This window comes from Schistocerca serialis, chromosome 5 (assembly GCF_023864345.2).
Source record: "Schistocerca serialis cubense isolate TAMUIC-IGC-003099 chromosome 5, iqSchSeri2.2, whole genome shotgun sequence".
In the NCBI taxonomy this organism is placed as follows: domain Eukaryota; kingdom Metazoa; phylum Arthropoda; class Insecta; order Orthoptera; family Acrididae; genus Schistocerca; species Schistocerca serialis.
The window spans coordinates 12,659,855-13,813,287 of NC_064642.1; the positions used below are offsets into that span (position 1 = coordinate 12,659,855).

The window sequence follows — 1,153,433 nt, forward strand, 5'->3', positions numbered from 1 at the left end:
TGAAATTTTTGTAATACTTTGGAGGTTATATGAATAGAAAAGTGTCCTGTTACGGTCAGTTAACTGAGATGTTCCTACTGTGTGATTAATTTGCTGGTGGGAATGGTTAGAAAAATACTTGTTTCCAATCACGATTCGATGAAGGATCGCCAAATGCCGGAGCATTATGGCCCCATATAAAAAAGGAATATATCCTCCGGCCTGTACGGAAAGCTATTTGACATTTGGAAAACGTTTGAACTAGAAATTGTCAAAAGAACTTATCCCTCATATATGACTGTGGCTGATAGAATTGTTCTGGCATTTATCTGACAATGGTATCTTCGAGGTTTTGTGCACGATGTTCTGTGGAAAATGCAAAGGTATGTCTTCAGTCACATACATTCTAAACATTGACTTGAGTTACAATTTGGTTGTCGCTTCCCACAACAATTTTAGAAATTCTGAAGCGATGAAATGTATGTCAACCCTCTTCTTTGTTCATAGGTCTTCCAAACCTCATTCAGTGCCGGCCGAAGTGGCCGTGCGGTTCTAGGCGCTGCAGTCTGGAACCGCGAGACCGCTACGGTCGCAGGTTCGAATCTTGCCTCGGGCATGGATGTGTGTGATGTCCTTAGGTTAGTTAGGTTTAACTAGTTCTAAGTTCAAGGGGACTAATGACCTCAGAAGTTGAGTCCTATAGTGCTCAGAGCCATTTGAGCCTCATTCTGTCTGTAAGAGTGGTTCTTCTCTATCTTCAGAGTAGACAAATATTTCATCTTCTAATAACACGTCATAAGACTGCTCCTCCCCGTTCTTGAGGTCTTCACTGTACTATTTTCATCGATCAAAATACTCTGCGTATTTGGTACTGAATTCACAGTCTTAATGTAGACACCTTTGCTTTCAGTTTACCCAAAATGAATACAATTTTTTTTTTTCGGTGGGGGATGGGGCTGGCAGTTAAGGGACTTCCGAATGGCTTAAAGCGGTCCGTTTTGCAGAGCAGATTACGACCACATTTTCTTCAGGGATATCGTAGAAGACACCTCTCTTCAGAGCTTTATAGAAGACATTTCACCATCGATCGTCAAAGAGAGCCACAGAGTGATTTCTCTCCATCTTAAAGAAGAACTTAGATGCCGGTGCTGAATTTAGAGTTTTCAGCCACTTCTTGCTGCAGTTTTCTGCTCTCGTACATCTTAGGGTGGTGCTATGGACTGTACTTGCTTTCACCGAGAGGAGGCAAGTCTGAAGTAATTTATTCATCAGGGTTTAGTTCTGCTGATAGTATCGGCAGCCAACTAGCTGCACCCACCTTGCGCTTACGTGAGAGTACCGGTGTCTGACCATGACTTTTTGGGAGCTTTCTATAACTCATTACTCATTGGGCATATTCCAATGCAGTAGCATTTCTATCACGTTTCTGCCACCTGTGCCAAGGCTATAATACTTTCCAGTCCCGTGTTGGCTTAGTAAACTGACTGTATTCTTAATTTACTAGATATGACAGGTTCTGTGTCCCTTAGTTTTCTCTCTGTTACCAATATATCCGTACGGTGCGCATACTTCCGTGCTTAACTCGGCTACGGGTAGCTACTTCATTACATAATTCTTTATCCATTGTGAGACCATGTTGTAATTTGCATGATCTTACGAGGAGTTTTCTATTAATGTAGGACGCCGGGTATAGAATCCGTAGCATCTCAGGGGTATGGTAAATTTCTCAACTGTCATCTCACAAGACATCGATATACGAGGCAGCCACTGAATGTCGTCACATAAATACTGATACAAGGAGGGTTGCGTAACACGTAGAACATTACAGGTGATCAACGAAAGAATGAAATGCCAAAATGTTCAAAAAAGGAAACGAATGTGTGTCACTTGAAATCTATAGGAAATGCAGGAAAGCTAAATTAAAATCACCCCAGGGAAAATGTGAAGAGTTGAAAAAGGAATGTCGGTCAGAAGAAGAGATTCGTCGCAAAGACATGTCATAATAACTTTCGGTGAAATTAAAAGCGAGAGCGTCAACGTTATTATCGCAAAAGAAATTCCTCTGCTAAACTCAGACGATGTGGGGAGGTATGGGTCTAATGTTGTAATAGAAGAAGAAATGAATGTTGGTTTGAAAGACAAAGAGGATCTAATTTTAAAGTTTGAAAGTACTTTGGAAGACTTTCGACCATGCAAAGGCAGAAGGCATACGGAATTCATAAAACTGGTACAACTAGACATCAGAGGATTATTAGAGTAGTTGTGGAGAAACTTTGAACTGGAGATACGCATTGAGACACGCTGGTGCCGTCTTTGGCGCATGGTGGGAAAAGTGGCAGAGTTTACTGTAAATAATGACAAGTGTGAAGTCATCCACATGAGATTAAATGCAATTAGATAAATTTCGATTGCAGGATGAAACACACAAATCTAAATGCCGTAAATGCAACTAATTACTTAGGGATTACAATTACAAATAACTTAAGCTGGCACGATCACATTGATAATGCTGTGAGAAAAGCAAACCGAAGAGAGCCATTTATTATTATTATTTATTTTATGGCCTTCATTGGACCACTGTAGTAAAAGATACAGGGTTATAAACAAGTTGTTACACAGGGATTCAATTTGGCTCAACAATAACTTAATATTATATTTAAGTAATATAATTACTAGCGTTTATTCTTATATGAAAGGTATTTTGCTCTTCTGTCTGCCCAATATTTCTTCATTCTTTCAGATACTTTCTTTCTTTCTTCATTTGAGACCACTCTTCCTGTACTCCTTTTATTGATTTTCATTTGTAGTCTGGTTTGCGGGTCTTGCAGTATTCTGGTTTTCTCTGTCTTGTTTTTTATGTCATCTACTGTAATTTGGAGTTCTTTTATATCTTCCTTAATTTCTGTGATCCATTTAATGTCGCTGTTGCTATTCCACAATTTTTGTATTATTTTTTTACTAATTCTGTTTTCTGGAGTTCTCATCAGATGCCCAAAGAATGAGATGCGTTTCTTCCTGATCGTGCTCATGACTGGTTCTATTTTCTTATATACTGTTTCATTTGATGCTATTCTCCAATGTCCATTTATTTTGTACTGTTTATTTATACATGTCCTAATTATTCTTCATTCTATTTTCAGTATTCTGTCAATTTCTGCTGTATTAGTTGTTTTGAAGATAGTTTCAGCTGCATACTTTATTTCTGGTTGTGTAACTGTTTTATAGTGTTTTAATTTTGCATCTATAGATAGGTTTTTTTTGTTGTATGTAGTTTTGGTAATGTAATTTGCGTAGTTCAGTTTTTTTATTCAATTTTGCCATGATGGCTTCTCATTTAGATTGTATGTTATTATTTCGCCTAAATATTTAAATTTATCGACAATTTTGATTTCCTGTTCTCATATTGTAATTTTGTTTGCAAGTGGTGGATCAGTAAGCATAATCTCAGTTTTTTCAAATGATATTCTAAAGCCTACATTCTCTGCTATTTCTTGTAGTGATTTCACTTGTTGCCTGGCTTCTTGAACGGTGTTGGCTAGGAGAGCAAGATCATCAGCGAATCCCAAGCAGTTTAAGCCATTTATTGGCAAAAACTTTAGTAAATGCTACAGGTCTACTAAAGAAACCACTTACACTACGCTTGTCCGGTTTCTTCTGGAGTACTGCTGAGCGGTGTAGGAGCCGCATCAGATAGGATTGACGGAGGACATCAAAAGAGTGCACTCCTTTTGTATTATCACTAAATGTGGGAGACAGTGCCAAGAATATGATACGCAGGTTGGGGTAGCAATCATTAAAACAAAGGCGTTTTTCGTAGTGGCAGAGTCTTCTCTTGCAATTTCAGTCACAAAATTTCTACTCACAAGGGGAAGGCACCAGACACGGCCAACCGATTCGGCTCAAATTTGGCAGGTCGCTTGTGTACAACCTAAAACGAAGGAATCTAAGATATTTTGGGTCAACACCCCCGAGATTTTGAGAAAATCACCCCTGAAGGTTATGACGAGCAATAGACTCAAAATTGGAGGGATCTATAGGTAACTGTAAATAGAGCATTTTTCATCACTAGGTATGGGGTCCTCAGACGCAAACTTTTCCAGAAATCGAGGAAACAAACTTTTACAACTGCCGCTTCTGTACCCACATGGTAAACGCTTTTCGCCGACAGCGACGATAGCGCAACGGCCAAGGTAAAGCTAGCACGTTAGCTCAGTGTGTTCGGTCAGAGAGCTGGTTGGCCTGTGAAGTAAAAAAAAAACTGAGAGGAAGGATCAACAAACGAACTTGTGCGGATGTCATGTGACTTCTGCAACGACCAAACCCAACGATCAACAACGAACAAAATGAAAAAAAAAGAAAAAGAAAAAAAAGCGTCACTGTTTGGGAATCGGAAAACCTGGGTTCGAATCTCGAAGAAACCTAACAGATGTTATTCTTTTCGTTTGTATTTTTTCCATATCTCAACTGATTCGGATAGGAGGGTTATTTGCCCACCTTAAAATTATCATTCATCATTGATTTACGTACCTTATTAACCCTCCTATCCCTATCAATTGAGATATGGAAAAATATAAGCGAAAAGAACAACATCCGCTAGGGTTCTCCGATTTCCAGCCTGTTACCTTGGCCATTGCGCTGTCGGTGCCGCCGGCGAAAAGCATTTACCGTGTGGATACAGAAGCGTAGGTTGCAAAAGTTTCTGGAAAAGTATGCGTTTTCGAACCCCATACCTGATGATGAAAAATGCTTTATTTACGATTATCTATCGATCCCATTAATTTTGAGTCGATTGCTTGTCATAACATTTAGGGCTGATTTTCTCAAAAAATCGGGGGTGTTGACCCAAAATATCTTAGATTGCTTCGTTTTAGGTTGTACACAAGCGACCTACCAAATTTGAGCCGAATCGGTTGGCCGTCTCTGAGGCCTTCCCCTTGTCAGAGTGTGAAAATATTATGTTGACGCCCAGTTACATAGGGAGGGATGATCATCATAATAAAATAAGGGAAATCAGCGCTCGCATAGACAGACTTAATCGTTAATATTTCCCGCACTATTCGATAGTGGAACTGTAGAAAATACCTTGAAGGTGTTTCAGTAAGCCCTCTGCCAGGCACTTAACTGTGTATTGCAGGGTTATTATGTAGATGTAGATTGTGTTTTCATTCATAATGTATAAAATAGTCTACCAGGAAACGATGAAACAGTTAATCAGTGCAAATTCAATTTTTCCCGAAGAAGCCACCATCCGTACATGCTAATTCATCAAAAATCTGATTACAAACCTAGGAGCCTCGAAGGTAAATTATCCACCTGTTAGCATCAACGTTAACAATGACTACACAGATGAATTGCATAATCCGACATCTTGTCCCTAAATTCACTATGGCGCAACCCGAAACACTCTAGAACTCACGTCTTGTCGTTAATCTTCATAAATAAATTAAATATACCCCTCGATACAACTGCTAAATACTTCCGGTTCCAACGTCAGGAGTCCATTTTTTGCGACACTTTCACCATATGTTAACTCGAGTGACCCGAAACCACTACCCCCCCCCCTTTCCCCCTCGCCCCACCCCACGCACGCTACAGCACGTATTTGTCGGATGAAGCACTTAGGACCCACTTACGACCCACCTAAGTGCTTCATCCACCATAAGAAAAGGCGCGTAACGACTGAAAATACTGGAGGGTAATATTCACCAGCTAGAGCATGCTGCCAGGTACATGGTTGATAACGATTTCTAAACAGTACCCTCAACACGGTCGTCTGAGGAGTACAGGCGAAGATGTTAAGTAACGCTTTCATACACCGTACATTATTGTGTATATGTCAGTGGGATTTCTTTCGTTGTAAGAGCAGTTCAACCAAGGAATTTCTCAAGAAGATGAACTTCCCCACAGTGAATTAAAGGAGGTTTCCTGAATTTTGTTCGAAACAGGGAAGCTGACGTCGGGAATTTATCACCCGTTTTCGGACCACAAGTAAGATCATGTCAACGGAAAATAATTTTCTCCATATGGAATGTTTGTATAGTGACCAGAAGGGTATCGTGCCCCACGACACTACTGCAGCCGAAGCACAGAAAACCCGATTTGATACGTAAAATAGTACCCCTTAATTGTACTGTAATTTGCCAACTGTGTGACATTTACGTTCATCGTAAAATAAAACAGTTCATTATCTCACAAAATCGGAACTTGTTAGAGAAAGAAATGATTGGGCTAATTCGATTACAGTCCGTATGCTAATTCATAAACAAATTTTCCCTCAATTTGTGTTTCACGCTTGGCTTACGTCGGATAATTGTGAGTTTCCATTAAGGGAAATTTAATCTTTTCTCATCCACCGTACAGTACAAGAACCGCCAATGTAGGCCAGTGACATGCATTTGCTACACTTGGTCCAGCAAAGTCTCATGTTTCTTTTGTTGTTGTGGGAAGTTCCGCCAAAACATTTGAAGCGCTGAATGTGAACTGAAACTAGGTTAATGTTGAACAATCATGGGTTTTGGCTTTTCCAGGCCGTATACAAATAATTTCCAACCCTGATAACAATGGAAATGACGATTAACTGCCTGAACTGGCACTAGTTACTGTGACACGAACCCAGTAAATCTCATATTACATACAGCAGTGGACAGCCAACTCTTTTTATCTACGTGTAAGGTGGACAAGTCATTTGTAAGTTATCGATGGGCGCGTCAGAGAGCGATCAAATTATGTTACTGTTAGAGAATATTTAGACTTATTGTCATACAATCTTCGCTTCTGCGCACTCTGTCACATTATTAGTTGAAGTGTGGCAGGTGATGGACATATTCCGTAGTGCTGTGTTTACTTGTGATTGTATTTGTTAGATGAAGAATGATTTACTGTAACGGACAGCAAGTATGAATATGATCTATATATTGAAAGGCAAAAAGTGAAGAGAAGAAGTTTGAGAGAAGTTTGAGGTAAGGCTACAGCACTGCACAGCTCTTTTGTCGAAATGATTATTGTATTGTTGTTAGCCAATTAACTCTGTTTACTTGCTCACAGCTTAGAGAAAGGCCACCCTTCTTCCCTGAATCATGCATTAACCATTAACATATCAACTGACTAAGCTGTTTGGTTATTATAGAGATTCTCTGTTAACATCGTACCCTATTTATTTTGTTAAGCGTAGTGTTGTTCAAACCAATGAGACCAATGTTGTGTGTGAAGATCACACGAAATTTCATTCTGGTGGGATGCCTTCTTTCTCCTTTTAATCAGATTCAAAGCGGTTTCCCTGGCTTTACTAAGGATGTAACCGCTATCTCGATTGATCAGTGATTCCCGTATTCGAATACATTCTTTAATGACACAGTCCCAGAATTTGGACGTCTGGTCTGGTCGTAATTAATTCTGTGTAATTCTGAGAGGCAATGTTCAGCAACCGCCGACTTGTTAGGCTGCTGCAGTGTGGTGCGCTGCTGATGTTCTCAGCAACGATCTTCGACAGTACGCACCATTTGACCTATCTAAGTCACCCCACACTCGCAGGGAATCTCGTAGACTCCGGAGATCCGTAGTCCTAGATCGTTCTTGACATTACCAAGCAGTGCCTGTGTCTTAATTGGTGGACGGAAGACAGTATTCACTTTATCATACAATGAAGGCTTTCACGATCGGATGGTACTGTTGTTGATAATTCTTCCGGGTTATATGGTCGTGGTCCATGGAATTCTTCTATTCCTAACGTTTCGTCCAATACTACGTTGGACATCCTCAGAGGTATGGCTGGTCCAGTCGGCAGGACTCAGCGGGACCAGCCATACCTTTGAGGATGTCCAACGTAGTATTGGACGAAACGTTAGTAACAGAAGAATTCCATGGACCACGGCCATATAACCCGGAAGATTGATCAACAACAGTATTCACTTGACGTTTTTAAAAAATTCGATCTATCTTTCCCGATAAAGGGCCACAACACAGAATAAATGCTATGCCCATCCTGCTGCGATTCCTCTTCTGTATCAATCGAGATAGCGGTTAGACCCCTAGTAAGGTCTGGGAACCCGCTTTGAATCTGATTAAAAGGAGAAAGAAGGCATCCCGCCACGAACTGACTTCGAGACCAGGCAGAGATGCTATGAAGACGCCGCCGGCAGGCGCTCCTGTGAACGGTCCGAGACGTCGATGGATGCTGGACGCTCCACGCCTGGGTGCGGACAGCGTTCGGAACACCTGGAAGGTGGGGGCGGGTAGGGGGGGGAGGAGATAAAAGCCCGGCGCCGGAACCTCGCCTCGGCGTTCAGTTCGTCAGCGCACCTGATGATGGAAACGTGGTCGCTAGCCGAAACGTTGCGCCCGTCGGACACCAACACCCAGCTGTTCACCTGTCAACTCTTTCGTCATGAAATACGCCGGAAGAAATTGTAGAATCACAGTTTGAATAAGGTTTGGAAATTTTATTTGAAAGTAGGAATATAGCTTAGCGACTGCCTGCTTTCAGTTTGTGCTGTGTTTTCTAGAAATCTGCAACGGTGGCGTCAACATCTGAGGTAAGTGGGAATTTTGGTTAGGGCCAGATAATTGTTTTACTTCAGGTGTGCATTTAATATAAAGATAACCTATATTCAGACCATCTAAAGTTAAGTCCAAATGAGGTTCTACTTAGTCAAAGTGTAGCATACGAACTTAAGCTGAGCCGGCCGCTGTGGGCGAGCGGTTCTAGGGGCCTAGAGCCACTTGAACCATTTGAAGCTGGATAAAATTTTATGGGTACACAGCTTTGGTAATACGTAGACTTTTCATACAGTGGAAGGTAAATTTTGGTTGAATTTCATACACATATACACAGTGGGGAGCTTACATATGTATATTTCTTTTCAACTATGACTTCTGTAAATAAATTATACTATTTTTCTTATCTTTTACATACAGTACTTTAAATGTTGTTGGTCGATGCACTGTAATTGATGAGTAGCAATTTTTGAACACATACCTAAAAGATGGAGGCACTCCTCCTGTGATACGTAGGCAGAATAGTTTAAAAGGAAGCGGTGGAGCTCGTGCGAGAGAAGACCAATCGAGTACACTCGAGGAATCGTACAGGGACCACCGAGCCGTAAGCTCCTTTTGGCATGGCAAGGCATCAATAGTGCTAAAAGCAGTGGAAAACACTTCGGACGATGAGTGGCTTTATGTCTTTTTAGAAGAAAAAAGACAATGCATGGTACAAAGTACAGTGAAAATATTGACAACAGTTATGTGTGAGGCGTTTAAGAACTTAAATGAAGCCTTCGGTAAGGGCGACAAGAACGAGGAACCGTCACTTCATTTCCCCCAGAAAAAATACTGATTTAGGACTGTAACACATGGTCCAGTCTTTAAAAGAGTATTTCTGGGATCAGTTAAGCGTACCCTGTTAACTTAAATTTTTTGTGGTCAGTTAATCATCTAGTGCGTACATCTTAGGCTACGTAATGCTTCTTTGAACTTTAGTATCATCTTCCAGAGTATTAATTACGTATTCTTTTCACTTCCTTCATTTCAAAAATTCACATGACTGTTACAGTAGTAAATAGGTGAAGAGGATCCGTTCATCCGCACAATAGGAAGACATAGCAAGCACTCGACCACAAACGAAAATGGATTAAAAACGATCAACTTTGCACTATCGAAGAATATGAGAATTTGTTCGACGATATTCCCTCACAAAGATATACACAAAGGTACATGGTGCTCTCTAGATGGCAAAACAGTAAATCAGATTGACCATGTTATGACAGATCAATGTTTCACTTCATTTATAAGAAACGTCAGAACGTACAGAGGAGCTGAAATTGGCTCAGGTCATTTCCTAGTGGTAGAAAAGATGAAAAACAAGATGATTTGGCATCAACAACCAAAAGCCACACCAAAACACAATTTAGAGATCGAACGATTGAAGAAACTGTCTTTTAAAGAATCCTATGCGATTGAAATAAATAACCGATTTACAGCATTGCAAGAAGCAGAGGAGGAAAACAATGTCAAAAGAATAAAGACTGTAGCAACAGATGCCGCAGAAAAAGCACTGGGCAACAACAGAAATCGAAGAAACAGAAATGGTTCAATGAAAAGTGTCAGAGAGCAGCAGAAAGGAGGAAAGAAGCCAGGATCCTGTGGCTGCATAATAAGGAGAGCGAGGACAGGAGAGAGACCTTCAAGGCGGTTAGAAGAGAAACAGCAAGAGTTCTACGAACAGGGAAAAGGAAATATCTAACTGGAGTACTAGAATCTACAGTAGTGGAAAGCAGGAATGGAAACTCAAAGAAGTTGTTTCAGTATTCAAAGGAAAGTAGGAGAGGTAATCAAAGTGAAAACCTATTCATAAACAATAAGAATCTAAATATGCTAACGCAGCTGGAAGATATCCTACAAAGACGGAGAGAGTATTTTTCAGAAATGTTTAATTGAACTGATAGGCACATAACCTTCAATTACGCAATGTCTGAGAGTGACAGCATTAATGATGAGGAATGTAGAATCACAGAACATGAAGTTATCCACACCATTCAAAAGCTCAAAAACAGGCGTGAACCGGATATCAGCAGAGATATTAAAAGAGGGCGGAAGGAAACTACACAAAGAAATTTATAACCATATCACAATGATCTGGAAAACTAAAACACTGCCGGAAGATTGGAAAACTGCAATAATTTGTCAAACACACAACAAAGGAAACAGAATGGGATGTGGAAATTACAGAGGAATCAGTTTGCTGAACATAACATACAAAATCCTCTCAATGATCATTCTGGAAAAACTTAAACATTACGCAGAAAACATTATTCAAGATTACCAGGCTGGATTTCGAACAAACGGTTCCACAACTGATAATTTGTTTACTTTATTACAGATCTTTGAGAAATACTGGGAATTTAACAAAAACATCCACTGTCTCTTCATTGACTTCCATCAAGCGTACGACAGCATCCACAGAAGTAGCCTCTATAACACGTTACGAGAATTTATTATACCCAGTAAAATCATTAGGATGATACAATTGTGCATAAGTGGTTCCCAGGCAGCAATGATTTCAGAGGATCCATATCCCCCACGCTCCTTCATGTGTCCTCTTCAACCTTGCATTAGAGAAAGTGGTTCGTGAGAGTAATTTACATCTATACAATGGTCTCCGATTCGAACACAGTGAAGTAAAACTCCTGGCTTATGCAGATGATATAGTGTTGCAGAGTGAAACTGAAGAAGAACTGAAAGACATGTACAGATCTCTCAGGCACAGTGCCAGCAAAATGGGGCTTTTGATTAACCAAGAGAAAACCGAATACATGGAAATAGGTCGAGTCATAAACCCAAATCCTTACTTTGAAATTGACCAGCAATCTAAATTCAGAAAAGTTCTCCAGTTTTAATACCTTATAGCACGTTTCAACAGTAAAAGTATCATAACAATGGATATAAATGAAAGAATAGCCTCAGGGTCAAGACGTCTGTACTCACTAATTAACCCACTCAAAAGTAAAGCTTTGTCAATCACCACAAAGATGAAGATATACAGTACTATTATCTGCCCCATAGTACTGTACGGTTCAGAAAGCTGGACGCTTACAAAGAATGAAAGAAAAAAACTGAATGTTTTCGTAACAAAAGTAATGAGAAAAATTTGGGGACCTGTGTTGGAGAATGGTGTATGGATAATTCGAAAGAACAATGAAATTTATCAGTTAATGAAGCAGCCCACTATTATTCAGAAATTGAAAAGCAGGAGACTGCATTGGGCAGGCCACGTGGCTAGAATGGAAAACAACAGAATCACCAAGAAAGCATTTGAAGGAACTCTCCAGGCAACAAGACCATTAGGCTGACCCCGTACAAGGTGGAAAGATGACGCAGAGAAGGACATCGAAGCATTAGGAATTTCCGCGGGTTGGATAGAGGCAGCGAGAGATAGAAGGCGGTGCAGGCAGATCGCTGATGCAGCGCGTGGTCCACAGGGCCTGTGATTGTAAAAATGAGAGAGAGAGATTACAGTAGTTACTCCATACTCGACCTTGAGATTCGGACAGCGTAACTTATTAAGAAGTTGTAAGCTTACTACATCCTCCGGTATATGCTATAATCGACTATGATTACGTGTATTAGTCGGAAAGCCGTCGATTCCAAAGAAAACTGAGCGAAACAATGTGGGAAAGCATACAACTAATCATTATAGGGACAACTGAATACACTGTCCTGGTAATGACTGAGTGTCAAGATATGTAATTCCAAAGATTAGTTTTGAATGGTGAATCGAATTTATCATTAATAAGAAAACTGCCATTTAATGAATTTCTTTTTTTTTTTAATTAATCAGTCGTCTGAGTGGTTGGTTGTTATTCAGTTATGAAATTATACCAGGGCCAGTCTTATAGCGGACAGTTTATTCCTGAAACTAACTGCAATCAGCAACATGTGTATGGGTGATGTCGATCATTACGTGGGAACCAATTTAATGATTCAACTAATCACAAGAATAGTTAACCTAATACAAGTATATATTCAAAGCTTTATAAACCTTTAAAGCAGGTATAGACATAATTATTCAGTGTGCGTTTCATAGACTCGATACCAGAAACGTTGTTCAGCGAGCAAGGACGGCAGCAAAATGGGGAGACGCCCACGGAATCACCATTCTTGCAGCTCACGGAAGATATTGTGTCTCCAGGTGGTATCATACTCTTTCTCCAGATTGAAGAAGATGGCAATAAACTGCTATTAGCGTGAGAATGACTCTTGTAGCGCTCCCTCTAATTGGAGAAGATGGTCAAGCGAGGACCGATATTTTCCCCTCTGTCGCTCCCTCTAATTGGACGAGACTATCAAACGTAGACCGATATTTTCAAGCCAAACCTTGGGAACGGCTGAGCAGTCCCTTGGTTTGAGAAGCCCACACTAGACGGGTCCTTCCTTAAGTGCAGCACTCCTGTAGCTACCTGGGGATAACCTGTCCTCCCCAGGCTTGAGAAATGTATCAGCATCGCATCCTACCTCGGTTACAGACAATAGTCTTCAGCCCATATTTTGCTGAAGAGCCATAGCAGGACTTGTTTTGCCTCCATGCTTAGCTGTCGGAGGATGCTATACTGAATCCAATTGGACCCTGGGGCCAGTGTCGAGAGCAGCTGTTAGCACAGACTGTAGTTCTCACATGGGAAAAGGTCAGTTACATGTTAGACGAAAAGTCTGTTTTGATCCGTGTTTGCTCTAAACAAAATCAAAACAGAATGAGTTATTGCATTATGAGAAACGTTGATAATTACATAGCGTAACATCACTATAATTTTTACAATTATTAATTTTGATTAAAGGACCTTACTAATTAATTAAAATTCGCTCTAAGAAATATCACATTTAAATGTGAAATATTTCAAAACAAAGCTAAATACAATGACAACATTGAAATACAGGTACATCCATGCAAAATTTACTAAAAACATATAAAAGCAGGAAGTGAAGTAAAAGGAAAAGATAAAATTAATTATGATTTGGCAGAGTGAGTGATTTAACAGTTTTCATGAAAAAATCACTTTAAAAAATTGATCATAGTTACTGTAGTTTACAAATTACCGAAGGACTTTCATTAACAAGAAATGAACTTTAAGTTAAAGAGGAGAATCGAGCTATGCATTCTGGCAAAGTTATAATCTTTTACAGTAAGTTATTTCCTTTCATAATGTGATATTCTTCCCCCATGAACCATGGACCTTGCCGTTGGTGGGGAGGCTTGCATGCCTCAGCGATACAGATGGCCGTACCGTAGGTGCAACCACAACGGAGGGGTATCTGTTGAGTGGCCAGACAAACATGTGGTTCCTGAAAAGGGGCAGCAGCCTTTTCAGTAGTTGCAGGGGCAACAGTCTGGATGACTGACTGATCTGGCCTTGTAACATTAACCAAAACGGCCTTGCTGTGCTGGTACTGCGAACGGCTGAAAGCAAGGGGAAACTACAGCCGTAATTTTTCCCGAGGACATGCAGCTTTACTGTATGATTAAATGATGATGGCGTCCTCTTGGGTAAAATATTCCGGAGGTAAAATAGTCCCCCATTCGGATCTCCGGGCGGGGACTACTCAAGAGGACGTCGTTATCAGGAGAAAGAAAACTGGCATTCTACGGATCGGAGAGTGGAATGTCAGATCCCTTAATCGGGCAGGTAGGTTAGAAAATTTAAAAAGGGAAATGGATAGGTTAAAGTTAGATATAGTGGGAATTTGTGAAGTTCGGTGGCAGGAGGAACAAGACTTTTGGTCAGGTGATTACAGGGTTATAAATACAAAATCAAATAGGGGTAATGCAGGAGTAGGTTTAATAATGAATAGGAAAATAGGAATGCGGGTAAGCTACTACAAACAGCATAGTGAACGCATTATTGTGGCCAAGATAGACACAAAGCCCATGCCTACTACAGTAGTACAAGTTTATATGCCAACTAGCTCTGCAGATGATGAACAAATAGATGAAATGTATGACGAGATAAAAGAAATTATTCAGGTAGTGAAGGGAGACGAAAATTTAATAGTCATGGGTGACTGGAATTCGTCAGTAGGAAAAGGGAGAGAAGGAAACATAGTAGGTGAATATGGATTGGGGGGAAGAAATGAAAGAGGAAGCCGCCCTGTAGAATTTTGCACAGAGCATAATTTAATCATAGCTAACACTTGGTTCAAGAATCATAAAAGAAGGTTGTATACCTGGAAGAATCCTGGAGATACTAAAAGGCATCAGATAGATTATATAATGGTAAGACAGAGATTTAGGAACCAGGTTTTAAATTGTAAGACATTTCCAGGGGCAGATGTGGATTCTGACCACAATCTATTGGTTATGAACTGCAGATTGAAACTGAAGAAACTGCAAAAAGGTGGGAATTTAAGGAGATGGGACCTGGATAAACTGAAAGAATCAGAGGTTGTAGAGAGTTTGAGGGAGAGCATAAGGGAACAATTGACAGGAATGGGGGAAAGAAATACGGTAGAAGAAGAATGGGTAGCTCTGAGGGATGAAGTAGTGAAGGCAGCAGAGGATCAAGTAGGTAAAAAGACGAGGGCTAGTAGAAACCCTTGGGTAACAGAAGAAATATTGAATTTAATTGATGAAAGGAGAAAATATAAAAATGCAGTAAATGAAGCAGGCAAAAAGGAATACAAACGTCTCAAAAATGAGATCGACAGGAAGTGCAAAATGGCTAAGCAGGGATGGCTAGAGGAGCTAGAGGACAAATGTAAGGATGTAGAGGCTTGTCTCACTACGGGTAAGATAGATACTGCCTACAGGAAAATTAAAGAGAGCTTTGGAGAGAAGAGAACCACTTGTATGAATATAAAGAGCTCAGATGGCAACCCAGTTCTAAGCAAAGAAGGGAAGGCAGAAAGGTGGAAGGAGTATATAGAGGGTTTATACAAGGGCGATGTACTCGAGGACAATATTATGGAAATGGAAGAGGATGTAGATGAAGATGAAATGGGAGATAAGATACTGCGTGAAGAGTTTGACAGAGCACTGAAAGACCTGAGTCGAAACAAGGCCCCGGGAGTAGACAATATTCCATTAGAACTACTGATGGCCGTGGGAGAGCCAGTCATGACAAAACTCTACCATCTGGTGAGCAAGATGTATGAGACAGGCGAAATACCCACAGACTTCAAGAAGAATATAATAATTCCAATCCCAAAGAAAGCAGGTGTTGACAGATGTGAAAATTACCGAACTATCAGTTTAATAAGTCACAGCTGCAAAATACTAACGCGAATTCTTTACAGACGAATGGAAAAACTGGTAGAAGCGGACCTCGGGGAAGATCAGTTTGGATTCCGTAGAAATGTTGGAACACGTGAGGCAATACTAACCTTACGACTTACCTTAGAAGAAAGATTAAGAAAAGGCAAACCTACGTTTCTAGCATTTGTAGACTTAGAGAAAGCTTTTGACAATGTTAACTGGAATACTCTCTTTCAAATTCTGAAGGTGGCAGGGGTAAAATACAAGGAGCGAAAGGCTATTTACAATTTGTACAGAAACCAGATGGCAGTTATAAGAGTCGAGGGCCATGAAAGGGAAGCAGTGGTTGGGAAAGGAGTGAGACAGGGTTGTAGCCTCTCCCCGATGTTATTCAATCTGTATATTGAGCAAGCAGTAAAGGAAACAAAAGAAAAATTCGGAGTAGGTATTAAAATTCATGGAGAAGAAGTAAAAACTTTGAGTTTCGCCGATGACATTTTAATTCTGTCAGAGACAGCAAATGACTTGGAAGAGCAGTTGAACGGAATGGACAGTGTCTTGAAAGGAGGATATAAGATGAACATCAACAAAAGCAAAACGAGGGTAATGGAGTGTAGTCAAATTAAATCGGGTGATGCTGAGGGGATTAGATTAGGAAATGAGACACTTAAAGTAGTAAAGGAGTTTTGCTATTTAGGGAGTAAAATAACTGATGATGGTCGAAGTAGAGAGGATATAAAATGTAGACTGGCAATGGCAAGGAAATCGTTTCTGAAGAAGAGAAATTTGTTAACATCAAGTATAGATTTAAGTGTCAGGAAGTCGTTTCTGAAAGTATTTGTATGGAGTGTAGCCATGTATGGAAGTGAAACGTGGACGATAAATAGTTTGGACAAGAAGAGAATAGAAGCTTTCGAAATGTGGTGCTACAGAAGAATGCTGAAGATTAGATGGGTAGATCACATAACTATTGATGAAGTATTGAACTGGGTAGAAGAGGAGTTTGTGGCACAACTTGACTAGAAGAAGGGATCGGTTGGTAGGACATGTTTTGAGGCATCAAGGGATCACAAATTTAGCATTGGAGGGCAGCGTGGAAGGTAAAAATCGTAGAGGGAGACCAAGAGATCAATACACTAAGCAGATTCAGAAGGATGTAGGTTGCGGTAGGTACTGGGAGATGAAGAAGCTTGCGCAGGATAGAGTAGCATGGAGAGCTGCATCAAACCAGTCTCAGGACTGAAGACCACAACAACAACAACAACAATGTGATATTCGGAAATTATGAGGGAAAAAAACGAACCTGTTCTGGACGACAATAGCGTGGCTTAACGATGACCACAAATTTTCAGTTAATGTTGATACTAACTTTATATTCTCCCTACATAATTCAGAATACTCCCAAGCCTTTAAGAAAAACAAAAAATCCTGGTTCTATCTTACATTGTGGGAGACTGTAAGCCCAAAGGAACAGCTAGGCGGTAACATTACCATAGTAATTCCACGTCTCGACATGAACGTTTCCCTTCCGTCATGCTGTGGCAAAACAGTGCCCTCGAAGCCTCAATGTGAATGTTTACTCTACTGTTACCCTTGGAACGTGCACTACGTCTCACAATCACAGGAAACTGCTACGTCCCGAGCTACTGCTTCGGAACCGCACGATATTGCCTCAGTTCTCACTAGAAGCTAAATCAGGTCTCTCATTTCCTGCTACTGTCTCGCTACTCTACGCATGCACCAAAGAGTTTCATTTACCCACTCTGGCACTATCACTGACCCTGTAGAAAAGTACGTCCCAAGCATTGGCAGTGTGTCTGATATAAAGAAGTTACAAAAGTTGTTTTTAATCGTTGATAACATTCATTTCTCCGGTTTTCTTTAATAAAATTTACACATAATTGAAACTGCCTACAAATAAAGAAGAAATCAAATCGTGAATAGGAATAGAATTCAATAATTCAAAAGTCATATTGTTTCATAGTGTGGCGTACTGTTTTTTAGTGTCACTAGGTGAAAATTAATTAAGTTTCCTTTCTTATTAAAAAGTAAAACACGCAATAGTCTGTAAAATAATACTTATTTGGTCAGAACCAGCTTTCGGTTTCTCAGGCCATCTTCAGGTGACAACTGAATATCGCTGACACAGATAAAAATTATGTGTGACTCAGATGTTATTTGTACAGAAGACAAAGACAAAGAAAAACATTTAATATTTGTGCCAGAATATTTTATATTTCCAAGTTTTCTTGGTGCGATTATCAAGAGTGGAAAATAAATACTTTATTTAAAGTTTTCATTCGCACAGTAACCATACAGTTCAAAATAGTGGGTGTACTCTCTTAGACGGGCTGTAACGATACGAGCTGTGTATGCGCTGTGTAAAAAATGATGAAAGAACTGAAGGTTTAAATTAGCGATATGTTGCTAACAAGTTTCCACGAGGTGTGTATGCCAAGTAGCAAGTTGCTACTCCGCTGTATGTATAAAGAAACAGACGAATATTATGGGATCAGTTGTTAGCTAAAAACAATTTGTAGCTACCTAATTACACAACATTAAATTTGTTTGTAGCTTGTCTGCATTCGGGGTTCGGTTGTTTACTGTTGCAAAGTACCCTATGTAACCACGTAATAGTCGGCCTAATGAACAATCAGTAAATAATATAAAAAGTTTATAAATGAATAAACGATGTGCCTCACCCCAGGACTAGAAAAAAAAAATGGTTGAAATGGCTCTGAGCACTATGGGACTTAACTTCGAAGGTCATCAGTCCCCTAGAAGTTAGAACTACTTAAACCTAACAAACCTAAGGACATCACACACGTCCATGACCAGAGGCAGGATTCGAACCTGCGACCACAGCAGTCGCGCGGTTCCAGACTGTAGCGCCTAGAACCGCTCGGCCACACCGGCCGGCCCAGGACTAGAGTTAACTATTATTTTATTCGTATCCAATAGCTGCCTAGGCATTTGGTGGCCAGAGTCAGCTAACATAAATGTTTCCTGTCTGTGACACCCCGTCATAATGTAAAGAAACTGCACTGGAGAAAACCGAAGTTTCGGTCACCGTTACAAAGGCCTTGTTCCGGATCTAGTGATGAAGACCCAGGAGACCCATAAGAAAGCCTCTGTAAAGGTGACCGAAACTTTGGTTTCCTGCACTACAGTTTATTTACATTAGGACGTGGTTCCATACCCAGAACAACAAATCAAGTTGCCTAGTGACGCTACACATGTTAATACAATGAGGTGCGAAAAGTCAAAGGATATCTCCCGATATCATGTCGGGCATATTTCGTCCCGGCGCAGTGCCACAACTCGACGTGGCGCGCACTCAATGAATCCTTGGAAGAATATTGAGCAATGCCGTCTCTATAACCGTCAATAATCGCGCAAGTATTGCCGGTGCAAGATTTTGTGCACGAACTGACCTCTCAATTATGTCGCAGTAATCTTCACTGGGGTCCATGTCGGGCGATCTGGGAGGCCAGATCATTCGCTCGAACCTTCTACAATTTTCTTCAAACAAATGGCGAATAATTGTGGGCCTGTGACACGACATGACTGTTTGGGAACATGAAGTACATGAATGGCGGTAAATGGTCTCCAAGTAGCCGAACATAACGATTTACAGTCAATGATCGCTTCGCTTGGATTAGTGCACTCACAAGGGGAGGCCGCCAATTGTGAAATTCAGATTCGATTCATACTGCGCATAATAAAAGCTCATGGCCAGAGGTGTAATGTGGCAAAGCACCAAGATGCACTTCTCAGCCGTTGTCGAGAAAATAGACAGTTAAAAGAAACCGTTGCGGTGAAATACTCTCTACGATTAATAATTTCCTACAACGTCGTGGCGCAGCGGTAAGCGCTCTTGTTCGTAATCTGAAGGTCGCCGGATCGAATCTCGCGCCATCCAACTTTTTTTTATTATTTGTTTTTTTGTAATACAAATGTATACACACACACACACATACACACACACACACACACACACACACACACACAAAGGCTGTCCTGGTAACCCGACACGACATGAACAAGGTGACGCATTCGTATACGGCACAATATTCAATCACGATGTCACCGAGCGAGGTGGCGCAGTGGTTAGCACACTGGACTCGCATTCGGGAGGACGACGATTCAATCCCGTCTCCAGCCATCCTGATTTAGGTTTTCCGTGATTTCTCTAAATCGTTTCAGGCAAATGCCGGGATGGTTCCTTTGAAAGGGCACGGCCGATTTCCTTCCCAATCCTTCCCTAACCCGAGCTTGCGCTCCGTCTCTAATGACCTCGCTGTCGACGGGATGTTAAACACTAACCACCACCACCAATCACGCTGTCTGGACGAGTCTTGCCACTTGTTTTCGTATGCCTCCAAGAGTCCACAGGTACGTTTGGACCCAGAGTACAGAAGACAGTCGACGAGTACGCCAAGAAGTATACCAACGTTGTTTTTACATCCTCCAAATCCGGTAAACTAACAACGGGTTTGTTCATGGACTTCTTGCGTAATGCTTTGCAACCATACGTACAAAAGAAAGAATTTCTCCTTCTGATCGACTCTTCGGGTGGGCAAGCGAACCCGGCACTATACGATGAGATGTTCCAGGACGATAGGAAGTTACCAACGTGCACTATAAAAGTCATTCCTCCAAAGTGCACTCCTCTCGTCCAACCGTGTGACGTGTGTTTTTACCGGCAGGTAAAATATTTGATCAAGCGCCTTCAAAATTGTGCTTTTTTACTCGAGCGAAACCGTGACATCAACTCCAGAGACGATTGTATAAAAATCCAATCCATCGTCCACCACCAATTGTCTTCTCCGATTTTTGCCGATATGATACGATACGCGTGGTATGCATCAAACCTGACGAATCGTTTATCAGATGTGCTCGATGACGTGCTGTTTTCTGCTTTCCATGTTTCTGTGATAACTATCACTGTGGTTCGTGCGACACCCCAGCTACTTCTGGTCACTAATTGTTAATTATGTACGAGTGTGTACCGAACTTTTCAATAAATTGTATCGACTTGAATATTATTTGTGATATTGTGTTTTATTTCAAGTATTATTTTTCCACGACAAACGACTTTCAACAACTTATTATATGCATAATTGTTCCAACTGATTGCCGGGAATTATATACATATATATACACTCCTGGAAATTGAAATAAGAACACCGTGAATTCATTGTCCCAGGAAGGGGAAACTTTATTGACACATTCCTGGGGTCAGATACATCACATGATCACACTGACAGAACCACAGGCACATAGACACAGGCAACAGAGCATGCACAATGTCGGCACTAGTACAGTGTATATCCACCTTTCGCAGCAATGCAGGCTGCTATTCTCCCATGGAGACGATCGTAGAGATGCTGGATGTAGTCCTGTGGAACGGCTTGCCATGCCATTTTCACCTGGCGCCTCAGTGGGACCAGCGTTCGTGCTGGACGTGCAGACCACGTGAGACGACGCTTCATCCAGTCCCAAACATGCTCAATGGGGGACAGATCCGGAGATCTTGCTGGCCAGGGTAGTTGACTTACACCTTCTAGAGCACGTTGGGTGGCACGGGATACATGCGGACGTGCATTGTCCTGTTGGAACAGCAAGTTCCCTTGCCGGTCTAGGAATGGTAGAACGATGGGTTCGATGACGGTTTGGATGTACCGTGCACTATTCAGTGTCCCCTCGACGATCACCAGTGGTGTACGGCCAGTGTACGAGCTCGCTCCCCACACCATGATGCCGGGTGTTGGCCCTGTGCGCCTCGGTCGTATGCAGTCCTGATTGTGGCGCTCACCTGCACGGCGCCAAACACGCATACGACCATCATTGGCATCAAGGCAGAAGCGACTCTCATCGCTGAAGACGACACGTCTCCATTCGTCCCTCCATTCACGCCTGTCGCGACACCACTGGAGGCGGGCTGCACGATGTTGGGGCGTGAGCGGAAGACGGCCTAACGGTGTGCGGGACCGTAGCCCAGCTTCATGGAGACGGTTGCGAATGGTCCTCGCCGATACCCCAGGAGCAACAGTGTCCCTAATTTGCTGGGAAGTGGCGGTGCGGTCCCCTACGGCACTGCGTAGGATCCTACGGTCTTGGCGTGCATCCGTGCGTCGCTGCGGTCCGGTCCCAGGTCGACGGGCACGTGCACCTTCCGCCGACCACTGGCGACAACATCGATGTACTGTGGAGACCTCACGCCCCACGTCTTGAGCAATTCGGCGGTACGTCCACCCGGCCTCCCGCATGCCCACTATACGCCCTCGCTCAAAGTCCGTCAACTGCACATACGGTTCACGTCCACGCTGTCGTGGCATGCTACCAGTGTTAAAGACTGCGATGGAGCTCCGTATGCCACGGCAAACTGGCTGACACTGACGGCGGCGGTGCACAAATGCCGCGCAGCTAGCGCCATTCGACGGCCAACACCGCGGTTCCTGGTGTGTCCGCTGTGCCGTGCGTGTGATCATTGCTTGTACAGCCCTCTCGCAGTGTCCGGAGCAAGTATGGTGGGTCTGACACACCGGTGTCAATGTGTTCTTTTTTCCATTTCCAGGAGTGTATGTGTGTGTGTGTGTGTGTGTGTGTGTGTGTGTGTATACAATTGTATTACAAAAAACAAATAATAAAAAAAAGGTGCATGCCGCGAGATTCGATCCGGCGATCTTCGGATTACAAACCAAAGCGCTTACCGCTGCGCCACGACTCTGTAGAAAACTATTAATCGTAGAGAGTATTTCACCGCAACGGTTTCTTTTAACTGGCTATTTTCTCGACAACGGCTGAGAAGTGCGTCTTGGTGCTTTGCCACGTTACACCGCTGGCCATGAGCTGTTATTATGCGCAGTATGAATCGAATCTGAATTTCACAATTGGCAGCCTCCCCTTGTCAGTCCATTCCATGTAAACACATCCCACACCATTATGGAGCCGCCACCAGCCTCCACAGTTCCTTGTTGAAAACTTGGGTCAGTGGCTTCGTATTGTTTGCGGCACACTCTAACCCTACCAGCAGCTTTTACCAAGTGAAATTTGGTCTCATCTAGCCAGGCCGGTAGTATAGGGTCCAACAGATACGGTCACGAACGCAGGAGAGGCCCTGCAAGCGATGCCGTGTTGTTAGCAAAGGGGTTATCGTCTGTTGTCTGCTGCCACGCCCCATTAACGCCAGATTTCGTCGCACTGTCGTGGCGGACATGTTCGTCGTACATCCCACCTTGATTTCTGTGGTTACCGGTACTTCACACAGTATTGGTTCTCTGTTAACGCTGACGACTCAACGCAAATGCCTCTGCTCTCGATCACTGAGTTAACGCCGTCGGCCACTGCGTTTGTCCTTGGTGAGAGGTAACGCCGAAAAATTTGGTATTTTGAGCACACTCTTAAATTTCCTAACGATTTCCGAAATGGAATGTCTCTACATCTACATCTACATCTACATCCATACTCCGCAAGCCACCTGACGGTGTGTGGCGGAGGGTACCCTGAGTACCTCTATCGGTTCTCCCTTCTATTCCAGTCTCGTATTGTTCGTGGAAAGAAGGATTGTCTGTATGCTTTTGTGTGGACTCTAATCTCTCTGATTTTATCCTCATGGTCTCTTCGTGAGATACGTAGGAGGGAGCAATATACTGCTGGACTCTTCGGTGAAGGGATGTTCTCGAAACTTTAACAAAAGCCCGTACCGAGCTACTGAGCGTCTCTCCTGCAGAGTCTTCCACTGGAGTTTATCTATCATCTCCGTAACGCTTTCGCGATTACTGAATGATCCTGTAACGAAGCGCGCTGCTCTCCGTTGGATCTTCTCTATCTCTTCTATCAACCCTATCTGGTACGGATCCCACACTGCTGAGCAGTATTCAAGCAGTGGGCGAACAAGCGTACTGTAACCTACTTCCTTTGTTTTCGGATTGCATTTCCTTGGGATTCTTCCAATGAATCTCAGTCTGCCATCTGCTTTACCGACGATCAATTTTATATGATCATTCCATTTCAAATCACTCCTAATGCGTACTCCCAGATAATTTATGGAATTAACTGCTTCCAGTTGCTGACCTGCTATTTTGTAGCTAAATGATAAGGGATCTATCTTTCTACGTATTCACAGCACATTACACTTGTCTACATTGAGATTCAATTGCCATTCCCTGCACCATGCGTCAATTCGCTGCAGATCCTCCTGCATTTCAGTACAATTTTCCATTGTTACAACCTCTCGATGCACCACAGTATCATCTGCAAAAAGCCTCAGTGAACTTCCGATGTCATCCACAAGGTCATTTATGTATATTGTGAATAGCAACGGTCCTATGACACTCCCCTGCGGCACACCTGAAATCACTCTTACTTCGGAAGACTTCTCTCCATTGAGAACTCGTTTAACTCCAACTACCACCCCGCGTTCGAAGTCTGTTAATTCGTCGTGCGGCCATAATTACATCGAACATCTTATCACATTAATCACCAGGGTACAAATGACAGCTCCGCAAATTCACTGCTCTTCTACACTTTGTGCACGCTATACTATCGCATATCACTCTCCCATAACTTTGATCACCACACTGTATTATTCGCTGCGAAAGAAATGAAATATAAAATTGCTGACGTAGTAAAGAAAGCAGAGCGTTCGTAGGCAAGGACGAATGTGAAGCAGAGAAGTCCTGCTATGGTCTACAATCAACTAAATTGAATCAATCAGTTACACAAGCTCTCGCGTTTCAGACATTCTGTAAGCACCAAGGTAATGTAAAATGAAATAACTAAGTCCTGAACAGCATCGAAATGTGTCAAACACCGAACACACTTGAACATATGCGGCTCTCTGGCCGTGCAGCCTTACGACAAATGAATATCGAAAGACTCTGAAACATGCTCTGGTTGCCTCCTTATCACTTCCGCCATTTGACCCGCTACTCCAGTCAAGTGAGTATCGGGAAGTTAGACTACTGTTACACTAGATACAAAGTTTTTTCAACATTAAATACTTCAGACACAGAGATTTAAGAAATTTTCAGATAGACATTACTTCTTGAACGTTGCAGCATAATGAACTTGAAATTACATTTCACGTTCCGCACAAAATTAAATGACAAGCGCTAGTCAAATACGCAGATTTTTTCTGCTTCACACTTCTTGTCTCCAGTGGCTTGGAACTCTCCCGAAGGCTTGCATATCTATCTGATCTAGGCACTTCTGGAAAACATGTGAGATACTTGATAGTGAACTACATCTGCATTTCAGTGATTAATATTTAGATAGAGGATACACCGCTTCTAATATAAAAAGCTCCTTGTAGTGACGCGTCACCTTCTTGCCACCGCCTGTAGTTCATGTGGTAATACTGATAGTGTACTGCCTGCCGGCTACACCAGTGTAACTGGAAGAAGTATCCCGGTCGGCTACCCAAAGGTAACTGGCAGTCTCCGATTGAAGCAATCAATGATCAACACAGCGTGATAATGGTATCAATATTTTGTGCAGTGAGAGTTTAGTGCATAATGAAGGAAATAACTGGCAGTCTCCGCTTGAAGCAATCAATGATCAACACAGTGTGATAATGGTATCATTATTTTGTGCAGTGAGAGTTTAGTGCATAATGGGGGAAATACGTGGGCCTAATTGGAAATCAAGATCACATAACCACAACTCAACCAACATCCTTGCTGAATTTACAATTGAAACGATATGGCACAATTTATTACATCTTGACTAGTTTCAGTTTCCCTGTATCACCTTCAGAGATATGTAGTTTCTTCAGTAACCCGTCGTGACCGTATCGCAATTACATACCAGAAAAAAATGTATTTCCCAATGCCGACACGACCAGATGCCGACGCAACTACAGTGAGGGTTATAATTACTCTTTGTTGCTTAGGCGACCCTCATCAAAAACGAGTGATCCTAGGACAAATAAACTTTACGGAAACATTTGTTAGGATACGCAGAGGAGAATTAATGAATAATTAATTCCCCAGACGGGTGTTGAGCTGCCGCCTCGAACATATTGTTAAATCGGCTGTAGCGGATCATGTGTTTGAGGAAGGTAATCATGAAAAAAATTTAGTGACACGACCGTCATAGCAAAGACGTCGCCTTATTATGCGCGGATGTACAGAGAGGCCGTTGAGATTGCGAAACACTGCAATAATTTTAATAGAAAAGATGAAGGTATTAAGCTGGATAAGATACGGATGCCAACAGTGCAGCAACAGCGTGACAAGCGATTAATTTCAATTGAGAAAGTTGGCAATATCAGAGATCATAGCTCAGCCGACGTCACGTGATCGACAGCGGCGCCCTCTGGATGGCTTATATATACGGCGCTCACTCGTGCTCTCGTTGCAGTCCGCCGATTGTCCTCGGAGGATGCCTTCCACAGTCGAAGGCGAAAATCAGGGGAGAGTCTTATGTATAGACCACGGTATCTCTGCCCGGAAGTGTTAAGTGATGACACCTGCCGTGAAAGCCTTCATTCCATGATGAAAGAAACACATTTTACTTTCCACGTGAGATGGTAACATTCGTTAATTCCGCACCACGTTTGCGTTCCACATTACAAAGACTACTCAGTGTGACGACCGCCTGCATCCACGACAGCCTGGAACCACATTAGAGATACCATTTTACAGTTGTTCGCGGCTGTGGACCATGCAGTGTTCAGCTGCTGTGACACAGCTCATGCACACTACGTCCAGTATTCTCAGCACCGGCAGCAGTAACTTCTTCCATAATTTGTGGCACAATTGGCCGTCGGCCTCTCCCCGAAGTAATTCCCAAACTGCCAATTAAATCCAGCTATTATGTTCTTCAAACCAGATGCGGAAAGAGGACCTTTCCGTATTCGTTTCACACGTCGATACTAGCTAAGAGCAAAAGCACTACTGCTGTTGTTTTGATAAAATAGCTTTCCCAATAAACCCCTACTAACCTTGTCCAGACACATATTGACTGTCTGCAACGGTAATGTACACTGATCCTTCTGTCTAAACCCAACGTCCGAACGGCAAGTCATGGCGCTAACAGAACTAATAACGCAAATCCTGCAGCACATACTCTGAACATCATTCTTATGAAGTTGGGAAGCCACACGGTAAATACCGAGACTCGAACTCGGGACCTTTGCCTTTCGCGGGCAAGTGCTCTACCATCTGAGCTACCGAAGCACGACTCACGCCCGGTACTCACAGCTTTACTTCTGCCAGTACCTCGTCTCCTACCTTCCAAACTTTACAGAAGCTCTCCTGCACACAGTTTTAATCTGCCAGGAAGTTTCATATCAGCGCACACTCCGCTGCAGAGTGAAAATCTCATTCTGCACACGGTAAATAGTTTTCCGTCTAACGTGGCTGAAGTAGCGAAAGTATAATTATAACCACCGTGCACATAAATCCGAAGATCCACGGAGATCGATAGTAGTCATTATATAGTGTTCGACCATCATGAATTACCTCGCAGAAAACGGTCTATTGACATAAAGTCAACACAGATGAAGTGTTGAGTGCTATTGACAAGGGATTTCAGATTGGAAATTTGTGGTAAGGTCTTATGGGACCAAACTCCTGAGGTCGTCGGTCCCCAAGCTTACACACCACTTAAACTAACTCACGCCAAGGACAACACACACATCCATGCCCGAGGGAGGACTCGAACCTCCGAACCTCCGAGAGGGGGGGGGGGGGGGGGGGAAGCCGCGCGAACAGTTGCATGGGGACTTAATTATATAAATGTGAAATGCTAATTCTTTTTTAATTTTTAGTAGCTGTATGTCCGATTACGAAGTCTCTCGTAAACGGTTGGCCCTGACTAGTATTATTACGCAATCTGACTGCATATAACAACAACAAAGAATGAAATGAAAATTTTCGTTAACACAATTAATTAATTAAGTCCCCAGCAACTATAAAACCTACGAAACCAAAGCACAAGTACAACTGTTCTGTGTGCGGAAGTATGACTCAACATACACATCTGGCACGGTTCTTCTTCAATAAGACAAAAAATTTCAAATACCATTTATGCTGACGTGATAAAAAAAATTAGAAATACTATAATTGCGCAAGAAAACCAGAATTACACTCTAATACTAGAACACAAGCCAGATGCTTTGTTGACTGAACCTGTAATGACGCATTATTCAGGACATTGAAATAATGAGAAAAAAAAGAAAAGTAGTTTGTTACCTCCATTTATATTGATGAAAAGCACTCTAATCATTACAATATCTCCACACCGACTCGCTACTACCACATCTCTACAAGAACTGACTACTGCCACATCTCGACAAGCACTCTTCACTACGACATCTCAGCAAGCACTGACTACTACGAGTTCTCAACAAGCACTGCCCTCCGCTACTTCTCAATAATCACTGCCAGTGGAGGCGGCGAAACAAAACTCTCTGGCGCTGTGGCTCAGTGTAGCCACCTTTCATATGCCCTTCCTCCACGGGCTAGAATTTGATGGTATTTTTGCCAGAATTGGTGGTGAAAATACCACCAAATTCGTCAAAAAAAATACAGACAAAAATAAAAGATAATATGAATACGTAAAAATCACATAATTAGATAAAATTTTGGCTTTGCACTGACCTTTCAATAACCTAATATATAAAATACAGTAGGCAATACAAATTCTTTCATACATGTGGCTTTACATAATAATTTACACAATACACAAAAAATCAGTTTATACAAATGTTCACATAAAATACTTTTAATTATTCAAAAACAAAAAACAAATAGTTGATAGTTCCAGCAGCAGCACCCAGCAATGGTCATCAGGTGCAAACACCAACAAGTGACATCATTTTAGTAAAAGCAGTTCCATCTGTGGCACCCAGTAATGTTGAACAGGTGCAGACAGCAAGAAGCAACATCATTTCAGTAGAAGCAGTCCATCAGTGGCACCCAGCAATGTTGAGCAGGTGCAGACAGCAACAAGTGACATTATTTCAGTAGAAGCAGTTCATCAGTGGCACCCAGTAATGTTGAGCAGGTGCAGACACCAACAAGTGACATCATTTCAGTACAAGCAGTCCATCAGTGACACCCAGTAATGTTGAACAGGTGCAGACAGCAACAAGTCATATCACTCAGCAGAAACAGTTCCATTAGTGGCACCCAGCATTGTTGAACAGGTGCAGACACCAACAAGTGACATCATTTCAGTAGAAGCCGTCCATCAGTGGCACCCAGCAATGTTGAACAGGTGCAGACAGCAAAAGTGACATTATTTCAGGAGAAGCAGTTCCATCTGTGGCACCCAGCAATGTTGAACAGGTACACACAGCAACAAGTCACATTTCTCAGCAGAAGCAGTTCCATTAGTGGCACCCAGCAATGTTGAACAAGTGCAGACACCAACAAGTGATTTCATTTCAGTAGAAGCAGTCCATCAGTTGCACCCAGCAATGTTGAGCAGGTGCAGACAGCAACAAGTGACATTATTTCAGTAGAAGCAATTCCATCTGTGGCACCCAGCAATGTTGAGCAGGGACGCACAGCAACAAGTCACATTTCTCAGCAGAAGCAGTTCCATTAGTGGCACCCAGCAATGTTGAGCAAGTGCAGACACCAACAAGTGACTTCATTTCAGTAGAAGCAGTCCATCAGATGCACCTAGCAATGATGAGCAGGTCCAGAGAGCAGTCCATAATATTCACTATCACTGATCACACTGTTCATCAGAGTTTATAAGCAGAAATTAAACATGTCCTAGTGGCACCAATCATGTAGAAAAGTACAAGTAACAGTCCATAATATTCACTATCCTAATCAGCAGAAATTAATCATTTCTAAGTGTCACACATCAATGTTGAACAAGTGCAGGTAACAGTTCATAATATTCACCATCACTAATCAGACAGTTCAGGCATGAACAATAGTTTGAATGCACATACAAATGCTTTTACAAAATTATTCTCAATGCTCTTACACTAAACATACAAATTCTAATAAACACACAAATGATATCAGATAATTGTCATATTACCTATTACAAATACTCAAATATCAGTAAACCTATAATATTTATGGGTGTCAGTGTAAGCTGCTACGAACAAATAAAATAATATTTAGGAGATAGGTGGGTAGGATTAGGAAATAAAACACACAAAACACACTCACTCATCTTTCATCCACATTAAGTACTACTGTGTAATTGAGTAGTGTTAACTGTGTAAATGAAATTCTGCCAAAATTTGATGTTCATCACGTGTATCAAGTAGTAGTGGCAGCAATGTATAACAGTCAATAATAGTTAAGTCAACGTCATAGTAATCATGTCAAGACAAATGTTTGCCAAGCCAGATCAAAATGTACGGTTGCTGAACAACTGTCAGTGAGCCAAGATATGCAGTTACTTCCTCTCTCCAAAAAAAAAATATGTACTGCTTATTGATTTAACAAAGTGTGTGTAGACAATCTTCCTTCTACTTGAGTGTTCTAGTCTGCTATCTCTATCCTCCTTGTTCCATATAGACCAACAAAAAAAAAATATGCACCTCACTTACTTTACCTCTTATCCACCAAAACAGCAATAATCATCAGCATCACATAATCTCAATACTTCAATAATACCTCTTATGTCGATACATATAAATCATATCATCAATATCATTTACCTTACCTCTTGTCCACAAAACTCCAATAATCATCAACTTCATATAATCTGAATACCTCAATAATACCTCTTCAATACGTCGACACATATAAACCTTATAGCCAATATCATTTCACTTCCATAACAACTCTTTCCTCTAGTCAGTCTCCTCGAACAAGTACAGATAAAATTCTAATGCAAACCTCATCATCCCATACAATCCGAAGACACACTGTCAACACACAACCTCTGTGTAATCCATCTGACCCAAATCTTCTACTCATTATAAATTATAAGATGGATTTTGGTTACCTTGTCCATCATTAAATAAAAGAAATGCATACATGACCTCTAACAGACTTAGTTCGAATAACTCTCAGTAATTAAGTACGATTACAGAGTGTGAATGATCATAATATTTCACAGTGTGTACACCACTTCAAGAATTATGGCAAACAGAAGCAAACATGTGGAGTATTTCTTGTGTCAAGTGTCACTTCCTATTTCAATTGCTCACGAAAAATGCAGTGTAATAACTGTCAATGGTCTAAACCTAGTTTTGGTATGTCATGTCGTTAGCTTCCTTCCTATTAGCATAAATTTATACAGCTTTCATAAAACCTCCAGCTCATGTGACTTCTATGAAGTTTCTTGTACTAATGTCGTTCGTCGAATTATAGCAGTTCATTTTCTTATCTTAAAAATATAAGGCACAGAGCATAAGCATAACATGCAATAGCGAGTAAATATACCAGTAGAGAACAGAATGTCAACAAGTGGATGCAGCACAATTCCTACAATGAGGCTCTGCCAAGCAAACAATCTATAATTAATACCATAGTGTGACCTAAACTCTATGTTTGTACACAGTATATCAGTATTTCTATATACCAAATTAAAGAGTAGTTATGACAACAAACAGAAATGTATAAATATGCAATCCATACACATAGCAGCAAACATATATCTTACGTAATAAACAGGTCATTAGCATCATATCAGCATAAGCAAATAAATGTTCATATGTCACCTTAATAAGTAAACATGAAGGCGCAAGCAGATAAATCACAAAGTATAACTTACATACATATCAGCACAACTAATCAGGTGACAATTATAATTTAAATAAATAAACACAGCAGACACATAATAAAAAAATTTGACATCAGTGAAAAAGCATTGCAGCCAAGCGATGCATAATAGATACAAATAACAACCCTGTTCATTAATAAAACATTGACAAAAATCAGCAAATGTACGCAAGCACGTCGCTTCACAAGTAAATTCATAGAACATGAAATTAGCACAAAGTATGAATCACGTGATTGCGAGCAGCAAATTACGTTTAAAGTACGTACCTAAGTGGAAATATGTTACCTGAAAAATAAACTCAATTAATAGTTACCTTTTTAGTTTATTAGTTTCTTCTTGGAAATTACATCCTTTCTGAAATTTTCTCGATAGCAAGTCCTCCTAACGTCGGAGACACACAGAATTTACCTGAAGTTCTTAAATATTTTATACAACCGTATCCTGAAAAATACTGAACGTTAATAACATAATTCATCAACTCACTACAGCTTTATACTGAATTTAATCGGAGAAATTAGACTGTGTATTTGTTTACGGCTGTCAGTGCATTCGCACTGAGCGCTCGATCAGCTGTAGGCGCGTGACGTAGGAAGCAATTGTTTGCGGTCAACGACTGCCCTGTGCGGCGCGCAGACTTGACTGTTGCTTTGAGTATATGCCGCCGCCAAAACACAGCGCGGTATCCTTGTATTCTCTGCATGTTTACGTAAACTGTTGGTTTCTCGAAAGTATGTCATCCCACAAAAATTTTAACGTTTGATATATGATGTATTCCCTTAGAGCGTCGTGATTTAAGAGTTTCTACTTCAACAGTGTTACCATGAATAATTTTACGAATTCTATATGGACCGTTGTAAAGCAGAAAAAATTTGCGACACAAGCCTTTTCCTTTGTGAGGCAAACGATGAGACTTAATTAACACCTTTTGACCAACTGACAAGATTTTTAAACGACCAGGACGCTTAGCTGATTTCTCTCTTCTAGCAGCCGCAGATGCAATATTTTGTAGAGCCAGGTTGACAACTTCAGAATGCCGCAGTTTCCGTGAAGGCGGAAAAGGAACGATTTCAGATATGCGATTTGTCGGTGCTTTGTTTTTTAATATCAGTATAGGCGGTAAAGAAGTTGAGTCATTAGGAAGTTCATTCAGAATGTTTTGAAAAATATGAAGATACTGATCCCATGTTCTGTGATTCTGATGACAATAAAGACGACACAATTTATTGATTTCCTTCATCCATCTCTCTGAAGCGTTAGATTGAGGGTGAAAAAGTGAAATGAAAATTGGTTTAATCTTACGACGCCGTAGAGTACGAAGCCAAATTTTAGAACGAAACTGTGATCCATTATCTGATATAACCTTATCAACATGACCCACTTCCTTAAGAAAATGTTTGATGAAAGCGTTAGATACTGAACGAGCTGTTGCTTTGCGTAAAGGTGTAAAACACACATATTTTGATGTCAACTCCACTGCTACGAAAATGTACGCAAAACCATTAGTAGAACGAACCACTGCACCGAACAAATCGACTGCAGCCATGTCCTTTAATTTCGCTGGAATGATAGGAAACAACGGTGCCTGTGAGAAATTGTTGGCGGCTTAGCCTTTTGACATAATTTGCATTTGGCCACAACAGATCGAATACGTTTTTCCATATTACTGAAGTAGCAATTTTCTCGTAATTTATGAAAGCATTTTCTGGGACCAAAGTGTGCATAACTGAAATGCGTATACCAAATCAGCTTATTAACCCACTCATCAGGAATACAAACTAACCAAACTGAGTTGTCGACCGATTTTCGTTTAAAAAGAATGTCATTGCGAACTAAATAATGCTGTCTAATCGCTACGCTTTCCTTTCTCCTCCACTTCTCCTTAATGTCCTTCCAGATTGGATCCTTATTTTGCTCCTTAGCGATGTCCTGGAGCGAAGACGAAATAAAGTTCTCAAACGCAACACCTTGAATATACATCAAACGATAATTGTTTTCCTTGCAGTCCTCTTCAGCACTTCGTTTCAAACCCATAGGTGCACGTGATAAAGCATCAGCAACAATATTTGAAGAACCCTCTATGTAAACAATACTAAATTCAAATTCCTGTAGATACAACGCCCATCGTGACAATCTGCCATGAGTTAATTTTGTCGACATACGAAATTCCAGAGCTCGATGATCGGTGTAAACCTTAGTATGTCTGCCAAACAAAAATGTGCGAAATTTTGTGAAAGTCCAAACAACAGCCAAAGCTTCAAGTTCCGTAATCGAATAATTCTTTTCTGATTTAGAGAGAACACGACTTCCAAATGCAATAGTCTTCTGTACTACAACGCCGCTTTCTTCTATCTCTTGAAATAAATGTGCACCTAGGCCTTTGTACGATGAGTCCGTCGTCAAACAAAAATCTTTAGATAAATCCGAATGTGAAAGAAGTGGAGCAGCAACTAAAGCATCACGAAGTTGTTCAAATTCTGATTGAGCTTCCTCATCCCAACACCAACTAGAATTCTTTCCGGATAGTTCACATAAACGAGGTGTGGCCAAATCGTCCAATTTAACAAAGCGTCTAAGAAAATTACAGACACCAAGGAAACTACGAACATCACGTTTTGTGGTAGGTACAGCATAATTACGAATAGCGTCTAATTTCTCTGGATCAGGGAGAATACCTTCTGTAGAAATAATGTGACCAAGAAATTTCACCTGAGAACGACCAAATTCAGATTTTTCCAAGTTCACTGTAATGCCAACTCTTGCAAAAATACGTAATAATGAATCCAAAATTTTGTTGTGCTCACTCCAAGAACGTTTAGCAATAAGAATATCGTCAACATATAAAGTAATATTGTCACGAAGATAAACAGGTAAAATTTCCTTTAAACTACGAATGAATGCTGCTGAAGGTAAAGTCCAAACGGTAATTTACGAAATCACTTTTGGGTAAAATAGTCATATCCGGTTATTGTTTACTCACTCTCTAGATAGATTGATAGTCGAAGAGTTGTTTTGACAGATGCAAAGAATAGTAAAAGAGTAGGCAGCGGTGCAGAAAACTAAAAGGGAAATAGCACCACTACAGCCCGGGTCCCTATGCACGCTACGGCACATATTCACTTAGTGTAGTGAATCCCCTGAGGACATTAATAGCCGCACATAATTTCCAGTTTGTGACTTAGTGGCCAATTTGGTGGAAGTGCGTACATAAATTGATCTAACCATGCACATGGATGTATGTCATTCCTAGAATTAAGATCTTAAATTTCCGAACAGTCAAAAAGTGTTTATAGTCAAAGTTTTCGCCTCGTGGCGACAAAGACCTACCGCGTCTGTCCCAGTCCGAATGTCGATTATTGTTAAATTCACGCGCAGGGCGCTCTCTTGTTGCATCCCGTAAATGAAACAAATTATTTTCTTCAAAGCCCTCTGGTATCTGTGATTCTAAATTTCTTCTGCTGTCTTTTCCTCCGATTTCGCCTTCAATTTGTTTGACTTGCTTTTTTAATGCCTCAAATTCCCTTTTCACATGTTCATGAAATTTTCCCTGATTTTCAACTTGCTTATTTATGTTCTGGTACTCTTCGGTTTCTGCAAATGGCAATGGTACTGTATCATCTGAATCTCTGTCCCCATTTAAACTAAGACTTGTCAATTTATCTGAAACCTCCTCAACTCTTTCCGATAAATCACCTATTTGTTCTTTCTGTTTATTTACGTATTCCGTAAGTGTCGTGACTCGAGTTTCAGTATTAACACATTTGGTAGTTAGCTGTTCATATTGTTGTGTTAGGTTATTTAATCTGTCATTTGGTACGGATTCCTCGATTCTCTCAAATATTTCTTCCTTATCTTTTGCAAGTTGTAAATTTAACTCTGAAAATTTCTGTACTATCACGCGATCTCTTTCTTCCTGTTCTCTATCCTGTTCCCTTTGTCTACTCTCTACTGCAATTAATCTATTATTGTGAGCATTCAAAGTCGGTTGTACTTCTTCTCTGATTTCTTTCTTTAATTCATCTTTCATGTTTTTGAAACATGTCCCTATTCGTGAATCTAACCGTGTTTCCATTGTTTCCATCTCTGTTTTAATTGTTCCTATTTGTGATCCCAGTGAGTCTAACCGTGTTTCCATTGTTTCCCTATCTGTTTTTAATTCAGATCGTAAATTTAATATTGCACTCATCAGCTGCTCCATATTAACTTGTTCGAAATTCCTTTCGCCCCTAACATTTCCCGCAAAACCAGTTTCCTTCGTCATAGCTGTAAAGCTATCTGTGTTCGATACTATTCCAGAATCTTCTATCGTTAATCTCGTATTCTGTGAATTTTCTGATTGAGAAAAATTTTGAAATGGTTCCGGACTATCTTCCCGACTTATTAAATTGTTTTCCACTTCATTATTCGTAATACTGTTTTCCTCTGTTGGCGAGTTCGCCATGTTAACAATTTCGTCATTCTCACTATCCATCATTCTTGCCCTTTTCATCGATCGCGTAATCATTTACAAAACATACAAAACTCGTCACTGTACAAAAATTACACACAATGACTCTTTATCTCCAACAATACCATTTACACGAAATGTTCCCTCAAACACGATTAATCGAACAATTGAAATAATTGCCCTAAATTGTCAAACGCGTATACAAGACAATAAAATTAAATTCTGAAATACTATTAGAAGAATGACAATTACCAAATCTACACATGCAATATAGACTACAATTACTAAACTACAAATTACTACAACAATACTACTGTCTACTATTTTTAGAATCAGAAGATTTCCAAGGGATGATCCGAAGCAGCGGTCTCCACGTGCATGGGGGCTTAATTATATAAATATGAAATGCAAATTCTTTTTTAATTTTTAGTAGCTGTATGTCCGATTACGAAGTCTCTCGTAAACGGTTGGCCCTGACTAGTATTATTACGCAATCTGACTGCATAGAACAACAACAAAGAATGAAATGAAAATTTTCGTTAACACAATTAATTAATTAAGTCCCCAGCAACTATAAAACCTACGAAACCAAAGCACAAGTACAACTGTTCTGTGTGCGGAAGTATGACTCAACATACACATCTGGCACGGTTCTTCTTCAATAAGACAAAAAATTTCAAATACCATTTATACTGACGTGATAAAAAAAATTAGAAATACTATAATTGCGCAAGAAAACCAGAATTACACTCTAATACTAGAACACAAGCCAGATGCTTTGTTGACTGAACCTGTAATGACGCATTATTCAGGACATTGAAATAATGAGAAAAAAAAGAAAAGTAGTTTGTTACCTCCATTTATATTGATGAAAAGCACTCTAATCACTACAATATCTCCACACCGACTCGCTACTACCACATCTCTACAAGAACTCCCTACTGCCACATCTCGACAAGCACTCTTCACTACGACATCTCAGCAAGCACTGACTACTACGAGTTCTCAACAAGCACTGCCCTCCGCTACTTCTCAATAATCACTGCCAGTGGAGGCGGCGAAACAAAACTCTCTGGCGCTGTGGCTCAGTGTAGCCACCTTTCACAGTGACAAGGCGCCGCGGACCGCTCCGCTCCACCGAGCGGCCAAGGCATTTCAAATTCATTCCGAATTTCTAGATATCCAGAAGACTTTTGATACTATACAACACAAGTGACTTGTAGTGAAATTTCGTGCTTATGGAATATCGTCTCGGTTACGAGACTGGATTCGTGAGTTCCTGTCGGAGAGGTCGCAATTCGTACTAATTGACGGAAAGTCATCGAGTAAAACAGAAGTGATTTCTGGCGTCCCCCAAGGTATTGTTATAGGCCCTCTGCTGTTACTTATCTATATAAACGATTTAGGAGACAAACTGAGCAGCAGTCTTAGGTTGTTTGTAGACGACGCTTTCTTTTATCGACTAGTAAAGTAATCAGACGATTAAAACAAATTGTCAAACGATTTAGAAAATATATCTGTATGGTGCGAAAATTGACATTTGACCCTAAATAAAGAAGAGGGTGATGTCATCCACATGAGTGCTAAAACAAATCCGTTAAACTTCCGTTACACGAAAAATCGATCAAATCTAAAGACCGTAAACTCAACCACATATCTACGAATTACACTTACGAACAACTTAAATTGAAAGGGACACACAGAAAATGTTCGCGGAAGGCTGACCAAAGACTGCGTTTTATTGGCAGAGGACTTAGAAAATTTAACAGGTCTGCTAAAGAGACTGCCTACGCTGCGCTTGTCCGTCATATTTTAGAATACTGCTGCGCGGTGTGGGATCATTATCAGATAAGACTGACGGAGTACACTGAAGAAGTTCAAAGAAAGGCAGCACGTTTTGTATTATCGCGAAATAGGGGAGAGAGTGTCACAGAAATGATACAGGATTTGGGCTGGACATCATTAAAAGAAAAGGGTTTTTCTTTGCGGCGGAATCTCCTCACGAAATTTCAGTCACCAATTTTCTCCTCCGAATGCGAAATTATTTTCTTGACGCCGACTTACATTGGGAGAAATGATTACTAGAAGAAACTAAGGGAAATCAGATCTCGCACCGAACGATAAAGGTGTTCGTTTATTCCGCACGCTGTACAACATTGGAATAATGGAGAATTACTGTGAAGGTGGTTCGATGAAGCCTCTCCCAGACAGTTACATGTGATTTGTGGAACATGCATGTAGGTGTAAATGGGTACCTTATACTCCAGTGAACGGCTCCAATACGTCCGATCCAGCGTCCAGGGTATACTTCATCCAAGAACCTTCTCACTCTGTTTGTGATATGGGTAGGAGCCCCAACAGGCTGGAAGAACATTGGTCTTCTGCTTTGAAGAGGCACATCTTCGAGAAGACCGGAAAGTACGTGTTCGAAAAATACGCGGTAAACGCGAAAATTTAGACGACGTGGAAGAGTTAAGACCCCAATACTTGGTTGTGAATAATTCCAGCCCGAATATTAATCGAAAATCGTTCCTGACCATAGTGCACAGCCGTACCTCGAGGATTTTCACGAGACCATACATGGAAGTTGCGACTGTTAAACATCCCTTCGCGGGTGAGAGTCGAAGTCGTGAATTAGTACTCTTTGCTGCAGAAACCATAATGCAAAGTCGTTCCCAGTTGGAAAATCAGTGGTTGGAAGGTCACGTACCTTACACAACCTGTAGGAATGACGATGATAATCTTCGAACACTGCTAGAACGAGCATTTAGAGCAGGAACAACGGAGCGTACGCCACCTGAAGGATTGTTGGGGAACATTTGTTGTACTCGTTCCTGGAACGCAGGATTATTTACACTGCGTAGTCGACCTCGTGCACGGAAATTTCCTTCAAAAGTGGCCCTTTCACCGATATGACGAGCCACAGCAGCAAATGTTCTCTGATTTGGTATTCGTCTCCTTCCATAGTGCCTGCGCACCAGTCCAAGTTCATGCCAGCAAGTTCATTCCACGTGTAACGACGTTCCATGTCCTACACATGATAACAAAGAGTAAATAATTTTACATTTGGAAGTGCATACCATTGTTCCATAACGCACTATATTGCCTTTGGTACAACACTTGATTACAAATTACTTTGAGGCAAATCGAAGTACACAAGGGACAGCTCACTTCAGGTACACGTCACCGAATGAGGAGAAACGAAACTACTACAGAGTCCCCTCGTTAGTCAGCAGCTGATAATTAAAACAAATGACACTATACATTCAAACATACGGATACCAAGCGCCGGCTATGAATAAAGTAGAAAACAAACGATCTTCCAGCATGACGGGACAGCTGTGAAATGGATAGCTGTCCCATCATGCTGGAAGAACATTTGTCTTCTACTTTATTCATAACTGTGGATAGAGAAGAGATACAGCAAAATGCTTTAGATAAAAGTTTTAGGTGATAAGGAGGATGACGCATTCCTACTAGTGGCCGTGACCTTGAACTTTATTTTCAAAGTGATTTCGAAGTTAAATCGATTTTTTAAAAATAGGAAACCTGTTATTTGATTTAAGATTTTAAAAGAACAGGAAATTTCATATACAAAATTATACATTATTCAAGGTCATGTCACGATTCAGTGAAGATCAAATAAGCATTTTTTTTTTAATTCTAGTAAGGATTAATTCGGAACCCAACAGAGACACAGCAATTGGAAATCAGAGGCAAGAGGATTCACTCAACGACTTATAAATCATTGATCCACATTTCAAATCTGTTTGTTCTGTATTACAAATCTCCAAATAATATTTATGCATTGTGGTGTGTTTATTTCGCCAACAAACATGTTAATTAAAACTGAAAATTCAAATCTCTCTTCGCTCTTTCCCAATCCGTTGTCACAAATACGAATGTCCATGAAGCACAACTCAACATCCGATTGACCTTCGATAAGTACATTTAAGATTTTCGTTATTGGTAATGATGTGTAACCCCTTATGCCCATTCCAATTTGTATCCAACATTAGATTTTGCTGTATCCCTCCTCTATTATATCTTAATCCTTATTACAACCAAAAATCATCTTTCTAATCTTAAATCAAATATTAGGGTTCCCATTTAAAAAATCACTATAACCTACAAATCACTTTAAAATCACTTCAAGGTCGCGGCATTGTTAGCAAAAATTTCGATAAGTTCTTCAACAATTTCTTTGAAATTCTTACACGATTCTCTAGTAGATATCTAGTAGGAAAGAGGCTGTAAGTCTTTATTAAACATCATGTACAGTTTCGCTGTTAAAACCGATCGCAAGATAGAAAACGTTGTCATATGTGCTACGAAAATGTGCAGTTTCATTTTCTTTCCTGCTACAGTATTATCTAAAATAGCAGGGGATTTAAAAGTTAAAAAAATGGCTCTGAGCACTATGGGATTTAACATCTGAGGTCGTCAGTCCCCTAGAACTTAGAACTACTTAAACCTAACTGACCTAAGGACATCACACACACCCATGCCCGAGGCAGGATTCGAACCTGCGACCGTAGTGGTGGCGCGGTTCCAGACTGAAGCCTAGAACCGCTCGGCCTAAAAGTGAAACAAATTTTTTCTTTCATAGATATCGTTTCTCTTTATATATAATTTTAAACAATAATTTTATACAGGGCGATGTGCTACTTTGTTTTTTCCTCGTAGTCGTTTTTAATAGAAAGCAATAAAATTATTACTGTTATTAATGTGAATGTTTCGTGGTATCTTTCTTCTGCATTTGTCCTAGTCAGATGTAACAGAGGGGCTTAATTCTGTAGTCTTTTCAGGATAAATGAGCAGTAAATAAACAAATAAATAAATAAAAGTTGTGTTCATCGGTTATCGGATTATGGTTAAAATATTACTATGGAAACTGAATCATGCGAACGTTTGTAATCCTACACATTCGGAGATTCAAGCTATCGGAAATTATGTCATTGATGTCACTATCCTCACAGACGCTGCAACATGGAAGGTCTGTCATACTCTGTGTACGATCGACTCATTCATTTTAAGTGACTTAGTTCCCAATCAAGGATTCGTCAGCTGTAACAGTAAACAAAGCTGAAGTTCAGAGGCAGGTGGGAAAATGGACAGAGGAGGGGGAGGAAATGGATATAGAAAGGGGGAAGGAGGAGATGGATACAGGAGGAAGAGGTGGAGAGAGATTCGTGGAGGGAGATATGGACACAGAGAGGAGCAAGGACAGGATGGACTGAGGGGCAGGGAGAGTAGATGTACAAGAGAGGGAGGGGGGATAGTAGATGAGTAGATCGGGGGGGAGGGGGGAGGTGGGCGGAGAAGGTGATTAGGACGTATATCCAATTCCCACACATATTTAGTAATTCCGAAGCACTGCCGGGTTCGCTGCTTTTATATATGAAAATGCATATTTTTATTCGGATTTACTATCACCGCTTATCCATATTCTAAAACCTGGCAGGACAATTAGCACTTTGTTTTATTATGTTTCCATACGCTAGCAATTCCGCTGTACACATGACAAAGTCAGCATTTTGGATAACTTTAGGCGCTGTGTTGATAACCCTTCGCACTTCATTCCAGACTCGGAAAAATAAGGTATTCTGTTCACCGCCTCCAGGAGACTCCACAGTGGTTGTGATGAGACGAAACTGGAGTTGTTTTTGATTTCTCTGGGGAAAACTTCATCAAACTAGAATACGTGAAACATCAGTTCACTTTATTATATAAATGAATAAAATTTGCTTTACATTGACACACTTATTTGCCTCAGGATTACTGTGTAATTTACAACCGTCATTAACTACCAAAGCATGACTTGGTGCACGTATTAACAAATTGTTGTCCTGCAGTACAATAGCAATATTTACGAAAGCATATTTCATAAGGAAGTTTAACAACAGTCACTAACCCACACGGTAATGTTGACAGCTGGAGTTGAGGTCAGGAAATGGGCTGAGTCCTCGGATGTTCGACACTATATTCATCTCAGCGCGATGGCGCTGCTCCTCTGAGAGGGAGACGCTGTCTTCTGGAGTGCCTCCCATTGGTTGTGGTGGATTGCAGAGAGCCCTCAGTAATGTGTGGGACACCGATTTGCGTTGCCGACTTTGGTGTGGCACCGCGATCTCTGGGCGACAGCACGCAGCTGTTTATATTTTGGGTGTGAAATGTTCTTGGAGCTTTTTTCAGAAATAGAGTGTTGTTGATTGGTAGTTATATTGTCCTACAATCAACTACTAGTCCAACAGACTATCTCCCTAAGTAGTTACAGTAATTGGAATCTCAAAGAGGCGAGAAACATACTGACCGAAGTGGGCAACGGCAACATATTGAACTCGCATTCCGGACTGCGGCGGTTCCATTTTACGACAGACTATCAAGATTTAGGATCCCCAACGTTTATCTAAAATTTTGAAGGCAAGAAACACATGCACCCCACCCCAGGAACTATTTCCGAGAAATACTCCAGTCTATATCTTCCTCTGGAGTTTTCGGTCTCTATCGCTTCTTCTAGTACCATGGAAGTTACTCCCTGATGTCTTAACACAAGTCCTGTCATTCAGCCTCTTCCTGTCAATGTTTCCCATGTGCCCGTTTCTTCGTCGATTCATTGGAGAACCTCCTCCTCCTTATCGTTTGTAGCATGACTCCTCAGATTCTCTTCCGGTTTACCCACAGCCCATGATTCACTGCATTAGAATGCTGTACACAGTACACTCTCATAAATTTCTTACTGAGATTAAAGCCGATATTTTACACTAGAAGTCTTCTGTTGGTTAGGAATGCGCTTTTTACCTATTCTGAACAGTTTAATTCTGCTCGTAAGATTGCAGGATTGCTTAAGTTGGTCTACTTCGTGGTCCTCTGTTTTGGTGTTAGGCTTATTGCTACTTTCATTTCTGCTATCTGAGGGATGAAGTAGTGAAGGCAGCAGACGATGAAGTAGGTAAAAAGACGAGGGCTAATAGAAATCCTTGAGTAACAGAAGAAATATTGAATTTAATTGATGAAAGAAGAAAATATAAAAATTCAGTAAATGAAGCAGGCAAAAAGGAATACAAACGTCTCAAAAATGATATCGACAGGAAGTGCAAAATGGCTAAGCAGGGAGGGCTAGAGGACAAATGTAAGGATGTAGAGGCTTGTCTCACTAGGGGTAAGATAGATACTGCCTACAGGAAAGTGAAGAGACCTTTGGAGAGAAGAGAACTACTTGTATGAATATCAAGAGCTCAGATGGCAACCCAGTTCTAAGCAAAGAAGGGAAGGCAGAAAGGTGGAAGGAGTATATAGAGGGTTTATACAAGGGCGATGTACTTGAGGACAATATTATGGAAATGGAAGAGGATGTAGATGAAGACGAAATGGGAGATAAGATACTGCGTGAAGAGTTTGACAGAGCGCTGAAAGACCTAAGTCGAAACAAGGCCCCGGGAGTAGACAACATTCCATTAGAACTACTGATGGCCTTGGGAGAGCCAGTCCTGACAAAACTCTACCATCTGGCGAGCAAGATGTATGAGACAGGCGAAATACCCTTAGACTTTAAAAAGAATATAATAATTCCAATCCCAAAGAAAGCAGGTGTTGACAGATGTGAAAATTACCGAACTATCAGTTTAATAAGTCACAGCTGCAAAATACTAACGCGAATTCCTTACGGACGAATGGAAAAACTGGCAGAGGCGGACCTCGGGGAGGACCAGTTTGGATTCCGTAGGTATGTTGGAACACGTGAGGCAATACTGACCTTACGACTTATCTTAGAAGAAAGGTTAAGAAAAGGCAAACCTACGTTTCTAGCATTTGTAGACTTAGAGAAAGCATTTGACAATGTTAGCTGGAATACTCTCTTTCAAATTTTGAAGGTGGCAGTGGTAAAATACAGGGAGCGAAAGGCTATTTACAATTTGTACAGAAACCAGATGGCAGTTATAAGAGTCGAGGGGCATGAAAGGGAAGCAATGGTTGGGAAGGGAGTGAGACAGGGTTGTAGCCTCTCACCGATGTTATTCAATCTGTATATTGAGCAAGCAGTAAAGGAAACAAAAGAAAAATTCGGAGTAGCTATTAAAATCCACGGAGAAGAAATTAAAAGTTTGAGGTTCGCCGATGACATTGTAATTCTGTCAGAGACAGCAAAGAACTTGGAAGAGCAGTTGAACGGAATGGACAGTGTCTTGAAAGGAGGATATAAGATGAACATCAACAAAAGCAAAACGAGGATTATGAAATGTAGTCAAATTAAGTCGGGTGATGCTGAGGGAATTAGATTAGGAAATGAGACACTTAAAGTAGTAAAGGAGTTTTGCTATTTAGGGAGTAAAATAACTGATGATTGTCGAAGTAGAGATGATTTAAAATGTAGACTGGCAATGGCAAGGAAAGCGTTTCTGAAGAAGAGAAATTTGTTAACATCGAGTATAGATTAAAGTGTCAGGAAGTCGTTTCTGAAAGTATTTGTATGGAGTGTAGCCATGTATGGAAGTGAAACATGGACGATAACTAGTTTGGACAAGAAGAGAATAGAAGGTTTCGAAATGTGGTGCTACAGAAGAATGCTGAAGATAAGGTGGGTAGATCACGTAACTAATGAGGAGGTATTGAATAGGATTGGGGAGAAGAGAAGTTTGTGGCACAACTTGACTAGAAGAAGGGATCGGTTGGTAGGAAATGTTTTGAGGCATCAAGGGATCACAAATTTAGCAGTGGAAGACAGCGTGGGGGGTAAAAATCGTAGAGGGAGACCAAGAGATGAATGCACTAAGCAGATTCAGAAGGATGTAGGTTGCAGTAGGTACTGGGAGATGAAGAAGCTTGCACAGGATAGAGTAGCATGGAGAGCTGCATTAAACCAGTCTCAGGACTGATCACCACAACAACAACAACAACAACAACTTTCATCTTGCTTCAGTTTACTCGCAATCCATGTTCTGTTCTCATTAGACTGTTCATTCCATTCAGCACGTCTTCGAAGACTTTCTCGTTTCACTGAGGATACGAAATTCGATATCGAATATTTCCATTAATAATCCTTCATCGCCAATTTCCATCCCTTATTTGAACCTTTGTTTCCGTCACTATATCTTCGGTATTTACAGTGTGTTTGCGTAAGAGTGTGCAAAAACCTAGCAAGCCATAGAGTATGCGCCACTGAACAGTTTGAGATAGAGAACCGGGGGTCGGCGAAGCCAGATTGAGGAGACATGGAAGTAAACCTGTCTAGAGCTTTGTCTCGCATTACTGTTTACCAACTTGTTTACACCTAACGTGCTTAAAAGTTTACACGTATTGTGCTCTTTGCTTACATGCACATTCTTTATTTCTTGCAAGGAAACAAAGAGGTCGATCCTGATTACAAGGAAGGCGTGATACCTGTTTTGTTTCCTTTACTTTCCATCACGTAGCTCTGATGTATCGTATCTACATTCAGCCATAACACAACGTGCTATGAATCAACGACAGACCCATTCATTACACAGTGCTATTCAGAGACGTACAGTACATTAAGGTGGAGCAGTAATGGTACAGTATTTCCTGGTCGCTGGATTGGAAGAGGAGGTACTATTCCATGATCTGCAAGGTCACCTGACCTGAATCTCCTTTATTATTTCCTATGGGGATATCTAAAATCACTTGTAGATGAGGCCCTGGTGGACACAGAGATGGAATTAGTTGCCAGACCTGTAGTTGTCTGTGATGTGATCCAAAGTACACCAGGGTCCTTCAGAATCTTCTTCGACGAAGTCATGCTTGCAATGAGGTTGATGGCCGTCATTTTCGGCACATTTTGTAAGATACAGTACAAAAGGTAAGTTCATTCTGTCACTGATTGTATTTGCAGTTAACTAATGAAAATAAAGAAGTGCACAGTAATGCGATTTTATTCTCCTTAAGCTCGCTTCTCCGACCCCAGGATCCCTACCTCAAATTGTTCAGTGGACCACCCTATATGTCCTGTTAAATTGTTGCGTGCTCTTACGGAAACGCCGTGTAGATTAGACAGCAATGGCGAAAGATTACATCTCTGTCTTGTACAGTTTTTCATCCGAGAATTTCCTTCTTGGATCTAGTAGATGTTGTATGTTGCCCATTTTTTGCCTAAACCTTACTGCTACTTTTCTCAGAACTGACGAAGAAAAGACGGCAAGTATCATAACTTGATTTCCCAGGAACTTCACTCATTGGAAAAGGAGTCAAAACAAGCGAACACGTGTCTCGACTTCTCCGTAGATACTCTACCGCTTCTGTAAAAAGACTGTCACAGTTTTCGAGGTACTTTCGACGTACTTTCGACGTACTTTATGGGCCTTTTACCGCGCGCTATCCTCAGACTAATAAACAGTGGAACACTTGTTAGTCTCGCGGGTACCTAATCTTGCGCGCCGTGTTCGAAACTCACAGTTGGTTTCATTTATTTTATTTTTATTGCTTTCATTTACCTACCCATGTCCGTAGGAACTACTCGAATAGTTCTTACCAAATTAGCGGATTAAATAGCATTATATTAATCGTCAAATTACAATAAGAATAATGCATTTATTGTATAACGTTTGTGTGTGTTGTATGTTGAGGGGTTACAGTCTTTTAAATACCCATTTACTGATATTTCACTCTCATACCAATTTTTACGTTAGTTCTTATATTTTAATCCTATATTTATTCTTCGGAAAGATTTGATGCATTTCCGTGGATGATACCGATCGTAGAAACGTTCGAAACAAAGATATTCCGAATACCAAGAACATCGCGAATGCCACAGTGACATTTCTTTTTATGAATCTCACAGGGGAAAGGAACGTCGTCAACATGACTGAAGATTTCGCGCGTTGGCGATAATTTCGGGCAAACCACGCATGACGCATAACTTTTCCGAAAACTGTCGCTTGTAATTGATTATAGATACACTACAGGAATTTCACCGAAGACAATTTCAAACAATTTTCTATATTTTCTTTCTAGTTCATTCACTTCATATACAAATAATGGGACGAACAAGGACAACGTTATCAGGTATGTGTATCAAATAAGGCCCACCTAACGTTTAGGAATTTCGTATTCAGTATGTGTAAATGGTAAGATTCCGAGAGCGTACGTGCAACATCCTACAACTGCTATAACTAAATTCAGTTCACAAATAAATGAACACTGAATGTTTATTTAATTAATATCATCAATTTAAAGAAAATGTTTAACTCTTGCAAGTGGGCCTTGTTAGAAGACCTTGTTCCTAATATGGCCCGTAGCCACATCTTGTTCTTATTAACATTCTGGGGCATGTAAATGGCAGGAAAACTGTTTGAATATACTACAAGAACTGTAATGTAATTTTATTTTAGAAATAAGTGGAATGAGACGATACATAGACTTTTATAATTACTTGTTTTTACAAACGCTTCAGACAGAACGGTTGATACTTAGTGCTTATTAACTCTTCAAATTGTTCAATTTAATCAGAAATCAAAATTTTTCTGACAGCAGTAAGTTTTCTTGTCGTAATAGGAATAATACAGCAATTCCAATCATTACATTTTCAATGAAAACATGAATAATGATTCGTGAAACTCATTTGGCTCATTTAAATCATTTTTTACAGGTGGGGCACAGGAAATTTCGCACTTCGTCTTTGGGTGCCAACCCTACACAATCTTCATGGACATATTTCATATTTCTTTTGCAAAGTCTCACGTGAAATATCCTGCCCTCACAGCACACGTGACAGAACCTTCCAACCTCTTGAAGCACTTTCTTAGAGGCAGAGCTGCTGCTTGCTTCACCAGAGTCTTTATTTTTGCATTTTTTATTCTGAATATTCTTTACTGACAATGAAATTATTTTTGCGTGGTGTATCTTCCTTAGACCCAGTGCTTTCGTTGGTACCATTTTTCTTTTGATTCTGCGTGAACAGTACCTTACATACGATTAGCGGCTTGTAATTTAATGCCTTCTTCCGCGTCGTTTGGTTTTTTTCTTCACCTTCACGATCTGCAAAATTTCCTTGAAAGAACAACCGAGACCTCCAGGTGCATCACTATCTTCAAGACTGAAGTCACTTGAACTATCCTTTACTATCCTCGCTTTCTGATGAACTGGAATCAATGGACTGGCGTCTCTTTTTTCGGGAAGCCTTTGGGACTGATTGAGACTCTGGTAGTTTCCCTGTTTCAGGGATAATTGTCATGTCCGCTTCTGGATCAGGACGCTGTGATAGATGAGAGGGAGCGAATGCAGTGTCTAGAATAGCTTCTGGATCGAAAGGATAAATTCCTGTTGCACGGAACCCAGACGTGACACTTACTGGGGATGCTGCTTTTGGCCACACCTTGCTGAAGATTTTTCCAAACAGACATCTGTTAATTGCTCTGTCTTCTTCCTTTTCATGTGTAGACCAGTATGGCTGAACTTCGTCATCCCAGTAAGACTCAAAAGGCTTGAATACTGATTTATCCATGGGTTGCAGCTCATGTGTTGTGTTGCTGGGCAAACAGTAAAGTCTGATATTGTGCTGTTCAGTAACGTTGCAAATTTCAGGATCCAGATGTGACGATGCTCCATCAAATGTCAAAGTAACATCTTTTTCAGGCTTGGATTTGGTAAATGATTTATCCATTTGATGAATGTCGCAGTATTCATTGAGATCTTATCTGTCATTTTCCACTCCTGTCCCAGGTGACGAATAGTCTTCCCATTCTGGCTTGCGTCGCTATCCTTCGAAAAGTATCATAGAAGGAATAACCTGTCCAATTGCATTCCCACATGAGACAATGGTAACACTTTCCCAATCACCTGGGGCAACGAAGTGCAAGCATTTCCACCTTTCTTCGCTAAGGCTGCAGGAGGCTTGTAGAGTGAGAGGTGACATTCCTTTTCGTCCATATTTTAGATACGGTGGGGTTTGTCAAATAACTCCAGTTCGGACAAGACCATTTTCAGTTTCTGAAAATGATCATTGTCAATAATATTGTTTTGCTTTGCAGCTCTTTCTGGATTCAAGCGTTGTGCCTTCCTTCTTGCAATGTCTGTGTGTCTTTGTAGGAGCTTGAGCCATTTTATCCAGTCAGTCTCTTCGTCTCATGAAACTGATTCTTTTCACAATATACATATACACATTTTCTGAGCCCTTTTGCTGTAATTGGATACCCAACTTGAGCAATTCGAAAAAATCTTTGGCAAAGTTCTCTTTCCTGAGCTACGTCTAAACAAGTTTTTCGTCTCAAGCTTTTGGTTGTTAGTCAGGAACGTACGTGGTTGCGTAACGTACGTCGAGGAATCTTGTATGTTTTCGAAGCGGCTCTGACAGGCATCCCTCGAGCAAAAGCTTCCATAGCTCGTTTTAAATTATCTGCATCCCATGTTACTCTTTTTTTCTTTGGCTCCATCTAAAAACAAACATTTCCAGTAAGCCTGACGTTCCCGAAATAGGGCTGTAAAACTTTAATTATATATTTTTTAAAGTACCATAGTTCAATTATAGCTACTAACAATTATTGATCTAAATGCAGAACACAAAGATGACCAAGAAGGAATTTACAATGATTTCTTTTCACATTTCTTATAACGACCAAGTAATAGCTGAATAAAACTGTATAAAATAATTTCTAATTTAGTGATAGTAAATACTCGTACGTGTTGCATGAGGTTTCCCAGGATACGCTAAAATTAAATATGCATTGTCGTTATGCACAGCTCTATACAACATGGTGCCTAATAAGGCCTGCCCGGGCATTGTTCGGAGAGCCACGGATGGGCCTTATTGGGAAAACTAGTTTACAACGCGTGTGCATTTATTGTTTAAAAAGAAACTTACTATTAGGAAGATAATGCCACTGTCTTAATACAGCACAATTTTCTATTTATAAATACGTATTTACCAGTAAAAATGTCTCATAGCCGAAACGACTGCATTGGATGAAACGTACTGTGAAAATAAGAAGCAGACCTCCTTCGTTGAACGCCGTAGCACAAGTGAAAGTAAAATGGCCGGCACAGTAGGTGCGGAAGTACTTCTTGCCTTGGCCACTAGATGTCTCAAGCTATCACCACCGAAGACATTTATTATGCTAGCAAATGAGAGTGGGCCTTATTAGGAACAGGACCTTATTTGGTACGTGTACCTTATCAATATGCACTGGAAAACAACCGTGTAGTAATCTAGAGACATGGGGATTCAAATGAAAAAGAAAAATAATTATCGGATTACCAACACTGGGCTCAAAATTATGAATTCGCGACGCTAACCACTATGCCACCATTCCATCTGACGATATCGAACTGTAAAAGGCACATAAAGTACCTCGAAAATACCTCGGAAACTTTGACCGTTGTTTTTTCAAGAATGGTCGAGCATCTAAGGATAAGCCGAGACATGTCTTCGCTTATTTTGATCCCTCTTCCTCTGAGCGAAGTTTCTGGGGAATTGGATTATGGCACCTACTGTGTTCTCCTCGTGAGTACATCTTACACCAGTTTACATTGTCAGACGCTTTTCCATGTCGGCAAATTCTACGAACTCACCTTGATTTTTCTTATGTCTGTATTCTAATATCAAACACAACGTCAGGACTACCTGCCAAGTGAATTTAACTTTCTGAAAGCCAAACTCATCCTCATCCAACATATTCACAGTTTTATTTTCCATTCTTCTGCATATTTTTATTGTCAGTAAAGCTGTACGCATGAACTGTTAAGCTGAATGTTTAATAGCTCCTCGCACTTACCTGCCCTTGCAATTTTTGACATTTTGTGGGTGACATTTTTCCGAAAGTCTGTTGGTGTGGTTTCTGACTCTCAGATTATATATACTAATTTAAATAGTCCTTCTGAATAGTCCTTGGTTGACTTCAGATATTCAACGGAAATTTTATCTTTCCCATCTGCCTTATTTCATGGCATGTGTTATAAATCACGAATAAATTCTAATACTGGATCCCCTATGTTACATATCTATTCTAATTACTTCAGCGATCATCTAAATTTCTCCAGTACGTGGACGTGATGGTAAGAGCCAGTCTTTCTTTTATCTTACAGGCAGTTTGCTCAACAGTTTTCTAAGAAACTGAGAACTGTTCAGACCGAGGCACGAGTTGGTTTCTTTCGGACATTACAGCAGAGTCTGTGACCAGCGAGAGACCGCTCCCTCTGGCTGGCGTGCCGCACCCTGCCGGCATCTGCATGCAGCCGCCATTACGAGCAGCTGGTGAGGCCGCCGAGTCCGCCATATTGCCTGGCGGGGCAGCTCCGCGAAATTCTTGCAGTTTCTGCTGTGGCTAAACTTGTCCGATGGAAACGGCTTCCCGCAAGAGGACGAGGGCAGTTCGCTTAAAGTACGTTTCTTTCCCGCTGTTACTGCAGCGTGAAGACGCAGCAGCGGAAACTTCAGTTGCAGCGGTTGCGGCACTCATCGATTTTCAGTTTACATTAATGAACAGGTTATCTGATATGCAAAGACTGCTCCTGCGACGGAGAAAATTAGTACAACGATGTTTGTGTTTCACAGTCAAAGAGATGTTTATTTTCTCTCGTTCTTAGGCATCTGCTGGAATGAGATTGCGTTCTATCGAAACCATTCTTTCGATTTGAGCAGGCGCGGCTCGTAATTAAAGGCTCTGAGGCGGAGCCGCCCCAAAATATATGTTGAAGTAAATTTCGCAAGAACATATTACATAATTTAAATTATCAGGACGAATTTCGCATAATTCCCATTCCGATTAAAATAACGACGGTCAACGTTTTTGGAACTGTTTGTATCGATAGATGTTTTCCGAACGGTTAGTAATGTTTAGGCTGCGCCTTGGAACGTCCGTAAGCTGCATGTAGTAGCGGCTTGGGGCCGTGGCTTCTACATAGTACTGCTCTTTATGGGCGACCCGAAGGCTCAGAGCTTGCAGCCTAAGGGTGTCATACCAACTACCACAAATTTTTCAGGTTCTACTATCTATGTAATAAAGGAATGTAAAGTGGCCTAAACTTCGCTATCCAATCTCTGTCTCTGCACATCTCTACTACGCTTCAATGCGTCATTAATCGACGTTTAGTATTATTGTTTTGATAATGTTTTACATAGTTGTTTCTGCTATTGGCTATTTTATCCACATTTAGAATAAGTTTGGAAATATCCCGCCAGAGTGCATTAGACTACAGTAACATAACAGTACTGCCATCTAGCGAGAGTTTCATAAGTGATTAAGGCTCAAAATGGTTCAAATGGCTCTGAGTACTATGGGACTTAACATCTGTGGTCATCAGTCTCCTAGAACTTAAAACTACTTAAACCTAACTAACCTAAGGACATCACACACATCCATGCTCGAGGCAGGATTGGAACCTGCGACCGTAGCAGTCGAGCGGAGTGATTAAGGGACAAAGCGCTTTCGTTGATATCGTGTGATATTAGCAAGTTTCTTTTTCGGAGTGTATTTTGCAAGATTTTAGTGAGTTTTACTTGCACAAGACCTGTAGCGTCACCAAAACATCACAGCATCGTCATGCGAACTCGTAAACTTCGAGCATTGGAGGTAAACCACAATAAACGCCTAAGTTTAGAACTGAAAACCCTTAAAATATTAAGCAGCCGCAAAGTTAACATTCATCGCATTAAAGATCTCTCCGAAACGTCGACCATAATTCTGTGGTGATTTAATGGTCAGCATATCTGCCTCATACCTGCCTGCCGGCATGGAAGCTCAGCGTGTTCCGTCAGGTGGCTGCTTGCCCTGTGTAACAAAAAAAAAAATCAACGATGAATTTGAACGGATGTCATCTGACGTCCTCCAGACCATACGTAACGAACAGCACCGAACAAAAAAAAAAAGTAGTAAGCAAGAAGACCCGGGTTCGAGCCCCGGCCGCGGCACAAATTTTAGTTCACTTCTTCAGGTTCCAACGTTATCGTAAAAATGTGTTCAGTTGTGTCTGCTTCTCTCATCACAACAAATCGCAAGCACGCAGTTGCGTCTGCTTTTAAAGTCTACGCACCCTCGTAATACCCCCATCTGCTACACCATACACGCAATGAATGGTGTCGTAAGCAGCACCAAACACTATAATAACTGTCTCCCACAAAAAGCATACCCTTACTTCGAAAGCAAGAATTAAGAAAGCTATTCAACTAACATATCTGGCAACATTTCGATCCTTAACTATTATACTAAACATATTTAAACATCTGTTTTTCTGTGTATCTTAAAAAATGAGTTCACATTTGTAAATAAAAACACAAGCAGTAAATTCACTCCTAATAAACCAATGCTTCTACCGTCCCGTATTTCTGGGTGTATGCTTGCATACAACTTATTTCGCAAACACAATCAACATGAAAATCAAAATTATGTGGTCAGAGTACTACAACCAGTTTCTTAAGACAGCTGATCTGTTTTATGTGTACTCTTACTGTTGTAATAACTTATCAAAACAAACATATATGCATTACTACTTTTTTGTATATGATCTTCGTAAAACAAACAAAAACGCTGTTCATAGAACCTTTAACACCTTCATAAGTATTTCTAGGGTCATTATAACGATGAAACTCAGATAGTTGGCATTGTTCCCAGCAAGTTGACTTGGCCCTAGCAGGAAATAACATCGCCCAAAGCACTATTTACACGCATCTGCGTACCAAGGACCCCTTCTACAATCCAGACTAGACGCAATCAGAGACTAAATCTTGGAGCTAAACCTGGTGCAAACAAACGTGTAGTAGTTTTTGGAAGCTGAGTAGAGACTTTTCATTTCGGAAGCAACAGCTTGTTCCATATAAGGACAGAATAGCCCTACCGTTTGTAACTGTATTACACAGAGACAAAGTTTCTCCAACCAAATGAAGTGCCGTAAATAATGGTGTGAAATCTGATTACATGATTACATGATTGGTGTCATGAACAAGCGTCAGAAAAAGTAGTTCTCATTTCAAACAAAACGTAAACAATTGACTGCTACTGCTTATTAATTTACCACAAACGTAATGCCACGAACTGATAATAAAGAACGCGTACTTAAGTTAAGCCACAACTAATAGAAACCCATGTAACAAAAAAATTATGAACAAACAAATCTATCTTAACATTTTATGTTACTAATGTTAAACCACATAAATTACATTTTTTTTTTTTTTTTTTTTTTTTTTTTACAATCAGCTGTCTTGTTTTCAGTAAGAATGGATCGCGCTGTCAGTAGTGGTCAAGCCATGAGGAGTTAATTTGCTGCCTGCACAGTCTCCAAATAATGCGTGATTTTCAAAATATCGTCCAAGAAAGTGTTATCCACTTTGAGGCCCGCAGTGCGTGCTTCACCTACATCTACATCTACGAGATTACTCTGCTATTCACAATAAAGTGCCTGGCAGAGGGTTCAATGAACAACCTTCAAGCTGTCTCTCTACCGTTAGAAACTCGAATGGCGAGCGGTAAAAAAGACCACTTAAATTTTTCTGTGCGAGCCCTGATTTCTCTTATTTTATCGTGGTGATCATATCTCCCTATGTAGTTGGGTGCCAACACAAGGTTTTCGCAATCGGTGGAGAGAATTGGTGATTGAAGTTTCATGAGAAGATCCCGTCGCAACGAAAAACGCCTTTGTTTTAATGATTGTCAGCCCAATTCAAGTATCATGTATGTGGCCCTATCTCGCCTGTTTCGCGATAGTACAAAACGAGCTGCCCTTCTTTGTACTTTTTCGATGTCATCCGTCAGTCCCACCTGATGCGGATCCCACACAGCTCAGCAATACTCCAGAATAGGGCGGATAACCGTGGTGTAAGCAGTCTCTTTAGTACACCTGTTGTACCTTTTTAAGTGTTCTGCCAATGAATCTCAGTCGTTGGTTTGCTCTACCCACAAAACTATCTATGTGATCGTTCCAATTTAGGTTATTCGCAGTTGTAATCCCTAAGCATTTAGTTGAATTTACAGCAATAAGGCTTGTATGACTTAGCGCGTAATCGAAATTTTGTGGATTTTTTTTAGTTCTCATGTGAATAACCTCACACTTTTCTTTATTCAGTGACTATTGTCACTTTTCGCATCATATACATATCGTACCTAAGTCATTTTTCATTTCGTTTTGGTCATCTGATGGCTTTACAAGACGGTAAATGAGAGCACCAACTGCAAAAAATCTAAGACGGCTACTCAGATTGTCTCCAATGTCGTTAATATACATCAGGAACAATAGAGGGCCTGTAACAATTCCTTGCGAACGCCGGATATTACTTCTCTTTTAATCGATGACTTTTTTACGAACTGTGACAGGAAATCACGAATCCAGTGGCACAATTTAGGCGATATTACATTGGCACGCAGTTTGGTAAAATGTCGCGTGACTAGGGCCTCCCGTCGGGTAGACCGTTCGCCGGGTGCAAGTCTTTGAATTTGACGCCACTTCGGTGACTTGAGCGTCGATGGGGATGAAATGATGATGGACAACATAGCACCAAGTACCTGAGCGGAGATAATCTCCGGTCCAGCCGGGAATCGAATCCGGGCCCTTAGGATTGACATTCTGTCGCGCTGTCAGCTACTGGAGGCGGACACGCAGTTAGGTTAGAAGACTCTTGTGAGGAACAGTGTCGAAAGCCTTCTGGAAATCTAAAAATATGGATTCAATTGTGCACCCCTGTGGATAGCACTCATTACTTCATGAGAATAAAGAGCTAGATGTGTTTCATGAGAACGATATTTTCTGAATCCGTGCTGACTATGGTTCAATAAATAGTTTTCCTCGAGGTAAATCATAATCTTCGATCACTGGAAGCCGAATAAACCAAGGTGTCTCCAGTCAAACAATAGGTATAGGAGGTAATGCAAGTCTGCTTTGCAGAAGTGAAATCACAACGGCGACTCACTTTGCATATCCATCACCCACGAGTGATACAAGTGACAAGGATGGTTATGGTATTGATAGTACTCGAGATGGGATGCGACCCCGTGAAATAATTACGAATAATAATTGCAAAGCAGCAAACATCGCGAATGAGAGCGCGACAGGATTCTAGAGTCAAGCCAACATCTTTGGTAAGAAAAAAGGCCAGGGGAATCCCAAGGAAGCAAGTGTGACTGTTGGGGACAGTCTTGAGAAATCCTAAGGGCGGCCAAGTTCTGTTTTAATATCCTGCTCGTCTCTGGAGCTGTTAGACGGTTGATGCGCAGGTTAACGGCTACCAGCCTGGGAAGCGGCCATGGGTTCGGGGCTCTAAACGTGTAGTTGATCCTTCAAAAGCTGAATTTCGTGATGGTGCAATTCAACCTGTTGTTGAAGCTGCTGTTGCAAATGCTGCTGCAGGAGCAACTGTTGAAGTTGCTGTTCTACGAGCTGCGCGAGCTTGACGTCCGAGGGACGCTGATAACCTGTTTCCTCGTGACAGTTACGGTGATCGGAACCTGACGAGACTGGGAACGACTCCTCGAGTCCTCCTACAGAGACTGGCTGAAGGTGCCAGCAGTGAGTTGCCTGAGAGTAAACACGTGGACAACGACAAGAGGGGAACAGGCAACGGAAACGGCACAGCGCAATAACGCGTCCAGCAAGTAGACCAAGATTTAAAACCTAAGGCGTAGTGAATCCAGAAGCAAACAGTGTCGTGTAGTGACAATGATACAAGAACACAGTAAAATAACTACTAAAGACAGTGCTGCCACACCTTGGCATTGGGTGCTGACACGCATAACGCGTGCAGCGGCTACGCCTGCAGCTGCGGAAGTAGCAGCGCTGTCCAGTGGCTGTCATCTGGGTCCATGACTTCCAGCGGCTCCTCAGCCTTGCCGGAGCTGGATACGAGAGACAATGACCACACGTTGTTGTCTCGGCCACAAGATTCGCCTGATCTGAACCAGATGAAACACATCTCGAACCCTATCGAGAGCCAGTTCCACGCACATAAACCATTGGCGTGTAATATGCGTCTACTGCAAAACCTTTTCGTAAACATGTGGTACTATATAACTCTGGGAACCTACCAAGGACTAGCCAAATCCATGTCAGGCGGAAACGCTGCCGTATTGCTTTCCAAACGTGCACGAACACGCTATTACGCGTCGGTGTACATCATGTGATGATACGGAAATTCGTAGAAGATGTGTGGTATGATTCAAATGGCTCTGAGCACTATGGGACTCAACTGCTGCGGTCATCAGTCCCCTAGAACTTAGAACTACTTAAACCTAACTAACCTAAGGACATCAAACACATCCATGGGCGAGGCAGGATTCGAACCTGCGACCGTAGCGGTTGTGCGGTTCCAGACTGGAGCGCCGAGAACTGCTAGGCCACACCGGCCGGCAATGTGTGGTATGCTACAGAATTTTATTTCGAGTGAGTTTAAGAGTCTGCCGTATTTTTAATTATGTGACGAGTTAGATTCCAGAGACAATTCCACGCATAATTCAGACATTGTTGAAGTCATTTTCTTCCTACTCGCTGACTATTAGCCGCCATTTTATGAAACCCACTTCTGCGACAGATTTTTCTCAGGCCTTATTGAGTATCATAATTTATTGAATTGGGCAGATAATACATTTGAAGAAAAAGCTTAATTTATGATTGCGACGTAGCTATGCGAAACGCATTCTAAGCTGACAGAAGTTTTAGTGCGAATAAAACCTTAGATAATAGTTATTAAATATGTCTGCGGATTATCCTCATAATGAAATATGTAAGACAGCAAGGGGATCATATGGAAAATGTGGAATATACGAGGGGCGTTCAGAAAGTAAGCTCCGATCGGTCGCGAAATGGAAACGACTATGAAAATCCCATAAAGCTTTGCACAGATGTGTTGGGTAGTGTCTCTAGTATAACCCCAGTTAGCATCACGTCGCTCTTCTCATTTCTGAGCTCGCAGTGAGTGCGTAAAGATGTCTAGAAAATAGTGTCTGCCGCCAAGTACGAGGGCCTGGTGAGAAATTTCGCCTGAAGCTATGCAGCTAACATTACGTAACTGTCGTGCTGTTTTTTCTTCAAGACAATTCTCAGCCGCATTCTGCAGGGGCAATGAAGATGCTCCTGCATCGTTTTCAAATGGAAATGTGAGATTACCCACAATACAGTCCGCAATTGTCTCCCCCCGAGTTTCATCTCTGGTCACATGAACCGCTGTCTTTGAAGACAACATTTTGACACAGACAACGAGGTGTAGGCCAGCGTGGAGAATTGGCGGAAAGCACTGGCGGCTGCCTTCTATGATGAGGCTATTGAAAAGTTGGTACAACGCTATGACAAAAGTCTAAGTCAGAACGGCGACTACGTAGAGAAGTAGCTGAAAGGTGTAGCTAATTGTTACAAGTAAAACATTTCTGATGTTCACTGTGGTTTCAATTTGGCAATCAATCGGAGCTTACTTTCTGAACAGGCCTCGTACATAGCCGGCCGCGGTGCCCGAGCGCTTCTAGCAGCTTCAGTCCGCAACTGCGCGGCTGCTACGGTCGCAGGTTCGAATCCAGCCTCGGGCATGCATGTATGTAATGTCGTTAGGTTTAAGTAATTCTAAGTTCTAGGAACTGATGACCTCAAATGTTGAGTCCCGTAGTACTCAGAGCGATTTGAACCATTTTTTTTAGAAAATACATAAATTTCACGTGCAGCTTCGTGGTCTTATCGGGCAAGCAGAATATGGCAATCGCTACTCACCCTATATCTTGTTTTGATGATACGGGACACTGCTACACGTGTTCAGTATTAAGGCGTACAATACCAGCTGCCGCCAGATAAGATGTGTGTTATGGGGAACAAGGCACCGATTTTCCTTCTCTCGTGGGAGACGAAACTTTATGACAGAGCCAGTCAAGCGCTCCATATTTTGGCAGGTACGAAATAAATGGGAACGATTACCAGAACTTTTTGGTGGAATTATTCCCGCACTATTGCAGCATGCAGTGGTCTTGATGGGGCTGACCTAATTAAAACCTCGACCGAACAATCTCGAATACTTTGGGACTGTATTATAAATTGCAATGTAAACCCAGTAACTACCGTTCATATTGCCTCGGAAAATTCAAACGCTCCAAACCAAAGCTCTACATTGTGTTCGGTTTCTTTGTGACAGACAAGAATGGAAGATATCGCGCCCGACTGTGTTCCAATGCGCTCCATCACCGAACGAAAGAAGAAGTAACGAGACGGTCGCGAACGCAATTGCTCTTGACCTCGTCGCAGCAGAATTATCAGACTACAAAGCTACAGATCGCTGAGTAGGCGGTTCAGAAAGTAAGTTAGACATGTCTTCCGGCGCTAAAGCCTTGCACTCACAAGGGTGCCACATTGTCAGAAGAGGGTATGTAACCTCCCCCTCACCTATCGACCTCAATGACAGTGAAAAATTAAACCGCGTGTACCTAATGGAAATTTGGGAAAAGCAATCGTCATCGAAGTTAATCTGTCGGTAAAGAGGGAGGAAAGGGTTACATCTAAATGAAAGGAAAAATGCAAATAAAACTGGTGGAAATTAATTTTGAAAAAGGGTAAAGTTAATAAAGAAAGTAAATGTGCGGTCGTTACGTTAACAATAAACTAGCGGTAATTAGATATTTGAGATTTTGGGAAAATTACGGTCGCCAATCCTATGGACAATTACTATAGTAACTGAAAAAGAAACGTTATTGCACATATAATTAGCACTAAAAGCGTGGAAACTGAAGGTTGACGCGTGTAGTGTGAAAACTGAAAGTTTGTCAGAAGTAATAAATTTCGCTACACTCTGACTTAATTTAGGAAAAGAATTAATAAAACCGGAAAATTGAAAGTTAATTTAGTGACTGAAATTAATAGTGAGATTTGGTTCTGAAGCACATAGAAATTCAGTAAAATACGGTTAGTGTTGGGCTACCTCAACAATCGTTTCAAAAGCTACTTGAATCTACGCAATTTAGAAATAAGAGATTTAACTTTGAACTTGAATTAAATGATTCTGAACAATTAACAATAGTAAAATTTAGTACGTAGCAAGCTGAGCTGCAGTCACAGGTAAGCTAAAATACGGTAACAAACTCGCAATCTTAATTTGTGCTTGTGTAATCTAAATATTGTTGCCAGCTATGAATACTTCAACTGAACTTTGAAATTAAAGCAGTGAAATGGAATAATGGCGTTTGAATTTCAACGACACTCGGGTTCATTCCGGAAAAGGAAGGGACCCTGGTTGGTAATGCAAATGGGACGATGAGCAACAAATGTTTATGCTAAGTTGCTGTAATTATAGTTACGAAAATGGAACGGTTTGAAAAGCTGAGGTCTGCCATACAGTTCTAAAACTTTACGTGCTTCCAGTCTTCCTTGTTGGTTGATTGAAGGTTTGAAGTCGACGATCTAGGAGATGGCGACAGTCACTCATTGTCGGCCGTCGCAGTTGCAGCGGCTGGATGTTGGCGCGCCTCCTTCTCGACACGGTCACCAGGCGAAACGGGCCCTTGATGTGCGCCAGCTAATGCTTCCCGTCCGCGACACCGTGTCAGAAACTATCATAGCGAGTCGAGCGCAATTACATGCTGCCAAACCCCGAAAGCGTGGCAACTCGCGGGAGCGTCACACAAAACACCTGCTCCACTGCCCTACTCCAGCCGGACCCCTCTCTCTGCTCTCCACGCGACAGAGTTAACACTACCAAAGATCCTAAACACTTTGGTTCTGCAGACGACCTATCGATGTATTCGTTCGATAGCATAGTTTTCCCTAGGCCAGACCCAGCGTATAAATACAAATAATATTCACAAAACAAACCAATTATACATCGACATAAATGCATATATATATAAATAGTAAAACAATTACAATATACAAAGACACAGAAATGTTATATCTTCAGGTAACAATATAAGGAAAAAAATCTGCAGTGCAATAGGAAATAGGATGATATGCATTTCTGGCGTTACAGGTACATGTTTCGGATTTCCTGCAAAGTTGTGCCGCATTACGGATAACAGCTGCGTCACAGAGTGTGAATCAAATGTTCCGACAGCTGGAAACGTACTCCAAAGCTGAAGTACGCGAGACAATAGATTCTTCTGGGCGAAACGTCCCACACCAATTCACCTTTGAATTGTGGAGGTATGTGAAAGAAACGAAATTTTGCGTCGAGTCGTAGTGAAATGGTGCCAGCAATTTGACAAACTCTGACAGACGTGGTTCGTACTAATCGGAAAGAAGTCCATCGACATCGTAAACTACAGACGACAATATGCAGAAAACTCACGAACACATTCACAGTAGTCGCAGAGGGACTATGACTGACATAGCAGATGCCCAGCCCACCTCAATGCACAATGCTCACTCCATCGTCTGAGATCGTCTGCAGTATCCGCAACCGCTGCCACCTCTACGTCTACATCAGTACTCCGCATGCCACCTGAGAGTGTGTCGGGAACAGTACTTCCGGCACCACTGACTAATGCCCGCCTTCCCTGTTCCACTCGCGAATGGCGCGTGGGAAGAATGATGTCGATAAAGCCTCTCTATTAGGTCCTATTTCTCGATGTTCTTATCGTGGTCATTTCGCGAGATATATGTGGGAAGAAGTAACGTGTTGTCCGGCTCTACCCGGGAAGAAATATCTGTAAATTTCAACAGTAAACTTCTCCGTGAACGACAACGCCTCTAATGTAGGGTCTTCTGTGGTGTTTGTCGAGCATCTCTGCAACGCACTCCACCGAAAACACGATCGCGTGACGAAACAGGACGCTCTTCGTCGAATCTTCTGCGTATCTTCCATCAGTGATACCTTGTAAGGACCTCAGATTGATGAAAAATGCACAAGAATCGGTAGATTCTTCCTATGAATCTCAGTTTGGCATCTGCTTTTCCAACAGTTCGTTTTATGAGGTCATTCCACTTAAAGTCGCTCTGGATAGTTACTCCTAGACATTTTTATGGTAGACACTGTTTCCAGCAATTTCTCATCAACAATGTATTTGTACAGTGGTGGATTTATTTTCCTGTGTATGCGCAATATGCTGCATTTATTTACGTTTATCGTTAACAACAGGAGCCTGCACCACTCACCATTCACCATTCCACGAATCGGTAGCGTCTTCTGGCATTGCTACCTTCTTGTAAGCAACCGCATCATCTGCGAACAGTCTTAAAGTGATTCTAACGCTATCTGCTGGATCATTCACGTACACTGTAAACAGTAGCGGTACCCTCAGGCTCTCTTGTTAAGACTTAAATTCTCTGTAAGCTTAGAGAAATTTTTATATTGACTAAAATAGTATTAACAAATGCGTACCAATATTCTTCGTAGTCTTCGCTGGTAGGTTTAGAAGCATGCGATATCCCTTACATTTCAAGGCAGTGAATTACACTGTACTGTTGACGAAATAAATAAACAAATACCTCCCCTGGTGTACTCCAGAAATTACCTAACATCTGTCCACTTTGTTCCGCTAAGAGTGCCGTCCTGACTTCTATCTGTCGCAGATATGGTCCGATACTCGGTATGGTCGTACTTTTTCTTTTTTTTTTTTCACTAAACGGCAGTCCCTTGCGGTGTCATATGCCTTCCTGATGTCAAGGAACACGGCATCAACCTTAGAGCCGTTGACTACAGCGCCATGGATCTCATGCAGCAACAGAGCGAGCTGACTTTCCGCAGAGTGCTGTTTCCGCAATCCATGTTAATTTTTACAAAGGAGATTTTCGTTCCCCAAAAACGTCATGATTCTTGAGCATAAAACATGTTCCACAGTTCTGCAACAGACTGGCATCAACTATATTAGCCTATAATTATGTGCATCTGTCGTACGACCCTTCTTGAAAACGGGAATCTCTTGCCATTTTTGCAATCGCTAGACACTTTTTGTTGCTCCAGTGAACTACGATAACTGCTGCTAGAAAGGGAGCAAGTTCATATATGCATAAAATTTGTAAATTCTTAGTGATATTTCATCTGGTCTTGCTGCCTTTCCGTTACAAAACGATTGTAGATGCTTTTCTATCCAATGACAGGTTTTTTCAATATACGTCGACGGTAGTACGAGGATTGAAAGAAACTGCTACGATATTCTGCAGTTGTACAATTTCGGATGACCGAATTCAGTAATTCCGCCTTCTTTCTACACTGCTGGCCACCGTAAATGCAACACCCTAAAGGAAGCATCTGAATCAAGTGAAATTTCCACCATGAGTTTGCAGCGATGAGATATGCAACTGATTATAATTTCAGCGCAGACGCACATCACGCGCGCCTGTGGCGCCACCTCATAGCGCCATTTAAGGCTTGGCGATTTCGACGAGTGTACGTTCGGCACGTGTGTTTACCTTGTGGTTGTTTCACAAGACAATCAGTTATGCCTCGTAGAGAACAGCGAACATCTTTTGATCAAGTATCCGAGTTCGACAGAGGAAGGATAGTGGCTTACCGAGATTGTGGATTATCATACAGAGAAATCGCTAGTCGTGTTGGACGAAACCAAACAACTGTAATGCGGATATGTGACCGTTGGATGCAGGAGGGTACGACGGACCGACGTGGTCGATCGCATTCACCTCGGTGCACCACTGCACGTGCTGATAGGCAAATTGTGCGCATGGCAGTGACGGATCGCTCAGTGACATCCCGAACCATAGCACAGCACATTGCGTCTGTAACGCATCATCCAGTGTCTGCGCGTACCATTCGACGCCGTTTACAGCAGAGTGGTCTGTCCGCAAGACTTCCATTGCTTCGTCCACCATTGACGCAGAACCGCAGACGTCTGCGTCGCCAATGGTGTGATGACAGACGGATGTGGACGGCAGAATGGAATGACGTTGTCTTTACTGACGAGGCACGCTTCTGTCTGCAGCACCACGATGGTCGGATTCGAGTGTGGAGACACCGTGGAGAGAGGATGCTGGACAGCTGCATTATGCACCGCCACACTGGTCTTGCACCGGGTATTATGGTATGGGGCGGTATTGGATATTACTCTCGCACGCCTCTAGTACGCATTGCCGGTACTTTAAATAGCCGGCGCTACATATCCGAGGTGCTGGAGCCAGTTGTCCTTCCTTACCTTCAGGGCTCGGCCACAGCCATATTTCAACAGGATAATGCGCGACCACACGTGGCACGCATTGTACAAAGGTTCTTCGTCAATAACCAGATTGAATTGCTTCCCTGGCCGGCTCGCTCTCCGGATCTTTCGCCGATAGAAAACATGTGGTCCATGGTTGCTCAACGAGTGACCCAGATTACATCCCCAGCTGCCACACCAGATGATCTTCGACAACGTGTGGAAGCTGCTTGGGCTGCTGTACCCCAGGAACACATCCAACGTCTCTTTGACTCAATGCCGAGACGTGTGGCAGCGGTGATCTCCAACAATGGCGGCTACTCTGGCTACTGATTCTGGCAGGAACCACATGTCACAGACGTCTGTAAACGTAATCATTTGATACTTGGTCAACATGTTATCTACAAAATAAATTTTGTTGTGCTACCTCTTGTCTTTCTTGGTGTTGCATTTACGGTGGCCAGCAGTGTATTATCTTGTCTCGGTGCCAGTATAGCAACAAAGTGACTCAACCGCTTACTGATTTTACGTAAGGACAAAATCACTTAGAGTTTCTAGTCAGATCGGTTGAAGAAATTTTACACGCAGAGTTAAGGTTTATGGCATCCCTGGACACGTTGAGGGTTATTCTGCGGAGGATAATGATTTCATAAGCCACATCATTACGGGCGGTAAAACCTAAGTCCATCATTTGACGCTCGCAACCAAGAGAGCGTCTTCGCAATAGAGACGCCACCACGTCTACGCGGAAGGAATGAAAAGTTGCATCATCATCAGACAAAGTCATGAATACCGTATTTTCGACTGTGATGGAGTTGTGTATACAAGTTTTATGTTAGAGGGCACAAACTTTAATGCCGATTCGTACTGTTTAACAATGACATCGCTGCGCAACGCCTTAAAGAACAAGAGGCGTCCAAAATTAAGCAGAGGCATCGATCTCTTGCTCGATACGGCGTGCTCAACACGAGATTTCCTTCAGCGTTTTCGGTGACAGGTTTGGGAGCGTCCGCCATACACTCTACATCTTGCACCATGAGGTTTGTATCATTTCAACAAGCTCAAAGAACATGTGGTGGAAAAGAAATTTTCCAACGCTGACGATATTCACATTACAGAGTACCTGACGGCTCAACACAAAAGTTTTGTTATAAGTACAGATAGTGTGAAGGATCAGTGGACAAAGTTCAAAACCATCGACAATATGCATTAGATGAGTATGTGCCAAGCAATATCGTAAGAGATGGAAAAGAGCCACCGTGGTACAACAACCGAGTTAGAAAACTGCTGCGGAAGCAAGGGGAACTTCACAGCAAACATAAACATAGCCAAAGCCTTGCAGACAAACAAAAATTACGCGAAGCGAAATGTAGTGTGGAGAGGGCAGAGGAAGAGTGCACTGTAGTTCCTTCTCTAGATTGTCGCACAGATGACAAAATGGTAGATATCGAGATAGACGACAGAGGGATAGAGAAACAATTAAAATCGCTCAAAAGAGGAAAGGCCGCTGGACCTGATGGGATACCAGTTCGATTTTACACAGAGTATGCGAAGGAACTTGCCCCCCCCCCCCCCCCCCCCCTCTTGCAGCGGTGTACCGTAGGTCTCTAGAAGAACGTAGCGTTCCAAAGGATAGGAAAAGGGCACAGGTCATCTCCGATTTCAAGAAGGGACGTCGCACAGATGTGCAGAACTATAGACCTATATCTCTAACGTATATCAGTTGTAGAATTTTGGAACACGTATTATGTTCCAGTATAATGACTTTTCTGGAGACTAGAAATCTATTCTGTGGGAATCAGCATGGGTTTCGAAAAAGACGGTCGTGTGAAACCCAGCTGGCGCTATTCGTCCACGAGACTCAGAGGGCCATAGACACGGGTTCACAGGTAGATGCCGTGTTTCTTGACTTCCGCAAGGCGTTCGATACAGTTCCCCACAGTCGTTTAATGAACAAAGTAAGAACATATGGACTATCAGACTAACTGTGTGATTGGACTGAAGAGTTCCTAGATAACAGGACGCAGCACGTCAGTCCCAATGGAGAGAAGTCTTTCGAAGTAAGAGTGATATCAGGTGTGCCACAGGGGAGTGTCATAGGACCGTTGCTATTCACAATATATATTAATGACGTTATGGATGGCATCGGAAGTTCACTGAGACTTTTTGCAGATGATGCTGTGGTGTATCGAGAGGTTGTAACAATGGAAAATTGTACTGAAATGCAGGAGGATCTGCAGCGAATTGACGCATGGAGCAGGGAATGGCAATTGAATCTCAATGTAGACAAGTGTAATGTGCTGCGAATACATAGAAAGATAAATCCCTTACCATTTAGCTACAAAATAGCAGGTCAGGAACTGGAAGCAGTTAATTCCATAAATTATCTGGGAGTACGCATTAGGAGTGTTTAAAATGGAATGATCATATAAAGTTGATCGTCGGTAAAGCAGATGCCAGACTGAGATTCATTGGAAGAATCCCAAGGAAATGCAATCCGAAAACAAAGGAAGTAGGTTACAGTACGCCTGTTCGCCCACTGCGTGAATACTGCTCAGCAGTGTGGGATCCGTACCAGATAGGGCTGATAGAAGAGATAGAGAAGATACAACGGAGAGCAGCGCGCTTCGTTGCAGGATCATTTAGTAATCTCGAAAGCGTTACGGAGAGAATAAATAAACTCCAGTAGAAGACCCTGCAGGAGAGACGCTCAGTAGCTCGGTACGGGCTTTTGTTGAAGTTTCGAGAGCATACCTTCACCGAAGGGTCAAGCAGTATATTGCTCCCTCCTACGTATATCTCGCGAAGAGACCATGAGGATAAAATCAGAGAGATTAGAGCCCACACAGAAGCATACCGACAATCCTTCTTTCCACGAATAATACGAGACTGGAATAGAAGGGAGAACCGATAGAGGTACTCAAGGTACCCTCCGCCACATACCGTCAGGTGGCTTGCGGAGTATGGATGTAGATGTAGATGTAGATAGTGGGTTTCAGGTGGCACCTTGATCAAGGAACCCACTTTCATCATAGAGGACTTGAACAATTGGTAGAATGTTCTGACAGTAACCTACAGGGACTTGTTGAGTAAGTTGGAAAATGCCAGTCTTTTCACAGATGGTTATGAGACTTCGTCTGTTTAGTATAGAATGTCAAATCAAATATATTTCAGCCGTCAAAATTTCCAAAGGGTAGCTTTGAGGAATGAAACAGTGAAGGCAGCAGAGCATCAAGTAGGTAAAAAGACGAGGGCTAGTAGAAATGCTTGGGTAACAGAAGAGATACTGAATTTAATTGATGAAAGAAGAAAATACAATAATGCAGCAAGTGAAGCAGGCAAAAAGGAACACAAACGTCTCAAAAATTAGATCGACAAGAAGTGCAAAATGGCTAAGCAGGGATGGCTAGAGGACAAATGTAAGGATATAGAAGCTTATCTCATGAGGGGTAAGATAGAAACTGCCTACAGGAAAATTAAAGAGACCTTTGGAGAAAAGAGAACTACTTGCATGGATATCAACAGCTCAGATGGAAACCCAGTTCTAAGCAAAGAAGTAAAAGCAGAAAGGTGGAAGGAGTAAATAAAAGGTCTATACAGGGGCGATGTTCTTGAGGACAATATTATGGATATAGAAGAGGAGGTAGATGAAGATGAAATGGGAGGTAAGATACTGCGTGAAGAGTTTGACAGAGCACTGAAAGACCTAAGTCGAAACAAGGCCCCGGGAGTAGACAACATTCCATTAGAACTACTGACGGCCTTGGGAGAGCCAGTCCTGACAAAACTCTACCATCTGGTGAGCAAGATGTATGAGACACGCGAAATTCCCTCAGACTTCAAGAATGATATAATAATTCCAATCCCAAAGAAATCAGGTGTTGACAGATGTGAAAATTACCGAACTATCAGTTTAATAAGGCACGGCTGCAAAATACTAACGCGAATTCCTTACAGACGAATGGAAAAACTGGTAGAAGCCGACCTCGGGGAAGATCAGTTTGGATTCCGTAGAAATGTTGGAACACGTGAGGCAATACTGACCCTACGACCTATGTTAGAAGATAGATTAAGGAAAGGCAAACCTACGTTTCTAGCATTTCTAGACTTAGAGAAAGCTTTTGACAATGCTGACTGTAATACTCTTTCAAATTATGAAGGTGGCAGGGGTAAAATACAGGGAGCGAAAGGCTATTTACAATTTGTACAGAAAGCAGATGGCAGTTATAAGAGTCGAGGGGCATGAAAGGGAAGCAGTGGTTGGGACGGGAATGAGACAGGGTTGTAGCCTCTCACCGATGTTATTGAATCTGTATATTGAGCAAGCAGTAAAGGAAACGAAAGAAAAGTTCAGAGTAGGTATTAAAATCCATGGAGAAGAAATAAAAACTTTGAGGTTCGCGTATGACATTGTAATTCTGTCAGAAACAGCAAAGGACTTGGCAGAGCAGTTGAACGGATTGGACAGTGTCTTGAAATGAGGATATTAGATGAACATCAACAAAAGCAAAACGAGGATAATGGAATGTAGTCGAATGAAGTAGGGTGGTGCTGAGGGAATTAGATTAGGAAATGAGACACTTAAATTAGTAAAGGAGTTTTGCTATTTGGGGAGCAAAATAACTGATGATGGTCGAAGTAGAGAGGATATAAAATGTATACTGGCAATGGCAAGGAAAGTGTTTCTGAAGATGAGAAATTTGTTAACATCGAGTATAGATTTAAGTGTCAGGAAGTCGTTCTGGAAGTATTTGTATGGAGCGTATGTATGGAAGTGAAATATGGACGGTAAATAGTTTAGACAAGAAGAGAATAGAAGCTTTCGTAATGTGGTGCTACAGAAGAATGCTGAAGATTAGATGGGTAGATCACATAACTAATGTTGAGGTATTGAATAGAATTGGGGAGAAGAGGAGTTTGTGGCAAAGCTTGACTAGAAGAAGGGATCGGTTGGTAGAACATGTTCTGAGACATCAAGGGATCACCAATTTAGTACTGGAGGGCAGCTTGGAGGGTAAAAACCGTTGCGGGAGACCAAGAGATGAATACACTAAGCAGATTCAGAAGGATGTAGGTTGCAGTTGTTACTGGGAGATGAAGAAGCTTGCACAGGATAGAGTAGCATGGAGAGCTGCATCAGAGCATTCTCAGGACTGAAGACCACAAGAACAACAAATGTCCAAATTGTTACTTCATTGAATTACCAGTTTCAGCGATATATTACGCCACCTTCAGGCCCTCTGACCGACGTGTAGGAAAATTCTCCCTTTGGTCCAGTCAAAATAGAGGCCAGAATTCAGTAACTGGTATCCGTAGGATTTTTGAAACAGCGATCACTTCAAGCACCAGCTGCAGACTCATGTCAAATCTGTTGAGTCTTGTACCGTAGGAAGCAAGGGAGAGGATAGTACATGGATGACTGATATTCTCTTTCTACAACACAGATGCATACGTGAATTAGTACAGTTCTTTATTTACGTGAACAGACAGTTCCTGCCTAACTTTAATACAGTCCATGTGTTATCGTATAAGCTCATCCATAATAGTCCTCGTGCAGTCAACGCCAAACTGGAGTGTGAATCAGTGACTGAGTGACTAAGGCCCTCCCGTCAGCAGCGGCGGCCTACATACTTGCGCTCGAGAGGGTGCTGGCGGCGTGAGTCTGCCTCTGGCCTCTCTCGTTATAGGTGCGCTTCATCCAGTGCCTAGTATCGATTTTCGCGCTACATCTTTGCCGATCGGCGTGCTGGCGAGAGCTTAAGCCAGCATAAAATCAAACACTCTTCGGACGTCGAAAGTGCCAAATTGTTTCCAGAATGAGATTTTCACTCTGCAGCGGAGTGTGCGCTGATATGAAACTTCCTGGCAGATTACACCGCATGTTGACGTGCACCCTAGACTAGGTTTTCAGGCGTTTCCTAGATCCCCTCGGACCGAATGGCCGGGTGCGGGTGGCACAGCCTCGCCTGTTGTTAGGCTCCCCACCTCATCGCATACGTCAACATGGGGTCCTCCCCACGGCGGGCGGAAGCCTTCTAACATGACCGTTCGCCGATTTGCGGGGGAGGAATGTGGTGTCACCGCCAGACACCACCCTTGCTAGGTGGTAGTTTTAAATCGGCCGCGGTCCATTAGTACATGTCGGAGCCACGTGTCGCCACTGTGTGATCGCAGACCGAGCGCCACCACAAGGCAGGTCTCGAGATACGGACTAGCACTCGCCCCAGTTGTACGGACGACGTAGCTAGCGACTATACTAACGAAGCCTCGCTCATTTGCCGAGCAGATAGTTAGAATAGCCTTCAGCTAAGTCAATGGCTACGACCTAGCAAGGCGCCATTAGTAACATTGCATGTATCTAAAGAGTCTCACTTGTATCGCCACAATCTCCAGATGTACCAAAAGGATGGATTAAAGTTAAGTGTTCCAGAAGCTACGTACTTTTCTTTATAGCATTCATTACGTATCCTGTTTCAGACCTCACGCCATCCTGCTTTCGCTTAGCGCGTGCCTTTTGGCTTCCTCTCATTGTGGCTAGGCTGTCTTGTCTAGACACAACAATTTTTGGCGACGAGTCAACGGAAAGGGTCTTGTTCTTTCTAATTGCTTACATTTACTTGTGTCATGGCTTCGCCAGATGTACTGTCCGAATTTTATCGCTTGCAGAATCAGCAGACGCAGGCGTTATTGGATGCCCTTGGACAGCTCGTCCAGGGTCAACGTGCACTGCAAAACGATGCGGCAGCCGCCACTTCACCGCTACCGCAGCCACAACATGCAGTTGCACCACCATTCCGTAATTTTCAAGCAGACGTGGAAACATGGACGGAGTGGTCACGCCAGTTTGGATTTCATCTCGCTGCCTACAGAATTCAAGGTAACGAGCTGCAGCCTCATTTATTGGCGTGTGTAGGGGTGCAAACGTACCGTGTGATAGTGAAATTGTTTCCCCGACGCGACGTAGCAAATCTGTCCTACGAAGAAATTGTGTCGGCATTGGATGCCTATTTCAAGGAAACAGTCAATGTCGTTGCAAAAAGGTATACTTTCTTTTGTACAAAATGTACGGCCGGTCAAACTAATAGGGAGTGGGTTGCAACATTGCAAGGCCTTACAAGGGATTGTGCTTTTGAGTGTGAATGTGGACTCCCTTATTCAGATACTATGGTGCGTGATGCAATAGCACAGAACGTTTCTGATGTTCGTATATGGGAACAGAAACTAGTTAATCCCTCCCTTCAGCAAGTGATAGACATATTGGATAGACAAGACACGCTTGACTTTGCTCAGGAATCATTTGCAACTTCGCCAGCCGTGTGTAACATTAACCGGCCCGCCGGGCGCGCTGCACGGCCCGCTAAACCACCCTCGCGCACGTCCACGCAGCTGCCGCCATGCTCTAAACCAGGTGTGCCGCGACAGCATACAAATGCAGTGAAATCATGCCCGCGGTGTGCTACTAGACATTCGCGTGAAAATTGCCCGTCACGCCAAGCTATTTGCTTTTTCTGTAATAAGAAAGGACATGTTCATTGATTCGGAAACCAATGAAGTGGTCGAATCGTTTCCGATTGATTTTCGTCGTGTAGCTACAGCCACAGCTGCTGACCCTGTCCTTATCACCGTTTTGCGTTTTGTTGCTACGCCATGGCCTTTGTCAAAGTCTCGGATCGAGGATCCGTTGGTTCGCCGATTTTTTGCTCACAAGGAGAGACTTTTTGTTCGACGTGATGTTTTGTTGTTGCGTTCTGATATCGATCAGTCCAGAGTCGTGGTCCCACGTTCGTTACAGTCCTCTGTTTTACGACTTCTTCCCCAAGGACATTGGGGTATAGTGCGAACGAAACAACTTGCTCGTCAGCACTGTACTTGGTTCGGAATCGTTGCTGCGATTACGAATATGTGTTCTTTCTTGCATGGCGTGTGCCGAACAACAATCCGCACCGCCGCGGAAAGTCTTTGCATGGCCAAAAGCCACTTCCCCTTGGCAACGCTTGCACATCGATTTTGCTGGTCCATTCTGGAATGCTCGATGGTTGGTTCTGGTAGATGCCTTTAGTAATTTTCCTTTTGTTGTCCAGATGTCTTCCACGACGTCAACTGCCACCATCCAAGCATTGTCTGCTATCTTTTGCATTGAAGGTCTTCCGCAGACTATTGTTTCCGACAATGGCCCACAATTCATGTCTGCAGAATTTCAGTCATTCTGCCAGGCCAATGGTATTCAACATCTGACATCCACGCCGTTTTCGCCTCAGTCCAACGGTGCCGCTGAACGATTGGTCCAGACATTCAAGTCACAGATGTTGAAGTTGAAAGAGTCGCATTCTCGGGAGGACGCGTTGTTGCTCTTTTTCTCATCGTATCGCTCTCAGCCCCGAGATGGTCGCTCGCCGGCTGAATTGCTCCACGGTCGTCCTCATCGAACCTTGATGTCTTTGCTGCATCCGCCGCATCAGGTTCCTGTGCAGCGGCAGACTTCTGCTTTTGCTCCAGGCGACGTTGTATTCTATCGCAACTATCGAGGTTCACGGCGTTGGCTCGCAGGGCGCATTCTTCGCTGCCTCGGCCGCGCGATGTATTTGGTTTTGGGGGCCTCTGGTGAGGTGCATCGGCATCTCAATCAGCTGCGCCTCTGTCGTCGCACGGGTTCTGCCGCTCCCCGTCTGCTTTCAGCGACGGTGCAGTCCGGTCAGCGCCCTGGGGACCCATCTACTGGCTCGCCTCATCCCCAGGTGTTACCGACGATGCCTTCCATTTTGCCCCATGGCGACGCGCCGCTGCCGCCTCCGCCGCCGCCGCCTGTCCTCCAGCCGGCGCCGCCCGCAGTGGACGCTTCGCTGCAGCCGCCAAGCGCCTCCCTGGGTCACGCGCCGCCGATTGCTTCCCGTGAGCAGCTGTCCTCCGCCATGGAACTCTTGCCCACTCCGGACCACATGACGTCATCGCGCGTCGGATACCCCGACGCAATGGAGGTCGACCCTTCGGCCCCTCCTGTCTCTTTACGGGCGCATACACCGCATGTTGACGTGCACCCTAGACTAGGTTTTCAGGCGTTTCCTAGATCCCCTCGGACCGAATGGCCGGGTGCGGGTGGCACAGCCTCGCCTGTTGTTAGGCTCCCCACCTCATCGCATACGTCAACATGGGGTCCTCCCCACGGCGGGCGGAAGCCTTCTAACATGACCGTTCGCCGATTTGCGGGGGAGGAATGTGGTGTCACCGCCAGACACCACACTTGCTAGGTGGTAGTTTTAAATCGGCCGCGGTCCATTAGTACATGTCGGACCCGCGTGTCGCCACTGTGTGATCACAGACCGAGCGCCACCACAAGGCAGGTCTCGAGATACGGACTAGCACTCGCCCCAGTTGTACGGACGACGTAGCTAGCGACTATACTAACGAAGCCTCGCTCATTTGCTGAGCAGATAGTTAGAATAGCCTTCAGCTAAGTCAATGGCTACGACCTAGCAAGGCGCCATTAGTAACATTGCATGTATCTAAAGAGTCTCACTTGTATCGCCACAATCTCCAGATGTACCAAAAGGATGGATTAAAGTTAAGTATTCCAGAAGCTACGTACTTTTCTTTATAGCATCCTGTTTCTGACCTCACGCCATCCTGCTTTCGCTTAGCACGTGCCTTTCGGCTTCCTCTCATTGTGTCTAGGCTGTCTTGTCTAGACACAACAAAAACTGTGTGCCCGACCGAGACTCGAACTCGGGAAATTGTTATTTTATTGGGTGATGGATTACGGCAGGTGATGTTTCAAGTGATCGAAGCCTCAAAAATCTACAGACATCTGTAACTGAGTGCTGGCTCCTACTTTGACTGAACCAAAGATGGGATTCTTCCTAAAATTCGGTCAGGGGCCCTGAAGATTGCGTAATATATAGCTAAAACTAGTAATAACAAAACAAAAATCTAGAAATTTAGACAGATGAAAGTTGTTTGATTTGACATTCTGCGTTGAAAAATAGTGTCATGTATCTGTGTCACTATGACGTGTAGTGCAGCAGTAAATACAAGTCTCCTGCCCTGCCGTGATAAGCTGAAACTTACTTTATGTAGCGCCCCTCTCCCTCATATCAGGTACGCTGGAGGGACGAGGGATGTTCAGCAGCAGCGAGTATTGACGGATGTGAACGGCCGAGCGCTGGCCTGCGCTTCCGCGTCCGCGTTATTAACGCCGTAATAGTTTTGCCCCCGACTGGAAAATGTTACGGTCTTTGTTGTATTGTTTCCCTATGCTGTACGGAAAGCATGAATTACCCGCATGCGCGGTTCGCAGAATATTATTGTCTCTGCCCTTCGGCATGGAAGAGCAGTCCCGGCTGAATCAATCCTATAGAATAAAATAACGCTTAAATGGCTTCGCTGCATAATTGCGCTTATTTTTATTCCAGCGCGTTTCACAGGCACATACACACAAACACAAGTAATAAAATATAAGTGAACTCCATGTTGCACGTCACCTCTTTGGACCCTATTCCTCTACTGCAGTGTTCGCTACAATCTACACATAAGGAATTCGCCTGTTATTACAATATCAGCACATCGTCTTATGCAGAAATACAACATATTCCTCTAATGCAGAGACTATGGGGACCGAATGTAGTACAGAGAAATGTGAAATTGATCATTTGTCTGAAAGTATGTCATCTCTTACAATTGTATGGGAGGAATACAGAAAATCTAATTAAATGGAACTACATAAATTTTGCAGGTAAACCAGCTGTCAAGCCTCATTTCATTGCAAACATAATATGAAGCACGATTTCGTTTTCAAAACTGTTATATGTTACACTACAGGTTAGATACAGCTAGAATCAAAATGAAATACCAAAGGCTACAGGGGAAATACAAAAGTTATTATTTGAACTACACATGTCACAGGAGAGCTAAAAGGTTTCAATGATGGATGGTGGACAAATTATGAATGGGAAACATAGATATAAAAGCATAATAAGAGCTTCATATAATTTTAGAATAAATGAAGCACGTCCTCAGGATGTACGAGTAATGAATGCCTAGTGGGAAGACTACAGACGTAAAGTGATAAACAGCACAATACCCTTTCCACCAATGTACATTAATTTTCCAAACACATCCTTATGATTGTAGTATTTTACGTCCTTTTGACAAACTTCAATAAGCAGCTCTACATTTTAATAGATTCAAAAGTCACTTTCAGTAATGCTAAATGTAAATATTATTTTAACTAAATACTCTTTAATATTTGTGCTTCGTGGTTGTGAAAACAATTCTTCCAAACAATAGCACTTTTGTAATTATTTGTGTTAGGAGTATTCTCGGATAAACTTTACGGTAGAGTGGAGATGCGTGATTGCATTGATTTAAAGAAATGCAGTTGCTTAATTTTTCGCTTCTGCCTTAAGCAGTAGCGTGTACTTCCATCAATTTTGGTTCCTTATTTGTAACATAAACTATTGACAGCGACAGCTGGAAAACTTAACAGCTTACCTAAATCAAAAACTTCTGATAATTTTTCTGTAGTGTCTTACGTATTACTCGTAGTTTATACCAGTTGGCTATAACTTAAACGGACTGTGTGCTGCACTGCGTGTAGTATACATCGCAGGACGCTGCAACATTAAACATTCATTAATCGGCACACTCGTGGAATATGCTGAAAAAACAAGAAACAAAACAATACTTTCCCTTTCTGTCACAGGTGAAAATATGGCGAAGTAGTTTTAACGTGAGATATTTTCTGCTTTGAGGCGTCAGTGTGCTGTTTGTCGCCTGACGACGCGAGTTTATCTCTTTTGTGAAGTGACTGTTGCTACAAAGGGGTAAGAAGGTTGAAGATTTCCATACGAAAGCAATACTATTGAGATGGAAGCCCGTGCATTGCTACTAACGTTTTATCAGCTCGGCAGTAATAACAGCGCTGCATTAAAGGAATATAGCCGACAGAAACAGCTGAAAAGAGGCGCTGCGTTTATAAATGGGCAGTTTTTGATGAAGTTGCTGTAGCTACAGCCGACTTTTCAGCACATTCCTCACATTTTGTAGCCAACGCTCTAGCTGTTCACGGGAAGTGTCTATCTCCTGGTGAACACTTAAAAAAGACGTTGTGGCGCATTTTATATTAGCACACCTACAAGATTCAGAATATGCACCACATGAAATTCCAAGACTGGCTACAATAGCTTGACTTTGCCCTTCGTTTTTTGGCACATGTCTAAATGGATGAAAAGTATCCGAGAAATATTCTTTGGATGGACGTGTCACATTTTAGTCTGCATGGTGTTGAGAGTGCACAGAACTGTCGCTTATAATCGGTTGCATTTTGTGTAGGAATATCCACTGCAGACAGATTATGTCCACTGCAGACAGATTATGTGACTATGTGATGTGGTTACAGAAGCTCCTTCACACTTGGACAGTTTTTCTTCGAGGAGAAGACACCTCACGGGCCTGTTATGTGTACAGTGACATCTTCACGCTATAAGGACCTTGTTGAGTAAGACGTGATTCCAGATTTGCAAGAACGCAACTGTGTTCACACCACTACTTTGATGCAAGATGGGGCGGCACGAGATGTCGCTTGCCAAGTGAATGATTTTGTTCGTAAAACCTTGGGTAACGAGTGCAAGATCTGTAGGCAATTTCAAAATGTGTAGCCTACCGGACCCCTCGATCTAAATCCATGTGACTTATGGTTTTGGAGCTATCAGAAAGACTCTGTTTCACGGATGTATCCGGACTCCTCGCGATATGAAGGTTAGCACACGATGACATATCGCTAAGACCGCACGGGATGTATTGCCAGTAAATGTCAACCATGCCGTGTTGACGGATGCAGCATGTTGCTGAGTCGGGAGACCATACTCAACACATGTTATAACTTGTGACCATATCCTAATAAACGTGCCAGAAGCACAATTATCATGTACATTATCATTTCTCCCCTTTACCTGCACCCACACCACATTCTGACTGCTTACAGCATCACATTTTTAGCTGGTGGCAAAAAGTAGAACTATTTTTTTTCCCAGTATACTCCGGGAGCTCTCCGATAAATGAACATATGAGGTTGTAGCGCCCTATGATGTGCACGACTCTCACTGCAGCACTCGCAAAACTGTCAGTTTTATAACTACCCAGTATTTCCATGTTTGTGAAGAAACAATAAATTACAAAGAAAATAGGTAATATGTTTTCATTATTGGAGTAATTGGTGCAATATAGAAATTTATTACGATTTTCGTGCTATACAAGACACCTACAGAAGAGCATTAACTCGTATCGTACTAAAAACTTTTCTTCTTCATACACCTACCACGAATCTACACTGCAGTGCATTTGTACTTAAGAAATAATAGTTTATTTTATGCTAATTGGAACAGTATTGAGGTACTAAACGTAACATAAATAACGTGAACGAAATATCAAGTAACATTTTCACAGTCTGTGGCTTTCGTAATTTCCCTGTAAATGTACTGTAGACGTCTACAGGTATAGATTTAATTTTATGGAACTGGTAACCACATTTTTACAATGAACCCATAGACGAAAGCTCAGGAAAACTGTGGCAAAAAAGAATTACGTTAAGCTAAAAGGGTCCCATTTCAAAATTCGAGAGAGTTGGATATGTAAACATTCTGCTTATTTTAAATCCGAAGTTAGTATTTGATAATACGTACTGGCTTCTGTATATGTGATTATAAATTAATTTTGCGTCATTCATAACACCAACGGTTATAGCTTAGGTCTTAATTTACCTAATCCATGTTATTCAAACGCACGTATGATGAGTATCATCCTAAGATTCAGACAACTAGAAATTGATTTTGCGTGCAGGTGGGTGAACGTAACGTGTCTCCTGTTCACCGCCCATTGCGCTAGCATAATCACTATGGAATACTGAAAAACGGTAAAACGAACGATAGCACATCCTGAAATCTACTCAATAACTAAAATACCAATCGTTTCAACACTAAATCAACTATGTTATGAATTACTTCAATTATCAGCGCTGTTCCGCAAAAATTTTCAGCACGAACAAGAGTAGATTAAAAGCAACTGGCAAATTATTTAAGGACGTTGTGATGTTAAAAAGATAATATCAGAGAGGCAAAAGCCGTTAGTTCCCTACATGTTTAGCTTAATAATAACGCAGCAACATAGTAAATGAACTGCTAAAGATTTAACCTTTGTGTTGTGGATCTCAGCTCATAGCAAGTCATTAATATGTCCTAAGTGGGTTACATTTATTTTCCTTGTTTTTGCAAAGCAAACCTATGTGAAACGCCAGGCGGATTTCGTTCAACGTAGGGTTGGTTCTCCTATGATACGAAAACAATGTCAGTTGGTTTTGCCACTAGTATAAAGGACTGTAATCACCATAACAATTGTTATTCATAACGAAGACGGATACCGTTTGCAACTGACTGACTCTACTGAAGACACAAGAAATTCGAACAGTGCGTCTACGTTGGTTATTCACCTGTTCTTTTATTTTTTTTCAGACCACGCTCTTAAGGTGTTTCAATTCTGATCCCAAGTGGTCAAGGTCTGAAATTTTCTGCGCTCAGTACACCTCGATCACCTTGAATCTGAAGTGAGACAACTTAAGAATGTGTTCAGGTAAACCACATACAAACCTCATGATATCACAGCTACATTTGCTGGCAATTGTAGTCACAAACCCATCCAGCCAACGGAAGAAGACAAACCCGTAGCATTCCTTCAATTCAGCATGGTGACCTCAAGCAAAACTAGGCACAAATTACGTAAATGCGGTATTAAGGAATAATTCAGACTTCCTCGGACAATTAAAGATTTTCTGCATCCAATGAAAGACACCCTCAATTTGAGAGTACCTGGCGTCTACAGAGCACTGAGTGTAAGGGGCGAAAATTATTTAGAGCAGACAATCCACATCGTAGCGGAATACTGCACTTCACAGATACGGCACATCAAATAAATCAAATAAAAAGAAATTGAGAAGTCAGCAATAGCGCAACAAGCCTTAAGGAAGGGCAGCAAATCAATTCTGAGAAAACGAAGGTCCTATCCCTTCAATCGTCCTACAGGGAAGCTGTAATAAAAGAAGCTGCAGATTTTCACAAGTGCAGTAACAGTTTTAGCAGAGACGGAAGTTATAATACGAATAGTGCCTGAAGACGAATACTTGAGACGAACCATCTTCATAGAAATACACCAAAAAAGGGCAACACTTAAGGAGACAGGTGATGGAAACAATGTCTACTAAAACCAAGAGCGTTAAATATTGAATATTTTGCAATGTCTGGTTTCAACAGATGGTTGCTGTCATTATATGATCTGTAAACGTAACAAAGAATAAATGACATTAAAACGAGAAGTTTATAATTTTGCAGAAGAACAGTTTTCCGGAGGTTGGGTAACGTAATAAACAAATTACACAGCTTCGAATTTTACGTAGCGGGAACTCATTTTGCTCATAATAGAGCGTAAGCACACTGGTTTGTCAGTAACAGGCAGATGAAAATATAGTATACACATAGCTCCAAATGTTTTCGCTGAAGTGAAGAGGCATAGGTGTAAAACATATCGTCGTAAACCATCAAAACCAAGGTAGGAACTAAATGGGATATTCAGCTCAGGGAACAGCGTACACTTGCAGAAGCCGTCGTTTAATTTATAAAAAAAATCAAACTCTGCGGGTCATGAATTTACGGAGGAAATTTTATACAAGAAAGATAAATTTACTGGCGTCAACATGGAATATTGATGACAGGAAATTGTATGTTGGTTCTAATTTGAACTAAATCAATGTTATTGACGAGTTACTGACAGCTTATTATAATACCGCAAGTACAGTTAACGAAAGGGACAAGATAACATAAACATTTACAAGAGTACTCAGTGCAAAGAATTTACAATTTCTTCGGTAAACGACTTTTTTTCTTTTAATTTAGGAAATCACTCGTGAAGCAGAAGAGCGAAGATGATAGTCAGGCCACTGACATTTAAGAGCTGATGCCAAGTTATTAAAAAGTTAATTAATGAAAGTTACAAGTTGAGTACAAACAAACTCCAGATGCCAACAGATACAGTAAACAGACAGGTGTGAAAACAAGAAACATGTAGAAAATGCTAAAAGTACATTGCCATATGACAACGTCATTACAATAACATACAAAACACAGGTATGCAATAGTGTATATGTGGATACAATAGTACTAAGTCCAGAGCTACGCCGTGTATGAGCCACATTTCAGTCTTATCTCACATACATTAACCATCCATATACATTTCCTTATACTTCACTTAAAGTTAGTTTGCAAAAACGTAAACATGAACCATGTCAGTAACCATCTAGGATTGTATAAAATATTGTATAGTGAGTAAAAATACAATTTTCATAGTAGAATTTGAAGTCACTTTGACTGTTTTTCGACCAGGACTGTCTCAAGAAATATGTAAAGGTTTTTTTAAATTACCGCTACCAGTCACAAACTTTGTCAACTATTGTATTATCTATTTATTTAGCGACATGTTTCGAGGGTTAAACCTTATCTTCAGGCTAAATGATATTACAAAAACAACATTACGATAAGGTCATACTGATGTTACATAGTCTTTTCGTAAATGCTGTGGCCATGCTGTGGAAAAAGAGAAATCTTAGTGAGAGGCGATGTCAGTTTGGAAGCTGAACTGCTGTTTGCATGAAAATGTTTTGTAACGGTCACTCACTTTGTTCTTCTGGCGTGGCAGTCTCGTTGTGATGCACTCAAGTGTTTCCATTTCCGTGGCTCTCTTAGCCACTGTTCACAAATTGTCACTGACGTAGCAGTAACTTGGAAACACGATCACAAACAGTTCTGTAGTGCAGTGGACAAGATGACGGTCGAAATACAGCTGGTTTCGATTATACCATCGATTTGTCGATCAATGCGGTGTCAGATGTTTACATGTCTTCTGTACGTCTTGTTATCATATTACAGATGTAGGTTAGCGAGATACGTTACAAATTGAGCATATGTTACAATATTATTGAACACGTCATGATATAAACTATTTATTTTACAAATTTCTAAGCTTTTGCTGAGGATAGAATTAACCGACTGTCATGTTATGAATCTTTTATTCTAGGAGTACTGTAGTGAAATTGGAAAAGAAATGTGAATTTTTGAAGTCTTTCATTTCATTCAGGATCTCGTTATTCCCCATGTAGCCATGGATGAATATTTCCATTTCTTCCAAGATGTCCATTTTCCAGCTCTTTTCTAAATTATGTAGTACTTTGATTACTTTGAGATTGTTATCTATTGTAACACTGTGTCCTGTTTCACTTATATGATAGCTGATTTATTCGGTTTGCCAAGTCAGAAACAGTGAATGTGTTCTTTAAAGCAGGTTTTAAAATTTCTTCCGTTTGGCCAATGTAATATTTGTTGCAATGAGAGCATGCAATTTTATAAATTCCTGATTTGTTAAGTTTCTCTATGGGATGCGAGATGCCATGTATCAGTTTCTTTTTTAAGTAGTTGTTGGTGGCAAAGGTGATCCTAATGTCTGATTTTTTTTTAACAGCTTGGCTATTTTGTCTGATATGACACCTAAATATGGTAATGTTATGTACTTGGGTTTTTGGATGTTGTATGAGGAATCTGTGTCACATCTCGATTGCCAAGAAAGGTTATTAACTTAGGTATTGCTATGACAGTTGGGTAAATACTACCAAATTATAAAATTCATATATCCAGCTGAGGCACTCATCCGAACTTACATTCAAACTCTTTAGCGTCCCCCGACACTGCATTTAGATATCGTCAAGAAGACTGGGTAGTAATATTGTTTTCGGAATCCTGGCCTAACCGATTTGTGGTAGGCAACCATTATCACTTGGTACATGTTATGCGCCCATCTGAACACTAAAGACAGACCACCATTCATATGGAAAATAATAGTATTATTCCTTTATGCCAGCGTCTTAAGTGAATTTGGAGTCTACCGATACAGAAATGACAATTACAGCAGGAAAGAGCCGCAGAGACGCCATTGACGTTCAGGGAGAATATCAGTGATTCAGTAATGTCCCATAAATCACCGCTGGGAGAATTTATTTCGAGGGAGCATTGTAATGTCACTACACAAACCTGCAGTTTGTCCCTCACGAATCTTTCAGAGCAGTTAACGTTCTATGTGCTAATTTTTGCAGTCGCATTTCGCTGAGCAGAATGTCGAATGTACCGCCGTACATTTCTGCGGCCACATACCTCTGACACTGTAACCTGCCTCCTTGTGCACGGAGAGCCGAGTTCTGGTGGGCACCGGCTGTATTAGGGGAGCTGCGTGGTGAAGGCGCCGGCTGAGGCGCGGGGCTGTAGCGTGGGCCTCCCGCTGCGGCCCCTGCAGCGCCGGCAACCCGCAGCGCGCGTCACCTGGCTTCTCCCCCTGCCATCGCCTCCCACAACACGCGACAGGCTACGCGAGCGGTACAAACCTCACTACGTCCTGCTACACAAGCGGTACAAACCTCACTACGTCCTGCTACACAAGCGGTACAAACCTCACTACGTCCTGCTACACAAGCGGTACAAACCTCACTACGTCCTGCTACACAAGCGGTACAAACCTCACTACGTCCTGCTACACAAGCGGTACAAACCTCACTATGTCGCGCTACACAAACGGTACAAACCTCACTACATCCCGCTACACAAGCGGTACAAACCTCACTACGTCCTGCTACACAAGCGGTACAAACCTCACTACGTCCTGCTACACAAGCGGTACAAACCTCACTACGTCCTGCTACACAAGCGGTACAACCCTCACTACGTCCTGCTACACAAGTGGTACAAACCTCACTATGTCGTGCTAGACAAGCGGTACAAACCTCACTACATCCCGCTACACAAGCGGTACAAACCTCACTACGTCCTGCTACACAAGCGGTACAAACCTCACTACGTCCTGCTACACAAGCGGTACAAACCTCACTACGTCCTGCTACACAAGCGGTACAAACCTCACTATGTCGCGCTACACAAGCGGTACAAACCTCACTACATCCCGCTACACAAGCGGTACAAACCTCACTACGTCCTGCTACACAAGCGGTACAAACCTCACTACGTCCTGCTACACAAGCGGTACAAACCTCACTATGTCGCACTACACAAGCGGTACAAACCTCACTACATCCCGCTACACAAGCGGTACAAACCTCACTACGTCCTGCTACACAAGCGGTACAAACCTCACTACGTCCTGCTACACAAGCGGTACAAACCTCACTATGTCGCGCTACACAAGCGGTACAAACCTCACTACATCCCGCTACACAAGCGGTACAAACCTCACTACGTCCTGCTACTCGAGCGGTACAAACCTCACTACGTCCTGCTACACAAGTGGTACAAACCTCACTACGTCCTGCTACACAAGCGGTACAAACCTCACAACGTCCTGCTACACAAGCGGGAAAAACCTCACTACATCGTGGTACACTGGCGGTACAAACCTCACTGCGTCCTGCTACACAAGCAGTACAAATATTGCTCTGTCTTCTTTCTAGGCAGGCGCCAGCTCTAGGACGTTGTAGCTCTTCTTATTTCCATGCTTGCTAAGATAAGCTGGAGAGGAATTCTGCTTTAAGCAAGGTACCGTTTCTTGTTTCTACCCAGACATGTTTCAGCACGTTACGTGTTATCTTAATTAGAACTATTCGTTCATTTTCACTCAAAAAATTATTATTAAATGTCAACTTCTTGTATAGGTTGTATGTATTTCTGGTTCAAAGTATTTACATTGCAAAGCAAGTCATTGTACAGTGTCACATACTTCACCTTAGTTTCAAAAGAGTACAAAGTTAAGACACATGTCTGGCATTATATGCTGTTCATTTACGATATGTTTAAAGATTTTGTTACGGTCACAGGTTCGAATGCTGCCTCGGGCATGGATGTGTGTCACGTCCTTAGGTTAGTTAGGTTTAAGTAGTTCTAAGTTCTAGGGGACTGATGACCTCGGAAGTTAAGTCCCATAGTGCTCAGAGCCATTTTAACCATTTTTTTGTTTAAAGATTTTAATGTGGAAAAAGCTCTGCAGCCGACTGACAAATTATTCGAACAACATTTACAACAACAACAGAAAAAGAAATAAGGATTTTAAGACGGCACAAGTAAGGCAAAGAACACCACAAAATCAAAAACCGCAACTAAGATGTAAAATTACACAATAGGTGGCGATTCATATTAGGAAATGAAAGACAAAGATGTAATTATCAAACGTTTTGATGTGTGCAGGATACAAGCTGCAGAACGAATAGTAGACTTAAAGCTATCAGCATACACGACTAATAGAATCGTTGAGGTATGTAAACAAACGTATCTATCCATATTATTTCCAAATTCAGTATAAAACTAAAATATTAAACATATTGAAAATGAACAACATAATGCCTCAACACACTGACATATGTCTTAACATTGTACTTTGAGCAAACTAATGTGAAATATTTGACACCTAACAATCACTTCTTTTACAATGCAAATACACTCTAAGACAAAGAAAACGAAGCTCTGCGAAGTAATCATGTGAATGGGACGAATATCGGTTGGTGTGATGTACACATACAGACAAATAAATGATTTCATTTTCATAAAAATTGGATGATTCACTCAAGAGAAAAATTTCACAACCCGAGCATGTCAGTAACACGTTGGTCCACCCCTGGCTCTTACGCAAGCTCTTATTTGGCTTGGCATGGATTGATAGAGTTGTTGGATGTAAACCTAAGGGACATCGCGCCAACTTCTGTCCAACTGGCGTGTTTGATCATCAAAATCCCAAAGGGGTTTCAGGCCCTGTCCATAATGCTCCATATGTTATCAATTTGGGAGAGATCCAGCGACTGGCCAAGGTATGATATGCCAAACACGCGAAGACCGGCAGTAGAAACTCTCACCGTATGCGGGCTGGCATTATCTTGCTGAAATGTAAGGTCAGTATGTTGCTATGAAGGGCAACAAAACGGGACGTAGAATATCACCGGAAAACCAGTGTGCTGTAAGAGTGACACAGATGAGAACCAAAATGGTCGTGATATGAAAGGAAATGGCACCCTTAACCCCTAGTTGTCGGATCTTATGGTGGGCCACAATCAGGCTGGTGTACCACCGCTGTCCAAAGCTCCTCCAGAAACATCGTAGACATGAAATCTCATTGACCGTAGTAAAATTGTGTTCAGTGACGAGTGCCACTCCGAGCTGATCCCATATGAACAGCGAAGATGTGTCTGAGACGTCCTGGGTGTCCCAACCTCACTGTCGCTCCCTTCCGGACCGACAGCCAGCAATGGTGCTCTGTGGTTGTATTTTATTTCAAATCGGGTCACCTTTGGTTGTCGGTTTCGTGTTACTACAGGTGTTTCAGTGTGTGTCTGATACAATCTGTGAATGGCGACAAGACCTACTGATGGATGTCCACTGCAGGAAAATCTTATTTTCGGTTGATACGCCTGACTTCCCACTCACAAGTCTGATGATGGAACAGAATGTCTCGAAATCGACAGGGTGAAACAGAAAAATAAAATCAATACAAGCCAGTCTGCCCAGCCAAAATAATTGCAAAATATTTCTTTATCTACTTTACTCGTTGTTCACCTCAGGTTGTTGAGAAATACAGCAACTGGTCACTTTTTATAAATTTTTATTTATACATACGCTTTGCGGACTTTCAGCAATATTCACTTCGTCTAATGCAAGTTTAAATCTTCATTTAAATATGTACTACTCCAACTGAAGATGGTTATAAGTACGAAAGCATTGGCATAAATAAACATATATAAAAGAATGACTGGTCACCGTATTGCTTTAAATAAATGCCGAACAATTTTAAAGGAGAATTCCTGCGCGTTCAGAAAACTTACCGTCATAAACTGTTTCGCGCCACGCTAACAGCTCCTTCGCAGCTCCATTCCTGGCGGTCTTTCGCTTCCATCCCAACGCTGCTGCACCTGCTGCCGTCGCCACATCGCCCACGATGTGAAAACTCTTCCTCCGTTGCTTTCTTTTACACCTACGCATCTATGACTGATTTTGTAAGTCCCGCTACTTATTTGAATATATCTCATATGCAACTGTTTTTCCTTTTTACACATTAATTACCTCTGCTGTTCCATTCTCAGTATAGTTTTCACTTTATTCAACTAGTTGCCTTCCGCTCTTCCATCTCGTCCACATCTACAAGACCACCAGCCTTGCCCTACCTTTCTTCCTCATTGCCTGCATTTTAACATCATCCAGGAGAGCACTCTAGAAAAAAGACTTTCACATTGTTACCCAAAAATATTTGTCCCGATTGTCCCATTCTTCTTACAAAATGTCTCTTTTACCGTTGCTATCTTAGTACTGACATTTTGCTGCACTTCCTTCTAGTTTCTCTGTTGATCTCTAGGTATTTAAAGATTTTCCTGTGTTGGTACGTTTCTAAATTCGGCATTATCTTTAGCATTTCGTTTCCTCAGAGTCCCACTGATTTCCTTCGTATTAATTTCCATTCTCTTAGTGTTCCCTTTAGGTTCAGTGACATTCATTATCGCCTGCAACTCCTTTTTACTCGTTGCTAGAAGAATCGTATCGTCAACAAATTGCAGACACCTGATTCTTCGCCGGCCGCGGTGGTCTAGCGGTTCTAGGCGCTCAGTCCGGAACCGCGGGACTGCTACGGTCGCAGGTTCGAATCCTGCCTCGGGCATGGATGTGTGTGATGTCCTTAGGTTAGTTAGGTTTAAGTAGTTGTATGTTCTAGGGGACTGATGTCCACAGATGTTAAGTCCCATAGTGCTCAGAGCCATTTTTGAACCTGATTCTTCAGTCGTCAGTGCTGAATTATATGCTCTAAGTACAGATTGAAAAGGATATGCGACAGGCAGCAGCCGCGTCTTACCACAATTTCCTAACACAGCCCAATTCGTACTTTCTCCTCTCGCTCTGACTGAAGTTTTTTGATTTAATTCCAGTAAGGTCCTAAGTCCGGAGCTGTTCCATTGGTCTCTATTTTCCATCATGTAAATTCTAAGCTTATTCCAATGTTTTTCCTGGTCTATTAAATGTACACTCCCGCCCATAATTCGTGAGAGTCTTTTGTGACAGAGTTCGTAACAAACTGTTCCTTGGGCAAACATTCTTCCATTATGTTTTCCAGCCTTTTATTCATAATTCTTCACATCCCATTTGTTCCATATGAAATGAAGGTAATTGTCCTGACCTCACTGCATTTCATAGTTCCCCGACTTCTTTTGTTATTGGATTCATTACTGTTGTCAAAGCCGGCCGCTGTGGCCGAGTGGTTCTAGACGCTTTAGTCCGGAACCGCGCGACTGCTACGGCCGCACGTTCGAGTCCTACTGCCTCGGGCATGGATGTGTGTGATGTCCTTAGGTTAGTTAGGTTTAAGTAGTTCTAAGTTCTAGGGGACTGATGACTTCAGATGTTAAGTCCCATAGTTCCCAGAGCCCAAAAAACACTCTATCCATTCGACAATGTCATACGTTTTCTCTACATTGCTTCAAGATTTCTGTTACTCCTTCTTGGTTCAAATACTAACGTATTATTTGAGGAATCTTATCAGTTTCTACAGCTCACCCATTTTTCATTGCATCTATTGCACTCTTTCCTTCTTCCATTGCAGTTCTTGGTCATTTGTCAGCATATGCATCTACACTCTGCAAACGACCACACGGTGTGTTATGGAGGATACTTCCGTTACAACTACTTTTTGACACGTCCCCTGTTCCACTCAGCAAAGACGCGTTGGAAGAATAATTGTTGGTAAATCTCCGCATGAGCCCCGAAACTGTCGCTTTCTTGTTATCATCATTTCACTGGTCATGTGGCAGCACGTTATATTTTACTCTTAGTATTCTTGGAACGTACGCTCTAGCAATTTCGACAGTAAACACGACACAAAATTCCTCTCTTTTAGTTTCCACCCTTGGAATTTGTTGAGAATTGCCATAACACTCTCGCAACGAATAAGCGATCCCCTGAGTAATTGCTCCTCTTTTCATTCTACCTTCTCTATGTTCCTCACAAGAGACGTCTAAACGAATTGCGTGCCTATAGGTTGACATTTCGGTTGTGCGACTGGTTCCGTGATTCCCTCTCAGAAACGTCGGAGTACGTGATAATCGACGGAAAATCCTTGAGTAAGACAGAAATTATATCCAGCGTTCCCGAAGGGGTGTTATAGGCTCTCTGCTGTTCTTAATCTACATAAACAAGATGGGAGACAATCTGAGCAGCCCGTTTAGATGAGGCTGACACTTACCATGAAGTAGTCATCGGAAGATCAAACCCAATAGAAAAATGACTTACACACGATATCTGAATGCTGCAAAAAGCTGCAATTGTCTCTCAGTACGAAAAAGTGTTAGGTCACCACATGAGTACAAAAAAAAGTCCGTTAAATTTCGATTACACTATAAACCACACATATTTAAAAGCTGTCAAATCGAGTAAACACCTAGGTATTAAAATTATGAACAAGTTAAGTCGGAACGATCACACAGATAATATTGTGGGAAAGGCAAATCAACAATTACGTTCTGTTGGAAGAACATTCAGAAGATGCAGCATTTCTGCTAAAGCGACTGCCTGCACTACGCCTGTAGAGCATTACTGAGCTGTATGCAGTCTGTACCAGATGGGACACAGCGTAAAAGTTCGAAGAAGGCAGCTCGTTTTATATTCTCTCTCTTCATATTCTCTTGAATTCTCTTAGTGTCACGGACATGATCAGGATGCTGGAATGGCAGTCATTAAAGCAACGGCGTTTCTCATTGTCGCGAGATCTTTTCACCTTCTTCGCTGAATGTGAAAACATTTCATTGTTGCCAGCCTGCATAGCGAGAAATAATGAACAAAGTAAAATGAGAGAAATCATCGCTCATTCAGAAAGATTTAAGTGTCATTATTTCCACGCACTGTTAGAGAGTGGTACTGAAGAGAAATATTCTGCAGCTGGTTCGAAAAACCATCCGCGAGGCACTTACGTATGATTTGCAAAAAATGCCTCTGAGCACTATGGGACTTAACATCTGAGGTCATTAGGTCATTAGTCCCCTAGAACTCAGAAATGCTTAAACCTAACTAACCTAAGTGCATCACACACATTCACGCCGGACGCAGGGTTCGAAGCTGCGACCGTAGCATTCGCGCGGTTCCGGACTGAAGCGCCTAGAACCGCTCGGCCACCACGGCCGGCGTATGATTTGCAGAGTACTCATGCAGATGTAGCTGCCGAAACGGACAACGGTCATCTAATAATACAACCTGGTAAGAGACCCAGACAGAGGAACAATACTTAATAATCGGCCGATATAGCTTTTTTTAAGCCACTTCTTACGCGGATCAATTGCATTTCCTTCAGATTCTTCTAATTCAACTCAGCATGCCATTGCTGGTCCTACCACCGGCTTTGTGTGCTCATCCCAGTTTGGGTCACTCCTCGATATGTTACAGTATTTACTGTTTCCAGTGGTTTGTCGTCTACAGCGTAATCGAACAGCAGTCCCCCTTCGCCTACATCCACATCATTCAGTAATTAGTGTTCGAGAGTTGCACGTTTGAGGTTGGTGTCATCTACATCTACATGATTACTCTGCAATTCACACTTAAGTGCTTGGCAGAGGGTTCATCGAACCACAATCATACTATCTCCCTACCATTCCACTCCCGAACAGCGCGCGGGAAAAACGAGCACCTACACCTTTCTGTTCGAGCTCTGATTTCTCTTATTTTATTTTCATGATCATTCCTACCTATGTAGGTTGGTCTCAACTAAATATTTTCGCATTCGGAAGAGAAAGCTGGTGACCGAAATTTCGTAAATAGATCTCGCCGCGACGAAAAACGTCTTTGCTTTAATGACTTCCATCCCAACTCGCGTATCAAATCTGCCACACTCTCTCCCCTATTACGCGATAATACAAAACGAGCTGCCATTTTTTGCACCGTTTCGATGTCCTCCGTCAATCCCACCTGGTAAGGATCCCACACCACGCAGCAATATTCTAACAGAGGACGAACGAGTGTAGTGTAAACTGTCTCTTTAGTGGACTTGTTGCATCTTCTAAGAGTCCTACCAATGAAACGCAACCTTTGGCTCGCCTTCCCCACAATATTATCTGTGTGGTCTTTCCAACGGAAGTTGTTCGTAATTTTAACACCCAGGTATTTAGTTGAATTGACAGCCTTGAGAACTGTACTATTTATCGAGTAATCGAATTCCAACGAATTTCTTTTGGAACTCATGTGGATCACCTCACACTTTTCGTTATTTAGTGTCAACTGCCACCTGCCATACCATACAGCAATCTTTCCTAAATCACTTTGCAACTGATACTGGTCTTCGTATGACCTTACTAGACGGTAAATTACAGCATCATCTGCGAACAGCCTAAGAGAACTGCTCAGATTGTCACCCAGGTCATTTATATAGATCAGGAACACCAGAGGTCCCAGGACGTTTCCCTGGGGAACACCTGATATCACTTCAGTTTTACTCGATGATTTGCCGTCTATTACTACGAACTGCGACCTTCCTGACAGGAAATCACGAATCCAGTCGCACAACTGAGACGATACCCCATAGGCCCGCAGCTTGATTAGAAGTCGCTTGTGAGGAACGGTGTCAAAAGCTTTCCGGAAATCTAGAAATACGGAATCAACTTGAGATCCCCTGTCGATAGCGCCCATTACTTCGTGCGAATAAAGAGCTAGCTGCGTTGCACAAGAACGATGTTTTCTGAAACCATGCTGATTACCTATCAATAGATCGTTCCCTTCGAGGTGATTCATAACGTTTGAATACAGCATATTCTTCAAAACCCTACTGCAAACCGACGTCAATGATATAGGTCTGTAGTTCGATGGATTACTCCTACTACACTTCTTAAACACTGGTGCGACCTGCGCAATTTTCCAATCTGTAGGTACAGATCTATCGGTGAGCGAGCGGTTGTATATGGTTGCTAAGTAGGGAGCTATTGTATCAGCGTAATCTGAAAGGAACCCAAGCGGTATACAATCTGGACCTGAAGACTTGCCCGTATCAAGCGATTTGAGTTGCTTCGCAACCCCTAAGGTATCTACTTCTAAGAAACTCGTGCTAGCAGCTGTTCGTGTTTCAAATTCTGGAATGTTCCATTCGTCTTCCCTGGCGAAGGAATTTCGGAAACTGCGTTCAATAACTCCGCTTTAGCGGCACAGTCGTCGGTAACAGTACCATCGGCACTGCGCAGCGAAGGTATTGACAGCGTTTTGCCGCTTGTGTACTTTACATACGACCAGAATTTCTTCGGATTTTCTACCAAATTTCGAGACAATGTTTCGTTGTGGAACCTATTAAAGGTATCTCGCATTGAAGTCCGTGCCAAATTTCGCGCGTCTGTAAATTTTAGCCAATCTTCGGGATTTCGCATTCTTCTGAACTTTGCATGCTTTTTCCGTTGCCTCTGCAACAGCGTTCGGACCTGTTTTGTGTACCATGTAGTTCTTTTAGACAGTCTTCCCATCTCTGCCAGACTTCCCCGCCATCTTTGTACGCTACAGTTTTGTCTTTACTGAGAATATGCGTAGTAGCAGTCGTTATTCCGTTTTGATCCCACTGTCTCCTCACTCTTCTAGAGGAAATCGCGTCTTTTGTACCTCTCCATTCCTTCAATTGCTTCACAGTTCTCCCTTGGCCGTTCCCTGATTACTGTTCGCGACTTTGGGGAAGAGGCGAACAGTGCGCACGCAGGCAGCTGGAACAGCAGAGGTATTAAAACGCAACTGGCCGCCAGCCGGCCTGCGGAAACATGTGTGGCCGCTGGGCGTGGGCCAGCCTGGCTCCCCGTGGTGGGGGCGGCCGTTCCGTAGGTTAATTTCCGGCCCCCCCTACGAGCTCGTTATGGACTGCGGACCGGCCGTTCATGAGCGGAAACGCCCGGGCGATAGTCGTTCGGGTACAGGCCGGAGCATGCTTTACGGGGGCCTCTCACCGAGTTAGTCGCCCAAGGCCGCAACAGTAGCCATAGCGTCTGAACTAGAGTCTTCCCTCTGTGGTCTCTCGCGGAATTTCAGGATCGCTTAGTACGCTACCTCCCCATTTTTTGCTGCCCTGTTACTACTGAAAAGTATTTATAACCTATGAAACACAGTAAGGTGAAACAAAAAGCACCCACTCAACGAGAAAAAGAGATTCAAAAATTGAGTAGTTAATAACATGCTGGTCCATCTCTGGCAGTTGTTCGGCCTGTCATTGACTGACAGACCTGTTGTATGTCCTTCTGAGGGATATCGTGCCAAACTCTTCCCAAATGGGACGTTAGATCGTCAAAAATCCGGGCTTGTTGGAGGGCACTGCCCATAACGCTCCAAACGTTCTCAATTGGGGAGACATCCGGCGACCTCGCTGGACAAAGTAGGGTTTGCCAAGCATGAAGACAAGTAGTAGGAATGCTAGCCGTGTGTGCGGAGGCATTTTATTGCTGAAGTGTAAGCCTGGATGACTTGCCATGAAGGACAACGAAACCGGGTGTAGAATATCTTCGACGTACTGCTATGCTGTAAGGGTGCCGCAGATGACAACCTCAGCCATCACTCCAGGTTGTCTGGACGTATGGAGAGCCACAGTCAGATTGGCTAAAAAAAAAAAAAAAAAAAAAAAAAAAAAGGCTCTGAGCATTATTGGACTTAACTACTGAGGTCATCAGTCCCCTAGAACTTAGAACTAGTTCAACCTAACTAAGCTAAGGACATCACACACGTACATGCCCGAGGCAGGATTCGATCCTGCGACCGTAGCGGTCGCGCCGCTCCAGACTGTAGTGCCTAGAACCGCTCGGCCACTCCGGCGGGCAGTCAGATTGGTATCGCACCGCTGTCCGCCACATCTCCAGACACTTCACCACTGGTCAGCGAAGCTTAGTTCCTCGCTGTACTCACCACTGACAATCACACTCCAGTCAATGAAATTGCAGGCCGAATGTGCTCTACCCCACCGCAGACGGGCTTGCTGGTGTACAGAGACCAAGGGTAGTCTGTGGAAAGGGCGCTGTGAGTTCAGCCCCCTTCCTGTGAGTCACCTGTTTACGGTCCTCGTGGTCCCTGAAGCACCAGTTGCATGTAGGATTGACGATGATGAATCCGATGCTCTGGACTGCTTATCTGACGTCTCCTCGGCTCTCTCGTTCCGTCGTCTCTCTAGGCCGACCACTTCCATCTTGACGCTGTGTTTGACCATGGTTCACCCATTACTGCCAACATCGTCGAATAATGGCATCGCTCTTATTCAAATGTCGAGCGATTCGCCGATTACACCAGCCATCTCCTTTGAGTCCAACTACATGTCCTCTCTCTGAGAAGCTGAAGCCTGCGTATATTGTTCACGCGCCTGTCTGCGAGTCACAGCTATTGTCCGTCTGTGTACACGGAATTAAATTCCCAAAGACTTTACGCTCTGGTATCGACATGTGCCCCGCTTACTGTCCTTGTCAGCAGCGTCACACATTCAGCCATCGGCAGCCAAAGTTTACAGTTTTGCATTTTCCGTTTATACATGTACTAACACCAAATTTGTCTCAGATTTGCGTCGCTTTTCTGTCTTTCGCGTGCCCAAACTCATTAGATATGATGCTGCCACACTTACTTATTTATGGCGTCCGAGGGAAAATTATATGCAAAGATATGTTTTCATTTTTAACAACATTATGATGTCTTCAACGTTGTGGCAGTTTTGTGTGAACTTGTGATGGATCTCGCAATTTCGTTTTAATGAAAACACACGAAAATTCAACGTTACTGAAATTTCGTATCTCACAGATACCGAAAAAATTGACGAAACTGTACTGACAGGGTCTCCAACAAATGGCTCCATCATACTGAAATTATATAACATCAAAACAAAGATCGACAGGAAAATGCAATAAACGGTACGTTTATCACAAAACTATAAGAATTTCGTACGTAAGTATCAGAGAAGTAGTTACGAAAGCTAAAGATGACGCCATTCACAGAAATAGAAAGGTTAGCAAACTAGATGTTCCAAATAGTCAGAGCATTAATGCTATTTCTCCAGTACCGAAGATACATTTGGTAATGCCAAGAAGATTCTTTACTTTCAGAGGTTAACGATTTTGTAGTTACTCTTCATGGTTTGTTCATGTTAATGTTTCAAACGAAATTATGCACTGTGATTCACAAAGATATGCAAATATTTTAATATTTTAGTCTACAAGTAAAACTAAAGAAAAAAGTTGATACAAACTTAGGTCCGCAAATGTTTAGTTATCGCTAATAAAACATTTTGCTTGAAATTTAGCAACTTCGGTAATATGAATCCATCGCAAAACCGTACGAGGTTAAAGTAAAGCACGATTTCTCAATTTTTTGTTGTTATTCATCTGGTGAATCTAATAAAACATTTCCCAGACATGTATCTGCAGTAGGTTTCCAGAACATTCTTAAAATAACTGATATTACGATTACTTTACATTTAAAAACTTGAATCTCGGATTTTATGCAGAAGTGATTTCTTCAATTCTTATCGAAGAGTCATTTTATACGATCATAACTTTATTTTTGCTGTTTTCACTTTCAATATGACAGATATTTCAAGTCGATGTGTATAGAAAACTACAATTAGCATTCCTTACGGAATACCAACCTACCAGTTTACAGTGATAATTCACGTAGGTTAATTCACTCTTAGTTTCACATCCCGCCAGATACGTGAGTTGGAACTTTAATAGAGGTAACTATTTATTTACAGCTCGTACAAAGTAGATACGTATTTCAAAGTTTTACTGACCTTCAAAGTAGTCACCAGCATTATGTATAGCCCGTTGCCAGCAATGTGGAAGTCGTAGGATATACTCTTAGCAGTGTCAGTTGTGTTGACAGTCTGATCGGCGCCGTCTATTGTCCGACGATTTTGTAGCTGTTCTGAAGCGAAAGCCGTGAAGTGCTTCCTTCAGCTTAGAAATCGAGTTGGATTTACGAGATCTTAAGTCAGGGGAGTGCAGTAGGTGGTATTGCACTTAGCAGCTCCATCAGTCAGACAAATCAGTAACAGCTTGCATTGTAAGTCCTTGAGCATTGTCCTGCAAAATGATGGTCTGGTCCGGCAGAAAGCGTCTTTACTTCTGTCTCCATGCTGTTCATTTTTGGAACACAACCTACGACCAGCTTAGAGACAGAAGTGATGACACTTTCTGCAGGACCTGACCATCATGTTGCAGGACAATGCTCAAGCACTTACAGTGCAAGCTGTTAATGATTTGTCTGACTGATGGAGCTGCTAAGTGCTATATCACCTACTGCAGCTGCGCGACTGCTACGGTCGCAGGTTCGAATCCTGCCTCGGACATGGATGTGTGTGATGTCCTTATGTTAGTTAGGTTTAAGTAGTTCTAAGCTCTAGGGGACTGATGACCGTAGATGTTAAGTCCCATAGTGCTCAGAGCCATTTGAACCATTTGAACCACCTACTGCACTCCCCTGACTTAAGACCTCGTTAGTTCAATTCGATTTCTAAACTGAAGGAAGCACTTGACGGCTTTCGCTTCAGAACTGCTACAAACTCGTCGGGCAATAGACCGGGCCGTTCAAACTGTCAACACAACCGGCACTGCTAAGAGTATATCCTACGACTTCCACATTGCTGGCAACGGGCTATACGCAATGCTGGTGGCTGCTATGAAGATCAGTAAAACTTTGAAACACGTATCTACTTTGTACGAGCTGGAAATAAATAGTTTCCTCTATTAAAGTTCCAACCCTCGTATACACATTACTCTTCTGCGCTGAGATGTTTTCGAGAAGCAACAGCTACTCCTTTAAGTGATTATTATTATTCCAGACATTCTAATATACATACTTGTTTACCGAATAAAAAAATTCTAATAAAAATCTTTTATTCCCTAGACCGAAATCTACAATATACAATAAAACATGATGACTAATTTTGGTTTCGTCAAGGACCATCTTCAGTTCTGTAAACAAGCAGGAAAAAATAGACTAAGAAAATTTTGTACAATAGAATAAAATATAAAACAAACTATGAAAGCTGAACAAAATAAATAAGAAAAACCAGAGGTAGTATCAAGAATGAATATAAATCAAATCCAATAACAACTTTGTATAGGTAATATGTTCTTGCGTTTAAGATTATCTTTTGTTCAAATCGTAAACACGAGTTGAATATGCACTGAAAAACATGATCAGTAGGAACAGTCATGCTATGACAGACGTTCCTATTATGGTCCAACAAGACTAGGATAGTATGCTGTTAGAAGCGTCATAGAAAGAGGCCAATGTTGTCACCCTGTCTAGAGAAAAAACCTTAAAAAGCTGGTATTCCAAAATACAAGTCATTTTTGGCCTACAAAACTAACAAGGGAGGTGAGTTAAAAATACAATATAGGGAAGCTGTGTCATACAGTTCACTGGCAACACTCCATAGTTGTGTAAAAGACGTGCCGAGATGCGGAAAATCTCTTTTCACGTCTGTCACAGGCGCTGACTGACCATCTCCGTAACGCTTTCGTCTTCAGTAAATGAATCTGTAAGGAATTCTGCTTCCGTCTTTGGATCTTCTCTATTTCCTTTATCAATTCTATCTGGTACCAATCACAGACTGACGAGGAATAGTCAAATATTGGTCGAGCGAGAGTTTTGCAAGCTTCTTCCTCTGTTGATAGAGTACACTTCCTGAGGAGTCTTTCAATGAATCTCAGTTTGGGGTCTGTCTTAGCCGCGATTAATTTAATGTGGTCGTTCCACATCAGATCATTCCGTACGCACACTCCTAGGTATTTTGTGGAAGCAGCTCCTTCCAGTGATCGCTCTGCAATCGTGCAGTCACACAACTGTAGGTATTTCTGCCTATGTACTCGCAATACGTAACATTTGTTTACGTTGAAGGTCAACTGCCAATCCCTGCGACGTCCGTCGACCCTCTGCAGGTCTTTCTGCATTTCTCTACGATTTTCTAGCTTATTTTCTCTATACAGATCAGCATCATCCGCGAAAAGCCTCCAGTAACTTCCGAAGTTGTCTACTAGGTCATTTATATACAGAGTTATTCTAAATGACGGAGCCGTTTTGAAAACTTCGTATTCATTCAAGTACAAATCCAAACTGAACAAGCTTTATACCAATAAAAAGAGGAAGTTTCAAAGTTTTCTTTTATAATGTTTGATATCAGTTTAATAAATCTGTTGTTGTTGTTGTTGTCTTCAGTCCTGAGACTGGTTTGATGCAGCTCTCCATGGTACTCTATCCTGTGCAAGCTTCTTCATCTCCCAGTACTTACTGCAACCTACATCCTTCTGAATCTGCTTAGTGTATTCATCTCTTGGTCTCCATCTACGATTTTTACCCTTCACGCTGCCCTCCAATGCTAAATTTGTGATCCCTTGATGCCTCAGAACATGTCCTACCAACCGGTCCCTTCTTCTTGTCAAGTTGTGTCACAAACTCCTCCCCAATTCTATTCAATACCTCCTCATTAGTTATGTGATCTACTCATCTAATCTTCAGCATTCTTCTGTAGCACCACATTTCGAAAGCTTCTATTCTCTTCTTGTCCAAACTATTTATCGTCCATGTTTCACTTCCATACATGGCTACACTCCATACAAATACTTTCAGACTTCCTGAGAGTTAAATCTATACCTGATGTTAACAAATTTCTCTTCTTCAGAAATGCTTTCCTTGCCATTGCCAGTCTACATTTTATATCTTGTCTACTTCGTCCATCATCAGTTATTTTGCTCCCCAAATAGCAAAACTCCTTTACTACTTTAAGTGTCTCATTTCCTAATCTAATTCCCTCAGCATCACCCGACTTAATTCGACTACATTCCATTATCCTCGTTTTGCTTTTGTTGATGTTCATCTTATATCCTCCTTTCAAGACACTGTCCATTCCGTTCAACTGCTGTTCCGAGTCCTTTGCTGTCTCTGACAGAATTACAATGTCATCGGCGAACCTCAACGTTTTTATTTCTTTTCCATGGATTTTAATACCTACTCCGAACTTTTCTTTTGTTTCCTTTACTTCTTGCTCAATATACAGATTAAATAACATCCGGGAGAGGCTACAACCCTGTCTCCCTCCCTTTCCAACCGCTGCTTCCCTTTCATGCCCCTCAACTGTTTTTAATTATTTAGTTTTTAATAATTATTTAAAAATTAGAAATGTTATAAATGTTCAATGTGGGCTCCGTTGGCTTCACGGCAAACATCGACGCGGTGGCCCAACTCGTCCCACACACGCGGAAGCGCACCTGCTGTTACTGAGTGCACGGCAGCAGTGGTCCGGTTCCGCAGATCGTCCACAGTGCTTGGTAGAGGCGGGACGTGAACAGCTTCCTTCACGTAACCCCATAAGAACCCATCGCTGAGGAATGGAGTCATTCAAAAAGCCCCGCACATCACGGTGCCAATGGTGCGGGCTCCATCCTGTTGGAAAATGAAGTCCTGGGAATCTTCCATAAGTTAAAGAAACAGCCATTGTTTCAACACGTCCAGGTACGTGATTCCCATTGCAATTCTTTTAGGAAAGAAAAATGGTCCATATACCTTTGTACGGGATACGGCACAGAATACGTTGGTCTTCGGTGAGTCTCTTTCTTGTTGCAATGGTGAATGTGCATTTTCCAAACCCCATAAGCGAACATTGCGTCTGCTGACTTTTCCACTAAGGCGGAACGTCGCTTCATCGCTAAAAATTACACGCCACAGAAATGCGTCATCCTCCATCTTTGCTAGCACATAACCACAAAATGCGAGACGCTTCTCTTTGTCATTGGGATTGAGAGCCTGCACAAGCTGTAATCGGTAGGGCTTGTACAGCAAACGCCGTCTCATAACTTTCCATACAGTTGGTTGGGGTATCTAAGTTCTCGACTGGCTCTATTGGTAGACTTACTGGGACTGCGCACAGAACTTTCTTGAATCCGTCGGACATCATGCTCTAACACACGCGGTCAAGCTGTACTCTTTCCTTTGCGCACAATCCCAGTCTGTTTAAACCAACAGCGAGTTGCGAGTTGCGAGATGGTATCTGAATACCGAGTTTGGTAGGAAATGCCTACTCCACTGCAATTTGCGACTCACTTTTCGTGAACTCAAGAACGCAGAAAACCTCGTGCTCCCGAGTCGCCATTTCATCCACAACTGACAGTGAAAGGGAATGACGGCCCTATTGTCGCTTCTGAAACCAACACCACCCACCTTCTGCCGCCCGCCAAAAACTTTAAAATTTCGTCTCCTCATTGGTATAAAGCCTGTTCATTGTGGATTTGTACTTGAATACAGGTGAATTTTGGAAAATTGGTCCATCATTTAGACTAACCCTGCAAGTTACTATCTTGTGAAGGCTCATTCGCTTTCAGAATGACATGCTGCGCTCTGCTTGTTAGAAATTTTGCCATCCGGCCACACAGTTCTTATATTTCGTGTGATCGTATTTTGTTCATTTGGTGACAGTGCGAAACTATATCGAATGTCATCCGGAAGACAAGGAACACGGCATCTACTTTGGTACCTGTATTTACATCTTTCTCTGGCCATTTGGCAAACAAAGCGAGCTGGTTTTCAAGCGAACTTTGTTTTCAGAAACCATGATGGTTGTTGCAAATGGTATTTTCGACCTTGAGAAATGCCATTTTACACGTGCATAAAACTTGTTCCAAAATTGTACAACAGACCAACGTCGGAGATATAGGTCTGTAGCCTTGTGCGTCTGTTTGACAGTTCTTCTTGAAAACGGGAGCGACCTGTGCTTTTTCAGTCACTCCTCTGGAGACCTGCTGCGAGAAGGAGTCTAGTTGTTCCGGATACTCTGTGTAGATATGAACTGGTATACCGTCAGACCTAGTGACCTTTACTCTGTTGAGTGATTTATGGTGTTCTTCTACCTCTATGCCACCCATTCGATACCTGTCATTCTGTCGTTCGTGCGGCGATTTAAAGGAGGAACTACTGAGCGATCTTGTTGTATGAAATGTTCTGGAAGAAAGACGTATCTCAGTTGGGCCTGATCTGTATCATCTACCGTTTTGATTGTGGTCACAGAGTGTCTGGACAGATAGCTTTGGACATTCTACTGGTTTAACAAAAGATGAAAACGTATTAGCACTTCGTGACAAGTCGGTAGACAGAATTATACTTACGAATTCGTTTCTCGTCATCTTCTCCTTTCCTTCTTGTACTTACAGCGCGTTTTCCCTGTATTTGGCATACGTTGTGATTTCCCAGTGTCCGTTTTGAATATATGACAAATATTCGTAGTACCTAGCTACTCGATGGTGTGCTATACACGTTGCAGGGTGCGCAAGTATGTCCGACTCCGTAGCTGAGTGTTCAGCGCGGCTGACTGCCATGCGGAGCACCCGGCTTCGATTGCCGGTACTGCTACATATTATTCCGTGGTGGGAGAGCTGGTATGTGGGGGAGTCGGCCTCTTGGAACCAACTGAGGAGTTCCTTGACCGAGATCTGCATATTGACACCTAGGGTCTGCCACCTCACTGGTCTACAAAGGCCGTAGCGCTCCACGCTGTCTTCCTAGCTGGTACTCAACTGCCCCCCCACCCCCCCCCCCCCCCCCCCCCACCGCGCAAAGTGACTGCATTACGGAGCTGTGGCCGTGGGCACGGTTGCCCATGCAGCAGGTGCGACCGCGCAGAATTCTTTCGTTTCCTCTTTTATTTAATTTTCCTGTAGCATCTAGACCTACATCTGCGTCGACACAGATACCCCGCAATCTTCCGTACGGTGCGTGGCACAGGGTACTCAGTATTACTACTATTCATTGTTTCCGTCTGAGCCCTAATTACTCGTAGCTTATATACGTAGTCTGTACTGGTCCGTGACTGGCAGTACCCAAGATCGATTGACGACGACTAGGGATCGTACTGTACCAATGTCTCTATGCCGTTATTGCAGAGTATCCTGTCGCGCCAATTACTTAGGCCACCAGTCGACTACCACACCTTTAATTAGGTACAGTTTCTTATTTTTAAGTAGAGGTTGAGACTGCAGAACGCTAATTGCAGGAGATTCCAGTTGGAGAGGAGCCTCTGATGACGACAAGAATCTAGCCCGCGCCGCAATCACACTGGCAATGAACTAATCGGACACGAAATCAGCCTTAGTACAATTAATATTGCAGCCACCTCAACCGCTGACCATGCAAACAGTCTGCCTGCCAAATAAGGGGAACAACACGCTGCCTGGACACGACGCCGAAATCGTACCAAGCCACAATAGAACTATGAATAATCACTTAACAATATTCATACACCAATGATTACTGAAGTTAAGCCGGAGTGAATAAATGGGCCTATTTAAGGAACCACTCTCGTTGTCTACGATACTGATCTTGTCACAGAAACAAATTACTTTAATTTCAGTACCTGATTATAAATGCGTCATCCAACTAGCAATTGTTATCTTTCACAACGAGCTTTTCACAACGCAGTACGTACTCTCTGACATAAACTCGGGACTATATTATTACTTGTACTAAAATACTATTCTGTCTACTGTCTTGTAATGATTATTCTGTTTATGGACACTTCCATCACTACTGTTAGGAATTAAAACATTTTTAGTTCTCCTTTAAATATTTTTCCAACTCGACGCAGCGATAATATGTAAGTGATGAGACTTCGCATGTGTCACAGAATAACGAATCTTTGGTAGTAGCAAAATCTTTAGCTTTTCCGTAAATAATTCAATTACTTCTATTAAACTTATTCATCATTTAGAAAACTTTTTCCCGTAATTGAAATCTTTTCTTTAATATTGAGAAGATCTACTTTCAATAGCTTATTTATAATTTCATTCGTTCAAGGACTTTTTACCAAACACATTTATGCTACGGTCGCAGGTTCGAATCCTGCCTCGGGCATGGATGTGTGTGATGTCCTTAGGTTAGTTAGGTTTAAGTAGTTCTAAGTTCTAGGGGACTAATAACCACAGCAGTTGAGTCCCATAGTGCTCAGAGCCATTTGAACCATTTGAAACACATTTAAAAAACACCACATTATACGTGATATCGACTCCACTGTATCAATATCTCTGAATTGCACTGATTTATACTTCCGAAAATGATATAGATATATTCACACTAGATACCAATTAAATAGACTGGGAAGTTTTCTTTAACCCCAATAAAATTGGATTTATTTTCCTTCTAGGTATCTCAATACACGTTGGTTATCACCAGTGAACGAGTGCCAGCAAATATATTATCAGTCCCCACAATACGGAAACAAGTAATAAAAAAAAATCAAACAAAAATCCTAAATGTCACCGCCACTTTTCAACTAACCTTGAGTTACATTTTAAAAGCAAATCTTGAGCTCTTCAGGCGTTGACCACACGCGACCCGATAAGTTCCCTAACATTTAAATCGGCCACTCGTCACCTTGATGAACCAAATTTAGGTTTAGCTACGTGTTGCTCGTTAAATGGTTCCTTCAATTTACTATCGCTTGTCTACTCAGTGGTACGTGCACACCGTCACCGTATAGTGAAACAGTTCGTCGCTCTATGAGCCAATTCGCTGTCTGCTGCAAGTTAGTGATCTTGAAAATACAACTCCCAGCACGTGTTCGAGGCTTTCCCTTCTCGATACACACACGCACAATACCAAAACCACCTCAATAAAAACGACAAGCAACCCAGTTACCTCCGGGCGCGTCGCGACCACTCAACACACAATGCAGACGGGATATCGGTCACACCGATTCCACAAAACTCAGCACCTAACAAATCAATCTCTCAATTTAATCAGGCTCACGCGGGACTCACCCCAGCAAATTTTACGAACGAAGCTGTTCCCACAACTATAATCGACAAAATTCCGTGCACTCTCCCAAGACTTAGGTGTCGACTGAGTAGCCTCACTACACCACGCAGTGAAACTCTATAGGATCAGATCTGATATACACCACTACCACCACTTGGTCAGTGAGAGGTCTATCCGGGAACTAACTAACTCTTTTCGTTGTACAACAGGAACCATTTAAAACGAACAAACACGCAACGCCACGCCAACTTTTAACAATTAATGTAATAGTCATCGATGCTGTCGATTCTTCGCAATAGCGGCCGGCTGCTGCGCGTCGCTGAGGCGGCATCTCTGGACGCAGCGAGGGCGATATGGTATATCGCTGCAGTCGCGCATGCTCGCCACCTGCTATTCCGTAGACGCTCCCATATCATCTAGGACACAATTTGATTTTGCTTTCACCACATCATACACGTATATTATGGTAACCACCAGGTGTTATCATTGATTTATCACGCAGGACGCTCAGCACCAGTAAGGGCGTACGTACCCCGTGCGTCTTGACACAGCACAAGGCCGTATGCGCAACGTATATAGGCAGCGGTTGAATCGTTAGGCAGTCAGCTTCAAATGACGGTTTTCTAAATTTTCTTGATAGTGTTTCTCGAAAATAACGGCGCCTTCCCACCAAGAATTCCCATTTGAGTTCCTGAAGCTTCTCCGTAACACCTACGTGTTGTTTGGACCTACCAGTAACAAATCTAGCAGCCCGCCTCCGAACTGCCTCGACGTCCTCCCTCAATCCGATCTTCCACGGACCACAAACACTCGAGCAGTACTCAAGAACAGGTCGTACCACCGTCCTACATGCGATATCCTTTATAGGTGAACAACTTCTTCCTAAAATTCTCCAAATAAACGGAAGTCGACCATTTGCCTTTCATACCACAGTTCTCACACACTCGTTCCACTTCATATCACTTTGCAACGTTACGCCCGGATATTTAAACGACATGACTGCCAAGCAGGAAGCTAGTAACTCTATATCTGAACATTACAGGTTTTTTCTTCCTACTAATTCTCATTAACTTATATTTTTCCACATTTAGAGCTATCTGCCATTCATCACACCAATTCGAAATTTTCTCTAAGTCGTCTTCTAGCTTCCTACAGTCACTCAGCTTCGATACTGTAGGGAAGCAGCCTACTCACGCTGTATAAAATTCTCATCAGTCTTTCCATTGTGTGCCAGCCTAGTCCGCTGTAACTAGCTCTGACGTCATAAATGTTGTGCAATACTTTAAAAATCAAGTAAATAGCCTGAAACGGTTCTAGCATGTCAGGAGTAATACTAAATCAGTATGTGTTGAATGTCAGTTCAATAACTTTAACCTTTTTCGAAATTTGGACGTTTTTCTGTAAAAATCATTGGCGCAACAGAAAAGAGCTAGAAACTTAAAAATTTGTATTTTGATTCCTTTTTCATAATAATTTAGTAGAAACAGTATTCTGGATCTCACAAATTTAAATTTTAGTTGAAATTCATAATTTTCTGGTTTTTGTCTTAAAAATTAAGGAAGCAAGATAGATTAAGTAGGCGAATAAACAAGGCCAAGATGTTTAAATTTAATTAGAAAGGAGATCCGCTATAATCATAAAGATGTGAGAAATTTCAACTGAATGACTATAAAACTATAGTGATAGCGTATCTCCAAAGGGCAAGTTCAGAGCTCGTCTACTGCGTGTAGTGTAATTCAATTAATTCTCTCGCCCAAAATATTTGACTTAGCCACGTCACACTTTTATTATGATTACTTACCTGTGTGCTGATTGCACATTTAAATTGAGAGCTTCATCGGCCATCACTAAAGGAAGCAATGATTTATTCGATAACTTAAAGTGGTGAATTACTAGGCCAGCGGCTAGTTGGGAGAACCGATTTGATCAGGCGTTCCCTTAGCCGTCCGCACCGCGGCTTTATATATAAGAACGATGTGTGAGAAAGCAAGGCCCCAGTTCTCTCCAGACGCTGATGTGAGCACCACCTGTGCCGGGAGTCGCGTCACGTCGGTATCATTGCTATAAACAGCCTCGGATGCCGTAATAAGTTACTCGGGATACGCGTAACCATGAAATCATTTTCGAGTGAAGTGTTAATTCTGGGATGACTTTAATTATCTATCTTCAGCTTGCGTATGTCGTATTTTCACGTGCCGCCGCGGGACAGACATTCTACCATTATTTAGCGTGGCGTTTGATGAACATTATCATCAAATTATGGCGAGCATTCACTTAAACATTTAATTTGGACAGTTATAGTTGCATCAGCCCATTAGACTCTGAACTGCTCTGGTAGTTGGATTGTGTGGATTCCATTTTTTGATCTGTGACTTTCAGAATATAGCGAACGTTTTTAAAGGATCGTTTGTGATTATGAATCCTCAGAGCTATAACCTGTAGCTATAAGTGTATTTCTCAGATGAAGTGGGCACTAGGAATTCTAATTACAGGCTTCACGTTTTGCTAATCACTTTCTGGTTGCTAATATTGTAGTTAGAGAGCCAATGTTGAGAATGGCAAAAGACAGCATAAATAATAGGAACATTTATATAACAATTAATTCCACCCGCCGCCCCACATATGGTTAAACGGCAGGGAATTGCATCCTTTCTACACTACAAAACATTTTATATAATTACATAAATTTCCACCCGCCGCCCCACATATGGTGCATCGGCCGGGAAATGCATCTACATTCTACATTTTAAATAGCAACAAATAAATTTCCACCCGCCGCCCCACATATGGTGCATCGGCAGGGAAATGCATCTTTTCTACATTACAAACCAAGCTTATATTCGACAAAATTCTGCCCGCCGCCCCACAAATGGTGCATCGGCCGGGAAATGCATCTTTGCTACATTACGTTCTACATTTAAATAACAAAAAAAAAAAATCCACCCGCCGCGCCACAATGCCTTACCGTACACAACATCATTGTCAGAAAACAACCGTAGATTTCTGCCCACCCTGTCTGCCAAATCATTTGTGTATATAGAGAAAACAGCGGTCCTGTCACGCTTCCTTGGAGCACTCCTGACAATACCCTTGTCTCTGATAAACATTTGCCGCCGAGGACAAGATATTGGGTTCTACTACTTAAGAAGTCTTCGAGCTACTCAAACAGCTCTGAACTTATTCCATACGCTCGCCCCTTCATTGACAGCCTGCAATGGGGCACCGCGTCAAATGCTTTTTGGAAATCTAGAATTGTGGCGTCTGCCTGTTGCTCCTCATCCACAGTTCGAAAGCTGAGCCGGCCGGGGTGGACGAGCGGTTCTAGGCGCTTCAGTCTGGAACCGCGCGACCGCTACGGTCGCAGGTTCGAATCCTGCCTCTGTCATGCATGTGTGTGATGTCCTTAGGTTAGGTTTAAGTTGTTCTAAGTTCTAGGGGACTGATGACCTTAGAAGTTAACTTCAATAGTGCTCAGTGCCATTTTTTTTCGAAAGCTGAGTTTCGCATGAGCGGTGCTTTCTAAAACCGTGATGATTCGAGGATATAAGCTTCTCAGTCTCAAGAAAGTTTAATATGTTCGAGCTGAAAATATGTTCAAGGATTCTGCAGCAAACCGTAGTTAGCCACATTGGTCTCTAATTTTGCAGGTTCGTTCGTCAACCCTTCTTATACACTGGGGACACTTGCGGTTTGTCCAGTCGCTTGGGACTTCATGCTGGCCGAGAGATTGGCTATAAATCCAAGCTAGGTAAGGAGCCAGTACAGTAGAGTACTTTTTGTAAAACCCAATTGACTTTCCATCCGGACCTGGTGATTTATTTGCTTTCTAATTTCTTTCAGTTGTTTCTCTACGCCAGGAATGCTTATTGCCATGTCTTCCGTACAGGAGTCTGCCCGATAGTCAAATGACGGTCCGTTTGTAGGATTCTGCTGCGTGAACGATTTCTTGAACGTGAAATTTAAATACTGATTTATAATAAAAATAGGAAATTCTAATTTTATGTTCATTTTTTAAAAAGATCGGAAATGGACGATAGGAAGAAACAGAAATAGTTGTCCCTACACCAACACAACCGATGGAAGAAGATTTTTTGTTTGTTTGTTTGTTTATTCAGGCTCTGCACTGGCGGCTTTATTGCCGCTTTTCTTTTCAATGTATATCTGAGTGGACGCGAGAGTGATAATATATTGAAGGTGCCCCCAGTAAGGTCAGAGTTCATAGAGATGTGAGTTTATATTACCAACCTCAACTTGTTATGAGGGAAGCACAGAAACTAGAGAATTTATCGATCTGCGACAGGGCGAGAGTCAAACATCACAGAAACGCAGTTGGGATTCCGTGATGTTAAAGGTAGCATGCCTCATGAAGAACGGCGCTTTCTGGCATTCTTCCGCTTGACCACGTAAATGCAAAGGAATTGGTATTACTTAAGTTTAATTTTACATGATGCTTAATTTCGTTTATTTCAGTCGTGTTGGTTATATGTGTTAAACAATTGCTTTTTATTTGCATACTTTCACGTAATTTAGTGTCTTTGTGTGAACTTCAAATGATACCCTTTGTTCTGATACTACAACAACACTATGTGTGCTTTTCTCTTGTAATGTTAAAGTATTCTTAACGTATTTGTTGATGACAGGATTTCAGTTTTCGACAATCTGAGTTTTTATTTATGAGTAGTGATTTTGGAACATCTTAATGTGCCTATATCCATGTCTTGTAGTGTAATGTATGACCATTAACGCTTCTGTTTGTTCAAAACTTGGTTGCTGTAGTTAAATGTCAACAAATAGCTATACATGTGTTGTTTTTCTCTTGGCTTCCACATTTCTTGAATTTATTGGAGATAGTGTACCTCTTGTCCAACATCCCACCTTGTACTTCCTAAGGTGCTAATATAGTTAAATAGTTTGCTCAAAATGTAGATGAAAACGAGTAGAATCCAACGAATACCTATATCAATGTTGAATTTATCTTAGTTTTCCCATTTTTGAATTGTTTGGAGACAGTGTATTCTCGCCTTTGGCTCATCGTAAGTAGTGGAGCAACAAGGACGTAACCCCACTCTCCAATGTTGCCAGATTTATTCAAGATGGTGGATCGAAGATGGCAGTGATAAACATGGCAATGTCACAATGACGTAATGGCAGGAAGTTCCAATTTTGGAGGGAAGATAGGTGAATTGGGCTACCTCCACAAACCTAACCTGCTCCCCTCCCACCCTCCCCTCCCCTCACCCAGAAAATCATGGGAAGTTCAAATTCCAGGAGGACAATGCAACACACCATACCTACCTCCACTAACCTAAGAAAATGGCAGGAAAATAGGTCACTTGGGCTACCTCCACTAATCTAAGTCATCCGACCGCCACCTCTTCCTAGGAATTGGTGGGAAAAGGACTCAGCCTGTGCTGGGCCGCTGGATAGGATGAATGTAAGCCCTTATTTTGCTGGAAGTCTTTATTTAAACAATCTGAAGCAGTAGCTTCATCCTGTGTCTTCACGATGAGATGTGGAGTCCAACTGACTTAGTACACAATACTGCCACAGAACTGTGGATTTAATCTTCAAAGAATATTCTTAAAATGTTATTTCATTTACTAGCGATTCATCAAGAACATTAACACATTTAATCACACTATGTGAGCATGGACGTAGTTGCCAGGGAGTAACTGATGAAATCATAATGAAATTGCTCTTACCAAATGGAAATTTTATTCCAAAAAGCGTTTTTTTAAAAAAAAAAGAATACATTTAAATTTATAAGCAGAAAGCACCCTCTAAATATCAAGTTACAATTTATTCAGAGGCTGAACGAAACAAGTTTTTGAGTGTATGAGCTTTCGGGCTGAGAACCTTGCTGCTCCCTTTTGACACGCCGTAGCCATGACTGCTCACAACAACCTCTGAAAGACTACACTGGTGCAAATCTGCAACAAACCAGATCACTTTAAACTAAAAGTTTTAACAATTGACACAAGCACACAAACTATGCACTCCATAGGACCGATGGAAATGGTACAAAACACTAAAATTAAAAGATTAACTTGCCACCGAAGGTGCAACTTGAATTTTAATTTCCAAGAAAAGTCTTACGGTGGAAGGGTGGCAACTTTATGTACTAAAATTGACCACTTAAATGAAAGCCCATGAAATGCAATCTTATATAAAATTGTACAAGGTTGGCCAAACGAGGTAACATCCTCTACACTACACATATACCACCTCTCAAGATGATAGGTAAGACAAAACATATTTCAGGAATTAGGCCGTTGCACTCCAAGCAATGAATTCGTTAACACACCGAATCCGACAAACATGACAGAGGTAGCAACTAACGTACGGCAGATTGATAGGGAGATTACCGAACAACCCGAACCGCAGGTTGCTCTAACCCGCCCCTACTCCACAAGGGAAAAACAGACCACCCAATTCATAAATAACCACGTTCCCGCGGGTGAGCAAACGGAGAAGAATGGTGAGACGACCCCAAAACAAAGTGGATGGTGACCTCACCAAGAAAACAAGAAGAATTTAACAAGTAAATGAAACACCGTATCACCAATCACTTAACTTCTAATAAACTGCGATTTCTGGAGAAGACCTGGCGCAGCACCCCCAAAACGCTCTCCCGAACCGTCCGCTGTGGCTGTCGGCCGCGAAGCCACTACCCCTCGCTATACGGCGCGGTCCACTGAACTCACGTGGCAACCTCACATGCGCCGACGCTTAAGGCAGACAAGTCATCTTGTTACTAGTGCGCGACCGACCAACCGATCGATCCAACCGCCAATGGCCATTGCCTGAGCAACTCGAGCAGACTGACGGCCTAACATGCAGACTCAGATGCAGGAACTAAGCCCCAAACGGTTGACCATTCGCTGAGTTCTCTTACTGGCAGAGTGGAAAGACACTCATTTATCGAGCTTTAAGATTGATCCGAATGAAAGACATACTAACACTCTGGACGACAGACAGACACTAACTGCCCCACAAATTGGGACGAGAGACAGAGTAGCAAGCTGGGGACGAGAGACTGACGTCAGACTGACTCCATACTCACGCAGACTGACAATCTGGCGAGCTGATAGCGCCCCTTAAATGCAATTGAACAGGCAACCTTTCCCCTTTCCCACCAGAGGGAGACACCAAAGCTGCGATTGCCACATCGGCGCCACCGCCAACACGGAGGGCGAATGCTTCACACAATGCGCTACGGCGCGCTCTTCAGAACAGCAATTTTTACCACGGCTCAGCCATCAGAGGGTGCCGTCGTGACTCCTGTGACGTAATCCGAGATGGCAGTCTAGAGGGGGGAAAATCGTGGGAAAAGGACTCAGCCTATTCTGGGTTGCTAGAGAGAGGAAGGAGTATATTTTATTTCGGAAAAATTTATTTAGGGAGAGATTTGACATACGAGGTGTGGCTAGAAAAAAACCGGACTAGTACTGGTGAAACAATAAATCGAATGCAATAAGGCTGAAAGTCGCGTGGCCTGTCACGTGACTCTCGCTCCGCCTACTGCTCGAGTTTCATCTGCCTCCTGCACTCAGTCTGCCCGTGGTGTCTGTTTTAAGTAGTTGACGTTTTGTCTGTGCGTCGGAAAATGTTGAGTGTACAGAAATAACAGCGTGTTAACATCAAATTTTGTTTCAAACTAGGAAAATCTGCAAGTGAAACGTTTGTAATGTTACAACAAGTGTACGGCGATGATTGTTTATCGCGAACACAAGTGTTTGAGTGGTTTAAACGATTTAAAGATGGCCGCGAAGACACCAGTGATGACACTCGCACTGGCAGACCATTGTCAGCAAAAACTGATGCAAACATTGAAAAAATCGGTAAACTTGTTCGACAAGATCGCCGTTTAACAATCAGAGCAGTGTCTGAGTTAACAGGAGTTGACAAGGAAAGTGTTAGGCAGATTCTTCATGAAAGTTTCGACATGAACAAAGTGTGTTCAAAAATGGTTCCAAAGTGTCTCACAATTGAACAGAAGGAACGCCGAAGAATGATTTGTTCTGACATCCTGGAAAACATTGAAAGTGATCCCACCTTCTTACAAAATGTTATTACTTGCGATGAATCGTGGTTTTTTACTTACGATCCCGAAACTAAACGCCAATCGATGCATTGGAAAACTCCTGGTTCTCCACGCCAAAAAAAAAGCACGAATGTCAAAATCGAAATTCAAGGCAATGATGATTGTTTTTTTTTCTTGACATCAAAGGGATTGTGCACATTGATTGGGTGCCAGAGGGACAAACAGTGAATCAGCATTACTACATTAGCGTCCTGGCTACCCTACGTGAGCGAGTACGGAGAAAACGGAACGATTTGTGGAGAAAAAAGCCATGGATCCTTCACCAAGACAATGCCCCAGCTCACAGTGCGTTGTCAGTGAAGACGTTTTTGGCAAAACACAACATTCCCATCTTAGATCATCCACCCTACTCACCTGATTTTGCCCTCTGTGACTTTTTTCTTTTCCCTAAAGTCAACTCAGCTTTGAAAGGAACTAGATTTGAGACTGTTGAAACAGTAAAAGAAAAAGCGACAGAAGTAATGTATGGACTTACCGAAAATGATCTGCAGCATTGCTACGAACAGTGGAAAATTCGTATGGAGCGGTGTAGAGACCGAGGAGGAGAGTACATTGAAGGAGATAACATGAAATTGTAAATAATTGTAAATAAATGTTTTTTCCAGCATCAGTCCGGTTTTTTTCTAGCCGCACCTCGTAGTATATTTATTACACTGGTACAAAACACTCACCCTGACATGGTTGGGGTCGCAGTAAATAGTCCACAGACCTGAAAACTACTCGTAAATAACGCAGTACACTGATGTGCAGAGATGCAAACAACTCGTAAATTACCAAAATAATGTAGGTGTGACGCTATGCAGACACACTCACAATGCTGATACACCAAAAAGTAATGCATTGCGCAAACACTCAGTGCACATAAGAAACGCAACGTATCAGCAAGCTATTCCAACGCGCGCATGCAGTTTGCAGGGCCAGCTGGATGCAAGCCATCTCTGTGACGCCGCTGCCGATGGCAGGTGGAAGACGCGTCAACTGTAAAGAGTTTTTGTAGTGTTATGTTGACGTCACATGTCCATGTAAATAAGCGCAAAGTCAGACTGTGGGCCACGCAAGCCTGTGTTTACCGTTGCTGGTGCGAAATCTCCCCCCTGTGGAGACTGATGACGCGCTATAGGAATATGTTCCAGAATAACTTTAGCTGCTTTCTCCCTCGCGATCCTAATGGGACAGCCCATCCATTACTTATCAGCCCCTTCTCGGATTTGGTAAAGTGTCACAGAAAGAGTTAGCCATCGCTTTTGTTGAAGCTTTCGTGACGTCTCAGCTTGTCTGAATGGAAATGGTTGTCCTAACAGGACCTGTTCACGAAAATAGCACAGAGTAATACCGACTGCATTCTTTCTGGTGGTCCTAACAAGGCATCACATCTTACCCTTCCCGGAAATCGTAATATCCTGCTTTCAGCATACGTCTAGGAAACGGTAAACTCCTCACCTATAAAAACCTTCATCGTGTATGTGCACACTTGCAAAAACACAGTTAATCATAAAAGCATTCTTGTTACTTAGAGACAGAGAGAGAGACAGAGAGAGAGAGATGATGGTCGCATCAAGCCCTTCCAGAAATAGTGACGTTGGATAAAAGCTTCTCATTGGTCGCCTCGGTCTATATATAAACCCACAACCAACCTCCATCGTCCTCAAACCGCCGCTGTCCGCCTTGTTGTGCATTCCATCGTCTGTCTGTGTGTGTGTGTGTTCTTTTCTCTCCAGAAGATGAAGAGAGGATACTTCAGAGTGTAGCGGTAAGAGGCTTAGAGTTCTGGAGACAGTATTAACAAGTGACTAAATAATTTTTATTCTGAGTGTAAATTTTCGTGTGTGTATGTTAAATTCGCCTTATTAATTCCGTCTTCTTGTTATAGTGAAACTCCAGGATTTTGTCTTGGAGTGTGAGGAGAGAGACGAGGGGGCTGGACCGCCAGAGCCTCTGGTGGTGGGCTCACATCCATCAGCAGATAATGAGATGCCCGAGCAGCGTACTTGTAAGTTTAAAAAAAGATTACGTGCTTCTAGTATCGGTGTTAGTAGTATAGGAAGCTATTTTCTGTAACAAATTGCTTTATATATCTTGTTTGTTGTTGTTGTTGCTGTTGTAGGCGAGGCAGACCAATTGCAAGATACTGACAAGGACAGGCAAAGACGCTCTCATCTGGCCCTATTAGATGATTATTGTTGTTGTTGTTGTGGTCTTCAGTCCTGAGACTGGTTTGATGCAGCTCTCCATGCTACCCTATCCTATGCAATTTTCTTCATCTCCCAGTATGTACTGCAACCTACATCCTTCTGAATCTACTTAGTGTATTCATCTCTTGGTCTCCCTCTACGATTTTTAACATCCACGCTGCCCTCCAATACTAAATTTGTGATCCCATGATGCCTCAGAACATGTCCTACCAACCGGTCTCTTCTTCTCGTCAAGTTCTGCCACAAACTCCTCTTCTCCCCAATTCTATTCAATATCTCCTCATTAGCTATGTGATCTACCCATCTAATCTTCAGCATTCTTCTGTAGCACCACATTTAGAACGCTTCTATTCTCTTCCTGTCCAAACTATTTATCGTCCATGTTTCACTGCCATACATGGCTACACTCCATACAAATACTTTCAGAAACGACTTCCTGACACTTAAATCTATATTCGATGTTAACAAATGTCCCTTCTTCAGAAACGCTTTCCTTGCCATTGCCAGTCTACATTTCATATCCTCTCTATTTCGACCATCATCAGTTATTTTGCTCCACAAGTAGCAAAACTCCTTTACTGCTTTAAGTGTCTCATTTCCTAATCTAATTTCCTCAGCATCACCCAACTTAATTCGACTACATTCCATTACCCTCGTTTTCCTTTTGTTGATGTTCATCTTATATCCTCCTTTCAAGACACTGTCCATTCCGTTCAACTGCTCTTCCAAGTCCATTGCTGTCTCTGACAGAATTACAATGTCATCCGCGAACCTCAAAGTTTCTATTTCTTTTCCATGGATTTTAATACCTACTGCGAATTTTTCTTTTGTTTCCTTTACTGCTTGCTCAATATGATTATGCTCAGATGATTATTATGAAGACTTTTTTGAGGGTGCGTTGGAGTCCCCTGATCAAGTGTTAATGCCCTGGCGCCAGAGCGAAAAAGGTAATTTCTCACTCGGCCTATAACCATGTGAGAGTCAGAATTCTTTCTTTCACAGCACCAGCAGCAATAAGCAATGTACTTATTATTTATTTTATCTCTTCTTCTACAGCGGTCATGTCTCAGCAACCTCAACACGGTGTCGCCCGCATACCGGTGGCAGCTAAACCGTCTTCCTCACCAAAGCAGCGCCTAGTAAGGCACGCCTCGACTATAAGGGCGCCGCTATTTACTGTGCAGGAAACCGCCGCCGCCGCCCCAGCACTGCCACTCCGCGTCCGTCACCCGGGCAACGAACCACCGCCCTTCAAGTTACCAGGTCGGATCTACAGCAGCATCGGGAGCCATCACCGCAGCCTCGCTGTTGCCATTGCGCTGACCCGGTAACACCGCAACATCCTCCTGTGTCATCATCGTCATCGTCGTCATCATATGAGCCTTGTCGGAATCGACAAACACGCAAGTTACGTGCACCTCACCACATACCATCTTGCCCCTCCCCAACACCATCATCAGTGGGATGGACTCAAAATACACTCCTGGAAATTGAAATAAGAACACCGTGAATTCATTGTCCCAGGAAGGGGAAACTTTATTGACACATTCCTGGGGTCAGATACATCACATGATCACACTGACAGAACCACAGGCACATAGACATAGGCAACAGAGCATGCACAATGTCGGCACTAGTACAGTGTATATCCACCTTTCGCAGCAATGCAGGCTGCTATTCTCCCATGGAGACGATCGTAGAGATGCTGGATGTAGTCCTGTGGAACGGCTTGCCGTGCCATTTCCACCTGGCGCCTCAGTTGGACCAGCGTTCGTGCTGGACGTGCAGACCGCGTGAGACGACGCTTCATCCAGTCCCAAACATGCTCAATGGGGGACAGATCCGGAGATCTTGCTGGCCAGGGTAGTTGACTTACACCTTCTAGAGCACGTTGGGTGGCACGGGATACATGCGGACGTGCATTGTCCTGTTGGAACAGCAAGTTCCCTTGCCGGTCTAGGAATGGTAGAACGATGGGTTCGATGACGGTTTGGATGTACCGTGCACTATTCAGTGTCCCCTCGACGATCACCAGTGGTGTACGGCCAGCGTAGGAGATCGCTCCCCACACCATGATGCCGGGTGTTGGCCCTGTGTGCCTCGGTCGTATGCAGTCCTGATTGTGGCGCTCACCTGCACGGCGCCAAACACGCATACGACCATCATTGGCACCAAGGCGGAAGCGACTCTCATCGCTGAAGACGACACGTCTCCATTCGTCCCTCCATTCACGCCTGTCGCGACACCACTGGAGGCGGGCTGCACGATGTTGGGGCGTGAGCGGAAGACGGCCTAACGGTGTGCGGGACCGTAGCCCAGCTTCATGGAGAGGGTTGCGAATGGTCCTCACCGATACCCCAGGAGCAACAGTGTCCCTAATTTGCTGGGAAGTGGCGTTGCGGTCCCCTACGGCACTGCGTAGGATCCTACGGTCTTGGCGTGCATCCGTGCGTCGCTGCGGTCCGGTCCCAGGTCGACGGGCACGTGCACCTTCCGCCGACCACTGGCGACAACATCGATGTACTGTGGAGACCTCACGCCCCACGTGTTGAGCAATTCGGCGGTACGTCCACCCGGCCTCCCGCATGCCCACTATACGCCCTCGCTCAAAGTCCGTCAACTGCACATACGGTTCACGTCCACGCTGTCGCGGCATGCTACCAGTGTTAAAGACTGCGATGGAGCTCCGTATGCCACGGCAAACTGGCTGACACTGACGGCGGCGGTGCGCAAATGCTGCGCAGCTAGCGCCATTCGACGGCCAACACCGCGGTTCCTGGTGTGTCCGCTGTGCCGTGCGTGTGATCATTGCTTGTACAGCCCTCTCGCAGTGTCCGGAGCAAGTATGGTGGGTCTGACACACCGGTGTCAATGTGTTCTTTTTTCCATTTCCAGGAGTGTAGTATTAATACTAATGTAGATGATCTTGTCACTATTGGCAGTTCTCTCTCCCGTCCTCATGTCCTTTTAGTGAAGGACATCAGGTCAGTTATACCATACTGCAGTTAGAATACTCGGTGATTGCAGACGATTATAAGGAGCGAATCTCGTTCACGAGGATAGAGAACCCGGCGGAGGGGTACCGTCGTGACCCTGTTGGTTTTCTAAGGGCATACCTTCCTGTCGTGGTGATGGAGCTCCACAAGGTAGTCAATGATCCGTGGTATCCCACCATTAGATGCAGTGCTGTGCTTTGCATCGAATTATCACACTGCCCCCCCCCCCCCCCCCCGCTCCAGCCATAGTTGAGTCTGGTGATGAGAAGACCACACTTCATTATCTTTGGGGAAAAATGGCGTGATAACGCGGAGCACGACAATCGCCGAGTGGTTTTGTAAAGCCACCTTGAGTGCTATAATGACCCAGTTTTCAGAGATGGAGGTCAGAGGATCAGCTGAAGGACTCAGCCGAATACTGCACTTGGACATCCATACACATGTCTACGATCCGGTAAATGGAGGGTCAAGCTGTATCAAGCTCCCTAAAGATACAGCCAACAAGAGGGCGTGTTTAATGTAGAAACGATCAGGTTTGTTTTGCGTGGCCAGTCCTGACTTGCGAAAGAAACTACAATTACAGAGATCATCCTGAGCGTCCCAGTGGGTGAAAATATGCGTGGGTGTTATAACTTTGATGGTATCGATTTCCCCGTCATGATACAGAACAAACCTAAATTTGAGACACAGAATACCGGAATATCGGTTCATGTTTATGGCCTGCAGAAGAAAAGCAAGTGAGATGATCAAGACAAGCATATTGTCGCCAGCCCTGTCCATTCCTCAAAATCTGCCAGGGTGCGTGAGTTACTTGTAAACATGCTGCTCTTCTCTGAAGGTGACAATTATCGCTATGTTTGAATCAAAGACATGTCCCGACTCATATTCTCGCAACTGAATAACGACAGGTCCAAACAGCACATTTGCTTACGATGCCTGAATTATTTCTCCTCAGGGATGTGTAATTCCACTGACAGTTTGTCTTGAATACCGCCACCTCCTCTAATGCGTCTCCTACCGCGCATGTTACTCTACTGCGGTGGATGTGGACAATGCACGCCCATTACATAGCAAATCGCTTGCATCAATACAACTGTTTTGTGTCGCAGGAAAACCAAGCCATTTGACTAGTGCCTTATTTCCCCGTCGTCTTATGACTCTCTTCACGAAAAACACATCCAGTTCTGAGGTTTTCTGCAACTCCTAGGTGTAGAAAGAGCCTGCAATTTCTTCACCTTTAGTATTCTTCAATATATAAGCTCTAGGATTCGTTCTTTGCACATTTGAAACTAAATATCTCCGTTGACCAGTTCGGTAGGTATGATTTCTCAAATGCCGTCTTGTGTTTTGAGATCCGTACCAAATAACCTACATTAAATTTCTTCATGGATCCAGAATTTTAGTGCGATAGTACATCGTATCCGTGAGTCCATTATCACGAACGTCAATTGGTCTCATTTTTATTGTGGTATGTTTGGTTCGATTATACTGAGTAATTAATTCTGAGAGGACATCTGTCCATTTGTATGAGCCGCAAAGGTTAAAACGCATCCACATTCGACCTTTTATTGTTCTGTTCAGACGCTCCACGATACTTGTCTTCAGGTGAGTGAATGTTCAGTAGTGATGTATTCCGTACCGCTGCATCACAGTCTTGAAATATCTATTGTAAAACTCCCCGCCGTGGTCGATATGGAGGTTGTCTGGGCATCGGTTCGTCCCTGTCTGTAGCAAACGCTCAAAAACATCCGAGACATTTCTACCCGTTTTTGTTTTAACAGGTAATGCCCAGGAAAATTCGGAGTATGTATCGATAACCATTAAAATATATTTGAATCCATTATTCTCATGGTATGTGGTATGTAGAACTACTGACAGCCTTGGGAGAGCCAGTCCTGACAAAACTCAACCATCTGGAGAGCAAGATACATGAGACAGGCGAAATACCCTCAGACTTCAAGAAGAATATAATAATTCCAATCCCAAAGAAAGCAGGTGTTGACAGATGTGAGAATTACCGAACTATCAGTTTAATAAGTCACAGCTGCAAAATACTAACGCGAATTCTTTACAGACGAATGGAAAAACTGATAGACGCCGACCTCGGGGAAGATCAGTTTGGATTCCGTAGAAATGTTGGAACACGTGAGGCAATACTGAGGCTACGGCTTATCGTAGAAGAAAGATTAAGGAAAGGCAAACCTACGTTTCTAGCATTTGTAGACTTAGAGAAAGCTTTTGACAATGTTGATTGGAATACTCTCTTTCAAATTATGAAGGTGGCAGGGGTAAAATACAGGGAGCGAAAGGCTATTTACAATTTGTACAGAAAGCAGATGGCAGTTACAAAAATCGAGGGGTATGAAAGGGAAGCAGTGGTTGGGAAGGGAGTGAGACAGGGTTGTAGCCTATCCCAGATGTTATTCAATCTGTATATTGAGCAAGCAATAAAGGAAACAATAGAAAAGTATGGAGTAGGAATTAAAATCCATGGAGAAGAAATAAAAACTTTGAGGTTCGCCGATGACATTGTAATTCTGTCAGAGACAGCAAAGGACTTGGAAGAGCAGTTGAACGGAATGGACTGCGTCTTGAAAGGAGGGTATAAGATGAACATCAACAAAAGCAAAAATGGAATGTAGTCGAATTAAGTCGGGTGATGCTGAGGGAATTAGATCAGGAAATGAGACACTTAAAGTAGTAAATGAGTTTTGCTATTTGAGGAGCAAAATAACTGATGATGGTCGAAGTAGAGAAGATATAAAATGTAGACTGGCAATGGCAAGGAAAGCGTTCTGAAGAAGAAAAATTTGTCAAGATCGAGTATAGATTTAAGTGTCAGGAAATCGTTTCTGAAAGTATTTTTATGGAGTGTAGCCATGTATGGAAGTGAAACGCGGTCGTTAAATAGTTTGGACAAGAAGAGAATAGAAGCTTTCGAAATGTGGTGCTACAGAAGAATGCTGAAGATTAGATGGGTAGATCACATAACTAATGATGAAGTATTGAATTGGGTAGAAGAGGAGTTTGTGGCACAACTTGACCAGAAGAAGGGATCGGTTGGTAGGACATGTTCTGAGGCATCAAGGGATCACAAATTTAGCATTGGAGGGCAGCGTGGAGGGTAAAAATCGTAGAGGGAGACCAAGAGAGGAATACACTAAGCAGATTCAGAAGGATGTAGGCTGCAGTAGGTACTGGGAGATGAAGAAGATTGCACAGGATAGAGTAGCATGGAGAGCTGCATCAATCCAGTCTCAGGACTGAAGACCACAACAAGATTCTCATGTGAATATTCCCTCGTATCTACAAGATCAGCATGCCGTAAGTCTTCAAAACCTTTAATCATAACATGCCCACAAGGGTATTTTTTGCGTGCTGGTTTGTGCAATTCTCTAACTAGTCTCTCCATACTTATTCGATGATACCTCTCTCTGTAAGCTCAGAGATTATTGAAACAACCCCATTCGAACGAGCTGTATTACCTGCACTGGCTAATGCCATGAGCAGCCTTAGACGATCTAAAAGATCATTGGGGTCGTCATAAAATATTTTCTGCGGGATTCAATTGTTCACTGCTTTACGCTCAATGTCAATACCATCACCGCTGCTGCTGCTGCTGCCGTTGTTGTTGTCTTCGCCATCAAGTATTGGTTTTATATTTCTTGTTGCTTAAGTTTTTCGCGATCTTAGGTACATCAGTCATGTGCAGTATTTCACGATACGTTTCCCTATCATTAACTGAATAATTTATAGGTTTCTTGGTAGGTCTTAGGAAAATAGGATTCATTAAGCGAGGTGTTCTCTCAAACCGCCTATCACCAATCTGTATTGTGTCACCAGTTACAGTTATAGGATGCATGCCCGACATGTACGGTCTTCCCCTGTTAACGCCGAATGTTCTATCTATCTCACCAGGAGCATGACGAATAATGAATTCGTCAATGGCAACACCATCGTTGTCGCGTGTTTTCGTTTCTGCTGAGAGCTGTCTGAGAGATTCAGTAACTGGCTTAAAGGTCTCTCTTAGTGTTTGCTGTCGATCCATATGCCCTAACCTAAGCAACCGTAATTTCTCATGAACTGCTTCCCACGCTTGAATCACTTTCTGCTTCGTTGACATCTCGGTGTATACTAATCAGACATATCCGCAGCGTGAGGCTTTATATATCCGCTCTTCTTCTTCCTGTTACTATGTACCTGCTCCCCTTCTCAACAACAAGGAACTCTACATCTATTTTCCCCTCAACAGCCTCGACCTTTTCGGTTGTCGGTTACTTTCTTACCAACTCCATTAACTAACTCAGTCATGCAATCACAGTTCTCAGAAGAGTCTGGTAACACGCCTCTAGTTCCCTGCGCACACCTCCATCTTCATGCACAAACACCGAACTTTCGTATACATGTACAGTCGAATGTTCGGTCTGTGTACACCCATTCTGTGGGACTGAGAGCTAGACGTGCTCTCGAATTTGTCCATGGTGCAGCGTCTACTGATGTACTAACCTCTCTTTCATTCCTATACAGGGTGAGTCACCTAACATTACCGCTGGATATATTTCGTAAACCACATCAAATACTGACGAACCGATTCCACAGACAGAACGTGAGGAGAGGGGCTAGTGTAATTGGTTAATACAAAACATACAAAAATGCACGGAAGTATGTTTTTTAACACAAACCTACGTTTTTTTAAATGTAACTACGTTAGTTTTGTTAGCACATCTGAACATATAAACAAATACGTAATCAGTGCCGTTTGTTGCATTGTAAAATGTTAATTACATCCGGAGATATTGTAACCTAAAGTTGACGCTTGAGTACCACTCCTCCGCTGTTCGATCGTGTGTATCGGAGAGCACCGAATTACGTAGGGATCCAAAGGGAACGGTGATGGACCTTAGGTACAGAAGAGACTGGAACAGCACATTACGTTCACATGCTAACACCTTTTTATTGGTCTTTTCACTGACGCACATGTACATTACCATGAGGGGTGAGGTACACGTACACACGTGGTTTCCGTTTTCAATTACGGAGTCGAATAGAGTGTCTCCCGACATGTCAGGCCAATAGATGTTCAATGTGGTGGCCATCATTTGCTGCACACAATTGCAATCTCTGGCGTAATGAATGTCGTACTAGCCGCAGTACATCTGGTGTAATGTCGCCGCAGGCTGCCACAATACGTTGTTTCTTATCCTCTGGGATTGTAGGCACATCACTGTACACATTCTCCTTTAACGTGTCCCACAGAAAGAAGTCCAGAGGTGTAAGATCAGGAGAACGGGCTGGCCAATTTATGCCTCCTCCACGTCATATGAAACGCCTGTCGAACGTGTACCTCACCCCTCATGGTAATGTACATGTGCGTCAGTGAAAAAGACCAATAATAAGGTGTTAGCATGTGGACGTAATGTGCTGTTCCAGTCTCTTCTGTACCTAAGGTCCATCACCGTTCCCTTTGGATCCCTACGTAATTCGGTGCTCTCAGATACACAAGATCGAACAGCGGAGGAGTGGTACTCAAGCGTCAACTTTAGGTTACAATATCTCCGGATGTAATTAACATTTTACAATGCAACAAACGGCACTGATTACGCATTTGTTTATATGTTCAGATGGGCTAACAAAACTAACGGGGTTCCATTTAAAAAAACCTAGGTTTGTGTTAAAAAACATACTTCCGTGCATTTTTGTATGGTTTGTATTAACCAATTACACTAGCCCCTCTCCTCACGTTCGGTCTGTGGAATCGATTCGTCAGTATTTGATGTGGTTTACGAAATATATCCAGCGGTAATGTTAGGTGACTCACCCTGTACATGCAGAAACTCTTCAAAATTTCGCCTGTACCTACCATCACTCAGTTTTCTTGTTTTATCAACGACGGGAAACCCATACTGTGAATGATTCCAGCCATCAGCACATATCTCTACAAAATCATTGAACGACATGTCAGTTCATAGTGAGCCTGGTAAATGTGTTTTAAATTCAGATTGTCTTGTTTGAAGGCTATAATGAGGTTTGCGCTACCCCTAACCAACTGTTTCCGGATTTTGGAATTGGTTTGGCTTGGGTAAAATACATCAGCACCCATATGACGAAGGCAGTGTTTGGCTTTGCTTTTCAGGTGCAAGGATATCACCGCTTGCACTGAACGTGGTGTATGTAACACCATCCACACCGCGCAATATCTCCTGTAATAGCTGATATGTGGGCTGAATCAGCGTTTTTGATAATACACAAACATGTTCAAATCGCACTCCATCTACATGTGTTAGCAGCGTCAAGAGGACATTAGCCTTGCCACGACTGGATGGACCTACAATAATTGCTCGTACCTATTATTAGGAAGGAGAATTCCGTTCTTCTTCTTCAGGTCTTCTTTTGCATCTTCACAGCACCAGTCACAGACAACAAAGTCCTTGCCTTGTGAAGAGGATGTTTCACCCACCTTGCCATGATACTAACTACCCCAGGTACTGACAAATACTTGACATATATAGAAAGATACACTTGAAGGGACGGTAATAGTATGTGTAGCCACTTTAGCTCCATCACTTTAGCGTCTGAAATATATCGCCTACACAGCGAAATCAGCTATATACATTGTTTACCCATGAAGAGTAACTTAATCATTCGTTATATCAATATCTGGTGAACCGATGTTGGGGTAATTGTCTGCTGCTATATTATTATAGTTGTAGCATTGAAAAAATAATGATACTAATAAGCCTAATACTTTGTCTATAATGAGAGAAGTATGAAATAAAACACAAACACAGAGACTGTATATACATACATTACTTATTTATTTAAATATCGTACATAGGATGCGGTATTTCAAGAAAATCATCAAGCTCTTTTTTATGTTCTTCTTCGCACCTGTAAACTATTTCCCAAACAAAGGTTTTTGACATCCAATGTATGACCCACAGTACTCAGGATTTTCACACTCAGATTTAATCTATTTCTCTTTCGGTTCGTTCACGTGCAAACAAAGGTGCTGCTTCAAATCATAAACATGTACACTATGCACACGTAGGGAGTTTACAACATCATTGTATGCAGAGTCTATGCCCGCATCTCGTGGTCGTGCGGTAGCGTTCTCGCTTCCCACGCCCGTGTTCCCGGGTTCGATTCCCGGCGGGGTCAGGGATTTTCTCTGCCTCGTGATGGCTGGGTGTTGTGTGATGTCCTTAGGTTAGTTAGGTTTAAGTAGTTCTAAGTTCTAGGGGACTGATGACCATAGATGTTAAGTCCCATAGTCCTCAGAGCCATTTGAACCATTTTGAACCAGAGTCTATGTTCGGCAAGCAGCGGTTCAATCTCTCCAATGCGGGACGTAGCGCAGTATCCAGATCGTATAACTTCATAAATAAGGCGTTCCTTAGATAAACACAGTTGTCACCAGATTTCACGCATAGTGCACTATCATCATACACTGTTGCAATAGAAAGTGTCACAGCAGTAAGGCAAATTCCCTGGGGAGGACGAGTTGTATAATACTCTGTAGTCATCTGCTGATTGATGTAGCGCTCTGCACGACATATTGCATCTCATTCAAACTCGGAAACTGGCACTTTAACGTCCTTCGATGCATTTTCAATTTCTATTATCGCATGCAAGCCCCAGATATGATGTGCTTCTACACCAAAGTTCACACGTTTCGTTCCACTGGGAGTTAAATTGTATGTGTAGCTGAAAAGCATGGGTACACTCGATGCCTTCTTATCCACAGCATCTGCACTCAGTGCCAGCACTAGCACTGGGATGTTCTGCTGGGGTGGGTCGTGTGTTGGTGACCAGTACTGTCCTCCATCTTGCTGTTGTTTAGGAAAACCAGCAGTGTTCGATGTGTTGGGAGCAGATCGCCTGTCCTCAAATCGATGAGAGGGACAGAGAACAACAGCTCCTTGTCCAGCTCCAGAAAGTGTCTATGTGCGCTACAGAGTCCTACGTGGTCGCTACATGTACATAGGTCAGTGCAGGTCTCGACATTATGGCAGCTGAGGTTGCTACAGGTTCGGACGCAGCAGAGATAGGTATGTTGGTGCTCGACCCTGTGGGCTTTGATGTGTCGAGGACTACTGCTGGACAAAGACGAGGAAGCATTATATATGGACAAACACGTGAAACCAATCAATAATAATAATAATAATAATGCTAACCACAGATGAAGTTGTGATATGGGATACTTTCCAGCTTCTTCCTGTTTTGCAGGGCTGTATTGGATAGTGCCTGTTATTGACGCTTCATGGTTCTTCTGCTGCTGCTGCCGGCTGAGGTCCCAGAGCTGCTGAGGCTGCCCTCTATGCCCTCCAATGACTTTACCAGATACCGCCATCCTACTGATTGAAGCCTAACATGTGACTGGATTAAGGGTTCCTATTGGTTCCCGCAATTTCCGCCCCCCCCCCCCCCGCCCACCCCCCCACCAGATCGCCATCTTCGATTACGTCGCAGGAGGGATGACAGTGCCCTCTGGTGGCAGTACTGTGTAGTAGGTCTTTGGACTCCAGGCCTTATGGTGAACACGCTGAATGGAGCTACTGCCGCAAATTGTTTAAATAAAGACTGCCTGCAAAAAAGACTTATGTCCTTCATATCCAGCACAAGCTGAGTCCTTTTCCCACCAATTCCTGGGAAGAGGTGGCAGTCGGATGACTTAGGTTAGCGGAGGTAGACCAAGTGACCTATTTCCCGCCATTTTCTGACGTTAGTGGAGGTAGCCATAGTGTATTGTATTGTCCTGCTGGAATCTGAACTTCCCATCGTTTTCTGGGGGAGTGGAGGGGAGGGGGAGGGGAGGTGGAAGGGAGGGGTTAAGGTTAGTGGAGGTAGCCCAATTGAGCTGTCTTCCCTCTAAAATTTGATATTCCCACCATGATGTCATGAGACATTGCCATATCTGTCTAGCATCCGCCATCATGAATAAATTTGGCAACAATGTAGAGTGGGGTGACGTACTTGTTGCTCCACTACTATCTTATGTTAGAGTTCCGCCACTTCAGATCCTTGTGCCAAATCACTTCATGAGACACATAATTCTGAGCAAAATATCGACCTAACTGTGTAGAAAAACTCTTTCAGGCCTTGAGTTTTTTTTATCTCTTTTTGCATGTTAATTGTGGGGACACCTCCATATCTAAGTGACTCAGTGCTCTTCACTGCTCCTAGTATCGAGTTTCCCATTTCGTAAAGCTGGGCTATGATAGTTTACGTGCCTTCAAATGTTTTAACGATTTCTATTACCCAAGTGCCTATTCAGGGACTATTTATAGAAAGATTGAGTCCAGATGTCGAACGATGTACCTCTTGATTCTATAAATGTATGAACATGACTCGTAGGAAGGTGGTTCCTAGGATTGTCCTAATGTCGTAAGTAGTACTCTAAAACTACGTCTCTGACGGACACAATCCCCATCATACTGGAAGATATTTCACTTAATACACGTGAACCTATGTGATTCCAGCATAATGGAGACACATATCGCGTTCCGCATCTTACTGGCGGACGTTTTCGTCAGATATGCTGTGAAAATTGGGCAGGAAGAGGACGTTATGTTTCGGAGTTAGATAGTTAATATCGTCTGACGCCACGTACTTATCATGTGGAAATTCTTGAGTGCTCGGCTGTTGTCAAGTATAAAGAGGATCTCCCGGAATGAATCCTCACATTACTCACTTTCGCTGTTTTTGTTGTAAAGACAGCAGCGATGTTGAAGGATGTGTGAAAGAATTTTGTGCAACAGTGTCATAACTGCATAGAAGCTGGAGAAAACATTTTGAACAGCTGTTAACAATCTGTAAAAATTCGCGCAATATCCTCAGAGAAAATCTCCAATCACTGGGAGTAAAAGAGTCTTCTTACTGTCCGTTCCGATTGCTTTCATTTTCTTAATTTCCAGTTTAATTACAATATGAACCACCCTCGGATATAATTGTACCGGTTTGAAGGATAACCCGTCGAGCCTACTAGACGATAGCTTGAACAGATTACTCTTGTATTCAGTAGAATACGATATGATGACGTCATTTTAAGAAAGTTAAAGCATTCAAGACTGATAATAAAAAAATTTTGTTGTGAAGTTAACTTCATGTGCAAATTGGATAAAAAGAATCAGTTGTTAGAAAAATATGTTTTTCTTCGGTTTCTAGTAACGTAGGGCAACCAACGGTAATTTTTAAATTTTCGCAGTTCTACTTTTTCATGTAGTAAGGTTCCTATCTAATTCTGGTACATATCCCCTTCTCTAGCGTCCCTGAAAGTTCCGTATCATCGACATAGAAACGCCCTGCGTACGAGTGTCGCGTATCTATTTAATCGTCTATCAGTTTAGGACAGACATTCTCCTTATTATTCGTTATTTAATGGACTAGAACCTTCTAATCAGCTCTTATTCCCAAAGCTATACACATCCAATTCCGAGAAGAGTAACTTAAAGGAAATACATCTATCAAGTATCCCCGAACTGTTATCCAGCACGGAGCCCAAAGTTTTTGAAGCAATATGAGCGGGCGAGCTGTACCTCCACCAGCGAGTCTACTACGCCTCAAGTAGGGCTGCCATTCCGCCTTTACTGCAGACACGTGCAGCGGCAGGTAATCACGGGATGGCACGCTCTAAAGCGCGCTTCGCGTGTTCTGAGCCGTGTCGTTAACGCTAGCCGCAAACAAGGACTGCCCGTAGGACGAAGGGTCAGGCCGCCGACAGCTCCCCGCTAGACTAACGGCCCTCTCCCACACAAGCCACAGGGCCCATCTACTGCTTCATCTTAATGCTCTTCTGTTCATAGCTTTGTGGGTGTACTTGACTATCTGCACCCCTTACGTCAGATCAGCTGAAACTGTTCACCTGTGGGTAGTGTCTGGCAGTGTTTGCAAGCTGAAAGGTCTTTGTTTTGTAGCGAGTTCCTTTCGCACATCGCGCTCTGCTTAAGCCACTCGTTGATTCACATACAGTCCGTCACTAGTCATTCCTGTCCTCGGGAGCAGTTCGTCTATGCCAAAATAGGGAGGCTAAAGTTTTGACCGGAGACAGCGAATCACAGCGCTAGCCGCAAATCGTCCGGTTGGTTTCCTCAGGTGGTTTGAAACACAAAGGCAGTCTCGTCTCGTCTCGTCTTTCAAGATGGTCACGCCGGAGAGGAAGTATTGGGACGTAAGTGTTGGGCACTTGATGTGGGAGCCAGCAACCTTCAGCATAATTGTGACGTTACAGCAAGCAACGTGCACTCGAATTGCATTCTAACGAATGGAAACCTTGATAACACACTGAAGTTAGCTAAAATCGCGTCCTCTTAGCGAAATATTTTGCATGTTCACTTGGCGTGCGTAACGCTGGGTCTCTGTTGTCGTTTTCGCTTGCTTCATAACACGTGAATGATATCTGTCTCCGAAGAACCCATCAGAAATTTCAAGTGACTTATAAGCAGCTTCTCTCACTCGCCAGTATTTTCCAAAACCGTAACGTTGTTTCACTCAACTTTACATCGTGATGTTTGGAAGGAACGTTAAATGTTCTCACTTGATGTTTGTTAGTAGCCACAATGGTTAATTTGGACATATTATCTGTTTTGCCGGCCGATGTGGCCGAGCGGCTCTAGGCGCTTGAGTCTGGAACCGCTCGACCACTACGGTCGCAGGTTCGAATCCTGCCTCGGGCACGGATGTGTGTGATGTCCCTAGGTTAGTTAGGTTTAAGTAGTTCTAAGTTCTGAGGGACTGATGACCTCAGATGTTAAGTCCCATAGTGCTCAGAGCCATTTGAACCATTTAATAATCTGTTTTCAAGGACTGTATGAGATTTTTCGTACGGTTGTGCTTCGCAGATTCATTAAGTGTGACCTCTCCCTTCGCCATAAATTAGATCACGTGTACATTGCCTCCATATTTGAGTGTTTGATCTAGATTTAATATAAAATGTACGTTTTGCTTAGGTACCAACACACATAACGCGACGCTGACACAGTGTTTCAAGTTGTACAAATACGGAGAGGGGGTCATCTTAAATTATGTTTTTCACCGCACAAGATCTCTGTTTCTAGCTCATTATGTGGTGTAGGCACAAACAACAAAAACATTTATCACGGAAAAATCGCCAAACAGCCGTATGTTTTCAGATGTTATTTCATTAAGACGACCAGTTTCTGCATCTCATTAATGCCACTTTCAGGACCTTATGCATTCCCTGCAGAGACAATAAGGTATTTCGATATATCGATACATGCATAACTAGAGCCATAAGTATCTGGATTCAATGATTTCGTTTTCGGAGTGTTTACTTCGAAGACTCCACAACAAGTCAACCTTAAAGCGACAACTTCGAGGACATCACTTTCATTGTGATGAAGCGGTGCAACCACAGGTGAAATTGCGGCTTCGTCAACAGTGCCAGACATTCTGCAGTGACTGGTCTCTGGCTGGGAGAAATACACGTTCGTCGCCAGGGTGACTATGTTGAGAAATAAATACACAGACATGAAGAATAACGATGTATACTTTTAATAACGTTAATTTTAATTGAAAAAGCTTTAAAAGTTTTCACAAACAATGTCGGAGGCTTTACTTTTCAGCATGCGTGTTATACACTCCATAAAGACGTTATGCAAATTGGTCACACGATGATATTCATACAAGTATCGACGGTAAACCCAAAATTGTAAACATTGACGGGTGATGTACGAATGTGTGGTGCTGCAGCGCTGCTTCACCGCGTAGCCGAGCGGGATTAGACGAGCGGTCTGAGGCGCTGCAGCGGAGGTTCGAGTACTCCCTCGGGCATAGGTATGTGATCCTTAGGATCATTTAGGTTAAGTAGTGTGTAAGCCTGGGGAGTCATGACCTTAGCACTTAAGTCCCATTAGATTTCAGACACATTTGAACATTATCTTCACCGCGTACCAGGCAAGGATAGTACACAGATGACATTCCTCACAGGCAGGTGTGTGAACAAAGTGCGCAGATGTCAGCGTTTGAGAGAGGACTTGTAGCTGGGCTCAGAGGAGTCAGTTGGAGTATCGGTCAATTGGTCGACAACTGAATAGTAGCAATGCCACTATTCAACGATGTTGGCAGGACTGAGGGAACGACGGCCGAGCACAGCGTCGAGAAGAAAGCAATCGACCTAGAGAGACGGTACAACGAGAGGCCCGATCAGTCGTCACAGAGGCACTCAGAGTCCAAGATTCATCATTATCATCTACCGGACGAGCAGCTGGTGCCCCAGTTACTACAAGGACCGTCACTGACAGACGGCTCGCAGACAGGGACCTGAGGCCACGGCGCCCCTTGCGCCGACTGACGTTGACTTCTGCACAGCTACAAGCCCGTTTGCAGTGGTGTAGGACACATTCGATCTGGAACCTGACTGAATTATGTGGAACTGTCTGACGAATACCGCTGCGAAATGAGCCTTCATGAGTACCAAGGACATGTCCGGAGAGGCCCCGGACAGCGGTGGAATACCAACCTATTGCCAGCCACACGGTTGCCCCATAGCCAGGAGTGATGGTCAGGAGTTCCATTTCATTTCATTGTGGGACCCCTTTCGTTGGCAAGCAAGGTCGTCCAAAAATTGCTCTGAGCACTATGGGACTTAACATCTGAGGTCACCAGTCCCCTAGAACATAGAACTACTTAGACCTAACTAACCTAAGGACACCACACACATCCATGCCCGAGGCAGGATTCGAACCTGCGACCGTAACAGCTGCGCGGTTCCGGACTGAAGCGCCTAGAACCAATCGGCCACCACGGCCGGCAAACAAGGTCGTCACCAGATCTCTCCCCAACTGAGAACGATTGCAGAAGCGTGTGCAGGGCCCTCGAAGCGTCAACAGATTCTGATCATCTAGGACGCCAGTTGACCTGAATTTGGCACGGTATCCCTCAGGAGGACTGCCAACAACTCTATCAATCAATGACAAACCGAATAACGTCTTGCATAAGCGCCGGAGGTGAACCAACGTGTTGTTGAGGTGATCAATTTTTAAAGTTGTTTATCTTGAGTATCATTAAGTTTAATCAATCGAGTAATTCGTTTTCTGTACATGTACATCTACCGATATCCTTCCTATTCGGGTAATTTCTTCGTGATGCGGCTTCTTTTTGTCTTAGAGGGTATGTTAAAATTTATGATTTGTTCTTAGCAGTATGTGTTTATAGCAGATGTGCAAAGAGTTGTGTTTCCTTTGTTGCATCGACGTCGGAGAGACTGGGTGAGTGCGACGGCGGTTTTTCGTGCACTACGGGATTGTCACGTCGCTGGATTCAGGTTTCACCTGGTCGACGGCCGTCCACTGCAAGAAGAAGCTGCAAGCTTGTGACTGTAGAATGAAGCAAAGTGACTATTGAAAAACGTATTGAAAATCGAAAACCTTGTAACCAGTTCTCGTTCTGGTAATGTTCAAGTTGATTTGTGTAATACAGTCTTTAATACGTGGTATTTGACTGTTTTCCTTGTTTAAAAACTCAAGTTGAAGTGATTCTGGAATTAAACAGCATTATGAAAGAATAAAGAGTCTTGGTTGTAAAACTGGATTTTTTTTATTTTATTTATCATCCAATGACGCGTTTCGCCTTACACAAAGCATCTTCATATTGGCTGGCAAAACATGGTGCTGTGTACACGGAATGCTGCCCACACGCATGTCCCAGCAGGTACCCGCCGTGGTCACAATTTGTGAAAACATTGTGCCGTGTATTTGACATCTGTCTCAGACGCCACACAATGGTTTTTTTTCTTTCAGATTGTCACCAAGGCGGTTTCGTGCTGGGACATTTGTATGCACAACTTCCCATATGCTCAACATCATAATTTTCCAGTCAATCTGAAGATGCCTTCAGGTGAAAAGAGTCATTGGAGGATAAATATCCGGTTTTGCAACCAAGACTGTTGGTTCTTTTATTTTGTTACCACTGGTTTCTCTATCACACTGCCCTGGACTGGAAAATTAAATAATATTAATTGTGGTGTCACCGCCAGACACCACACTTGCTAGGTGGTAGCCTTTAAATCGGCCGCGGTCCGTTAGTATACGTCGGACCCGCGTGTCGCCACTATCAGTGATTGCAGACCGAGCGCCGCCACACGGCAGGGCTAGTCTAGAGAGACTCCCTAGCACTCGCCCCAGTTGTACAGCCGACTTTGCTAGCGATGGTTCACTGTCTACATACGCTCTCATTAGCAGAGACGACAGTTTAGCACACCCTTCAGCTACGTCATTTGCTACGACCTAGCAAGGCGCCATATTCAGTTACTATGTCTTCTGAACAGATAATATTGTGACTCATGTACCGTCAAGAGCGACGTTCATCATTAATGGATTAAAGTTAAGTATCAAACTAATTATGTCCGATTTCTGAATTCTAATTCCTTGTCATGTTCCAGACCTCACGTCAGTATAGTACCCTCCTCACGCCAGCCTGCGTGAGCTAAAACGAGTGCATTTCGGCCTCCTCTAGTAACACGGTGTTGGCTCTTCAGCCAACACAACATTAACTGAATTACACAATTTACTCAAGTGCACATGAAGAAATTTATTTTAAAATGTGTCTTTAAGAATGTTCATCGACAGGGTGCATGCAATGAAAGAAGTATTTAAAATGAAAGAATTGAAAAAGGTAAGACGAGGGATCTTCAATTTGAAATATACCTCCGGGATATATTTCTAAAAAAGTAACCTTAAAAACCGGCAGAGTTGTCAAGTAACTGAATGTGAACAAAACTTTTTTTTCCGAAAGCGATAGAATATAACCACAAAGAACATTAAGGAAGAAAATATTTGATTTGATATTTCAGTGATGAGGCATGAAAGCAGAGACTAAGCGAATTTAGCGGAGCGACATAGTACGTGGTGTCGTTGATTGTGTAAGCAACACAGAGAGGCAACAACTATATTACGACGACGATACGGTATTGCAGTTCATGCATGTCCGAAGGAACAACTGCATCATACTTCTTACGAATACAGGCACTGCAATAACGCATTTATCCGCGGCTTGCAACTAAATGTCTCCCCCATACGGAAATTACAGAATGTGTACACGTGCAGGTTAATGACGCACGGACGACGACATATGGAAGGTTGGGCCCGGCCGTGAAGCGAGTACGGATAGCCGATACTGTCATGGCGACCTCTTACGACAAGCGACAAATTCGGGTGCTATTCCCGGTCCGGCACAAATTTTTACTGTCATTGTTCCATCGTACAGTTGGAAGCTGCTCGTATTGGCAACTCCGAATACATTTTCTGTACATATTATGAAGTCTTTTGACGGCATTTTACCAACAGGTATTTACCCGTTTCCTTAATCGGGAACATCTGTCTCAACACTCTTTTGACCACAGTTCCATAGGCTCTCTGTAGTCGTGAAAGGTACGATGTGCTTCATGTATGCTCTTCAGTCCTTCAACACAGGACACATGGTCACTTCACTGCACGAATGCTGTCAGCGTAGGGAATATCCAGCTGAACTGCCACTTACTCCAGCGACATCATAGAAGCACTGAACCTCTAAATTCAGAAAAGGGGTGGGGGGGAGGGGAGGGAGGGTTTCTTGGTTGGTCTGTGGGGCGCTCAACGTCGTGCAGTCAGGTTTTCTCTTCTGTGGCCTCTTGTGTCGCGAGACAGAGCATTTCATTAACAGGTAAGGCTCAAGACTTTTTTTTTGTCGATTTGCACTGCGAGTTCAATTTTTCATCGGCCACCTCTGCTGTTTATTTTTATTCAATATATTCGCTAATTAATTTTTGTTTAATATTTAATCTTCGTTCGAAATATTTTCTTTTAATATATGCGAAAACAAATAAAGCGGTTAAAAGTGCAAACATTTTTTCGCGGAATATGAAAACAGGTGCGCGGTGAAAATATTTATCGGTTTAGCTGGAATATTTTAGGGGCGTTCCCAGGCGGCAGCTGAGACCGGCCCACGTGCGGCAGGCAGTCGGCCGGCCAGCCGGCCATCGAGCGCAGCGGGTGCGCGGCCCGGCCGCCAGAGCGCAGCAGGCGCGCTGGGCGCCGCGGCCGAGGGACCGGCAAGCCAGTGCTGCGTGAGGCGCCGCGCCTGACGGACCGCTTCCCGCGCCGCGACAGCAGGCGCAGCCCACAGTGCCCGAACCACTTGTTGTGCTCGCGCCCGCCCGCCTACGCTGCTCTGCGGCTCGCCCGCCGGATACCGCTCGCAGGCAGAACGTAAATATACCCTCTCTCTGAAAACACTGCCTCAACCACGACCATACATATTTTCCTCTTTTAATTCACTTACTATGTTCTCATTGTCCTTGTTAGCATCAAGTATTTAGTTATTCATTCAATTTATGGAAACGTAGCCTTATTTCTATGCAAACAATCCTTTTTTATTTGTCATAATATTGGGACAAATATTTTGCCCTTCCTAGTTTTCATTTTTATCTTCTGATACAGATAATAGAATTTGAAGCAAACTTTGTAGTTTTCAACTATATTTCCAAACTTCTGCATTCTATTCTTCAGGTGTGTGAAATGCAGAGCTCTTGTACTAGCTGTTTGTACTTCACCTCAAACTGAGAGTCTACACATCAAATTTGCCGTGGTAGCTTGAAAGCGCTCTTTCAGCCATGGGACGTAACACTTCCTAAATTACATTGACGTCTCGTTTGAAGGGGCAGAATAGAGACGAATGTATTAAAGTATTTCTAAGTTTACAGTATGCATCTTCGCTAAACAAGGCGAGGATTAAGCTACATAAGTAGTCTACCTAAATCGGTTCAGAGTAATATCCGCATCATTATCCGATGTTTACGTGGTAAACCACATTAAGTGGCATAGACTTTCTAATCTCATCGCTAAAATGTTAACAATGTTCCTTGTACATCAATCTGTTTCTTTTACTGCTCGCAGGGTTTTCAGTGCCACGGTAGATAAAACTGCTATGTTCATCAAGCACGCAAAAAAGAAGTCATCTGTTATCCATTTATCAGATCCAGTGATTCGATAACTTAAACCATTTGTGAAGTATCCCAGGTTTCCAACTCCCGCTATATATGCCGTTTAAAAATAAACGAAAATGTCGTTACCTTTAGAGTTATTTATAATTAATGCGAGCGCTTGCACCTAAATAAATTGTTTTACTCCAAGTTTCGTTTCCCTAGTCTTCTTTATATCTCTCTTTCATCAATGTATACTAAATAAAGAATTTCGTTGTCACCAATTTCATTTTCGTGGTACTGGTTAAACTGTATGTACAGAGCGGTCCATCGTAACACAGATACTGAAAATGTGCGATAAGCGAAGCAGAAAACCGATTTTCGGTACGCGGAATTACGTAAATATCCTGAGCTGATATGCTGAAGAATCTTTCTTTCCAGCGTACTTTTTAATAAGAATCAATAGAGTTCCGTAGCTGTACAATGATTTATTGCTTGTGAATTTCCTGTAGACGTTTTTTTAATAAATCAGCATTATCTGCAAATAGTGATATCGCAGTCTGCCAACGGAATGCATTTTTATCTCCGGTATTCCATATTTGCTAGGAAACGGGGGGAAACCCGACCATGATGACGATCTTGGCCTTCATTTTGAATTTCTCGGAAGGTTAATATTGCGACATACGTCATTCGAAGAAATGAATTTTTTTCCATCGTTTTACTTCTCCTCTAAAGGTGTCCTATTTACTGCTAATAAATGGGACTCAGCTTTACTTGAGGAACAATGGTTACTAGGAAAGCTCACGGCAGATATTCGGCTCAAGATATTCAACATACAGCTGATTTGCTTGTTATCTTTTAGCAAGTGCATTTCTTTTGTATGTTATACCGTCAGATAGTCGTATTATCGTTGCGTGGGATAAAACTGATGAGATTTTACTCGAAAGCTGCTGTGATGTGTCCATTGGTAATTAATGTGTGTATTTAAAACCTATAATAAAATGGTGAAACATAATGTTGGTACTTAGTTGTCATCTTAAGATTTACAGTGACAACTGCAGCTTCCAAACAAAACAACGAAATTGTGTCCACAATCTATTGCTTTCTGAGACCATTTTTAATATTTTACGGACTAGTTTAGAGAATATAAATTCTCAACACCGAGGAAAGTGAACGGAACAAAATAAGTAAATTAAGTTCAGATCAGGGTCATTGTATTCACAGTTGCAATAACGCTGGTGTTGTAGGCAGTCGACACTTTCAAATAACTGTGATTAAATTGCGTCAGTAGTGACCTACAAGTTGTTTTAATCACATTCCAACACCGCTCAGCCACCTCTTTTGTGATTGTGCAGCTGACGAGTCTTCCACAAAATGTAATTTCTCTTCGGAACGTTTTCTCGTAGATTTAGCGTACATCAGGACCGTCACGCTACGAACATCACTAGCAGCCTGCTTGGAGCACAGGTTAAAGTACTTTACAGCTATGACAGTTCTGAAAACGTTATGTAAAGTATACTGCTAGTGGCTGGTCTTATCACGATGCAAATTTTACTTACGTTTCTTTCAGAACAATAAAAAATATTGCGGGAAAGGCCGCTTATCCGGGAAGTAATTTCCACTTCTATGATAAGCATAAAGATTATTTCTCCACTATTCTGTTTCTGTTCATTTTGTAGCGAATTTTGACTTTAGAAACCTCATTATAATAACTTGCTAAACGTATAGTTTACACACAAAAAAATGTGAAAGAGTACAGTGGTATGTTGACTGTTGAAGTGGTATTTACGTGTTTCACAATTTTTATATTTCATTGCACTTGTTTACATCATTCGTTCTCAGTGATACAGCACTGTCCTCGTGCCAATATAGTTCAACAGTTTTATAGAAATTGGCAAGCAAATGAATTTTTTTTTTTAAAAAGACTTTTATCCACAGTGGATGCTGTTAAACTCCGTGACTTCCATTATAGCATGTGGAAAAATTCCACTACCAGTCACAATAAAAGATTATTTGTTCGTCATATATGGAGCTGCCGGCCAGTGTGGCCGAGCGGTTCTAGGCGCTTCAGTCTGTAACTGCGCGACCGCTACGGCCGAGGTTCGAATCCTGCCTCGGGCATGGATGTGTGTGATGTCCTTAGGTTAGTTAGGTTTAAGTAGTTCTAAGTTCTAGGGGACTGATGACCTCAGATGTTAAGTCCCATAGCGCTCAGAGCCATTTGAACCATTTATATGCAGCTAAATTTTAAAACACTGAAACATGGGCATGAAAATGGTAACAGATGTGCAACTGAGTGGAAAAACTGTCACCACGGCGTAATTACAAAAAGGATGCTTCATTTTTATGTAAGCACAGATATATTTTCGACAAATGCTGCCTTGCCACTTAAAATTGTTCCACTTGTGTCTGTTTAATGGCCAGAAAATAATTTTCCTTGTATTTAAACAGTGATCTCCAGCAATATAAACATGTACGTTAATGTACAAACACCTGAGGATGTTCACAAGCCCGAAACAGGTCTTGTGACGAATAAATAATCTTTTATTGTGACTGCTAGCAGATTTCTTTTTACACCCTAAAAAATTAATGATTTACTAAGTATGTGTAGAAAACCTGAACGCAGACAAGCTGCCACACAGTTACTGAAAGGTCTTGTTTAGAGAAAACGGTGGTTGTATAATTAGTTCAGCACTCGTTTATCTCCCACAGTCGTGTAGGCCGCTTGTGGAGAGAGAAAGAGGCACACCTGTTAACGACCAGCTGGGCCCTTCAGTCTGTCTCCCTCCCCGCTGCTTTACACAAGTGTCTCGATTAAGATTTCCGTCGTCAGTTTCAGCGTTTAGTTTTAATGGAACCCCCACGAAGCCGCTATACGACTGTTCCGGAGTTCCGAGGCCTTATGAAAGATATCCGGCTTCAAGAATGAGCGGGCGAGCTGCCTCCCACAGTGTATACGCCTTGATTTGCAGCTTCATACCTTATTGCGTAGGTCTAAAGGCACAAATGAATGTAATACTGAGAACTTCCTCCCTATAGCCAAGCAACTGTTATTCATGTTATCATCGAAATAAGCTATCAATGTGTCTGAGAAACACTGAATTCTCGTTGATGATATATTAGTTTGGAACGTTAACGCCCACACAATTTTTGCGATTTGAACAGATTTGAAAGAGTTAAAGCAGAACACTTCTATAACTAAAATATAACAATGCCCTAAAAATCATACGTGCTCTCTCTCTCTCTCTCTCTCTCTCTCTCTCTCACACACACACACACACACACACACACACACACACACACACACACACACACACACACACACTCGAACACACGGAGGAAGTAAGAGAAGTACACTAAAATCACATTTTCAGTGGAACACTCTAAAACAGTGTGGCTGACTGAATAAGGGCTTCACTGACAGAGAATATGAAACGCATTAAAACCTCCTCTTCTCATAACACTAAATTTTAAAAACATTTACCATTCTATTTTCACCGTTAGCTAAAATAGAGGAAGTATCCCAGCTTTAATACACTTAAATTAAACTCAGTTAATATGTATCGTACAGTTTTTCGGGCGCCACAGGCATCACAGGCAGAAATGATCATCACGATAAAATAAGGGAAATCCTGGCTAGCACAGAAAAATCTAAGTGCTCGTTTTTCCCGCGTGCCGTTCGAGAGTGAAACGGTAGAGAGACAGCTTGAATGTGGTTCATTGAACCCTCTGCCATGCACTTCATTGTGAATAGCAGAATAGTCACGTAGATGTACATGTAGGGTCTCCTCTAGGCGAAGTCTGAAGCTGTGTGTTAGTGGATGAAGCATATCAGTACTCACTTTACTTGCTCAGAACACCACATAAGGACACCTTAATGAAAACATCTGAAAAATGAATTATATCAGTTTCCCGTTTTTTTCTAGTCAGCAGCTGTGTGTTTTGAGATCTAATAGTAGCCAGTTATCATCATCGCAGAAATTTCGGTTTTTGAATACGACTGACGTGTCGTCTTTATAGAAACGATCGCCCCGATAGCTGAGTGGTCAGTGCGACATATTGCCGTTCTACGGTCCCGGGTTCGATTCCCGGCTGGGTCGGAGATTTTCTCCGCTCAGGGACTGGGTGTCGTGTTGTCTTCATCATTTCATCCCCTTCCGGCGCGCAGGTCGCCAATGTGGCGTCGAATGTAATAAGACCTGCACCAAGGCGGCCGGACCTGCCCCGTAAGGGGCCTCCCGGCCAATGACGCCAAACGCTCATTTCCATTTTATAGAAACAAGTTACACCTCAGAGAAGGCATTAAACAAGCAGCGATGTCGCAGCATACCATGGTACGTTTAAGCTGAAGCCTGGCCACACCGAGTAACGTTACGACACCCCGTTACTGTATGCCTGTCACCTCAACTCAAATATGGATCTGCAGGAGCATGCGCTCCCGTTTGCGCTTCCGTGAGTGAGTAGTACCAAACACTACTCCTGCGTCAGACGCACGGCATGATACAAGCAGAGGAGTGCAATCAGCAGAGTCGGCTGGTGCCTTAGTTGAGACACATACGGCTGCTCGCCGACTGCGTAGCCTCATCTTCTACGACGACTTTCGTGTCTGCAACCATCGTGTATGGTCACTTTGTGTGGTGGGCAGGCTGACATGCCATGCTGGTGTTGTGGAAAGAATTGCCAGTGGTGAAACCGACGTCATAGAATGAGGAAGCGATGTTAGCGCTCCGGTATATGCGCACAACCGTTCACAGTTCAGGACTGTGCCACGTACACGCCGTGTGATTATTACACTACTGGCCATTATATTTGCTACACCACGAAGATGACGTGCTACAGACGCGAAATTAAACCAACAGGGAGAAGATATTGTGATATCCAAATGATTAGCTTTTCAGAGCATTCACACAAGGTTGGCGCCGGTGGCGACACCTACAACGTGCTGACATGAGGAAAGTTTCCAACCGATTTCTCATACACAAACAGCACTTGACCGGCGTTGCCTGGTGAAACGTTGTTGTGATGCCTCCTGTAAGGAGGAGAAATGCGTACCATCACGTTTCCGACTTTGATAAACGTCGGATTATAGCCTGACGCGATTGCTGTTTACCGTATCGCGACATTGCTGCTCGCGTTGGTCGAAATCCAACGACTGTTAGCAGAATATGGAATCTCTTGGTTCAGGAGGGTAATATGGAACGCCGTGTCGGATCCCAACGCCCTCGTATCACTAGCAGTCGAGATGACAGGCATCTTATCCGCATGGCTGTAACGGATCGCGCAGCCACGTCTCGATCCCTGAGTCAACAGATAAGGACGTTTGCAAGACGACAAAACTCTGCACGAATAGTTCGACGACGTTTGCAGCAGCATGGACTATGAGCTCGGAGACCATGGCTGCGGTTACCCTTGACGCTGCATCACAGACAGGAGCGTCTGCGATGGTGTACTCAACGACGAACCTGGGTGCACGAATGGCAAAACGTCATTTTTTCGGATGAATCCAGGTTCTGTTTACAGCATCATGATGATCGGATCCGTGTTTGGCGACATCGCAGTGAACGCACATTGGAAGCGTGTATTCGTCATCGCCATACTGGCGTATCACCCGGCGTGATAGTGTGGGGTGCCATTGCTTACACGTCTCGGTCACCTCTTGTTCGCATTGACGGCACTTTGAACAGTGGACGTTACATTTCAGATGTGTTAGGACCCGTTGCTCTACCCTCCATTCGATCCCTGCGGAACCCTACATTTCAGCAGGATAATGCACGACCGCATGTTGCAGGTCCTGTACGGGCCTTTCTGGATACAGAAAATGTTCGACCGCTGCCCTGGCCAGCACATTCTGCAGATCTCTCACCAACTGAAAACATCTGGTCAATGGTGGCCGAGCAGCTGGGTCGTCACAATACTCCAGTCACTGCTCTTGAGGAACTGTGGTATAGTGTTGAAGCTGCATGGGCAGCTGTACCTGTACACGCCATCCAAGCTCTGTTTGACTCAATGCCCAGGCGTATCAAGGTCGTTATTACGGCCAGAGGTGGTTGTTCTGGTACTGATTTCTCGGGATCTATGCACCCAAATTGCGTGAAAATGTAACCATATGTCAGTTCTAGTATAATATATTTGTCCAATGAATACCCGTTTATCATCTGCATTTCTTCTTGGTGTAGCAGTTTTAATGGCCAGTAGTGTGTTAAACGGCAGTTACTCCCTGGGCCGTAATTATGGTATGGCAGCGAAACTTGATAGATATTCTACTGCGTTAATTCAGAACCGATTTTCACGGCAAAAAAAATTATTTGCACCATGTTCAGATGTGGCGCTGTACAGCATCTTTCCGGCATTCCGGTGCGCTCATATTGAACACACTGGGTAAGCGGTAGTTAATAACAAAATCAATATGATGCCTCTCTCGCTTGTTTGGTACCTCCTGCGCACGCCCCACTCCTAATCCATTACATATCGGAACGTATCTATATGTTTTTGTTGCATTCACAGTGTCAGAATTCCACTTGGTGGCGCAAATTGGAACTAAGATTCGCTACAGTAAAGTAAATCCAGCCTGCATTTGACCTCTGTGAGTAGCCGCACTTTAGTTATAACCACCCGGTACTTACTTACTACGATTAATGGAGCTGCATCTTGACAAAGTCTCTCAATATGACATTGTTCATCCACATACCTGGCGCTCGCTTACGCTCATCTCATTGAAACAGCCAGCACGATCCAAAAATCGACGAACACCCAAAGCAGATCCAACGGCCCACGCTGTTGAAAACTCATATATGCTCACATGTTGATCCAGTGACATCGTCAAATACGACTGTACTGGGTACCGGATGATCCGGAATGGACTTCACCTGAATAGAAACGTGCCTGGTCGGATGAATCACGTTACTCTGTTATACCAGGTCTCCTTTGTGTCCAGATACACCGTCATCCAATCAAACAGCGGCTCGGAACATGGACAACGCCGCACAGGAAGAATTTGGAAATTTGTGATAAGGACTATGGGACCAAACTGCTGAGGTCATCGGTCCCTAGGCTTACACACTACTTAATCTAACGTAACCTGACTTACACTGAGGACAACACACACACAGATACCTACGCCCGAGGGAGGACTCGAACCTCCGACGGGGGAAGCCGCGCGAACCGTGGCAAGGCGTTTGAGACCGCGCCGCTACTCGGGGCGGCTCAGGAAATTGGGTAAGATCTGTATACAACTGTAGAACGACCATGAAACGTACCAGGAGTCGTGGAATCCATGCCGAGCAGAATCTTTCCTCTTCTGGGTTCGAAAAGTAGCCCAATGCGCCGTTGTGCAGATGATCTGAATGTTTTGGTTTATGAATTCAAACCGGATGAAAGACACTGCTCTGCAAAACTGAAACCCTAGCAAGATAAAGTAACATAACATATTTACTCAATGGAAATGAACGAAAGTGCGGAAACATGTATGCTGAGGTCCTGAAGTCGCGCACAGAAAGTTGCACGTCGCATGGCGTGAGATCACCGTGACTATAGCCCCAAATAGAGCCGACACCGCAACGCGGGGCAGTTGAATGAACGGGAGAAGATTGTGTTTGTGTTGTGTGTGTGTGTGTGTGTGTGTGTGTGTGTGTGTGTGTGTGTGTGTGTGTGTGTGTGTGTGTGTGTAAGAATGAGTGAGTGGTGCTGTGTGGTGGTATTCATGATCGCAGAATGACCCACAGACAATATTTAGATCGCTTGACACGGGGAAGAATCATTGGAAACCTGGAAAAAGAACGAAATATGGCGAGTGTATCCTTGAAATTGGGTACTAGCTAATTTTTCACGCGCTTCGGAAGAATTCCGCACCATAGGCACTGCTGCCCAAAAGATGGGAGATGGTCGGCGACGGCCAACAACAGCACCAGATAGCCGCAACACTGTGCAACAGGCAAGATGAGAGGACGCGTGTCAAATAAAGGGTGCAACCACATTTAACAGAAATGGAAGGCATGCAATCTGACTCTACACAGAGGCACTGGGGGAGGTCTGTTTGCCAGACGACCAGTACGTTGTGTTACGTTGACACCCACACATCGGTGGCAACGTTTGCGGTGTTGCCAAGGGTATACGGACTTCAATTTAGTTCATTTTAGTTCATTTTCTGCCGTTTAGAAAGGACCTGCCACCTAGTTACAACGACTGTTACCTAGACAATGTTGCACATCCAAACGTAGCACATCGCTTCCCACTACATATTGCGACTTATTTGCGTCATACTTCTACATCTACATCTATACTCCGCGAGCCACCTTACGGTGTGTGGCGGAGGGTACTTATTGTACCACTATCTGATCCCCCCTTCCCTGTTCCATTCACGAATTGTGCGTGGGAAGAACGACTGCTTGTAAGTCTCCGTATTTGCTCTAATTTCTCGGATCTTTTCGTTGTGATCATTACGCGAGATATATGTGGGCGGTAGTAATATGTTGCCCATCTCTTCCCGGAATGTGCTCTCTCGTAATTTCGATAATAAACCTCTCCGTATTGCGTAACGCCTTTCTTGAAGTGTCCGCCACTGGAGCTTGTTCAGCATCTCCGTAACGCTCTCGCGCTGACTAAATGTCCCCATGACGAATCGCGCTGCTTTTCGCTGGATCATGTCTATCTCTTCTATTAATCCAACCTGGTAAGGGTCCCATACTGATGAGCAATACTCAAGAATCGGACGAACAAGCGTTTTGTAAGCTACTTCTTTCGTCGATGAGTCACATTTTCTTAGAATTCTTCCTATGAATCTCAACCTGGCGCCTGCTTTTCCCACTATTTGTTTTATGTGATCATTCCACTTCAGATCGCTCCGGATAGTAACTCCTAAGTATTTTACGGTCGTTACCGCTTCCAATGATTTACCACCTATGGCATAATCGTACTGGAATGGATTTCTGCCCCTATGTATGCGCATTATATTACATTTATCTACGTTTAGGGAAAGCTGCCAGCTGTCGCACCATGCATTAATCCTCTGCAGGTCCTCCTGGAGTACGTACGAGTCTTCTGATGTTGCTACTTTCTTGTAGACAACCGTGTCATCTGCAAATAGCCTCACGGAGCTACCGATGTTGTCAACTAAGTCATTTATGTATATTGTAAACAATAAAGGTCCTATCACGCTTCCCTGCGGTACTCCCGAAATTACCTCTACATCTGCAGATTTTGAACCGTTAAGAATGACATGTTGTGTTCTTTCTTCTAGGAAATCCTGAATCCAATCACAAACCTGGTCCGATATTCCGTAAGCTCGTATTTTTTTCACTAAACGTAAGTGCGGAACCGTATCAAATGCCTTCCTGAAGTCCAGGAATACGGCATCAATCTGCTCGCCAGTGTCTACGGCACTGTGAATTTCTTGGGCAAATAGGGCGAGCTGAGTTTCACATGATCTCTGTTTGCGGAATCCATGTTGGTTATGATGAAGGAGATTTGTATTATCTAAGAACGTCATAATACGAGAACACAAAACATGTTCCATTATTCTACAACAGATTGACGTAAGCGAAATAGACCTATAATTATTCGCATCTGATTTATGACCCTTCTTGAAAATGGGAACGACCTGCGCTTTCTTCCAGTCGCTAGGTACTTTACGTTCTTCCAGCGATCTACGATAAATTGCTGATAGAAAGGGGGCAAGTTCTTTAGCATAATCACTGTAGAATCTTAAGGGTATCTCGTCTGGTCCGGATGCTTTTCCGCTACTAAGTGATAGCAGTTGTTTTTCAATTCCGATATCGTTTATTTCAATATTTTCCATTTTGGCGTCCGTGCGACGGCTGAAGTCAGGGACCGTGTTACGATTTTCCGCAGTGAAACAGTTTCGGAACACTGAATTCAGTATTTCTGCCTTTCTTCGGTCGTCCTCTGTTTGGTGCCATCGTGGTCAACGAGTGACTGAATAGGGGATTTAGATCCGCTTACCGATTTTACATATGACCAAAACTTTTTAGGGTTCTTGTTTAGATTGTTTGCCAATGTTTTATGTTCGAATTCGTTGAATGCTTCTATCATTGCTCTCTTTACGCTCTTTTTCGCTTCGTTCAGCTTTTCCTTATCAGCTATGATTCGACTACTCTTAAACCTATGATGAAGCTTTCTTTGTTTCCGTAGTACCTTTCGTACATGATTGTTATACCACGGTGGATCTTTCCCCTCGCTTTGGACCTTAGTCGGTACGAACTTATCTAAGGCGTACTGGACGATGTTTCTGAATTTTTTCCATTTTTGTTCCACATCCTCTTCCTTAGAAATGAACGTTTGATGGTGGTCACTCAGATATTCTGCGATTTGTGCCCTATCACTCTTGTTAAGCAAATATATTTTCCTTCCTTTCTTGGCATTTCTTATTACACTTGTAGTCATTGATGCAACCACTGACTTATGATCACTGATACCCTCTTCTACATTCACGGAGTCGAAAAGTTCCGGTCTATTTGTTGCTATGAGGTCTAAAACGTTAGCTTCACGAGTTGGTTCTCTAACTATCTGCTCGAAGTAATTCTCGGACAAGGCAGTCAGGATAATGTCACAAGAGTCTCTGTCCCTGGCTCCAGTTCTGATTGTGTGACTATCCCATTCTATACCTGGTAGATTGAAGTCTCCCCCTATTACAATAGTATGATCACGAAACTTCTTCACGACGTTCTGCAGGTTCTCTCTGAGGCGCTCAACTACTACGGTTGCTGATGCAGGTGGTCTATAGAAGCATCCGACTATCATATCTGACCCACCTTTGATACTTAACCCAGATTATTTCACATTCGCATTCGCTAATAACTTCACTGGATATTATTGAATTCTTTACTGCTATAAATACTCCTCCACCATTGGCGTTTATCCTATCCTTGCGGTATATATTCCATTCTGTGTCTAGGATTTCGTTACTGTTCACTTCCGGTTTTAACCAACTTTCCGTTCCTAATACTATATGCGCACTATTTCCTTCAATAAGAGATACTAATTCAGGAACCTTGCCCTGGATACTCCTGCAGTTTACCAATATTACGTTAACTTTTCCTGTTTTTGGCCTCTGAGGACGGACGTTCTTTATCAACGATGATAATGTCCTCTCTGGTAAGCCGTCAGGTATTTTATCGTTTCGCCCAAGGGGAGGTCCCTCTAACCTAAAAAACCCCCGTGTGCACGCCACACGTACTCTGCTACCCTAGTAGCTGCTTCCGGTGTGTAGTGCACGCCTGACCTGTCTAGGGGGGCCCTACAGTTCTCCACCCAATAACGGAGGTCGATGAATTTGCAACCATTATAGTCGCAGAGTCGTCTGAGCCTCTGGTTTAGACCCTCCACACGGCTCCAAACCAGAGGACCGCGATCGACTCTGGGCACTATGCTGCAGATATTAAGCTCAGCTTGCACTCCGCGTGCGATGCTGGTTGTCTTCACCAAATCAGCCAGCCGCCGGAAGGAACCAAGGATGGCCTCAGAACCCAAGCGGCAGGCGTCATTCGTTCCGACATGTGCTACTATCTGCAGCCGGTCACACCCAGTGCGTTCAATAGCTGCCGGAAGGGCCTCCTCCACATTACGGACGAGACCCCCCGGCAAGCACACCGAGTGCACACTGGCATTCTTCCCCGACCTACCCGCTATTTTCCTGAGGGGCTCCATAACCCGCCTAACGTTGGAGCTCCCTATAACTAATAGGCCCGCCCTCTGTGACTGTCGGGACCTTGCCGGAGAATCGGCCACTGGCCCAACAGGCGAGGCATCCTGTGGTGGCTCGGAAACGATGTCATCACCACTAGGAAGCACCCCGTACCTGTTGGAAAGGGGTAAGGCAGCTGCCACGCGGCCAGATCCCACCTTCGCCTTTCGGCCAGGCACGCGCGAGCCCACCACTGTCCGCCATTCACCCTGGAGTGATGGCTGACCGGTAAGATGCTCACTGCCGGAAGACGCAGCGACATCAGGGGTTCCATGTGATTCCAAGGCCACCGAAGTAGGCATAGGTCTCACCACAGTTGCCCCAACGCCACTACGAGCCGACGCCTGCGCCTCGAGCTCGATGAGCCTAACAGACAAAGCCTCCACCTGCCCCCGAAGAGTGGCCAATTCTCCTTGCGTCCGCTCACAACAACCACAGTCCCTACACATGACTATGTTTACCCTACTCTATACGGTGACAAATTCCCAAGATAATCTTCTGATGAGCTACTCTGATAATCAAGAAACACTCACTGAAATACGAGACGCGAAAACAACGCTAGGTTTTCCCAGAAAAACTATTTAAAAGCTAAGCGCAGCAAATAAGTACAAAAACGCTTTATACAAACAGTACTCGCTGCTGCTGGTGCTCTCGCTCTGGCTGTCACAAGACAACTGCTGATTCAAGTGACTAGTGGCTAACGGCCGCGAAACAAACAAAAGACGGTTTTAGGGCGCTTTCTGTTCTAAACGATCAAGAAAACACTAAGAAATCTAACACGAAAACTACGTAAAGTTTTATCAAGAACTGTTAGTTACTATGCAGAGCAGATAAACACAAATAGAATCCCTTCCTTAGTGGAAGGTCGTAAACAAAATGCAAAATAAACGCTTTATACATACAGTACTCGCTGCTGCTGGTGCTCTCGCTCTGGCTGTCACAAGACAACTGCTGATTCAAGTGACTAGTGGCTAACGGCCGCGAAACAAACAAAAGACGGTTTTAGGGCGCTTTCTGTTCTAAACGATCAAGAAAACACTAAGAAATCTAACACGAAAACTACGTAAAGTTTTATCAAGAACTGTTAGTTACTATGCAGAGCAGATAAACACAAATAGAATCCCTTCCTTAGTGGAAGGTCGTAAACAAAATGCAAAATAAACGCTTTATACAAACAGTACTCGCTGCTGCTGGTGCTCTCGCTCTGGCTGTCACAAGACAACTGCTGATTCAAGTGACTAGTGGCTAACGGCCGCGAAACAAAAAAAAGACGGTTTTAGGGCGCTTTCTGTTCTAAACGATCAAGAAAACACTAAGAAATCTAACACGAAAACTACGTAAAGTTTTATCAAGAACTGTTAGTTACTATGCAGAGCAGATAAACACAAATAGAATCCCTTCCTTAGTGGAAGGTCGTAAACAAAATGCAAAATAAACGCTTTATACAAACAGTACTCGCTGCTGCTGGTGCTCTCGCTCTGGCTGTCACAAGACAACTTATTATACTATACTTTCTCAGTTCCATTACATAAGTTATATCCTCCTTACTTATATCCTCCTTACTTACATCCTCCTTACTTACATCCTCCTTACTTACATCCTCCTTACTTATATCCTCCTTACTTATATCCTCCTTACTTACATCCTCAAATACGCTGAAAAAGATATAAAACTACGTCTACAGTTGTAAAGCGTTATATTGTCTGTAACCTTGGAGGAATTTTTTATATGTTATGTTCTTTATATTATTTAAAATAGCATTAACAACTACATAGCAATAAGAATGTAACAATAAGAAGTCTTTGCTGTTACGTTTAGGACATTCTGACCCACCTTATATTTCAAGGCGATGGGTTACTCTGTATTGTTAGTGAAATAAATAAATAAATAGAAATATACGACTGGTCGTGGTTTCATAATATTAAATTGTATACACACAGGATATGAAGCGTATTTGATTTTTTCTTATTTTTGTTAATTTAACGTTCGTGCAGCTCTAAATACTTGTAGAAACCAACAAGTAAGCCGAACTATTTAAATTTAACAATGTACGTGGAGTGTGGTCGCAAGTTCTTCCTGGACGAGAGCAGATCCAGTCTGAGTAAAGATTCTGGACGCACTTTCATATAGCGATAGGTAGGAACTCGAAAAGCACCCAGGAACATTGTCGAACATGATTCATTTTGCTGGTCCAAGTGTTGCGGTGTGGGGAGAGACAATAATACACGGACGTATTGACGTCCCGACCTTGCAACATGGTACCCTAGCCAGTCAACGTTATGGTGACACTGTATTTCACCACCATGCGCGTGTTTTCCTGGGTGCATTTGTCCCTGACATCATTTCTGCGGATGACAATGCGCGGCCACATTGAACAGCACAGGTAGAGTAACTCTAGGAACGAGAGGATATTTAGCGAATGGATGGGCCTACACATTAGTACGATCAAGCATGTGTGGGATGCGTTAGGAAAACGTACTGTAGTACGTCCACGTGCACCAACAACGATGGAGCAGTTGTCAACGCATTTGTGAAGGAATGGAACGCCCCACCAGAAGACTTCGTTGCCAACCTCGTGGCCGGCAAGGGAGCACGTTGCAGAGCAACAACTGTGGACAGTGTAACTGTTGTCTGTTGATAAAAGAATTTGTCTCATTCCACATTTCTTTCACTTCTGTATTATAAAGAAGCATTTCTCTCTGCGTATGGTCAAAGTTTCATCGACGTATGTTAGTTACTTGGCAGTGTCCCATAATACTAAAGCTGTTCAGCGCAGGGTACGGTGGCGCATGCGCAGTGACCAGTAGGCGAGTTCATTTGTTTGTTCCGGAAAGGGAGGCCAACAAGCGTTTGCCCTCTATCGGCCGGTCGGCGATGAGAGCATGGAGGCATAGTCGCTGCAGTCTTTCATAAACGATTTTACAGAAACCGGTAAAAAAATTATTTTTGCTTTACTTGCCGCTTTATACACTCCTGGAAATGGAAAAAAGAACACATTGACACCGGTGTGTCAGACCCACCATACTTGCTCCGGACACTGCGAGAGGGCTGTACAAGCAATGATCACACGCACGGCACAGCGGACACACCAGGAACCGCGGTGTTGGCCGTCGAATGGCGCTAGCTGCGCAGCATTTGTGCACCGCCGCCGTCAGTGTCAGCCAGTTTGCCGTGGCATACGGAGCTCCATCGCAGTCTTTAACACTGGTAGCATGCCACGACAGCGTGGACGTGAACCGTATGTGCAGTTGACGGACTTTGAGCGAGGGCGTATAGTGGGCATGCGGGAGGCCGGGTGGACGTACCGCCGAATTGCTCAACATGTGGGGCGTGAGGTCTCCACAAAACATCGATGTTGTCGCCAGTGGTTGCGGAAGGTGCACGTGCCCATCGACCTGGGACGGGACCGCAGCGACGCACGGATGCACGCCAAGACCGTAGGATCCTACGCAGTGCCGTAGGGGACCGCACCGCCACTTCCCAGCAAATTAGGGACACTGTTGCTCCTGGGGTATCGGCGAGGACCATTCACAACCGTCTCCATGAAGCTGGGCTACGGTCCCGCACACCGTTAGGCCGTCTTCCGCTCACGCACCAACATCGTGCAGCCCACCTCCAGTGGTGTCGCGACAGGCGTGAATGGAGGGACGAATGGAGACGTGTCGTCTTCAGCGATGAGAGTCGCTTCCGCCTTGGTGCCAATGATGGTCGTATGTGTGTTTGGCACCGTGCTGGTGAGCGCCACAATCAGGACTGCATACGACCGAGGCACGCAGGGCCAACACCCGGCATCATGGTGTGGGGAGCGATCTCCTACACTGGCCGTACACCACTGGTGATCGTCGAGGGGACACTGAATAGTGCACGGTACATCCAAACCGTCATCGAACTCATCGTTCTACCATTCCTAGACCGGCAAGGGAACTTGCTGTTCCAACAGGACAGTGCACGTCCGCATGTATCCTGTGCCACCCAACTTGCTCTAGAAGGTGTAAGTCAACTACCCTGGCCAGCAAGATCTCCGGATCTGTCCCCCATTGAGCATGTTTGGGACTGGATGAAGCGTCGTCTCACGCGGTCTGCACGTCCAGCACGAACGCTGGTCCAACTGAGGCGCCAGGTGGAAATGGCATGGCAAGCCGTTCCACAGGACTACATCCAGCATCTCTACGATCGACTCCATGGGAGAATAGCAGCCTGCATTGCTGCGAAAGGTGGATATACACTGTACTAGTGCCGACATTGTGCATGCTCTGTTGCCTGTGTCTATGTGCCTGTGGTTCTGTCAGTGTGATCATGTGATGTATCTGACCCCAGGAATGTGTCAATAAAGTTTCCCCTTCCTGGGACAATGAATTCACGGTGTTCTTATTTCAATTTCCAGGAGTGTATGTCAGGTTCATTGTGACTGCGCATCATTTCGTTAATGGTCATAGTTTTTGTGATATTTAAGTAGAGGAAAAATACTGCGCGAAATTCGAAAAAGTTTCCAGTGAAAAATAGGGGGCGCTATTTTGCGTTTGGTGCATATTGCATAAAATGTTGCAGAGAATGAAATTTAGCTGACATATACTATTATTTTTAGGCTTGCGTGCAGCGCTGTCACCAATCTCGAGAAAACTGGTCTGACGCATATGGCGTCGCATATGGCGTCGCGCCAGGACAGCGATACAGCCATAGTGTTAGATTTACAAAATTCCTCATATTTCATGAATGGTTTCAGATATCGAAACGAGATTCCGGCGAATGACAGCACGTAAAGAGGAAAGCTGCTGTATGGTTACTATGCAAAATTTCATTATCTACAGTTTCATTCCATTAACTACAAACTTTTTCGATGAAACAATGAAATTTCTAACGGTCATCAATAGCTGGTGAGACGAGAAATGCTGTGACTCTAGAACAATGTAACTGAAGACATGGCTAGTTTATTTTGTCCTTTCTCATAAGCTACTGACTTTACTTTTCCTCAGTTCCTTACTTAATGAACTTCATAAACCACTGTTTCAGAATTCTCCGCATCACAAGTTAGTGAAATGGAACTCCGCTCTGCTTTGGAAAAAGAAGCATATTTTAACATGACAGCATGAGAAACATGTAGGTTTTACTCAAAATTCGCCCCTCATGACACTCCTCTTGAAAGTTACAAATGGTTAACAAGCCAGGCGAAAACAGATCGCTGAATTTTCTGCGGAATTCTTTTAGATAGTGACCAAAGCGGAGGTGAGAGAACTTTCAGAATGGTCACAATGCAAGTGTGAGCGTGGAGTAGTCCCGCTTAATGTTTAAATGTGTGTGAAATCTTTTGGGACTTAACTGCTAAGGTCAACAGTCCCTAAGCTTACACAATACTTAACCTAAATTATCCTAAGGACAAACACACACACATACACACACACACACACACACACACACACACACACACACACACATGCCCAAGGGAGGACTCGAACCTCCGCCGGGACCAGTCCCGCTTAATATATACGAGGTGTGGCTAGAAAAAAACCGGACTAGTACTGGTGAAACAATAAAACGAATGCAATAAGGCTGAAAGTCACGTGGCCTGTCACGTGACTCTCGCTCCGCCTACTGCTCGAGTTTCATCTGCCTCCTGCACTCAGTCTGCCCGTGGAGTCTGTTTTAAGTAGTTGACTTTTTGTCTGTGCGTCGGAAAATGTTGAATGTACAGAAAGAACAGCGTGTTAACATCAAATTTTGTTTCAAACTAGGAAAATCTGCAAATGAAACGTTTGTAATGTTACAACAAGTGTACGGCGATGATTGTTTATCGCGAACACAAGTGTTTGAGTGGTTTAAACGATTTAAACATGGCCGCGAAGACACCAGTGATGACACTCGCACTGGCAGACCATTGTCAGCAAAAACTGATGCAAACATTGAAAAAATCGGTAAACTTGTTCGACAAGATCGCCGTTTAACAATCAGAGCAGTGTCTGAGTTAACAGGAGTTGACAAGGAAAGTGTTAGGCAGATTCTTCATGAAAGTTTCAACATGAACAAAGTGTGTTCAAAAATGGTTCCAAAGTGTCTCACAATTGAACAGAAGGAACCCCGAAGAATGATTTGTTCTGACATCCTGGAAAACATTGAAAGTGATCCCACCTTCTTACAAAATGTTATTACTTGCGATGAATGGTGGTTTTTTACTTACGATCCCGAAACTAAACGCCAATCGATGCATTGGAAAACTCCTGGTTCTCCACGACAAAAAAGAAGCACGAATGTCAAAATCGAAATTCAAGACAATGATGATTGTTTTTTTTTTTGACATCAAAGGGATTGTGCACATTGATTGGGTACCAGAGGGACAAACAGTGAATCAGCATTACTACCTTAGCGTCCTGGCTACCCTACGTGAGCGAGTACGGAGAAAACGGAACGATTTGTGGAGAAAAAAGTCATGGATCCTTCACCAAGACAATGCCCCAGCTCACAGTGCGTTGTCAGTGAAGACGTTTTTGGCAAAACACAACATTCCCATCTTAGATCATCCACCCTACTCACCTGATTTGGCCCCCTGTGACTTTTTTCTTTTCCCTAAAGTCAAGTCAGCTTTGAAAGGAACTAGATTTGAGACTGTTGAAGCAGTAAAAGAAAAAGCGACGGAAGTAATGTATGGACTTACCGAAAATGATCTGCATCATTGCTATGAACAGTGGAAAATTCGTATGGAGCGGTGTAGAGACCGAGGAGGAGAGTACATTGAAGGAGATAACATTAAATTGTAAATAATTGTAAATAAATGTTTTTTTCCAGCATCAGTCCGGTTTTTTTCTAGCCGCACCTCGTATATAAAGTGAGAGTAGGGTTCAGTTTAGAACGCCGCTTCCCCTCCAACGTTCCGCATTTCCCCCATAACGTCTGCCCTCAACCCCCACCACTACTGCTCTCCCACACGTGCCCTGCCGTCTGGGCATCTGTCGGCCCCCACGGTATTATGCGCGGTCGCTACTTCAGATTTTACATTTTGCACACCATTGTACTGCACAGATTATAACAAAAGCGGCGGCGAGGAAAAACTGAGTATAGCGACCAATGTCCGACAACGTCATACAACAGCGCTACAGAACGTCGATATTAGCGTTTCGTTACACTCATTACTATGATACCATCGCACTAGGTAAGAAATACATTAGGGCGTTACTCTAATTATAGCCCATTCTTGATGTGTCAGTTCATACATATACAAATAGTGTTATTAGCAGTCACTGTTTCAGCTGTTGTGAATCGACATATAAACTAGAATTCTTTTGCACCAACATCATTATATCGCTATGGGATTTTTTTAAACCTGTCAATCAATATTGTTTCGACCACAGGGACCTTCCAGACTTCACAGAATTCTCCTGCACGGCAAATCGATAATCAGTTTCAGTAATGTGGACTGGTCTGCATCGTCTGCTGACAAGAACCCTATTGCAAAGACTGGGGACCACCTGAAGCATGCGGTGCATCGTCGCAGAAATTCTCCCAGCACACCTGACGTCCTCATGAGGCCGTCTGCCAGTAGGGAAGACCGAAAGCGATGTAACTGGTTCAAAACTGTGTGTCGGACCGGCAACAGAATCTAGACCTTTCCCTTTCGCGAGCAAGTGCTATACCACCTGAGCAATCCAAGCATGATTCACGAACCGTGCTAACAGCTTTTCTTCTGTCACCTCCTCATCTCCTACCTTCCAGACTTCACAGAAGTTCTCTTGCACACGTTGCGGGATTAGCAATACTGAAACGAATAATACTGCGACGGAATGGCTTAGGCACAATGTGAGCGAATCGCGATTCTTATCTGGGTAGCTCAGTCAGTAGAGCACTTGTCAGTGAAAGAACAGCCCCGGCCCGGCAGACGCTTTGAAACTGTCAGGAGGTTTGAGACCAGCGCCCACTCAGCTGCAGAGTGAAAATTGAGGTAGTTCAATGTGTATAGTGGTGTAGCTGATTTCTTAGTGTTTAAGGAAACACAGTGTGACAGTCCGAATAGTGTACGTATAAACTGCCATATCGGGACTTGCATCTTCTTCTTCTCCTCCTCCTCCTTCTTTTTCTTCTTCTTCTTCTTCTTCTTCTTCTTCTTCTTTGTTCCCTTTTGTCTATGGAGCCTGATTTATTATAAGTGTCGTGGCAATTTAATTGATAATAGGTAGATGGGTGCCCTTCCTGACGGCTCACATCAGGAGATGTATATAAGTAACTAGAATCAGTACCGTGTTTCATATCTGTGGCGACAGCAACAAGGAGAGAAAAATTATATTTTAATATTTTGTGGAAGTAACCAAGAGAGAGAGAGAGAGAGAGAGAGAGAGAGTGCGATCTCCAACAGCAAAGTGATGCGTCGGAAACGGACCGCAACGTTTTCATAGTCCCCAAGCCAGTGGTCTGCAGTGACACCATTACACCAACGCAATGGAAGAGAAAATCGGTAACATTTGTTCGATGTACCCTGTACAGTGGCTTCGTAAGTGCATGTGTAGACACAGAAGTGATGTAACGAAACCAACGAAAATGTAAATCTGGATCAATCAACAGAAATCTGAACTCTCAAATACGTGAAGGCAGCGTGTTAATTCTTGTGCAGCGTAATAATGTTGCTTCGATGGACAAAATATTGAAAGAAAGCAGTGTGAATGAAGGCAGTCCCCTTACAGAGGGCAAATCTATCAAAAAGCAGCAAACGGGGTCGCCAAGATTAAAGCCCTCAACCGAGTGACGTGTCGCGAAAAATGTCACGTACCCTCATTTATTAGTAATGAACATTTCTTCCAACAACACGATTCGAGTCATGCACCATCTGGAAAGCTACAGCTATCGAGCTGTGTCCTCCATAGCGTATTCACGAGGGGAGGAGGATGGGCTTTATGAGGTGGCATAAAATTTTAATTTTTTATAGCTACTTCTAAAGAAAAATTACAAAGGAATACTTTTTAAACTAAACCAAATCGACCAAAACTATAATTTCAAAATAACTATACAAAAGTAATGGCATTCCGAGGAAAAACACGTGCGATCCAAAATAGTGATAGACACCAAAATCGTCTAGAAAGTAGGTCATTTAAACTACATGGGCTGCGACGTTTGTCTTATATAAGAGAAATACGTGAACAATAAAACAGTAAAATTCCGTGGTGTCTATGAAACAATAAAAAGCACATCAAAGGAAAAGACAACTGAAGAAACGCAACTGAAATTCTGCAAAACACTAGTTGCTACAGCGCTACTTTGTGGATCTGACAGGGCAGAGACAAATCGAATAGTGACGTCAGAAATGAAATTCCTCAGATGAATTAAAGGACGTAAACTAGAAGGGAGAATAAAAATCGAAGTACTGGAAATTAGCTTATAATATTTTGCAGTATCAGAAAAAATCGACATCAATAAGCAGAAATGGAAGGAACGCATAGGCTGATATCTAAAAAAGTTTTGCAGATACGAGTATACCTTTTTTTTCAGGTTGAAATTTTAAAGCAACAGTCCCTCATCATCTGCAAAAGGTGCGAAAACAAAGTGGGACATTTATAAAGTACCGAGGGATTATCCTTTTTTGCTGCAATTGAAGGAGAACAACGCCGCAACAATCCACCTCTGAGGTGCTGGAAATCATGGCACACACTAATTAGGTGGGGCAGACGCTTCCCGCTTGAGTGAAAAAGTCTGAATGACGAAGAGCGAAGTGGTAGGCCGCCTCTCCGTCAAGAACCAGGACTCCCAAGAGAAATGGACGCCATCATACTTGAAGACAGTCCTATCATTATCAAGGAAATACTACTAAAAAGTAAAAATCGTGCGTTGAGCAGATTTTTAATATCTTACACGAAATTTTAAATCTGACAGAGATCGCCGACCTGTGAGTTCCACGACTGTTCGCACCCATTTATAAGTCACGCCGGACCGAGGCAGCGGCGTTGATGCAGGAGCTGCGTCAGGCCTGTCTGCATAACCTGTTCAGCGGCCATCTCGCCACGTACGAGTGCTGGTTGTGTCACTGTGATGTCGAGACGGAGGAGTAACGCAAGCAATGTAAACAGGTGGATTCACCAGCGCCAAAAAAGGCGAACAATCAACCGTCTTCGAGTAAGGTGTTGCTTGGGTGTCTTTTGGGACTGCCCTGGTACGGTGCTAGTAGATTCAGCTCTGAAGGGGCAACCCGTGACCGGAGCATACTACAGAATTTCCTAAGGACGTCACGCCAGGCTGTCAGCTTGAAGCTTCGTGAGAAGCTGTCCGATTAGGGGTTGGAACATACACTGTATTCGAACATTATGAAGTACCTCGAAGAAAATGATTTACTGACACATAGTCAGCAGGGATTCAGAAAATACCGTTCTTGCGGAACACAACTCCCTCTTTATACTCATGAAGTAATGACTGCTATCCGCAGGGGATGTCACACTGACTCTTTTTTTTCAGATTTTCAGAAGGCTTTCGACACCGTTCCTCACAAGCGTCTTCTAACCAAACTGTGTGCCTATGGAATATCCTCTCTGTTGTGCGACTGGATTCGTGATATCCTGTTAGAAAGGAGACAGTTCGTAGTATCAGACGGAAAGTCATCGAGTAAAACAAAAGTAAAATCCGGCGTTCCCCAAGGAAGTGTTATAGGACCTCGATTGTTCCTGATCTATATTACAATCTGAGTAGCCCTCCTAGATTATTTGCAGATGATGCTGTCATTTACCGTCTTGTAAAGTTATCAGATAACCAAAATGAATTACAAAATGATTTAGATAAGATATCTGTGTGGTGCGAAGAGTGGCAATTGACCCTGAATAAAGAAATGAGTGAAGTTATTCACATGAGTACCAAAAGAAAACCACAACATTTCGATTGCGCGATAAGTCATACAAACGTGAATGCTGTGAATTCAACTAAATATTTACGGATTACAATTACAAATAACTTACACCACCCTTGTCCGCCCTATTCTGGAGTATTGCTGTGTGGTGTGAGATCCGTATCAGGTGGGACTGACGGATGATACTGAAAAAGTACAAAGAAGGGCTGCTCGTTTAGTATTATAGCGAAATAGGGGAGATAGTGCCACAGACATGATACGTGAATTGGAGTGGCAATCATTAAAACAAAGGCGTTTCTCGTTGCGACGGGATCTTCTCATGAAATTCCGCTCATCAGTTTCTGTTGGCACCGAGCTACAGAGGGAGAAATGATCATCACGATAAAATAAGGAAAATCAGGACTCGCACAGAAAAATTTAAGTGCTAGTTTTTCCCGTGCCCCGTTCGAGAGTGGAACGGTAGAGAGAGAGCTTGAAGGTGGTTCGTTGAACCCTCTGCCAGGCACTTTATTGTGAGTAGCAGAGTAATTATGTAGATGTTGGTGCAGGGAGTGTCAATTGACGTTCAACATCAACATATATATGGGCTGTTCGGAAAGTAAGGAATTATAGGTATCGAAACTGAAACCACAGTGAAAATCAAAATTGTTTTATTTGCAACGGTTTGCTAACCTTCCAGCTACTTTTCTACACAGTTGCCACCCAGACTTAGACATCTGCCGTAGCGTTGTACCAACTTTTCAGTTCCCTCGTTACAGAAGACAGCTGCCAGTGCTTTTAGACTCTTTTCTACTCTGGACTGCAGCTAGTTATCTGTTTCAAAATATTATCTTCATAGCCAGCCGTTCATTTGAGCAGAGATGAACCTTGGGGGTAGCCAATTACGGGCTGTATTGTGGGTGATCAAACACTTCCCGTCGAAAACGCTACAGGAGCATCTTCATTGCCCCTCCAGAGAGCGACCGAGAATTGTTGTGTACAACGAACTGCATGACAGCTATGTTACGTGGATTGCATAGCTTCAGGCGAAATCCTACGCCAGGCCCTCTTACCTGGCGCCATCTTTACGTTCTCACTGTGAGCTCAGAAATGAAAAGAGCGACATGATACGATCGACGGGCGTACTAGACACAGTGCCCAACGCATCTGTGCAAAGCTTCACCAGATTTTATATGAAAGTAGTATCTGTTCCCGAAAGTACAGATACCATTGATGACCGTGCAGCTTCTCTAGAATGAAATGATACTTAAATCGACACCCTAGCTGCAAACAGGCGTTGATATACATCATTGCGAACATGTTGAAAATGTGTGCCCCGACTGGGACTCGAATCCGGGATCTCCTGTTAACGTGGCTGACGCCCTATCCATCTATGCCACGAGGGAGATGTAAGCAGGAGATCCTGGGTTCGAGTACCGGTCGCGGCACACATTTTAAACATGTCCCCAATGATGTATATCAACGCCTGTGTGCTGCTAGGGTGTCGATTTAATTATCATTTCATCAGATTTTCACCGTATTTTCCATTTCGCGACCTATCGTTCCTTACTTTCCGAATAACCCTCGTACGACAAGACCGTTTATTGTATGACCATACGATTGCAGAACAATCACTGGAAGCAGTTACTTCCACAAAATATCTAAGCATGAAACTTCCTCCACTCCATTAGGCCGCCTCGTACAGCAATAGTATGTGGAGGTTGGGTTGGTTGGGGGAGTAGACCAGACAGCGAGGTCACCAGTTTCATCGAATTAGGGAAGGATGGGGTGGATGTTGGCCGTGCCCTTTCAAAGGAACCATCCCGGCATTTGCCTGGAGCGATCTAGGGAAATCATGGAAAACCTAAATCAGGATGGCCGGACGCGGGATTGAACCGCCGTCCTCCCGAATGAGAGTCCAGTGTGTTAACCACTGCGCCACCTCGCTCGGTTAATAGTATGTGTAATACTTGAATTAAAGATAGTCTTGGTTGCAACTTGTTCTTTTATTAGCAACGCGTTTTGATTTCGTGGTGCATCTTCATATTACCTTAAAATTTTCCTTTTACAACATATACTGAAGGACGCATCCAATCAGATGGACTCGTCGAGACCTTTCCCCTGTCCAACATTTTAAAAACTGTAAAACTAGCACAAAGGCGTTTTTTCTGAGCATGGTACTCCGCATCATAAACTGTATTGGAGAAAGCAAGGTAGCGGCCTTCTGGGTGTTCTGGTATGTTTTAGCTGCACACGTCGCTTATACACTCCTGGAAATGGAAAAAAGAACACATTGACACCGGTGTGTCAGACCCACCATACTTGCTCCGGACACTGCGAGAGGGCTGTACAAGCAATGATCACACGCACGGCACAGCGGACACACCAGGAACCGCGGTGTTGGCCGTCGAATGGCGCTAGCTGCGCAGCATTTGTGCACCGCCGCCGTCAGTGTCAGCCAGTTTGCCGTGGCATACAGAGCTCCATCGCAGTCTTTAACACTGGTAGCATGCCACGACAGCGTGGACGTGAACCGTATGTGCAGTTGACGGACTTTGAGCGAGGGCGTATAGCGGGCATGCGGGAGGCCGGGTGGACGTACCGCCGAATTGCTCAACACGTGGGGCGTGAGGTCTCCACAGTACATCGATATTGTCGCCAGTGGTCGGCGGAAGGTGCACGTGCCCGTCGACCTGGGACCGGACCGCAGCGACGCACGGATGCACACCAAGACCGTAGGATCCTACGCAGTGCCGTAGGGGACCGCACCGCCACTTCCCAGCAAATTAGGGACGCTGTTGCTCCTGGGGTATCGGCGAGGACCATTCGCAACCGTCTCCATGAAGCTGGGCTACGGTCCCGCACACCGTTAGGCCGTCTTCCGCTCACGCCCCAACATCGTGCAGCCCGCCTCCAGTGGCGTCGCGACAGGCGTGAATGGAGGGACGAATGGAGACGTGTCGTCTTCAGCGATGAGAGTCGCTTCTGCCTTGGTGCCAATGATGGTCGTATGCATGTTTGGCGCCGTGCAGGTGAGCGCCACAATCAGGACTGCATACGACCGAGGCACACAGGGCCAACACCCGGCATCATGGTGTGGGGAGCGATCTCCTACACTGGCCGTACACCACTGATGATCGTCGAGGGGACACTGAATAGTGCACGGTACATCCAAACCGTCATCGAACCCATCGTTCTACCATTCCTAGACCGGCAAGGGAACTTGCTGTTCCAACAGGACAATGCACGTCCGCATGTATCCCGTGCCACCCAACGTGCTCTAGAAGGTGTAAGTCAACTACCCTGGCCAGCAAGATCTCCGGATCTGTCCCCCATTGAGCATGTTTGGGACTGGATGAAGCGTCGTCTCACGCGGTCTGCACGTCCAGCACGAACGCTGGTCCAACTGAGGCGCCAGGTGGAAATGGCATGGCAAGCCGTTCCACAGGACTACATCCAGCATCTCTACGATCGTCTCCATGGGAGAATAGCAGCCTGCATTGCTGCGAAAGTGGATATACACTGTACTAGTGCCGACATTGTGCGTGCTCTGTTGCCTGTGTCTATGTGCCTGTGGTTCTGTCAGTGTGATCATGTAATGTATCTGACCCCAGGAATGTGTCAATAAAGTTTCCCCTTCCTGGGACAATGAATTCACGGTGTTCTTATTTCAATTTCCAGGAGTGTATTTTGAGCATGACGTTATGTTACAGTTTTAAAAATGTCGTTGTTATGATTTGTCTCTTAAGGCAGAAGAAGTAGGAACTTTATAGTAATATGTCGCTACGGTAGACGGAGTGGGTTCTGCTGCTGTCTATCGCTTCTTGCATTGTCTGCCGTGACTGGTGGTCATCGGCGCGTGAGATACGGGCTCCCGCTTTCCTCCCGCTGGAAACAAGATCCGCGGCGGCAGTCAGCTCGCCGGCACTGCCTGCGTCACGTGTTGCTGGTGCGGCCTGGTGGACTCAAGAGAGCTGACAAGCAGGATGGGGCAAGCCTGACTCCATCCTATCTGTTCATGTTGGGGTGTTTCAGTATTTCGATGGCTTCTCTCTTACCTTGCATTTTAGAAAACCCGGCTGATCGGTAAGTATGCTTGTTTCGTAAAATTTTATTCAGATTCCCCATTCTTGCCTGCGTTTGGCCACTACTCTTTGCTGTGTTGCCCTAGATGAATGTAGCACTCGTGTAGCCGTATTATATCAATCTTAGATTATCATATCTAGGTTAGATTGCATCTAACGTAGGGGGGAACTTCAGTGCAGAAAAAACCTGGACTGGTACATAATTCTTTCTGTAAGTTTAATAAACGCAAGAGATATACATAACAGACACTTTAGTCTCCAATAATATGTTCTCCTTTACTATTTTCAACAGTCTGGGATAACTTCCCGATTCCACGACTGTGGAGATCATATGGTTTCGAACCGAAGTACTCGTCTAGCCATGTTCGGCGCGCGTCTTCATCGGGGAAGTAAGTTTTTATTTCGGTAGAGAACGGAAAAGGTGAAAATCTGATAGCGTAAGATCAGGTGAATAGGGTGGGTCCGGAATGACTTCCCAAACCGACTCCTGTATAGCGTTTTGTTAGTCTAGACGAATGCGGGCGGGCGTAATCGTGGAATACCGTCACTTCTAGCAGACTTCCAGGTTGTTCATGGATCGCGTCTACAAGACGTCTCAGTTGTTGACAGTGAATGTCAGTAGTGATGTCTAAACTTCAGAAAGCAATTCGTAGTACACCACACCGTCGGTGTTCCACCAGATGAACACCATTATCTTCTGTGGATGTGCGCACGTCTTCTAACGGAACTCTTTTTTTGGGCACAATCATGCGTTTCTTTTCCTTATGTGAGCAAAAAAATGGTTCAAATGGCTCTGAGCACTATGGGACTCAAGATCTGAGGTCATCAGTCCCCTAGAATTTAGAACTACTTAAACCTAACCAACCTAACCCGGACATCACACACATCCATGCCCGAGGCAGGATTCGAACCTGCGACCGTAACAGTCACGCGGATCAGGACTGAAGTGCACGGCCACCGCGGCCGGCTTATGTGAGCATAAAGATACAATTTCTCGTCACCAGTTACGATACAAGTATTACTCACGAGCCAGTTAATGACGAGCCATTGAGATCTGAGATTTTAACTTAGAGCATGCGGTACCTGTACCTACAATTTTTGGACCTCCCTCATTGCATGCAAATATATCACGGTGGTGGAATAATCACAGTTCATAAGAATTGCCACTTCTCGAGTTCACTGTCGTCGATGGTAGTGGGTTAATGCCTTTAAACGATGATAATCAAACCCCGGACGTCCGCCTGTACGTGGAGTGTCACTAATATCCAAACAATCCTCTGTAAGGGGTGGTAAGACGGCAAACGAGCCGACTTGGAGCAGGAGAGGCACCACAGAAACATTTTAATTTTCACTGTCTACACCTTTATAAATAAAATCATAAAACTTTGTCAGCATGACCAGGAAGGATTCAGGATTCAGACTCACAGCAGTGGAAGCTCAAAAACAAAGCAAAATAAACTTTTTACGTGTGAAAAATCTTCATTTTTGCACTTACTGTTGGCTGCGTTTGTTGCTATGGGTACACTTTTCTTCTTAAGTAAGAGAAATTCACCTACGAATTTTGCAGAGCATCGTATTTAGAGGTGTATGACAGTCTAGAATATTCCAGATCTTCTAAAAACTGTGTTAAAAATTGAGATAATTAACTAAAAAATTTGAGTTTTTTCATAAATTAAATAAATTCTACAGTTTAATTCACGTGTAAGTATGTTTGCATGCTGTGCAAAATTCATCGAAGAATCTCTCTTACTTATAGCAACAAATGCAGCGAATAGTAAGTCAAAAATGATGAAATTTAACATGAAAAAAATATTATTTTGTTATCCCTTTCAACTTCCACTGCTATGAGTGTGAATCCTAAATCCTTTCTCATCATGCTTACAACCTTTTTATGAATTTATTTGTAAAAGTATGCACAGTGGAAATTAAAATGTCCCGTGGTGCCTCTCCTGCTCAAAGTCGGCCCCTTTGACGTCCTGCCCACTTTAAAACATAAAACCAGTTTTTGGCTGTGCTGTGTGCAATGTCATTGTCCTGACACACGGCACAAATGTTACATCTCTGCCGGCCGGTGTGGATCGAGCGGTTCTAGGCGCTACAGTCTGGAACCGCGCGACCGCTACGGTCGCAGGTTCGAATCTTGCCACAGGCATGGATGTGTGTGATGTCCTTAGGTTAGTTAGGTTTAAGTAGTTCTCAGTTCTAGGGGACTGATTACGTCAGTAGTTTGGTCCCATAGTGCTCAGAGCCATTTTTGTTACACCTCTATTGGACTCAGACAGAAGAATACTGCATTATGTTTTCTCCACAGCTCCAGTCAGTATCCCCAAATGAGAAAATGATAATGTGTGAAGTCAAATGACAGCAGGGAACTTGAAATGAAAATCGATAAATAAACCCATAGCAACTGTAATGCCAACAACCCGCCAGGTTAGCCGAGAGCGCTAACGCGCTGCTTCCTGGACTCGGGTAGGCGTACTGGCCATGGATCAAATCCGCCCGGCGGATAACCGACGAGGGCCGGTATACCGACCAGCGTGGATGTGGTTTTTAGGCGGTTTTCCACATCCCGCTAGATGAATACTGGGCTGGTCCCTACGTATCACCTCAGTTACACGACTCGGAGACATTTGAACATATTCGCACTATTTCATGGCTTACACTAGAAGCAGACAGCTGGGATACAGTACTTACGCCCTGGGAGGGGGTCCGGGTGGCGGCAGGAAGGGAACCGAGCCACCCTCTGCAACTAACACTGCCAAATCCGTATTAACAAGGCCGAACCAGCGTTGGCGCGAGACAAGGCCCAAAGAAAGAAAGAAAGAAAGAAAAGCAGCCGTAATACCAACATGGAAACAAAAACGCTACGAACCTAAATTTCCAATCTAGTAACAGGGACCAAACTACTGAGTGTAGCTGTGGAAGGCACAGAAGGGTCTATCAGCTAGGAACCGAGTGCTGCTGGAAAACAGAGCCGGCAAAGGGGGAGAGAGAGAGAGAGAGAGAGAGAGAGAGAGAGAGAGAGAGAGAGAGAGAGAGGAAGCGCCCACAGAGTCCGCAGACTACGGATTCCAGGCCTGGAGGGAGCTGGAGGGCCTTCGGAGGGTGCAGCCAGCGTCGGCCCGCGGCTGAGGGTCTGCAGAGAGTCGAGAGCGACCGCCCAGTGTCTGCGGTGCCGCGTAGAGAGCGGGGCAGGGCATGGCGCGGCCTGGCGGGGCAGAGCACAGCAGAGCGAGGTATTGATTGCGAGTGGCCAGCGGGGGCCGGCAGCCTCACCTGGCGGACCGCCGCCGCCGCCGCCGCCACTTGCCGCGGCCTCCGCCACCCACACACCCACACACACACTCCCGGAGAGCACCGGCAGCCACGGCATTCCACCGTGCGGCCCGCCGCGTGCGCCGCTTTTGTCACCGGACACTCACTGCCTGACAGCACTCGCGTCTGCCGAGTTCACCAGACGTTCTGTCTCGGGGAAGAGGGTAATTCACCTGCACCTGCTTTGTCCACTTCCTCTTTCAGTCACATGTACGTAAGGGCGTGCGCCGCTGTTGCAAATCGAGAACAGGCGGAACTTTGATAACATGACGTACTTGAGCTCAGGATGTCTCAAACACTAAAATCTAATTTCGTCTTCATTCAACAGCATGTTTACCGGGCCGGTGTAATTTCGCAACTGGTACTTAAGCGTCAGGGTTTCATTGGTACTACTGTACATCGACCTTCATTACCGTGTCAACAAGCAAGAAACGCGTGTTTCTCTTTGTTAAAACGGTCTTTATCGTCTAATCTGCTGCATATGACACGATAAATCATCATATAGTGTTGTGTACACTACATGGCAGACCATTATGAAATGACTCAAGGTGTCGGCAATCTTCTTCAAAATCGTAGATTCTTTGTCGAATTACCAGGTCAGAGTAGTCAATAGAGGGAGAAAAAGAACGGCTTACCCCAGTATTCTAAAATATTTACACCATCGGCTTCCCCTTGCCAGATGGTACCAGAAGCTTCATATATGCGGATGATCGAGCTATCAGCACGCGTGAAACCTACTTTGAGACTCTAGAAGAAAAATTTATCTGAAACCCTGTCAGACCTGACTGCCTGCTAGAGAGAAAACCAACTCAACCCTTCATTCTAAGAAACATACGACATTCAAGGGAATTGCAAGTAGCTTGGGAGGACGTTCACTTAGACCACTATCCAACACCTAAATACTTACGAATAACAATGGGCCAGACTGTAAAATGTAAATCTTCGCTGCGGAGGTGTCACCATTAATAAAATATTCCGCGCTATTATGCCGTGGTCGAATGGATTTCACCTTAAAACCCAACATTCCGTCCCCATCAAGTGGGATCGTACTACTTTGAATGCCCGATTCACCACCTGGCTCACCAGCGAGCCAGGGTGTGAATGAGACGTTCAAAGTAGCTACCATACCGCTTGAAAATTTCCTCCGCAGATGGGGACCAAACGTTGGGTTTTATGGTGAAACCCACTCGACTACGGCACAATAGCCTGGAACATAGCATGAATGCGCAGATTGTCTCTTCCATAAAATACAGGGTGATTCAAAATGAATACCATAACTTTAGGAATTTAAAACTCTGCAGCGACAAAAGGCAGAGCTAAGCACTATCTGTCGGCGAATTAAGGGAGCTATAAAGTTTCATTTAGTTGTACATTTGTTCGCTTGAGGTGCTGTGATTTTATCCTTGCTCAAATGGAAACAGATGAATCTTTCGTTTCAAAGATTGTGTTTAGCGATTAAGCAACTTTCCACACTAACAGGAAAGTCAACCGTCACAATGTCTGTATAAGGGGCACTGAGAATCCGCGGGAAACAACTCAGTATGAACGTGACTCGCCTAGGTTAACGTTTTCTGTGCCATTTCAGCCCATAAAGTTTTTGGTCCCTTTTTTTCGAAGGTGCTACTGTAACTGGACTACAGTATCTGGAGATGTTAGAGAATTGGCTGTTCCCTCAGCTCGAACAAGAAGCACAACAATTCATATTTCAGCAGGATGGAGCGCCACCACATTGGCACTTATCTGTCCGTAACTACCTGAACGTCAACTACCAGAGGCGATGGATCGGCCGCCAGGCAGCCCGTGACAGAGCACTTTATCACTGGCCTCCAAGAAGCCCTGATCTTACCCCCTGCGATCTTTTCTTATGGGGGTATGTTAAGGATATGGTGTTTCGGCCACCTCTCCCAGCCACCATTGATGATTTGAAACGAGAAATAACAGCAGCTACCCAAACTGTTACGCCTGATATGCTACAGAGAGTGTGGAACGAGTTGGAGTATCGGGTTGATATTGCTCGTGTGTCTGGAGGGGGCCAATTGAACATCCCTGAACTTGTTTTTGAGTGAAAAAAAAACCTTTTTAAATACTCTTTGTAATGATGTACAACAGAAGGTTATATTATGTTTCTTTCATATAATACACATTTTTAAAGTTGTGGTATTCCTTTTGAATCACCCTGTACATCAAACAGAAAGGGTGAGATAGAAATAATATCCTTTGGAAACTCACAGGAACCAAATGGAGTACACAACCACAGATGCTGACAGCTGCTGTCCTGGCTCTGAGGTATTGTGCAGCAGAGCAAGTTTGCCCTCTTTGGTACTGATACAGTCATGTTAAAGAATTCGGCACTTCTCTGAATGAAACACTTTGTCTCATCGCTGGATGCTTGACGGCACCACCACGTGATGAAGTTTAATGTCAGGTGGTAATTGCTGCATCGTGTGTTACAAAACAATTTAGGTACGTGAGCTAGAGATCAAAAACACTTGCCGCACAGGGGCACCCACTCCATGGATATCAACCTGTCCAACGTCTGAGGTTTAGGAAAATCTAAACGGACCTCCCCAGTATATAAGATTAACGTTATGAAAACCGGGAAACAATCCCCTTGCTAGCTGGATACTACCAGTCGAATACCTCCCCTTCCCCCCTCCCGCCTCCCCCTCCCCCTTTCCCCTTTCCCCTCCCCCGCCATCCCCAGAACTTGAAGAACACTGATATACCCGGAAATGGTTAAAAAGGCTTTGCATTCGTGTTGGCGTAATCAGAATGAATACGTTAAATTGGGGCTTACCAAGTCATTCTAGCATCCGCGAATGTGAAGAAGATCAAACCACAGCCTATTTCAGCATGTCTCTTTTGAGATTCGCGATAGAGGACTTGATACAAATAACCACTGATTCCCGTGATTTGGAAAATTCTGAACGGAAACCATTTGATATGTTTTGTCTTTAAGTATCATTATATAATGCAGATTCTAGTTTTATTATTTTTTGTTTCTGATACGAATAAATGAATACGTGGCAGTATGGGAAATTCTGGTGCAATATATGTAAATTTGCAGAAGAATATGTTTATTTCGGTCAAAATTATACATATTTCGAGGTCGTTCCGTAAAAGCTGAAGCCAAGAAGCCAAATGTAAACTGGACGAGGGAAAATGCTACTGAACTGACGATCAGTACATTTGATTCATTTCTTTCACCTCTTCAATTTTGCCAAGAGTAGCCACTAGAATCGTTGTAGAATCTTCTTAAGAATAACTTCACCAGACAAATTGTTGGCCATCCCTCTAAAAGTGTACGCTGGTCGCTTTGGAGCGCTGTGGATCACGTGGTCCACCGACAACACAAGGCACAGCTGTGTAGCGGAGGGTAATGCGTCATTCGGTTGTATGGAATCACCACAGCAAGATGGATCGACCTGGAGGCATGGCAGAAACGAGCCATGGGGTTTCTGTGTCCATGACCATACCGTGAACCAATTCTTCCAGTTTCTTTGTGAATCGATGTGCACTGCAGATCTTTTCTACAAGGAATGGCGTTCCACTCGCAGTCACGTAACGTGCGTTAAGAAGAGCGGCGGTAGGGCCGCGCGGTCTGGGGCGCTGCAGTCATGGACTGTGCGGCTGGTCCCGGCGGAGGTTCGAGCCCTCTTTCGGGCATGGGTGTGTGTGTTTGTCCTTAGGATAATTTAGGTTAAGTAGTGTGTAAGCTTAGGGACTGATGACCTCAGCAGTTAAGATTTCACACACATTTGAAGGAAGGCTCTCGCCGACATGGAGTGGAGACGTGTGTCATACATTGTCAGCGTAGATCGGATCCGTACCGGACTGGACTTCCTGCTGCCAGTGAATGCAGGTCCATCTCAATCACTTCCCGAGCAAACTTTTCGAAGTGAGCTGCAAACTGTGAGTACCTGGGGGTCGGGTACCTCGTGAAAGGCTCAGCTGCAGCTGTAGCTGCACGTCTCCAGTGGGCCAAACAGCACAGGAATTGGGCAGTATCTGGCTGGAGGCGTCCGTCGAGCAGGCTTACCAACTGACGGACTACTTTAACAGTCCTTGTGCGTTGGTGGAATATCTTGTATATTTTTTAAGGTTAATGAAATTTTAAAAATAAGAAAAAATTTTTTTGTTAAGTTATTTCTTCAGTTCTCATTATTAATACAGAAATCGTAAAAGATTAATAACATAATTAGTATAGTTGAAATGGCAAATAATAAAACACCATGTTACTGTTCTGAGAAATGCAGTTGAATTAAAAGCCTTTGATGACAGCCTAGATGTTTCCGTATTTAATTTTTGGAATTTCACACATTAAATCCAACTTTTACCAGCGGGAATACTACTAACCCACGTTTCAGCGTCGTAGGAGGCAAACGACCATGTTGAAATGAGCAGTAGTACTACAAGAGTGCTGGATTGGTCACTAATCAGAAAGTCATGCTTCAAGAATAGAATGGCTTTATTGCTCGTAATATGCCGCCTTTTGGACTTCATCGTCAAATATTTGTTAAAAAATAATAAAGATACGTGGAAATTACAAAATTACGAAACAGAATCAGAATAGTGAAATATAAGAGCATCTTTCAGTCGACGACGTAAGGTGCTTCAGGTAAAAACATACCTAGGGATTTCATGCTGCACGTAGATATTAAAGATACAAAATGTGTACTTAAGCCGGCCGAAGTGGCCGTGCGGTTAAAGGCGTAGCAGTCTGGAACCGCAAGACCTCTACGGTCGCAGGTTCGAATCCTGCGTCGGGCATGGATGTTTGTGATGTCCTTAGGTTGGTTAGGTTTAACTAGTTCTAAGTTCTAGGGGACTAATGACCTCAGCAGTTGAGTCCCATAATGCTCAGAGCCATTTGAACCATTTTTTTGTGTACTTAACAGTCATAAAGAAACTACTGAAGAAATTTTGACATAAAACTTGTGTGAACATTCACACCAACTCTCAGTGTTGTAGTGTTGGTGGCGCCATGTTTCCTCCTAATTGACAACATAGTCCAAAAGATGTAAATAATAAAAATACAACATCAAATACATGTGGTGAATCACAACAGTAAAAAGAGCTGCCATTTTTTTACCTTAAACCAAACACAGCAGAGAGCGAAGGCGCATGGTTGCCGTTATGTGGCAGAACAGTAGCACGTGTGGCGCTTTACAACGTCACGATCGAGAGTGAATTTTATTTCTGGAGAATAATAGATCTGAGTACACAATAATTACAAATTTTAGAATGTAAAGTAATAACGGATAAAGGAATCCGTATTAGCTGTCATCAGGTGGTAGAACAGAAGCAACATTGCGATGGTCCATCATCGAGATTGCCAATGGATATAATAAAAGCTAAACAACAAAAAGATATAAAAAACATAAATGAATTAACAGAGCCGTATTACTTGACATCAGCTGGAATAAAAATTAAGAGGTGAAAGGAACACAGGAGTTACGGTGAATCTCTTTACAAAAATTGTAAACACGAAAAGTAGAATCAACAAAATAAATGTACAATGATAAAAAACCCAAACCATTCCAAGAAAAATGAAGGTGTGATTTGTTACTGTTAGTAGAAAGTGATAATACATATACCATGTCAATGCAAAATAGATTTTGTGTCTAGATACAAACTATTCACAGAACACAAACAACAGTGTGCAAAATCTTCATAGCAGGAATGGGTGGGGGTAGTGGGGGGAGGAGAATTGGAATGTAATGGACCAAGGAGGCTTTAAAATACACAGAGGTGACAAGTCGTGGGGCGCCTCCTAATACCGTGTCGGACCACCTCCTGCACGACGTAGTGCTGCAAGTCGACAAGTCGTTGGAATTTCCTACGTACATACTGAACCAAGTTGCCTCTATAGCCGTTCATAATTGCGGAAGTGTTGCAGGATTTTGTGGACGAACTGATCTCTTGATTATGTCTAATAACCGTTCAATGGGACAAATATCGACCTGGGGCGACCAAATCATTCACTCAGTGTTCACAATATTCTTCAAACCAATCGCACCAGTTGTGGCTCTGTGACATCGTGCGTTGTAAACCACAATAATTCCATCGTTGTTCGGGAACATGAAGTCTGTGAATGAATCCAAATGGTCGCAAAGTAGCCGAACACCACCAGAGCACCTAGTACATTCCACTTCAACAAAGTCCACCCCATTATGGAGCCACCAGCAGCATACACACTGCCTTGTCGAAAACATGGGTCTCCTACCCTGCACGTTTGGGGGTTAGAATAGGCCCGAGGTACCCCCGCCTGTCCTAAGAGGCCACTAAAAGGAGTCTCTCACTTTTTGTCCCTCTAAGTTCAGGTCACATTTTATGGTTTGACCTGCCACGTTCCTAATTCTACAGAAGTGCGGGCCATATGGGGTAGAACGCATGAGCTATACATAGTGCCCTTAGATTGGTTCTCCTGAACCACTTGTCATGGCTTTGCATCTCCACCTGCAATTCAACTACTTGGGTGAGGACATTTTCTGAGGTATGTCATCTTCTTCCGTTGTCTCCTGTCTTCTTTTGGCCCCATGAGAATATAGGATTTCTCTGTGCCCAATATCCAGCACGGTAGCCAGTCCATTGTGGTGGGTCTGTCATGTACCCATTTGGTCGTAGCCCCCTGACAACACAGGGATCACACTGCTGATGCCTGAGCTGTAAACTCCCCACATATGCCCTTGCAGATGCCTGTCTACCTGGGGCATCAGGACTCCCGGCAACACCCATCATGACTGGTGGATTATGCTGAGGCTGGGTGTCGCCCATAGGGAGAGCCGCTGATTGGAGTGGGTGGCATCAGGGTGGATGACCCGCAGTGAAGCGGACTAAGTCATCTCTTGTTGGTGACCGTACGTCACCAGCAGCCTCTAAGAAGGGCAAGATCGAGGACAATGCTGACTGGTATGACCCTAAATCATTTCCCTCCCTCGCTACACCATGGGAGGAACGTAGGGCTACAGAAAGAAGAGAGCCATATTCGCGTCGGTATTTAGCCTGTAACAGAATGGACAAGGACTCCTTTCTACCTACGAAGCCTCAATTTCTTGACAAACTGCCTATTGGCTTCTGTCTTGGGTTCTTCGGCCGACGTTTATCTAACGATTTTACCTACGTTTCGCCAGGACGAGTGGCTGGCATTGTCAAAGCTTCACCCTCCATTGTTGGTGGTGAACTGGAGCCCAGGTCGCGGCCGCAGACTGTATGTACCTGGCGCGACAACGTCCGAGGGCTTCTCCGCGGTCATTTCCGGTGCGGTTCTCCTCTTGATACCTGCGATGTTCGTTCGCTGCAGTACAGGAAGCCAGGATTCGTTTACCTTCTTTCCTCTCCTTAAGGTAAACGGATCCTGGCTTCCCTTACTGCAGCAAACGACCGTCGCAGGTAGCAAGAGGAGAACCACACTGGAAATGACCACGGGGAAGCCAGGTACATATACTCTGCGGCCGCGAGTTCGGCTCCAGTTGACCACTGGCAATAGAGGGTGAAGCTTTGACAATGCCAGCCACTTGTCCTGGCGAAACGTCAATAAAATCATTAGATGAACGTCGGCCGAAGAACCCGAGACAGAATCCAATAGGGATTTTCTCAACAAGTGGCCACGAAAGCCTTACCACCAGCCGGTGTGGCCGTGCGGTTCTAGGCGCTTCAGTCTGGAACCGCGTGACCGCTACGGTCGCAGGTTCGAATCCTGCCTCGGGCATGGATGTGTGTGATGTCCTTAGATTAGTTAGGTTTAAGTAGTTCTAAGTTCTAGGGGACTGATGACCACAGATGTTAAGTCCCATAGTGCTCAGAGCCATTTTAGAGCCAAAGCATTAACAATTTTGCCTCAATTTTTGGTTGACCATCTTGAGGATAAGTTTGGGGAAGTGATAGCACTGTCCAAGATGAGAAGCAGTGCAGTCTTGATTCAGACAGCATCCGCAGCCCAATCCTGGCGTTACTCGCTTGTGACTGGCTGGGTGATATTCCTGTTTCTGTCACTCCCCACAAAAGCCTCAACATAGTCCAGGGAGTTAATTTCCATTGCGACCTCCTCTTGCAGTTTGACGACGATCTCCGCGCGAATCTAGAACGGCGGGGTATTCATTTCATCTGGAACATATGCAGGGTACCCAAAGACAACAGGATTGCTACTGGTGCCTTCATCTTGGCCTTTGAGGGTGATTCACTGCCTGAAAAGGCCAAGGTGATGGCTTACCGCTGTGACGTTAAACCATACGTCCGTCCCCCTCTGCGGTACTTTAAATTCTGGAAATTTGGCACATGTCTTCCCACTGCTCTTCCAGCTCCACATGTCGAGACTGCAGACGTCCACTGCATCCAGATACTCCGTGTGCGCCTCCTCCCGCTTGTATCAACTGCAGAGAGCAGCACTGCCCCCACTCGCCAGACTGTACAGTACTCCAAAAGGAGCGGAAAATCATGGAGTACAAGACCCTGGACCAGCTGATTTACCAAGAGGCTCAACATAAATTTGAACGATTACAGCCCGTTCAGTTGACACCCACGTATGCTGCAATTACATTACCACCACCATCACAAGTGCTAGTCATACCACACTCTGTCCCATGAACAGGAAATCTCTGAGGCCATTAAAGAATGTCGCCGAGCTCTACAGATACATAAGCAGCACCCTTCCCTAGACCACCTAATAGATTTTAAACGGCTCGGTGCCTGCATTCGCCAACTTATAAAAAGACGGAAACTGGAATGTTGGGGGAGGTATGTCACGACCATTGGGTGCCATACGTCACCTTCCCAAGTCTGGACGAAGATCAGATGTGTTTGTGGGTACCAGACCCCGACAGGTGTCAGTGACATTAACATCAATGGCGTGTTATCTACCGACGCAAACGTAATTGCAGAGCACTTTGCTGAGCACTATGCTCGAGCCTCCGCCTCGGAGAATTATCCTCCCCAAACGGCAGATGGAAAGGAAAGCCCTCTCGTTCACTGAACATCATAGTGAACTCTATAATGCTCCATTTACAGAGTGGGAGCTCCTCAGCGTCCTTGCACATGGCCCCAACACATCTCCTGGGCCCAATCGGATCCACAGTCAGATGATCAAACGTCTCTCGTCCGATTACAAGCGACTTCTCCTCGCCATCTTCAACTGAAACTGGTGCGATGGCGTCATTCCATCGCAATGGGGAGAGAGCACCATCTTTCCAGTGCTCAAACTTGGCAAGTACCCGCTTGATGTGGATAGCTATCGGCCCATCAGACTCACCAACGTTCTTTGTAATCTGTTAGAATGTATGGTAAGTCAGCAGTTGTGTTGGGTCCTGGAGTCACGTGGCCCACTGGCTCCATGCCAGGGCGGATTCCGCCAGGGTCGCTCTATCACTTATAATCAAGTTTCTCTCGAGTCTTCCATCTGAGCAGCCTTTACCAGACTCACACACCTGGTTGATTTCTTTTTTGATTTACAAAAAGCTTATGACACGACCTGGCTCCATCACATCCTTGCCACATTATGAGTGGGGTCTCCAGGGCCCACTCCAGATTTTTATCCAAAATTGCCTGTCGCTCCATACTTTCGGTTTCCCAGTTGGTGCCTCCCATAGTCCCCCCCCCCCCCCTCATATCCAGGACAAAGGGGGTGCCACAGGGCTTTGTATTGAGTTTATCTATTTCTAATGGCCATTAAAGGTGTAGCGGCAGTTGTTGGGCCGTCTGTTTAACCTTCTCTGCATGCACACAATTTCTGCATTTCGTAGTGCTCATCCATTACTGGTGTTGCTGACTGGCGCCTACAGGGAGCCATCCACAAGGCGCAGTCTTGGGCTCTAGCCAACGGCTTCCAGTTTTCAGCTGCGAAGTCGTGTGTCATGCAGTTCCGTCGGTGACGTACCGTTCATCTGGAACCAGAACTTTACCTTAATGACAATCCACTCACTGTAGTGGAGACATATGGATTCTTAGGACTCGTTTCTGAAGCTGATTGACGTGGCTTCCTCATCTTCGTCAGATGTAGCGGAAGTGCTGGCAGCACCTCAATGCCCTCTGCTGCCTAGCAACACAGTGGGGTGCAAATCACTCTACGCTGTTGCAGCTCTATGGAGCCCTTGTTCAATACCTCCTTGACTATGAGAGTCTGGTTTATGGTTCGTCAGCGCCCTCAGCATTGCGTTTACTCGATCCAGTGCACCACTGTGGCCTTAGACCGGCAGTGGGAGCTTTTAGGATGAGTCCATTGATGAGCGTCCTGGAGTCCATCCATTGAAGGCTAGCCGTGCACAACTGCTAGCCAGTTACGTTGCACACATTCATAGTTCTCCTGAGTATCCAAATTACAGTCACCTTTTTCCACCCATAATGGTTCATCTCCCACATCAGAGGCCCAGGTCTCGGCTTACGATTGTGGTTCGCGACCGATCTCTTCTGTCTGAAGTGGAGTCCTTGCCTTTATCACCTATACTCAAGCTCTATTCAAGTACATCTCCATGGTATACACCTAGGCTGAAGCTTCGCCTGGACCTTTCACTTTGTCCTAAGGATTCAGTTGACCCCGCAGCTCTCTGCCCTCACTTGTCACTTCATCTCGATTTGAGACATGTACTGGGACCATGAAGTGGTTTACACCAACGGCTCGATATCTGATGGTCACGTTGGCTTCGCGTATTTTCATGGAGGACATATTGAACAGCACTCCCTGCCAGATGGTTGGAGTGCTTTCACTGCACAGCTGGCGGCCATTTTTCGTGGTCTTGAGCTCAGCTGTTCATGCCCTGTCACGTCGTTTCTTATCTGAACTGACTTCTTGAGCAGCCTACAAGCTCTCAACCAGTGCAACCCCTCTCATACTTTGGTAGCGACCATCCAGGAGTCCATCTATGCCCTGGAACGGTCCAGTCGTTCTGTGGTGTTTGTGTGGACCCAGGCCACATCAGAATCACAGGAAATGAACTTGCCGACAGGATGTCCAAACAGGCTAAACGGAAACCGCTTCTGGAGATCGGCATCCCCATAACTGACCTGCGATCATTACTAGGCCGCAAGGTTTCTCAGCTCTGGGAATAATCTTAGTACGCATAACAAACTGCGTGCCATTAAGGAGACTACGAATGTGTGGAAGATCTCCACGTGGGCTTCTCAAATGGACTCTGTGGTTCTCTGCCAGCTCCGCATTGGCCATACGTGGCTCACACATGGCTACCTCCTCTGTGACGAGGACCCAGTCGGTGTTCTGCGACAATGCCTCAACAGCAGATTTAGTTTTACGTTTCATTCGTGGGGGGGGGGGGGGGGGGGTTTACCATACCATATAAGGGTGGGCATTTAGCCTTCTCTCCGAGGCCGCCACCCTCCCGCCATTTTAACTCTGTCGCACTTTCTTTGCATTTATTTGACTTGATGGTCGTCTTTTCCCTAGATGTGTTCATCTAGCGCTGTCTTTTTGGGGTGGACGTTTTAATGTGTTGCAGAGTGGCCTCCTCACCCTCTTTTATTATTGTGGTCAGCCAGCCGAGACCATCTGCTCTATGGCTTTTATACATTCATCAGGCCAAGCGACATGTTTCCATTGATGCTTGGTCCAAATTCCATGACTCCGTATTTGGGTCAACATGGGAGAACACTGGAGAACCCCAAGTTCAACAATATCCGCTGAACAGTGTGCTACGAAACAATTATGCATCGGTGATGAGGGGTAGACAGACAACCCTTGGTGCTTGCTCGTTGCTTCACCGTCTTTCAACAACTTTCCGCAGGTGCTGACGACAGTAATACAGCTGATCAGCTACTGCCTTTCCGATACTTTCATACCCAGGTGCCGGGCAAAAGAATCTACTCTTTCCCAAAGTGTATTTAATTTAGGGCCCGTTTAAGGGCTATAATGATACTCCATTGTGTCTGCCCTACTTTCCTTCTCGCGCCACGTGCCAGCATCTCCACCAAGCGCCATTCACTCCCGTTGTCACCGTTATGTTTTGGCTCATTACTGTTTGTGTTTTTCAGAACTTGAGCACATCAAGCAAATTATCGCGACTGGTAAATCGTTGGGACCGGAGGGCGCTGATTAGAAAGACGTGTATCCTGCGCAGGATTAGCACTTTCTTTCTTTCGTTTAAACGGAGTCCGCAGGATGTTTACGGGGGAGTTGCAGGTGTTTTTCGACAGGAAGGAGCGGTCTTTTGTTTGTGGCAGCCAGCAGCCGCCTCTTCAGCCGTAATGAAGGGCTGCGCGCCTCCCCCCGTGTTGCAGCGGCTTGTTAGCAGGCAGCGGGCGTGGCCCGGCTGCGTGACCCCGCGACCTACTGCGCTCCACCCCCACCCCACCCCACCCCACTGCCTGCTGCCGCTACCTCTGCCACTCTGCTGCGCTGGACTCACCCGGGACACCCCTATGCATAGACCTGCCCGCCTCACACGGTCTCCGCAAGCTGCCTTGACACGGTCTCCATACAGCCCACATAGTGGAGAAATGTACCTCAGTACTTACCACAGTGAATCGTATTGCACCTCACAACCACCTCTTATTCCCAGTAACACAGTAAGCTTTGTGGGTGACAGCTTACGTGAACTAATGCCACTACGCCTGATACGAAAGAGGTTCACATCTTAGCTACTACACTTTTTAGGAAAGCGTTTTATTCAGTTGAAGTATTTCATCTAAGCACGATGTCTAGATTTCGATAACTAGTTTTACTTAAAAGACGATGTTTTATAAGGGACAGCCGCGCGGTCTAGGGCGCCTTGTCACGGTCAGCCCGGCTCCAGCCGTCGGAGGGTCGAGCCCACCCTCGTACATGGGTGTGTGCATTGTCCTTGGCGTACGGTACTTTAAGTTAGATTAAGTAGTGCGTAAGCTTAAGGACTGATGATCTCAGAAGTTTGGTCCAAAAAGACCTTACTACAAATTTCCAGTTTCCAATTATAAGAGACAGTCAAATGAAAACTGAAATCGGCCCAACGGGACCATGGAATGGTACCATCCAAAAGTAATTACCGAACACATTACGACATTTATCCACTGGGAGATGAGATGAACAATTTCTGATTCGTAGAACTCGGTTGCCCGTCGACGGACCCGGCAATGCCACATCCTTGAACTTCCTGTTTCTACTGACACCGACGTCGACGCATGCCTTTTTTCATGTCGCCAAAGATGTGTAAATCACACGGTGAAAGATCCGGGCTGTACACAGGCTGTTGTAGTGTTTCCCAGCCAAATCGCTGAAGCCTAGCCTTCATCTGATTGGCATTGTGGAGCCAGGCGTTATCGTGCAACAGGACGATTCCCTCCGCCAGCATTCCGACAGCCAGAGGGTAAACGGAAGAGTCAGAAGTGGAAACATCCCAGATCTCCCCTGCCAAAGATATCCAAAACTGTTCACACAAGTTCTGGTAAGGTCATGATGACTTTTTTGAATGCAAGGGCCCTTTGCTCGCACAGTTCCCCGAGGGTGGAACTACAATAAATGTGCAGCACTATGAACACACTTTGCAGAAACTGCGACGTATCATAAATACAAAACACCCAGGCATGATTTTCTTTTCCATTCTTCTGTATATTCTTATTGTCAGCAACTTGGATACCTGAGCTGTTAAGCTGATTGTGCGACAATTCTCGCACTTGTCAGCTCTTGAGGTCTTGGGAAATATGTGGATGATTTTCCGAAATTCAGATGGTATGTCGCCAAACTCATACGTTCTACACACCAACGTCAATGGTCGTTTCGTTGCCACTTCTCCCAATAATTTTAGAAATTCTGATGGAATGTTATCTATCCCTTCAGCCTTATTTGATCTCAAGTCCTCGAAAGCTCTTTTAAATTCTAATACTACTCCTCTCTCTTCTAAATCGACTCCTGTTTGCTCCTTTTTCACATCAGACAAATCTTCCCCCTCATAGAGGCCTTCAGTGTACTCTTTCGATTTATATGCTCTCTCCTCTGCATTTAACAGTGGAATTCCCTTTGCACTCTTAATATTAACACCTCTGCATTTTGTCACCGGTTGTTGTTTTGACTTTCCTGTACGCTGTGTCGGTCCTTCCGACAATCATTTCTTTTTCGATTCTTTCACATTTTTCATGCAGCCATTTCGTCTTAGCTTCCCTGCACTTCCTATTTATTTCATTCTTTAGCGACATGTATTTCTGTATTCCCGGACTTCCCTGAACATTTTTGTGCGTCTTTCTTTCATTGATCAAATGAACTATTTCTTCTGTTACGCTTGGTTTCTTCGCAGTTACCTCCTTTGTACCCATTTTTTTCTTTCCAACTCCTGTGATCGTCCTTTTTAGAGATGTCCACTGCTCTTCAACTGTACTGCCTACTGAGCTATTCCTTATTGCTGCATCTGTAGCGTCCGCCGCTCGTGGTCGCGCGGTAGCGTTCTCGCTTCCCACGCCCGGGTTCCCGGCTTCGATTCCCGGCGGGGTCAGGGGACTGGGTGTTGTGTGATGTCCTTAGGTTAGTTAGGTTTAAGTAGTTCCAAGTTCTAGGGGACTGATATCCATAGATGTTAAGTCCCATAGTGCTCAGAGCCATTTTTTTGCATCTGTAGCCTTAGCGAACTTTAAGCATACTTCGTCATTCCGTACTACTTCTTATCCCACTTCTTTGCGTATTTATTCTTTCTTACTAATCTCTTAAACTTCAGTCTAACCTTCATCACTACTACAAAGTGATCAGAGTCTATATCTGCTCCTGGGTATGCCTTACAATGCAGTATTTGATTTCGGAATCTTGGTCTGACCATGAAGTAATCTAACTGAAATATTCCCGAATCACGAGATCTTTTCCAAGTATACCTCCGCCTCTTGTGATTCTTGAATAGAGTATTCGCTATTACTGTCTGAAATTTATTACAGAGCTCGTGTTTCTGTTCTCATTCCTTGACCCCCGCCCATTTTCTTCGACTTCTTCCCTTACAACTGCAATCCAGTCCTCATGACTACTAGATTTTTATCTCCCTTTATGAACTGTATTACCCTCACAATTAATAAAAGACTCTGGGCTATTACGCCGTGGTCTAAAGGATTTCACTTCAAAACCCGACGTTTCGTCCGCATCTGCGGCGGTCATTTTCAAGGAGTACCGTAGCTTTTTTGAACGTCCATTCACACCCCGGCTCGCTACTGACTACAGCGAAATTCCGCTTCGCGAAATTCCGCGCAGAGTTGTGACGTCACATGTTTTGAAGACGCGTGCTCAGCTGGTCGTTGTCGACTGCCGTCGTCCGCTGTTACTACCATACCATGGTGGAAGACTGGTACACATCTTCTTCAATACCGCATCCCAATTTTAATTCAATTACACACCCTCCTCCTTCCTATTAAAATTCTTGTGCTATTTCACATGGCCTCTCTGTATAGCCTTCGTAGTATCCGTTTGTGACTGGCAGTACTTGACTCCGGTCAAAATGAGTGTGGTGGTTCCTGGCTTTAAAGCATGTTCCGCAACAACTGATCTGTCAATCTTCCATCTTCTGCAATTGCCCTTGTGCTCTTCGAGTCATTTTTTGACAGTTCACTGTGCTACCCTTTCAAAATTCTTATATAGTTTCTTCAAGTTGCGATGTCGGCATGTATACCTGAACTATCATTGTCGATGTTGGATTGCTATCGATTCTTACAAGAACAACCCTATCACTGGCAGTTCGCTGTAACACACTCTTTGACCTACCTTTCTATTCATAACGAATCGCCGCGCGGGGTAGCCACACTGTCTGGGGCACCTTGTCACGGTCCGCGCGGCTCCCCCCGTCGGAGGTTCGAGTCCTCCCTCGGGCATGCGTGTGTGTGTGTTGTCCATAGCGTAAGTTAAAATTAGATCAAGTAGTGTGAAAGCTTAGGGGTGGCGACGTAAGCAGTTTGGTCCCATTAGATCTTACCATACATTTACTAATTTTTTCATAACAAATCCTACTACCGTTATACTATTTTCTGTTGCTGTTAATATTATATATACTCATCTGACCGGAAATCCTTGTCTTCATTCCATTTCACTCCACTGACCCATACTATACATAGATTGAGCCTTTGCATTTCCCTTTTCAGATTTTCTAACTTTCCTATCACATTCAAGCTTCTGACATTCCAAGCCCCGACTTCTTTCGTTGATTACTCCATGTCTTTCTCTTGGTCACCTCCCCCTTGACAGTCCCCTCGCGGAGATCCGTATGGGGGACTATTCCGGAATTTTTTGCCAATTGGACAGATCATCGTAAAGCTTGTCCTGTATATTTAACGCAGTACTTTCCATTGCCTCCTGCGTCTTCGTGCCGTTGATAATTACTTATTCTTCCGCTTTAAGTGGCAGTTTCCCACCCCCAAAGACAAGAGTGCTCTGGACGTCTGTCCATTCCTCCGGCCTCTCTGATAAGGCCGTTGGCAGAATGAGAGTGACTTCTTATGACGGAAGTGGAAAATTTTAGTGGTGGCGATTTTCTAACCTGGGGCCGAGGACGTTTTGATTACCAATCAAAGACTCTACCCATAGACCATGGCGTTGTACATAGACTTCAAAATGGCTTGTGTAACCTAGTTGCGTTCCAAGCAGAGGGCTGTCATTAAATTTCCTTTGGTGGAAAAGCTGACCGTCACAGATATTCATAGACGCTTGCAGAATGCCTACGGAGACCTGGCAGTGAACAAAAGCACGGTGAGTCAGAAAACTTCACTGGACTCTTCTTCCTCATACGCGCTTCAGTCCATATCTCGCACCTTCCGACTTCCAGCTGTTTGGTTCAAAGGAGGATGCACTCTTCTGGAAGCAGTACGTGGATGATTGGGAGGTTATTGATGAAGCAAGACACTGGCACCGACGTCGAGCATTAGAGTGGTAACATAGAGGCACACAGGCCTCCCAGTGAAGTGGCGGAAAGCCGTCACATTGAAAGGAGTTTATTTTTGAAAATAAGGTTATGTAGCCAGAAGAGTAGGGAATAACATAGTGCATTGGAATCCTCCATAAAATCAACGTGCTTCCAGAAAAAACAATATGTTGCCGTACTCACCCCTGGTATTGTCAGGATGCCGCTGTACTGCTTTTGCGTAGTGTGATGGTTGCAACACAAACTGTGAGACATTTCAATGCTTCTCACTTGTGTTGTGTATGCATAGAAGCCAAACAAACAAACTGGAGAGTTTTTGTTTGTTACAAACCCCCGCAATTGTCATTTTAAACGTAAAATGAAGCAGCTTGGCCATGCAACCCTGGAAGAAAATTCACCCAGACAATGTACATTCATCTACAGATGTAGTCGATCAGGGAATCTACATTATGAATGGGGTTCATATCAGTGCCATTACAAATAAACACAGGTTGATGTCACCGTCGTCATAAACCTAGTGACTACTTCGCAGAACGTATGATTATTTCGAAAGTCTCTTGCTACATCACCTATGTCTGGAGATTCATACAGGATTTAACCTGGGCTGTTGATGAGAAAATAAAGGTTGGTTGTTCTAATGTTTCAGATTTTGCACCGTACTGAAGGGATAGGGGTGTGCATCAGTCACATAAGACAACTTCCCGTATGGATATAGTGTCGAATTTATTCGCTCATGGTGAGAGTTGTACGATGACTGGAGGTTTATACATGACCAGATCATGGGACATGCGTACGCATTTGTTTCGTATAGTTATTCCTTCAAATTTGGAACAGTCCTCCTAGAGCGTCAGAAGTATGTGCAGGGAATCGAGGAACCAAGTAGTCTGTGGTACAGGCAAGCAGATTTTGGAGTATCCTTTCCAAGTCAAATGTGGTAATGAGAAGTAGCGAAATGAGAACAGCGCCACGCCCGGGTTCCCGGGTTCGATTCCCGGCGGGGTCAGGGATTTTCTCTGCCTCGTGATGACTGGGTGTTGTGTGATGTCCTTAGGTTAGTTAGGTTTAAGTAGTTCTAAGTTCTAGGGGACTGATGACCATAGCTGTTAAGTCCCATAGTGCTCAGAGCCATTTTTTTTTTTTTTTTTTGAGAACAGCGAGAAACTTGACATTAGGGATGGGCATCACGAAGTAGGCAAAGTAAAGGAATTCTGCTTCCTGGGCAGTAAGGTCGGAACAAGGACATCAAAAGCAGCCTAGCACTGGCAGATCGGTAGAAGCAATTGAGATTTGGTGCAACAGAAGAATGTTGAACATTAGGTGCACTGATAATGAGGAGGTTCACGGCAGAACAGGCGAGGAAAGGAATATATCGGAACCACTAAGAAGGAGGAGGAGGAGGACAGGATGATAGGACATCTATTAAGACATCAGGGAATAACTTCAATGGTGCTAGAGGGAGCTGTAGTGAGCGGAAACGGTGAAGAAAGAGAGAGTTGATTGATACCTCATGTAGCAGCGGACAGATTAGAAAAAGTCCAACTTTTCAATCCTGGTATACCCAGTCCAACTAATGGATGATCTCAGAAGGAAGAGTGCTGCTGACCAATGCAATACCAATCTGAACCTTGACGCAGCACTAATTTCTGGCTAGATGGGCGACGTAATTGAAAATTTTTTTTAGGATAAGGCATCTGACTTTAATTAAGAAGAAGAATTCCAGAGTTCCTACGACAACCAACAACTATGACACTAGTTTGGCAGGCATTAAATAAATAAAATAAAGTTGAAACATGAGTATGCTCTCTTCAATAGCATGCAGCTTTTCGTATTCCAAAAAATAACAACTCAAAACACGTAGACACCTCGTATCAAGGTCGCTCTCCGAGAATTATGATAGACCACACGCTAATATCGATCGACTGATATGAACTTAACCAACAGCTCTATCCACTGTAAAAAAAAAAAAAATTAAAAAAAAATCTATCATTGCTTAGCTTTAGTATGCACCACTACTATCAACAAACTTTTACTACTGATGATAAAAAAAACTTTCACTGTGGCTGATTTCACCAGCATTCTGTCGTCTGCTTAAACTTACGTTTAGGATACGCACTCGCACAAATAAAACGTCGACGTCCTTCAAGTATGAAACCAAATTGACAAAAACCAATAGAGTACAATTCCAGTTCCATGTGAATATACACAATTTACACTTTCACGAAATGTTTTGTATTTGTATGCGTTCAATATCTGATGAAGCAACGATGTTATTATTACGTCTTATTTACACTCCACTCTAATGTTCCAACTCTATTGCGAACTTATTCTTTCGTAATGTTGCTTCTCTTTAACTATTTGTACTACCTTTTGGTTTCCAAAAATTTCTTCTTTTGCCCAACTCCGACTCAATACAGTTATTATTATATATTTCTCAAATGACGTGTAGCCAAATCTTTGGTTTTCTTCGTTTACGTAATATTATATTCTTGGCTTTTGCCAAGACCAATAAATGGGATTGACTTTATTTTAATTAACTTCCACTAAAGCAACTCTGAAAAAATGACCTTTTCCCTATTTTTCTCTCTGTCTCTTTATGTCGTTCTGTCTCTTTACTAATAAAATGAAAACTTTCCTTAGTATTTTCCCTGTGCTACAAAGAAAGTATACAGAATACAATTTTAAACTTTCACATAATCAAACAATTTTATTTTTATCTTGAAAATCTCATTGATCGCAATTTATAGTGGTTGGTTCAAGTACTGTTTGTAAGCTATTCCCCTTCTAATGAGAAAGCAAACTCAAAAAAACACAAACGAGAGACCCAATTGTCACCGTCACTTTGGAATCTACTTTAAGATTTTAGCAAAATTCAGACCTCTTCAGGCGTTGAAATTCTCGTACCCACCACACTAAAAGTTACTAAATCAATTGCCGGCCGGAGTGGCCGAGCAATTCTAGGCGCTACAGCCTGGAACCGCGCGACCGCTACGGTCGCAGGTTCGAATCCTGCCTCGGGAATGGATGTCCTCAGGTTAGTTAGGTTTAAGTAGTTCTAAGTTCTAGGGGACTGATGACTACAGCAGTTAAGTCCCATAGCGCTCAGAGCCATTTGAACCATTTTGAACTAAATCAATTACAGCACTTGGATCGTAAAAAATAATCACCGTCTCTCCTTTAAATGGTTCGTGATTGGATCGTTTTCTGCCTTGACTCTCTCAAAATGTAGGAAGATAGTCTATTTCCAATGACAATCGCGATATATGGATCAGTATATTAACGTACAATGACGCAAACTTGCGCCGTCCGAACCTCAAAACTACATCTCACCTCAGTAAATCGTGGGGTTCTCAAGCGTTGTTCAAATACCTTAGAACACACGAAAATAATAACTCTGATTGGCTGATACTCACTCCGTATTCCCTTACACCCACTATTACACCGCCTGTCATCTTCTATGGCGCACGCTTTCAGTAACCCAAACCACCCAAAGTATTAGATAGTTAGCGGATGAGTTCTCAAACATTCACATAAATCCCTAACCAAAGAAACAAAACCTTCAGAACATCTAATACCCAGTACTACCAACTAGACTTCAAAATCCATCAACAGATCTACCATATAATAGCGTACGGTATTTCCGTACTCATTGCCCACAGTGCGTAGCGTTACACGGACGCCATTCTTCCGAATCTAATTTGTCATGCGCTTATATGGCAATCACTTTAAGCTGCCACCCAGACACCAACACTTCTCAGTACTAATCCAGTCGATTAAACTCTCGATCTCAAGACTGGCTGCCGGATCTTTAACAAATTAATTTCAATTAACTTGCCGGAGTACATAATTATTGATGACGAACGAGAATTCAGAACCAAAGTATGAGACGTCAGTGTCCTGTTATACACCACTACGACCGAGCGTTACCCGTCTGCGTCATAACAGCGACTACTCACACTTTCTTCCTCGAGGATCGACCCAAGAACCATTCATCGAAGAACCTTAGAACAGTGATTATCCCTTGTACGTGTTAAGTTCATTCTTAGTGGCCTTTGGTAAAGTTTCTGGTGGCCAGCTGCAGTAGTTGTGGCGTCGCTGACCCGCGCAGCTACACACTTGCTCTGGCGATGGAACATCTCCGACTGCGACCTGGTTTTCGTCAGCTTTTTCTCTCGGTCTTTAGATACTACAACATGTCAAAGGAGTACACATTAAAACATAGCATTTACGAAGTTAAAACATTCATTTTCTTGTCGAGATTGAGTCGAGTCGGCTTTATTACGTAATGCGAAAAGAAAAATCGTAACAAAAACTTTTGGCGCCTTACAGGAGACTGGATTACATCCAGCAAGTAATTGAGAACCTAGGTTGCAAGTGGTACTCTGTGATAAAAAGGTTGGTACAGGAGAAGAATTCGTAGCTGGCTGCATCAAACGAGCGATGTGTTGAGTACTATTCGCAAGGAAGTCTTGAATCGAGTCTCAAATCTGGTCCGATGCTCGGTAACCTAGTATTTTTTCCACTATACGACAGTGCGGGACGATGTCAAATGTTATCCTGAAGTCAAAGAAACACGTCATCAACGTTAGAGTCGTTGTCTAGGTTGCTATGGATCTCTTGGAGGAACAAAGCGAGTTGAATTTCGCAAAGATCTCTGTTTACGGAATCTATGTTGATTTTTGTAGAGGAGACTTATGCTCTCCCGAAACATCATAATTCTTCAGCATAAACAGTTTCCATTATTTTGCAACAGACTGACGTCAATGATACAAGCCTGTAACCATGTGCATCTACGACCCCTCTTGTAAACGGGAGCCGGCCGGCGTGGCCGAGCGGTTCTAAGCGCTTCAGTCTGGAGCCGCGTGATCGCTACGGTCGCAGATTCGAATCCTGCCCCGGGCATGGATGTGTGTGATGTCCTTAGGTTAGTTAGGTTTAAATAGTTCTAAGTTCTATGGGACTGATGACCTCAGATGTTAAGTCCCATAATGCTCAGAATCATTCGAACCATTTTGTAAACGGTAATGGCCGGCTGTGTTTGCAGTTGTTGGTTTCCCTTCGTTTTATGTCTGATAGTAGCTATAATTCAGAACAGCCGTAATCAATCAACATACGCATTCAGTACACCAACAATCACATGATCCTATGATGTCGAGTAACAGAATAGGTAGCTATAATTCAGAATAGCCGTAATCAATCAACATACGCATTCAGTACACCGACAATCACATGATCCTATGATGTCGGGTAACAGAATAGGTAAAATGGGAAAGAAGATATTACAAATTAAGAATAAAAGAGAGTTTCTGCCGTATTAAAACTGTGCACCGGAACGGAACTCCGTAGCTGGAGTTCGGTGCTAGTGCTGTTACGGACCGAGCTATCCAAGTACGACTCGCGCCTCGCCCCTACAGATTTGCTTCGGAGAGGCCCTCTTCTACTACCTTCGTAACTTAACACGAGTTGTTCTGGATACCTCGCGGCAACAGAATTCCAGAAAGGATGGATATTGCAGAGACTTGGCTTAGCTACAACTTAAGACATTGTTACCAGTACGGATATTTCGCTCTGCAGTGCAGGAAGCCCTGTTCTGGTACAAACTGCTTCCCGGACCGGAACTCGAACTCTAACAAGAAACCCTGCCTGGAAGTTTCAAAACAGCTCAGCCTAAGCTGCAGAGTGAAAGATTCATTTCGGATAAAGGCTGTCGACCAGTCAACGACTAGGGCACTTTTTTTTCTTTCCTTTTACAAATAAAGAAACACTCCAGGATTTATTTATGATTTATGGAAACCGACTTGCCGCACGCGGATCTGAACCACGATCTTCCAGTGTGAGTCCAGTTGCTATTGAGCCAACTGTCTCGGTATCAGCCATTCCTGCATTGGACTTGTCCTCTGGGAAGATGTGTTGTCATGGTGGCAAATTGCATCTTATTTACAGTGAAGCTTGACAGATGGAGCAGAATGGTATTTGATTTCCTTCCCATTCCTGAGTAACGTAATGAAAGTCTTTACGATTATCACTATAGTCGACATAATAGTCTAGAAAGAATTCAGCAGCTGTGTGTGAGTAGATAATTAAGATAATTCTCATTTATTGTTCCTTCTCAGCTGAGCACTTTCTTCGTGATATTACATTTTTCGATTACTCTGGATCATCTTCAGATCTAAAACAAAGTGAAACTAAGTATACACCATCTATATTTATAATATCAGAAAGGAACTGTCCACAAACGTAGAATGTACCTCAGTAATTGCATCAGCAACCCGTCTTGTCTATTCAGAACAACATATCAGAATACTGCATTTTGCAACTGCTGTCAGTCTTCGAAATGGGTAGATGGCTCAAATGGCTCTGGGCAGTATAGGACTTAACTTCTAAGGTCATCAGTCCTCTAGAAGTTAGAACTACTTAAACCTAACTAACCTAAGGACATCACACACATCCATGCCCGAGGCAGGATTCGAACCTGCGACCGTAGCGGTCGCGCGGTACCAGACTGTAGCACCTAGAACCGCTCGGCCACCCCGGCCGGCGAGATGGGTTGATTTTGGGGGGTATGGGGAGGAGGGGAAACGGAAATAGAGAGAAGCTGATTGGGGCAGGGGAAAGGAAACATGGAAGGAGCGGTGGGGATGGCGTGAGCTTAACAAGACAAGTCGTGATAAAATTAAAGAATGTTTAATTGTGTAAAAATTATCGTTGAACATTAATAGTGCAGAACAATACGTATGTAAAATGTAAACGATGTAAAATAGGAAATTATAATACGGAGCGAGGCGGGGAGGGGGGGGGGGGAGGGACTGACCACGGGAAAAGAAGGAAAGGTGAGGGGGCGAGAGGGAGGCGGAGGGAGGGTTCGACAAGAGAGCGTATTATACGAAAATTGCAAAAAACCAGTAATATAAAAAACGTACTGTTAAGACACCAGAATCGACCTGTAAGAAGAGGGATAGAATAGTAAATGTATATCCAGTTTTTAAATCTGTACCCTACCGTAAGGAGTCAGCAACGGTAAATTCGTAAAATTCCTGAGAAGTGAGTGACTACAGGCGTAGTGTGAGTGCGCTCAGGACAAGTAGGGAGGTTATACTTGAAACTGAAGTGAAATAAATTGAGTCTGTCGCACAGAAGTATTCACACATTTTAACCTTTTCATTATTGTTAGAATATTTTGAAATGGGTCTGAGTTATAGTACAGAGTGTGTGAAAAGGTAAGGCACGCATCGTTGCTACAAGACCGGAACTTCAGTTGTTGGTGCATGCACCTTGGTAGTAAGTTCGCCCTCCATAAATTGCTATTTTTTACGTCCGTCGCTTTGTTTTCCAACCAGACTGACTATACCAAGTAAAAGTCAAGTGTAGATCACTAAATAGTACCGAGTGGCGCGTTACATGTTTCGTGCTTCGTAACGATACTAAATACTACTTTGTAGTGAAGTGATATTACGCATCATATAAATAGTGACTACAGGCGACGTATGATTTCGGAATGTTCGCCGAGTGCTCTCCAGGAGTCAGACTCAGATACGTTTCAGCAGACGGGCATTCGTCACCTGTTGGCAGAGGGCAGCAGGCCTATTGGCGCCTTCCGCCCGCCCCCGCTCGGCGAGCAGGCGGCTGAATGCGTGCATCACGAGGAGCCGTAAGCACTCTGCCCGGCTCGCCGCTATCGGAAGGCGGTGTGTGCGCGGCGGCGAGCTCTGAAAGGCGGGCCGAGAGAGCGTTAGCGCTCCGCAGATGTGCGGCGCCGTAATAAATGGGCGGCGCCGGCGGCGGGGGCGGCGGGGGCAGGGGTGGGGGCGGCGGCGGCGTCACTCAGGTGACAAAAGAGCAGCGCCTGAATGGCGCCGCCCTGGGCACGGCGAGGCGCGGCGGCCGCTTAGTCGCCACGCTGCTCGGGCGAGCGCGGGCAGCCAGCGTACTGGAGGGCTCTACTAGCACAGCTCGCTCCGTACCGGCTACCTCGCTTATTAACCGCGCACAGGTCCCACCACTATTTTTGTGTGCTCCAGTTTTCCAGATCGACCTCTCCGGCGTTCAATTGTATTTACCGGCAATGTACGATTGGAGCATTATACTTAGCTGTATTTATTTATAAACTACCTGAGTACCCGGTGTTGCATTGGAATTCATTTCTTTGAATTTTCTCTTATTCCATCTTCTCCTTTTCGTATCTCACCCCATTTCCTACATCCCCTCTCTCTCTGTCCACCTCATTCACACTCACTCTCTGCCCATCTCTTCCTTCCCTCTCGCCATCCCCTATCCCCCTCTCTGTCCATCTCTCCCTACTACTCTCTCCGTCCTTCTCCGCCTCCCCAACCGAGCGAGGTGGCGGAGTGGTTAGCACACTGGACTCGCATTCGGGAGGACGACGGTTCAATCCCGTCTCCGGCCATCCTGATTTAGGTTTTCCGTGATTTCCCTAAATCGCTTCAGGCAAATGCCAGAATGGTTCCTTTGAAAGGGCACGGCCGATTTCCTTCCCCATCCTTCCCTCACCCGAGCTTGTGCTCCGTCGCTTCCCACGCCCGGGTTCCCGGGTTCGATTCCCGGCGGGGTCAGGGATTTTATCTGCCTCGTGATGGCTGGGTGTTGTGTGCTGTCCTTAGGTTAGTTAGGTTTAAGTAGTTCTAAGTTCTAGGGGACTGATGACCATAGATGTTAAGTCCCATAGTGCTCAGAGCCATTTGAACCATTTTTTGTGCTCCGTCTCTAATGACCTCGTTGTCGACGGGACGTTAAACACTAATCACCACCACCACATCCGCCTCCCCAATTCACTTCTTCTTCCTCACACTCACTGTCCATGTCTTCTCCTCTCTGTGTCCACCTCTCCTATTTCTTGTTTCTCTCCCCTCTCTCTGTCAATCCCCTCCTTTTCCCTTTCTTTGCACATTTCCTCTTCCCCCCCCCCCCCCCCGTCTCTCTCTCTCTCTCTCTCTCTCTCTCTCTCTCTCTCTCTCTCTCTCTCTCTCTTCCTCTTCTACCCTCCCCCTCTCTCTATTCATCTCCTCTTCCTCCATCTTCCTCCACCTTATCACCCCGACCCCAGCAGCAGGCTGGAGGTTCTTTCCCAAATATTATTTCTTACCAGACGGTAACTAACAGAGATATAAGCTATAAGGAGAGACGGTTAACACACAATATGGACAAGAACGAAGACGGGAAAAATAAGAGTGGAAAACTAAGAACGAAGTGATGGGATTAAAAAGCCCATAAGACAGAAACGTAGTCTTTCGTTGCAACTGTTCAATGTATAGGTCGAAGAAACAATGACGGATTGAAATTCAGGGTGATAAGATATTACGGATAAGACATGCTGATGACATTGCTATTCTCAGTGAAAGTGAAGAACAATCACAGGATCTGTTGAGTGGAATGGACAGTCTAATGTGTACAGAACATGAGTTGAGTGTAAATCGAATGAAGAAAGTAATGAGAAGTAGCAAAAATGAGAACAGCGAGAAGCTTATCAGATTTTGGGATAACGAAGTTAAGCAATTCTGCTACCCGGGCAGCAAAGTACCCGGTGACGGTCGGAGCAAGCAGGACATCGAAAGCGGATTAGAACTGGGAAAACGGGTGTTCCTGGCCAAGAGAAGTCCACCGGTATGAAACATAGGCTTTAGTTTGAGGAAGAAATTTCTAAGAACGTACGTTTGCAGCACAGCATTGTCTGGCACTGAGACATGGACTGCGGGAAATCCGGAACAAAGGAGAATCGAAGCGTTTGAGATGTGATGCTACAGAAGGGTGTCGTAAATTAGGTGGACTGATCAGGTAAGGAATCAGTAGGTTCTCGAGAGAATCGCCGGAGTAAGGAGTATATGTGAAACATTGACAAGAAGGCACAGGATGATAGGACATCTGCTAACACGACAGGGAATAACTTCTGTGGTAGCAGAGGGAGCTGTAGAAGGTGAAAACTGCAGAAGAAGACAGACATTCGAATACATACAGCAAATAATTGAGGACGTACTTTGGAACTGCTACTCTGAGACGAACAGATTAGCACAGGAGAGGAATTCGTGGTGGGCCGCATCATAAGTCAACAGACTGATGACTCAAAAATACTGAGTGTGCCCACTTTGGTTGAAACCGTTGCAAGGGTTTAGGACAAGCGTTTTATCCGTGGTTTTGCCCGTGTATGAAAATGTCAAACATACACTCCTGGAAATTGAAATAAGAACACCGTGAATTCATTGTCCCAGGAAGGGGAAACTTTATTGACACATTCCTGGGGTCAGATACATCACATGATCACACTGACAGAACCACAGGCACATAGACACAGGCAACAGAGCATGCACAATGTCGGCACTAGTACAGTGTATATCCACCTTTCGCAGCCATGCAGGCTGCTATTCTCCCATGGAGACGATCGTAGAGATGCTGGATGTAGTCCTGTGGAACGGCTTGCCATGCCATTTCCACTTGGCGCCTCAGTTGGACCAGAGTTCGTGCTGGACGTGCAGACCGCGTGAGACGACGCTTCATCCAGTCCCAAACATGCTCAATGGGGGACAGATCCGGAGATCTTGCTGGCCAGGGTAGTTGACTTACACCTTCTAGAGCACGTTGGGTGGCACGGGATACATGCGGACGTGCATTGTCCTGTTGGAACAGCAAGTTCCCTTGCCGGTCTAGGAATGGTAGAACGATGGGTTAGATGACGGTTTGGATGTACCGTGCACTATTCAGTGTCCCCTCGACGATCATCAGTGGTGTATGGCCAGTGTAGGAGATCGCTGCCCACACCATGATGCCGGGTGTTGGCCCTGTGTGCCTCGGTCGTATGCAGTCCTGATTGTGGCGCTCACCTGCACGGCGCCAAACACGCATACGACCATCATTGGCACCAAGGCAGAAGCGACTCTCTTCGCTGAAGACGACACGTCTCCATTCGTCCCTCCATTCACGCCTGTCGCGACACCACTGGAGGCGGGCTGCACGATGTTGGGGCGTGAGCGGAAGACGGCCTAACGGTGTGCGGGACCGTAGCCCAGCTTCATGGAGACGGTTGCGAATGGTCCTCGCCGATACCCCAGGAGCAACAGTGTCCCTAATTTGCTGGGAAGTGGCGGTGCGGTCCCCTACGGCACTGCGTAGGATCCTACGGTCTTGGCGTGCATCCGTGCGTCGCTGCGGTCCGGTCCCAGGTCGACGGGCACGTGCACCTTCCGCCGACCACTGGCAACAACATCAATGTACTGTGAAGACCTCACGCCCCACGTGTTGAGCAATTCGGCGGTACGTCCACCCGGCCTCCCGCATGCCCACTATACGCCCTCGCTCAAAGTCCGTCAACTGCACATACGGTTCACGTCCACGCTGTCGCGGCATGCTACCAGTGTTAAAGACTGCGATGGAGCTCCGTATGCCACGGCAAACTGGCTGACACTGACGGCGGCTGTGCACAAATGCTGCGCAGCTAGCGCCATTCGACGGCCAACACCGCGGTTCCTGGTGTGTCCGCTGTGCCGTGCGTGTGATCATTGCTTGTACAGCCCTCTCGCAGTGTCCGGAGCAAGTATGGTGGGTCTGACACACCGGTGTCAATGTGTTCTTTTTTCCATTTCCAGGAGTGTATTTGACATATATGTAACATATTTCGCACATATTTGTACACATACGTGGTCTGTCCCCTTAGGCGAAATTCGCCCTCCAGTTTCATTTCCAAGCAGCACAATGTTTACAACTTCGAATCTGATGAACTATGCGTCGTACAGTGATACAATTTTGCGTCTGTGTTCAGTGGTATATGTGAATACTGTCTGTAAAATGTGTAGAGGGAGACCAAGAGACGAATACACTAGAGAAGGATGTAGGTTGCAGTAGTCACTCGGAGTTGAAGAGGCTTGCACAGGGTAGAGTAGCATGGAGAGCTGCATCGAACCAGTCTCTGGACTGAAGACCACAACCACATATCAACCATTGAATGAGAGCTTAGCTGATGGTTCACCTTGCCAAAAATAAGAAAAGCTTAGACCTGTAGAATGGAACAGTATAGCTAAGACAGAGTCTGAGTATGCAATTTTGAACCGTATATAAATGTGAAAAACAGTATTAGATACTAGGAAAACGACTGATCTTTTGGCGTTTATGTGTCGAGCAGTAACTAACGTACGTCACAGTGCAAAGGAGGATATACGCAGTCGATTCTGAAACGTCATATAGGACATAAAAAGACCTCGGAATTTATGAGAAGTAGTGCATTGATACCCTTTAAGTAAATATTATTCAGTACAACACTCGTAATGCATGCGTCATCGCACATTGTTCCCATCGCGAGGTACATATTGCCGCGGACTGCACGATGCGTGTGTTCAACCGTGGGCTAAGCTACTGTCTGCACTGCAGCAAACACGGAGGGCCTATCTGGTGGCGGTATGGCGAGCCGGGGGCGGGGCTCATTTGCATGGAATTGCGCAGCAGATGAGTGTTTGCACGCACGGCGCGGACATGCCCACTGTGTACAAGATGAGGCCTGAAGGAGGGACAGCGGACCGCTATTACCGGCCGTCGGGCGCTCCCGGAGCGACGAGCAGCCGTGGCTGGCGGTGCGGCCACAGGGAGCGGGCGCACGCACTGCGTGTCTGGTCAATTAGTGACAACTAACGACAATAACATGACACCTCTCATTCAGTGTGTCGTCAGAAGTGTCTGTGCAGATCACATTTCGCCACATTTTGCGTAAGTGCATGTGAAGTGAAGTAGTGATCGGAAATTTGCGATAAACTGAGTGAAAGCAATGTACTAAACAGCAGCTGATTGAGACACCAACCAGGGACACGAAGCAAGATGGAAAATTTTGCAGATGACATATATAAATGAAATAAAGTCCCATGCTTCTTTACAGAGCGTAGGGGAACGATGCGGGAGACCCGCACCGCCTTACTAGGCAAGGTCCTAATGGAGGTGGTTTGCCGTTGCCTTCCTCCGACCGTAATGGGGATGAATGATGATGATGAAGACGACACAACAACACCCAGTCAAAAAAAAAAAATCGATGTATAATAATACCATTCAGTTAGCTATGTAATTTTAAGTAATGGAATTTGAACCACAGGAGATGACACATTGGTGTCGAAAGATGTCTGGGTAAATATAAAAAATAAACTAATTGTGTCTGCATGAGGCTGATTTCCAAAACCACCCAACTACAGGCCATCCACTCCGTGCTTAATCAACGAGACACCTAAGTAGAGAAAAAAAGTCACAAGCTTCTGGTTAAAAGTGATATGTGACCCAAAAGCAATACCACCTGCCTCGATGATCACGACAAGAAGCAATAACTCGTTCTAATCTACAATGTGCTCCACCACAAGTAGCTGTTTCTGTCATACAGAGACAGGCTGTAGTCATTACGTTTAAGCTACCCATTTTCTTTCATTCTATCAAGAATCTTAATCACGTTATCCACTAAGAGTGTTTACACCACTATTACGTCATCACAGCCGGCCTGTGTGACCGAGCGGTTCTAGAGGCTTCAGTCTGGAACCACGCTACCGCTACGGTCGCAGATTCGAATCCTGCCTCTGGCATGGATGTGTGTGATGTCCTTAGGTTAGTTAGGTTTAAGTAGTTCTTAGTTCTAGGGGACTGATGACCTTAGATGTTTAGTCCCAGTGCTCAGAGCCATTTGATACATTACATATCTAGCACAGTGCGGAATGCTATATTTGGTATGACGGTAAACAGAAACGCACTACATCTCACGTGCGATAGTACAAAACTGCCACAGTAGTTGTCTTTCCTTAACATGGCGACCCAGGGTGGTGGGGGTGGTGGATGTTGTTGTTGTTACCCCAGTGCGAAGATTGGTTTGATGAAAATCTCTACGATAAACTGTCCTGTGCTATCAGCATCTACAAATAACGACTACAGTCCACGACGACGTGCTGAAAAGCAATGCCTTCCAATTTTTTATGGGAAGACTATTACGTTTTATAAGTAAAACAAACTTTATTAACGTTCTACATCTTCAATTTTTGAGCAAATTTCTTCTAAAAAAACAGCGATCTGGTAATAATACTTCTAAACTGGATTAAAAACGATCTTGACCGCAGTAAAATATTTATTTGCAGCCTTTCCCGATTTCGGTCAGAATATGACAATGATAGTAGGCGGTGGCGGTGGACGGAACAGGTGACATGATGGAGTCCCAACACCCGTTTTAAACAATTTTTGAAGCATTCTACGTCTTTATTCTTTATGTGTACGTATTTATTTCCCAGCATAGTCACTCTGACGACGAACAAATTTGCACCAACGACGGTGTATGATACCGTCACAACAGAATGTTTGAATATGTTGTCGGAATCACGACCTCAACTCTCCTTGCCTTGCTTCATCAAGGTTAAAGCGTCGAAGTTGTTCTTTAAGTTGAGGAAACAGTTGAAAATCGGATGGGGCCAAGTCGGTACTGCACGGAGTCTGTCGGATCGAAGGCAGACGTCGCAGCGCTCGTGTTTAGTCTGGCATCGTAATGCTGCAGTAGAGGGTGTTGCATTCGAGGGCAGAGTTACATTACGCACCGCCGCATTGCACGCTAGAATTCGGAGCCCTCTAGGGGCAAACGGTTGCAGCGAATCAGGAAAGTTGACCAAGTAATATGCATGACATGTAATATCTTAACTGATGCTGAGAACAGAATAAAAAGTTCGGGGGCTGTACTTTTCAGCAAGTCCCTCGTACATACATTTCCACTTGGTTACTGTACTCTAGTAGTGAAATCCCTCTACAAATTTTAATCCCCAAGCTTTCCTCCATTAATTTCGTTTCTCCCCATCTTAGTTCAGGAGATCCTAGTTATCCAACCTACCCATCCAATTTGTCATTTCCTTGCAGAAGGGCTCCGATTCTCTATCATCTTCGTTTCACTTCATGCAAGGCAACACTTTAGGAAAGACTTTCTAACACGAAAATTCATATTCGATGTTAACAAATTTCTGTTGAATTATTCAAAGCTGGAGGACTCCATTTGAAGAAAAGAATAATGCACCTTGGGAACAATTGTTGCAACGGATTGAAATTCCATCAGAATAAACAACATCGTATATGGTTTCCATTTTCAAGAATGGGAATAGAAGACAAACTGACTGCTACACAGGTATTACTGTGAACTGCACGACGAGCTCCTTCTCTGGCAAAACCATGTGTGGGAAAATTAGGCCAAACGGTGCTTCTACCGTGTTGGCGAAGACCAGCGTGGGCTTAGAGAGAACAGATCTTGTACGAATTACGTCTTTATTTTACAACGGCTAATGGATAAATTTATAGCAGTCGAAAAGCAGTTATACACACACATCTTACGGGAATTCAGCCAGGTAATATTTACAGCGACCGCCGATATTTGGGGAGCAGAAACTTGAAAATGGTGGGTTGTACTTCCGCCGAAATATCGGCGGTCGATTTAAGTATTACCTGGCTGAATTACCGTAAGTTGTTTGAAAATTGTATACTCGAAGAGAAAATCAGGTCTCAAATTGCCTTTGTAGATTCAGCAAAAGCTAATGACACGGCTCCTAAAGCAAATCTGGAGGAAGGTATAAAAATATAAAAATGGAAGACCATATTTCACATGTTATTACTAAAATGTACAGAGTTAGCAATGGACAGATTAAAAGACGGTCAAAATTGTCAGAACGGATTAATAACACAAAGGGCTGAAACAAGTTTGTTGTATGTCACCTATCTTGTTCAGTTTTTACGTAAAAGTGGCTGTCCGTAGATGGAAGAACATCTGTAGAAGAAATGACGATGGCCGAAGTAGAAAGGAGATAAACGTAAGGGGTTATTAACTCCTTTTTCCTGAGTTGATCCTCTGTCTCAACCTGCCATCTCGCTGAGAGAGCGAAGTAACAGTTCTGCAGAAACATGCAAATAATTACATCTGTGATGAATGCTAATGCGTTTACCTGTAATGGTGCCCTTAAATTTAGTCCTAGTGAAACGTCCCCTTTGAACAATTATACAAGACTGTGCTTAACCTGACACACAATATTCTGTTAGCGCAACGCAATCTGACTTTCAAAACTCCCTACTAAAGAATGGCCCTGACTAACATTAAACTATACCTTTCACAAATCACTAAATCACTTACCTCACAATAATCTTCGTTTCTCCCACTACTGCAATACCGCAAGCGCCACTACTGCCAGCTAAATAAAAGATTCAAACTACTAAAGGCACTAACTACTGATAGGGATAGTTAGCAAATGAAAGATATTAATAGAGAGCAAACAATGTATTTACCTTGATATCATCACAAGTCATAATATATATATCAGTTCATGACAAATTGCAAACTCCGCCATCTCTCTCCCCACATCCACCACTGCTGGCGGCTCACCTCCAACTGCGCAACGCTACGCGCTGTTCACAGCCAGCTGCCTAACACTACAATGGCAGACAACAATGCAAACTAGCCACAGACTGCACACAGCACAGCCAGTGATTTTCATATTGAGCGCTACGTAACGTTGCCAATAAGAAAACATAAACAGCCTACTTACATAGAGAAAACATAAACAGCCCACTTACATAGAGAAAACATAAACAGCCTACTTACATAGTCACTTACCTCACAATAATCTTCGTTTCTCCCACTACTGCAATACCGCAAGCGCCACTACTGCCAGCTAAATAAAAGATTCAAACTACTAAAGGCACTAACTACTGATAGGGATAGTTAGCAAATGAAAGATATTAATAGAGAGCAAACAATGTATTTACCTTGATATCATCACAAGTCATAATATATATATCAGTTCATGACAAATTGCAAACTCCGCCATCTCTCTCCCCACATCCACCACTGCTGGCGGCTCACCTCCAACTGCGCAACGCTACGCGCTGTTCACAGCCAGCTGCCTAACACTACAATGGCAGACAACAATGCAAACTAGCCACAGACTGCACACAGCACAGCCAGTGATTTTCATATTGAGCGCTACGTAACGTTGCCAATAAGAAAACATAAACAGCCTACTTACATAGAGAAAACATAAACAGCCCACTTACATAGAGAAAACATAAACAGCCTACTTACACTAGTTTTCTTTTATTGCATCCTGCAGCAAAACTATCTACTCGGGTGCCACGGACATTCCGCCCTAAGTGAACTGAATGGTGCAACTTTATCCCGGCAGCAACAGGAGCAACCCTGATTTTATACTCCACATGACACACAGAAGTCACCACATAATACAGTAATTACTACAGCACTAGACGCAACATTGTTAGATGGCAGGGACTCACAAGGTCTAGTGGCCGAAAGTCTTCCGATGGTTCTCGTTTCAGAATTGCAGGCGCCCGGCTTTCTAAGCAAATTTGCCCAAAAGTTTCACCTTGCCAATTGAAACAGTGGTCTATTACACTTGAAACATTCTGCGAACTTTCTCGTGTAAAGTCTTTGAGAACTGTAATGTATTTAGATTACCATTTTGAATGGAATTACCTTATGTCAACAGACAATGACTTCCATGGCCAGCTTTTCTGTTACATATATCATCTATCTCCAAAGCCATCGACAACTTATTGTACATATTATTTTGACTAAAACGTTCTTTATCTTGGACACATGACGGCCTCAGAATTATTAACAAAGTGATTAAGTAACGGCACCAGCTGCAAGAAATATACTGTTTGCCACGATCAATCTCGGAAGTAATTGTCAAGTGATCATGAATTATATAAGGTCGAATCTTTTCGCAATGGGAGAGCATTTCCCTAAAATACATCCATATCACTGTCCAAGTGATGTTGCTAAATGATTACCGACGATTGGGACACTATTACGATTTGCATTCATCATGGTGTGTAATACAGTGTGTCCAAAGCGTTGGAATATCACTGTACAGAATTTATGGGTCTGCAACGTAGAAATATTTTGTTAGCAATTATTCAGCACAAGAGGCATCGTTCTGCGTTACTATGATTCCTCGGGGCCGCTGGAAGTGTGTGGAGCTGTTGCTTAAACAAATTTCATACGTGTTCTGCTATTCGTCTGCTCCAACACACTTCTGCTCGTCGATGTTACAATAGAAGTATTTGTGTTTATCTAGTCTTTTGAAATAATTCTGGATGGAATTGAAACTCCCAATAGCATTAATTAACTCAGATTTCATTAAATTACTGTATCCTGTAATACCAAAATTTTTAGCTCTAGCTTCGAGTTCCTTTACTTCCAGGTTATCGATAATCCTTGTAGGTAAAGGTAAATTATTAGAAATGATTAAATCAATTAAATCATCTTTTCTAAATCTGCTATGCACTCATAAATTATTCCTTCTGTAATAATCACGAAGTTGAGCGCCTGGAAACTCTCTCAAAACCTCACTCATTTATAAAAATAAAATCTCTGGAACTACTGTACAGGCTTTGATACGTTCTCGGAATTCCCGAGACCGATATCCGGCCAGTGCCGACATCAATAGCACACAAAAAGCGTCGAGGTTCTCGATTCTCGGAATGAAAGAACTGTCTCCATACATAAATTTGTACGGAACAATCAGTGCGAGATTCCTGCTGCTCGCACTTGGCCAGTTTTTAATCAGTCCTAAGACTGCAAATGCACGCAGGGCACAGGCAGAGTCAGTAGGCAGCATTCACTGGAAGAGACTGCGCGCACTTGCAGCCTTAGGACTGATTGAAAACGGCAAAGAAGCGACATTAACAGCTGTCCTATGCAGGGGCGAACTGCGCCACAGCATTTATCTATGTCTAACCCACTACAGTGCCATGCAAGACATTCTGAATGAAAAACATCTCTCTCAACTAAATATCTCTGGTCACTGTGCTGGTGCCCGCATCTCGTGGTCGCGCGGTAGCGTTCTCGCTTCCCACGCCCGGGTTCCCGGGTTCGATTCCCGGCGGGGTCAGGGATTTTCTCTGCCTCGTGATGGCTGGGTGTTGTGTGATGTCGTTAGGTTAGTTAGGTTTAAGTAGTTCTAAGTTCTAGGGGACTGATGACCATAGATGTTAAGTCCCATACTGCTCAAAGCCACTGTGTTGGTAGAGTTCATTACCGGACAAAGGTACAGTCTGCGTTAAAGACATTCTGGTGCCTAACTTTGTTCGGCCATTTTTTAATGTAATGGTTCAAATGGCTCTGAACACTATGGGACTCAACTGCGGAGGTCATTAGTCCCCTAGAACTTAGAACTAGTTAAACCTAACTAACCTAAGGACATCACAAACATCCATGCCCGAGGCAGGATTCGAACCTGCGACCGTAGCGGTCTCGCGGTTCCGGACTGCAGCGCCTTTAACCGCACGGCCATTTCGGCCAGCCTTTTAATGTAATTTCTTACGTGAAATTCTTTCCATTCTTTCACTGCCTGTTCCTCTGTTTTCACGTTTATTTAGTCTCCTGCTGAACAATGCACCGCTGCTGACCACACGAGGCGCGCGGTCTCCGCTCAGAGAATGTAATCCGGCGGCAGGCCGCCGCGAAACAGAAGACGGCGCACCACCTGATGTGTGCCCGCCCCCTGCACTGTGCGCGACAACAGCCTCCCGTCGTCCTCTCTGTCCTCTGTGTCCTGTCCTGTCGTGTCCTCGCCTGCCCTGCCCTGCCCTTCTAGGGATGTCTGTGTTATCGACTCGGCCGGCAGCTGCAATATGAGTCCAGAATACCCGGCCGGCCGGCCAGCCAGCGCTCCGCATTTTACAGCAGGCAGGCCCAGGCTGCCCACCCTCCCACGCAGTCGATCCGACACACACACACACACACACACACACACACACACACACACACACACACGACGGAGTGGCTCACTGCGTTTCCCTCTAACCAACAGCCGGCAGCAGCTGCGACAGGGCTCAAACAACTACAAGATAGCATAATCCTTCAATACCACACGAGTGCAGAGACTCGTCGAATCCTCTTCTTAATCTGTTTAGGACTCTTCGTTTTCCATGCATCTTGTTATTTTGAATATCGACCTCATGTAATATCTGTCCAAGGGAAAACAGGTACATAAATAACGATTTCATCAAACAAACACGCGGGTAGTCACGTAATACCGGGTGATCAAAAAGTCAGTACAAATTTGAAAACTTAATTATTCACGGAATAATGTAGATAGAGAGGTAAACATTGACACACACGCTTGGAATGACATGGGGTTTCATTAGAACCAAAAAAACACTCCATATTGCTAGACGCGTGAAAGATCTCTTGTGCGCGTCGTTTGGTGATGATCGTGTGCTCAGCCGCCACTTTCGTCATGCTTGGCCTCCCAGGTCCCCAGACCTCAGTCCGTGCGATTATTAGCTTTGGGGTTACCTGAAGTCGCAAGTGCATCGTGATCGACCAACATCTCTAGGGATGCTGAAAGACAACATCCGACGCCAATGCCTCACCATAGCCCCGGACGTGCTTTACAGTGCTGTTCACAACATTATTCCTCGACTACAGCTATTGTTGAGGAATGATGGTGGACATATTGAGCATTTCCTGTAAGGAACATCATCTTTGCTTTGTCTTACTTTGTTATGCTAATTATTGCTATTCTGATCAGATGAAGAGCCATCTGTCGGACATTTTTTTAACGTTTGTATTTTTTTGGTTCTAATAAAACCCCATGTCATTCCAAGCGTGTGTGTCAATTTGTACCTCTCTATCTACATTATTTATTCCGTTTTCAAATTTATACTGAATTTTTGATTACTCGGTATGTCACTATCTGACTGATTTCTGTACACTCTTTTTTGCCGATGTTGGTAACCTCTTTCCGCTCTCTCGCATACCTGCTTCTAGTTAGATACTCCCTTTTCTTTCTCAATCTCATTTCCTTCTCCTCCTCCTCCTCCTTTTTCCTCCTTTTCCAGATCATCTGATTTGAATTTTTTAACACTTAATGGTGCTATGTCTCGGGAATGTGCGGGTAACTGTTCACAAAGAAAGGAAATCATTTACTTAACGCAGTGTGAAGCTTGATAACAATAATAAGTGTAAAACACAACCTGTAATAGCTTCCATGTTGCACGTAATACATAAAAGCAGCAGCTAACAAGTAAATCAGTAATTGTCTCATTAATGTTCCTGCAATAGGTAAAACGGGTTTTGGACTCTTGAGTTATACACTGAAGAGCTAAAGAAACCGGTACACCTGCCTAATATCGTGCAGGGCCCCGAGAGTACTCAGAGGTGCCGCAACCACGACATGGCGTGGACTCGCCTAGTATCTGAAGTAGTGCTGGAGGAAACCGATACCAGGAATTCTGTAGGGCTGTCCATGTCCGTGAGAGTATGAAGAAGTGGAGATCTCTTCTGAACAGCACGTTGCACGGCATCGCGAATATGCTCAATAATGTTCTATTCTGGGCTGTTTTGGTGGCCAGCGGAAGTGTTTAATCTCAGAAGAGTGTTCCTGGAGCCACTCTGTAGCAATTTTGAACATGTGGAGTGACACATTGTCCTACTCGAATTGCCCAAGTCCACAATGGACATGAATGGACATGTGATCAGACAAGATGCCTACGTACGTGTCACCTGTCAGAGTCGTATCTAGATGTATCAGGGGTCCTATATCACTAAAACTGCACACGCCCGACACCATTAGAGAGCCTCCAGCAGCTTGAACAGTCCCCTGCTGACATGGAGGGTCCATGGATTCATGAGGTTGTCTCCACACCTGTACACATCCATCCGCTCAATGCGATTTGAAACGAGACTCGTCCGACGAGACAACGTGTTTACAATTATCAACAGTCCAATGCTGGTGCTGGGCGGCCCATACGAGGCGTAAAGCTCTGTGTCATGCAGTCGTCAAGGGTATACGGGTGTGCCTTCGGCTCCGAAAGCTTATATGGATGGTGTTTCCTTGAATGGTTCCCAAGGTGACTCTTTTTGATGGCCAATATTCAAATCTGCAGCAGTTTGCGGAAGGTTTGCACTTCTGTCACGTTGAACGATTCTCTTCAGTCGTCGTTGGTCCCGTTCTTGCAGGATCTTTTTCCGGTGGCAGCGATGTCGGAGATTTTATGTTTATTTTCCGAATTCCTGATATTCACTGCACACTCGTGAAACGTTCGTAAGGGAAAATCTCCTCTTCATCGCTACCTCGGTGATGTTGTGTCCCATTGCTCGTGCGCCGACAATAGCACCACGTTCAAACTCACTGACTTCTTGATAACCTGCTGTTGTAGCAGAAGTAAACGACTTAAGAACTGCGCCAGGCATTTATCGTCTTGTATAGGTGCTACCAACCGGAGCGGCCTATTCTGCATGTTTACATACCTCAGTATTTAAATACGTATGCCTACACCGGTTTCTTTGGAGCTTCAGTGTATAACGTACACAAGTGAACTGAAGTTTTGCATCACGCCTTAATTCATGAAACAGAAAATAAAAATTGGCTCTGAAGCATCCGTATACATTAATTTGCAAAGTGTCCAGGTCACAAGTCAAAAAAACAGTCATTTCTGTAACGACCGAACGTTTTTTAGCCGGCCGGTGTGGCCGTGCGGTTCTAGGCGCTTCAGTCTGGAACCGCGTGACCGCTACGGTCGCAGGTTCGAATCCTGCCTCGGGCATGGATGTGTGTGATGTCCTTAGGTTAGTTAGGTTTAATTAGTTATAAGTTCTAGGCGACTGATGACCCCAGAAGTTGTCGCATAGTGCTCAGAGCCATTTTTTCTGGGTTCTAAGTCATGCGGGTATCTCAGGGAGTGAACTGGCTGACCGTTTGGCTAGAGAAGCTGATACTTACCTCCCCTCCCCTATTTGCTTTCATGATTCCAGCTGCGGAAATGCGGATCTACGACAAATCTCTCTTTGCTCAAAAGTGAGATGCCATCTGGAGCGCTACTGCTCCTAGTATTAAAATCCGCACAGTCAAGGAGTCTACTGCGGTTTGGCGCTCTTCCTTCCGCTCCTCTCGGATAGAGTGCACTCTTCCATGCCGTTTACGTCATACCCAACTCACCCATTGTTTCCTCCTACGTAACGACCCATCCCCACCATGTGGTTGTGGAGCCTGACTGAGGATATCTCACATATTGGTGGAATGTCCCCTTCTTTCGACCCTTCGTGTTAAAATAGTCTTCCAGATTTCTTAAATTTAATAATAGCGGACGGTCCACGGATGGTTGAACTGGTGTTCAGTTTCCTCCATGAAAGTGGTTTTTATTTCCAGATATAAGGTTCTACTTTAGTCTTGGAGCAGGGGCAGGTTGGTTGTGAATGAGACTTCTTTTACAGTGTTCTCGGTCTGTGACCCCGTGACCACCGCCCCCCCCCCTCCTTTTTCCAGTTTTTAGATTTGGTATTAGGTCTCACCTATTATACCTTTACTGTGTGTGTTTAATGATTATAATTTTATAATTTGATTCCCCTGACTTTCAGCAGACCTTCTTTCTTCTGCGACCCACCTTTGGAATCGCCATTTGGTCCTATAGCCCCCTCTCAATCAATCAATCGTTCTCAACGTCTAAAAACACCTCATTTCAATCGATCCCACACATGAAACTTCGTGGCAGATCAAAGCTGAGTGCTGGATCGAGATCCGAAGTCGGATGTTTGCCTTTCTCCAGCGCGCGATCAACCATCTGAGCTACCCAATCACGACTCACGACCCGTCCTCGCTTCTATACTTCCGCCAGTATGTCACCTCGTACATTCCTGTGAAACAGGACATGCTTTGGTAACTCAGTCGGTACAGAAACTGCCGGCGAAAGGCAAAGGTTCAGAGTTCAATTCTCGGTCTGACAAACATTTTTAATCTGCCAGGAAGTTCCGTATCAGCGCACGCTCCGCTGAAGAGTGAAAAATTCATTACTGATCCTACACATGTCCGATTGGGTTCATGTCTGGGCAACAGGTAGGGCACACCATTCTGGTGATGCTAGGAGGGTGGAGGAACGGGTTCACGAGAACAGCAAGATAATCATGCGAGTTAAAAACCGTCAAGTGGAAACTCTCAACAAAATATTGGCGATAAGGTCCCATTATTGGTTGCAGAGTCTCGTGTTTGGGCTGTAGAGCAATGACATCGTCCTCAACAACCAAGAGAGATTCATGGTGGCCCATTGCAATGCCACACGCGAAATTCACTACGCCGCCAGTTTCTTCAACGTTTAGGACACACGCGGACGCCAGCGTGTCGACGCGTATGTATCAGGGCATGCTGAAAACTAACGCCTCCGAATCTTTAATATGAAAACACTTAGAGATATTTTAATAAAACAAACTTAATTAAAATTCTAATTCACTATTCCTCATGTCAAAATAGTTATTTCGACCAAGTCGAGAAGTTCGGGACTTAAATATCACCGAATTTTAGTTCTCACCTTTAATTTCTGGTTCGTTCACTGGGACGGTTAAATGCAGGAGAATGATAAAAACCCATCAATGTCGTGACATTCGTTCCGGCAATAATTACTTGCATTACTGAGTGTGAGAAAAATATACTTTAGTGGTCGTTTCAACGGGAGATATGGTGAATTGTCATTTCCAGAGATGAGACAAGGTATCAGTGAAATGAGTTACTTCTCAAACGTTTTTGCAGGGTTTCTTAGACGGAGGACACATGACGCCGTTTGCTGTCGTCGGGCCAGATGGTCCATTAAGTCCGGTGACCTCCTTGTAGAAATGTAGGTATTTGAGAGTAACAGGTTTTGGTATCGGGAACTGGTTGTAATATCTCACTTCATGTTATTTCCGCTACAGTCCGTAACAGGACAAACCTTTGAACAAACGCTCGTGGTGTTCATCTTCACTGTACACGTTACGAGAGCAAAACTCTAGGCATTTCCATAGATGTTACCCTCAAAATCAAATAATAACATGTAGGCCCACAATCTTTACCACTCTCACGTTCAATTTTTAGTTAAGGTTCCCGTCAAAGTATTGACATACTGGGTGTAGAAATGGTTCCTCTTCTCCTTGAAGCAAGTGAAATTTTGGGTGAACTGATGACACACACAACAAATGAGCTATCTAATCCTAATGACATTCAGATCGGGGCTTTGAGCAGGTTAAAACACATGATTTGCTTCGAATTGCTATACTGTGGACCTCGTTTTATATAGACAGGATTTACCATGCTATTGTAGTAAATATATGATTTATAACTTTTTAAATGGTTCCGGAAATTCCTGCCTTTCTTACTCTCAATCATAGCTAAACATTAAAAGCCAAACAACGACAAATAGTCTCAGACAACCTCATCAACTCCACTTAATCTCTCTGTCGTCGCGCTACAAGTAATGTGCCTATTCTTTCCGCCACGTATTCTTTCTCGAATAAAATTTCCACTCGAAAACAATCACAGTCCTCACAAAACATGCAAACTGCATTACTTCTGTCCCGTTCTCTTTATACGTCATCATTTATACCTTACAATAGCGCCGCCAGGCTCTGCTTCCGTAATCCCGTGAGACAAGGGCTATCAACAAGCATTACTACTTGCACGCACTTAGTATTTCATTCTCGAAGATTTTCTATTCGGCAACTGGATTGGTGTAATGTACCCAGATTATCGACTGAACGTGCTCCGATGCGACAGACACAAAAAATCACAATAAAGTAACTAAACTATCGATTAACTGCTGGGATGGAAACACGCGAACGGAAACACAACCACAAAGTACCAGTTATTTGCTTTAAAATGACCCAATTCCTTTAGCAAAAGATAATAAAGATTTTTTTCCACAGTTATGAGCGCTAACTCATCATTGGAAACGTATTTAAATGGTGGTGCTTCCCCTCGAGTCCGTTATGGTAAATTCTGCTGTTTGGTTCTTTGTTAGTATCCATCCCTACGCAAGAATGCCTCAACATTTGAACAACAAATCACACTCGCCTAATCCCAATCAAATCGTTTAGTGTCGGCTGCATGGAAGTTCTCCCTCGTACTATCCGTATTCTCGCCACCACCGAACACACTCGCCCTCTGCCAGGTTCAATCTCTCATACAAGTTCGTCGTCTCTAGAACTTGTTCCAGCTCCTTGGAAACCCGAAACTGCACATTGCATATTGTGAAACCACTGATTTCACTTAATCAGTATTATTAATAAGAATGTTCTGACGACCATATTGTTCTTCGCATAAGAACTTTCAAAACACCATCCTTTGCCCACGCGTTTAGGTCCTTCCGAATTAACGATTTGCAAATAATCGGGGAAATACACAAACTATGTTAAGTACCTGATATCGCATAATAGCTCCGAGCACCTGCTAAGCCGCTTCCCCAGAATGTTCCCCGTTTATGAAGTCACTGTCACAGCAGAAGACAATACGTCAACAATACGTCTTGTGTTAGCACACAGACTTGACAGCTTTGTTCCGCTACTATATGCAATTTCAAGGAGTTTTCTTACAACCACTAGTTTTTTAAAAAAGAGGAATATCATGGAAACAAAGTCTCTGCATCAACCGTTCCCTCATTGATTTGAGTATCGGAGTCAAAGTGGAGGTCCTTTGCAACAGCTGACAGGGGTGTCACAGTTGATGGGTGGAAATTTGTCTTTGGTTTACATTAGTGCTTGGTCACTGTACTGACTGATAAAAAACGTGAGGAATGGGCAACAACCCTATCTCACGCCCTTCTCGAGTAATGATGCCCTTCAGCTCTTCCTGCAAAAGTAGTAGAATACCTTCGACTCCATGAATTTCCTCTCTGCTAACTTCAGAATTTCAGCGTGCATTCGATTCAACATTGTTAAAACATTTCTGTAAATCTGCAAATGCTAAAAACATAGGTTCCTTATTTTCGGTCTATCTTCTTGCGTAAGTTGTAGAGTAAGTATTGCCTCCCATGTTCCTTCATTTGCTGAGAACCTGAGAAAATTCTGGTTCTACATAAAACCACTAAGCGTGTCTCAGGCCACTATCCAGTCACTCGCTGACCAGCCTGGTGTGACTGTAGAAGATAACAAAAGAAAAGCTACCTTATTCATTTCGGTGTTTAAGAAACCATTCACAACCCGTTGTTCAACCAGCGCATAGACTCTCATATGGAGGACATACTGTAGTAACAGGCATCCCCAGCGAAAAGAAACAACTGAAAGAGTTGAAAACAAATAAGTCACAAGGTCCAGATAGAATCCCAGTTCGGTTTTACAAAGAGTATGCTTCGGCATTGGCCCCTTCCTTAGCTTTCATTTATCGCAAATCTCTCTCTCGGTGCCAAGTCACAAGTGAGTGGAAAAAAGTGCAGGTGATTCCTGTGTGTAAGAAGCGTAAAATAGTGGACCCAGAAAACTATAGGCTCACCTCCCTAACAACGGTTTGCGGCGGAATTCTTGTATTCCCAATTCAAATATAATAAAGTTGTGTAGCAGGAAAAGGTAGAAGGCACCATATTAAAACTCCTCCGAGCTTTCCAAGTGATTTATTGTTTCCAACTACAGTGCAGCGTTCCTCTTGGCATGCATCATTAGGTCCCACAATGCTGAGGACACCACCTCGGCGACGCGTCAAATGCTCTGCTAATGTGTTGGCCTTGTATGGCCATGTTGTTACGACAATGTCAGGGCTGCGCCGGCAGCCCACTCAGCAGCCTTTGTCCTGCGCTGCCTCACCTCTGCCAGCTGACAACTGCAAGGTGGCCTGCACCGTGCATCCTCGCCAGCATGGCTTGGATCGTGGCGACAACAAGAGCCCATGATCCAGCAGCTGAATCCGCAGCCCTTGCCCTCTGGCTGCCTACGGACCCCGCGTTGGCCTCAGAGGCTGGAATGCTGGTGCCCCATCTGCTGCTGTGTGTAGCCGGAGGTGTGACATGCCCCACTGTCCAGGAGAGCTGCCACACTTCAACGCTTTGTTAGTGAGCCGGCACCTTATTATATGTGGTTGTGCGCCTCTGTTTCGCTAAACCTGCCGCTCCATGTCACATATTCATAACACTTAGGTTGGTCAGTGTGCCCCTTCTGCCTGTGACTTGCGCCATGCAAACTGCCGTATGTAGTTTTTCCGGCGGTTTTACGCCCTTGTCCCCTATTTTACTTCACAACTGCTGGTGAGTGTAACTCACTGTAAACAGGCCCATGCCTGGCTGTAGTTTGTGTGCTCAGAAATATTGCACCAAAACTGACTTTTCCTATCCCAAACGGTAGTGCCGCTCGATCTGCTTGATATGGAAGAGATTCTATCTACGAATCAGCAAGTTTAAGAAAGCATCATTCATACGAAATTCAGCTCATCCTTTCCTTATGTCATTTCCTATGAACTATGGGTGAAAGGCAACAGGCAGACTCCATATTCCTAGATTTTCAGAAAGCATTTGACACAGTGCCCCAACGCCGAATATTATGATGACACACGACTCAGACAAAGATTCACCGGGCTTTTGTTTACTGCCAGATTTCCGGAGACATTCTGCTAACGCCTATTAACATCTTCAATGTTCTCCTTTTCCATTAAAAGAAATTCAATGACAGTTCTCTGTTTGGAATGCATGTCCGTCACAGGCGCCATTTTGAAACCTGTGTATACTGCCGCCACCTATAGGTACTGAAGCGGGAGTATGCCATGATGTCCCACAATAAATTGGGATTTTTTTCAACCGAAATTGGTAGAGAAAAAGTGTTTAATTACTACTATTTGTAAAGCTGTCGAAGTTGCAATGAGAAATGCCCTTTATTAGAGGTGACTTGTTCCTGAAGCAACGTCCATTACGAAACCTTTGTGTATAAACGAATTACAATTGTGGTCACAAACTTTGATTTAAAATATACTTTCACATAAATATAGTTCTTGCTGTTATGAACACACAGCCATACACTTCCACCAGAAGTATTGAAATACAATACATCCAGCTCATTTGTATTTACCCATTACCGGCAATCGTACGTAACAGGTACAGAACATCTACAGTCTATGATCAATGTTTCTTGCGACCTCTGGCGAGATTATATACGAGCTGCTGCTGTTTCACGCATCAATCCTCCTGGTGCTGTTGATCTGTATATGTTACTTATGATTGCCGATTACAGCTAATAGCAAATGTACTAGGTAATTGCATTTCAATACTTACGATGAAGGTATGTGACTGCTTGTTCATAAATGCAAGAACTGTTCTCTCTGTCTATATAAATGTGCATTTCAAATGAAAGTTTGTAGCAACTATTGTAGTTTGATTACAGGTGACAGTTTGATGATGAACATTACCTCCGAATCTTATCTCCCAATCTAATCACCACTAACAAAGGATATTTCTCATTGCAGGTTCACAGACAGTAGTTTTATAGTGACAATATTTGTGCCTAGTCTTGCTCCTTTATGTCTTGCTGTCGCAGACCCTACATAAAATGTGCGACACAGGCTGCAGTATCTCTGTACAGCGAACAACGACTACTCCTACTTCCGTAAATTGATCGTATTAGGATTCATATGAACGACGCTGCCTTCTTCCAAGAATTTTCTGTAATATTTCCGTACAGGCTGCACCGAAGTGTTACAGTTTCCTTACAGGATAGTACCACGAATGTACGGTCCGTAATTGTGAAAACAAAATGCTATAGGTGTGCGTGAAACAGTAAACAAATAAAGTGAAGGCAGAATGAAAACCGCTGGCTTTGGCTGCTGGTGCCCCGCAGCTGTAGACGTCATAACATGGAAATCACTTCCTTCCCGGAACAGGGGGAGAGCCAGCGGCACCCCCGCAGTGGCTGTTCTTGGTCGGAAAGGCGGCGCACCTGTGTGTCACGACCGCTACCGCTGCCGCTGCCGCCGCCGCCGCAGCTGCCGACTCGGCTGTTTGTATGCATGGCTGCTGGTAGCACTCCGCGGTGTGGGCGCCGGTGCGCCCGCAACCCGCAGCGCTGCGGTGTGAAGTTGGTCGACGGTTCTCAGGCGCAATTGTAACTGACAACCTGCAGTTCCAAGCTATGTTCAGAATAATAAGTCGTTATAAAAAAAAAAAATGCTACGGTACACACGACATTTAGTATTAAAAATATCAGTCGTTAAACACCTAGAACCCACCATCGAACCTAAAACTTAGCTATTTCCTTTTATCAGTAGTATACTGTTAAACTGAACCATATTCATCTCCAAATGCAAATGCATAACAGTTCCATGTACCTCTTTATGAAGTCCACGAATATTAATTTGTGATGTTCAATTACATTATAATTGATCCGCATTAATTTGAAGTGAAGCTATTCTGCTAAAATGCTACTTATTCTACTTACATAGCTTTCTACAATGAAACTTTAACTTTTCGGAACAGTTGCACCTAAAAGAAAAATCATTAGCGAACGAAATTTTAGACATTTCTGTGTTCTTTTGGGAATGTAGATGTCAAATAATCGTGGTGGTTTTCTCCATATTACAATGTATTTTATACTATTTTAGTTAACTCTTCTCACAGTGCCGGAAATTTTGCAAAGAACAATTCTGCAGTACTGGAAATTCTCTTTATTATTTTGTCGTTTCCTTCCAAGTGCATTAATACAATGAATGTTAGTTAACAGTGCGTGCGTATGACATGGGCACGTTGGTGCATAGCGGAAATGGATACGCACATTGAAAGCAGAGATTAAAAAATCGTAAGTGTCGTGTGACTAGGGCCTCCCATCGGGTGCAAGTCTTTCGATTTGACGCCACTTCGGCGACTTGCGCGTCGTTGGGGATGAAATGATGATGATTAGGACAACACAACAACCAGTCCCAGTCAGGAATCGAAGCCGGGCCCTTGGGACTGACATTCTGTAGCGCTGACCACTTAGCCACCGGGATATACATATGTATGTTCTCAGTGGAGCTCGACAGCAGGAATATTTGTAAAAGTGTACACTGTTAATGAGACCGTCAGGGTATAATTATGTCTTTGCGATTTTTGTGCGGAAGCGGTTTCATATCATGGAATACCGAAACGCGCGTGGCTTTGTTGGACTCACACGCTGATACCATTTTACTGTAACGTGTAAGTGGGTGCGTTGCTGATGGCGATCTTCCCATCAGTTGTCGAATTTGTAGCAAGGCAGCTTTGCGTCATGAGAGGGAACACTGATCTTTAATTACAACTTTATAAACAAATCTACATCAGTCTAGATCACATATTGGATTGCAAGGACATATTTTCTGAGATAATTATATGACTACCTTCTCTATTTTACATTACTTTACGTCCTGTCTTACACTGTGTAATTTTATAGTAGTTTTGTTAAAAGATAGTTAAGATTGTTTACAGTCATTTTAAACGGTTGTACACGTCGTACTTAACACCGACAACCTACCTACCAAACTGTAACACATTGATACATATTTTCGTTTTCTGATAGACGCACAGACGAGTGAATATATATTTTTAACGCTAATAATTTACACTGCTGTGGTAGCGCCACCTCTCTGCTGCCCATTCACATTCATACACGGGATGAGCTCCAGCTCCATCAACACATCAACAAAATTTAGGACCCGAAGGAGGATTTCTCTCTGAGCGGAGTGTGCGCTGATATGAAACTGCCTGGCAGATTGAAACTGTGTGCCGGACCGAGACTCGAACTCAGGACTTTTGCTTTTCGCAAGCAAGTGCTCTAACAACTGAGCTTCCAAATCACCTCACGACATATCGTGAGTCGTGCTTGGGTAGCTCAGTTGGTACAGCACTTGCCCGCAGAAGGCAAAGGCCCTGAGTTCGAGACTCGGTCTGGCACACAGTTTTAATCTTCCAGGATGTTTCAAAATTTAGAACGTTGGTCGGTGAATTTTCTGAGTGCTTTTCTACGTCGGAATCCAAAAGACTCCAGTGACTTGTTACGAAATAACTGTGTTTCGTGTGACTGCATATTCTCATATGTATTTGTATTGCACTGAAAGCACACTGCTTGACAAAATACTGAAGCACGCGAAAGGGAAGGAGAAAAGAAAATGAAACTTCACGTTTTGAGAGGGCACGTGATGTTATTTCAGTGGCTACAAAATCAAAAATAATGTACAAGGAAGTTGTCAATATGAGACCACTTACCTGTGTGATGGTGTTTCCCCTCAGACGCATGCACTGGCTCGGTTGGGGAAGATGTCGCAAAGCGGTTGTATCCTGCTCTTAAGTAAGCGGGCCCACAGTTGTTCTAACTGGTCCCTGACTTCCTGCATACTGGCACTGTAACAGTGTTGACATTGGAGCTGGTTCAACCCTTTTGCCAGTGGGGGCAGATCTGCGTGTCTTGGTGGACACGGTAGTTGCTCAACATCACGCAGACAGTCCAGAGAGACAGGTGTCATTTGTTGGAGAGCGTTGTCGTGTTGAAAAATGGCACCACCATCGTGTCGTAACACATGAGGACGTAGGTGGTCAGTGGTGTGCCGGGGGGCCACCAGAGGTCCCTCACTGTGAGCCGTGATCTGAAGCCATATAGTGAAGCTCCTCACACCATGACACTAGGAGTAACACCGCTGTCTCTCCCTAAAATATGGGAATAATGGGACTCATCCTACCCCCCCCCCCATACTGGACGACGATCATCATTATAGACGCAGCCGTCCTGGTGTGGTGTCAAAGGCAGTGTGCGCTATGGACGGCAATTCCGTCGTCTGCCTGCCACTACAGCAAATGGTGCAGTGCGGTACATAATGTTAGCGGTATTCCTTTATTTGTTCTCGGAAGGCAGGCGCAGAACTAAAGAGGTTACGATTGGCTTGGCGCACTAAGTGACGAGGCTTCCTCGTGTGGGCAAAAGTGCGCGACCAGCAACTGGACTACGAGAATGCGTGCCCTCACGTTCTCACACAGTCCCTCACCTGGCCACTGTCGCTTCCAGTGTCCCACAGACCTGGATATGGCACGATTCTACGAGCCAGTCCAGAGCGGACCCACACCGAGTTGTCTCACGAGTTCTGTCAGATCCTGATACCACGCTAGTACGCGTCATCTCTATCACTTTCACATTGACCACCAACGTCCGACGGAGTTCACTTTCCTTATACGAGGTGCATTCAAGATCTAAGGCCTCCGATTTTTTTTCTCCGGACTGGAAAGAGATAGAAACATGCGCATCGTTTTAAAATGAGGCCGCGTTCATTGTCAATACGTCCCAGAGATGGCAGCACCGTACGGCAGATGGAATTTTACCGCCAGCGGCGAGAATGAGAACTGTTTTAAGTACTTAAAATGGCGACGTTTTCCTTACTTGAACAGCGTGAAATCATTCGTTTTCCGGATCTTCCGTGGCGTGAAACCACTTGAAATTCATCGACAGTTGAAGGAGACATGTGGTGATGGAGTTATGGATGTGTCGAAAGTGCGTTCGTGGGTGCGACAGTTTAATGAAAGCAGAACATCGTGTGACAACAAACCGAAACAACCTCGGGCTCGCACAAGCCGGTCTGACGGCATGATCGAGAATGTGGAGAGAATTGTTTTGGAGGATCGCCGAATGACTGTTGAACAGATCGCCTCCAGAGTTGGCATTTCTGTGGGTTCTGTGCACACAATCTTGCATGACGACCTGAAAATGCGAAACGTATCGTCCAGGTGGGTGCCACGAATGCTGACGGACGACCACATGGCTGCCCGTGTGGCATGTTGCCGAGGAATGGTGACGCGCAACAACAGCATGAATGGGACTTTCTTTTCGTCTGTTGTGACAATGGATGAGACGTGGATGCCATTTCTCAATCCAGAAACAAAGCGCCAGTCAGCTCAATGGAAGCACACAGATTCACCGCCACCAAAAAAATTTCAGGTAACCGCCGGTGCTGAAAAAATGGTTTCCATCTTCTGGGACAGCGAGGGCGTAATCCTTACCCATTGCGTTCCAAAGGGCACTACGGTAACAGGTGCATCCTACGAAAATGTTTTGAAGAACAAATTCCTTCCCGCACTGCAACAAAAACGTCCGGGAAGGGCTGTGCGTGTGCTATTTCACCAAGACAACGCACCCGCACATCGAGCTAACGTTACGCAACAGTTTCTTCGTGATAACAACTTTGAAGTGATTCCTCATGTTCCCTACTCACCTGACCTGGCTCCTAGTGACTTTTGGCTTTTTCCAACAATGAAAGACACTCTCTGTGGCCGCACATTCACCAGCCGTGCTGCTATTGCTTCAGCGATTTTCCAGTTGTCAAAACAGACTCCTAAAGAAGCCTTCGCCGCTACCATGGAATCATGGCGTCAGCGTTGTGAAAAATGTGTACGTCTGCAGGGCGATTACGTCGAGAAGTAACGCCAGTTTCATCGATTTCGGGTGAGTAGTTAATTAGAAAAAACATCGGAGGCCTTAGAACTTGAATGCACCTCGTATATGCTACGAAGCCTGGTAACAACACTGAACAGGAAGAATATTAATGAACTCTGGGAGCCACGCACAGTGGCCGAGCCGTTCGAGGCGCCGTGTCACGGACTGCACTGCCCCTCCCGCCGGAGGTTTGAGTCCTCCCTCGGGCATGTTCTTGGTTTAAGTGGTGTGTAAGTCTAGGGACTGATGACCTCCACAGTTTGGTCCATTAGGAATTCACATACTGACATGAACTCTGGACGCCGTTCTACCATCACTGAAATTGAAACTCTGACTATTTACATATCCGCTAATAATGTGTACGCAATTACACTGACATACACGGACCATGTATTCTGCGTGCTTCACTCTTTCTGCACAACCGGCCATATGGTGGCCGTATGCACTGTGTGTCTTGTTTAGAAACAATACTTTTTCACTTACTCGTGGAAGGTACTGTGAACAGTAAACCCCATTTTAAGGACAGCCCTCAAGCTTGCATTTCGAAGTACTTGTATCTCCGGCAGTATTAGTTGTAGATTAATATTAATACACATAAGTGTGGATAGGTTTCACGAGGATAGGTTGTCCACTATGAAACTCGTGTTTGAGTTGTCATACGAGGTCTGTCCACGAACGTTTGCTGCACTTACATTTTAGTTATTCTACATGGTATCCTTTAACACTCTCCCCCACAGTCGATATGCCGATTCCAATGCCGTTTCCACTTCCGAAAGCAGTCTTGGTACGCCTGTTACTCGGTCGCGCGAAGCGCCGTCTGCCAATCCGTGTCTACTATTGCAAATCTTCGTCCTTTCAAAGGGGTTTTCAACATTGGAAATAAAAAAGAAGGACGCACGGTGCAGGTCTGGAGCGTACGGAGGATGAGATCACAGTGATTTCGTATTTTTTTTCTTTATTGCTTTGAGTCTTTGACTTATGACCAGTCGGACAAACTTGGCGACAACACACTGCATTCCAACACGTTGTGTCAGGATTTCATGGCATAATCCAACTGAACTCTGCAGTCTTTCGGACAGTCAGTCTTTTGGCACGCCCAACTTCGTTGACGTTCGTGACATTAGCGTCCTATACGAGAGTCATATTCAACTTCCATCCGGCGATTTTTTAAACCGTGTGAACTGTTCCTAACACCGAGTACGGCTTAAGCACTCATTACCGTAGTCTTGCTGCATCATTTAATGTGTCTCTGTAATTGTTTTCTTGCGTTTCACGCAAAATTTAATGCAGATGCATTGCTCCTCTAGCTCTGCCATCTCGAAATTTTGCTAACTGCGCGACGGCAACGCTCTCGTAAATGCAGCAGTGAACAATAACTAACAGACATAGAAAAGTGAAACGACATGCAGTTGCACATCGGACACAGGCTTTTGCAGAGACGCAAACCGCATTTCGCTCCAACATACCACTGGCTCGAAATTACGATTGTTCCCGAGTTTTTTGAACAGATCTCGTAATGGAATTCAAGAGCGACACAACGCGGCATATTGTGCTCTCCCTGTAGCGACAGCAAACACGTCGTCATGTAAATGTTCTGTCTGAGGGGTTTCTCAATGAAACTTCCAGGCAGATTAAAACTGTGTGCCGGACCGAGAATCGAACTCGGGACCTTTGTCTTTCGCGAGCAAGAGCACTTGCCCGCGAAAGGCAAAGGTGCCGAATTAGAGTCTCGGTCCGGCACACAGTTTTAATCTGCCAGGAAGTTTCATATCAGCGCACACTCCGCTGTGGAGCGGGAATCTCATTCTGGTTTTCTCATTACTTCGCGCTATGTGCTGTGCGGTTTGGTGATTGTATAGTAAAGCATTCTTCACCGCTGAGAAGATATCTTCCCAGAGCCGAACGTAATTTCTGTAATAAAGCGAATGAATGACAATTTCTGGAATTACATCATTACCCTGTAACGATCCGGCAGAAAATATTTCGTAACAGCGTACAATGTTGTTCAGTAGAATTTGACTGATGATAGCACAGTTTAGAAGACATGCACCAAGTGGTGACAAGCCTATCACTATACGTATCTCACGTAGTATGGTACATGGACTTGCAGATCCTCTCTTGCGTCACTTTCAAATGACTTGCATGATACACTGCGTTTTGTTTGGATGGCGTTCGACAAGGTTTTCGTGTGTATTTATATTACGGCAGGAACGACTGTTACTGGAAGGATCGAAAGCCTCGTTTGCTTCCAGAAGAACGTGAAAGTAGGACGCAGTGGGTCTTCCCGTACTCCTCGTCAGAGGCTTGACGACGACATAAGGAGTTTGGTCGTCGCGAACGGGAGCAGGTGCTCATGAAATATCCACGGCTGACGGATGGCGGCGGCCGGGCAAACACGTTACAACATGCATGGGGCCTCCCCCTCCCCCCTCCCCACTCCGTCTCTCTCTCTCCCAGGGGGCCCCAACCTACGTCCGACCAGGCCAGCGACCCGGCAGCAGGCAAGAGCAGGTGTGCGAAAGCGGGCCGCGCCCAACCCAGGCCACGCCCACTTCTGCTGCTGCCGCCTGTACGAGCCCGGCCGCAGTCGCATCCTCTGTAACCATTTGTGACGCTGCCGATGCAGGTCACGTGTATTGCATTCCTCAGTTTTGCACGTTTCTGTTCGACTGCGCAGTGTGCGGTACTTTCAGCCGACGCGTGTAACGCCTGTCATTGAAAATCTACCTTGGCCTTAGTGTCCTGTGCGTGCGGCAGCAAATCCGTAATTAATCACGGACTAGCGTCCCCAGCTGACTGCATATTCATAAGCAGTGCTAATTCCGCCAAAGCCGCCATTACGATGATTAATCACGTGTCTGCACATGACGAGGGCCGCTCAAGTCGCTGTATTAGTTCACACGGTGGCAAAAAAAGGTTACGCGCTGCACGATTCGACTGCTGCAGCTCTCGAGTGTGTTCGATGTGCGCTTCCTTGGAATCTGCTTTTGAAATGTACCGATCCCTTGTCTTTTCGTAACATAGTCTCTCTTGAAATCTATCAATGAGTGTTTCATATTTAAGCGGCTTTCCTTACGATGACAGGATGAACTATGTTTGCTACAGTCCTGTCTTGTTACGTAACCTGAATTTCAAAAATATTTCGTGTGATTTTCGTGTACTTCGACTTCATTACTCGTTCTCTAATTACTTGTTTCGATCAGTGACGCAACTGTATCTAAATTTGATTTTAAAGTAAAGTGAGTGAAAGGTCGAAAATAGATTGTGTATTGACAAACGTCTCCTCCCGATGGCAGACTCCTACTCTTTCACTGAAATAATTCTTGCTTCGTTAAAAATTGGTCTCATCTGTCGTCATTAAGAGAAGAACGTTGATTCCTGTCTCACTGTTATTGATCAAGTTGCGAATAAGCACCACAGTGTCTACTGAAAGCAACTGTTTGTCTAGGTGCAAGATTATGAAATCAGGGTGGGACAAATAAAATTCACCCGGAGAACAAAGTTCCAGGGTACAAAGAAATGCGAGGTGCATTCAAGTTCTAAGGCCTCCGATTTTTTTTTCTCCGGACTGGAAAGAGATAGAAACATGCGCATTGTTTTAAAATGAGTCCGTGTTCATTGTCAATACGTACCAGAGATGGCAGCACCGTACGGCAGATGAAATTTTACCGCCAGCGGCGAGAATGAGAACTGTTTTAAATACTTAAAATGGCGACGTTTTCCTTACTTGAACAGCGTGCAATCATTCGTTTTCTGAATTTGCGTGGTGTGAAACGAATTGAAATTCATCGACAGTTGAAGGAGACATGTGGTGATGGAGTTATGGATGTGTCGAAAGTGCCTTCATGGGTGCAACAGTTTAATGAAGGCAGAACATCGTGTGACAACAAACCGAAACAACCTCGGGCTCGCACAAGCCGGTCTGACGACATGATCGAGAAAGTGGAGAGAATTGTTTTGGGGGATCGCCGAATGACTGTTGAACAGATCGCCTCCAGAGTTGGCATTTCTGTGGGTTCTGTGCACACAATCCGGTATGACGACCTGAAAATGCGAAAAGTGTCACCCAGTTGGGTGCCACGAATGCTGACGGACGACCACATGGCTGCCCGTGTGGCATGTTGCCAAGCAATGTTGACGTGCAACGACAGCATGAATGTGACTTCCTTTTCATCTGTTGTGACAATGGATGAGACGTGGATGCCATTTTTCAATCCAGAAACAAAGCGCCAGTCAGCTCCATGGAAGCACACAGATTCACTGCCATCAAAAAAATTTCGTGTAACCGCCAGTGCTGAAAAAATGATGGTGTCCATGTTCTGGGACAGCGAGGGCATAATCCTTACCCATTGCGTTCCAAAGGGCACTACGGTAACAGGCGCATCCTACGAAAATGTTTTGAAGAACAAATTGCTTCCCGCACTGCAACAAAAACGTCCGAGAAAAGGGCTGCGCGTGTGCTGTTTCACCAAGACAACGCACCCGCACATCGAGCTAACGCTACGCAACAGTTTCTTCGTGATAACAACTTTGAAGTGATTCCTCATGCTCCCTACTCACCTGACCTGGCTCCTAGTGACTTTTTGGTTTTTCCAACAATGAAAGACACTCTCCGTGGCCGCACATTCACCAGCCGTGCTGCTATTGCCAGAGCGATTTTCCAGTGGTCAAAACAGATTCCTAAAGAAGCCTTCGCCGCTGCCATGGAATCATGGCGTCAGCGTTGTGAAAAATGTGTACGTCTGCAGGGCGTTTACGTCGAGAAGTAACGCCAGTTTCATCGATTTCGGGTGAGTAGTTAATTAGAAAAAAAAATTCGGAGGCCTTAGAACTTGAATGCACCTCGTACAGCTGGGGAAAGGAAATACAGTACTGATCTGATCATAGCAGATGCTGAAAGTGACCACCATTCATCTCTTGGCAGTTTTGGCCCCTGGTCAGCAAGTTGCTGATGGGGCTACGAGAGCCGTAGCAGTGCACCTTACACTTGAGGGCTCCTCACACAGTGTGTTGGCGCACTGACGCATCACATGACCTGGGTGACCAGCTAAGACCGCAGCCAGACTGGCCTCTCCTAACAGCTCTGTCAGGTGTGACAGGCGCGAAGACGGTGTAAATGTCCTCCAAGATTCGGCCTGCTGTATGGGCAGTTGCTCCAACCTGTTGGAAGTACCTTTAGGTCTTTCCTTCCTCCGTTATTGCTGCCACAAATGTTTTCCAAATGCTGGCAATGTAATTCGCCGAAGTCAGAGTCTGATGATAGAAGATGCGACCAACAGTGCAGTGTGCAGATACTGCACACCAAACCTTATGATCATGCAATTGTGTTCCGTGGAAGTTACGCGGATTCTCCGCTCCCCAGAACCTGTTATCCTGCGAGCTGACGTAACCACTCAGGTGAAACCAGGCTTCATCAGTCATAAAGAAAGTCCAAGTCATTCACTGTCATCTCAGTGAGCAGCCGCTCCAAAAACTAGAAGCGATGAGAAACATCTGATGCATGAACAACAGACGCTCGGTAGTGAACATGTGCGAGTCCAGGTGGAGTATTGGGCCGCACAGTCGACGTGATTCGTCGCTGTCTTGCGACGGTGTCGGGTTGATTTGTAGGACTAGACAATGTTCTGGTGTGTGGACACGTTTCGGAATGCTTTTTCAGTCGTTCAAAACAGATCATGTGTGATGCCATTTTTGGACTAAGAGTTCCATGGCACTTTTTGCTGGAATTTTGCCACCGTTAAAGTTCTAAGCAAACAACTCAGCAAACAACTGACCACACCGCTTCCACGACTTTGTTGTTACGTAACTTTCCACAACGAACACCGGCTGCGTCACTGCGAGTACCCTTTGCACTGCTCCGCTCAGGCTGACACAGCTCGCAGTACGCTCCAGGCAAGTGTGTATTTCATGGTGTGGGCGTACGCTTCAGAGGGTGTGCTTAAACGCATACATTCACGGCCAATCGTATGCAGTCATCCGAGCCACTTTTATTTGCCCAATACTGTGTCTTTAACTGAATCTAACCATCTGACGAGACCAGCTGCACTGAGAACATTCTTCTCTCTTATAGTAAACAGAGGCGTCCAACAACGAACCGTTGCCGGTGTATCTTTTGATATTAACCGGCATCTTCACTGCATGATTCCGAGCTTCATCAACGGGACTCACCCTCTCGGTGTCCTGTCATTAACCACAAGCAGTCAGAACTTATAGGCAACAGTGTAGTGGGTGGTGGTGGGATCAATGATGGAAAAATTCCTGTAGACGTTGATGTTAGAGCTGCACCTTTTTTAGACTGACGTCAGCTGATAGGCATACCTGCTTAAAGGAAGTCCCTCTAAGTAATTACCTTCAGAGAGTGTCATGTTTCCAGGTAGAGAAGGAATTAACACATTTCATCAAAATATAAGAGGAATTAGAGATAAAGTTAGTGAACTACTTACAGATGTTGACTCTGAAATTGTTGGTATATCGGAGCACCACTTAAATAATATGAGAATTCAGAGGCTTCCTCTACCAGGATACAGGTTAGCTGCCTGTTCTACAAGGACTTCCTTGCGGAGTGGAGGAGTGGCCATGTAAGTAAAAACCAGTATTCCATTTGAGTCCATAGACTATCACGGCACTGCACTGAACAGATATTTGAATGTTGTGCAGTGACAGTTGAATTTAGTGAAAGTAAACTTCTAATTTTTGTTGTTTATAAGCCCCTAACTCTGACTTCAGAGCATTTCTGCTCAAGCTAGAGAGGGTTCTTGATTCATTTTATAAGAAGTACCAGGAATTAGTTGGATGTGTTAACTTCAATAATAATTTGGTATATGATAGTGCAAGAAAAAGGATGTTGGTACATCTCCTAAATTCGTATGATATGATGCAGACTGTGTTTTTTCCAACTAGGGTGCAGGGGAATAGTAGCACAGCCATAGACAATATTTTTATTCATTCCTCATTACTAGAGGGGCATTCTCTTAGTAAAAGTGCGAATGGCGTTTCAGACTATGATGCCCAAATTTTAACACTAAAAGGCTTTCGTACTCAAACAAATCCAATTATAAACTAATCCAACGGCAATACAGAGGTTTTTAAACCTCGTAAAGAAGCAAGAGTGGCAGGATGTTTGTAGTGCTGATAACATGGATAAATACGATGCTTTCCTTAACACATTTCCCATGCTCTTTGAGAGTTGTTTTCCATTAGAACGTTCTAAACGGGACACTAGCAGTAATATGCAGCCTGGTTGGTTGACTAGTGGGATAAGGATATCATGAAGAAAAAAGCGGGGATTATGTTAGAACTAGTCACGATCAAGCTACAGTAGCCCGTTGCAAACAGTATTGTAAGGTACTAAAAATGTTATTAAGAAGGCAAAGTCAGTTCACAGTAAAAATATTTCTGTTGCTGATAAATCAGATATATGTACAGTATTTAACGATCATTTTCTGAGCATTATTGGTGAGTTAAATAAAATTGTAGTCTCTAGAGGGAATCATATAACACTCATGGCAAATGCCTTTCCGAGATTGATGTCTGAAATTCTCCTCTGTGATACAGACAAGTGCGAGATTGAATCAGTAATTAAATCACTGAAGACTGATGACTCCCATGGATATGATGGAGTGTCTAGCAGAATACTCAAGTGCTGTGCTGCACATGTTAGCCCTGTACTTAGCTATGTGTGTAACTATTCTTTTAGGAATGGTCAGTTTCCTGAACGATTAAAACACTCAGTAGTAAAGCCGCTTAATAAAAAGGCAGAAAGGGATAATGTAGATAATTTTAGACCTATTTCTATACCATTAGTGTTCACAAAAGTTATTAAAAAGACTGTACGTAACGATAGTTTATCTTTTTATGTCACATAATTTGCTATCAAATGCACAGTTCAGCTCTAGAAGTCGTTTAAAAACTGAAAATGCTATACTCTCTTTTCTCTGTGAGGCACTGTATGGGTTAAACAAAAGATTTCGAACGCGAGGCATATGTTTTGATTTAACTAAGGCGTTTCATTGCGTTGATCACAAAATATTGCTTCAGAAGTTAGACCATTACGAAATACGAAAGTAACTCACAATTGGTTCTCCTCTTATTTTAACAACAAATAGCGAAAGATCATTATTTACAGTGTTAAGAATGGCTATGTTGCGGGGTCTGAGTGGAGTGCTGTCAAATGGGGGGGGGGGGGGGGGGAGCCCCAGGGATCAGAGTTGGGGACACTCCTGTTCCTTATTTATATAAGTCGTATGCCCTCTTGTATTATGGGTAACTCTAAAATATTTCTGTTTGCGGATGACACTAGCTTGGTAGTAAAGGATGTAGTGCGCAACATTGGCTCGGTTCGAAATAGTGCAGTTCATGACCTAAGTTCATGGCTTGTAGAAAATAAACTAACTCTAAATCACAATAATATTCAGTTTTTACAGTTTCTGACACACAATTGAACAAAACCCGACATTTTAATTTCACGGAATGGGCATATGATTAGTGAAACTGAACAGTTCAAATTTCTACGTGGCTGCCGCATCGCGGTCGCGAAGTGGGGCCGAGACAGTTCCAGATAAGTTTTATAGTCTGACGATAAGTTATGGATTTGTAGTTTTAGCTTGACGATGTCCACTATGGAAAGACGGTAGTTACTGTTATTCTGAAGGAGGTTGGGTTATCCCGACTGAAACCTAGGTAATTTCTAGGCAAACAGTGCAACTGAGGCTGTTAATTATTAAAATTAAAGTTTATAACGCGTCTATTCTCCGTAGAACCTCGAATTTTGGATATTACTAATACGTGCGTAAATAATGGAAAATCTTAATGTTTTCTTTGACTTGGGATTGTAACTGCATATCTCCACGCATCAAATTAGACATTTCATCGCAGCTGGGTCCCCTATGCAGGGAGCATGCGAAACTGCGTCCCCGAATTCCCGCTGCAAGGCCTTTCGCGGTCAGGTAGAATTGTAACCTCTAGGATCACGGTAGAGGTCAGAAACAGTGACTGAAAGATTTACGTGTTGCCCAGCCCTGACTGTAATACGCAGCAGATGCACCACAGCGCTGATCTGTCTTTCCTTGTCACTTAAAGGGTTGTCTACGTCAAAATTTAAGCATACACACCACTCAGAATAACCTCTTCTGTATCCTGTACAAGAGCCACGGTTCAGTCGACCTGTTAATCGCGATTCAAAAGTCACAGACACTGGCATCGACGCAGAAACACCGCCAATGAACGCTGGCAGTACTATAGGAAATGCACCAATGAGATAGATAATGCAATGTTGAGGCAATGGGCTCACTTCTGAAAGGATCCAGTCGCAAATTTCCGTCTTGTCATTTAAAACCCAGATTGATAAGAAGGAAGTTTCCACTCACCATATAGTGAAGATGCTGAGGAAAAAAAGAAGACTGTTACAGATACAACTTTTGGCCAATAAGGCCTTAGTCAAAATTAGACAATAGACGCATACATACCCACGCAAATGGAGTTCACACACACATGACTGCAGTCTCAGGCAACAGAGGCCACACTGAACAGCAGCACCATGGGAGTTGCGACTGGATGGGGTTTGGTGGAGGTTGGGGTGGGGAGGGGGAGGGTTAGTAGGGTAGGGGCGGCAGATAGTGACGTGCTGTTGGGAAGCCCACAGGGATGAGGTGGAAAGAGGGTAGGGCAGCTATGTGTAGTGTGGAGGTTACACAGATGGCAGCGGAGAGGTAGGGTGAGGGGAGGGGATAGCGGACAAGGAGAGATGTAAAAAGACTGGATGTGATGGAGGAATGAGGGCTATGTAGTCCTGGAATGGGAACAGAGAAGGGATTGGGTGGGAGAGGACAATGACTAACGAATGTTGAGGCCAGGAGGGCTGAGGCAATCTAGGATATATTGCATGGAATGTTCCCACCTATGCAATTCAGAAAAGCTGATTTTGGTGGGAAGGATCCACATGGCACAGGCTGTGAAGCAGTCATTGAAACGTAGGATGTCAAGTTTGCAGAGTGCTCAGCAACGGGGTGGTCCACTTGTTTCTTGGCTATAGTTTGTCGATGGCCATTCATGTGGACAGACAGCTTGTTGGTTGTCATGCCCACATAGAATGCAGTGCAGTAGTTGCAGCTTAGCTTGTAGATCACATGACTGGTTCCACAGGTAGCCATACCTTTGATGGGATAGGTGATGGTAGTGGTGGGACTGGAGATGGTGATGGTGATGGTGTTGGTGGTGGTGGTGGTGGTGGTGGTGGGAGGATGTGTAGGACAAGTTTTGTATCTAGGTCTATTAGAGGAGTATGAGCCATGAGGTAAGGGGTTGGGAACAGAGGTTGTGTGGGGATGGACAAGTTTTTTGTGTAGGTTCGGTGGACGGTGGAGTACCTCCGTGGGTGGGGAGGGCAGGATAGTAGGCAGGACATTTCTCATTTCTGGGCATGAGGAGAGATAGTCGAACCCCTGGCAGAGAACGTAATTCAGTTGCTCTAGTCCTAGGTGATACTGAGTTATGAGGGGAATGCTCCTCTGTGGCCAGACAGTGGGAATTTGTGATGTGGTGGGCAACTGGAAAAATAAGGCATGGCAGATTTGTTTTTGTGCAAGGTTGGGAGGATAATTATGGTTTGTAAAGGCTTCAGTGAGACCCTCGGTATATTCCGAGAAAGACCGCTCTTCACTTCAGATGCGGCGACCATGGGTGTCAAGGCTCTATGGAAGGGACTTCTTGGTGTGGAACAGGTGACAGGTGTCAAAGTGGAGGTATTACTGGTGGTTAGTAGGTTTGATATAAATGGAGGAACTGATGTAGCCGTCTTGGAGGTGGACGTCATTTAGGAAGGTGGGTTGTTGGTTTGAGTAGGACCAGATGAAGCAAATGGGGGAGAAGTTGTTGAGGTTCTGGAGAAATGTGGATAGGGTGCCCTCACTCTCGATCCAAATCGCAAAGATGACAGGTGTATGAGAGTTGCGTTTGAGAGAGTGTGTATTTGTATGTTTGTATGTTTGACGAACGCCTTAGTGGCCGAAAGCTATATTTGTGACGGTCCTCTTGTTCTGCCTACCTGCTGAGATTCATTGGAAGAATCCTAAGGAAATGCAATCCGAAAACAAAGGAGTAGGTTACAGTACTCTTGTTCGCCCACTGCTTGAATACTGCTCAGCAGTGTGGGATCCGTACCAGATAGGGTTGATAGAAGAGATAGAGAAGTTCCAACGGAGAGTAGCGCGCTTCGTTACAGGATCATTTAGTAATCGCGAAAGCGTTACGGAGATGATAGATAAACTCCAGTGGAGGACTCTGCAGGAGAGACACTCAGTAGCTCGGTACGGGCTTTTGTTGCTACATTCTTGGATAAACGAACAATAACGATTTCGGCAGAATCACGGACAGTAAGCAGCAGTAAAGGTATCCACAGTAAGTTAGTTACACTTTCCAAAGATAATTAATTTGAATGATTCATTTATTGAAATATTGTGGAACGAGTCAGTTTATAGGAAATTTATACATATATAGTGTTACAGTAAAGTGTTCTGCTCTAAGTTGAGGTAGACTGCATTTCCATAGAACCACTTAATAATTGCTTTAAAAAGATCATTAAGAATCTATTGTTGCTTTTTCTCTAATGGGATTTATTATAATAATAGAACCGTCTGCAAAAAGTACCAATTATAATTGCCGAATTTTGAGTGGAAGGTCATTCACATATATAAGGACCCAAAAGTGAGGCCTGAGGGATTGACTTTGTGATTTCCCCCCCCCCCCCCCCCTCCTGTACGGTTGGTCCAGGCGGAGGTTCGAGTCCTCCCTCGGCCATGGGTGTGTGTGTTTGTCTTTAGGATAATTTAGGTTAAGTAGTGAGTAAGCTGAGGGACTGATTCTAGTACCTTCCGCTGCGGAAGTCGAACACGCGGCAGAACAAATGGACGTGGTCAGCCCATAGAGGGCCCGCCTCCGCGGCGGCTCTTCCGCACAGCGGCACCGCTAATCCACGTGCAGACAGCGGCCATAGCCGCTCCCTCCGGTTTCGTATATAGGGACCCGCTCTGCCCTAGTCCAGCCACTCTGGTACTCGCTCTGGATTTCGTCTCTATCTCGGCGTTACTGCGTTCTGGTCGTTGCTCGTTGTTGACATTTGCCTGGCTCTGGTTCTGAGTGGTTTTACTGTTGGTGTTTGGTGTTGTGGTTTCCACAAGCCTCCGTTGTTTATCTCTTCCTCGTTGTGTCGCTCATAGTCGGTCGTGGTCTGTTGTTGTCAGTTGTCGTCGGTCTGTCGCCCGACTCGTCCTTGTGTTTACCTCGTGGTGTGTGCTCCACCGCCGGCGGCTTCCCCGCCTGACGGCTCCGATCCGCAGCCCAAGGCGTTCCCGCAGTTGGTTGTGGTTACTACACTGATGACCTTAGCAGTTAAGTCCCGTTAAGATTTCACACACATTTGAACATTTTTTTTATTCCCCCCCTCCCCCATTTCGTAAAAGTTGTACCTGTACATTTCTCTACATCTACATGGTTACTCTGCAATTCACACTTAAGTGCCTGGCAGAGCGTTCATCGAACCATTTTCATACTACTTCTCTACCATTCCACTCTCGAATGGCGCTTGGGAAAAAAGAACTTCCTAATCTTTCCGTTCGAGCTCTGATTTCTCTTATTTTATTATGATGACCATCATTTCTCCCTTCGTAGGTGGGTGCCAACAAAATATTTTCGCAATCGGAAGGGAAAGTTAGTGATTAAAATTTTGTAAATACTCGTAGATCTCGGTGCAAAGAAAACCATCTTTGTTCGTACACCTTCGCCACAAGTGGCGCGTGTGTAAGCGTATCTCTTTGCCGCCGACCAGAATCTGTGACCCGCAAGCGCAGTACCGCCGCGGTGGAGCATATAAGGCCGCACTCGGCATGTTGTCGTCAGTCTTGCGACTGGCCGGACGATACGCGGCCGAAATATCAGTGAAAGAAATTTTATCTGCGCGGCTGCATGCCCAAACTTTAATGGACTCTTCATTACGCCGAGAGAAGTTGAAACTGCAACATTTAACTTCGCCATGCAATTTCGATGCTACATCTGCTAAGTCGCTGGCGTTTGTAGAAATTAAAAACAGGGAAGTCAACATGAAGGGTTCCAGACGAATCTGATATGTGACGAAACTGCACGACGGACCCATAGGACAAGTTTTATTGTGCCACTTACCTGCAGTTGCCACTGTTAGGAAAGTGGTTATCGCCAAACGTGAAGATGCATCATTTCCCTTTCAATTCTTGCTCTGAGGGGGACAAGCAACCTGCTATGTTGTTGCCTACCAGAATATCTAACAATAAATCAGTACTTAAATATACAGCTCTAAAACTGGCAGTATACTTACAATGTGCAGCTGATATTTTTTCTGGCCAGGACGTCGATATTTCTTCAATCGATGCATCGATAATTTCTTTTGCTATTTCGGGGGCTGATAACGATATTTTTTAAATATAGATATATCAGATTCCTGATATTTAGTGTGTGTGAGAGAGAGAGAGAGATCATCAGTGCCGCCACGAGCCCCACTTTATTTAAGGCTAGCCGAGCCAAGCTCGGTCTCAGGCTTTCCTTGGGGACCATGTCCACCCCTACCTGGAGTTTGTTTCTTCTCAGCACAATACCATCTACTAGGAGAACAATGAAACGAGTCACACAGATCACAGTGAACGTACACGATTCAAAGAGCACCAGGAAGAGTTTACCATACTCACCAGGCCATCGCACTCCCTGGATTTAAGCCCAATGTAGAATCTGTGGAACCATCTTGATAGGGATCTTCGCGCCGTGTATCCTCAGTTGAGAAACCTAGCGCAGCTCGGCATGGCTTTACATTGCTGTTGGTAACTTCCAGAACATTGACTCTCGTGCTGCAAAAGGTGGCTATTCAGACTTAATGTAGCAAATACTGGTAATACTTTTCGACTGTAAATATTCAGCTTCAGGCACATTGGAAACTTCATTGTGAATACCATTCTAGTTTACTCAAAGCTTTGCAGGGAAGTTTTATGCTTGTTTCTGTTTATTTTGCTGTAAATATAATCTTACTTTCGGTCACTTGTCATCGTCATTACTTATGTTAGCAACTATCTTCCTGATACTTTTATGAATCGACAGATTAATACTTGAGGTCGGAGACTGTTTTGAATGAAGGAACGAACATTTCGAAATGCGAAATTCCAACCAAAATGGAATGTCTCAGACTGCATGAAGACAACACCCTAAAAAGATTTTGATATACCAGAACTATTATGCTTTTGGCGAATGTAGGTGGCTAGTATCCACTACTACCAGAAAATGCCTTATGAGTACCGCTTTAATTTACCACAACTTACAGATGAGAACGTAGAAAATCGGCTCTGACAGCAATGAAAAAAAAAAGAGGAACCTTACGAAATATTAGCAACATCTACTATTTGCATTGCTGGACACCTATCCCAAAATAAAAAGAATTCTTAGAAATAATCTGGAGCGATTGTCTCATTGATTCATTGTTTCTTGTTTTAGTAAGAACTACAAAAATACATGAGGTTCATTTGCTAAGTAAGTAATTATCTATCTTTTGTCACTATAAAACAGCTATGTTATTTTTTCAATCTATACTTCACTTAAGTGTCAAACTTTATTCGAGGTAAAAACTTGTATAAGCGCCGGCCGTTGTGGCCGAGAGGTTCTAGGCGCTTCAGTCCGGAACCTCGCTGCTGCTACGGTCGCAGGTTCGAATCTTGCCTCGGGCATGGATGTGTGTGATGTTCTAAGGTTAGTTACGTTTAAGTAGTTTCTAAGTCCAGGGGACTCATGACCTCAGATGTTAAGTCCCATAGTGCATAGAGACATTTGAAACATTTTTCCAGGAATAATTATCTTATAAAGGTTGGCCACCACTGTGATAGACATTGACAACTCTCTTCCTTTACTGACTGGAGCAGACAGACTGAGTTTTGAGTGTCCATTGATGTTTTCCATAAATAAACGCTCTACCGAAGAGAACAACATAAACAGCAAGCAAAGTGAACCATATTAAATTTTTTCCTCTGAAGGCTGAATTGTGCTGGTGTACTCTGTCGCCAACACACCTGTCAGCACAAAGATGTCGCACGAGGATCGATAGTAGCAGCTCGATCAAGCACGCCTATCAGGACAGAGGCCAGAGACATGCTCGCAAGCAACATTCGGCCAACGCCCTATTGACAGCAAGTATTTAGGCCGCCGCCGCTAACCAGAGGGCCGGATAACTCACTAATTCGGTCGCTGACTCGACTCACTACTCCAATTTGGCGTCTATCATTCATTCATGGAGTGGCGTACTTCAGCACAGGCTACGCCAGTACATAGCGTCCAGAAAAGTTTTTAATAGCCAGAATACCGGTATTGTCTGCGAGAGGACTATAGCTGATGAGCTTGCACCACAACACACGGACTCTATTCAAGATAAGTGAATGTGTCAGTTCTTGTAAATAAAGAGCCATATTAATACACGTATGCATTTGTGTTGTAGAAAGAGGATGCCGGCCACCCATAAGAACATCCTCTTCCTTGCTTCCTACCGTACAAGAATCTACGTGAACCTTATGATTTTAATACAGCTGGAATACCGACAAGTTTTTATTCACGAATTAAAATTCCTTGTCACATGGTTTTCGAGAGATGTAGCATCAGCAGCTCCATCGTGATGTCACACGCCGTTTACATCCACTCCGTTTCTTGACACCGTATTCTATAGATTCCCATAAAACTCGACCGTTGCTTTCTTCTCAGTAGTTTCCGTACGGGAAACTGGTCTTCCTTGCTGCGTAATCTCTGTAAGTGCCTATAGTCCGTTAGTTCTTTCGCTACTATTATGACTGCACCAGATTGCGCTTTCTCTTCTTACACCCTTCTTGTGACTGGTTTTGATGCGGCCCGCTACGAATTCCTCTCCTGTGGCAACCTCTTCATCTCAGAGCAGCACTTGCAACCTACGTCCTCAGTTGCCGTAGTTTTTACTCTCCACAGCTCCCTGTAGTGCCATGGAAGTTATTCCGTGATGTCTTAACAGATATCCTACCATCCTGTGCTTTCTTCATGTCAACGTTTTCCATACATTCCTTTCCTCGCCGTTTCTACGCAGAACCACCTCATTCATTACATTTTCAGTCCACCTAATTTTCAATATTCGTTTGTAGCATCTCATCTCAAATGTTTCTATTGTCTTTTGTTCTGGTTTTCCCTCGGTCCATGTTCCACTACCATACAATGCAGAGCTCCAAACGTACATTCTCAGAAATTTCTTCCTCAAATTAAGGCCTATATTTAATACTACTACACTTCTCTTGGCCAGAAATACCCTTTTTCGCCAGTGCTAGTCTGCTGTTTATGTTCTCCTTGCTGCATCTGTCGTGTGTTGTTTTGCTGCCTACGTAGCAGAATTCCTTAATCTGCTTCGTGGCTATCGGTTCTGATAAGTTTTTAGATGTTCTCATTTCTGCTACTTCTCATTACTTCTTTCTTCGATTTACTCTCAATCCATATTCTGTACTCATCAGACTGTTTATACCATTCAGCAGATCCTGTAATTCCAGCCTAATCAAGTGGTTAAATGCAACCAGCTTTCGGCTGAGTGCACCTCGTTCATTGTCAAGTGATGAGAATTTGACAATGGTCCAAGAGAACACGGCCAAGAATCTCATGGTCATTTAACCACAAGATGTGGCTCCAGAATCCAGAAAATTCTATCAACACGCGTAATTACGCGTATTACGGTTATCAGCATCACATACTGCTTTCTCATTTTAGACTGTTGTCGGAAAATAACACACAAACTTTATTTTTTGCTTCCCTCAACAGCGGAAAAAAATGTAGCAAAATATGAAGCTTTCTACTGAGTTTCGGTCTGTAAAGAACATTTTCACAGATATAAAATGGAGCAACAACTCATGATTCTGAGGACGATCGAAACGCAATAATAGACAATTGGAGTTTTATAGCAACTGTAGCAGGCAATTTCGACCAATATAGAAATAAAGGTAAATGTCTTAAACTTTTTAGAGGAATAGAAATGTTGTGAACGTAAATTTATTAAGGTGTATCCACCTAAACTAATTCAGATTTCCAGAATTGCTTCATTTGATTGTCAGGGCAGTGTAATCATTGCTCTTAAAACATGTCGATCAGAAAGATTCGATAAGAAAGATAATTCTGAATGAAATGTGTTGGCCGCCAACCGATTGATAAGATCTAATCCTCCTCCCTTCTTCGTTCGTTAGAGATTGAAGATAGAGTTAAAGTTTATGCTTAAGAGCAGCTGTTTGATGAGGCATGGATTCGGCGGATAGAAAGATGACATAAAAAGCAAAGCTGTGTGCTGCACACAAATCGACTGTCGTGTCCTTAGGCTGAAAGCAAGAGATAGACTTTAATTGATGTGGACAGATTATGGGTTAGCCAAACTTGCTAACAATTAGAACGAGGGAAGAAAATGTTGAAAAGACGAATGAGATTTTCTAAGTTTGAAGCCTTTGTTAAATGAAATATCGAAAATTACCAAATAAAATAAAACTCTACAACACGTCATAAGAATACGGAGGTATTACCTGTGCAAAGACAGGACATTGGGTTGTGCGATATTCGTTTGACAACAGAGGCTGCAGAAAGAAAACTGAAAATTGAAAATAAACTGCGGCAGGCACTGCGACATGAAGATATTTACAATCGGAAAATGTTTATCACCACATCACATCACTTCACATCATGTCGATTGATCACCTCTAGACCGATGCGGCGTTTCAGACAGTAGCATGTAAATCATCTTCAGGATCGTCCCACAGCGAACAGCAGCCGGCCCCCTTGGCGGGCCCTCGCAACTTGTCGCGTGAATTAGCCAGCGGCGACGCTCGAGCAAGTTCGGCGGCCCCGCTCGGTCGCTTCCCCCGTCCCCTGGCACCCAACTACTTCGGTTCCCGCAGCCACTGCTTAATATTTACGGTCTAATTATAACAAATGAGTTTTAATTAGTCCCGTCAGACAACGGTTTCCTCATGGTGCTCCGAGGAACAATGTCTCTAACCCCCAAGTTTATACCCAACTTGTCCACTGCAGTTCTACGCTTGTTGTCGCAGTATATTCGTACCAAGGGACACAGTGGTTTCAAATCATGGAAGTGTCCCTCGGTGTTTATCTATGGTACCTGACACTGCATTCGCGTGAACTGACGGGACAGCGATGATCCTCTAATTTAAAGATACCGATCAGAATCTCAAGATACAGCAATAAATATTGCGTCGAAGACATTGAAACGTGTAGGATTAAAAAAAAAAATTAACCGGCTGTTACATCCTCAAACGTTTCAGAACATTTAAATTCAGCAGTCTGTTTCATATGGATTACGCTTACCTAGCATGGAACGCAGTGTCAAAACTTATTTACTGGAAGCCACAAGTTCGGGAACACACATTTATGTGACGCTGAAATAAATTCTTTTCTCGGTCGCCTCAGTTGCGCTCTCGTCAGTGTAGAACTATTTACATATGAGTGCAAATTTAGAAACACAAATTCAGACGGAAAACCGCAATGGTTAACAAGCTAACCACGCACTTGCTTTATCAACACGTCATACGATTCTCTAATTCTGTTTTCCCAATACTGATAACTGAACGCCTCTCTCTCTCTCTCTCTCTCTCTCTCTCTCTCTCTCTCTCTCTCTCTCTCTCACTAGTGAAGCTTAATTAAACAATAACAAGATGAGAATCAGTGTATTTATTGAAACTAGTGAACATTACTGCCGCCCGGAGTGGGCGAGCGGTTCTAGGCGCTTCAGTCTGGAACCGCGCGACCGCTACGGTCGCAGGTTTGAATCCTTCCTCGGGTGTAGATGTGTGTGATGTCCTTAGGTTAGTTAGGTTTAAAGGTTCTAAGTTCTAGGGGACTGATGACCTCAGATGTTAAGTCCCATAGTGCTCATAGCCATTTTAACCTTTTTTTTTGAACATTACTGTAGTCAGTGAATACTTCGCACATATTATCAGCTACCATGACTTTTGGAAATCATAATGATTAAGCTGAATCCCAAAAAACGAAAGATGACTGTGGATAAAATATATTGTTAAACTGAAAAACAAAAAAGGCCCCTAAGAGAGAAAACTCACTTCAACAAAATACAGTCCTCGTAAAGCAAGAGGTACTGGTTTAAAAGTAAATAGACATACAATAATTACAGGCTATAAATCATACGAATTCGCAGACGTCTGTTTTAATGTAATTGGTGTTAAATGTAATACCTTTGTCTAAAAACAACGACAAAGAAAGCTAAAAATAATGTGTCGATACAGACAAAAATTATAACTTTTTTCCAGTTTTAGGGTCTGAAATTTCTGATTTAAACAATATGTCCCGATTGAGGCGGACGCCATTATCGGCTACTATAAAGCCTAGGGGTATTTTTTTTTTTGTTTCTAATTGAAGAGAAGAAATTAATCTGTGAAACAAGTAACATTGATAATTTCAGAAGAAAATAACACTACTTTGGTGTCAGTATCTTTGTGTGCATTGCCACCAAAATAATTATGTTCGACTGTGTTCCTGAGTGCATTATGTCTTCCCACCTCTCGCCGTTCAAAATGGCTCTGAGCACTATGGGACTTAAGGGGGGTAGGACGTCAAACGGGCCGACTTCGAGAAGGAGAGGCACCACAGGACATTTTAATTTGCACTGTCTATACTTTTACAAATAAATTCATAAAGCTTTGTCAGCATGACCAGGAAGGATTCAGGATTCACACTCATAGCAGTGGAACTGCAAAAACACGAAAAAACTAATAATTTTTAAATGTGAAATTTCATGATTTTTTTTCACTTACTGTTGGCTGCATATGTTGCTATAGGTACACTTTTCTTCATAAGTAAGAGGGATTCCTCGATGAATTTTGCACATCTTACAAACCATACTTACAGGTGCATGAAACTCTAGAATTTATTTAATCTATGGAAAAAGAATGGGCTGTTACGTTTCAAACTTCCTGTTTCGAGAAAACTCGAATTTTATAGTTAACTATCCCAATTTTTACCACAGTTTTTAACAGATTTGGGCAATTCTAGAGTTTCATACACCTGTAAGTATGGTTTGTATGCTGTGAAAAATTCATCGAAGAATCTCTCTTACTTATGAAGAAAAGTGTACCTACATCAACAAATGCAGCCAATACCAAGTGAAAAAATAATCGAATTTCACATGTAACGAAAATTTGTTTTGTTATGTTTTTGAACTTCCTCTGCTACGAGTGTGAATTCTGAATCCTTCCTGGTCATGCTAACAAAGTTTTATGAATTTACTTGTAAAAGTACAGACAGTGTAAATTAAAATGTCCTGTGGTACCTCCCCTGCTCCAAGTCGGCCCGTTTCACGTCCTACCCCCTTTAACATCTGAGGTCATCAGTCCACTAGAACACAGAACTACTTAAAGCTAACTAAGCTAAGGACATCACACACATCCATGCCCGAGGCAGGATTCTAACCTGAGACCGTAGCGGTAGTGGGGTTCCAGACTGAAGTGCCTAGAACCGCTCGGCCACAGCGACCGGCATATCTCTCGCGGTATGAGCATATATTCACCAAGGCGACACTTTTTTCCCTGCACGGAGTGGCTCGGCGGGGACCTTGGTTGTATCGCAGCGTAACCATTCTGGTAATGCCAGCCACACAATAGTTTCTTGATGCGACGTAAGAAGAAGACATCACTGGATGCCACGTCAGCAGAACGACACCGGAGAGCCCGACCACGTGTGCCTGAGCCCTGTGTGGAATGACCTCGAGTGTCGTGGTGAGGCAAAAATGCCCCACGCTGCTTTGTCTTAACAACTACTACCCCATAAACTGTCAGAGATTTCAGTAGTGTACCTTCGCGACGGTTTTCCTCTCATGAGCGTAATCTGTTTGCACCACACCATGGCAGTACGATAAACACACAGCACAATGTTGCCCGATTATGGTTAGCTATTAGCCTCTTTCGGTCGCAGTGAATCCACCTGTTTCCACTGCTAACTCTGCTCCTGTCTCTTGGTCACACTGCTACACCCACCAGTAGCCCGACGTAGTTAGCTTGCGAAGCAATTTGTCTGGATTGGCGCTCTTAGTGGAACGGGTGATAGCGATCTAGCATCCCAGTGGGCGGTGACATTTGTCACGTTCAGAACGCGATAGATGTTCAAAACTGATGCATTACTGATTTTCACTACTTCCACGATCGACTCCGTTGTGCTGCGCCAGTTTTCGAGCACCATGGCTTTCCCTTCTCTTGCGACTCCCTTTCCTTCACAGAGATACGTTCGTTCTTAATCATTCAGATTTGTTTGGCCACACTGGAAGCGCCTGCGCCACGTAACCACTGTTTTATATGCATTGTTACACTTCCACCAACTCAGTGTGGAGCTTTTCTACCATGTGCCCTCCAAATGCAGAAAACAAATTATGACATCAGACTCCACACTATTTATGCGCTGTGCCATTTTGTTTGCTATTCTCTAGAGTTCAGCGGCCCATGAATTTCAATGCAGATATATATCTTTAAACAACACAAAAAAGTACCTACGTAACTTTAATTTTGAGATAAGTAAGGATTCATCACTATCCTGCTATGACGTCATCGAACATATATATATATTTTTTCCTTTTTATTTGATTTCAGTGCAGGTAGAACTACTGAAGAAAATTTTTTCTGATTTGAACACTATGTATGTTTATTGTATCAAGTCCCTTGACGTGTTCCTGTAATTTTCCCTAATCTCGGCTTTATATATATCGAGACAGGTTTCCTAACCGTAGGGAAAGGTAGGTCATATGCCACAACAGTAAGTTGTTGCACAGTGATTTTACATTATGGCTGCTAGGAACAACACTGGCTGGACAAGACAGAACCTCGAGACATTCATTGTCTCCAACGTCCCCAATATCGCTACAATGCACAGGTCTCTGGTATTTTTATATGGAAAAGTTTAAATAGCGCTTTCGGAGCGAGATATTATGTAACTCCATGACAGTTAAAATGTAGCAGTGTATTTTTAAACCATGTTCTAAGCGATAGATTAGAAATTTCTCCGTGCTAACGACAATACTGCAGTTTGGCGCCTTGAGCCCCAGTTGCCCGTTTTCCATCATGACACACACACAGTTGACTTTCTACGTATAGTAGTGCAAGGTCATCTTCATATGCTACAACGCAGTCTACAAGATATTTACCCAAGCCCCATGGAGAAAGACGTGTGAAAAGCAACCAGCCGAGGAAAAGACTGCGTTTAATTACTGCAACGTTAGGGGAGTAACAGCCATAAATTGAAGCTTAAGAACAAATTTGTGAAACAAAAACACGTAAGCAGAAGAAATAGGCCTGTGACAAAGGCTCGGTGTAGCTGTGGTGGCTCTCTCAATGAAGGTTGCTACGTTGAAACTAACGCGAACCCTAAATCAGCAAAATGAACGAAATGCAGCAACAGCCACATATGTTGTTACCTGTGCGTTGGAGGGTACGTCAGATTACACCCTCCCCACCTACAGTGTAGCATTTGCGAACGATTTGCGTCAAGAACCAGTGTCAGTAAGACAGTGTAAAAGTACAGGTATCTCTGATCCATTGTCAGCGTGATCTCGTAGGATTTGTATTCGATTGAGTAATGGATTGCTTGATCTTTCTCGAGACAAACGGTCTCAGAATTTTCCAGTGAGCGCACACATAATGCACAGTGCCTCTCTTGTAGTTTCCGGCACTGGAAATAAATAGGGGTCGGTCTCTCGAACCTGTGACGAAATACACAGTTGTGATAACCTATCTGGTAAGAGTTCCAGATTGACACGAATTATTCAAAAATAAGTATAACAATACAGACTAAAAAAGTTTTACATCATCTCGGTTCCGAGAGTTCCGGAATCTGTTCAGAAAACTGGAATATAGATGAACATAAAGATCATTTCCGCCCTTTTTATTGCTCAGGAAAACCGCACATTGGATGTTGTAGCACCACACAGCGACGCCTTCAGAGGTGGTGGTCCAGATTGCCGTACACACCGGTACCTCTTATACCCGGTAGCACGTCCTCTTGCATTGATGCATGCCTGTATTCGTCATGGCATACTATCCAAAAGTTCATCAAGTCACTGTTGGTTCATATTGTCCCACTCCTCAACGTCGATTCGGCGTAGATCCCTCGGAGTGGTTGGTGGGTCATGTCGTCCATAAACAGCCCTTTTCAGTCCATCCCAGGCATGTTCGATAGGGTTCATATATGGAGAAGATGCTGGCCACTCTAGTCCAACGATGTCGTTATCCTGAAAGAAGGAATTCAAAGATGTGCACGATGGGGGCGCGAATCGTCGTCCATGGAGACGGATGCCTCGCCAGTATGCTGCCGATATGGTTGCACTATCGGTCTGATAGTATTCACGTATCGTACTGTCGTTACGGCGCCTTCCATGACCACCAGCGGCGTGCGTCGCCCCACATAATGCCACCACAAACCAGCGTGGAACCTCCCCTTGCTGCACTCGCTGGACGGTGTGTCTAAGGAGTTCAGCCTGACCGGGTTGCCTCCAAACACGTCTCCGACAATTGTCTGGTTGAAAGCGTATGCGACACTGATCGGTAAAGAGAACGTGTTGCCAATCCTGACCGGTCCATTCGGCATGTTGTTGGGCCCATCTGTACCGCGCTGCGTCGTGTCGTGGTTTCAAACATGGGCCTCGCCATGGACGTAGGAAGTGAAGTTGCACTTCATGCAGCCTATTGCGCACAGTTTGAGTCGTAACACGACGTCCTGTGGCTGCACGAAAAGCATTATTGAACATGGTGGCGTTGCTGTCAGGGTCCTCCGAGCCATAATCCGTAGGTAGCGGTCATCCACTGCAGTAGTAGCCCTTGGGCGGTCTGAACGAGGCATGTCATCGACAGTTCCTGTCTCTCTGTATCTCCTCCAAGTCCGAACAACATTGCGTTGGTTCAATCCGAGACGCCTGGTCACTTCCCTTGTTGAGAGCCTTTCCTGTTACAAAGTGACAATACGGACGCGATCGAACCGCGGTATTGGCCGTCTAGGCATGGTTGGACTACAGACAACGCGAGCCGCGTACCTCCTTCCTGGTGCAATGACTGGAACTGATCGGCTCTCGGACCCTCTCCATCTAATAGGCACTGCTCATGCATGGTTGTTTACGTCTCTGCGCGGGTTTAGTGACATCTCTGAACAGCCAAAGGGGCTGTGTCTGTGATACAATGTCCATAGTCAATGTTTATATTCAGGAGGTCTGGGAACGGGGGTGATGAAAAACTTGTTGTGATGTCTGTATTTTCTTCAAAGAAATTACATTCTAATTTTGTCTGGACTCTACCTTTCCTAGAAACAGTTTCGTCGTTCATGGAACGCCTTTAAATAAAAATGGATAGTGCTCCCATCTGTTCTACGGTTGTGAAAGCAGCCAGTGCATGATTTCCGGAGCTAAACTCGAACGGTAATGGCTCCCCGTGCCTTGTTATGAGTAATACGTTTGTTATCGGCGACTGGCAGCTTCCAGTTTCTGCAGCGAGCTTCAATCTGCCTCACGTCTTCTTGCGTTTCACTGCAGTTGTATAGCGTTAGGAATTCATTCTACGAAACAAAATCGTCCTTGAACACACCGAGTTCACCCCATGTTATAACGTAATCAGTAACAGTCATGTAACCGTCCTCCATTACATACATACACCATAAGCTTTTTTCACATCTGACGTTTTCTGCTCGTTGACAACAATCTAATCATAATCAAAACGTCTTCGGCCCCGGGTTCGATCCCCGCCACTGCCTAAATTTTGATAAATAATCAGCATTGGCGGCCGAAGACTTCCGGCATAAGAAGTCAGCCTCAATCTGCTAACGACCTTGTCAAAGAGGGCGGAGGAGCGGATAGAGGTTCAGGGCACTCTCTTGTCTTAGGGGTGGGAAATTGCCCCTAAAGGCGGAAGAATCAGCAATGATCAACGACATGAGGATGCAGAAGGCAATGGAAACCACTGCATTAAAGACACGTAACGTGTATCCACAGGACATGTGGCCTGTAATTGAAGAAGTGTCATGATGATCTCTCCATTGGCAAAAGATTCCGGAATAGTCCCCCATTCGGATCTCCGGGAGGGGACTGCCAAGGGGGAGGTTACCATGAGAAAAAGATTGAATAATCAACGAAAGGATAACGTTCTACGAGTCGGGGCGTGGAATGTCAGAAGCTTGAACGTGGTAGGGAAACTAGAAAATCTGAAAAGGGAAATGCAAAGGCTCAATCTAGATACAGTAGGGGTCAGTGGAGTGAAGTGGAAGGAAGACAAGGATTTCTGGTCATATGAGTATCGGGTAATATCAACAGCAGCAGAAAATGGTATAGCAGGTGTAGGATTCGTTATGAATAGGAAGGTAGGGCAGAGGGTGTGTTACTGTGAACAGTTTAGTGAGCGGGATGTTCTAATCAGAATCGACAGCAGACCAACACCGACAACCACAGTTCAGGTATACATGCCGACGTCGCAAGCTGAAGATGAACGGATAGAGAAAGTGTATGAGGATATTGAAAAGGTAATGCAGTATGTAAAGGGGGACGAAAATCTAATAGTCATGGGCGACTGGAATGCAGTTGTAGGGGAAGGAGTAGAAGAAAAGGTTACAGGAGAATATGGGCTTGGGACGAGGAATGAAAGAGGAGAAGGACTAATTGACTTCTGTAACAAGTTTAGCTAGTAATAGCGAATACCCTGTTCAAGAATCACAAGAGGAGGAGGTATACTTGAAAAAGGCCGGGAGATACGGGAAGATTTCAATTAGTTTACATCATGGTCAGACAGAGATTCCGAAATCAGATACTGGATTGTAAAGCGTACCCAGGAGCAGATATAGACTCAGATCACAATACAGTAGTGATGAAGAGTAGGCTGAAGTTCAAGACATTAGTCAGGAACAATCAATACGCAAAGAAGTGGGATACGGAAGTACTAAGGAATGACGAGATACGTTTGAAGTTCTCTAACGCTATAGATACAGCAATAAGGAATAGCGCAGTAGGCAGTACAGTTGAAGAGGAATGGACATCTCTAAAAAGGGCCATCACAGAAGTTGGGAAGGAAAACATAGGTACAAAGAAGGTAGCTGCGAAGAAACCATGGGTAACACAAGAAATACTTCAGTTGATGGATGAAAGGAGGAAGTACAAACATGTTCCGGGAAAATAAGGAATACAGAAATACAAGTCGCTGCGGAATGCAATAAATAGGAAGTGCAGGGAAGCTAAGACGAAATGGCTGCAGGAAAAATGTGAAGACATCGAAAAAGATATGATTGTCGGAAGGACAGACTCAGCATACAGGAAAGTCAAAACAACCTTTGGTGACATTAAAAGCAACGGTGGTAACATTAAGAGTGCAACGGGAATTCCACTGTTAAACGCAGAGGAGAGAGCAGATAGGTGGAAAGAATACATTGCATGCCTCTATGAGGGTGAAGATTTGTCTGATGTGATAGAAGAAGAAACAGGAGTCGATTTAGAGGAGATAGGGGATCCAGTATTAGGTCTTACGGTCAAATAAGGCAGAAGGGATAGATAACATTCCATCAGAATTTCTAAAATCATTGGGGGAAGTGGCAACAAAACGACTATTCACGTTGGTGTGTAGAATATATGAGTCTGGCGACATACCATCTGACTTTCGGAAAAGCATCATCCACACAATTCCGAAGACGGCAAGAGCTGACAAGTGCGAGAATTATCGCACAATCAGCTTAACAGCTCATGCATCGAAGCTGCTTACAAGAATAATATACAGAAGAATGGAAAAGAAATTTGAGAATGCGCTAGGTGACGATCAGTTTGGTTTTAGGAAAAGTAAAGGGACGAGAGAGGCAATTCTGACGTTACGGCTAATAATGGAAGCAAGACTAAAGAAAAGTCAGGACACTTTCATAGGATTTGTCGACCTGAAAAAACGTTCGACAATATAAAATGGTGCAAGCTGTTCGAGATTCTGAAAAATGTAGGGGTAAGCTATAGGGAGAGACGGGTCATGTACAATATGTACAACAACCAAGAGGAAATAATAAGAGTAGACGATCAAGAACGAAGTGCTCGTATTAAGAAGGGTGTAAGACAAGGCTGTAGCCTTTCGCCCCTACTCTTCAATCTGTACATCGAGGAAGCAATGATGGAAATAAAAGAAAGGTTCAGGAGTGGAATTAAAATACAAGGTGAAAGGATACCAATGACACGATTCGCTGATGACATTGCTATCCTGAGTGAAAGTGAAGAGGAATTAAATGATCTGCTGAACGGAATGAACAGTCCAATGAGTACACAGTATGGTTTGAGAGTAAATCGGAGAAAGACGAAGGTAATGAGAAGTAGTAGAAATGAGAGCAGCGAGAAACTTAACATCAGGATTGATGGTCAGTAAGTCAATGAAGTTAAGGAATTCTGCTACCTGGGCAGTAAAATAACCAATGACGGACGGAGCAAGGAGGACATCAAAAGCAGACTCGCTATGGCAAAAAAGGCATTTCTGGCCAAGAGAAGTCTACTAATATCAAATACCAGCCTTAATTTGAGGAAGAAATTTCTGAGAATGTACGTCTGGAGTACAGCATTGTAAGGTAGTGAAACATGGACTGTGGGAAAACCGGAACAGAAGAGAATCGAAGCATTTGGGATGTGGTGCTATAGACGAATGTTGAAAATTAGGTGGACTGATAAGGTAAGGAATGAGTAGGTTCTACGCAGAATCGGAGAGGAAAGGAATATGTGGAAAACACTGATAAGGAGAAGGGACAGGATGATGGGACATCTGCTAAGACATGAGGGAATGACTTCCATGGTACTAGAGGGAGCTGTAGAGGGCAAAAACTGTAGAGGAAGACAGAGATTGGAATACGTCAAGCAAATAATTGAGGACGTAGAGTGCAAGTGCTACTCTGAGATGAAGAGGTTAGCACAGGAAAGGAATTCGTGGCGGGCCGCATCAAACCAGTCAGTAGACTGATGACCAAAATAAAAAAAAAAAGTATATATAGAATCACTTTCTTCGCAAATACTCTAAGTTTCCTTCGGAGTATTCAGAAAACAAGCTGCACCAAGTGAAGTGTGTTACAAAGCCACGGTAAATAGCATTCCAGTCATTCTGTAGTGTTGCACAAAACTGTAACTTGTAAACAAAACCTACTACCATCCTCTTGTTGGTCTCTGTACAGCAAACTCTGTATGTTTGGGAATGCCAAGGCAAGACGGAATGAGGATACAAGAAGGGCACTTGCTCGCAAAAGGCAAAGATGCTGAGTTCGAATCTCGATCCGCCACACAGTTTTGGCCGAGCGGTTCTAGGCGCTTCAGTCTGGAACCGTGCGACCGCTTCGGTCGCATGTTCGAATCCTGCCTCGGGCATGGATGTGTGTGATGTCCTTAGGTTAGTTAGGTTTAAGTAGTTATAAGTTCTAGGGGAATGATGACCTCAGATGTTAAGTCCCATAGTTCTCAGAGCCGTTTGAATCACACAGTTTTAATCTCCGAGGAAGTTTCATACAAGAAAATAGTCAGGCATGGCGTGAATCTGTGGGATGGTACCCGGTGAGGTATTCGTATGACTCCACGCATTCTTCGTGATACGAGAAAACGCAGAGTGGAACGTGGAATGAGATAAGTAATCATTCCGACTACTGTGGGACGATAACAGTGTCATATCTAAGACAGTGTTCCATTTCCCATTTGTCACTCACGCACGCGCGTGAGCTGATAATGCTGTAGCCAGTACAGTTATGATGCATTCCTCACCTCACTGTAGGTATTAGACACAGTGCCCCGTTGTCGCCCGCAGAACGAAATGCGATTTTACGACATGTTGCACCAGCTAGGATGGGTTGATGAAAATATTTGAATTTAGGGCAAACGACAACTGTGTCAGTAGCCCCATACTGTTTTTCTATCAAGCGGGTTTTGTGAAACAATATAATGTGACATGAGACTTATACACAAAGTTTTACACGCAGATGCTACTTGAAAAGAAGCGGTCTTAAGAAGGATGGGAACGAGGAATTGCGATATTACACTTGGCCGCCTTGGTCTACAGGGAGCAGCAGTTACGAATTGTAGCGATTTTTTGGTGCCAGCTGCAGTGCAATTCACCTTACTGATTACGTTCTACAAGCAGAGAGAAGAGCAGAATTATAGGATATAGGTTCCGCCTTTAAGCAAACATACTGATCTTTCTTTTTACCCAAATAATTTTCGGCACTTACATGCTTTGTTTATTGAAAATATTCTGCGTATATATTTGTTATGAGTAATAACGCAAGCAAAACAAATGACACGCCAAAATCACGTTTATTAAAACACAAGGGGCATGCTAAGTTGTCGATGAAATACATATTTACATCGTTTGGTTTGCAGATGACAAGCTACCAGTGCACGACACCACACACTTGGTCCTGCAAGACCATATAATGTAAAATCACGGTAAGAAGGAAAACGAACAAAAACTTCCTTTAAGCCTCTCTTTGTTAGAGCACTTACAACCTAAAACATGTTCACTTTTTACAGTTATCAATAAATAAAACCCACTGATGATGACAAAGAGGTGCTGAAACATGTTTGGGGGAAAAAAAACATTGCTTTTGCAAAAAGTCGGAACCTATATCCTATAATTTAATCTGCAAAAACGGAAAGAAACAAAAGAGCTACAGATCCGAAACATGAAAAGAGCAGAAATTTGTTTGACATAGCATTTGGTTTAGGAAACGAGGAATTGACACTGCAATTAGTTTCAAAGTTTTGGGTATAACGTGCTCCCGTAAACAAACTGTTAACTGCAACTAAAGTCATTTATGTGTTCCAGAGTAGCTGCATAATGCTTATCCCTTAAAGAATAAGCTACCACTTCCGTTAGAAATTTCTTTTCGACTGTAAGAGATTTAAACAAAATATAGTCCTAGAAACGTTTTGACACCAGCATTTGAAACTGTACTTCCGTTTCTTATATCATATTATCTTTTTGGCAATATTCACTTGATAGGAGAACAGTATGGGTGCTACAGAATAAATGGCTCTGATAAGGAAACCTCCCCATTGCACCCCCCCTCAGATTTAGTTATAAGTTGGCACAGTGGATAGGCCTTGAAAAACTGAACACAGATCAATTGAGAAAACAGGAAGAAGTTGTGTGGAACCACGAAAAAAATAAGCAAAATATACAAACTGAGTAGTCCATGCGCAAGATAGGCAGCATCGAGGACAACATTAGCTCAGGAGCGCCGTGGACTCGTGGTTAGCGAGCGCAGCTGCGGACGAGAGGTCCTTGGTTCAAGTCTTCCCTCGGGTAAAAAAGTTTGTTTAATTTTCAGACAATTATTATCTGTGCGTCCGTCCGATGCGTGGTTACTGCGCCGTAGTACGGGGACGCTATACCTAAACACTTTTTTAGGAGTGATTATCGCATCCACAAGAAAACCTAAATCGGGCAAGGTAGAAAAATCTTTTTACCCACTCGCCAAGTGTACAAGTTAGGTGGGTCGACAACATATTCGTGTCATGTGACGCACATGCTGTCACCAGTGTCGTATAGAACATATCAGACGTGTTTTCCTGTGGAGAATTCGGTTGACCTATGACCTTGCGATCAAATGTTTTCAGTTCCCATTGGAGAGGCACGTCCTTTCGTCTACTAATAGAACGGTTTTGCGGTGCGGTCGCACAGCAGAGACACTAAACTTATTTCAGTGAACAGAGACGTCAATGATCGAACAGACAGAGAATAACTTTGCGAAAATAAAGAAAGAAAACTTTTCACTCGAGGGAAATCTTGAACGAACGACCTCTCATTCCGCAGCTGCTCACGCTAACCACGGGACCAATGCGCTCCTGAGCTCATACTATCCTTGATGTTGCCTATCTTGCGCGTGGACTACTCAGTTTGTATATTTTGCTTATTTTTTCATAGTTCCACACAGCTTTTTCCTGTTTTCTCGATTGATCTGTGTTCAGTTTTTCTAGGCCTATACACTGTGCCAACTTATAACTAAATCTGAGGGGGGTGCGATGGTGAGGTTCCCTTCTGAGCACTATGAGACTTAACATCTGAGGTCATCAGTCCCCTAGAACTTATAACTACTTAAACCTAACTAACCTAAGGACATCACATACATCCATGCCCGAGGCAGGATTCGAACCTGCGACCATAGCGGTCGCGCGGTTCCAGACTGAAACGCCTAGAACCGCTCGGCCACAACGGCCGGCGGTGCTACTGACACAGATGTCTTCCACCCCAGGCTCAACTCATATATGTCGATCCACAGCGCGGAATTGTGTCAAATTCCTTCAGACAAGCAACGCCTGGCAACTATTTTGGCTCCACCATTATCGAGATACTTGCGTGACTGCGAAATAGGAAATGGGGCAATGGCCAATTTTGTGAGATGTGACATGTTCGTCGTCTCATCTTGGAATACTAGTCCGAATGATCGCTTCTGTGATTCCACGTTCCTCTCAGCATTCTCTTGTATTACAAATAATGCTGGAAGCCTTACAAATTTGTCCCCGAATACCACCCCAGCTATCTTCTGTAACAGTCGTTGAAGCAACTGCCTGTAGCATAGAGAGTTAGCTGTCTACAGACCATCCAAGCAAATGGAATTGCTTTTGGTTTATAAGTAACGGTTTCATGAAATACTATTGTGTTAATTTTCACTTCCATGGTTTTATGCTTTACAAAGTTATTTTTCATTTCTTTCTTTCTCATCATATTTTGACGTCTAGCTGCTGTGACAATCTGTGATAAATTCTGCAAAAGAAAGAACGGCGTGCTATAATTTAATAACGTAATCTCTGTTCCCAATGACACCTCTTACATGTAATGAGTTCTCCTATCAGCACAGTCATTTGCGTAAATCCAGGGAAGACACAGCTGAATTTCTGCAGTGAACTGCACAAAAATTCATAAACTACTTTATATAATAACATCTAATAATCATCAAAAATTCTCATAATCTGATATGTCCATTTTTTACTTATTTACACTGAAAAGGCAAAACATTATGACCACTTCTACAGCCCCCAGCGGGTCCAGGGGTTAGAATAGTCCTGTCGTAAGAGGCGACTAAAAGCAGTCTCACACGTTTTGGTCTTTATGTGATGATCCCTTGTAGGCTTTGACCTCCAGTTTTCAAAATTTTCCTGAAGAGCGAGCCAATTGCGGAAGGGCGCCTTATATGGTGCATCGTGTCCATCATGCGCTGACACCTACTACGTCCTTCATCGACGTGGATCTGCACTTCTGCTCATTCTCCAACTGTTGGGCGAGGTCACCCTCCTGGATGCGTATTTTTCGATTAACTGTGCAGTATACTTTTCTACGCTGACGATGATAATGGACTTCTTTGCTTGGTTGCACATGATATCCAGCACCGTAGCCAGTCCATTGTGGTGTGGCTACCATGTACCCTGTTGGTTGTAGCCCCCTGACCACACAGGGATCGCTCTACTGATGCCTGCGCCGTTGACTCCCTGCGAATGCCATGGAGTAGATGACCATCTCCCTGGGGCGTCGGCACTCCCGGCAATGGCCATCCTGCCAGGTGGCCTTCGCTGCGACTGGGTGGCGCCTATGGGGTGGGACCCTGGTCGGAGTGGGTGGCATCAGGGTGGATGACACTTGGTGCTGTGTAGTATATCTCCTCTTGCTGATGGTCAGATACCAGCAAACTCTAAGCGGTCACAGAATAAATCCAGTGCACAGAAGTACGAACCCAAATCGTTCTCTTCCCTGGCCACACCATGTGCAGAACGTCAGGCTAAGGATGGCAGTGGCTCTTGCTCGCCCCTATACCTTCCATGTTCGAGAGCTGATGGGGAATTTTTCACGATGATGAAGCCTCAGTTTTTTGTTGAGCATTTAGAGGACACGTTTTGGGAGGTGGAGGGCTTGTCAAAAATGAGACCTGGGTCAGTCTTGATCAAAACAGCATATTCTGCCCTGTCACGGGCGTTACTCGCTTGTGACAAGCTGGGGATGTTTCTGTAACCATCACGCCCCATAAGAGCTTAATTATGATCCTGGGTATCGTATTTCACAGGGACCTTCTATTTCAGTCTGACGATGAGCTGTTCACCATTTCATTGGACGTGTCCACTGGCATCCAGTGGATAATCAGGTTGCCACTGGTGCCTTCATCTTGGTTTTTGAGGGTGATACAGTACCAGAGAACGTCAAGGTGATGGTCTACTGCTGTGATGTAAAGCCCTGTATACCTCCCCCAATGTGGTGCTTTAAATATGGGAAGTTCGGCCATATGTCTTGCCGCTGTACTTCCAGCGTCACATGTCGAGATTGTGGACACCCATCACATCCCAATATTCCATGTGCCCTGCATCCCATCTGTGTCATTTGCGGAGATCACCATTCGCCTTTCTCACCTGACTGCAGGATTCTCCAGAAGGAAAGAAAAATCATGGAGTACAATACCCTTGACCATCTGACCTACACTGAGGCTAAGCGGAAATTTGAACGCCTACATCCTTTACATGTGACATCGTCTTACACCGCCGCTACAACAGTTCTAGCCCTATCATCTCTGCAAACCCTAGTCATATCTCAGAGCCGGAAGACCACACCTGGCCCCTTGATGGTGGGGGTACTTCTGTTGCTCCTGCACCACCTACTTCAGGAGCAACCCCCCCCCCCCCTCCCAACCATCTGGGATATCAGTCCCCCCCCCCTCTGCGCCAGAGAAGGGTAACTCTTCTATGGCTCCTTTCGCTAGAAAACCTTCCCAGGTTTTTGGTAGTGGGAAAGATGACAACCACCAGTGGCTGAAGAGCCCAAAGGCAGCTGGTCGTAGGGCTTCACGCTCATCCTCAGATCCGGAGACTGAATCAGTGAAGTCCTCCCAGCCAGGGGAACCCATGAAGCAGAGAGAGAAATCCAAAAAGAAAATCCTCAAGACCAAGGGAATTGCGGTGGCGCCCACACCACCTTGACCTACAAGCTCTGCATCTGCGGTTGAGGTGGAGATTCTGGCATCTACTGAGGACCTTGATCTCGCCAGACCCTCAGACACAGTGGATATAGACTGGACTGCTCAGGCGATAAGTTGGTGGCAGCAGGTGACCCTGAGGCGTATACTGCCTCATTGAATGTTCCATGACTTCCCAGTCTCACGATGTCATCCTCCAGTGGAATTGAGGCGCTGTTTTTCACCGCCTGGCTGAGCTACGGCAACTGTTAAGCTTTACACCTACTTTCTACATTGATCTCCAGTAAACCTGGTTCCTGGCAATGTGGACCCCTGCCCTCCACAGCTGTAAGCGATATTACAGGCACCAAAGTGACTATAATCGAGTGGCAGGTGGAGTTTGCGTTTATGTCTTAACTAATTCTGTAGTGAAACTGTGCCGCTACAAACCCCTCTTGAAGCTGTGGCTGTCAGAATAAAGAAGATGCAGGAAATAACTGTCTGCAATGTATGTCTTCCTCCAGATGGTGCAGTACCCCTGAATGTATTAGCTGCACTGGTTGCTGGACTCCCTATACCTTGCCTACTTTTGGGGGATTTTAACACCCATAACCCCTCGTGGGGTGGCACCGTGGTTACTTGCAGAGCCAGAGATATCGAAACTTTACTATCCCAGTTCGACCTCTGCCTCTTAAATACTGGGGCCGCCACACATTTCAGTGTGGTTCATGGTAGTTATTCGGCCATTGATTTATCAATTTGCAGCACAGGATCCATCTATCCAATGGAGAGCACATGACAACCTGTGTGGTAGTCACTACTTCCCCCTCTTCTTGTCACTGGCCTGGCATCAGGCCCATGGATGCCTTTAAACAAGGTGGAGTGGAAAATTTTCACTTCTGCTGGCACCGTCAAAACTCCCCCACATGGGAACATCGATGTGATGGTTGACCAGGTGACTACAAAAATCAATTCTGCAGCAGAAAACGCGATCCCTCGCTCTTTTGGGTGCCCCCAGCGAAAGGCAATCCCTTGCTCCATTGGTGGTCGCCGGAAGTCGCTGAAGAAATTAAGGAGCGTCGGCGATCTCTACAGCGGCATAAGTGGTACCCTTCCCTGGAGCACCTCATAACCTTTAAACTGCTCCGTGCCTGCGTTCGCCAACTCATTAATCGACGGAAGCAGAAGTGTTGGGAGAGATACATCTCGACCATTGGGTGCCTTACATCACCTTCCCATGTCTGGGCAAGGATCAAACGTGTTTTCGGGTACCAGACACCAACAGGTGCCCCCCATGTTAACATAATTGGCGTGTTGTCTACCGACGCATCGCGATTGCCGAGCACTTTGCTGAGCTGCTGGAATGTATGGTGTGTCGGCGGTAGGGCTGGGTACTGGAGTCACGTGGCCTACTGGCTCCATGTCTGGGCGTTTTCCGCCAGGGTCGCTCTACCACTAATAATCTGATGTCCCTCGAGTCTGCCATCTGAACAGCTTTTTCCAGACGCCAACACTTGGTTGCCGTCGTTTTGGACTTACGAAAAGCGTATGAAACGACCTGGCGACATCATATCCTTGCCACATTTTACGAGTGGGGTCTCCGATGCCCGCTCCAGATATTTATCCAAAATTTCCAGTAGGTGCTTCCTGTAGTTCCCCCCACATCCAAGAGAACGGGATCCCGCAGGGCGCTGTATTGAGTGTATCTCTATTTTTGGTGGCCATTAATGATCTAGCAGCAGCTGTAGGGCCATCAGTCTCACCTTCTCCCAATGCAGACGACATCTGCATTTCTTACTGCTCCACCATTACTGGTGTTCCTGAGCGGCGCCTACAGGGAGCCATCCACAAGGCGCAGTCACGGACTCTAGCCATGGTTCCTAGTTTTCAGCTGCAAAGTCGTGTGTTACGCACCTTTGTAGGCGTCATACCGTTCATCCAGAACCAGAAATTTACCTTAATGACGATCCACACACTATAGTGGAGACGTATCGATTCTTAGGACTGGTTTTCGACATCCAATTGACTTGGCTACCTCACTTTTGTCAGATTAAGTGAAAGTGCTGGCAGCACGTCAATGCGCTCTGCTCCCTGAGCAACACCAACTGGGGTGCAGATCGCTCTACGCTGCTGCAGCTCTACAGAGCCCTTGTTCAATCCCGCCTTGACTATGGGAGTGTGGTTTGTGGTTCGGCTGCGCCCTCAGGGTTGCGTTTACTCGACACAGTGCACCACTGTGGCGTTAGACTAGCGACAGGAGATTTTAGGACGAGTCCGCTGACCAGTGTCCTGATGGGGGCTGGAGTCCCTCTGTACAGGTTATGCATGCACAACTGCTGGCCAGTTACGTTGCACACGTTCGTAGTTCTCTTGCGCATCCGAATTACCATCTCCTTTTCTCACCCACGGCAATTCATCTGCATCAGTGGCCCACGTCAGGGCTTCCAATTGCTGTTCATGTCCGATCCCTTGTTTCCGAACTGGAGTCCTTGCCTTTACCACTTATACTTGAGGTCCATTCACGTACAACTCCATGGTATACACCTAGGCCGAAGCTTCGCTTGAACCTGTGCATGGTACTAAGGACTCAATTAAACCCGCGGCTCTCCGCTGCCACTTCCTCTCGATTCTTGACACGTACTGAGGCCATGAAGTGGCTTACACCGTTGGCTCGATGGCTGATCACGTCAGCTTCGCGTATGTCCGTGGAAGACATTCGTTACCCGATGGCTGCAGTGTTTTCACTGCCTAGCTGGTGGGTATATCTCATGCTCTTGAGCACATCCGCTCATGCCCTGGAGAGTCGTTTCTCCTGTGTACTGACTCCTTGAGCAGCCTACAAGCTATCGACCAGTGCTACCCTCGCCATCCTTTGGTAGCGACCATCCAGGAGTCCATCTCTGCCCTGGGACAGTCGTGTTCAGTGTTGTTTTCTGAACGTCAGGTCACGTCGGAATCCGAGGAAACAAACTTGCCAACAGGCTGGCCAAAGAGGCTACGCTTATGGAGGTCGGCTTCTCTGCAACTCACCTGCGTTCAGTACTACACCGCAAGGTTTTGCGGCTTTGAGAGACGGAATGGCATAACCTAAGTATGCACAACACACTGTGTGCCATTAAGGAGACTAAGAGTGTGTGGAAGACCTCCACACGGGCCCCTCGCAGGGACTCTGTGGTTCTCTGTCGGCTCCGCGTTGGTCGTGGTTGGGTGACCTCCTGGGCAGTGGTGACCCGGCTTAAAGTGGCCCATATCTTGGCTAGCTGTCCTTCTTTGGCTGCCCTGCAACGGACTCGGCTCTTCATTTGCCAGACTCGTTATCATTAATTTTAGCTGACAACGCGTCATCGGCTAATATAGTTTTACGTTTTATACGTGACGGTGGGTTTTATCATTTTATATAGACAAATCAACTAACCAACCACAAACAAACCAGTTCCCACCGTGACGTTGAATTCCGCCTGGTGGTGCGGCAACAAAAGTATGTCAGCAGAGCAGACACGGACGGCAGATCACTATAGTGAAGATATTGGGTGCCAATGGGGGAATCCATTGTGATGAACGACTTTGACAAAGGGCGGATTATTATTAGGCAGAGCCTGTGAATTAGTATCTTGAAAACGGCGAAGCTGGTCGAATGTTCACGTGCTGCTGTCGTTAGCATGTACAGAAAGTGGTACAAGCACAGTGAAACTACCTCTAGGCGCTAAGTGGTTGGACCTCCACAGAACGTGGGGTTCGGAGGCTTGTCTGTCCTGGAAAGTAGGATGGATGGTGATCTGTGGCATCTCAACAGGAAGTGCACAATACTTGTGCACGCACGACTGTTTAGGAGCACACCGTTCATCGTACATTGTTGAACATGGAGGTCCGCATCGGATCACCCCTACGTGTTCACATGTTGACCCAACGACATTGTCTGTTACGACTGCAGTGGGTACAGGAGCATTGGGAGTCGACCGTCGATCAAAGAAAACGTGCCTGTCCTTCGGGTGAATCACATTTTTTGCTGCACTGGGTCGATGCTCGTCTCCACAGACGCCGTCATGAATGTGACAGGCAGCTCAACCCACAGACGCAGGCTGGTTGGAGCAGTAATATGCTGTGCTTCTCCTACGCTTCCATGGGATCTATGGTGGTAATCTAAGACACGCTGAAAGCTGCGAACCACCTGCATCCCTTCACGTTTTACTTGACGACGATGCTATCCTTCAGCAGTATAACTGTCCGCATCTCGGAGCCAGAACCGTGTTACAGTGCCTTGAGCTGCGTTATAGTGAACTGACGATGTCTCGGCGACCTAATTCGCCTGATGCAGATCCAGTGGTACCCACCTCGGTCCCTATCGGGCGTAAACACAGCGTACGCAAATCAGCGGTCCATTATTTACGCGAATTACATAATTTGTGCGTAGACATCTAATTCCATACACCTGCACAAACCTACCAACAAACTGTCGGATCGCAGATATGTAGAATTGGTGGTGCATTTCGTTCCAAAGACGGACAGACAAGCTATTAAGCAGTCGGTAATAATGTTGCTGCTCATCAATGTATAAATGTATTAATGTAGCAGTAAATCTGTTTTATATCCTGATAGTTATTACAGAAAAATTTCTCATCAACTATCGCATAACGTAGAGTGGAATCAGCGCAATAAACGGGTACTGTTGGAGCAAACCAAACTGGCATTCGGCAGGATGGCTGAAGAAAATGACTCTACATGTGAAATGTTTTTACGGCACTCGCATCAATTAGTGTGCTGATCGTCATCATGGTTTCCGCGAACAGTACACCTAAAGCAACCCTGCATCGGCACTCCTATCTTCTATCTCCTACGCGCTGCTTTCTGGATGATATGCTGTCTACAATTATCTTCCAGGTGGCTCTAATGATTTTCAACACCTAACACAGTTTGTTTCCTGGTCAAACTTGTGCTGTGACACTAGTGAAACTCTCTCTGTTTGTTCACATCTGTGATAGGCCTCAATGCATTTCTATTAACCCTAAAAATTATGTAGTAAATTAACATACTTGTAATATTTTATTGCGTTCAATTTACTTATGAATATCTTCTTTTGCTGGTCATCAGCAGAGTCATTCCCATTTCGTGTTGGTGTGACGTGCAGTATAGACTCACTACGACGGTTATTACTGTTCCAGTGTTCGTGTTTTGTCGTCTTGAGTGATCCCTGCTCGTTTCTGGTATCTTCAGCAACACTTCAACCACTTCTTGTCGATCCTAGTCTGTCGCCACTCTTCCTGTCAAGTCCTCTGGGTCCCTCCCCGTAAAATTTCCGTATTTCCCTTGCACAAATAACTGTAGCTCATATAATCACATTTCATGGTTTACCTTGATCAATACGTCAAAGAACATTCTATTCCTATGTCATGTGTGCTCTGTTCTTCGACTAACACATTTCTTGCATTGTTATGTGTCTGTACATCACCGACTCCATGATGGTATCCTTCCGTGTTCCAGGTTCTTCGCAGTTACATGTATGTCTGTTTCATTTTCTCATCTTCTCAGGCGTGATGTGTAAAGTCAGCGATCGGGCATAGAATCGATTAGCCCACCAGTAATAGGAGGGTTGTCCAGAAAGTAAGTTGCGATCGGTACGAAATGGCCACCACAGTGAAAACCCGAGATGATTTGCACCGATGTGCTGGACAGTGTCACCAGTATGACCGTCGATCGCATCAAGACGCTCTTTCCAGTTGCGACCGCACTGTGAGCGAGTAAAGGTGCCTAGAACAACGATGTCTCCTGCCAAGTAGGAGGGCCCGCTGAGAGGCTTCGCCTTAATGAATGCAGCCCATCTGACACAACTGCCACGCACTTCCTTCTTCACGGCAATTCTCAGCCGCACTCTGCAGGGGCAGTGAAGACGCTCCTGCAGCCTTTTCGATGGAAAGTTTTCGATTACCCACAACTCAGCCCTAATTGGCTCGTCCTGAGTGTCATCTCTGTTCACATGAAACGCTGGATACGAAGACAACACTTGGGCGCAGGCTATGCGCTGTAGACCAGCGTAGAGAATTATCGGAAAGCACAGTGTAATGGTACTTGAATTACGCAACCATTGCAGCACCTCACTTGAACCTCTTGATACCAGCAATATTCTACTGTGTTCCTGTAAAGTAGTTTACATATTTCTGAGACAACATTCAGATTTGACTTCATTAATGTAGAGGTACTTTGATACATCGATGTGTTTATATTGCAATAATATTATTCGTATGTGTATTCTTTCTTTTGTCACTATGATCTTTGATGTACTTGTAACTCTGATTTCTTGGGCGCGCAAGCAGTTAGTTAGTCGGACCTTGAGAAAGTCAAGTCTTGGACGTCATGTTGGAAAGACGCATAACGTAGTCAGCTTATAAAATGTGAACTTTAACAATGAGGAAGATGTTTTAAGTATGTTTTGTATTGTGAAGTGACGTTTTGTGTGTTACGTGCTACTGCAGCAAAAGTAATAAAAAAGAAGTGTAACTTAAATTCGGAGTGCTGATTATTTTTTTACATCTCCATTGTGCTAACTTTCAAAGGTTTAATCTTAAAGAATGGTTTGTGAAACACAGCTATAAAATTTTTGAATATAGCAGAATAAAACTTAGGCCTCTTTGCATCCGAGTTTGGAATCATCACCACCATGATTTTACAACGAGACCAACGTGGGAAACACGAAAAGATGAGTGCCTAGTTTATTCATTATTACATGAAATGACTTTATTAACTGTGCTCTAATGACACCTGCCACATAATAACCTTGTTGTTGCCCAAAATTGCAGTATTTAGCAGCGTGAGCAACACCACAATCATTATTAAATTTTGATCTTTGTTGTGGTAGGGCTGTTAGAACAGGCAGCTGCCTTCTGTGACGGTGCTGTTGGAAATTTGGTATAACGCCCCAACAAAGTCGGAGAGGCGACTATGTAGAGATGTATCTGGAGAGTGTAGCTAACTCTTGGAAATAAAATGTTCCTTATTTTCACTGTGGTTTCCATTTAGCGACCGATCGGAACTTCCTTTCTGAACAACCCTCGTATTTTCTCGGTGTTCGCAAATATTCCGCAAACACGTGTTCCAGTAACGCGGGTGTCCCACGCTGTCAGAGTTATTGCTGTTTTTTTCTTCCTAAAACCTGGGAAACAAGTGAGAGCAAACATTATCGTGTGCAATTGCTTGCAGTTAGATTTTTTTTGGGACGCATCAAAGAGTAGCAGGTGTGGCAGGAGCAGTGACGGGCCTGAAGGCTGCTGGGTGGGACAGGAGAGCGCAGCGGCGAGGTCTGGCTGGTGCGTGTGCACGCAGGCTTCAGGCGCTGCTACAGCCGACCGTGCCGTGCCGCGGCTCGGCTGCATCGGCTGCCGATCTCATTCCTGCGGTGTTTGCGCTGTCCGCTGCAGGCGAGGCGAGGCGAGGCCCGGGACGCCGAAAGAGAATTGCGATTGGATGGAGCGGCCCGGGGTGTGGGTAATGGCCGCTGCAGATGGCAAAACGCTGTTCGCGGTCGCCACGACCGCCGCCGGCGCCGCCCGACCCGCTGGCGCGCATGCCGCGCATGCGCGCCAACCGCGCTGACACCTGCTCAAGGGGGGGGGGGGGAGGGGGGGGTGTTACCGGTGGCGGCGTTCTTCTGCTATTCGGCTTTATTCTTTCCCAGGTGAAAAAATTATTGGCTCTCATATACACTGAAGCAAACGATTTTGTGACATTTAAGAGTTCCTAACCAGGAGCGAATTGTATGGTTTCATCTGTCTGCTTTGACAGTTTATTTTCTTCAGTTTCTTCGTGATAATTTAGTATCTAATAGACATAGTCCTCGCGTTTTCGCTTGGAAAATAAGCCGATTTTGTGATATATTACTCTCCTAATCAGCGGCAAATTGTTTAGCCTCACCCAACTGCTTCGGTATTTCGTTTTTGCCTGCGTATTGTTCTATTTTATTACACACAGTTCTTGCCTTTGTGTCAGGGTGTACAGTAGAGTATGGCAGCACTTGTCAATACTCAGTTTGTCTCAGTAGTGTAGTTTTCTGCAGTTTTTAGTATGGATAGGGACTGTGACTGATGTGTGCAGATGCCAGCCGAGTTGGTGATACTCAGCTCTCAGCTCCAGGCTGTGATGGCTTCAGTTACACAGCTTGAAGCTGCAGTGGATCGGCACCACTGTTTTGGGCCCGCTGTGGGGAACAAACTAACATCCACAACGTCCTCCGATCGGTCCTCATCGGTGGCCAGCCCAGTTACTGCTCGCACTGAGGTTGACCCCTCACCCATGTTCTAGTGGGAGGTCGGCTCGGTGCGTGGCAGGGGTGAAAGACTTCCCACCGGGCCGCACATAAATCCTCCTTGGTTCCTCTGACAAACTGGTTCCAGGTGCAGTCTGTGGCTGTCGCCCAGCCAGATGCTGTCGCCTGTCCTGTTTCAGAGGAAACCTCTCAGCCTGCAAGATCTGGGCAATCACAGAGGGTCGGATTATCGTTAGTTGGGAGCTCCAATGTTAGGCCCCTACTGTACGTAGTATTCGATGGAAAGTCGTCAAGTAAAAAGAAGTCATTTCTGCCATTCCCCAAGGTAGTGTTACAGGCCCTTTGCTGTTCCTTATCTATATAAACGATTTGGGGGACAATCTGAGCAGCTGTCTTGTTTCCAGATGACGTTGTCGTTTATCGTCTAAGTAAAGTCACCAGAAGACCAAAACAAATTGCAAAACGATTTAGAAAAGATATCTCCATGGCGCAAAAATTGGCAATTGAGACGAAATAACGAAAAGTGTGAGGTAATCCACATGAGTGCTAAAAGGAATCCGTTAAACTTAGGTTACACGATAAATCAGCCAAACGTAAAGGCTGTAAATTCATCTAAATACCTGGAGATTACAATTACGAACAACTAAAATTGGAAGCATCTCATGAAGAATGTTTTGGGGAAGGCTAACCAAAAGTTTGCGTTTTATTGGCAGGACACTTAGAAAATGTAACAGATCAACTAAAGAGACTGCCTACACTACACTTGTCCATCCTCTTTCAGAATACTGCTGTGCGGTGTGGCACTGTTACCAGATAGGACTGACGGAGTACTTGGAGAAAGTTCAAAGAAGGGCAGCACATTTTGAATTGTCGCAAAATAGGGGAGAGAGTGTCACTGAAATGATACAGGATTTGGAGTGGACGTCATTAAAACAGGCGTTTCTCATTGCAGAGAAATCTACTCACTAAATTCCAATCACCAGCTTTCTCCTCCGAATGCGAAAATATTTTGTTGACACCGATCTACATAAGGAGAAACAATCATCGTACAATAACGGAAGAGTTCTCAAGGGACGATATAGGTGTCCATTTTTTCATCGCGTTGTTAGAGAGTGGAATAATAGAGACGTATTGTGAGGGTGGTTCGATGAACCCTATGCCGGTCACCTAGAGACTGATTTGTAGAGTATCCATGTAGACGTAGACGTAGAGTACAGATCTGTAAATGACTTGCAACTTTGAGAATAGATCAAGCGGGCTGCTCAGCCACCGCGTCCCTCGGCCAGAGCCTCGACAACCAAGAGGGGTGGCGCAGTCGTTAAGACGCTGGAATCGTACTCGATAGGAAGGCGGCCATCGAGATAACATTTTCCACGATTTCCCCAAATCGCTTAAGGCAAACACTGGGACGGTTCCTTTGAAAGAGCACGGTTGATTTCCTTCTCTTCGTCGTTAGTGGGACGTTAAACCACAATTTTCCATTTTTTCGGTATGCACACATCGTGGTTTCAGAAGCAGGAGCATAATTAACGTTTCACGTCCTTATATTAAAAAAGAAAATGGCGATTTTATTTCTATACCAATTATAGGTAATGTCTTACAGGATTACTCGCCTTCTGATATAAAAAATATGCCTGTAACCTTACTTTTCTACCAACAACAGTTGGCAGAAAAGCTGAGTACACATGCCGAAAACTGAAGAAGTTCCTTTTGCAAACTACGGTATCTATAAAATGTTGTCTAATAGTTGTCGTAGTTATCATACTGTACAGGACAGATTGGAAGGGCTGTTAAACTCAGGTACAGGGGAAATCTGCTGGTAAAGAATGGCGGCAATGTGCATAATTCATAATTTGCAAAGCGTTTGCTTATTTCTGATCGTTTTCAGCGGAAACTGGAAGACATAGTAACGTTATGTAAAGACGTAAAAGGCTGAAAACAAGATTTGTTATGAGAACTTGAAATATTCAAACATTTAGCTAAGAGAGGTGGTAGCGTCTTGAATAATCGACTGCAGCTGACAAGTAAGGAGTCTTTCTCACCGATTTAAGGCGCTGCTCGCAGCCTCGTAGCGTGTGTTTACTGTCTCCGTTAGCTTCGACGTGCAGGTTATTTTCCTCATTCCTTTCTTGTTACATTGATTCAGTTCCGTTTTTCATTTGCATGCCAATTTGTACATTTACGTACTGTTACCCTCGGCTTTTCGACACATTCTTGAGCCTAATCTGAATTTGGACTTCTTTGGCTGTTCTGACGTTCTCCAATGATACGCGGAAATTTGTCCATTTTAGTAATAAGTTTATAACAAATTTCAGTTCGCGGTCGCCACTCCAACAGAATTTATTATTTTGATAGTACGAAGTGCTACGTGCTCGGCAAAATATCGAAAGTCTTGGAACAGGAAGTACCTGTACCACTGCAGGATGTTTCCCTGGACGTTCCTCAACGTATGTGGTTTCACCATGACTTTGTTACGAGAGCTTTTTCATATTGCATTTTTACACGCACTTTCATACGTACTTAATTGCATATCGTTTTCGATTAACAGTGGATTCACATAAGCCACGATCTTAAATTTCTATTTTAATTTTCGTAAGCTACCCAGTGCAGTCTAGGCACTTCCTTTACTTCCACATACTCAGCGGTCTCTGCATGTAGCTTTCCTTAGCGCTAGAGGCTGTACATTTGTTTGGTTGCCTTTTGCTAATTGTCATACGCACAGTGTTATAATCCAGACGCCGCCACTGCTTTTTTTAAAGTCGTATTGACAAACTAGGGTCACGTTGAGAACTTCATTTCCTCTTCTTCCTTTGTTGTTGTTTCTCATTTTTCCAGTATTTCCTCTTTTCTCCCATGAAGCCTCTTCCCTTCCCTTTTGGCACTTCAGAAAGGATTCTGGCGACGTCAAACCCGGCGATCTAGCAGGCCAGTTAATAGCGCCACCTCTGCCGATCCATCGACCAGTGTAAACAAGGTCTGATACCTCCCGTGCTTCAGTTGGCTTCAGCTGGGTTACCCTCATGGTGAAACCACATACGTTGTCGAACGTCCAGGGCAACATCCTGCAATAGTACCGGTAGTTCCTGTTACAAAAAATTTCGATATTTGCGTCCATCCATCGTTCCGTCGATAAAATGCGGACCAAGAACTTAGGACATCAAAGAATTGCCGGTTTAGTACTAAAGGGAAGCGTGGAAGGGTAAAAACTGGAAAGGGAGAACAAGAGAGAAATACAGTAAGTAAGTGCTAATGGATGTAGGTTACAGAAGTTATTCGAAATTGAAAAGGCTTTCCCAGGATAGAGTAGCGTGGAGAGATGCTTCAAACTAGCCTTCAGACCGAAGACAACAACAAGAACAAAAACGACAACATATCATTCATGAAGGCCGAAAATCTCCTCATTAGGAATCAACTTGAATGCCGCTAACTACGATCCTGTGAAACCCAGTTCCCTCTGTTCGTTCCCGAGACCCAGAGAGCAGTAGATACTAGTGCCCAGGTAGATATCTGGTCCCTTGACTTCCGGAAGACCCTTACATTCAATTGCAGACTGCCGTCTAATCAAAGAAATAGGAGCGTATAGAGTATGAGATCAATTGATGATTGGACTGAAGATTTCCTGGCAAACAGAGCACAGCATGCCCTCGTCAACGGAGAGAAAGCTTTAGAAATAAAAGTAACTTCAGGCGTACACGAAGCGAGTTCTGTAGCACCGCTACTGCATAACTGTACATCACTCGTATATACAGATGACGTAGTGGATAATGGTCGTAAAGCCATGAGGCTGTTTCTAGACAATGCTGTTGTATACAGAGAAGCAGTGACATCAGAAAATCATACCTAAAAACAGAAAACCTGCAGAGGATCAACGCTTGGTGCGGTTATTGGCAGTTGACGCTCAAAGTAAATAAGTACTACACATAAATAGTTAGAGAAACACAGAATTGTATGACTGCAGAGCAATCGGTGGAAGCAGAATCATACGCATGGGGTGGTTTAAATTACTACGACCGCATAAAACTAATCGCGTATAAGGCAGATGCCGGACTGAGATTCACTGAAAGTACTGTCAGGAAGTGCAGTCCATCCACAAAGGAAAAAGCTTACAACACCCTCCATTGGCCAATTCTTGAATATTGCTCGTCAGTCTGCGATCAGTATCAGATAGGACTGATAGAGGAGGAGGAGATGATCCAAAGAGCAGCGTGTTTTGTCACAGACTCGCTTAATAAGCGCAAAAGCGTCACTGAGGCTCTCAGTCAACTCGCCTCACAAGCTGCAAGACTTGAGATCTGCATCAACGTGTGCTTTATTGTCAAAATTCAGGGCGCTTAAGTTCCTTGAGCATCAACCAGTTCATTGCTTCCTCCTATGTACATCTCACGAAAAGTCCATCAACGTTGCGGCGCACACGGAGGCTTACCAACAATAATTTTCCACAGAACCATTCGCGACAGGAACAGGAGAAGTGAGAGTGGTGAACGAAGCACCCTACGCCACACATCGAAAAGTGGCTTGCGGATTATAGATGTAGGTGGAAATGCAGAGGGTGTAGGCGCGTGTTAGCGGTCTTCGATATAGTGTCTGGTAGAGCTTATACGAACACTTCACATCATAGCTACCTTAGGAAGAAGAAAATAAAATGATAAATTACGAAAAACTGTAATAGGTTGTTGGCCGAAAATCAGAGAAAAGCAAGGCAGTTTGATCTACGTGGTACATATTAGAACCTTCGAACAAGCTTTTGGGACAACATAAAAAGTATAACATCAGAGAGGATGAGATGAAATGGCGGAAATTTAGATAAAGAACTAAGTCTGAACTAATTTTCAGATGACTGACAAACGAAGGCAGAAAAACAGCAAAATCATAAACTAGACACAGGGACTGAGGGCAGCCAAACAGACTTTGAAAAAGAAAATAAACTCTTCATTGCTGTTTTGATGACAATAATGAACAGTGTTATAACAAAATTAAAGTTGTTCCATAACTTGCTGCATGTGACTCGCCGACGAATGCAAACATAACAAGTAGTTTCGTTGTAGCGCTGCAACACAGCACAAGCTAAATAAAACGACTGAACAGTACCAGCGGGCATGGAAAATTATGCCTGAATGTGTGTGCTGAATATCGCAGAACATATAGAGCCCATGTACTTGTAACATCAAATATTTACCTCCGACGCAGTTGGTATTCCTGTGCGAGCAGCAAGAGCGCCATGTTGGCTGAAATGCTCGTGGAAAATTGGAAATCGAATACGCAGCGCCAGTGGGTTAATATAACATTTGGAGGCAGGATCCGTAGAAATGTTTGATAAATATTCTTAATTAAATACACAAGCTCCGTAAACTGTGGCTTAGTCCTGACGTATTGCAAATCAAACACGAAGATACGCTAAAGCTGTCCGGTGAAATTGTGTTCGTTGCGAGCTATCTATGCACGTAGAATTCAAAGTGCAGTGTACGGCACAGTCTTTCGAACAGAGGACAGCTATACTGCGCGAAAGAGTTGAAGAGTCACTTTTTCCAAAGCCATTTTCTTCCATTGCGATGCAGAAGTTTGGAATGCGACTCGGAGGTGTCTACGACCTTCCTCTGTAATGGGAAATAAGCTTGGCACCATATGACGTCATCCTCGGGATCGTCACTTGTGAAGAAATGCCAGCACTCAGAAGTTCATGTGAGGTGTAAAGGTGTAAACTGGGTTAATGATGTCAGATTGGTACGAAATGTCACTACAATTCTCCCCATCGCCGCTGTGGACATCTCTCACGATGGGAAGGTCGTCACAACCCACATCTCACCTCTTGTCTGCAATGAAGGTTAGAACCGCAACACACAGGGATCATATCACACGATTTTCTTATGAAAGACAGAGGAAAACATTTCAGACAGCCCACCGCTGAGAATCGACAAGAAAATGCATTAAAAGGTAACATAAATGCAACAATGAAACCACCCTTTCCCTTTGGAAGTTTATTTACACACATTTCGCGGTCACAGACGACACTTTGCAGCGAAATGTGCAACACAACGACATTCTCGACAATCTTTGAAACTGCCGGCATCCCCTCGCCCTCCCCAGGAACGATTCAAACTTCCTGTAATTGACTTCATGGGGCTGCAACAGCACTGAATGTGACCTGACCACTTCGGAGTGTAAAACCAAACCAAACTCCAACTGTATGGGCCTCGGAAGTCTCTACGGTACCGACTGAACACCGTCTCAGCCTTAGCTGAGTATGATTATATGATAGCTCCAGTATGCTGAGTATGATTATATGATAGCGGAACAAACACTGGTAGCAGTTACTTCTGTAAAATATCTGGGAGTATGCATGCGGAACGATTTGAAGTGGAATGATCATATGAAATTAATTGTTGGTAAGGTGGGTACCAGGTTGAGATTCATTGGGAGAGTCCTTAGAAAATGTAGTCCATCAACAAAGGAGGTGGCTTACAAAACACTCGTTCGACCTATACTTGAGTATTGCTCATCAGTGTGGGATCCGTACCAGATCGGGTTGACGGAGGAGATAGAGAAGATCCAAAGAAGAGCGGCGCGTTTCGTCACAGGGTTATTTGGTAACCGTGATAGCGTTACGGAGATGTTTAACAAACTCAAGTGGCAGACTCTGCAAGAGAGGCGATCTGCATCGCGATGTAGCTTGCTCGCCAGGTTTCGAGAGTGTGCGTTTCTGGATGAGGTATCGAATATATTGCTTCCCCCTACTTATACCTCCCGAGGAGATCACGAATGTAAAATTAGAGAGATTAGAGCGCGCACGGAGGCTTTCAGACAGTCGTTCTTCCCGCGTACCATACGCGACTGGAACAGGAAAGGGAGGTAATGACAGTGGCACGTAAAGTGCCCTCCGCCACACACCGTTGGGTGGCTTGCGGAGTATAAATGTAGATGTAGATGTAGATGTAGCCAATAGGTGTCACTGGATGTAGATATGGGCAGGGGGGGGGGGCACGTGGTCATCATACCATTGTAAGTTTCCATGACCAGAGCACTACTTCTCAATCAATTAGCTCCTCAATTTGCCTTACAAGGGCTCAGTGCACCCCACTTACCAACAGTACTCAGCAAACTCAGTGACCCATCCAAGTGCTTGCCAAGCTCATCAGCACTTTACTTCGATGATCCGACAGGAACCAGTATTACCAATGTGGCAAGGCCCTTTGGAGTATAGCATAGCACAGCCACAGTTTTCGCTCTGGTATACGGGGTGTAGCCGCTAGGGACCTTTAAAAACCATTCAACGAAATTTGAAAGTGAACTGGAGTAACGAAAGTTGTTTGTGTTTCTTCATTCCTCTTGTTTCCCACTCTATTGTCGCATGACAGCAGAAGGGCGTGTCATTGATGCATAAGTGAATAAAATGGCAAAAGTATCTGTCTAAGAACCCACAGTTCAGCAACATCCTGCTGTCACCGCCACACCATTGTTGAGAACTTCAAAAATGTACCAATACAGAGAACCTATGACACATTCCGGGGCGCCTGCTGGCACGCAAACCTTCAACACCCCTCAGACTCTGCAGGCTGTAGATTGTCACTAGGGGTAGTTTTGCTGAAAAGTAAACAGCAAGATTTTTTTCTGTGGGTATGAGTGAGATCAGCACGGTACGAGAAGTGCGACGCGTGTCTGGAGCTATGTTTCCTCGGAGGTGCAGATTTGTGACGGACCGTAGAGATAAGAAAGCAAAGAGGAAAAGTGGGGGAACGAAAGAGAAGAATACGAGAAGAAGAACAGGTAGTTGGAGAAATCGGTAAGAAGAAGAAGAAGAAGAAGAAGAAGAAGAAGAAGGAGGAGGAGGAGGAGGAGGAGGCAGTAAAAGAGGAAGTCGAGATGAATTAAAGCATATAATGAGGTTCAGATTTGGCTATTTTGTGGAACAATCTAGTAGGACGCTGAACGGATAGATAAAGAAAGTGATTGTTATGAGATGCTGCCCAGTAGGTAAGCAACACCCCCCCCCCCCCCCCCCCCACGCACAGCTGACGCGGGTACGACCTTACCTGACAGAACCTACCAGGAGAACCGCCGTTGTCGACGCTTACATAAGTAACCTGCAGGATCATACGGTAGTTCTACAACTCTAACCATTAGAACTGCTCAAACAACCTTCGCAGAGCTGTATATACAATAAACAACACCGAAAATAGTATGTGATAGGCGTTATCAATTTAAGTAGTGTTACTGTTTATGTCATTTGTGATCACTATTCTCATCCTTTCTTTACCAGAATGGAGTAGGAAATATTATATGAAACCAGTCGATCAATTAGTTGACAAACTCTAATCAACTGACTTATTTTACCTTCCATCAATAGATTCATGGCAATGACTTTTAAATGGATTACAAGTCTCTGAGTAGTGTCAACAAAAACCGCGAAGGTTTTGTCCACGGAGGAAGCTTTGTTTACAAACTATGGGCAAATCAATATTTGGAATACACACTAGAGGTTGCTTCAAAATCACGCTGGCGAAGAGATTTGGATGAACAATTTGGATGGATAGCAAGCTTACAACATGACTTACTACACCAGTTTATTGGAAATGCTACATTCTTCTTGAAGTCAAAATTTTTCTCTCGTCTCGTACATGACACGCACCATGCAAAATATTTTTGTTCTGACCGCCTCTCTCCATGATACTGGTGCGGGTTTTTCAAGAATCACGTCGCTGGTTGCTAATCCTTAGAGGGGGCTTTAAATAGCCACAAGATTTAAGATTCCTAATCCACCCGCGGTCTGAAGGTAGCGTCTTTTTATTAATAATCAAATTTTGATTGATAATCATCGTTGGCGGCCGAAGACTTCCGGTATAAGAAGTCATCCTCATTCCGCCAACGGCCTTGTCAAGAGGGCGGAGGAGCGGATAGAGGTTCAGGGCACTCTCTTGTCCGAGGGGTGAGAAACTACCCCTGAAGGCGGAAGAATCAGCAATGATCAGTGGCATGTGGATGCAGAAGGCAATGGAAACCACGGCATAAAAGACACGTAACGTGTATCCACTGGACATGTGGCCTTTAATTGAAGAAGTGTCATGATGATTTTTCCATTGGCAAAAAATTCCGCAATAGTCCCCCATTCGGATCTTCGGGAGGGACTGCCAATGGGGGAGGCTACCATGAGAAAAAGATTGAGTAATCAACGAATGGATAACGTTCTACGAGTCGGGGCGTGGAATGTCAGAAGCTTAAAGTGGTAGGGAAAGGAGAAAACCTGAAAAGGGAAATGCAAAGGCTCAATCTAGATATAGTTGGGGTCAGTGAAGTGGAAACAATACAAGGATTTCTGGTCAGATGAGTATCGGGTAATATCAACAGCAGCAGAAAATGTAAAACAGGAGTAGGATTCGTTATGAATAGGAAGGTAGGGCAGAGATCTTTTTTTTCTGTGGACACTTCAGTGACAGGGTCGTTCTTATCAGAATTGACAGCAGACCAACACCGACAACGATAGTTCAGGTATACATGCAGACGTCGCAAGCTGAAGATGAAGAGATAGAGAAAGTGTATGAGGATATTAAAATGGCAGTACAGTATGTAAAGGAGCATGAAAATCTAATAGTCATGGGGGACTGGAATGTAGTTGTAGGGAAAGGAGTAGAAGAAAAGCTTACTGGAGAATGGACTTGGGACAAGGAATGAGAGAGAAGAAATACTATCTGAGTCCTGTAACAAGTTTCAGCTCGTAATAGCGAATACCCTGTTGAAGAATAACAAGAGGAGGAGGTATACTTGGAAAAGGCCAGGTGATACGGGAAGATTTCAGTTAGATTACATCATGGTCAGACAGAGATTCCGAAATCAGATACTGGATTCTAAGGTGTACCCACTGGGAATATATAGAATCTGATCACAGTATAATAGTGATGAAGAGTAGGCTGAAATTTAAGACATTAGTCAGGAAGAATAAAATCGCAAAGAAGTGCGATACGGAAGCACTAAGGAATGACGAAATAAGCTTGATGTTCTCTAATGCTATAGATTCAGCAATAAGGAATAGCTCAGTAGGCAGTACAGTTGAAGAGCAATGGACATTTCTCAAAAGGGCCATCACAGAAGTTGGTAAGGAATGTATAAATGCGAAGAAGACAACTGTGGAGAAACCATGGGTAACAGAAGAAACACTTCAGTTGATTGATGAAAAGAGGAAGTACAAAAATGTTCGGTGAAACTCAGTATTTATATCATTCCTAAGTGCAGGGAAGCTAAGACTAAATGACTGCAGGAAAAATGTGAAGACATCGAAAAAGAAATGATTGTCGGAAGGACAGACTCAGCATACAGGAAAGTCAAAACACCTTCGGTGACGTTAAAAGCAAGAGTGGTAACATTAAGATTGCAACGGGGATTCCACTATTAAATGCAGAGGAGATAGTGGATAGGTAGAAAGAATTCATTCAAACCATCTATGGGGGGGGGGGGGGGGGAAGATTTGTCTGATGCTATAGATAAAGAAACAGGAGTCAATTTAGAAGAGATAGGGGATCCAGTGTTAGAATCAGAATTTAAAGAGCTTTGGAGGATTTAAGGTGAAATAAGGCAAAAGGAATAGATAACATTTCATCAGAATTTCTAAAATCATTGGGGAAAGTGGCAACAAAACGACTATTCACGTTGGTGTGTAGAATGTATAAGTCTGGCGACATACCATCTGACTTTCGGAAAAGCATCATCCACACAATTCCGAAGACGGCAAGAGCTGACAAGTGCGAAAATTATCGCACAATCAGCTTAACACCTCATGTATTCAAGTTGCTTACAAGAATAATATACAGAACAATGGGAAAGAAAATTGAGGATGTGCTAGATGACGATCAGTTTGGCTTTAGAATAGGTAAAGGCCCGAGAGTGGCGATTCTGATGTTACGGCTAATAATGGAATCAAGGCTAAAGAAAAATCAAGACACTTTCATAGGATTTGTCGACCTGGAAAAAGCGTTTGTCTATGTAAAATGGTGCAAGATGTTCGAAATTCCGAAAAATTAGGCGTAAGCTATAGAGAGAGACGTGTCATATACATTATGCAAAACAGCCAAGATGGAATAATAAGAGTCGAAGACCAAGAACGAAGTGCTCGTACTAAAAAAAGATGTTAGATAAGGATGTAGCCTTTCGCTCCCGACTTTTCAGTCTGTACATCGAGGAACCAATGACGCAAATAACAGAAAGGTTCAGGAGTGGAATTAAAATACAAGGTGAAAAGATATCAATGATACGATTCGCTGTTGACATTGCTATCCTGAGTGAAAGTGAAGAAGAATTAAATGATCTGCTGAACGGAATGAACAGTCTAATGAGTACAAAGTATGAGTTGAGAGTAAATCAAAGAAAGAGGAAGATAATGAGAAGAAGTAGAAATGAGAACAGCGAGAAACTTAAATCAGGACTGATGGTCACAAAGTAGATGAAGTTAAGGAATTCAGCTACCTAGGCAGTAAAATAACTAGTGACGGATGGAGCAAGGAGGACATCAAAAGCAGACTAGCAGTGGCAAAAAGGGCATTCCTGGCCAAGAGAAATCTACTAATATCAAACATCGGCCTTAATTTGAGGAAGAAATTTCTGAGAATGTATGTCTGCAGTACAGCATTATATGGTAGTGAAACATGAACTGTGGGAAAACCGGAACAGAAGAGAATCGAAGCATTTGAGATGTAGTGCTACAGACGAATGTTGAAAATTATGTGGACTGATAAGGTCGGAATGATGAGGTTCTACGCAGAATAGGAGAGGAAAAGAATATGTGGAAAACACTGATAAGGAGAAGGGAAAGGATGATAGTACATGATTGAGTGACTTCCATGGTACTATAGGGAGCTGTAGAGGGCAAAAACTGTAGAGGTAGTCAGAGATTGGAATACATCCAGCAGATAATTGAGGACATACGTTTCAGATGAAGAGATGAAGAGGGTAGCACAGGAGAGGAATTCGTGGCGGGCCTCACCGAACCAGTCAGAAGATAGATGAAAAAGAAATCCACATGATGCTGCAGATATTAAAAGACATCTCACTGGAGGTGAGGCAGTCCATGAAATGCCAACATGGCGGACGCCCCGAATATTCTGCAGGGATAAGTACACACTGTCTTAACAGGACATTTAGAGGTAGTTGGGAAAAGTCCTTCTGGAAACACAAAATGGCTTGTGTACTTGAAACCTCTGGAGTTTTATCTTTTGGAAAAACTGAAGCGAGAGGTGCGAAAGATAACGACGACGACTTCCAAACACATGAAATTCCGTATAACACTGTATGTTACTATGAGTCCAGACGGAAGTCAAAGTTCATTATGATCTGCCCGTAACTGCTTTATTGCATATATCACTGCTCAGGGCAAAGGCTTTGAGCACATGATATAACAGTCTAAATAATAGTGAAACGAGTGTCACTTAAATTACGTGTTCGGTTACATTTGTTCAGCGAGTTAGATGTCTGTGCGACTCCTATTCCTCCCCCTCTCCCCCCTCCTCCTCCTCCTCCTCCTCCTCCTGCTCATGTCGCAAGAGTGATTCGCGGAGATGACATCTTGTTGTTACTGTTTGAGCAAGTTCCTCACACCTTGTGTCGTTAAAGTCTTTTTTGAAGTAAGTTTCCAACGCTACATAATAAATTGTATAATTCTATTTTTAAGAAATGGCACTGTCATGATTAGGCGACTATAAAGCTACAAGCTTCCTTGCTTATGTCTCAACATTCTCCACATTTTCCGCTACAACTTACCGGGAACCACTCATCGGTATATACACTCCTTTGAACACAGGGTACCAATACTAAAGGATATGGCGTGAACAATCATTTGAAGCAAATATTTCATATGGATACATGCCTTATTCACACATTTAATGCAGACATTTATTTGCTGTATTATTCGACATCTTGTCCACTGCATACATGTAAAATGAACAACAGCTAGTAAACATTACAACATGCTGTGAGTTCGTAGGGCCGGCCGTTGTGGCATAGCGGCTCTAGGCGCTTCAGTCTGGAACCGCACGACCGATGCGGTCGCAGGTTCGAATCCTGCCTCAGGCATGGATGTGTGTGATGTCCTTAGGTTATTTAGGTCTAAGTAGTTCGAAGTTCTAGGGGACTGTTGATCTTAGAAGTTAAGTCCAATAGTGCTCAGTGCCATTTTTTTTTTCCGAAAGCTGAGTTTCGCATGAGCGATGCTTTCTAAAACCATGATGATTCGTGGACATAACCATTTGAGTTCGTAGGATTTCCCGGCGTAATAACGCTTGACACGCTCCTCGAATTTGCTGCTGGGCCCTCCCTACCGTAAAGGGCGCATGCGCCGCCTACAACAGTTGCTGTCCTAAAAGACTCGGCATGTGGCGCCGCCCTTAGTAGAACACCGATGCCAACGATGTATCGCACTCAAAGACTATTTCCAAATTCTCGAACTGGCTGCTTCTTAGAACGTTGTGCTTTGAATTGGGACAGATGGATCGCCGAAGTAGAGGATCATGGAGATTTTAGGATCCGGCAATAAATGACAGGAGACTGTCAAGCATTACAACCTCACCTCGCATATTACAAAGTGTCATCACCAAAATACGTAATTTTACCACACTCACCTCTAAGCATTACTGTATACTCCACATTATAGCTATTGTATGGTTAATAATAAAAGTTCGAACACCCCACCGTCAACTTCAGTGCCTTTGTGCATTCTTGACAGAACAATTATGTTCTGTCTCTGAGTGGTTCTGCAAGTTTCCTAATGAGAACATCACCAACATGCTGTGACCAAGCAGCTCATCCCGCGTGTTCGCTTTCGTTTCTACGTCTGGCTGACTTCACTCAACCACATAAGGAAAACTCTAATGGCGTAAAGTCTAACATCTCGGTGACCAATTAATTGTACTACCAAGAGTGATAACAGCGATTAGATAAGTACAGCTGAGATGTTTCCTAACACGGCTGATACAACGTGTGGGGTTCCGTCGTGCTGGATGTGGATTGCCGTCTGCGTTGCGAAAGAAACGTACTCTGGGTGTCCAACAAACGTATTTAAAAACCATCATTGGCTCTTCTAGAACGATTGGACCGATCAACGTGTTGCCAATCACGCCGCACTAAACATTGACTGAAAACGAACTTAGAAACTCGTTTCCACTGTGGAATGTAGAATTTCCTGCGACCACCAATGATTATTATGTGTGTTTTCCACTCCCTTACCTGTAAACTTAGGTTCATCAGTGAATAGTATTACTGGATGGAAACGACGATTGTCATTTAACCAATGCAAAATGCATATCTAGTGGCATTGTTGCCAATATGAAGAGTGAGGACACGCTGTATGTGTAATGGGTAAAAGTATTCCGTATGTATTCAGGTGTTGGCGGGACACCGATACGTGCGGAAAGTCGCCGCGTGCTGATAGTAGGATCTGGCTGCGCCATTTCAACCATTTACTGCTGATCCTGCACACGTTCAGAAGGAAAATGGGAACTTGGGAGAATTCCTGTTTTACGCAATGTGCTGAAAGTTTCCCAGCTGTGATGAATACTCTACGATCAGGATCAGAACGGTCGGAAAATGGTCGATGGTATTCTTCGAAAGGAGCAGGAGCACTAGCACTACCATCGCTGAAGCTGAAACATACGTCACATGCGCACATTCTTCATCAGTCTACATGTGCGGCATTTAGTCAGCGCGTGAATGAAAACAGTTAACAGGTTGGTTCAAATGGTTCAAATGGCTCTGAGCACTATGGGACTCAACTGCTGAGGTCATTAGTCCCCTAGAACTTAGAACTAGTTAAACCTAACTAATCTAAGGACATCACAAACATCCATGCCCGAGGCAGGATTCGAACCTGCGACCGTAGCGGTCTTGCGGTTCCAGACTGCAGCGCCTTTAACCGCACGGCCACTTCGGCCGGCAGTTAACAGGTGCTTCTGATATACTCTGTCCTTCGCACTACTTCACTCACAACACATGCTGGACATGTGTTCAACGAGGTTGTTCAATGGTAGAAAGACATCCGGAGCTTCGAGGTTGAAAGTAACGAGGTAGGTTGGGCTTGAACAAACCGCCATAGGTCGGGTGTGTAAGACACTTAAGTGCACACCACCAGCCCAAAATCAAATACCGAGCATGGTGGTGCACTGGTTAGCGCACTGGACTCGATTCGGGAGGACGACGGTTCAAACCCGCGTTCGCCCATCCTGATTCACGTTTTCCGTGATTTCGCTTGATCGCTTCAGGCGAATGCAGGAATGGTTCCATTGAAAGGGCACGACCGACTTCCTTCCCTAATCCAATGGGACCGATCGGCTAGGTCTTTGAGGCCCTTTAGCAAATCAACCAACCACCCAACCAAAAACAAATGTACATTGTCTTCTATCTTGGGAACCATTCGGAGTAGATCGTAAGTCCATATAAAGTTCTTTGCTTCAAATGAGCGTTTCTGTCATATCCTTTGAAAATGAGCATTTCTTCTGGGACACCCAGTACATTACTTGTGGATTGCTCGCACCATGCTTGAGCTGACTTCTGTTTGTATGGCATGATCACTACATTTATTTAATTCGAAGAAACATACAATTCGGGGTATATGTTTTAATACTCATACTGAGCAGTGTGTGGCCCGTGTTCGTGCCATCTCTTATTTAACACCCTGTTTTTACCGTACTACCGCCTCGTTATGTTAATTTTCTAATACTGGTGACACTGAGTTGCTGCCTTGCTGAAGTGTTGGCAGAAGAGGCAACACCGTGTTGCTAGAGGAGGCCGAAATCCACGCTTTTAAGCTCACGCAGATTGGCGTGAGGTCTGGAACAAGGTAAAGTAATTATCCTATAAAGAAAAGAACGTAGTTCTGGGAATACTTAACTTTAATCCACAACTGGAGAACATCGCTCTTGTTTAGACATTATTACAATCTGAATATAAACTGGTAATGGCGCCTTGCTAGGTCGTAGCAAATGACGTAGCTGAAGGCTATGCTATCGTCTCGGCAAATGAGAGCGTATGTGTCAGTGTAGCATCGCTAGCAAAGTCGGCTGTACAACTGGGGCGAGTGCTAGTAAGTCTCTCTAGACCTGCCGTGTGGCGGCGCTCTGTCTGCAATCACTGACAGTGGCGACGCGCGGGTCCGACGTATACTAACGGACCGCGGCCGATTTAAAGGCTACCACCTAGCAACTGTGGTGTCTGGCGGTGACACCACACTTGCCTGCCCGTGAGCGGCAGCAGCAGCCCTTATCGATGTAGGCCCTGCCGTATTACCTTTGCTGGACTGCTATTACTTCCCGGTCGTCGTGTGTTGTGAGTTAGTTCAGACCTGGCAGTGTTTGATTTAGCACGCGGCGCAAGTACAGTCGGGGCGCGGCAGCAGTGAGGTCCGAACCGCCGTGTCTCACCCGACGGTTGCCGACACACGTGACTGCAGTGGCGACGACTTTGGTTGGTCGTCGGTCAGTCGTCTTGTCGGACGCCTTGTATTTGTCCGGCGATCGCTTATGGGTTGGCTGTGGGTGCCGGCTCGTGATTCGTCCTTGTTATTGTACAGTAACTGTCATTACCATTGTCTAGTTCTTCGGGCAAGTGTTCGTGAAACCGTGTGTAGTGTGTGTGATTTTGACTCATAAGTTAGTTTAAATGTTGTAGGCGTACTGGTTCTCAGTCGGTCGGTTGGCGTGAAGCAGCTAGGAATTCTCGGCTGGGCGTAGTTTGGCCGGGGTCCGCTGGCGGCGGTGTCGGAGTGTGTGGCGCTGTTCCCATTGCTACGAGGTCCGTGGCTCACCGACCGTGGACACGAAAGTTGAGTTTTTATTTAATCTACTAGCAAGTCAAGGCTGTTCACAGTGTGTCGTTTGGAGTTCATTGTCGGCTGTTGGGATATTCCCGCCAGCAACAACGTGGTTTTCAAGTTGGAAAATTCTAGCCACCTTCCGGTGGAGTTTCACTGCATTTGGTTATTTTAATTGAAGTACACAAGCAGAATCTTCTAGCTTGTGGCCGTTAAAGTTCCGGTTACCTGCCCTGGCCGTTGACGTACATTTCAGGTAGTGTAGTTTCCTCATCGTGTCGGACCTGTCAAACTACACACCGTGTTGGACAGCAACATGCATGATTGAAACTTCCTGGCAGATTAAAACTGTGCGCCCGACCGAGACTCGAACTCGGGACCTTTGCCTTTCGCGGGCAAGTGCTCTACCATCTGAGCTACCGAAGCACGAATCAGGCCCGGTACTCACAGCTTTACTTCTGCCAGTATCTCGTCTCCTACCTTCCAAACTTTGCAGAAGCTCTCTTGCGAACCTTGCAGAACTAGCACTCCTGAAAGAAAGGGTATAGCGGAGACATGGCTTAGCCACAGCCTGGGGGATGTTTCCAGAATGAGATTTTCACTCTGCAGCGGAGTGTGCGCTGATATGAAACTTCCTGGCAGATTCGAGTCTCGGTCGGGCACACAGTTTTAATCTGCCAGGAAGTTTCATATCAGCGCACACTCCGCTGCAGAGTGAAAATCTCATTCTGGATACATGTATGATTGGTTTTGGGCGCCAATATCTTCTATGTTGTTCCGTTGAACTCCCTGTTGTGCCCTGGTTGGGTGAAGTGGAAGTTACCTTGTCGGTGCGTCCGTTGACTGTCGGTCGGTTGGGTTCTCGTCGGATCGTCAATGGTTCGCCCGACTACCTGTCTCGCCAAAGCGAGCATTAGTCTTTGAATTTCAGGCCGACCGTCGAACATCTGAGCGCCCTTGGGTGTACTGCCTCTTTAATTTGTTCTTGTTATTTGTTCTTGTATGGCTTCCAGTTGATTTTTTAAATTAGCGTTGTTTTGCTCTTAGGGCCTTCAGCATAGTTTAAAGAACTGTTTCACGTAAGACCTTGGCTTTTTAAAGGTTTTAATGTTGTTGAATTTTGAGTCTTGGGCCTTCAGCCGATTATGAGTTTGAGTTGTTTGCTCTTAAGGTCTTCAGCCTAAATTAAAGAACTGTTTCACGTAAGGCGTTTGGTATTAAAAAATTAATGTTATGGAGTTTTAGGTGTTAGACCTTCAGCCAATATGAATTTAACTGGTTAGTTCAGCCTAACTAAAGAACTGTTTTAAGGTAAAGTTGCCTTGTATTTTGAGTTATTGGCCTTCACCCATTTTTAAATTAAAATGGCTTTCAGCCGGTAATTAAGTCCCAAAGATTAAAGCTGCGTTTCCTTTTTAAAAAAATTTTGTGTTCTTGTAATGTTTGATCAAATAATGAAGTTATATGTTCGAGTGTAACTGACAGCTTCTTATTTTGGCCCCTTTCCACAATTTATACTATCTGTCCTGAGCTACGGGGTTAGTAGGGCGTCTCACAACTGAATGTTGTTTCCCAAATTCTAAGATTATTGACGAGTGTATTTTTAAAAATATTTTTTAATATTTTTAACTTCCGAATTTTTCATTCTTTGCAGCTTGGCGTTGTATAACAAAGTCCATCGCTGTGTATGTTCCTGCAATCGCAACTGCAGGTATCTTACATGGCAGGAATCGATGCGGCGAAATAAGCAAAGAAATTTTGACAAGCGATCTAGATGATTTTATTCATGAAATATTCATAATGATCGCTGAGTCCTACAGAAAATTCATTTCCTTCATCAATAACATGTCGGAAACGCCTCTCATCGAATTACAAGCGCCGATGCCCTGCAGAATTGCTCAAATATAGCGTAAGGTGCGATTTGACGGTACGGTCGCTCAGAAAATACGATAGGATCTTCCTCCGAGGAACTATGGCGGTAAAAGGAATTTACACTGCTAGCCATTAAAATTGTTACACCACGAAGATGACGTGTTACAGACGCGAAATTTAACAGACAGGAAGAGGACGCTGTGATATGCAAATGATTAGCTTTTCAGAGCATTCACACACAAGGTTCAAATGGCTCTAAGCACTATGGGACTTAACATCTGAGGTCATCAGTCCTATAGACAGAACTACTGAAACCTAACTAACCTAAGGACATCACACACATCCATGCCCGAGGCAGGATTCGAACCTGTGACTGTGGAACCACTCGGCCACTCCGGCCGGCCCACACACAGCGTACTGACATGAGAAAAGTTTCCAACAGATTTCTCATACACAAACAGCAGCTGACCGGCGTTGCCTGGTGAAACGTTGTTGTGATGCCTCGTGTAAGGAGGAGAAATGCGTACCATCACGTTTCCGACTTTGATAAAGGTCGGATTGTAGCATATCGTGATTGCGGTTTATCGTATCGCGGCATTGCTGCTCGCGTTGGTCGAGATCCAAAGACTGTTAGCAGAATATGGAATCGGTGGATTCAGGAGGGTAATACGGAACGCCGTGCTGGATCACAACGGCCACGTATCACTAGCAGTCGAGATGACAGGCATCTTATCTGCATGGCTGTAACGGATCGTGCCGCCACGTCTGGATCCCTGAGTCAAGAGATGGGGACGTTTGCAAGACAACAACCCATCTGCACGAACAGTTCGACGACGCTTGCAGCAGCACGGACTATCAGCTCGGAGACCATGGCTGCGGTTACCCTTGACGCTGCATCACAGACAGGAGCGTCTGCGATGACGTACTCAACGACGAACTTGGGTGCATGAACGGCAAAACGTGATTTTTTCGGATGAATCCAGATTCTGTTTACAGCATCATGATGGTCGCATCCGTGTTTGGCGACATTGCGGTGAAATTCACATAGGAAGCGTATATTCGTCATAGCCGTACTGGCGTATCCCCCGGCGTGATGGTATGGGGTGCCATTGGTTACACGTCTCGGTCACTTCTTGTTCGGATTGACGGCACATTGAACAGTGGACGTTACATTTAAGATGTGTTACGACCCGTGGCTCTACCCTTTATTCGATCCCTGCGAAACCCTACATTTCAGCAGGATAATGCACGACCGCATGTTGCAGGTCCTGGCAGAGAATAGCATTGCCTAAGAATGGAAGCAGCTCGTACTGATGGGAGTTAGCTTTGACCGTGGAGTGTGCGACAGGTGGTCCGTGCAGAACTCTGTCTGGCGCATTACTCCTGCCGCACCGATCCGACACTTGTCCACGCTGAAGTGCTCTGAGCAGCGGCGGTATACGGCGGCAGCGACACGCGAATAAAGTGGCCGAGCACTTGGGAGGCCGCCAGAGGTAGGCGGGCGGTGCGCGGTGGAGGGTGCCTGCGGCCGCGGCAGAACCTGTTGCCGCTGCTGCCACTCCGGCGTGCCCTCTCAGTTAATGCCAGCAGAGGAGAGCTGGGCCGGCGGCGCGCGGGCCCGGCTATTGATCGGGCCGCGCCGAGTTATACCTGCCCGCGCTTTGCTCGGCCCCGCCGTGCTCCAGCCAGCGCCGGCACGCGCCTGCCTGTCCGGCGATTCCTCCACCGGCCGCTCGCCACCAAAGACTCTGCCTGCCTAGGCAGCCGGCAGCCGGTCTTCCCGGCCTTTTCCTCCACACGGAACCGGCAGCGGCTCGCTGCAGAGCGCTGAAAAGCAGGCGGCGGGCGTTCCCCTGCCGCGCCCTGGGGCTTTGATATTCTGAAAGACGAGTATCTCGCCTTTTCACGAGAGCACCGCGAACCGAGATTTATCCCGATGAAAGAGATGTGACTGTAGCAGGAGCACCGACTCATTTCACACGGAAGCTTCAGCAGTAATTCAAATTATTCTCCATTTATTTTCCCGCTGCTTATCTTTGGTGACGGTGAATGGTCGAAATAAAGTCTCTGACTGGCTGTAGAGGTGGTTAGCGTGTCTTTTGGCATTGGGGGAGACGGGCTGCCATATTCGTCGTATCGTGTGGCCTCCTTTAGTCCAATGAATGGTTTGGCACAGCTCTCCGCACTGTTACATACCGTCCGAGGCTTAGAGTTGTTGTTGTTGTGGTCTTCAGTCCTGAGACTGGTTTGATGCAGCTCTCCATGCCACTATATCCTGTGCAAGCTTCTTCAACTCCCAGTACCTACTGCAGCCTACATCCTTCTGTATCTGTTTAGTGTATTCATCTCTTGGTCTCCCTCTACGATTTTTTACCCTCAACGCTGCCCTCCAATACTAAATTGGTCATCCCTCGATGTCTCACAACATGTCCTACCAACCGATCCCTTCTTCTAGTCAATTTGTGCCACAAGCTCCTCTTCTCCCCAATTCCATTCAATACATCCTCATTAGTTATGTGATCTACCCATCTAATCTTCAGCAATCTTCTGTAGCACCACATTTCGAAAGCTTCTATTCTCTTCGTGTCTAAACTATTTATTGTCCACGTTTCACTTCCATACATGGCTACACTCCATACAGATACTTTCAGAAACGACTTCCTGACATTTAAATTTATACTCGATGTTAACAAATTTTTCTTCTTCAGAAACGCTTTCCTTGCCATTGCCAGTCTACTTCGACCATCATCAGTTATTTTGCTCCCGAAATAGCAAAACTCCTTCAGTAGAGTGCTAGTTACACATAGTTTTAGTAGAGAACTGGCAAATTCAAGGATACGTATAGAAATTGGGAGCAGCCGTCACTGGCTTGAAGTCCTTCCAAGACCCTCACCGCCGCTCCAAATCCGTGATGGGACACACTTTCTCTTCTCCTTTCTTTCCTCTTCTCTCTATCCATCTTTCCTTCTCGTAGTTCATGAAATTTCTTGTTCATTGTTTCATGATATTGGATTTGTATTTGTTTTAACGAAATAAATCTCGGGTGAACAGCCTGGTATGAGTGTGCATAGGACACAATATTTCGGCAATCGACCACGTTGCCATCATCAGGTGCGCTGATGTAGTGACCGGCGGTGGGCCGGCTCCATGTATATATATGACGATCCCCCTCCCGCTCCTCCCTAAGGAGCTTCCTATGAGTCGGTGCGGTCCAGGTGCAGCGTCCGTTCTGCCACCGTCAGGGCGCTGCGCCCTAGGTCTTCTCGTTCAGGAGGGTCTGCCTGCACCGCTGTCGTTATTCTTCCCTCCTCCCCCGAAGTCGGTAAACTCTGGGAAAAATAATTTTTCTTCTTAATCCTGGTGATCGCGTGTTCCCACGCCTTGCTAAGGATGTAACCGCTATCACGATTTAGTTGTGGCTCCCTTACACCGATCTCTATGGCTTCTTTGATGACACAGTCCCAGTATTTGAAAGTCTGTGTCAGGACCTTGATTTGTTCCGACAGGCAATGTTCAGCGATTGACGACTTACTGGGCTGTTGCAGTCTAGTGTGCCGTCGATGTTCTCGGGATCGGTCCTCAATGGTGCGAAAGGTCTGACCTATGTATACACTCCCGCATTGGCAAGGTATTTGATAAAACCCCGATTTACGTAGACCAAGATTGTCCTTGACACTACCAAGAAGGCTCTTGGTTTTGCTTGGAGAACGGAAGATGGTTTTCACTTGGTGTTTACGAAAAATGAGTCCAATTTTTCCGGATAAGGCCCCACAAAACGGAATAATAGCCAAGGCCGCCTCCTCCTGAAGTTCATCCTCAGTTTCCGCCGGTGGTGCAGGTGTGGGATGTAGAGCCTTCCGAATTTGCCCTCCCTTGTAACCGTTCCTCCGAAACACGGTCTTCAGATGGTCCAATTCTTGAATGCAGCGGAGTGTGCGCTGATATGAAACTTCCTGCCAGATTAAAACTGTGTGCCGGACCGTGACTCGAACTCGGGACCTTTGCCTTTCGCGGGCAAGTGCTCTGCCAACTGAGCTACCCAAGCACGACTCACAGTTTTAATCTGCCAGGAAGTTTCATATTAGCGCACACTCCGCTGCAGAGTGAAAATCTCATTCTGGAAACATCCCCCAGACTGTGGCTAAGCCATGTCTCCGCAATATCCTTTCTTTCAGGAGTGCTAGTTCTGCAGGGTTCGCAGGAGAGCTTCTGTTAAGCTTGAAAGGTAGGAGACGAGATACCGGCACAAGTAAAGCTGTGAGGACGGGGCGTGAGTCGTACTTAGGTAGCTCAGTTGGCAGAGCACTTGCCCGCGAAAGGTAAAGGTCCCGAGTTCGAGTCTCGGTCCGGCACTCGGTTTTAATCTGCCAGGAAGTTTCGGTCCAATTCTTGTTGGAGACTGTCCCCGTCGGAGATGGTGTGAGCTCTGTGTACAAGAGCTTTGAGCACGCCATTCGTTTGTGCCGGGTGGTGGCAGCTATCCGCATGTAGGCACAAATCGTCGTGCGTCCTCTTCCTATACACGCTGTGGCCCAAAGTGCCGTCAGCTCGTCTTCTAATCAAAACATTTAGGAAAGGAAGCATCCTATCCGTTTCGATCTCCATGGTGAGCTTAATACTCTCGTGTCTGTTTTCTGATAAGTCTTATTGTTTCATGCTAATGGACTTGTTTGTTTATCTGTAATTGTTATTATTTGAAAAGTTGTCAATGAGCTGCAGAAAAAAAGCCCGCCTCCACGTGATGGGACACTGGCAGCGGTGGCAGTGGAGTGGGGTGCCGGGGTAGCATTACACTACCATTCCGGACCCCGAACCCAGTCACAGCGGCCAAGAGGCGTTCACAGGCCCTCCACAAGCAATCAGAGGGTGGGTCTTTAAAGAAAAGTAGCAAGTGGAAAAAAAAGTCTCTTTATACTTCCACAACTACTGAGATGTGCATAAATTCGTGGCTGTTTATGTTGGGAAGCAGTGGTTTCCCTCTACAGTTTCTGGACCCACATTTCCCTCATATTATCGAAGTGGCGGTTCTTTGACGTCTCATCACACCGACCCCTTATTTTCCATCGCTCTATCAGTGTTCTGACATTTGATGGAACTTCATTACACTGAAAGGACCTGCCTGGTGGAAAATAAGTGTCGGATACGTAGTTTACTAAGTAAATCGTTCTTTTCCTTTGTTTTCTTTTTACACGTCTGTAAGAACACACGGGGCAACGAGAGATTGATATCTTTTCGTTGTCATCAATAATAATCATCACACAAGACAGTAGTTCGAAAAAATAATTAAAACGTCTGACCACGGATGGTGTTCCATGTAATAATCGCAAGTTAGTTAAATGTCGAAAATACTACGGAAACTCTTGCAGTCTGTATTTATATTAATTGCAGAGGTTGAAAATACCACTTCAGGTGTAAAGTTCTTCTTATTTGAAACACGATCAGTTTCTAACTTCTATATGTCCATCATCAGGTATTACAACTTTGTGCTGTGACCCGGAGCGCCGCGGTGGATGAGTACAGGACGCGGTTATCACATACTGTTGTTGTTGTTGTTGTTGTTGTTGTTGTGGCCTTCAGTCCTGGGACTGGTTTGATGCAACTCTCCATGCTACTCTATCCTGTGCAAGCTTCTTCATCTCCCAGTACCTACTGCAACCTACATCCCTCTGAATCGTCTTAGTGTATTAATCTCTTGCTCTCCCTCTACGAATTTTACCCCCCACGCTTCCCTCCAATACTAAATTAGTTATCCCTTCATGGCTCAGAACATGTCCTACCAACCGATCCCTTCTTCTAGTCAAGTAGTGCCACAAACTTCTTTCTCCCCAATCCTATTCAATACCTCCTCATTAGTTATGTGATCTACCCATCTAATATTCACCGTTCTTCTGTAGCACCACATTTCGAAATCTTCTATTCTCTTCTTGTCCAAACTATTTATTGTCCACGTTTCACTTCCATACACGGCTACACTAGATACAAATGCTTTCAGAAACGACTTCCTGACACTTAAATCTATACTCGATGTTAACAAATTTCTCTTCTTCAGAAACGCTTTCCTTACCATTGCCAGTCTACATTTTATATCCTCTCTACTTCGACCATCATCAGTTATTTTTCTCCCCAAATAGCAAAACTCCTTTACTACTTTAAGTGTCTCATTTCCTAATCTAATTCCCTCAGCATCACCCGAGTTAATTCGGTTACATTCCATTATCCTCGTTTTGCTTTTGTTGATGTTCATCTTATATCCTCCTTTCAAGACATTGTCCATTCCATTCAACTGCTCTTCCAAGTCCTTTGCTGTCTCTGACAGAATTACAATGTCATCGGCAAACCTCAAATTTTTTATTTCTTCTCCATGGATTTTAATACCTACTCCGAATTTTTCTCTTCTTTCCTTCACTGCTTCCTCAATATACAGATTGAATAACATCGGGGATAGGCTACAACCCTGTCTCACTCCCGTCCCGAAACCGGTCGCGTTTTATTTAAAACGAACGTTACAACTGAAGTGATATTTCCAACCTCTGCTATAATACTCAGTTACGGATGCCTCTCTAACACGGTTCTTTGTGTGTATTAATAATAAAACTGTAAAACTAGCATGTCTCTGCACTGAAACTATTTGCCAAGAACTGATTCCGGGTGATGTAGGGAGAGCAAAAGAATACAGTGAGACTAATTTTAAAATCTTTGTTTGTCTGACTGTTTTAACACGCAAATCTCTAAAAGTATTTGAAGAATGATCATGGAGTTTCCACAGGCAACTTGAGCATAGCTTGGGGCAATGTACAGTGTTTATTGCCATCAACATCGGACCATGAGAGAAAAAGATGTCTTAAAGTTTCAAGGGTCTACTCAGCTTAGTAGTTCGGATGTTCACCTCGGTGAAAGAAGCATCACAGCGTAGCACACCAAAGAACCAACAGGTGTCGCTGTTAGGTTCGTAGTACACCAAAGAGCTGGAAGTGGCGCTGTTACTCTTTAAACCCCAGTGCCAGTAGTACTTTTGGAATTTTACGTCAGTGACGGAATTGAAGGCTGCAGTATTATCTTTACTTCTTTACTAATAAAAACTAACATTGAATATTGAATTTGCTTGGCTGGCTAGAATAGCCTTTTTTTTTACTTGTTGGCTAACAAAAACGGATTTACTAAGTTTGCTTTGTGATTTAGGAGCCTAATTATTAGATTTTGAGATCTTTTTTCTACAAATAAAATGCCTAGAAAACTGTACAGTCTTCCTCAATACACTAGAATGCCTAGCAGCCTAGCAACTATGCGATCTCAAGAACAGACTGAAGATCGTCAGCCGAGACTTGCTGTGGCTCAAGAACATCAGGCTGTAACTGGCTCTTTGGAAACTTCTTCCGAAAGCAAGGTGCGCCAAAACTCTAATCAAAAGTGTTATAATTTATCTCGCTCCTTGCTACATACAGGGTGTAACGGCTGTAAGTACAGAAATTTGTATTGGTGACTGAGGACGGTGTACCGAACAACACTAGTTCAGTATTTGTCATTTTCAGACTAGTAGTTACATCTATTAGATCGGTAAGTACCTCCAAGTACATGTGGCAAAAGCAAGGCGTTAGTACTTATTTTCCTCTAAGCAGCAGTTCAGGGTCGAAGAGCGGACTTGGGGAAGCGAAACAGTCTGTAACACGCCCGGAAATGGAGTCGATATACAGTACTAATGATAGCTAGCCTTTAGCACTCGAGACTGTACAACACTCCCTAGACACAGGAAGGTGTTGGATATTTAACGACCGTGTGCCTAAACCCACGTACCTGGTCCTTCCCGCGGCGGTTGATCTGCTGCCCTCTGCACTGCCTGCTACGATGTGTCCTGTAATAACCATCGTCTAGCAGGGATGGGAGCCACTCACACCAACAGTACCAAGTTGATCTGGTAGAATTCACTATATTCTGCTAAACACTCGTACAGGGTGGGGCTGCACTGTTCACAATTAACATTATTCCACAATGGACGCGATCATTATTTGTACTTCCAGCACGTGTGTCCGTTGTGACGTATAAGGTTGCTGTGTAAATGATGGCGTCCAGTGCAAAAACACGGTGCATAGGACACAAAATAATCACTATTCAACGGACGTCTTAGCAGTCGACGATTGGCACAGTTCTTCCAACAGCACTAAACAGTTCTGTAGCTTATAACACGAGAGTGCACCTGACCGAATCGTGTCCTTAAAATATCGCGTACGATTTGCGAACGAGAAAGTGCCTGCGCTCGTGATATTCAGCCAGCCAAAACGATGTGTGTTTCTTTCACTTAGATCTTGCAATTAGGAACATTCCAGTCCACATTGTTTTTCCGTAACCGTCGCGACGCGGTTGATTGTTGTTCTCCAGACAAGACACACGAAACCGAGAGGCAACACCTTTTGGATAAACATTGATACCGCGTCGTGAACACTGAAATTAGACGCAAAACTTGTGTGGCAAACATTTTCAGTTACTTCACCATAACTCGTAAGATACGTACTGTAGCGGAGGCGTCTACACAACACTGCGCCCACGCTACACGAAAGCTACGTTACGACTCGCCACTGTTGCTCTGCGCTAGGTAGAGAGGCGACTATCGATAGTCAACGATACAATTCTTTGCTGACAAGTCTACACCGAAAGGCACAGTGGTGTAGTAACGACCATGCAGAAAACGTCAGGTTCTAACATTAGCAACAGTGACGTGTTCGTTAGAAGAGTGTTCAGCGCAGAGGAAAAAAAAAAAAAAAAAACCAACACATTGATGTGTATACATGGTAAGGTACCACGTATACAAAATTTCCCCTCTTAGAAACGTTACACCCCGTGTTATTAACAAGTCGTACTTGGTACTTAGTGCTACCTGTGCGCAGCTGGGGTGGATCGTTTGGTTACATTCTAAGTCGCGAGCACCAGTTGCAGCTCTGAGGTATAGTCCATTTCTAAGTCCACGAGAAATGTTATAAGTCCCTAGAACTGAAATAAATGCTGTTATAAGTCCGTAGAAGTGTCGCACGAAAATTATTAGCGCAATTTTAAAACCTTAATTATTTTTCCGGGATCTTGAATGCGATGGTTGAGGGTCCGCAACTCCAATAATTATTAGTAAATCAAAAACAGCGCAACTTGTTTCGAAATTTGGTAGAAAATCCGAAGAAATTCTGGTCGTATGTAAAGTACATAAGCGGCAAGACGCAGTCAATACCTTCGCTGCGCAGTGCCGATGGTACTGTTACCGACGACTGTGCCGCTAAAGCGGAGTTATTGATCGCAGTTTTCCGAAATTCCTTCACCAGGGAAGACGAATGGAATATTCCAGAATTTGAAACACGAACAGCTGCTAGCATGAGTTTCTTAGAAGTAGATACCTTAGGGGTTGCGAAGCAACTCAAATCGCTTGATACGGGCAAGTCTTCAGGTCCAGATTGTATACCGATTAGGTTCCTTTCAGATTACGCTGATACAATAGCTCCCTACTTAGCAATCATATACAACCGCTCGCTCACCGATAGATCTGTATCTGCAGATTGGAAAATTGCGCAGGTCGCACCAGTGTTTAAGAAGGGTAGTAGGAGTAATCCATCGAACTACAGGCCTATATCATTGACGTCGGTTTGCAGTAGGGTTTTGGAGCATATACTGTATTCAAACATTATGAATCACCTCGAAGGGAATGATCTATTGATACGTAATCAGCATGGTTTCAGAAAACATCGTTCTTGTGCAACGCAGCTAGCTCTTTATTCGCACGAAGTAATGGCCGCTATCGACAGGGGATCTCAAGTTGATTCCGTATTTCTCTGATTTCCGGAAAGCATTTGACAACGTTCTACACAAGCGACTTCTAATCAAGCTGCGGGCCTATGGGGTATCGTCTCAGTTGTGCGACTGGATTCATGATTTCCTGTCAGGAAGGTCGCAGTTTGTAGTAATACACGGAAAATCATCGAGTAAAACTGAAGTGATATCAGGTGTTCCCCAGGGAAGCGTCCTGGGACCTCTGCTGTTCCTGATCTATATAAATGACCTGGGTGACAATCTGAGCAGTTCTCTTAGATTGTTCGCAGATGATGCTGTAATTTACCGTCTAGTAAGGTCATCCGAAGATCAGTATCAGTTGCAAAGCGATTTAGAAAAGATTGCTGTATTTTGTGACATGTGGCAGTCGACGCTAAATAACGAAAAGTGTGAGGTGATCCACATGAGTTCCAAAAAAAATCCGTTGGAATTCGATTACTCAATACATAGTAAAATTCTCAAGGCTGTCAATTCAACTAAGTACCTGGGTGTTAAAATTACGAACAACTTCAGTTGGAAAGACCACATAGATAATATTGTGGGGAAGGCGAGCCAAAGGTTGCGTTTCATTGGCAGGACACTTAGAAGATGCAACAAGTCCACTAAAGAGACAGCTTACACAACACTCGTTCGTCCTCTGTTAGAATATTTCTGCGCGGTGTGGGACCCTTACCAGGTGGGATTGACGGAGGACATCGAAAGGGTGCAAAAAAGGACAGCTCGTTTTGTATTATCACGTAATAGGGGAGAGAGTGTGGCAGATATGATACGCGAGTTGGGATGGAAGTCATTAAAGCAGAGACGTTTTTCGTAGCGGCGAGATCTATTTACGTAATTTCGGTCACCAACTTTCTCTTCTGAATGCGAAAACATTTTGCTGAGCCCAACCTACATAGGTAGGAATGACCATGAAAATAAAATAAGAGAAATCAGAGCTCGAACAGAAAGGTTTAGATGTTCGTTTTTCCCGCGCGCTGTTCGGGAGGGGAGTGGTAGGAAGATAGTATGATTGTGGTTCGATGAACCCTCTGCCAAGCACTTAAATGTGAATTGCAGAGTAATCATGTAGATGTAGATGATGTTTCATTTAGTCTTTCTGTATGCCTTCACGATATTATGCTTACAACCACTTGAACATCACGTTGTTAGCTGTACCTGGTCATGTTATTTAAGAATAGAACTGCATCTGGTCCTGTCACTGGTTTTCAGACTCCAGAAGCGGCTGATACGCCGCTCGTCCCCCTATCACAGGTACTGCCTACCCCGCCCAACTCGGACTTCCGCGCTGATTTCTCCGAACTTTTACATTCCCCAGTGTCTCTGAGATTGCGTGGTTAATTTTGAATACAATCTGTCGCGAGTCACGCCTGAACTTTACACTGAATAAAAACTTTATTAAAACGTACTGTGTTATATTTGAGTTTGAATGAGTGGTTCACCAGATTTTGCTTGGCATCGTTGAGTTTCTGGTAGGGTACTTAATTTCTGATTTATTTGCGTACTCTAATGATTAACGAGTAACAAATTAGCATTAGTCTTAATTAACGGTTTAAATCGTACACATGCTATGTATTTACTAATTAATATACTGATTAATTACCACTTACCGCCGTTAAATTTATTCTTGTTCCTGTAACTGGTGTATACTTAAATTAGTTTTTAATCATTTGAATCACCTCATTATTCAAACTGTATAAATATATGTAAAAGTCTTTCGATAGCGCTGTTTGAGAAATGTCAATGAGCTGACGGCAGGTGGGAGTTTGAATTTTTGATTAACAAAGGTAGGTCGACATATTCCATAGTAATTCCACTTACAGAGAGGGACTTTCAAGGTGCTTCGGTGGTTTTTGCCTTTCCGGTGACCCTTAAGCTTCCTAATCGCCATTTCAGCCCTCATGCTATGCGCTGCTTTCGAAAACCCTTTCGGCAGCGAAAATCCCTATGCCGAAATCCTACAGTTTACCTGCCTCCCTCCCAACGGTCACCCTTATCTCGTGAGTGGTATATCCCTCTAACAGCAATATTACAATTTTCCTAGCATGTTGATCCTAGTATAACGTGGGGTAACAGGGATTTAGCTGCGAACGCTCCAGCAGCTAATGACTAAATTGGTTGATCGGACACACGGCTACTTACATAGTGCACGACCAACCGTCCTCAACAACTATTTCTCATATACGGGGTGAGTCACCTACGCTACCGCTGGATATATTTCGTAAACCACATCAAATACTGACGAACCGATTCCACAGACCTAACGTGAGGAGCGGGGCTAGTGTAATTGTTTAATACAAACCATACAAAAATGCACGGAAGTATGTTTTTTAACACAAACCTACGTTTTTTTAAATGGAACCACGTTAGTTTTGTTAGCACTTCTGAACATATAAACAAATACGTAATCAGTACCGTTTGTTGCATTGTAAAATGTTAATTACATCCGGAGATATTGTAACCTAAAGTTGACGCTTGAAACCTCCGACGTTCAGTTGCGTGTTGTAACAAACACGGGCCACGGTCGGCGAGCAGCATCTGCAGGGACATGTTTACGATGACGACCGTGTTTACGAGAGTGGCTGTAGTGCACTGTTGTGGTTGGTCTAGCTGTCTTAGTGTCCGCATGTAGCGCTTGCTGATATTGTTATTCTGCATTCGTCTCCGCACGCAGACCAACTGTAGTACACCGTGTTACCAGACGTCTGTGATAGTGTAGTGTTGTAGGAACTGTGACCATGGTGTATTCAAATGGTTCAAATGGCTCCGAGCACTATGGGACTCAACATCTTAGGTCATAAGTCCCCTAGAACGTAGAACTACTTAAACCTAACTAACCTAAGGACATCACACACACACCCATGCCCGAGGCAGGATTCGAACCTGCGACCGTAGCAGTCCCGCGGTTCCGGACTGCAGCGCCAGAACCGCACGGCCACTGCAGCCGGCCATGATGTATTCGAACTCTGAAAAGGCGGAGATGACACTCATCTATTGCGAGTGTCAACGAAATGTAGCTGAAGCCTGCAGGGTGTATGCAGAACGGTACCCGGACAGAGAGCATCCAACGTGCCGCACATTGCAAAACATCTACCGCCAACTGTATGCAGCAGGTATGGTCGTAGCACGCAAACAGGTCCGTAGCAGGCCTGTCACAGGAGAAGCGAGTGCAGTTGGTGTGTTAGCTGCTGTTGCCATGAACCCACACATGAGTACACGGGACATTGCGAGAGCCGGTGGACTGAGTCAAAGTAGTGTCATGCGCATACTGCATCGTCACCGCTTTCACCCGTTTCATGTGTCGCTACATCAGCAATTACATGGTGATGACTTTAATCATCGAGTGCAATTCTGTCAATGGGCATTAACAGAGAATGCGTTGCAGTTCTACATGTATACCGATGAAGCGGGTTTCACAAACCACGGGGCAGTGTATCTACGGAACATGCATTACTGGTCCGTGGACAATCGTCGCTAGCTCAGACAGGTAGAGCGACAGCGACCGTGGACTGTAAATGTATGGTGCGGAATCATTTGGGACCACCTCATTGGTCCTCACTTCATTGCAGGGACCCAAACAGCTGCAACATACATCGCGTTTGCTCGAAAATGTCCCACTGGAAACGCGTCGACGTATGTGGTATCAGCATGATGGTGCACCTGCACATTACGCAATTAACACTAGGCTGACCGTTGACAGGATGTTCGAAGGGCGTTTCATAGGACGTGGAGGACGCATAAATTGGCCATCCCGTTCTCCTGATCTTAAGCCTCTGGACTTCCTTCTGTGGGGTACGTTAAAGGAGAATGTGTACCGTGATGTGCCTGCAACCCCAGAAGATATGAAACAACGCATTGTGGCAGCCTGCGGCGACATTACACCAGATGTACTGCGGCGTGTACGACATTCATTACGCCAGAGATTGCAATTGTGTGCAGCAAATTATGGCCACCACATTGAAAATCTATTGGCCTGACACGTCGGGACACACTCTATTCAACTCCGTAATTGAAAACGGAAACCACGTGTGTACGTGTACCCCACCCCTCATGGTAATGTACATGTGCGTCAGTGAAAAAGACCAATAAAAAGGTTTTAGCATGTGGACGTAATGTGCTGTTGCAGTCTCTTCTGTACCTAAGGTCCATCATCGTTCCCTTTGGATCCCTACGTAATTCGGTGCTCTCCGATACACACGATCTAACAGCGGAGGAGTGGTACTCAAGCGTCACTTTAGGTTACAATATCTCCGGATGTAATTAACATTTCACAATGCAACAAACGGCACTGATTACGTATTTGTTTATATGTTCAGATGTGCTAACAAAACTAACGGGGTTCCTTCTTCAATAAAATTCTTCTGGGTATCAGACCGCATCGTCATAATTTTAAATTGCGCCAACGTTTCGGCCAGCGTTGCAGCTAGCCTTCATCAGGGCCTTACGTTAACTGCTAAATGAACACACTTGGATTCCTTAAATAGCTGCACGAGAAAACCGTGTCGTTACTTGGTTGGCTGTACTAGGAGGAGGAGGAGGGGTGAAAGGTATGCTTTATTGGTGTTTCCTTTATTATCTGTTATTGGCTGAAATAGCTGTTTTCTATTGGTCTTTATATCAATCCACCCCATTGGAGGAGACGGACGAATAGCGAACAGGTGATGGCTGTGACGTCACACTGTTTCCATGCTGTCCAGAAGCCGGCTGCGGCGTGCCATTGCTTTGTGTGCTCGCGACCACTACTGTGGCTCTCCGCGTGTCCGCATGGGCCGCCACGGCTCTGCCGCCGCTCCGTAGCCCTGCTATTGCAGGCAGCCAAGACCTCGGAAGCTTGTACCCGTCCTCTCTATTCATGTTGGCGGGTCTTTTGGCTATTTCTATCGCCTCTCTAATCTTTCTTTTGAAAGTGAGAGGCTGTTTCGCCAGGACGCGGGCTTCTTGAAAAAATATTGGTTTCCCGCACTCGTCCCGGTGTTCCGCCACTGCTGACTTAGTGTGTTGTTTCAGGCGGATATATCTTTCATGTTCCGAGAGCCTAGTGCTGATCGGACGTCCCGTCTCACCTATGTAAACTAATCCACACGCACAACCAATTTCATACACGCCAGCTGTGTGTAGTTTGTCAACTGCATCCTTGGTAGAACCGAGCATGTCTGATATTTTGTTTCTGCTTCGGAAAATTGGTTTGATGTCGGCTTTTCGTAGAATTTTGCCAATACGTTCGGTGACCCCTTCTACATATGGTAACACAGCAATGCTCTGTGCCTCCTTCTCCTCTTCCCTATTAGTCTTCTCCCTTGTCGACATGGTGCTGTCTATCATCTGCTTCCCATAGCCATTAGTTCCGAAGATGGACCTGAGGTGTTCAAGTTCTGTCTTCAGATGTTCTTCGTCGCTTATCCTGTACGCTCTCTTCGTTAGCGTGTGCAGGGCGGACTTCTTCTGCGTGGGGTGATGGTGGGAGGAGGCGTGAAGGTACCTGTCCGTATTGGTTGGTTTCCTGTACACTTTGTGGCCAAGTTTACCATCAGGTTTTCGATAAACTTCCACGTCGAGAAAAGGCAGCACCCCATTCTTCTCTGTTTCCAATGTAAACTGGATTTTTCTATGCTGTTGGTTAAGGTGCTTGTGGAAGTTCTGTAACTCCTCTTCTCCGTGGGGCCAGATGACGAAAGTATCATCGACATAGCGAAGCCAACAATTTGAACGTAATGGTGCGGACTGGAGGGCTGTTTCCTCAAATGCCTCCATGAAAATTTCTGCTGCGATAGGCGATAGGGGTGAGCCCATAGCTACACCGTCAGTTTGTTCATAAAATTGACCTCTCCACCTGAAATAGGTGGTCGTCAGACAGTGGCGCACAAGCTCACATACATCAGGTGCCACGCGTTCTTCTAGGATGTTCACAGTATCTGACACTGGGACATTCGTGAATAGGGATTTGACGTCGAAGCTAACCATCAGATCTTGGTCCGTAACACGCATTTCCTTTAGGAGAGACACGAAGTGAGTGGAATCCTTAACGTAGGACTCGGTTTGATGCACTAGGTGTCGGAGCCTAGGTGCCAGTTCTTTCGCTAGGTAGTAGGTCGGCGAATTTATACTGTTTACTATGGGCCTTAAGGGGAAGTCGGTTTTGTGTACCTTCGGTACACCATATATCCTTGGTGCCTGTGTCACTTGCGGGATGAATCTTCTGGCCTTGTCGAAATTGATTCTAGAGTGCTTGAGCAGTGCCTGCGTCGTTTTGATTACCTTGGCCGTCGGATCTCCCTGAAGTTTCTTGTAGATAGGTTCTGCGAGAATATCTTCCATTCGTTTGTTGTAATCAGTCGTGTCCAAGACTACAGTGGCGTTGCCCTTATCTGCCTGTACCACTACTAAGTGAGGAATATCATGCCATTAAGTAACTCAGGGACAACCCCCACTTAGTAGTGGTACAGGCAGATAAGGGCAACGCCACTGTAGTCTTGGACACGACTGATTACAACAAACGAATGGAAGATATTCTCGCAGAACCTATCTACAAGAAACTTCAGGGAGATCCGACGGCCAAGGTAATCAAAACGACGCAGGCACTGCTCAAGCACTCTAGAATCAATTTCGACAAGGCCAGAAGATTCATCCCGCAAGTGACACAGGCACCAAGGATATATGGTGTACCGAAGGTACACAAAACCGACTTCCCCTTAAGGCCCATAGTAAACAGTATAAATTCGCCGACCTACTACCTAGCGAAAGAACTGGCACCTAGGCTCCGACACCTAGTGCATCAAACCGAGTCCTACGTTAAGGATTCCACTCACTTCGTGTCTCTCCTAAAGGAAATGCGTGTTACGGACCAAGATCTGATGGTTAGCTTCGACGTCAAATCCCTATTCACGAATGTCCCAGTGTCAGATACTGTGAACATCCTAGAAGAACGCGTGGCACCTGATGTATGTGAGCTTGTGCGCCACTGTCTGACGACCACCTATTTCAGGTGGAGAGGTCAATTTTATGAACAAACTGACGGTGTAGCTATGGGCTCACCCCTATCGCCTATCGCAGCAGAAATTTTCATGGAGGCATTTGAGGAAACAGCCCTCCAGTCCGCACCATTACGTTCAAATTGTTGGCTTCGCTATGTCGATGATACTTTCGTCATCTGGCCCCACGGAGAAGAGGAGTTACAGAACTTCCACAAGCACCTTAACCAACAGCATAGAAAAATCCAGTTTACATTGGAAACAGAGAAGAATGGGGTGCTGCCTTTTCTCGACGTGGAAGTTTATCGAAAACCTGATGGTAAACTTGGCCACAAAGTGTACAGGAAACCAACCAATACGGACAGGTACCTTCACGCCTCCTCCCACCATCACCCCACGCAGAAGAAGTCCGCCCTGCACACGCTAACGAAGAGAGCGTACAGGATAAGCGACGAAGAACATCTGAAGACAGAACTTGAACACCTCAGGTCCATCTTCGGAACTAATGGCTATGGGAAGCAGATGATAGACAGCACCATGTCGACAAGGGAGAAGACTAATAGGGAAGAGGAGAAGGAGGCACAGAGCATTGCTGTGTTACCATATGTAGAAGGGGTCACCGAACGTATTGGCAAAATTCTACGAAAAGCCGACATCAAACCAATTTTCCGAAGCAGAAACAAAATATCAGACATGCTCGGTTCTACCAAGGATGCAGTTGACAAACTACACACAGCTGGCGTGTATGAAATTGGTTGTGCGTGTGGATTAGTTTACATAGGTGAGACGGGACGTCCGATCAGCACTAGGCTCTCGGAACATGAAAGATATATCCGCCTGAAACAACACACTAAGTCAGCAGTGGCGGAACACCGGGACGAGTGCGGGAAACCAATATTTTTTCAAGAAGCCCGCGTCCTGGCGAAACAGCCTCTCACTTTCAAAAGAAAGATTAGAGAGGCGATAGAAATAGCCAAAAGACCCGCCAACATGAATAGAGAGGACGGGTACAAGCTTCCGAGGTCTTGGCTGCCTGCAATAGCAGGGCTACGGAGCGGCGGCAGAGCCGTGGCGGCCCATGCGGACACGCGGAGAGCCACAGTAGTGGTCGCGAGCACACAAAGCAATGGCACGCCGCAGCCGGCTTCTGGACAGCATGGAAACAGTGTGACGTCACAGCCATCACCTGTTCGCTATTCGTCCGTCTCCTCCAATGGGGTGGATTGATATAAAGACCAATAGAAAACAGCTATTTCAGCCAATAACAGATAATAAAGGAAACACCAATAAAGCATACCTTTCACCCCTCCTCCTCTTCCTAGTACAGCCAACCAAGTAACGACACGGTTTTCTCGTGCAGCTATTTAAGGAATCCAAGTGTGTTCATTTAGCAGTTAACGTAAGGCCCTGATGAAGGCTAGCTGCAACGCTGGCCGAAACGTTGGCGCAATTTAAAATTATGACGATGCGGTCTGATACCCAGAAGAATTTTATTGAAGAAGACAACGGCCGCGGAAGCCTACGCTTACATTTAACGGGGTTCCATTTAAAAACACGTAAGTTTGTGTTAAAAAACATACTTCCGTGGATTTTTCTATGGTTTGTATTAACCAATTACACCAGCCCCTCTCCTCAAGTTAGGTTTGTGGAATCGATTCGTCAGTTTTTGATGTGGTTATGAAATATATCCAGCGGTAATGTTAGGTGACTCACCCTGTATACGATTAGAACATTAAGTGAAGTACGTGCTGTCAGTCAGTCCCATCTGCGGTTAGCACCAGTCCAGCGTCTGGCTCTGGTGGACGCGCTGTGGCTCGGTGGCCGGGAGGGCCTTAGTTCGAGCCTCGGCCTGTCAAAGTCCCGCCTGGACCCCTAGGTCGGCGGTCCAGGCAGGATGACGGTTGGATGGGGTGGCTTCACGGTGGAAGGCCACATTGCAGTGGACGCCGAACCGATGACTGGCCGGTTCGATGCCCGGCGTGCCCATATACCCAGTAATTATACGAGCCAAAGTGGTTCTGCCGAGCTGTGAACGTCGCAAATTTCCCTGGTTACCGTAAATCGTTTGGTCACTGACCAGGCAGCAACTCTATTCCTAGTTTGACCCGGGGTGACTATATCTGACAATTAGCTCCGAACGCCTCGAGCAGTTAACGAATAATGTTTTAAAATTTATCCCCCGTGCCTACATTTGCTATTAGTGTTCTGTAGTAATAACTCTCTATCTCATTCTGATTCTTCTACCTGGGTCTCTGAGTTTCGCCTAACCTAAAAACCTGCGTGTGCATTCCACACTTACTCTGTCACCTGAATGGTTGTTTCTGGTGTAAGGCGAACTCCGGACATATCTAGAACAACTTTTCAGGTCTCTACCGTGTATCGTAGGTCGAGAAATCTACAGTCAACCGACAAAGCTACTGGTTTAGACCCTCCGCCCACCTTCCTGAAAGAGAGCTGTGGCCTGCTATCTCCACCCTCCTTCCTAATTCCATCTACTGTCCACATTAGTCTTCAGGAAGATATGAGAGAAGCGAAGATTGGAATAAACTTTGTAGTTTACTTAGCTTGTCATGTAGAGTTGGCTGCAGTTCTTCTTTTATAGGGGGTCTGATTCTAGAAGCAGAAAATTTCACGTTGTAAGTCCTAACGCTTGGATTGATCTAAATGAATTTGAAGTTTCTTGTTGCACAATTTTTTCTTTTTACGTTAATACATGTTCTCACACTTTAGTATATCATACAGTCTTATGATTTTGCACATTAACAAAGCCAAAATTACATTATTCGCAAGAAACACAAATATAAGTCCGATGACATCAGACGCATGCTTTCCATTCTCACCCTCTGTGGAATAAGCAGTATTCCAAAGGGTTTACAAGTGCAAAATGGTTAAGCAGGGATGGCTAGAGGACAAATGAAAGGATGTAGAGGTTTGTTTCAATAGGGGTAAGATAGATACTGCCTACAGGAAAATTAAAGAGACCTTTGGAGAGAAGAGAACCACTTGTATGAATATCAGGAGCTCAGATGGCAACCCAGTTCTAAGCAAAGAAGGGAAGGCAGAAAGGTGGAAGGAGTATATAGAGGGTTCATACAAGGGCGATGTGCTTGAGGACAATATTATGGAAATGGAAGAGGATGTAGATGAAGACGAAGTGGGAGATATTATACTGCGTGAAGAGTTTGACAGAGCACTGAAATACCTGAGTCGAAACAAGGTCCCGGGAGTAGACAACATTCCATTAGAACTACTGACAGCCTTGGGAGAGCCAGTCATGACAAAACTCTACCATCTGGTGAGCAAGATGTATGAGACAGGCGAAATACCCTCAGACTCCAAGAAGAATATAATAATTTCAAACCCAAAGAAAGCCGGTGTTGACAGATGTGAAAATTACCGAACTATCAGTTTAATAAGTCACAGCTGCAAAACACTAACGCGAATTCTTTACAGACGAATGGAAAAACTGGTAGAAGATCAGTTTGGATTCCGTAGAAATGTTGGAACACGTGAGGCAATACTAACCTAACGACTTATCTTAGAAGAAAGATTAAGAAAAGGCAAACCTACGTTCCTAGCATTTGTAGACTTAGAGAAAGCTTTTGACAACGTTGACTGGAATACTCTCTTTCAAATTCTGAAGGTGGCAGGGTTAAAATACATGGAGCGAAAGGCTATTTACAATTCGTACAAAAACCAGATGGCAGTTACAAGAGTCGAGGGGCATGAAAGGGAAGCAGTGGTTGGAAAAGGAGTGAGACAGGGTTGTAGCCTCTCCCCGATGTTATTCAATCTGTATATTGAGGAAGCAGTCAAGGATACAAAAGAAAAATTCGGAGTAGGTATTAAAATTCATGGAGAAGAAGTAAAAACTTTGAGGTTTGCCGATGACATTGTAATTCTGTCAGAGGCAGCAAAGGACTTGGAAGAGCAGTTGAACGGAATGGACAGTGTCTTGAAAGGAAGATATAAGATGAACATCAACAAAAGTAAAACGAGAATAATGGAATGTAGTCAAATTGAGTCGCGTGATACTGAGGGAATTAGATTAGGAAATGAGACACTTAAAGTAGTAAAGGAGTTTTGCTATTTAGGGAGTAAAATAACTGATGATGGTCGAAGTAGAGAGGATATAAAATGTAGACTGGCAATGGCAAGGAAAGCGTTTCTGAAGAAGAGAAATTTGTTAACATCGAGTGTAGATTTAAGTGTCAGGAAGTCGTTTCCCAAAGTATTTGTATGGAGTGTAGCCATGTATGGAAGTGAAACATGGACGATAAATAGTTTCGAAAGAAGCGAATAGAAGCTTTCGAAATGTGGTGCTACAGAAGAATGCTGAAGATTAGATGGGTAGATCATATAACTAATGAGGAGGTATTGAATAGGATTGGGGAGAAGAGACGCTTGTGGCACAACTTGACTAGAAGAAGGGATCGGTTGGTAGGTTCTGAGGCAGCAAGGGATCACCAATTGAGTATCGGAGGGCAGCGTGGAGGGTAAAAATCGTAGAGGGAGACCAAGAGATGAATACACTAAGCAGATTCAGAAGGATGTAGGTTGCAGTAGGTACTGGGAGATGAAGAAGCTTGCACAGGATAGAGTAGCATGGAGAGCTGCATCAAACCAGTCTCAGGACTGAAGACCACAACAACAACAACAACAACAACAACATACAATTTTTCTTAACAAATGAATTTCTACTACTTTGTCACATTACTACTTTCGATTATTATTTCATAAATGGATCCATAAATAATCATAGTAACCAGTACAGTATTATGTAATTAATAACAGAAATTTTTAAGTGTGCCAGTATTTCGTAATTTCAAAAGTTTCTAAAAAATAATTTTAACTGCACAGTCCGACCTACTTAACGAATAGAAGATCGACACTAAAACATTGTGTAACGTAATTCATTTTCATAAATTTTAAATTTTTAAGTGTGCCAGTATTTCGTAATTTCAAAAGTTTCTAAAAAATAATTTTAACTGCACATTCATAACTATTACTTATCGATTAGAACATCGAGACTAAAACATTTTATAAAGCAATTTATTCTCATAAATATTAGCTTGGAATGTAACATATCGTATATAAAATTATATGAAAGTTTTCAGAAAAGCAGCCGAGATGATATCGACCTGTCCAAAAATCGGAAAATAATACTGGTATCGACAACTACTGTTGATGAAAAGTAACGCTAGTGGAGGATGTCCCGTTACAGACTCCTCGGAACAATGCTTCAAACTGACTGCTGTCTTGTCTGCACCATTAGCGCCAGTCTCTGAAAAGAGCTGAATTTTCTCGGACCCAGGCTACAGTCTTCGTCATTGCCTACATAAGTGAAGAACAGCAAGTGATGAAAGCAGTATCGGTCCAGATTGCGCTACGATTTCCTGATTTACTACCCCACAACCACATGTTTACAAGCTGGCACCCTTTCATTTCCACAGTAGTTTGGTTAGAAGCCGCCTAGATTTAAGTTTAATTTTCGATGTCACCTATTTCCATCCCCAAGCCGACCCCTACCCATAGTCGTACTACACATATATCACAAATATAGTAATTTTTAATTATATATGAACTCTTAAGTGTTCTAAAAACGCGTGGAGTTTCTCCAGGAATCCCAGATTTTTCTGCTGCACGCACAGCCCTATTCCATAGGGTTCCTAGATGTATTTTAACGCCATAAAATTTCATTCCCTATAGTGATTCATATCTGCACCGAGTCTGACTTCAGTTGTTTAGCTTCAGTGACAACTTCATCGATCGTAAGTTGTCCATATTCAGAAGACATGAAACATTATTGAAATAAATTATAATAAACTGTGTAGCTATCAGAACTGGAAGGCTTGTGTGTTTTAGTCGCCAGACTTGGCTGCCCTGAGAATCTAATAAACTTTTGCATACTCGTGGTCGGAATTGTTTATGGCGGTGGGTGAGATTGCAGCAGTGTTCTGCGCAGCCGCTAACCGCATGCACAACTCCAGCTATTTTCCACCGTACAGTTTTGCCCATTAACATTTCGTTGATAATGTATACACTGTGACGATGTGTTACATATCTATTTTGTAATGTCTAGTCGTCACAACAGAAAAATGTATTAGTACCTCATGCAAGCAAGTGTCGCTGTTCGGTACCTTAACTGTGCCAGCTAAAATACCAGTTTAATCTGTGTAACCTAAGTGCTCTTGATGGCCTTGATTCAAATAACGTTCCAATGGTAAGCACAGTCCAGAAACCAGACTATAAGCCCTAAACGGAATAATAGAAAGGTTGCGAGAAAACGTGTGTGTGAATAACAAGTAACTCGCATGGAACACTGGCAAATCCATTTCCAAAAGGCGAGTTCTAAAGCAGAAAATACATTTTTAAAGGATTAGAATTAACCGAGATATCTCTGTTCTCGAGCTCCAGTAGCAGACACAGTTCACGCACCGCTGCCGCTTGTACTTTTCGATGAAATGTCATTCTCTCTCATGGAATTAGACTACGTCTCTGTACGAATGCCGGCAAGAGTCCGCGGTGCCGAGTAGCGAGTTGTATTCCATTTGCGCAATGACTTACAGACGTGGATAGTATGTTTCATTTTCTGTTTCTGGTATATTTTATTCAGCTTCCAATTTCTCTTCCAACAAGTTGTTGCAACTTGTTGAAGGTCTTAATCTACTTTTTCTATCGCCTCATTTACCTGGTTTGTTCATCTGCACTTCTTAGGACTTCTTCACAGGTTAATTTTTAATTTTTCTTGCATATAACTCCAGCACTCGACTTTTTTATCTTTGTAGCTTCAGATGAAGATTTTCGTGAAGTACTTCTTTCTCTTCATTGACTTTGTCTCACCCGTGATGCTTTGACATATGCTGTTTTCCTTTTTTTTTTTTTTTTCGGGTCGTCAGTCTTCTGATTGCCGGCCGGTGTGGCCGTGCGGTTAAAGGCGCTTCAGTCTGGAACCGCGTGACCGCTACGGTCGCAGGTCCGAATCCTGCCTCGGACATGGATGTGTGTGATGTCCTTAGGTTAGTTAGGTTTAATTAGTTCTAAGTTCTAGACGACTGATGACCTCAGAAGTTAAGTCGCATAGTGCTCAGAGCCATTTGAACCATTTCTTCTGACTGATGCGGTCCACCAAGAATTCGTCTCCTGTGCCAATCTCTTCACCTCAGAATAGAACTTCCAACCTACGTCATCAATTATTTGCTGGGTGTATTACAATCTCTGTCTTCCTGTACAGTTCTTGCCCTCTACAGATGCATCTAGTAAGATGGAGGTCATTCCCTCATGTCTTAACACATGTCCTATCGTCCTGTCCCTTCTCCTAGCTAGTGTTTTCCACATGTTCCTTTCCTCTCCGATTCTGCACAGAACCTCCTGATTTCTTATCTTATCAATCCACCTAATTTTCCACATTCGTCTGTAGCACCACATCTCAAATGCTTCCATTCTCTTCTGTTCCGGTTTTCCCACAGTCCATGTTTCACTACCATACAATGCTGTTCTCCAGAGGTACATTCTCGGAAATCTCTTCCTCAAATTAAGGCATTTGTTTGATACTAGTAGACTTCTCTTGGCTAGGAAGCCCTTTTTGCCAGTGCTAGTCTGAATTTGATGTTCTCCTTGTTCTGTCCATCATTGGTTATTTTACTGCCTAGGTAGCAGAATTCCTTAACTTCATCTACTTCGTGACCATCAATCCTGATGTTAAGTTCCTCGTTGTTCTCATTTCTGCTACTTCTAATGACTTTCGTCTTTCTTCAATTAACTCTCAATAAATATTCTGTATTCATTAGATTGTTCATTCCATGCACCAGACCATGTAATTCATCTTCAATTTCACTCAGGAAAGCAAAGTCATTAACGAATCTTATCACTGATATCCTTTCACCTTGAATTTTAATTCCACTCCTTATGCTTTCTTTTATTTCCATCATTGCTTCTTCGATGTACGGATAGAACAGTGGGGGGGGGGGGGGGGGGGGAAGACTACATCTCTATCTTACACCCGTTTTAATCCGAGCACTTCATTCCTAGTCGTCCACTCATATTATGCCTTCTTGGCTCTTGTACGCACTGCGTATTACCCGTCTCTCACTATAGCTTACCCGTATTTTTTCTCAGAATTTCGAACATCTTGCACAATTTTACATTGTCGAAGGCTTTTTCCAGGACGACAAGTCCTATGAAAGTGTCGATTCCTCTTTTGCCTTGCTTCCATTAGCAAGCGCAGCGTCAGAATTGCCTCTCTCGTGCCTTTTCTCTTTCTAAAGCCAAACTGATCGTCAACTAGCACATCCTCAATTTTCTTCTCCATTCTTCTGTATATTATTGGATGCATGAGCTGTTAAGCTCATTGTGCAATAATTCTCTCACTTTTCAGCTCTCGCTGTCTTCGGAATTGTGTGGATGAAATTTTTCCGAAACTCATATGGTATGACGCCTGACTCATACATTCTACACACCAACGTGAATAGGCGTTCTGTTGCCACTTCCCCCAATGATTGCAGAAATTCTGATGGAATGTTATCTATCCCTTCGCGCTTATTTGATCTTAAGTCCTCCAAGGCTGTTTTAAATTCTGATTCTAATACTGGATCCACTATATCTTCGAAATCGACACCTGTTTCTTCTTCTATCACATCAGACAAATCTTCTCCCTCGTAGAGGCTTTCACTGTATTCTTTCCACCTATCCGCTCTCTCCTCTGCATTTAACAGTGGAATTCCCGTTGCATTCTTTATTGTTACCACCGTTGCTTATAATGCCACCGAAGGTTGTTTTGACTTTCCTGTAAGCTGAGTCTGTCCTTCGGACAATCATTCCTTTCTCGATTTCTTCACATTCTTCATGCAGCCATTTCGTCTTAGCTTGTCTACACTTCCTATTTATTTCATTCCTCAGTGACTTGTATTTCTGAATTCCTGAGTTTCCCAAAACTTTTTTGTACTTCCTCTTTTCATCGATCAACAGAAGTATTTCTTCTGTTAACCACAGTTTCTTCGCAGTTACCTTCTTTGTACATATGTCTTTCTCTCCAACTTCCGCGATGGTCCATTTTAGAGATGTCCATTCCTCTTCAACTGTACTGCATACTGAGCTACTCCTTATTGATGTATCTATAGCTTTAGAGAACTTGAAGCGTATCTCGTCATTCCTTAATACCTCCTTATCCCCCTTCTTTGTATATTGATTCTTCCTGACTAATGTCTTAAACTTCAGCCTACTCTTCATCACTACTGTATTGTGATCTGAGTCTATATCTGCGCCTGGGTATGCCTTACGATCCAGTATCCGATTTCGGAATCTCTGCCTGACCATGATGTAATCTAACTGAAATCTTCCCGTACCACCCGGGCTTTTCCAAGTATACCTCCTCCTCTTGTGACACTGGAACAGAGTATTCGCTATTACTACGCGAAATTTATTACAGAACTCAGTTTCTCCTCGCTCATTCCTTCTACCAAGCCCATATTCTCCTGTAAATCTTTCTTCTACTACTTCCCCTACAACTGCATTCCAGTCCCCCACAACTATTATATTTTCATCTCCCTTTTCATATTGTATTACCCTTTCACTATCCTCATACAGTTTCTCTATCTCTTCAGCTTGCGACGTCGGCATGTATACCTGAACTATCGTTGTCGGCGATGGTTTGCTGTCGATTCTGATAAGAACAACACTGTCGTTGAACTGGTCACAGAAACACATTCTCTACTGTACCTTCCTGTTCATACTGAATCCTCCAGTTATGCCACTTTCTGCTGCTCTTGATATTACGCTATACTCATCTGACCAGAAATCCTCGTCTTCTTTCTACTTGACTTCACTTCACTGACCCTTACTACATCTAGATTGAGCCTTTGCATTTCCCTTTTCTAATTTTCTGGTTTCCCTACCACGTTCAAACTTATGACTCGTAGAACGTTATCCTTCCGTTGATTATTCAATCTTTTTCCCATGGTAACCTCTCCCTTGGCAGTCCCCTCCCGGGGATCCGAATGGGGGACTTTTGTCAATGGAGAGATCATGACACTTTTTTAATTACAGACCACATGTCCTGTTAATACACGTTACGTGTCTTTAATGCCTTGGTTTCCATTGCCTTCTGCATCCTTATGCCGTTGATCATTGTCGATTTTTCCGCCTTTAGGGGCAGTGTAGCACCCCCTAGGACAAGAGAGTGCCCTGAACCTCTTTCCGCTCATCCGACCTTTTGACAAGACCGTTAGCAGAATGAAGAATGTCGAATGTCTTCGGTGCCAACGCTGATTATTAACCAAAATTTATCATTGGCGGGAGCTGAAACCTTGATCGATTACAATTTTGATTACTAATCAAAGACGCTACTTTTCATTTTTGTTCGTCATTGTACGGTGCATTTAATCGTAGCGGACGTCACATGACATCCGTTTAAGTTCTAGACCACGTTTGTACTTGCTTTAATACCTTTCTCTTTACATCTGGCGTGTATGAAATTTATCCACGGCGTCAGCGCGACGCAGACACTTCGTACTCATCACCTATGTGGAAAGTCGAACATTTTGTCACAGCGCCGTATCTATGTAGCCCTTGGTATTAGCACCATTCGAAAAAGTAAAGCTTCGTACTACGTCCTTCCAACAATGTGGCACGTCCCATGAGACACGGTGAAGGATCACTTAGATAGCACAGAGCAGGGATTCCTTAAGGATTCAGTACACATAAATTAAAATAAAGTCGCTGGCATTTCAAACAACTCTTTCGTACTATAAAGTTCTTTTCTTCCCTATTCCTTTATTTTCTTCTTCTTCTTCTTCTTCTTCTTCTTCTTCTTCTTTTCTTTTCCTTGTTGTGTAATAGTAATACCTTATCCACTTTCTGAGCTCAGCATCTCACTAATTATTAAGAGATGCTGGCCAAATCATTCAGACAAAAAATGGGGAATTACTAGTTAGTATGTCCACATGGTCCATTGTGTGTGAAATAACTGGTAGTGAGAAGTGAATGGACGCAGTAGCATTAGTTATTTACATTTTTTTTCCGTCCCCTGCATTTAACGGCTGTAGACTTTTTAGTGTGGGGAAAGTTGAAACACGCCGTCTACAAGGACACACCAACTACTCCCGATGATATGCGACGACATATTACTGCAGCCTGTCGGACATCTCCGCTGAAAGAATAGCGTGTGTGCAGCAGCAGTCGTTCCATACTAAGCTGTAAGCGTGTACTGCCGCTGCCGGTGGTCAGTTTCAACACAACCTATGATGGTCAGTTGTCTCGTTACTGGTCAGAATCCACACAACTAGCTTCTCCATTTACGTTGTTCGTTAGTGGGTGCTACCAGAGCTACTGTATAAATCTCGGTGTGGAGACTTTTCATATACGATCTCTCGTAAACGACTCGCACTAGAATCCTGCAACAAACACCGCTGGCATTTTGATTTATCCTGCTTTCTGTTTCTTAATGTCAATAGGCGTTGTTGCATTTAAAAAAGTGTGTGTTTGCACAAAACTACATATTACAAGTACTATCACAAATAAGTTATTTAAATTCAGACATTTACTTCAACCTTCGTTAACAGCACACTTAGCAAACAGGGTGGAAATTTCACAAGTGTTGTGGGATCAAAATTATAGATATTTAGCATAAACATTTCTATCTTCTGGTAAACCTTCCGGGATGTAAGGTCGTTGTCCATGAAACTCTTCAGCTCCTAACGTTTCGTCCAGAGCTGCGCTGAACATCTTCAGAGGGGTGTTTCTCCTCCGGTGAGTCTTGCCGGAGGAGAAACACCCCTCTGAAGATGTCCAGCGCAGCTCTGGACGAAACGTTAGGAGCTGAAGAGTTTCACGGACCACGACCTTACATCCCGGAAGGTTTACCAGAAGATATGTCATCCGGTCGTGAAAGCTTTCATACTATGATAAACATTTCTTCTTCGTTGTTTCCCGTGGTTCACGTCCTGGCATATTCTTTCTCTCTTTCCTGTAGAGTATTGACAAAATATTTGGATCTGCAGGGGTTCACAAGTTTTACCTCGTTGTATCAGTTCTAATCAAAACAGTCAACACGTTTCAGTTTTCACTTTGTTGATATATTCTTGAAATAATTTCACAGATTTTAAATAACTATTTTTCTGTGGTAGTTCACAGTTACATAAAAATACTTTTCAGCATTGTTATTTAGGCATAATTGGCAACACTCGGCCAGCCTCGACTACATGCGGTCATACACCCCTTCCCTCGGCAAACTACTTCACAACGACTAACTTACTTTACCCACTGATAGTCCATAGAGTGTTAAATACGAAGACCACAACACATTTCACTTCTAAACCAAGTGTTCAAGAAATTGTCCAGAATGTTCTGAAGACTAGAATAAAGTGTACCAAGCTTGTCCCCACACACCTTGCCTCCCGAACAGAAATAACTCGTGGTCGGCCGGCGGGACTTGATTGAAATACCAACTACAGGCAATTCTTTTCTGGAAAAAGTCATCATGGGCGGCGAAACTTTGTTCCGTCAATACGAAACAACCACAAAACTATTAGCCAGCCGTTCTGGCTGAGCGGTTCCAGGCTCTTCAGTCCGGAACAGCGCTGCTGCTACGGTCGCAGGTTCGAATGCTGCCTCGGGCATGAATCTGTGTAATGTGCTTAGGTTAGTTAGATTTAATTAGTTCTAAGTCTAGGGCACTGATGACCTCAGATGTTAAGTCCCATAGTGCTCAGAACCGTTTGAACCATTTAAACAAAACTATTAGCCGGCCGGAGTGGCCGAGCGGTTCTGGGCGCTTCAGTCTGGAACCGCGCGACCGCTACGGCCGCAGGTTCGAATCCTGACTCGGCCATGGATGTGTGTGGCGTCCTTAGGTTAGTTAGGTTTAAGTAGTTCTAAGTTCTAGGGGACTGATGACCTCAGCTGTTAAGTCCCATAGTTCTCAGAGCCATTGGAACCATTGGAACAAAATTATTAAGTGCAGAAATAACAGACGTTCAAGGCAGTGCGACGTGCAAGTTGAACAACATTACAAAGACATATCTTTCTGAAAGTTTCACATGGCTGCAGGAACGTTCTGAGGTTTGTGCTCATGTGAGGGGAAAACTGTGTAGAACACCTGAAGCGTTAAAACCACCGTTTCAACTTTCGTCAATTTTTTTGTCAATGGAGGCTATAAACTTTTTGGACCGACAATATACGAAGGTTGCCCGGAAAGTAATACACCACATTTTTTGTTCAACAATTCTGTATTGAAAATAATGAAAACTGCACACACGGAAGAATGGAGAATGGTGTTTTATCTACACACCCTATTTTACCGCGTAATCTCCATCCTCTTGTAACGCCTTCCTCCAGCGCAAAACAAGGGCGTGTATACCTTGTCGGTACCTACCCTTGCTCAGGTGGCGGAGCCACACTTCCTTTGCTGATTGACAGATCAGCCCCAGTTGCCGACTCGTAATGCGTCTTTTCATGCGAATGACATCAACAGCTCGCTGCAACACGTCAGGTGTGACAGCCATCGATGGTCTCCCCAACCGCTGCAAATCGTGGAGCTCCGCCAAACGCCTTCTGATGTCCTCCGTGGTCAGCTACTGACTATACTTCTGTCGACAGCAGATGCTCTATAGACTTTGCACAAACGTTTGTGAATATTCCCCACAGTTTCGTTCTCTGCAAAATTCAGTGACGGCACATTTCTTATAATGTACACCACCTACAGACGCCATTGTGAAACTGTCCTGTCGGAAGTGACGGAAACTTGGCGCAATCACTCAAATGATCCATACATAACGTTTCGGGTTAGTAACATTGTTTTCGGCCGAGAAAAAAAATACCATGCATTATTTTCTGGGCAATCTCGTATATGAATTGTATTTCTTCTTTGTTTGTTCTTAAACCGTATTAGCAACACCGCCAACCCACTCGTATGTTGAGCATTCTGGCCTGCAAAACAATGATGAAATGGGATCTGACAGCTTTGGTTCAAAACTTTTACAAGGGACAGCTCTGCGTCATCAGTGGAGGTGATATGCTGTTGGTCTTACGCTATGCTGTTTATGCTACACCTTGTCTTTCAATCAGGCGCTTAATACAGGCAGAGCGCTAGTTATTTCCTATACTGACAGCCGAGTTCCATGTAGACGGGAAATCATGAAGAAAATTTACAAACGTTGCTGACTTTCCTTATTTGTGTTCCTGTCTTTTAATAATTATGCAACTGTTAAACAACAGTACAGCAGGAGTGGCAGTCTTTTCTTGTAGAATGGTGAGTATAGCGGATAACAGAAGAACAATCGCAGCACTTGATATCAGCGTCTTCAAAACTTTATTACCTACAGTGGAAGTTGTAACACTCACAGACTAACCTCCAATGAGATGTTCTGTCCGACAGAAGTCGTCTAAATGTTTGGTTAATAACCAGTACATCTCAAAAAATAAATCATCGTTAATTGATATTAATGACTACATTAACATTGCAGAAATTTAGTAGGAAAAATTACTTTGGCTATCTAAGCGCTTTGGCAGCGAGCAGAATAATAATGAATATCCCGTGGAATTGAAATTACGACTCATGAAACATATAATTCTGTGTTGAGTGCCTTAAGAAGTAATACGATTAACCCCCTCTTTCCTTTAGGCATTCGTGAAGAGCTTTTTTAATCTCCCTGTCGCAGTATCATCAACTAAGTATTCCTTACCGCCGTTCCAAGCGATCCCTCATTCGTCCCCTACACAGCAAGTGAACACCGTTACATAACGCAGAACAAAGTCGATAATTGCATAACGAGTTGCCTCACTCTCCCTCCGCTGCCCCCTCCCCCCCCCCCCCCTGCCGGACTGGTGTGTTTACCTAGCAATTGTTTTACAGCTACATATCTGTTACATACGCGGCACTTAAAATTAATGTTAATAAACTAATAAATATCTGAACACTGTTCCTGAAATCACTATGACCTCTGTCGGGTAGTTCAGCAGGGTGTGTGTCAGAAAGTACTTCACAACTTCAAGACATCGCAACATCGTACCTAAAAGGGGCGGTCGAACAGTTGCCGTTTGAAGGCGTTACGTATATGCAGCACAGCGCGACGCTGTTGCGGGTATATAAGCACCGGCATGTAGGCCAGGGGTTAGTGTGGCCTTAGGACAGAAACTTTCTGGTCGTCTCTTATAAATAATTGAATGATGTGCAAAACGTAAGGATGAAAGAAACTCTGTCATAACGTCTCACTGCAAAATAACGTAGCCCTATGAAACTTGGACCGTACATAGAAGGAAATGCTACATTATAGTACAGAAGATACGCGAAAGAAATATTCAATGAAACGAACAGAAAAAAAAACAATTTTTTTTAATTATTACAATTGTTACAGCGTAGTCATCGCAGTTCATGGTCTCTTCGATATTACAAGCGGCGGGACACCTATTACGTGACCACACACTATGGACAGCAATGGTTGTTGTTGTTGTTGTGGTCTTCAGTCCTGAGACTGGTTTGATGCAGCTCTCCATGCTACTCTATCCTGTGCAAGCTTTTTCATCTCCCAGTACCTACTGCAACCTACATCTTTCTGAATCTGTTTAGTGTATTCATCTCTTGGTCTCCCTCTACGATTTTTACCTTCCACGCTGCCCTCCAATACTACATTGGTGATCCCTTGATGCCTCAGAACATGTCCTACCAACCGATCCCTTCTTCTGATCAAGTTGTGCCACAAACTTCTCTTCTCCCCAATCCTATTCAATACTTCCTCATTAGTTATGTGATCTACCCATCTAATCTTCAGCATTCTTCTATAGCACCACATTTCGAAAGCTTCTATTCTCTTCTTGTCCAAACTATTTATCGTCCATGTTTCACTTCCATACATGGCTACACTCCATACGAATACTTTCAGAAATGACTTCCTGACACTTAAATCAATACTGGATGTTAACAAATTTCTCTTCTTCAGAAACGCTTTCCTTGCCATTGCCAGCCTACATTTTATATCCTCTCTACTTCGACTATCATCAGTTATTTTGCTCCCCAAATAGCAAAACTCCTTTACTACTTTAAGTGCCTCATTTCCTAATCTAATTCCCTCAGAATCACCCGACTTAGACTACATTCCAATATCTTTGTTTTGCTTTTGTTGATGTTCATCTTATATCCTCCTTTCAAGACACTGTCCATTCCATTCAACTGCTCTTCCAAGTCCTTTGCTGTCTCTGACAGAATTACAATGTCATCGGCGAACCTCAAAGTTTTTATTTCTTCTCCATGAATTTTAATACCTACTCCGAATTTTTCTTTTGTTTCCTTTACTGCTTGCTCAATATACAGATTGAACAGCATCGGGGAGAGGCTACAACCCTGTCTTACTCCTTTCCCAACCACTGCTTCCCTTTCATGTCCCTCGACTCTTATAACTGCCATCTGGTTTCTGTACAAATTGTAAATAGCTTTTCGCTCCCTGTATTTTACCCCTGCCACCTTTAGAATTTGAAAGAGAGTATTCCAGTCAACATTGTCAAAAGCTTTCTCTAAGTCTACAAATGCTAGAAACGTAGGTTTGCCTTTCCTTAATCTTTCTTCTAAGATAAGTCGTAAGGTCAGTATTGCCTCACGTGTTCCAGTGTTTCTACGGAATCCAAACTGATCTTCCCCGAGGTTGGCTTCTACTAGTTTTTCCATTCGTCTGTAAAGAATTCGTGTTAGTATTTTGCAGCTGTGACTTATTAAGCTGATAGTTCGGTAATTTTCACATCTGTCAACACCTGCTTTCTTTGGGATTGGAATTATTATATTCTTCTTGAAGTCTGAGGGTATTTCGCCTGTTTCATACATCTTGCTCACCAGATGGTAGAGTTTTGTCAGGACTGGCTCTCCCACGGCCGTCAGTAGTTCCAATGGAATATTGTCTACTCCGGGGGCCTTGTTTCGACTCAGGTCTTTCAGTGCTCTGTCAAACTCTTCACGCAGTATCATATCTCCCATTTCATCTTCATCTACATCCTCTTCCATTTCCATAATATTGTCCTCAAGTACATCGCCCTTGTATAGACCCTCTATATACTCCTTCCACCTTTCTGCTTTCCCTTCTTTGCTTAGAACTGGGTTTCCATCTGAGCTCTTGATATTCATACAAGTCATTCTCTTATCTCCCAAGGTCTCTTTAATTTTCCTGTAGGCGATATCTATCTTACCCCTAGTGAGATAGGCCTCTACATCCTTACATTTGTCCTCTAGCCATCCCTGCTTAGCCATTTTGCACTTCCTGTCGATCTCATTTTTGAGACGTTTGTATTCCTTTTTGCCTGTTTCACTTACTGCATTTTTATATTTTCTCCTTTCATCAATTAAATTCAATATTTCTTCTGTTACCCAAGGATTTCTACTAGCCCTCGTCTTTTTACCTACTTGATCCTCTGCTGCCTTCACTACTTCATCCCTCAAAGCTACCCATTCTTCTTCTAGTGTATTTATTTCCCCCATTCCTGTCAATTGCTCCCTTATGCTCTCCCTGAATCTCTCTACAACCTCTGGTTCTTTTAGTTTATCCAGGTCCCATCTCCTTAAATTCCCACCTTTTTGCAGTTTCTTCAGTTTTAATCTACAGGTCATAACCAATAGATTGTGGTCAGAGTCCACATCTGCCCCTGGAAATGTCTTACAATTTAAAACCTGGTTCCTAAATCTCTGTCTTACCATTATATAATCTATCTGATACCTTTTAGTATCTCCAGGGTTCTTCCATGTATACAACCTTCTTTCATGATTCTTAAACCAAGTGTTAGTTATGATTATGTTGTGCTCTGTGCAAAATTCTACCAGGCGGCTTCCTCTTTCATTTCTGTCCCCCAATCCATATTCACCTACTATGTTTCCTTCTCTCCCTTTTCCTACACTCGAATTCCAGTCACCCATGACTATTAAATTTTCGTCTCCCTTCACAATCTGAATAATTTCTTTTATTTCATCATACATTTCTTCAATTTCTTCGTCATCTGCAGAGCTAGTTGGCATATAAACTTGTACTACTGTAGTAGGCGTGGGCTTCGTATCTATCTTGGCCACAATAATGCGTTCACTATGCTGTTTGTAGTAGCTTACCCGCATTCCTATTTTCCTATTCATTATTAAACCTACTCCTGCATTACCCCTATTTGATTTTGTGTTTATAACCCTGTAGTCACCTGACCAGAAGTCATGTTCCTCCTGCCACCGAACTTCACTAATTCCCACTATATCTAACTTCAACCTATCCATTTCCCTTTTTAAATTTTCTAACCTACCTGTCCGATTAAGGGATCTGACATTCCAAGCTCCGATCCGTAGAACGCCAGTTTTCTTTCTCCTGATAACGACATCCTCTTGAGTAGTCCCCGCCCGGAGATCCGAATGGGGGACTATTTTACCTCCGGAATATTTTACCCAAGAGGACGCCATCATCATGTAATCATACAGTAAAGCTGCATGCCCTCGGGAAAAATTACGGCCGTAGTTTCCCCTTGCTTTCAGCCGTTCGCAGTACCAGCACAGCAAGGCCGTTTTGGTTATTGTTACAAGGCCAGATCAGTCAATCATCCAGACTGTTGCCCTTGCAACTACTGAAAAGGCTGCTGCCCCTCTTCAGGAACCACACGTTTGTCTGGCCTCTCAACAGATACCCCTCCGTTGTGGTTGCACCTACGGTACGGCTATCTGTATCGCTGAGGCACGCAAGCCTCCCCACCAACGGCAAGGTCCATGGTTCATGGGGGGGGGGACAGCAATGGATGCCCTACAAAATGCTCCCACACCTGACCGCAAAGTCGGTACGGAGTTCTTGTGGCAGGGCGTTGCATTCCTCCGCCAGGGCTGTTGATTAAGCTTATGGATTGCGGTTGGTGTATGTGGACAGCGTGCAATACGTCCCCCCACCGAGTCCTACACTTGCTCGCTGGGACTTAAGTCGAGGTAACAGGCACTCCAGTCCACTCACCGAATATCCTCTGGTTCAAAGAGCTTCAAATGGTTCAAATGGCTCTGAGCACTATGGGACTCAACTGCTGTTGTCATCAGTCCCCTAGAACTTAGAACTACTTAAACCTAACTAACCTAAGGACATCACACACATCCATGCCCGAGGCAGGATTCGAACCTGCGACCGTAGCAGTCGCACGGTTCCGGACTGCGCGCCTAGAACCGCGAGACCACCGCGGCCGGCGGTTCAAAGAGCTGCTCTGTCTGCAACGTTCGGTGCGGGTCACGCATTGTCATCCATAAAAATGAAGTCAGAGTGGAATTCACCCCTGGAAAGACGCACATTGTGGAAGAACACAGTGCCACACTTATTTTGACTGGTGAGTGTACAGTGTTTAAAGATTTTGAGGGTAGGATGCCGGTGCAGCATCATGCGTGCTGTGATCTATCGCCTCCTTCCGACTTCCATCTACAGTCGACATTACACAGTCTTTTATAAAGATTTGAGAGGAGCGAAGATTACAATAAACTTTCTGGTTTACTTAGCTTGTCATGTTGAGTTCGCTCCAGTTCTTCTTGTCTAGGGGTCTCATTCTTGAAGCTGAAAAATGTCAACCTCACGGTTGGGTTGAGCTAAATAAATCTGAAGATCGTTGTTGCAGCGTTTTTCTTACGTAAATATATTTTCTGACATTTTACTATATCATACAGTACTTTGATTTTTCACATTAACAAAGCCGAACTTACATTGTTCTCACAAAATACAAAAATACGTCCGATCACATCAGAGGCATGCTTAAGACTCTCACACTCTGCGGAAATAACCATATTCCAAAGGATTTTTCTTAAGAAATGAATTTCTACTAGTTTCTGTTATGTTAATAATTTCGATTATCGTTTCATAAATAAATCCAGAAATAACATACTAAACATTACATGATTGCGTAATTAATAACAGAAATTTTGAGTGTGCCAATAATTCGAAATTTCGAATGTTTCTAAAAATAATAAAAAAATAAAATTAGGATTTGGGGCAGTGATAATACACACCAAACATTTCAGAATGTTTGTTATAGTCCTAAACGGAACGTGTTTTGTGCATTGAGCAAGAACAAAGTGTACGGTCACCTTTTTTCTCCATGAGAGAACCGTTGACGGGATAGTGTACTTGCATATGCTACGACAATTTTTGATACGGCAGATCGATAAGGATGACCAAGAACGAAATGTTTACTTCGTGCAAGATGGTGCACCATTCCATTACCTGGCTGACATACGGGATTTTCTCTGAGACTGCTTTACGGGTCAATGGATTGGCCGTGACGCGCCAATTGCATGGCCTCCACTTCCCCCAGACCTGACACCACTTGATTTTTCTTTGTAGGGAGTCATCAATGATATCGTGTTTGTACCTACTGTGCAAGCTTCTCTTCCTGAACATAGAGCAAGAATTTACGCCGCCACTCAGCAAGTTACACGTGCCATGCTACACCGAGCTAGGGAAGAAATTGACTTCTGATGGGATGTGTGCAAGATAACCAACGGAAGCCACATACAACATCTTCAGTTTAAGGCAAAAAACTTAATGTTTTTCCCCACTAAATAATACTAAACTCAGCTCTATATCTTTTTTCCCCTATGTTACTCATAGTTGCTAGCCGGATGTCCTTCCTGATGACAACATGACCAGATGTACTATTCAGCTTAAAAGCAACTGTACAAAAGTGTGAAGTGATTCGAACAGACAATGGAGATCAAGCGAGGGCAGACTAACATGACCTGTCGATTCTTAGCCGGTTAGTGTGGCCGAGCTTTTCTAGGCGCTTCAGTCTGGAACCGCGCGACTGCTACGGTCGCAGGTTCGAATCCTGCTTCGGGCATGGATGTGTGTGATGTCCTTAGGTTACTTAGGTTTAAGTAGTTCTAAGTTCTAGGGGACTGATGACCTCAGATGTCCGATAGTGCTCAGAGACATTTATCCATTCTTAGAGCTGGCTTCACACAGCGGGACCCATAACACTTACCATACAGTGAAGGCTTTCACGACCGGACAGTACTGTTGTTGATAATTCTTCTGCCGACTCGGCAGGACTCAGCAGGACCAGCCACACCTCTGAGGACGTCCAACGTAGTATTGGACGAATCGTTAGGAATAGAAGAATTCCATGGACCACGGCCATATAACCCGGAAGAATTATCAACAACCATAACACTTACTCCTTACGGTCTTCAACAACACGGTGAAAGTATTCCCAGGGAAAACAGTGCACGCCGTACCGCCTTATAGTGTTGTTTCTTAGCAGCCGTTTCGATTTCCCCGCTGCTCGCCTGCGCATGTTGACGCGTGATCTCGGACACGTATCTGGCCGGCTCCGTGGTACGGCACATCATTACGACTGGCCCTCGAGAGCGCAGACAGCGGTAATTGCACCCGGCGCCAGCTGCGGCAGTCAGGGTTGGAGGGTGCGGCGCGTGGCGGAGGGTGGGTGTGGTGTGGTGTGGGAACAGGCCGCAGCCGTGAAGAGTGGCGTTGGCGTCCACTCTGCGTCAAGTGGGGGCGGTGGGGGCGGCAGCGGGGGCGGTGGGGGCGGCGACACGCGAGACACCGCCAGAGCGGGCGCTGCAGCCGCCAGTGGCTCGGCCGACCGGACGTCCTCAGAAGCGCCGCGGGCCGCTGCCCGGCATCCGGGTCTGCAGCCGTACACGCGTCTGAGGTCAGGAGCCGTGACGTCGACGCGACAGCTCTGTCTGCGGGCAGCCGCCGCGCCGCTACTCTGGCAGAGGCGATGGAAAATCACTTTGAAGTCACTGTCTGTTAGAAACGTCACGTCACTTTAAAAATCTGAAAATCACGTGTGCCATTGATCCACAGTGTTGCTGATCATGACAGAAATCTATTTCTAATTTTGATTGGGCCGAACTTATGTATTCCTTTTTCTACTAAAAAGGCTGTTATTTTTCTCGTTATGGAAAGAGTTTCAAAGCTTACTTGAAAGCAGCTGAAATCTCCGAAACAGTCTTTTATTCGCTATTACGAGCGTTTAAATGCGAACATTTTAGGTTAAGCTTTACCGTGACTGTTATTGACATTAAATGAAACAACAAGTTTACTGTTACCAGTCACCGCAACAGTGACTGTTACGGTGTGTTACGACATCGAAAGGAACCTGTGACCACTGGAGACAGTGCCACAAGTCCCTCCAAAAAATCGTAACACAACACACACACGAATGTCATACTAACTAATGTAAACCCACCCGATAATGGAGGTTTAAACCTTTGAAACGCGTCGTGGAAATAAATAAAACGGTGACTGGTAACAGCAAACTTGTTGTTTCATTTAATTACGAGTGTATTCGCGACCACATAATTCAGAAACATTGTTGATGTTTTAGAAAGCTTACCGCCGCTTGCAGTGGCCACGCGGCTCGAGGCGCCATGTCACGGACTGCGCGGCCCCTCCCGCCGGAGGTCCGAGTCCTTTCTTGGGCATGGGTGTGTGTGTGTGTGTGTGTGTGTGTGTGTGTGGTGTTCTACGCATAAGTTAGTTTAAGCAGTGTGTAAGTCTAGCGACCAATGACCTCAGTAGTTTGGTCCCTTAGGAATTCACACACATTTGAACATTTTTAAAAAGCTTACGTCTATTTCTGCCATCTCAATTGCACCTGTATTTTACGATATGACTATTTTAGATCAAAGTTGATCATCTGCAGATCTATGAAGTTGCGTAATCAATCCGTCGTATTCATACGGGAACTGCATATGAAGAGCTGAACCTCAAACGTTCTAATAATCATTTTTTCACAAAACACATTTCCAGCGCTATTGTGTTTTCGGTTCTCTCCTGAATTTTTTTCAACTGCCACATAACACTGAAAAAGTTCCAAAACGTTCGCTACCAGGTGGAGCATGGCCTTTCCGTTAGGCAGTCCTTCCTTCAGGAGTTCCAACAGCAATGGACCAGAGCCTTTGTTAGGGAAAATTCTCACATGGTTGTTCAACCTGCTAAGGCTGTCAATACATTCTATATCAATCCGATACATAAAACTGATTTCTACAACTTTTTAAGATACTGCTGAATCATTACAGGAATGTTAGATTTTAGAACGCGGTACTGTCAGTTTCATACTCCTCTCAAGAAGCTATTAAACACCCTTACACTAAAAGAGTGTATTTTGTTAAGCTACCGTACTGTGCTATTTGTTAGTCATTTAAGACCACGTGCGTACCAACACATCTTACAAGGCGACGCCACGACGTTGGCATCGCGCATTTACTTCAGACTTTGTACACCTTCAGCAGGCCATCAAAACAAAATAATGTGCAATTAGTAAGGTGCACTACTGTGGCAGCTCCGAGAAAAACGCAACAGAAGTTTTACGCGTCTGTTATATAAACGATGTATTTATGAGAAGTAGATGACCGTAAGAAGACACTGTGTTCTAGTGGTTAGAGTTCGCGCTGTGTGAGAGGGTCGTGGACAAGGCGATGACTTGAAGCCTTTTAACACTTATTTTTTAATCTATATTTTTACGTCACTGGTCACACTATGTAATTTGTACGACATTTGAGAGATAATACGACGGCTATTCGGAAAGTAAGTAACTATAGGTCGCGAAATGGAAACCACAGTGAAAATCAGAACTGTTTTATTTGCAGCAGTTAGCTACACCTTCCAGCTACTTCTGTACACAGTCGCCGTTCAGACTTAGACATCTGTCGTTGTGTTGTACCAACTTTTCAGTTCCCTCGTTATAGAAGACAGCCGCCAGCGCTTTTCGACAATTTTCTACTCTGGACTGCAGCTCGTTGTGTGTATCAAAATATTGTCTTCATAGTCAGCAGTTCGTTTGAGCAGAGATGAACCTCCGGAGTAGCCAATTACGGGCTGTATCGTGGCTGATCAAACACTTCCCATCGAAAACGCTGCAGGAGAATCTTCATTGCCCCTGCAAAGTGCGGCAGAGAATTGTCGTGTAGAACGAACTGCATGACAGTTATGCTATGTGGATTGCACAGATTCAGGCGAAATCTTTCGCCAGGCTCTCATACTTGGCGGGAGACGCTAATTTCTAGCCATCTTTACGTTCTCACTGTGAGCTCAGAACTGAAAATAGCGACATGATACGATCGATGGGCGTACTAGACACACTGCGCAACCCATCTGTGCAAAGCTTCGTCAGATTTTCTCTGTATTTTCCATTTCGCGACCGATCGTTCCTTACTTTCCGAATAACCCTTGTACAGTGATAAAAATACCACGTGCATTTTCATGAAGTTGTTGTGAATTTCACGTGTTATTTGACTATCTACTATTTTTAATTAAATTTTGAAGGACGAGGGACAGGCTTCGAAAGCCCAAATCAAACATCGATAAATAATTATATGAATTACGTTATTAAGTAATGTAGTAAGTCACAATGTGCCAGACCGCAAGAGTAACGTACAATAACTCGTCGGATGTCCTCTCGACATCACACGTCGCAGGATGGTATTTGTCTTGCATACATGGGAAACATAAATTGAAACAGCATCTAATTCATCCAACGAACGCAACTTTCCCGCAATTAGAAAAGAATTTTCAGAGTTTCTAAGGGAAAACACACCCTGTCAAGATTTTGAAAAGTTTTTCTCTCTTCCGACGGTTCAGGTTAAAAATTAAGTTGCAGGAGCCGAACCGTCGCCTCATTGAAGTTCGTCTTACGAAGCACGAAAGCTAACCATGTAACCACCAAGAACTCTATCAGAATGAGATTTCCACTCTGCAGCGGAGTGTGCGCTGATATGAAACTTCCTGGCAGATTAAAACTGTGTGCCCGACCGAGACTCGAACTCGGGACCTTTGCCTTTCGCCGGCAAGTTCTCTACCAACTGAGCTACCGAAGCACGACTCACGCCCGGTACTCACAGCTTTACTTCTGCCAGTACCTCGTCTCCTACCTTCCAAACTTTACAGAAGCTCTCCTGCGAACCTTGCACAACAAGCACTCCTGAAAGAAAGGATATTGCGGAGACATAGCTTAGCCACAGCCTGGGGGATGTTTCCAGAATGAGATTTTTACTCTGCAGCGGAGTGTGCGCTGATATGAAACTTCCTGGCAGATTAAAACTGTGTGCCCGACCGAGACTCGAACTCGGGACCTTTGCCTTTCGCGGGCAAGTGCTCTACCAACTGAGCTACCGAAGCACGACTCACGCCCGGTACTGGCAGAAGTAAAGCTGTGAGTACCGGGCGTGAGTCGTGCTTCGGTAGCTCAGTTGGTAGAGCACTTGCCCGCGAAAGGCAAAGGTCCCGAGTTCGAGTCTCGGTCGGACACACAGTTTTAATCTGCCAGGAAGTTTCAAGAACTCTATCGTCCAACAACTATTCACAGATGCATAAGCCACATAACAGACGCGTAAAACTTCTCCTACGATTTTGTCGGAATTGCCAGAACAGTGCACCTTACTACCTCCACATTGTAATGTTTTAATGGCCTGCTAGGGGTGTACAAATTGTGAAGTAAATCTGCGATCCCAACGCCGTAGACTCCCCTTGCTAGAATAGAGGCGCGCGGATGTTGGAGGAAACAAATCAGTAGAAGTTACAGCAAATAGCGATGCGAGATGGGTGCGCTTACGGATATAAAACCATGACGTCATTATGTATCCTTTTAATATGTGCTGTGTCACTTTCTTAGTATCTGTAGCAACGGAAGGTGCCCACACCATGGTGTGCTTACAGACTCAGTCTTGAGTCTGACATTATGCATTCTGCATTAGGCCTTAGCGTTAGCCATTAGGAGTTAAAGGTCATCGTCTGGTGTTAGCCCTTACGTGCTGTGTGCTTAGTGCAAGCGCTGAGGGCTGTCTAGGGACGCGATCGCGCAAAATTGCACGTTGTCCGTTGCGGCGCGAGTGTATAGACTAGGCTAGTTGCTTCCACAAAATACCATCATGTAGGCCGCCAGTAAATACATTGTCTTTTAAATAAAGCTTTTTATTTATTTATGCAAAGAATATAAGACTTATTCCATGCAAATTTTGTTCAATGGAGAACAGTCACTTCACAACGTTGTCTGAAGTGCTTCGAAAAGATCCTCAAGATCAGTTAATTGCAAAAGGCAGTTACCTGTGGTTGAAGTCCGTCGAAATATACAGACTACGCTGGTCAAGTTGCAAATCAGACCAAATGCAAAAATACCACATAACGTGTTTCAAATATGGTACTAACAAAATATTTGGTGATCACCAAGATTTTGATTTATGAGTCTGGACACGCTATGACTGGTTCATGTGTATGTGATACGATGTGAAATTAGAAGACATTCCGAGGTTCTACGTTAACAAGCGACGCAATTTCAAACAAGCAATTACATCACTGTATTCTTCTGACGAATTGATGGGCCAAATATACGAGTAATTATGTATGAATGTAATTGCACACACCAAAAACAGTTTTGCATGACCTCGGTTCCGACATTTCCGAAACCTGTACAGATAATTGGAATAGAGATCAACCTTAACATCTTTTCCCTCCTTTTTATTGCTCACGAAAACCACACATTGCATGTTGTACCACCATACAGCGAGACCTTCAGAGGTGGTGGTCCAGATTGCTGTACACGCCGGTACCTCTAATACCCAGTAGCACGTCCTCTTGCATTGATGCACGCCTGTATTCGTCGTGGCATACCATCCACAAGTTCATCAAGGCACTGTTAGTCCAAATTTTCCCACTCCTCAAAGGTGATTTGGCAGAGTGGTTGATGGGTCACGTCGTCCATAAACAGCCCTTTTCATTCTGTCCCAGGCATGTTCGATAGGGTTCATGTCTGGGCAACATGCTGGCCACTCTAGTCGAGCGATGTCGTTATCGTAGCAGATGCTGCCGATATGGTTCCACTATCTGTCGGAGGATGGCATTCACGTATCGTACAGTCATTATGGCGCCTTCCATGACCACCAGCGGCGTACGTTGGCCCCGCATAATATCACCACAGAACACCAGGGAACCTCCACCTTGCTGCACTCGCTGGACATTGTGTCAAGCTTTCAGCCTGACCGGGTTATCTTCAAACACGTCTCCGATGATTGTCTGGTTCAAGGCATATGCGACACTCATCGGTGAAGAAAACGTGATGCCAATCCTGAGCTGTCCATTCGGCTTGTTGCTGGGCGCATCTGTACCGCGCTGCATGGTTTCAAACATGGACCTCGCCATGGACGTCGGGAGTGAAGTTGCACATCATGCAGCCTATTGCGCACAATTTGAGTCGTAACACGTCGTCATGTGGCTGCACGAAAAGCATTATTCAACATGGTGGCGTTGCTGTCAGGGTTCCTCCGAGCCATAATCCGTAGGTAGCAGTCATGCACTGCAGTAGTAGCTCTTGGGAGGCCTGAGCGAGGCATGTCATCGACAGTTCCTGTCTCTCTGTATCTTCTCCATGTCCGAACAACATCGCTTTGGTTCACTCCTAGATTCCTGGATACTTCCCTTGTTGAGAGCCCTTCCTGGCACAAAGTAACAATACAGACGTAATCGAACCGCGGTATTCACCGTCTAGGCATGGTTGTACTATAGACAATACGATGCGTGTGCCTCCTTCCTGGTGGAATGACCGGAACTGATCGGCCGTCGGACCCCCTCCGTCTAATAGGCGCTGCTGATTTGTTGTTTACATCTTTGGGCGTGTTTAGTGACATCTCTGAGCAGTCAAAGGTACTGTGTCTGTGGTACAATATCCACAGTCAACGTCTATCTTCAGGAGTTCAGGGAGAAGGGGTGAAGAAATACTTTTTTTGTGTGTGTATTGCGTATGTAATTGTTGGAGATGTCACATTAGCGAAGTTTATAATACAGATGTCATTTAGAAATTATGTGGCGATTCCTACTTAAATTATTTATATTCGATTAGCTACGTGTGGTTACTCTCATGCCCCAAATGTGGAACATGATGAAGATGTATTAGAGGCACCAGAGGAAGAGAAATTTGAAAAACAGCATGGTGAACTTAAATGTCATAACAGGAAAGACGTCTTTCATACACTTCACCAAATGCAGCGGATGTTATCGTGTGACAGATGTCTAAAACCATGTTTTGAATTTCGACTGACTTATTATTTCACAGTCGATACAATTACAGAAAATACCACTATTAGAGGTAATCCATCAGTAACAAGATGTAGACTATTTGCCATTTTTAAGAGCACTGCAGATTAATGCAAGAAACTATCTATTCCATTAGATAATATTCGTCAAACTGAAAATTGGTTAGTGATACTTCACTAGCCCAATAATCTAATCAAATTTTTAAAAAATACTCAAACATACTACATTTGCAATGCACACATTAATAAAACACGGTAAACCATTAATAGTGTAACTTGATGCTAGCGATTGTGACGTCCTTGAGATATGCGTGTGTGTATGTGTGTGTGTGTGTGTGTGTGTGTGTGTGTGTGTGTGTGTGTTTACATATTGTAATATTCTCAACTACTTTGTATAATACTATGAACAAATATAGTGGTAAAAATTTGCATCTCACTAACTAGTCAACCACACTCATTGAAAAGTACCTTGCACGAATGTGTTGTTTCGGCACGATTAATTACAGTACTTACAAAAAATAAAATCAATACTTTTGGACTACAAGAATGTGTGAATACAAGAATAATTATAATGGATCATGCAACTTTTTCGATGGAGGCTCACATGAAGAAGCCGCATTACGTGCTGCTATGTTCAGAAGTGGTGCACGATATGTGTATATTTCATAAATGTTTGGGCAAGGTATGAAAAAATGTATGGAATAGAACTAAATCCTATGACACTGCATAAATTCTTTTACTGATTGCAATTTCTCTTGCAATAAATGATCAGTAAACATACACTCCTGGAAATGGAAAAAAGAACACATTGACACCGGTGTGTCAGACCCACCATACTTGCTCCGGACACTGCGAGAGGGCTGTACAAGCAATGATCACACGCACGGCACAGCGGACACACCAGGAACCGCGGTGTTAGCCGTCGAATGGCGCTAGCTGCGCAGCATTTGTGCACCGCCGCCGTCAGTGTCAGCCAGTTTGCCGTGGCATACGGAGCTCCATCGCAGTCTTTAACACTGGTAGCATGCCGCGACAGCGTGGACGTGAACCGTATGTGCAGTTGACGGACTTTGAGCGAGGGCGTATAGTGGGCATGCGGGAGGCCGGGTGGACGTACCGCCGAATTGCTCAACACGTGGGGCGTGAGGTCTCCACAGTACATCGATGTTGTCGCCAGTGGTCGGTGGAAGGTGCACGTGCCCGTCGACCTGGGACCGGACCGCAGCGACGCACGGATGCACGCCAAGACCGTAGGATCCTACGCAGTGCCGTAGGGGACCGCACCGCCACTTCCCAGCAAATTAGGGACACTGTTGCTCCTGGGGTATCGGCGAGGACCATTCGCAACCGTCTCCATGAAGCTGGGCTACGATCCCGCACACCGTTAGGCCGTCTTCCGCTCACGCCCCAACATCGTGCAGCCCGCCTCCAGTGGTGTCGCGACAGGCGTGAATGGAGGGACGAATGGAGACGTGTCGTCTTCAGCGATGAGAGTCGCTTCTGCCTTGGTGCTAATGATGGTCGTATGAGTGTTTGGCGCCGTGCAGGTGAGCGCCACAATCAGGACTGCATACGACCGAGGCACACAGGGCCAACACCCGGCATCATGGTGTGGGGAGCGATCTCTTACACTGGCCGTACACCACTGGTGATCGTCGAGGGGACACTGAATAGTGCACGGTACATCCAAACCGTCATCGAACCCTTCGTTCTACCATTCCTAGACCGGCAAGGGAACTTGCTGTTCCAACAGGACAATGCACGTCCGCATGTATCCCGTGCCACACAACGTGCTCTAGAAGGTGTAAGTCAACTACCCTGGCCAGCAAGATCTCCGGATCTGTCCCCCATTGAGCATGTTTGGGACTGGATGAAGCGTCGTCTCACGCGGTCTGCACGTCCAGCACGAACGCTGGTCCAACTGAGGCGCCAGGTGGAAATGGCATGGCAAGGCGTTCCACAGGACTACATCCAGCATCTCTACGATCGTCTCCATGGGAGAATAGCAGCCTGCATTGCTGCGAAAGGTGGATATACACTGTACTAGTGCCGACATTGTGCATGCTCTGTTGCCTGTGTCTATGTGCCTGTGGTTCTGTCAGTGTGATCATGTGATGTATCTGACCGCAGGAATGTGTCAATAAAGTTTCCCCTTCCTGGGACAATGAATTCACGGTGTTCTTATTTCAATTTCCAGGAGTGTATTTACTAAGAAATGTATTCTTGTGTTATTTCACCAGTCATCTCCACATCAACATCACATTTTTCGTTTACCGCAAGCTTGAACCTACGTCCTATTTGACTTCACATCTGTGAGGGTGAATAGATGTGATAGTGTGTTTGTTGCATTGTGGGTATCAGCTTAAATTGTGCTCCATTGCCGTAGTAGGTATGATGCCCTGCATATTCCTAAATTGTAGAGCGAAATTAATTTGTTGTACCAAATACCTGAACACTGAGGTAGAATAGAGGATATGTTGCCCGAAGGCAGCTCGAAACAAACGGCGAGCCGTTATTATTCGAGGTATTTACATGACGACATGTTCAGTAACTCTGTTACGGAATATACGAGTAAGTACGCAACTTCGAGAATTATTAATAACTCCCCGCCGCTCGTGCAGTTGCAATCGCATTATCGCGTCCATGTTTTCCGTGTATTACGACGTCGACATCATCGTCTCTGCACTCCGGCAACGTTATGCCGTCACATTGCGATGTTGAGGTACCATAACTCGTAATATTCACAGCCATTTCGATAAATATTTGCTTAATGGAGGTCCGAACATAGACGATGTGATTGTGGTCTTGATATTAAGTGTATACTTCAGCTGTATCAGCATCAAGGATTGGTAGAATCTCTGAGGTCATTTCCAGTTGTGACCCCTAAATTTTAGAAAGCAACTATTCCTCATCTGCTTGTACATATCTGTACGCTATAGAGAATAACATGATTTTAATTCGTATTGCAGCATTCATTTTTCACTAATAGCAATGGGGGGTAGTCACATAATGGTGTGCATACAGAGAATATCTTGCATTAGCCGTATTTGATGTCTCATTGCGCTTGCTATGCGAAATCGAATTTTCGCAGAGGTCTTGCATATTGCTATAAACACGTATTTTAATGAGTCATACAGTACTGATGCGGCAGGATCTAATTCAAAGCTTCATTGTGCTTGCAATGGGTGAGACGGCTCACAATAAAAGGTAAGCTATATTACCGAGATATCGACTATGAGATTTTCTTTGAAAACGTCACATCTCCCACTGTTACCATCTTTGGCTGGCTCTCTCGTGAATGTAAACGTTACATTTTCTGACGCATCTTACAGTATTGTGACATCACAGATATGGTAAATTTATTGATTTGCGCCTCACAGCCTTTTATTTTGCACTTAATCTCAACTAGGTCGCAGAAAATGTATTTAAACATAGCGCCATTCGCGTTGTCAACGTATTTTTGTACACGTTTTTAGAATATTGTTACAACACAGATGTGGAAAATTATATAGAAAATACACTACGTAAAGCTGTCAGAGAGTCTGACTGCAATCTGCTGCTGCTGTACACAGCCTCCAGTAGGCCTGTGTCATTTTTAATATTGCCAATAATTGTCAGTCAGTATCATCACTTATATTTTTTGTAGTGTATAACATGATACATTATCTTTCCCCTTCTAAAATGGTGCTTGAGAACAATTTATATCCAAAAATATTTACTTTGAAGGTGTGTTGTGACTTACGTCAAGAGCAGGTCTAATTAGTTGCATTCAGACTCTCAATTTGCTTACGTGCTTGCCTGCTTAGCGTAGTATTTTAACTACAAATTTTTCTGAAGTTGTGAGCCTGATCAGTTTCCAAGCTGTATAGGATAATTGCTGTCTTTGGCAACTGTGATTCAAGTCTTATTAAGAACACCTGCGTTTCGCTTTATTTTAAAGGATCTTCAGTGGTCATTGTAACAATATGGTAATTTTCTCTTACAGTTTCGTTTGTTATGATCATTAACAGTTCGTATACTTTAATTATTATGGTAAACCGTTTTTTTTCTCTTCGTTACTCACAGTTTTTGATTTTTGTACATTCTTCTTCATTTTGCACTTGTAAGTCTTGAGTTTACACACACAGCACTTTCACTGCAGAGAGAGAGAGAGAGAGAGAGAGAGAGAGAGAGAGAGAGCGCACTCACACACACACACACACACACACACACACACACACACACACACACACACACACATACATATATGTTCGCTTCTCTCTCTCTCTCTCTCTCTCTCTCTCTGTCTCTCTGTCTCTCTCTACTCGGAAAATACAAACACTCACCGGGCGATAGCAGGTGCTTCCACCGCTATCGAAACAAACAAACGACGAACGCATCACTCCAATAGCAAAACAAAACATTCTGAATGGCGATAAGACAGTGACACCTTGCAACACAGAAGTGTGAATGTATTAAGTGAAGTGAAAGTTCAGTGTGTAAAATCTCAACACATACTCCTAGAAAACGAAGAAGAATACAATAAAAGAGAAAAAACGTAACTAAAAGAATAACAAAGATTGATAGCAATAAGTAAAGTATACGAGCTGTTAATGATCATAACAAACGAAATGTCCGTCCCGGTAGCTGAGTGGTCAGCGCAACAGGATGTCAATCCTAAGTGCTCGGGTTCGATTCCCGGCTGAGTCGGAGATTTTCTCCGCTCAGGGACTGGGTGTTGTGTTGCCTTAATCACCATCATCATTTCATCCCCATCGACGAGCAAGTCGTCGAAATGGCGTCAAATCGAAAGACTTGCACCCGACGAACGGTCTACGGGACGGGAGGCCCTAGTCGCACGACATTTGCATTTACAAACTAAATTGTAAGAGAAAAAACCACACTGTTACAGGGATCACTGAAGATGGTTTAAAATGCAGCGAAACGCGCCTGTTCTTAATAAGACTTTTATTACAGTCGCTAAAGGCGGACGTTAATCTATACAGCTTGTTTGTGTGCAACTGCAGAAAAAAGGCCTAAAAACAAAGAAGACAACATATATACTGGTCATATTAGTTTTACGACGTCGATTCCTTATACTTGCCTTCTAAAATGTCAACTGTTATTAGCCATTAGAAACTAACGTTGGATTACATACTTCAAAATTTTGGTCATTAATTTGGAGATTATGTGTATACGTAGAAATAAACTCGCATTTTATTTAACATTGCAACAGTATTTTTGCAGACGTTTTAGAATATTGATACCGTAGACGAGATAGAGTAATATAATTGTTGTTTTCGTGTGTCTGGACTGCACACATTGAACAGGTAGAAGTCCATGTTATCCAGTGCATTACATATTGTACATGTTCTATGTGCGTGTATGTTTTGATGTCTCATTCCCTTTTTCGCATAAGAGCCTGCAGATGATGCTAATCAAACGTCGAAACGGGTTGCTTAAATAGTAAAATATGTAGGAAGAATTGAGGCTGTTGGTATCCTTTTACTACGGGTGTGTTACTTCAGGTCAGCGATATTTGCTGTTAAATCTCGTTTACGAGATGACAGAGTTCACAAAAAAAAGAACGCGGGCAGTACCACAACGCATGGTATCCGTGAACAAACACCGGATGTCAACCGGTAAGCAGAATCCACAAGCGCAGTGAGAGCCGAACACGCAACAGGACTGTGCGACAGCGCGAAATATTCACACACGAAAGCAAGAACGCGTGCACCGAAGTAAACAAGAATAGCGGCTACAGTGGACTCGCTTCGGAATCCGGGAGGTCACACGATGAAAACTAAGGCTCGAAAGGCGCAGCCCAAGGGACTCACACCGCACACGGTGGAGTCACGCAACACTCCGGTTCTCGGCCGCGAACAACTCCTCGTCAGACTTATCAGAGTCTGATGAGGATACGAAAATTACACAAAATCTAATGCGCCACGTATAATGATGCAGATTATATTTCAATTGCACCACTTTGTTAGAGATATTCTATGTTTAAGCGTCCGGAGTCTCGAAGTTAACTATACCTATAACTAATTTTCCTGTGTTTTAAGTCGACATGTATATTTCAGGAGGCATAAGTTTCAGTATATACAGTAGCCAATGCTGGAAAATATTATCAAGCTACAGTAACCCTTACCACGTTACTGCCGTTGACATTGGCAGTCACGTTCTGCTGGTGTAAACTTGGCTCCGGTTGGCTTTCGTTTCGTTTGCGTGTTGTACAAAATAGACAACTTGTGTGGAGAATGAAGTATAATTTACTTCCTTTTTGCTGGGTAAAGCAAAGCCCAAAACAAAACGATACCGTCCTCTAAGAACTATGTCTGCAGGAATCTATAAGTGAAATTCAACCTCATCCAAGCCTACTGACACAACGATGTCGCGATAACGTCTCCGCAGTAACAGCGATAAGTTTCTGCTGTGAGCATCCCACTTCCGCCAGAGTAAACTATCGTTCGTCACAAAGTGTTGAGGGTCACTCAGGCCCAACACGGAATAAAGCAACTGGTAGACGTGTCAAAATCTAGCACGTAACTAGCCAATTAAATCCAGGACAACAATAACCAATAACACGACGTACCACTCACTGGTAACTGTTCGCTAGTTTCTGAAATCTATAGCTCTGCTCGATGAATGTAACGCGCCACTGCAGAACAGCAGGTGTGGATAAACACCAACACACGAATACAGAAAAGGGTCAGCTTGATCGATGAGTCGTGTCATTCGTTGATATACAACAATGACAGATTACAAGAAGTCGCACTGGGCAATGCATGTACTCGTCAATTAGGAAGCTAAGTGGTTAGTCACGGTGTGAGGAAATTCTCCTAATGAAGGAATTGAGCCTATGAGACGTTTGTCGACATCTCTCACACCTGAATTGCTATGTAACTTACCGTCCGATCACTTTCATGTTGACATACTGTCAGCATGAAAGAGACACTGTCGAGTGCATGCAGAATAAAGCAGCCAGTAGACGCGTAATCATAGGGCACACGTGGGGGAAAGGTATGGGTGGGGATTTTGGGGCGGCGCTGTAGGGGAAATGCCGAACCGTGGAGAGAAAGTGGCGTTCTAAACTCGAAGTCTATGCTTTTATTTTTTGTAGGTATTGAGTGGAGCCCCTCCATGCCCAAACTTGCATGCTGACCATTCAAAAAGATCTACTGTCCCCTCTGCTTTGATTAGTATGTAGAAAATGCAACAAAACCAGTGATTTATTTTCGCCTGGCTTGTTAACCAATTAAAAATTTCAAAGAAGCGTCACGAGTGGCGAATTTTGAGTAAAACTACAGTTCTATTATTTCCATGTTAAAATTTGCTACTTTTGCCTAAACATAGTGGAGTTTACCAAATGTCACTCCATAAAATGTTGTGTGTTACGACTGCTACAGAATTCTGAAACAGTGTTTCATTAAGTGAGGAACTGAGGGAAAGTAATACCTTATGAAAAAGCGCATCCTTCACACAAAAGTATACATGTAATGTCTTCACTTATGTTGTATAAAAATCCACAGCATTTCTCATTTCACGAGCTATCGACAGCCATTAAAATTACATTCCTTCATCAAAAAAGCCACTAGTTAGTGAAATAACATGTTATCTATTGAAGTTTTACATAATAATCATATGACGAAATAATCTCCTCTTTGTGCGTTGCCGGCCGCGGTAACCGAGCGGTTCTAGGCGCTTCAGTCTGGAACCGCGCTGCAGGTTCGGATCCTGCCTCGGGCATGGATGTGTGTGATGTCCTTAGGTTAGTTAGGTTTAAGTAGTTCTAAGTTCTAAGGGGCTGGTGACCTCAGATGCTAAGTCCCATAGTGCTCAGAGCCATTTGAACTATTTGAACCATCTTTGTGTGTTATCATTTACCAAAATCTCGTTTCTATATCTCAGACCGCTTATGAAATATTAGGAATGCTGTGAATACTTCGTTCTGACTTTATCGCTGGCGCATGCCTTTGCAAATGAGTATGCAACAGCAGATCAGTTTTCTCGAGATTGGTGACGGATAGAGACCTCCACCCAAGTCTATAGAAAACCTCAATATGTCAGCTAAGTTTCATGCACAACAGCATATTGTGTAACATGTACGAATCTCAAAACCATAGTGATTCCTATTTTTAACTATAAACTTTTTCAAATTTCTAACGATGTCTTACTTAAATGCAAATATCGCAATATCTATGACCATTAACGAAATGATGGGCATGTCATCATGAAGCTGACATATAAAGCTATAAGTAACGCAAAAATGATATTTTCTTTACCGAATGCTTTCTTTAAGTTCGTTTCAGAAAGACTGCAGGGCGTGAACCTCGATTCTGTAATCGCAACGTTACGCTGGCCCACCGAAAGCGGGCGAACAATGCTGGCCTCCCTTTCCGCATAAACGAGTGAACTCGCCCTTAGGACTAAACCTGGTCACTGCACATCGTCCAGCGTATACTACGTGGACTATACCCACAAGGCAACCTGTAACTTTAGCAAGTGGGTGCTCCACATCTTAACTCGTGAAATGTGCCGAAATTGCTTAATATTCGACAGACATGGGATTGCTTATGCAACGCCGAATCAGTGGACCACAATCGTATTTAAAACGTGTTCCCAATGGTGCAAGAAGAATTTGGGCAATGGATTCTCTGGCGTCCTGATCTCTTCACCACTGGGAGCATATCTGTCTAACGTCTGATGCTTATAGAAGACTGTAGGTTATGCTGTATCAACGCACATGGAGTCAGTTTAGAGTCGGTACTAAGCATAGATGTCCAACTCCTCTCTCCACTGCCAAGACTAGTTTGAGGGAGATACAGCTTGGGGATTAGCCGAAGTATCTGCCAGCCCCACAGTCAACAAATCGCCGTTGGGTTGGTCTTTTAAGCCGACAATGAAGGAGCACGCTGTCCCTAGCCACTTAAAGATCTTCCTTCATGAGGCAGGAATGAAGGAAACGGAATGACCTGTGTTGTGGACTCAGGGAAGCCACGTGAGCATGCTAGGGATAATCTGAAACTTACAGTTGCTATCAAGGGCACCCTCTTCTCTCACCGGATGCCCTCAAGATGGTTCAAATTGTTCAAATGGCTCTGAGCACTATGGGACTTAACATCTATGATCATCAGTCCCCTACAACTTAGAACTACTTAAACCTAACTAACCTAAGGACATCACACAACACCCAGTCATCACGTGCCTTCAAGAGAGAACAGAGAGAGCGAGATAGACTTGCATAGCACCTCGTCGACCACTTGTCTCATAAAGAGTATACAACAGTGTCTAAATGTACAGGGTGAAGAAACACAGTTTTGAATATTGCAAAGCAGCAAATTTTTATTTTATATATACAAACTTTTAGACTGCCTATATTTTGGTGCATTGCATAGAAAGTTAATTTGTGGTTTCAAAAATTTTATTCTCCTCTTGCTTGCTTTTCATGAATCTTAGCCGAGATTGATTTTCGATGTAAAATTTTTTAGGCCATGTTTCATTCCGAAACGAATCTGTAGCTCTCACTAAATTGTGGTGGCGAGGGATCAATCGTTGAATACTTAAATATGGATTTGAGTTCCGGTTATACAATAATTCACGCACATTTAAAGGCTGTCATTTCAACTAAACACCTAAAGTCTACAAGTCCGGACAACCTGAATTGGAACTATCACTTATAAAATGTTGCGCGCGAAGGCGAACTAAAGATGCGTTTTATTGGCAGAACACACTTAGGACGTAAGAAATCAACTGAAGAGACCACCTACATTAGGCATCTGCATCCTCTTCTGGAATACTACTGCGTTTTATGCGATCCTCAAAAGACAGGATTGACGGAGGACACTGAGTAAGTTGAAAGACAGAGAGCTCCTTTTGTTTCAAGCACGAAATAGTGGAATGAGTGTCACGGATATGATAGGCGAGTTGGGGTAGCAATCATTAAAACGAAGAGTTTATCGTTGTAGCTGATATCTTTTCACGAAATTTCGATGTCCAGCTTTCTTCTCCGAATGCAAAATTCTTTTGTTGACGCCCACCTATGGAGAAATCTAAGTGTTCATTTTTCCCATGTGCTATTCGAGAGAGGAACAATAGAGAAATAGTGTGAAAGTGGGTCGATGAACACTTTGCTAGGCACTTAAAGGTGAATTGCAGAATAGTCCTGTAGATATGGAGGTAGATGCCAAAGCCAATTTACTATCTGAACTACTGAATCACTTCACTGAGACACGTGGGAGGTCGCTAGAAACGAAAGAATTAGGAATGAATAAGCGATTTCACGAGGGATGGTACAAAGTTTCGATGATTACCTCGAAAAAAAAAAGGTCTGCCACCCTGAAAATTGGTTTTAGTCCTTCTCTCCTTGTTCTCCATTTAATATAATACATTTTTCCCAATCACTGTTGACACGGCTGAGTCCTTGTTTCTAGAAGTTCTCCAGTGAATGCCACGTCTTCATTCTGGAATTTCTTGCAGCTCCATGGTTTCTTCATGCGAGGGAAGAGAGGAAAGTCACAAGGTGTCACGTGATCGTAATAAGGGGGCGAGGCAAAACGTGATAGCCAAAAGATGCAGCACATGAATGAGTCCGGTGCAGAAAAGCTGTGTTGGTACCTCGTCTTACTCTTGAAATGTCTCCCACACTTTATGCTGACAGCCTCATGTAATCTCGCTGGGAGACTCCTTCAGTATGCCCTGATGAAGTTCCGCCATTCGCCGCCATATTGTGTTAGCATCTCGCTATGGCAGTCCGAACAAACGGCATCGCTATGCGTCTTCGACCATTTCGGCGGTGGTGAATGCAGTTGTTTCCACTGCTTGCCTTGCTCCTTTGTGTCAGGGTCAGGCTGCCACAGCTGTGACATTCCCGCTACCATCTCAGACCGGCGGGCTTTTTGAATGGATGTGTCAGGTCATGGACCCAGAAGGTGGCGACCTATGTCGTGCTCAAAATGTCGTACACTGTGATGAAAACTTTTCCCCTTATGGTCTCGAATGTGACACCATGGTCTTCGAGCACCAGAGCTTCCCTTCTCTTGCGACTCCCAGTTCTTGACAGTGGGACGATCGTAAACTTCGTTCTTCATAATTCAGATTGACTGATCACAGGGGAAGTGTCACTGGACCCTAACCTCTGTGTCTTTTGATGGTGCTCTGTAGCCATACACTGTCACCTCCCGGCACGGTGTATTGCAGGGCTGTTCCCCTCCTGGATAGAGCAGATAAACTGTTATTAAGATCTCACTTAAACAGTTAACTGGCATCACTTAGTTTCAGTAAGATGGACGTAGAGGAATATGGCCAAAGTTTAAACAGATTGTAGTCTGAAGAGTTATGTGCCTAGTAAGTGGACAAAGGATGGAAAAGGCACACCATGGTTTAGTTATGGAATCTACATCTAAATCTACATTCATACTCCGCAGGTCACCTGACGGTGTGTGGCGGAGGGTACTTTGAGTACCTCTATCGGTTCTCCCTTCTATTCCAGTCTCGTATTGTTCGTGAAATGAAGGATTGGCGGTATGCCTCTGTGTGGGCTCTAATCTCTCTGGTATCTTCAAGAGATATTCGTAGAAGGGAGCAATATACTGCTTGACTCCTCGGTGAAGGTATGTTCTCGAGACTTCAACAAAAGCTCGTACCGAGCTGCTAAGCGTCTCCCCTGCAGAGTCTTCTATCGTCTCCGTAACGCTTTCGAGATTACTAAATGATCCTGTAACGAAGCGCGCTGCTCTCCGTCGGATCTTCTCTATCTCTTCTTCAACCCTATCTGGTACGGTTCCACACTGGTGAGTTGTATTCAAGCAGTGGGTGAAAAAGTGTACTGTAACCTACTTCCTTTGTTTTCGGATTGCATTACCTTAGGATTCTTCCAATGAATCTCAGTCTGGCATCTGCTTTACCGACGATCAACTTTATGTGATCATTCCATTTTAAATCACTCCTAATGCGTACTCCCAGATAATTTATGGATTTAACTGCTTCCCATTGCTGACCTGCTATTTTGTAGCTAAATGATAAAGTATCTTTCTTTCTATGTATTCGCAGCACTTTACACTTGTCTACATTGAGATTCAATTGCTATTCCGTGCACCAACGTCAATTCGTTGCAGATCCTCCTGCATTTCAGTACAATTTTCAATTGTTACAACCTCTCGATTTACCACAGCATCATCCGCAAAAAGCCACAGTGAACTTCCGATGTCATCCACAAGGTCATTTATGTATATTGTGAATAGCAACGGTCCTATGACACTCCCCTGCGGCACACCTGAAATCACTCTTACTTCGGAAGACTTCTCTCGATTGAGAATGACATGCGGCGTTCTGTTATCTAGGAACTCTTCAATCCAATCACACAATTGATCTGATAGTCCATATGCTCTTACTTTGTTCATTAAACGACAGTGGGGAACTGTATCGATCGCCTTGCGGAAGTCAAGAAACACGGCATCTACCTGGGAACCTGTGTCTATGGCCCTCTGAGTCTCGTGGACGAATAGCGCGAGCTGGGTTTCACACGACCGTCTTTTTCGAAACCCATCCTGATTCCTACAGAGTAGATTTCTAGTCTCCAGAAAAGTCATTATACTCGAACATAATACGTCTTCCAAAATTCTACAACTGATCGACGTTAGAGATATAGTTCTGCACATCTGTTCGACGTCCCTTCTTGAAAACGGGGATGACCTGTTCCCTTTTCCAATCCCTTGGAACGCTACGCTCTTCTAGAGACCTACGGTACACCGCTGTAAGAAGGGGGGCGAGTTCCTTCGCGCACTCTTTGTAAAATCGAACTGGTATCCCATCAGGTCCAGTGGCCTTTCCTCTTTTGAGTGATTTTAATTGTTTCTCTATCCCTCTGTCGTCTATTTCGATATCTACCATTCTGTCATCTGTGCGACAATCTAGAGAAGAAACTACAGTGCAGTCTTCCTCTGTGAAACAGCTTTGGAAAAAGACATTTAGTATTTCGGCCTTTAGTCTTTCATCCTCTGTTTCAGTACCATTTTGGTCACAGAGTGTCTGGACATTTTGTTTTGATCCACCTGCCGCTTTGACATAAGACCAAAATTTTTTAGGATTTTCTGCAAAGTCAGTACATAGAACTTTACTTTAGAATTCATTGAATTCCTCTCGCATAGCCCTCCTCACACTACATTTTGCTTCGCGCAATTTTTGTTTGTCTGCAAAGCTTTGGCTATGCTTATGTTTGCTGTGAAGTTCCCTTTGCTTCCGCAGCAGTTGTCTAACTCGGTTGTTGTACCACGGTGGCTCTTTTCCATTTCTTACGATGCTGCTTGGCACATACACATCTAACGCATATTGTACGATGGTTTTGAACTTTGTCCACTGATCCTCAACACTATCTGTACTTGAGACAAAACTTTTGTGTTGAGCCGTCAGGTACTCTGAAATCTGCTTTTTGTCACTTTTGCTAAACAGAAAAATTTTCCAAGCTTTTTTAATATTTCTATTCACGGCTGAAATCATCGATGCAGTAACCGCTTTATGATCGCTGATTCCCTGTTCTGCGTTAACTGTTTCAAATAGTTCGGGTCTGTTTGTCACCAGAAGGTCTAATATATCTCAACGAGTCGGTTCTCTGCTTAACTGCTCAAGGTAGTTTTCAGATAAAGCATTTTAAAAAATTTCACTGGTTTCTTTGTCCCTGCCACCCGTTATGAACAATTGAGTCTCCCAGTCTATATCCGGCAAATTAAAATCTTCACCCAGAACTATAACATGGTGGGGAAATCTACTCGAAATATTTTCCTAATTATCTTTCAGGTGCTCAGCCAAAACATCTGCTGAGCCAGGGGGCCTATAGAGACATCCAATTACCATGTCTGAGCCTGCTTTAACCGTGACCTTCACCAAAATTATTTCACGTTTCGGATCTCCGTCAATTACCTTCGATATTATTGCACTTCTTATCGCTATAAACACGACTCCCCCTTCACTGTACAGCCTGTCTCTGCGGTATACATTCCAAACTGAGTTTAGAATTTCATTACTGTTTACATCTCGTTTCAGTCAACTTTCTGTCCCTAGTACTATGTGGGCATTGTGACCGTTTATTAATTAGAGCAGTTCTGAGACCTTTCTATAGAGGCTCCTGCAGTTTACTATTAGCACAATAATATTGTTATTCGCTGTTGCATTTTGCCTACTCCTACCTTGCCGCGTCTCAGGAGGCGTCTTGTCGGGCCTAGGGAGGGAATTCTGTAACATAAAAAAACCCACATGTGTACTCCACACGTACTCCCTTGTAGCCGCTTCCTGCGTGTAGTGCACGCCTGACCTATTCAGGGGGACCCTACATTTCTCCACCCGATAGCGGAGGTCGAGAAATTTGCACCCCAGATCCCCGCAGAATCGTTGGAGCCTCTGGTTTAAGCCTTCCCCTCGGCTCCAAACCAGAGGACCGCGATCGGTTCTGGGAACGATGGATGCTGATGAAGCAGAGGCTGTTGCACTTTCGGCTCAAAAAGGAACGCATAAATGACGACAAGCGAGGGTTAGCAGAGATTCGTGCGTCTGTGAAAATATCTATGCGTGAAGCATACCTCAACTACCACTGTCACACCTTAGCAAAAGATCTGCCAGAGAAACCGAGAAAATTCTGGTAGCATGCAAAATCACTAAGTGGTTCTAAGGCTTCCATTCAGTCCCTTATTGACCAGTCTAATGTGGGTGTTGAAACGAAAGCTAAAGTTTTAAATTTCACCTTCACTAAATCGTTCACACAGGAGATTCGTACAAACATACCTGCATTTTACCATCAGATTCACTCCCATATTGTCGACACAGTAATAAATATCCCTGGCGTTGAGAAACAGTTGAAAGATTTCAAAGCAAATAAACCATCAGGTCCGGATGGAACCCCAGTTCCATTTTACAAAGAGTATTCTACGTCATTGGCTCCTTACCTGGCTTTCATTTATCGTGAGTCTCTCGACCACCGCAAAGTTCCAAGCGACTGGAAAAAAGCGCACGTTACTCAATTATATAAGAAGGATAAAATAACGGACACGCAAAATAACAGACCATCATGCCTAACTTCTATTTGCTGCAGAGTCATTGAACGTATTCTCAGTTCGAATATAATAAACTCTCTTGAGACTGACAAGCTTAGGTCCACGATTCAGCATAGTTTTAGAAAGCATCACTCTTGCGAAATTCTGTTTGCCCTTTTCGCACATGATATACAAGGAACTATGGGTGAAAGGCAACAGGCAGATTCCATATTTCCAGATTTCTGGAAAGCAATTGACACGGTGCACCATTGCAGGCTGCTAACGAAGGTACGAGGACATGGAATAAGTTCACAGATACGCGAGTGGCTGGAAGACTTCTTAAATAATCGCGACCCAGTACGCTGTCCTCGACTGCGAGCGTTCATCAGAGACAAGGGTATCGTCAGAAGTGTGATAGGACCGCTGTTATTTTCTATATACATAAATGACTTGTCGGACAGCGTGGGTAACAATCCGCAGTTGTTTGCTGGTGATGCTGCGATGCACGGAAAGGTGTCGAAATTGACTGACTGTAGGAAGATACAAAACGACTTAGGAAAAATTTTTAAGTTGGAAATGTGTAAAAATGCAAGATAATGCGAATGACTAGGAAGATCAAAACTGTAATGTTGGGATACAGTATTCCTAGTGTCCTGCTTGACACAGTGAAGTCTTTTAAATATCTGGGCATAACGTTGCAAAAGGATACGAGGTGGAACGAGTATGTGATAACTATGAAAGGAAAGGGGAATGGTCGATTCGGTTTATTGGGAGAGTTTTAGGAAAAAGTGGTTCACGTGCAAAGGAGACCGCACATAGGACGCTGGTGCGACCTAGTGTTGAATATTGCTCTAGTATCAGGTCGGATTAAAGGAAGACGTCGAAACAAGTCAGAGGTGGGCTGCTAGATTTGTTATCGGTAGGTTCGAACAACATGTAAGTGTTACGGAGATGATTCGGGAACGCCGGCCGTGGTGGCCGAGCGGTTCTAGGCGCTACAGTCTGGAACCGCGTGACATCTACGGTCCCAGGTTCGAATCCTGCCTCGGGCATGGATGTGTGTGATGTCATTAGGTTAGTTAGGTTTAAGTAGTTCTAAGTTCTAGGGGACTGGTGACCTCAGAAGTTAAGTCCCATAGTGCTCAGAGCCATTTGAACCATTTTTGTGCTTCGGGAACTCAAATGGGTATCCCTGGAGGGAAGGCGACGTTATTTTCGAGAAAATTTAGAGAACCGGCATTTGAAGCTAACTGCCGAACGAGTTTACTGTCACCAACATACACTGCGCGTAAGGACCGCGAAATTAAGATACTAAAATTAGGGTTCATAGAGAGGGATAAATACATACAGTCGTCATTCCCTCGCTGTATTTGCGAGTGGAACAGGAAAGGAAATGACAAATAGTATTGCAAGATACCCTCCGCCACACACCGTCCGGTGGCTTTCGGTGTATCAGTGTAGATGTAGATATGGCAAGAGACGAGTTACTGCACTACTCTGCTCTGAGTGAGTGGATTCCGCCACACTGTTTTGACACTTTTAGCGGAGTGCTGCGAAAATGAGGCACGGGGAATTAACCGTGTATGAGGATTGCATATTGCAATAAACGAAAACAAATAATTATTAGATAACTTCATTTTCTCAAGGTCATTATTAAAATTTAGTGGCTATATCTCATACAGGTATCATAGGGTCTGAAAGGGATTCTGATTCCACGTCCAGTCCGAGTATCGGTATGGGGGAAGGGTCAGAGACACTTGGCTTGATAAGATGGCCGGAGCTTCCAGCACAGGACGCCGCCGCTGTCTATGCGGCCACGTCCTCTGACGCGACACGGTCCTTAAGTACTGCGGCCCCGCGCTTCTCTAGCAGTTCTCGCTATGCTCTCAAGCCTTCGGTATGCGCTGTTGGTAGCACAGAATAGAGCTTTCCAAGTGTTTGCGTTCTACGATTGGGATCTGTCGCTGAACTGTTTCCACCCGCCTACGACATTTGCTATGCTCTGCTTCAAGTTATTGACCCATATAGTTCATTAACATTGTCGTCGACCACAGGAAAGTACCTGTTTGTTCCTGCTACGTCGCTACGAGTGCGAGGGATCACAAACTGCAGTCTAACTGCGTGGAGTAAGACAGAAAACGTACGCTTCCTAATCCATTCACGTTTCCTGCCAATACAGGGTGACGTACGACAAAAGTAAGCTTTTAGACTGGCTGGTCCATCGCTGTGAGTCATGAGACAGAGAAGACGCTTACGTCATCCACTCTGACACTGCCATTTCAGTAGCAATTGAAGAGCTTACGATACCTTCGTTCCAAATTCTGAGTCAATCGCTTCGGCACAGCTGATACTCCGTCACCATTCTAATCACAAAGCTTCACGTCGCAGTCCATTCTGAGAGAAGTAATCAGCAGGAGTTTGAGAGGATCTGCACCCTAGCATGCATACTCTCTACAGATAAGCCGAAGTTTTGTGTTGTTGTCGTCTTCGTTCTCGTGGTCTTCAGTCTGAAGACTGATTTGATGCAGCCTTCCATGCTACTCTATCCTGTGCAAGGCCTGCAAGGCCCTTCATCTCCGAATAATTACTGCAACTTACATCCTTCTGAATCTGCTTACCTTATTCATCTCTTGGACTTCCTCTCTTATCTTTACTCCCAACATTTGCCTCCAGTACAAAGCTCGTGATCCCTTGATGATGTCTCAGAATGTGTCAAATCAACCGACCGCTTCTTCTAGTCAGTTTGTGCCACAAATTTCTTCTCTCCCCAATTCTGTTCAGTACCTCCTCATTAGTTACGTGATCGAGCCATCTAATCGTCTACATTATTCTGTAGCACCACATTTCGAAAGCTTATTTTCTCTTATTGTCTAAACTGTTTGTCGTCCATGTTTCACTTCCGTTCATGGCTACACTCCAGACAAATAAGTTCAGAAAAGACTTCCTGAGACTTAAATCTCCGCTTGATTTAAATAAAGTTCTCTTATTCAGAAACTCTTTTCTTTCCATTGCCAGTCTACATTTTATATCCTCTCTACTTCAGCCACCATCCGTTATTTTAATACCCGAATACCAAACTTCATCTACTAGTTTCAGTGTCGCGTTTCTTAATCTATTTCCATCAGCTTCACCTGACTTAATTCCACTGAATTCCATTACCCTTGTTTTACTTTTGTTGATTTTCATCGCATATCCACCTTTCAGGTCACTAGACATTCCGTTCAACAGCTCTCCCAAGTCCTTTGCTGTCTCTGACAGAACTATGTCATCGGAAAACCTTAAAGCTTTTATTTATTCTCCCTGAACTTTAATTCCTTCTGCAAATTTTTCTTTGGTTTCCATTACTGCTTGTTCAATGTACAGGCTGAATAACATCGGGGACAGACTACAACACTGTCTGTTGTTTCTGTACAAGTTGTAAATAATCTTCCGCCCCGTGTATTTTACCCTTGCTACGCGGCCCGTAAGTGTGTGAGACAAATTTTGTCGTGTGATTCAAAATTCCAGCCGGCCGCTGTGGCCGAGCGGTTCTAGGCGCTTCAGTCTGGAACCGCGTGACCGCTAATGTCGCAGGTTCGAATTCTCCCTCGGGCACGGACAGTGTGATGTCCTTAGGTTAGTTAGGATTAAGTAGTTCTAAGCTCTAGGGGACTGATGACCTCAGGTATGTCCACAGTGCTCAGAGACATTGAAAATTCCATGCTAGTGATCGGCAGATCAAAGATAAAGGACTTACCCAGAACCGTAACTCACATTTTTTCCAGCAGTCTTCTTACTAGTTTCATGTAGAGCACCACAGTTTTGTCTCTTGCACCAACCTCTTCATCTCAGAGTAGCACATGGCCTCTTTTCGTTGTATGTATTCCAGACTCGGTTTTTCTTAACAGTTTCTGCCCTCTGTAACTCCATCTAGTATCATGGACGTTATCCCCTGGTATCTTAAGACCAGTTTATGCTGTGCACTCTTGTCGGCGTTCTCATATGTCCTTTCTTTGCCGCTCCTGTGGAGAATCACCTCACGGCCTATCTTTGTCAGTCGACCTAATTTTCAAAAGCCTTACGTAGCACACACATCTAAAATAACCTGATCCTCTTCACTTTCGGTTGTCCCACTGGCCATGATTCCCTGCTATACAATTTTGGGCTCCAAACGTATATTCTCAGAAATTTCTTCCTCAAATTAAGGCAAATGCTTGACACCAGTAGATTTCTCTTGGCCAGGAACGTCCTCTTTGCCTGTGGTAGTCGGCTTATTACATCTTGACTTTATTTTGTCTGTGACATGTTTTGCATCCAAGGCAATAGAAATCCTTGACTCTGTTTACACAGTGGTCCCCAGTCTTGATGTGAAGTTTATCGCTTATATCATTTCTGATGGTCTCAGTTCACAGGGTGTGCTTACTGTAATTCTTCGTCGCCTTCATTGAGCATTGTATTGTATGTTAACCGGGGACCTAGAAACGACGGAGAGGCTCCTTCCCAACCCCACGACGACTACCGCAGTCCACTTCACCCCTCCACCGCCCCACATCGAACCCAGGGTTGTTGTGCGGTTCGGCCCCCAGTGGACCCCCCTGGGAACGTCTCACACCAGACGACTGTAACCCCTATGTTTGCGTGGTAGAGCAATGGTGGTGTACCCGTATGTGGAGAACTTGTTTGCGCAGCAATCGCCGACATAGTGTAACTTAGGCGGAATAAGGGGAACCAGCCCGCATTCGCCGAGGCAGGTGGAAAACCGCCTAAAAACCATCCACAGACTGGCCGGTTCACCGGACCTCGACACAAATCAGCGAGGCGGATTCGTGCCGGGGACCAGGCGCTCCTTCCCGCCTGGAAAGCCGTGCGTTAGACCGCACGGCCAACTGGGCGGGCTCACCGAGCATAGTAATGTCACCATCAAATCCTTCGACCGTGAATTTTAATCCCGTTCTTGATTCTATGATTTATTTCTGCATTGCCTCTTCGATGTATGTAGACTGCACAGTTGGGGTGAAAGACTTATCCTCGTTTTTTGTAAACCTTCGTCGCCAGTTATGCAAAGGCTTCGTCGCTAATGCTGTAGAGGCCTGTAGAGGCCGAATGGCCGCTGTTGTTCGGTAGGCTGAGTTTGTGAGTTCGTGAAACAGCTTCTGGTGCTAAAATAATTTGCCCCCAAGGTCAGGTAACAGGATAAGAGAACGAAGCTTCTGCAACACTCCAACAAACCAGTAACAAAGTTACACAAATGAGTTAAAAGGTATACTTATCTTTGTAACTTGTTGAATAATTAAATTTGCAACACTGCATGTAATGTAACACAAATAGAAGGCCCTCGATGGCTAAGTGCGGAGGGTACCTTGAGTACCTCTATCGGTTCTCCCTTCTATTCCAGTCTCGTATTGTTCGTGGAAAGAAGTATTGTCGGTATGGCTCTGTGTGGGCTCTAATCTCTCTGATTTTATCCTCATGGTCTCTTCGCGAGATATACGTAGGAGGGATATACTGCTTGACTCCTCGGTGAAGGTATGTTCTCGAAACTTCAACAAAATGGCTCTGAGCACTATGCGACTTAACTTCTTTGGTCATCAGTCGCCTAGAACTTAGAACTAATTAAACCTAACTAAGGACATCACACACATCCATGGCCGAGGCAGAATTCGAACCTGCGACCGTAGCGGTCGCTCGGTTCCAGACTGCAGCGCCTAGAACAGCACGGCCACTCCGGCCGGCGGTTAAGTGCAGATAATAGCTCAGTACGTAGCAGATCCAATTACAACAAGTGTCTGTTCACTTCTAAGAGCTCACCAAGCGACTTTCCCTGTCTACGTCAGCCCTGGACGACGATGTATAACCAAGTGGACGAGAGCTGCTCTTCTGTCTTCCGAGTAGGCTTCTGTCCGCTGTGGTCTGGTCATTGGCGAATTGTGCTCGGCCGGTAATTGGCCGAGGCGGCGTCGATATCTTCGTCCTCAGCTGCGCCCGTGGCTCTGGTGGAACTCGCGCACTGGCACCAGCTCACATCTCTGCGCCACTGCTTCCTTTCCCGTGGTTGTGTCTCGTTCGGACGACACAGCACTTGTCTTACACCCTTTTGGTCTTCCATTCTTAGTCGTCCGTCTTGGTTCTTGTACATATTGTATATTACTGATATTTCCCCATTACTTACCTTTTCTCAGAATATTGAAGGTTTTTCACCATTTCACATTGACAAACGCTTTCTCCCAACCTCCCCCCCACCCCCCTCCCAAGGTCAGCAAAGCCTACACACGGATCTCAATTTTTGTTAAGCCTTCCCACCATTATCAAACGCTACGTTACCTGTCATAAATCCGAACGGATCGTCATCTAACAGGTCCTCAGTTTCCTCTTCCGCCCTCCTATGTGTTATTATAGTCAGCAAGTTGAATGCACGAGTTCTTGGGGGGGGGGGGGGGGGGGGTTAGGACGTCAAACGGGCCAGGTTGAAGCAGGAGAGGCAACACAGGAACATTTTAATTTCCACTTTTTACAAATAAATCCATAACACTTTGTCAGCATGACCAGGAAGGATTCAGGATTAACACTTACAGCAGTGGAAGTTCGAAAACACAACAAAATAATTTTTTTTTACATGTGAAATTTCATCATTTTTTCTCTTACTATTGGCTGCATCTGTTGCTGTAGGTACACTTTTCTTCATAAGTATGAGAGACTTTTCGATGAATATTGCACAGCGTGCAAAGCATACTTGTAGGTGTATGAGGCTCTAGAATTTATTTATTTCATGAAAAAATAAATGAGCTGTTACATTTTAAACTTCATGTTTAGAAAAAACTCAAATTTTATAGTTAATTATCTCTATTTTTACCACAGTTTAAATAGATTGGGAAAATTCTAGAGTTTCATACACCTGTAAGTACGGTTTGTGTGCTGTGCAAAATTCATCGAAGAATATCTCTTACTTATGAAGAAAAGTGTACCTATAGCAACAGATGCAGCCAATAGTAAGTGAAAAAATGCTGAAATTCCTCATGTTAATATAATTTATTTTGTTATGTTTTTGAACTTCCACTGCTATAAGTGTTAATCCTGAATCACTCCTGGTCATGCTGACAAAGTAAAAGTATAGACAGTGGAAATTAAAATGTCCTATGCCGCCTCTCGTGCTCCAAGTCGGCCCATATTTCGTACCCCCTTAAGCTGATTGTGAGATATTTCAAGCACTGAACCACCTTTTCCATCTACCGGGTTATTATGAGGGTGATATTTTTCCGAAAGTCCGAAGGTATCGTCGCGCAGATCCATGTATTCAACCGATTTGAATAGTCACTTGGATGTCACTTCTCCCTTTGATTTCCGAAGGAATTTTGTCGATCCCTTAGCACTGTAAGGATTTAACTTTTATCCTCGCGGCCTGTGAGCGTAGTCCGGACGCCGAGGAACGCCTTCGGGAAGGTGTGTGGGACACTCTGGCAGCGGGCAGCGGGCCCCGGCCCTCAAAAGCGTCAGATTATCTGCGGCCGCGGGAAGTGCCCCTAATCAGATTATGCATTATGGCGGCGCTTTCCGCGCTCTTCTGGCGACGGCGCAGGCCGGCCGGCCGCTGAATGCAATCTGGCCGCCCGAGTGAGGCGCGCGCGAAGTTTCCGGCAGCCGGCTCGATATATCTCCTTTGTGGGCCTCCGGCGCCATTGTCGGGCGGGCCCGCGTCGGCCGGGCGTCGGCCATTCTTCAGCGGCCAATATCGCCGACGCCCAGCCCGTATATCTCGCGAGGAGCCTTTGTGCGCCGCGACGTCTTAAAAAATTCCGCTTGTTACGGGAGAGCACCTAAACACACCTCGAGCGCGCACCTCTGCCGGGCCGGATTGTTCGCAAAGTGCAGGAAACTGTGACTTCAGGGGTCTCGTTGCGCGTAGGCACTTAGGCGAAACCGCAGCTATCCCACTGCTATCGGTAAAGTATACCTTAAGGGGCTCCGGAACGCCCTATACTTGCAATGTTAAAATAACGCTTATAAATTACATCTTTCCTCACAAAGTATTTGAGGTAGGAAGTTGAACTTTTTACAGATTATTTATTGGAATACGGGCTACAACTTAACACAGGGATTCTACAAAATTTTAGTTCAGTTATTAAAGATGATTTTTTTCATTTGTAATGAAAATTCACAACATTTTTTTTGCAATTTTTTATTTATATATTCAAAAATATACAGTTTTTTGGAAAAAGGCTGTGTTAAATTATGCAGAAGGTACTGTATAACATTTACTGAAAGTTTGAAACAAATATGTTTGGAAGATCCTTAGAAGACATGTAATTAGTATGAGAAAATAAAAGTTTTGGGAATCGAGCGACAAAGATTGGATTAACTTTTTAGTGCATTCCAGGTCCATAGGATGGATTATCTTCATCCTCTGCAAACTCCTCCTCCAGCTTCCTCTTGTTCCTCCTCCTGTTTACTCTTGCTTGTATTTCTAGACTCTTTACAGCCCTGTCTGCAGCCCGAAGGCGTTCCTTGTCTAAAGCAAACATCGCTCGTTGTTGTGTTCGTAGATTTTGCTACCATTTTCTTCAGTTGCAGTTACTGCAACACTGTTCCAAAAGGTGGTCATGTATGAACACTTATCACAATTCAGTTGTATTTCACTAGCAAGTCCTACGTGCTTTATTATGGAGAGTTCCAGACCAACTTGACTACAATGAATACATCTTACACAGTTTGAAAAAATTCCTTTGAGAACCGACATATCAAATATTTCATTCACATCCGATTCGCCCATAAAACATTCATAGTTTTCACTCATTGAACCAAGCTTCTTCTGTGAAGTATTTTCTTTCCCACTTTGACTGCTATGGGCAGGTGTACTTGAGAGGTTAGGTTCACTCACTTGGTTATCGTCTTTATTGTTTACAGTAATAACACATACCTTTGGCTTTCCAACATTTCTCCTTTTCTTAAAAGCCTTCAGAGGATTTCTAATAACTTTACTTTTACTCATTATTATACTTCAACAAAACAGAGACTCAAGAAACAGAATTAATTACGAATATTTTCGAGATAACGACAGAGTAAATAAACATGAAACAATCGACAATCACACCAGCGATATATATTGAACCATCACAGGTTAGCCACAACACATACTTTATCTCACATCACTAAAATGTACCTGATGAACACGGACGTTAATAATAACACCATTTGACAGCAGTTTAACAGCGCCACAGTGGGTCACGCCCATGTAGAACACATTTCAAAAAAAAATATTTAAAAATAGTTGTAGTCTTTGGAATTGAATAAATTATATATCTATTAAAAGGTAATAGTCTGCAGATTCATAAAACGCAAAAAAGTAAAAATTGAACTTTTCATGATTTTGAGCCTTTCCGGAGCCCCTTAACCTTACGCCCAGTCTGACCAGCCTCAGTGAATCAGCAATGTGAGCCGTACACCCCATACAAAACAGGTGCTTTCTCACACCCACTGGCGAAAACATCGAGCTGGTTTCCCCATACACCATAGTCCGGGACTTGTCGGCTGTATGTTTTGCCTCCAGACTTTATTCCGTCTCCTACGTTCCTCACTGACATTGGATTATTTTGTTGTTGTGACTACACCTGGAGGGCGCTCAATATCGCGGTCACTGGTACTCGTACGCTGCCTGTTCAAACGTTCAAATGTGTGTGAAATCTTATGGGACGTAACTGCTAAGGTCATCAGTCCCAAAGCTTACACACTACTTAACCTAAATTATCCTAAGGACAAACACACACACACCCATGCCCGAGGGAGGACTCGAGCATCCGCCGGGACCTACCGCACAGTCCAGGACTGTAGCGCCTTGGACTGCTCGGCTAACCCCGCGCGGCTACGCTGCCTGTGTGAGGCGGATGGCCCTATAGCACACAAAATGAGGATAACCTGTGATTTACCCCCTCCTTCCTACTTCCATCTACTGTCCACAAGAAGCAAAGTCTTTTATGAAGATTTGAGAGGAGAGAAGATTACAACAAACTTCCTAGTTTACTTAGCTTGCCATGCTGAGTTGGCTACAGTTCTTCCTGTCTCGGGGTTTGATTCTTGAAAATTTTAATTTCAAATCACGTACTCACGGTTGGTCTGAACTAAGTAAATCTGAAGATTGTTGTTGCAATATTTTTTTTTAAAAACTAAATATATTTTCTCACAATTCGGTATATCATAATGTTGATTTTTTTCATGAACAAAGCCGAAATTACATTCTTCGCACAAAATAAAAAATACGTCCGATCACATCAGAAGCAAGCTTACGACTACCACACACTCCGGAAATAACCATATTCTAAAGGTTTTACAGCTTTTCTTAACAAATGAATTCCTACCAATTTCTGTGAAATTATTAATTTCGATTATTATTTCATAAATGAATCCAGAAATAAACATAGTAAACAGTACAGGTTTGCGTAATTACTGACAGAGATTTTAAGTATGCCAATAATTCATCATTTCTAATAATTTCTTATAATCTTAACTGTACATTCAGAACTATCACTTATCGATTATAACATCGAAACTAAAATATTTTATAAAATAATTTGTTTTCATAAATTTTAGCTTGTAACATAGCATACTGTGTATAAAATTATATGAAAGTTTTCAGAAAAACAACTCTAAAAGCAATACTGGTATCGACAACTACCATTGAGGAAAGGTAATGCTACAGGGAAATATCCCTTTAAAAGCAGAAAACAGAACATCAGACTACATACGCTCCCATGTACTCTCTCTTACATGAACACACACGACTCCTCTGAACTGCACAATCTACCAAGCGAGTCAAGGCAGACCGTTATGAACGACATTTCAGCAGGAGAACCACAATGAGGGAAGTCGAGAAAAGAAGATCGGCGGATCATAAGAATAGTAACTGGATGAGCCAGTCTCTAACATACTAAAAGCTTCGACCTAAGAGCTTAGGTAGAAGGGAAGACAAAACACAAAACAGTAGAACACTTGCCACATTCAACTCATGATCACCTAAAATTGAGGGCAGGTCTATCCGTAAACCAGCTTGAACCCTCTTGTCATTATGTAAAATACAGTAGGTTAAAATGTGGCGAACAATAGTCAGCACACCACATTCATCCATAATGGGTACTATTCGTTACTTAATAAGCACCCTGTCGCTACACATTTGCTTCCAGTAGTTTTGCTGATGAGTCTTGCGGATCGTATGGCCATGATCCAAGAAACTTAACGGTTCCTGCTGTTTCGTCAAGAGCTGCGCTGGACATCTTCGGAGACGCTTCTGGCGGCACTGAGTCTCCGATTGACAAGTCGAAAAGCGCAGAGAGACATAAACACTGTGTAAAATAGGTTTGATTGAGTTTACGCGTGATCAGCAGATATGATACTTGTCGCTTGCCAAGGATGTAATTTATCTACCGATTCTGCAGAGCTACTCTGCACATATCACTATTCCATCTCCTTTTCTGTTGAAAGTATCTTCATGCTTATACTTTAGATGACTTCTCAATATAACTGAGGATAATTCACTGAAGAGCCAAAGAAACTGGTACCCCTGCATAATATCATGTAGGGCCCCCGTCACAACGCAGAAGTGCCGCAACACGACGTGGCAGGAACTCGACTAATGTCTGAAGTAGTACTGGAAGAAACAGATACCATAAATCCTGCATGGCTGTCCATAACTCCGTAAGAGCAGGAGGGGGTGGAGATCCCTTCTGAACAGCACGTTGTGAGGCATCCAAGATATGCTCTATAATGTTAATGACTGGGGAATTTGGTGGTCAGCGGAAGTGTTTAAACTTAGAAGAGTGTTCCTGGAGCCACTCTGTACCTACTATGAATGTGTAGGGTGTCGCATTGTCCTGCTGGAATTGCCCAAGTCCGTCGGAAAGCACAATCGACATGAATGGACGCAGGTGATTAGACAGGATGCTTACGTACATGTCACTTGTCGCATTCGTATCTAGACGTACCAGGGTCCCCATATCACTCCAATTGCACACGCCCCACACCATTACAGAGCTTCCACCAACTTGAACAGTGCCCTCCTGACATGGATTCATGTGGTTGTCTCTATACCCATACACATTCATCCACTCGATACAATTTGCAACGAACTAGTCCGACCAGGCAACTTGTTTCCAGTCGACAACAACCCCGTCCGCAGCTCGTGGTCGTGCGGTAGCGTTCTCGCTTCCCGCGCCCGGGTTCCAGGGTTCGATTCCCGGCGGGGTTAGGGATTTTCTCTGCCTCGTGATGACTGGGTGTTGTGTGATGTCCTTAGGTTAGTTAGGTTTAAGTAGTTCTAAGTTCTAGGGGACTGATGACCATAGATGTTAAGTCCCATAGTGCTCAGAGCCATTTTTTTTCGACAACAACCCACTGTCGGTGTCGACGAGCCTAGGCGAGGTGTAAAGCTTTGTTCAGCGCATTCGGCGAGGGCACGCGAGTGGATCTTCGGCTCCGAAAGCGCATATCGATGACGTTTCGTTGAATGGTTCGCAAGTTGACACTTCTTGATAGCCCAACATTGAGATCTGCCGCAGTTCGCGGAAGGGTTGCGCTTCTGTCACGTTGAACGATTCTCTTCAGTCGTCGTTGGTTCCCTTCTTGTACGATCCTTTTCCGGGCGCAGCGACGTCGGAGATTTTATATTTTACCGGATTCCTATTATTCACGGTACACTCGTGAAATGGTTGTAAGGGGAACTCCCCACTTCATCGCTACATGGGAGATGCTGTTCTCATCGCTCATGCGCCGTCTATAACACCAGGTTCAAACTCATTTAAATCTTGATAACCTGGCGTTGTAGCAACAGTAACCGATATGACAACTGCGCCAGACACTTGTTGTCTTATAAAGGTGTTGCCGACATCACCACTGTATTCTGACTGTTTGCACACCTCTGTATTTGAATACGCATGACTACACCAGTTTCTTTTGCGCTTAAGTGTAGTTTGTCACTGTAGATAACGTTTTGGTTTCAGAAAACACTTTGAACCGTGGTAAAATTTGTTGTTTTGAAGAGCGCGCCGCAGCGCGTAGTCTAAAGCAGTCGCCTTCCGTTTCTGGCGGTGGCGCCGCTGTGGCAATCGCAGCTTTGGTGTCTCCCTGTGGTGTTGCTTGTTCACGTGCATTTACGGGGCGCTATGAGCTCTGAGTCTGGGTCAGTCAGTCAGTCGGAGGCAGTTGGTCCGCCAGGGCAGTGTGTCAGTCTGGGCGAGTCTGGTCAGTTGGTCAGCCAAGTCAGTCTGGGCCTGTCTCTCGTCCGCATTGGAGAGGCGGTTAGTGTCTGTCAGTCGTCCGCAGTTCTAGTATGTGTTGGGCCGCCAGTCGGCTCGAGTTGGCTCAGGCAATGGGCATTGGCAGTTGGATCGATCGGTTGGTCGGTCGCGCACTGACAAGGGGAGGCCGCCAATTGTGAAATTCAGATTCGATTCATACTGCGCATAATAAAAGCTCATGGCCAGAGGCGTAATGTGGCAAAGCACCAAGATGCACTTCTCAGCCGTTGTCGAGAAAATCGACAGTTAAAAGAAACCGTTGCGGTGAAATACTCTCTACGATTAATAATTTCATACAGCGTTGTGGCGCAGCGGTAAGCGCTCGGGTCCGTAATCCAAAGGTCGCCGGATCGAATCTCGCGCCATGCAACATTTTTTTTTATAATTAGTTTTTTGTAATTCAAATATATATATATATTTGAATTACAAAAAACTAATAATAAAAAATATATATATATATATATATATATATATTTTCGACGATGTTATAAGTTGCGCATTTACCTTCTTTCGAAGTTGGCAGGCAACTACGCTGTTATGCGGCGGCTCGTTTCGGCCCATTCTACATCTGTCCTTCAAGTGTAACGAGCGAGTAACGGAGTTTGTATTTCATACCTGCCACAGCAAATTTTTGTTCGTGGGGTTTCTGTTCTAATTCGAACGTTTGACTTACGCTGTACGTATTCATTTCGGAATATCGTTTCTACGTCTTCCGTTAACTATACGTGGTTAACATTATGAAGACAGTTAATAACATCTGTGAAATACAACTTTGTTTGCGGAAAACATAATGATGTTCGAAGTCGCCAGTTTTTCCACGACAAACGACTTTCAACAACTTACTATATGCATAATTGTTGCAACTGATTGCCGGGAATTATATATATATATATATATATATATATATATATATATATATATATATATATATATATGTTTGTGTGTATGTGTGTGTGTGTATACACACATTTGAATTACAAAAAACAAATACTAAAAAAAAAAAGTTGCATGGCGCGAGATTGGATCCAGCGACCTTCGGATTACGAACCCGGGCGCTTACCGCTGCGCCACGACGCTGTAGATAATTATTAATCGTTGAGAGTATTTCACCGCAACGGTTTATTTTAACTGTCGGTTTTCTCGACAACGGCTGAGAAGTGCATCTTGGTGCTTTGCCACATTACACCTCTGGCCATGAGCTTTTATTATGCGCATTATGAATTGAATCTGAATTTCACAATTGGCGGCCTCCCCTTGTGAGACACAAGATGACTTGTCCGCCTGGAGCGTCGGCGCATGTGAGGTCGCCACGTGAGTCCAGCGGGCCGCGCCGTATAGCGAGGGGTAGCGGCTTCGCGGCCGACACGAGAGCAACAGGAGTCAACCCACGACATCGGTCTGGCCGGCGCGAGCTGCGACGCCGTGAGACGGGAGATCGGCGCGCCTTCCTGCGTCCGTTGAAGCGGCTGGCAGCGGACTGTTCGGGAGAGCGATTTGGGGGTGCTGCGCCAGGTCTTCGCAAGAAATCGCAGCTTATTAGAAGTAATTGGAGATATTTTGTGTCATTTACTTGTTAAATTCTACTTCTTTTCTTGGTCAGTCCCTCGTCCCCAGCTTACTCGTCAGTCTCTCGTCCGCATTTGTTAGGCAGTTAGTATCTGTCTGTCTGTCGGTCTGCCGTACGTTAATAGCTGCCTCTGTCATGTTTGTCGGATTCGGTGTTAACGAATTTGTAGAATTAAGGTACAGGCCGAATTCCTGAAACATGTTTTTATCTTACCTATCATCTTGCGAGGCGGTATATGTGTAATGTAGAGCATGTTGTACACTTTATGTAAGTCTTAATTTAAAAAAATTGTTATTCTGCCTCTGAATAATTGCAACTTGATATTTAGAGGGTGCTTTCTGATTGTAATTTTAAATCTGTTTTTGAAAAGGCTTTTAGGAATAAAATTCTAATTTTTTGTTATTGTTGTTGTTGTTGTTGTTGTTGTGGTCTTCAGTACTGAGACTGGTTTGATGCAGCTCTCCATGCTACTCTATCCTGTGCAAGCTTCTTCATCTCCCAGTACCTACTACAACCTTCATCCTTCTGAATCTGCTTAGTGTATTCATCTCTTGGTCTCCCTCTACGATTTTTACCCTCCACACTGCCCTCCAATACTAAACTGGTGATCCCTTGGTGCCTCAGAACATGTCCTGTTAACCAATCCCTTCTTCTAGTCAAGTTGTGCCACAAACTTCTCTTCTCCCCAATCCTATTCAATACCTCCTCATTAGTCACGTGATCTACCCATCTAATCTTCAGCATTCTTCTGTAGCACCACATTTCGAAAGCTTCTATTCTCTTCTTGTCCAAACTATTTATCGTCCATGTTTCACTTCCATACATGGCTACACTCCATACAAATACTTTCAGAAACGCCTTCCTGACACTTAAACCTATACTCGATGTTAACAAATTTCTCTTCTTCAGAAATGCTTTCCTTGCCATTGCCAGTCTACATTTTATATTCTCTCTACTTCGACCATCATCAGTTATTTTGCTCCCCAAATAGCAGAACTCCTTTACTACTTTAAGTGTCTCATTTCCCAATCTAATTCCCTCAGCATCACCCGACTTAATTCTACTACATTTCATTATGGTGGTTTTGCCTTTGTTGATGTTCATCCTATATCCTCCTTTCAAGACACTGTCCTTTCCGTTCAACTGCTTTTCCAAGTCCTCTGCTGTCTCTGACAGAATTACAATGTCATCGGCGAACCTCAACGTTTTTATTTCTTCTCCATGGATTTTAATACCTTCTCCAAATTTTTCTTTTGTTTCCTTTACTGCTTGCTCAATATACAATTTGAACAACTTCGTGGATAGGCTACATCCCTGTCTCACTCCCTTCCCAACCACTGCTTCCCTTTCATGTCCCTCGACTCTTATAACTGCCATCTGATTTCTGTACGAATTGTAAACAGCTTTTCGCTCCCTGTATTCTACCCCTGCCACCTTCAGAATTTGAAAGAGAGTATTCCAGTCAACATTGTCAAAAGCTTTCTCTAAGTCTACAAATGCCAGGAACATAGGTTTGCCTTTCCTTAATCTAGCTTCTAAGATAAGTCGTAGGGTCAGTATTGCCTCACGTGTTCCAATATTTCTACGGAATCCAAACTGATCTTCCCCGAGGTCGGCTTCTACTAGTTTTTCCATTCGTCTGTAAAGAATTCGTGTTAGTATTTTGCAGCTGTGACTTATTAAACTGATAGTTTGGTAATTTTCACATCTGTAAAAGGTAATTTTATTTTCCTTCAGTTACTTCCTGGCAACTATTTCCACGCTCACCTAGTGTGATTAAATGTGTTAATGTTCTTGGTGAATCACTAGTAAATAAAGTAAATTCCTTAAGAAAAGGTTTTGAAAGTAAAATTACGTTTCGCACTTCATAATTTCCTCACTGAAGAGGACGCCCTGCTACAGCTGCTTTCTCTGTTTTCCCTAGTCGGCAAAGACTTTTATGGTCTTTCAGTCTTGTATTCACGCTTTCCTTGGTGCTAACAGTGTGCAGCTTTCCTCAAGTACTTGGAATTTTAGATACCCCAGATGCCTACTGGCAAGTTCACTTTTATTCTTTCTAGATCGAAGGGCTTGTCATATTTTCTTAGTTGGTCTAAAATTTTATCTATAACAAAACTGTATTAATCACGGCTATATGACAAGCCACCGAAATATATAAGCACGGGGAAATTTTAACAGAAAAGAATCGATTAAACTCCTGAAATATAGATAGTGGGTCTGCAGAATCGAAAGATAAGGTTTAATGCTTGGCAGACGTCAATCGTACTTATCTTTTTCTCTGGCAAGGGTTGTCTCTGCTGACCACGTGTAAACCCGACCAAGCCTATGTTAGACAGCATCTATTTCGCTCTTAGACGTCCAGCTCATCAGTTGGCGAGACTCGGCTTCGCCAGGAGCACTTCCGAAGATGTCCAGCAGAGCTCTGACCGAAACGTTTCTTGGGTCGCGGTTATACGACTCAAAAGGCTCACCAGCAACGTCTTGTTTGCCATCTCTGCCTGTTGTTGAAACTTCCCAATAAGCCGTGAATATTATGCTCTTTTATTCCATTTCATTCTTTTGTGTCTCCGGTAGGGCGTTACGTTTCGCTTTTGTCAGGAACTTCATTTCAGGTGTCCGTGCTAGCCCCACTATAAGTTACAAATACCAACCCGAAACCCACCGACCAATTTTCAGAGGTTGTTCACAAATATTTTCTGAGTATTTTCTCGGTACAAGGAATCTTTGGTCTCTGAGACCAGTTACAGAGTAGTGAAATAATTAAGATTTTTGTCTGTTAACCCCGGTTTTCTTTCTTTCTGTGAAACTACCTTTTAAAAAGCTTGTAAAGTGCAATCAATAAAGCGTACAACTCAGTGATGCAACAAGCTACAGACGAGACACGCAGGTCTACTCTTTCACCACATTGTGTTCATTATGTTCTGTCAATATACAATGCAGTACGCAATAAACGCAGTAATGCCCCTTTCAAGGATTTCTGAAAATGTCGACCACCATTGTCGCGACATTGTGCACAGTTACGCACCATCGACTTACAAGTATTAAGGGAGCTGTGGGGCTTACTACGGCGGCTGCAGCGATCTTAGCAATCGGAGCTCCCTGAGTAGATACTGGACTCGCACAGACTCGGATATTTCCACGCCAGCAGAGGAACCAGTCAACTGCTGTCATGTCTCATGACCGAACTGGTAACCGAACGAGACCAAAGAGACGAATCCATTGATGTCCCAACTGTTAAAGCACCAAGCAGAATAACGACTGGAAGAAATCTTTTTTTCCGAACAATATACGCGCACATACACGCAATATTTTTCCTGTTGTGAGAGCCGGCCGTGGTGGCCGAGCGGTTCTAGGCGCTTGAGTCCGGAACCGCGCGACTGCTACGGTCGCAGGTTCGAATCACACCTCGGGCATGGATGTGTGTGATGTCCTTAGGTTAGTTAGGTTTAAGTAGTTCTAAGTTCTAGGGGACTGATGACCTCAGATGTTAAGTCCCATAGTGCTCAGAGCCATTTGAACGTGTTATGAGAGGTATTTTCACTGCAGTACATGTACGAAGACAAAATAGCTGCGAAAAACCAAAATAAATGGTAAAGTAATGAGCCACCAAAATAGAAAATAGTCTGCGTACGGTCTGAGAAATTTTGTCATTGGAGTTCTGGTTCAACCTGTACACACTGAAATCTATGAGTATTTATTTTATTTGTACATCATACATTCCATCATAGTTTCGGTTTCATTGTAAGTAGTTGGAGAGGAAAACACGTGTTGAAACTTGCTGGCAGATTACAACTGTGTGTCGGGCCGACAATCAAATTCGGGAGCTTTGCCTTTTGCGGGCAAGTGCTCTACTGACAGAGATACTACCTCAGCACGACTCACTACCCGTACTCACATCTTTACCTCTGTCAGTGCCTCATCTTTTACCTTTGCGTCAGACCGCATTGCAAAGTGAAAATTTCATTCTGGAAGACACGTGTTGTAAGCTGTTTTTTTATTCATTTCCGGAATTTCACTTATAGGAATTTTCAACTGATTTTGATATTTATTTTTTTTAACAATTATATAACACCATGATGATGAAGGTTTAGATAAAAATTTCGTTCGTCATAAAGTAAACTCTTTTTTTTCTAATTGTAAGAATTCCATTGAAGGGTGACTCTGGTCCTAAATTTATAAATATTCGTGTCGTAGCAGTAAATTCAGTTACTGAACTGTAATGTTAATTTTCGTCAATGACAATACAACCAACAGTAAAAAACCTAGTCTAAGGGAAGACACGTTGAAAAACACATTGAAAGGTACAATGTGAGTGCTATTATTGTTCTTATACTTCCGATCTAAAAAACTACGATCGCCAGACCACAAAACATCACCCCAAATAAATTTACACTTCCTGAAGAAAAAGTAAAGCATCCAGTAGAGGACGAAACGAAGCGTAACGTCACTGGTTGAGAGGGTAAGTGATAATATTTTTTAAAAGTACACAACGCCATTCGACTGTTTTATTGTTTGTTTAAGAACAACTCACGTTTCAGCCTTTTATACCATTTTCAAGCATTTTCTAAGAGCAAAACTGCATACAATAAGGTCACGTAAAATTTCAAAAGATATAAAATGTCTTAAACAATTAATTTATACTGGCGTCTAATTACAAAATATGCGCTTACATTTTAACTCTTTAACATGCAGACCACTTAATTTGCGCCGGCTGCTGTGGCCGAGCGGTTCTAGACGCTTCAGCCCGGAACCGCGCTGCTGCTACGGTCGCAGGTTCTAATCCTGCCTCGGGCGTGGATCTGGGTGATGTCATTAGGTTTGTTAGGTTTAAGTCGTTCTAAGTTCTAGGGGACTGATGACCTCAGATGTTAAGTCCCATAGTGCTTAGAGCCATTTTAACCATTTTTGAACTTAATATGTTGTGAAGCTCGAAGTGGGCCACAAATTAAGAAAAAAGTTAGCTCCCCAGAAAATACCAGATGTAAAATCACCATCTTGTAACAGATCAGTAAATAATCGAGGGAGCTTGTCATATGTAGTAAAACTGGCTTACGTTGATAAATAAAAGATGAGCACATGTCCTCAAAACGTAATGATAGTTAAATCAAAGGCTATGAATAACAGAATAGCTGAATAGCTGAATATTAAAATGACAAAGTGTCGCAGATATATGACTCAATGTTTAATATCTTCAGACTATATATTATTATTTTTGGTTTGGCACTATGCACCATCATCTTTGCACTATACATGTATCAGATCGTGAACAACTGTAAGTGAACCTACATTAAGTTGGATGAGTAGTAAAGTCTAAAAGGAACAAAAGGAAATGAGATTCTTGGCAACATGAGCTCACTTACCAGTATGGCGTCGCACTCCGTCTGGCCTGGATGCGTCCACTGATCCCCATGGAAAGGGCGTTGTAAGGCCGTAGTACCCACTCCTGAGGCAAACTCGCCCACAGCTGTTGTAACTGGTCCTTAACCTCCTGTTCCTGGCACTGGGACAGAGTTAACTGCCGAGCTGTTCCCACACACGTTCTGTCACGGACAGATCTGGTTATCTTGCCGGTCACTCGAGTAATTCAACATCACGGAGACAATTCATGGAGACGCGTGCCATGTTTGGTACGAGCGAGCGTTGACCTGTTGAAAAATGGCGCCACGATGCTGCTCCAAAGGATGGTGATTCACTAGCCTGGCTGCTGATAGCCTCCGACCAATGGCGCGGGATGAGACACAATGTTACAGGCAGTCCATAACTTGTTCTCGGATGGCAGACACAGATGTGGAAGTTGTACGGCGTGCTTGGAGTACAATACGTCGATGCTCTATTGTGGTGGTCAGACGTGATCGCCCAGAACACTGACGTCGGGTATTCCCGCTCAGAGTTTCCATGCAGTCGAAAATCGGGTATCTCTCTCTCACATCCTGATAGCCCAAAAATCTAGATGTTGCGTGATTCTAGCAGCGGGTCAAATGGAGACCACAATGAGGCCTTTACAGACACAGTCAAGTGCTGATAAGCCTGCCTGACACGAGTACGTGGCGTCTTCGTGTCTTCAGCAGCGATCGCCCACCAGCTGACGCCGTTCAGGCCGCTTTCTCTACTGTGCCAGGCCTGCCAACAGCTCTAGACCCTAGCAGTACTACTGCACTCGAGTGGTCGTTCTATCTGCGACAGAGAAGTATAACTGTATTCACTTACACACTCGCCAGTAGTGTGTAGATGTACTAAGCTGCACAGATATCCTGCCATGTCTGCTGAATTCTTCACGTTTTTCGTTAGGAAGGCATAATCTTTCACGATTTCAAAGATAATCATTCTGGGAACTGACGCCAAACCTGTCTCTAAATTTCTGCGTATTAAACGTCAAATATGAATAAAAATATGCATCGAACTTTGGCGACTGAAGTGATTAAACTGCTTCATTTGATAAGACAACACTTGTAAAAACACCTGTGATGTCATCAAACGCCAGAAAAATTCCGAAGAGCAAGACGGACACTTGTGACGTTATCTGGAATGTCCAACTTTCAGACTACAAACAACGGGACAAGAAGCAAAACCGTTACGAGACACATTGCTTTTACTTCCCGTCGACGAAGAGGCCGCTTGAGACTGCTAGAAATTGTGTTTGTACTAAGCGTCGCCATTTTACTCACTCAAACTCTCTTTCAGTTAAGTGCCAAAAATCATCCGCCATTTTCAGCCTCAACTTGAATCAAATGGCACAGGGTATCTCTAGTAACACGTTACATTTTTATTCCGCGAGCATTTACAGAAATCGACACCAGGTTTTCGGCAAATGATAGTTCATAGAGGCACGTTTAATGTTGTCATAAGGGTAATATCCTTAATTGTATCAACAGACGTATTGACGCAAGTGTGTGTGTGTGTTTGTGTGTGTGTGTGTGTGTGTGTGTGTGTGAGAGAGAGAGAGAGAGAGAGAGAGAGAGAGAGAGATAGCGTTTCTGTGTCAAAATGAATGTATATATGTAAATGTATGTATATGCATGCATGTCTGTGTGTATTATATATCTGTATGTATGTATCTATGTAGATAAGCATAAAACTGTTTCAGAGACTGCTGAAAATGTATTTTAATCCAGATCCGAGAGTAATTATATTGATATACACACACTTTTACCACTGGTTGACAGGTCCGTGGCGACAGTACAAGAAAACAGGACATGAGGACGAAGTGTATTCCCGAAGTGGAGATTAACTAATAAATTTAACTTACAGGAGTCTTCAAAAAGGTTACAGAAATAAATGATAAACTACAAATTTCGCTATTATCGTATAAAGAGAAGATTCTTTGACCAAAAGAGTACAGATAAAGCGCGGTTTATGGACGTAGGAACATAAGCGTCGTTCGTCAGTGTCCTGTTTTCGTTTGATGCATCACATATTCAAGCGATATTCGAAAAGTAATTTCCGATCTGTTGCGAAATGGAAACCACAGTGAAAGTCCGATGACGTTTTGCACAGATGTGTTGGGCAGTGTCTCTAGTATGCCAGTCGACCACGTACGTCGCTGTTTTCAGTTCTGAGCGCACAGTGACCACGTAAATATGGATATAACGATACTCTCTCCCTCCAAGTGCGAGGGCCTGGCGAGAAATTTCGCCTGAAGCTATCCATCCCGCATAATGTAACTGTCATGCGGTCCCTTTTTCAAGACAATTCTCAGCCGAATTCTGCATGGTCAATGAGAATGTTCCTGCACCCCTTCTGACAGGAAATGTTTGATCAGCCACAATACAACCCGTAGATGGCTCCTACTCAGGTTCATCTCTGCCCACGTAAACCGCTGTGTATTAACAGAACCAGCATAGAGAATTCGCGGAAAGCACAGGCGGCTGCCTTCTCTGGCGAGGGTATTGGGAAGTTGGTACAACACTGGCACAAATAAGTCGGAACGGCGACTATGTAGATAAGTAGATGGAAGTTGTAGCTAATTTTCGCAAATAAAACATTATTTTATTTTCACAGTGGTTTCCATTTCGCGGTCGAATATCTTTTGTATGTCCTCATGGCGGAGGTGCAATAGATAGGAATTTAACTTCTTGTGCTTTCCGAAGTTTGTTCGTTTTTCATCTGAAGTGTGGATCACAGTATAGAGGTTTTCCCAGGCATCACTCTTCCTCTTAGGGAGCACAGTGCGTAACTTACTTTTCTTACACTGTCACAAAACATCGCGTCGTTACAGGCCCGAGAGTCGCTCAGTTTCGCCCAGTCAGTGCTCCTTTACCACAGCAACATCGTGGAGTCAACTTCCGTGCTAAGTAACGACTAGAATTACGCCCTTGCACGCTTTAGTAACGGGGAGCCAGTCGACGAATATGAAGCAGCCGCAGCGCACTTCATACACACAGAACTAGAGGGAGAAAAGGTGCCAGTATAGCCCTGACGTAAAAGCGGCGCCTTGAGGCTTGATGTATGCAAGCCTCAACAATGGACTCATAGACGTTCCGTTTCTTATACCCAACGTTCTCGTGGTTAATATACGCTGAATATAACGATATAGCCCAGTATGAGAACCCCTCTCAGATTAACAAAATTTTTCAGGCAATTTCGCGAAAAGTGTCAGTTCCAACACTAACAAGCGTTATATCACTCTAATCGTCCTGTCAATAACCTTAAAATGTCCATAAAAACGTTTCCGTTTTAACTGTCGTACTGGTTTCGACATCTTAAGACAAAACTTAATAACCGTGCCAGTGTAACACAAATACGCACCTCTCTGGGTACTTGTGAGAAACTCAACCACTCACACTGCAGAAATATTAAGGCTCAAAGAGCTGGTACATGTGGTAATCTCTACTAATCTCTGCCGATTATTTTCTTTACTCTAAATAGTGTCGTTGTTGCGGGGCAGGGCCACTTTACAAATAAATATTTCAGACGTGTCTCGTGGGCGGTTTCAAAGCTTCAATTCAGCACACGATCAACTGGTTTCCCTTAAAACTAAAATAAAAGAATTAAAGCTCAGAAAAATAGGTGGCGTTTTAGGGGAATGAAAAATCCTCTATAAAAGTCAACAATTAAAAGATATTGCGACATTCAGCTTCATTCGCCTATGAGATCCATAGCGCCTGGAGAGAGTTCCGCTCAGGGTCTTGCCGTGTTCCTTGACTTCTGGAAGGCATCCGACACTTGTAATAACGTCGCTGTTGAAATTCGTACGAGGTGCGGCTAGAAAAAAACCGGACTGATGCTGGAAAAAACATTTATTTACAATTATTTAGAATTTCATGTTATCTCCTTCAATCTACTTTCCTCCTCGGTCTCTACACCGCTCCATACGAATTTTCCACTGTTCATAGCAATGCTGCAGATCATTTTCGGTAAGTCCATACATCACTTCCGTCGCTTTTTCTTTTACTGCTTCAACAGTCTCAAATCTAGTTCCTTTCAAAGCTGACTTGACTTTAGGGAAAAGAAAAAAGTCACAGGGGGCCAAATCAGGTGAGTAGGGTGGATGATCTAAGATGGGAATGTTGTGTTTTGCCAAAAACGTCTTCACTGACAACGCACTGTGAGCTAGGGCATTGTCTTGGTGAAGGATCCATGACTTTTTTCTCCGCAAATCGTTCCGTTTTCTCCGTACTCGCTCACGTAGGGTAGCCAGGACGCTAATGTAGTAATGCTGATTCACTGTTTGTCCCTCTGGTACCCAATCAATGTGCACAATCCCTTTGATGTCAAAAAAAAAACAATAATCATTGCCTTGAATTTCGATTTTGACATTCGTGCTTTTTTTTGTCGTGGAGAACCAGGAGTTTTCCAATGCATCGATTGGCGTTTAGTTTCGGGATCGTAAGTAAAAAACCACGATTCATCGCAAGTGATAACATTTTGTAAGAAGGTAGGATCACTTTCAATGTTTTCCAGGATGTCAGAACAAATCATTCTTCGCCGTTCCTTCTGTTCAATTGTGAGACACTTTGGAACCATTTTTGAACACACTTTGTTCATGTTGAAACTTTCATGAAGAATCTGCCTAACACTTTCCTTGTCAACTCCTGTTGACTCAGACACTGCTCTGATTGTTAAACGGCGATCTTGTCGAACAAGTTTACCGATTTTTTCAATGTTTGCATCAGTTTTTGCTGACAATGGTCTGCCAGTGCGAGTGTCATCACTGGTGTCTTCGCGGCCATGTTTAAATCGTTTAAACCACTCAAACACTTGTGTTCGCGATAAAAAATCATCGCCGTACAATTGTTGTAACATTACAAACGTTTCACTTGCAGATTTTCCTAGTTTGAAACAAAATTTGATGTTAACACGCTGTTCTTTCTGTACACTCAACATTTTCCGACGCACAAAAAAAAGTCAACTACTTAAAACAGACGCCACGGGCAGACTGAGTGCAGGAGGCAGATGAAACTCGAGCAGTAGGCGGAGCGAGAGTCACGTGACAGGCCACGCGACTTTCAGCCTTATTGCATTCGTTTTATTGTTTCACCAGTACTAGTCCGGTTTTTTTTCTAGCCACACCTCGTATTCGGTAGTTTCAGCTGTACAATGCCATCAGGAAAATGGCGGTGGTTCAGATATGCCCTATTAACAAACATTCTTTCTTCTCAGTACGTGGATCGTTGTAATGGATGGTTACAAGGACTTCAGCTGTTCAACACGAAATCAAAATTAACCGTCATTTTAATGTACATCAGAGTCCAAAATTAAAGCAATAAACTGCTATTTGCCCGTCCTGTATCTAATTCACGATATAATCCTACAAACTGTCAACAGATGTCGTTACGATCGTGTTCTGCACGAAAGACGGCATTCCGACCAACGGAAAACTACGCCAAAAAACGGCGTCAGGGCGCCTATCAAGCGGGGTAGTGTTTGCAGGGTAGTCCCACATCCACAGTCGCTGTGTACACAGCCACAAACGGTACAGTATAGCACAGAGAAGACGCCTACAGACTCTCTGCTGTGGAGGTCCATAGGAAGAATGGAAACAGGAGAGTCGCAAACTGATGTGCCTCGATGGCTTATGTGAATCTTTCTGTTATTTTTCGGATATCGCGACACTTTATAGAGACCGAAACTGTATCCGTGAGACCACGACAGGCGCGGCTACGTGTGACAACAGAAAGAGTGCACCGTTTTTTGGCTGTGCTGTAAGGGCACGGCGGTTCCGCCTTAGCATTGCACTGCAACTGCCATCTTACTTCTCAGCATTCCCTGAACGTGTTTTATGGATGCAAACGGTGTACAGAAGTGCAGAGTTGCCTTCATTGTTGAAGACCTGCTGTTTGTTTCCCTATGGCGTGTCTTCACAGAGGAGAACGTCTGGAGTGGAGCCGTCACCGTGCCATCTGGACGGCGGAACAGTGGGCCAATGTTCTTTCCACAGACGAGCCCCGACTGGAGCTGGAGAGTGATTTTTGACGGATTATCATTTGGAGGGAACGAACACGATTTCGGGGCCCAAACGTTGTGTAAGGAGACTGATGTCGAGGAGGATGCGTAATGGGGTGAACGGGGATTATATTGATTGGCGACTCCATGTTGTCTTGTGCACTACGACCAGATAACAGGTATACTTGAAAAAAGAGATAGCATTGGTCGTACATTTTTTACTATTGCAAAATCGATTTTCTGTCACTGAGTGACCATCTTCAGTGCTAGAAGTTAAAAAATTTTTTCACATTACGATCAGAGAGTACAACATAGAAAATCACAATTACATCTGCATATGAACATAACACTTGTTAGAAACAAACCTATATTGTATAACTTAAATTGGGATGCACTGTTGTCACTAAGCTTACGGCAATCACATAGACTGAGGTCGCTGTTTACCTGCACTTGTTCAGCAGACCTCGGTGTGGCGGGGCTTGACACGCCCTCTATGTGACATGTGTCACGTGAAGACATAGTATTATGAATTATTAACACTAAATAACTCTTGTACTTTTATGAATGGTGTAGTAATTCAAATTTAAAATGTACGTACAACACATAGCAGACGCAGGAAAATATCTAAAAAACATTGGCGTATTGTTTTTTAACTATAAAACATAAAATAGATCGATGATAAGTTGTTAGAGTGCAGAACATATAAAAAGCGAAAGATAATGCCAAAGAATAATAAATGAACAACACAAAAAGAGGCGCAACACAGGTCTTACTTAAAAAACATAACACCCACCATCTGGCGTGGGAAGTCAAAAGTGCAACGTTCGTAAATTATGTAACAAACGTTAATACCAAGGAGTCCAATATATAAAAATTAACGTTAATACCAAGGAGTCAAATATATAAAAAAATCACAGTACGAAACTGCCGTTACTTAATAATTAAAATACCGTGCAAATATAAGGTGTGAACAAGTAGTATACATCAATCATCGAGAAACCATCATGAGGAAGAACAAGTAATAGGGTCACTTATACCAAAATGTACATCGTACTTTAGAGAAATTAAACATAGACTATGCACGATATCCAGCACTTATTCAAATAGCAAAGGAATTGTTAACATACATTAAAATAATTACGTAAAATGATAACCGGTTTGTATTATTTTGTGTCAACGCCTACGAGATGTCGACTGTCGTAAAATTATGTTCAGTAGGCGTCCATAAGTTCTGTAAATTACAGAACAAAAAAGAAAGAAGCATCTTCTAAAAAACCGAAATTAGTAAACTGAAAACATGTGTGTCAATGTGTTGAGATAGTTGAAATAGCGGCCATTATACGTGTTCTCGTAGCGACTATGACTAAGACGTTGTATATAAGGGATAACAAGCAGCTGACTATGAATTGCAAATTATGATAAATGACCACATGTTGACTTTATTTCATAGTAAATCGGAGAAGCATTCCCAAAAATGTGTGCTTCTCGATATCTTTTGCTCGTTAAGTAGCACGATATCAGGAGCTTTATTATGACAAAAGATCTCCATCTCTTCCATAAGGTCGAGAAGGCGACCTTTTTTACCCTTGTGCAACAACTTCAATTGCGATGTCAAATCTGGAGTTGTATGACCAGTTGCTACCAGATGGGCTGCGAAATTCGATTTTTCAGCAATATCTTTTCTCTCAAGTGCAACATGCTCACGGAACCTTGTTTCTAATTTTCGTCCTGTTTGCCCTATGTAACCTGCATTACACGTGGCACACATAAGTTTGTAAACACCTGATTCATGTAAGACTTTGCGTTCATGAATGTTATTCCTTAAAAGCACGCCCAGACTGTTCGCCGTCGAGAAACCTACATTAATATTTCTCTTCTTGAATACACTGGCAATTTTATTGCTAATGGGACCATAGAAAGGCAATGTGATAAATTTTTGATTTTTAGTTTCGCTTGTCTCATTCCGCCTTAAATTGTCTTTACTATATTTTTTGGATGTCATCTCATGAATGTTCATGACATATTTCAACGGGTAATTGTTATTTCTTGCAATTTGTTTAACTATGTTTAACTCTTTCTCATGGTTTTCATTAGATAATGGTAATCGGAACATACGGTGAAGTGCAAAGTGGAAAAACGCTTTTTTGTGTTGGTCTGGGTGTTGTGAACGATAATCTAAGATGATATCTGTGAATGTTGATTTTCTGTAAATGTCAAATGTATGTTTTCCATTTTCCCTTCGAATGGTTAGGTCTAAAAAATTAATGACTCCATTCTGTTCTTTTTCAACTGTGAAAGCAATTTTGTTGTGTAAGCTATTAAATGTACTGACGACTTCGTCAATATCAGATTGACTACCATTAATAAGCAATAGCGTGTTGTCTACATATCTATAGTAGTATACGATCTTTTTAGCTACTGTTGGAAAATCTTTTAATAATTTCAATTCAAGATAGTTAATAAAGATGTCTGCCATAATCCCTGATACAGAGTTTCCCATGCTGAGTCCGTCTTTTTGGACATAAATTTTATCGTTAAATGTGAAGTAGTTATATTTTAAGCAGAATGATAATAATTCTATGAACTCGTTTATTTCCACGTTGGACATATTACTGTGGTTTCTGAAATTAGCGTCAATAATTTGTATTGTTTCACGAATCGGGATATTCGTATATAAATTGACAATGTCCAGCGAAAGAAACGTCATAGTTATATTGACCACTCGAACACCTCGAGGGAATCGGCATGTTTTAACTGCTGTCAGGTACCCTGAGTGGATCTTGGGATTCATGCGAGATCGCTGCGAGGTGCTATGGGCCCAGACTTCGCACTGATGGAAGATAATGCTCGGCCTCATAGAGCGCGAGTGCTAAATTTTTTATTGGAAATGGAAGATACTGCATGCATGGCGTTGCTGCTCGCTCTTTCTGTTTGAATGCCATAGAGCATGTCTGCGATGCACTAGGAAGACGGGCTGCATCTCGTCAGAATCCACCAACCACTCTTCAAGACTTGTGAGCAGCTCGCAGGAAGAAGGGCGTCATTGCCTCGACATGAGACCGATGGCGTCAGTCACAGCACGCCTCGTCGTCGTCAGGCCTGTATTGGTGCCAGAGGTGGTCGTACCTGTACTGAGCACAGTAAGCAGTTGTCAGTATGTGTGTGCTAATCGGTTAAGTTGAAAAGACGAAGAACATTTTTGTCTACCGTTATGCGCGTTGCAGTTGATTACGTACTGTATTCTTTGCGTTGTTTCTACATTACTATCATCTGTTTTGTGGCATTGTTTGTTCTTTGCATTGTTTCTACTTTACTATCATCTGTTTTGTGGCAAAATAAACGCAACCTTGCAAAATTTGCGGTTGTTGCTTTAATTTTGGTCACCAGCGTATTTATGCAATCAGTTCTGGTGTTGCGTTACACAACCTTCAAGCCCCTCCACCGCAGTAAGCTCGGGGTAATCCAAATCCAGTCTCGTGTGCAGTCATAACGGGAGCCAATATTATGACTGCACACGAAATTGGATTCCTCCAGGTTTACGTTGGTCAAGAGGCCTTATGATGATATAATGGATCACCGAAAATGGTTGCGTAAAGTGGCGACTGCAGGTGATTCAATTTTCATTTCATTTTTTCGGTTTTTTCATAAACTATCATGTTTAAAAAGCAGGACAGAACTGTTGAAATTGTGATTTTGGGATCTCTGCGCTCACTAATTTTTCGTTGATAAAATACTGCGAGCCAGGGGAATGGAGAACAGAATCACACTTTGCTTTTGAAAGCAGGAAGCTCGTCATAAATGCACGTCTAGCAGAAAGATGCGCCAGTCTGGGGGAGCGCGGAGGCGGCCTAATGCAGCGGAATTGCTGCCTCGCGGACCCTTATTCCTGCCGCACAGATTGCGAAACACTCGCCCAGGTATTACCATTAACTTCGTTAGGAATCCTTTTACGGTCCGGGGTAGCGGGAGGAGAGGGCGTTAAGAGCCGGCGCGGCGAGGCACGGCACCGCCTCCCGGGGGCTGCGTCATTAAAAGTCAATTTGATTGCCGCCAGCCGGGCCGGGGGCCAGCGCGTACACCGGCTGGGGGCGGAGATCCGAAACAGAGCACTGCAGCCAGCCAGCCAGGCAGGCGGGTGGGGTGGCGGGGGCGTATCGCTGCTGCAGTCACTCTGCGGATGTCTCTCCAGGATAAAAGGCCGACGCACACTGTTTAGTGCTCGGTGTAAGCATGGCAGTTCCTTAAGCTAAGTAGCGATAAGATACAGGAATCGGAAAGACGTAGGCATCTGTGACAGAACCAGGACTGCAGTTGCAAGCATAATAGTTGAGGAGGGTGTGTAAAACGGCTGTACATTGAGCAAGAATTAAACCAAATGATGGAGAAAATCGGAAAAGGAGTGGAAGTTCAAGAAAGAGGACTAAAATCTTTTACCTTCGCCGATAACATTATAATTCTGTTAGAGATTGACAGGATTTGCACAACCATCTGAACGGAATCAGCACTATCTAGAAAGAGGATATAAGACTTGACAGAAAATCCTAGGAAGTCCTGGTCTTACGTTAAATCAGTAAGTGGCTCGAAACAGCATATCCAGACCGGGATGATGATGGCATTCAAACAGAGGATGACACGCGTAAAGCTGAAATACTAAACACCTATATCCAAAGCTGTTTCACAGTGGAAGACCGCACTGCAGTTCCTTCTCTAAATCCTAGCACAAACGAAAAAATGGCTGACATCGGAATAAGTGTCCAAGAAATAGAAAAGCAACTGAAATCACTCAACAGAGGAAAGTCCACTGGACCTGACCGGATACCAATACGATTCTACACAGAGTACGCGAAAGAACTTGCCCCCCTTCAAACAGCCGTGTACCGCAAGTCTCTAGAGGAACGGAAGGTTCCAAATGGTTGGAAAAGAGCACAGGTAGTCCCAGTCTTCAAGAAGGGTCGTCAAGCAGATGCGCAAAACTATAGACCTATATCTCTGACGTCGATCTGTTGTAGAATTTTAGAACATGTTTTTTGCTCGAGTATCATGTCGTTTTTGGAAACCCAGAATCTACTATGTAGGTATCATCATGGATTCCGGAAATAGCGATCGTGTGGGACCCAACTCGCTTTATTTATTAATGAGACCCAGAATATATTAGATACAGGCTCCCAGGTAGATGCTATTTTCCTTGACTTCCGGAAGGCGTTCGATACAGTTCCGCACTGTCGCCTGATAACCAAAGTAAGAGCCTACGGAATATCAGACCAGCTGTGTGGCTGGATTGAAGGCCTTTTAACAAACAGAACACAGCATGTTGTTCTCAATGGAGAGACGTCTACAGACGTTAAAGTAACCTCTGGCGTGCCACAGGGGAGTGTTATGGGACCATTGCTTTTCACAATATATATAAATGACCTAGTAGATAGTGTCGGAAGTTCCATGCGGCTTTTCGCGGATGGTGCTGTAGTATACAGAGAAGTTGCAGCATTATAAAATTGCAGCGAAATGCACGAAGATCTGCAGCGGATAGGCACTTGGTGCAGGGAGTGGCAACTCACCCTTAACATAGACATATGTAATGTATTGCGAATACATAGAAAGAAGGATCCTTTATCGTATAATTATATGATAGCGGAACAAACACTGGAAGCAGTTACTTCTGTGAAATATCTGGGAGTATGCGTGTGGAAGGATTTGAAGTGGAATGATCATATAAAATTAATTGTTGATAAGGCGGGTACCAGATTGAGATTCATTGGGAGAGTCCATAGAGAATGTAGTCCATCAACAAAGGAGGTGGCTTACAAAACGCTCGTTCAACCTATACTCGAGTATTGCTCATCAGTGTGGAATCCGTACCAGGTCGGGTTGACGGAGTAGATAGAGAAGATCCAAAAAAGAGCGGCGCGTTTCGTCACAGGGTTATTTGGTAAGCGTGATAGCGTTACGGAGATGTTTAGCAAACTCAAGTGGCAGACTCTGAAAGAGAGGCGCTCTGCATCGCGGTGTAGCTTGCTGTCCAGGTTTCGAGAGGGTGTGTTTCTGGATGAGGTATCGAATATATTGCTTCCCCCTACTTATACCTCCCGAGGAGATCACGAGCGTAAAATTAGAGGAATTCGAGCGCGCACGGTGGCTTTCCGGCAGTCGTTCTTCCCGCGAACCATACGCACACCGTTGGGTGGGTTGCGTAGTATAAATGTAGATGTAGATTAATATCAACGGAAGCAATACGAGGGTAAGGGAATGTAATCGCATTAAATCATGTGAAATGAAGTCAGATTAGAAATGAGATGCAAAATGTCCTATAGCACATGGATTTTTTTGTTTTGGCAGTGGAATAAGTGAAAATGGTATAAAAGGCAGACTGGCTATATAAAGAAAATCATTTCTAAAAAGAGAAGTACGTTACTATTTGTATTTATGTCCGCCTGCTTAGCTGAGTGGTTTCGTGCTCGCCTACCATGCGGTGGGCTTGAGTTCGATTCCCGGCCGTGTTGAAGATTTTCTCCCCTCGTGGACTGTGTTTTGTGTTGTCCTCGTCATCATTTCATCCAGAATAGCGGCACGACAGTCGCGCAGTGTGGCGCCGACTGAAATAAGACTCTCACTCGGCGGCCGAACTTTGCGGAAGGGGCCTCCCGGCCAGCAATGCCGTAAGGTCACTTCATTTGTTAAATACCTTCAACATTTCGCGGCCCTGTCAGCAACTGTGTAAATATTAATTTTAATTTTAATATTTAACAGCCTCAGTTTCACCGGTTACCTAGAATTTACCTAGGTTTCAGTCGGGATAACTCAACCTTCTTCAGAATAATAGTAACTACCGTTTGTCATACTGTGAAGAAGGTTGGGTTATCCCGACTGAAACCTAGGTAAATTCTAGGTAAACGGTGCAACTGATGCTGTTAATTATTAAAATTAAAATTATCATTTCATTTGTATTCATGTCTTTGTGTGTCCAGCTTCTCTTCCTTAGCCATTGGATCGATTTCAGTGAAATACTGCTTGCTGTCTGGCGAACAACATGGTGGGGTTTAGAACCTCCTAGTTCCCATAGGAGTGAAGATACAGCCTCAAAAATGAGTTTCTACCTCTTACATCTAGGCTTTGTTGGTAACAGGCTTGTTGTATGGGAAATATCAGCTTGTATTTCAGGTGTTACATGTGCAGGTAGGCACAGTTGAGCAGAGATATTAGAAGGAGGAGATACATAGTGAGAGAGGGTGGTGATAAAGTGGATATAGATAGTGAGAACGGGAAGACAGAGGGAAGGATGAGGTATAGAGTGGAGCAGAGGCTACTGACAGAGAGAGGAGGGACGTCTGGCTGGACAGAAGGAGGGGAAAGAGGAGATATTATAGATAGGGGCAAGAGGGCAAGACAAACTGAGAGGAGCGGATGTAGGAGGCAGGTGGAAGATGTAGCGGAATAGTGGGTAGGTGGAAAAGGAAGAGGGAGAGGAAGAAGTGAACAGACATGGCGAGCAGAATGTGGTCAGTGGGGTTGGGGAGGAAGAAACGAGGGACGTGAGAGAGCAGAGGAGATGGACAAGGAGAGGGGGAGGTGGAATAAGAGAAACAAAGAAAGTAGAGAGGAGGAGATAGAAAGCCAGAAGAGTTAGAATGAGTTCGGCAGAGAGATGAGGGTGGGGATAGGAGGAATAGGTAGGCACAGAGTGTGGGGGGAGTAGGAGACGGACGCAATACATTTGTCGAACGCATAGATTAGTGAAGCCCCAGAGAGAAGGTTAATATATTATGAATTATAATCCCCCCGCCACTTTCCTCAATCTGTATGTAAAGGAACTGCTGTAAAAATTTTGGTACAGTTTTGCAGAATACGAGGAGACATCAAAGAGTATATTACACATCTTCCATCTGCCTCCTACATCCGCTCCTCTCAGTTTGTCTTGCTCTCTTGCCCCTATCTATAACATCTTTTATTGAATGCTGCAATCCACTTCAAACTGACATAGATACATGACACTATTTCTCAATGTAGTCTCGTAGTCCCTCTATTCAACTATCGGAACGTTCTATCAATCATTCAGGTCCTCGTCGATAGCAATTTGCTCCTTCATCAAGGAGCCAGTGGAGAAAGGCTGTCTGAACGTCCGCATCGTTGGGAAATCTTTCCCCTGCGGCCGCTGCGAATTAGGTTCCCGATTGCCCGGAAATTATAGTCTTTGGTAGATGTCTGTGGCCTTCCTTCCCCATCTGTATCACGCACGCCTGTGGGGTCATGATGGTCAAATAGTGGGCACAGTTTCACTACAGCTGAGCACGACATTACACTGGTCCACATGCTGACAGACTATCACGGTGGCTCTGAGTGCAGTCTAGACGTTTCGCCCACGAAAATCGTACTGCTTCAGCTTTTAAGTATGCTTACGTTTGCCGCGCCATTTCAGTCGCACCTTGTGACGCGCCTGTTTTCCGTACCGCAACAGAACTGTCTGCTGGAAATCTGGACCATATACTCCCTTCTGACAATGCGACACTCTCTTTGCGCAAATAGCGCGGGCGATACGTGGAACCCACTTTTTAAAGTCCCTACGTAGATAAACAGATTCGCGAGGGATGCTTGTTTGTGTATTTAAGCTACAAAACTTTCGTGCAATCTGGCTGAATTGCGATGAATTAAACTCCGTTTTTCTGTCTGTATATCAAGGATAATCTCAAGAGCAACTATAGGGATTTCGCAACGGTTCTCAGTAACAGATGCAATGGATCACTTGGGGTTTGTGTATACAAATCACTACCACTACACTAGACAAGTTATCTGGCCATGGCAGGCGAAGCCGAGGCGGGTCGCTAGTCTAACAACACAAATGTGTGAGGAAGTCTCTATTGAATTCGCACATGTTAACTTGAGGGTGCTTCGTAAGTGATAAATCTTACGATATCAGTCGTCAGTTGAGAACCATGTGTTGCTAACTAACTGCCGGAACGTGAGTACAAGATCTTAAATTTGAAAATGGCTCGTCTGCAAATTTGGTATTCGGCCGTATATTGCTGCAGTAAACGCTTATGGAAGCATCGACTATTCGTATTTCATGAAAACGTAATTAATTTGATGGTTAACAACTAAAGGAGATAACAAAGGGATGATCCCTGAGGTTAAAGTTTGCTAGCAATTTATTTACGTCAAACACAATCAGTAATTGCCCAGCATATGCTAGAAACCAAACATGTCACCAATAAAATGAAAAACAATTTGGTAATATTACACAATAAAGCTAATGGTAAGAGCCTAAATCTGTTACAACAATTGGAAACATACCTCCCCAGAATCAAAAAGCCTGAATCTACATTAAATGAACACACAGATTTCGCTAGACATAGTTATTTTAATAATATTGAAGGCTTATTTTAAATTTATTCCTTGCATTTATCAACCTCTTAAAACTCAGATCCCTGGCACTATGTGATAAACTTCATCTTCGATGAAATCGTGTTAAACTACATCTGAAAGTGTTTTTAAGCTGTTGTAAACATCCTCGAACTTTAGTGACGTCATTGCGACGACAGTATGAAAAAACCAAAAAATCCAAAGTATGATGACCTCTAAAAATTAAAAGTGCTCGTCCTTATCTGTTCGGAAAGTTTTCTCTGTATTTTTTACTCTCTGTTTCTCAGATATTTCCACACTCACTTCACAAAATATGAATCCTAATATCTAACTTTCTCATAACAGGAAAATTCATTTCACCTCATTGAAGAATAAATGTAAATTATGTATTAGACGATTTACGCCTGAAGGAGGACCCACAGCGTCCTAAATGAATTGCGTAATTTAATAAAAGACAAATAAATTGTGACCGAAGGTGTTTTTAATCAAATTTCCTCTGTATTGGATACAGTCACCTGCACAGCTGCAAAACATAACTAATTTTAAAAGAAGAGTTTCTTGTCTCAGCCTAATATTTAAACACAGTAAACAATAAGAGACCAATTAAATGATATAGTAGAGCATGCAGAGCTTTCGCAGACAATGACGAATGTAATTCAAAGGGAATGTCCAGTGCATCCAGATCACTCAAACCAAATAATATTCCTAAAGTTATGTAACTTCTCTCAAGATTACATATAATATTCAATTCTCCACGACAAAGTTCAGTCGCCGCGCAGGGTAGACCTTATCACGGTTCGCCGCGCTGCCCCCCCCCCCTCCCCTCCCCCCCCCCAATTGAAGTCATCCCTCGGGCATGGGTGTGTGTGTTGCCCTTAGCATAAATTAGTTTAAGTTAGATTAAGCAGTGTGTAAGCTTAGGGACCGATGACCTCAACAGTTTGGTCCCACGAGACCTTACCACAAATTAAAAAAAAAAAATCAGTCACTGATGGCTACACTGCCACTTACCGTCGAATAATTTTTAAAGTTCTAAACTGTCACATTAAAAAATTCTGTCTCAAATAGAAACACATCAAATAGGAGCACGTCTCCAAATTATGATTAAAACGCATGCCGTTCACTGGCCGCGCAAAGACCGAAAGAACAGATAAAATCTTTATATAGAGAAGGCTTACTGGCCACTGATCTTCTTCAGTGCGGATGCACTGACATTGCTCAAATTGTTACGGGAATCGTTAAATTGTCTCCCGCGATTACTGAGTATAGTCTGTAAGGGCACTACTAATGTAGCGTGTGGACAGTAAATTGGAAATGTGGGTCTCACGGGTAGTGTGACAGAGATAAGTTCCTGCAGTCGTACTATACTCTGTGTCCTCGATGGCTCAGTCGGATAGAGTGTCTGCCATGTAACCAGTAGATCCTCGGTTCGAGTCCCGGTCGGAGCACACATTTTCAACTGTCCCCGTCGATATTTATCAACTCCTGTAAGCAGCTAATGGTCTGGATTTCATTGTAATTTCATCATGGAACTAGGTCACCATTCTAATGACTATGTATGTTGCAACATCTGCATAATTCAAATATATGTAGAATACGTATTTAGACAATTTGCTGAGAGATATTACTTTATGATACGTTAAAACCCACAGAACAATCTAATTTTATTTATACTTTATAGATCTTCAAACGGAACGACAATCGTTAGTGAAAGTCATGTCTTCATTCAGCCAGTCGTTGTATTTATTAACGTTTATAGAATGAAAATTTCAACAATTTTATTGAATTCATCTCTTTACTACAATGCATTATGAGACTTTCTGTAAGTGTCTGGAAGTGGTTTTGTGTTTTTAGGGAATATTCGGATCTTTTAGTCTTAGCACAGTCAGACAGTGGCCATATTGCTTGGTGCTCACAAGCACGCAGCGGTATAATTCACCTAAACGTGACCTGGAATTCCTGGCCAGCGGTCGGCTAGGTAGCGACCCCCACCCCATCTGAAGCTGCAGCGACTCTTAGCACTTTGCAGTGCTCGCTTACCTTCCTGAGGCGTCCACTTCACGGCACCTTGCCAGTTACATCATGTTCAACCAAACCTGCCGTTACTGAACACGAGGAACGGCGGATATACCGCTCGTACGATTAGACCCTTGTAGGAAAGTGAAACACCAGCGGTAAACAAGAAAGACAGGAAGATAACACAATGTGGAAAATTACGTGGTAAAGGAAAAGGTGAGCTGGGAAAATCTGGAGAATAAAGAAGAGATACTGAACTGAACTGGGTAGAAAAGAAATTTAGGGCAAAACTTGACTTAAGAAAGGAATTAGTTGATACAAAACGTCCTGAGACAACGAATAATCGTCAACTTGACAACCGTGGGAGTATGCTGCGTAATAATTGTAGTCGGAGACCGAGGCTTCACTACAGTATGTAGGCACAAACTGATACATGTTGTAGTAGTTAAGGGAAGGTGAAGAGGCAAACACGATATAGACTAACTCGGAAAACTGCATCAAACAACAGCAAAAACCTGTGTTACCCAAGTGCAGTTTAGTGACGGTAAAGATAAATAACAATTAGATTGCTGATGTGCACTCACAGAAACACGTTACAATGCACACAGCGACAGAAAGAACAACTCAAAATACACAGATCTTACTGATACCAAAGGCAGTTACATTAATATCAAGTGTTCGTCATCAGCGAACTTGAAATGAGCTGTCGTACATTCATGCATTACTTCGTGGGTTCATGAGACACTTAGAACGAACCATACCAAGGATGAATTTTCTGTCTGCATCAGAGCGCGCGCTGATGTGAAACTCACTGGCAGATCACGACCGTATGGCAGTGCCTTTCGCAGATTAAGTGCGCTCTCACCTGAGTTATCCAGGGGTGTGGGGTAGGTTTCGATTCGTGTCTGGATAGCTGAGCATTTGGCCACTAAAGTTCCCGTGTTCGAGATCGAGTCTCGGTCCAGCATACATTTTTAATCTGTCTGCAAGTTCATCTCACCGGCTTTTAACACTTCTTGTTGGGTACATGTTTACAGTCGGTCACTTTGGATGTGGCTGGACTAACCGCTGCTCGTGGCTGTGTGCACTCCCTGAGCCCTACCGATGAACGCTTTTCGCACCCGAGGTTCTTGTTTGCTGTTTTCTGGTTGGTCTATGCATATTCAAATCAATCTATGTTGCTCCATTTGCTGAGCCTGTCTTCCGTTGCTCAGTGTTGTACTTGAAACTTTTTTCGGATTGATTGGTTAATTTACGAACTTTATAATCATGGTCTTCATAGTTATCGTTTGCTCATTTCACTGTATCAGTAGGCCAACAATAACATGTCGTTTGCCTGCCTTTATTTCACCAAGATTAATTCTTTGTTCAGTCGGAGTGCGAATCGAAAAGTCGCCCACCCTCTCGATGACACATACACGGAACCTGCATGGATTAAAGTAAACTGCAGTATCTGCGGTAGCAGAGACAAAACGCGAACGATATTCCTCAATTGTTTTTGTTTGGAAAAAAACAAGAAACAAGGACATTGCTGATGCCTGCAAAGCAGTCGAAATTGTTCAGATGGCTCTAAGCACTATGGGACTTAACATCTTTGGTCATCAGTCCCCTAGAACTTAGAACTACTTAAACCTAACCAACCTAACGACATCACACACATCCATACCCGAGGCAGGATTCGAACCTGCGACCGTAGCAGTCCCGCGATTCCGGACTGCAGCGCCTAGAACCGCATGACCACCGCGGCTGGCGTTAGCAGTCGAAACAAGTGAGTTTAAACAACAAACGAAGTATGGATCTCACTTCGGATCTTAGAAGAATATGAAAAAAATGTTTTCCTCACACGTCTTTCGCTCAAGAAAGGTCATCAAAGAAAAGACGGAAACAGAATTACTAGACAGTGGTCGGCACAAGCTGTCAAGGGAGGCCAGATGACTGTCAATGGACACTATTGAGTCACAGTCCGAAGCTACCACTCCTGACGTTTCGGGGCTACCAGCAGACGAGGTTCGTGGATGTCGCGGCCGGGACGGAAGATCCCCACAAGTCCGGGCGGCGTGTCGAACTGCCTTCTGGCCGGCGCTGTGCCGCCTTAAAAGGCCGGTTGGCGGTTGGATCTTCTGGGACTGTTTACGATCTCGTGAGTGGAGCAGGAAAATAATCCGTTTGTTGATAGCGACCTCTTCCGCTGCTGTCGATGCGCGGATAGCGGACCCTGGCGGGCGTTGGCTAAGACCCGAGGTGGCTGTGTTTTCGTCGCCGGCAGCGGCCGCGGTCGTACTGTACACACCTGCTCTGGTTTCACTCGCTGTGATGGAGGCATCCCGCATCTCTGTTCTGTCCCCCATTCGGATCTCCGGGCGGGGACTACTCAAGAGGATGTCGTTATCAGGAGAAAGAAAACTGGCGTTCTACGGATCGGAGCGTGGAATGTCAGATCCCTTAATCGGGCAGGTAGGTTAGAATACTTTAAAAAGGGAAGTGGATAGGTTAAAGTTAGATATAGTGGGAATTAGTGAAGTTCGGTGGCAGGAGGAACAAGACTTCTGGTCAGATGACTACAGGGTTATAAACACAAAGTTAAATAGGGGTAATGCAGGAGTAGGTTTAATAATGAATAGGAAAATAGGAATGCGGGTAAGCTACTACAAACAGCATAGTGAACGCATTATTGTGGCCAAGATAGATACGAAGCCCACACCTACTACAGTAGTACAAGTTTATATGCCAACTAGCTCTGCAGATGACGAAGAAATTGAAGAAATGTATGATGAAATAAAAGAAATTATTCAGATTGTGAAGGGAGACGAAAATTTAATAGTCATGGGTGACTGGAATTCGAGTGTAGGAAAAGGGAGAGAAGGAAACATAGTAGGTGAATATGGATTGGGGCTAAGAAATGAAAGAGGAAGCTGCCTGGTAGAATTTTGCACAGAGCACAACTTAATCGTAGCTAACACTTGGTTTAAGAATCATGATAGAAGGTTGTATACATGGAAGAACCCTGGAGATACTAAAAGGTATCAGATAGATTATATAATGGTAAGACAGAGATTTAGGAACCAGGTTTTAAATTGTAAGACATTTCCAGGGGCAGATGTGGACTCTGACCACAATGTATTGGTTATGACCTGTAGATTAAAACTGAAGAAATTGCAAAAAGGTGGGAATTTAAGGAGATGGGACCTGGATAAACTGAAAGAACCAGAGGTTGTACAGAGTTTCAGGGAGAGCGTAAGGGAACAATTGACAGGAACGGGGGAAAGAAATACATTAAAAGAAGAATGGGTAGCTTTGAGGGATGAAATAGTGACGGCAGCAGAGGATCAAGTAGGTAAAAAGACGAGGGCTAGTAGAAATCCTTGGGTAACAGAAGAAATATTGAATTTAATTGATGAAAGGAGAAAATATAAAAATGCAGTAAATGAACCAGGCAAAAAGGAATACAAACGTCTCAAAAACGAGATCGACAGGAAGTGCAAAATGGCTAAGCAGGGATGGCTAGAGGACAAATGTAAGGATGTAGAGGCTTATCTCAGTAGGGGTAAGATAGATACTGCCTACAGGAAAATTAAAGAGACCTTTGGAGAGAAGAGAACCACTTGTATGAATATCAAGAGCTCAGATGGCAACCCAGTTCTAAGCAAAGAAGGGAAGGCAGAAAGGTGGAAGGAGTATATAGAGCGTCTATACAAGGGCGATGTACTTCAGGACAATATTATGGAAATGGAAGAGGATGTAGATGAAGATGAAATGGGAGATAAGATACTGCGTGAAGAGTTTGACAGAGCACTGAAAGACCTGCGTCGAAACAAGGCCCCGGGAGTAGACAACATTCCATTAGAACAACTGACAGTCTAGGGAGAGCCAGTTCTGACAAAACTCTACCATCTGGTGAGCAAGATGTATGAAACAGGCGAAGAATATAATAATACCAATCCCAAAGAAAGCTGGTGTTGACAGATGTGAAAATTACCGAACAATCAGTTTAATAAGCCACAGCTGCAAAATAGTAACACGAATTCTTTACTGACGAATGGAAAAACTAATAGAAGCGGACCTCGGGGAAGATCAGTTTGGATTCCGTAGAAATACTGGAACACGTGAGGCAATACTGACCTTACGACTTATCTTAGAAGAAAGTTTACGGAAAGGCAAACCTACGTTTCTAGCATTTGTAGACTTAGAGAAAGCTTTTGACAATGTTAATTGGAATACTCTCTTTCAAATTCTAAAGGTGGCAGGGGTAAAATACAGGGAGCGAAAGGCTATTTACAGTTTGTACAGAAAGCAGATGGCAGTTATAAGAGTCGAGGGACATGAAAGGGAAGCAGTGGTTGGGAAGGGACTAAGACAGGGTTGTAGCCTCTCCCCGGTGTTATTCAATCTGTATATTGAGCAAGCAGTAAAGGAAACAAAAGAAAAATTCGGAGTAGGTATTAAAATCCATGGAGAAGAAATAAAAACTTTGAGGTTCGCCGATGACATTGTAATTCTGTCAGAGACAGCAAAGGACTTGGAAGAGCAGTTGAACGGAATGGACAGTGTCTTGAAGGGAGGATATAAGATGAACATCAACAAAAGCAAAACGAGTATAATGGAATGTAGTCGAATTAAGTCGGGTGATGTTGAGAATATTAGATTAGGAAATAAGACACTTAAAATAGTAAAGGAGTTTTGCTATTTGGGGAGCAAAATAACTGATGATGGTCGAAGTAGAGAGGATATAAAATGTAGACTGGCAATGGCAAGGAAAGCGTTTCTGAAGAAGAGAAATTTGTTAACTTCGAGTATAGATTTAAGTGTCAGGAAGTCATTTCTGAAAGAATTTGTATGTAGTGTAGCCATGTATGGAAGTGAAACATGGACGGTAAATAGCTTGGACAAGAAGAGAATAGAAGCTTTCGAAATGTGGTGCTACAGAAGAATGCTGAAGATTAGATGGGTAGATCACGTGACTACTGAGGAAGTATTGAATAGGATTGGGGAGAAGTTTGTGGCACAACTTGACCAGTAGAAGGGATCGGTTGGTAGGACATGTTCTGAGGCATCATGGGATCTCCAATTTAGTATTGGAGGGCAGCGTCGAGGGTAAAAATCGTAGGGGGAGACCAAGAGATGAATACACTAAGCAGATTCAGAAGGATGTAGGCTGCAGTAGGTACTGGGAGATGAAGAAGCTTGCACAGGATAGAGTAGCATGGAGAGCTGCATCAAACCAGTCTCAGGACTGAAGACCACAACAACAACAACAACAACAACAACATGCGGGATGCCGGTGTCGCAGGCGGACAGGACGGACGCTGCGTAACCTACGGCGTACCTACAGCAATCGGCCACTAGCGTTGATTACTTGAATTATGACAACATAAATTAATTAAGTACATATTAGTACGCCATCATTTTAGCAGTTGAGGGTATATACCAACGTGTCCTTCGTAAACGTATTACATCATTGGAGCACCACCTTGCAAAAATATTTTTTAACGACGATATAGTTCTGTCACATCTTCTAACTTTGTCAAAATATGTAACGGAATACTTTCAAAGTGTTTTTCATGTCACGAAATACGAAAGAATCGCTAGAAATATAAATCAGTCTGGAGATATGCTGCTAGTAATGAGACACACTATGTCCTCGTTTTCATTTATTCATCGTAAATATCGTGGACGCGGGTGAATGGAGATTCTGTATTTCTTCGTATTTGCTGTTGACAATCAGTCGTGTGCTGCCCTAGCATGCATGACTTGTGGTCATACGCATACAATGTCGTGGCGACTTGTGTACGCAGGAATTTTAACTTTTACTTTTGACGTGCCAACACATCATTCACGTCATATGTTGGGTATGTGGAGATTTAATGGAAAGATTTTCTGTGCACCTGGCTCAATATTTTTATACTAACCTGTCAAAATTTTGACGATGGTAACATAGTTTACCGAAAGCAGTTATCCACAATACAGTGTTTTATTGCGATGTTGGATAAGAAGTTTCTCTTCTCCTAAGAAAGAAAATAATAGTGTAAAGATGTAGAACTAGCTGTGTGATTGGACTGAAGAGTTGTGGCAAACAGAACAAAGCGTATCATTCTCAAAGGAGAAAAATCTTTAGAAGTTAAGGTAACTTGAAGCATAATACACTGAAGCGCCAAAGAAACTGGTATAGGCATGCGTATTGAAATACAGAGATATGAAAACAGACGGAATACGGTGCGGTGGTCGGCAGCAAGTGTCTGGCGCAGTTGTTGGATCGGTTATCAAGATCTGAGTGAGTTTGAACGTGGTGTTATAGCCGGCCCACGAGCGATGGAACAGAGCATCTCTGAGATAGCGATGAAGTGGAGGTTTTCTCGTACGGCCATTTCACGAGCGTACTGTGAATATTAAGAATCCGGTAAAACATCAAATCTCCGTCAATGCTGCAACTGGAAAAAGATCCTGCAAAAACGGGACCAACGACGACTGAAAAGAATTGTTCAACGTGACAGAAGTGCAACCCTTCCACAAATTGATGCTGATTTCAATGCTGCGCCGTCAACAAGTGTCAGCGGGCGAACCATTCAACGAAATATCATCGATATTGGCTTTTGGAGCCGAGGGCCCACTCGTGTACCCTTGATGAGTGCACGATACAAAGCTTTACTCCTTGCCTGGACCGTCAATACCTACATTGTCCTGTTGATGAATAGAAACATGTTGCCTGGTCGGACGAGTCTCGTTTCAAGTTGTATCAAGCGGATGGACGTGTACGGGTATGGAGACCACCTCATGAATCCATGGACCCTCCATGTCAGCAGGGGACTATCTGTAATGGTGTGGGACGTGTGCAATTGAAGCGATATGGGACCCCTGATACGTCTAGATACGACTCTGACAGGTGACATGTACGTAGCATCCTATCTGATTACTTGCATCAACACAGGTCCATTGTGCATTCCCAAGGACTTAGGCAATTTCAGGAGGATTATGCGACACCCCACACGTCCAGAATTGCTACACAGTGGCTACAGGAACGCACTTCCGCTGGCCACCAAACTCCCCAGACATGAACATTATTGAGCGTATCTATGATGCCTTCCAACGTGCTGTTCAGAAATCTCCACTTCCTCATCGTCTTACGGATTTATGGACAGCCCTGCAGGATTCAAGATGTCAGTTCCCTCCATCACTACTTCAGTCATTAGTCGTGTCCTTGCTGTGTCGTGTTGTGCTCTCGTAGGCCCTACAACGTTATTAGGCAAGTGTACCAGTTTCTCTGGGTGTTCAGTGTATATAAATTAACTACTGGATGACGATGAGAATTACATGAACCTTTTCGCAGATGATTCTGTTACGTCACAGATGTTTCTAAGCTAAAAGATCGTATCGAAATGCAAGCGTACCTAAGACGATGTGACACTACAGGGCATAAGTTCATTTTTAGTCTCCTTTGGTCTTTGGGCTTTCTTTGTTTCGTTGCTTACAACCTCCTCCTTACATATTCTGACATTTTAAGGAAATTATTCCTGATTAGCAACAAATACTCCAAATAACCGAACCGTGGCTTTGACTCTCTTTAAAAGGTTTACGGCTCTTCAGTGGATGGTTGAGTTAGGCATAACACAAAAGACGTGTGGAGGCTGGGGAGGGGGTGGGGGGGGTGGGGGAAGAAAGTAGAGGAGAGCACTGTTGTACGACGGCTCCCTGCTACTGAATAATTCAGGTCATTCTTTACTGTCAAAATGCTCGGCAAAGTTAGTAAATCATCATTTATAGTTCATGTTAATCTATTTTGTAGACAAAGATCATAAAGGAACAAGTGATAGGGATCATCAAAATGTCTGAGCAATAAACAGTTCGAAAAGTTCTCTGCTGCCCTTCCAGGTACACCATTCGATTGTTTCAGCCAGATTTATATCGATAGCATTTTGCTTTGTTTGGTATATGATCCGTCTGCCTATTGAATAGATTACACAGTTTATTTTATTTATTTTTCTTTTTCTGGAAGAAATTACAGATTTGAAACCTAAATGAGCACTTCACTACATCTGTACGTAGAGTCTGGTGGACTACTGGGAAAGGGTGTATCGGGAAACAGAGAGGTGTTGGGATCGAAACCCAGTCGGATCATGAAAATTCCAATCTGCCTTTAATCTGGCGCCCACCTCTCAATGATGTGGGGACTCAACAGTAACGGCACGTGGTTCGGGTTCCACGTTGAACTCCAGATCCCACTGCCTCGGTTGTTAGATAATTAGGGTAGGAAAGGGACACACAGGCAGCCGAAGTGGCGTCCAACAGAAAGACTTGCACCAGGCCGCTGAGCCACACGATTTTGTTATTATTATTATCATCATTATTATTGTTATAATTAGTATTACGTCTTCAGCTTTGCTACCGCCGTTTTCCAATAGACAGCAGTAGGAGCAGGTTGAGTTAAGTCTCATGCAATGAGACAATACTTAGACATGTGAAAAATAACGTCGTCAAAGTATTAGTTTATTTGTGATTGCATCATAAAGTTATTCTCGACTGGATATGCCAGCTTAAGAGCCCAATTCTCGTCATTTCCGGAGGGTATTTATTGTTTGCTTTAACACGAAGATATCGGCGCCTGAGGCTAGGAAGATGTTGAGAAAGACCTGTGGTGAGGCACCTACTAGTGAAATAACGAGCATAGAATTGTTCCAGCCCTTCAAGAACGGTGATTTCGACGTTGAAGACTGGCATGGCGGAGAAAGAGAGAAGGTTTCCAAAACCACTGAAACCACTCTGCTAAACCCGCAGGACAGGACAGGTGGTTTAAGTTGTGGAAAGGGCTGTCAGTTACACTCGAACATACAACCTTTTATTTGATCAAAGATTACGAGATCGAAGAAAAATTTAAAAAAAAAAACAGCTTTAGTTTTGGAACCTGATTAGCAGCTTATTGCGCCGTACATTGTCATGCCTTAAAGGCAAGACCAGTTTAATTTCAAAACGACTGGAAGCCAGTAACTTAAAGCTCAACCAAAATCAGAAATTTAAGAGGCAAAGCCTTATATTAAAACAGTTCCTTAATTAGGCTGAAGGCCCAAAAAATCTGATACTTTAAGATCAAACAATTCAAAATCGGCGGAAAGCCCAACACTTAAGACTCAATAACATTAATTTTAAAAATGCCAAAGGCTTTGCGTAAAAATTTCTTAAATTAGGCCGAAGGCCCAAACCGTCTGATACCTTAAGGGCAAAACAACCCTAATCTAAGAATCGGCTACAGGCCATACAACAATAAGAACAAACAAGAAAAGGCAGTACACCCAAGGGCACTCAGAAGTTTCCGTAGGTCGGCCTGGTATCAAACACTGACTCTCGCTAAGGTGAGACAGGCAATCGCCCCAACCATTGTCGATGTTACGACAACCCAACCGACAGACAGTCAACGGACCCACCGACAGGATAACATCCGCTTCACCCTACCAGCACACACAGGGAGTTCAATGGAACAACATAGAAGGTATTGGCGTCCACAACGAATTATACATTGAGCTGTCAAACTATACACCGTGCTGGACAGCGACAACACGATGAGGAAAATACACTGCCTTGATTTACGTCAATGGCCAGGGCAAGTATCCGGGACGTTAACGGCCACAAGGCAGAAGATTCCGCTTGTGCACTTCAGTTCAAATAAGCAAGTACAGTTGAACTCCACTGGAGGATGGCTAAAATTTGCCTACTTGAAAACACATGTTGCTCGTGGGAATATCCCAACAGGCGACAACGAATTCCAAACGACACAGTGTGAACAGTCGTGACTTGCTGGTAGATTGAGTCAAAACTCAACTTTGATGTCCAGGATCGGTGATCCATGAACCTCGTTGCATTCCGACACCGCATAGAGGCTGCTAGCGGGCCCAGCCAAACTACGCTCCGCAGAGATTTCCCCGCTGCCCCATGCCAACTGACCAACTTCCCAGGCCCGGAAATGGTGATAGGACCAAATATACATTGGCCAATGAGACGACCAACCGAACGACCAACCAATGGTCGTCCCACTCCAATCTCCCTCTGTTGGACAGTTCATGTGGGTCGCCATTGGTTGGCGAGCACTGGCTGTCGGCGCCTCGCCGGCGCTGCATCCCCGACTTCACTGCTGCTGCGTCCCGACTGCACTGCTGGTCTATCCCGAACTGACTGGCACACACACGACGACCCGGGAATAGTAACGGTCGCTCCAGAGATCGTACGACAGTGCACTTATCGATACGTGCTGCTGCTGCCGCTCAAGGGAATGTAAGGCAGGAAGTTAGGGACGCCAGTAAATGGAATAACAAAACGAGGTGACAGTACCGTAATTGAAGATAACAAACAATAAATGGCCTGAACACGAGTCGTGCACGGCTCAAATCATTTCATGCATTTAAGCCCTGCACTGACAGCCAAATGGCCCCAATACAGCCGCAGACATAAATAGCTGATTTTGAAACATGGCAGTGCTTGATCCCATGTCTGGAAACCCGTCGAAACATACTTAGAGATTAACTTTTTATACCTGGGATCCACAGTCATGTAGAACTTTATAAAAGACATCATGTTTACGCCAGTGACTGTAACACTTTCTTTATTTCATGATTGCAATTTCGGCCTTAAGCCATTACCAAGTGAACATGTTGACATGGCCTAATAGCCATAACATCTTTACTTGATAATGGCCTAAGGCCGAAATTGCAATCGTGAAATAAAGTTTACAGTCACTGGTGTAAATATGATGTCTTTTATAAAATACTTGTTAAAATGGGAGGTCCTAGCCCACCTGCTACATTCTCTAGACATTTCTCCCTCTAACTACGACCTTATCCGATTAATGACGTATAGCCTGGCTGACAAGCACTTCTGGCCATATGAACAAGTGCAAAATTGAATCGATTCGTGGATTTTCTCAAAAGAAATCCAATGCTGCTGCTGCGGGACTCGTATGCGTCCGAAAGGTGGGAGAAATTAGTGCCATCGCTGGCACTCCCACCTTTCGGACAGCAGTACTTTCAATCGTAAATTTTGCGCAAGTTTTTCACAATCAAGCCTCGATCGTCGAGCAGTAATGGCGGAATTAGAGCTGTGGAGCTAATGTAAGGGGCGATCAATAAGTTTCCATTTGAAGGCAGTACAGTTCAAGATCGCTGTGAGCATTGAGGCAATCATCCCCCCCCCCCCCCCCACACGCACACACACACCAGGTTACAGATACCCGTTCAGTAAAACAAAGTGCAAAGTGTCACGCTGCATGAACAAGTCCGTAACTGCCTGTTGCACATTCTCGTCTGCCAGGGATCTTCGACCCTTCAAAACCTTTTATGACGTACTGGTAGCATGGAAATCACATTGGGAGAGATCGGGTGTATAGGGCGGGTTCTCGAGTGTCTCCCACTTGAATGGACAGAGTCTCTGCATGACGACATTTGTCATATGGGGATGTGCGGTATCATGAACTTCTCGCACCATTCCAAAATGGTTATTTGCGACAGACATGTTGCCTTGTACACATTCTTCATTCTCCAGTGAACATCTACCGGTGTTTGTCCTCAGCCATCAAGAAAGGAATAACATCCCGTTATTTACAATCCACATGGTTTGTAGGAGCGGAGCCTGCGTCTTTAAGCATGCCAGGGCTTATATCAGGCTTGGATCCATCAACATGAATGCACTCTCATGCTCCAAAAATCGCTATAGAACTACTGGAGTATTGGGATGCGGGCAATTTTGCAGCTGGAGGGTGCCATTGCCGTCGAGAAAGATATCAATAACGAAGGTATGCAGTTGGTTTGCTATAATGTTCATTCAATTCACAGCTGTTGTGGTGCCTTCAATTACTTCCACGAGTGCCATGAAATTCCAGGTTAATGTCCACCAAGCATAGTAGTGCCTCCACTGGTCTGTGGCCGTGTGCAAATCGTGTCATCTGAAACACTGTAGTGTGTCGTCAGGTAGATCTCGACCTATTCTTTTTACAGAGCGACCAAGCCTCCAACTTTCACGACTCTAATAAGGCGTGAGCGTCCAATACGCTATCGCCTACTTCTGGTTTCGGAATCCTTCAACTACTTCCATACATATTCACGATACATGGAGGTATGTTCCATCTGTGCAACAAAACGAAAGGAAGTCTGTTTTGCCATACGCTTTCCGCTTCTTTCCTTGTTAGTCAAACACTAGAAGTCGCCATCGAAGATGCTTCATAAATAAAAGAAGCGGAAAGTGTACGCTAAAACAGACTGCCTTTCCTTTTTGTTCCAAAGACGGAATGTACCTCACCTTCTGAAGCAACTAAGGAACGACAGAAAATGGAAAAAACGACAATATTCACAACAGCTGCACGCCAAGAGGCGACCAACTTCGCTCTTTCAGAGTTGCTCAATCCCTGAAGCCGAGGCATAAGAATCCACACTTCAAGTCATGTCCCCATCTGCTTTCTACATCGTCGCCAGAATGATTCCTCATTCATCTGAGCTGCATCTATTTACCTTCCATAATGCAGCGTGTTCCCCAACACCACCATCTCATGGAGGTACATAGTTTACTCAGTAATGGGTTATGTGGGGACTTAGAAGATAAGTTTTTGATGTATAACCCATCTAGAAATGAAATGTTTAGTGTAAAATAAGTATGAATTTGGGTCACTTTCAAATCTCCCCCTTCACAGTATGCACACAGTGGAGACATTCAGCTCTGACCTGTGTGCTCTATGGGATCTGCTCCATGTGGAGACACTGCTGTTCGCTGCAAGCTGTGTCTGCAACACATTTATTCATACATGTGATCCATAATTCCTAATGCGCATCATTGGAGCACCATCGTCAACCCTCCTTGTTTAGTATGTACTCATTTCTCGCAGCCGTTGCTCAAATTAGGCGAAAGTGGTGGAAGACAGACGGAGGTTATCTGCAAAACATTCTTGATACAGGCCGGCCGGAGTGGCCGAGCGGTTCTAGGCGCTATAGTCTGGAACGGCGCGACCGCTACGGTCGCAGGTTCGAATCCTGCCTTGGGCTTGGATGTGTGTGATGTCCTTAGGTTAGTTAGGTTTAAGTAGTTCTAAGTTCTAGGGGACTGATGACCACAGCTGTCAAGTCCCATAGTGCTCAGAGCCACTTGAACCATTCTTGATACATATGTTGTACAGTTCTACCATTACTTACTGTACCATGAAATTGAAGATTTATTAGTGATCCTTTCATCAACTTAATTTATATACAAATTGTACGTTTCTGGATGTGGGTTTCCTGTCAAAACTTTTTTTCTACAAGCCATAGAAAGCCAGAGAAAACAGTAATAGGAATTGTTGGAACACCCTGTACACTTTGCGTTTCCTTGCAGCAGGTAGCCCACAGCTTTGCCACGTGTGACGTGTGTCTCTTCTGCCTGCAGATGGTGGCACCAGGAGGGTGGGGCGGCTGCGCTCAGCGGCGACGCTGCTGCTGCTGCTGCTGCTTCTGAAGGCTCGCGGGATGGCCGCCCTTGTGACGTCACTGCTGGCGGCGCTGCTGCTCGCCCACCTGCCCGCGCCCGCAGGTGAGTCCAGGTCACTGGTTGGCCAACTACTTGAGATTAAAGTAAAATGTTGCTGAGTTGTACCTATTAAGCAAATCTGGGCCTCCACATTGGCTTCTATTTTACTGCAATTCACTTGTTATTCCTGTTGAAGTTTCAGTGACTAAACAAATCAGTGCCAGTCGCTTTTCGCCCACCAGGTTAGCCGAGAGCGCTAATGCGCTGCTTCCTGGACTTGGGTAGGCGCGCCAGCACAAGATCGAATCCGCCCGGCGGATTACCGACGTTGGCTGGTGTGTTGGCCAGCCTGTATGTGGTTTTTAGGCGGTTTTCCACATCCTGTTAGGTGCATACTGGGCTGGTCCCCACGTTCCGCCTCAGTCACACGAGTCGCAGACATCTGAACACGTTCGCACTATGCCATGGATTACACTAGACACAGACAGCTGGGGTACACTAATTCCATCCCGGGGGGTACGGGGTGGTGGCAGGAAGGGCATCCCGCAATCCCTTATAACTAACCTTGAGAAATCCGTTCCTAACCGTGCCGACCCTGCGAAATTGAGGGACAAGGCACCAGTAAAAGAAAGAAAGAAGTGCCAGTCACTTTTCGTCACTGTAATACGCAAGCTCAGACTGCCTTCACAAAACCATTTACTCGCAGATAGCCCTGTGTCCTCATAGTGCTACTCGCATACCTGGAACACAGTGGCGGCTCATAGTTAATATCAGCGAAGATGCTGCCCAGGAAATTTTTAGTCTTTGTTTTAAAATGATGTAAAAGGAAGCAAACATGTACAAAAGAAAATACTACCACAATAAAGCTAGATATCTCTGATGATCCGACATGGATATGGGACAGCGGCCTGTCAAATATTTACACAAATAAAAATCTCCAAACAGCCGTATATTTTCACAACTTATTTTACTTAGACGACAAGTTCTGCCATCTCATTAATGCCTTCTTCTGGCCCCTATGCATTCCATGTATAGACAGTAAGATATGTATCGATACATTCATAGCTCGAGCCATCAAGTCTTCGAAGTAAAGATTCCAAAACCGAATTCACGAAATTCAGATACTGATGGATCCAGTATACCTGATTGTCGATGCATGAAATCCATAGGCCTGAAGATGGCATCAATGAGATGCCGAAACTGGTCGTATAGACAAAATATCTTCTGAAATCGTATGGCTTTTGGCGATTTTTCTTTGGCAAAAGTCAAATATGTTTTACTTACTTTAACCTAAATTATTACGATTAAAGCTTGATCTATTCATTTAAAAAGGAAATCCATTCTTATTTTTTGCGCGAGAAGAACTTTAATTTTCTTCTTCGTCTCTGGATGCCACCTGAGGAAACACTTCTCGGTTGAAAGCACTCCAAGGGCATTTAGTTTTTCCGAATTCATAGTGTTTTTCAGAAGGGTTTTATTATTTTCGGCATGGAAAATGAGTGTTCTGCCTCTGATGTAGTTATGGGTACAGTGAATGGGATTTATATCAGTTTCGTAACTTGACTAAGACATTTTTTCCAAGAAAGTTTCATCTAGTCAGTTAATTTTGCGTAGTTAATGAATATCAGATCTACAATATGCATTTAGTTCAGTATCAAGGATTTCAGTGGCCAATAGTATCTGCTGTATAGGATGTTCATCCTTAAACCTAGCAAAGCATTTCTTGTAGAACAATATAGTAGCTACTAAGTGTTTAGTAGAAAAATATCTCTCCATTGTATGCACAATCACAAACTCCCTTAGCTTCTATGAAAAGAGGGTCTGAACGATTCTCACAGTACTTCGCTTTTCTTAATTCTAAAATAGCAGTTTGTTACATGTTAATTAGCCTTAAACACACTAATTTCTCAAGACTGTACTTGGTTGTACTTGTAAGTTCTTTCAGAATGAGGTATAATCTTATGAAAAAGGTCCAACCACACTTTGACGCTCTTATCACTCGGGTATTTTAAAATTTTTGTTGCTTCTGTGGTGGACTGACCTTCAGTCGATTTTCAGTAAATTTGAGAATGGTTGTTTCTTAAAGGTTACAAATTCTTACAGTTCTGTTTCTGATCCGTACCTTAGAAACTGGACGTCGTAGAAGATGAAGTGGAATGCTTACGTCCCTATGCTTCTTGAGAATGGATACAGGTTGCCACGATTCTGAGAAGAATATTGGAACAAGCAGAATGCTACAGAAAAATATTCTTGGGTTCAAATGGTTCAAAAGGCTCTGAGCACTATGCGACTTAACTTCTGAGGTCATCAGCCGCCTAGAACTTAGAACTAATTAAACCTAACTAACCTAAGGACATCACACACATCCATGCCCGAGGCAGGATTCGAACCTGCGACCGTAGCGGTCGCTCGATTCCAGACTGTAGCGCCTAGAACCGCACGGCCACTCCGGCCGGCTATTCTTGGGTTTCGTGAAATACTTGCTGCGTTTCTTTTTACTGATTTAAGCTGATGTGCATAACAGTAGATGATATGTGCATTAGTATAAACAGCTATGATTTTTGCTTCAACTGCTGCTGTTTTACCTTTCATGACATTTGGACCATGCAGTGTCTGGGCTATAAATTTTTGTCCACTTCCTCGAAGGATTATGTCCTATTACGCTAAAACGCGTTTTAACATGCCGCTTGTTGTTCCATCTTCTGAAATAAATAATCCCAAAAACACTGAAATATTTCTCCATTCAATACGTACCGTAGAACAAGAACCATTTAAGTGACTTCCAAAATATCTGTTGGGGCATCAGCCATGATATTTACAAGGGAAACACTTCCAATTTCCGTCCTTACCTCTTTCGTGGCAACTACCTGATTCTGAATCGTCTTAGAAACATCTTTAACGTCTGCACTGGTTTCTGAGTGCTTCTTTAAACCTGAATCCAATTTAGACACAAAAATTAGTAATTCTCTAAAGACCGCTGATTTACTGAATCGTCTTTTTCACCATGTACAAGTAAGGTAGTTTCAGAATTTCTACAAAGGAAAATGCCCTCTACAATTTTGGACAAAATTTCGCAATTATTTTTAACCTTCATGTTATTCTCATTGTTTGAAAGTCTGTATGCCTCGCTAAGTTTCTCCTTAACACTAACGGTTCCTAAAAGTGGTGGTGAAACGGCATTATGAAGGTGCTGCTTTGACCCCTCACGCTCTTCAGTTTTTTCTTTCTGTTCTTTATATTACTAGAACCATCATTTGTCCATGCTCGAGACACAACGAAACAGCAAACGGAAAGCAAAACAATACATATTTTCTTCAGTCAAAAACTAAACTTTTTTATTGAAACCAGCCAGATTAAAGCTATGAAGATAGTTTTTGCTGTTGCCTATAACTACCTGAGATATTAGACTTTCTAGTGTTAAGCGACCTCTTCTCGTAACTTTTTCTTATAGAGAGACAACTCTGGAAACTGGAGCTATCGAAGTTCGTGTACAGTCATATGGCTTACGCTACTGGCCATTAAAATTGCTACACCAAGAAGGAATGCAGATGATATACGGGTATTCATTGGACAAATATATTATACTAGAACTGACATGTGATTACATTTTCACGCAATTTGGATGCATAGATCCTGAGAAATCAGTACCCTGAACAACCACCTCCGGCCGTAATAACGGCCTTGATACGCTTGAGCATTGAGTCAGAGCTTGGATGGGGTGTACAGGTACAGCTGCCCATGCAGTTCAACACGATACCGCATTTCATCAAGTGTAGTGACTGGCGTATTTTGACGAGCCAGTTGCTCGGTCACAATTGACCAGACGTTTTCAATTGGTGAGAGATCTGGAGAATGTGCTGGCCAGGGCAGCAGTCGTACATTTTCTGTATCCAGAAAGGCCCGTACAGGACCTGCAACATGTGGTCGTGCATTATCCTGCTGAAATGTAGGGTTTCGCAGGGATCGAATGAAGAGTAGAGCCACGGGTCGCAACACATCTGAAATGTAACGTCCGCTGTTCAAAGTGCCGTCAATGCGAACAAGAGGTGACCGAGACGTGTAACCAATGGCACCCCATACCATCACTCCGGGTGATACGCCAGTATGGCAATGACGAATACACGCTTCTAATATAAGTCCATCTTACAAGTCAAGGGGCATTTGAATAATTTCGTGATTCGATTTGCAAGATTGCCCAAGTTAAGTTTAATAAGTACGTGTTAAGCATTCGTGTTAAAGTTGAGGCTGTGTGTCAACTGTTATTTTACATGTAATGTTAATGTTTGCAATTGAAAAGGGTCTTAAATAATGTGTCTTAACTACAGTTGCTTGTTAAAGTTAATAAATAACTTGATATGATTTCTGTACAGAATGTCTCTTAAATAACCTTGCTTCAGTGGCGCCTGTCAATTTGTATTTGACATTGTTTTGGGTAGTTAATAAACCCATTGGAATTGAAATGTTCACTTTACTGGGTCAGCCCTTTCCTATCAAAAAAAAAAAAAATGGTTCAAATGGCTCTGAGCACTATGGGACTCAACTGCTGAGGTCATTAGTCCCCTAGAACTGAGAACTAGTTAAACCTTACTAACCTAAGGACATCACAAACATCCATGCCCGAGGCAGGATTCGAACCTGCGACCGTAGCGGTCTTGCGGTTCCAGACTGCAGCGCCTTTAACCGCACGGCCACTTTGGCCGGCCCTTCCTCCCCCTTTACATTTAAAGCTTTAACAAAACAGCTGTTAAGTAAAACCGTTCCATTGACTACTGATGTTAAGCTTAAGGATTATATGTTGTAAAACATGAAGAAAGAATGAAAGTAATATGGATTCATTATTAAATGTTATCTGTAACGTAAAGTGGAAGTAGAGGATACTGCACTTCCACAGTACCTGTACGCGGCCCCCACTTCTGCGGCAGACCTTACTTATACCTCCACCTGGGCAGAAAGTAGTTGAGACGTAGCAGGGCTCCCGCCACTGACCACTTGCGCCACCGTGGGAAAATGGCGTGGCCGTGTACAGTCCGCTGAAGCCTGGCTCCCGCCGACTTTGTGGTGTCGCTGCCACTCCGCGATCAGTTCTGAAGCTCAAAGCTCCAGGATGACAAACACCAGCAAAACACGGCTGAAAAGAGTGGCCGTAACACATGAGGCCCTGACAGCGGTCACCTACCACCCAACAATCAAATGTCGCAGATTCCGCCCAGACCGCTTCCACGTGGCGACTTGAAGAGACTACCGCTTATAATTACAGCTGCCAACGCCAAGAGGATCCCCGCAGTGCGACCATGTTCCAGCCTTCTAAAGGGCATTCCTCCACCGAAATGTGGCCTAGTGCTAGCTGGGAGTATTACAGGACGTAGTTATGCCACGATCTCTACACACCACACCTGCGCTGAAGTCAGCAGCCGCAGACAAGACACGTACCCACATCGGGACAGGGACGCTGCGATTTTCTGAGCATCTCGATCACACGACTACCTTAAAAACAGGACTTTACACACGATGCATATAATGTCAGACCCAGCCACCGAGCGCTGGTTAACCTTTCTTTTTTTGGGGGTGGGGGGGGGGATGTGGTCATCAATCTTGATTTGGTGCGATCCCCCACGAATTCCTCTCCTATGCCAACCTTTCCACCTCAAACTACGTTTTCAATTATTTGCTAGATGTATTTCAATCTCTGTTTTCCTCTACAACCTCTGCAGCTCCCTGTAGAACCATGGAAGTTATTCCTTGATGTCTTAGCAGTTGTCCTTTCAGCCTGTCCCTTCTTCTCAGTGTTTCCCATATGTCATTCTCTTCGACGATTCTGCTGGGAACCTCGTTATTCCTTACCTTCTCAGTCCATCTAATTTTCAACATTTCACTCTAGCACCACATCTCAAATGCTCCGATGCTCTTCTGTCCTGGTCTTCCCACTGTCCGACAACCATACAATGTTCTGCTCACGACGTACACTATCTGAAATTTCTTCTGCAAATTAAGGCTTTCGTTTGATAGTAGGGGACTTCCCTTGGCCAGGAATGCCCTTTTTGGCAGTGCTTGCTTTTTTATGTCCTCCTTGCGCCGATCGACATGGTTTATCTTGCTGCCTTGTAAGCAGAATTCCTTAACTTCATCGTCTTCGTGATCACCAGTTCTGGTATTTCCTCGGTGTTCTCTTGTACTACATCTCATTACTTTGGTGTTTCTTCGATGCAGTACTCATTAGACTGTTCACTGCGTTCTACAGATCTTGTAATTCTTCTTCACTTTCACTCAGAATAGCAATGTCATCAACGAGTCGTGTCATTGATTTCCTTTCACCTTGAATTTTAATCCGTCTCCCGAGCCATTCTTTCGTTTCGATCATTGTTTTTCCGATGTACAGATTGAACAGTCGCGGCGAAATTCTAAATCCGTGTCTTACACCCTTTCTGATCTGAGCACTTCGTTCTTGGTCGTCTGCTTTTGTACATACTGTATATTACCCGTCTTTCCCTATAGCTTACCCCCTTTTTCCTCAGAATTTTGAACACCTTGCATCACTTTACGTTGTCTAATGCTTTTTCCAAGTCGAAAGATCCTGTAAGCGGATCTTCATTTTTCTACTTTCTTGCTTCCATTATAGACCACAACGTCAGAACTGCCTCTCTTTCCTATAGCCGAGCTGATCGTCGACTAAAAGATCCTTAGTCTTTTTTACAAAAAATGGGTCAAATGGCTCTGAGCACTACGGGACTTCTGATGTCATCAGTCCCCTAGAACTTAGAACTACTTAAACCTAACTAACCTAAGGACATCACACACATCCATGCCAGATGCAGGATTCGAACCTGCGACCGTAGCAGTCGCGCGGTTCGAGACTGAAGTGCCCAGAACCGCTCGGCCACTCCAGCCGGCAGTTTTCTTTCTTTCTTTATTTTTTTTTTTACATTCTTCTGTACAATATCCTCGTCTAAGCTGAGTTGAGAGGCAAATAAAATCAGCGGATGACGGGCACTGCGACGGATGTGAGCGAACCAGGTGTTGGCGCTTATTGTAAATAAGAGAGCGGCGTGGAAAACGTCGAAAAATGTTTTCTGACAACACCAAATCGTTAAAAATGAGAGACTTAGTCACCTGTGAGGCGAAAACCAATGAGAACTCCCTGACCGACGTCTTTTTAGTAAATTCCACGCCGATCTTCGATCCATCGAACACTTTTAAAACCCAGCTGATAGTGAATGGTCTCTGATGGTGGCGTAAGTGGATGGCTGCCGACGGGGGGGTGGAGGGGTGCTCGCAGCAGCGGTGGCTGAATTCCAAAAAAAATGACAAATCAGCCAGTCGCGCAGCAACAGCTCAGCTGACCCACGCTTTCAGTGCCATCTTCACCTCACCAGGCATGACCCATCTGAGTGACAGCAGGCGGGGGTCGTCATCGCCCCAGAAATTGGGAATGAAGCCCGAACCCTTTCGGGCTACCCGCCTCATCAAAGGGTTCTGAACAGCCTGTACCTGAAACACCGCATGCGACATGTGGATGATGAGAGGCTCTTCCAGGGTAACGGTCTTCAAAGAAAATCCACTACAGCAGCAGCTGCGAACTGTGGACGCCACGGAGCGAATAGAACTTGGGCTCTATACTGCTGAATGTCTGCGGCACCTCCGAATCCGCGTGGCACGACTTCCTCCAGCGTACGTCAGTTTTACAGTGTGTCCCTTTGTGTAACGTGAGTGTTTTGCATTCGTACCTCGGCGGGCACAGGTCTAACGTGAGTACTCAGGACGGCGATCCGCGTGACGTCATGTCCTAGCAGGTTTCCTCCGACCTCCGCCGTACAGTCTGAGGCAGGCAGAGCGGCTGCAGCTAGTGCTCCACACACGCACGTGACTCAGAGTGCTATAGCAGAAGTGTGAACGCTGTGCATCTGCTAAGGACTCTTCACACGGCGTTCGACAAGGTGACACATTGGAAGACAAAAGCAGTGCCTGTCCTTTGAGGCTGAAAAAGCACAGGCTGTCGCCATGGGCAGACGGTCGCCACCCGCCTGTAGCTTGGAGCAGCAGTGAGCAGCTGGACAGCACAGGGGTCGTTCTCTCCGTGACACTGCTTCGCCGAGCAGCAGTGAAGCGTAGTTCCAGATACCTTGGATCAGAAGTAAACTGCAAGAACAAACGCAGTGCGTCAACAAGTACTAGCATGGCATCAGAAAACATCTAAAATTTAAGCTACTATTCAGGAGAACTAAAGTTATGTGTAAAAGGCTGTAATGAAGCCGATATTAACATACGGTGCTGGAAGCTGGACACTAACGAAATGCGATGAACAGCAACTAGGCATACTTGAGATAATAGGCTTGAGACCTTTCACCAAGTGGAAGAAAATAGTGTTTCGTGGAATAACTTCAACTATTAATTGTATCCATCTATATATGTGTGTGTGTGTGTGTTGTTGTTGTTGTTGTTGTGGTCTTCAATCCTGAGACTGGTTTGATGCAGCTCTCCATGCTACTCTATCCTGTGCAAGCTTCTTCATCTCCCAGTACCTACTGCAACCTACATCCTTCTGAATCTGTTTAGTGTATTCATCTCTCGGTGTCTCCCTCTACGATTTTTACCATCCACGCTGCCCTCAAATACTAAATTGGTGATCCCTTGATGCCTCAGAACATGTCCTACCAACCGATCCCTTCTTCTAGTCAAGTTGTGCCACAAACTTCTCTTCTCGCCAATCCTATTCAATACCTCCTCATTAGTTACGTGATCTACCCACCTTATCTTCAGCATTCTTCTGTAGCACCACATTTCGAAAGCTTCTATTCTCTTCTTGTCCAAACTAGTTATTGTCCATGTTTCACTTCCATACATGGCTACACTCCATACAAATACTTTCAGAAACGACTTCCTGACACTTAAATCTATACTCGATGTTAACAAATTTCTCTTCTTCAGAAACGATTTCCTTGCCATTGCCAGTCTACATTTTATATCCTCTCCACTTCGACCATCATCAGTTATTTTACTCCCTAAATAGCAAAACTCCTTTACTACCTTAAGTGTCTCATTTCCTAATCTAATTCCCTCAGCATCACCCGATTTAATTTGACTACATTCCATTATCCTCGTTTTGCTTTTGTTGATGTTCATCTTATATCCTCCTTTCAAGACACTGTCCATTCCATTCAACTGCTCTTCCAAGTCCTTTGCTGTCTCTGACAGAATTACAATGTCATCGGCGAACCTCAAAGTTTTTACTTCTTCTCCATAAATTTTAATACCTACTCCGAATTTTTCTTTTGTTTCCTTTACTGCTTGCTCAATATACAGATTGAACAACATCGGGGAGAGGCTACAACCCTGTCTCACTGCTTTCCCAACCACTGCTTCCCTTTCATGCCCCTCGACTCTTATAACTGCCATCTGATTTCTCTACAAATTGTAAATAGCCTTTCGCTCTCTGTATTTTATACCTGCCACCTTCAGAATTTGAAAGAGAGTATTCCAGTTAACATTGTCAAAAGCTTTCTCTAAGTCTACAGATGCTAGAAACGTAGGTTTGCCTTTTCTTAATCTTTCTTCTAAGATAAGTCGTAAGGTTAGTATTGCCTCACGTGTTCCAACATTTCTACGGAATCCAAACTGATCTTCCCCGAGGTCCGCTTCTACCAGTTATATATATATATATATATATATATATATATATATATATATATATATATATATATATATATATATATGCCGCCACCTGTCCTGTTTCAGAGGAAACCTCTCAACCTACAAGATCCAGTTAATCGCAGAGGGTGGGATTATTGATAGTTGGGGCCCCTTACGGACATGGCTGCCAAGAAGTCCAAGAAAGCCGATGTGCACTCCGTGTGCATACCAGGTGGAGTCATTCAAGTCGCGGAACGTGTCCTTCCGGATGCCGTGATGATTACAAAGTGCAGCCAGCTGCTGGTGGTGGCTCAATAGGTAGCAATGATGTGCATCACTTTGTATCAGAAATTCTCTCTGGTTTAGAGCGACTAACAGAAGTGGTAAAGGCTGTCAGTCTTGCTTTCGAGATGAAAGCAGAGCTGACTATTTGTAGCACAGTCGACAGGACCGATTGCGGACCCTTGGTACAGAGCCGAGTGGAGGGTCTGAATCAGAGGCTCAGACGGTTCTGCGACTGTGTAGGCTGCAGATTCCTCGACTTGCCCCATGGGGTGGTTGGGTTTCCGGTTCCGCTAAACAGGTCAGAAGTCTACTATACGCAGGAGGTGGTCACACGGGTAACAGTGGCTGTGGGGCGTGGACTGGGCGGTTTTTAGGTTAGAAGGTCTCGGGAAAACACGAAAAGGGCTTCAGTCACAAAGGCGCAGGCCGAAAACAGGAAGAACGTACATACAGAAACCATCGATAAAACAGTTGTAAATTGTCGTAGCTGTATTGGGAAAGCACCAGAGCTCCAAGCGCTAATAGGAGGCACTGATGCTCAAATCGTTATAGGCACTGAAAGCTGGCTGAAACCGGAGATAATCTCAGCCGAAATTTCTGCGAAGAACCTGACAGTGGTCCGAAAGGATAGGCTAAACATGGTTAGCGGTGGCATGTTTGTTGATGTCAGAAGTAGTTTAACTTGTCGCGAAATTGAAGTAGATAGTTCCTGTAAGTTAGTATGGGCAGAGGTCATTGTTGGCAACCGGAATAAAATAATAATTGGATTCTTTTACTGCCCGCCCAATTCAGACAATACAGTTGCTGAAAGGTTCAAAGAAAACTTGAGCTTGATTTCAAACACGTACCCGACATACGATAATAACTGGTGGTGACTTTAATTTACCCTCGATATGCTGGCGAAAATACGTGTTTAATTCCGGAGGTACGCATAAAATATAATCGGAAATTGTGCTAAACGCACACTACGAAAATTATTTCGAGCAGTTAGTTCATGAGCGCACGCAAATAGTACACGGTTGTGTAAACACACTTGTCCTCTTAGCAACAAATAATCTTGAGTTAATAACGAGCATCAAAACGGATACAGACATTAGTGAACACAAGGTTGTCGTAGCAAGACTAAATATTGTAACCCTCAAATCCTCCAAAAATAAACGAATAATATACCTATTCAATAAAACAGTTAAAAATTCACTTGACGCCTTCCTGAGAGAAAAACTCCATTCCTTCCAAATTAACAATATAAGTGTACGCCAGATGTATGTTGTATTCAAAGAAGTATTATCGGCAGCAATTGAGAGATTTATACAAAATAAATTAACAAACGACAGAGCTGATCCTCCTTGGTACACAAAACGGGAAAGAACACAGTTAGAAAAAACGGAAAAACATGCCAAACTTAAACAGACGCAAAATCTCCTAGATTTGATCTTTTACAGAAGATCGAAATTCAGAGCAGACTTCAATGCGAGATGCTTATAATTGTTTCCAGAACGAAACTTTGTCTCGAAACCTGGCAGAAAATCCAAAGAGATTCTGGTCGTATGTAAAGTATGCTAGCGCCAAGACAATCAACGCCTTCTCTCCACGGTAGCAATGGGGATACTATCGAAGACAGTGCTGCCAAGAGCAGAGTTACTAAAGACAGCCTCCGAAATGCCTTCACGAAAGAAGACGAGGTAAATATTCCAGAATTCGAGTCAAGTATAGTTGCCAACATAAGTAATGTAGAAGTAGATATCCAAGGATCAGTGAAGCAACTCAAATCACTTACTAAAAGCAAGTCTTCTGGTCCCGACTGTATGCCAAATACGTTCCTTTCAGAGTATGTTGAAGCAATAGCTCCATGCTTAACAATCATTTACAACCGTTCGCTCGACGAAATATCCGTACCGAAAGACTGGAAAGTTCCACAGGTCACACCAGTATTCGAGAAAGGTAGTAGGAGTAATCCACTAAATTACAGGCCCATATCATTAACGTCGATATGCAGCAAGATTTTGGTACATATATTGTTTTCGAACGCTATGAATTACCTCGGAGAAAACGGTCTATTGACACATAACACGGATTTAGAAAACATTGCTCTTGTGAAACACAACTAGCTCTTTATTCACATGAAGTGTTGACTGCTATCGACAAGGGATTTCAGTTCGATTCCGTATTTCTGGATTTCCGGAAGGCTTTTGACAGTGTACCACACAACCGACTTGCATTGAAATTGCGTGTCAATGGAACATCGTCTCCGTTGTGTGACTGGATTCGTGATTTCAAGTCGGAGAGATCACAGTTCGTATTAATTGACGGAAAGTTATCGAGTAAAACAGAAGTGAGTTTTGGCGTTCCCCAAGGTAGTGTTACAGGCAATTTGCTGTTCCTTATCTACATAAACGATTTTGGAAACAATCTGAGCAGCCGTCTTAGGTTGTTTGCAGATAACGCTGTCTTTTATCGACTAGAAAGTCATCAGAAGATCAAAACAAATTGCCTAACGCTTTAGAAAAGATATCTGTATGGTGCGAAAATTGGCAACTGACACTAAATAACGAAAAGTGTGAGGTCTTCCACATGAGTATTGAAAGGAATCCGTTAAACTTCGGTTACACGATAAATCAGTCAAATCTAAAATCAGTAAATTCAAATAACTACCTAGGAATTACAATTACGAACAACTTAAACAGGAAGGAACACATTGAAAATGTTGTGGCGAAGGCTAACCAAAGATTGCGTTTTATTGGCAGGAGACTTAGGAAATACAGGGTGAAAAATATTTAAACCGACAAACTCTGGGAGGTTGTAGGGTACATGAAAACAAATATTTTTCCCTAATGTCATTTTTTCCTATGAGGATTATTTAAGCCAGTGGAGGCCGTATTACGCTCTTCAGTTTTAGGCAACTGCTGTCCACCAGTACATTGTCTCTGTTTCCTAATGGAGCGATACACCTGGAGTGAGTACACTGGTATGGTTGGTGAGTACTACGTAGCGCACCACAACGGACGAGCTGCACAGCGGGTTTATCAACAACAATATCCTAATCGCCGTATCCCGCATCATACGGCCTTTGCTGCTGTGTACCAACGTTTGCGTGAGACCGGGTCATTTATCAGATTACCTGGACAGGGACGCCATCGCACGATAAGAACGCTGCAATTTGAGGAAGCTGCCTTGCAGCATGTGGAGCGGGAGCCTTTAATCAACATTCGTAAAATTGCATGTAACATGGGGATGAATCAGACGAATGTAAGAACAGACCTTCGAGAGCAGTTGTTACGTCCATTTCACTTACAGCGTGACCACAACCTGCAACCAGTTGATTGTCCACCCCGAGCACAGTTTTCGCAGTGGTACCTGGAACAATGTGAAATGGATCCTACATTTCCATCCTCTGAGTTGTTTACCAATGAAGCAACATTTGGGCGTGATGGAGTCTTCAACATTCACAATTCGCACGTTTGGACTGAGGATAACCCACATGCCACAGTTACTAGCGCTCATCAAGTGCTGTTCTTCGTTAATGTGTGGGTCGGTGTTGTTGGGGACTGTTTGGGCCGTATCTGCTACCTAGACCATTAAATGGCAGGCACTATTACAATTTTCTCGCCAGAGCATTGCCAGAATTTCTGGAAGACGTCCCGCTCCCTACAACGCATGTGGTTCCAACATGATGGGGCGGCGGCACATTTCAGTCGTCGTGTGCGTCGATTCCTGGACCGACGGTTCCCAGAAACGTGGATTGGCAGAAGTGGTCCTGTACCATGGCCTGCTCGATCCCCAGATATGTCCCCTCTGGACTTTGGGGGGAGATGCGTAACCTTGTTTCTGCAACTCTTGTTGCATCAGAAGAGGATCTGGTTGCCCGGTTAGTAGCAGCAGCAGCAGGAACAATTCAGGATACTCCTGGGGTTTTTGCCCGTGTCAAACAGAACATGATCCGACGGTGTAGCCTTTGTTTGCGTGTCAGTGGAGGTATTTTTGAAAATCTACTGTAATTGAAACTGGGTTGGGTTAATCTGTTGTCTCTCGGTCATAAAAAAATGGAAATGTGTTTGTTGGTTTAATTGATTTGCCGCCAGAGAAATCTTCCTCTACTGGTTTAAATACTCCTCATAGGAAAAAACGACATTAGGGAAAAATATCTGTTTTGATGTCCCCTACAACCTCCCAGAGTTTGTCGATTTAAATACTTTCCACCCTGTATAACAGATGTACTAAGGACACAGCCTACACTACGCTTGTCCGTCCTCTTTTAGAAGAGTGCTGCGCCGAGCGGGATCCTTACGAGATAGGATTGACGGAGTACAAGAAAAAGTTGAAAGAAGGGCCGCACGTTTTGTATTATCGCGTAATAGGGAAGCGAGCGCCACTTAAACGATACGGGATTTGAGATGGACATCATTAAGACAAAGGCGTTTTTCATTTCGGAGAAATGTTCTCACGGAATTCCAATCACCAACTTTCTCCTGAAAATGCGAAAATATTTTGATGACACCGACCCACATAGGGATAAACGATCACCATGATAAAATAAGGGATATCAGAGCTCGTACGGAAAGATATACAGAGACGGACAAAAGTATTCAGACACAGGTCAGTTGCGTATCTCACGGTCAGTTGTAATTGATGTGTCTGCGTTTGTGCCATAATGCAGGGAATATTTCGAAAGACGTCGACTATGCGAATGTCACCGTACCATCTACCTGGAACGATTAGTTCTGTGTTACCATCACAGGAGTGCGTTTCACGCAGGATAAAAGTAATCAGACACCGCCCTGCTTGACAACGTAACGGGCCGGCCGCGGTGGTCTAGCGGTTCTAGGCGCTCAGTCCGGAACCGCGCGACTGCTACGGTCGCAGGTTCGAATCCTGCCTCGGGCATGGATGTGTGTGATGTCCTTAGGTTAGTTAGGTTTCAGTAGTTCTAAGTTCTAGGGGACTGATGACCACAGATGTTAAGTCCCATAGTGCTCAGAGCCATTTGAACCATTTGAACAACGTAACGGCAGTCTGAAGGCACAACTCGGGGGCAGCAAGCAGTCAGTGTACGCAAGGCAGCTGTCTCGTACTACAGGAAAGCTCAGGTCTCGTCAAAAAAGACCAACGTAGCGCCGTGCCCCGTAAAGTTGGGGAAACGACAGTGGAAGAGCGAAGGCTTATTGTGGGGATGCATAGTGAGGGGAAAATCATATGCAGAAATAGGCAATGTCGTCAACTGAAGCCGAAAATATTCAGTATCTTCCACAAATAGAAAGAAGAGAAAACCGTCGTCAATCGTCCACGACAGGGGCGTCCTCAGAAACTCACGAACAGATATAAGAGGGAGACAGTTCGAATGGCGAAAAAACGATCCGCCGAAAGCGGCCCCTTGTATAGTGGCAGGACTGGCAAAAGGCTTTGGTACCGAAATTAGGGTCAGAACATTGCGCAGATGCCTCAGCAGTGCTGGGTACTGTGCCAGAGTGTCAAGGCGCAAACCATTCGCCAGTAAGTGTAAAGCAAAAAAGCGGGTGGTTTTTGCCGAAGAATTTATCGGCAAGGATGTGACCTTTGGACAAGATTCTGTGGAGTGATGAATGCAAATTTACTTTGAGCCACGTGGATGGCCGCAGTTTAGTGTAGCGTGGAGCAAACACAGGGTGGGAGCCCAGAAACAGGCAAACAAACATCGAACATGCAGGCGGCAGTGTGACGTTGTGGGGATGGATGTCTTCCCGAGGTGCTGACGAGCTTGTCTTTATTGAAGGCACCATGGACAAATTCGTCTATCTCGATATACTCAAACAAAATCTGATGAAAAGTGCTGCGAAGTTGGATGTTGGAGGTGCCTTTTATTTCCAACAAGAGAATGATCCTAAGCATACGGCGGGAACAGTCCAACTGAGAATCCTATACAACATGGCTCATCACGTCATCACACCACCGCAGTCCCCGGACCTCAATCCCATCGAAAACCTCTGGAATGAACTGAAAACGAGACTATACAAACGACATGCGAGCAGTTTCACACATTTGCGTGTATTGATAGAAGAAGAATGGCTGAATATCGGCTCGGATGAAACGGAAAAGGTTGTTTACTCCATGCCACAAAGATTGAGGGCTGTAAAACAGAAAAAGGAACGCATAACCAAATACTGACTGCTGCGTGTCTGAATACTTTTGTCCATTGTGTGTTTCAATTTCTTTTACATGATGTGTGTTTTGTTACTTGTTGTTCTGCGTATGTTCGGTCTGACATATGTATTACACATTTGTAAAGAATAAAATATATATTTTCAGTTAAAAACAGATTTACAGTTTACTTCTCCGATTACTTCCAATGCCCGAATTGAATACTTTTGTCCTCCTCTGCAGGTGTTCGTTCTTTCTGCGTGCTATACGAGATTGGAATAATAGAGAATTGTGAAGGTGTTTCGAGGAGGCTCTGCTAGGCACTTAAATGTGATTTGCAGAGTACCGATGTAGATGTAAGTGCAGATTCATTTATTACGCTTCAAATATTTCTTATATGATAGGTTTGTTTACAAATAGCTCGTCAGCTACCACTCACGATTTCCTTTATTTAATTTTTCGCACGACGCGATTCGGGAAATGATTCCCATTTTGAAGTGCGTTTTTTGTGTTTGCTGTATCATTCCTATGTGATATTGTCGATGTGTGAGATTCTGCTTCATTTTGTTGACTTTGTTTTCTTATGGCCCATTTGTACAGAGGTACACACACACACACACACACACACACACAACGTGTTGCACACTTTTAAACATCTAAAACATATTTCATAACATTTTTCAAAACATTTTTGGTTTATGAAAAATGTTTTGGATGTTTAAAAGTGTACAACATGTTGTGTGTGATGTTTAGTGTGTGTGTGAGACTCTGCACAAATGGACCATAAAGAAACTTAAAGTCAACAAAATTAAGCAGAATCTCACACATTGACAACATGACATAGGAATGACACAACAAACACAAAAAACGAACTTGAAAATGGGAATCACTTCCCGAAACGCGTCGTGCGAAAAATAAAATAAAGAAAATCGTGACTGGTAGCAGACGAGTTATTTGTAAACAAACCTATTGTCTTCACAGTCGCAGGCTTTCAGGACCATTTATAATTGATCAAATCAGATTTCTTATATGAACTCCGCTCTTCCCGCAGATGTGACTTGAAACACACACACACACACACACACACACACACACAGAGAGAGAGAGAGAGAGACGGGGGGGAGGGGGGGGGGGCGGCAGTGAGTCCTTCAACTCACGGCGCTACACACGGTGGCCTCATCGTGCGCAAACCGCGTGACGGCAGCTGCAGAGCTGGGAGCTAATGTTATGCTTAAACCGAAAGCTCCGTTGTCAGCGACGACAGCAGAAGTGAGAACTACTCGGCTCGCGCGTCCGTAAATCGGAAGGCGCCGCGGCACAAAAGCGGCGCCGGGCCGCCAAACTCAGCCCCCAAGTTGCTGAGGCGCGAGCCGGCAGCCAGCACCTGGCCGCGCCGCGCCGCGCCGCATAAATTCCCGCCCTAAGTTGGGACACGGTTCCGGCTGACGTCACGCCGCCCGCCAGTTTGTCAACAACAGAGGTGCGCGCGGCGGAGTGGCTCAGGCAGCAGAGCGGCGCAGCATAGGTAATCCGCGACAACCGGCGGCCACTCACACTGTCTGCCGGTTGCCCATACTGTTACATTACACAACTGTCCATCAGACCGATCCGCTTTAATCGCATCCTGTAATCATCACACTCCTGTCTCATGTTCTGAGCCGTGTTGGGCTCATGTTACGCGTCGGTTTAAACCTTGGTTCCTATTCTGTGTTAGGTTTCCCGCTGTTACTGCGATTATGCTGTTGTTCCCTCTGTACGTGGGAGGCAGCAGCGGTGTGTATCGATATTCGCACCTTGTACTATCTTTGCTCTGGTGCTTATAGTTTCCGGCTGTGCTGTGCGAGCAGTCGATCGGCCGGCGTGGAGCAGCGAGGAAATCTCCGCGGGGCGTAGTTTGGCCGGGACCGCTGGCGGCCTCTATGCAGTGTCAGAGTGTATGGGGCTGTTCCCATTGCTACGAGTTCCGTGGCTCACCGATCCTGGACACGAAAGTTTGGATTTAATTTACCAGCAGGTCAAGACTGTTCACATTGTGCCGTTTGGTTCTCGTTGCTGGCTGTTGGGACATTCCCGGGAGCAATATAATGTGTGTTCGAGTTGGCGAAGGTTTAGCCACCGTCCGGTGGAGTCTAACTGTATTTCGTTATTTTGAATTGAAGTGCACCAGGGAGTTTTCTGCCTTGTGGCCGTTACCGTTCCGGTTACCTGCCCTGGCCGTTGACGTAAATTTAGGCACTGTCCTTTCCCCACCGTGTTGTCGCTGTCCAGTATGGTGTGTGCTTCGACAGCTTAATGTATGCTTGGTTGTGGACGTCCATGCCTTTTACGTTTGCATTGAACTCCCAGTTGTGTGCTGGTCGAGTGGAGCGGAAGTTACCTTGTCGGTGGGTCCGTTAACTGCCTGTTGGTTGGGTTGTCGTTGGATCGAGAATGGTTGGGCCAACTGCCTGTCTCACCTAAGTGATCGTTAGTATTTCAAGTGCTGGACGACCCCCGAAACTCTTGAGCGGCGTTAGCTGCACTGCCTTTTCTTATTATCTGTTGTGTGTATTTGTATGGCTCATAGCCGATGTTTTTGAATTAAAGTTGAAGTGTTTTTAGTGGTGTTTTAAGTCATGGACCTTTAGCCACTTTAAAATTAAAATTCCTTGCTTGTCATGTGTTAGACTGTTTGAGGCCTTCAGCCTGATTTAAGATATGGCTTTGTTGTTTAAATTCATTGTACCTCGAGGTTTAAATCATGGGGCATTCAGCCGTTTTTGAATTAAGGATCTTTACCTTTCGAGCATCAGACCTTTTGGAACCTTCAGCCTAACTGAAGATAAGGCCTTCTGCCTTGTGCTTTTTATTTAATTTTACCTTGAGTCTTAAATTATCGGCCTTCAGCCGTATTTAAATTAAGGTTGTTGCTTTTCAAGTGTTAGATTTTTGGCCCTTCAGCCAAATTATAGAACTTACTTAACGTGAGACCTTCTGTCTTCTCAATATTCTTTTTGGGGTCTGAATTTTGAGTTAATGGCTTTTAGCCGTTTTTCTTTTTTTAATTAAAGTGGTTGTGCCCTTAAGCCATAAGATAGTGTGGCGTATTCAGCCGATAACTAAGTTCAAGGATTTGGACTTGTAAGGGGTCCGTAGGCCCTTACTATAAGTTTTGCGACAGCACAGGTCGACAGGACAAACAATCGACAGTGTGTGTCGGGTTGCGAGAGCGAGAGCGAGTGTTGAGATAGTGGAGAGTGGTACGCGCTGTGGGCCGAGCTGGGTGGAGGTCTGTTGCTGGAATGCAAGACCGTACCGACAAAGGGAGTGGCCATCGCCGTGGTTTAACCCCTTTGTGTTAGAAATATACGGGAAAGTGAAAAAGTATAATTACTAGTGTGATTCAGTGACATTTTTGTGCCGATATTTGTATTTTCGCGTCTACCGCGCCGGCATTATTTGGATTGCAGTGTTGGATTGCAGTGTTGGATACAGTGATTAAAATTTGCGTGTGACGATAATGAATAACAAAGAGGCCTGTGCTGAGATTAGCCGTTATTAATTTTGTACGACGAAGGCAGTGGCTGTCTCCTTACTTTGTGTTTTTGGTGATAAATATAGGTTGTTGATTAATGAAGCTGTGTTGTTGTTCTTCTTGGCACCAGATATATCATTATTACAGCATTTGAGAAGGACAAAATGGAATGTAACAACTCCGTAGCAGTCCAATCCGATTGCCAGCCCCATTAGGCACACGGTCACATTAATTAATATCTATTTGGGCTGCTATCAGATCCCGATCGAGCGGGATAAGTCAGAAGATTAAACCGGAGTGTTACAGACTGTGGTCAAATAAATAAAGTTATGTGTTCGAGTGTAACTGACAGCCACTCATTTTGGCCCCTTTCGACAATTTCAACTACCTGTCCTGTCCTGCCGGTTTAGCAGGGCGTTTCAGGTTTTTGTACAAGATCATAGCGTTTTGTTTTACATGTTGGCACTCTGGTTGCTACAGGTATACTTGGTGGGTCTAAAAAGTTTGGTGACTGCTATCAGACAGCAAATAAAACAAAAGATACAATTAAACGTTCTTTATTGCCCTTCAAAATAGTCGCCACCAGCTACAGCACACTTTTGACAACGTTCGTACAGCTTCCGAAAACTGTCAGTAAAACCCTCCTGTGGAATCGATCGCAGAACGGCTCTCACACGATCTTTGATGGCATTCACGTGCGCACAACGCTCATCGTCCATGGCCGCCTTCGAGCGGTGAAACAGGATGAAGTCCGCAGGAGGCAGATCAGGGTAACTGGCGCACACGGATCGCGCAGTGTGCCGGGGCATGTCTTGGAGCAGCATCCATTTTCTAGTCCGGTGCAACTCTGGCCGAAACCGCCGGACACGCTGTAGCAATCGCTTCAAAATGGAATGGTGAAATGCAGCACTAATGGTTCGACCTGCGGGAACAAATTCCTTGTGGACGACGTCGTCGTTGTCGAAGAAGGCGATCAACAGTGTTTCCAACTTGGATTTTTGCAGACGGTTCTTTTCTTGTCCGTGGGAAAGACGGTGAACACAATGATATCAATTGCCGGTTTGATTCCAGATCGAACTGATTCTACCAGGTCTCATTTCCTGTGATGATGGTGTTCAGGATCAATGGATCCTGGTCACACATGGAAATGAAATCACCAGCAGTTTCCATCCCTTGTGCTTTCTGTTCGTCTGTGAGCTCGTGTGGCACAAATCGGGAGCAGATCTTCCTGGGGTTCTGCTTGTCGACGGCAGGCCTGAACGTGGCTCATCCTCAGTTGTTTCCTTCCCTTCACGGAAGCGTTTAAACCATTCGTAAACACATTTTCCGCTCACTGCTTCCCTCCCGTACACCTACATCAACATTCCTTGTGTCTCCGTTGCAGTCTTCCACAATTTGTAGCAGAACTTGATGTTCACACCTTGCTTCCTCTCACACCGTCTACGTTCAACTGGTCGCAGTCTGTTTACGCATCCAGTCACATGCAGTCCGTGCCATGTATCGACTCTCCTCAATTCTCTGAAGACCCATGCACATGCACGCACACAAGTTGCGTTTCAGATACGATACCATTCAAATGGTTGAAATGGCTCTGAGCACTATGGAACTACTGAGGTCATCAGTCCCCTAGAACTTAGAACTAATTAAACCTAACTAACCTAAGGACATCACACACATCCATGCCCGAGGCAGGGTTCGAACCTGCGACCGTAGCGGTCGCGCGGTTCCAGACTGCAGCGCCTAGAAAACCGCTCGGCCACTTCGGCCAGCTGATACCATTCACCTAGCTTTTTAGATACACCACGTATTTATCGACTGTCATTTTTTATTTGCAGTTCACTGTTGCTACTCGAGGCCACATGTTGTAATTTTGTCATTTGGAGATACTGAGTCGACCTGTGGACGCTAGAAAATGGTGTGAAAAGTGGAGAAATCGGAACGTTTCAGTGCAATACAGGGTTGACAGTAGCGGAGACAACCAGAAACATCTGCGCCATGTGTGGGGAGAATGCCTTTGGACGGAGAACGCAAAAAAATTGTGTTGACGTTAGTGACCGTCCATGTTCAGGAAGACCTTCGGGCTTTGATGAAGATAGTTTAAGCGCATTAATCCACAATGATTAATGTCATTGTACCAGAGAACTGGCAAATGTGACGAACTATGGTCATTCCACCATCGCGCTGGTTAGCCCATTGGACTCGTATTCTGGAGGACGACGGTTCGAACCAACGTCCGGCCATCCTGATTTAAGCCGGTCGGTGTGGCCGTGCAGTTCTAGGCGCTTCAGTCTGGAACCGCGTGACTGCTACGGTCGCAGGTTCGAATCCTGCCTCGGGCATGGATGTGTGTGATGTCCTTAGGTTAGTTAGGTTTAATTAGTTCTAAGTTCTAGGCCACTGATGACCTCAGAAGTTAAGTCCCATAGTGCTCAGAGCCATTTGAACCAACCATCCTGATTTAGGTTTTCCGTGATTTCCCTAAATCCCTTCATGCAAATGCCGGGATGATTCCTTTGAAAAGGGGACAGCCGACTTCCTTCCCCACTCTTCCCTAATCCTACGGGATCGATGATCTCGCTGTTTGGTTTCCTCCCTCAAATCAATCAACCCACCTACCATCGTGGGATATTTGCATGCAGTGCGAAAGGTTCAAAAATCGGGTGTGTGGGTACCACACGCTCTACGCCAAAATCACAAAATTCAGTGGGTGTCCATGTGCGCATCTCCGATTGCTCGTCATTAACTGCCTTTTGAACAGCACTGGTGACGATAAATGGTTATTTTTATGCTAACATAGGGAAAAGAAAGGAATTGTTGAGCCCAGACAAAGTAACGAGTCCCCCTCACTGAGACCTGCGCATATCCACAGCAGATGATGGTATGAATCTGGTGGAACAGAGACGGTGCGCTGTACTACCAACTGCTTCCCCAGGCTATGACCATTACTGCTCAGATTTATTGTCAACAACTGCGACGTCTTGCAGTCCAAGAACAACAACCAGGAAGACTGCGTGAAGCGATGCTACTCCACTGTATCCCCCCGCTCGTATTCTACTAAACTGACAAACAACATTATATAGGAGCTGGGTTGAAAAGTTATTCCCCACCTACCATATTGGCCTGGTCTTGCGCCGTCAGATTTTCACCTTTCAGGCTCTCCATCGAACAACTTTCAAGAAACTTCCTTTCCGGATGAAAATATGCAGCGAACATGGTTCGGCGAGTTCTTCGCCACAAAATCACGTGATTCCGAAAGTAGCAGAATCTAAAAGTTGCCCCAGCGTCGGCAGACTGTTGTTCATAGTGATGGAAAATATACTATTGACGACTAAAGTCTTTGATATACTATTGACGACTAAAGTCTTTGTTATATGTATCTGTTGTGTTAACTTACGGAAAAACGCTACGAACTTATGCGACAACCTAATACATACGTTATGTGTTATCGCAAGTTTGCACGGAATGAACTGGACGTGTGAATGAAAAAAAAAAAAGGCTATTGCAATTCACTTACTTTGAAGAAACTTCGCTTATGTGTTTTTCTTTGTTTATTGCAAATAACACAAATAGGATACATGAAAGTATCATTTTACTGCATGTTAGAATGTTGTTGTGGTTTTCAGCACAAACACTGCTTCGATGCAGGTCTCCATGCTGTTCGATGCTATGGAAGCCTTGTCTAACAACTACTGCAGCCGCCAGCCATTTGAACCAGTCTGCTTTACTCGTCGCTCGGTGAACCTCTGCAGTGTCTAACACACTCACTTCCCTCCAGCGCTAAACTCACCGTCCCCAGAGTGTGTCCTGTCATCTGATCCCTCCTTTCAGTCAAGTTCTGCAACAACTATCTTTTTTTCTACATTCGATTCACCATCTCTTTATTAGTTAGTCGGTCAGCCCATCTAACTTCAGCATTTTTGTGTAGCAACACGTTTCAAAAATTTCTTTTCACATCACTGAGCAGCTTATTGTCCGTGCTTCACTTGCATGAAAGCCTACATTAGATACAAATACCTTCAGAAATGCCTTCCTAACACTTAAATTTATCAGGTTACCTTCCATTCAGAAGGCTGTTGCACTCAGCGACTGTTATATTGACTTGTAAATAATCGATTTCAGCTATCAGTCGTCCTTTTTAACTTTTTTTTATTGGCAGATCTAGATTTCAGCTACAAACTAGCCATTCTCAATGAACCATCATATTTGATCAGGGCATGTAATGCGTGTTGGTCTGGCTTCATCCACAGTTGCCGGCCGCGGTGGCCGTGCGGCTCTGGCGCTGCAGTCCAGAACCGCGGGACTGCTACGGTCGCAGGTGTGGTGTCACCGCCAGACACCACACTTGCTAGGTGGTAGCCTTTAAATCGGCCGCGGTCCGGTAGTATACGTCGGACCCGCGTGTCGCCACTATCAGTGATTGCAGACCCAGCACCGCCAGACGGCAGGTCTAGAGAGACGTCCTAGCACTCGCCCCAGTTGTTCAGCCGACTTTGCTAGCGATGTTTCACTGACAAATTACGCTCTCATTTGCCGAGACGATAGTTAGCATAGCCTTCAGCTACGTCATTTGCTACGACCTAGCAAGGCGCCATTATCAATTGCTATTTATCTTGTGATGCACGTACCGTCAGACCGATGTTCACCAGTTATGGATTAAAGTCAAGTATTCCAGCAGCTACGTACTTTTCTTGCTAGTATAATTACTTTACCTGTTCCAGACCTCATGCCATCCTGCGTGAGCTTAACGCGTGCCCTTCGGCCTCCCGTCCTTGTGGATTGGCTGTCTTGACAGTCCACAACAGCAGGTTCGAATCCTGCCTCGGGCATGCGTGTGTGTGATGTCCTTAGGTTAGTTAGGTTTAAGTAGTTCTAGGTTCTAGGGGACTTATGACCTAAGACGTTGAGTCCCATAGTGCTCAGAGCCATTTTTTTCATCCACAGTTCATTGAATACTACTAGAAACAGTAGTATTCAATGAACTCTGGATGAAGGCCGACCAACACGCATTACACGCATTGATCAAAAATGATAGTACATTGAGAATGGCTAGTTTCTAGCTGAAATCTAGATCTGCCAATAAAATTTAAATATGACGACTGATAGCTGAAATCTATTACTTACAAAACTTAAATTTATAGTAAATTCTGGTCGACAAACCCGGTTTGCCCGGGTATTCTTTTATAGCTGTGTGCGAGACTTCACACATGGAGAATATACACTCCTGGAAATGGAAAAAAGAACACATTGACACCGGTGTGTCAGACCCACCATACTTGCTCCGAACACTGCGAGAGGGCTGTACAAGCAATGATCACACGCACGGCATAGCGGACACACCAGGAACCGCGGTGTTGGCCGTCGAATGGCGCTAGCTGCGCAGCATTTGTGCACCGCCGCCGTCAGTGTCAGCCAGTTTGCCGTGGCATACGGAGCTCCATCGCAGTCTTTAACACTGGTAGCATGCCGCGACAGCGTGGACGTGAACCGTATGTGCAGTTGACGGACTTTGAGCGAGGGCGTGTAGTGGGCATACGGGAGGCCGGGTGGACGTACCGCCGAATTGCTCAACACGTGGGGCGTGAGGTCTCCACAGTACATCGATGTTGTCGCCAGTGGTCGGCGGAAGGTGCACGTGCCCGTCGACCTGGGACCGGACCGCAGCGACGCACGGATGCACGCCAAGACCGTAGGATCCTACGCAGTGCCGTAGGGGACCGCACCGCCACTTCCCAGCAAATTAGGGACACTGTTGCTCCTGGGGTATCGGCGAGGACCATTCGCAACCGTCTCCATGAAGCTGGGCTACGGTCCCGCACACCGTCAGGCCGTCTTCCGCTCACGCCCCAACATCGTGCAGCCCGCCTCCAGTGGTGTCGCGACAGTCGTGAATGGAGGGACGAATGGAGACGTGTCGTCTTCAGCGATGAGAGTCGCTTCTGCCTTGGTGCCAATGATGGTCGTATGCGTGTTTGGCGCCGTGCAGGTGAGCGCCACAATCAGGACTGCATACGCCCGAGGCACACAGGGCCAACACCCGGCATCATGGTGTGGGGAGCGATCTCCTACACTGGCCGTACACCACTGGTGATCGTTGAGGGGACACTGAATAGTGCACGGTACATCCAAACCGTCATCGAACCCATCGTTCTACCATTCCTAGACCGGCAAGGGAACTTGCTGTTCCAACAGGACAATGCACGTCCGCATGTATCCCGTGCCACCCAACGTGCTCTAGAAGGTGTAAGTCAACTACCGTGGCCAGCAAGATCTCCGGATCTGTCCCCCATTGAGCATGTTTGGGACTGGATGAAGCGTCGTCTCACGCGGTCTGCACGTCCAGCACGAACGCTGGTCCAACTGAGGCGCCAGGTGGAAATGGCATGGCAAGCCGTTCCACAGGACTACATCCAGCATCTCTACGATCGTCTCCATGGGAGAATAGCAGCCTGCATTGCTGCGAAAGGTGGATATACACTGTACTAGTGCCGACATTGTGCATGCTCTGTTGCCTATGTCTATGTGCCTGTGGTTCTGTCAGTGTGATCATGTGATGTATCTGACCCCAGGAATGTGTCAATAAAGTTTCCCCTTCCTGGGACAATGAATTCACGGTATTCTTATTTCAATTTCCAGGAGTGTATTTTTCGTTTATAAAGTTTCCTTCAACACAGCGCTGGAAGTAGTGTGACTGGGGAAATGAGCGAAGAGCTTGTGTGTTCTGTTAACAAGGGAGACACACACACAGAGATGGTCATGTGAAAAGGAACTGACTGTAAGGTCCACTCCTGCAACACGCACCGTCTGGCCTTGTGATTTGTTTGCAGTCAAGGCATAAGTTCGCCAGGAACTGTAAACGTTTCAAGCGAAATGGTAAACTGTTAGGGACAATCGGGGTTTGGGGTATACCAGGTGTTAAAGTATGAAACAGGAATTTCATTGCAGTAGTTACACGTCTGTTGTTTGAAACTGATTAACAATATTTTATTAAAAATAATCTCCATTGCGACAAGGGTAATCCCAAAAGTAAGGTCTCCTATTTTTTTGTAAGTACAGAACTCTGTTTGAGTGGCAGTTGGTCACACTGTTATGAAGAGTGCTTCACGCGCTGTGTGTAGACCTGCGCACGCCGCGCTGAGGCGCTCAGTCTTGGCTTGGCAGCCGTTGAGAATGGAGCTCCCGTTGGATGTTACGGCCAAGTGCGAATTGCGCGCAGTTATTCGCTTTTTGAACGCAAAGGGCATTGCGGCGATTGATATCCATCTTCAATTGACGGAAGTGTATGGTGAGTCGTGCAAGAATGTTAAAAATGTTCGTAAGTGCTGTAGAGAGTTTGCAGCTGGTCGGACCGAAATTCACGACGAACAAAGGAGCGGGAGACCGTTAATTTCTGAGGAGACAGTGTTGAAGATTGAGCAAAGCGTGCGTGAAGACCGGCGGATCACCCTGGATGATCTCTGCACGTTGGTTCCGGAGGTTTCCCGAAGCACCGCTCACAGAATTTTAACGGAAACATTGAACTACCGGAAGGTGTGCGCGAGATGAGTGTCACGCATGCTGACCGAGGACCACACGCGGCAACGAGTTGATGCTTCCCGCACATTTCTTCACCGCCTTGCAGCCGAACAGTACAACTCTCTGGACTCATTTGTCACGGGTGACGAAACCTGGGCACACCATTTTACACCTGAGACCAAGCAACAGTTACTGCAGTGGCGACATACTTCTTCGCCAAACCCGCGGAAATTCAACCAAACACAGTCTGCCGGTAAAGTCATGACAACCGTTTTTTGGGATCGGAAAGGGGTATTATTGATCGACTTTACGCCCACTGGGACCACAATTAATGCTGACAGGAACTGTGAGACAAACGGGCAATTCAGAACCGGAGAAGAGGAATGTTGAGCAAGGGCGTACACATTCTCCATGACAACGCTCGCCCACACATCACTCGGCAAACCGTTGCTCTCCTGCAACAGTTTCAGTGGAACATAATCACCCACCCACCCTATAGTCCTGACTTGGCGCCCAGTGATTGTTCCCTAGGTTAAAAGAACATTTGGCCGGAAAGCAATTGAGCTCCGACGACGAGGTGAAAGAAGAGGTTCATAACTTTCTGAATAGCATGGCGGCAGGGGCATACAAAAACTGCCACAGCGTCTACAAAAATGCATAAACAAAAATGGTGATTATGTCGAAAAGCTGTAAATTCATGTAAACCATTGAAGAAATAAACAGGTCTATGTACTTGTAAACTTCAATCTCTTGGCCACTTTCATGTATTCTGAAAGACTCGACCGTTTGCTAGGCATTTTATTCGTAAAAAATGAAATTAAAATGTAATCAACAGGCACCCAAATCACAAACCAAACTTAATAAATTCGTTTGACCTAGCAAACAATACAAATAAAAGCTATCGAAAGAAGCAGTGCAAGGTCGTTAAGTTTTTAATACACGATGCGAAATCAATAAATCCGTACATATCAATCACGTAAACGCATATATGTTCCTATTCGTAAAGATAGGACTGTGGCGCTTAATTCTGTCACTGACGTAATCTTCGCAAAATAAATATAGCACTGAGTTAAGGAAAGTAATAGTGGAATGAACTGTCCTTTAGGGTACTTCGTCGTGGTGATAAAACATACGAGCTGGTCAGCTGAGCAGACCATATTAGATAAAACTTTAAATCACGGTATCTTTTCTCTCGTAGTCCGATTTTAATGAAATAAAGCATATCGTTGCCTCAAGCTATGCTCAACTCACATGTGATAACCATATGAAAATTCGCCTAGTAGTCCTGTAGTGTGATCAAACAGACAAACATACAGTTTTACCGTGTTATTATTAGTGTAGAGACAGATATACATTAACAAATTCCTCTTCTGCAGAAACGGTTTTCCTGCTATAGCCAATCTGCGTTTTACATGCTGTCTGCTTTGACCTTCATTAATTACTTTACGACCCAAATAGCACAACTCATCTACTACTTCCAGCGCTTTATTTCCTAATCTAATTCCCACACCATCATCTGATTTAATTCTACTACATTCCAGCACCTTTGTTTGGCTTATGTTGATAATAATTTTACAATCTCTTTTCGAGACACCATCAATTCCATTCAACGGCTCTTCGTAGTGCTTTGCCCTCACGGAAGGGCAACGTCTTCAACAAACAGCGAAGTTTTTATTTCAATTCCACTCCTTCTCAACTACTTAAATGTTCATATTTCACAGAAGTCGCGTTACGTACTTAAAGCCCATAAGAAAGAATTAAACCTAATCGGAATAAATTTATCCCCACCAAATAGTTAAATTTGCATCTGTACCAGTGACTGCCAGTACTTTACTACTTTCATTACAGTTTCCTATATTACACTGCACGTACAGCTAAATGACGAGCCACTATGGAATGAAGTTGGACTCACAGAGAATGAGGGAAATACAATTAAGCAGGTAGTCAGTGCCCCATTCGCATTCGCAGGATAACCGCTTATCACTTTGCAGAGGGACTCGCCAAGCAATTATATGAAGATGGTATCTGTTCTTTCGGATCCGGACAGATACCATTTTCATATAGTTCAGGCTAATCGGCCATTGACCTCCTCCTCCTGTGCTGGATGCATACGCATTGCCCGAACTCTTATGGGACTCGGTAAGATTGTGTGCCGCGAGTAATGACTGTAATGGGCAGGGGCACTACGAATGTAGTTGGGAATGTGGGTCCCTCGGTGCGCGTGCAAGGCATAAATCCCTGCAGTCACACTATCCTCGGTGCCCTCGGTGACTCGGATAGAGCGTCTGCCATGTAAGCAGGAGATCCCGGGTTCGAGTCCCGGTCGGGGCACACATTTTCAGTTGTCCACGTTGATGTATATCAACGCCTGTCGACAGCTTAGGGTCTTCATTTGATTATCAGTTACAGAGGTGGGCCGGGTTGTGGTTTGAAAAGAGAATCTCCAAGCGCCGACCCTTCAAAGTCATATAATGCAGATTACGTTTCCAGGATGTGCAGGGACAACGGAGACTGTTTTTAGCGAGATGTGTGGTCATGAGATATGGTCAGACTCCGGGGAGAAATACTGTTGTGAAGAGAATCAGAGGGCAGTCAAAATTCGCTGAAAAACACGGGCTGTTGAGATAACATCCCACAAAATAGAATGGCAACAGAAAGATTAGGGCCCATTTGAACACCAAGGTGCCGCAAAACCAAATAGCTGATCGAGTGTAAAAACAGCTACTATTGGTTCATGTAAAAAAAATTAGAAGTAGGAGTAAGGAGTGCTACTGCGCTTATAGCGATCCTCCCAGACTGGTTAGCACACGAAAATAGGGAAAGAGAGAGAGAAAGTAGTTCGGAGACATTTTGTAGTGGACTAACAATGCTATTTTGTCGAAAACTAACTTTCGGAGCGTGTGGCTGTGTACAAAATATAGGTTCAAATGGCTCTGAGAACTATGCGACTTATCTTCTGAGGTCATCAGTCGCCTAGAACTTAGAACTAATTAAACCTAACTAACCTAAGGACAACACACACATCCATGCCCGAGACAGGATTCGAACCTGCGACCGGAGCGGTCACGCGGTTCCAGACTGAAGCGCCTTTAACCGCACGGCCACACCGGCCGGCAAAATATGGGTTGACTCTTACAGACAAGATAACAGCAGACAGCTACTTTTTTTATAGTGCTATTTAATTCTTTAAACAAATAAATAGCATTATAAAAAGTGGCTGGTCACTTTTGTCTTCTCTGCAATAGTCAACCTATATCAAAGACTAACACATTTTTTAACTGGCCATCCACCTGAAACGCAAGTAAGGTAGGCATACCAGCGTCATATAAGACAACACCTTACTCGTCGGCACTCTCAGGATTTTTTACTCAGCCAGTCACAACTGACGTGGCACCAAAAAACACTGAGCACACAGTTTTACTTGTCAGAAGTGCTCTACAGCAACTTAAAGTTCCTTGACTGTCCGCTTCTCTATGTGCAGAAGATCGGCCCTTCTCCTTACGAGGCTGGCGGCTTCACGGGCAGACTTCACTTCCAGATGACTTCTCCACTCTCGTCTATTGCGAGAGGCTCTCGTTTGGCTGAGTTGAATTAAGACGCAGACAGAGAGGAGTTGTTAGTTCAGAGCTACTGACTGACTTTGAAGCCACTCAAATTACCACTTGCAGATTATAAGTAAGGTGAAATCCAGCCGTAACAGCGAACCGAATTGCAGGAAAAGATGAATTATTTGTAACAGGAATCCGCAATATCAGTCTAAGTTCTAAAGACTTATTTGCAGTTCATCTCCAGCAATAGCTACACAAGAGACGACAAGAACTTAACGAGGTGGTTCGAAATGCATATATTGCCTGAAATAGTGGGGCATGGGAGATGAGTGTGTGAAACTTCGAGTAGACTGGCAAGACTTCTTCCAGGGGACCAGTGACAGATGACAAGCGGTTTGTGCGAAATGGCCGATTACGTTGCTTCTCCAGCAGGTGGGCGTGACTGCTGCTCTGGGTCTGGCTGGCAGTGATGACTCGGCACTTCTGTACTTCCAGCACTTCTGTACTTCCAGCACTGTTTTGACAATGAACGGTACCGCTAGACTCACTTAAGCCGCTTCGCGCTTCAAAGATAAATGTTGGAAAGAGTTTCTGATCCCTTCCATCAACTTTTGGCACCAGAGAGGACGGTCATTTGGTGTATGTTGAAGGGGAACGGAGCATTAGAGCAGTAAGTCTCCGCTTGTGGTGCAGTTGGCCCCGACTCGCGGTCAGTATAGCTGTGGGATACAGCACCGCAGACTACGATAAATTGGAGAACTGTGTCAACAGTCATTTGCAACACGTGTAGATGTTGAACTCATCATATGAGCTAAGGAAAGCAGGTCACTGAAATATAGACTCGTCGCCACCAATCCAGCTAGCCGGCCGAAGTGGCCGTGCGGTTAAAGGCGCTGCAGTCTGGAACCGCAAGACCGCTACGGTCGCAGGTTCGAATCCTGCCTCGGGCATGGATGTTTGTGATGTCCTTAGGTTAGTTAGGTTTAACTAGTTCTAAGTTCTAGGGGACTACTGACCTCAGCAGTTGAGTCCCATAGTGCTCAGAGCCAATTCCAACCAATCCAGATAAGGTCAGGTCAGTACTAGCTGTCTCATTTTACGAGCGTTGCCCGGAAAGCAATGCACCGCATTTTTTTTTCTCAGACAAAAAGAATGTTACGAATTCGAAACGTACGTATGTGTTATTTGAAGTCTCCCCGAGTTTCCATCACTTCCGACAAATAGCGTAGCTGCAAGACAGTTTCACAATAGCGTCTATAGATGATTTATGTTACAAGCAACATGCTGTCAATGATTCTCTCGCTACATAGAAAGAAGTTGTGGGAATTATTCACAAACGCTTATGAAAAGCCTTTGGAGCAGCTGCTGTCGACAGGTGTGCAGTTAGTCGCTGGGCGCGGAAGGTGAGGTCATCAGAAGGCGGTTCGGTGGAGCTCCACGATTTGCAGCGGTCAGGGAGACCATCCACGGTTGTAACACCTTACACGTTGCGGCGAGCTGATGTTGTCATTCGCGAGGATAGACGCAGTCGTAACTGGGCAGTTGGCGCTGAATCTGTCAATCGGCACTGGCTCCACCACCAGGACCGGGATTGGTACGGACACGGCATAAACGCCCTTGTATCGCGCTCGAAGAAGGCCATAGAACGGGATGGAGATTACGTGGAAAAATAGGTTGTATAGATAAAACACCATTCTTTTGTGTGTGTAATTCCCATTATTCTTGAAGAAAATTCTTGAAGAAAAAAAAAATGCGGTGCATTACTTTCTGGGCAACCCTCGTACATTCCAAAGCACCTTCAAAAATGTTCCCAAAAATTTTAGCATACGAAAATATTCGCGCTTTTTTTATACTAAGAGAGGAGACAGTGGCAGTGGGACAGAGACGGAAAAGAAATAAATACTGGAAGGTAGCAGACAGCGGTTGTAGTATAGAAAGAGCGAAGGATCGAACGGCGGCATGAGAGAAAGAGTGGGACATAGCGGCGGTGGAATATAGTTGACACTGACAGAACAGTGCCAAGAAAAGAGTGAAGAAGACTGCTAGTAGGAGAGGCAGAAACAGAAGGAAAAAGTGGAGGGGATGGGAGAGGCAGTGATAATGGGAGGCAGAGTCTATGATCACGATAACAAGGAAGACAGAGATGATGATAGTGAGAATAGAAAGCAGCAATGAGGAGGAATGAGTGAGATAATAACAGGAGCACAGGGCAAGAGGGAGACAGTGAGACGAGACTGTAGTAGCAGGACGGAACGAAGAGGACTGTGGCTGGAAAATAGGAGACAGTGACAGTGAGACAAAGAGATAATGACAATGAATTGGGCTGAATGAGCGAGAGAGAATGGGCAAGTGGCTGGGTATGAGCGATAGACTGGTGGGTGTGAGGGAGTTACAGTTAGGAGAGTTTGTGCGAGTGAGAGGTGAGTTGCATGTTAAGAAGAACGCGAATACGATCTATGCCACAATTTTGAGAAAAATTTTGAATAGTTTTGAGGAAGGTAGAATGAAGCAGCTATTAACCTAGTATTCAATCAGTCTTCTAATAAACAGAAACATATTGGCCTTTTTTGTGCTCTGACAGGAGCATTTTTCTGCCGAAACCGCAGTCGCATAAAGGAATCGGCATAATTTCCCCTGAACATCGAGAACTAAGAAAATCCAATATATACAAGATGTTTCACAATTCATGTTACTTGATCGATCTTTACATAGGAACCCATGTTCAGAGACCTCATCCACCGACGCTACAGCGCGTCAAAGTTACAGGCGCCGACTCCTGTGGATTTATGTATATCCAGCGTGACATCGCGATGATGTTACAAACTTCAAGAATCATAACGGAGGATAAACGTATCAGCTTGAGGTAAGGGTCTCTGTACCGGAAAGCAACGAGTCGAAATTTATAAGTGAAGCAAAATACATGTATCGGTGCTGTCGTTGCTAGGATTGTAGGCTACGCAACTTTCAGAGGTGGTAGTATGGACGAAAACTAGGAAAAATATCCAGTAAACATGAGCTCTAAAATGCATACTTTACGAGCTGTGAGCGCTTGTTCAATAGATGAGACGAGTTTCACAGTACGAGAGATGAACAAGTGCCCATATTTTCTCAGATTTGCGTTTTAGAGTTCTTGTTTGCTGGACATTATTTCCTTGTTGCAATCCATACCACCACCTCCGAAAGTTGCCTACCCTACAGTCTTAGCAAGAACAGTACCGATACATGTATTCCGCTGTCAGAGGTATCACAACGGTTCCGCACATAACTTTCAACTCGGTCGTTTCCGGTAAAGTCATCCTTACCGTAAACTGATGTATTTATCCTTGTCCACCACACTAAAAAGCTTGTAATATCATCGGGGAATCAATCTGTATATACGAGGTCTGTTGAAAAAATATCGGAACATTCGTAATTTCGTGGGAAATGGTGTGTTGGAGCGAAATGCGTTTGGAATCCCTGCACACGCCTGTATTTAATGTACAACTGCCGGAAGTTTCGTTGTTGTACTTTTTTAGTTATTGTTCAGTGCTGTATTGAGCAGAACGTTGTGCCGTACAGTTTGCGAATTTCGAGATGGCAAAGTTAGAGAAGCAAGGAGCCTGCACTAAATTTTGCGTGAAACTCAAGGAAGCCATTACAGACACACAACAAATTATGCAGGAAGCCTACGGTGCTTGAGTGCTCAAGCCGTGGTAGGTGTTACGAAGGGTTCACACGATTTAGAAATGACCGGACGCCCTTCGACGTCTACTGGCGACGCCCAAGTCAGGAACGTCAATGAAACTGTGCGTGCCAATCGAAGACTGACCGTCGGAGAGAGTACAGATGAGTGTAATATTTCAGTTGGTTCGTGTCATGAAATCCTGACACAGCATCTTGGAACACATTCTGTTGCCGCCAAGTTCGTCCCGCCGCTCATGAGTCAAGGCCTGATCGCATCTTGAAGAGCTTTTGGATCGCGTAAAGGAGAACGAGATGTTCCGACGTGGGTCTAAGGTTATTACGTTTAGTCCAACATTCAGTCTTCACAGTGGATCAGGGAAAGGTCCCCAAGACCAAAAAAAGCTCCTCAGGTCACGTGAAATAACAAAGCCATGCTGACAGTCTTATTTGACTTTGAAGGACAAGTTCATTACCAATTCGTGTCACAGGGACAAACTGTTAGTGATGATACTATCAGGACGTGTTGCGTTGCCTGCGAGAAAATGTGAGAAGGGAACGGTCTGAAATGTGGAGAGACGATTGATGACTCTTGCATCAAAATAACGCACAACAAATGAAATCATTGTGCTGCCTCATCTTCGTCCTCGGTACTCTCCAGACCTGGCCCCTGCCATCTTCTTTTATTTCCAAAGATGAAACCCCGTTGAAAGACAAAGATTTACAACGATAGACGAAACCCATGTCTGGACACGTCATCCAAAGATGCGACAGAGCGTCAAAGTTATAGGCGACTGTAAAAGAAAATTCGCAGACGGTGCTTCGCGGGTTCTGGCAGGAGACGCACCAAGACTGCTTCCGAAGTGGAAACGGCGTTCGGAACGGTGTATCAGTTGCGAAGGAGAGTATTTAGGAGGAGGCCATGCGCAGTAAGTAACAGGTAAGCGTAGAAAAATTTTGTGCACAATGTTTCGGAACTGTTTGAACAGATCCATTACGTACATTACAGACGCCTATACCTTTGACGTTCCGTGGCATCGTTGGATGACGTTACCAGACATGGATTTCTATGTAAAACTAGATCTACTAAGTCGCCTCTAAAACCTCTAGAAGTGTGTAGCAAGAATCGTGAAACACATTGTACAATGACAGCTAAATCTGCAATACTTATCATCGTGGTCGATAACGCTAAACGCGCTTTTTACAGGAACTACAGACAATGATTGCTATATATCCGAGAGAATTCTATAATGAGTGAAAAGGCTGCATCCTGATTTCAGAGCGGGGTAAATGCCCCCCCCCCCCCCACTCCCCCAATTGCCGACTTCTATGACTGCATATACGAGGTGCGACAATAAAGTAATGAGACTGATGTGAAAAAAAAATGTTGCTCACCCTTTAAGTCAAGTCCAGTGTTGTCTCCTTCAAAGTAGTTCCCTTCTGATTGCACACACTTTTTCCAGCGCTTCTGCCATTGATGTTAACATTTCTGGAACTCATATTCCGTAATATCCTCCAAGACCCTCGTCATAGTTTTTTGGACATCTTGTGTTGTTTGAAAATGGTGTCACTTGATTGCCGTTTTGACTCTTGGAAATAGAAAAAGTCGCACGGAGCGATGTCTGGTGAATAAGGAGGCTGTGGTAGTACTGAAATTTGAGGTTAAAAATTGCTGTACCGGCAGAGCAGTATGGGATGACACATTATCGTGATGCAGAACCCAATTATCAGCAACGTTGGCACGGACACGAAGAACTCTTTTCGAAGTTTATCTTAAATTTCTTTTTAGTAATATTGGTTAACTGTTTGTCGAGGAGCCACCCACTCTTTATGAACAATTCCCTTGGAATCAAAGAAGCACACAAACATGCATTTCACTTTTGACTTTGACATACGAGCTTTTCTTGGTCTGGGTGATCCGTTTGAGCACCATTGCGAACTTTGGCGCTTTGTCTCTAGATCGCACTGGAAAAACAACTTTCATCATCAGTGATAACACGGCTCAACAATTCTGGATTGACTTCCGTTTGGTCTAATCGATCTGCTGCCACATTTTTCCGTGTTTCTCGCTGTTGTGGTGTGAGATTTTTGGGGACGATTTTTGCACAAATCTTTCTCATGCCAAGCTCTTTAGTTATTACTAGACGAACCGTTTCTCGATTGATGTTCAGTTCAAAATGGTTCAAATGGCTCTGAGCACTATGGGACTTAACTTCTGAGGTCATCAGTTCCCCAGAACTTAGAACTACTTAAACCTAACTAACCTAAGGACATCACACACATCCATGCCCGAGGCAGGATTCGAAGTCGCAGCGGTCGCGCGGTTCCCGACTGTAGCGCCTAGAACCGCTCGGCCACCCCTGCCGGCGATGTTCAGGTCTTCTGCAATCATTTTCACCGATAATCTTCGATCAGACCGTACGAGTACACACACCCTGGTCAAGTTGACATCCTTCCGTGAGGTTGATGTTCGTCCACTGCGGTTTTCATCTTCAACTTTCGTTCTGTCTTCACTAAACACTTTATGCCAACGAAAAACTTGAGGACATTACCTCCTCTCCGAAATCCTCCTGAAGCTTACCGTAAACTGTCATCGCGTTTTCACCCACTTTAAAAAAAAAAATGGCATACCGTTGCGGTTTCATTTCCGTGGCGAGAGACACAAACACGTGTTAACTTATTACAGCGCAACTCACGACTGAGCAGTTGCATCGATATGCAGCTTGGACTAGATGCAGCTTATAGACCTAGGTCAAAGATATTGTGCCCACGAAAGCCTGCAGGATTGCCACACCTTGCAAAGAAAATCAGTCTCATTCTTGTCGCAGCGCGCGGGCTAGCAGCTGAAACGCGCGCCTGCGTTGCATACTGCCCGCTGCGCGCGGTCCCAGGTATTGCCATCTTTGGCTCGCAGCAGCCGCGCCGCGCCGCGCCGAGCCGTTTCCCTGTCCCCGGGCTCTTGAACACGTCATGCGCATGCCGGTCCTTTGCCGGGAGCTGGAATTAACTTGTCACTCTGCCGGACACTCAAAGAGTGCGCCCCTCTGCGCCACGAGGGCGCGCTGATTGATTTGTCACAAACAAGCGGCGTCTGCTCAACTAAGAATTTACAAACGACCTGTGCAAACCTGCGCCAGCGCTCGCCGCAGACATTAAAGTACCTGCCACGCTTCTGTTCGTACATTTACATCTGATACCGCAACGTTAGTTACAGTCCTGAATCGCAACGTGAGCATAATATTTGCTGCACCCACCAGATCAACTCCTGGTTGTGTTAATAAGTAATTAACATCAAACTACTGCTTTAGTTCTCTTGTTTGGACACAGAAAATTTGGGACTAGATTTCTGAGGGTGTTTTCGCTCCAACTACAAAAAAAAAAAAAATGCCTGTTTGTCTCACCAGATGCGTTTCGCTTTATTGAGGTAAAGCATCATCAGTTATTTGTAGTTAAAGGTATTTCGAATGTGATTTTTTTTAAGATTGAAAAACAGTCAGGAATTGTGAGGCAACTACGGTCAATATGACCGCATCAATGAATGAAACTAGATGAAATGATGTTGTGGTGGTGTTCAGTTCACAGATTGATTTGATGCAGGTCTCCATGCTACTTATCCTGTGTAAGCCCCTTCATCTCCGAGTAACTACTGCAACCTACCCCCTTCTGAGACTGCTTACTGTATTCATCTCTTGGTCCCCCTCTACGATTTTTACACCCCCTCCCCTCCCCCCCCCCCCATCGACGCTTTCCTCCAGTACTAAATTAGTGATCCCTAGATGCCCCAGAATGTGTCCTACCAACCGATCCCTTCTTTTAGTCAGGTTGTACCGCAAATTTCTCTTCTCCCCAATTCAGATGATATATCGAGACAGACTGTTGGCATCTAATATAAAACAATAGCCTGTTAGGGAACTCTTTAGAATAAGTTTTGATTACAAAATTATGTTCTGGAAAACAAGTTTTCTAATGTACTTTCCTGTAAACTCCTGGCTTTCTGCACACTTCCGCATATTTCAGATTCCTTACTATACGTATCTGCTAGATTTTTCCAAATCGATTGTGGTAGAAGAAGACATGATTCGAAGGAAACTGACACATTTTCCTCCAGTGTCAACTTGATTTCAATCTACATGGTCATGTCAGTTTAATGTGACCACCGCCTATGTTCGACGACAACGTGCAATAAATACTCACACTCGACAGGAGGCAGCACTAGGAGTGGAGGGTATAAAAACGTTCAGGGGGATGCGGATAAAAGTACAGTGGTAATACGGAAAGGAAGCGATTTATTCGAAGCGCAAAGGGCATGATCATTGGCTTTCTAGCAGAGAGAGAGGAACATTTCCATGGCGCGTACTTCAAGTATACAGTGCTTGGAGAAATGGCGCTATCCAAACCCGACACTATTGGTCAAAGATGACAGTGGTCAAAGACGGCATCAGAGGTGTGTACTGGCGAAGACGTGCAGCTGTTAATCTTCTGACAGCCCAGATAAAGCAAGAGGGTTCTAACAGTTTTTCCTCAACGAACATTCGGAGAATATTATTGTGTACGGGCCTGTGCAGCAGGCGCCCACTTCATGCACCCATGTGACTGCCGTTCATCTGCGGATAAGCCTGTATTTGAGTGACAGTACCGCAGATGGATGACTGAGTGGCGACAGGTGACCTTTCCAGATGAATCACGTTCCATGCTCCAGCGACTGAAACGCCTCGAAGGGAACACCCTGCAACAATCGTCCAAAAGGAGCCAGGCGGGAGCAATATGGTGTGGGCAATGTTTTTGTGGCGATCCCTGGGTGATCTCGTCATTCTGGAAGGCACAGAGGATCAACGTGTGTGTGCTTCTGTCCTCAGGGATCACGTCCATCCCCACACGCAGTTTGCTTTTCCTCGGCACGATGGTATCTACCAGAAGGTCGATGCAACGTGTCACACAACTCGCAGTGTACGTACGTGGTTCCACGAGGACCAGGGTCAGTTCATCGTAGTACCCCAGGCATCAAGCTGCCCCGGTTTAAACTCAATGGAGAGTCCGTGATACCACCTCGATCGGGATGTTTACGCCACGAATCCTCAGTCTAGAAACCTAGCGCGTATGACCACGTCCCTGGAGTTGGCATAGCTCCACATCCGTCTCTGTACCTTCCAGAACCCCACTGACCCCCTTCCTGCACGTCTCGCACCAGTGTGCACTACTAAAGGTGATTCTTCAGGCTATTGAGAGATGGTCACAGTAACGTGACCGGCCATTGTATCGTGTCGTCCCCTTCGACAGGGAGTTAAACTTTTAAACTTCTTTCCTTCCAGTGCAGGGGTTCCACCTCATTCTGCCAACGGCAGTGGTAAAATCGATTAGTGGTTTATAACACTTTCTCTTGTGTCAGGAAACCATCGCAACTGCAATGCAACACTAATGCTACAGCATCCCAATTCGAGCCGGAGGAGACAGACATGAAAAATGATCCCCGTGAATTAATCCGCTCTGGTCTTTGAAGGCTCTCCGCTCTGGTCTGTGAAGGCTCGCCAGGAAATGAGGAACTCGAAATGCGAGCAGTTTTAATGTTGCGTTGGAACAGCAACCATCCACAGAGGGGCGTATAGCTAGATGTTAGCCTTAAAACTGATTAGTAAATGAAATTGATTTTGCGTAGAAGGAAACATTAGAGACGTGCAAAGAATTTCTACAACCCGGAAAGTATATGGGGTGTAACTGGTATAAGTGCAGATACTTTATATGTTATTTCTTAATATGTACACACATCAGCATGTTTTTTCTCTTCGACGGAACAATCTTCCCACAAACACGTCACAAACTTTGTGACGTGATGTTGCTTCAATGTCGTAACTGCACTACTAGGGGGACTATGCCTGTCACTACCCATTATGGGACTATGGGTCCACACATCAGCATCTGACCTGCTATCCGATGGAAAATAAACATTAGTGACTTGCTCTTGCCACACACAATGGAAGGTACTAAGCAATCTAAAACCATGCAACTTGTAATAGATACAAGTATTAATCTACAAATTACATAAATTATATAACTTCGCTCAGAACTCCGTCACCAATAGATACAAAGTGTGGAATCACTGAAATATATGAAAAAAAATCCCAAAGAAAGCAGGTGTTGACAGATGTGAAAATCACCGAACTATCAGTTTAATAAGTCACAGCTGCAAAATACTAACGCGAATTTTTTACAGGCGAATGGAAAAACTGGTAGAAGCCGACCTCGGCAAAGATCAGTTTGGATTCCGCAGAAATGTTGGAACACGTGAGGCAATACTGACCCTACGACTTATCTTAGAAAATAGTTTAAGGAAAGGTAAACCTACATTTCTAGCATTTATAGACTACAGGGTTGTAGCGTGTCCCCGATGATATTCAATCTGTATATTGAGCAAGCAGTAAAGGAAACAAAAGAAAAATTCGGAGTAGGTATTAAAGTCCAAGGAGAAGAAATGAAAACGTTGAGATTCGTCGATGACATTGTAATTCTGTCAGAGACAGCAAAGAACTTGGAAGAGCAGTTGAACGGAATGGACAGCGTCTCGAAAGGAGCATATAAGATGAACATCAACAAAAGCAAAACGAGGATAATGGAATGTAGTCGAATTAAGTCGGGTGATGCTGAGGGAATTAGGTTAGGAAATGAGGCACTTCAGGTGGTGAAGGAGTTTTGCTATTTGGGGAGCAAAATAACTGATGATGGTCGAAGTAGAGAGGATTTAAAATGTAGACTGGCAATGGCAAGGAAAGCGTTTCTGAAGAAGAGAAATTTGTTAACATCGAGTATAGATTTAAGTGTCAGGAAGTCGTTTCTGAAAGTATTTGTATGGAAGTGAAACATGGACGATAAATAGTTTGGACAAGAAGAGAATAGAAGCTTTCGAAATTTGGTGCTACCGAAGAATGCTGAAGGTTAGATGGGTAGATCACATAACTAATGAGGAGGTGTTGAATAGAATTGGGGAGGAGCTTGTGGCACAACTTCACAAGAAGAAGGGACCGGTTGGTAGGGCATATTCTGAGGCATCAAGGGATCACCAATTTAGTATTGGAGGGCAGCGTCGAGGGTAAAAATCGTAGAGGGAGACCAAGAGATGAATACACTAAGCAGATTCAGAAGGATGTGGGTTGCAGTAAGTACTGGGAGATGAAGAAGCTTGCACAGGATAGAGTAGCATGGAGAACTGCATCAAACCAGTCTCAGGACTCAAGACAACAACAACAACAACAACAACAACTACAACATGGAAAAAAGGTAAATTAGTTACAAACTAGGGCGTGTACATACTTTATTCAAAATTTAAATATCACTTCAGATTTTCGAATTAGGCTATGACGTGTTCTATACGCCTGCCATCGTTGGCGATGACGTGGTGCAGACGACCAGCGAAATTCAGTGTGACCCGCTGAAGTGTCGGAACATCGATGCAGTCGATGACATCCTGAATGGCTGTTTTCAGCTCAGCTATGGTATTCGGGTTATAGCTGTAGACCTGGTCTTAATTATAGCACCACAAAAAGGAGTCGCAAGTGTTCAGATCCGGAGAATATGTCGGCCAATCGAGGCCCATGCCAGTGGCTTCTGCGTAGCCCAGAGCCAGAATGCTGTGCCCAGAGTGCTCCTTCAGGACATCAGACACTCTCCTGTTTCGAGGGGGTCGAGTTACGTCTTGCAGGAATCACATCTTGTCGAAATCAGGGTCACTTTGGATAATGGGGATGAAATCATCTTCCAAAACATTCACGTACAGTTCGGTAGTCAACGAGGCGTTAGGGAATATCGCACCGATTATTACGTGACTGGACACTCCACCCAAGACAGTCACCTGTTGAGGGTGAAGAGACTTCTCGATCGCGAAACTCAGCTTCTCAGTCCCCCAAAAAGCGCCACTTTTGCCTATTGACGAACCAATACAAATGAATGTGATCGCTAAAACAAACCATACTAATTCCCCGCGGCCAACCGTTTGTACATCCTAACACAAACCGCTCAGAAGTTACGATGATTTTACTTTATACAGTTCAATAATGTATATGCCCTCTTGCCTGTTAGACACTGTACATCGAAAGGCTCTGTTAGTATCAGCCGTGGGGTTTACAACGGAAATTAAGAACAACAGACAAAAGAATATTTATCTGCAAAAGGCGTCGCTCTAGTACCATATAACGCCGTGTGCAACCTTTCTGACGGCCTGAATTCGGTGAGCAAGACAGTGCATGTGGTTTTTCAGGAGTGTCACAAGCAGCTAAACCCATTAACCTATTGTTAGATCTCCTTGACATGCCGCACTGTAGGGACAATTTATTGCTCCGTTTCACCCATTCTTTGCTAATAGCCCCACAAATTTTAAGTGGCTTTAACATAGTGTGATTTAGTGTGCCGGTAGACGGCGATGGGCTCCCAAAATATTCCTGGAACCAGGAACGTGAGCGCGCAGTTCTATGAAGCAGCTGTTGCCACCTTGAGTCCACAGCATAGTCACCACCTAGATGTGAAAGCCTGCCGGGATTCGGGCTAAACCGGACACTGCAGGCTAAACTGCATCCTGGGCTATCGGCGTACCCAGCGAGGCAAAGCCGCGTCTCATCAGACCACAAGTGCAGGCTTATTATTGCTGTGACCGATGGTCTTCTGCGAGATACATAGTTCCAGGAACTGAGGTGGACCGACATTCGCTCACAGGAGCGAACATCCTGTTGTCATCTAAATGGGTGTGGCACTCGTTCTAGGTTACTGTTGGTAAGGATATTCTTCACGACCAGTGTTCTTTCGGCAGGCTACGTGGCTGTGAGCGGTGCAGTGTTCGTTGCGGGCATGTTGGACCGTCTGCGTCAAAACACCAACTAATCGGGCAACTTCATCAGTGCTCAGAGCATGTCCCAACACGGTACCTCTTTCCTTGCGTTCTATCAGATCTCCATGTCGAATCATCTTTACTGCAGCTGTTACCATACACCTGTCTGGCATTCACTCACCACTTTCAAAGATGTTTGATAATGATGTGGAGAGCAGTCATACAATACATAAGATAACCACTCCGTCTACATGCCACAAGTGGTCCACCGGGACCATCCGACCGCCGTGTCATCCTCAAGGAGGACGCGGAGAGGAGGGGCGTGGGGTCAGCACACCGCTCTCCCGGTCGTTATGATGGTATTCTTGATCGTAGCCGCTACTATTCGGTCGAGTAGCACCTCAGTTGGCACCACGAAACTGAGTGAACCCCGAAAAATGGCAACAGCGCATGGCGGTCTGGATGGTCACCCATCCAAGCGCCGACCACGCCCGACAGCGCTTAACTTCGGTTATCTCACGGGAACCGGTGTAGCAACTGCGGCAAGGCCGTTGCCTAGTCACACAATACACACTTTCATAAATTCACCGCAGCAGGAAAAATTGAGATCTTGCTTATCTTAATGCTGCACGTAGTATATGAACAGATTTCTTCGTATGTGGTGCTGAAATATTTAGAACATATGTTAGCCTTTCGCTTGTAGCGCCCAGCAGTGCAGTGGGGCAGCTCTGTGGACATCACTACGAAATGAAGAGAACTCGAGAGTCGGCAGAAGAAAGTGCAAATCCACCACAGCACATTCTGAGATGTTGAATGTTACAACTTGTTTCAGTAACTTCAAAAACAAGACCACAGATACAATGAGTAAAACAGTTTTCATAGTAGAATGGTTCAAATGGCTCTGAGCACAATGGGACTCAACTGCTGTGGTCATTAGTCCCCTAGAACGTAGAACTACTTAAACCTAACTAAGCTAAGGACATCACACACACCCATGCCCGAGGCAGGATTCGAACCTGCGACCGTAGCAGCAGCGCGGCTCCGGACTGGAGCGCCTAGAACCGCACGGTCACCGCGGCCGGCTTCATGGTAGACAATCCATTCAAGCACTACATATGAACTAAACGTTACGATATTGTGGTAAATTCGAAAATACAAGAATTACGTGAACTGTCTAATATTCATAAATTGTGGTTAGCACTGACAAAACCAAGACTTCCTTTCGTACGTGTTATTGTAGCAGTTCAGTGAGACAACGCAACCGCAAGTCTCATAACAGCACGTAACCATCAGAGTGACCATGACTTAAGCAGTTACTTCATGTAATACAAAAAAAAGATGGCTCCCAGTTGCCACATAATACTCAAATGGGCTGGTTACAGAGAATGATAGGTTTCTCGGTAAAAAAAAGTCGTGAAACAGTTTAATGAACACTACATTGTCAAAAGCTTACAAAAACGAACATCCAGTCCTACATCGATACTGTAATCTATGATTCGAGCTATTTCGCTGACAAGCTGACGTACCATTGACACTTCCTAACATATTAAACCTGTGTGCCCGACCGAGACTCTAACACGTGGTCTTTGCCTTTCCAAACGAGGTACTGGCAGAAATATGGCTGTGAGAACTAGTTACGAGTCGTATTTCGGTAGCTCGGTTGGTAGAAGACTTGGTAACGAAAGGCAATAGTTCCCAGTTCGAGTCTCGGCCCGTCTCACAGTTTTAATCTCACGGAATGTTTCCTATTCTCGCACACTCCGCTCCAAGGTGAAACTTCCATTCTTGAGACGTAACATTATTCATAAAATACGTGAAACTTCCTGGCAGATTAAAACTGTGTGCCGGACCGAAACTCGAACTCGGGACCTTTGCCTTTCGCGGGCAACTGCTCTACCACCTGAGCTACCCAAATACGACTCACGCCCCGTCCTCACAGCTTTGCTTCTGCCAGTACCTAGCCTCCTACCTTCCAAACTTTACAGAAGCTCTCCTGCGAACCTTGCAGAACTAGCACTCCTGAAAGAAAGGATATTGCGGAGACATAGCTTAGCCACAGTCTGGGGGATGTTTCCAGAATGAGATTTTCACTCTGCAGAGGAGTGTGCGCCGGCCGCGGTGGTCTAGCGGTTCTAGGCGCGCAGTCCGGAACCGCGCGACTGCTACGGTCGCAGGTTCGAATCCTGCCTCGGGCATGGATGTGTGTGATGTCCTTAGGTTAGTTAGGTTTAAGTAGTTCTAAGTTCTAGGGGACTGATGACGACAGATGTTAAGTCTCATAGTGCTCAGAGCCATTTTTAGAGGAGTGTGCGCTGATATGAAACTTCCTGCCACATTAAAAATACGTAATTACAAATCAATGAGAGAACTGATATTTACGCTTCAGCATAGACATCAGCTTTAATTTAACGTAGCAAGAATTGAATAAAGCACATGTGATGCTATAACCGGCTTCTAAGCAACTCTGAATTTGTAACCCATCTGCACGTATTGCACTGCTCGGAGACACGTGACCGGACACCTACGCACGGAATGGTGTCAATATGCAGTGCATCCTAAACTGACACGCACAGATAAACGTAATCACTGAATATCAGCTGGGCTGATCTTACCGGATTTCTTGTTCATCATGGCGTCTGCTCAAGAGCGTAGATCTCCACCAGACAAAAGCAAAATTCCTTCTCAGCACCGTGTAACCTAGAATGTAGCTTTCTAACTCAGAAGACAGACTGGATTCAACAGACTAGAACTAGTAACAGTAATGCCGAACTCTCTTCGACCAAAGAAGCCACTGGGCTCGCAGCCCGTGAGTGATCGCTACTGGTCGAGCAGGAAACGACTCTCCAGACATTTCATACTGACAAGGTGATTAAGTAAAGAGGTCTCGAGATAGATAGAGTCGACGGCGAAGCTTCTTAAAGCGAGATAATAGTAAAATAAGTATCATTATTCACAAAAAAGTAAAATATACTGTGAGGTAACCAAAGTGGTGACACCGCGCTCAGGTTTAGTGGTAAGGTGGTTCATTGGAAAGCTCGTCAAAAAATGAACACAGATCAAGCACGAAAGCAGGAAGAAGGTGTACTGAGCTGCGAAAAAAAAAGCAAAATAGAAACAGTGAACGGTTCAAGAACAGGAAGTGCAATAAAGAGCAGCCTGAAAGATTAACAGCGTCGTGGGCAAGCGGTCATCGTGTTGGCCTGTTTAGCTGACGAGTCGTATTCAAAACACCCTGGTTCCATTTATTTATTTTTATTTTCACAAAATTATGAACTGTCAAGTCAGTCATTGAAATATTTTTTCTCTTTCTGTAGTCTTGGGAGTTGTCATACTATATTTTGGTTATAGAATACGAGTCATGTGGTAAGAATACGTTGCCATCGCAAGTAAATGTGATTAACAGTGAGAGCAGGCGAGATACCACACAAACGTCTCGCAGAAATTAAAGCAAATAAATGGGTGTGAACTTTGTTACAACAAAGGAATTAAAGAGTCAAGACTTCCGAAACGGAACGCAAGTTAAAAAACGTTAAAAATGCATGTTTTGACAGAGCACAGAGAAACTGTGTGATTGTGAGACTGTTGCCTTCATTTGTTGTAGCTTATGTGACAAACTATTATGTTTTGATCATTTCCTTGGGAGTGGTCACATTTATACGCTCAACTAAATCGGAAAGGAGGCATATCTCACTCACAGACCAGCCGTAAAAATTAGGTGCGTCGATAACACACACACACACACACACACACACACACACACACACACACACACACACTGTCACTAACGCCGTGTATGACACATCAGGTGGAGGATTAGGTTGACTTGTCTCCTCGTCATCAAATGTTTGCTGTTGCCATTCGAAAGTCACTTCATTTCGGCTGCTAATAGAGTAGTTGCGCAGAATCAGCTGTCATTATAGGTCTCTACCGTACACCTCGATGTTGCAAATGGACGTTACGTCACGAATACAGAAACAAACTTCTATAAAGCTAACAGCGAAATAAAAATGGCACGTGGGAGACTTGAACACATATCACCAGCTTGACAAGCCAACATCGTGACCACTTAACCACGATCCCATTTGTGTGATCGCCAGTTCTATGTTGCACTTCTTGTTCTTGGACCGTTCACTGTTTGTATTTTCCCTTTTTTCACAGTTCAGTACACCTTCTTCCTGTTTTCATGCTCGATATGTGTTCAGTTTTTGAAGGGCTGCCTACTGCGGATCTTACCACTGAAGAAACTGTAAGAAACAGCCACATTTCAACTTCAGTGCCACGAGTCACGTCAACAGTTGAGATCACGTGACCGTCTAGTACCGGTCCCACAGCACTCCAAGGTGACCAGGTCACCTTTTATAGGATGTAATAATCAAGCCAACGATACAGTAGGAATCCTACGATATTTTCGTTTACGTAAACGGAGAAAAATTCGAGCAGGAAACTATCTCCTCAAAAAAATTTCACGACTAAATATTTATATTCAATCTGTTTAAAGTAATGTTGAATTTCTAACATAAACTTTTGTAGTTTTAATTCTATTAGTTTTGGCAAGAACGTACCAGCTGTTGTCTTCGACAAAAATGTTAACTTCTCTTTGCACAGTATTTCTCTTCTTCTTCGTTGGGTAGAGACTGGTCGCAATTGGTTGTGCATGAAAGTCGATTCGTTTTGTTAAGCTGCAGAAAGCGGACATATTTTTTGTATTGTTTGTTCACATTGTACCTTCGTGATATGTGAAAAGTTACAGATCACAGACGTTGAAAAGTTCAAGTACTTCACTTCATCTAGTATTTCGATAATTACCCTATTTTTACAATGATTTAAACAGTTAATTTTCTACGATCTAGAAATAAACTTGCGGACGTTATCCTCAAGGAAGACACCATAGCCAGCATCATACTAATAAGCAAAGCAAAATTTTATATTTCCATGTGTGGATACGTCCTATAATGCATCTCACATCACTGGCCTTAGTGACCGAGCGGTTCTAGGCGCTTCAGTTTGGAACTGTGGGACCGCTACGGTCGCAGTTCCACGAATCCTGCCTCAGGCAGGGCATGGATGCGTGTGATGTGCTTAGGTTAGTTAGGTTTAAGTAGTTCGAAGTTCTAGGGGACTGCTGACCTCAGATGTTAAGTCCCATAGTGCTCAGAGCCATTTGACCAGCTTCTCACATCAAAATGATGATTATTGTCCGGTCTGCGGAAAAGTCGTTGAATATACAGCACGGAAGAGTCTCATTAGAGGGGTTAACCTATTTTTCCGGTGAGCTTACGTATCGAAACCCCATGGCATGGAAAAAATACGAGTTGAATCCGCGGAATGAAAGCTACATGAATGTGTGGCCACATATAGTTTGTGATACTTTGTTTTATTTCTTACTCAGGTATACTTTCCAGTGCACAGAAACTACGACTTTAATTTGTAGCAAATTCATAGAGGTATAAAACGTAACAGATAAAATTCCATAGTTTTCGGAGGTGTATCTCAGTTCATTGTCCATTATCGCAAAATAAGTGACAACGTCGAAGCATTCTGTTGTGCTATCACTGAAGGAAGACTTTTTTTCCATTTTAGGAATTTTAAGATGTTCGGACAGTGATTTGATATTCGGACTTTCTTAATATAAGTACAACCTCTTGTGAAACTTCAGCCATGGCTAACGACCACAGGTATCTTAACTGCACTAGTCCACCTCAATCGCCTTTTACACTGTAATACTTGCAGCTCTGCCTGCAATATGCGGCCTCCCCTGTACACCAAAATACTAAAGAACAGCGTTACAATGTGGTTGTAGCTGTTCATTACTCTTAACCACTCTCCAACAAGCGGAAGGAAAGAAAGGTATCATACAAGGGATTAAAGTCCCGTTGACAACGGGATCATTAGAGACGGAGCATTAGAGGCGGAGCACGAGCTCCACAGCGGACCTGGCCTCGTTTTCGTGTTGCGAGGCTTACAGAACTGCAGAAGACGAACATCTGCATCGCTGTACGGGGATCTGAAACGCCGCCTTCCCGAATCCGAGTCCATTGTTGTAACCAGTGCGCCACCTAAGTTCCAGAACTAGAAGACCAATGTTCAGCATTGTGGATGATACTGAAGAGAAAACTGCAAGTAACCACGAACAGTTTTGAAGATTTTGTATATTTGCAACGCTTGTGACATCTTCAATTGAAAAAAGGTGTTTCGTTTTGTGCAGCGAGTGATAACAACTGGAAAGACAGAGGGCTCATCCGATTAAGTACATTAGGAGAACTTCTCACTAATGACTATAACGTACAGTGAAAGAACAGCAAAAATCAAAACAAGGCAATGCCATACGCTAACATCGTACTACTTTGAATTGAGTTTACGAAGAGGTTAAGATGTTAAACCTGAGATTAAAAATTGGATGAACTGTCAATTGCATACGAGGTGACATTGCTTTACTGGCAGATTTAGGAAAGAATATGAACAGTCTGCTGAATGTACTGGCAACAACTCACAAACAGTGAAAGTAAAACAGCAATAAAAACAAGTATCGGTAGTACGCAATACAGGTGAGCCAGTTGTCTAAAGACGGCGCTCTAAACATCTGAAATTTAACAAGTAAAATAGTGTTCTTATTTAGGGAGTATTACTTACACAGACAGAGAATCCTATGCACAACATTATAATGAGATGTAGATTGTGTCATAGAGTAACATTATGAACCCATGTTTGAGTCGTCATTACATGTATGCACCATCAGGGTACGTTATACTATTGTGGTAAAGCAACTGTAATATTCTCTCTTCAGTCTTGCCCATATAGTTACTTAAAAAAATGGGCACCGTCTCCAGACGCCACGGAACTTGCACAGCGTCACGAAAGCAGCTACCTACAAATTCGTCAACATGGGTGAACGCAATTCCATCTGAAGTTAAAATCACTTGAGAAACTCTGTTGCCTTTTCCTCACTGCCGACATCCACCACATGGGGGATTTTATTTATGTTTATTTTAAGGAATTTAAGGAACTGTAGAGACGGCAGTGTATTAAAATCAAAGTGTATTGTGATGAAGACCACGCCGAACAGCTGGCGAAAAACTGCTTCATCATTTTACAATATTATGCAGTTTACCACTCAGAAGTATTTCGTGGAAATTGATTCAGACCCCAAAAGGATATGATCTTTCGTGTAAAACTTGTTAAACCTATTTATGAACTTCAAGACAAGGGAGGTGTTCGTTAAGTCATTCATCTGGATCGTGCTATGACAGCTGTAAAATGGGTAAATTTATTGTAATTGTTATTATTGTCACATTTTTATTATTATTACAGTGATAATAATAGTAGCTACGAGCGGTAGAGATTCACATGTACAGGAGACTCACCAGAACCAGCTGGGCGGAGATGAGAACCAATCACAAAAACCTAAAAGAAATAAATTAAGGATTCCAAGAAAATAGCTAACAGAAACAAAAAAGACCATGTTGCTAGCTACAATGAGGAGGCAAAATTAATGTGATAGCCTGCCGTGTTGGCCGAGCGGTTCTAGGGGCTTCAGTCTGGAACCGCGCGACCGCTATGGTCGCCGGTTCGAATCCTGCCTCGGGCATGGATGTGTGTGATGTCCTTAGGTTAGTTAGGTTTAAGTAGTTATAAGTTCTAGGGGACTAGTGACCTCAGATGTTAAGTCCCATAGTGGTCGGAGCCATTTGAACCAATTAATGTGATACCTTCTAATATCGTGTCGGACGTGGCGCACTGCAGCAACAAGTCGTTGGAAGTCCCCTGCAGAAATACTGAGTCATACTTCCTCTATAGCCGTCAATAATTCCGAAGGTGTTGCCGGTACAGGAATTATTCCCATAAACGTTCGATGGGATTCATATCGCGTGAAGTGAGTGGCCAAATTAGTCGCTCGAATCGTCCAGAATGGTCTTCAAACCAGTCTCGATCAATTGTGGCCCTGAGACATTGCGTATCGTCATCCAAAAAAATTCCAACGTTGTTTGGCAACGTGAGGTCCAGGAATGCTGCAGATGGTCTCCAAGTAGCTGAACATAGCAAATTTCTAGTCAATGATTGGTTCAGTTAGACCAGAGGACCCAGTCCATTCTGTGTAAACACAGCCCACACCGTTATGGAGCCACAGCCAGTTTGCACAGTGCCTTGCTGACAACTTAGGTCCATGGCCTCGTGGGGTCTGCGCCACACTCGAACCCTACCATCAGCTCTTACCAACTGAAATGTGACCGGGCCAGGTTTTTCCAGTCGTCTAGGGTCCAAACCGATATGGTTACGAACCCAGAGGAGGCCCTCCAAGCGATGTGGTGCTTTTAGCAAAGGCACTGGCGTGGTTCATCTGCTGCTGTAGCCCATTAACGACAAATTTCGCCAAACACTCAAAAATGGTTTAAATGGCTCTGAGCACTATGGGACTCAACAACTGTGGTCATTAGTCCCCTAGAACTTAGAACTACTTAAACCTAACTAACCTAAGGACATCACACACATCCATGCCCAAGGCAGGATTCGAACCTGCGACCGTAGCAGCAGCGCGGCTCCGGACTGGAGCGCCTAGAACCGCACGACCACCGCGGCCGGCTCGCCAAACAGTCCTGACGGATACGTTCGTCATACTCCCCACACTGACTTCTGCGGTTATTTCACACAGTGGTGCTTGTCTCTCAGCACTGGCCACTCTAGGCGAACGCCGCGGTTCTCAGGTCATTAAGTGAAGGCCGTTGGCCTTTGCGCCGCGAGTGGTGAGAATTAACGCCTGAAATTTTGCATTCTCTGCATACTGCTGATAGTGCGGATATCGGAATATTGAATTTCCTATCAGTTTCCGAAACGAAATGTCCCATGTGTGTAGCTGCAATCAAAGCTCTGTGTTCAAAAGTCTGTTAATTGACGTCGTGCAGTCATAACCACATCGGACATCTTTTCGCATGGATCACTTGAGTACAATTGATGGTTCCATCAATGCATTACCCTTTTGTACCTCGAGTACGTGATGCTGCTGCCATCTGCATACGCGTACACCGACATTCCATGACTTTTGTCACCTCAGTGTATACACGAAGATAAAACAAATAAAAGACAACATTTCTGGAGCTGTGTCTTCTGTAAAAGAAGCTGAAGATTAAGGAAACGATTCTTTGAAGACGTGACGGGGTCTCTGTGATACATTACCATGTGATACCAAACGAAGCTGGGTGGGCTGGGAAAAGCGGTGGCAGAGACGAGATTATTGTTTTGTTCAGTAACAGGTACAAAGCTTTAGTGTTTTGGTAGAGTAAACAATTTCTTTTCGGATTAGGAAATTACTTGAAATGGAAGGAAACTGGAAACAACAAAAGGCAAATACTACAGAATGAGTAACTCAATCGGAATTTCTATAGACTATGAGTATTCTTAGGTCAGCTAAAGGGTTGAAAACGATTTCAACTGAATTCTGAAACACAGTGACTTAATGTAGTGACAGTTTTGAACGTACTACACTATCCTAATAGTGAAGGTTTCCTGTTTCGTTTTTATACGATAAGTTTAATTGTCATTTTTCAGCCATTTACACCACACTTCCAAAGTTCAGGAAGACGTTCTGTGATACCCAAACAACTTGTAGTACAGAGATTAATCAGCATAAGTTCTGTAACAAGTTGCGTTACTCCAGTTTCTTGGTCCTCCAGCAGGACCCAAATAAAAGTAATATGAAACATTCTGTGTAGGCAGTGTAAGTAGGCTGTTTTGGTTTTTATGTTGGTAACCCCACGTAGCACTCTGTATGAAAATCACTGACTGTGCTGTGTGCAGTCTGTGGCTGGTTGGCATTGTTGGAATATTCGCTATTGTAGCGTTGGGCAGTTGGATGTGAACAGCGCGAAGCGTTGCGCAGTTGGAGGTGAGCCGCCAGCAGTGTTAGATGTGGGGAGAGAAATGGCAGAGTTTTGAGAGCGGACGATCTGGACGTGTGTCCATCAGAAAAACGAAATTTTTAAGATCGGATGTCATGAACTGATATACATATTATGACTTTTGAACACTATTAAGGTATATACACTCCTGGAAATTGAAATAAGAACACCGTGAATTCATTGTCCCAGGAAGGGGAAACTTTATTGACACATTCCTGGGGTCAGATACATCACATGATCACACTGACAGAACCACAGGCACATAGACACAGGCAACAGAGCGTGCACAATGTCGGCACTAGTACAGTGTATATCCACCTTTCGCAGCAATGCAGGCTGCTATTCTCCCATGGAGACGATCGTAGAGATGCTGGATGTAGTCCTGTGGAACGGCTTGCCATGCCATTTCCACCTGGCGCCTCAGTTGGACCAGCGTTCGTGCTGGACGTGCAGACCGCGTGAGACGACGCTTCATCCAGTCCCAAACATGCTCAATGGGGGACAGATCCGGAGATATTGCTGGCCAGGGTAGTTGACTTACGCCTTCTAGAGCACGTTGGGTGGCACGGGATACATGCGGACGTGCATTGTCCTGTTGGAACAGCAAGTTCCCTTGCCGGTCTAGGAACGGTAGAACGATGGGTTCGATGACGGTTTTGATGTACCGTGCACTATTCAGTGTCCCCTCGACGATCACCAGTGGTGTACGGCCAGTGTAGGAGATCGCTCCCCATACCATGATGCCGGGTGTTGGCCCTGTGTGCCTCGGTCGTATGCAGTCCTGATTGTGGCGCTCACCTGCACGGCGCCAAACACGCATACGACCATCATTGGCACCAAGGCAGAAGCGACTCTCATCGCTGAAGACGACACGTCTCCATTCGTCCCTCCATTCACGCCTGTCGCGACACCACTGGAGGCGGGCTGCACGATGTTGGGGCGTGAGCGGAAGACGGCCTAACGGTGTGCGGGACCGTAGCCCAGCTTCATGGAGACGGTTGCGAATGGTCCTCGCCGATACCCCAGGAGCAACAGTGTCCCTAATTTGCTGGGAAGTGGCGGTGCGGTCCACTACGGCACTGCGTAGGATCCTACGGTCTTGGCGTGCATCCGTGCGTCGCTGCGGTCCGGTCCCAGGTCGACGGGCACGTGCACCTTCCGCCGACCACTGGCGACAACATCGATGTACTGTGGAGACCTCACGCCCCACTTGTTGAGCAATTCGGCGGTACGTCCACCCGGCTCCCGCATGCCCACTATACGCCCTCGCTCAAAGTCCGTCAACTGCACATACGGTTCACGTCCACGCTGTCGCGGCATGCTACCAGTGTTAAAGACTGCGATGGAGCTCCGTATGCCACGGCAAACTGGCTGACACTGACGGCGGCGGTGCTCAAATGCTGCGCAGCTAGCGCCATTCGACGGCCAACACCGCGGTTCCTGGTGTGTCCGCTGTGCCGTGCGTGTGATCATTGCTTGTACAGCCCTCTCGCAGTGTTCGGAGCAAGTATGGTGGGTCTGACACACCGGTGTCAATGTGTTCTTTTTTCCATTTCCAGGAGTGTATATTGTTTGTTCTCTGCCAAAATCTTTCATTTTCTAACTATGCGTGTCAGTAGTTAGTGGCTTCAGTAGTTATAATCTTTCATTTAGCTGGCAGTATTGACGCTCGCTGTATTGCAGTAGTTTGAGTAACGAAGATTTTTCTGAGGTAAGTGATTTGTGAAACGTATAGGTTACTGTTAGTCAGGGCAGGGATTATTGAAAGTCAGATTGCGTTGCGCTAAAAAAAAATTGTTTGTCATTTTAGTGATGATCAGAATAAGTAAAGAGAGAAATGTCTGAGTACGTTCAGTTTTGCTCAGCTGGTTGAAAATCAAATAACGTAGAGGTTTTCCAGCACTGTAACTTATAAATTTGCGATGTTTCAGCAGTGTTGGACAGCATATGAATTTACATCTACATCTATATCTTTATTCTGCAAACCACCGTGAGGTGCATGCCAGAGGGTACGTACCATTGTACCGGTTATTGGGGTTTCTTCTTGTTCTATTCATGAACGGAGCGCAGGGAGAATAATTGTTTGAATTACTCTGTGCGCGCAGTAATTATTCTAATCTTATCCTCACAATCCCTATGTGAGCGATCGTAGGGGGTTGTAGTACATTCCTAGAGTCATCTTTTGAAGCCGGTTCTAGAAACTTTGTTAGTAGACTTTCTCGGGATAGTTTACGTCTATCTTCAAGAGTCTGCCAGTTCAATTCCTTCAGTATCTCTGTGACACTCTCCCACGGATCCACGGATCAGACAAGTGTGGCCATTCGTGCTGGCCTTCTATGTATACGTTCACTGTCCCCTGTTAGTCCTATCTGGCACGGGTTCCACACACTTGAGCAATATTCTAGAACCGGTCACACGAGTGATTTGTAAGCCATCTTCTTTGCAGACTGATTGCACTTCCCCACTATTCTACAAAAAAATGGTTCAAATGGCTCTGAGCACTATGGGACTCAACTGCTGTGGTCATAAGTCCCCTAGAACTTAGAACTACTTAAACCTAACTAACCTAAGGACAGCACACAACACCCAGCCATCACGAGGCAGAGAAAATCCCTGACCCCGCCGGGAATCGAACCCGGGAACCCGGGCGTGGGAAGCGAGAACGCTACCGCACGACCTATTCTACAAGTAAACCGAATTTTACCATCTGCTTTACCAACGACTGAAAGTATGTGATCATTCCATTTCATTTCCTTATAAAGTGTTGCATCCAGGTACTTGCACGACTTGGCCGATTTCAACTGTGACTCACTGACATTATAAATTACAGGCTGCTTTTAAGAACTACGTTATACAATATACGCAGCTATACTACTCGTTTTATTTTCGGGTTTCGGTTAACTCATACAATGGCTACGGCGAATGTCTCATAAGATTATTCATACAAACATTATATGCGCACAAAATGTCACATAATTATATAGAGAATATACCCAAAAAACCTATGCAACTGTATATTCCATAACTGCAACGACTACTCATTCTGAAATGTTCTATTATAGCATAACATTTGCTATAACCAGCATGCACTCTGTCTTGCAATGTAAACATTGAAGTGCCTGGAACAATCGTTAGTAACTAGGGTTTTGACGCTACTGTCCAAAAATCTTAAGTAACAGGGTCAAAGACAGTTACATTTGAAAATTCATTATCTCTAGTCAACGTATACGCATTCTGTGTAGTTTGTTCTCCTTTGACATATATGATCCGTGGATGGTCTGATGTCCTAAAATAAAATAATTAGTAGAGCAACCTGCTGTATAATGCGGTTGTTAATAGTCGCAGTTGGATATGATCGCTATCCATTGCTTTATCCGTATCTTCTCTTCAACTTAACTCGCCATTTATCTTTATTTCGTATCACGTGATGACTACAAAACTAGTGAGAGATATGTGAAACTTCGTAAGTAGCTCAGCACTGTAGAGATTTTGAAGATAAGTCTTTAGGATTACGGTTAATAATCTCAACAAACAAGCGTGTTGTCTTGATTATTTTTCTCCCTGAAAGGAACCAGAGTTAATACACTCGCTCGATAATGGAAACAACCAATTTATGAAGTGTTTTGCTGTGTATACAAACCGTTCCCCCTTTTCATACAAATACTTGAAAGTATCTCGCCTCGTTTACAGCAGTTAAATAAATTATTTTTCATTCTTTTGTACGAGAAGGAAATCTCAGTCTTAATTGTTTGCATGTCTCACGGAAGTCCTCTTATCTTTTGAAGTAGCTCTCAGCGTCCTTGCAACACAAAATGCTTTAGAGCGGGCTGTAAGCTGGCGTAATGCGTATGTTTTGTTAATGACGCTGCGAAAGAAACAAAAGTGAATGGCGTCTCCCCCTCGTCTGTTGCGACGGCGTTTCACAAACGAGAGGCAGCAGGCGAGGCGCAGAGAGCTCAACACACCGCCGCCACCCGCCCCCGCCTGCCCACGGCAGTGTTCAGGGGGTGGGGGGGCAGACCGACGGTGGTAGAGGAGGGGGGGATCGCGCCGGCACCGGCCCAGTGGCGCATTCTAGCGGCCGTTGCCGGCAGACAGGGGCCCGCCGGTAGGCAAGTGAAAACTGAACATACGGTAGCAGTCAGTGATAAGAGCGAAACTTCTCCAGTAAATATACGAACGTACACAATTCTGTCAAGAGATGAACCTATAAAATAGAGCTTATAATACAGACTGAGGGAATTAGATTAGGAAACGAGACGCTTAAAGTAGTAAATGAGCTTTGCTATTTGGGGAGCAAAGTAACTGATGATGGTCGAAGTAGACAGGATATAAAACGTAAATTGGCAATGGCAAGGAAAGCGTTTTTGAAGAAGAGAAATTTGATAACATCGAGTATGGATTTATGTGTCAGGAAGTCGTTTCTGAAAGTATTTGTATGGAGTGTAGCCATGTACGGAAGTGAAACATGGACGATAAATAGTTTGGACAAGAAGAGAATAGAAGCTTTCGAAATGTGGTGCTACAGAAGAATGCTGAAGGTTAGGTTGGTAGATCACGTAACTAATGAGGAGGTATTGCATAGAATATGGGAGAGGAGTAGTTTGTGGTACAACTTGACAAGAAGAAGGGACCGGTTGGTAGGGCATATTCTGAGGCATCAAGGTATCACCAATTTAGTATTGGAGGGCAGCGTGGAGGGTAAAAATCGTTTAGGGAGAACAAGAGATGAATACATTAAGCAGATTCAGAAGGATGTAGGTTGCAGTAAGTACTGGGAGATGAAGAAGCTTGCACAGGAAAGAGTAGCATGGAGAGCTGCATCAAACCAGTCTGAGGACTGAAGACCACAACAACAATACAGAGTGATTCAGGAGAAAAGCTACATGATTTGAATGGGGATAGTATGAACGGTTCTCAACAAAGTCACATGAACATACTCCTGTTCTTAGCAGTTTCCGAGGAAACTAATGAAAAAAATGGGGAACGTACGTGACAGTAATCAAACATTGTGATCCAGTGTTTTGTTTAATTGTATACATTTTTCACAAAAGATATTCAATAAGTACGCCGACAACTGCATTACATTTTGCAGTTCTAGTAGACAGTTGTTGTGTTGGTGATCTGATCTCATTCGTGAAGTTCAATGTAGTAAGAAATGTATTGGCTGCTGTTTCCATCAAAATGTTCGTAATTGGACTAGCGTCAGCCGACCAGGTGTACACATCAGTTACTGTGATTATCAGAACCTACTGCTGGAATGAAAGGGCCCACTAAGTCATTGATATGGGAACCATAATGTTGGAAGGAGAGACCCCACTAAATCACTGATATTGGAACACTACTGCTGGAAGCAGAGGGACCAGCAAATCATAGATATTGGAACCCCATTGCTGGAAGGAGAGGTCCTACTAAGTCATTGATATTGGAACGCTACTGCTGGAAGCACAGGGCCAAGCAAATCATTGACATCGGAACCTTACTGCTGGAGGGAGAGGGCCACTAAACATGTGGTCGCGTAAGTTTCCATGATCTAGTACGTGGCATATATTCGTAATGAGATACTGCTTCTGTGAATGGAATGCGTAGAAACACACTGTAACTTACAGCTGCGTAGATAACTGCAGCAAAATTCGTCCCGAAATCGAGGGCTGGGATAAGTCCCAAACACGGGGAAATGTATTTCAGATGCATATATTAAGAATAAAGTTCACCTGCTGCCTGTATTTTCACTTTTCAGGTATTTTTTCAGAGCGTATTTCCAAGATTTATTCAAAGTTTCCGAATGAATTTTCACTCTGCACCAGAGAGTGCTCTGATCTGAAACCGGACCAGGACTCGAACTGGCAACCTTTGCCATTTGTGGGGAAGTGCTCTACCAACTGACTTATCGAAACTGCATTAAGGATCCCGTAACTTTATTATGACGAAGCCATTTCTCTGCAGTCGCCTCTCTTCAAGAAGTTCTATTCCTGCAAGGTATGCAGGACTAATTCCGTTAAGTTTGGAAGGTAGTAGATGAAGCACTGGCGGAAGTAAGTGGGGCGGAATGTGAGCCGAGCTCCGGTAGTTCAGGCGGTAGAGCAGTTGCCCGAGAAATGCAGTGATCGCAGTTTCGAAACCCGGTTCGCCACGGTTTTAATCTTCAGTTTTACATCGTGAAGTATCTTAGGAGACGCATATTCAGGAGATTCTATTGTTATAGAAAAGGAATTTAAGGAGATGGGACCTGGAAAAACTGACTAAACCAGAGGTTGTACAGAGTTTCAGGGAGAGCATAAGGGAACAATTGACTGGAATGGGGGAAAGAAATACGGTAGAAGAAGAAGCTCTGAGGGATGAAGTAGTGAAGGCATCAGAGGATCAAGTAGGTAAAAAGACGAGGGCTAGTAGAATTCCTTGGGTAACAGAAGAAATTTTGAATTTAATTGATGAAAGGAGAAAATATAAAAATGCAGTGAATGAAGCCGGCAAACAGAATACAAGCGTCTCAAAAAGGAGATCGACAGGAAGTGCAAAATGGCTAAGCAGGGATGGCTAGAGGACAAATGTAACGCTGCAGAGGCTTTTCTCACTAGGGGTAAGATAGATACTGCCTACAGGAAAATTAAAGAGACCCTTGCAGAAAAGAGAACCACTTCCAGAATGAGATTTTCACTCTGCAGCGGAGTGTGCGCTGATATGAAACTTCCTGGCAGATTAAAACTGTGTGCCCGACCGAGACTCGAACTCGGGACCTTTGCCTTTCGCGGGCAAGTGCTCTACCATCTGAGCTACCGAAGCACGACTCACGCCCGGTACTCACAGCTTTATTTCTACCAGTATCTCGTCTCCTTCCTTCCAACCTTTACAGAAGTTCTTCTGCGAACCTTGCAGAACTAGCACTCCTGAAAGAAAGGATACTGCGAAGACATGGCTTAGCCACAGCCTTGGGGACGTTTCCAGAATGAGATTTTCACTCTGCAGCGGAGTGTGCGCTGATATGAAACTTCCTGGCAGATTAAAACTGTGTGCCCGACCGAGACTCGAACTCAGATGGTAGAGCACTTGCCCGCGAAAGGCAAAGGTCCCGAGTTCGAGTCTCGGTCGGGCACACAGTTTTAATCTGCCAGGAAGTTTCATATCAGCACACACTCCGCTGCAGAGTGAAAATCTCATTCTGGAAACGTCCCCCAGGCTGTGGCTAAGCCATGTCTCCGCAGTATCCTTTCTTTCAGGAGTGCTAGTTCTGCAAGATTCGCAGGAGAGCTTCTGTAAAGTTTGGAAGGTAGGAGACGAGATACTGGCAGAAGTAAAGCTGTGAGTACCGGGCGTGAGTCGTGCTTCGGTAGCTCAGATGGAAGAGCACTTGCCCGCGAAAGGCAAAGGTCCCGAGTTCGAGTCTCGGTCGGGCACACAGTTTTAATCTGCTAGGAAGTTTCAAGAGAACCACTTGTATGAATATCAAGAGCTCAGATGGAAACCCATTTCTAAGCAAAGAAGGGAAAGCAGAAAGATGGAAGGAGTATATAGAGGGTCAATACAAGGGCGATGTACTTCAGGACAATATTATGGAAATGGAAAAGAAAGTAAATGAACATGAAATGTGAAATACGATACTCGGTGAAAAGTTTGACAGAGCACTGAAAGACCTGAATCGAAACAAGGCTCTGGAAGTAGACAACATTCCATTAGAACTACTGACGGCCTTGGGAGAGCCAGTCCTGACAAAACTCTACCATCTGGTGAGCAAAATATATGAGACAGGCGAAATACCTTCAGACTTCAAAAAGAATATAATAATTCGAATACCAAATAAAGCAAGTGTTGACTGATGTGAAAATTACCGAACTATCATTTTAATAAGTCACAGCTGCAAAATACTAACACGAATTCTTTACAGACGAATGGAAAAACTGGTAGAAGCCGACCTCGGGGAAGATCAGTTAGGATTCCGTAGAAATATTGGAACACGTGAGGCAATACTGATCTTACGACTTATCTTAGAAGAAAGATAAAGGCTGGCAAATGGCTCTGAGCACTATGGGACTCAACTGCTGAGGTCATTAGTCCCCTAGAAATGAAAAATTTAGCATTGGAGGGCAGCATGGAGACTAAAAATCGTAGAGGGAGACCAAGAGATGAGTACACTGAACAGATTCAGATGGATGTAGGTTGCAGTAGGTACTGGGAGACGAAGAAGCTTGCACAGGATAGAGTGGCACGGAGAGCGGCATCAAACCAGTCTCAGGACTGAAGACCACAACAACAACAACAACAACATCAACAACAAGAATATCATATGAAAGCTAGTAAAATACAAGTACAGTACCATAAAAATATATGTATAGCGAGACCCTACTTCTCTGACTGTGTTAACAAGCCTCTAAGGTTTTTGGTTTTAATTACGGTGATAAGCCAAATCATAATGAGAACTGCCCTATGTGAGACTGAATGCCGCATGGTCGCTTTGCGGCCACGTGACCTATGAGGGAAGCGTCGAAGAGGATCAGAGACAAATGTGGAACCATTTTAGCGACGATGCGGATCGCAACTGCGGAAACTCACTGACGTAAACGACTCTGACAAAGGGCACAGTTTTTTGTGTTCCAGGGCGTGGGAATGAGCATCTCTGAAACGGCGAAGCCGGTCAGCTGTTGGCGCGTTACTGTAAAGTGCATCTATGCAAAGTGGTTGAAGGATGGTGACACGTGTAGTAGTCACCGCACGTCAACGCCTCATTACATAACGTGTAGGTCGGAGGTATGACCGCTCTTTAAAGTAGGACAGGTGGCGATCTGTTTGAGATCTGACGGCAGAGTACAGTGCTGGTGCAGACACAAGTGGTTTGTAGCACACAGTTCAGCGCACTTAATTGGACATAAGCTCTGCAGCAGACGACTCTTACGTGTGACCATACCCGTCCAAATACATCAAGTACGCCAACAGTGGACACGGGACCATCGACACTGCAGCGTGGAACAATAGAAACTTGCCACCTGGTGTGATACATCCCGTTCCTTGTTACCACAGGTCGATGGCGGAGTCCGGATGTGCTGTCATCCAGGTGATCAGCTCCTAGAAACGTAGCATCACACTGTGGACACAGGCCAGTGGGTGCAATACTATGCTACAAAGCACGTTCACCTGGGACTCCATGGCGTATGTTACTGACGGCACCATCACAGCTGTGGACCACCTGCATCCTTTCGTACTTGATGTCCTGCCCGACACCGATTGCATCTTCCTGAAGGATAAATGTCTCTGCCACCTAGCTGGAATGGATCTACAGTGGTTGGAGGCGCATGGTAGTGAACTCACGTTCATTTCTTGGCCTGATGTAAACCCTCGTGGGACACATGTGGATTGTTATGGCGCACTAGCTCCACGTCCACCAACCACTGGCTTGTAACGTATGGGAATTGCATGACATCCTTGCTGGAGACATGAAAAAGCCTCTGCGACAACGTTATTCTTACCTTATACGTGCATAATTTTAAAGTCATATTCTAGCAAAAAAAAATGGCTCTGAGCACTATGGGACTCAACTGCTGAGGTCGTAAGTCCCCTAGAACTTAGAACTACTTGAACTTAACTAACCTAAGGACAGCACACACACATCCATGCCCGAGGCAGGATTCGAACCTGCGACCGTAGCGGTCGCGCGATTCCAGACTGTAGCGCCTAGGACCGCTCGGCCACTCCGGCCGGCCATATTCTAGCATTTCTACGGTGCAGTAACCTACATATTAATAGAAAGCTAAGAGCCTGCTGATCTACCAATGAACCAAAGTTTACTATTCGAATGCAAACGAATTTTGCGCGAAAAATTTGTTACTCCTAGCTATATCCGTTATATATTTTTCTCAGTGGTGCACTTTGTAGAACATGATGATACCCAGTTAGAAGTGAAGAAGGAAGGAAGGAAGGAAGGAAGGAAGGAAGGAAAACTGGGTTTAATGTCCCGTCTACATCGAGGACATTAGAGTCGGATCAGAAGCTCAGATTGTGTCAAGGATGGGAAAGGAAATAGGACGTGCCCTTTCAAAAGAACCATCCTGGAATTTGACTGCTTTAAAGAAATCACGGAAGAGCTAAATCGGGATGGCCCGACGCGGATATGAATAGTCTTCTTCCTGAATGCGAGTCTAGTGTTTGATGTAAAGAACACTTTCTTCACGGCACAAATCCACAAATACATCTATTTCACTAACAACGGGAAGATCGTTCATGATCACTTGAGGGTAACAGAAATAAGTTCATTGACGTGAGAACAATTCACAGGGAAGCCTCATCGTGAGTGACCTTGCAGAGCGCTTCCGCAGCAGGAGTGTCTTGTAGACTGCCATTAGTAGTGCTGTGGTGAGGCAATATGGGGGCCACGCCGTGTTGAGTAACGTGGAGCATTGCGGAGGTGGTGCACCATAGGTCGGAGCAACCTGTGTATTCTCAGCGGGTTCTCATTGGTGAGCTACGGGTGTAGCTGGCACCTCGTCCGGAATTGAGTGAGCGACTGAGTGCCAGCTAGAATATTGTGCGCTGTTTGGTCTGAAGTGTAATGCAGGCAGAAGAACGTCTGCAAACAAGTGATACGAGGGCGGTACTTGTTCATTCAGTAGCAGTGCCGACTAGAGATGGGCAGTCCGCTCCTGAATTGATTCAAAGAGACAAATCTTTCTAAGTCGTGGATGATGGATGATTCAGAAAAAATAAATGGTATTTCATCTGATTTCAAAATGCATCTCTAGTGGCTGTAATGAGCAGGATGAAAATTCTGGTTGCTTTAATCAGGATGAAAATTCTGTGCTACGCTGCTGCAATGGCACCCCATCCCACATCCTTAAGAAGACATTTCCCAAGGTTCAAAAAATATGTTACAGACCATGTGCACCTGTGGATTTGCGTGTACCTCATTAGTACACGTACTTTTCCTCATCCACGAAAATAGAAACTAAAGCAAGCTTCATTTCTTACCGGACCATGAGTCGTCTCTCTAGCTCCCTGCCCCCCACCATTCTCAGGGATCAGATTGCAAAGTAACTCACTAGCTCACTGCTCCCCCACCACTCTCAATGATCGGATTGCAAGCTAGATCACTGCTCCCCCCCCCCCCCCCCCCCCCTCTCGTGGACAAGATGGCACGCAGCAGACCACAGGGTGTCTGCTCTGTTTGCTATGCTTTTGGCGCAGTGATACAGCTTGCAAAACGCTATCTCGACTGAGCACCTCTCCATCCGAGTTCTCCTCTCTATTCTTTGTATCCTTATGTGATTTGTTCAAGTTGTTGTCTTCTTGATTTGTTGCTCTTCTGTTTTCTTGTGGTGTGAGTGTTCTTTTTAGATGTAGTATTATGTCTTCTTCTGTGTCTCTTGCAATTATTGTTGCTGTTGTCGGTGTGTTGGTATCCTTTATGAAGGTTTTAATTACTATGGGTGGATAGTATATTAAATATACACAATTATCTTAACACACATGATACTCCATGTATAAAGGTAGTCTCCGGAGAAATGGTCAATATTCAGAGATATGACAGGAACGATAATTTGAAGCAAAAAACTAAACGTGGACATATTGCCTATTCCAAATGGTTTCTGAGACGGAACATACGTAAAGTTACTTTCGCACGTCTTTCTTGAACAGCACGAAATCTGCAGGCTCTAGCTAAAACTTGTCACAGCACAAAATTAAACTACATTATATTTCCTTTAAAAAGGTCCAATTTCATTTTTCTCGAGAAAGCGAGAGAATATGGAAAATCTTGCACAACGCACATGTGTTGTGCTGTAGGTAAGCCAGCTTGCGGTAGTTTCCCAACTTGATAGATCACGTGTCCTATATGAAATTATTCGTCTCCGTCTACGCTACTATGGTAGATTTTAAACATTGACAGTGTACTGAACAATAAAGAAAATAAATAACAATGTACATTAAATATGTTCTATCTCAGAAACCATTCACAATAGTGTATATCTCCACGTGAAGTTTTCTGTTTCAAATGATCGTTCCTGTCATATCGGGGCAGCCTATATACTATGTTTAATTTTTTATTTGTTCATTTAACCTTATACAGATTAATGCCTTCAGGTGTCCTCTTAAATCTGACCAGAGTTTTATATGTACTTACAAAACTTATTACAATCACAGTTACTAAAAAAGTCATATTTTGAACATAATATCTCCTTCTTCTTCTTCATCTTCTTCTTCTTCTCCTCCTCCTCCTCCTCCTCCTCCTCTCAGCATATATTACGCAATGCCTCTTGATTAAAACTGTTGATTTCTCTCGGTCTTCCTAAATGTCTTCTGCGCACTGGGTAACAATTATCACCAGTTTTGGTGATCTGTCGCCTTCCGTTCTAATGACACAATCCTTCTAGTTGTTTCTATATTCTTTAATCTACCCATTGAAGTTTTTCACTCTGATTTGTTTTCTGATGTCTTCATTCACCCCCCTGTCAGACAGAATGTACCCAACTACTCTTCTTAGCAATCGGATCTCTAGTACTTTTATTCTGATGGGAACGATTGTTTCTGCTGTGTTGTCCAGGAAAGAGCTTAATGGTCTGCTAAACAGTAATTATTATGAGCAGTAGTAAGCCAATAATAAGCCTGATCATTTGGACAGCGACGTCGCCCTATACAGTAAATGCTGGGCTGAAGGATTTTTCGATGGCATTGTGAGCTCAAGAAAGACTTTTTCGCGACTATAGTCATTTACCTCCGTGAAATAATCAGTAAATCTATATTTTGTTTGCGTTTCAATGAAGGTTTTCGCTAAAGTCAGCATTTACCTCCGTGAAATAATCAGTAAGTCTATATTTTGTTTGCGTTTCGATGAAGGTACTGGTTTAGTTCCTTGGTTGGGACAAAGGATCAGCTGCAACTTCTAGTTCACCTACATTTCTCTACATCACACAAACTTTTTGTGGAGCATCTGATCTTTATGTTTTAGAATAATGTATTGGTATGTCTTAGTTATTGTTTCTCTCAGATTGATTGACTATTTGCTTTCTGCATGTAATCAGTTTTATTTTCAAGGGTAGGAGGTCGTTTGTAAGTCCGGTGTGCAGTGCCTCCGAGATTCATGAACGATTTTAGCTCTTCCGCTAACCAAGGTGCAGGTTTTCCCTTCGGGTTTCCGGTCTTTGGGTGAGCATATTTATTGTGTAATATAGTTTGGTAGTAAATCCGTGGAGCTGTTCTTTCACGTCCAGGAATGGTATGGAAGTCGTCTCCCAAATTATCTCTTGTGCCTCCTCTGCAAAATCAGGTACACTTGTAAGGTAGCTATAATATCGCACCATACAAGCACTCGTCTACATACTTTTCCATGGTTTACAATCGCAATTAGGTATCATTTGATAGGTTGTACATCGTATATATGAATATTTAAAGAAGATTGATATTGTCACGTAGACCTTGCAAATAGTTGTTAAAGCTTATTGCATGAAAAGTGATGGATTGCCTTTATTATCAAAACAGCGTAATGAATGATTGCCTGTTCAAGCAGAGATTTGAACACTAGTGGAAATGAAAAGATAGGCATAACTCAGGCCCTGGGTGGAAAAGCCCGCACAGGTGTGTTGGTCCTGCTTAATACAGGAAGTAGCCCAAGCACCTGTCCGCTGAAGCACAGTACAGTGGCGGCCGGCAGGTTTTGTAGCGAGGCCGGAAGGATAACCGGATAATACGTCGGAAATTCTGAAAATCTTGGATGCAGCAGATAGGAACAAGGAAGCGTTACCTTAGGAATCACGCAGGCTGGGTTATTTCAGAATATTTTTACTCTGAGAAGCGGACCATTGTATGAATTCCTAATTAACGAGTATAGGTATTTCCTCGCAAACTTTCCGCGCTGGACGACAAAAGACTAAAATATGGTTGGTCGGCGTTCGGAAGAATCTGTAGAGAAGAAGAATATTCCGTCGTTGCGAGAATATGATTCGCTTTCTGCAGTTACGAGGGAGGGCAGCCGAGCTTTGCTGGGAAGCCAGCTGTGGAGAGAAAGAGGTCTTCCGTTTTGAGCGCCCATGTTTGACGGTCGCTTAGTATCAGCTTTTGTTGACACAGACGGTCTTGCTGTGTTTGCTCTCAGGAGATTTTATAGTTAGAACGGTTAGGCACTGTACTGTTCCGAACTTATGCGATTCTGAATTTCGCCTGCAGGTAGGGAGTCGTCGTTGAATAACCAACGTTTAGTGATTGAGAAGACTTCTTCTGTCTATACTCACGTTGAGGCGTTATCTGAACTCCGTCCTTGTGGCTGGGTGTTTGCGTTTCTTGTCTGTAGAACACGGAGAGGAGAAGATAGTATTGGATTACTCTAGTCAGAGGACCACCTTCTGCCGTCCTAGTGTTTGAATGAGTTTTTTATTCTGTTTCTGGAGTTCTTCCACTGTCGCAGACGTGTACGAGAACCACCACCCCGACGCACCGGACGCAGTACAGACGGTGATATTGCTAATTGCTTCGGCTTACTAGGGCTGTAAAGCTAAACAGCTGTGATCACGTAAATTTTATTTCCACTGAGGTTGCACACCACTGTAGATCATCTTTGAAAGTAGTGTCTTCTAGAGATTGGTACGCAGATGATGTCAGTCGTCTCGTTGTATTTATATCGGGTCACATAGCCTTAGAAGGGGGCAGATTTGGGCAACTGATCAGTAATATTATTTAGGAAATTCATTTGTATCTCTGTATGTCCATTGAACATTAATATATAATCATTTTTAATATATAACGGGGTTTTAATTTACAATAAATGTAAGCAGAAACAACATTTATCATGTAGTAGTTAGTAGTTCCCTTAATCATTCATTTATGTTTATGTTGTAATTTATATGTTAAAGAGCAAGAAGGCGGAAATACTATCATCAGTATGAGATCCTAAGATCTGCTTTAGGGGGTAGTCAGACAGCGCCCAATCTTCATTTTCGCGCTCAGTATTTTCCGTTGCGCACATTCATTTTTACACCCGCCTGAAGTAGCATCTTGAACACAAATACTCTTAAAGTCTCTGTATGTTGGCACAGTTTATTCCTTGCACATTTTAGAGAGTAAGTCATCAATATGATGATGCGAGCTGATATTCAGTTATGAATTTCTTTGCTTGTGGATCTCGTGGTATATGTATACATGGGGGCCTGACTATAGACTCCATTATGGGTAGGTGCAGGCTGAAATACTGTTACATTTGAAGAAGGAATTACACACTTGAATTTCACAGTGAAGGAGCGGAATATTTATGTTAGTATTCCTAGTTTATATGTATGCTTCTAAGTCGAATCGAATTTTGAAAAATCATTTTCCAAACAGGCTATCCCTACTACTTTCTGAGGTCTGAGAGGACGCACATCAGGCAAATTTTCTTATCGGATTTCATGTTTACGAACATATATTTGATTTGTTTGTCTTCATTACCATTGGGTGTTAGTAGCATGGTCAGTAATAAGTGAAAGCGTACTCTACCTGCTCATCTGTTACTTCTGTTGTGTCTTAGGACAGAGGCTACATTTAGGGAACTGGAGAGCGTGCTTCACACACACACACACACACACACACACACACACATACACACAAACACACACACACATGCTGGTGGAACTAGTGGTTGCATGAGTAGACAAGTTAGTAGCTCCTAGAGCAGAAACTTTAGAATTCATTTGCACTGCTTTTCTCCAGCCTTTATCCGCACCGTTATCCTACCCTCTCTTCCTCACGCACTATATAGTCCAAATTCGGATATCACTTTATCCAAAAATTTTATCTTTCAATAGTGAAATCATCGCATATTATCAGGCTTATCTACGCGAATTTCTTCATCACTATTACTATTTCAGACCTATTCGTATATGACTAGATTTCGTAGCTCACAGCGTACTATAGCCTGCTCTCTAACTGCTGATTATAGAACGTGCTGCATGTATATTTGTTCTAGCTTTAAGCTTTTTCAATTTAAAATTTCTGTGTTAATAATACATATTTTAATTTTACCAATGCACTCTTCTCAGTCCTGCACAACAATATGTCATCTACATTGCGATCGCCTAGAAGAATTACGAGCAATGTTTGGTACCATTTTACCAAACTGGAAGAGAAACGAAAATTGCCACTGTCAGCATATAATTTCCATGGCTTCTGGCTCATTATCAAACATGAAGAGACGTCTAAAATCGAAGCACCCTACAGTACTTCTGCAGCGATGTGGTTCACAAAGCCGACCACGCCATCAATCGATGCAGAAACTCGAGAAATCATTTCTCGTGAACCGTCCTCAGTGACGCCTGCTTCTCTCGGGCAAAGGTACCCTCTCAGAAAGGCAAATTGAGCCTCAAGCTGTATCCAGCCCTCCAGTGTAGTCAGGTTCTGGATCAAGTCATGACTTACTTTCTTTTGTGATGCCTTCATCCGCAACTGCTTTTCATTACCAACAACCAATAAGTATTTTTTTTAATTTTATAAATCCTCTCACATTAAATAAAGTATGCCGTTAGATGTACAGCTTTTAAAAGTGATTTGCAGAGAATACCATCGTTTCTCTATAGTTGAAGAGGTAGAATTTAATATATATATATATATATATATATATATATATATATATATGGGTGAGCTTTGCCCAAATTGTAATTAACTGAGACGAAAAATGTTGTCACACTCGCAAATGCCAAGATTACATCATAGTTATTTGAAAAAATTAAAAATTATTTAATCACCACAAAGGCAGTCTTTTATCTGATGCCTGGACGAGTGTAAATAGCATTAGTTTCTAAGCACTCGCTGCAAATTTCACAGATGAGAAGAGTGAACAAGTCATGCTTTTTAGAGCGCTCACGATTCGAAGACAGACAGACACACTGTAGAAAACATCTAAAACTGGGTAAAGTCTGTTACCCTAAATACAATATCAATTATAAAATCACTTCTATAATAACAAAAAATGCGTGAAATATGAAATTAACTTCTATACTTCTGAAACTTCCACATATCCTACGCTTTGCACATTCTTTAAACTTCACTGCACAACATCCAATTCAGGCGTCCAAATAGAAAACCGTTGACGATGTCAAATGAGTTGTTATCTTTCTTAAGGAGAGACCCTCTGCTTCAAGCAAACTTCCTGAAATGCAAAAAATTTAAAAGAAGACCGACTGAAACTGAAACAAGAGGTCCCAACCAGATGGAACTCTACTTGCGAAATGTTCTAAAGATTTAATTTAAATAAAGATCCCATAATTTCTTGCCTCGATATTTCAGCTGGAAAATCGATCACCTTAAACTTAAAAGGTACAGACTGGGAGATAATGCAACAGGCTTTACAAATTTTGAAGGTTTCCGATGAGGTAACCAAAGAAGTGTTTCAGAGAAAAGAGTCTCACTTTTAAAAATGAAAATCTTACCAAGATTAACGGAATGGCAACTAAAATCTTTTAAAGACAAAAACAAACAATGTCCTCAAGAAACAGTCATCGGTTGATAATTTGTTTAAATGGTTAACAGAGTGGTTTGGGACTATCTCCAGCAAGGAACTGATTAGTCAGCCAACGTTACTGAACCCCCGATCCAAAGCGAAGGATTTTCAGACGACAAAATATTTCAGGATTGCTACATGAAGGCTACTGAAGAAATGAAAGCGTTGATTGTTCAAAACAGAGCTCATTTCTCAACCAATTACCACTGTAACACACGAGACTTCTTCAGTCTGGTAGGAGTTCAATGGAACTATTAGTCAGCTCAATCAAGTCACGACCCACAAAGTGCAGCAATTGTCGAACTGCACCAATGTTTAGTGGAGGGATATTTGCCTGGAAACAGCAATTCCTTAAACTGCTGGGAAACGAGAAAACTGCTGTGATCCGCACCGTATCAATTGGTTCTAAAAGTGTTATGTATCACGGCAACATCAGTGGCCTGTGAGCAAATATTTTCAAAAGCGGGACCAATGTGCATTAAGAAGAGAAAGAGACTCACATCTGCTAAATTGGGGCAAATTTTATTTGTGAATGACAGTACTGATTAATTTTTCCTTTATGGGAACATAGATGGTAATACTGACTGTGAATGATTACTGAAGATACACTTCAACTGCAGTTGTAATAATTTTTATAGTGATGTTTTTTCAGTAAAAGTAGCAAAATGTAACAAAAATCAGTCTTCATTCTTAAAATTTGTTAAAAAATACTTAAGTTTTTGTTGTAATATTAGTAATTTTTACAGAAATCGAAATTTAAAACTTTTGTATCTGAAAATTACTACCCTTTATATGTTCTTTCAAAGTTGAACCAAAGTAGATAAATATATAGGTCTTGAGACTTGAATTAAAAAGGCGACGTACCTCCCTTTTACTTATTTTTGTGAGTGAATGGTGAGTGCTGAGTCATGAAAAAGAGCCAGTTCATTCCAGTGAGTGACCAGGTCTGATCCGATCTCTGTAAAGAACAGTTTTGTCCGTCTCTAGGGCCGACGCCTTTCTGAAGCGCGCGCTCCTCGGAGGCGTGGCTGGTGCCCTTTGGCAGCGCCTGTTACAGATGGTGTATCAACAGACAGCTTGTGTATAGTATTGTGTTCATAACATGTGAGGCCCATGTTGTATTTGTTAGTAGTCTCCCGGGGAGAGATGCCTGCGTGTTAAGGGTCAGCAACATGCAGTGCGAAATCATTGCATTGGCTGCGTATGTAGTCTGCCTGCGACCGATATACAACTCACTCTGATGGAATGAAATTAAATGTGACATCGACCGCAGTGAAATAAATTCAGTGGCTACAGGTGAAAATTTGTTCCGGACCAGGACTCGAAACCGGATTTTTCGCTTTATACGAGTGGTCGCCTTGCCCGCTTCAGCTATCCGAACATCCGCCTGACCCCAATTCCACCACGCATATATAAATACAGGGTTATTACAAATGATTGAAGCGATTTCACAGCTCTACAAGTGGTCGCCTTGCCCGCTTCAGCTATCCGAACATCCGCCTGACCCCAATTCCACCACGCATATATAAATACAGGGTTATTACAAATGATTGAAGCGATTTCACAGCTCTACAATAACTTTATTATTTGAGATATTTTCACAATGCTTTTAGGCATTCACAAATGTTCGATATGTGTCCCTTTAGTGATTCGGCAGACATCAAGCCGATGATCAAGTTCCTCCCACACTCGGCGCAGCATGTCCCCATCAATGAGTTCGAAAGCATCGTTGATGCGAGCTCGCAGTTCTGGCACGTTTCTTGGTAGAGGAGGTTTAAACACTGAATCTTTCACATAACCCCACAGAAAGAAATCGCATGGGGTTAAGTTGGGAGAGCGTGGAGGCCATGACATGAATTGCTGATTATGATCTCCACCACAACCGATCCATCGGTTTTCCAATCTCCTGTTTAAGAAATGCCGAACTGGCATTCTGCTTTAGCCTTTTCCGTAAGATTTTCCAAACCGTCGGCTGTGGTACGTTTAGCTCCCTGCTTGCTTTATTCCTCGACTTCCGCGGGCTACGCGTGAAACTTGACCGCACGCGTTCAACCGTTTCTTCGCTCACTGCAGGCCGACCCGTTGATTTCCCCTTACAGAGGCATCCAGAAGCTTTAAATTGCGCATACCATCTCCGAATGGAGTTAGCAGTTGGTGGATCTTCGTTGAACTTCGTCCTGGAGTGTCGTTGCACTGTTATGACTGACTGATGTGAGTGCATTTGAAGCACGACATACTCTCCTGTCGCCATTTTGTTTCACTGCGCTCTCGAGCGCTCTGGCAGCAGAAACCTGAAGTGCGGCTTCAGCCGAACAAAACTTTGAGTTTTTCTACGTATCTGTAGTGTGTCGTGACCATATGTCAATGAATGGAGCTACAGTGAATTTATGAAATCGCTTCAATCATTTGTAATAGCCCTGTACATATAGCTTGATGACCGTTAAGATCATTTCAGTAGTATGAAACATAGGTTCATTACTTCGAACTGGCAATCAATGGAGTGACGCCCCGTCACCTCTCCTCCGAAGAAAAAGTTCAGTGTCGTACCTTTAGCCGGTAAAGTCATGGCGATGGATTGTGGGAGGATCAGAAGGAGTTATTCTGTTTGAAGTCCTCTCCCCTGGTGCAACGATCGACGCGGGTATGTGTTTGCTACACTCAGGAAACTGAGGAAACGACTTCAGCGTGTAACCCGTCAGGGGGCACAAATGTCGGGGGGGGGGGGGGGGGTTGTTCTCTCTTCGCGTCCGCAGCTCGTGGTCTCGCGGTCGCGGTCGCGTTCTCGCTTCCCGAGCACGGGGTCCCGGGTTCGATTCCCAGCGGAGTCAGGGATTTTCACCTGCCTCGAGACGACTGGGTGTTGGTGTTGTCCTCATCATTTCATCATCATTCACGAAAGTGGCGAGATTGGGCTGAGCAAAGGTTGGGAATTTGTATGGGCGCTGATAGCCGCGCAGTTGAGCGCCCCACAAACCAATCATCACCATCATCATCATCATCATCATCATCTCTCTTCGGACCGTGCGCCCTGTCCACACCACGTACCTGATAATCCCGCGGCGGTCGTATTGTTCTGCCCCACACTGCTGCTGGCTTGCCTGAAACTGTCTATCGAATTATGCAAGCGGGTTTAGGGGAGCCACTCAACGTTAAAACACAACACTGTCCTACCCTATGGTATCAACAACTATATTCTGAGACGATAAAAGAAAATTGCAATTTGCACTGTTTACATTCTAAGTCTTAAGTGTTTATCCCAGTTAATGGATGATTAACAGTCCACAATATCGCTCTGAGGAGCGTACGCGTAACCGACACGACACGGGTGATTGTTGATGATGCAGAAGCCGAATAATCGAACGAAAGTTCTTACGCTCGTCACGCATACACAGATATTTGGTACCAGTCGTCCTTGACACTAGTAATGATATTTTAACACTGTTCATAAAGTTAAATTTACAGTTCTCAGTTCTCACTTGTACGAGCGCGCGTAACCGTCGCGGAGTGGCTGATTGTTGATAATGCGGAAACGCGATAATCGAACGCACGTTCTCACGCTCGCTACAAGACACTGGCACTTGATTATGCACTTTTGTGGTTGCTAATTTTTGCTGATTCATACCAGTTCATCCTGGGGGACCGAACACGGCGCGGATGATTGATGCTGTACAGTACGACACGCAACGAGAGGATACACAAATACGTTATCGGCGGCATTGCTCATTTTTAATTACATCTTGACGCACTTTGCTCTGAATCACTCCCATATTTCATCACTTTACTGTAATAGCACTTGTAGCAACACTTCAACTTCCATACTAACAATGCCTCTCACATGCAGAGCTACCCACAACACAACAGTTCTGTGTCCCGTGCTCGACCCTGCAAAACGTGCTGCCCGCAAAGATACTCCACAACCAAGCCAGCGATATGACAGTACGCTTACAAGCATGTTCGTCGCCGCAAGAATGCAAACGAACGTCACCTTCTCCACGACAACGTAAGGCTGTACACAAGTATGCCCACCTGAAAATAGCCACGAAACTTCACTGAACTATTGTTCTTATGCGCTCTACAGATCTGATGCCGCACCTCAGATTTCCATCAGTTTGGCCCAATGAAGGAACCAGTCCGCGAGAAGCAGTATGTGGATGACAGGGAGTTTACCGATGTAGCGAGACGATGGCTCCAACGTCGACCAGTGGTGATACCATGCAACATAAAGGTCCCCCCCAGTAAGGTGCCTTAAGACTGTCGCATTGAATAGAGATTATGTTGAAAAATAGGGTTTTGTAGATAAAAGAGTGAGGCGTCCTGCATAAAACCAACCTACTTACTGAATGCCCCTCGTAAATGCTGTAAGACAACTTGAGTCCGTTACGTAGTCAACTGTTAATGGAAACAACAGTTGACTACGTAACGGACTCAAGTTGTTGATTCACTCAGCCTGTACTGTTTAATAGCCAACGATTGTACTCACAGCTTCTCTACATGGATTTTTATTACTCTACATAGTATCACAGTATCACTCTACACCTACACATACATGATTACTCTGCAATTCACAGTTACGTAACTGGCAGAGGATTCTTCGAACCACCTTGCAACTATTTCTCTACCGATCCACTCTCGAAAGGTGCGCGGGAAAATCGAACACTTAAATTTTTTCCGTACGTGACCTGATTTATTTTATTATGATGATCATTTCGCCCTATTTCAATAAAATATTTTCGCATTCTGAGAAGAAATTTGATGACTTGAATTTACTGCAAAGATGCTACCGCAGTGAAAAACTCATTACTTTTAGTGATTGCCACATCAATTCGCGTGTCATATCCATGACAAATCCCTCCCCTATTTCGCGATAAATAAAATGTGCTGTCCTTCTATGAACTTTTTCCATGTCCTCCGTCAATCTTTATCATTAATGGCAGACTCGTTTTGGCACTTTCAAAGTCTGAATTTATCATTACTCAGTACGTTTTGAAGATGACAGGAATCCAACAGTGGTGCGTAGTCTTACAAACCACTTTTCACCAACAGCAGTCGCATCATAAACTGTTTCCAATAATATTTCGTTATTCCACTCTTTAGCTGTCGACTCTCGTACCATCACGGTGAAATGAAATGAAATGTCGTGTGACGAGGGCCTCCCGTCGGGTAGACCGTTCGCCTGGTGCAAGTCTTTCGATTTGACGCCACTTCGGCGACTTGCGCGTCGATGGGGATGAAATGATGATGATTAGGACAACACGACACCCAGTCCCTGAGCGGAGAAAATCTCCGACCCAGCCGGGAATCGAACCCGGGCCCTTGGGATTGACAGTCTGTCGCGCTGACCACTCAGCTACCGGGGGCGGACCACCATCACGGTGTAGACGTAGAACATAATCTGCTACTGCAGTTTCAGAGTTAATTAGTATTAAAGTTAATCAGTCAGGCGTTGTATTGGCAAATTCAAGCTGATGTACATACATACATACACACATACATATATGTATATATACACGGTAATTCAGCTGTCCCACATATGAGTTTTATGCAACCTGCGGCACTTTAAAAAAACCACGCCTAGATTTTCATATTCACCTGCTCTTACAGAAAAAATGAACAGAAAACCGTCAAAAATGGTGCCTTGAGCGAAATAGTATCCCAGCACAGAATTTGACCATACCAAATTTTCTACCAAAATAGCTTATTCATTTTTTTCTGTAGCACTAATGGTTTATGCATAGCGAGCGAAAGGATATGAAAATTTCGGTCGTTGTTTTTGAAAGCGTTCTGTGTTGCATAAAACTCGTAGTTAGGGGCAACTGAATCACACTGTATATACACTATGTGATCAAAAGTATCCGGCCGAACACCTGGCTGAAAATGGCTTATAACTTCATGGCGCCTTCCATCGGTAATGCTGGAATTCAGTATGGTGTTGGCCCACCCTTAGCCTTCATGACAGCCTCCACTCTCGCAGGCATACAGTCAGTCAGGTGCTGGATGGTTTCTTGGGGAATGCCAGTCCTTTATTCACGCAGTGCTGCACTGAGGAGAGGTATCGATGTCCGTCGGTGAGGCCTGGCACGAAGTCGGCGTTCCGGTGTTCTACAGGATTCAGGTCAGGACTCAGTGCAGGAATGTTACTGTCGTGTATCCACTCCGCTACAGGCCATGCATTATGAACAGGTGCCTGTATGTGTTGAAAGATGCAGACGCCATCCCCGAATTGCTCTTCAACAGTTGGAAGCAAGAAGATGCTTAAAAGATCAATGTATGCCTGTCCTATGATAGTTTCACGCAAAACAACAATGGGTGCAAGTCCCCTCCATGAAAAACACACCATAACACCAACGCCTCCGAATTTTACTGTTGGCACTACACACGCTGGTAGATGACGTTCACGGGGCATTCGCCATACCCACACCCTGCCATTTGATCGCCACATTGTGTACCGTGATTCGTCACTCCACATAACGCTTTTCCACTATTCAATAGTCCAATGTTTACGCTCCTTTCACCAAGCGAGGCGTCGTTCGGCATTTACAGGCGTGATGTGTGGCTTATCAGCAGCCGCTTGACCATGAAAGTTTTCTCACCTCCCGCCTAACTGACATAGCACCTGCAGTGGATCCTGATGAAGCTGGAATTCCTGTCTGATGGTCTGGATAGATGTCCGCCTATTACACATCACGACCCTCTTCAACTGTCGGTGGTCCCTGTCAGTCAACAGACGAAGACGGCCTGTACGCTTTTCTGCTGTACGTACGTGTCCCTTCACGTTTCCACTTCACTGTCGCATCGGAAACAGTGGACCTAGGGATGGTTAGGAGTGTGGAAATCTCGCCTACAGACGTATGACACAAGTGACACCAAATCACCTGACCATGATCCGGAATCCCCAAATTCCAAATTTTGGAAAAAGAAACTCTAAAATTGTAAAGAAACGCTTCTAACAAACAAGTTCCTTTCCTAATTCCCCTTCACACACACACACACACACACACACACACACACACACACACACACACATACACATACACCTGTACGCTCACGCGTGCACGCACACATGCCAATGCTGTCATTTGACCGCTTCCTTTCCATAATACGAGGAAATAATACTTTTACAGAGTATCGTCGTTAGAAATAAACACATATTCGCACACCCTCAGACAGGTTAACCATGAAATAAGTACTTCGGTTTCAAAAAAAAAAAAAAAAAAAAAAAAAAAAGTCTTGTCAATTTCTCGTCAACCTAGCTAAAGGTGGTTTTCAAGGCATTTCACCAGAGCGTGGAACACTTGTCAGATGGTGATAGTTTTCAGTGCAGTAAATACCTTGAACTGGAACTTTAAGCTGTCGTAATTGTCTCAGGTTGCAAGAATTCAATGTCAGAATTATCCTTCTCGCCACTTGTATAACGTGTACATATTTTGTATTTACCTTTGATGCCAGTGGCCAAACAGAATCAAGAATTAACTGGAAATCACGAGTACAGTTATTAAAAACAAAACTCCTTGCCTTCATTATCTGATTCACCACGCTCATACTTGAATTATGCGGTTATTCCAGGTGTAGTGCTTCTTTGTTCGATTTCGTCACCACCTCAAAATACGATGGTTGTAACTTTAATAGTGCCTACTACTTATTTACAGCTCGTATAAAATACATACGTGTTTCAAAGTTTTACTGATCTTCAAAGTAGTCACCAGCATTGTGTATAACCCGTTTCCAGCGATGTGGAAGTCGTAGGATACTCTTAGCATTGCCAGTTGTGTTGACAGTTCGAGCGGCGCGGTCCATTGCCCGACGAATTTGTACCAGTTCTGAAGCGAATGCAGTGAAGTCTTTCCTCCATTTTAGAAATCGCGTTGAACTTACAAGGGCTTAAGTCAGGGGAGTGCAGTAGGTGGTATTGCACTTAGCAGCCCCATCAGTCAAACAAATGAGTAACAGCTTGCACTGAACGTGCTTGAGCATTGTACTGCAAAATGATGGTGAGATCCTGCGGAAAGTGTCATCACTTCTGTCTCTAAGCTGGTCGTAGGTTGTGGTCCAAAAATCAACAGCTATGCGGGAAGAGGTTCGAGACGACAGTAGGAGGTGTCCGATGAATTTTATCACCTCAGTCTAAATCTGGTGATGCTGAGGAAATTAGATTAGGAAACGAGACCCTTAAAGGAGTAGATGAATTATACTGTTTGGGCAGCAAAATAACTGATGATGGTCGAAGTGCAAAGGATATACAACGTAGACCGACAATGGCAAGAAAGTGTTTCTGAAAGAAGAGAAGATTGTTAACATGAATAATAACTTAAATGTTAGGAAGTCTTTTCTAAAGGTACTTGTGTGGAGCGAAGCGTTGTATGACAGTGAAACGCGGACGATAAGCACGTGAGGAGAAGAAGAGAGTAGAAACTTTTGAAATGTGGTGCTACGGAATAAAGCTGAAGACCAGATTTTTAGATCATGCAACTGATGAAGAGGTAAGAGTCGAGGAGAGAAGAAATTTGTGACACAGCTTGACTAAAAGAAGAGAGTGGTTGATAAGGCACAACCTGTGACATCAAGGGATCGGCGATTTAGTATTAGAGGTAAGTGTTGGGGTAAAAATAGTAGAGAGAGTGCAACCTCCCCCGTGCTAACCAGCCTACTGGATTGCGATATAACTGACTGTAACAACATAAGCCTAATGAAATTTTACAGTGAGTAAGGCTATCGTTACCGAAGGAAAATAATACCAGTTAGTAGAAGGAAAGTGTACAACAGAGTCTTCTGAAGGAAGAAACTATTCTAAATTGAAGCTAAATAGGATGATAATTTTGAAATGAATGGATGGATGGGTGGAATATAGTGCAATCGGTCACGAACCGCTGAGGGCGCGGGGGAAGGGAGGGTGGGGGGAAGGTTACCACGTAATATTTACTACAAAAATCACAAAAATCAGAGATAACACGAAGAAAACACTGATTAGCTAAAAAGGGGACAATTATGAACGGTCGCCAGACCGCTAGGGCAATGAATCTCTAGAATCTTGAGAAAGATAATGGCAAAGGAATTAAAGCAATAATCAATGGCGTGGCAACAGAAGGTTGTGACGCTTTTCCACAGCACAACAGTTCACGAGAAAATACGTGACTCAGAAAGCACTGAGTTAGCAGTTACTTGCTCTGAAATACTAAATTTTAAAAGTAAAAATAAATAAAGTTAGTAGTTAAATAAATGACTGGGTTAACTTAAACTTTGTTATGTAAAAAGAACGACTTTCAGCAACCTCAGTGTAAAACTGAGCACACTAAGTTTGTGCTTTATCTTTAGTTATTAGTATTAGCAGTGAAATTTTATTTTAATTTCAGTATCCTCTGTCATACAATACAAGAATCAACAGTTACTGAGGCAGAAAATATAAACCGAAACTGGTCGTTAGCTAACAAACAAAACTGGCAGTAAATAGTTAATCAATTACCACATTCAATGAAATTTTTGTGGGCTTGTGGCCGTATTGTATATATATATATATATATATACGATGATTATATATATATATATATATATATATATATATATATATATATATATATATATATATAATGCGGTCACAAACCCAGAAAAATTTTATTGAATGTGACAATGGCAACGGAAGCCTATATTTATATTTAAATTTTCATAGTCTTTCGACACTCGGTGATTGCATGGGAAGGAAAAGGGACCCCGCTTGGTAATAATGTCTGAGGACAATGACAATACAGGTGCCCTACAATTTTAACTATTGCGGGTTATTATTCAGATTAGCGATGTTCTGTAAAAGAAATGTTGGTCGGTAATGCCTACGTAAGTTTACAATTTCGCACTGAACAGTCTTACCATGTTGTAGTCGTGCGGACGACAAAGAATGTCGCCGACGACAACGCGGAGCTGCCATTGTTGCTGCTGCTGGTGTTCGGTGAGAACCTCGAGTCGCCTCCAGAGCCACGAATAATTATGGAACAGGCAGTAGCTAGAACTGCAGCTTCCTCCGCCTGTCCCTCTTACCGTGCCCTCAATAGCCGCAGGTTAACGAATCAGGCAGGAGCACCCAACGAACACTTCCGCACTGCTTCGTGACTCAAGCTGCTCTGCTTCCCCTCCGCTCGCAACGGGACAGAGGCTGTACATACACAAAGATAAACAACGGCACAGCTACTACTACTTTTTCGTTGGTATCGATACATTTCATTAAAGTTCTCTTGACTATTACCCAGGTATTTACAGAATTTTCGTTGTAAGTACAATCAATTACACACAGTCAAAATTAAACAGACTAGTACATTGATTAAGTATTAAATACAGTTTCTGTAATAAAGCTGACAGTTTCAGAATCGTAAGTGCAACGCAAGTTATCAGTGGATATTAAACGTCGAAAATTTTGGATGGTGCACAAGGTACACTGCTGGCCACCGTAAATGCAACACCAAGAAAGACAAGAGGTAGCACAACAAGATTTATTTTGTAGATAACATGTTGACCAAGTATCAAATGATTACGTTTACAGACGTCTGTGACATGTGGTTCCTGCCAGAATCAGTAGCCAGAGTGTTCCTGGGGTACAGCAGCCCAAGCAGCTTCCACACGTTGCCAAAGATCATCTGGTGTGGCAGCTGGGGCTGTAATCTGGGTCACTCGTTGAGCAACCATGGACCACATGTTTTCTATCGGCGAAAGATCCGGAGAGCGAGCCGGCCAGGGAAGCAATTCAATCTGGTTATTGACGAAGAACCTTTGGACAATGCGTGCCACGTGTTGTCGCGCATTATCCTGTTGAAATATGGCTTTGGCCGAGCCCTGAAGGTAAGGAAGGACAACTGGCTCCAGCACCTCGGATTTGTAGCGCCAGCTATTTAAAGTACCGGCAATGTGTACTAGAGGCGTGCGAGAGTAATATCCAATACCGCCCCATACCATAATACCCGGTGCAAGACCAGTGTGGCGGTGCATAACGCAGCTGCCCAGCATCCTCTCTCCACGGTGTCTCCACACTCGAATCCGACCATCGTGGTGCTGCAGACAGAAGCGTGCCTCGTCAGTAAAGACAACGTCATTCCATTCTGCCGTCCACATCCGTCTGTCATCACACCTTTGGCGACGGAGACGTCTGTGGTTCTGCGTCAATGGTAGACGAAGCAATGGACGTCTTGCGGACAGACCACTCTGCTGTAAACGGCGTCGAATGGTACGCGCAGACACTGGATGATGCGTTACAGACGCAATGTGCTGTGCTATGGTTCGGGATGTCACTGAGCGATCGTCACTGCCCTGCGCACAATTTGCCTATCAGCACGTGCAGTGGTGCACCGAGATGAATGCGATCGACCACGTCGGTCCGTCGTACCCTCCTGCATCCAACGGTCACATATCCGCATTACAGTTGTTTGGTTTCGTCCAACACGACTAGCGATTTCTCTGTATGATAATCCACAATCTCGGTAAGCCACTATCCTTCCTCTGTCGAACTCGGATACTTGATCAAAAGATGTTCGCTGTTCTCTACGAGGCATAACTGATCGTCTTGTGAAACAACCACAAGGTAAACACACGTGCCGAACGAACACCCGTCGAAATCGCCAAGCCTTAAATGGCGCTATGAGGTGGCGCCACAGGCGCACGTGATGTGCGTCTGCGCTGAAATTCTAATCAGTTGCATATCTCATCACTGCAAAACCATGGTGTAAAATTCACTTGAATCGGATGCTTCCCTCAGGGTGTTGCATTTACGGTCGCCAGCAGTGTATTTTATCTGCATTTTATGTGTTAGACAAGAGACCAAAAGGTGAATACAGTAAGCAGATTCAGAAGGATGCTCTTTGCAGTAGTTACTCCAAGATGCAGAGGGTTGTACAGGATAGGGTGACATGGAGAGTTGCATCAAACCAGTCTTCGCACTGAAGAACCCAACAACAAGAACAGGAAGGCTTTTTTTTTTTTTTTTTTTTTTTTTTTTTTTTTTTTTTTTTTTTAAGTACTGAAAATAAGCTCGAATATCTGACAGGCATCTAGATGCTACGTTATGAGTTTGGTACGCTCATTCAAAGTGTTCAAGGACTAACACATTGCATTTCTGTCATCGGTGACTTCGATGGATGGGGTTGCTGCGTTTCTGTGGTAGTCGCGTAAGATACAGGAATACTCGCTCGGTACGCCAAAGAGTAATAAAACTGTAGATTAGCTGCTGGCAGTGTCCGAGTGCGTGCTGTGGGGTAACAGGAGAGACAGGCGGGGTTCGCTGTCGGGCAGCGCCGCCGCACGCAGCCATTACGGAAACACGGGCCCGCATTCAGCGGGGGACGTGACTGACCCAGGCGAGCCGCTCCAAACGCTGCAAACGCCCCCTTTTGTTCAGCCGATAAACAGCGCAAACAAATACGGTGCGCGGCCGCATACCACAAACAGCGGCGCAAAACGTGGCCGGCATTCAAAGGCCTCGCCGGCCGCTGGGAATCAATACGGCGGCGCGGGCGCCGGCTGGAGCGCGCTGGAGCCGGCTGGAGCGCGCTGGAGCCGCCGTAATTTGCAGCTTTCATGACGGGGCGGCCGCCGGCAGCCGGCCCACGCCTCTCTGCTGAATGCCTCGCCGTGCGTGCTTACCGTGTTACCTGCGAGCCCGTCTGAACTGATTGTCCGCCGCTGTTTCCGTGACGCTCTTGCTCGACACTCGCCGACACCCTTTTTTCTCTGCGCTGGAACACTTTAAAGCCGGGTCAACGGCTCCTTCGAAAGCTCGGGTGTTAATCAAAAAAACTAGGATTCATTTGTAGCCGCTGTTTCGTACTCGAGAGCAAAACGTTGACAATAACATGTTTTTAACACTTGTTCGAAAGTCCAGTTATCTACAGTTACCAAATAAGGTTTATATTTACACGTCCGGCTTTTAAACACAACCAAAACTCTAGCGCATCCGTTTTACAAACTTTTATTCAACAGATGACTCACAAGCACATCACAGTAACAGAAAACAAAGTTCCATTTACAGATAAAAGTGCACGTTGCAAAATATTCGCAAGTCAGTACGGAAACAATCGAAAAACGTGTTCTATTCTCTACGCAGCCTGATTGTCTATGTAACTCGGACTTTATCTCTTTTTGTCTCTCTGCTTCTTTTATTCGTCAGATGAAAGAGCGTCCAGATTTTTAAAACTTTTACACTGTATTATGTTCAATGTCGTAATCTTATTATCGCCACTTTCATGTACTGGGTGATCAAAAAGCCAGTATAAATTTGAGAACGGAATAAATCACGGAATAATGTAGATAGAGACATACAAATTGACACACATGCTTGGAATGACATTGGGGTTTTATTAGAACCAAAACAAATACAAACGTTCAAAAAATGTCCGACAGATGGCGCTTCATCTGATCAGAATAGCAATAATCAGCATAACAAAGTAAGACAAAGCAAAGATGATGTTCTTTACAGGAAATGCTCAATATGTCCACCATCATTCCTCAATTTTTACCTCTCTATCTACATTATTCCGTGGTTTATTACGTTTTCAAATTTATACTGACTTTTTGATCACCCGGTATATCAGCAAGAATGTGATATTTACTTCTCTCTTTTTTCTAACTGAGAAATGTAGCATATTTGTTTTTACGTTGTAAGCTTATTTGTCCGTCGCTCACATAGAAAATCGCAAACCTTCTATCCTTCCTGTCTGGGCAAGCTGTGCAGTGACTAGGGTACATGTAAAGCTTGCTGCGTCAGGTTAAATGCTAGCCACAATGAAGACAATAATTCGATTTTAATGCTGCCATTTAGTTTTGATATTACCCATAACTGACAAAAGTTACAAAAATGTGAATTTTTTGACCACCCACACACTCCTGAGAATGGCACATTAACTAATCTGCAATTACGCGCCCCCAATTACCGGCAGCTACGTTGATGAATACTCGGCACCTCGCAAGGATAACTGCAAGATCAAGAGTTCTAGAGAAGTTGTTCGAAATGGTTAAGCGTTGGTGAAAATCTCGCTTCTGAGCACACAGAGAGCTCTAAGCGCAGAACTCTGCTTGGAACGCGCGTTGGTGCAATGCTGCGATACAGACCGTTTATGTCCTGCGCTGAACCTCGTCGTGTTGAACAAAAAATGCGCAATCCTACACCTATAGTGAAGCCAATCACTCGAACTGGCCCTGTGATGAAGATACGCACAATTCGGATGGCTCTGACGTCTCCGAACACAGCACTCCCAGTCTGAGGTAGTCTCAATTGAAAGGACAGCACAAATCCTGCAAGTTAGAAATCAGACGCCAACTATCTTTTGACAAAACCTGTAACTCTAATTCGAGAAAAATCTCTCTCTACAGTAGTGTGCTTAGCCGGGCAGAGTGGCCGAGCGGTTCTAGGCGCTACAGTCTGGAGCCGCGCGACCGCTACGGTCGCAGGTTCGAATCCTGCCTCGGGCATGGATGTGTGTGTTGTCCTTAGGTTAGTTAGGTTTAAGTAGTTATAAGTTCTAGGGGACTGATGACCTCAGTGGTTAAGTCCCATAGTGCTCAGAGCCATTTGAACCATTTTTCTAGTGTGCTTACAAGGGGAAGGCCTCAGACACGGCCAACCGATTCGGCTGAAATTTGGCAGGTCGCTTGTGTACAACCTAAAACGAAGGAATCTAAGATATTTTGGGTCAATACCCCCGCGTTTTTGAGAAAATCACCCCTAAAGGTTATGACGATCAATCGACTCAAAATTGGCGGGATCGATAGGTAATTGCAAAAAGAGCGTTTTTCATCATCAGTTATGGGGTCCGAATACGCATACTAATATCACTGTCCTCATCTCTCAGCTCATATCACCTAGTACACATGCAAGACAGCCAGAAATGTATCAAAGTTCAACCCGAATTGTTATGCGATTTTCACAGTTTCTACTCAGTTGCAACATGAGTTTTACATTCGGTCCTTTTCAGTGGATTTCTTTAAAAGAAGTGGCTAGCCAACTATTCCGTAAACGATTACCAAATATGCCACGCGGAATTCTTCACAAAGGCCAAGAGTTCACACGCGTTTATCTCTCCAACTAATTGCTCCACAAAGCTCAAATTTTCACAATCTCTCCGTAAATGCATCTGCTTTCACAGCGATATAAACCGAATGCGAAATAACAGTACCTTCTTCGTTTTACATATAACTTTTTCGGACACATTCAACATGATCTGCGCGTCCGACAGCGAGACAACACTGCCTCAGTGCCGTTGCTCACAGCGCATATACTACTTGATAGAGCGCGAGAAAGACTTCACTCTGAATGGTTGATCAAATGAACAGCCAATAAGATCAACCTCCGAGCTGATAGTCCATGCTGCTGCAAACATCGTCGAACTGTTCGTGCAGATGGTTGTTGTCTTGCAAACGTCCCCATATGCTGACTCAGTGATCGACACGTGGCTGCACGATCCGTTACGGCCATGCGGATAAGATGCCTGTCATCTCGACTGCTAGTCATACGAGGCCGTTGGGATCCAGCACGGCGTTCCGTATTACCCTCCTGAGCCCACCTATTCCACATTCTGCTAACAGTCATTGGATCTCGACCAACGCGAGCAGCAGTGTCACGATGCGATAAACCGCAATCGCAATAGGTTACAATCAGACCTTTATCAAAGTCGGAAACGTGATGGTACGCATTTCTCCTCCTTACACGAGGCATCACAACAACGTTTCACCAGGCAACGCCGGTCAACTGCTGTTTGTGTATGAGAAATCGGTTGGAAACTTTTCTCATGTCAGCACGTTGTAGGTGTCGCCACCAGCGCCAACCTTCTGTGAATGTTCTGGAAAGCTAATCATTTGCATATCACAGCATCTTCCTCCTGTTGGTTAAATTTCACGTCTGTAGCACGTCGTCTTCGTGGTGTAGCAATTTTAATGGCCAGTAGTGTATAAGCAATGCTTCCGACGGCACTCTGCAGAAGTGCGGCCATTTTGTCAACATATTTCCTGACGTGCGCAGAGGATGTCGCTTCATACCAGACTCGACGCCTGGATGCAAGTTCCCGTGAGCCCGGGGCAGTCCGGCAGGACGAGAGAATCGGTGTGCTGCCATTGCTACGGCCACAGCTGCCGCAGTGCGGGCGAGAATTCCTGGGCGCGTCGACTGCCCGGCGATATATCCCGAAATTCGTAATGGGGTAAGAGTGGGTGAAGGGAGGTGGGCGGGGGAGGGGGGAGGGGCAAACAACAAAGGCTTAATTAGACCGGCCGACGGCTTTGTGGAGTCAGAGCTCACAGGACGGCAGCGAAACAAAACACGGCCGCACCGCGCTCGCTTTCCCTTTGCCCATTGGTTAATTAATAGCTCAACCGGATATGGGCACCGCAGGCCGATGTCCATTTTTAACCCGAGCACGGTTCGGGGAAAAACAGCCCAAAAGTGGGAAAGGCGACAAAAGTCGTCGTTTGCTGTCGGGTAATGGTGCACAAAAAGTAAAAGTGTAATAAAACACCATTCTGATAAAATTTTCTTTTCCTTCTTGCAGAATAGCAGCAGGTTCAGTAAGACGGTGTTTATCCACGGCTTGGAAGGAGGAAGAAAAGTGACGTAAGATCGTTCGGAGCCCAAATGGAAGACTTGTGTTATGAGATCAATACATTTTCCACTCAGTTGCCACACACACACACACACACACACACACACACACACACTTCACGAACTGGCAGTGGCGGCTGTTGTGTACGAACATAAGACCACGTGAACACGTGACATTTGACACCTTACAGATTGGAGGGTAATTTTTTAAAAAAATTCTGTTAAACTTAACGTATATGCGCTAATCTGAAATGTACGGCACTTAAATCTACCGTGCTATGTTACATTGCTCTTCTCTAGACTCCGTAAAACTTGCAATCAGGGTCGCGAGCACATCTTCAGTTGTGTTCGTTTTAAGGAGCTTTTGCGCTTTGCGCATGCGCAACTGGAGTGTCATGATTGCCTTATGGATCAAATACATACAGATTTGATAAACAACGTGCAAGGTTAATAGCGTGCACAGCTACCCCTTACCACTCAACTACAAGTTTACGTCGGTGTCACTGGGTGTTAGCGCACTGCAGCACACTTTTATTCTCGTTTGCTTCTCATAAATCCTGCTACGCTACAGCACGGACCCAGCGCCAATTCATTCCTGTACAGAAAATTATATCCGACGTCAGAACATGTTATTGTTATACTGACAGAAAACCTATTTTGTGGATTTCTAAATGAATTACGATATATTAAATTTTGGATTGCATCACACAGTAATCCATTCGTATTCTAGTCAAATGACCATTTTTGTAGACATTACTAAATGAATTTCATCATTTCCAAAACAAACAGTTCATTTTTGAAGCTGGTTGTTTACTTTGCACGAATCGGCTTTTGTTGGCAGTGTCCACATGAACTCTCTTGAATCTACACTGAAGAGCCAAAGAAACTGGTACACCAGCGTAATATCGTGCAGCGCCCACGCGATCACGCAGAACTGCCGCAACACGACGTGGCGTGGACTCGACTAATGTCTGAAGTTGTGCTGACGGGAACTGACACCATGAATCCTGCAGGGCTGTCCTTAAATCCGTAAGAATACGAGGGGGTGGAGATCTCTTCTGAACAGCACCTCGCAAGGCATCCCAGATATACTCAATAATGTTCATGTCTGGGGAGTTTGGTGGCTAGCAGAAGTGTCTACTCAGAAGAGTGTTCCTTGAGCCACTCTGTAGCAATTCTGGACGTGTGGGATGTCGCAGTGCCCAGTTGGGATTGCCCAAGTCCGTTGGGATGCACAATTGACATGAATGGGTGCAGGTGATCAGACACGACGCTTACGTACGTGTCACCTGCAAGAGTCATATCTAAAAGTATCAGGGGGTCCCATGTCACTACAACTGCACATGTCTCACACCATTATAGAGCCTTCACCAGCTTGAACAGTCCCCCACTGACATGCAGGGCCCAAGGATTCATGAGGTTTCCATACCCGTACACGTCCATCCGCTCGATACAATTTGAAACGAGACTCCTCCGACCAGGCAACATGTTTCCAGTCGTCAACAGTCCACTGTCGGTGTTGACGGGTCCAGGCGAGGCGAGAAGCTTCGTGTTGTGCAGTCATCAAGGGTATACGAGTGGGCCTTCGGCTCCGAAAGCCCATATCGATGACGTTTCGTTGAATCCTTCGCACGCTGACACTTGTTGATGGCGCGGAATTGAAATCTGTAGCAATTTGCGGAAGGCCTGCACTTCTGCCACGTTGAACGATTCACTTCAGTCGCCGTTGGTCCCTTTCTTCCAGGATCTTTTTCCAGCCACAGCAATGTCGGAGATTTTATGTTTTATCGAATTCCTTATACTCACGGTACACTTGTGAAACGGTCGTACGGGAAAATCCCCACTTCACCGTTACATCGGAGATGCTGTGTCCCATCGCTCGTGCGCCGACTATACCACCACGTTCAAACTCACTTAAATCTTGATAACCTGCCGTTCTAGTAGCAGAAACCGGTCTAACAACTGCGCCAGACACTTTTTGTCTTGTACAGGCGTACGCGACTGCAGCGCCGTATTCTGCCTGTTTACATACATCTGTATTCGTATACGCATGCCTGTACCAATTTCTTTGGCGCTTCAATGTATATTAAGTGCAAACAGAAAAGTAAATTATCAGGAAAAGTTAACGTCAAAGGAACTAAGACCTCCTAGACTAGATCCATTCATTGAGAAAAAGACGAAATCAAATAATCGTGACGGCAAGCGAACATTTAACAACTAATTGTACAGAAAGCGTAGGTGTTTGTGTGAGAGCAACGTAAGAATGTCTGATTTTCCGCCTGGAAGTTAATTCCTGGACTAACACACGTTTCAGGGATCTTGTACACTTGCCTGAAAAATAAAAAAAGCACGAAACCTCCCACTGACACAAAAATACGACAGGGAAAGAAGCGAAATCTTAAACATTATTTTGTTCTTGCCTTAAATTGTACTTAATTATGTACAAAGCAATAAAATTTCATAAAAACAATTCTTTCTTTCGTCAGACAACTTATGCATATTATTATTATTTCTTTACTTTCTCAGACGTTAAGTCTGGTTAAAAATGGAAAGTGACGCGGACCTTGATCAAGCGTGACTTCCTTTTAACTGTACGGTAAAGGTTACATTGCATTTAGGAACTTTCGGGTTATTGAACACGTATCAATAATTACGGATTTCTGTAGTTGTATATATACGTTTGGATGTAGCTGTATTGCGTTGATGTACTGGTGGATATTGTGTGGTATGACTCCTGTAGTTGATAGTATAATCGGTATAATGTCAGCTTTATCCTGATGCCACACGTCCTTGACTTCCTCAGCCAGTTGGAGGTATTTTTCAATTTTTCTCCTGTATATTTGTTGTATTGGGTATGGATATTTCGATTAGTTGTGTTAATTTCTTCTTTTTATTGGTGAGTATGATGTCAGGTTTGTTATGTGGTGTTGTTTTATCTGTTATAATGGTTCTGTTCCAGTATAATTTGTATTCATCATTCTCCAGTACATTTTGTGGTGCATACTTGTATGTGGGAATGTGATGTTTTATTAGTTTATATTTTATGGCAAGTTGTTGATGTATTATTTTTGCTACATTGTCATGTCTTCTGGGGTATTCTGTATTTGCTAGTATTGTACATCCACTTGTGATGTGATCTACTGTTTCTATTTGTTGTTAGCAAAGTCTGCATTTATCTGTTGCGGTATTGGGATCTTAAATAATATGCTTGCTGTAATATCTGATGTTTATTGTTTGATCCTGTATTGCAGTCATGAATCCTTCCGTCTCACTGTATATATTGCCTTTTCTTAGCCATGTGTTGGATGCGTCTTGATCGATGTGTGGCTGTGTTAGATGGCTCAAAATGGCTCTGAGCACTATGGGACTTAACATCTATGGTCATCAGTCCCCTAGAACTTAGAACTACTTAAACCTCACTAACCTAAGGACATCACACAGCACCCAGTCATCACGAGGCAGAGAAAGTCCCTGACCCCGCCGGGAATCGAACCCGGGAACCGCTGTGTTAGATGATACGGGTGCTTGCCATGTAGTGTTTTCTTTTTCCAATTAACTTTCTTCGTATCTGTTGATGTTATGTGGTCTAAATGGTTGTAGAAGTGGTTATGAAACTGCAGTGGTGTAGCCGATGTATTTATATGAGTGATTGCTTTGTGTATTTTGTTAGTTTCTGCTCGTTCTAGAAAGAATTTTCTTAAATTGTCTACCTGTCCATAATGTAGGTTTTTTATGTCGATAAATCCCCTTCCTCCTTCCTATTATTATTATTATTATTATTATTGTTATTATTATTATTATTATTGCCAGTGCCTGCAGTTGTAAAAAATTGCTGACAAGCATAACAGCAAATGCTATTACAGCCCACATCTCGTGGTCGTGTGGTAGCGTTCCCGCTTCCCACGCCCGGGTTCCCGGGTTCGATTCCCGGCGGGGTCAGGGATTTTCTCTGCCTCGTGATGGCTGGGTGTTGTGTGCTGTCCTTAGATTAGTTAGGTGTAAGTAGTTCTAAGTTCTAGGGGACTGATGACCATAGATGTTAAGTCCCATAGTGCTCAGAGCCATTTCTTTGAGCCAGCTATTACACGCTGTCAGATTTATTTTAATCCAGAAATTAGTGAGCACTCAGAATGTATGCTCATGATCCACCACTGCAATCTGGCACAAACTACTAACTTGGAAATGTATAGAGAGGAATCAGTTTGGGTGTTTGTTTTATGAAGACGTTGTACAAACACGTGCCACAAGCTCAGATTTCGTAAAAGTAAAACACAGGCCTGTGTGAACGTGCGGTCTCGCGGCGACATGAGTCAACGAGAACTTTTCTGGCGGCCAGCAGCATCTTGTGCTCTCCGGCCGCTGCGCCTGCTTCGATCAAGCAGCTGTCGCGGCATAAACAGCAGTCTTTACTGAGGTGTTACCAGACAGTTTCATCTCTAGAGCTTCTCTGACTACGCTGTGCAATAAACAGTTAGCCTTCATGGACATATGGATACCGTTCAATGCATTTTGTTTCCTTTCTCGCCGGCCTTGGTGGCCGAGCGGTTCTAGGCGCTTCAGTCTGGAACCACGCGACTGCTACGGTCGCAGATTCGAATCCTGCCTCGGGCATGGATGTGTGTGATGTCCTTAGGTTAGTTAGCATTAAGTAGTTCTAAGTTCTAAGGGACTGACGACCTCAGAAGTTAAGTCCCATGGTGCTCAGAGCCGTTTGAACCATTTTTGTCCTTTTTCCGATGCATATTCAGTGACTGCCAGTTTCGCAGGATGGCGCGGTCCAGGCATCTCGCTTACCCAACCTAGCATTGTTTTATGGTGCATACGGTCTGCTCGACATAATACTCCTCTCATTTACGAGGCATTTTCTAAACGCCGAGTGATATGATATTTTTAAAAATATCAGGTTTTCGATGCATCGAATTTTAAAAAATTATCACCATAGCAATTGGATATGTCCAAGGAATCGCAGACATATCGATACATCGACATATCAGCCTAAAAAAATATCGGTTGCTTGTTGTAAATATACTGTCAGTTTTAGAGTTGTGTAGTTCAGTATTGAGATATTATTAGATATTCTGTACATCAACAACTTGCCAGAGGTGCCTGTCCCCCTTACAGCAAGAACTCAAAGGCAAACGATGCACGTTCACGCTTGGCGATAACCACTTTGGTAGTAATGGTAACTGCATAGAAATGGCACAATAAAAAGTTTTAATCACCACGCGCTTTTCACTGAATGCTCTTAAACTACTGCAGCCATATAGATCCTGTTGCAACCTCTTTCTACTGTTACTCAGTTGTTATGATTTCAGAAACAAATACATCAGCCATCAGCAGGGTCAGTGATCGTATCTGTCACTACCACATCTCAAGTGCAGTTGAGAATTTGTGAGAAAGGGCGTATCGTATTGTGGGAGTAACAGAGAGAGTGGGTCCCAAACTGCTTGACCCAGATGGTCTACACCGACACAAAGGTTGCAAATTACAGCTGTGTTTAGGGAAAACAGATGCAATAGGATGCCATAGGTACATCCTGACGCCACATCGTTACATCTAAAGGGCAGGCATGCATTCTATCTTTACCATGTTCACACCCAAAGTACTTATCGTAAACTGTTATGACTAGAGTCGAACTGAAGGAATTATGACATGAGAACAATGAGGCAGTGGGTTCATATTAATGGTACAACCTAGGACATAGCTGGAAACGCCGTCTTCCAGCCACTACCACTTGGACCAAAACAGTGAATATGACGCAGCCCTTGTTGTACTGCCTGGACTACCATTTGAGGCACTTCCAACCTAAAACCTAACTTACCTACAGAACACCTTGAAACGCCTACTTTGTGTAACCTGCACCGAGTTAAGATGGAAAACCGCATAACCGCAAGAGTTAACAGTGATTTATTTGCCATCAAATTTGGTTGGTATTAAAAAGTAGTACATTAGTTAATAAGCTGTCAATAAACAACGTGGTTCACGCTGCTTCAGAGAAAAAGGAGAAGCGGAGAATATTGTATGTATAAATTAAACCATGGAACATGTTGTTACAGAAATGTAAACAGGTCACACTCCAGTGGTCCGGATTTTCTGAAGGGTAGAGTTTACGCCACATTTCTGCCTGGCGAATTGGACATTTCCTGTGTGTATTCCGCTGAATGACGTCACAAGGACGATGTCGCAAGTCAGCTCAGTACCTAAGTGCTATGGCACAAAAGCATGTAGGCAGTATGAAATAAGACGTATTAAGTGCGCGAAAGGGCGTATTTAGTGTGCCGAGTTTGGAGAAGACACCGCACAGCACTACTGATAGCCAGACCTGTGACTCATTGCAACACCGACAGTGCTTCTGGGGCACTGACGAAAAAAGAAATCCAGAGCAAAATACCTTGTAATTTCCCAATGGTTACGCTCGGCAGCTGCAACCTGCCATGATTTAAGAGGCCAAGAAAGCCCCCATTCGAGAATCTCCTGTCAGCTGCGCTTGCACATGCGGTATGATCAAAACGTAAAGGAATTTTTGTTTTTCTTAAATAATCTGTATTTATTCATCAACATAAACTTTTTCCCCTTCAAACTTAATCGCTCTCAGATATAACACACTTCTGACAGCGCTTTTTCCATTCTTGGAAGCACTTCTGGGACTCACTTTTCGTTATGAGGTTCAGCGCCTTCAGCGATTCTGTTAAATTGTTATAAATGGTGGCAAAACGATATCTTTTCAAGATTCTCTTCAGCCTCAGGAAAATTAAGAGGTCACAGAAGCCCATGTCTGGCTAATACCGTCGCTGAGACAACATAAGAGTTTTGTTTCTTGCCAAAGGCATTGAGGTCTGAGCAGAAGCATTATCCTGATTCAGTTTTCAAAAGTGATTTTGCTTTAATTCTGGTCGTTTCCTTTAGATTGCTTCATGCAAACGTTTGAGGCCCAAAACATCCGAAAAATTACTTATCATGAACCAAAGGATATGTCGACATCATCAGTGACTTTGTAAGGTGGTGTGGTCTCCTGACCTTCATTTCTTACATGTTCGAAACTCACCATCGTATTTTGTGTATCAAGACGTTTCATTCGTGCCCAAACTCGATAGGGTAGGGTCAATTTTACATATCTCCATTTAATCAATACCCAAATCCAAGCCGGCCGCGGTGGTCTAGCGGTTCTAGGCGCACAGTCTGGAACCGCGCGACTGCTACGGTCGCAGGTTCGAATCCTGCCTCGGGCATGGATGTGTGTGATGTCCTAAGGTTAGTTAGGTTTAAGTAGTTCTAAGTTCTAGAGGACTGATGACCACAGATGTTAAGTCCCATAGTGCTCAGAGCCATTTGAACCATTTTGAACCCAAATCTAATAAATAAATCGCAAGTGCGCACCAAGATTAAAAAGTTGAGGCTGGCGTACACAATCATTTAAGACACGACAGCCACAGGAGTTTTTGTTCGGCGGAGGCAAACAGCCCACTGGAAAGTCCGTAGGACGCCGAGTTAGCACGCAGCTGTGACGGATGGCCGACCGCCCGGGGACCAAAACAGTTTTTTGCCAGAGAAAAGGCATAATGGCCTGCACGTTCACCTTAAAAGCAAATCCCACTGTATTGTTTGGGAGAGCCCCAGAATACGCGTTTTTTGACGCACCTAGTGCGCAGTTTCAGAGTTCTCACAGGTGGACAGTAAACGCCTAACACAGATGCTATGTATTTGCGGATTTATCAGCGCCATTCTCCCGTTTGTAAGTGTAACGCTGACTGTCGGACTATTTCTGATGCAGTGAGCTGGAGAAGTGAGGGAAACACAGCGGATGTACACACTTTCGCCTTTTGCGTGGAGAGGCGTCGTTCCGGTGACGCTCTTGAAGCGGGAACACGTAGCGGGAGCGAGTGCGCTCGTGCGTGTATGCAGAGAGTGAGGAACAAAGTCTCTACTCAGTACTGCACTGAGAGAGCACCTCTGTTGCTAGCGAATCGGAGATGTACTCTGTATTGAGTCGCTCGCAAGTTAGTGTTTGTTCACTGTATTGGCCGTGACACTTAATGTGCGGTGTGAACACAGACAGAGTATTAGTTAGCGCCTGCGAGCGCACATTGAGTGGCATCGCAGTGGACTGGTTATCTGACCAGTGTACCACGCCAATAGTTAGAGTAGGCGCAGATAGAAGTCCTTGACTTCATCAAGGAAGGCGAAGGCCAATCCAGATAGAAAGAGAGAGTTTTGTTATTTTTAGCGGTGAACGACGCAGGCAGCAGTCGTCGCAGCTGACGGTACTGTGCGCTACAGCATAGGCAAGCCCCATCTTTCCTCCATTAAAAATAACTTACTTAATTCACGTCACTCCATTACATTTCTCACGTGACAGCCTTGACCGTACTTAAAAAAATTCTGTCACATAATTATTCAAGTTGAGTAGGTGCAGATCTCTGCCATTCCGCCGAGTAAATAACATTCTTAAAGAAAAGGGATAAAAGAGATTTCCCACAGTTTGTATATAAATTTCACTAACAGGATTCCTACACATAAGAGGTAACCTCCTATTCCGAAAAGAACCTAGAAATTTGTGTATCCGTTTATAAATAAAAGTTTCACTTGATTTTCTCAGATTTTGCAATAAAGAATATTATCAGTTCGTTTAATGTTTTCCTTATGCTAACTAGCAATACTCCAGTACCCAAGTATCCCACTAGTTGCGTAAGTGGCCGTGCGGTTCTGGGCGCTACAGTCTGGAACCGAGCGACCGCTACAGTCGCAGTTTCGAATCCTGCCTCGGGCATGGATGTGTGTGATGTCCTTAGGTTAGTTAGGTTTAAGTAGTTCTAAGTTCTAGGCGACTGATGACCTCAGAAGTTAAGTCGCATAATGCTCAGAGCCATTTGAACCAGTTACATAGGAAAATAGAATATACTTGTGTCTTTTCCTTACAGCGGACGACTCCAAAAGATAATTATTGCTGAAAGTTTTTCAGTCATTTTTGATACGTTAGGAACGTCCGCCTGACTTCTGTAGTAGTGTAGGGTGTAAATTGCTTCTTGCAGGAGCCAAAGGGTACTTGTCAGATCAATCCATTGCGCATCTCGTGAACATAACACCCACATACTGACAACCTCTCTGAAGGTTATTTGGCGATTTTCTAGAACCATTTTCTTTACTTCTTCCACATTGTCATCAGCAATTTTTGTGCTAGGGCTTCCAGGGCGGATGTTGTGTTCATCGTCTTCTTGTCTCTCTTTGAAACGTTTATACCACTCGTAAACTCTTGTCATGTTGATAGTTGATTCGCCAAAAGGCACAGTCAACAATTCGAATGCGGTGTTTCACTTTATTCCATTTGTCAAGCAAAATGCAATGCAAACTGTTTGATCCATCTTTTTCGAAACAAAAATTTCGCGAAAACGGGTACAACCTTTTTATACATCAAACAAAAAACTAAATAGTGAAAACAGCCAAAAAAGGAAACTTACATCAGGAACATGTGCGGCAACAAGGAAAAAAATTAAGTCGGATGTATAAATGCCGCGAAATAAAAAATTCCTGAAACTTCCTGGCAGATTAAAACTGTGTGCCCGACCGAGACTCGAACTCGGGACCTTTGCCTTTCGTGGGCAATTGCTCTACCATCTGAGCTACCGAAGCACGACTCACGCCCGGTACCCACAGCTTTACTTCTGCCAGTATTTCGTCTCCTACCTTCCAAACTTTACAGAAGCTCTCCTGCAAAACTTACCATACCGCTAGCTCACCTACTACGCAGGTCACGTGCTACCCATTCTTGGGTACTGCTGGAGTGTTTTGGATCTCCCAAGTTAAAGGAACACGTCGAAATTCCTGTTGCTTTTTGATCACACCAAGTATATATGGCATACAATTTAGCCTCTTGGACTCAGATGTGCTCCGTATGTTGAGTTCAACAGTCTATGCCAGCCCTTAGTTACGAGAAGAGGTCCACGTACACTCGCCGTCAGACCTCACTGCCTCAGTTGAGCCTGAACGCTGTAGACTTTGGTGCCTTCACGCCGCCGGCCCACCTGCTGTGTGACCACGATCTGCTGACGCTCGCCTTCGTCGTGGGCCTACAAGCTGAGACTGAAGCATCAAGCTGCCCAACCCCACCGTCCAAGCGAGCACACCATCGCTGTTCGTCGCCCAGGCAGGTACATACTGCTATGTCCACCAGCCGCCATGTTGGAGGCTGTCGTTTGATCCTGCCTGTCTCGGTGTGCTCTGCACCGAGATGCACAAGCAGCCCAACCGCCTTGGCCGTTTTCTGCTGTCCACGATTGCCATGCCGCTAGCTCACCTACTACGCAGGTCACGTGCTACCCATTCTTGGGTACTGCAGGAGTGTTTGGGATCTCCCAAGTTAAAGGAACACGTCGATCAATTCAGAAACGTTCTACTGGGTTTGTTACCCGTAAGTGACCGCCTGTGTCTCAAGGACACTGACCGCCTCTCCAGCTCGAACCCCACCAGTGTAATTGCTAAGGATTAAAAGACGTATCCGACTAGAAATATTTACGTGACGGGTCACCGTCCAACAGCTGTGACACCAGCACTCTGCAGCCACGCCCTGGGAGGTGAACTTTACAGGACCCCGACGTATCACAGCCAGCTTCAACGGCAAACAGAGGGGTCGCACACCCCGACCTCAGCAGGTGGGTCGACAGAGTTGGTTAAACATCGTGGCCACTGCGCTAAGTACACAGAACGCTTCTTGACATTTTTGTAGTGTTACGTAAAGGATAAAGTGTTCAGTCCACTACTTCCTGAAGAACAAACTCTCGCACCGACGAGGTGGTGCAGTGGTTTGCACACTGGACTCACATTCGGGAGACCAGTGTTTCAAATCCGCGTCCGGCCATCCTGATTTACGTTTTCCTGATTTCCCTAAATCGCTTCAGGCAATTGCCGGGATGGTTCCTTCGGAACGGCACGGCCGATTTCCTTCCCCATCCACCCCTAATCCGGTGGGACGGATGACCTCGCTGTTTGGTCCCCTCCCCAAATCAACCAACCAACTAAACTCTTTCAACAAGAATACGAGATTCTGTAGAAGCTGAACGGAAGAGATGTTGGCAAAGACTGAAGAAAAACTCTGTATGACGTAGATGTTTTTTACGGAAAACAAAAGGAGAACAAAGAGAAATGTATCGATTAATAAACTTCTTGAGTTAAGCTACAATTTGCAGTCTAGCATAGCTGCATATAAATGGAATTTTAAAATCACAGGGAGACTTCATGCTCAGTTTGCACTAATAAAAATTAAATTTATCGGATGTACAACGACGTGCACTTTCTAGATCACCTTTGTTTTGCTTCTGTTATTCCTTCACCTCGTGCTCCATTTTATTCTTGGCCCAGGCAAGTTCGTGTATGTGTAGGTGATGAAATACGTCTTTAAGTATTTTATGTTAATATGTGCACACTTCTTGAAACGTCAGCCTCATTTGGACATCAAAGAGTGGGACATTCGACCGCAGGAAGAAACGAGGCGCTCCTGTCCACGCTTTCCCTGTCCTTTCCACCCCCTCTCCTCTCTTCCGCTGCCCACCGGCGGCGCTTTGCCGGGCTGAATGGCGGCAGCAGGCGTGATAAACAGGTTAGGCCCGTTTCTTGCAGGGCAGTTCGCAGCGTCTGATGTGATTAGGGCGCAGGGCCCCGCGACCGCGGCCCTAATGAGACGGGACAGCGAGAGCGACACCGGCAGGGACAGAGGAGAGGGAAAGGGAAGGGCCTGGGACAGGGGGGAGGGCACAAGGGCGGCAGCCGGCCAGGCCCTGAGGGCTGTCTACCCGCCAGACCTCCGGCGCCCCGACCACCCCGTCGGCCGCCTGTAGTCGGCGAAGCTGTTGCTTCCCGGCGCCAACCATACTGCGCGAAGTATACAACTTGTTCCGTCATACCTTAGCGGAGGATCATGCCGAGAACCGAGCAAAATTGTGTTCGTGCGTAAAATCGCACACAGCGAATCAAAAGTTTATATCCAATCACTCGTTGGCCAGTCTGGTGTGGCAATCGAAGACAGCAACAGTAAACTTAAAGTTTTAAATTCTTCGTTTAACTCTGCCCGTAGTACAGACTCCTGTGTGGACGAAATAGATTTAGGCGTCCCTGGCGCTGAGAGGCAACTGAAGACTTGAAAACACCTAAGTCGCCAGATCTGGACAGAGAAAACTGTACGGCATTGGTTCCTTAATAAGCTTGCATTTGTGTGATCCTCTTGCCAAGCCCCAAGTGACTGGAAAAAGCTCATATGACTCCTGTGTATAAGAATGGTACAAGATCGGACCCGTAGAATTACAGATCAATGTCCTTAAACAGATCAATGTCCTTTGCTGCAGATTTGTTGAGCATATTCTCAATTCGCGTACAATAAATTGAGATGAAACAGCTTCAGTCCACAAATCAGCACCGCTCGTGTGGAATTCATTTTTCACACAACGTTATCCTGCGAAACACAGATGAAAGGCAGCAGGGAGAATCCGTATTTCCAGAAGACGTTTCACATATTGCCCCACTGCGGGCTATTAACGAAGGTGTCAGCATACTGAATATGAGTAAGAAAATAAAACACCTACTGCCGTCCTTACGTCATGTACTGTATGGCTGCCAGTCTCGGTTCTTTAGTGCTGCATCTTCAGGCCTTAGCAGATGCTGTGGGGATGCTGAACATGGTGCACTGAAGCACCGAGACTGGTAGCCATACAATAAATGACATCATAAGGACAGGAGTAGGTGTTTCGTTTTCTTACATAAGTGAACGACCAAAGTCCTCCTGACATCCAATCGCAAGGATAAATACGGAATATGTTCCCAAACAAGTGAGTGGCTCGAGAACTTCGTAAGTAACAGAATCCAGTACATTGCCGTGGACGGCCAGCGTTCAATACAGACGAAGGTACGTTAAGGGAAGTGTGTCAGGACCGCTCTTAATCTCTATACAGGGTGTTCCTGAAATGTCATGACAAATTTCTAGGAGTAGTAGAGGGTGTCTTGTGGAACAAATCGAGGATAGGAACCCGTGTACGGGAACATCGTCCAACGATGCTACCAGGTTATAGGGACCGGCGCCTGCAGCTAGGCCACCCATTCAGCAGCAAACGTGTCTTTGTACGCCTGACAGACGGTAGGCGAAAGACTAGCAGTGTTGTTGGTCAGTGATTGCAACTTATTGTCACGATCGCCACTGAAGGCGATGGAGCCAGCTGCTGCGTAGAAAGACCTTGTCTCCTACGAATGCGATGCTCTGTTGCCTTATTGGGTCGCAGTTTATGACATGGGTTTCCATCTGCAGTTTATAATCGTCCCGTATACCGAAAAACAATGGCAATTTTAGAGGGCACTAGGACAAAAATAAATTAGTATGGAAAACCGTGGCTGACACAGGCATCAAAAAAAAAAAAAGAAAAGAAAAGAAAAAAGAAAAAAATAATGGCTCTGAGCACTATGGGACTTAACATCTGAGGTCATCAGTCCCCTAGAACTTAGAACTACTTAAACCTAACTAACCTAAGGACATCACAGGCATCCATGCCCGAGGCAGGATTCGAGCCTTCGATCGTAGCGGTCGCGCGGTTCCAGACTGTAGCGCCTAGAATTGCTCGGCCACCCCAGCTGGTGAAACCGTCATCCACTCAGGAAACAGAACATCGCATCTGTAGGTGGAAAGGCCTTGCCTACGCAGCAGCTGGCTCCCTCATCTCCACTGGTGATCGAGGCAGACAGTTGCGATCACTGAATAACAAACAGCATTGCGAGACATTCCAATTGAAGTCCGTCAGCATATAAAGACACGTTCGCTGCCAAAGGGGTTGCCTAGTTGCAGGCGGCAGCGCCTATAGCTTCAATGCCCTGTAGCGTCGTTGGATGACGTTTCCGGACATGGGTTCCTATCCTCGATTTGTTCCTTATGACACCATATTCTCTCGAAGTTAGTCGCAACATTTCTGGGATACCCTGTACACACAAATGTTTTGATGGATAGGGTGAACAGCAATATGAGGCTGTTTGCTGATGACGCTGTAGTATCCACAGAAGTATCGTCGTTGAGTGACCTCAGAAGGGTACAGGACGACTTAGAAGTTATATTAAATGTGACTACCAGCAGCTTGCTCAAAAGCTATAGTGTGTAAGGTAATGCAGATAATAGAAGAACCAATCCTGCAATGTCCGAATTCATCTTTCTGTTTGACACAGTCATGTCGATTAAGCATCTAGGCACAAAGTTGCAAAGCAGTACGAAATGGAACGGGCACGTAGCACGTAAGGAAGGTAATAGGGAAGCCAAATGGTCGACTTCGGTTATTGCGAGAAAGATTTAAGAAAGTTTCTCTCATCCACAAGGCAGATCGCATATAGAACACCTGTCCGACTTATTCTCGACTACTGCCCGAGTTTTTGGGATTTCCATCAGGTTAAAGAAAGACATCGAAGCAATTCAGAAGCGTGCTCTAGATATGTTACCCGAACAACAAAATGGAAATGCCTGGGTGGAGGGCGACGATCTTTTTGCGAGACACTGTTGAGAATGTTCAGGGAATAGGCATTTACAGCTGACTGCAGAATGAGTCTACTGCCGCCATCGCACATTTCGCATAAAGATTGCGAAATCAAGACACGAGAAATTACGGCTCGTACGGAAGCATATAAACAGTCGTCTTTCCCTCGCTCTGTTGGCGAGTGAAGTATGAAAGACAATAACTAATAGTGGAACATCGTATCCTCAGCCATGCACTATACGCCGGTTTGCGGGCTATGTACGTCGATGTACATGTAATTATCTCGCTGCTACAGTATATTAAAGGAGCGAGTTGAGGTACTTCACACATTGCCAACGTAGAGGACAAGTTGCAAACTGAAAGACTTCAATTTTCAGCTACAGCATGGTGATGGGCCAAACGTTATACGTCCTATTGACCAAACTTTAAAATCAGAATTGTTGGTACCGGTACTTCAGACAATGGTGGTCAGCAGCATATGATAGCATGACTAAAATTTTGAAGCTACTGCACCTATAAAAGGAATATGTCTATATTATCTGTTTCCACAGAATGTATTTCAAACACGTGTTTCCTCTGAGCTGGGGCCTCGCATAGCACTGGGTGACTTGCGACGACCAAAAATTATTGGTACAGCATTGGAATTAAGTTTCACCAACCTATCAGCTCTCTAGGTTCCCAATTAGTCTAGAATCAAGTGGTTCTAATAATCAGTAAAATTAGTATCAACATATCTCTTCACCATCGTTATCATTAAAAGTGCTAAACATTTTTAACTGTCTATTACAATTATGTTCAGAAGCAAAGAAATGTGCAGCAAAACAATTTTGCACCCATTATTGATAACTTTAGCACACAATGTGCACAAAATGTTTCAGAAGTAAACTAGGACACTTCCTCATATGTTCCATACCACTTACTAAACTGTCCGAAACTAATTTAAAAAATTAACACCTCCTCTTAACTAATATTCATTTTTTGCCACTTATTTTCGTTACATTTCATGTGTAACAACGTATTAAAACCATACTATGTCTGGTACGTATGTCTGAAATTGTTTACTGCAGTGTAGAAACAGCTATAAAATACTGAGGATTTAACTAATCGACTAAATCATAACCTTGACATTTGCATGTGTTTTATGCTTTTCTCATTTTGTTTCAGTTTTAAGTATACGGACGAGAAAAGCATGCTTCAGGGGTTTCACATTTGCTACAAAATGAAACGAGAATCTTCCCTGTTGTCCCCGTTATGCGACGTATTTTTTTCTGTATTTTAAACAGTTGCCCACAAAGAAAAGCAACAATTCGTTAAAAATTTAACCTCACAACATTATGCAACAACATTCATCAGAAACTGTTCAAGTTAAAAATCTGCAAAACTTTGTTGTGTGACCTGCTCTGAATCTTAAATCTTATAATTTACCTTAATGCATGAATATTGTACTTACTGCACACTTTCGACCTTCTCTTGTAGCCTTCTGGTTAGGTCATTTGATTTTTCATCAGCCAGATTCTTCTTAATGCAGCATCTATTCATCAGAAGCGTGTAAAGTTTCCATCGCTTCTTGGCTTGAAAAGTACAGCCGAAAGCACAGCACTGTGACAGTATTCAATATGATGCTTATGAAAAATACACCATACTTCCTATATTAGAAAACCAACGTAAAGCCTCCCTAACATGGCGGAAAATATCAAAAGCTAATCGTGAATTGCAGACCGCGACAAGAGGGGGAGGAACGAAGGCGATGCCGCGCTTTCCCAAAACAGCAGGCACTCTTCTTCCGCGTATTAGGCACCTTTCATTAACGAGTTACCTTTTTCTACCTGTAAGGTATCCACTGGGTACAGGTGAAGTGAAAAAATTTGTCACCCAGTGTCCTCCATGAACGAAAGAATTACTGGGCCCATTGAATGGACCGAACAGTCTGATGAACAGAGAATACGAACTCAGAGGAAACCAGAGAAAGACGGAAATAATGAGGGATACCAGAGATGAGCCCCCCATGAACCATGGACCTTGCCGTTGGTGGGGAGGCTTGCATGCCTCAGCGATACAGATGGCCGTACCGTAGGTGCAACCAGAACGGAGGGGTATCTGTTGAGAGGCCAGACAAACATGTGCTTCCTGAAGAGGGGCAGCAGCCTTTCCAGTAGTTGCAGGGGCAACAGTCTGGATGACTGACTGATCTGGCCTTGTAACACTAACCAAAACGGCCTTGCTGTGCTGGTACTGCGAACGGCTGAAAGCAAGGGGAATCTACAGCGTAATTTTTCCCGAGGACATGCAGCTTTACCGTATGGTTAAATGATAATTGCGTCCTCTTGGGTAAAATACTCTGGAGGTAAAATAGTCTCCCATTCGGATCTCCGGGCGGGGACTACTCAAGAGGACGTCGTTATCAGGAGAAAGAAAACTGGCGTTCTACGGATCGGAGCGTGGAATGTCAGATCCCTTAATCGGGCAGGTAGGTTAACCTATCCATTTCCCTTTTAAAATTTTTTAAAGTTAGATATAGTGAGAATTAGTGAAGTTCGGTGGCTGGAGGAACAAGACTTTTGGTCAGGTGAATACAGGGTTATAAATACAAAATCAAATAGGGGTAATGAAGGAGGAGATTTAATAATGAATAAAAAAAATAGGAGTGCGGGTAAGCTACTACAGACAGCATAGTGAACGCATTATTGTGACCAAGATAGACACGAAGCCCACGCCTACTACATTATTACAAGTTTATATGCCAACTAGCTCTGCAGATGATGAAGAAATCGATGAAATGTATGATGAGATAAAATAAATTATTCGGGTAGTGAAGGGAGACGAAAATTTAATAGTCATGGGTGACTGGTATTCGAGAGTAGGAAAGGGAAGAGAAGGAAACGTAGTAGGTGAAAATGGATTGGGGGTAAGAAATGAAAGAGGAAGCCGCCTGATACAATTTTGCACAGAGCATAACTTAATCATAGTTAACACTTCTTTCAAGAATCTGAAAAGATGGTTGTATACATAGAAGAATCCTGGAGATACTAGAAGGTATCAGATAGATTATACACTCCTGGAAATGGAAAAAAGAACACATTGACACCGGTGTGTCAGACCCACCATACTTGCTCCGGACACTGCGAGAGGGCTGTACAAGCAATGATCACACGCACGGCACAGCGGACACACCAGGAACCGCGGTGTTGGCCGTCGAATGGCGCTAGCTGCGCAGCATTTGTGCACCGCCGCCGTCAGTGTCAGCCAGTTTGCCGTGGCATACGGAGCTCCATCGCAGTCTTTAACACTGGTAGCATGCCGCGACAGCGTGGACGTGAACCGTATGTGCAGTTGACGGACTTTGAGCGAGGGCGTATAGTGGGCATGCGGGAGGCCGGGTGGACGTACCGCCGAATTGCTCAACACGTGGGGCGTGAGGTCTCCACAGTACATTGATGTTGTCGCCAGTGGTCGGCGGAAGGTGCACGTGCCCGTCGACCTGGGACCGGACCGCAGCGACGCACGGATGCACGCCAAGACCGTAGGATCCTACGCAGTGCCGTAGGGGACCGCACCGCCACTTCCCAGCAAATTAGGGACACTGTTGCTCCTGGGGTATCGGCGAGGACCATTCGCAACCGTCTCCATGAAGCTGGGCTACGGTCCCGCACACCGTTAGGCCGTCTTCCGCTCACGCCCCAACATCGTGCAGCCCGCCTCCAGTGGTGTCGCGACAGGCGTGAATGGAGGGACGAATGGAGACGTGTCGCCTTCAGCGATGAGAGTCGCTTCTGCCTTGGTGCCAATGATGGTCGTATGCGTGTTTGGCGCCGTGCAGGTGAGCGCCACAATCAGGACTGCATACGACCGAGGCACACAGGGCCAACACCCGGCATCATGGTGTGGGGAGCGATCTCCTACACTGGCCGTACACCACTGGTGATCGTCGAGGGGACACTGAATAGTGCACGGTATATCCAAACCGTCATAGAACCCATCGTTCTACCATTCCTAGACCGGCAAGGGAACTTGCTGTTCCAACAGGACAATGCACGTCCGCATGTATCCCGTGCCACCCAACGTGCTCTAGAAGGTGTAAGTCAACTAACCTGGCCAGCAAGATCTCCGGATCTGTCCCCCATTGAGCATGTTTGGGACTGGATGAAGCGTCGTCTCACGCGGTCTGCACGTCCAGCACGAACGCTGGTCCAACTGAGGCGCCAGGTGGAAATGGCGTGGCAAGCCGTTCCACAGGACTACATCCAGCATCTCTACGATCGTCTCCATGGGAGAATAGCAGCCTGCATTGCTGCGAAAGGTGGATATACACTGTACTAGTGCCGACATTGTGCATGCTCTGTTGCCTGTGTCTATGTGCCTGTGGTTCTGTCAGTGTGATCATGTGATGTATCTGACCCCAGGAATGTGTCAATAAAGTTTCCCCTTCCTGGGACAATGAATTCACGGTGTTCTTATTTCAATTTCCAGGAGTGTACAACGGTAAGACAGAGATTTAGGAACCATGTTTTAAATTGTAATACATTTCCAGGGGAAGATGTGGACTCTGACTACAATCTATTGGATTGTAGATTAAAACTGATGAAACTGCAAAAAGGTAGGAATTTAAGGAGATGGGACCTGGATAAACTGACTAAACCAGAGGTTGTACAGAGTTTCAGGGAGAGCGTAAGGGAACAACTGTCACAAATGGGGAAAAGAAATACAGTAGAAGAAGAATGGGTAGCTCTGAGGGATGAAGTAGTGAAGGCAGCAGACGATCAAGTAGGTACAAAGACGATGGCTAGTAGAAATCCTTGGGTAACAAAAGAAATATTGAATTTAATTGATGAAAGGAGAAAATATAAAAATGCAGAAAATGAAGCAGGCAAAAATGAATACAAATGTGTCAAAAATGAGATAGACAGGAAGTGCAAATTGGCTAAGTAGGCATGGCTAGAGGGCAAATGTAAGGATGTAGAGGCTTATCTCACGAGGGGTAAGATAGATACTGCCTACAGGAAAATTAAAGAGACCATTGGAGAAAAGAGAACCACTAGTATGAATACAAGAGCTCAGATGGAATCCCAGTTCTAAGCAAAGAGGGAAAGCAGAAAGGTGGAAGGAGTACATAGTGGGTCTATACAATGGCGATGTACTTGAGGAGAATATTATGGAAATGGAAAAGGATGTAGATGAAGATGAAATGGGAGATACGATACTGCGTGAAGAGTTTGACAGAGAACTGAAAGACCTGAGTCGAAACAAGGCCCCGGGAGTAGACAACACTCCATTAGAACTACTGACGGCCTTGGGAGAGCCAGTCCTGACAAAACTCTACCATCTGGTGAGCAAGCTGTATGAGACAGGCGAAATACCGTCAGACTCAAGAAGAATATAATAATTTCAATATCAAAGAAAGCAGGTGTTGACTGATGTGAAAATTACCGAACTATCAGTTTAATAAGGCACAGCTGCATAATACTAACGCGAATTCTTTACAGACGAATGGAAAAACTGGTAGAAGCCGACCTCGGGGAAGATCAGTTTGGATTCCGTAGAAATATTCGAACACGTGAAGCAATACTGCTCTTACGACTTATCTTAGAAGAAAGATTAAGGAAAGGCAAACCTACGTTTCTAGCATTTGTAGACTTAGAGAAAGCTTTTGACAATGTTGACTGGAATACTCTCTTTCAAATTCTAATGATGGCAGAGGTAAAATTCAGGGAGCGAAAGATAATTTACAATTTGTACAGAAACCAGATGGCAGTTATAAGAGTCGAGGGGCATGAAAGGGAAGCTGTGGTTCGGAAGGGAGTAAGGCAGGGTTGTAGTCTCTCCCCGATGTTATTCAATCTGTATGTTGAGCAAGCAGTATAGGAAACAAAAGAAAAATTCGGAGTACGTATTAAAATCCATGGAGAAGAAATAAAAACTTTGAGGTTCGCTGATGACATTGTAATTCTGTCAGAGACAGCAACGGACTTGGAAAAGCAGTTGAACGGAATGGAAAGTGTCTTGAAAGGAAGATATAAGATGAACATCAACAAAAGGAAAACGAGGATAAAGGAATGTAGTCGAATTAAATTGGGTGATGCTGAGGGAATTAGTTTAGGAAATGCGACACTCTATGTAGTAAAGGAGTTTTGTTATTTGGGGAGCAAAATAACTGATGATGGTCGAAGTAGAGAGGATATAAAATGTAGACTGGCAATGGAAAGGAAAGCGTTTCTGAAGAAGAGAAATTTGTTAACATCGAGTATAGAGTTAAGTGTTAGGCAGACGTTTCTGAAAGTACGCTCCTGGAAATTGAAATAAGAACACCGTGAATTCATTGTCCCAGGAAGGGGAAACTTTATTGACACATTCCTGGGGTCAGATACATCACATGATCACACTGACAGAACCACAGGCACATAGACACAGGCAACAGAGCATGCACAATGTCGGCACTAGTACAGTGTATATCCACCTTTCGCAGCAATGCAGGCTGCTATTCTCCCATGGAGACGATCGTAGAGATGCTGGATGTAGTCCTGTGGAACGGCTTGCCACGCCATTTCCACCTGGCGCCTCAGTTGGACCAGCGTTCGTGCTGGACGTGCAGACCGCGTGAGACGACGCTTCATCCAGTCCCAAACATGCTCAATGGGGGACAGATCCAGAGATCTTGCTGGCCAGGGTAGTTGACTTACACCTTCTAGAGCACGTTGGGTGGCACGGGATACATGCGGACGTGCATTGTCCTGTTGGAACAGCAAGTTCCCTTGCCGGTCTAGGAATGGTAGAACGATGGGTTCGATGACGGTTTGGATGTACCGTGCACTATTCAGTGTCCCCTCGACGATCACCAGTGGTGTACGGCCAGTGTAGGAGATCGCTCCCCACACCATGATGCCGGGTGTTGGCCCTGTGTGCCTCGGTCGTATGCAGTCCTGATTGTGGCGCTCACCTGCACGTCGCCAAACACGCATACGACCATCATTGGCATCGCTGAAGACGACACGTCTCCATTCGTCCCTCCATTCACGCCTGTCGCGACACCACTGGAGGCGGGCTGCACGATGTTGGGGCGTGAACGGAAGACGGCCTAACGGTGTGCGGGACCGTAGCCCAGCTTCATGGAGACGGTTGCGAATGGTCCTCGCCGATACCCCAGGAGCAACAGTGTCCCTAATTTGCTGGGAAGTGGCGGTGCGGTCCCCTACGGCACTGCGTAGGATCCTACGGTCTTGGCGTGCATCCGTGCGTCGCTGCGGTCCGGTCCCAGGTCGACGGGCACGTGCACCTTCCGCCGACCACTGGCGACAACATCAATGTACTGTGGAGACCTCACGCCCCACGTGTTGAGCAATTCGGCGGTACGTCCACCCGGCCTCCCGCATGCCCACTATACGCCCTCGCTCAAAGTCCGTCAACTGCACATACGGTTCACGTCCACGCTGTCGCGGCATGCTACCAGTGTTAAAGACTGCGATGGAGCTCCGTATGCCACGGCAAACTGGCTGACACTGACGGCGGCGGTGCACAAATGCTGCGCAGCTAGCGCCATTCGACGGCCAACACCGCGGTTCCTGGTGTGTCCGCTGTGCCGTGCGTGTGATCATTGCTTGTACAGCCCTCTCGCAGTGTCCGGAGCAAGTATGGTGGGTCTGACACACCGGTGTCAATGTGTTCTTTTTTCCATTTCCAGGAGTGTATTTGTATGGAGTGTAGCCATGTATGGAAGTGAAACATGGACGATAAATAGACAAGAATAGAAGCTTTCGAAATGTGGTGCTACAGAAGAATACTGAAGATTAGATGGGTAGATCACATAACTAATGAGGAGGTATTGAATAGAATTGGGGAGAAGAGGAGTTTGTGGCACAACTTGACAAGAAGAAGGGACCGGTTGGTAGGACATGTTCTGAGGCATCAAGGGATCACAAATTTAGTATTGGAGGGCAGCGTGGAGGGTAAAAATCGTTTAGGGAGACCAAGAGATGAATACATTAAGCAGATTCAGAAGGATGTAGGTTGCAGTAAGTACTGCGAGCTGAAGAAGCTTGCACAGGATAGAGTACCATGGGGAGCTGCATCAAACCTGTCTCAGGACTGAAGACAACAACAACAGCAACAAGTAGAGATGAGGATAGAGATAAATTGAATACCATAACTGGGGATCAGGAAGTAGATGAAATGAGGGTTTTCTGCTGCAGTTCTGCAAAACAACGCAAGAAGAAAGATACTAAGAAGCTGTGAAGAATCAGAGTAGCACATGTAAAGACCGAATTCTCGGCTGAAACTAATCTATCAGCATCATACACAGGCCTAATCCGAGAAAGAAATTTCTGAGGATGTGCCTCTGAAGCAGAGGTTTCGACGGATGTGAAACATGACCTGTGGGAAAATCATGATAGAAGATAATCGAATCATTTACACTGTTACTAAATAAAGGTGTTGAAAATTAAATGGGCTGCTAAGAAATGCGAAGTTTCTCCGCAGTAGTGGCATGGATAGGAATACTTGGGAAACATGTTAAGATGTGCTAAATCTGTCATAAGACTGATAGTCAAAACAAAGGGTAAATGGGCTATTTCATATGGCGTTCTGTATCAAGAAATTTCTGGCTAGTTCTGCTACGTAGCATTCTTGCAACACGTGCAACCTCAATTCCACGGTTTCCGTTAATCCGCTGCGCTCAGTTCGTGGTTGACTCCGCGTGTTGAGATCTCACGTAGGCCTACACCTAAGCGGAGCAGAATGCCGTCACATTGGAGATGACAAGGGGCGTCGGGTAGCAGTGACTGGTACACTACTGGCCACTAAAATGGCAACACCATGAACTCGGCAAATAGCAGACGTCAAATTCACATAAAGGGTATTGCATGTAAATGATTAGCATATTTGTGCATCCGGACAAAGTAAGCAGGGGTATCGATCGCTGTCTACATTCTGTACATAGGGAGAGACTGCACAGTGTGTTTCTCATTTGGAAATCGTATTTTAATGTTAGATGTTTGCGAGAAGATTTTTAATGCTTGATGTAAGAAGGTTAACTTCTAGTAGCTCGTGTAGCGATTCTGCAGAGAGAGGATCGTGGTCTACCAAGACATCGGGCACACGGTGCTATTGAAAACAGCTGACATCACTTTCCGACCTTCAGAATTCCAAATCAACGACTTTCCTCTTCCTTTATTACTTAAAGGTTCAAACACGCGGCATGAAAGTTGTGATAGATACAATCCGCATGTTTCAGTTCCACAAGGAGTTCGGTAAAATGTGAGGCGCCAGCCACGCACTGGTACTGTATACCATCCTATAAGTGGCATATGGTGTTTTTGTGCTTGTTTCGAAATTCCACGAATGCTGTAACATCAAACATTATATGCACAAACCTTGGTTCAAATGGCTCTGAGCACTATGGGACTCAACGTCTGAGGTCATCAGTCCCCTAGAACTTAGAACTACTTAAACTTAACTAACCTAAGGACATCACACACATCCATGCCCGAGGCAGGATTCGAACCTGTGACCGTAGCAGTCGGGCGGTTCCGGACTGAAACGCCAGGGACCGCTCGGCCACCTCGGCCGGCCACAAATCTTATTCCCATTCCTCCTATAGAGTGCAAAATACATAAACACTCCGTCTTCAGGCCACGAGTGGCCTACCGGAACCATCCGACCACCGTGTCATCCTCCGTGGAGAATGCGGATAGGAGTGGCGTGGGGTCAGCACACCGCTCTCCCGGTCGTTATGATGGTATTCTTGACCGAAGCCGCTACTATTCGGACGAATTGCTCCGCAGTTGGCTTCACGAGGCTGAGTGCACCCCGAAAAATGGCAACAGCGCATGACGGCTGTCACCCATCCAAGTGCCGGTCACGCCCGACAGCGCTTAACTGCGGTGATCTCAGGGGAACCGGTGTATCCACTGCGGCAAGGCCGTTGCCGCAAAATACACAGACAGTAGAAAAAGTGTGGTCCGAAATGATGTTGTCACTCGTTAACTACCACTCGACAGTTCCATTGGCACAAATTGCGTGTACTAATGAGACTACGTTTAGGGGAGTCACATATACACGTAGTCACCATTCCAACAATGTCCGTGGTGATCTGAATGAAATTTCGAAAACTGTTTCTTTCTCTACCACCGCATGGTGTCGTGTGATCGACAATAGACGGGCTGTCCGTTAAGTAAGTTCCATCGGTCGCGAAGTCGTGAACACGGTGAAAATCAGAAATATTTTACTTGTAGCAATAACTACACCTTCCATCTACTTCTCTGCATAATCGTTCCTCTGACTTAGACATTTGCCGTAGCTTTGTACCAACTTTCCAATTTCTCATCGTGGAAGGTAGCCACCAGCGTGTCATGTGAGCAGAGATGAAAATCATGGGGAGCCACTCCCGGGCAGCATGGTGGGCGGTGGAGCATTTCCCATCGAACAAGCAGCAACAGAGACTTCATTACGCCTGCAGTGTGCGGCCGACAATTGTAACGGAGAAGGAAATAATGTATGACAATTACATTGAGTTCCATGAAATTGGACGAAATCTCTTGGCAGGCACTCCTTGGCTGGACGCGCTATTTCTTTTTCTTTTACATCTTTACGCGTTCGCTGTACGCTCATAACTGCAAAGTGCAACGTCACCCCGTCGACGGGCATACTAGAGCCGCTATCCAAGAAATCTGTGCAAAGTTGCTACGGATTTTCGGATTTTCATTGCGGTTTCCACTTCGCGACCGATCGGAACTAAATTTCTGTACACCCCTCGCATTTTAAAGGTCCCGCTAAGTAGGATGAACAAATAGTCACCCCAGTAGACGTCACGCTAATATTGTCTATCACCGTCTCCAACCTTGATAATCGTGTCGTACGAGGAAGAGGACCTACAAATTTCTTCACGTAACCCATATTTAGCAGAAGCTTATAATTATCCTCTGCAGATTTACCAAATTGCGCTGATATTGATGTCTACGTTTCACTCTTTGATCCGAATACCCTGGTGTCCAAAATTAAAGCAATAAACCGTTATTTCTCCATCCTGTGTCTAATTCACGATATAATCATACAAACCGTCAAAAGATGCCCGTTAGTGTTCTGCACGGAAGATGGCATTCCGGTCCACGGACAACAACGCCAACGCTGAAGTCAGGGCACCTATCAAACGGGGTAGCGTTCGTGGCTAGTCTCACATTCACAGCCCGCCGTAGTGGCCTTGCGGTTCTAGGCGCTACAGTCTGTAGCCGAGCGACCGCTACGGTCGCAGGTTCGAATCCTGCCTCGGGCATGGATGTGTGTGATGTCCTTAGGTTAGTTAGGTTTAATTAGTTCTAAGTTCTAGGCGACTGATGACCTCAGAAGTTAAGTCGCATAGTGGTCAGAGCCATTTGAACCATTTTGACATTCACAATTGCCGTGTGCACAGTCACGAACGGTGCAGTATATCACAAGAGAAGACGCCTACTAGGCACTCTAGGGTGGAGGAACATTGGAAGAATGGAAGCAGGACTGTAGGAAAGTGACGAGGCCCGATAGCTTAAAGTAAATCGCTCTGTGGTTTCTCGGATGTGGCGACAGTTTACAGAGCCCATGTGACGTCAGTAAGAGAAGACCGTTAATTGGCTGTAAGGGCACGACGGTACGCCTTAGCACTGCTCGGAAACTGGCATCTGAACTCGCAGTATCCACTAGACGTGTTGTGTCGAGGCACACGGTGAACAGAAGGCTTCGGCAGAGCGACCCTGCTTGTAGGAGGCCTGGGGTATGTGAACCTCTTACGCGTCTTCACAGAAGGAAACGTCGAGAGTGGAGTCTTCAACAAGCCACCAGAACGGCCGAGCAGTGGACCATTGTTCTTTTCACAGATGGGTCCTGATTTGGTCTGGAGAGTGATTCTCGACGGATTCGCATCTGGAGGGAACGTGGTACACGATTTCGTGACCCAAACATTGTGGGGATAGGTCGCTATCGAGCAGGATCCCTAGTGGTGTGGGCAGGGATTATGTTGACCACTCGAACACCTCTTCATGAAATTGAACTGGTGAATTAGCAACGTTGAAGTGCTGTCCCGTATTGGGATTAGATCTTGGGACCTCATGTGCGGTTGTTTCCGGATTCTGTGGACCCAGACTTCGTATTGATGGACGATAATGCTCGACCTCATAGAGCACGGGTGGTTGGTGTTTTCGTGGAAAAGGAAAATACTGCACAAATGGCGTAGCCTGCACGCTCTCCCGATTTGAATCCCATAGAGCACGTCTGGGATGCACTAAGAAGACGGGCTGCATTACGTCAGCATCCACCATCCACTGCTCAAGACCTGAGAGTAGCTCTACAAGAAGAATGGGCGTTAGTGCCTCAACATGAAATTGATGGTATCAGTCACAGCATGCCCCGTCTACATCTACATCTACATCTACATCTACATCCATACTCCGCAAGCCACCTGACGGTGTGTGGCGGAGGGTACCTTGAGTACCTCTATCGGTTCTTTCTTCTATTCCAGTCTCGTATTGTTCGTGGAAAGAAGGATTGTCCGTATGCCTCTGTGTGGGCTCTAATCTCTCTGATTTTATCCTCATGGTCTCTTCGCGAGATATACGTAGGAGGGAGCAATATACTGCTTGACTCTTCGGTGAAGGTATGTTCTCGAAACTTTGACAAAAGCCCGTACCGAGCTACTGAGCGTCTCTCCTGCAGAGTCTTCCACTGGAGTTTATCTATCATCTCCGTAACGCTTTCGCGATTACTAAATGATCCCGTAACGAAGCGCGCTGCTCTCCGTTGGATCTTCTCTATATCTTCTATCAACCCTATCTGGTACGGATCCCACACTGCTGAGCAGTATTCAAGCAGTGGGTGAACAAGCGTACTGTAACCTACTTCCTTTGTAGGCCTGCGTTGCTGCCAATGGTGGTCACACCTCATATTGAGCACATTAACCAGTTGTCGGAATGTGTGTGCAAATCCGTTAAGTTGGAAAAAAAGGAAGAAAATTTCTGTCTACCGTTAGGCATGTTACAGTTTTTTACTTTCTGTATTCTTTACCTTGTTCCTACTTTATCATCACCATTTTATACTGTTTTCTGGAAAAATAAACACAAATTTGCAAAATTTCCGTTTGGTGCTTTACTTTTGGACACCAGTGTAGTTACAGACATATCTTATGTGATTAACAACGGCCTGTTTAGCGAGCCAGTAAAGGCGTGATAGGCTGAACCAGTGTACTTCAAACCATGATCGTATTCATATAACCACGTGATCACTTCTGTTGTTCATCTTGTAACATGGGAGTATCCACAGCATACTCATCACGAAGATCTACCAGAGAGACCAAATCTTTTTGGCAGCCGTGAATGTTGGAATAAATGGGAACCAATATAAGCGAGCCGAAATCTTTGTACGAAAAACACTCCAATAAAATGCTGAACTGCACACTCCAGGTTAAACGCCTCATTGGGCCGTGGTTGCACACGACGTCTCGCATCATTTGAGAACAGGGGAAATCGCGACTCACTGGAAGACACTCCACGCCAGCAGCAATCAGACGCTGTCCAGTTTATGTGTTGTTCGGCCCATCGAAGATACATAGCTTCATGTGCCGCTGTGATCAATGGCTCTTTGTGAGGTACTAAGCTCCAAATGTCCATTGCACGCAGTTATCTTGGCGTTGTTTGCTCGAAAACTGTCCTAGATTCACGTGTGCATGATTACTCCGCAGTTCACACTTAAGTCTTTGGCTCAGGGTTAAGAGAGTCACTGTCGCAGTATTTATCCACCATTCCACTCTGAGACAAATGAACATCTTAATCCTTAATTGCGTGCTCTGTCTACTTTGCTATTTCTTTTTTTTCTTTTGCGACGGTCAGTTCTTTCTACGTATGTTGGAGTCTACATGGCCATCGTCGGAGAGAAAAGGTAATTTTAATTCCACGTAAAGAAAATCGCCTTCGTTTCAGTAATTGCCGCTCCAACTCGCTTATCAAATCCATGACACGCTCTCCCGTATTTCACGATAATAACAAGCCAGCTCCTTTCTTTTAACTTTTTTTCATGTACCCCAGAAATGGATGGACAAGCGCAGTGTGACATTTCTGGCAGGAAACTGCGAATCGAGTCGCACAACAAATACGATACTCCATAGGCATGCAAAATAAAAAAAAGGCTCTGAGCACTATGGGACTTAACATGTGAGGTCATCAGTCCCCTAGAACTTAGAACTACTTAAACCTAACTAACCTAAGGACATCACACATATCCATGCCCGAGGCAGGATTCGAACCTGCGGCCGTAGCAGTCGCGCGGTTCTGGACTGAAGCGCTTAGAACCGCTCGGCCACCACGGCCGGCTCATAGGCATGCAGTTCCATTAGAAGTTGCTTGTGATGAACTGTGTCAAAGGCTTTCTGAGAAAAATTAAATCAAATCCCGTGTCGATAGCGGTCATTACTTCCTCTCAAAGAAGGGCCAGTTTTGGTCGAGCACAGCGATATTTTCTGAGTACGTGTTGGCTAGTGTGAATACATTGTTCTCTTCGAGGTATTTTGTATCTTCCAGGATTCTAATACAAATAGATTTCAAAGATATGGTGGGCTAATTCTATAATATAGCGGATCTGTTTTATATCCTTTCTTGCGTATTTGTGTGAGCTGTACGACTGTTAAAAGACTCGAGAAAGCGGTTGTATATAATTTCTAGAAATGGAGCTTTGTATTAGTAATACTGAGAAACAAACCTAATGTTAAACAACCTGGATTCGTTTATCAATAATGCTGTGTAACAAACCAACTGTTAAACAAGCTGGATTCGTTTATCAAGTGACTGAAGTTGCTTTCCTACACCCAGGGCATTCACTACGAAATTGCTCGCGTTGGCAGCCGTTACTGATTAGAACACTGTTATTTTTGATTCATTGTACTAACGACCTACGACAAACAAGAATGGAAGGAAGTTCTTTCGCATAACCTGTTCACAGCTGCATAGGTACCTCATGATGTTCGAATGCCTTTCCTCGCTTGAGCAATTTTGGTTCGTTTTCTGATCTGCTACCAATACCCGTCATTTCAGTGTTACTTTGATTATTTGACTGTAAACGTAGATATTAAGTTCTGCAAATAAAATTATTTGCTGCTGCCATGTACAGGGCTATTACAAATGATTGAAGCGATTTTATAAATTCACTGTAGCTCCATTCATTGACATATGTTCACGACACACTACATATACGTAGAAAAACTCATAAAGTTTTGTTCGGCTGAAGCCGCACTTCAGGTTTCAGCCGCCAGAGCGCTCGAGACCGCAGTGAGACAAAATGGCGACAGGAGCCGAGAAAGCGTGTGTCGTGCTTGAAATGCACTCACATCAGTCAGTCATAACAGTGCAACGACACTTCAGGACGAAGTTCAACAAAGATCCACCAACTGATAACTCCATTCGGCGATGGTATGCGCAGTTTAAAGCTTCTGGATGCCTCTGTAAGGGGAAATCAACGGGTCGGCCTGCAGTGAGCGATGAAACGGTTGAACGCGTGCGGGCAAGTTTCACGCGTAGCCCGCGGAAGTCGACGAATAAAGCAAGCAGGGAGCTAAACGTACCACAGCCGACGGTTTGGAAAATCTTACGGAAAAGGCTAAAGCAGAAGCCTTACCGTTTACAATTGCTACAAGCCCTGACACCCAATGACAAAGTCAAACGCTTTGAATTTTCGGCGCGGTTGCAACAGCTCATGGAAGAGGATGCGTTCAGTGCGAAACTTGTTTTCAGTGATGAAGCAACATTTTTTCTTAATGGTGAAGTGAACAGACACAATGTGCGAATCTGGGCTGTAGAGAATCCTCACGCATTCGTGCAGCAAATTCGCAATTCACCAAAAGTTAACGTGTTTTGTGCAATCTCACGGTTTAAAGTTTACGGCCCCTTTTTCTTCTGCGAAAAAAAAAACGTTACAGGACACGTGTATCTGGACATGCTGGAAAATTGGCTCATGCCACAACTGGAGACCGACAGCGCCGACTTCATCTTTCAACAGGATGGTGCTCCACCGCACTTCCATCATGATGTTCGGCATTTCTTAAACAGGAGATTGGAAAACCGATGGATCGGTCGTGGTGGAGATCATGATCGGCAATTCATATCATGGCCTCCACGCTCTCCCGACTTAACCCCATACGATTTCTTTCTGTGGGGTTATGTGAAAGATTCAGTGTTTAAACCTCCTCTACCAAGAAACATGCCAGAACTGCGAGCTCGAATCAACGATGCTTTCGAACTCATTGATGGGGACATGCTGCGCCGAGTGTGGGAGGAACTTGATTATCGGCTTGATGTCTGCGGAGTCACTAAAGGATCACATATCGAACATTTGTGAATGCCTAAAAAAACTTTTTGAGTTTTTGTATGTGTGTGCAAAGCATTGTGAAAATATCTCAAATAATAAAGTTATTGTAGAGCTGTGAAATCGCTTCAGTCATTTGTAATAACCCTGTACTTAATCTCTGGTATGACGACCGTTCAGTTCTCTACACAGAAATTTTGTCAGTATGCTCTCAGTTTGGTTTAGTATCCTTCCAACACATCTCGTATGTTCTCCGTCTGCCAGTTAACTGCAAAATGAAGGGTAGGTTTATTTTATTGGTGTCCCTGTTCCTTAGTGTCCGCTGCAAAGAACCACTGGCAGCCCCTGAGCACTGCCCACACCTGCGCCCTCTGAGACCGACCCGGTCGTCTTTTCTGCCCACAGCAGCTTCCGGGGGCTGCCACTCGGCGCTCGGGATGGAGGAGGGCCGCATCCCGGACTCCGCGGTCTCCGCCAGCTCCTCCTACGAGCCCAAGTCTGTGGGGCCGCAGAATGCCAGGTGCGTAACAGCAGCGTCACACCACACATACAATATGTCAAGGTTTTTATCTACCGCTACCAGTTAAATAATGTACGAGGGCAGTTCAATAAGTAATGCAACACATTTTTTTTTCTGAAACAGGGGTTGTTTTATTCAGCATTGAAATACACCAGGTTATTCCCCAATCTTTTAGCTACACAACACTATTTTTCAACGTAATCTCCATTCAATGCTACGGCCTTACGCCACCTTGAAATGAGGGCGTGTATGCCTGCACGGTACCATTCCACTGGTCGATGTCGGAGCCAACGTCGTACTGCATCAATAACTCCTTCATCATCCGCGTAGTGCCTCCCACGGATTGCGTCCTTCATTGGGCCAAACATATGGAAATCCGACGGTGTGAGATCGGGGCTGTAGGGTGCATGAGGAAGAACAGTCCACTGAAGTTTTGTGAGCTCCTCTCGGGTGCGAAGACTTGTGTGAGGTCTTGCGTTGTCATGAAGAAGGAGAAGTTCGTTCTGATTTTTGTGCCTACGAACACGCTGAAGTCGTTTCTTCAATTTCTGAAGAGTAGCACAGTACACTTCAGAGTTGATCGTTTGACCATGGGGAAGGACATCGAACAGAATAACCACTTCAGCGTCCCAGAAGACTTTACCGGCTGAGGGTATGGCTTTAAACTTTTTCTTGGTAGGGGAGTGGGTGTGGCGCCACTCCATTGATTGCCGTTTTGTTTCAGGTCGAAGTGATGAACCCATGTTTCGTCGCCTGTAACAATCTTTGACAAGAAATTGTCACCCTCAGCCACATGACGAGCAAGCAATTCCGCACAGATGGTTCTCCTTTGCTCTTTATGGTGTTCGGTTAGACAACGAGGGACCCAGCGGGAACAAACCTTTGAATATCCCAACTGGTGAACAATTGTGACAGCACTACCAACAGAGATGTCAAGTTGAGCACTGGGTTGTTTGATGGTGATCCGTCGATCATCTCGAACGAGTGTGTTCGCACGCTCCGCCATTGCAGGAGTCACAGCTGTGCACGGCCGGCCTGCACGCGGGAGATCAGACAGTCTTGCTTGACCTTGCGGCGATGATGACACACGCTTTGCCCAACGACTCACCATGCTTTTGTCCACTGCCAGATCACCGTAGACTTTCTGCAAGCGCCTATGAATATCTGAGATGCCCTGGTTTTCCGCCAAAAGAAACTCGATCACTGCCCGTTGTTTGCAACCCACATCCGTTACAGACGCCATTTTAACAGCTCCGTACAGCGCTGCCACCTGTCGGAAGTCAATGAAACTATACGAGACGAAGCGGGAATGTTTGAAAATATTCCACAAGAAATTTCCGGTTTTTTCAACCAAAATTGGCCGAGAAAAAATATGTGTTGCATTACTTATTGAACTGCCCTCGTATTATTTACTTATGTTTCGAGGGAATACCTCATCATCAGGCTGTATGGCATTACAAAAAAAAAAAAAACAATTTCACAATAAAATCATACAGGTATTAAACAGTCTTTTCATAAATGCTGTGGATATTCTGTGGAAGAAGAGAAAACGAAGGAAGAGGCGGTGTCACTTTGTAAGCTGGACTGATGTTTGCATGAAACTGTTTTGTAACAGCAACTCACTTTGTTCTTATGGCGTGGCAGTCGCGTTGTGACGAGCTGAGGTGTTTCCATTTCTGTGGCTCTCTTGGCTTGCTTGATCACTTTTCACATTGTTTCACGAACGTACCAGTAACTTGGAAACACGATCACAAAAACAAATCTGTAGTGTAGTGGACAAGATGGCCGTCAAAATACGGTTGGTTTCGATTTGACCAACTATCTGTCAATCTATGTTGTGTCACCTGTTTACATGTCTTCTGCACGTCTTGTTATCGTAATACAGATGTAGGCTGACGAAATATATCACAAACTGAGCATCAGTTGCAATATTATTGTACAAATGATGATATAAGAACTATTTATTTTACATATTTCTAAGCTATAGCTGGGGCTAGAGTGAAAAGACTGTGATGTTATTCATCTTTTATTCCGAAGGTACTATAGAGAAATTGGAAAAGAAATGTGAATTTTTGAAATCTGTAATTTCAGTCAGGATCTTGTTATTCCCCTTGTGGCCATGGATGAATATTTCCATTTCTTCCAAGATGTCCATTTTCCAGATCTTTGCTAAATTGTGTAGTACTTTGAGATCGTTGGCTATTCTTACATAATGTCCTGTTTCATTTATATGTTTCGCTATAGCTGATTTATTCGAATTTCCAAGTCTGAAACAGTCAATGTGTTCTTTAAAGGGGGTTTTCATTAGCCACCTTCAAAATAAACTTCTTAAAACCGAAGACATAGTTATCCAGAAAAGTGTACACTACTGCAGATTTGTTGATGACACATTCATTATATACAACGGAACTGATGAACAAATAGAAACTCTATTAAACAGGTTGTAACACGCCCGGGAGTACGAATGGGTGGGGTCCTTTTATCTGTTTGTCGTTTCTTGGCCCTGCGCCCTGTCCACACCACGTACCTGGTAATCCCGCGGCGGTCGTGCTGTTCTGCTCCACACTGCTGCTGGCTTGCTTGAAATTATCCATCGAAATATACAGGCGGGTTTAGGGGAGCCACTCAACGTTAAAACACAACACCGTTCTATGTCTGGTATGAACAACTATATTCTGAGACGATAAAAGAAAATCGCACGTTGCACTGTTCACATTCTAATTCATAAGTGTTCATCGCAGTTAATGGATGATTATCTGTTCACAAAAATCACTAGGACGAGCGTACGCGTAACCGAACACGGCGCGGATGATTGTTGATGATGCGGAAGCCGAATAGTCGCATGAAAGTTCTTACGCTCGTCACACATACAGATTCCTGGTAATAGTCCTCCTTGTCACTAGTAATGATATAACACTGTTGGTAAAGTTAATTTTTCAGTTTCTCAGTTCTCACTTGTACGAGCGCGCGCGTAACCGTCGCGGCGCGGCTGATTGTTGATAATGCGGAAACGCGATGATCGAACGCACGTGCTCACGCTCGCTACAAGACACTGTCACTTGACTGCACTCGTTTATGGTGACTAATTTATGCTGATTCACATCAGTTCGTCCTGGGAGACCGAACACGGCGCGGATGATCGATGCTGTGCGACACGCAACGAGAGGATACGCAAATACGTTATCGGTGGCACTGCTCATTTTTAATTACATTATTAGGAACTTTCCTCTGAATCAGTTCCATATTTCATCACTTTACTGTAATAACACTTGTAGCAACACTTCGACCTGAATACTAACAATGCTTCTACATGCAGAGCCACACACTACACAACATAACAGTTTCGTGTCCCGTGCTCCACTCACTACAGACGCGGCTGCCCGCAAAGATACTCCACAACTAAGCCAGCGATATGACAATGCGCTTACAAGATTCAATAATTTACATCCTGTTCACCATAGAACATTAACATAGCTGTTAATTACGATGTATCCCGATAACCCAGAAGACTGGCGTTTGATAAAATCACAAATTGACAGTTTAGGAATTTTTCCTACTTGTACCGTGAAACCTTGTTTCTTGTCAAATTTCATGATTTTAGCTCAGCGGGAAGTACGGTATAGATTTTGATTAGAGAGTTTGCGAATGTGGAAATAGGTGTCATAAATGGGTGTATCTTTTGATTGCACTGACCTTAGTATGTGACATATTGAAACGTTTTTCATCAGAGAAAGGGTTCTTAACAGACAGACGGACAGACAGATAGTAAAAAGTTCCTATAATGGGTTCCTTTTCTGTCGATTCAGGTACGGAGGCCTAAAAACAATAGTTCTTTGTACATTAGCGCTACAGTGCGCAAAAAGTACCGGGTTCAGCTATATTAATACAAAAATATTCTCAGTTTTGGTGATTAATTTTTCTCGCTTCGTATCTGTCGTAGTTTACGATAAAAGAAGCAACTGAAATGAAGTTGGAAACAATATCGTGATGGGCCTCCATACAGCAACCAAAATATTTTTTTCTAAATTTTTTATGGTTAAGGAGGATTTAATTAAGCAACTGTCGGTCCCTCCAGTGTAGACAGATTATAACAGGGAGAAAGACCGAAAGTGAGCTTCGGTGATCAACCCCGACTCAAAGATTCAGCCTTCAAAGTCAATCTGCAATATTTCGCAACAAAAAAGCTCTGTTTTTCTAGAGGAAGAATGCTTTTTGCCTCTTAATGAAAGGAAGTGGATGAGCAAAACGAGCTATATCAACTTTTGGATTTTATTCTCATTTTTCAAAATGTTCTGCTTCTCAGGAAAGAAGTAAAACATCTAGACGCGAACCTTGTAGTATAAACACCAGAGTCAAAACGCCACTGAACTGTTCATTTGGCTAAAGCAAATGCAACATTGACGGCACTATGCTAGTAATTACGCTCATTATACTTTCGCGTATCCCGAAAACAGCTTTATTTCACACTGTTGGTGCGCTATAAGGAAAAAGTTGTCGGAATGACTTACACCAGTGTAACAGCAGAGGCTTCGCTGCAAGGTTCTTCTTGCGCCGTGCTTTTAGGGTCATTTCTTATCCCGCCTACCTGCGGGGTATTTCACACAGAAAGTCTGTTCATCTTTATTCAGCCGTGATTGAAATAAATTGCGAATGTTGCTGCCCTGGAACGGCAACGTCTGCACTCGTGCGGAAATAAATGAAAGCGATTATCTCTTGTAATTGGAGGAGTGCGCAAGCAGAGAGTTACGGCGGCCTCAGCCGCGAGGGTGTCGGGAAGGGGGTGAGGGTGGAAGTGCGGGTGTTGGATGGGGGGGGAGGAGGGGGGAGAGAGAGGGGTGTGAGACTGCTCGAGCTAACGGCCTGGCGCCATGCAATTGTGTGGAGTGGAAGGAACGACGCCTATTAAAACATTAATGTGCCCGAGGTGGATTCTATACTGCACTGTAGATTTCAAGACACTTTTCTCAGAATAGCAGCATTCTTTAAAAAAATGCTTGTCTGTTCGCTCTGTGACAAAAGTTACAAAGTTCATTAATTCTTGGCGTTTCTGGAAAACTTTTATTACAATGAAATACTTGATTACTAATAACGTATGTTGGACTATGTGATCTACTGTCTCCATCGTGACAGACCAAACATTTCTGTTCGATCCAGTTTAGCGGTTCACGTTTCGTCAGTTCAAATGGTTCAAATGGCTCTGAGAACTATGGGACTTAACTTCTGAGGTCATCAGTCCCCTAGAACTCAGAACTACTTAAACCTAACTAACCTAAGGACATTACACACATCCATGCCCGAGGCAGGATTCTAACCTGCTACAGTAGCAGTCGCGCGGTTCCAGAATGTAACGCCTAGAACCGCTCGGCCACCCCGCCCGGCTTTCGTCAGTTCCTCGACGCTGTTTCGAGAAATACAAACGCTAATATCGTAGCACAAAAAATCCGATTTGTCCTTCTCAGAATCGGGATGTGAAGGAAGGGAACCAGCTTTCTACTTATCTGGAAGCTTTAAAGTCGTTTAAATCAAAATATCTTGACATATTCGCGCTTTTTTTAACTGTTATTGTTACTACCCGTGTTACGTAATGTAATTCACCGTCTCAAGTGAAGTAGCCTGATGCATAACGTCATATCGTGTAATATGACACATGCGATCATGTCACCCGTTCAGGATGCACACTTCCCCACTCTGGGATTATAGATGCACCCTCACTCTCGGATACTTTCCACTGTAGATGCGTCCCACTCTCCAGAAGCACATAAATTTCTGTTTATTTGCTCTCACACCCCTCACCATACGTGTAACAGAGGGTGGGTCCGACAGAGCTCACTGCGCTTGGGAAGTGGGGTTAACTCGTAAAAAATGGCGAATATGTCAAGAGGTTTTGACTTCAATTGGTTTGAAGCTGCCAGATAAGTCGAAAATCTAGTTGCCCTCTTTTACATGACTAATTCTGGCCACGATATATTAACATTTTTTGTGTTACAATAGGAAAATTTTTCATTCTGTTCCCCAAGTTTTACTCTAATTTTGACATTAGACTGCCATAGCTTGACAACCGATGTAGATTTTTGTTCACGACTGATCCAGTATATTTTTATTGTCTTTCGAATCATGTTGCTTATATCATGGCAAGCGCATAAAACTTCCACAAAAAAATACAGGTCGACCATTATTTCCATCTATGAGTATTTATCTACCTTCTTACAAAATTTGAGCCGATTAGCACAACTGTGAAACACAGAAGTGGCTCGCGTAAAAGGAAAAGAAGTTGGCACGGAAAATCAATCCGAAGCTAGAATTTTGAAAGCAAGTTTTCAAGTTTACCTTAAGGATGCATTTTTTATTTATCTGGTTCACTTTAAACCGTTTGCACGCATTCAGCTCAAGACGAAAGAACGAATTCTACATGCTACATTTAGCTCGACTTTAAATCATTGCATCTCGACAACGGATAAAGATTATTGGATAAAAAAACTCCTTTTGATTTTATCCATTTATCATCTTTGGTGCAGAGTTTAAACCGATTCGTACAAATCTGAAGTGTAGAAGCAGCGCACTTCAAAAACATCAAAGACACACATCTTTATTGCATGTAATTTGGAAATTTGTGGTAAGGTCTTATGGGACCAAACTGCTGAGGTCTTCGGTCCCTAAGCTTACACACTACTTGATCTAACTTAAACTAACTTACGCTAAGGACGACACACACACACACACACACACACACACACACACACACACACACACGTACGTCCGAGGGAGGACTCGAACCTCCGACGGGGGGAGCCGCGCGAACCGTGGCAAGGCGCCCAAGATTGTTCGGTTACCCCGCGCGGCTATTGTATGTAAAATCCAAACGAAGGAATATTGTTTCAAACGGTTAAGGCCTAAATTAGACCAGGGTTCGACACACCGATGGACCGAATTCGAACTATCAGTCTCCTCCCAGTCCGAAGTTATTGGAGGGTGACTGTTTTTGCACACAAAGTTCGAACGGTCAACATACAAATCTCGCCATTCGCTGTGTATTAATATAATCCTAGCTGAAATGTTTTGCACAAGGAATTAGCTGATTTGCACAATTTGCCTGGCAGCACTGCTATACACCATATACTGGACTACTCAGTAGACTCTCCTCTACAGCTGTTGCTGGAGGGAAGCATTAACAGAAAACGGTTTGCTGTTACAGTGTAAACAACGGAACTCTGCGCAGGTCGTCGGTGAGTATCGGTTAAGAAACGCGCTATCAGAATAAGATGTCAACCAGAGTGACATTCATCAGAGAATGGAAGGCGGCTGTGATGATGATGATCATGCACAGGCGTAGCCAGAATTTGATTTCGGTGGAGTTTCAACAAACGGACATCGTTATAAAGTGGACTTAAAATACAACACAAAACAGTAGATTCCGGTATAAAGTTTAAATACATCTGCCAGTGAGATACATGTCTATGGATAAGGAAACGGTAGACGAGTGTCACCCCGTTCCCACATTCGGACTTGTCAGAAATTCTGGACATTTTCTTGGGTTTCGAACGCCATTTCCACGCTCGGGGCAATGTTCAGAAATTTGCAGGCACACGTGTGGCTATATACAGGGTGATTCAAAAAGAACACCACAACTTTAGGAATTTAAAACTCTGCAACGACAAAAGGCAGAGCTAAGCACTATCTGTCGGCGAATTAAGGGAGCTATAAAGTTTCATTTAGTTGTACATTTGTTCGCTTGAGGCGCTGTTGACTAGGCGTCAGCGTCAGTTGATGCTAAGATGGCGACCGCTCAACAGAAAGCTTTTTGTGTTATTGAGTACGGCAGAAGTGAATCGACGACAGTTGTTCAGCGTGCATTTCGAACGAAGTATGGTGTTAAACCTCCTGATAGGTGATGTATTAAACGTTGGTATAAACAGTTTACAGAGAATGGGTGTTTGAGCAAAGGGAAAAGTTCTGGACGGCCGAGAACGAGTGATGAAAATGTAGCACGCATCCATCGACTCGCAGAGCTAGCAGAGAGCTGCAAATTCCACAATCAACTGTATGGAGAGTTCTGCGAAAAAGGTTAGTTATGAAACCTTATCGTCTGAAATTGGTTCAAGCACTGTCTGCAGCTGATAAGATTAAAAGAATCGATTTCTGTGATTTTATCCTTGCTCAAATGGAAACAGATGAATCTTTCGTTTCAAAGATTGTGTTTAGTGATGAAGCAACTTTCCACACTAACGGGAAAGTCAACCGTCACAAAGTCTGTTTATGGTGCACTGAGAATCCGCGGGAAACAACTCAGTATGAACGTGGCTCGCCTAAGGTGAACGATTTCTGTGCCATTTCAGCCAATAAAGTTATTGGTCCCTTTTTCTTCGAACGTGCTACTGTAACTGGACTACAGTATCTGGAGATGTTAGAGAATTGGCTGTTCCCTCAGCTCGAACAAGAAGCACAACAATTAATATTTCAGCAGGATGGAGCGCCACCACATTGGCACTTATCTGTCCGTAACTACCTGAACGTCAACTACCCGAGGCGATGGATCGGCCGCCAGGCAGCCCGTGACAGAGCACTTCATCACTGGCCTCCAAGAAGCCCTGATCTTACCCTCTGCGATTTTTTCTTATGGGGGTATGTTAAGGATATGGTGTTTTGGCCACCTCTCCCAGCCACCATTGATGATTTGAAACGAGAAATAACAGCAGCTATCCAAACTGTTACGCCTGATATGCTACAGAGAGTGTGGAACGAGTTGGAGTATCGGGTTGATATTGCTCGAGTGTCTGGAGGGGGCCATATTGAACATCTCTGAACTTGTTTTTGAGTGAAAAAAAAACCTTTTTAAATACTCTTTGTAATGATGTATAACAGAAGGTTATATTATGTTTCTTTCATTAAACACACATTTTTAAAGTTCTGGTATTCTTTTTGAATCACCCTGTATAATCTTTTGCTTGAGGAAACGTGTCTGGGAAACCATACACAGTCGCATAACGGCGGGTGGACAGCCGAGGACTCCATCAAAAGGTCAGAGTTCTCAGCCCTTCCACCAGTGGTTTCCTGTTCGGCTACTGAGGACACCAGCCTCCCGCTCTGCCCCTCACTGTTGGCAGAAGTTCAGCCAGGAGGATAATCGGTGCGGCCCACTAGCGTTAAGACCCTGCACTCTAAATGCCGGGCAGCTCTTCCAGAACGCGCCGAAGTTCTTCCTGTTTACGCCCCAGCAAAAAGGACTTCCCCTAGTCAAGACCAGACGCTTTTAACGGAAAAAAAATTAGTAGAAGAATGAAATGCTAGAGGGGTGCGTTGCCTACGTTGCTACACACTGCTCTCTAGACGCTCATGTAAACAATACACAACACAGGTGGAAAGTAGACAAAGAAAACTGAATCGTTAACTAAATGAAGCAAGAGTGTCTCGTATACAAATTCAGTACGCAAATAGGATAAAATGCGTGGAGAAAGGCCTGAAACAGGCCTGCGCCTCACATAGTTTCAAACAATAATGTGTTGGTAATGCCTCACATTTTGAGGAATAGAGAAAGAGATCTTTTTTATTATTTGTTAAAATGTTTAGAAATTTTAAAAATCTTTTTACAATAACCTGTTAATGCCTAGCTCTCATCTACATCAGGAAATTAAAATGTCGTGTACCTAGCTTTGCTTGTAAGCCGTAACCAATCTCAGATCATGATCATATTAAATGCAGGTTGAACATAAAGTGAGTGTTCCAGAAATAACCGTCATGCACTGATACATATTTGAGTAGAAAGCAACATGAATAACGAATTTGGTGCTAACAGTAATAGCAAAACTATGCCTAGCTGGTCACCACACTTCTGCGACACTCAGGTTGAACGAACTGGTTGTACCACTGCAAATCACAAAAGTCATTCACTTGCAACTTGTGATATTCGCTATTTTTGACTTCATTAAAACAGCAAATACGAGTAGTTAATACTTTCAGCCAGAAGGCAAATACTTGTTTATAAATAATGATTAATGTATAATAAGGCGTCGCATAGCGACGGTGGAATTTTCTAATAATGTAATTCGTCGTCTTTTGGGCGGCAATAAAAACAGAAAAATACGGATAGATATACGATCCTTCACTATTTTGTTCGCTGGAGAACAAATGAAGCCTTGAGCGCTAAAGACTTGTACTGTTTTTCTCAAGTAAGACGGACGTAGATTTGTAGCAGTCTGATCTAATTTTTACTAAATGTATAAAAACGTGTTATGTCTAAGTTTGAGTGAAGTGTAAAGAACTGTTATAGCTTACCGTGACGACGCACGAGCGACTCAAAGAAGACAATGGCCATATAAAAGAGCGCTCAATGGACATGATACGGACATAAAAATCTACCGTCATTGTAGTACTAATCTTAAGGTACGATATATGTTTTAGTTATAATAAATATTTGTTCTGGGAATACTGAATCATTTAGCAGTGCTCATTCCTATTATCTCCTCAGTATTATTTTCATTTTAATTATGCATTTTGCTAATATTACAGACACCAAGATCAGCACTCCAATGTGCGTGTTACATTGATAAAAAGAAAACTGTTTTATCGTCTTCTTGCATCAGCTTTAATATTGAATTTCCCTTTTGTGTGATGTTACAGTTGTTTTTGCGCCCTTAAGAACTTTCTGGTCCCTTAGGAAATTGTTTTGTCATAACAATAACTTCACAACCGGGTATGATCGTATCTACGATCATGAAGTAATTAGAAAGACGATAATGCGATTTCTTAATCAATAGCACGCTAGTTGTGACTGCCTCAAGCCACGCGAAACTGCAAGTAAAAAACACTATTCACATCTCATAATGCAATATTTTATGACAATGGTCAATCCATGATTCTTACGCCAATTGTGATTGATAAAACAGTAAGCTAAATCTCAATTCTCAATTTCCAACTTTCCATTGAATAACAACATCACTTTTATTTTGTAACATCACAAACTGTGTGAAGTTTTCTCCTTAAATTGCATTTCATACATTTCGAAATTCATGAATAATGTGATCTGTTCTGGTACAGCCAGTTTATTCAACCTGAGCCCCATAATGGTATGGTGTATAGCCGGACTCAGTTCTGTTGATACTGTTGGCACCAAATTCCTCATTCGTGTTGGCTTCTACACAAATGCATGACAGTACATGATGAGTGCCACTGGTACACCTAGCTTGCGTACAATCAGCATTTAATGTGATCGCCATCTGAAGATGATTGTCACTTACAACCAAAATTAGCTATCCATCATATTTCAATTTACCTTTGTAAATGCACTCTAGGCATTAAACGATTTTTGGAACACGATTTTTAATTTTGACAAACAGTGAGTTAAATTGTACTGGGTAAGCAGCATAGCGACCGTCACGAAGAGAGGAGAAGGACACGGAACAGCGTTGGCACCTTGCTCATTCTTGACAACGCTCGCATGGTTTCCACTTCGTAAGTCCATCGACCATACGCTATGGTAGAAGAAAGGTAGCAAGCTTAGTGTTTTGCGTACCTTCGACAGGTAAGGTCATTAGAGATGGAGTGTTCCTCGGATTTTTTTATTACTGGAGAAGAAAAAAGCGTTGGGGGCGGGGGGGGGGGGGGTGCGGAAGGGGGAAGCTTTGTAAGGAACCATCCCAGCATTCACCGAAAGTGAACTGGAAAACCACGGAAAGCCCGAATGTAGATGTCTAGCTCTACGGATGCACTCTCCCGAAGGGGACCCTAGTGCATTAGGCTCTACTCCACCCCTCTCGGTGCTATGGTAGTAACGACAAACGAAACTTGTAACGTTTCGCGACAGGGTAAACAGAGAACAGTTAGGTTCAAATGTGATAATCGCTATGGCTCGCAATGGTCGGCTGTTTCACGAGGTTTCCTGACTTTTGCGACACATAGGTAGACGCATTTCAACCATAAATCTAGCTGGTTAGCAAATATCACCATGCACCTATTTCATACAAATAGCACGGTTAATGGTGTGTTCTTTCTTTTAGTATTCACACTTGTTGTTTCTTTTATTTATGAGTACAATCATTCTCTGGATTTTGTTGCTCCTCTGTCGAAAATGTGAACTTTCTATCGGGTCTTTTATTGACCATTGCTAAATCCAGCAGCGGAGGTGGGAATCAGTCTTCACGTGACCGTTGTTTAGGCTCGTAGTTTCCTCAGTGCCAATTAGCTCGATGTGGGAATGTAAAAGATGGTGTAGACCTTATATCGTGAAGTAAAATGCCATGCAAACGTGCATTGAGAGGAATGAGACGAAAAAGGAATTATTTATAACATGTAGTTTTGGTGAATTGTACCGCTGTTGTTCATGGCCGGCAAGAGTGGCCGAGCGGTTCTAGGCGCTACAGTCTGGAACAGCTACGGTCGCAGGTTCGAATCCTGCCTCGGGCATGGATATGTGTGATGTCCTTAGGTTAGTAAGGTTTAAGTAGTTCTAAGTTCTAGGGGACTGATGACCACAGAAGTTAAGTCCCATAGTGCTCAGAGCCATTTTTTTTTTTTTTTGTTCATGAAAAGTGTAGGATATTTTATTGGAAGGATCATTATGCTACAACGACGCAGGAGAAAACGAGTTCCACATTTATCGATCATCAGTTCCTAAAATTTTAACTTAAGAAAAACCGATTTTGTGGGGAAGACGGCCGGCCGGAGTGGCCGAGCGGTTAAAGGCACTACAGTCAGGAACCGCACGACCGCTACGATCGCAGGTTCGAATCCTGCCTCGGGCATGGATGTGTGTGATGTCCTTAGGTTAGTTAGGTTTAAGTAGTTCTAAGTTCTAGGGGACTTATGACCACAGCAGTTGAGTCCCATAGTGCTCAGAGCCATTTTTGGGGGGGGGGGGGGGGGAAGACGTATCACAGGGTTATATGAAAAACGAAGTAAACAGACCGCTGTTTTTCTTAAAAGCGAGTTTGTGACGTTGCCACGACATTTTCAAAATCGATAATGCAAATGGTGGCAAAACGGAATGATGACTGGAGAATTCTACTAAAATTTCGAGCGGGACACATTGAAGATCTTATGGGTGTTGAAAGCAAACGCCATTGTAATTGTGCGGAAAGATATTTCAACATCTGATATTTCAATTCATAGCAGCAGCATTGAACGGAATAGACAGAGTCTTGATAGGAAAATATAAGATGAACATCAACAAAAGCAAAACCAGGATAATGAAATGTAGTCGAATTAAGTCGGGTAATGCTGCGGGAATTAGATTAGGAAATGAGACACTTAAAGTAGTAGATGAGTTTTTCTATCTGGCAGGCAAAATAACTGATGATGGTCGAAGTAGAGAAGTTATAAAATGTAGACCGGCTATGGCATGGAAAGCGTTTCTGAAGAAGAGAAATTTGTTAACATCGAGTATGAATTTAAGTGTCAGGAAGTCTTCTCTGAAAGTATTTGTATGGAGTGTAGACATTTTGGAAGTGAAATATGGACGACAAATAGCCTAGACAAAAAGAGAATAGAAGCTTTCGAAATGTGATGCTAAAGAAGAATGCTGAAGATTAAATGGGTAAATCACGTAACTTACGAGGAGGTAATGAATAGAATTGGGGAGAAGAGGAATTTCTGGCACAACTTGACTAGAAGAAGGGATCATTTGGTAGGACACGTTCTGAGCCATGAAGGGATCACCAATTTAGTACTGGAGGGAAGCGTGGAGGGTAAAAATCGTAGAGGGAGACCAAGAGAGATGAATACACTAGGCAGATTCAGAAGAATGTAGGTTGCAGTAGTTACTCGGAGACAAAGACACTTGGACAGGATACAGTAGTATGGAGAGTTTCATCAAAGCAGTCTCTGGACTGGAGACGACAACTACTACCACATTAGCAGTGGACGACCAAAAGATGACCAGGCGTCTGCCTAAGTAAATTTCATTCGTGAGTATTTGGAAGCAAGTGAAAATTAATGATAATTCGCACGCTAAGACATTCCCAAAAATCGAGACGAAACGAAACCGGCCGCTCTATGAGTTGTATGAAGATTTTTATTGATTACAAAAATAAATCAAGGAAATCATGAGATACTTTCGAGACGCAGGTATTCCATCTTATTTGACATGAGGTATGAGATCATAACCAAAGACCAAAAATAGCAACGCAGCTGAATGGTGGCAACTGCTGCTGTCGTTATGGAGGTCATTAGACCACGACCTTATGAACTTGAGACGTTGCTCCCTTAAGACATGTTCATGGATAAAGTTAAAAAAGTGACATCCAGAGTTTCTTAGAATGATCGTTTGTCGAAAAAAGAAGGGAGACCTTCAAAGATAAAAGACGACAATCAACTACCTTTCACATTCTGTCATTTCAGCTGCAAGACCAAGATCCTTTGTTTCTAATACCCAACTAGGTCTTCAGAAAATTGTACACAAAAAAGTATGGATCAAGAGACCTTGTAGATACGCTGTGTTGTTGTGGTCTTCAGTCCTGAGACTGGTTTGATGCAGCTCTCCATGCTACTCTGTCCTGTGCAAGCCTCCTCATCTCCCGGTACCTACCGCAACCTACATCTTTCTGAATCTGCTTAGTGTATTCATCTCTTGGTCTCCCTAACGATTTTTACCCTCCACGCTGTCCTCCAATACTAAATTGGTGATCCCTTGATGCCTCAGAACATGCCCTACTAACCGATCCCTTCTTCTAGTCAAGTTGTGCCACAAACTTCTCTTCTCCCCAATCCTATTCAATACTTCCTCCTTAGGTATGTGATCTACCCATCTAATCTTCAGCATTCTTCTGTAGCACCACATTTCAAAAGTTTCTATTCTCTTCTTGTCCAAACTAGTTATCGTCCATGTTTCACTTCCATACATGGCTACACTCCATACAATTTTTTTCAGACATGACTTCCTGACACGCAAATCTATACTCGATGTTAACAAATTTCTCTTCTTCAGAAACGCTTTCCTTGCCATTGCCAGTCTACATTTTATATCCTCTCTACTTCGACCATCATCAGTTATCTTGCTCCCCAAATAGCAAAACTCCTTTACTGCTTTACGAGTCTCATTTCCTAATCTAATTCCTTCAGCAATACCCGACTTAATTTGACTACATTCTATTATCCTCGGTTTGCTTTTGTTGATGTTCATCTTATATCCTCCTTTCAAGACACTATCGATTACGTTCAACTACTCCTCCAAGTCCATTGCTCTGTCTGACAGAATTACAATGTCATCGGCAAACCTCAAGGTTTTTATTTCTTCTCCATGGATTTTAATACCTACTCCGAATTTTTCTTTTGTTTCCTTCACTGCTTGCTCAATATACAGATTGAATAACATCGGGGATGGGCTACATCCCTGTCTCACTCCCTTCCCAACCACTGCTTCGCTTTCATGCCCCTCGATTCTTATAACTGCCATCTGGTTTCTGTACAAATTGTAAATAGCCTTTCACTCCTTGTATTTTACCCCTGCCACCTTCAGAATTTGAAAGAGAGTATTCCAGTCAACATTGCCAAAAGCTTTTTCTAAGTCTACAAATGCTAGAAACGTAGGTTTGCCCTTCCTTAATCTAGCTTCTAAAATGAGACGCTGTAAGCCTCTGTATTAGCCATAAGAATGCAGTATGCAAAACGCAGTAGAAACTCTGAAGACAATTATTCTTTTATCCAATTTTCGTTCAACAATGTGGACATCTATTTTGAAAAACATAATAGTGTACATAACCAGTACCCAAGTACATAAACTTTCTTTCCTCTGTTCAGTATTATTCTGATAATTTTATTGTTTCCAGAAGCATTAACTTGATGCTCGCAATTTCTATTAAACAGATAAAACACGATATTTATTTAAGAGCGAGGTTTTCCGTCAGACTTTTTGAAAACACAGTATGATGATTTATAACTTTTCTCTTCACTTAATTTTGGGTCAAAATGGTCAATTCCCTGAGATAGCAAGCATTATGTAAATGTAGAAAAATAAACGTCAAAAACAGAGATTAGCACATTGCGTACAGTAGCGTTCTCCTACATAACAGCCGGCCGGGGTGGCCGAGCGGTTCTAGGCGCCACAGTCTGGAACCGCGTGACCGCTGCGGTCGCAGGTTGGAATCCTGCCTCGGGCTTGGATGTGTGTTGTCCTTAGGTTAGTTAGATTTAAGTAGTTCTAAGTTCTAGGGGACTGATGTCCTTAGAAGTTATGTCCCATAGTGCTCAGAGCCATTTGAACCATTTTCCTACATAACATCATGTAAAATAAACATTTAAAAAAGTATTCACCACGGTAACAACAACAGATTCCACAGTTTCCAGGAAACGAGACGACGTCGGTACTTCAAAGTTTCCGCCGTGTGAATAAATGTCTTCTCTCTACGTCCAGACTCAGCAACTGTGACAAATACGGCAGCCCTCACGCAGGGACAGCCCTACCTGGGCTTAACAGGACTACAGATGTGCCCAGCTCACTTTGCAGACCTCTGGTTCTGCGCTGATGCGTTCAAAGTCTGGAGTGCTGTAATACAAGAGGACTCAATGCCCTCCCTCTACTTCCACGCCACAGTGATGAGAAGGAACACAACCTTGGTGTGGCAATGCTTTATTCCGCATTACCTTGCAAATGCACGAGGTGATACTCGGTAATACTTTACAAGGTGCTCGCAAACTACGACCCTTGGCTGGTCGAGATGTACGTCCGCTCTCTCCAGTAACTCCGGGCTACCTGAGGCATCCGCTCTCAAATGGGTGCTCTCCAGTACCTGCCTGAACAAAGGACCTGTATAATTACAACCCCTCCCGACTGGGAGCGAATTGTACTGGACAGACTGACCTGACCGGTTTGCAAAATGCCGCCAGATGACACTTGGAGTGGCAAGTGAATTGCGGAACTCAACATCAGACAAACCACATTCCTTTGAGGCTCAGTCCACTCAATGGTGCCAAAGTGGTCACCACCGCTAGCTCATCGCTGCCGTGTTCCCAACGCGCTCTAGGCCTCGCTAGCAAAAACTGGGTAATTTTGAAGTAAATATTACATTGCAGTCGATTTTAGGATCACTTCTTTTGGGGTTTCACAACGTCTCAAGTGGGGTCTGAACCTCAAAAATGCCCCTCTGGCTACGGCCATGTGTTGGTGTAAGGACTGTGAGTCGCTGGTCCACCAAGTTTAAAAAGCGTGACACAGGAACGTCTGACTTATGTCACAAGGAAATAGCTGTCCTCCATTCATGACGATAGTCGTGTTAGTAAGTGAGAAACTGCAAGCTTAATCGGCAGTAAGTGTAAAACACGTAGATGCTTTGCCTAGTTATCGGAACACCTCTGCACAATGGATGCCACGGATTCCGACTTCTGAAAACAAATCGCACATCCTTAAAATTTCCAGGAAGCTCCTCTTACATTAAGAGAATGGAGGCGAGAGCTTTCTACATTTAAGTGTCTCATGGGACGAAACGTCGGTATAATGCTGCTAACCGAAGGTAAACCGTCAGTCCGTGCTATACCGACACTAACGCTAGTCACAGATAAAGAGATTCAGGGCGTAGTCGTCGGCTAGAAATATCGTGGCCTCATTGTCGTGGAACGCAGGTAGTGCCGCATCGCAACACTGCGAGTTTTCATATGACGACTAAAATGAGTGCGAAAGAATAAGGAAAATATTTTCCAACAGCTTGTCGACGTCAGAACACGCAAACCACACGTCACCACAGCAGAATGTTGAAATTATAAAGAAAGATTGTAAAAAAAAAAAAGAAATACGCACTTAACGTCAGACAGCAGTAACTCTGATGTAGTGAAACAACAGAAGGGAAACGAGCCACAGAACAGGGTAATATTGAACTGAATGGGAAGGCTATAAACGATGACTCACAGGTAGCAAATATGTTTAATACTCATTTCTTAAATATAGTAGGAAGTATAGCGACAAACAGTTAAAGAGAAAAATCACAACAGTATGTTTAAAAACTCTCATAAAATTCAGTCATATGACTATATCACCAACTACCGTTTCTGAAAGTAAGAATATTACACAATCTCTCAAAAATAAAAGCTCATCTGGTTTTGATGGCGATTACGGAAGAGTACTAAAAATTTGGTCCCGTGCAATAATCCCAATCTTATCTTAAGTATGTAATGCATAATCAACTCAAGGCATTTTTCCAGAGACAATGAAATATGCCGTTGTCAGACCACTATTTAGGAAAGGTGATAGGAGAGATGTCAAGGACTACCGACATGTTTCATTGCTCAAATCATTTTCCGTAATTTTTGAGAAGCTGTTGTATTCTAGAATATTGTCTCATCTTAGCAACAATAATGTCCTCAGAAAATGACAGTTTGGATTTGGGAGGAGTTGCCCTGGTGAAAATGCCATTTACATGCTCACTCACCAGATTTTACAAGCATTAAATAATAAAACAGCTCTGGTTCGTATATTCTGCGAATTGTCTCAGGCATTCAACTGTGTGAATCGTAGTATTTTAGATAAATTAAAGTTTTATGGGATGGATGGTATAACCAGGCAATGGATAATGTCATGTCTAACCAAAAGAATGCAGAATTTTATACTTAGTAATTCAAAGAATGTCGTGGGAGACGTAATTGTGATTGGGCAGAAATCACGTATGGGGTTTCCCAAGGCTCAGTATTAGGTCGACTGTTGTTCCTCTTATATGAAAACGATCTTCTGTCTAATACATAAGAAGCAGAATTAGTTCTTTTTGAATATCACACTAATATTGTAGTCATTCCAAGCATACATACAGAAAGAGAAGGTGTGGTAAATATCATTGACTGATTTTATCATCATTCTTAAAAAAAGGACACATTGTATTCACTTCTGGTCATCTAGTGGTGCTACACCAATGATAAGTGTAACACATGGTGAGGAAATAATAAGGAGAGGGGAAACTTGAAAATTGTTAAGTGTCCACACCGACCAGAATGTGAACTTGCAAAAGCAGATTTTGGAACTCGTAAAGCAACTTAGTTCAGCACATCCGCAGCTAAAATCATTGCATATCTTAGTCAGAGACAAATCAGTAGGTTGACATAATTTGCATATTTTCACTCAATAACATCACGTGGAATGATTTTCTGTGAGGATAATTCACCTTTGAGATAGAAACTCTTCCTTGCTCAAAAACGTGTTGTAAGAATAGTATGTGGCGCTCACCCAGATCATCTTGTAGATATCCACTAGGACTTCGGCATTCTGGGTGTTGCTTCATAGTATATGTATTCCCTCATGGCATTTGTTGTAAATAATCCACTACAGTTCAAAAGGAACAATAATGTACATAATTACAATAGCAGAAGGAAAAATGACTTTCGTTATTCCACATTAAAATTATATTTAGCACAAAAAGGGGTACACGTTGCTGCAACAAAAAATTTTAACCCTTACCCAATGAGATTAAATGTCTGACGGACAGCAAAGTGAAATTTGAGCAAAAACTAAAATGTTTCTTCTTGACGACTATCTGGAGGAAAATTCCTAGTATTATAATGTGTAAAAGGTGATGGGTAGGAATTACTGAAGCACATCCGTATGCTCTTAAAAATTATTCGTTCTACATCATTACGGTTTATCCTCCAAAATGATCCACGGAATATGAAACTAACTATTAGACTGAAGGTGATCATCGCACGGCGTCATCCACGCAGTCTAGAACTGTCTTCCACCTGTTCCCGATAATGACAGAACATCTGCAGGTGCATCACAACACGCGATGCAGAAACTGAGAAAGCTTTGAAAGGATCGTTGCGGAAACATACTGTCGTGTTGTTCTGAGATGACTTCAGAAAATTCGTTCATCGTTGCCAGATGTGTATCCAGTTATCTGGTGATTAGTTAGAAAAGTGGATATCGTCAACTAAAGAGCACTATCAGTGGACTACCGATACGTTTGTTGTATTACAATATACCCATAAAAACCCAGATTACGAAGGCAGGGGCTATAATCTTCATTGAAACTTCGTACTTCATCGAATTCCTTGGTAACGTCCAAGTAATCAATACCTGTGAGAGTATCACCTGAAGATGGCCAGAAGACTCTGCGCCGAAATATTGTGGCAGGAAATTGCAAACATCCGGCAGTTCTCCCGAAATTTTTGGGACAAACAATACCTGTTTCGGTATTGTACTTGTGCATGACTGTCTACTCGAGTAAAGAAAGTAAAACCTACAGGAGGAATATCGTTATTGGACTGTGACATACTGCAGTGCAACATTTTAACAGTAGCAAAATTAATCCACCAAACGACATGCGTCGTTATACGTTCGTCCTCTACCATGTCAACGACACCAGGTTTGACTTCGGTAGAACAAGTCTGAGACCGGCCGGAGTGGCCGAGCGGTTCTAGGAGCTACAGTTTGCAACCGCGCAACCGCTACGGTCGCAGGTTCGAATCCTGCCTCGGGCATTGATGTGTGTGATGTCCTTAGGTTAGCTAGGTTTAAGTAGTTCTAAGTTCTAGGGGATTGATGACGTCAGAAGTTAAGTCCCATAGTGCTCAGAGCCATTTGAACCATTTATGAGGTTGCATTCTCTCTGACCTGGATGTATTCACTGCCTCGGTTGGGAAGGATTCTTAGCCCTTGTATCCACTGCTGACTCAAGGTGGCCTACAGCTCTTGTAACTTGTCCTTCACATCCTAGGTACCAGTACTGGGACAGAGTTGCCGACCGAAGTGGTCCCAAACGTAACCTGGCGCGAACAGAGCTGGCTGTCTTGAGAGCCAATCCAATAGCTCAACGTCACGCTCATAGATCATGGAGATATGTGGCATCTGTGGAGGAGCGATGTCCTGTTGAAAAATTGCACGATGATACTGTTGTATAAGAGGCAGTACATGAGGACGTATTTGAACCTCATTCGATTATTATTGCGAAATCTTATGCGTCACAGCTGGCAAGGACCCATTATTTACGCACGTAGCGCATGAAGTAGACTAGCTTAGCTGTTAGTCTATGATAGTCCCGGACGTCGCCGATATTCACCGATTCCCATCCTCTCGCGTGTCGCCGCACGCCTTTGTTTGCCTCTGTCTGTCTGTTTTACATTCTTCTATTTATTTATTAGCCGTCTCACTTTCTGCAAGTTTGGGTGTAACATTTTTGTTCGTTTGCTAACTCAATTAAATGCTATGTCAACGCATGTTAAAAATACTGGAAGGATTTTTTAATTCCATCATTGATTTTCTGCCTCGGGCATGGATGTGTGTGATGTCCTTAGGTTAGTTAGGTTTAAGTAGTTCTAAGTTCTAGGGGACTGATGACCTCAGAAGTTGAGTCCCATAGTGCTCAGAGCCATTTGAACCATCTGAACAAGTCTGAACGCTGCTGTCACCAGACTTGATAGGATTCCATAGAAAGCTTGGTAGGTACTGAAGCCACATCCTCTCTCGAGTAATATGTCGCTGTGACTGCCAATTGTTACCAAAAACCAAATAGCACAGTCATAACGAATAACTTAGAAAAACAGTTTCATTAAATACCCAGTATTATCGGTAAAGACGTCTCATCGATTTCAGCCGCAAAATAAAATTAGGTCAGTTGCATAGTTTTCCATTTGTATGGAAAGGCATTACATGAAATCAAGAATTACATCAAGAGATAGTAACCATTTATAGTATAATTCTCCAGTTTTCAAGGCCTGTTTGTTGATCGAGGAGTCCACAGGTGTACTGCCGATTCATAGTGTCCAGCGGGCACACTATTTTAGCGATCAGACATGTCGCCATCGTCAGGTGCGCTGACGAACTGAGCTCCTGAGGGCGCGCGGCCGACTCATGTCCACCGCCCCCGCCAGCAGCTCTGTCTGCGTCGGCGTCGGCGGTCTCTGAGACGCTAGCGTCGACGCCTGTGATGGCGTAGACGTAAGTCCTCTGTCCGCCCTGGTCGCCAGATCGTTTTGTTTGCTGAGAGTCTTCTTAATTAAACTCAGTGCTGGTTCCCAAGCCTTACTTAGATTACAGCCCCAGTCTCGGCTGATGAGTTCGTCCCTGGTACGAATTTCTACGGCCTCTCTAACAACGCTGTCCCAGTATTTGGAAGTCTGTGCCAAGATCCTGGTACGTTCGTACTCCATCGCGTGATCCTCGGACAAACAGTGCTCTGCAACCGCTGACTTGTTGGGGTACATCAGTCGAGAATGCCTCTGGTGCTCTCGGGAGCGATCTTGGACGCTGCGCACTGTCCGTCCAATATCTGTCTTCACACATTGACATGGAATCTGATACACGCCGGCGTAATGCAAACCGAGGTCGTCTTTGACACTTCCCAGTAATGCTCGCGTTTTATTGAGCGGGCAAAAGGCAGTTCTTGCTCGATGCATTCCGACAGTGCGCCAGTGTTGTTATAACGGCAGTGGCTGACCTTTCCTGCGTGGTTTCTTCCGTCTCCACAGGTTGTACTGCTGTGGTGGGGCGGAGAGCGCGCCTGATCTTTCATTCTGGGTACACAGAGCGCGCACCATTTCAGACGCAAAGAGTCTGCCATACGAGCTTGAACACCTCATAACTGTACACCGGAAAAGCGAGTACAGCAAAACTGTTTACGTACATTGTGAGGCTACTCAATAATTGCAAATTATCAGCCAACTCATCTACACTAACGCGCTGTCAAAACGAAAGTCATAAATATTTAACATCTTTACTTTGCTTAAGAGGAGACCTCTTCCTCCAAGTTTCTATTTCCAGTAATACACGTACTCATAATCTAACACTTGGTGACTTCACAGAGCACACCACAAAAACTGCCTATGCCATCCTGTTTCACTCACAGACAGCTACCCATAGTTATTCCAGCACTACAGTCTCAGACCAGAAGCAGTGTCTTCGGCTCTGCGACCGTGCACAGGCAGCGATACGCTTTATAAATCCTATTAGAGACATTCATCGTTTACAATATAATAGTTTCATTTTAGTTTACATTAGTATTATTATCATATTCGGGTGCCACATATAAGTGTACTCTAAAAGACTCCTTTCACATGCTCATAGTCTCTTAAGTTTCCTTTAATTTTACGTCTATGGTCACAAACGTTTTGTTAACAGATTACCGGTTTCGGTCTTTAATGACCATCATCAGATCTGCAGCAAAAATAGGGAAAAAAGCATAAATACACTCGCAAATTGTATGCAGCTTAAGAACAATAGAGAGACCATAATGAAAACCAGTACTGACAAAATTTACATTTGTGCGCTTTAAATATGAATTGGCGTACCTGTTTCATAAAACAAAATCCTAATGTACTGCAGCCATAGTGGCATCGTCAAAAAATTAAATGTCTAATCAGCACCAGCATCGTCATATACATATAAATAACATCACATGCACGAGTCATGTTGTCAGTAGTACTACTGTTTAAAACAAGCTGCCGTACAGTAGCCAAGAAGATGTTTGTGTTTTAAGTTCACCAGATGTCGCTAATGTCGGCATACACTAGTTTTCAATAACTAATTGAAACAGCGAAAATAAAGGGGGATACAATAGTTGTCTGTAATAAGCTTGTAACGTGTAAAAGGTATTACAGTAATAAAAAGCAATTGAAAAAGAAGAACAGGACAAAAGTAATATTGTTAAAAAGAGGAAGAGTTAAGAAACAGTGGTTGACATGTGCTTTATTGCCAATATTCTAGATAATGACATAAATATTAATCACCGTTGATAGTGCACCGGGGAATATTAAATAATCATAAAACAATTCGCTAAAGGAGCCACAAATTGCCCATTTTTGCTGCAGATCTGATGATGGTCATTAAAGACCGAAACCGGTAAACTGTTAACAACACGTTTGTGGCCATAGACGTAAAATTAAAGGAAACTTATCACATACACGGGTCACTGTTTTTTCGCGACGATGTCGCAGCTTGTGCTCATAGTCTCTGTTCGTCTCAAAGAAGTGTCCATGCTTCAGTGCCGTACGAGAGGGATAGGTGTTTGGCCGGAGTGTCGCATGCTCTGACTCTGGCATGCCACCAATTGGTATTTACTGACCCCCATCACTTTTCAGAAGTTTGTGATTTTGGGGTGTATATCATTTTCTTGAATGTAGCTGATGTTGTACTCTAGGTATGCGAATGTCGATGTCGTGCTGGAGGGTGTGAGGACGGATCGTCAGTTGTCAGTTGTGCTTGGATGGTTCAGTGGTGCAGCACTTGCCCGCGAAAGGCAAAAAAGTCCCAGTTTCGAGTCCCGATCTAGTATACAGTGTTAATATTCCAGGATTTTTTGGTGTGTTCGCCAGTAACAGCAGTAGCAGATGTATAAGAACGGTTGACTAGCACAACACACACATTCAGAGTACACAAATCCGATTATTTTGTTACATAATTCAAGGATTTTGGAAATTATACGCATCTCCACGGATACTGTGCAAAGTTTAATGTAAGCTCTTGAGACAGGATGGATGGGAGTAAGTCTAGCATTTAACGTCAAATCAGTGGCAAGGCACATAAAAAAGGAGTACGTTTTCAGATGGGTTAACGGTAGTACAACGATGGTCCGTTAGGCCAGGAGGTCAGTGGGCTTCGAGGGTTGGGGAGGTGGCGTTACAAGTCTCTGAGGCCGAGCTGGTGAGTGTACCAGACGTACGCCGGAAGGAGGCAGTGGAAGAGCGGTATCTGTAATAACACTTTATTTATGTGATGGCCACAATGCATACTGTCTCCCCCGTTGTGCAGGAAACGAACTGCACTGCTCACTGAGGAGTCGGCGAGGAATGACAGGCACAGCACTCTGGTCACTCACGTAGTTGGTGGCAGGTCAGTCACACTGCCTGAGAGTGAGGCAGCGTGGGCTGCGGTAACTAGAGGTGGGTAGATCGCGAACGAACGGGTGCCCGGGAACGATGAACGATCGGTTCATAGTTCACTTCGGTCGCGGCGGTCACTTGGGCAGTTCTCGTTCCAGCCTCGGTCGCGTGCTCGTCTCAGTCTCGGTCTCCCTCGGCCGCACTCGTCGTTCTTCGCATGACCGCCTGTCTCAGTTCCACTGCCGACTGCTCCTACTTAGCTGAGTATCCAGTTGATCGTTTCGTTCACTGCGCTCGCCCATTTTACATGTGTTCCAAACTGTTCTTGCACTTGGGTCTGGCTATTCAGCATTTTATAGTTACGTAAATTACATAAAAATTACGTTGTATGTAATAGGGTACGTCTTTTCAGGTAACAAAAGGGCATATCAGCTCACTTCATTATATCGATGAACAGCAGAAGACATACTTATAACAAGGCAAGTTATTTTTGTTGTTCATATATTTTTTCGTTTCATCGACTTGATTTAGAAACTAACTTTCAATAATTTGCTTAATTTTTAGTATAAGAAAATTCATATAAAACGATTTTCGTGTATCTTTCATATACAAAACATTACATTTAGGAAGCCTCTAATTATTTTTAAGTTTGGTTGTTTCTAATTTGCGTTAGCTACTAGTTTGGTTTCTTCGAAAAAAAAATAAAAAATAAATAAATGGGTTGTCGATCATTTTGGCTTAGTAGGAAAAGCGGTGCCTCTCCATTTGAAAAGACATAGAGTGCCATAAAATCGTATTTACTTATTATCTCAAAAACATTTGTTCAGAAGGAGCTGTCAAACCAAAAACTTTACTACTGCGAACTTAATTATTATTATTATTGCTGCATTAACTTTAATAAAGCAACATAAAAACCTAATTTTTACAAAGCGTGTGACGCAAGTATAATGATAAAACCACATTTTATTTTATGCTTCCATACAGTCTACGCCTATGAACTCAGAGACAAGGTGAAGTATGTATAGGGTGTAAACGATTATTGTTTACAACGTAGCATAGCTATGTAGTGGAAGTCGAAACGAAGAATTTTATACAAGACACTTGTGGTCTATTAAGTTGGGAAACAGACACCAACAGGTTTACAAGACTACATGTGCTATAGCCCATGCACGTCGCGTGAGATTTTCATGTTCTCTTCTCCAGCTCTTTACACATCGTCATCGATTGTTTCGCCATTGTTGCTTGCATTAGCTTGTTATTTCTTCACTGCCTAATTATTACATGTTTGTCTGTTAGTTGTATCTGCTCGTAACGGGCGACACATCGTCCGTAATTGGCGAGCAGTCTGTACTCGGGGCCGGTTTTCCGTGCGTCACCCTATATTATTTCCCTGCGATCAGCCACGCAAACGCGACAGTTGGCTAAACGAGAGGTTCTGCAGAAACACAGAAATTACTTCGAAAAGTGTCTAAGAATTCTGTAATCAATAAAAACTCTATACTCCAGGGGGAAGGCAAGTGCCCCCTCTTGGTGCCCTCCATCCTTCAGTCACCTACACTACTAGTTTCCAGTTTTTCATAAGAACCATATACCAAGAACAAATGAACGGTGAACGAGTAAAAATGAACGGTTCCTAAAAAAGAACGATCAGCAGTGAACTAGTTCCCAACGATAAACGAGTTTGCCCATCTCTAGCGGTAACAGCTTCCAGTAAGGTGGACTCGTGTTTAGTACACCTGTACTACAGCACTTGCTGGAAGACGCTTGTCATGAGGGCGGAAGTCCAGCGCTCCTTCGGCTCACATAGCGTACAGCCAGTAACGCAGTACCCGTACAGCCTGACGGTGGCACTCAGGTGTCCTCCTGGCAGGCAGAAGATGGCGGCTTCCAGTCAGTTGGGTGGGCCCTTCCGCAGAGGAGGGCCCAGTAGATCCGAACCTTTTGTCATTCCGGGTCTGACCCCTCGGCATCAGCAGCGTGGAGCGATGAAGTCCAATCATAGCTGGAGGGGCTGTAGTCACGTAGTTGACGTCCTCAAACAGGTGTCAAGCAGTACATGACGGTTCGCCAGCATAGTCAACCTGTAACTAGCGATACTGTCGTTCCACTGGGAGCGATGATACAGGCAGAATAATTAGACGCAGAGGAAGAGATGGCAGAAACAGGGGTATTTAAAACAAGACATCACATTATTGCAGCAGATTAGGCGGCCATTTTCCCTCGTTTACCCAGAGGTGTCAGCGACCCTGTCCGCACCATGGTTTCTCAGTTACGGATAGCTTTCCCCACCCTCCCATTTCTCATCAGTACTGGAACGTCTTGGAGCGGTGGAGCTCAGCGGTCGCGTGTCGTTAGTCCGCAGTGTAGAGTCTCCAGGACGACGTTCAGGCTGCTGTCTTGCGCTCTTTCCTATGGCACTTCTCGCTGTGTGGCAATGAATTACGAGCACTGCCCTACTTTTGCAGTATGTGCTCTAGATTGCGTTTTCGACTCACGGTCTTAGTTGGACTTGGTTCCTTTACCGTCTGTATCGAGCAATTGCTTCAGAAATTCATTGGTGCACGCGCCAAGAGGGTTGCAGTGCAACAATAGCGAATATTAATAGCCGCGTTCTTCCCAAAGTTGTCGTACTGAAATTCAGCGTGTAAGATCTAAATCTCAAAGTTCGAATGGGAATCTGAACATCCCCTGCCGAAATGTGCGTCCTGTGTTTGGCGCTGTGCCACTTCGTACGCTTCTCCGGTGGGGTCAGTTGTTCAGCGTCGTGGGTCGTTAAGTGAAGTGACGTGCCTTATCCGAGTACACAGAACCTTTATTTGTATTGAATTAACCTATATCTTCTATAACTATCTTCAAAAGCAGTTGTCAGTTATCAGAATCGACAAATTTTTATATGAACCACGTAACGAATGTTTCAACTAACTTTGTTGTGCATTCTACAAAGAACATTCTGGGGACGACAATCACAGCTCAGAGACAATATGTTTAAAACTTCCTGGCAGACTAAAACTGGGTGCCGGACCGAGACTCGAACTAGGGACCTTTGTCTTTCACGAGCAAGTGCTCTACCGACTTTTTTTGCATTTTGTTCGTTGTATTTGGTTGTAGCGGACGTCAGATGACATCCGTTGAATTCGTTGTTGATCCGTTCACTCAGTTTTTTTGGTACAGAAACCAGCCAGCGCTCTGACCGAACACATTGAGCTACCGTGTCGGCAACTGAGCTACCTAAGTACGACTCACGACCCCTCCTCACAGCTTTACTTCTGCCAGTACCTCGTCTCCTACCTTCCACACTTCACAGAATCTCTCTTCCGAACTTTTCAGAACTAGCGCTTCTTGAAGAAATGATATTGCGGAGACATGGCTTAGCCACAGCCTGGGGAAATGTTTCCAGAATGAAATTTTCAATCTGCAGCGGAGTGTGCGCTGATATGAAACTTCCTGACAGTGAATAACACTAAAAACAGTGAACTCTCAATAATCATATAAATTAACATAGAAATTGTAACATTTAAAGAAGTCATTAATCACTTCATTCACAGCTACTGGTTTCATGTCAGTATAGATGCACCTTCAGCTTTATAATGGTTATATATTCATAATGTACATGGACAATTTCGGAGTCGCATCATTCGGGTCGTTATGTACATTAAGAGTCAAACCATGATGGTGGTTTGACATAACAAAATTGAGTCCCCCCCCCCCAAGATGTTTGTCAAAACTGTAGAAAGCATGACTGCTGAATGAACCAGGTGAACCAGGGTGGATAACATCCAACAGGATATATTACAGGACTCGGTAGACACCAGCTCTATAATCCTATACGATGTGTGTACATCCACTGTATGGCTTACAGGACGCTGCGGTGAAAGCCTCCATGAGTTACTTCTCATTATTCGTGAGTTGCTGTTAATCTCTAGTAAAGCAACGAGGTGTTCACATGATTGTTCTAACGGTCCAGTTACCTATGTTTTCTATTGCCTGTTAAACCATTAACTGGAAATAGACACATCAAAAAAAGTTTTGCATCACCCCGGTTCCCACAACTCCTGAAGACAGAAGTTCTCTGTGGATATTGTATCAGATACACAGAGATGTCACTAAGCCCGCCCAAAGATGTAAACAACCTAGTACTAGCAGCGCCTATTAGGCGGAGGGGGTCCGACAGCCGATGAGTTCCAGTCATTCCACCAGGAAGGAGGTATACGGCTAACGTTTTCTAGACCGTTAATACCGCGGTCCGAACGCGTCCACATTATTACTTCGTGCCAGGAAGGGCTCTCAGCAAGAGAAGTGTCCAGGCGTCTCGGAGCGAACCAAAGCGATGTTGTCCGGACATGAAGAAGATACAGAGAGACAGGAACTGTTCGATGACATACCACGCTCAGGCCACCCAATGGCTTCTACTGCAGTGGATGACCGCTACCTACGGATTATGGCTCGGAGGAACCCTGACAGCAACGTCACCATGTTGAATAATCCTTTTTCTAGCAGCATCATACACAAAATTTATATTGAAGTCACCACATATAACTAATTTCTGGTACTTCGTACAAAGTGAATCAAGTGCCCCCCCCCCCCCCCCTAGCTTCACCAGAAACGCTCTGAAGTCAGAGTTAGGGGACGTATAAACAACACTAATTATAAGTTTAGTTTCACTAAATTCAACTGCTCCTGCACAACTGGCCCACACCTCTACCGTGCGAACTACCTAGCAGCAGAACCTTCTTCTTTCTGTTAGACTTTGCAACTAACCTAAGCCGCCTAACTGCTGAGGACTGCTGCATGTTCCTTGCATCTACAGCTACAAGAGGCTCCTCTCCACCCAACTCTGACGGTTGGTCAGATCTATTGCATATACGCAAAGTATAACTGTCTGAATACCGCCTCCTCCTAGCTGTACAGGTTCCGGAACTCTCGGAACCTAGGAGATACAAAACTTTTTTTGGTGTGTGTATAAGCTAGGGAAATGTTAACTTCAATGCGTAGCTGAGTGACGGGAGAAAGGAGCAAGTGGGGGAAAAAACCTGTTATTAAATGATTTTGGGAAAAAATCGTTCTCTCTTGGCAGCACGGAGCTTGGTCTTCCGGGGGATGCAGCACGCAGAGAACTAACGTGTCAGCAGTGGAAGTGCAGAGCAATGTTCCAGAATTCAACTGCAGCAGGGTCCACAGTCGTTAGAAACTCGTTGAAAGAAGCCAGTTTTCTGCATCAGCTGTTATTTATTCCATTTCTATTTTTATTCTTTATTTGGTGAGTGTATGTCCAGTAACATAGTTGTGAGGCAACATTTACAACTAACAGCAAGTTAACACGGTTACACGCAACTGAATTGAAGACGAAATTAAAATAAATAGGTAGTATTACGCCGACAGGTCACACTGTCAGTGGAAGCCAAACAAATCACAAGGGGTGCGAGTCTTACAAGGTTCAAAACTCGTGAGCCCACTATGGAACTGAAAATTACTAGTAAAATAATGTGATCACTGACATGATACACGCAGAGTAAAAGCCCACTACAATGAAAACCAATAATCGATATCAGTTCCTCACCGCCGGAGCAGCGCCGATCGCGGAGGCTCGATTCTGGCACAGCGGAGCACTGCGTTACGTCACTCCGGCTACAGGCTGCAGTCGCAATATTGGACGGCGCTGTAGAGCCGTGATGGAGGCATTGGGCGGGAGAGGAACGGGGTGGAGGTGGGGTTGTTTGGGAGGGAGGGCGGGGGCGAGGGAGGGAGTGGTCTCTGCGAGACGGCCGAGGCGGCGCAATCTCCGAAATTGAAGGCAGCTGCCGCCGGCGGTGATTCTTACCGCCTAAAATGGAAGTTAATCCCGCTAATAGCGCCCAACATTACCGTTATTAACGTCCCCAGGGTGTCCGCTCCCACCTCCTCATACTGGATGACATCTGGCGTCAGTCAATCGCCGCCACACGCGCCAATAGCCATAGCCCGCGCTGCCGGTTTGGCTGCGGGAACTCGCCTATACATAGAAAGCGACACTGTTTCCTCCAGCCGTGTTGCACGGACCAGAGGTTCCCAACAAAATTTTCTCGAGGACCCCGTCATCGAGCATGATTGGTACCTTGTCATATCACAGTATCAAGTACCTAAAAAAGCCAAATTAAGAGTCTTTTTATACGTTTTCTATTTTTGATACTGACAAGGAAACCTCCCCATCGCACCCCCCTCAGATTTAGTTATAAATCGGCACAGTGGATAGGCCTTGAAAAACTGAACACAGATCGAGAAAACAGGAAGAAGTTGTGTGGAACTATGAAAAAAATAAGCAAAATATACAAACTGACTAGTCCATGCGCAATATAGGCAACATCAAGGATAGTATGAGCTCAGGAGCGCATTGGTCCCGTGGTTAGCATGAGCAGCTGCGGAACGAGAGATCCTTGGTTCAAGTCTTCCCTCGAGTGAAAAGTTTACTTTTTATTTTCGCAAAGTTACGATCTGTCCGTTCGTTCATTTACGTCTCTGTTCACTGTAATAGGTTTAGTGTCTGTGTTTTGCCACCGCACCGCAAAACCGTGCGATTAGTAGACGAAAGGACGTGCCTCTCCAATGGGAACCGGAAACATTTGATCGCAAGGTCATAGGTCAACCGATTCTCCCACAGGGAAACACGTCCGATACAGTCCATACGACACTGGTGACGGCATGTGCGTCACATGACAGGAGTATGTTGTCGACCCACCTAACTTGTACACTTGGCGAATGGGTAAAAAGATTCTTCTACCTTGCGTGTTTTAGGTTTTCTTGTGGATGTGAAAATCACTCCCAAAAAAGTGATGAAAACATAAGAGTTTCTCAGATAATAATTGTCTGAAAATAAAGAATTAAATTTTTCACTCGAGGGAAGACTTACACGGGACCACGGCGCTCCTGAGCTCATACTATCCTTAATGTTGCCTATGTTGCGCATGGACTACTCAGTTCGTATATTTTGCTTATTTTTTCATAGTTCCACACAACTATTTGCCTCTATCTAATTCTAGTTTGCGCTAGAGTGTGCTAGAGTCAGTTGGCTCTAGGAAAACGCTAGAAGCAGAAGTTAGCGTTCGCAAAAAGCTCTGCTCATGCAGGGAGCGGCCAAAATAAAAAATCTGTTATCATACGAAATATATTTAATATATTTTTTATTCTATTAGCATCTTGCGGACCCCTATGGCATAGCTCGCGGACCCCTGGGGGTCCGCGGACCACCTTTTGGGAACCACTGGCATGGACTGTACTGGCTGACGTTTGGGCCAACTATAACGCTTCGTGACTGGTTAGAGCGTGACGCAATCAGCTAATAAAAAGGTATACAGTACCTTATTATGTAGGCTGCGTCCTGCACATTCAAACATCGCCACTATATAAAAACGAGTCCGATGTTTAGTTATGATCACCAGGAACCTGAATATATAGTAACAAATATCAGGAAAATTTCATTCTTTGTACACACCCTCCTTCTAACAGTTAATGCGAAGGGTTGTGGCTCTGAGGATTCTGTATGGAAGTCGTTAGCTTCATATAAACTGAGTATATTATAATATTCCTTATAAGCTCAACAAGGGGGGGGGGGAGGAAAAGATATCGATTACTATTGCATCCAGTGTCCAGAACGCAAGGTTTGTCAAACTAGTGCCATTTACCTGCGATTCTACATCTACATCTACATACATACTCTGCAAGCCACCATACGGTTCGTGGTGGAGGGTACTCTGTACCACTACTTGTCATTTCCTTCCTGTCCCACTGGCAAACAGAGCGAGGGATAAACAACTGTCCCTATGCCTCCGTATGGGCCACAGTTTCTCGTGTCTTCTCTTCGTAGTCCTTACGCTAACTGCACGATGAAACAGTAGGATCGAGCTGGAGTCAGCTTGAAATGTCGGTTCTCTAAATTTTTTCAATAATACTTCTCGATGAGGACGTTGCTTTCCCTGCAGGAATTCCCATCTGAGTTCAAATCTAGCAGCCCGCCTCTGTATTGCCTCGGCATCTTCCTCTAATCCGACCTGGTGCGAAACCGAAGTACTCGCGTGGTACTCAAGAACAGGTCGCACTAGCGTCCATATATGCGGTCTCCTTTACACATGAACCACAATTTTCTGAAATTCTCCCAACAAACCATGTCGATCATTCGCCTTCCCTACCACAATAGTCACATGCGCATTCCATTTCATGTCGCTTTGCGACGTCACCCCAGATATTTAGGTAACATGGCTATGTCAAGGAGGAGACTACTAATGCTGTATCGGAACAGTTCGTATTTCTTACTCATCCGGATTAACTAAATTTTTTCTACTTTTAGAGCTAGCCGCCATTCATCGCACCAACTAGAATTTTTGTCTAAGTCATCTTATACCATCTGAGAGTCACTCATCTTCGACACCTCCCCGTACACGACAGCATCATCAGGAAACCACCGCAGGTTGTTTCCCTCCCTTTCCCTTTCACCCAGTTCATTCATTTATATAGAAAATAATATAGGTCCTGTCACACTTCCCTGGTGCACTCCTACATCTACATGACTATTCTGCAATTCACATTTAAGTGCTTGGCAGAGGGTTCATCGAACCACAATCATACCATCTCTCTACCATTCCACTTCCCGAACAACGCGCGGGAAAAACGAACACCTAAACCTTTCTGTTCGAGCTCTGATTTCTCTTATTTTATTTTGATGATCATTCCTACCTATGCAGGCTGGGCTCAACAAAATATTTCGCATTGGGAAGAGAAAGTTGGTGACTGAAATTTCGTAAATACATCTCGCCGCGACGAAAAACGTCTTTGCTTTAATGACTTCCATCCCAACTCGCGTATCATATCTGCCACAGTCTCTCCGCTGTTACGTGATAATACAAAACGAGCTGCCCTTTTTTGCACCCTTTCGATGTCCTCCGTCAATCCCACCTGGTAAGGATCCCACACCGCACAGCAATATTCTAACAGAGGACGAACGAGTGTAGTGTAAGCTGTCTCTTTAGTGGACTTGTTGCATCTTCCAAGTGTCCTGCCAATGAAACGCAACCTTTGGCACGCCTTCCCCACAATATATTCTCTGTGGTCTTTCCAACTGAAGTTGTTCGTAATTTTAACACCCAGGTACTTAGTTGAATTGACAGCCTTGAGAATTGTACTATTTATCGAGTAATCGAATTCCAACGGATTTCTTTTGGAACTCGTGTGGATCACCTCACACCTTTCGTTATTTAGCGTCAACTGCCACCTGCCACACCATACAGCAATCTTTTCTAAATCGCTTTGCAACTGATACTGGTCTTCGGAAGACCTTACTACACGGTAAATTACAGCATCGTCTGCGAACAACCTAAGAGAACTGCTCAGATTGTGACCTACGTCATTTATATATATCAGGAACAGCAAAGGTCCCAGGACGCTTCCCTGGGGAACACCTGATATCACTTCAGTTTTACTCGATGATTTGCCGTCTATTACTACGAACTGCGACTTTCCTGACAGGAAATCACGAATCCAGTCGCACAACTGAGACGATACCCCATAGGCTCGCAGCTTGATTAGAAGTCGCTTGTGACGAACGGTGTCAAAAGCTTTCCGGAAATCTAGCAATATGGAATCAACCTGAGATCCCCTGTCGATAGCGGCCATTACTTCGTGCGAATAAAGAGCTAGCTGCGTTTTACAAGAACGATGTTTTCTGAAACCATGCTGATTACGTATCAATAGATCGTTCCCTTCGAGGTGATTCAAATGGTTCAAATGGCTCTGAGCACTATGGGACTTAACATCTATGGTCATCAGTCCCCTAGAACTTAGAACTACTTAAACCGAACTAACCTAAGGACAGCACACAACACCCAGTCATCACGAGGCCGAGGTGATTCATAATGTTTGAATACAGTATATGCTCCAAAAACCTACTGCAAACCGACGTCAATGATATAGGTCTGTAGTTAGATGGATTACCCCTACTACCCTTCTTAAACACTGGTGCGACCTGCGCAATTTTCCAATCTGTAGGTACAGATCTATCGGTGAGCGAGCGGTTGTATATGATTGCTAAGTAGGGAGCTATTGTATCAGAGTAATCCGAAAGGAACCTAATCGGTATACAATCTGGACCTGAAGACTTGCCCGTATCAAGCGATTTGAGTTGCTTCGCAACCCCTAAGGTATCTACTTCTAAGAAACTCATGCTAGCAGCTGTTCGTGTTTCAAATTCTGGAATATTCCATTCGTCTTCCCTGGTGAAGGAATTTCGTAAAACTGCGTTCAATAACTCCGCTTTACCGGCACAGTCGTCGGTAACAGTACCATCGACACTGCGCAGCGAAGGAATTGACTGCGTCTTGCCGCTTGTGTACTTTACATACGACCAGAATTTCTTCGGATTTTCTACCAAATTTCGAAACAATGTTTCGTTGTGGAACCTATTAAAGGCATCTCGCTTTGAAGTCCGTGCCAAATTTCGCGCGTCTGTAAATTTTAGCCAATCTTCGGGATTTCGCGTACTTCTGAACTTCGCATGCTTTTTCCGTTGCCTCTGCAACAGCGTTCGGACCTGTTTTGTGTACCATGAGGGATCAGGTCGATCTCTTACCAATTTATGAGGTATGAATCTCTCAATTGCTGTTGCTACTATATCTTTGAATTTGAGCCACATCTCGTCTACATTTGCATAGTCAGTTCGGAAGGAATGGAGATTGTCTCTTAGGAAGGCTTCTAGTGATACTTTATCCGCTTTTTTAAATAAAATTATTTTGCGTTTGTTTCTTGTGGATTTGGAAGAAACGGTATTGAGCCTAGCTACAACGACCTTGTGATCACTAGTCCCTGTATCAGTCATGATGCTCTCTATTAGATCTGGATTGTTTGTGGCTAAGAGCTCAAGTGTGTTTTCGTAACCATTTACAATTCGCGTGGGTTCGTGGACTAACTGCTAGAAATAATTTTCGGAGAAACCATTTAGCACAATCTCGGAAGATGTTTTCTGCCTACCACCGGTTTTGGACAAGTATTTTTCCCAACATATCGAGGGAAGGTTGAAGTCCCCACCAACTATAACCGTATGAGTGGGGTATTTATTTGTTACGAGACTCAAATTTTCTCTGAACTGTTCAGCAACTATATTATCGGAGTCTGGGGGTCGGTAGAAGGAGCGAACTATTAACTTAGTTCGGCTGTTAAGTATAACCTCCACCCATACCAATTCGCACGGAGTATCTACTTCGACTTCACTACAAAATAAACCACTACTAACAGACACAAACACTCCACCACCAATTCTGCCTAATCTGTTTTTCCTGAACACCGTCTGAGACTTCGTAAATATTTCTGCAGAACTTATTTCAGGCTTTAGCCAGGTTTCTGTACCTATAACGATTTCAGCTTCTGTGCTTTCTATTAGCGCTTGTAGCTCAGGGACTTTCCCAGCACAACTACAACAATTTACAACTATAATTCCGACTGTTCCTTGATCCAAGCACGTCCTGTATTTGCCATCCTTCCACCCTTTGAGATTGCACCCCACCCCGTACTTTCCCGAGGCCTTCTAACGTAAAAAACCGCCCTCCACAGCTTCCTCTAATACCATGGTGGTCATTCCCTGATGTCTTAAGAGATGTCCTATCATCTTGTCGCTTCTCCTTATCAGTGTTTTCCAAATATCCCTTTCTGTCCGATTCTGCGCACTACCTCCTCATTCCTTATCTTATCAATCCACCCAATTTTCAACATTCGTCTGTAGCACCTCTTCTGAAATTCTTCGATTCACTTCTGTTCCCGTTCTCCCACAGTCCATGTTTCACTACCATACAATGTCGTGCTTCAAGACATAACACTGTAGGAGCGTTTCGTCTAGTTTTGGCCCATACTACCTATGGTAGGAATATTTCACCCTGTTTTCTGATAGGTCTTAATGAAAAACATATAGAACTTTTTTTGCAGAATGATCTAGACAGATGGGCTCCGTTATCTGACTAACAAGGCGGTAATGTTGACAGAACATTTGTGATGATTAAGCCCATGTATTAAGTTGAATGTCGACAGGACTTAACATGTTCGCTGCCCCCCGTCCCACCAGGCGCGGTAACTCCGGTAACGGCAGACTCCCGACAGACCCCGCTCCAGCGTGTTCGCACTACCGGCGACCTGAAGGCTGTGTTTTGTTTACTGTGCTGGTAGGTTTGCCCGGGCACTCTGCTGAGAACATCGGTCGCGTTTTAGTTGTTGGTTCACCTTTCTATAATTCTGTGTGCAGGTAAGTGCATTTCTTTTTAATTTATCGTTCTTTATCCGTAAAACAATGATTTTCAGCGTAATAAAACACGAATTTTTCTTTCATAGACAGGTCTCAAAACGGGCGTTGACGTTAATTATTTCCTGTTGAAAGTAAATTTGTGAAAAGTATAAATTACAGTGCGAACCTTTCGTATGTTGTTTTGTCTTTTGTTATCTTCGTTCACTGCATGTTTTGCATGAATATCTAATATTCCATATCAACATTTTATTACAGAATTTTTGCTACATGTTCAATAATTTTTTTTCTCAGTGAAATATTCTGAGATTATTTGACAAGGAATATATGCAGTATTCTCAGCATTCCTCGTTCCCCAATTCAGCTCTGACAGTTAACTTTTTTTTTTCAGTTGAATACGAAGATGAAATTTCTTCTTGTGATTTATTAGGACTTTCTTATTCTACCTGCTCGACCGGAAATGGAGATAAAATACGAAACTGGAGCTAGTTTTTGTCCGACGGAGTGCCCAGGCAAACCTCCCCGCACAGTAAACAGAACGCCGACTAGACGGCGCCAGTAGTGCAAATACGCCTTGCGTGGCGTCGGCCACCTACCGTTCCCCGAGCTACCACGCCTGGAGGGCGGGGGGGGGGGGGGGGGGGGCAAACACACAGTACGTGTTACGCCTCCTTCGCACTACTGCTATGATTCAGCTCCCTGTCTCTGCTTTCTTTTGCTGTCCCTCTAGTTTTGCCAAGACTATCCTTCCTGTTTGGTGCAACCATCTCGAGACAGCTTTTAGAAGAGTTTACTCCCAATGATCTTTAGTGATCTGTAGTGTTAGTCCACTCTAATCATGCGTTCTGAAAATAATTCATATCAAAGAATGCAACTGTCGTCTCGTTAACGTTAGTGCTCATTTCACTGCAGTAAGCTGGACTCGATTCTTTAATTTTACGTTGCCGTCATCACTTATCACTGTAGTTCCCAAGACGTCTACTTAACATCAGTTGTGTTTTTGAGGACTTCACCTTAAGCACCTCCAAATAACTGTGTGAAAATTCTTAATCAGTCATTCAGTTGCAAAATACTGTTACGAACTTGGCTCAAGCACTGAAGTAACTCCATCATTTAGCGCAACATGCAAATGCAGCCTCAGTGAGTTTTGTCCATGTCAACAAGTTTATGTTGACAAGGTCGTCCCATAAATGGCGTTGCATGTTGCGTAGCCTGTATCGACAATGCAAGCACCTTCTATGTCTAGTGCCATTATTCGCGAAAATACCAGACTTCTCCAGTAATACGCAGCTGAATTATTTAAGCAGCGCGACGCGGAAGAATCGGGCAGTTCCCATCTGAATAGCGATCTGATAACACGATTCTTCCTGAACGTAATACGAACAACGAGTGTCAGTTAGTAATGTTTGAAGTGTTTACTGCGGGTATATAGGATGTGAAATGTATAGTGACATGTACTTCGATGACTAAAGTGTTACTGTCGACTGTTTACCATCTAATAAACTTATCATAGTTTACGAAAAGGTCTATGGATGGAAAGAGGAAGTGTCCCTTTTCGAATGATTACGCGAAACAGCGGTCTTTTGCCAAGAAAGGAGGTACGGATCACTGTGTGACATTTGTAGCTCTTTTCCATCTCAGTAACTCACGGAGGTAAGGCAGATGTGTGACGACATATTTCTACTAAGAACTGTACAAACAGATTCGTGGTAGCATCGACACCAAAGCCTGTTTCTACATTCATGGTTAAAGAAGATACCCAGGAAGAACTGATCGTTGCTGCTGCAGAACCAACAACAGCATAGAAAGTGGCCAATCGTCATCATTCCTTCAGTTCTCTTGACTGTACCGTGAAACTGAATGCCGCAATGTATCCTGACCCCCAAAGTCGGTGCAAAGCAGTCTACAGCCAGAACCAAAGCTAAACCGATGGTTAAAAATATTCTCGCACCACTCTCCTTGTCCGAATTCATAAAACAATTACAAGAAGTTTCATTTTACGGCATAGGCACCGACACATCGAACCCAAGGCTGAAAAGATGTCCTTTACTTGTTCAATACAATACTGAAACTGACGGAATCCGACAGAAGCTGTTTGAAGTTCGATTCGCTGAATAAAGAAAATCGGAGACAGTTGTAAAGGGTTTTCTAAACTATTAAGATAACTGCAAATTCCATTAGATAAATTAATCGCCTTTTGTGGAGACAACACCAATACGAACTTCGCAGGGCTGCATCGCTGCGGCCAGTGGAATGTTTCATTATTAAAGAAGAACTAGGAAAGAATGAAGAAGGAATTGCATGGCCTGCCCATATTCCCCATTGTACGCTTATACTTTGATGTAAATCGCCAGACTCTTCTGCCTCACCCAAAAACAAGACGGATGTCATTAACGCCAGCAGCTGAGACAATTCTGAAGCCTTGGATTGCATTAAAAGAGATTTTTGACGGTATAAACAGCCCACCTAACATAATTTCAGACTTTTTCAGTAGTCCGGTAGGTGAAATTTACTTCATGTTTCTGCAGTCAGGCATGGCTCTGTCTCAACTGAATATAAAATGCATGGAGAAGAATAAAGTATGTATTGAAACGTTTACTCTCTGAAATAAACAGTAGCAATGCCAGTATTGTATTAGGTACAGAAAGCTGGTTGAACCCAGACATAAACAGCAGTGAAATTTTGAACTCGGATTGGACAATGTTTAGAAAGGATTGGACTGGTGGTGTGGGAGGTGGTGTGTTCATTGCAGTTAAAAGCTGTTTAAACGGAGTTGAGATCGATACTGGGTCGGACTGTGAAATAGTTTGGATAAAGCGGTCAATCAGACAAGGATCGACCAATATATTAGGGTGTTTTTATAGACCACCAGCATCCGCAACAAACGTCGCACAACGTTTCACGGAAAGTCTTGAGTACATAGGAAATAAATATCCAAATTATCCATTAGTTATAGGTGGAGACTTTAATCTGGCATCCATTGACTGGGAAAATAGCGCGGGGCAGAAGCAAAGTTATTCTACGAGCAGTCTCAACATACAACCTTGAGCAATTGGTTAGAAAACCAACTCGAGATGGGAACATATTAGATATCTTGGCGACAAACAGACCTGATCGTTTTGAGGAAGTTAATGTAGAAGATGGTATTAGCAACCATAATGTCGTTGTGGCCTCTATGTCAGTGCAAGTTGCAAAAAAACCAAAGAAACAGCGTGGTGTATTCTTGTATGGGAAAGCAAATAAAAGTGTCATTAATGAATATCTTCGTTGTCAGCTCGAAGCATTCACCGCGGGACACAAAGATATTGAACATCTTTGGTCGGAATTTAAAGGTATTGTCCACCATGTGCCTAGGAAAAACATAGAGTAGGGAAAGAATCCACCTTGGTACAACAAACATATTAGGAAGTTGCTGAGAATGCAGAAAATTTTGCACAGTCGTTTTAAACGTAGTCACTACCCCGCTGACAAACAGAAATTATGCGAAATGAAAGGAGCTGTCAAAAGGTCAATGAGAGATTCTTTTAACGAATTTGAAAGCAATATTTTATCTGCAGATTCTAAAAATGACCCCAAAAAATTTTTGTCGTACGTAAAATTAATGAACGCTACAAATAATTGAATACCTTCTCTTGCTGACAGTACGGGTAATGTAATGGATGATGGTAAACAGAAGGCCGAAATTGTAAACCTAGCTTTCAAAAACTCGTTACGATAGAGGACTGCAGCACCATTCCCCCTTTCAATTATCGAACAAACGCAAGGATGGCTGACATAGTGTTTAGTGTATCTGGGATTGTAAAACAGTTAAGATCCTTAAAGGCCAGAAAGGCATCGGGCCCAGACGGTATCCCCGTAAGTTTATATGTTGATTATGCTACAAATATAGCACCATTCTTATCCACCATCTATCACAGATCACTGGAACAGCGGAAAGTTCCACGGGACTGGAAGAAGGCCCATATCATAACAATCTATAAAAAGGGGAAAACAACGGATGCACATAATTACCGCCCAGTTTCACTCACATCGATTTGTTGTAGAATCATCGAACATATTTTGTGTTCAGACATCATGACCTTTGTACAATCTGAGGAGCTCATCTGCACAAACCAGCACGGTTTTATGAAACAGCGGTCATGCGAGACACACCTGGCCCTATTTGTGCGTGATATACAACAGGCTCTAGATACCGGCTCCCAGGTTGATGCTATATTTCTCGACTTTCGACAGACGTTCGACTCAGTTTCGCACTGTCGCTTGCTCCAAAAAGTGCTCGCTTACGGTCTATCCGATGACATATGGGTTGGGTAGAAATTTTCTAAGAGAGCAGTATGTCGTCCTGAATGGGGTGTCTTTAACAAAAGTAAGCTTAACTTCAGGTGTGCGCCAGGGTAGCGTAATAGGTCTGCTGCTTTTTACGATTTACATAAACGATCTGGTTGATGGTATTGACAGCTACATTACACTGTTTGCCGACGATGCTGCAGTCTGCAGGAAAGTAGTATTAGACAAAATTTGTGAGCAAATCAATGAGTATTTGCAGAAAATAAATGCGTGGTGTAATGACTGAAAGTTATCTGTCAATATTAGTAAGTGTAACCTACTACGTATGCGAAAATTCCCATTAATGTATGAGTGCAAAATAAATGCCCAGTCTTTCGAAGCGGTAACATCCGTCAAGTATCTGGATGTGACTATTAGAAATGATCTCAAATGGAATGATCAGATTACACAAGTGACGGGCAAGGCGAACTCTAGATTGCGGTTTATTGGTAGACTCCTGAAGCGATGCAGTCCTTCCACAAAGGAAATTGCTTACAGTACGTTAGTTCGTCCAGTCTTCGAGTATTGTTCGTCTGTATGGTATCTTTACCAGTTGGTTGTGATTCAAGAGATTGAGAACGTCCAAAGAAGAGCGGCAAGATTCGTGGCTGGTACATTTAGACATGACAAGAGCGTTACAAATCTCATAGAAAGTTTGATTTCAAATCGCGCAATGGTCATCATTCAAAGATAAGGGAAATTAGAGCTCGTACTGAGGCGTTCAGACAGTCGTTTTTCTCTTGCGAGATCCGCGAGTGGAACACAGTGGTTTCCAAATGGTTCAAATGGCTCTGAGCACTATGGGACTTAACATCTGAAGTCATCTGTCCCCTAGAAGTTAGAACTACTCAAACCTAACTAACCTAAGGACATTACACACATCCATGCCCGAGGCAGGATTTAAGCCTGCGACCGTAGCAGTCGCGCGGTTCCAGACTGAAGCGCCTAGAACTGCTCGGTCACACCGACCAGCAGCATCTGCTCGAAATAGGCCCCGCGACACAGACGCAGGCCAGTAATACGTTATGGACGATATTCAACTGTACTTCCATGGGAACTGTGGTAGCAGTCGAAGGCACCATGAAAACTGTGGACAACTTCAACAGTCTTACGAGCCACTTGCATCCCTTCGTGCTCGATGTCTCTTTGTCGACGACGGCATCTTCCAGCACGATAACTGTTCGTGTCACGAGACCAAAATCGTTCTATAATTATTTGCAGAGCGTGGGAGTGAAATGACGTTGGTGTCTTGGCCACTAAATTCCGAGTTACTAGAACCCGATGGAACCCATCTGGGACGTCATCGCATAGCCAGTTCCACGTCCAAAAACCACTGGCCTGTGATTTATGGAAATTTCATGATCGATGCGGAGACATACCATGCAGTGACCCATACATCCAGAAATGTACCATGGACTTTTCGATTCCGTAACCCATAGAAACGCTTCTGTATTGCGTTCCTAATCATTACTAATACACTACTTGGCATTAAAATTGATACACCACGAAGACGACGTGCTATAGACGCGAAATTTAACCGACAGGAAGAAGATGCTGTGATAGGCAAATGATTAGCTTTTCAGAGCATTCACACAAGCTTGGCGCCGGTGGTGACACCTACAACGTGCTGACATGAGGAAAGTTTCCAACCGATTTCTCATACACAAACAGCAGTTGACCGGCGTCGCCTGGTGAATCGTTGTTGTGATGCCTAGAGTTTTTTGTTTTGGGTCATCAGTCTACTGACTGGTTTGATGCGGCCCGCCACGAATTCCTTTCCTCTGCTAACCTCTTTCCAATCTCTGTCTTCCTCTACAGTTTTTGCCCTCTACAGTTCCCTCTAGCACCATGGACGTCATTCCCTAATGTCTTAGCAGATGTCCTATCATCCTGTCTCTTCTCCTTATCAGTGTTTTCCACATATTCTTTTCCTCTCCGATTCTGCGTAGGACCTCCTCATTCCTTACTTTATCAGTCCACCTAATTTTCAACATTCGTCTATAGCACCACATCTCAAATCCTTCGATTCTCTTCTGTTCCGGTTTTCTCACAGTCCATGTTTCACCACCATACAATGCTGTACTCCAGACGTACATCCTCAGAAATTTCTTCCTCAAATTAAGGCCGGTATTTGATATTAGTAGACTTCTCTTGGCCAGAAATGCCTTTTTTGCCATAGCGAGTCTGCTTTTGATGTCCTCCTTGCTCCGTCCGTCATTGGTTATTTTACTGCCAAGGTAGCATAATTCCTTAACTTCATTGACTTCGTGACCATCAATCCTGATGTTAAGTTTCTCGCTGTTCTCATTTCTACTGCTTCTCATTACCTTCGTCTTTCTACGATTTACTCTCAAACCATACTGTGTACTCATTAGACTGTTCATTTCGTTCAGCAGATCATTTAATTCTTCTTCACATTCACTCAGGATAGCAATGTCATCAGCGAATCGTATCATTGATATCCTTTCACCTTGTATTTTAATTCCACTCCTGAACCTTTCTTTTATTTCCATCATTGCTTCCTCGATGTAAAGATTGAAGAGTAGGGGCGAAAGGCTACAGCCTTGTCTTACACCCTTCTTAATACGAGCACTTCGTTCTTGATCGTCCACTCTTATTATTCCCTCTTGGTTGTTGTATATATTGTATATGACCCGTCTCTCCCTATAGCTTACTCCTACTTTTTTCAGAATCTCGAACAGCTTGCACCATTTTATATTGTCGAACGCTTTTTCCAGGTCGACAAATCCTATGAAAGTGTCTTGATTTTTCTTTAGTCTTGCTTTCATTATTAGCCGTAACGTCAGAATTGCCTCTCTCGCCCCTTTACTTTTCCTAAAGCCAAACTGATCGTCACCTAGCGCATTCTCAATTTTCTTTTCCATTCTTCTGTATATTATTCTTGTAAGCAGCTTCGATGCATGAGCTGTTAAGCTGATTGTGCGATAATTCTCGCACTTGTCAGCTCTTGCCGTCTTCGGAATTGTGTGGATGATGCTTTTCCGAAAGTCAGATGGTATGTCGCCAGACTCATATATTCTACACACCAACGTGAATAGTCGTTTTGTTGCCACTTCCCCCAATGATTGTAGAAATTCTGATGGAATGTTATCTATCCCTTCTGCCTTATTTGACCGTAAGTCCTCCAAAGCTCTTTTAAATTCCGATTATAATACGGGATCCCCTATCTCTTCTAAATCGACTCCTGCTTCTTCTTCTATCACATCAGACAAATCTTCACCCTCATAGAGGCTTTCAATGAATTCTTTCCACCTATCTGCTCTCTCCTCTGCATTTAACAGTGGAATTCCCGTTGCACTCATAATGTTACCACCGTTGCTTTTAATGTCACGAAAGGTTGTTTTGATTCTCCTGTATGCTGAGTCTGTCCTTCGGACAATCATATCTTTTTCGATGTCTTCACATTTTTCCTGCAGCCATTTCGTCTTAGCTTCCCTGCTCTTCCTGTTTATTTCATTCCTCAGCGACTTGTATTTCTGTATTCCTGATTTTCCCGGACCATGTTTGTACTTCCTCCTTTCATCAATCAACTGAAGTATTTCTTCTGTTACCCATGGTTTCTTCGCAGCTACCTTCTTTGTACCTATGCTTTCCTTCCCAACTTCTGTGATGGCCCATTTTAGAGATTTCCATTCCTCTTCAACTGTACTGCCTACTGCGCTATTCCTTATTGCCGTATCTATAGCGTTAGAGAACTTCAAACGTATCTCGTCATTCCTTAATACTTCCGTATCCCAGTTCTTTGCCTATTGATTCTTCCTGACTAATGTCTTGAACTTCAGCCTACTCTTCATCACTACTATATTGTGATCTGAGTCTATACCTGCTCCTGGGTACGCCTTACAATCCAGTATCTGATTTCGGAATCTCTGTCTGACCATGATGTAATCTAATTGAAATTTTCCCGTATCTCCCGGCCTTTTCCCAGTATACCTCCTACTCTTGTGATTCTTGAACAGGGTATTCGCTATTACTAGCTGAAACTTGTTACAGAACTCAATTAGTCTTTCTCCTCTTTCATTCCTTGTCCCAAGCCCATATTCTCCTGTAACCTTTTCTTCTACTCCTTCCCCTAAAACTGCATTCCAGTCGCCCATGACTGTTAGATTTTCGTCCCCCTTTACATACTGCATTACCCTTTCAATATCCTCATACACATTCTCTATCTGTTATCTTCAGCTTGCGACGTCGGTATGTATACCTGAACTATCGTTGTCGGTGTTGGTCTGCTGTCGATTCTGATTAGAACAACCCGGTCACTGAACTGTTCACAGTAACACACCCTCTGCCCTACCTTCCTATTCATAACGAATCCTACACCTGTTATACCATTTTCTGCTGCTGTTGATATTACCCGATACTCATCTGACCATAAATCCTTGTCTTCCTTTCACTTCACTGACCCCTACTATATCTAGATTGAGCCTTTGCATTTCCCTTTTCAGATTTTCTAGCTTCCCTACCACGTTCAAGCTTCTGTCACTCCACGCCCCGACTCGTAGAACGTTATCCTTTCGTTGTTTATTCAATCTTTTTCTCATGGTAACCTCCCCCTTCGCAGTCCCCTCCCGGAGATCCGAATGGGGGACTATTCCGGAATCTTTTGCCAATGGAGAGATCATCATGACACTTCTTCAATTACAGGCCACATGTCCTGTGGATACACGTTACGTGTCTTTAATGCAGTGGTTTCCATTGCCGCCGGCCGAAGTGGCCGTGCGGTTAAAGGCGCTGCAGTCTGGAACCGCAAGACCGCTACGGTCGCAGAGTTCTAAGTTCTAGGGGACTAATGACCTCAGCAGTTGAGTCCCATAGTGGTCAGGGCCATTTGAACCATTTGTTTCCATTGCCTTCTGCATCCTCATGTCGTTGATCATTGCTGATTCTTCAGCCTTTAGGGGCAATATCCCACCCGTAGGACAAGATAGTGCCCTGAACCTATCCGCTCCTCCGCCCTCTATGACAAGGCCGTTGGCCGTTGGCAGAATGAGGCTGATTTCTTATGCCGGAAGTCTTCGGCCGCCAATGCTGATTATTTATCAAAATTTAGTCAGTGGTGGAGATCGAACCCGGGACCGAAGACGTTTTGATTATGAATCAAAGACGCTACCCCTAGACCACGGGTACACGTCTCGGTCACCTCTTGTTCGCATTGACGGCACTTTGAACAGTGGACGTCACATTTCAGATGTGTTACGACCCGTGGCTCTACCCTTCATTCGATCCCTGCGAAACCCTACATTTCAGCAGGATAATACATGACTGCATGTTGCAGGTCCTGTACGGGCCTTTCTGGATACAGAGAATGTTCGACTGCTGCCATGGCCAGCACATTCTCCATATCTCTCACCAATTGAAAACGTCTGGTGAATGGTGGCCGAGCAACTGGCTCGTCACAATACGCCAGTCGCTACTCTTGATGAACTGTGGTATCGTGTTGAAGCTGCTTGGGCAGCTATACCTGTACACGCCATCTAAGCTCTGTTTGACTCAATGCCCAGGCGTATCAAGGCCGTTATTACGGCCAGAGGTGGTTGTTCTGGGCACTGATTTCTCAGGATCCATGCACCCAAATTGCGTGAAAATGTAATCACATGTCAGTTGTAGTATAACATGTTTGTCCAATGAATATCCGTTTATCATCTGCATTTCTTCTTGGTGGATCAGTTTTAGTGGCCAGTAGTGTAGTATTAGGCAGGCAGTGACAATGGTTTGGCTTATCAGTGTATGTGCTCAGACAGCAGTCTGACAAATTCTTACCCCGTCAGTTAGAATCCACCACGAGATGACACGTGAACTGTGTGTGGTGTGCGTACTGTAAGACCTTCTGAACACACACCATCAGATTATTTGACTTGTCGCTCTAGCGAAGTAGGCGAGTGTCAGCAATATGTCTTGTGGTCTTATCGTGACGTGTTTATCTTCTGGCGTTAGGTCAGACGATAGAAATGCCACATGCACACTTAGAGTAGCAGATTGACAGTGACCAACTTTAAACAGAACTTGATTAATTTTCACACACATTTATTAAAATAATAACAAGAATAAAAGTTACTTAACTTGGTTCTGGATGCTATTTACAATTGACAATCTGAAGTTCCTTTGGTATTGGTACGTTAATCTTATTCTCACATATATATCTGATACTTGACAAATGTGTCTATACATTTATCTTCATGGTTATGTAAAGGAATACGGTAATCTTATTAGGCGCAGACTGAAACTTGACTAATGACTGGTACAGACTAATGCAGACTGACTAATCGGAGGTCTGTACAATCGTTATAATACCTCGCGCGTTCATGTATCACTGTGCGAGTGTGATCCGCGAGGAGAAAAGGTTCTACGTTAGCCGCAATCTCATTGGCTGCGTTACATATTAATACGCGGATCGGCGGAAGCAGAATTTGGTTCGTCTCGAAGGCAGCGCGGAGACGGACGAGCGCTGCGTCTGCGCTGTTGTGCTTAGCGGGGCGCGCTCTAGTGGGAAATTTGTGTACGCGCTTACTACGCGGAACTATGTACACAAAAGTTTTGAACAGTCACTGGTAAGGAAGAGTTTGGCAGTCATCTGTCGATGCTGTGTCCATAGGACTTCATATGTTTAATATTTCAAAAGATGATGTTTAAGGAAGAAAGTCTGCAGCGCCTGAGAACAATTGTTCCTCAACGCTATTGCAATATTCCAGACAGTGAATGAAATAATAGTTCCATTTGTACAAAATGCATCACGAGGTTTAAATTATGTTAGCGTTATTTGAAATATCCATAGTTTACACACGACCCAGTCACAACGTGAGCACAGCCTATGTTCGATTTCAACGTGAAATAATCACTCACACACGGCAGGCGGTAGCACCACCAGTGGAGAGTGTTCAAAAGGATGCCAGGACCCGAGGAAAGCAGTGCAATTATTATCGTAATGCGGGAACGAAGACATTCACGTTACGTCCAAAAGAGCATGGATCATTGGCTTTTCGGCCAAGGGCGGAAGCATTGCCAAAACGGCCAAGTTTGAAAACTGTTCGCGTGCCGCCGTGATTAAAGCATACGGTGCATGGGAAAATGGAACTATTCCAAACCGGAGCCGAGGCAACTGTGAGGCACCACATCAGTGAAAAATCGCTGTGGGCACGTGTACAGGGGAACAGACGTGCAGCTGTTGAGCAGCTGACCGCGCAGATGAACCAAGGGGCTACCAGCAGTGCGTCCTCAACGATCGTTCAACGGACTCTGGTCCAACTAGGTCTCCGCAGCAGGTACCTGCTTCATGCACCCATCCTGACGGCTGTTCGCCGGCTACGAAAGCTGAAATTTGCACGCCAGTGCCGCAGTTTCACGTCCACTGAGTGGCGACAGGTGGCCTTTTCAGACGAGTCACATTTTATGCTCCAGCGGACAGATGGCCGTTGGAGTGTACGGCACGAAATTTCTGAAAGCAGACACCCTGCAACCATGAGGGACTGTTAAGTTTCCATAGCATTCAGTGGGTGAGCTCGTCATTCTGGGAGACACAGTGGGTCAACACACGGATCAACCTACCCTTGAGGACCATGTCCACCTTTACAGTCAGTCTGTTTTCTCCTCAGCACACTGGCACCTACCAGCAGGACAATGCAACATGTCACTCAGCTTGCAGTGTACGTGCCTGGTTCACAGAGCACCAGGACGAGCTTCCGTACTCCTCAGGTCACCGTACTCGAGATCTAAGCCCAGTCGAGAATATTTTGGGCGCGTCGTAAGGGCTGTTCCCGCCATGGATCCTCAACCGAAATACCTAGCGAGCTGGCCACGGCACGGGAGGCGCCTCCATAAGCCCGTCGGTACTTCCTAGAACCTCACTGACACTCTTGCTGCACTTCCTGCGCTTCAGAAAGTTGTTGTGCCGGCTTTAGAGAGGTGGTCACATTAACGTTCAATGCTGCGCCACCGTCACGTCTAAGAGTAACAAAATTACGTGACAGATGTGAGACGGAAGGAAGCGTGCATGATCTGAAGAAGAGACGGTGTGGCAGGAAGAAACCAGTAGCGAACGAGAGATGGGTAGACGCAGTCGCACATTCACAAGATCCCCAAATAAGTGCATACGGCAAGCTGCGCGTGAATCATCTACATCTACAACTGTACTCCGCAAGCCACCTGACGGTATGTGGCGGAGGGAGTTGTCAACAAATCAAGTGCTTGCCACATTTTAAGGCAAGGAAAGTGGAAACCATACATTCCCAGGTTACTTCACGAGATGAATGAGAACAAACCCCATAGGTGCCTCGAATTTTGTGAATTCATTTGCGATGGATAAAAACTGAATTATGTCATTGTTTTGTTTGATGACGAGGCGTTCAAATTGAATGGAACCATCAATCCCCATAAACAACTGTACTGGGAAAGACATAATATACACGTTATGGAAAAACGAACTGATAACCACCTTGCTGTCAGAGGACTTGTAAAACCATTCTTTTTTGAAGAAAGAGTGACATGCGCCAAGTGCCTTAACATGAGCAGGAACGAATTGTTGTAGCTGTTCACCAAACGTACCAAGATAAGATCGTTTCTTTCAACAAAAAGCCGGCCCGTGTGGCCGAGCGGTTCTAGGCGCTTGAGTCCGGAACCGCGCGACCGCTACGGTCGCAGGTTCGAATCGTGCCTCGGGCATGGATGTGTGTGACGTCCTTAGGTTAGTTAGGTTTAAGTAGTTCTAAGTTCTAGGGGACTGATGACCTCAGAAGTTAAGTCCCATAGTGCTCAGAGCCATTTCAACCATCTAGGAATTGATCGACGAGAGGATACGAAACAAAAAAGGTCTAATGAACTCATGCTAGCGACCATTTATTCAACCACACTTTGTTACAGGGATTGCGGTATAATACGCGCTGCACCTTGCAGCCACTGTTACAGTATGCATGGTTTCCTCCTAGAGGGTGGTACTGTTCCTCATACTTCATGCCCTAGCACTCTCTCCTGCCATAGTAATTGGTAATGTTGTGTCCGATTCACTTCTCTTGCAGGCTCACCTTCTAGCGCATGTGATACAGCTTTGTACACAATGGTTCTGTATTCGGATCGAGAGCCGGCCGACATGGTGTTTACTTACGGAAAGGCAAATGGCAACGGGCGGCGGGTAGCAAGCTTGTATCAGGAAAACTATCACCGCCGGAATCAACCACAGCATTCAATGTTTGCGACAGTGTTAAGCCGTCGTTTCAGGAAGCAAGAAATCATGAAGGACGTACCCGAAAAGTTCGGTCACCAGACTTGGGGGGGGGGGGGGGGGGTTGAAATGTGATTAACACTGTGGAAGGCGACCGCCGTGTCAGTAGCAGGCAGCTGGCCCGCCAGTACAGGGTAAACCAGGCGGCCGTGTGGAACGTTCTCCATGATGACAATTGTTACTACCCTTATCACTTACAGCGTTTTCAGGACTTACTGGCGACAGGATTTCCACATCGGGAACAGTTTTGTCACTGGTTTCTTCACCAGGGGACCACGATTCCGGCATTTGTGTCATCTGTCCTATTCACAGATGAGGCCAACTTTATGCGGAGTGGTATGATCAACTTTCATAAGAATCATCTGTGGAATAGTATGGAGAACCCCGACTGTATGGTGCCAACGAATCATCAGAATCTGTGTAGGCGGAATGTTTGGTCCGGGATAATTGGCGACCGTATTTTTTGACGAGTCTTCTTTCCACGCCCCCTAACCGGCCGAAAATGTCGGCGTTTCTTGCGGATGAGTTTGCCTCCCATGCCGGAATGAGTGCCATTGATGATTCGAGGGGTTATGTGGCTGCTAGATGATGGGGCTCCAGCCCACTTCGCCGTTAACGTCCGCACGCATCTCAACCGTGTCTTCCCTGATCGATGTGAACGGACGAGGCAGTCCAGTTGGATGGCCTGTTCGTTCACCGGATCTCAACGCGTGCGATTTCTCGTTACGGGGCCATCCCAGAATTGTCGTGTATGCAGAGCCGATTCCAGATGTGGAGACATTGGAGCAGTGTCTGCCTTTGTCACTGTTCGGATGCAGCCTGGCCAATGTGAACGTGTGAGACAATAGATGGTACGGCGCATATAGGATTCGTTGAGGAACATGGAAACCATTTTCAACACATACTGTAACTGCGGCTGCATGGTACAGCGCGTATTACACTGCAGTCTCTGTAACAATGTATGATTGAATAAGTGGTCTCTAGCATGGTAACCATGCATTTCCTGACACAAGTTCATTAGAGGTTTTTTTGTTCCGTATCATCTCATCGATCAAGCCCTACAGTTGTAACGTATTACTATCTTTACAGCGTTTCTCATCGAGCCATATACGTTACCTCGCTTTTCTAGCTGCTACTCTCACACAAATAACGATAAAAATTCAGAAATTCAGGATTGGAAATCGGAGTAAGTGGGTAAGATCAACACCACAGAATTTATCTTTCACGTAGGTTATTTATCGTATCTAGGTATTTGGTTGCACATCCGAACTACACATAACTGGTGCCTGACTAGAAATATTTAAGTAAGAATTACGTGAGAATGTAACAGAGCACAAGTTAACTACAGCAAGAAGAAACACAAAAAACGGTGGTGGGAGACAATGGTACTATCATCTCCTTTGCATTCATACCATAAAAATATCTCAGTGGGGTTCGCTTTACGATTCTACGCATGCACTATTCTCGACAGAGGTTTAACCAATGCACGAGGTTGTGCGATAATTATTCAACATACTAACTGCGTCTGCTGCTTGCAAACGGCGGAACTAGAGTACGTGGTGCATTCCGAATCAAACTGTTGTGCTGCTCTGTAGAAAGTGCACGAAAGAACAGATATTCTTGAAGAAATTATAACTCATTAAACAAGCAAACTGTTAAAATAAAGCCTATTGCGGTGCCGTGGTGGACCAGAAGGGTCACTGATTACCAAACACGCGGCGCAAGATCGACACACAAAGACAAAACAACTTCCACAAAATATAAGATTAAAAATCATACTCGCTTCGAAACAGTATTACACTCACGTACGGTTGAAGTGATCCTAACCAGCTTTTCCTAATCAGATTTACCGTTTGAAATTCTACTTCATCGTTGTTCAAAATGAACAAAGTAACTTCCACACTTTTAACTCAAATACCCAAAAATCGCCTATTAAAAGCAATGTAATTATGGCACATTCGAAAAAATAACTCGCTTCACACGCTTCAGTTAAGCTGAAGTTCTTAAGTATTTCAACAGTTAAACATAACGAAGTCGTAACTCAACCTGCTTCCTATCACCTGAAACCCCCCCTTAGGAGCTACGATCCGTACTCACCAAGCGTTCACCGAACAGTGCCCCCTTCTCTTTCGAGATTACCTAGCACCCCGTGCAGCGGAAGCTACCAGAGGGGTAGCGCTCTGTCACCAACCTCACACACAAAAACAGTCTTCGATTAAGATGGGTAAACCTCTCTGTTCAGGTATTGGAAACCTAAGTTGGTCATCCTGTGCTCTCCTTCGAACGAGAAGCAACATCGTCTGCTCGAAGCAGACGTTTACCACAAAACAAAACCGAAACCCCACACTAAAACACACATATAATATTCAATAGGCCTTATTTGAGTGCTCAGTCTTTCTGGAAGAGTTCATGAGTTGAGCTAAAATCAGGTAGTAAAGTGAATAAGTTGTACCGAATTCGACAAGCGTCCTATAAAACGACTTCACAGAGACGTTTCACAGTTTATACACGGTGGAAAAAATCGCCCTGTACATTGAATAACAATTTATGACTACTCACATCCCTGGCTGTATGACTGGCGTCAACTGGCAAGTAAATATACTTTTTTTTAAAGTGTGAAATAACCCTTGGAGGAGTTTCCGCTCAGAGTTTGGTCCAAAATATCATCCGCAGTGCAGTGGCCAGATGTCGGGCGTTGGGGTCTGTGTACGGCAGTCACATATCATACTGACTGCCATTCGCCAGCCGTTGTGGTCGAGCGGTTCTAGGCGCTTCAGTCTGAAACTGCGCAACCTTTACGGGCACAGGTTCGAATCCTGCCTCGGGCATGAATGTGTGTGATGTCCTTAGGTTAGTTAGGTTTAAGTAGTTCTAAGTTCTAGGGGACTGATGACCTCAGATGTTAAGTCCTATAGTGCTCAGAGCCATTTGAACCATCTGGCTGCCATTCGTCGTGGTGCTTAAATGCTGTGGTGTTCTACAGGGTGATTCAAAAAGAATACCACAACTTTAGGAATTTAAAACTCTGCAACGACAAAAGGCAGAGCTAAGCACAATCTGTCGGCGGATTAAGGGGGCTATAAAGTTTCATTTAGTTGTACATTTGTTTGCTTGAGGCGCTGTTGACTAGGCGCCAGCGTCAGTTGATGCTAAGATGGCGACCGCTCAACAGAAAGCTTTTTGTGTTATTGAGTACGGCAGAAGTGAATCGACGACAGTTGTTCAGCGTGCATTTCGAACGAAGTATGGTGTTAAACCTCCTGATAGGTGGTGTATTAAACGTTGGTATAAACAGTTTACAGAGAATGGGTGTTTGTGCAAAGGGAAAAGTTCTGGACGGCCGAGAACGAGTGATGAAAATGTAGCACGCATCCAGCAAGCATTTGTTTGCAACCCAGGAAAATCGACTCGCAGAGCTAGCAGAGAGCTGTAAATTCCACAATCAGCTGTATGGAGAGTCCTACGAAAAAGGTTAGTTATGAAATCTTATCGTCTGAAATTGGTTCAAGCACTGTCTGCAGCTGATAAGATTAAAAGATTCGATTTCTGTGATTTTTTTCCTTGCTCAAATGGAAACAGATGAATCTTTCGTTTCAAAGATTGTGTTTAGTGATGAAGCAACTTTCCACACTAACGGGAAAGTCAACCATCACAATGTCTCTATATGGGGCACTGAGAATCCGCGGGAAACAACTCAGTATGAACGTGACTCGCCTAAGGTGAACGTTTTCTGTGCCATTTCAGCCAATAAAGTTTTTGGTCCCTTTTTCGAACGTGCTACTGTAACTGGACTACAGTATCTGGAGATGTTAGAGAATTGGCTGTTCCCTCAGCTCGAACAAGAAGCACAACAATTCATATTTCAGCAGGATGGAGCGCCACCACATTGGCACTTATCTGTCCGTAACTACCTGAACGTCAACTACCCCAGGCGATGGATCGGCCGCCAGGCAGCCCGTGACAGAGCACTTCATCACTGGCCTCCAAGAAGCCCTGATCTTACCCCCTGCGATTTTTTCTTATGGGGGTATGTTAAGGATATGGTGTATCGCCCACCTCTCCCAGCCACCATTGATGATTTGAAACGAGAAATAACAGCAGCTATCCAAACTGTTACGCCTGATATGCTACAGAGAGTGTGGAACGAGTTGGAGTATCGGGTTGATATTGCTCGAGTGTCTGGAGGGGGCCATATTGAACATCTCTGAACTTGTTTTTGAGTGAAAAAAAAAACCTTTTTAAATACTCTTTGTAATGATGTATAACAGAAGGCTAATTTATGTTTCTTTCATTAAATACACATTTTTAAAGTTGTGGTATTCTTTTTGAATCACCCTGTACTGTTCACGTTTTGCACGGCAGTGCAGTTGCGCCGAGGAAGCAAGACGCACGGTGCACGCTATACTGCATTGCCGACGTCACGGCTCCAGTGACACCTTCCAGCCCACGCGGTGCAGCGAGACGGCTGCTCTCCTGGTCGGACACTGTAGGGGCCCCCCTGACGCAGGCGCTCATTTCCCGCAGGTTTCCGCAGGCAGAGCTCGAGTGATCCGCCGGCCGGCCGCATCAATATGTATTACGGCGCCGCGAGGCGTGGGCGCTTTCGCCAATTGTCTGCGCTCCTGGGCGTTGTCCCGCAGCCGCCGCCATTAAGTGTCATTACGCCTTTGTGGGGCGCGAGCCGGGCCGGACCCCGTGTCCGTATTAGCCTTTGCCGGGGAAGCGCGCCTTAATTACTCAAATTACGAAATGATTGCGGGCCCATTACTACAAAAGTTCATCGGTTAGAAAGGCCTTGCGGGCACAATACACAGCAGAAGCGTTTCGCTATTACGCGGCAAACAATAGGCCGGGGACGGAGGGAGACATAAATAACGTTTGCGTGGGCGCCGCACCGCCTCGGACCACCGCCGCCTCCGCCGCCTCCGCCGCCTCCAACATCCATCACCCGTCGTTCTGCCCGCCTGCCACCACGGACAGTCCGTCACCCACGCACAAAAAAACGAGAGCGATGTCTCGCGTGTACCACAGGACAGCTCCAACATCACTTCCTTAAATACACATGCGGCAGCGCGGTTTTTTCCGTCCCTTTACGACGGACCTACATCTACCTGTGAACACTGTCTCAGCAGACCATCAGTAGGAAAGCCGAGTGAAACCTACTGTACTTCGACGTGAACCAGGCTGCAATTGAAGTCACTAATCTACGTTTCGGAAGAAAGTTTTCACACAAATGAAAGGTTGGAAATTTTGTCCTCAATTAATATATTCTGAAACTTAGCTGAACAAGTATCACTGCCAAGCCCGTGCTAGTCTTAACACAGTCGCTCATAATCCCTTTCACTCACGTTAGCAAGTTTATGGTCTTGCATTTCCCGAAAACGTAATAGCTACTAAAATACTGATTGTTTTTGATTGATAATGCTCGCCAAATATTAAGTCTGTCGGTACAAAATGCAGTCACAGTTTTTTGCCACCGACCTGCTCAATACGCCACGCGGAATTTATGTCTTTTCTCGTCACAGAATTCACTTAAAAATTCCGAAATTTCTACACACACATCAGAATAATTATGCCGTCACTTTCCAACACTTTTGGTGTATGAAACACTGCTAGATACGGCAACTTAGATTAGGAAATGAGACACTTAAAGTAGTAAAGGAGTTTTGCTATTTGGGGAGCAAAATAACTGATGATGGTCGAAGTAGAGAAGATATATAATATGTAGACTGGCAATGGCAAGGAAAGCGTTTCTGAAGAAGAGAAATTAGTTAACATCAAGTATAGATTTAAGTGTTAGGAAGTCATTTCTGAAAGTATTTGTATGGAGTGTAGCCATGTATGGAAGTGAAACATGGACGATAAATAGTTTGGACAAGAAGAGAATAAAAGCCTTCGAAATGTAGTGATACAGAAGAATGCTGAAGATCAGATGGGTAGATCACATAACTAATGAGGAGTTATTGAATAGAACTGGGGAGCAGAGGAGCTTGTGGCACAACCTGACTAGAAGAAGGGATCGGTTGGTAGGACATGTTCTGAGGCATCAAGGGATCACCAATTTAGCATTGGAGGGCAGTGTGGAGGGTAAAAATCGTAGAGGGAGACCAAAAGATGAATACACCAAGCAGATTCGGAAGGATGTAGGTTGCAGTAGGTACTGGGAGATGAAGAAGCTTGCACAGGACAGAGTAGCGTGGAGAGCTGCATCAAACCAGTCTCAGGACCGAAGACCACAACAACAACAACAACAACAACAACATCATTTCCATCGGAACTACTACTACACACGTCCATTCTGTTTGATGGCTAGGCTTCGACTCTTCTCTGGAATACTCTAAGTCTTCTCTACCAGCAGAGAAAGGCGCGCGAAGAATATTGCTTTACCAGTGGTCAGTTTACTCAACAGCCAATAGCAAAACAACACTTTCCTGCGTCAGTCCGCGCTTTTCATCAATAACCAATCGCAAAATACTAAACCTAACGACTGCACTTTTTACCGACGTAATTATCTAATATGCTGAAGCTTTGCTTCATATTAACCTTAAACCACACTCACTCATCATTCGTACTGCTAAACACATTTATAACATTTTACCTACACAAAAAGACATAATAACACTTTATGAAAATACTAGAACAGTTTATGAGAAACATTGTTACTTTAGTGCACTCTAGTGGGCACAATGGAAACTGAATCAGTCCCCTATCCAATACTGTCCTCTATCGGCTGATACACAAACTACGTGCGCGTCCAGTCTCGCATCACCATCTGTCACTATCCAGCTCTGAGACACGTCTCCCACTTCACCGCCTCCAAGGCAGGATCGGTAGACGGCGCTACGCCTCACACACACTTCAAAGGGGGAAAAAATGATATCAACAGACCCTCAGCTAATTTCACATGCTACATTCGCGCAGTTCAAAACTCCAAACCACTACAGCCAAACGAATTTCGCACCGTCCTTTGCAGCAATGAAATTTCTATTGCTCATATGAATGTCAGTTTCTCTGTCTTTTTTCTAAAACGTATTTACTTGTGTCTGCTAGGGCTGGAACAGAGAGTCCTTTCTACTGAACGTTTAGTAATAGACGGAAAGTCATCGAGTAAAACAGAAGTAATATCCGGCGTTCCCCAAGGAAGTGTTACAGGCCCTCAATTTTTCCTGATCTATATCAACGACATAGGAGACAATCTGAGTAGCCGTCTTAGTGAATCATTCCATACATGCGACAACCGCGTCGCGCGTGAAATAGCGCCGGTTGCGTCTTTTAAATCGCCGCTACTTTTTTGTCGCACGTGCGCGCGCTCCTATTCGAGCCACTGTGTTTCATTCTTGCGACAAATAAATCGCGCGACGGAAAATCGCCAGTGCGCGCCTAGCCTTAGATTGTTTGCAGATGATGCTGTCATTTACCGTCTTGTAAAGCCATCAGATAATCAAAACGAATTGCAAAATGCTTTAGATAAGACACCTCTATGGTGGGAAAAGTGGCAGTTGACCCTGAATAAAGAAAAGTGTGAGGTTATTCACACGAGTACTAAAAGAAATGAGCTAAATTTCGATTACGCGGTAAGTCACACAAATCTGAGGGCTGTAAATTCAGCTAAATACTTAGGGATTAGAATTACAAATAACCTAAATTCGAACGGTCGCATAGGTAATATTGTGTGTAGAGCAAACCAAAGACTGCGATTCATTGGCAGAACACTTACGAGGTGGAACAGGTCTACCAAAGAGACTGCTTACACTATGCTTGTCCGCCCTGTTCTGGAGTACTGCTGTGCGGTGTGGGATCCGCATCGGGTGAGACTGACGGATGACATTGAAAAAGTACAAAGAAGGGCAGCGCGTTTTGTATTATGGCGAAATAGGGGAGATGATACGTGAATTGGAGTGGCAATTATTAAAACAAAGGCGTTTTTCGTTGCGAAGGGATCTTCTCATGAAATTACGGTAATCAGTTCTCTCCTCCTATTGCGAAAACATTCTGTTGCTACCGTCCTACAGAGGGAGGAATGATCATCACGATAAAATACGGGAAATCAGTGCTCGCAAAGAAAAATTTAAGTGCTCATTCTTCCCGCGTTCCGTTCGAGAGTGGAACGGTAGAGACACAGCATGGAGGTGGTTCATTGAACCCTCTGCCAGGCACTTTATTGTGAATAGCAGAGTAATCACGTAGATGTAGATGTAGTGGCACACACACACTGCTCTCATGTTTGGGAACACTGTACCTACAAGGTCCCCGCCACGTTAATTTCACCACCGCCTACCTTCGATGACAACGTGCAGTAACCACTCGCAGAAGGCAGGTCGCAGCATTAGCAATGGACCGTATATAAGGCGCGTAGGGAGGACGCCAAAAGCAGCGCAGCCGTTGTCGTAACGTGGAAACGGAACGATTTGTCTAACACCAAAAACGGGCATGGCTTTTGAGCCTAGAAGTGGCATCATTTCCGAAACGGGTAATTTTGTATACTTCTCGCGTACCGCCGTTGTTATATTACACCGTGCATGACAAAAACGGGAAGAACAAACAGTCACAGCTTGCCGGAAATCGCTCTCCTCCCTACATGCAATTCAAAAATTTAGAAAAATATTTCCAACCCATGTTAAACAAAATCTTTACTACTGTAATGTAGTTCAACACGGCACAAATAGTGAAAATTCGAGATGCCTCGAGCTAGTGATGAATGCTTGTGTTAGATACGTGTGCAACATACGGTTGTATGATCATATCAGTCCTTCATACTCCCAGCTAGGTTGGATACGCCCACATAAGGCACGCGATCTCCACACGATGTGCTTACTTCATCGATTTCTTAGCCACTGGTGCCCCCAATACTTATCTTCTCACATTAAACACCTATCATCATTCCACAACCGCAACACCAGATCGGATACGTCTAGCATCTTGGCTGTACCTTTACATAACACAAAATCTTTCTCCGCGTCATTCTCCATCTCAGCCATACTACTATGGAACGCGCTCCCCTGTGATCTGCGTCTTCTCCAGAACCACTCAACATTCAAGAGGGAACTCAAAACTTACACGCTACCGTCGCAGGTTCGAATCCTGCCTCGGGCATGGATGTGTGTGATGTCCTTAGGTTAGTTAGGTTTAATTAGTTCTAAGTTCTAGGCGACTGATGACCTCAGAAGTTAAGTCGCATAGTGTTTAGAGCCATTTGAACCATTTTGAGCCATCAAAACTTACATATTTAGGACGGTATAGCCACCATTGTTGTACCCCTCTCATCTCTTTCTTTCTCCTCTCCATCATAGCTTCGAATTTTACCATTCTATTTCTCTTCCTCTAACCTATCTACCTCTTCTATATCTCTTTTACCCCATTCTATCGTCTTACGTCTCTGCTCGATGAGAATAACTCATAAGCTGCAAGAACATAACGAGAAAATTCCCAACTAGCGATAGGACTGACATTCATAAAAGAAAAATGTGTTTACTTTCATATACATAGTCATTACTATTATTATTATTATTCTTCATTGTTATAATTATTTTTTGATTGTTATAATTATCATTGTACTACTGTTATAATCTCTATTTTTTTTTCTTTAACATTAATACTGTATAACACGTTATATGTCTTTAATGTTCTGTACAAACTGAAGTTCGTTCAATCTGAGTATGCCTGGTTAGGTGTAAGAGAGGGCCTTAAGGCCCTAATCTTGCCAGGTAAATTAAATGATTAAAAAATAAATAAATAAATAAAAATGATGAGAAATGATCATAACGAAAAATAAGAGAAATCAGGGCTCGCGCAGAAAAATTTAAGTGCTCATTTTTCCCGCGCGCCGTTCGAGAGTGGAACGGTAGAGAGACAGCTTGGAGGTGGTTCACTGAACCCTTTGCCAGGCACTTTACTGTGAGTAGCACATTAATCAGGTGGATGTAGATGTCGATGAAAATGGCGCGATTTTAACTTTTTTTTTTTTTTTTCCACTTGGCGTCCTGATTTTACGAGCTACCACCTAATTGCTTAAGGTGGGTCTTTACTGACCACATGGCCGCTGCTATCGGTATATGGACGCTTATGTGGCTGAACCTGCACGCCAGTTCCCGCATCCGATCGCAACGTTGCCCGTGTCCCGCCACGTGGACGGGGGTCATAGTTGATCGTGTTTTGTTTTTGTCTCTTTTATTTTGTTTTCTTTTACTTGGTTGTCTTTGTTTGCTATTTGTCTTTCTTTTCTTTATGGCAGCTTTCCCAAACCGTTTAGCAAACATTTACACGAAATTTAAATTTTGAAAAAGAAATGCAAATATATAGTTTAGAATGAAGAAGAGGAAAGAAGATAGGAAAGGAAAAAGTTTATAGTACCTCCACTCTGGGAAACTGAGGATGAAAGCCTTGGAATTAGTCGTCAAGCCATTGATCCTCAGTCTCCAATGCTTTGCTTACCTTCAACTAAGAAGATCTATGCTAATCAGTAATTACTATGCTAATTACTAAAGCTGTTACTAAGATAATTACGCTATTGACAGGTTTAAAGTGTCGCGTTTGCCTGCGGCAATTGCGACGGTGCGCCGACACTGTTTACATCTATTCATGTTGAGCTTTAGTTATGTGTAATCTATTGTGATATCTGTACATTACATTTACACTAATGGATTTGTGTCGGTCTTCTTTCTGTCTCGGTTTTCATCCTCCATACTATGGCGTCTATGTAGGTGCTGCATCTAGGTTTTTCGTCTCTATGGTCTCTAGCGCCTGTACTCTTTATGGCATTCATCTGTCATTTTTTCTGTCAGTACGTTTAGTCCGTCTCATAATTCTGGCGTTCTGATTGCATCGTAAATGTGTCGTTCAGTTTGTAAGTGTTCTATTCCTCACGCGGATCAAGTGCGTGGGATAAGGTCCGTGCCCAGTCAAGAAGTGCACCACGCCGCAGCTAGGATCTGCATGTTTCATTCTTATCCTTTCCGCGATATCCGGAAAAAAATGTATGTATTCACCGTTCCTTATCACTTGTGCCCCATTCTTCTTGCCACGTATCGATTTTCCATTGTTTGAGGTCCCGCTTGTTGTTCAGCGGAGAACCAGTTAATATACAGGGTGATTCAAAAAGAATACCACAAATTTTAAAAATGTGTATTTAATGAAAGAAACATAATATAACCTTCTGTTATACATCATTACAAAGAGTATTTAAAAAGGTTTTTTTTTTCACTCAAAAACAAGTTCAGGTAGTTACGGACAGATAAGTGCCAATGTGGTGGCGCTCCATCCTGCTGAAATAGGAATTGTTGTGCTTCTTGTTCGAGCTGAGGGAACAGCCAATTCTCTAACATCTCCAGATACTGTAGTCCAGTTACAGTAGCACCTTCGAAGAAAAAGGGACCAAAAACTTTATTGGCTGAAATGGCACAGAAAACGTTCACCTTAGGCGAGTCACGTTCATACTGAGTTGTTTCCCGCAGATTCTCAGTGCCCCATATACAGACATTGTGACGGTTGACTTTCCCGTTAGTGTGGAAAGTTGCTTCATCACTAAACACAATCTTTGAAACGAAAGATTCATCTGTTTCCATTTGAGCAAGGATAAAATCACAGAAATCGATTCTTTTAATCTTATCAGCTGCAGACAGTGCTTGAATCAATTTCAGACGATAAGATTTCATAACTAACCTTTTTCGTAGGACTCTCCATACAGTTGATTGTGGAATTTGCAGCTCTCTGCTAGCTCTGCGAGTCGATTTTCCTAGGCTGCGAACAAATGCTTGCTGGATGCGTGCTACATTTTCATCACTCGTTCTCGGCCGTCTAGAACTTTTCCCTTTGCACAAACACCCATTCTCTGTAAACTTTTTATACCAATGTTTAATACACCACCTATCAGGAGGTTTAACACCATACTTCGTTCGAAATGCACGCTGAACAACTGTCGTCGCTTCACTTCTGCCGTACTCAATAACACAAAAAGCTTTCTGTTGAGCGGTCGCCATCTTAGCATCAACTGACGCTGACGCCTAGTCAACAGCGCCTCAAGCGAACAAATGTACAACTAAATGAAACTTTGTAGCTCCCTTAATTCGCCGACAGATAGTGCTTAGCTCAGCCTTTTGTCGTTGCAGAGTTTTAAATTCCTAAAGTTGTGGTATTCTTTTTGAATCACCCTGTATTATCCTTGTCTAGTCCGCCCATCTTTAACAGGTACAGTGCGGCCCGATGCCTAATTGTTGTATCTACCGGAAAGATTCCAAGCACTACGCACAGCGCTTCGATCGATGTCGTGCCAAATGCGCCAGATAGTCGCATTAGCACGCTTCTCTTTCCTCGCCCAACTGCTGTTCTGTTTGTGACGAGGTTGAGTGTGTGCGCCCATGGCGCTATGCAGAACCGGCGCTGAGGCAACTCTGGTGTGCCTAGGGGCGCACGAGGCTGCAGCGTGTGCACGAGTGAACAGACGTGCAACTGCTGACAAACTCTCTCTCTCTCCACATCAGCCGAGGGGCTACCATCATCGTGTCCCCAATGACGGTTCACCGAACGCTGCGGCGTGTAGGCATCCTCAGCAGGCGCCTTCTTCCTGCACGCATACTGACTGTTTGTTGTTTATCGGCAACGAACTCCTCTGGACGACCACTGAGGAGCGAATCTCGTTTTGTACTACACCGCACAGATTACGGTTGGCGTGTACGGAAGCAAACATCGTGCTACAACTGTTGGAAGAGTCTAGGCCGGAGAAGGGAACGTTATGGTCTGGGGAATGTTTTCTTGGCATTCCCTACGTGACCTCGCCATTCTGGAAGGCACGATGGATCAACACAAGTATGCAACTATCCATGGGGACCATGCCCACCCCTACATGAAGTCTGATTTGTTCCCGGCACGATTCCATCTACCAGCAGAAAATGTGACGTGTCATCAAGCTTGCAGTGTTCGTGCGTGGTTCGAAGAGCACCAGGACGAGTTTCCCCCACTCCCTTGGCCACCAAACTCCCCAGATTTAAACTCAATCGAGAATCTGAGGGTCCACCTGGATCGGGCTGTTCGGACCATGGATCCTCAACCGAGAAACCTGGCCGCAGCACTGGAGTCGGCGTGGCCCCAGGTGCCTGCCTCTATCTTCCAGAACTCCACTGGCTCTCTTTCCTCCGCACCTAGCAGCTGTAAAAAGTCATTTCTCAGATTTTTGTCAGATTGTGACTATAATATGACTGGGCAGCGTAAAATTTTCGTCCGACTAAAACAGTACCCCATCCCGTCTCTAGAAACCTTCAAGCTCGCCTCCTCCAAAAAGTCCCTTATTTTCCACACAGCGTCCTCTGAGTTTGGAAACAACAAATACGTCATAAATCACTAAGGGCTGCTTTCTTTCATTACTCTCATTTTCACCTGACTGGAAAATCTGGAACTATCGTGCCTCATAACAGGGAGGAGAAACGTAAAATATACATGAAGAAATAAATCAATGTTACAATGCGGTAGAATGTTTTAAACGCTGTAAGAAGTCAGAGACTAGCAAAAGTGGTGGCTAGGAAGTATTATTAATTGTTGGTCCAATATGCCCCTTAATCTGTTCCATCAGTACTGCTACATAAACGCAACTACAATAATTGACTCGGTATTGTCTTCGTTATCGACAAACCGTTAAATAAGTAATACTGTTAATAACGATGCATTCTTCTCTTCACGTTGGCCACCTACACTATGACCCGTATATGGGGAGAGATTTTCCCTTTACAAATAATATGTTCCTAACGCCGGTATTTAATAACTTCCTTTAATTTTAACAACGTCCATATAATACCAGCTCAATTACGCGTTGCAGGGCAAGGTTATTTACTGGCACGGTGAATTTTCTGAAGGGATGGGGTTAGCTAAAACTCAATAACAGGCCGGCTACATTCCCAACAGACAACGCTGGCATGGAATTCAGAAGCGTTAGAGGCGGTAACAGTCGATCGCGATAAAATCACACCAAGTACCATTAATTGCGCGCACATCGAGATGTATTAGGTCTTCTTTTCTTTTAATGTTCAACCCTCAGGTTGGTTTGCAGCAGAGCGCCATTCCTCTCTTCTGTCTGTCTTCCTCTTCGTTTCCACATATGTGTTACATCCAACGTCATTCATGATCTGTTGCATGTATGACATCCTTGGTCGCCCCCGCCGATCCTTCCCTCAATAGCTCCTTCTGCTATTGCTCCAATGATGTTTTTGTGTCGTAGTATTGAAACGTCCCCTTTTTAAAAATTATACATGACTGTGTTTAACCTGACACACCATATTTTTAGCGCAACGCAATCTGACTTTCAAAAAATCCCTACAAAAGAATGGCCCTGACTAACATTGACCTATACGTTTCACAAATCACTTACCTCACAAAAATCTTGCTTACTCGAACTACTGCAATACAGCGAGCACCACTACTGCCAGCTAAATAAAAGATTCAAACTACAGAAGGCACTAACTACTGATAGGGATAGTTAGCAAATGAAAGATTTTAACAGAGAACAAACAATGTATTTACCTTAATAGTCATAATATATATAGCAGTTCATGACAAATTACAAAACTCCGCCATCTCTCTCCCCACATCCACCACTGCTGGCGGCTCACCTCCAACTGCGCAACGCTACGTGCTGTTCACATCCAGCTGCCGCTGACCAACACTACAATGGCAGACAACAATGCAAACTAGACACAGACTGCACACAGCACAGCCAGTGATTTTTATACAGAGGTGGCGTTACCAATAAAAAAACCTAAACACCATACTTACATAGCCCCCATGCTCCCCACAAAAAATTTTACAAATTGTTTTGGGCAGTGGCCAATAATGATTTGATAAAATTTTTCATAATTGCAATAACAAAGATATCAAATGCACACACTTATTGATACAATGTTGGTCAAAAGCTAAAATTTTCTCACAGTCTATAAAGATAGTCCTGAATCATCACAGTAAAATTAGAGCGTTTTTCTTTTTTTTCAAAGTCTGAACAGTAAAAGAGAATGCACACAGAAGTAGTGGATTTCCATGCAGTCTTGAAGAAGTAGTGTCCTTCCAACGGAAAGACAGTGCTGACTCTTGACATGCAGACAAGTAATGGGCCACAACAGAGCAAACCCACAGCAGAGTCATTTGACGTTTTGAAGAATATTGGTAGGTAGGTCATCACAGAGTAGACCCACTATAGTCCTGGTAGAGAGTATGGTATTGGTGGGTCACCAGAGGTGCAGACCCACTGCAGTCCTTGTAGAAATAATGGTATTTGTGGGCCATCGAAGATGCAGACTCACTGTAGCCCTTGTAGAAATAATGGTATTGTTGGGTCATCAAAGGTGCAGACCCACTGTAGTCCTTGTAGAGATGGCCAGCAGCCATCTGTTGCGATCTGTTGCGACTGTGCAGGTGCACAATCACCATCGAAGAGTCTTGCGGATAATATAGCAAGTCCATAACCACCACTTGTGCACTCACAAAGTTTTTGGAATTGTCCTTAGAACCAGCAATGCTGTTATCCAGTCCCTTGCTGAATTATTAACACACGTGCAAGCACTAACAGTCCCTACTTCTGACATACTGTGCATATACTATGACCAACAGAAACGTGTGCAGTGAAATGTAACTTACAAGTTACTTAATTCGATGAGCTGGTATCAATTACAATTTTATAACGTAAGAATACAATAACAAAGGTACAAAATACATCATTAAAGAAAATAATAGTGCAGATAACATTTGTAGTAAAACAGGCTTTACAAAAGAATAGAAATAAACATGCATATCAGTGTTACAAGAATTATGACATAAGTACATACATAAAGATCAGAATAACTTTTGAAACAACAACTTCACATATGAGCAACAAAACAGAACAGATAAATAACATCTAAACATCTTTACAAAGTAAATAACATAGTATTAGAAAAATTCTACAATGTAACTCATATCAGCTAAACACATAAAGACAGGAAAAACACAAATATACAAGAGTACACAAACACATAGCATAATAATACAAAAGGAAAGGACAGGGTTTGTTTTACTGCAGTATTTTGCAAACAAAACTTTCTTTACTTCTTGGAGATCTTCCTTCATTCATCATTATTCCCAAAAAGTCCTATCTATACCTGCTTTCTGTATTCTATTCATATTTCTTTCAAAATAATTATTTCTCAGTGCACAATACTCATTTTTGCCAAATCTGTTTCTTATAGCTTCTCAATGCATTTCTTCCAATTCATCATAGTTAGTTTCTTATATAGTCTACCGCCTCTTAAGCTAACTTAAATCTACTGAGCTCAGATGCTAAACTAAGGGACGAGGCAATGCAGCAGCACAAAACAATTAATGCAAACAGCAATGAAAGAAAATGCAGATTTGCGAAGCAAGCAGCATTATAGAAATTAGCAAAGCAATTGCAATATTACAACTAATATAAGGCAATGTGCAGCAAACAATAAAAATAAATCAGTAGTAAAACTGGCTTAACAGAGTAATACAAAGTCAAATTTAGTAACACTATGCCTGGCAAACAGCAGCAGTAAATGCTATAACGTATACCTAAGCATGACAAAGCTCAAGCAGAAAAAATAGTACACTAAAGACAACAATGCAGATAAGGGAAATGTATAATCACATCTTAATGTCTAAGTAATTAAAGTGGTGCACCACAAGAAGTTATTCTACCAAAAAAGTTACCAAGTACTTGAAAAGAAAATTATGAATGCAGTTCCTGTGAAGGTAAATGTCTTTCTGTGCTCCCTCTTTTTTTTTTTTTTTTGAAAAAAAATTATTATTTACTCGATCTGTAGACAGAAAATATTTATATTAGTACATCTATAAATTTTATTTTAACCAATGCTGCAGTGCAGCTAGAAACTAGATATTAAACAAAATAGGCAAAGCAAGGCGTCAAACGTCATTCACTAGCCATATGGCATTTCATAATGCAGTAAGCAATCTTTCAACTAGCAAGACAATAGACATAAAATGTTTCTCATCATTTCATTTCAGTAAATATCATAAATTAAGAACTCTACAGTGTAATCATGTTTTCAAGTTCGAGCGTGTCGTATTTGCGATGCTTTCTACAAAGGAATGTCAATAGCGAGGATAACGGCCTCCCTTTTTTTTTTTTTCACCTGTGCCTCTGAAAGGCTTTTTTCCAGGTGTCTGTCGCGCAGCTGCCTACGTGATGCGTCGTGCCCACGATGCATTACGTGCAGGTGGTCACTTAACTTTCTTACCGAAATATTTACGACACCAGTTTCCGCTACAGTGACAGTCTCATATGAAAAATTCACAGGTCGAAAATTTACGTTACAAATGTGTAGAAACAAAATCCTATGAATATAACAGTGTTCAAAAATGTTTCGTCGGCATTGTGATACATTCACGCATTTACACACATTTCATAACTCTTAAAGTACGATTCTCGGTTTCCAACAACCTTTTTCACAAACCAGAGTCCCTAACCCCTACTCATTATTCCTTACCGTATTTGTCGACACTTCTTCAATATTTCATGATAACAGATACATAGCATACTCAAATAACTCATATAGCATCAGCTTATTGATCATAAACATACCTCAACAGCATAATACACATCGTCGTCATAATAATATCATAACAGATCAATCACATCTCAAAATCGTCGTAGCTTTCTGAATATTTTAAACCTACTAAAAATTCTCTGCTCGTTTCAAGAGTGTCATCTACCTCAAATGTACTTTAAAAATCATAATCCCATACCAAACACAACATTCAAAGCTCTCATAGTATCACAATGGTTCCGAAAAATATGAGCATTTCACAAAGTACAGACAAAATACAATTTCATAAGTGTGAAGTTATCCAACTGTGTAATTACGTAAACATCTGTCACTGATGTAGTAAAAAAAAAGTTTCTTTCTCTGTTAAATGATCAGATAGCTGTGTAATTCTGTGTTAGAGAAATATGGTACCGATGTGTAAAGTTGTATAAGCAAATACCATATTAGCTAGGGCTCCTTGTGCTTGCCAAACACATGGTACACAAAGTAAGCGTGTACCCCCCTGAGGATAAACGTAATTATACCCTCAGGTGTTACAGATTACAGCAATGGAATGAAATGTATCACGGAAAACCTTCGTATCATTTTACTTCAAATATCTTAAAAAATACATGTTTTAAGTGCGAAATTAATCACTCAAATACGTGTACTGTAGCGCTAAGCTGTGCGTCTTGTTGTAAGATAATCTCTGTGGAAGTGTCGTAGTTATCGTCCTCCGAAAGCTAAGTTCTGCAGAAGTCAATGTACTTACCTCATCATAAACGAAAGTGGAAATCTTTGCGTGTAGATATCATAGTTATTACGTACCTGACCGTAATCAAGAAAGTACTATAATGTAACGTATTGTTCTGCTACGGAAAAGGCTGTCTCATTGTAGCTATACCACAAAAGTTACTACTAAAACATGTTTTACTTTCCAGAATAATACATAAAACTGTGCAGACATAAAACAGAAACACTGCAAAAGCAACATTGTAAATTGTCACTCATTAGTAGCGTCGTGATAAAATCGTGTAGCTGTTACATAAGCTAATCACTGTGTCATCTGGTATCTCACATAAAGTACTTTAAATCCAGAATGTATTTTCAAGTAAACCAAAATGTTGCATAAAAATCTCAATAGCAGTACCAGTATATGTTCTAAGCATGTAAGTCTTATAGTCGTTACGTAATCATGTAACTAACAAGCAAGAATGTACACACACAATAACACTGTGTCGTCTGTTCTCAATAACAATGCATTCGTAATTTCTGTTTAAATAAGTTCTCTTGGTTTTTGACTGGATATTTAACTTCAAACATTGTTGTATATTAACAGATTCTAAGTCTGACAAAGCATACTAGTAATGTAAAGTGAAAAATTTTATGGCAAAGACTAAGTTAAAAAGCAGATTATCTTTCAATAAACGGTTTTACATGTGAAATGTGGTGCAATCCTTTACTCTTCCTAGTACACGGAGTTTCAACTTCAACGCAATTATCATGTGGTATACGTCGGATTCTGTAAGGTCCATTGTAAACTAGAAAGAATTTGTGACTCAAGTGTTTCTTCTTATGTGACAATGAATGAGCTTTAATGAGAACTTTCTGACCAATATATAATTTCTTTGCATTTGCTTTACCGTGTAGTTTTCTCCTTTTGTCTGCTGCAGATTTTATATTTTTAAGAGCCAAATCAATTATGTCTTTGCGTCGAAGTTTACGTGTATTCGGGAAAGGTACAAGCTCTCTGATTCTGTTCGGTGGTTCTTCATTCTTTAGTACAAGAGTAGGTGGTAAAGCAGTGGAATCATGAGGCATTTCATTCAGCACATTTTGAAATAACTGTAAATATCTGTCCCAATGCTGATGCTTTCTGTGACAATAAAGTCTGCAAAGCTTATTGATTTCTTTCATGATCCATTCAGACGGGTTACAATGTGGTGAATACAATGAAATAAAAACAGGTTTGATTTTATGATTCCGAAGCATGTGTGACCAAACAGCAGATCTGAATTGTGGTCCGTTATCTGAAATGACTTTACTAACGTGACCAACTTCACATAAGAAATTTTTAACAAAGGCGTTCGATACAGACCGTCCAGTGGCTTTATGTAACGGAGTGAAAGAAACAAATTTTTAAGTAAGTTCAACAGCGACTAGAACGTACGAAAATCCATTAGATGTTCTGACAAGTGGTCCCAAAAGATCAACAGCAGATTCCAGGTTCGTATCCTGGCAGGGTCGCCATATGAAACGTCCCCTTTTTAAAAATTATACATGCCTGTGTTTAACCTGACACACCATATTTTTAGTGCAACGCAATCTGACTTTCAAAAAATCCCTACAAAAGACTAACATTGACCTATACGTTTCACAAATCACTTACCTCAAAAAAATCTTGGTTACTCGAACTACTGCAATACAGCGAGCACCACTACTGCCAGCTAAATAAAAGATTCAAACTACAGAAGGCACTAACTACTGATAGGGATAGTTAGCAAATGAAAGATTTTAATAGAGAACAAACAATGTATTTACCTTAATAGCCATAATATATATAGCAGTTCATGACAAATTACAAAACTCCGCCATCTCTCTCCCCACATCCACCACTGCTGGCGGCTCACCTCCAACTGCGCAACGCTACGTGCTGTTCACATCCAGCTGCCGCTGCCCGACACTACAATGGCAGACAACAATGCAAACTAGACACAGACTGCACATAGCACAGCCAGTGATTTTTATACAGAGGTGGCGTTACCAATAAAAAAACCTAAACAGCCTACTTACAGTATACACCCTACAAGTTTGTCTCTTCTTGTTTGGATGTGCCTCCACAGAGATCTGGTTTCCTGTACTCTTCTAAGCACCTCTCATTTGTTACTTTGTCTCTCCAGCTGATCCTCATCATCCTTCTATAGCACCACACCTCCAAGGCCTCTAGCCGTCTTCTCTGTTCTCTTCCAATTGTCCAGGTTTCACATCCGTATAGAGCCACACTCCAAACGAAACCTATCATCATATGTATCTTTATTTTCAGACTGATGTTGTTGGTGGTGAGTAAGTTCCTTCTCCGATTAAATGCAATTTGGGCATTTTGTATTCTGGTCGCAATTTCTTTCCGGCTTCTACCATCTCTTGTGATTTTGCTTTCCAGGTAAGTAAATTCCTCTATCACTTCCAGCTCCCAATTCTCATTCTCAGAGATTCATATACTGCTCCTGTACTGCATACCATGACTTTAGTCTTTTTCTTGTTTATTCTCATTGCATACTGACTGCATAGAATTTTTTCCATTGTTCTGAGGACTTCCTCTAGATCTTCTTTTGTCTCTGCAACTATAGCAATATCATCTGCTTAGCGTAGCATGTCTATCTTCTGACCATTAATTTTGATCCCCACCTCAGTAGTTTCTCGAACTTGGTCTATGGATTCCTGGATGTAAGCATCAGCAGTAAACCATGTATTAGGCGCAAAAAAAAAAAAAAAAAAAAAAAAATTAGGTCACCAAACCTGTAGAAACATACCGTCAATGAATATCTCAATTACGTTTCGTGTTATTACATCATTTATTATTACATGTTTAACCCAGACACCTTGTATATTAACTTTATTCCTCAGACAGTGCTCAGAAGTCACATTCTGTAACTAACGCAGCCACAAGCTGAGTAACGCACCATCTGCAGCGTCGAGAATGTGCTGAACATATTATTGAAGGTAACCGTAAGAAGCATTTCATGAAAATTCGAACTTCCCAACAGATTATAAAGTGCCCTAAGTCAATTAGTCCTTTTTTATGGTATTATATGATGTTACGAAGAGATGGGGGGATGAATATAAAAAGAATCAGAAAACGTCAACGTCATACACCGACGGAGAAAAAAATCGCAACACCAAAAAATAATTAACGTAGGTTACTGAAATTTCGTGAATATAATTGCCTAGGTAACATATTTAAGTGATTAACATTGCAGGATCATAAATTAATGAAAACACTATATAAGCCACTGCAAATGTGAAATGCTGCTACATCACTAACAGGTGTAACCGCCAGAATGTTGAATGCAAGCTTACAAACGTACAAGTATTGTGTTGTACAGATGCCTGATGTCAGTTTCTGGGATGGGGTTCACGCCTGTTGCACTTGGTCGGCTAATACAGGGCCGGTTAATGCTGTTTGTGGATGACGCTGGAAATGACGTCAGGTGACGTCCCATCAGTGTTCGAATGGAGACGAAACTGGTGATCGAGGGGGCAAAAGCAACATGCCGACACTCTGTAGAGCTCGTTGAGTCACAAATAGTGGTATGCGGGCGAGCGTTATCCTGTTAGAAAACACCCCCTGAAATGCTGTTCATGAATGGCGGGACAACAGTCGAAGCGCCACACCACCACACTTAGGTACAAATTTTGCAGCCACGATAGTGCTCCTGCTGTCATACGAAATCGCAATCCAGACCATAAGACCAGATGCGGTTCCAGTGTGTCCAGCACACAACCAAGTTGGTTGCAGGCCCTCAACTAGCCTCCTTCTAACCATCACACGGCACCGAGGCAGAACCAGCTTTCATTATAAAACACGACGGACTTCCAGCATGCTCCTCTATCAGCTCTAGCTTGACACCACTCACGTCACAAATGGCGGTGGGTTGGTATCATTGAAACCCACGCTACAATGCGTCTGGCTCGGAGCTGTCCTTGAAGTAACCGATTTGTTCGTTGTGTCACTGTGGTGCCGGCTGCTGCTGAAATGGCTGCTGCAGATGCAGTACGATGCACCAGAGCCATACGCCGAACACGATGGTCTTCTCTCTCACCTATGCCACGTGGCCGTCTGGAGCACGATCTTCTTGCGACCGTACATTCTCTGACCACCACTGCCGCCAATCATGCACAGTGAAACGTCCCCTTAGAAAAATTAATGAATTACTGCGCTGATAAACCTCTTACGTTATTTGATTTTCAAACAGCTGAGCAGAACCGAACGTACTCAGACATTTTTCTCTTTACTTATTCCGATCAACACTAAACTGACACACAATATTTTTAGCGCAACGCAATCTGACTTTCAATAATTCCTACAAAATAATGTCCCTGACTATCAATAACCTATACCTTTTATGAATCACTTACCTCACAAAAATCTTCGTTACTCGAACTACTGCAATACTGCGAGCGCCAATACTGCCAGCTAAATAAAAGATTCTAACTACTGAAAGCACTAACTACTGATAGGCATAGTCAGCAAATGAAAAATTTTGGTAGAGAACAAACAATGTATTTACGTCAAAATGTTCAAAAGTCATAATATATATATCAGTTCATCATACCCAATATTACAAATTTACTCTTTCTGATGGACACACGTCCAGATCGTCCGCTCTCAAGATTCTGCCATCTCTCTCCCACATCCACCACTGCTGGCGGCTCACCTCCAATTGCGCAACGCTACGCGCTGTTCACATCCAACTGCCCAACACTACAATGGCGAATATTCCAACAGTGCCAACCAGCCACAGACTGCACACAGAACAGTCAGTGTATTTCTTACCGAGCGCTAGGTGACGTTACCAACATAAAAACCTAAGCAGCCTACTTACGACAGTGGTTACATTCTTGCCCAGTCTTTCTTCAGTATTCACAAGGAACACACAGCTTATGGTAGCCCTGTTACATGAACTTGTTCCAATTCGATGAGGTGTTAATAATGGCGTCTTCGTCGCCTTAAAGGCATTCTTGACTAACATCAGTTCACTACTTCCGGTCTCATGACCGTTACAGCAGGTATTTAAAGCAAGCCTGATTTGCGTCCTCATAGTGGCGCTACTAGTACCAATGTGTGCGGCTGGTCCCGGCGGAGGTTCGAGTCCTCCCTCGGGCATGGGTGTGTTTGTGTTTGTCCTTAGGATAATTTAGATTAAGTAGTGTGTAAGCTTAGGGGATGATGACCTTAGCAGTTAAGTCCCAAAAGATTTCACACACATTTGAACTAGTACCACTCTTCTGCAAATGGCGCGAAATTTTAACAGTCATCATTATTCAGAGGCAGATACACGCCTACCAACTTTCGTTCATGTCACACAGCTCCTTCTTGGTGCTACGATTCTTTTTGCGCCAGTGTCTAAAAATGTAGCTCCACATGTTTATGCCAGACGTAATTTTCATAATATACCATAAATACATTTAGATTTGTTCTTGGAGACGGTACACCTTGAGCAAAACACATTTTTACTTTTTATTCCCCAGACATGTTTCGCTGCAGTTACACAACATCAGTGTGTTTTATGTTAATCTTCTTCTTACCACGTACTGTGGAATCCACATTACACACATTTACTTGAATTTCATTGGTTGTTACTGTCTTTTTTAACAGATAATAAACAACGAAAAACATTCACCATGATGCTCGAATACTTTGGAATTGTTAATTACGGCTAATGACCGTCTCCGTGGTGTATTTGACGCAGTCACTGGCCACGGTATCACTTACTCAAGTTTTCCCACCGCGTCCTATTCAGTGCCTCCTCATTAGTTATGTAATCTGCCCATCTAATCTTCAGCACTCTTCTGCAGCGTCTCGTTTCAAAACTTTCTATTCTCTTCTTGTCTAAAGTGTTCATCGTCCATGTTTCACTTCCATACATGGCTACACTTGCGGCGGCGCGGTTCTTTCCGTCCCTTTACGACGAACCAGCACCTACCTGTAAACATTGTCTCAGCATATCATCAATAGGGAAGCCGAGCGAAACCTAATGTACTTCGACGTGAACCAGGCTGTAATTAAAGTCACTAATCTACGTTTCGGGAAAAAGTTTTCGCACAAATGAAATATATTCTGTAACTTAGGTGAACAAGTATCACTGCCAAGCCCGTGCTAGTCTTAACACAGTCACTCACAATCCCTTTCACTCACGTTAGCAAGTTTATGGTGTTGCATTTCCCGAAAACTTAATAGCTACAAAATTACTGATTGTTTTTGATTGAGAATGCTCGCCAAATATTAGGTCTGTCGATACCTGATGCAGTCACAGTTTTTAGCCACCGACCTGCTCAATACGCCACGCGGAATTTATGTCTTTTCTCGTAACAAAATTCACTTAAAAATTCCGAAATTTCTACATGCCCATCGGAATAATTATGCAGTCACTTTACCACATTTTTGATGTATGATCCGGTAACTTACCGTTTCCATCGGAACTACTACTACACACGGCCGAACTGTTTGATGGCTAGGCTCCGACTCCTCTCTAGAATACTCTAAGTCTTCTCTACCAGCAGAGAAAGGCGCGCGAAGAATATTGCTTTACCATTCGTCAGTTTACTCAACAGCCAATAGCAAAACAACATTCTCCCTCGTCAATCCGCGCTTTTCATCAATAACCAATCACAAAATAGTAAACCTGACGACTGCACTTTTTTACCGACGTAATTATCTAATATGCTGAAGTTTCGCTTATGCATAAAGTTATTTACTATTGTCACTTATACCTGAATTAATTTTCCCTTTACCATAAACTCAGTTTACAAATCTAATCTACAAAAATCCCCTTTGTCCATATCAATACTTCTTCTAAATGTTACCACACTGAATCATACTACATAACTCGTTAAACAGTTACCTTCCTATTAACCTTAAACCAGATTTACGCATCATTCATGCTGCTAAAACACATTTACAACATTTTACCTACACAAAAAGACATAATAACACTTTATGAAAATACTAGGACAGTTTATGAAAAACATCCTATTACTTTACTGCCCTCTAGTGGGCACAATCGAAACTAAATCAGTCCCTCTATCCAATATTGTCCTCTATCGGCTGATACATAAACTACATGCGCGTCCAGTCTCACGTCACCATCTGTCACTCTCCAGCTCTGAGACACATCTCCCACTTAACTGCCTCCAAGGCAGGATCGGTATACGGCGCTACGCCTCACACTCCATACAAATACTTTGAGGAAAGACTTCCTAAAATCTATACTCGATGTTAACAAATTTCTTTTGTTCAGAAACGCTTTTCTGCCCATTGCAAGTCTACCGTTTATATCCTGTCTACCACGGCCGTCATCAGTTATTTTACTGACCAAATAGCAAAACTCATCTAATACTTTAAATGCTCGTTTTCTCATCTAATTCCCTCAGCATCACCTGTTTTAATTCGACTACATTGCATTATCCTTGTTTTCCTTTTGTTGATGTCAGTCTTACACACACCTTTCATGACAATGTCCATTCCGTTCAACTGCTCTTAGAGTGTTTTGCTGTCTCTGACAGAATGACAGTGTCATTGGCAAACTTAACAGGTTTTATTTCTTCTCTCTGAACTTTCATTTCTACTCCAAGTTTTTCTTTGGTTTCTTTTATTGTTTGTTCAATGTACAGATTGAATAACATCTGGGACAGGCTTCAATCGGCCGGCCGGAGTGGCCGTGCGGTTCTAGGCGCTACAGTCTGGAGCTGCGTGACCGCTACGGTCGCAGGTTCGAATCCTGCCTCGGGCATGGATGTGTGTGATGTCCTTAGGTTAGTTAGGTTTAAGTAGTTCTAAGTTCCAGGGAACTGATGACCACAGCAGTTAAGTCCCATAGTGCTCAGAGACATTTGAACCATAGGCTACAATCCTGTCGCACTCCATCGTCAATCACTGCTTCCTTCTGATGCCTCTCGACTCATAACTGCCGTCTGGTTTTCATGGAAGTCGGAAATAGCCTTTCGCTCCCTGTATTTTACCCCTGCCACCTTCAGTATTTCAAAGAGAGTATCCAGTCAAAGTTGTCGAAAGCCTTCTGTAAGTCTACAAATGCTAGAAACGTAGGTCTGTTTTTCCTTAATCTATCTTGTAAGGTAAGTCGTAGGGTCAGTATTGCCTCACATGTTCCAACATTTCTACGGAATCCAAACTGATCATCCGTGAGGTCGGCTTCTACCAGTTTTTCCAGTCTTCTGCAACAATATGACTAATATTACCATCAAAACTCTAATTATGCAAATAACGTCGTTCAAAGTTAGCTCGACTAATTGTTTTCTACCATTCAAATTAGTATTGTAAATTCGCTTTCCTCATTTTTACTAATGTGATGAAATTAGGTGATTAAAGGCAAACTGATTTCCTTTATAACTACTAGCTATGGATGAAATGTGATGCGTCAGATTTCATTGTATTTAATACCAGTATTACAATATGAATTACATCCGTTCTGCGCAGCTCCAAAGCCTCTCTAACGTTAACAGTTTGCATTAAAAGCCTCATCATCATTTGTGAAAACCAATCATGGTTTGATCAGATTAATCCACAAAGGTCAGTATGTCTAGGAAAAAAATCAGGTTCCTTTAGTTGTACTTGCCATTGTTTGAAGGTGAAGAACTAGTATCAGCCAGTCACTCTAGTTACTAGTGAGCAGGTTGCATTTGATTTTCTAAAGACGCTCATAAGTAATATTTCTGATATGAAATAATAGTCAAATCTCTCTATATGCTAGCGGATGTGTTTGAAGATTAGTTTCTTAAACAGATGTGAATTCTCACAAATATATAAGGAGCTAACAAAAATTTCCTCCCGAAGGTCGCCAGTCAGACGCGAACTATGAGGCAGTCATCCCCATAGACACACCAGGATGCTGAAGATACCCGTTTGGTGAAACACTGTTTTCTGCTACGTGAAGAAGTCTGTAACTGGCTGTTGCACATCCTCTTCCTTCAAGGCCTTCTTTAAGGAACCGAAGGCGTGATAATCTAATGGGTGTACACCAGGACTACACGGTGCGTGTTCGAGTGTCCCTTACTTGAGCTGGCTTGACATTTGCGATACGGGGACGTGCGTCATCATGAAGCTGCAGTACCCCTCGGCGCACCGCTCCACAAGAATAGCAGCACGTCGATCCCGTTTGGACGCATTTCGTAATAACGTCGCGATACTTTACGTTCCCGCATTTACCACACACACATCGGAAAGATATGAATGCCACATTAATCCCTCGCCTACATGTCGGTTGTCATATACCCGGATCGGAGTCACATTACGTTGCATATACGCTGTAGCAACGCCCTCAAACGAAAACTTTTTGATCGCCCCCTAATAGCATATCTCTTGAGCATCAATCACTAACTTATTCATGTAACCGATCTAACGAAACAAGCACTGTATTTTAGTAATATATTCATCCACATGGGCATAATTTAAAAAACCTGCTACGTTTTCCTACTTTCTCTCAGGATTAAAGCCGACAACCAAATACACTACTGGCCATTAAAATTGCTACACCAAGAAGAAATGCATATGATAAACGGGTATTCATTGGACAAATGTATTATACTACAGCTGACATGTGATTACATTTTCTCGCAATTTGGGTGCATATATCCTGAGAAATCAGTACCCAGAACAACTACCTCTGGCCGTAATAATGGCCTTCATACGCCTGGGCATTGAGTCAAACAGAGTTTGATGGCGTGTACAGGTACAGCTGCCCATGCAGCTTCAACACGATACCACAGTTCATCAAGAGTAGTGACTGGCGTATTGTGACGAGCCAGTTGCTCGGCCACCATTGACCAGATGTTTGCAGTTGGTGAGAGATCTGGAGAATGTGCCGGACAGGGCAGCAGTCGAACATTTTCTGTATCCAGAAAGGCCCGTACAGGACCTGCAACATGCGGTCTTGCATTATCCTGCTGAAATGTAGGGTCTCACAGGCATCGAATGAAGGGTAGAGCCACGGGTCGGAACACATCTGAAATCTAACGTCCACTGGTCAAAGTGCCGTCAGTGCGAACAAGAGGTGACCGATGGCGAATACACGCTTCCAATGTGCATTCACAGCGATGTCGCCAAACACGGATGCGACCATCATGCTGTAAACAGAACCTGGATTCATCCGAAGAAACGACGTTTTGCCATTCGTGCACCCATGTTCGTCGTTCAGTACACCATCGCAGGCGCTCCTGTCTGTGATGCAGCGTCAAGGGTAGCCGCAGCCATAGTCTCCGAGCTGATAGTCCATGCTGCTGAAAACATTGTCGAACTGTTCGTGTAGATGGTTGTTGTCTTGCAAATCTCCCCATCTGTTGACTCAGGGATCGAGACGTGGCTGCACGATCCGTTACAGCCATGCGGATAAGATGCCTGTCAACTCGACTGCTAGTGATATGAGGCCGTTTGGGTCCAGCACGGCCTCCTGAAACCACCTATTCCATATTCTGCTAACAGTCACTGGATCTCGACTAATGCGAGCAGTAATGTCGTGATACGATAAGCAGCAATCGCGATAGGCTACAATCCCACCTTTATCAAAGACGGAAACGTGATGGTACGCATTTCTCCTCCCTACACGAGGCATCACAACAACGTTTCACCAGGCAACGCCGGTAAACTGCTGTTTGTGTATGAGAAATCGGTTGGAAACTTTCCTCATGTCAGCACGTTGTAGGGGTCGTCACCGGCCCCAACCTTCTACATCTACATACATACTCCGCAATCCACCATACGGTGCGTGGCAGAGGGTACCTCGTACCACAACTTGCATCGTCTCTCCCTGTTCCACGCCCAAACAGCGAGGGAAAAATGACTCCCTATATGCCTCTGTACGAGCCCTAAACTCTCTTATCTTTGTGATCTTTCCGCGAATGTGAATGCTCCGAAAAGCCAATCATTGGCATATTACAGCATCTTCTTCCTGTCGGCTAAATTTCGCGTCTGTAGCACTTCATCTTCGTGGTGTAGGAATTTTAATGGCCAGTAGTGTAAAAAAAAAATACTATACAGGGTGAAGCGAAATTCGCGCACTCGGGCTCCGCAGCGCGACTCCTCACATGCCAGCGATAAAAAAATGTCTCTCATAAAATTTCGTCTGGCGAATACATCCGGCAGAAAAAGGACGTTAAAGAGTGACAATCTGGGGACACTGTAAGAACACGTATGGTAACTGCCTCTGGCAGCACATTTTAATTGTGCTGCGCAGTTGGCGCAGTGGATGGAGTTTTGGGTTAGCATGCACGAAGGAGAGGGTTCAGTCCTGGGTTGGGGTACATTTTTTGTTTGGTAATTTCATTCTAACATTTCATACTGTAATATATACCGTTTCTTATGTCACATGTAACCTAAATTGACAACATCTTGTATCGCTGAACACAACAAATACATGTTTAAACAAATAAGAAACAGACAGTTGAAACAGTTAATGGGACCATGGTGATAACACATACAAATAGTAACCGAGTTTGTACATTATTCGCAAAGCACGTTGCTAGTCCTACTGGTAACGTAAGGCCCTAACGAAATGTAACGGACCTGAATGAGGCAAGTGTAATAATAGTTGGTACTAATCTATGTGATCACTAGAGGACGGTACAAACAAAACAGATTTCGCTTCTAGTAGAGGAAGTGGTGCGAATAACTTCGAGCCCACATCTTTCAAAGCTGACCAATCTTCCATTTCTACGATTGTGGTATGTAAGTGCAAATGTTTACCCGAGGACCTTCTACAATCGCTGTTGACGATTAAGATGCCAGATACCGTGCCTCTTGGACTACATTTAGCAAATAAAAAAATATATGCTTGAACCCAGGATCGAGCCCTCGACCTCTTGCATGCTAACCCAAAACTCTATCGACTGCACCAACTGTATAGTAGAACTAACTTATCTTGACAGAGGTACTTTCTGTACATGGGGTTACAGTGTTGCCAGATTGTTACTTTTCAACGTCCTTTTTCTGTCGGATGTACTCGCCAGACGAAATTTTGTGACACACATTTTTTTATCGCTGGAATGTGAGGAGTCGTGTTGCAAAATCGAAGGATATCATATCTGAGATATATAAATAAGTAAAACGTCGGTGACGATCGCAGTATTTGCCCGAAACATATTTGCGAAGAAACAAATTATACCGTTCTCCATATAGTCCGCCATCCATAATAATTTTGTTTTCTCGACACGGAGCATTCGGAAGAAATACTAAAAATGTACAGTGAGTTATTGTACTTAAGTATCAGTGCATACATAAAACACACATGGACCTGGAACACGAAGAAGCTCAGTAGCGTATTTTCGTAACCCTGGCGTTATCTCTCCCAATAAGGCAACATGTACAAGAACCGAAAGAGAACAATAGAAATATAATAACAAGAAAGAAGTGCTCGAATTAAAATGGGTGTTATATTACGATGTAGTCTGTCTCGTTTTCCGTCCAGCTTTTGTATCGGATATTCAGTGTTGGAAATAAAAGTTTCGCAAGTTGGATTAAAATTTAGAGTGAAAGGTAATCAATGAAAACAATGTCTGCGTTTTGACTTTAATATTTCAAACATGCGCAAGAAGTAGAAAAAGATTACAAAAAAAGAAGTGCTCAGATTAAAGAACGACGTTATGTAACACTTTCTGTCTCCATTTCTCTTCAGGTTTTATATTGAAAAAGTTGTATAGGAAATAAGATAAATTTTAAAAGTGGGATTAAAATTCAGGATTAAAGGTTATCAGCGGTAAGATTCGCTGATGACAACAATATTCTTCATTAAAATGAGGAAGGATAACAGGACCTGTAGAGCGCAAAGGCTTAAAGTCAGATGCAAGACCAGATTAATCCAAAGAAAGACGAATGTATTAAGTAGGGACTGAAATGAGATTAGCGGCAAACTATATGTTAAAACTAGGGGCCGTGCAGCAGACGAACGAATTCTGCATCGAAATAACGCATGGAGAAGGGAGCAAGGAGGATATAAAAAGCAATCAAGGACATTGGAAAAAACGACATTCCTGGGCAAAAGAAGTCTAGTAGTATCAAACGATGACTTTAATGTCAAAAAGAAATATGAAGATAGTATCTGTTCTCGAAAGAATAGATGCCATTGATGAACGTGCAGAATAAATGATAATTAATTGAAACCCTCAGCCACCGACAGGTTATGTTGATATACCTCGATGGGGACATCTGAAAATGTGTGCTCCGACCGGTACTCGAACCCGGGATCTCCTGCTTACAAGGCAGACACTATATAAGCATTCAAGTCTGGAGAACAGTATTATATGTAACTGAATCATGGTCTGCAGGTAAACCACAAAGGAATGAGGAAGATGCGGAAAATTAAATTGACTGATAAAAAAAAATGATGAAAATCTCCGCAGAAGCGGCGAGGAAAGCAACATATAGAAAAAAAACAGATTCGAAGAAAAAACATGGTAGTAGTAGCAGAGAGGAATGCAAATTATTTTTATTAATTCTTTTTTCTCGGAAGGGCCAACTAAGAACCACGCGCCAATTCCAGTTCCTTATTCGTTGTTCTTTTCTTTCCTTCCAGTACTCTTTCATCTGTTCTTTATCTTTTTCCTTCCTGTCTTCTGACCACTGCAGACCAGTTTTCTTCATTCTTCTAACGTAAAATCCCTCCATATTCAATACTTTTCCCTACTTTTTCTCTGTTAGCTGTTTCTTTAGCTCTTGTATTATTTTTTTCAAACGCTGTTCTAGTTACTGAATCCTACTTGCTGTCGACTTTTTACCCCACAATCACTAGAGGTTGAAAATACCGCTTCAGCTGAAAATTTCTTTTATTATCACATCCAGTTTCGGGCTCTCGTAAGCCCATCCTCAGGACTCGCAACCGTGCTGTGGCCCCCGAGCGCCGCGGTGGGCGTGCACTAGACGCGGTTTGCTGCCTATGAGCGCAAAACAGGGAGTACTGAAGCCGTATTTTCAACCTCTGGTATAATCCCACAATCATTTGAAAGTCTTTTGGGTTAATCTACTGTATTGCACTCGATATAATTTTTTAACAATTACAAGTCTTTCTTTTGTCACTGCTTCTGACATATTCTCCCTGTATTGACAAATTTTGTCGTTTCTTCCTAATTCCCAACCTTAGATAGTTTTTCGTGAGTCCAATATTTTATTAAGAATCGCCTTTCTAATTTATCTAACTTTTAGTTTAAATCTAGACATTCGCTTACATGCAAACATTCTGGATTCACTACTGTCTCATAATGCCTTAGTTTCACATTTTACACGGCATCTTTTATTGTGAAGATCTTTAGTTACATCACACACCCTTCTAATTTTATGCATCGTTTCCCCTACAGCGGATTTTTCGAAACCATTTTCTTGCGATAGTTGCTCAAGATATTTAAATTTTTTAACGTTCTCTATTTGGCCAATATCTGTTCTCAGAAATTTAAGTGCGTTTAAAATCTGTTAAAAAATTTTCTGCAGAAATCCTTCAGCGTATCCTACCGGTATTTCTTGTAAAATATTATTTTGTGTTATAGCAGATGTCACGTTTCCAGAAACTGTAGCAAAGTCATCTCCAAATGCTGGGTAGTTTATTGCAATAATTTTTTTCTTCCTCTTCCCGACGTGAAATCTTATACTTATTCAGGTTTTCATTCCAAATTCTCGCTTTTTTTATCTAGAACACAATTAAAAATTAGTGAGGATAGGAGAACACCTTAGCACAATCCGTGTTTATTTAGAAGGTTCAAATGGTTCAAATGGTTCAAATGGCAATGAGCACTATAGGACTTAACATCTGAGGTCATCAGTCCCCTAGAACTTAGAACTACTTAAATCTAACTAACCTAAGGACATCACACACATCCATGCCCAAGGCAGGATTCTAACCTGCGACCGTAGCGGTCTCGCGGTTCCAGACTGAAGGGCCTAGAACCGCTCGGCCACACGGCAGGCTATTTAGAACGACTGATACATTTCTCTTATAAGTTTCACTTTACGTACTGGGTCTGCGAGTGCTTGACGAATTAGATTTTATGGTTTAGACTATCAACGGCGGAGATTTTATTATTATTACTATTATTATTATTATTATTATTATTATTATTATATTGGAAAATGCAGGCTAATTTCATACTAACTTTCTATTCACGTCTAATCGATATCGAGGCGTTTTATAGTTTCATCGCCAGGAACCTAGCTACACTTTCTGAAATGAAATACGTCCACAGTTATATTTTGTTGCTGTACTACAGTATTCTCTAATGTACTATACTGAGGACCCTACTACTACATCGGAAGAAGTTTTGGTGGAGCAAGAAAATACACATGCGGGTGTATTTCATTTTGAACAGTGTACCTAAATGCTTGAGGCTGAAGCCATAAAAGGATTCGAAATTGGCTACAAATAACGGAAACAATGAACACAGCTGAGTAGAAAAATTATAACAAAATAGTCTGTGTGGCCCAAAACAAAATAACTTGCATCGCGCTAGAGGGAGCCGTATAGGGTGAAAACGTTAGTGGAAGGCCATACAGGAAGTAATTGTGGACGCCTTGTGTGCGAACTACTCTGAGATGGAGGGTGAATTGGGATGGGCAGAATGACAATAGTCAGGGGGAAAAAAAAAGAAAACGAACTGATAGGTTACAATGAAATGAACACCCTTAGGTGCTTAAAGGCGTTGACATACGTCAACGGGGACAGATGAAAATGTGTGCCCCGACCGGGACTCGAACCCAGGATCTTCTGCTTACATGGCAGACGCTCTATCCATATTTTTTTTCTTTTTTTTTAATCTCATTTTGTTGGCTTTTGTTCGTTGTATCTGCTCGGGGCGGACGTCGTATGACATCCGATTAAGTTCGTTGCTGATCCATTAACCCAGTTTTTTTATTACAGAGGGTACGTAACCCTCTGACCGAACACGCTGAGCTACCGTGCCGGCTGTCCATCTGAGCCACCGGGGACACAGAGGATAGCGCGACTCCAGGGATTTATCTCTGGCACGCCTCCCGTGAGACCCACATTCTCAACGTATTGTCCCGCACTACATTCGTAGTTCCCCTCCCCATTATACTCATTACTCGTGGCGCGTCGCCGATTCCCGTAAGAGTTGGGCACTGTTTGTGCATTCGCACAGAAAAATGGTTCAAATGGCTCTGAGCACTATGGGACTCAACTGCTGAGCTCATTAGTCCCCTAGAACTTAGAACTAGTTAAACCTAACTAACCTAAGGACATCGCAAACATCCATGCCAGAGGCAGGATTCGAACCTGCGGCCGTAGCGGTCTTGCGGTTCCAGACTGCAGCGCCTTTAACCATTCGCACAGAAGAAGATGGTCAAGTGGCCGGTGAGCCTTAACTAATATATATATGTCCGAAAGGACAGATACCATCTTATTATTTATGAACTGATAGGTGTTCGACTTATTCCCTGCCGCTGTCGGACCTTAACTTGACGAACAGCTTTTGTATTTAATGCTTCACGGTCACCTGATTTGCTTCCCTTCTAGTGGCGCCGCCAAGGCCGGTGCTTTCCAGAACAGCGCAGCGCGGGACGGCCGGTCGCACGCCGCAAGTTCACTAATCCCTGGAAGCACACTTGGCGAGTGTGTAGCCGAAGCGAAGCTGCGGACGCCGCACGCCTGCGGCTTAGACCGGAAGTTGGGTGCGGCCGGCCTGTTTGAGGGGATGATTGCCCGTTGTTTGGTGTTTAGGCCCAGTTCGATGGGGGTCCGCCGTGTCATGAATAATTTATGTCGATAATTGATTGGGGAGCCACTAACTACAGCGAGCGCGCGCCGCGGGAAATCGGCGGGGGCGAAAGCGACGCCGCCCGCCTCCAGCCCCCCCCCCCCCCCCCCCCCCACTCCAGCCCCCGGCTGCTGCCACCGCACGTAATGGACTAGCACGGCCGTCCGAGAACGCTCCTTCTCGTCGTGGGCTCACGTCTTCACAGTCGAACGTGAGCAAAAGTAGCAAACTCCTGTCCTTCACAACCGTCTATCAAAAGACTGGGTTCGTGGTATCCTTTCTACTTCCCATTCTACATCTACATCTACATCCATACTCCGCAAGCCACCTGACGGTGAGCTGCGGAGGGTACCTTGAGTACCGCTATCGGTTCTCCCTTCTATTCCAGTCTCGTATTGTTCGTGGAAAGTAGGATTGTCGTTATGCCTCTGTGTGGGTTCTAATCTCTCTGATTTTATCCTCATGGTCTCTTCGCGAGATATACGTAGGAGGGAGCAATATACTGCTTGACTCCTCGGTGAAGGTATGTTCTGGAAACTTCAGCTATAGCCCGTTTGAGCTACTGAGCGTCTTTCTTGCAGAGTCTTCCACTGGAGTTTATCTATCATCTCCGTAACGCTTTCGCGATTACTAAATGATCCTGTAACGAAGCGCGCTGCTCTCCGTTGGATCTTGTCTCTCTCTTCTATCAACCCTATCTGGTACGGATCCCACACTGCTGAGCAGTATTCAAGCAGTGGGCGAACAAGCGTACTGTAACCTACTTCCTTTGTTTTCGGATTGCATTTCCTTAGGATTCTTCCAATGAATCTCAGTCTGCCATCTGCTTTACCGACGATCAACTTTATATGATCATTCCATTTTAAATCACTCCTAATGCGTCTCCCAGAAAATTTATGGAATTAACTGCTTCCAGTTGCTGACCTGCTATATTGTAGCTAAATGATAAGGGACCTTCCTTTCTATGTATTCGCAGCACATGACACTTGTCTACATTGAGATTCAATTGCCATTCCCTGCACCATGCGTCAATTCGCTGCAGATCCTCCTGCATTTCAGTACAATTTTCCTTTGGTACAACCTATCGATATACCACTGCATCATCCGCAAAAAGCCTCAGCGAAACTCCGATGTCATCCACAAGGTCATTTGTGTATATTGTGAATAGCAAGGGTCCTACGACACTCCCCTGCGGCACACCTGAAATCAGTCTTACTTCGGAAGACTTCTCTCCATTGAGGATGACATACTGCGTTCTGTTATTTAGGAACTCTTCAATCCAATCACACAATTGGTCTGATAGTCCATATGCCCTTACTTTGTTCATTAAACGACTGTGGGGAACTGTATCGAACGCCTTGCGGAAGTCAAGAAACACGGCATCTACCTGGGAACCCGTCTCTATGGCCCCTCTGAGTCTCGTGGACGAATAGCGCGAGCTGGGTTTCACACGATCGTCTTTTTCAAAACCAAGGCTGACTCCTACAGAGTAGATTTCTAGTCTCCAGAAAAGTTATTATACTCGAACATAATACGTGTTCCAAAATTCTACAACTGATCGACGTTAGAGATATAGGTCTATAATTCTGCACATCTGTTCGACGTACCTTCTTGAAAACGGGGATGACCTGTGCCATTTTCCAACCCCTTGGAACGCTAGGCTCTTCCAGAGACCTACGGTACACCGCTGCAAGAAGGGGGGCAAGTTCCTTCGCGTACTCTGTGTAAAATCGAACTGGTATCCCATCAGGTCCAGCGGCCTTTCCTCTTTTGAGTGATTTTAATTGTTTCCCTATCCCTCTGTCGTCTATTTCGATATCTACCATTTTGTCGTCTGTGCGTCAATCTAGAGAAAGAACTACAGTGCAGTCTTCCTCTGTAAAACAGCTTTGGAAAAAGACATTTAGTATTTCGGCCTTTAGTCTGTCATCCTCTGTTTCAGTACCATTTTGGTCACAAGTGTCTGGACATTTTGTTTTGATCCACCTACCACTTTGACGTAAGACATAATACCAAAATTTTGTGTCAATCTCTTCATATACATGTTCAATACATGCTAGACGTCTTCACACATAAGTAGTTGTTTGGTGTCTGCTTCATTTTGAAGCTAGCCTCTGCACCTCTTTAAATCTGTTACATATACGCTTTGTAAATACTGCGGAGTTCTTGGCGGAGGATACTTACTTGTTCAAATGGCAGATTAAAACTGTGTGCCGGACCGAGACTTGAACCCGGGACCTTTGCCTTTCGAGGGCAAGTGCTCTACCACACTCCCCTGCAGAGTGAAAATCTCATTCTGGAAACATCCCCCAGGCTGTGGCTAAGCCATGTCTCCGCAATATCCTTTCTTTCAGCAGTGCAAGTTCTGCATGGTTCCCAGGAGAGCTTCTGCAAAGTTTGAAAGGTAGGAGACGAGGTACTGGCAGAAGTAAAGCTGTGAGGACGGGGCGTGAGTCGTGCTTGGGTAGCTAAGATAGAAGAGCACTTGCCCACGAAAGGCAAAGGTTCCGAGTTCGAGTCTCGGTCCGGCACACAGTTTTAATCTGCCAGGAAGTTTCATATCAGCGCACACTCCGCTGCAGAGTGAAAATCTCATTCTGGTTCAAATGGCTCTAAGCACTATGGGGCTTAACATCTGAGGTCATCAGTCCCCTAGACTTAAAACTACTGAAACCTAACTAACCTAAGGGCATCACACACATCCATGCCCGGGGCAGTATTCGAACCTGCGACCGTAGTAGCAGCGTGGTTCGGGACTGAAGCACCTAGAACCGCTCGGCCACAGCGGCTTGTACTAAGATTTGTTTCTGCTCGTTTCCTAGCTGGAGCGAGGTAAGCTTGACTGCTAGTACGTCACTTTGGGATATGCCATACTTCATCTTTACTGTCTTTATAAGGTGTTGGCGCTTGAAAAATATTCGTATTTTCCGTTGTGATAGACGCTTCCTTGAGTTTTCTAATTTTACTTTCAGGTAGCGTATAGTGTCTTTCTACAACTGTCTATCAGGTAAAATTTTACAGCATCTGTGTTACTGTCCTGAGCTAGTTAAAGAAGCTCTTCATCATCCACAGCGCACTTCTCTACGCGTTCGATGGTTCACTCATCTGATCGGCTATCGACCCCATAAATTTCAACATTTGTGGCGAGAAACGTGTTCTGTCAGCAAATTATCGTGCGATAAACTCCAATTACACAGTATCCTATGAATAAACAGAAGCCTGTCTTTTGTTTATGTGATCAATTCGCTTTATATCTCTGCACATAACTATTCATTAATTGTGTTCTGTAATGCTGCTCAATTTTTACGATTTGTGAACTGCGCAGTAGTTAGCCTTTATCTGTCCGGTATATCAATAGCTAGGTTACAGTCTTTTCATGGTGTTCATAGTCCTTCTAGATAAATATAAATTTTCATATATAACTGCATCGTCTTGGGGAAAGCCTGAAATTACAGCTAACACTATCTAGCACACAATGTTGTCGATACCTCTCCGATCTAGGGTTGCCACGTGTCCCAACTTGTAGAGAACGACCCTACTTTTCTGTAATTGTTCCGTGTCCCTAGACGAGTGTGATGGGACACCAACAAGCTCCTACTTTTTCCCTTACTTTAAAAGTACTTCTTTTCTATATCGTACTGCATAATTTTTAATTCCAAATGGTTTTCAGGGTCTAATCCCGTGGTTTGATTTATTCTAAGCTTATCATCTTATTCTTGTTAGCAGAAGACAATCTCTGTAAAATGCACAAGACATCTACAAAACAATGTGTTCAATAGTCACTTTTTCGGCGTCTCGTTTCCTTAATAGTTATTGAATTCCACGTATTTGTTGCAACAAGGTCCTTACTTTCTCTGTTCCGTAAGAGCGAAACATTATTAATATTCAGGTGATTTTAGGGTTCTTTGAATGGCGATTCATCTATTAAATGATCAATAACTTATGTGAAAATACAAGTAGCAGTGGCAGTGACTGTAGTGATGACAATTATGACACTCACCCAAAAAGAAATAGCGAAAAAAGTGTGCTCATTTCGCAGTGAATGCTTACAAGAAACGAAGTTTAAAAGTTGATTAGCTAAAGGCAATGATGAAGGAATGAGAAAGTGTGTAGTGTGTTCTCTTTTCTCTTCATAAAAAAAGCGACGGTATTTAGACTGTGACAATGCATTTATCAAGGGAGAAACATAAAATTTATCTTGCATCACCTTCAAAAAGTAAATCGATTCCAATGTTTTCAGTGTAAAACATGCTTCTATTGACAATGAAGCATCAACAGCCGAACTGCAACTTGTTTATCATGGAGCTATGATTCGCTGTGTTCCAGGAGCTTAGATACCGTGAGAAGCCGGAGGGACGAGGGGGTACAATACCTTTTTACCCGCTTTCTTGGGAGAATTTTAGAAAAGAGTGGTTCATCTGTAAAGGTGACCGCATATAGGACGCTGGTGCGACCCATTCTTGAGTACTGGTCGAGCGTTTGGGATTCGTACCAGGCCGGATTGAAGAAGACATTGAAGCAATTCAGAGGTGGGCTGCTAGATTTTTTACCGGTAGGTATGGAGATGCTTCCTGAACTCAAATGGTCGACGTTCTTTTCGAGAAACACTGTTGACACTGTTGTCAAACGATTCTACTGTTGGCAACATACATTGACCATAAGGACCACGAAGATAAGATACTAGAAATTATGGCTCATACGGAGGCATGTACAATACTGGCCATTAAAATCGCTACACCACGAAGACGACGTGCTACAGACGAGAAATTTAACCGACAGGAGGAAGATGCTGTGATATGCAAATGATAAGCTTTTCAGAGCATTCACACAAGGTAGGCGCCGGTGGCGACACCTACAACGTGCTGACATGAGGAAAGTTTCCAATCCATTTCTCATACACAAACAGCAGTTGACCGGCGTTGCCTGATGAAAAGTTGTTGTGATGCCTCGTATAAGGAGGAGAAATGCGTACCATATTGTTTTCGACTTTGATGAAGGTTGGATTGTAGCCTATCGCGATTGCGATTTATCGTATCGCGACACTGCTGCTCGCATTGGTCGAGATCCAATGACTGCTAGCATAATATGGAATCGGTGGGTTCAGGAGGGAAATACGGAACGTCGTACTGGATCCCAACGGCCTCGTATTACTAGCAGTCGAGATGACAGGCATCTTATCCGCATGGTTGTAAGGGATCGTGCAGCCACGTCTCATCCCTGAGTCAACAGATGGGGACGTTTACAAGACAACAACCATCTGCACGAACAGTTCGGCGACGTTTGCAGCAGCATGGACTATCACTCGGAGACCATGGCTGCGGTTATCCTTGACGCTGCATCACAGACAGGAGCGCCTGCGATGGTGTACTCAACTACGAACCTGGGTGCACGAATGGCAAAACGTCATTTTTTCGGATGAATCCAGGTTCTGTTTACAGCATCATGATGATCGCATCCGTGTTTGGCGACATCGCGGTGTACGCACATTGGAAGCGTGTATTCGTCATCGCCATACTGGCGTATCACCCGGCGTGATGGTATGGGGTGCCATTGGTTACACGTCTCGGTCACCTCTTGTGCACATTGACGGCACTTTGAACAGTGAACGTTACATTTCAGATGTGTTACGACCCGTGGCTCTACCCTTCATTCGATGCCTGTGAGACCCTACATTTCAGCAGGATAATGCAAGACCGCATGTTGCAGGTCCTGTACGGGCCTTTCTGGATACATAAAATGTTCGACTGCTGCCCTGTCCGGTACATTCTCCAGATCTCTCACCAACTGAAACGTCTGGTCAACGGTGACCGAGCAACTGGCTCGTCACAATACGCCAGTCACTCTTGATGAACTCTGGTATCGTGTTGAAGCTGCATGGGCAGCTGTACCTGTACACACTATCCAAGCTATGTTTGACTCAATGCCCAGGCGTATGAAGGCCGTTATTACAGCCAGAGGTGGTTGTTCTGGGTACTGATTTCTCAGGATCTATGCACCCAAATTGCGTGAAAATGTAATCACATGTCAGTTGTAGTATAACATATTTGTTCAGCGAATACCCGTTCATCATCTGCATTTCTTCTTGGTGTAGCAATTTTAATGGCCAGTAGTGTAGACAGTCGTTTTTTCCTGACTCTTTTTGCGAGTGGAGCAGGAAAGGAAATGCCTGCTAGTGGTACAGTGTACCGTCCGCCATGCACATTATGGTTGCTTGCTGAGTGTCCATGTGGATGTAGAAGAGTAGCATATGCGGGTTAAGATATGGTAAGGGTACAGCGTGTCATCATGCTTGCTTAACATGTACGTCGTTGATGCAACGGAAGAAAATTTCTTGAACGGTGATATAAGTTGAAGAGTAACAGATGTATTAATATTGGTTGGGGGAAGCTTACTTATTCTGGCAAAAAGTAAGTATGAAGAAAGAATAGAATTTTAGGTCAGATATAAGAAAAATTAAAATACAGAACAATCGAAAAACGCATAATATGAAAATTTTGAAGTAACTACAGCTGAAAGAGCAAAAGACTTTACTCTCTAAGAAAAAAGAATTCTCAAAATGGCTGAATTACGGACCACACAAAAACTAGATCGGTGTAACTAAAAGAAATCCACAACGTAAGTGTTCACTTTCCGAAAGGCTTGGCCCCCGCCCCCCCCCCCTCCCCCTCTACGGATTTATGATAATTTACATGCGGCATATACGAGGAGTTGACAAAAGGTAAAGGGACTTACGCAGTTTCTCGCCGTAGGGCTTGGTAACATTCCTAGTACCTAGGACTGGAGTATTGTCGTCAGTAACAGTTCTATACAACGTGTCACTCTTATTTCTGCGTTAGTCGTTGTATTGCCAGCTACATTGTCGATCTGCACCAAGGAGGAACTGAGGGTAGTGATTCGCGTTCTATTCGTGGAAGACGTTAAACCTGCGGAAATTATTCGTGGAATGCAAATGTTGTATGGTGTCAGCTGTTTATCTCGAAGCAAGTTCTGCGAATGGGTACAGCGCTTGAGACAGGAAAGAACTTATCTATGTGACGAAAGAGATCGGGCCGACCATCGACATCAACAACTGAGGACAATTCGGAAGCCGGTGAGAATATGGTAATGGCAAAGAGACGAATCACAGTGGACGAAATCGCCAATACTTCACGTATCAGTCATGTTCCAGTGTATTCCGTCGTACACGACGGACTAAATTTGTGTCTGCAGCCGCGTATGATTAGCCGTGCGGTCTAAGGCGCTGCAGTCATGGACTGTGCGGCTGGTCCCGTCGGAGGTTCGAGTCCTCCCTCGGGCATGGGTGTGTGTGTTTGTCCTTAGGATAATTTAGGTTAAGTAGTGTGTAAGCTTAGGGACTGATGACCTTAGCAGTTAAGTCCCTTAAGATTTCACACACATCTGAGCATCTTGTGTCTGCAAGGTGGGTACCGAATAACGAAAGAATTGTTAATGCAGCATAAGGCTCAAAGGTTGGACGTCTCTCCTTAACATCTGATCCGTTGTCATCGCGAGGTAGACGTATTTTTAGAGCATATCATTACTGCAGACGAAACGTGGGTGCATCATCACGAACCTTAAAGTAAAACTGCGAGCCTGGTTTGGAAGCACCCATCATCACCAGAAGTTAAGAAACTTAAACTTCAACCATCATCTGTCACAAGGAAGGTGTGGTAGCCGTTCGTTTCACCCCAAGAGGGGGAACTGTGAACTGTGAGAACTAGTCTGATGTGTTGCGAACTAAAGTGAAAGAAGCAATCAGACGCAAACGTCGAGGCAAACTGCGAAAAAGTGTCATCCTGTGGCAAGATAACGCTCGGCCACATTCTGCCAAACGGCCGGCCGAAAAGAGTTGGGATTCGAATTGCTGGAACACCAGCCATACAGTCCAGGCCTGGCTCCATGTGATTTCCATGTCTTTGGACCATTGAAGGAAGCGCTCAGGAGAAGATTTGTAATCGATGCGGAGCAAAATTAGTTACACATGCAGCCAAAACACTTTTTTTCGACGGAATCAAGGAACTTGTGAAACGTTGGACAATGTGGGTTGAAGTGCGGGGAGGTGATGTAGAAAAATATTGTATGTTTCAATTTTCTATCATCACAGTAAATATTCATTTCCTCGAAAGTCCCTTGACTTTTTGACTTGCCCTCGTACATGTTTTATGCACCGAAATAATCAGTAAAGCATTTTCTATCGCGTGAAACAACGTTTCTCCATTTATCTCGCACTTTTGTTAGTTTATAACGAAAAGTGTCTTAAATACGGAGCGATGCGGGCAACAACAGACAGTTCCGAAACGTAGAGAAAATGTTCAACCACTGAGTAAGCTCGGTTCCTGTATCATCATGATCACGTCACACACAGCGCGAAAATCAAAAGGGGAGAAAAACATTTAATTCAAATTTCGCGACTTACATTGGGAGTAGACTATTGGGTTTATGACGAAAGAAAGAAGCTCTGAGAGGTGCCACTATACAATGAGTATGGTACCTACAAAGAAGTGGAAAATTGGCACGAGGATTAATGTTGAAATCGGAAAGGTACTCGGACTGCACAGAATAAACTAACAATGAACCATAATTTTCAAGAGACAGTTAAGTAGGGTATAAGAACCGCCTTAATTCATGTGACAAATTTTGGAAATAAATCTACTGTTAATTGGAATGAACCAAGAAAAGAGTGCACTGAAATGATTTTTAGAGATAATGAAATGGTTGGTGGGAGACCAATAAAAGCAGAAACACGAGTTATATTTGGCAAAGTAAAAATGGCAAAGAGAGGATGGATATACCGCTAAGTGAATAGGATACTGTACTTTCAGTGCTGTGGCATATTTAAGCGAAGCAATAGTGATAAAATCAGCAAAAACAATGGACTTAAAGAAATAATTTCACAGTATGATAATTCAACGTACAAGGGATCGAAGAGCCTCACCATAAATCAAGGAAACAAGTACTGGAGCAAACACATATGTAATACAGAAAACGAGGCAAGTGAAAAACTGCCAACAAGTTTTTTTAATGTGTTTGGTGCAAACTACAGACTGCCAAATACTTATATATATTCGTTACATTAATTGTACGCCAGCAAATTAAGCATTTACGATTTCCCATCGTACAGATGAGCTGCGTAGTTCATGGAATTCATAAATAAGTTATTTTCGTCTTTACTTTACTTTCTCCATGCATCTTCAAATAAATGAGAGTCAGACAACTTTGTGCATTGCCTTGTTCCTTATCACCGTATTTTAGTTGCAGACCACGTTCCTTCATCGGTGGTTGTACGTGCTCTAGTTTTTGGGCCCTTGAAATAATGTCTCTGATTTACGGATAGGTGCTTGAATCCATCATCTTTTAGGCATTTATAGGAACTGAGGCAATCAGACACTACTGTTGTTCCAGGTAAAAATTTTCTTTACATTTTTCTTGAACAACACGAAACAAACACTACTAGTGGCTCTTTCTTTGGGTAGCCCCCAATTCTCATCGTCCTGGAGCGTTATTGCCCCTCCCAGATATTTTCTTGCCAAATAGAAATTCATCATTTTCCACAATTACATCTTTCCCAACAAGTTTTTTTTCCCTCTAAGCCGGCCGGTGTGGCCGATCGGTTCTAGACGCTTCAGTCTGGAACCGCGCGACCGCTACGGTCGCAGGTTGGAATCCTGCCTCGGGCATGGGTGTGTGTGATGTCCTTAGGTTAGTTAGATTTAAGTACACTCCTGGAAATGGAAAAAAGAACACATTGACACCGGTGTGTCAGACCCACCATACTTGCTCCGGACACTGCGAGAGGGCTGTACAAGCAATGATCACACGCACAGCACAGCGGACACACCAGGAACCACGGTGTTGGCCGTCGAATGGCGCTAGCTGCGCAGCATTTGTGCATCGCCGCCGTCAGTGTCAGCCAGTTTGCCGTGGCATACGGAGCTCCATCGCAGTCTTTAACATTGGTAGCATGCCGCGACAGCGTAGACGTGAACCGTATGTGCAGTAGACGGACTTTGAGCGAGGGTGTATAGTGGGCATGCGGGAGGCCGGGTGGACGCACCGCCGAATTGCTCAATACGTGGGGCGTGAGGTCTCCACAGTACATCGATGTTGTCGCCAGTGGTCGGCGGGAGGTGCACGTGCCCGTCGACCTGGGACCGGACCGCAGCGATGCACGGATGCACGCCAAGACCGTAGGATCCTACGCAGTGCCGTAGGGGACCGCACCGCCACTTCCCAGCAAATTAGGGACACTGTTGCTCCTGGGGTATCGGCGAGGACCATTCGCAACCGTCTCCATGCAGTTGGGCTACGGTCCCGCACACCGTTAGGCCGTCTTCCGCTCACGCCCCAACATCGTGCAGCCCGCCTCCGGTGGTGTCGCGACAGGCGTGAATGGAGGGACGAATGGAGACGTGTCGTCTTCAGCGATGAGAGTCGCTTCTGCCTTCGTGCCAATGATGGTCGTATGCGTGTTTGGCGCCGTGCAGGTGAGCGCCACAATCAGGACTGCATACGACCGAGGCACACAGGGCCAACACCCGGCATCATGGTGTGGGGAGCGATCTCCTACACTGGCCGTACACCACTGGTGATCGTCGAGGGGACACTGAATAGTGCACGGTACATCCAAACCGTCATCGAACCCATCGTTCTACCATTCCTAGACCGGCAAGGGAACTTGCTGTTCCAACAGGACAATGCACGTCCGCATGTATTCCGTGCCACCCAACGTGCTCTAGAAGGTGTAAGTCAACTACCCTGGCCAGCAAGATCTCCGGATCTGTCCCCCATTGAGCATGTTTGGGACTGGATGAAGCGTCGTCTCACGCGGTCTGCACGTCCAGCACGAACGCTGGTCCAACTGAGGCGCCAGGTGGAAATGGCATGGCAAGCCGTTCCACAGGACTACATCCAGCATCTCTACGATCGTCTCCATGGGAGAATAGCAGCCTGCATTGCTGCGAAAGGTGGATATACACTGTACTAGTGCCGACATTGTGCATGCTCTGTTGCCTGTGTCTGTGTGCCTGTGGTTCTGTCAGTGTGATCATGTGATGTATCTGACCCCAGGAATGTGTCAATAAAGTTTCCCCTTCCTGGGACAATGAATTCACGGTGTTCTTATTTCAATTTCCAGGAGTGTAGTTCTAAGTTCTAGGGGACTGATGACTTCAGATGTTAAGTCCCATGGTGCTCAGAGCCATTTGAACCAATTTTTCTCTAAGCTCGCAGCAGTACATACTGCCCTTCAGTATTCTTTCCACTCAACAACAGATGATTCCCAACTTGTAGCTCGTAACAAATGTATTCCATTATATGAATGTGTGGTGTCTGCTCTTTCGAACATGTCCGAAACAACAGACAGCTGACAGCAGTGATCCTTCCACTTTCCTTTCCTTTCTTCCCCTCTCCACCAATCTTAACATAAAATGTATTGAAGCGGCATTCATATATCCGTAAGTACGTCAGTCGCAAAATGGAACTTATCGGTAATTGCTGCCTGCAAACCAGGAAACTTTTCATGTCAAACATTGTCTCTCCTGCCCACTATTCCCTTTTATGCAACAGTTCCATATGAAGCCGTCACTCAAACTTTTCATCGGTACCAGCTTCACTGCTGACTGGTACATCTCACACCCCCTTTTACGATGATTCACTTGCCACACATCAGTCCAGAATTTCTTATCGTCTTTGAAACTATACAGAAAATCAAGATCGACTCACTGGCTCATTTAGAAGGAACCGCAAACACTCACTAGACGTTCGAAGCTAACACTATTTGAATAGGTGCCAAACAACTCACTTCTCGAAAGTCGCCGAAGACAATGCAGCTGACGCCACAGAAAAAAAGCAAAGATCAGATGTTTAGTGATAATTCCAACTAAGCACAAACAGTATAAAGAGTACATTTTACATCGATAACACATCCTTGCAAAACATAGCGTACTTGTACAGACTGAAATTACAAAGTGCAAGAAACAGAAGCCCAGTACACGATAACGTACAGGTAATGAAAAATACGTGACTGCTGTAGCTGATGCCTCACTTCCCATTCAGGGCAAAAAGGCAATTTTTCACTGTCATACAAGCCGACTCATAGTCACATTCCGTATAAAATTCAATATTTAAGGACAATCGTTTCACACATGGCTCAAATGACGAAATTATTATTTCATATCTAGCAGCCGCTTCTTCACTTTCCCACCTAGTCTAGACAAATTAAACTACAGACCAGTTTGTTACCATAAAGACATTTTATAATGTCACATTCGACGGGTTCGCAAGCTCAGAATCAAACTGTTGCATTCCAACCTGACCTAGATCTCAGGCTCCACTACAGTCGAGTCTGTCACCACAGACATGTTTTTCGCTATCAACAATCGTTGGCCTCGCCAACTCACAACCAAACTGTTGCGTTCCAATCTAAACTGGACCTCGGGCTACGGTACAGATCAGTCTGTGACCACATACACGTTTTTCACTATCGCATTCATTCACTACTGTAACTCATTACGAAAGTGTTGCATTCCAACCTAACCTAGAGCTCGGAATACGTTACACATCAGTAAGTTACCACAGACAGGTTTTTTGCACTCGAGCCTATGCTGGTAATTTTGTGTTATTTTGCTAGTCAGTGACGTAACCATAGGGTCGTAAATCTACATCTGTATCTGTATTTTACACACCACTGAGAGCTGGTTGGTAGAGGGTACTTTCCACTGCACAAATTATGAATGCTCAAGGGTGCTCATACAATAGTTAGCAGGAGACGGGCAAACAGGGGCGGAGGGGGGGTATTTTAAAAGACGAATGGCGACTTGTAAGAAGTCATATAAAATGTCCAGTTCGGACAGTGTTGAAAACCTGCCTAAAACCGATTTTTCAATCATTTTCGTGAAAGGAAAACACCTGACTATGCAACATTTTTCCTCCACCACTTTTCCTCCTGTGGTAATTTCCAAGAATAATAATGGCGTAGGGTAGACCGCTCGCCTGGTGCAAGTCTTTCGATTTGACACCACTTCGGCGACTTGGGCGTTGATGGGGATCAAATGATGATGATTAGGACAACACAACACCCAGTCCCTGAGCGGGGAAAATCTCCGACCCAGCCGGGAATCGAACCCGGGCCCTTAGGATTGACAGTCTGTCGCGCTGACCACTCAGCTACCGGGGGCGGACATTTCCAAGAATGATAGCCTGTCGAGCGTGCGGGCCCGAACGGTGTATATGAAACGTGAGACTCTATTATTAGTAACCACTGATCCTCCTACGTCCCCCCACGATTTAACTGAAAAACATTGATCTACTTAGAGTGCTCTCGCAGATCGATCAACGTGCAGCTGGGTGTTGCTACGCGATCGATCTGCGCGACCACTCTGAGTGGATTAATGTTTCAACTAAATCATGGACGTGAGTAGGTGGATCAGTGTTTATTAATAACAGAGTCGCACGTTCCATTTATACACATACGGGCCCACACGTTCGATAGGCAACCATTTTTGGAAATTACCACCCCTGCGTGTATGGCGCCGTTGTTACCACTTCTTTCAGTTCCATTCATGTACTGACGGTTAGAAGAACGACTGTTTAAATTCCTCTGTCTATGTTGAAATTAATCTCATCTCCCTCTGCGGAAACGATATTAAACAGTTGTAGTACATTCCAAGCTAGCTCTAGAAACTTTTTTTGGAGGGTTTCCCAGGACTATTTGCGTCTATATGTCGCGATATTTTGAATTAACTTAATCCACTCGCTAAAACGGCCAGAATTTTTTAAAGATTAATGTTCAGTATTGTCTGGTATTTTCCGACATATGAAACACAACCCACGAAAAACAAATAATACTTCCGACGCGGTTATCATTGTACCTAACGCATAATTTTTATTGCTAATTCCCACCGTAAAATACGTATAATACAATAAAGATACAATCAGAATTATGTCGAAAGTGCTTCCTAATTTTATTAATTTCGAACAATATAAAATATATTCCGTTTGGAATATAATTAGTTCATAATTTAGATGAGGGTCTCTTCAAATCTGTTCCAAAATACTACGCTGAATGGAAATGGTAAATGTTGTGTTTTGTAACTTTATATATTTCTTTAGCAGCGGCACTGCAACTGCAACCATCTATTCTAGTTCCCGCTTGTTCCGGTAGAGACAGCACGAACGTCTGTTTCTGACGAGGTTTCTTATTCCCTCCACCAGAGGCGTCGCAAACGTCGTATTATTTGTGATTGACTGCTGTCAACTAATAAGATTATTACGTATGCTCGAGAGGCAGCTTCTCAATCTTGTTGCCAACCTGCAGTCCGTATTTTAGAGAATATCGTCAATAACTATTTAATAATACAAGATAAGTGTATGGACACCATACCTTTGACTCAAGACAACGTCGAGGTGTATGGGCCTACTACACGTTAATCATATTCAGCAGGGGGAGGGGAGGGGGGGGAGGAGTTAATACGTAACTTTAGCCCTTGTTCCCTGACGGCGCGCCACAACAATCTGTTATAGCCGCTTACGTGAGTAGATTTCCCATTTCATCTAAACATTGTGAAAATAGTTTACGTCTGCAGCAGATCAGATTGTGGATCTGTATGACACGCCTCACTTCACACAAAAATTATTCTTTCCTTTCTTGTGATTAATATGTTCCCATTGTTACGTGACATGTTTCGACGTAATCGTTTCATTTTTTCCAAATTCAACTAAATTGTACAATCAAAAATGGCTCTGATCACTATGGGACTTAACTTCTGAGGTCATCAGTCTCCTAAAACTTAGAACTACTTCAAACTAACTAACCTAAGGACATCACACACATCCTGTAGTATCAAGAAATCTACAATTCTCTGAGAGAAATTCTCTTGAATAAAATTCAAAAAGTAGTTACATAATAGAAGAAATACAAGAAACGAGCGCCAGATTTCTGTTCCAAAGATGTTCTAGTCTATTGGTGACTAACTTTGAAATGCAACCAGCTAAGCCGAGTTCATATTAACCACCACACAACAGCACTGAAAACTCAAACAATAACAATTTCTACAGTATTCACATACGTTATGCATAAATATTTGTTATTAGAATACTAGTGGAGAGTTTTTGAATTACCAGAAAATCAGTCACAGCTCTTGCATAAATACGAAAAATATCGCATGAATGTTACAAGCAGCTGAAGAAAGTCTCTGACACATCTTGTCTGACAATCATAAATCATAAAAAGTACACCAAATATACGTCAGGGTAAAGTTACAATTTAAGCTACGTTCTCACAACCAAGTTTAATGACAGCCTTCAGCTTGAACTACGACCAACTGAATGCAGAATTTCGGTTAAACTCTTACCACGCAACCTAACCACAGCATCGGTTCATGCATTCGTTCGAGATGCGGAGAATCAGAGATGGCAGCAGCTTCATGATACCTCAATGCTACGAAACAATTTTTACATCAAACAAAAAAGCCAAGAACATATTTAAAAGAAGAAAAAATAGTTTCAAATGATACTAATTGAAAGTGGTTGGTGCACCTAGTAACTTAGACAATCAGTTCCGCAAATCTTCAGTAGTGAATTTAGTTGATTACATGGTATTTTGTTAGCTTCCTTACATTACGGCTATGGCTGAGGCATAACATACCAACGGCGCAAAAATCTCCACTACGCTTTCGAGCATTTGGTTACCATGTAGAGCCAACGAAAACAATTTTTGTCCGAAAACAACTTCCTTGTATGGCTTTAATCTGGAACAGAAAACATTAAGCTTTTGTACTTTGCTTCAGTCTAGTAGTATTCGGTATTGTTAGTATAAGACCTTTTAGTTGCGGAAAATCTGCCAGTAGGGTTGGTCAAAGAACAACCAAAAATACATACTTATACAAGTGCCGTTAATTCAGACAATAATATCTTAATGGTCGTGGATAACCGCAAACAATTATTTTTCTGATTACTGAACTGTTCAGTTTCACTGCAGTTTTAGTGAACGTCACGAACGTCATTCATCTAACTCAGGTCAACGATGCACATATTCTCCATAATATGGTATCAGTGACGTATCTCGTATGACGTACTTTACATCCATTGATGCATAAAACTAGTCCCCGTACGATTTACTTAGAGTACGTAGTATCCCAGTTCCTTTATGTCACTATCACAAGAGCTCAGTGCAATCGGCCTGTTAACTTGCAACTAATCGCTCTTTCGATGTGTCTATGGCTGTATCGATTATTCTATGATCCATAAAATACCATTATATGTTACTGAATTAATCTTTGACAGTTAAAAATGTAAAACACACCGCCAACATTTACAGGAAGTAATGCAGTGCAGTGAATCAGCATTTTCAATGTTTCAATATTCGCGGTCGAAATGCGTTTATACTCTGAAACAAAACACAAAACAGACAACGTAAACTGTAGCATTCCATAGCTGTCTCTGCTAGATCTCCAGCTACGAGTAACTTCATGTAGCAAGTTTCTAATAAGTTTCATGTTTACTTTGTCATTCGTGGTATATTTTTTTATGTTTAACTGCAGATTCCTTGAAGACGTTATTCTCTTTTTAACTAACGTAAGTAAAGAATATCAGTATTAGTCAAACTGTTACATTTCTTTAAAAACATAATAGTCACTGACCCAGGCGAGGTCTCTTAGGCTCCAAGAGAAGGTAAAAGTAACAGTACCAGAATCTTTCCAAATTATGCGCTCATTTCTAACAAACCACACACTGTAATTCCAGAGACTTACACGAAATGTCCTTCGCACAGCGTGAATGACGCTTTCGATATTGGCAAATGTTCAAAATTGAAGGAAATCCCACCACTTTTGTTTGATTTTAAGCTGATAAGATAAATTGTAAGACGAGATTAAATGCTTTGTTTATAATGTATAAAACTATTTTATAATTGATTCAGATCTTTTAGAAGTATGTGAAGTTCAAAAATTTCAGTGTGGCTGGTGCGTACTGCAGCAGAAAATAAGCAAACAGCCGTACGTTTCCGCAGGCCACGGTTTCAGGCAGGTAGCAAAATTAGCTTGATACCGGCCCACTCTGGTTTCGTTAGGTATGCACATAATTCATTTGTCGATGTAATTGTTTGCGTGACATCGGCGGACGAAAATGAGGAATTTGTGTGCCTTTATTTGCATAACATATTTTCAAACCGCGTATGTTATAAATGCAAATGATCTGCCGTATTTCAACTGCTCGTACTAATTTACATTACTGCACTGTGTCAGCCGCAATTACTGCTAACAAATCGATAACTGACATCGACTTTACATAACACTCCTCCATGTTGTACACCGCGAGTCATCCCAGTAACAAACTCATTGACTAGGAATGACGATGGTCTCATTATTGTAGAGTGTTCTATTTTTTGCACCTGTTAACAGCACAGAGTTTTTCGTAACTTTACCGTACGAATCGATTTATACTGCTGTCGTGACAGTACTGCCTACAACGCTACCCAACGTAAGGGGATATTACGTTACCCTTGGCTCTTCAGAACTAGATAGACTGTATCCAGAATGAGATTTTCACTCTGCAGCGGAGTGTGCGCTGATATGAAACTTCCTGGCAGATTAAAACTGTGTGCCCGACCGAGACTCGAACTCGGGACCATTGCCTTTCGCGGGCAAGTGCTCTACGATCTGAGCTACCGAAGCACGACTCACGCCCGAGTAGACTGTAATTACCTTCTTAAAGTGATTGTAAACAAATTAACTCACAAATTCAATAAATGTATTACTTATAGTTTTATCAATAAATAAGGTTAATATTGTTAAAGCTGTAATTATTCTGTTGGGTTCTGATAAATAATTATCTTCTTTAGAACCTATTACAAAAGAACTTACTTGCCTGATTCCGATTTACTGTAACAAATGTTCAAAATGCCTTTCTTCTTGTTTTAAGTACATTCTTGAAGGTGTCACACACATTGAATTGGATCTATCATTTCGGCTATTGTTTGACGACATTTTTGATAAACACTTTGTCTTTGATAGACACCATTAAAATTAATCTAAAATAAGTTAAATCTAGTTCTACCTTTCAGTACATGAGTCAGATATGCTTTTATTTCAAACACGTCTGATGAAGAGGTATATGGGCCGGTAATACAACACCTAGAATAGGCAAATGACCTCATGTCTTTCTTTTCCAAGGTAAAAGAAAAAATCCATTTTGTACTTAGTATCACAAAAATGTATAGTGATAAAATGAAAAAAAAATCCAGAATTAGATTTTCACTCTGCAGCGGAGTGTGTGCTGATATGAGACTTCCTGGCAGATTAAAACAGTGTGCCCGACCAAGACTCGAACTCGGGACCTTTGCCTTTTGCGGGCAAGTGCTCTACCAAGTTAGGAAGGTAGGAGACGAGATACTGGCAGAAGTAAAGCTGTGAGGACCGGGCGTGAGTCGTGCTTCGGTAGCTCAGATGGTAGAGCACTTGCCCGCGAAAGGCAAAGGTCTTGAATTCGTCTCGGGCGGGCACACAGTTTTAATCTGCCAGGAAGTTTAAAAAATAAAATTCTTTATAGTGGGGCTGTGTAAGAAGGCGTATTACCAGTAAAATACTAAAAAAGAACTCTAACCACATTCATTACCTTTCATAATTTCTGTTATTGTCTTAAATGTTATCCAATGCATGACAGGCAGAACTATTGCTCTAATCATACAATCGGTAGTATGTGTTAAAAAATTGTTCAGGAATTAAAGGTCAGTATTGAGAGTTATATTCCACGACACTAAATTTATTCTATGTTGCCATTTAAAATTTTGCCATTGACCACATTTCTCCCAGTTTCCAACAGACTCAAAGCGATGTGATCTGCATTATTTGATTCGTTTCTAATAGGTCGCCCACCCAGAACTCATTTTACCCGATAATCCGAAAAGCGCCGTTTTCGAGATAATTACGGCTGAAGAAAGTTAGCGTAACTAATTTTTAGGCATATTACGTCCCAATATAATTTGTTTTTCTTTCACTCAAATTTTTCATCAGATCTGAACAAATAGTATCTGTGTATTTTTAATCATCATTTCCATAAAAGTCTGCACACATGAAAATGTTACCGTTGTCATGCGCTTCTTGTATTACTTTGCTACTGCCCTTTTCAAATTAACCAAACTTGTTGAAACGAACGTTGTCATTCTTTCCTCCTTTTCTTTGTTCTATGAGGGAAAATGTGAAGGAGGTTTCGTGATTAGCAATTTAAATGGCTAGAATCACCGACGTTACATTGTACACTTTTTAGACATATTTGTGCTGCAGTGAATTATTGTTAAAAATAGTAAGGCACATAAACAAAAATTTTGTTCGTTAATCGTCTAGTATCATAAGTCTGGTATAATGGAATATTAAAAAAAGTGCAATGAATGAAAGCCAGTTTATTAACACAGTTTCTGCCATTTTATTTATTTACCAAGTGTAGAAGTATGAAACCGGAAATCGGTTGCAATAATTACACTATGTTGTTTGAAACTGATAAACAATATTTTATTCAAAATAATCTCGATTGCTATTCATACATTTCTTCCAACGCTCCGGCAGGCTATAGATGCCACGCCAAATAAATGGTTCTTCTTTTGAAGCGAACCAGTAAGCAAGACATTTTCGTACGTTTTCATACAAATTGAAGCGTTGATCAGCGAGAGCGTATCCCAGTGATACAAACAGATGGTAAACGGACTGAGCCAAGTCGCATGTCCTAGTATTTCCCAACTGAATGCCTCGATCGTTTGCCTGGCCCGATTTGCTGTGTGTGATGGGGCGTTATCATGGAGCAATATGACTTTGTGTTGCCTTGTTCCATATTCCTGTCATTTTTCGCGTAATGCTAGATTTAAATCGATCATTTGCTGTTGTTAGCGATCAGTGTTACCGGTTTTACCAGGTTTTAGCAGATCATAATGGATGATACCCTTCTGGCCCCACCAAACACAGAGCATTGTCTTCTTTCCAAAGCGATATTGGTCTTGCAGTGGATGTCGATGGTTTGCCTAGATTCACCCATGATTTGCGACGCTTATGATTCTCAAAATACAGGGTGTCCGAAAAGTCTTTCCCTGATTACATAAATCGATAACTCAGGCTAGAAGTAAGATACAAATATGAAACTGGTTTCTAATTGTTTACAAACTATCAAAGTTTTTTTCAAACATCAGTAAACTTCCACATGAGCACCCTTGGTAGCACGAAGCACATTTAGGCGATATTCAATTTCCGTCCATACATTGGCCAACATCACTGCAGGGATCGATTCAACGACTGTGGTTATCCGTTGCCGCAGGGTTTCAAGATCTGGTACACGTGCTCGATAGACCTCGTCCATGACATAACCCCATAAAAAGAAGTCCAATGGGGTTACGTCAGGAGCCGGCCGAAGTGGCCGTGCGGTTAAAGGCGCTGCAGTCTGGAACCGCAAGACCGCTACGGTCGCAGGTTCGAATCCTGCCTCGGACATGGATGTTTGTGATGTCCTTAGGCTAGTTAGGTTTAACTAGTTCTAAGTTCTAGGGGACTAATGACCTCAGCAGTTTAGTCCCATAGTGCTCAGAGCCATTTGAACCATTTTTTTGGTTATGTCAGGAAAGCGTGGAGGCCAAACCGTTGGCCCATCACGACCAATCCATCGCCCAGGAAAGGTCATATCGAGATAGGCACCGACGTCCAAACCCCAACGAGGCGGTGCACCGTCTCGCTGAAACAAGACATCGGGGTGATACTGAAGCAGCTGAGGAACAGAATGCAGTTGCTACATGTCCAGATACACTGCAGATGTGATGGTAGCCTCAGCGAAGAAGAATGGCCCGATAATTCGATCGCACTAAACATTCACCTTTGGACTGCCTCTGGTGCACTCCATGACCTCGCCAGGGGGTTGTGAACCCCAAATGCGCACATTATGGCGATTCACTACCCCACTAACAAAAAAGGCCGCTTCGTCGGAAAAGGCAATTCGTCTGAGATAACCATCATCGTCCACAATACGTGATAGCATTTCGACCGCAAAGTCATATCGACGTGTACTGTAATTGGGCAACAAGGCCTGAACGATTTGCACTTTGTATGCACGAAACAATAAACTTTTGTGTAAAATGTCATGGAGAGAGCTTTTTGGCATCTGTAATTCACGTGAGGCCCTGCGCACCGATTTCTTCGGACTTCGCAGAAAAGACTGCCTTACAGCTTTCACCCTGTCTGCTGAGGTTCTTGGTCGACCAGACCTGTGTTCTTGAACCTCATACCAGGCTTTAATGCTCCTGACATCAGGTGGATTCCTTCCAAATGTTGTCTGGAAGTGTCTCTGCACTGTAGTTGGTGATCGTGTCTCATGGTACCACAGGACACAGTGCCTTCTCCTGATTGGTTAACATGGCTTCTTGGGCACTGCACCTCATCCACTACTTACGTACTGCGAACCTAAAACAGAAAAAAACTTTGATAGTTGTAAACAATTCGACACAAGTTTCATATTTGTATCTTACTTCTAGCCTGAGTTATCAATTTATGTAATCAGGGGAAGTCTTTTAGGACACCCTGTACGTCCATTGTTCATCACCTGTCACTATTCGATGGAGAAACAACTTTCTTTTGTATCTCGCGTAGCATTTCACAATTGGTCTTTCATTCAGTCATGCGGAACACATTTTCCCACTTTCTGCTCTTCTCCCATAGCTTTCAACCGAAGAGAAACGGCTTTCTGCGTCACATTCAATTCTTCCGCGAGATCCTGTTCAGTATCATCTTCATCCAGTAAGGGCTGCAATTCGTTGTCTTCGAACTTTTTCGGTGGTTTCCCGCGCTCGTTGTTCCTCACGTTATGATCACCACTTTTGAATTTTTTGAATCATTTGCAACATTGTGTTTTCCCAAGAGCTTGTTCGCCGATAGCTTCGACAAGTATTCCGTGCGATTCTGCAGCAGTTTCCTTCAGATGACAACGGAAAGCCAATGCTGTACGCAAATCGTAGTTCATAGACACAAAACTCGACTTGTTTACGGGTTTGTAAGAGATACGGATGTGTGGAACTTGGGTTACTGTGTGTTAACATTCGTCGTCAGCCGTTACAGGAAGCAGATGGCGATGCAGATGCGGTTCAAAAATTGTTCAAATGGCTCTGAGCACTATGGGACTTAACTGCTGAGGTCATCAGTCCCCTAGAACTTAGAACTACTTAAAGCTAACTAACCTAAGGACATCACACACATCCATGCCCGAGGCAGGATTCGAACCTGCGACCGTAGCGGTTGCGCGGTTCCAGACAGTAGCACCTAGAACCGCTCAGCCACTCCCGCCGGCCGCAGACGCTGTCTCACGGGCCCTACACTGACGGCTAGCACCATCTGTAGGGAAATTCCGGTTCCATACTTCTACACCTGGTATGGTGACAGTTGGAAATCTGTGACAAACCAATTTAATATCTTGGTAATTGCGTTAGTGAATTGATTTCATTGAATTAAGTGTTTCCAAAGATATTAACATCGCTGTGAATCTGTAATACACCCTAACCCATTCATGCCCGTGCCATTGCTCGTGGAGAAATTTCGGTTGTAGTGTTCGGAAGAAATCGTAGGGCAACCCCAGTGACTGAGGATCTGAGTCAGAATTCACTGTTAGCTTGCAGTAGAACCTTCTAAACCTGGATCGACACAGCTTTCAGTATCTTCTGTCGTCGCTTCTGGACCAGTAAAGGTCCTTTCATCGCCACCAGACTTTCCACTTGATTATTAATAGTTTTTCATCTGAATGGCAAAGATTAGAGTCGGCACACAGTTTCAAGCTGCCAGGGAGCCTTATTGAAACATACAGTAAACTGAAGACTAAAATTTTCATTTTGTTGAGGCTGTGGTTAAACTATCTTCCGACATATCGTTCCCTCCATGAAAGCTAAGTTTTCAAGGTACACAGAAATATCATGTTCGGAAGGCTAGCAAAAGCGTTCTGATAGAGAAAACTCCATAGGTCCCACGCGAAGTAGCTCAATCCTAGATACGGAGCTAGAGGTGGGAGCTAATCAGGGTGTCGATTCCTACTATAAGCAGAGTCCTGAGTCTTGTTGTGGCTTGCCCCAGTCAGTCACATTCTGCAAGCAATCCCATAGTCATATAATGTGAAACAATGAATGAAACCATCATCTGTGTACCTGTAATTATCATTTTCATTTATTTAATTGTAACTGGTTTCTGTGGCCCATTCCGCTGTCACAAGGCCCCTAGATACAGAGAATGTTACATTGGCATATCATGGTTCAAATGGCTCTGAGCACTATGGGACTTAACTGCTGAGGTCATCAGTCTCCTAGAACTTAGAACTACTTAAACCTAACTAACCTAAGGACATCACACACTTCCATGCCCGAGGCAGGATTCGAACCTGCGACCGTAGCGGTCGTGCGGTTCCAGACTGTACTGTCTGGCATATCATAATGTCAATGCTAACCATTTGAAACAAGCTTATCCTAGCCAATATTGCAGTGAACAAATGAAATTACATTTATTTGTGTTACCAAAAACATAGTAAAATCATAAAACAACAATAATTAGAAAATCTGCTGCGTTGTAATATTAATATTTATTGTTGAAAACCAAACAGCTAAAACAATAGGTGTACTGTTCGGTACTGAGTGACACAAAAATGTAGAATAAAACACGTATAATTCAATTAGGCAAACTGAATCCGTAGGAGAAACAACCAAATATGGTAGAAATAATATGTTAATGCAATATTATATCTGTCGTCTATGACATTCCACTCACTCCGTGAAATATAGGCTAAAATATAAAGTACATAAGAAGACCAACTCGTACAAACATGTACAAAATTCTGATCCCAAAAGTGGTGGAGTGCGGTATAGTAATTTAACAGTACATTACACCTGGGGTTTGAATCAGTCACTTGTGATCAATGGCTGCATAAATGTTTTATGTGGATAGATCTTTAGAACCATGTGTGTCTATTTTACACTGACTGCGTGTTATTTCATTACACGTTATTCGTTACTGTACCTCACGTGCTGTCATATTTTTTCCTATTATTTTGACTTACGCATGACCAAAGTACACTCTGAGACTACTTACGTTTTTCTTACGTGCCAATTAAATTATTTACTGATTTAAATTATTTTATAGTACCCCGTTCCTTTTGGGGTCGCCTATTTTGTATGTTTGTAGAGATGCGACTCGTCTTTCAATTCATAGTTTTGTCTGTTTCGCTTGAAGTGTGTGGAATCTCGTAGACAGCCAGATGTAACATTGCATTTATCACTTCTGTCATATTTGGATGTTTGTACTATGTGATTCAGTTAGTACCTAATTGAACTACACGTTTCATTATACGTTTGTACCTTACTCAATATGTGACAGGCTGCTCTAGTCGAGCAGTACACATTTTGGTTTAGGCGTTTGCTTTTCAGCAGCCTAAATGGATTTTAGAAAGGACCAGCTTTTTAATTACGTTTCTTTTGTGGCTGTAGGATATTGCTGTTAAGAGAAGCAGATGTAATCTTACTTGGTTCAGAATAGCATTAGCTAGTACCTATAAGTTTCTTTCACAATAGTACTCGTAATATCTTCTGGTAAACCTTCCGGGATGTAAGGTCGTGGTCCATGAACATCCCGTAAGGTTTACCAGAAGATATGTCATCCGGTCGTGAAAGCCTTCATACTATGATCAGAAGACTCCACGGGGAGCAATTCTCAAAATCAGTCAGACGCCTGGAAATTTTACGTAAGAAAAGAGCGCATTTAATTTGTACTTTAACTTTCTTGTTGCGTTGTAGGGATTCGTCTACCATACCGAATTTTCTAAAGTTGAAGAGTATGTTCCAGACAGCCCGTGTTCATCGGATATTTGATTATACAGAAGCAGCACTACTTCGAGAGAGGATACATTATACAAGACGATAGATGGATTCTGTTGACCGTAAGTTACTGCAGCTACATTTATTCCTTGCTAGTAAGATACAGATAGACCTATGGAATAAAAGAGATTGCCTTACATTTCGATCTATGGAAACCATGATGGAAACGACTACTAGAAGGCATAAGAAGATGTTCGAAAAGTTACAAACTTATGCAGAATCTACAAATAATATACTGATGTCCGAAACTGTTATTAACAAGTCAGACAGAGTTTTATCTCAAGACGAAATTTCAGTTCTTGCAAAAGGAGGAAACTACGCTATAACACCTCCGAAAGTTCCTGTTGAGGATGTTATTGCAAATGTAGAAGCAGGTATACGTACTCTCCACAAAGAAACTGCAAATGCAATCCGGATCGAAACCACCAGAGTATTTATGCCGCAGTAGACCTCTGGAAAGTAATTTAACCAATGGCGAAAGAAAGGCTCTGAGAGATTTAAATGCAGATGAAGACATAGTGATTGTTCCTGCTGATAAAGGGAATGCTAGTGTCGTTTTAAATACAGAAGATTATCAAAGCAAAATTTTGAATCTTTTAACGTCAGGACAATACAAAAAACTTAAGAAAGATCCTACAGCCAGCGTACTACGGAAAACAAATAATCTGATAAAATCGGCCACTTCTATTCAAAAAGAAGAAAAAAGAGCTTTATTAAAGACTGGAGCTATGTGTCCTAGACTCTATGGCCTACCCAAGGTACTCTGAGACCGATTGTTAGTGCTATCAATTCTCCTACGTATGAAATAGCAAGATATCTAGCAACTCGTTTACAACCATATATTGGAAAAACTGACTCATATATAAAGGACTCACGTCATTTTATAGAGAAAATTGAAAGTTTAATTCTGACTCCTGAAGATATTTTAGTAAGTTTTGATGTAGTATCTTTATTTACTATGATTCCAGTTAACGAAGTTATGGATTTTATAACGGATATTTTTCCAGAAGATCTGACTGCTCTTTTCAGACATTGTCTTACTTCCAGTCAGTTCCAGTGGAATAATGAATTTTATGAGCAACTTAATGGCGTAGCAATGGGTAACCCATTGGGTCCCGCAGTAGCTAATTTCTACATGGAGAAATTCGAACAGTCAGCCTTAGAAAAAGCAGATAAGAAACCATCTCGCTGGTATCGGTATGTAGATGATACATTTGTGGTCTGGCCACATGGTAGAGAAGACTTAGACGAATTTTTTGATTACCTTAATAAATCCAAGAATCCAGTTTCCCATGGAGAGAGAAAATGATAACAAAATACCGTTTTTGGATGTTTTAGTTATGAGACAGACAGATGGAAGATTGAAACAACAGATTTTTAGAAAAATAACGCACACAGACAGATACTTATATAAAAAACTCTAACCACCATCCACAACAAAAGAGAGGTGTGATTAAAAGTCTCGTTGACAGAGCCAGACGGATTTGCACGCCGGAGTATCTAGACGTCGAATTAAAACGTCTGAAGCACGCTTTTGAGAAAAATGGCTACTCAAAGAAAGAAGTAAGCAGAATTCTGCACCCAAACAACAAAAAGCCTAAGGACAAGCCCGAAAAACGGTGGAAGAATACAGTCTCTCTCCCTTTTATAAAGAAAGTAACGGATCAGATTGGAAAGATTTTAAGTAAACATGATATTAGACATGTTTTTAGACCAACGAAGAAAATTTTTCATGTTCTCCGGTCTGTAAAAGATAAACGCGCTCCTCTATCAGCCAGTGGCGTATATAAAATTCCGTGTACATGTGGTAAAGTTTATATTGGAACAACAAAAAGAAGCGTAAATACACGGTTAAAAGAACACAGAAGTCTTTGCCGATTAGGAAAAACAGATAAATCGGCTGTAGCAGAAGACGCTTTTCAGTCAGGAAATCATCAAGTGAAGTTTTCCGAAACAAAAATTTTGTCTACGACGACGAACTATTACCCATGGCTTTGTAGAGAAGCAATTGAAATATATAAACATAGGGATAATTTAAATCGGAAAGAAGAGACCATGAAACTTAGTGATATTTGGACAGTAGCACTACAGAATTGCTAGACAGTTTTATCCGTGACGAGATTACGATCGATAGTTAAGTTTTATCTCTGACAAAGATTATCTCTTCATATCACGTGTAACTCTGGTCACGCCCACTTTCTACGATATATAAGTCGCTCTCAGACGTCCGACCCGTCAGTCGGCAAGACTCACCGGAGGAGAAACACCCCTCCGAAGATCTCCAGCGCAGCTCTGGACGAAACGTTAGGAGCTGAAGAGTTTCATGGACCACGACCTTACATCCCGAAAGGATTACCAGAAGATATGTCATCCGGTCGTGAAAGCCTTCATACAGTACTCGTAATTATTGACATCATTGTGGTGCTCTTTTAGACAGTTGATGTTAATGTTATATTCAGTGTACATTAGGCTTGATGGGGTTAGAGTTGGCCCCAGACACAGTTTAATAAACTGTATTATTCATTCGTTCATATATATTTATCAGCTGTTCTCCCACTATCTGTTATTTGGAGCAATACAAGTGCCGCAGGGTATTCAAGGTAGCTTGTATAATGTTTGGAAAGTAGGAGAGAAAGATACTGACGCAAGTACAACATTAAGGAAGGATTGTACATCCTGCCTGGATATCTCCGTCTGCAATAACATTGCCCGCTAAAGGCAAAGTTCCGGGTACAGATCGCTGTACAGCACACACTTCTAATCTGCCAGCAAGTTTTGAAAAGCTATAAACTACCACGACTATGCAGGAAAAGTACTCTTTACTGCTTGTACACATATAAATTCGAGTTATTTAGATAGTATTTGCGTGTTTGAAAAACTAACAATATTTTGTGTATATACTAAGTTACCACATTCTGAGGTTTTGTTTTACAGTTTTTTACGGTTCTATTTAACTTGCTTTCTTTCACAGTTTGTCACCTGCAAGTATGCAGAACCTAGTGTAGAAAAGTTATCTACTCTGAAATTTTATAATTGGGAACGTTGTGGTTAGGTCTAACATTAACTAACTATATGTGGAACATTGTGTGTGTGTGTGTGTGTGTGTGTGTGTGTGTGTGTGTGTGTGTGTGTGTGTGTGTGTGTGAGAGAGAGAGAGAGAGAGAGAGAGAGAGAGAGAGAGAGAGAGAGAGACTAAATGATAAATATTGTGAGTGACGACCAGTATGCAAACAGAGTGGTCTATTGATAGTGACCGGGCCAAATATCTCACAAAATAAGCATCAAACAAAAAAACTACGAAGAACGAAACTAGTCTAGGTTGAAGGGGAAACCAGATGGCGCTATGGTTGGCCTGCTAGATGGCGCTGCCATAGGTCAAACGGATATCAGCTGCGTATTTTTCAGATATGAACCCCCATTTTTATTACATATTCGTGTAGTACGTAAAGAAATATGAATGTTTTAGGTGGACCACTTTTTTCGCTTTGTGATAGATAGCGCTGTAATAGTCACAAACGTATAAGTACGTGGTATCACGTAACATTCCGCCAGTGCGGACGGTATTTGCTTCGTGATACATTACCCGTGTTAAAATGGGCCGTATAACAATTCCCAAAAAGGTCGATATCGTGTTGATGTATGGCTATTGTGATCAAAATGCCCAACGGGCGTGTGCCATGTATGCTGCTCGGTATCCTGGACGACTTCATCCAAGTGTCCAGATAGTTACGTTATTTAAGGAAACAGGAAGTGTTCATCCACATGTGAAACGCCAACCACGCCCTGCAACAAATGATGATGCCCCAGTAGGTGTTTTAGCTGCTGTCGCGGCTAATCCGCACATCAGTTGCAGACAAACAGCGCGAGAATCGGGAATCTCAAAAACGTCGGTGTTGAGAATGCTACATCAACATCGATTGCACCCGTACCATATTTCTATGCACCAGGAATTGCATGGCGACGACTTTGAACGTCGTGTACAGTTCTGCCACTGGGAACAAGACAAATTACGGGACGATGAAAGATTTTTTGCACGCGTTCTATTTAGCGACGAAGCATGATCAACAGCGTAACGTAAACCGGCATAATATGCACTATTTGGCAACGGAAAATCCTCGATGGCTGCGACAAGTGAAACATCAGCGACCTTGGCGGTTAATGTATGGTGCGGCAGTATGGGAGGAAGGATAATTGGCCCCCATTTTATCGATGACAATCTATATGGTGCAGTGTATGCTGATTTCCTACGTAATGTTCTACCGATGTTACTACAAGATGTTTCAGTGCATGACAGAATGGCAATGACTTCCAACATGATGGATGTCCGGCACATAGCTCGCTTGCGGTTGAATTGGTATTGAATAGCATATTTCATGACAGGTGGATTGGTCGTCGAAGCAGAGAGAGAGAGAGAGAGAGAGAGAGAGAGAGAGAGAGAGAGACTAAATGATAAATATTGTGAGTGACGACCAGTATGCAAACAGAATGGTCTAGTGACCTTACGTCCCCGGATTTCTTTCTGCGGGGAAAGTTAAAGGATGTTTGCTATCGTGGTCCACCGACAACGCCTGACAACATGCGGCAGAGCATTGTCAATGCATGTGCGAAAATTACGGAAGGCGAATTACTCGCAGTTGAGAGGAATGTCTTTACACATATTGCCAAATGCATTGAGGTTGACGGACATCATTTTGAGCATTTATTGCATTAATGTGGTATTTACAGGTAATCACGCTGTAACAACATGCGTTCTCAGAAATGATAAGTTCACAAAGGTACATGTAACAAATTGGAACAACCGAAATAAAATGTTCAAACGTAACTACGTTCTATATTTTAATTTAAAAAACCTACCTGATACCAACTGTTCGTCTAAAATTGTGAGCCATATGTTTGTGACTATTACAGCGCCATTTATCACAAAGCGAACAAAGTGGTCCACCTAAAACATTCATATTTCTATTATTATATTCATATTAGAATGTTATGTAACGGATTTTATGTCGTGCTATACAGATGGTAACCCTAGTACTGAGTCTTGGATATTGACACTGCCATAATTAAATACCAATAAACTGTTAGAGAAAATGATTAACTGGCTATCAAATCAAAAACTTGGACCAACTGAGCACAGTTTTGTTAGAAAATATTCAGTGTGTACATATTACTAACGACATTACATAGAAGATAACTGAGCACACAACAAAGAACAACGAAATCAAATATGAAAGTAAATTACCTTGCTCATTGAGTTCACAGAGGAGAGATGGGAGCCATTTCAACAGATCGCTGAGTACTTGTCTTTCCCGAAAGCTGCCAAAGAACTCTGATCCTTGTGTATTCTCTCCCTGTCCGGTGAAAGCAGTGAATGCGTGTCGCCACAAACAGGTGCAAGCATGTGGTGGAATGGGACTTTTTTTTTTCACCCCCCGGCAAAAAAGAAACGTGTTGAGTGTGAGGGCCCAGGAGCCGTTTTCTCAGTATTTTTACGTGAAACGATCATTGGTTGGCGGAATAAAGAAGCGAGACGATGACGTATGCTTGTGTGTTCAGAATTCTCGGGACAGCCGAAGCAAAAATCCATTCGATTGAAGAATGATTTTTTTAGATAGGTTGCCGTGGGATAGAAACAGTAACATAACATCTAGAGGTGAACGAACTTTTTTCTCAATTGTAGCCGATCTTTAGACGCAGATTCAGTGCTGAGGAGACACAAGAGATGCTTCCCTTTTTCGCGGTGGAGAACATTTCTTGACTTCACGCTGGAGACTCTACAACGACACTTGAACTGAAGGTCTAACGTTCTTTTTATAGATAAAATAAACTTCACGACTACGTTGAATGAATGTCTGAACTGTGGAATGGATGCGTTGCAACTGCAAGTGGCGTGATTACTGTGTTACTGTCAGCAAAAACTTTATACGAATTTATTGGGCAATCTAAAGGACAGCTGACGCTACTTGTATAAAGGTATTTTTTCTCCTTTTTCTTTTACGCTTCGTGATTGACATGTTGCAAAGATTCTGCTACTGGGTACGAACAGTGATCAAGTAAGACTGACCTTGGGGTTTTACTAAAATGTGGGAATGATGAAATAATGTTTATCTTATGCGGAAAGTATTCCAATTTTGTAACGCACTGCATGTAATGGAACTTTTATAAGCCTGTGTCCTTATTGATTGGAGATGGTACTTTCCTTTTCGTGGACGATGGAAGAAATGTGCATTTTAATAGAGCTAACGTGGGAATTTTACGCGCCCGTTGAGTAAACAGTGTGATTAACGAACTAGAAACATCCCTCAACTGTCGCTTGAGTGCGTTGCGATCGCGTATACCACGTTGGGGTCCACGTACCGTATGCACAAGTCGCATCATTCCCGAGCGTTGAGCAGCACGTTGAACTGGGCACGCCCAGCGTTAACGTTCTGCAGCACGGTCCGTGTGCCGACGGCTTTAGCGCTATCTTACTCTAACGCTATAGTAATCTCAGACCAGAAGCAGTACCCCTGGGTCTGCGGTCTTACACAGTCAGCGATATAAAGCCTGTCAAAGACATACATCGTTTATAAAATCATATTTGGGTGCCACATAGAAATGTGCCCCAGTAGACTCCTTTGCTCTTTGATTTCTCACCGCTTGCGAGGTGGCCTGAATTGAAATAAAAGTTTTAGTGCCATCCTTCTGCAGTGTACTCGTCGACACATAACAGATATGTGTATGAGGGGACCTGATGGCATGGGCTGGTTAGAACGGATCGAAGTATTTCAGTAAACCCATGTAGAATCCAATGACCAATCGGAAGCGTGGGAGCATGTTTAATTCCATTGCTCTTACCAGCATCATCACAATCACTGTTGTTCTTCTGCGGCTATGTTATATTAAATTAATACGTTAGGAAGCTAATTCCCGGCGAGTAAAATTGTTATATCTGTTCGTCTCGTCGCATGTTTCTTTCAGTTACCTTGTGTACTATGCTGCAGCAGTTCTTTCTACGAGGCTTGTTTATTACGTAATAACCGCTTTGAAATATAAAAAAGACGTGCTAAGATATCTCAATAATTTTACTTTTACATGAAAGCCTGTACCTTAATCTACGCACTGACGCCGTTACAGTCTGAGTCTTCCTTGTTTACGTTGTGTACAGAGTGTTTAAGATGCCTCCGATAATCGTTCAGTCCGGCCAACTGTGAAGTACGGGCTGTTATAAGATTTCTTAGTGCTAAAGGCCTAAAAGCGATCGATATTCATCGTGAGATCTGTGCAGTTTATGGAGAAAACATTATGAGTGATGGAATGGTAAGAATGTGGGTGAGACCATTCAAAGATGGCCGCCCAAACGTGCATGATGAACAACGGAGTGGGCGTTAACGAAAGTTTGGTGCAGGAAGTGGACAATAAGGTGCGGGAAAACCGACGCTTTACGATTTCCTCCTTGCGGGATGACTTTCCTCATGCTTCTCGTAGTGTTTTGTACGGCATTGTGACCGAGCACTTGAATTACCGAAAATTGTGTGCACGTTGGGTACCGAAAATGTTGACGGGTGTGCACAAAACCAAACGTTCAGACAGTGCACTGACTTTCCTTGAGCGGTACCACAACGACGGTGATGATTTCTTAAGCCAAATTATTACGGGCGATGAAACATAGGTGGCCTACGTCACACCACAATCAAAGCAACAGTCCAGGGAAGTTGAGCAAGGGCATCGTTCTGCTGCAAGACAATGCCCGTGCGCATGTGGCGAATCAGACCAAAGATCTCATCACATCTTTCCGATGGGAAACTCTAGATCATCCTCCGTACAGCCCCGATCTTGCGCCCAGTGACTACCATCTGTTCCTGCACTTGAAGATACACCTGGGCGGTCAGCGTCTTCAAGACGATGAAGAAGTCAAAACAGAGGTGATGCAGTAGTTAACGAGTCAGGCGGCAGACTTCTATGAGGAGGGTATTCAAAAACTGGTACAACGTTATGACAAGTGTCTCAATATTGACGGAAATTATGTAAAACAGTAGATTAAGGTACAGGCTTTCATGCTAAAATAAAATTATTGAGATATCTTAGCACGTCTTTTTTTAAATTTCAAAACGGTACTTAAAAAACACGCCTCGTATGTATGGTCCAACTTTCGTCGGAGGGAAATGTGTGTGTGTGTGTGTGTGTGTGTGTGTGTGTGTGTGTGTGTGTGTGTGTATGTGTGTGTGTGGAGGGGGGGGGGGGGGGAGTTGGGGGAGAGTAAAACTAATATGACCGCTATTCGTCTCAGTTTTTCCTTCTATTTTGCATGAAGATTGGAATAAGAATCCCTTGAAAACCACACAGAACCCTTATTTAGCCTCTTAGTTTTCCTATACCGTATTAGGTTTGCTGTTGTTGTGGTCTTCAGTCCTGAGACTGGTTTGATGCAGCTCTCCATGCTACTCTAGCCTGTGCAAGCTTCTTCATCTCCCAGTACCTACTGCAGCCTACATCCTTCTGAATCTGCTTAGTGTACTCATCTCTTGGTCTCCCTCTACTATTTTTACCCTCCACGCTGCCCTCCAGTGCTAAATTGATGCCTCAGAACATGTCCTACCATCCGATCCCTTCTTCTAGTCAAGTTGTGCCACAAACTCCTCTTCTCCCCAATTCTATTCAATATCTCCTCATTAGTTATGTGATCTACCCATCTAATCTTCAGCATTCTTCTGTAGAACCACATTTCGAAAGCTTCTATTGTCGTATTGTCTAAACTATTTATCGTCCACGTTTCACTTCCATACATGGCTACACTCCATACAAATACTTTCAGAAACGACTTCCTAACACTTAAATCAATACTCGATGTTGACAAATTTCGCTTCTTCAGAAACGCTTTCCTTGCCTTTGCCAGTCTACATTTTATACCCTCTCTACTTCGACCCCCTGTATACGCCCGGAAAACTAACGGTGTTACCGAGCGAGGTGGCGCAGTGGTTAGACACTGGACTCGCATTCGGGAGGACGACGGTTCAATCCCGCGTCCGGCCATCCTGATTTAGGTTTTCCGTGATTTCCCTAAATCGCTCCAAGATGGTTCCTTTCAAAGGGCACGGCCGACTTCGTTCCCCGTCCTTCCCTCATCCGATGAGACCGATGACCTCGCTGTCTGGTCTCCTTCCCCAAAACAACCAACCAACCAACCTAACGGTGTCGAAGTACTTGCCGTGTTTGCTTTATGCAGCCCGTAATTAGCAGCACACTGACCAAGCACCCTCGCCATACTCCAGTCTAGCACAACAATCAGCGGAAAGCGTTCTACGTGTACCCCGGAGTGCGAGTTGCCATCACGCACACCGCAGAATTACGCTACTGGCTGGAGCGTCGCGTGGCAGACCGCCCCTCGAGACTGTGCATCGTCCCACGCCCGGCCCTCTTGCGTGTCTTACTCCACTCTGACAGTGTTCTGTACGCCCACACCACGTAATGACACTGCGTTTCAACCACAACCACTCTCACGCGAGTTGATAAGGACCCCACACACGAGCTAAAAACCACAGCGATCCGTTGCCGGGACGTGCGATCTGTCTGGACATCGCACGTGAGTGGACAAATCGCAAACAACAGTAAGCGATCGCCGACGGCTTGGAATTACCTGCACTCTCATGAATTCTGTGCTCTGTCTTCCTGCCTGGCTGTCCGTCGTCTCGTTATTAAAAGTGGTTATGCAGTTTTGTTTCGTTTCGCTTTGCCCACGCACAGCAAGAACTTACCGTTATAATTTATAGTTACGAACGACTCTGTGATATAGAGGCCAGAGTTGCCATTTATATTAAGAGTGTGTAATAGAAATACAAAAAGCATCGACTCCTGCTACTTAGCAGCGATAAACATTTTGTAGTTTGTACTATGAAGCACAATTGATGGGAAGTACTACTTACGACATACTGGGATCCAACAAATGATTTTGAGTTATTTATGATGACAGTATATGCATAATTGAAGTTTTTACTAGAAAATGACGCAGCATAGCATTAAGTGGACACTGCATTAAAATTTTTAAGGAAAATATGTTTACGGTGTATTAAAATGCCTTACGATTTCCTCTTACCGTACCATACCATACCATTATTTTTGTTGAAGTTCATAAAAACTATAACAAAAATTATTGTGATTAGCGGTACTACTATTGACTTCACTTTTATATAAGCGGTTCTAGGCGCTTCAGTGTGGAACTGCGCGACCGCTACGGTCGCAGGTTCGAATCCTGCCTCGGGCATGGATGTGTTCAAAATGGTTCAAATGACTCTGAGCGCTATGGGACTCAACTGCTGTGGTCATAAGTCCCCTAGAACTTAGAACCACTTAAACCTAACTAACCTAAGGACATCACACACATCCATGCCCGAGGCAGGATTCGAACCTGCGACCGTAGCGGTCGTGCGGTTTCAAACTGTAGCGCCTTTAATCGCTCGACCACTCCGGCCGGCTGGCATGGATGTGTGTGATGTCCTTAGGTTAGTTAGGTTTAAGTAGTTCTAAGTTCTAGGAGACTGATGAGCTCAGCAGTTAAGTCCCATAGTGCTCAGAGTCATTTGAACCATTTTTATAGAAGCATCGAGATTGCTAAAGGAACTGTGTAAAGCTTTCAGTTAAAGTACAAGGGGTTGAGAAATACACCGAAGACCCAAGAACACTGTTACAGCTCCCTAATATCGTGTAGGGCCCCCGCAAGTACGAGTAAGTGCCTCAACACGACGTGGCTTGGACTAGACTAATGTCTGAAGTAGTGCTGGAGGGAAGTGACACCATGAATCCTGCAGGGCTGTCCATAAATCCGTAAAACTACGAAGGGGTGGATATCTCTTCTGAACACGACGTTGCAAGGCAGCGCAGATATGCTCAATAATGTTCATGTCTGGGGAGTTTGGTGGCCAGCGAAGTAAAACCATTTCATAAGAAGTATAATACATTAAACTAGGATAACTAACGAAATTAATAGGAGATTACAGAAGGGAGGCAATTTCTACCAAACAATAAAACACCTGATTTGGAATAATGAAGTTTCAGAAAGAGCAAAACTCCTTATGTATAATAATTGTTACATCCCTATTGTCACCTATGGTGGAGAAACATGGACAATGACAGAAAGGGACTGGAGCAGACTGCAAGCAGGGGAAATGAAATTTATCAAAGTAGTTAAGGGAGAAACAAGAATGGACAAAGTAAGGAATGTAGAGATTAGAAAGGACCTTAAGCAAGAAAGTATGAGGGAAGAAATTGAAAGAAAGAGATTAAGACGGTATGGACATGTTAAGAGAATGTATGGGCAGAGAATCCCCAAAATTATGGAAGAACTAAAGATGGATGGGAAAAGACCTAGAGGGCGCCCAAGAACATGGTGGAAAATGGGAGTGAGAGTATCTGTAGAAAGGAGAGGTGTGACGTGGTAGCAAGTGGAGGAAGAAAAGTGGTGGGAGGACCGAGCCAAATGGAGAGGACTCGTCAGCACCCAGACCCGGCAGTAGATGGAGCGGCATTCGGATATAGATAGATAGAATACATTAAAATTACCCTCTTTTTGCCAAGTATTCGTGGCGATACGTTCAATTGATATTGCTGCTGAACACAGCAATTCATTTTCCACAGCAGAATTTCTGGACACACCAGAGTTAGCAATACTGGTTGGAATTGTTCGGTAAATCGCCGTGTGTGTCTGGGTCGAGGCAAGCAAAGGTCTGCAGCGATATTACTTGTGACAGATCGCTGCGGTGCGTCGCTCTTGTGTGGCGTCCTTTAGAGGTCTTCCGTTTGTACCCCTGTGACAGCGGGAGTGTGGTCTGTGTCCACACAAAGGATCATTTCCCGTGAGAGCTCAATGTAAATGGAAAAACGAGACCTACGAAACTTTGGGCGCAGCTCACAGCAGGTTGCGCTGAGCAGATGCGGGGGTCGCCGCTCCTGGGAGATGCCACCACAAGCGGCGGCCTCTGGCCACGGGCAGAGGAAGGCGCGCGGGGAGAGCGGGGGCGGCGCGTGTGCCGTGCGGTAATTAATGCCCCGCCTGGCCCGGCGCTGCGGCGGCGGCGGCGGCGGCGGCGTCTTTGTCCGGCGTGGGCGGCGCGGCGTGCCTTTGTATTGATCGGCGGCGGCGGCTGCAGCCTGTGCGCGCGGCGCGGCTGGCGCTGGTCTAATTGTTGCTGCAGATTGGCCTCTGCGAGCGCCGAGAGCCGCTCTCGCCGGCGACGCCGCTAATTGGCTGCCGGACGCCGCCTCCGCCTCCGCCTCCATACGAGGCGCGGCCGCCGCAGCCGGCGGTCCACGCGACGCGACCGGCCGGGTAGGGCGCGGGTTCTTTTCAGTGGCGGTAATCTAGCCGCACAGGCCTGCTCACGAAACTGCTCGCCGCGGCCGCCACTCGGAGGGTCGTGGCGAACGGTTGAGGTGAAAGGGTCCGCTGGTACAATAGTACACGTAGAAGCTCTTCAGCAGAGTGACTAATTAATGCGATTCATTTAATTATTGTCGGGGTACTGTACTAATAATGTTCTTCTTTTTCGTGTTTTTCACTAGTCCTGTTTGTCAGAACAGTAATGCGAAAGGGTTCAAATGGCTCTGACAAGGGAACCTCCCAATCGCACCCCCCTCAGATTTAGTTATAAGTTGGCACAGTGGATAGGCCTTGAAAAACTGAACACAGATCAATCGAGAAAACAGAAAGAAGTTGTGTGGAGCTATGAAATAATAAGCAAAATATACAAACTGAGTAGTCCATGTGCAAAGTAGGCAACATCAAGGATAGTGTCAGCACAGTCTAACATAACAGTCGCGACACTTCGCCTCGATTTTGTTGCCTTCAGCGCCAGCAGCGCCTCAAGCGGCCGGTAGGTTGAACTGTGAGTTCGGCGCGATCGTGAAAGCGAATAGTGATTTTTTATTTTGATTTATACAATGGTTTTTACCATCGGGAGCGTTTGTAGCGCAATAAATTGCAGCAGCAATAGGAAGAAGACACAACAGCTGTCTTTTTCAGGTTTCCTAAGGATCCTGAGAGGTATATACCATCATGTTACTGAAGTGTATGGTCAGGATTCACTTGCAAACTGTATCTGTATAAATGATGAATGTTTCGTTTTAGGAGCAAAAAATGGCTAGTTAATAGCAGACGAGAAGACCTTATGAAGAAAGGCCCGGTTTACCTGTATAATAATATTAGGTTTTGTTCGCTACATTTCGAACAAAACCAGTTCATGAACCCAGACAATAACAAACTCGTGTGGAATGCAGTACTCACACTGTTTGACATTCCAAATAAGCCACCTCAACTGACGATGAAGAGGAAACTGCCACAAAGATTCGACAGTCAATCTAAAGCTGTAAAACAGTCCTATGACACAGAAGCAGCCAGTTCAACTCTCCATGTATTAGTGCCAGATTCGTGAGAATCATCAACACAGACCTGCTTTGACGATGAAGTGGTTAGATTAAGTGCAGCTGTTCGTGTCTTACAAAAGCGTGTGTAGTGTCAGAATGTGCAGATCGCTAGACTTCGAGCGAAACTATTAAGGGACAAGGAAAGTGCCTACAGACAGATTGTTTGAAAATTATTCAAATGTTTGGTTTTGCGTGAAATGTAATATAATCAGCTCATTATAATGCTTTCAGCATATTTCTCCCACTATTTGTTAGTTGCTTGTCCCACTTAGAATAATATAAAGATGAAGGTCGTACTTGTGGCAACAGGCGACAATGACAAGCACAGTAGACTTACAGAACGATAAACGAGCTGTCCATCGCTTTTGCATGTAGAGGTACATGTCTGTGCTTCTTACATGTGATTCTGTGTGTTTATATTCTTTTGATATCGACGTGGTAAGCTGCAATTCTGTCCAATGTCACAAGTGTTTCTTCACGAATGTGTTGTAGCTTGCCACTATATTCATGGTTTTTGTCCATACTTGCGCTTATTTTAGAATCATTTTTAGAAACATATATGCCTTCTGATACTACACAAACTCTTGGAGGCAAGAAACTAACTCGAATAATTCGGAAATAACGTAGGAAATGGATGCAAACAAACATTATGCTTACGAAGCATCTGACGTTCACCTTACCTGCCGCTTGGAGCGCTAGTGTCGCTCCACCTGTCAAACGGCAACAACTTTTACAGCAGTGAGTGTCGCGACTGTTAGACTGTGGTGTCAGCTTAGCAGCGCCGTGGTCCCGTGGTTAGCGTGAGCAGCTGCGAAGCGATATGTCCTTGGTTCAAATCCTACCGCGAGTGAAAAGTTTACTCTCTTTATTTTCGCAAAGTTATGATCTGTCCGTTCGTTCATTGACGTCTCTGTTCACTGTAATAAGTTTAGTGTCTGTGTTTTGCGACCGCACTGCAAAACCGTCCGATTAATACACGAAAGGACGTGCCTCCCCAATGCGAACCGAAAACATTTGATCGCAAGGTCATAGGTCAACCGATTCTTCCACAGGAAAACACGTCTGATATATTCTATACGACACTGGTGACGGCATGTGCGACACATGACAGGAATGTGTTGTCGACCCACCTAACTTGTACACTTGGCGAATGGGTAAAAAGATTCTTCTACCTTGCCCGATTTAGGTTTTCTTGTGGATGTGATAATCACTCCCAAAAAAATGATGAAAACATAAGAGTTTGTCACATAAACTGAAAATTAAAAAATTAAACTTTTCACTCGAGGTAAGACTTGAACCAAGGACCTCTTGTTTCGCAGCTGTTCACGCTAACCACAGGACCACGGCGCTCCTGAACACGTTGTCCTTGATGTTGCATATCTTGCGCATGGCTTACTCAGTTTGTATATTTTGCTTATTTTTTCATAGTTCCACACAACTTCTTCCTGTTGTCTCGATTGATCTGTCTTCAGTTTTTAAAGGCCTATCCACTGTGCCAACTTATAACTAAATTTCTTGGAGTGAGTGACCGGTTTCGACTCTTTCATAGAGTCATCTTCAGATTCTGTAAAGATACATTGCCAAAGTAGTGTAGACGTTATAACAAGCATATAAAAGATATATAAAAATAAGATAAATAGTAATAAATTATACCCAGAGCGGTGGATGCACACTGCCAGACGAGTTTTGTCGACCCTCGACGCTCGTGTAACTGCTGGCTGCATAGAGGGAACAGGTATTTGTTCAAATGGCTCTGAGCACTATGGGACTTAACATCTATGGTCATCAGTCCCCTAGAACTTAGAACTACTTAAACCTAACTAACCTAAGGGCATCACACAACGCCCAGTCATCACGAGGCACAGAAAATCCCTGACCCCGCCGGGAATCGAACTCGGGAACCCGTGCGCAGGAAGCGAGAACGCTACCGCACGACCACGAGCTGCGGACGGAACAGGTATTAGTAGGGCTGGAAACAGCCCGCCGTTCTGAGTATGACATCTTATGAAGGCAATCAGAAAACACGTTCATGATTAGATAACTTAATACATAACTATGAAGGAACAGTTACAGTTATAATACATCATAATGTCAATTATTGACAATTATTCGTCAATGAATATAAATTATACTATTAAAACGGTTCATTGGTGTGAAATAGAGTATGCTGCCCTCTAAACTTTCGCAATATATATTTACAGAGTCTGAAGATGACTCTGTGAAAGAATCGAAACCGGTCACTCACTCCAGTAAACAAAAAAAAAAAAAAATGCGATCAAGACTTTTAAATTTTAATTTTAATAAAAGACTACTGGGCAATTTTCTACATATACTGTTGCCGTTAATACACGTTTCAAAATTTCGTATAAATACCCAGTTTAACAACAGCCTCACAAAGGAGGTGAGAACTTACGGTCGTAGCAGTCAAAACAACTTTTTGTAATCCAAAAACCAGTGTAATCCATTTCTGTTATTACTACTGTACGGCGAGTATCCAAGGACGCATTTAATAAGAAGAGGATGCTTGTGTGTGGATGCATGAACAGGGACATGTAGAAGAGACTGCGCAGTTGCGTTATGTGGACCGTGACATTATGCTGAGCTCAAACACACCCTGAGGAAACAGGAAGAAAGAAGAATAGAAGCGTATGAGATACTGATCTGGAGGAGAATGGAAAGGGTAAAATGAGTAGGCAAAGTGAGAAATGAGGAGGAACTCAGAAGAATTGGGGAAGAGAGCGAAATTTTAGAGGTAATTGGGAAGAGGAAACACAATTGGCTTGGGCATTGTACTAGAAGGGATTGTTTATACTGACCAATGCTATGCATGGATAGGTTAATGAAGGTAGACGACGAAGAAGAAGAAGAAGAAGAAGAAGAAGATGCAGAAGAAACCAGATGGTTGATAGTATTAGGATAGAAAGCAGTTATGAGAAAGTGAAGAGGATAGCAAATGAGAGGGCTACGTGGAGAGCTATATTTGAAGGACTGATCAAGAGCACAACACTGAAGATGATGCTCGTAGCCATAATGCTTTACCTATCACCCAGAAAGGACAAAAATATATTTATTTTTTCCAGACCGCTTCCTTAGACGATAAGTTAGTGCCGCTGTCATCGCGCGGAAAGACCTGGGTTCGATTCCCCCTACCGTCTATGATATTTTTACAAGGAGGAGAGAACCGTTACGGAGTCCTCTGAGCACTTGCGAGGCCAAATGAGAAGCTGCCTTAATAACGAAGCAGTGACATCATCGGGATTTATCTGCTGTCAGTAACGATCGAGAGATTAACGACATGTTGATATCACGTCCCAGGATCATAGATCGCTCCTCGCACTGCTTTGTAGCCAGCAGCTGGGTAATACAAACAGGCTTAAGTAATGCGTGAGCGATGTTTACGTTTAATTTCGTTTTCCATATGCATAACTGCAGGTCTGGTACACAACGGAATTCTCACGTCACATTATCGTAACACGCTGCTACAATCCGATTCCCGAACGATGGCGGTTCGAGCAGGTCAAAGCACGGAAGCTATTAACGTTGTTGCCGGTTCCAAGTGCATACCCGTGCTTCGAAGAAAGCATGTATACTGAAAATTATGTTTCTCGCTTGCTTGTGTAGAATTTGCCGCTTACCATCAACGATGACAAGTCGCAAACAATGGCATAATAATTCAAGAAATAAGTCGCTACCAGTATATTTAACGCTAGCAATACTACTTTATGCCCATAATAAAAAATTGAGAAAAAGGAAGCTCGTTGATTGTCTGTTGACTTATATTAAAAAACTTATCTCATACTGATCTGTATTAGCGCCATGAACCTGAAAATATCTTTAACACCGCTCTTACCAACATCAATGCATTTTTACTAACCTGTACTACCGAAGGGGGGGGGGGGGGGGTACTTTATGGTCTTAGTAAAAAAGATTCTTAAAATGCAAAATTCGTTAATTGTGTTGTGTTATACTCACAACATACTTCTTTTAGATGTGTACTGGTGCTGAACCTGAAAATATTCAGTATGACATTCATTGGGGAAAGTGACATCTACTAGAAAGGCTTAAATTTGTTGGTTAAGTCTAACTGAAAAATTTTAAATATTTATGGAATCTGGTAGAAGAATTCATTACAAACAATAAATTTTTTCACAGTTTTAAACCATAAAATAACTGACTAACTGACTAGGTAACAATATTTTCATAAGGTGGGTACGAAGCACCTCTCACCCCCCCCCCCCCCTCCCCACCCCATCCTTTGCATTGCTTTGATTAATGCTCACATTGGCTTCGACATTTACAGCAGAGCGCTCAGAATCGTACTGAAAGTTTATTGGCTATCGGAGAACGTGTGACGTAGGTGCGCAGAACATGTCTAAACTCACCCGCCATCGCACGTGACTCCAATTGTAGAGGAGCCACAAAAAACGGCGCAGTACTTTGATTAATTGGGGTACCGTACGGTGATCATTTCTCTGCATTTCGAAGTGAACGACGACGGAACGATCCATGCGCCATTGAATTACTTCACAGCAACAATGTATCCCCGCCAACGGTGAACCAATCCATAGTACAATCAAAAGATGCAGAAACTTCCGCTGTTATCAGACAACTCAAAATGACGAATAATGATGTGCCAGGCGATTTCTCTGTGGAGGACAGGGCATTCCAAGTGATGCGCAGGCCGTGGTGCTAGGAGAATGATCTATTAACAATCGAGGCTATAGCTAAAAAAGAGAAAATCAGTCATCAATCAGTCTGCAACATTTTGCGTGGCATGTTGCACGTGACGGCCGCTCGCTGGGTTCCGCTGGTGCTCACATCCGTTCAGAAAACTCTGCAGACCAAGGTAGCAGCAGACATTTTGCAGCCGTGTACAGCCAATCAAGACGACTAATCATCATGGACAATTACTGGTCGTATCACTACGACCCCGAGACAGGAACAAAACAAACAGTGGAAACATTTGTATTAACCTCCCCCGAAAGAATGTAAAGACCGAATCATCATTGGGTAAAGTGAGGGTGTGGGAGCATCGTGCTGTGGTGCTAACAGACTATGCTTTTAAGCGGCAAACTGACACTGAAACATACTATCGATACCGTCCGACGAGGTTACGGCAGTTTGTCAAGACGAAGGATCATGGAAAGCTGTCCATGAGGGGTTTAAGTTCCATAACAACGTCCTAGGTCGTGTTGTATGGGGGGACACGCACATGGGCTACCAAATTTTGCTTCACTCCTCCTCCTACAACCCCCCCCCCCCCCTTCCATCTCCCACCGTCGTACTTTCATTGTAAGGAGCTGTCCTGAGATGACGAAACCACTGAGTGGCAAGCATTTGTAGAAAGACAGAAGAAATTTTCGACGAGGAACGTTTGCTCAAAATCCAAAAGGCAGGCATCTAGAGTCACTGTCTCCGCACATTCATACCAACACGTTATGGTGACAAAAACTGCATTCTTGGCAAGAAATCTTATAAAAGAATCTGTAACGACGAAAACAAAAGAAATAAGCGCGTTATCTTGACACAAAAAGGTAAAAACACTACAGCATAAGAAAAATCTAGCACAAGCTGTAGATTACCTAGTAGACTAAGGCTAGTGTCATAAAATACCCATAGCTTCATGTTACAAGAAACATAAACAAACCCACTGAAGATAGCACAAGAAGTGCTGAAACACGTGTGGGTGAAAACAAAACTACGATGGTGTCTTGCAAAAGACTGAAATCCTATTTAATTTTCTTAGCGAGCACGGAAATAAGAAGAACGGCAACATTCATAAGATAATTATTGCGGAACATGCTTTTGCCTAAATTACCATTCTCCAGACGATCCCGTAGTACGTTAGTAAAAGTTTAATTAACATGTCTATTCTTGCTATATCTCATACCGAATCCTTGTAACGTTCTATTGTAGAGATTGACTCTCGAAGTTTATTGTAAAACTTAAACTCGTGTTTGCATTTATTTAAATTCGTGTAAGCATCTGGTAGGTATGTTAAAAATGTGTAAAACTTACTTTGACCTCGAAACATGTAAATCTCAGTGCAGAGCAACAGAGCCATGTGAAAATTTATTTTTGAACGGAAATGTTATGTTAAGCTTACGCTACACGATACGAATTACAGGCTAGCCGGTACGCCAAACAATTCGTCTGCGAGAAAGCTGCCCGGTCTCGCTGAAATTTATAGTACTTATGCTATCTGACTGCAAAATAAATGACTCAGATTAAAATCTTTGCTCTGAATATGGCTCAACTTTATCTTATTCTTGTAAACAATCACTGTTACCAGAACTGTGATTCTAATTACAACAGCAAATTAACATAAAAAATTAACGCGCCTTTACTGTAGTCTTTCACTGGTATTACTTAACGTTTCTAGCATTTGTAGACTTAGAGAAATCTTTTGACAATGTTGACTGGAATACTCTCTTTCAAATTCTGAACGTGGCAGGGGTAAAATACAGGGAGCGAAGGGCTATTTACAACTTGTACAGAAACCAGATGGCAGTTATAAGAGTCGAGGGACATGAAAGGGAAGCAGTGGTTGGGAAGGGAGTGAGACAGGGTTGTAGCCTCTCCCCAATGTTATTCAATCTGTATAATGAGCAAGCAGTGAAGGAAAAAAAAGAAAAATTCGGAGTAGGTATTAAAATCCATGGGGAGGAAATAAAAACTTTGAGGTTCGCCGATGACATTGTAATTCTGTCAGAGACAGCAAAGGACTTACAATAGCAGTTGAACGGAATGGGCGGTGTCTAGGAAGGAGGATATAAGATGAACATCAACAAATGCAAAACGAGGATAATGGAATGTAGTCGAATTAAGTCGGGTGATGCTGAGGGAATTAGATTAGAAAATGAGGCACTTAAAGTAGTAAAAGAGTTTTGCTATTTGGGGAGCAAAATAACTGACGATGGTGGAAGTAGAGAGGATATAAAACGTAGATTGGCAATGGCAAAAAATGGTTCAAATGGCCCTGAGCACTATGGGACTCAACTGCTGAGGTCATTAGTCCCCTAGAACGTAGAACTAGTTAAACCTAACTAACCGAAGGACATCACAAACATCCATGCCCGAGGCAGGATTCGAACCTGCGACCGTAGCGGTCTTGCGGTTCCAGACTGCAGCGCCTTTAACCGCACGGCCACATTCGGCCGGCGGCAATGGCAAGGAAAGCGTTTCTGAAAAAGAGAAATTTGTTAAGATCGAGTATAGATTTAAGTGTAAGGAAGTCATTTCTGAAAGTATTTGTATGGAGCGTAGCCATGTATGGAAATGAAACATGGACGATAAATAGTTTGGACAAGAAGCGAATAGAAGCTTTCGAAATGTGGTGCTACAGAAGAATGCTGAAGATTAGATGGGTAGATCATATAACTAATGAGGAGGTATTGAATAGGATTGGGGAGAAGGGACGCTTGTGGCACAACTTGACTAGAAGAAGGGGTCGGTTGGTAGGACATGTTCTGAGGCAGCAAGGGATCACAAATTTAGCATTGGAGGGCAGCGTGGAGGGTAAAAATCGTAGAGGGAGACCAAGAGATGTATACACCAAGCAGATTCAGAAGGATGTAGGTTGCAGTAGGTACTGGGAGATGAAGAAGCTTGCACAGGATAGAGTAGCATGGAGAGCTGCATCAAACCAGTCTCAGTACTGAAGACCACAACAACAACAACTTAATTTACTGGTCTTACTTAATACCAGTGAAAGATTGCACTAAATGATGATATTATTTCTACAAGTACACGCTGACCATCACTGTATCTTACAATGGACATCAATTCTGATGATGATTAAATGTGTTTGCCTACCTGTGCGCACGGGCGCCCGTCCGTTCTGCAGGCTGTTGCTACTATGAACGTAACTGTCAAAAATCAAATTTCCTTTGCTGTACTTGCGATGTGCAGTGCATGACGGTATCTTACCAATTTTCATAAAAATGCTTCGTAGTAAAAAAAACTTGCTATGTGCAATATGAGCGTGCAAATAAAGTCATCAAAGTAAATGAAAATGGGACACTAATCTTAACGACTGATATATGAGAACAAAGACTTCAAGTTTAACTGTGCTTCATTTAGCCATGACAATACACCTTTTCATGAAGTTCTCACAGCCGGCTGAAGTGGCCGAGCGGTTCTAGGCGCTACTTTCTGGAACGGCGCGACCACTGCGGTCGCAGGTTCGAATCCTGCCTCGGGCATAGATGTGTGTGATGTCCTTAGGTTAGTTAGGTTTAAGTAGTTCTAAGTTCTAGGGGACTGATGACCATAGAAGTTAAGTCCCATAGTGCTCAGAGCCATTTGAACCAATTTTGAAGTTCTCAAAAACAGAGAAATTAGCAAAAAAATTTTTAATAACTCTCTTGTGTATCATTGCCTTCCTTGACTCATATTTCAAGCATCAGATAAGTCCATGCGTTTCACTACAAAATTTATACATAAAACTTCAACCGCATTCAATGTTCTAATAGGAAGAAACTACAAATATATGTATTACTTTAAAGATTGGCTTTTTGACATTCTTTCATGAAGCTCATATTCTTTCGTCGAATATATATGAACAAAATGTCTTTTCAATAATGCTGCCTTCACTATAGGACAGGTCAGCTTCCATCCTTTTCAAACCAAGCAACTTGTCATTTTACAATTGCCGACGACAGAAAGCGGAACTAAGCTCTGTTGGCATACTGACGGGACCGAAGTTCTCCGACAACACTCGACAGTACACGAATGACGCGCGTGGCTCGGCATGGTGCAGTTACGTTATTGTCATGGTGCGTTGCTACTGCCGTGTATTCCTAGCGTCCGCTGAAATGAACAGTAACTGCGCAGATGTACGTTATCGAAGAGTACGATGAAACAGACCCGTCGATTAATAACGTAGTTCAGTTCTGTCGAGAAGAGAAACGGAAAGGTTTGCTGATACGGTTAGAAAGAGCTCTGGAGGGAGCAGCAGCCTCAGTAGGAAAGAGTGCTAGGGCTGCGCGTATTGTTGTAAGCGGTGATCACGAAGCCAGATGGGGTGGTCAGAAAACGGTGACACCAAGGAAGAAGATCTGAGGAAGAATACGAAATGTCTCGACGACTTTGATAAGTGTTCACTGAAAAGAAAGTTCTTGGTGTATGACGACGTTTAAGGAGAGATACACACTTTTCGAACGCTCTACAGTTGGGTGAAGGAGGAAACAGACATTAATTTCATGGGGAAACGAACCACTTTAGCAAAATTTTGAAAGATATGGGGTTTCGTTTAAAAAAAAAAAAAACGTAAAAATAAATGAATGTTTCTGGTTGAGAGGAAGGAAGTGGTAGCGTGGCGTGCACTGTTTTCTTAACATTTCGAGAGAAAACGAGAAAGGTTCGAAGAAACTAGTCGTGTATAATGATGAAACGTAGGTGCATACACACTATACTGTCAGTGAATGTTGGCAGCGTAGTGAAGTACCAGGTATGCAGTAGTGGTTCATGCGGGAGTAGAAATGGGGTTCACTGAGGGTGCAGTGTTCATCTGTGATTCCAGATCAACATCGGAAGATGATCACAATGAAATGACCAGCGAAAATCACATAAAATGGTTGCAAGAGCGTCTAATACCAGATATTCCAGGTGGAAGTATTGTGGTATAACACAGGCACCCAACTATTGTGTTCACGAAAATAAAGCCCTAACACATTTTATGGTAAAGCAGATATACAATCATGGCTGAGTAAGCATAAAATTCCGTTCGGTGCGGACTTAAAACACAAAGAGCTCTTGAAAGTTGTGAAACGCTACAAACCCGAGCCAATAATATAACCTGAAGAGCCAAAGAAACTGGTGCACCTGCCTTATATCGTGTAGGGCAACCGCGAGCGCGCACAAGTGCCGCAACACGACTAATGTCTGAAGCAGTGCTGGAGTTAATTGACACCATGAATCCTGAAGGCCTCTTCATAAATCCGTAAGAGTATGAAGGAGGGGGGGGGGGCGGGCGGGGAGGGGGGAGATCTTTTCTGAACAGCACGTTGCAAGGCATCCCAAACATGCTCAAAATTGTTCATGTCTAGGGAGTGTGGTGGCCAGCGGAAGTGTTTAAACTGAGAAGAGTGTTCCTGGAGCCACTCTGTAGCAATTCCGGTTGTGTGGGCTGTCGCATTGTCGCGCTGGAATTGCCCAAGTCCGTCGGAATGCACAATGGATGAATGTATGCAGGTGATCAGACAGGATGCTTACGTGCGAGTCCCCTGTCAGAGTCGTATCTAGACGTATCGGGGTCCCATATCACTCCAGCTGCAAACACAACACACCATTACAGAGCCTCCACTAGCTTGATACGCAGGGCCCATGGATTTATGAGGTTGTCTGCATACCCGTACACGGCTCCGAAAGCCCATATCGATTATGTTCCGTTGAGTGATTCGCACACTGACACTTGTTGATGGCACAGCATTGAAATATACAGCAATTTGCGGAAGGGTTGCACTTACGTCACGTAGAACGATTCTCTTCAGTCGTCGTTGGTCCCGTTCTTGCAGGATCTCCTTCCGGCCGCAGCGATGTCTGAGATTTGGTGTTTTACCTGATTCCAGATAGCCACGGTATACTCGTGAATGGTCTTGCGGGAAAGCCCACACTTCATCGCTACCTCGGAGATGCGGTGTCCCGGCGCATCAAACTCGTTTAAATTTTGATAACCTACCATTGTAGCAGCAGTAACCGATCCAAGAACTGCACTACCGACCGAAGCGTCGTATTCTGCCCGTTTATATATTTCTGTATTCGAGTAGGTACGACTATACCAGTTTCTTTGGCGCTTCAGTATATATAGTAGACGTTGTTGTTGTTGCGTTCATCATTCCATGCTACCCTATCCTATCAGAGCTTCTTCATCTCGAAGTACCTACTGCAGCTTAAATCCTTCTGAATGTGCTTAGTGTATTCATCTCTTGGTCTCCCTCTACGATTTTTATCCTCTACGCTTTCGTCCAATACTAAATTGGTGACCCCTTGATGCCTCAGAACATGTCCTGCCAACCGATTCCTTCCTCTAGTCAACTTGTGCCACAAATTCCTCTTCCCCTCAGTTCTGTTCAGTACCTCCTCATTAGTTATATGATCTGCCCATCTAATCTTCACCATTCTTCTGTAGCACCACATTTCGAAAGCCTCTATTCTCTTCTTGTCTACACTATTTATCCTCCATGCATCACTTCCGTGCATGGCTACACGCCATACAAATACTTTCAGAAAAGATTTCCTGACACTTAAATCTATACGATGTTAACAAAATTCTCTTCTTCAGAAACGCTTTCCTTGCCATTGCCAGTCTACATTTTATACCCTCTCTACTTCGACCATCATCAGTTATTTTGCTCACCAAATACTCATCTACTACCAAATACTCATCTACTACTTTAAGTGTCTCATTTCCTAATCTAATTCCCTTAGCATCACCAGATTTAATTCGACTACATTCCATTATCCTCGTTTTGTTTTTGTTGATGTTCATCTTATATCCTCCTTTCAAGACACTGTCCATTTCGTTCAACTGCGCTTTCAGGTCCTTTGCTGTCTCTGACAGAAGTGCAATATCATTGGCCAGTCTAAAAGTTTTAATTTCTTCTCCATGGATTTTAATTCGTACTACAAATTTTTCTTTTCTTTTCTTTCCTTTACTACTTGCTCACTATACAGATTGAATAACATCGGGGATAGGCTACAATCCTGTCTCACTCCCTTCTCAACCACTGCTTCCCTTTCATGACCCTCGACTCGTATAACTGCCATCTGGTTCCTGTACAAATTGTAAATAGCCTTTCGTTCCCTGTGTTTGACCCCTGCCACCTTCAAAATTGAAAGAGAATATTCCAGTCAACATTGTCAAAAGCTTTCTCTAAGTCTACATATGCTAGAAACGTAGGTTGTCTTTCCTTGATCTGTCTTCTAGGATAAGTCGTAGTGTCAGTATTGCCTCACGAGTTCCAACATTTCTATGGAATCCAAACTGATTTTCCCCAAGGTCTGCTTCTACCAGCTTTTCCATTCGTCTGTAAAGAATTCGTGTTAGTATTTTGCAGCCGTGACTTACAGTTCGGTAATTTTCACACGTGGCAACACCTGCTTTCTTTGGGATTGGAATTATTATATAATTCTTGAAGTCTAAGGGTTTTTCGCCTGTCTCATACATCTTGCTCGCCAAATGGTAGAGTTTTTTCAGGGCCAGCTCTGCAAAAAAGCCCTGAAGAAAATATAGTAGGTAGAGTACTAAATTAAGAATCAGGGAAAGGACGTACAGGGTTACGCCTTCCGCCCTACAACTCTAATCTGAACCCCATCAAACTTATCTGGAATTTAATGAAACAGAAAGTTTCTTCAAACAACGTTATCCTTTATTAATTTAAACAAATGACTACGTCTGCAATACAGAGCATTACGAAAGACGACTGGAAGAAGGCGTGTGGTAAAGTGAAAATTATTGTGGACGAATACTGGCACAGAGGAGCACTGATGGAAGAAGCTACTGAGAGCGTGATTATTCAACTTCAACCAGACGGTGACAGTGAAATTCCATCTCATGGTTCTGAGGTTATACCGGACCAGGCATATTCAGACTCGACAGAGACGGCTGCTTCGGACATCAGCAACAGCTCTGCCGCGTCTTCAGACGAGACAGAATTGTATGCAGAACAGCTAAGTGTTCAGCCTTTACATATGGATTAAAGGTTGTTGAAAACACTGGATTAACTTTTTTCACTAGGTCACATTTTTGTCCCTTTCTTTTTTCATTTGGAATCCTCGTGTATCTAATTTTAATTCTATTTAGTTACCCATCATAACATTTAAAAGTTTCAAAATGCTGATGTATTGATTAAAAACAAAAGTAGAACAATTTGTTTCTATTGCTTGTGTAATGCGGTCAAAAGTCTGTGTATTTTTCGCTTTAAGATTTAATACTACAGTGATCAAAGTCATTTCGATAAAGATTTGAAAATAAAAAAAAGAAAATGTTACAGCGATTGTCAAGATTTGAACCCACGACTTCTAGCACACTAACCAGACGTGTTGTCCACTGCACTACTTCAGCTTGTAGTTCGTGGTATCTATCTGTTTTAGTGGTATAATTGTAGGAGAAAATTCTAAAACTTTCTTTTGTCTATTACTTACAGACGAGGGTGGATCGCTCCAGGGTGTGATGTGCATCACAGTATATATGGTTTCAAAAGTCGATTCCCTCCTGTCGTGACCTGTCTTTGTCAGTTATTAGACCATACACCTAAATTTCTATTTCATTTTCGTTTCGTATGCTTTCCTTTAGAAAATGCATTAATAGGGAATGTATTTTTATCTGCTGCACCCCCTCCTCAAGTTATTAGGTCGAAAAACAACAGTTTTATTTTAATTTCTCACGATTCTCTGTAGAAGAATGTGTTAACAACAAATGTATTACGTCTTCGTTTCAGTTATTAGACCGTAATGCAATAATTTTTCTTTTTATTTCCTACGTTTTCCTACAGAAGAATACATTAAAAGCGAATGTGCGGTTGTCTCTTAATTGTTCGACCGCATAACACCACCAGTCTTTGTCATTATTGTTCATTTCGATTGTTTTTCTGTACAAGAAATTGTTAACAGGATACATATTTGTTTTATCTGTTGCACGTATACCAAGTACAGTTCACGAAACGTGTTTCCATTTCATTGAGTGCTGCTATACCGCTCGTCCGTCATCCGAAACAACCAATAGCAGAACGTGTCAACAGTTCGCATCCTACCCAGCTAAGACGGCAGTTATAAACTGAACGGGTAATAGCTAGACTGTCCAACACACACAGCTACTCTCTTCAGAAGAAGTAATCTCTCTGACCAAAGAATATAATGTTACAGCGGTTGAGTACATTTATCAAATTCGCAACTTCATTCACGTTATGACCAAAACTATTTGAAAATCGTCATGGCAAATGGGACAGTCCCCCCTGTAATTCCACCTATTGAGAAACCAAAACACTGAAGAAGAAATCAAAAATAGGCACCGAGACAGAAATGCGTGAAAATTACTTTTCGCAAACGTTCCACATCTCCAGGACTTTACACTTATATCGAAATCTGACATGACGTTGCATCTCGCTCCTCGTCATGTTGCTTCGTAATACCATACCTTGTTCTGTAATCATCGTGACTAAATCCTTGGACATATTGTCGATGTTACGCTGGGCCGAATTTTCTGTCGTGGTAATTCGCATTATGTAACGTTGTTCAATGTTTGACATAACAAAATCGTTATTTCCATGAATTGAATTGTCGAGATGGAAACCAGCTTTTTGACTCGCTTCTGCCCTCTGAATGAAATATTCAGTCCTGCCGCTACCACAGATTTTAATGATTAACTACCTATTTGACAAGCATGTGAATCAGTTGCTCTGTACTTGTTCAGGTTCCATTCTTGCAACACGTCTATCTTTGACGCAAAAAATTTATTTATGACTGATGCTGTTGTGGAGACGGCGCTGCCTGTGATAAATGCCGATTTTACAACACAAGGGAGCTCTTCATCACTTAGTTTTTAAAATTTCGTGGTATAAACTAACACGCTTGGACGCTCGGGATTTAGCCACCGTCTCACCTTTAAGGTACCCGTCAGGCTGAGAATAACTGTTACAGTCCCGGCTGAACGCGCTTAAAAGTAATGGAAATACAACGTTCACTAAAAGGTCCTGGGATGAAATGGTTGTAATGGCTCTGAGCACTATGGGACTTAACATCTGAGGTCATCAGTCCCCTAGAATTAAGAACTACTTAAACCGAACTAACCTAAGGACATCGCAGACATCCATGCGCAAGGCAGGATTCGGACCTGCGACCGTAGCGGTCACGCGGTTTCAGACTGAAGCGCCTAGAACCGCTCGGCCACACCGGCCGGCCCCTGGAATGAGATGAAAAAGGACTTTCCACTAAAACACATAGAAAGTGATGGCGCACCAGGGTGTGTTGTTATTGTCCCTACATGGGTTACCGTCCACCATTCTCTTGCAGTGGGTAATAACTACTGACACAGAAAGACCAGTGAACGTTTGTTAGTCACGCCTTCCTCGCCCACCATTTCCCAACTCGAGTGCCGGCCAATACCGCGTTGTCTATTAGCACTGGGTAACGGAACTGTTTATTAGTTACTCGTCTACCAGATATTTTTTCCGTGACTTCTCGCCCTCTCAGTACATAATTATATTATGATCGAACCAAATATAGCATTAGAACAAAATGAGCCCGCTCTATTGAAAAGCAAGTTAACACTCAGTTTCAACGAATTTTGTTCTTAATAAGAAAGAAACCGACGTTACCAGTTAACGATGAGTGTCACATGAAACGCGTGATGAGCGATATTTGTTTGCGCTGACTCTACAACGCACTACAGAAATGAAATAGCCGGCCCATGTGGCCGAACGGTTCTAGGCGCTTCTGTCGGGAACCGCGCGACCGCTACGATCGCAGATTGGAATTGTGTTTCGGGCATGGATGTGTGTGATGTCCTTAGGGTGGTGTCACCGCCAGACACCACACTTGCTAGGTGGTAGCCTTTAAATCGGCCGCGGTCCGTTAGTATGCGTCGGACCCGCGTGTCGCCACTATCAGTGATTGCAGACCGAGCGCCGCCACACGGCAGGTCTAGAGAGACTTCCTAGCACTCGCCCCAGTTGTACAGACGACTTTACTAGCGATGCTACACTGACAAATACGCTCTCATTTGCCGAAACGATAGTTAGCATAGCCTTCAGCTACGTCATTTGCTACGACCTAGCAAGGCGCCATGACCAGTTTATATTGAGATTGTAATTATGTATCATCAAGAGCGATGTTCTCCAATTATGGATTAAAGTTAAGTATTCAAGCAACTCCGTACTTTATTTAGTAGACTCAACTCCTTTAACTGTTCCAGACCTCACGCCTGTCTGCGTGAGCTTAAACGCGTGCCTTTCGGCCTCCTCTAGCAACACGGTGTTGGCTCTTCTGCCAACACATCACTTAGGTTAGTTAGGTTTAAGTAGTTCTAAGTTCTAGGGGACTGATGACCTCAGATGTTAAGTCCCATAGTGCTCAGAGCCAATTGAACCACTTGAAATGAAATAGCACATACAGATACAACGATGCACTGCACTAGAGGATGGACATCCACATTCACAGGACGTGTACATTAGTATGTTCTGCAGAAACGATTAGCATTTGAATCAAATCGCCCCTAGAACTGAAAGTCAGCATCAATATTGCGGCGCAAAACCGCCAAACGGTAAAACGTGTCTGCGGCTCTCATTCTCGCTGTAAACCGAAGGTAATGGATCAGCGTGACTTGGGCAGACGAGCAGGGTGTCTACCAGATGCATGCGCGAACCGTAACAGTCACATCAGTGGGTTTGAAAGACGGCGCATTATTGGTGTCAGAGAATGCGATGCATCCATCCGGGAAATTGCTGCTCGTGTGGGACGTTCACCCACCACCTAGACATCCCCCTACCCCCCCCCCCCCCCCCCCCCCCCGAGTAGATCGACGCTTCATCCGAATGGCATTGCGGGATTGAAGGACAGATCTGCGCCTCCCGTAGCTCTGGCGCAACAATGGAACAAATCCTGCGCTATAAGGGGTGTCAGTCCGTCGCCGCTTATTACGGCGTGGGTTACGTGCGCGTCGTCCACTTCTCAGCCTACCTTGGACGAATGCGCAGAAACATACTAGACGGCAATGCTAAATGGAACAACGTCACTGGGGACAGGAATGGTATCAGGTAGCGTTTCCGGATGAATCCGGGTTCTGCTTGTTTGAAAATGATGGCCGCATTTGGTTCGCCGCAGATAGGGTGAGTGGCACCAAAGTGACTGCATTCGCACAATACATACTGCGCCGACTCAAGGCGTTACGGTATGGCGTGCTATTGGTTACAAGCGCAATTCACAGTTGGTGTGTGTCCAGGAGACTCTGACCAGCGTGACATGCGTGAATGACAGCCCGCGATAGGTAGCCACGGCCTTTCTGCACAACACCCCTGACGCCGCTTTTCAGTAAGACAGTGCACGACCACATGTTGCTCCATGAACACATGCCTTCTTGGTGTCACAGGATTTCAGCCTTTTGCCCTGGCTCACCAGATCACCAGTCTAGTAGCCAATCGAAAATGTCGAGGATATGGTGAAACGACCGGTGCGGCGCTGTGACCCCATGCTAACCACGAAGTGAATGCAGCATAGATGGCTAAATCACAGGACGCAATGCGCGCCTTATACTTGTCGATACTATCACGGACAGAGCAAGTTATCAGGGCCCATGTGGGTAAAAAGCCGTTGATAGCCCTTTTGAGTCTGCTGCTCAGATATTGAAGTTAAGGGATTCAGTACCACGTGAAGAAATGGGTTGGTTCAAATGGCTCTGAGCACTATGGGACTTAACTGCTGTGGTCATCAGTCCCCTAGAACTTAGAACTACTTAAAACTAACTAACCTAAGGACATCACACACATCCACGCCCGAAGCAGGATTCGAACCTCCGACCGTAGCGGTCGCGCGGTTCCAGACTGTAGCACCTAGAACCTCTCTGACACTCCGGCCGGCGAAGAAATGGGAATACCTTACTTTTCGTGAAGATCGATACTCGCAATAAAATCTACATGCAGTAAGATTGCATGCAATGAATTCACTACATTTCGACCATGTTTTCAAAAGCGAGCAAAAATTGTCACACCAAATTCGTAATAAAGTGAAATGAATTATTGGAGAGGTCGAAACACCTGTGTTCGTGTTACATTTACTGTGGAAGCCTCCTTCACAGTTGAGAAGGTAGACCAATTACACATGTAAAGTAATTAATACCTTGCAACAAAAAGTCATGTGTCATATAACATCCAGGAATAAATCGAGGCCGGCCGCGGTGGCCGTGCGGTTCTAGGCACTTCAGTCCGGAACCGCGTGACTGCTACGGTCGCAGGTTCGAATCCTGCCTCGGGCATGGATGTGTGTGATGTCCTTACGTTAGTTCGGTTTAAGTAGCTCTAAGTTCTAGGGGACTGATGACCTCAGACGTTGAGTCCCATAGTGCTCAGAGCCATTTGAACCATTTGAATAAATGGAGGAATAATTAAGCTCATCCATGACTTAACAAAGCTACTGGTATAATACAAAAAGCTCCAGACGGTAAACACAAGATTACGTCACCACCCAGCATGGCAGAGAATGCTCTGCTGTCTGTGTGTATGATCACACACCCATGCAAGAACCATGTCTAGGCGAGATTCATAAATCGCGGTGACTTCAGTGTATTTATTTTCTTTGAATAAATTTCATTTCTGTTCGTCTCATTGCATATTTATCTCAGTTACCTTGCGTACCACACTGTAGCAGTTATTTCTATGTACGGTCCAAGTTTCATCGAGCTATGTTACTTGCCAGTGGACATCGTGCGAAAGTTAATTTCGTCCCTAGATTTTACACACCAATACACATAAAATAATTGGAGCAAGAATTTCAAAATTGTGTAATAATTTTGTACTTGGGGCAAGAATGAGTTAGAAAACATTTAATTCAGTTATTACGAACGCACATATATCATAAAATTTAGGTGCTGTACAGCTTTTAAAAGACGTATAATAGAAGATCAAACTGTACGTAAATATTTCTGAGGGAGAGCTTTCTAATAGTTCGAAGTTTAAAGACACATGTGCATGTTGTCTAATGTTATGGCCTGCTCTCAGCTGCTAGAGCTGGTGGTGACAGTGGCGTAATATATACATAAACATTCCAGTATAGTCATTACATTTTTCATGGTGTGAATGTAATGGATTTAGCAACGGTAGGTGACCTTTTCGGAATGCTTGACTCTGTGTGTATCATTTTTGGGTGAAACTCCAAAGAGAAAACCTGCTATTGACAACAGCCGCAACTTGGCCATCTTGGCAGGGTAGAAACTGTGACGTTCCACTTCATTATTTAGCTACTTAAATAAAGATATTCACGATGAGCTGCCTCCTTCTCCACCACCGCCTCTGAAATGAATCGGTTCGTCAGCTTCACTGTAGGAGTTACACACTATCTTGTATGAGGGACATCTGCAGCCATAAATAGACACTTTGAATAATAACCGCTTTGCTGTCTTTGCAAATAATTTATTTAACGAGCGGTTTCGTATCTTGAAAGTACATAAACAGGTTTGATCTGTTAAAGTAGTAAAAGTGTTCATTTGTGATGTGTTATACACTGACGGAAAACAAGTCGCGACTCCAATAAGGAGCTGTAGACACAAACGAAAGTTGGTAGCCGTGTTTTTACATCTTAAAGATGACGCCTATTCAAATTTCGCGCTAGTAGCACCACTATGAGGATGCAAATCAGGTTTGCCTTAAATACACGCTGTAGCGTTCGTTAGAGTCAGTTGCCTTTCAGATTGGACGTTGCGTGGGGGCTTAATTATATAAATATGAAATGCAAATACTTTTTTTTAATTTTTTGTAGCTAACTGTCCGGTTACGCAGTCTCGTAAACGGTTGGCCCTGTCTGGTATTAGTACGCAATCTGACTGCATAGAACAACAACAAAGAATGAAAGAAAATTTCCGTTAACACAATTAATTAATTAAGTCCCCAGCAACTATAAAACGTACGAAACCAAAGCACAAGTGTAACTGTTCTGTGTGTGGAAGTGTGATTCAACGTACACATCTGGCACGGTTCTTCTTCAATAAGGCAAGAAATTTTAAATACCATGTATACTGAAGTAATTAAAAAAAATAGAAATACTATAATTGCGTAAGGAAACCAGAATTGCACTCTAATACAAGAACACAAGCCAGATGCTTTGTTGACTGAACCTGTAATGACGCATTATTTAAGACATTGAAATAATGAAAAAAAAGGGAATTTTTTTACCTTCATATATATTGACGAAAAGCACTCTGATCATTACAACATCTCCATTCGAACAACATCTGCTGTCTAGCCCATCAAACAACTGCATACAACATGGCCACAAATAGCACAGCTATCAATATCCTCTCAGCAAGATCTGCGCAAGCACTCACTACGACGACATCTCAACAACGACTTGACTCCTACTACCTCTCAACAAGCACTGACTACTGCCACATCTCGACAAGCACTGCCAGTGGAGGCGGCGGAATAAAACTCTTTGGCGCAATCTCTGGCGCTGTGGCTCAGTGTAGCCACCTTTCAAAGTGTGAAAGTTGTTTGCTTGTCGGTGCCAGTGACGGCTGTGTGTTGGATAGGAGGAGGCCAGTTGGGGACCTGCAACCAACCTCTCCGCCTGCCAGACACTCTGGACCCGCACCTTGAGTTATCGCTGGGATGCGATTTCGTATGACAGCGGGAGCACTCTCGTGGTTATCATACACTCCCTGACTCCACGTTTGTACGTCTGTTGTGCTGCCATTCATGAACAGCTCTCCAGGAGGTGTTTTTCAACAGGATAACGCTCGTACACATACCACTGCTGTAACCCAACATGCTCTACACAGTGTCGACATGTTGGCCTGGCCTGCTCGATGACCAAGTCTTTTTCCCGTCGAGCACGTGTGACACATCATCGAACGGCAACTCCAGCGTCATCCATAACCAGCATTAACCGTTCCTCTATGACCGACCAATGCAACAAGCATGGAACTCCATCCCACAGACAGACACCTGGCACCTGTACAACACAACGCATGCACGTTTTCACGCTTGCATTCAACATTCTGGCGGTTACTGTGGTGTCACCGCCAGACACCACACTTGCTAGGTGGTAGCCTTTAAATCGGCCGCGGTCCGTTTGTATACGTCGGACCCGCGTGTCGCCACTATCAGTGATTGCAGACCAAGCGCCGCCACACGGCATGTCTAGAGAGACGTCCTAGCACTCGCCCCAGTTGTACAGCCGACTTTGCTAGCGATGGTTCACTGACAAATTACACTCTCATTTGCCGAGACGATATTTAGCATTTGCTACGACCTAGAAAGGCGCCATTATCATTTGCTATTTATCTTGTGATGCATGTACCGTCAGACCGATGTTCACCAATTATGGATTAAAGTTAAGTATTCCAGAAGCTACGTACTTTTTTTACTAGGCTCAACTCCTTTAACTGTTCCAGACCTCACGCCAGCCTGCGTGAGCTTAAACGCGTACTTTTCGGCTATCTCATAGTGGCTTGGCTGTCTTGCCAAGTCACAACAGTTACACCTATCACTAATGTACCAGCATTTCACCTTTCCAATGTCTTATCTCTCGCTTTCAGCAACCTGTTATCTCGCAATGTTAATCACTTACATATGCTACCTATACAAATGTATTCCCGCCATTTCATTACCCTACATTAATTATTTTTGCTGTTTGTGTATTTTCCGTCAATGTAATTGCAGTAAACAGTGAGAAATAGAACAGATACATGCTAAATCATGATATTAAACTTGCGAAATGGACGGGAGTAAATATTCCTTGTCTATGAATAAATGACGCAATTATCAATTCGTCAGGTAAGCATAAAGCATCTACACCTATGTCTACATCTACATGGATGCTCCGCAAATCACACTCAAGTGCCTGGCAGACGGTTCATCGAAGAATCATCACAACAATTCTCTAGTATTCCACTGTCGAATAGAGCGCGGAAAAAACGAGCACTTATGTCTTTCCGTGCGAGCTCTAGTTTCCCTTACTTTATTATGACGATCGCTCCCCCCTATGTGAGTCGGCGTCAACAAAATATTTTCGCATCGGAGGAGAAAGTTGGTGACTGAATGCCATGAGAAGATCCCGCCGTAATGAAAAACGCCTTTGTTTTAATGATGTCCAACCCACATCCTTCATCATTTCAGTGACACTCTCCTGTTTAGAGATAATACAAAACGTACTGCTCTTCTTTGAAGTTCCTCCATGTACTCAGTTAATCCTGTCTGGTAAGAATACCGGAACAGAATTCCGAACGAGGACGGATAAGCGTAGTAGGCAGTCTCTTTAGCAGATCTGCCAGTAAAAGGCGGGCATTATATTGCCTTCCCCAGAAAATTTTTTGTGAGTTCCTTCCAATTTACGTTGTTAGTAATTGTAATTCCTAGGTATTTAGTTGAATTTACGGCCTTCAGATTTGACTGATTTATCGATTAACTACTCCGTAACCGAAGTTTAACGGGTTCCTTTTAGCACTAATGTGGATGAACTCACACTTTTCATTATTTAGGGTCAATTGTCAATTTTCGCACCATACACATATCTTTTCTAAACCGTTTTGTTATTTGTTTTGATCATCTGATGACTTTGCTAGACGATAAACGATAGCATAATCTGCAAATAACCTAAGACGGCTACTCAGATTGCCTCCTAAATCATTTATATAGATAGGGAACAGCAGACGGGCCTATAACACTACCTTGGGGAACGCCAGAAATCATTTTTGTGTTACTCGGTGACTTTCCGTCAGTTATGTGCTACAAACTGTGACCTCTCTGACAGGAAATGACGAATCCAGCCACATAACCGAGACGATATTCCGTAAGCGCACAATTTGATTACAAGCCGCTTGTGAGGTACAGAGTCAAAAAGACTTCCGGAAATCTAGAAATAGGGGATGAATTGAAAATTTCTGGGCAGTAACGCTCAAAAGTTCGTGTGAGTAAAGAGTTAATTGTATCTCACAAAAAAGATGTTTTACAAATACGTAATGAGTTTGTCAGGAGACAGTTGTCTTCGAGGTAATCGTTAATGTTCCAACAGAAAGACTTCCGGAAATCTAGAAATAGGGGATGAATTGAAAATTTCTGGGCAGTAACGCTCAAAAGTTCGTGTGAGTAAAGAGTTAATTGTATCTCACAAAAAAGATGTTTTACAAATACGTAATGAGTTTGTCAGGAGACAGTTGTCTTCGAGGTAATCGTTAATGTTCCAACAGAATATATGTTCCAAAGTCCTGCTGCATATCAAAGTTAATGATATGGGCCAGCAATAAAGAGTGTCCGCACAGTTGCACCCATTCGTAGTGACAATATCATAGACTACCAAGAGATAGCAAAGGTAAAAGGATATCACTGTATTAGGATGCAGGACATCAAGTGCCACGCATGAAACTGTATCATAGTTAAGTACTATTTTGGAACAAACTGTAATAACAGTTACTGGTTAATGAAAGTTCCTGGCAGATTAAAACTGTGTGCCGGACCGAGACTCGAGCTCGGGACCTTTGCCTTTCGCGGGCAAGCGCTCTACCAACTTTTTTTTTTTTTAATCTCATTTTGTTCGTTTTAGTTCGTTGCAACTGCTCGGGGCGGACGTCGCAAGACATCCGTTTGAGTTCGTCATTTATTCATTAACTCAGTTTTTTTATTACAGAGTGCTGCTAACCATCTGACCGAACACGCTGAGCTACCATGCCGGCGACCAACTGAGCTACCTAAGCACACAGTTTTAATCTGCCAGGAAGTTTCATACCAGCGCACACTCCGCTGCAGAGTGAAAATCTCATTCTGGAAATATCCCCCAGGCTGTGGCTAAGCCATGTCTCCGCAGTATGCTTTCTTTCAGGAGTGCTAGTTCTGCAAGGTTCGCAGGAGAGCTTCTGTAAAGTTTGGAAGGTAGGAGACGAGATACTGGCAGAAGTAAAGCTGTGAGGACCGGCTGTGAGTCGTGCTTCGGTAGCTCAGATAATAGAGCACTTGCCAGCGAAAGGCAAAGGCCGTGAGTTCGAGTCTCGGTCGGGCACACAGTTTTAATGTGGCAGGAAGTTTCATATCAGCGCACACTCCGCTGCAGAGTGAAAATCTCATTCTGGAGTTACTAGTTAATGTTTATTTGATGCCATATTTTCGTTCTAGCGCAATTTACCACCTTTTATTGGGCAATAGTAGGAATTACATTTGCTGCTACAGCTGATGGTAGCGGTGATTATTGATGGTAACATACAGCTATGACATTCCCAACTTTATCGCTTCGTAATTTTTATACACTCTGAACTTTACGGTTTAATTTAGCCCCAGTAACCCCCTTAGACACTCCAACTACCTCCTGAAAACAAGTTAAACAGAAAAATTACATGTCCTCCATTCTGCTACCAAATACACTCCTGGAAATGGAAAAAAGAACACATTGACACCGGTGTGTCAGACCCACCATACTTGCTCCGGACACTGCGAGAGGGCTGTACAAGCAATGAACACACGCACGGCACAGCGGACACACCAGGAACCGCGGTGTTGGCCGTCGAATGGCGCTAGCTGCGCAGCATTTGTGCACCGCCGCCGTCAGTGTCAGCCAGTTTGCCGTGGCATACGGAGCTCCATCGCAGTCTTTAACACTGGTAGCAGGCCACGACAGCGTGGACGTGAACCGTATGTGCAGTTGACGGACTTTGAGCGAGGGCGTATAGTGGGCATGAGGGAGGCCGGGTGGACGTACCGCCGAATTGCTCAACACGTGGGGCGTGAGGTCTCCACAGTACATCGATGTTGTCGCCAGTGGTCGGCGGAAGGTGCACGTGCCCGTCGACCTGGGACCGGACCGCAGCGACGCACGGATGCACGCCAAGACCGTAGGATCCTACGCAGTGCCGTAGGGGACCGCACCGCCACTTCCCAGCAAATTAGGGACACTGTTGCTCCTGGGGTATCGGCGAGGACCATTCGCAACCGTCTCCATGAAGCTGGGCTACGGTCCCGCACACCGTTAGGCCGTCTTCCGCTCACGCCCCAACATCGTGCAGCCCACCTCCAGTGGTGTCGCGACAGGCGTGAATGGAGGGACGAATGGAGGCGTGTCGTCTTCAGCGATGAGAGTCGCTTCTGCCTTGGTGCCAATGATGGTCGTATGCATGTTTGGCGCCGTGCAGGTGAGCGCCACAATCAGGACTGCATACGACCGAGGCACACAGGGCCAACACCCGGCATCATGGTGTGAGGAGCGATCTCCTACACTGGCCGTACACCACTGGTGATCGTCGAGGGGACACTGAATAGTGCACGGTACATCCAAACCGTCATCGAACCCATCGTTCTACCATTCCTAGACCGGCAAGGGAACTTGCTGTTCCAACAGGACAATGCACGTCCGCATGTATCCCGTGCCACCCAGCGTGCTCTAGAAGGTGTAAGTCAACTACCCTGGCCAGCAAGATCTCCGGATCTGTCCCCCATTGAGCATGTTTGGGACTGGATGAAGCGTCGTCTCACGCGGTCTGCACGTCCAGCACGAACGCTGGTCCAACTGAGGCGCCAGGTGGAAATGGCATGGCAAGCCGTTCCACAGGACTACATCCAGCATCTCTACGATCGTCTCCATGGGAGAATAGCAGCCTGCATTGCTGCGAAAGGTGGATATACACTGTACTAGTGCCGACATTGTGCATGCTCTGTTGCCTGTGTCTATGTGCCTGTGGTTCTGTCAGTGTGATCATGTGATGTATCTGACCCCAGGAATGTGTCAATAAAGTTTCCCCTTCCTGGGACAGTGAATTCACGGTGTTCTTATTTCAAATTCCAGGAGTGTAGAATTATTTCCTCCCCTTCGTAAATAGTCTATAGAAAATTCACTCCGGCACTGAAGTTTTCACTGCGACGATCGCGTCTTCCCGCTTTCGCCCGTCCAGGTGTAGTGCCTGACCTCTTCCTTCGTGCTGATTCTACCGCCTCTCGCTGCCTTCGTCACTCCCCGTTTCACGCTGTACACGCCAATGGCAGTCTGTCCGACCGACCATATTTAAAGATGGGGTGGGGCCCCTCCACACCCGCACCAACGTGGTGACCAAACCAAAAGTTCTACTGTCACTTCCGTAAACATGTTAGTTATTTAGTACGTGGATCACAGGATGCTGCGCTGTGATGTTATCCGTGCGTCTGGGTAAGACTACTCATTAACACGGTCCATCAGGTGATAGATAGTGGACGAAACGAGAGTGAGGGTAGCGATTTGAAGAGCAGAGGGAAAAAAGTGCCATGGCTCGTGCCGTGGGAAAAAAACCTCTGCGACAGTGGGATGGGTAGTAAGAGCAGTAGTGGCTTACTAGCTGCGATAGTTCATGCAAAGTTGGACTTCTTGGTATGGATATCATGCATCATTACCGTGGCAAGCGATGGCGATGTATCCCAGTTGCTGCAGCCGTTACATTCCTGGAACAATCAAGAACGTTATACAGTAGTGGGAGATCGGCCATAGATCATCTCACTGTGTGGGGGATGTGTGGAGCTTGTCTGCAGGCAGTGTACGGTACGGCTTCTCTGCGTGGTGCCAGTTATTCGGCAGTGTATTCCATCTGGATATCCAGTAATGGCGTCTGATTAACAGGGGCTCGCCTGTACCGTTGTGTTTGCGTGTACTTGGCCATATATGTTAGGTCCTTACAAGTTTTGGTCTTTTATGTTTCCATCTATGGTTGTGGTCGTAGTTCCCCAGATTCAGAATAAACGGGTTCTGCGAATGTCTGGAGTTCCTGTATAGTCTTGAGGTGAGTTTGTGGATTACCTCCGTCAGAGTCTCAAGTCGGTATTCCCGGTGAAGGTCCGCGATGCGTGTGTATCGTGGAGCATTGCTTATGATTTTGAGTACTTTGTTTTGTATGAGCTGCAGACGGCGCAGACGTGTAGGCGCAGCGTATCCCCAGACAGGAGCTGCGTACGTCATCAGGGGTCGGATAAGTATCATGTACATGGACCTCGACACCCTTCTGTTCAGTGTGCTAAGCCTGTTGAGCATAGGATAGAGCTGTTTGAGCCTCGCGCTAGCTCGGTTGGTCATGTGTTGTATGTGGTCCCCCCAGAGTAATTTCCGGTCCAGCCAGACACCGAGGTATTTGACTTTCTCACGGAAACGCATTGGACGTGCATGTAGAGTTATTGGTCTGCAGTAGCGATGTTTGCGCAGTTGCTTCGGTCTTCTAGTGAATAGACCGGTTTCGCACTTGTCGACGTTTACTCTAACACGCCATTTCTGTGTCATCCGCGTAGATTGCCATCGTTGTGTTGTGTGTGGCTGGGAGATCGTTTATGTAAACAGTAGGGGCCCTAGGATGCTTCCCTGGGGTACTCCCGCGTGTATACAGTGTCGTGTTGATTGTTTTCCCTGCACATCAGTGTTGAAACTCCTGTCTGTGAGAATGTGATTCACCTAAAGATGCCACCTATCGCCGCTCAGTGGACGTCCAGTTCCGCTACTGGAGTGCCGATTCCAGTTTTTCTTACCGATGAACAGCAAACAGCACGTGTTGCGGAGGCTCACACACTGCAGTAATTCGCTGAGCTGTCGTTCAGGAGACACTGTTGGTACCTTTCATTCCATTCCATCGTTACGTTACTGATGCAGCAACCGGTTTCCACGATTATATTAAAAATAATAAAGTCATATTGCAAAGTTAGTTTTATTTAAAAATAATGCGTTTCGGCGTGGTTTTTCATCATCAGATTAAGTAATACTGTCAAGCGAAATATAATGCGCCGGATGCCGGCAGCCACAAACACACAAAACCATCTGGATGAAAATCCCGTCGTAGTAATAGACGGCAAATCATCGAGTAAAACTGAAGTGATGTCAGGTGTTCCCCAGGGAAGCGTTCTGGGACATCTGCTGTTCCTGATCTATATAAATGACCTGGGTGACAATCTGAGCAGTTCTCTTAGGTTCGCAGATGATGCTGTAATTTACCGTCTAGTAAGGACATCCGAAGACCAGTATCGGTTGCAAAGCGATTTAGAAAAGATTGCTGTATGGTGTGGCAGGTGGCAGTTGACGCTAAATAACGAAAAGTGTGAGGTGATCCACACGAGTTCCAAAAGAAATCCGTTGGAATTCGATTACTCGATAAATAGTACAGTTGTCAAGGCTGTCAATTCAACTAAGTACCTGGGTGTTAAAATTACGCACAACTTCAGTTGGAAAGACCACAGAGAAAATATTGTGGGGAAGGCGAGCCAAAGGTCGCGTTTCATTGGCAGGACACTTAGAAGATGCAACAAGTCCACTAAAGAGACAGCTTACACTACACTCGTTCGTCCTCTGTTAGAATATTGCTGCGCGGTGTGGGATCCTTACCAGGTGGGATTGACGAAGGACATCGAAAGGGTGCAAAAAAGGGCCGCTCGTTTTGTATTATCACGTAACAGGGGAGAGAGTGTGGCAGATATGATACGCGAGTTGGGATGGTAGTCATTAAAGCAAAGACGTTTTTCGTCGCGGCGAGATCTATTTACGAAATTTCCGTCACCAACTTTCTCTTCCGAATGCTAAAATATTTTGTTGAGCCCAGCCTACATAGGTAGGAATGATCATCAAAATAAAATAAGAGAAATCAGAGCTCGAACAGAAAGGTTTAGGTTTTCGTTTTTCCCGCGCGCTGTTCGGGAGTGGAATGGTAGAGAGATAATATGATTGTGGTTCTATGAACCCTCTGCCAAGCACTTAAATGTGAATTGCAGAGTAATCATGTAGATTTAGATGTAGATCATAGCTAAAAGGAACAGTTCAAAGGCGACCACAGTTACTTTCAATCGATTACATCACTTGTTGCAAAGGAAAACGTAACAATGGACGCGAAGAAGGAAAGATTTTCCACATTGTTGTTCATTAAATTTGCGGCATCATGAAGACGGCCTACGGGAGAGTCAGATTGTCATCATGTGCACCAAATGCTTGGATATGAAAAGCGTTATGTTTTCAGCTCAACTGCACAACGAAGGTCTGTGTGAAGCTGTATACATTCTCTAACCAACGAAAGATTATGCAGTGGGTCTCTGATTCATAAATCGGATTCTATAAAATCATGCTATGCCTCATTTAAGACGGCGAAACGCCTGGCAACAATTGTCTAAACGCGGGAGTGGCAGAACCGTAATACACTAAAAAAAGAGAAAAAGACGCACTACGAAGGAAGTATCCTAATAGGACGGAAATCAGTAGATTCGTGTACGCGTACACACAAATAAATGCTCACAATTGCCGAAAAAATCGATGACTTGTTTTAGAGACAGAGCTTTACAACTTGAGCAAGTAAGTAACGCGCTTATGCACACACGTGAACAGTACCACACATCTAGAGCACCACACAGTGTGGGCACGGCGGTCACTGGTTGCGGCTTCCCTATACATGGCGGCAGACATCGGTAGTGGTGGCACAACGAAAACGCTGGAAGAAGTTGCGGAAATATTTCGTCTCCTCAGAATAGTGCCGGTTTGCCCACAGCATGACGGCATACTTGTTCTTATTTATTGTCTCCGACCACAACGAAAGTTGCCAGATTTTATTCGACATCGCCAATCTGGCCCTGCGCCTGGTGTTACGGTATGGGATACCACGGAGAACATGACACGATCAGCTCTGGTTCGCAGTACTAGTAATTTGGACAACAGCCGCTACATTTCCAACGTGTGTGAGGGCTGTTCCCTATCTTCGAGGTCTCCATAACGTTACGTTACAACAAGATAATACGAGCCCGCATGTCGTCCGTTCTCTCCTGATCTACCTGGATGCAGAGGTTTGTTCGGCTGTTGGCCTGGCCAGCACGTTATTCAGCTCTTGCACCCACTGGAAACGCCTGATCATGGGCTGTCGAGACACGGCACGCCACATCACTCGCCAGCTACAGTGACTGATGAGCTCTACCATAGAGTTGTAGCAACTCACGCTTCCAAGCCTTCCCAGAAATTACGATAGAGTACGCCAGCTACGAGGCCGAACCTGTCATGTGTTGCTTACTGTTCGCCAAGACGACTTCCGCCTTCATGACTGCTACCTGTCTGGCCTTCCCAGAAATTACGTTACAGTACGCCAGCCACTAGGCCGAACCTGTCATGTGCTGTTACCGTTCGCCAAGACGACTTCCGTCTTCGTGACTGCTACCTGTCCGGTCTGTTGCACTCGGTCACTGTTGAGCTGCCAACCCCGCAACCACTGATGGCCGTACTTGGAGACTTCTATCTGCGGCTTGTTGAGCCGAATAGATGGCGTTTTGGGGGGACCGTTCACCTGTCACAGTATTCGGAAGGGAAGCTAACCACTGCTGCCCCTGCCTGACTGGTGCCTGCAAGCAGTCATTGACATCCCCGATCTGCCTTGGAGGAAGGGCTATGCCGTTGTTCGTCTCCCTGCCATGCAGAACAGCTGAGAGGCTACCCGAGAACACCCCTCCCATGCCCACGACAGTGCCCTGCTAATGCGAACACGCAGTCGCCGTCTTGGGCAGTAGTGGCCGCTGTATGGGCTACGCCAGCCTCCAGCGACACCTGCCGCACGCCTGTCGCGTTTTCGAAGATTGCTGAGACAGTGTCAGCACGTACTGAGGCCGTGCGATGCACTACCACAAAGAAGAATACGCAGTTGTGAACTTTAAAGTAATAAATTCTAGTTCCGCCAATGTTGTATCATTAGTGCCCAGCGTACCGACTTGCTGCTCCACCGCACTCCACCCTCCGCCATCAACAGCAGGGGTCTACACCGCGAAAGAAGGCGCCGTTTGTTTTCACTAAGAGTCGTGATTTAGGGGTGAGAATGACACCCGACGTATATACTGCGTAACGTACGGAAAACGCGAAACGACTCACCTGTACGCGAGATACGTGATAGTGGACAATCAAAGCAGAGAAATCAGCCACGCCAAACCTATGGACCTCTCGCGTCGTCTTGACTGTTCTTTGAATCGTCTAAGTTGCGAGCACCAGTCCCTTCGACGTGTTGCACTGCTTGATGCCGATGCCATGGACACATCCCACAACGTAACGTGCTTCAGAGTGAAGGTCTCAGACAGACCCCTTTATTAGCATTCTTGAAAGTGACTTATCGTATTAAACATACTCCACAGTCGGTTCGAAGAGGTGAGACAATTAACTCAGTTCCTTTTATGACCGATGCACTGACGCAGGTAACACTTTTATAGAACGGCAACATTTCTCACGTGAACTCACGCATAGCTACTTTGGATCCATACCACGGTAGTGCGAAGCAGTGACGAACTTTCGTGACGAACTTTATCTGAAGAGGTGACAGATCGCCGGGATTAATACAGAACTACTAGAGCAAATGGTTCAAATGGCTCTGATCACTATGGGACTCAACTTCTGAGGTCATCAGTCCCCTAAAACTTAGAACTACTTAAACCTAACTAACCTAAGGACATCACACACATCCATGCCCGAGGCAGGATTCGAACCTGCGACCGTAGCGGTGTCGCGGTTCCAGACTATAGCCCCTAGAACCACTCGGCCACTTTGGCCGGCCTACTAGAGCAAGTCGAAGTATTTAGAGTCAGGTGGTTTTAGCACACGTTAAGGGTGGAACCAACGAGAACAACTTGAGTCAATACGGGGAGAGACGTGATGGGACTCGGCCGGCACAACGACGAACAATACGCTGGACAGACGGAACAAAGGAGGACACTGCAGCGGGAAGAGATGATGGCGTCATCAACAGTAGGATCTGTCCACACAGGGAGGCTTGTAGACTGCACCTGAAAAATGGGAGCTGTTAAATCATGATGATGATGATGATGATGATGATAGGTCATCACTTACGCTTGTTTTATTTCTTTATGTTCTCTTTCAGGTGTTTCCTTCTCGCACTCATATGAACAAATATTAAAGAAATTGAATGTCACTAAAGTTTACTCTATTTCTTCCGCTGCATTTGGGACACTTCACCTATGTAACTTGAACTGAAGATATATAACAAGATCGCGAAAAGTTGCTACTCACCATATACCGGAGATGCTGAGTCGCAGATAGAAACAACAAAATTTTCACAAATTGCTATATTCCATCCTGGATTTTCCTTTGTTTGAACTGAAGATACGTATGTTTCTCACTACTCAGTTTGATTTACAAAGTTGAAGTGTAAATAACCCAAATGCAGCTGAAGAAATACTGCATAACGGCAAAAACTGTAAAGTGCGTATGTGAAACGAGGTCTTTCGCCGTCAGCCGCTGCTAGCAAGGAGGGAAGAAGCAGTGGTTTGGAGAACATGTAAAGAAACACCGTCAGTAATTTGCACTCCAAATTTACAAACAAAACGCTGTTTTTAATCCAAAACAACCAAAGATGTAAAAATATGCATATCCAATATACAGAATAAGCACGGAAGATGCTTTATAAATAAAAGCGAAACGCGTCTGGTGTTAAGTTCTCTTTAACTAAATTGCAGTAGGGTTGTAACTACAGCGACGCTGTACTATTGTACATATAATAATTTTTTTTTATTTTTCGATAAATTAGTGTAATCGATGTTCTGATTTCATTTTTTTTTCATGCCATTATGTTAAAGAAACTGTAAGCAATTTTCGATGTGAATATTAATGTTTATGTCAAATTTCAAGCAATATTGTAATAGAATTGAAGTGTAACAAATGTTGTAACTGTTGTAAGATGTTAAAGTTGTAATTGTGCGTCTGGTCCATACGTAGGCAATGTATTAGGATATGTAGAATGCAAAACCTCGGGTGAATACCCGGCTTGTAAGGGAGCGGTAAAAGGTGGATGGCAGGCGAGCGCGGGAAAATGCACACGGGCGCTGCACGGCATAACGGGCTCAGCAGTAGTAGTCGGAGTTGGGCATTGGTCTGAGCAACACGTTCTGGATCAGGGAGGCTCTCCTGGAAGACGTAGTTTCATTGAGCCTCGGATATGCCGTTCCCACGCCTATACAGCATGGCAAAATTCCATAGGCACTAAATGGAAAAGTATTGCGACGCTATGAAGAAGTAAAGTGCCGATACATCAAGAGCCATTGCTGTGGTTGTATGTGTGCTCTGTGCCTCGCCATCTCGCCGCCCGCCAACCGTCACATCGATACAAACAGGTTGAATCTTTTAGTACTGTATTCATGTGGACCAGTGTTACTTTTGTTCCATACTGTTCAATAACAACTTAAATTTTACCAGAACAGTCCTATCATTTAATTATCCTCACAACTAACCTAGACAGGGTCCTTTCCAAATGTTGCGCAATCCGAGTGTCCCGAAATGAAGAATTAAAGTTTATGTTAATAATAACTACCTGCAGACCTAGCTATGTTAGAATGATGTTTAAAGAACTTTTTTTGTTAATGAACTAATAGACGAATAACAAAGGTCTGACAAAGTTGGAAGATAATTTTGATATTGATTTAGTAATGAAGCTTAATTATTTCGAGACAGATATAATGGTATTTAAATGAGTAGGAAATAAGACAAAAGAGTAGTAAATCATATATTGGAAATCTTGAGGGCATAATGATTTCAGTAATTAATTGTTTTAATACAATGATCATAACAGTTTCAGGGTCCCCCCCCTTTTTATTCATTTGAATTCTGAAGTGTTCTAAACTGATTTGACCAGCAAAGTCAAAGCCAAAATAGAAACCAAAATTTATCAGTGTTTTACCTTTATCAAAATTGACATTGTGTGTGTGTGTTTCGAAAGTGCTGTTTCTAGGGTAACCTATGCCCGATTTTAATCAGATCAATAGACAGTATGAAGTTATGTAGTATACATTATGGTTTTTCCATATCAGTACAGAACGTGAAACTATCAGTTCAATAGATTTTCTGGTTCTAAAATTCTACTATATTATGGAGTGTTACTACTTGTTGCTTTGCACGAATATCTGCCAACTTGTACAGGGAAGAAACTCAGTTAATGCCTAATTAGGCTGGCGACCGTATTATTAACAAATTGGTAGCATCTTCTGTGTCTTTTTTTTGTCCGTCCTGACGTGTCGTTGCATTTCGGACTTGCTTGACGTATCATTGTTATTACAGAGTGGGTGTAAGTCTGATTTGCCTCCATTCAGGTACACGCGGTCAATATCTATACAAAAATCCTGTCTCGTAAGGTAAACCCCACTCACTTACCATAGTACAGGCTTTAAAGAGTATTGTGTGCCCCACGCGCACGTTACAAGGTCAAGACGGAAAGCCAGTAATAACTGTAATACGTCATTTTGTCCGTAATGTTTTGACGTGAGCATTTCAAGTATACATTTCATTTTACTTCTTTACACTTGCTCATGTCCTCACAGCTTTTAAAGTGAAGAACGTTTTCGACAAACATAGACTTCTAACGTTGTATCTTGTCTGCCCCACAAGACGTGCCCCTGTGTTATGAGCGAGGGCAATAAGCTGTTCGTTATTCTCGCACTAGGTAGGTTATCATTGAAGTCAACCACTGTAGCAAACTTTACAAACCAACTACCAGTCAGGACAAAGTACTGTGTTAGAGAGAACGCAGAGCGACCTGTGCTTGTCTCGGGGACTCGGTTACGCTGCACTAACGGCGCCCCGTGTTCCCCGGTCTGTGGGCGACAAACGCCGTGCATAAGAAACATTCTTCTGCAAAGTTAGCCCGCAGTTTTCGTCGTACACGGCCAGCACCTCGGCTGTTCCGCATTTGAATAACAAATTTTGGCCGTACTTGGTGCCGGAAACTTCCAAAGAATGAAATGCATATTACGCATTAGCGCAGGGCCCACGTCTCGTTACTTCCACATTCTGGAAGAAATTCTTGGCATCGCGCAGTAAAATGTTGTAAAAATCGTATTTCAGTATTTTAACCATAAACTACTTTTCGTGGTCTGCTGCGGTTCATTCTGCGGGATTGCAGTTAAATATGTTTCTTGCCATAAAAGTGATTAACTGTTGTCTGTTTCTCAGTTACTTGTATGCTAACCTATAAGCGTATGATGTCTTCTGTGTTACTTACGACAGGGACGTGGGAAGAAATAACAAAAGGCCATGAACAGCAAGCTTGTCCTAAATTTCGTTTATCACGAAGCGGACAGTGCCGTATGGTAGTAATTTGGAACTCAGATTATGATCAATAATTCACTATCCTTGTAATGAAACATCAGTTGTTTCCAGGAACAACTCAATACACAGCTAACAAATCCCTATATACCGCCCTTTCAAGAAGGAAAATTACTAATAGTTGGTGAAGTTGCTTGCCCTAAAACACTGTCCAATATACAGGGTGTCCATAAAGTCCCTTTACAACTTCAAAATTTTATTACAACTGCAGTTGTTCAAAGATTTTAACAACATTTCTTTTATTGTAATCAGTGTTTATAAAAGTTTTTGTGACAGTGTTTAATAGACCTCTATATGGGCGCCTTTAGTTGCACGAAGCACATCAAGACGGTACACGATTTCTTGCCGTGTTCGCTGTAAGCATAGCATCATCAATGGTGGCCATGGCATTACAAATCCTTTGCTAAAGTCAGCAATGTACCGTATCTGTGTTTGATGCACTATATGTTTTACATATCCCCACAAAAAAGTCCAAGGGAGTGATATCCGGCGAACGCGGTGGCCAAGGAATTGGCCCATCCCTGCCTGGAAATGTTTCATTGAGGAACCGACGGACAAGCAGTCCCCAATGTGATTGTACACCATCTTGCTGGAAAATGATAGTTGGTTGTAAGTCAATCCATTGTCGTGTTACATATTCGGTCAGAAGGCCGAGGTAAACATCTGCAGTAATAGTTGACTCGTTGAGGAAAAATGGACCAATTATTCGGTTGCACATGATTCCACACCACGCATTAACTTTTGGACTATCCCGGTGAAGCTCCCTAGTCGCATGGGGGTGTTCAGGTCCCCATATTCTCACATTGTGTCTGTTTAATGCCCCAGAAACATGAAAAGTTGCCTCGTCACATAAACAAACTCGCTTGAGGAATGCTTCATCCTCCGGAAGGCGTTCCAGCATGTTGAGTGCAAACTCTGTCCGTTTCGGCTTGTCATTTGGCTCAAGTGTCTGTAACAGTTGCACTTTGTAAGCGTACAACCGTAAGTTCTTGTGGAGGACCTTATGTACAGCTGAAAGTGTGAAAGCTCCCCTTAGAAAAATTTATGAATTACTGTGCTGATAAACCTCTTACGTTATTTGATTTTCAAACAGCTGAGCAGAGCTGAACGTACTCAGACATTTCTCTCTTTACTTATTCTGACCAACACTAAACTGACACACAATATTTTTTGCGGAAAATTTTCAAAAATCCCTACAAAAGAATGGCCCTGACTAACAATAACCTATACCTTTCATGAATCACTTACCTCACAAAAATATTCGTTACTCGAGGTACTGCAATACAACGAGCGCCACTACTGCCAGCTAAATAAAAGATTCAAACTACTGAAGGCACTAACTACTGATTGGCATAGTTAGCAAATGAAAGATTTTGATAGAGAACAAACAATGTATCTACCTTAATAGTGTTAAAAAGTCATAGTATATATATCAGTTCATGACATCCAGTCTTACAAATTTGGTTTTTCTGATGGACACACGTCCAGATCGTCCGCTCTCAAAACTCTGCCATCTCTCTCCCCACATCCACCACTGCTGGCGGCTCACCTCCAACTGCGCAACGCTACGCGCTGTTAACAGCCAACAGCCCAACACTACCATAGCGAATATTCCAACAATTCCAAGCAGCCACAGACTGCACACAGCACAGCCAGTGATTTTCATACAGAGCGCTACGTGACGGTACCAACATAAACTGCCTATTTACAAGTGATAGTTGCAACTGCCTGGCAGAAGTGCGGATGGACTTCGTAGGTGAACGAGTGAAGACGTTTGAAACGCTATCGATGTTTTTCTCGGATGTCCTTGGTCGACCTCTCCTCCCTTTATCCAACACTGTCCCTGTCTCCATAAATTTTTTGTAGCATGCGCGGACTGAAGGACGGGATGATGGATCTCTTCCATACTTCGTTCTGAAGTTTCGTTGAGTCTGAACATCCGCTTTTGTCTCAATAAACCAGGACACACATTGTGCCTTCTCTTGAGGAGTTGCCATTTTATAAGAGGTTCAGTTCCTTCCATCGACAGAGCATCTGAAACACAAAATTTTAGTGTATATAAAAACTTCAGTAAACAGTGATTACAATAAAAGAAATTTTGTTATAGTATTTCAACAACTGCCATTGTAATAAAATTTTGAAGTTGTAAAGGGATTTTATGCACAGCCTGTACATTAGTGCTGCTAATCAGTGTTTACAACAAGGGCCGGAAGGCATACGAAAATATTCTGAGTGCCTCATTTGAATAAGTCAGTCAGAATTATTTAATCCTGGCTCCACGTGACAAAAAAATTCACAGTCCCACACACAAAGTTTAAATTTATCAGCATTGTTCGCACACATAAGTTAATAGAATGTGTGTACCTGGCCGAAAATATTCAGATTCCACAATTCTGCCGCTTTGTCCTGATCGGAAAATCAAGCGAATGGATTCGGCGTAGCTGTACTGCCGACGAACTCCGTGACTCCGTGTCTGTGCCTTGTATACAGGGTGTTACAAAAAGGTACGGCCAAACTTTCAGGAAACATTCCTCACACACAAAGAAAAGATGTTATGTGGACATGTGTCCGGAAACGCTTAATTTCCATGTTAGAGCTCATTTTAGTTTCGTCAGTACGTACTGTACTTCCTCGATTCACCGCCAGTTGGCCCAATTGAAGGAAGGTAATGCTGACTTCACGTCATCAACACAGATTTTCTGTGAACGTTTAGGCAGGCATTGTTGGTGATGTCTTGATTGGGCCCCATGGTCTTCCACCTACGCTCAATGGAGCACGTTATCATGATTTCATTCGGGATACTCTACCTCTGCTGCTAGATCATGTGCCTTTACAAGTACGACACAACATGTGGTTCATGCTCGATGGAGCTCCTGCACATTTCAGTCGAAGTGTTCGTACGCTTCTCAACAACAGATCCGGTGACCGATGGATTGGTAGAGGCGGACCAATTCCATGGCCCCCACGCTCTCCTGACCTCAACCCGCTTGACTTTCATTTATGGGGGCATTTGAAAGCTCTTGTCTACGCAACCCCGGTACCAAATGTAAAGACTCTTCGTGCTCGTATTGTGGACGGCTCTGATACAATACGCAATTCTCCAGGACTGCATCAGCGTATCAGGGATTCCATGCGACGGAGGGTGGATGCATGTATCCTCGCTAACGGAGGACATTTCGAACATTTCCTCTAACAAAATGTTTGAAGTCACGCTGGTACGGTCTGTTGCTGTGTGTTTCCATTCCATGATTAATGTGATTTGAAGAGAAGTAATGGAATGAGCTCTAACATGGAAAGTAAGTGTTTCCGGTCATATGTCAATATAACATCTTTTCTTTATTTGTGTGTGAGGAATGTTTCCTGAAAGTTTGGCCTAACCTTTTTGTAACATCCTGTATGCATGGGGTTGGAGAAAAACGTGCAAACACCGCGAGCAACACACGTCCGAATGTAAGTGCAGATGCTGGCCAAGCGTGCAGGTTCCGCTGTTGTGTTTGACCTGTACGTTGCAAATGGCACTAGTGGTCACAACAGCATTCTGTGTAGTCGAGAGTGAATTATGTCACAGCTAAGCGAATTCGAAACTGCAATAATAGATTAAAAAAAACATGCTGACAGCACACTGTGCATCGGGAATTTTCGTTCTAGTTTAGATATTTTAAGAAACAGCCCAAAATTACTGAATATATCTGTAAATATGTTCGGTCATTTTGCAGTCTGTGAATCGGACATTTTCGTTCTCGTTTAAATATTTTAAAAGTCAGTCCAAAATTAGCGAATATTTCTGAAACTATATTCAGTAATTTTGCACTATTTTTTAAAACACGTAGAAAAGAACGAAAATGTACGATGCACAATGTCCTGACAGTATGTTTATAGCATTTTTATCTATTATTGCGTAACGCATTGTTCTTGCAGAAATGTACTGCTTTAACCAGTCCTTTAAATTCTTATTAATTTTTATTTAATTAATATGGAGAAATAATGTTATACCGTTTTAATGTACTCATCTGTGACTTACACACATGTCACTTGACTACACGGATTTTTCTCTTTCCACATCCTTGTTTTTTACGTTAATTTCACACAATTGTTGACAAACAGCACTTTGCGGCACCAGGTACGTGGGCCTCCACAATATTTCGTTGTTATTTCTGCAACCCATGAGACAAGTGTTTCTAATGTCGCACTTGTGTAAAATCATTATTGTTATTCCCTTTTTGTTCCAACCTATACCGGAGGATGACCTGCAGCACAGATCGAAACAGGTAGTCGGTAAATAAAAAGTTGTGTTCTAGATTGTGTTTATTTATGAGGACGCTCTTTGATTTTTGCTACTTGCACAGACCCCGTAACGGTCAAGCTTCCGCGTAATGAACTAATAAATCGCTGTCCATTACCCCTACGGCCTGAATATTTCCTAAAAAGGCAGATCCCTTGTTTTTTCTTCAGTGGAAATCGTATCTTTCCATCTATAAAACCGTGACAGTTGGAATTTTTATAAGCGAAAATTTTTTTTAATGTAGGAGTTCTATGAGATCTTTCAAACATTCCTGCAGTCGGTGTTATCGGTATGAAGGGCTTCAAACTTACCACAGATTTCTCATCTAAACTGTCTTACGGACTCCTTATCAAAACTCATGCTAGATAATTCTCAGTGAAATGACCAAAATCGAGAGAAACACATTACTGTAAACGTACTACCCCGCTCACAGCGTGGCAGTTTCTCGATTAATTCAATGTATTACTAAGCCTAACTGAAACCGTATACCAAATTTGGTGTTCGTGACTTAAGCTACAGTGGAACTGAATTTCAGACATGCATAAAATGTTAATAATTCGTGCATCGCTCACAAAAGCGGGAAACTCCGGGTTGTGTGGTAGTTAGATACCTTGAAAACAAATCTGTAACCAAAATAAGAGTTCCTCATAGAGTGAGAGAAGTAGATTAGTGAGGACGCCAGTAGCTGCTCACAGCCGGGCTTGGTGGCCGGAGAACTCGTACTTCCATGAAAACGACCAAACAGACCTTCTGTTCTCACAGCTCCTCTTTCAACATATTGTAGTTTAGGAGACATGGACATAGTTGAGTAGAAATATTGTCCTTAAATCAGTATTTTTGCAGAGCTTTAACTGTCTCTCAATAGTGGGTTCACTTGGTTGAAAGAAACGCAGCGATCGAGCTCATGTCTCCCAGATCCAGAGTCGGCTTCTCAGACCCAGTTACATGAAAACACTGTGTTTACAACATGTCTCCCACATCCTGAACCGTAACTGTTCACAAGTCCTCTCGATTCTAGATGGACGCGGTTGACGAAACCACTGTGATTAGAATACATCTCTCCCATATCTTGTCTTACGTTTGTTTTGTTTATCTCCATCGCCCCCTGTGTCCGAAAGATTACAAAAAAAAAAGAAGCAACTACGCCATCTTTTACCAAGTCGGTGCAACACGTCATCTGTAGTTTGCGCAGCCATCAAATGCCTCTTTAAAGTAGCGGTGTTTAAGTGCTGTCACGTAGAGGGCATGTATTCAGAACATAGCAGATTTCATTTTAGATCGCGTGCGCCGTTGGCGCAAAAGCGCACGCTATCACGATTCTCCAGAACTTCTTCCAGATGTTTGCCTTTCATAACAGGTAGAAGCCCTGCCAGCGAAATGAGTTTTATCAGTTCTTCGATTGTGCGAGTTGAAAAAAATTGCTTGTGTAGGAGGCAGCTTCGAGCTTGAAGCGCTGTAGTACGAGAAATAGCGTATTGTTCCAGTGGCACTTAACCGTTATTGTGGATACTGTATTGAATACTTCAGTTTATGGTACATTTTAGTACTGACTGTTAGATCTGAATCCATGTGGCTTTTGGCTATGGGAATATATAAAGAACGCGTTTATAATTCAGGGATAGGTTCGGTCTCTAACTGATCTGAAGGCCACTATAAAGGAACACGTTGCTCAGACTCCAGATAAACGGTTGTCTTAGAATGTTTAGCCGTGAAATTGCTTTTGCACAGTCCCACACCGACGAGACGGGAATTTTTTTCCGATTTGTAACGTTAGGTTCAAGAAAAGATTGCAGATGAGTGCAGATAGTAATTGTTCCGAAAATAGCTCTTTAACAAAAGTTATAATTAACGTGAAAAAATTGAAAGGCGTTTCATACTCAGAAAAGCCTGCCCGCTTAGCCTTGCGGTCTAACGCACTGCTTTCCGGGCGGGAAGGCGTGCCGGTCCTCGTGAAACTTCTCCTTTGAATGTAAAAAAAGACTGTGCTGGGAAACTTCTACGTTATTTGATAGAGAAACAGCTGAGTAAAACTGAACGTACTCTGACAGATTTCTCTTTACTTATTCTCATCATTTCTAAACTGACACACAATTTTTTAGCGCAACGCAATCTGACTTTTAATAATCCCTACAAAAGAACAGTCCTGACTAACAATAACCTATACCCTTCATGAATTACTTACCTCACAAAAATCTTCGTTACTCGAACTACTGCAACACAGCGAGCGTCAATACTGCCAGCTAAATAAAAGATTCTAACTACTGAAGGCACGGACTACTAATAGGCATATAGTTATCAAATGAAAGATTTTGATAGAGAACAAACAATATATTTATCTTAATAGTGTTCAAAAGTCATTATACAGGGTGAGTCACCTAACATTACCGCTGGATATATTTCGTAAACCACATCAAATACTGACGAATCGATTCCACAGACCGAACGTGAGGTGAGGGGCTAGTGTAATTGGTTAATACAAACCATAAAAAAATGCACAGAAGTATGTTTTTTAACACAAACCTACGTTTTTTTAAAATGGAACTCCGTTAGTTTTGTTAGCACATCTGAACATATAAAAAAATACGTAATCAGTGCCGTTTGTTCCATTGTAAAATGTTAATTACATCCGGAGATATTGTAACCTAAAGTTGACGCTTGAGTACCACTCCTCCGCTGTTCGATCGTGTGTATCGGAGAGCACAGAACTACGTAGGGATCCAAAGGGAACGGTGATGGACCTTAGGTACAGAAGAGACTGGAACAGCACATTACGTCCACGTGCTAACACCTTTTTATTGGTCTTTTTCACTGACGCACATGTACATTACCATGAGGGGTGAGGTACACGTACATACGTGGTTTCCGTTTTCAATTACGGAGTGGAATAGAGTGTGTCCCGACATGTCGGGCCAATAGATGTTCAATGTGGTGGCCATCATTTGCTGCACACAATTGCAATGTCTGGCGTAATGAATGTCGTACACGCCGCAGTATATCTGGTGTAATGTCGCCGCAGGCTGCCACAATACGTTGTTTCGTATCCTCTGGGGTTGTAGGCACATCACGGTACACATTCTCCTTTAACGTACCCCACGGAAAGAAGTCCAGAGGTGTAAGATCAGGAGAACGGGCTGGCCAATTTATGCGTCCTCCACGTCCTATGAAACGTCAGTCGAACATCCTGTCAAGGGTCAGCCTAGTGTTAATTGCGGAATGTGCAGGTGCACCATCATGCTGATACCACATACGTCGACGCGTTTCCAGTGGGACATTTTCGAGCAACGTTGGCAGATCATTCTGTAGAAACGCGATGTATGTTGCAGCTGTTTGGGCCCCTGCAATGAAGTGAGAACCAATGAGGTGGTCGCCAATGATTCCGCACCATATATTTACAGTCCACGGTCGCTGTCGCTCTACCTGTCTGAGCCAGCGAGGATTGACCACGGACCAGTAATGCATGTTCCGTAGATTCACTGCCCCGTGGTTTGTGAAACCCGCTTCATCGGTAAACAGGTAGGACTGCAACGCATTCTCTGTTAATGCCCATTGACAGAATTGCACTCGATGATTAAAGTCATCACCATGTAATTGTTGATGTAGCGACACATGGATCGGGTGAAAGCCGGCCGAAGTGGCCGTGCGGTTAAAGGCGCTGCAGTCTGGAACCGCAAGACCGCTACGGTCGCAGGTTCGAATCCTGCCTCGGGCATGGATGTTTGTGATGTCTTTAGGTTAGTTAGGTTTAACTAGTTCTAAGTTCTAGGGGACTAATGACCTCAGCAGTTGAGTCCCATAGTGCTCAGAGCCATTTTTGAAACGGGTGAAAGCGGTGACGATGCAGTATGCGCATGACACTACTTTGACTCAGTCCACCAGCTCTCGCAATGTCCCGTGTACTCATGTGTGGGTTCACGGCAACAGCAGCTAACACACCAACTGCACCCGCTTCTCCTGTGACGGGTCTGTTACGGACCCGTTTGCGTGCTACGACCACACCTGTTGCATACAGTTGGCGGTAGATGTTTTGCAATGTGCGGCACGTTGGATGCTCTCTGTCCGGGTACCGATCTGTATACACCCTGCAGGCTTCAGCTGCATTTCGTCGACACTCGCCATAGATGAGTATCATCTCCGCCTTTTCAGAGTTCGAATGCACCATGGTCACAGTTCCTACAACACTACACTATCACAGACGTCTGGTAACACGGTGTACTACAGGTGGTCTGCGTGCGGAGACGAATGCAGAATAACAATAGCAGCAAGCGCTACATGCGGACACTGCGACAGCTAGACCGAACCACAACAGTGCACTACAGCCACACTCGTAAACACGGTCGTCATCGTAAAGATGTCCCTGCAGATGGTGCTCGCCGACCGTGGCCCGTGTTTGTTACAACAGGCAACTGAACGTCGGAGGTTTCAAGCGTCAACTTTAGCTTACAATATCTCCGGATGTAATTAACATTTTACAATGCAACAAACGGCACTGATTACGTATTTGTTTATATGTTCAGATGCGCTAACAAAACTAACGTGGTTCCATTTTAAAAAAACGTAGGTTTGTGTTAAAAAACATACTTCCGTGCATTTTTTAAGGTTTGTATTAACCAATTACATTAGCCCCTCACCTCACGTTCGGTCTGTGGAATCGATTCGTCAGTATTTGATGTCGTTTACGAAATATATCCAGCGGTAACGTTAGGTGACTCTCCCTGTATATATCTGATGGCTCACCTCCAACTGCCCAACGCTACGCGCTGTTCACATCCAACTACCCAACAGTACACTAGCGAACAATCAAACAATGAGTCCAACCAGCACACAGCGCAGTCAGAGATTTTAATACAGAGCGCTACATGGTGTCACCAACATAAAAACCTAAACAGCCTACTTACACCCGGCAGGAATCCGCTCGGCGGATTAGTGTCGAGGTCCGGTGTGCGGCCAGTCTGTGGATGGTTTTTAAGGCGGTTTTCCATCTATTTCGGCGAATGCGGGCTCGTTCTCCTTATTCCGCCTCAGGTACACTGTGTAGGCGATTGCTGCGCAAACACTGTCTCCATGTACGCGGACACTATAATTACTCCACCACGCAAACATCGGGGTTACACTCGTCTGGTGTGAGACGTTCCCGGGGAGGTCAACTGGGTGCCGAAGTGCATAATAATCCTGGGTTTGGTGTGGGGCGGCGGTGGGGTGAGTTGACTGTTGTAGCCTGTTGTGGGGTTGTGAACCACTGAGGGCTGCGGCGGGGACGAAGCCTCTCCGTCGTTTCTAGGTCCCCACTTCCATACAATACAATACAATTCATATTCGGATTCAGAAAAAGATGTGGAGATTCAAACTAAATACAGTGAACACTATATGCTGTCTTGAAAACAGCTGTTAATGACTGAACATGTCTTATAAAAACGCTCTCTAGGCTTTCTTTTTCTTTTTAACGTGGTACCAGCAAGTTAGTTCGGAAGATTTCCGACAGAGACGCCACCTACTGCAGTTGCGTAAAACGGCAGGTAAGGGCGTAGAGAAAGCATTTTGTGTGCTAGAATTTGCCCGTTACTAATCGCTAGTGAGTGTGCAAAGATCTTTTCTAGGTACCTTGCACAAGATACCATCAGTTTGCACTAGCATAATCAAGTACTACAAAAAATTCGAGGAGAGTGGTTATTTGTGCGATGCAAAATGTTCTGGCCTACCGGGCATATCAGAATAGACAGCGAACTGTGTGAAGGTCGGGATGTTTAAGAGACCAACAAGTGCAGAATAGGATATTGCTCAGCCAACGCAGTGGTGAATCTTTCGCAAGTGATTGAGAGTGAAGTCATACAGACTGCAGCTCTTGTGGGCCACAAGCCGTGACACCACGGTCGCGGGACTTGGTGCGTTACCATGTTTTCTTGTGGGGTTACATCAGGATAGCCTTTATGATTTCTAAAACAGAGCCTCGAAGACTTCCGACACCGCATCGCAGCAGCCGTTCTTACTGTCACTCCTGATATGATGGGTCGGGTGTGGGCAGAATTGGACTACTGATTAACTTTCTATAAACATTTATTTATATATGAAACTACTGAATTTTTTTCCAAAAACTTTCTCCTTTAGTAATACGTGATTTAGGAATCGTGTTCAACTGTCGAGAAACACTGGCTGTTTACTGGCCCTGTGTTGCGTATGTGGACAGTGTCGAGAAACAAAATATTAAACTTAGTGAAATACTGAATTTGAAAGAATGGAAACTAAGCTAATTTTATGCCAAAAGTAACTAACCGAGTACTCAGTGAAAGGTACGGGGTGACACACGGGAGACGGACAGTTTTGAACTGCATAGTACTGAGGGCGCGGTGGTGGGAGGTGGTCGTGGTGGGGATAGTTCTGATCCACACAAGTCGCCGTTTCATTTACTCAGTCACTATGGAGCAGTGGAACTTGCAACGTCGAGTGTTTGCCTATGACAGTTTCGTGAAAAGTGGTGAGTCTATTTTATTGCTACGCAGCGATTGTTGCGTGCGCGCTTTAATGTCGGTCGACATGGAGCTGTTCCGAGCCGTAACACAATCCTCAGATGGGTGGAAAAGTTCAGATCAACTGGAAACATACTGGATAAGAAGCATCCTGGCCCGAGACGGAGAGTGACGACACCAGAAAATGTTGAAAGTCCAGGACGGTCAGCTAGACGTCATGCTAGTGAGTTACGAATCAATCGTGAATCGGTTATACGAATTTTGTATAAAGAATTAAAATTCCATCCCTATAAAATGCTCATTGTCCAACACCTTAAGGAAACTGATTTTGCTGTACGAGAAGACTTCGCTTACAGAATGCAAGTGATTTTGGGATCGAATGAAAATGAAACTTTATTGACGAGCGATGAAGCTCATTTTCATTTAAACGGGACCGTGAATAAGCAAAACCTACGTTACTGGGCTCCAGAGTATCCACACCTTATCCACCAGCGTCCTCTACACCCAGAAAAAGTAACAGTGTGCTCTTGGCTCTGTTGGCATTATTGGACCTTACTTTTTCTAACACAACGGGGCCACAGTTACTGTTAATTCGGTTCGTTACATTCGTATGCTTGAAACATTCTTGAAACCAGAACTAAGAAGACGACGAATCCTTTTAAAATGCGTTTGGTTCCAGCAGGATGGGGCAACATCTCACACCGCAAACACTTCAATGACAGTTCTTAGACGCATGTTTCCTGGCCGGATTAGCTCACGTTTTGGCAATGTTCCTTGGCCTCCCAGGTTTCCCGACTTGTCTGTATGTGACTTTTTTCTGTGGGGGTACCTTAAGAACTGTGTCTATAACCACAAACCACGAAATTTGGACGAGTTGAAGAATGCAATCATTCAAGAAATTGCTGCCATCCCTACAGAGATTTTTGTCCGTGTCATGGAGGATTTTGAGAAGAGACTGGAGTCCTGCATTCGAAATGATGAACATCACCTTGACGACATAATTTTTCACAAATAACTTTGTTAACTAAAATTACAAATAATGAGCTTTGATTTTGTGTAAATAAACATGCATTAATTTTAAAGTTGGCTGAGTATTATTTCATTAAAAAACGTCCATTTCCCGTATGTCACCCTGTATTTACTGTGTTCTCAGTGAAAAATACGAGGGTTGGAACTTAAATAGTGGAAACACTGCTGTGGAGACATTATGCAGTGGAATCTACTATTGTCGCCGATAGCACACGTTGTTGACATACCTAGCTAGCCTCCGAGCAAATGGACTGGCCCATCCCACGTCACTGGCGTGCGCACAATCGAGGGAAACACAGTTACTTGTGAACGAGCGGTCTAACGTAACGGTGTCACTATGTTTTCGAAACAGGAACAACGGAGTTGGATCAAGATTGAATGTGCCCTCAACGCACAGTATTACTGTTCGTTTTTGGAGCATCACCTGCGACCATCTTTGCGATAGAAGCGGCGACTCGTTCTGCGCAACCCACCCATCATTTTGTACGACAGTGGGCAGTCGTATACAGCGCAAGCTGTGGCTGCTCTGTTCGGTCGATGGGATTGGGAAGTACTGTACCATCCACCGTACTCCCCAGACTTAAGTCCTTGTGACTTTGATTCCGAAAATGAAGGAACCACTTCGTGGCATTCGCTTCAGAAGTGTTCCAGACATTCGACAGGCAGTAGACGCTCCATTCCCACCATCAAGAGAACAGGCTCTGCTAGCGGTATACTACTCCTTCTACATCGCTGGCAACGGGTTCTACACAAAGCTGGTGAATACTTTGAAGGACAGTAACAAGTGAAAACATGTAAATCTTTTGTATCGGTTGTGAATAAATAGTTGCCACTATTAAGTTCCAACCGTCGTATTTAATTGAAACTCGGTACTGAAGTACATTACGAAAAACCTGCCCAGCCAGCCGCGCGGTCTAACGCGCTGCTACCGAGCGGGAAGGCGTACCGGTTCCCGGCACGAATCCGCCCAGTGGGGTAGTATCGAGGTCCGGTGTGCCAGCCAGCCTGTCGATGGTTTTTAGGCGATTTTTCATCTGCCGCGGCGAACATCTGGGGTTACACTTGTCTGGTATGAGACGTTTCCGGGAGGGGAGGGGGTCCACTGGGTGCTGAACCGCAAAATAACCCTGGGTTAAACCCGGGTTCGGTGTGGGGCGGTGGTGGGGTGGGTGGACTGCTGTAGCCTCTTGTGGGGTTGCGAACCAGTGAGGGCTACGGCGGAACGAAGCCTCTCCGTCGTTTCTAGGTCCCCAGTTCAACACACACAATACACAATACACATACACACGCACACACACACACACACACACACACACACACACACACACACACACGCACACACACACACGCACACATTATGAAAGTTGAGTGACACGAAGTGAAATTTCTGATTTGAAATGTCTACAAAAATAAAATGCTGCACTGCTCACAAGTAACTATTTGACGATACATGTATATACAATGTTAACTTTAAATTAACGTGCTTGCTTAGTACAATACGTGATAACTCTGACTAGAAATTTTTTCCTCGTAAGAATGCAAGGCAAGATCTGCCCTGAAATAAAAGTTACTTACCTCGCGCTCAGCATGTTTCGTGTCTGGTTTGCTGACGTTCTCAGAAGCAAATAGATATCAACATATGTACCAGCAAAACAACAAACAAGCTACTTACTACAGAATTTGTTTTTTCTGCCTGTCAGAAACTATCTGTGGCTTCGTGTGGCGTAGGGTACAATGCAGACACGACACGACACAATATTCAGAATTTATTGAGAACGATGGAAGACGGTTTTACAGCAAAGAAAGTCGTTTCTGAAAAAATAAATTCTGTTTAAATCTTATAATTAAATTTTCTCTAGACATTTGTGTCTCATCTTTATCTACGATAATGATGGAAGCTGAACAAATGAATTAAAATTTGTGACACTGCTGGGATTTCAACCCATGTCTCCTTGTTTACTAGGCAGGAATACTGACAATTACACCCCCGCAGCACTACGGCTAACATTGTTGCACGGACGACCCAAGTCGATTAGCCTCCCTAACAAACTTCTATCTTCAGCTTATTTTCCCCCTAAATCGTCACTATTGCTGGGGCTCTCGGGCATTGGAATAACACCCCAGCGTTGGACGTAATGGGGAATTCACGTAACTCAGGTGGTTGTATAGATCTTATAATTAAATTACTGTAATTTATTAACTATTGTAAATTAAATAATTATAAATTATAATTAAATTGTGTTTATGGTGAAAAAAGGCTGTACAACATAAGGAGATAAAGTACGAAATTGTCTCAGTACAAAAATTACAGACATTCCAACCAACTGCGATATTTGTGACATGATGGAAACAAATAGATCAAATTGACACTGATCATAAATGTTATCAGTTATCTGAGGGACAGAGATTTCCCTCAGTAAATAGTTTTTAAAAGAATTATTCTTGTTTATGCGTTGGCTAGCTTGTAAAATTCCTCCAAAAAATCTTCATCATCAATAGAATCAATAAAATAGTTTACAAACAAGTTTTCATCTCCATAACGAAGTATTTGAGGTATTTTCTATCATATTTACAAATATCAGACCTTCTCCTCTAGAAACTCAAATACTAATTCTCCGGCGCTGCACAACTGTTCGGCGACCAGGCGCACCACAGCCTACATCCAAACGCGTAGCTGAGGATCTTATGCACTACTCGAGCACTGCGCTCATGCATCTCTGTCCCACTACAGTACAAGTTAAATACTTACAATGGCAGAAGACATATGAAAACCTTACAGGTCAACACGCAAAACATTTATAAACATTGTAAAGAAGAGTTTGAGAGTTCGTTTTACGTGTTGTGTTATTTCTATCATTATTCTTGTCCATTTATCTGTATATCCTTTTGAATTTTTTCGTGCACCTTTAAAGTACCCCGTAGATAGACGCGAGGGGACATGGGGGAGTGGTGTGGGTTGGAGTGAGTGCTACTCACGTGACGGTGAGTCACGCTGGAGGACTGGTGGCCACGTGGTGGTCAGGCACGGCATTGGGCGCCGTTGCCGATGCCGGCTGCTCGTCATTACGAGTTCTCGTCACAGCGATCGCTGGGCGAGGAACATCTGGAACCCGCCATTTTTGAAACGTCACAGAAAAAGTACGCAATAAGAACTATCTGGTGGTCGCCGTTAGCGTGCGTGTGTGTATTGTTTGCAAACTGCTGAGACGCTTCCGCTGTTTGCGGCAGGATCCGGCAGGAGAAGAACGGCGGCGCGTGGTGCCCCAAGGCGCAGATCAGCAGCGAGGTGCAGGAGTTCCTCGAGGTGGACCTGGGCCGGCCGCACCTCATCACCGCCACCGAGACGCAGGGCCGCTTCGGCAACGGCCAGGGACAGGAGTACGCCGAGTCCTTCCACCTGCTCTACTGGAGGGACGCGCTGCAGCGCTGGGCCGTCTACCGGGACGCCAGCGGGCGCAAGGTGGGTGCCAGCGAGTCACCACTGTCACCCAGATTCACCTACCTACTAGGAGCGGATAGTACATGCCTGTCCTCAGGTTAACGTCAATGGGTCGTTTTCATAGACTTCCACCGGAAGAAGTCCCTGTATGATGGGAAACAAATCGCAACACCAAAAAATGATTAATGTAATGAAAATTTGAGAATAAATTTGTTTAGGTAAAGTGATTATCTGATTAACATTGCAACATCACAGGTTAATGTAAGTGCGAGATGGTGTTGTTGTTGTTGTTGTTGTTGTTGTGGTCTTCAGTCCTGAGACTGGTTTGATGCAGCTCTCCATGCTACTCTATCCTTTGCAAGCTGCTTCATCTCCCAGTACGTACTGCAGCCTACATCCTTCTGAATCTGCTTAGTGTATTCATCTCTTGGTCTCCCTAAACGATTTTTACCCTCCACGCTGCCCTCCAGTACTAAATTGGTGATCCCTTGAGGCCTCGGAACATGTCCTACCAACCGATCCCTTTTTCTAGTCAAGTTGGCCCACAAACTCCTCTTCTCCCCAATTCTATTCAATACCTCCTCATTAGTTACGTGATCTACCCATCTAATGTTTAGCGTACTTCTGTAGCACCACATTTCGAAAGCTTCTATTCCCTTCCTGTCCAAACTATTTATCGTCCATGTTTCACTTCCATACATGGCTACACTCCATACAAATACTTTCAGAAATGACTTCCTGACACTTAAATCTATACTCGATGTTAACAAATTTCTCTTCTTCAGAAACGCTTTCCTTGCCACTGCCAGTCTACGTTCTATATCCTCTCTACTTCGACCATCATCAGCTATTTTGCTCCCCAAATAGCAGAACTCTTTTACTACTTCAAGTGTCTTATTCCCTCAGCATCACCCGAGTTAACTCGACTACATTCCATTACCCTCGTTTTGCTTTTGTTGATGTTCATCTTATAGCCTCCTTTCAAGACACCATCCATTCCGTTCAACTGCTCTTCCAAGTCCTTTGCTGTCTCTGACAGAATTACAATGTCATCGGTGAACCTCAAAGTTTTTATTTCTTCTCCATGGATTTTAATTCCAACTCCGACTTTTTCTTTTGTTTCCTTTTGTGCTTGCTCAATATACAGATTGAATAACATCGGGGAGAGCCTACAACCCATTCTCACTCCCTTCCCAACCACTGCTTCCCTTTCATATCCCTCGACTCTTACAACGGCCATCTGGTTTCTCTACAAATTGTAAATAGCGTTTCGCTCCCTGTATTTTACCCCTGCCAGCTTCAGAATTTGAGAGAGAGAATTCCAGTCAACATCGTCAAAAGCTTTCTCTAAGTCTGCAAATGCTAGAAACGTAGGTTTACTTTTCCTTAATCATCTTCTAAGATAAGTCGTAGGGTCACTATTGCCTCACGTGTACCCATATTTCTGCGGAATCCAAACTGATCTTCCCCGAGGTCCACCTCTACCAGTTTTTCCAATCGTCTGTAAAGAATTCGAGTTAGTATTTTGCAGCCGGGGCTTATTAAACTGATAGTCCGCTTATTTTCACATGTGAAGCACGAGATAAGCCTTTGTAAATGTAAAACGCAGGTACATCAGTAATCTGTGTAACCCCAGAAATGTTGAATGCAAGCAAGGTGGAGTCCATCCATTGCGCTGTACAGGAGCCGGATGGCTGTTTGAGGGATGGAGCTCCATGCTTGTTGCACTTGGTCGATCGGTACAGGGTCAGTTAAGGCTGTTTGAGGAAGTCGCTGGAGTTGCCGTCCGACGTTGTCAAATATGTGCTCGGTTGGAGACAGATCTGGTGATCGAGCAGCCCAAGGCAAAATATCGACACACTGTAGAGCATGTTGGTTACAGAAACGGTTTGTGGACGAGCGTTATCCTGTTGGAAGAGGCCTCCTCCGATAGGTCGAATCACCAGACTGGTGTACAAATTTGCAGTCAGGGCGTGTGCGATAGCCTCGAGAGTGCTCCTGCTGTCATACGGAATCGCTCTCCAGTCCTTGACTCCAGTGTAGGTCCAGTGTGTCCAGCACGCAGACAGGTTGGTTACAGGCCCCCAACTGGCCTCCTTCTAGCCAACACACTGCCATCACTGGCACCGAGTATGAACCAGCATTCATCAGAAAACACAACGGGCCTCCACCCTGCCCTCCGCTGGGCTCTCCCTTGACACCACTGAAGTAAATGGTGGTGGTCTGGGGTCGACGGAATATACACCACAGAGCGTGTGGTGCGGGGATGTCCTTGAAGTAACCGATTTGTAACTGTTCGTTATGTCACTGTGGTGCCAATTGCTGGTCTGATTTCTGCTGCAGATACAGTACGATGCACCAGACCCATACGCCAAAAACGACTGTCTTCCCTCTCGGTAGTGCAACGTGGCCTTCCGGGGCCCGGTCTTCTTGCGAGTGGGCATTCTCGTGACCACCTCTGCCAGCAGTCATATACATCGGCTATATTTCTGCAAGGGTTTCTGCAGTATCGCAGAAGTAACATCCTGCTTCTTGTACCCTTATTTCAGGGCCTCGCTCAAACTCAGTGAAGTTTTGATAATGGCGTCTTTGTCCCCTTAAAGGCATTCTTGACTAACATCAACTCACTACGTTCAATCTCCAAGGTAACTAACGCTCATGACCGTTAAAGTGCCTATTTAAAGCAAACCTGATTTGCATCCTCATCGTGGCTTCACCAGCCTTACGCTTATGCGACTGGCGCGAAATGTGAATATATATCATCTTTCAGATGTAGAAACACGCCTACCAACTGTTGTTTATGTTGTACGACTCCTTCTTGGTGTTGTGATTTGTTTTTCCGTCAGTGAGCATAAATTTAAGTAAAAATTTTTTTCCTCACTGTTTCCTTTGACTTCAGTGAATCTGTAGTACAGCGTAAAACGATTTCTTAGGTCAACCATTCCAAAAGTATTCTTTCCAATACACTTCTATAACGGGAAGCTTTGGTGACTACTTATGAGTAAAATGGAATTGATTGGCGACTCCATGGAATGTCCTGTGCACCACGACCAGATAATGGGTATACTTGGAAGGAGAGACAGCATTGGTCGTATTTTTTTGTTTTATTAACCGCAAAATCGATTTTCGGTCACTTAGTGACCATCTTTAGTGCTGTAATATACAATTTAAATTGGTACGCACTGGTGTCAACAAGCCTAGAGCTCTAAGCTTGTTGACACCAGTGCCTACCAATTTAAATTGTATATTACAGCACTGACGATGGTCACTAAGTGACCGAAAATCGATTTTGCGGTCAATAAAACAAAAAAATACGACCAATGCTGTCTCTCCTTCCAAGTAAAATGGAATTGTTTTACCATATTCACCATTTCGATTTGATTCCCTTTCATTCATCGTAGTTACAGATAAAATTATTGTGCATAAGGTCCACCAGTTATCTAGATCAAGCATATATGAACTTACAAGAGTTGTCAGTCAATACACATACGAAAAATATGCAGGACTTTTAAAACAAGACATAGAGAACAAGCCAGAGCTCTAAAAAGTAACAACCATCGTAGGATTTTTCTAACCACTAATGGCCCACAGCTGTCCCCCAACTAAAACAAAAACCGATTTAAAAATACAAAAATCCAGCCTTAGCATATATGGTAAACTTACAATAAAAGAGAACCTCCACATGCAGAAGGTATCAGTGGAAGGAAGATTATAAACGACTACACGACACTATGCAAAGGCACACTGTTCAATATATTAAAGGAACTCACACACACACACACACACACACACACACACACACACACACACACACACACACACACACACACACAGAGAGAGAGAGAGAGAGAGAGAGAGAGAGAGAGAGAGAGAGAACAGAGAGAGTAATCAAAATTTGCCCCCCAAACAAACTTTTTCAGTTAATGCTCTGTTGTTGTCTTTTTTCATTTGTGTTCTGTTTTTGGGATAGTGGCAATGGTAGTGCTCTTAAGAACTATTTTCGAAGTTTATAATGACTGTAAAACTTACCTGGAACTGCCTCAACCCCACTTTGTGACCGCGATGCAGCAGCCACGAGTGCTGTACTGGAACTCCAGTACAGCACTCATGGCTGCCGCATCTCAGTCGTGAAGTGTGGCTGAGGCAGTTCCAGATAAGGTTTACAGTCTGACGATAATTTATAGCTTTGTAGTTTTTGCTTGACGATGTCCACTATGGACAAACGGTAGCTACTGTTATTCTGAAGAACGTTGGGTTATCCCAACTGAAACCTAGGTAAATTTCTAGGTAAACGGTGCAACTGAGGCCGTTAATTATTAAAATTAAAAAACTAGTATTTATACAGTTGCTGACAGGGCCGCGAAATGTTGAAGATATTTAGGAGGAAAGTTAATCAGATCCGCCTTCCCCAAGCACTCCACTCGCTGCTCTTCTCCTCGGCGACACTACGAGCAGCAACACGAACCCAAGTCACTGGAGAACAGCGAGATATCACAATGGTGGAGGTTTCTATACTTGGATTGAAATGCACTCATCTTCAAGCTTGCTGGATCCGGTTTACGACGAAGTCGTGCACCCTCGTGACCACAGCCGTTCCATCCAGCAGTCCCGGCGTGTTCTGCCACTGCGCGGACCTGGCTCCTCCTGAGTCTCCAACCGAACTCGCCCACTCACGCGGCCCGGAAAAACAACGACGTCGCCCCAAAGATAGGGCAACGCTTGCGAAACCGAGTGGCACCAGTCAACATCAGAAGATGACAAAGAGCTGCAACCGTGCCAACTAAACGATACCGTCTGGCCTCCAACAGAGGGAGGAAACTTACAAAGAGCTCCAATACGAGCTGCATCACGGCTCAAATGTGACAACACAATAACGAATAACAAATAATATTTATGAAGCGTCTCATAGAAAATGGGACTTAACTTTGGTATAGTTTGTTGCGTGGTACTGATGTCCTAAGCCTAATACATTGAAGCGTAAATACCTTTGCTGACTCTTAAGGCTATATTATTGGCACTATGACTGATTGCAATTACGCAAACATTGCGTTACTGGCCTAGTTTTCAGTAAAGAGCGATTACTAAGTCGCAAGGGAGTCTTTAGACTACAGCACTGTACTGCGCAGACTGCAGTTACTGGACAGAACTATCTGACTGGTGGTACTGAACTGTGTTGGTGTCTGCGACACATCGAACCGCACTTTGCTACCTGTCAGCTGAACGATTTTCATGTCTGCCAGTACGAGGCTGGCAGCTGTACACACTATTGACGCACGAATATGAAGCGCTGCAGGATGTGGCAGAGAAGCAAGAAGAGGTTCGAGTTTGTCAACGCCCTTTGGTGGCTGCTGCACAGAACGGAGAGATTCTACGCCAGTAGTTGCGGCTTTATGGTGGTGCCGGCCTCTCGCAGTATCCTCGGTACACGGCATGGTGTTAACGACAGGCTATGCATGGCTGATAATTTTCCTGTCTGGCTGCTGCCATCTATGAACAACGGCGCGAGATGATACAGAAGGGTTGCAGGGAGTCCATGACTTGTTCTCAGGTGGCAAGCGCGGATGAGAAGTGGTTACGATGTGCTTAATGGAGAACACAGCTGTGCTCCATTGTGGTACACAAAAATGTTCAAATGTGTGTGAAATCTTATGGAACTTAACTGCTAAGGTCATCAGTCCCTAAGCTTGCACACTACTTAACCTAAATTGTCCTAAGGACAAACACACACACCCATGCCCGAGGGAGGATTCGAACCTCCGCCGGGATCAGCTACACAGTCCACGACTACAGCGCCTTAAACCGCTCAGTTAATCCCGCGCGGCCTTGTGGTACACAGACGTGGTCGATGTGCCCTCACATTCGAGTACAGAACAACGCGGGGGCATCTTAATGCCACATAAATCTGGACATCGTACGATGCTATCAGCAGGCCAAATGGAAACCCACAAAGATGCCCTTCGAACCCCCTCAGATGCTAATAACGCTGTCTCACACGAGTGCATCACATCTCCATGTCCTTCACAGTGATCTCTCAGCATATGGTGCTGTTCACGCCCCTTATGTGTCGTACCGGGCCCGGCAAGGACACTAAACACCACAATGGTGGCCATGCTAGTTGTGATAGGTAACTGGAACTCTAATACGAGGGGTATTCCGAAAGTAAGGACCGATCGGTCGCGAAATGTAAACCGCAGTGAAAATCAAAAGTGTATTAGAACAAATAAGCCCTCGGTCACAAATATTAAGTGAAAATTGACCAGGTTTCGAAGCTACTATGAGCGGCGTCTTCAGAATTAAACTAACTGTTCTAAAACATATTAGGTATATAAGACATTAAAGAACTAAAGGGTGTACTGACTGGAAAGAGATGCAGTACTTTCAAGTTACATTCTTAAAAACCTAAGCCGGAAAGGCGACGTCATGAAAAGTTGTAAATAAGATAAGATGGCGAGCCGCTAAGGGCTGCTCGTACCTGAGTGAACATGGATTGCAACAGTTTTTGCAATAGTTATGATTTAGAACAGTTAGTTTAATTCTGAAGACGACGCTCATAGTAGCGTCGAAACCTGGTCAATTTTGACTTAATATTTGTGACCGAGGTCTTATTAGTTCTAATATAATGCTGACACGGTAACTGAAACTTAGCAAAAAATGGTTCAAATGGCTCTGAGCAGTATGGGACTTAACTTCTGAGGTCATCAGTCCCCTAGAACTTAGAACCAATTAAACCTAACTAACCTAAGGACACCACACACATCCATGCCCGAGGCAGGATTCGAATCTGCGACCGTAGCGGTTGCGCGGTTCCAGACTGTAGCGCCTAGAACCGCTCGGCCACTCCGACCGGCGAACCTTAGCAGCTATGTTCAAAAAAATCAAAAGTGTTTTATTTGCAGTAGTTAGCGACACCTTCCAGCAACGTCTCTAAACAGTCGCCACTCCGTCTGAGGCATATTTCGTAGCGTTGTACCAATTTTCAATTACCCTTGTCATAGAAGGCAGCCGCCTGCCCTATTCGCCGATTCTCTACGCTGATCTGCAGTTTGTTGTCTGTGCCAAAACTTTGACTTCACAGCCAGCAGTTCATGTCAGCAGAGATGAAAATCAGAGGGAGCAAAGTCCGGACTGTATGGAGTGCGATCGAACACTGTCCGTATAAAACGCTGCAGGGGCGTCGTCATTGCCCCTGCAGAGTGCGGCCTAGGATTGTCATGAAGAAGGAAATGCATGACAGTTATGTTGTGTGGGCTGCATCAAATCAGGCGAAATCTCCCACGGACACTCAAACTTGGCGGGAGACTCTGTTTTCTAGGCATCTTTACGTGATCACTGTGCGCTCAGAACTGAAAAGACAGACGTGACGCGATCTACTGGCATACTAGAGACACCGTCCAACACAACTTTATCCTTTTGAATGCATTATTGGAGTGAACAGTGGTCAAAGTATTACAAATATTTACTATCAAAAACAGTCTTGATCACAGTTTATTTATTACGGTGACCGGTTTCGACCACTACTGTGGTCATCTGCAGGCCAATGAGTAAGGACCTCCTTCTGCTGGAGAATCACTACAGCAGAAGGAAGTCCTTACTCATTGGTCTGAAGATGACCACAGTAGTGGTCGAAACCGGTAACCGTAGTAAATAAATTGTGATCAAGACTGTTTTTGATAGTAAACATCTTTATCCGATTTTCACTGTGGTTCCCATTTCGCGAACGATCGGACCTTACTTTCGGAATACGCCTCGTAATTGACATACTCGACTGTAGTGTGTTCGTGCTCGAAGCTAGATTGGTATCCGACCATGTCATTGTGAGTGCTTTATTGTTTTGGCCAGGCAGTGAATTATCACCTTTCCCTAGATCCACCAGTGTCAGCAGATACAATATTTCGCGGCAACGTCAGCCTCGACTGGCTTGCTTCTCCTGCTACGAGTTCCGCAGCTCCAACCGTCCCTCGTCTGCCCCTACAGGTGCTGAGGGGCAACAGCAACACCTACCTGGCGGTGCGGCAGCAGCTGGAGCTGCCGTTCGTGGCGAGCCGCGTGCGCTTCATGCCCTACTCGCAGCACACCAGGACCGTCTGCATGCGGGTCGAGCTCTACGGCTGTCCCTGGACGCGTGAGTACACACTCATCTCATCTGCTCCTGGTTCCCCTGCAGTGCACACGAATAAGCTGAAACCGGAGACCCTATGCTTTCCGTAGTGATAATGTAGCCGCACTGTTCATTCATTACGACAATGCATTATTCAAGGAGAAGACCAGCGCCGCCGACAATATTTCCTCCGGAGTTGTGTTCTTAAGCTTTCCAAGCGAATCAGCTGTTTGTGCTGCTCTCGGGCGTCCATTCGGTGCAGTCGTGTACGAAACACGATACTTCGACAGAGTACGTTGGTTCGGCGATACCAGTGAACAACGGCCTCCTTTCGCTCTCAGTAAAGCGTGGGCCCCAGCGCTCAGTCAACTGAAGCTACATCGTTGGCCGAGGGTGGTTCCCGCATCCGACGATGGCGGCAGAAGCGCTCAGGTACCAGAGTTAGCGCCCACCACTTGGCGGTCGTGTACCCCCGCTGCCCCAGCCGACGCCCCGTGAGACCGGCTAGCGAGAGAAGTGGTAGGCTGCGATGATATTGTAAGGAAGACGCGATGTAGCTGAGAAGCTAGTTCTACATGTCACATCTGAAGATGACGCAAGATGCGCTGTCGAAATATCGTGTTTCGTAAACGACTACATCCGGCTGTACTCGAGAGCGATACAAACAGCATTTCGGAGGATGTTCAGGCATATTACCTGAATCTTTTTGTGCAGTGTATCCTTGGTCTACGCTGACTGGTTACAGAGTAACTGCATTTAGTCTGATTTCTAACTTCCGTTTAGCTTCGTACCTGCACAGTAGTGCAAATTTAGAAGATATGCGCCTTGTGTTGTTTGAAGTTGTTCCATTCAGTGACGGTACTTGCTGTTGACAACCGTGAGGCCAATCTTCTCTCCGTTCTCAAGCGTACATTCAGCACTGCTCGGTTCCGTCTCAGGTTTGCTTTTTTGATAGTATTAGTCGTACGTTAACAGTTATTCACACTGCGTGCCTACGGAGTATCGCCTCAGTTGTGTGACTGGATTCGTGACTTCCTGTCAGAAAGGTCATAGTTCGTAGTAATAGACACAAAGTCATCAATTAAAACAGAGGTAATATCCGACGTTCCCCAAGGAAGTGTTACAGGCCCTCTATTGTTCCTGATCTACGTGAACGACATAGGAGACAATGTGAGTAGCCGTCTCAGATTGTTTGCAGATGATACTGTCCTTTACAGTATTGTAAAGTCATCAGATGACCAAAACGACTTTCAAAATCATTTAGATATCTGTATGGTGCGAAAAGTGGCAGTTGACGCTGGATAAAGAAAAGTGTGAGGTTATTCACATGAGTGCTAAAAGAAATCAGCTAAATTTCGATTACGTGTTAAGTCACACAAATCTGAGGGCTGTAAATTCAACTAAATACTTAGGGATTACAATTACAAATAACCTAAATTGGAACGATCACATAGATAATATTGTGGGTAGAGGAAACCAAAGACTGCGATTCATTGGCAGAACACTTAGAAGGTGCAACAGGTCTACCAAAGAGACTGCTTACACCACGCTTGTCCGCCCTATTGTGGAGTATTGCTGCGCGGTGTGGGATCCGCATCAGGTGGGACTGACGGATGACATTGAAAAAGTACAGCGAAGGGCAGCTCGTTTTGTATTATCGCGAAATAGGGGAGATAGTGCCTTACACATGATACGTGAATTGGAGTGACAATCATTAAAACAAAGGTGTATTTCGTTGCGACGGGATCTTCTCATGAAATTTCAATCACCAGTTTTCTACTCCGATTGCGAAAACATTCTGTTGGCACCCACCTACATGGGGAGAAATGATCATCACGATAAAATAAGAGAAATCAGGGCTCGCACAGAAAAATTTAAGTGCTCGTTTTTCCCGCGTGCCCTTCGAGAGTGGAAAGGTAGTGAGACAGCATGAAGGTGGTTCATTGATCCCTCTGCCAGGCACTTTATTGTGAATAGCAGAGTAATCACGTAGATGTAGATGTAGTACTAATATGTATACTGCTGGAGGGTTGGCGAATTTGCACCTCGTTTGGCAGGTTCTGTGAATTCAGCAGAAGAGTGAGACAACTGGACTGTGCTGAAGTTCACCCCCCCCCCCACCCCCCCCCCCCCCCAAAAAGGCTACTCACATCGTAGCACTTTGTTTCGTTCGAGAGTTATTGCACTATTTGTGTGTATCACCTCGTTTACTTTTACAGGGTTTTTAATTTATTCGCTTGTATTTTCGCAGAAACCAAGGTAACTGGAGTAACAACCTGAATAAATTGTAACTATTATTTATTCTGTAACGAGGCTCCGCAGATGAGGAGCCCGTTATATCAAAATACTCAGGCAGTATCCATCAGCATCGCGTGACATTTTGTCCGTGACTCCACTGAATGTGATGATGTAACGAAGTATGTGGACCCCCAATATGCAGATTTCTGCATTGCTTTGTTCTAGATGTTGGTCGTTGCTGTGGAAAGTCACATCGGTAACACAGCTAGCTTAACGGGATCTCATTAAAATCAACGTTTTTTTTCTCTTTTTTTACTGCAAAAGTCCGTAGAACACTAAATGGGGGGAAATTATTACATTGCTATTAAACTATCGTTAAGTATTTCTACTCAGGTTACGCATTAGTTAATTACAATTATTAGATCTCCAATAGTATGTTACATACCAACTTACTTACAAAATTTCCTGTTTAACACCATACTGCAATAGTAAATTTTACGAGGCTTTACTGATCTACGGTTGATATTCGACTCAGCACCTGTTCGTTCTTTTACCTAAAGAAGTCGGGCCTAATTTGATCAGTAGGGCTCTGTTCAGATCGACTGAAGGAAAACTGTTTTTAAATGAGATCGCCGGCCGAAGTGGCCGTGCGGTTAAAGGCGCTGCAGTCTGGAGCCGCAAGACCGCTACGGTCGCAGGTTCGAATCCTGCCTCGGGCATGGATGTTTGTGATGTCCTTAGGTTAGTTAGGTTTAACTAGTTCTAAGTTCTAGGGGACTAATGACCTCAGCAGTTGAGTCCCATAGTGCTCAGAGCCATTTGAACCATTTTTTAAATGAGATCGAATAACATTACTTCCAAGTCTTAAAACAGCAATTTTCTGCTCGTAAAAAAAAAAAAGACGAAATGCAGTCTTTCTCGGTAGCTTTGCTTGTTAGTTTGTCTGCATCAGATTTTTTAAGCGAGCGTGGTGAAACTCTTCTCCCCCTTCTTTTACTTAACGTTAATCCCTAGTACCCGAGAATTGGCAAATTTATTATAGTATTTAAATTTTCCGCCAGATGTCATTCCTGTCGGCGCAGTTACCTGAGGGAGCAAAGTAGTGTGCTTCTCCAGTCTGTGAGCTGTGTACACTTTGTTCTGTCTGTAGTTACGTGGCAGTTTTTCCAAAACTATGCCGCAACGTGTTTATTAATTCAATGTGAAAATCCGCGTAGTAAATTAAATCAAGACTCTGACGTTGCATGAAATCTCAAACCAATACTAACAAATGCCAGTCATTAAAATTCTGATTATCTCTGTCCCTTTTCCTTTTGGTACGGTGGTAGATTCTTGTAGTGTGCTGGAGCTTGGGGCTTTACCTGGTTAGCAAAAGGCGAGAGTCGTGAGAGGTACTGCACGGGTTGCAAAAAACGTTTTCCGCTGAAAGTGGAAGAGTGCTGCGCTGGCCGCTATGGGGGTGACAGGTGAAGGCACCCAGCTTGTTACAAAGTTTCATTGTGCGTGCCGGGCAAAGAATGCCTTTTAGCAAGAATAAGATCTGAAGAACGGGAAAAAAATGACAATGCTAGTGTGGAATCGAGTTGTTAGTCGCGAAGGAGGCCAGCAGAAACTTTTGTTCAAAATTTGGTAATAGAAAATTTTGTGGGGAAGGCTAAACAAGGACTGAGTTTTATTGGCAGGACACTTAGAAAATGTAAGAGATCTACTAAGGAGACTGCCTACACTGCGGTTGTCCACCCTTTTTTAGAATACTGCTGCGCGGTGTCGGATCCTTACCAGGACTGACGGAGTACATCCGAAAAGTTCAAAGAAGGGCAGCACGTTTTCTATTATCGCGAAATATTGGAGAGAGTGTCACCGAAATGATACAGGATTTGGGCTGGACATCATTAAAAGAAGGCGTTTTTAGTTGCGGCAGAATCTTCTCACGAAATTCCAATCACCAACTTTCTCCTCCGAATGTGTTGACACCGACCTACACAGGGAGAAACGATCACCACGATAAAATTCGAGAAATCAGAGCTCGTAAGGAAAGATACAGGTGATCGTTCTTTCCGCTTGCTGTACGACATTGGAATAATAGAGAATTGTGAAGGTGGTTCGATGAACCCTCTGCCAGGCACTTAAATGTGATTTGCAGAGTATCTATGTAGATGTAGTCGTTGAGATCGCTGATCGGCTCATAGCAATTGTTTTGGTAGCAGGGAAAACTTCTCGCATATGTACGCCATCTCATTCGCCATAAATAGAAAACTTTCACATAGTAGGAGAGACTTTCTGCCTTTTAACCAACTTCAAGGTACAAAAATACGTCACTGGTTAATCATGGCAGAATGCATAAGAGTGGGGAAGTCGTTAGCATATTTATTGAATTATCGTTGGTCGGAACTGTGCACTTGCTCCATGGGCTCCACAGTGAACACCAGAGGTGCAGTGCGAGATGTCGCCCTCTTACAGCAGAACGCAGGTGCCAGGGCTGAGCCCAGAATTCTCAGCCACTACTCATCACTCCACCCGTCATCTACTCTCGTGCATCACTCGAATAATGGTAAACATGAGACGTATTTGAATTCATTGAGACGAGGGCATCGTGAAGTCACTTAAGTGGAGACGGAAGGCAATTTTTATCCCTATTCCGCCGGTGCTATCTCACCCTTTGAATAGCTACACTTTTCAAAAGAACTGCAGGTACTAAAACAGTCTAGAATGAAATTTTCACTCTACAGCGGAGTGTGCGCTGATACGAAACTTCCTGGCAGATTAAAACGGTGTGCCGGACCGAGACTCGAACTCGGGACCTTTGCCTTTCGCGGCCAAGTGCTCTACCAACTGAGCTACCAAAGCAAGACTCACGCCCCGTCCTCACAGCTTTAATTCCGCCAGTACCTCGTCTCCTACCTTCCAAACTTCACAGAAGCTCTCCTGCGAACCTTGCAGAACTGGCACTCCTGGAAGTTTCTTACTAAAACAGTGATATTTTTACTGAATGTACATAACATACATGTCTGCATTTACAAGAGAAATGAACAAAGTACATCTTATGTATTTGAAGAAAATTATTATTTTTATTCTTTCATTAATAAAATTTCACTTTTTTAACACGTTAATTATTATAAAACAATCTCTGTTGCATTGGTGGTTCTCAATTTACTTGTAATAACTTATTACCAGCCACAGTACAAATTGACCAAATTTCATATTTCTAACCACATTAGTTTAGAAAATAATGGTACCTGACAGTCAAAAAATGTAGTTCTGAGAAAACTCAATTTAAAGTTCAGTATTGATGGTAATTACTTACCACTAATATTTTCCGCATCATACCGAGCATCATCCGAATATACTGATCTTCTTTTTTTCTTTTCGTCCCTCTTTTTTATGTCTAGCTTCTTCTGTGCATTTTAAATTATAAATTTCTCTTTGCGGAGTCTCTATTTCTCCATTTACGCCAAGAATGTTGCGTTATTTCCGGTATATTTCATGCCCAATACTTCCAAAGCATCCAGTTTTCTTGTTACACCGTCACTGAACTATAAAGTAACATCATGAATACCAGATTTAACGGTTGTAATTCGAACAAATATTGTTTTCCGTAACCAGGTCCAAATGACAGAATTCACAGATTCATTTAAATTTCGCGTTTACTCATGAAGACATTTCCTCAACAAAGTATCTTCACAAAAATCATGAGTATTGATTTAACTTCATTCATTACCGCTGCAGGTAAAGTATGTTTCTGGTCATATACTGCATTTGTTCTCTAGTTGCATTCCGGCAAAGACAGTGCTGAGGAATACCATTTGTGGAAAGCTTCTGGAGAAAGATAGCACATACAGGTTTTTCCATGTTTTCTAATTTTCCAACATTTCTTGTTATGGCCAAGCCATAATTTTCTCAGGTATCCTTTACCACCCATATTCTTCCCATCTTCCAGTACTATCGTTGACTTTACTTTTAGTAACCTTATCAACTTGGATCCCATTCTCTTCGGGACATTCCGAACGCATCCTAATCTAGAAATTGTGACATTAGGACAATATATTTTTTTCTGAACATAGCCAGTAATATAATCCTTGCTATCACCGTCCCCTGAATAGTGCGTGTATCTGACATATCTGTTTGCTTCTGAACGGTGAAAAATCCTGAGAACTCTTGCTACTTCCATCCCACCACCTGGACCAGGATAATTCGTCTGACAGTTATGTTCATCCTCTTTCTCAGTTTCACTACCACAAGTTTTACGGTACTTGCTTAAAATCTCTATATCAACTACCTTGCCTGTATCAAAAGATGTAGCTGTCACGACGTCATTTAGTGAAGTGCGGCCACGTTTCTGACAGCTGCCATCAAAACATGCTCAAATATCGTCACTTTCGTTGTCATCACTTTCCTTGATCGCTTCTTCAGCTGCTTCCTTCATTGAGATGTTACAAAAAAATGGTTCAAATGGCTCTGAGCAGTATGGGACTTAACATCGATGGTCATCAGTCCCCTAGAACTTAGAACTACTTAAACCTAACTAACCTAAGGACATCACACACATCCATGCCCGTGGCAGGATTCGAACCTGCGACCGTAGCAGTCGCGCGGTTCCGGCCTGAAGCGCCTAGAACCGCACGACCACCGCGGCCGGCTGAGATGTTACAATTTTCAGCAACAGCTCTTCCAATAATTTTATTGTAAGTCATAAATTTTCAGGTGGATTTGGAATGTCAATTAATTCACAGAAGAATTTGGCTAAAATGGCTCTGGGTACTATGCGACTTAACTTCTGAGGTCATCAGTCGCCTAGAACTTAGAACTAATTAAACCTAACTAACCTAAGGACATCACACACACCCATGCCCGAGGCAGGATTCGAACCTGCGTCCGTAGCTGTCCCGCGGTTCCGGACGGAGCGCCTAGAACCGCTAGACCACCGCGGCCGGCACAGAAGAATTTGCCTGCCTCCATTCCTTTACCAGTAGATTTGAGACCATAAACTAGCCTTATGTTATTCACATACAGATTATGATTTCCTATTTCTAATATTGTTGTAGCATTTGCACCTCATTAGGTACTATTCAAAGCCAGGTTTGATACAATCTCTTTGCGAAGACACTGATTCTCTCCCAAGGATACGTCACGACCACATATTCTCCACACATTATTTTTGGAAATGAAATCACAGAGTATGCTGAGATTCACCACAATATTTCTAAACGAGTGTTCATCTCCACAAGCTGACGGGGAGGGGTGACGGGGGAGGAGGGGGGGGGGGGGGGGACTCCATTAAGACACTGCAGTCTCTCTCTTGAGGGGCTGATTATTTTTTTTATTTCCTCTGAATTTTAATTTAGGCGAGAATTTCTTTACTCACGGCATTTTTATGAAAACGTGCTAAACCAGAGAAAATATAAATCAACACTTACTTCACTCGCAACAGACTTCACTAAGTACAACCAATAGCGCTCGAAAACAATAATAAACACGATCGGAACGATGAGTATCGATAGTAGATACGGGGAAGGGAACCTTTACACGATAAAACGATAGAAGCAGGAAATAACGAACAAGGAATGAGAAAAACCTGTGCATTATCTCTGTATAGTGCATAAAAGGAGGCATGGCATTTAAATGCCAGATTGCACAGAGCGTCAGGGAAACCATCATAGCTCACGAAAAAAATGTCGTACTTATATGGAACCAAAAATTTAGCGCAGGAGATAGCGAGCGTTTCAAATAAGCACAAATCTAAAAATCGATTTTTCGAGCCCATTTGCCTTCTGTCCCTCTTTAATGTGCATCAAAGTTTCGTTTTCCTGATCTAACTCTCTCAGCCGGCTAGCTGCACCGACGACGTGATTAGGCGAGAGTACGGGTGTTTGTTCATTCTTATCCGAATCCTTCCTTTAGCTCATTAACTCACTGAGCAATCATTGGTCGTATTCGCGAACACAGTTTTTATATACAAGTTGTTATCACTTATCCACCCACCCCTGTCAAGACTATCAAGCATGGTCGTATTCGCCAACACAGTTTTTATGTACAAGTTGTTATCACTTATCCACCCACCCCTGTCAAGTCTATCAAGCATGTTTTCAATCCCTCGTTCCCGCGATGATTCTTGACTCAGTGCATAAACTATTTTTCACGTCTTTTAGCAATAAATCGGATTGTTAGAGTGATCCTTAGTTTATTTCGTAGTAGATGGATCCTATATGAGGTGCGGTAATTTGGTTAGACAAGCCGTTTTCTGTTGCGCAACTTTGTTTACATTTCATTTGCATGTCCTTAAGGGGGCGCCGTGTATCTCCGCGGGTCACTGTGGATAGACCCTGTAGCATCAGATAGACATGCTGAATGCTCGACCGGCACCTCACAGTGTGGTTGTTTTTACTGTTTGTGCATCGTGTTTTCTGAGGCGAGAAAAGGGGGAGAGTCCAGTATTTGCCTGACTAGCGTGGAAAACTGCCTAAAGATCACACCCATGTCCCCTGTCCACCAGCCACGGTCGTCAATCTGCCGTGTGGACCTGATCCGTATTTGGGTCAGGTCGTGAGGAAACTCTAGATATATGAATACATTTCTTTTTCGTAGGAACGATATTCATGAATTGTAATTCTCTCCGAAACATTTTCTCCTCAGCAGGAGTTACCCCTTACTATTCTGTGTAGAGGAGCAAGATACTTTTTTAAGATCATTCCCGCTTCCAGAACAAAAATTCGCAGCTAGTAAATCAGAGATAAATATGGTTCGGTAACGATACACTCGACATCACGTGAAATCTGTTAGAAATATTCGCGTTTAGTATATTTTTCACTTCGATGAAATTCCAATAATATCAGTTTCAGGAATGTGGATAATTTAATACTTTTCAAATAAAAAAATATTGAATTTCCTAATACTCTTTTGCCCCTAAATTTTCTCCAGCCGTACTTAAAAGTCTATATTCTTACATCGATTGCCTATTCTCTGGTTGTGTGCAATACGTAAGACATCACAATTAACAGACCGCAGCCGCCACAACCGGATCTCGAGACGCAGTAAAGTTTTACACTGCATTAATTACAGAGTTGAACTGCAATGCTTTTACACTTCATTTACTCTCGTTATCATGATAACGCACAAGAGGTCTCTGGACAACGCAGATCGCACCCTTCTGCCGTCTCTGGGCGTCGGCTAAAACATCGCAACGATCGGCGCAGCTAAGTCCGAATCCATTAGGGAAATGCGATGACGCGTAGTCACGACGTCGTACATCCCACATCTAAGAGAACAGGCACAAAGTTGTGTAAATGTAACTACAGTGAAATATAAATCTGTAAATCCTTACCTCACCTACACTGAGATAGTAAAGACATGATCTCACCGTCATTATTCTCTCTGTGTAAGGTATAACTTCATTCACCGTGCGAGGTGGGGGAGTGCTTAGCACACTGTATTCGCATTCGGGATGACTGCAGTTCGAAACCTTGTCTTGCCATTGCGGGCATTCTAATAAAAAAGTGTGAGGTGGTGGCCCTCAACTACGCACCCTCAGAGTTGCAGTATTAAAAGTTTTGGCTGGTTTCGTTGTCTAGGGGCTGGGATACGTAGCTGCCGCATTACAGGCCCAATACTGCTGCGTCTACAGTATACAGTATGAATATACACATGAATCGAATGGTCGAAGGTTCCTATCACTCGGCAATTGAGAATTTTCAGTGTTATATAGAAATTTATAAATGAAAGATTGGAGTTAAATAAATTCTGCAGGTACTATTCTAACGATTTTAAATGATGGGTATGATATCAGAAGTACCTGTAAAAATGCCCTTTATTACTGTAAAACACTTATTGGTGTCGATGGTCTAGGAATTAAATAAAATATAAATAGAATCACAGGGAAACAATAGATTCCAACTTAACATAATTAGTTATGAACAACAACATAGCTCGCGTGATATTCACTTCTAAACGCGTACTACGTCTTCACTGTAGGAGCCACGTAAATCTCACAAGTGCACAAGTCGGCACTACGAAACATTTATATGTCCCGCGACCACACGAAAACTGTTCCACTCTCCAAGTCTTTCCCGCGACTGCCCGTTGCTGCCTCCCGTCCAACACCCCCCTGTCCAGCACTTCCATCCAGTCACCCCATTAACGAGCTCTGTGATTGGCTAGAGCGCTCCCACCATGTCTTCAAGCAAACGCACACTCGCAAACATATTGAAACACAAACGACCAACTGGATTTACATTTAAATAACTTGAAATTAAATAAATATTCCTACAGCTGGACCATAAACACACTCAAACACACATTATTAAATACGTAAACAAATCAAATGAACATATATCAAAGGAACAGAAACAAAAGTAGGCCAGTAGCCTAATGTCTCAGTGCTTTCTAAAACACAGTAAATATTTAACCAATTTCTTCATGAATAGTATGTATCAGATATAAACAAAGACATAGACGAATAAATATATTTATAAGCATGCTGTTACCGTTTTTTCGTGTAACTGTGGAGTACTTACGGCCTTACGCGATTAATAGTAATCGGTCACTTTGACCTCAAATAAGTCATGTACTACTTAAGTTACATGCCTGTAATCCATACCAATTTAGGTTTACACTAATAGATTTCTAAAGACACGTCGAACGACGAAATCGGATGAACTGTTTGGATTTTGGAAATTCGTTGCTGGGTGTTACTTGTATAATTTACAGTCAGATACTAAACGTTAAACTAATAAAGATCTTGAAAATCTGATTACACCATCAGAATCGTCATGCAAATAATGGTAATGTACATGATTTTTTAAGGCATCATGATTCCTCTGGCTATTATTAATTTCCGTATGAGCTGTGAAATGTCTGCAATAACAGCGTCAGCATGGAGTTCCCAGCCACGCGGTCGAGCTGGACCACCCGCTGGGGCTCCCCTCTTACCTGGCACCACGTGGTCGGCCTGCCGAGCAGCTGGTGCGGCCACGCCTACTCGGGACTTGGAATATTTTCTGGCCGCCACAACTCGCCCGTTACCTCACACCATCCAGGTAAAGCTGGGATGGTTCGTTGGAAAAAGCCGCAGCTGATTCCCTTCCCCACACTTTCATGACCCGAGCTTGTGCCCCGTCGACAGCGAGGTCATCCATAATCTACCTGTTTTGTTATTTCATTCCTGCAGAGGACTGTGACGGGCCGTTTGGAGATTGTGCGCCTTATGTGCCGCACAAGCGTGTGATCGATACAGTCATCATGTCGTTCCCATTTTAAAAGCCCCTTGCGCTGTGGGCAGGCGATGAAGAGACCTGTGCATACCTTCAAATAGGGCACTACACTACGATACACGACTCTATCTCCCGAAATGACCCACGACCTTCTGTCATCCTTGTGGAGTATCAAAAGCAGTGTCCAGCCATTACTAGATTCTCATTTGTTTCCTTTTTTTTCTTCTCTGTTTCGACGAGTTGGCAACATTTGCTGACGATATGTGTGGTAGGTGCTACGTTAATATGAAATCAGTTTATTTTCGGCTGGTCAACCAGCAGCACTCAGCTTGAAAACTGTTGCGTATCCTTTTAGCTTTTGTCCATTTGTTTCTATTACAAAATTTTAGCACCAAAAATCTGTGTATGTGTGTGTGTGTGTGTGTGTGTGTGTGTGTGTGTGTGTGTGTGTGTGTGTGTGTACTAGCGTGAATTTTGATATAGAATTTAATATGTTCCAAATACATTAACTAAAGTCAATGAAAAGTAGGTCCGTATGCCCCTTGCTCTATGTAGCAGAAAACACAAAGCCAATACAGTCAAGTCGATATACAGCAGCGATAAGGTAAAAAAAGCATCCACGAGTCAGTTCTGGAGCCTACACCCCAGTACGTGTGAGATTCCTTACTCTTTTTATTTTTACGATTTTTTATTCTATTTACTTACCACTCTTTCCTCCGCGGCTTCGCTCGCGTAAGCGTTCGGCGCAAGCGCTGGGGTGACAAACGTCGTGGGGTATCCCCTAATGTCGTGTCGGATCACCTCCTGCCCAGTGTAGAGCAGAAACTCGACGTGACAGGGACCCAACAAGTCGTTAGAAGCCCCTGCTGTAATACTAAGCCATACTGCCTCTATATCCGTCCATAATTGCGAAAGTATTGCAGTTGCAGGATTCTGTGCATGAACTGACCTCTCGATTACGTCCCATAAATGTTTAGTGGCATTCATGTTGGGCGATCTGGGTGGTCAAATCATTCACACCAGTTCTTGCCTTTACGCAATTCGCTCCTAAGAATTCTCAGACGATATTTCTTTGTCATTTTTCAACCATTTTTATTTATTGTCTGCCACGAATTATCATGGTTTCAGTTGCGTAAAGAGCTTTCATTTTAATAAATGTGTTGTAATGTCGTAGTTTTTCCTTTTGAAATATATATTTTTTGTAACATCTTGTATGGGTTTTGTGATTTTGGAATTCTTTATTTGTTTTCTTAGCGATTCAGTTCTGCCGTTTCAATGTTTTTTTGTTAGATTCTTGTATTTATCTTCTTGGAAAATTTTGCGGAATTCAGTGATTAAAGGCTGAATGTTGAATCGTAATATGATCTCTTGCATACAGTGCGTCCAGTCATGTGAAATTTTGAGCACAGTTTTTGCCACTATTTCATTTGATTCCTTCGCAGATCAGATTCCTGCTAATCTTCTATTGAAGATGATTTCGGTTGCTTCCATAAATGCTACGCCATAAAAGCTAATTTTATTTTGAAATCTTGATCCACTATCTATAAATTTAGATTCATTTTTCCATTTCCAGGTCACTTTTCCCACAGCTAAATCGAACACTAGTGGTGGTAGTCCCTCCATTTGTCTGATTAAAGGTTGGTTTCGACAAACCCATTTATTACTGAATCACTTATAAGCATAGATAGCGGAATTTAAAAAAAAAAAAAACAAGTTCAGGTGAATGTACAGGGTTATTACAAATGATTGAAGCGATTTCACAGCTCTACAATAACTTTATTATTTGAGATATTTTCACAATGCTTTGCACACACATACAAAAACTCAAAAAATTTTTAGGCATTCACAAATGTTCGACATGTGCTCCTTTAGTGATTCGGCAGACATCAAGCCGATAATCAAGTTCCTCCCACACTCGGCGCAGCATGTCCCTATCAATGAGTTCGAAAGCATCGTTGATGCGAGCTCGCAGTTCTGGCACGTTTCTTGGTAGAGGAGGTTTAAACACTGAATCTTTCACATAACCCCACAAAAAGAAATCGCATGGGGTTAAGTCGGGAGAGCGTGGAGGCCATGACATGAATTGCTGATATGATCTCCACCACGACCGATCCATCGGTTTTCCAATCTCCTGCTTAAGAAATGCCGAACATCATGATGGAAGTGCGGTGGAGCACCATCCTGTTGAAAGATGAAGTCGGCGCTGTCGGTCTCCAGTTGTGGCATGAGCCAATTTTCCAGCATGTCCAGATACACGTGTCCTATAACGTTTTTTTTCGCAGAAGAAAAAGGGGCGGTAAACTTTAAACCGTGAGATTGCACAAAACACGTTAACTTTTGGTGAATTGCGAATTTTCTGCTCGAATGCGTGAGGATTCTCTACCGCCCAGATTCGCACATTGTGTCTGTTCATTTCACCATTAAGAAAAAAATGTTGCTTCATCACTGAAAACAAGTTTCGCACTGAACGCATTCACTTCCATGAGCTGTTGCAACCGCACCGAAAATTCAAAGCGTTTGACTTTGTCATCGGGTGTCAGGGTTTGTAGCAATTGTAAACGGTAAGGCTTCTGCTTTAGCCTTTTCCGTAAGATTTTCCAAACCGTCGGCTGTGGTACGTTTAGCTCCCTGCTTGCTTTATTCGTCGACTGCCGCGGGCTATACGTGAAACTTGCCCGCACGCGTTCAACCGTTTCTTCGCTGCAGGTCGACCCGTTGATTTCCCCTTACAGTGGCATCCAGAAGCTTTAAACTGCGCATACCATCGCCGAATGGAGTTAGCAGTTGGTGGATCTTTCTTGAACTTCGTCCTGAAGTGTCGTTGCACTGTTACGACTAACTGATGTGAGTGCATTTCAAGCACGACATACGCTTTCTCGGCTCCTGTCACCATTTTGTCTCACTGCGCTCTCGAGCGCTCTGGCGGCAGAAACCTGAAGTGCGGCTTCAGCCGAACAAAACTTTGAGTTTTTCTACGTATCTGTAGTGTGTCGTGACCATATGTCAATGAATGGAGCTACAGTGATTTTATGAAATCGCTTCAATCATTTGTAGTAGCCCTGTACATAGGGTCTGTGAAGAGCTGGGAAGAGGGCTCTTAATTACAGCTTGGTGTTCGTTAAGAGGCAGACCAGGGTGGATCTCAGTTCTCAGTCCAGACATTCACTGCGCTCAGTTACACTACCGGCCATTAAAATTCCTCCATTGAGAAGAAATGCAGATGATAAACGGGTATTCATTGGACAGATATATTATACTAGAACTGAGATGTGATTGCATTTTCACGCAATTTGGGTGCATGGATCCCGAGAAATCAGTATCCAGAACAACCACCTCTGGCCGTAATAACGGCCTTGATACGCCTGGGAATTGAGTCAAACGGAGCTTGGATGGCGTGTACAGGTACAGCTGCCCAAGCAGCTTCTACAGGATACCACAGTTCATCAAGAGTAGTGACTGGCTTATTGTGACGAGCCAGTTGCTTGGCCACCATTGACCAGACGTTTTCAGTTGGTGAGAGATCTGGAGAATGTGCTGGCCAGGGCAGCAGTCGAACATTTTCTGTATCCGGAAAGGCCCCTACAGGACCTGCAACATGTGCTCGTGCATTATCCTACTGAAATGTAGGGTTTCGCAGGAATCCAATGAAGGATAGAGCCACGGGTTGTAACACATCTGAAATGTAACGTCCACTGTTCAAAAGTGCCGTCAATGCGAACAAGAGGTGACCGAAACGAGTAACCAATGGTACCCCATACCATCACGCCGGGTGATACGCCAGTATGGTGATGACGAATACACGCTTGCAATGTGCGTTCACCGCGATGTCACCAAACACGCATGCGAACATCGTTATGTTGTAAACAGAACCTGGATTCATCCGAAAAAATGACGTTTTACCATTCGTGCATCCAGGTTCGTCGCTGAGTACACCATTGCAGGCGGCCCTGCGTCAAGGGTAACCGCAGCCATGGACTCCGAGCTGATAGTCCATGCTGCTGCAAACGTCGTCGAACTGTTCGTGCAGATGGTTGTTGTCTTGGAAACGTCCCCATCTGTTGACTCAGGGATCGAGACGTGGCTGCACGATCCGTTACAGCCATGCAGATAAGATGCCTGTCATCTCGACTGCTAGTGATACGAGGCCGTTGGGATCCAGCACGGCGTTCCGTATTACCCTCCTGAACCCACCGATTCCAAATTCTGCTAACAGTCATTGGATCTCGACCAAAGCGAGCGGTAATGTCGCGATACGATAAACCGCAACCGCGATAGGCTACAATCCGACCTTTACCAAAGTCGGAAACGTGATGGTACGCATTTCTTCTCCTTACACGAGGCATCACGACAACGTTTCACCAGGCAAGGCCAGTCAACTGCTGTTTGTATATGAGAAATCGGTTGGAAACTTTCCTCATGTCAGCACGTGTTAGGTGTCGCCCCCGGCGCCAACCTTGTGTGAATGGTCTGAGAAGCTAATCGTTTGCATATCACAGCATCTTCTTGCTGTCGGTTAAATTTCACGTCTGTGGCACGTCATCTTCGTGCTGTAGCAAATTTTAATGGCCAGTAGTGTATTAATATCTATTGACTGTAAAATTATGCGTAACAAGCTGTTGGCACGTGTTTGCCCTGCGAACGAGAAGTGTTGACCGCATGCATTAGGGTTTCATTTCAGTTAGCACTGCTCCGACGAGCTTGAGAACGAGTCAGACGTCACGTGCTCCAGGCGCTGCGCTGCCCGTCTAGCGCACTAGGTCCAACGGTATCGGGCTGCAGTTCCTGACATGCACCAGTTCCTGGGGCAACAGTATCACAGTGGCGGAAAAATTTAGGGGATAGTCGACTGAGGAAGGGAAGAAAAGTGGGATATATTGTGTGGCGACGTGCCACTCCCAACCAGACAAGCCGTAAGCCCTTCAATATACCTTTTTTGGGCAAATAAACAGTAAATATTGAGAAGACTCTAACTGATGCGCTGAATGTTCTCAAAGTCTGACTATCGCCATCGGACGGTGTTCAAACAAGGTGTCTGTAGCAGGCTACATCAACCACTCTTTTACGTGTTTCCTTATCTACTGCTTGGTTGCAACAATACATTTAAGTCACGGTTGTAGTAACCCAACGACTTACGGTAAAAGACAGACTGAAGGAAAAAGAGAAACGCATATTTACAGCTTTTGTGAGTATTGGTTAAAATATGCTGCTCGAAATTCTGATGAAAACAGGGATGAAATACAGGGTGATTCAAAAAGAATACCACAACTTTAAAAATGTGTATTTAATGAAAGAAACATAATATAACCTTCTGTTATACATCATTACAAAGAGTATTTAAAAAGGTTTTTTTTCACTCAAAAACAAGTTCAGAGATGTTCAATAGGGCCCCCTCCATACACTCGAGCAATATCAACCCGATAATCCAACTCGTTCCACACTCTCTGTAGCATATCAGGCGTAACAGTTTGGATAGCTGCTGTTATTTCTCGTTTCAAGTCATCAATGGTGGCTGGGAGAGGTGGCCGAAACACCATATCCTTAACATACCCCCATAAGAAAAAATCGCAGGGGGTAAGATCAGGGCTTCTTGGAGGCCAGTGATGAAGTGCTCTGTCACGGGCTGCCTGGCGGCCGATCCATCGCCTCGGGTAGTTGACGTCCAGGTTTCATAACTAACCTTTTTGTAGGACTCTCCATACAGTTGATTGTGGAATTTGCACCTCTCTGCTAGCTCTGCGAGTCGATTTTCCTGGGCTGCGAACAAATGCTTGCTGGATGCGTGCTACATTTTCATCACTCGTTCTCGGCCGTCCAGAACTTTTCCCTTTGCACAAACACCCATTCTCTGTAAACTGTTTATACCAACGTTTAATACACCACCTATCAGGAGGTTTAACACCATACTTCTTTCGAAATGCACGCTGAACAACTGTCGTCGATTCACTTCTGCCGTACTCAATAACATAAAAAGCTTTCTGTTGAGCGGTCGCCATCTTAGCATCAACTGACGCTGACGCCTAGTCGACAGCGCCTCAAGCGAACAAATGTACAACTAAATGAAACTTTATAGCTCCCTTAATTCGCCGACAGATAGTGCTTAGCTCTGCCTTTTGTCGTTGCAGAGTTTTAAATTCCTAAAGTTGTGGTATTCTTTTTTAATCACCCTGTACATCAGCGAAACGTTGTATAAGACTTCAACAGATATCGCATTGCAGTTGTAAGGGTGGAAGGTTATGAAGGCGATGCAGTAATTGGAAAGAGAGAGAAAGACAGGGTCGTAGCCTAATACGCGATGTTATTCAATCTGTACATTGAGCAAGCAGTAAAGCGAGCCAAGGAGAAATTTGTAAACGGAAGAAACAAAAACTCTGAAATTTGTCGATGGCATTGTAATTTAGTCAGGCAGCAAATTACTTAAGAGAGCAGTTGAATAAAATAGACAGGTTTTTGAAAACTGGTTATATGATGGACATCAAAAAAAGTAAAACAAGGATAATGGAATGTATTCGAATAAAATCGGGCGATGCTAAGGCAGTTAGATTAGGAGAGGAGACACTGACAGTATTTGATGAATTTTGCTATGTGGGCAGCAAAATAAGTGATGGCTGAAGTAGAGTGGTATAAAATGACAGTAACAAGAAATGCATTTCCGAGAAATACAGATTTTCTAAAGCCGAATAAAAAATTAGGTGTTACGAAATCTTTTATGAAGGTATTAGTCTCATGTGTAGCACCGCACATAAGTCAACGTAGACGATAAACAATTCAGACAAGATAGGAATAGAACGTTTTGAAATTTTGTACTACATAAAATGTTGAATATTAGATAAGTACATTGAATAACTTATGAGGAGGTGCTAAACTGAACTGGGGAGAAGAGAAATTTATGGCGCAACTTGACCAAAAGCCGGGAACGGTTTATAATGACTGTCCTGTGGCACCAAGGAATCATCAATTTGGTAAAAAAGAGAGGTGCAAAGGGTATAAACTGTAGAAGATCAAAGCCTGAATTAAGTGAGCAGGTTGAAAGTTATGAAGGTTGTAGCAGTTACGCGGAGGTGAATAGACTTGTAGAGGATGGGATAGCGTAGAAAGTGGCATCAAACCCGTCTTCGGAGTGACAGCCACAACACTGCGAACTTCACAAACGGAGCATTCCGCAGTCATAAAAGGACACCGTAATTAGCGTCATACGCCTTTTCTAAAATTTGGTCAATTTTGTTGTTGAAGTTCTGACCAAACCTGTTGACCAGGTGAAATACAGGATGTAACGGATATAAGTAGAGAATGCTTTTATGTGGTACCCTAATATGTTCACCCATCAATGTGTTCATTATTTTTTCTTTGCGTTGAACGGCCTTCGCATAGACACGTCACAAACATTACGACCTGATGTTTTCTGCATGATACCTGTAAGTGCGGCATCTTGTGGACTACGTCCGGCAGTCGGTCAGTATAGAGCAAACGTTTTGCGTCCGCATGTCCAGACTTCAACACTTGACCTGCTACTCAGGGGAAACTATGCATTAACTGTTTCCTGTTGCCACATGTACTTGGAGGTACTAACCAACCTAAAAACATACTACTCCTAATAGCTATAATTGTTAGTCTGCAAATGAAGTAGACTAATTACTGATGTAGTATTGTTCAGCACCCTGTCCTCAGTCACCGATATAAATATGTACACTTATACACGTTACATCCCGTATAGAAAACCCCATTTATAGTCTAGAAGAGGGAAGAAGACACATAATTTTTCACAGCCTCAGCTGGAAATACGTGGGTGAGTCAAATGAAAACCTTAAATATTTTTTAAAATGTTTTTTATTTTGCAGAAGTGGTACAAAGCTGTATCACATTTCAACATAATCTCCCCCACGCTCAATGCAAGTCCTCCAGCGCTTACAAAGTGCATAAATTCTTTTGGAAAAAAATTCTTTTGGTAGTCCGCGCAACCACTCATGCACCGCGTGGCGTACCTCTTCATCAGAACGGAACTTCTTTCCTCCCATTGTGTCTTTCACTGGTCCAAACATATGGAAATCACTTGGGGCAAGGTCTGGTGAGTATGGTGGATGAGGAAGACACTCAAAATGCAGGTCTGTGACTGTTGCAACTGTTGTACGGGCAGTGTGGGGCCTTGCATTGTCGCCAGCCGGAATGGCCGAGCGGTTCTAGGCGCTACAGTCTGGAACCGCGTGACCGCTACGGTCGCAGGTTTGAATCCTGCCTCGGGCATGGATGTGTGTGATGTCCTTAGGTTATTTAGGTTTAAGTTGTTCTAAGTTCTAGGGGACTGATGAACTCAGACGTTAAGTCCCATAGTGCTCAGAGCCATTTGAATCATTTTTTTGAACCTTGCATTGTCATGTTGCAAAAGGACACCTGCTGACAGCAATCCACGTCGCTTTGATTTGATTGCAGGCCGCGGATGATTTTCTAGGAGATCTGTGTATGATGCACTGGTGACAGTGGTCCCTCTAGGCATGTAGTGCTCCAAAATGACGCCTTTTTCGTCCCAAAAGAGAGTCAACATAACCTTCACTGCTGAAGGTTCTGTTCGAAACTTCTTTCCTTTGGTGATGAGGAATGGCGCCATTCCTTGCTCGCTCTTTTCGTTGCCTGTTGGTGGAAGTGAACCCAAGTTTCGTTCCCAGTAACGATTCTTGCAAGGAAGCCATCACCTTCTCGTTCAAAGCGCCGAAGAAGTTCTTCACAAGCATCAACACGTCGTTCTCTAATTTCAGGAGTTAGCTGCCGTGGCACCCATCTTGAGACACTTTGTGAAACTGGAGCACATCATGCACAATGTGGTGTGCTCACCCATGACTAATCTGTAAACATGCCGCAATGTCATTCAGTGTCACTCGGCGGTTTTCCTTTCATTCAGTGTCACTCGGCGGTTTTCCTTCACTATCGCTTCAACTACTGCAGTGTTCTGTGGAGTCACAACCCGTTGTGCCTGACCTGGACGAGGAGCATCATCCACTGAAGTCACACCATTTGTGAACTTCCTACTCCATTCGTAGACTTGCTGCTGTGACAAACATGCATCACCGTAATGAACCTTCATTCGTCGATGTATTTCAATAGATTTCACACTTTCACTACCCAAAAACCGAATAACAGAAAGCTGTTCTTCCCTGGTGCAAGTCGCAAGTGGGGCGGCCATCTTTATACTGATACTGCGACGGTCTGTGCGCATCTGCACCATGCTGCCACCTACAGGCCATTCTGCACCCTGTTTGTAGCACGCTTGCCAACTTACAGGATGTTTTTGTTGTGGTCTTCAGTCCTGAGACTGGTTTGATGCAGCTCTCCATGCTACTCTATACTGTGCAAGCTTCTTCATCTCCCAATACGTACTGCAGCCTACATCCTTCTGAATCTGTTTAGTGTATTCATCTCTTGGTCGCCCTCTACGATTTTTACCCTCCACGCTGCCCTCAAATATTAAACTGGTGATCCCTTGATGCCTCAGGACATGTCCTACCAACCGATCCCTTCTTCTTGTCAAGTTGTGCCACAAACTCCTCTTCTCCCCAATCCTATTCAATACTTCCTCATTAGTTACGTGATCTACCCATCTAATCTTCAGCATTCTTCTGTAGCACCACATCTCAAAGGCTTCTATTCTCTTCTTGTCCAAACTATTTATCGTCCATGTTTCACTTCCATACATGGCCACACTCCATACAAATACTTTCAGAAACGACTTCCTGACATTTAAATCTATACACGATGTTAACAAATTTCTCTTCTTCAGAAACGCTTTCCTTGCCATTGCCAGTCTACATTTTATATCCCCTCTACTTCGACCATCATCAGTTACTTTGCTCCCCAAATAGCAAAACTCCTTTACTACTTTAAGTGCCTCATTTCCTAATCTAATTCCCTCAGCATCACCCGACTTAATTCGACTACATTCCATCATCCTCGTTTTGCTTTTGTTGATGTTCATCTTATATCCTTCCTTCAAGACACTGTCCATTCCATTCAACTGCTCTTCCAAGTCCTTTGCTGTCTCTGACAGAATTACAATGTCATCGGCGAACCTTAAAGTTTTTACTTCTTCTCCATGGATTTTAGTACCTACTCTGAATTTTTCTTTTGTTTCCTTTACTGCTTGGTCATATACAGCTTGAATAACATCGGGGAGAGGCTACAACCCTGTCTCACTCCATTCCCAACCACTGCTTCCCTTTCATGTCCCTCGACTCTTATAACTGCCATCTGGTTTCTGTACAAATTGTAAATAGCCTTTCGCTCGCTGTATTTTACCCCTGCCACCTTCAGAATTCGAAAGAGATTATTCCAGTTAACATTGTCAAAAACTTTCTCCAAGTCTACAAATGCTAGAAACGTAGGTTTGCCTTTTCTTAATCTAGCTTCTAAGATAAGTCGTAGGGTCAGTATTGCCTCACGTTTTCCCATATTTCTACGGAATCCAAACTGATTTTTCCCGATGTCAGCTTCTACCAGTTTTTCCATTCGTCTGTACAGAATTCGCGTTAGTATTTTGCAGCCGTGACTTATTAAAGTGACAGTTCGGTAATTTTCACATCTGTCAACGCCTGCTTTCTTTGGAATTGGAATTATTATATTCTTCTTGAAGTCTGAGGGTATTTCACTGTCTCATACATTTTGCTCACCAGATGGTAGAGTTTTATCAGGACTGGCTCTCCTAAGGTTGTCAGTAGTTCTAATGGAATGTTGTCTACTCCCAGGGCCTTGTTTAGACTTAGGTCTTTCAGTGCTCTATCAAATTCTTCACGCAGTATCGTATCTCCCATTTCATCTTCATCTACATCCTCTTCCATTTCCATAATATTGCCCTCAAGAACATCGCCCTTGTATAGTCCCTCTATATACTCCGTCCACCTTTCTGCTTTCCCTTCTTTGCTCAAAACTGGGTTTCCATCTGAGCCCTTGATATTCACCTGACCAAAAGTCTTGTTCCTCCTGCCACCGAACTTCGCTAATTCCCACTATATCTAACTTTAACCTATCCATTTCCCTTTTTAAATTTTCTAACCTACCTGCCCGATTAAGGGATCTGACATTCCACGCTCCTAATAACGACGTCCTCCTGAGTAGTCCCCGCCCGGGGATCTGAATCGGTGCGAAATTTCGATTTGTTATTAAAAATTTAAGGTTTACATTTGACCCACCCTCGTAATATCCTTCTTGAACAAATTATTAACAATCCCGTACGGCCATTTTGATTGGCCACACGCGCGCTCGTCCCACATAAGCTCATGCCTATAGCATCTCACGGCTGCAGTGGACGGCCAGAATGCAGCGCAGTGAGGGGGTGGGGAATAGGGGGTGTGGGGGTGGTGGGGAGGTTGGCTAAAACGGGAGAGCGGGCGAAATACGCTGGGCGGGGCGCGCGGCTCCGTATAAAAAGTGTTTGCCTTCCACAAGTGCTCATTAGCGGAGCCTATTATTTGGGAATTAGTCGAATGTAAAGTAGCTCATTAAATAGTTGGCTAAAGAAGAGCGTAATTCCGCGTCCTCTGGGCCCCTTTGCAGGGCGCGCGTGCCATTGTCTGCACAAAGTAATACGCTGTGCACACAGCAGCACGGCGCAGATGACCCGGAATTCCGGAAACGGCTATTGTATTTTTCCGCGGTGTATTTTTCACGTCCGTTAAGTACCATGGTTCGCTTAAAGCGACTAACTGTCTTAGTCAAAATTAACTTCGTAGCCATTTCACAAAAAGAAACCATTATTAGACTGCCGTTGTGGAACAATTCCCTTCATAAAATGGATACAGAGCTAAAATAAAACGGGGAATGAGTAATTGTAGTCACGAACACTGAATAAATTTGCAAGTGCCAATATCACTAAAATCGTTTATTCGTATAAATACCATCTTCGGCAACTCTGTTGCCATCTTCATATCTGCAAAATATGGGACCGAAAACGCTGGTTCAGAATGGTTCAAATGGCTCTAAGCTCTATGGGACTTAACATCTGAGGTCATCAGTCCCCTAGACTTACAACTACTTAAACTTAACTAACCTAAGGACATCACACACATCCATGCCCGAGGCAGGATTCGAACCTGCGACCGTAGCAGCCGAGTGGTTCCGGACTGAAGCGCCTAGAACGGCTCGGCCACAGCGGCCGGCGAAAACGCTGGGATACAGCAGCTAACATAATAGCACACATAATTATGTCCAAGATTTCCAATGCTTGAAAGAACAATATACCTCTGTCTACACCATTACACAATCTTCTCCTTCTGTACAATGTATGCCGCGCAGGATTAGCCGAACGGTCTAAGGCGCTGCAGTCATGGACTATGCGCCTGGTCCCGACGGAGGTTCGAGTCCTCCCTCGGGCATGGGTGTGTGTGTTTGTCCTTAGGATACTTTAGGTTAAGTAGTGTGTAAGCTTAGTGACTGATGACCTTAGCAGTTAAGTCCCATAAGATTTCACACACTTTTTTTTTTTTGTATAATGTATGTCCATGTTGGTATCGGGAACTACACTAGAAATCTGCATGTCAGTTTCAAAGTAACAGCTATGTACACACATGTTGTTGTCCCTGTTACAAGAGCACACATTCATCACCACTTTACAACTGACAGATCCCAGCGTAACCATTCACAGTGATACATAAGTACATCAGATGGCGCAGTGATAGTACGAATCGATATTACCATATCACGCTGGATTAAGGGGTGTATCTTCTATTCCATAGAATTGCATATGCCTAACCTGTTGTCATCCATGTCTTAATCCACCGTGAGAAGATATTATCGATTCGTACTACCATTGCGCCATCTGATGTAATTATCTATCACTAGGAATGGTTACCCTGGCATCTGTCAGTTGCAAAGCGGTGATGAATCTGAGCACTTGTAATCGGCGCAACATCATGTGTGTACATAGCTGTTATTCTGAAAGTGACTTGGCACCTTCTAGTGTAGCTCACGATACCAACATGGACATTAGTTGCACAGCAACACTTACTGTACTGAAGGAGGAGATTGTGTAATGATGTAAACATAGGTACGTTGTTATTCCATGTGTTGGATATAAGTATGTGAGCTGTTACATTAGTTACTGCACCCTAGCATTTTCGGCTCCATCTTTTGCAGATCAGGAGATGGCCACAGAGAATTCCCGAAAACGGTATTCTGTACTGGTGTCCAAAATTAAAGCAACAAACATCCCGGGTTCGAGTCCCGGTCGGGGCACACATTTTCAGCTGTCCCCGTTGATGTATATCAACACCTGTCGGCAGCTTAGGGTCTTCATTTAATTATCATTTCATCGTTCCCGGTCGTCGGGTCGCATGGCGCGCAAGTCAGATTGGTATGCCACTGCTGCATACGCATATGAGGTGTATTCAAAACAAAAGGTACGCAACAACACCGTGGGTATAAACTACGTCTTTATTCAAAATTAAACGCCACAGGTCTGAGCGCAACTATCCGACTCTCACCAGCGGAATGATTCGATTTCCCAGAATTCCCGTTGCTGTGATAGGAGCCTGTTCTCCGCGGTGTCTCTCAGTTCATCGTCCGAGTTAAAGCGATTCCCTCTGACCTTTTTCTAGCGGGCCAAACACATGGAAGTCGCAGAGCGGTATGTCTGGATCGTAGGGCGGATGCTCAAGCTTGGCCATTACACTTACGAGGTGTGGCTAGAAAAAAACCGGACTAGTACTGGTGAAACAATAAAACGAATGCAATAAGGCTGAAAGTCGCATGGCCTGTCACGTGACTCTCGCTCCGCCTACTGCTCGAGTTTCATCTGCCTCCTGAACTCAGTCTGCCCGTGGCGTCTGTTTTAAGTAGTTGACGTTTTGTCTGTGCGTCGGAAAATGTTGAGTGTACAGAAAGATCAGCGTGTTAACATCAAATTTTGTTTCAAACTAGGAAAATCTGCAAGTGAAACGTTTGTAATGTTACAACAAGTGTACGGCGATGATTGTTTATCGCGAACACAAGTGTTTGAGTGGTTTAAACGATTTAAAGATGGCCGCGAAGACACCAGTGATGACACTCGCACTGGCAGACCATTGTCAGCAAAAACTGATGCAAACATTGAAAAAATCGGTAAACTTGTTTGACAAGATCGCCGTTTAACAATCAGAGCAGTGTTGAGTTAACATGAGTTGACAAGGAAAGTGTTAGGCAGATTCTTCATGAAAGTTTCAACATGAACAAAGTGTGTTCAAAAATGTTTCCAAAGTGTCTCACAATTGAACAGAAGGAACGCCGAAGAATGATTTGTTCTGACATCCTGGAAAACATTGAAAGTGATCCCACCTTCTTACAAAATGTTATTACTTGCGATGAATCGTGGTTTTTTACTTACGATCCCGAAACCAAACACCAATCGATGCATCGGAAAACTCCTGGTTCTCCACGACAAAAAAAAAGCACGAATGTCAAAATCGAAATTCAAGGCAATGATGATTGTTTTTTTTTTTTTTTTTTTGACATCAAAGGGATTGTGCACATTGATTGGGTACCAGAGGGACAAACAGTGAATCAGCATTACTACATTAGCGTCCTGGCTACCCTACGTGAGCGAGTACGGAGAATACGGAATGATTTGTGGAGAAAACAGTCATGGATCCTTCACCAAGACAATGCCCCAGCTCACAGTGCGTTGTCAGTGAAGACGTTTTTGGCAAAACACAACATTCCCATCTCAGATCATCCACCCTACTCACCTGATTTGGCCCCCTGTGACTTTTTTCTTTTCCCTAAAGTCAAGTCAGCTTTGAAAGGAACTAGATTTGAGACTGTTGAAGCAGTAAAAGAAAAAGCGACGGAAGTAATGTATGGAATTACCGAAAATAATCTGCAGCATTGCTATGAACAGTGGAAAATTCGTATGGAGCGGTGTAGAGACCGAGGAGGAGAGTACATTGAAGGAGATAACATGAAATTGTAAATAATTGTAAATAAATGTTTTTTCCAGCATCAGTCCGGTTTTTTTCTAGCCGCACCTCGTATAGTGGGTTTCAGACTCGTTCGGATATTATGTAGTCTTGCGCTATGTTGTCATCTTTAACGGAACCCAGAGTTTCTGCTGTCTTCTGTAGAGAGTAAAAAACCACTTTAACTTTGTTCTCACCGACCATGGCGACGTGTGGATGCGCGTTCTCTTGGATTAGCACCACTCCCTCCATGATCAACCCAGGCCATTCACTCTCGATGGACTTGCATAGGATACACTGGGTCTCCCAGTACACATCGCTGTTGATGATTTTTTCCGTGTCGAGGGACTGGATGAATATCGGATTATATCTTAATATAGATTAAGAGCAGTGGATAACCAGATAATGTTTTATTACAATACACATTAAATACATTCCGAATTGCGAATATCGCCAACTATCAGCTGTAGATTGGAGTGTTGAAAACGAAAATTCGTGCCGCAATAGGACTCTAACCCGGATTCCCCGCTTAACGCGAGCGGCCGCCTTACCATTTGGCTATCCGTGCACGACTCACGGCCAGATCAAAACTTCCGTGCGTCACCGACCACGCGTCTACAAACTGTACATCCATTATATACAGGGTTGTCCATTGATCGTGACCGGGTCAAATATCTCACGAAATAAGCGTCAAACGAAAAAACTACAAAGAACTAAGGTTGAAGGGGGAAACCAGATGGCGCTGTGGTTGGCCCGCTGGTTGGCGCTGCCATAGGTCAAACGGATATTAACTGCTTTTTTTAAAATAGGAACCCCCATTTTTATTACATATTCGTGTAGTACGTAAAGAAATATGAATGTTCTTGTTGGACCACTTTTTTCGCTTTGTGATACATGGCGCTGTAATAGTCACATACGCATGGCTCACAATTTTAGACGAACAGTTGGTAACAAGTAGGTTTCTTAAATTAAAATATAGAACGTAGGTACGTTTGAACTTTTTATTTCGGTTGTTCCAATGTGATACATGTACCTTTGTGAACTTACCATTTCTGAGAACGCATGCTGTTACACATGATTACCTGCAAATACTACATTAATGCAATAAATGCTCAAAATGATGTTCGTCAACCTCAATGCATTTGGCAGTATGTGTAACGACATTCCTCTCAACAGCGAGTAGGTCGCCTTCCGTACTGTCCGCACATCCTTTGACAGTGCGCTGACGCATGTTGTCAGGCGTTGTCGGTCAATCACGATAGCAAATATCCTTCAACTTTCCCCACAGAAAGAATCCAGGGACGTCAGATCCGGTGAACGTGCGGGCCATGGTATGGTGCTTCGACGACCAATCCCCCTGTCATGAAATATGCTATTCAATACCGCTTCAACCGTACGCGAGCTATGTGCGGAGATTCATCACGTTGGAAGAACATCGGCATTCTGTTATACAGTGAAACATCTTGTAGTAACATCGGTAGAACATTACGTAGGAAATCAGTATACATTGCACCATTATTGTGCCATCGATAAAATGGGGGCCAATTATCCTTCCTCCCACAATGCCGGTCCATACATTAACCCGCCAAGGTCGCTGATGTTCCACTTGTTGCAGCCATCGAGGATTTTCCGTTGCCCAATAGTGCATATTATGCCGGTTTACGTTACCGCTGTTGGTGAATGGCGCTTCGTCGCTAATTAGAACGCGTGCAAAAAATCTGTCATAGTCCCGTAATTTCTCTTATGCCCAGTGGCAGAGCTGTACACGACGTTCAAAGTCGTCGGCAGGCAATTCCTCGTGCACAGAAATATGGTACGGGTGCAATCGATGTTGATGTAACATTCTCAACACCGACGTTTTTGAGATTCCCGATTCTCGTGCAAGTTGTCTGCTACTGATGTGCGGATTAGTCGCGACAGCAGCTAAAACACCTACTTGGGCATGATCATTTGTTGCAGGTCGTAGTTCACGTTTCACATATGGCTGAACACTTCCTATTTCCTTAAATAACTATTCGACGAACGGTCCGGACACTTCCAGGATATATTTCGTCCAGGATACCGAGCAGCATACGTAGCACACGCCCCTTGGGCATTTTGATCACAATAGCCATACACCAACACGTTATCGACCTTTTCCGCAATTGGTAAACGGTCCATTTTAACACGGGTAATGTATCACGAAGCAAATACCGTCCGCACTGGCGGAATGTTACGTGATACCACGTACTTATACGTTTGTGATTATTACAGCGCCATCTATCTCAAAGCGAAAAAAGTGGTCCAACTAAAACATTCATATTTCTTTACGTACTATACGAATATATAATAAAATGGCGGTTCCTATTTTAAAAAACGCAGTTGTTTTCCGTTTGACCTATGGCAGCGCCATCTAGTGGGGAAACCACAGCGCCCTCTGGTTTTCCCTTTCAAGTTAGACAAGTTTCGTTCTTTGTAGTTTTTTCGTTTGATGCTTATTTCGTGATATATTTGGCCCGGTCACTATCAATGGACCACCCTGTATATTTCCGTACAGGTCAAACATATTATTTGAAAGTCGCGGTGTTGGAGGATAAATACAGCCCGATATTGCAGAGCCTATGTCATTCTGAATTACGACGCAAACTTCCTTTAGACATGCACTGCTCGTGCACAAATCAGCGATGAGAAACCAAGTAACGTGTTGCAACAGAGCTGCAAGAGCTCCAGACCTCCACAGCGTGCGTGCTGCTGTTACCTCGGTGGGATATCCGGGAACGGAACATGCCAGCGCAATGTCCGGTCTGAGAAGGCCGTACGAGTTGACCGTGAAGAGAGGGGCAGAAGGAAAGCTGACGTCGTCGAATGACAAGCAGTTCGTATAGTATTTCCCAACAGCTGCGATGCTCTCTTGCCACACAAGATGCTCAAGGAATGATTAAAAAGAATTCTCTTTTACCCTTGACATAAGGGTCATACGACAGCCAATTTATTGGGCGTTAAGAGCCGGGTGTACGTTCGGCGTTCCGTGGGTGTTTTGTGGACTGAACGAGTCGTCTGCGCGATAGACGAAAGCTGTTGGCAAGCGGGGCGCGCTCGGCCCTTGTGAGCTAAACTGAGGAGTTACTTGATTGAGAAGTAGCGGCTCCGGTCTCGTAAACTGACATACAGCCGGGAGAGCAGTGTGCTGACCACATGCCCCTCCATGTTCGCATCCAGTGACGCCTGTGGGCTGAGGACGACTCGGCGGCCGGTCGGTACCGTTGGGCCTCCATGGCCTGTTCGGGCGGAGTTTAGTTTTTTAGACTCGTTCGGATATTATGTAGCTTTGCGCTATGTTAAATCATCTTTGACGGAACCCAGAGTTCCTGCTGTCTTCTGTGGAGGGCAAAAAATTACTTTAACTTTGTTCTCACTGAGGAGCTGACCTATTTTTGACACGACAGGAAAGCCGTGGATTTAAATCTCTCAGTCTTCTTGTTTGTTCCCTATATCCACTGCTTTGACGCAGGTCACTCTACATGATATGAAAGCGAAGAAGTTCTAGCATTGACTTCATCTTTTTGAGACCCGGTTGTGAAAGCGGCAGTCGAAATTTGTTTGGCGAAGCGTTTAATTACTAGAAACAGCAGTTTCAGCTTGAGAAAATGGTGCAGTCTGGCGCATTCTTTAATAAACTCGGAAAGATGTCGCTACACTGCCGCTCGTAACGACTCACCGTCATCTCAGCATGGACCTGTCTCGTAGCCATTGATGCAGTTTATGCATACTGTTTGCCGTCGAGTAATTTCTCTAAATCATTCCACGCAATTGACGGAACGGTTCCTCTGATAGGGTGCTGTCGATACCCTTCTCCATGCATGAAACAATCCAAGCTGGCGCTGTGTCTCTAATGACCTTGATATCAATGGGTGGTTAAATCCTGATCTTCCTACATTATTTTTTTCTTTGCCACCAATCAACGTCTCTGCCGCTTGTGTATTTCTGGCAGCATACGCAGTACCGCAGTCCATATCTTTAAAAGGTCGGAGCGAATACTGTAGCCTTATTCTGAGAATAACGAAAACGGTTATGGCCGAAAGAACAGAAAGAATAAAATTAATACTGATGAACTCACTAAATGTAATGGATCGGTTACTGCACCACGAAAAGATGAAAACTCATATCAGCGTTTGTGTTTGTTCCCATTACACTTTTATTCTCGGCCTGTATTTCAGTCAGCATTTCTTTCCTTCCTTCCTTCCTTCCAAAAGTTGAAATAACCTCAACCCAGCCTAACATCATCAGTCACATTTTCTTTTCTTGCCTTTGTATTTATCTTACATTTATCGCTATCTTACATTTATCGCTAATCTTTTTAGGATTTCGAGCGAGTTACAATTCATGAATGCTGTCTGCTGATTCTTCGTTCTTCATTGCTCATCGGAAGGTCAGAAATTTTTGTGGAGTACCTTAACATTTCGAAAGCGTAACCACTGTTCTCTCAGAATATCTTCAAACTTGGTTACTGTTCTTTTGCACGTTTCTTAGCCTCCATCACACTATCGTATGACATCAGTCTGAACGTCTAACAAATCTCCATCTGTGTTTTGGTGCCTCCTACTTTCTCGTAGCAAATTTTTAGTGTTAGTATTTAGTAATAAACCTCGTCAATAATGTCACGACACACTCCAACTGAAGAAGTGGAATTAAGTCAAAAGTGTAGAATATACACTATTTAGAAAACACTTGGTATTTGTATTATTCTTCATTCATACCTTTCAACTGTTGGGATATATCAAAGTGAAACTTAAACGCTTTTAGGACACAGGTAATCCTCAAGCGGTAACGAAGATACCCTTTCGTTTGGTGTTCAGTGGGCCAATGAAACAGTCTTTGATATTTCATAACAGCTATCCATGTGAAAAATCGACGCTAGCAACGGCCAGACAAAGTTTGGAATTGGAGGCGCTCTCCAATATATAGGTTTTACCTGTTAGAAAAAAATCAAGAACACTACGCAATTAATTTGTAGATGGAGATTGGTGCAAACTGCTTGTAGATGGTCGTGTGTTGGGTGCTGACTATTGGTGTTGTGCTAGTGGGTACGTTATAGGAACTGTCGCAAGCAGTTTTGTTGGTTTCAAGGAGATCAAAAATTTGAATGTTATCCAGAGGCCAGGATAGTAGCCGGTTTGAGAGATGCCGTTTAGAGAACAGTGATTCGTCGATATGGTGGGGGGGAGTTCCTTTGTGGTGCTGTCAGCTCATGGAACTTCCAGTAATGGCGATGCCGTTTCACGCATCCTAAACTAAATCTTACCTAATAAATAATAATCGACTCGGAAACGTGTTGAAATGTTTCTCGAAGATGAGACTGCTACTAAACTGATAATTCGAAAGATTTCTTCGCGAAATTTGCCGAGGGTGGATGCATTTTTTTCTTTTACCCTGATAGTTCAATACACTCTACCGCAAGCTTCTTACTCTGAACGTTAATGAAGCTGTCGGTGCGTACAGTCACCGGCAATAAAGTAATAACTCCCTGCATCCTGATAAAACGTAACGCATTTGTTAGTTGACGCTTAACGTCCGTCAAGTTGTCAGCTGCGGCAGTCAGTAAGTCCTCTTGCTATTGACAGCACGTTCCCCTATTTTCTGGTTAATTACTTCCACCCACAGGACTGCTGCAAATTAGAAAAGACAGCATGTTCCGCCTGGACCCTTGTTAGATTTACTCACTTACCATTGCGGTCGGTTCTGGCTATTGTGTCATTGTCAGGTAACAGATTGGTGTGCGTCATCAGGTGTTCATTACTGTTAAGAAGACATTGTTCTCGTATCTATCATATTTATGTGCTGTTAGCATGAGTGACATAAAAGTAGATATCTTACGCGTTGCAAAACAACTCAAATCACTTAAGAAAGGCAGGTCTTCCGGTCCAGATGGTATACCAGTCAGGTTCCTCTCAGAGTATGCCGACACAGTACCGCCTTTGTTAGCAATCATATACAACCGCTCACTTGACGAAAGGTCTGTTCCTAAAGACTGGAAAGTAGCACAAGTCACACCAATATTGAAGAAAGGAAATAGGAGTAACCCATTGAATTACAGACCCTTATCACTGACCACAATTTGCAGTAGGAATTTGGAGCATATGCTGTACTCGAACGTTATGAATCACCTTGAAGAAAATGACTTATTGATACATAAACAACACGGATTCAGAAAATATCGTTCTTGTTCAACACAGCTAGCTCTTTATTCCCATGAAGTAATGAGTGCTGTCGACAAGGGATCTCAGACCGATTTCCTAGATTTCCAGAAGGCTTCTGATACCGTTCCTCACAAGCGACTATTAGTCAAATTGCGTGCATATGGAGTAGCGTCTCAGTTGTGTGACTGGATTCGTAATTTCCTCTCAGAGAGGTCACAGTTCGTAGTGATAAAGGGTAAGTCATCGAGTAGAACAGAAGTGATATCTGCCGTTCCGCAAAATAGTGTCATAGGCCCTCTGCTGTTCCTGATTTACATAAATGATATAGCTGATAACCTGAGCAGCCCCCTTACATTGTTTGCAGATGATGCTGTAAATTATCGTCTAGCAAAATCATCAGACGATCAATTCCAATTACAAAATGATCTATAGAGAATTTCTGTATGGAGCGAAAAGTGGCAACTGGCACTAAACAAAGAAAAGGGCGAGGTCATCCACACGGGTACTAAATGAAATCCGATAAATTTTGGGTATACGATAAATTGCACAAATCTAAGGGCTCTCAATTCGACTAAATACCTTGGAAAGACCGCATAGATAATATTGTGTGGAAGGCGAAACAAAGACTGCGCTTTGTTGGGAGAACACCTAGAAGATGCGACAAACTCAGTAAAGAGACAGCCTACATTACACTTGTCCATCCTCTCCTGGAATATTGCAGCGCGGAGTGGGATCTTTCCCAGGTAGGATTGGCGGAGGACACCGAAAAAGTGCAAAGAAGGGCAGCTCGTATCGTGTATAGCTCAATGGGGGTGAGTGTGTCACTAATATGATTCGCGAGTTGGGGTGGCAGTCACTGAAACAAAGGCGGTTTTCGTTGCGCCGAAATCTATTTACGAAATTTCAATCACCAACTTTCTCTTTCGAATGCGAAAATATTTTGTTGACACCCACCTACGTAGGGAGAAATGATCATCATAACAAAATGAGAGAAATCAGAGCTCGAACGGTAAGATTTAAATGTTCCTTGTTCCCACATGCCATTCGAGAGTGAAATGGTAGACAAGTAGTATGAAAATGGTTCGATGAACTCTCTGCCAGGCACTTAAGTTTGAATTGCAGAGTAACCATGTAGATGTAGATGTATATGTTCCATTTGATGAATTTAAGGAAACAGGATTGGTCGTCTGCATGAAAGGCTAGAATGATTCCTATCGATTTATCGATTTCATATAAACATTGCACTCTTCCTCACTGTGCGGGCACCAGGGCACCACGTGTGGCGTTTGGCCCGATGACAGTAGTGGACACACACTCACACACACACACACACACACACACACACACACACACACACACACACACAGAGAGAGAGAGAGAGAGAGAGAGAGAGAGAGAGAGAGACTATTACACTCACACACATAATCTGACTCACGTAATTACTATCGTTGTTCACCCTCCTGACTTCGAAACCTTTCTACGTGCTGGACTGCAAGCAATAATGAAAACAGAGCAGCTGCAACTAACATTGTTTAGTCACTAAAAACTACTAGATATTATCATCTTTTTCAACTCTTTTTTTAAACATACCTAAGGTTTTTACATTCTTTAGTTCAAAAGGCAATGCGTTGAAGAGTATTTAATGCTCATAAGCATACATCTTGATATAGGTAGTTTCTGTGTAGTTTTCTGTAAAAATCACGTGTACTTCTAATTTCATGATTGTTAACCTAGCTTCTTGATGCAGAATCTCCCCTGTGTGATTTAAGACAGCACACACCTTAGCATTTATATAACCCTGGCGGATCAGTATTTTAAATTCTTTCAAAATGTACCTGCATGATCCACTATCTATAACCCCTTTCATTATTCTCGTTGTTCATTTTTGAGTTTTAAGTGGCTATTTGGCAAACTTTACATTGCACACTATGCACGTTTGTGCAGCAATCAGAAATTACTGTTTCAGTGGTATAGCAGTCGCCGCTCAACAGTTTCTTCAGTAGTTCAGTTTCTTTTTTTTTTTTACTTTAGTAAATGATCATATTATGAACTTGCTAGAAACTTCTGGTAAGATGTCTGTTCAGTGGTACAGCCCTCAGTTCTAGAAGTGTATTACTTGTCGGTTTTATTCCTACATCTGTGAAGCTCATCTATAACTTTTTTCCTAACCACCACGCAAACATCTTTTTGCTTTTTCTCTTGGCAGAGAGCTTCTGCTGTCTCACTGATTCATTGTGACCATCAGTGAGAACACTTGTGTTATCTGCAAAATGACGCTGGCTCTGCTACTGAAGTGTGGTGTGGTAACCTATTTACAGAAATAAAGAATAACAAAGGGCCTAATACAAAGCCTTGAGGTAATCCGTAAGTAACTCTCCTGTATCCTGATAAGTAGTTTTTGTTTTCGTGACGTATTTCCACCATCTGTTGCCTTCTAGAAAGCCAGTTGCAATTACCTCCATGGATACCGTATTTGTGTACTTTGCTAGTGTTGTCCGAAACTTACAGCTCCATGAGAAAAAAGTCAGATAACGAGTAGCTTTACTTAGAATCTAGCGTGTGCCGACTGTGCGCGCAGAGGGCGTGCTGCGGTACTCGGCACCTGCGGGCGGCGGGGGCGGTCCCGGCGCGGAGGCGTCGGCGGCGGCGGTGGCGGCGCTGCAGGACGGCAGCTACGATGGCCGGCGGGAGGCGGCGACCTGGCGCGCCGGCCTCGGCCAGCTGGTGGACGGCGTTCTGGGGGGCTGCGGGGGCGGCGGCGGCGGCGGCGGCGGCGGCGGCGGGGGCGGCGCCATGCGCTCGGACCGCGCCGCCGAGGCCGGCGTCTGGTTCTCCGGTGAGTGGCGGAGAGCCCACCGTGTCCGTCTGTACAAGGCACACCAGTCTGTCTCTTCTGTGCCTGTTTCTTGGAGCTTATTCTCCAACACCCGACTCGATGTGGGAGGTGTTTGCAAGTTTACAGGTGACACACGTTTTCTTTCTAAAACATCACTACATACTGGCCATTTGCATTGTAATAGCGGAGGTTTGTTTTGTTTTGCTTATTCTAGAATTGAGAACAACTGTGTGAAGTGAAATGACAAGTTTAATGTCGCACTATTTCTCACAAAATTACAGCTTTCACACAGTTTACAACTCACCAACGTAAATACAGCGCAATGGATAACGCATCTTGCCAACATCAAAAAGTGAAATAAGTTTATACACAACAATGGTAAATATTGACTCTCTGAAAGCACATTAATCCTAAACATAATATTATGAAAGTTTAATTGGAAGTTTCTCTACATTAATCCTAAGCACAGTAATATGGAAGTACAGTAGTATTTAGGATGACAAACAAGTCTACGATGGATGGTTAATCAAGTGACAAATTTGAACGCAAGATTACCCAAGGCCGCTCGAATTTACGGTGGACACAAGCTGGTGAACCAACAAATTTTACGCCTCTGCACGCGATATTTACCTTAAGCTGCGACGTGCTGCTGTCTGCAAGGCCACTCTCTCCCACTGAAATCCCTACAAAACTAATATCGCCTTAGCTGAACTTTCCAGCGGAAAATTTCCCTATGTTTCTCGTTATTATGTGGCGACATACACGCACATGGTTGGAGCAGCATGCATATTATTGTGCCCTCTCAGTTCTCGCAAGAACAGTTAACTAATTTGGGTGGTTCGTTTCTCCACAGTTGGAGCTAAACTTTGCAACAGCTAATATTTTACCTGGAGTGCAGCCGCTGTGAACACAGTGTCCACACAAATTTCTTCTGTGTGTCGTACGGAGAGGTAAGAGCTCCATTCTGCACTTGACGCCAGTTCAGAGAAGATTCCCCCCAAAAAATTTCTCTCTTGTCCTACTCATGGCAGAACTGCCTCCCTCCACTCAGGTTCCTTTTTCATGTAATGGCTTTGTTCAATCAATAGGAACGTTCCTCTTAATTTGTAGAAACACCCTCTGCCAATCTCAATTTCCCTTCTATCAAACTGCGTCGAAACTTCAGTATTTTTCTCCTTCCTAGTGCGTTTCTGCCAATTGGACGTTTTCTGCCTGTTCTAGATGCCTAAAGTACATTGACCTTTCCATGTGTCGCACTCGCTGGACGAAAATGCGTCACTTGCTTTTGTTCATATCCCGTTAGAATTCCAAAACGCAGTTTTCTTAAGCTTCTTCTCTGCCCTTGAGCAGATACCTCGCCACAGGCAGTCCTCCGGCTTGAATCACCTGGTCCAGGGTCGCTGTCCCCCTTCCAGCCACCCCTTTAAGGGGCTCCGGAACGCCCTATACTTGCAATGTTAAAATAACGCTTGTAAATTACATCTTTCCTCACAAAGTATTTGAGGTAGGAAGTTGAACTTTTTACAGATTATTTATTGGAATATGGGCTACAACTTAACACAGGGATTTTACAAAATTTTAGTTCAGTTATTAAAGATGATTTTTTTTCAATTGTAATGAAAATTTACAACATTTTTTTGCAATTTTTTATTTATATATTCAAAAATATACAGTTTTTTGGAAAAAGGCTGTGTTAAATTATGCAGAAGGTACTGTGTAACATTTGCTGAAAGTTTGAAACAAATATGTTTGGAAGATCCTTAGAAAAAATGTAATTAGTATGAGAAAATAAAAGTTTTGGGAATCGAGCGACAAAGATTGGATTAACTTTTTAGTGCATTCCAGGTCCATAGGATGGATTATCTTCATCCTCTGCAAACTCCTCCTCCAGCTTCCTCTTGTTCCTCCTCCTGTTTACTCTTGCTTGTATTTCTAGACTCTTTACAGCGCTGTCTGCAGCCCGAAGGCGTTCCTTGTCTAAAGCAAGCATCGTTCGTACCATGTTAGAACTTATCTTCATTCCCATATTTCTAAATACCTTGCACCTTACAATGTTGCCATCATTGAAAGTCGCAACAGCATCGTACACACCAAAGTGAAGTGTTTCTATTCCAACAAATACAGTCTTGGGGATTCTCGACCATATAACACTATTTACACTTTCATTGGGGTTTTGAGTTTTTCTGTGAATACACTTTTTCAACAGTTCAGGTGCTGCTAAGTCTCTGAAAATAGGTTTTATCACTTCCATTATTGCATGAGGCAGACTAAAATGTACCTGATGAACACGGACGTTAATAATAACACCATTTGACAGCAGTTTAACAGCGCCACAGTGGGTCACGCCCATGTAGAACACATTTAAAAAAAAATTTAAAAATAGTTGTAGTCTTCGGAATTGAATAAATTATATATCTATTAAAAGATAATAGTCTGCAGATTCAGAAAACGCAAAGAAGTAAAAATTGAACTTTTCATGATTTTGAGCCTTTCCGGAGCCCCTTAAGTGGTTTCTGGCGTAACTCCCACAGCACGGCTTCACTACTCCATTGTGGAGCTGGCTTTTCAAAACTAAAAACGACTCGCGTTCCCTGTTCTACCTTCCGCTCAAAGACATGCATTGTATAGGAATGGTGTTAATCCATTTTTGCATTACATATTGACAGGCAAATGTTTTCATAACTGTCGATTTACGTTAAGTGTCATCTTCACTTTCTCATTGTGGTTTGTAAAGGTCTCATGTAAGGTGCGAATCTGACCATTTATTCTGCCACCGTACAGCATAATTGGATATTTTGAAAACTTAACATAAAACAAAATTTGTGTCATGTAATCCATCCACATGCTTATTAATCTACGCATTGGGAATTATCAAGCAGAATTCAATTTATTTCATTATCTGGCAACCGCATTTATTCACAAGAGAGAGGGGCTAATATTTTTACGGTTGCATACATGGCTGCTTTCTGTTCAAAAATAAGGTTATGTTGTGGGCAATGGAGGCTAGTTTGTTCGCTGTGATACGTCTATGAATGCAAGCACTTTATTATTATTATTATTATTGTGTCATTTTCCTCGTGGCAAACTTTGTAAGAGGTTAACGTGCTGTTCGGCCGTTGTTAGTGCTCCTAACTTTCGAAACATTTGCCTAAATGAAGTTCCACGATAAACATAGGATATTATCTTCACAGTACAGTTATGAGCAATAACTACTTTCCGCCTTCATGTAAGGTTGCCTCAAAAATCGTTTCATATGATCTGAATCAATGACAATATGTAAAATAAGTTAATTTTATAATGCCTTTATCAGTAGACTCATGAATTACGCATTCAAAAAATGTTGCTCAGCTCATACATTCATCTATAAGGGTTTTCCCATTCAAGTTCTGATCGACAGCATCACTCAAAATTTTTAACAATCGCTTTTATATAATTACTTTCCCATATGGTCTATTGCTATTGATGCCTTGTACATAATTTAATGAAATGTGTTCTTCCGAGTGATAGGCTATTTACTGAGAACCAATAACAACACTTGTATCAAGTACACGAGTGGTCCCAGAACTGTGGGCTGGGAACAGCAATAGCAGTTATCTTTTTTTGCCACTCGGAATCACATTCGTGACGTGTGGAACATCAGACACTGCTTTCTGTCAGCTTAATATCGAGTGAACTACTCACTAATTGTACTTCAAACATCATACCTCCAAACTATTAGAAGCAGAAACTGTCTTGTCAGTAGGTCCTGCACATGGAAGTATTTCAACGGCCTGCCAAAGTTACTCTTATTCGGATAACATCACAATATTCTCCTAGATAAATATAATTTTTATGAGACTGATGATATACTAAACCGGTGGATAATGTCAGATCTAACCAAAAGAGTGCAGAAAGCTGTACTTAGTAATTCAATCAATGTAATCCGTCGACATTATTTTGACTGGGGAGAAACCACGTTCCGGGTTCCCCAAGGCTCAATCTTACGTCCACTGTTGTCCTTGATATGTGCAAATTATCTTCTACCTACGAGTAATATACAACAAACAGAATTGATTCTTTTTGCAGGTGACTCTAGTATCGTCTGTCATCTGTACTGAGGGATGGCCGCCCACCCCCACCTCGTCTGGACGTGCTTTAACCTTGGTTTCGTCATGTGTTGAAGACACTCACGACAGCACTCCTCGAACACTCGAAAACTCGTGCAGTTCCGAAATGCTCGTGCCGAGCCACCGGACAATCATAATCTGCCCTCGGTCGAAGTCAGATAAATCGCGCGCCTTCACCATTCTCCACACGGACAGCACGCTCACTAATAATACATGCACCGTGCGTGTGTCTGACCAGCAGTCACTCCTCTCCAGATGACGCTGTATCGCCTGGACAGGTTTATATTCATAGTAGGTCGGTGGTTATAATGTTGTGACTGATTAGTGTACCTCTCTGACTACTGCGGAGTACACATCTTGCAAAGCTCATGACATTCTTCATACTCGGTAACAGGACATGCTGGAGGCTGAAGTACTTGCTCAGCGGGTCACACGGCGTGATGTCACGGACCTTCCATCCCACATGTAGGGAAGCAGCCTACTCACGCCGTAGTAAATTCACATCAGTCTTTCCATTGTGTGCCAGCCAGTCCGCTGCAACTAGCTCTGACGTCATAAATGTTGCACAATACTTTAAAAATCAAGAAAATAACCTAAAACGTTTCTAGCATGTCAGGAGTAATACTAAATTAATATGTGTTGAATATCAGTTCGATAACTTTAACCATTTTCGAAATTTGGACGTTTTTATGTAAAAATCATTGGCGCAACAGAAAAGAGCTAGAGAATTAAAAATTTATATTTAGATTCCTTTTTCATAACTATTTAATAGAAACAGTACTCTGGATCTCACAAATTAAGATTTTAGTTGACATTCATGATTTTCTGGTTTTTGTCTTAAAAATTAAGGAAGCAAGATCGATTAAGTAGGCTAATGAATAAGGCTAGGATGTTTATATTGAAGTAGAATGGAGATCCGCTATAACCATAAGGATGTGAGAAGTTTCATTTGAATACCTATAAAACTATAGCGATAGCGTATCTCCAAAGGGCCAGTTCAGAGCTCGTCTACTGCGTGCAGTGTAATTAAATTAATTCTCTCGCCCAAAATATTTAACGTAGCCACATCAAACTTTTATTATGATTACTTACCTGTGTGCTGAATGCACATTTCAATTAAGAGCTTCATCGGCCATCAGCAAAAGAAGCTGTGATTTATTCGGTGACTTAATGTGGTGCATTACTAGCCCAGCTGCTAGTCGGGAGAGCCGATTTGATCAGGCGTTCCCTTAGCCGTCCGCACCGCGGCTTTATATATAAGAACGCTGCGCGAGGAAGCAAGGCCCCAGTTCTCTCCAGACACTGAATAGCACGCCATCTGTGTCGGGAGTCGCGTCGCGTCAGTATCATTGCTACAAACAGCCTCGGATGCCGTATTAAGTTACTCGAGATACGCGCAACCATGAAATCATTTTCGAGTGAAGTGTTAATTCTGGGTTGACTTTAATTATCGATCTTCAGTTTGCGTATTGTCGTATTTTCACGTGCCGCCGCGGGACAAACATTCTACCATTAGTTTGCTTGGCGTTTCATGAACCTAATCATCAAATTATGGCGAGCATTCATTTAAATATTTAATTTGGACAGTTATAGTGGCATCAGCGCATTAGACTCTGAACTGCCTTGTTAGTTAGATTGTGTGGATTCTTATGTTTTCATATGTGACTTTCAGAATACAGAACGTTTTTTCACGACCGTTTTTGATTATAAATTCCAGACAGTCTCCTAATTCCTCAGAGCTATAAGCTGTAACTATAAGTGTATTCTCAGATGAAGTGGGCACTAGGAATTCTAATTACAGGCTTCACGTTTTGCTAATCACTTTCTGGTTGCCAATATTGTAGTTAGAAAGCCAGTGTTGAGAACGGCGAAAGACAGCATAAATAACATTCTAAATAATAGGAACTGGTTTTACATTCTACAAATATATATACAACAGTAATAAATTCCACCCGCCGCCCCACACACAGCAGGGAGAGTTAAACAGAAAACGCTAGCAATCACTTGGTGGCGAATTCTCAAACAGATCGGAGTGATGGCGCAGCATGCAGTTAACTCCACGTGGTGCTTGATATTGGTAATCGACATTTAAACATTTAAAATTCTGTGATCCATATTAATACATTTCATTTCAGTTGTACTCGAGCTGTAACGAACTCATTTACAGTAATTTAGTATTGATTTATTTATTTCCAATTCACATCACATCACGCCGGGTGTGCTCTCTCTTGGGTTCGTTTCGTTAATGCGCCAATTCCGGGCGATGCACTACGCCAAGTTAGCAAAGTCTGATGTGAAGCAATGCTCTTACTGAACTGTGTGTTCCGTTATCTCAGTTCTTGGTACCTGTTGCAGTTACGCTGCTAAGAATTACGCAAGCATTTGGAAATCCTCGAGGTGTTTGTTATGTATAGATTAGTCGCGCAAACGCTGTATATTAAGAGCTGTGCCTAACCTCATACTTTTCCTATGCATAACATTTATTTGATCTAACTAAAGTCACTGATCATGTGTGTGTATGTTCGCGTATTTGGAAGCGTTTTTGAATTTTTTTCCTATTTTATCACTATTCCAGAACATATAATTGAAAAGACAATGCTAACTGTTCATGCGACCACAGCCACAAAAACCTTCTTTGCAAGCTTGCAGCACTAATACACCCTCTAATTGGTAACTTTTCTTTCTTTGGCACTAAGTATGTGATTCTTTTGCAAGCGTATTTCAGTCAACAGACAACTCTATTTCAGAATGGAGAGACAGCCATTGCAGATCTCATCTAAACTGATAAGCTGATTACCTGATTTGATTACAATACTGACGTACTTGTCTTAGTTACAAGTAATGTGGTCGTCACCCTTTCTCATGATGGTGTGCTTATGATAATGAAGAAGATCTGAGCAAAATAAAAGTTTATTTGATGGCGAGGGGCGGGGAGCAAGTAGAGGCAAGAACAAGGACACGGTCACTTTTATGACAGTTGTTGTCGGTGCATAACGTTCAATTTCACTTTGCTCCAGGTGGATGCAGGCGTTGTAAACACGTTCCTGTAAACACAACTTGCCAGCCGTGATAGTCAATAGTTTTACTTCCAATAACGGTGGCGGAAACATCTGTCGAAAACCCGAAGTGACGAGATTTCAAAAGCGAGAAGAATTTACTCATCCGGACTGGGTATGTATAATGGAGAGCACATTTACCTACGACACGCGGGATTAACTGGCACTGTTGTGGTTTCAGACTGGCGGTGGGTGGGCTGGAGCAACGCCAGCCTGGGCGGCCAGCCGCTGGAGCTGGAATTCGAACTGGAGACGCCGAGGGAGTTGGCGGCCACCCACCTTCATGTTCTGCACGCGCCGCAGCTGGGCGTCCAGGTGAGACTCCCCTCCCTCCCTCCACCCTTCCCCTCTCCCCCCCCTGTTCCCACACCCCTCGACCACCCTTTCGCCATGTGGCCTCTGGTGAGCCTGTTAAACTGTGGTAATACTGATCACAGAAGCTGACAACGACAGGAAAAGCGGTGAGCTGACCGCATGCCCCTCCATATCTGCATCCAGTGACACCTATCGACTAAGGACTACATGGCAGTCGGTTGACATAGTTCGGCCTTTGCAAGAACCCTCCATTTCTACTAAGCCTCCAGAAACGTCTCAGTTTAGCCGGTGAGTTTACAACTGCACTCGGGCTCGTACACAATCTTTTATCATGACTCGTCTGCAAAAGGGGTTCGGTTGTGCACAGTTGCATTCGCGCCCTATATTGAGTAAATAGCCAGCCTAAGTACAGCAGTGAATGAATTCAAGTATTTGTCTAAATCACGATCGTTCACAAATGATTTAGACCGACAACAGTTTAGAATGCAAACGTTTTTATTTTACTAAATCACATCCACAAAACAGACTGATGGCCACGTGATACTATGTCGGGGGTTCTTAGCCGCACCGACATTACCACACCAACGGACCACTATCAAAAGACCACGACCTTTGTCCCCTATCCTCTGTCCTATGTCTGGTCACGTGACACTACATTAGTCAAATATATTATTTCTAAACATGGCCATCATGAATTTACAATGTTACATATTAAAATACGTAAACTAAGTACCTTATATTATTTTGTAGACTATCATCAGATTATTTACATATTTAAGGGCACTCCACTTCTTGGCAGTTTCACCTCTCTTCTTTTGTTTAATCACGTCTTTGCCTGAAAGGTGTGGCGTACGAAATACTCATTTTGCTCTACATAGATCGGAAACTGAACGGTACCTTCACAATAAAAGACAATAACTTATTATGCAGAGGTTCTCAAACATCCTTACAACTTAATTTTTATATAAACATGTTCTTTAATGTCCAAAATTTTGTCCGTGCTACTATTCTTTAAATTTGAGTTTTGAACTATTTTGAAGAGCTCTTATGCTTATGGAGTACTCCTATTTCAGTTATCAGATACCCAGCAAATCCAATGATTAGCAAGACAAGCACACCTTACATTATTAACATATGCACTGAGACACAGGCAATTATGTAACTAAGTAATTCAATGTGAAACTGTTTATGCGTCCTCTCTTTACCAAGAAGGTGACTCCATAAATAAATTGACTTGTGCTCGCTACACCCCAACTGTTCTTCCACAGAAAGCACTACCACATTTAGCAAATTACTTATATTATTACAGTATCCCTTGTAACCTCACAAGTCCGTAGATGGTGCTATAAGGGGTGTGCAGTATAACTGGCTACGGTTTCCCACCCGAGTTTTGCAATAAGTCAGTCAATCCGTCGCTGAACTGACTTAGTGAGCTGCCGCGTAGGAATTCTTCCTACCTCTTGTGTGGAGATCCTCTCACAGTTTTACGTCCCCTGCAGAGCCATAGCAACGCCATCGGATTCTGAAAGTGCAATACTGCTATGGTTTACATATTGAAGGGGAAGAAGTTTTCTGTGCAAATAATTTTTACACAGTGTGCACATTATTATGCATTTATTTAGGAAACACCGTAAAATAAACTTGTTCACACTGATTATAACTTAACTATTAACGGTACGAGAGAATGTGTTACCGCACGACTAGATTGAAAGCATGCTACCAGCGACTGCCGACTATGGCGCACGGTCTGCAACTTGAGTGTACGATCCATATAGTTCGTATAAGATCGTACATCTTCGGCTATGCCAAAGTTATTCATTTATTTGTTAATATGAACGTTTTCAGGCATTGTAAAATTACTTAAAACTAGTATTTATGACCCGTAGACTTGTCCTAATGTATGAGTGGCAAAAGGCAACTTTTTTAGCAAATATTTATTAACAACAATTACGTGATGCGCACCAGAATAAATGTACATTCCCTACGTATGTCTTTGCTGAAATCACGAGATATTTCTGCTTCGGCACCTTATTCCACTGGCTCTGAAAGCGCTAGATGGCCAACAGCCTCTGCTAGCCAGCATGAGTAAGTACCGCTCACTCCTTAGTCCCTATGTGCTGCAAAGCTGATACATTCACTTCACGTATGTGAAACAGCAAAACTGGAAATAAAGTAAAATGCGCTCTTATCTGCAAATAAGGCGTACGTTACACCTTCGGAGGCCGGTTCAGATTGAGCATACTTTCTCTTTAATTTGGTCTGGATCGCAATTTATTTTGAACTGTTCAGTTTTTCAATGTACTTCCGGCTAAGTAATCTTCTGAAATCAGACTGAAGAACGAATTTATCGCGAAGACGGTAAGAACATTCTTGGTGAGATACAGGGTGGGTAAAATAAAACTGGGCAGGAAAGTAGTCCATGCAGACTGACGTCGGCAACCCAACTTACGTCTTCAACACCTGGGGCATTTCGCGCAAGTTGGTTTGTCTGTGTTTACGTGCATGAAAGGCTGTCTGGGCCCAGCCTGTATAAATATCATGGAGACGGCTGTAGGCTAGGCCAGAGCTCGACAAACCGCTGCTGTTAAGCCAAGTGCGACTCCTTCAGAGCAGTATGCCGTGTCTTAGCACCGCCTTTCACCCTCTCCCTAACCTGCACCTACTATCACGTCGGAGGAAGACAACGGCAACCCACGTCCACTATCACCTTGCTAGTACAGTGATGCATAATTCTTTCATCTGCTCCCCTGCTCTCACTTCCCGAGCTTGGGACCATGGACTTTTCTAAATGCATCACTAACCACACTGAAGCTTACTGGACTATTCCGAAAGTTCCATTTCCAATAAATCTAAGTGATAGTTGGTCACTATTTCATTAACTACATGAATTTCTTGGCAGGAAGTCTTTCACTGAGAGGTAGTCCACGTAAAACTAGCGTGTCAAGAATGTCTTACTGCACGTGTCTTTCAGTAGTCTTTGTTTTCGTAACACGAGGTCCGTAGCTACATTTGACCTTTACTACATTTATTTCATTTTTTGCGACTAGTACTGGGGCCGCACCCCCAAACGTCAAGCACTCATTCATGTACTGAAATCTTAAACAGGAATCTCCATTTCTTTCATTACGGCTTCGGATTCTCCAGGAAAAATGCGTAAGTTTCGCAATTTTGCGCTGCAATCGACAACAATCAAAATTGGTTGAAAAAAGCTGAAAAATCAAAATGTCTCAGGAAATACACATCAGATTAGGACCCCAGAAGGTTAGAACGGCAGTTATTCTAAAATCATTATAGAGGAACCTGTTTTTATAGCAAAAATCTGTATTAGTTCTCGGCAAAACGCACAAGGTCAATAATTTCTGAAAGGAGTGTTCTGCCCTCAGCACAAATTACATCCACGTCACTTATGGTTGGATAAAGAACTACATAGGGACGACTTTCGAAACCGCTTGAACTTTTTCAGTTGTATACAACACAAACTAACAGCCTATGATGATTTTATTTCACACATATTTTTCTCTGATGACTCAACTTCTACCAGTCGTGGTCAATTGAATTGGCATAATATGCATTACTGGTTACTGGAGAATCCCAAATGATTAAGGCAAGTCGAGTGTCGTTTGTGAAACAAATTACAACAGTAATGTGGGCAATGTGTTATGTTCCGGAAAATCAACTCTTATTGCAATAGAAAATAGGTTTGTCATTTAAGATTTTAGAATAACTGTCATTTTATCCTCCTGTAATGCTAGTCTGATGTGTATTTCGTGAGGTATTTTCATTTTTCAACTGTTTTAACCAGTTTCGGTTTTCGTCGATTACAGCGTCACTTATAAAGAAAATTTTAAACACAAAAGTTAGGCATTTTTTTCCGGAGAATCCTAATCCGCAGTAAGAATTGGGGATTTTTCTTTCAGATTTCAATGGGGGTGGGCAGAGTGGTCGACACGAACAACTTTTGCTGCAACCTCTTTCTAGTCAGGTTTGTATTTCTCCGGACATTTGCAAGAACTGTTTTGAATGCCTCCCCTGTATGTTCTTTCACACTTTTCATTGCCAGCCGCGGTGGTCTCGCGGTTCTAGGCGCTCAGTCCGGAACAGCGCGACCGCTACGGTCGCAGGTTCGAATCCTGCCTCGGGCATGGATGTGTGTGATATCCTTAGGTTAGTTAGGTTTAAGTAGTTCTAAGTTCTAGGGGACTGATGACCACAGATGTTAAGTCCCATAGTGCTCAGAGCCATTTGAATCATTTGAACTTTTCATTCTTCTGAAATACTTCAGTGATCCAAATTTCTGCTTCATTATAAATGCTTGAATTTTGATGCTTTGTCCAGTTCCAGTCACCTCGATATATACAGAAACTGAAATTGTTGTTTCTTCCTAAGGTGAAACAAAAATACAAACTAACGAAATAAAAAATTACTCTCCTTCATTGTTTCTTTTTCACTACCTTTACCCTAGATCGTTGCGGAAACTTCAGTTAAAATACAAGTAACGGAATGTGTAAAGTCGCAGTCTAAATGCAAAATAAAAAGTAGAAGACTCAGCAGTGTACACAATAGTCATAATTCATCGGTTTCCAGTACACCAAGTTCTTGCATAGTCTGAAAAATCATATTCATAATTCAACTTTTTTGCAGCTCATGGTGTAATTTGTTAGACTGCTAATACAGTACTGGCCATTAAAATTGCTACACCACGAAGAAGATGTGCTACAGACACGAAATTTAACCGACAGGAAGAAGATGCTCTGATATGCAAATGATTAGCTTTTCAGACCATTCACACAAGGTTGGCGCCGGTGGCTTCACCTACAACGTGCTGACATGAGGAAAGTTTACAACCGACTTCTCATACACAAAGCAGCTGACCGGCGTTGCCTGGTGAAATATTGTTGTGAAGCGTCGTGTAATGAGGAGAAATGCGTACCATCACGTTTCCGACTTTGATAAAGGTCGGATTGTGGTCTACCGCGATTACGATTTACCATATGGGGACATTGCTGCTCGCGTTGGTCGAGATCCAATGACTGTTAGCAGAATATGGAATCAGTGGGTTCAGAAGGGTAGTACGGAACGCCGTGCTGGATCCCAACGGCCTCGTATCACTAGCAGTCGAGATGACACGCATCTTATCCGCGTGGCTGTAACGGATCGTGCAGCCACGTCTCGATCCCTGAGTCAACAGATGGGGACGTTTGCAAGACAACAATCATCTGCACGAACAGTTCGACGACGTTTGCAGCAGCGTGGAATATCAGCTGGGAGACCATGGCTGCGGTTACCCTTGACGCTGATTCACAGACAGGAGCGCCTGCGATGATGTACTCGACGACGAACCTGGGTGCACGAATGGCAAAACGTCATTTTTTCGGATGAATCCAGGTTTTGTGTACAGCGTCACGATGGTCGCATCCGTGTTTGGCGACATCGCGGTGAACGCAGATTAGAAGCGTGTATTCGTCATCGCCATACTGGCGTATCACCCGGCATGATGGTATGGGGTGCCATTGGTTAAACGTCTCGGTCACCTCTTGTTCGCACTGACGGCACTCTGAACAGTGGACGTTAGATTTCAGATCTGTTAGGACCCGTGGCTCTATCCTTCATCCGATCCCTGCGAAACCCCTACATTTCAGCAGGATAACGCACGACCGCATGTTGCAGGTCCTGTACGGGCCTTTCTGGTTACAGAAAATATTCGACTTCAGCCCTGGCCAGCACATTCTCCAGATCTCTCACCAATTGAAAAGGTCTGGTGTGCGGTGGCCGAGCAACTGGCTCGTCACAATATACCAGTCACTACGTTTGATGATCTGTGGTATCGTGTTGAAGCTACTTGGGCAGCTGTAGCAGTACACGCCATCCAAGCTCTGTTTGACTCAATTCCCAGGCGTATCAAGGCCGTTATTACGGCCAGAGGTGGTTGCTCTTGGTACTGATTTCTCAGGAACTATGCACCCAAATTGCGTGAAAATGTAATCACATGTCAGTTCTAGTATAATATATTTTTCCAATGAATACCCGTTTATCATCTGCATTTATTCTTGGTGTAGCAATTTTAATGGCCAGTAGTGTATTTTCCGTTGAACTCGGTGTTTCTGATGTTACCAGATAGTATATGAATTCAAAAATGGTTCAAGTGGCTCTGAGCACTATGGGACTCAACTGCTGTGGTCATAAGTCCCCTAGAACTTAGAAGTACTTAAACCTAACTAACCTAAGGACGTCACACACATCCATGTCAAAGGCAGGATTCGAACCTGCGACCGTAGCGGTCGAGGCGGTCGTGCGGTTCCAGATTGTAGCGCCTTTAACCGCTCGGCCACTCTGGCCGGCCAGTATATGAACTGACGTGACAGCCGGATTACCCTGCTGTTTTTGGGTCCGGGGTGTCGCTTTTAATCTGGTGTCTCATCTTCTTGCATCCTGACAGACTGCGTTGCCAGCTTCAGCTGTGATCCAAGTCTCTGTTGCGTCCATGCACAGATACCGCGTGCGTGGTGACATGTCAGTCGGTGTATGAGTGTATCCTCTGCGTTACGTTCGTTACAACTGGTCGATTCTGTAAGATGGATAGAATATAGCTCTGTGCTCGCTGGATTCGTTTCGCTGGCGACTTTTTACCGTGTTTGACTGCTAGACCGGCGCCTCCACATCTACGGACGTGGCGTCGCGCACGCCGCCATCGGAGGCGGAAGTCTCACCGCAGAGGAAGCGGAAATGACGTCAGCGCTGGCGACTCCCCTGAGCACGCGCGCCCGATATTGAAACGCTTCGCGAGGAAACGGCGGGCGGCGCGCGCTCAAATGCCTCAACCTGATATCTCGCAGATGTTCCTCCCGCTGCGAGAAACTTTATCTGTCTCGGGACACAAACTTTTATTATGATGCCTCGAAGCGAGCGCGAGTGGGGGACTGGAATGGCGGTATGAATATCAACCGAATACGCTGAGCGGCGAAAACAAGTGGTTGCAGGAGTAAACAGCCGGTAGCCGCGGCCGCACGCCAGATGTCTGCACGATATTGAGGAGCAGCTGCCGGTGCACACTCAGCGCGTCTGTTTGTGGCGAATCTTTCCCCAAATCTGCTCACTTCGGAGCGTTCCTGGCTCGACAGATTCTGCTGTCGACTGGCTTAGATATCATTTGAGCCATAATCTAACCTCCACTATAGTAAATGTGCACCAGTTGTGGTTCTGTATTAAACGATGTTATTTGATTTAGTATTTACGGACCCATGATTTAGAAGACTTTACTATGAAATGAGGAAGCCTACGTTTCAAAGCACCCATGATACAGCGTTGCAACCCAAACAGTGTAGAAAGAACAAGTGTTTGGGAGAGAATATTGCCGTAATGAGAAAATGTTGCAGAGTCGGCGAAGTCACAACATTAGTCAGATTTCTCTACAAATTCTTCAGATAATGTGCAACCACATAACTCCAATATATACTTTAAAAGCAAATTAGATCTACACATTTCCTACATTTTTGTGGATAAATATGTGGGCCGTAATGCACCTACAGAACATACCAAATATTTTATAACATGAATTAAGTGAGAATAGAAAAGAAAAGAAAAGTGTACTTCGTTCAGTTAGATAAGAGAACACTATAAAGGTGGGCCAAAAGACACTACGCCTCATCAACCTGGTTTTGCCGGCCGGAGTGGTCGTGCGGTTCTAGGCGCTACAGCCTGGAACCGAGCGACCGCTACGTTCGCATGTTTGAATCCTGCCTCGGGCATGTATGTGTGTGATGTCCTAAGGTTAGTTAGGTTTAATTAGTTCTAAGTTCTAGGGGACTGATGACCTCACAAGTTAAGTCGCATAGTGCTCAGAGCCATTTGAACCATTTACAAGGGTGTTGCGTGATGTTGTGAGGCTCCACCATCTTGAAATAAAGTGAGTACATGTCGTCGTAGGTTATTTGCAGTCCCGGTACGGCATAAGTTGTGAACATTTTCAGGTAGTTCTCCCTGGTTACGGTTCCATCAACAAACCAACGTCCAGTTACTTCAAGACGTGAGATACTGCCCCAAAAGGCAACACTAGGTTCATTTAACGCACTCTCGAAAACATTTCTATGCTTCTCCGTATACCAACAGGTACAGTTGTGACTGTTGACACGAACTGATAATTTGAAAGTTGTCCATCACTCCAAATAATCTTAATAAACAACTTATTATCGCCATATTTAAGTTCATTTAACACTGTCTCGCAAAACTGAAGTCTTGCAATAGCCTGTTTATGAGACAAGATATATAATGTTTGAATTTGACCTTATGTAAAATTGACCTCCTGGAAGTTATAGAAATATCCTGTTCGGGAGATAGTCAACGAGTAGAGTTTTTAGGGCTCTGGATAATCCCTTACTAATGGTCTCATGACCTGTGGCAGTCCGGTGTAGATCCACTTTCCTCAAGAAGTTTCCTAAACTGTGGACATCCTTTCTTGCAGGTGAAACAGTATTGAAATTAATATCCCACCCATTTATTATTAGATTGTAACTACCTGTATGATTCATTTTGAAAGCAAAAACTCTTTCTTCACTAGAAAACATCTTCGAAACCGGTTGTATTAACAACGAACAATATAATATACGAAACTTCCTGGCAGATTAAAACTGTGTGCCGGACCGAGACTCGAACTCGGGACCTTTGCCTTTCGCGGGCAAGTGCTCTACCTACTGAGCTACCCAAGCGCGACTCACGCCCCGTCCTCACAGCTTTACTTCTGCCAATACCTCGTCTCCTACCTTCCAAACTTCACAGAAGCTCTCCTGCGAACCTTGCAGAACTAGCACTCCTGAAAGAAAGGATACTGCGGAGACATGGCTTAGCCACAGCCTGGGGGTTGTTTCCAGAATGAGATTTTCACTCTGCAGCGGAGTATGCGCTGATATGAAACTTCCTGGAAGATTAAAACTGCAGATTAATCTGCCAGGAAGTTTCATATCAGCGCACACTCAGCTACAGAGTGAAAATCTCATTCTGGGAATATCATATACTTTTGATTTAATAGCAGTGCACTCTAGTGTTCATATCTATGATTATATCAAACAGATAAGGTGGCCTTCATGTCTTCAATGGGTTACGATGGGTAGTTACTTCTTGCTCACTCCGTATTTGAAAGTAATGGATTGTGATGCTGTAAACTGTTATCATTTGTAGGCTAGAACAGCAAGCACGTGCCCAACTTTGGAACTTAGTCTTCGTACATACATAAACTCTGATGTAAACAAAACGCCCAAGCCTATCCGCTACTTCAACACATCGGGAAATCTAAAGCAATGTGTGACTATTTCTTATGTTGAGATCTGAGTTTCTCCCGGCCCATGCAATCTTCAAATACGTTACGGGAATGCAGCCGGGTGGCGTCGTCGACAACCGCCGATATCTGGACAAGACACTCCCTGCGATTTTCAAGGCTGCAGCAAGTAAGCGCTGTGCAAGGGAATCTAAGACCTCGGCTTGCAGAGAAACTCTAGAAAGATGAGACAGACACGCACTCTGTAAACATAGCGGTGGCACTAGGGCTTATGAATCGAGTTATGCATTTTAAGAAATTACTTGCATAAAATCCAAATCGTAGTTATTTCGGGCAAGGAGTAAACTGCTAGTTCCACATGGTGAAACTATACTTCTCTGGCTGAATTTGGGATGTTTCTCAGGGATACGTTACGAGTACTTTGGTGTAAGAAACCTATGGTCCCCCATCGTTCGCTGGACTTGTTACCTCGGTTTGTTGCCTTTTTAACATTGTATCTGTATCGCAACAGTGCAAATGCCGACGACATGTGCTGTACGTCGTGTTTTGAAACAAAGGTCTTCCATTAACCCCACGGTATTTGCTGCTGACAACAGTAATGTCCACTTTACTCTCCTTCCTCGAACTGCCTTCGTTACTGCTACATGGTGTCTCTGGTTTATTTCACCGGCAGTATTAGCTGCATGTTAACAGTTTCATTGTGCCGTATGGGTAGCTGTTCCTCGTGTGTGAGTTCACTGGCTGCAATGGCAGAGCGGAACAGTGGCCCCGGAGGCGACGACGCTATGCCGTACTTCTGTCTCTGTCTGAGGGTTGCTGGATTACCCCATCTGTATCCTGTTTTGTGTTGTGCGTTTTGCCAGTTGAATATCACAAGCTTTTTCACTGTAATGATGGTATTCTCTTAGTGAAACAAAGGTATGTCGCGTAACCGAATAAAACGTAGTTAGCCGCGCGAGCTTAGCCGAGCGGTCTCAGGCGCTGCAGTCATGGACTGTGCGGCTGGTCCCGGCAGAGGTTCGAGTCCTCCCTCGGGCATGGATGTGTGTGTTTGTCCTTAGGATAATTTAGGTTAAGTAGTGTGTAAGCTTAGGGACTGATGACCTTAGCAGTTAAGTCCCATAAGATTTTACACACATTTGAACTTTTTTTTTTTTTTTTTGAGCTGAGTCCCATAAGATTTCAGACACACAAAATATAATTACGTTATTACTCTGCTACGAGCCACCAGATACCACGGGTCCCTTGTACCAAAATATTGAGAAAATATCCCTGAACAACTTCCGAATTCTGTCGGTGTACTTCGGGATAACGCTTTATAGCGAAAAACTTGCCTGTGCTGAGTTATTGGAATTTATATCACGTGGGCTACGCCTAGACACATAAAGTGCGCATTTGGTGAAATACTGTTAAAAAAAAAAAGGAATTCTAATTTACAGTAGAAAGTGCCGTAGTGCCTAGAGGTAAGGATGGAAAAATCCGACAGGTTAAAACCGTTACCGGTGTTTCTGTTCTGAATATTTCTTCCTATTTGCTTGGTCCTGTGTATTTATTTGTTACTAATAATATTGTAAAAGACTAAATATGAGCCGGCCGAAGTGGCCGTGCGGTTAAAGGCGCTGCAGTCTGGAATCGCAAGACCGCTACGGTCGCAGGTTCGAATCCTGCTTCGGGCATGGATGTTTGTGATGTCCTTAGGGTAGTCAGGTTTAACTAGTTCTAAGTTCTAGGGGACTAATGACCTCAGCAGTTGAGTCCCATAGTGCTCAGAGCCATTCGAGCCAACTAAATATGAATTAGCCGGAACAGCAGTGACGAAATTTTTCGTGCTTGAATAAACTGTTTCTAGAAAAAGAATAATTTTTGTTAGTAAAACTTGGATTGCTTTGAAACATTGCTTTATTGTAGAGAATGCGGAAATGTGTACAGCCTATTTCAATAACAATGCCAATAGAAACCAACAACAAACACATGACATAAGAATTGGTACAGCATTGCTGAGAGAATAATGTACGTGTTACCATTTGGCCTGCCCTTTTAGATGGTACGCAGCGTGTAAGAGTTGCCTCATGTCGTCTAGAGGGTGATCTTTTCCACCGTGTACAAACTCTAGGGACTGACCGATGAGAGGATACGCAACAAAAGAGCTCTAATGAACTTATGTCCGGAAGTGCATAATTTCCATGGTGCAGACAATTTATTCAATCATACATTTTTACAGATATTGCGGTCGAACAGGCGCTGTACCATACAGCCACAGTTACAGTGAATGTTGAAAATGGTTTCCATGTCCCTCGACGCGTGCGTGTACGCGCCGTAGCCTGTTCTGCCTGAAACGTTCACATCGGGCAGGCTGCATCCGAACAGTGTCAAAGGCAGCATGCTCCAGTGTCTCCGCCATCTGGAATGGGCTCTGCATACCCGATACTTTGAGATGGCCTCATGACCAGAAATCGAATGGGTTGAGATCCGGTGAACGGGCAGGCCTTGCTACTGGACCCTATCATCAGATCTATTGACCAGGGAAGGCACGACTGAGATGCGTCCGGACGTAAACGGCGAAGTGGGCTGGAGCACCATCATGTAGCAGCCACATAACGCTTCGAATAATCAGTGGAACTTAACTTCTTACAGCAGGGGGGGGGGGGGGGGGGGCATATTCACCCCCAAGAAACGCCGATAGTTTCAGCCTGTCAGGCGACGTGGAAGAAATACTGGTGCCAGAATATGGTGGCCAATTATTCCCACCCAAAAATTCTATCTACAGCGATGCTGATGATTCGCTGTCACCACACCATGCGGGTTCAGCCGGCCAAAGTGGCCGTGCGGTTAAAGGCGCTGCAGTCTGGAACCGCAAGACCGCTACGGTCGCAGGTTCGAATCCTGCCTCGGGCATGGATGTTTGTGATGTCCTTAGGTTAGCTAGGTTTAACTAGTTCTAAGTTCTAGGGGACTAATGACCTTAGCAGTTGAGTCCCATAGTGCTCAGAGCCATTTGAACCATTTGAACCATGCGGGTTCGACATACTACTCCACAGGTGAGTGTCATGAAAGTTGAAAATACCACTCTGCGTAAAGGTGGCCTCATCTGTGAATAGGATGGATGACACAAATCCCGGAATCGTGGTTCCATGGTGAAGAAACCAGTGACAAAACTACTCCCGATGTGGAAAGTCTGTCGCTAGTAAGCCCTGCATACGCTGTAAATGGTGAGGAAAGTAACAGTTGTCACGTGCTGGTGGGCTAACTGCCTGATACTGACACGGCTGTCACCTTCCACAGCTTAAAAAAATGGTTCAAATGGCTCTGAGCACTATGGGACTTAACATCTATGGTCATCAGTCCCCTAGAACTTAGAGCTACTTAAACCTAACTAACCTAAGGACATCACACAACACCCAGTCATCACGAGGCAGAGAAAATCCCTGACCCCGCCGGGAATCGAACCCGTGAACCCGGGCGCGGGAAGCGAGAACGCTACCGCACGAACACGAGCTGCGGACATCCAGAGCTTAGTCACAATTTCTTCCAAGTGTGGTGTCCGAACATTTCGGGCATGTCCTTCATGATATCGTACTTCCTGAAACGACCCTGTCTCAGACAAACGGCGAAACACTGTTGCAGCCATGAAATGTTGTGGTTGTTGTAGGCGGGGACAGGTCTCCTGATACAACCTTGCTGCCTGTCGCTCGTTGCCGTTTGACTTTTCGTAAGTAAACACCATGTCGGCATGCTCTCGATTCGAATACAAAACCTTGGTGTACAACGCCGTATTACCTCCACTACAAGGTGAGACAGCAAAGGAAGTGAATCTGACACAACATTACCAATTACTATTGCAGGAGGAGGCACTAGGGCATGTAGTATGCAGAACGGTACCAGCCTCTTGGAGGAAACTGTGCATACTGCAACTGTGTCTGTATGGTACAGGGCGTATTCGACCGCAGTCTCTGTAACAAAGTATGACTGAATAAATGGTCTCTAGCATGCAAACAATGCATTTCCGGATAGAAGTTCATTAGATCTTTTTTGTTCCGTGCCCTCTCATGGATCATTCCATAGAATTTGTACACTGTCGTCGTCGGACATCAGTTGTTTTACAGAGTGTCACCATGCCTCGACTGGAAGTATTTCACGAAGTGTGGTGTCAGTGAAGCACAGTGTTCCCTTCGCTTTAAAAGATTAAAAGCGGGAGGAGCCACTGCAGACATGTGACGTAAGATAAGGAGAAAACGCAAAACTTAACGTTTGATTCATATTTTACAATAAAAATAGAAAGTAGCTGATCTTGCCTGTGACAACACAATATGCCTTCATCCGCTTTGAGCCTTTTAAAACCGGCAAATCAATACGAGAATTACAGTTCTTCAACTTCAGTTTCCTCCCTTTAGCTCTGACTATTTCTAGTGCCCAAATAGTGGCATGATGGCCGATTAGAACATGATTTTTGAGCAGAATCAGAAAAATTTAGTATCGATAGGGGACTAGATGTGATTTTTTTGTAGTAGTCAACTACTTTTCGAGAAAAGTAGCGAATGGTGGACAGACTATGTTTTCTTTTATTTGTGTATTTAGTTTATTGACGCTATGTAGCTTGAAACTAAGGCAGTAAAAATTTCTCAATTTTTGTTCCATATCCAGGTGTTGTAGGAAACAATAGGAATAAATAACTCAAAACCGGTCGTTTCAGAAGCCGGTTATTTTGAATGGTTTTAACATTTCGGTTAAACTGACTTTCGTAGAAACCTATATAACCGAGAACTGGTTGTTTCTGCGATAACAGTTGTCCCTGCCATGAGATGGTCAGCGTTGCAGCGTTTCATACGAACTTGAAGGTGTAGTAAACTGCTATCGGTTTTGAAGAACCGCCTTGCGCTACTTCATCGGTTAACCTCCCCCCCCCCCCCCCCCCCCCACCTTTCCTTCCATCTATTTGTCACATTAGTCTTTTATGAAGATTTGAGAGGAGCGAAGATCACAATAAACTTTCTTGTTTACTTAGCTTGTCATGTAGAGTTGGCTCCAGTTGTTCTTGTGCAGGGGTCTCGTTCTTGAAGATGAAAATATCACATATTAGGCCCTCACAGTTGCACTGATGTAAATAAATTTGGAGATTTTTGTTGCAGAATTTTTGTTTTTACGTAAATATATTTTCTTACATTTTCGTATGTCATACAGTCTTTTGATTTTTCACATTAACAAAGCCGAAATTACATTTTTCTCACAAAATACAAAAGTACATCCGATCACATCAGAGGTTTGCTTAGGACTCTCATACTCCGCGGAAAAAACAATATTCCAAAGGGTTTACAGTTTTTCTTAACAAATGAATTTCTACTACACTCCTGGAAATTGAAATAAGAACACCGTGAATTCATTGTCCCAGGAAGGGGAAACTTTATTGACACATTCCTGGGGTCAGGTGCATCACATGATCACACTGACAGAACCACAGGCACATAGACACAGGCAACAGAGCATGCACAATGTCGGCACTAGTACAGTGTATATCCACCTTTCGCAGCAATGCAGGCTGCTATTCTCCCATGGAGACGATCGTAGAGATGCTGGATGTAGTCCTGTGGAACAGCTTGCCATGCCATTTCCACCTGGCGCCTCAGTTGGACCAGCGTTCGTGCTGGACGTGCAGACCGCGTGAGACGACGCTTCATCCAGTCCCAAACATGCTCAATGTGGGACAGATCCGGAGATCTTGCTGGCCAGGGTAGTTGACTTACACCTTCTAGAGCACGTTGGGTGGCACGGGATACATGCGGACGTGCATTGTCCTGTTGGAACAGCGAGTTCCCTTGCCGGTCTAGGAATGGTAGAACGATGGGTTCGATGACGGTTTGGATGTACCGTGCACTATTCCGTGTCCCCTCGACGATCACCAGTGGTGTACGGCCAGTGTAGGAGATCGCTCCCCACACCATGATGCCGGGTGTTGGCCCTGTGTGCCTCGGTCGTATGCAGTCCTGATTGTGGCGCTCACCTGCACGGCGCCAAACACGCATACGACCATCATTGGCACCAAGGCAGAAGCGACTCTCATCGCTGAAGACGACACGTCTCCATTCGTCCCTCCATTCACGCCTGTCGCGACACCACTGGAGGCGGGCTGCACGATGTTGGGGCATGAGCGGAAGACGGCCTAACGGTGTGCGGGACCGTAGCCCAGCTTCATGGAGACGGTTGCGAATGGTCCTCGCCGATACCCCAGGAGCAACAGTGTCCCTAATTTGCTGAGAAGTGGCGGTGCGGTCCCCTACGGCACTGCGTAGGATCCTACGGTCTTGGCGTGCATCCGTGCGTCGCTGCGGTCCGGTCCCAGGTCGACGGGCACGTGCACCTTCCGCCGACCACTGGCGACAACATCAATGTACTGTGGAGACCTCACGCCCCACGTGTTGAGCAATTCGGCGGTACGTCCACCCGGCCTCCCGCATGCCCACTATACGCCCTCGCTCAAAGTCCGTCAACTGCACATACGGTTCACGTCCACGCTGTCGCGGCATGCTACCAGTGTTAAAGACTGCGATGGAGCTCCGTATGCCACGGCAAACTGGCTGACACTGACGGCGGCGGTGCACAAATGCTGCGCAGCTAGCGCCATTCGACGGCCAACACCGCGGTTCCTGGTGTGTCCGCTGTGCCGTGCGTGTGATCATTGCTTGTACAGCCCTCTCGCAGTGTCCGGAGCAAGTATGGTGGGTCTGACACACCGGTGTCAATGTGTTCTTTTTTCCATTTCCAGGAGTGTAGTTTCTGTAACATTATTACTTTCGATCATCATTTCATAAATGAATCCATAAATAAACATAGTAGCCAGTACAGTATTGCGTAATTAAAAATCTAAATTTTAAGTGTGCCAATAGTTCGTAATTTCAAATGTTTCTAAAAAAGCAATTTTAGCTGTACATTCAGAACCAGTACTTATCGATTATAACATCGAAACCAAAATATTTTATAAAGCAACTCCTTTTCACAAATTCTAGCTTTAAGTATACTGTACTGTGTATAAAATTATATGAAAGTTTTGAGATAAGCAACTGAGATAATACTGACCTGTCCAAAATTCGAAAAATGGTACTGGTATCGACAACTACTGTTGAGGAAAACTAATGCAAGAGGAGGAGGATGTCCCGTTACAAGCAGTACCGCCAGTGGCGGTTCTCTGTACTGAACTGTGCCACAGCTGTGACGTCGGCCGCTCGCTCGCGCTGTGCAGGTGTTCACGGAGGCGTCGGTGTGGCTGAGCCTGGACGGCGTGCACTACCAGTGGGCGACGGCGCCGGTCAGCACGGGGGCGGCGGGGGCGGCGGACTCGGCCCCCTCGTGCGTCAACGTGAGCCTGCCGCTGCACAGCCGCGTGGCGCGCTTCCTGCGCCTGCAGCTGTACTTCGCCGCCGCCTGGGTACTCGTCAGCGAAGTGCGCATCGACTCGGGTGAGTCCCCGCCTACACGGGCAGCCGGAACGTCCGTAGTCGCAGATTTCATTAGTCTGTATTCCGCTTAGCACCACGGCCCGTCAGAATGACGGAACCACGCTGCGACTGGGATGCAGACGCGACTCATTCTCGATCGCGGTTTCTTGCTGTGGAAAGCCGACCCGTGTGTCCAGTGTCCCAGTCACGATCCAGCTCCACAGGGCTACAATTCCTCAATTGTTTTCTTATTCATGGCGGAATTAATGTTTACCTCGGCCGTTGCTGCTCACACACCTGCATCCCGTACAATGTGGCGTGGTATCTAATCGACATCTCTACATGGCCGATCCTCGGATCTGATGAGTAAGCTGCTCAAGTCGGAAAAGCAATCTACGTTATTCTGTGACTCGCATAAACGATGACTCATCAACTGTACCTACGTTTTTGTCAGGAACTTATCGTAACACAAATAATTTCTTTCTGTTCCGAGTCAAATAATCGGGAGCATTCGCTTGACAGTAATACAAAAGACGGAACTGGGAAACCCTCTCATATTATGGCAACAAGGAAAATATTAGTCGTCGCCTTAAATGAGCACACTGGGTGTTTTAGGAGCTGTGTAGACGATATGCAGGCTGATTTAGTTGCCCCTACCACTGGATTTTATGCAACCCCCAACTCTTTAAAATACCACAGCAAGATTCTCATTTCTTCTCGCTCGCTACTCATAAACGATTAGTCCTACAGAAAAAAATGAACAGCATCTTTCTTTAGAAAATTGAATGCAGTTGAATTTTGTACTGGGATACGCTTTCGCTAGAGGCCATAGTTTTCGAGCTATTGAAGGAAAACTTACAAAAATGATCTTCAAATGCGTTTTTCTTGAATAGCTCGGAAACTGCGGACTCCAGTGAAAATCCTCCCAGTACAAAATTTAACTACATAAAATTTCCTACAAAAAGGTCCTGTTAATTTTTTTCTGTGGGAGTAATAGTTTCTACCTGGTGAGCAAGAGAATATGAAAATCTTTAACGTACTACGAGGGTTATTCGGAAAGTAAGGAACGAAGCCGCGTGGAATTAGCCGAGCGGTCTAAAGCGCTGCAGTCATGGACTGTGCGGCTGGTCCCGGAGGAGGTTCGAGTCCTCCCTCGGGCATGGGTGTGTGTGTTTGTCCTTGGGATAATTTAGGTTAAGTAGTGTGTAAGCTTAGGGACTGATGACCTTAGCAGTTAATTCCCATAAGATTTCACACACATTAAGGAAGGAAATGGAAACCACAGTGAAAATCCGATGAACACAGGTGTGTTGGGCAGTGTCTCTAGCATACCCGTCGATTCCATTAAGTCGTTCTTTTTAGTTCTGAGCACACAGAAAGCACATAAAGATACCTAGATAAATAGTGTCTCCCGCCAAGTACAAGGGCCTGCTGAGAAATTTCGCCTGAAGCTATGCTGCCAGCATTACATAACTGTCGTGAGCTTTCTTCTTCAAGACAATTCTCAGCCACATTCTGCAGGGGCAACAGAGATGATCCTGCATCGTTTTCAGTTGGAAATTTTTGATTACCTACAATACAGCCCGTAATTGTCTCCTTCTGAGTTTCATCTCTGCTCACATGAATCGCTGGCTATGAAGACAACATTTTGGCACAGACAACGAGCTGTAGGCTAGGGTAGAGAATTGGCGGAAAGCACTGGCGGCTTGCTTCTATAACGACGATATTGGAAAGTTGGTACAACGCTACGACAAACGTCTAAGTCGGATCGGCGACTATGGAGATATGTAGCTGGAAGTTGTAGCCAACTTTTGCAAATAAAACAGTTTTGATTTTCACTGTGATTTCCATTTCGCGACTTATCGCTTCTTACTTTCCGAATAGCCCTCGTATCTGACGGCGGTGTGGGCTGCACAAAACCCAGCTGCAGAGGTAGCAGAATAACCCTGAATAATCAAAAACATTTCATTTGAGGGAGTATATGTAACCCAGCAGGACTCTGATGCACGTATCTAAACAGCAGTATGTGGGCAAGGGGTTGGTGCGGCCTTCGAACGGAAACCTTTTGGTCGCCGCTTATACGTAGAGTGGTAACAGTCAGTAGTGTGCCCGTGCAACTCTAGTAGACGTCTAAGTAACGCAACGGACAGTAGCTGACTGGACTCGTGTAGTACGGTTTGTTGAGTCGCAGCTTGGCCTCTTTTCAAACGCTGGAACTTCACCAATGCACTAGTGAGGCGTTTAGGCTGCGAAATGTTACGGCCGCACTGGTGGATTTACTGTCAGCTGTCGGTGTCACCAGCACACGACTTAATTTTTTTGGCCTCCCTTTTTATGATGTGATTGGGGTCGGTGATCAACCAGCGCTCCAAAGACCACACACTAATTAGATAATGAGTCTAAATCCTTCAAGCAAGTAGGAAAGTTAGCGAATAACGTATAAACAGGTGAAGTTACTGAAGAGACTTCATAGCATTAATAATGTTGATGAAACAAAAGATTATAGCGTAAAACAAGTAAACGTTTACTGAACGCTATTAATACGTGTCAATGGTGACCTCACATAGATTGCAGATTCCAATGAAAAACAGTCTAACAGTAACTGATGTACGAGGTGCGGCTAGAAAAAAACCGGACTGATGCTGGAAAAAACATTTATTTAGAATTATTTACAATTTCATGTTATCTCCTTCAATGTACTCTCCTCCTCGGTCTCTACACGGCTCCATACGAATTTTCCACTGTTCATAGCAATGCTGCAGATCATTTTCGGCAAGTCCATAAATTACTTCCGTCGCTTTTTCTTTTACTGCTTCAACAGTCTCAAATCTAGTTCCTTTCAAAGCTGACTTGACTTTAGGGAAAAGAAAAAAGTCACAGGGGGCCAAATCAGGTGAGTAGGGTGGATGATCTAAGATGGGAATGTTGTGTTTTGCCAAAAACGTCTTCACTGACAACGCACTGTGAGCTGGGGCATTGTCTTGGTGAAGGATCCATGGCTTTTTTCTCCATAAATCGTTCTGTTTTCTCCGTACTCGCTCACGTAGGGTAGCCATGACGCTAATGTAGTAATGCTGATTCACTGTTTGTCCCTCTGGTACCCAATCAATGTGCACAATCCCTTTGATGTCAAAAAAAAAAAAAAAAAAACAATCATCATTGCCTTGAATTTCGATTTTGACGTTCGTGCTTTTTTTTGTCGTGGAGAACCAGGAGTTTTCCAATGCATCGATTGGCGTTTAGTTTCGGGATCGTAAGTAAAAAACCACGATTCATCGCAAGTAATAAGATTTTGTAAGAAGGTGGGATCACTTTCAATGTTTTCCAGGATGTCAGAACAAATCATTCTTCGGCGTTCCTTCTGTTCAATTGTGAGACACTTTGGAACCATTTTTGAACACACTTTGTTCATGTTGAAACTTTCATGAAGAATCTGCCTAACACTTTCCTTGTCAACTCCTGTTAACTCAGACACTGCTCTGATTGTTAAACGGCGATCTTGTCGAACAAGTTTACCGACTTTTTCAATGTTTGCATCAGTTTTTGCTGACAATGGTCTGCCAGTGCGAGTGTCATCACTGGTGTCTTCGCGGCAATCTTTAAATCGTTTAAACCACTCAAACACTTGTGTTCGCGATAAACAATCATCGCCATACACTTGTTGTAACATTACAAACGTTTCACTTGCAGGTTTTCCTAGTTTGAAACAAAATTTGATGTTAACACGCTGTTCTTTCTGTACACTCAACATTTTCCGACGCACAGACAAAACGTCAACTACTTAAAACAGACGCCACGGGCAGACTGAGTGCAAGAGGCAGATGAAACTCGAGCAGTAGGCGGAGCGAGAGTCACGTGACAGGCCACGCGACTTTCAGCCTTATTGCATTCGTTTTATTGTTTCACCAGTACTAGTCCGGTTTTTTTCTAGCCACACCTCGTATCTACTGCGTGCAGAGCATCGAATACAGAAATACGTGTTTACTTACCTGCGCGTTAATCCACAAAAATCAACAGCAAACGTTCAGCATCCGGAAGCGCAGTTTCCCACCAACAATTGTGACGTAAACTAAACTTTGTTATTATAAATACCTACAGCAAAAATGTGTCCCAGATCTAGAAAGAAAGTCAAAGTTCGTAAAACCGTGCAAAATAAGTTGCCGAAAATAGTCAAATAATGTAAGTCCGGTGAAAAGCTGAAGTATGTCCTCGACAGCGAGTGTTCATCAGAGACAAGGGTATCGTCATGAGTGCCCCAGGGAGATGTGACAGGTCCGGTGTTGTTCTCTATGGACATAAATAATTTGGAGGACGGGGTGTGCTGCAGTTTGCGGTTGTTTGCTGGTGATGCTGTGCTGCACGTTAATGTGTCGAGTTGAGTGACTGTAGAAAGATGCAAGATGACGTAGACAAAATTTCTAGTTGGTGTGATGAACGGGAGCTAGCTCTGAATGTGGGAACGCGAATGAGTAGGGAAAACAAACCTGTAATGCTCTGATATAGCGCCAGTAGTGCACTACACGATACAGTAATATCTGGGCGTAACGTTGCAAAGCGATACGAAATGGAACGAACGTGTGAGAACTGTGGTAGGGAAGGGAATGTAATATTTCTTGGGAGAGTTTTAGTAAACTGTGGTTCGTCTGTAAAGGAGGCCACAATGGGATGCTGGTGCGACCTTTAGTGCTCCAGTGTTGGGGACCCGTACCAGATTGGATTCAAGGAGGACGTCGAAGCTGTTTAGGAGGGGGGCTGCTAAATTCGTTACCAGTAGGTTCGAACAAGACGTAAGAGTTACGGAGATGCTTTTGGAACTCAAACGGGAAGCCCTGGAGAGAAGACGACGTTCTTTTCGAATAACACTATTGAGAAAAGTTAGAGAACCGACATTTGAAGCCGACTGCCGAATTATTCTACTGGCCCTAACAAACGGTGCGCATAAGGTCACGAAGACAAATACGAGAAATTCGGACTCATACGGAGGCATAAAGACAGTCGTTTCTCCCTCGCTCCTTTTGCGAGTGGAACAGAAAAGGAAATGACTAACAGTGGTACAGGGTACCCTTCGTCGCGTACCGTACGGTGGCTTGCAGAATATCTATATAGATGTAGATGTAGATGTAGATGTAGATTGTGCTAATCTCACAAGTTGACGTCAGCTCTGTTCGCAGGCATAGACGGGTGATTTCCTAATTTCACACTCAGGCGCCCAGTCGCATCTCAAATTGGTCGCTAATCTATCCGATCTTAACTCTACAGGAAATGTCTAGGCGTATTTGGAACAGTTCATTATCAGGCCTAGAGGTTATGTTCCAACGTATTAGTGTGTTCCCTCCTGTACGTAAGGGTTCTTTTTGTCCTGTGTACTTATTTTCAGTCGGGGTCCCCTTTGTCGCACTACCAACCAGCTGGTATTTGGCTGGAGGGTGGAAGTTCACATTTGGTCGCATCTCAAACATGGCATCCTGAATACACCGCCACGGGATGGAGAATTAATAAAAGTTCAATAATCTCAATGAACGCTAGCGGTGCTTCTCATTTATTACTACCAAATGCTCAAGAAGACGTCAGAAATCGTCTCTCTCTAACGACCATGAGGAAACAATGCAACCAACTTTCTGAATTACGTCAATTATGTTGTGAAGATTAGGATGCTCATCCCTTGGAGAGGGTGTCCAGAAGTGAATTCGTACTGTTGAGAGGTGCTGATGATTGCGGCAGAGACTGTAGCGCCATGAAAGCAGGGATCATCGTACTGCTGATTTTTAGCAGTAGCGAGACAAATTATGGGTTCAGGTTGCTTGTACGATGCGATCGAGAAAACAGAAAGTATCATATTTCTGTCTCTGGCACCGCCCTACTGGGCTGTTACTGTTACGGTGGGGAGATAACTGACACGATCTAGACTGTTTCACCAGGGCTGTATCTCAGTTCGTCGTGTGCTTACCGATCAGTGATCTATATCGTTTGGGGTAGTCCTCAAGCGTTTCCCAACAGATCAGTAATTTTTTGAGGGACATTCGTTAAGTTTTCAGTGTCACCTGAAAAGAAATAAAGTTACTTTATGTTTGTGTGAGTGTGTGTGTGTGTGAATTCCAAAGGGACCAAACTGGTGAGGTCATCGGTCCCTAAATTACGCTAAGAACCACACAAACACACACACACACACACACACACCCGAGGGAGAACTTAAACCTCCGGCGGGAGCAGCCGCGCAATCCGTGACATGACCACTCAAACCGCGCGGCCACTCCGCGCAGTTAATAAAGTTACTGTTGTGGATGTAGTATCTGAATGCTACTATTAATTCAGCCTAAGCGTTCACGCTAGCGAAAGAGTGTTTCCCTGCTATAGTTCCTTAAAGGCAGTCTGTTGCGTACTTTATAATTACACACTTGTTTCACAGGACGCACTGTAACAGAAATGCAGTAACACAACGTGGAATAACGAATAACATTTATTAAGAGTATGTTGTAATGAGGTACAGTGATCTTGTCACTGTTACTGAATGTAATTATGCAGACACTCTGTTAATGAAGTAAAAATCTTCTGGGTTGTTAGGCCGCGTCATATTTCGACGTTTCGGTGTCCACTATTGCTAGAACACCGAAAAATCCTGAAGAAGATCCCAGCAGAGAGGTCGAAACGTCGATTATTTTAGACGGAAATGTGACGCGGCCTAACAACCCAGAAGATTTTAACTTTAGTGACAACGGTCATGAAAGCCTACAGACTGTTAATGGTTCTAGTTCTCCGTAAACAGCGACTGCTAGATCTTCAGAGCAGTGTACCGAGCAGGCAGCAGGCTGTGAAGTGGACTGTCTAACGAATTAGTCGTAACTATCTCTGTGTCCGCGGAGCGCCCATGTTCTGATGCCTGTCGGCGGGGGGACTTCCAGGTCCACCGGTAAAAGTCGGAAGTGCTACAGTCCGAGGTTGACGGCGCTCGCTCTGGCGGCTGCCCACACAGTCGGCGGATGTAAATGAAGTACTGAAGGAAACGTCGCAGAAGCGGGAAGAGGTTCTGGTTTGGGAGCGCCATCTGGAGGCTGCTGCACGGCACTGAGAGACGCTGGGGAGTGCTTTTGCTTGTGTGGTGGCGGCGTCTCGCGGTATTTGTTGTGTTCCTCTTGATTGCTACGCAAGAGTTAGGTATTAGTTTTTTTGTTTCTCTCCAGGTACTTGTCTGCAGTACTGGTTCACACTAAAATCCCCGTGTCGCAGTACCGGAGTACGTCGCTAGACGAGCCAAAACAAAATGGCACTTCCCACTGATACAGTGCAATATCAGGCGGTCATTAGCTGCCTGCATTTGAAGGGGAGTAACGCTGCAATAATCCAGCCTGTGTTGGTGGAAGTGAAACGCAGCACTGCTCCAGAATATGCAACAGATTGTAGGAGGCACAGACACTTCCAGTACTGTCAAAGGAATCTGAATTGCGAAGCATGAAGTGGCAGACCATCTTTATATCGATAACCGGGAACCGCAGCGGATTTGGACGCCTTGCTGCTCTAGGACCGGCGCATCATAAACTCAAGAAAGTGGGAAAAGTGAAACTCAGTCATGTATCAGTTTTGAACTTGTTGAACCATATTCTGAAGGTGGTAAAGGTCGCCACACGCTGCCTTCCATGACTGCTCACACCCGTTCAAAACTCCTACCGAATAGAGGCAGCAGCGGAAATTTTCAGCTGTGTCACACAAATCCAGAAGGCTTATTCAGCTGCTTAATCACCACGGATGTATGCTAGATGTAGGGCAGAGATGTCTAGATATAGGAACAAAACAAGCGGAGGACACGTATGGATTCATTACCGTTGAAAAAGCCGAACGCCTGATCGTCACTGAACCAGTTGATTCTGAAAGTCTTCTTGGGACTGCCACGGCGCAGTGCCAACAGATTGTTCTCCTTAAGGATCAGACCGTCTGACGAGCATAATTCCGAAACTTTCCGGCAAGGTTAATGGAGGCTGCCTGTACAGAGCTTCACGGGAAGCTGCCAGAGGCGTATTACTGCTCCTCAACAACAGCCCGACTTATTCTATACTGTCCGCCCCAGTAGCTGAGTGGTCAGCGTGACGGATTGCCGTCCTCTGGGCCCGGGTTCGATTCCCGGCTGGGTCGGAGATTTTCTCCGCTCAGGGGCTGGGTGTTGTGTTGTGTTCATCATCATTTCATCCCCATCCGGCGTGCAGGTCGCCCAATGTGGCGCCAAATGTAATAAGACCTGCGATATGGCGGCCGGACCTGCCCCGCGAGGGGCCTCCCGGCCAATGACGCCAAACGCTCATTTCCATTCCATTCTATACTGGCCACAGTCAGATATTCTGCCTCTTTGGGCTGTCAGATTTTGCCTCACCCCTCGTATTCTCATCACACGTCACGCAATGACTTCGTCCTCATCCCTTGACTGAAGAAGTCCCTGCGTGGCACTCATTTCAAAAATGAAGACAAGGTGGAACACTTCCTGAAGTAAAAATTAATACATCTACATGGATGCTCTGGAAATCACACTTAAGTGCCTGATAGAGATACCCACAAAGTCATCCACCACTGGGAATACATTTCGCACTGAAGGCTGGATGTGGAAAAGACCACCATGTCTGGTGCTGGGAGTTTGAGGTTCTTCAAGGTGATTTATAACAACCTGTCGTGTATGAGTATAGCAGCTGCCAGTACCCAGTCGACTCTGGCTTTATACCATACAGCACGCACATTCGGGAGGACGACGGTTCAATCCCGCGTCCGGCCATCCTGATTTCCCTCAATCGATCCAGGAAAATGCCGGGATGGTTCCTTTGAAAGGGCACGGCCGAATTCCTTCCACATCCTTCCCTAATCCGATGAGACCGATGACCTCGCTGTCTGGTCTCCTTCCCCAAACAACCCAACCCAAACCATACAGTACCACCTGTTGTACGGCCGCACCAATAAACGATGTGTAGCAAGTCGAGATGTGAATCCACATTACATTAATCCGTTTCCGACGTTTCTTGGTGTCACTCCCCGTGTAACCTCTGCGTGGATCCCAACTGCTGTCACCATTCTGCGCTGAAGACCCAGTCGACTATCGTACCACCTTCCCATCCTGTAGTCCAACTGCTCATGCAATACTGTAGTGGAGAGTTCATCTCGTGACCACTCTTTCTGCAGACACAGTATTGCAGCCAAATGACTGTACATTCTGTCGGTTTGATGTTCACATATCCCTAACAGCAATGGTTCGACCTTTCTGAATCTCCGAAAGATTCTGATAAACTGTGCTTGTACGTCGCTGGGGCGTGCTGAGTTGCAGATTCCCGCTGAAAGTTTCCAGTGACGTTACAGAAATCAATAGCTATGATATATTCACATCATTCTTCATATGTAGGAATAGCTTTTCTATGTATTGAAAAAAAAAATCACCCTACGATCACATTTCAATTAATATTTTCCAAAGGCATGGAAATGCTGGAATGTTTGTTTGGTACAGATCGGTCAGGATGTCCATGTTCTTATGAGACTTTCCGTTCAAGCCAGTGTACAACCGGCATATTATTTTCTTATTTTAGTGATAGTTATGGAAATGGTTTTGTAATTGTGGTTTGTAAAGTGTAACCTGTGGAAATAAGCAGAACATCTTGTGCAAATTAATCACAATCCAACAGCTGACGCACCTAATTATTTTATTTATTGAACTAATGATAGGTGAATAACTAAAGTGATTTTATCTTACAATAAATAAATATGATTGGCATTTATTAACTACTAAATGTGAATGACAACTACAATTTATCACAGGCTAACTATGGAATGTTGCAGTTCACTGCACACAATTACTTCATTCATCGCACTGCTCCTGTGGAGGTGGTCAGTGAATAGCACTCTCTGAGGATCCCAGAAGACAAGAACAAGCACAGCTCCCGCACCATCAATGTTTGTCGGCCACCGTGTCGGCAGTTCCTTCGTATCTGATGCGTCCATGTCTCATCTATGTCTGAGAAACTTGCAGGAATTTTATTTCATCTAATCTGTCAGAGACAGCAAAGGACTTGGAAGAGCAGTTGAACGGAATGGACAGCGTCTTGAAAGGAGGATATAAGATGAACATCAACAAAAGCAAAACAAGGATAATGGAATGTAGTCAAATTAAAATCGGGTGATGCTGAGGGGATTAGATTAGGAAATGAGACACTTAAAGTAGTAAAGGAGTTTTGCTGTTTGGGGAGCAAAATAACTGATGATGGTCGAAGTAGAGAGGATATAAAATGTAGACTGGCAATGGCAAGGAAAGCGTTTCTGAAGAAGAGAAATTTGTTAACATCGAGTATAGATTTAAGTGTCAGAAAGTCGTTTCTGAAAGTATTTGTATGGAGTGTAGCCATGTATGGAAGTGAAACATGGACGATAACCAGTTTGGACAAGAAGAGAATAGAAGCTTTCGAAATGTGGTGCTACAGAAGAATGCTGAAGATAAGGTGGGTAGATCACGTAACTAATGAGGAGGTATTGAATAGAATTGGGGAGAAGAGGAGTTAGTGGCACAACTTGACTAGAAGAAGGCATCGGTTGGTAGGACATGTTCTGAGGCATCAAGGGATCACAAATTTAGCATTGGAGGGCAGCGTGGAGGGCAAAAATCGTAGAGGGAGACCAAGAGATGAATACACTAAGCAGATTCAGAAGGATGTAGGTTGCAGTAGGTACTGGGAGATGAAGAAGCTTGCACAGGATAGAGTAGCATGGAGAGCTGCATCAAACCAGTCTCAGGACTGAAGACCACAACAACAACAACAATCTGTCCTGGATACTGCTCGCCGTGGTACGCTTTTCTCAGACAGTTGAATGACGCGACATCCACTGAGAACAAAGCTTTGTCAGAGTGCCAGGAGTTAGTAAGATATGTGGCAGGTAAGACCTGTCGAGATCTTTGAAATGTCATTGAGCCCGCAAGCCTTGAATAGACGATCACTGAACAGGACGCAGTGCATTTTTACGACAGTTAAGATAGTTTTACAGGTTTTTGGTCTACCTAAGTTCTCATGATGATAGATGGCTGTACGGTGACTTTCAAATTCAGCAGCGCGCTTCTTAAATGTGAACTAATAGAAAAAAATCTCTTAACTTGTCTTCTAGCTTGCCTTTTGTAGTCGCTGAGGTTACATTTTATACAGTAAACTTTTCAACTGTTGCAGATTCTATTTTATCCATTTCCTACGAGCATCTTAACAATAGTTTATTCATAATTTCGACATAAAACAGTGAATAAACGCTTCATCGATGGTTGCAAGTGTTTCACGGGCTATATGCGGCAGAGCATTGTCATGTAGGGAAATGATACCAGTAGTAATAAGTCTACGTCGCTCTGATCTTACTGCAGGGCGAAGCTGGTTTTTTAACGTGCTCGAAAATGACGCTCTGGTCATTGTGTTTCCAGAGTCGTGTAGTGGTGGAAGACAACGTTTCGCCCATCCCAAAAGAGTCAGCGGAGCCTTCACTACAGACGCCTACGACCGGACGTTCTTGGGTTTTGGTGATAGTGATTCCTTGGTTGTTTTCTTTGCTGCGGGTTGATGGTAGTGTACCCAGGTTTCATCTGCTGTAATGCTTCCCGCCAAGAAGCCATCACCTTCTACTTCAAAGCGCCACAAAAGTTCTTTACGGACGTCAAAGCGTCGTTCTTTCAGTTCTGAAATGAGCTGGCGTGGCGCGCACTTCACGGGCACTTTGCGGAACTTAAGCTCCTCATGAATGATTGATATTCTGAGTCATGACTAACGTTCAGATCTGATTCTATTTCACCCACCATCACATGACGGTTTTCCATCACAGTGGCTTCAGCTGCTGCAGTAGACTCTGGTGTCACAGCGCGATGTGCCTGGCCAAAGTGCTGAGCGTGTGTCACAAAAGTTGCGCCATTTCGAAGCTTTCTACTCCACTCGTACACTGGCTGTAGTCACAGACATGCATCACTATACTGTACCTTGGTCTGTAGATTTCAATAGGTTTCGTACCCTCAGTGCAACAGAAAAAGTATGACAGAAAGCTGTTATTTCTTGGGACAGCCGTTTTGAACTGGTATTGTGGCCGCGTTTCGCTTCTCTGTAGTATTCTACCGCCTATAGGACATTCCTTACATCGCTGATAACAGTACTGCCAATTTACAGAACAAATGCTCGAAAACTCGCTTTTTAATTACTCTTTTAAGTTTTTCATTTGACTCCCCTTCACGTGTACATCGTGATAGACAGTATCAGTCTGAACAGCTTCTTTCTGCGCGAAAACCGGCTCGCTCAATCGGAATTTTCTCAAGAACAGGGTGTTTCAAAGCGAATGACCTTGTTTTGGATGTAATAATTGTGAAACACGGGGCGTGCGGGCAAGGAAATCTGTGTTGTTTGAATGGGCGTGGACTAGAGTTTCAGAAAATGGCCGTTAGATTTCGATCTCAGATTCTTCTCAATTTGCGGTCAGTCAGAAGCAAGACGGCGTTTGCTCAACAGAAGACGTTTTGTGTGCTGCAGTTTGCAAAGAATGGCTCAGCGATTTCGGTCCAGCGTATTTTGTCATTGATCCGCCGGCAACCAAAAACATGCGTCATTGGTAACGCCAATTAGAAGAGAGAGCGCCGACCTCGCGCTATTGATGACATGGTGGAAATAATTCGACAAACGTTTGAGCGGCGTCCGCGAAGAAAGTGGCAACTGCTCATATGACTCTCTGGTGACTGGTAAGGTGTCGTTTGCTCTATAAACCCTACAATCTGTAATTAGTGCATGCTCTTAGGACTGGTAATAAAAGGAAACTGGTTGACTTCAGCAATGCTCTGTCAGAGGATAAGCAACACGATGCATTTCTAGATCGACTAAGTTTCACTGATGAAGCAACACCTCATGTTAGCGGTAAAGTAAACCGACATAATGTGCGCGTATGCGGATTCCAGAACCCTCACGAATTACTGAGCACGAAAGACGCTCACCTAAAAGTGAACGTTTTCTGTGCCATATATTGTCTAGATGTTTTTCGCACTGCTGCTGGTCGATGCATAGACCATTTGTAGCAGCATAGGTAAAACTTTAAAATTTTGTGAATATTTTGCAATTCATGTCATGGTTGTAGTATGGTTTTGTCAATAAATATGGAGTTTTTAAATCAGATGATTCTTTTTGAAACACCCTGTACTACAGCTTTCGTAAATGACTCTTTCAGGAAGGAACTTAATGTAGTACTTTTTTAACGGAATGAAAAAGTACCATATTATACAGGGTGGTCGGCAATTCCCGTTACAAACTTCTAGGACAAGTAGAGGGTAGTGAGTACATAACGTTTTGAATAGGAACCCATGTCCGGAAACGTATCGTTTCCTCAATGCAGGTGATTATTTCATCAACACCCACGTGAGGAATGTACTTAGGCGTGACCCAGTACAATTGTTGCAATCCATTTGAAAAGAATACTGACTCGTTCCGTTTTTACTTACGCATTTGCATTACAACTTACACCTTATGGTTTACATTAGTCGACAACAACAAGAACCCAGCATTTACGGCACCAGCCGCAACGTACCGGTGCATTACAACAGCGGCTCGATGTGGCGATCACCAACGCTGTTACACACATTTGTAACTCCGAAGCATGTTCTGGTACACAGATGTGCAGAACTATAGACCTATATCTCTAACGTCGATCAGTTGTAGAATTTTGGAACACGTATTATGTTCGAGTATAATGACTTTTCTGGAGGCTAGAAATCTACTCTGTAGGAATCAGCATGGGTTTCGAAAAAGACGGTCATGTGAAACCCAGCTCGCGCTATTCGTCCACGAGACTCAAAGGGTCATAGACACGGGTTCACAGGTAGATGCCGTGTTTCTTGACTTCCACAAGGCGTTCGATACAGTTCCCCACAGTCGTTTAATGAACAAAGTAATGAGCATATGGACTATCAGACCAATTGTGTGATTGGATTGAAGAGTTCCTAGATAACAGAACGCAGCATGTCATTCTCAATGGAGAGAAGTCTTCCGAAGTAAGAGTGATTTCAGGTGTAACGCAGGGGAGTGTCATAGGACCGTTGCTATTCACAATATACATAAATGACCTTGTGGATGACATCGGAAGTTCACTGAGGGTTTTTGCAGATGATGCTGTGGTGTATCGAGAGGTTGTAACAATGGAAAATAGTACTGAAATGCAGGAGGATCTGCAGCGAATTGCCGCATGGTGCAGGGAATGGCAATTGAATCTCAATGTAGACAAGTGTAATGTGCTGCGAATACATAGAAAGATAGATCCCGTATCATTTAGCTACAAAATAGCAGGTGAGCACCTGGAAGCAGTTAATTCCATAAATTATCTGAGAGTACGCATTAGGAATTTAAAATGGAATGATCATATAACGTTGATCGTCGGTAAAGCAGATGGCAGACTGAGATTCATTGGAAAAATCCTATGGAAATGCAATCCGAAAACAAAGGAAGTAGGTTACAGTACGCTTGTTCGCCCACTGCTTGAATACTGCTCAGCAGTGTGGGATCCGTACCAGATAGGGTTGATACAAGACATAGAGAAGATCCAACGGAGAGCAGCGCGCTTCGTTACAGGATCATTTAGTAATCGCGAAAGCGTTACGGAGATGATAGATAAACTCCAGTGGAAGCCTCTGCAGGAGAGACGCTCAGTAGCTCGGTACGGGCTTTTGTTAAAGTTTCGAGAACATACCTTCACCGAAGAGTCAATCAGTATATTTCTCCCTTCTACGTATAACTCGCGAAGAGACCATGAGGATAAAATCAGAGAGATTAGAGCTCACACAGAAGCATACCGACAATCCTTCTTTCCACGAACAATACGAGACTGGAATAGAAGGGAGAACCGATAGAGGTACTCAAGGTACCCTCCGCCGCACACCGTCAGGTGGCTTGCGGAGTATGGATGTAGATGTAGATGTAGATGTACACTCTCTGCATCCCACCTTCAATCTCTTGTGCAGCAGTCAGAACTCATGCCAGCAGATCTTCATCTGTCTCTACAGGTGTCTCATAAATTAGGCACTTCATACGACCCCACAAGTAGTCCATAGAGGTTAAACCCGGCGACCGTGGCTGCCACGCGGTTGGACCACCACGGGCCTATCCATCTTTAACCATACCGTCGTTGAGACGTCTCCGGACAGCCAGTGAGAAGTGAGGTGGTTCTCCATCATGCTGAAACCACATTTCCTGACGGACATTCAATAGCACAGCTTACAAGAACGGGTCCATTACGTGTCGTAGGAAGACTAAGTAGGTGGGACCCGTGAGCTTGGATGGAAGGAGGTATGGTCCAACCACATCACCACCCAGAATACCTGCCCACACGTTAATTCCAAACCTGTCTTGAAATTCCTAAACATGCGTGAATGAGGGTTTTCGTCCGCCCAGACATTGCTATTTCGAGCATTTAGAACATAACCCCTCATCTGCGAAGAGAACTCGACGTGGAAACAGGAACCATGTGCAGAAGGTGACGCGTTGTGGAAGGTCTGCTGGACCCATAGCGTGTACCCTTTGCAGGTTGTACGGGTGTAATTGTTGCTCATCCAGGACGTCCAAGACGGTACTGTGACTGACAGCCATTGCACGCGCAATTGTGCGCGAACTCGTTGACGAGCTATCTTCAATGCGACGCAGTACGCCTTCTTCAAATTCGGGAGTGCGGCGTCGCCGTGGAGCATCACAGTCCTGCCTCCTCACGGTGCAGGTAGCCGCTTCTGGTAGCCGTCGGGTAACTTCGGCAAACAGTTTGTGCGATGGAGTGTGACGATGTGGAAAACGTTCGTGATACAGCCGACCAGCAACTTTTCCGTTGCCTCCATCTTCGCCATACGCAAGGAGCGTGTCTGTGTACAGGGTGAAAAGTATTTAAACCAAAAAACTCTGGGAGGTTGTAGGAGACATCAAAACAAATATTTTTCCTAATGCCATTTTTTCCTATGAGGATTATTTAAACCGGTGGAGGCCGTATTACGATCTTCAGTTGTTAGAGGGCGTATTACGCTCTTCAGTTTTAGGCAACTGCTGTCCACCAGTACATTGTCTCTGTTTCCTAAAGGAGCGATACACCTGGAGTGAGTACACTGGTATGGTTGGTGCGTACTATGTATCGCACCACAACAGACGAGCTGTACAGTGGGTTTATCAACAACCCTAATCGCCGTATCCCGCATCATACAACCTTTGCTGCTGTGTACCAACGTCTGCGTGAGACCGGGTCATTTAGCAGATTACCTGGACAGGGATGCCGTCGCACGATAAGAACGCTGCAATTTGAGGAAGCTGTCTTGCAGCATGTGGAGCGGGATCAATCAGCACTCGTGCAGTTGCACGTAACATGGTGACGAATCAGACGATGTAAGAACAGTCCTTCTAGAGCAATTGTTACGTCCATTTCACTTACAGCGTGTCCACAACCTGGAACAAGTTGATTATCCACCCAAAGCACAGTATTCGCAGTGCTACCTGGAACGGTGTGAAATGATCCTTCATTTCCATCCTCTGTGTCATTTACCGATGAAGCAACGTTCGGGCGAGATGGAGTCTTCAACATGCACAATTCGCATGTTTGGAGTGAGGATAACCCACATGCCACAATTACTAGCGCTCATCAAGTGCGGTTCTTCGTTAATGTATGGGTCGGTGTTGTTGGGAACTATTTAATTGGGCCGTATCTGACACCTATACCATTAAATGGCAGGCACTATCACAATATTCTCTCCAAAGCATTGCCAGAATCGCTGGAAGACGTCCCGCTCCCTACAAGACAAAGCATGTGGTTCAAGCATGACGCGGCGCCGGCACAGTCGTCATGTGCGTCGATTCCTGGACCGACGGCTCCCAGAAACGTGGATTGGCAGAGGTGGTCCTGTACCATGGCCTGCTCGAGCCCCAGATATGTCCCCTTTGAGTGGGGAGAGATGCGAAACCTTGTTTACGCAACACCTGTTGCATCAGAAGAGGATCTGGTTACCCGGAGAGTAGCAGCAGCAGGAACAATTCAGGATACTCCTGGGGTTTTTGCCCGTGTCAGACAGAACATGATCCGACGGTTTAACCTTTGTTTACGTGTCAATGGAGGCATTTTGAAAATCTACTGCTATTGAAATTGGTTTGTGTTAATGTGTTGTCTCTTGGTCACAAAAAAATGGAAAAATTTTTGTTGGTTTAATTAATTTGCCGCCAGAGAAATCTTTCTCTACCGGTTTAAATACTCCTCATAGGAAAAAAATGACATTGAGGAAAAATATTTGTTTTGATGTCCCCTACAACCTCCGAGAGTTTGTCGGTTTAAATACTTTTCACCCTGCATTCCGCAAACGTGTGCTTCACCATGTTTCCTTTACCGGTGATGCGCAGATGTTGACTCGGTCTCGCAGCAAAGCGGACAATGAGTGACATCTGGGCATCGTTTGACGTAGTACACGTCATCGTGTCTACCCTGTTGCATACCAGGACGGGGTACTCTGAGACGTTTCTCTTGCCCTAAGCAGGCGTTGACGAGGTACACATCTACATTGAAACTGTCGTAGAACGGAAACGATACGATTCAAAATGTTCTGTACTCACTACCCTCTACATGTCCTAGAAGTTTGTAAAGGGAATTTCCGACCACCCTTTATTACCTTAAATTCCTCCTATGTCCATTGGGTCAATTCCTGCCACACCATTATCGATGGTTCGGCTTTCGTGACTCTATCTCTCTCTATGGCTCCAGTTATACTGTGATTTAATTTTATCCATTGTTTTCCAGTGTTTCGTCCACGACTGTTTTACCTTCGTAAAATGAAGAACAAACTGCCTTCAGTCACAAGTTGTGTTTATTTACTACACTATGCATTTCGAGCCCTGGAAGCTCATCTTCAGGCGCTTTTTAGTGATTTACATCAGGTTTTTTTTTTTTTAGTTGTTTGCAATTTAACATTTTATGATGTCTGCTTCTGTTGTGCAGCTGGTATACACAATACACATCTTTAATTTTGTAGTACATATATAGTCACACACATTCTGCTACTACAATGTGCGAAAAAGTGTGTGACTATGTATTTACTACAAAATTAAAGATGTGTATTGTGTATACCAGCTGCACAACAGAAGCAGACATCATAAAATGTTAAACTGCAAACAACTAAAAAAAAATAAAAATAAAACCTGATGTAAATCACTAAAAAGCACCTGAAGATGAGCCTCCAGGGCTCGAAATGCATAGTGCAGTAAATAAACACAAGTTGTGACTGAAGGCGGTTTGTTCTTTAATATACCGTAATTGTTTACTGTGCCGGATCCATGATTCTTCTACAGTTTCGTTTATATTGGCAGTTTCCCTTTCGTCGCTCCTATCCAGTGCAGACAGACCGTCTTAACAGTTCGTTGGATTCAGTGAATGAACGGAACGCCGCATCCCCTAAGTGCCCGATGGGGCTGCGAGCGAGTCACCTGCCCGCTGAATAGGGGACGGGCCACTGCAGCGAAGAGCAGAGCCGAGCGCGAGATAAAAGCACTAGGGGCGCAGCAGAGAGAGAGAGAGAGAGAGAGGGCGGCGCTCAGTGGCCGTGTAGGCACTGGCGGCCAGCCAGCCCACTGTTTTTCAATTCGCCTCCTCCGCTCCGCTCTGCTCTGCCCCCGACGCCGGCGGGGCAGTTGCCGCCTCACCCCGCGCACAGAAGCGGCCATTACGATGCAAACAGCGGCGCCGCGGCGCAAATGGGGAGAGGCGTCGCGACGCTGCGGGCGCCCCCGCGCTCGCCCTCCTCGGCCCGCTGCTCTTTGTGGGAAACACCGCAGCCGCCCCCGGCCCCCCCCCCCCCCTACACTCGCATTCCGCCCCCACAGCCGCTGCCCGTGTTTTCTGCAGTTTAGGCACGGAAGCACTGGGGCTGCGTTCCGCTACACTCCGTTTAATCAACGTCAGATTGTAACGCTGTCACACGTGCTGCAGTTTCCTTTTTCTCTTTTCCGACAGCTTGTTAATGGTCGCAAGAGTAGCGGTCTTTTATTTCCAGTGGCTTGAGCTGCTCGTCGAGAAATATAACAGTTTTGTATTACGTTCCCCCCTCTGTATGTGCTTACTACACGGGGTGATGTTTTCCACCCTGGACAAACTCTTGGGACTGATCGATGAGAGGATACGGAACAAAAAAGGTCTAAGGAACTTACGTCTGCAAATGCATAGTTTCCATACTCGAGACCATTTATTGGATCATACATTGTTACACAGACCGCGCAGTACTCTGCAGCCAGAGTTGAGCATGTGTTGAAAATGGTTTCCATGTGCCTCAGCACATGCTTGTACGAGCTGTAGCATGTTCTGTTTCACACGTTCACATCAGCAGGCTGCATCCGAACGGTGTCAAAGGCAGCACGAATACGCTGCTCCAATGTCTCCACATCCGGAACGGGCTCTGCATACATGATACTTTTGAGATGGCACCATAGTCAGAAATCGCTCAGATTGAGATCCTGTGATCGAGCAGGCCATGCAACTGGACCCTCTCCATCGACCAGGGAAGACACAATTGAGAAGTGTCTGGATTTTAATGGCGAAGTGTGCTGGAGCCCCATCATGTAGCAGCCACATAACCCTTCGAATCATCGATGGCTCTTCATCCACCAGGATATGGAAAGTCACAAGCTAGAAAAGCCGATAGTGCCGGCCAGTTACGCGACGGCCGGCCGCTTTGGCCGAGCGGTTCTAGGCGCTTCAGTCCAGGACCGCGCTGCTGCTACGGTCGCAGGTCTGAATCCTGTCTCGGCATGGACGTGTGTGATGCCCTTAGGTTAGTTAGGTTTAAGTAGTTCTAAGTTCTAGGGACTGATGGCCTCAGATGTTAAGTCCCATAGTGCTTGGAGGTATTTGAACCATGTGTAACGCGACGTGGAAGGAACACTGGTCCTAAAATACGGTCCACAATTATCACAGCACACACATTCCAGCGGCACCGATGCTGATGATTCGCCGACACCAGACCATGTGGGTTCTGTATATTACCCCATAGATCTCTATTATGAAAGTTGAAGATACCACTTGGCGTAATCGTGGGCTCGTTTGTGAATAGGCTGGATGACACAAATCCCGGAATCGTGGTTCCCTAGTGAAGAAACCAGTGACAAAACTACTGCCTATGTGGAAAGTCTGTCGCTAGTAAGCCCTGCACACGATGTAAGTGATATGGGTATTAACAATTGTAATGGGGAACGTTCCACACGGTCGTCTGGCTTACCCTGTACTGCTGAACCGACTGCCAGTAATGACACGGCTGTCGCCTTCCACAGTGTTACTCACATTTGCCTCCAAGTGTGGTGTCCGAATATTTCGTGTACGTCCTTCGTGACATCCTGCTTCCTGAAACGATCATCTCCCAGACAAACGGCGAGACGTTGTTCTAAGCGTTGAATGCTGTGGTTGTTGTCGGTGGGGATAGGTCTCCTGATACAACCTTGCTGCCCGCCTCCCCTTGCCATTTGCCTTTCTGTAAATAAACACCATGCCGGCAAGCTCTCGATCCGAATACGGAACCATTGTGTACAATGCTGTATCACATCCACTACAAGGTGGGTCAACAAAAGAAGTGAGCCGGACAGAACATTACCAATTACTATGGTAGGAGAGGGCGCTAGGGCATGACGTATGAGGAACAGTACCGCCCTCTAGGAGAAAACCATGCATACTGTATCCGTGGCTGAATGATACAGTGCGTATTAGAATACGGTCCCTGTAACAAAGTATGACTGAAAAAATGGTTGCTAGCATGGAAACCGTACATTTCGGGTGGTAGGTTCATTACATATTCCTTGCTCCATATCCTCTCATTGATCGGTTCCTAGAGTTTCTTCCTGCTGGAAAACATCACCCTCTACATCTAGCTCCTTTTCTCCAGTTAAACCTTGTAAAAAAATTAATCCGTCAGAACAGTATATCAGTAACTGTCAGAAACGCCGTTGTTCCCCAACTGAAAACGCTGATAGAAGAAAAATCCCATCACCAATAAGTAATTAATGTAGAGTAATGAAATTAAGGAAAAACATTTGTCTAGGTAATAAATTTAAGTGATAAACAGTACAAAATCACAGACTAATGTAACGGAGAGAAAAGCCATTGCAAATGTAAAATGTTGGTACATTAACTACCGGTGTAGCCGCGAGAATGTTGAATGCAACTATGCAAACGTGCATGCATTTTGTTGTACAAGTGCATGATATAAGTGAGTTCCATGCCTGTTGCATCTGGTCGGTCGATACAGCGACAGTTAATGCGAGTTGTGGACGATTCTGGAGCTATTGTCCAATGATGCCCCATATGTGCTTCATGATTGGAGACTCATCTGGTGATTACAAAGTGTCGACATGTCGCCTTGACCTGTTCAGAGCATACTAGCTTACAACAGCGGTATGTACGCGAGTGTTATCAAAAAGTGTTCAAATGTGTGTGAAATCTTATGGGACTTCACTGCTAAGGTCATCAGTCCCTAAGCTTACACACTATTTAACATAAATTATCCTAGGTGACGATCAGTTTGGCTTTAGGAAAAGTAAAGGGACGAGAGAGGCAATTCTGACGTTACGGCTAATAATGGAAGCAAGGCTAAAGAAAAATCTAGACACTTTCATAGGATCTGTCGACCTGGAAAAAGCGTTCGACAATATAAAATGGTGCAAGATGTTCGAGATTCTGAAAAAAGTAGGGGTAAGCTATAAAGAGAGGCGGGTCATATACAATATGTACAACAACCAAGAGGGAATAATAAGAGTGGACGATCAAGAACGAAGTGCTCGTATTAAGAAGGGTGTAAGACAAGGCTGTAGCCTTTCGCCCCTACTCTTCAATCTGTACATCGAGGAAGCAATGATGGAAATAAAAGCAAGGTTCAGGAGTGGAATTAAAATACAAGGTGAAAGGATATCAATGATACGATTCGCTGATGACATTGCTGTCCTGAGTGAAAGTGAAGAAGAATTAAATGATCTGCTGAACGGAATGAACAGTCTAATGAGTACACAGTATGGTTTGAGAGTAAATCGGAGAAAGACAAAGGTAATGAGAAGTAGTAGAAATGAGAACAGCGAGAAACTTAACATCAGGATTGATGGTCACGAAGTCAATGAAGTTAAGGAATTCTGCTACCTAGGCAGTAAAATAACCAATGACGGACGGAGCAAGGAGGACATCAAAAGCAGACTCGCTATGGCAAAAAAGGCATTTCTGGCCAAGAGAAGTCTACTAATATCAAATACCGGCCTTAATTTGAGGAAGAAATTTCTGAGGATGTACGTCTGGAGTACAGCATTGTATGGTAGTGAAACATGGACTGTGGGAAAACCGGAACAGAAGAGAATCGAAGCATTTGAGATGTGGTACTATAGACGAATGTTGAAAATTAGGTGGACTGATAAGGTAAGGAATGAGGAGGTTCTACGCAGAATCGGAGAGGAAAGGAATATGTGGAAAACACTGATAAGGAGAAGGGACAGGATGATAGGACATCTGCTAAGACATGAGGGAATGAGTTCCATGGTACTAGAGGGAGCTGTAGAGGGCAAAAACTGTAGAGGAAGACAGAGATTGGAATACATCAAGCAAATAATTGAGGACGTAGGTTGCAAGTGCTACTCAGAGATGAAGAGGTTAGCACAGGAAAGGAATTCGTGGCGGGCCGCATCAAACCAGTCAGTAGATTGATGACCAAAAAAAAAGAAGAAACCTAAGGACGAACACACACACCCATGCCCGAGGGAGGACTCGAACCTCCGCCGGGATCAGCCGCACAGTCCATAACTGCAGCGCCTTAGACTGGGCGAGTGTTTTCCTGTAGGGCAACACTCCCGGGAATGTTGCTCCTGAATAGCAGCACAGCTGGTCGAATCACCAGGTTGACGTACACATTGGCAATCAGGATGCGAGGGATCACCAATAGAGCGAAATAGCATCCGAGACCATAACTCTAGACCTAGGTCCAGTGTGTCTAGCAAGCAGACGGGTTGACTGCAGGCCCTCGACTGGGATCCTCCTAACCAACACACGGCCATCATTGCCACCGGTCAAGATAAGCTTTAACCATAAAATGCAACAGAGCTCCACTCCAACCTCTAACGAGCTCTCGATTCATACCACTGAAGCCGCAGACGGCTGTGGTTTGCGGTCTGGCTCGGAGCTATCCTTGAAGTAACCGATTTGCAACAGATCGATGTGTCACTATGGCTCCAGCTGCTGCTCAAATTTCCCCTTCAGATGCAGTACGATCCGCCAGAACCGTACGACGAGCACGATGGTCTTTCCTCTCGGTAGTGCCACGTGTCCGTCCAGAGCCCTTTCCGTCACCACAGCTGCCAGCAATAGTGTGCAGTGCCTGCATTCCTGCCAAGTCCTGGTGCAATATCCTGGAAGGGACATCCAGCTTCTGGTAGCCCTCTTTCAAACTCAGTGAGGTGCCGATAATGGCGTCTTCCTTGTCTTAACGGCACTGTCTAACTTCAGTTCACTACAGTCAGTCTTTAAGGTCACTAACTCTCACGACTATTACACCGCGTATTTATAGCAAACCTGCTTTGCATTCTCATACTGGCCCAGTGATGCGAAAAAACTGTAATTGTGACGCTGGTTGTGTAACGACTTGAGATACTGAATGACTGAGGAATTTTACTGTGTGACATTCAATATCTCCCGCTTCAAATGCATTAGGTATAAATTAACTGCTTCCTGCTCTGTTTTAGATATCTGTACAAATAAATGACGCTGCAACGCTATTCACTTTCAACGCTTTGTTGAATGCTGTTGCCAAGTTGTCAACAAAATACGTCGCTCTCTGAATGTTGACTGCTAACCTCGCATAATCTTATATAGTATATGAGTCCTTCCATGTTTACTCTTATTACAGATAAGTGCTTTTTCGAAAGTGATAACTTTTTTACTATCTTTCCAGCTTTAATTTTGATTCTATTTTAGTACCTATAAATTTGGCCGCCCCAGCTAGCCGCTCAGTCTAACGCGCTGCTTCTCGAGCAGGAAGGTGTGCCAGTCCCCAGCGCGAATCCGTCCAGCAGATTAGTGTCGAGGTCCAGTGTGCCGGCTAGCCTGTGGATGGTTTTTGAGGCGGTTTTCCATCTACCTCAGCGAATGTGGTCTGGTTCCCATTATTCCGTCTCAGTTACACTAAGTCGGCGATTGAAGCGCAAATACTGTCTCCACGTATGCGTACACCATAATTACTCTACCACGCAAACATTTGGAGTCCACTCGTATCGTATGGTATGAGATGTCCCGGGGGGGGGGGGGGGGGGCTCAACAGAGGGCCAAACCGCACAATAACCCTGGGTTCGGCGTGGGGCGGCGGTGGGGTGGGTCCTGTTGTGGAGTTGTGAACCACTTAGGGCTACAGCGGGATGAAGTCTCTCCGTAGTTTCTCGGTCTCCGGTTTAATACACAATACACACACCTGTAAATCTCGTTCTCATAGATAAAATCTCGCATTCAAAATTGGCGATAGCTGCACCGTTTTTCCTTTCGTCGCTGACTTTCGTCAAAGACGAGAGACCCGTCAGGGAACACGTACCTATCGATGACGTAGCCTCTGTGGCACTGCAACAAAATCTGCGACCGCCACTACCCAAAGGCAAAAATGTACGATGTTGGTATCTATTGACGTAACTCCAATATCTTATATCAATAAAAAGCTGATCAAAATTCTGTGGTGCTTGTTCTGCACTCGTAGTCTACTATTAGATAGTTTTCGACATGCTGAAGGTCCCAACAATCACGGACGGACGCAAGGATAGCCGTTTGACGTTAGGGCAAAACACGGTTAATACAGTCAACACTGGACCCCCGTTCACCAGGGCGTGCACATTTCTTATACACGCAACACGTAAAATGTGCGAATGAGCCATACATTCGATCAGCTTCTCACTATTTGAACTACAGTCGATGGCTTATAATGTGCAGAAATGCTTGCTGTTGACTACCTATCTATAAATCTACCCAGGCAAAGCAAATCAGTAGCGACAATCGTATTTCTTCAGGGCTCCAAAAAAATGGGGAGGGACCAGAGCTGTACGGAATACATGTAAGGGCTTCCCGCCGAAGCTTCTGGATTGTAGTCCGAATAACATTCCAAAAAAATTCCCTCCTGCATGTTGCAAGATTGTTTCCACTACGCCGCTGAAGTTCTACTGGGAAGCACTTACGCATCTTGCATGCAGTGCTGATTGCTTCCCACGCGATCTCCGTAGTTCTGGAGCCCTGAAGAAAGATATTCGTGGCCATCGGTCAGGTCTACTGAAGAAGTCTTTGGCCGCAGAGCATTGTTTGCAAACAGGACACACTGTGAATATTGAGGAAAGTAAGCTACCGATGCAAACCTCCAAATTCTGAGATTGCATCGTAAGTGAATTCATTGAAATTAAAATCACGGATGCCGTTATTAACAGTGATTCAGGTTGCCGCCTCAGTGAAGCCTGGGAACCTGCCCTCGGTCTGCTTCGGAAACGATTGGATACTAGAGCAGAGGACGAGAATGGAAAGGTGAAGGTCACAACAGTGAGATGGGCAGAGAAGAGTCTGGCACGTTGGACGTAACGGCGACCGGGCCGAGCCGCTCTGCAGTGGACCGTGGACCGAACACCGAAAGCCCGACTCTCCGGCGGTGGTGTGGAAACTGTAAGAGCGCCCGCTCCAGCTACCCGCAATTAGGCCAACGGCGTGCCTGATGAAGTCAACTCGTTCTGCTGTCGAAACACTGTGCACATCTGACACGGTGATCCGATCTGGGAACCTATACCTTCTGTACGCAATATTCACTGTAAAAACATTTAACTGGGCACATCTACTTTATAAACAGTTCAAATTTTACATTATTAAGTGAAATTTATGCAGATTCTTCAATACAATATCTTTTGAAGAAACATTTTGTATTTAAAACTTCCTGGATGATAAAAACTGTGTGCCAGACCGAGATTCGAACTCGGGACATATGCCTTTCGCAGGCAAATGTCCTGTGAGACCGGGTCCTGAGTCGTTCTTGGGTAGTTCAGTTGGTAGAGCACTTGCCCGTGAATGGCAATGGTCCCGAGTTCGAGCCTCGGTCAGGGACACAGTTTTCGTCTGCCAGGGAGTTTCATACGAGCGCACACTCAGCTACAGAGGGAAAATTGCATTATGGAGTTTTATATCTACTTACAGCAGCATGCAATCATAGCACGCTGAATATGCTCGTACACTTGCTATTTAGTGAGCACATCGCCTGCACTGCTTCCTGTGAAATCTGGGAAACGGCACGCACAGAGGCAGGCAGCCACAACTCCAATAAAGTTACGTTACGTTACAAATCAGATTGAGGATTTCTAGGAACTATTTCCTTATGTTATTGGCACTGTATAGGATTTCTGTAGGATTACAGAGATTTACCATTCGACGCAGCAGGGTCCACAGGGGGTCTTTATGTAGCAGTGGATGGCAAGTAATCGTCGCTATTGCTGTTGATGTGGTGGTGGTGGTGGTGGTGGTGGTGGTGGTGGTGGTGGTGGTGGGGGTGGTGCCGATGATGATGACGCTGTTTCTGCTGCTACTGCAGATGATGATTATCGTTATCCTACGTAATAGAAAGCGGCGTTCCACCTAGTTATTTCTGGACACATTTTATAGAATGAAAAAAATTGAATAACATTGGTTTTCAGTAGAGACTTTCTCGTCGTAGCGTCATAAAACAAAGTAATGAAACGAAAACATCGGGTTCCAGTAAGAAAAGTCTTTTATCATGGGACATCAATATGACTATTGAATGTGCAGTGTATTAAATAAAAGAGATAGCATAACAGATTCGTTATCTGTACCAACTCACGCCTTGTTATCATCTTCTAACTTAACCTAACCTTCGGGCTACGTAATATATCAGGCAATCTCCAAACAGTCTAAAAACAAAAAATAAAATAAAATAAAATAAAAATCCCACTACTCAAGGGCAATCGTATTTCGGGGCTTGTGGTGGCGTCCACGTGGACTGTTGTGGAGGGCTCTGGTTTATTCAGCTCAGTGACGTTCTCTATGCTGAATTTCGTTAGATGCCGCTATCTGGATTTCCGTCGCTTTCTTATTTTATATGATATCGGTTTTTAGCTTTCCGTATTGGTGTCGGGCTTTCAGTTGAGCTATATAAGTCAACTGATGTCTTCCATATCAGTTATAGTTGGTTTGTGCTATTTGTATTTTTTAATTCTTTTTTTATTTTTTTGGGTTGGGGGTTGGGTGTCATTAACTTGAAGTGTGTATGTGCGGTTGTTACTGTTTGTATATTTATAGTACTTTCATGATTCTGTGGTTTATACTGGGTTTCAGGTTGACCCCAAAGAAAACCTCCTATCTGCCATGATTGTCCTATATGCTCAAACTTATTAAGGATTTGTACAAGTCTGTAATCGCTGTTTATCTACTCGTAGCATTGGATAGAGTGAGTGTCACGTCATTGTCGTCATTTTCAGATCATGTTTGTGTTGCATTTTGGGACTAGCGATGACTAAAGTCGAACAAGTGGTACCAAAAAAAAAACTATCTGCAACTGAAACATACAAGGTCTTCACAGACTCGAATGACGTAACACATAACGTCACACTCCACATAATTGTGGCTCTACAGTCACATATCGTTAAACGACATTTCCTGAATGAGATTTTCACTCTGCAGCGGAGTGTGCGCTGATATGAAACTTCCTGGCTTCTGTAAAGTTTGGAAGGTAGGAGACGAGATACTGACATTTCCTTTTTGCAGCTATTTCGCAGTTATCTCGTGAGTTGGAGCTTTATGTCTGAGAAAAAAAGCCAAGCGCCTAGAACGGCGAGTGGTTTGAAACCAGAAGCGTCCCAATAGCCTCTCTTGTCGGCAGACAGACCGTAACGGCACCTCATTAGCTGGAGTGCGACCAGCTTTGCGGAGGACACGCAGTTCGCAGGACCCGTACAACGACCACATTCCTTCCTTTTTGCACTTATTCTGAAGACAGACCTACTGCACTACCATCTCGGCACCTTGGGAGAATGACTTGGGTTCACCGTAAAACCTGATTCAGCCCGTAGTATTGTCTCTCTCTGGATAAAATACTTGGCACGTCAAGCTGACATTGCGCCGGACGAGTGCCTACTTCGTATTACAAAACTGTGCGTCTTGTATGCAGAAAGTGGGAAGTTACGTGTGTTGTCTCCTGTTTTTTCACGGATTTAGCAACAGTTGTTGCCCTCCCTTCACATTAGTAATAGCGTGCCCTCCATGTACAGGTTTTGAGAGCAGAGAGCTGAGGGTCTTGAACCTGGAATGCGGGTGAACTCTTCCGGGTCGTTGAGGGGAAACCGCCGTTCCGCACTGGTTGGCGCACGCTAGTCGTTTAAGAAAACAAACAACGGGCTTTGGATAAGTAATGCAACACATTTTTCCCTGCAAATTTCGGTTAAAAAATGCGGAATTGGTTGTGGAACATTATGGAACATTCCCGCTTCAGAACCTATAGTTACATGATGTCCCGATATGTGGCGGCGTTATACATAGATTTCAAAATGGCTTCTATAACGGCGAACGGGGGTGCTTTACAAGCAGAGAGCTGTCAATGATTTTGAAAGCAGCGCATCGCATCATAGAATGTCTACGGAGACCTGGCAGTGAACAAAAGCAAGGTGAGTCGTTGAGCGAGGCGTCTGTCACCATAGCAACTACGCCGTGGAAACCTGTCCACTATGCCGTGTACCGGCCTGCCGCACACAGCTGTGTGTTGGAACGTGTGGACACTCTCATTCGAGGTGATCGACGAACCACAGTCAAACACCTCGCTGCACAACTAGAGTTCTCAATTGGTAGTGCTGAGACATTCAACCTGCTTTGTGTGTACCTGCTAGGTTCTTTTCAGTCTTCGCTTGGATTCCAAGATCCTCAGCTTGTCCTGATTAGGCGTCATTCCAGAAATAAATATAACCGACTGTATTCCGAGTTTGTTCACTTCACTTTGTCAGTGTTGTACTTGTGTGCAGTGGACCCTACAAGAACAGCTTCACGTATTATTTTGTCAAAGCAACAACCACTGCATACACTCCTCTTCTATTCGTATGGCTTAGGTTCTGTAGCTATTATTTTGTCAGTGCAATGAGAATTGCATTGTATTAGTACTAGTTAATTTATCATAATTTTCACTGTCAGTGCGCCGAGCGTTGGAGTCTCTCGTCTGGCGTCGACACTTTTGAGTTCTGTTGGCTGACAGCTATGAACATTGTGTATCACTCGATTTGCACCATCGCACATACATAAGCAGTTCAGAATATAATGATGCGTTTTGTTGTTTATAGTGGCCAATGTTTCTTTTTAATCTTCCTGGCAGATTAGAACTGTCTGCCGGACCGACACTCGAACTTGGGACCTTTGCCTTTCACAGACAAGTGCTCTACCCACAGCGCTGCCCAACCACAACTCACGCCCCCTTCTCACAGCTCTACTTCTGCTAGTACCTCCTCTCCTACCTTCCAAATTTGACAGAGCCTCTCCTGTGAACCTTGTTGTTGAAGGTAGGAGACGAGGTACTAGCAGAAGTAGAGCTGTGAGGAGGGGCGTGAGTTGTGCTTGGGCGGCGCTGTGTGTAGAGCACGTGTCTCTGAAAGGCAAAGGTCCCGAGTTCTCGTCTCGGTCTGGCACACAGTTCTAATCCGCCACGAAGTTTCGTATCAGCGCTCACTCTGCTGCAGAGTTAAAATTTCATTCTAAGCACAATGTCGATGTAAGCCCAACTGCGCTACTTCGTTCTTACTAGTCTGTTTATGATCCACGCTAAGTTTACAAACTACATTTTCCTTTTGCCTTCAGAGGATAAGAGGACACTGGTGTCCTCGCCACCTGCAACACAGTTTTCTCGGCATGGCTGCTAAACAGAAACAGTTTGTGCTTTTCCTTCCCGTAGCTATCAGATAGCTACGACAAACACTTGTCCCTTCCAGTCTCGCGATTGTAAACAGGACGGAATCGCCTGGCTGTTGCGATTCAAACTGCGCTTCGGCGTGCCGCGTGCCTATTACGCCGCTCAGCGGCGCTTTCCCGTCGCTAGCATCGCGTCGCGGCCGTGCTCGCGCATACTGAGCGGCGGGTGTCCTGCCTGTTCCAGCGGCGCTGCTGCAGAACGTGTCGCAGGAGGCGCTCGAGGAGTTCTTCCTGCAGCAGGACGGCGCGGCGCAGCAGCCGGCGCAGCCGCCGGCCCACACCGCTGGCGCGCCGGGCGACGCCACGCGCGCCAGCAACGGGGTCGCCACCGGTGAGTGGCGCGCCAGCCTGCCTACCTGCCAGTAGCCAGCGGCTAGATCCTGTCTGCTGCTGCACTCTGCTGCTGGCGTGCTGCTTACAGTACTGCGTCTCACCACAATAGTGCACAGAGTTTCACCTGACAGTTCAACCGTCGTCAGCAGTAAGATTTTGCAGAATGCTGAGAAATCACTTGTGGTGTTCCACAAGGCTGAACCTTCGGTCCACTATTCTGTCCTATACAAGTACACGACCTACCATCTACCATCTACTACAAGTAGAATAAGTTCCTTTTAAAGATGATACTAGTACTGCAGTGAAACTAAACATACAAAGAAATGGCATATAATGTTCTTAAAAGTATAATTGAGTGTTTTTCAGCAAATGATTTCACTATTTATTTCAAAAGACGCAATATATTCTGTTCTACTCTCTTAGAGGTACTACACCAATGATAAGTGTAACACACAGTGAGGAAATAAGTAGGGTGAAAAATTAAAAAAAAAAAAATTGCTGAGCCATATTGTGCGAATTTAAACAAGTAAGAAACACCATTTGGAACCCCTCAAAAAACTTTGTTTGCTTGCACTTTGACTCATTGGAAATCTTGGGGAAAGAAAAATCAGCAAGTTGGCATATTTTGCATATTTTTGTTGAGTAATGTCATGTGGAATTTTCAAGAAGGGACGTCGAACAGATGTGCAGAACTATAGACCTATAACTCTAACACGTATTATGTTCGAGTATAATGACTTTTCTGGAGGCTAGAAATCTACTCTGTAGGAATCAGCATGGGTTTCGAAAAAGACGGTCGTGTGAAACCCAGCTCGCGCTATTCGTCCACGAGACTCAGAGGGCCATAGACACGGGTTCACAGGTAGATGCCGTGTTTCTTGACTTCCGCAAGGCATTCGATACAGTTCCCCACAGTCGTTTAATGAACAAAGGAAGAGCATATGGACTATTAGACCAATTGTGTGATTGGACTGAAGGGTTCCTAGATAACAGAACGCAGCATGTCATTCTCAATGGAGAGAAGTCTTCCGAAGTAAGAGTGATTTCAGGTGTAACGCAGGGGAGTGTCATAGGACCGTTGCTATTCACAATATACATAAATGACCTTGTGGATGACATCACAAGTTCACTGAGGCTTTTTGCAGATGATGCTGTGGTGCATCGAGAGGTTGTAACAATGGAAAATAGTACTGAAATGCAGGACGATCTGCAGCGAATTGACGCATGGTGCAGGGAATGGAAATTGAATCTCAATGTAGACAAGTGTAATGTGCTGCGAATACCTAGAAAGATAGTCCCCTTATCATTTAGCTACAAAATAGCAGGTTAGGAACTGGAAGCAGTTAATTCCACAAATTATCTATGAGTACGCATTAGGAGTGATTTAAAATGGAATGATCATATAATGTTGATCGTCGGTAAAGCAGATGGCAGATTGAGATTCATTGGAAGAATCCTAAGGAAATGCAATCCGAAAACAAAGGAAGTAGGCTACAGTACGCTTGTTCGCCCACTGCTTGAATACTGCTCAGCAGTGTGGGATCCGTACCAGATACAGCTGGTAGAAGAGATAGAGAAGATCCAATGGAGAGCAGCGTGCTTCGTTACAGGATCATTTAGTAATCGCGAAAGCGTTACGGAGATGATAGATAAACTCCAGTGGAAGACTCTGCAGGAGAGACGCTCAGTAGCTCGGTACGGGCTTTTGTCAAAGTTTCGAGAACATACCTTCACCGAAGAGTCAAGCAGTATATTGCTCCCTCCTACGTATATCTCGCGAAGAGACCATGAGGATAAAATCAGAGAGATTACAGCCCACACAGAGGCATACTGACAATCCTTTTTTCCACGAACAATACGAGACTGGAATAGAAAGGAGAACCGATAGAGGTACTCAGGGTACCCTCTGCCACACACCGTCAGGTGGCTTGCGGAGTATGGATGTAGATGTAGATGTAGAATAATGTTGTGAGGAAATTAATGTTTAAGATAGAAAGTCTTCATATTTCAAAAGTTTGCTTTAAGAATAATACAGGGCATAGCAGAAATGCACGGCACAAATTGCAGTACACATTTCTCGTGAGTCGACGAAATTATGTTATATAAACATGGGTTTGGAAACGTTTTGTCTCCATGTTACAGACCATTTCCTCCAACTCATTAATCATGGATAAGAAACACTGACAAAATGCACCAGCATACCACATGTACATATGATAAAGATCTCACAGGAGATGTTCAATATGCACTCATTGGACACTGATACATGCATCAATCCTCTTCATCGTGAATCTCAGATGTGCTGATGTATTGCTAGAGCATTGCATACAGTTTTGGAGCCCCCCATAATGCGGACACAGAGACACAACATTTTGACTATGGTTCCATAAACAAGAGTTTTCAAATTCCCCCACAAATAACAGTGGGTTTTGGTCCAGAGAGTGAGGAGACCACCCAAGTGGTTCATCCCCACCTATCCATCTATCACCGAATCTGTTATTGCCTGGCCTGCATGCTCTCCAGATCTAAACCCACTATTGTTTGTGGGGGCATTTTAAAGCTCTTGTATATGGAACTGCAGCAGAAGATGTTCAAAGTCTCCATGTCCATATGGTTGCAACACCATACACAGTACTCCATGGATATTTCAGCGCATCCCAGATTCACTACAAAGGCGAGCTGATGTATCAGTGTCCAAGGAGGGCACATTGGACATCTTCTGTGAGAAAGAGTTGCATGTGGAATGCTGGTACGTTCTGTTCATGTGTGTCTCCCATGATTAGTGAGTTGGAAAGAATGAGTTGTAACATGGAAACAAAGCGTTTCCAGGCTCATGTTCCTGTAACATAATCTATTTGTCTACATGTGAGGAATGTGTCCTGCAACTTGTGCCGTACATGTTTGCTACACCCTGTATGTGGTGTTCACCCACGATCACCTTCTAGATATTTGTTTAAGGTGTTAGGTATTTTGACTACTGCTTCATAACATATTACGAAGCTTTTGTAAATAATCCACTACAGGTCACAAAGAACAATGATGTATATAATTATATCAGAACAGAAAAATGGGATTTATTATTTCACATTAAAATTGTCTTTGGTACAATAACACATGCAAAATGCTGGAATCAAAATTTTTCGTCATTTACCCATTGATATAAAAGTCTAACACACATCAAAGTTATATTTTAAAGCAAACTCAAAAGTTTCTCCTTGACAATTCCCTCTATTCAGTAGAAGAATTTCTCTTTTCCTATGTATAAAAGGTGATGGGTAGGAATAAAAATTCACAGCCATATTTTTAAGAAACGTTGGAATGAAATATAAATAGAAAACACACGTGTGAAGGGTCACCATTCAGCCATGTTTACATATCGATCACTAATATGAATATAAAATGACTCATTCTACATCATTATTATTAATCGTATAAATGATCCCTGGAACTTCAAGCTGTTTAACTGACCAATGGGAAACATCCGTAGTCACTGTTTCCCCTTAACCTATCCTAGGCACTGATGTGTACGAAGTGGTACCCTAAATTTTTGGGAATATTCCTGTAAAAATTAAGCCCACCATCGTCATCAAAGCAGTGCCCTCACGCTTGTATGCAACACTTCCAGCGATTTTCCTATTGTAGCATTCAGTTCTGGAAACCGGATGGATGAATCTTGTTCAAAATTAGTTTCGATTCCTCTTGACTCTCTTCTATGGAGTTAAAATGTTATCTTTTGTAGTTTAATTTCATTTTCAGGAAGGGGAAGAAAACGCAGAGAGCTAGATCAGAAGAGAAGGGTGGGTGAAGGATAACTGTAATGTTGTTTCTCGTTAGGAATTCCCTCACAGTATGTGAGATGAGGGCAGGTGCATCGTCATGATACAGCAAACAGTCTGTGTTCTCCCTTTAACCCGCTTGTGCCTAAATATTCACTGAATCTGAACATGGCAGCAGAAATTCCCTGTGGGTGTCTACCCATTTGGAAGATATTTCTTATGGGGAGGGGGGGAGGTGTGTAGCTGCCCAATGAACTGTAGGAATTCCCAGCCGAATGATGGAGGGACATAAATGGTACAGAGGGAAAAAGTCAGGCAGCTTGAAGACAGGTAGTCAGGGAGATGGGATGAGTATGAAGGTCATCCCGCATGAGCAGCATGACACCTCAATGAGATGGAATGCCGACCTCAGGGGAAAGGTCAAAAAGAATTGGTAAGTAATGTGAAGGCTCAAAGTGGTCGTGAGGGCGCGATTTCGTTTCCTGAAGGCAGAGTACAAGGGGATGCCACGACGCTAAAAGCAGCCGTAAATCCTCTTTGTGCTACCGAAGGCCGCGAACGTTGCATTGGAGGACAGTCATGAGGAGGAAGAGATGTAGGGGTGTCAACTCGGCGGCTGCCGAGTGACATCCGGTGTAGATTCGCTACTACAGGCCTCAGAAGCAGGAGGATCCTGCTCCATGTGGTCCACAAAAGCATCGGCATGCTTGTGCAGTCAGCCTGTGGAGTCCGTCGCTGAAAAACGGTTGGTGCGCACAGGCGAGTCAGAGGCCAGCCTGGCTAAGGGACCACGTGTTGACACTGTCGAGCTGTGTCTTCGAGTTGGTGATGGAGAAGACCGTTTGTCTTTAGCGGATTTCTTTGAGCCCTTCTGGTTAGAGGAAGTCTTGGATGTTGTTTGGCTGGAGGGACAGAGGAAGTCGTCACGGGAGTACTCCGTCCGTCATTTCCTGCCTGCTGGTTGTGTAGTGGGCGGCTTTGCCGCTTGAGGGGAGAGTTCGATGATTTGTTGCACAGCTGGACGGGGCAATGGCGATGCTACCTTAACACTGGGCGATTTCACAAGCTCAGAGCCGAATTTGAGGTCGCATGTCTGCATGGCCATGTCCTGCATGGAGCGAGTTGTAACAAGAACAGAACTATAGGTGCCAGTCGGGAGAACACAGGGTTTGCGACTAGCCAGTAACTTGCGAGCTACTGGATAATCCCGAGAGGAGGCGGCATGGCCACCATTGCAGAAGATACAGTGGGGAGAAGGAGGCGGACATTCGCCCTCGTGTGCATCCCTGCCACAGGTTACACATCTGGCTGGGTGTCAACAACATGTTCGAGTGTGGGTACGACCGGACTGTGATAATTTCACAGCCTGCTTTGATCTTGGACGGCAGCACCGCCCTTATCAAAGGTGAGGAAAAGAGTGCAGGTGGGCACAAAGGAGGAGTCGACCTTTTTCATTATGTGATGGACGGCAATGACTCCCTGATCAGACAGGTAAGATTGTATTTCAGCCACAGTCAGACTTTCAAGTAGCCTAGTGTAAATTACACCATGGGAAGAATTCAAAGTTCTATGTGCCTCGACACGATCAGGTAACAGTGGAGAAGCGAGGCAGCAGGCATTTGTTGTTGTTCGAGAATCAGAAGCCGCCTCCAAAAGAAAAGTGCCATTCTGTAAACGAGAGCAGGATTTCACAGGGCCAGCAATTGCATCAAAACCTTTCTGGAAAATAAACGGATTGACCATGGCGAAGCACTGACCATCTTCAGTACGTGAGACCAAAAGGAACCATCGTGCAGCGGAAAGGGTCTTCGAATTGGTAGACTCATTTCGTTTACGTTTTGCAGACGTCGATAGGGAGGTTCATTGACTCATCACGAGCAAGTCCCCTATGACTGCCTGTGTCTCCGATGGCACACTCCTTCCAACTGGGGGCTTCCTTCACAAGGGGGTGCACCTGCATTAGGTGATTTTTCACACCTCAGGTCACACCTCCCGAACACCTGATGGAGGGACTAATTGGCAAGGTTACAGCTCAGGCAATCACCTCTCCCTGGGCCTGGTCTGCACCAGGGGTTACATGCAAACCCTACATGTCGACTCGGGGCTGGGAATTACGCGTTACCCAGTCACCTGTTACGCGTCATTTGCGTAGGTCGGCCTTCAGGAGTGCACAGGCAGGAAGAAGAAAAAAAAAAGGGTCCTCAAACGCCGAAGCGGAGGAACGAGAGGAGAAGGGAAACAAAGAAAGGAAAAGGTAGCCAAAGACAAAGTTGACACTGTTTGCACGTCAGCGACAGAACGCAGAACATTCCCAACAATACCCCAGACATGTTCCCCAAGGGAGGGTAAAAAGAATAGCAAGAGGGTAGACAGGCAGCACAGAAGGAAAAAAGTGCTGCAAAGGCTGGGGCCTCGTGATAGCCAAGCACGAAACCGCCACAGAGTGGGAAGCCCCCTAGGGGGATCACACTTTGTTTTCATCTGTCTGCCTGTCTGTCTGCCTTTCCAGCTGTTCAAAAGTATTTTTCTTAGGAAATGGTAAAGGTATCAAGTTGAAATTTATGTCACATATTAAGGTCTACGGTCTCTTTGCTATGTAAAAAAGTGGAGCATCAGTCAGTGTAATCAGAAATATGGGCATTTATGTCACACATATTGATACTCTTAAACTCACTCACTCCCATTGAGCTAGAATCATGTCTTTTAGCTAGAAGTAAAGTTTCACTTTACAAGTAAAGGGAAAAATTCGAAAACTGTTAGTCTGTAATTACTTTTTATCCAAATATCTGCTTGTCCATCCATCTATTAAGACCCCTTTTTCTCAGGACGAGGTAGACGTATCACGTCACATACTGACATCCATAGTCCTTTGCTGGTGTGAAAAATATCAATGCTTGTGAGTCAATGCAATCAGAAGATGTTGCGAATTATGTCACGTTCTTCGATATATGCAAACTCACTCATTGAAACGAATTGACGCAGAATCACGACATTTGGCAACAAAAAATGTTTTACAGTACAAAAAAAAAGGTGAAAAAATCAGAAGAAAGCGAATTTATAATTATGTCACACGAAAAAATATTTATCGTTTGTTATCCATCTCCAAAATTAAAACTGAAATATTCTCGAACGCCTTGGTATCTGTGGTAGCTGTATCTTGCCAGTGTCAATGCCGATAATAAGCAAAAATCATTGAGATCGTTGACGTCATTAAGTTTGTACGGAACCCTTAGTGAGCGAGTCCCGCTCGCACCTAGCCACTTTTTAAATAATGTTTATCCCTAGATAGGCAATTAACAAATCCGATAATTTATTGTATCCTTTAAGAAGCAGAAAAGAGCTTCCTTCGTGCATCTATTTCACGAACCGCATAACTTTGTTTAAAGTACCACATTTACATTTAATTATAATCACAAGAGATCGAGCTGAACAACTAATCAAAATCTTTTTTGAGTTCTATAGGGGCACCACACCATCGATAAATTTGAAGAATGGAATCATTATAGATGTGTCCGATGGTGTCGTACAAGTGGAAAAACTGGACTCCATGTAGACCAATAATAGTGTACTCCTTATTAGGAGTAGTATAAGATAGAAAACGCAAAAGATTTCTGCTAGCCTAAGGCTAAGGTCGGTCAAAGGCTGTGGGTACCACACTTTCCACCAGGCTGTTATTTTGAAATAGTTTTTTATCGTGCACTGCTAACTAAGTTCGACCGTTACTCATTCTAACAGGTGTGGATACACCATCCTCGTAATTTGTGTGAAACCAGTCACAGGACATCCAACGCTTTGCATAGCTTGGTTGTCAGTGTTCACGAACTGGCAATAGACGTTCACGAATCACATACACATATCCGTTAATTCACGCTATCCGAAACACATCGTAAACCTCTGGGGCTGTTAATGTAACATAACCGTCAACACTCCTGCAGGTTGGCAGCTCGGCAAATCTACTTTCTCCAGTCTCTACGACGTAAAATGACTGTAAAAGAATATATGTTGTTTACTAAATTTTGTGCTAATACGAAAACTGTTCTTAGTTTTCTTCTACCACATACAATTTTTTTCATAATGACATAGTGTGTATTTTATTTTCATTTATAGGGAGTTTGTTAGAATAGGAAGCTGTACACATGAAAAAGCCCTTTTTATGTGAATGGGGTGCTGGGCAATGCACAAGTGCTAGACTGTAATTATTTGATCAAATTGGAGATACTTTGACGATCAGACTAAACATATCTTTCATGAACCACCGCAAATAAAAAAAAATTGCTTTCACAACAAATAAACCTAGGATTGATGCAGTATTTTCTAAGGGATCTTCCAAAAGATAGTTTCTGCTTCAAGTACGGTTCTACAATATTTCCCTTCATCAGTTAAGAAAAACTATATAAGCAGAAATTTTTTTTGCTGCTCAAACTCACATGTTGATGAAGGATGGCGAGTTCGAGAATACAGTGAAGGTCAAGAATAGATGAATGCACTGTGTTCAGTCTACTTCTGAAAACTATCTAGGGGATGACTAATATCCCAATTACCTGAATATTGTCAAAAGCATGTTGTAAAATTTCAGGAAGTTGTTTTGTGACATGAATGCAAAAGTCCACGTCCTACACTTACGTAGTGACTACTTACCTGAAGATCTGAGATAGTGAAGAGCAAGGAGTACACTTTCACCAGGAAGTTAAGGAGTTGGAGAAGAGGTATCACGAAATATGAAATGAAAGTACTGTATGATGAGCGGTATTGATGGATGTTGAACAGGCACAGTAAAAATGAAGCCTTTGTGAGGAAATCAAAGAATAGAAAGCTTCAAAATAATGTGGACCGTAGTCGATGGAACAGAGTTCTCATAATTTTGCTAAGAGAATTGCTTATAGTATTTTTATCATATAAGTACAAAAGCGAGGCCATAATTATAAAATATAGAATTTGATTCGTATTTTAATTTGATATACGTGGTTAAACAATGTAAGATTTTATTTTGTAGAATATCTTGCCGTGACAGAAAATAACGAAAGTAATTTCCGGAATGAGTACTACCAATTAAATAAAGAACAGCTATTTTTGAGACATCATGTGACGAAAATTGTGAAATAGGAGGTTTGATATCAATTAATGCTTTAACTGGGTATCGCATATCTTCAGAGACTTTTGGACTCACATCCTCGCCAAACCTATGCTATTATCTTGGTTGTGGCCGGTATTACAACGTACTAGCGTGATGGCTACTAGGGGTGGGGAATTACTTTTTGTCCGGTGTGCGTGAGTGGCAGAAAGATGTGCACAATATGAGAACAGGTCCTAGAGTGTATGATATGTTTCTAAACACCAAGAAGAGGATATCCCTGACCCATTTAAACCTATCCTGTGGTATGACTCGCTACCTGACAGGCTGTCGATGATGCACTGAATATTTAGGTAGCGTAAAGAAACGAATGACAAATAGAACATATCGTGAAAGAGTCCCCGGGCTGTGAAGATCTGCGGTCTCAGATAATAGGTAATGGCACATTAAATGACATAGCTAGAGAGGTATGAAGTAGCAAATAAGGTGCCGAGGGGATCATAGAAAATGAACTGTAAGACAAAAATTGTCCAGATGCGAGTAGCACTGCGCACTGAGGGTTCCGTACAAACCTAATTATGTATGTAGGCGGATCATCCACTCCCAGTCCGCCCCCGGTAGCTGAGTAGTCAGCGCGACAGAATGTCAATCCTAAGGGCCCGGGTTCGATTCCTGGCTGGATCGGAGATTTTCTCTGCTCAGGGACTGGGTGTTGTGTTGTCCTAATCTTCATCATTTCATCCCTATTGACGCGCAAGTCGCCGAAGTGGCGTCAAATCGAAAGACTTGCACCCGGCGAACGGTCTACCCGATGGGAGGCCCTAGTCACACGGCATTTTTATCCACTCCCAGAATCGACGACCGCCATGATTTTTGACTTACCAGCACTGATACCGGCAAAATATCTGACCCAAGGAATCCAAGACTTTTGAGAATGTTTCCGTTTCTACTTTGAAGTCGGGTAGCAAATGGCAAAAGAAATATTTTTTCGTGTGATGATATAAATTAATAATTTTATGATTTTTTTTTTTCTCTGTGAAATCTTTCTTCTTGCCAGATGTCACAAGTCTTTGTCAATACGTTTTGAGGAGTGAGTTTACGAGTATCAGAGTATGTGACAAAAATCGCTGTATCTTTTGACTGCATCGACTTTAGCTTCATATTTTTACAACACCAATAGACCTCAGTATGTGACTTGACACATCTACCAGTTCCTGAGAAAAACGGGTCTCACAAGGCATAGGGACAGACGGCTGGGTAACAAATTCCAATATTTTTTTCATGTGATACATTTACAAATTACAAACTTTCGAGTCTTTCTCTTTTCTCGGGCAGTGAAATCTTGCTTCTTGGCAAATTTCATGAGTCTAGCTCAGCAGGAAGTACGCTGTAAGTTTTAACGAGTGAGTTTTCGAGTCCAAAATATGCGACATAAATGGCCGCATATTTTGATTACATTGACTTGGAAGCTTACATTTGGTGTACTGCAAAAGAAACGTAGTAAATTCCAACTTCATACGTCTACCTGTGCCTAAGAACAACGGTTTTAGACAGTCGGTCAGACAGACAGACCCCACGGACGACAAAGTGATCATATAAGGCTTCCATATAAACGACTGAGTTATGGATGGGAAAAAAAGCGACGAACCGCGAAGCAATTATCCGAATGGACGTAAATTGATAGATGTTATGTACATGTACCGATAGTCAAATGTTTAGAATTGCAGAAAAAAATTGGATGGTTTATTCTGCGAGAAACAGCTTCACAAATTGAGCAAGACAACAACGCATTGGTCCACCTCTGGCCCTTATGCAGGTAGTTATTCGGCTTTGAATTGATTGATAAAGTCCTGTAGGATATCGTGTCAAACGGTGTAGAACTGGCACGTAAGACTGTCAGAATCCCGAGTTGGTTGGACGGCCCTGCCCATAATGCTCCAAAAAAATGGCTCTGAGCACTATGGGACTCAACTGCTGTGGTCATTAGACCCCTAGAACTTAGAACTACTTAAACCTAACTAACCTAAGGACATCACACACATCCATGCCCGAGGCAGGATTCGAACCTGCGACCGTAGCAGTCGCACGGTTCCGGACTGCGCGCCTAGAACCGCGAGACCACCGCGGCCGGCATAATGCTCCAAACCTCTATTGGAAGAGATCAGGCGACCTTGATGGCATAGATAGGATTCGGCAAGCACTAAGGCAAGCAGTAGAAACTTACGCTGTGTGCAGGCGGGCTTTATCTTGCCGAAATGTAAGCCCAAGATGGCTTGCCATGAAGAGCTACAAAACTGGAAATAAAATATCGTCGACGTGCCGATGTGCTGTGAAGGTTAAGCGGATGACAACGAAAGGGGTGTTGCTTTGAAAAGAAATGGCACCCCAGACCATCAGTCCCGGCTGTCCGGCTGTGTGGCAGGTGACAGTCAGGTTGATACTCCACTGATGTCTAGGGCCTCTGAAGACGTGTCTTCGGCCAGGAATCTCATTGACAGGAGTAGAATTGTCTTCAGTGATGAGTCCTGCTTCGAAATCAGCCCCAATACCTGGAGACGGGGGATATAATAAATATACAAGAAATAAATACCAATAAATCGTTTCCGAACATTTTTACGTCACCCATGCCCGCACCGCTAGTGCCAGATGGGACACTTACTCCCAAAGCATTTTTATATAAATAATAGAATATTTACCTTACTAATTTGGTTGCAACTGCTCTAGGTATTCCTCAGTTACGCTTCGATGTCAGCCCCATTTCACTCTAACCCGTATAGGGTGTGCGTGGTTCTTAACCCCACAGTGTTTCTTGGCAGATAACATGTAACGTGCAGACCCCTGGTTCTTTAAAGAATCGAACTCACCTATACAAATAGCTTCAAACTTCTGATTACTTTACGATTGAACTATTGTGCTCAATACATACACCAAAAAAAGTTTTGCATCCCGTCGATTCCGAGAGTTCCGGAAAATTGGAACAGAGATTAACATAAACATCATTTCCGCCCTTTTTATTTCTCATGCAAACCACACATTGTATGTTGTATCACCATGCAACGAGATCTTCAGAGGTGGTGGTCCAGATTGCTGTACACACCGGTACCTCTAATAGACAATAGCACGTCCTCTTCCATTCTATTCGTCGTGGCATACTATCCACAAGTTCATCAAGACACTTTTGGTCCAGATTGTCTCACTCCTCAACGGCGATTCGGCGTAGATCCCTCAGAGTGGTCGGTGGTTCACGTCGTCCATAAACAGCCCTTTTCAATCTATCCCAGGCGTGTTCGATAGGGCTGATGTCTGGAGAACATGCTGGCCACTCTAGTCCAGCGATGTCGTTATTCTGAAGAAAGTCATTCACAAGATGCACACGATGGGGGCGCGAATTGTCGTCCATGAAGACGAATGCCTCGCCAATATGTTGCCGATATGGTTGCACTATCGCTCGGAGGATGGCATTCACGTATCGTACAGCCGTTACGCCGCCTTCCATGACCACCAGCGACGTACGTCGGCCCCACATAATGCCACCACAATACAGCAGGGAACCTCCACCTTGCTGCCCTCGCTTGTCAGTGTGTCTAAGGCTTTCAGCCTGACCGCGTAGCCTCCAACGACTGCCCGGTTGAAGGCATATGCGACATTCATCAGTGAACACAACCTAACCCAAACCAACCTGACCTGACCTGACATGACCTGACCTGACCTGACCTGACCTGACCTGACCTGACCTGACCTGACCTGACCTGACCTGACCTGACCTGACCTGACCTGACCTGACCTAACTTAACCTAACCCAACCTAACCTAACCCATTCCAACCAAACCCAACCTAACCTAACCTAACCTAACCTAACCTAACCCAACCCAACCTAACCTATCCTCACCTAACCCAACCCAACCTAACCAAACCTAACCTAACCTAACCTCACTGATGCTTCTGTGAAGTTTCGAGGTACTGACGGAAGTAAAGCTGTGAGGACGGGGCGTGAGTCGTGCTTGAGTAGCTCAGATGGTAGAGCACTTGCCCTAAAATGGCAAACGTCCCGAGTTCGAGTCGCGGTCCGGCACACAGTTTTAATCTGCCAGGAAATATCATTGGCAATTTGCTTTAAATGTTCATAAATGTAAAACTGCGCATGTTACAGTGTCTAAGGCTTTCAGCCTGACCGCGTAGCCTCCAACGACTGCCCGGTTGAAGGCATATGCGACAGTCATCAGTAAAGAGGTGCCCATCCCGAGTGGTCCATTCGGCATGTTGCTGGGCCCGTCTGTACCGCGCTGCATGCTGTCGTAACACGTCGACCTATGGCTGGACGAAAAGCATTTTTCAAGATGGTGGCGCTGCTGTCAGGGTTCCTTCGAGCCATAATCCGTAGGTAGCGCTCATCCACTGCAGTAGTAGCCCTTGGGCGACCTGGGCGAGGCATGTCATCGACACTTCCTGTCTCTCTGTATCTCCTCCATGTCGGAACAACATGGCTTTGCTTCACTCCGAGACACCTCGACACTTCTCTTGTTGAGAGCCCTTCCTGGCACAAAGTAACAATGCGGACGCGATCGAACCGCGGTATTGACATGGTTGAACTACAGACAACACGAGCCCTGTACCTCCCTCCTGGTGGAATGACTGGAATTGATCGGCTGTCGAACCCCCTCCGTCTAATAGGTGCTGCTCATGCATGGTTGTTTACGTCTTTGGGCGGATTTAGTGACATCTCTGAACAGCCAAAGGGACTGTGTCTGTGATACAATATCCACAGGCAACTTCTGTCTTCAGGAGGTGTGGGAAACGGGGTGATGGAAAACTTTTTTTATGTGTGTATTTGACATTAACCTAGAACCTGGCGACAAATTTTACGAAAGTTTTGAAATTATTTTAACATTTATTTGGAAGCTGCTAAGTGCTCCCATTCTCAAAACAGGATGACTATAATGTTGGTAATTTTCAGTCTTATGTAGTTTTTCACATGTCTCAATGTTTATGATGTCATACCTCTGAACTAGATGTTGTATCGTGATACACTTCTGCAGGTACATGCACTTATATAAGTAGATATCTTGTGAATAGAGTTAGCAAGAAAGCAGTCATAAATTAAAACTCTATGCCTGATGCAACAGGTTTTGACGCGTATTAGTGTTTATGAGGTCATATTCCCTGGACTATGTGCCGCATAATGGTATAATTTTGCAGCCATATTTAGTACTATATCTGAATATTGTCTGGAAAATATATTGTGAATAGAATAGTAGAAAAAGAAGTATTACATTATAACGTCATACCTGATGCGGTAGTTTTACTTCGTGATAAGTGAAAATGCAGTAAGCGAAAAAATTTTTCCGATGATCATATTGTCTGGGATGTTAGCGAGAAAAAGCTTTCAAAGGTTTAAAATTATATGGGTGAGGTTTGCTGCAAGTAGCCACGTGCTCTCATTACTGGGTGAATATTGACTGGGTATTTGCACACAATGCATTACACTTCTTTTGGACTCTCATCACGCCATTTTAGAGATAGGTGGTTCTTCTCCCCAAAATGCAGCCGCGCGGGATTAGCCAAGCGGTCTGAGGCGCTGCAGTCATGGACTGTGTGGCTGGTCCCGGCGGAGGTTCGAGTCCTCCCTCGGGCATGTGTGTGTGTTTGTCCTTAGAATAATTTAGGTTAAGTAGTGTGTAAGCTTAGGGACTGATGACCTTTTAAATCCCATAAGATTTCACACTCATTTGAACTTTTTCTTTTCTCCCCAAAATGCTGCTTTCGATGTAGCAACCTCTGTAGAAATGGTTCCGTAAGTTTATGATGAGATATTGAACATACATACACACACATTCACATATATTCTTATGACAGTAGCATTTTACCCTCATCTTCTATCTCCTTTTCCCCTCTGTCTGTCCGTTTACTTCTCCCCTCCCTCTGTCCATTTCCGCCTTCCCTTTCAATCCATCGTATCTTCACCCTTCTCACTATTCATCTCCTACTCCTTCTCTCTGCGTAGCCTCTGGAGTACGTTCAAATACTAAAATCATAACACACCTGTCATGCAGGGCAACCTACTTGTCAGGGGTTACTATCCCTTTTTCAGCCTCTCCCTGGCCCTATGGGAGTTAGGTACTTCTTACTCCCAAAGTACTTCTTCCCAGACAGTTAATAATATGTATCCCATTTTTTTATTTTAATGGATGTAGTGCTTTAGGAGGAGGAGATCCAAAAAAGGCACACTAGCAAGCGGATAAATGACTAAATGTCTTTGAGACAGATAAGTCCTGACAAATGTGCCTTATCAATGAACGTGTTAATATGTGGCATGAAAAGTGTCAAATGGCAGTCTACTTTGGAACCATATTACAAATCTTGAAGGAAATGTTTAATTGTACTTGTATACAACTTTCTAAAGCTATTTTGAAAGATAACTGAAGACTCCAGATGTTGGGTGCTGAAGTTACAGGTAATAATGAATAAATAAACAAACAAATACCCAGTGCTCATACGTAAATGGACCCCTGTGAACCTACCGACAGTGGAGACGATGTCGGCTGGACAGCGGCGCGCGCGCCTTTTGCAGCGACGGCGGCGAGCAGCGGCCAGCAGGCGTACATCGGGCTGGTGACGGGCGCGCTGGCCGTGGCGCTGCTGCTGCTGCTGCTGGGCTGCGCGGTGCTGCTGATGGTGCGCCGCGGCCGCAAGAAGGTCGCGCTGCTGCACAAGCACACCGCGCTCGTCTCCAGCGGCGTCGCGCTCAACATGAAGGAGATGCTGGCGCCCGGGGGCGGCGTGCTGGGCGTCGGCGCCGGCGGCGGCCTCACGCGCGTCCTCACGCCCTGCAAGCCCAAGGCGGCCGCGCCGGCGGCGGCGGGGGGCGCGGCGGCGGGGGCGGTCGCGGGGGCGGCGGCGGGCAGCAAGGCCGGCGGCGGGGGCGGCGGCGGCGGCGCGGACAGTGAGGACAGCGAGGGCTCGAGCGTGTACCACGAGCCGTACAAGCTGCTGGCCAAGGCGGGCGCCGGGGGGCACCAGGAGTACGGCTGCCTGCTCACCGCCAGCAAGAGCGTCGGCCAGTACACCGGTGAGCACTGCCGCCTTCCCGCGGTAACTGCCATTCAGTGGATTGCAAAGAATGAACACTCGCCCACGTACTGAATATAAATCCTTTACCTGAAATTCTACACTCATTTTATGCGAACTGATACATGGGACATTGTTGATGGCGATCCAGTCTCAGTGACATGATTGAGTTAGGTGCCAGATTAGAATGTCCCTATCTTTTTTTTCTCATAAAAAAGGAAAAAATTGACCACAGCTATCTGCACTAACCAAGAGCTACATGTATTTCATGAAGGAAAATTCCCTACGTTCCTAATGTAAGGAAATCTCTCTTCCCAACTATGCCAGTGAACCGTCCTTCTTTAACCGAGCAAGGTGGCGCAGTGGTTGCCACATTGGACTCGCATTCGGGAGGACGATGGTTCAAACCCGTGTCCATCTATCCTGATATAGATTTTCCATCATTTCCCTAAATTTCTTCAGGAAAATGCCGGGATGGATCCTTTGAAAGGGCACGGCCGACTTCGTTCCCCATCCTTCCCTAGTCTGATGGGACCAATGACATGACTCTTTCGTCCCCGCCTCAAACAAAACCAACCAACTAACCATCCCTCTTTCTCTCACAATCAGCATTACTGTATGGCTCGCACTGGCGTTGCAGAATTACAGGGTTATTACAAATGATTGAAGCGACTTCACAGCTCTACAATAACTTTACTATTTGAGATATTTTCACAATGCTTTGCACACTCAAAAAGTTTTTTTAGGCATTCACAAATGTTCGATATGTGCCCCTTTAGTGATTCGGCAGACATCAAGCCAATAATCAAGTTCCTCCCACACTCGGCGCAGCATGTCCCCATCAATGAGTTCGAAAGCATCGTTGATGCGAGCTCGCAGTTCTGGCACGTTTCTTGGTAGAGGAGGTTTAAACACTGAATCTTTCACATAACCCCACAGAAAGAAATCGCATGGGGTTAAGTCGGGAGAGCGTGGAGGCCATGACATGAATTGCTGATCATGATCTCCACCACGACCGATCCATCGGTTTTCCAATCTCCTGTTTAAGAAATGCCGAACACCATGATGGAAGTGCGGTGGAGCACCATCCTGGTGAAAGATGAAGTCGGCGCTGTCGGTCTCCAGTTGTGGCATGAGCCAATTTTCCGCGGGCTACGCGTGAAACTTGCCCGCACGCGTTCAACCGTTTCTTCGCTAACTGCAGGCCGACCCGTTGATTTCCCCTTACAGAGGCATCCAGAAGCTTTAAACTGCGCATACCATCGCCGAATGGAGTTAGCAGTTGGTGGATCTTTGTTGAACTTCGTCCTGAAGTGTCGTTGCACTGTTATGACTGACTGATGTGAGTGCATTTCAAGGACGACATACGCTTTCTCGGCTCCTGTCGCCATTTTGTCTCATTGCGCTCTCGAGCGCTCTGACGGCAGAAACCTGAAGTGCGGCTTCAGCCGAACAAAACTTTATGAGTTTTTCTACGTATCTGTAGTGTGTCGTGACCATATGTCAATGAATGGAGCTACAGTGAATTTATGAAATCGCTTCAATCATTTGTAATAGCCCTGTATATGCTTCAGTTACAAAAATAGGCTGTTTGATCAGAAGTGTACTGATCCTAGTTAAAGGACATTAATAGTGGGTGAACCACTCCTTGCCCTTATTATGTTTGCTTTGTGGGGCTCTCAACTGCACGGTCATTAGCGCCCGTACAAAGTCCCACTTTTTTCGTAGTCCAATTTTTTCACATTCCAATTTTTTTCACAGTCCAACCTAGCCACTGTCATGAATGATGACGATGATGATGAAATGTGGGCAATACAAACACCGAGTCCTCGGGCAGAGAAAATTCCCAACCCAGTCTGGAATCGAACCCGGAACTCTGTGTCTAGAGGTAGCAACGCTATCCACTAGAATCTTTGCCCTTATGATGGCTTCTTCTCTGGCGGGGACACTTTCGAGAGACGTGCGGCCGTCTGTGGAAGAAGGGCAGCTCATTTTTCGCAAGAGCCAAAACCAGAGAAGTTGCGATATTTGATGCTTGGTTCTGGAGCAAAGTCGACGTTCTAACATATCCCAGTGGAGTTCTGTTGGGTTCAGGTAGGGTCTCTGGGCAGCTCAGTCAAGTGGAGGAATGTTATTGTCTACAAACAACCTTGTCAGGGATTGTGCTTTATGACTGGGTACTTCGTCGTGCTATCGTTCCTCTACCGCACGCAGTATACAGGGTGATTCAAAATGAATACCACAACTTTAAAAATGTGTATTTAATGAAAGAAACATAATATAACCTTCTGTTATACATCATTACAAAGAGTATTTAGAAAGGTTTTTTTTCACTCAAAAACAAGTTCAGAGATGTTCAATATGGCCCCCTCCAGACACACGAGCAATATCAACCTGATACTCCAACTCGTTCCACACTCTCTGTAGCATATCAGGCGTAACAGTTTGGATAGCTGCTGTTATTTCTCGTTTCAAATCATCAATGGTGGCTGGGAGAGGTGGCCGAAACACCATATCCTTAACATACCCCCATAAGAAAAAATCGCAGGGGGTAAGATCAGGGCTTCTTGGAGGCCAGTGATGAAGTGCTCTGTCACGGGCTGCCTGGTGGCCGATTCATCGCCTCGGGTAGTTGACGTTCAGGTAGTTACGGACAGATAAGTGCCAATGTGGTGGCGCTCCATCCTGCTGAAATATGAATTGTTGTGCTTCTTGTTCGAGCTGAGGGAACAGCCAATTCTCTAACATCTCCAGATACTGTAGTCCAGTTACAGTAGCACCTTCGAAGAAAAAGGGACCAAAAACTTTATTGGCTGAAATGGCACAGAAAACGTTCACCTTAGGCGAGTCACGTTCATACTGAGTTGTTTCCCGCGGATTCTCAGTGCCCCATATACAGACATTGTGACGGCTGACTTTCCTGTTAGTGTGGAAAGTTGCTTCATCACTAAACACAATCTTTGAAACGAAAGATTCATCTGTTTCCATTTGAGCAAGGATAAAATCACAGAAATCGATTCTTTTAATCTTATCAGCTGCAGACAGTGCTTGAACCAATTTCAGACGATAAGGTTTCATAACTAACCTTTTTCGTAGGACTCTCCATACAGTTGATTGTGGAATTTGCAGCTCTCTGCTAGCTCTGCGAGTCGATTTTCCTGGGCTACGAACAAATGCTTGCTGGATGCGTGCTACATTTTCATCACTCGTTCTCGGCCGTCCAGAACTTTTCCCTTTGCACAAACACCCATTCTCTGTAAGCTGTTTATACCAACGTTTAATACACCACCTATCAGGAGGTTTAACACCATACTTCGTTCGAAATGCACGCTGAACAACTGTCGTCGATTCACTTCTGCCGCACTCAATAACACAAAAAGCTTTCTGTTGAGCGGTCGCCATCTTAGCATCAACTGACGCTGACGCCTAGTCAACAGCGCCTCAAGCGAACAAATGTACAACTAAATGAAACTTTATAGCTCCCTTAATTCGCTTAGCTCTGCCTTTTGTCGTTGCAGAGTTTTAAATTCCTAAACTTGTGGTATTCTTTTTGAATCAGCCTGTATGATACTGTGGAATTTGTTCATATCATTCCGCATTTAGCGTTTTCTTAAGTGCAACAAGAGAACCACACACAAACCTTGACAACCACCCACATATCGTAAGGTAGGGGTAGCCAAGCATTCGTCTCTAGACCCGCCTCCTGGCTCGAGGGCTACAGCGTTCAGCCTCGCTGCACATTCTCCCCACCGTCACAGAACGCCGTCTGAGCGTCAGGAGGGGGGAATAACAGGAAACAGTGAATGCTGAAAACTGCCTCTGAGGACTATGGGACTTAACATCTGAGGTCATCAGTCCCCTAGAACATAGAACTACTTAAACCTAACTAACCTAAGGACATCACACACGTCAATGGCCGAGGCAGTATTCGAACCTGTGACCGTTGCAGTCGCGCGGTTCCGGACTGAAGCGCCTAGAACCTTTCGGCCACTGCGGCCGCAAACTGTGAATGCATTGCACTTACATGGTGACGCAGTTGCATTGCGTATGAGTTAGTATTATTTTTCACATTTTTCGTATCATAGATCACAGACAGTATCAGTTAATTATTGGTGCGTGGAAGACATTTAGTGCAAACTGTCGGCATACTGACAGACAGTTTCACAAATTTTTGCACTCAAGTTGACATGTAATTTTGACTTATTTAGTTTCATAATGGAAAAAAGATCTTTGATACACATACGTTGATCGAAATCCTCCAGGTTTTTGGCAACCTCATTGTGGAGACATGGAAACTCTTCCCAAGAAAACACTGCTGGAGAGCTATCGCAATATGATTTGTCTTCAAAACGGGAATTACATCGCAGATCAATTAGTTCCAGCTGCACGTGCACAGGAGCACTTTGAACTGAACTGACCTGCAAACGGTCTGGAATACAACTGGAAAACTGATGTAAGATCGGTAGTTCCCTCAAAATGTTTAGCAAATTATCCTTTTACTTCTTCCAAGACTACAGTGAATTCTTCAGACCTCGCATTTTCTACAACGCCTTCTGCGAGCCGATTCTCTTTCTAAATGCAGCCCCATCAAATCATAAGATAATTGCTTCTGTCATTGCAGCACGTTACGGTGTGCAGTCAAGTCCACTTAAAATGCAAAGTCTGCAACCTATTCTGGATATTCTAATTTTCGTTCTTGCAATCCCTTTTCCTTCAAAAAACCAGTAATAAGTCTTAAATTTGTTTCAGGAATTCCCCTTGACTTAACCAACGTATATTACAGTAATGTATGAAGTCTTCATACTCTTCGTTCAGTTCCATCGACGACCGTTGCAACTGACAGTGGAGTAATGCGTGCGACTTCGGAAATTTTACTATTGCTCCACGAATTTCTTTACGTTCTCGATGCGTGAAAATTCAGCATAAAGTGATTCTTGATGTGCAGAGCAATGAAGCCTGTGTGTCGATCGTCGTAATTTTTGCCCCTTCATCCTCAACCAAACCTTCAAATTCTTTCTGCATGGTGCTGTAATATCATTTCACAGCAAATTTTCGGTACCTGTCGATTATGTGAATGCATAATAGATACTGCGAATTCTCGTCGCTCTCTTCTGTCATTCTCATTTAGTTTTAAAAGTTTGCGACGAAGTTTCGCCAGTGTGTCTCTTTTTCTGCAAACAGTATAATTCTCGTCCCTCTCTTGTGTCATTCTCATTTAGTTTTAAAAATTTGCGACGATATGTCGCCGAGTGTCTCTTTTTGTGCAAACAGCCGGTGGACCTGTGAACGTCCTTCATACCAAAAGCAAAGAGTGCACCGTAAACAGCGCTGACACCACGATTCTGATGAAATGACGAAAGTCGTGCCTGCTGAAAAACGGCGCAGCGCAGTAGGAAACGAAATGTCGGTTGGTACGCCCGGTACCTCCGAAAAGGACCGAGGAAAGCCGATGCTGCCTGACCGTCTGGCTCGCGTGCTGTTTGGCACGCCGTAGCCAGCCTGGCTGTAACGCCATCTTGGAGGAGGAGGAGGAGGAGGAGGAGGAGGACGTGATGAGTGTTTAACGTCACTCCGACAGTGAGGTCATTAGAGATGGTGCACAAGCTCGGAGTAGGGAGCATTGGCGAAGGAAATTGGCCGTGCTCTTTTGAGGAAACTATCCCAGCATTTGCCTTAACCGATTTAGAGAAATCACGGAAAACCTAGATCTGGATGGCCAGACGTGGGTTTGAGTCGTCGTCCCCTAGAATGCGAGAGCATCGCTTACCACTGAGTACAGAAATGCGTGCCTCATGAGGACCTTCTTGACCAGTGCACCTCTGTCTCTTAACTCTCTGCGGACAGTCCTTGTGCTAGCTGGGTGGCTGTTAGCACTTTGGAACTCATGAGTCAGTCCTTCCGCTGATTTCATGCGATTTTTACGACCAGCGTCCTCAATGCCATACGGACCCTGCCCCTCAGTACAGGAGGCCTGCCTTCTCTTCATATAGCTACGGTTGCTCCTTCACCTTTCTACTTCACAATCACACCTCCAGTAGTCGACAGGCACAGCTTTAGAATCGTTGAAAGTTCTCTGGCGGATTTGTTACTCAGGTGACATCCAACCACTAGTCCACATTCTAAGCAACTGACCTCTTCTGGCCGACCGATGCCGCTGTTAAGGAGGGTAGGACGTGAAACTGGCCGACTTGGAGCAGGAGAGGCACCACAGGACATTTTAATTTACACTGTCTATACTTTTACAAATAAATTCATAAAACTTTGTTAGCATGACCAGGAAGGATTCAGGATTCACACTCATAGCAGAAGAAGTTCAAAAATAACAAAACAAATTTTTTACGTGTGAAATTTCATCTTTTTTCATTTGGTATTAGCTGCATTTGTTGCTGTAGGTACACTTTTCTTCATAAGTGAGAGAGATTCTTCGATGAATTTTGCAGAGCATACAAATCATACTTAAAGGTGTGTAAAACTCTAGAATTTCCCAAATCTGTTAAAACCTGTGGTAAAAACTGAGATAACTATAAAATTCGAGTATTCTCTAAACACGAAGTTTAAAACATAAGAGCCCATTCATTTTTCCACAGATTAAATAAATTATAGGGTTTCATACACCTGTAAGTATGGTTTGTAAGCTGTGCAAAATTCATCGAAGAATCTATCTTACTTATGAAGAAAAGTGTACCTATAGCAACAAATGCAGTCGACAGTAAGTGAAAAAAATCATGAAATTTCACATTTAATGTTAGTTTCTCCTGTTTTTGAACTTCCACTGCTATGAGTGCGAATCCTGAATCCTTCCTGGTCATGCTGACAAAGTTTTATGAATTTATTTGTAAAAGTATAGAAAGTGTAAATTAAAATGTCCTGTGGTGCATCTCCTGCTCCAAGTCGGCCAGTTTCACGTCCTACCCTCCTTAACACTTCTCAAACGTCACTGCAGTACTACCAGGCTGCCCGCTCTCTTGGTCTAACGCGCTGCTTCCCGAGCGGGAAGGCGTGCCGATCCCCGGCCCGAATCTCCCCGGTGGATTAGTGTCGAGGTCCGGTGTGCCGGCCAGCCTGTGTACGGATTTTAAGGCGATTTTCCATCTACCTCGGCGAATGCGGGCTGGTTCCCCTTATTCCGCCTCAGTTACACTGTGTCGGCGATTGCTGCGCAAACACTGTCTCCACGTATGTGTACACCATAATTATTCTACCATGCAAACACTGGGGTTACACTCGTCTGGTGTGAGACATTTCCGGGGCGATCCACTGGGGGCCGAACCGCACAGTTGCCCTGGGTTCGGTGTTGGGCGGCGGTGAGGTGGGTGGCCTGCTGTGGCCTGTTGTGGGGTTGTGAACCAATGAGGGCTGCGGCGGGACGAAACCTCTCCGTCGATTCTAGGTCCCCGGTTCAATACACAATACACTACCAGAAGAGACGATGTTCATTATACAGTAATTGTCGAATAATTAGGACCGACTCGTATAGAGTAACGCTTGCGAGACAGGGATGTGAGTAAGAGCCGGCTCGAATCGGTGCGGCAGATTAACGACCGCAGCCGGCCAGCTTGAGTGTTGCTTATAGACGGTTTACAACGCTCGTTTAGGAAAATGCTGCGCTGACCACCAAATTCCACCCCAGAGAATACAACACACAAACAAATTACGGTAAGAGAAGGATGTTCACACGACTGACATAAATTTGGCGCCCACGACTTTCCTTAGTTTACCTTGAGAATCATGACGTCAAGCAGGATATTTGCCCGCATCTCGTGTTCGTGCGGTAGCGTTCTCGCTTCCCACGCCCGGGTTCCCGGGTTCGATTCCCGGCGGGGTCAGGGATTTTCTCTGCCTCGTGATGGCTGGGTGTTGTGTGATGTCCTTAGGTTAGTTAGGTTTAAGTAGTTCTAAGTTCTAGGGGACTGATGACCATAGATGTTAAGTCCCATAGTGCTCAGAGCCATTTTTTGAAGCAGGATATTTGGTCACAAAGTTATAAAACGAAACAGAATTTGTGAAACCCTGAAAGGCTTACCACTTACTAGGTGCGATAAACGCAAGGTGAAAGAAAGGATGAATACAGGGGAACAGTTTACATACATCGTACAGACAATCCAAACACAGTCTTTAACAGTACACCATGTTCACTTCCCCCGCCTCCCCCCCCCCTCCCCCTCTCCAAGCTACTGAAGCGGCGTCTGCTGAAAATCATCCTGTGAATTTTAAAGAATGAACTGAGTGTATTTCATTATTATAAATTTCATTACAACTAGCTTAATACGTCTCAGAAAATTTAAGAAGTTTCTCATGTTACAGTGTATATTGTGCTTTCTTTTCCATTTTCGTTAACGTCTCAATTATGCAAAAATTTCTTCGTGTTGATCTCTTAATACAATATTTTTATGTTACTCAGCTACAGGTCTTTACCTATTGATGAGCATTGAACTTCTGTCTTCATTTACATGGTCTTACTATTAATAGTTTCATGACATGACCACCTTAGCAATATTAAAAAATATAGAAATTCTTAGTATCAAAGAAAGGTTTATGCACTGTTTAAAGTACGAAAAGTATATTTTCAAACCAAAAAAACACATTGGCCCACACAAATTGTCTGTCCATAATTATTCCCCGATACAGTATTATTTCTTTGATTTACACAGCCAGCCATAAAAAACAATGCTTGATTTACGTACATGCACGTCTCAAACGGTTCATAATATGACGTTATCGGACAGCATAATAACTTTCTTTGAAACATTTTTGGAAGGTGACGGTCAACAGCTGTTATGTAATGTACAAAATGCCTATCTGAACCATCACCTGTTTGTATTTTAAACCCAAATATCTACCATTTTCGATCTTCGACCATCTTCACGGATGATGGGTTAAAATGATTTGAGCCCCCGTATTGCATTAGTCATTACTTCAAGTGTGTAGTGCATGCTTTGAATGTAAATATATGACACAGTACTGCTCTCTATACATTTAATATTTGTATGTTCGCTTTCAAAGTGCTGTGTCGTATATTTAGATTCATGGCATGCACTACACGTTTTAAGTAACGACTAATGCAATATGCGGGCTCAAATCATTTTAACCCTTCACACGTGAGGTTGGTCCAAGACCGAAACTGGTAGATATTTGGGTTTAAAATACAAACAGCTGATGATGGTTCAAATATGCATTTTATACATCAACTTTCTATTGCATCAGTTACGCCTCAGCCGCGCGGAAGTGGCCGCGCTGTTTGAGGGGTCGTGTCACGGACTGTGCGGCCCCTCCCGCCGGACGTTCGAGTCCTCCTCGGGCATGGGTGTGTGTGTGTGTGTGTGTGTGTTGTTCTTAGCATAGGTTAGTTTAAGTAGTGTGTAAGTCTAGGGACCGATGACCTAAGCAGTTTGGTTCCTTAGGAATTCACACACATTTGAACACCTAGTTACATCTCAGTGTCGAAGTAAGGGTTGGAACGGAACAGAGACGACTTGTGATGAACTCCTTCAAACAAAAAATTATCGCCCGGATGGGCCTGTGTCTCTGTCGCTGGCCTCGTATAGGAAACTTCATTTCACTCTCAAACAGTGAGTACTAGTAAATAGCGTAAATCATTAGGTCTTAAGGAGACGTCGAACTGTCTGGGAATGTAGATAGTGGTTACGCTGTTACGTGGTAGCGAGGTCTCCCTCAGTGTGCTGAGTGGCTGCCGTGTGTTGGCGTGCCCACAGACTTCACGAGCGTGGCCAGCTTCCAGGAGGAGGTGCGCTTCGCGTCGCCGTCTTTCCACAGCGCGGCGGCGGCGGCGGTGGGGCGGCCGCCCTCGCAGTTCGAGTTGCAGCCGTTCGCGACGCCCACCAAGGCCGCCGCCCCCGCAAGCGCCACCCCCGCCGTGCCCGAGGCCTACTACGCCGCCACCGACATCGTCATGGTAAGTCGCTGCTCTCTCTCTCTCTCTCTCTCTCACTCTATGTTTCTCTTTCAAACCGCTAACGCTCTCTTAACTCTTTCGTGAGCCGTGGGAAACATGCTTCCCACTACAATGAACTCGCTCCTAGTTGCATGGGATTCACAGTTCCCACCTCTGTACGGTGCTACCACCTAGTGAACAGTATAGGGTACTACTTCCAGTCGGAAGTTCCCGCCGTTTTTGCTGTACCTCCGCGCAGAGGCATTGTATAGCTGAGTGTTGCTCTGTAGAGAAGCCTTTCAGTGCTGTTTGCGTGATTTTTTTTCCTCAAAGCTATAGTATAAGGTAAATACTTTTGATTTACCCAAATTTATGAAGGAGCACGTAAAATTGGAACGAGGAGAATTCCAGTTTGAAACAAAAGGAACCATTTCTGCAGTAAAATGGATGGATAACCATCCAGTCACTTTCCTGTCCTCAGTTCATGACCCATGAGAAACAGCCACAGTGAAAAGGAAAAACAAGGATGGTACTAGTACAGAGATTTCTTGTCCTGAAGTTGTGGCTGAATACAACCAAATAATGAGTGGTGTCGATAAGTTTGATCAATTACGAGAAAGGTATGCTATTGGCAGACGTTCTGTAAAATGGTGGCACAGAATATTTTATTTCCTGGTGGATGTTGCTGCAATGACCTGTGGAAAATTAGTAAAAGAGAAACTGAACAGCATGATCAGCTCACATACAGGATCCATCTAGCCCGACAATTGATCGCTGGCTTCTCACCCCAAAAAAGGCGTGGCCAAAAACCTGTCTTTCTGGCAAAAAGGGGTAAAGTACCTGAAGATTTTCGTCGTATGGCTGTAGGGGAACATCAACCCACTTTAGGAGAAACCTACTGGACGTGCCGTCATTGTAGTACCAAAGCTGCGGAAAAGAGCACTCGCTGTGAAACTTCATGGCAGATTAAAACTGTGTGCCCGGCCGAGACTCGAACTCGGGACCTTTGCCTTTCGCGAGCAAGTGCTCTACCATCTTAGCTACCGAAGCACGACTCACGCCCGGTACTCACAGCTTTACTTCTGTCAGTACCTCGTCTCCTACCTTCCAAACTTTACAGAAGCTCTCCTGTTATTATTAACTGTACCATAAGCCGCCAGTCTAGCAGTGGGACAGGTCAGTTGAATCTGTGATGGACCTCCTGGTTCACGGTATTGGGAGCCTCGACTTGCGCCATAGGGTGGTGGGGTTTCGGGTTCCGCTGGATTGGTCAGGAGTCCACTACACACAGCAGGCGGCTACACGGGTAGCAGGGGTTGTGTGGCGTGGACTGGGCGGTTTTTTTAGGTTAGATGGCCTCGGGCAAGTACAGAAAGGGCAACAGCCTCAAAGGGTGTGGGGCAAAGTCAGGACATGCGGGGACCAAGCAGCAATCGGTATTGTAAACTGTCGAAGCTGCGTTGGTAAAGTACCGGAACTTCGAGCGCTGATAGAAAGCACCGAAGCTGAAATCGTTATAGGTACGGAAAGCTGGCTGAAGCCAGAGATAAATTCTGCCGAAATTTTTACAAAGGCACAAACGGTGTTTAGAAAGGATAGATTGCGTGCAACCGGTGGTGGCGTGTTTGTCGCTGTTAGTAGTAGTTTATCCTGTAGTGAAGTAGAAGTGGATAGTTCTTGTGAATTATTATGGGTGGAGGTTACACTCAACAACCGAGTTAAGTTAATAATTGGCTCCTTTTACCGACCTCCCGACTCAGCAGCATTAGTGGCAGAACAACTGAGAGAAAATTTGGAATACATTTCACATAAATTTTCTCAGCATGTTATAGTCTTAGGTGGAGATTTCAATTTACCAGATATAGACTGGGACACTCAGATGTTTAGGACGGGTGGTAGGGACAGAGCATCGAGTGACATTATACTGAGTGCACTATCCGAAAATTACCTTCAGCAATTAAACAGAGAACCGACTCGTGGAGATAACATCTTGGACCTACTGATAACAAACAGACCCGAACTTTTCGACTCTGTAAGCACAGAACAGGGAATCAGTGATAACAAGGCCATTGCAGCATCCCTGAATATGGAAGTAAATAGGAATATAAAAAAAGGGAGGAAGAGTAATAGGAGGCAGATTTCAGACTACCTAAACGACCAAAACGAAAATTTCTCTTCCGACACTGACAATGTTGAGTGTTTATGGAAAAAGTTCAAGACAATCAGAAAATGCGTTTTAGATAGGTACGTGCCGAGTAAAACTGTGAGGGACGGGAAAAACCCACCGTGGTACAACAATAAAGTTAGGAAACTACTGCGAAATCAAAGAGAGCTTCACTGCAAATTTAAACGCAGCCAAAACCTCTCAGACAAACAGAAGCTAAACGATGTCAAAGTTAGCGTAAGGAGGGCTATGCGTGAAATGTTCAGTGAATTCGAAAGTAAAATTCTATGTACCGACTTGACAGAAAATCCTAGGAAGTTCTGGTCTTACGTTAAATCAGTAAGTGGCTCGAAACAGCACATTCAGACACTCTGGGATGATGATGGCATTGAAACAGAGGATGACACGCGTAAATCTGAAATACTAAACACCTTTTTCCAAAGCTGTTTCACAGAGAAAGACCGCACTGCAGTTCCTTCTCTAAATCCTCGCACTCTCGAAAAAAATGGCTGACATCGAAATAAGTGTCCAAGGAATAGAAAAGCAACTGAAACCACTCAACAGAGGAAAGTCCACTGGACCTGACGGGATGCCAATTCGATTCTACACAAAGTACGCGAAAGAACTTGCCCCCCTTCTAACAGCCGTGTGCCACAAGTCTCTAGAGGAACGGGAGGTTCCAAATAATTGTAAAATAGCACAGGTGGTCCCAGTCTTCAAGAAGGGTTGTCGAGCAGATGCGCAAAACTATAGACCTATATGTCTAACGTCGATCTGTTGTAGAATTTTAGAACATGTTTTTTGCTCGCGTATCATGTCATTTCTGGAATCCCAGAATCTACTCTGCAGGAATCAACATGGATTCCGGAAACAGCGATCGTGTGAGACCCAACTCGCTTTATTTCTTCATGAGACCCAGAAAATATTAGATACAGGCTCCCAGGTAGATGCCGTTTTCCTTGACTTCCGGAAGGCGTTCGTTACAGTTCCGCACTGTCGCCTGATAAAGAAATTAAGAGCCTACGAAATATCAGATCAGCTGTGTTGCAGGATTGAAGAGTTTTTAGCAAACAGAACACAGCATGTTGTTATCAATGAAGAGACGTCTACAGACGTTAAAATAACCTCTGGCGTGCCACAGGGGAGTGTTATGGGACCATTGATTTTCACAATACATATAAATGATCTAGTAGATAGTGTTGGAAGTTCCATGTGGCTTTTCGCGGATGATGCTGTAGTATACAGAGACGCTGCAACGGATAGGCACTTGGTGCAGGGAGTGACAACTGACCCTTAACATAGATAAATGTAATGTATTCCGAATACATAGAAAGAAGGATCCTTTATTGTATGATTATATGATAGCGGAACAAACACTGGTGGCAGTTACTTCTGTAAAATATCTGGGAGTATACGTGCGGAACGATTGGAAGTGGAATGATCATATAAAATTAATTGTCGGTAAGGCGGGTGCCAGGTTGAGATTCATTGGGAGAGTCCTTAGAAAATGTAGTCCATCAACAAAGGAGGTGGTTTACAAAACACTCGTTCGACCCATACTTGAGTATTGCTCATCAGTGTGGGATCCGTACCAGGTAGGGTTGACAGAGGAGATAGAGAAGATCCAAAGAAGAGCGACGCGTTTCGTCACAGGGTTATTTGGTAAGCGTGATACCGTTACGCAGATGTTTAGCAAACTCAAGTGGCAGACTCTGCACGAGAGGCACTCTGCATCGTGGTGTGGCTTGCTGTCCCGGTTTCGAGAGGGTGCGTTTCTGGATGAGGTATCGAACATATTGCTTCCCCCTACTTATACCTCCCGAGGAGATCACGAATGTAAAATTAGAGAGATTCGAGCGCGCACGGAGGCTTTCCGGCAGTCGTTCTTCCCGCGAACCATACGCGACTGGAACAGGAAAGGGAGGTAATAACAGTGGCATGTAAGGTGTCCTCATCCACACACCGTTGGGTGGCTTGCGGAGTACAGATGTAGATGTAGATCAACTGATCCTTTTGTTGGTTCTTAGTAGAACAACTTTATAATTATAAATGAAAAGCAGAATATTTATGTTCTACACAGTTATTTTATTTTGTTAATCAGTTTCTGGCTTAAAAGGCCATTTGCAGACTAACTGACTGGCGTCTTCGAAGAGGATGCAGTATTCATGAACAACACTGAAAAAAGCTTAAAACTGAATACAAAGTCACAACCAGAATAAACGGAAGACGGTAAGTGCGATAGGATGACGAAATGTTTTTGTAGGCACCCGAAAGCGACTGAGGAATGATGTGTTTCGGTACTTGTTGACAGCAGGAAAAGCAGATCTGACATTGCAATGGACGTCACAGGATGAAATAGTTTGTTTCCGGTAATGGAAATTCGAAATTTAGTTTGAAATCGTCTGTTAGTACAAACATTCGTAGTGAGATTGTGTACAGAGAAAGGGCACGCACTCGCTGTGCAGTGGGACGGGGCAGGGAGGGTGCCCTACCACCGTACGTGATCTGAGGGAAGTGTGGGCACCCGGAGCGGGTGGCCGAAGAAAGTGGGCAAGGTTTATGAGTCACCAGAGCATGTAGGCATCCGCAAAAAAGTGCTTACAAGTGCTTTTAGACAAACATTTTTGTCTAGTACGATACTTTTAGCGTGAGAAGGAAGATATTATACACCAACCGTTGTTGTTGTTGTGGTCTTCAGTCCTGAGACTGGTTTGATGCAGCTCTCCATGCTACTCTATCCTGCGCAAGCTTCTTCATCTCCCAGTACCTACTGCAACCTACATCCTTCTGAATCTGCTTAGTGTATTGATCTCTTGGTCTCCCTCTACGATTTTTACCCTCCACGCTGCCCTCCAATGCTAAATTTGTGATCCCTTGATGCCTCAAAACATGTCCTACCAACCGATCCCTTCTTCTAGTCAAGTTGTGCCACAAACTTCTCTTCTCCCCAATCCTATTCAATACCTCCTCATTAGTTACGTGATCTACCCACCTTATCTTCAGCATTCTTCTGTAGCACCACATTTCAAAAGCTTCTATTCTCTTCTTGTCCAAACTGGTTATCGTCCATGTTTCACTTCCATACATGGCTACACTCCATACAAATACTTTCAGAACACCAACCGTAAAGGCAGCTAAAACATAATTGGATTAGCAGAAAGAAGACTTGAGCTGGCCAGTTATGTATAACGAGTCGCCCGGAGCATACCTTTAGGGGTCTAGGGGTAGCTAGCATCTTTGACTCTCAACGAAAAAATCCTGGGTCACAATTTACACCTCGATCCCTACTGACAATTTTAAATGATAATAAAGAGTTATGACGACCAAAGACTTCAGGCACAAGCAGTCACGCCCAGTTAGCCAAAGATCCCTGTCAAAAAGAGAACGGAGGAGTGGACATATGGGCACCAATTTGTCTTTCAGTCGAGAATCTGCCCCTGGAGACAGAAGAATTAGCAATGGTCAACGTCACGAGGACGCAGACTGCAGTGGAAACCAGAGACTTGCGGACGTCTCGCAACATTTTGGCCAGGATGGTTCCTCGTAAAAGCCGACGGCCGATTTCCTTCCCCGTCCTTTGGTAATTCGAGCTTGTGCTTCGTCTTTAATAACAGTGCTTTCGGCGGGAGGTCAATCTTGCTATTCTTTCCCGCGATATAGTTCTTTGCGATATCATCTGCCAACAGCGTTGGTAGTTGACTCAGAGCACAGCTATCTTCTTCCTTCAAGCCCCCTCACCTTCGATATACTGCTGGTACTTGCGATCTCTGCATACAGTGTCGTGTCTCTCACCTCATCGACCGTGCACGCCGGATAATCAACTGCGACATATCACTCCCGCTATTTTCCACTTAGCTCTGTTCCATTTGTCTCAAATTAGTGGCTAACAATCCGGAAAGGGAGCCCGACATAATAAAAAAAAGATTAATACATTGCAGTATTATTGACTTCTTTTTAAACTTGGTGTATGACCGGAGTGAAAGTGAAGAAGAGTTACATGATCTGCTGAATGGAGTGAACAATCTAACGAGTACAGGATATGCACTGAGAATGAATCGAAAAAAGACAGAAGTAATGAGAAGCAGCAGAAATGAGAACAGCGAGAAACTTAACATCTGGATTGATGGTCGCGAAGTAGACGAACTTAAGGAATTCCACTACCTAGGCAGCAAAGTAACCAATGACGGACGGAGCAAGGAGGATATCAAAAGCAGACTAGCAATGGCAAACAGGGCTTTCCTGGCCAAGAGAATTCTACCAGTATCAAACATAGACCTTAATTTGAGGATTAAATTTTTGACAATGTACGTCTGGAGTACAGCGTTGAGTGGTAGTGGAACATGGACTGTGGGAAAACCAGAATAAAAGAAAATCGAAGCATTTGAGATGTGGTGCTCCAGACGGTTGTTAAAAATTAGGTGGACTGATAAGGTAAGGAATGAGAAGGTTCTGCGCAGAATCGGAGAGGAAAGGAATGTGTGGAAAACACTGGTAAGGAGAAGGGACAGGATGATAGGACATCTGTTAAAACATGAGGGAATGACTTCCATGGTGCTAGAGAGAACTGTAGAGGGCAAAAACTGTAGAGGAGGACAGAGATTTGAATACATCGAGCATGTAAGTGAGGACCTAGGTAGCAAGTGCTACTCTGAGATGAAGGCACAGGAGAATAATTCGTGGCAGGCCACATGAAACCAGTCAGAAAACTGACGATCCAAAAACAAAGAAAAAATGACCGGAAAATGTTTCAGAATAAATAGTATAAAGGGTAAATGATTTTTTTAGTCATCAGTCTCCTGACTCGTTTGATGTGGTTCGCCACGACATCATTTCCTGTGCCAATGTTTTCATCTCAGCTTTATCACTTACACTCTACGTCCTCAATTATTTGCTGCTTGTGTTCCGGTCTCTGTCTTCCTCTCCACCTCCCCCCCAGTACCAAGGAAGTTGTTCCATCATATCTTAACAAATGCCCCTTCTTACTGTGGGTGTCTTCCGTACGTACCTTTCTTCGCCAGTTCATTCTTTATCTTACCATTGCAGCTAATTCTCAACAATATCCTCTAGCACAAGATCTCAAACGCTTCGATTCTTTTCCGTTCCGGCTTTTCCACAGCTCATGATTCACTACTATGCTGTGCTCCAAACGTACGAATACATTCTCAGAAATATCTTCTTTAAATGAATGCCTGTGTTTCATACCAGTAAATTTCTTTTGACCAGGACAGCTCTTCTTACATGTCTTAATATGACTTTTATGTCATCCTTTCTTCGTCCGTCGCCGATTTTTTTGCTGCCAAGGTAGCAGCATTTCTTGAATTTGTCTACTTTGTGATTCGTAACTTTGATATTTCTCGTTGTTCTCATTTCTGCGGCATCTCATTACTTTTGTCTGTTTCCGGTTTACTTTGAGTCCACATTCTGTACTCAATAGATCGTTCATTCCATTCAACAGGTCCTGTAAAACTTCTTTCACTAAGGACAGCAATGTCATCAGCAAATAATATTGTCTTTATTCTTTCAACCTGAATTTTAGTTCCACCTTTGATCCTTTCTTTTACTTCTGTCATTGCGTCTTCAACATATACTCGTATGGTGAACAGTATGGGCGAAGGACTGCATACCTGCGTTACCCAATTTTTAATCCGAGCACTTCGTTCTTGGTCTTCCAATCTCACTGCTTCCTCTTGGTTCTGGTACATATTATATATTACCCGTCTTTCCCTGTAGCTTGGTCCTACTTTTATCGGAATTTCGAATGTCTTGAACCATTTTACTATCCATCTCTTTTTTCCAGGTCGACAAATTCAATGAACGTGTCTTCATTTTTCTTCAGTCTTGATTCTATTATTATCCACAACTTCAGAATTGCCTCTCTGGTAACTTCACCTTTCCTAAAGTCAAACTGATCGCGGTCTAACAGATCCTAATTTATCCTTTCCATTATTCTGTATATTATTCTTCTCTGCAACTAGGATACATGAGCTGTTGAGCTGATAGTGCGATTCTTATGGCACTTCTCAGGTATTGCTATCATTGGAATTCTGTGGATGATTTTTTCCGAAAGTCTTATGGTACGCCGCCGTCTCATAAATTCTAAATACCTATCTGAATAGTCGGTTGGGTGCCATTTCCCCAGGGTTAAATATTATACTTTATTGCTGCAGGTGGCACATCATATATTTTTATTTTTTGTTTATTCCATGCGCTGTACTACGTGAAAATTGTAGTAACTGATAAATTTAAACATTATAAAATAGTTTCTAAACTGAAAAACGCAACAAATCCATCAACAGTCAATTACCTTTCAGTATCGGTCTAGGTCCGCCCGACTAGCCGCGCGGTTCAACGTGCTGCTTCTCGAGTGGGAAGGCGTGCCAGTCACCGGCACGAATCCACCCGGCGGATTAGTGTCGAGGTCCGGTGTGCCGGCCAGCCTGTGGACGGTTCTTAAGAGGGTTTTCCATCTGCCTCGACGAATGTGCGCCGGTTCCCCTTAATCCGCCTCAGTTACACTATGTCGGCGACTGCTGCGCAAACACTGTCTCCACATACACGTACACCATAATTACTCTACCACTCAAACATCTGTGGTTACACTCGCCTGTTATGAGACGTTCCCGGGGAAACGGGTGGGGGCGTCCACTGGGGGCCGAACTGCACAATAACCCTGGGTTCAGTGTGGGGCGGCGGTGGGGTGGGTGGACTACTTTGGCGTGCTGTGGCGTTCTGAACCACTGACGGCTACGGCGGGACGAAGCCTCTTCGTCGTTTCTAGGCTCCCAGTTCAATACACAGTACACAATGGGTCTAATAAATCACATTTTTTTATACATCTTCTCTTTGCCATTTCTAATGAGGGGATTCATCTAAATATGTTTCCATTTTATATCCTATTTGTCCTTACGCGTTGTTGTGCAGACATTATGAATAAGAACACAGAATGGAAGTTCGCGCATTGCTGTGCAATGTTCTTAACAATAACCCTTTTTCTACGGGTTCTGAGAGTTTGTGGTAAAGGTAGCATAGTTACGTTGCGCTTGTTAATGTTAATGGACTCTTTTGCAAAGAATGTGGAAAGATCGATTAAATATGAGGCGGACATCTACTGGCATAACACACCTTTAGCTATGTTACTTTGTGTAAGCCAAGAAATGGAGCGATCTGTTTCGTGGCAGCAAACTCCGTCTTCACACACACACAAGGCTTTTCTCCTTATTCCATAAAAAAAAATCATCATATGGTGTATTACTGTACTCTCCATGAAACGTTAAAAATCACATCATTCCAATGAACCTAATGACTCGCAGTAGATATGCTACATTTCGCTCCATGCAAAATTTTAGGGTTTTAACAATACAACTAAACTAGCTGAACACCTGCTGTTGCTTAGGTATGTCTTTATTCCAATCTTCTATTAATCCATCTCCTCCACCCCCTCCCTCCTCTCTGGCGATCTCCACCACCCTCTCTCTCTGTGCATCTCCTCCACCCCTCACTTTCCATCCATCTCCTATTGCCCCCCCCTCTCTCTGTCCATCTACTCCTTCTCCCTCAGGCCATCTCCTCCTCTCTCCCTAACTACATTTTCTCCTCGCTCACTATCTCCTCATCACGAACTCCATCTCCTGCTCCCCTGTCTTGATCCATCTCGTCCTTCACCGTTCCTCTGTCCATGCCCACCTCCCCCTCTCTCTTCCCATCTACTCCTCTTTCCCTTCTCTGTTCATCTGCTCCTCTTCTATCTCTCCAACTGATATTCCTCAACTCTGTCCATCTGCTCCTACCTCTAAGTCCATCTCCTTCCTCCCTTGTCTCTGGCAGCCTCATCTGCCTCATCTCTCTTTCCCTCTCATTCTTACTGTCCATTTCCTCTTTCCTTTCTGTTTCCATCCGCTCTTTCCTCTGTGTCCATTTACTCCTCTTTCCTCTCTCTGTCCTCCTCGTCCTCCTCCTCCCACTCTCTATCTCCTGTTCCTCCTCCTCCTCTCTCTGCCCATCTCTTCCTACCCCTCCTTTCTCTGTCCATTTCCTCCTTTCTCTGTCCATTTGCACCATCCCAATACGAGGTCTCTGTTGATCCATTGTGGACATGGAACAGCGTCTTGTCAATTATTTAATAATGAAATTAGCCAACTGCTGTACAGCAGAGACGTTATTTTATTTCATTTTTAGTATCAATTTCGGCATTCCATTATGCCATCTTCAGGCTCCATATGCATCTCTCAAAACTAAAGGATATCGGCATACTGGACCATATGTTCCTGGAGTTGTGAATGCCGTTGATTACCACCACAGTATTTCTTTCCAGATAGTAAGTAGTATGGATGAAGAGTCGCCAGGGATCAAGACGAGCTTTTTACCCGTGGCTTTGCCCATGTACGAACTTCTCACATATACAAAATGGTTCAAATGGCTCTGAGCACCATGCGACTTAACATCTGTGGTCATCAGTCCCCCAGAACTTAGAACTAATTAAACCTAACTAACCTAAGGACATCACACACATCCATGCCCGAGGCAGGATTCGAACCTGCGACCGTAGCAGTCGCGCGGTTCCGGACTGCGCGCCTAGAACCGCTAGACCACCGCGGCCGGCTCTCACATATACATTTCACGTGTATTTAACATATGTCACACATATTTGTACACATGCTTCACCTCTATCTCTAGCGAATTTAATCCTGCAGTTTCGTTTTCCTGTAGGGCAATGTTTACGTCATATCTCTTGCACTATAAATCTTGCAATGATATAAATCCGCAGGCACGTCCAATTGTATAAGTCAATACTGTCTGTGAAACGTGTTGCGAATAGAGATAGTAGTAATGAAGTAATAAATTAAAATTTCATGCATGGTGCTGTTGTTTTTCACGCATCTCGGTGCTGATGATGTCATATCCCCTGAACCATGTGTTGTACAATGATATACTTTTGCAAGTTAGCGCAATTGATATGTGAATACTGTCTGCAAAATGTGCTGCAAGTGTAGTTAGTAGTAAACAAATAAAAAAGTAAAAGTTAATGGCTGATTGGGCAGTTTTACAGCAGGAACAGTGAAAATGTAAAATGTAATAACCGACAAACCCATATTCCTTTGTCGTTTTGGAGAGCGGGGAGGGGTCAGCGAGAAAAGTCTCGTAAAGTCTGCAAATTATGTATAAAGTTAGTTGCAAGTCACTAAGTGCTCTCGTTCTCAAAAAATGAAGGAGTATAGTCTGCCTATTTTCGCGTCGTGAGCCATTCTTCTTCTCCAGCCCAACCCGTTTCAGAGGTAGGAGTGCCTTACCCCAACAGTGGATCTTTCCGGACAGTAAATGATACGTATACTAAGTTTGCTTGAAATTGGTCCAGTAGTTTAGGAGGGCATGTGGAACACACATACACACGTCCACTTGTATAACACGTATGGATACTTACCCAGTAGCCAGCTACAACATGTAGGAAACATATATTACTAGTGAAAATAATAAGACTGTTACAACTTACATTATTCGCGTTGTATTTTAGAATTCCATTCTTGAAGAATCTCTTCGCGCTCGCTCGCTCGTGACATTCGCGGGGCTTCCCACCTAGCTCGTTACGCAGTTTAAGAATGCCTGCAGTTCGTGCTTCACGTTTGGCATGTGTTTTTGCGATCGTCTCGTTGTTCCGCTTTGCCTCTCATTGTCACTGAATTCATCCTGTTGCCGCGTGATTCCCAGTGCACGTTCATGACAACACTCTCATTGCGCAATCATCATACAGTAATTAATTATATTATAATTACTTTACTATCACGTCTTTGTAACAGTAGAAAAGAGTTGATATACTGGAAATTTTCCCAAACAGATGAAGTAAATATGGAGTTATTTCCACTCCCCGAACTTTATTACTAACGTCAAGAAAGGGAGGTATAAAGTCTAAATTGGACAGAACCCGAAATTTTACATACAGTAAGCTGTCTATAGGCTGATTTTTCTATATTTTCGATAATGACAGAGTGATTTCGGTGAAAACTAATTCTGTAGAAAACTGATTGAAATCTTTGTAGATTACCTGTCACTAAGTTTTGATTTAACCGCTTTGAAATTGTAATATATTGAAGAAGCTGGAAATTAGTGGTGTACTGTGGCTTATGCAAGTTTTGGTTATTGTGTCATAAATATTTCAGCCAAATTCGACATTTGAAACCCTTTCAGCGCACGCAGACGTTCGTGACGTGTCATTAATAAATTCTCTTCGTTCTATTTTACATGAGAGCGTGGTACTTTTTACTGGGTTTCGCTCAGGTAAAGATCCCATTAAAGTAGAACATTATTATTTCAATGCATACTCCCTAATGGGCAGACTGTGGTCAGTTTTAATGATCATAATGACTACTGTAATTAGGGGCAGCTGGTGGCACTAGCTGTTCACAGCAGGCAGTTCCCTATGCAGGTCGCACCCGTCAACAGAAGTTACGCACGTCGACTGCTAGAGAAGGAGCCCGGCCAGCTAGAAGATGCAATCTCCTTGTCTGTCTCGGATGTGGACAAACCTGTTTAACTGTCAACAATGAAGGATTTTGAATTCAGAAGGATCTTTTAAAATTTGAGTTAAGTATTCTGAATTCATATTAATTGTTGTCCATAAAACTATCTGTGTGTAACACAAGAAGATAGGTGGACTTGTTTAGGTGTACAGAACTAATTTGGATTATTAGGACAGACTGCTAAAACTACAGTAGGGCAAGTAATAATATAGAACTTCGCCGACAGCAATTTAGCTGTCAGTTTTTTTTTTTTTAATTAATGAAGCTCTGATGCTAGTGAACTCTGAAAACCAGTTGTCAGGAAGGAATTTGTGGTGTCACCGTTAGCCACCACACTTGCTAGGTGGTAGCCTCTAAATCGGCCGCGGTCCGTTAGTATACGTCGGACCCGCGTGTCGCCACTACCAGTGATTGCAGACCGAGCGCCGCCACACGGCAAGTCTAGAGAGACGTCCTAGCACTAGCCCCAGTTGTACAGCCGACTTTGCTAGCGAAGCTACACTGACAAATACGCTCTCATTTGCCGAGACGATAGTTAGCATAGCCTTCAGCTACGTCAATTGCTACGACCTAGCAAGGCGCCATTGCTATCCTCAGTGAAAGTGAACAAGAAACACAGGAGGTGCTGAATGCAACCAACAGTCTAAAGAGTACAAAATATGGATCGAGAGTAAACAAAATTTAGGCAAAGTAGCAGAAATGAGATTAGTGACAAACTTTCCATAAAAATGGGGATCTCAAACTATACGCAGTTAACGAGTTGTTCTACCTTGAAGGCAAAAGTAACGCGTGAAAGTAAAGCATGACGGACGAAATAAGGACGATGCAAAAAGCAGAACAGCACAGATGATGAGGACGTTGCCGGCAAAGAGAAGTCTGCTAGTGTCAAACATGGGGCTTGATATGAGTAAAAAGAATTTTGAGAATGTACATTTGGAGCACAGCAATGCATAATACTGAATCATGGACTGTACGAAAACCGAAAAAGAAGAGAATCGAAGAGGCTGAGGTGTGCTGCTATAGAAAGATGTCGAAAATTAGGGATGTCGAAAATTAGGTAGACTTACAAGTAAAAGAAAGAGAAGCGTGTAACATTCTTTATCCCTGAAGACATGTAGACCACGTTCAGTGGATGTCACAGAAAAGTGATTTGTAGTATTTGTTACTTGGATTTTCGAGGACTTGGCGTTTGGTTAAGAAAAGAAGCACTATAATACGATTCAAGAGCCAATTTTTATTAACACTTTCCGTCACGCGTTTTCGCATTTCTATCCCAAAAAAGTCTCACCATAAGGGAATTATCCTAATAGGGCGGAAATCAGAAGGAGGTGACGTAAATGTACGGACCAATAAACTATTACAGTTTCAGAAAAATTGGATAATTTATTCAGGAGAAAGAGCTTCACAAATTGAGCAAGTCAATAACGCTTTCGTCCACCACTGGTCCTTATGGAAGCAGTTTTAGGGCGTGGCGCTGATTGATAGAGCTGTTGCGAGTCTCCTGAAGAATAGCGAGTCAAATTCTATCCAACTGGGGCGTTGGATCGTCAGAATCCCGAACTGGTTGGAGGATCGTGCCCATAATGCTCCAAACACTCGCGTCCCATACAGATGGGAATTATCTTGCTGAAATGGAAGTCCAGGTTAGCTTGGCATAACGGGCAATAAAATGGGGCGTAGAATATCGTCGACGTACTTTTGTGCTGTCAAGATACCGTGAATGGCAACCAAAGGAGCCCTGCTTGAAATGAAATGGAAACCCAAACAATCCACCATGGGCGTCTCCAGATACATCTTCGCTGGTCATCTGGGCCTAGTTCAAAGCGAGACTCAACACTGTAGACCTACTCCAGTCAATGAGATTTAAGGCAGAAGAAGTGTCTGGAGACCCCTGGACAGCTATGGTATACCGACCTGACTGTCGCCAATCATACAGGATTGATTGTCTCGGATGTCGTCTCATGTCATGGCAGCACACCTTTGTTTGTCATCCATGGTGCCCTCACAGCACCGCGCTACGTCGACAGTATTCTGCACCCCGTTTCGTTGCCTTTCATGGAAAGCCACACTGGGCTTACATTTAAGCAAGACAATACCCGCCCGCACACGACGAGAGTTTCTGCTGCTTGTCTCCGTGCTTGCCAAAGCCTGCCTTCACCACCAGTATCGCCAGATCTCACCCCAATTAAGAACGTTTTGAGCGTTATGGACGGGGGCCTCCAACCAGCTTGGGCCCGCAGCTCGTGGTCGTGCGGTAGCGTTCTCGCTTCCCACGCCCGGGTTCCCGGGTTCGATTCCCGGCGGAGTCAGGGATTTTCTCTGCCTCGTGATGGCTGGGTGTTGTGTGATGCCCTTAGGTTAGCTAGGTTTAAGTAGTTCTAAGTTCTAGGGGACTGATGACCATAGATGTTAAGTCCCATAGTGCTCCGAGCCATTTGAACCATTTTGAACCAACCAGCTTGGGATTTTGAGGATCTAACTCGCCAGTTGCATAGAATTTGGCACGAAATCTGCCGGGAGGACACCCAACAAGTCTGTCGATCAGTGCCAAGCTGGAAAATTGCTTTCATAACGGTCAGAGGTGGCACAACGCGTTATTGAATTTCTCTTTAATAAATCGTTCAGTTTTTCTGAAAATGTAATCAATCGTTTGTCCATACATGGACATCACATCTACCGATTTCCGTCTAATTGGATAATTACTTCGTGGTGCGCCTCTTTTTTTTGTCTTACAGTGTATTTTTATGTCACTAAAGTACTTTAAAGGAGCAATGCCACTTCCTTACGGGTAGCCTATTATACCAGGTTCGTGACACAGAAATAATCAAAATTTAAACCGAGAGCACGGCAGGAAGACGACAATCGGTGATGGGGCCCGAAGAGCAGTCTGAGCAGAACCCTGGTCAGAAAGGTTGCTCTCGCGCAGTGCTAAACGCCGCGCGTTTATACCTGTACCTTCCACACAGCCACTCACTCTCTACAGTGTTGATACAAATAAATAAGTCCTCCTGTGAAGTGTTACGATTATGCAGCTTACACTACGTATCTGGCCCTCTTTGTCCGTGATACATAACAGGCTGTAGATGCCGGCTCCCAGGTTGATGCCTTATTTCTCGACTTCCGAAAGGCGTTCGACTCAGTTCCGCACTGTCACTTGCTCCAAAAAGTGCGGGCTTACAGTCTATCCGATGACATATGCGGTTGCATAGAAAGTTTTCTAACAGACAGGGAGCAGTATGTCGTCGTGAACGGGGTGACTTTAAGAGAAACGAGCTTAACTTCAACAGTGCCCCAGGGCAGCGTAATAGGTCCGCTGCTTTTTACAATTTCTATAAACGAACTGGTTGATGGTATTGACAGCGGCATTAGATGTTTGCCGAAGATGCTGTAGTCTACAGGAAAGTAGTATCACACGAAAGCTGTGAACAAATCAACGAGGGTTTACAGAAAACTAATTCGTGGTGTAATGACTGGTGGTTATCTCTCAATATTAGTAAGTGTAAGCTACTGCGTATAACAAGGCGAACATCCCCATTAATATAGGACTACAAAATAAACGCCCAGTCTCTGGAATGGGTAACATCCGTCAAGTATCTAGGTGTGACTATTCGAAATGATCTCAAATGGAATGGTCAGATTACACAAGTAGCGGGTAAGGCGAAATCTGGATTGCAGTTTATTGGTAGAATCCTGAAGCGATGCAGTCCTTCAACACATGAAATTGCTTACAATACGTTAGTTCGTCCAGTCTTACAGTATTGTTCGTCTGTATGGTGCCCTTACCAGTTCGTTCTGATTCAAGAGATTGAGAAGGTCCAAAGAAGCGCTGCAAGAGTCGTGACTGGTACATTTAGCCATCGTGAGACCGTTACGAATGTCATAGAAAGTTTGAAGTGCGACACACTTGCAGATAGACGACGCGCGAAACGGAAGGGACTACTCACTAAATTCCGAAATCCGATGTTCGCCGAGGATGTAGAGCATATTACCACCAACTTTCAAATCCTTCAATGATCAACATTCGAAGACAAGGGAAGCTAGAGCTTGTACTGAGGAGTTCAGACAGTCGTTTTTCCCTCGCGCGACCCACGAGTGCAACACAGGGGGGGAAATATGACTTTGGCGCGAATTGTACCCTCCGCCTCACACAACTTGGTGCCTATCGGAGTATACAGGGTGGTCAATTGATCGTGACTGGGCGAAATATCTCACGAAATAAGCGTCAAACGAAAAAACTACAAAGAACGAAACTTGTCTAGCTTGAAGCGGGAAACCAGATGGCGCTATGGTTGACCCACTAGATGGCGCTGCCATAGGTCAAACAGATATCAACTGCGTTTTTAAAATAGGAACCCCCATTTTTATTACATATTCGTGTAGTACGTAAAGAAATATGAATGTTTTAGTTGGACAACTTTTTTCGCTTTGTGATAGATGGCGCTGTAATAGTGACAAACATACGACTCACAACTTTACATGAACAATTGGCAGCAGGTAGGTTTTTTAAATTAAAATACAGAACGTAGCTACGTTTGAACATTTTATTCGGTTGTTCCAATGTGATACATGTACCTTTTTGAACTTATCATTTCTGAGAACGCATACTGTTACAGCGTGATTACCTGTAAATATCATAATAATGCAATACATGCTCAAAATGATGTCCGTCAACCTCAATGCATTTGGCAATACGTGTACCGACATTCCTATCAACAGCAAGTAGTTCGCCTTCCGTAATGTTCGCACATGCATTTACAATGCGCTGACGCATGTTGTCAGGCGTTGTCGGTGGATCACGATAGCAAACATCCTTCAACTTTCCCCACAGAAAGAAACGTGTAACGACATTCCTCTCAACAGCGAGTAGTTCGCCTTCCGTAATGTTCGCACATGCATTTACAATGCGCTGACGCATGTTGTCAGGCGTTGTCGGTGGATCGCGATATGAAATATCCTTCAACTTCCCCACAGAAAGAAATCCGAGGACGTCAGATCCGATGAACGTGCGGGACATCGTATGGTGCTTGGACGACCAATTCACCTGTCATGAAATAAACTATTCAATACCGCTTCAACTGCACGCGAGCTATGTGCCGGACATCCATCATGTTGGAAGTACATCGCCATTCTTTCATGCAGTGAAACATTTTGTAGTAACATCGGTAGAACATTACGCAGGAAATGAGGATACATTGCACCATATAGATTGCCATCAATAAAATGGGAGCCAATTATCCTTCCTCCCATACATTAACCCGCCAAGGTCGCTTATATTCCACTTGTCGCAGCCATCGTGGATTTTTCGTTGCCCAATAGTGCATATTACGCCGGTTTACGTTACCACTGTTGGTGAATGACGCTTCGTCTCTAAATAGAACGCGTGCAAAAAATCTGTGATCGTCCCGTAATTTCTGTTGTGCCCAGTGGCAGAACTGTACACGACGTAAAAAGTCGTCGCCACGCAATTGCTGGTGAATACAAATATGGCACGGGTGCAATCAATGTTGATGTAGCATTCTCAACACCGACGTCTTTGTGATTCCCGATTTTCGCGCAATTTGTCTTCTACTGATGTGCGGATTAGCAGCGACAGCAGCTAAAACACCTACTTGGGCATCATCATTTGTTGCAGGTCGTGGTTGACGTTTCACATGTGGCTGAACAATTCCTGTTTCCTTAAATAACGTAACTATCCGGCGAACGGTCCGGACACTTGGATGGTGTCGTCCAGGATACCGAGCAGCGTAGATAGCACACGCTCGTTAGGCATTTTGATCACAATAGCCTTACATCAACAAGAAATCGACCTCTTCCGCAATTCGTAAACGGTCCATTTTAACACGGGTAATGTATCACGAAGCAAATACCTTCCGCACTGGTGGAAGTTTACGTGATACCACGTACTTATACGTATGTGACTATTGCAGCGCCATCTATCACAAAGCGAAAAAAGTGGCCCAACTGAAACATTCATATTTCTTTACGTACTACACGAATATGTAATAAAAATGGCGGTTCCTATTTAAAAAAAAACGCAGTTGATATCCGTTTGACCTATGACAGCGCCATCTAGCGGGCCAACCATAGCGCCATCTGGTTTCCCCCTTCAAGCTAGACGAGTTTCGTTCTTTGTAATTTTTTCGTTTGATGCTTATTTCGTGAGATATTTGGCCCGGTCACTATCAATGGACCATCCTGTATACGTAGATGTGTCTTACAAGGTTAGTCGCGGAATCGGGGATGAAAGGAACCTGTGAGTGATATGATATGCGTTAAGACATGAGGGAAGAAGCAATAAGGTGATGTAGAGGGTAAAAACAGTAGCAGAAGGCAGGGTTTGTAATACATCCAATAAATAACTGAGGACGTAGGGTGTAGGTGCTACTCTGAGATGGGACACATCTCTACGAAGGTATAGCCGATACTTCCGTCCGTTTTTAAGGCCAGCGGGATGACCCTGCGGCTACCGACGGGTCGTTAAAGTCCGCAGTACGCGCCGCGCAGATGGAGTGGGAGGCCCCTGGGGTGTCCCGGCTGATGCCCTGGGTGACGGGCAGTAAACATCGGCGGCGGATCGCGACAGACTGTGACGTCACCGCAGCCCCGCCGACGAGCCAGAGGTGCGGTCCCAGGCGGGGTCGTTGCGTCCGCGAAATACGGCCGGAACCGCGCCAGCCCGGAGGATGGAGGTGGATTTGCGCGCTCCCGGCTCTGCCCGACTCTGTCACCGCCGGCTGCTCCAAAGCCCGGCTTTAGCTAACTACGGCCCCGGGTCACACATTTCCCGTCCGGAGGTCTCGGGGTCTCGCACCGCGGCAGAATATACTACCTGCGAGACAGCACTCCACTTTGTCACGGCGCGCTTCGCAGTTCATCTTTTCTGTGCCAACTCTTACGGTTTTCTCTTTCAGCTTTATAGTCACTGCGCTGTGCTGTTATTCCACTATCCCCCATATCCTAACATTCTGATTAAGCAATTCCAGGAATGGCCATAAAGATTTAAGTATCGCCTCTAAAAAGTAAATATGCGTCCGCGATGCTTGTCTCCTTTACACACTCATCCTTCAGTGCAATAGATTTTTCTCCAGCTGTGGACGACCTGGCGGAGACCTTGGTTATAGAAGTCTGCTTCTTGCTGTTCGTGGAAGGTTCCCCTCCAAGACCTACTCGTCACGTCATAAAATAAAGCAAACTCGTACGGCACGAATGACTGGGGGACCCCGAAGCACATGTATAGCCACCTAATTGGAAATTTTTTTCCTATCCTTTGTGCACACAGGCACCTTCCCATCACGAAGTATCGGAGTTGTTTGCAGAAGTGTACTTGTTAAGTGTCGGTGACTAACATATCTGTTTGTTATGTGTCACTTTCTTGTTGGAGATCACGAGAGAAGGGAGAGGGTGAAATCTCCAAGGGGACCACCGAGGTTAGCTTGGCTTTACATACATCTGGTCTGAATCATACTTGTTAAGCAAAATGCTAAAATTGTGCTGAATAACTCAGACTTTGTCGGAAAAGTAGAAAATTTTACTCACTAAAGTTAAAAAAAAAAAAAAAATCACAGTTCCACAAGGTTGAATTTTGGATCCACTCCTATTCCTTAAGTATGTGAATGACAAGCAACAAGCAAAATTTGTACGTTTTGTAAACGACACTGTTGGTACAGAGACAGCAACAGAAGAGTCAGTAAATGATATTTTCCAAAGAGTTATTAAGTAGTTCTTCATCTTGGCGGCTGAGTATCCACATGTTTCCACTGCTTGCTTTATTCTCTTTTGTCGGGATCGTAGTGATAGAGCCATGGGGGCTCACAGACATGTATCAAAGAGGCAGAAATATTCTAAAATTGCCATTTGATGTAACTGATTCGCTGAGTTTCAAGGTGTACCGTTCCCCAAGCACACATTTTTACAGTAGGTATATGAATTAAATTGTATCTCAAATCAATGATAATTATCCATTTACAATAAGTGCTTTCAAGAAAGATTAGTTTGATACGGAAATGGTACGCACTTTTCAGTACTGCATGTAATCTTTTGATATTCAACAATCTGAAATTGTATAGTAATATGATTACATGCAGAGTACCCAATGACTTATAAAAATAGAAAATATTCACAAAAGATCTGTTATAGTCCAGTAACGTTAGGTTGACACAGAAAATAAAAAATCTGAAATATAAAAAAACTGAGTGATTGAGAAAATTCTGTTGCATACCGACAAAAATAACCAACAGAAAGTACCATATTAGTGTCCGAAGAAGAGAAGAAACATCGATTATACCTTATAAAACGCTTACTAAAATTCGATGATGTCTAGGATTATAGCACTTGTACCCCAAAGAACACCCTCCCGTATATTAATAACTCAATGCTCTGTAACTCCCAGAAAAGACATGAATTCTGAAGAATAATTAGACGAAAATAATGCTGGCGAGTGTACTACTGATTGTCGGCCGGAGTGGCCGAGCGGTTGTAGGCGCTACAGTCTGCAACCGCGCGACTGCTATGGTCGCAGGTTAGAATCCTGCCTCGGGCATGGGTGTGTGTGATGACCTTAAGTTAGTTGGGTTTAAGTAGTTCTAAGTTCTAGGGGACTGATGACCTCAGAAGTTAAGTCGCATAGAGCTCAGAGCCATTTGAACCATTTTGTACTACTGATTGTTGATGAACAGATACTTATACTGCACAAGAGCAATCGAAATTATACTGCACAGCAACGATCGAAAACAAACCTTGTGGACAAGTTAATTACATATGTGTAATTTGTAAAGGTTGTAATTAATTACATAATTGAAATTGTCTGAAATATTAATTATTGAATCAAAATGTCGGCAGCCAAGGACGTAGAAGGGGGAGGGGTCCGATTTGTGAAAGAGGACCTTAAAAAGACTCATGTTTTTCATTTATTCCCAAAATTTCCGTAAAGAACGATACACCATTTCATTCGACAATGATCTCGGAGTTTTCACGAAGCGAAGGTGTAGTCTCTTTACTTAGGAGCGATAATCCTGCTCAAATCTCCCTTCACCCTCCAAGGTGATTTTTCACTCTTCTTCTTTCAGTCTGGATTTGAGCTGAGGCAATGAGCGGACATATGCTAGTTTTTTGGGACACCGTGCTTATTACCGACTTGGATTTTGGAACAATGTGATCTCTGTTCGACAGAGAAGCTAGAACAAATTTTTGGTGCCGAAAATGCAAAGGATCTGGGATTATTCAATCTTATTCTTTCTCAAATGTCCTCATTTAAGTATGCATTTCACTTCTTGGAGTGTAAGAAAGATCATTTTCTGCATTAAAGAATGTCACAGCAGGCGAATACACAAGCCTAAATTACGAGAACTAGGATTACTGTTTATTTGGCAGACGGCTTTTAGTGCTGGGATGTTGCAAAGAGATTCTCGGCTCGCATTCGATGCAATTCTTTTCATTTAAGCAGAGGGGCTGTGTCTTTTAGGTAAGTGAAAGCTTTCTGGATAGAAAGGTGTTCGGAAGGAATTGCCTACGACCTATGGTAAGGAACCAACCCCGGCGTTTACCTAAACTGAAAATGGGAAACCATAGAAAACTATTTTCGGGGTTTCTGACGGATGGATTAACGCCAGCTTGCCTCCCGCCAGGGATTGCCAGCTCGGCGGCCCAATACGCAGTGGTATCTTACGTCTCGGGGGAGGGGGAGGGGGGATATGGGAAAACTACTACTGTGTTACAAGAGCGTAAATTGGTTCTGGACGAAATGGCACGGGACAGATGCAGAGCGGACCTCGGCTCGGACGAATTCAAGCAGTCTGCTGAAAATACCTGTTTAGAAACGAACTGACTATAGCATGTGCTGTCGTTCTGTACCCTAAACGGCCTCTGCAAACCCTTCCCTATCGTGACGTATCGGAATCGGTTTTCATAACCATCACCCAGGTCACCAGATTGGGCGATATTTTGCCATTAGGGCTACTGACGACAAAATATTTATCAATTATTTTTTAAAGTACAACCGTCGCCGTTTGGGCGATATTTTTGATCAACGCGACTTTGGGCGACAGAGGCAAATCCAAGCGCATTTTCAAGCACTGATTTTAATCTAATATTATTTGTAACGATATTCATCGCTGCTCTGCCTTGTGGAACACTAAAATATTGCAGCCCCAAAGTACTGCCAGCCTCCAAATAACTAATCCAGTGCTAACATTAAACTGCTATAGACAGGTAATTAGGCTTCGTAATAGTGCGTATATATTTTTAACTTACCTTGGCGCTAACGGACAAGTGACAATCGTCTCTCTTCTTCTCTTTTGTTATAAATTTACCCATAGTTAAAATCTATCACAACAGCACACAGCACCACAATTCAGCTCAAGGTCAACAATTGGTCATGGCTAAAATAGGGACGGGCGATAGCCGATAGTTCTATAGATGTATAGACAGTTTAAATCTGTCATTGGCCTTGCTAAATTGTGATGGTGCGTATCCCTTTTACGCCGCCTAACTGAAAATCAAAATATCTTTCAGATTCACTGCACGACAACTAGGTCGCGTGTACTTTCATTACTGTGATGGGGGGCGGTGCTCCGTGCCCCCTGGACTCCCCCACCCCCCTCCCACCACCTTCTGCCTACGGCCTTGCGGCAGATCACGTATGACTAGAAGTTATGAATTTTTGTGTATTTCTTTGAAATTGATGTAACGAAGCAATTATTGACGTTTGTTTAGGCGGCAACTGTTGTGACTTGGCAAGACAGCCAAGCCACTAGGAGCTGAAGCCGAAATGCACGCGTTAAGCTCACGCAGGATGGCGTGAGGTCTGGAACAGGACAAGGTAATTAATATAGCCAATAACGTACGTAGCTGCTGGAATACTTAACTTTAATCCACAATTGGTGAACATCGTTCTGACGGTACATACATCACAAGATAAATAGCAAATGATAATGGCGCCTTGCTAGGTCGTAGCTAATGACGTAGCTGAAGGCTATGCTAACTATCGTCTCGGCAAATGAGAGCGTAATTTGTCAGTGAACCATCGCTAGCAAAGTCGGCTGTACAACTGGGGCGAGTGCTAGGAAGTCTCTCTAGACCTGCCGTGTGGCGGCGCTCGGTCTGCAATCACTGACAGTGGCAACACGCGGGTCCGACGTATACTAATGGACCGCGGCCGATTTAAAGGCTACCACCCAGCAAGTGTGGTGTCTGGCGGTGACACCACAACAACGGTAAATGCATACTTGGAAGCTCAAATGAAAATGCCACGATAATGACATGAACGAAAATTGACAATCCCTGCATTGAACACTTTAGAACCAGTGGAAACCAGTGCTGATTAGTTACTAGTAATACGTAACGTGGTATAGTTTGAACAACGTTGATAACAGTAATGTTCATGTCATAAGGGTTTATCAAGAAATGGCTATGATTAATTCCATACCAGATTTCGTAATACTTAAGTTCAGTACGATTTTACAGCATAGCAGGAATCAATTTAGGCAACGCCGAAAATACGAGAACGAAGATCACACAACAGAACCGCGTAGAATAGGCTCCTGATGCCGGCCGTTGTGACCGAGCTGTTCTAGGTCCTTCAGTCTGGAACCGCGCTACCGCTGCGGTCGCAGGTTCGAATCCTGCCTCGGGCATGGACGTGTGTGATGTCCTTATGTTAGTTAGGTTTAAGTAGTTCTAAGTTGTAGGGGACTGATGACCTCAGATGTTGAGTCCCATAGCGGTTAGAGCCATTTGAACCAATTAGACTCCTGATGAAAGCTAGCCCACGTGTGCTAGTAACAAGAATCCCACAGTAAATGCGCCAAGGAAATCAAATACTCTTTCGGTAGTGGTGGGGCCTGAAGATGGCGGTAATGTGCCGCTGAAACTGGTCGTGTGATAGAATAAAGACATTCTCAAGATACTGCTGTTGTGGTACTTTTTCTCATGTATATCATCATCTGAAGTCCCTCGTCCATGCAATAAGATGGACAGCCATAATCTTTTGGATTTACTTTTAATATGGATTACCCGAATAGCTATAGAATGCTGTTCACGTACTGGAATGAAATAATGTCTTCAATTACTTATTACCGTTCCTCTTTGAGTAAATTAGCAAAAATTAAGTTTTAGAGGCTAATGTTTTCAAATTCTTTTATTTTACATGATATGTCTTTTACTAACGAGTCACTCGGTAGTAATGGTGATGAAAAGGATCCAAGTGTTGACTGATGACCTGGGAATCTCATTAACGGTGAATACTACTACTAGTTTATCTGAAAGCACTTTAATGCTCCTGAACCAACGACACTGCAATTCTACATTGCTAAAATGGCACAGTCTTACTCTCTGGTGAAGTTTCGGTTGGCGTACTGTAACGATCCTGTGAGAACAATTATTGGCAATAGGCTCTTATTTCAGAAATGAACCCTGGCCACACTGTACATGGCTTCCTATAATCCACTTTAACAATTACTCTGTGGCCTACATAAATTCACGCTCGTAAATTCACAATGCCTTGCCGCACTTGGGATAAGACACTGAGGTTTTGCACGCTCGCACGTCCAGGTTACATCGGTCCTGTCATTCTTAGCTTGCAACTTTGTCTGTCGCATCTCAAGGTTGTTAGTGTAACACTCTTAAAAAGGCATTGCATTCGACATAATTCAAGGGGCCTACTGCATTCCTTTACAATTTTGATTTCAAATAAATTGTCATACTTACAAATTCTATCCCTTCAATTAAGTATTGTTGACAACAAAATAATTAAATTGACACATTTTTACTCGGAAAATAATATCGCGATTGCAAAAACAAATAGCGGATTGGTTACGAGGTACTGTGTTGTAGTGTTATACTCTTGCATACGTAACTTCAGATCTAATCTCTTTATTGCACAATTTTCATGCTTTATGGTTTTATCGTTGACTGACGCAACTAAAGTTAAGTAAAATGTATTTCAAAAGCTACGATTTTTGGGTTGGTTGGAATAAGGGTAACGCAGGATTAGAACTCGACTGGATCAATGTGGGTGACTTCCCAAAACAAACAACGAACTGGCGTGTAGAATAGACTTTTGGTAGCCTTGAACTAAACCAATGCGGTCCACGTCCCTTCAGTTTACCACGTCATTGTGCTGTCGGGCCAACTGGGTTGCGGAATCCGTATCTCTGTTACTGCATCTGGCACTGCGTTGCATCCCGTAGAGTTTGGGTAGTTACTCGTTCCTGGAGAGGGCGTCTCTCTTACCTTCAAATTTCACGCTTTGTTTCGTCTCTTTTTCTACACAAAACGGTATTATCATTCTCTTTTGGACATGTATATATTTGCACACACCTAGAGTATAGCAACGCTGCGTTCTCCAGAGACCACAAACTGTAGCAGCTCCACCGAGTAAACACTTTCAGTGCATTTAGCAAGCGATAACGAGTCCAAAGGAAACGGTAAAATACTTTTGATCCAGCTTCCAATATACAATTTTTTTCTTCTGAATATACACATATTATAAGATTTCATTATTTTAAACATCATTTAGTTTTTTCCATATATACATTACAATACTTTAAATTTCCTGTCACAAATCAATGACCTTAACTAACAAAGAACACACACTCCATAATCGTAGATACACAGTTACCTAATATAAACCTGCCACTGATCGATATAAGTGTTACAAGCTGAGCTCTTTAACTTACAAATGTCTGTCCTGAACTGCTATCGAAGTCACCATTGTTGACGCTGCTATCCAAGTGATTAATCTTGAAGTTGCTATTGAACTGGGCCGTCACCAGTCTGTCGCGGTGCTAATGTTCTCTTCACGTAAGGGCCACTGCTGTTGCGTTGTCGTCCTGGAAGAGAGGTCGGTCAGCGTGCGATTGGCTGACTTATACTCACAGCCTTCTCTTTCTTGTCGTTCCCGACTGGCGTAACGGCGCTTGACTTTAGGCCATAACTGCAGTTATACCGTAAAAAATATTTATTTTGTGTGATACATACTGAATTTATGAGGTGAATTTCTTTGGAATTAGTTGCTGTTAAAACCTCCTTATTAAAAGTTCTAAATTTGCGACGATGTAATTTTCTTATGTAGGTAAACCGAGCGCGCCACCCATGTATCTGAATCCACCTGTGCTCCATTTCTACGGGTATAATGGAAAACCTCCACTGATATGACTGTCGTCGCTACGACGGATTCTTGAAGTGCCATTATAACTATCATTTTCACTGCGCCATTTAATGAAATTATCATCTCCTCCTCTGAATTTTCCAAAAGAGCTTCATTCTATGATGTTCCTTCCACGATGCTCTAACTATTTTTGACTGCCTTCTTCCAATGTTCAGAGGTGACGTTCCTGATAGCTTCTCTCGTGACAGCTTCGACTGCAGAGAGGGTAAATTTTTATTCCTGACAATGTACCTTTAATTTGGGCCCATATCAAGTCTACTGGTTGAAATGGCAATGGTAAGGTGATTGCCTAACGACTGTATGCCCATATTTGTTGCCAGTTCGTCGATTTCGTGCTGGGGGAACTGTGGCTTTTGGTTGGAGATTTTTTCCATGAACTCCACCTTTTTAAGATCCTCACTTACACCGACGGTATGACGCTGAAGCCAATTAATCATTTCCTTCTTTCAGTTTGCCATTGCAGGTGCATTGACAACCACAACTGAATGGTAGGGAGCATTATCTAGAACAATTGGTGGCGGTTTTGCAAGATTTGATATTAATGAATCTCCGAACAACTTTGTAAATGTAAAGTGGTTCATTTCTTTGATTTAAGAAGCTGGAGAATGTTTAGGAGAAAACTTGGCGAGATGCCTGCACGAAGAAGAATGAGCCTTTCCTTGTCAGAAGCTTTATCTGTTTCGTCTCGACAGCCCTTCTCGACAACGTGACCAGAACTGACCCGCATTTCGTCAATCCACAGCATTTCGTCGATATTTATGCTATGGCTATCCCTTAAAAATAGACATCACAGTGCAGCTACAGCCTCCTTCTCCATCGACAACTTAAGGCCACGGTAACGTCCCTAGTGAAAGTCTAGGTTGTGTAAGACTGTGGACAGGGATGTGCGACTGCTTTGAAAAAGACCTGATTCTTTGGGTAACCAGTAACTTCGTGAGTGTCTGATATTTCTTCCCGTAATAATAATTATATATATGATGATGAATCGCATCTTCTGCAAAATAATTGATACTGATAATCCGCTTACCCATGCTACGTTTTTTTTTTTTCCCCAGGGGTGTTAAGTTTCGATGGCTCCTCAGCGCTCTTTTCCTTGTTCGAACATTTCCTTCCCAGTCATCAGAACAGTGTTTCTGTTTACATTCAAAGCTGCAGCGGTTCCCTCGATTACTTTGTTAACCGAGAGCAGTGGGCCTCCATTAAGTTTTCTATTCTCTAAGTAGGCATGCGAAACATTTCTCTCGACTGCGCTTGTACGACAAAACCTTGGCCAAGAGAAAGACGTCGAACTTTACCACTTATAGCTTTCGACGAACTTCCCACTGACATCTTTGAGTACCACACAGTAACAGTAACAAATAAAAGAATAACTTCTACAACCGTAAAAAACGGAACACACAGAAAGTCACCTGTTCCTGCGGTCACACAGGACAGTGAGCTGACGGCAAATGAGGCCCACTGCAGGCAGGAAGTGTTGTGGCTTGGGGTGAAGGTTTGGCAACTTCAGGGGTCTGGTACGGCTGCAGGTAGCTTGGTGTTGGCGGAAAGTGGCACGGGTCTGCCACGTGGGCTTCCCCCGCTACCACTTCCGTCCTCTCTTTCAGTCCTGTAGTCTCGCAACTTTCGCAGGAGAACTCCTGTGAATTTTGAAAGTAGGAGATGAGCTACTGGCGGAAGTAAAGCTGTGTGGAGGGTAGCTCAGATGGTAGAGCACTTGCCCGCAAAAGGCAACGGTCCTGAGTTCGAGTCTCGGTCCAGCACATAGTTTTAATCTGCCTGAAAGTTCCATACATTCAAACATGTGTAATATGTAACTTAATAAATGCCAGATAAATCGGTGGTGTCAAACATTCATACCATAGTTAGCTTCACAGTAAATAACTAAAGCCTTTCCTAGGTTTTCCAGAGAAAAACTTTGACACTTGTAAGCCAGTTTTAATTTATACGCCGAAAAATAACGTTCTGCAACAACGGATGTGACGACAGCGCGCTTCGCTTTAAAACGGGTTAGACGGGAAAGCTGCAATCTAGGGAACTCCGCTAACAATGGAACCTCCCCATCGCACCCCCCCCCCCCCCTCCCAGATTTAGTTCTAAGTTGGCACAGTGGATAGGCCTTGAAAAACTGAACACATATCAATCGAGAAAACAGGAAGAAATTGTGTGGAACTATGAAAAAAAATAAGCAAAATATACAAAGTGAGTAGTCCATGCGCAAGATAGGCAACATCAAGGAGGGTCTGAGCTCAGCAGCGCCGTGGTCGCCTGGTTAGCGTGAGCAACTGTGGAGCGAGAGGTCCTTGGTTCAAATATTCTCTCGAGTGGAAAGTTTAATTTTTTATTTTCAGGCAATTATTATCCGTCCGTCCGTCCGTCCGATGCGAGGTAACTTCGCCGTAGTGTGGGGACGCTACACCTAAACAAACATCGAAACACACGACGTCAGTCGACTACAGCGCACGGAAGAGAGAGTATTGCTGCTAAAGAGGCTCCCTGGCTGGCAGCTGACTGTTCGCTACTTTGGACGAGAGTGCATTAAATACGTGAGATGTATTCGGTGGGCAATTTGAATCCAGCAAATATGGCTCTCGACTTCAATAACAAGGTCAATGAATATTTTCCGAAGTGTAAGGAATCGGAAAGTTCCTTAAGTAATCGAACTTTGCGAAAATAAAGAAGGTAAACTTTTCACTCGAGGGAAGACTTGAACCATGGATCTCTCGTTCCGCAGTTGCTCACGCTAACCACGGGACCACGGTGCTTGTGAGCTCACGCTGTCCTTGATGTTTCTTATCTTGCGCATGGACTACTCAATTTGTATATTTTGCTTATTCTTTTAGTAGTTCCACACAACTTCTTCCTGTTTTCTCGATTGATCTGTGTTCAGTTTTTCAAGGCCTATCCACTGTGTCAACTTATAACTAAGTCTGAGGGGAGTGCGATGGGGAGGTTCCCTTGTAAGTACGTATGTATGCTGCTGTGCCCAAGTCCTTCGGTCTGGTGTTCTTCTGCAAAACCTTTTGAATTTTGCCCCGTGCTTTCACTCCCACTTCACCAGGCGCTTCATTACTTTTTAAAAAAATCCTCCAGTAAAAATATGTTCAACTAGGTAGCTCTCCCCGAGCCGTGCAATTCGGAAATAATTCATGCCGGAAATGAGTAATTAGCTCAAGTGTAAGTCAACCCCCTTTAGGTTGAGGGATGTTCGAGTGGTATTTTCCTGAATAAACAGAAGCTCCATCCCCCGGTAGATTTTCGGCTGCGTTATAGCCTGCTGCCGGCCGGTGTGGCCGTGCGATTCTAGGCGCTTCAGTGTGGAACCGCGTGACCGCTACAGTCGCAGGTTCGAATCCTGCCTCGGGCATGGATGTGTGTGATGTCCTTAGGTTGGTTAGATTTAAGCAGTTCTAAGTTCTATGGGATTGATGACCACAGATGTTAAGTCCCATAGTGCTCAGAGCCATTTGAACCATTTTTTCTAGACTGCTCCTAATCACGTGCCCCAGTGAGTAACAGCCATTTCAGGTGGCGACATCTGGAAGTTGTTGTTTGAATACATGTATCCTTCATGGTGACAGCAAAATTTTCTTTACCGTAGAGATCATTTTATTTACCTTACGCAATTCTAGTCTTAGTTGTCCTGCTTTGCGGTTGATACCACAACTTACATGCACCATCAAAGGATAGAATACTTGAAGCAACTGACGTGCTGAAAATACACAAACAGCGGCATCTGTGAAGGTCAGAAGCACCTAATTTTCATTCACGCTAGTAGGATATAGTACATTCATCCCATTGTTGACAAAGTGTGTTGTTTCAAACAAATCAAGTGACGCCTCTAGGTCCAACTTCACAACAATTAGATTTGTGGTGTACCAGCTAAAACTGCAGTAGTTTCACCAACAGAAATCCATATGCAAAGCTCCCCGGCACCTCGTATTCTGTGCACTGCGTCATTTGAATCCACGTAATTTTTACGCGAAGTTGACATTACAGCAGTGTTTCCCAACATTTCTTAGACCGTTACCCCTGAGTGCAATCAGATAGTAGCTAGTATCCCCCTCCCTCCTTACCATCTGTTCCCCCCCCCCCCCCCGCGCCATTTCCCCTCATTATCACCAACTTTAGCACCTAACCAAACCGTAGAATCAAAGACTTTTCTTGGAACACTTATTTTTGAAATCAGGGAAAATGAATGATAGTTTGTGTGTGTGTGTGTGTGTGTGTGTGTGTGTGTGTGTGTGTGTGTGTGTGTGTGTTAGAATGAATGACGAAGGAATGCGTGGTGCATAGCAAGTGGTAACTACAACTCCTTCTCTGATAAGAAAGCTGACTATCCACAGTGAGGGAGACACTTGCTACAAACGTGGTTCCCCTGCATTACTCTTCTTCCTTGTGGCGCCTGCTTGACCCGCACACTGAAACCCCAGCTAAAATCAAACAAGTTCAGATGTGTGACTATACTCACTGTCCTAAAATAACTTCATTGCTGCTCTCCTCACTTCTGAAGTGACTGAAACTGGACGGCTTCAGGCTGTTAATGCTTTGTGTCTAACTACTCTGATAATAACGGTAATACAACTGTTACAGCACTATAGTAGCCTTTATGTAACTACTGCTATGTCGTGCTGTCAATTAATTCATTTAATATCTTTCGAAGCGATTAATTAACTAATTTCTGGACAACTGCAAGTACCATCTAGAACTTGGAGAAGACGTTTTTGAGATATTTACCATCTGTTACCTATATGTCTCACTTTTATCATCAGCAACTTACGGGACAAAGAACCACATATGTGTGTAGTGGTTGGACTATATGAGGAACCTCTAACCTCCACCACATTAATACTACTAATTGAGAAAAATATTATTAATAATTTGTATAATCAATACTACATATATTACAAAACTCTGATAATAGTGATGATCTTTTGAAAATAATTTAGGCTCGTAACTGCAACGCAATCGAACCGTTTAATTTTTGTCCTTCATAAAATTTCATTTTACCCCTCATGATGTAATTAGTCCCAGGTTGGGAACCATTGCTGTACAGCATGGAAGTACTACTCAAGAAAACCTTTGGAAATAGAGTTTTCTAGTTTCTGAAAAGGGGTTTCCTATCACAATAGCGTGACACAAGGCACTGCACAATTGGTTCTTTTCTATAGGTTCATCAGATGTCCTTGTTAAAAGTGTTTGCTTCGGTTTTGATTTTCATCTACATCTACATCGATACTCTGCAAATCACATTAAAATGCCTGGCAGAAGGGTCATCGAACCACCTTCACAATTTTCACTTATTCCAGTCTCGTACAGCTCGCGGAAAGCACGGCACCTAGCCTATATCTTTCCGTACGAGCTCTGATTTCCCTTATTTTATCGCGGTGATCCTTTCTCCCTATGTAGGTCGGTGTCAACAAAATATTTTCGCATTCGGAGGAGAAAGTTGGTGATTCGAATTTCGTGAGAAGATACCGTCGCAACGAAAAACGCCTTTCTTTTCATGATGTCCAGTCCAAATCCTGTATCATTTCTGTGGCACTCTCTCCCATATTCCGCTATAATACAAAACATGCTGCCCTACATTGAACTTTTTCGATGTACTCAGTGAGTCCTATGTGGTAAGGATCCCACTCTGCGAAGCAGTATGCTAAAAGTGGACAGACAACCGTAGTGTAGGCAGTCTCCTTAGTAGATCTGTTACATTTTGTAAGTGTCATGCCAATAACACGCAGTCTTTGGTTAGCCTTCCTCACAACATTTTCTGTGTGTTCCTTCCAATTTAAGTTGTTCGTGATTGTAATTCCTAGGTATTTAGTAGAATTTACGGCCTTTATATTTGAGTGATTTATCGTGTAACCGAAGTTTAATGAATTCCTTTTAGGAGTCATGTGGATGACCTCACACTTTTAGTTATTTAGGTTCAACTGCCAATTTTCGCACCATTTAGATATCTTTTCTAAATGGTTTTGTAATTTGTTTTGATCTTCTGGTGACTTTTAGTCGATAAACGAAAGCATCATCTGCAAACAACCTAAGACGCCTGCTCGCATTGTGTCCCAGATCGTTTATATACATAGGGAACAGCAAAGCGCCTATAACACTACCTTGGGGAACGCCAGAAATCACTTCTCTTTTACTCGATGACTTTCCGTTAATTACTACGACCTGTGACTTCCCTGACAAGAAGTCACAAATTCAGTCACATAAGTGAGGCAATATTCCATAAACACGCAATTTGACTACAAATCGCTTGTATGGTACACCATTCGCCTTATGCAACGTTCCATCTGCATGCTGAGCTAAGTGGGACTCTCAAAACCTGACATGAGGGAGACACAAGTCGTTATAAAAAGTGTTAGACATTCTGGTGTCCCTTAACAATTTAATTTTATAGAAATAAAAAGCTAATAAAATGAAAGGCGTAAAATGCAGTTTAACAGTTGTAGTAATCCAACTATTCTGTCGCAGAATAAATTTTTGTTACAACTTAAAACTTTAAAAACAGTGAGAACTTGGTGCATAATTTCATAAACATTTGTGGTTTGTTCTATACGTATGACATTTTCACACTGCTTTTCTTTCCATTTTATTAGAACTGAACTTATCAACTTAAGGATCATAATAATAGTGAACAATTGAGTTCCGGTAGTCCCAGTACCTTAGTGTAATTTTAAACAATATTTACCAAATAATCTACTTAGCAAATGTTGTGCTGTACAAAAATGTTAGAAGAAATTCGCAGTTCCGAAATGGCACGAAAAACTAAGCAGCATAAAAACATAAGAACTAATCTCTTTGTTGCACTCGTAGCAGTCTATAAATTTTCCGTCTGTCGTATAGTACGGAAACTCTGGCAGCTAGAGTCTTATACGACCAGACCTTGCACTAGTTGTTTTCGGAATTTTCTTCTGTTAAACTATTCGCACACTGAATCTCGAATAGATTTTGAACGATGAACATGTGATACTCCATACATCTGTCGGACACTAAGTACCAGCTTAGTTTGACAGGTGGACATCCGAAATTGGACGATGACCTCGCTTTCCTAGAATCAGAGTCCGTGTATAACCAAGGAGAGGTGAGGTCTTTCTCTGCTACAACGGCTAGACAGCTTCAACTCTCTCTAAGTGTTCCATATGTTCTTTTTTTCATGTGAGGTCGTTCAATGCCTACGAATATCTTTCTTCGAGGAGACAGGCAGTCGCCCAGGATTCTACGAGCTACAGATTATTTTCTTTTCTTTTCTTTTTTTTTTTAAATATCGCCTTCAGTCTTCCCACCTTACATTCCTGTAAGCAGTTGTAATCTTTTGAAAATACTGGAATTTTATGTTGTATTAAACACATAGTTACCTTTTAGATTTTAAAGAGAAAATTGCCAAAAATAGGAGTTAATAGCAAAGTAGGCTGCTTAAGGAGCTATAAAATTAGCAGTTTTGAGTTTAGCATATCACAAGTTTATTTGCAACTAGGAAGTCAAGAAAAGAATACGTTTTAACCTATAGATCTTAGGTCTGTTCTTGGTTACACCTAGCCCACACAGATACAACTGTGTAAGAACGAAATAAGAGTGCTTGATAAAAATCCTAAATCAGTCCTCATATCGAGACAAATTTCAACATACATGACACAACACTGCTCCTGGTATAGCGTTCGTCATCATCATCGTCCCTCAACCATTTGTGTCCACCCAGGGCTGTCTCTAAGCGCATTCACATTTTCCCTTCTAGGACGGCTGCGCTTTCGTTTGAGTAAAGCGCCTTCAGACAGGGTCTTCCCCGAATTACCTGATCATCCCCTTATTTGAAACTTCCATTTGCGTACATCCCGTATTTCAGTGTTATCAAATGTCCTGCTCATCGTAACCTGGTGATGCAAATCTGTTTTTCTTCATCTGACATTCCCAAATCTTTTTCGTGTAAGATCCTTTTTAGGCAAACCGATTGGACCGAACTGGTTAGTCAGTCTTACATTGCGTGAGTTACTACCGGTACTCTTGTTGTCTTATATAAGCTTTGCCAACCACAGCGCCATATTCTGCCTGCTCATGTCGGTGTTTGAATGTACATGTCTAGACCAGTTTCTTTGGCGCTTCAGTGTATTGCCTTCTGCTCCGGTTTTCCCACAGTCAATCTCTCACCGCCATACAATACTGTGCTCCAAACGTACATTCTCTGTAATTTCTTCCTCAAATTAAGACGTGTGTTTGATACTGGCAGACTTTTCTTGGTCAGGAATGCCCCTTTGGCCAGTGCCAGTCTGCTTTTTTATGTACTCCTTAGTCCGTCCGTCATGGATTATTTTGCTGCCCAGGTAGCAGAATTCCTTAATTTCATCTGCTTCGTTATTACCAATTGTGATTTTAAGTTTCTCGCTGCTCTCATTTCTGATGTTTCCCTTTGCTTCCGTCTTCCTTCAATTTACTCTCTATACAGGGAATGTACTCATTAGACTGTTCACTCCATTCAGCGGGACCTGTGATTCTTCTTCACATCAAATGTGGACAGCAGTTTCATCAGTCAATGTTAACGCTAATATCCTTTTTCCTGGAATGTTAATCCTAATCTTGAATCTTTCTTTCGTTTTCATCGTTGCTGCTTCGATGTACAGATCGAACAGAAGGGGCGAAAGACTACATCCCTCTCTTACGCCCTTTTTGATCGATGCACTTTGTTCTCGATCTTCCACTTCTATTGCTTCCTCTGGTTCTTGCACATATTGTATATTACCCGTCTTACCATGTAGCTTACATATCACGAAGCATATGCTTCGCTTCCAGACGCAGAGGTACTTTTGCCTTTAAAAGTGCTTAGAACAAGGCGGAAAGCATTTTGGACACTTATTTCTGTAAACCGAGACAGATGTGTGTCCGGCTGGCGGCGTCTGGCCCTGCCGAACGCCCAGTGGCTGAGTGGGTGGGTGCCGGGGGTGGGGGTGGGGGGAGGGACTCGGTTCGACCCTCGGCGGCGGCAGCTGAACACAGCGTAGACTCGGTGTCTCGATAATTATTCGATGAGCAGCCAGGGTGTACAGCCCTGTATTTATACTTGGTAAGGTGGGTTTGTTGTGGCTTGGCCGCTGCCGCTGTAGCGTATGCCGCGTGCCAAAGCTTCCCTGGTTTCGGTAACCGACAGACGGACAGCAGCGCAGTATACAGAATAACGTGGCAACGTATCACGGCGAGCGGCTCTCTTCCGGCAGCGACCTTGCTTGCCCCCCGACTCATGCCGTTACCGTTGTCAACCAATAAAGTATTTACAATTTAAATTGCAGTACCCCATTAGGTACACTCGTGTCAACAGTGTCATATTATTTTATTGTGAGAGCATCTCCTTTTCATTTCTAGTGCCCCTCCTGGCATAAGCTTTAAGACTATTCGCAGCGTGGTTAGAGGTGCTACGTCTCTAATTGCGTGGCCCTTCCCGCCGGAGGTTCGAGTCCTCCCTCGGTTATGTCTGTGTGTGCTGCCTTCAGCGTAAGTTAAAGTTAGTTCAAGTAGTGTGCAAGTCTAGGGACCGATGACCTTAGCAGTTTGGTCCCTTAGAAATTCACACACATAAGACTGTTCCACGTCTCATGTCTTCTTATAACTCTTAGAAATGCTGCTTAGTGAATAGACTTTGTAAATCCTTCTGAACACGTGTTCATACCAGACTGTACGACACATGTAGCACCTTATTTAAACGACTCCCCTACAAGTTTCCTAGGAATTCCTTTTCTGCACCTCGTATTTTTGTTGTTGTGTCGAGGGTTTCATCGCTCGCTTCTATGAAGAAATGCCGAGGGAGCGACATTTCCCCTTCGCCAGTTACATTTATTTCCACTCATTACGAAATATCTTACAAAAAATCGAAGAGCATGCTCCTCTGCTCAGTGACTGGGCCTCTTCAGGCCAGACAGAAGCCACGTCGCTGGTACTCTCCACCTCTCACCACTTTTTGCTGGTTCTAGAGTCTCACTTTTACCCCCAAAATCAGTGACTTTCAAACTACTTAGATGAACAACAAGAAGAGTGAATTTTTATAATATACAGGGTGTCCCAGCTATCTTGTCCACCCAATATATCTCTGGAACAATAACAGCTATTGGAAAACGACTTTCACCGGTATCAATGTAGGGCTGGGGCCCATGAATGTACATATTTGGAAACATTCTAAAACGAAAGCATATGTGTTTTTTAACACAAACTTATGTTTTTTTAAATGGACCTCCTATATTTTTTCTTCAGCAATCCATAGCATGATAAAGCATATACACAATGGCGTTGATTGCATCGCAATATTCCCATTACATCCCGAGATATTGAGACGCGAAGTTGACGCTTGAAACACCCGACATGCGCTGCTAGCGCACGCCCTGAGGCTCAGGCGTGAACCCCATGCTGCCCGTAATCGCAGCAGACCGTATTATTCGTTTCGGACCTCTTGATAAGTATGGAAGTGTGATTACGCATGTCAGTCACATCGCGATTACGGGCAGCATGGGGTTCACGCCTGAGCCTCAGGACGTGCGCTAGCAGCGCATGTCGGGTGTTTCAAGCGTCAACTTCGCGTCTTAATAACTCGGGATGTAATGGGAATATTGCGATGCAATCAACGCCATTGTGTATGTGCTTTGTCATGCTACGGACTGCTGAAGAAAAAATATAGGAGGTCCATTTAAAAAAACATAAGTTTCTGTTAAAAAGCACATATGCTTTCGTTTTAGAATGTTTCCAAATATGTACATTCATGGGCCCCAGCCCTACATTGATACCGGTGAAAGTCGTTTTCCAATAGCTGCTATTGTTCCAGAGATATTTTAGGTGGACAAGATAGCTGGGACACCCTGTATATGATGGACAATTCGCATACTGTTTTGGAACTATTTGTGATTTGTAACAGAAAGAGTGATTTCAACAAATTCTAAATTTTAACCGTTTCCTTTATCGATTTTCATCAAATTTCTACGAAAAATTCATAAATAGAGGACAAAAAGTTAAAAACATTAAAAATCTAATTTAAAAATTTAACAGTCGCCTTCCACTGCCTACAAATCAGCTTTGTTCCATCATGTACGATTTCGTAATCATACTTTTATACTCTGAAAGCCATAATCTACAGGAGGTAAAAATACAGCGAGCGAAAGGTTCTTTACAGAGGCTACAGGAATCAGACTGCAGTTCGTCGTACTAGAGTGGAAGGTCTAGTGTTATAGATTCTGCTATTCACACACATTTAATCATACATAACAGTAATGATGATAATATCTGGCAATGTTTGCAGAGAAGATAAAGAATGCAACCTATAACACTAGATTGCGTACTTACGGCAGTTTTGCTTTGCCGCTTATGGTACGACTTGGAAAGAGAGGAAAATTAATGTATGATCGCCGATGCGTCGGTTCTCGATTGTGTTCAGGAGACGTAAGGTTTGGTTACACGAAGGTGGTTTCGTGATTAACGTTTGACCACGAATTGCCTTCATGCAATCAGAATCTTCGATGAAAATACCTAAGGGACCTATTTGAATAATAAAAAAAAATGGAAATGAATGCAAAACAGTGAAATTTTGTAAAAAGTTATCAGATTGGAAAGTGAACACATTAATGTCCTCCCGAATACAATCGAGATACCGCGACGAAGAGGGAACCTGTAACAAAGCTTACATACATTGAAAAATCATGGTGAGTTTAAAGAAAAGAATAAGCAGAGATTTTCTGCAAAGTGAAGCATCAATATATTCTCAAAGAAAAGGGCGTTAAACTAATAGACATTAACAAATACACAATGAATACAAAACTTACATTTTCATGTTTCTCTCATACGTGGAGCAGTCCAACAATAGCTGCTTTTGTATGTCCGAGATTTCTTAAAAATTAAATGTTCTGGCGTGGCGTAAGTACTTTTTAGCGTCACACGGTTTACCGAAGCGTTTTGCTTATTGTTTACATGATTTTGACACTAAATAAAATATAACTTGTAGCGGTGCTACACAAGACGTCGTAACAAATCGGCGACCAAACGTAAAAAGGGGCAGCAAATTAACTGATATATATATATATATATATATATATATATATATATATATATATATATATATATATATTTCGTATGGCTAATAGAATACAGCAGTAAGCAAGTAGTAACACAAACAACGTATCAAAACAATGAATGGTCAATGTTACAGGCAACAAACAATTATTAGATCTAAAAAGGAAGTAAAACACAAAATACACAAAAATACATAGAAATTATAGTAATATTATCTAATAATAGGTTTTTCAGAAGGAGAAGAGTAGACCAGACTCATGGTTGTATGTCCAAGTCCCTCAGCCAGCCAGAAGCATCTCCCTCCAGGAGGTGCAGCTCCTGCGTTGTGCCAGGGAATCTCCTCGTAGGGCAGTCCGTTGCGATATGATGTAGAGTTTGTGGATTCCCACAGTCGCAGTTGGGTGAGTCAGTCTGTCCCCATTTGTGCTTCCAGTAATTACATCTACCATAGCCTGTTCGCATACGATTTAAGGTTGTCCAAGATTTTCTGGGAAGATCGAAGCTCTCGGGCCGTACGGTTGGGTCCGAGACTAAGTTAAGGTGATCAGGGTTAGACATATTCCATTCCCGACGCCAGGCTTCGTCGATATCATAATTGTCCTCGATCAGCTGTTGCCCTAATCTCCATGATGGCTTACGAGACTTGAGCCTGTGGCTGGGATTCTTGCAGTATTCGTGTAAGGGTAGGTCACGGTTGTTAGCGCACTTTTGCCATTCCCTTGTCAGTGCAGATCTTCGCCTTAGACGAGGTGGGGCTATGTTAGCCAGTACCGGGAGCCATTGGTGGGGCGTCGGTTTAACAGTGCCCGAGATGAGCCTCATGGTGTCGTTTAGCTGGGTGTCCACCGTTGCTGTATGGGTGCTGTTTAGCCAGACCGGAGCGCAGTATTCAGCCACCGAATATACTAGTGCAAGAGCAGATGTTCTGAGAACTGTGGCGCTTGCTCCCCAGCTACTTCCAGTGAGTTTGTGTAGGACATTATTTCTGGTTTTGATTTTTGCTGCGCATTTGTATAAGTGCTCCTTGTACGTCAGAGATCGGTCCAATGTAATTCCCAGATACTTTGGGAGGGGATTGTAGCTAAGCAGCTGACCTCTGAACTCTACGTGGGTTGCATAGTTTGCCTGTCTGTTGTTGAGGTGGAAACAGAAGACTTTGGTTTTAGAAGTATTAGGTCTGAGCCTCCATGTTTCGAAATATTCATCCATTTTAATAAGGTCTTCCTCAATGATTCTTTCGGAATTGTGGAAGTCTTGATGTTGATATGTGAGAGCAATATCGTCTGCATAGATAAACTTCTTAGAAGATGTCTCTGGTAGATCTGATGTATTATTAAAAAGTAATGGAGCTAGCACGGATCCTTGGGGCAGGCCATCATTTATCCTATATTTCTTGCTTATCTCTCCATCTAGGTGTACTTAAAAAAATCTATTTGAAAGCATATTGTTGATTAGGGTAGCCGTTTTCTTGCAAGGAATAATGCGTTGGAGTTTCAGAATCATTGCCTCCCTCCACACTGTGTCATATGCTGACGATAGATCTATGAACACGGCGACTGTCTTTTTCTTCCTTTGAAATCCACTCTCAATATGTGTGGTAAGAGATAATACTTGATCACAGCAGACCGGGTCTAAATCCGGCTTGTTCAATAGGAATGAAATTCTCAGCAATGGGTTTTATTCTGTTGAGAATAAGTCTCTCCAATAGTTTGTAGCATACACTTAGAAGAGCTATAGGTCTATAGGCCTCTGGGAGCTTTCCATCTTTGCCAGGCTTAAGAATGGCGACGATCTTGGTTTGCTTAAATAGTGGTGGTAGTGTTTCCGATCGTTGGATGTCATTATAAAACTGAGTTAGCCACAATAGAGCTCGAGGTCCTAGGTGCCGTAAGAACTCGGGGTAGACCTCATCTAAACAAGCCGCTTTACCCATTTTCATTTCTTTCAGTGCTTCTGTGATCTCTAGGATGGTAAAGGTTTTTGAGAAATTGTTGTCGGGTGTAGATTGTCGGAGCTTGGTTCTCAGTTCTTTCTTTACTTTCATAGTCTTATCCTTGTTGCTGCGTGGTGTTTTTCTCGTAAGGTTAACTATTCTGTTTGCTACCTCTTTGGGGTGTATGTTGCCACCCACACAGGTTTTAATGGAGCTTTCACCTAGGTTTTTAAGAAGGCACCAGGCTTTTTTGCTGGAGTGCTTGAAGTCCGTATTTTCTCGTCTTGCTGAGTCCAGGCATTGGAGAAGCTCGTCCGCAATTCCAGGATCGTTGTTTTGCGAATATGCATTATATGGGTCTATGCATTCTTGGCTCCAGCCGGGAATATAAGTTTTCCTGTAGCTCTGGGAATGTGTTTTTTGGCAATGGCTAGGAGTAATCCCACAAAGCGGTTGTAGTTCTTCGATGCGGGTGGGATCCATTGGATGTTGTGGTCCATTTCGGCGGTAAAGGCTTCCCATTTGGCTTTGCCAAAATTCCATCGAGGTTTAAGTGTAGATCTCACTATTGGAATCTGTATACCGACATGTAGCAGGACGGGCCTGTGCTGGCTACGAGGAAAATCAGGCAAGATCTGTTTATTGCAGCGTAATGGTAGCTCAAATGGTTCAAATGGCTCTGAGCACTATGGGACTTAACATCTGAGGTCATCAGTCCCCTAGAACTTAGAACTACTTAAACCCAACTAACCTAAGGACATCACACATATCCATGCCCGAGGCAGGATTCGAACCTGCGACCGTAGCAGCCGCACGGTTCCGGACTGCGCGCCTAGAACCGCTAGACCACCGCGGCCGGCCGTAATGGTAGCTTTTTGGCGTCTCTGGAAACAAAGCACAGATCGGGGTTGTAGTCTCTTTTCCATCTAGCCGAGTGGAAAGTCCCTTTATCCTTTAGATCATGGATCAAGAAGACGTCTTCTATGTCCGCCCATTTCATTACTCCCTCCCCATCCTCATTGGTGTTGTGATATCCCCACTGGGTACTGTGGCTGTTGAAATCGCCCATTATCACTGTAGGATGTTGTATGTTGGAAATAGCAGAGTCATTCCATGACTGAGCTGGGGATTTGTAGAGGTTGATGACTTCAATATCAGCAATTTTTGTTCTTATGACGTAGGCGCTTGGGTCAATGTGTGTTATTATATCGTGGACCTGGTCAATGTTGTTTTTAAAGTAGGTGGCAGTGCCATAGTTAGCGTGGTAAGTTGCTGCAGCAAGGGAACAGCCTGGAAGTTTGCATCTATTTTTCAACTGCTTTTCGTCGGCGCAATGTGTTTCCTGGAGCAAGACAGCATCCACTGAATGGTTGTCCAGGACTTTAATTAGGTAGTCAGATTTAGCTCTACTCAATCCTTCTACGTTGAGTTGTAGGATTTTAAGGACATCTCCAATGTCCTTGGTCAACGGGTTCTGAGAGAAACCGTTGTTTCGGGTATTCGCGTTCATGTCTGTGCTGATTCTGTAAAGCTGGGAAATCCTCACAGGTCCAGCAGCCAGATTTGTAGACTATTTAGCCGTGATATAAAATCACGTTGCCCAAGGTGCACCACGGGGATGCTAGTATACATTGCACCGCAATTAACTGATGACGGCCGAAGTAGAGGTGATATAAAATACAGACTGGCTATGAAATGAAAATCATTTCGGAAAAGGAGAAATACGTGCAGTTTATATTAAACTTAAGTATGATGGGCACGAATCCGCCCGGCGGATTAGTGTCGAGGTCCGGTGAACCGGCCAGTCTGTGGATGGTTTTTAGGCGGTTTTCCATCTGCCTCAGCGAATGCGGGCTGTTTCCCCTTATTCCGCCTCAGTTACATTATGTCGGCGATTGCTGCGCAAAACAAGTTCTCAACATACGCGTACACCACCATTGCTCTACCACGCAAACGTAGGGGTTACACTCGTCTGGTGTGAGACGTTCCCTGGGTGGGTCCACCAGGGGCCGAACCGCACAATAACCCTCGGTTCGGTGTGGGGCGGCGGAGGGGTACAGTGGACTGCGGTAGTCGTCGTGGGGTTGTGGACCACTGCGGCTGCGGCGGGAAAGGAGCCTCTCCGTCGTTTATAGGTCCCCAGTTAACATACAATATAATGCAATACAATAAGTATGATAGAGGCGTTAGAGGAGGTATTCGTCTGCAATGTAACCCATGTGCGGCCTTGAAATAAGGACGATAAACAGTTCAGACAGCAAGAGAACAGAAACCTTTGATATTTGGTGTTACAGGTGAATGCTGAACATTAGATGAGAACACGGGTTATCTAATGAAGAGGTACTGAATGGAATCTCTTGGAGAATCGAAATGTAGGGCACCACTTAAGTGAAAGAAATATCCTGCGGCACAAGCTAATCATCAGACTGGTATCGAAGGGATGTATGGGGCGAAAAATTGGCGACCAGCGTTTGACTGTAGCAAGCAGGTTGACGTGGATGTAGTTAAGTGGAAATGGGGGCTCTTGCACAATATAGTTTAGCGTGGAGAGCTGCGCCAAACCAATCATGGCAGTGAAGACTGCAACATCAGAAACTAGTGTTCCCCGTTACTTCCTGAGCATGAGATTGCAGCAAATTCTACTGCACACAAAAAGGATGCTAAGACAGAGGAATCAGGGATGAAACAGTTGTGGTACAATCGTTTGTACTGAGAAAACGGATGGTGGTACTCTTAGTCTGTTGAATGCGAAGATCTCGACGAGAGAATTTTTTATCAGTTTACGGGCGCCTACGGAAGGGGCGGACGATTCTGCGTGCACGGACGGTTGACACGCGATGGACAAGCCGGGGTTCGCCCCACGCAACCCCCTGGCCTGTCGGCAGCTGTTTGCTCGCTCGTCTGCACCGAAAAGGAGCCAGAAGGGTGGGAAATGGGAGGTTGGGGCGGAGGGGGGGATGCACCACCGGGTAAACGAAAGAGGGCAGCCGTGCGGAGACGCGGCCGGCGGCAAACCCTAACCCGCCAAAGGCACCCTCTCGCCCGTCGCACACGCCATCCTTCCGAATCGGCAGGCTGGGGATTCCTACACGGTTTTACGAGGTTATCAGGTAGGTGGTACAGGGAAAAATTTCTTTTGAGTGACAGGCAGCATATCGCGCCAGTGCGTATAACAGCGGGGAAGTAAGTAAAAATGTTGCAAATGTTCGCCACATTTACGAGGGGCGTTTGAAAAGTCCGTGCAGAAATAAAAGCTACTCACGCGTTTGGGGTCAACCATTTTTTATTTTTGACGTAGTCTCCTTTTAGACTTATAAACTTCGTCCAATGCTGTTCTAATTTGTTGATCCCTTCCGAATAACAGGAATTGTCCAAGTCTGCAAAGTAGTTATTAGTTAAACAATAATATTATCTTGGAACTCTTCCATTTGGTCCGTGTTTGCGTAGAAAAATAGTAATGTCACAAATTGAGTCCGCCGTGATGCAAAAACCTTTATTATCCCAAACTAGTTTCGGCGACAAATATCACCATCATTGTTTTTTTTTTTAATCTAAAACATTCAGAATATGGCATGGTTGTACAAACACAGTAAAACATAATTACATTTTTACAAATCGTCATTTGAAATATAGTTTTATATTGATACTTTTATAATACCTTATTTATTGTATACTACAGCATGTTTTAAGCTATTATTGGCGCTGTTTGTGACATATTTTCTGTGCTCCTTTTCTGTTGCCGTCTTTTTATATAATGTAATTATGTTTTACTGTGTTTGTACAACCATACCATTTTCTGAATGTTTCAGATTAAAAAAAACACTGACGATGGTGATATTAGTCGCCGACACTAGTTTGGGATAATAAAGAAATAAACAACTAACACTGTGTTTGCATCAAGGCGGACTCAATTTGTGATATTACTATTTAGCTATTAGTTACTGCATTCACCTCCTCGTTTGAATAAAATATTTGTCCTGCCAGCCATTTCTTCAAATTTGCGAACAAATAGTAGTCCAAGTGAGCCAAGTCAAGAGAAAAGGGGGAATGTGAACCGAGTTGGAATCCTATTTCCAATAACTTTGCTACCAAAATTGCTGAGGTGTGTGATGGTGCATTGTCGTGATGGAAAAGGACTTTTTTGTGGTCCAGTCGCCGGCGTTTTTCTTGCAGCTCGGTTTTCAAACGGTCCTATAACGATGAATAATATGCACCTGTAATAGTTTTACCCTTTTCCAGATAGTCGATGATGATTATCCCTTGCGAATCCCAAAAGACAGTCGCCATAACCTTTCCAGCCGAAGGAATGGTCGTCGCCTTTTTTGGTGCAGATTCTGCCTTGGTAACTCATTGTTTAGATTGTTGTTTGGTCTCAGGAGTATAGTAATGTATCAATGTTTCATCCACAGTGATGAAACGACGCTTGAAGTCCTGCGGATACTTCCTGAACAGCTGCAAACCATTCTTGCAACACTTCACACGATTCCATTTTTTGGTCAAGCGTGAACAATAGTGGAATCCATCTTTCAGATAGCTTTCTCTTGTCCAAATGTTTACGCAGAATATTATGTACCCGATCATTTGAGATGCCCACAGCACTAGCAATCTCACGCACGTTAACTCTTCTGTCATCCATCACCATATCATGGATATTATCAATGATTTCTGTAGTCGTAACCTCCACAGGGCGTCCAGAACGTTCAGCATCACTTGTGCCCATATGGCCACTCCGAAAATTTTGAAACCATTTATAAACTGTTCTAACCGAAAATGCAGTCACCGTAATGTTCGTCAAGCTTCTCTTTAGTCTCCTGAGGCGTTTTGCCTTTCATAAAGTAATGTTTAATCACCACATGAAATTCTTTTTCGTCCATTTTTTGACAATCACTCGACTTCCTTGATTCACACGAATGCCAAACACAAATAAATAGACCAATATGGCTGAACCCTGCTGTGCGTTCTTTCCAAAGATGCTACTAACTAAACATGACCTCGATATGCGCCGGTGGTGCCATCTCTCGGACTTTGACGGATCTTTTGAAACGCCCCTCGTAGAATCGTTAAGGAGGTGCACAGGGTAGACCATAAGATAGACCATAAGACAGTGGTACAGAAACTTAGCAACGTAATTTGAACATGAAATCGAACACAATCACATCACTTTGATATCTTTCCTTACAAGAATTTTTACCTCTATTCCCCATGGTGTGGTCCACCAATGCACCACCCAAATCGATACACGCCTGGGGACGAAGAGCAACGTTGCCACGAGTAGCTCGACACATCCTCCCTGGTATCCTGAGAAACTCTTCTGTGATGGTGTCCCGTGGTTCGGCCACATTGAGTAAGTGATGGTGATATTCTTTGTCCTTCAAAACACCTTTATGTAATCTTCCAAACCTGGACTTTCCTTCAGCATTTCCAGCTATTTTTCTGCGAACTCCAAGCGTCTATCCGGATCATCATCATTAACACCATTTATCAAAACCGAGCGAGGTGGCGCAGTGGCTAGCACACTGGACTCGCATTCTGGAGGACGACGGTTCAATCCCGCGCCCGGCCATCCTGATTTAGGTTTTCCGTGATTTCCCTAAATCGCTCTAGGCAAATGCTGGGATGGTTCCTTTGAAAGGGCACGGCCGACTTCCTTCCCTGTCCTTCCCTAATCCGATGAGACGGATGATCTCGCTGTCTGGTCTTCTCCCTGAAACAACAACAACAACAATAACCATTTATCAAACGTAGATGATATGTGTTTAATTTCAAATCCTTCATTATCCTCTGCAGTGTTGTGCGCGTGTTCAGCTCTCTGGACATATGCCTTTGAGATTTCAGCTTCCCTGGGGACGAGTTAACCGCTTCCAACACACGAGCACTGTTATCATCGGTATGCGTACGTCGGTGCGTACCCGCTCTCTTCGCATGCAAAACACTACCAGCAGCGTCAAATTTATTGATTATTCTTACAGTCGTTATGCAGTTGTTAACACAGAGGGGCCATTTCGTCCAAACTCGACTGCTCTCCTCCGTCTGACCTCCGAGTGATTGTTTCAGAATACAGACGCATACAAAGTACACGGTGTTCCAGAGACTGCTTGTCCGCCCCGAGCGAGGTGGCGCACTGGTTAGCGCACTGGACTCGCATTCGGGAGGACGACGGTTCAGACCCGCGTCCGGCCATCCTGATTCAGGTTTTCTGTGATTTCTCTAAATCGCTTCAGGCAAATGTCGGGATGATTCCTTTGAAAGGGCACTGCCGACTTCCTTCCCCGACCTTCCCCAACCGAATGGGACCGATGACCTCGCTGTTTGGTCTCCTCCCCAAATCAACCAACCAGCCATCTACCTGTCTGCCGTGCTGTCTGCTATACAGTAACGCTTTCATGTCCCGTGACCGTTGCCCCATTCTCAGACTATACATTAGTGCCATATCGAAACTATTTGTCCAGAATTACGAACACTACAATCAGACAAATATCTTCTTCTTCTTCCTCAACTCCCTTAAGCTTTCAAACGTCGGGTAGCTTCTTCCATTCCACTCTATTCTCGCGCATTCTCTTCATGTCCATGATTGTTTTTCCATGCCTTAGTCAGAGTTTCTAGACCCTGTCCTCCCATGTGATGTGGAGTCGTCATACGTAATTATCGGCCACCCTAGTATTTTTGTTCAGTGATCAGTTACTGTCTTAGAGATGTTTCTAACAGTCTGGTAAGCACACTAGGAAATGAATCGGACACCGCAGGGTAAACCATAGTAACACCGAGAAAAACTTCCTGCAGCCTTCAAAATGGTCTCCATTCGATGAGAAATTCAGTCCTAATATTTGAGCTGAAGCCAACCGTTGACGATTAGATCACGCAGAGGAACAAAATATCGAGATGGTGGGTATCTCGTTTCACCTTCTGTTACATATAATCCCAGAAATTTTGTGGGAGGATCGGTTGATTTAGCTGGCCATTTGAGGAGCGATATGGGGTACGTGAGTCAAACCAGGAAGGAATTCGCACAGCCTTGGGCACACAGCTGTTGTCAGGACGAGAGTGTGCACATTATACTCTTTTTATCAAGGAGACAGAGAAGAATGGGTGGCTCTTGGTCACTGAGAACGGTGAAATAAACATCCTGGTTCTTGTTCTCGGTCTGATCGGTGAATAGTCCCATATCACCACTAAGCCGCTGCGGCCTAAACTGTAGCCCCCACATACTGAGGATTAAACATATTACCCGGATATCGCTACACTGGATGTTTCTCAACACTTGAAAAGAGGCGAAACGACGCCTAGTCGTGAATAACAATTAAAAACATTCAACACTCGAGAACCATTTAAATTATCAAAAGATTATAACAATTAAAAAAGGAAGAATGATGAGGCGTTTCAGAAAGCCGCATAGATGTATGAAGGTGCTTTATTCGCAACTGCCGGCTGACGTCAGTACAGACGCATCTTCAGATTTATAATGGTTATATTTTCATAATGTGGATGTCTATACTGACGTGGAACCGATAGTTGCGAATATAGTACCTTTATACATCTAAGCTGCTTTTGCAAACGAGTCATCATTCTTGACATCTGCACTTGTTATTATTTTTATAATTTAAATTGTTATTGAGTGTTTTTTATTGTTATTCACGATGTCTCTCGGCTGTGGTCGCCCTCCCCAGAAAGTTGTCTGTAACGCCTCGTGGGACCACTTTTCACGCCTGCAGCCAATCCAACTACAGTGCGGTTTGGCCCACTGAAATCGTACTGTCTTACGTTCCCCGTCAGTAGTGATCTACTGCGAGGTACCCGACTCCAAATTCAAACTGCGTGCTATCACATTCGCAGAGTTCGCTCAGAAATTACTTGATACGGAAACTTCCTGGCAGATTAAAACTGTGTGCCGGACCGAGACTTGAACTCGGGACCTTTGCCTTTCGCGGGCAAATGCTCTACCAACTGAGCTACCCAAGCACGACTCACGCCCCGTCCTCACAGGCTTACTTCTGCCAGTATCTAGTCTCCTACCTTCCAAACTTTACAGAAGCTCTCCTGCGAACCCTACAGAACTAGAAGTCCTGAAAGAAAGGATACTGCGGAGACATGGCTTAGCCACAGCCTGAGGGATGTTTCCAGAATGAGATTTTCACTCTGCAGCGGAGGCTGTGAGGACGGGGCGTGAGTCGTGCTTGGGTATCTCAGTTGGCAGAGCACTTGCCCGCGAATGGCAAAGGTCCCGAGTTCGAGTCTCGGTCCAGCACACAGTTTTAATCTGCCAGGAAGTTTCATATCAGCGCACACTCCGCTGTATGGTAATCTCATTCTGGATACTTGATACGGATTTGCATTCACAAGACGGCAAATAAACTATCCCAACTGTGGACAGGAAGAAAGGAACTTAACATGCCACTATCATCTAGATCATTCGACAGCAAGCTCTGGTTCCTTTGGATGCTTCAAGGAAACACACCACTTCTTCTAGGCAACCCTCTCACTTCAACTGATTTGAGGACATCCCGAAACGTTAGCCTAAACTACGTATCCTCAACATGACCTTTAGCACCTAGTACCAACTGCACCGCATCTTCCAGTAGTACACTTCGAAGAGTAATTTATGTCTACGAAGCTCATCGCAGTCGTAAATATATTATTTGGTAACTTCCATTAGATGACAATACTAAAACACCACTGAAATTCGAGGGCAATGTAGAATCATCACTCAATTAAAGAAATAACATAGAATCTCGATTTTTGGAGTAAAGTCGAAGCCGGGATACGCGGGGGCGCTCAAAAGAAATGCCTTTGAAATTTTTATCTGAAAACTCTTAAAGCTTATTAAATAAAACAATAACATCTTTACTATTCACGCCTACATCTTCACAGTCGTCATCCGCTAGAGGGGTCCGAATCGCAGTGTGTAACATGGCGTTCTGTAACTACGTCGATGCTCGAGAAACAGTGCGCTGTAATCGAGACCACACACGAATACTGCGTCATCTGCAACAATCGGACGCCTTGGGTTCGCTCTCATCAATCATTCTCCATCCAGTCTTGGCTTGACCCCATCCCATTGTCAGCTGTTTCCAAAACTTAAATTACACCTTCGAAGATTTCACTTTGATGGTGATGAAACGTTGCAAGGAGAGGTGAGGTTGTGGCTCTGACAACAAAGTTACACATTCAGTATCAACAAACTAGTCTCTCGTTGGGAGAAATGTGTTCGTCCTCAGAGTGACTCCTTTGAGAAGTGAATATGTAGACTTGAAGAGTGAAAATGTAGAATGATAATAACGTTTACTTCGTTTAAAAGGCGTTAAGAGTTTTCACATTGAAAATTGGCAGACAGTACTTTTCAGGGCGCCCTCGTAGTAAGATAGGAGTATTATTGTCCGAAACATACGAGTTGCTGTGTACATAGTTCCGCGTAGTCAGCGCGTACACAACTTTCCTACTAGAGCTGCCCCACTAAGCACAACAGCGCAGGCGCAGCGCTCGTCCGTCTCCACACTACGAGATGGCGCTGCCATAGAGACGGACCAAATTCTGCTTCTGCTGATCTGCGTATTAATATGTAACGCAGCCAATGAGATTGCTGCTAACGTATAACCTTTTCTCCTTGCGGATCACACTCGCGCAGTGATACATGAACGTGTGAGGTATTTTAAAGAGTGTACAGACCTCCGATTACTCAATCTGCATTTGTCTGTACCAGTCTGTACGAGTTCTACATTTGTCTGTACCAGTATATAGACAAGTTTCAGTCTGCGCCCAATAAGATTACGATATTCCTGTACATAGCCATGAAGATAAATATATAGACACTACGTCAAGTATCAGAGATATATGTGAGAATAAGAATAACGTACCAATACCAAAGGAACTTCAGATTGTCAACTGGAAATAGCTTCCAGAACCAAGTTAAGTAATTTTTATGCTTGTTATTATTTTAAGAAATGTGTGTGAAAAGTAATCAAGTTCTGTTTAAAGTTGGTCACCGTCAATCTGCTACTCTAAGCGTGCAAGTGGCATTTCTATCGTCTGACTCAACAGCAGAAGATAAACACGCCACGATAAGACCACGAGACATGTTGCTGATACTCGCCTACTTCGTTAGAGCGACAAGTCAAATGATCTGATGGTGTGTGTACTGCAGGTCTTACAGAACGCACACCACACGAGTAAAGGCGACAATAAAGGAATTTTCAAACACAAGAGCTTCAATCGGGAAACTATATAACAAGTTTCACTATAGATTACTGGTCAAATTCGCAATTGACACACTGCTAAGCCAAAACATTATGACTATTGTCGTCGCGCCGGCGCACGCCACCTGGTTGCGTTACGTGCGCACGCGTGACGAAAGTGTGTGAGCGGAGCAGACACGGACGCGGGGTATCGCCCTAGCGAAGACACGGCTGCAGATGGGGAAATCCACCGAGATTATTGTTACGTAGAGCCTGTGCACGAATATCTCGAAAACGGCGAAGCGGGTCGAATGTTCACGTGCTACGGTCGTCACATGTACGGAATGGGATACAAGGACAGTGAAAGTAACGCTAGTCGTTAAATGGTTGGACGTCTACGACTCTTAACAGAACGTGTGGTTCGGAGGCTTGTCTGCTCGGTAAAGTGGAATAGATGGTGATCTGTGCATCTCTGTTGTAACTAACCTGTTTCTATGGGTTATTACGTTGAGATTAGGGTCACCACCGACTCTAACCATACAACTAATGAAATGTTTGGCCGAATCGGAAAATAAATTAATTTGATCACAGACCAAAACCTCATAAAAATGCATACGTTGTGATGTCGATCATAGGGGATGCGATGTAATTAATAGAATTGCCAGTGCACTGTTCACAAGAATCAAACATTTAAAATAAAATAGCAAATGCATGAACACTCTGCATAAGATCAGCTACCTGCAACACACCTGAAAATAAGACTTAATCTAAAGCATTTGTTTTAAAATAAAAGGGGAAACTAATCACTGGACCTGTGCGTGAGGAAACGCGTTGGATGTGCTAGCGGGAAAGCTACGAGGTGAGTGGCTTAGGTGCAAAAACGTAACCTCGGAACACAAGAGAAAATTGTAGATAAAATCATTTATTCCTAAGATATGGATGTGAGGCATGTACACAATTCCTGATAACATTGATTCCTAAAACATTAAAGAAAAGCATCGATACATTCACCGTTATAACCTACACCTAAAATCATTAGTGTGAATCATTCATACAACTGCTGTTGCCTGATAACTGATCGCAATGACTCGTGAAACGGTACACGTATCGCAGTACACCCGCGTGGCCACGTGGTTTGTGGAGACGCAATTTCTAGGTACCGTGGCCAAGTTGCAACAATATCACATCACACAATCATGAACAGTTAACATTCTTTAAAACAAACATGAGACCGGACAGTTATTGATGACGGTAGCCCAACACTCTGATGTTCAACCATGTGGTCGGCTCCCCCACGGACGAAAGATACATAATGCAAGGAAATTTTACGAGAAGGCGAAGCTATTAATATCTAGGAAAATAAAAGCTTATACAGGCACAGCTAAAGGCAAACAGACATTCATACAGGAGCGAGTGCTTACTTCTTATCGACACCTTTGTGTGGCGCTCTTCCGGCGCATTCAAGTCTGCTATAGAAATTTTCTAAAAGAGAAATCTGCCAAAGTTTTGCATTCCTTGCTGCGACGAGGCAAAGCAATCTTTCAGAGTTGAAAAGCGAGACCAAAAGCTAACAGCTCTCCCCTCGCCAAGTAACAACGCGCCACGCGGTCAGTCTAACTCACCCTTCTTCGACTGGAGCACAGCTGTGGACGCTTCCCGTACCGGCGGCAGACTGCCTCCCTTTTTCTTCTCCAGCCTCTTCCACGCTCCGCGTGGCCCAGAAAACCCACAGATGCTATTTCCGCCACCAACCTAACGCAGGTGGGTTTCTCACAAGTAGCGCAAACCTCATTCCCTACTTGACCACTGCGAGAGTTGGCTATTCTGTACAACTGCTGCTGAATCTGTACGACTATCGCAGACTTTCTGCAGCAGACTACGCCACTGTCTAGCAACGTGACACACAACCACATTCATTCAATCACACCACTATGAGAATTACGAGAAAAGAGAAACAAGGAAAAGAAAGAGAAATGCTAGTGAAAATGGGATACCGGACTAATGAAAGGTGGCTACAGGACCCTTTCACTGTCTTTCGGCACAATGCTGGAGTACGCACAAGTCTTTTGGAGTACACCGTTCATTGTGCACTGTTGAGGACGGAACAATTAAGACTGCGGACCATTCGGATTCGATGGTCGTTTCCATAAACGTCGTCATCGAAGTGAACGACGGCTCGAAACGTTCAGCTCGCCACGGACTCATTGCAACCTGGAAAGCCGTGTCCAGTCACGACAAACAATATGAATCGGATGTAACGTTGTTTTCTTACATAAGACGCCCATATTTTACAACAATGAGGTTGTTGAAACAGTGACAACAATCAACCAGACACTGTTTAAGTTGCAGCACTGCTCCAAGTATTCACCTCTGGGAAAGTTTGCATTCGCATGACTCAGAATTTACAAGCACGCATGGCCGCCAAGACAACTGTTTTCGAATAACGATTGTAAATCAATGTGATTTTCACTGTAACCCATTCTATTTACTATTGTGGTTGTAGCTGTATAGAACTTCGAACTGCTCCGTATCTCTACATTCGACGAATAAATTCGATTCATATATACTTCAAAATAAAGCTAGTTAGGAAACAGTATACCTATGGGCACTGCTACAATTCATGAAAATTTTGGTAGTTAGAACTAAAGCTAAGTTATCGACAGTATTTGTGAGTTATAAGATAGATTTAAATGGCGCTACAGATTTTGACTTCATTTACTGTGTCATATGTTATCTCGGAAACGGTGAAATGTACCAGATTTTGTCAACGAATACTTTTGTTTCAAAATTGAATTTTGCATTGTGCAGAAAGAAACTTGGCTGCCAATTTGAGAAGACCCTGTACGGATTGCGGTGTAATTTAAGAAACTGACACTGGATCATCGGAAATTAATATGGAAATTGCTCCATGTTAGACTCCAAAATGTAGGAAAACAAACTGATTGAAGGATTAATACATGGAAACAATTACATTTCTTCTAAATTGAGCTTGCTTGCTCGCATCCGTCAGTACATGCAGGCTAAACTCAGGAACTGCTGTAGGAATTTCAATCCGGTTTTTGATAATAGGTACACTGATTCACGAGGAAGGTTCTTGTATATGATTTATAAATTTTTCATACAAATTGTCTGAATTATGATGAATTAATGTTAAGTTATGGAAAAGATGCCATTGTCACCTAGTGAACAACCTCAATATTTCGAGAGAACGTCAGGGACTCGAGAATGCAGCAAGCGTGATCTTATTTGCATTTCGTGTGGTGAGTATCTGACCAGGAAGCATCAGATATTCGGTGTTGAGGTCGAAGATGTGGAAAACAAATGGAAAACCTAGCTGACAAAGAAAAGCTGAGCTAAGCGAAAATGAGCGTAAGAAGAGCAATGAGAGAAGCGTACAATGTCTTTGAAAGTAAAACTTTGTAAACAAGTCTGAGTAAAAACTCTAAGCGGTTTCGGCCGTATGGAAAATCAGTGAGTGGGTCGAAATCATCTACTTATTCACTCAGTGACCTTACTGGCAGCGAAACGGAAGACAACAGAGAAAGCCTAAACACTGAATTCGGTCTCCCGAAATTTTTTCACCGTGGCAGATCGTAACACGGTCCCTCCTTTCAATTATCGTACGAACGTCGAAACGGCAGACACTGAGATAACCGATCGCGGAACTGAAAAACAACTACAATCGCTTAGTAGTGGATGGCGTCAGGACCTGATGAGATACCTGTAAGATCTTACAAAGATTATGCGAAAGAACTTGCTCCTCTTCTAGCAGTAATTTATCGTAGGTCGTCTGTGCAACGAAGGATACTAGCAACTGGAGGAAAGCGCAGGAGATTCCCGTTTTTAAGAAGGGCCGTAAGGTAGGGACACACAGTTATAGGCCTATGTCTTTGATGTCAATCTGCTGGGACATGCCTTAAGCTCAAGGATTATGCCGTTCTTGGAGAGGAAAGTCTCCTCTGTAAAAATCAGCATAGATTCCGCAACCGGAGATCCTGCGAAACTCAGATCGTTCTGTTTCTGCACGAAATCCACAGAGCCGTAAGCAATAGCGCACAGGTTGGTGCCGTGCTGCTACAGCTACATCATACTCCGCAATCCACCTAATGGTGTGTGGTGGAGGGTACTTTTGGTACCACTATCTGATCCCTCCGACCCTGTTCCACTTGCGAACAGTGTGTCGGAAGAATGATTGTCGGTAAGTCTCTAGATTGGCTCTAATTTCTCCATTTTTCTCCTCGTGTTCAACATGCGTGATGTATGTGGGGGGGAAGTAATATGTTGTCCTACTCCTCCTGAAAAGTGCTATCCCGAAATTTCAATAGTAAATCTATCCGTGATATACAACGCCTCTCTTGTAATATCTGCCAGTGGAGTTTGTTTAGCATCTCTGTAACGTTCTATCGCCAGCTAAAAGATTCCGTGACGAAACGCGCCGCTCTTTGTTGGATCTTCTCTATCTCCTCTAGCAGTCCTACCTGATAGAGATCCCAGATAGATGAATAATACTCAAGAATCAGGCGAACAAGCGCCTTATAAGCCACTTCTTTCATGGAAGAGTTACATTTCCTTAAGATTTCTCAGATGAATCTGAGTCTGTGGGAAATCTCGGGTTCTGTTAGATCTTTACATCGGCCTACGATCTAGTGGCTTTTGTTTGTACTATCACAACGGCCAGTCTTGTTGTTTTTGATGCACTATGGATTTTTAACAATAATAGTACGTGAAACAAAGACTGAAGTATCTTCTAGGGTGCTAGTCACCTGTAACACTAGCAACTAATAAATAAATAAAAGATTGCAATAATGATTCTGTTCAATTCTCGAGTTTTCGCTCGTTCAAATGGCTCTGAGAATTATGGGACTGGGCCGTTTAGCTTGTCGAGTATCGGAGTAGGTTTGCGACTGGATTTACGAGTTCCTTGCCGATAGAACTCAACACGTCGCTCTTAACGCTACAAAATCGATAGGCGTAACGGTAGTTTCCGAAGTGCCCCAAGGAAGTGTGATAGCACCGTTACTGTTTACGATAAAGATAATGATCTGGTAGAAATCGTAGGATGCTGTCTAAGGCTGTTCGCAGATGATGCGATTGTCTATAAAAAAGTGACAAACCGGAAGATAGTAACAATTTGCAGAATGACCTCCAGAGAATTGACGAATGTTGCAGACACTGGCAGTTGGCCCTGAATGTAAAGAAATGTGACCTATTGGGCGAACATAGAAAAAAATCCACTACTGAATAGCCACACTACTGATCACAAACCGTTAGAAACAGTATCTGCCATAAAATATCTAGGAGTAACTACCCAAAGCGTCCTTAAGTGGAATTACCACATAAAACAAATAGAGGGAAAAGCAGATCCCGGACTCAGATTCGTAGGAAGAATGTTAAGGAAATGTAAATCATCCACGAAGGAAGTGTTGTTCATCTACCTGGGATCCCTACCAGATAGAACTGATAGAAGAGAGAGAGAAAAGTTCCAACCAAGAACGGCACGCATCTTCGCGGGAACTTTTAGTTGGCACGAGAGCATTACGGAGATGCTAAACAAACTCCACTGGAGGACGTTACAAGAGAGGCAATATGCATCACGGGGAGATATACTACTGATATTTTGAGAGAGCACTGTCTGGGAAGAGTGGGGCGAAGTATCACCTCCACCCCTATACGTGTTTCGAAACCAACCACGACGAAAAAATTCGAGAAACTAGAGCCAATACAGAGGCTTACCAACAAACATTCTTCACACGCGCTATTCACGAGTGGAAAACATTTGGAGGGCTCAGCTAGTGGTACAAAAAGTACCCTCCACCACACACCATTAGGTGGTTTGCGGAATATAATGTAGATGTAGATGCGTAATTATAGAGAGTTTGGCTGGAAATCGAATGGTTCTGGAATCGAATCCTGGTGTGGCTACTTTTCAACCCCGCCTTTTAACCTTGATTTCACCTGTCAATGATGTAGAGATACGCATCTAGCAGTATTTTATGGTACGAGGAAAAAATTTCCCACAAACTACTTCAGCACCTTTGCTTTGTTTGCATACAGTACATTCTTTCAACAGCGCAGGAGATGACTCAACTTTTAGCTCTCTTTCATACTTGAATCAAACCTAAATGTGGACGCGATTCTTTGTGTGGCGTGGTGAAGAATGTTGCCGTAAAGAGCCCACGACAACGAATTGCGGCAATGAGTCTCAAGAGTGCACATCTGTGCGTACTAAGCTTCCCTGGGGCAGTGCTATAACACGATTTAAAAATGTACATCATGTGTGTTTTTTCTTTATTTTTCTTGTATTTGTGCCACTTTAGCCAATATCCATTACATATTGAATCACTCACACACGCATTCACCTATGATTCGCGCACAGTATTTAAATTGTTTGCAACCATATTACTTAAATGCCGATGTGCTCCCCTCTTTACCATGAAATGTCCCTTCAAACGCCAATTGAATATGGAACACACAACATTCATGCCGTCAGACAACTTTCCTCGCCATTCGCTGCTTACACTCCGTAAGTTATATGGATGCGATGATATTCAGTTACTTAAAGTTATTCCCTGAAATTCATCGATAATTCTACGCGTAGACGCGACCCAGCAATAAACAGGAAGCGAGGGAATGCGGTGGGCAGTTTCTCATGTAAGGGATACACGGAATTAGTTTTGCGTAAACGTGTTTTCGGCAGATACTACGTTCGGGTCACCCGTCGTCGTTTGTGTGTCGGTGGGTTGAGAGTCGATAGTTTTCACCGTCCCTGTTCTTCGGCTTTTGTGGCGACGTCCAGATTGACTCATTCGTTCCCTCTTGCCCGCCTGGCACGCTGCACGCCTGCACTCGGCGGCCGGCGTCGTGTTCCTGGGATCACGCTCTGATCATTGTTACTGTCAGGCATCACAGTCTCGCAGACGCGGTGTTCGAATAATGCAGAGAAGGCGAGGTCAGACAAGGAAATTTGATAGGATGCTTAGAGGTTTGTACCTCGGACCGAAAGGTAAATCCATTCAACATGGCCGGCCGGTGTGGCCGAGCGGTTCTAGGCGCTACAGTCTGGAACCGGGCGACCGCTACGGTCGCAGGTTCGAATCCTGCCTCAGGCATGGATGTCTGTGATGTCCTTAGGTTAGTTAGGTGTAAGTAGTTCTTAGTTCTAAGGGACTGATGACCTTAGCAGTTAAGTCCCATAGCGCTCAGAGCCCAGCCATTCAACATGGAGCGAAAAATTATGTCGCAAACTGACAAGTCATCAGAATGAATGCAAGGATCTGATTCGAGGTCTGAAAATTGAGTCGACAATAGTTTTGCATCCCTCCAGAGGGATATCTCACTGTCCCTTCCAATTCCTCTAACTTCCTGCTCATCGTCTCGTTCTATCCATTGTTTGTCTATTCTGCTGACTGTGTTGCTGCCTGTATCCTTTCCGATCCTCTCTCTCTCTCTCTCTCTCTCTGTCTCTCTCTCTCTCTCTCTGTCTCTCTCTCTTTCTCTTTCTCTCTCTCTAGCTGCTTCATAGACTGCTCACTGCTCTCCTCTTGTAGATTTCTCGCTGTCTCCTTTGCATCTTTCGGACTGCTGACAGTCCATCCACTGTCCGATTGAATCCTTGGGAGACCCTGCTTGACAGTTTTCTCTTTTGTCTCCCACAGTCAGTTGTCCAGGGTGGTGTATTTTCCGTTTTATCCTCTTAGTCACTGGCAGATTCAGTTTGAAATCTCACTCAGTGATCGACGTAGCGTAACCACGCCTCCAGGTCTTCGTATAGGGTGAAAATTTTTGATTTTGCAGTGGATGGTGTGTAAAAAAGTTCGTTCATTCGTTGTCACACCGTTCCTTGTTATAGGAGCTCCCTGCGTTGCATGTAATCTCTCCATTGAATTGTACATAGCTAGGCATTGTTTCAAGAGATTGTCTACATTCCCGAGTCATCACGAATGCAGCTGCTTAACTAAAAACCTGCATGTTAGGAGCAGCAGTGCTTTGCACCGCGTCCCTAGGTGCGCACATGACTTGGTGGCATCGCTCTTGTCGTTCGTCAGACATTACACAAGACAAACCTTCCCAAGCGAAGCAAGCAATTGAGTCAAGCTGTCTCTGTGTGGGTTTTGGGAAAGTCTCACGTACAGGTTGCTCCTTGAACGCCCGTCTCGTCTTTGGTGACAAGTGACGAAGTACTACAGGAACTTGAACTGGAAAATGCAAAAAGCTCACGGACACTGGATAGCTGAACGTGCAACAGTCCTTCTTCTGTTTCAATTTGCGAAACTGTGTGTATCTGTAAATGGTAAGATTTCTAATCTGTTAAGGTTTAAATGTCCTCAAAATTGTAGCTGGAACGTCGTCTCATGCTCCTGTGTCCTACTGCCTCCCGACTTCTACCCGGAGGCGACGACAGAAAGTTATTGCAATTTTATTGAACATTTCATGTAATTATCTAGAATTTCAGAATAAATGTCTTCGTGTGACTAAGCTCATGCAACTATTCATACACTTAGTAATTCAGTATTAATGCTGTGACAAAACCTCATCATAATCAGCAGTTCTTACATTCTCCCATGCTCATTCTTCTTCGACGTGGTGTCCTTGTGATTAAAAAAGAAATGCTTCCTGATCATCTGTTCGCTTTGTTACTTCGCCACCTAGGTACCCATTCTGCGCTTATTATTCCTCATTCCCTTCCCGTCTGTGGCGACTTTCACTTCGGTATTGCTTCGTCGACTCCCTCACCTGCATCTTTTGCTTTGACATGTCTGGTTCTACTACACCTGTTAGTAGCAAGTGTTTGGCAACTGTCAGTTGTTTATTCGTGCAAAATTTGCAGCAACTGCTGATCCTAAGGACATGGAGACATATAACTTATAAACGGGTAACACTTCGATGTTGTCCTACATGTGAACGTCTGACAAAGTTGTACCATTCTTAGGACCACAAGTTGTATCATTACTGATCCTAATGCTTTTATGCCAGTTGCAAAAATGATGGGTTCAGCTGCCACATTTGATACTCAAAAGGAAGTACTGTTTCATGTACCACACGACAAGGAAATTAAATTGAAAGCACCGACTCACTGCCACTGGGAAGGACTACTGGAGCTGTGAAGTAAGCTTGAACGTATGCTGATGGAAGCAACAAGTGAAGTTCTTTCCGAATGTTTTATGCGTCTCACTAATGCTGACCTTTATCTGAATGCGTTTATTTAGAACTTCATGAAAGCGGAACATGTAATCGACAGGTGCAATGTCCTTACCCGTGGCTCACTCTGGCAGGTGTAACGTAAACAGAAAAAAAAATTATTCACTTTCTTGACAACACAAGTTTCATAATGGTAGTCATTTTATTCGTAATAATCAGGTGCTGATCATTTTCTTACTAGATAATAGCTCGGCCTGTATTGCGTTATTTACGGCTCACATTAACAGATTGTCGGTTCAAATTATCCGAATCAGACTGAAACGTCAATAACGACTGCCGCATCTGGTAAACCGACAGCGCTTGAAATTAATATCAGCAAAAATAAATTAAGGTACAAGTCAATCATCCAAAAACTTGCGGCGAAAATACTGCAGCCCATATCCCTCTTTCCGCTGCGATTACAAGCAAGCGAGAACTTTCTGCACTGATGTGTGTGTCTATTCATAAATTCAAATACAGACTATAAAATGAAACAGAAAGTGTCAGCATTAACGAGAATACTAAACTGTAGAAAGCAATTGTATACACTTTTTATTGGGTTTTCACGTTACTTCTGCAAATATCGAAAGCTGCGTAATCGAAATGGAAAAATAACACAGCGAGAAATATCATGTGGTTGCATTTCCAACATTTCCAGCTCAGACAAGCGTGGGGCAAATATTTATATTGCTACGACATCTGAAATCGGTTTCCCAATAGTTTACGGGAAAGAGACAGAGAGGTCTGTAGTTTCAAGTGGAATCGTAACAATTTCTTTTCAAACTGAAAATAGCATTAATATTAATAAAAAATCCATTATCATTCTGACTTGTAGTGGTATGTTCGAAATGACGACTTCTGCTGAGACAGTAAGCCACAATGTAGGTTTTCTCGTCATAGAGTAATGAAGAGTAATTTGGGGAAAGAGAGAGAGAGAGAGAGAAGTGACTTATTTATTTGAGCCAACCACAGATAATGCTCCGTCTGTCATCAGATTATATTAATAACTCAATGGGAGTAGGCTTTTATAGAGTTTCTTGGGTGCGGTTCAGTTATTCTAAAGAACGAAGGAAGTTATTTTGTTTAGTGTCATCAGTGATGGAAAATAAGCTCGGATTGGACAATGGTGGTCAAACCATTCGGTAGTGCCCCTTTCGATGCATGTTTTCTGTTATTTTCTTAAATCGATTTAGGGGAACATTGGCGAACCTAAATCTGGTTGTCTGCAGGGATAAATGAGTTTTTTATTTCAATGGGTAATTTTTCTTATATTCATGATGCTCAGAAACGCTCTGGAAAGCTTGGAAGTTTGTTGTAGGGTAGGTTGCGCTGAGATATAGTTATTAAAAACTAATTCGATCCGATGAGCCGTTTATGGATTAATTAACATTGAAGGTAGACTATCAGGGAGTTGCGCGCGCGGATCCCAGCGGCCGGCCGGATACAATTGGTGTCAGCTGTCTTCATAGCATAGATGACAGCGCACGAGACTCTTCAGTCTTCAGCTCGGGTTCGATCCTTACTACCGTTCCACGTTCAATTTTTGTATCGCTCTCTTGTTGGGTTTTCGGAAACCAAATGGAGAACACGTTTGCCAACACCTTCTATCGAGGGCCACTTGAATTTGCGAGCGCAACGGCCTGATTGGCTAACTTCAGTGCTAACTAACTAGGAAACGGCGCAACGTATCAAACTTTTTTTCGTAACAATTATTTCTCAGCACAACGCCCCCTGCAGCACCCTTACAAGTTTTCCAGACTGTTTCTGACCACCGAGGATATCGGTGATCATGCATTTCCACTACCTGATCAAATCACGTTGGACCTGTTGCCATAGACAGGATGTCAGTAGACACACGACGCGTGGAGTGGAGACGGCAGCGAGACGAGAGTCGAACTCTAACGAGACTATTGTTGGCGGACTGCGGCCGCGGTCCTACCGCGTCAGTACACTCTTACATCCTCTTTATTCCAGCATCGCAAGCAACTATCAAAGTTCTTTTATTTCAGAATGAATTACAATTTACTTACAGCCTTCCATGTTCCTAAGTCTTTCAGTCACGTTACACAGGAATGAAACAAAGTGATAATTCCTCTTCATACGCCCAAGCATCATTAAGTCGGCGAATAACATACCCTAACCAAGAAACTCATTTATTCTACAGGTCAACTATAGAATAAATGAGTATTTGGCTGAATTAATTGAAGGATACCACGGACAACATAAACAAAAAGACTGGGATTGAACTTATAAACGTAATTTCAGTCGTAAGGAAATTCAGTATATAACGGCCCCCTGCCTTAACATGATGAAAATTCAGGTTATGTTAGTAAATAAAATGTCACATGCTTTAGGAGAATATAACTTTTCATCAAAACATTTCAAAGATGTTCGCAGGGTGGTCGTCACAACGCCGAGTAATACTGTTTCAAAGACAAAGTTTATAGCACTTCACTTCTGCTGTCTAGGGTATTATATATTTACAAGAGGTCCGGATTTTTAAAAAAGGTAAGGCTGGAGACAACTAGTAGTTTTATAAAAGTCATCACACGTTTTTATTACTCTTTAAAAAACACAGGTAAAGTTTACATAGCGTCTCTGACAAAACAGTTACATCTTCTGCATCAACATCTTTGATTCTGCGATCCACACATGTTTACATACAATGGACTTAGCCGGCACTAAAAACACTGACCGACGTGACTTTCACTACTACACTGTCCCAACTGCCTGCCGATCTTTCACAGTGCTCGCATTTATAACCTTTCAAAGAGATCAATAAATTATCTCTTTTTTTAGAGTCAATTAAATTGTTATTAAATGAATTATTTACATTAAATAGTTATGAATGATTCTGGTGCTCAGGTGTTCAGATTAAAAACATAAATGGTGCATTTTACAAATAATTACAAGTGTCAACCAAGTGAAATAGCTGGATTACAAAGTGTTGAATATGACCTCTCTCATTTGCATAATATTGGGGTTAAAAAGTGCAAATCTGTAAATAACGTGAGTAACAGTACAAAAGTATTATTAAACTTATTTGTTTTTCATGCTAAGTGTAGTGAATAATCAGGTTTTCCTGGCCAAATTTTATAAGGAGCAATTTCATAGTCACATATGTTGACACTTTGAATAAGCCTATGTGAGCAAAACATAACAGTTCCTAATGAAATATTTTTGTTAAAACAGTTTAAATAAATGTACCTTGTTTTTGGATCGAAATATTATATATTAATGACATTGAAAAACATTGCATCATAATTGCATCCATACGAAATTTAACTAATTTGAGTTTAATTTTCTGAAAAATCGTAATTTATCCTCAGTATCGTATACTTCTATACTTATTTTCCCTCATATCGGGATCGTTACAAGTATCTTAACTACTCCGGTAAGAAACTTTGGGCTCTTACCAATATTATCCAGAAACCCAACAACAAAGAAAGTGAACAGTGTTTGTTCAGTTACATATCATTATCGCTTTTCGTAATGGCTCTGTCTGCTTTTCATTAGTAACCATCAGCGCTAGATTGAATCTAATTATTTTCTATGATACAGAAAAACAGTATGTATCTGACTGACTTGGGCCATACTTCATAAGTATTCCGCATCAAGAGTTACATAGTCGGGACCGGTACGTAACTTCCTTTGGAATCCGCATCGGACACAGTCAGTTTCTTTTAAAGATACAGTATAACACCTTAAGGAACGATTTTGATCTACATGTAAAGTCCGCATCGTGATGGAAGGCGGCCCAAGTTTCAGCCCTTCTGCGCATCCCCCTCCACTAGCCACTGGTAGCCAATAATATCAATTCTCTTTCTGAGCAACTAGCAGCGGGCTACAGCTAGACAGCGAGAATCTCGCTCCTACATGCTGCACTGTTGCCGCAATTCTCGGCAACCGAATAATTCACTCAACTATCAGTTGTTTTTGTTTTCTTTTTCTTTCTTGTAACAGTATAGCTGTTTTTTGTAGCAGTATAGCCGGCCAGGGTGGCCGAGTGGTTTTTCAAACGTGTGTTTGAAAGCAGATCTCCTGCTGTTGACGTCTGAGGACACAAGATCAGACTCCAAAATCACGTGGTGTGGCAAGAGAACCGTAAACACAATTAAAAACGAAAGTGTCAGAACTGTAGGAGCCATAGAGAAAGTTGGTTTCGTGTCGCCTGGGAAGCATCGAAATCGCAAGGAACCTGTAAAACAAATGGACGGTTTTATCAACGATGTTTTAAAGCTCTCCATATGTATGATGAATGCTCGACATCACAAAAACTTGTTACAATTATGCAGAAGAAAATAGGCTTCAATGGTAAGCGCTTCGTCAATGTAAAGAATTTAAAAAGACATTGGTTCCTGATATGTTAAGAAGAGTTTTTAGTTCAAAGAAGTGACGTAGGTGCAACATGAACTATATCCCATATAAAGATTCACGATACAAGAGGAAGAGCTAGTTCAACTGTGTATTACCTTGATGGAACATGGATCAGTTAGAATCATGGCAGGAAGATCTGCTGAAAAATAAATGATGGTTCTGGCGGTTTTAAAGCTTTCATAGGAATAGTTTCTCGTATAATTATTATGCATGCTGACTGTTCGTCTTGTTTTGTTTCTGAGAGTAAACTTGTACTTACGTGTAAGAGAAACAGCAGTGACTACCATTCGGAAATGAACACTGTCAGTTTCGTGACCTGACTCACAATTCTTGTCGTACGTCGCTTCGAAGTCGGTCGTTGCCAGTTATAATTCAACTGTTACAGAGAAAACACCAAGTATAAACACCAGACAAGCGGATATTTTTCCCTGCCTTTAAAATAAAAACATTAAGCACAGTATAAACCAGACTCGTGTCGATCTCCTGCAGCCCGTTAATTTATACACGTCACGTGAGAGAATGTACAAACTTGACTTCGTTGCATGTGAATGGGGTCACACAGTTTTACATTTACCCACGTGTCACTGTCAGTGTAGTCCTGTGGAATTAATTTGGGCAAGGGATAAGGCCGTGTGGGAGAAAAAACATTCAGGATAACATTAAATGAATCGCTTATGCATGAGGCAATAGACAACATCCCATCTGTAGCGTGGGCACAGTCCGTGTGGCATGCTGAAAAGATTCAGAAAGAATAATTTGACAGGCAAAAGATGATGAATATAAGCCTTGAACCTATCATCGTAAATTTACACTCACACTGTTTGGAAATAGTTTGAAATAGAAGTGACAGTGGTATTGCGATGTTGACTTTGGAACAAACTAATAATATTCTTAGTCTTAAATGCTCGTGGTACAAAAAATGTGTTTTTCAACATATCAGTTGCGTACATAATAATGAGAACTTCATAGCCTTTTTGATTAGGTCTTTGTATACTTTGAATTATGCAGACTATAATGTCCAACATATTACCACTAGGAGAAGATAAGCTTCTCCCTCCATGTTGTATGCTCTAATAACTCGCGAGATTGCAGCTGGATTTATTTAACGGGAGTCCGATATTTACACAGTAAATCCCTGTCATTTTCAAGGGACGAATTGAATAATGCCCTAAAATTACAGTAACGGTTACTTGTCGAGATATCGGTCGTTATCGATGTTATCGGCCATCATTCCCTGGAGTTACTCGCAGATGGCGGTTAATTGTTTGCTTGTTCAATGGTTTACAATTGCGGTCCCTCACTGTAAAGTCGAACGAGTTAGTTTACACTCAAAATGCCCGTTAACCACGAAAACATGATAACTTACCTATCATTTTTACGACAGTCTATTCATTAGTCTTTTGTACCACTACTTCTTCTTTATGCGCAGTGGTTACACTTAACTACAGTCAAACAAATCAACACACACACCTTATACACAGTTTTATAAACTCTACCGAGTAGAAGCAGTTATCAAGCAAATAAAATGATTTCGGTTTGTGATTGAAGTTAATTTCGTTGTGTATTACATTTTTACTTATAATACAGTTCAAATCGCAACAAATGATACTTATTGCAAGCAGTTTCAATTACCTCGTCTTTAGACAATAGTCATGTTGAGAAAAATTGTACTTCACGTCTTCACAAAGCTGTGTTAGCTGTTCTCGCCTCCCGATGACATGTGGAGCGATCTGTGGAGCAGTGGACGTAACGTCGTCAAGACATGAACTAATATTTCTGTCATGATAATAGATCTAAATTGGTTTTAATATTTACTAGTCGCCTCATAGATTTGAACGTATAATACAGTGTATCGTAGGCAAATGAGCCTGACCGTTATCCTCAGCAATGCATTTCGGCAACGTGGACTTTGACTGCCCGCTCTCTGCTGCTGTGCATGCGCAGTTCTCATCCCCCCAAGCTTCCTTTCTGCTCCGCCTCTACGCTCGGAAGCGACGTCTTACGTAACGCGAGCTATAGTACCAGCCGTGACGAGTCCCTCTCTAGGAAGACATCCACAAAAGAACACACGTAGTCACAACCATACAAATATATTGATAAACACAATTCCAGCATTAGGACATGTTTCTACAGAAAAGATCTGAAGGTAGTCATTATAGACCGAACCAGGTAGTCTGATGACATAAAAATTTGTGACAAGAAAATTTATACGTTTCCAGTACTTCTGAAGTCCCTGGGAGTCTAAATAGAAAAACTCCCCAAAAACCAAATAAAAGAAAGTTCTTCACCAAAGAAATTACTTCAGAGTTCCAAGTTCACAAAATAAATAATTAAAGCCCACAACGCTTGAAATAGTCATTCACTTTAAGTAAACAAATAAAGCAATATTCAGAACTTTAATCTGAACAGAAAAATGATGTCCCCAGATCGGTTTTAGTAAACCAGTCCGCAGCCAACGTCAGTTTATAGGAAGAAAAAACACTTGACAGAATCTTACATATGTACTTAACTTGCTAAAGTGTTAACAGCCTAACAGTAATGAGGATAGAAAACTTTAGGTCTGACACTATCTTGTTTGCCAGTAGAACAACAGTACAAATGATATCATGTATCAGCTGGTACGTCACTGTACAACTTAGATCACAGCGTCGCGGAGGCGGCGTGCTGTACAAAGCGGCGGCTCACTCTTTGACACGGCGCAGGTGTAGGTATTCCGGCTGCTGGCTGTGACGGATCTGCTGGCCGGAGCTCAAGCCCCGGCCTAAGTAGCTGGCTGGAGAATGGATACTTGGGAGGGGGGGGGGGGGGTTCTATTGTCGGTACGTGGCGTAGCGGGTTCATGACGAGATTTGGTTTGTCAATGTCCTCTATCGTCGCCGTGTTCGCCGCCTGGTTAGCCTGGCTGGAGCGCTGTTGATGGCCTCTGTTGGCCTGGCCACTGAGTTCCCTGGTTGTAAAGTCGAGCATCATCTGAACTGTAGGTGCCGAGATAGCTGCAACCCGCACGACGTAAATGTTGTGCGTGGTGTCGTCGGCGCCTACTGTCTAGGGCGCCACGGCAAGTTGAAAGCGGCAAAGAATGTTCAAACTCTGCTATTACACGCATGTTGGTCCACCTTTGGAATGTAATACATCAGCATGGCATGGATTCGATAAATGCTTGGTAGGTTTGTGGAGGTATGCTGCATCTAATGTCCACGGACAGGTCATGGAATTTCCATAAATTACGAGCCTGAGGTTTTCGTCATCACCCGATAGATACAGTCCTGAGTTCCATCGGATCGAGATCAGGAGAATTTGATGACGAAGACATAGTGAGTTCACTATCAAGCTCCTCAAACCACTGTATCAGAAATCCTGTCATGTGACGTGGATAGTCATCCTGTTCGAAGATTCCATGGACGTCAGAGAAGACATCAGACAGGAACAGATGGCGGTGCTCCTCAGTAATGTTCACGCTCTAGACGGAAGAGCGAATAGCCGACCAGCTTCGATCTTTGCAAGACGTTCGTTCCCAAGCACTGGACCATAGCAGTCTGTACTTTGCTTATGTCGCTGAATATTTGTTGTTAGCAGCTCCTAATCAGTCTAATGTGTATTATGAAAAATTGTGGCATTTGTTCCAGTACTCTGAGTGATAATGAAGTTGCATAGATGCTTTTATGTGAGTTTTGGAAGTTTCAATACTTTACAGAATATCATTGTGAATTTTAAGATGCTGGCAGTACTATACTCAAGACAATGACTTAATTTATACTAGATGCAAAGGTTTTTGCCTGTCTGACATTATAGTGGTACTAACTAGGTCATTTAATTCATTGGTAAAATTTTAACTTTTACTGTTACTGCATTACTCCAGACTTATTTTCCGTCTGCTCGGTATTTTTTTCAGATTCAATTATGATTTAGCTTAACAGTCCACCAGTTTTTTTTTTCTTGAAACGAAGTTTTTTATTTCTTTTTCTGTCTTTGATAAAGGGAGAAGATAGCACAAGCGATATTTGAAACCGGTTCTACTGATGTGTAAACAACAGGTAAATTTCCAGAACGAGATTTTCACTCTGCAGCGGAGTGTGCGCTGATATGAAACTTCCTGGCAGATGAAAACTGTGTGCCGGACCGAGACTCGAACTCGGGACCTTTGCATTTCGCCGGAAAGTGCTCTACCATTTGAGCTACCCAAGCACGACTCACGTCCCGTCCTCACAGCTTTACTTCTGCCAGTACCTTGTCTCCTACCTTCCAAACTTTACAGAAGCTCTCCTGCGAACCTTGCAGAACTAGCACTCTTGAAAGAAGGATATTGCGGAGACATATATTGGCCACAGCCTGGGGGATGTTTCCAGAATGAGATTTTCACTCTGCAGCACAGGTAAACTATTTGAAAGGAAACTAGCAAACGAGGGCAAGTTGTCAGATGTAGGCACACTAACTTCCTTCATTGTTGTTCAAATCCCATTAAACAGACCTGACAAAGTGTAGTGTATTTCTAGATTAAGCTTAAAACGGCGGTGAACGTCAGAAATCCACACCACCAAGTTCTTTCCCAGACTAGTAACGTACCTTGTGTTGAGATATGGCAACTAGAGTGCCACTTTGAAATCATAGTTTTCCCGCCTGTTGTGTACCGGAGTTGCGCAAAAGGATAAGCTAGTAATTTCGAGCTGCAGTCTGGACCAGCTGTGTAGAAAGCTACCACGTTAAAAGCTGTTTTGAAATATCCGAAAGAACAAAGCGAAAAATAGCAGGCTGCGTGTAACTTGTTAAGCGGGGAAACGTAGCGCAGCGTAACAAATTCCGCAACAGGGGGGGTCGTGTTTGTTATTCAGATGAATTCATGCACGAGTTTATTGCGCGTGAAATTTTGCCTCGAAGTTTGGCGTACACCTCAAAGCTCGCGCGTGGGCAAAAGCGTCCCCTCGCGTCAGCTCAGGAAAATATGCTGCGAAATGAATTCATACGCTGGTTAGCGCTTCGAGCATCCACGCCCATTCGACTACACTTTTTAATGCGCACGATTACGTTAACAAAGGAAGCGTTGCGAGAAAAAGGTTATAAATGCACTCAGCGCTAGAGAGAGTTTCGAGTGAGCTGTGTGGATGAATCACAGTTTGGAGAGATACCTACCGTTCATATATTTTTCAACGTTTGTTCCTATGCTCATAATGCTAGTGACAGCCTACAGGAAATGCAATGTAATTAAACCTACATCGATTTACCCGCATGCAGAGTATTTTATTTCTTCTCCAGAAATGTCCTGGTAACCTTAAGTTCTATATCTAATGCTGAAAATTTTCTTTCATTGCAAATCTTTTGCATATGTATGAAAGTAAGCCCATCGCTCTTCATTGCAACATATACAGGGTGTATCAGAAGGGATGGTCAATATTCAGGGATATTACAGGAACAATCATTCGAAACAAGAAAGTCAAATAAACATGAGCTCTAAAACGCATTCCTTAAGAGCTATGAGCACTTATTCATCAATACTTTGAAACAAAAAAAAAAAAAAAGGTTCAAATGGGTCTGAGCACTATGGGACTTAACATCTGAGGTCATCAGTCCCCTCGAACTTAGAACTACTTAAACCTAACTAACCTAAGGACATCACACACATCCATGCCCGAGCCAGGATTCGAACCTGCGACCGTAGCAGCAGTGCGGTTGTAGACTCAAGCTCCTAGAACGGCTCGGCCACAGCGGCCAGCTACTTTGAAACACAACTCTCCTAATGAACAAGTGTTCGTAACTTTTAAGATATGCAGTTTAGAGACACTATTTTCTTGTTTTGGTCCATATTATCACTTGCGAAAATATGTGAAGGGAACAGCTTACAGTAGAAGAGATTTGTTTCAGTGTATCGAAGAGCAAGAATTCCTAATAGCTCTTAAGGTATGCGTTTCAGAGCCCATGTTTACTAGACTTTTTTGTTTCGAATGATCATTCCTGTCAATCCCTGAATATTGTCCATCGCTTCTGAAACACACTGTGTAATGTTATAGGGAAGAAAGCTCTACTAATGAACATGTCTTTGTGTAGTATAGGAAAGATGCAAATAACGGAAAAGAATGCACGATAACCCTCGTATTTTACGTTCTTGATAGCTCTGAGTTGCGACTTTAAGGTTTGATACGATTTCACAGAAGCCACTCCTCGAGTATGTATGTACTAAGAACTTATGGTTCTGTCATCAGGAGTGAAAACACTACTCCCGCTGCCGCCTGCAGTGTTGTAAATGTGCGGACAGAGTTTCTCTTGACACTTCAGATGAAGTGACACAATGACCTACGTCCACAGTGGTATTGTTTTATGGAAGTTCCCCTCATTTTTTACGTCGTATCACTGAGAAAAATCTGAACACGAGTGTCCCGTTACTGAAGTTTGATCGATGTTGCTACACTTTTCGAGTGTAGCATCGAAAATAGAGTAATTCCTTTTCATAAATTTTGGCTTGAAATATAACTAATTGTGTATAAAATTACATGAAACTTTTCAGGAAACCATCTGAGATAATACTGATGTGTCCAAAATTCGAAAAATAATACTGGTATCGACAACGTCTGCTAAGGAAAAGAAGTGCTAGAGGAGGATGTCGCGTTACTGCCTGGAACATTTTTTTCGTACGATGCCTCGTTTTCGAGATATTTAGTTGATTCTATTTAAAACAAGCAACCTATATGTGGTCCAGACTAAACTATTAGGGTTAGAATACCATAAACAACCCCACCCCTTTTCAAATGTAGCGTCTATATGAGCATAATATTGTACTTAAATAATTCGGTGAAACTGTCCAAGTAGAATGTCCTGCACCCATATACCTGTAATCTGTGTATAGTGTATGTCATATATCACTGCATAATGCCACTTAAGTGAGTACATGTGTACCCACGCGCGTGGCCGTGTGTGTGTGTGTGTGTGTGTGTGTGTGTGTGTGTGTGTGTGCGCGTGTGTGTGTCTGTTTTGCTTGTTTTTTTTTTTTTTTTTTTTTTTTTGTTGTATCCTTTTGGATTCGGCTATTATGAATAAAATGGAGAAAATGAAATCGATGATAATACCCGTAGATTAGGCTAGTATATTTCCCCCTCCCTTCTCCTACTTTAAAGACCACATGAAACGAATGAATCAGAATTGCTACTTTCTTAACAGTTGAAATGAGACAGTGGTTGACGCATTGGGCTTTGAATGGAAAGGACTTCAAAGAAACATTCAGATATCTTGATTTACTTACATTGTTACCTTCAGTTAGTTTAGGCGAATACTGAAATGTTAGGGCAAGGTCATTTTAAGGGAAACTGATTGCTAGAAACTTACCCCTCCCATTTTGAATCTATTTATTATGTGGTATTTTAAAGTGTTTTAAGTGAAATATCAAATAATATATACGAACTAGACGCATTTTTGTGAAGGCTTATTTAGTGCCATTTTTCCCTACCCAGGGGAGTAATTGGGCCAGGGCCATCGAAGCAGCATCCCTTGTTCGTTATTCTGATTTTCAGACATGTTATCTAGGCATCTTGATGCCCTGGAATCGGAAATAATAACAGAAGACTGGAGCAGTCCGTTATATGTCGGATTTTGATACCATGTCGACATTGGTTTTTCGCAAATGAAAGTATCAAACCACCGGAAGAAGCAACAATGAAGTACGTTTGCAGCCCAAAAGACGTTTGATAAGGAAACGATACTTCACGTATGAATGAGGTAGCAAGAATAAAATGACTTACTTTATATCAGACGATAAAAAACCAGGAAAGTTTTTACTAGAAATAACGGAACAAGCTTCCTCCGTCAAACGCCCGGAGAGTGTAAATCAGAACTAGTGCGAGAACTTCTCGGCATGCGGCAGCACTATTCGGAACAAAAAAAGTATCCAATGGCCGCTTTCTCCGCCCTGACTACTCTTCCCCACCGTCCCCTAATAATAAGAAATCACACGGAAAGTTATTTAACTGCAAAGTTAGTGAAACTTTTTCGTTATGACAATTACCTCACATCAGTTGTATTTTTATCTATGATAACTAATGTACAGAGAAAGATATAACATTCCTTCTGTGCGCTTTAGACAGACCCTGTTATAGGATGGTATTTAGTTTTTACATTATTTACTTTGTGTCATTCTAATAGTAGCAATGTCAATTTTGAAACGCGTCTGTGATCGAGAAAATTACGTCTGAAGAATTTTGTCTTCAGTCATAGAAAATAGAAAAAACTACTAAATTTGTTACATCAACAGCATTAATACTTCTTAAGGGCACTAATATCCAAGCAGTTTAACACTCTAGGCTTCGTGGTTATCGCATATGCATACGTTTTATAAAAACGTACGTATGTGTGTAAGTCCCACTTCTCCCCGTAAGCCACTGGACCGATTTCAGCCAAACCTGGTACACATGTCACTTTCTGTCCAGAAACAACCGCAGTAGGGGTAAGTACCACCTACCTATAAAAGCGCTGCGTTTGGGGGTGAAAGAAGACTACAGAGCACGACGTGGGTATAGTCAGATTTTATTCATCCAGAGTTGCAGAATGAGAGCGCTAAGTACACGTAACTCCAAATCTTTATGAAACGAAAGGAAACAGTTTTATCACTCACTACATTTTCGTTTTTCATGCGGTAACACTACCGCATCAGACGTGACGTTTACTGTTAACTGTGTTCGGGACCCAACTTTCAGACAGCATCAACATAAAACATGGAATGTACGTGTAAAAGTATGTCACTGTACAGCATGTAGTTTGGGAGATACGACGTCATAAACATTGACCTGCATGGAAATGAAACAGTAAGGCGAAAATCGCTGAAGATGTAGATGAAGTATGTGTTCAAACACAGCGTGGCGCACGATAAGTCGCCGGATTTGTTTCATGAATAACACATTTGTTGTTGACAAGATTTGTAATTTATTGATGTAGAAGTAAGGAGTTGTTGTTGTTGTTGTTGTGGTCTTCAGTCCTCAGACTGGTTTGATGCAGCTCTCCATGCTACTCTATCCTGTGCAAGCTTCTTGATCTCCCAGTACTTACTGCAACCTACATCCTTCTGAATCTGCTTAGTGTATTCATCTCTTGGTCTCCCTCTACGATTTTTACTCTCCACGCTGCCATCCAATGCTAAATTTGTGATCCCTTGATGCCTCAGAACATGTCCTACCAACCGGTCCCTTCTTCTAGACAAGTTGTGCCACAAAGTCCTCTTCTCCCCAATTCTATGCAATACTTCCTCATTAGTTATGTGATCTACCCATCTAATCTTCAGCATTCTTCTGTAGCACCACATTTCGAAAGCGTCTATTCTTTGTCTAAACTATTTATCGTCCACGTTTCACTTCCATACATGGCTACACTCCATACAAATACTTAACAAACGACTTCCTGACACTTAAATCTATACTCGATGTTAACAAATTTCTCTTCTTCAGAAACGCTTTCCTTGCCATTGCCAGTCTACATTTTATTTCATCTCTACTTCGACCATCATCAGTTATTTTGCTCCCCAAATAGCAAAACTCCTTTACTACTTTAAGTGTCTCATTTCCTAATCTGATTCCCTCAGCATCACCTCGTTTTGCTTTTGTTGATGTTCATCTTATACCCTCCTTTCAAGACACTGTCCATTCCGTACAACTACTCTTCCAAGTCCTTTGCTGTCTCTGACAGAGTTACAATGTCATCGGCGAACCTCAAAGTTTTTATTTCTTCTCCATGGATTTTAATTCCTACTCCGAATTTTTCTTTTGTTTCCTTTACTGCTTGCTCAATATACAGATTGAATAACACTGGGGAGAGGCTACAATCCCGTCTCACCCTCTTCCCAACCACTGCTTCCCATTCATGCCCCTCAACTCTTATAATTGCCATCTGGTTTCTGCACAAATTGTAAATAGCCTTTCGCTCCCTGTATTTTACCCCTGTCACCTTTAGAATTTGAAAGAGAGTATTCCAGTCAAAAGCTTTCTCTAAGTCTACAAATGCTAGAAACGTAGGTTTGCCTTTCCTTAATCTATTTTCTAAGATAAGTCGTAGGGTCAGTATTGCCTCACGTGTTCCAACATTTCTACGGAATCCAAACTGATCTTCCCCGAAGTCGGCTACTACCAGTTCTTCCATTCGCCTGTAAAGAATTCGCGTTAGTATTTTGCATCCGTGACTTATTAAACTGATAGTTCGGTAATTTTTCACATCTGTCAACACCTGCTTTCTTTCGGATTGGATTTATTATATTCTTCTTGAAGTCTGAGGGTATTTCACCTGTCTCGTACATCTTGCTCACCAGATGGTAGTTCCTGTGGAATGTTGTCTACTCCCGGGGCCTTGTTTCGACTCAGGTCTTTCAGTGCTCTGCCAGACTCTTCACAATACGGCTTAGAAATACAAGCTAATGAATCACTTGTTCAATGTGACTGCCGTTTTGGTTTACAACTTCTTCAATTCGCACACACGCATTCGTGACGACTTTCCGACACAGATCTGGAATGGCGCGGCATAACTCCACAATGATGATCCTGAGTTGCACTACATTTTCGAGTTTTCTGTGGTACATCTTCTCTTTAAGGAACCTCCAAAGGAAGAAGTCACATGGTTTAATGTCCGGGCTGTGGGGCGGCCACATTCCTCCTCCTGTATAACGTTCTGTAAATGTGTTTGACAATACCCTAAGGCCAAGTCTTTCGTGTAGGAAATGAAGCACAACGTTGGCAGTATGGGGGCGTGCTCCATCCTGCATGAACCACTGTGTCTGCACTGGAAGACACGAGGCCATGAGTTGAGGAAATAACTGATTTCGCAGCATGTGTAAATAGCATTCACGGGTTACTGTAGCATCGAAGAAGAACGGACCGACGATTCCACGGCTTGACATCGCGACCCACACGCATTCTCCCCGTAGGTGTCTTTCGTGTGGATTATTCACGGAGGGTCACGTGCCCACAATGGAACGTTCTGTTTGTTCACAACAGCGTTCACGTAAAAATAAGCTTCGTCGGAAAACCACGTGTTGTGTAGCACTGCCAACCACGTTTTGTGTAGCACTGCCAACCACGTGTTGTGTAGCACTGCCTCTCTGTCTTGCTCGATTGCCCACCTTGCAAACTGCAGTCTCCGTTCTTTATCTCTCGCAGTAAGCTTATGAGCCCCAGTCATCTTGTATGAACACAAGCGAAGGTCGAATTGAATAATTCTTTGTACAGATCGGCGTAAAATTCCCAACTCGGCACTGGCACTTCTTGTTGATTTACTCGGACTACAAGTCAAAGCCACTCGAACTGCTTCAGTGTTTTGCGGCGAACTCCAAATCAGGCACTCCAAATCAGATGCAGTACCTTCCAATTTTTGATGTAATCTGAATATTGTCTATGGGCTTGGAGCTCAACGTGTGCTGAAAGGAGCACGAAACCTTCTCTGTGCCAATGTAACACTTCGTCGCCGCGAACAGTAACACAATCTTCGTCTTTTGTGCGACGATCAACCGTCCTTTGTCCGCCATCGCGGCAAACTGAAATGACAGACTAAAAAACGGAAGCGATGAAGTCGCAACGACATCTGGCATAATTTCCACGAACTGCACGAAGTTGAGCGCACAATTTGAAAGTTATTGCCCCAATAGTACACTTGTAGGATCAAAATCCAATAGGGTGACTTATTGTGTGCTACCCTGTACGTGTGAAATATGTTAACTATATGTGAAATATATTTGACATGCGCGAACGTGAAGGAAGCCACGGGGACAAAGTTCATCCTAAACACTTGGAACGATTTCAGTCAAATTTGGTACACATGTTAGCTACAGTCTGGAAAGAAATACTCCAGGGGTAAGAACCACCAGCCTGCTATTGGATCAGCGTTGGGGGGGGGGGGGGAGGAGATGGACAGATGGAAGATGGGGAGGGGAAATAGACAAAGAGAGGGGCTGTGAGTGAGAGAGAGAGAGAGGGGGGGGGGAGGGAAGAAGGAGAGAGAAGAGGTTGGAGAAGATGCACAGAGAGATGAGGTGCAAGAGACAGGCAGAGAGAGGAAGAGCTGGACAAAGAAATGAGGAGGTGACCAACAGGGAGAGGGGGAAGGAGGAGATGGTTAGAGAGAGGGGGAGTTGGTGGACAGACAGAGGGGGAAAGGAGATGGGCAGAGAGAGAGGTGGAGGAGAAGAGATGGGGTAGGAGGAGGTGGACTTAGAGGGAGAGGAGGAGATTGACAGAGAGGGGGGAAGAGCAAGTGGACACAGAGAGGGACAGGAGGAGATGGATACACAGTGCTGGGTGTCGGAGGCGGACAGAGTGTGGAGGTGGAGGAGGTTGACAGAGAAGGAGTGATGGAGTTGGTCAGAGAAGGAGTAGAGGGAACTGACAGGCAGGGGTGGAGGAGATGGACAGACAGGGTGTGAAGGAGGAGATAAAAGTTTGGAATAAATAAATACCCGGTCAATGCCAGGTGTTGAGTTTGTTATTGAATGAAAATGAAGTTAGTTGTAAGTTTGTGTACTGAATGTTAAATGAAGTACTTTTATGAACTAATGTATGAGTAAGGGGTGATATTATATAATTCAAGCCGATCATAAAGATTTCGTTGAACTGCACTAGGTAAGTGAAGCGACTGAAAGGAAACAAGCATTAGTATGTCTTAATTTCTTCTGAGGCTAACGTCTACAGCAGCAGTGAGACGGTGTCGATTTAGATATGCAGGCATGGATTTATGAAGGATTTGTTTTATGTACTAAGTGTGCCCTTTTCTTATGCCTTTGCCTTTTATGAGTTTGGCCTTAGTCTTTTATTAAATAGCCTCGGTAAACTGATGATTTACGTAATGTCACATGGCTGAAAGTTGTACGAGGGGTTACCCAAAGGAACTGGAATTATTTTTTTAAAGCTATATATTTTCAAATTTGTAGCATACCAACCCTGGCACCTTCAAAATACTTTCTCTTACAACTAATACATTTGCCCCAGTGGTAATTCCACTGCTCGAAATTCTTTTCTTTTTGTCATCTTTAGAAATAGCTGTCTGCTCCTCCTCTTTTTTCTTCATTTCTCCAGTGTTGTCAAACTGGTGTCCTTTCGTAGCCCTTTTCGTGCGTGGAAATAAAAAGTCGCATGGAACCAGGTCCGGTGAGAAAGGTGCTTAGGGTAGCGGAACCATGCCATTTTTAGCCAAAAACTGTCTAACAGACATGGCTGTGTGTGGAGGTGCGTTTTCGTAGTGGAAGAACCAGTCTCCTGTCTGACACAAATCGGATTTTTTTACGAAGGCCGAGCTCCAAAATAACCCACTAATCTCTGACAGTTCATCAATTGTCTGTCGACAGTCTTTCAGCACAAGCTATCGAATTTTTCCAATATTTTCGTCGATTCGGACAGCTGACGGACGTCCAGAACGAGGTTTGTCACCATTCGACATGTCGCTGTTTTTAAATCGAGAAAACCACTCGTACACTTGAGTTCTTATCATAGCGTCGTCTTGGTAAGCTGTTTTCAACATTAAAACAGTTTCAACAGCATTTTTTACAGAGTAGAAAACAAAATTTCACAGCTGCAAGTTCTTCACTTAAAGTGGCCATCACAAAAAACGAAACACGAACAAAACGGCGCTAGCAAAAACAATTACTTCAGATGAACAGAAGAAATCAGGTCGACAACACAGGCGGCGCTGAACTGGTAACGAGTAGCGCTATGTACGCGCCTAGCGGCAGAAGCGCGTACTGCACAAGCTCCGCTCACTACCAGATTTCCGAAGAAGTAAATTTTAATATGAACAGTAATTCGCTTTATCGTTGTTTCTATTATAGCCGTTATTCTGAAGACTGGTTTGGTGCAGCACTTCACCCTACTCTTTCCTGTGCAAGCCTTTTCATCTCTGCATGACTGCTGCTTATTATAGTGAATCCTATGTCTCCCTTTTAGTTTTTACCCCCACGCTTCCCTTCGTTACCATATGGACGTTGCTTCTTGCCTAAGGGCGTACTGCACCAACTAATTCCTTCTTTTCGTCATTTTGTGCCACAGATTCTTGTCCTTGTTGTGATTCAGTACCCCTTCCTTAGTTGTCCTGTTATCCGCCTTATCCTCAGCATTCTTCTGTAGCACGACATTTTCAGAGCTTCTGCTGTCTTAATTGAACTGTCTGTCGTCCACGCTACGCTTCCGAAAAAGGCTGCACTCCAGACAAATACATTCAGAAAAGATTTCCTAACAAGTAAATTTATGTTCGCTAATAGTCAGTTACTCTGCCGCCCAAATGAAAAAATACTAATCTACTGCTACTAGTTTGCCATTATTAATCTAATTCCTTCACCGTCGCCGGATATAATTCGACCCTCTCTCTCCAACTGATTCTGTCCTTTGCCGTCTCTATCAGAGACAAAGTTTAGAGTTCTTATTTCTTCTCCCTAAGTTTTAATTTCCGTTCAGATATCTCCTTCGTTTCCTTGTCTGCTTACTCATTGTACAGATTGAGTAAGTCTGGGGGAAGGCCTGATTATTGATTCCTTTTATATCCGAGCCTTATGATTTTCGTCTTCTTCCGTGCAAGTCTTACAAAACGTCTCGCTCCCTGTATTTTACCTCTTTCACCTCCATAACATCAAGGAGTATATTCTAACCGAAATTGCGAAAAGATTACTTCAACATACTACTGTATGCAAGCAGAGGTGGAGAAATAAAGAGGGAAGTCAAGCTTAAATTTCGAGGAGAAAGGAAGGGTCTGATTTACCAGCTGGGGTGGTTCTGAGATCTAACTACAGTAGTTGTTTCTTCTATCAAAAGAAGCCCCAGTAGATTCTCAGATCTGCACCTCCCTTGGATTTATTTATATTTATCTTGTAGTCATTGGTTCGTGAAAGACTAAATATCCACGGATTCGTATAGTGTTTGAGGTGATTTTAAGTGGTTGATACACAAAGAAAATTTTTCCGTAATATTCGTTTATTTATTCTTCAGTACAAAACCAAGACATATTACTACTCTTCCATGTAATAGTCCATGTTTCAACCATACTGTTTAATACAATCGAATCACAACACTCATTCTTCAAGTAACTGATCTACCTAACTGAACACTCTCCAGAACTGTGAACAACTGCTCACCCCAGCTGAGGTGCTTCATTCTTTAGAGTGGCACGTCGTATGTGTGGCATCAAACACACCGCACGCCAGAATTACAAAGCTTCTTATGAATTAAATGAATATTACAGTTTATAATGGAGCTGAACTCCAGTTGTCTGTGTGATTCAGGTGGATCCAAATAGCATTCAGCGACCCTCAAAGAATGGAAGTTCTGCTTGCATACAAACCATATTATAATATACTAGTGCTTCTCCGTTGCTAAATAAATATGGGAATCGGATATATATTCTAAGTTCGTTCTCCCCCCCTCTCCACATCCTCTCCTCCATCCCCCACCCCCCAACTTCGCCCCCAATTTCTCACTATCTCGTCCTGCCCGCACTCTCTGCGAATCTCCTACTTCATCGACTCTATCTCCATTTCCTCTCCCACCTCTGTCCATCTCTCCCCTACTCTCCCTGACCTTGAGTCCTGTTTATTGTTGTAAATTCAGATTCCACAGAAGTCGTCTAAGTATAAGAATAAGCTATAAATACAACTTTCCTGTTTTCTATGAAACCTACTGTGAGGAAGAAAAGAGAACAGCACATGTATATAATTATTGTTTATAATTATATAAAATGATTAAGAATATATATGGGAGAAACAAATTGTCGAATGCTTTAAATGCCCTGTCAGCGCAGTTAAAACTATGTGCGATATAGAAAAGAAAACCACACTTTTCGAGCTGAGCATAGCACAACATTTTCTCGCAGCCGGTTTTGACAGAAAACCTGTCGATATGTAAAGTGTCGTGTAAATATCGTAGTATAGATTGACTGAACCCGGTTGGTATGGGGTTAGAAACATCAAATTTATTGAAGAAGGAATGTCATAAGAGTTACAGAAAATGAAAAGGAATGTAGTTAATACACAGATGAAAACATTTCAATCATAGATTACAAATATGTACAGGCCAAAGTACCTCGTAAGTTTTCGATGCATTGCTGACAATCATTGAAGTAAAAAATATTATTTAGAAAACAGTGTCTGTTTGATGAAACAAATTACCTCTATTAGGATATTTTGACCATGTACATCACCATTTGATGTTTCAGTAATTTCAAAATACATTTCAAAGAAACTGTTTTAAAGTAAGTTGAAAAGGACTCCCACACCACGCGTCACAGGATTACTGGATGGAAGTAGATCCCACAAAATTCATTGCGTCGCTTTGAATAAGAGGTGATTTGGAGTTGCAATAGTCTACATGTTAGTAATTCAGGCGATAATTCTTGAAAGAAAAAACTGTGATTGTAAATATGTGGAAAAAGTTGGATGTGGAAAGAGGCGGATAATTACAAACAATTTTATGTGGTAGTCAAAAGTGCCTGTACGTTATATCAGCATCAGCTTCCATTACATGGATATTAAAGTTACAATGTACAAAGGGTCACAATTGTGAAGGAACAGAGTAAGCATAGATCGTGTAGTTCCAATTGGTTTTTGATTTAAGGAAAAACTGGCGAATTTAGTACGATTATTTCGCAGTTCGACGTCAGTACAATTCTCATGATCTGGTTGTGGTCTAGGAATGCAGTGTGCACGTGAGACGGGGGAGGGGGGGGGGGAGGGTGCGAAGTTAACACTTGCGTGAATAAAACAGCAAAGGATGCCTCAAAGACTTCTCAGTTTGACAACAGTGTCGTTACCACATGTGCCCTAGTGATGAGCACTTTAAAAATGTACCTGTACAGAGAGAACCATTCACCGGATTCCTGGGTGCCTGCGAGATAGGCAACCCTTCGACACCGTCGCAGATGCAGTGAGGCATGCAGGGGGTAATGCTGCTGCTTAGGGCCACTCAGCTGTGGGGTGTCGAAAGCCGCCTCTCCCGCAGGCACCTAGGAATCAGTGAAAAGTTGACCCTGTACAGGTACATTTTTAAAGTTCTCAACAAAGGTGTGTAGGTGGCACCAGCGGTATTACTGAACTGAGGCTCTTAGAAGGCCTCTTCGCCGTTTTATTCACGCATGTGTCACATTAAAAAAAAAACTGTTCAAATGTGTGTGAAATCTTATGGGACTTAACTGGTAAGGTCATCAGTCCCAAAGCTTACACGCTACTTAACCTAAATTATGCTAAAGACAAAGAGACACACCCATTCCCGAAGGAGGACTCGAACCTCCGCCGGGACCAGTGTCACATTCAAACTCCTGTATCCACACACCACAGGGGATCACGAAATATGGGGGATGAAAAAGCATAGACATCCTTTTCTGCTTCGGATAACGTTCAAATTTCGTCGAGCGGTTTTGAACACTCCTGTGTACTAGAGCAAAAATAGCGGTAGCCCTACACTCCATGGGGTAAGATGGTGTGAGGTCACATTCAGTGGGGTTGCTGCCGCTCGGTGTCCTTGGAGAACCGTTGAATCGTCCAGGAGGCTGTCAGCTGCTTCATAGGCTGTCAAGAACGTCGTCCTGTCACACATCATAGTGGAAACCGTTGTTGTAGACCATGAAATATGTGAAAATGAACGCCCCGAGGGAAGGGGTAGTTTCGTTGACGCACTTTATGATAGCTCCTGAGACATTTTAGTGTCGATTCTGAGCAGCATTGTTTCCGAAATGTTTTCTCTCGTTCACCAATAAGAAAACTGTGTGATTTAATGCAGCGTGTCGCGGTTCTCATGTGAGTAGGGGACGGCGCCGCCTCACCCTGTGTTTATTTCAGTACTTAAAGTATTGTGTGATATGACAGTACAGTGGAGCGGTCTCGCGTGTCGGCAGCAGTCGGAGCGGCGCGAGCAGCACCTGGAGCCGGGCTGCTTCACGACGGTGCGCATCCCCAGCGAGGCGCCGCCAGAGACGACGCCGCTGCTGCAGTTCCCCAGGCACCGCCTGCGCCCGCTAGAGAAGCTCGGCGAGGGAGCCTTCGGCATGGTGAGTAGGCTACCTGCCAGACACCACTTGCAATCTACTGTCCCCTCTCACCCTGTGTCCGCAACCTAACAGCCGCAGCAGCTGCACTACAGTCAATGTGCAGATACATCTGCATCAGTACATCGCACATCACTGTCCAGCAACCTTTGATGACCTGCAGACGTGATTCCCACACTTAAGCTAGTGCGCCATCTCATCATGTGACGTGACAGCAATGCTCCTAGCACATAAAAGCGAAACTGTAGCTTCAGTTACATTAATGTTTATGGAGTAACGGACCCATATGAATGACACTCATTTCCCAGTGTGCCAAGCCAACAAATTATGCCTCAAAACACGAGTTTGTGTAAGTGAATTAATTTTATAGTCATCTCATCCCATTTATATACACTCCTGGAAATTGAAATAAGAACGCTGTGAATTCATTGTCCCAGGAAGGGGAAACTTTATTGACACATTCCTGGGGTCAGATACATCACATGATCACACTGACAGAACCACAGGCACATAGACACAGGCAACAGAGCATGCACAATGTCGGCACTAGTACAGTGTATATCCACCTTTCGCAGCAATGCAGGCTGCTATTCTCCCATGGAGACGATCGTAGAGATGCTGGATGTAGTCCTGTTGAACGGCTTGCCATGCCATTTCCACCTGGCGCCTCAGTTGGACCAGCGTTCGTGCTGGACGTGCAGACCGCGCGAGACGACGCTTCATCCAGTCCCAAACATGCTCAATGGGGGACAGATCCGGAGATCTTGCTGGCCAGGGTAGTTGACTTACACCTTCTAGAGCACGTTGGGTGGCACGGGATACATGCGGACGTGCATTGTCCTGTTGGAACAGCAAGTTCCCTTGCCGGTCTAGGAATGGTAGAACGATGGGTTCCATGACGGTTTGGATGTACCGTGCACTATTCAGTGTCCCCTCGACGATCACCAGTGGTGTACGGCCAGTGTAGGAGATCGCTCCCCACACCATGATGCCGGGTGTTGGCCCTGTGTGCCTCGGTCGTATGCAGTCTTGATTGTGGCGCTCACCTGCACGGCGCCAAACACGCATACGACCATCATTGGCACCAAGGCAGAAGCGACTCTCATCGCTGAAGACGACACGTCTCCATTCGTCCCTCCATTCACGCCTGTCGCGACACCACTGGAGGCGGGCTGCACAATGTTGGTGCGTGAGCGGAAGACGGCCTAACGGTGTGTGGGACCGTAGCCCAGCTTCATGGAGACGGTTGCGAATGGTCCTCGCCGATACCCCAGGAGCAACAGTATCCCTAATTTGCTGGGAAGTGGCGGTGCGGTCCCCTACGGCACTGCGTAGGATCCTACGTTCTTGGCGTGCATCCGTGCGTCGCTGCGGTCCGGTCCCAGGTCGACGGGCACGTGCACCTTCCGCCGACCACTGGCGACAACATCGATGTACTGTGGAGACCTCACGCCCCACGTGTTGAGCAATTCGGCGGTACGTCCACCCGGCCTCCCGCATGCCCACTATACGCCCTCCCTCAAAGTCCGTCAACTGCACATACGGTTCACGTCCACGCTGTCGCGGCATGCTACCAGTGTTAAAGACTGCGATGGAGCTCCGTATGCCACGGCAAACTGGCTGACACTGACGGCGGCGGTGCACAAATGCTGCGCAGCTAGCGCCATTCGACGGCCAACACCGTGGTTCCTGGTGTGTCCGCTGTGCCGTGCGTGTGATCATTGCTTGTACAGCCCTCTCGCAGTGTCCGGAGCAAGTCTGGTGGGTCTGACACACCGGTGTCAATGTGTTCTTTTTTCCATTTCCAGGAGTGTAGATGTCACGAACACTATTCCTCTACAGATCTGATATAATCATATTTTCCTCAAGACATTTTCGTCTGATCTTTATCTACAATAGTGATGGCAGCTGAAGAAATGAACTAAAATTTTTGCCATGGCTGGGACTTGAGTTCAGGCCTCCTTGGTTACTAGGGAGGGAAACCAGCCATTCCCCACCACAGCACTCCAGCTAACATGGCTGTACAGCACACTACCCTAGTGCAATGCTCCCTGTAATACATACTTCAGTCCACATCTTCAGCTTAATCTAAGAAGGGGAAAATAAGCTGAAGATGTGAATTGAAGTTTGTGTTAGGGAGGGTACTGGACTACGCAGCTGTTAGCTGTAGGGCTGTGGTGGTGTAATGGCTAGTATAGCTGCCTAGTAAGCAAGGAGCCCAGGCTCAAGTTCCAACCATGGCACAAATTTTAATTCATTTCTTCAGCTTCAAACACTATTTCTTTACTTACAACATTTTAAAATACCCGTGTTAAAAGTTCTGCAACGCGTTTGGTAAAGAAGCATTGTTCAAAACATACAAATAAATGTAAACATTGAAGATGGAATACCAGGCATCTTGAAACGTCATCATGGAAAAATAAACACCTATAAAAGCAGCAGGTTGCAGCTGGTTTATTAGAAAACTTACACTGAATTTCAAAAGTTTCAGTGTTGTAATAAGTCCACAACGCACAAGAATTATTTGCTATTGTTAAAACGATAAAAAATGTAAAAACGAAACACAGCAATCAGTCGACAAGCAGTTAGGAGTAACTTCGTGTTTTCAGGCAACACACAGGTCATTAGAGTGTGTTCATATTCACAAACACTATTAGCAAGTACCTTTTAAATGCTTGCCCACAAAGACTCCCGATAACTGATTTCATAGGTACAGGTTGAAATAAATTAAGCCATTCTTTCTTTTTTTTAAAAAACATAAACGTCTAAATCGCTTAAGCGGAGTTAGAACGGATATTTTTTCCACATTTTCGGATTTTTATCTCATTATAAAATTTGCAATTTTCCGAATAAGAAAATATACATATCACTTATAAACTCACATGGGAAGTATTTTATTTTATTTTTTAAATATAATCTACACCGGTTGAAAATGTTAAAATTTTCATGTGCATTACTTCATGATCTAATAAAATCGGTAATTTTTTATATAGAAGCTGTGGATTCATGTGATATAAAGGTCATGCCCAGAAGAGGATGGGCAATAGATTGAGGAAGTTGAAAAAAAGTTTGAGAGACAAAAAACTTTCTGATGGTGAAACCATAAGAGGTTGGCTGATAGACAAAATGATTGATGAACTGCAGCAGTATTATGGGATGGCCATTAGAAATAACACTATGATTTGTTGAAAATGAAGCAGGCAGTTTGGGGTACCTTCTTCCACAGACTGTCAACTGATGAAAAACCAGTACACCACCTTTGCTCTCCTGGACCTGATTCATGGTACAATTACCGCAATGCCCAGTACTCAAACAGTTCATACAGTCACAAACATTCCATCCCAGCAGCAGTCATGGATATCATAAGTCCTGTTTACAGAGACTTGGAAAATCCTGAATTACTGAAGAAGTGTCGGCATGGGCAGACTCAAAATCGCAATAGGTCGTTCAATAATATTATGAAAGTAGGGGTCCAGTGATGCTGTTATTGCTTTTAACGATGGCAACATTGGTACGGTGAAAGTGCTGCAGCATATGGGAATTAATCTTGCACCAAACTGCATTAGAGAACTTGAACGGATGGACAAGGTTCGCATTGATGAAGCAGAGTATGCAGCACAGTTGGCCACTAAGGAGTCCAGAAAGAAGAAAAGAAGAAAAAACTTGAAAAAAATCAAGAGGATGATATATAGTATGGTGCAGCTTGCTTCTGAGCGTCTAAAAATAAAAAATTAAGCATATATTAAGTGAGTTACAGTCTTTTGAAACTTCAGAAGCCGTTCCTGAAAATTTACACTTTCTGTTGCATTTTTCCCTATATCTCAGAAACCACTTCGAGCAGAGTATTAAAATTTTGAGGGAGAGATAACATACAAATCCTGAGTCTACTGACTTAAAGGAAGAACATAATGTTATGTATAAATCAAATTATTTAGGATAACGTACAAAAAAGTACACAAAATTTTAACTGTGTAATTAAAAAATTGTATTTCCGAAAGCAGTGGCTGAAATGCAATTATCATAGTTCAGTAGACACAGAACATACAGTTTAATGTCCTGTAAAAGTTTCATGTCCATGGCTACAGTGTTTCCTAAAGTACAAGGAATCCAAGTCATTGAATTTTACATTGTCGGGGTAGGCATCGGCGCTATTACACAGAAGCCAACCTGGAAAAACGCGGACAACAGAATGGCTATTTGTCAGACCTATGATACTTGCCCTCTTACGCTCAGAATGTGTTGGTAACGCTGAGAAAATTTCGGTAGGTCTCAATACAGCTTGTCAATACTTGAAGTATTGACATTACGACAATACTTGGCCTCAGGTGGTGACTGTGTTAGCGTATTGATATTAATGCTGAACGTGTGAGGGACCCTCCACTGGTTCTCTCTCCCACGACTTTTCTTCCGTGGGCCAGACTGAAACCAATCGCTGGTCGCCGCGTACGTGGTACAGCACGTGCTCAAGGGTACTTCGTGTGGTTGCTTATCATCGCCCACATCTGTCCTACAAGCGAGTGGACCGACAGAAAAACAAACAAAATTTTTGAATCTTTATTGTCCCCTCCTTACGATCCTCACTCGAAGGTGACCTTAGGTGCATTTTGCATCATGTCTCCAATAATGTTTCATTATACTTACCAAATAGCGTTTCCTTACGAATGTGCGGTGTTTCTTAGAAAGACCTCATGTAATATTCTGAAAGAGTGCTGTAACAGTCTCTTTGAAGTCGAAGAATGTAGCTAGAAAATTATCCTCCGATGATCCACTATATACCTAACTTCCATAGCCTGTGGACTGGGATACGCACTGGATTGCCATATCGGAAGACTCCACTACTTCTACGACAACTTGACTTAGCATTCCTGGACACAAACTAAATTGTTCTGTTTGGCATCTTTTGTACTTTGACTCAGCACTGTTACGTTACAAATTAGCAAACTTGTTCTGCTGTAACTCTTGTTTCAGAGAGCTGAATGAATCAGGGTATTCGTCAAGTTCAGTGTCGCCCTTACTATATAATTTTGAGACGCGTTTGGCACAAATATTTATAAGTTCACACTAAGAAGTGCTACCAAACTGTTCTTCTATTCTTCTTCAATATCATTGACTTTCAGTCACACATTCTCATAGAACCTCAAAATACACAAGCAGTACATTGTTAAATTGCAGATAAAATAACGATGCAGTAGCTAACATACAATAATAGCAGTCTATGGTTATCTGGTCATTAAGTAAAAAAGGAATGAGCTAATAACCCAGTATCCATGCATATCTTCAGATTTCTCCAAGAGGGAACGTGAAATTATGTTTATTTTACAATTTGACAGGGCTTAGCACACAAAATCCTTTTTTGTTAACTGGCTCTGTTCGTGGCAGAATACGAAGCTGTGCGTGAAACATCTCAAAATGAGCAGAACTTTTTAGCCTCTGCGGCTTAAATGTTTCAGGTGTGGCAACCAAGTAAAACATCGAATGTGAGACCCAGAAATCTCACAGGTTCTTCAAACATCGGGGTAGTGTCTCTCATTTAAAAAGCACGCATGTTGAAATAGTGACGGAAAAAATTAAGATTAACGCAAGCAAGTTTTACTAACAAAATTTGACACCAGTACTGTCTATTCAGTCCTACAAATAGCAATATATATGAAGTCTGTTTCAACTGACGAGTAATTGCTGCAACGCTTGCGGAGTAGAATATACGGGCGTTGCCCATAAAGTAACGCACAGTATTCATTTTTTCTCAGATGAAAACTGTTGTGTCTAGGCAAGACAGCCTAGACACAATGAGAGGAAGCCGAAAGGCACGCGCTTAAACTCACGCAGGCTGGCGTGAGGTCTGAAACAGGATACGTAATGAATGCTATAAAGAAAAGTACGTAGCTGCTGGAGTACTTAACTTTAATCCACATTTGGTGAACATTGGTCTTGTTGATACAGTATTATCATCTAAATATAACTTGGTGATGGCGCCTTGCTAGGTCGTAGCAATTGACTTATCTGAAGGCTATGCTAACTATCGTCTCGGCAAATGAGAGCGTATTTGTCAGTGTGGCGTCGCTAGCAAAGTCGGCTGTACAACTGGGGCGAGTGCTAGTAAGTCTCTCTAGACCTGCCGTGTGGTGGCGCTCGGTCTGCGATCACTGACAGTGGCGACACGCGGGTCCGACGTATACTACCGGACCGCGGCCGATTAAAAAGCTACCACCTAGCAAGTGTGGTGTCTGGCGGTGACACCACAAAAACAATGCTACGACTACGAAACGTTACGTATGTATTATATGACGTCTCCTGATAGAGCGCGCCAAGTTTCCGTCACTTCCGACAGATAGCGTAGCTGCAGGACAGTTTCAAAATGGCCTCTGTAGTTGACGTACGTTACAAGCAACGTGCCGTCATTGAATTTCTCACTGCAGACAAAGTAACTGTGAGGAATATTCAGAAACGCTTGTGCAAAGTCCATGGAGCACTGCTGTCGACAGAAGTACACTTAGTCGCTGGACACGATGGGTGAGGTCATCAGAAGGCGGTTCGGCGGAGCTCCACGATTTGCAGAGGTCAGGGAGACCATCCACGGCTGTCATACCTGACGTGTTCAGCGAGCTGAAAATGTCATTCGTGAGGACAGACGCTCTACGACTCGGCTGTTGGCGCTGCATCTGTCAATCAACAAAGGAAGTGTGGATGCAATTATCCACACCCTTGTATATTCAAAAGTGTGAGCAAGATGCTCCCGCGGTATCTAACGGTGGAGCACAAATCGCACACACAAAGCATTTGTTTTGACTTGCTGCAACGTTTAGAAGCTGAGAGGAAGGCCTTCTTGTCCCAGATTGTGACAGGTGATGAATCCAGGGTTCATCACTTTGAGCCCGAAAGAAAACGACAGTCGATGGAGTGGCGCCATTCCCACTCTCCACTGAAGAAAAAATTCAGAGCAACTGCCGGCCGAAGTGGCCGTGCGGTTAAAGGCGCTGCAGTCTGGAACCGCAAGACCGCTACGGTCGCAGGTTCGAATCCTGCCTCGGGCATGGATGTTTGTGATGTCCTTAGGTTAGTTAGGTTTAACTAGTTCTAAGTTCTAGGGGACTAATGACCTCAGCAGTTGAGTCCCATAGTGCTCAGAGCCATTTGAACCATCAGAGCAACTGCTTCAGCCAATAAGACCATGCTCACCGTGTTGCGGGACTGTGAAGGTGTGATTCTCATTGATGTGATGCCAAGAGGCGGTACCATTAATTCAGAAGCATATGGCTCCGCCACCTGGACAAGGATTGGCACCGACAGGGCACAGACGCCCTTGTTTGGCGCTGGAAGAAGGCCATAGAACGCGATGGAGATTACGTGGAAAAATGGGGTGTGTAGATAAAACACCATGCTTTCCAGTGTTCAATAAAGAATTATTGAAGGAAAAATGTGGTGCATTACTTTCTTGGCAGTCCTCGTAGGTCATTTTCTAACAGTTGTTGTTGTTGTGGTCTTCAGTCCTGAGACTGGTTTGATGCAGCTCTGCATGCTACTCTATCCTGTGCAAGCTTTTTCATCTCCCAGTACCTACTGCAACCTACATCATTCTGAATCTGCTTAGTGTATTCATCTCTTGGTCTCCCTCTACGATTTTTACCCTCCACGCTGCCCTCCAATACTAAATTGGTGATCCCTTGATGCCTCAGAACATGTCCTACCAACCGATCCCTTCTTCTGGTCAAGTTGTGCCACAAACTTCTCTTCTCCCCAATCCTATTCAATACTTCATTAGTTATGTGATCTACCCATCTAATCTTCAGCATTCTTCTGTAACACCACATTTCGAAAGCTTCTATTCTCTTCTTGTCCAAACTAGTTATCGTCCATGTTTCACTTCCATACATGGCTACACTCCATACAAATACTTTCAGAAATGACTTCCTGATACTTAAATCAAGACTGGATGTTAACAAATTTCTCTTCTTCAGAAACGCTTTCCTTGCCATTGCCAGCCTACATTTTATATCCTCTCTACTTCGACCACCATCAGTTATTTTGCTCCCCAAATAGCAAAACTCCTTTACTACTTTAAGTGCCTCATTTCCTAATCTAATCCCCTCAGCATCACCCGACTTAATTACGCTACATTCCATTATCCTTGTTTTGCTTTTGTTGATGTTCATCTTATATCCTCCTTTCAAGACACTGTCCATTCCATTCAACTGCTCTTCCAAGTCCTTTGATGTCTCTGACAGAATTACAATGTCATCGGCGAACCTCAAAGGTTTTATTTCTTCTCCATGAATTTTAATACCTACTCCGAATTTTTCTTTTGTTTACTGCTTGCTCAATATGCAGATTGAACAACATCGGGGAGAGGCTACAACCCTGTCTTACTCCCTTCCCAACCACTGCTTCCCTTTCATGCCCCTCGACTCTTATAACTGCCATCTGGTTTCTGTACAAATTGTAAATAGCCTTTCGCTCCCTGTATTTCTAACAGTAACCCTTGGAAAACGGACTAAAACGTGAAGATAATAGTACTGACTGCTTTAGCAAACATCGTCGTTCCTAAAACAGATGCCTGAGAAACGAAGTTTTCCAGCTCCCTGCCAGACAGTCACTGTCCGAATATCTAATAAGTCTCAAAAGTAATGACCGTTGAAGATGAGTAGACTTCCTGGAAATCGCCATTCCTAGAGCTATCGGTGAACATTGTGCCTTGAAATACTGTCGTAGCTCTTTCCAGTTCCATAATGGACTTTCATTCGGGCAGTTAACAGAGACATCAGAGGCAAAGCATTTCGTTCATAAATACCCGGCATTCGGCATTTCTTACGTACTCCCAGATCTTTTCGTAACATAGATATGTGATCTAGTTTCTGCGTCTTGTAATACCCCCTGGAATTTGAGACGTATGGTCGTACCTTCAGCTTCATGAATCCAGCTTAGAGTTAATTTACACCGTCTGACAAAAAAAGTAAGGCATCCAGAAGGGTAGCAGGAGGCGAAATGAATCTTCGCAATTTGAGAGTCTATGTGATATTTCTTCAGTGATTACAAAATAGAGTACAGCCGTCTGTCCCACAGCTGCCGTAACTTGTCCTTGATTTCACAGGTGCTAGCACTAGGACGGTCCCACACGTGTTCTATCGGGGGCAGATGTAGGGATTTTGCTGGTGAAAAGTCTTCGAGCGGAGCCTTCGCGAGTAGTATGTCTGCCTTTACGTTCCCATATAGTCGAATATCGGGCCCCCGTCAAATCTGCACACTCCACAAATCTGGATACTTCACGGCACGACCACCAGCCCAGATGGAGGCACACAATGAGGCCCCTTCCAAAGTGTGTTGGGTGCTGATGAAGACCCTGCCCCACGCGGGTATGCGCCTGCCTCGTGCGCTTCACAGTGATAACTTCTTTCGCTGTTGACACCCCTTATATACCCCACCAGACCTGGTAAAAACACGAACACGAACAACACCTGGTATCCGTTCTACCTGTCATGGTGCACTGCAACTCCAATCGGTAACACACTCACCTATGGAGTGCATGAGTATGAAATTGAGTTGATATCTGACCAAGTCTTCTGGGAGCTTCACTTTTTCCTCGGGCAGTGTAGAATATCTGACAGTTCGACTGTTAACGTTAATACTGCGATTTTCTCAAAAGTACCATTTTCCTGTCTCGTTAATGTTACCCACTTTGACTCTCCGACCATCCACGTTTCTGGATCTCCTCAATTTCTGTGGTCATAATGTGACCCTACCCCCATGAACCATGGACCTTGCCGTTGGTGGGGAGGCTTCCGTGTCTCAGCGATACAGATAGCCGTACCGTAGGTGCAACCACAACGGAGGGGTATCTGTTGAGAGGCCAGACAAACGTGTGGTTCCTGAAGAGGGGCAGCAGCCTTTTCAGTAGTTGCAGAGGCAACAGGCGTTGTAACACTAACCAAAACGGCCTTGCTGTGCTGGTACTGCGAACGGCTGAAAGCAAGGGGAAACTACGGCCGTAATTTTTCCCGAGGGCATGCAGCTTTACTGTATGGTTAAATGATGATGGCATCCTCTTGGGTAAAATATTACGGAGGTAAAATAGTCCCCCATTCGGATCTCCGGGCGGAGACTACTCAAGATGATGTCGTTATCAGGAGAAAGAAAACTGACATTCTACGGATCGGAGCGTGGAATGTCAGATCCCTTAATCGGGCAGGTAAGTCAGAAAATTTAAAAAGGGAAATGGATAGGTTAAAGTTAGATATAGTGGGAATTAGTGAAGTTCGATGGCAGGAGGAACAATACTTTTGGTCAGGTGAGTACAGGGTTATAAACACAAAATCAAATAGGGGTAATGCAGGAGTAGGTTTAATAATGAATAGGAAAATAGGAATGCGCGTAAGCTACTACAAACAGCATAGTGAACGCATTAATGTGGCCAAGATAGATACGAAGCCCACGCCTACAACAGTAGTACAAGTTTATATGCCCACTAGCTCTGCAGATGACGAAGCAATTGAAGAAATGTATGATGAAATAAAAGAAATTATTCAGATAGTGAAGGGAGATGAAAATCTAATAGTCATGGGTGACTGGAATTCGTCGGTAGGAAAAGGGAGAGAAGGAAACGTAGTAGGTGAATATGGATTGGGGCTATGAAATGAAAGAGGGAGCCGCCTGGTAGAATTTTGCACAAAGCACAACTTAATCATAGCTAACACTTGCTTCAAGAATCATAAAAGAAGGTTGTATACATGGAAGAACCCTGGAGATACTGACAGGTTTCAGATAGATTATATAATGGTAAGACAGAGATTTAGGAACCAGGTTTTAAATTGTAAGACATTTCCGGAGGCAGATGTGGACTCTGACCACAATCTATTGGGTATGACCTGTAAATTAAGACTGAACAAACTGCAAAAAGGCGGGAATTTAAGGAGATGGAACCTGGGTAAACTGAAAGAACCAGAGTTTGTACAAAGTTTCAGGGAGAGCATAAGGGAACAATTTACAGGAATGGGGGAAAGAAAGCCGGCCGCGGTGGTCTAGTGGTTCTAGGCGCGCAGTCCGGAACCGCGGGGCTGCTACGGTCGCAGGTTCGAATCCTGCCTCGGGCATGGATGTGTGTGATGTCCTTAGGTTAGTTAGGTTTAACTAGTTCTAAGTTCTAGGGGACTAATGACCTCCGCAGTTGAGTCCCATAGTGCTCAGAGCCATTTGAACCATTTTTGAATTATTCCAATCCCAAAGAAAGCAGGTGTTGACAGATGTGAAAATTACCGAACTATCAGTTTAATAAGTCACAGCTGCAAAATACTAACGCGACTTCTTTACAGACGAGTGGAAAAACTAGTAGAAGCCGACCTCGGGGAAGATCAGTTTGGGTTCCGTAGAAATGTTGGAACACGTGAGGCAATACTGACCCTACGACTTATCTTAGAAGAAAGATTAAGAAAAGGCAAACCTACGTTTCTAGCATTTGTAGACTTAGAGAAAGCCTTTGACAATGTTGATTGGAATACTCTCTTTCAAATTCTGAAGGTGGCAGGGGTAAAATACTGGGAGCGAAAGGCTATTTACAATTTGTACAGAAAGCAGATGGCAGTTATAAGAGTCGAGGGCTATGAAAGGGAAGTAGTGGTTGGGAAGGGAGTGAGACAGGGTTGTAGTCTCTCCCCGATGTTATTCAATCTGTATATTGAGCAAGCAGTGAAGGAAACAAAAGAAAAATTCGGAGTAGGTATTAAAATCCATGGAGAAGAAATAAAAACTTTAAGGTTCGCCGATGACATTGTAATTCTGTCAGACAGCAAAGGACTTGGAAGAGCAGTTGAACGGAATGGATAGTGTCTTGAAAGGAGGATATAAGTTGAACATCAACAAAAGCAAAACGAGGATAATGGAATGTAGTCGAATTAAGTCGGGCGATGCTGAGGGAATTAGATTAGGAAATGAGAGTCTTAAAGTAGTAAAGGAGTTCTGCTATTTGGGGAGCTAAATAAGTGATGATGGTCGAAGTAGAGAAGATATAAAACGTAGATTGGCAATGGCAAGGAAAGCGTTTCTGAAGAAGAGAAATTTGTTAACATCGAGTATAGATTTAAGTGTCAGGAAGTCGTTTCTGAAAGTATTTGTATGGAGTGTAGCCATGTATGGAAGTGAAACACGGACGATAAATATTTTAGACAAGAAGAGAATAGAAGCTTTCGAAATGTGGTGCTACAGAAGAATGCTGAAGATTAGATGGGTAGATCACATAACTAATGAGGACGTATTGAATAGAATTGGGGAGAAGAGAAGTTTGTGGCACAACTTGACTGGAAGAAGGGATCGGTTGGTAGGACATATTCTGAGGCATCAAGGGATCACCAGTTTAGTATTGGAGGGCAGCGTGGAGGGTAAAAATCGTAGAGGGGGACGAAGGGATGAATACACTAATCAGATTCAGAAGGATGTAGGTTGCAGTAGGTACTGGGAGATGAAGAAGCTTGCACAGGATAGAGTAGCATGGAGAGCTGCTTCAAACCAGTCTCAGGACTGAAGACCACAACAACAACAAGAATGTGACCACACTTTCACCTTAACTTAGAGTATGTTGCAGATCGCTACAATGAGGTACATGTTCCAACAGATTGGTACCTTTGTGTGATGCTATTTCTACTAAAAACGACACGTATCCAGCGTAAAATCTTGTAGAAACTACTTTCTTCTTATTTTATGATTATAAGCACTATGCGTAACTTGAGTTTCACCCGGCGTACTAGACGTCAGCCGGCCGGAGTGGCCGAGCGGTTCTAGGCGCTGCAGTCTGGAGCCGGGCGACCGCTACGGCCGCAGGTTCGAATCCTGTCTCGGGAATGGATGTGTGTGATGTCCTTAGGTTAGTTAGGTTTAATTAGTTCTAAGTTCTAGGTGACTGATGACCTCAGAAGTTAAGTCGTATAGTGCTCAGAGCCACTTGAGCCATTAGACGTCCAAATAACTAACGGGAACGCACGCGTCATCTGGCTGCAGTTACAGTGGCAGGTACCACACTGCCATTTTTTAGGCACTAATGAAACGAGAGAGCGCTGTACAAGGAAATCTGTACCCTCGGTAAGCGGCGTTACGCCGAACAAGAACGATAATACAGCACATACAGAAAGGCAAAACACACACACACACACACACACACACACACACACACACACACACACACACACACACGCACACAAACACACAAAGAAAACTAGCGCCAGCACGCAAATCACACAACCAAACATGAACAACGTAAGAAGCTAGCTTAAGTGAATATTAATTATCAACGGATGAGCAAAATGGTTCAAATGGCTCTGAGCACTATGCGACTTAACATCTGAGGTCATCAGCCGCCTAGAACTTAGAACTAATTAAACCTAACTAACCTAAGGACATAACACACATCCATGCCCGAGGCAGGATTCGAACCTGCGACCGTAGCAGTCGCGCGGTTCCGGACTGAGCGCCTAGAACCACGAGACCACCACGGCCGGCTAACGGATGAGCAAATAATAACGCTGGGTCCCTGTTGTTTGATGAGGTTAAAAGCAGGTTTGCAAACAGAATTCCAGCTGTCCCTTCTATTTACAAAGTTACATGTTGATTTGTTCTCAATTAATTCTTTAATAATGCTATCCCAATAGCTGGCAATGTAAGCCACAATTTCTGTTGCACCATAGGATAACGGGTGCCAAGACAGTGGTCTGCAACAGCAGAATTGCTAGGCTGTTGTAATTGTCTCGGACGCTCAGTATTTTTTTTTTAGTCATTAGTCTTCGGAGAGGTTGATGCGACCCGCCCACAAATTCCTCCCCTGTGCGAATATTTTCGTCTCAGGGTAGCAATTGCACTCTGCGCTCTCAGTTACTTTCTGGATGTATTCCAATCTCTGTGTCCCTCTACATTTTGTACCCTCTACAGCTCCCTCTAGCATTAACAGATGGGCTGTCATTCTGTCCCTTCTTCTTGACAGTGTTTTCCGTATGTTTCTTTCCTCGCCGACTCTGCGGACAACCTACTCATTTCTTATCTTATCAGCATACCTAATTTTCAACATTCTTCTGTAGCACCACGTCACGGAGCCTTCGATTCTCTTCACATCTGGTCTTTCCACAGTCCATGTCTCACTACCATACAGTGCAGTGCTTCAAACGTACACTCTTTGACATAAAACTCGACCGGCGGCTGGCCGCTGCAGAGGCTAAGTCCGCGCCGATCGCGTCATGGGACAAATAAACTGACCAGCTCGCTAATTCTCTAAGTCCGGTTATCTGCACAATCTGGCAACTCTGTAGACTGCGGCACTTCCTGGAGGGAGTCATATTCCATGATAGAGAAATCGTAGGCTGTTTACGCCTGTGGTCTAGCTCTAGCGTGCGTTGTTTCTGTTCATAATGTCTGTGGATTGAGAGTAGCTGGCGCAAAATATTTTATAGCCTCTTCTGTCTGAATGAATGCTGAAGACGTGAATGTAATGGTAGTGCAGATTCAATCTATTTCGCTTTCCGACACACCGATATCAAACTTTTATCCAGTAAGCGTTTTGCGGCATATTTCCTGCAGACTGTCCTCCTCTGGACGTCGCATGCGGCAAAGCTCCGGGATCCATTTGCTGGCTACTGGCAGCGGCCGTGGCGACAGCAGCGGCGCTGCACTCCCCCGGTCTTTATCGAAAGCGCCTGCTACCGCTCATCGCTTTTGATAATTTAAAACGCTTTATTATTAAATGTTGCTCCACAGAAAATTTCTACAATTTCCATTCACACTCGAAAGCAACGGAGACAGACGTCCTGATTGGTAGGTGGGTACTGTTTTACATTAATTGGCAAGAGCTGAGTATGGCCCGAAATTAATTTTATAGACTGGGACGAAATTAAACCACCTGACTACATTCGATGAATTTATAAATGCTTCATTTCCCTTCAAAGTAGATTATTTGTGCAACTTTTGGCCAATATTCGAATGTTTTCGTCAAGCCAGACCGAGCGTCTGTGGTGTAAAGTGTATTACAGTTCTTGTTTCATTCCTTATGGTAAGTCTATGCGATAAACTGTGTGAATACCCTGCAACGCATGCTCTGTAGCAGTGCAGGAACACTGAACATTTGGAGTTCCATGTGTGGGTTCATGAAGTACTTGACGTTGATCGGAAGTGATAGCTAAGGTCATCAGAAAAATTTATCTTTTTGGAGGTTTCAGTGAACGGAAAGAAATTGCTAACGCCAGTGTCAGAAAACGTCTACAGTTAAATGCTATTGCAAAAGTTTATAAGAGAGGAACTATATTAATCAACATGTGCACTTCATAAATAACGTCCTGACATGTTAGACCTATACGACGAACAAAGTTCAAATTCGTATTTTTGACAGTCGGTTTGAATCTTTTCAGGAACTACTTTACGGTGAAGCCCCTTGGCATTTGCAAAGCAGGCATCCATGATATTAACATAATTTACTAAGTCTAAATTGCACGAAGATCGATGTGTAAAGGCATTCTTCAGATTTCGTATAAGGAATTTTTACTAGCAGTTTGCAACTCCATTAATTAAAATGGAAAATAAAAGGTTGTATTCAGCGGCTTTCACCGAGATTGGAACTGCAATCTCATATAGCACTAACATCGCAACGCATAAGATGACCACTGGGCTAACGACACACTGGCGGCAACAGGCGGACTATAGTCATTGCGATATTGCCTGAGCCTCAGTGCGCAACATCAAACACATACACACAAAAAAATGGCTCTGAGCACTATGGGACTTAACATCTGAGGTCATCAGTCCCTAGAACTTAGAACTACTTAAACCTAACTAACCTAAGGACATCACACACATCCATGCCCGAGGCAGGATTCGAACCTGTGATCGTAGCGGTCGCGCGATTCCAGACTGAAGCGCCTAGAACCGTTCGGCCACACCGGCCGGCAAACACATAAACAGGTGTTACTTATGTGAAGAACGCCGTTCTTGGAGTTCAGAAATGAAATATACTTTCTAAGTGTCTCATCTTACAGTGGATTATATCGTATGAGTCATCGATGTGGAAAACGAATGTCAAGTGAATTTAGCGAGGTAATGTTGGGCTACACCCGGAAGTAAATGCAGTATCACAGCGTTGAAAAATACTTGCTACGACGCTGCCAATTCTCGGCTCTCTTACGAGACAGCTCTTTAGCGAAATGCTTGTCGTGATTCTCCGATACGGTTCTTCAGAGGGGAGACGCGCCCTCACGTTTGCATTTTATGCGGCGTTCTCCCCTGATAGTTTCTGACGTCGCCTTGTGGGCTACGTATACATTCGAGGCATTCAATTATCATTAATCCAGAATGATACAAGTTTCAGCTTCCGGCGTGCAAGAAGGCTGTTGACGCCGACATTATATCATTTCAACGTAGGGAAAGCAAAACGGATGATTCAGTGTTTCTCATTCAGCATAAAGCATGTAAGATAATTTTCCGCAACGTTCATAATCATCTCAAAATACAAACGAAGTAAAAATACATCGGAAGCTTATCTGAACTGAATATAATGTAAGATATCAAACACTTTGCACCTCGATGTCGAATGTGTCCCCGTGCAATCTTTTGCAGCATACATATAGAACGTCACGATTACCACGAGAATGAAGAAGTATGTTGGTAGGGATGGAAATGGAAATGCCGTGTGGCTAGGGCCTCCCGTCGCGTAGACCGCTCGCCTCGTACAAGTCTTTCGATTTGACGCCACTTCGGCAACTTGCGTGTCGATAGGGATGGAATGATGATGATTAGGACAATACAACACCCAGTCCCTGAGCGGAGAAAATCTCCGACCGAGCCGGGAATCGAACCCGGGCCGCTAGGTATGACATTCCGTCGCGCTGACCACTCAGCTACCAGGGGCGGACGGTAGGGATGGAAGCAAGAAGAGACGCAGTCAACAAATACCATTCCTCATGGCATTCATTTCATTTGAGATGTAAGAAGAGGTAAAGCGGCATATTACTTTCGTTAACACGAAAGATATGCCGCACATGTGGATAACGAGGAAGTCTGCGTCTTCATACGTTTCCTCCTTGAAATCTGTATGCTCTATTATATATTAAGTAGCCTGATCATTGTTTCCGTGATGTTACCCTTTTGCGGCCGGCCGAAGTGGCCGTGCGGTTAAAGGCGCAGCAGTCTGGAACCGCAAGACCGCTACGGTCGCAGGTTCGAATCCTGCCTCGGGCATGGATGTTTGAGATGTCCTTAGGTTAGTTGGGTTTAACTAGTTCTAAGTTCTAGGGGACTAATGACCTCAGCAGTTGAGTCCCATAGTGCTCAGAGCCATTTGCACCATTTACCCTTTTAGGCCCCTTAATGATGAACAGATTCCAAATGCATGTCTCTGCATAAAAGTAGTTGATTGAACCCTTCCTGCGTTGCTTTTTTTTTTTTTTTTTTTTTTTTTTTTTTTTTTTTTTTTTTTTGCTTGGAATTCATGAAGCAGGCCATTGTGCCATCCCCCCTTGAGGGTTAGGCTTCAAAACTAAACCGTTTTTTATCCAATGGCATAATTTATTTAGACAGCATCAAGCACAAGACTATCAAACAAAGCCTTCCATTTAGAGTTGCAACGCTCTAACCAGCAGCTGACCCAAGGATAATCCACGGTCAGGGTCCGAAATTAGCAGCTCTCTGCTACAGTGGCATAGTCCGTACTACATTTTCGATCTGCTGCACCAGTTTATCTGGTAACGCTGTGTTAAATCAACAGGAGTAGTTGCAGAGTTGTGCCAGCATATCTGTCCTCTTACTGTCAACTTTCTGTATCTCGTTGATCACGAGGAGCCGAAGTAAATGAGTGGCTATGAAAGAAGGGAATACTGAATGTTACGTCGTGCAGAATACACTCTTCATGTGCATCGATACCAAATAGGGATGTGAAAAGTCTTGCGAGTGAGAGAATGACAATAATAATCGAAACAAGAACAAGGAAATAATGAATGAAATTTATAGCAATGCAGAACGAGAATGGCTGTGAAAATAAAAATCTCTAAAAATAGGTTGATCGTTGAGCTGGTACAATGCAAATATCTTCTTAGCATTTTGTTACTGAATTTAGTTCTGGATGTTTGCAGAGAAAAAGGAAAAGTCGGTACTTCTCGCTAGTGTAATTTAGTGAACCATCAACTACTCTTTCCTCAGTACACGACTCAAGCAGGTCCCCAAGGAGCTACCAAGGCAGTGGTGCATTCTGTTCCCTGACGTTGCTCTGAAGACGGTTAATGTAGATAGTTCCGATTATGAAACACAAAAGGTATTGCAGGTTAGTTCCTAGGATCGTAATATCAAATTTGCGATGTAGATTGCACATGAAGGTGACGACTATCCAGATTACTCGTCAGTATAAAAAGACAATATTTTGGGAATTGAGCACGGTCATTCGGCATCAGTCCTGAAGGAGAGTGAATGACCACAGGCGTGCCAAACCCTTTCAAGTACCAAAAACAGTAGCAATATGAAGAAAGCATTGGACAGACCAGAATGGCCTCACTGCTCTCCACAGCCTGTTTGAAGTCAGCCCTAGTGGAGCTGCGCTGCCAGACGCCAACCCGACAGCACATTACACCACTGAAATCTACGAGTGAATTGTGTAATTATACTGATCAGCTTCAGTGAAATTTGTTACACATGAGTAGAATATCAGGTGTTATTATGGATAATAGTTCAACACATGGAACTAATGTGATGGATTCACAAAGAAGAATGTAATGTGAGACTACTGATGAAGAAAGGGAACAATGGGAAAATGCGCTGATGTGCATTTTCCTACGATTTTATCTTCATTGCTACCATAGTTATTACGTCAATAATAACTTCGTTTATTGCTTCAGTGACTGTTACCGTCTTGTTTGACACCGAGATGATATAAACAAGACAAATTCGGGTCCCTGATAGTTAATTCTAGTCTGTACAGGGACTTAGTCTTGTTTTGTTGTTGATGTGAATTGGTATTCGCGAAGACTACCACTGTCGCAAATCCTGAGAGGTTTCTAGAACATATATGATACGGAGGGTTAAGAGTAGTCTCTTAGTCGTGGCCTTTAGAATAGCAGTTGCCGCGCGGGTTGGCCGTGCGGTCTAGGGCGACGTGTCACAGATTTCGCGGCCGCTTCTGCCGGAGTTTCGAGTCCTCCTTCGGGGATGGATGTGTGTGTTGTCCTTAGAATAAGTTAGTTTAAGTTAGTGAAGTAGTTTCTACGTCTAGGGACTGATGACCCTAGCAGTTTGGTCCCTTAGGCACTAGAACTTAAAAAAGAGCACTATCGGAAGGAATTGATAAGATCAAGATTTTACAGAAAAACTGGAACTAATGAAAGAAACAGTTATAGTTATATAAATTGAGCACTCTTACTGCAGCAGTGCCTTGTTCGCACAGTAGTAAATACTGCTCTTACCATAATCGTAGCTGACGTATACAGCTCGCAACGTCAAACATTAGAGCACGACTACCTTTTGCATGAGGCGACCATTTTGAACTGAAATACGTTTCCTAACTCAAAACCACTTCTTCTGTGATAATTATTCACAACATTTGATCGAGATGACAAGAAAATATTAAATGGATGTAGCAGATACAACACAGTCCCACAGCCGCAAATCATTCCCATACCAACACAGTTCAGAAAAAGGATCTGACTTTAAGGTATTAAAGACACTGAAATTATTCAAAGCCTACTTTCTCCAGAATTTTTAGAGCTGCTGTGGGGACTCATATTTGGGCTAGCAACTTAAAGTACCATAACACAAAAAACCAGCTGATAATCGTCAATTTTCCTGGGTATTCATTTTGGCAATTTTCTATTAGAAACGAAACAAATCAAATGAACTGCTTGTAGAGTTTTGAAATTATGAAATAGTCGTTCAAAGTAATTTGCATGATGTAGAAATGTGTAAGTACATTATCGAGGGCAGTTTTTGTACGCTAGGCGCAACTGCTTCGTGTGTCTAAACGCGTTTTTGTAAACGTCTCTATGGCAACTTCTCTTCATAATTGTATAGGTGACTGTTGTTTTCGCTGACAGCTGCTTACTCTTCTCAGTTGAAAGCTGTCAAAATCTCTGCCAGGTTCAGGAGTATCCATAAGTTGGCTCGATAGCAGGAGTGTCTTAGCAGTAAAGAATAAATGTATTACGATTTCATAGATGATGCGGAATTTTTTCATGCATTTCTCTGTTTATGGCGTAGTATCTTCTGACCTATGTTTCGCACAATGATCTAAGTCTGTAGGTACAATCAGTGACATATATGGATACCGTCTGCACAGTGTGTTAGTAGCATTAAAGTACACTACTATTTGGAGAAAATGGAACACCAAGATCGCGAGGTGTGGGCACAGTGGAATTTATTCCACCTATTGAGGACATAAAACTATAAAAATGATTAAACTTACAGAGCTGTACATGCATTGTCACCGTGGAAGTTCAGTACGGAGTAGCGCAAACATGTGCTGCATTCATAGCCGCGAGGCACCGTGTCACACCACCAAAAGAGCGCCTGAATACACTGCTGGGGGATACTGTGCTACGCTGTTTCTGTACGCGTCCACAAAGCATCAACCGTGGCTGCAGGAGGACCTGAACGAACTATTTGCTGACTGACAGCATCCAAGACATGTTCGATGGACGGAATGTCAGGCGAACGGGCAGCCCAGGGAAACATTGGTACCCGTCGTTGTTTGAAGACGGCTTACACATAAGGCCGGGCGTTGTTATACTGAAATATGGCGTATGGAACGGCATGCAGGGGGAGTGGGGGAATGCCTCGGGCTGAAAAACCTCCCTAATGTAGCGGTAGCTGTTCGACTGCCCTCAAGACGTAGATCGCATGTTACAGGCAATGGCGCCCCATACCATTACACTTGGCTTTTGTCCGCTACGCTGCTCAAGAATACAGTCTGCCCGATTGGTTCACCACACAGCTTCTGAAGAGTGTGTGGCCATTACTGTAGGACAAGTTGAAGCGGGACTCGTCCAAAAACACTATGTTCTCCGTCTCAGCACACCAGTGTCAGCGTTCACGTGGCTGTTGCAGTCTGCAGCGTTGGTGGGTGCTGGTCAGTGGAAGCCGATACAGTGGCGTGCGTGCCACCAGTCCAGCCCGCAGAAGATGGCATCGAACCGTCGACGCAGACATGTCCACGTTAAACAGTCTCCAACGTCGCGTCAACGCTGTGGACTAAGCTGTCCTGTCTGTTATGGCCACGTGGACAAGATGGCGACTATCGCGTTGTCGTCACATTGCGTCGTGCAGTACCGTGTCGGCGCTATGTACGGCCCTCTTCTCTCCACGGGTTCTACAGGGTGTTTCAAAAATGACCGGTATATTTGAAACGGCAATAAAAACTAAACGAGCAGCGATAGAAATACACCGTTCGTTGCAATATGCTTGAGACAACAGTACATTTTCAGGCGGACAAACTTTCGAAATTACAGTAGTTACAATTTTCAACAACAGATGGCGCTGCAAGTGATGTGAAAGATATAGAAGACAACGCAGTCTGTGGGTGCGCCATTCTGTACGTCGTCTTTCTGCTGTAAGCGTGTGCTGTTCACAACGTGCAAGTGTGCTGTAGACAACATGGTTTATTCCTTAGAACAGAGAATTTTTCTGGTGTTGGAATTCCACCGCCTAGAACACAGTGTTGTTGCAACAAGACGAAGTTTTCAACGGAGGTTTAATGTAACCAAAGGACCGAAAAGCGATACAATAAAGGATCTGTTTGAAAAATTTCAACGGACTGGGAACGTGACGGATGAACGTGCTGAAAAGGTAGGGCGACCGCGTACGGCAACCACAGAGGGCAACGCGCAGCTAGTGCAGCAGGTGATCCAACAGCGGCCTCGGGTTTCCGTTCGCCGTGTTGCAGCTGCGGTCCAAATGACGCCAACGTCCACGTATCGTCTCATGCGCCAGAGTTTACACCTCTATCCATACAAAATTCAAATGCGGCAACCCCTCAGCGCCGCTACCACTGCTGCACGAGAGACATTAGCTAACGATATAGTGCACAGGATTGATGACGGCGATATGCATGTGGGCAGCATTTGGTTTACTGACGAAGCTTATTTTTACCTGGATGGCTTCGTCAATAAACAGAACTGGCGCATATGGGGAACCGAAAAGCCCCATGTTGCAGTCCCATCGTCCCTGCATCCTCAAAAAGTACTGGTCTGGGCCGCCATTTCTTCCAAAGGAATCATTGGTCCATTTTTCAGATCCGAAACGATTACTGCATCACGCTATCTGGACATTCTTCGTGAATTTGTGGCGGTACAAACTGCCTTAGACGACACTGCGAACACCTCGTGGTTTATGCAAGATGGTGCCCGGCCACATCGCACGGCCGACGTCTTTAATTTCCTGAATGAATATTTCGATGATCGTGTGATTGCTTTGGGCTATCCGAAACATACAGGAGGCGGCGTGGATTGGCCTCCCTATTCGCCAGACATGAACCCCTGTGACTTCTTTCTGTGGGGACACTTGAAAGACCAGGTGTACCGCCAGAATCCAGAAGCAATTGAACAGCTGAAGCAGTACATCTCATCTGCATGTGAAGCCATTCCGCCAGACACGTTGTCAAAGGTTTCGGGTAATTTCATTCAGAGACTACGCCATATTATTGCTACGCATGGTGGATATGTGGAAAATATCGTACTATAGAGTTTCCCAGACCGCAGCGCCATCTGTTGTTGAAAATTGTAACTACCGTAATTTCGAAAGTTTGTCTGCCTGAAAATGTACTGTTGTCCCAAGCATATTGCAACAAACGGTGTATTTCTATCGCTGCTCGTTTAGTTTTTATTGCCGTTTCAAATATACCGGTCATTTTTGAAACACCCTGTATATACGCCTCGCTGTTGAAGCGGCGTGTCCTGATGGAGCCACAAAGTGAGGCAACGACAGACCACGTCCCGGAGACCAACACCGTTCGAACGCACCCACATGCCGGTATTCCACCCCATGATGTCGACGATGCATAGTGGCACTTGGTTACACGTCCCCACTGCGTATGACGGCTGCGCACCGACCGAGCATTGCGTAACACAGCCCTGTCCGGTACAACAGAACAGCTCGCTGATCGGCCTACTTGTACGCCACCTCTCTGCATTTAAATCGCTTATCATGGTTCCGCTCTTCTACACGTCCCTTTGCCGTGGTGTGTTGCAAACCATTGCTTCTGAGTGTTTCACTTGTTCCAGATAGTAGTGTAATAAATTTTAATGTCACGCATGTTGCGGCACTTTTTTAGGCATTTCATTATTTATGACGTCATATCTCCTGACCTATGGTGGGAGGTGGTTCTTATCCTCGCAGCGATTGTTGTCTAAGGGATATGTGTACCAAATTTGGTTGAAATCGGTCCATTGGTTTAGGAGGAGATGTGGAACACACTCACTCACACATTAACCCACACACAAACACACACACAGACACACACACACACACACACACACACACAATAGATACATCTCTATGATATGTTAGAAACTCGCGATACATTACTGACCCTACAAGATGTCATAGAAGATAGATTAACGAGAGGAAAATCTACGCTACATTTATATCATTTGTAGACTTAGAGAAAGCTTGTTGACTGGAATACACCCTACCAAATTCTAAATGTGGCAGGAGCAAAATACAGGGAGGGGAAGGTTATTTACAATTTCTACGGAAACTAAATGGCAGTTATAAGAGTTGAGGGGCACAAAAGGGAAGCAGATGTTGGGAAGGGAGTGAGATATGGGTTTTAGCCTAACCCCAGTGTTATTCAATCTGTATACTGAGCAAGCAGAAAAGGAAACAAAAGAAAAATTTGGAGTAGGAATTAAAACCCAGTCCATGGAGAATAAATAAAACTTGGAGGTTTGACGATGACATTGCAGTTTTGTCAGAGACCGTAAAGAACTTGGAAGAGCAGTTGAACGGACTGGACAGTATCTCGAAAGGAGGATGTAACATGAACATCAACAAAAGGAAACGGGAATAATGGCATATAGTTGAATTAAATCACGTGATGCTGAGCAAATTTGATTAGGAAATGAGACACTTAAAGTAGTAGATGAGTTCTGCTATCTGATGATGACCGAAGCAGGAGGATATACAGGGTTATTACAAATGATTGAAGCGATTTAACAGCTCTACAATAACTTTATTATTTGAGATGTTTTCACAATGCTTTGCACACACATACAAAAATTCAAAAAGTTTTTTTTAGGCATTCACAAATGTTCGATATGTGCCCCTTTAGTGATTCGGCAGACATCAAGACGATAATCAAGTTCCTCCCACACTCGGCGCAGCATGTCCCCATCAATGAGTTCGAAAGCATCGTTGATGCGAGCTCGCAGTTCTGGCACGTTTCTTGGTAGAGGAGGTTTAAACACTGAATCTTTCACATAACCCCACAGAAAGAAATCGCATGGGGTTAACTCGGGAGAGCGTGGAGGCCATGACATGAATTGCTGATCATGATCTCCACCACGACTGATCCATCGGTTTTCCAATCTGCTGTTTAAGAAATGCCTAACATCATGATGGAAGTGCGGTGGAGCACCATCCTGTTGAAAGATGAAGTCGGTGCTGTCAGTCTCCAGTTGTGGCATGAGACAATTTTCCAGCATGTCCAGATACATGTGTCCTGTAACGTTTTTTTCGCAGAAGAAAATGGGGCCGTAAACTTTAAACCGTGAGATTGGACAAAACACGTTAACTTTTGGTGAATTGCGAATTTGCTGCACGAATGCGTGAGGATTATCTACCGCCCAGATTCGCACATTGTGTCTGTTCACTTCACCATTAAGAAAAAATGTTGCTTCATCACTGAAAACAAGTTTCGCACTGAACGCATCCTCTTCCATGAGCTGTTGCAACCGCGCCGAAAATTCAAGGCGTTTGACTTTGTCGTCGGGTGTCAGGGCTTGTAGCAATTGTAAACGGTATGGCTTCTGCTTTAGCCTTTTCCGTAAGATTTTCCAAACCGTCGGCTGTGGTACGTTTAGCTCCTTGCTTCCTTTATTCGTCGACTTCCGAGGGCAACGCACGAAACTTGCCCGCACGCGTTCAGCCGTTTCTTCGCTCACTGCAGGCCGACCCGTTGATTTCCCCTTACAGAGGCATCCAGAAGCTTTAAACTGCGCATACCATTGCCGAATGGAGTTAGCAGTTGGTGGATCTTTGTTGAACTTCGTCATGAAGTGTCGTTGCACTGTTATGACTGACTGATGTGAGTGCATTTCAAGCACGACATACGCTTTCTTGGCTCCTGTCGCCATTTCGTCTCACTGCGCTCTCTAGTGCTCTGGCGGCAGAAACCTGAAGTGCGGCTTCAGCCGAACAAAACTTTATGAGTTTTTCTACGTATCTGTAGTGTGTCGTGACCATATGTCAATGAATGGAGCTACAGTGAATTTATGAAATCGCTTCAATCATTTGTAATAGCCCTGTACAATGTAGACTGGCTACGGCAGGAAAAGCGTTTTTGAAGAAGAGAAATTTGTTACCATCGAGTATAGATTTAAGGGTCAGAAAGTCTTTTCTGAAAGTATTTGTGTGGAGTGCAGCCATGTATGGAAGTGAAACATGGGCGATAAACAGTACAACAAATAGAATAGAAGCTTTCTAAATGTGGTGCTACAGAAAATGCTGAAGTAGGTTACAGTACACTTGTTCACCCACTGCTTGAATACTGCTCACCGGTGTGGGATCCCTACCAGATAGCGTTGATAGAAGAGATAGAGAAGATCCAACGGAGAGCAGCGCGCTTCGTTACAGGGTGATTTAGTAATCGCGAAAGTGTTACGGAGATGATAGATAAACTCCAGTGGAAGACTCTGCAGGAGAGACGCTCAGGCTCGGCACGGGTTTTTGTTGAAATTTCGAGAAAATACCTTCACTGAGGAGTCAAGCAGTATATTGCTCCTTGCTACGTATATCCCGCGAAGCGACCGTGAGGCTAAAATCAGAGAGATTAGAGTCCACACAGAGGCATACCGACAATCTTTTTCCACGAACAGTACGAGACTGGAATTGAAGGGAGAACCGATAAAGGTACTGAAAGTAACCTCCGCCACACACCGTCAGGTGGCTTGCGGAGTATGGATGTAGATGCAGAAGATTATATAGGTAGATTACGTAACTAATGAGGAAGTACTGAATAGAACTTAGGAGAACTTTGTGGTACAACCTGACTAAAAGATGGGATCAGTTGGTAGCACTCATTCTGAGGCATCAAGGGATGACCAATTTAGTGCTGGAGGGAAGCGTGGGGAGGGGGGGGGGGGGGTTAAAATGGTAGAGGGAGACCAAGACGTGAATACAGTGAGGAGATTCAGCTTGCAGTAGTTACTCGGAGATGAAGAGGCTGGCACATGATAGAGTAGCATGGAGAGCTGCATTAGATCAGTCTTCGGACTGAATACAAAACTTCTATTGGCATGTAGAATCCCTGTAAGACTTAAGCCATAACTACAATTTCGTTCAGGAGCAGATGAACTGTGCCTGACGATGTTTGACTGTGTCGTGTCTTTGCGACGCTCCTTTGCTGTTTGTTCTCAGAACTACCATCACTTGTACTTTGTGACCCACTAAGACGTGTGACCGTAACAGGTCCCGCAGTGTTTCCTTCTTCCTCTCTGTCTTCTGGCTGTCTGTGTGTGTGTGTGTGTGTGTGTGTACACGCTAGCAGGCCCGCCGTGGCCTTCATTACCCAAATAGAGAGCTGGAAGGCGGGCGAACGCCGTTGTTTGGTGGCATAGCTTGGCGTGGCGTGGCTCTCGGCTCCCGGCGGCTCGTCCCTCGATATTAAAAGCTGTAAAGTTGCGGCCACGGCGGACGCCGAGCGGCCAGGAATTGCGCTCCATAATACATGTCGCAGCACCTGCGCCAGCCCGCGGCCCGGCCGGCCCCGCCTGGTTAACAGCGGCGGTAAAACTTTACTGCCGCCACACGTCGCCGTGCGCGCTCACATCTCTTTCCATTTAGAGGTACGCGCAAACGGCGAGACGGCAGTGCGCGCCGCCGGCGAACACCGCCCAGCTGTCCGGTCTACGCTGCTCGGCCGTCGGGGCTCGCGCGTGCAAGAATGCGTTTCTCGTACCGGAAATAATGTTATCACCATAAAGTTCTGAAATAGCGCCGTGTTCGGTATGGAAATTTTACGCGAAACGCTATCGTCTACGATCAAAGAAATATTCAACCTGTTGTAACGCGCATCAAACACATCTTTGTTTGAATGGTATTCTCCAGCTGTTTCGGTTTGAACAGGTACTCTGAATACAAACAGATACTATTACAGTACGTCCAGCTGGCGTCTTTTCGTCGTAACAACGACGCGCTGCAGTATAATAAAAAACGAGGTGGCAGCACATGCTTAGCTTTATACGGCTACTGTATTTGCGAATCAGTAGCTCGTAAAACATTCATGCTGCTGGCTTTATTCGCACAAGTCGCGTTCTTCACATCGACAGCCTACGAGAGTTATTACGCAAACTGTTTTCCTTAGGCATAACCGTGATAGTCATGACTATCAACTCAGAAATCGGAAAAAAACCTGCTTCGTGCTCTTCTCTGTTGGACATTTCAGCGATGCGCTTTGGAGAATTGTTTCTCTGTCATCATGAACTTTGAATCCTAGTACTCTACTCTGCCTCTACCACAGCAGAACCACATTAATGATATGGGATGGTCCCGGTGGACTTGGAGCACTTAATTCCTTCAGCACAAACTTCATGTGTTTTTCATTATTTCTTTTAACTTGTGGTAGTATGTTCGTGAAGAGTGTCCCATGAACTTCAGTATAATATGTTACTGAAGCATTGCCACCTAAAATATGGCAGTGTGGTTCTAGGCACTACAGTCTGGAACCGCGCGATCGCTACAGTAGCAGGTTCGAATCCTGCCACGGGCATGGATGTGTGTGACGTCCTTACGTTAGTTAGGTTTAAGTAGTTCTAGGGGACTGATGACCTCAGAAGTTAAGTCCCATAGTGCTCAGAGCCATTCGAACCACCTAAAATACTAGATACATGATAAAATGAAATTTTACATGTGCTGAGTGCTGGGAGAGATGGACTACATAAAAATGGCTATACATGAAGCAAAGAGTCAAATAAAATTTCGTATTTTGTTTAGAATATTTTGTAATGAATGCAGAATTATACTCGTAAATATTTCACCTCAAAACAGTTTTATCAGTTTATTGTAAATCTTGAATGAACACTGGCTTTTCTAATTGCTTGTTGGTTTTGTTCAAACACTGACCTGTCTGTCTCTCACCACAGTAATTACACTTATTACGAAATGTTAACCATTGTGAACAGACAAAAATCGCAATTTCTATTAATTTCATAATAGTTTTCATCACAGCTAACATATTAATTCTCGTCTCATTCATCAAAATATTTTCGTAATCCTCTAGTGTCTGCACATGATTAGCTATTTTCAGTATTTTTCTTATTGAGCTCCACCTGTCTCTCTCTCTCTTCACTAATATTTCCGTCTGGTGAGCTTTCTGTCCTTTCTTCTGTTTTCTTTCTTTTTTTATCCGTCTCTCTCTTTAGACTTTCAATATTTTCAGTAGAGTTCAGTCGTTTGGATACAGTTGCTAACTTCCTCTTAAAATTCACGGTTTTATTAGTAGGAAGAAAAGGTGATATTCCTTGTAAAGGTTTTGTCTGTGTTGACTTATGAACAGTCACATTTGAAGTGGTAATCTTGAAAGTTGTACGTTTAATAGGAGTGGAGGCCGAAGTTGTGTCAGAGAAGAAATTTGACTTGCGTAAATAACTCTGTCCTTTTGGTGTGCTCGGCACCAGTAGTGGTTCTGATGAGCTTTGAAAGGGTTGGTTGGCCAGTGTCAGGACTCTGCCATTTTCTTTGTTGGCACAGACGTATCTTGCGACAAATAAGTATAGTCTGAGACTGCAGCCATCTCCAGTGGAATTATTGCATATTCTTTGAAACTAAATTTAATTGTGCTCCATATGTCTCACATTAAAACAAGTGGTCAGTTTCATCCAAATAACTCTGATCCATCTGTCTCCGGCTGTCTAGGGAGATGCACCATCCCGACTTGTGTCTATAGACATCGAACTCGGTTGTCATTTTAGGTTAGTTCGTGCCTACACACGTTTCAAGATCGCAGTAAAAAACCTACATCAATATTGTGCAAACTAAGCCTTAATACTAAAATTGTGTAACTACACTACAAAATTTTTCAGTTCACCAGAAGAGAGAAAGTGATTTTTATCGAGAACTAACACGGAAATGATAGCAACACTTCTGCACCACGTTTGTACACAAAAGAGCTTCGTTGCAAGTAGCGGCAGCTGCTCTCCAGCGTCGCATCTGTGAGATATGCTGCTGGTCTGTCTCGCCCACTGGTCCAGCTTTCCCAGATTTACCCCAATGACAATAAATAAATCGATCTGAATGATGAGGGAATATAATTCCCAGAGATGTACCAAGAAACACCGAAGTAAAATGGACTGACGTTAATTATCTTGAATATTTCCGTTAAAAACTGCTACCGCTTTGTTATAACAGAAGTGAAGTAATAGTTTTGTAATTAAGTATCACATTCTCGAGTAATAAATATCGTTACGTCCGCCACTGGGAACGTCTGAATCTCTAGAAGAACTGTGTTTCCCTCCAGGTACAGTGAAGATCATTACTTGCCTTGCTCTGTCTCCCTTTCCTCCCCCTCCTCCTCCTCCTCCTCCTCCTGCTCCAATCCCCCCTTCTCCTCTTCATCTTGTTTGATTTTTCCTTCTTTTCATCACTCACCTTACACGTATCTTTTTGTCCTCTTCCGCCTGGCTGTTCTGTCGCGTTTACAATTAGATGACATGTATAGATAATGACAAAGTTATAATTCTTCTGCAACCTTTAACGACGACAGCGTGGTGTAGGGAAACCAGAAATTGTTAAGCAGTATGTAGGGAAACCAGAAGTTGTTAAGCAGTATGTAGTCACTATATGGCATATTTCCATCAGCGCATCCGTGAGATTTGAAAATAGAAGTGTCTGCAACCCGTCACATTTATTAAGACTTCCAATACGCGTTTCGTTTGGATATTTATGCCGCCATTATCAGGTGTACTTACTACAATTAAAATGCCATACATGGTTTGTATATACTTCGTTTAGTGGGCAGCAAACGATTTTTGTCCTCTGCTGCGAGACGTAGGGACAGGTGCCACAAAACATCGTCTACACAAAGATTGTATGCCTTTCCAGTTATAAGAAGTCCACCTCAGAAACAATAAATATTATAAAAGTAAGTGTACAGTGTGCGTGCAGCTAAAACTCAGAAAGAGTCTCGGTACGATCAACGGCGTTGTATGGTGTGGTAGCTCTCTATCCGCCATCCATGAAGAAGGTTCCCCTTTTCGCCTGAAGAGTGGGCTTATGAAGATACAAGGGCTGGGAAGTTTCACCCTCTAGAAATTTCTAGAACATCCCAGAACGTTCGAGAGTATTCGTGAACAATCCAGAACATCCGGGAGTATTAGAGAGCATTCCAGAACATTCCGTAGTGTTCCAAAATGATCCGGAATTTTCTGGAATGTTCTAGAATAGCCTGGAACATTCGGGAAGATTCCAGAATGTTTGGGAACATCCCAGTTCATTGTGAAACTTTCTAGAACACTCTCGAATGTTATGGAATGTTCTGAAACATTGTGGACCATTCGAAGCCTTTTTGATATGTTCTGGAATTCACCACTGGTGGGGCTATCCATTGGTAGGGATACATCTGTCGTGGATTCGAATGTCAGTTTCTTATCAGTGAAGAAGGGAGGAGCCGAAAAACTAGTGCAGTGAGTGATTAACAACAAACAGTGAAATGTGAGTAATCAGAGTGATACATGACTGAATATAAATCGACAGTGGAGTTTGAAAAGTGTGTAAAGTGCACTTAGTGTATTTGTTAATAAAAAGCTGATTTAATCTGTGATGTAGACTTGCCTAGCTGTAAAAGAGGAGGAGGTCTTGCCAGTTCTCAAGAAAAACGGTGAGAACAAATAGGACAGCGAAAAAACGAAACAGATGAACAGCATAAAGCACGTTTAAGTTCCCAAAGAACGAGAATGAGCACCGAGAGAAGCAGATAAAACAAAGAACAACGATATGAATCGACTGAATACTCAAGAATTGCGAAACAATCTTATAATAAAAGACTAGGATGCTGCGCGGGGTAGCCGTGCGGTCTAGGGCACCTTACACAGTACGCGGGACTCCCCCCGTCGGAGGTTCGAGTCCTCCCTTGCGCATAGATGTGGGTGTTAGCGTAAGTTAGTTTAAGTTAGGTTAAGTAGTGTGTAAGCCTAGGGATCGATGACCTCAGCAGTTTGGTCCCATAGAACTTACCACGAATTTCCAAAATTTTCCAAGACTACGAAATCAAGCAAGCCATGAAAATATCACCCTACGAAAAGCGCGAACGAGGACAAGTAAACGGTACAAGCTAACAAATTACATCTCGAGGAAAGAATGTAACAAACTGAAACACTTCATAATTAGAAAAATGGATACATCTATCAATTTTACAATGCGAAAAAATTCAGTTGAGAAGCGCCAGGCTTGTACTGCATCTACATCTACATACATATTCCGCAATCTACAATACGGTGCATGGCGGAGGGGTACCTCGTACCACAACTAGCATCTCCTCTCCCTGTTCTACTCCCAAACAGAACGAGGGAAAAATGACTGCCTATATGCCTCTGTACGAGCCCTAATCTCTCTTATCTTATCTTTGCGGTCTTTCCGCGAAATGTAGGTTGGCAGCAGTAAAATTGTACTGCAGTCAGCCTCAAATGCTGGTTGTCTAAATTTCCTCAGTAGCGATTCACGAAAAGAACGCCTCCTTTCCTCTAGAGACTCCCACCCGAGTTCCTGAAGCATTTCCGTAACGCTCGCGTGATGATCAAACCTACCAGTAACAAATCTAGCAGCCCGCCTCTGAATTGCTTCTATGTACTCTCTCACCCGACCTGATAGGGATCCCAAACAGTCAAGCAGTACTCAAGAATAGGTCGCACGAGCGTTCTATAAGCGTTCTCCTTTACAGATGAACCACATCTTCCAAAAATTCTACCAATGAACCGAAGACGACTATCCGCCTTCCCCACAACTGCCATTACATACTTGTCCCACTTCATATCGCTCTGCATTGTTACGCCCAAATATTTAATCGACGTGACTGTGTCAAGCGCTACACTACTAATGGAGAATTCAAACATTACAGAATTCATTTTCCTATTCATCTGCATTAATTTATATTTATCTATATTTAGAGTTAGCTGCCATTCTTTACACCACTCACAAACCCTGTGCAAGTCATCTTGTATCCTCCTACAGTCACTCAACGACGACACCTTCCCGTACACCACAGCATCATCAGCAAACAGCCGCACATTGCTATCCACCCTATCCAAAAGATCATTTATGTAGATAGAAAACAACAGCGGACCTACCACACTTCCCTGGGGCACTCCAGATGATACCCTCACCTCCGATGAACACTCACCATCGAGGACAACGTACTGGGTTCTATTACTTAAGAAGTCATATATGGAAAAATTCCGTTACTAACTCCTTGAGCGTGCCGGGAACTCTAGCCAGTGGTGGAATAAATATTCTTATGAAATGTGTAATGGAAAACAAAATAAATGTAACTGACTGCAGTAATTGGTTTTTCAGACAGATTTTCATAGTGGTCGCAACTAAAATGTAAGCGTCGGTGAACTATTATGTAAGGAAATTATTGTACACTATTTGATCAAAAGCTGCTGTTTGTGGGTCTCGGTTTAGGACGAGTAAACCGTTCGCCTGTCTGATGGCTTGGACTCTGCTGGAGAGACTTTCAGTGGAGGAATGGCAGCCTGTTCTCCCTCAAGATCCAAAACTGGACAAGATACTGTTATTGGGCGCAAGGGTCTGGAGGGAAGTGGACGTTCTAACCATCCGAAAGGTGTTCCTCTGCCTTCTGGTTAGGACTGTACGCAGACCAGTCCATTCCAGGACTGTCGTTGTCCCCAAACCATTGGCTCGCAGATGCTGCTTTATGAGGTGACAGAGTGCATTCTTACGTTCATACAGGCATCACCTTCGAAGAGTTCCTCTACAGTAGAAGCAAACAAATCTGAAAGGTGTGTTCGTACACTTGCACATTAAGCGTTTTATTGAGAACAATAAGGAGATTACACCTTCACCACAAAAACCGCCCCATACGGTAACACTACCTCCTTCGCACTTCACTGCTGGCGCTGCACATAACGACAGTTAAGGTTCTGAAGGCTTTTGGCAACCCTGGACCCATTAATCGGACTGCCACAGGACACATCGCGGTTCTTGATTTCAAACCACTTGTTTCCTGTTATCCACGTTCAGTAGCGTTGCTCTTTACACTGCCTCAAGTGCCGCGTATCACTGAACGTGTAACCTCCGTGTGACACAGTACTCATAAGTGAGCGGGGTTCACCTTATGAGAAAGGATTTTCGTATAGTTATCGACCGCCTGAACCTGAATGGTGGCAAATCAGACTTACACCCACCCTGCAATAACAATGATCCGTCGAGTAAGTCGAAAGGCAATTACACGTCAGGATGGATCAAAAGCAACCCAGAAAATGCTACCAATTAGATAATAAACCGGTCGCCAGCCTAAGTAGGCATTAACTGAGTTTCTTCCCTATGCAAGTTGGTATATATTCATGCAAAACAACAAGTTGTAACACTGCATAATATAGTCGAATTTTAGAAACAGAAAATCTATTGTACTGATAGTTTCTCGTTCTGTACTGATATGGATGAATACACAACACTACACTATAATGTATACTACAAAACTTTATACCGTCTGTTAATCTGATTAAAATCGGGCATAGGTTGCCCTAGAAATTGCACTTTCCTGCCACACACAAAATGCCAGTTTTGATAAAGATAAAACACTGATAAATTTTGACTTTTATATTGATTTTAACTTTTGCTGGTCAAACCAATTTAGAACACTTCAGAGTTCAAATGAATGATGGAGGACCCTGAAACTGTTATGATCGCTGTATTTAAAAAAATGATTACTGAGTTTATTATGCGTTCAAGATTTCCAGTATGTAAGTTACTACTCTTTTCATCTTATTTGCTGCTCATTTAAATGCCTTTAAATCTGCCTCGAAATAATAAACTTCATTACTATGTCAATACTAAAGTTATCTTTCGACTTCGTTAGACCTTCGCTATTCATTTACTGGTTCATTAGCAAAACATTTCTTTAAACACCGTTCTAACATAGCTAGTTCTGAAAATCATTATTATTAACACAAATCTTAATTTTCATTTCGGGACACTCGGATTGCACAACATTTGGAAAGGACGCTGTCTAGGTTAGTTGTGAGGATAATTAAATGATCGGAAAGTTCTGGTAAAATTTAGGTTATTATTGCACCAACAAATACAGTTCACTCTCTGATCCACACGAATACAGTACTAAAAGTTTCAACCTGCTGATATCGATGCGGCGGTTGGCGGGCGGCGAGATGGCGAGGCACAGAGCACACATACAACCACAGCTATGGCTCTTGATGTATCGGTACTTCAATTCTTCTTAGCGTCGCAATACTTTTCCATTTAGTGCCTATGTAATTTTGCTATGCTGTGTGGGCCTTGTAACAGCATACCCGAGGCTCAGTGAAGCTACGTCTTCCAGGAGAGCCTCCTCGCTCCAGAAGGTGTTGCTCAGACCAATGCCAAACTCCAACTACTACTGAGCCCGTTGTGCCGTGCAGTGCCCGCGCGCATTTTCCCGCGCTCTCCTGCCATCCACCTTTTACCACTCTGACAGACCGGGTATTCACCAGAGGTTTTGCATTCTACATATCCTAACACATTGCCTACGTATGGACCAGACGCACAGTTATAATTTTAAACATCTTACAACAATCTCAACATTTGTTGCATTTCAGTCCGCAGCTCGTGGTCGTGCGGTAGCGTTCTCGCTTCCCGCGCCCGGGTTCCCGGGTTCGATTCCCGGCGGGGTGAGGGATTTTCTCTGCCTCGTGATGACTGGGTGTTGTGTGATGTCCTTAGGTTAGTTAGGTTTAAGTAGTTCTAAGTTCTAGGGGACTGATGACCATAGATGTTAAGTCCCATAGTGGTCAGAGCCATTTGAACCATTTGTTGCATTTCAATTCCATTACAATATTACTTGACATTTGACATAAACGTTAATATTCACAAGGAAATTTATTTACAGTTTTCTTGACACAATGGCATGAAACAAAAAAAATTGAAATCAGAACATCAATTACGCAAGTTTATCAAAAAATCAGATGGGAAGAATTACTTATATGTACAAGATTACAGAGTCGTTGTTGTTGCAACCGCAAGAACGTCTGGCTCATGAGGTGGTGCTCGGCCACTGCGTCCCATTACCTTTAACTCCCTAGGCAGAGTCAGTCCACCAGGTGCAGTGCAGGTAGCACATTGGAACTCACGAGTGATTCCTTCTGCTGATTTCACCTGCACGTTTCAGTCGTCGTGTGCGTTGATTCCTGGACCGACTGTTTCCAGAAACGTGGATTGGCAGAGGTGGTCCTGTACCGTGGCCTGCTCGATCCCCAAGTATGTTCCCTCTGGACTTTTTTTGTGCGGGGAGAGATGCGCAACCTTCTTTACGAAACCCGTGTTGCATCAGAAGAGGATCTGGTTGCCCGGATAGTAGCAGCAGCAGGAACAATTCAGAATACTCCTGGGGTTTTTGCCCGTGTCAGACAGAGCATGATCCGACGGTGTAACCTTTGTTTACGTGTCAATGGAGGCCTTTTTGAAAATCTACTGTAATTGAAATTGGGTTGTGTTAATGTGTTGTCTCTTCGTCATAAAAAAGTGTAAAAGTGTTTGTTAGTTTAATTCATTTGCCGCCAGAGAAATCTTCCTCTAACGATTTAAATACTCCTCATAGGGAAAAATGACATTAGGGAAAAATTTTTGTTTTGATGTCCCCTACAATCTCCCAGAGTTCGTCCGTTTAAATACTTTTCACCCTGTATATACCAGTGTATTCCAATTTTCTTGAGTGACGTATTTTAGGCCTGAGTTCTGAAACTGTCAAGTAATGAGCGAGGTGAAACGATTGAGGCACTGGACTCACATTGGAAAAGAAGGAGGTTCAATTTTTTTGTCCGGACATGCTGATTTACGTTTTCCGCTTTGTCTCGAAATGACCTAAAACAATTACTGATGTACTTGCTCTTCGCAACAATCGACATTATTGCCGAAAACGAGATGATGCGGACTGGTTGTAACAACCAGATATTTGATGTGGGCACTGTAGTTGGAAGCATGTGCTTCAGGCACACGCCGTCAATGTCCTGCCCGCTCACCTTGTGTGTGCCCTTCACGTAGATGGTGATAATCACCTTGATTGCACTGACGATCGCTGTGGTTTTAATTGTCTGCTGACCTGCTGGCAGTGAATAATTACATACTTTTTTGAAAAATATGTAAAAATGAGCCAACCGGTTGCATACGTTTTCTATATAGCTTGACCAGGTTTCGTCACCTCTAAGGGTGACTTCATCAGAAGGTAAGGTAATTACATGAAGAACATATCGTCAAAGATGTACATTGATTTAAGAGCTGAGAAGCTCAAGTCAACTCAGCTCTTAAATCACTGTACGTCTTTGACGATATGTTCTTCATGTAATTACCTTACCTTCTGATGAAGTCACCCTTAGAGGTGACGAAACCTGGTCAAGCTATATAGAAAACGTATGCAACTGGTTGGCTGATTTTTACATATTTTTCAAATTTGTGTATACGGTTGCTGCAAACGTCAGCCATGTTCAAAGTTGTACATACTGGACGTTCACACTCAGACTGACAGCCATCCTTCGTGCCAGTAAGTTACGGAGTCTCTGTCCTCGAAAGCGGGCCAATCAGAGGCCAGAGAGAGGGCATCGCTGCTTTATAAGGGCGTGCTCTGGACACCCAGCGGGAGACCAGAAACGCATTTCTCAGTCGCGCCTCGTGATAGACAACACACACAGTGCTTGACTGCGACACAATACATGTTGCCCAGATGAGATTATCCTGTATTGTGCAACACTGAAGTTTCGTGTGCTCTATTATTTGCCTGGAATAGCTGTTTCCCAATAAATGAAAATCAAGTCCGAGGCTTATCAGATCTCAGCTTAGAGCCAATGACCTATAGATATTACGAGGTTGCAGACAATCTCGTATGCTGCCCTTGTTCTATCCGAGTTTGTAATCCGTTGACCTCAGCCTTTAAAACACGGCTGCCCCTCGCCTTCTAACTAGAGCGCGGTATCCGCTTCCAAACTAGTGTTTCCTTCACGACATTTTTCTTTCAATGAGACTCTGACTGTGCGGCTGGTCCCGGTGGAGCTACGAGTCCTCCCTCGGGCATGGATGTATGTGTTTGTCCTCAGGATAATTTAGGTTAAGTAGTGTGTAAGCTTAGGGACTGATGACCTTAGCAGTTAAGTCCCATAAGATTTCACACACATTTGAACAATATGACTCTCTCCTACACACAAAGCTCAACAGAAGGTAGGAAATCATACGTTCCACTACAACGACTTCTCGTAGTACATCCACTGAGGTCTGTACAATTCCTAATAAAGTCCTTCTGAAATCAAAAATGATTTTCGTTAGTTGCAGAAAACATTACAAACTCCCCTAAGTGTACATCTTGCAAACAAAGTGAATGTCTTTAGCTAATGATGATGATTATTATCAGCCTTTAATAGTGAGTATGTCCTTTCAGCACTTGGAGGAGTTCTTCCACTCCGCAAGGCATGGTATGGATGAGACCATCAAGTTTATCTTGGGTTATGACGTCCCACTCCTCAGTGGTAGCTAAGATCCCATTCAAGAACAGTTGCAATAATGTTTGGGGACTGACATGGCCAATGCATTCGTTTGATGTGCCATCTTTAAAGATAGTGAGACATTGCTAGAGTATGGTGTGGTCGGCCTTCCATTGTCACGGACTTGAATGCAGTTATCATCGACTTCACGTCTGTAGGGCCTCACAATAGTTTGTAGGACCTCTTGAGGTATCCGTGACCAGTCAAATACTGCCACCCAGAACATTACATTTTTACCTGCAAACGGATGGACTTCCTCGACGTATCCGCGTTTCTGGCGTCGTCTAGCGTTTCTCCAAACCATAACCCGTCTAGTGTCCGATCGTAAATCAATCCTGGCCTCGTCAGCAAACATGACATTACTCTATTCTCCAATGGCCCTATGTTGATGTGCCAGGTCCTCCGATTGCGTCGATTTCGTTGGTTCAGTGCAGAACTTCTCATTGGGTCTTCTGCAGTGAATACCATTCTGATGCACTGTTTTGTCTGAGATAAGAATCCCTGTTGCCCGGGAGAAGTTATTTCTAATATTTGTGGCAGTTGATGTTGGGTGCCTGCGAGCCGACAATTGGAGCAAACAATCCTGCATTGGCGTTTTCACTGCGACGCCTGCCTGTACTTTCTCCACACCTTATGCACACCACTTTGAGTGATATGTAACATATGTGTTGTACGCCTCTGTGTGGCATGTTACTGCAGTGCTGAAAACAAAGTAAACGAATCTGTTCTTGATACTGGACTGCTCGCGGTGTGCTGCTGCGGCAGCGCTAACTTTTCCATGACTGGGGAAACGCCCAAAAAGGAAGCCAGCAAGTAAACACGGTCCAGTACATGGGCTCTAACTGGATATGCATGAAGTGCCTAGGTCAGTGAGACCTCCAGCATCGTAGACTACATTTTACGATAGTTGTAACCTCCCCCTCACTTATCGACCTCAATGGCAGTAAAAATTAAACCGCGTGTACCTAATGGAAATTTGGGAAAAGCAATCGTCACCGAAGTTAATCTGTCGATTAAGAGGGTGGAAAGGGTTACATCTAAATGAAAGGAAAAATGCAAATGAAACTGGTCGAAATTAATTTTCAAAAGGGGCAAAGGTAATAAAGAAAGTAAATGTGCGGTCGTTACGTAACAATTAACTGGCGCTAATTAGATATTTGAGATTTGGGGAAAATTACGGTCGCCAGTCCTATGGACAACTACTATAATAACTGAAAAAGGAAGGTTATTGCACATATAATTAGCACAAAAAGCGTGGCAACTGAAGGTTGGCACGTGTTGTGTGAAAACTGAATGTTTGTCAGAAATAATAAATTTCGCTACACTCTGACTTAATTTAGCAAAAAAATTAATAAAACCGGAAAATTGAAAGTTAATTTAGTGACTGAAATTAAGAGTGAACTTTGTTTCTGAAGCACTACGAAATTCAATAAAATAAGGTTAGTCTTGGGCTACCTCGGCAATCATTTCAAAAGCTACTTGAATCTACGCAATTTAGAAATGAGAGATTTAAGTTTGATCTTGAATTAAATGATTCTGAACAATTAACACTCGTAAAATTTAGTACATACCAAGCTGAGCTGCAGTCACAGGTAAGCTAAAATATGGTAACAAAACTCGGACTCTTAATTTGTGCTTGTGTAATCTAAATATTGTAGCCAGCTATGAATACTTTAACTGAACTTTGAAATTAAAGCAGTGAATATTACTTTAATGCTGGCGTTTGAATTTCAACGACACTCGGGTTCATTCCGGAAAAGGAAGGGACCCTACTTGGTAATGCAATTGGGACAATGAGCAACAAAGGTTCATGCTAATGGAATAGTTTGAAAATGTGTGGTCTGCCATACAGTTCTAAAACTTTACGTGCTTTTAGTCTTCCTTGTTGGCTGATTGAAGGTTTGAAGTCGTCGATCGGTGAGGTGGCGACAGTCATTCATTGTCGGCCGTCGCTGTTGCAGAAGCTGGATGCTGGCGCGCCTTCTTCTCGACACGGTCACCAGGTGAAACGGGCTCTTGATGTGTGCCAGCTAACGTTTCCCGTCCGCGACACCGTGCCAGAAACTATCATAGCAAGTCGAGTGCAATAACATGCTGCGAAACCCTGGAAGAGCGGCAACTCGCGGGAGCGTCACGCAACACACCTACTCCACCCACCGAGCTAGGTGGCGCAGTGGCTAGCACACTGGACTCGCATTCGGAAGGACGACGGTTCAATCCCGCGTCCGGCCATCCTGATTTAGGTTTTCCGTGATATCCCTGAATCACTTCAGGCAAATGCCGGGATGGTTCCTTTGAAAGGGCACGGTGACTTCCTTTCCCGTCCTTTCCTAATACGGTGAGACCGATGACCTCGCTGTCTGGTCTCCTTCCCCAAACAATCCAATCCAACACCTGCTCCATCGCCCTACTCCAGCCAGACTCTGCTCTGCCCGCGCTCCACGTGGCAAAGTTAACACTACCAAAGATCCTAAACACTTTGGTTCTCCACACGACCTATCGATGTAATCGTTCGATAGCATAGTTTTCCCAAGGTTTACAAAACGAATTATACATCGACATAAATGCACACACACACACACACACACATATATATATATATATATATATATATATATATATATATATATATATATATATATATATATAGTAAAACCATTACAATATGTAAAGACACAGGAATGTCATATCTTCAGGTAATAAAATAAGGATGTGTCCCCAGGTGCTGCTGTGCGAGGCTGAGGGAGCCCCAGAGTACGACAGCGTTACGTCGTCGCACAAAAAGCAGATGGTGCTGGTCAAGTCGCTGTGGAGGGGCTGTGGCGACTCCAAGAGGTAAGCGAAGCGCTGTGTTTCTGCTCACCATTACAAATCATATACTTGGGAGGTTGCTGTCCTTAAATAACAGTAGGGCCTCTTAGCAACTGGTACTTCACTGCGTCATTTCCATATCCGTCGGTGTTTTCTAGCACTGAGTGTACTTGAGGTAGGTTCATCGCAGCTTATTCGTCAAGGATATCTGCTGCAGCTAGTCTTTAAAATATCCAGATGGGAAGCCGCTTCATTGCTCTTAATCATCTCTTTCACTTCTATTTTGTAAGCAGTCATTGAGACTAAAATCATGAGATGCTGTACATTTTTCATTTAAGGCATTTCCTGAAGAGAAATTAAAGGCACATGATATATTGTGATACATGATACAGCTGCATTTCATCTCACTCGTCATTCTGTGAAAGAACACTGAAGCAGTTCAGTTCAAACAATCTCGTATGGGTCCTGTGTCGGTATTAAGCGGCAAACACCGAGAATCGCCGGCCAAGTAGCGTATCTACTTCAGCATCCACTCTACGGTTTCTGGGCTCCTACAGTAACCTAACCAAGTAGCAGCGAGAGCTCCGTGGTTCGACACGAACGAACTGTGTATGCGGTGGCTGTGTAAACTATGGGCACTGTTGTCACATCAACCATATTAGCGATAGACGTCTGTTCGGTAGTGGACATTTGTTTATGATGCTACAGGGTGAAATGACATTGTAAAATTACTTTGCGGCAGCGGCGTGCGTTTACAGGGGCGCCTCGAGAGAAAGGATTCTTCTTGTAGACTGTTTATTGCTAAAGGGTTTTTCTTCCTTGGTTTTGTTCCGTCAGTTTCTGCGTCCCAACTGTGCTTTTGCCCTCGGTGGGGGCAGATTTCGCCAGCCCTTCGGTACGTCTCTACATGCTGTCGTGACAAAAGAATGTTCACAACATGGTGTTCAAACAATTTTATCCCCAGTACACAAGAATACAACTCATAAATTAGTAGAGAAACGCTAGGTGATTTCTAACTTAGGCGTCGAAACCTACGCGCCAGTTTTAGTTTGTCGGTTCAAGAGACTCCGTTAATGGACTTTCTGGCGCGAATCACATGGCTCCCCAGGTTCTCCAACTCGAACGTTTCGAATTTTTTTGCGTGAGGATATGCAAAAGCTATGGTGTATTCCAGTCCTTTTGATATTGTCGACGAATTCCCGGAATACATTGTGGATGTTTGTCAATCCCTTCGGAACACGCATGGGATGTTTCTACGTGTGTGGGCGTCCATAACGAGACGTGCTGAAGCCTTCCTTCACACATACGGAGGTCATGTGGGAAACTTGTAATAATGTTTTTGTCCTCAGGGGCTTATCTGTTGTTTGAATACTCAGGGTCTGTGTCGGAGGTGTTCATGTATTTAGTCGGAACATGTCGCATCGGGCATACCGTTCGGTTTCAGACAAACAGGTATGGTTATTTGGACTATTTTCTTGTACAGTTTTCCTCTTGTCGCCCCCTTTAGTTTGTCATATATGCTCTATAAGTAGGTTTAATGAAAATTACGAACTATAGAAAATTATTAATTAAAGAAATTATTGATGAAATATGTTGTACACAAGAAATTAAATGTATCGTTGCAGTAAATAAATTACAAATTGTGTAAAACTTTTAAAAATTTAAACAAAATGTATATTTACTATTTATATAAACAACTGTACCTCAGGTTTGGTATGTTGTGTAACAGAGAACAGACATCGTTTGCTCCTCAGTAACAGTTCATAGTGCTTACATTAGTTGTTAGAATTAAAAGAAAACGGCTATAATTAAGTTATGAAGTATTTTTTTTGCAAAAATTCTTTGTATTATAATTTATTTTTTTATTTTTATTTTTATTTTTATTTTTTTTTTGCTTTTAGCAGAGGAAACACATTGATTCTGCCATGAACGCCTATTTTAGCAGTAGTTTGATATACTATAGGTAAAGAATGACAATCTCTTTACACCGCACACTCAACCTTACTTCACCTTAAATTTGCTGAAACTGCGTTTACAAACCGGTACAGTTATTGGCATTGTCATAAATTACATCACAGCTTCCAGAAGGCAATTTTCACTCTGCAGCGGAGTGTACGCTGATATGAAACTGCTGGCAGATTGAAACTGTGTGCCGGACCGAGACTCGAACTCAGGACCTTTGCTTTTCGCGGCCAAGTGCTCTATCGACTGAGCTACCAAAGCACGACTCACGACCCGTCCTCACAGCTTCAATTCTGTCAGTACCTCGTCTCCTACCCTCCAAACTTCACAGAAGCTCTCCTGCGGGATTAAAGCTGTGAGGACGGGGCGTGAGTCGTGCTTGGGTATCTCAGCTGGTAGAGCACTTGCCCGAGAAAGGTAAACGTCCCGAGTTCGAGTCTCGGTCCGGCACACAGTTTTAATCTTCCAGGAAGTTTCATCAAAGCTAGTTATACGTTTTGGATAAGAGTCTCTTAACCTATACTTTCAATTCTACATCTACATACATACTCCGCAATCCACCATACGGTGCGTGGCGAAGGGTACCTCGTACCACAACTAGCTTCTTCTCTCCCTGTTCCAATCCCAAACAGAACGAGGGAAAAATGACTGCCTATGTGCGTCTGTACGAGCCCTACTCTCTCTTATGTTATCTTTGTGGTCTTCCTGTGAAATGTAAGTTGGCGGCAGTAAAATGCTGGTTCTCTAAATTTCCTCAGTAGCAATTCACGAAAAGAACGCCTCCTTTCCTCTAGAGACTCCCACCCGAGTTCCTGAAGCATTTCCGTAACACTCGCGTGATGATCAAACCTACCTGTAACAAATGTATCAGCCCGCCTCTGAATTGCTTCTATGCCCTCCCTCAATCTGACCTGATAGGAATCCCAAACACTCGAGCAGTACTCAAGAATAGGTCGTGTTAGTGTTTTATAAGCGGTCTCCTTTACAGATGAACCACATCTTCCCAAAATTGTACCAATGAACCGAAGACGACTATCCGCCTTCCCCATAACTGCCATTACATGCTTGTCCCACTTCATATCTCTCTGCAATGTTACGCCCAAATATTTAATCGACGAGACTGTGTCAAGCGCTACACTACTAATGGGGTATTCAAACATTACAGGATTCTTTTTCCTATTCATCTGCATTAATTTACATTTATCTGTATTTAGAGTTAGCTGCCACTCTTTAAGCCTGACTGCGCTGGTTTCTGGACCTATGTTTATTGAATTACTAGCTTCTTATTCTGTGTATGTCATATGTTGTTGTTGTTGTGGTCTTCAGTCCTGAGACTGGTTTGATGCAGCTCTCCATGCTACTCTATCCTGTGCAAGCTTCTTCATCTCCCAGTACCTACTGCAACCTACATCCTTCTGAATCTGCTTAGTGTATTCATCTCTTGGTCTCCCTCTACGATTTTTACCCTCCACGCTGCCCTCCAACACTAAATTGGTGATCCCTTGATGCCTCAGAACATGTCCTACCAACCGATCCCTTCTACTGGTCAAGTTGTGCCACAAACTTCTCTTCTCCCCAATCCTATTCAATACTTCCTCATTAGTTATGTGATCTACCCATCTAATCTTCAGCATTCTTCTGTAGCACCACATTTCGAAAGCTTCTATTCTCTTCTTGTCCAAACTATTTATCGTCCATGTTTCACTTCCATACATGGCTACACTCCATACAAGTACTTTCAGAAATGACTTCCTGACATTTAAATCTATACTCGATGTTAACAAATTTCTCTTCTTCAGAAACGCTTCCCTTGCCATTGCAAGTCTACATTTTATACCCTCTCTACTTCGACCATCATCAGTTATTTTGCTCCCCAAATAGCAAAATTCCTTTACTACTTTAAGTGTCTCATTTCCTAATCTAATTCCCTCAGCATCACCCGACTTAATTCGACTACATTCCATTATCCTCGTTTTGCTTTTGTTGATGTTCATCTTATATCCTCCTTTCAAGACACTGTCCATTCCATTCAGCTGCTCTTCCAAGTCCTTTGCTGTCTCTGACAGAATTACAATGTCATCGGCAAACCTCAAAGTTTTTATTTCTTCTCCATGGATTTTAATACCTACTCCGAATTTTTCTTTTGTTTCCTTTACTGCTTGCTCAATATACAGATTGAACAACATCTGGGAGAGGCTACAACCCTGTCTTATTCCCTTCCCAACCACTGCTTCCCTTTCATGTCCCTCGACTCTTATAACTGCCATCTGGTTTCTGTACAAATTGTAAATAGCCTTTCGCTCCCTGTATTTTACCCCTGCCACCTTTAGAATTTGAAAGAGAGTATTCCAGTCAACATTGTCAAAAGCCTTCTCTAAGTCTACAAATGCTAAAAACGTAGGTTTGCCTTTCCTTAATCTTTCTTCTAAGATAAGTCGTAAGGTCAGTATTGCCTCACGTGTTCCAGTGTTTCTACGGAATCCAAACTGATCTTCCCCGAGGTTGGCTTCTACTAGTTTTTCCATTCGTCTGTAAAGAATTCGTGTTAGTATTTTGCAGCTGTGACTTATTAAACTGATAGTATGTCATATATCTTGGACAAATATACGACCGAATTTCCGCACTTTTACACCATACAATTCCAGAGAGGATATTACGTTTGTGTGTGGTGTTCACCCACGTGGCTTCATCTCGCTGCAGTTCTGATTCGCAAGACCTGGTTGCTACACTGAACAGCACAAGAAAGAGACAAACAGTATTTGATACCTTTAAAGTTCTCCAAGTGAGTAAATCCGTGAGAGTAGAAGTAAGCTATGATTTCGTGATATTCATCTGGAAAATTTAACTGTCTCCCCTAATCTACGTTCCTCCTCCTATTTCTCTCTCGTCTCTTCCAACTGTCTCGTTATAACCTCTACCATCTCACACCCTTTCTGCCTTCCGTTTGCCTTCTAAATCTTCCCTTACGTCTCTTCTTCAGAAATGGTTCAAATGGCTGTAAGCACTATGGGACTTAACGTCTGAGGTCATCAGTCCCCTAGACTTAGAACTACTTAAACCTAACTAACCTAAGGACATCACAAGCATCCACCCTCGACCCAGGATTCAAATCTGCGAGCATAGCAACAGCGCTGTTCCGGACTGAGTCACCTAGAACAGCTCAGCCACAACGGCCAGCTTCATGTCTGTTCTGTCGCTCGCCTTCTGGCCACTTTCTCTGTCCATGTCCTATCCAACTCATCCTCCCCCTCTAACTATCCATCTCCTCCTGCCCCCTTTCTCTGATCATCTGAGCCCATCTGCGTGTATATCCCCCAGAATGCATTCTGCCACTAATCATAGAACACATCAGTCATGCAGAGCTGCCTAGATGTCAGGCATTACCAACTCTTTTCCACCCCTACCCCATTCCTATAGCAGCTAGGTGGTATTTACCCTGATAGCACTTATTTCCAGGCAATCAATAGTGTGTGTGCACTTGCGCCAACCTTGGTTGAAATCAGCCCAGTTGTTTTGGAGGAGATTTGAAACATACATACTGAACCGCGAATTTACTTTAGAAAACTATTCTTAAGAGTTGACTTTAGAAACCTTTTCTTAAGAATTTATTTTATTTACTATCGATTTATCAAGAACATTAACACATTTAATCACACTATGTGAGCTTGGAAGTAGTTGCCAATGGGTAACTAATGGAAACAAATTAAATTTCTTTCAACAAATGGAAATTTTATTCCTAAAAGCCTTTTTTTTAACATTTAAAATTATAAGCAGAAAGCACCCTCAAAATATCAACCTACAGTTTTGTTCAGAGGCAGAAAGAACAAATATTGACAGTATCAGCTTTCGGGCTCAGAACTTTGCCACTGCCTTTGACACGGCCGTAGTCACGACTGCTCACAACAACCTCTGAAAGACTACACTGGTGCAAATGTGCATCACACCAGATTACTTTAAACTAAAAATTTTAACAACCATCAGAAGCATATAAACTATGCAACCCGTAGGACGGGTGGAAATGGTACAAAACACTAACATTAAAAAAAATTAACTTGGCACATAAGGTGCAACTTGATGTTTTTAAAGAAAACTCTTATGATGGAAGGGCGGCAACTTATATACTAAAATGACCATTTAAATAAAAACCCATGAAATGCAGTCTTACCTAAAATATACAAACATGCTCTACATTACACATATACCGCCCCTCAAGATGATAGGCAAGATAAAAACATATTTCAGGAATCTGGCCGTTACACTTCAAACAATAAATTCGTTAGCACCGAATCCGACAAACATGACAGAGGCAGCCATTAACGTACGGCAGACCAGCAGACAGACAGACAGACAAACGGACACTAACTGCCAACAAAAGCGGACGAGAGAGAGACGAGCAAGCTAGTGACGAGAGACTGACCAAGGAAAGTAGTAGATTCCAACAAGTAAAAGAAACAACATATCACGAATCACTTAACTTTTAATAAACTGCGATGTCTGGCGAAGACCTGGCGCAGCTCCGCTGCCAGCCGCTTCAACGGACGCAGGAAGGTGCGCCGATCTCCCGTCTCACGGCGCCGCAGCTCGCACCGGGCAGACCGATGTCGTGGGTTGACTCCTGTTGCTCTCGTGTCGGCCGCGAAGCCACTACCCCTCGCTATACGCCGCGGCCCACTGGACTCACGTGGCGACCTGACATGTGCCAACGCTCAAGACGGACCAGCCATCTTGTGTCCCAGTGCGCGACTGACCAACCGATCGATCCAACCGCCAATGACCATTGCCTGAACAAACTCGAGCAGACTGGCGGCCTGACACCTACTAGCACTCCAGACGACAGACAGACACTGACTGCCCCACACTGACCCAGCTGACCAACTGACCAGACTCGCCAACACTGACAGACTGAGCGACTGCCGAGTTTTTTTTTTCCTTTATTGAATTTCAATTCCCCCCGAATGGGGCGGGCTGGCAGCAGCTTAGTACGCTGCTCTACAGCCTACAGACTTTTTTTAAAACGGAAGAAGAAAAGAAACAAGAAAAACAGGCGATAAAACGGTGACTTCAAGTGTAAAATGGCGGAAAATTGTGGCAAGTTAAAACAGAAAGCAAAGGGGTTGGCAGTGTTAATAAAATACACAGGAATCAGACAAGTAACATAGTAGACACACAATTAAAAAACATGGCGACAGTGTGGTTTCTGTTCGCAAGAGATAAAAAGAAAAAATCTGACCCAGCGACACTTCCCAAAAGATGCACAACATGGAACAACGGAACACTCGCTGTAAAACACTCACTGTAAAACACTGCACGAAAATGTCGGCACGAAGATGACACTCCCTAGCCAAGGTCAGATGGGAGGGGGGGACCTGGAGGAGGGGAAAACAAGGAGGGAGGAGAGGAAAAAACGAAAAAGGGGGTGGGGAACCAAAGGAGGGAGAGGACTCATAAGGGGGGAGAGGGGCAGGGCAGACGTGAGAGGGAATGGGAAAAGGCAGAGGAGGGAAATGCAAAAGGACTCGGGGGAGAGAAGGGGGCAGAGAGAGGGGAGGTGGGGAAAAAAAAGAATGGAAGGAGGGGAAGAGGGAGCCCGAGAAAAGGACAGAGGAAAGGAGGGGGAGTGAGGATCAGAGTTGATAGGAGGGATAAATGGAGGGGGAAAGGGCATCATCTGGGAGGGGGAGTTGATGGAACCCACCTTGGGAAAGGAGATGAAGGGTGTAGAGATGGAGGGTAGGGGGGACGCAACAGTGAAGGCAGGGCAGAGGGCGGGGTTGGAGAGAAGAGGGTAACCAGGGTATGAGGGGGATCAAGGTGGCAGGAGGTGTAGAGTATGTGGATATGTTCGAGGAATAGGAGCAGATGGGGGAAAGGAATGAGGTCATAGAGGACCTGCATGGGGGACGGGAGGCGTATACAGAAGGCGAGGCGGAGTGCACGATGCTCAGGAATCTGGAGGGACTTATAGAATTTGGGGGGGGGGGGGGGGGGGGCAGGACTGCCGAGCTCATAGCGCCCCTTAAATGCAGGTGAACAGGCAACCTTCCCCCTTTCCCACCAGAGGGAGACACGAAAGCTGCGATTGCCACAGCGGCGCCACCGCCAGATTCGGAAGGCGACTGCTTCACACTACGCGCTGCGGCGCGCTCTTCGAAACAGCAAATTTTACCACGGCTCACATAGGCATGCACTTGCATCCATTTATGTGCTTGTTTGATGCCAAAATTACATGATGGTATTTTTATGGGGTGTTTGGGAGAGAGTTCAGCTTTGTCAGGATTGCTGGCAGGCACTCAGGATCACTTCGGAAGGGCAGCTGTACTGACGTTGTATGTTTTGTGTGTGTGTGTTCTGGCAGACAGGAGTTCCTGCATGAGGTGGGCTGGCTGGCGAGCCTGCGGGACGACAACGTGGCGCGCGCGCTGGCCGTCTGCTCTGCCGAGGAGCCTCTCTGCTCGCTGCACGAGTACGGGGAGATGGGCGCGCTGCCCGCCTTCCTCTCCAGGCCGGAGGGCCGCGAGCTGAGGTAGGGTGCAGCCACTGTGTCTGCCAGGGGCTGGCGTTGTTCCTTTCCTATACCACTGCCGACTATGTAATGGGTACAGGGAGACCTAGGTACGAGAAAAATAAGCGCCCCGCCTCAAAGCTACCGAGGGTTACACACCAGAATTCGTCGAGATGGGACCCCTTACAATTTTTCATCAATTAAGTGCACAAAACAAATAATTATCACCTACAGCAGACACCATGTGACATCCACTGTAGCCTTGAAACTGCCCCAATTCCGCCTGGAAGGACCCACAGCATTCTTCCAGCACATTGTATTACAACCCCCCCCCTCCCCCCCCGTGGCGAAATTACAAGTTGACAATGTCCAGTATTATGAATTTTGACCCGCGTCGGGATAAGGCATCCGAATCCGAAGTAAATAATGATTATTCCGCGGTAAACAGGAGACGTTATAACTTGATCGTTATTCAATGAGTAGTTTCATTCAATAACGAACGGTAAACGAAATAATGGAAATAATTTGGAAATAAATTTTGCCAGTGGAAATTTTGCCGAAAGAAATGATTAAGTTATAAAAGCAATTAAAAAATCGGTTGCCAGCTCAACTGGTGAGCGACAGTACTGTTAAGTACGCGAATAATTGTGTCAAAAATATTTACCTGTTTGTAGCGCAGCAGGTGGAACGGGAACTTTTACGTAAGTGCTGTGTAAGGCTCAGTAGTCATATAAAATAATGTCATAACAATCTAACTACACTTATTTTGCTCGTAATTTGTCAGCTAAATGCAATGCTGACAACACAGATAATTATCTATCGAGATTTTGAATAATGGACTGTCAGTCTGTCTTTAAAATTAGGTACTTTGCACAGTTTAATCTACTCATAATGAAATATATTGCCAATAATTGATTAACTATGTTTTGAATCATAATAATTCATTAATTGGGGGATTGTCAGGTGGAATAAGCTTTATAGTTTCATGAAATATCCTTGAATTAACTTCACCTGAATATGCATTGAAATAAATCTTAATAATCAAATTTATTACTTCAGTCTATTATTAAGTTACTACGGTTGGCGCAAGCTTATTAAGTGCAACAATTAACTACGATAACCAATAGTTCAAAACAGTCTAAAATTTACTCTTCACCGTCTATGCAAATAATTTGATAATTAACATGTTTTCTCTTGATAATGGCGTGACACACTCGGTTCAATAAGGTGAGGATTGGAAGGAACCTACGTGGTGTTATTGTCGGGTGGAATGTAACTGCAACACTTCGATTATGAAGTGCTTGTTATAATTGTTCAACTTCAGAGAAAAGCACAGTCACTGGCAAGCCTTCTACAATTTTATCCTACGAAAATTTCGTAGATCTTACTCCCCTCGTTGTCGGTGGATCGACAGAAGTCCACGGCAGCGACACAATGTGGCAGCGGGCTTTTACTGTTGCGACTTGGGCCCACAGTGCGCTTCACATTTAAGTCTTCGTTTCTTCAGCACTATGCCCATTAATCCATAATAACTTGCCCGGCCATGCTTCCAGGTATGCCGACCTTTACTCTCCCGTCGTACTTAGATCCACACACTAGCCGTTAGACGTAACACAGCTAGGACTATCAGCACTCGACTGCACGTCTTACTCCGAGCACGGCGTCACTGCTACCACTGCCCGCTGGCGCGCTCCCGCGCCCAGAGGCGCGACAAAACAATCTCTCTGACTTCAACGTTAACTAAATATGCCCTGACTTGCCAGTGTTAAATATTACATAATTTAAACATAGTATTTACAATACGTATTTAGACTAAACAATACATCGTATACAAACAGTTTCATGTGTTACGTAAGCGAGGACTGCGTTGTAGCGTCACAATCGTAGCCACCTGATGCCACCCATTCATTATTTTACCTGCAGATCTACCAAGCTGCGGGAATCGTGATAGCTATAATCCCCTAGGTTTTTAAATACTGTTAGACATTTCCTGTTGATTTCAGGTCGGTTGATTTCGTAGGCTGTTACAGAATTGATAGCCTGCCTGAGTGTTCGTCACACTGGGGATGTATGTACGAGGGCAGTTCAATAAGTAATGCAACACATTTTTTTTTCTGAAACAGGGGTTGTTTTATTCAGCATTGAAATACACCAGGTTATTCCCCAATCGTTTAGCTACACAACACTATTTTTCAACGTAATCTCCATTCAATGCTACGGCCTTACGCCACCTTGGAATGAGGGCCTGTATGCCTGCACGGTACCATTCCACTGGTCGATGTCGGAGCCAACGTCGTACTGCATCAATAACCTCTTCATCATCCGCGTAGTGCCTCCCACGGATTGCGTCCTTCATTGGGCCAAACATATGGAACGGTGCGAGATCGGGGCTGTAGGGTGCATGAGGAAGAACAGTCCACTGAAGTTTTGTGAGCTCCTCTCGGGTGCGAAGACTTGTGTGAGGTCTTGCGTTGTCATGAAGAAGGAGAAGTTCGTTCAGATTTTTGTGCCTACGAAAACGCTGAAGTCGTTTCTTCAATTTCTGAAGAGTAGCACAATACACTTCAGAGTTGATCGTTTGACCATGGGGAAGGACATCGAACAGAATAACCCCTTCAGCGTCCCAGAAGACTGTAACCATGACTTTACCGGCTGAGGGTATGGCTTTAAACTTTTTCTTGGTAGGGGAGTGGGTGTGGCGCCTCTCCATTGATTGCCGTTTTGTTTCAGGTTCGAAGTGATGAACCCATGTCTCATCGCCTGTAACAATCTTTGACAAGAAATTGTCACCCTCAGCCACATGACGAGCAAGCAATTCCGCACAGATGGTTCTCCTTTGCTCTTTATGGTCTTCGGTTAGACAACGAGGGACCCAGCGGGAACAAACCTTTGAATATCCCAACAGGTGAACAATTGTGACAGCACTACCAACAGAGATGTCAAGTTGAGCACTGAGTTGTTTGATGGTGATCCGTCGATCATCTCGAACGAGTGTGTTCGCACGCTCCGCCATTGCAGGAGTCACAGCTGTGCACGGCCGGCCCGCACGCGGGAGATCAGACAGTCTTGCTTGACCTTGCGGCGATGATGACACACGCTTTGCCCAACGACTCACCGTGCTTTTGTCCACTGCCAGATCACCGTAGACATTCTGCAAGCGCCTATGAATATCTGAGATGCCCTGGTTTTCCGCCAAAAGAAACTCGATCACTGCCCGTTGTTTGCAACGCACATCCGTTACAGACGCCATTTTAACAGCTCCGTACAGCGCTGTCGGAAGTCAATGAAACTATACGAGACGAAGCGGGAATGTTTGAAAATGTTCCACAAGAAATTTCCGGTTTTTTCAACCAAAATTGGCCGAGAAAAAAAATGTGTTGCATTACTTATTGAACTGCCCTCGTATGATGCCCTGAGAAAACGGATGCTCTCAACGTGAGAGAAAGCAGTGTCCACATCTCACTCATGAAGAAGAAACAGGAACATCTAGTCGCCTGTTCATCGAAAACACTGAAATAAACTTCCGGCTTCATATCCACGTTGACCAGAATGAATAGGTTCTTGTCTTCATACGAAAAACGCCCATAAAACTACGCACGTAAGCCTCCAGGTTGAACTGAACTGCACCCTCCTCACACTGTGGTCTGAACGCCTCGCTAGGCTGTCGGTGCACTCAAAGTCTTGCATCACTTCGAAAGAGGCAATTTGCGGCCCACAAACACGTGTGCAGCTGTTTTCCAGATTGTGTGTTGTTTGGTCCCTTCATGCATCTAGCTTCACTTGCCGCTACAAGCAATACCATTTAACGAGATAGCACTCCGCCTTCAGGCCACAAGTGGCGCATCGGGACCATCCGACCGCCGTGTCATCCTCACGCGAGGATACGGGTTGGAGGGGCGTGTGGTCAGCACACCGCACCTCCCTCTGCAGTGACCGCTCAGAAAATGGTGAGATTTGATATCGATTGTTTTTGATAAGGCGGGACACCCGCCTGCTGTCCCTCTCGGTTAGAATATTCTTTACCACCACTGTACTGACGCCATGGCACAACGCTGCGAGTAGTACACCATTTCTTGCAAATATGATGGATAGTCTGCGTTGATACACGAACGCATTGAGCAATTTATTTCGCTGTGTGGTCGTCTTTACGTCCAAACACGGTACCTCCCTTCTATCACTCTGTCGAGTTGAGCTATCTTACAGGACTTGCTCCGCACAAGCGAACAGCGCACACACGCCATTTCGCTGCCATGTCTTATGTCAACAATGGAGTGTCACGTGAAGGCTTGGTAACAGTTCCACAACACATACAGTGCTTGAAAGGGCCTAGCGAACTTTTAGATGGGGTGACTAATATTTTGTCAGATATTGCACTTTACTGAGTGTACTCAACGCAGTACAATGCAAACTTAAAAATTGTGCGTTTAAGTAGGATACATGTGCTTGTTACCCAGTACCTTGTAAGAAGTAGAAATGATTCATCTCAGGTTCTTTAGCACAGATCTGTCATTTATGATCACGTGTTGATTGTTTTATACTGAGAAAGCAATGAAAATAACGCTGCATCCAAGTTTTGGGAACGAGTGTCACGGTGAGTTTTGAAGCTAAATAATTTCTGCCTGGGACGGGTCATTCCGTAACAATTCTCTGCAACCTGACGAAAGACGGGTTGCTTTCTTTATGTTGACTGAAGACAGAAACTTTATCGTGTACATAACGTCTTTCTGACAAATTTAAGCCTTTAAAATGCCATGAAAAAAAAGAGAGCAAAGAAGATTACAGTTTAACGCCCATTCGAGGGCGCGGACATTGAAGATAACCGTTTATACCTGTTCCAGATTAAGTTATGACAGGGAATTATATGTGACACAATAATATTACTCCCTATGAAGCCAAAATCACAGTGCACAGTTGTATATACTCATACTATGAGATATTAACGTAGACACTGAAATGAGTCTACGAGTAGTATGTCAGCTCGCACCTCTCTTACGGTTTGAGGCAAATGTCGGTGAGAAAAATAATACACAATTTTGCTACAGGTGTTAAAGTGTTACTGTGTCACGGGAGCAGATCAGTAATATCTCCAAATGACTGTTTTTGTTACTCTTTCAGAATGTTCTCTATCTTTCTATAGTAGACTAACGAAATCAGCATACTTCTCTACTTAACAATACACATACGTAATACTTGTTCCTCTCAGTAAGTAGTAATTTGTGTTCTTAGTAAGTTGGTAAGTTGGTGAGTAGAAAACATTTCAAAATTTTTGGTAGTGAATTAGTTATTCCTTCAGTTTATGAATTTTATTTCCATTTCAGTTACGGATGTCTCATATATATGGCGTCGCAGATTGCATCGGGAATGAAATACCTCGAATCTATGGAACTGATACACCGCGACTTAGCAGCAAGGTAGGTACTCCGTTATTCAACTAACATGCTGTATAACACAGGTAGTACACGAAAGTAGCATATGTTTCACTGTAAAACTGTATTGTACCATCGTTACACTTCAAGATGAAACATTCGAACTGGTATTTACCTCGTTTTCGGTGGATTTGGGTGTATATCGAGGAAGAACGTTTCCTCCTGTTTAGTTTGTTGGATCCTGACCGTAAGTATGAAATAAAATTATTTTTCCCCTGCTTCTCAAAAAAAATCGCAACATGTCCATCATTAAACATATCTATTATATCAGATTAGATGCTTCCAGACAGCAATCTATATGTCACGTCCGTTTCAAATGCTATCTCCAAAAAATTTTCTGGAATCTGAATAAAAGCGAAACTGAATCGTTACGGCAACGTCGAGAAAACCTAGAATGGAATACAGGAACGTCGTGGAAACGCTCATGTATTCAGCTCGTGTGTTTTGGGGAATCACAAGAAATCTTAATCAATATGGCCGGGTGCAGATTTGGATCTCACCCCCTTTCGAATACGAGCCCTGTATATTGACCACTGAAGCACTTCATGCAGTCTTGTACGTAAGCCGTAAGCGCTTGCAAATGAAGGATTGTCTTTGGTTGTGATATTCACTGACACTGGTTGAGCCCACAGTTCGTGAGTGTTGTTGCACTTCCGGTGCCAAGGTATATTTCCTATATAATATTCCTAGATTTGCCCACTCCTGCGGGGAGGTTCCCCATTGATTGTTGTACTGATCTCCAATTAACGGTATTACGGCCCTGGAGAAGCAGGTAGCTAACTCGCCAGCCAGCTATAATGATGTCTTCTTTGAGTCACTCACGGCGCTGTGTGTTAAGAGTAGTAATTCCAATGGCTCCTGTTGAGCCAATACATTTCAGAAGTCCTCTACTACATCTCCGAAGGTATTGAGCAATAGTCTACATAGGTATCTGCATGGCCTGAAAGTACTCTAGACAGCAGCTGTAGGGTTTGCACTACTGCCTTCAACATATGAAGATTATGCATCAATTAATTAGTCCGCAGCTCGTGGCCCAGAGGCAAGCGTTTCTGCCTCTAGATCACGGGGTCACAGGTTAGATATGTGGCCAGGTCAGGGATTATCTATGCCTGGGGACTGAGTGTTTGTGTTGTCCTCATCATCTCATCCTCATCTCGTCATCATTCGTCTAGCAGCGAGATTGGAAATGGAAAGACTGGTACTTGTACGGGTGCTGATGACCACGATGTTGAGTGCCCCACAAACCAACATCACCATTGTCAATTAGTTTGTTAGTTACATGTTATATACATCATTTGAACGACCCATTTATCGAAAGATGTGAAAAGAGTGATTTTACAATATACATGATTTGTGATAACATTAATGAACACATTAGTTTTTAGTTGTGTTAAGCAGTTAAACATAATAAAAATTATTTTTCTTTCTTCTTTCACGGGCTACTACCTTTAAACAGAAATTGGCCCACAATACAGAAGTAGTTGTCCAGGAGAAATAATTTTAGGTTAAATTTAAAACCCTCTTTGCTTTCAGTCATACATTTTATGTTATACAGAAAATGGTCAAATCTTTTCCTTGTTGTGCATTGAATTCCTTTTTGAGGCACTGGTAGGTTTAATAATTGGTGCTAAAGATAATTCTTTCCTCTTGTACTGTAACTATTACTCTAAAATTTTGATGAATCATTTATGCTGAACTTCATTAGTGACTGTATGTATTACATGCTGAACCCCTTGAACAGATATCTATATGAAGACCACAGACGAGCACCACATGTTATTCTTAATGCTTGCTTTTGTGCAATCAGTATCTTGTTTGTAAGTGGTGACCTACACCATAAAAGTATTACATAAGATAATGTGGAGTTTAACTATGCAAAATATGTCAGGATGCTGACTCGTGTGTTGGCAACACTGTGTGTGTGTGTGTGTGTGTGTGTGTGTGTGTGTGTGTGTGTGTGGTCTTCAGACCAGACTCTGGATTGATGCAGCTCTCCATGCTACTCTATCCTGTGAAACTTCTTCATCTCCCAGTACCTACTACAGCCTACATACGTCTGAATATTTTTAGTGTATTCATCTCTTGGTCTCCTTTTACGATTTTTACCCTCCACGCTGCCCTCCAATACTTAATTGGTGATCCCTTGAGGCCTCAGAATATGTCCTACCAACCGATCCGTTCTTCTATTCAAGTTGTGCTACAAATTTCTCTTCTCTCCAATTCTGTTCAATACTTCCTCATTAGTTATGTGATCTACCCATCTAATCTTCAGCATTCTTCTGTAGCACCACATTTCGAAAGCTTCTATTCTCTTCTTGTCTAAACTATTTATCGTCCACGTTTCACTTCCTTACACGGGTACACTCCATACAAATACTTTCAGAAGAGACTTCATGACACTTAAATGTATACTTGATGATAACAAATTTATCTTCTTCAGAAACGCTTTCCTTTCCATTGCCAGTCTACATTTTATATCCTCTCTACTTCGACCATCATCAGTTATTTTGCTCCCCAAATAGCAAAACTCATTTACTATTGAAGTGTCTCATTTCCTAATCTAATTCCCGCAGAATTACCCGATTTAATTCGACCACATTCCGTTATCCTCATTTTCTTTTGTTGATGTTCATCTTACATCCCCCTATCAAGATACTGTCCATTCCGTTCAGCTGCCCTTCTAGGTCCTTTGCTGTCTTTGACAGAATTCCAATGTCATCGGCGAACCTCAAAGTTTTTATTTCCTCTCCATGGATTTTAATTCCTACTCCGAATTTTTCTATTGTTTCCTTTACTGCTTGCTCAGTATACAGATTGAATAACATCGGGAAGAGGCTACAACCCTGTCTCACTCCCTTCCCAACCACTGCTTCCTTTCTGTGCCCCTCGACTCTTATACCGGTCATCTGGTTTCTGTTCAAATCGTACATAGCCTTTCGATCCCTGTATTTTACCCCTGCCACCTTCAGAATTTGAGAGTATTCCAGTCAACATTGTCAAAAGCTTTCTCTATGTCTACAAATGCTAGAAACGTAGGTTTGCCTTTCCTTAGTCTTTCTTCTAAGATAAGTCTTAGGGTCAGTATTGCCTCACATGTTCCAATATTTCTACGGAATCCAAACTGATCTTTCCTGAGGTCGGCTTCTACCAGTTTTTCCATTCGTCTGTAAAGAATTCGCGTTAGTATATTGCAGCTGTGGCTTTCTTTGGGATTGGAATTATTATATTCTTCTTGAAGTCTGAGGGTATTTCACCTGTCTCATACATTTTGCTCACTAGATGGTAGCGTTTCGTTAAGCCTGGCTCTCCAAAGGCTGTCTGTAGTTGTAATGGAATGTTGTCTACTCCCGGGGCCTTGTTTCGACTTAGGCCTTTCAGTGCTCTGTCAAACTCTTCACGCAGTATCATATCTCCTATTTTATCTTCATCTGCATTCTCTTCCATTTCTATAATATTGTCCTCAAGTACATCGCCCTTGTATAGACCCTCTATATGCTCCATCCACCTTTCTGCTTTCCCTTCTTTGCTTAGAACTAGGTTTCCATCTGAGCTCTTGATATTCATGCAAGTGGTTCTCTTCTCTCTTTAATTTTCCTGTAGGCAGTATCTACACTCCTGGAAATGGAAAAAGGAACACATTGACACCGGTGTGTCAGACCCACCATACTTGCTCCGGACACTGCGAGAGGGCTGTACAAGCAATGATCACACGCACGGCACAGCGGACACACCAGGAACCGCGATGTTGGCCGTCGAATGGCGCTAGCTGCGCAGCATTTGTGCACCGCCGCCGTCAGTGTCAGCCAGTTTGCCGTGGCATACGGAGCTCCATCGCAGTCTTTAACACTGGTAGCATGCCGCGACAGCGTGGACGTGAACCGTATGTGCAGTTGACGGACTTTGAGCGAGGGCGTATAGTGGGCATGCGGGAGGCCGGGTGGACGTACCGCCGAATTGCTCAACACGTGTGGCGTGAGGTCTCCACAGTACATCGATGTTGTCGCCAGTGGTCGGCGGAAGGTGCACGTGCCCGTCGACCTGGGACCGGACCGCAGCGACGCACGGATGCACGCCAAGACCGTAGGATCCTACGCAGTGCCGTAGGGGACCGCACCGCCACTTCCCAGCAAATTAGGGACACTGTTGCTCCTGGGGTATCGGCGAGGACCATTCGCAACCGTCTCCATGAAGCTGGGCTACGGTCCCGCACACCGTTAGGCCGTCTTCTGCTCACGCCCCAACATCGTGCAGCCCGCCTCCAGTGGTGTCGTGACAGGCGTGAATGGAGGGACGAATGGAGACGTGTCGTCTTCAACGATGAGAGTCGCTTCTGCCTTGGTGCCAATGATGGTCGTATGCGTGTTTGGCGCCGTGCAGGTGAGCGCCACAATCAGGACTGCATACGACCGAGGCACACAGGGCCAACACCCGGCATCATGGTGTGGGGAGCGATCTCCTACACTGGCCGTACACCACTGGTGATCGTCGAGGGGACACTGAATAGTGCACGGTACATCCAAACCATCATCGAACCCATCGTTCTACCATTCCTAGACCGGCAAGGGAACTTGCTGTTCCAACAGGACAATGCACGTCCGCATGTATCCCGTGCCACCCAACGTGCTCTAGAAGGTGTAAGTCAACTACCCTGGCCAGCAAGATCTCCGGATCTGTCCCCCATTGAGCATGTTTGGGACTGGATGAAGTGTCGTCTCACGCGGTCTGCACGTCCAGCACGAACGCTGGTCCAACTGAGGCGCCAGGTGGAAATGGCATGGCAAGCCGTTCCACAGGACTACATCCAGCATCTCTACGATCGTCTCCATGGGAGAATAGCAGCCTGCATTGCTGCGAAAGGTGGATATACACTGTACTAGTGCCGACATTGTGCATGCTCTGTTGCCTGTGTCTATGTGCCTGTGGTTCTGTCAGTGGGATCATGTGATGTATCTGACCCCAGGAATGTGTCAATAAAGTTTCCCCTTCCTGGGACAATGAATTCACGGTGTTCTTATTTCAATTTCCAGGAGTGTATCTTAACCCTAGTGATATGCGCCTGTACATCCTTACATTTGTCCTCTAGCCATCCCTGCTTAGCCATTTTGCACTTCCTGTCGATCTCATTTTTGAGACGTTTGTACTCCTTTTTGCCTGCTTTATTTAAGCCATTTTTATATTTTCTCCTTTCAGCAATTAAATTCAATATCTCTTCTCTTACCCAAGGATTTCTATTAGCTCTCATCTTTTTACCTACTTGATTCTCTGCCTACTTCACTATTTCATCTCTCAAAGCTACCCATTCTTCTTCTACTGTATTTCTTTCCCTCACTCTTGTCAATCGTTCCCTAATGCTCTCCCTGAAGCTGTGTACAACCTCTGATTCTTTCAATTTGTCCAGGACCCATCTCCTCAAATTCCCACCTTTTTTGTAGTTTTTTCAGTTTTAATCTACAGTTCATAACCAATAGATTGTTGTCAGAGTCCACATCTGCCCCTTGAAATGTCTTACAATTTAAAACTTGGTTCCTGAATCTCTGTCTTACCTTTGTGTAATCTGTCTGAGGCCTCCCAGTATCTCCTTGCTTCTTCCATGTATACAACCTTCGTTTATGATTCTTGAACCAAGTGTTTGCTATGATTAAATTATGCTCTGCGCAAATTCTACCAGGCGGCTTCCTCTTTCATTCCTTAACCCAATTCCATATTCACCTACTATGTTTCCTTCTCTTTCTTTTCCTACTTTCGAGTTCAGTTTACCCATGACTATTAAATTTTCATCTCCCTTCACAATCTGAATAATTTCTTTTATCTCATCATACATTTCAGCAACCAACTCTTACAAAAAGAGCAAAAGAAGCTAAAGTTAATTGTTTGAGAAGCTCAGAAATATGCTTCTTCCAGTTCAGATTTTTATCAATATGTATACCTCAAAATTTGGAGCGTTCTAACCTATTTACTGACTACTTCTCATATGCTACATCAGTTGTTGATGCTGTTTCTTGTACAAAACTGAATACAGTTTCCTTTTTCAAAATATAGGGAGAACCAGTTTTCAGAGAACCACTTGATAATTCGTTGAGAAACATAATTAACAATTTCTTCTGTTACATTCTGTCTGATGGGCTTTATTATAAAACTAGTGTAATCTGCAAAATGTACATACTGTGCTTATTCAGTGTTAAGTGGGAGACTATTCATATATAAGAAGGAATAAAATTGGATCAAAAATATAACCCTGTGGGATTCCCTATGCGATTTCTTCCCAGTCACTAACATTTTCTACCTTTCTATTTTACTATTCAACACAACTCTTTCCGTTTTGTTTGTTACGTATGACTCAAACCAGTTGTTTGGAAAGCCATCACTTCAATAAAACTTAAGTTTTTCTAAGAGTGTAGGATGATTAATGCAATCTAACAACTTGAAAAGATCGGAAAAATACCAACTGGCGACAGTTTATTATTCTGGCCTTGTGGTACTTGATTAGTGAGTGTATAAATAGCATTCTCAGTCGAGACACTCTTCTGAAATCCAAACTATGATACGCTAAGTAAATTTTTTCTGCTTAAATGTGAGACTACTTTTGAGTACATTACTTTTCCGAATGTTTTGGAAACAGATGTCAATAAGGAACAGTCGACAATTATGAGTGTCTCTTTTCAGTTTTCTTACAAGGAGATTTAACAGTTGAATGTTTTAGTCTGTCTATAAAGATTCCCCTGTCAGTAGTACATCACATGTTTTACATATGAATTTACTTACGAAGATAGAACAACTTTTCAGAATTCTGGCTGAAATTCGATCAAGACTGTATGATTTATAATTACATTAATTTAAGTAAAGGGTGTTGGTGCTACTTCTAGTAGCTAAAACGTTTTTTGGAATGACATGTTAACATATTCTGTTACTCTTTTAGCTAAGACATTTAATCCTACTGCTATATTTAGAAAATGATTCTTAGAAGTACTCACAGCAGATGAATTATCAGTCACAACATTGTCATTTAGTTTAATTGTTATGGTACCTGGTATAGAGACTGGGTGCCCTGTCTGCTGTGAATATTATTATCTGCATTATTAATTCATGTAAAGACATGTATACTTCTCGACATTTTAATGACTTGCCTTAGAATATTGCAGGTTTTTAGCGTACAAGTAGTGTAAGATTTTCATTTATTCTGTCCTTCACATAAATTTTACTCTACCTCTTACATGAGATATTAATACATTTTGTTATAGATAGCTTACTTGATTTTTTTTAATGGATTTTCTGGACAACATTTTTAGAAAGCTACTTTCAAATATTGACACGAATTTCCTATAGAATAAATTTCTGTATGTATCTCACCCTATAGCACTTTTTTAATTTACTCTTAAAACACTGTATCTTGTTCTCATTAACAGGGCTCATTGCTTTGTATGATCCTACCTCAGGGCACTAAGATACTATATTGTTTATTCCCATTAATTATGCATCATTATCAGCTGATCTAGCGACAGATGGGTACTCATTAATTGTTTCAGCCTGAGAACTGCTGAGAACTGCTCCTACTATCTTACTACAAACGAGTTGGAAAATTGACTACTGATATTAGGCTGACTCATTCTAATAATAACTCAAGTTCGTTTTTACTGTCTCTATCTCTTAAGAAATCTGCAGTGAAGTCTCCACAATGTACTAACTGTTCCTTCTTGTCTGACAGATAGCTCAATAATGCATCTCGATTTCTCATGAACTGCTTAAAATTTCTTCGAGGGATCTCTAGACTCTTAGAGCTACCTTATAAGTATTCTGCAGTAACAATTCGCACGATCATTTCCTTTTATGTGACAGGCACCAGCAGTTTCTGTAAAATTATAATATTAATCTAATTCATCTTCATTCCATACAACTGCACGTTGGATAGAATTCGTGTGTTTCAAACTGTAGAAGACTCACAGAAGTTGTTCCAAAAACAGGAGTAAGTACTTACGAATCCAGTACCATGCCCACTGAAGACTTAGTAGGGCACTTGTCTCTAGCAGATCGAGAGTTTGCATTACAGTACCTCCACATGTGCTATTTTGGGATATCCGGATATTCAGTATTATATGTAATACTTTCACACCCTCACAATACGACTCTGAGAGTCACCTACATCAGTTTTACATTAATGGGCATCCAAAGTTGTGACGTTATCCCAACAACTACAATCTGCAGGCATCAGACACAGACCTTGCCTTCGATGGCGACGAAAAATTTCTGCGAAAATCAGTTACAAAATCCTAAAGTAGCATGTGTTATTGATATGTTTAGTGTCTTTAAGAACGTAAAAAATATGTATACTTAATTTTAATAAGAGCCCTAGTTACGTTACTTTTTCGAATGAGTTGGCTGTCATATGACGTTTGCTATGTATGAGATTTGGAAGACAGCATTTTTAGCACGTTGTCAATGTTCATCTCACACCACGTATGAAGTTCAGATTCTCTATCTCTGAAAAAAGTCCTGTAAAAATTACTAAATTTTGGGGTCTCTAAGCACGTCGAAATTCAGTCCTTAATTTAAATTAGTACCAAAGGTACATTTTTCACGTAATACGTGAAATATTCGCAGTCTGAAAAATTTCCTACTTGAGAACTGTCAGGCAAAGCTCTTTGCATAGCAGAAGTGCTAACATAGTAGGGGCCAAGAGTGCCAGCACAGCTCCTGTTGCTGTATTACTGGCGACAGTAGTACAGCCCAGTAGCTGTCACGTACTTTAACTGGGGATATAGATGCAGCTACATCACACCATCCCTGAGACTCGAGTGCACCTTTGTCGAAATTAACTGTACAGCTGAGTCATAGAGTACTCACTTCATCTTCAGAAACATCCAGCACATATACACATTGACGTAATTGTGTTTACCAGGTGGGTAAGAACAAATACTCTCCGTATTTCGCAAATGAATGTATATTTAGTTTGTAGGCATTATAATGTCGTGCTACGTTATTAGTTTTAAATAGGAACGATGCTTCGATTCAGTAGACTGGTCAAAACAAAGCATTTAAAACGAAATTTCGATTGTATAGCATTAATGTACAATTCCTAGTAAAAGTACTTACACTTTATCCACGAATAATATGGGCGTGTTGAACATTGCTGTGAGTCGTAGATAGCCGGGTTCCTGCAGTGCAAGGCGTCTTGTGACATTTGAAAGAAAAACGTGAAGACGCAGCTTGAATTTTGATCTGACTTTTAATAAAATTTTGAAGTATTCTAAGTACAACAGTTAAAGAAGTTAACCAAAAAGCAATGGCAATAGTGCAGTGTCTGAGAAAATGGCTGTTGACTAACGTTGACTTTACGGGTGTTGGTGCCCGGGTTTACACTCTTCCAATCACATATAGCACGAACATAGTTGAATTTACAGTTTTTCAGCTACAGAATTTAACTTCTGATTAATAACATTGCAATGATGATGAATAAAATGAACCATGGACATAAACAGATTACTTGCAATAATAAGACACGTCACATTTACGTTTGAAAATAGAAATATTAGGGACATTAAAAATACTAAACCACTATTTAATAATTACTGGCATAATTACTGGGTGTCTAATTTAGCTGATATTAGCATTACGTTAAATCATGTATTTATAATTAGTGTGAAAGACTTCATCAGAAGTTACTTATGAAACAATATGTACTGGTATATTTACATCACGTTAGATTGTACTTTTTACGTGCCCGATAAAACTTTACACAAACTGCAGCCATTGGTAACATTTTCGCAAGTAGTTAACATTTGTAATGGGACAAAAACAGGAACCTGCATATTTATGAACAAACGAAAATGTAGATTGTGTCGTAACTTAACCTTAGTATTGACCTTTTCACTACAGAATGTCTTTGTCAAATGCAAAAGACGGTTGTACAATACTATTTGTAAGAAGTGAAACACTCAGAAGCAGTGGTCTGCAACACGCCGCGATGAGAGGACTTGTAGAAGAGCGGAACCGTGAAAAGTGATTTAAACAGCAGAGGGGTGACGTCCACGTAGGCCCAACACCACCCTCTTTTGTGTGATCGGGCAGATCAGTGTTACGCAATGCTCAGTTGGTGCGAAGCCGTCATACGGTATCGAAACTTGTAACCAAAGTGCCGCATGTCTCAACGACATCACAGCATGGAATATCGGAGTGATAGTGCGTTCGAACGGGGTAGAATGGTTGGTCTTCGGGACTTTGCGGTTCCTACAAGGCACGCTGCCAACAGTGAGGCGTTCGTGGAGCGAGTGGAGAACAGGGAAGCACACAGCGCCAACGGGGTACCTAACGACACAGTGTGACCACAACGTGACACGACCGCCATTTTTTCCACTTCGCTGTGGAAGACAGATCAGCTTCGTCCACAGTGTTGGCGCGACTTTGGAGCACTGCATAAGTGTGTACACATCTGTGTCGACGGTTCCATGCCGTCTTCTGCGGACTTGCGGCGTGCATGCCATCGTGTTAGCTTTCCATTGACCAGAACCCACCAACGCTGTAGATTGCAATGGCCAGCTGAAAGCAGACACAGGCGTGCTGGGTGGTGGAATGTAGCGTTTTCGGGCGGCTCCTGCTTCAACTTGTCCTACAGTGATGGCCGTGTATGCATTCGATGGCGCTGTCGTGAACGCAGTCTGGCAGACTATTGTTGAGCGACATAGCAGACAAAACCCAAGGGCGATGGTTTGGAGTACCATTGCCTACAAAACGTGAGCTCTCCTCCTACGTCTTGACACAATCGGAACACCTAGCGATACATCAGGGAGGTTCTGCAACCCGAGGCACTGTCCCTCCTGCAGGCCGTCCCGTATGCCATTTTCAGTAGGACAACGCTCTGCCACATGTGGCGAGGAATGAGCAAGTCTTCTTCGAAGAACCACGGGTACCACTGCTTCCCTGGCTTGCCTGTTCCACTGACACGTCACTCATCGAACGTGTCTTGGATGTGGTAGGTCGGAAACCTGCTCGTTGAAGTCCTCGTGTAGCCACAGCTGAAGTATTTTTGATGCGCCTACAAACCGTGTGGCAGAGTATTCCCCAGAAACATACCCAGGCGTTCTTTGATTCCGTGCCACGACATCCACCAGCTTTGATTATAGCACGTGTTGGCGCTACTCCGCACTGAAAGTCCACAGTCACATTGTATGTGCAGGTCTCTAATGCTAGTAATTTTGTGTAGCGTCATGCTCCTAACCTGGTGAGTGAGGCTCCACATTGTGATCGCATGTCTCTGTCTTGGCGTTTCACTCTCTACAGACAGTAGCGTATTTGTTGCTGCTTACGTGGCAAAGTAACAGAAGTGGGAAATGAGGAGAACGGATGCCGGTATTAGACGTGTTATGTGTGTGATTCAGAGAGTACACAGTGAGTGGTGTGTGTTGTGGTGTTGCAGGAACTGCGTGGTGGGCCCGCAGTTCAGCGTGAAGGTGTCGGACCACGCGACCTACTGCTCGCGCTACGACCGCGACTACTACGTCAGCGACACCCAGGCGCGGCTGCCCGTGCGCTGGATGGCCTGGGAGAGCCTGCTGCTGGTGAGCGACGCTCCACAACACATGCACACCAAAACACACACCTCTTTCCCTTCTCTTCTCCTCTACCGTTTAGGCGACATACGCTGTTCCTCTCCTCTGTGACTTCCAACGAAGATCGTCAAAAATTGCTTAGGAAGATCTAAGCGAGTCCTGTAGCTCATTTCTCGCATCAGTCATCCTTATTTTACGCGACAGAACTTGATCTGAGCCATGGCAGTTGCTAAAACAGAACTCCTTTAAGCTAAGCTAGTTGCAAGAGTTGAAGATAAATCAACGAGAAAAACACATTGCTATAGATTAGATTAGTACTTGTTCCATAGATCATGAATACGACACTTCGTAATGATGTGGAACGTGTCAGGTTAATAAAAGGTGTCTATACAAGATATTACATTAGACAAAATATTACATGACACTCAATATTTTTAATTTTTGTGGGGGTTGGGAAATTACCCAGTTACTATGTCCAAAAATTCGTCTAATGAGTAGAAGGAGTTGCCATTAAGAAATTCTTTTAATTTTCTTTTAAATGCTATATGGCTATCTTTCAGACTTTTGATGCAATTAGGTAAGTGACCAAAGACTTTTGTGGCAGCATAATTTACCCCCTTCTGAGCCAAAGTTAGATTTAACCTTGAGTAGTGGAGATCATCCTTTCTCCTAGTGTTGTAGCCATGTACACTGCTATTACTTTTGAATTCGTTCGGATTGTTAATAACAAATTTCATAAGTGAATAAATATATTGTGAGGCTACAGTGAAGATCTCTAGCTCTTTAAATAAGTGTCTGCAGGATGATCTTGGATGAGCTCCAGCAATTATTCTGATTACACACTTTTGAGCAATGAACACTCTTTTACTTATCTATGAGTTACCCCACAATATGATGCCATACAAAAGCAGAGAATGAAAATAGGCATGGCAAGCTAATTTACTCAGATGTATATTGCCACAATCTGCAATGACCCTAATAGCATAAGTAGCTGAACTCAAAACGTTTCAGCAGATCCTCGGTGTGTTTTTTTTCCAGTTCAATCCCTCATTCATGCATACACCTAGAAATTTTGAATATTCTACCTTAGCTACTGATTTCTGATCGAAGTCTATATTTATTAATGGTGTCATTCCATTTACTGTGTGGAACTGTATATACTGTCTTTTTGTCAAAGTTTAATGAGAGCCCATTTGCAGAGAACCACTTAATAATTTTCTGAAAAACATCCTTTACAATTCGATCAGTTGGTTCTTGCGTGTTTGGTGTGATAGCTATACTTGTATCATCGTCAAAAAGTACCAGCTTTGCATCTTCGTGAATATAGAATGGCAAGTCATTAATATATATTAAGAAGAGCAGAGGACCCAAGACCGAACCTTGTGGCACCCCATTCTTGATTGTTCCCCAGTTTGAGAAATCACCAGTTTTTTGCATATTATCTGAACTGTTTATTTCACCTTTCTGCACTCTTCCAATTAGGTATGATTTAAATCATTTGAGCATTGTCCCATTGATACCACAGTACTTGAGCTTATCTAGAAGTATTCCACGATTTACGCAAATAAAAGCCTTTGATAGATCACAAAAAATCCCAATGGGTGACTTCCGGTTACTCAGAGCATTTAATATTTCATTAGTGAAAGTATATATAGCATTTTCCGTTGAGAAACCCTTCTGGAAACCAAACTGATATTTTGTTAAAACTTTATTTTTACAAAGGAGTGAAGCTACTCTACAATACATTACTTTTTCAAGAATTTTGGATAAGGCAGTCAGAAGAGAGATTGTACAGTAGTTGTTGACATCAGGCGTATCCCCTTTTTTATGCAGTGGTTTAACAATGGCATACTTCAGTCTGTCTGGGAAAATACCTTGCTTCAGAGAGCTATTACAATGTGGCTAAGAATCCCACTTATTTTTTGGGAACAAGCTTTTATTATCCTACTGGAAATGCCAACAATTCCATGTGAGCTTTTATTCTTGAGAGAATTTATTATCTTCCTAATTTCAGAAGGAGAGGTGGGTGGAATTTCAATTGTATCAAATGGTGTGGGTAAGGCCTCTTCCATTAAGTGCCTTGGTTCTTCTAATGAAGATAAAGCAAGTGACATGGATAGTTTCAGTAGCACGATGGAAAAATATCAAGGTTTCATGGACGGATCTGAACCCAGATGTAGAACAGCGCCTCTATTGGGGGAGCGAAATAATGCGCTGATTGAGGGACTCCAGTGATGCTGGTAGAATGTCAGAAGCTGTCTGACCAACGAGATCTAGACATTGCAGATAAGACGGGCTAACAAACAGTAGCCCAATTCGAATAATAATAAACATGTACATATACATCCATGCTGCGCAAGCCACCTGACGGTGTGTGGCGGAGGGTTCTCCCTTCTATTCCAGTCTCGCATTGTTCGTGAAAAGAAAGATTGTCGGTATTCCTCTGTGTGGGCTCTAATCTCTCTGATTTTATCCTCTTGGTCTCTTCGCGAGATATACGTAGGAAGGAGCAATATACTGCTTGACTACTAGGTGAAGGTATGTTCTCAAAACTTCAACAACAGCCCGTACCGAGCTACTGAGCGTCTCTCCTGCAGAGTCTCCTACTGGAGTTTATCTATCATCTACGTAACGCTTTCGCGACTACTAAATGATCCTGCTCTCCGTTGGATCATCTCTATCTCTTCTATCAACCCTATCTAGTACAGAGCCCACACCAGTGAGCAGTAAACATAAACCTGTAACTTTCAATGACAAAAGAACTACACCTCCTCATGACCTGCTTCATAATGTGATTCAGAACAATAAGAAGAAAACTTTACTTTTGCTCGGAGAATTGCTGAAGTTATTTCTCTTCCTTATGAAAACATGTATAAAGAGTACATTATTGTCTCTGATATCAATAGCTGCTCTGTGGCTCTGCCTGGGCTCATAACACAGCGTGTGTTGCTGGCCTGAAGAATCACAAAACGTTAATAGTCCTGTAACAACATACATTTTTCATAGGAAATTTTTCAGCTTGTTCATCTGATCTCTCGTGTCACCAGGTAAGCACTCATCGTACACAACAAAGTGCTTTTCATCTACCTGTTATAAATCGAATTATTACGGAAGGTACTACTTATCTCAGATTTGCTCCCTATAATTTAACAGAAAATAATACACTAAGTCGTTTCCAGTTGACAAGATTAGACGTAAATAGAAACAAATGGGATATTATGGGTGATTTCAGTTGATTCCCAGGTGGTAAGGGATCAACAAACTTGCGTGTTGTAAAAGAAAATTAATGGGATATTCACTAGATGCAATTTCAAAAAAAACTATGAAACCTACAGTTTTTAGGTGCACATTTTTAAAAACCTATTTAATTATTTACCTTGAGATGAGCAACAGGAGCCAAAGACTTCTGGCATACGAAGTTGCCCTTGTTCTGCTAACAGCCATGTCAAAGAGGGCAGAAGAATGGACAGATGTTCAGGGCACACTCTTATGTTTGCGGTGACAAACTGCCCCCCCAAGAGGTGGAATACTCGGCAATAATCCATGACATGACGATGCAGAAGGCAATGGAAACCACAGCATTAAAAATACGCAGTGTGTGTCCATAGGATATGTCGCATCTAACTGAAAAAGAGTCGTGATGATCTCTCCATTGGCAATGGATTCCAGATTAGTCTCCCACTCCCATCTCTGGGAAGGGACTGCCAACGTGTAGCTAACGATGTGAGAAAGACTGAATAACCAACCGAAGGATAACATTCTACAAGTCGGCTTGTGGAACGTAGTAGAAAAGCTAAAAAACTAAAAAGGGAAATGCAAAGGCACAGTCTAGAAACAGTGGGGGTCAGTGATATCAAATGGGGATATAAGCATTCCTGGTCTGACGAATATATGGTAATGTCAACAGCATGAGAAAACAGTATAACAGGGGTAGGATTCGTTATGAATAGGTAAGTAGAGCAGAGAGTTAGTCACTGTGAACATTTCGTTCACACAGTTGTTCTCATCAGAATCAAAAGCAAGTAAATGGCAGCAGCAACAGAGCAGTTATACGTGCAGACATCACAAGCAGAAGTTAAAGAGATAGAGAAAATATAAAAGTATGAGAATATTAGGTAATTCAGAACCTAAAATACGATAATCTAATAATCATGGGGGACCGAAACACTGTAGTAGAAGAACGAGTAGAACAAATGGTAACAGGAGAATATACGCTTGGTAGTACAAGTGAGAGGGATGAAAGACTAAATTCGTTCCACAATAACTTTCAGCTAGAAACAGCGAATACAATTAAAAGTATCACAGTAGGATGATGTATATGGTATAGATGGGCAAAACCATTTTTTCAGAGGTCGGGGCAGAACTTCCCACTCACTGGAATGAACTTTTTCATGACTCACCAAAATAAATGAAAAAAAGTTACCTTGACTTTTTAATTCAGGCCGTTATACCTGTATCTTTATTTGATTTAGTTCTGTTTTGTAACATCACAAAAAGAGACGTAATTAGTTTGTCATATGCCTACTAATTATGAGATTTAAATCATATGCTTTTCATCTTCTGTATTATTTAAAAAATTTACAACGAAATCCCAAACAAAAATTTCAAAATTAGGCCTATTCTTGTTATGCTTTCATACTTTTACTGGAGACAGAATATAATACAAGTAATATAGCACAAATGTAATTAATTTAAGTATGTAGAGTATCCATTTACAATCATTATTACTATATATATATCCCCAAAGAGGAAAAATTAATCAGTGTTATCATTTACAAATAAAACGTTTTTTTTATTTGAAGTGAGTCAGTTTCTTTCCTCAGAGCATATTTGTCCTGCTTTTGAAAGTATACACTCACAGGGCACTAACATAGCTTGCATACATTATTACTGCATAGAGCAATTTCCTCGTTTCCCACCAGATTAAGGAATAGTTGTTTATAGGCAAACAAGTCTTAGATAAATAGTTGTCTAGTTCGACAGTCACTGCACATGATTTCCCTGGACTGAGATCACACTCCAGACAGCTGTTCATGTTTTATCCACAACCGCAAAGGGGTATAATCTATTTGTACCTTCAAGGGAAACAGAAGTTATGTCACCCAGAGGCCAGAAGCCAATTCCCAACAAAATAATAATAAATGATCAGTAAATATAAAGTATAAATTCGTTCAGTCTCTTAGGAACTATGGTCTCATTCATGGCAGAAATGGATGTACAAAAGAAAGTAGATAGATTTAATTACATTAGCAGAAAAATGTGTAAAATCTTCTGATCTAAAATGAGAATCGGAACTATACCCAAGTTCTACAAAACAATGTCAGAAGCAACTATGACTTTTGGAAGTGAACTGTGCAATGAAAAACAAAAGAATAAATAGTACAAGCATTGGAGATACGACTCCTGAGAAGAACAGCTGGTTACACACTCTCTGACAGGAGGATGAATGCTGTCATCAGAGGAGAACAGGCAGGGAAAAGCTTAAATGAATAGACTAGGCAATACAGAAACAACTGGATTGACTATTCTACAAGACTGAAAAACAAGAGAATACCCAAATTATATAATGGGAATAGGGTCTTTCGAAAGATGGAGAAAAAGGTGGTAAGGTCAGTAATTTCAGTCAAGATGGTGCAACAGGCAAATCCACAATACATGCAGGTAAAAGATGAATCTCATATTAATAATATTATGATTTCTTAAGTGATTGTGTTGAAATAAGTTCTGAAATTACATTTAAAACCCTGGCTCAATCTAAGAAGAGTCCTGCAAGCATCATCAGTACGACCAGGTTGAATAAATAAATAATTTAAAAAAATGTCATTGTGCTTTCATATATATAAAAACAATTATGTGAAAATACATTGTTATTATGATAAAGGACAACATCCAGTAAAGCCATACATGGATGAAGGGACACTAGCCAGGGAAGTGAGCTGCAAGCTAAATCAGTGGGTTACCGCAGAGCACGGATAGCAGAGTGACTCCAGAGCAGCTTTGTAATCCACTCTGTGTGATGGGCTGGTGATCGAGACCAGCTGGAGCATGGGATCAGCTGGAGTGCAGGATCCGCTGACAAGTGGGATCAGCTGGTGATCATGATAGTCCAACACATGGGATTGGCTGGCAATCAGGATCGACTGGTGACTGGGATTCGCTAGCGATTGGGATCGCCCAGTGCACGGGATTAGCTGACGAATGGGGTCATGTGGCACATGTGATTGGCTGCCGAGCAGTACTGCCTGGTGCACGGGATCTGCTGATAATTGGGATCAGCCGAAAGTGTGTCTGAGATTTGGTGGTACAGAAGTATATTGAAAATTAGGTGGTCTAATAAAATTGGGAATGAGGTGATACTCCGCAGAAATGGTGCAGAAATGAAAGTATGGTAAACATGATAAAAACGGAATTAGGAAATCATCCAACAAAGGATTGAGGATTTAGGTTGCAAGCATTACTCTGAGACGAAGAGGCTGGCACAAGAGGGTAATTCGTAGCGGGCCATATCTAACGTTTCAGAAGAGTGATGACTGCAAAAAAGTCCTGACAATTATTTACGTCATATATTTCTTGTGTAATTTTCGGTCTTTCCAGTGTAGGAAGATATTGAATATTTTTTCTACAGTATTCAGCCTGGTGACGGCGTACTGCATCCTGATGCAGTTGGTCATGGTTGACTCTTCCGCCTTTAAGGCCCCGTGTCCTCACCCCAACAACGGCCTTGTCTTAGTAGATACACCAGTTCCCGTGAGATCACAGAAGTTAAGAGCTGTCGGGCGTGGTCGGCACTTGGATGGGTGACCATCCAGGCCGCCATGCACTGTTGCCATTTTTCGGGGTGCACTCAGGCTCGTGATGCCAGTTGAAGAGCTACTCGACCGAATAGTAGCGGCTACGGTCAAGAATACCATCTTACGACTGGCACAGCGGTGTGCTGACCCCACGCCCCTCTTATCTGCACCCTCCACCGAGGATGACACGGCGGTCGGATGGTCTCGGTAGGCCACTCGTGGCCTGACTTCGGAGTGCTTTTCTTCCCCACGCCAAGGAAAGTAGGTTATCCTGTTACAGCCTGGCTGAATACTCGTAAAATATTCAAAATCGCTTACCTCTAATGTAAGTCTGTAAACTTTCGTTGCTTTCGTGACCATTGTCACTGAAATTAAAAGCTTCTCGCTTCTTAGGCCGCGTCATTTTTTTTTTTTCTAAGCGATTGACGTTTCGACTCCTGTGCTGTCCACTGCAGTCAATGACGATGGCCCATCAGTGGTAGCCACAAGAGATTTAACTAATGCTCCCCTTCTTCTGCATTAGCACTGGAATACTTCAATTGCTCTCCAATGACCACTGCCCACCAATGGTAGCCTCAAGAATTTTTACCTTATAATTCCACTTCTCCAGCACAAACGCGGAAAAACTACCTTTTGTAAGAGAACGCAACAGTGATCTCTGACATTTTTTAGTCAATAGTGAACACACAAGATCCTCAAGAAGATCCCAGCAGAGGGGTCGACGCGTTGATCGTTTAGATGAAATATGACGTGGCTTAACTACCAATAAGCTCTCAACCTGACATTTCTCTTCAAAAACGGACGCAGTCTTGATAGCGAAAAGATTTATTTCAATGGTAACCTGTTTTGGGTAGCTTTCGACCGCCCTTGTACCAGAATGATAGACGGTGGCGGTGAATTGAGCGGACATTGTGATGTCACGAACGTCATCTGGAGTTAAAACACCCATTCCATTCACCGCCACCATCTACCATCATGGTATGGGTGCCTGAGGATGGTCAAAAACAGACCGAAACCAGTTACCATCGAAATCAATGTTTTTGCGGTCGCGACCGTTTGTGTTCATTTTTAAAGCACTTTTAGCTAGACTGCTGTTTCTCCAAGAGAAAAGTTCTCAAAAATTACTTTTCTCTTCTTTCATCTCTGGTTCTGCTTGTTAATGTGAAAAATGGCCAGTTTTAGTGCAGTCCAGAATCCACCCTAAAATGATGCCCCCCCCTCCCTCCCTCCTCTTATAAGTAGCTGAGTATGTCGATTTGTTACTGTCCATCTGTAAAATAATCCTGAAAATAAATCTTTGTCTTTATTTCAGTTGGATGAGTAGTATCGTCATCAATTAAATTAGCCACGCCTTGAAAACCACGAAACGATCTCGCAAAGCGTTACTGAACTTGCATCATTCGAGTACAAGTCCAGCAACGAATCACATGTAAATAAGCTCTACAGAAAAATTGTTTGCAACACCCTTGAAAGAGCAAACAGGTCGCTCTGAGCGCTGTAGATGGTGTGGAATACCTGGCGATCATGTGACCGTCCACCGCTGGTGAAGTAAGTCATGGCAGTGAAGTAGTGTGTACAGCACAGTTGATTGCTTGGAAACAGTGCAGCATTTGTCCCTAACGTTATATCCGGGCCTCAATATAGTCAAAGTTAAAGCATTTCATTACGTTTATTAATCAAGCACTGACAATTGAACGACGTCTACGATCCAGTATACACTGCATAGTTTAAATGATATCGCAGTGAACAATTTCAGAGTTCGTAGTTAATTAAGTAAATCAAGAAAAATTACAGAATAACATTTGCAGAAGTTTTTGGAAATGACAAGGCAAAACTACACTCCTGGAAATTGAAATAAGAACACCGTGAATTCATTGTCCCAGGAAGGGGAAACTTTATTGACACATTCCTGGGGTCAGATACATCACATGATCACACTGACAGGACCACAGGCACATAGACACAGGCAACAGAGCATGCACAATGTCGGCACTAGTACAGTGTATATCCACCTTTCGCAGCAATGCAGGCTGCTATTCTCCCATGGAGACGATCGTAGAGATGCTGGATGTAGTCCTGTGGAACGGCTTGCCATGCCATTTCCACCTGGCGCCTCAGTTGGACCAGCGTTCGTGCTGGACGTGCGGACCGCGTGAGACGACGCTTCATCCAGTCCCAAACATGCTCAATGGGGGACAGATCCGGAGATCTTGCTGGCCAGGGTAGTTGACTTACACCTTCTAGAGCACGTTGGGTGGCACGGGATACATGCGGACGTGCATTGTTCTGTTGGAACAGCACGTTCCCTTGCCGGTCTAGGAATGGTAGAATGATGGGTTCGATGACGGTTTGGATGTACCGTGCACTATTCAGTGTCCCCTCGACGATCACCAGTGGTGTACGGCCAGTGTAGGAGATCGCTCCCCACACCATGATGCCGAGTGTTGGCCCTGTGTGCCTCGGTCGTATGCAGTCCTGATTGTGGCGCTCACCTGCACGGCGCCAAACACGCATACGACCATCATTGGCACCAAGGCAGAAGCGACTCTCATCGCTGAAGACGACACGTCTCCATTCGTCCCTCCATTCACGCCTGTCGCGACACCACTGGAGGCGGGCTGCACGATGTTGGGGCGTGAGCGGAAGACGGCCTAACGGCGTGCGGGACCGTAGCCCAGCTTCATGGAGACGGTTGCGAATGGTCCTCGCCGATACCCCAGGAGCAACAGTGTCCCTAATTTGCTGGGAAGTGGCGGTGCGGTCCCCTACGGCACTGCGTGGGATCCTACGGTCTTGGCGTGCATCCGTGCGTCGCTGCGGTCCGGTCCCAGGTCGACGGGCACGTGCACCTTCCGCCGACCACTGGCGACAACATCGATGTACTGTGGAGACCTCACGCCCCACGTGTTGAGCAATTCGGCGGTACGTCCACCCGGCCTCCCGCATGCCCACTATACGCCCTCGCTCAAAGTCCGTCAACTGCACATACGGTTCACGTCCACGCTGTCGCGGCATGCTACCAGTGTTAAAGACTGCGATGGAGCTCCGTATGCCACGGCAAACTGGCTGACACTGACGGCGGCGGTGCACAAATGCTGCGCAGCTAGCGCCATTCGACGGCCAACACCGCGGTTCCTGGTGTGTCCGCTGTGCCGTGCGTGTGATCATTGCTTGTACAGCCCTCTCGCAGTGTCCGGAGCAAGTATGGTGGGTCTGACACACCGGTGTCAATGTGTTCTTTTTTCCATTTCCAGGAGTGTAACAATTGCTTCTTGATCGATCAAGATGAATTAATACCCTGAGTGAATGAAATAAAGTCTCATTCCACATTAATACTCGGCTAGGCAGAATAAAAAGAGTCACTGTAAGAAGATGTCATGAGTCGGCAGTGAAAAGTTAACATCCGGCTGGGTAAACAACAGGAGAAAGTCTAATTCCGCCAGGCGGCCCCACACACTAAGTTAGACGGAAATAGGCACAATGACGAAACGTACCAATGTCCTAGGAGTCGACCAGTGCAGCGAAGTGAAATCTCGTCCGGGGTGCTGCAGGTCGAAGTCACGATGTCGCAGCGTGATGATAGTGATGATTCCACAACTGTAGACTGCGATATGACTGCCGCTGAGAGCTGCAGCTAGGGGCTAAATAGTCGCCAGCACAGTGGTACTATGTATATGATTGGCCGCGCTTGTCTCCTCGGCGGCAGCTCCTCCAGGTCACTCGCGGGCGCCAAATTATGCTGGTCGGCTCGTGGATGCCGCTCTCCTTTGTCACAAGATGCCTGGCGTGTATTCGTGTTCGTCAGGGCGCTGGTCAGGCTGATGTTCCCAGAGGTGCCGTTGGTGCATAGTAGCTGTCATACCATAAGATTCCTTCCCAGGAGGATGAAGATGGAGAGAAGGCAGCAGACTTTGGTGTCCTCGGTGTCTAGGGTGAGAGGCAGATGGTCTGGGATTCACGTCCAGCGGGATCGCGGGCTCATAACATCTGTGGCCCATTGTCCGGTGTGTGACGTCTTCTGGTGGGAGAACAGGCTATGGTGTGCCCAAAGGTAGTTCCCCAGCCGTCTGAGATTCTGCAACAGAGAACTGTGTTAAGCAGTCGTGTGGGGGACTGAGACGTCTGCAGCCCCAAGTGCCATCCAGATATGCCACCTCCAACAAGGCTCTGCCGAGAACACTGTCACAGATAACCAGTGGATATGACCCTGCAAGAAGGTTAGGGCCCTCACTAGGTCTTGCGTGGAGAACCTGTTGCTGAGACGGCATCATGAATGTGGTGGTTCGTCTGCTCCTGCACGAAGTATGGAAAGGTTGAAGAAGTATGGTTGCCCACAGAGCTTCTCTGTTGGAGAGGAACCGTCTTGGGGCGTATCCCAATAGATGCCAAGAAAAGGAAAACCGCGTCTTTCAGTGGTTGGTGATGACAGACATTAGCCAATTGGGCCTTAAAAATGTGGAAGGATATTCCTGCCAACCCGTTCGATGCCGGACAGAGTGGCCCAATGTGGATTAAAGAGATGTTATTGGTTTGAAAAAAGGTTTGAAATTCAGCAGAGGTAAATCGTGGTCTAGTGTCTGTGGCAATACACTTGGAAAGCCCACCGAGGTCAAAAATCTTTGACAGTTCTCTCATATAGCCTAGACCAAGGAAGTGAAAGAATTTTTGTCAGGGGAGGGAATCCAGTTGCTGCATCTACTGTTATGAGCCAAGTGGCTCCTGGAGGAACTAGCACAATCGAGATGAACGAAGTTTCATATCAGCGCACACTCCGCTGCAGAGTGAAAATCTCATTCTGGAAACATCCCCCAGGCTGTGGCTAAGCCATGTCTCCGCAATATCCTTTCTTTCAGGAGTGCTAGTTCTGCAAGGTTCGCAGGAGAGCTTCTGTAAAGTTTGGAAGGTAGGAGACGAGGTACTGGCAGAAGTAAAGCTGTGAGTACCGGGCGTGAGTCGTGCTTTGGTAGCTCAGTTGGTAGAGCACTTGCCCGCGAAAGGCAAAGGTCCCGAGTTCGAGTCTCGGTCGGGCACACAGTTTTAATCTGCCAGGAAGTTTCATAATCGAGATGAATACAGGACTGTCTGAAGTGGTAGGCCATGGGAAATAGGATCTGAGTGTGGCAGATTGTTTGTTTTGGCCAGTGGAGCACGCAGCTTCCATGGAGGAAATATCAGTGTCCATACCTCACGAATAGGTGTCATGTCTTGGCATTTGCTTTATGAGCAGCAAACCTGAGTGCGTTTGGTGCAGGAAGTCCGGGGCCTACCGGCAAAGGGTGTGTGGGACCTTGGTGCTCCTCTTATCACCTTCCAGGAGGACGATGACTTGCATTACCAACAGGTCGTGCCATCGCGTCCAGAAAGACTGTAGATCCGGGTGTGTCTTCCTGTTTGGTGCCCAACACCTGCTGATGTACTGAATGTCCTTCTGCAGTTCTGGGACTGACGCAGTGTGGTGTTTGAGAAGCCGGCGTCCAGCGGAAGTATGACGACGGCTTCCTTGGCGGCGGAAAACCACACTTCAGTGACGGCATCGAAGTCCAGATCGTGACCGACGGGTATGCGGGATACGAGTTCAGCATTGTGTGGTTATCGGATGTGGATGTCATAAGAATAAGCCGACAGCCTCGAACTGAATAACTGTAGTAGAAAGATAACGACAGAACCCACTGTTGGAAGAAACCAACTTTATCGCAGCGAAAGCTTATTGTTGGTTTCAAGTAGCGTGCACTGTAATAATGATGGAATAGCTGGAGGCCCTCAATCGAGGACAATGATCGCAAATGGGCTAGCTCAGTACATCTACATCTACATCTACATGGTTACTCTGCAATTCGCACTTAAGTGCCTGGCAGAGGTTTCATCGAACCATTTCCATACTTCTTCTCTACCATTCCACTCTCGAATGGGGCGTGGGAAAAAGGAACACCTATATCTCTCCGTTCGAGCTCTTGTTTCTCTTATTTTATTATGATGATCATTTCTCCCTACGTAGGAGGGCGTCAACGAAATATTTTCGCATTCAGAAGAAAAAGTTGGTGATTGAAATTTCGTAAATAGATCTGGCCGCAAAGAAAACCGCCTTTGTTTCAGTGACTGCCACTCCAACTAGCGTATCACATCAGAGACACTCTCACCCCTATTGCGCGATAATATGAAACGGGCTGGCCTTCTTTGCACTTTTTCGATGACCTCCGTCAATCCTACCTGGTAAGGATCCGAGACAGCGCAGCAATATTCCAGCAGAGGACGGACAAGTGTAACGTAGGCATCCTCTAAATGTTCCGCCAGCAAAGCGCAGTCTTTGTTTCGCCTTCCTCACAATATTGGTAGTTGCTTTGTGACCAGCAAACCTGAGTGCCTTTGGTTCAGGAAGTGCGGGTCGTACCGGCAAAGGGTGTGCGGGATGAGGACCCTGGTGCTCCTCTTATCACCTTTCAGGAGGACCATGACTTGCATGACCAAGAGGTCTTTCCAATTTAAGTTGCTCGTAATTATAATTCCTAGATATTTAGTCGAATTGACAGCCCTTAGATTTGTGCGATTTATCGTACACCCAAAAATTATCCGATTTCTTTTAGTACCCATGTGGATGACCTCGCACTTTTCTTCGTTTAGTGCCAATAGCCACTTTTCGCACCATATGGAAATTATCTCTAGATCATTTTGTAATTGGAGTAGATAGTCTGATGAGGGTAAATTACAGCATCATCTCCGAACAATCTAAGGGGCCTGCTCATATTGTCACCTAGATCATTTATGTAAATCAGGAACAGCAGAGGGCCTATGACACTACCTTGCGGAACGCCAGATATCACTTCTGTTCTACCAGATTATTTACCGTCTGTCACTACGAACTGTGACCTCTCTGAGAGGAAATCACGAATCCAGTCACACAACTGAGACGATACTCCATATGCTCACAATTTCATTAATAGTGGACGAATAACACTCGTAGCAAGTGGTGGTAGGATCATGACTCATCGGTATACGGGGTGTTACAAAAAGGTACGGCCAAGCTTTCAGGAAACATTCCTCACACACAAATAAAGAAAAGATGTTATGTGGACATGTGTCCGGAAACGCTTACTTTCCAATTTAGAGCTCATTTTATTACTTCTCTTCAAATCACATTAATCATGGAATGGAAACACACAGCAACAGAACGTACCAGCGTTCAAAATGTCCTCCGTTAGCGAGGATACATGCATCCACCCTCCGCCGCATGGAATCCCTGATGCGCTGATGCAGCTCTGGAGAATGGCGTATTGTATCACAGCCGCCCGCAATACGAGCACGAAGAGTCTACATTTGGTACCGGGGCTGCGTAGACAAGAGCTTTCAAATACCCCCATAAATGAAAGTCAAGAGGGTTGAGGTCGGGAGAGCGTGGAGGCCATGGAATTGGTCCGCCTCTACCAATCCATCGGTCACCGAATCTGTTGTTGAGAACACTTCGACTGAAATGTGCAGGAGCTCCGTCGTGCATGAACCACATGTTGTACTAGTAAAGGCACATGTTCTAGCAGCACAGGTAGAGTATCCCGTATGAAATCATGATAACGTGTTCGATTGAGCGTAGGTGGAAGAACATGGGGCCCAATCGAGACATCACCAACAATGCCTGCCCAAACGTTCACAGAAAATGTGCGTTGATGAGGTGATTGCACAATTGCGTGCGGATTCTCGTCACCCCACACATGTTGATTGTGAAAATTTACAATTTGATCACGTTGGAAAGAAGCCTCATCCGTAAAGAGAACATTTGCACTGAAATGAGGATTGACACATTGTTGGATGAACCATTCGCAGAAGTGTAACCGTGGAGGCCAATCAGCTGCTGATAGTGCCTGCACACGCTGTACACGGTACGGAAACAACTGGTTCTCCCGTAGCACTCTCCATACAGTGACGTGGTCAACGTTACCTTGTACAGCAGCAACTTCTCTGACGCTGACATTAGGGTTATCGTCAACTGCACGAAGAATTGCCTCGTCCATTGCAGGTGTCCTCGTCGTTCTAGGTCTTCCCCAGTCACGAGTCATAGGCTGGAATGTTCCGTGCTCCCTAAGACGGCGATCAATTGCTTCGAACGTCTTCCTGCCGGGATCCTGGAAATCTGTCTCGATACAAACGTACCGCGCCACGGCGATTGCCCCGTGCTAATCGATACATTAAATGGGCATCTGCCAACTCCGCATTTTTGAACATTGCACTGACTGCAAAACCACGTTCGTGATGAACACTAACCTCTTGATGCTACGTACTGATGTGCTTGATGCTAGTACTGTAGAGCAATGAGTCGCATGTCAAGACAAGCACCGAAGTTAACATTACCTTCCTTCAATTAGGCCAACTGGCGGTGAATCGAGGAAGTACAGTACATACTGACGTTACTAAAATGGGCTCTAACATGGAAATTAGGCGTTTCCGGACACATGTCCACATAACATCTTTTCTTTAGTTGTGTGTGAGGAATGTTTCCTGAAAGTTTGGCCGTACCTTTTTGTAACACCCTGTATAGTCACAGTTGGGAGATCGTTGGGAGAATTGACTGTACTCCTCTTACTTTCTTGCTCGTTCTCGCGTGCTGCTGACTTTGCCGTTATATGTGTGTGTGTCCCCCACTTGCAGGGCGAGTACTCGACCAAGAGCGACGTGTGGGCGTTCGGCGTGACGCTGTGGGAGACGCTGACGCTGTGCGCGGTGCAGCCGCTGGCGGAGCTGAGCGACCAGCAGGTGGTGGAGAACTGCAGCCGGTGGCAGCTGGACGACGGCCGCCAGCGCTGCCCCGCGCGGCCCGCAGCCTGTCCCCGGGAGCTCTTCGACCTGATGGCCGAGTGCTGGCGCCGCGACGCCGCGCTGCGTCCGCGCTTCGCCGAGATACACCTCTTCCTGCAGCGCAAGAACCTCGGCTACACGCCCACACCCCAGGCGCCGGCGGCTGCGGCGGCGTCGGCGTCGGCGGCGGCGGCGGCTTCGGCGACGTCCACTCCGGGCTAGAACCGACGCGGCGGCCTGCCGACGCCGAACTGGAAGACTGGCCTCCTATCGACTGTCACCTACCGCCCCCTCCTACCTCTCTCACACAACCACGCACGATATACTCCCTCCCCCACCCACGGACAACCCCCCCCCCCCGCCCTCTTTTTCACGAAAGCCCAATCGATGGTCCTACTCCTAAAAGTACTATCCCACTAATAGTCTTGCAAAAATCTTGTAGTTCAACAAAATTTTACTATGAGATGTTTGTAGTACGAAATATTTTTATACGTTTACAGCTCCGACTGAGCCTTTAAAATGTGAAAACTGCGAGGATTGTGGCCCTCGCGTGAATCGAATACGGTTAAACAAAAAAAAAAATAACCACAAATCGTCGACAAGTAATTGTTAAGTGTTCCGTGTAATATTTACTGATATTGTTGTTACGAGTGTTGCCAGCACACTTCTGAGACGAAAGCAGATATCTGACTTACGCGGAAACTATTGCTCGTTCAGTTCCATAAGCACTTCTTTATTTCACACAGTCTTAAGCCACATACTCACTAAAAGCAGAATTTCCTGTCTGTGTTCCTAACGGTAATTTACGTCCTTGCCTTCTGAATATTTTACAACGAAATTGTCCAACAATATGCTTTTTTGCACACAGTAGGCTGTACCAGTGTTACATATTTATGCATGTTACTCATAGAACCAAATACATGTTGTCAGTATGTATATAAATACATTTCTCTGAGCAGTTGCATACAGGTATCCACTGAGCACATTAAAGAACAGACTAAGTCTTCTAACTATTACGTTAGCAAAGATATTTGTATGTGCGTGTATTCAATAACAGGCATTCCCTTGCATGCATGCATTCAAGTGTCATTCGAGTTTTCTGCACTACGAGCTACATCCTTCAACCAAAAATGTGTACAGGTGACTGCATAGAACTGAATCCTTTCTCTGAAATATAACAGCACAAAAATAAATTATTTTTTCTTCTTTTGATACCTCCTCGGGTAACAAAACAAATGAGAGTGAAATACAGTTGCCCATGTGTAGTTTGTGGGAAGAAATATTCTCAGAAATATTGCATGATAGTAAAAAATATCGGTTTCCCACTGCAGATAAATATTTTTCAGCGATAGTAGATTTTCTTCTTTCGTTTACATGTATTAAAGCCATTTTCTCATTGCAGATATAGAGGACTCCGTTACTAGTTATGGAACTTTCAGTTACCTTTGACCAACGTAAAAGATTATATGTTGGTATATTACACAATTTAGCAAACATCGAGTGTTTTTATTCTGAATAAACCATTAGGCAATAATTCACCATGTATTAAGAAGATGTTACTGATGTTTGTTGGTATCATTATCTGTGTAATGTAAATAGAGATACAAATGGTGAAGTAATTTCTGTTAACATTTCAAGATGCTGGTACATGCTTTATATGCAGTTTGTATGTAAGATGCTGTCAGAAGACTATTATAACATATTTTGACTAGGTGATGGTTGATAATGTACAATATGAGGAAAAAAGTAATTTATTTAAAACATGTGGAAACCAAAGCGATAAAGATATCTCACATTTTATCAGCCTTCTGACTGCATAACAACTGATCTGTAACTATGTGGATTCTGTACTTGTATTACTACGTTCAACAAATGTTGAAAACTATTTAAATCAAGTAAGTATCAAAACACGACTTTAAACATACTGTGTTCATATGTGATAAAATGTTTTAATATATATGTCTATAAAATGTTGAATTCTTACTATGAATATTTGTAAGTGTGACAAATTTTAATGTTCGAATTATTGATTACTGTAACTTGGTGTCATATCTTGTTATCATGTTAACTGAGGAAACCTTCTGAATAACAGGAAGCAACCGTTTCGCTCCCTACAACGACTTCAGTAAATTGCAGGTTTTGAAAGGAGGCAGACATTCATTCGTTGGTAACAGTTCTAGAAGACAGTATTTACTTGAACTAGCGAAATCGAGTATATTTAGGGACAAAGAACCTTCATATATACTGTAAAATAATTCATAAAAACAACTTATTTTACAAATAAACGTTTTCTGTTATTACCCTAAGTAATTAACTAGTATGCCAATATAAACGTGTCGTTATTGAACAGATTTACAACGAAATTAACCTGTTTACTCCGTCAGTTTTCAGAAAATCCTTTCATCATTTTGAGCAATATTTCACTGCCAAGGAACATTTACTTTCAGACTGAAAGAAAGCCACACATCCGATGCAGCACCTGGTTTCTTTTGCTTTACCTCTTATGATCGGTATGTGCTGTTCCTTGGCTGTTTCATTATGATTCAGATAGCGCTCTAGATCGATGTCATCAAGAGCTAAACTTTTTCCTCTGGTGGGTACAGCATTGTACCATTTAACCATTTTTACCTCCTTAATAATTTTATGTAACTGGCAACAATTTCCTATACCTTGACTCCTGAACACAGTTTTCTATGCCCATATTACTAACGATTAGGGTTAAATTTTTAATATCGGTATGGGCTTCCTAAAACTAATTAGTGTATATGTATATGTAAGATAGCATTTTTGTAGAGACTACCAGTAGAGTAAAAATGAACTTTTTTGAAATCCAGTATTTAGATAATGACGTCGATAACTTATCAAGAGCCTAGATCGCTGTGCGAACAGCACATCTGACTGTGCTCCTAACGAGGAATATCAGAGCAGTGGGAATTGAAGTGTTACAGTTTGTTTAGTAGACAAATCGTAAAGTATTATCATGAAATTAAGACTTTCGCTCACATTTTAATTGTTGTAAGTAAAATTTCTGTTACATATCAGAGCATTCTGTTCTTCTAAAATAAAAGCAGCTCTCATTCATATGATTAGTTAGTAGTATTAGCATAGTTACTTCAGCTATGATTTCTGTTTAATTACTCGAAATGGACCAAACATTGTGTACATATCCGCTAATTTATTTTCAACAAAGTAATGCAACGACTTGAAATGCAATCGAAAATTTGGTAGTCCTTTTGATTTCAAAATAATTTCATTATTTAATTAATGGTTAACATGACTTTAGCAAATTTTGGAAGTGAAATGTTTCAAAGCGCTTCATGAAGATGTAAGCTTTTAAACCAAAAATATGTAGCTGTAGATTTGCTGTTACTAGGACACTTTTGACAAACATATATATTTTAATGATAACAGTTGTTTTGCTATTTTGTATCTCTCTTTATTAGCCGAAACGCTATGCCTTCTCAACGCTAAAATATATTTATCTTTCCTACACATGACTGTAAATAAAATAAATGAAGATATATACATATAAATAAACGTACCTCCAGAATTTTCATCACGATGTCTTATCCTGGAGGGATATTGTTCTAAAACTTTGTGGAATGGAAGTCAGTGCTCTTGTAGAAAGAATATTTTTTCTAACTTCTATCATAGGAAATTCAACCCAGTAGTATAGAATACAATTACATACCCTCTCTATTGTAAAATTAATCCTGATTACGAAAAGGCTTTCCACTTGACAATCACATATAGTTGATCTCTGTTAGAAAAGTAATTTCATACAAATTATTACAGGTTTGTCTCATTATTTCAAATCCTTGCAATAACCCTCTATTGAGTTATGATCTGTCTCTAAGTAAACAAACGTTCAGATTGGTTCACTACACGTAGTTATTGTAAGAATCGTATTCATTAATTTACCAAATCGTAAGTGGTCCATTGGCTGTTGACAGTCCTAACTATAAAACATTACAGAAATTCCTATACATAGCATATGTAAAGTACATGTCAGCATGTATTCATTTGCTATCATCTGGAGAAACTTCACATTATCCAAAGTAGAGGGAACACACAAGAATACATATAAGAAGTTTTTTTTCGTTTTTATGTACTTTGTATCTTAGATGGATACCATGTACGGTACATTTTGACTTCATTTTGAAGAGCAATGATGTTAGTTTAAATGTGTCATGTGATATATGGTTCAAAAATCACTGTTTGCAGAAAATTACTTTCTGTCTGTAAAATGTTCTTGAAAATAAACCTTTGTCTTTGTTTGACCAAGGATACCGTTTTTCTGTGTTTTACATGACTGATACGATCAAGTAGCACAAGCAGACGGTGAACCAGGAAACCATTACAGTAACATTTTTGCTTTAGACGTGAGGTAATCACTTACTGAGTATGTCGTATGCAGTCTATAACCAATGAAAGTAACTATGCCATCGGAATCACGACACTAATTCCCAAAGCATTATAGGTCTTCCATCATGCAGGCAGAGGTTCATGATTCTTAAATACGTCCAATGGTACAAACAATTTAAAAGCAATACAAGCATATATGTTTTCGTTAGTCGATAGTGTATAATTGATGCCCCAAATTTAATTGTGAATGGGCACTGGAATTCAAGAGTAGAAAAAAGAAGTGAAGGAAAAGTAGTAAAAGAACATGGACTGGAGGAAAAGAATCGAATGGGAAGCCATCTGACATACCTTCACACAGAGCAAAATTTAATCATTGTTAACACTTACTGAACGAATCATGAAAGAAAACTGTCTCATGGAAGCGATCTTGAAGTACCAGAAAAATTTTTTTTCTGAGTGATTTGATGCGCCCTACCACGAATTCCTCTCTTGTGACAGCCTTCCAGTCTCTGAGTACTCCTTGCACATAATGTATGTAATTATTGCTGGGGTGTACTCTGTCTTCGTCTACAATTCTTACCCACTTCATCTCCCTGATATACCGTGAGAAGAATTCCTTGATTTTTTTACACATCTCCTACAATCCTGTCCCTTCTTCTTGGGAGTAGTTTCCACATTTCCCTCTACTCGTCAATTCTGCGCAGAGCCTTCTTATTGCTTATCACTTCACCTAAATTGGAACATTTCCAATGCTTCAAATTACTTCTTTTCCAGTTTTTGCACAGTCTGTGCTACACTTCCACTCAACGTTGTTCTCCAAACGTACGTTTTAAGAAATCTTAAGATATTTAGAAACCAGCTTTTAAGGAAAAACATCTGTTGGAGAAGATCTTGAGTCTGACCATAATTTGTTGGCTTTTAAATACTTTTTAAAGATGAACAAGTTCCAGAAAGATAGGAAACTGAATAAGTGTAGCGTGAACAAGTAGGGAATACGAGACTTTCGAAAAGTAGCGTTAGCCTATGACTGAGCGAAATAGCTGAAAAAATACAGTAAAAGATAAACTGGTATATTCGAGGGAGTAAATAACGCAAGCACCAAAGGAACAAATACCCAAGTAGACATACTTGGATAACATACGCGCCAATAAATATAACTGATGACAGGAGAAATATTAAAGTGCAGCAAACAAAGAAAGGGAGAGGGAAGACAAGCCTCTTAAAAATAATATTGACCAAAACTGCTATGTGTCAGTCCAAGAACGACTAAAGCAGAAATAAAAAAGCTGTAGCAACACGCGCGACAAAGCGCAGGAAACTGAGCATAGGAGAAAAAAAGAAACCTTTGGGAAAATGAGAAGCAGGTGCATCAATGTTTTGAGATAAGGCGGTATTTTAGAACCAAGCAAAGAAGGGGAGGCTGAATGGTAGAATGAATGTACAGGGTGATTCAAAGATCATGTTCCAAAGTCGACATGGGTGATTCAGTAGTCTTGGCCCATAGGACAAAGTCGTATTCATAAATTTGACAGGAACGATTATCCGAAGCAAAAAAGCTAATAAACATGGCCTCTAATATACCTACATGAAGAGCTATGAGCACCTATTCATCTTCGATGCCGTGAAATGGATCTCTTCTACTGCAAGTTCTTTGCGCTCCATATTTTTGGAGGAGATAGAATGGATCAAAACAAGAAAAATTACCACGTCAGTACGGGTTCTAAAATGCATATCTTAAGAGCTATGGACAGTTGTTCAATAGAAGACATGTTTCACAGTAGCGAAGATGAAAAAGTGCTCATAGTTCATAATTTTGGATCGCATGTTTAGTAGACGTTTTTGCGTCGAATGATCGTCTCTGTCATATCAGTGAATATGACTTTGTCCTGACAACCAGGACTATTCAATCAACAATGCAGACTTTGTGTTATGGGACATGACTTTTGAATCACTCAGTATACATATGCTGTATAAAAGAAGGAAATTTCAACACAGTCTTATGGAAATGGAAGAGGTAGGTGGTGGTAGACGTGAACCTGTGGGTAGAATCTGACAGAGTATTGTAAAACGAAGGTCGGAACAACGCACCTGGAGTAGATAATCTTCCCTTAGAATTTTAATATCGTGGGAAGGATTTATGACCATAAAACTGTTACACCTGGCGTGTGGTATACATGAGACAAGCGAAATAGTCTGATACTTCAAGACAAATGTACCAACCGTAGTATCAAAGACATTATCTACAGGAAAATGAAACCCCAGGCAGATGCCGCCCTGGGTATAGATCAGACTGACTTCCAGAGAAATGTAGGAGCAGGCGAGGCAATACCGACCCTACGACTCCTCTAATAAAATAGACGGAAATGGGGCACACCTAGACTTATAGCATTTGTAGATTTATAAAAGTTTCTGTATTGCTGAGTCTTTGGAAATTTGAAGGCTTCAAGTATAAAATATGTGACTCTGAAGTTTATCTACAACTTTTACGGAAATCAGACGAAGTTATAACAGTCGAAATACTTGAAAGGCAAGAAGTAGTTAAAAAAAAGGAGTGATATGGGGTTAAGCTAATTAAATCTGTACACCACAAGGAAATCAATGAGAAATTTGGAAAACGAATTAAAAGTTCATGGATCAGAAATAACAACCTTAAAGGTTAGCCAATAACAATATTGTTGTGTCGGAGAGCACTAAGGAGTTGGATAAGCAATTGAGTGGAACTGATAGTCTCTCGAAAACAGCTTATAAAATGAAAATCTATAAAAGTAAACCATGGGTAGTGGAGTGTAGTCACTTTAAATCAGATGAAACTAAGGGAAATAGATTAGCAAATTATGCACCAAAATTAAAATATGGGTTTTCTAATTTAGAAAGCAATTAACTGACGATGACAGAATAAAGATGACATAATATGTAGCCTGGTAACGGTAAGTCTCAAGAAGAGAAATACGTTAATCCATAAATAAAGGTGTTAGGAAGGCGTTTTTGATAGTATGTGCCTTCCTTACCTAGTAGTGAAACGCGGTTGATAAAAAGTTCAGACGAGAAGAAATTAAAAGGATTTTGAAATACGGTGGTAGAGCAGAATGCTGAAGACATCACTGACGTAACAAGTCACTACTGAGGATTCCTTCCTAAGCAAGCTTGACGAAGGATGAGAGGAACCACTACCACTTAATAAAAAAAAAAAAATAAAAAAAAAAAACTTGGTTCACCTGGCACGGATGATAATACCTCTTGAGGACCCCTTACCAGCGTTACGCAGTGGAGGCGGAGATGAAGACAGCAATATGGTGGAAATGGAGGAAGAGGCAGCCATGATTTTGGGGATAATATAAAAGTAGTTGGCTCAATTAAAGCCTGTTCTGCAGGTTAGGGGCAACTACGAACAACATCTGTTGTCCCCGTTAGGGGCGGCTGAATATTAACCCACCACGCCTTGCAAGTGCGGCGTTTTGAATGTCAATCACCTCGTGTAAATTCCAATGAATTTTCAAACGAAGCTACCCTAAGCGAATAGAGAGAAATGCTCAAAATCTCACACTCATGATCTAACAGTCCGCCTCAAGGAATTTGGGGCAGGCCAAAATCAGAAAAGAAAAAGAAATAAAAGTGCACGGAATCGGCTGAGACACCCTGTACATCTGTGAGCGACGTGTACCAGGAGAAAAGGCTGAGACCCTTGCACCAGGTAACGTCACCTTACGAAAGAATGGGGAAGCTTCTTTACTCAGAGTTTCTGTTCTAGTAAATGGGAATGTCAAAGAATTTATGCCCAAGATGGTTTGCGATTCACCTAATGTGACACACATTGTCCTCAGAGTGAACAACAAATTTTCTGTACAGGTCATCCAAGTTTATGCTCCAGTCGGCGGTGCTGATGGCGAGGAGGCTGAACAATTATACGAAGATATCACTACAGCAAAAGACTCTGAGAAGGCAGTACTGGATAACATCATGGAAAATTTGAATGAGAAAAAGAACAAAAGAAAAAAGAGACCCATGAAGCATCGGTAACTATGGCTTAAGCTGTGGAAATGAAAGAGGTCGGAGAGTGCTAGAATATCGCTTAGCTGAAAATCTCTATTGCGTGAATAACTTCTTTAAGAAGTCTGACTAACTTAAGTGGACATGGAAGTGCCCTGAAGGTTAAACCAAAAATCAAATGGACTTCATCCATACTAACGATAAAAGTACAGCAAAGATGTGTGTGTATTCAATAGACCCGACACCGGAAGCGGGCTTAGGCTAGTGTGAGCGTCCTTCACGTTTGACCTCAAGCTTGAAGTATCAAAAATGATAAGGAAACACACTTTTCAAGAGCGAAAGGCAAAGTGAAACATCATGCATCATTCCAGAAAACTTTTTTTTTTTTGGAACTTGGTTCATCAGAGATTCTGGAGTCCTTACAAGGGAACCTCCCCATCGCACTCCCCTCAGATTTAATTATAAGTTGGCACAGTGGAAAGGCCTTGAAAAACTGAACACAGATGACTCGAGAAAACAGGAAGAAGCTGTGTGGAACTAGGAAAAAAAAATAAGCATAATATACAAACTGAGTAGTCCATGTGCAAGATAGGCAGCATTAAGGATACTGTGAGCGCAGGAGCGCCGTGGTCCCGTGGTTAGCGTGAGCAGCTGTAAGTAGGCTGTTTAGGTTTTTTCATTGGTAACGCCACCTCTGTATGAAAATCACTGGCTGTGCTGTGGGCAGTCTGTGTCTGCTTTGCATTGTTGTAATACTCGCCATTGTAGTGTTAGGCAGCTGGCTGTGAACAGCGCGTAGCGTTGCGCAGTTGGAGGTGAGCCGCCAGCAGTGGTGGATGTGGGGAGAGAGATGGCGGAGTTTTGTAATTTTTCATGAACTGATATATTTATATATGATGATATCAAGGTAAATACATTGTTTGTTCTCTATTGATATCTTTCATTTGCTAACTATCCCTATCAGTAGTTAGTGCCTTCCATAGTTTGAATCTTTTATTTAGCTGGCAGTAGTGGCGCTCGCTGTATTGCAGTAGCTTGAGCAGCGAAGATTTTTGTGAGGTAAGTGATTTGTGAAAGGTATAGTTTAATGTTAGTCAGGGCCATTCTTTTGTAGGGAATTTTGAAAGTCAGATTGCGTTGCGCTAACAAAATATTGTGTGTCAGGTTAAGCACAGTCGTGTATAAATTGTTCAAAGGGGACGTTTCACAGCTTCGCTCTCGAAGATTCCAGGACATGTTCAGATTTGCTTGGACCTATGCAGGATTTGACGGTCTACACACGGAAAAATTTGAAAACATTAAAAACATGTGTTTTGACAGAGCACAGGGAAAACTGAGCGACTGTGAAACTGTTGCATTCATTTGTTGCAGTTTATGTGACAAACTCTTATGTTTTCATCACTTTTTTGGGAGTGATTATCACATCCACAAGAAAACCTAAATAGGGCAAGGTAGAAGAATCTTTTTACCCATTCGCCAAGTGTACAAGTTAGGTGGGTCGACAACATATTCCTGTCATGTGACGCACATGCCGTCACCAGTGTCGTATAGAATATATCAGACGTGTTTTCCTGTGGAGGAATCGATTGACCTATGACCTTGCAATCAAATGTTTTCGGTTCCCATTGGAGAGGCACGTCCTTTCGTGTACTTAATCGCACGGTTTTGCGGTGCGATCGCAAAACACAGACACTAAACTTATTATAGTGAACAGAGACGTCAATGAACGAACGGACAGATCATAACTTTGCGAAAATAAAGAAAGTAAAATATTCACTCGAGGGAAGACTTGACCGAAGAACCTTTTGTTACGCAGCTGCGCACGCTAACCTCGGGACCACGGAGATCCTGAGCTCACACTATCCTTGATCTTACCGATCTTGCAGATGGACTACTCAGTTTGTATATTTTGCTTATTTTTTTCATAGTTCCATACAACTTCTTCCTGTTTTCCCGACTGATCTGTGTTCAGTGTTCCAAGGCCTATCCACTGTGCCAACTTATAACTAAATCTGAGGGGGGTGCGATGGGGAGGTTCCCTTGTTAGAAGTAAACGAATTCGCTAAGAAAATTACAGCTATCATACAAACTGCAGCAAACAAAAGCCCACTTCTGAAATCTAACAATAATAGCCGACTATCAGTTAGAAGATTCAGGCCATCGAAAACAGAAATACAATGTACAGGGATACAGCAAAATGTACTGCTCAAACGAATTAGGAGAACATGTGCATCGGCGACCAGTATGTTAAGTCTGTTTTGATGCGGGCGACACTTTTGGGCTTGAGATTTTCGCTTACAGTATACGAGTATGCAACAACTAAAGGCATTCGCCATCTTTCGGCAGTGTTATGCACTACAGTATCAGGAGGAAGTGAGTACCAGTGTACAAGTGTCCTCTAGCGAGATAAACAGACGGCAGTTGTCACTTGTGGACGTTGTACTCAGCCATGCGCATGCAATGCTACAACTTAATGCAGTGCAAGTTTCAACAACAGTCTGTTTGATCCAAGAAGGATAGACTTTATGTCATGTTGCTGTAGATTCCAATGTTTCTCCATGTGTCATCCACAGGTTGTGGACACGCTACAGGGAGACAGGTCAGTATACAGGTGGTGTTGGACAAGGTCGAAGACGCGTCACAACCTGTAAAGAAACTGATTCTCTACTTCTAAAATAAAAGAAAAATCCTTTTAAATAATAAAACATGACCTATACAAGGAATCTGATTACCCCTGTTAGTCACGGATGAAAAAAAAATTTGGCATAGTCTTTGTCAGAACGTGCGGAATCTTATGTGAGGCCAATAAGACGTCAATTTTAATCTAAATATGGTATGCCAATGTTTACCTAATAAAAAAATGCGTAATTCAGTACAATTATTATATAGATGCGATAAATATCTTTAACGGGGGCCAAATGAATAATTAAAGTCAATATAATTCCAGTAAACCTGCAAAAGTAAAAACAAATTATTGTAGGGGCCTACATAGACATCACACATCTGCTAGATGCCCACGGGATACGTAATTTTGTTTTAGAAGCTGACAGCCAATGAGAAAATAGGTGCAGGTTTCAACCAGTAATGGTGGACAGCATCAGCTGGTAATATACGTAATTTGATGACAGCTAATTTTACTACACAAAATTAAAATATGTACTCCCTCCAAAAGAAGTTACCAACAAACATTAAAATAAAATTCTAATGAGCAGCAAAATGTCTGAGAAGAATTTTGAAAGGAAATTGTTAATTGAACTTTGATTTGGCGGGTTTTCAACACTGTCAACAAGACGAAATAGTGGAAAGAATATTTATTGGAATTAAACAAAATTGAGATATAGTGACAGTATTTTTAAAATAGATAATTTAACTGCAATTGTCTTTAATTTTGAAAAGAGAGAGAGCGTAATAACTTTCTTTTAATGTCTTAACTGTTGCTGCAGGCAGTGCGATGACGTCAGGGGTGGTCCGCGCAGACGATGTGTGAATTGAATCCTGGTTCGTGGCTTGAAGATAACGGCGGATCCTCCTGTTTCGTTAATATTCCAGTTACGGCGGTGTTCCACGTCTCCGTTGTAGTCGAATCAGCTGGCAGCACTGGTGCGATAATAATAGTTCCAGTGTGTGCGTTGTCGTTACGGGCGCGACGTTTTATTATTAAAAGTTTATTAATCACGCGGTGCGGGTAGGTCGGAATTATGCAATGTCTTTAGTATTTACCATATATATCCGGTTAGTAGTGATATCTTCGTAGTGATATCTTCCTGGTGAAAGTCGGTTCTGCCTCAGTTCCAGTGATGGCCGTGTGTTGGTTAGACCGAGTCAAGTCGATGACCTTCAGCCCAACAATCTGCATGCTAGACACGATGGAACTGCGCCGAGTTATGGTCTGTGGTACGATTTCGTATGACAGCAGGAGCGCGCAGATTCTGACAGCAAAATTGTACGTCAGTCTGGTGATTCGACCTGTCGTCCTGCCATTCGTGAACGCTCTACACAGTGTCGGCATGTTTCCTCGGCCTGCTCCATCACCAGATCTGTCTCCAGTCGAGCACGTGTGGGACATCACCGGACGAGAACTCCAGAGTCATACACAAACAGCAATTACCGTCAATGTATTCACTGAATAAGTGCAATAGGCATAGAATTCCATCACACAAACTGACATCCGCCACCTGTACAACACAACGAATGCACGTTTAAACGCTTGTATTCAACATTCTGGCAGTTACAACATTTTTTACTAGTATTTCACATTTACAATGGCTTTCTCGTGTTCACATTATCCTATAATCTTCAAATGGCCGGCCGTTGTCACCGAGCGGTTCTAGGCGCTTCAGTCCGAAACCGCGCTGGTGCTACGGTCGCAGGTTCGAATCCTACCTCGGGCATGGATGTGGGAGGTGTCCTTAGGTTAGTTAGTTTTAAGCAGTTCTAAGTCAAGGGGACTGATGACCTCAGATGATAAGTCCCATAGTGCTCAGAGCCATTTGAATTTGATTGTTCAAATGTTAATTACTTAAATATGTTAAGTAGACAAACTGAAGCGAAACAAGCGCTGTATCGGTTGTGAGATGCAGAGGCGAGCGAATGTGCCACGACTTACCCCAGTTCACTGCTAGTGGCGCCACGTCACCTTCACAAGTATTGCACCATAATTAAGTATAAAATTAAAACTCAAAATTTCTTATTCAAACTTTGTTAACATAAACTTTAATGTAATAACGTTTAAATTTCAAGTCTTAAAGCAATTAAATCAACAGTTTGCATAAAAATACCGTTTTAAGAAAAAAATAAGTTGCGCTAAATAATAAAGCTAGAAAGTGACAATTTGGTCATAACGTGCCAATGTATGTCAAAAATAAATGGTGCAAGTTTCAACAGGATAGAATAAAAATTATAGTCAGAATATACGTTTTTAAGAAAAATTTAAGGCGCTAAATATTACACTTAGAAATGTAATAATTTGTATGATCCTTCAGTTCAACGTAAAAATAATAACTAAGAAACCATGTTAAGCTACTTGTAATAGTTTTCGAGTAATTTACTGAAAACAAAATTTGTAACTAAAACATACCCATTTGTGATAGATTAGGTACTTACGTTTCTAGCATTTGTAGACTTAGAGAAAGCTTTTGAGAATATTGATTGGAATACTCTCTTTCAAATTCTGAAGGTGGCAGGGGTAAAATACAGGGAGCGAAAGGCTATTTACAATTTGCACAGAAACCAGATGGGAGTTATAAGAGTCGAGGGGCATGAAAGGGAAGCAGTGGATGGAAAGGGAGTGAGACAGAGTTGTAGTCTCTCCCCGATGTTATTCAATCTGTATATTGAGCAAACAGTAAAGGAAACAAAAGAAAAATTCGGAGTAGGTATTAAAATCCATGATGAAGAAATTAAAACATTGAGGTTCGCCGATGACATTGTAATTCTGTCAGAGACAGCAGAGGACTTGGAAGAGCAGTTGAACGGTATGGATAGTGTCTTGAAAGAAGATGAACATCAACAAAAGCAAAACGAGGATAATGGAAAGTAGTCGAATTAAGTCGGGTGATGCTGAGGGAATTAGATTAGGAAATGAGACACTTAAAGTAGTAAAGGAGTTTTGCTATTTAGGGAGTAAAATAACTGATGATGGTCGAAGTAGAGAGGATATAAAATGTAGACTGGAAATGGCATGGAAAGCGTTTCTGAAGAAGAGATACTTGTTAACATCGAGTATAGATTTAAGTGTCAGGAAATATTTTCTGAAAGTATTTCTATGGAGTGTAGCCACGTATGGAAGTGAAACATGGACGATAAATAGTTTAGACAAGAAGAGAATAGAAGCTTTCGAAATGTGGTGCTACAGAAGAATGCTGAAGATTAGATGGGTGGATCACATAACTAATCAGGAGGTATTGAATAGAACTGGGGAGAAGAGGAGTATGTGGCACAACTTGACTAGAAGAAGGGATCGGCTGGTAGGGTATATTCTGAGGCATCAAGGGATCACCAATTTAGTATTGGAGGGCAGCGTGGAGGGTAAAAATCGTAAAAGGAGACCAAGAGGTGAATACACCAAACAGATTCAGAAGGATGTATGTTGCAGTAGGTACTGGGAGATCAAGAAGCTCAGGATAGAGTAGCATGGAGAGCTGCATCAAACCAGTCTCTGGACTGAAGACCACAACAACAACAATATGTGTAATGTACGATTTTCACTCACACTGAAGACCCGTCAGTCATATTCATCTTTTACCAATTTTGAAACCATATCCGATATTTCAGCCTTCAGTTTCAATGTTTTTGTCTTTATATGTTACCAAACGAGGTGACGCTGTGGTTAGCACACTGACCTCGCATTCGTAAGGATGACGGTTCAAACCCGCGTCCGGCAGTCCTGATTTAGTTTCTCCGTGATTTCCCTAAATCGCTTCAGGCAGATGCCGGTATGGTTCCTTTGAAAGTGCGCCGTCGACTTCCTTCCCTAATCCGGTGGGACCGCCCATCTCACTGTTTGCTCCCTCCTCCGAATCAACCAACCGACCAGTCTTTGTATGTTTCAGGCTGAGGAGCAGCTCCTTCGGACGACTGGAAGTGAACAAATGACCGAAAAAAATTGCAACTGGACAAGCTTCCAGACTTCCTACTGGAGGCCTACAATAATCAACAGCTCCGAATTGGCAGTGCACAAGGATTGAGCAACACCACCATACACAACAACGGATGCTTTTAATTAAAGTGCAGAAGTCTAGAATGGGCTCCAACTATCATTTGGCAGCAGAACGTATTAAATATGCTAATGCGTTAACGGGGAACCGAATTTCCACGGCAAAAAGTTAGTTCCAATTTTGGCCACCAGGTGCAATTGTGGCGCTGTGAATGCAAGGAAGTCGAATAGAAATGTTTCCATATGTAATGGGTTAGGGACGGGATCTGAGCAGAAAAGGTCAAACAATTGCGAAAGGCATAACACTGATTTTATTGTTAACTGCTACTTACACAATCTGTTCAGTATGAGTACTGGAGACGTCGACGAAACGCTGCGTGTGTAAAACGATGTGATCAACAGTTACTCGCAGCATCTCCGGTGGAATCTGTGCAATGTGTTCCTGTATACAGCCTTCAGATCAGGTAGAATCCAAACGTGTCCCTGGTAAACGCGTTCATTTAGATATCTCTTCTTGTCTAAACTATTTATCGTCCACGTTTCACTTCCATACATGGCTACACTAAATACAAATACTTTCTGAAACGACTTCCTAACACTTAAATATATACTCGATGTTAACAAATTTCCCTTCTTTAGAAACGCTTTCCTTGCCATTTCCAGTCTACATTTTATATCATCTCTACTTCGACTATCATCAGTTATTTTGCTCCCCAAGTAGCAAAACGCCTTTACTACTTTAAGTGTCTCATTTCCTAAACTAATTCCCTCAGCATCACCCGATTTAATTCGACTACATTCCGTTATCCTTGTTTTTCTTTTGTTGATGTTCATCTTATATCCTCCTTTCAAGACACTGTCCTTTCCATTCAACTGCTCTTCCAAGTCCTTTGCTGTCTCTGACAGAATTACAATGTCATCGGCGAACCTCAAAGTTTTTATTTCTTCTCCATGAATTTTAATACCTACTCCGAATTTTTCTTTAGTTTCCTTCACTGCTTGCTCAATATACAGATTGAATAACATCGGGGAGAGGTTACAACCCTGTGTCACTCTCTTCCCAACCACTGCTTGCCTTTCATGCCCCTCGACTCTTATAACTGCCATCTGGTTTCTGTATAAATTGTAAATACCCTTTCGCTCCCTGTATGTTACCCCTGCCACCCTCAGAATTTCAAAGAGAGTATTCCAGTCAACATTGTAAAAAGCTTTCTCTAAGTCTACAAATGCTAGAAACGTAGGTTTGTGTTTCCTTAATCTATTTTCTAAGATAAGTCGTTGGGTCAGTATTGCCTCACGTGTCCCAATATTTCTACGGAATCCAAACTGATCTTCCCCGAGGTCGGCTTTTACCTGTTTTTTCATTCGTCTGTAAAGAATTAGTGTTAGCATTTTGCAGCCGTGGCTTATTAAACTGATAGTTCGATAATTTTCACACCTGTCAACACCTGCTTTCTTTGGGATTGGAATTATTATATTTTTCTCGAAGTCTGAGGGTATTTCGCCTGTCTCATATATCTTGCTCACTAGATGGTAGAGTTTTGTTAGGCCTGGCTCTCCCAAGGCTATCATTAGTTCTAATGGGATGTTGTCTACTCCCAGGGCCTTGTTTCAACTTAGGTCTTTCATTACACATTGTAAGTTCAAAATGGTTCGAATGGCTCTGAGCACTATGCGACTTAACTTCTGAGGTCATCAGTCGCCTAGAACTTAGAACTAATTAAACCTAACTAACCTAAGGACATCACATTCATGCATTCCCGAGGCAGGATTCGAACCTGCGACCGTAGCGGTCACGCGGTTCCAGACTGAAGCGCCTTTAACCGGACGGCCACACCGGCCAGCTACACGTTGTAAGTGAAAAAACATCTTTGTAAGGAACAGTTTTTGAACCTGGAAAAGCAATCCAAATTGTTAACATTTCATTAGAGGCCACTGATGACGTTCCATGTAAAAAAAAAAAAAAAAAAAAAAAAAAACACACAATAAAAACCTAAAGGCGTTTGGTGACGGAACTGCGTATTTTCTTGTACATGAACAAATATATTTAAAATATTTTAAATAATGAATAATGCTATTTGTATGAACTTATGATGACTTCCCTCAGTTTTTATTAACCACAAGAGCTTATAGATACAATGAAATTATACTTAAATGAGATTTAAGACAATTAATGATCTTAAAAGGTAGTAGCGCAATTTTTCGTATTAGATTTAGGCATATATACAAACAGATATAATAAAGATATATTTAAAAGACTTTTAAGGCTGGTGACGATCTTAAGAACAAGAGATGCACGCAGTTTCACTAAAAGTGTAATGACCTATGGGTGAGGGGGGACAAGGTGCAAAGTGATTAGTGTGTGGAAGGGATCCGTGGAGTTGTATCTGTTGAGCTGAGTGTAGGTGCTGGGGTGTATGGTGGGAACAGAGAAAGGGAATAGGAGGTTAAGTTGTGGGTATGTCACTACCTGAAGAGAAAATGAAAAAAATGGAGAGGAAAGTAGAGGATGTGATATGGGGTAGGGGGCCAGATATGTAATTGATAGGATGGACATATATCGGGGCAGCTTTCACTGTGTAGGAGACAGTTCATATTTATTTGGGAGAGAATGCCAGGTTTGGAAATTATGGGGGAGACAAAATATTTATCGGAGATGAGGTAGGCCTTGATGTAGGATGTATGAAGGTGTTCAGCGTGTCTGAGGAGACGAGAGTATTTTATGAGATAATAACGGATCCTTGTGGGGGAAGATAAAAGCATGATGAACCCGAGGTGGAGTGGACGGCGATCGAGGATTTAGAGGGAGTGATTTACAACTTTGGTGGAGCAGGTGTCCGTGCAGCTTTGACATAGGAGAGGATGAATTGGATCTCCATTTTGTACGTGTGGAATATAGTGGAGGAGTACAGTCCTCATGTTCTACCAATTAGTAATTTGCTGTTTTCATTAATTTTCTCCTAGTTTGAATCTCGCAGTCAGAAGACGTAATCCAAAGTGAAACCAGCTGCCGCAGTACTGTAATCCCTGCGCGCGTAAGGGAAAAATAATGGTAACCTGCAGACCACCATCAAGTGTACGCAGCTGGCAGGGGTTCTGCTGCCGGTGATATTTCGCAGGCGTCTGCTTTACAAAATAATTTTGTTTCGCAAATGTGGCGGCGAGTTTCATTTCCCGGGCGGCAGGTTGCGACGCCCGGGCCCGGCTCGCAGCTGGAGGCGGCGCAGCTAATATCGCGGCCCCCCGGGGGCGGCGGAGGCGGCGGAGGCGGCGGCTCCGCACGGCCCCGTGTCTCGGCTGAATACGGAGCGCGTCCCGTCGCGTGCCGTTATTATACTCGTAATAAGGCGGCGCGCGCCGCGATATTAACGCGGATCAGCCGCGCGGCCCGTGGTCGGATCTTCCCTCCGCCCCCAGCCTGCCGCCCCCAACCACCCTCCGCTGGCGGTGGTCGCCCGGCTGCCTGTAACTGCCTGTCGCAGCAGCCGGCCGTCCCTCCGGCCCTCTCATCCACCTCGCTTTCCTGTAGTCGGCGTTTCACATCTGTGTTTGTTAGCGAGACACAGTAGTAACACAATCTGTTACGACACTCACTGCTGTGGAAGTTCTCATCGCACGACAGTTGGAACGACACGAGGTCAACCAGCATCTACGTCGACATCATACTCCGCAAGCCGCCTACTGGCACGTGGCAAAGGGTACTTTTTGTACCACTAACTGAGCCCTCCAACCCTGTTCCACTCGGAACAGTGTGTGGGAAGAATCATTGCTGGTAAGCCTCTGTGTTGGCTCTAATTATTCAAATTTTCTCCTCGTATATGGGACGAAGTTATATGTTGTCTGACTCTTAACGGAACACTCTCTCTCGAAATTTCAATAGTAAATATCGGTGAGAAAGCCACCTGCAAGATTAATGTCTGTTTTTAATTATATTTATACTTGAAATAAATCTCGGGTGAAAATCCTGGTATGAGTGTGCATAGGACACAATATTTCGGCAATCGACCACGTTGCCATCATCAGGTGCGCTGATGTAGGTCAGTACATCAGCGCACCTGATGATGAGAACGTGGTCGATTGCCGAAATATTGTGTCCTATGCACACTCATACCAGGCTGTTCACCCGATATTTATTTTGTCATAAAATACGCCTGGAGAAATTGGGGAATCACATATTTATACTTAACTATACAAGTAATTGGTTTAACTGGCTCTGAGCACTATGGGACTCAACTTCTGAGGTCATCAGTGCCCTAGAACTTAGAACTAGTTAAACCTAACTGACCTAAGGACATCATACACATCCATGCCCGAGGGAGGATTCAAACCTGCGACCGTAGCGGTCTCGCGGTTCCTGACTGCATCGCCTAGAACCGCACGGCCACTTCGGCCGGCTACAAATAATTATTATGCTTTAGCATTTCAGTCAAGAGAAGTAAATGTAAATAGTGCCGAATCGCACTCATTCGGTGGGATCCGCTACAGCTTGCTCATAAGGAAATACTTTCGAACATGTATATAACTGTAGTTAACTCTGCTGAAAGCCATAGAATATAAACTCGGTATTTTATGCGTGAGAAACATATATTTCTAAAGTTGTCTGCTCTTTATTATGATGACCACTTTTACTGACACGAAAAAATTTTGTGTAGAGTCTAATGACTCACGGATTCTTATACATCACTCGACTTTCTGACACATTAATCTTTTTGTAACTGTAATTACTTTTCATTCAAAAGACGACTGAGTTAAAGATTCATCCAATTTGTGGCTCAGAGGTAGCGCCATTTCAAAAAAAGTTTCTGAAAGAGTTTTATTGCCTTTGACGTTTTATTACAACGCCTGTGTGGTTTTCTCTTCAGCTACACTTGTGGTAGTTTATTTGATACGTTAAGTGACGTAGGTATGAAATTCTATACAAGTTTTACGCGTTTCACATTTAGTGATTTTGCTGTAAGTGTAGCGAACAGAACGTTGTTGGATAGCTACACGATGTCTTTTAGTAAAAGACCAGGTCTTCTGCTGTTTACTAGCAATTTTTTTGTTCTTAAAAGAAAATAACGTTAATCAGTAAATGTCTGTGCGTTAGAACAGAATCGTAAATAAAGTGTGTTGTAGTGTACTGTTTCGTACCTCGCAGGGTCCTTAGGGAACTGAAGAAAGACAAATTTGGTATGGATTTTAGGTTATTGTCAACTTCTATTACACTGTATACGCTCCCTTTTGTTAAACCTATGTTACGAACGTGGAGATAAAAGAAGAAGGGAGATGGCGCTTTAGACTTACGCTGTAAGAGGCCCAAAACATTTGCAGACTACGATTTCTTCTTGTTCATATTTCTGTTGTGCGCGCGCAACAACTGTTTTAAATGCTAAAACTCACAGTGTTTACACGAGTAACATAATGTCAAGAAGACAGTTTCGAACGTTTTTGTGTTTTTGAAAACGTATTTGCTCTAGCAATAGGACACATTCGGCCTCGAGAATGTAACTTGTTTTTTGTTTATGTATTTCGAATAAACAAGAAGAAAAGGATGTGACGAGAAAAGGATGTTTTCATAATACGTTTAATTCCACTTTCACTGTATATTTATCGATAGCAAATGAAGCTGAACTCCGAAACCAATGCTTGTTTGCTCACTGGAACTGCTTTTTCTTCGTTACATTTTCAGCTTTCAACTGGTATGCGCAACATTCTTAATGTTCACGTTTGCAGAAAACTTACCTACGTGTTCTTTGTTAGCTCATAAATGTGTGCAGTGAGGAAAGAGGCAAGGCATGCTACTGTGTCTTGTACACTCCTGGAAATTGAAATAAGAACACCGTGAATTCATTGTCCCAGGAAGGGGAAACTTTATTGACACATTCCTGGGGTCAGATACATCACATGATCACACTGACAGAACCACAGGCACATAGACACAGGCAACAGAGCATGCACAATGTCGGCACTAGTACAGTGTATATCCACCTTTCGCAGCAATGCAGGCTGCTATTCTCCCATGGAGACGATCGTAGAGATGCTGGATGTAGTCCTGTGGAACGGCTTGCCATGCCATTTCAACCTGGCGCCTCAGTTGGACCAGCGTTCGTGCTGGACGTGCAGACCGCGTGAGACGACGCTTCATCCAGTCCCAAACATGCTCAATGGGGGACAGATCCGGAGATCTTGCTGGCCAGGGTAGTTGACTTACACCTTCTAGAGCACGTTGGGTGGCACGGGATACATGCGGACGTGCATTGTCCTGTTGGAACAGCAAGTTCCCTTGCCGGTCTAGGAATGGTAGAACGATGGGTTCGATGACGGTTTGGATGTACCGCGCACTATTCAGTGTCCCCTCGACGATCACCAGTGGTGTACGGCCAGTGTAGGAGATCGCTCCCCACACCATGATGCCGGGTGTTGGCCCTGTGTGCCTCGGTCGTATGCAGTCCTGATTGTGGCGCTCACCTGCACGGCGCCAAACACGCATACGACCATCATTGGCACCAAGGCAGAAGCGACTCTCATCGCTGAAGACGACACGTCTCCATTCGTCCCTCCATTCACGCCTGTCGCGACACCACTGGAGGCGGGCTGCACGATGTTGGGGCGTGAGCGGAAGACGGCCTAACGGTGTGCGGGACCGTAGCCCAGCTTCATGGAGACGGTTGCGAATGGTCCTCGCCGATACCCCAGGAGCAACAGTGTCCCTAATTTGCTGGGAAGTGGCGGTGCGGTCCCCTACGGCACTGCGTAGGAACCTACGGTCTTGGCGTGCATCCGTGCGTCGCTGCGGTCCGGTCCCAGGTCGACGGGCACGTGCACCTTCCGCCGACCACTGGCGACAACATCGATGTACTGTGGAGACCTCACGCCCCACGTGTTGAGCAATTCGGCGGCACGTCCACCCGGCCTCCCGCATGCCCACTATACGCCCTCGCTCAAAGTCCGTCAACTGCACATACGGTTCTCGTCCACGCTGTCGCGGCATGCTACCAGTGTTAAAGACTGCGATGGAGCTCCGTATGCCACGGCAAACTGGCTGACACTGACGGCGGCGGTGCACAAATGCTGCGCAGCTAGCGCCATTCGACGGCCAACACCGCGGTTCCTGGTGTGTCTGCTGTGCCGTGCGTGTGATCATTGCTTGTACAGCCCTCTCGCAGTGTCCGGAGCAAGTATGGTGGGTCTGACACACCGGTGTCAATGTGTTCTTTTTTCCATTTCCAGGAGTGTATATGTCAACAAAGTGAACTATTATTGAAATGTCAAAGGAAACAGACCTGCACAGAAGTGTACCTCCATGCAGAAAAGAGATTGTTTTATTTAATTAATGCATTAGTCTCTTTGTAGTTTGCACATCTTCTCGCTTTGAAATCTTCCCTATGATGCGTCATTCAGTGTGTGACCAATAACAGCAGCTTACAGGGTTAAAAAACCATAATGACTCAAACGCTTGGATCCCAAAACGGATGTTTTACTTTAACATGTATGTAAGTCATATTTTTTAGTAATGATAGCCTAACCTGAGTAACATACAGGTCTAGCTTTCCAACACTGACTTATTTGCTTCTTTTTCTGGAATATTTCTCGCCAGTAACTCTGACAGTTTTCAGGAATAGCCAAACATCACAATTGGAATGTACGTCTACTTTGATCATCTGCTTCATTTTACTTTTGAATTTCATTTTGAGGTTGACGAAGTACGTAAGCCTATTCCATCTATTCCATGATTTATGATACGCCAACGATAGTTTCGTGTTCCTTGTATCATTTGACCGATAAATCATAATGATGTGTAATGTGTAAGTTCCTAATAAAATCAATTTTTTTTGTTAGTATGCCCCAAAGCTCATCGTTTATTAGTTTTTTGTTTTTTAGTTAAAGACAGGTCGATGTCCGTATTTCCTGTCCATCACCATTTACACATTACAATAATAGATAGTCTTCTGCGGAGAAGAAATATTTGTCGAAGAGAAACGTTTTCACTTTAGTTTTAAATTTTGATTTGCTGTATGTCAGGCACTTCATATCACTGGGTAAGTGATCAAAAGTTTTGGTTGCAGCATTCCGAATTCCTGTTTGTACTGCAGACAACCGTAATGTGACGTAATAAATCTCATTTTTTTCTTCTGATATTGTAACTGTGTTGAAAGTTATCTAAATAAAAAAACAGACTGAATTACTGTTTCTGACTGTAAGATCTGAGCTGTAATAATAAATGAACTGTCGTAATGAAACTTGTACTGTGGTAATGTAATGGCAAAGCTGCACTGTAATAATAATTATTAAATGTCGTGATGTAAAGTGAAGTCTTTCACACTGTAAAAGTTAACAATCTGACTGCAATAATTTTGAATAGTATGGAATGCCTGAATAATGAACTTTGACATAAAATCTACGATAAATAGTTTTGCAAAATTGATCCCAGATCCCAGAACTGAAAATGATATAGAACGCAAAAAATAAAAACGTCTCAGTAAGAAAGTAGTTGACCCTTACTGAACTGAACGCTTAAAAATATTTAATCCTTACCTCTACTGTTTGCAAATCTGAGTAACGCGTTGTTGTACTTTTCTGCCTTGTACGAAGCTGTGCTAAAGCTGCAAATTACTATGTCTACACTGAGACACTCATGAGGTACAATGAGTTCTCTGTTAGTTGGAAATCGAAGTATTTTCGGAACACATTTGGTTCCTTTTCTATTGTTTTAAAAAAGTGATCAATTTAAAATTGTAAGAGAAAGGTAGGTGAAAAATGACGCTGCAATAATAAAAGAGTGACTTCAAAAAATTATCTTATAATTCCTCGTCACGTAAGTAAAAGATTCCATTACACTTCCTCCTTCTCAGATCAGTTATCATTACATAATAATCTTAATTAAACACATCGATAAATTGAAACTTTACATTTGAAACGTAACATTATAAGTGCTTCCTCACTTTAACACAGCTAACCATTATCTGCTACTGCGCCTTCGTGTACGCCATAGATCATAACCTAATTTCTGCAATACAGCTTTACAACATCGCAGTTCGCACACAATCGATTCAGATTTCAAAATTACACATGAGACCTAGCAATGTACATCATTTTTCATGACGAAGTGCAGTGGGTTATTTACAACAAACTTCATGACGGAATTACTCTAATATGAAGCAGGTAGATTGCTACTCACACGCTTACCAACAGGCAGGCACGACGAAAAGAATGTTCACTTAGGTTTTGGCCAAAGCCTTCCTCAGAAAGGAAGCAAATGGCTCTGAGCACTATGGGACTTAACATCTATGGTCATCAGTCCCCTAGAACTTAGAACTACTTAAACCTAACTAACCTAAGGACATCACACACATCCATGCCCGAGGCAGGATTCGAACCTGCGACCGTAGCAGTCGCGCGGCTTCGGACTGAGCGCCTAGAGCCGCTAGACCACCGCGGCCGGCAAGGAAGCAAAGCACTCACTCAAACACACACACACACACCTGCATAACCGCTGTCTCCGGTTGTCCTAGCCAGAATATTTTTTAAAGAGGGATGAAAGTTAACAATCAATAATTATCTACTCGAGGAATTTATGGTCTAAGATGCTGCATCAACAATCAGCGTGGTCACCTAGCCGTGTTTTGTGTGGGAATGAGACCAGATGTCGGAACGTTTGCGGTTTGGAAGGCAGTGAAAAACACAGGATCCCTTTAAACTTTGTATTACCATTGGATAGATTAGTACACGCGTAAACAATGCAAGCTGGCATTTTTAATGAAACAACTTCGTCTCCACACACTCAAAGCACCAGGTGCTCTATGGTATACGACCACAAAAGTCAACAGATATCTCCAACGTTCGAAACTGAACACGGGGTCATCAGAGCGACGTAACGGGGAACTTAACGCTTTGGGCTACGTCAGATGGCGCACGTTGGCTTCAAGATTATGACGTAATAACAACTCCCCTCGTTTTTTACCTCCGTGGTTACAAATGAATACAAACGATACCACTCGCACTCGTCCGACATTGTATTCAAAAGTGTCGTTTACTGGCCGCTTGGAGCGCTGTCATCCCAGTGAATAGCAAAACTGTGCAGAAGTGTCGTGGCTGTATATGTTAGACTGTGGTAATACGTACACCGAACAAGAAGTAGTGGCCCCCAGAGCACGTCATGCTAATATCACACAGCACCACCTCTAGGTCGAGTGTGCAAGTTTCTCCACGTACGCCATATCCAGCCGAAGTCACACACTCATGCTACTAAATTGCGGCGATATTGACTGCTGCGTTTTACAGTGTTCCAAATAACTCCAGACGTTTCACTTACAAGGGAACCTCCCCATCACACACCCCTCAGATTTAGTTATAAGTTGGAACAGTGGATAGGCCTTGAAAAACTGAACACAGATCAATCGAGAAAACAGGAAGAAGTTATGTGGAACAACGAAATAATAAGCAAAATGTACAAACTGAGTAGTCCTTGTGCCATAGGCAACAACATGGAGGACGGCAGTTAAGGACTGCCGTGGTCCCGTGGTTAGCGTGAGCAGCTGCGGAACCAGAGGTCCTTGGTTCAAGTCCTCCCTCGAGTGAAAAATTTACTTTCTTTATTTTCGCAAAGTTATGATCTGTCCGTTGGTTCATTGACGTCTCTGTTCACTGTAATAAGTTTAGTGACTGTGTTTTCCGACCGCACCGCAAAACCGTGCGGTTAGTAGACGAAAGGACGCGCCTCTCCAATGGGAACCGAAAACATTTGATTGCAAGGTCATAGGTCAACCGATTCCTCCACAGGAAAACACGTCTGATATATTCTATACGATACTGGTGACGGCATGTGCGTCATATGAAAGTAATATGTTATCGACCCACATAACTTGTACACTTGGCGAATGTGTAAAAAGATTCTTCTACCTTGCCCGATTTAGGTTTTCTTGTGGATGTGATTATCACTCCCAAAAAAGTGATCGCATCGGACGGACAGACGGACAGATATAATTGTCTGAAAACAAAAAATTAAAATTTTCACTCGAGGGAAGACTTGAACTAAGGATCTCTCGTTTCACAGCTGCTCACGCTAACCACAGTACCACGGCGCTCCTGCGCTTACGCTTTCCTTGATATTGCTTATCTCACGTGGACTACTCATTTTGTGTATTTTGCTTATTTTTTCATAGTTCCACATAGCTTCTTCCTGTTTTCTCGATTGATCTGTGTTCAGTTTTTCAAGGCCTATCCACTCTGCTAACTTATAACTAAATCTGAGGGGGGTGCGATGGGGAGGTTCCCTTGTTAGAAACAAATGTGTTCATAAACAGCCCCAAGCTGGCACAGAAAATTATTATTTGTAAGCGTTATGTCAATGAAATGTTCATGACACACATTATCAGCCTTCTAATCACCATAATGGGTTCAAATGGTTCAAATGGCTCTGAGCACTATGGGACTCAACATCTTAGGTCATAATTAACCAAAATGGGAATATGAAGTATACGATACTTAAGAAAACGGCTAAAAAGACATATTTTTGGATGTAACGGTCACTGGGAAGGAGGATAAAATAAGTTTTTCTGTCCATCGTTAAGCCAGCGCAGTCAGGTGTGATAATACGGGTAGATTCTAAACATCTTTCACAATGTAAAAGAAACATTCTTCCATGCAGTGATAGCACATCTTCGCAAATTGCCGCTGGCAGACGCAGAGGTACAGCGAGAACTTAGATTCTCAAACGGTTGGCTACATGAGTAAACTTGTTTCAAAATTTCCTCGAAAACACAAACGTACCAAATCACCCTGAAGGCCCTGTTATTTAATTATTCTGCCACTAAACTGGACTTGTTCTCGATTGTCACCAAACGTTTCCCGACTATTGATCTTCTGTTCGTTATCTCGAACCACTGCGGGGTTTTACTGTCCACATGAAAGAAAACATTTGCCAAATTCGTTACATCTTCCCATCCGTTGTATTTGGCGACACGATTGTATCACTTCCGCCGTTTCGTCAGGTTCTGACTAGCGTCTTCAGAAAACACTGACGGATGCCTGATGTAAAGCTGACTTGTTGCTGTTTTGGAATTTGTCTGTCTCCTGAATATACGGATCCTGGGAATAATGTTATGCTTAGCCTCGAGTAGTTGACGGCTTTTACGTTGCCTAACTGGCACCACGGTTATGACGATGTTTTGAAGAATCTCCACCAACCAATGTCACGTCGTTACCACAATCAAGTCCAAATCCGAAGACAGAGCTGTCAGTGAAGTACAATACTTAGCACTGAAAACACGTTTATTACGAACACCAACTTACAGACAGTACAGAACTGCCTCCTGGATGAAGAGTACTGCTATTTATAGAAACATCGCATATTACAGAATATCTAAACATTACAAACACGAGAAATTACGATAACATTCCAGTAGTGACAGACAATATATAACAAGTATTTTGTGGTGACCAATTTTGAACTGGCGGTCCCTAGCACGGCAGGTAGCAACACTCACCGCTTCACCACTCTGCAAGCGGCACAGCTCGTGGCAGTATTAGTTACTGTGTACGGAATTAGATCAATAATAGCTTCTGCATTCCTGCAACTCCCTGCCTATCTTTTAGGTGAGTGACAACCAATGTCTATCCATTCGTAAGAAGGTGGAAAAGTTAACTACTTATCGGACTTTTGTTTAATGAAGTGTCTGAAAATGAGTGATGAATGATGCTTTCGGAAGAGTGACAAAAGGAAGTAACTTGATTGTCATACTGGACCGTACTGAGGCAGGTCATCAACCAGCCTGTGATTTTAAGTACCATCCTGGAAATTTTTCATTTTCTTGGAACATAATTTATTTTCTGTGGTTCTGAAATTATGCCAGGAATATAATACAGCACTACAGTCTTACTGAGTTAACACATGCCAAATTTATATGCGTTTGACCAAAAATCACGGAGGTACAAATTGATCTAACTACTTACTTGACTCGAGTTGTTGGACAGTTTCGTTTATGAGTTTGGTTCAGTATGGATGCACTGTACGAAGTCTCTCGTAAAGGCATAGAATTATCAACATTACAGCACCTGAAAATACTCTACTACTGCCTACAAATCATCTGCTACTTCTAGTGCAAAAGAGACAGAATTGTTTATAGAGTGACGACATGTCGAATTCCTTGGTATGTAGGAAAATCCATTTAACCAAATTGTCAATAAAGTCACATGTTACACGATATGAAAAATTGCCTTTCACTTCTACATTCAAGAAATAATTACCTCCCTGCACAGTAGTTTTTGTGTTTAAATTATTTTTTATAAGTTCGCCTTAACGGACAAAACACAAGACATACGTCTTTCTGTTGTTCTTCATCTATTTCCTTGACGTTGTCCCACCTGTAATAGGGTTTGCTAATGCGCAACTGCCCAACCACATGTTTTATCGTGTTGACATTTGTGTCCCAAGATGACAAATTTACATTCATGTTTAAAGAGGTAGCTTTAAAGATACTACATATCTTACCGTTATTTGGAAATGTAATACGAAAACTATTGTATCTAAGAGAAGTTATACAAAGAGTCCTTGCAACTTCTAGGAGCCTGTGGGAACAACAAAAATCCCAGTCAGTACCAATTACTTGCTACTCAACCAGAAGACGACTAATACGCGACCTTACACTTCTTAATATGGCTCATCTAGTCAACAGAGGTTCCATCACGCACAGTTGCATTAGGCCCTTATAGAAAAATGAATCACTGATGATGCACATTGCTTAACAAAGACAATAGTGAAATAATTAAGTAAATAATAAAGGCATAATGATCACTGAACGAAAAACAGTAAGAAATACGCTGTAGGATTGTTAAATGGGCTACAAACCATAGGTTACTCTTGACTATACATTTATTCAAGCAAATTCACACAAATCTATGTTCATATGATAGTCTCACAGTCGTTGTTAACAAAATACTGGTTCAAGAAAGCACAGAATGGTAAATGCGTAGTGCAAGCTAAGCATTCATAGACAGTAGCAAAAGTGGAGTAACTGCTTGGGGCTGACCAACAAAATCATTAAAACCTGCAACGAAAATTTCAAAGTTCAATATCTGCATACAGGTCTTTAACAGCTAAAAATTTACCATCGTCAGAAAATATTCAAGTCACTGATAACTGGGCTGTTGCTCTACATTTACCAGCATTCAGATTTCCAAAAATGTTGTAAGTATCTAACTGGTTGACAATGACATATCTCAGAAAAAACACACCTGTACCCAAGTGGTTCTCTGGCTGGGCAGTATCTTCAGAAGGCCTTATGAACCCAATCGCAGTAGGATAAAACACCCTCCAGTTTGAATGCCTGTTTGAAAGCTTTGTCACATGATCACTGCCTTAGAGACTTTTGTGTCTTTGAACCTGACCACCTTCCATGAAATCAGATGTATTACAAAATTTACACAGCATTGAATATACACATTAAATATTCTTGATTAAATTTTATGATTTCATCTTCAAATATTCTCTCTACAATTAACATTAAAAGTCAGGTGTATTTATCTTCTTCATCGTATCCAAAGTTATTGCTGATGCTTGTCACTAGAACTCATTTATACATAATCGCGCTTCTGTCCTATATTAGTCAAATGACAATATTACATACATAAAGTTAATGAACCATTATTAAACAATTAGGTGAAGTGATATAGTAAAAGGATAGGATTCTCATGCTGGCGATAATCCATGTGCATGTGGAGGATGATAGTCCCTAAAAGATTTATACATATTCTCTCATTTATTTAACAATAGCAGAGACTTGTTAATTCTATAGGTGGCAAATGTTCACAATGGCATGCCATTAGAATACATTCCATCTATGTATCGTTAGTTACAAAATTTATAATTAATTTTAGATTCAGTCATTAATAATATTGTTAATAATCTATTAGATATCTAAAGCAGAGTGCATGTGTGTATATCAGGGACCCCCTCCCAAACCTCTGCATCTATTTGAACCAAATTTAATACTGAAACATAAGGTCTCATGAGTATCAACACTGTGGTGTTTATAGCCTCCTAGCCCCAACAGGAGCAGATACAGGACAAAGAAGAGTTTTTTCCAGCTCCTCATGTATAGGGTGCCCTGCATGACAGGCTAGTTGCGTAGGAATGGTGTCGACCTGTGAAATCAACCTGTTTTGTAGGGCAGACTACATCTCAGGGGCAATAAATGGTATTCCAAGCCTCAACATGTAGGCTGCCCAATAGAACCCCACTTGCTTTACCGAAATTATTTCTGTGGTGGGCTGTGTATTAGGGGCAAGTAAATGATTTTCAAGCCCTTGATGTGTAGCTTGCCCTGCATGACAGGTATGTTACGGCAGTAGTGACGGCTTTTTGTATTGAACAGTATTGCAGGGACTACATGTGCTGATGAGTACAGCTGGGGACAGGTTGAGGTGGATAGAGGAGGGGGTAGACAGAGCAAGGGGGACCAAGAAATGAACAGAGGGTAGGAGGGGGAGATGCATGAGGTAGGTGAAAGATGTAGAGAGATGGTGGACAACTGGATAAGAGAGGATGTGAAGATGGGGAGGAGGATATGGCCAGAGGGAGGGGTAGGAAGATGTGGTCAGAGAGGGGGTGGAGATAATGGACAAAGAGAAGGGGAGGAGGAGATGAAGAGACAGGAGTAGTGGGGAGGAGGAGATAAGGAGATAGAGATGGGAGAATAAGATGGGCCAACAGAAGGAGGAAGAGAAGGACACAGACGGGAGAAGGTACTGGTGCATTCAATATAGGTGTCAAATACATATGGGGGCAGATCTGTGGGGGAATATCTAGTAATTTTACACACATGGTTAATAATTTTACTGAGACTGTCTCGCTATCGCAAATCAGGCTCTACATGTTATGTAATGTGTCTGTAAGTAGTTTCGGTGTTTTTAGTGAATATATCATATTTCCATTTTACACATTCAGTCACCTTGTCATCTTACTTGCTCAGTGGGCATGTCCTTTGAATTTCTGCACTGGGCTTGTTCCTACCCTTGCCTCCACTGCTCGGACATTCTGCCCAGCATCCAGCCTGATCCATCTTGCTCAGCAGCATGACGTCAACTTGACAGCCAATATGGCTGAGCCAAGTATTCTGCATACATGTACAATGCTTAGTGGACTCACTGCTCATAATGTCTGCATGTACAATACTAAAAACTAATTAAATCTGATTTTTATCTCTCAAGCGAATTTTTAACTCTCTTCAGTTTGACTCTTCTATCTTTTGTTGCCTATTCTGTTAACTGCATGTGGAAAAACATGGATCCTACTATTCTTTGGAGACAAACGACTGACATTGATGTTCCATGCTTTGAGATTATTTTGTTCTATGGCGAGTATGAATGAAATGGGCAGTCTAAATAAAATTTCATCTTAAACTCCCATTAAACACTTCTTCATTCCCCCCTCCCCTCCCACTCTCCCTTCCCATCATTCTCACCTACTAACACTCCTTCCTTCCCCTCCCTCTTGCCTCCCCCCCTCCTTTCATAAGCAACACCCCACTCTCTCATCCTCTCCTCTTCACAACACTGGGCTGCATTTCTTCCCTTCTTTCTCTCCCCTTTCCTACACCATGCCCTAGTTTTCGAAACAGACCAGTCAGAGACTTTCTAGGCTATTTGAGTTACACATATTTCACTTTCCAGTCGCAGCTTGGTATTTTACTACCATATGAGCCCAACCAATCACATTTAGCAACTCCTTAAGCTGCACTCATTTCTTCGAAACTGGCCAGTCAGAGAGCTTCTAAGCCAGTGGTGTTCCACCTACTGAGCTCTCCCACTCACAACTCGATACCTTACTGCCATAAAAGATGGTCCACTTAAATGTCTGAACTGCGTTTTAGGTCCTCACACTTTTCTTCGAAACACACCAGAGACCTAGTAAACCAGTTGTGTTACGCTTATTTGGCACTCCCAATTTGCAGCTCAGTATTTTAACGGCCATAGAAATGAAACAGGGACACATACAGCTTACTGTGAAAAATGGGTGAGGGGGCATGACATCATTCTCATCCAGTGGTGGCAGTTGTATAATTGTCTGCCTTTGAGGCTGGAATTTTCTTATTCTTCACTTGTCTGCATGCTGCGAAGTTCTTAATCATGCATTATCTTACAAAACAATCCAGGAACTGTGTGTTCTCATAAAATGCATCTTTTCACGAGAGATTTGTTTCCTTTCCTAGGTTTGTGGATGGCTGGTTGATTTTCTGTACCTCTGTTCTGTAGAAACCTCCTTGTACATGTCATGGCACGTAATCTTCCAGAAGATATGTTCTTGGGTTTGTTTCGTGAACTGCTTGATTTTCTTATTATCTTGGTAGACCGTTTGATCTGAAAACGTGATAGAAAATTGTATTATGTTTGCTAATTCTGACATAATCGTCGACTTTCAGTTTAGATGTTCATTGATCTGTCACCTTCGTGTCATTATACACCGCAGACAAAAGGCTGTTATTCTTAAGATTACAGCTCACATATCAATTGTACTGTGTTTTGTGTAATATACTGACTTACTACATCTTGTACGATATCAATCCATCTGAAATAACCTTGTGCTGAGAAACGATTAAACATGGCACATTTCAGAGTTCTACTGAATCAATCCAGTGTAGAAAATGATGCACGGTGATTAATCTTGTATTTCTGCATTAACTTCCTGAAATGAGTGTTGTAAAATTACTTATGCTCGTTTGTAAATGGTTCGAAATATTTTTTAATGCATCTGCAACCTCGACACAGGTTTTACCCATTAGAGAGCAACCAATGTATACTTGGAGCACACATCAGTTACTATTGATAAATATTTATAGCCTGAATCGTATTTGAAATATGTAGTGAGGTCAACTAAATCAGCCTGATGCAGGCTGACCATTTCCTTCGTGATAACCACCCTTTAGAACAAATTTTGTGGGTCGGGCGATGGAGCTGCTCAGCTTTTTCACCTTACATCGTCATTAAAGTGAGAACAACTGTTCGTGAAGTTAATAACATGAACAAGAACTCTTCAGAATGAGGCATCAACATTAAAATAATCCTTTACATAATGTTACAGGAAGCATATGCGAAATAATGAAAAAGTGAAGTGACAGGATGATAGGACTTTTGTAAGAGAGTAGCAAAGAATTTGCACGATACTATAGGTGCTGCAGAGAGTAAAAACTGTAAGAGACGACAGACATTGGAATACGTCCAATAAATAACTGAGGAGCAGGGCACAAGTGCAGTATAGAAATACATGACGAGGGGCACTGAAGCTGTGCGAAGAGGATTTGCTTTATTAAATGGTTCAAATGGCTCTAAGCACTGTGGGACTTAACATCTGAGGTCATCAGTCCCCTAGAACTTAGAGCTACTTAAACCTAACTAACCTAAGGACATCACACACATCCATGCCCGAGGCAGGATTCGAACCTGCGACGGTAGCAGCAGCGCGGTTCCGGAATGAAGCGCCTACAACCGCTCCTCCACAGCGGCCAGCATTTTCTTTGTTACCAGTGTGCGAATGAACTGATGGTCTGTCTGTAGTTACCTCAGAACTGACGCTATGTAGAGTCGTAAACCGAACACCGTCCGAACAGGCTTCGAAGCCTAAGGGTACCGACCAACCGCCGTGTCATCCTCAGCTCACAGGCGTCACTGGGTGGGGATATGGAGGGGCGTGCGGTCAGCACACCGCTCTCCCGGAGACGCTACTTATCAATCAAATAGCTCCTCAGTTGGCCTTACAAGAACTGAGTGCATGCCACTTGCCAACAGCGCTCGGCAGACCGGATGGTCACTCGTCCAAGTCCTAGCAAAGTCATACAGCACTACCTTCGGTGATCTGAGGGGAATCGATGTAAGGCCGTTGGTATGTAGCCTCCTGACGTTTCGTAGGGGGAGAATTGGTCTTATTCAGTTTTTCCTGGGGTCTCTATGGCTTCCTGCAGACATTCGTCTGGAAATGATAAGAGGGAGGGGTCGTAGGACACTTGTAGCCGAGCCCCCTCTGACCTGTGCTGAAACAGGTCTCGTGAGTTATAAATGAAAACGGAAAGGACGTTTATGTGGAGTCCCCGCGCCCTGAACTGCCGTGCGCGGGCCAACGCTCGGAGGTGCGAGGCGCTGCCTGCGGGGTGTCGGCGTCGCTACCGCAGCCGCAGCAGCAGCCGGCGGAGTGCCGTAAAGCGGCGATTGTCTCTGGAGCCGGCCATTTGTTCGACCCTCCGGCGGGGTTAAAAAGGCCGCCCCTGCTCTCCGCCGACAAAGGCCATCGACGGCATCTCGGCGCACAATGAGGCCCGTCCCGGGGACAATGGGGGCGCGCGTTCGGCCGCCGAAGCCTGCGACGGGCCGGGGCTGCGCATTTGATCTGAGACCCCACTTAAACGCGGCGATCCTCACCGAGCCGAGCCGCTAAGAACCCATAGGGGCGGCGTCCATTGTTTACGAGTAATGAGCAGCGCGGCCAGCCTGTTGGCTGGCTTCCCTGAGTGCTTAGGCGGTCCCACGGCTTCCGCGCCAGCTCCCCGCCCACTCTTCCTCAGCCACTCCGCGACTCTGCCACCTCGTTTTCTGCAGCTGTTACCAGCAGGAGTCTCCGAAGAGTGCCTAGTATACAGGGTGACAATTATTGAACTATACGGAAAAAACGTAAATTAGTTACGAACTACGACGTGCACCCCCTTTTTCAACATGTAAACGTCACTACAGATATTCTTATTTAGATTATAACATGTTCAATATGCCCGCCATCATTAGCGGTGATGTGGCGCAGACGAATAGCAAAGTTCTGCACGAACAGCTGGAGTGTCGCAACATCGATGCTGTCGATTACCTCCTGGTTGGCTGTTTTCAGCTCAACAATGGTTTTGGGGTTATTGCTGTACACCTTGTCTTTATTATAGCCCCACAAAGAGGAGTCGCATGTGTTTAGGTCTGGAGAATATGGTGGCCATCGAGGCCCATGCCAGTGGCCTCTGGGTACTCCAGAGAGTGCTACTCCAGGACATCAAACACTCTCCCGCCTCGATGGGGTCGAGCCCCGTCTTGCGTGAATCACATCTTCTAGAAATCATGGTCGTTTTGGATAATGGAGATGAAATCATCATCCACAATCTTCACATACCGTTCAGTAGTCACCGTACCGTCAAGGAATGTAGCACCGATTATTCCGTGACTGGACACTGCACACCACGCAGTCATCTGTTGAGGTTGAAGAGACTTCTCGATAGCGAAGTGCGGATTCTCAGTCCTTCACATGCGCCAATTTTACTTATTGACGTACCCATCCAAATGAAAGTGGGCTTCGTCGCTAAACCAAATCATACATGAGCATACTAATTCCAATTATGTCGCTCCGCCAACCGCCTAGTCTGAGCGTCCTAACGCAAAGTGTTCAGAAGTTATAAGGATTTTATGTGATATGGTTCAGTAACTGTCACCCCGTAAGTACATTAGCAATACTGCATAATTACACACGCTATCTTGGCTTATGATGGGCCTAATGCCCTCTTTGAAACTTTTTCACTTAGCAAAGACAAAATGCAGAAAGCAACAGGTTATTTAGAACTGGTACAGAAACCAAACTTCAGTATTAAGACTCGGAGGGCATGAAGGGGAAGCAGCAGTTGAGACGCAGTTTTACTCAACCTCTACACTGAGGAAGCAGTAAAGAAAACGACGAAAATTTTGAGAAGTATTTGAACTCGAGGGAACAGAAATAAAAACTTGGAGAGTCGCCGATGATATTGCAATTCTGTCAGAGACGGCAAAGGACTTGGACGAGCAGTTGAATGGAATGAGATTCTTCAAGGGTTGCCAGAAAATAACGCACCACATTTTCTTTTTTTTCTCAACCGAAAACAATGCTACGAACACGAAACGTTACGTATGTATTATCTGAAATATCCTGAGTGAGGGCGCCAAGTTTCCGTCACTTTCGAAAGATATCGCAGCTGCAGGACATTTTCAAAATGGCGTTTGTAGATGATGTATGTTACAAGCAACATGCCGTCATTGAGTTTCTCACTGCAGAGAAAGAAACTGTGGGGAATATTCACAAACGCTTTTGCAAAGTCCAGAGAGCATCTGCTGTCGACAGAAGTACAGTTAGTCGCAGAGTAAGGAGGGTGAGGTCAGCAGAAGGCGATTCGGCGGAGATCTACGATTTGCAGCGGCCGGGGAGACCATCCACGGCTGTCACACCTGACGCAACTGAAATAGCTCCCTCGGACTTCCACTTCTCTCAGCCATTGAACGATGACAACGACATAGAAATGTGTCAGCCTGTATAAAGTTGACATGGCTTAAAGCCAAAACATCTGCACGTGATAATGGCGTAAGGCCGAAATTGCAATAGTAGAAATAAAAAGTTTAACAGTCACTGGCGTTAACACGATGTCTTTCAAAATATTAGAGGATGCCATTCGTGGAAGATATTTTGCGGAAGATGAGGAGGGATTGTTACCGATAGAGCATACATGCCCTTGTTTCGCGCTGGAGGAAGGCCATAGAACGGGGATGGAGGTTACGTGGAAAAGTAAGGTGTGGAGATAAAACACCATTCTTTCTTGTGCGTGATTTTCATGTTCAATAAAGAACTGTTGAAGAAAAAAAATGCGGGGCATTATTTTCTAGCCGACCCTCGTAAGATCAACATCGATGAAAGTAAAACGTACTGAAATGTAATCGAACTAAATGAGGCGTTACTGAGGTAATTAGATTAGGAATGAGACAATGAAATCAGTAGGTGAGTTTTGCTATCTGGGCAGCAAAACAACCTATAAGGGTGAAAGTAAAGGTGTAAAATGCAGACTGGCAATAACAAGAAAAGAATTTATAACAAGGAGAATTAATGAACTTCCAATATAAATTTTAGAAGAATTTTGCAGTTGGTATTTATTGAAGTGTAGATTTGTACGGAAGTGAACCGTACCCGATAAGCAGTTGACCCAAAAGGAGAGTCCTCTGAAATGTGGTGCTGTATAAGAATGCTGAAGATTAGACTGGTAGATCGCTTTAAGTAATGATGGGGCTTTGAATTTAGCTGGGGAGAATAGAAATTTATGGCACAGCTTGGCTAGAAGGGCAAAAATTGTAGAGGGAGACCAAGTGATGAATACAGTAAGCAGATTCAAAGTGATGTAGGTTGCAGTAGTCATTCGGAGGTGAAGAGGTTCGCACAGGATGGACAAGTCTGGAGAGCTGTGTGTAAGCACGAAATTTGGCACGGACTTCAGTGCGAGATGCCTTTAATAGGTTCCACAACGAAACATTGTCTGGAAATTTGGTAGAAAATCCGAAGAAATTCTGGTCGTATGTAAAGTACACAAGCGGCAAGACGCAGTCAATACCTTCGCTGCGCAGTGCCGATGTCACTGTTACCGACGACTGTGCCGCTAAAGCGGAGTTATTGAACGCAGTTTTCCGAAATTCCTTCACCAGGGAAGACGAATGGAATATTCCAGAATTTGAAACACGAACAGCTGCTAGCATGAGTTTCTTAGAAGTAGATACCTTAGGGGTTGCGAAGCAACTCAAATCACTTGATACGGGCTAGTCTTCAGATCCAGATTGTATACCGATAAGGTTCCTTTCAGATTACGCTGATATAATAGCTCCCTACTTAGCAATCATATACAACCGCTCGCTCACCGATAGATCTGTACCTACAGATTGGAAAATAGCACAGATCGCACCAGTGTTTAAGAAGGGTAGTAGCAGTAATCCATCGAACTACAGATCTATATCATTGACGTCGGTTTGCAGTAGGGTTTTGGAGCATATACTGTATTCAAACATTATGAATCACCTCGAAGGGAACGATCTATTGATACGCAATCAGCATGGTTTCAGAAAACATCGTTCTTGTGCAACGCAGCTAGCTCTTTATTCGCACGAAGTAATGGCCGCTATCGACGGGGGATCTCAATTTGATTCCGTATTTCTAGATTTCCGGAAAGCTTTTGACACCGTTCCTCACAAGCGACTTCTAATCAAGCTGCGAGCCTATGGGGTATCATCTCAGTTGTGCGACTGGATTCGTGATTTCCTGTCAGGAAGGTCGCAGTTCGTAGTAATAGACGGCAGACCATCGCGTAAAACTGAAGTGATATCAGGTGTTCCCCAGGGAAGTGTCCTGGGACCTCTGCTGTTCCTGATCTATATAAATGACCTGGGTGACAATCTGAGCAGTTCTCTTGGGTTGTTCGCAGATGATGCTGTAATTTACCGTCTATTAAGGTCATCCTAAGACCAGTATCAGTTGCAAAGCGATTTAGAAAAGATTTCTGTATGGTGTGGCAGGTGGCAGTTGACGCTAAATAACGAAAAGTGTGAGGTGATCCACATGAGTTCCAAAAGAAATCCGTTGGAATTCGATTACTCGATAAATAGTACAATTGTCAAGGCTGTCAATTCAACTAAGTACCTGGGTGTAAAAATTACGAACAACTTCAGCTGGAAAGACCACATAGATAATATTGTGGGGAAGGGGAGCCAAAGGTTGCGTTTCATTGGCAGGACACTTAGAAGATGCAACAAGTCCACTAAAGAGACAGCTTACACTACACTCGTTCGTCCTCTGCGCGGTGTGGGATCCTTACCAGGTGGGATTTACGGAGGACATGGAAAGGGTGCAAAAAAGGGCAGCTCGTTTTGTATTATCACGTAATAGGGGAGAGAGTGTGGCAGATATGATACGCGAGTTGGGATGGAAGTCATTAAAGCAAAGACGTTTTTCGTCGCGCCGAGATGTATTTATGAAATTTCAGTCACCAACTTTCTCTTCCGAATGCGAAAATATTTTGTTGAGCCCAACCTACATAGATAGGAATGATCATCAAAATAAAATAAGAGAAATCAGAGCTCGAACAGAAAGGTTTAGGTGTTCGTTTTTGCCGCGCGCTGTTCGGGAGTGGAATGGTAGGGAGATAGTATGATTGTGGTTCGATGAAACCTCTGCCAAGCACTTAAATGTGAATTGCAGAGTAATCATCTGGATGTAGATGTAGATGTAAGTCTTCGGACCGAAATCTCTTTACTGGAGTTGTTGATGGTTGCCTTTGTGTATGTCTCATGAGGCAGTCACCGAAGTGGTTAGTGGTGTGGCAGTTCTTATTGCCCTCTGAGGCTAACATAAACAGGTCTTTATGCGGGAGGTGCGATCGACAGTTGATTCACATCTACATTTTTACTATTATTCTGCAAATCACACCTCACTATTTGGGAGGTTTGCTCTGAACCGCTTTAAGGTTATTGTTCTAACTCATCTTCACACCTGAACTCTGATTTAGTGTCCGGATAGCCCTGTGTAATGAGGAATTCGCCACTAGATGTCACGTGAGATGGATCCACCAGTACAAAAGGCGGTGGAGACTACTGAGCTGCCAGTAAAGGAGCAGGAACTCCATAATGGGTCGGTCAGGAGAGCTCACTGACATAGGCAACGGATATCAGCTGAGTAACAAATCCACCACATTTCAACCTAGCAGCAGTTCTGAATAAGTCGCTTGAAATGCACAGATCAGTCGTTGTTCAACAACTTGTATTTGAGCACTGGCGGTGAGGACGTTCGTATGTGGTGCTATACTTTGTACGGAGACATTTTGTATCGAATTCTGAAGATAGTCTATGCCCGACATGCGTCAAATATCATTTGTTGAACTCAAACTATCTGTAAGTTTCAAACGACGTATTCAGCAGAGATATAAGAAATTTTGTAGATTTGCATTATGTTGACAGGCTTCCTTTGCGAATGTACAGGGTGTTTCAAAAATGACCGGTATATTTGAAACGGCAATAAAAACTAAACGAGCAGCGATAGAAATACACCGTTTGTTGCAATATGCTTGGGACAACAGTACATTTTCAGGCGGACAAACTTTCGAAATTACAGTAGTTACAATTTTCAACAACAGATGGCGCTGCAAGTGATGTGAAAGATATAGAAGACAACGCAGTCTGTGGGTGCGCCATTCTGTACGTCGTCTTTCTGCAGTAAGCGTGTGCTGTTCACAACGTGCAAGTGTGCTGTAGACAACATGGTTTATTCCTTAGAACAGAGGATTTTTCTGGTGTTGGAATTCCACCGCCTAGAACACAGTGTTGTTGCAACAAGACGAAGTTTTCAACGGAGGTTTAATGTAACCAAAGGACCGAAAAGCGATACAATAAAGGATCTGTTTGAAAAATTTCAACGGACTGGGAACGTGATGGATGAACGTGGTGGAAAGGTAGGGCGACCGCGTACGGCAACCACAGAGGGCAACGCGCAGCTAGTGCAGCAGGTGATCCAACAGCGGCCTCGGGTTTCCGTTCGCCGTGTTGCAGCTGCGGTCCAAATGACGCCGACGTCCACGTATCGTCTCATGCGCCAGAGTTTACACCTCTATCCATACAAAATTCAAACGCGGCAACCCCTCAGCGCCACTACCATTGCTGCACAAGAGACATTCGCTAACGATATAGTGCACGGGATTGATGACGGCGATATGCATGTGGGCAGCATTTGGTTTACTGACGAAGCTTATTTTTACCTGGACGGCTTCGTCAATAAACAGAACTGGCGCATATGGGGAACCGAAAAGCCCCATATTGCAGTCCCATCGTCCCTGCATCCTCAAAAAGTACTGGTGTGGGCCGCCATTTCTTCCAAAGGAATCATTGGCCCATTTTTCAGATCCGAAACGATTACTGCATCACGCTATCTGGACATTCTTCGTGAATTTGTGGCGGTACAAACTGCCTTAGACGACACTGCGAACACCTCGTTGTTTATGCAAGATGGTGCCCGGCCACATCGCACGGCCGACGTCTTTAATTTCCTGCATGAATATTTCGATGATCTTGTGATTGCTTTGGCCTATCCGAAACATACAGGAGGCGGCGTGGATTGGCCTCCCTATTCGCGAGACATGAACCTCTGTGACTTCTTTCTGTGGGGATACTTGAAAGACCAGGTGTACCGCCAGAATCCAGAAACAATTGAACAGCTGAAGCAGTACATCTCATCTGCATGTGAAGCCATTCCGCCAGACACATTGTCAAAGGTAGTCTCATTCAGAGACTACGCCATATTATTGCTACGCATGGTGGATATGTGGAAAATATCGTACTATAGAGTTTCCCAGACCGCAGCGCCATCTGTTGTGGAAAATTGTAACTACTGTAATTTCGAAAGTTTGTCTGCCTGAAAATGTACTGTTGTCCCAAGCATATTGCAACAAACGGTGTATTTCTATCGCTGCTCGTTTAGTTTTTATTGCCGTTTCAAATATACCGGTCATTTTTGAAACACCCTGTATGTCGCAACGTAAGTGTTTTCCAACCCATGTATTTAGTGCCCAAGGGGACTGTTGATGCTGTGAACGTGAATCAGAAGTGCCTGGGAGGAACCACAGCAGGAGCAAGAGCAGGCAGATCTCACCTACTGGCTGACAGCGAGTGTCTAACTTTGCGGGAGGTGGTTATAAAAAGACGCGTGTTATCAGCGGAATGAATCACTCACTAGTTCCAAAAGTGCTACCAGCAGTCCAGCTACTGCAATGACCGTGCGTAGGGAGTTAAAAAGGATGGAGTACGACAGTCCAGCAACTTCTCACGGAGCATATATTTCTGTTTTTTTTTAAATTATTTTACACGTCTGGTTCCGTAGGACCAAATAACAGATTAAATAAAATGTTTATGAACCCAAAAAAAAGACAAGCGATAAGTTTATATAAACGCAATCAACAACAGGAATCAGCTTAATTTTTCAACAGACAGAATAGAAATAGTGACTCATGATCGAACTTTTCAGTTTCGATATGAAATCGCTTGGATTGCTGGTAAGATCTTTGAATTCTTGTGGTAGCTTACTGAAAACGCAAGCAGCAGCATACTGCACACCTTTCTGAACAAGAGTCAAGGAAGTTCGCCCAATGCAGATTGGATTTGTCCCTAGTATTAACTGAGAAAAAGTTGTCAGTTCTTGGGAATAAGCTGATATTGTTAACAAGAAACGGCAGCAACGGATATATATACTGAGAGGCCAGAGTCACAACACCCAGAATAGTGAACGGGGTTCGACAAGAGGGTCGCGAACTTACACCACTTATTGCCCGATTGCCAATTTCTGGGCCAAGAAATATCCTTTGAGAGTGGGAAGAGTTACCCCAAAGTATAATGCCACACGTCATAAGCGAATAAAACTAAGCAAAGTAGACTAGTTACTTTACCTACTTCAGATACCGTTCGAATAGTGAAAATGGCAGAATTAAGTCTTTGAATAAGATCCTGAACATGGGCTTTCCACGACAGTTTACTATCTATCTGAACACCTAGAAAATTGAACTCTCCAGTTCCATTAATCATACGCCCATATTGTGAAATTAAAACGTCGGATTTTGTTGAATTGTGTTAGAAACTGTAAAAACTGAGACTTACTCTGATTTAGCGTTGATTTGCTTTCTATCAGCCATGAACTTACGTCACAAACTGCACCATATGAAACGGAGTGAGTGTTGCACACAACGTCGTTTACTACCAAGCTAGTGTCATCAGCAAACATAAGTATTTTAGAATCACCTTTAATAGTGGAGGGAATATCGTTTATATAAATAAGGAAGAGGAGAGGTCCCAGCACATATCCCTGCGGCACCCCCGATTCGACCCTGCCCCACTCAGACCCCACATCATAGCCATTCTCAATACTGTGTATAATGGCCTTTTGCTGTCTGTTGTTAACGTAAGAGATGACCCAGGGGGTGAGTTACTCCCAGTATTCCATAATGGACCAATTCCGCAGCAATACTTTGTGATCAACACAACGCTAACACATCGTGTCTGAACTGTCACTCTGCTGTACGCAGTACACTACGTGTTCAAACCTGTCCGCACATAACGTTTTCTTGCGCGTAATGAGGGAACCACGCCGTAATCACCGAAGAAAGCTCATACAGTAAACCACCTAACCGGTGCTGTAGATGGTGTAATGAGCGACACTGTAGGACCGTAGGTAAATGAGAACGAGAGATTTGGAGTGATGAATCATGCTAAACCCCGTGGCTATCCGCTGGAAAGGTTTGGGTTCGGGGCTGGTTGGAGAACGTTACCTGCTATCACGTGTAGTGGCAACGTGAAGTACGCAGGAGGTGGTGTTGCGGCATGGGCTTCTTTTCGTGGGGTGGTTCCGTCATTACACGTAAAAAAGGCTACATGCGAGAGGACTTCTACAGCGTAGTGTACTGCGTACAGTAGAGAAACAGTCCAGACACGATGACCGTTTGCATCAGCATGACAACGAGCCCGATCACAAATCAGCATCTGTGAAGTAATGGTTTGTGAGAATTCAGGAAATGAATTGGTCTGTCAAGAGTTACGACCTGAATAACCAACGGAACATATCTGGGATGAACTAGGACGTCGGCTTCTCTCCAGATTCCAGCGTGCAACGTCACCACATCCTCTGGTATCGACTACTGGGGAAGAATGGACTGCCGTCCCTTCACAGACGTTCAGTGTCTCCAGCAGACCCCAACCCGCCATGAAGACGGCACCTCAGATTAGTGCCCACTAACAGCCGTCCAGGTACTGCTGATCAGGCAGTGTATTATGGCATTCGTGAAAAGATCTATCACCAACAAAAAACGCCTTCTTTCATTGATTGCCACCCTAACTTCCTTATTATTTCCGTGGCACTCTCGCCCATATTTCGAGATAATACAGTACGAGCCTTTCACTTTTCAACTTTTTCGATCTCTTTCGCCAACTGCGTCTGGTCAGGACCCCATAGCGCTCAACAGTCTTCCAGAATTGGGCGCACAAGCACAGTGTAGGCAACCTCTTTAAAATCTTTCTTGTTGCTTCTAAGTGTTTTGCCAGTATTCCAATTTAAGTTATTAGTAATTATAATCCCTAGGTAGTTGCCTCGAAGATTCATATTCCGGGCCTCCAATAGAAGACAACATAATAACTGTGCTATTGTAGTTCGAATTAGGTTATTCGCAGTCGAAGATCTTGTGGTTTAGATCGTTCAGTTTAGTAACAGTGCTTTGTGTGTATAATTTGAAGTATATCAAAGAATAAAAATTTTACTGGATCGAATACAATGGAGTAAAATACACCATTTGTCCGCCGTACTCGTGGAACGGACATCAAACGCTGATACCTTATTTTCCAATTAAAGAACCAGTTAAATGTGAAGAGAAGCGTGCGACATAATAGACCACTTACCCATCTGTGTCCAGGTTTGAGTACCAGTAAGTCTGGTGCTGAGTCAAACACTTTCTGCAAGAAATGCAATATGAACTGTATTGCACGCTGAGCCCCAACCAGTAACATAGGTTCCAGACCCGCGACTCCCGTGGATATATGTAGCTTGTACTCATTTGTTGCACAGGGATGGAGGCGCACTGCTTCGTATATTTTTTTGAGACGGTGTTTCAGCGTTACAAATAATGGACGATATTGTTATATTGTCAGAATGATTAGATGAGGCGGTTAACCAGACCCCACTACAACAGACACAAGCGGCTAAGGCAGGCCTAGAGATCTCTATCGAGAAGACGCAATGTATGACAGGCATAAAGGTAGCTCCTAGATGGATTACAGTGGAAGGAGGGAAAATTCAGAATATGGAGAGATTTAAATACGGAGGAGAGTGGATAGATACTGTGCTGACAGGATAGGAAGCAATGGGAGAAGGAATAAACGAAATTAATGTAGCATACAAACTAACTACGAGCATCTACAATAAGAAGAATATTTGGATCGAAGCAAAACTGAGACATTACCGGACAGTGATCCGCTCTGAAGCCGTTGTACACACCAAAAACTCTTAACTGAGTAAGAACAAGAGTACGTAAGAGACTAGAGCTGGTGCAACGAAAGATTCACAGGAGGATCTTAGGACGCATCGTTTAGGAGACGAACGAATCGTGGATTGCATACTAAGATAGAATCACGGACATCATGAGGAGCGTGTTCTTCTGACACATCCTAAGAATGGACCAGGGGAGATTAACGCAGAAACCAATACAGTTTCTTAAATTACGCTGTAGGAACACAGCTGTGTTGCTGTTTAACCATAAGGGATGAAACGATAAAGTTTCGTGTGAATAATAGGACCAAAATAAGCTGGACAGAAGAGGTGCAAAGGGATCTGGAAGAAACGAGAATGCAGGGACACGAGGTAGGCAGCAGGGTGATACAAAACCTTTCACAGGTTTCCAAGATAGAGTTAGACCCAGAACAAAATCATCATGGACAGAAGAGCGAAGAAGATTGCAAAATATGAGAATGAAGACTATTGGACACGAAGAAATACAGAAAAAACGAAGCTGTCGAGAATCAACATAGCCCGCAGATGGCCAAAACGAAAAGAAGAAGAAGAAAAAGAAGAAGGAACAAATATTTCGAATAGCTTTGGTTTATTATTGTTCTGCACGTAAACAAGCGCATGGGATCGTTGCACTGAAAGACTAAAGTACTTTGCTGCAACGGTGGGTCTGTATTGACACTTTTACTCTACGCAAAAACAATGCAGCGTCATCTTGGAAACATATCCACATCAGTCGCCAGCTAAAATATCTCCCAAGACTCTCACCGCCCACGCAAGTGCTACTGTTAAGAAAGGCTCCCCTTAAAATAAGGGTGTTTCTTTTATTCTAGTGGCCAGTGACATCATTCCCATTACGTCAGACCAGCCCTAACTCAGAACTACGATGCGTCTTGCAACTCAAATTAAGTATACTGTCAGACTAAGTTACGCTGATCGCTAATAATGCAGGAAATTCAGTGTATCTAAATAAACACTGGGAATCCCTCACAAATAGCCGGTTCATGTCAAACGTATTCACTGAAACGCGTTGAAAGGTTTGGTAAGCGTTAAAACACACAAAAACAAAAATTGCTATAAAAATGCCAAAACAAAAATGTGACAGAATTTTATCATGATGTGCATCACACTATCCTATCTGACCAAACTGTAATCGGATTTTGTCTAGGCAAAGTGACATGAATGTTAGTAATACTTCTTTATCGATGTTTTGATTCGTAAACGGTAATTAAATAAACATCATCTTTTAAGTGAAACTAGTTGACAGAGACGAGAGCTCCTGCTTCTATTAAAATATTTGTATTAATTCAAATGATTTTTCATTAAAGAAATGTCAAAACTAAGAAGAGCAGTATTGTGATATCGGTTTTTGCCAGTGCAACCCATCACCCAAAACCGTTTTATGTCCCTGCAAGAGAGGGTAGTTCTGACTTCCAGAGTGTGAAAACTGAGACGAGCAGTGTTCAGATATCGGCTTTTGCCCTCAAAAAGCTTTTTAGGTGAGTGACAATCTAGTTCTGACCAGCCGGCCGAAGTGGCCGTGCGGTTAAAGGCGCTGCAGTCTGGAACCGCAAGGCCGCTACGGTCGCAGGTTCGAATCCTGCCTCGGGCATGGATGTTTGTGATGTCCTTAGGTTAGTTAGGTTTAACTAGTTCTAAGTTCTAGGGGACTAATGACCTCAGCAGTTGAGTCCCATAGTGCTCAGAGCCATTTTTTTAGTTCTGACTTCCAATCACCTTAATAAAGCTGGAGAAATTTTTTAAAGGTGAAACCAAATACGAAAACTTCAATCACGCAAACAAAGTAGATAAAGTAAATATAAGTAAAGGGATCACTGGAGATGTGGCAGTGATATGTGCAGTCACTGACGTCGTCATCGCTGACGTAATTATTTCGGTACGTATTTGAATTGAGTACTAGGAGAAAGACGCTGGAACAGAATGTGTATGAGTGTGATGGTTTATTTAAGAGCGTTTGGTGAAAACCGCATAGTGATCAGAGTTACAGATCACAGATATTGCATCTTCAATCAACTACGCAGATGTGTCGCTGTGGCATGCTTCAATGAAATCTTCTCGGTTTGTAACACGTGCCACTTCGAATAAAACACTCAAGCATTCGATAGCTGTCTCCACCATTCCCATCAGGAGTTATAATCACTGAGTGCCCACTAGACTGGCATTCGGTTGGATGACGGTTCAAACCCGCATCCGGCCATCCAGATTTAGGTATTCCGCGATTTCCCTAAATCACTTCAGGCAAATGCCTGGATGGTTCCTTTGAAAGGGCACAGCTGACTTCCTTCCCCACCCTTCCCTACTCTGATGGTAACGGTGACCTCACTGTTTGATCCCCTCCCCCAAACCAACCAACCAGCTAACTGCTAGGGCTGGGTTGTTTTCTTTATTGTTATTTCATTTTTCTGCCCCATACGTGCAGGGAAGGGCTGGCAGCGGCACAATCCGCTGCTCATCAGCCGAATAATACAGTCAATAAAAATAGGAGAAATATAAAAGTCGATAAAGTGATCATGAGAACATGAAAAGGGGATACACTGGGGGTTAAAATATACACGTACATGGAGACTGTCATGTGGGACGGTTGAAGAAGTACACATAAAGTTAAAAATACACAGTGGGCGATGTGTGTCACACATAAGGAACACTGAAGTCACACACACAAGTTAAAAGTTGGCCACAGAGATCGACAACACTTAAAAACCACTGTACGAGATGGAGCACACATGACAAGATTAAAACCTGTTGGGAGGACATCCTGAGGGAGGGGAGGTCTGAGAGAAGGGAAAAAGAGGGGAGAAGATGGGGCATTGGGGGAGAGGGGACTGGAGGGGGTGGAATGAAATGAAAGGGGGGGTCAGGGGACGCACCAAGGGGCAGGAGATGGGCGGAATGGGAGATGGAGAGACGAGGCAAGTCAGGAGGGAGTGCAGAGACACAGGTGCACTAGAAAGACAGGGGGGAGGGAAGGGGAGGAGAGAGGGAGCCCTAAGGCGTGAGAGGGGGGAAGGTGGGGTTAGAGTTGGTAGGAGAGGTAGATACAGGGAAAAGCTCATCATCTGTTAGGTGTAGGTACTGGAAGTTGCGTTGAGAAAGGAGGTGGAGGGTATGGAGATTGAGACAGGGTGAGACAACATGGTAAAGGTGCGGCAATGTCCTGGGGGTAGAAAGGATAGAAGACACCAGGGGTTGGGTGGGATTGGGACTGTGGGTTATGTGCAGGGGGGAGATGTGTTCGAGGAAAGTAGAAGATATGGGAAGGGGATGAGGTCATAGAGGATCCATGTGGCGGGCAGGAGGCAGATATGGAAGGCGAGGCAGAGTGCATAGCATTCAAGGATTTGGAGGGCTTTATAGAATGTGGGAGGGGCAGAAATCCAGGCGACAGTGGCATAACAAAGGATGTGGTGGATCAAGGATTTGTAGGTCAAGGATGGTGAAATGATGCAGTCCCCGTGTCCACCTGGACAGTAGTTTCAGGAGGGGTTTTGTGTTGGATCATAAGGAGACAGGGAGTCCAGGTGAGGTGAAAGTTGAGGGTGAGGCCAAGATATTTCAGGGTAGGAGTGAGGTGGATAGGACGACCATAAATGGTGAGGAAAAAAATGTGGAGTCAGAAGGAGCAGGTGGTATGACCTATGATGATTATCTGGGTCTTGGAAGGGTTGATGCGAAGGAGCCACTGTTGGCACCTGGGTCAATGGGTCAAGGTGGGTTTGAAGGGTATGTTGGACAGTTGAAGGGTAGGACAAAGGGCCTGGAAGGCGATGTTGTCAGCAAACTGGAGGAGGGTTTGGCATCCCTGCAGTTTATAGGAGATAGAGGAGAGGAGAAAGGGTGGAGCCCTGGAGCAGGCTGGCTGTGGGATAGAATGTACAGGAACTGGTATTGTGGATAGAGACATAGGAGGGATGACAAAAAAAATGGTTCAAATGGTTCTGAGCACAATGGGACTTAACTTCTGAGGTCATCAGTCCTCTAGAACGTAGAACTACTTAAACCTAACTAATCTAAGGACACCACACACTTCCATGCCAGAGGCAGGATTCGAACCTGCGACCGTAGCGGTCGCGCGATTCCAGACTGTAGCTCCTAGAACCGCTCGGCCACTCCAGCCGGCGGAGGAACGACAGGACAGGAAGGACGCAACGAGATGGACGAAGTTGATGGGAAGAGTGTAGCTCTGAAGTTTAAATAGGAGCTTGAGGTCGAGGGAAACAAAGACAGTGTATCAACGGGAATTAATTTGGAGGGAAAGAAGACTGGTAAGGTTAAGGAGCTGGTCGTTGGCTGACAAGCAAGGCAGGAAGCCACTCTGGGTAAGGGGAAGGAGGTAGTGCTGGTTAAGGTGGTGATTCCTTGAGGTGGTGGTAGATGACAGCCGTGATCAGGGGCAGTGTTGCGTTTGGAGCAGAGGATGAGTTTGATGTCATGTGCGGTAATGGGAGTGTTTATGTCTGAGGATGGTAACTGATCCAAGTACCAGTAACGAGGGGTGAAGGGCAGGACAGAGGTATCAGTGTGTTAAAGAGCTGTGGGGAAGAGGGAGTAGTCAAAATGGGGATCTTCACGATTTGAGAAGACCTCAGAGAGATGGGAAGCAAAATGGTTAGCAGGGACGGTTGTCATGGAGAAGGGAGTAATGAGGCGCGGCATGGTTGCCAGTAAGGGGTGGAATGCAGACCAGTACTTGAAGGAGTTGACAAGGAGCACAGAGTTGAGGTATGTACACGTCTGGCGTTTCTTTGTTATTAGAAGGGTTTCGGATGTGTCATTGTAACTGCCAGTAGTGGAGGAGAGTATCCCAGTTATGGGTGCAGAGGAAGAAGCGGTAGGGCCCACAGGATTCACAGAGAAGAAGGACGGCCTGTAGAGGAAGAGTAGGGTTGTGAGGGTGGATAAATTGGGTAGGAACATGGACCTCTGCAGCGTCAGTGATGGTCTTCTGGAGGCCGGACGAGACATGGATGATGTCAGCGAGATGGCGAAAGGTAAGTGGGTGGCTTTCTACCTGTGAGGCAATGGATTCGCGGCAGGCATCCCAGCAGGCGAAGCGGCAGTTATGGACAGACTTCTGAGGGTCAGCAGGGGAGGGGGCGGGTCGGGGCAATGGGCTGAGGAGATGGTGACAAGGACTAAAAGGTGGTCTCTGCCAATGGGGTCGAGGATTTTGATAATCCAACGTACCAACTGGACAGAATTTGGCATGATATACATGAGGACACCTAAAACTCCATCAATATTGCTAAACCAAATAACTGCTTGGTTAAGGGCAAGAGGTGGACCATCGCAACATTGAATTGATGAAAATGTGAGGAATCTTCACTTGAATGAATTGTTGTTGTTGTTGTTGTGGTCTTCAGTCCTGAGACTGGTTTTATGCAGCTCTCCATGCTACTCTACACTGTGCAAGCTTCTTCATCTCCCAGTACCTACTGCAACCTACATCCTTTTGAATCTGCTTAGTGTGTTCATCTCTTGGTCTCCCTCTACGATTTTTACCCCCCACACTGCCCTCCAATACTAAATTGGTGGTCCCTTGATGCCTCAGAACATGTCCTACCAACCAATCCCTTCTTCTAGTCAAGTTGTGCCACAAACTTCTCTTTTCCCCAATCCTATTCAATACCTCGTCATTAGTTATGTGATCTACCCATCTAATCTTCAGTATTCTTCTGTAGCACCACATTTCGAAAGCTTCTATTCTCTTCCTGTCCAAACTATTTATCGTCCATGTTTCACTTCCATACATGGCCACACTCCATACAAATACTTTCAGAAATGACTTCCTGACACTTAAATCTATATTCGATGTTAACAAATTTCTCTTCTTCAGAAAGGCTTTCCTTGCCATTGCCAGTCTACATTTTATATCCTCTCTACTTCGACCATCATGTTATTTTGCTCCCCAAATAGCAAAACTCCTTTACTACTTTAAGTGTCTCATTTCCTAATCTAATTCCCTCAGCATCACCCAACTTAATTTTACTACATTCCATTATCGTCGTTTTGCTTCTGTTGATGTTCATCTTATATCCTCCTTTGAAGACTGTCCATTCTGTTCAACTGCTCTTCCAAGTCCTTTGCTGTCTCTGACAGAATTACAATGTCATCGGCAAACCTCAAAGTTTTTATAACTTCTCCATGGAATTTAATACCAACTCAGAATTTTTCTTTTGTTTCCTTCACTGCTTGCTCAATATAAAGATTGAATAACATCGTGGATAGTCTACAACCCTGTCTCACTCCCTTCCCAACCACTGCTTCCCTTTCATGTCCCTCGACTCTTATAACTGCCATCTGGTTTCTGTACAAATTGTAAATAGCCTTTCGCTCCCTGTATTTTACCCCTGCCACCTACATAGTTTGAAAGAGAGTATGCCAGTCAACATTGTCAAACGCTTTCTCTAAGTCTACAAATGCTAGAAACGTAGGTTTGCCTTTCCTTAATCTAGCTTCTAAGGTAAGTCGTAGGGTCAGTATTGCCTCATGTGCTCCAATACTTCTATGGAATACAAACTGATCTTTCCCGAGGTCGGCTTCTACTAGTTTTTCCATTCGTCTGTAAAGAATTCGCGTTAGTATTTTGCAACTGTGGCTTATTAAACTGATTGTTCGGTAATTTTCACATCTGTCAACACCTGCTTTCTTTGGGATTGGAATTATTATATTCTTCTTGAAGTCTGAGGGTATTTCGCCTGTCTCATACATCTTGCCCTCCAGATAGTAGAGTTTTGTCAGGACTGACTCTCCCAAGGCCGTCAGTAGTTCTAGTGGAGTGTTGTCTACTCCCGGGGCCTTGTTTCGACTCAGGTGTTTCAGTGCCCTATCAAACTCTTCACGCAGTATCATATCTCCCATTTAATCTTCATCTACATCCACTTCCGTTTCCATAATATTGTCCTCAAGTACATCGCCCTTGTATAGACCCACTATATACTCCTTCCACCTTTCTGATTTCCCTTCTTTGCTTAGACCTGGGTTTCCATCTGAGCTCTTGATATTCATACAAGTGGTTCTCTATTCTCCAAAGGTCTCTTTAATTTTCCTGTAGGCAGTATCTATCTTACCCCTCGTGAGATAAGCCTCTACATTCTTACATTTGTCCTCTAGCCATCTCTGCTGAGCCATTTTGCCCTTCCTGTCAGTCTCCTTTTTGAGACTTTTGTTTTTTTTTTTGCCTGCTTTATTTACTGCATTTTTATATTTTCTCCTTTCATCAATTAAATTCAATATTTCTTCTGTTACCCAAGGAGTTCTACTAGCCCTTGTCTTTTTACCTACTTGATCCTCTGCTACCTTCACTATTTCATCTCTCAAAGCTACCCATTCTTCTTCTACCGTATTTCTTTCCCCATTCTTGTCAATTGTTGCCTAATGGTCTCCCTGAAGCTCTCTACAACCTCTGGTTTAGTCGGTTTATCCAGGTCCCATCTCCTTAAATTCCCACCTTTTTGCAGTTTCTTCAGTTTTAATCTACAGTTCATAACCAATAGATTGTGGTCAGAGTCCACATCTGCCCCTGGAAACGTTTTACAATTTGAAACATGGTTCCTAAATCTCTGTCTTACCATTATATAATCTATCTGAAACCTGTCAGTATCTCCAGGCATCTTCCACGTATACAGCCTTCTTTTATGAACCAAGTGTTGGCTATGATTAAGTTGTGATCTGTGTAAAATTCTACCAGGTGCCTTCCTCTTTCATTTCTTAACCCCAATCCATATTCACCTACTACGTTTCCTTCTCTCCCTTTTCCTACTACCGAATTCCAGTCACCCATCACTATTAAATTTTCGTCTTCCTTCACTATCTGAATAATTTCTTTGATTTCATCATACATTTCTTCAATTTCTTCGTCATCTGCAGAGCTAGTTGGCATATAAACTTGTACTACTGTAGTAGGCGTGGGCTTCGTGTCTATCTTGGCCACAATAATGCGTTCACTATGCTGTTTGTAGTAGCTTATCCGCACTCCTATTTTCCTATTCATTATTAAAGCTACTCCTGCATTACGACTATTTGATTTTGTATTTATGATCCTGTATTCGCTGACCAAAAGTCTTGTTTCTCCTGCCACTGAACTTCACTAATTCCCACTATATCTAACTTTAACCTATCCATTTCCATTTTTAAATTTTCTAACCTACCTGCCCGATTAAGGGATCTGACATTCCACGCTCCAATTCGTAGAACGCCCGTTTTCTTTCTCCTGATAACGACGTCCTCCTGAGTAGTCCCCGCCCGGAGATCCGAATGGGGGACTATTTTACCTCCGGAATATTTTACCCAAGAGGACGCCATTATCATTTAACCATACAGTAAAGCTGCATGCCCTCAGGAAAGATCACGGCTGTAGTTTCCCCTTGCTTTCAGCCGTTCGCAGTACCAGCACAGCAAGGCCGTTTTGGTTAGTGTTACAAGGCCAGATCAGTCAGTCATCCAGACTGTTGCCCCTGCAACTACTGAAAAGGCTGCTGCCCCTCTTCAGGAACCACATGTTTGTCTGGCCTCTCAACAGATACCCCTCCATTGTGGTTGCACCTACTGTACAGCTATCTGTATCGCTGTGGCACGCAAGCCTCCCCACCAACGGCAAGGTCTATGGTTCACGGGGGGAGGTTCAATGAATTATCCAGTTTTTTTGAAATTACAATCATTTCTTTTTTTGTACATGTACATACACGTATACCCATTCAGATATTTCCTTCTGGTGCGGATTTTCTATTTGTTTATTGTCTTAGATTGTGTGTGCTGCAGCTTTACTTAGTGAAAATGAAAAATGTTTTAGAAATGGTCCTGCAGTCGAGCAGCTCCGCGTTAAGCAAGTTTGCGAAATAGATGAATCACATAAACCTCGATGTTTAACAGTGTTGTTCAAGTCCAAACTTGCATGTTTCAATAAAATGAATTATTTATTGTATATTCTTAGTAAGACATTAGTGAATGCTTAAGTTAGCGGAAATAAATGGATTATTATTTAAATTTTTGAAGTATTATCTGTGGAGTTTAGGTTTTGTATTTTGAAAGCATATGCTGGCAGATTCCTATGTCATGCAATGACTGAAGCGGTCGCTAAATCACAATTTTAAGCTGCCTGCTTGCCTATCTAACGGCTTCCAGGGGCAAAAATAATTTGCTTTGCAGAATTTCGTATAATTACTGACCGAACTTAAAAAATTTCAATTTCTGGCATAATCTACTCATAAAGAGGAATAAGCATAGTTAAAGGTTTCACACAATGACAAGTATTAAAGTTAGAAACTGTGTACTGTATATGTCTTAAGACTGTGTGAGTCACAGTGCGAAAATCATCCAAATTATACTACTCTACTACTTTAGTATGAGAACTGTTAGCGATATCCAACCAACACATACGTAACTTCAAATCTCTTAGAAACTTTTCCTCACTGACACCCCTATCCCCCTTCTCCCCCCCCCCCCCCGGCAAACAATGAAAGGAATATTTTTTATCAGTTACTGCTTCATGCTTCAGCATCAGGTAAGATGTCTTTATTTAGTAATTCTTCATTACAAACTGCATTGCCCATCTCTGGATAGTGAGAGCGGCTGACTGCCATACAGAGGGCCCCAGTTCAGTTCTCGATACTGCCAGTGGTTTTTCCTTGGTGTGAGGTCAGGAACGGCATCATTCAGCCTCGCGATGCCAACTGAGGTGCTACTTGAATGAGAAGTAGGGACTCCAAGATTTGCAATGGACTGGAGAGTGGTGTGCTGACCGCTAGCCCGTCAATACTGCATTAAAATGACGCCATTGCCTGAGGATGACATGGCGGTCGGTCGGTGCTGAATGGCTGTCTGAGGCCAGGTTAGCGGAGATTTTCTCTTTGCTTATTTACTGACTCTATTTGTAACAGATTTTACAGACAATATCCAAATAGGCTACTGAATGTGCTTGCAAAAATTGAACGATACATAGTCCAGGGGTTTAACATTCTGAGCACTGATATCTGTTAAAAACTGCAATGTCTTCAGCTAGAAAGTATTTATACAATTAATGTCCAATATATAACGTGTTAACTCATTTGTGAAGTAATCAGAGGTTTGAAGGTGTTTTATGTATGAAAGCTTGATTCTTTTAAGAATCATGGTGGTCGTGGGTTGGGTGTTTGCTGATATGTATTTTACAGCAGGATCGGAATGGCTCGAGTGGTTATTGATCTCATAGCATGTCACGATGACATTGCGGGATGTTTGCTGGAGCAGGTACAGAGCTGTTATACACTCCTGGAAATGGAAAAAAGAACACATTGACACCGGTGTGTCAGACCCACCATACTTGCTCCGGACACTGCGAGAGGGCTGTACAAGCAATGATCACACGCACGGCACAGCGGACACACCAGGAACCGCGGTGTTGGCCGTCGAATGGCGCTAGCTGCGCAGCATTTGTGCACCGCTGCCGTCAGTGTCAGCCAGTTTGCCGTGGCATACGGAGCTCCATCGCAGTCTTTAACACTGGTAGCATGCCGCGACGGCGTGGACGTGAACCGTATGTGCAGTTGACGGACTTTGAGCGAGGGCGTATAGTGGGCATGCGGGAGGCCGGGTGGACGTACCGCCGAATTGCTCAACACGTGGGGCGTGAGGTCTTCACAGTACATCGATGTTGTCGCCAGTGGTCGGCGGATGGTGCACGTGCCCGTCGACCTGGGACCGGACCGCAGCGACGCACGGATGCACGCCAAGGCCGTAGGATCCTACGCAGTGCCGTAGGGGACCGCACCGCCACTTCCCAGCAAATTACGGACACTGTTGCTACTGGGGTATCGGCGAGGACCACTCGCAACCGTCTCCATGAAGCTGGGCTACGGTCCCGCACACCGTTAGGCCGTCTTCCGCTCACGCCCCAACATCGTGCAGCCCGCCTCCAGTGGTGTCGCGACAGGCGTGAATGGAGGGACGAATGGAGACGTGTCGTCTTCAGCGATGAGAGTCGCTTCTGCCTTGGTGCCAATGATGGTCGTATGCGTGTTTGGCGCCGTGCAGGTGAGCGCCACAATCAGGACTGCATACGACCGAGGCACACAGGGCCAACACCCGGCATCATGGTGTGGGGAGCGATCTCCTACACTGGCCGTACACCACTGGTGATCGTCGAGCGGACACTGAATAGTGCACGGTACATCCAAACCGTCATCGAACCCATCGTTCTACCATTCCTAGACCGGCAAGGGAACTTGCTGTTCCAACAGGACAATGCACGTCCGCATGTATCCCGTGCCACCCAACGTGCTCTAGAAGTTGTAAGTCAACTACCCCGGCCAGCAAGATCTCCGGATCTGTCCCCCATTGAGCATGTTTGGGACTGGGTGAAGCGTCGTCTCACGCGGTCTGCACGTCCAGCACGAACGCTGGTCCAACTGAGGCGCCAGGTGGAAATGGCATGGCAAGCCGTTCCACAGGACTACATCCAGCATCTCTACGATCGTCTCCATGGGAGAATAGCAGCCTGCATTGCTGCGAAAGGTGGATATACACTGTACTAGTGCCGACATTGTGCATGCTCTGTTGCCTGTGTCTATGTGCCTGTGGTTCTGTCAGTGTGATCATGTGATGTATCTGACCCCAGGAATGTGTCAATAAAGTTTCCCCTTCCTGGGACAATGAATTCACGGTGTTCTTATTTCAATTTCCAGGAGTGTAGTTAAACTTTCGCTACTGTAATGGCAACTTCTGCCAGCGAATGTATCAGAATGATCAAATGTAGCGGAAAGACACCAATTGTAGTGGGTGGGTGCCAGGAGGTGCCGTATTAAAACTCGGAGAGAACTTTCCAGATGACTGATTTGTTTACACTACAGTGCTCCATCCACCTCGGCCTGCGTCACGAGGCGCTGCAGTACTGAGGAAGCACCCCCAGTGGCCTGCGCAATGCTACGCCGTGTCGTGCCAGCCTTGGCCAGCCCGCTGAGTTCAGGGTTCCGATGAAGTCAGGATGGCCCTTCGACCATAAATATAATAGACTGGCCCTGACGTCATTTTCGTGGCTCCAACATCTCTGGGCTAAAGTCACGTGAATGTTGGCAAAACATGGTTGTTTCGTGTTGCCATTATGGCTGTACTCAGCGTTTTGTCGGGGGAAATGGCATTACATTTCACGTGTGTTTCTGTGATAGTGCAGATGCGTTTATTGAAATATGCTGAAGTGACTTTTATATGTTTTTTACTCTTGAAATAGAGTATCACGTAAAGTAAAGTGTTAAAAGTGATGCCTGAAAAGTCAGACTCATATTACATTTTGGAAAGTATCTGTGATAATTCGGTTACAGAAGTAAGTATAACTGTTTCTCGTTCCTGCGCATAGGTTCACTAAGGATGAATACCGAAGGCAGCTTTGGATCAGGCCCTGAAACGGGAAAACTTTAAGCCACCTGCACATACGCGCCTTTTTGTATATGCAAGTGAGATTATAATAAGGTAAGAGCACCTACAGTCGATACATGAAGATAAATTTTTTCTACCTTCTAATACTATTAAATAAATGTAGGCTCCAAAATTATTTTCTGAAACTTCAAAGTGTGACTTTCATCTAAAATATCATTTTTTTTAAACTGTTAGTTTAAACTTTTGTAAAAATAGTAGGAACTGAACCTTTGAAGTGCACCTAAAATTGATACCCTAAAATGGACCTGCTCCTAAAGTCGAAAATTTTGCCACCTATAGTTGACATAATTCCCATATCCCATTTTCTAATAAGTGACTAGAGCTCAAAACGCGGCGAATCCAATATTTAAAGTTTTGACACGAGCTCACTCTTACTGAATTTTAACGACATTTTACTTTAATTGATAGTTTATAGTAATTTCGTCCCGCTGCCCACGAGAGGGCCGTTCGATGTATTTGTTAGATTTTATAAATCGTACTGTGAACAAATCCTGGTCAAATGTAGTTCTGACGTAATTTTTCGCAAATAAAAAAGTAAGTTTTGTTGGAAGCGTTTGGCAGTCAATTGAGGAATGTGAGGAAAATACGATACAAACATAGGATGGCAGACCGCTGATTTGAAATCCCGCCACGTTTTGCCAACAGTCACGTGGTTTATGTTGGAGCCACACCAGCCCTATAGCTTCTGCACAGCAGGGCCAGTCTACTAGTATCTATGGTCGAAGGGATGGCTGCTCCAGCAGTCGACTCAGCTGCCACCACCTTCGTTGTCTCCGCTCAGCTCTGTTGGGAGCCGTAGACTGGCACCACTGCTGCTTCTTCCTGGCTGGCGTACCTGAGAACACGGCGGCAATGACCGCCCATGATACAGCGTCTCGCCTCTGGAAGTCTCCAGCATGTGTCGGCAGCTGAGGCGAGTGCCCTCGGTAGTGAGCTGAAGAGTAGCTCTTTCGCTGGCTGGCTGCGGACCCCGTGTCGGCCTCAGAGGGTCGAACCAATGAACCGCTGTAGACTGGGATGCTGTCGCCCCATCTGCTGCTGCGTGCAGCGCGGCGGTGTGATATGCCCTGCCATCCAGGAGAGCTGCCGCACTTGAATGAATCTCGTTAGGAAAACGGCACCTAGTTATACTCGGCTGTGTGCCTCTGTTTGGCCAAGCGTGCAGCTTCGTGTCACGTACGCATAACGCTTAGGTTGGCCAGTGGCCTCTTCTGCCTGTGACGTGCGCCATGGAAACTGCTGTGTACGCCCTCTCCAGCAGTTCTACACCCCTGTGGCCTCTACTTGCCTTCGCAACTTCTGGTATGCGTAACTTACTGCAATCTGGCCTCCACCTGGCTGTAACTCGTGCTCCGAATATCGCACAAAACTAACTTTCCCTATCCTAAACGGTGGTGCCACTACACTACTTAAGAGGGCCCCCACGGGAAAGGAGTGATCACAGGACAGGACTATGGCTCTGAGCACTATGGGACTTAACTACTGAGGTCATCAGTCCCCTAGAACTTAGAACGACTTAAACCTAACTAACCTAAGGACATCACACACATCCATGCCCGAGGCAGGATTCGAACCTGCGACCGTAGCGGTCACGCGGTTCCAAACTGACGCGCTTAGAACCGCACGGCCACACCGGCCGGCCAGGACTATGGAATGTTGACATTGTGGCCAGCGTTCTCAGGAATGGCAGCAGTAACTTCTTTGGCAATCTGTGGAGCAATCTGCCGTCGGTCTCTTCCAGGAGTAGTTCCCAAATCGCCATTTAATTCGAACCTCCGAATCACGATCTTCAACCCAGGCATGGAAAGAGGACCTCTCTGCGTCGATACTCGCTATGGGCAGCAGCACTATTGCTGCTGTCGTGATAAGACAGCTTAACCAGTAAAGTCCTGCACACCTTGGCCAGACCTCTGTTGACTGTGGCAACTGCAATGCATGCTGATGTTTGTGTTTTAACCCTACGTCTCAGTACCAGTACGGCGCCTAACGGCAAGTCATGACACTAACATCACTAACAACGCAAATCCTGCAGCTCACAGTGTGAACATCATTCCTGTACGTTGGGTACCCACACGGTAAATAGTTTTCCGTCTGCACTGACTCAAGTAGTGAAATTTTCATTACAACCACCCTGTACGATGGTCAGCTGTCGTGGGGTCACAGTGGCAGCGAGAGGTAACAAGTTTATTTACCAGAATTCTTACGACAGTCGAAGGCGTCGTCACACGAAGCTTGCCATTGCTGGGTGGAAGACAGTTAATTTGTTAATCGCTAATTGACGAAGTTAACTTTCAGAGTAACGGATTAACTTTTAAGTCAAATAAAAAAAGTGGACGGAGCATCTGCCTAATAAGCAGGAGACCGAATTCGAATTCCGGCCTGGCACAAATTTTCAACCTTCCCCATTCGTTTAAATCACTGTCCACTCTCAGCCAATGCGTGTCATTCCTTTGCGTCTTAAAAAGTAATGTCCTTAATTACGTATGCAATGCATCACTGGCTCAGGGAATTTTTTCACACTGGTTGAAATATGCAGTCATGAAACCACTTCTCAAGAAAGGTGAGGAGACGGATTTCACTAATTATCGTCCACTTGCCTTACTGACATCTCTTCCCAAAATATTCGAAAAGTGATGTACACAAGAGTTATCACACACTTAAATGGAAATAATGTAGTAAGTATATCAGAGTTTAGACTCCAGAAAGGTTGCTCGACTGAGAATGCTATTTATACATTCACTTATCAGATAGTACAAGCCTTAAATAATAATATTTCTCCAGTTCGTATTTTTTTTCCAGCCATCTCCAAGGTCTTTGACTGTGTAGATGATGATACTTTCTTAGGAAAACTTAAGTTTTGTAGAACTGATGGCTTTACACACAGCTAGTTTGAATCATACTTGACAAACAGAATGCAAAAGTTTTGAGGAATAGTTCACATAGTGTCGAAAAGGTAGAAAATTTTAGTGACTCGTGTAAAATCCCAGAATCCCACAGGGTTCAATTTTGAGTTCACTCTTGTTCGTACATACGTATAAGCTTATAATGTTACTTAACATACAACAAGCAAAATCGGTAACTTTTCCAGGTGGTACTAGTGTTATAATAAATTCCATTAGAGGGAAAGCAACAGAAGGCCAAGTAAGTGATATTTTCTAGAGAATTATTATATGCTTGTCTGAAAACTGACTCTTCCTAAATTTTGAAAAGAAAAAAACACACATTACGTACAGTTCTGTACAACAAATATAGTCATGCCAACAACTGATGTTGCACTTAAGCAGGAGTCAGTAAGTAGGGTAGAAGGCTCCAAATTTTTTGGTGTACATATTGATGAAAAGTTGAACTAGAAGAAGCACGTTACTGAGCTTCTGAAACACTTATGTTCGGCCACTTCTTCTCTTCGTATAACTGCTAATCATGGAAAAAAAGTAGCAGCCTCCCGAAATATTTTGCATATTTCCATTCAATAACGTCGTACGGAATACTTTTATGGCGTAACTCATCACTTAGGCAGAAAGTATTAATCGCACAAAAGCGAGCAGTAAGAATAAAAGTAGTGCTCACCCACGGTAGGTACGTCATCAGGCAGCGTGCACCGCACCTCTCGCTGCACCCGCAGTCTCACGTGCCGTAAACAGACACACGACGTGAGGCAGCGTGCCAGCTTAGCAGAGCAGTTTTGGCGCTACGAGCAACGGACCAGCAGATCTCTGCTGTGCTTCGCTACGGACTCTGCCAACATCCTCTGTCAGTTGTAAGCACGTATCGAGTAGCACTGATATCGATAATGATAACATCGCTATGATCGCTTCTCTGGTCTTTTTTCGCGCCAGAACGAGCGACGCTTCTTTGTATTTTTTCTTTTTTATTTTTTTTCGTGCCAGAACGAGCGAAGGAGTCACGAGTCACGTGGTGGTGTTTAACCGTGTGCTTTGTGTGAAGATGTTTAGGAATCAGGCTAAGAGAACAAGTAAATTTTCTGACTTACTTGTATGTTTGATGCTGTGTAATCATTCACGTACCTCACGAGACGTAATCCGCGGTTCGCGAAGTCAAAAACCACGAGAAGAATCGCGAGAACATGATTAGATGCCAGCGAGTATCTCATCCGCGCCGGTAAATGTAGCTTGGATTACCTACATTGCCACGAACGCCGCATCTGGGTTGCAGTATGGGATGATGTATTCTGGTGTAGTATGTATCAGTGAATAAACATATTTGTTATTTTGTGAAGAGTGTAACAGTGCAGCCCTGTGTAGCGGAAGTGTTAAAAAATACATCAGTGGATCATACTAGGCTGAAACTAGAATTTTGGCAATTGGGAATCCTTTGTTCCCCTTGTTACTTATCGTTTATTACAGCAATACTCAAGCTGCTGTTCCTAGACTGCAAGGGGAGAAGCGAATGACGATTGGATTTACGAGGTGAATGAGTACAATTAGACAACTCAGACGGAACTATAACCCCACCCGCCCCCATTCGCTTACACAGTGTGATCGGCGGCGTGCTAGCTGGGACTTATAATTTCTAATGTTTGTTTTCTTCATTGACAACGTAGTGCGTCTGTCCTTGCTAGGTTTAGAAATTTTTTCTAAACTGTTTGACCGTCGATGGCTTTCCTGTGGAGTACGACTGTAAGACACTATGAAAGTGTTTTGTTTATGTGACTTAAGCTATGGTGCGAACTTTGTTTTCAAGCCCAAGAACTAAGGAGCTTGCTTCATGCTGAACTTAACTTTATTCAGATTTCAAGACTTGCCTCACCTTAAAGAGGAAGTTCTTTTTTGTCATTCAGTGTATTTAATCTCGTTTCTCGTTGAACATCTACCACAATTTTTAGGTTCGATTGTGGAAAAATTTGTTTCATTTGAAACTTAAACGTATTTGACCTGTATAATAGATTGGGGATTTTGATAACGTTGTGTTACAGGAATAAACTTGAGTTACTGTGACTACCTGCCTCTTTAGTGGATATCTCCGTGGAAATTGATATATCAGAGAACATCTCCTCACACGTCATTTCGTTCCACGACTCTTTCCAACTCTATTGGTTCAATAAATATCAATAAAATTACCAATTTTCCAAAGGCGCTCGTAAAATATACACAAGATGCACTCCATCAGAATGACATGAGTCTTTATTGATGACTAAATCAAAACATAATCAATTACTTATTAAAAAAATCTCGAGATAGACTGGAAAGGCCTGTGTTTACAATACGTGTAGGTGCGGACTACTCGATGTTCTGGGACATTTGCATAACGTGATTAATTAGAACAGGCTTTGTTTTCAGTTCTGTATAGTATGTGATATGAGACGCTCAGTGATTATAGCCGACTTCTTCATATACTGTCTGGCACCTCGACTGCAGACGTAGCACGATGTATTCGAGTGCTATATGGTTTCCAGATAACATTTTTATATGCGTACATATGAAACGTTGATAATTTTTATTTTGTAATTGTCTGCTAAGTGACAATCATCTTGTTGCATTGTCGCAGATTTTATGCAAATTTTGGGATTATTATGTGACCGTTGTAGGTTGTACTACTTTCTTTCTGTTAGCCGTAACCAGTTTTTCATGCTTTTCCTTCTCTCACTTCATCCGTTGTTCTACACTGACGGAAATCAACTGTGTTAGACAAGGAACACCGTACCAAGTGCTACCAAACTGATACTCCAGTATTTTCACACCTGTAATTCGCGTTGATTGAAATTTCATCCTTGTGTGGACATATTTTACATATTTCCAGTACGTAAGAAGTCGTTCTCACAGGTGATAGGTAGCTATTGATTGTGCTGTGGTAACGCCGGCCGGTGTGGTCGAGCGGTTCAGTCTGGAACCGCGTGACCGCTACGGTCGCCGGTGTGAATCCTGCCTCGGGCATGGATGTGTGTGATGTCCTTAGGTTAGTTAGGTTTAACTAGTTCTACGTTCTAGGGGACTGATGACCTCAGAAGTTAAGTCCCATAGTGCTCAGAACCATTTGAACCACTTTCTTAGATCGCTGCTGAACGAGAAGGTTGTAGCGCTGTTCTACCGCTTGAACTGATGATAACGACTACAGTCCGGGTGAAGGTCACAGCTAACGGTAAAGAACAGATTACTGGACGCTAGTGCAAGATGTGACGTCGCCATGCGTCGCTTGCCGTTGACGCTGTACCACACACAACAGAGACTTCCATGACGTGCAGACAGAGTCAGCTGCCACATGCAGTGTCATTCTGTGGTGTTCTGCGATGAGTCTCGCTTCTAAGTGTGGTGGTCCGATGGCCACCAACGGGTCTGTACACCACCTACGTCTCAAGCAGTAGCCATTCTCAAGACGCATACCATTCTAACTCCTGTCACATGGAGTGGGAAGCTGTTGGATATATGGGTATTTCAGAGGCCTCATTTCGTAATTGTCGACGGGAGACTGATGCTTGCTAGTACGTAGCAAGAACCATAAACTCTGTTGTCATACTCTTTACGACTAGAGACGCAAAACGCAAATTCCAGCAGAATTCACCAACATCCCACGCTGCCTTGAGGAGTGTATGCATCGTTGACTGACTACCTGGTCCCCTGATTTGTCACCCACAGACAACGTATACGATGGAAAGACAGCATCTTTCATTATTAGCCGTAACATCCAGTGGCTGTTTGCTTTCATGGCAGAACGGATACAAGAGTGTATTCAAGCCCGTGTCACACTCATACTGACAAAAGACATCAGTTCCGAGTAGAATGAAATTTTAACCATTTAATACCGTTACGTGGTGAATATCTCAGCAAAGTTTGTAACATTTGGGACTGGTGCTCCACGGCGTACCATTTCTATTCAGGAACGTAACACTATTTGTACAAAATTTGCATTTCTAAATGAAAGTTGGTCGCAGAACTGGAAACTATTGCCGCTTTGAACGAGCGATGAAAGTCGCTCCAGAATTTCCTATACGTTTATTTCGTAGACGATTTGAATTGTGCTTTCCTGATGGACGAACAAAACATTCGGCGCAGTTCGTTCGCTGGTAGGCAATTCCTGCGGCCGTGGACGTGTTCCGCAATGTTTCGGAAGGGCAATGTTGAGTGAGAGGCGAACGGGGGAGGGAGAGAGATTAAAGGAGAGAGCAAGTGGCAACACGCGCTCCAACTCCATCGCGCAGGCCGTTACCATTTGCAATTCTATATCTGCACCGGGCTGCGGCCCGCGGCCCGCCTCCGCCTCACCGCCCCCTCCCCCCCCCCCCCACTTCCCCCCTTTCCTCACCCCGCTCTGCCCCCACCACCACCCTACCTGACATTTCCGCCGCGCTACACACCGGCGCCAGACAGAAATGGAAAAAACACAGCCCAACGGTCAACACGCCTCCGAGCCGAACCGAGCGCTTTTTCCATCTCATCAATTTTTCACATTTTCATCAGTCTATCCGGTATAATCCCATAATGCGACTCCCTGTTCGGCGTTGTCACTGTTAAAGTTAATGAAACAGTGATGGGAATGACGGACATTACATCCTTTGCAAATGGCCGGGAGGCAGCTTATCGTAGCCAACGCGTCTCTGCCGACGTACTTACGTCGCTTTTTGTAACGAAACTGAAGAGAAAAATAATGTTTTTGGTCGAAGAGAAAATAGTTTTTTTTTTTTTTTTTGGTCCCCAGTTGTTGATATTGCGAACGCTTTCTTACGTTCGTCTCCTGGTACAGTGCATTGTAAGAGAAAATATGATGCAAATCTACATTTACACCTCATCGCCATGATAGTTTCTCTTTTTTTCTTAGTTATCAGGTCCTTTGCACCTCTGTATCTGGGTGTCCATCTGTTCCTTCGCAATGCTGCTGTATGTGCTTAGCATCCAGCACATCGTCCAGGAAATGACACAGTTTCCTACCTCGCCTCCTATTCTGTTCCACACGTCCTTTTAAAATTGTTTTTGTAAGTCCCACCCTCTTTCTGAATGAATGACCTATCCTGTTTCTCTTCCTTTCGATAACTGCCTCTGTTTTATCACTCTTCTCAGCATGTCTCAGTTTTACAATGTGGCGACTGCCCACCTGGCCTCGCCCATTCATCCTGCGAGAGGACATCTGGCCGCTTCTTCAGCAGCGTCCGAGGAGGCTCACGGGGCAGGGATTTACTAATTCTCACGAGCGCGTTATGGAGCCCCTTAGGCGCTATACGAGACTGGAATAATAGAGAATTGTGAAGGTGGTTTAATGAACCGTGTGTCAGGCACTTAAATGTGATTTGCAGAGTATCCATGTAGATGTACACTGCTGGCCACCGTAAATGCAACACCCTGAAGGAAGCATCCGAATCAAGTGAAGTTTACACCATGAGTTTGCAGCGATGAGATATGCAACTGATTAGAATTTCAGCGCAGACGCACATCACGCGCGCCTGTGGCGCCACCTCATAGCGCCATTTAAGGCTTGGCGATTTCGACGAGTGTACGTTCGGCACGTGTGTTTACCTTGTGGTTGTTTCACAAGACGATCAGTTATGCCTCGTAGACAACAGCGAACATCTTTTGATCAAGTATCCGAGTTCGACAGAGGAAGGATAGTGGCTTACCGAGATTGTGGATTATCATACAGAGAAATGTAATGCGGATATGTGACCGTTGGATACAGGAAGGTACGACGGACCGACGTGGTCGATCGCATTCACCTCGGTGCACCACTGCACGTGCTGATAGACAAATTGTGCGCATGGCAGTGACGGATCGCTCAGTGACATCCCGAACCATAGCACAGCACATTGCGTCTGTAACGCATCATCCAGTGTCTGCGCGTACCATTAGACGCCGTTTACAGCAGAGTGGTCTGTCCGCAAGACGTCCATTGCTTCGTCTACCATTGACGCAGAACCACAGACGTCTCCGTCGCCAATGGTGTGATGACAGACGGATGTGGACGGCAGAATGGAATGACGTTGTCTTTACTGACGAGGCACGCTTCTGTCTGCAGCACCACGATGGTCGGATTCGAGTGTGGAGACACCGTGGAGAGAGGATGCTGGACAGCTGCATTATGCACCGCCACACTGGTCTTGCACCGGATATTATGGTATGGGGCGGTATTGGATATTACTCTCGTACGCCTCTAGTACGCATTGCCGGTACTTTCAATAGCCGGCGCTACATATCCGAGGTTCTGGAGCCAGTTGTCCTTCCTTACCTTCAGGGCTCGGCCACAGCCATATTTCAACAGGATAATGCGCGACCACACGTGGTACGCATTGTCCAAAGGTTCTTCGTCAATAACCAGATTGAATTGCTTCTCTGGCCGGCTCGCTCTCCGGATCTTTCGCCGATAGAAAACATGTGGTCCATGATTGCTCAACGAGTGACCCAGATTCCATCCCCAGCTGCCACACCAGATGATCTTTGGCAACGTGTGGAAACTGCTTGGGCTGCTGCACCCCAGGAACACATCCAACGTCTCTTTGACTCAATGCCGAGACGTGTGGCAGCGGTGATCTCCAACAATGGCGGCTACTCTGGCTACTGATTCTGACAGGAACCACATGTCACAGACGTCTGTAAACGTAATCATTTGATACTTGGTCAACATGTTATCGACACAATAAATTGTGTTGTGCTACCTCTTGTCTTTCTTGGTGTTGCATTTACGGTGGCCAGCAGTGTAGATGTAGATGCAGTAAATTAGCCAGCATTTCGTGAATATAAACCGCTAACACCCACAACAGTAACTGCACGCAAGTAATTTCCCCGACCGGAGCTACGAGACGCAGTTCTGAGTGAAAGAGGATTTTCCGGCGTCCATCTAGCGTTCGGCTAAAACCTCCACAGCGGGACATACGGCAGACACAATGAGACGCCGGAGTCACTGCGAAGGCAGCCGGCAAAAGCAGCCCTGGTCCCTGCTTTTAACGACAACCCTTTGGAAAGCTTTTATACAGGAACGCGGCCAGAGATCGCAGATAAACGTAGAAACCACACTCAAAACATTGATAACTCGGTGTAGCCGCCTGTGTTAAAACTCACATGAAAGAGAAAGCTGTTTATCTCAGTATTACGCTGCAGAAGTTAAACTCTGCGACACGAAAGAAACGACGCCTGTGATAGGCTACAAAAACTCTAGTGGGTGGAGTTACAACAAGTATTAACGCTCTGATTGGCCAGAAAGAAAAGGCGTGGCCACCAGCTTAGATGTAGGCAAATTGCAGACAGAGCAATTCCCTTCTTCTCTTTCAGAAATTCGTCGAGTGTTTGAGCAAGTCGGTTCGCGTCGCGCTGAGACGATTCCGAAAGTCATTATATGAACACTTGCTCACAATCTGGTCTTATCTCTTAAGGAGTTAAACTGCAAAGTCTCCTAGTACGGAGAATAACTCCGAGGACTGACAGAGATTTGATGGCAACGATGTACATGCTATTCCAGCCAAATAGCGTGTACCACGGTAATTTAGCTAGGGAATGACTAGGAGTCTCGACTTCACTGAAGACGTAGGAAATGTGTCTGACTGGTGTTTAACAGTCGAAAGAGATTTAGAATAGATTCTCAGATTATTGCTGATTCTTCCGTTTTTAGGGACAGTTACCCACATCAAGGGCAAGTGAGTGCTCCAAACCTCTGTCGCTCCTTCGACCTCTTTGACGAGGCCATTGGCTGAATGAGGGTGACTTCTTATGCTGGAAGTCTTTGGCTGCCATTGCTGATTATTCAGATGGTTGAAATGGCTCTGAGCACTATGGGACTTAACTTCTGAGGTCATCAGTCCGCTAGAACTTACAAGGGAACCTCCCCATCGCACCCCCCTCAGATTTAGTTATAAGTTGGCACAGTGGATAGGCCTTGAAAAACTGAACACAGATCAATCGAGAAAACAGGAAGAAGTTGTGTGGAACTATGAAAAAAATAAGCAAAATATACAAACTGAGTAGTTTATGCGCAAGATAAGTAACATCAAGGAGAGTGTGAGCACAGAGCGCCGTGGTCCCGTGGTTAGCGTAAGCAGCTGCAGAGCGAGAGGTCCTTGGTTCAAGTCTCACCTCGAGTGAAAAGTTTTATTTTCAGACAATTATCAGAGTTCAGGCACTCACACATAATCAGCTTCCCTCTCCAAAATTCCAGGACATGTTCAGATTTGCTTGGACGTATGCAGGATTTGATAGTCTGCACACGGAAAAATCTGAAAACGCAAAAAACATATGTTTTGAAAGAGCACAGGGAAAACTGTGAGACTGTGAAACTGTTCCATTCATTTGTTGCAGTTTATGTGACAAACTCTTATGTTTTCATCACTTTTTTGGGAGTGATTATCACATCCACAAGGAAACCTAAATCGGGCAAGGTAGAAGAATCTTTTTCCCATTCGCCAAGTGTACAAGTTAGGTGGGTCGACAACATATTCCTGTCATGTGACGCACATGCCGTCACCAATGTCGTATAGATTATATATCAGACGTGTTTTCCTGTGGAGAAATCGGTTGACCTATGACCTTGCGATCAAATGTTTTCGGTTCCCATTGGAGGGGCAAGTCCTTTCGTCTATTAATCGCACGGTTTTGCGGTGCGGTCGCAAAACACAGACACCAAACTTATTACAGTGAACAGAGACGTCAATGAACGAACGGACAGATCATAACTTTGCGAAAATAAAGAAAGTAAACTTTTCACCCGAGGGAAGACTTGAACCACGGCCCTCTCGTTTCGCAGCTGCTCACGCTAACCACAAGACCACGACGCTCCTTAGCTCATATTCACCTTGATGTTGCCTATCTTGCGCATAAACTACTCAGTTTGTATATTTTGCTTATTTTTTTCGTAGTTACACACAACTTCTTCCTGTTTTCTCGATTGATCTGTGTTCAGTTTTTCAAGGCCTATCCACTGTGCCAACTTATAACTAAATCTGAGGGGGGTGCGATGGGGAGATTCCCTCGTTAGAACTACTTAAACCTAACTAACCTAAGGACATCACACACACACATGCCCGAGGCAGGGTTCGAACCTGCGACCGTAGTGGTCGCGCAGTTCCAGACTGTAGCACCTAGAACTGCTCGGCCACCCCGGCCGGCTGTTGATTATTGTTATTCAAAATTTAATTGGTGGCGTGTTCCGGAACTGTTTTGATTACTAACCAAATACGCTTCCCCTCGACAATAGGTAATGTGCAAAAGGAGCAGTAATAGGCCTGACACGATATTAGTGGATATCTCATGACTTTTGTCAACTCTGTATTATTTATGTGTGTATAATGCATGTGTATATGTATGTATATGTTTTTATGTATGTATCTGTGTAGAACGTTTTTAAAGACTGCTGTAAATTTATCTTGACATTTAATTTTTATTCCGCTTTGTTAGATGCCATCTGATCCCAACAATTGGTCATACTGCGTTACGACTATCCTTACATTCACGCACACGTCATGAAGAGAGAACGAGTCGATGAGCAGAAAGCGACCGTCCTCAGGGTCGTCACACTCACAGAAGCTGTTGCAGCACTGAAGTGACAGCGGCACCTTGACTTCTCGTGTATGCAGCCCGCAGCATTAGACTCATACCCTGATCCTGACTGACTACCACTGCCTACAAACAGCTGTAAGTTTGCAGAAATGGCTGTTCATCTCTGTGACAGTTAGGTGTGGGAAGTTCAAGCATGGTTTCCACCAGATTTGGTTGGTTCAAATGGCTCTGAGCACTATGGGACTTAACATCTGTGGTCATCAGTCCCCTAGAACTTAGAACTACTTAAACCTAACTAACCTAAGGACATCACAAACAGCCATGCCCGAGGCAGGATTCGAACCTGCGACCGTAGTAGTCGCGCGGTTCCGGACTGAGCGCCTGAACCGCTAGACCACCGCGGCCGGCACCAGATTTATTCTGTAAGGTCATCAACAACTAAGATAATTTTATGATTTATGGAATGGAGTTAAATAGTTGAGGTAGTCAGAGAACTTTGTTTTGGACGACACAAACTGTGGCATTCCCCATTCCTTATTTGAATTATCTACATCTACATCTACATTTATACTCCGCAAGCCACCCAACGGTGTGTGGCGGAGGGCACTTTACGTGCCACTGTCATTACCTCCCTTTCCTGTTCCAGTCGCGTATGGTTCGCGGGAAGAACGACTGTCTGAAAGCCTCCGTGCGCGCTTTAATCTCCCTCATTTTACATTCGTGATGTCCTCGGGAGGTATAAGTAGGGGGAAGCAATATATTCGATACCTCATCCAGAAACGCACCCTCTCGAAACCTGGACAGCAAGCTACACCGCGATGCAGAGCGCCTCTCTTGCGGAGTCTGCCACTTGAGTTTGCTAAACATCTCCGTAACGCTATCACGCTTACCAAATAACCCTGTGACGAAACGCGTCGCTCTTCTTTGGATCTTCTCTATCTCCTCCGTCAACCCGATCTGGTACGGATCCCACACTGATGAGCAATACTCAAGTATAGGTCGAACGAGTGTTTTGTAAGCCACCTCCTTTGTTGATGGACTACATTTTCTAAGGACTCTCCCAATGAATCTCAACCTGGTACCCGCTTTACCAACAATTAATTTTATATGACCGTTCCACTTCAAATCGTTCCGCACGCATACTCCCAGATATTTTACAGAAGTAACTGCTACCAGTGTTTGTTCCGCTACCATATAATCGTACAATAAAGGATCCTTCTTTCTATGTATTCGCAATATATTACATTTGTCTATGTTAAGGGTCAGTTGCCACTCCCTGCACCAAGTGCATATCCGGTGCAGATCTTCCTGCATTTCGCTACAATTTTCTAATGCTGCAACTTCTCTGTATACTACAGCATCAACCGCGAAAAGCCGCATGGGACTTCCGACACTATCTACTAGGTCATTTATATATATTGTGAAAAGCAATGGTCCCATAACACTCCCCTGTGGCACGCCAGAGGTTACTTTAACGTCTGTAGACGTCTCTCCATTGATAACAACATGCTCTGTTTGCTAAAAACTCTTCAATCGAGCCACACAGCTTGTCTAATATTCCGTAGGCTCTTACTTTGTTTATCAGGCGACAGTGCGGAACTGTATCGAACGTCTTCCGGAAGTCAAGAAAAATAGCATCTACCTGGGAGCCTGTATCTAATATTTTCTGGGCCTCATGAACAAATAAAGCGAGTTGGGTCTCACACGATCGCTGTTTCCGGAATCCATGTTGATTCCTACATAGTAGATTCTGGGTTTCCAAAAACGACATGATACTCGAGCAAAACAAATGTTCTAAAATTCTGCGAATCTCGGTTGGAGACTATTCAATATCATTTAACATCAGCCTTAGCAGGATGACTGGGCAGACTGAGGTTGTGTATTTGGAAGCTGAGGGGATCATAAAGAGAAGTCCACAAAAGCTATATAACTACGCTGAAGAATTTACATTAAGTACTTAACGGAATCATAGTCGAGTAATATTAGTGCCGCAAAATTTTAATATTCATCATGTTTAATACTGAGCAAATGTACATTGTCCCATTTTTTGTTTTTTGCAACAAGCTTCCAGAATGCTTTTGGTATGGTCTAAGCACACTTATCTGCGCACTTTTTAAGTGGCACTGGACAAGCCTGCAGCTGTCAGTGACTGGTATAACTCTCCAGTTCAGTCCATCATTTATTCTCTTCTGCATATACTTTGTCTCCGAGTCAGGCACTTTACCGCCGCCTGTTCATATCTCCAGCATGGCAAGTTTGGTTTTTAGCTTTTTGCTATATTTTACTAATAGCATATTTCTTAAATTTCGTGTGTTTTCTATTTAAGAGCTTTAATCACGCTTTTTTAACTGTAAGTGTAAATACAGGCAGCCTGTAGCGCAGTTTTAATTTCTTGTGAACACTCAGGTACACAACTCGTGAAAGTATCAGCGACCATTGCTGACACGTGAGGAGGGTAGCAGGCTGCACGTCTAGGTTTGTCTCTCCCTTTATAGTTTACGTCTACAGTTAGTCTTGTTAGCGCAAGTAGGACGTGTGCAAACTGTATGTGGATGCAGGAAAAGACGGCCGTAGTTCGCAAACAGCTGATACGCTTTTGCTTGTTTTAATATTTCCTATCACGGTCGCCAAATTTAATATTTTTTAAAATTTAAAAAAACCTCTCTCACACCGGCCTGATTTAGCTTCACTGATCAGGATAGTAAAAACATGCGTATATTAAGGGAATTTTCATTGACAAAGCAGGCTTATCACATTCACACAGTTCAGTACTGTTCTATCCTGATTAAATTGAGCTTAACTTAAATTCCATAAGGCAGTGAAGCAATTTCGAAGTCTCGGTGCGACGAAAATTGTCAGTCGATCTCCTGGAAACATTTGTAATAATTATTAACTTTCGGTGATCACATGGGGAAGACCGGAGATCTGCTGGTAAGACCGTGTTAGCCTATTTATTTGAAGTAACTGGATATCTTGAGCATACAAAACGGCAGGTTCGTCCAGCGTAAATCAGACGTTCCCCACTGATCCCGTGCAATACAGCGTAGTAAGCAGACACTGTCAATAATAAACAGTTAAATAATACGCGAACACACTTACTTTAGTTTAGTTCATGTATTAAATTCCTTCTCATACAGAATCTCATCAAGATGGCGACTAGGTCAACAATACATCCATATACATCCTCCTTTCACGACTAATCGGCAAGAAGTCCCTATTCTTTTCATAAGAGAAAACATAGATAGCAGAGAAGCTATTCCATGGAGTAAATGGACGCTCCAAGGAATAATTGGGCTTGAAACTACTTTGCATTGATAATCGGTAAGATAAGAAGAGATATTTCGAGATATGTACTGAGTTATATAATATATAAAATTTCTGAAAATATCGCGGAGAGACCGCTGCAAGAGACATTACACTGTGATCAGCCACTTTTAGGCTTCTCTGCTGCCTCAGGGTGTAGCAGTGACGGAAAATCTGGCACGCTACCTGGGCCACCTCAGGTGTCGTTCGTTTCGCCAACGGCCTCTACTGTCGCAGAACCTCCTAGTGTACCTGACGCGGTGGATCTACATTCACAGCAGAATGACTGGCGAGCGGTAACGCGTCGCACCGCTCGAGCCGAATGGCCAGTGTGGAGACCAGCTGTCTAACCTCGCCCATTCATCCTGTGAGTGAGCAGGTGGTTGTTCCTTCAGCAACGTCTGAGACAGCATACATGGCCAAAGGTTTGCTAGTTGTCAGGAGGTCCACCGATAGACAAGCTACAGAGTCCCTTACAAAGATCCCATAATAACGGCTGCAAAGAAAGCCAAGGTGCACTCAGCATCTCTGCTGGGGGTGGCCTTAGCCGAGATGTAGAGGTGGCCCTGCCATTGGCTGTCATGTAAGCTTGGCGCAGTCGTCTGCAAGTTATAGCTCACGTCGGCGTCATCGACGCCTGTCACATGTGTTCTGAGGCCATCGCCAGTTCATACATGTGGGTGGCAGAGGTGGTGAAGGCTGCTGACCTCATGGGTGGGTCGCAAGCAAAGCACGCAGTTTGCAGCAGTGGTCCCAGAGTTGATCGGGGTCCTTTGTTTTGAGCAGAGTGGAGGGTCTCAACCAAAAGTTTCATCAGCTCTGTGACAGTCTTGGATGCGGATTTCTAGGTTGGTATGGATTTGCAGGACCCCCTTTGATGGGTCAGGGGTGTACTACACAAAGGAAGCAGCTACTTGGGTAGCAGAGTACTTGTGGAGTGCTCATGAGGGTTCTTTAGGCAAGGCGGTAGTCTGTGGTACTCTTATGAACACACAGCACTGGATTTAGCTAAGGTGAAGTAAGACCACGTTCAGAGTAAAGACACTTCGACAGCCGAAATTTTATCACTAAATTGTCAAAGTATTCGTAACAATGTTCCCGAATTATCTGCCCTCCAGGAAAGTTCTCCGGCTCAAATATTCTCCGGACAACGAATTGGCTGAAACCAGAAGTAAAAAGTTCTGACATATTTAGCGAGCCATGGAACGTAAATCGGAAAGATAGATTATACGCCATAGAAGGAGTAGTGTTCGTTGCAGTTGACAAAAATATTGTCTCTATTGAGTTCGAAGCTGAGTGTGACAGTGAAGTCATTTGGTCATGTGTAACGGGTGTAGGTGGAACCAAGTTCATTTTTTGATGTTTTTACCGGCCACCCGATTTGCTGTGACAGCTCTATGGCCATTCAAAGAAAGTCTACGGTGGGCAACGCGGGAACACCCGGTTCATGTAACACTAGTTGGAGGCGACTTCAGCCAACTGAATGCAGACTGAGATGTCTACGCATTCATTGGAGTAGGGGGAGGGGAGGTACAGCCTTGCGAAGTACTTTTGAACGCATTTTCTGAAAACATGAAATGTATTCACAGTTGCGAATATGGACAGCCGTCAGCTGTGTAATGGAATGACGACAACGAAAATTTATGCTGTACATAGACTGGAAGCCTGGTTCCCCTCTCATTGCGATCCGACACAAATCCTCATTGTCATCATTCTGTTATACAGATGATGGTTGTCCATATCTGCAACTGCGAGCACATTTAATGTATTTCGTAACGGCGGACATCCATGCTACAAACAGGCTGGACCTTATCGACAGCATCACTATTAAGATGGGGATTAGTGAGCATGAAGTCATTATAGCAACTACTGTTATTGAAGTTAATAAATCAGTCAAGACGGCTAGGAGAGTGTTTTTGCTAGAAGGAAAAGAAGATAAGCAATTGTTAGACACTAAACCGACATCTCTTAGCTCTAGTAAGATGGTCACAGAGGAATTTTGGACAAAGTCTGAACATATTGTAAATCGTAGTCTGCAGAAGTACACGCCTAGTAAGTAGGTTAAGGTCGGGAAACGAAATTCGGTAAATGCTGTGGAAGCAGAGGCTGTTGCACTCTCAGTTCAAAAGAGAAAACGAAATGACGACAGGAAAAGGCTAGCAGAGATTCGTACATCTGCGAGGAGATCTATTCGCGAAGTATACAACTGCTACCACTACTATACTGCATGGTAACTGGAACTTTGGGGATAAAAGAATGTTGTCCTAAGAAAGAAAATTAAGTGAAATTAATTTCGTAACGTTAATGGTAGCCGTAAATAAAGTTCTTGTAATCTGGTGGGTGTAACTAAGCATCTTCAGAATAATAATGAATGTCATTAACTTTGCTCTTGAGGCTTCGTTGCAGCTGTTGTTACTCGTAACTAAGATAACTGGTTACACATGTTCCTAGCAGTAGACGGGTGTAATACTGACGGCTACTTCGACAAGATGTTATTGAAAATTACAGTTCGGTGGTCAAAACGTGAAATTACTTACATGGGCCATGCCTGACGATACAACAGTTAATTAAACAACCTGAATTAGCTTTAGTGTTGTGTGAAAGATATGCTAAATTAATCCTTGGCATCATATGAAGAATGAGCTGTTACGTTTCAATACGCCACTTCCAAAATTACTTTACAATCACAGGCTAGACAAAAGTTTCGCAGGAAATCCACGAAACAGCAAACGAAGCACACTAACTAGAATTTATGTTTGGGACAGTAAATACAATAATTACAGCATATCATCTGATAGCAGATGGTCATATCAGAACGAAACCTTTTCAAAAATTATTTTCAGTTCTTATCATCCATGACCATACAAATGTTGAATGCAACAGTAATCTGAAGACACAAACATAGCATATTTTCACATAATCAGTAAGTCATAGTGTACTGTAATGAGCAATATGCATAGTCATCAGCGTATCATTGTACTCGACATAGCTAAATTTATTTTCCATTCGTAAATAACTGTATGTGGAATCCACTACACAGGTTTCGAACTTTAAGTAAATACAAAAGACTCTATTTGTGGTCATTGGACCAATGCTGAGTAAAAGATGAACCAAGTAGTTTACCAGGCACATAGCGGTGTCCAGTTGTTCCACAAATCAAGAACTTTCAGTACACAAAAGATATAAATATTTAAGTGTGTATTACATAGTATAGGCGAAATAATGTCATCATAGCTTGCAGAATTATTCCCTTTTAGAAATGTTATAAAAGCAGTAAATACTTGCCGTGAAAAACCAAGTACATCTTCATAATCATAACTTCATTGTCTCCTCATTACATTAAAGTGTACGCATCAATCATAAACGTATATATACACGTGTGTCTAGGTTAGAGGTAAAGAATAGTCTAAGAAAATATGTGACATCAGAAGTATATTACTGTAGAAGCAAATGTCATGTGGCTGGAGCCATTACATTTCTTATGTGCATGACCCACTAATTGTACATTCGCCTAAGGAACTCTACTAATTTTCCACTTCTTCGTCAATTGTAGCTTACTTTCAACCACGCTTATTTTACAAATGGGAACACCGTAATGTTTTTACTGGCTACAACTCCATTCCACTACCCTCCACTTTTTCATTTTCACAAACTCCCTTTCAACTGCTTTTCGTTTGCAAAATGGTACACAGTGAGGTACTGAAAAACGGATGATGAAGTTTCAACTCGAGTTTATATTGATAATTCATCACTCTACTTTGCCTCTCATCAAAAATATCATTATATTCCCATAAAAAAGCTTCTACTTCCCTTTCATCCGCTGTATTCAGAACTTCAGCGTTCCCTATCTTTTTCGCTACACGTTCACTGTAAAACTCATTACTTATTTCCCGCTCACAAAATCCTTCATCCTTCTCATAGTATCCTTTGTTATCAGATTCTTCTACCCCACTTACCTGATCGCTTTAACTGTTATTTATCATCACAATATCTGTCTCCCCAGGTACTCACTTCTTAGGATCAGTAAATGTTACTTTTGTCTCATTCCAGTTATAACTAGATTTAGCCTTGACAATCCAGTTCATTGTCAATATTAAACTTTCATTTACATCTTCATTAATTAAACATCCCTCTGGAAAAGAAACATGATTTATTTTAAAGAATGATAAAACTTGTCTTCTAATCACCGTACTACTTTTTCCAGTGGCACCTTTTTATCTTAACTCCCATTACCGAAAAATTAGCAAAATTCTTCCTATCTTTTATTCTGTTCCTAAGCTTTTTCGATATTCCACAAATAGGACTTCCAGTGTCGACCAGGCAATTACCCCCACTACCGTTACTGACGTTGTCAAAATAATGATAGGAAACTGAAATTCTCATCACTACTCGATTCACTTTGTTTACTGACATCAGAACAAGTGGACACCACGTCACTGATATTCACTACTGTAAGTAGATCATCATGTACTTCCTTATTATTCACTCACTCATCACTAGTAGTGATCTACCACCAGAAGGAGGGGCTTACGCATTGGTTTGAAGATGACCACAGTTAGTGGTCGAAACCAGTCACTGGAATAAATAATTTGCGATCAAGACCGTTTTTGATAGTATATATATTGTAATAACGTTGATCACTGTATACTCTCACAATGTATTCAAAAGTAATTAGTTTATGTCTTTATCCACAAAAGTCTTTCATTTGGATGTTACTTCTCTGAAACGCCGTCCATTCAAACACTCTGATTTGATCCGAGCTTATTTGGTTTCTGACCAAAATTTGTTCCGAAAACATTTTACAAATTCTGTAAAAGTCGTATCTGTATGTAAGTTCTGATTTGCCTGCAACAGTTCTTTACAAACTTAATTTTCAAACTGTCGGACATATTGTTCGTTAAATTATCCTTACATCCAGCGAATGGATTGTTTTCCCCTGGAAAATTCTTTATGTTTATGTTGTTCCAAGTACTTTTCCTTGTTACAAAAAAAATTCTAGTTCCAACATTTTCCTCAATTTCATCCACTTTTGCTATAACATTTGAAATATCGCCAACACATAAACCAACATCACATTTTACGTCTAATAATTCTTTGTTAACTGTCTGTTAGTTTCACTCAGTTTTAAATTAAAGCGGTCGCTTTCAGTTTTAATCATGGAATGTAAGATTTTTCTGTTACTGTCAGTGTTCTCTTCTTATTTAACCAGTTTGTCTTCAATATTCACAGTTTTGTTTTCTACAGAAGTAATACGAGTTTCAGATTTACTATGCTCTTGTTTATACACGTTTTTATCCAAGCAATCCAAGTTTATTTTCTCACTCTGTTTTCAAGGGTTTTTTTCCTATCTGGATGTATAGCTTCTGACTTTGATTGTCTAATTTCTAACCAATGAGTCTCGTAAGCATGTAAAAAGTTTGCTACAATCGCCAACTACCTCCTCTTGATTAAAAACGATGAGATCAACCAATATTGCAGAAACTCCACTTGTTCCTTCCCCTTCTGACTGTCTGCACTTGCTCTTCATTTGCTTGTCTCAAATTTTCTACCTGCTCCACCTCTTTAATGTTAGCCCTATTTTCCTCACAGGTCATGAAAATATTTTTCTCACAAGACACACAAAACAAACAAAAAGAAATAAACACCACCGACATAAAAAGTTTTTCACATGACCTATCGACTTCACGATTTTGAAGAAAAGTTGGTATAACTGTAGCTTGTACACATCGTATGTTGCGATGACCAAGCTGACTGTAGCTGGTGGTACTCACAATTGCACAGTCTACATTTCTCGTACACATAATTTTGGGTTCCAAAAGATTCCAGTGTCCAATCTAACATCTTGCTTTCCAAATTAAGTCGTTTTTCAGTTTTAATGTCAATTACGTACCTAAAACTCACAAATTAACATTATCACTTTGACTGGAATTATATCACTGTCCCAGCTCCACCACCATGTTGCAGTGTAACTACAACGCTGGAGATGAAAGAATGTTGTCGCAAAAAGAAAATGAACTAGAAGTTATTTGTCTTTTCCTAATGTTAGTGGTAGCTGTAAATAAAGTTCTTGTAATTTGCTGGATACAGCTCAGTATCTTCAGAATAATAATGAATGTCGTGAACTATTCTTGCTCTTGGTGCTCTTCAAGCTTCGATGCAGCTGCTGTTTCCTGGAAGTTAGTTAAGTGAAAACTGGCCGGAGAGTTGCATCGATCTCAGTTGTCGTGTAAAGACAGTTGTTGTTTCACGTGTACTACTTATTACGTCGCAGAGTCTTCATCGAAAACTTATGCAGTATGGTCCGCCACCGGTCTTCCTCTTTTATGGTAATCAATACAGCAAACTCGGCAATTACAAAAATTTTTGGCAAGTACAAAAAACAACATCATCCGGTAGTTGCAAATTAAATGCAAGAATTGTGATACAAACTCATCCAAAAGTCTTCTGTTTTTAAGTAAATATCATTGAAATGTTTTAAATAAGCAATACTGGTTACATTTTTTTTAATTATGCAGAAACTACCGCTTCCCAAATCTTCCTAACATGTTTCTGGTTTCAAATATGCCTACATTATTTATTGGTGTGCAAAGAATTTCGCAATATCCCTTTTGCTTACGTCGTCAATAAGATTTCTTTGTATGAGTTCCAGTAACTAGTATATAATTAGGTGTTGTTATGATTATCAATTGCATAGTAAGCTGACAGCATGTTAATCAGAGTTGTTACAGATTCAGACATTATAAAAGCAGTATTTTGGGTGTCACTTTCATTATTTATTTGTTCGTAATTGAAAGATTCTAACTGTAACTAAACGAATTGTTTATGCTTGTTCCTAGCGATACATGGATGCAATATTGACGAGTACTTAGACATGATGTTATTGAAAATTACATTTCGGTGTTCAAAATGGTTCAAATGGCTCTGAGAACTATGGGACTTAACATCTGAGGTCATCAGTCCCCTAAAACTTTGAACTACTTAAACCTTACAAACCTAAGGACATCACATACATCCATGCCCGAGGCAGGACTCGAACCTGCGACCGTAGCGGTCGCGCGGTTCCAGACTGAAGCGCCTAGAACCGCTCGGCCACACCGACTGGCTTCGGTGTTCAAAACGTGAAATTAGTTACATGGGACGCACCTAATGATACAACAGTTGATTAAACAACCTGAATTAGCTTCAGTGTCGCGCGAAAGATAAGCTAACTTAATTCTTGGAATCATGTGAAGAATGAGCTGCTACGTTTCAGTACCTTAGCAAAAGATCTGTCCAAGAACAAGAGAAAATTCTGGCCCTATGTAAAATGGCTTAACGGGTCAAAGGCTTCCATTCAGTCACTCGTTGACAAGTGTGATATGGCAGCTGAAGACGGCATAGCGAAAGCTGAAATTTTATAAGTTAAAGTTTCAAATCTCGTGTTTAAGATATCGTTCGCTCGTGAGAGTCGTACAAGAATTCAGTCGTTTTACCTTCGAACAGACTTTCGTATGGGTGACATAGCGATAAGCAGCCCTGGTGGAGAAAAAGAACTGAAAGAGTTGAAAACCAATAATTCAATAGGTCCAATTGCAGCACCAGTTCGGTTTTATGTAGAGTGCAGTATTGCCCCTTATTTAGCTTGCATTTACCGCGAATCTCTCGTCATGCGCAAAGTTCAAAGCGCCTGAAATAAAGAGCAGGCGACTCAAGCGTATATAAGGGTCAACGAACGAAACCTCAAAATTACAGACCAATATCCCTAAGATCGGTTTGCTGTAGAATACTTGAACATATTCTCAGTTCGAATGTAAAACATTTACTTGACACCGAGAACCTCGAGAACCTAACGTCCATGAATCAGCACGGTTTTAGAAAGCATCGCTCATGCGAATCTCATCGTGCCCTTTTGTCACATGATACACAGACTGTGGATGAAGGGCAATAGGCTGGTTCCATATTTCTAGAGCCGGCCGGTGTGGCCGTGCGGCTCTAGGCGCTTCAGTCTGGAACCGCGTGACCGCTACGGTCGCAGGTTCGAATCCTGCCTCGGGCATGGATGTGTGTGATGTCCTTAGTTAGGTTTAAGTAGTTCTAAGTTCTAGGGGACTGATGACCACAGATGTTAAGTCCCATAGTGCTCAGAGCCATTTTGAACCACATTTCTAGAATCCCGGAAAGCATTAAACACAATGCCCCATTGCAGATTGTTAACGATGGTACGAGCATTCGGAACATGTTCCGAGATATGTAAGTGGCTGGAAGACTTATTATGAAGTTGTTCATTGACACATTAAGTAACAGAACCCAATATGTTTTCCTCGGCAGCGAGTGTTTATTGAAGACAAAGGTATCGTCAGAAGTGCCCATGAAAGTGTAATAGGACCGCTATTGTTTTTTATATACATAAATGATCTGGCGGACAGCATGGGCAGCAGTCTGCGGTTGTTTGCTGTTGACGCTGTTGTGTACGGTAATGTGCGGTAGTTGAGTGACTGCAGGAGGCTACAGGATGACTTAAACAAAATTTCTAGTTGGTGTAATGTATGACAGCAACTGCCAAATGTAGAAGAATGTAAATTCATGCGGTTTAATAGGAAAATCAAACCCTTACTGTTCGAATACACCATTAGTAGTGTCCTGCTTAACGTAGTCATGTTGTTTAAATAGATGGGCGTAACGTTGCAGAGCGATATGAAATGGAACGAGCATTTGAGGACTGTGGCAGAAAAGCCAAATGGTCGACTTCGGTTTATTTGGAAAATTTGGGGAAAGAGAGGTTCAAGTGGTTCACCTGTAAAGGACACCGCATACCGGAGGCTAGTGCGATCTATTCTACAGTACTGCTAGAGTGTTTGGGATCCGTACCGGTTGCATTGAAGAAGACATCGAAGCATTTCAGAGACGGGCTGCTAATCTTGCTAACTTTAGGTTCGAACAACACTCTAGCGTTACGGAGATGCTTCGGGAGCTCAAATGGGAATCCCTGGAGAGAATGCGATTTTATTTTCGAGGAACACTATTGAGAAAACTTAGAGAACCGGCATTTGAAACTGACTACACAACGAGTTTATTACAGCCAACATACATTTCGCGTAAGAACCACAAAGATAAAACACGAAAAATTAGGAGTCATGCGGAGGCTTATAGATACAGAGTGAGGCAAAAGTCGCAGTATTCCATGTTTTGTCAAAAACCCTGCAGGAATGGGGAAACCTGAATATTCCAGTAAGGTATGGGTGAGGCGGTCTATCTTTTACGACATGTGCCGAACATCTTGAATCTAAGTCAATTTGCTTTAATGGAAAAGGGGGCTGTGACGTATTAAATAACCTCAGCGTTTTCTGACAGGTCCATTCCTTCAGGTGATGTGAGAGCAGGTGATCTGGGTGGCCACTGCACAGAACCACGCGGGGCAACCAATAACCAGGAAACTATCTAACCACTGACGAAGAACTGATCTGTAGTGTGGTGGAGTCCCATCCTGTTGAAAGTAAGAGGGAAAGCTGCCATCTTCTTTCAGAACTGCGGTAAACACCACATCTTGCAATGTTTCCAGGTAGTGTTGAACATGTAGGTTCTGGTCAATGGAAATGGGTCCAATTACATGGGTACACCACACCAACTACCTCACCAACTACCTTGGAAGGCTCCAGCCAGTGTGGATTGTGGCCTCTCCAGTATATGTGGCTGTGAAAGTTGACTTCACCATTGACAAAAAGTTTGCTCGTCACTTAACGATGTACCTTGTACAAAAGAGAGATCTTGTTTTACTTGCTCTGGCGCCCACTTACAAGATTGCATACGCCCGTCTGGACCATCCTGTGATACATGCTGGAGTAGTTGAATCCAGAATGGATGCCACTGACAAGCTCGGAGGACCCGTACTATCGATGACTGGCTGGTCCCACATTTTGCTGACAAACTTCGTGTGCTGCAGTGTGCGCTCCTCACGAAGGATGCCAACACAATTGCTAGAGCTGTCTCGTCTGTAGCACCTTTTCGTCGACCATCCCGTACCTTGTCAGACACAGTTCCAAGTTCTCGGAATTTGGAAATTAAACGCCTGATGGTGTTGTGTGAAACTGGAGGTCTTTCTGGGTGCCGGTTGTTAAAATCTGCCGCTATGACACGGAAAATCTGTTCTCCAGGCATCAAAATTACTTCAACTTTTGAACCATAACTGCTGCTTCGAATCTGTTTATAGGATGAACTTGTCAGAAAATGTTGGTGTTATTTAATATATCATTAAAAAAAATTGATTTATATTCAAGATGGTCGATTTCAATATGACTCCCATGCTGGGTACGTACTATAAAAGATAGACCTCCTCACCTATACCTTACTGGAATATCAGATTTCCCCATTCCAACAAGGTATTTGAAGTAACAGAGTGTACTGCGACTTTTGACTCACCCTGTAGCGGTTTTTCCCTCGTTCTATTTGCGAATGGAACAGGGAAGGATATGACCAGTAGCGGTGCGGTGGCTGGCGGAGTATGAATGTAGGCATAGAGCGCAGCAACATCATTCAAGACGAGATACACTATGTGATCAAAAGTACCCGGACACCCCCAAAAACATACTTTTTTCATATTAACTACTTTGTACTGCTACCTACTGCCAGGTACTCCATATCAGCGACCTTAGTACTCATTAGACATCGTGAGAGAACAGAATGAGGTGCTCCGCGGAACTCACGGACTTCCAACGTTGTCAGGTGATTGGGTGTCACCTCTGTCATACGTCTGTAAGTGAGATTTCCACACTCCTAAACATCCATAGGTCCACTGTTTCCGATGTCATAGTGAAGTGGATACGTGAAGGGACACATACAAAAGCTTATGGGCGAACCTCGTTTGTTGACTGACAGACACCGTCGACAGTTGAAGAAGGTCGTAATGTGTAATAGGCAGACATCTAGCCAGACCATCACACAGGAATTCCAAACTGCATCAGGATCCACTGCAAATACTATGGCAGGCGAGAGGTGAGAAAACTTGGATTTTATGGTCGAGTGACCGCTCATAAGCCACACATCACATCGGTAAATGCGAAACGACGCCTCTCTTCGTGTAAGGAGCGTAAACATTGGACGATTGAGCAGTGGGAAAACGTTGTGTGGAATGACGAATCACGGTACACAATGTGGCGATCCGATGGCAGGTGAACGTTACCTGCCAGCGTATGTAGTGCCAACAGTAAAATTCGGAGGCGGTGGTGTTATGGTGTGGTCGTGATTTTTATGGAGGGGGCTTGCACCCTTGTTGTTCCTTGTTGTTTTGCGTGCCACTATCACAGCACAGGCCTACAGTGATGTTTTAAGCACTTTTTTGCTTCCCACTGCTGAAGAGAAATTCATTGATGGTGATTGCAACTTTCGACACGATCGAACACCTATTCGTAAAGCACAGCTTGTGGTGGAGTGGTTACACAACAATAACATCCCTGGCCTGCACGGAGTCCTGACCTGAATCCTACAGAACACCTTTGGGATGTTTTGGAACGCCGACTTCGTGCCAGGCCTCACCGACCGACATCGATACCTCTCCTCAGTGTAGCAGTGCGTGAAGAATGGGCTGCCTTTCCCCATGAAACCTTCCGACACCTGATTGAACGTATACCTGCGAGAGTGGAGACTGCCATCACGGCTAAAGGTGGGCCAACACCATATTGATTTCCAACATTACCGATGGAGGGCGCTACGAACTTGTAAGTCATTTTCAGCCAGGTGTCCGGATAATTTTGATCACATAGTGTACTTCATGGTGAAAAATAAATATTTTGATTGCCATCTTTCTTGTTTATCACTCACTCAGCTATATTTTACTTTTTTGGGTTATTTTCTATCTATAGTACATTCAAATGGCTTTATCTCCAGTAACCTTTCACTACTGGGAAAATCAAACTACTTCCGCGCTTTATGTTGTACCCCGCCACAATCTAATTCGTAACTGTTAATAAACAATAAAGTGTAGCCTCTTTTAACAGCCTTTCAAGCTAACTTTCAAGAAATTATAGTGGGATTATAGCTCTCTTTCATCCATTTCGTATTCAGACATTTCAGAACATAGTAACACGAAACAAAATATTTTCCCGTACAGCAATTTCTACCTCGTTATTTAGTCATTTCTCTGGAAAATGAACACAGTTAACCATTTTATTAAAGGGTTATCCTTTGGGTGTCCATTTCGGACAGTATTACTTCTTATTCAATTATTTCTTTTTTTTAAGTATATTTACCACATCCCCAAGGAAATGAAATTTTGCATCATTCGCCAAAAAATTTTGATAATTTTTCCTGCGGTAATTGCTGCCTCCACGCATGTTATTGACTTTCTATTGTTCGCTTAACAATGCGATAGCGATTTAGTTCACTTTTAGATTGCTAATCAATATACAGGGTGTCCCAGAAATGTTGCGACAAACTTCGAGGGGTTGTAGAGTGTGCCGTGAGGAACAAATAGAGGGTAGGAAACCGTTACTTTGTACGCTGACGGAGCGTAGACGGAACAACTGGCAATGTCCTTTACTATCCAGTGATCGCAACTGATTGCCAGAAACTCCAGTGAAGAAAATGGATAGACGGGCCATGTCTCCTATGAATTCGATGCCTGTTGCTTTGGTGGATGACGGATTCTGACGCGTGTTTCCAACTGCAGATTATTCTTCTCCTGTATACAAAAAAAAAAAAAAAAAAAAAATGTAGATTTTAGAGAATTTCACGAGGAAAGTAAATGCAGATAGCAACCCGAGACCGAAACCGTCATCGACTGAGGCATCAGAGCATCGCATGGCCCGTCTACGCAGCAGCTAGTTCTATCTTCTCGACTGGAGTCTGTAATAGTCAGTCGCGACGGCTGGATAACAAACAACATTGCGAGACGTTCCGCCTACTGTCAGAGTGCAAAGTCAAGTTTGCTGCCGAATGAATGGCCTGGTGCAGGCGACGGTGCCTGCAACTTCGACGCACTGTAGCATCGCTGAATGACGTTTCAGGTCACGTGGTTCTATCATCGATTTGTTCATCAAGACACCCTCTACAACTCTCGAAGTCTGACGTAAGATTGCTAGGACAAGCCTATGTATAATAAAATAATGTGTACATGGTTTGCCCGGTGCACGCCTCTATAGGTCCGTGACCCACTTCACAGCAGCTGCGTGGTGGGGGGGGGGGGGGGGGGGGGGGAGGGCGGACGGAGGGAGGGGAGGTTACACGGCATGATATCGTTCCAAAGCCCATTCATGAAGAACGTATCGGTTTCGTAATTCAGGGGTTGAGTTCAAAGATGTTCTTCTACAATGTTTGCGGATGTTGGGCGCATATTCTCTGGTGTTTCGGCAGATATCTGCAATTTAGTTTTGCAGTGTGTAGCTGAAGTCAGGTGAAACAAATACCGCTCATCACTTTTTCCATACTACGCTCACCATCGATGGAAAGTGTCGGTTTTTTCTCCCATTACGAACGAAATCATTTTCATAGGGAAATTTTATGTGTCCATTCGATACAGCAATCCTGAATAATTTGGTGCGGTATTTGTTTTGTGGGTACGTATTAGAATAAAGAGTCCTGCAACATCGACTGAGAAGCACTGCTAGATGGCCGCAGCAGTCAGCACGGGCCAGGGCGGTGCTCCCGCTGCTGGGGTACCGGTTATTCTTCGTGTTTTACTGCCCTTGAATACATACATGTAAAACGAATACCGCACTGGTCTACTTCTGGACCGCTCTGTCGAATGGGAACGTAAAATACCACTTCAAAAATAGTTTCGTTCGCAATGGGTAACAAATCACCCTTTCTGCCAACACTGGGCTTTGCATAAAAGTCGTGATGATCAGAATTTGTTTGGGACGCCTCTAGCTGCACAGTGCAAAAACTAATATGCAAATATCTGCAAGAATATCATAGGAAATGCACGTCACGACCCGTAGCATTTTGAGAAGAATGTTTTATTACGATTATTTTGAAGAGTAATAGAAGAGGATTTGATTTAAGGTAATTGATTTCAGATATTGTACGTTATTGCGGCAGTTTGTAGTTACGCATTCTTGGTTCAGACATCCGGAAATTTGAGTATAGGGAAAGATAAACAGCCACGCATAATTCTCAAAAATGGTTCAAATGGCTCTGAGCACTATGGGACTTAACATCTGAGAGGTCATCAGTCCCTTAGAACTTAGAACTACTTAAACCTAACTAACCTAAGGATATCACCCACATCCATGCCCGAGGCAGGATTCGAACCTGCGATCGTAGCGGTCGCGTGGTTCCAGACTGAAGCGCCTATAACCGCTTGGCCACTCCGGCCGGCGCATAATTTTCAATTTGAACTTGGGGTCAGTAATATATGTTGAATATTTAATGTCATTTTTACGAACTGCATTTTTGAAAAGTTCTTCTTGGATATTAAAGACTACTAACGTTTGTCCACTCAAGGATTGTAATTTTTTATGTGTTAATATTTGTGAAGCAAAGAAAGAGATAAGTTTTCAGTGTAGCACTTTTCTACTCAGAAAAGTAATTACATTCGGTGGTATAATTCATCCCAAGTCATTGTCCGCATCCAGAGTCAATGTCAAAATATGAGTTGTCGTTTTTACTTATTCGGGTTTGTTACTCACCAAATATGCTTTGGCTTTTCTTTTAATCGACAGCACATTCCACCAGCTCAGCAAAAGCGACGCGCTTTCAAGACAAGAGCAGTGTCACAGCGTTTCAATTGCGCAACAGGTAACCCAAAGTTAAGTAATAAAGAAAAGGGAACGTTGAGTTTTTCCAGGGCCAATTTATGAGTTTCAAAGTTTAATGACAGTGTTCAATTCAGGCAGTTAGTCTTGCCATTAAGAATGTTTAAACAGACAGGAAACCAGATATACACTTTCAAGATTTTGCAACATCTTCTCACAGTCTACTTCTTATGTAAAATTCCAACGTGGAAAGATACAAGACAAATATTTAATAAATAATAGCAACCATTTTACTAAGATTACTTTCAGAATATTATTTTCATTAAGATAACTGTCACTCTCGGCTACCTAAATCTTTCCCTTCGCACCACAGATGTAAACAAACTGTCTCAGACGTTAAGTAGCATTAATAAGATTTCAGAAGCCGAAAATTATGTGTGTTCAAAGTTGTCTACAATTAGATGAAAAAGGTTATATCCAAAAACAGTAAATAAAAAAACCTCTACACATTAAATATGGCTCAGTGTTACGAGTTGCAAATGTAGCTAAAAATGGTTAATAGATATAACCTGTAACACCGTATTTAATTCTGTAAATATTTTGTACTGATTAATTCCGTTTAATGTGAAGTATGTATTTTTCACTACGTAATGTTTTTGATCAGTTGTAATGAAGTGGAAAGTTGCTTAAAATGTTTTCTCTTTACTATTTAAATTCTTTGTATTAATTAGAAAAAACGATATATAATTATGTGGCTTTTGTGTTGACATGCTAATGTATTCAAATATTAGGATTTTTTAAAAGATTGTTTACAACTATGTACAAGCTGGTTCATACGTAGGGACTTGCATCGTATGAAATGAAAAGCAACAGTACTTCCTATTTGTAACGGAAGTGAGTTGGCGCGCACCAAAGTGTGGTTGGTGCGGGCCAAAAGGTGGATGTGGCGCTCAGTCTGGGCGCAGTCAGTCGGCAGCTAGCTACTGATAGTTATGGTCTGAGAAGTAAGTGAGTGGACAGCGCAAGTGCCGAGGGTAGCATCCAGTACCTGGATTAAAATGGAAAGGCCTCGGATGTGTGTAGGGCTATAAAGTGGTGCTCTATTAATGAAAAAGGCTCTAATGTAGGAAGTATCGTAGCCAAGTAGAAGGTAAGGTAATGGAGCAAATTACATCCAGAGGAAAGACTAGGTAGCCACCATGTACTCGCCACTAATATTGCGCCATGACTTCGGCAAATGTAAGAGGCCAGATTTATGTCAAAGTATGAACCAGAACATTTAAGTGTTCTTTAATTTGCAATAATAAAGCAAATTATGTTAAACTGTTTGTCTGACCCTTGAATTGGTTCCTCTCATTATGCCTCTCCGTGCCTCTTAGAATCCATTCCACATAATTACTAACATCTGAGTATCCTGTATGTGAAAAACGGTTGAAAATAAGTGATTGTTGATGTTGCTTAATTGTGAATGCAACAAGAGGTATAGAATTACTGTGAGTTTCATTGAAATCGAGGGAGGTAGTTAGTATTGCATTTATGAAAAAATCGAGGGAGGTAGTTAGTATTGCATTTATGAAAACTTCCATAATGTCTGATTTGTTTCAGTTCAAAGTATTTGTGCTTCAAAGATTAACTGCATTTGATTCTGTCAGTGAAAATTACTTTTTGTGCTAATGACAAAAGGAAGCACGTTATTTTGAGGTTGGTTAGAGTAAAATGAATTTAAAGTCATACTTGAGAACCCGTATGAAAAATCACTGGCATTAACTGTTTTAAAAGTCCTGCAAGGTAAGTGAAATTAGTCAAAGAGTAATACCTAAATTTGCATCTTACAAATTGTCTCAGAAAATTGTGTTTAGTTTGATTTATGGTATTGGACAGTTCAAGGGTCACCAATTTTGAGTTTTCTAAAATGAATAAACCTGCTTTAATAACGAATATATTAATTGCAGTTGAAGTTAATTTTGAATTTTGTGTACATTGTGTGATAAAAATTCGAAAACCAGTTTCAGAGTCCCCACCAACAATTTTGTTTATTGAAGATAAAGTTATTGCCCTTATCCATAAAAATGGAAACAATATTCCTTCTTAATGAGTGCAAAAATCCTATTGAAGTGACTTTTAATTATCTTTGCACTATATGAAAAGTGACTATTAAAACAGGACTATGTCCATGTCCAGTTTTGGTTTAATAGTGTCTTTAAGAACATTTGATGATGAGATAACTTATATATGACAAAGTATTACTCTTGAGAAGAGATAAATTGTCAATAGTTCCTGGAGAGCTCGCACATACTATTTATAACTGCCAATGTTCACTGTATCACTTATCTATTTATAGTAGAGTTTCATTGCCTTTCTTTGGGTAAGAAGTAATAGTAGCTATTCTTTATCATAAAACTATACAGGTTATATAAAAGTAATGTTCCACTTTACTATGCCTAATTAGGCTGGCGACGGTATTTTATTTCATTTATGTAAACTTAGTTACTTAAGACATTTTCCAAATTTCAATCTTTAGCTTTCTGGTTTCTTCTGTAGCACTGAATTCAGGTTCGATAAGCCAAACCCATTAGGTAACTCACGGTCAATTTTACTTAAATGATCCGAGAGGGTAACATTTTCTTTATCGTAATACCATATTTGGTAATACACACTGTACGAGATGTGACAATAAAGTAACAAGACTGGTGTGAAAAAAATTTGCTTACCATTTTAGTCAAGTTTAGTGTTATCTCCTACAAAGTAGCTCCCTTCTGATTAAACACACTTTTTCCAGCGCTTCTGCCATTGATGGTAACAATCTGGAACTCATCTTCTGTAATATCCTCCATGACTCTTGTCACAGCTTTTTGTTGTTAGAAAATGGTGTCCCTTAACCACTGTTTTGACTCTTGGAAACAGAAAAAAGTCGCACGGAGCGATATTTGGTGAATAACGTGACTGTGGTAGTACTGAAATTTTTTTTGAGGTTAAAATTGCTTTACTGGCAGAGCAGTATAGGATGGCCCATCATCGTGATGCAGAATCCAATTATCAGCAATGTTGGTAGGGACACGAAGAACTCTTTTACGAAGTCTTTCTAAAATTTCTTTGTAGTAATATTGGTTAACTGTTTGTCCAGGAGGCACCCACTCTTTTTTGAACAATTCCCTCGGAATCAAAGAAGCACACAAGCATGCATTTCACTTTTGACTTTCACTTGCGAACTTTTTTTGATCTGGGTGATTCCTTTGAGCACCATTGCGAAATTTGGCGTTTTGTCTCCGGATCTAGCTGAAAAAACCAACTCTCATCACCGGTGATAACACGGCTCAACAATTCTGGATTGATTTCTGTTTGCTCTAACAGATCGGCTGCCACATTTTTCCGTGTTTCTCGCTGTTGTGGTGTGAGATTTTTGGGGACCATTTTTGCCCAGTTCGTTCTCGTACCAAGATCTTCAGTTATTATTAGATGAACCGTTTCTCGATTGATGTTCTGCAATCATTTTCACAGATAATCTTCGATCAGATCGTATGAGTTCACGCACCCTGACCAAGGTGACATCCGCCAATGAGGTTGATGGTCGTCCACTGCGGTCTTCATCTTCAATATTCGTTCTGCCTTCACTATACATTTTATGCAAACGAAAAACTTGAGCTCTTGATATAACCTCCGCTCCAAAAGCCTTCTGAATCTTACCGTAAGTTGTCGTCGAGTTTTAACCCAATTTAACGCAATAGGAAATGGCATACCGTTGCCCAATATTATGCGGTTCCATTTCTCTGACGAGAGACACAAACACGTGTTAACTTATTACAGCACAACTCACGACTGAGCAGTTGCATCGATGTGCCGCTTGGACTAAAACAAGCTTATAGACCAAGGTCAAAGATATTGTGCCTACGCAAGCCTGCAGGGTTGCCACATCTTGCAACGAAAATCAGTCTCATTACTTTATTGTCGCTCCTCGTATGTTGATATAATACGAGATGCAGTATAGTGTTATATTTGGCTTCTTTGTGACAGGGCTAAAATCTTAGAGTCACTAGCTAAACTGCATAACGATATAACAAATGTTGTAGTAGTGTTATACACCATTTTCAGTATCACGCAGTATCAGCGCTGTGTCGTGACTAATGGAAAGAAGGAAGCAAGAAAACGGGCTACAGTGTAACATGCTTCCGAAATCTACCTCATCAGAGGCGATATATACTGTCTCAGTTGAACAAGAAGGGAACAAATTGTCTATCCTTGTGACTGATGGTTTGAGGGCTTCTCCCGTTCACTTATGTGATAAAATGAAACACTTACAGCTGCCGTTATTTTATTATATGCAGTAAAATAAAATAACACCAAAACGACGACGGTAGGTGTTTCATTTTATATGCATTATAATAAAATAACATAAAAACGACGGCTGTAGGTGTTTTATTTTACTACGTCCAAGCATTTACTCCAGAAATGGTGCAGGGAAACCAAGAAAGACCTAAATAAGAATGGCCAGCCAAGTCTTTCAGTCTCTTCTTCTGAATTGGGTGTCCATTGGCGTAACCACTCCTCAGTCTCGCTCTTCCTAGAGAAGGAGGAGAATAATCTGAAAGTTGAAAGTCGTAATTGTCACGTTGAAAATGTAAGTTTGAATAATTATTTCGTTTGTTTATTTGAAGTTACGTGTCGGTAGTACAGGTTCACGTTGGGATCCACGTCCCGCAGTACCGTAGCACGGTTCTGGGGGAGGCAAGAAAAGATAAAAAATGGTGAAGGCCATTGATAAAGTGGAAATCACGCGAAAATTCCTTTTCTGTATTTGAAGGGGGAGAACGCTGCAACAATCGGTGCTGAGTTGATGGAAGCGTACGACAAAAATTCACACGCTTCCAGTGGCGTCGAACAAGTGTGTGTGTGACGAAGAACGTAGTAGCAAACCACGCATCTGAGAAGAGCGGAGAATCGAAAGATAAATGGAGGACATGCATCCAATTCGCCTCGGTTTGCCCGCTCGTCCTCTTTTATTTCATTTCTGATTTGTATTGCTGTGTTGTTGTCTTTTGCTGAAAAGTTTTGTGCTCCCTTCTCTCTTCGATCAACTGAAGTATTTTTTCTGCTACCCAAGGTTTCTTCGCAGTTACCTAGCTGTAATTTATAGGGCTCGAGCGAAAACATGGGAAGACTGCGAGAAATACATGCTTGAACATAAATGCGGATTCTAGCTACGCCTGCAGGTTGCCCTGTACGTTGCAAGTACATATCAGTCTTGGTCAGAACGGCGTGCTGCATAGTTGTCACTGCATGGTGTCGGTGCTAAGTGAATTCGAACGTTGTGCAAATCGTTGGTGCAAGTTTGGTGGGTTGTTCCGTAACCAAGGGAGCCGAACTGTTTGGTGTTTCAAGAGGCAACGTAATGAAGATTTGTACCACATACAGGGAAAGCAGAACAACAGCATCCACTAAGGGGCGAGACGGACGAAAGTGCATGTTGAATGAACGTGAGAGACGGTTACTGAAGACGACTGAGATGAAAAATAAGAGGACGACATCTGCGAAAGTGCCTGTAGACTGAATGTCGCATTCGTGAACACTGTCAGCACCAAAACAAGACGAAGGAAGCTCCATAAACTGGGAACTGAGGGTCGAGTCGGAATTCCAAAACAACCCATCAATGACGCAAATGCGAAACCTGGTGCCGAAGCAGTACAAACTCAACGATGACCAATGGAAGAAAGTCATTTGTTCGGAAGAAGTTCCGCACAGTTTCCGACTTCTGGCCGGCTCGAGTGCGCCGTCCCAAAGCTACGATGCAGAGTGCTTGCTGTCAAGAGTGAAACACGGCGGGGGCTCTGTCGTGATTTGGACAATCATACAGTGGTATTCGATGGGACGCTTCGTAAGATCGCATTGCTGTCAAGGATTGTGAGACCGTTTTGGGTGATCAGGCCCATCCCATGGAACAATATTCATTTCTCAATGATGATGGTGTGTTCTAAAACGACGGGGCCCATTTTCACTCAGCCCAGATCCTCCAGGACTGGTTTTGTGAGCACAGTCACAAGGTCTCAATGTTATTGAGCCATTTTGGTCTACTTTGGACAGAAGTTTACCTGATCGCTATCCATCTCCATCAGCGTACCTGGATTTGCCACTATTTTGTGGCAAGAATGGTATATGAAACCCTTGAAAACCACATAGTACCAGACTCGAAGCTGTTTTCAATGCCAATGCGTTTCTTATACCGTATTGGGCATGGTAATGAACTATCTTTTTGTTTCTATATTTTCGTCCAACCTCTGTACCTCTGGTCTGTTAGTATCCATACTCACCAGTTTTCATGGCAGACAAATCTTCTACGATAATATTTGACTTCATCAAATATTCGATATATATATATATATAATAGAATACACTGGCAGACAGACCTCTTATAGTCCTGTATAGTGTGCACCATACGTTTCTTCATATACAACAGTTAGAAAATTTTTAAAAAATTTAAATTATTATAGACAAAACAACAGTCACAGTGATCATTGTACAGGCACTCTATACTCAGATTCTTTCCCACAGTCAGGATCAGACGTAATACCCATTCGCTGAGACAAACTGAAAAAAAAGACATTGTTTTGTGTACGTTGTTCCGAGAAGCCGGCCGCTGTGGCCGAGCGTTTCTAGGCGCTTTAGTGTGAAACCGCGTGACCGCTACGGTCGCAGGTTCGAATCCTGCCTCGGGCATGGATGTGTGATCAACATCTACATCTACATCTATACTCCGCAAGCCACCTGACGGTGTGTGGCGGAGGGTACCTTGAGCACCTCTATCGGTTCTCCCTTCTATTCCAGTCTCGTATTGTTCGTGGAAAGAAGGATTGTTGGTATGCCTCTGTGTGGGCTCTAATCTCTCTGATTTTATCCTCATGGTCTCTTCGCGAGATATACGTAGGAGGGAACAATATACTGCTTGACTCCTCGGTGAAGGTATGTTCTCGAAGCTTCAACAAAAGCCCGTACCGAGCTACTGAGCGTCTCTCCTGCAGTGTCTTCCACTGGAGTTTATCTATCATCTCCGTAACGCTTTCGTGATTACTAAATGAGCCTGTAACAAAGCGCGCTGCTCTACGTTGGATCTTCTCTATGTCTTCTGTCAACCCTATCTGGTACGGATCCCACACTGGTGAGCAATATTCAAGCAGTGGGCAAACAAGTGTACTGTAACCTACTTCCTTTGTTTTCGGATTGCATTTCCTTAGGATTCTTACAATGAATCTCAGTCTGGCATCTGCTTTACCGACGATCCAATTTATATGATCATTCCATTTTAAATCACTCCTAATGCCTACTCCCAGATAATTTATGGAATTAACTGCTTCCAATTGCTGACCTGCTATATTGTAGCTAAATGATAAAGGATCTTTCTTTTTATGTATTCGCAGCACATTACACTTGTCTACATTGAGATTCAATTGCCATTCCATGCATCATGCGTCAATTCGCTGCAGATCCTCCTGCATTTCAGTACAATTTTCCATTGTTACAACCTCTCGGTATAGCACAACGTCATCTGCGAAAAGCCTCAGTGAACTTCTGATGTCATCCACAGGGTCATTTATGTATATTGTGAATAGCAACGGTCCAACGACACTCCCCTGAGGCACACCTGAAATCAGTCTTACTTCGGAAGACTTTTCTCCATTGAGAACGACATGCTGCGTTCTGTTATCTAGGAACTCTTCAATCCAGTCACACAATTGGTCTGATAGTCCATATTCTCTTACTTTGTTCATTAAACGACTGTGGGGAACTGTATCAAACGCCTTGCGGAAGTCAAGAAACACGGCATCTACCTGTGAACCCGTGTCTATGGCCCTCTGAGTCTCGTGGACGAATAGCGCGAGCTGGGTTTCACACGATCGGCTTTTTCGAAACCCATGCTGATTCCTACAGAGTCTTTAGGTTCGTTAGGTTTAAGTAGTTCTGAATTCTGGGGGACTTATGACCTCAGATGTTAAGTCCCATGATGCTCAGAGCTATTTGAACCATTTCTTTTTTTTTGTGTTCCGAGAAACTACCTTTTCCTCTCACAGCGCTATATGTAATATCTTCTTTCGATGCATGTATAATTTAGTAGAACGAAAACCCTGTCCAAGTTGCAAATTTGTACTTTTCATTCATCCGATGACTAGTTTCGGGCCGAGATCCATTTTCAAATCATCATAACATAGTCGAAGATGGCATTTCCGAAGATGTATGCACTGTAAATGTTCATTGCACATTTTTGACATCCTCGGAAGCGCCATTCTCGACTATGTTATGATGATTTGAAAATGGATCTCGGCCCGAAACTAGTTGTCGAATGAATAAAAAGTACAAATTTGCAACTTGGACTGGGTTTTCGTTCTACTGATTAACAGGAGTTGCTGACCAAAGCTGCTCCAACAGGTCTGAAGTTCGTCATATGGCATTGTTTTCAATCTAGTCGGCTCTCCCGCTTTTCGGTGCGCGGACCGTGTTCCTGAAAAGGGCAGAGAGCAGACTCGCAGCAGTTTAATTACGAGCTGAGCGCAGCAGGGGCGCGCGCGTCAGAAAGGGCGCGGCCAGCCGGATCAGAACCTTATGTCGCCCGCCCATAAACAGGAGAGGCCGCGGATAACGCCGATCAAATGTTGCCGGTGTGCGTCCGTAAATAACCGGAAAAGCTTATTGCCAAATGTTGTTAATTAGCGGCACGGTCGGCGTCGGCGGCGGCGCCCGCATGGCTGGATGTGATTTCAAACGCAAATTTCGTTTTAATTCGGCCGCTTTCCGGCCGACCGGAGGCGATCAAAGCGAGCCGAAGTGGGCCGAAGCGCGCCGAGGCGAGCCGAGCGCTGGCCACAGGCCGCACCCCACGCCTGCTGCTGTTTTCTCCGCGTTGGCTGCCCTGCTCCTGTGTTTGCGTTCTGGTACAGGACCCAGCAACGCCCGCGCTGCACAAGACTCCCAAGTACAGAGTTATTTACTAGTAGCTCCTGGGGATTCACAAGACGACAGTGCGAAAATTTCCAGAATTGCAAGATATACACAGAAAAATAAAATGCCTGTTGTAACACCCCAAGAAACCCGAAGACCCAAATGAGAATGTCATGATAATTTAAAGTAGGGAACAGCGTTATCCTGACAGGTGAGACAACTTTCACAATAATATAACACCTTTACGTTTTGATGAACAGCAGTTTCAATAATTACTGAGTATGTAACGATATAAAGGTAGAAAGAAAAAAATGTTATTTTTAAGTAGGTATCAAACATCAAACATCAGCTATCAGTTTGGATTCCGTAGAAATGTTGGAACACGTGAGGCAATACTGACCCTACGACTTATCTTAGAAGAAAGATTAAGGAAAGGCAAACCTACGTTTCTAGCATTTGTAGACTTAGAGAAAGCTTTTGACAATGTTGATTGGAATACTCTCTTTCAAATTCTGAAGGTGGCAGGGGTAAAATACAGGGAGCGAAAGGCTATTTACAATTTGTACAGAAAGCAGATGGCAGTAATAAGATTCGAGGGGTATGAAAGGGAAGCAGTGGTTGGGAAGGGAGTGAGACAGGGTTGTAGCCTATCCCCGATGTTATTCAATCTGTATATTGAGCAAGCAGTAAAGGAAACAAATGAAAAGTTCGGAGTAGATATTAAAATCCATGGGGAAGTAATAAAAACTTTGAGGTTCGCCGATGACATTGTAATTCTGTCAGAGACAGCAAAGGACTTGGAAGAGCAGTTGAAAGGCATGGACAGTGTCTTGAAATGAGGGTATAAAATGAACATCAACAAAAGGAAAACGAGGATAATGGAATGTAGTCGAATTACGTCGGGTGATGCTGAGGGAATTAGATTAGGAAATGAGACACTTAAAGTAGTAAAGGAGTTTTGCTAATTAGGGAGAAAAATAACTGATGATGGTCGAAGTAGAGAGGATATAAAATGTAGACTGGCTATGGTAAGGAAAGCTTTTCTGAAGAAGAGAAATTTGTTAACATCCAGTATTGATTTAAGTGTCAGGAAGTCATTTCTGAAAGTATTCGTATGGAGTGTAGCCATGTATGGAAGTGAAACATGGACGATAAATAGTTGAGACAAGAAGAGAATAGAAGCTTTCGAAATGTGGTGCTACAGAAGAATGCTGAAGATTAGATGGGTAGACCACATAACTAATGAGGAGGTACTGAATAGAATTGGGGAGAAGAGAAGTTTGTGGCACAACTTGACTAGAAGAAGGGATCGGTTGGTAGGAGATGTTCTGAGGCATCAAGGGATCACCAATTTAGTATTGGAGGGCAGCGTGGAGGGTAAAAATCGTAGAGGGAGACCAAGAGATGAATACACTAAGCAGATTCAGAAGGATGTAGGCTGCAGTAGGTACTGGGAGATGAAGAAGCTTGCAGAGGATAGAGTAGCATGGAGAGCTGCATCAAACCAGTTTCAGGACTGAAGACCACAACAACAACATCAAACTTCTCAGTAATAACTGCAGATCAGTACGACGAAAGTTAAGTCCAAAGTAATATATCGGTCAGAGATAACATTTATTGTGAAAGAGGGTTGTAAACGCGGCGAAAAGGAAATGCAATGTGTCTACTATGCTCAATCATGCAAATCTTAGTCGCTTGCTAGCTTGCTTGCTGTCAAGTCGTGGGAGAGAACCGTTTGTTATAGAACTACAAACGGAACGCTATGAGATTGTTTCTATTCAAAAAGAGTACTATTGCGTGACAGAGATGCGCTGACTTCGTTCTCAGCTATTCTGACTTGAGAACTTTGAAGTGATATTCTGATAGTGTACGACGATTTAATGAACTTTAATTATTGGAGATATTATTGTTGGACTTAACCTTCATCAAAGTGAACAGTTACAACGGAGAATGGACATAGTATCGAAGACTGCAATACCTGATTAGCCTGGAGTAGGAAAGATTAATACGACCACATGACGATAATACAAATACGCCGATTGTAAAAGTTGTCGTAATCGTCACGATCACCGAACTCAAAAGAATCGCAATGGATCCGATCCATCGGTGTGGGTGTGGCGTGATGATTACAAACTAACTGCTAAGAAGGAACAATAAAAATTGTTCATCGGTAATGGAAATCTCACGTGTTGGCTCCATCATTAATTGAACTGTGTGACAGTTGATGATCAAAATTAATTGTGATCATTTTAACTGAAAGAGTGATTTGGTGAACATTGAGCATTGAAAGGAGTGTTTTGCCGAAATAATTTTACGATGCACGAAAGCAAGATAGCATCATAGATTATCTCTCGACTTGCGTCGTGGCGTAGTGAACAATTCTGCCTAGCAACGTAACAACAACTACTGATACTGAACCGAAAATGAATTTTTCCTCGCTTCAGTGGTGTGAAACGACGCCGGTGAGGAATGATTCACTCCATATTGCAATAACTAACTAACCGGGCATAGCAAATCATCATAAAACCATAACAGACAATTAAAATCAGCAGTTCGCATCGCTGAGAAGACTGTGCGGACTCTTAAACGGACTTTCATACATTACGCGAGGAACAATTTTCCTTAGAGATTTTCAGGTGCTGTTCTACGTTATCCGACGGGGACATCCGTCACTGCGCGTCGCGTCTCCATTCCACCGACCGAGCTGTAGCAGTAGCGGCTCAACATCAACAGCGACAACATAAGGGGAGAGCGGATGGCACGCAGTGGATGGAGCATCTGTCCAGCTCTCGATTCGTAATACGTGCCCCGGAATAGTTGCAGCGCATACCGCTAGGGGGCAGGTGAGTCAGAAAACGTAGACAATTCATCCGATCCGTATCGTCGCATCGATTTATTTCTCCTCTGCTGGTGGGCAAAACAATGAACAAGTTTTCAAAGTGGGTTACTGTCGTCGTGCCTTCCAGGCCAGGCGCGACATATGGCGGGCGACAGCCAGGTTGGTATTCCACTGCTGTTCCGGGGGTCTCCAGGGACATCTTTTCTGTTCACCGGGGCTCAGCTCGAAGCGGCACTTGTCACCGAAGACAACTCTACTCCAGTCAGCGAGATTCCAGGCTGATTTTCTGCGGCCAATCTTGCTGCCCTTCATGGCGAGGCATTCTGGACTTAAATTCCAACAAGTAAAAGCCCGCGCGCAAACGGCATGAGTTGTTACTGAGTGACTTCGTGCTTGCAAGACCGTACCTTGGCGAGCAAAGTCGCCGGATCTTCCCCAATGAAGACAGTTTGGGGCATTATGGGGTAGCGTTCTCCAACCACCTCGGGATTTTGGCGATATCACGCGCCAACTGGACAGAAGTTGGCATGATATCCATCGGATGGACATCAACAACACTGCCAATCAGTGCGAAGCCAAATGAATGCTTCTTGCATAAGGGTACATGTGGACCAACGCCTTATTGACTTGCTCAATTTGTGAAGCTCCGTGTATTGAATAAATAGCCCAGTTTTCTGGAATTGTAGTTAATTGTTTGTCTGTACGTCTATACATCTACCTGTTTCCGTCCCACTGGTGTTTTTTTTAATATTTTATTTATTTTTCACTTTAGAATTTATATGTGAATATTCTGTTAACACGACAAGTAGTGCCAGGTATTAGTGTCATGATATATCTTCTTAAAAGCTTATGCAGTGGCGTTGTTGCAATCCTATGTTTACTTCCGGAGAAGGTAGGAGCACATTCAACAACACACACATACAAAATTAGTAATTCACTAAATTAAATGTCATTGAGGTAGCACACTTAACTTTATATACATTCCTTGTCAATATGTTGTTGTTGTTGTTGTTGTGGTCTTCAGTCCTCAGAATGCAGCTCTCCAAGCTACTCAATCCTGTGCAAGCTTCTACATCTCCCAGTAATTACTGCAACCTACATCCTTCTGAATCTGCTCAGTGTATTCATCTCTTGGTCTCCCTCTACCATTTTTACCCTCCACGCTGCCCTCCAATGCTAAATTTGTGATCCATTGATGCCTCAGAACATGCCCTACCAACCGATCCCTTCTTCTAGTCAAGTTGTGCCACAAAGTCCTCTTCTCCCCAATCCTATTCAATACCTCCTCATTAGTCACGTGATCTACCCATCTAATCTTCAGCATTCTTCTGTAGCACCACATTTCGAAAGCTTCTATTCTCTTCTTGTCCAAACTATTTATCGTCCATGTTTCACTCCCATACATGGCTACACTCCACACAAATATTTTCAGAAACGACTTCCTGACACTTAAATCTATACGAGATGTTAACAAATTTCTCTTCTTCAGAAACGCTTTCCTTGCCATTGCCAGTCTACATTTTATATCCTCTCTAATTCGACCATCATCAATTATTTTGCCCCCCAAATAGCAAAACTCCTTTACTACTTTAAGTGTCTCATTTCCTAATCTAATTCCCTCAGCATTACCCGACTTAATTCGACTGCATTCCATTATCCTCGTTTTGTTTTTGTTGACACTCATCTTATATCCTCCTTTCAAGACACTGTCCATTCCGTTCAACTGCTCATCCGAGTCCTTTGCCGTCTCTGACAGAATTGCAATATCATCGGCGAACCTCAAAGTTTTATATTTCTTCTCCATGGATATTAATACTTACTTCGAATTTTGCTTGTCAATATAGATGAAATGAATTTGTTACTGATGCTGTTGCTTAACAGTTAGGGCTTTGTATCCCACAGAAGGACAGTCTTAGATCAGTGTAAATTGGTTGTAACTCCCGTATGGTGTTCTGTCTTCTAATACAACTCCGCACTACTGGATCTGAAGTAAGGCGATGCTGTCAGCGTAACCGATGAATGTAGATTGCCCTGAGCGGCGCTGCGCTCTGACGTAAGCAGTCTTCCAGCAGCGGTGGCGTGTGGATACTCTTGAAGGCTACGTCTGCTATCGAGTGTCCTTACTTTTGGTTCCGCTTTGAGGTGCCAACTGAGTCGTGCGACTTCGTTCTACGGATGACACCGCAGTTTCGATAATATGCAAACAATAGTGTGTGTAGTACAAAATAAATTATGTGTGAACACTTCTTTGTTAATATTTCAAAGAGAATTGCGCCGGGTAGGCCAAAGACGTTACTTGTCGATAAAGGGTCGAGTTGCAGCAGTCTGTGCCTGGCAGTGTGCGACTGAACGTGCTTTAGATACAGCTGGAGCTGCAGCCGATGACGAATTTTTGTCTTTGTTAAAACATACGCACAGCAGCTGCTGAATTACGGCTATGAACAAAATCATAAAATGCGTTTGTATACCGAAGGTAAGGAATTGATACAGTAAGCAAATGACGGTAACACTTTCATAGTCTTGGGTAACTGAAGGTAGAAATGAAATCAATCTTTATACTGACTTCGTTTCGTTCGTCATAATCGAGGTGTTTCGAAAGCCTACAACTGTGTCATTATGATGTAAGTAGTTAAAAACTGAATCAGTGACGTAATTTTTCGTGCTTAGAACAACGCGTTTCGAAAATTTATCTCATTTTCAAGTGCATTTGTTTACATACTGACTATTGTGATGTTTGCGTGCGAAATTTTCCGCCTCTCTTGCACTGTGGTTGTCTTTTTGAAGCTATACTACAATCGGAAAAATCGGACAAAATAAATCGTGGGATTTCTTGTACGCCAATGTTAGGAACAGTATTTGTGCCTGTACCGTAAAATTATTGAGCCTCGTCTATTACACAGAATATCATACACAAGCAAACCATCACGTATACTGTTTGCGCCCGCCGCGGTGGCCGAGCGGTTCTAGGCGCTTTAGTCCGGAACCGCGCCACTGCTACGGTCGCAGGTTCGAATCCTGCCTCGGGCATGGATGTGTGTGATGTCCTTAGGTTAGTTAGGTTTAAGTAGTTCTAAGTGTAGCGGACTGAAGACCTCAGATGTTATGTCGCATAGTGGTTAGAGCCATATGAACCATATGTTACTCGTCAACAACTTTTACACTTACGAATAATACCACAAAACACTTGATTTTGATCGTGATGGGTAACGTTCTAATTCCACTAACTGCGACATGGTCTCGTATACGAACAGTGATTCAATACTGTCGAATGTTTTTTATTTCTGTCTTTGATGACAATAAGAATTCTTTAAACGATGACCAGTTTCAGTCCGTAATGAGCATCCTCAGATCTTTTTCACATATTATGTCGCAAGGCCATTATGGCCTTATCACTTTAGGACATGGTGTCAAAAAGATCTGAGGATGGTCATTACGGACTGAAACCGGTCATCGTCTAAAGAATTCATATTGTGATCAAACACTGAAGTAAAAAACATTTAACGTTCTACTTAGTACAAAACAGCAATAATTACATTATTTTTTTTGTGTTTGTGCATGTGAACTCTAGATGCAGAAAAAAATAATTGCTTTTGTTACATAAAAGCGCAGAAATTAAGATATCAACAAATTTTTATTATTTTTAAAATGAAATTTATACTTTGTAAGGTTATGAAATACGCAATGGACCAATAGCGAAAGATGTTTGGTTTTAATTATGTGGAAAACGAAGGAACAAACAAAAATAAACAGAAGTCGTCTGCTCGCAGTTTCTCTCCGACACATTCACTTAGGTTTCTTTCCCTACCATTTTCGATGTCATTTTCTTTGTATGTCCTGTACCCAAATTACCCAACCGTATTTTTGATAGAACGAAACTTTCATTACAGTACATGTTATGCTCAGTAATACGAAGGGTGTTCAATAAGTAATATAACGGATTTTTTCTCGGCTAATTTCGATGAAAAATGCTATACTTGTTATGGGACAGCGTGGAATATTCCCACTTCAGTCCCTGCCTTCAAAATGGTTTGATAAAGTCATGGCGACGGTCTCGGACTCTGAAGGGGTCATTCCGTTTGGTGTTGTCGATCGTTAACGTTGAGAGTGCCAAGTTGAACGTCCTGCTGAACGCTCAGGAACGATGCGACTTGTGCATACAGTACGTGGGCCCCAAAGTGGTATACGCGATCGCACCGCACTCCAGCGGCAATTGAGGGATGCTTCTAGTTCGTAAATCACACTGTTTACTCAACGGGCGCGCGTAGAATTCCCACTTAAACTCTGTTAAAACGCACATTTCCTCCATCGTCCACGAAAAGGGAAGTACCATGTCCATTCAGTAAGGACACAGGCTTCTAAAAGTTCCATTACAAATAGTACGGTACAAATCTGGAATACTTCTCCGCATAAGATAAACATTATTTCATCATTCCCACATTTTATCCACAAGGTCAGTCTTGCTTGATCACTGTTCCTACCCAGTAGCAGAATCATTGTAACATGTGAATTAGGAAGCGTAAAAGAAAAAGGAGCAAAATATCTTTATACAAGTAGCGCAAGTTGTCCTCTAGATTAAGCCAATCGAACAAAGTCAAAAAAAGGTGAACCTACATTTTCATTACATAAAATATTATAGCACATACTTATATTAAACTAATAATGAAGTATCAGAACCAATAAATACGCGAATGTTAGGGGAAAAAATTGGAAGTGTGAAGACGCGAACCACCGCTCCATCAAAGACGCTACTTGTAGTGCTACAACGATGAAAATTAATATTACGACGATGTCAAACCTTATTTTCATGATTTAAAGAAGTATTCATGATATTAAAAATGTAATTATAATTTTATTATTTTTATTTTTGTGCTCAGTGTATCAAAGACTTTCTAGTGCACGGAATAAATTAGCATTGTCTGTACTACGAAACTATATATCATTGTTAAGGGTTAAGCATGTAATAATTCGATGTAAGACATTTGGTTGAGTCTGAATTTTGTTCTCGTACCGGTCGGTAGACAAGGAAAAGTTCCTTAATCGATGTGAAGGTATAAAGGCTGTAATAAGGAGAGAGAGAGAAGGTAAATACAATTTATTGAAAAACAAATATCTCCGAAGTGTAACGTCTTGTCATTTCCTATAACTAAAAATTGCAAGGTCTAATCTGATCCTGTCCTGAATAACAGCGAAGAACATTTATGTTCCCCCCCATGAACCATGGACCTTGCCGTTGGTGGGGAGGCTTGCGTGCCTCAGCGATACAGATGGCTGTACCGTAGGTGCAACCACAACGGAGGGGTATCTGTTGAGAGGCCAGACAAACATGTGGTTCCTGAAGAGGGGCAGCAGCCTTTTCAGTAGTTGCAGGGGCAACAGTCTGGATGATTGACTGATCTGGCCTTGCAACATTAACCAAAACGGCCTTGCTGTGCTGGTACTGCGAACGGCTGAAAGCAAGGGGAAACTACAGCCGTAATTTTTCCCGAGGAAATGCAGCTTTACTGTATGATTAAATGATAATGGCGTCCTCTTGGGTAAAATATTCCGGAGGTAAAATAGTCCCCCATTCGGATCTCCGGGCGGGGACTACTCAAGAGGACGTCGTTATCAGGAGAAAGAAAACTGGTGTTCTACGGATCGGAGCGTGGAATGTCAGAACCCTTAATCGGGCAGGTAGGTTAGAAAATTTAAAAACGGAAATGGATAGGTTAAAGTTATATATAGTGGGAATTAGTGAAGTTCGGTGGCAGGAGGAACAAGACTTTTGGTCAGGTGATTACAGGGTTATAAATACAAAATCAAATAGGGGTAATGCAGGGGTAGGTTTAATAATGAATAGGAAAATAGGAGTGCGCGTTAGCTACTACAAACAGCATAGTGAACGCATTATTGTGGTCAAGATAGACACGAAGCCCACGCCTACTACAGTAGTACAAGTTTATATGCCAACTAGCTCTGCAGATGAAGAAATTGACGACATGTGTGAGGAGATAAAAGAAATTATTCAAATAGTGAAGGGAGACGAAAATTTAATAGTCATGGGTGACTGGAATTCGAGAGTAGGAAAAGGGAGAGAAGGAAACATAGCAGGTGAATATGGATTGGGGGGAAGAAATGAAAGAGGAAGCCGCCTTGTAGAATTTTGCACAGAGCATAACTTAATCGTAGCTAACAGTTGGTTCAAGAATCATGAAAGAAAGTTGTATACATGGAAGAACCATGGAGATACTAAAAGGTATCAGATAGATTATATAATGGTAAGACAGAGATTTAGGAACCAGGTTTTAAATTGTAAGACATTTCCAGAGGCAGATGTGGACTCTGACCACAATCTATTGGTTATGAACTGTAGATTAAAACTAAAGAAACTGCAAAAAGGTGGGAATTAAAGGAGATGGGACCTGAATAAACTCAAAGAACCAAAAGTTGTACACAGTTTCAGGGAGAGCATAACGGAACAACTGACAGGAATGGGGGAAAGAAATACGGTAGAAGAAGAATGGGTAACTTTGAGGGAAGTGAAGGCAGTAAAGGACCAAATAGATAAAAAGACGAGGGCTACTAGAAACCCTTGGGTAACAGAAGAAATATTGAATTTGACTGATGAAAGGAGAAAGTATAAAAATGCAGTAAATGAAGCAGGCAAAAAGGAACACAAACGGCTCAAAAATGAGATCGACAGGAAGTGCAAAATGGCTAAGCAGGCATGGCTAGAGGACAAATGTAAGGATGTAAAGGCTTATATCACTAGGGGTAAGACAGATACTGCGTATAGGAAAATTAAAGAGAGCTTTGGAGAAAGGAGAACCACTTGCATGAATATCAAGAGCTCAGATGCAAACCCAGGTCTAAGCAAAGAAGGGAGAGCAGAAAGGTGGAAGGAGTATATAGAGGGTCTATACAAGGGCGATGTACCTGAGGACAATATTATGGAAATGGAAGAGGATGTAGATGAAGATGAAATGGGAGATATGATACTGCGTGAAGAGTTTAACAGAGCACTGAAAGACCTGAATCGAAACAAGGCCCCCGGAGTAGACAACATTCCATTAGAACTATTGACAGCCTTGGGAGAGCCAGTCCTGACAAAACTCTACCATCTGGTGAGCAAGATGTATGAGACAGGCGAAATACCCTCAGACTTCAAGAAGAATATAATTATTCCAATCCCAAAGAAAGCAGGTGTTGACAGATGTGAAAATTACCGAACTATCAGTTTAATAAGTCACAGCTGCAAAATACTAACGCGACTTCTTTACAGACGAATGGAAAAACTGGTAGAAGCCGACCTCGGGGAAGATCAGTTTGGGTTCCGTAGAAATGTTGGAACACGTGAGGCAATACTGACCCTACGACTTATCTTAGAAGAAAGATTAAGGAAAGGCAAACCTACATTTCTAGCATTTGTAGACTTAGAGAAAGCTTTTGACAATGTTGATTGGAATGCTCTCTTTCAAATTCTGAAGGTGGCAGGGATAAAATACAGGGATCGAAAGGCTATTTACAATTTGTAGAGAAAGCAGATGGCAGTTATAAGAGTCGAGGGGTATGAAAGGGAAGGGAGTGAGGCAGGGTTGTAGTCTCTCACCGATGTTATTCAATCTGTATATTGAGCAAGCAGTGAAAGAAACAAAAGAAAAATTCGGAGTAGGTATTAAAATCCAGGGAAAAGAAATAAAAATATTGAAGTTCACCGATGACATTGTAATTCTGTCAGAGACAGCAAAGGACTTGGAAGAGCAGTTGAACGGAATGGACAGTATCTTGAAAGGATGATATAAGATGAAGATCAACAAAAGCAAAACTAGGATAATGGAATGTAGTCGAATTAAGTCGGTTGATGCTGAGGGAATTAGATTAGGAAATGAGACACCTAAAGTAGTAAAGGAGTTTTGTTATTTCGGAAGCAAAATAACTGATGATGGTCGAAGTAGAGAGGATATAAAAAGTAGACTGGCAATGGCAAGGAAAGCGTTTCTGAAGAAGGAACATTTGTTAACATCGAGTGTAGATTTAAGTGTCAGGAAGTCGTCGGTGAACCTCAACATTTTTATTTCTTTTCCATGGAGTTTAATACCTACTCCGAATTTTTCTTTTGTTTCCTTCACTGCTTGCTCAATTTGAAACGCGCGCCAAAAACACAACAACCAATCAGAGACTGTGCTCGACATCTATTGAGCATCCCAGAGTGCCACAGAGTGGATCCCAGAGTGCCCCAGAGAGCTACAACACTAAGAAGAATCGCTTCTCGGCTTTTGGCAAGATCAAAGTGTAGTATTTGTGGCCCTTAAAACGGCCGTTTGTTGAGAACTGCTTTCAATGATTATAGATGGTACAATCACCAACAATGCGACAATCTTCCAAAGAAGAAGGACCACTAGCCTTCACCCATAAGTGAATACTACAATCCGAATTTATCTTACAACGTCTACGACAACACAAAGACAAATTCCCGTGCGGAAGAAGGTACGAACCCTCACTAACAATAAAAATCTCAGGAACAGGTATAGTACGGTAAGCCAAGATTTCACGAGTTTCAGAGGGTTCCAAACCGGCTCTCCCTGCATTGTTACAAGCAACGAAAGCAACTGTTATCCATCCGTTACCCAAACTGGAAGTAGAAGAAACTTTCATTAAAGAAAAATTTAACTTCGCACCACAAAATAAAGTAAGTCCATGAATAAGAACAAATTGAGTAGTTTTACCTACTCCCCTTACTTCGTTCTTTTTACCCTTACCAGAAGATGTCGAAGCACCAAGAGTGCCGTTCACATTGACAAGTGATCTGTAAACCAGCATTCGCCGGCGACGACGAAAACAACTAGTCAAGACCAAGAGATGAATACACTAAGCATTCAGAATGATGTAGGCTGCAGTAGGTACTGGGAGATGAAGAAGCTTGCACTGGATAGAGTAGCATGGAGAGCTGCATCAAACCAGTCTCAGGACTGAAGACCACAACAACAACATATTTTCTTCGTTTGATCACAGTTGTGATTTGCGTGTTTCTTTTTGTTACGCGACGTGTTATGAATATTTCCATTATGCGCGCAAAAGTGCACACAGTTTTAATCGAGCCTGTGTCTTTCGGAAACGATAACTTTTAATCAGTACAATTACGCGAATACTGTCTATATCGCAAACGTGATCGTAAAAGTGTTTCCTGTATCAAATAATCCTTATAAAATGTGTATTCTTCAAAGCGAGCAGCATTGTACTATCGCTGGCTCGCAACAATCGAAAGAGCAAAAACGGTGCTTAAATAGAATTGCCACCTTTTAATAATTATTATTAACCCATTAAATAAATAAATAGCAATTCAGTGGCTATTCAATCAATAAACAGAGGGGGTAATTCAGTGGCAACCTATTGACCGGCAGCAAAACGAAGCCCTGCGTAAGGTAGGCACAACATCTTTTTCAACCTGGCGCTGTATCTTAAAAAAATTAAATTTTGTGAGGGTGTCCTCTTAGGAAGCTATGTCAATTGTATTTAAATAACTGCGAGAAGGATCAGTAAAATACAGCATCAGGTGTTTTCTACGATTTTTACCCTCCACGCTGCCCTCCAATACTGAATTGGAGATCCCTCGATGTCTCAGAACATGTCCTACCAACCGATCCCTTCTTCTAGTCAAGTTGTGCCACAAACTCCTCCCCAATTCTATTCAATACTTCCTCATTAGTTATGTGATCTACCCATCTAATCTTCAGCATTCTTCTGTAGCACCACATTTCGAAAGCTTCTATTCTCTTCTTGTCTACACCATTTATCGTCCATGTTTCACTTCCATATATGGCTACACTCCATACAACTCAATTTGAAACGCGCGCCAAAAACACAACAACCAATCAGAGACTGTGCTCGACATCTATTGAGAATCCCAGAGTGCCACAGAGTGCATCCCAGAGTGCCCCAGAGAGCTACAACACTAAGAAGAATCGCTTCTCGGCTTTTGGCAAGATCAATGTGTAGTATTTGTGGCCCTTAAAACGGCCGTTTGTTGAGAACTGTTTTCAATGATTATAGATGGTACAATCACCAACAATGCGACAATCTTCCAAAGAAGAAGGACCACTAGCCTTCACCCATAAGTGAATACTACAATCCGAATTTATCTTACAACATCTACGACAAGACAAAGACAAACTCCCGTGTGGAAGAAGGTACGAACCCTCACTAACAATAATAATCTCAGAAACAGGTATAGTACGGTAAGCCAAGACTTCACGAGTTTCAAAGGATTCCAAACCGGCTCTCCCTGCATTGTTACAAGCAACGAAACATTCATAGACCTACTTTATTTTGTGGTGCGAGGTTAAATTTTTCTTTAATGAAAGTTTCTTCTTCTTCCAGTTTGCGTAACGGATGGATAACAGTTGCTTTCGTTGCTTGTAACAATGCAGGGAGAGCCGGTTTGGAATCCTTTGAAACTCGTGAAATCTTGGCTTACCGTACTATACCTGTTTCTGAGATTATTATTGTTAGTGAGGGTTCGTACCTTCTACCGCACGGGAGTTTGTCTTTGTGTTGTCGTAGACGTTGTAAGATAAATTCGGATTGTAGTATTCACTTATGGGTGATGTCTAGTGGTCCTTCTTCTTTGGAAGATTGTCGCATTGTTTTCAGTAGAGGTTAACTAAACGAGATTGGAACTAAAGTTTAATCAAACGAAAGTGAACATTTGTAGTACTGATTCCAATCTGGTGCAGTGTAGTAATTATTTTATGTTTTGTGCGACGGACTAATTGATGTGTTGCGTGTGACGTATTCCCGATTAGACTTGCACCCAAACATTTGCAAACATGGTGAAACAGTGCGACGTGTAAGAAAAGCTACACAGCAGGAAGTAACTGTAGAGGAGGAAGGAATAAGTGATGTAGAAATTGATAATATTTTTTCAGATCAGACAGAGGATATAGAACAGGACACTAATATTAAAGTCAGTGATCTATCTGCTGTAGAACACTCTGGCAGAATACAGACGGTAGTTCAAGTGCATACTGAAGCAGAACCACGAGAAACACCAGTTTCAGTCGATTTACCACCGGTAGAGCCCACGCAAACAGTAATGGATCCATTTTCTCTCTTAATGTTTAAAATGGAACAAATGTTTAAAATACAGGAACAATCACAGATACAGCGTGAACAAGAAACTGCTGAACAGATTGCAATTGAGATTAATAATAATTTAGATAAACGTATTAGCAGAGTAGATGAACGGATTAGGACCTTGGATGAACGCATCAGTCAATTAGACGAGCGTACGCAGTTAAGCTTTTCACAGTTCTCAAAAGAGATAGATCAAATGCTTGAAAACCGGTTAAAAGAACACGATCGCCAGCTGCGACAGCAAATAGATGCCCAGTTGTCTGCTATACAGAACAACATTTCAAGTATGCAACAAACATACCATGACTTACCACAGAATGTAAAGCAAGTAACCCAGGATGTGGACAAATTACAACAAACACACACTTCTTTGGAAGCAGAAATACGCAACATAAGTACATATAGAAAACCTTACGGTTGATAATCAAAACGTAATAGAACAAATATGCAAAGAACAAGAAGAACGCGTTGTGACCACATTCAACACATGGCTAAATGACAAAGACAAACAAATTAGTACTGTTATACAGAAGGAACTACCTGTGATGTTACAACGAGCAGGAACACAACTGATACATGAAAACAACACAAAGATTCATTAACTCCAGACTGAATTACAAAACGTGCAGAAAGTGCTTAATGAAACACGTATGCAGACATCTCATAACAGTTCACCGGAGTGTGTTAGTATCACAGAAACACACCTTGATCATTATGAAACGCCTTTAACTGAAAGTGGGGGGCAGACGGGCAATAATTTCAATCCAACACGTGGAGTAACATCCGTTTATCAAGACCATACACAATCATTAGTGACTCAGGATGCTTTAGTGAAGAATTCAGTTTCAGAAGTTTACCAATGATAAGAACGGACCCCATCCAACTGTGTTTATCAAAGGGATCCGCGGAATAATGCCAAAAAGTTGGAACGAAAGGGAGAAAATTGTCTTTACCATTACCCATATTCAAGGTGAGCCAGCGTTGTTCGCGACACAGAAAGCTGAACAATGCAGCTCCTTCAATGAATTTGAACAAGCTTTTCTAAACAAGTATTGGTCGCGTGGGGTACAAGAACGATTAAGAAAAGAAGTTTATAGTCCTGAGCCATTTAATAGAAAAGGCGGTACTTTGCGGAAATATTTCGAAAAGTATCTGGACAAAGTGAAATATTTATCCACACCAATTCCTGAGTGTGACGTTTTAAAGATATTAAAGGAGAAGTTACCGCATGATCTAAAGGAGAAATTGTTTCACATTCCTGAAGACAACGTGGAACATTTTCTATCTGTACTGGACTCTTTAGATTTGGTTATCGAAAAGGACAAGCACCATTATGGGAATAATTCGTCGAACAATGGTAATGGTAATGGCAACGGGCGAAACCACAAGAACAATAGTAATAGAAACACCTACTATGGGAATCAAAATCATTGGAATAGTCCGAATTATTCAGGATGGCAGAACCACAATATGAACACAAATGGACAGTACGGTAATGCACCGAATCACAATTATCATCCACAGAACAATAGTGGACAAAACAATAACGGAAACTTTTCGAAGAAACGGAAACGAGATTCTAGAGCTAACGCCAATTACAATAACGGTAATTTTTCAAATAATCAGCAACATATGCAACCACCACGTAACTGGTCAACACAGAATTATGCACAACAGCAATGGCAGCAGCCTAGGCCACCGCAATATCACAACAACACTCATGTACAACCCCCGTACAATACAAATATGTCAAATAATATGCAGCAGCATATGAACGCGCAGCCATGGAAACCACCGAATCAAAATATCAAGATCATTGAGGTAAGTGAACCGCAACCATCAACCAGTACCAGTCAGTCAAACTAGAAGCGACGACATTCTGCTTCCGTGTGTCAGTCGCAGGGTGTCTAGGGGGCACTTGCATGAATGATGTTAGTAATAACGAGCAACCAAGCGTGCAGACAACCAGCTGTAGTAACAATGAGAATGTGTGTCGCATAGAATCAGCAGCGATCGGGTCGAACGACGCGAAAGATGCAGAGTGTAGGAATAATTCTGTTGATGTTGCTCAGCAACTTAGTTCAACTATGCAGATGTTAAGATATAATGACGGAATCGATATACGGGAGGAATTATGTCAAGATTTTCGGAAGAAGTGTAATTTGTTTGAACTGGAAGTTGTACAAGCAGCTATAGTTTGTGATATTTATGGTATTCAAACTACGGTGATTTTAGGTACTGGAGCATCTGTTTTTGTGCTGAATGAATCGTTCTTTCTTCACTTAAAGAAGATTAGAAAGATTCCGGTTTTTCCAGTCACTAATTGTCGTGTTACAGGAGCCATTAGTCAGAAAGCCCAACTAGTTCGGGAACAGACACGGATTTGTATTAATTTTGGAATGGGAGCCAAAGAGTGCACCTTCCTTATTGTAAAGAATTTAGCCGTGAACTGTCTCCTCGGATTAGATATTTTGCGAGGGACGGAAACTATAATTGATCTCGCAAAGGGTGAATGCAGCGTGTGTTTCGGTGACACGAGAGTCAGGTTAGACTTGGTAAAAACCAAAGAATTGCATAGCAAATATTGTCAAATTTTAAAGATAGAACCGATTCGCGCACATTTATGGTGGCTTCAAGATAGTTTCAATTGCAGTACATTCCCGGTCATGGAAGATGTGAAGGACGACGAGAATATCCACCTCTCTGAAATAGTAGAAAAAGTACAACAGTCCTCTGGTCTTGACAGTCTGCAACAAAAGCAATTATTAGACACACTTACTAATTGTCGTAAAGTATTTTTGAAAAAACCTGGACTAATTAAAGGTTACGTGTACGACATGCAAGTGTTTCCCCATGAAATTTACTGTCATCAAACGTACTCAATACCCAGCGCGAAAAGGGAAGCAGTAACAAAAGAAATTAGACGAATGCTGGAATGGGGAATTATTGAGACTTTCAGAATACCAATTAGTTGTAAGAAAATTTCAGCTCCAGTTCGACGGAGAAGAGGACGCCGAGCTGCAGCAAGGAGAAGAAGAATTGCTTCAAGATGATTCCACCCTAAGACACTTAATCAAACATAATACAAACTTGTTGAGATTTAGTAAACTTTCAGGAACTCATGCGTGTGAAACTACGAACAGTGAACAGAACTGCATATTTCACACAACAGTAGGATATAGTGACTTTAGAAAATAAACGTTTCATTTTGTTGATTATTAGCTATTTTGAACTCACTAGGGTGAGGAGGTTATGTTTTTTTTTTTTTTTTTTTCTTTCAGACTGTGTACAGGATACACTTACAACATGTAAAGTTTACGCGAGTTACGTATAGGTTTAACAAATTTTGCACCGTAAGTTAGTGTTCGGACTTGCATGAGCTATAAACCAGGTCGAAAAAGATGTTGTCCATGACTGAACAGATGATTACACAGACAAATATATACAGACTTGTGTTTATCACTGCACAATTCTTTGCAAGTCCAGTGGCACCTTTTCGAGAAAATATATGACTTAGGATTTGCTTTTATATTGTAAATGACTACAATTATGTACTTAATTGATATGTACACTCACTCAGTTATTTATCATTATGTAACTAGACTATGTAAAGACATTCCTATGGGTAGCACAAGGACTTTACCTTGTCAGATTTGATAACAGTGATCAAGTGACTACGTGGTGGAGTGAACATGTCACAGATATCCTATGAACAAAGACTTCCTGTGAACATTATCCTCTGCGCGTACGAACTTTATTTCACTGGCGAAAGAGTGGAATTTAACACAAAAGTGGACGCTCAATGAGTGCGTTGTGTTACCATGATTGCGTTCTCAAATTTTGTGCTACGAGTGTTTAGTAATGCCAAGTATTCAGAGTGTTATTGGGACCACATGCGTGGACGTAACATTCCAAGCAAACTAAAACTCAAGAGCAAGTGTTTTTATCGATCAGTCATCAACAGTGGTGAGTCGTAACAGTGTTTGGAACTGCTACTGACTATATCATTAAACCCATTGCAGAACTGTATCAATGTTGGAACGTAATTACATGAACCTTTAATTGCAGATAGTCAGTTACGTCGGAAGGACGAATGGACTTGCATCATGATAAAGAAACTCACAAACAGTCGAACACCTCACAAAAAAACCACATTTTTCTTGTTGAGTGAAAGAGTGCGTGAAATATGATGTAATTTAGATGTTAATTTAAGGAACTGATACTGCTGTTTGAATTTCATGTGACTGTATGCTGGGATGCTGAGCACACGTGTCGGTGAGGGCAGCATACTGCAGCGACATCATCCGTTATCCGTTGCCGCACCCTGCCACGTCATCGCAGTCCATCGCAGACTTACCTGATGGGGCGAGACGTCGGTGTTGCAGTACACCAAGTCGCCAGCCGTCTTCACCAGCAGCACTATCACGAAATTGTACCATTATTAAATGTCATACGAAGTGAATATTCAAATGTTGAAAATTAAAAAAGAGGGTATGGAAGATGTGCTCGCTCCGTCGTGGTTTTTTTTCAGGGGTTTTTCCCATTGGCCTTTGCCCGAATGGGGGAGCGTAACTCAAAATCCCTGGGACTTAAAAGTAAACAAAGCACATGCTTCCAAGTGAAAGAACACAGTGAACTTTAAACAGAACAGACAAGGAAAATAAGTCTGCTTGGGTGTCCAGTCAAACAAGTGTGACTGTACATCCAAAGGGGGCAATGTAGTGCTACAACGATGAAAATTAATATTACGACGATGTCAAACCTTATTTTCATGATTTAAAGAAGTATTCATGATATTAATTATGCAATTATAATTTTATTATTTTCATTTTTGTGCTCAGTGTATCAAGACTTTCTAGTGCACGGAATAAATTAGCATTGTCTGTACTACGAAACTACATATGATTGTTAAGGGTTAAGCATGTAATAATTCGATGTAAGACATTTGGTTGAGTCTGAATTTTGTTCTCGTACTGGTTGGTAGAGAAGGAAAAGTTCCTTAATCGATGTGAAGGTATAAAGGCTGCAAAAAGGAGAGAGAGAGAGAGAGAGAGAGAGAGAATGTAAATACAATTTATTCAAAACAAATATCTCCCAAGTGTAACGTCTTGTCATTGCCTATAACTAAAAATTGCAAGGTCTAATGTGAGCCTGTCCTGAATAACAGCGAAAAACATTTATGTTATCATATATTTTCTTCGTTTGATCACGGTTGTTATTCGCATGTTTCTTTTTGTTACGCGACGTGTTATGAATATTTTCATTATACGCGCAAAAGTGCACACAGCTTTAATCGAACCTGCGTCTTTCTGAAACGATAACTTTTAATCAGTACAATTACGCGAATACTGTCTAAATCGCAACCGTGGTCGCAAAAGTGTTTCCTGGACCAAATAATTCTTATAAAATGTGTATTCTCCAAAGCGAGCAGCATTGTACTATCGCTGACTCGCAACAATCGAAAGAGCAAAAACGGTGCTTAAATAGAATTGCCACCTTTTAATAATTATCATCATCCCATTAAATAAAGAAATAGCAATTCATACTCATTACGCTAAACCAACATTAGGCTCCACTTATTCACTCATATTGTGTTACCCTTTGCTAAAAATGTTAATCGTAGATAATTATGTTACTAATTGAAATTTAATTATAACAAATTGTACCAAGAACAATGCGTTTTGGGTTGATCTTCAGTATGTCGCTGCCTTCAAATAGCCTACTGTGATAATACGCAAGTTACAATAATTCTTTTGCCACGACTATGATGTTTCTAATTATTTTATTGGAACGAATCACACAACTAACAAAGGGTTTTCCAGTGATTTTCAAGTTGCTGGTGCTCAGAGACGGCATATATATGTATATAGGCTTGAAACGAATGCCAGTATGGCCCCTCACAACTCTGTGCTGAAAGGAGACGGCGTTCGTGTGACGCAGGGGGCGTTGTGCCATCTCATTGGTCAACGCTCAGACGCACGCTCAGAATATCTGACATGCCCGATATTGCTCTGCACGTTGGGAAAGACTCCCGAACGTGCTATTCCACGCTATGACGTCAGGAACTCGGCACGCTCAACGCTCAGCGTTGGATGGCACGGTCCGTGTGCCGACGGCTTAAGGCCTTAGACAACTCTGCGCATCTGAGAGAAGGTCACAAAACATTATTGATCTGTTCTTCCTCATCCACACTACACCCCGAATCTCGCACCCTCCGACTTCCATCTGTCTGGTCAACGAAGGGTGAACTCCACGGTAAGGACTACGTGGATGAGACGGCGGCTACTGATGCAGCGAGATGTTGCTGAGACGTCGATTAGCAGAGATGCTTCATGCGGACATATAGGTCCTCCCAGTAAGGCGACGTGAGGCCGACGCTTTTAACGGAGGTAGTGTTGAATAGTAGAGTTTTGTAGCTAAGAGAGTGGGGAATAAAATGTAGTATTGAAATCCCGAATAAAAGCAACTCCATTTCATTAAGAAAAAGTGTTGCATTACTTGTATTAACCGGGGACCTAGAAACGACGGAGAGGCTCCGTCCCCGCCGCAGCCGCAGTGGTCCACAATCCCACGACGACTACCACAGTCCACTTCACCCCTGCACCACCCCACACCGAACCCACGGTTATTGTGCGGTTCGGCTCCCGGTGGACCCACCTAGGGAACGTCTCACACCAGACGAGTGTAACCCCTATGTTTGCGTGGTAGATTAATGATGGTGTACGCGCACGTGGAGAACTTGTTTGCGCAGCTATCGCCGACATAATGTAACTGAGCCGGCCGGGGTGGCCGAGCGGTTCTAGGCGCTACAGTCTGGAACCGCACGACTGCTACGGTCGCAGGTTCGAATCCTGCCTCGGGCATGGGTGTGTGTGATGTCCTTAGGTTAGTTAGGTTTCAGTAGTTCTAAGTTCTAGGGGACTGATGACTCAGAAGTTAAGTCCCATAGTGCTCAGAGCCATTTGAACCATAGTGTAACTGAGGCGGAATAAGGGGAACCAACCCGCATTCGCCGAGGCAGGTGGAAAACCGCCTAAAAACCATCCACAGACTGGCCGGTTCACCGGACCTCGACACAAATCCGCCGGGCGGATTCGTGTCGGGGACCAGGCGCTTCTTCCCGGCCAGAAAGCCTTGCGTTAGACCGCACGGCCAACCGGGAGGGCGTTGCATTACTTACTGAGCGTCCCTCGTAAATAATTGCATAATTTAGGAGCAGGTGCGAATTCGTGGTCATGAACGGTTGTCTCAAGTTAGACGTCGTTAGCGTTTGAGTTTTTTAGAGTATTCGGCGTTGCCTTGCTTCGAAATTGTAAAGTTGTCGTGTAAGGAAACGAGAAACACGTCGTTCCGGTAGACACGCGTCATATCAGTTACAGTGAGGGAAGCGCGGCGCTGTTTCCGGTGGCGACTGCGTGGCTTTATCGGCTGGCGGGAGGAAGGAGGTCGGTCGCGTTTTCCGCTTCATATAGCGGGCAAGAGGTATCCGCGAGCAGTCACTGGAGAGTCGTACGGCGGCGATGGACGCGTGCGCAGCGGCTGCGTTGCTCGTCTCGGCGGCCGTCTTGGCGACAGCACAGCTGGGTCGTGCAGACGAGCCGCCCGAACTGGAGTTCGACTACCGCGCGGTTCAGCTGGGAGAATACTCCGCAGTCACAGGCCCGACGTACCGAAGCGAGTCCCGGACCGCGGCTGCAGCTGAAACGGCAACGTCCGCTTCGTGGGAGTCGACACCGTCTTCCGAATTTGGCTCGAACGAGACCGACGCCGACGCCGACGAGACTGTCAAACGCTTTCTGGCAATAAACGCCAGAGCGTCGCTAGATGCCGAGTTCCAGAGGCGAGAAGTTCAGGTGCTGACGTGCTGTTTCGCCGAGGGCGAGGAGGCGTGTGACGTGGAGTGCCTGGAGCACTTCGTGGCGAGTGTGCACGGGGGCGGCGGCGCGAGCAACCGGACGACGGCGGTGCGGCTGTGCAGCGCGCTGTACGGCCTGCTGGAGTGCCACGGCGACCCCCGGAGCGCCCACTGCTCGCAGTACTGCCGCTGCTTCAGCGCCGACCCCTGGGCGGACGCGGCCTGGGGCGCCGCGTCGGCGCTCTTCTTCGTCTGCACGCTGCTCACGCTGGCCGTGTACCTGTGCGTGCCGCGGCTGCGCAACCTGCACGGCAAGTGCCTCGCCTCCTACCTGGTGGCGGTGCTGGCCGGCGAGGCCGTCGCCACGGTGGCCAGCGCGCTGGTCTGCGGCGACCCCGACCCCCTGGTGCTCGCCGCCGTCCACTACCTCACTCTGGCGCGCTACTGCTGGGTCAACCTGCTGTGCGTCGACGTGTACTGCAGGTGCCGGCCGTTCCGCTCGGTGCGCCAGCAGCGTCGCGCCGGCTGCCTGTCCCCGGAGCGGCGCAGGTTCCTGTGCTTCTCGGCGGCCGCCTGGGGCGGCTCGGCGCTCGTCTTCGGCGCGCTCTGGGTCTTCCAGGTGGAGGCCACGCCCGTCATCTACACCGGCATCGTCTTCCTGCTGCTCGCCGCCAGCTGCGTTCCGCTCCTACTGACGCTGGCCAGGATCTGGAGGACCAAGAGGCAGACCAGGAAGAGCTGCGTCAACATTTCCAAGATGAGACTCAACTGGTTCTACCTGACGTCGAAGCTGCTCTGCCTGAGTGGCGCCTGGAAGCTGCTGTCGGTGGTGCTGTACTTCACGGTGCGCGGCAAGCCCTACTACAAGTGGCTCTTTGTCGTGCTGAAGCTGGAAGGTCCAATCGTGTTCTTCCTCTTTGTGTGCAACGTCAGAGTCAGGGGCCTAATACGCAAGCATCTTACGAACCTGGAATGGATAAACGGAGAAAAAAGCAACGAGAACTGTAGTAAATACAGCTGAGTGAGGTGCTATAGTTGCGTGCCTGAACAATGCAAAGTGACAAGTGAGTCAATTCCTATGAACTTTACATATCATTGTGGATAATTGCAAATTTTAGTAGAAGTGGAAAATATTTCTTTCTTTTTTTGAAAAATATGTAAAAATCTGCCAACCGGTTGCATAGGTTTTCTATATACCTTGACCAGGTTTCGTCAGCTCTAAGGGTGACTTCATCATAAGGTAATGTAATTACATGAAGAACATATCGTCAAAGACGTACAGTGATTTGAGAGCTGAGTTGCTCAAGTCATACATTAAAATATAAGACATAATGTTCTTCAAAGAGTCAAACATTAAAACGTAAGTAACACTGGCGTGGTTCAAAATGGCTCTGAGCACTATGGGACTTAACAGCTATGGTCATCAGTCCCCTAGAACTGAGAACTACTTAAACCTAACTAACCTAAGGACAGCACACAACACCCAGTCATCACGAGGCAGAGAAAATACCTGACCCCATCGGGAATCGAACCCGGGGACCCTGGCAACTGGCGTGGTGTCAGGAGACTGACTGTCTCCTCACACCACGCCGGTGTTACTTATGTTTTAATGTTTGACTTTTTGAACGACATTATCTGTTATATTTCAATGTCTCCTCACACCACGCCGGTGTTATTTATGTTCTGATGTTTAACTTCTTGAAGAGCATTATGTCTTATATTTTAATGTATGACTTGAGCAACTCAGTTCTTAAATCACTGTACGTCTTTGACGATATGTTCTTCATGTAATAACCTTACCTTCTGATGAAGTCACCCTTATAGGTGACGAAACCTGGTCAAGGTATATAGAAAACCTATGCAACCGGTTGGTAGATTTTTACATATTTTTCAAATTTGTGTTACTGTTGCTGCAGACGTCAGCGATGTTCAAAGTTGTACATTTCTTTCTGATTTTGTGAATATTGTAGCTATGTTGTCGTTGTGTTTCATAAATAATTTTTGATACAAAATCCTACATTTCTTAAATTACGATTCTCCTTGTCTTAATATTTGTGGCAGCTCCATTTGTGAAAATTCAAATTAGCACTGGATGTAATTACATGTTATTTAGTGTCCTCATATCCCAAGTTCAGTAAAAATTTGAATTATTGTAGTCTGTCTCAGGTGACCGACAGCTAAAAGAGGCCTAAAATAAAAATTTCCTGGTAAAATTACCAGTGTTACGTACCTACGATAAAAAAGCGTATGTTTGTCTGTGAAAGTGGACTCGATAAGCAACCTGAGCTATCAGAAATCGGAATCTAACCTGCATAACACTGTGTGCGTGTTGTATGAGTCACAGTTTCACTGCCGCCGGCCGGGGTGGCCGAGCGGTTCTAGGCGCTGCAGTCTGGAACCGCGAGACCGCTACGGTCGCAGGTTCGAATCCTGCCTCGGGCATGGATGTGTGTGATGTCCTTAGGTTAGTTAGGTTTAAGTAGTTCTAAGTTCTAGGAGACTGATGACCTCAGAAATTAAGTGCCATAGTGCTCAGAGCCATTTGAACCAGTTTTTTTAGTTTCACTGCCATGTAAGCCCTCAACAGATCGTTACATTAAAAACTTAAAACTAACATTTCGGTAAGCTATCTGACTGCATATTTGAATAAGAATTTACAAGTGATACAGAAACTGGTTTGTGCAACGGAATTTGCTGGATTACACTACAAGACATGTTGTGGTGTCAGTGTCTCTATTTTGGTCCTAAGTTTTGCACTCACTTCTTTAGATGACTGCTTTTCTCCATGTGGTTTACAGCAATTCGCAGCAGCATGCAGCAGCAGCGACTAAAGCTTATTCTTACTAAGAATGAGTTTAATACAAAGAAGTTTGCTTGGGTCTTGTTAACTACTAAATAACTTGTTAGAAGGGATTTCATAAATTAAGTCAATTTAAAAACTTCAGAAATCACCATGACCAATAGTAGTATGACAAGTATTAATAATTGCGAAATGCCTGACAATGATCTTATAAGTATCAATAACGGCTGAGTGAAAGATTAATAAATTACTTCAATTTCAAAGTTACATTAAGATTTAATAAACACAGCATATTTTTAATTAAATGTGGAGAATAATTATCATTATTTGGGGGATAAACGAGGCTTCTTTAACTGACAAGCAAAACATGGGATTATTGCAAACTCGGACTAACAATCACGAGCCTAACCCTGCAATTGCGCTTTACGCTATGCTTGAGAACTTTATCTTGATTTCCAACTACAAGCGTAGTTAAGCCATCTAAATCTCTTCTGGCCATATAAAAGAAAACAGGCCTTGAGTGTGGTGAGATCTGCTGTCACCGATGTGAGGGCAGCGTGACACGTCTTCTGTCTCCGAGCTCTCAACCAACACTACTGAATTTCCCCTCTCGCAGACAGACCTCGTCTCACAACAATGCTTTGAATCGCGCTCCCATGTTTCGCCCTCGGATTGTTATTAGCGATGTCTGAGTGGTTATTTGTTTCCATAGAGAACCGCAGAATCTTACACAATGCAAACAATAGCCTTAAGTTGGCTGTGTTTTTTCCGATACTCAGTGTACTATTTAAACAATGTAATGGAGAGTTCTGACACACTCCTTACACCAGTGTGAGAATTATAACTGAGTCCCTAGAAATCACAACTGACTGCACCCATAAACTTCAGCCTGCTAACAAAATCAAAGAATACTAAATGATAAATCGAGGAGCAAACATTTATCTCAACTGAAGGAGTATAAAACAGGGACAAAAGTCATTAGCCACATTTTGCAGGAGATCTCTAGATTATACATTTTTAATTAAACATGAATTTAGATATTCTTAATTGATGACAGTATGACTATACTTAACAAAAGTAAATCCTTCACCACTAAAAATTTTCAGCATTATACATTAAATTGGCTTTTAATAATCAGCATGTCTACTTTCGAAACACAGTTTGGTTCGTGCCAAGCTTTGAAACAAACGTTTCGGGCTGGCTGTGTCATTTTCTACCTTTAACAGGTGGAGTTTTGTTTATGCTATGCCCCAAGTAATTGTTGCTAATAACGACCAAAATTAAAGCAATTAACGTAGACCGGAGTTTAGATACGTGTAGTACCAACACATTTGCTGTTGTATTAAAAATTATGACTCTGAAGTTTTCTGATTGGCTGCAGAGTTTACGTCCGCAATTGAAACACAATAGTAGAAGAAATGTCCGCTTATGATACAAAACTCATACTTCACAAGCAAAAACGAATACTTTCTGGCAGTTTTTAACACACTCATCGTTCAGAATCAAATATCTGATGGAAATGTCTACTATACACAACTTGTATTTAATTTTCAATCAAAGTGAAAGTGGTATATGTTCCGCTTCGGTACTAGGTTCCTCAAGTAGCAACTTAAAAAATTGCACGCAGCATTAAAGTCCCTGAAAGGAAAGGACAAAGCTTTAATTATAGTTGAGTAAGTAAAATCAAATCACGGCCCACTGCATTAAAAGTAGAGTCTACATATTCTTTGAATACTATTATAAGCAATTCGCCTAACAGGCTTTAAACATTGTTATGCTACCCGCCTTGGCCTGGCGCAAATATACACACGTCCGTGAAGAACGAACACAATGCAACGACTGATTATTACAGCTTTAAAATCGTCTCCTTTTTTGTGGCAATGTCGGTCTGTGGAGGCCGTGCTTCTCATACCGTTGCATGCTCTTCTACAGTTTCCCGAGTACCGCATCTCCTGGAACGCGAAGCTGGGCTCCGGTTCGGACGCCCTCAGACGTGAACATGATACAATTTTTTCTCACTTATCGCCCTTCCCAAATCATTCAGAACAGTTTTGATTTTCCTCGCCTTATATTCTTCATATGATTGGCAATATTGTTTTAAACTTAGAAGTATAAAAATAAACACTCAACTGTGGTGTACGAAATTGCGCTACGCTAAACTTAAAAAATGCGTAGTTCTGCAAAGCAGAGTAATATTAGACCACTGTTACGTGTGCCTAAAGAAGAAAGGAGCCAAAGGCGTGCTAGCAGAAGGCATTTCCTGATGTCAGCGAAAATCCGAAAAGAAATTACCACCACTAATAATGCTTTAACTCACTTAAGCGAATCACTTCTGGTGAGAAAAACACGCATTTTTTGTAGCTGTAACAAAGTTACAAAAATACCCTAAGAAATACTAGCCTTATGTTTGAAATTAATACTTTAGTTGGCACTAAAAAAGTTTATAATTCGACCGTTACATATTGAAACACATAATCTCACCAATGTTCGGAAGTACTAATCTATTTTTAGTGTGTTGTACCTGTAATCACTAGTTGTTATTTTTGCTCTCGTAACTGATTAATTTCTGTCATCTAACTGTTGATGATTCCGTTCTGTTGCTTCTTTATTAAGCATTCTCAAATACCTGCTTTTAAAATTAAAAACTGTGTTCGACATTTGTAAACAGCATTGGCTGTTCTCATCTGTTATCACCCTGTCCTATCTTCGTCTGTTATGTATTATTTTGCTTCTAAGGTGGCAGAACTAACTCATTTCGTGTATCGGGTGGTCCCATAATTCTGATGTTACGTTTGCCACTAATTACGTTGGCGCCGTCCCTCGTCACTTTCGTCTTCGGCTGGTATACTCTCAATCCATTCTCTGAGTTCAGTAAAATGTTCATAATGTTCGACAAGTCGTGAAAGTTTCCCTCACTTTCGGAGGTGAGAGCGGTATCATATTTTGCTCTTATTATTTTCGCCTTTTCTATCTCATTTTTAATTCCACTTCTGAAACTTTTTTTTCGTTCTTTACTTTGGCTAATACAAATTCAACAGTAGATGACAAAGACAACATTCTTGCCTTACGCGCTGTTGAATTCGATAATTTCGTTCTTGTTCTTTCATTCTTATTTTTCCCTCTTGAAACTTGTACATATTTTATGTTACCTCTCTTTCCCCATAGCGTATACGTGTATTTTTTCTGAGATCCCAAACATCTTGCACCACTTAACATTGATGTACGCTTTCTCTAGATCGATAAGTCCTGTGATAGTGTCTTGTGAGACGCCCTGTTTGTCCGCAGGACAGAACAGGTAGCTGGAATTGTGGAAAGGGGCCAAAAGGGGCTGTCAGTTAGACTCAAACACATATAACTTTATTTAGTTGTCCGAAAAAATATAGCAAAATTTTTGAACTTAGTTATCGGCTGAATAGGTCACACTAGCTCATGCTCTAAGGGCATAACTACTTAAATTTAAAAATGGCTGAAAGCCATTAACTTAAAATTCAGAAGCAAAACATAATATTTAGAAGGCAGAAGGCATCACGTAATTAAGTTCTATAGCTTGGCTGACGGCCCAACAAATCTAACACTTGAAAGGCAAACAAGTTTAATTTAAAGACGGCTGAAGGCCCATGATTTAAACTGCAGGTAAAATTAATTTAAAAAAAAACACAAGGCAAAAAGCCTTATATTCAATTAGGGCTGAAGGCCCCACACAGACAAGAATTTTAATTTTAAAACGGCTGAAGGCCGATTACTTAAACCAACTAAAACAATTTTTAGTAGGCAGAAGGCCCAAAGCATTATCTTTAAACAATATTTTACACAGGCTGAAGGCCCAAACAATCTAAGATTTAACAAGTAAGGAATTTAAATTTTAAAGCGGGTGAAGGTACATTATTTAAAACCCAACTAAAAGCATACAAATTCAAACCATCGGCTATAAGCCATTAAAATACACAATCAAACACCAATAAGAAAAGGCAGTACAGCCAGCGGCACTCAGAAGTTTCCGGGGATCGGTCGGCACTTGAAATATTAACGTTCGCTTAGGGGAGACAGGTAGTCGGCCCAACTATATCCCCCGGCAACCCAACCAAGAGACAGTCAACGGACCCACCGACAAGACGACTTGCTTTCCACCCGACCAGTTCACAAGGAACTTAAAAGCCAAAACGTAAAAGGCGTAGCCGCCCACAACCAAGTATGCATAAGCTGTCAAAACTACACACACGTGTAGGTCAGCGACAACACGGTGTGGAAAGGACACTGCCTGAATTTTACGTCAGTGGCCAGGGCAGGTAACCGGAACAGTAACGGCCACAAGGCAGAAAATTCCGCTGGTGCACTTGGACTTCAAATACAGTTAAACTCCACCGGATGGTGGCCAAACTTTCGCCAACTCGAACACTCGCTGTTGCTCACGGGAATACCCCCAACAGCCAACCATGAAAATCAACGGCACAATGCGAGCAGTCTCGCTTCGGTAATTAAACCACCACTCAACTCTGATGTCCTGAGTCAGTGAATCACGAACCTCGTAGCAATCGGAACAGCTCCCACACACTGCGACACTGCGACACTGCGTAGAGACCGCCAGCGGGCCCTGCCCACTGCGCCGCGCGGAGGTTTCCTGGCTCATCCACACCAGGCGACCGACTGTCGCACACCGGCTAACCGGAAACTATAAGCATCAGACCAAAGATAGTACAAGGTGCGAATATCGACACACACCACTGCTGCACACCACACGTAGAAAGAGGAAGAACCACGGCATAACCGCAATAACCGCGGGAAACCAAACGCAGAGTAACAGTCAAGGTTTAAACCAACGCATAAGCGGGGGTCAGCATGGGTCACCTTTATTTTCGTACTCGTAGTTTCCATTATAACGCATAACGTTCCAACTTCGTTTCAGGAGCGTAAGGCAAAACTTCCTGTGCATTTGTATTCACCATTTGAAATAAAATATGCATCGCTGTGAGAGTGGAATGCAATGATGGAAATCTTACGTCTCTGACAAACCCACGGATTTATTACAGGTGTATTTTATTTATTCCATTATAGGTTCTCTCTTCGTACGCAGAACACGTAAGGACGAGGCTACAGATTCAAAGCTCTAGTGTTCATTCCCCAACTGATGCCAGAATATTATCTCTAACTTATGCCATCAGCGGCAATGATTTATATACCGTAGCTCACAGCCTACGTTCAGCTGTAGCTCAGCCTTTTAACTTGCTGGGTAAATCAAGTAAGAATTCAGAGAACGGCAAGGCCATACCACAATCAGCTAAACAGTGCTTAATAATATTCTACAGTGTTCAGACCAGCGTTCGTGTTTAGGACACCTGTACTTTACCAGAAGACTTGTAGCTTGTAGTATTGCGTGCTTTTTGCAAGTAATAAATCACAAATAAAAATGTATATTATCTGTTTTTAACCTTTATAAATGAATCCTTTTCGTTTTTCTTCATTGTACTCAGAACTGGACAGAATGTAGTGTACAGGTCTTCTGTTCCTTTAGACTTCCCTATATTTCTTGAATACTTTATCTTCAATATCTTTTGGTACAGCACACTAATGCATAAGTTCAATAGTAATGTGATGCAAGCTTTACAGTTGGAAACAAGACAGAAATAGTTTAGTAACAGATTACGTTGTAAATGGATCTTAGGCTGGGTGAACAGTGGATCTTGACTACCGCCAATTCTGTTCAAGATGGTTCGGTGGTATCGTGGTGGAACGCTGTTCAAGGCCGCAATCTGAGACACACCTACGTTAAATTCAGATGTGTCGATAATAATTCGACATGTCTTGTCTTCGAAAAGTTTAGATTTGAAATTAAAGTTTCAAAATTTCGAAACACACTAAGTTCAATAGATAAACGGACGTCGAAAAGAACATCTACTCTAAATTTTCATTAAATCCACACTAGAGTAGAAACCTTTATCTGTTGGTCCCTAGGCGCTACAGTCTGGAACCGAGCGACCGCTACGGTCGCAGGTTCGAATCCTGCCTCGGGCATGGATGTGTGTGATGTCCTTAGGTTAGCTAGGTGTAATTAGTTCTAAGTTCTAGGCGACTGATGACTTCAGAAGTTACGTCGCATAGTGCTCAGAGCCATTTGAACCATTTTGTTAATCCCTAGCTAACTGTATAATTGAATGTTAACGCTTTTTAAACACTGCTCGAGGAAACTAGTGTTGTTTGTGAGATTATTTATTGTTCTACGCACATAGGTACAACAAACAAAGTGCAGAATAGGACGTCGACTGCAGGATGTTCAATTTGTTCGTCCTCCACTGTAGGATACAGCTGCCGTTCTTTTTGTTGATTCTGCCTTACGGTCTTTGGCTAGAAGTCTGGAAAGTTCCCGCCCCCCCCCCCCTTGATGTTTTAGCTTATAGGACCTCTATGATTACTTGGTCAGACGTTCTAAGACATATTGATACTTCTGGAAACTTTTTATAGACAGATAATCGGGTATTATGTCTTGTCGTATGTGTAAATCATCAAAGAACGACACTATATATTTTTCTTTTACAGGCTGTGGAATTTCTATGAAGTTTACATCTATTGGCGTTATGACATTGTATATTAGTACTTATATGTGTGCCGGCCGAAGTAGCCGTGCGGTTAAAGGCGCTGCAGTCTGGAACCGCAAGACCGCTACGGTCGCAGGTTCGAATCCTGCCTCGGGCATGGATGTTTGTGATGTCCTTAGGTTAGTTAGGTTTAACTAGTTCTAAGTTCTAGGGGACTAATGACCTCAGCAGTTGAGTCCCATAGTGCTCAGAGCCATTTGAGCCACTTATATGTGTGTGGTATGTTGTTCATTTTTACCCCTCCCCCTCCGTCCTGTGAACTCGGTGATTATGTAATCTTTGGCAGTACGCTTTTGCGGTCTGTTGACCTTGGCCGCTGTTAAGGACATTACCGCCAGCCACTATATCTAAAAATTTCAAAGAACGCCAGCTCGTTTCGTATTATCACGGAATAGGCGACAGAGCCACGGATATCGTAGACGAATTGGAGTAGCAGTCTTCAAAACGAAAGCGTTTTGTCGCTGCAGCAAGCCCTTCTCATGAAATTTCAATCAGTAGCTTTCTCCATAGAGTGTAAAAATATTTTGTGGGCACCCCCTACATAGGGAGAAACGATCGTCATAATACAATAAGAGAAATCAGTGCTGTCACTGGAAGATTTAATTGTTCGTTTTTCCCGCGTGCTGTTCGTGATTGGAACGGTAGTGAAGTAGTTTAAAGGTGGTTCGATGAACCTTCTGCCAGGCACTTAAATGTAAATTACAGAGTAGATGTAGAAATATTTATTTGCAATGGTTGCTGGTTTCGGTCAGAATGTGACCATCTTCGAACCATTTACATCACGTCGGTAGGCGGTGGCCATGAACGGAACAGGTGTTGTGAATCCACGAACGTCAGCCACCATGGCATAAAGAGTCTGATGCAAACCAGTAACCATTGGAAACAAATATTTTATTGCGGTCATGACAGTTTTTAACCATTTTCTAAAATACAGTTCATTAATGAGTTTATTTAGCACCATCTTGAAAGATAGCAGGTTTCAACAAAATCTAATATTATTACAAAATTTATTTGAAAATTCCCTGGAGCTGGAGGAATGCCTATAAAACATTCCATATGAGAAGATTCTTGCGAGAATAAAATACATCTCTTTGCTGATTATAATTTTACTAGATAACCAAATACACATCACCTATTAACCACATCGAGTAGACATCATTAACCACCGTGCATTATTGGTATCGGCTGCACTGTGTATGAGCAAACAAATGGCGCTCATGTCGAGTAGTCGAGTATGGACGAAACGTGAAAATACCTCGCTTGAACGGGCCTTCTAACACAATGTAGAGCAAGTTAAGATTAATTAACGATTGGCCAGATGCGAGCAGAACTTGCGCTCTGAGGGTTCCCTACGCACTTAATTACGTTTACAGACAGTTTATCCATCGCGGGAATCGAGAATTTGTCAATTTTTGACCAGTTATAGTCACTGATACGGGCAAGATATAGGTCGCAGGAAATCCAAGACTTCCGAGTCTTTTAAGTTTGAAGTCGGTCACAAATGAGAAAAGAAATATTTTTTTCGTGTGATATTATTGCAAATTAACAAATTCTCATTTTTTTCTCTTACTTGCCCTGTAAAACCTTACTTCTTGCCAAATTTCCATGATCCTAGGTCAATGGGAAGTACCATACAGGTTTTGATGTGTGAATTTGCGAGTATCAAAATACGTGACATAAATGACTGTATCTTTCGATTACACTGAGTTAAAACCTTCAACATTGTGTATCACCAAGGGACCGTAGTCCTTGATATGTGACAGAATTTCAACTTCATACGTCTACCCCTTCGTGAGAAGAAAGGGTTTTCTGCAGTCGAATAGACAAACAGACAGACAGTGAGACAGACAAGAAAGTGATCCTGTAAGGGTTCCGTTCCGCCGACTGAGTTACGGAGCGTTAAAAAGAAGAGAAGATTAGAATTTAATGTCCCGTCCAAATGATCATTACAGACGGAATAAAGAAATATCCAGAGAGGAAGCAAGAAGAACAAAGTGACCGGTGACTGGAGCTTGTATATTTCACTGCCATGCTAGCGGTACGAGGTGTCGGCAGTGCCGGAGCATTTCTTTCTTGTTCCACTAAGGAGTTCTTAACATCGTGCCGGAATCCCACTCACTTTAGTGCCTGAAATAGTATTGCATGATGTGTTGTTCTGAAGACTGATCGGGACACATTTAGTGGTTGATTCAGATTCATTTTCTGCACTGATGCAGTACTAAAACCAGTTCAAATAAGGATCAACAGTGTCCCTTTGACCTGTTAGACACTAACTTACCACTCCTCCAAAACCAATAATGAATTCCCTCCTGTGGTCAAATACCTGTATTTAAAATGCGACCACTCCACTGGGAAACGCACACTGCTAAAAGGCAATACGCCATCACCAGTAGTTTCCCAGCAACTTACGCTGGTAATTTACACTAACTGAAAACATGAGAGCCAATAAGTCAAATGTCACTATTAAACACTACAGTTTCTCTTCTGCTGCTATTTTTTTTTTTTTTTTTTTTTTTTTTGGAGGGTGGCGGGAGCGGGAGGGGTGAGGCGTGTCATCAGTCTTCCGACTGGTTCGATGTGGCCCACTACGAATTCCTCTCCTGTGCTTTGGTACCGCGCGCCGCGGTATTTGAATCCCCGCCAGACGTCATGGACGTCGAAGACCCCTAGAGGTCTCTGCACCATCGAGCCGTAAGCTGTAGCGTCGCGCGCCTCCTGGCCCGCATTTACTGTGAGGGCGCCACAGGGGAACACGTGGTTGCAGCGGCCAATAGCGGCGTCCCTGACAGAGTACTTAAGCGCCTGCCTCTCGCTCAGCCAGACCACTATCATTTTCACCTCTCCCTCCGTTGCTCCAACCACCATCACATGGAGCTCATCCTCCACCTCACTTCCCGTCCTTCCTTCTCTCCCTGTCCACCACACCCCTGCGCCACTTTCGGTTGTAACTACCCCCAACTCCTCCTCCCCTATCACTGTCGCCCCATCGACAGCTACTGACTTTCCGCCACTCCCTGCACCGCCTCCGACGCGCTCCAAGCCAGCACGGATTTCGGCTCGACGTTCCACGGTCTCTGTGACACCCACGCCCCCTCCGTCTGCGTCATCCGCTGCTGCGGGTGGTCCTGCCCCCCGCCATCTCCCCCTGCAACCCGTCTCCTACCCCCTCTACACCCGGTCGTGACCACGAAACCCTCAAAGCGCCTGAATGTTGACCCTTCCCCCGTAGTCTCCTCCAAAAAAAACCCCACTCCTCGTGACCCACCCACCCCCATGGACGCGGCTCCGACCCCCGCCCCTGCCACGCCTGCCACCCACACCTTTGTCCTCTCCAATCCTGACCCTCAATTCCTTGATGCCCGCTCCCTCACCCTCGCCATCCGGAAATAACACCCCAATGCCCCCATCTCCCTTCTGATTCCTCGCAAGGACTCGGTCCTCATTAAATCCCCCAATGTTTCCTTCCACACCGATCTCCTCTCCCGCATCCCCCATATCCAGTTTGGCCAACGTGCAACCCTCACCCCCTACGACACCCCGTCCTCTCCCAGTCAACCTCAACCTCCCCGACGTCCGCCGACCTTCACCGCTGTGATCACGAAGCTTAGCCCCGTGATCATGGAGCCTGAGGTGTTGGCGGAACTCAACTCCCGGCCCGACATTGAAATCCGCTCAACCCGTCGCATCTTCAATGATGCTAGGCCGACTGTTCTCGTGTGGATATTCACCGAATCCTCCTCCCCCATTGACCGCATCCTCACCGAGGGAGCCCTCATCTACAATCGCCGTCATAAGGTGGACCCCTCCCGTTCCCCAGTCCAATCCTACCACTGCCAACGCTGTCTCACATACAACGACCACATTACCTCTGCCTGCAAGAACCCCCCTACTTGTCCCCACTGCAAAGCTTCACACTACCTCAAGAATTGCCCCAACCTCACCTCTCCCCCCTCCTGCAACATTTTCAATGAACCACATCCTACCTACTCCTCAAAGTGCAAAGCAAAACCTCCACCAGTCACCCCTGAGCTCACCGTCCCTGTCCGTCCTGTTGATGACCCCATCCACCCCAACAACTCGCTCCGCCCTCCCCCTACTGCTGATGACATCATCCGTTTCACCACCATTGTGCTCCAAAACATCCACCCCTTCCACCGCTTGCACACTCTTTCCCAAATCGCCCTCGCTGCCCGTTCCATCTTCCAACTTACCACCTATGCCACATACTCCCACAACCAGGCCCACTTCACCTTCTCCCCCCTCACCACCCTCGTCTAACTCTCCCCTCCCATGGTACACGAACCCTACCATCTCCAGTACCACAACATTCATTCCCTGCCCACCCACAAACTCCTCTTCCTCCACAGAAGCCGTCAGCACCGCGTGGATCTCTTCGTCCTAAATGAAACCTTCCTTCAACCCCGTATCTCCGTCTCCACTGCTCCTTACACCCTACACCGCACCAATAACCCGTACCCTCTGGCGCATGGCGGAGTTGCTTTAGGCCACCTCAAGCACCTCACTGTCCAGCCCCAACCTCTCCTTAACAATCCTGCCGAGCATCTCACCCTCAACCTCTTCTTCCCCACCCTTACCATCACCTGTGCCACCATTTATGTCCGCCCTCGCACCCCCATCCCGTACGATTTCCTGGCCCACATTGACCGCACCTTCGCCACCTACATGATTGCCGCCGACCTCAATATCCACAGCCGTGATCCTGCTGACCTCCAGCAGTGGCATCAGTTTCTCACCACTCTCCAGGGCGACCTGGTTCCCCTGCCTCAGCACACCCGACCCGAATCCAACAGCACTCCTGATGTGGTCCTTGCCTCTCCCAACCTCCTTGGGCGCATCACCTCAGATGTCCTTGACCTCATTGGCAGTGACCATGCTCCTGTTCTCCTCACCATCTCTAATGGTCGCCATCCCCGCAACGCTCCTCGCCCTCGCCCTGATGTCCCTCCTAAACTTGTCCACAGCTACTCCCGTGCCAACTGGGATGCCTACCGGGACTCCATTCACACCCAGGTTGACGGCCACGACCTTACCCTCCAATCTCCTGATGACATCTCTCGCGCTGCTGCCTTCCTGCACCAGACCTTGTCTGACGCCGTCGCCACCCGTATCCCTACCAAAGCCATCCACCCTCACCGCCCCGCCCTGCCTCCACAGGCCGTCCTTCTCCTTCGAGAGTCCCGCCTCTACCGCTGTTTTCTCTGCACTCGTGACCAGGATACACTTACCCACCACCGGCAATTACGACACATCCGCAACCTGCTTACTGCGAAGAAACGCCGTGGCTGGCGCCAGACATGTACACAACTCAACACCACGCTCCCCATAAACTCTTCCAAGTATTGGTCTGCTTTCCACCGCCTTACTGGGAACCGCCTCACCCCCCAGTACCCTCTCCTCCTTAATGAACGTCCCTTTCCTGACAACCTCAGTAAGGCCAACCACTTTGCCCCCCACCTCTCTGATGTTTTTTCCATCCCAGATGATCCCCACTTTGATTATTCCCTCTTCCCTGATGTCATGGACTGTACGAATACCTCTGTTCCTCCCCTTGCTCCTAGCTTCCAGTACTTGGGCCACACCCCACCATCTGAACTTAACACTCCCATCACTACCCAGGACATCAGCCTCACACTCCGCACTAAACGCAACACTGCTCCCGGCCACGACTGCATTACCTACTGCCACCTCAAACACTGCCCTCCCTCGTTCCTTTCCATCCTTGCCACCCTCTACAATGTCATCCTTGCCACTGGCTTCTATCCCGACCTGTGGAAAACCTCCCGTATCCTGATGTTCTCCAAACCCAACAAGCCTCCATCTGATGCCTCTTCCTATCGTCCTATCTGTCTCACATCGGTGTTCAGCAAGCTCTTGGAATCCATCCTTTCCCGGCGCATCTATCACCACCTCCACCAAAACCACCTCCTCCCAAACACCCAACGTGGCTTTCGACCTTCCTTCTCTGCTGATGACCAATTCCTCCGCCTCACTCATCTCCTCTCCCTCCAGCTTAACTCCCGTCGCTCCGCCATTTTTGTCTCCCTTGACTTCGAAAAGGCCTACGATCGTGTCTGGCATCCCGGTCTCCTGTTTAAACTCCAATCCAAACCTACGCCCTTCCTATCGACTACATCCATCTGGTGGCCTCCTTCCTCTCCCACCGCCCCTCCTATGTTACCATCCATAATGCCAATTCCCACACCTTCTACCCCTCTGCAGGTGTGCCCCAGGGCTCTGTCCTCTCCACTCTCCTGTACACGGCAGATACGCCCCAACTCCCCCCTCCAGTACACCTCTTGCAATATGCTGATGACACTGCATTCCTTGCCCTCGCTCCTACCCTCCAACGGTCCCAACGCCTTCTCCAGAATGACCTTGACCTTTTTGCTGCGTGGTGTAACCAGTGGCTCCTGAAACTCAACCCTTCCAAGACCCAGGCAATCATCGTACGTCGTACCACTCGCTCCTTCCGGCTCCTGGATTTCTCCCTTACTGTCTGCACCCGTCCTGTCCGCCTCACCCCCACCCTCACCTACCTTGGCCTCACCATTGACCGTCACCTCACCTGGATCCCTTATCTCCGCTCCATCCAATCCAAAGTCCACAACCACCTCTGCCTCCTCAAACTCCTCTCCGGCCAGACATGGGGGTTGCACCCCTCTACCATCCTCCACACCTACAAATCCTTAATCCGTCCCATCCTCTGTTATGCCAGTCCTGCCTGGATATCTGCCCCCCTCCCCCCAAATTCTATAAGTCCCTCCAGATCCTTGAGCGTCACGCACTCTGCCTCGCCTTCCATATACGCCTCTCATCCCCCACGCGGATCCTCTATGATCTCATTCCTTTCCCCCATCTGCTCCTATTCCTCGAACATATCTGCATCCTCTACACCTCCCGCCGTCTCGAACCCCCTCACCCCCTGGTTGCTCCTCTCCTCTCCGATCCCCGCCGCCTGCCCCGTCTTCACCGTTGTGTCTCCCCTACCCTCCATCTCTACACCCTCCATCTCCTTTCCCAAGGTGGCTTCCATCAACTCCCCCTCCCAGATGATGCCCTCTCTCCCTCCATTTATCCCTCCTATCAACTCTGATCCTCACTCCCCCTCCTTTCCTCTGTCCTTTTCCTGGGCTCCCTCTCCCCCCTTCCATCCTCTTTCTCCCCCACCTCCCCTCTCTTTGCCCCCTTCTCTCCCCCGAGTCATTTTGCATTTCCCTCCTCTGCCTCTTCTCATTCCCTCTCGCGTCTGCCCTGCCCTTCTCTGCCCCCCTAAGAGTCCTCTCCCTCCTTGGTTTCCCCCCCTTTCGTTTTTCTCCTCTCCTCCCTCCTTGTTTTTCCCCCTACTCCGGATCCCCCCCCCCCCCCCCGATCTGCCGTTGGCTCGGGAGTGTCATCTTTGTGCCGCCATTTTCGTGCAGTGTTTTACAGTGAGCGTTTTACAGTGAGTGTTCCGTGATGTGTCTTTTGGGAAGAGTTGCGAATGGCCATCGTACTGTCGCTGGGTGTGACTTTTTATTTCTTGCGAACAGAAACCAGACTGTCGCCATGTTTTTTAATTGTGTGTCTACTATTTTACTTGTCTGCTTCCTGTGTATTTTATTAACATTGCCAACCCCTTTTGCTTTCTATTTTAACTTTCCACATTTTTCCGCCATTTTACACATTAAGTCACCGTTTTATCGCCTGTTTTTCTTGTGTCTTTTCTCCTTTCGTTTTTAAAAAAGTCTGTAGGCTGTAGAGCAGCCTAAGCTGCTGCCAGCCCGCCCCCTTCGGGGGAAATTGAAAATCAATAAAGAAAAAAGAAAAAAAGCTCACCCAGTCAGTCTAACATTGCGTACGTCTCTTGAAATATCGCCTCGCCTTACCCGCCATAGACAGCGTATCTACTTTCGTGTTTTGTTTACAAGTGGACGTGGTTGTCTAGTTAGGTTTTCTTGACTCTGTTGTCTCGTTTTTGTTGTTGCCGTAAGGTCCTTCGCTGGTCGTGTCCGTCCTCTCCCGTTGTGTTGTTGTTCGCGGGCCGCTCCGTGGGTCCCGCCGCGTTTTCCGTTACTTCAACCCCGCGACTGTTCCGGTCGCCGTTACAACATTTGCCAACCTCTTCACCTCAAAATAGCACTTGCACCCTACGTCTTCAATTATTTGTTGAATGTACTTCAGTATCTATTTTGCATTACAGTTTTTGCCTGCTGCATATCCCTCTACTACCTTGGAAATATCCCCCGATGTCTTAGCACATATCCTATTTTCCCGCCCCTTTTTCTTGTCAGTGTCTTCCACACGTTCTTTTCTTCCCTGATTCTGCGGAGATCCTCCTCACTCCTTATTACCTCACACCACTTGATTTTCAACGTCCTTCTATTGGCACTACGTCTGAAACACTTCGATTCATATCTTTTTCGGTTTTGGTGCATTCTGTGATTCACTACCAAACAATGCTGGGCTCCAAACATACATTCTCAGAAATTTCTTCCTGAGATTAAGTAAGATGTTTGATATTTGACTCTTAGCCAGAAAATCCCTCTTCGCCTGTACTTACATTAGTCCTGTCTACTTCATCGTTTGTTATTTCGCATTCAAGGTAGCAGAATTCATTAACTTCGTTTACTTGGTGATCCCCAATTTTGATGTTAAGTTTATTGCTAATCTCATTACTTTCTTCTTTCTTTTGTTTACTCCCGACCGTATTCTGTACTTATTAGACTGATCATTTCATTCAGCACGTCCTGTCATTCTTCTTCACTTTCATGGAGCTTAACAATGTCATCAGCGAATCTTATCACTGATGTCCTTTCACCGCGAATTTTAATCCCACTCTTTAACTTTTATTTCCATTATTTCTTCTTCGATGTATAGGTTGAGCAGTAGCGGTAAAAGACTACATCCCTTACATAAATGCTTTGTAATCGAAGCACTTCGTTCTCGGCCATTCATTTGCGTTGTTGCCTCTTGGTTCCTGTACATACTGTATATGATGCGCCTTCCTCTACAGCGTGCTCCTATTTTTCTCAGAGTTTGCAAATTCTTGCATCATTTTCACTATCAAACGCTTTTTTTCTCGGTCGACGAATCCTCTGAATGTGTCCTGATTTTTCTTCAGTCTTGCCTTCATTATCAAGCACAAAGTCAGTATTGCCTCTCTGGTGCCTTCAGCTTGATAAAGGCCAAACTGACCTTCGTGTAGCAGACCCTCAATTTGGTTTTATATTTTTCTGTATGCGTATTTTTGTCAACATCTTGGTTGCATGAGCCATTATCTGAATGCGCAATAGTTCTCGCACTTAATAATCTCTGCTATTTTGGATGTGGATGATATTTTTCCGAATGTCTGAAGGTAGATCTCCAGTCTCATACATTCTGCAAACCAACATGAATAGTCATTTGGTTACCAACACCCTCATTGATTTTAGACTTTCTCAAGAAATGTTATTTGTCTCTTCTGCTTTACTTGGTCTCAACTCCTCCAAAACTGTGTTGAATTTTTACTCTGATACTGGATACCCACTTATTTTCCACATCGATTCTCATTCCTCCTATCACGTCATTAGACATTTTCTCCATTTTTAGATGCCTTCAATGTACTTTTTCCGTCTATACTTTCTCTCCTCTGCACTTAACGGTAGAATTCCCTTTTTATTCTTTATGTTGCCACCTTTGCTTTTAATTTCACCAAAACTTTGTTCAGCTTTTCTAGATGCTGAATCTGTGCTTCCAACGACCATATCTTTGTTAATTTCTTTTTATTTTTCATGGAGTCATTTCGCATTAGGTTCCCGTAGTTCTTCTTTACGAGGCCGTGCTGAGAAGTATCGTCACAGAATTTGTTATATGAAAAATCTTAAGGCCTTTTAAATAAAACGAGCATTATTTCCATTATACATCTATATCCTTCACGTCTATGTGTTTGCAGCCGTCTGCTGCTAGAAGGCTACGAATTATAGAGCGTAACGTGTTGGAATGTAACGTAACTATGTCGATGGGTGAGAAACAGCGTGCTGTAATCGAGTTTCGGATTTGAAGAGTTCGTCCACAACATGGAGCAGCCTCTCGTTCAGCATTAGAATGTCAGAGCACACACGAGAGCTGCGACATCTTCGACAATCCGACACTTTGGGCTTAACGTCGTCGATCGTCCTCCATACAGTCCCGACCTGGCACCATTCGATATTCATGTGTTTACAGAATTTCAGGAACACGTTCGAGGTCTTCGCTTTGATAATGATGAAGCGGTGCAAGCAGATTGTGACTCCGTCAACAAAGTCAGACATTCTACAGTTTCGGTGTCAACAAATTGGTCGCTCATTGGGAAAAATGTGTTCGTCACCAGGGTGACTATGTTGAGAAATAAATATGTAGACATGAAGAATAAAGATGTAGAATGTTAATAACGGTTTTTTGATTTTAAAAAATTAATAATTTACGCATATAAAATTCGGAGACATTACTTTTCAGCATGACCACGTATTTCATTCGGAAATTACTTATATCTCTGTCTTATTACAACAATTTTTTCGATCAATTGTTTATTTTGTTACCCACTGTTTTATCGACGTTACTTTTTTATCTATATTTGTTTGACAACTTCTGTGATTGGCCTTTTTAGAGATGTCCATCTTTCCTCAGTTTAAATGCGTGCTTTGGTATTTATTACCTCAGTATCTGCAACGTCAGAGAACCTCAAATCATCATTCATCAGCACTTCGGTATCTCACTTCTCGCCACATTTATACTTCCGTACGATTCTCTTGAACTTCAGTCTACTTTTCATCATTATTAAATTGTGATCCGAACCAGTATCTGCTCCTGAGTAGTCCCTGCAATCTGCGATCTAATTTCGGAAATTCCACATGATGTAATTCATGTGGAATCTTTCCTTGTCTCCGGGTCTTTTACAACTATAGCTCTTCCTTCTGTGTTTTCTTAACATTTCTTTCGGTGTTAGAAGCTGAAATTTATTGCAGAATTCTGCTAGTCTCTCTCTCAATTTCTCACTTTTAGAACCGAGCCCGTACTCTTCCGTAAGAAAAAACACAAATGAAAACGATTTTGTACAAGAAATTTATCATATCACCTGTACTTGTCATACAGTTACCAGTGACATTTTAACAGTGTTTTATGTATCTATGATCTTCATTATATAAGCCGTGAACGCGCTGCATTCTCCTCATTTATTTTGTCCTATCTTACAGTAAGACACTCGTGTAACTTCTTTCCGGTCAGATCAGTGCCATTTGTGACTTTTAGCAAATAAATCCGCTACAGTAATAGCGAATCAATTAATTGGTAATATAACTTATTGGTACATCTACTTCTACATCTACATCCATACTCCGCAAGCCACCTGACGGTGTCTGGCGAAGGGTACTCTGAGTACCTCTATCGGTTTTCCCTTCTATTCCAGTCTCGTATTGTTCGTGGAAAGAAGGATTGTCGGTATGCCTCTGTGTGGGCTCTAATCCCTCTGATTTTATCCTCATGGTCTCTTCGCGAGATGTATGTAGGAGGGAACAATATACTGTTTGACTCCTCGGTGAAGGTATGTTCTCGAAACTTCAACAAAAGCCCGTACCGAGCTACTGAGCGTCTCTCCTGCAGAGTCTTCGAGTTTATCTATCATCTCCATAACGCTTTCGCGATTACTAAATGATACTGTAACGAAGCGCGCTGCTCTCCGTTGTATCTTCTCTATCTCTTCTATCAACCCTATCTGGTACGGATCCCACACTGCTGAGCAGTATTCAAGCAGTGGGCAAAGAAGCGTACTGTAACCTACTTCCTTTGTTTTCGGATTGCATTTCCTTAGGATTCTTCCAATGAACCTCAGTCTGGCATCTGCTTTACCGACGATCAACTTTATATGATCATTCCATTTTAAATCACTCCTAATGCGTACTCCCAGATAATTTATGGAATTAACTGCTTCCAGTTGCTGACCTGCTATATTGTAGCTAAATGATAAGGGATCTTTCTTTCTATGTATTCGCAGCACATTACACTTGTCTACATTGAGATTCAATTGCCATTCCCTACACCATGCGTCAATTCGCTGCATTTCGGTACAATTTTCCATTGTTACAACCTCTCGATGAACCACAGCATCATCCGCAAAAAGCCTCAGTGAACTTCTGATGTCATCCACTAGGTCATTTATGTATATTGTGAATAGCAACGGTCCTACGACACTCCCCTGCTGCACACCTGAAATCACTCTTACTTCGGAAGACTTCTCTCCATTGAGAATGACATGGTGCGTTCTGTTATCTAGGAACTCTTCAATCCAATCACACAATTGGTCTGATAGTCCATATGCTCTTACTTTGTTCATTAGACGACTGTGGGGAACTGTATCGAAAAGCTTGCGGAAGTTAAGAAACACGGCATCTACCTGGGAACCCGTGTCTATGGCCCTCTGAGTCTCGTGGACGAATAGCGCGAGCTATAGCTAATCGCACAATAGATTAAGCCTTTTTACTCTCCAGATGTCTAGACCAGATTCGTTTATGAATTGTACCGTGTACTCTCTGACGGCCAAAAGAACTGAGCGTTACTCTAGCTCTGTAACTAAAAGTGTTTTTATAATTCAAGTCAGTCCTGATTCTCCTTAGGAATGTTGTCCGTCTTATCGGTCAACAACGATAAATTCCAATAATTTATTTAAATAAATCGTATCAGAATTAACGGCCTCAGAGAATAAATTCATGCTGTATTGACATTGCCACTGATACACAAAGAAAGCTGTAAGCATATATTTTCTACGTCGATGGAAAACTAATTTCATTAGAGAAGTATCCAGTGTTCCCTCATTGCCGTTAATTCTGAAACTATCGAGAGGCAGAAAAACTTTAGCTGATGAACGAAAAGTAAATTCAAAAGACAGAGTAATTACAGTATTAACAGTCACGAATACTTCATATTCCCTCCCCTTCTACAGCGTTCCTGACATCCATGATTATTAGATTTTCATCTTCACCAAATGCGACATAATCGCGTGTACAAACAGTGATCCAATACTGTATAATGCTTTTTTATTCCAGTCTCTGATCACAAATGAATTCTTTAGGCGATGACCGGTTTCAGTCTGTAATGATCATCCTCAGGTCTTTTTTACACCATGTCCTAAAGGTGTAAAAAAGATCTGAGGATGGTCATTACAGGCTGAAACCGGTCATCGTCTAAAGAATTCAGTTGTGATCAGAGACTGGAATAAAAAAGCATTTTCATCTTCCACTGCATACCGAATCACGCGTTAAAAAGTCCTATTATACTTTCACTGTCACTTTATTTCCAGTATGTGATGTCGGCATGTTTATCAAAGATATTATTGTTAGCTTTGGTTTGCTGTCGATTCTGATGAGGACAATCCTTTCGCTAAACTATTCACAGTAACTGACTGTCTGCCGTACCTTCCTATTCCAAACTAAACCTAATCTCGTTATAACATTTTCTCTATTTCACTCCACTGGTCTCGAACAGAAGTGGATTGAACCTTTGCATTTCCCTATCAGGATGTCTAGCCTCGCTACCACATTCAGACATTCAACATTCCGCGCTCCATCTCGTCGACTGTTATTTTGTTGGTTACAAAGTCTTCTTCCTGTGACAGTCGCTTCCCGGATATCCAGCAGCAGCAGACGTCTGACAAACAGTAAATTAATTTAGACTTTCTTTTTTTTCTCGTGTTTCTGCAAAGAAGTGAGCTATACGTGTGTATTTTACTGTGTAAAATAGTGGTTAGAAAATTAATCGTAGTTTTTGTTTTTGCGTAAGTCTTGTGAATATCGTCGTGTATGTCGGATTCCCAGTATGAATTTTCCCGTCGCCAGTAACTGCGTCCCGTCACTAAGTTTTAATTTTGTGCTAGTAGACAGCATACAGTTTAGATCGGTGCATTCTAGTATGAATATTTATCTCGTGCAGTAAATGAAAATGAAATGATCGTATGGCATTGTTGGCAGGGAGGCCCTTGCGGGGAAGTTCGGCTGCCGTACTGCAAGTTCTTTTTAGTTGACGCCACTTCTGCGACTTGCGTGCGTCAGTGATGATGAAATGATGATGAACACACAACACCCAGTCATCACGAGGCATAGAAAACCCCTGACCCCACCTGGAATCGAACCCGGGACCCCGCGCGCGGGAAGCGAGAACGCTACCGCAAGGCCACGAGCTGCGGACGCATGCAATAACTTTTCGGTAAATAGGGTTTCTTATAACAGGTATCTGTGCATACATCAACTTCAGTAGAGAAATTTATTTCTGTTTAATAGCTTGCGCTCTCAGAGTACAGTGAGAAATCTGCACAGCAATCTCTTTTGATACATTTCGTATACATTTCAAACTCGTTAGCGATATTTGAGACCTTATATCTATTTTATACGCAGTACGATACGGCTAGGGACTGTGCTTGTTGTGAACGGTCACAAGCAGACTTGGCTGCTGTCCTCAAACAGCTGGGAGCTGCGTTGGCTACTGTCGACAAGCTTCTACCTAATGCTCGAAGTTGCGGTGACGTCGGGGCGCCAGTGACGAGACCTTGAGACACCCTTGGTGGCGCTGGAATCCCCTGGTGACCCGGACATCGCAGCGGCTTCTGATATGCAACAGCTGACCGGTCTGTCCTCACTCCAGAGTGGGTTGCAAACAGTGGTGGGTTCGCGTGTCACTGGGCGGAAGGCGAAAGACAGAGCAGGCTGTGCGGCTGGCTCCCTACGTCATAGCAGCAGGTACGAGGTGCTACCCAGTGTTGATGATAACTCTGAGCCAGCACGGGATTCCTCTACTGTTGGGCCAGCGGTCGATTTTCCTGCCCAGTCCGGACAAGTACAGAGGGTGGGTATGCCAGTCACTGGGAGCTCCAACGTTAGGCTGGTGAGGGAGCCCCTCACGGAGATAGCAGGTATGATGTTTGCCGGGAGGTCTCATCCGTGATGTGGAGCAGGCCCTGCCTGCGGCTATCGAGATCACTGGGTGCAATCGGCTGCATGTCGTGGCAGATGTGGGCACGAATGACGCCCCCCGCATGGGTTCTGACGCCACCCTCGGCTCCTTTCGGCGACCCGCTGATTTGGTGAAGGCAACTAGCAACGCACGCGGGCCGCAGGTTAAGCTGGTGACAGAGCGTTACGGAGATGCTAAACAAATTCCACTGGCAGACGTTACACGTTGTGCATCACGTACCCACATATATTTCGCGTATTGACCACGAGGACAACTTCGAGAAATTGGAGTCAATACAGAGGTTACCAAGAATCGTTCTTCCCTCGCACTATTCGTGAGTGGAACAGCGTTGAAGGGGTCAGATAGTCGTACCGAAAGTACCCTCCGCCTCACACAATTAGGTGGCTTGCAGAGTTTGATGTAGATCTAAGGGACTGATATGGAATCCTTTCCCAGTGTAGAGAGTGGCACTTCTTCAATAGCAGTTTCTGTGTATACAGGGTAGTCGGAAACAGTCTGCAGAGCTTGTAACGGTGTGGCAGGGCAGTTATATATATTCCGATGCAGGGACGATGGCGGTTGCCGCTTGTTGAGGCACTGACCGGAACTGCATTGTTGCCGATTACAAGCGACAGTTGGGTACGCGCAAGCGCTTGAAGAAAGCGTATATCCTGCTAATTACGTCTCTCCCTTCGTTGTGCACAATTTATCATTTATCACCACCATCAGCGATTATAGCTCGCAACAAGTGGGGCACAAATCCACTAAACAACTCGGTACGATGACGCTCTCATGGGCTACGGCATTCGCAGCAGAACGCTCAGGCCACTGCTGAACAGACGCTGGCTGTCAGAGAATACGTGACGCAGGTGCGCAGAACAAGCCTAAAATCGACAGCCATCGTTCGTGACTCGAACTGTAGTGCTAAGAAATATCTGTTAATACAAAAATTCGACACGTTGTTCCGTTTCCGAGTTAATTAATACTGAAGATAGCCAGACTGTTCAAGATGCCTGCTAGATACAACTGTGTCAGTTGTTGTCATAGCGTAAATCATAGTTCATTAGACTGCTCAGCCTTTGGTTCGAGATCGATCTTCACTACCGTCCCATGTCCAATTCTTGTATCGTTCTCTTGTTCGATTTCAGCAAGCCAAACGAAGAACACGGTGCCGGCAGCTGGTGGCCGAGCGGTTCAAGGGGCTTCAGTCTGGAATTGCGCCACTGCTATGGTCGCAGGTTCGAATCCTGCCTTGGGCATGGATGTGTGTGATGTCCTTAGGTTAGTTAGGTTTAAGTAGTTCTAGGTTCTAGGGGGATGATGACCTGAGATGTTAAGTCCCATAGTGCTCAGAGCCATTTGAGCCATTTTTGAAGAACGCGGTTGGCGACACTGTCCCTGGAGGGCCGCTTGAATTTGCTCGCGCAACACCCTGCTTGGCTAATTTCAGTGTTAATTAACTCGGAAACGCCGCAGGGAACAAACTTTTCTTTTATCAATGATTCCTCAGCACAGCCTATCGCGCAACACTTTTAAAAGCTTTTCAGACTGATTCTGACCACCCTGCATACGAGTGCGTTAGGTGTCTTCCATCGACTTCTCTATCCTCACGCCACCCATCGTTGCTGATTCTTCAGCCTCTTAGGTGACAGTTCCACACTTCATGGGTAACCTCAGTCACCCTCTTTGACAAGGCCTTTATAAGGAGTTGCTCCTCACACTGCAAGTCTTTCGGTCGCCATTCCTCACGATTTTTGTGTGGCGCCGCGCAGAACGTGGAACCGGCTCCCGACCCGGGGGCGCTGCCTGGCCACCTCCCAATCACGCCCTAGTGCCGCGTGCTCTAGAAGGTACGGGGCACAGCCATACACGCCAGTGCGACGAGTTGCGAGGGGTTACAAAACGGGAGGCATGACGTTCAGATTACCAGCCAAAGACGCTACCCCTAGAGCACGAGTCACATGCTACACAGTACTGTGCACACAGTACAGGTAAAATTTCGGTATTGCCTATCTCTCCTAATGTAATTTTGATACTAAATGAAGATTACTAGGCAGGGAGGTGAACAGAAGACGTAACTGAGAGCGGCCATACGACTCGCGGACGCAGACGCGGCCGCCCGGTCCTGGCTCGGTCGCCACCAGCGGACGCGGCCTCCTCCCGAGTGGACGGTGTGGACTGGACCGGACTGGACTGGACTGGACTCCAGCCGGCCACGCCTTGACACGGGCCGGCGCCCTCGGGCCAGCGGCATCAGCCCAGCCTCTCATTAGCGGTCGGCGCAGTCGGGCCGCGCCCCGTAAATGGAGTGCTCCGCGGGACAATGCGGCCATTCAGCGCCACCGGCCCGCCGGCCACTCGGGCTAATTAACACGCCAGTCCGCGCCGAACGTGTGACCGGCTCCCGACCCGGGGGCGCTGCCTGCCCACCTCCCAATCACGCCCTAGTGCCGCGTGCTCTGGAAGGTACGGGGCACCGCCGTACACACAAGTGCGACGGGTTGTCTACGTCTCAGGCGCAACTGAGCTAAGACAAGTTCCCAAAGAGTTTGCACTCAACAAGAACTACACTTGTGGCCAAAGTTAATGCAACAAAAGAAAATTTTGCAAGGTTGCCTTTATTTTGCCACAGGCGATAGTAAATCAGAAACAATGTAACAAATACAGAACGTCAACAACTTGAACATGCGTAACGGTAGACAAAAAGTTCTTCTTTTTTTTTTCAACTTAACTGATCTTCACACGCATTCCGACAATTCGTTAATGTGCTCAGTAAGGAGTGTGATCAGCTCCGGCAGCAATACAGGCCTGACAACGTCGGGACGTGCTGTGAATGGTGTCATCAGTTTCATGTTGAAGCAATTGGTAGAGTTCCTGCACTTAGGATACAAAGAGCAACTAATAAATACACAAACCCTCCATTCCCAAATTTACCTTCATTGTAATTTTAATTAACGTGGAGGCCATAAAAACACCAAACATGGAGGCAAAATGTACGCATCTAAAAGCTACTTAAAAAAGGAATAAAATCTCTTAAATTTGTTTCCACAAGAGGAGAATACAACGTTCCAATTCGGACCTCGCTAACACATTTTACTGACATTAAATATAACTAGATAAATAATCATACACGTGACGAGAACACATGAATAACACTATCAATCTTTACAGATGAGAATACGACTATATCGACGAAGGTTCGCGCTCTGGCAGGGGAGACACTTAACTTCAACATATAAGATGACTACAGTAAGCCCTAATTCCACTCGACAAACGTAGTAACGATATAAGCGAGACAAGGAGGATAGCCGGATGTGCCGTAGTAAACAGGGCCACTACCAACCCCTTCAGGGCCGGCCAGTGTGGCCGAGCGGTTCTAGGCGCTTCAATCAGGAACCGCGCTGCTGCTACGGTCGCAGGTTCTAATCCTGCCTCGGGCATGGATGTGAGTGATGTCCTTAGGTTAGTTAGGTTTAAGTAGTTCTAAGTTCTAGGGGACTGATGACCTCAGAAGTTAAGTCCCATAGTGCTCAGAGCCATTTGAGCTAACCCCGTCATGGCGCGACCCCCGTAAACACGTCAGTTTCTGCTACCTGCAACATACACAGAGTCATTTGTAGCTTCTTAAAAACAATTAACATGAAAAGGCACAACACGTAACACACGAATAAAATATAAGCGACTACTTCACAGAACTAGTTCCTCTGTAGACAAAACAAACAGCAGAATATTAATAACACGTAAAATACTTCTAACTTATAACAAACTAAGGTGTCCACGTAATAGAGTATAGACCTGAGTTCGTAGAATACTGAGTCTGGCTTGCCTGCTTATAGGCCTCAACAGCGTCAGCTTAAGCAAACCCGCGAATACAAAACTCTAAATATGACAGCAATAATGATTGAAGACACTGACAATGCTAGGCTGCCACACAGAGGAAACAATAGTAATTTACAGCGGCACACAACCGACCTTACATCTCCAATTTAGTATAATCAGAATAAGCAATTTTGTGTATAATAATTAATTACAGTATCATGACAACCTCTGAATGACACTTATTACCCAAGGTAGGTGCTGGTATCGTAATACAGAGTTCGAGTGTATTCACTTATTGGAAGGGTTTCAACTTTACATCCCTTTCCACATAGCTCTCTGTTTACACACTTCTATAACTTCTGCAACTAAGGAAGGGCATATAAATGCACATATAACTGACACAGATTTAAGCAGAATAAAACAGTACCTTAGTATGGCGCGAATGGCTTCATTTGCTTTACACGTGGGGTGTATTCACCATTCAGTAATTCCGAATTATATTCAACAACATGTGAGAGCAAGACGTCGCCGTGGTACCAGCTATTTACTTCACATAATTTCCTGCACAGACACAAGGCAGACGAAGCGTTTTCACATGCAACAGCGGCGAACATCACACATTTCCTGCATCACGCCATAGACACATCTCAATTTCAATGGCCAGTAACAAGAACCTGTACATGCCCTCGCAGCAGAAAATCCCCAAAACACAACAGTGCACCACCGCGATACCAAACCCGAGGTCCCATCAAGTCACTGCCGGGATCTCTCGCTGACCCTGCCCATAGCGCACAGGCGTCGTACCACAGGCCTCACGGTAAACGCCAACAAGCCTCCTCCGACCCTGCGAATATCCACTCCGCTGCCCCCTTTCTCTCTCCGTTAACCACCCGAACACCGACCTGAATCGCGGAAGGGAAAGATAGGGACCATATAATCGATAGCAGCGATGCCATTGTAAGTGCGAGAACACCGGCGCCAGCCACGCCACGGCTCAGCAATAACGCCCATTCTTCCTGCAGAGCTGCTCGCAGTCTTGCAGAGTGGTTGGTGGATGCAGACGAGATGCAGGCTGTCTCCCTAGTGCATCCCAGACATGCTCTATGGGATTCAAAGCCGGAGACCCAGCAAACCTTGCCATGCGTGCAAAACATCAACCACCTTTTCTCTAAGAGGTCGAGCATTATCGTCCATCAGTATGACGTTTCGGTCCACAGCACCTCGCAACAACCGCAAATGAGGTCCCAAGATCTCGCCACGGTACCTGACAGCAGTTACACCCTTCTGATTCACCTGCACAATCTCATGAAGAGGTGTTCGTGTTGTAAACATAATATCAACCTACGCCAATAAGAATACTCCTCTATCTCGGTCTCTTTCCGCAATGTGTGGGTCGCGAAATCGTGTTTCATGTTCCCTCTAGATGCTAATCCATCGAGAATCACTCTCGTTTCGGTCCCGAAATCGTGTTCCACGTTCCCTCCAGATGCGAATCCATCGATAATCACTCTCCAGACTAAACCGGAACTCGTCTGTGAAAACAATATTGGCCCACTGTTCGACCGCCCAGGCGGCATGTTGGCGACTCCACTCTAGACGTTCCCTTCTGGGAAATCGCGTCAGAGGTACACATATAGCAGGTCTCCGACAATGAACGGCACTCTGACGAAGCCTTCTGCACATCGTTTGCCTCCGTACAACACGTCCAGTGGAAGCTGCGAGCTCTGATGCCAGCTGCCGTGCAGTGCTGAGGGGTTACCTCGTGCCCTTAGAGCCAAATAACGGTCCATTCTTCTGACGTCACACGTGGTCGGCCATGCGATTGTCTTCGAGATACAGTTTCGCTCTCTGTAAGCTATCGCCACATCCGTGCCACAATAGAACGATTCACATTAAGCCATCGGGCCAAAGCAGTTTGCGGCTGTCCTGTTTCCTTTCTTCCTATGGCTCTCCACCGCAGAGTGTCTGGTAGGCATCTTCTCTGTGCCACACTCCACCGTCTGTGGCTGTGTACACAGCGACTGTGGATGTGGGGCTACCCGGCAAGCACTACCTCCTTTCACAGGCGCCCTGACGTCATCACTGGCATGATTATACGTTGACCGGAATGTCTTATTCTGTACAGAACACGACCGTACAGAAGTCTAATTGACAGTTACTATGATTATATCATGGGGTAGACACAGGACGGGGAAACAGCGATTTCTTGCTTTAATTTTCCGCTTCATCGTCTTTTTCCTTCCAGCGAACGGGTAGGGTGTTAACGAACCATTTGCCTTCATTTTGTCCTTCGTTGATACACTTCTTGTCTTGATACTATTTCCCTGTTTTCTCCTCCAGTTTTCATATCTTCCTTGATATCATCCAGTCCTCTTTCTCTGGGTGGTCCTTTTGGCCTTTGCCGCTGCTCATTTCTACCCATCCTGTATCGGACAAAGAGTTCTTCTTATGGGGCAGCCGCAAATGTACAAGACCATTTTGAAAAATGAAGAAAACAGGAGCACAGTTGATCAACCCGCAATCTTTTGTTGGGTACACGACCGGTATCTGAAGAGTTACATTTCCATCATCTGTTGCAAATGCAATAGTAAAGCTACTCTGTTACATGGGAAAGCGAATGGATCGTTAAGTCTGAAATATGAGATCAGGAACTGTGCGACTAAATGACTCTGAGCACTATGGGACTTAACTTCTGAGGTCATCAGTCCCCTAGGACTTACAACTACTTAAACCTAACTAACCTAAGAACATCACACACACCCATGGCCGAGGCACGATTCGAACCTGCGACCGTAGCGGTCGCGCGTTTCCTGACTGTAGTATGCGACTAAAATTTCAAAACCGGAACAAATTAAAAAAGGGAGAACAGGCCGTTACATACAAATAAAATCACTTAATCATCTGAGGTCACCTTTGACATACTTAGACTTAAACCTTAGAATTCGACATCTATGGGAGAGAGTCTAGTAGCGATTTAATTCTGAATGTAGCATCTAACCACTCGTTTAAATATAAAACTGCTGCCTTCCGTCCCTTCTAAATAGATTACATAATGTTCCCCTCACATCAGATGCATATGAAAGATATTTCGATATAATCAAGTATACTGCTGCGAATACTATGTATCCTGGGTCTATGATAGAGGAATTAAGTATGAAAACACTAGTGAAGGAGTCGGAGGGGGGAGAGGGGGGGGGGGAGAAAAATAACAAGTTATAAGAGTCCATATTCATAGATACGTGGCAGAGAGGAATGGGTAGAAACTGAAGTCACCCAATATCTCCGGCATTTTTCATAGCAAAAAATTTGGACGGTAGACTAAGGAACCGTGAAGTCTTCAATACTTTTATCTTTACAATAAAGGGACAGGAAATATTCTACCAAAAATAACAACACAATAGTAGAAGGAGATCCTGAAACCTAGAAATTATCTGTCTTAACTCAGAATACCGAAGCATAAATTTGCCCAAACAAAGCTGAAATGTTAACTAAGATTAAACAAACGATTGACAAGGAAACGGTAATGAACATCAGCTCACATTATCTTGTGCAGCATAAGAAACAAGATTAAAAAAGTTAATGCCAGCAACAGGGAGCTATAAAGTTTCACTGAACACAACAACAATAAAATGAAAATTTCCGTATCCACTACATTGGGTTCTACAATAGTCTTGCCGTAGTTGAAAATTGTCTCTCTTGCTAACTTCATTTTGGTACGTTTCAAGTGGGTAACAGGTGTTGTAAGCACAGAATTAGCTGCCAGTGAATGGAATAAAAATGACGAGAGCTTCCAGTGCTCATTTCAGGCTTAGCCACATGCACCATCGTTATGTGACAGACAGAAAAAGAACACATGAAATAAAACTCGTGTTTACTCCATTTATCAGCAACGATCAGCATCAGTGTGAAGTAAGCATTAATGACTATGAATAAACCTAGGGTGGAAAAAGGTATGGGTACTGAAAAGTTAAGTGCAAAGACACATGTATAACTATATCAAATACTGAAATCACGAGACTGTCTCAGGTCAATGACAAGTGTTTATACCGTACTCTCTCTCTGAACCAACTGAAGAATATTTATTCTAACAACTATCAGGGTATTGCTGTGGGTTCCAGCCGTCTCAATGAATTTGGTGTTGTAGGTATTCTAAAGTTTTCTTTTCTAGTGGGGATCACAACGTGAACCAGAAGCATTTGTGCATTTCTCAGTTTCGCAGCCGGTGTCCTACTAACAGGACTTTTGATACGTGCACGTGGGCCACCACTCTCTTTCTAGCACTTATTGCTGCGATTACATGCTCTAATTAAAATTTTAAAACGAGAACAATCCGCTCATAGACATGGCGAACAGGTGCTCTGTCTCTCCACCACAAGCAAAGCAGAGCCAGTAATTTTTATGATCCTGTACCGATGTTTAAGGGCGATGATCCTTGAAAAGACATTAGTCAAATGGATTTTTTCTGTAAGACCGTTTCAGAAGAGCGTGTTTCATAAGGAAGTGTGGAGTGAGAAGGCGGACCTCACCTGGCTTTCGTAACAGACAAGTTGTTAGAAGAGAGTTAAAACACCAGCTGGAACCATAAAAGGTCCTGGGATAATAAATAGAATGGAAAAATATTGAAATGCTTAGTTACAAGAAGAAAGTCACAAGTTACTAATTTTTCTAATTGTAATTTGCCTATAACTCCAGTCTTATGAATCAACGGATATAAAGTAGTCACAAAGTGTATTCGATGGCGAAGCTAGTGCACAAACTCTTTCTTCACATGTATGTAATTATAAATGCCATATCAATAGCATTTTTCATTAATATTTAAATTGTGTATTATAATATGCGTTTCTAGGTGCCGTTCAGTGATTCTTTCCTTTGATGTCACACGAACTTTACCGTTATTTGACTGCTTTTAGGCAGCTGTGAACATTAATATTTTACTGCAGTTTTATTATTTCAAATTGTGTGACGAACTTCTTAAGAGTTTGGCGCAGTGGCGTCGACGTTAGATTTCCCTGAGAGTCATAAAGGTTTCGTTCTAACTAACTTCAAGATTAGCTGCTGGTATCGCGAATTAATGCGCAGCTTTATGCACTCTCTTTGCATACTAAATATGTAAATTTGTAGTGTTCAGTTAATTTATTAATTAAGACCACCATTTACATATATTTGTGTGCTAATTTGAAGTAATCATTTAATTTGAGTTCTAAACAACCTGGTTCAGACAACACAATGATCTTGTGGCGTATTACTTAAATATTTCAACCTTGTTTCCATTATTTACGTATTACATATTTTGTTGTTTTTTGCTAATTTGGGTATACTAGTGAGAGATTTAAGGAATCTTACCTGATCTGGGCGTAAAAGCGACGGCGCATGGCAAGTGGTGAAGAAGTTTTGAGATTTGCATTGCCCACTCCAACTACCACGTTGTTCGGCATCGTAATTGAGTGTGCGTCGTTCACTGACTGAGTGAGTGATGTAGCGATCTCAGATGCAAGACGAAACGAGATGATTGAGGCGCTGGACTCCCATTCAGAGGGAGTCGATTGAAATCTCCATATGACCACCCAGATTTAAATTTTTTCTAATTTATTAGTCTCTTCTCGACAGTCTGGGGTATTGCGAAAATACACCATAACATTTTCACAATTGTCAGTTTTAGTTAGAGACTACTCTATATCATCTTCCTTAAAGCCGTAAGTTGTTAATTGGTAGCCTCTTAACATTTTTCGAAGTGTTGTTGGATTTCAGTAGTATGTGTTTGGAAAATATTTCGTTTTATCCTTCCTTTTCTTTGTTCTTTATATTGTTCATAATGTTCATATCTGTGTTTCAACGGTTACCACTTCATTGTTATACATCTTTTGTTTTTGGTTAGCATAACTGCAGAGATTTAGTTCCATCAATCGTGTTGAGTATTTTAGCTGTTGTAATTACGTGTGTGATAAGTAGCTCAATGAATCGCAGATTAATGTGCAAATCCAACAGCATATACTAGTGTTTATCCACTCATACAACGCAGGCGTGTATTCTCACATTCAAATGATCATAAAGGTGCCGAATCGCTTCCTGCGATATGCTAACCCAAATATATTGCGGCTTTTGTTGCAGCCCGGCAATGGTTCTTTCTGCCATGGAGAACGAGTAATTTCTTCATCAGGTCCCATACATGTCCAGTTGGAGAGAGAGCTGGTGATATTGGCGACCAGGGCAGTTATTGTACACCATGAAGAGTATACTGCGTCGCAGAAGTTGTATGTGCTAGTTCATTGTATTGCTGGAAAACCACTCAACCTTCACGACGAAGAAAAGACACAGCCCAGGGGTAACAGCCTGCGCTATGTAGCAGGCACTCGTTACTCTATCCCGCAGAAACACCAAATGTGCCCACGAGTTGCAACTGGTGTTCGCCGGCCGGAGTGGCCGTGCGGTTCTAGGCGCTACAGACTGGAGCCGGGCGATCGCTACGGTCGCAGGTTCGAATCCTGCCTCGGGCATGGATGTTTGTGATGTCCTTAAGTTAGTTAGGTTTAATTAGTTCTAAGTTCTAGGCGACTGATGTCCTTAGAAGTTAAGTCGCGTAGTGCTCAGAGCCATTTGAACCATTTTTGAACTGGTGTTCCCCCACCTATGTGCCATGGTGAAAGCAGTGTAGTCACAGGGTTGAGCCGCACTCATCTGCTTACACGTTCCATAGCTAATTTCCTACAAATAATAATGTGTAGCTGTGATACTGCAGTCTAATTGTCTGTGCATTGGCTGGAATTGTGAATAAATAAAATACACCGAAATATAAAGTAAAAGATAAATGAATAATTTAAGAAAAAGCCTCTAATCATTGTACACGGCAGAGACTTTTGTTGAAGTATGTTTATTCAAGAAAGGACATCTCAAATAAACGGAAAGCGGTCCTGTGATATTCAGGTATAGTACAGGCACACTCTTTCAAAATTGCAGTTAAGTTACACTGCTGTCATAGGCTAAAACTAAAACTATTTCGTAATCACAATACATGAAATATGCACTAGCTCAAAGCAGTTCAGAGATCAACATATTGATTCACAGTTTAACACATGCGTTAGAAAGAATAGTAATGTGTACGCTTTCTATACTCAGCTCCGTAATATAAGCGAAATAAGTTAGAGTCCTACCCTGTAAAACATTCAGACCTCTTGAAGTATAAAGCCCCTTCAGAAGCTGAGATATATACTCATGCTCATAAATTAAGGATAACTGCAGAATGTGGTGCCACACAACGTGGCACTACAAGAAATTGGTGCTAATTGCATAGGCACATAGGGAACACACACGACACAGATCTGTAAGTCCACGGTATTGGTGATACGTTGAGAAAACCGCCCCGAAACACATGTGCCACAAAACGCCACTGCTTCCAGCGCATGTACACAGACGTCAATATGGGATATGATCACCGTGGACACGTACGCAGGCCGCACAACGGGTTCCCAAACTCTGGATCAGGTGGTCGAGCAGCTGCTGGGGTATAGCCTCCCATTCCTGCACCAATGCCACTCGAGCACCTGAAGTGTCCTAGGGGTTTGAAGACGAGCAGCAGTACATCGACTGAGAGCATACCAGACGTGCTCGATGGGCTTTAGGCCTGGAAAACAGGCACGCCACTCCATTCCCTGATATCTTCTGTTTCAAGGTACTCCTCCATGATGGCAACTCGGCGAAGCCGTGCGTTATCATCAATCAGGAGGAAGATGGGACCCACTGCACCCCTGAACCCTGAAAAGGGGGACACACTGGTGCAAAATGACGTCCCGATACACCTGACCTGTTACAGTTCCTCTGTCAAAGACATGCAGGGGTGCACGTGCACCAATCACAATTCCACTCCACACCATAAAACCACGACCTCTATACAGGTCCCTTTCAAGGACATTACGGGGTTTGCATCTGGTTCCTGGTTCACGCCAGATGAAAACCCGGCGGAAATCACTAAACCTCCACTCGTCCGTGAACAGCCTACGACCACTGTTCCAATGACCATGTTCTGTGTTCTTGGCACCAGGCTTTACGGGCTCCCCTGTGACCAGGGGTCAATGTAATGCACCTTGCAGGTCTCCGGGCGAATAAACCATGTCTGTTAAGTCGTCTGTAGACTGTGTGTCTGGAGACAACTGTTTCAGTGACTGCGGTAAGGTCCCGAGCAAGGCTACCTGCAGTACTCCGTGGCCGTCTGCGGGCACTGATGGTGAGATATCGGTCTTCTTGTGGTGTTGTACACTGTGGACATCCTGTACTGTAGCGCCTGGACGCATTTCCTGTCTGCTGGAATCGTTACCATAATCTTGAGATCACACTTTGTGGCACACGGATCGCCCGTGCCACGACCTGCTGTGTTTGACCAGCCTCCAGTCGCCCTAGTATTCTACCCCTCATGTTGCTGTTGTGGTCTTCAGTCCTGAGACTGGTGTTATGAAGCTCTCCATGATACTCTATCCTGTGCTAGCTACTTCATCTCCCAGTACATCCTTCTGAATCTGCTTACTGTATTCATCTCTTGGTCTCCCTCTACGATTTTTATCCTCCACGCTGCCCTCCAATGCTAAATTTGTGATCCCTTGATGCCTCAGAACACGCCCTACCAACCGATCCCTTCTTCTAGTCAAGTTGTGCCACAAACTTCTCTTCTCCCCAATCCTATTCAATACCTCCTCATTAGTTACGTGATCTACCCACCTAATTTTCAACATTCTGCTGTAGCACCACATTTAGAAAGTTTCTAGTCTCTTCTTGTCCAAACTATTTATTGTCCATGTTTCACTTCCATACGCGGCTACACTACATACAAATACTTTCAGAAACGACTTACTGACACTTAGATCTATACTCGATGTTAACAAATTTCTCTTCTTCAGAAACGCTTTCCTTGCCATTGCCAGTCTACATTTTATATCCTCTCTACTTCGACCATCTGTTATTTTGCTCCCCAAATAGCAAAACTCCTTTACTACTTTCAGTGTCTCATTTACTAATCTAATTACATCATCCGACTTAATTCGACTACATTCCATTACCCTCATTTGCTTTTGTTGATGTTCATCTTATATCCTTCTTTCAAGATACTGTCCATTCCGTTCAACTGCTCTTCCAAGTCCTTTGCTGTCTCTAACAGAATTACAATGTCATCGGCGAACCTCGAAGTGTTTATTTTTTCTCCATGGATTTTAATATCTACTCCGAATTTTTCATTTGCTCAAAATACAGATTGAATAACATCGGGAAGAGGCTACAACCCAGTCTCACTTCCTTCCCAACCACTGCTTCCCTTTCATGCCCCTCGACTCTCATAACTGCCATCTGGTTTCTGTACAAATTGTAAATAGCCTTTCACTGCCTGTATTTTACCCGTGCCATCTTCAGAATTAGAAAAAGAGTATTCCAGTCAACATTGTCAAAAGCTTTCTTTATGTCTACAAATGCTAGAAACGTAGGTTTGCCTTTTCTGAATCTAGCTTCTACGATAAGTCGTAGAGTCAGTATTGCCTCTCGCGTTACAACATTTCTACGGAATCCAAACTGATCTTCCCCACGGTCGGCTTTTACCAGTTTTTCCATTCGTCTGTAAAGAATTCGCGTTAGTATTTTGCAGCCGTGGCTTATTAAACTGATAGTTCGGTAATTTTCACATCTGTGAACATCTGCTTTTTTTTAGTCATTTTCAACTCACAGTCACCATTAGCACGTCTGAAAACGTCTGCACACTTACTCGCTGCACCGTACTCCGACACTCACCAACACACCTCTGCGCATGTGGACTGCTGCCAGCGCCACCGTGTGACGCCCGCAGGTCAAATGCACCGCATGGTCATACCCCGAGGTGATTTAAAGCCGCAAACCGCCCACCAGAGCGTTGTTTCACCGTGTATCAGCATGATCCTTAATTTTTGAGCATGAGTGTAGTAGCAGTCGTTCACTGTCCGGGATCAAACACCTCCACATTCGAGTGCCGCTCGTCACCACAGGCGACTCTGTCTCCCTCCAGAGTTCGAGTGAAAGTTCCATAATTGGTCCCTTGATCTCTCCACTCGGAAAGTCCTAGTCTCCATTTGCCCCCCGTAGTGTTGCGATACTGTCCGCTTTTCCACTGATTGAAGGCCGTCCTCAACAAAAATTACACCTTTCTCACTCCCTACACACATCATTTGACTCAGCATGACCGCTTCCCGGACTAAACTAACATATTACAGTAATAGAAAATGTAGGATGGAGTGTAATAACATTATGAAGAGAGTAGTTGCTACTCACCATTTAGCGGAAATGCTGAGTCGCAGATAGACACAGCAAAAGACTGTCAGAAAGTGGGTTTTCAACCAACAAGGCCTTTGTCGAAAATAGACAACACACACACAGTCACGCAATCGCAATTGAGACACACATGATCACAGTCTCTGGCTGCTGAGGGCCAACCAGAGATTGTAGTCATTTGTGTGTGAGTTGCGTTTACGTGTGTGTGTGTGTGTGTGTGTGTGTGTGTGTTTGTGTGTGTGTGTGTGTGTCTGGTTCAGTAGCTGTCTATTTTCGACGAAGGGCTTGTTGGTTAAAAGCTCACTTGCTGACAGTGTTTTTTTGTGCCTATCTGCGATTCTGTTCTATTGCAACAATATTTAAATAAATAAATGTTATACATATTTGGTCAGACCCACGTTATTCACAACAGTTGCAAATAATGCTTGGTTGATAAACAAATGTGATAGTATTTCTGCGCAAGTGTACTTACGATAAATGACACCAGACTGTCATTAAATATATACTGTTAAATTATATGTTTAAAAAGTTATTTAGGCCTCATTGTCAGAAGCGTCTTTTGCCACTCTTTCTTCACAAAAGTGGTGCCGGCTAATACCAATGACTGACCGTTTCTTAAACAACCATGTTTTTGTATTATCTTTTGTAATTAATATTTAAATAAAGTTACTAGCAAAACGCTAAACCAGACATTAAATAAATACACAAGTATGAAAAAATATCAGATATTCATGCTGCATTCATTTCCTGAATGTTCTGGCAAACATTTGCTTAATCAAAAGATATGAAAAACGTAACAAATCAAATACATAAAGACACGTAGCTTTCAAATATGATAGCTATAGTGCAATACCATCATCTAAGATATACCATGTTGAAATCCCATGAATCATTTAAATGTTGTTACAACTTAAAATTTGTGTTCTAAAGACATTGATATATTGTTGTGTTACTGGATGTACTTCATTTATTTCGAATCGCATTTGTATTCAGCTTTTCTTTAACGCTTCAATGTAAATTATCATAAACTGCTATAGGTGTGCGTTTGCAAATACCAAGATATGTAGAAAGGCCGAATACGGCGCTGCGGTCGGCAATGCCTATATAAGACAACAAGTGTCTGGCGCAATTGTTAGATCGGTGACTGCTGCTACAATGTCAGGTTATCAAGATTTAAGTGAGTTTGAACGTGGTATTATAGTCGGCGCACGAACGATGCGACACAGCATCAAATGGTTCAAATGGCTCTGAGCACTATGGGACTCAACTGCTGAGGTCATTAGTCCCCTAGAACTTAGAACTAGTTAAACCTAACTAACCTAAGGACATCACAAACATCCATGCCCGAGGCAGGATTCGAACCTGCGACCGTAGCGGTCTTGCGGTTCCAGACTGCAGCGCCTTTAACCGCACGGCCACTTCGGCCGGCGACACAGCATCCCCGAGCTAGCGATGACGTGAGTATTTTCCCACACGACCATTTCACGAGTGAACCGAGAATATCAGAAACGCGGTAAAACATCAAATGTCAGACATCGCTGCAGCCGGGAAAAGATCCTGCAAGAACGGGACCAACGACGACTGAAGAGAATCATTCAACGTGACAGAAGTGGAACCCTTCCGCATATTGCTGCAGATTTCAATGCTGGGCCATCAACAAGTGTCAGTGTGCGAACCATTCAACGAAACATCTACAATAAGAGCTTTCGGAGCCGAAAGCCCACTCGTATACCCTTGATGCACGACACAAAGCATTGCGGCTCGCCTGCGCCCTTCAACACCGACAATGGACTGTTGATGTATGGAAACAAGTTCCCTGGTCAGACGAGTCTCGTTTCAAATTGTATCGAGCAGGTGGACGTGTACGGGTATGGAGACAACCTCATGAATACGTGGACCCTGCATGTCAGGAGGGGACTGTTCAAGCTGGTAGAGGCTCTGTAATGGTGTGTGGCGTGTTCATTTGGAGCGATATGGGGCCCGTGATATGTCTAGATACGACTCTGACAGGTGACACGTACGTAAGCATCCTGGCTGATCACCTGCATCCGTTCACGTCCATTGTGCATTCCGACGGACTTGGGCAATTCCAGTAGGACAATGCGAAACCCCTATACAGTACGTCCAGAATTGCTACAGAGTGGCTCCAGCAACACTCTTCTGAGTTTAAACACTTTGAAACACTTCCGCTGGCCACCAAACTCCCCAGACATGAACATTATTGAGCATGTCTGGGATGCCTTGTAACATGCTGTTCAGAAGAGATCTCCACCCCTCGTACTCTCACAGATTTATGGACAGCCCAGTAGGATTCATGGTGTCAGTTCGCTCCAGCACTACGTCAGACATCAGTCGAGTCCATTCCACGTCGTGTTGTAACACTTCTAAGTGCTGGCGGGGGCCTTACACGATATTAGGCAAGTGTACTAATTTCTTTGGCTCTTCAGTGTAACTAAAAAAACATGTTACAGTTTGTCCCAAAGGTAGATATTCCACATTCTGCGAAGTGAGGTGACCGTCGTTGGAATTCCCAACTTTGGGATTCACCCATTCCCGGTGACGCTGCTAGTTTCTGTACCTGGACTAGCCTGTGCCAGTCACCTAACAGGACCTGCCGCAGCTCCCCCAGTGCCATTGGCGCGCCAGCGTTCAACCGTACAACAAGTTCTTCGTACCTCGTACCAACTCTGGGCAGCTCATTAGCTCGCCTAAATACGCGGAACATGGGTACTCTGGGAGGATGGAGTTGACAGCAAATCCATGCTTTGCCTCCTATTCTTCTTTTGGGAAACAAGGTCTTCACGGTTGATTGCGTTCATGGTGGCCCGTCACGTAAATTCAGAAGTGCTGCGTGAGCAACAAGGAGGTGTGGTCATCTCGTTGTGACGCTGGACTGCAGTTTCCGGTCCAGCTCCAAAAACTTCCGGTTTTCTCACAGAAGGGGCGAGTTTTCTTTCGTAATCGATCCTAAAGACGTGGGAGTTCTACAGTGTCGTGGAGGAGACACGACGGAAAGTTGTGTGCAAAGTGCAGTGCGAGGCGTGGCGAGCGATTCTGGAAAGGTTGGAGTGGCTGTGTGGAACTCCTGGCGTCAGACGATGTCTGCCAAGAGAGGTTAGACAGGGTGACTGAGGATTCAGTAAGGCACACAGCTTGCTGAGTCGGTTTTGTGGCTTTGCTCTTCACTTTCCTACCACGCAAGCACCAGCTGCGTCGGTGACACGTGTTGACGCCGAGATACGGAGCCAGGCGCCGCCGCAGGGCAGGACTGCAGTTGATGGTGTGAGATGACAAGTGAGCAGGGATGTTACGTCGGGTGAGCAATATGAACTGCGTCGTCGAGCCGTTGCGCTGAAGGCGCCATTTGATGGCCCATGCGTTGATGATGTCAGAGGTGTCTTGCAGGCGACCGTGTAGTGTGTCAGAGTTCACACTGCGGCTGTAGACTGCCGTAGAGTGCGAGATGGACACAGGCTATCTCCGGTGTGCCGCCAGTGTAGAGTTGTACGGGATCGACGTGTCTCAGACGCTAAGACCTATCCCTGAGGCACAGACACCCAGGTGCTAGAGGCAGTGGGCTGCCCAGATTCAACCAGCACGTGGGAGGGCCTGTCTTCAAGGTAAGAGTGAATGAGACGGACGTCCCCGGTACCCACAGCTCAAGAAGCGTGAAAAGAAGCCTGTCGTGATGACACACACTATCGAACGCCTTTGAGACGTCTGAGAACACGGCGGAAAATAACTGACAGCGTTCGATGACGTCTAAGACCAGTCGTAGTAACAGGTGTTCCGCCAAGACACCTTAATTGGTGCTCGGTCGACACACCTGATCTTAAACCTGCTGCAAGCAGACCGTTTCCAATGGTGCCTGAAGAGACAACAGGCGCTGAGATTTCGTCCCTGGATTATGTTTAGTCGGCCACGACTGCTCGCGCAGTGTGTCGATCTTGGCATTCATCTGTACTGTGTGTGCGTGTGTTGTTCTATTAAGTGTGCAGCAGTCTGTCGATATGGCCGTCCAAGTGTAACATTTCATCAAGGCGTACGCTCTGAAGAATACCCTACTCCTCCGTGTTGGCTAAAAACAAACTAAGTACTAACAATGAGGTGGTGCGTTTCTGGCGCCAGTTTCCATCGAAAGTCATTTTGATCTTTGAGTCGACTTCGGTGCTTATTTGTCTTCTGCTCATCTTTGGCGGCGCGTATTTAACGGCAGCGCGTGCGCTCTGCTGTGGAGGTGTGTCGGGATCGGCGGTGAGCGAGAGTCCCGTGGGACTGCGTGCGTAGGCAGGACGGCGAGAGGACGAGTCGGACAACGGAGGAGCGGGGCCAGCGGCTACGGCGTGGTGAGTCGTGAGGGCAGGTCCACCGCCCAAGGTCCTTAGAGTCTGTTATAAGCTACGCTGGCCGAGTGAATCGGAGTCGCCGAGTTTCTCCGGTGGGTTGCCTTTGGAATTGTTTTAGTTCTTTATCACTTACCTCGGTGTCGTGACTATTTTGACGACCGTTGAGGAAGTGTGCCCCAACCAACCGACATGAAGCGTGGTTAAAGTCGTAGCTAAAAGTGCAACTAGTAAGTCCGGCTCTGGAGTTTCAAGACACGCCGAGATACGTCCTCCAGTCTACCTTGTAGTCATTTGGTAGTTTGGCGTGTAAATGTGCGCCGAGATAATTCTTGTCATCTTAACTTTAGGGCATGATTTTTAGCGAACTTATTAATCAAAGTTTAAGGGCTGGCACTGGCCAAGTAACTCATGGAGGCTAATTTGTTTCTAGTCAGTTGTATTGATCACCTGTTCAGTAAATAACGTTGTGTAGTTTATGTCTGAGAATATTGTCGGCCGTTGATGTGTGTTGCGTTACAGATATTTGGCGACGGTCGACGCGAGCATACTGAGAGCAGAGCACCACGGGGGCAAAGAGATATTTAAGGCCCTGTCCCCTCCTTACATCTTGGGTTATGTTGTCACTGTGGTGTGATTCCATCTTTCCGGTAGAGAATTATAGCATCTGAAGTTCAATTGCAGTGCAAAGCTGAGTACATTTTTATGTCATTTCCTATCTCGTGGATCTCTCGTATTGATTTGAATCCTTGGTCTGCACGCGTCTGTCGCTAATTTACACGCAATATTGAAGCAATGCCATTTTAGGTGTACTGTCATATGGTCATGTTCTAGTTGTAATCATTCTAAGAATATTGTTGATTAATAAACTGAGTAAGTAAATTTGAAGATTGGTTTTGGGTCATTTGTATATAGTTTTGTTTAGGAAAGTTGGCTAGCCAAACCTTAAAGGATCTGTGTCCACCGGCCGAAGTGGGCCGAGCGGTTCTAGACGCTACAGTCTGGAAACGCGCGACCGCTACGATCGCAGGTTCGAATCCTGCCTCGGGCATGGGTGTGTGTGATGTCCTTAGGTTAGTTAGTTTTAAGTAGTTCTAAGTTCTAGGGAACTGATGACCTCAGCAGTTGAGTCCCATAGTGCTCAGAGGCATTTGAACCATTTTTTTAATCTGTGTCCTTATCCTTAATCTGTTCCTCAGCTGATTGGAAGTAATAAGAGTTCTGATGGGAATTGTATGGACATTTGTACTATTTAAGTAAAGCTTTACCTGAGTATATTCAAATTTCAAGTTCTGTGGGTCTAGTTCCGGTTAAAGAAATTTATTTGTTATTTGTCCAAGTGATCTGGCCTTGTGAGGCAGTCTCTTGTATTATTGTGATTGTGATTTTATAATGCTTTTGATTGTAATAAAATATGTGGCAACTACAACGGATTACTATTGTGATTTTGGTGTGGCACTACCATTACACATTCTAAACATGCAGCCTCCCAACAAGAGAAACGACGAATGACAATCTCTACGTAACAATGCACATAGACGACCTTGACTGACTGGTGCGGTGAGAGATACATTTAAAGGGGTGCGAGGCAAGTTCTTGTCTATGACACACCTGCACTTTAGTGGTGACGTCAGCCTCTGCACTTTCGCAACATGTAACCTACCTGACTTTTCCTGCAGTTCAGCCACTCGTGCTTCGTTTGACACCCTGAGAACACTGACTCTCTACAAAAGCGTAAAACTAATGTGTGGAAGTGAATGTTTGTCGTAACTAAAGAAAGTAACGAATTTCTGATAAAAATGTTGTGTATATTCTTGAAGGGCGCTGGCGTCTGTAAAACCTCTTTGCAAAGTTTTACAAACACTACAACTTCTGTAGTGTGCGGATCAGAATCAACTACGATGGAGGCTATGCTGTTGTGACCCCCTGTGAGGCGCTAATGCCTGTGGTGCAATATCCCACCCAGTTCAAATTTGTAATGACTCTTGTCACAATTAAGCTGACCCCAGTTGCATTCTCACAAGTATGTGGGGCTTTTGTAAATAATGTCACGATCTTTTCGAAAGAAACGATACGAAACTGCACAGTCCTACCCCACTAAAGGCTCATAATTGAAATTAGTAGCGATCGTAATCAAAAGGATATCATCGATCGCTGCTTGACAATAAAAGAGGAGTACAGCAGCAAGCTGACTAAGCAGGTCATCTGTATTGTTGTGCAGAATAAGCTTTGCAAAGTGTACAACGTTTGTCTGTGCAGCCGTCATCGTCTCAATCCAAATCAAGCTTTCATTCACATTTATAAAACTGCACAATTTACACGCAAATTAGTTCACATACGTTGGCTGTCTTTGAGCAAAACCCAGAGCTTACATAAGAGGTTAGGGCCATGCGACGCTGACATCCATACGTCCCGTTCGTCGCCGGGACTCCAAGTGTCTAACAATGTCGTTCCTGCCGCCCTTCCCCCCCCCCCCCCCCCCTCACTCTGCCCTACTGTGACGTCAGCCGCCATCCTTTCCGTGAAACTCAACGTATTGGAGTTAACTCGTTCTTATTGACGCCCTAGCACTCGAATTACTGAATTATGACTTATATAGTTTCTGCCGCTGTTTTGTTCAAAAATGTTCAAATGTGTGTGAAATCTTATGGGACTTAACTGCTAAGGTTATCAGTCCCGAAGCTTACACATTACTTAACCTTCATTATCCCAAGGACAAACACCCACACCCACGCCCGAGGGAGAACTCGAACCTCCGCCGAGACCAGCCGCACAGTCCACGACTGCAGCGCCTTAGACCGCTCGCCTAATCCTGCGCGGCCGCTGTTTTGTGGTTTACCTTACTAAGACAACTATTTTATATACATAGGAAAAGAAATTCACTACTGTAAAGTTGCGCTATTGGTGACAAACAGCTGGAGACAGCGTCGGGCGTAAAACATCTAGGCGTAACTATCCGGAGGGACCTTAAGTGTAATGACCACACAAAACAGATAGTGGGAAAAGCAGACGTAAGATAACGAAATTTCCAGCAAAGTGTCAATTTGACGAAGCACAGCAAACTGCGGTATCCGCCAAAAAATTTGTAGGTGAGGTAAATAAACGCATCCCATCGTTGAGTAAGGAATTTGTTTTCAACTCCGACCAATCTGGATTTGGAAAGGAAATGCATATGAAATTAGAGACACCAAGAAAGATGTATCAAGATCAACTAACATCAATGGCTTAACACATTCGTATACCATAACGCCCACTGTTAATCTGGATGAGAAATTGGCTGTAAAGTTACTTATTGTGTTGCGAGAAGTTGGAGTTGCTCTGCTACTTATGATTTTTTCTCGTGTGCGTGATCTTGGAAGGGCGGAAGAGAACGTCCCTAAGCTTACACATTACTTAACCTTAATTATCCCAAGGACAAACACCCACACCCACGCCCGAGGGAGAACTCGAACCTCCGCCGAGACCAGCCGCACAGTCCATGACTGCAGCGCCCTAGACCGCTCGCCTAATCCTGCGCGGCCGCTGTTTTGTGGTTTACCTTACTAAGACAACTATTTTATATACATAGGAAAAGAAATTCACTACTGTAAAGTTGCGCTATTGGTGACAAACAGCTGGAGACAGCGTCGGGCGTAAAACATCTAGGCGTAACTATCCGGAGGGACCTTAAGTGTAATGACCACACAAAACAGATAGTGGGAAAAGCAGACACCAGACTCAGATTCATCGGAAGAGTCTTAAGGAAATGTAACTCATCCACGAAAGAGGTGGCTTCCAAGGCGCTTGTTCCCCCGGTTACTGATTACGGTTCATCTATCTGGGATCCCTGTAGGGGAGGACTGATAGAGAAGATCCAACGAAGAGCTCCGCGTTTCGTCACGGGATCGTTTAGCTGGCAAAAGAGCGTTACGGAGATGCTTAACAAATTCCACTGGCAGACGTTACAAGAGAAGCGTTGTGCATCTCGGACAGATTTACTACTGAAATTTCGGGACAGCACTTTTCAGGAGGAGTCGGACAACATATTACTTTCACCCACATAAGTCTCGCGTATTGAGCACGAGGAGGAAAGTCGAGAAAGTACAGCCAATACAGAGGCTTACCAACAATCATCCTTCCCACGCACTATTTTCGGGTGGAACAGGGTTGGAGGGATCAGATAGTGGTAGCGAAAGTACCCTCGGCCACACACCATTAAATGGCTTGCGGAGTTTGATGTAGATGTCTTTGCTGGAGGGCACTGTTGGGACAAGTCCACTTTTGCCAGTGCGGAACGGTGTCCACTAGGGAAAAACCGACCGGTTAAAACCGATACCGGTATTTTAGTCCTGAATAACCGGTAATTTTCGGTATTTGTTTGGTCTCTGTTACAACTGGAGTTTTTTTATTTTTTACTAATAACCGATTAACACAACCGCTATATCAATTTGACAGAGCAATCGTGCTAAAATTTTTGGTTTTCATGTCAAATTTTTTTGAAAAAAATATTGTCTCTTCGTAAAAATATCCATTGCTTTGAAATGTTGGGTTATTATAGGAAGTGGTAAAGGCGGTCAGAGCTATTTTAATAACAACGCCGACGGAAAAGAGGAATCAGTACATGACATAAGAATCGGTACAGAATAGGTGAGGAGATGTTGTCCTTTTTGTTTTATGGGAGAAGAGTAGAAGGTGTATGGCAGGCTTGTCACTTGTACTCCAACAATAATTATCGTTCTTTTCGGGGAACACTATTGAGAAAATTTAGGGAAGCTGCAACTGAGCTCATTGCAGAAAGATTCTACTGCCGCGAGCACACATTTCACGTAAGGGCCAGGAAGATAAGATAAGAGAAGTTAGGCCTTATACGGAGACGTATAGGTAGTTGTTTTTCTCTCGCTCTGTTTGCGAGTGGAACGGGAAAGGAAGTTACTAGTAGTGGCACGGGGTACCCTGTGCCACACACCATCGTACCCTACTGTGGCTTCCGGAGTATGTATGTAGATGTATCGTCTTTAAATGTATTGTTTGTGATGAAAGGAGTCGAGTTACAGAGCAACACATCATAGAACGAGTATTCATGCACGTACGGATACAAATATTGGCCAGTGGATTAATTCATTACTGAAATTTTAAATGGTGCCAGGTGGCTGTATTTTACCTACCATCTAAATGGTTCGATTTTCGGTTTCAGTTTTGTCATCAAAAAATCATTTTCATTCAAATTTCTGTTAAAAAGTAAGTAAACTACAAAACGAAATTTTCATTCGAAAAAATAAAGAAAAAGAATGCTACAAGTTTTACACAAAATCTTCTTATTTGTCTGTCGTTTGTGTTACCCAGTAAAAGCGACAGGAAATTAAGGCAACACTAATAAATTAAAAACTTATCAATTTATTTATTATTTATAAAAAAAATAGTAAGTAGCTGATGTGCTGCCTGTGTGTACACAGTACGCCTTCATCTCTTAATAGCCCTTGGAAATGGACAACTTAACGCGAAAAACAGTCGTCCAACATCAGTTTTCATCCTTTAACACTGTCTATCCACACTGCCCAAGTAGTGTTACGATCGTCGATTACAACATCTATAGGAGAGCACTTATTTCTTGCAGTATTGGTTCAAATGGCTCTGAGCACTATGGGACTTAACATCTATGGTCATCAGTCCCCTAGAACTTAGAACTACTTAAACCTAAGGACATCACACAACACCCAGCCATCACGAGACAGAGAAAATCCCTGACCGCGCCGGGAATCGAACCCGGGAACCCGGGCGTGGGAAGCGAGAACGCTACCGCACGACCACGAGATGCGGGCCCTTGCAGTATTCAACACCTCATTTCGGAAAAGGAATGAAGAGTATATGGACTAAGATTTTTTTATTTTCCTATTTTATCCGATATGTTCATTCGAGATATCGTGAAACTTATAACGGTAAAGCACGCGATATCAAACTGAATCCTGATTCTCCCTTCCTAATTAAACTCGGTGTCGCTTCTGGTTTGTTGCTTGTACTTCAACCACATTTGCTTCTACAACGAGCGATTACTCTCTTTTACACGAGTTACAGTTTAAAACCACTTCTAAGTCACAGCGTCGACACTCGTGCTCTTCACTTCGCCACGTTTCAAACCTTACCGCAGGCCCACTACGCTGCCTTATTCAAACGGTTGATGCTGCTCGTCATGAGTCAATTCTCGTTGGTGGGGCATGTCCGTACCATTGTATGAATGCTGTAAGTGTAACCACTGTTTACCGCTAAACTGAGCACAGTTAGTGCCTTCAGTGTCAAAAACGAAGGTACACAGACAGCCCTTCTGAGCGCTATTTGATCGGCGGTGACCATGACAAATGAATCACTAACACTACAACCCCTTAAGATGAATGACACTGCAGTGCCTGTGTTCCAAAGTACGATGCAATGTTGCTTCTGACATGGATGCATTTCTGAAGGAACAGCCACTGCAGTGTATACAGCCATCGTGAAATACATGAAATGGATTGACAGCTTCGAATATAGATAACCATCAGCTATGTACTGAAATGAACACAGTGACAATTTGAGCTAGACCAGGACTCGAAGCCAGATGTCCTGCTTTACATGAGTGGTCACCTTAATTGCTTTGGATATCTGGTCACGATTCACGGCCAGACACAATTTTCCATATCTCGTCGTTCATGCATCACAGCCTGCACTCGTAACATTGTGTAATTACTTTACAGCGAGAAGACATTTTAATTGAAACTCGCTGCCTGGTACGAGAAATACGATACTGCAGTGCTTGTATTGTTGAGAAATATGGTATGATGTTCCTTCGGGACCTGTATGCATCAGTGACCATTGTAGTGGAAACTTCTGCCACTGAATGTATCAGGATGACCAAATGTAGCGGGAAGAGGTAGAAGGCACTGTATTAAGACTCATCCCAGCTTTGCAAGTGATTTATTGTTTCCAACTAGAGTGCACCGTTCACCTCGGTGCACGTCACAGGGTCCCGCAATGCTGAGGCAACCACCCCAGCGACCCAGTGAAAAGTGCTGCTGTGTGTCGGCCTTGTATGGCTGCATCGTCAGGGCTGCACCGCCAGCTGACTCAGCAGCCTTCTTCCCCAATGACTCGGCGCCGCTCCACTGGACGCCGCCGAGTGGCCTGCTCCGTCCTTCCTCACTGGCGTAGCTGAGATTGTGGCGACCACAAGCGCCCACAAACTGGTGTCCAAATATGCGGCCCTCGCCACGGGATGCCTCCGGCGTGCGTTGGGAGCCAACATGAGTACCCACAGTAGCGAGCTGAAGAGTGATCCGCCACTGGCTGCCTGGCTACTGACCCCATGTCAGCCTCAGGTGGTCGAACCAACAACCCGCCGTGGACCGGAACGCTGGCGCCACATCTGCTGCTGCGTGCAGCTAGTAGTGTGATATGCCCCGCCATCTAGGAGAGCTGCCACTCTTGAATGAATCTCGTTAGAAACCCACACCTATTTATATATGGCTGCGCACCTCTGTTTTTCTAACGCACCACTCTGAGTCACGTACTCACAACACCTAGGTTGCGCCAGTAGGCCTTGCGCCAGTGGGTCCCTTCTGCCTGTAACTTGCGCCATGCAAACCGCTCCGTTTACACTTTTCAGTGGTTCGATGGCCCTGCGGCCTCCATTGTACTTCGCAACTACTGAGTAGCATAACTTACTGTCAACAGGCCCATGTCTTGGCTGTAACTTGTGCACTCAATAATGTTGCACCGAATCTAACTTTCCTATCTTAAACTGTGGTGCCGCTACATCATGATCGACGACATATGGAAGTTTGGGTGTAGGTGGGAATCGTGAATGGATAGCCAAAGCGGTTAAAGCAACCGCTGATGGGCTGGAATCCCCATCCAATACTAATTTTGTCTCATCATTCCATTATACAGCTGACGGTCGTCCGTATTGGGAACTGCAAATACGTTTCATGTCTCCAGTATGTCTATTATGCATGTCTGTCATACCCTTGTGCCACTGAACACAGTCGAGGATGTTGCATTTGTTTTCCAGCAGTGTAAGTTAGACTTCTCCACCACTGCTTCGATTACACAGGATACCTCCACCATCAATTGTTTAAGGCTAGCTTGGGTAAGAGGTCTTGTGACAAAGATTTTAGCCTGGAGACCTTTGAGATTATCTGGCTACATCTGCTTCTCAACTTTAGATATTTGCCTTGAAGTGACTGTTCTTTCACACTATCTAGAGAACATGTGTGACTGTAACTAAAGAAAAAGACAATAGTTGCCCAAAAGTATTGAATAATGGCTTACCACAGGGATCCGTCCTTGCTCCTCTCTTTCTTAATTTACATATCTGATATCCCTCTAACAGAGTCCAGAAAATTTGGGTATGCAGATGATTGGGCAATAGCTAACTAACACAAAAAATTTGAAACAACTGGAGAAATTCTAACTTCTGATGTAGACATCTCAAGGCCCCATTTCCGTAAATGGAGATCAAACTCAAATAAAACAGAAATTTGATGTTTTTATCTGTCCACTACAGTGGCACATGCAGCCCTTGATATCTATTTTGAAACAGACGAACTTCATCATAACATGCATCCAAAATATCTTGGGATCATGTTAGATAGGACACTTTCTTTTAAGCAGCACTTGACACGAACGTCTGCGAACCTCAAAAGCAGACACGACGTTCTCCATAAACTCTGCGGCTCTCGTTGGGGATCGTCAGCAGACACTCTCCGGGTATGAGGACTCTGTTTGGTATACTCAGCAACAGAATACTGTGGCCTGTCTGGCTTAATAGTCCACAAGTAATAAAGATAGAAGTACAACTTAATGAGGCCATGACATTGTTAGTGGATCAATAAGACCTACTCCCACATACTGGCAACGTATCTTGAGTCACACTCCACCTTCTGATATCAGACGGAAGAGCACCCTGCGTGAATATCACAAGATTGCTAATAACACTTATTTTCCAATAATTGGACGACGTAACGGAAAAGACTAAAATCGAGATAACCGACTCTTATCACAGCCAGGACTCTCTTGCAAACGGAATTCAGTAAGAGCGACGAATGGAAACGCTGCTTGCAACAAAACTGTTCCCCACAATGCCTGAAGCTGCCTCACGTCCAGAAGAAATCCCCTGGATTCGACCAGCCTCGCGAAATTTGGACTGCCTTAACAGCATCCGAACAGGGGATGGGCGGTGTGCAGACACTCTCTACAAGTGAGGCAAATCTACATCAGCATGGTGTGACCGAGGCGCGGAACGACAGACAGTTGCTCGTGTTGTATCGACAAATCCTGCACGTTACTACAAGGGTGCTTTCGAAGATTTTCTCATAGCGACAAGTGATGTTATAAAATACAGCGGATAGGTAAAATAACGTGAACACCTGCACTTACTTGAGAACAGTTTATTAATAAGGCTTTGCCCCCCCCCTCCCCTATTTGCTCGTAATACAGCTGCGCTTCTTGTTGGAATACCTGCATATAATGATTGTGTAGTCTCCAATGGAATGTTATGCCACTCTTCGACCACAACCTCTTGTAACTCATGTAGTGACGACAGAGGTGGAAATCTGCTCCAATACCTCCCAGAAGGGTTCGATAATGATCAAGTACGGGGATTGCGCTGGCCAGGGAAGACGCTGAAGTACATTTGAATGCTCCAGCCTGTCCTGGCTGTGTGAATGGCTGAATTATCATCCTGATATATGGCATCATCGTTGGGGAACAACGTTGGAGTCATCGAATGAAATTACAATGAAATCCAGACCTTAAGCTGCTTGCAGGCGTTGATAAATATCAATGGGGACTGTTGAAATTGTGTGCCCCGACCGGGACTCGAACTTGGGATTGCCTGCTTACGTGACAGACGCTCTATCTGTCTCAGCCACCTAGGACACAGAGGGTAGTGCGACTGCAGCGACTTATCTCTGGCACGCTCCCGTGAGACCCACATTTCCAACTTTACTGTTCACAGACTACATCTGTAGTGCCCCTGCCCACTATACTCATTACTCGCGGCAGTGAATCTACCGATTCCCGTAAGAGTTCGGGCAATGTAAGTGCACCCGTACTGAAGAAGATCGATAGCCGGTAAACCTTGTCTACATGAAGATGGTATCTGTTCTTTCGGACATGTCCTTAAGAAGAGATATCATCGGTGATCTTGCAGCTCTCGAAGAATGAAATTACAATGAAATCCAGACCATTAGAATGTCCGAAAGAACAGATACATCTTCATATAGATAAGGCTTACCGGCCATCGATCTTCTTCAGTACGGATGCACTCACTTTGCCCGAACTCTTACGGGAATCGGTAGATTCACTGCCGCGCTAATGAGTATAGTGGGCAGGGGCACTACAAATGTAGTGTGTGGGCAGTAAAGTAGGGAATGTGGGTCTCACGGGGAGCGTGCGAGAGATAAGTCCCTGCAGTCGCACTATCCTCTGTGTACTCGGTGGCTAAACGGATGGCGGCCGCTGTGGCCGGGCGGTTCTAGGCGCTTCAGTCTGGAACCGCACGACCGCTACGGTCGCAGGTTCGAATCCTGCCTCGGGCATGGATGTGTGTGATGTTGAGGTTAGTCAGGTTTAAGCAGTCCTAAGTTCTAGGGGACCTCAGATGTTAAGTCCCATAGTGCTCAGAGCCATTTGAACCATTTTGAACTAAACGGATACAGCGTCTGCTATGAAAGCACGCGATCCCAGGTTCGAGTCCTGGTCGGGACACATTTTCGGCTGTCCCTGCTGCTATTTATCAACGCCTGTAAGCAGCTTCAGTCTGGATTTCATTGTAATTTCATTCTTCGAGAGCTGCAAGATCATCAATGGTATCTGTTCTTTCGGACATGTGCGAAAGAACAGATACCATCTGCATACATATTTGAATTATCGGGTGCAGCTCCTCACACCATGTTTTACACTCCTTTGCGTTGGTTGTCGTCACTAATAGTTTCGGTATAGCAGCTCGTCCATGAATATTCGCTTTATGGAGTTCTCGGAAGACAGTGTCTATAGACAGGGTGTATCGAAGATGAGCTCTGCAGTCACTTTAGCGGCCGTAGTTTTGTGTTGTCTTGACACAATTCGTGTTACTGTACGCCGATCTCTGTCATTTAGTTTTGATATGCACCCACTATTACTTTTACGCGATGATGTCTTTCCATGTTTTGTGTAGGCTGTTAAGACTGTTGAAACAATTGCTGTTGAAACATGCGATAACTTGGCTGTCTCGGTTACTGATGCTGCAGCTAATCGGGCCACCACACTCTGCCCTCCTTGTAACTCTGTTAGATCTTTCATTGCACGTCGACCTCGTCCTCTGAATGCAAATACGAAGTGTGCACCACTCGTAAACAACCTACATTGACGCGTAGTCCGCTCTGAATACGCACAGTCCATCGCGAGATGTGCCGTAGCTGCATTGACCGTGAAACACAACCCTCACATTACTACTGCTGTTCACACTACTTTGCTTATCCCCTATACACTCTTTGACATAAAACTCGACCGGCGGCTGGCCGCTGAAGAGGCTAAGTCCGTGCCGATCGCGACATGGGACAAATAAACTGACCAGCTCGCTAATTCTCTAAGTCCGGCTATCTGCACAATCTGGCAACACTGTAGACTGCGGCACTTCCTGGAGTAAGGCTTGTCCCATGTTAGAGAAGACGTACACTTTTTATGCCCGTGGTCTAGCGGTAGCATGCGTTGCTCCTATCCACAGTGTCTGTGGATCGAGACCAGCTGGCGCCGAAGATTTTTATAGCCTCTTCTATCGTAATGCTGAAGACGTGAAATTAGAGGTAGCGCGCATTCAATCTATTTCACTTTCTGACACACCGATAACTAAATTTTATCCAGTAACCATTTTCCTGCAGATTTCTCGCAGACTGTCGTCCTCGGGACTCGGTATCCATTTGTTGGCTACCGGCAGCATCCGTGGCGACAGAAGCGGCGCTGCACTCCCCCGATCTTTATCGAAAGCGCCTGCTACCGCTCATCGCTTTTCATAACTTAAAACGCTTTATTAGTATTAAATGTTGCTCCACAGAAAATTATATTAATCGGCAAGAGCTGAGTATGACCCGAAATTAATTTTATAGACTGGGACGAAATGAAACCACCTCACTACTTTCGATGAATTTATAAATGTTTCTTTTTCTTTTAAAGTCATTTATTTGTGCAACTATTGGCCAATATTCGGATGTTTTCGTCAAGGCAGAGTGACCGTCTGTGGTGTACAGTGTATCACAGTTCTTGTTTCATTCCTTATGGTAAGTCTCTGCGATAAACTGCGTGAATACCTTGCAATGCATGCTCTGTAGCAGTGCAGGAACACTGCACATTTGGAGTTCCATGTATGGATTCATGAAATATTTAACGTTGATCGAAAGTGATAATTAAGGTCATCAGATTTAAACCAGAAAAAGTTATCGTTTTTGAGGTTTCAGAGAACGGAAAGGAATTGCTAACGCCGGTGTCAGAAAACCTCTACAGTTAAATGCTATTGCAAAAATTTAGAGGAAAGGAACTATATTAATCAACATGTTCACTTCATGAACAACCACCTGACATGTTAGACCTATATGACGAACAAAGCTCAAATTCGTATCGTTGACAGTCGGTTTGAATCTTTACAGAAGTTAGTTCACAGAGAAGCACCTTCTCATTTGCAAAGCAGACATCCGTGATATTACCGTAATTTACTAAGTCGAAATTGCACGAAGATTTATTAGTAAAGGCTGGCCAGTTTATTTTTCCCATGTCGCAATCGGCGCGGACTTAGCCTCTGCAGCGGCCAGCCGCCGGTCGAGTTTTATGTCAAAGAGTGTACATAAAAGACCTTGATATCCATATATAGCTATTCACATTTGTGATATTTTACGCTGGAGAGATGTGCTTAAGCCGGCCACGGTGGCCGTGCGGTTCTAGGCGCTGCAGTCCGGAACCGCGAGGCTGCTACAGCCTCAGGTTCGAATCCTGCCTCGGGCATGGATGTGTGTGATATCATTAGGTTAGTTAGGTTTAAGTAGTTCTAAGTTCTAGGGGACTGATGACCACAGATGTTAAGCCCCATAGTGCTCAGAGCCATTTGAACCATTTTTAGAGATGTACTTAAATGTTGACATGCAGTAGTTTTGTAATTTTTGTATGTGTTTGGGCAGACGATAAGTAAATAAAGTGGGTTAGAGGTCAAGAAATTGTACGCTGGCTGCGTGGGGTGGTTAGAAGGGTAGCGGACGACAGCCGAGCCGGCACCAGGGGAGAGTCGGCCAGTGCCGAGAGCCGCGCCTACGACAATTGCCGCTAATCAATGAGCGTGCGCAGCTTCCGGAGCTCCGGGGAACACGGCTCGGCAATTAGAGGTCGCGGCGTCACAAAAGCACAGCAGCGGGGCAGCCGGAGCAGATTTACGCCCTGGCGCCGGGAGGGGCGCGCCGCGCTGCCGGCCCAGTTTGCGCCCGGGTTAATTACAGGGGGGTGGGCGCCGCCTCTGAGGCGCCGCCCCCGCCGCCCCCGCCGCCGCCCATTGTGGCTGCCGCCTCCATTACGGGCGCCTGCTCCTGCTGCTGCTCCCACCTCCCGCCCGCCTCTGTTTGCGCCCCCGGGCGCGACGACAAGTGAGAAACTGGCCGCGCGTCCGGCTAATGCACGCGCCACTCTGCGCGCTTTCACGTCACGGCCCGGAGGTCTGGAGCGGATCTCACGCGGCTGCGGCTGCGGCTGCGGCGTCAGGGGCGGCAGAGCCGCCGAGGCGCCGGCTGCGCCCTCGCCGTGTCACTGCGGCCTCCTCCGAGCCTTCGGCGTTAGATTTACGGGCGACATATTGACAAGAAGAGGGGAAAGAAACGCAGTAGAAGAAGAACGGGTACCTTTGAAAGATGAAATAGTGAAGGCAGCAGAGGATCAAGTAGGTAAAAAGTCGAGGGCCAGTAGAAATCCTCACTTTTGAGACTTTTTACTCCTTTTCGCTTGCTTCATTTAGCATGAAGCAGACGAAAAGAAATACAAACGTCTCAAAAATGAGACTGACAAGAAGTGCAAAATGGCTAAGCACGGATGGCTAGAGGACAAATGTAAGGATGTAGAGGGGTCAGATAGGGACAGCCTACAGAAAAATTAAAAAGACCTTTGGAAAAAAGAGAAGTACCTGTATCAGTATCAAGAGCTCAGATGGAAAACCAGTCCTAAGCAAAGAAAGGGAACAAGAAAGCTGGAAGGAGTAGGAGGAGGAGGAGATTAGTGTTTAACGTCCCGTCGACAACGAGGCCATTAGAGACGGAGCGCAAGCTCGGGTGAGGGAAGAATGGGGAAGGAAATCGGCCGTGCCCTTTCAAAGGAACCATCCCGGCAATTGCCTGAAGCGATTTACGGAAATCACGGAAAACCTAAATCAGGATGGCCGGAGACGGGATTGAACCGTCGTCCTCCCGAATGCGAGTCCAGTGTGCTAACCACTGCGCCACCTCGCTCGGTCTGGAAGGAGTATATAGGGGGGTCTATACAAGAGCAGTGTACTTGAGCTCAGTATTACGGAAATGGAAGAGGACGTAGATGAAGATAAAATGGGAGATATGATAATGCATCGAGAGTTTGACAGAGCACTGAAAGACCTGAGTCTAAACAAGGCCCCGAGAGTAGACAACATTCCATTAGAACTACTGACAGCCTTGGGAGAGCCAGCTCTCACATCTGATGAGCAAGATGTATGAGACAGGCGAAATATCCCAGATTCCATGGAGAATATAGCAGTTCCAACCAGACTCCATGAAGAATATAGCAGTTCCAATCCCAAAGAAAGCGGGTTCTGACAGGTGTGAAAATTACTGAACTTTCAAACTTCCTGGCAGATTAAAACGGTTTGCCGGACCGAGAATCGAACTCGGGACCTTTGTCTTTCGCGGGCAAGTGCTCTACCATCTGAGCTACCCAAGCACGACTCACGCCCCCTCCTCACAGCTTCACTTCTGCCTGTACCTCGTCTCCTACCTTCCAAACTTTGCAGAAGCTCTCCTGCGAACCTTGCAGAACTAGCACTCCTGAAAGAAAGAAGTGAACTGAAGTAACAGTTTAATAAGTCACGGTTGCAAAACAGTGACACAAATTCTTTACGGACGAACGGAAAAACTAGTAGAAGCCGACCTCGGGGACGATCACCTCCGATTCCGTAGAAATGTTGGAACGCGCGAGGCAATACCGACCTTACGACTTATCTTAGAAGATAGATTACGAAAAGCCAAACCTACGTTTCTAGCATTTGTAGACTTACAGGAAGCTTTTCACAATGTTGACTGGAATACTCTCTCTCAAATGCTGAAGGTGGCAGGGATAAAATACAGGGAGCAAAAGGCTATTAACAATTTGTACAGAAACCAGATGGCAGTTATAAGAGTCGAGGGGCATGAAAGGGAAGCAGTGGTTGGGAAGGGAGTGAGACAGGGTTGTAGCCTCTCCCCGACGTTATTCAATCTGTATATTGAGCAAGCAGTAAATGAAACAAAAGACAAATTTGGAATAGGTATTAAAATCCGTGGAGAAGAAATAAAAAATTTGAGGTTTCCCGACGACGTTGTTATTCTGCCAGAGACAGCAAAGGGCCTGGAAGACCACTTCAACGGAATGGAGGATATAAGATGAACGTCAACAAAACGAAAACGAAGATAAGGAAATGTACTCGAACTAAATCAGGTGATGCTGAGGGAATTAGATTAGGAAATCAGAGACTTACCGTACTAGATGAGTTTTACTATTTGGAGGGCAAAAACACTGAGAATCGGGATATAAAATGTAGACTGGCGATGCGAAAGAAAGCGTACTGAAGAAGATAAATTTGTTATCATGGAGTGTACATTTATGTGACAGGAAGTCTTTTCTGAAAGTATTTGTATGGAGTATAGCCGTGTATGCATGACAAACATGGACGATAAACAGTTTACACAAGAAGAGAATAGAAGCTTTCTATATGTGGTGCTACAGAAAAATGCTGAAGGTTAGATGAGAAGGACGTAGGTTGCAGTAGTTACTGGGAGCTGAAGAAGCTTGCACAGGGTAGAGTAGCATCGACTGCTGCATCAAACCAGTCTCTGGACTGAAGACCACAACAACGACATACGAAACTATTTGTTACAGTGCAGAGAAAGTGTTACCTTTGTCTGGATGGGTATCTTTTGTAGTAGCTTCTGTGGCAGCTCCCTTCTATAGAAATAAACTGAAAAAGCATTCATTGGATTGCACCCGGGCTCTAAATTTAGGCTCAGGTGAATCACAGCTATAAAGTGCCTCAATTAAAAATCCTGTGGATAAATTAATTTACCAGCATAAAAATCGTATCTGGAACCCTACAATACGCAGCTGAAGACTGTTGATAGCAGAATGGCTCTCTACCAAAACAACGGTTCGGTAGTTTTGTTACAGTACACAAACTGCGCAGTAAATAAACAGTTTATATGTTGCTGAGCAACATTCGTGCAATAATTTTTAAATGAACACATCACCATTTGACTGCATTATAGTTTGTCTAGCTACGACTTACGTTTCGGCCTTTTACGCCATTTTCAAGTGATTGGGTTCATGTCATTAACATATATTGCAGGACATCAAGGACGAAATTGGCCATAAATTAAGGGAAATACTGCCGCCCCGCGAAATGTCAGGTGTGAAATCATCATCTTGTAAAAAGAACAATAAAGTATAGTGGGAGCACGCCATATTTAGTAAAAACAGGTTTACTTAGTATATCAACCGCATTTATATACCAAGTAAGCCTATTTTTACTAAATATGGCGTGCTTCTGCTATTGATCTTTTTACGAGATGATGATTTTAAGTCTGGCATTTCATGGGACGCCAGTATTTCCCTTAATTTATGACGAATTTTGAGCTTGATGTTCTGCAATAAATGTTAATGGCATAAACTCAGTCACTTGGAAATGGCATAAGAGGTTGAAACGTAGGTCGTTATTAAATAAACAACAATATTGTCAAATATCCGTTTGTAAATGATATAATTACCGGTAGTATTAGCAGAGGAAGAAACATAAATGAATCGTAAGAGAGAAACTGGAAACCGACGACATCTCTTTGTTTTTTGTTTGTTTGTTCTGTATAAAACTACAACCGCGCATCTTTCAGTGTGTTATTCCATTGTGCATTTTATATTATAACCTTAAATACGGGGGTTGGAACTTTAATAGTGACAACTATTTATTTACAGCTCGTAAAAAATAGATACGTGTTTCAAAGTTTTACTGACCTTCAAAGTAGCCAACAGCATTGTGTATAACCCGTTGCCAGCGATGTAGAAGCCTTAGGATACTCTTAGCAGTGACAGTTATGTTGTAATTGCAGGTTTTGACTCCAGCTCCAAAACTGTAACTAAAACAAGAGGCTCAACAACTGCTTCGAATCAGTGTCACTAATTGAATATTTTAGCTGTTTCTTTTTATTTAATTTTGGTCGTGGTGATATTTTGTCGACTTTTAGTCAACCATAATTTCACCAACGTAACAAAACAATTCTACCTCTTTCCGACTGAAATGAAACTCAGAATTAATATTCTGGATGCTCTCATTCGCAATCTATCAAAACCTGGTCGGAAACCAAAACCACAACCATTCACACGAATGAGACTGTTTCGCGCGAGTGTGGAGTTCGACCGTGGAAAGTGTTTTCCACCGCTGGCTCAGGCTTCCGCGAAGCGGCGCAGAAGCAGCCTACAGCGGCTGTGGCGGGCGTAACATTTCATCCACCAGTGTTTTGATAGTATCATCCATTTCGGAGAAACATTCTGCAGCCCATCACGTGCTGATAACGTGGGGAACCCCATTTCCCGTCACCGCTCTGAAAGGTTTCATTTTATTTGTTTTTTTCGGCGCTTTATCGAATGCGATGGAGCCGAGCGCGAGATACACCGCTGCGGTCCGAGCAGCGGACGGTAAAACACAGACAGGGGGGGGGGGGGGGGGTGGAGCGGCGTGGCGGGGGGGGGGGGGACGTAGGGGTGTTTTACTGGCCAGGAGCTCGCCACATGCGCCTGCTAGGGTCTTTTTCCAAGTCGCTGGCCGCAAAAGTGTACGCTTTGCTTTTAATCACGCTACTTAGAAGTTGGTAGCTTTTTACAATCAACGTAATACACACTACGTGATCAAAAGTATCCGGACACCTGGCTGAAAATGACTTACAAGTTCGTGGCGCCCTACATCGGTAATGCCGGAATTCAGTATGGTGTTGGCCACCCTTAGCCTTGATGACAGCTTCGACTCTCGCAGGCATACATTCAATCAGGTGCTCGGGGAGTGACAGCCCATTCTTCACGGAGTGCTGCACTGAGAACAGGTATCGATATCGGTCGATGAGGCCGGCACGAAGTCGGCGTTCCAAAACATCCCGAAGGTGTTCTATACGATTCGGGTCTGGACTCTATGCAGGCCTGTCCATTACAGGGATGTTATTGTCGTGCATTATTAACAAGTGCTCGATCGTGTTGAAAGAAGCAATCGCCATCCCCGAATAGCTCTTCAACGGTGGAAAGCAAGAAGGTGCTTAAAATATCAATGTAGGCCTGTGCTGTGATAGTGCCACGCAAAACAACAAGGGGTGCAGCCCCCTCCATGGAAACACGACCACACCATATCACCACCGCTTCCGAATTTTACTATTGGCACTACACAGTCGCCATACCCACACCCTACCATCCGATCGCCACATTGTGTACCGCGATTCGTCACTCTACACAACGTTTTACTACTGTTCAATCATCCAATGTTTACGCTCCTTACATCAAGCGAGGCTTCGTTCGGCATTTGCCGGCGTGATGTGTGGCTTATGAGCAGCCGCTCGACCATGAAATCCAAGTTTTCTCACCTCCCGACGAAGTGTCATAGTACTTATAGTGGATCGTGATGCAGTTTGGAATTCCGGTGTAATGGTCTTGACAGATGTCTGCCTATTACACATTACGACCCTCTTCAGCTGTCGGCGGTCCCTGTCAGTCAACGGATGAGGTCGGCCTGTACGCTTTTGTGCTTTACGCGTACCTTCACGTTTCCACTTCGCTATCACACCGGAAACAGTGTACCTAGGAATGTGGAAATCTCGCGTACAGACGTATGACAGAAGTGACACCCAATCCCCTGACCAAGAAGAAAGTCCGTGAGCTCCGCGGAGCGCCCCATTCCGCTCTCTCACGATGTCTACTGAGGTAGCTGGCAGTAGATGACAGCAGAATGCACCTAATATGAAAAACGTATGTTTTTGGGGGTGTCCGGATACTTTTGATCACACGGTGTAGTTATATGGTATCAACATAGAACTTTTACGAAAGAAAGCTATGCAGGAAAAGGGTCAAGATTTGAAAATTTCTGGCAAAGTAGAGCTGTGTGACGGATCAGGACTCCAATCCGGAATCTTTGCCTTTCATTGTCAAGTGCTGTACCATATGAAGTACCCAAGCAGTATTCACGACCCGACCTCACAGTTTTACTTCCGCCGATACCTCATCTTCTACTTGCCAAACCTCAAAGTTCTCCTGCGAAACTTAGAAGACTGGCACTCCTGGAAGATAGAATATAGCACAGATATAGCATAGCCACAGACACGGGTTGGTTTCAGAACGAAATTTTTCACTCTGCGGTGGAGTGTGCGCTGATATGAAACTGTCTCACAGCTTAAAACTGTGTGTAATTGAGAACATAGGAGATGAAGTACTGCCGAAAGTAAAACAGTGAGGACTGGTTCTAAGTTGTGCTCGAGTACCTCGGTTGGTACAGCACTTGCCTCCAAAATGGAAAGTTTCCGGGTTCGACTCCTAGTCTGGCATACAATTTTAGTTTGTCAGGAAGTTTCGTATCATCGTACATTCCGCTGCTGAGCGAAAATTTCATTATCAAGGATCAAGGTTACTCATCAGCATTCATCACACAAAGGATAACATTGAATACTGACGTTTACGATTCGTGGATGCAAGTGAAGGAGTTCACTTACAAATGTTTGTTAGAAGGAGAAGGATTGACCACTTTTGGAGCTGAAAACGTTTTGATAACTGTAATAGGCAATGGTGAAGAAGTCAAAAGAACAATGGAAATAGGAATGCCTCGACACGTAAAAAAACTGCCGCTCCACAACAACAAAATGAGTGACTGTTTTATAACATTTTCATGTGAACAGAAGACCAATACACAAAGTGACATCGACCTTTACTAGGTTGCCCTTCTCTCTCTCCACAGTATGATCATAGCAGTCATGTAAAGAAGCTTTAGTATCTGTATAAACATGTGTTAAACGTTTTTGTAATGCCAATATTGCCTGACGATGAGGTATTCCCTAGAAGCATGTCTCTAAATAAATCATTTATTTGTCAACAAATTTTGTGACAGGTGGCGGTATTTCCATAGTACTCTTTAGCTCTTGTACATATTCTTGGCCGAAAGAAATTTACTTACATCAACCATAGGACCTAATTTAATGAAGAAATTTCTCAGGACGTACTTTTGGAGCACGTGTAAATGAACCACTGACATCGGGAAAACCAGAAAGGAAGAAAATTACGGTGTCTGAGACATGGTTCTACAGAACAGTGTTGAAAATTAGGCACACTGATAAGATAAGAAGTGAGGACGATCTCTGCAGGATCAGGGAGGAAATCAACATGTCGAAAATATTGACAAGAGGAAGGAACAACATGATAAGACGTGTGTTAACACACCAGGGATAACTTTCGTAGCTGAAGAGGGAAGTGAAAAGAGTAAAAAATGCAGGGGAAGACAGAGATTGGGATACATCCCACAAATAACAGAGAACGCAGGGTATAGGTCCTTCTCTGAGTTGAAGAGGTTCGCTCAAGAGAGGAATTCGTTACGAGCCACATCATACCAGCCACACGATTGATGAGTGAGTGGGCATTTCAAATGAATAAACTGAATGTCGTTTGGACCCGCTATAGTGAAGCCCTATAGAGTTTGTGCTATGATCACGATGCTCCTAACATTAGTCTATGTATTTCCCCTCCAATTTTATCTGTGTACCGAGGTAATAGGCCATGAAGACTTGGATCAATGCCATTAACCCACTGTAGCGATAAAACAATGAAATAAAGATTTATTTTTGGCTCATGAATTGTGCATCGTATAAATAGAGCAGAGACGTCAAAAACTGTTACGTATGATATCAGCTGAAATTACTTAACCTGACATCTCAATGTGAAGTTAGATGGTTGAGAGAAGAAACTAATTATTTCACAAGAATGTGTGTGTGTGTGTGTGTGTGTGAGAGAGAGAGAGAGAGAGAGAGAGAGAGAGAGAGAGAGAGAGAGAGAGACAGAGAGCTAAACGGTATTGCACCCATTAAAGCGCTTTCAGCTGAACAGCCGTCACCCTGACCTCGTTACAAACTTTTATATTTGCGCTCCTTTACTTGCACTGTCAGTCTAGATTATGATTTTCAGTCTTCGTGATCGCTATGGGTCTCTAAAGCGGCATGGGCATAGGAGACTATCCCAGGTATCAAGAAAAGATGCTACACTCATATGATTGGGCTGAAGAAACATATACTGATCCATGCATTTAGAGTTGTAAAGTATGCTGTCTCTGTACGCAGTGTGAAGCTTTGTCGAGACATAACTCTTTGCTCTCGTCGTCCGTGTAGCCTGTTTGTACGTATGGCTCACACATGACAGTCCTGACTGTATTTAGACAACTCCCTGTCAGTGTCCACTAAGGTGCTACGGAGCCTTGCCCCTCACTCTTTTTCAGTTCTGAAAAGCAAATAACAACCGTCCGAGACTATCTGACCCATTTACTTGCTCTAGTTTGAGCAAAGTTGGCTCTGAACTCCTTGCATCCAAGTTAGCTTCTGCCCGACTGGGAACGGTTCCAACTTTGCAGTCATTTATGTAGGAATATTTCATTGAAAGGAACTATTTCTTGCAGTGTTACTGTGTTAGAAGCAATGCTCGACACACTGAGATGACACTATCAGGACATTAGTTACGTCAAGTACAACCTGTATAGCTCGCTAGTGGAACCTCAAACACAGATCAGTCTTTAGTAGTACACTGCTGGCCACCATAAATGCTACACCAAGAAAGACAAGAGGTAGCACAACAAAATTTATTTTGTAGATAACATGTTGACCAAGTATCAAATGATTACGTTTACAGACGTCTGTGACATGTGGTTCCTGCCAGAATCAGTAGCCAGAGTGTTCCTGGGGTACAGCAGCCCAAGCAGCTTCCACACGTTGCCAAAGATCATCTGGTGTGGCAGCTGGGGATGTAATCTGGGTCACTCGTTGAGCAACCATGGACCACATGTTTTCTATCGGCGAAAGATCCGGAGAGCGAGCCGGCCAGGGAAGCAATTCAATCTGGTTATTGACGAAGAACCTTTGGACAATGCGTGCCACGTGTGGTCGCGCGTTATCCTGTTGAAATATGGCTGTGGCCGAGCCCTGAAGGTAAGGAAGGACAACTGGCTCCAGCACCTCGGATATGTAGCGCCGGCTATTTAAAGTACCGGCAATGCGTACTAGAGGCGTGCGAGAGTAATATCCAATACCGCCCCATACCATATTACCCGGTGCAAGACCAGTGTGGCGGTGCATAATGCAGCTGTCCAGCATCCTCTCTCCACGGTGTCTCCACACTCGAATCCGACCATCGTGGTGCTGCAGACAGAAGCGTGCCTCGTCAGTAAAGACAACGTCATTCCGTTCCGCCGTCCACATCCGTCTGTCATCACACCATTGGCGACGGAGACGTCTGTGGTTCTGCGTCAATGGTAGACGAAGCTATGGACGTCTTGCGGACAGACCACTCTGCTGTAAACGGCGTCGAATGGTACGCACAGACACTGAATGATGCGTTACAGACGCAATGTGCTGTGCTATGGTTCGGGATGTCACTGAGCGATCCGTCACTGCCATGCGCACAATTTGCCTATCAGCACGTGCAGTGGTGCACCGAGGTGAATGCGATCGACCACGTCGGTCCGTCGTACCCTCCTGCATCCAACGGTCACATATCCGCATTACAGTTGTTTGGTTTCATCCAACACGACTAGCGATTTCTCTGTATGATAATCCATAATCTCGGTAAGCCACTATCCTTCCTCTGTCGAACTCGGATACTTGATCAAACGATGTTCGCTGTTGTCTACGAGGCATAACTGATCGTCTTGTGAAACAACCACAAGGTAAACACACGTGCCGAACGTACACTCGTCGAAATCGCCAAGCCTTAAATGGCGCTATGAGGTGGCGCCACAGGCGCGCGTGATGTGCGTCTGCGCTGAAATTCTAATCAGTTGCATATCTCATCGCTGCAAACTCATGGTGTAAATTTCACTTGATTCGGATGCTTCCTTCAGGGTGTTGCATTTACGGTGTCCAGCAGTGTAGGAGGAGGAGGAGGAGGATTGGAACGTAAGAGATATGTACTTTATTTGCAGCAAACATCATTGTCTCTGGACTGACAAGTGCTTCTCCCAACAGCAGCCACAGGGTCCACAGCAGTTACCACCAGTGCCGCTACCGCTACGTGTTTGGAGGTGACTGCCGTTTGTCACATAAGGAGGAGACATCAGCGAATGGTCGCTACCATGCCTCGCTAGCAGTGGCCAACCCTTTAGTAACAAATAATTTTAAGAATATATAAGCCTTTTTAATTGAGCCGGCATACACAGTACTCCAGGGGACGATTGCCTGACACTGATGTAGGTAGCGGAGCCTCAACAGCTTTTTACGACACAGTTACTTTCCCATTGCTTTTCTACTCAATTTTATATACATTTTCTATTATCTCTACACATGAAGCAGTTGAAATATTTCACAAAGTAATTAGGTACAATACATCCACATGAAAATTACAATACAGTACAAGTTGGTTGTAACTATATTTACAAAATTAATTTCAAAACTCCTTCGTGTGCAGAGTGTATGTGGCACTGAGTAATATTGCTACACTCAGTTCTATTTTATTCAGTTCCTGTAAATTTTTCTGGGTGTGGCTTTATTGGGAAGCAAGTGCGTTGCAGTAGTTAGTAGTGGGAGCCACAGAGAAGGGAACTCCCCCCCTCTCCTCCCCCCCCCCCCCCCACCAACCCATCTTCACAGCTAAGTCACTGTATCCCTGTTGGTCCGCGCATCACTCCATACTACCCCGCAAAAGCGTATTAAATTTTTTAATAATAATTTAAAATGGCTTGTTACTAAAATGGTTGAGAAACATCTGAAGACTATTTATCCAGAGTTTGAATTCCATCATGTCAATAATTTTAAAATAATAGTTGTTTCACAGAAATCTTTACTTCCACTTAGTTTTGAAACTGTGAAGCTGAGATTGTAATAGAAAAGACTTTTTAGTTTAAAAATATCGTCTGAAAGTTTCTGTAATGTCACATTCAACACTTTTCGAAGTTTCAAGAAACTGTAAATTTTGACGCATAATGTTCAGCATCATACTCTGACCGTGAAATTATGTAGAATTTAATGTATTACGGTATGATGATGTAACGACGACATAACCCGCCAGGTTAGCCGAGAGCGCTAATGCGCTGCTTCCTCGACTCGGGTAGGCGCGCTGGCCCTGGGCGGAATCCGCCCGGCGGATTAACGACCTAGCCCGGTGTGCCGGCCAGCGTGGATGTGGTTTTTAGGCGGTTTTCCACATCCCGCTAGGTGAATACCGGGCTGGTCCCCACATCCCACCTCAGTTCCACGACACGCAGACATTCGTAACACTTCCGCACTATTTCATGGTTTACACTAGACGCAGACAGCTGGGGTACACTGATTCTGTCCTGCGGGCTATGGGGTGGCGGCAGGAAGTGCATCCGGCCACCACTTTAATTTAACCTTGCCAAATCCGATGCAACCACGCCGACCCTGCGACATTGTGGGACAAAGGCGCAAATGAAAGAAAGAAAAGATTTAATGACGACATAAAGCTCTGTTCAGAGGACAATGACCACTGCAACTTACTGTACTTTATTGGAATACAGAGTCAAAATTTAAATAGTAGAACTATGTTCTTCAAACATTTTGCATCTACAGGTACAAAAAATTAGGAAATAGATATAACCCCTGGTGGAAGAGTTGTTGAAAATTTAATGTAGCAAGAGACTGCTTTTCGAGCACAAAGAAGGGTGCACTGGCCTTCCGTTTCCGTCCGCCGATCATAACATAAATCGAAAGGGGTGTTGACGTGGCCGGCCGAAGTGGCCGTGCAGTTAAAGGCGCTGCAGTCTGGAACCGCAAGACCGCTACGGTCGCAGGTTCGAATCCTGCCTCGGGCATGGATGTTTGTGATGTCCTTAGGTTAGTTAGGTTTAACTAGTTCTAAGTTCTAGGGGACTAATGACCTCAGCAGTTGAGTCCCATACTGCTCAGAGCCATTTGAACCATTTTTTTGTTGATGTGAATCATCTGTAGGTGTGCGTGTTGCACATTACATGCACCGAAAAATAGCGAGTCGACGATGTGCGCATTTCATTCTACAATATACAGTCAACAAAGCATTATACAAACTCTGCTCTGGCTGTTGTATGGAATGTGGTGGTGGTGGTGGTGTATTTTTTTTATTATTTATTTTTTTTCTTCACACGCATTCCATGTACTTGCCACGTGTTAGTGAACATTGCAGTAATGTACGTGGAGAGCACTCGTCCTTCCTCAAGCAATGTGTAACCGCTGGAAGCTGTACGCTGCTGCTGTTGTCCAGGTGGTGAGGCGCGCCTGGTACATTGGCCTGGCCGCAACTACCGAGGTACACAGTCCCAGTCATTTATTTATGTTAAATCCTACCCAGTCGTCGAATATGGGGTGTCTAGTGTGGTGTCAGCGCCAGACACCACACTTGCTAGGTGGTAGCCTTTAAATCGGCCGCGGACCATTAGTATACGTCGGACCCGCGTATCGCCACTGTCAGTGATTGCAGACCGAGCGCCGCCACACGGCAGGTCTAGACA

General features: G+C 43.8%; 2 protein-coding genes across 2 annotated transcripts; both read left to right on the plus strand.

Moving 5' to 3' along the window:
* Positions 1-133,053: 133,053 nt before the first annotated feature.
* LOC126481703 (epithelial discoidin domain-containing receptor 1-like) lies at positions 133,054-966,567 on the plus strand. Its single transcript, XM_050105651.1, has 18 exons — positions 133,054-133,186; positions 386,334-386,477; positions 504,565-504,679; positions 678,214-678,445; positions 686,399-686,546; positions 721,627-721,724; positions 721,770-721,884; positions 729,228-729,361; positions 745,861-746,077; positions 776,187-776,333; positions 791,751-792,248; positions 801,961-802,160; positions 884,488-884,637; positions 925,255-925,367; positions 933,661-933,828; positions 939,081-939,218; positions 950,641-950,782; positions 966,199-966,567. Exons 2-18 carry the CDS (start codon positions 386,414-386,416, stop codon positions 966,565-966,567), a joined length of 3,048 nt encoding a protein of 1,015 aa, XP_049961608.1. The 5' UTR covers positions 133,054-133,186; positions 386,334-386,413.
* Positions 966,568-1,084,335: 117,768 nt separating this feature from the next.
* On the plus strand, positions 1,084,336-1,086,709 carry LOC126480917 (G-protein coupled receptor Mth2-like). The gene has a single exon (XM_050104324.1). The coding sequence runs from the start codon at positions 1,084,369-1,084,371 to the stop codon at positions 1,085,722-1,085,724; it is 1,356 nt and encodes a 451-aa protein (XP_049960281.1). The 5' UTR covers positions 1,084,336-1,084,368; the 3' UTR covers positions 1,085,725-1,086,709.
* Positions 1,086,710-1,153,433: the final 66,724 nt, after the last annotated feature.

Excerpts from the sequence above, each read along its gene's own strand:
- LOC126481703 (XM_050105651.1), top strand. The coding sequence starts at position 386,414 with ATGGCCGCCCTTGTGACGTCACTGCTGGCGGCGCTGCTGCTCGCCCAC. Across the intron at positions 746,078-776,186 it reads CGAAGTGCGCATCGACTCGG|CGGCGCTGCTGCAGAACGTG; the intron begins GTGAGTCCCCGC and ends TGCCTGTTCCAG. Across the intron at positions 925,368-933,660 it reads GGCTGTGGCGACTCCAAGAG|ACAGGAGTTCCTGCATGAGG; the intron begins GTAAGCGAAGCG and ends GTGTTCTGGCAG.
- LOC126480917 (XM_050104324.1), top strand. The coding sequence starts at position 1,084,369 with ATGGACGCGTGCGCAGCGGCTGCGTTGCTCGTCTCGGCGGCCGTCTTG.